Genomic DNA, 1,153,433 nt, shown 5'->3' with positions numbered 1-1,153,433 from the left:
CTGTTCAGCAGTCTGGGAATTCTGACATTGGCCTCTCATTACATATTTCTTATTCCCAAAAGTTAGCATCTTTCACTCAACATTAAGCAGAAATCCAATCTGCATTTGGAACTCTCTTCTTTGAGTCTTGTGCAGAAAGGTGTGCAGAATTCTGCTGCATCCATTTTAAATACGCTGCCACAAAAATTCAAAGACCTTAGCAATAATCCACGCACTTTCAAGTCTAAACTGAAGAGTCTCCTCATGGCTCATTCCTTCCATTCTGTCGAGTAACTCCTCAAAAACTTAAAAAATTATGCTAATTCCTGTGTTACGTGTTGTTTAAACTTACGGATTGTCGTCTGTATAGGATTCACATACGTTTAATTTTATCTATTATTACTCTTCTGTTATAATTTCATGTAGTGACTCGTTCCATGACCACGAAGGCTTGTTCTTCAATTTGGTCCTACGGAACATGACATATAAAATATAAAAAAATATGATCCACTCCTTCCTAAACAGTCAAACTGAACGGCTATTGAAGCCTTGATACAGAATGTTACGGTGCATTACTCGTGGCAAATGTCGAAAGCAGGTTTTCCGATCACAGCTCCTGTTTTTGAAGGCCATAAAGGCTCATTTCAAGCGAAAGTATCTCAACCATTAACGTGCGACATAAGTAACCAAATTCCTAGAGAGTCAGTGACATAAAATTCTATAAACGCTGTAGATAGTACAGACAGTGCATTACTTCGGGAAGGTGGTATTTTGCCTTACGCATTGTTTTGGAAATTCACAGTTGGAATCGACCCAGAAACTCAAATGAGAGACACCACCCTCAACTGTTCCTAAAGGCTGAGCAGCTGAATCACGCGGGCAAACTAACCAGAACACAACTGTCTTCTCTGACAGGATTAAATATGTTCTCGACACCTGAAACGAACACGAGCTACTCCAAATACACTACTGGCCATTAAAATTGCTACACCAAGAAGAAATGCAATTGATAAACGGGTATTCATTGGACAAATATATTATACTAGAACTGACATGTGATTATATTTTCACGCAATTTGGGTGCATAGATCCTGAGAAATCAGTACCCAGAACAACCACCTCTGGCGGTAATAACGGCATTCATACGCCTGGGCATTGAGTCAAACAGAGCTTGGATTGCGTGTACAGGTACAGCTGGCCATGCAGCTTCAACACGATATCACAGTTCATCAAGAGTAGTGACTGGCGTATTGTGACGAGCCAGTTCCTCATTTTCTCTGCCTCGTGATGGCTTAAATGGTTCAAATGGCTCGGAGCACTATGGGACTTAACAGCTACGGTCAGCAGTCCCCTAGAACTTAGAACTACTTAAACCTAACTAACCTAAGGACATCACACAACACCCAGTCAACACGAGGCAGAGAAAATCCCTGACCCCGCCGGGAATCGAACCCGGGAACCCGGGCGCGTGCCTCGTGATGACTGGGTATTGTGTGATGTCCTTAGGTTAGTTAGGTTTAAGTAGTTCTAAGTTCTAGGGGACTGATGACCATAGATGTTAAGTCCCATAGTGCCCAGAGCCAACCAGTTCCTCGGCCACCATTGACCAGACGTTTTCAATTGGTGAGAGATCTGGAGAATGTGGTGGCCAGGGCAGCAGTCGAACATTTTCTGTATGCAGAAAGGCCCGTACAGGACCTGCAACATGCGCTCGTGCATTATCCTGCTGAAATGTAGCGTTTCGCAGGGATCGAATGAAGGGTAGAGCCACGGGTAGTAACACATCTGAAATGTAACTTCCACTGCTCAAAGTGCCGTAAATGCGAACAAGAGGTGACCGAGACGTGTAACCAATGGCATCCCATACCATCGCGCCGGGTGATACGCCAGTATGGCAACGACGAATACACGCTTCCAATGTGCGCTCACTGCGATGTCGCCAAACACGGATGCGACCATCATGATGCTGTAAACAGAACCTGGATTCATCCGAAAAAAATGACTTTTTGCTATTCGTGCACCCAGGTTCGTCGTTGAGTACACCATCGCAGGCGCTCCTGTCTGCGATGCAGTGTCAAGGGTAACCGCAGCCACGGTCTCCGAGCTGATAGTCCATGCTGCTGCAAACGTCGTCGAACTGTTCGTGCAGATGGTTGCTGTCTTGCAAACTTCCCCATCTGTTGACTCAGGGATCGACACGTGGCTGCATGATCAGTTACAGCTATACGGATAAGAAGTCTGTCACGTCGACTACTAGTGATACGAGGCCGTTGGGATGCAGCACGACGTTCCGTATTACCCTCCTGAACCCACCGATTCCATATTCTGCTAACAGTCATTGGACCTCGACCAACGCGAGCAGCAATGTCACGATACGATAAACCGCAATCGCAATAGGCTACAATCCGACCTTTATCAAAGTCGGAAACGTGATGGTGCCCATTTCTCCTCCTTACACGAGGCATCACAACAACGTTTCACCAGGCAACGCCAGTCAACTGCTGTTTGTGTATGAGAAATCGGTCGGAAACTTTCCTCATGTTATCACGTCGTAGGTGTCGCCACCGGCGTCAACCTTGTGTGAATGCTCTGAAAAGCTAATCACTTGCATATCACAGCATCTTCTTCCTGTCGGTTAAATTTCGCGTCTGTAGCACGTCATCTTCGTGGTGTAGCAATTTTAATGGCCAGTAGTGTATATGGTACTGTAAAAAATATCCTCTGCCATTCCCTATAAAGTAATTCTATCGACCGTTTGTTCTTAAACTTCGTTAGAGATGTTTATTGAATATTCCATGCATCCGGCCCTTGACAAAGCTGTTGAGTGTTTGTGTAACAGTATTCTATTTGCAGCGCCACATTACGTATTTGGTTATGATACAAAAAGTCTATACTGTCACCAGACAGCAAAGACTGCTACGGGAACGTATATAACTCAGTTGCTAACCTTCAGTGATGCTGTTTCTGAACTGAGTCGAGGCATTGATACTGGAAGTCTTCGAATGTCCGCCGAAATGCAGTCCGTATTGGTGAGCAAGCAGAAAATGAGGACCACCTACTTCATTCCGTATCGAAGTATAGAAGTACCAGAAATACTACCCTATAATGATGGTTTACAGAAAAGGTAGATCTCCATAAATCGTGTCAATAAAATCACAAACTGTTCCATCCATGCTGCCTTGTGCTCGTCAGTCAATTTATGCGATACAGATCTGTAAACGTTCTTGTGCTTGTCCAAATCATTTTGAATGACAGCTTCAGGCCTTTTGTTGTTAATCAACAATTCGATAATGCAGAAGTTTTCCGATATCGAACTCATTGTCGCCGGTTTTGTATCAGCGTCTGCCGCAGTTGCTCGATATTTTCTGTCGTTATGCCTATTGACACTGGAAGCGGAAGTGACAAATCATCAACAACTTTCTTCCTAACGATAAATTCATTTAACCACTCGTAATATATTTTATGCTTGTCGCTTCTGATCTGTACACTGGCACATATAGCGCATACCTCACATCTGCCGTGTTTCGCAGTTTGTATCGCATCGTGCTGTTTACGCGTCACTCCGGGTCATTACACGTACTGTGTTTGACTGGTGGAAGCAGGAAACTGTCACTATTAGTGTGTTTTGCACATAAAACGGCACCCGTTTTCATTTCTCTCCATAGGTATGCATAAATATTTTTCGAATACGTTGCGTTTAGGAACTTGCCCAGAAGCTAAACCTTTTAGACGTACCTTCTGTGTTGTTTACAATATGAGAAATGAAGCAGGTGGATTAGAGAAACCCTGGCACCTACAATTTTAATTTCAGATATTTTAACCTGCAATGAATTATATTCCACAATGTACTGTCTGTACTGAGGCAATTAAATCATAATAAATTTATATTTCATAATTATTTTTCCTATTCCCTGCATCCCTAGTGGAAGAAAGCCGCACACACTACCAAATATTTCGGGTACCAAGTGAAATAAGACACTTGAGGTGGACTAAAACCAGCAGCTGCTGCTTTGCAGTGAGATGCTGGCTCTTTAAAGCTCGGAGGAAGGAAACTTGGAAGACAAATCACCTGGTCCCCCTTTTATGTAGAAACTCAGTTGTTATGAACGTGAGGAAGAGCTGGACAGACAAAAAATAAAAACAAGGAATATTCCTCAGGCTTGCTCGAACAGTCCGTGGGTGTATTGCCGGTCCATAGTGTCCACCCTGGTGAATAACTATTCACCAGGATGCCTCTTCGAGAGTCAGTTGAGCTTATTGCACAGAAATTTGACGAGAAGACGACCGACCTTTTTCAAGCACTTTCTGACCTCCACTTATTTTCTCTTTAAGGAGAACACTATGAACAAACAGAAGGAGTCGCAATGGGGAGCCCACTCTCGCCTGTGGTCGCGAATTTCTATATGGAATGCTTCGAGAAGGAAGCTTTGGCGTCATTCAAATGGAAACCTACTTGTTTTCTACGTTATACCGCGCGGGATTAGCCGAGCGGTCTCAAGCGCTGCAGTCATGGACTGTGCGGCTGGTCCCGGCGGAGGTTCGAGTCCTCCCTCGGCATGGGTGTGTGTGTTTGTCCATAGGATAATTTAGGTTAAGTAGTGTGTAAGCTTAGAGACTGATGACCTTAGCAGTTAAGTCCCATAAGATTTCACACACATTTGAACATCTACGTTATGTGGATGACACGTTCGCGATCTGGCCCCATGGAAGGGACAAGCTCCTAGACTTCCTACACACCTGAACCCCATACATCCGAACATCAAATTCACTATGCAGACCGAAGTAGAAGGAAGATTACCATTCCTGGACGTCATGGTCAACAGAAAAGCTGACGGCACATTGGGCCACGGGGTATACAAGAAGAAAACGCACACCGACTTGTGTTTGCATGCGGATAGCTACCACCACCCCGAGCACAGGAATGGGGTGCTAAAAACACTGATGCACAGGGCTCGCACCATCTCTGACGCAGAGAGTCTGCCCCAAGAGCTGGAACATCTCGAAACTGTACTCCGGAAAAACGGGTACACGCAGTGGCAGATCAGACGCGCTCTCCGTCCCAACTCTACAGTACAGCGTGTGGAGACGGGAAGAGGTCGCGGAGAAAGAGATAGCCACTGCCTATATATCGTTTACTGGCGCACTATCGGGGAAAATAGGATGAATGTTGAGGAAACACCGAGTAGGAACTGTCTTTTGCCCACCAAATAAAACACGAGCACTATTCGGAAGTGTCAAAGACGATCTCGGCTTGCGGAAGGCCGGCATATACCCGATTCCGTGTCAATGTGGGAAGACTTACGTTGGACAGACAGTGAGCACCATCGAAGATCGTTGCCGAGTACATCAGAGGCACACTCGACATGGGTACCCCAACAAGTTGGCGGTCCCAGACCACTGTTTGTCCGAGAATCACGAAATGGATTACCAACATACCAAGGTCTTGGCACAGACATCTAAATACTGGGACAGCGTCCTTAGAGAGGCTATCGAAATTCGTACCAGGGACGGACTCAACAACTGAGATTGTGGCTACAACCTCAGCAGAGCATGGGAACCAGCTCTAATTAAGAAGACGTTCAGCAGAGGAAACGAACGGGCAACAAGGGCGGACGAGGCAATTACACCGACGCCACCACAGACGCCGACGCGAGCGTCTCAGCGACCGCTGAAGCGCGGGCGCGGACCGCGGAGAGAACGCCTCGCGAGGGGAGGGGGTATAAGACGGCCACCCGCCATCAAGAGCTTAGTTCATCAGCGCACCTGACGATGGCGACATGTCTGATCGCCGAAATACTGTGCCAATTGGACACTATGGACCGGCAGTACACCCGTGGACTGTTCGAGTAAGAAATACGCCGGGAGAAACTAAAGAATCACATTCCCCAGGCTTAATTCTCGCATCAGTCCAAGGACGAGTGATCTACATGAATACTCCGCAATCCACCATACGGTGCGTGGCGGAGGGTACCTCGTACCACAATTAGCATCTTCTCTCCCTGTTCCACTCCCAAACAGAACGAGGGAAAAATGACTGCCTATATCCCTCTGTACGAGCCCTAATCTCTCTTGCCTTATCTTTGTGGTCTTTCCGCGAAATGTAAGTTGGCGGCAGTAAAATTGTACTGCAGTCAGCCTCAAATGCTGGTTCTCTAAATTTCCTCAGTAACGATTCACGAAAAGAACGCCTCCTTTGCTCTAGAGACTCCCACCCGAGTTCCTGAAGCATTTCCGTAACACTCGCGTGATGATCAAACGTACCAGTAACAAATCTAGCAGCCTGCCTCTGAATTGCTTCTCTGTCCTCCCTCAATCCGACCTGATAGGGATCCCAAACGCTCGAGCAGTACTCAAGAATAAGTCGTATTAGTGTTTTACAATCGGTCTCCTTTACAGATGAACCACATCTTCCCAAAATTCTACCAATGAACCGAAGACGACTATCCGACTTCCCCACAACTGCCATTACATGCTTGTCCCACCTCATATCGCTCTGCAATGTTACGCCCAAATATTTGACGTGACTGTGTCAAGCGCTACACTACTAATGGAGTATTCAAACATTACGGGATTCTTTTTCCTATTCATCTGCATTACATTCTCCTATATTTAGAGTTAGTTGCCATTCTTTACACCAATCACAAATCCTGTCCAAGTCATCTGGTATCCTCCTACAATCACTCAAAGACACCTTCCCATATACCACAGCATCATCAGCAAACAGCCGCACATTGTTATCCACCCTATCCGAAAGATCATTTATGTAGATAGAAAACAACAGCTGACCTACCACACTTCCCTGGGGCACTCACAATGATACCCTCACCTCCGATGAACGCTCACCATCGAGGACAACGTACTGGGTTCTATTACTTAATAAGTCTTCGAGCCACTCACATACTTGGGAACCAATCCCATATGCTCGAACCTTAGTTAGGAGTCTGCAGTGGGGCACCGAGTCAAACGCCTTCCGGAAGTCAAGGACTATGGCATCCGTTTGATACCCTTCATCCATGGTTCGCAAGATATCATGTGAAAAAAGGGCGAGTTGCGTTTCGCAGGAGCGATGCTTTCTAAAGCCGTGCTGATGCATGGACAGCAACTTCTCTGTCTCAAGGAAATTCATTATATTCGAACTGAGAATATGTTCGAGAATCTTGCAACACACCGATGTTAAGGATATTGGTCTGTAATTTTGAGGATCCGTCCTTCTTCTACCCTTCTTATATACAGGCGTCACCTGCGCTTTTTCCAGTCGCTCAGGGCTTTACGTTGGGCAAGAGATTCGCGACCTGGCGATTTATTTCTTTTCAACCCATTCAGCTGCTTCAGAACCCCAGGGATGTGTATCAACATGTCCTCCACACGGGAATCTGTACGAGACTCAAACGGCGGTATGTTTGTACGATCCTCGTGCGTGAAAGATTTCTCAAATTTTAAATTTAAATTAAGCTTTCGTTTTGCTGTCTTCAGTTTCCAGGCCAGACTGATCAGTGAGTGACTGGATGGAAGCCTTCGACCCGCTTACCGATTTTACGTAAGAACAGAATTTCCTTGGGTTTTCAGCAAGATCTTTTGCTAAGGTATGACGGTGGTAGTGGTTGTATGCTTCACGCATCGCTCTTTTTACAGCAGCACGAATCTCTACTAACTTTTGCCTGTCCTCATTCTCCCGATCTTCGTTGTACCGCGAGTGCAACTGTCTTTGCTTCCTAACCACTTTTTCGGCACATACTTCTCCAATGCGTGATTTACAATGTGTTTAAAATTTGCCCATAATTCTTCCACGTCCATCGTACCGGAGTGATACAGATATGTGAGTCAACGGTTTCCGAAAGCAGCAAAAATCGCTAAAGTTAACAAATACCCAGAGCCTGATGGAATCTATCAGATTCTATACAGAATCGTTCTTGAATTATTTACAGAGCTGTTCTTGAGTATTGCTCGTCACTCTGTAGTTCATACCACACGAAGTTAACAGAGAAGATAGAGCATAGAAGGGTAGGGCCACAGGTTCCATTAGTAAGCGCAGAAGCGTCACGGAGACGGACATACACTTCCACTGGCAGACGCTACACGAGATATGTGGTACGTTTTACGTCACGGAGAGGTTCATTTTTAAAATTCCGAGAGTGTATTCAACAAGAACAGCCCATCTTGCTCCCATGCATATCTCGAGAAATGATCATAACTGTGGAATCGGAAAGAAATTGAGCTCCTGTAAGTGACAACAGTACCCTCCGACACGTACTGTACCGTAGCTTGCAGATCGTAGATGTGTATCCTGATAAAGAGTATGACAGCAGGTATAAACACAGTTATTTCTAAATTTAGAGGTCACTCTACTGCCATCAAAATTTTGCTGCACCAACTGATGTCGTTTTATCCTTTCGATGCCGTATCCTTGTTCTTCAATAGAGCTCGCAATACACTGAGACGTTTATCATACTCACTGTTCTTTTATTATTATTTTTAGGTTTCACTTCCCATTCCTGTTGCTGGCGTTAGTGTTATCACGCGTAGGCAGCTGCACTTTAGTGGCACAGGCATCCATTCTTACGGTTTTTTATAATTTTTAATGGGTTTTTATCTCTAGGCGGTACAGCCATCAAGAGGTGGCAATCCAATACCTGGTTTAGTCACATCAACGCCAAAGGTGGGGGCAACAGCCCTCCTGGGGAGAACTACGCTGCCAGTATCGAATAAAACGGGACTGCAAAATAACTTGCACGCTAAAAATACAATTAAACGGGACTGTAAAATAACTTGCACGCTAAAAACATTTATCTGTTATATTAATTTCAGAATTGGTTTGTAATGGCCACCAGTGAGTAAGATTGTAAGAGCTTCTAAACATGTTAGAAACATTTTGGATTAATGTTTTGTCAGTTGTCGCACACATTTAGTTGCACTATAGTAACATTTTGTCTTTTTGTTGAAGACTAAAGGATTATCATAGTTCTAAACATGTTACTTTTCGTATCTTGTAATTATTCTTACTTTATTGTATTATGTAAAAAAGTAAAGACTGACTAAAGATAGACGGCAGACAAGGCCGAAGCCATACGATGTGATGAAACTTCAACAGCTGAAACACGTTAATCAACACCTAAGTCTCTTTGAAGCCACATCACCTGAGACATTACTCATTTCTTACCACGAATTGTGTTATTTTAGCTTTTTTATTCATATCTGGTCAAGTGTAATTAACGAAAAATCACTGTTTCACGTGAAGTGACGTTGTTAACATAATATACAGGGTGAGTCACCTAACATTACCGCTGGATATATTTCGTAAACCACATCAAGTACTGACGAATCGATTCCACAGACTGAACGTGAGGAGAGGGGCTAGTGTAATTGGTTAATACAAACCATAAAAAAAATGCACGGAAGTATGTTTTTTAACACAAACCTACGTTTTTTTAAATGGAACCCCGTTAGTTTTGTTAGCACATCTGAACATATAAACAAATACGTAATCAGTGCCGTTTGTTGCATTGTAAAATATTAATTACATCCGGAGACATTCTAACCTAAAGTTGACGCTTGTGTACCACTCCTCCGCTGTTCGATCGTGTGTATCGGAGAGCACCGAATTACGTAGGGATCCAAAGGGAACGGTGATGGACCTTAGGTACAGAAGAGACTGGAACAGCACATTACGTCCACATGCTAACACCTTTTTATTGGTCTTTTTCACTGACGCACATGTACATTACCATGAGGGGTGAGGTACACGTACACACGTGGTTTCCGATTTCAATTACGGAGTGGAATAGAGTGTGTCCCGACATGTCAGGCCAATAGATGTTCAATGTGGTGGCCATCATTTGCTGCACACAATTGCAATCTCTGGCGTAATGAATGTCGTACACGCCGCAGTACATCTGGTGTAATGTCGCCGCAGGCTGCTACAATACGTTGTTTCATATTTTCTGGGGTTGTAGGCACATCACGGTACACATTCTCCTTTAACGTACCCCACAGAAAGAAGTCCAGAGGTGTAAGATCAGGAGAACGGGCTGGCCAATTTATGCGTCCTCCACGTCCTATGAAACGCCCGTCGAACATCCTGTCAAGGGTCAGCCTAGTGTTAATTGCGGAATGTGCAGATGCACCATCATCCTGATACCACATATGTCGACGCGTTTCCAGTGGGAAATTTTCGAGCAACGTTGGCAGATCATTCTGTAGAAACGCGACGTATGTTGCAGCTGTTTGGGCCCCTGCAATGAAGTGAGGACCAATGAGGTGGTCGCCAATGATTCCGCACCATACGTTTAGAGTACACGGTCGCTGTCGCTCTACCTGTCTGAGCCAGCGAGGATTGTCCACGGACCAGTAATGCATGTTCCGTAGATTCACTGCCCCGTGGGTTGTGAAACCCGCTTCATCGTTAAACAGGTAGAACTGCAACGCCCATTGACAGAATTGCACTCGATAATTAAAGTCATCACCATGTAATTGCTGATGTAGCGACACATGAAACGGGTGAAAGCGGTGACGATGTAGTATGCGCATGACACTACTTTGACTCAGTCCACCGGCTCTCGCAATGTCCCGTGTACTCATGTGTGGGTTCATGGCAACAGCAGCTAACACACCAACTGCACCCGCTTCTCCTGTGACTGGCCTGTTACGGACCCGTTTGCGTGCTACGACCACACCTGTTGCATACAGTTAGCGGTAGATGTTTTGCAATGTGCGGCACGTTGGATGCTCTCTGTCCGGGTACCGTTCTGCATACACCCTGCAGGCTTCAGCTGCATTTCGTCGACACTCGCCTTAGACGAGTATCATCTCCACCTTTTCAGAGTTCGAATACACCATGGTCACAGTTCCTACAACACTATACTATCAAATGGTTCAAATGGCTCTGAGCACTATGGGACTTAACAGCTGTGGTCATCAGTCCCCTAGAACTTAGAACTACTTAAACCTAACTAACCTAAGGACATCACACACATCCATGCCCGAGGCAGGATTCGAACCTGCGACCGTAGCAGTCGCACGGTTCCGGACTGCGCGCCTAGAACCGCGAGACCACCGCGGCCGGCACTAAACTATCACAAACGTCTGGTAACACGGTGTACTACAGTTGGTCTGCGTGCGGAGACGAATGCAGAATAACAATAGCAGCAAGCGCTACATGCGGACACTGCGACAGCTAGACCAAACGACAACAGCGCACTACAGCCACACTTGTAAACACGGTCGTCATCGTAAACATGTCCCTGCAGATGCTGCTCGCCGACCGTGGCCCGTGTTCGTTACAACACGCAACTGAACGTCGGAGGTTTCAAGCGTCAACTTTAGGTTACAATATCTCCGGATGTAATTAACATATTACAATGCAACAAACGGAACTGATTACGTATTTGTTTATATGTTCGGATGTGCTAACAAAACTAACGTGGTTCTATTTTTAAAAAAAACGTAGGTTTGTGTTAAAAAACATACTTCCGTGCATTTTTTTATGGTTTGTATTAAACAATTACACTAGCCCCTCTCCTCACGTTCGGTCTGTGGAATCGGTTCGTCAATATTTGATGTGGTTTACGAAATATATCCAGCGGTAACGTTAGGTGACTCACCCTGTATAATTAATACTGTCACCATTCGCTTACACCTATAAATGTCACTTCATTAATAGCCAGCTGGCATTCTTCAGTTTATCTGCTAGAAAATAATGTACAAAATATAACGAGCACTACTAGATGCAAACAAGTGGACATAGTGTACCCAGACTTTTGGAAAGCTTTGAGACTTCCACCACTTACCTGTGCTACATGGAAACAGCTCATGTTGGATATCTATCAGGTTTCCGATTTAAATCGAAATTTCTTGATAAGCGAAACACCGCACAATAACCTGGATGGAGGTGTACATTGAGGTAACAAAACTAGTGGGATAGCGATATGCAAATGTACAGCTAGAGGCAGTATCGTTTACACAAGCTATAAAAGTGCAGTGCAGTGGCGGAGATGTCATTTGTACTCAGATGATTCATGTGAAAAGATTCCCGACGAGAATATGGCCACACGACACGAATTAACAAACTTTGAATCCAGAACAGTAATTAGAGCTAGACGCATGGGGCGTTCCATTTCGGAAATCGTTAGGGAATTCAATATTATAAGATCCACTGTGTGAAGAATGTGGCGAGATTACCAAATTTCATGCATTACCTCTCATCGCGGACAACGCAATGGCCGACGACCTTCACCTAACGACAGAGAGCAGCGGCGTTTGTGTACAGTTGTTAGTGCTAACAGACAAGCAACAATGCGTCAAATGACCGCAGAAATCAATGTGGGACGTACGATGAACCTTCCTGTTAGGATAGTGCGCCAAAATTTGGCGTTAATGGGCTCTGGCAGCAGACGACCGGCGCGAGTGCCTTTGCTAACAAAATGGTTCAAATGGCTCTGAGCACTATGGGACTCAACTGCTGAGGTCATCAGTCCCCTAGAACTTAGAACTACTTAAACCTAACTGACCTAAGGACATCACACACATCCATGCCCGAGGCTGGATTCGAACCTGCGACCGTAGCGGTCGCGCGGTTCCAGACTGTAGCGCCTAGAACCACACGGCCACTCAGGCTGGCCATTGCTAACGGCACGACATCATCTGCGGTACATCACCTGGCCTTATAAGCATATCTATTGAGACTCAAATGACTGGGAAAACCGTAACCTGTTCACACGACTACCATTTTCGGTTGGTAAGAGCTGATGGTAGGGTTCGAGTGTGCTGCAGATGCCGCGAAGCCGTGGACACTTTCGCAGTTATGGATGGCTACAGTGGCAGCATGGCTGATTATATCTGCAGGGGACTTCAACGACTTGTTGAGCCCACACTACGTCGAGTTGCAGAACTACACCGAGCAAAGGGAGGTATCCCACGAATTTTGTCACGTCAGTGTGATTACAGGTGCACGTAATGAGTTCCAGCTCTTAACACAGAAAAATGTGAAGTTTTGCATTTCGCAAAACATTAAACACTTAGTCATCTTTAACGTTACCATTAATGAGTCACGTTAAAAAGCTACGTTATTAATGAGTCACAACTATGGTCAATCTTATTACATCTGAGAGGGACAGTGGTGTGAGGTAACCGGCGAGCTGGGGCGCCCTGAAAATATTCTAAGTTCGGAGTTGGCGTGGCAGCAAGGGCCGCTCGGTGTGGCAGCAAACACGTGGTGCCGAAAGTTAGCCGGGCAAGAGGGGTAGCCCAGCGCAGGGTCGAAGCCGAGCACGTGGCTGGGAATTCCACGGCGACGCTGGGGTGATGAAAGAGACTTGTATGCCGAGAGTACCAAAGATGGCGCACTTTGTGAAACCAACATGGCTGACATTTCAGAGTGTGTAATCAGATTTTCAATATCTTTATTAGTTTAAAGTTTAGTATCTGACGGTAAATTATACAAGTGACACCCAGCAACGAATTTCCAAAATCTAACGGTTCACCCGAATCGTCTATCGATGTGTCTTTAGAACGCTATTAGTGTAAATCTTTATTGGTATGATTTACAGGCATGTAACTTGAATAGTACATGAGTTACTGGAGGTCAAAGTGGCCGATTACTATCGATCGCGACAGGCCATAAGTGCTCCACAGTTACACAAAAAGAACGGTAGCAGTATGCTTATAAATGTATTTATTCGTGTCTTTATTTATCTCCGATATATACTATTCATGAATAAATTGGTCAATTATTTACTGTGTTTTAGAAAGCACAGAGACATTAGGCTACTGGCTTAATTTTGTTTCTATTCCTTTGATATATGTTCATTTAATTTGTTTATGTATTTAATAATGTGTGTTAGAGCGTGTTTATTGTCCAGCCGTAGGAATATTTATTTAATTTCAAGTTAGTTAAATGTAAATTCAGTATTTCGAATGTGTTTCAAAATGTTTGTGACGGTGCATTGGTTTGGGGACATGACGGGAGCGCTATCGTCACTAAGGGAGGCGACTAGCGAGGTGAATGTACTGGGAGTTCGGAACTGTGCGGCACGAGGGACAGTCGCACAGGTCAGAGTGTGACTCACGGTCGCGGCAGACACTTGGAGAGTGTGGAACGGTTTGCGCCGAGTGGTCGCGGCAGATAGAAATACTTCGGAGTGCCGACTTGTGCACTTGGCAGATTTCCATGGCCTCTACAGTGAAGACGTAGTGTGCGGTTAGAAGTGAATATCTCGCGTGCTATGTTGTTGTTCATAACTAATTACGTGCAGTAGGAATCTATTGTTAACTTGTTATTCAACTCATATTTTACTTGATTGCTGGACCATCCACATCAATAAGTGTTTTGCAGAAATGTACCGCTTTCCCAAAAGTACTTCTACTATCGCACTCATCTTTTAAAGACGTTAAAATAGTACATGCAGATTCTATTTAATTGAAATCTTTCATTTATAAATTTATATGTTACATTCGTAATTCGCAATTGCCGAGTGATAGAAACCTCCGACCATTCTATTCATGTGTGTATTCATATTTTATACTGTAGGCTCAGCAGTATTTTGCTTGTAATGCGGCAATTACGTATCACAGCCCCTAGACAACGAAACCAGTCAAAACTTTTAATATTTCATCACTGAGTCAGAGAGTACGTAGTTGAGGGTCACTCATCACATCATTTCATTTATTATTTGAAACCCCGCAAAGTGTAATGGTATGAACTGGATCGTTCACAAAAGCTAGATTGCAAGTAAAGTAACTGGCAGGCTTCGAATCGCTAGTAGGATAGTGACAAAATGTATTCTCTCTGCAAAGGCAAAATACTTGTTCCGCATCTATTAGAATATTCCTAAAATGTGTGGGATCCACGTAAGCTCGATGTATCAGGGGACAACAGATGTGTACAATGAATGGCAGCCCAGAGGGTTAAGCTTTTGTTTGATTTGCGGGATAGTACAACAGAGTGGCGCAGTGTAATCACGCAAAATGCATTACGACATTCAAAGAAGTAGCTTTCAACGCAGAAACTGCGAATATACTTCAACCCACGCTGTACCGACCCGCTAAACAACGTGAAGATAAAGCTACAGTAATAAAAAAATCCATGAAACTATCAATCTCCTCGCACTCCACCTGTGAACCAGACTGAAGTAAATCTTAAAATGTGGAACACCAAAAAGTACTTAACGAGATGCTGCAGTGACTAAGACACTGGAATCACTTTTTGGCCATCCACACTCAGATTATTAGCGGTTTCTCTAAATCAATTTGGGCGAGAGGCAGGGTGGTTCCTTCGTTCCTTTTGAAAGGCCACTGCCCGTTTTGGCTCCTGTCCTTATACAGCTTGTGCTCCCTCTTCAGTGAGACGGGACGTTAGACTATTTTGTTTCTTCTTTTCTTTCTTTACAAAAAGAAAAAAGTACAGTACACCTTACATACACTTTATACTGATTCTCAGAGTAAAGCTGCAGACTAAATTACAGCGTAAGAGCGAGGCAGCATGCCACGCTGAAGCTGACACTTGTTTATGTGAGCCTATAGGTGAACGATATTCGTCCAGATAAAGTCCCCGTGATGCGTATTTTCGCGGCAACGACCGCGTGTCATAATGCAAACGTAGAGGTGAGACATCGTAAATTTGTCAGAAGTGCCCGTCATAAAACTACCCCAAGTACCATGGACAAGCTCGTTAAGCATTCCCGTCGTCTACCTACGCAATAGACAGTGACGGCATTATTAATGCCGCATACATAATACGGTTTATATTGCCCCAGTCCGCTTACAAACTGACATCATTACTTCACTAACAACTCCTAGATGGTACCTCTTATAAAACCAGTTTGTTCTTTCTTCACTAACGTACTTCACTAACAACTCGTAGATGGTACCTCACATAAAGCCAGCTTGTTCTTTTCCCTGGTTAAAGTCTAAAATTTATCACACGCTCACAGGAACGAATTCAGTCGAGCGTAGCTGAATTCTGTTTCATGTGATGGTAGAAACAGAAGCACTAGAATGGTAACCAACCATTCTGCACTCCGGTAAGTGTAAAATATACCCCATCTGTCATTAGCACATGTGCATGGAAGCTACTAACAACTCGTAGATGGTACCTCACATAAAGCCAGCTTGTTCTTTTCCCTGGTTAAAGTCTAAAATTTATCACACGCTCACAGGAACGAATTCAGTCGAGCGTAGCTGAATTCTGTTTCATGTGATGGTAGAAACAGAAGCACTAGAATGGTAACCAACCATTCTGCACTCCGGTAAGTGTAAAATATACCCCATCTGTCATTAGCACATGTGCATGGAAGCTACCATCATTAGCATTATGATTCGTAAACCGCCATACTAATTTTGTACAAGGTAGCTTTTGCAGTGTTCGTAGTACACTTAACTCCTGGAGTTGGTAGGCGTTTTTGTTGTACTCCTGCTTCGCTCTCCAAAATACTAGGCGATCTCTACTCACAGCTCGTGTCTCAGACCGCGTATGACTTACAACGTAACATTCCCAAATGTAATTAAACGATCTTGAAAAAATTGGCGGATGTGTAGGTGGGGCAAAATAATGCAATACGTATTTTTTGTTTGTGCCCAACTTTACTTTTGAGGGGTGAAACACATCCCGAAAGGTAATTTGGCGTATTAGATTTAGAGGGACATTGTTCGAAACAAGGATGTATATAAAAAAATTGTGTTTCGTGTAAAAGTTGATAATTTTTGTTAATACTTAAGTACTGTTAAAAATGACCACCACAGTTAGCCGTGCGGTCTAACGCACAGCTTTCCGGATTGGGAAGGAGCGCCTGATCCCCAGCACGAATCCGCCCGGCGGACTTGTGTCGAGGTCCAGTGAGCCGGCCGTCTGTGGATAGTTTTTAGGCGGTTCTCCATCTGCCTCGGCGAATGTGGGCTGGTGGCCCTTATTCCGCCTCAGCTACCCTATGTCGGCGATTGATGCGCAAACAAATTCTCCACTTCCATGTAAGCGTACACCATCATTACTCTACCACGCAAACATAGGGGTTACACTTGTCTGGGTCAGACGTTCCCTGGGAGGGGGGAGGTCCACCGGGGGCCGAACCGCACAATAACCCTGAAAGAGTGGTTCAGTGTGGGGCAGCGGAGTGGTGAAGTGGACTGCAGTAGTCGTCGTGGGGTTGTGGACCACTACGGCTGCGGCTGGGACGGAGCCTCTCCGTCGTTTCTAGGCCCCGGTTAATATACAATTGTTAAAAATTGTGAAATCAACTTTTATAATAATTTGAAATTTTGTAAAATACCCCATCATCATTAATTAATTTTGAAAATTGAGAACTTTTGTTGCAACACAAATTGAAGAAGCTTTCAAGCCACTTACATCCCTGTGTAATTAAACTGGTTTGTGAAAAGTAAGCTGTACAAAATGTGTTGTTGGAGTATTTTCAACATACCTAATTAAAATGCCTAAACATTTATTACTATCCAAATTATCTATCTTGCATTCGTTTTATATTTTAAATTGTTATTCTACGTTTTTCATTCACGGTTTTCTGTTTGTTGGTGTACCATTTCACATAAATGTATTTTTTTGTTAATGAAAAATGATAAGTAACTCATTATTATGACAGAAAATAATTAAAATAATGATAAATGCTGAAAACATAACGTTTTTTAAGCCATGTGTATGAAATGAACGAAATTTCTTCAAGTATTATGCACGACAAGGAAGACAACGTAAAACAAAATTCAGGAGCATTTCAAATTGTTGCAGGTGATCCTCTAAATATCCTGATTTGTATTAGGCATGTTTCAGTACATTGGTAAGCCTTGGCGAAGAGAGCTTATCGTGTACTAGTGACTGCAGATGGATAATATTGTTACTCAAGTGGAGATTGACTTCATAATCATTCAACAGAACTCGATATGAAAAAAGTTCTTCCAATATCGAAAGCCGTACATCTCCCATGGCTGTACCTACGCTGTCGATCCCTTTGGGGTTACCAGATGAACAATATCTTTTGACGTAGTCAGACGTTTGTTTACCAGATTTAGATGTCACAAGGACATTTGGGGCTTCAAAAGGAGATTCTCGAATTCTTGGTCCGAACTTGCCATTACTTTATCTTAAATCTATGGAAGTGCGGGTAGTGTTGTTGACCCTTTACACATCAAGGCCGTTTATTTAGACTTGGTAATGTTCCCTCGTTAGCAGTGCATCATTACACCTCCGAACCACGGCAGTGAGCAAGTTACTGCAGTGGTTAAGGCACTGAACTTGTATTTGCGACCAGCGGAGTTCAACGAATGGCCAACAATCCAGTTGTTGGTGTCTCTGTGGCTTCTTTAAATCGATCAATGCGCATGCTGGTATGTTGCCCTTGAATAGGACATAGATGATTCCCTTTCCTCGTCTTTTTTGTACCGAAGATTGTGCTCTGCATATTTTCAACATTTCGCGGCCCTGTCAGCAACTGTATAAATATTAATTTTAATTTTAAAATTCAATAGACTCAGTTGCAAAGTTTACCTAGATTTACCTAGGTTTCAGTCGGGAAGTCCAGTACAGCGCTCGTGGGTGCCGCATCGCGGTCGCGAAGTGGGGCCTAGGCAGTTTCAGATAAGTTTTTACAAATACAATAATTTATGGATTTGTAGTTTTAGCTTGACGATGTCCACTATGGACAAACGTTTGTTATTTTATTCTGAAGAAGGTTGGGTTATCCCAACTGAAACCTAGGTAAAGCTAGGTAAAATTTACAACTGAGTCTGTTAGTTTTTAAAATTAAAATTAATTGTCCTCTGTCCCTAAACCACATTCCCTAAGCCACATTCAAACGTGCAAGGAGTACCATTAAAGTTTTAATTATCACCTCAAATGAGGATATATAGTCCATTTTTTTGTAATCAGAACGACGAATATACAGGGTGATTCAAAAAGAATACCACAACTTTAGGAATTTAAAACTCTGCAACGACAAAAGGCAGAGCTAAGCATTATCTGTCGGCGAATTAAGGGAGCTATAAAGTTTCATTTAGTTGTACATTTGTTCGCTTGAGGCGCTGTTGACTAGGCGTCAGCGTCAGTTGATGCTAAGATGGCGACCGCTCAACAGAAAGCTTTTTGTGTTATTGAGTACGGCAGAAGTGAATCGACGACAGTTGTTCAGCGTGCATTTCGAACGAAGTATGGTGTTAAACCTCCTGATAGTTGGTGTATTAAACGTTGGTATAAACAGTTTACAGAGAATGGGTGTTTGTGCAAAGGGAAAAGTTCTGGACGGCCGAGAACGAGTGATGAAAATGTAGCACGCATCCAGCAAGCATTTGTTCGCAGCCCAGGAAAATCGACTCGCAGAGCTAGCAGAGAGCTGCAAATTCCACAATCAACTGTATGGAGAGTCCTACGAAAAAGGTTAGTTATGAAACCTGAACGTCAACTACCAGAGGCGATGGATCGGCCGCCAGGCAGCCCGTGACACAGCACTTCATCACTGGCCTCCAAGAAGCCCTGATCTTACCCCCTGCGATTTTTTCTTATGGGGGTATGTTAAGGATATGGTGCTTCAGCCACCTCTACCAGCCACCATTGATGATTTGAAACGAGAAATAACAGCAGCTATCCAAACTGTTACGCCTGATATGCTACAGAGAGTGTGGAACGAGTTGGAGTATCGGGTTGATATTGCTCGAGTGTCTGGAGGGGGCCATATTGAACATCTCTGAACTTGTTTTTCAGTGAAAAAAAACCTTTTTAAATGCTCTTTGTAATGATGTATAACAGAAGGTTATATTATGTTTCTTTCATTAAATACACATTTTTACAGTTGTGGTATACTTTTTGAATCACCCTGTATATTCGTCAATGACACTGATAACGTTCGGCTACGTAATTATGGCGCCAATGTTTGCCGACCGACTCTTGTATATTCTACGAGCATCTCTTCCACGTTTCTCTAAATGTAACACACCAGTAACTTAGAGAGATCTCTGAGTTCCTAATCCAGAACCTGACACGTGAAGAACAGCAAGTGCCGAGGCACACTGCAGAGGTAGAAGCAGAGTAACTACGAACTGGCTACAATGCCTCGTGCATCAGGATCACTGCATGCATAGGTTAGAAACGATGGCAAAAACGTATGTATCTCTTAACTTAAAAAAATGTCAAGACTACCTAGCAGATTAAAACAGCGTGCCGAGCAGACATTCTAACTCAGAACCTTGCCTACCTCGGGCAGTGCCTCTACCGACTGAGGTATCTGCGCACACATCACGACCCGCCCTCACAACAACCGCACTTCCTGCCTTCCACACTTCACAGACTTTCTCCTGCATACCGTACGGGACTAGCACTTCTGGAAGAAAGCATAATGCGGCGAATGACTTAGCCTCGTGCTAGGGGATCGTGAGAGCGGGTCGTCAGTCGGTAAGAGCATTGCCCGCCCCAGCCAGGTTCCGAGTTCCAGTCCCGACCCGGCACATAGCTTTCAGCCTTCCGGAAAGTTTCGAAAGCGGCACACACTGTGCATGAGAGAGCCATTCTATAAATATTTTCCTCCGTTTATGACCTACAGACTCCAGAAATCCATCACCGTGTTCTAAAACACCTTATATTTAATAGGAATCGATGCACCAGAGTGTTTGATGTATAGACTGAAAGACGCTCTCACTTTTAATAACTCTGTGGTGGATTGACTTTCGCCCTGTAACAGGGACTTTTCATAGCGGCAAGGTTTGTATTGAGCAACTGTAGTATTTATCATTGTCTATGCACCCACGTGTGTCAAATTGTTTGAAGTTCCATGAATATTAAGTGAAATTTTATCCCTATTTTCCACCACAAAAAATCGCGCCACGGAAATATAAGTGCTGACCTGCAGATCGAGCGATCAGAGATTACATTTTACTAAGTATTTCCTAGTAATTCACTCTTACAGTTTATGTGAGATTAGAGATCAGTGGAGAAGGGGAGGCGTGCTGCCGTGCACATTGTAACGAAGTTTAACAAACTAAATGACTACTTGAAAAACATTTATTCACAGAGCTGGAGTGTATTTAACATGGAACTTATTAAGACCTAGGACTATGGTTCCTTACAAACAGATTTTAACAAGTGATTCTTGAAGTTTTCCCGGCGTATTGAATGTTCGATGAGATTTCGGGATTGCAGCCGGATCATGTTGACGTCTTGCAACGATATTTCGGCAGGCAACTGTCCAGTCGAAATATCGTGGCAAGAAGTCAACATGATCCGGCTGCAATCCCGAAATCTATCGAACAGATTCTACCAATTTAACAATCATCATTATTCAGCAGCTATTGTGTTGGCTAAGGAACAGAACATGGACGCACAATTGCTTATATACAAGGTTTGAAACTCATAAAAAGTCAAAACCGAAATTAAACATCTTCCAGTAATATCTGAACATTCAACGGAGGCTTGTGACTCGCACCGAAAGTAATCATGACGCAAGAAGTGGATAATGGCTGTTTAAAGAACAGGTTCGGTTCCACCTGAACCTAAGAAAAACGGTAGCGGAAATATCTCTAGCGAGAATCCCGCACTGCTTCTAACGATAGAAAATTAATCGTTATGGAAAGTCTTAACTCATAATTGAACTGACTCCCATCCAGAACTCCCGTACAGGTGCGCACAGAAGCAACACTACACACTTACGGAACAGCGACTCTCTGCTGCGACATGTCTCGTCCGCTCCCTGGTAACTTCTGTCTAAAATCCAAATCCAAATCTCGTCTCAGTACAGACGTGTTTGCCAATAACACGAAGCAGGCGTCTCCTCCAATCACAACACAGAAGAGACAACGTCTGGTTCTTTCTTCACAAAAATTTCCACTCTGCTTAACCTTTAAAATTCGAACTGGGGCGTCCCTGTCGGGCGCTCTGGGAAAGACAATCGGGAGAACCCCCGATACGAAAACCCGCGCACAACTCTCCCGCGCCTGCCAGGCTGCCGTTGTCAGGCATCTACTGTCGGGCCGGGACTCGAACCGGGATATCCCACTTACCGTGAGCGATTCCTTTACCATTAAGCTGTCCGAGCATGACTCAGGGCTACACCGAGTTCCATATGTTGTCAATCACGTGTCTACAACCCATACTGGTACATCCAACACGTATATTCCCGTGCAGGGGAGACATTTTACTTGAAACTCGGTTGCCCGGTCTCGGCGGATAAATACGATATTGCAGTGCCTGGGTTATTCCGAATTACGAATCAATGTTCCTTTGGACTGAAATATCGTATGTTCAAGACAGGTGATTACACGTACTTAGTGTGCGATATCAAAAGTAGTATCTACAGTATGAGAAAACGCAAGCTGACAAAAGATGTTCTGCCTACTTGATCAAGCCACAAAAACAAGGACATTACTCTTATGAGGTGCGACAGTAAAGTAATGAGACTGATTTTCTTTGCAAGATGTGACAACCCTGCAGGATTGCGTAGGCACAATATCTTTGACCTTGGTCTATAAGCTGCTTCTAGTCCAAGCGGCACATCGGTGCAACTGCTCAGTCGTGAGTTGTGCTGTAATAAGTTAACACGTGTTTGTGTCTCTCGTCATGGGAATGGAACCGATAATAGTGCGCAACGGTATGCCATTTATTTTTGCGTTAAATTGGGTGAAAACACGACGGCAACTTACGGTAATCTTCAGAAGGCTTTTGGAGAGGAGGCTATGTCAAGAGCTCAAGTTTTTCGTTGGCGTAAAATGTTTAGTGAAGGCAGAACGAATGTTGAAGATGAAGACCACAATGGACGACCATCAACCTCAGGAACGAATGTCAACTTGGCCAGGGTGCGTGAACTCGTACGATCAGATCGAAGATTATCTGTGAAAATTATTGCAGAAGAACTGAACATCAGTCGAGAAACGGTTCGTCTAATAATAACTGAAGATCTTGGTAGAAGAAAGTTTGTGTAAAAATGGTCCCCAAACATCTCACACCACAACAGCGAGAGACATGGAAAAATGTGGCAGCCTATCTGTTGGAGCAAACGGAAATCAATCCAGAATTGTTGAGCCGTGTTATCACTGGTGATGAAAGTTGGTTTTTTCAGTACGATCCAGAGACACAACGCCAAAGTTCGCAATGGTGCTCAAAGGGATCACCCAGACCAAAAAAAGCTCGTATGTCAAAGTCAAAAGTAGAATGCATATTTGTGTGCTTCTTTGATTCCAAGGGAATTGTTCATAAAGAGTGAGTGTCCCCTGGACAAACAGTTAACCAATATTACTACAAAGAAATTTTACAACGTAAAAGAGTTCTTCGTGTCCGTGCCAACATTGCTGACAATTCGATTCTGTAGCAAGATAATGCGTCATCCCATACTGTTCTGTCAGTACAGCAATTTTTAATCTCAAAACAAATTTCAGTACTTCCACAGCCACCTTATCCACCAGACATCGCTCCATGCGACTTTTTTTCTATTTCCAAGAGACAAAACTGTGGTCAGGGAACACCATTTTGAAACAACGCAAGATGTCCAAAAAGCTGTGACGAGGGTCTTGGAGAAAATTACAGAAGATGAGTTCCAGAAATGTTACCATCAATGACAGAAGTGTATCAAGATAATGCACCATCTCATACTGCTCTGTCAGTACAGCAATTTTTAACCTCAAAACAAATTTCAATACTACCACAGCCACCTTATTCACCAGATATCGCTCCTTGCGAATTTTTTCTATTTCCAAGAGTCAAAACTGTGGTCAAGGTATACCATTTTCAAACAACGCAAGATGTACAAAAATCTGTGACGAGGGTCTTGGAGAAAATTACGGAAGATGAGGTCCAGAAATGTTACCATCAATGGCAAAAGTGCTGGGAAAAGTGTGTGCAGTCAGAAGGGAACTACTTTGAAGGAGACAACACCAAACTTGACTAAAACGGTAAGCAACATTTTTTTCACATCAGTCTGATTGCTTTATTGTGGCACCTCGTGTATGAAAAGTGTACTTGCTGACGCCTTTCACGACATTCCCTGCGTGCTGCTCCGAAATAAATTAACGTGCTGGAGCAAAGAGGCTGGTCTCAGATCTCGTGCAGCAGTTATACAAGTCAGTCGGGAGCCTAGAACACAGCTCAACGTGCACGGGATATGAGTGTCGAAAGGCGCTATCCCAGACCGCTTCTGACGCGAGATGCTAATGCCGCATGGGAAATGCCCTTAAAAGTCGGCCGGGAGAGAAGTAGAGAAATGGCGCAAGGCGCTCATTTGCGTGGCTCGCCGCTTTGTACGGAGGCTGCGGAGGCGGATGTGCGCCCGCCGGCTGGCTGCCGCTAATTGCGTGGGAGGCGGCGCCGCGCTGCTGCAGACACTGTGGGCCCCGCTCCGCGCCGCGCCGGGCCGCCCCGGAAGACACGACGGTCGCAGCAGCGCCGGCTGGCACGCAGGGACAGTGGGACCACCCCGCGCATCTGTCGCCACACTGTTGTTTCAGAACCTTGAGCTGGAAATGAGGTACGAAATCAGAGGCAGAGTTTCCGGTCAATACATGTTATGCACCGCTATCATAATCTCACGTCACTAAGGAGGACACTCGTCGATTTCGAGCACTGTTGATGGTGTAGTACTGGTACCAGGCGATCATATGTCCCTCCACCGCTAACGTAAGTTATAGTTTGTATGTACCAGTCAGTGCAGTATGATAGCTCGACATTGAGACGCAACACTATGGCAGAAAGGAACTACCTAATTTGGACGTTTACATGGTGATACTGTCACTGAGATAGCCCGATTTATTGATGTATCACCGCAGACTATCCAAGTAATGGGTGTACCACTCGCAGCCAAGTAACACAGCGCAAGACCAGTATTTGCACGAGGGGCGTTCAATAAGTAATGCAACACATTCTTTTATTGAAAGCAAGTCGGTTTTGTTCAGGATACCAATAAACCATATTATTCCTCACTGTTTTGGCTACAAAACACTGTTCTTCAGGATGATCTCCCTGCGATGCGACGGCCTTTCACCACCTTACTGGAAGGACCGCATGGTACCTCTCTACCGGTCAACGTCGGAGTCAATGTCTTGTTACAACAATAATCTATCTATCGTCCACGCACTACTTTCCGCGAAGAGTATCCTTCATTGCGTCTCATGCGCAAGCAATTCCGCACAGATGGTCCTTTGTTGCTCTTTATAGTCTTCCATCATGCCGTGAGGAATCCAGCGAGCAGACGCCTCTGTGTACCCCACCTGGAGGACGAGTGTGTGAACACTACCCAGAGACGTCCAGTTGAGCAGCGGAGTGTTCGAGTGTGACGCGTCGATCACCTCGAACGAGGGTGTCCGAACGTTCCAAGATTGCAGGAGTAACAGCTATGTACGGCCGGCCGGCACGAAGATGTACTCGTCGTGCTTTTCTTCAGTGTCACGTCTCGGTAGACAACTAGCGTGGTATGAATATCTGCTATGCTCTGGTTTTCCGCCAAATGAAACTCAATGACAGCTCTCAATTTGGAAGGCACCTCTGCAACAGACGCCATTTTCAAGGCTACTTACAGAGCCGCCACCTATTGGAACTTCATGATACTATAGGGGCATAAGCGAGAATATTTCGCGATGCCCCACAACAAACTGCGTTTTTTGCCGAAAAAGGCCGAAAAAAATATGCGTTGCATCTCTTATTGAACGTCCCTCATCAAAACGTCCTGACTGACAAGTTCCAGAGACATTATTCCTTGGCAGTGACAATGACGACTGCTTTAACTCTTTCAGGGAAAGCAGGTATTTTACGAGAAAATAGCGGGAAGTCAACTGCACGCAATGGACGCTGGAGTACGGTATCTCGCAAGAAGATCCTAGACCTTGTGACGGATCGCGTGTTGCGCCGGTTAGGATTTAATTCCTATGTAGTTGGCCAGGTTAGCACAGTTTTAACAAACATTGCTGTTGAGAGGTCAACCTATGTACATGTACTGGGAATTTTATGTATTCTGCTAGCTCACAAACCTGGCATTGTCCGGGTATTCATTTCTACCAATTTTCTGTTACAAATGAAAACAAAAAATGAAGTATGTTTGTAGTGAAGTATCGAAAGAATTTAATTTCCATATATCCATGAAAACAGCTTTGAAATTATGAAACACTCTTACAAAGACATATGCATAATGTACAAATATACTGACGGAAAAAAATCGCAAGACCAAGAACGAGTTGTACGACATAAACGAAAATTGGTAAGCGTGTTTCTACATCTGAAACATGATGACCATTCAAATTTCACCCCAGTCACATGACGTTAGTATCACCACTGTGAGGATGCAATGCTCCACCACATGTTGCTGCACCAACAGAGGCCTTCTTGGTATCACATGATGTCAGCCTTTTCCCATGGCCCATCAGATCACCAGATTTGTCACTAATAGAAAATGTGTTGGATATGGAGAAACGACGAGTGCAGTGCTGTGACCGAATGTCAACTGTCACAGATGAACTTTGGAACCAGGTGAATGCAGCATGGATGGCTTTACCACAGGACGGCATACACGCCTTATACGCGTCGATGCCATCACACATGGAACAAGTTATCAGGGGCCTTGGTGGACCCTGTGCCTGTTAGGCAACGGGACACATACTGAACCGAGGTGACTGAAATGCTAATCGTTTCTGCAGAACGTACTAATGTACATACCCTGTGAATATGAACGTCCCATCTCTATCGTTCAAGTTGTTCTGTTTTTCTGACGAAGAGTATAGGTGAATTGAAGGTGAAGGGAGAAAAAAAGGAAAGGGAAGGAAAGGAACTGATGATATCAGCTGCAATGGGACTTTATGTGGAATCAACTGCGACCAGTGATAATGTGTCGGACCGGGATTCAAATCCAGGATTTCATTCTTACTAGGAACAATCTTTTATTTTTATAAAAGTGTAGCGTAGAGTACCGCCGTTGCTATCGACCCTTGTATCGACTCTCGTATCATAAATGCTTTTGTTTGTTTTGATTAGAACAGTTCAGCGTCGGTCAGGCAGTCAGTGAGAGTGAAGTTCCTGCTGCTAATAAGACGAGTAAAACGTTTCGTTCATACATATTTTTACGAGCTTCAAAGAGGAGTGGTGCGACATATTTTCGGTTACCAGTGTAGTCACTAGTATATTCTTTAAATTTCTTGCGTGTTTGAATGCTTACTAGGAACAACCTTTTATTTTAATAACAGTGTAGCGTAGACTACCGCCGTTGCTATCATCCCTAATATCGACTCTCATATGAGAAAAGCTTTTGTTTGTTTTGCTTAGAACAGCTCAGTATCGGTTAGGCTGTCAGTGATAGAACTGCTCGAGTTCCTGTTGCTAATAAGGCGAGTACACCGTTTCGTTTATAACATATTTTTACAAGTTTCAAACAGGAGCGACTTCAGAAATGGATAGGCATGGTGATTGCTGTGTACAGATAAGAGCTGAGTTGGTGACCCTTCGCTCACAGCTCCAGGCAGTGTTAGCTTCCGTCACACAGCTTGTGGTTGCTGCCAAGGGACATCACTGTGAGGGGGGGGGGGGGGTCGGACGTGGGCTGTGAGAGACATTGAGCATGACCCACACGTCCCCTGATTGGTCCACTGCTGTGGTCATCCCATGTACTGCCTGCACTGAGGTTGACCCCTCACCTGTCGTCGAGTAGGAGACCATTCCAAAAACTGACAGGCAGCAAAAGACTTTCCTTGGGGCCTATCATAAGGCTTCCCAGTTCGTTTGACGAACAGGTTTCGGGCGTTATCTGTGGCTGATCAAGCCTCTGAGCCAGATGCAGTCGTCCACCCCATTCCAGATGAAGCTTCTCTGCCCACAAGGTCTGGGTATTCACAGAGGGTGGAAACCCTACATTTCAACAGGATAATGCACGACCGCATGTCGCAGGTCCTGTACGGGCCTTTCTGGATACAGAAAATGTTCGACTGATGCCCTGGCCAGCACATTCTACAGATTTCTCATCAATTTAAAACTTCTAGTCAATGGTGGCCGAGCAAGTGGCTCGTCACAATAAGCCAGTCACTACTCTTGATGAACTGTGGTGTCGTGTTGAATCTGCATGGGAAGCTGTACCTGTACACGCCATCCAAGCTATGTTTGACTCAATGCCGAGGCGTATCAGGACCGTTATTACGGCCAGCGGTGGTTGTTCTGGGTACTGATTTCTTAGGATCTATGCACCCAAACTGCGCGGAAATGTAATCACGTGTCAGTTCTAGTATAATATATTTGTCCAATGAATACCCGTTTATCATCTGCATTTCTTCTTGGTGTAGCAAATTAATGACCAGTAGTGTAAAAAGCACTGAAGCTAAAATATTTATAGGTACGGAAAGCTGGCAAAGCCGGAAATAAGTTCAGCTGATATTTTTTCAAACGGCCTAACAGTATTCGGAAAAGACAGATTAAACACAGTTGGTGGTGGAGTATTTATTGCTGTCAGAAGTAATTTACCTTGTACTGGAATTGAATTAGATAGTTCATGCGAAATAGTATGGGTAGAGGTTACACTTGACAATCGGACTAAACTATTATTTGGATCGTTTTACCCACTCCCCGACTCACAAGATATAGTTGCTGAACAGTTTATAGAAAACTTGAGTCTCATTTCAAATAGGTACCCCACTCACACAATTATAGTCGGTGGCAACTTCAATCTACCCTCGATATGCTGGAAAAATTATACGTTTAAAGCCGGTGGCAGGCATAAAACGTCATGCGAAATTGTACTGAATGCTTTCTCAGAAAATTATTTTTAACTGTTAGTTCATGAGCCCATTCGAAGCGTAAATGGTTGTGAAAGCATACTTGACCTCTTAGCAACAAATAATCCTGGACAAATATCACGGCGAGTACAGGGATTAGTGATCACAAGGCAGTTACTGCTGGGCTGAATACCATAACATCCACAACCATCAAAAAGAAACGCAAAGTACATATATTTAAAAAAAGCTGATAAAAATGCTCTTAACGCCTTTTTAAGAAACAGTCTCCATTCCTTCCGAACTGATCACATAAGCGTAGAAAAGATGCGGAATGTTTTCAAAGAGATAGTACCGACGGCAATTGAGAGATATACACTACATAAATTAATAAGTGATGGTACTGATCCCCCATGGTACACAAAACGGGTCAGATCGCTGTTACAGAAGCAACGAAAAAAGCATGCCAAATTTAAAAGAACGCAAGATCCCGAAGATTGGCTAAGATTTGCAGAAGTTCGAAATGTAGCGCGTGCTTCAATGCGGGATGCTCTTAATAATATCCACAACGAAACTCTGTCTCGGGATATAGCAGAAAACCCAAAGAGATTCTGGTCATATATAAAGCACACCAGTGGCAAGAAGCAATCAATACCTTCACTGCGCGATAACAACGGTGAAGTCACTGACAGTGCCAATAAAGCAGAGTTATTAAACACGGTTTTCCGGAACTCATTCGCCAAAGAAGACGAAGTAAATATTCATGAATTCCAATCAAGAAGAACTGCCAAGATGAGAAACATAGAAGTAGATATCCTCGGTGTAGCTCTAAATGGCTCTAAGCACTATGGGACTTAACATCTATGGTCATCAGTCCCCTAGAACTTACCTACTTAAATCTAACTAACCTAAGGACATCGCACAACACCCAGTCTCCTCGGTGTAGCAAAGCAGCATAAATCACTTAATAAAGGCAAGGCCTCCGGCCCAGATTATATACCAGTAGGGTTCCTCTCAGAGTATGCTGATACAACAGCTCCATATTTAGCAATTATATACAACCGCTCGCTCACAGAACGATCAGTACCTAAAGACTGGAAAATTGCTCAAGTCACACCAATACCCAAAAAGGCAACTAGAAGTAATCCGCAGAATTACAGCCCCATATCAGTAACGTCGATTTGCAGTAGGGTTTTGGAACGTATACTGTATTCAAACATTATAACGTACCTCGAAGAAAACGATTTATTGAGACATAGTTAGCACGGATTCAGAAAATATCGTTCTTGCGAAACACTACTAGCTGTTTATATTCACCAAGTAATGAGTGCTATCGACAGGGGATGTCAAATTGATTCCATATTTTTAGATTTCCCGAAGGCTTTCGACACCGTTCCTCACAAGCGTCTTCTAACCAAACTGCGTGCCTATGGAATATCACATCAGTTGTGCGACTGGATTCGTGATATCCTGTCAGAAAGGTAACAGCTCATAGTAATAGACGGAAAGTCATCGAGTCAAACAGAAGTAATATCCAGCGTTCCCCAAGGAAGTGTTATATGTCCTTTATTGTTCCTGATCTATATTAACGACATAGGAGACAATCTGAATAGCTCTCTTAAATTATTTGCAGGTGATGCTGTCATTTACCGTCTTGTTAAGTCATCAGATGACCAAAGGGAATGGCAAAATGATTTTGATAAGATATCTGTGTGGTACGAAAAGTGGCAATTGACCCTGAATAAAGAAAAGTGTGAAGGTGTTCAAATGAGTACTACAAGAAATCCGCTAAATTTCGATTATGCGGTAAGTCACATAAATCCGAAGGCTGTAAATTCAACTAAATACTTAGGGACTACAATTACAAATAACTTAAATTGGAACCACATAGATAATGTTGTGGATAGAGGAAACCAAAGACTGCGTTTCATTGGCAAAACACTTAGAAGGTGCAACAGATCTACTAAAGAGACTGCTTACACTACACTTGTCCGCCCTATTCTGGATAATTGCTGTGCAGTGTGGGATCCGCATCAGGTGGGACTGACGGATGACATCGAAAAAGTTCAAAGAAGGGTGGCTTGTTTTGTACTATCGCGTAATAGGGGAGATAGTGCGACAGACATGCTACGTGAATTGGAGTGGCAATCATTAAAACAAAAACGTTTTTCTTTGCGACGGGATCTTCTCATGATATTTCTATCACCATTTTTCTCCTCCGATTGCGAAAACATTCTGTTGGCACCTACCTACATAGGAAGAAATGCTCATCACAATGAAATAAGAGAAATCAGGGTTCGCAGAGAAAATTTTATGTGTTCGTTTTCCCCGCGCGCCATTCGAGAGTGGAACGGTAGAGACAGCTTGAAGGTGTTCATTGAACCCTCTGCCAGGCACTCAATTGTGAATAGCAATCAAGTAGATGTAGATGTAGATGTAGACAGTTGCGTTAATCACTGCGCCACTCTGACACCGTGTTCACCGCAGATTCGTGGACTATCTCGGCTCGTTCTCTGGCCGACTCACACTCCCACCTAGTGGCACATGTCCATAGTTCCCGTCCATGTCATCTCTGCTCGCTAATTTTGGATTCCCGTTAGACCTCGTACGTATGTGGGCGTCCGCACCGAGGGTTGTGGATTCAGTGCCCGCCGAGGCGAATCATTTATATGAATGCGTAGTGTCCGAAAGAGCAGACATCACGCATTCATACATTCAATAACTAAGCATAGGTGTTCCAGCAGGGTCGCGATATTTGGTGTCGACTGGGGCTCCTTTCCTTCCAGTCGAAGTAATAAGTTACAAAGATATACTTCCTACCTAGGCGGTGGAGTTCTGAGAGCGCAGCGACTCTATGTGATAACTTCTTCGTGAGCGATTACCAAATTAAATCAGAGAGACCGTGTGATGCGTTCCAACAGGAAGAGGTTCCGGAAGAACTCTCCACCACGGAACTCAGAGTATAGTCGTTTATGTAGATTTGGGTCAGAAAAGAGTTAAAAGACAATGGCTCTGAATAAACTTCTGGAAGTTCTAGTTCACCGCCGCAAAACATGTCCTCCTGCTTGAATACTGTTTATCTAGACATAAAGAACGTACTAAAGAAAGAACTGCTGAACATTAGTTACAAACCAAAGAACAGGTCTATACGAGGCATGTCTAGAAAATAAGAGTACTGAGCTTCTGACGCTCAGAGAAATTTCTTTTCGACAAGAAATAAGTGTCTCTGTTCCGAACCACGCCGTCTGCGAGGTGAGAAGCATAATCCGGTTTCTTCTTTTTTGTATCCCGCCTGGAAGCCGGCGCGTGGGTCTGCTCCTGTAAACTGAATGATGGGACGAATGTAGGAAGTGAGTAGGAGCAGGTGAGTTAAAAATCTCGGCACTGCTTTTTACGTGAAAGTACATTTAATAGAGAATATTAGTCAATGACACATGTAACTTCGCGCTGAGGAGCACGTAGGTGCGAAGCCAGATCTATCAAAGCTCACAAAAGTTACACAAGCAAAATCTGTAATAGCTCGCCCACTATGAAATAGAAACAATGTTGTTTGGTCGTCTACTCGGAATCAAATGGGTAGAATCTGAAGCGGCGCTCGTAGAGCTGCACAGCGCCGGCTAGAGTGCGCTGTCGTCTATGTCGTAGAGCCAACCTAAGCAGAGCGCACCTACGTTGTGGCATCGTAGCTATCGATACCACATTCTTCAAAGCGAAACGCACAGTTTCAGATTCCTAACGAAGTCGAAACTGTTTATGGGGAAGGTGTTGTGATTGTTACTAATCTGCAAAAATGGCGTTGTCAGTTTAAAACTGGCAAAATAATGTCCTTGATAAACAGTGGAGAGGACGTCCCTCCACCGTGTCTGGTTAAATTGTGAACAAGGAATGATGAGTGGGGTTTGTCCATTGACACTAGACGAAATGAACGCAATGTTTCCTAAAATCTCCTGATCTCTTCTGCATTAAATCATTACTGAAACAATCGGTTTTCAAAATTGTCTGCAAAGTGGATACCAAAACAGCTCACTGGAAGGATAACAATTTCTTGACTCTATAGTCACTAAGGACGAAACGAGAACAACCCACTACAGCCCTGAGACGGAAAAACAGTCAATACCATAATGACTTTCGTCCTCAGCATCAGTGAAAAATTCAAAACCGTTATTTCGGCCCGGAATATCATGGCCTCTGTCTTTTGGGATCGTAAAGGGAGTCTTCATCGAATTCTACCGCAGGGAACAACAATTAACGCTGAGCTGTACTGTGAAACCCTAAAAAAACAACGAAGGGCGATACACAACAAAAGAAGAGGGATGTCAACGAAGGGAGTATCTTTTTTTTCCATGACAATACGCGTCCCCACACAGCAGCTGCCGCAAAGCTTACGGCCCTCATTTGGCATCTTCATGTTTTCATCTTTTCACCTCTCTAAAAGTGATTATGAGTGGAAAAACATTTTCTACCGACGGGCATGTTCAGAGCGCCGTCAAACAAGGGACCTAATAGGCAGTGGGAGACTTTTTTGATGAAGATACCAGAAAGCTCATCCCTCACCTCACAAAAGTGCACTTCGAAAAATAATGTCTGATGTACATCTAAGGATCTGTACATTTTTTAGAATTTTTAGATTTTTAAGCAACTGAGTATTCTTAATTTCTGAACATATTTCATGGATAGATGGATGAGAAATGAAATTACTGTCAAAAGAGCAATGCTTCAAAGCCTATGACGAATACAGTAGCAGAATCATATCGAAAGACTTCTCACAAAGCTCACAGAAATTCTTGTCTTAACGTAAAGTCTGTCAGTGGCACCAATGTTATTATCAAACATTCAGAGGTGATACAGGAACTGAAACTGAGGATAGCAAACCAAAATCAGAAATGCAGAAGTCCATTTTCAAATATTCCTTTACAATAGAGGATCGAGGAGTGCTGACACAGTTTAACACTTGCACCACTGAGACGATGCATAATATAGATACAATGGTCAAAATAAATTGCCAGTTGTATTGTATTGTATGTTAACCGGGGAATTAGAAACGACGGAGAGGCTCCGTCCCCGCCGTAGCTGCAGTGGTCCACAACCCCACGACGGCTACCGCAGTGCACTTCACCCCTCCGCCGCTCCACACCGAACCCAGGGTTATTGTGCGGTTCGGCCCCCGTTGGACCCCCCCAGGGAACGTCTCACACCAGACGAGTGTAACCCCTATGTTTGCGTGGTAGAGTAATGGTGGTGTACGCGTACATGGAGAATTTGTTTGCGCAGCAGTCGCCTACATAGTGCAACTGAGACGAAATAAGGGGAACCAGCCCGCATTCGCCAAGGCAGATGGAAAACCGGCTAAAACCATCCATAGACTGGCCGGTTCACCCAACCTCGACACAAATCCGCTGGGCGGATTCGTGCCAGGGATGAGGCGCTCCTTCCAGCCCGGAAAGCCGTGCGTTAGACCGCACGGCCAACCGTCTGGGCTTTTATTGGCAATGCTTCACACAATACAAACAAAACTCTTTTTTTGTGTCTGATACAGTCATAAGAACAGAAAAAGCGTGGAAGAAAACTGTCATTCTCCATCTTACCAAGAACGAAAGTACAGAACTTCACTCGTTTTAGTTTGTCACCTTCACGAAGAGATTGCAGTAGCTTAATTTTGTACGGTTTCATGTGTAAACGTCGATGCAACACACGCCAGATCGATATCTGGGGCATGCTGGGCTGTCGAGCTGCACTCGGGGACGGTCCGGCTATTTGCCTTTACACAAACAATCTGTTTCTCGGAACTGTTCAAGCCATTGTGAAATGCCTTTTGCTGTAGGAGGATCCACACCATACCCAGAACGAAAGTCGCGCTGAAGACTTACTACTGACCCACATTGCGAAAAACGTAGAACACAAAACGTTTTCTGTTGTCCCGACACCATTTTTACTAGAACTGAAGTGGGCGCACACTGCTGCTACCTAGCAGGAACCCTGTAAAACCTGACAGTTTGCTCTTTCCACCCAGTACGTTGTTCACGCACATATCTCAAATAACTTAATAGTTATGATATTTTTTAAATCGAATGATTCTTTTTGAAACACCCTGTATACCGTACATCTATCGAACAAAAGCTGTACCCCGTAGTTGGAAGAAAGCATAAGTCACTCTCGTCTACAAGAAAGGTAGTAGAAGTGATCGACAAAACTGCTCTCAGTATCATTGACCTCCTCCATGCCGATCAGCCTGGATTTCGTTCACATCAATCATGCGAAACACAGCTCGCACTTTCCTCATCTGAGATCTTGAAAGCAATGATTCTGGGCAATCATGTGGATGCAGTATTTTGTGACTTCTTAAAACCATTGGACTCAGTGCCACGTCAGCGTTTATTAATGAAAATACAGTTATTTGCGGTGTCAAGCGAAATTTGTTGCTGGTTGGGGATTTCTTGGCAAGGAGGACGCAACATGTTGTACTGCCTGTAGACTCATCGACAAATGTATTAATAACGTCAAGTGTGTGACAGGTAAGAGTTCATTTGTATCAGTTATATCGCAGACAGTATTAATAGAAACCTCGTATTTTTTGCAGACAATGCAGTTTGCATACACTGATCAGCCAGAACATCATGGTCACCTACCTAGTGACCGGTACATCCACGTCTGGCACGGATAACAGCGGCGACGAATCGTGGCATGGAGGCAATGAGGCGTTGGTAGGTCGCTGGAGATAGCTGGCACCACACCTACACACACAAGTCTCCTGATTCTCGTAAATGCCAGCAGGGGCAATGAGCTCTAACGCCACATTCAATCACACCCCAGATATGTTCGATCGAGTAGAGATCTGGTGAGTTGGGGGACCAACACATCAACTGGAACTTGCTACTGTATTCCTCGAACAACTCCATCATACTCCTGGCCTTGTGACATCGTGGCCGGCCGCGGTGGCCGAGCGGTTCTAGGCGCTACAGTCTGGAACCGAGCGACCGCTACGGTCGCAGGTTGGAATCCTGGTACGGGCATGGATGTGTGTGATGTCCTTAGGTTGGTTAGGTGTAAGTAGTTGTAAGTTCTGGGGGACTGATAACCTCAGAAGTTAAGTCCCATAGTGCTCAGAGCCATTTTGACGTCGTGCAGTATTTCGTTGAAAAAATGCTACTGCCGTTTGGAAACATGATCATCACGAAGAGGTGCACGTGGTCTGCAACCATTTTTCTATACTCCTTGGCCGTCATGGTGCCTTGCACTGGGTCCGTTGCACCCATGGATGACCACGCAAATGTTCCCCAGAGCGTAATGGACAAGCGGCCAGCTTCTCTCCCTCCTGCAGTACCGGTGTCAAGAAGCTGTTCCCCTGGAAGACGACGGATTCGCGCCAGGGACACACGCACCTCCCTCCAGTACTTAAACAATTAAATATTATGAGTTTACATTAACAAATGCGGAGATAGGAAATCACGGGAACAACTGAAATAGCGCATCGCTTCACTGCAATTTGCATTTATTGTAACACTTGATAACAAACAAATAAAATGTCGCGTGTTACACTTGACAGATAATAGCACTAGAAAAATAGTAAACAGCTGATTGAGTTTTCTGCACTTTAGTTAAAGTTCAACAGGGAAACACACTTTAAGTTCTTCCATAAATATGAATATGTGCACAGGCGCATTAAAGAACTGGTTATGTAACAGCCACTTATAACATCAAGGCAAGCACACTCCATGTAAAGAGAAAATAATTAGCAAGTTTATACATTGACTACGGCGAGAGTTAACCTCTAATAGGTTCCTTTGTTTACAATATGACATTAAGTACAGCTCAACAGTAACAAAAAAATTTAGATTCCACTCATGTAAATATATAAATACAGATACGCACATAAGCACAATTAAAATTTGGTGGAAAAAAGAATAAATTGGAAATTGACAAATCTATACTCAAAGGAGCCGCAGTCCATTAAAACACCCCAAAAATGGCAACTTACTGGCTACTTTGAGTAACAAATTAAGAATAGCATGCTTATAGATTGACTAGAATAAAGGAATAAATAACACATGCACGGCTTGTGACGGCCGAAAAACTTAGTTGGGCTATTGAGCAGTGATTAATTTAAAACAGCCACAACAAACACTAACCAGGTTAGCGGCGTATTTAAAGACAAGCGTCGAGCAAGGGCCCTGGTCAGAAGGTAATCAAAACTAGCAGGACTCCCTTACACGGCAGACGTGCCAGCACAGCCGTTCATACCCCAGAATCAACTAGCGCAACATAAATCATTGACACATTTCAGATAATATTTTGAAACAACATACTTAAATAACTTTGTTTACCACAAGCCTTAATTACTTAACAGGTTAGGCTCTGTTATTGAAGCCATGCAAATGAGGTAGCAAGTTAAAGTCTACAATTTGCCATTTAACACGCGTTGCTACGAAGAAAAGGAAGAATCCAGCTAATTAATTGAAAGTCACTACTTGGATGCAGTATTTGAAGATGCGCTCAAAAACAACAGACAAAGATGATAGTCAAGTTTACACTTGCAAACCACACACGCAGAACATGAGCATAAGGTGAACATTAAATAAACTGCCTCTTGTTCAGTCATTTACACAACGACGAAACAAATAATCTTCACCAAAGTACTGCAGACGCCAGAATCCCCAGTTGCTTGCAAATAACGCAAAGTAATGGTCAAAATGTCTTACTTAAAGTCCGACGACATCCGTAGGATAGGAGTTTCAATGGACAACAAGGCCTCATCCCCTTTGATCCATCTGCGACCAGTAAAGTAACATTGGCAGCTATCACAGTCTTAACGATGCATTACACCTGACACGAGTCACGCCAAACCATCAACAAAATGGCGTGGCCTCCTGTACAGTCCCAGACATCCACAATCAGAGATCCTCCTCCCGACCGACGCTCTCTCGCAAACACGGCAGGCAGCCGGCCACAGCGCCCTCTGGCTAGGGTAAGGAAACAGTAGAGCGCGAAGCGGGAATTTCAAAGGAACGCGCTACAGACAAGGAGGGAACGCAAAGAACCAATCGTGACATTTCGTCACTGTTCAGCGCCCTCACATCGGCATGATGAAGAAAGTATTGGGACTCGTCAGACCATGCATCGCTCTACCATTGCACCAACGTCCAGTTCCAATGGTCACGTGCCCATTTCAGTAATAGTTCCCGATGTCGTATCGTTAACATTGGCACATGCATGGGTCGTCAGCTACGCAGGCCCATCGTTAGGAGTGTGCGGTGCACTGAGTGTTCAGACACACTTGATGTCTGCCCAACATTAAAGTCTGATGTTAGTTCTGCCACAGTTTGTCCTTTGTCCTGTTTTACCAGTCTACCCAGCCTACGACGTCAGCCATCTCTAATTAGTGGTGGACATCCAACCCCACGACGTCTGGACGTGGTATCACCTCGGTTTCATCACGTGTTGAAGACACCACAGCATTTCTCGATGACCCGACTAGTCGTGCAATTACCGAAATGCTCGGACGTGCTATCACAATCCCCCTTGGCCAAATTCAGATAGATTGCGTGCCTTTCCCATTCTACACGTGGACAGCACGGTCAGTATATAATCAAATACTGTCTGAAATAACCTGCAAAAATATACAGTAAGATCTCGATATGATATTTCAAACTGACATGCTGCGCGGAGTGGCCTAGCGGTTATAGGTGCCATGTCACGGATTGCGTCCCCCCCCCCCCCCCCCAAGCCGGCCGAAGTGGCCGTGCGGTTAAAGGCGCTGCAGTCTGGAACCGCAAGACCACTACGGTCGCAGGTTCGAATCCTGCCTCGGGCATGGATGTTTGTGATGTCCTTAGGTTAGTTAGATTTAACTAGTTCTAAGTTCTAGGGGACTAATGACCTCAGCAGTTGAGTCCCATAGTGCTCAGAGCCATTTGAACCCCCCCCCCCCCCCCCCCCCACACACACACACACACCGCCGGAGGTTCGAATCTTCCCTCGGGCATGGGTGTGTGTGTTGTTCTTAGCATGAGTTAATTTAAGTAGTGTGTAAGTATAGGGACCGATGACCTCAGCAGTTTGGTCCCATAGGAATTCACACACCAACTGATGCGAAGATTGGCAATTTGCTTTAATCGTTCAGAAATGGAAATTTGTTCACTTCACAGAACACAGCACCCTAGAAGCCAGTGGTGTATCATTTACACGTAATTGAAGTGAGTCGACACATATAAATACTTGGATGTAACATTTGCAGAAGTGGGGTGATCACATACGTTCAGACGAAGGCGCTACAGATGAAAAGCTTCGGGTCATACGTAGTTAGGATACAGGAAAAATACAAAAATGGTTCAAATGGCTCTGAGCACTATGGGACTCAACTGCTGTGGTCATCAGTCCCCTAGAACTTAGAACTACTTAAACCCAACCAACCTAAGGACATCACACACACCCATGCCCGAGGCAGGATTCGAACCTGCGACCGTAGCAGCAGCGCGGCTCCGGACTGGAGCGCCTAGGAAAAATACAGTCTACGAAGGAGATAGTACACAAAACACTCGTGCGACCCATCTTAGAATATTTCTCGTGTATGGGCCCTTATCAGATAGGACTAACTCCGATCATCTAAGGCACTCAGAGCCGAGCAACACAAATTTTCACCGGTTTGTTCGACTTTTGGGAGAATGTTAAGGAAATGCTGAAAAACCTGAACAGGCAGACGCTTTATGACGAACATCAACCAACTGGCAAAAGCTTACGATCAAGTTTCATGAATCAGTATTAAGTGCGGAGTCTAAAGAGTATACCACAGCGATCTACGTACCACTCCTGCAGGTACACCAAAGGCGAGACGAGACGGATTATAGAGCGCGCAGAGGTACGTAAATAGTCATTCTCCCTGCGGTCAGTAAATCCTGTGAAGATGATTTGATTTTTCTTAAGTCTTGTTTCCATTATCAAGCCCAACGTCACAACAGTACCGCTGTTGCCTTTGCCTTTATTAAACCGAAATTGATCTTCATCTAACAGATCTTCGTTATATACGGCAAGACAGTGATCAGAATGTCCTTTATTTTACCTGAGGAAGACGCTACACTACTCTGTACTTCATGCTGAACATTTGAAAATTAAAAGTCACAACGCTGGCATAGCTGAGTAGTTACGTGTAGTATGAGACTCATTCACTCCTTTTTTGGTAGTCGTCTGTACATAGCCCTAAGTATTTTGTAGGTTTTTTTCTTTAGGTATTAATAGCGCATAAGAAAAGTATGAATTTTATTCAACGACCGTTAGCAGAAGAGCCAAGACAGCTGTCGCTAGTCGTCAATTAGCGAATGGATCATGTTGAAACTCGCGCCATCGCTGCAAGGCGCTGCGCCAAGGCTTCACTTGTTGGCAGTAGTCGGCAAACACAGTCCTGGCCTAAATATCTCCCCGTATCACTCTCCGTCAGTGGAGACTGAACCCGAACCTAGCACATGTACGAGGAGTGTTGAATAAGTAACGCAACACATTTATCTTCTCGGACAATTGCGGTTGAAAAACTGGCGAACTTTTTTGTGGCCCAGTAGTTTCATGAAGTTCTGAAAGGTGGCAGCACTATAGCCTTCTAAATGGCGTCTGCACCGGAGGTGCGTTCCAAGCAGAGTGCTGTCATTGAGTATCTTGTGGTGGAAAATCAGTGCATCGCAGATATTCATAGACGCTTGCAGAATGTCTACGGAGACCTGACAGTGAACGAAAGCACGGTGAGTCGGTGGGCGAGGAGTCCGTCATCACCGCAACAAGGTAGCGTAAACCTGTCGGATGCGAAACTGAGAAAACGATTTCAGCGTGTTTGTCGCCACAAAAATGCATACGAACTTCTCCTTCTCCACAACGACGTAAGACATCACACAAATCTGCACACCCGAAAGCATCTCTCAAAACTTCACTGTACTCTTCTTCCTCATGCACCCTACAGCCGTGATCTCACACCTTCTGACTTCTATCTTTTTGACCCAATGAAGGATGCACTCCGCAGGAAGCAGTGCTTGGATAAGGGGGAGGCTATTGACCAAGCAAGACGTTGGATCCGACGTCGATCAGTAGAGTGGTACCATGCGGGCATACAGGCAGTCCCAGTAAGGTGGAGTAAGAGCGTCGCATTGAACGGAGATTTTGTTGAAAAATAAGATTTTGAACCCAAAAGAGAGGGGAATAATATGGTCTATTGGAATCCTGAATAAAACCAACTTGCTTTCAGAAGAAAAGCGGTACATTACTTATTGAACGGCCCTAGTATATATGGGCATCCAAAGACGAATGCACCACCGATTTTTCTGCTCTGAAATTCGCTAACTGACCTAGTCACATTCCGCAATATTTTCTAGCCATCAAAATTGCAACACTGTAAATACGACATGCTTCGGTATGCAGATAATTAGCATTTCAGAACAACTATACCAGTAATTCCAGCTACATTCTATACATAAGGAAATATTAGACAGGTAGATTTTCATTCGGAAATCACACATTTGATGCTTGTGTGCAGATAGTATTACATCTCGAGTTAGAAATAGATAGCTTTACCAGCAGCTGCCGACATCCGAAGTATCGTGGCATGTAAGAATTGTAGTTTGTTATTCCCCAATATTGCTGCTTATATTGGATGGTATCCCACATATGCAGTGCGAATACATAACTTATCAGCTGAGGAGGGCCACACTCAACACAACGCATGATCACAATGGCCTCATGCGACTAGCGCCTGAGAGGAAATACATATTCTTGCATGACAGTGCGGGATCGCACAGCCAGGTTACATACCTTGATTCAGGAGAAGGGCTTGTTTAGGTTAACAAAAAACCCAAACGAAGAGTCCATTGACGTTTGCAGCACCTCAGACTGACAACACGGCAGCCACTGTTGCAGTTTCTTATAACGTGGCAGCACACAAAGACATACAAAAAACAGAGGAAACGCTATCCAAATGTGGAGGTGACTGGATACAATCGAGAACAGTGCTATACTACGTTTCCTGATCAGTGCATTTGGGCTAGGTGTTGGCAGCTGTGGTACATTTACAAGCAGTTTTAGAACACAGAGGTTATATCATGATCATATGGAAAGAACTGACATAAAAAAATCGATACAATTGCGATAAATGACGGGTAATAGATATAAATTGACTGATTATACACAAAAATGTGGGGAAATTGATGAAGTACTTGTGTATCTTCTGGTTCGCACAGAATAATTTGTACATGGGAACAAGTATGCGGCAGCAAGAGGAATCGGAGAAAACGTCGACATGGAAGTGAAGGGAGTCAGAAGCAGTACCACCACCTCAGGTCAGTTGGACTCCAGACCACATAGTTACCACACTGTTTCCCGCCATCTCCCTTCTCACCCCAGACCGCCATCTTCGATGACGTCATGTGCTGTTGCCAAGTCTACACGCCACCATCTTGGATGAGGTCATCGCCACCATCTTGGATACATCTGGCAACATGCTTACACCCCCTTGTCCCAATACTGATGAGAAGTAGTGTCTTCATGAGAATAATAGGAAAAGAAAGCGATGGTTGAACCAAAACAAAGCAGCAACTCCCCGTACAAAGACCTGCACGCATCCACAAAAGATAATGTTATGCATCTGGTGCAACAGCGACTGTGTGGTGTACTAAGAGTTGCTTCTCCGAGGTGTAACCATCACTGCTGCCATTTACTGTCAACAACTGAGACGTGTCTTACAGGCATAATCCAAGACCAACAGCAAGGCAGATTGTGTGAAGTGATGTTACGTCACGACAACGTCCACACGCATACTGCATGACTGACAAAAACTACTGTACAGGAGTTGGGTTCCGAAGTCATTCCACATGCACCATGTCCATCTGATCTTGGGCCCTCAAATGTTCACCCCTTCCGCTCTCTATCCAACAACTTTCAAGGAATTTCCTTTCCAGATGAATATGAGCTCTGAACATGATGAGTTCTCTGTGTGAAAACCAAATCATTTCAACTGTTGCAGAATGGAAAAGGTACCCCAGCGGCTGTAAATAGTGAAGGATAATATATTATTGATGACTAAAATACGTTATGTGTATCTGTTGTGTTTATTAAACTTATGGAAAAACCGTACGAACTTATCACCAACCTAATAATTCCACTCTCTAATCGCCTCGCAACGGGGAGAAACGCCACACTGGCGACCCTACTAGGATAGTACTGGCAGTCGACTGATATTAGGAAGACTTTTAAGTTTAGTGGGCGAACAGTTTGATTTGGGCTGACGTGACAACTTCAACCTCTACTTGTGAGTCTGCCTGGCCGTGCTGCACAGTTCCTCTCGGTGGGGGATGCAGCGCAGCTCATATCTCAACACTCTTCTACGGCACTTGGCGTGTATGGGAGGGACATTGCGGCGCCGGGTGCCTAGACGAAGGTCCAAGGTTTGGCGACGCTGTCTTCATGGAAACAGGGGCAACGCGGCCGCTGAGTGCGCAGCGCGGGCTGCGAGTAGATTAGATCACTCGCTTTGTTGCGAGTCCATGCTGTATCTGGCGGATACAGAACTTACCACACAAGGTTGCGGTACTGACCCTCAACCTCACCGGGCGGGTCGTTGACGTACACCGCAGGTGGCAGCAGCGACTTGTGGCGTCTCTCAACAATGCGTCCAGTGGCTATTCAACCTAGAGGCCGCAGCTGCAGATTCAACATCGTGGGTCCATTGGCAACACACGCCACCCAGTCCGTGGCTGATCTACACACCAGCTTCCCTACAAAGTCTTGCAACAGCAGATAACTTATAAGGACAATATTTTAATGATTAATCAAGGAAACCATGGGAGGGAAGGATAATTATAAGAAGGACTTGCTGACACACATGGCGGAATGTAGTGTTTGGAGACCAGTTTGGAGTGACAGTGATATAGCAGTTTAAGTGGCAATGTATTTGTAATATCAAAAGAGGAGGAAACCAGTGAAAAAGGTAGTGGTTCATAGAATGAGGAAGCACCTAGTTTACTATGTCTTATGGAAAGCACGTTTAGAGAGAATTAAATAGTAAAATGGAATCCTTTGATGCTAATTATAAGAACATGAAATGTAATCATAGTAAATTAGAATCTAATATTGTCCAATTATAAGACGAGCTAGATGCCAGTTACAAGAAGTTGAAAGTGAATTACATCACCAAACTAGAGTGTTAAGACAGGATATAAAATTGGCAAGTGACTCGGTGAAACGGGGCCTCAAGACAAATATCACTCAAATACAATGTACGGTACAAATAAATAAATAGGTGGTAGCAAAAAAACGTCTCGACTATTTATTAACATTAAAAAGAAAGAGGAGGTCTTAAACTAATCTCCAGTAACAAATAAGAAAATGGCTAGCTGACTTGAAGGATAAACTTATTTGTTCTATTAGAAAGAAATTTCTAAACTAGAGAGTTTATGTAAATTAGCCTGGCAGAGATAAATAATTAAAGCCTTATCTAATAATGGTCAAAGTAAATCGGAGATAACTGAACAGGTCGGGGAAATACATAACAAGTGTGGAGCGATGGTTACAGAGCTGAAGTCCTTTGTCGAAATCTTTTATTATGAAATTCATAAACTGCAATCTGGAATTGAGAAAAGATTAAAGTTCCAATCTGATATAGCTTCGCTAAGTAAGATTATGAACCTTAGTAAACAAATGGTAAGCAAGCTACTGGAGGAATTTAAAGAACAAGGTTAAAATGGAATAACTGTCATTAAGGAAGGTGCATTCGAAATAGAATAATTAGAACTCCACAGTTTTACTACTTAAGATCCAACTGATTATCTACATTACGTAATATTTGTATAGTCCTTCCAGAATGTATTCCCAAAAGCGTGGTCAGTGGAGCGTAAAATGAGATTCAGTTTGGTCATGTGAGAGGTCATGCAGCGATGTGCGGTTTTAATTTCTGAAGCAGTTGTAAAGCATTATATATGTTCCAAGTAGCTTGCAAAAACAGTAACTTTACTACAGTACACTGAAATATATGATCACCATAAATCTAACGTTGAAAAGTACAACAAATACTGAGATGGCGGTTTAAGCTACGAGCACAATGTGTGTCAAGTTGAGATAATGAAGCGTTATTGGTTTTAAGTATTATTGTAGTAATAATTTGAACAATAATGGATATCTGCATGGATCACTAACCTATGAACAGGCTTCAAGTAATTTATTATGACAGTTACCGTCTGCTGAGAGGACAAAGTTTATTAGTGATGGACTTTGTGTTGTGTTGGATATGCTACGCTATGTAGGTCAAATTTATTTACTTATAAGAAGTGCATTACTTAACGGAAAGGCAGAAGGCAAAGATTTAAGGTCCATTTATTGCCCGTCCCTGTGGACTATTTTCTTGTCTCGGTGCCCGACCAGAATAATGTTCACTCAGTTTTATCGTAATGATTATCAATTACTTAAACGGTTTATGGTTTTAGAAATGATATTCCCGATATAAATATTCCTTAAATTTAAACAAAAGTCAGGTAGAAATGTCTATTGCATTAATGTTTTTTATATGATTGTCAGTAATTACACCATGTGTCATGTAACATAATTCTAGTGACTTTAGCAACTTCTATTTTATCACTGACGGTCTTACAGGTGACATTAAATTAATTTCACGCTTTGGTTATGTATCTTATGGAGTGTGAAACAGTATTTTATTATAACTCAGTATCCTTTCCGGCAAGTCGTCACTCATGTTCAGTATAGTTTGCTGTCAAAACTGTAAACGTTTAATGCTTGTAGAGATTAGTTACACACTGCCACTATAACTGGTTTTAATTCAACTGAAAATTGGTTAAAAAGGACATGTAACGATATTAGTATTCCAAAGATAGAAAATATTATTGACTTAATATTTGGTCTAGGCTGTGAGTAACTGTAATTTCATATATATTCTCACTTAAGCATAAGAACTTAAACCTGAACTTATGACTGGAAAGCTTGACAACTTGTAACGTACACTTTACAGGAAATGCTGTAACGTTGTGTATGCACTTATGTAATGTAATTTTTGGAAAGTTTTGCTACATGCACAAGTGCATCTGAAGATGGGACTAGCTGTACCGAAATCTATCATATAATAAAAAAGTTAATAAAACCATTCTTGCAGTCAGATGCTATTTTATTTACAGTTGCTAACCATATACAGGCATCGTCCTATTGGAAGTACTCTGCCTGGGCGTTCGCCGGCCGCTGTGGCCCAGAGGTTCTAGGCGCTTCAGTCCGGAACCGCGATGATGCTACGGTCTTAGGTTCGAATCCTGCCTCGGGCATGGATGTGTGTGATGTCCTTAGGTTAGTTAGGTTTAAGTAGTTCTAAGTCTAGGGGACTGATGACCTCAGATGTTAAATCCCATAGTGCTTAGAGCCATTTGAACAGGAGCGCTCCTCCAACCTTAGTAGCCAGTTGTAGAGAAACTTGCAGATTGATATGGACTCTGAAGTATGGTGCAACTTCACTTTTTCACTTCATAGTTTATTGCTGGAAGTGAAAGAAGTGGTAAGTGACACAAATAGTGTTAGGATGGGCTCTGGATTGGACTGCAGACGGTTTGATTTGCCTGACAACTACCCGCTAAGCTACCAATTTTAAAACAGCAGGCTGAGCATTGTTTGATATTGATTTCAGTCGTCAGTCTTCTGACTGGATATTTGTGGTCCGACACGAATTCCTCTCTTGTGCCACCCTACTCATCACAGAGTAGCACTTGCATCCAGCGTCCTCTGCATTTCTTAAACTTTTCCAATTTCTACAGCTTTTACCGGCTACAGCTCCTTTTAGTACCATGGATGTTATTCCCTGATTTCTTAACTCATGTCCTATTATCCTTTTCCTACTTTTTGTCAGTATTTTCGAAATGTTCCTTTCTTCACCGATTCTGCGGAGAACTTCATTCCTTGTCACCCAACCTAATTTTTAACATCGTTCTATAGCACATAATCTGGAACCTTTTGATTCTTATCTTCTCTGGTTTCCCCACACTCCATGATCCCTTTCCAAACAATGCCGTGCTCAAAACGTGGGTTGTCATAAATTTCTTGTTCAATTTAAGGCCTGTGTTTGATACTAGTAGACTTCTCTTAGCCAGTAATTCCCGCTTTACTTGTGCTAGAGTCCGAGCGGTTCTAGGCGCTACAGTCTGGTGCCGCGCGACCGCTACGGTCGCAGGTTCGAATCCTGCCTCAGGCATGGATGTTTGTGATGTCCTTAGGTTAGTTAGGTTTAAGTAGTTCTAAGTTCTAGGGGACTGATGACCTTAGAAGTTAAGTCCCATAGTGCTCAGAGCCATTTGAACCATTTGAACTTGTGCTAGTGTGTTTTGTATGTCCCCCTCGCTTCGTCCGTTATTTGTTATATTTCTTCCAAGGCAGACGAATTCCTTAATTTACTTGATGGGCCTCAAATTTGATGTTAAGTTTTTTTCTAATCTCATTTCTGCTACTACGAATTACTTTCGTCTTTCTTCGGTTTAGTCTCAACCAATATTCTGTACTCATAAGACCGTTCATTCCATACAGCACGTCTTATGATTCACCAACAATATCATACAGGATAGGAGTCTTGTCAGTGATGCCATTTCACCCTGCATTTTAATTCCACTCTTGAACCTATCCTTTGTTTTCGTCGGGCTATCGTGTCGTATATTAGTCTTTTCGTCTCGTCGAAAGATGCAGAGAACTGGTTTAGTTGTAAAAAGATTGTAGCAGAAAATGTACGGGGTCTTCCTAAAGGAACCATCATGCCATTCGCCAGAAGGGATTCAAGAAATCAGAGGAAACCTACATCTAAGTAGTCTGGCGGTAACTCGCGATCGTCCCAAATATGAGTCCAGTGTGCTACAAAATAACAGCAATACATTTTGCCGTCCTATAACTAAACATGTGGAAATAACTAATTCCTTAAATAAGTTCTCTGTAAAATTTCGAGCAAGGATGACTCAAGTCACATTTACCTATAGACGTTATGTTTTAGTTATACATATGGCATTTAAGAACCTGGAAAACCATCTTTACAACATACACTTGTCTAATATCTAACAGAGCCAACCCAGCAAATAGCATAAAAAGTAAAAACCTAGGTATGCAGGGTTTCTATCGAAAGTTAATAATTCCAGCTCAAAAAAGAAGATTCACTTGTTATGTCACAGTATTAGCGAGAATGTTTGGATACACATAAGCAATCTGTGTTTCGCATAGTGTTGTTTGGGAACCCTAAATATTATATGTGCTACACTGATTCAAAACTGTGTGTACCATAGGAAAAGTGTTTTAGCGGCTACTGCTGGTGAAAAAAACTGAATGTGAGATAGAACGGTCTGCAATTCGTCTTATCAGGCGAGCTCGTAACATGTACTGTATACATTACTAAAGAAGAGTGGAAAGTGGTTTTACTACGTCTACAAACACCAAAAACCAAGTAACAACGTACTCAGACTCGGTGTACTGTATCTATTCCTTAGAGTGCCGTCTGCGTCCGTCGCTTATCAGCGCGTCCCGATGTTTGTAGAAACCAGAGTGAGTGGCTAAACATTCTGTCCTCGCAGGTGGGAGGTCGCCAGAGGAAAGACTCTTTACTCTGTAGCAAGGCTGCTGCTAGGACGCGTCCTCTTTTCAGATGGCCTCATCTTACGTTGAGTTAATACTCGCTCCCTCTCTAATTTACAGGCAAATGTTGTCAGTCATGCCAACACTAACTATGAAAAATTTATTGACTCGCACTTTGCAAGTACCAAACATAAAAATCTGCGTTTTGAAGCACTTCTCCCCTTCTACTGACAATAAGGAAATGCATGTAGATCTTCGTTAGGTTACTTGATGCCGTTTCTGGTATCAGTCTATATTCACTCAGTCTGCTTTCCTAAGAAATGCTTGAAGTGCCTGAGTTCTGCTTGTGATCTTGAGTCGGAAGACAGCTTTGATGTAGCTCTCCACGGCAGTCCATACTGCGCAGTTGCCTTCCTCTCTACATAGGTATTGCAACCTCTACGTGTGCTTCAAACTGTTACTGTATTCAATGCTTACTACCCCTCTACAAATTTTATATCCCACACGTCCCTGCACTACCACGTTAAACATTCTTTAATGCTTCAAGATGTGTCTGTCAGCGCATCCCTCCTGCTACTCGTTTTGTACCTTTTTTTTTCCCCTTCCGGTTCGATTCAGCACCTCTTCATTACTCAAGCGGTATACCCACCTTGTCTTCACAATTCTGCTGTAGCAGCATACTACCAACACTTCTATTTTCTTCTTGTGTATAATGTTTATAAACCACATTTCGCTCCCATATAACGCTACTGAAATCTCAGTGGACGACCCAGGATACAATAACCTATCGGGCGAGAGCAAAGTAAAGGCTGAGTTTACGGAGGGCTGTTTGTCGCTTCACAATAGTTGCTAATCCTTTATTTAATAAGATACACTCAAAAAAATCAATAACATATAAGTCAGTATTAACTGCCTGATAGCATTCAGAACAGCAAACCAAAAGGACCAAACTTACAATACTTTTTTTGTTTTTCAGAACATGTAATACCCTTTTAAAATCACAAGTTTAACATTCATAAAAATACAGCTCGAAAGTCCTTTAAACATCCGTAATATTTCAATCAGGCAAATCTGACTTCACAACAATTACAGAAAGAGCATTACCACAACAATTTGAAACCCACTCATTAGATAGTAAACTTCAAACAAGGAAGGTGGCCCTTATCTTAAAAATTTGTACAAGTTCAGGATTACCATTAAAATAAATAGCAATTTAGCAGCTATTCAAACAGGAAAGTAACAATATTCAAATTTTTAAAAGTTCAGCATTTGACAATGTTTTAAAATTTACACGTCCAGGATTACAACAAAGGTCTGAAACGTCCTTTGGGTGCTAACAATTCTGGAACAGAAGGTGAGACCAATTTTAAAATTTACATCAATGCACAATTAAAAATTGAAAGATCTTCAAATCAAGCAATACAAGACAAGACTGGGCTCGTTGAGGCAAGGCTTGGCGAGGATGACTTAGGGTAGCGGACACTTTGATTTAAACTTAAGTCCGAATGCCATGAGATGAAGAACTTAACTTATAGAGAGATGCCGTGGCAAGCGAGGAGCCTGCGCCGCCTCATTGCGTAGCGCAAGACAGGAGGCGCAACACCACGCCGCAGACAGGTACACAGACGATGTCGACTGGCCACGACCAGTCAATCGGCGGGTAGTGGATAACACGCCGGGGCCAAAGGCTCCAATGCTACACCAGCTCTGGAAGCCGAGGGCAAACAAACAGACACATAATTCATGCAAGACTGAAGTAACGTCCAAAAGCCTGACAAAAGAATACCAAATGCAAACCCAGCCGCAGACACCGACCAAAATCTAAGTGCTACAATGACTGGACAATTAAAACAAAGATTAACCAATTAATCGTTTAACAGTAATGACCAAACACAGGTACTAATTTGATTGAACAGCCAACTGTTAACATGGACCCCTCCAAATAAAAATTAAAAAAAAGATATTCTCTTAAGTAAGCTTGAAGTAAGAAGATATGCTTGAGCCCTAATACCCAAGCACGAAATCACAGTAGTAATAATTTACACAACAGTAATATCATAAACTCCTTCTTTTAAGAGAAGTGCTGGGTCGCACTAAGACGTTCCTACGTGAGCACGGGAAACAAGCCAGTGGGCCGCCGGCATTTGCTTGTCACGACCATACCCGAGGTTACATTTCACACACAAGTTTCATACACAAGTCAGGCAAGCAAGAACTTGGCACATTAAAGGCCAATACACTATTGGTCATTAAAATTGCAACACCAAGAAGATGACGTGCTACAGACGCGAAATTTAATCGACAGGAAGAAGATGCTGTGATATGCAAATGATTAGCTTTTCAGAGCATTCACACAAGGCTGGCGCCGGTGGCGACACCTACAACCTGCTGACATGAGGAAAGTTTCCAACCGATTTCTCATACACAAACAGCAGTTGACCGGCGTTGCCTGGTGAAACGTCGTTGTCATACCTCGTGTAAGGAGGAGAAGTGCGTACCATCACGTTTCCGACTTTGATCAAGGTCGGATTGTAGCCAATCGCAATTGCGGTTTTATCCTATCGCGACATTGCTGCTCAAGTTGGTCGAGATCCAATGACTGTTAGCAGAATATGGAATCGGTGAGTTCAGGAGGGTAATACGGAACGCCATGCTGGATCCCAACGGCCTCGTATCACTGGCAGTCGAGATGACAGGCATCTTATCCGCATGGCTGTAAAGGATCGTGCAGCGACGTCTCGATCCCTGAGCCAACAGATGGCGACGTCTGCAAGGCAACAACCATCTGCACGAACAGTTCGACGACGCTTGCAGCAGCATGGACTATCAGCTCGGAGACCATGGCTGCGGTTACCCTTGACGCTGCATCACGGACAGGAGCGCCTGCGATAGTGTACTCAACGACGAACCTGGATGCACGAATGGCAAAACGTCATTTTTTCGGATGAATCCAGGTTCTGTTTGCAGCATCATGATGGTCGCATCCGTGTTTGGCGACATCGCAGTGTCGTGTTGAAGCTGCATGGGCAGCTGTACCTGTACACGCCATCCAAGCTCTGTTTGACTCATTGCCTAGGCGTATCAAGGCTGTTATTACGGCCAGAGGTCGTTGTTCTGGGTACTGATTTCTCAGGATCTGTGCACTCAAATTCGGTGAAAATGTAATCACATGTCAGTTCTAGTATAATATATTTGTCCAATGAATACCAGATTATCATCGGCACTTCTTCTTAGTGTAGCAATTTTAATGCCCAGTAGTGTATATGCCCTATAATATATTCAACCAAATTAGTTACACACCCAAGCAATAATGACAAGATCATAGAAATGGTGATCAGATAACAATCAAAGGAAAACACAGTTTTAATATATTCAGGTGTATCATGCATAAGGGGAGTTCACATAGCCAGGGAGAGGGAAAATTTAGTAGCTTCAGTAGGGAGTGACGGAGAACAGCGGCAAACCAGCCTAACGGGAGCAAGTTCAGCATCTGTGTACAGGTGCCAAAATCCACAAACAGAAGTACCTTACCCAAAAATAATACGTTGTGTGTGAATTCCTAAAGGACCAAACTACTGAGGTCATCGTTCCCTAGACTTACATGCTACTTAAACTAACTTACGCTAAGAACAACACACAACCTGTGGCCGAGGTGGGACTCGAACTTCCGGCGGGAGAGGTCGCGCAATCCGTGACATGACGCCTCTAACCGCGCGGCCACTCCGCGCGGCAATAACGCATTGCTCAATCTCTGGTCCTTATGGAGTTAGTTATTTCGATGGTATTGATTGACAGATTTGTTGCTTTTCCTCTGAGGAATATCGTGAAAAATTCTTTGCAATTTCCGCGTTAGACTGCCAAAATCTTGAGCTGGCATAGGGCCCTGTTCATAATGGTCCAAAGGTTTTCAGCTGGGGAGAGATTCGGTGACCTTACTGGCCACGGCAGGGTTTGGCGAGTACGAAGACAAGCAGTAGAAACTGTAGTCGGGAGCAGGTGAGCACTGTCTAGCTGAACTGTAAGCCCAGGATGCTTGCCACAAAACGGGTCGTAGAATATCATCGTGCCGCTGGGCTGTAACGGTGCGGCGGATGACAACCAAAGAGATCCTGCTTTTAACAGAAGTGGCACCCCTGACCATCACCCCTGGTTGTACGGCTGTATGGTGGGCGACAGTCGAGTTGGTATCCCACAGCTGTCCGGGGCTTCTCCAGACACATCTTCCGCAGGTCGTCACGGCTCAGTTCGAAGCGGGATTCATCAATGCACACAGTTCCACTCTGGTCAATGAGATTCCAGGCCCAACATGCTCGACACGGCTGCAAACGGGCTTGGTGCACAGAAGTCAATGGTAGTCGACGCAAGAGACGCCGTAAGCTCTGCCCCGCTCTGTGAGCTGCCTATTAAAGGTCCTTGCGGTCACTGAAGCACGAACTATACGTCAAATCGATGATAATGGTGAATGTGGGGCTCTGAGTGTCTCTCTGATGACTGCATGGTCCTCACGGTCTGTCGCCTCTCTAGGCCGATCGCTTCCTTCTTGACGCTGTGTTCGGACGCGCTCACCCATTCCTGCTAATAGTACCGCCGAGTAGTGGCATCGCTCCTATTCAAATGCCGAGCGATTCGCCAAGTAGCACAACCGGCTGCTTTGAGACCAACTGCTCGTACTTTCTCAAATGCTGACATTTGTGTCTGTGATGCATGGTTACCATTTTTTTTTCAAGGATATTTCACGTGTCTCAGACACTAACGACCCAAAACATAATGACCATTTCTCAGTGAGAGAGGTGGGAGATTGAATGACGCCTGGTGACCTTGTGGGTATGCGACGCGGTAAGGAAAGTATATAGCACTCCGTCATCAGGCTACGTGTGGCCCACTGGGACCATCCGACCGCCGTGTCATCCTCAGATGATGATGCATATAGGAGGGGCGTGTGGTCAGGACACCGCTCTCCCGGTCGTTATGATGATTTTCTTTGAGCGGAGCCGCTACTATTCGGTCGAGTAGCTCCTCAATTGGCATCACGAGGCAGAGTGCACCCCGAAAAGTGACAACAGCGCATGGCGGCCCGGATGGTCACCCATCGAAGTGCCGGCCACGCCCGACAGCGCTTAACTTCGGTGATCTGACACGAACCGGTGTATCCACTGCGGCAAGGCCGTTGCCAAGGAAAGTATATAGGGACATTCATAAATATAGATTTCAGCAGACAACTGCGCAAAAACTATAAGAAAATATTTTGTAGGGAGCACATTGTGCTCATATGGGAGAGATCTAGATGCTTGTAAAACTATGTGTCTTACGACACATACAGGTTACCACATCAAGGCAAACAATGCCTTGATGTTGTAACGTGTGTGTGTCTTAAGATCCGATGATGGCGGCTTTAGTTTCGCCGAAACCGGTAATCATGGAATAAAAAGAATTCCTGCGATTTTGGCTACCAGTTTATTATTGTTTTATAAGAAAATAGTCACGTAACAGTGAACCGAACAACTTTCCAAGATTTTAAATCACTTTATAGGTGCTCAATACGCGTCGCGGCCAACGTCAGTCCGATATTGAAACTCTTGCCATACGCGTCCGAACTGCTTGGGAGAGGGCAAAGACAGCAGCCATTTTGCAAATTTCGGGTTTTCGGTTGCCACTTTGCAGGCACGAATTAAATCGATGCAGAGTCGATGATTTGTCTACTTGTTCTGACACATCTGCCCCTAGTGGTGAGCTCGGCAACTAGTCCATGAGATGTATTACGAATCGAAACATGGAGCGTGGATGTGTGTGACGTCCTTAGGTTAGTTAGGTATAAGTAGTTCTAAGTTCTAGGGGACTGATGACCTCAGAAGTTAAGTCCAATAGTGCTGAGAGCCATTTGAACCATTTGAAACATGGAGAAATGCTCTTTCCACTGACACTTGTCATTTTTCTGTGTGTTTTGTAGTTTTAGTCCAGTCTTCTGAAACCTTGAAAGTAATTATCAATAACTCTAACGTAATCGGAGAAGAGACGAATGGGATATGTACGACACTGCAGTAGCTGTGTTGTAAAGAAGTACGGCGCCGTATTACTTCGAACATCGACGTACATCGGAAGGAACACTTCATCGTACTTCTTAACAAAACAGGTACTGCAACAGCGTATTTTTCCACCGGTATCAGACAGTGACTTTCAACTGAAAATATTGCCCCCCCCCCCCCCCTTCACCCGTACGGGTGTTATAGTAATTGTACGACTGCAAGTTGTGAAGCATGAACGACGACGTTTCGAAGTTTGGGTCTGACCGTGAGTCGTGTACGGACTGCCAAAGCAATTAAGGTCACCACTCGTGTAAAGCGGGATATCCAGGTTCGAGTCCCGGTCAGGTACAACTGCTAAATCTCATCATTCCATTATACAGCTGATGGTTGTCTGCATTCGAAAATGAGTGTCGCGATTGTAATTCAGGATATGTTGGACAAACAGGCAGAACCTTCAAAATTAGATTGCAAGAACATCTTCTTAATAGATGGGACAGGTAAAACAGAGCTCTGCCTTTGCCCAACAGCTTAAAGCCAGTGGCCATAGTCCTCCACAAGTACAAAATCTTAAGATTTTGCATTTTGCGCAAAAGGGTAAGAAGTTAAACAATTTGGAAGGAATTGAAATATTTATGCATATGGAAGACAAAGATTTGTCTCTCCTTAACTGCCAAATATTTGGCGCCAATCAGGCCTTTTTAGAAGTTATGAAATCGGTGTTATTAATGTAATCCTGGAGCTCTCGTAGTTCTGCCTAAATATGAGCCCTGTTCCTCTCTGGTCTTATGTCGTCTCCTTACCAAAGTCATTTGGGTTTTTTTGACTCAAATGGGATAGTTGCGAGTTACACATTTCAATGCAGCTATATAAAAAAAGGGGGGGGGGGAGTTTACCCACATAACGTCCGTCTTCCACGTTGGTGTGTATTTTAAGCCTAATAATTTTACTTGTATTTTACAAAAAAGTTTTCTTGCTAGACGTTCTAGCTCCGAATGACGCAGTATTGAGTGTTACATGAGCGGCCTCTTTATATGAAATTACGGTCCCGTATTTTTTAATGTTCTCGTTCTAGTGGAATATGATACGAAAAATCTGTTAATGTACTCCATCTGTGTGTTGTATTAAACACCTTGTTTTCTCATTTTAAATTTACCGCCTTCATTTATATTTTACTTCGTCAAAATTTTAGGATAAGTTTAGCACAGGTGTTGCCCTCAGTAATTCCATCTTATCAGTGTTTTATATGCATTACATTTATAAAGTTTTAGTGGGTATGTATATCCAGTTTACGATCTCTCACTTTTAATCACTGCTGCGTCGCAGCGCCACCTCTTGAGGTGATTCTGTATTAGGCTTCAGTACTGGCACATGACGCTGTGCCGGCCGGAGTGGCCATGCGGTTCTAGGCGACCGCTACGGTCGCAGGTTCGAATCCTGCCTCGGGCGTGGATGTGTATGATGTCCTTAGGTTAGTTAGGTTTAATTAGTTCTAAGTTCTAGGCGACTGATGACCTCGAAGTTAAGTCGCATAGTGCTCAGAGCCATTTGAGCCACGACGCTGTGGCGCATTATGTTTACTATTTGAGCCCCCGTCTTACTGTTACTCGCTCCTGTGAACGGGAACGCGTTATGCAGATCTTGGTGCCTCTCGCGTCCATCTAGAAAAGAAAGGTAATGATTTTACTATTTTATATATGGCCTGATATATTCGACGATGCTACACTGACTAAAGGATTCTTAAGAAATACGAAATTAAGGTATTTGCTCTTGCAATAGGTGATCTGTTTATATTTTCAATATGTGATCTGTTTACAGATGCTTATAGGTTATCCAAGTCTGCACAACGCGATCGCGATTCTTAAATAGATGTATTTGTTCTCTGCTTTTTATGTAGATAACCTGAAGATGCCTAAATAAGGTGAAACGCGTCTTTGAAAAATAAAAAAAAAAATAAAATTGCAAGTAAGACTGTTTTTAACCAATACTATACATTTCATGTATAGAATGGGATATAATTGTAGCCACGATACGGACCTGAAATGGGGAACTCCACTGACATAAAAGACTTTCACAAGGGCAGATGCAGTAAACTGAAGGAGGGAGGGGGGAGAAAGGAAAGAAAAGGGAAGAAAATAATTATATCAGTTGCATCGGAACTTTGTGCGGAATCAGCAGCGGCGAGTGAAAGTGTGTGCTGCACCGGAACTTGAAACTGGGATCTCTTGTTTATTAGGCAGTTCCGTTCACCGCTGCGCAATCTGGACACAGTGTTTATCGCAAATGCGCGGCCTACCTCGGCACGCTCACACACACGCCGTCCATGTTTCCCATCCTTGCTAATTTTAGATTCCCGTTGGAGGTCGAACGATACTGTGCATCCCCATTGGTGTTGACGATTCATTGTCCATCTAGGCGAATCAATTATATGAATGTGTGGTGTCTGTCCTTTCGGAAACGTCCGAAACAACAGACTCCACGCATTCATGCAAAGGGCAGATTGTTGTGACCTAGCGCCTGGGAACGTGTATTCCGTAAACAGGGAATTGAGTCGTCTGTTAGCATGCTGCTGTAGTGAAAATCTAAGGAACGTTGTCGAAGAGCAGTGAAACCACGAGCAAGCGACAAGGTGATGAACACCCACGCTTCACAGGATGTGGATGGCGGAGACAGTAATCTGTGGTAAATTTGATGGCAGAGTACAATTTTGGTGCAGTGCAATGTTGTGCCTGCCTACACAGCTCCAAACTACAAAACTGCTAAGAAATATCACTTCTGTATCAAAACCAAGACAAACTTTAAAATTAGCAAGGGGAGGCCACGAGTTTGGGACCACAGATTTACTTCAAAGTTGTACACAGTTAGTAGGCCATTAAAACTCTGGCAACTCCGAGCAAACCGCAAGAGTAGTCTTACGCGTCTATTATGTGGCTTACGTATCTGTGTGTAGGTGCTGGTCGTTAGAGTTCATAAAGATCAAGTCATTCGTTTTTGACGAACGTCAAACACCCGACGGTTCAACTTCCGCTCAAACTTAATTATTGTGTAATTTGTTCATCACTGGTTATATTGGTGAATTTATATGACGTTTGAGAGGTAATATAATGCAAAAAAACCATGTGTATTTCATGAACCTTCAATTTATGTTTTCCTGTTCTGTATGACAAATACGATCCCGCAATGTGTGATGTCGAGAGCACATCCGACGAGTAACTGTACATTACTCTTGTAGTCTGGCACATTGTGACAAACTACCTTACTGATTGTGAATAACGCCATTCGCATCATTATTTAACGAGGTTTGACTTCTCCCTCGTCCTTGAAAATTTAATTATAGATAATAAATAGTCAAATAACGTATAAAATTCAATGCAACTTCATGAAAATGTATGTGGTTTCTTCCATCATAAACCTCTCAAGTGTTGTGTGAATTAAATAAAGTGATCAATGATGAAAAAATATAGATTAAGAAATAACTGTGATCTGTATCGGAACCGTTGCCTCGTCCACAAACCCCTTACAAAACGCGAACGCTAACCGCACGACCACAATTACTTCGCACAAATACTTCAATTACATAACAGTCAGGTAAGATTTCTCTTTCGATTTTATCGGAATTGCCAGAACTCGTTACTATTTGCACATTATGTTGTTTTAGTTGCCTACTAAAGGTGTACAAAGTATGAAGCAAATCCGTGATCCCAACGTCGTGGTCTCCCCTTGTAAGTTCGGAAATGTGAATTCAGTGCACCATTTAAACAAAACTAAAAATGTCCCTATCCCACATAGTGCTAAATACATATCTTTTGATGCAAGTAGTTTATCGTACACATTAAAGGATGTCTCACTATTCTGACAGAACTACTACAGAGCTGGTGTCGAACCTCAACAAGTAGAAACAATAAGACTGGTCATCAAGACGTGCTTGCAATGAAAGTACTTTCAGTCTAAGGGACTCTGGACGAACAGTTACATGGCTTGGCTGTGGGGCCGCTTCTCAGTCGTGTTTGCGCAGAAACCCTCGCGGAGCATTTTGAAACCTCTCGGGTCTAATATAAAATACTGAGTTGGATATGTAGACGATGTACTGTATTGTGGACTGGCACCAACAGATAGCTGAACACATATCTGGGACACCTAGTCTCACAAAGCAAAAACATACAGTTCGCCATGGAGCTTGGCAAAAAATCTATCGACTTCTTTCATCTTAACATAGCGATCAGTACAAACCTCGTAGTTACAAAAGTTTTGAAAATGTACAACGAAATACACTCAAATATCTTCTCGTTCACAACATCCAATAACACACTAACACGCTGACATATTCCTTGGTGAACCGAACTTCACATGTCAAAAAGATTTCCAAACAGAACGTGACACAGTTCAATTTATTACACTTGACAGTCGATATAACAGCAACATAGTCACGAAGTTAACAACAAAATTAAAAGACTAACGACAGACTAAACACAATGCCATGAACAACAACAACACAACGCAAACACACACGCTCAGTACCATAACACTACAGAATAATCAGCAAAATATAAGGTAAGATACAATATGGTACACGACGGCATACCAACACAAACTCACACATAAAGTCACCGACCTTTTCAAAAGACACTGTGTAAATATGGCACACATAATAAACAATTTTATCCGCAAATACATCCCAAAATTGGCAAGAGATCTAGATTTCTACCCGAAAGCAAAGTAACACATGTGATGGGAGGTAATGGGGCAAGCAGGTAATACGTTCAGTGTCCGAAACAAAGAAAATATGAGAGCCAGGGAGTATGGGACAAATCACCCCCACATTTTCAGAGCACCTCAGAGAACACACTTACATGTCAACCGTCATAAAAGAAGACATGAAAATAATAAGAATTAACAATAAAAGACCCCCATCAAAGTTTGCAAGAAAACTGTCATATGCGAAAAAGAAGCCGAAAAGAAAACATTTTTGAATGACCAGGTGTACATGGCAAACAACTCAGTATTCACGTTAATAGATAAAATGATGTAATTAACGCCCGCACAGGTTAACATGAGGGTTTTGCCACACAACCCATTTTCCCTCATTTTTCCGTGATCCGCTTCAAATAGCATCTAAACTAAAAGTCTAACCACCTGAACACCTAGATCTCTTTATCCACTCCCTGACAGCTAGCAGATCCACATTCAAATTTTCTGCAACCTACTCGCCAAATAGCCACATCACCACCCCATCTCCCCATCCCCCAAAAATGTCTTAATATACTGATAACATCTCTTGAGATAAAACACACACACACAGACACACACTCACTCACACACACACATGTATATAATAGGCACAGAGCTAGAAAGAGAGAGAGAGAGCAGAAAGGAACAGTTGTTAGGTGTGCGTCATTTAACATCAGGGTGTCCACATTTACGTAAAAAAATAAGAAAACACACACCAGGTGAACCCACTGTTACGACAGAAATCACTCACCGCATTAGTGAATAAAATCTGCTACTAGTGTCAGAACAGCTGTGGTGTTCAACAGCACTTCTCTTATGAAACATGAAAATTTCAAAACTAAAGGATTGACACGAAAAATATGTTGATGTTTTTAAGTGAAGAAGAAATGCAGATTTTGGCCAGAAAAATGAATGACTGTAAGTAGTAATTAATTAATGTAAAAACAGTGGTCTCAACTGTTTCCTAATCCATAAGTACCACACACAAAAACGAAAGTGCATTATTCCAGATTAAATCCACTAATAGATGACTTAATGTAAAAGTCGAAAAGTGTCAAGTGCATAAACAGATATAAGACTGCAGCAAGAAAAGACGTTTAAGTTTATAAAAAAAAATAGAGGATAATGGTCACACCAAAAAACTGAATTCTGAATGTCATTTATTTGCTGGATTAAGGTTTATGTCGCTCATCTAAATTAGATGTCTCAATGTATACGCTATTTCCTTGTTAAATTTTGTTGCAGGTATCATATTGGTGAATGGTGTAACTGAGGTTCTACGATGGGTTAATATACACTCCTGGAAATGGAAAAAAGAACACATTGACACCTGTGTGTCAGACCCACCTTACTTGCTCCGGACACTGCGAGAGGGCTGTACAAGCAATGATCACATGCACGGCACAGCGGACACACCAGGAACCGCGGTGTTGGCCGTCGAATGGCGCTAGCTGCGCAGCATCTGTGCACCGCCGCCGTCAGTGTCAGCCAGTTTGCCGTGGCATACGGAGCTCCATCGCAGTCTTTAACACTGGTAGCATGCCGCGACAGCGTGGACGTGAACCGTATGTGCAGTTGACGGACTTTGAGCGAGGGCGTATAGTGGGCATGCGGGAGTCGGGTGGACGTCCGCCGAATTGCTGAACACGTGGGGCGTGAGGTCTCCACAGTACATCGATGTTGCCGCCAGTGGTCGGCGGAAGGTGCACGTGCCCGTCGATCTGGGACCGGACCGCAGCGACGCACGGATGCACGCCAAGACCGTAGGATCCTACGCAGTGCCGTAGGGGACCGCACCGCCACTTCCCAGCAAATTAGGGACACTGTTGCTCCTGGGGTATCGGCGAGGACCATTCGCAACCGTCTCCATGAAGCTGGGCTACGGTCCCGCACACCGTTAGGTCGTCTTCCGCTCACGCCCCAACATCGTGCAGCCCGCCTCCAGTGGTGTCGCGACAGGCGTGAATGGAGGGACGAATGGAGACGTGTCGTCTTCAGCGATGAGAGTCGCTTCTGCCTTGGTGCCAATGATGGTCGTATGCGTGTTTGGCGCCGTGCAGGTGAGCGCCACAATCAGGACTGCATACGACCGAGGCACACAGGGCCAACACCCGGCATCATGGTGTGGGGAGCGATCTCCTACACTGGCCGTACACCACTGGTGATCGTCGAGGGGACACTGAATAGTGCACGGTACATCCAAACCGTCATCGAACCCATCGTTCTACCATTCCTAGACCGGCAAGGGAACTTGCTGTTCCAACAGGACAATGCACGTCCGCATGTATCCCGTGCCACCCAACGTGCTCTAGAAGGTGTAAGTCAACTACCCTGGCCAGCAAGATCTCCGGATCTGTCCCCCATTGAGCATGTTTGGGACTGGATGAAGCGTCGTCTCACCCAGTCTGCACGTCCAGCACGAACGCTGGTCCAACTGAGGCGCCAGGTGGAAATGGCATGGCAAGCTGTTCCACAGGACTACATCCAGCATCTCTACGATCGTCTCCATGGGAGAATAGCAGCCTGCATTGCTGCGAAAGGTGGATATACACTGCACTAGTGCCGACATTGTGCATGCTCTGTTGCCTGTGTCTATGTGCCTGTGGGTCTGTCAGTGTGATCATGTGATGTATCTGACCCCAGGAATGTGTTAATAAAGTTTCCCCTTCCTGGGACAATGAATTCACGGTGTTCTTATTTCAATTTCCAGGAGTGTATAATCCTTGACTGAACCCGTGGTCTTGGGGCAACGTCTTTGGCTAGTGTCAAATAAAGCGGAGGAACAGACAGAGGTTCAGGGCACTCTCTTACCCTTGGGGAAGGAAAACTCCCCTTACAAAGCGGATGAATCAGCAATGATCAGCGGCAGAGGATTCAGAAGGCAATGGAAACCACTGCATTAGAGACGTGTAACGTGTATCCACAGGACATTTGGCCTGTAATTGAAAAAGGGTCACGATGATCTCTCCATTGGCAGAAGATTCCGTACTAGTCCCCCACTCCGACCTCCGGAAGGGTACTAACAAGTGGGAAGTGACAAAGGGAAAAAGATGGAATAACAAAACCAATGAAGGGACAACATTCTACGAGTCTGGGCATGGAATGTCAGAAGTCTGAACATAGGAGTAGAATCGCAAAATGGGAGTGCAGAGGATTGATCTAGATATAGTGGCTGTCAGTGAAGTGAAATGGAAAAGAATTTGTGGTCAGACGAGTATAGGGTAATATCGAGAGCAGCAGAAAATGGTGTAACTGGAGTAGGATTCGTTATTAATAGGAAAGTAGGGCAGAGAGTGAATTACATTGACCAGTTCAGTGATAGGGTTGTTCTCGTCAAAATGTTCAAATTTGTGTGAATTCCTAAAGGACCAAACTGCTGAGGTCATCGGTCCCTAGACTTACACACTACTTAAACTAACTTACGCTAAGGACAACACACACCCATGCCCGAGGGAGGACTCGAACCTCCGGCTGGAGAGACCGCTCGCTTCGTGACGTGGCGCCTCTAACTGCGCGAGGCTTGTTCTCGTCAGATTCGACAGGAAACGAACACCGGCAACGACCGATCACGTATACATACCGACGTCGCGAGTGGAGTATGAAGAGATAGAGACGCTATATGAGGATACTGAAAGGGTAATTCATTATGTAATGGGGGATGAAAACCTAATAATCATATGGTATCGGTACGCGGTTGTAAGAGAAGAAACAGAACAAAGTGTTACAAGAGAATATGGACTCGGCAGCAGCAGTCAGAGGGGAGGAAGACTGAGTTCTGCAATAAATTTAGATGGTAATAGGGAATACTCTGTTCATGAATCACAAGAGGAGGAGGTACACTTGGAAAAGACCCGGAGACACAGCAAGGTTTCAGGTGGATTACATAATGGTCAAACAGAGATTTCGAAATCAGCTATTGGGTTCGAAGACATACCAGACGTGCATAAAGATGCACAGTACAGTAATGATGAAGAGCAGACTGAATGTTAACAGAATCTATCTGAAGAATCAACGTGGAATGAAGTGGGATACTGAAGTGCTCAGGAATGGCAAGACACGTTTGAAGTTTGCTATGGATATGGATACTGCTATAAGGAATACCAATGCAGCCATTTCAGTTGAAGAGGAGTCGGCATGTCTAAAAACATAGGCGTAAGGAAGGTAACTGCGAAGAAACCTTGAATGACATAAGAAGCACTTCACCTGATCGACAAAGGAACGAAGTACAAAAATGTTGAAGGAAAGACAGGACTACAGCTGTATACATCCCTTAGGAATGAAGTAAATAGGAAGTACGATGCAGCAAAAGTGAAATGGCAACGAGAAGGATATGAAGAAGTCGAAAAATATATGCCTGTCGGAGTGACTGACTCAACATACAGCAGAGTGAAAACAAACTTTGGTAAAATTAAAAGCATGGGTGCAACGTAAATTCCACTGTTGTACGCAGAGGAGGGAGAGCATGGGTGGAAAGAGTACCTGACAGAAATGTTAGTCGACAGGGTAGATACAGGGGATCAAGTTTTAGAGTCAGATTTTTTAAAGAGCTCTAGAAATCTTGAAATCAAATAAAGCAGGAGGGATAGCTGACATTCCATCAGAATTTCTAAAATTATTGAGGGAAATTACAATCAAACGACCGTTCAGGTTTGGTGTGTAGAATCTATGAGACTGATGACGAATCATCAGACTTTCGAAAAATATCATCCACAAAATTCCGGAGAAGCAAGGACAGATAAGCATGAGAATTATCGCACAATCAACAGCTCACGCATCTAAGCTTCTGACAAGCATAATATACAGAAGAATCGAAAATAAAATTGAGGATGTGTTAAATGACGATCAGCTTAGCTTTAGGAGAGGTAAAGGCACCAGAGAGGCAGTTCTAACGTCGCGCTTGATAATGAAGGCTATACGAAAGAAATACTAAGACACGCTCATACGATCTGTCAACCTAGGAAAATCGTGCGATTATGTAAAATAGTGCAAGATGTTCGAAATTCTGAGAAAAATCGGAGTAAGCTATAGGAAAAGACTGGTAATATGCAGTATGTACAAGAGCCGAGAGGCAACTACAAGACTGTAACACCAAGAATGAAGTCCTCGGATTAAAAAGGATGTAAGACAGGTATGCCCCTGCTTCGTCATTATGTTTTTCTCGATTATGAGTAATGGCATCTATTAAAAATGTATCGAAGCAGTTCGGAAGGAATCAGAACTGGATAAGAAGCTGATTAGTTCAAAGACGAGAAATGGGGAAGAGTTAGCAAATGAGCTGGAAGAACGGAAAGAGAAATAAATATGGTCGAGGAAAGAGTGGACACTGTGTATAATGTAACAAAAATATTAGATTTCTGATGGACGGATGGAAGATGGTTGGGAAATGTTGAGAGGGAGACTATGACAATGAAACAGGAACATTAAACACAAGGTGCTTATGGATAAAAAATGGTTGACTTTGTAGTTTGTTCCATAGTCGTTGAAATGGAGAAGGATGTTGAGAAAGAATTGGTGTCATGTGTAAGTACAGCCGAGATAGGGGAGTATTAGATCTTGTATTGTAGCTCCATAAAGATGTTTGGTGTCTGATATGCCAGAAGAGGTATGAACTACATCAGTGACTAAGAAGCTGATGAAGTAAACAGAGTTTGTGAAAATCACCTCGTCTATCCGGTCGCATCTAGACTGACTGAGCATAGGAGGGACTGACATGATCATTTTTGAGTACCGTATGTAAAATATGTTCAGTCATTTACTCGAGCGGTACAGAAGGTGGTACTAGTGAGGAGAGCGTGTGACTGGTAAGACTCTGAAAGCGGTCACACATGGCAAATTGTTAATCTATATATAAAAAGAGAGAGGGGGTATTTCTGAAGACATATCAATACGTCATTCTATGAACATAGTTATATATGAGGATGAATCCAAGAGCATTCCCGTCGCTCCCGAAAGGACATCACTCTCTTTTATGAAGTACTTTGCCCTCGTGCTCGCTGTTTGAAGTCATAAACTTGAAATGGTCAGAATATGAACATCGTTTAGACAGAAAATAGAAAATGTTTAGTGAGGATCTCTGGATATCATGAGCGTCATCAACAAACTGATGTCTTCTACTCGATGAAGGCCTCTTTTAGTCATGTCTATGAATTACAGTTATCAGCTATCCGCATTTACGTTCCTTCTATGCGTTTTCTAATGCCACGTGCCCACATGTCAGCGTTTTCTTCTGTTCTGAACGCTATAAAGAATTGCTACATATCATCTATTCACCTGGCTATGGTTCTTGCCCATATTCAGTTCATTTTACTTACAAACATAATTACCATAGGCTGTTCACTGATGGGTTTGTTTGTTTTACTGTCTGTCGTAGTAATTCCCCTCATGGTTCACTACACTAATCACTAAGAAACCTTCAGTTTTAGAGTGAACATCAAAAACAAGCTCAAGGAACACGAGAGCAATTGTCTGGGCAACACGGATAAATCCGAAGTATGAGATCGTGCAGTATGACAAGGAAACCAAAAACAGTATTTCTAACACTAAAGAACTGTCAAGGTCCAATCGTTACTGCGGCAGAATGAGCAGAGAGGCTACTTAAATTCAGAAGGACGAAAACAACATTAACAGAAAAGAGAAAGGATGTAAATTAGATAGATTATGGGCTTCAGTGCTAAATAAAGTAACAGCGCCCAGTCATCCACCGAATGATCTCTAGGACGCACGTCGACGCGACTCGGTGACCTTCAGTAATGTCCGGATGAGGCACACAACTACGGCCGTCGTGCGATTACGAATTACAGCTCAGCTGTTTCGGCCAATTGAGCAAGTAAAGCGTGAACTGTACTCGCCTTTTTAAGGCATTTTGCGTTGAAGAAAGAACCAGCTACCTCTGTGGCCTTCGATGAAGAAACTACAGTGTAAATAATAAGCCTTGGACCACTGCCAAAACCGTAAAAATAAAAATACATTTACCACAAAAAATTGTAAATTGAGAGCCTACACTGTTTAGCATTACGCCTTGTGATGTTACAAAATAAAAGTTGTGTTGTTATTCAATGGAAAGTTGGAAATTGAGATTTCGCTTACTGTTTTATCAATCACAATTGGCGTAAGAATCATGGATTGACCATTGTCATAAAATATTGCATTATGAGATGTGAATGGTTTTTACTTGCAGTTTAGCGTGGCTTGAGGCAATCACAACTAGCGTGCTATTGATTAAGAAATTGCGTTATCGTCTTTCTTATTAATTCATGATCGTAGATACGATAATACCCGGTTGTGAAGTTATTGTTATGACAAAACAATTTCCTAAGGGACCAGAAAGTTCTTAAGAGCGCAAAAACAGCTGTAACATCACACAAAAGGGGAATTCAATATTAAAGCTGATGCAAGATGACGATAAAACAGTTTTCTTTTTATCAATGTAACACACACATTGGACTGCTGATCTTGGTGTCTGTAATCTTAACAAAATGCATAATTAAAATGAAAATAATACTGAGGAGATGATAGGAATGAGCAGTGCTAAATGATTCAGTATTCATAGAACAAATATTTATTATAACTAAAACATATATCGTACCTTAAGCTTAGTACTACATTGACGGTAGATTTTTATGTCTGTTTCATGTCCATTGAGCGCTCTTTTATATAGCCATTGTCTTCTTTGAGTCGCTCGTGCGTCGTCACGATAAGTTATAACAGTTCTTCTTTTTACACTTCAGTCAAACTTAGACATAACACTTTTTTATTTATTTAGTAAAAAAAAAATTAGAGCAGACCGCCACAAATCTGCGTCCGTCTTACTTAAGAAAAACAGTACAAGTCTTTAGCGCTCAAGGCTTCATTTGTTCTCCAGCGAACAAAATAGTAAAGGATCGCATATCTATCCATATTTTTCTGTTTATATTGCCGCCCAAAGACGACGAATTACATTATTTAGAAAATTGCACCGTCGCTATGCGACGCCTTATTATACATTAATCATTATTTATAAACAAGTATTTGCCTTCTGGCTGAAAGTATTAACTACTCGTATTTGCTGTTTTAATGAAGTCAAAAATAGCGAGTATTACAGTCTTTGCCACCTTTCACACACTCTTCCCTTTGTCATTCGCACGAGAGCAATTCGACGGTTCAGCTTTGAGCTTTGTATGTATCACGTCTCAGCTAAGCAAACGGTGAACTAATATGTAAGCACCTCTGAATATTATTTGTGAAACCTAAGGCATCAAAATCTCTGTTGTATTTACTCCTGAAGAAAGCTGGCCCGTTGTCGTAACTGGCCCCTGATATACCGGATACTGGCACTTCGACAAAGTTGGCGTCCGAGCTTATCCCCCACCAGTTAGATATGAGACAGATCCGGGGATCTTGCTGGCTATGGGAGTACCTCAGCATCACGCAGGCAGTTCACAGGTACACATCTCATGTGTGGACGAGCATTGGCCTGTTAAAAACGGCACCACGATACTGTCTCAGGAGAGGTAACACAAGAGTACGCAGAATTTCTGTGACGTACCGCTGTGACGTCAGAGTTGCCTCAGTCGCTACCAGCCGTGGCTTGAAGTCATACCTAATAGCTCCCCACACCAAATCACATTAAAAAGGGTGTAAGACAAATCACTGGAAGAATGCGACCTCTACCTACCCACACCGCCGCCACACTCGCAGACGATTGTCACCCAAGGTAGTGCAGAACAGGATTCGTCGCTGAAGACAGTTAGATGGCATTAATGAGCAAGTCAGTCCTGCTCGGTCACAGCACAACTCGAAGGGCATCCGTTTGTGCCGGCCAGTGTGGCCGTGCGGTTCTAGGCGCTTCAGTCTGGAACCGCGTGACCGCTATGGTCGCAGGTTCGAATCCTGCCTCGGGCATGGATGTGTGTGATGTCCTTAGGTTAGTTAGGTTTAAGTAGTTCTAAGTTCTAGGGGACTGATGACCACAACAGTTAAGTCCCATAGTGCTCAGAACCATTTGAACCATTTTTTAGCATCCGTTTGTGAGTGCGGCGTTAACGGCAGCCTACGCATGGGACAGTTACTCCCCAGCCCGCTTGTTGGTAGTCTCAGAATATTGGTGCGGGATGACACAGAATGATTCAGGGAGTGCATTACTCGGGTGGCAGGTATAAATGTGATACGGTTACCATGTGCTTGGTGCACAATACTGCGATCATCCCTTGCGGTGGTCCAACGTAACTGAGCGGAAGCTTGATGAGGAGTATGACTTCTTAACGCAGTCCGAAATAGGGCCACTGTCATACCCGAATGCACCACAGATCTGTAAATTCGACCATCCGGCCAAACGCAGCCCCACAGAGCTCCGTTTCAAACTCTGCCAAGATAGTAACAACGCTGTCTCGCACAGTTATATGTCATCTCCATATCGTTCCAGTGATCACTCAACACTTGACGCTGTTCACGCCCCTTAATACCCTACCAGGCCTGATAACAACACTAAACGCGAACATCACTAATGCACACTGGTGGTCGATCTACATACCACAAAAAATTGCAATTCTAATCATTTACATATTTGCCGATGACGTGTACGTGTACGAGCTTACACTGACATCCGACCGTGTCTTCTGGATGCTTCATTTGCTTTTGTCAAACAATATACAGGGTGATTCAAAAAGAATACCACAACTTTAGGAATTTAAAACTCTGCAACGACAAAAGGCAGAGCTAAGCACCATCTGTCGGCGAATTAAGGGAGCTATAAAGTTTCATTTAGTTGTACATTTGTTCGCCATTTCAGCCAATAAAGTTTTTGGTCCCTTTTTCTTCGAAGGTGCTACTGTAACTGGACTACAGTATCTTTAGATGTTAGAGAATTGGCTATTCCCTCAGCTCGAACAAGAAGCACAACAATTCATATTTCAGCAGGTTGGAGCGCCACCACATGGCACTTATCTGTTCGTAACTACCTGAACGTCAACTACCCGAGGCGATGGATCGGCCGCCAGGCAGCCCGTGACAGAGCACTTCATCACTGGCCTCCAAGAAGCCCTGATCTTACCCCCTGCGATTTTTTCTTATGGGGGTATGTTAAGGATATGGTGTTTCGGCCACCTCTCCCAGTCACCATTGATGATTTGAAACGAGAAATAACAGCAGCTATCCAAACTGTTACGCCTGATATGCTACAGAGAGTGTGGAACGAGTTGGAGTATCGGATTGATATTGCTCGTGTGTCTGGAGGGGGCCATATTGAACATCTCTGAACTTGTTTTTGAGTGAAAAAAAAACCTTTTTAAATACTCTTTGTAATGATGTATAACAGAAGGTTACATTATGTTTCTTTCATTAAATACACATTTTTAAAGTTGTGGTATTCTTTTTGAATCACCCTGTATATAAGTAATATAATGAAATACTATAAACGTAAGTTTTCCATTGAGAAATTACTGACCACACACAAATTTGCAATACTCAGAATCTGTCGTCATTGCATTTTATAGAGGGAATATAAAAGACCATCAAAGAAGGCGACATAAAGACACGAAACCCTGTTTCCTTTTAACTTTATTCACTGTTGGGAGAAGCACGACGCACTGAAGGGTGAATATCTAGAGAAGAAGGAACACCGTCAGCAAGTCTCACAAACGCAGCTTTATTTTTTCAAGAAGGTAATTAAAACTTGATCACTACACTTCGTATACTCTTGTATTCACTGCAACAAGAGAGCAAACAGCCTCGAATGACATCCTGTGCAATTTTATGCTATGCCTGCTGTGTAATATATTAACCATATACAGCTGATGTCACTGAGACATGCTGTCTTACCTTTGTCTACGATACTAATATAGGCCGAAGCAATGAATTACAATTCGTACCAGCACTGGAATTCCAACCCAGATCTCATAATTACTGGGGAGATGGGCTAGCTAGTACGCCACAATGGAACTGTCACTATCGCCCCATCACCCTAGTATGTCTCCCTTCATAATATAAATTCCAATTGGTGCCTCGTTTCATTGCTATTCTCCTTCTAAATTCGCAGCTGTGGTAGCTACAGGGCTTGTGTGGCGTCCGCCTGTTAAGCAGAAGACATGCCCTACATCATAACTGTACATGCTATGTGAGTTGACGAACTTTGCTGGTATTGAGCCTCTATTAAAGTGAGCCTTTCCATAGCTTTTCAGATATGCACTATGAGTGACAAATGAAGGGAACGGTCAGGCCAGTCAAGAATTCCTACATTGCCCAAGGCGTTTGTGGTGTAAATTGCAGTTTTGGACCTTGGATTATTCTGCTTGAATATGTCATTTTGTACCCTAGTCATGAAGGATATGTTAACAGGGTTTACCTTCCTTGCTAGATAGTGGAGATAATTCAACTTTCAAGCGACAATTACAAAAGCAGTCCTATTGGAAACCCAGTGATTCCCTGTCCAATGATTCCATGAGTTGGAGAGTTATGGCCACGAGGAATGTCTGCTTCCCGTTACCTTTCACTACGTCGTGTATAGATGAACACGTATAGTGCCACTCAGTGACACAGTCTACTCTGCATCAACACCAAACAAGTCTTTGTTGTCTGTCTTTTGCTGTCAGCGGTACATGACCCATGGCAACAAGATCTCAACCCCAGCTTCCAGTAATCTATTCCCAACCGTTCATGGAGACTGTCCGTAACCTCTGCCAGTACCATCTGTCGTCAGCACTCGTCCCACAGACATTGCACTATAGCAAGCTGTGTGTACGATCTAGCGATACGATATCTTTTGAGCCTAATTCAACCTCACTCAAAGTCCGAAAGATGACGACAAGCCATTTTTGCAAGGCCTCTGGACATGCTGCTTTGCAATCTACACCTGAAAAATTCCAATATCGTTAGTCAAACCCAACAGCTACTACCTTGACCATTCTTCACCTGCTGAAATGGCTTTTTTCTCTACTGAAAATAAGTCCGCATAAAGACGAAATGTTAGTCAACACATCATACAAAAAATGCATGATTATCATTTTGATAGCGTTCGTTTAAAATTTTCATGGTTTAAGCCTTCCCAGTTCCGTCAGAGTATGATCAGGATTCAATCCTGTGTGGTGAGATTAATCCTGTCTTGTGAGTTCAATTTCCGGACATAATTAATCTTCCAGTAGTTGTGAGAGCTTTTTTGAGAGTAGATCAAACCAAAATAAGTGTAATTGTTCTTCCACAAGCCCTTATCAAAGATGTCCCAGAAGGAATGGTCAATATTTAGCAATATGACATGAACGATCATTCGAAGCGAATACGCCTAGTAAACACTAGCTCAGAAATGCATACCCTAAAAGCAATGAGTACTTGGCAGCAGAAGCGCTGTGTTTCATAGTACCGAAGATGAGCTACTGCTTATAACTCTTAAGTTATGCATTTTGGAGCTAGTGTTTACGAGACTTTTTTGCTTCGAATGATAGTTCCAGTCGTATCCTTGAATACTGACCATTCCACTTGGAACACTCTGTATTTCTTTACCAACAATACACTTCATATTTATGCACTGAATTGAATGCCTCGCCTAGCACAAGCATTTAAATATCATCCAACTTATGAACACAAGGTAGCGATTATTAATTACGATTAATTACGTGGAAGCCTTGTTAATGCTTCGTAAGAGAAGCAACGTTGTCGTGTCTTCTCAGCGCTGGCGATTATCCTTGACGTCAGACTTCAACGATGGTATCATTTAGCATCAGCTCTTGATGACACTTATTTTTAGTTTTTGACCATCCAGTTTTCGTGAATTTCTTATTCAGTTCACAACGTTGAAACCGTACCAAAGCCCCGAAAACCTCACTCTGGATTACTTTCTTGGGGCTCTCTTGTGACACAAGCGCCACATTCTAATTGGAATCAATCAAAACCTGACTGTACTGAAAGTGTAGCCCAGCAACTTGAAAGAAAAAAGTAAATTAAACTCAGTTAAAATGATAGAATGATATTTAAACGTCCAGTAGTCCACAATACATTGCATAGAAATACATGGGCCGTAGTTATATGCTTGTGTTCATACGCATTACTTTACTAGCACGAAGTTCATTACTGTGATACATAAGATTATTTTATTCGATAGTATGCCCATATTAATGGGGAAGGAAATCGGCCGTGCTCTTTCAAAGAACCCATTGCGGCATCCCTAGAGAGATTTAAGGAAATCATAATAGGACAGGAAATTTGTCATGTTTAATTCATACTACCCTCCCCAGCATCCGAGTTAAATATAGGGAAACCACAGAAATCTGTTATCTAGGTGATGGTATCGGGATTTGAACCCTGCACCAACCAAATGTGAGTCAAATGTCCGTAACCAATGTGCCACCTCGATGTACGAGATTGATAAGAAACGATGACGGTTTTAAAGAAGTTTTGGCCATAAATGTGAATGAAGTTGTGAATCTGATAAATGTACTCAACTTCCGTAGTATAGATATAACCATATTCTTTGTAAGTCTGTTCCTGAGACAACAGATGTTGTTGAGAGCGGTTGCTTCTTTTGAAGAGAACAGCAGTCAGTGTGTATTAGACAGTCTGGCTAAGTACTTGCTTTGAGAAGGATGGAAGCTGGTCTGCCATGAAGTTCAGGCAGCATTATTGAAAAAAGATTTTATATTAATATGTTGTGAGGAAAATTTCGAGGAAATGAGGTTATATGAATGCTACAATGTCATGTCAAAAGACGAATTTTTAAGCTAATTTAGTTTTTTATGTGTGCTTGTAACTGTGTAATTTCGAATTGTTGGAAAATTGCGTATGGCTGAAGTTTGTTGTAGAAATACTATAATTCAACGTATAGTTTTGTTTTACAGTTGAAACAAGTGTCAAGGAAAGTAACTGTGCACAAATTTACCAAGAAATATTTTGCTAATTTGTCTTGCTGTCAGAATTTTATGAAACTGCTTATTGTTGTTCTGGCTTAATGAAGCATGGTTTAACTTGGAGTCTTGTCTTATGTATCAGTTGTTAAGTTAAGTTCATCATTTTTCATTCTTTATCTCTGTGAATGTGTTTTGTATAATCGCATTGCACATCGCGTGTCGTGTGCTGCAGAAGTACTTTTATGAAAAGTGATAAGATACCGTCATTATCTTAATAGCAACAGGATGCAGAACCGACGATCGTTCTGTTCGCACAGGTAGACCAACAAATTTAATTATTATCAAAATTCATGTCCATTGTAAGGCACAGTGATTGTGAGACTGTTATATGTAAAAAAACATATATTAGGTTAGAGGCTTAATACCAGTGGAAGAAAGTGCTATCTTGTGAGTTTTCTAGCAGTTTTATCAGAAAGTCAGATGCGTTAAATTTTATGTTAATTTGTTATGTAATTAAATTAACAGTTTTGGTGCAGTCATTGTTTGAAAGACTAAAAGAAGAAATTAACAATATTTCGGACCAACATTTTAATGTGAGTTATTTGTTTTGCAGCCTAATAGCATTGTAAATTTCATTAAAAACCGATTGATTTCTCGTAGGCGAATTGTTTTATGCATTGACCATCCTGGATTATCGTGTAGTTTAAGTTCCGCTTATTTCCGTTCAAAATTTAATTTTAACACAGTTCTGTTGTCCTGCACTGGGATTTAGGTATTTTGATATCAAAATAACTTTTACCAATTTCTCGGATTCATACGAACAAGAGTTCAGAAGAAGTTTAACAATAAACTTTCATAATGTTACTTAAAATCCGTCTTGATTGCAAATTTTTTATTCATATGACCGGTTTCGGTTCATTCAGAACCATCTTCAGATCTGTAAAAATAATGATACTAATTTACTATTTCACGGAAGCAAATCTTTTTCATCCTATCTAATCAACATCAAATGTACCAGAACGTACCTGATATTTCAGTTACAGGAGTAACCCGTCCAAATCCAGCAACTTTCACATGCTACGTTACATAAAATTGAACTTTCACATGCTACGTTACATAAAATTGAATGTGAAAGTTGCTGGATTTGGACGGGTTACTCCTGAAACTGAAATATCAGGTACGTTCTGGTACATTTGATGTTGATTAGATAGGATGAAAAAGATTTGCTTCCGTGAAATAGTAAATTAGTATCATTATTTTTACAGATCTGAAGATGGTTCTGAATGAACCGAAACCGGTCATATGAATAAAAAATTTGCAAACGAGACGGATTTTAAGTAACATTATAAAATCACTGATTGCTGTTATCCCATAAGACATTATGTCTGTTTTTGAAAAATAAACATTCACATGGAGGTTCATGAGTGGTTAACCTATCGGTTTTAATTAAATTGTGTACTGCTCTTGATTTGCCTATCATTTTCTCACCTTCTTGATTTTTGTCAAATTCTTCTATATTAGCCGGCCGCTGTGGCCGAGCGGTTCTAGGCGTTTCAGTCCGGAACCGCGCTGCTGCTACGGTCGCAGGCTCGAATCCTGCCACGGCCATGGATGTATGTGGTGCCCTTAGGTTGGTTGTTTGGGGAAGGAGACCAGACAGCGTGGTCATCGGTCTCATCGGATTAGGGAAGGATGGGGAAGGAAGTCGGCCGTGCCCTTTCAGAGGAACCATCCCGGCATTGGCCTGGAGTGATTTAGGGAAATCACGGAAAACCTAAATCAGGATGGCCGGACCTGGGATTGAACCGTCGTCCTTCCGAATGCAAGTCCAGTGTCTAACCACTGCGCCACCTCGCTCGGTGTGCCCTTAGGTTAGTTATGTTTAAGTAGTTTTAAGTCTAGGGGATGATGACCTCAGATGTAAAGTCCCATAGTGCTTAGAGCCATTTGAACCATTTTCTTCCATATTCTGGAATATTTTCACACACTTATTGCACAAAACCTTTTTTATTCTTACGAAACCTGCAATATCGTTCAATTGCATAATTAAACTGCTGTTGCTTACCTGATGTACGAACAGGTGCAGAAGACAACCTGTCCGTGCCTGCTAAGTAGACCAGGCTCGCTCTCGTCTTTCCCAGGCGTCGCTCTCAACCAGCTGATGTTATCGCTGGCCTTGAGACACCGGCTATACGGCAACACACGTACTCGTGCCCACAACGGTGTCAGCGTCTCTTTTCCATCTGCTCCAATTGTTGCGTTATAAGCGTCTGAAACCTTAGACATTTTTATTAATACTCGCATACCGAGAACTAGGCTGTAATTATTTCTGGCACGAATTTTCGGTTTCATTGCTAATCAGTTGCATGTATTCCCTTTTGTATAATAATTTACGCTGATCAGCCTGAGCATTGTGACCACTTACCTAATAGCCAGTATGTCCACTTTGGGCGCGGATAACAGCAGCGACGCGTCGTGACATGGAAGCAATGAGGCCTTGGTAGGTCGCTGGAGGGAGTCGGCACACACAAGTCACCTAATTCTGTTATATTCCGGGGAGGGGGACGATGAGCTCTGACGGCACGCTCAGTCACATCCCAGATGTGTGCGGGCGGGTTCAGAGATGGTCAGTTGTGGTGGATGGCGGTCAGCACATCAATTGTAACTCGCCACTGTATTCCTCGAAGCACTTCACCACACTCCTGCCCTTGTGACGTGGTGCATTATTTTGATGAAAAATGATACCGCTGTCGGGAGAAATGATCATCATGGTTGGGTGTACGTAGTCTGCAACCACTGTACGACACACCTTGGCCGTCTTGGAGCCTTGCAAGAACTCCACTGGATCCGTGGATGCCCATGTGAATGTTCCTCAGACCATAATGGAGCCACCGCCAGCTTCTCTCCCTCCTGCAGTACGGGTGTCAAGGAGCTGTTCCCCTCGAAGACAACTGAATCCCACCCTCCCATCGGCATGATGAAAAAGGTATTGGGATTCATCAGACCACGCAACGTCTGCCACTGCGCCAACGACCAGTGTCAATGGTCACGTGTCCATTTCGGTCGCAGTTTCCGGTTCATTCTGCATTCAGACACACTTGTACTCTGCCCAGCATTAAAGTTTGATGTTAATTCCGCCACAGTTCGCCGCCTGTCCTGGTTTACCAGTCTTCCGACGTCCCACATGTATAAAGAAGGATGGCCACCCACCCTCACGACGTCTGGACCTTGGTTTCGCCACATGTCGAAGACGTTCAGCACAGCACTCCTCGAACAACCGACAGGTCGTGCAGTTTCCGAAATGCTCGTGCCGAGTCTCCACGCCACCATATTCTGCCCTCGGTCAGACTCAGATAGATCGCGGGCCTTTCCCGTTCACTCTCACTGATACTGCATGCTCCGTGCGAGCGTCTGACTAGCAGTCACTCCTCGCCAAGTGACGCAGCTGTCGCCTGTACGCGTTTATATCGATGGTAGGTCGGTGGTCATAATGTTCCGGCTGATCAGTGTATACTGCCTGAAAAAAATTACGTGAAGCACGCAGAAGGTTAGGGGGCAACGACTCTTCGCGGAAAGTACTCCTTCGAAATTTCAAAAATAAACCTCTCCTTGATCCACAACCCTCTCTTGTAGCGTCTGCCACTGCAGTTGATTGGCATCTCTGTAAGACTCTAGCGCCGAGTAAAAGAGCCCGTGACGAAATGTGGCCCTCTTCGTTGGATCTTCTCTATCTGTTCTATCGGTCCTACCTTGTAAGAGTCCAAGACTGACAAACAGTACTCAAGGATCGATAGAACAAGTGCCTTGTAAGCCACTTTCTTCGTGAATGAATTACATTTCCTTAAGATTCTTCCTATGAATCTCAGTCTGTCATCTGTTTTCCTTACCATTTGTTTTATGTGGTCGTTTCGGTTCAAATGGCTCTAAGCACTACGCGACTTAACATCTGAGGTCATCAGTCCCCTAGACTTAGAACTACGTAAACCTAACTGACCTAAGTACATCTGACACATTCGTGCCCGAGGCACGATTCGAACCTGCGACAGTAGCAGCAGCGCGGTTCCGGACTGAAGCGTCTAGAACCGCTCAGCCACAGAGGCCAGCTGGTCGTTCCAATTAACGTCGCCGGGGATAGACACTCCTAGATACATCACTGTGGTAATTGTTTCCAGCGATTTGTTATCAATAGTGTAGTTATGTAGTAGTGGATTTATTTTCCAGTATATCCGCAACATGTGTAAGTAGGCTGTTTAGGTTTTTATATTGGTAACGCCACGTAGCGCTCTGTATGAAAATCACTGGCTGTGCTGTGTGCGGTCTGTGGCTGGGTAGCATTGTTATAATATTCGCTATTGTAGTGTTGGGCAGTTGGCTGTGAACAGCGCGTAGCGTTGCGCAGTTAGAGGTGAGCCGCCAGCAGTGGTGGATGTGGGGAGTGAGATGGCGGAGTTGTGAGAGCGGATGATCTGGACAGAGACAGTAAATTTGTAAGACTGGATGTCATGAACTTATATATATAATATGACTTTTGAACAATATTAAGGTAAATACATTGTTTTTTCTCTATCAAAATCTTTCATTTGCTAACTATGCCTGTCAGTAGTTAGTGCCTTCAGTAGTTTGAATCTTTTGTTTAGTTGGCAGCAGTGGCGCTCGCTGTATTGCAGTAGCTTGAGTAACGAAGATTTTTGTGAGGTAAGTGATTTGTGAAAGGTATAGTTTAATGTTAGTCAGGGCCATTCTTTTGTAGGGATTATTGAAAGTCAGATTGCGTTGCGCCAAAAATATTGTGTGTTAGTTTAGTGTTGATCAGAATAGGTAAAGAGCGAAATGTCTGAGTACGTTCAGTTTTGCTCAGCTGTTTGAAAATCAATGTAAGAGATTTATCAGCACAGTAATTCACTAATTTTTCTAAGGGGACGTTTCATATGTCGACCCTTAGCCAAGGATATCTCACTGGAATCTTCTGATTTTTTCTTGTAGTTTGTGTAATTAGTGTAGCTTTTGTTTATTACTAGCGCGTAATTGTAGAGAGAATCTCCTTTGTAGTTGCAATCTTTCACTGTTTACAGTAAAACAGTTGTGGCATGCATGTAGATTTGCACCAAGTATTTCGCAGCCTCGCTTGCAATTAACTAGATATTATTTTCAGTGCTATGTTAATGTGTTCTCTTATTTTTGCTCTTCAAATTGTGCTTTTCTGTTTTATCGTGTGAAATATAGTGACAATAATGGCGTGTGAAAAACGTAACACTAGGCTCCAAAGTAAACTGAGAAATAATAGTGACGACGAGCGTAGCTTATCAGCACCACTGTGTAATGAATTAACAGACATTCGAAGTAGTAATTTGGTATTTGTGCGTAGGGAAATGGAGCGGGCGGAAATAATGGCGTAGACAGTGAAACAATTAGTGAACAGGGAAGCATTATCGATCGATCGGTCGGCAACAGCTCGCCTCAGGAATCCGAAATGACAGGACACAATCTCGCAAATACTGTTGATTCAGGTTTTGGGTCCTCATCGTTTTCTCAAATGAGTCAAGATACATTTTCTGCTTGTCAAAATGTGAATGTTGCCGGTGCAAATTCGCTGCCGAAAAGCACTGAGGAACATGTTTCAGACACCAGTGCATTGTTGTCTTTAGTGTAATATTTTTTCTACTTGAGCTTTGTCATGTTTAGGTATAAGTTATAGCATTTGCTACTGCTGTTTGCCAGGCATAGTGCTACTGAATTTCACTTTGTATTACTCTGTTAAGCCAGTTTTACTACTGATTTATTTTTCTTGTTGCTGCACAATGGCTCATATTAGTTGTAATGTTGCATTTGCTCTGTTAATTTATATTTACTGCTGCTTGCTTTGCCAATTTGCATTTTTTTGTCAGTGCTGTTTGCGTTAATTGTTTTGTGCTGCTGCATTGCCTCGTCCCTTAGTTTATGCATCTGAGCTCAGTAGATTTAAGTTAGCTTAAGAGGGGGTAGACTATACATATAAGAGAATGAGTTGCGATAAATTGGAAGAAATGCATTGAGAAGTTATACGAAAAAAGTACAGAAAGCAGGTATAGATAGGACTTTTTGGAAATAATGAAGAACGAAGGGAGATCTCCGAGAAGTAAAGAAAGTTTTGTTTGCAAAATACTACAGTAAAACAAACCCTGTCCTTTCCTTGTGTTATCCCACTATGTGTTTGTGTACCCCTGGATATTTGTGTTTTTCCTGTCTTTATGTGTTTAGCTGATGAGAGTTATGTTGTAGAATTTTTCTAATACTATGTTATTTACTTTGTAAAGATGTTTAAACATTATTTATCTGTTCTGTTTTGTTGCTCATATGTGAAGTTGATGTTTCAAAAGTTATTCTGATCTTTATGTATGTACTTATGTCATAATTCTTGTAAACTGATGTGCATGTTTATTTCTTTTCTTTTGTAAAGCCTGTTTTACTACAAATGTTATCTGTATTGTTATGTTCTTTAATGAGGTATTTTGTACCTTTGTAATTGTATTCGTATGTTGTAAATTTATAATTGTATAAACACCAGTTCTTCATATTAAGTATCATTTCACTGCACACGTTTCTGTTGGTCATAATATATGCATAGTATGTGAGAAGTTGGGACTGTTAGTGTTTGCACGTGTGTTGATAATTCAGCAAGGGACTGGATAACAGCATTGCTGGTTCTAAGGCCATTTCAAAAAAAATTTTTGTGAGTGCACAAGTGGTGGTTTATGGACTTGCTATATTCTCTGCAAGACTCTTCGATGGTGATTGTGCACCTGCACAGTCTCAACAGATGGTTGCTGGCCATCTCTACAAGGACTACAGTGGGTCTGCATCTTTGATGGCCCACAAATACCATTATTTCTACAAGGACTGCACTGGGTCTGCAGCTCTGGTGGCCCACCAATACCGTAATCTCTACCAGGACTACCGTGGGTCTACTCTGTGATGACCTACCTACCAATATACTTCAAAACTTCGACTGACTCTGTGGTGGGTTTGCTCTGTTGTGGCCCATTACCTGTCTTCCGTTGGAAGGACAACACTACTTCTTCAAGACTGCATGGAAATCCACTACTTCCATGTGCATTTTCTTTTACTGCTCAGACTTTGAGAAAAACACTGCAATTTTACTGTTATGAACGATCAGGACTGTGAGAAAATTTTAACTTTTGACCAACATTATACCAATAAGTGTGTGCATTTGATTTCTTTGTTATTGTAATTGTGAACAAATTTTAACAAGTATGTATTGGCCAGTGCCCAAAACAATTTGTAAAATTCTTTAGGGGGAGCATGGGGGCTATGTAAGTATGCTGTTTAGGTTTTTATATTGGTAACGCCTTCTAGCGCTCTGTATGAAAATCACTGGCTGTGCTGTGTGCAGTCTGTGGCTAGATGGCATTGTTGTAATATTCGCTTTTGTAGTGTTGGGCAGTTGGCTGTGAACAGCGCATAGCGTTGCGCGGTTGGAGGTGAGCCGCCAGCAGTGGTGGATGTGGGGAGTGAGATGGCGGAGTTGTGAGAGCGGATGATCTGGACAGAGACAGTAAATTTGTAAGATTGGATGTCATGAACTTATATATATAATATGACTTTTGAACAATATTGAGGTAAAAACATTGTTTTTTCTCTATCAAAATCTTTCATTTGCTAACTATGCCTATCAGTAGTTAGTGCCTTCAGTAGTTTGAATCTTTTATTTAGTTGGCAGTAGTGGCGCTCGCTGTATTGCAGTAGCTTGAGTAACGAAGATTTTTGTGAGGTAAGTGATTTGTGAAAGGTATAGTTTAATGTTAGTCAGGGCCATTCTTTTGTAGGGATTATTGAAAGTCAGATTCCGTTGCGCTAAAAATATTGTGTGTCAGTTTAAGCACAGTCATGTATAATTTTTCTAAGGGGACGTTTCACATGTTGCATTTTTATACGTTCAGGATCAGTCGACAATCCCTGCACTATTCATTAATCCTCTCGAAATCCTTCTGCAAATCGATACTGCCTTCTGGCGTTTCTGCCTTCTTATATAAACCGCATCATCTCCGAACAGCCTGAAAGAGCTTCCGACACATTTTACTGCATCAGTTACCTATATTGGAAATAGTAACGGTCCTGTTACACTTCCTAGGGGTACCCCCGAAATTACTCTTACATCTGTCGGTTTTATTCCGTTCAGAGCAACTTGGTGAGTTCTGTCTGCAAGAATGTCTTCAATCTAGTGTGGTCCGATACTCGATGAGCTCGTATTTTTTTCTCTAAACGGTACTGCGGGACTGTGTCAGATGCCTTCCGGAAGTCGAGCGAAACGGCGTGAACTTGAGCGCCGATCTTTACAACGCTCTGGATGTCCTGGAGAAACAGAGCAAGCTGAGTTTCGCAAGATATCTGTTTGCGAAATCCATGCTGATTTTATAGGAGTATTTCGTTCTCCATAAACGTCGTAATACGTAACTATAAAACATGTTCCGCAATTCTGCAACAGATTGACGTGAACGATATGGGCCTGTAATTATGCGCATCCGTCCAACGGTTCTTCTTGAAAACAGGAATGACCACCGCTTTCTTCCATTCACTTGCTACCCTCCGTTTCTCCAGCGACTGAAGACAAACTGCTGCTAGAAGAGGAACAAGTTCTTTCACATAATTTCTGTAGAATCTCACAGGGCTCTCCTGTGGTCCTGATACCGTTCCATTACTAAGAGAGTGTACTTGTTTTTTATTCCTCAATCAGCTTTCTCAATATCTATCATTTCGAGGTTCGTACGATGACTCAAGGAAGACATCGTCTCACGATCTTCCGTGATGAAAAAATTTTGGAAGACTCTGTTCAGTACTTTTGCCTTTTCTCCGTCACTTTCCTTTTCGGTGCCATTATCGTTACTGAGTGACTGAATAGACAATTTCGAACAGCTTACTGATTTTACGTCAGATCGGTTGACAAAATTTTATTTCCTGTGTCATTGCTCTCCTTATGCTGATTTTCGCTTCGTTCAGCTTTTGTTTCCCTTGTATCTGTGATGAAGCTCTCTTTGTTAATGTAACAGTTTTTTAACATAGCTATTAGCATACGGTGGGTCTTTCCCATCCCTTATAACCTTGCTCGGATCATGCTTGTCTAAGGTATATTGAAAGATGCTTTTGAATTTTTTTCCACTTCTGCTCCGTATCTTCGTCCACAGCTTGAATAGTTGATGTTGACTACTCAGATGCTCTGCAATTTGTATCATGGCACTTTTGCTAAGCACAAATATTTTCTCACCTCGTAAGACCCCTAGTGCCAGATGCTAACACAGCCTTATGTTCACTGATACCCTTCTCTGCATTAACTGATTCAAGAAGTTCAGGTCTGTTTGTTGTTAGAAGGTCTAAGATGTTACAGTCAAGAGTTAGTTCTGTAACTATCTGGTCGCAGTAATTTTATGACTTGACAGTCAGTATTGTCACACAAATCCTTGTCTCTGGCACCAGTTCTGACAGCGTGACTCTCCCAATCTGTTCCTGGCAAGTTGCAGTCCCCCCCTGTTACAACAGCGTGATCAGGATATTTATTCTCCGCGAGGACTGACCGCGCGGTTTGAGGCGTCCTGTCACGGACTGCGTGGCTTCTCCCGCCGAAGATTCGAGTCCTCCCTCGGGCAGGTGTGTGTGTGTGTTGTTCTTAGCATAGGTTAGTTTAAGGAATGTGTAAGTCTAGGGACCGATGACCTAAGCAGTTTGGTCCCTTAGAAATTCATACACATTTAAACACATTTTTGAACATTTGATATTTATTCGCGAAATCCTGCAAGTTCTCTCTGAAAACGAGTCAAGCTGGTTCACAGCTGTTGTAACTCGTCTTTGAAATCCTGCATACTGACAGTGGGACGGTGTTGACGTCTGAGCTGGTCTCATATACCTTCTAGCTTGGAAAGACCTGATGATCATCAACCTCACGAGGCAGTTCATACAGATACCTGTCCCCTGCGGACGAGAATTATCCTGTTGAAAGATGGCATCATGAGAGGCATCACATGAGAATGCAGTTTTTTCGTACCATTGTGCCGTCAGAGTTCCCTCAGTCACTACCTGCCATACCCTTTCGCTCCCCAGGAGTAAAACTGCTGTGATTCTCGAAAACAATGGAAGAGTGAGATCTCTCGTCAGGTCACTGCTGTACTTGCCAACGGTATAATGCATAACAGCTGTTGAGTGGCGAATACAATGCGATGCCATTCATCAGCAGTCGACACTTGCTGGTCATGGCACCACTCCAAATGCAGCCGTGTTGTGGTGTTGACGGCGGGCTACTCTCGGGACATTAATTCACAGTTCTTGCTCTGCTACTCTCCGACCAATGGTGTGGAATGACGTAAAATGTTGCAGTTCTCGAATGGCAGACACAGATGTGAAAGGGTTACGATGTGATTGGTGTACAACATGGCGATCCCCCTCCTTGTGTTCGACTGGAATCTTGACGGCGAGTATGCCTGGCCTCAGGTTCCCATGCAGTCCAACACAGAGCCACTGTCACATCCAGATGCTCCACAAATGCTAGACTATCGATGTTGGAGGCATTGTCAGATGATTGAAGCACACAGAACATATTGGTCGGATTATAATTTATCTCATCCACGGACTTTGGAACTCTGAGTCAGAGTCTGAAGTGAATACACTACAGCATTGTTGAAATTTAGGTTAGTGCGGACAGACATATAGTGCTTATGATCGGTACCTTTGTAGATATTATTACTTTTCTCAATTCAACAGTTGTACTTTATCCAAATTTGGCAGTTCTTGTGACACGTATTTTCTGTTGTACACTCTAAGACAAAAAAAAAGACTCACCACAAATGATTAAAATTTCAGAAAAAATGGATGATTCGGCTTAGCATCCATTTATAGAGTCGTGGAATGTTCCCCTGACGCATATAGTGCGTTAGATCGTCAAAATCGCGAGCTGGTTGGAGGGCCCTGCCCGTAATGCTGCAAACGTTCTCAAAATTGGGGAGAGATCCGACGACCTTGATGGCCAAGGTAGGGTTTGACAAGCATGAACACGAGCAGTAGAAACTCTCGCCAAATCCGGAAGGGCGTTCTTTTCCTGAAATGTAAGCCCAAGATGGTTTGCCATGAGGGGCAAAAAAAAAAAAAAAAAAATGGGCGTAGAGTATCTTCGACGTACTGCCGTGCTGTAAGGTTGCCGCATATGACAACCAGAGGGCTCCTGCTCTGAAGAAAATGGCGACCCGGTCCGTCACACTTGGTTAACAGGTGATATGGCGGCGACAGTAAGGTATCCCACAGCTGCTTGCACAAGGGCCAGACGTGGGCCACTGCGTTACTCACTTTCTCAATTTGTCAAGCTTTTTCTCTTGAATAAACCATCCACTTTTTATGAAACTGTAATTGCTTGTTTGTCTGTACATGTACATCACATGTACTGACTTCCATAGCTTTCGGATAATTCCTTCATGGTGCGTTTTTTTTTTCTTTCTGGTTTTTAAGGTCATTGATGTTATTGAGAGCAGGTTTCCAGCCATATTCTTCTTTGTTAGGATAATTAGGTGTTTTATAGTTAATTGTTGAAGGTCATGTGGATACGTTTTCATTTTTCTAAGAGGAGTTCGACATGCAACAAGTTTTGTTTTTCTTGGTGCCTTGAGGGGTCACCTGAGTTTGTTTGATTCTTATTGGTGTTGCTGTTGCATGATGGAGAAGGCTACAGTCAGCCAAAGGGAGACCAGAATGGTATATTTTGGAAAAACTAAGCCGGCCGGAGTGGACGAGCGGTTCTACGCGCTACAGTCTGGAACCGCGCAACCGCTACTGTCGCAGGTTCGAATCCTGCCTCGGGAATGGATGTGTGTGATGTCCTTAGGTTAGTTAGGTTTAAGTAGTTCTAAGTTCTAGGGGACTGCTGACCTCAGCTGTTAAGTCCCATAGTGCTCGAGCCATTTGAACCATTTTTTGGAAAAAGTATGGAAAGGAGTGAGGAATCTAACGTCATGTGTCATTCTGTCTCATATACTTCGTCAGCTGCTGTTACTCCAGGAAGTGATAGTATAAGATGGTTCAAATAGCTCTACGCACTATAGGACTTAACATCTGAGGTCATCAGTCTCCTAGACATAGAACTAATTAAACCTAACTAACCTAAGGACATCACACACATCCATGCCCGAGGCAAGATTAGAACCTGCGACCGTAGCAAAAAATGGTTCAAATGGCTCTGAGCACTATGGGACTTAACTTCTGTGGTCATCAGTCGTCTTGAACTTACTACTACTTAAACCTAACTAACCTAAGGACATCACACACACCCATGCCCGAGGCAGGATTCGAACCTACGACCGTATCGGTCGCGCGGTTCCAGACTGTAGCGCCTAGAACCGCTCGGCCACCCCGGCCGGCGCGACCGTAGCAACAGCGCGGTTCCGGACTGAAGCGCCTAGAACCGCTTGGCCACAACGGCCGGCAGTGATAATATATTTCTGTCTCTAAGCTGGTCGTAGGTTGTGTTCCAAAAATGAACAGCATAGAGACAGAAGGGATGACACTTTCTGCAGGACCTGACCATCATTTTGCAGGTTAATGCTCAAGCACGTACAGTGCAAGCTGTTACTGATTTGTTTGACTGATGGGGCTGCTAAGTGCTATACCAACTACTACACTCCCCTGACTTGAGCCCTCGTGAGTTCAACTGGATTTCTAAACTGAAGGAAACACTTCACGGCATTCGCTTCAGAACAGCTACAAATTCGTCGGGCAATGGACCGTGGTGCCGCTCGAACTGTCAACACAACTGGCACTGCTAAGAGTATCCTACGACTTCCACATCACTGGCAACGGGTGACTACTTTGAAGGTTAGTATTTTGTACGAGGTGTAAATAAATAGTTGCCACTATTAAAGTTCCAACCCTCTTAGGTCTGCTAATAATTATTGGGTATCAGTAGATGGTTCTGCAGCTTATTCTGTGTATTCTGAACCACAAAATGTTAATTCAGTCCCAACTGCTACTGTTGATCAAGATTTCCTTTGGGGGTTTATGTTATCAATGAGGATAATAGGGGGTAGTAACAGAGAATAGAATAAGAATTGAGCAGAGATAAAGTACTTGTTGAGAAACTGAATAAGGATTTATCTGAGAAGATAGAAGCTAGTGTTACTACCTTTCAGTGACGAATGCATGGCTTAGAACAAAAATCTGAATCTATTAGTCAAGAGGTTACAAGGAAAGTTAACGTATTTAACACTCAGTAAATTATATTCAGAATTTGATAAGAGGATTACGGCACTTGAAAGTAAACTTGGCGTTGTTAAAGAAGGTCAGATTAAATCTCAGGACACTATTAACGAAGAGAATAACAATTATAGGTGAATTTCAAAATTTACAGGAGGAATACGAAAAGAATAAGATAGATTTGTCAGAAAAATTTAAGTGACGCCTAGTCGAGAAGTGGCTGCTCAAATTCAGGAACACATTTTAAGTCATACTATATTATTACAAAATTTAGACACGAATTCTGAGGAACTAATGATCAGCTCAGAGAAGAACATAGCGTAAATCAGAGAAGAGATTAAACAACAGTTAAGAATGTTGATGACTTTGGCACTTCTGTTGCACAGTTAGTTGTTAATGCTGAACACAGCTGCAGTGGTACTGTAGCTCTGGCTGTTAGTGAGTCTGAAACGATGAGGTGATAGTTGTGGTTTAAGGAAGAAAGGAAGATAGAAATTAACAGGAGAAGAAGGGAACTATAAATGCATTGAGTGAGAGAATGTCTGTGATTGAGGAAAAATTAGGTGAAAGTGTTACAGAAGGTCATTGAGGCAACAGAGGTCATGTACCGGACAGTGGTGGGGATTTATGTCTTAAAGATGATCCAGATCATTTTTCTCACTATGAGAGGAGGAAGACACATCACAGTCATAGTCATTTCAGTTGTGAGAATATAAATCATTGAGGTATGTCTGGTTCTGATTATAATCATATCTTACCTGTCAAAATCTTCAAATGTTTGTAAATACATCAAATGGTATTCAACCTCATATTTGGTAGGAATAGTTTGATTTTTCACTACTGCCAACGCGGTCTGCTGGTGAGAGTTTGTATGTGGCTACTTAGAAAGTGAATCCCCTGTGCACATACACACATTGTTAGGCACTGTGAGCCTCATGAGGAGTTTAGGCATCTGTTTCTGTCAGCATATTGGACTGATGATACAAAATCTTAATCATTCTGGATGTAGAAATCCTGCGCATTTCTTTCAACGTGTGTTGCTGGAAAACCAGTCTCTTTATAATTTGTGCAGACTTGCTCAAGTGATTCGTATTAATTTAGTTAAACTTCCTTCACATTTGTGGCAACGGCCTTGCCGCAGTGGATACACCGGTTCCTGTCAAATCACCGAAGTCAAGCGCTGTTGGGCGTGGCCGGCACTTTGATGGGTGACCATTTGGGTCGCCATGCACTGTTGCCATTTTTCGGGGTGCACTCAGCCTCGTGATCCAAACTGAGGAGCTACTCGACTGTAAAGTGACGGCTCCGGTCAAAGAAAACCATCGTAACGACCGGGAGAGCGGCGTACTGACCACACGCCCCTCCTATCCGCATCATCATGTGAGGATGAGACGGCGGTCGGATGGTACCGATGGGCCACTTGTGGCCTGAAGACGCAGAGCTATTTTTCCTTCACATTTATGGAAAATTATTCTCATTGTTCACATGAAATATGATGCAGAAGGATACAAAAGTATATTACAGAAGTTGGAATATGATAGTGGTGAAGACAATAGTCGTGCTAGGAATGGTAACTAGCTGTCTATCGTGATCCAAGGCCACAGAGAACTAAGAATAATAGTAGAAAACTTTGTGATTTGCTGTGTGGGAATTACGGTAATAGCAGGTGGAGGTATCAAAATGACCCATTAGATCGTATTGAGTGTGTCAAGTTTAGAAGCAGTAGAGATGGTTGGAATTGTCGATGCTTTGGGCACAATAGAGATAGTAGGGGAAATGGCAGAGGTGTCAACTGGAATGGAGGGATTTAGATCCGTGAATTGTGGAGCTACTATCAGCTGATCTGTGGAATAAAATGCGTATGGAGGATTGGCAACTGCCATCCGCAGCCGACTAGGATCTTTGCAAATACACTATGTGATCAAAAATATCCGGACACCCCCCAAAACATACCTTTTTCATATTAGGTGCATTGTGCTGCCACCTACTGCCAGGTACTCTATATCAGCGACCTCAGTAGTCATTAGACATCGTGAGAGAGCAGAATTGGGCTTCACGGACTTCAAACGTGGTCAGGTGATTGGGTGTCACTTGTGTCATACGCCTGTACGAGATATTTCCACACTCCTAAACAACCCTAGGTCGACTGTTTCCGCTGTGATAGTGAAGTGGAAACGTGAAGGGACACGTACAACACACATGCGTACAGGCCGACCTCGTCTGTTGACTGACAGAAACTGACGACAGTTGACGGTGATCGTAGTGTGTAATAGGCAGACATCTATACAGAGCATCACACAGGAATTCCAAACTGCGTCAGGATCCACTGCAAGTACTATGACAGGCGGTGAGAAAACTTGGATTTCATGGTCGAGCGGCTGCTCATAAGCCACATATAACGCCTGTAAATGCCAAACGACGCCTCGCTTGATATAAGGAGCGTAAACATTGGACGACTGAACAGTGGAAAAACCTTGTGTGGAGTGACGAATCACGGTACACAATATGGCGATCCGATGGAAAGATGTGCGTATGGCGAACGCCCGGTGAACATCATCTGCCAGCGTGTGTAGTGCCAACGGTAAAATTCGGAGGCGGTGGTTTTATGGTGTGGTCGTGTCTTTCATGGAGGGGGCTTGCACCCCTTGTTGTTTTGCGTGGAACTATCACAGCGCAGACCCACTGATGTTTTAAAAAACCTCTTGCTTCCCACTGCTGAAGAGCAGTTCCGAGAACGCGACTGCATCTTTCAACATGATCGAGCACCTGCTCATAATGCACGGCCTGTGGCGGAGCCGTTACAAGACAATAACATCCCTGTAATGGACTGGCCTGCACAGAGTCCTGAACTGAATCCTATAGAACACCTTTGGGATGTTTTGGAATGCCGAATTCGTACCAGGCCTCACCGACCGACATCGATACCTCTCAGTGCAGCACTCCGTGATGAATGGACTGCCATTCCCCAAGAAACCTTCCAGCAACTGAGTGAACGTATAACCGCGAGAGTGGAAGCTGTCATCAAGGATGACGGTGGGCCAACACCATATTGAATTCCAGCATTACCGATGGATGGCGCCACTAATTCGTAAGTCATTCTCAGCCAGGTGTCCGTATACTTTTGATCACATAGTGTATGTGAACAACAGCTTTGGACAGGTGAACATGTTGGCTTTCGAAGAGGTGAGGGAACTTGTGCGTCATGAGAGATAGGAATATGTGGATGCTGTCGTGAGTACAATGGAATTTTTTCTTTATTATTTTGTCTTGTGTTCTTGACAGAGGTAGCCAGGTGACTGAGTTGAGTGAGTAAGTGTTTGAAGGTGTAGTTATGACCTATTCTTCCTTTGTAAAGAACTGAGGGTAAGGAGCAAAGTTTTGAGAAAGTTTTGAGGTGAAACAATAATTTGTTGTTGATTTTCTGTATCAACGTAAGACATTTTGTGTGAGTCGTCCAATTGTGACGAGGTTAGTGACTGACACTACTTTATGGGTTGGTTTTTTTCACTACGCATCAAGCCATGAGGGACTTAGGTTGCAGTGAAGTGTTGTTGGAGTGTAATGGGTATGCGCTGAAGTATTTTCATAATTTTGAGATTAGGGATAAGAAATCGAAACACTGACTTAAATTTCTCACTAGATCCGAATTGTCTTTTGAGTGAGTGAGAGTAGTGCTAATTCAGTTCTATTAGTAGGTTGACAACAGAGTGTTTGTACTCTACAGCAGATAAGAAATTGGGTTGATTGTGTTGAGGAGGAATAATGGTGCATTACTGGTGTTGACAAATTTTTACGGAAGGTTTATGAGTTCGACTATTTTGGCTATTCCACAACTGAGTGCACTGACGGTTAAGAAAACTTCTCGGAATTAGGATGCCAAAGTGCAGAGAGAATTTTAGAGTTTAAAATAGGTATTTTTTGAAGGCTCCTGTCCTGTCACATCAAGATTTTAGTGAAGAGTTTTGTCTAAGCTCAAGCAATTTGAAAACAGGTCTTGGTGAACACTGCAGCTACAATAGTAGTGTCTTATATTTGTGTAGGTTCCTAGTAAATATAACATCATTGCTCACACCCTTTCCAGATTTCCTCTAGGACTGAATCGTGGGAACGAGGATGATCTCAAAAAAAAACAATTTCAGTGTCATCTATTTGTAGACTGTAACGTTCGAATCCTGCCTCGGGCATGGATGTGTGTGATGTCCTTAGGTTAGTTAGGTTTAAGTAGTTCTAAGTCCTAGGGGACTGATGACCTCAGAAGTTAAGTCCCATAGTGCTCAGAGCCATTTTTTTTTTTTTTTTTTTTTTGTAGACTGTAACATTTAGTCATTTCATTACAAATTCTCTGGAAGATGTCACTAAGGAGTACGAGAAGGATCCGTAATGGAAGTAGGTGAAGCTGAACTGGTAACTATGTTAGTATTACCCAGTTTTACTTGGTCACACGTGTTATTTTACTTAAGAGAAGATGTAGAGATAATTTGCAATGGGTTACTTGCTTTCTGACAAATTAGTCAATAAATTGAATTAGTACATTCATTTCAGTTACGCACATTCTGGTGCAAGGAAGTGTTTGAACATACTCCACGAGGCACACAATTTTGTTAATGTGGAGACAGGCATTTTCAAAGTATATTAGTTTCGAGCAAGCCCTAGCAAAAGATGCTCCTTTATTTCTGACGATTCCTTTGAGATTAAGAGTGGTTGCAGCAGTTGATGTTTAGTCCTCTTACAAGAACTAATCAAGGTTATGCTTATGTTTTTGACCCTGTTGAGCTGACTTAAAAGTTTCTATCTGTCAGGCCATTGCGGAGTTTCTAGTCAGTCTGTCATACAAGTATTTTTGAATCACTTTCCGCATAAGGATGGTCTTGTTACCAAAGTAACATCACACAGTGGTCCACAATTCAGACCAATAATTGGGAAACATTTATTACAACGTCAAAAGGTTAAAGTCATTCCCATTTCATCACACAATTCAGTGTCTAATCCTTCTGAACATGTGATGAAAGAATTAGGAAAGTTATGTAGATCTTATTATCAATAGCGCCACAGGTCGTGGTATTTGTACATTAAGCAATTTGAGGAAATTATTAATGAGTTGCCAAATAATTCAATATCCCAACCACCGATACAGGTTATGAAAAATCGACTTCCATAGGACAAAATTCGAGAGATAGTACCATCGCCGACACCAACTAAGTTAAGACATACTGATGTAGTAATACTGGACTCAGAAAATATGAGGAAGGTTGCCGTCTGCCGTCAGAAGAATGATAAGCGAAGGAGACCAGCGAATTTGTTCTTACGAACTTGCAGCATGCTGCAGGTATTTTTAGTGGGATAAAAGGTGTTGAAAAAATTACATAGATTGCCCAGCGAAATATATTTGTTAATACCCCCATGTGATTTGTGATTTTTTTCTAGTGTACTTAGGACCACATAGAATGAGATGTGCTGTACACCCAAATACAATTGAGGTAGAGACCCTCAGAGGCAGAAAAAGCTGTTGAGTCCATCATATCTGCAACATCAAGATGTTTAGAGAGTAACGTACGGGTTATAAATGAACTGCTCTTCGATTGCGGTAATGTATTTGTCATTAAATGTCCGCTCAGTTGTATACTTTTAGATAGTTGAGATTTTGTAAAGTCTTTGCAAAACAAAATTTAGTTCTCTGCCTTCTACTAAGGAGCGGAAATGTTAGTAGAAACAGTAGGCAGATCTAATATATAAACAGGAAAATAGGATTAGTCCTGTGAGCAGAGTATGAGTGCAATTACAAGCATTGATAGATAATGGTGATCAGAGGGATACTTCTAATTGTGTCTAAAATTTGATTTTGTTTTGATTATTGGGTACTTAAGCATTGTATATTTTGATTTCTATGTTACTGTAAGGTTATTCCATTAATGAGTTCTGAAATATATATAGCAATTTATCTTATGGACAAGGGATGAACCCAGGAAATAACTTGTCCCAATGATGACTGATATTTTTCAGGAACATGAGGAGAAGTAATGATGGAATCAATTAACTTCTGTCTCTTGTTTGTTGTCACTTGAAAACTGATGGTTCAAATGGCTCTGAGCACTATGGGACTTGACTTCTGAGGTCATCAGTCCCCTAGAATTTAGACCTACTTAAACCTAACTAACCTAAGGACATCACACACATCCATGCCCGAGGCAGGATTCGAACCTGCGACCGTAGCGGTCGCGCGGTTCCAGACTGTAGCGCCTAGACCCGCTCGGCCACTTCGGCCGGCCTTGAAAACTGAAGCAGTAAGGCCGTGTCATCATGTAAAAATCGTGCGTATTGGCTCCTACATTGAATTATGTGTTTCCTATAAATGTGTATGTCATGCATGCTTTTTCCATGGGAAGGGGTTAATCAATCAAATGGTTTTGCGGAAAACCAGAGTAATTCTTCGTCTTGTATTTCCACAAAGTTTTGAACGTTTTTCTTTCAGATGGAGCAAAATTTTCTAGATAATTCTTCTTAATGATGTGTCAGTGTCTTGTGTATAGTTTTGTCTAAATATAAGAGATTTTTTTAGTGCAAGAGAAAAGGATGAGTTAGTGTAAGAGCATGGAGAGGATTGATGGAATGTTCAACCATAGCTGAATCACTGAGAACAATAGGGAGCATGCAGTTAGAAGTAACGAGCTGGTGTATATAGAGCAGTGGGTTCAGTATGGTGAAATACATCTGTTTTATAGATTCTGGTAGTAGAAAATTTGGCTGGTATTATAAAAATGTATCTGAAAAATTAAGTTAACTAACAAATGAACAGCCAGTGCATTTGATGTGTTACATATGTGGTGTGAACAAAGTCATGATAAGATTGTATCAGTCTATGTTGGAAAATGTTAACAGTTAAAAAACTGATTGAATATGTTATTGTTTCACGGACTCTGATATGTATGTTATTCTCTGAACTAAACACTTTAAGAGTAATGTGATTGTTGATAAATGATCCTTTGAACCGGTTTCCTCATTGTGTAGTAAGAGGGGCACTCTATATATTAGATGATCTAACGTTTGAGTTAGATGTGTTTTGTAACCAATCTTCCCATTCTTATTTTAATATATTTCATGTAAAAGCTGCTTGAAGGTGAAGGTGAATAACTGAGCCAGCCTGGAAGACATATAAAGCATGATACCAAATATCTGACTGATACTTGATCTAATCCAGATGCTGGACTATTATGAAGAAGGTCCACCTAATAGGTTGAGGTTAAACAAGCTGCTGGTGACTACAGAGTCATTTCTACTAAGATTGCTCATGCAATGCTACATAGTGGTATTGTACCTTCCACCCTAAGTACATGAAATTATTGATGATAATGTCAGTCACAGATGCAACAATGGCTGACTGCATATTCTGAAGTTCTTTCATGTGCTGAAATACTGTAAAAATGTGCAAATTATGACAAGTGTAACTTGACCTCCACTCACAAGGAAAATCTTTGCCATTGTGAAAAGATTCAATATGTTGGTTGGACTATGAAGTCTTTTTCTGCAAGACAATTTTTTTGTGTACACGATATTTTACCGTTGAATGTAGGTTTACAAGAATAGTTAGGTCACTGAACAGCCATATTTCGATTTTCATTTATGTTCTTACATAAAATGAGATACCATTATGTACAATTTCCCTTCCTGAACTAGTAAGTTATGAGACAGTGCACATCAGATTCTTATTTTACTTTATTTGATCAACAGCAGTTTGCCTTTACTGTGCAGCATCATTTCAGTCCCGTGTTTTGGGTCATAAACACATACTTAGTTTTGTTTCAAAAATATGTGTACAAGGCTATGCGATTGTTAGCGTTTCCCCACATTCAATGAAGCCACAGAGAGGCCATACCTAAGTAAATTTTCTGTGTTTATGCAGTTATAGGAGTAATGAGCTCAACTGAGGCTAATGATGCATTCTCAAAGACTGTGTCGCAGTCATACATTTAATATATCCCTTGCTAGGGCATTTTGTACGTTGCATGAGGACGTTGAAGTCCGGCTACCTATATATTGAGGCCTTAGCGCAGCCATGCATAAATATTTTCCTAAATTGATCCACTTACGTAAATATTGTATAATATTTGCACAAACCTATAGCCATTTAGAGCAACTCATGGTCATATCTTAATCATCGTTAACTATTATTTGTTGAGTACCATAATGCTTAACTGATCTATGTGCAGGCATAGCTATGTAATCCTGAGTGATGTGCACAGGAACATTCATTTCAACTCAGTTAGCGTCTTAAATTTGAACATTAAATTTCTTGTATAAAAAGCAGTTTACCCATTTTAAAATTTCGATTTTGTGAATTAGCAACAAATGTTGTCTCATTTTCGAAAGTCTGTCACTAATCTCCTCGATGTCGATGTGACGTTAAACCCTAATTCTTCTTCCTTCCTTTGTTTTTAAAGTACTTACAGAACATGGGTATTGGAGTATTAACTTTGTATCAACTGATAATTATGCCATGAAGGACATACTTCGCTTTTGTACTGTTTTACCAGGCTATGGGTTCTTGAATCTATTCAATTCCTCGATGAATTAAAAGCAATGTTGAGTTTGTCGCGTTTCGGTGAATGAGGTCGTTGTTTTTATAATTGGAATGGTTTAGACTACCAGCGTGAAATTTGTTCTAGTGATCACTCCACAGGAAACATTATGAATCTATTCTACAATTCTAGGGGAGTCGCCTGTTGCAAAGTTGTAAGTTATCATGTTTTTCGCTTCTATTATTCGAGAATAGTCTTTGCTGTAATATTTGTGCCAACTATAGAAATGTTGGAACACGTGAAGAAATACTGACCTTACGACTTATTATAGGATAAAGATTACGGAGAGGCAAACCAGCATTTGTAGACTTAGAGAAAGCTTTTGACTAGAATACTCTCTTTCAAATTCTATAGGTGGCAGGGGTAAAATACAGGGAGCGAAAGACTATATACAATTTGTACAGAAACCAGATGGCAGTTATAAGAGTCGAGGGGCATGAAAGGGAAGCAGTGGTTGGGAAGGGAGTGAGACAGGATTGTAGCCTCTCCCCGATGTTATTCAATATGTATATTGAGCAAGCAGTAAAGGAAACAAAAGAAAAATTCGGAGTAGGTGTTAAAATCCATGGAGAAGAAATAAAAACTTTGAGGTTCGCCGATGACATTGTAATTCTGTCAGAGACAGCACAGGACTTGGAAGAGCAGTTGAACGGAATGGACAGTGTCTTGAAAGGAGGATATAAGATGAACATCAACAAAAGCAAAACGAGGATAATGGAGTGTAGTCGAATTAAGTCGGGTGATGCTGAGGGAATTAAATTAGGAAATTAGACACTTAAAGTAGTAACGGAATTTTGCTATTTGGGGAGCAAAATAACTGATGATGGTCGGAGTAGAGAGGATATCAAACGGTTCAAACGGCTCTGAGCATTATGGGACTTAACTTCTATAGTCATCAGTCCCCTAGAACTTAGAACTACTTAAACCTAACTAACCTAAGGACATCACACACATCCATGCCAGAGGCAGTATACGAACCTGCGACCGTAGCGGTAGCGCTGTTCCAGACTGTAGCGCCTAGAACCGCTCGGCCACTCCGGCCGGTAGAGAGGATATAAAATGTAGACTGGCAATGGCAAGGAAAGCGTTTTTGAAGAAGAGAAATTTGTTAACATCGAGTATAGATTTAAGTGTCAGTAAGTCGTTTCTTAGAGTATTTGTACGAGTGTAGCCATGTATGGAAGTGAAACATGGACGATAAATAGTTTGGACAAGAAGACTATAGAAGCTTTCGAAATGTGGTGCTACAGAAGAATGCTGAAGATTAGATGGGTAGATCACATAACTAATGAGGAGGTTACAATGAAATGAACACCCTTAGCTTCTTACAGGCGTTGACATACGTCAACAAAGAGAGATAAAAATGTGTGCCGCGACCGGGATTCGAACCTGGGATCTCCTACTTGCATAGCAGACGCTCTGTCCATCTGAGCCACCGAGGACACAGAGGATAGCGCGAGTGCAGGGATTTATCTCTGTCACGCCTCCCGCGAAACCCACATTCTCAACGTATTTTCCCGCACTACATTCGTAGTGTCCCCGCCCATTACACTCATTACTCGCGGTGCGTGACGATTCCCGTAAGAGTTCGAGCACTGTTTGCGCATTCGCACAGAAGAAGAAGATGGTCAAGTGGCCGGTGAGCCGTAACTATATATATATATATATATACTAAGATGGTATCTGTTCTTTCGGACATACCATCTTCGTATATATATAATGAGGAGGTATTGAATAGAATTGGGGAGAAGTTTGGCGCACAATTTGACAAGAAGAAGGGACCGGTTGGTAGGACATGTTCTGAGGTATCAAGGGACCACAAATTGAGCATTAGGGGGCAGCGTGGGGGGTAAAAATCGTAGAGGGAGACCAAGAGATGAATACACTAAGCAGATTCAGAAGGATGTAGGTAGTAGTGAGTACTGGGAGATGAAGAAGCTTGCACAGGATAGAGTAGCATGGAGAGCTGCATCAAACCAGTCTCAGGAGTGAAGACCACAACAACAACAACAACACCCGATATCTGTTTAGTCACTCCTGACGCAGTGGCTCAGTCAGCGAAGAGTAGAGGCGGCTGAGTAGACATCATGGCCCCTGGTTTTGAACACGAACAAAAATTCCTATTTTGTTCTGGCTTCCGTTCTGTTCGCTTCTTGTGTGTGCTACGATGGCTACTCTGAATTATAATAAGAAGATAGAAGAGCGATGCATGACTGCAGCTTGGGATTTTGTATGAAGGGCTTATTTCAATAGCGGTACAAGTCCATTGCCTCCACTTTTCTGCCTATAATGCTTCTGAAATTAATGATCCAAACGAACAGAAAGAAAGGTTCATCTCTAGCAAGAAACCATATGTTTGAACATTTCTTGTATCTCAACTGCAGATTTTTCAGCGCTCATTTATCATTAGGACTCTGGATCTCAAAATAAACAAAAATGGACTTGTACCACTATTGAAATAAGTGCAAGATTGTAATGAGAATTGAGAGGTCCAAAGCTATGTGAATGAGTTCTGGAAAACAAGGTAATATCCGCCACAAATCCTTGCTTGGTGAGCCATGTCGAGCGATGGTTTCTTATTTCTTCTGAACCATAATGAGTGTTGTAGTTTCGATTAGTGTGGGACACTTCTCGTTCTCTCTAGATATTTTATTTGATTCATAACCGATCTCAGTACATACGTTCTTCATTCACCTAACTAATTTTGCGTTTTCGTTTGTTTCATGAATACAATGTAAACGAAGTCATATACTGACGTAAAAGTTTGTGCACCTGAAAATACGAAATGGAATTTAATCCGATGATGCCATGTGCTACCTTGGGGATAGTAATGGTTTCAACGTCGTCCGCCAACGGATAGAGTAGTGACGTAGCTACCAGAGCGCCATTTGTGTCTATCCCATAGTCGGGAATGTTCACGGCCAGAAGGCTCAGTGAGCAACCACGCCACAGAGTCACACTCATGTTCTTACAGCCAACTGAGCGAGTTCAAAAGGTGTCAAACTGTAGCCTTCCAAATGGCAGGGTGGTCCTTTCAGAGAAGTTGAGACGTGTTGCTGCTGGTCTAAGTGACCACGTGAACATTCTCTCACTCATAGACGAGGTTCTGGCCGTTCATGCAGCTCAGACGCCCGCTAGAATCGTCGTATTGTAAGGGCAGCAGTGGCCGAGCGTACAGCTACCACTACACAGTTAATAAGACTTGTGAGCCCAGACAACCAACACGAACTGTTGCGAATCGGATATTAGCAGTTGGACTATAGGCAGGTGCACATCTAGCCCGTATTCCACTCACGCCACAGCATCAACGTGCAGCTCTAAACTGGTGCAGTCTGGAAACGCACATCGTAGTCTTCAGTAATGAAGGCAGATTCCACCTGCACGCAAGTGATGGTCATTTTCGCGTACGGCGTAGAAATGGTGAGTGCTGTCAGGTAAAGTGCATTCATCCAAGATGCACTCGTCCCTCCCCAAGCCTTATGATTTGGGGTGCGATAAGCTATAACTTTGGTTCATCTTCATGTATCTGGAGGGGACGTTAACCAGCGCTCGGTACATGCAGAATGTTGTTAGACCTGTTCTTTCGCCTTCTTGAAACAGGAAGATAATGCGTTTTTCCAACACGACAATACTCGTCCACACACTGCCCGTGAAACTCAAAGTGCTTTGCAAGTCGTGCAGCAACTTCTCTGGCCAGCACCATCTCCTGACTTGTCTCCAATCAAGCATATGTGGATTATGACGGGAAAAGCGTGAACTGGAAACCTCTAAAAAGGTGCACTAATTTTTTTCCGGTAGTGATATACACTATGTGATCAAAAGTATCCGGACACTCGCAAAAACATACTTTTTCATATTATGTGCATTGTGCTGCCACCTACTGCCAGGTACTCCATATCGGCGAGCTCAGTAATCATTAGACACCGTGAGCGAGCAGAAGGGGGCGCTTCGCGGAACTCACGGACTCCAAACCTAGTCAGGTGACTGGGTGTCACTTGTCATGCGTCTGTACGCGAGATTTCCAAACTCCTAATCATCCCTAGGTCCATTGTTTCCGATGTGAAAGTGAAATGGAAACGTGAAGGGACACGTACAGCACAAAAGCGTACAGGCCGACATCGTCTGTTGACTGACAGAGACCGCCGACATTTGAAGAGGGTCGTAATGTGTAATAGGCAGACATCTATCCAGACCATCACACAGGAATTCCAAACTGCATGAGGATCGACTGCAAATACCATGATAGACGGGAGGTGAGAAAACTTGGCTTTCACAGTCGAGCGGCTGCTCATAAGTCACACATCACGCTGGTAAATGCCAAACGACGCCTCGCTTGGAGTAAGGAGCGCAAACATTGGACGATTGAACAGTGGAAAAACGTTGTGTGGAGTGAATTCACGGTACACAATGTGACGATCCGATGGCAGGTTGTGGGTATGGCGAATACCCGGTGAACGTCATCTGCCAGCGTGTAAATTCGGAGGCGGTGGTGTCATGGTGTGGTCATGTTTTCATGGAGGGGGCTTGCACCCCTAGTTGTTTTACGTGGCACTATCACAGCACAGACCTACTTTAATATTTTAAGCACCTTCTTGCTTCCCACTGCTGAAGAGCAACACGATCTTTCAACACGAGTGAGCACCTGTTCATAACGCACGGCCTGTGGCGGAGTGGTTACACGACAATAACATCCCTGTAATGGACTGGCCTGCACAGAGTCCTGAGCTGAATCCTACAGAACACCTTTCGGATGTCTTGGAACCCCGACTTTGTGCCAGGCCTCACCGACCAACGTCTCCTCAGTGCAACACTTCGTGAAGAATGGGCTGCCATTCCCCAAAAAACTTTCCAGCACCTTATTGAACGAAAGGCTGCGAGAGGGTGGGCCAACACCATATTGAATTCCAGCATTATCGATGGAGGGCGCCATGAACTTGTAAGTCATTTTCAGCCAAGTGTCCGGACACTTTTGATCACGTAATGTATGTACGATGGCTACTCGGAAAGTAAGGTCCGTTCGGTCGCGAAACGGAAACCACAGTAAAACCAAAATATGTTTTATTTGCAACAGTTTGCTACACCTTCCATCTACTTCTCTACATGGTCGCCACTTCGACATAGGCATCTGTTGTAGGATTGTACCAACTTTGCAATACCCTCGTCATAGAAGACAGCCGCCTGTGCTTTCCGCAACTCGAAGCTTGTCTGCAGTTCCCTGTCTGTCCCAAAACGTAGTCTTCACAGACAGCGGTTCATGTGAGCTGAATAGATGAAATAAGAGATAGCCACGTCTGGGCTGTGTGGTGGCTGATCAAACACTTCCCATCGCGAACGATGCAAGGGCGTCCTCATTGAACCAGCAGTATGCAGCCGAGAACTATTATGAAGAAGGAAATGCCGGACATGTACATTACGTGGGGTTGCCTGAAATCAGGCGAAGCCTTAGGTGGGCACCCATACTTTGCAGGATACACTATTCTTTGGGCATTTTTACGTGCGCACTGTGTGCTCAGAACAGGAAAGAGCGACGTGACGCGACTGACAGGTGTACTAGAGGCGCTGCCAGCACACCTGTGCGAAGCTTTATCGGATTTTCACTGTCGTTACCATTTCACGGCGTACCGCGCTTTACTTTCAGAGGATGTATTATAATACTTTTAAAAAATGAAAAATATTAAAGGATAGTACCATTACATTATTAGTAAATGTTCTGCGTGTACGAAATTGTGTTATTCTTCATTCACTTTCCTTGTGTCACTTCTTTTTTTCTGTGCATGTGTCCATCACTGTATATATTTTAGTTATATTTGTCGTTTCGTGAAAGCTCTTACACTTCTGTTAATCTTACGAAATATGACCACAGATTTCCTCTCCTACATTTCAATTCTAGAAGCGGGAAGCCGACTCCAAGGTCACCAGTGTCTCTCAAGACGAAGGAAATCCTCCCAAATTGGCTCCACTTCAATAAAAAAAATACTTAATACTGTTGTTAAGTCTTCTCTTATTTAGAATCACATATAATACAAAACTCTCGTAGCACGTCATACTTCGAGCAATACATCTTAACCACCCTACATACGAGAGGGAGTGAAACAAAATCATGTACAAAGAAAAATGAATGAGGATTTTTGTTAATTTGTCTGCGCCTTACCGCGCATTCATAATTAATGTCTTTGCCGACGCTTACTGTCGTTCTTCTGCCATTATCGCTGTTTCATTTTTTAAAATAAATTCAGGAGGTTCCTTTACACAACGACTGAGGTCACGTGATCCTGAAGGCCAAGGTACAGACCCTGTTCGACCTATCCAACTTGACCACATTGGCTGGTTAAATGTCGTATCACTTCAGCAGCAAAATGTACCGGTGCGCAACAATGTATGTACCACATTTCTCAACCACGGGCCATGAGCGAAATTTACCACAATTAGATGCGGAAAATTTTACATTTCGAGTATATTTACACTACCTAGGATAATATTTCATACTGAAGACAATAGCGGAGCGTAACCACAGATGCGCGATTATCTCACAAACGCTTCGATTGCGGCACCACGTTTACCGGAATAGTTTTTGCTTCTGTTGCCGTGCACTTTCTCTAGTGTCTGTTTTCGCTGTTAATTATGATACACGCTCTACGGATGGAGACAAACGTCGAGGAAAACTATTGTTTGTCTTCCGGACATGAGGCTACAGAGCGTCAACTACAATGAGGACAACGCCTGCCGCCAGGCCACCGTTCGGCGGTAAATGTGGGTTGGTACGTTGACAGACTGCATGCAGAACTCCTCGCAATATGCCGGACAGTATTTAGGTCGTTAGCGCCGTGGCACAACTACATTGTACTAGTCGACCACAAAATTATTGCACCTGGGAATGAGGGCCCTTGAGTCGCCTTAGATTGAGTGTTTACCGTGATATTTCACGAGGAGACGATGAACCACTTGATAGTGCATACACAACTGTCTTGAAAATATTCACAAGGCGATGCGTTTTCCTTAATGACCACCGTATTTGTTTACTGTAACGTCACCGCTTATTTCCGATAACGGTCACCCGAGGCCACATGCAATAATATTGCGGTAGACTGCAGAGTGTAGAACGCACAAAACGCACTCAGAGACTAGGTCTTAGGCTTGTTATGACTGGCCGACTGCTGCTTCCAAGCCAGCAAGAGGAGTTATCCATGATCGTGGGACTTGATCAGCATGTCGCCAATATTTGCTGCCGTTATAGCCGCTATATGAATCGTGACACTGCCGCTGCTTCTTTATTCAAACCGAGCGATGTAGCACACTGGACTCACATTCAAAAGGAAGATGGTTCAGATCCCTCTTCCCCCCCTCACCCCCCCCCCACCCCCCCGGGCCGTCCGGAGTTAGGTTTTCCCCGGTTTCTCTAAATCGCTCCAGACAAATGCAGCATGGTTCCTTTGAAAACGGTACGCCAGATTTCCTCCATCCTTTCGTAATCCGAGCTTGTGCTCCATCTCTAGTGACCTCGCTGTCGACGGGATATTAAACACTAATCTTTCAGTCTGCGGAGAGTGGGGGGACGGGGGGAGGGACGGCATACTTTGGCCTGCTCGTTACCCAGCCCTCAATCCCCGAGACTTTAGGTTATGGGGACACTTAAAGGAATTGGTCAAGTAGCACTTGCAACCTACGTCCTCAATTATTTGCTGGATGTAGTCCAACGTCTGTCTTCCTCTACAGTTTTCGCCCTCTATTGCTCCGCACGGTGCAAGTACGCGCCGGGACCGTGGTCGACGCAGACGGAAAGCCGTTGGTCGGTCTGTCGGCTGGTCGTCGATGGTGACGTGTGGACTGCTGAGCACTGGCACCAGTATCAGTCGGGGAAGAGTTTGCAGTTGGCAGCCAGCAACAGTCGGGTCCGTATGGTGTTAGTATTCGCCGGGACGGCTGTCGGCGAAGGTGGGCTGCCGTTGGTCGTTTGTTCGGCCGGTCGTTTCACTCAAAGATGTCTTGGGTCCTCAGGAGGAACATCATTTTCTGAGTCGCGATGTGGTCGGACCTTGTTGGTTCGTTGGAACTTAGCAGCGACGCAGTCTCCACAGCGCGCAGCCAGGCCGGAGCTTTTGGCAGCGGGCACGCTTCCTTTCGAAGTAGGATCCTCAAGTTATTAGGTACCTGTTTATAGAACTCGACTGTAACGATTTCTTGGTTATTTCTGGGTTGTTGTTTTCCTCGGCCGATGATGCGTGTAATAACAAGCCGTGTGTCTTGTTGCCTAGAATCTGCAGCCTCCCGTAGTGACTTGACAGTTGTGACTTGTGTTTTCGGATTCTTTTAAACTCGTCTTGAGCGATGTTTGATGTCTTGATCTTGGTGAGGCCCAGTTTCAAGTTATTCGTATCTCGGTTTACTCTTCATCGGCCGATATTTTCCATTATCTGTGCAGTCGGATTTGACCGTTGGAAATCGGTCAGACTGTCGGTCGGTCCTGAACCGTCACTTGGTTGTGTTGCCTTCCGATTAAGAGCTGCCTGTCTCACCTAAACGTGCGTTAGTATTGCTTCCCAGGCCGACCCTTGGAACCTTCTGAGCGCCGCTCCTTCTCTTTTACATAGTGATTTCCTTTCATTTTTAAGTACAGTGTGTGGCCTTCGGCCGAGTTTTAGCTTATTTAAATTGCAAGGCTGTTCTTTTAGGCTGTAAAATTGTTTTCTGCATGGTGTGTGTGTGGGCTTCAGCCGAGTTTTAATATCTCTTAAAATAGAAGTCATCACATTGTTATTCTTTAGTATGAGGCCTTCAGCCGAGTTTTGCATGAAATGTTTTAAGCTAAGGCCCTCAGCCTTTTTTAAAAGAATGGCTCTGAGCACTATGGGACTTAACTTCTGAGGTCATCAGTACCCTAGAACTTAGAACTACTTAAACCTAACTAACCTAAGGACAGCACACACATCCATGACCGAGGCAGGATTCGAACCTGCGACCGTAGCGGTCGCGCGGTTCCAGACTGTAGCGCCTAGAACCGCTCGGCCACCACGACCGGCTCAGCCTTTTAAATTCAAAGATCCTCTTCCTAGGCTTAAGCCGTTAAATTGTTTGGTTGATATGCGGCCTTCAGCAGAGTTTTCAGCCTATTTAGAACTAACATTGAAAATCTTTGTTTTGGCCTTACGCCATGACACTGTTCTTGCTTAATGTGTGGCTTTCAGCCGATTTCTATGGGAGAGATTTAAGCTGAGGCCTTCAGCCTATTTTTATTGAAGAAAAAAATTTTTTTAAAGGAATCGAAACTTCCAGAAGAACTTCTGTACCTCAATTCCTTGCTGAGGCCTTCGGCCTTGGATTTTCGTATGTGGCCTTCTGCCGATTTACATTAAATCAAAGGAGGTCTTTAAAACCTTGAGAGTTGTTAATTCTTGCTTATGTTACTGTGTGTTTTAGCTAATAAAATTAATATGTTGAGTGTAACTGAGAGCAACTTATTTTGGCCCCTTTCCACAAGTATAACCCCACCGCTCTGTCCTGCTAGTCCAGGGATTTCAGATCCATTCGAGTTGTACTTGACAAATCCTTTATTTAGATAAAATCGTACATACTACCCTGTTTTCAGGACGTAAATCCCGTCTTCAGGAGCTACAAAAACGAGCAGAATTATGAAGGATACTATATGAAATTAGTCAACATTAAAGTTTTCCATACAGATGAACATCAGACCATACCTTGATTGCGTACGAGAAAATTGTACCTGTCATGTAAAAAAAAATCCAGTATATTTATCAAGGAACATACGAGATTCCGTGCGGGAGAGGTATGAAAAGATTCTTTGAGTCAACCAGTACCACACCGGGTTAACGCTGCCTAACCCAAAAAAAGCAGGAATGAATCAACAAATGAACACTCATTGTCGGACTAAGGTAAGCTGCGAACCAACTGTGAACGGCCCGAAATGTCGCATAGTCATAAGAAAGTAAAATGAAGGCATAAATACCGTAGAATGCAAATTTGGGAACCTCAAACGTAGCTGCCCTACCCATCGCGTGATGTGGACGCCCAGCAGATCAGTCAATAGACTGGCGCGAGAACCGCAAAGAGAAGCCTCAGTATACATATGCGTCATAGAGTGGCCGAAGCCAGAACTAATATCGAGGGCGGGAGGGACAACCGAAGAAATCATTGCTAACACCACTGCCGCACTCGCACGTTTTCGGCCAAACATCGCCCGCTACTTATAGCACTAAAACGATTTTACTGCAAAACTGGCATTAACTGACGCAGGCTTGGTACAGAGCAAACAATACAAGGAAAAAATTAAGTATATAATGCAATTGTCAAGAAACGAAAATAATAAAAATATTCAATGAAACTGCCAGAAATAGAAAGAATTAAATCATAGAATAAAATATAAAAGAATCCAAACCGACTTACCACATATTAACCATTATAGTGCCAGATATGTGAAATACACAGAGTACGTCATATTAAGAATACACGGCTATGTAGACAGATAGTGCAATAAAAAGTTTAAGATAACCTACAAATCATGGCTTACAAAATCTCCAGTAACGGAGAAAGCGTGGCGAGTAAACGCCAACATGTACTGTCCACGTACTCAGTTGCAGAGCTGAGGAACTGTATATTACGTACAAACCCATTATAAGAAAACTTGATCCTAACTCTGAAAACATTATGCGAAACCTCCTATCTTGCATAAGACACAGCCTTAATGGTCAAGGACGAGTTGCTATAGACACATTAATTGCACAAAAGCGAGCACTAAGAATAACATACGGCGTTCACCCACGGACGTCATGCATGTGCCTCTTCAAGGAGCTAGAAATTTAGTTGCGCCATCACAATAGATATATTCGCTATCGAAATTCGTCACAAATAATCCATCACAATTTGAGAAAAACATTTATGTCCATACCTACAACACTAGTGGGAAAAACGAACCGTTGTTAAAGCTGTCAGTGGCTCAGAAAGGTTTTATATATGGAGCAACAAAAATTTTTGATAATTTGCACGACATGAAATGTCTAACAACTAGGGAGGCATGCTTTAAATCTAATTTAAAATCATTCCTCCTGGAGAACTCCGTCTATCGAAATTCGTCACAAATAATCCATCACAATTTGAGAAAAACATTTATGTCCATACCTACAACACTAGTGGGAAAAACGAACCGTTGTTAAAGTTGTCAGTGGCTCAGAAAGGTTTTATATATGGAGCAACAAAAATTTTTGATAATTTGCACGACATGAAATGTCTAACAACTAGGGAGGCATGCATTAAATCTAATTTAAAATCATTCCTCCTGGAGAACTCCGTCTACTCCATTGACCAATTTCTACTTTAATACTGGTAACTAGTAATATATAGCTATCCAGGAGAAATGATTTTAAATTATATTTAAAACTTGCTTCCCTGCGTGTCAGACATTTTACGTCGTGCGAATTTAGCTGCACGAATACAACTAAAAATAATGTTTTCATTAATGTTAACACTAAGCATGGATATATATCCTGTTAGCTGATTCTACCACGTCATTTCGATAAAAGAATAGTTCAGGTAACCTACGGAACATGTAGCTAACTAACAAGTTACGCGAAGATGACAAAATACTACAGTCTACTGTAGTGTAGGCCGCTGTATACGTTGTACATAGTTGCTGAAAACTAATTTATGTTTAAGTTCAACTTCCTCATTGAGGCTATTATCTGGGTGTTGCGACTTACGCTTCATGACTTCTAACTCTTCCAAAACGTTAAGGACAAGTTCTTTCGACTGTATATGTAAGATTTCACAATCATCTTCAATGTTACGCAAGCTGTGCATACTGTGTGACAAATGCACCGCTAAAGCTGACTTAGGATTAGGCGTGGCCCCACGTTCTCTGAACCAAGTTTCAAAAATTCTCCCTGCGTACCCGTTATAATCACACTCACATTGTGAGGCTTCAATACCACAAATACCAGCATTATTATGAGGAAACATACGCAAATATACAAGTTCAAATGGTTCAAATGGTTCCAAGCACTATGGGACTTAGCATCTGAGGTCATCAGTCCCCTAGACTTAGAACTACTTAAACCTAACTAACGTAAGGACATCACACACATCCATGCCCGAGGCAGGATTCGAACTGCGACCGTAGCAGCAGCGCGGTTCCGAACTGAAGAGCCTAGAATCGCTCGGCCACAGCGGCCGGCCAAATATACAAATCCAAGACATTTTACCGGTGTTACTGCTTCCAGTGATTGTTCTGCGATCGTGTAATCATACAATAAAGAGTTTTACTGTCTAAGTATTCGCAATGCGTGGCATCTGTTAATGTTACAGATCAACTACCAATCCCTGAACCAAGTGTCGATACTCTGCACGTCTCCCGCATTTCACTACAATTTTCTATCACTGTGAGACAACACTCCTGCAATTTCTGATGTTATCCACTAGGTCATTCATGTATTGGTCTTGTAACACTCCCCTGCGATACTAGCCTAATTACTTCTATGCCTGAAGATTTCTCTCCGTTGAGAAAGACGTACTGGGCCCTGTTTGTTACGAACTATGCAATCCAAAGTCATAGCTGATGGTGATATTCTGCACACACGCATTTTGTTCATTAGGCGGCAGCGCCGAATTGTATAGGCCGCCTACCGGAAGTCAACAAACACAGAATCAACCTGGTAGCCGGTACCTAAAGCTTTCTGGGTCTGTTGGTCGAACAGAGCGACCTGAGTTTCACGCTGTCGTTGCTTGCGGAACCTTTGTTGATTCCTACAGAGATGTTCCAAAATCCTAGAACAGACTTCCGTCAGAGATGTAGGCCTATCGAATAAATAATAGTAAGAGGAGCATTCAGTAAGTAATGCAACATTATTTTTGAAAGCAGATTAGTTTTATTTTTGATTCAAATACACTATATTATTCCCCATTCTTCTCGCTACAAAACATCGTTTCTCAACATACTCCCCGTTGAATGCGGCGGCCTTGTTTCACCTTTCTGGGAGGGCCTTTATCCCGGTATGGTACCAGTCTACTGGTCGACGTCGGAGCCAATGTCTGTCTGCAGCAACAACCTACCTATCGTCCACACATGCTTCCCGCGGAGTGCATCCTTTATTGGGCCAAACGGATGGAAGTCTGAAGATGGGAGATCTGGGCTGTAGGTCGGACGAGGAAGAACAGTCCAATGAAGTTTTGTAGGCTTCTCTCGGGTGTGCCGACTTTTGTGAGGCCTTGCTTGTCATGGAGAAAGGGAAGTTCGTTTGCGCTTTTTTGGCAACGAAATCGCAAATGTGGCGACAAGCTGAAGTCGATTCTTGAGTTCCTTGAGCGCAGCACAATACACTTCTGAGCTGATCGTTCCAACACGACGAAGGACATCAAACAGAAATAACCCTTTAGAGTCCCAGACTACTGTCACAGTGGTGAACCCATGTTTCAGCGACTGCGATCACGTTCGACAGAAAATTGTCACGATCAGCCTCGTAACGCGCAAGTAATTCCTCACAGATGGTGCTTCATAGGTCTTTATGGTCCTCTGTTAGGCTGTGAGAAGCGCAGCGGGTACACATCTTTGAGTACCCCAACTGTGGGCAAGTCAACAGAAACGTCCAGTCGTGGCAACGAGGTGTTTGATGGTGATCCGTCGAACATCTCGACTGAGACTGTCTGCACGTTCCACATGGGCGATCGCACATATTTGCGCCACCTTTTTGCGAAGTTGGCAGACGCCTCGCCCAACAACCAGCCATCCCTTTGTTCCCAGGTCCCCACAGACATTCTGCAAACACCTATGAATATCTGCGACACTCTGGTTTTGCGCCAAAAGAAACTCAATGACGGCTCTCTGCTTGGGACGCACCTCTGTTCAAGACGCCGTTTTGAAGGCTACGATAGTGCCGCCACCTATTGGAAATTCGTGAAACTATACGAACTGAAGCGTGAGTATTCCAAGCACTCCGTCTTCAGGCCATAAGTGGCCCATCGGGACCATCCGACCGCCGTATCATCCTCAGCTTAGGATGCGGATAGGAGGGGCGTGTGGTCAGCACACCGCTCTCCCGGTCATTAAGATGATTTTCTTTGACCGGAGCCGCTACTATTCGGTCGAGTAGCTCCCCAATTGGCATCACGAGGCTGCTGAGTGCACCCCGAAAAATGGCAACAGCACATGGCGGCCAGGATGGTCACCCATCCAAATGCCGGTCACGCCAGACAGCGCTTAACTTCGGTGATCTGACGGGAACCGGTGTATCCACTGCGGCAAGGCCGTTGCCCGAATATTCCAAGGTGACCCACAAAAAATTCCGCATTTTCTCAACCGAAGCTGACCTAGAAAAAAATGTGTTATATTACTTACATTGTGTAAGATATTGTGTCTATTGTGGCTGTGCCGTCCTGTAATGTTTTGTGATTCCCAACTGGATGAGGAGAGAGTAGTGTGGTAGGTGGGTGGCCGGTTTCCTCTCACTACAACACACAATGCAAACGAGGTTAAAATAAACTTTATACAGGAACCAATTGAGTACGTAACTTCAAGGATGTCCAATAGGGAGTTCTACGGTTAACACAATCAAATAACATGTACTAATTCTTCAACCATGTCCATATCACAGTTATATACAATGATTAATGTTCCCTCACAGCTATCTAAGGTGCGAGGTGACGACTATCACTGTGGAAGACTAGAGAACAGTTCGACATATTAAGGTGCAATGTGAACTGAGTCCCGACGCGGCGTACTGAGGTGCTGAGATTGCGAGATTGACCCAACTCGGTCGGTGGCTGCGGCCTATATGCACGCTGCCCAGGCGGCGTCATCGACGCATAGCCTGTGGGCGTGTCTTGGTCTCCTCTTGTCATAGGCGCGCCTAGTTCAGCGTCTGCTATACAATGTTTCCTAGTGCCGACCGGTGTGCTGGCGAAAGCGTACAACGGCACAGGTCCTATAACATTTCCGTGGGATAGGCCCCAAATTACTTTTTATGTCTGAAGAATTCTTTACGTTGAGATACTCCGTACGCTCGTGTTCTGTTTATTAGACAGTAGTTCAAATGGTTCAAATGGCTCTGAGCACTATGGGACTTAACTTCGGAGGTCATCAGTCCCCTAGAACTTAGAACTACTTAAACCTAACTAACCTAAGGACATCACACACATGCATGCCCGAGACAGGATACGAACCTGCGACCGTAGCGGTCGCGTGGTTCCAGACTGTAGGGCCTAGAACCGCTCGGCCACACTGGCCGGTTAGACAGTAGTGCACAACTGTATCGAACGCCTTTCGGAGGTCAAGGAACACGGTGTCAACCTGGGTGCTGGTACGGCTTTCTGCGTCTGTTGGAAGAACAGAGCGAGCACGGTGTCACACGCTCGTTGGTTTCGGAAACTATGTTGATTCCAACAGAGATTATCGGCCATCAGAAACGTCAAAATACTCGAGCGTAAAAATGTTCCAAATTATAGAACACAGCACCGTCAGAGATAGTTTATATGGTGGTACAATGGAAAATACCTTGTGGCAACAGTCCACAGTTGCTTGCAGATTATACATTTAGGCATAGGTCTGAGGTCACCAGTCTTTCTTCATAGTGGGCCGGCAAACTGAGAAAATTATGAGCGGGGGCCACAAAATCATAGTCGCGAGACAGAATGAAAGCTCTGGAAAAAATACGAAAAATTTTTACATTAACACGGGTGAGTGGCACGCAGTGCATAAGAAACAAGAATAACCGATATACTTATTTACTAAAAAAGTTATTAAAGAAGACGACGTTAGCGAAGAGATAGTCATATTAGACCTAGTGTACATACATCTGAATCACACAAACCAAACAGCAAAAAATGGTAATGAGATTTGTGAAACTGGCGTTCGGATTTTTACATATTATGAATGTTTGGCCTGGTATTGCCGCATCCAATCAAGAGAATTGGTTTCAAATGTACATCAGTCAATCTCGTTCAGTGTGCTGACTTCAGATACATCATTTCTGAAAACGTTTGTTCGTGCTATAACAGCGACAAATTTCTTCAGATTCAACGGTAAAATTCAACAGGTTTTCCTTATGTGTGCTTTCAACAAAGGCATTTCCTTGCAAATAAAAATAAGCTCCAACTGTTGTTCAACTAGTAGATTGGTTCAAATGGCTCTGAGCACTATGGGACTCAACTGCTGTGGTCATAAGTCCCCTAGAACTTAGAACTACTTAAACCTAACTAACCTAAGGACATCACACACATCCATGCCCGAGGCGGGATTCGAACCTGCGACCGTAGCGGTCGTGCGGTTCCAGACTGTAGCGCCTTTAACCGCTCGTCCACTTCGGCCGGCAACTAGCAGATTATCACCGCTCCAATCAAGCATATTTTGGAACAGAAGAACGTCAATCTAAATTCTATCAAGGTCTGAAAAATCTCTACAAAAAGACACGAAAAATTTTTTTGCGAAAATCAAGCTGACATCTTCTGGAATTATAGCACAAAATACTTTGAAACATTGAAGTGAGAAAAGTTTTCTCCTTCCAGCTGTGCTTCAGACAATGACAGCTTTCCCCGAAATTATTTGATGATTTTATAGAAATGCAAGACGAGGTTGTCGGTTTCTGAAATTTCAAGTTCAGTTCATTCTCGTGGGATGTGATATCGACTAAAACTGGTAACACAAACAACCAGGCAGGATCTGACAGCTGCGAATCGGCTCTATATTTTTAACGATAAAAATATCCATTTCGTATCGGAGATTGTAAAAGCGAAATGGAACTTATACCGCAACTGCTGTGTGATAAGCAAGTCACAGAATTAACCATCAGTTTCTTCAAAAAGACCCAGGAACTGACGGTGATAAAGTGCATGTCGCCGAATGAAGTTCATACGGGATAATAGGGGACAAGTGTCCGTGTACGGGTGTTTGTAACGGCCATTTGACGATCTGTACCCAACATGATACGAGAACACGTCCATAGATCCGTGTGTACAAAGATATTTTTCGAGACGCCGGCGACGATCGAAATTCAGAGACGGAACTTTTACATCTACATCTACATTTATACTCCGCAAGCGACCCAACGGTGTGTGGCGGAGGGCACTTTACGTGGCACTGTCATTACCTCCCTTTCCTGTTCCAGTCGCGTATGGTTCGCTGGAAGAACGACTGCCGGAAAGCCTCCGTGCGCGCTCGAATCTCTCTAATTTTATTCGTGATCTCCGCGGGAGATGTAAGTAGGAGGAAGCAATATATTCGATACCTCATCCAGAAACGCACCCTCTCGAAACCTGGACAGCAAGCTGCACCGCAATGCAGAGCGCCTCTCTTACATAGTCTGCCACTTGAGTTTGCTAAACATCTCCGTAACGCTATCACGCTTACCAAATAACCCTGTGACGAAACGAGCCGCTCTTCTTTGGATCTTCTCTATCTCCTCTGTCAACCCGACCTGGTACGGATCCCACACTGATGAGCAATACTCAAGTATAGGTCAAACGAGCGTCTTGTAAGCCACCTCTTTTGTTGATGGACTACATTTTCTAAGGACTCTCCCAATGAATCTCAACCTGGTACCCGCCTTACCAACAATTACACTCCTGGAAATGGAAAACATTGACACCGGTGTGTCAGACCCACCATACTTGCTCCGGACACTGCGAGAGGGCTGTACAAGCAATGATCACACGCACGGCACAGCGGACACACCAGGAGCCGCGGTGTTGGCCGTCGAATGGCGCTAGCTGCGCAGCATTTGTGCACCGCCGCCGTCAGTGTCAGCCAGTTTGCCGTGGCATACGGAGCTCCATCGCAGTCTTTAACACTGGTAGCATGCCACGACAGCGTGGACGTGAACCGTATGTGCAGTTGACGGACCTTGAGCGAGGGCGTATAGTGGGCATGCGGGAGGCCGGGTGGACGTACCGCCGAATTGCTCAACACGTGGGGCGTGAGGTCTCCACAGTACATCGATGTTGTCGCCAGTGGTCGGCGGAAGGTGCACGTGCCCGTCGACCTGGGACCGGACCGCAGCGACGCACGGATGCACGCCAAGACCGTAGGATCCTACGCAGTGCCGTAGGGGACCGCACCGCCACTTCCCAGCAAATTAGGGACACTGTTGCTCCTGGGGTATCGGCGAGGACCATTCGCAACCGTCTCCATGAATCTGGGCTACGGTCCCACACACCGTTAGGCCGTCTTCCGCTCACGCCCCAACATCGTGCAGCCCGCCTCCAGTGGTGTCGCGACAGGCGTGAATGGAGGGACGAATGGAGACGTGTCGTCTTCAGCGATGAGAGTCGCTTCTGCCTTGGTGCCAATGATGGTCGTATGCGTGTTTGGCGCCGTGCAGGTGAGCGCCACAATCAGGACTGCATACGACCAAGGCACACAGGGCCAACACCCGGCATCATGGTGTGGGGAGCGATCTCCTACACTGGCCGTACACCACTGGTGATCGTCGAGGGGACACTGAATAGTGCACGGTACATCCAAACCGTCATCGAACCCATCGTTCTACCATTCCTAGACCGGCAAGGGAACTTGCTGTTCCAACAGGACAATGCACGTCCGCATGTATCCCGTGCCACCCAACGTGCTCTAGAAGGTGTAAGTCAACTACCCTGGCCAGCAAGATCTCCGGATCTGTCCCCCATTGAGCATGTTTGGGACTGGATGAAGCGTCGTCCCACGCGGTCTGCACGTCCAGCACGAACGCTGGTCCAACTGAGGCGCCAGGTGGAAATGGCATGGCAAGCCGTTCCACAGGACTACATCCAGCATCTCTACGATCGTCTCCATGGGAGAATAGCAGCCTGCATTGCTGCGAAAGGTGGATATACACTGTACTAGTGCCGACATTGTGCATGCTCTGTTGCCTGTGTCTATGTGCCTGTGGTTCTGTCAGTGTGATCATGTGATGTATCTGACCCCAGGAATATGTCAATAAAGTTTCCCCTTCCTGGGACAATGAATTCACGGTGTTCTTATTTCAATTTTACAGGAGTGTAATTTAATAGGATCATTCCACTTCAAATCGTTCCGTACGCATGCTCCCAGATATTTTACAGAAGTAACTGCTACCAGTGTTTGTTCCGCTATCATATAATCATACAATAAAGGATCCTTCTTTCTATGTATTCGCAATACATTACATTTGTCTATGTTAAGGGTCAGTTGCCACTCCCTGCACCAAGTGCTCAACCGCTGCAGATCTTCCTGCACTTCGCCTCAATTTTCTAATGCTACAACTTCTCTGTATACTACAGCATCAACCGCGAAAAGCCGCATGGAACTTCCGAGACTATCTACTAGGTCATTTATATATATTGTGAAAAGCAATGGTCCCATAACACTCCCCTGTGGCACGCCAGAGGTTACTCTAACGTCTGTAGACGTCTCTCCGTTGAGAAAAAACATGCTGTGTTCTGTTTGCTAAAAACTCTTCAATCCAGCCACACAGCTGGTCTGATATTCCGTAGGCTCTTACTTTGTTTATCAGGCGACAGTGCGGAACTGTATCGAACGCCTTCCGGAAGTCAAGGTTCAAATGGTTCGCGGCATGCCTCCCGGGTACACATTTCAACAATGCCCACCTGCACATGGCCAGAGTTCTTTCCGCTTGTCTTCGTGCTTGCCAAACCCTACCTTGGCCAGCAAGGTCGCCAAATCTCTCCCCAGTTGAGAACTTTTGGAGCATTACGGATAGGGCCCTCCAATACATAACCGATATAAGGCGCCAGTTGAACGGACCAAAATGGTCCAAATGGCTCTGAGCACTATGGGACTTAACATCTGTGGTCATCAGTCCCCTAGAACTTAGAACTACTTAAAACTAACTAACCTAAGAACATCACACACATTCCATGCCCGAGGCAGGATTCGAACCTGCGACCGTAGCGGTCACGCGGCTCCACACTGTAGCGCCTAGACCCGCTCGGCCACTCCTGCCGGCTGAAGTCAAGGGAAAATGGCATCTCCCTGGGGGCCTGTATGTAATATTTTCTGGGTCTCATGAACAAATAAAGCGAGTTGGGTTGACACGATCGCTATTTCCGTAATCCATGTTTTCCTACAGAGTAGATTCTGGGTTTCCAGAAATGACATGATACGCGAGCAAAAAACATGTTCTGAAATTCTACAACAGATCGGCGTCAGAGATATAGACCTACAGTTTTGCCGCTCTAATAATTCCAGAGTCTGACTGGTTCAACATGCACGAATTAGCTCATATGTAAAGTTTAACGGGTAGATGTGGTCCTAGAAATACCAGCAGTAGGTCATATAAGTCTCGTGTTCTATACGTTTTATCAAGCAAATTCAAGTCGGCGGACCGGATAAACTGACGTCGCTGGTACGAGGGCCGTATTTGGAGACCTCCCTGATGTAGATGCATATTGTGACGTGACTGATTTGTGCCTTCTTCTTTGACAGCCTGAGCTCAGCCCTTCGCGTCTTTGGCGTGTAACGCAGAGTGTTGAGCGGGCGGTAAGGCGCCGGCCGCAGCGGACAGCCAGCGGTCAGCGTGAGAGAGGCGCCCAGCGGCCCGCACCGGCCAGCAGCTCCTCGCGGCTCGTCCCCGATTCCTGGTCACCCCGCTGACCCCTACCGCCGCCACCGGCTGCTCATCTCGCCGCGCCGGGAGGGGGTCAGCCGCTGCCGCCGCTTTCCAGTACCACTTTTTCTCACACGCACACGCTCACACACACACACACACACACACACGGGTGCGCTGCGCGGCATCCTCTCCCAGCCCCCCTTTCCCCCCCTACCGCGCCCCTCGCCCACCGCCGGCGGTGCGGCTATGCACATTTCGCCGTGACGTCACGCAGGTGCGCTCCCGCGCCCGGGTATAAATGCTGGCGGCGGACCTGGCCAAAGCGTCAGTTGCTCCCGCAGCTTCGCAACAACATCAGTCGGAGCTCCTAAGCGAGATGAACGCCTTGGCTCTGGTAAGCATACGCCGACCACAGCAGCGATTTAACTTGTCGCGTTCTCCCGATTTTGCCTCTCAAAATCGGCCGCGGTTAAAATGTTGGCGACGCGGACATTATCAATCGCAGAGCCGGACTCTCATGTCATACTCGGTCGTACTACATTTTTGCCGAGATCAGTGCGAGGATCCAGCTATCTGCTACTTTGCCGTGTCCGTCTTGAAAACAGTAATAATTCCACATGTAGAGTCACCTTTTCATTCACAGATCTTCTTACTGGAGAAGCATGCCTGTGCCTATATGTTCTTTATTCTGGGGAAGATCAATACATGTCAGAACTCATATCTGGTCTTGCTTCAGCCAGCTCGCCATAATTTGCCATAAGACTGTCACTCAGTCACAAAAATATGCATTCAGAGCATCAATACATTCTAGTGTTGTATCATCCCGGAAGTAACATTAAACCGTCCAGAGCTTAAGTGAGGCCAGTTAGCTACTATGATGCCCAGTAGATACTAAAATAAATTCAACGGATCTGATGACTACCAGCCCGAAAGTTTTTGTATCAAAATGACACCCGTCAGAAGCCAGCGAACGCATAAAATGTCTCTCACTGGAAGGGCAACGACAGACTTTCAAATTGGATAAGTTTCAGAGAGATTTACGACATGGGAATGTGTTAGCATAGTTGACTCTACAGTCTCGTCTACATTTTTGGTAATTTGCAGTCACGGTGACTGCTGTTGATCAGTCTTAAGTGGACAAGCTGTAACAACATCGGTTGTGACCGGTAAATCGTAGTGAAACAAGGAAGGTGTCACTTTTAACATCCCGTCGACATGGAGATCACTAGATACAGGACACGAGCTCACACTGGACAACGATGGGACAGAAATGCGGCAGCACGTTCTGGAATAACCATCGTAGGTTTAGCTTCAATTTATGTGAAACCTCGAAAACCGAAACCATAATGGACGGACGGAGGTTTGAACCGCGCATCTCCAAAGTTTGGATCCAGTCTCTAAGCACTGCTCCATGTGGGAGTGCGAGGGACATTCGGGAACTGAGTCACCAAACTGTATAATGTTCTGCTTTTGTTCTTATAGCATCATCTTTTCCGTCACTACCTCAAGACTCTATCGTTCATTCTGTCAGCTGAATGTTCCCTGTAAGAGATACACTTTGTAGCACAACTACAATTTTTCAGGCAGCTCGTACGTGGGCTCTACTTGTACTTGAGTTGCTTTCCAGTAGGCTTAAAGCTAGACATAGATATTAAGTGTGTCACCGTTCGTTGATAATCATAATAGAACTGTAAGATCTGAGAGTAAACCAAAAGTGAAATTCTTACGCAGGTTCTAGTGCATTTATTCTTAGTTCAAAGTTTAGAAAAGCAATTCAGACGTTGCCAACTAGGTAATAATAAGCTCGTGTACGTATTTGGGCTCGGTAAATTTCTTTATTTCTTCAAGTTTAATTCTATTGCCCGCAGAATTGAATGCACCCTGTATTATTTCATTTTTTGTCCATGTACAAGGAAAAACGTAACTTTGTGCCAGAAGACTGTCATTTCCAGAAAGTACGAAACGAAAATTTCAGGGTGTCTCATTACGTTTACTCAAATCGCAATTCAATTTTTGTCCTATTCTTCTTAATCTATTCTTCGTTAATTGAAAGTATCAAAATACCGTATAGTTCAATTTAAATTATGAAGACAGCCTTAAATCTCGTTTCTCAGACTGCTTTCATACATACGTACTATGCTTCTAAGTAACTCAGCGAAAGGCAGAAGAAAATGTATGTCGCAATCGAATCTACAGCAAAGGATGGGTAAGGAAATCGGCAGTGGTCTTGCTGATGCAAACAATCAAGCATTTCGTTGAACGAAAACACGAACCAAGATGGTCGGCCGCGAATATGAACCTCCCCCTTTGGGAATCCGTATATATTGTTAAACGACTGTGCCTTTTCGTTCGATGAGTTAACTTCGCCAGTTGTCCAGAAATTGCTCCTCTTGTACTAGATCATAAAAAGAAACTACACCGAAAATTAAAATGGCTTGAAAGATTACCTGGTCAGTGCAGTGTCTGCAGGAGCAAACAAAGATGTAGGTCACAAATTTAACCAAGTGAGTCAGAAGAAACGGTCCACATATGTTTCGATCTGCGTGATCTAATGGTTTTGAGCGATCACAGTAGCTGACCACAAAATGTGGTTGCTATCATTTCGTTAGTTCATTGTTTCCGTAGCCAGTTGCTAATAATATAAAACAAGCTTGGGTTGCCAAACTGCAAGCATATCACATTCACTGTATTGGCAGGTCTTTGGAGTAACAGCGCTTTTCGTTCATTTATCTGAAAGCTGGAGAATAGAACTATATAGAGATTATACATCAGCCACGTGAAACATTTCCGCAGGAACTAAAAACAACCATCTCTGTGCACATTCAGTCACGCTACTCACGAAGAAGCTATAGTGTAGAGTGAAAGTACCGGTAGCAGAATCCACACTTGGAGGGCACAAGCGAAAGTAGCGTGTGTCATTAGCGCTGAGGATCTGTTATCGTTTTTGTGCTGCAAAAGATATGCGCGGCGACCAGCAGAAAATTGTAAAACTCTCTTCACTTTATTAGATTGTAGCCTTGCGTTAAATATCAGGCGTTACTGATTTGTGTGGATATGTTCTCGCCTGCTGTCGGCTTTCGGTCTAACAACCGCTTAATCTATAATAGCTGAGCTTTTACTTAGTAACCTGCGGAATAGAATGCACAGGGATTTTCTCTGCCTCGTGATGGCTGGGTGTTGTGTGCTGTCCTTAGGTTAGTTAGGTTTAAGTAGTTCTTAGTTCTCGGGGACTGATGACCATAGCTGTTAAGTCCCATAGTGCTCAGAGCCAATAGAATGCACATCTGCATCTCTGTGTTTGAGGAGTGCTTTCAGTTACAGCGCTATCCCATCACGCTTTCTTAAATGTTTGCCGTGTTTGTAGGTTATAAGTTCTTCATTGGTTGTTGCATCCGTCGCGAGTAGATTCAAAATTTTGTTTTACCTCGGAAGATGATAGCAAGACTGAGCGTGAGAATCCCGACTGTGTATCTTTTCCATGTTCCTTCTGTGTTATAACTATGCTATCATTCTCTTTTTCTGTCGATACTCACCTGAAGGGATGCAGCTTTATTCTGCTAACAAACGCCGTAGCTTGTTCATCATTTAAACGAGTATCTGACTTGAGAACCCCGAATTACAAATGTGTGAAATCGTCTCGAATCAGGGTTTCTGCTTTAGGAATCAGTTATCTATATCAGTTCAAGTTCAGTGGCCTATGCTGGTACTGGCAGTGGAGTACATGTTAGCGTACTGCAGGGAATTTTGTGTACGATTCAACCATTCTGCAAAGCAAAGATCAGCTTAATTGACACAACCAACTGGTGTAGCACATACACATGTTAATAAAAATCACGAACGATGATGTGTTTGTTTTTACAAAGCAGTAATTCGCTTACTGATCGGAATTTGAAAGACGAATCGAGTGACACGTTAGAGAGGTTAAGATAGTGGTCTCGTATTCGAGAGGTATAGCGCCGTCCATGATATCATAAATGGCTGCAAGACAATATCGCTCTATCAGACCCAAGGGCTATTCGCTTCCCTAATCTTGTTCTAGACCTCCAATAACATCGATGCAGACAACACAAAAAGTTCTAATGCTGTTTCCACTTCCTAACGTTTACAGCCGCAGCACAGGTACCCAGTCTGCTAAAAAAATTACTCGCACGCGCACTTCTCGTTTGTTTCCAAGGATTTCCAAGAATTTTCCTCGAGTTACGTCAGTATTTTTGGAAGCCGCACTAGGCATTCCACCAACGACTATTAAGTATTACTCTACGCCGTCACCCTCAAGCGAACAGAAAACATTTCACAGGCCGATTCGTATCCAAAGAGCATCATTGATGCAAGGACTTGGTTCACATATTGACGCCTGGGTGGATATTTTGTACATTATTTATATTGCAAATGAAAACTCGTATCTGGCTCCGTGTACATATGTAAGACTCAGCATCTCCGTGAGGTACAGCTGTAGGCACGTCGGAAGTTTATCCAGTCTGAACCGAATGCTGTTATGAATATCCAGTTTCATATCTGTAGCAAGACTTAAATATTCAGTCTCGATGGGATGTAATATTCAGTCCGATTCCGTCGCACGACTTAATATCATATCGGTAGGTTCTTAGCTGCAACGAGGCTTGCCAGTCCCACATTCGCGGAAGGAGTACAATGCCAGGTCTGACACGCGCACAGGGATTTAGTAAAGGTGAAACTGTCATCGACCTGAAAGCTGGTTTCGACTCGTCAGTTTCAGGGATTTAGTAAAGGTGAAACTGTCATCGACCTGAAAGCTGGTTTCGACTCGTCAGTTTCCTACTGGCGTAGTTCTACTGGACTGATATACCATTGCCTTCCTCCAACGTTTGAACAGACTTACTCAGCCAGTTTTCCTACGGTTTTATGTGAAGTGTATACGACGCTTCATCTCGGTATATCTCACATTAACAAATCATTGAGGGAATTCTAAGGATCCAATAGGTTGCCATTATGTGACTTGTCCTGACCAGTAACTACGTCCAGCGGATGTAGCCTTGCGCTAATACAATGGAACATATCTAAGAATGACAGAAAACATCTGGGTATCTAATACCGCACCACTAAATTTGTAGTTTCGCACTTACGCAATGAGCTAGCGTCCAGTCTTGTAGCCCTCCCCCCTTTCTTTTTCACTACTGGGTGGGACACTATTGTTCCTCGTATGGCGCTTCACATCTACTGCGTGACAAGGAACTATAATGTTTCCAAACAAAGAGCAAGGAGGCTAGTCCCCGCTCTCTCCACACAACTACGTCACAAGGGGCGTCTGCAGGCTGTTTCACAACGTTATATCGACCATTCCGCAGTGCACCTTTTAAATCAGTGACGAAACAAGGGGCAGACACGCCCAGGGAATCATTTGCTCTAAATGCTCTGACACTGTACGGAATACAGATAATAGTAACTAAAATAACGAATCCAAGAAACGCACTGAAACAGAATGCACGTAAATCATCTGTCCGGCACTGCTACATGCGAAAATATTTCTTAGTCCTCCTGTATAGAAGGTTGAGTTTTTCCAAGACAGGCCACTTTCCCCACCATATGCCCTGCACGCGCCATGGTCGCGCCAAGAGGTGTTCTCTGTCTGAGAGGCTATGGAAACTGCGAATGTGCAGCACTAGAAGGCAAGTGTTAGCGGTAAACATAGCCACAGTTCGGGAAATCTCTCGGGTTCTGTTCGATCATTTGATCGACGTGCTACCTAATGACTTTTGCACCTACAGATCATGAGCAACAACGACAAATAATAAATAAATAAAAGACTTCAATCATGATTCTGTCCAATTCTCGAGTGTTCGCTGGTCCCGCGGTCTAGTGAGACCCGATGGTACGATCTCCAAGCCGGGTCTCAAGCTGTAATTCGTTCTCGCGATAAAAATTACAGTCACTATATTACATTTCGTTTGTTCGTCATTTAATTATTGATTAACTATCTCGAGTGTTTCAAATGAACGGGTAAATACTGATTAAAATCTGGTAAAGTTTTTATCTGTTATTCTAATACGTGAACAGGGACTGAAGTGCTCATTTACAACCTATCATTACCGCCTCTCATAGGCAAATAAAGTATTATACTGCGTTCAGTCAAATCTGTCTTCTTAAAAATCACTATAAATTCTTACGTATACATACATACCGGTACTCTATGAGAACTCGTATTGTAAATTTGCTCAAACGCAGCATGAGTTTGTCAGTGGTAGGATTTAAATGCTATTTCCTCTAGCGTTTCACGAAACTGCCAAATTTTAAGCAGAACCATAGCTTGTTGTTGTGGCTAGTTCGTAGTTTCTTGCGTATCCGTTGCACTCGCGCCGCGCGTGTCAAATGTCACGTGATAGTTCGAACGAGCTCGATACTGTATCGAACGCTGCGGCCCGTTCGAACACGAGTATTGTTTGCCCAGTTCTATTGGCGCGGCGGTAGTACAGACAGATTGTACACTACATTTTGTTTACCAGCGGAGGTTTTCACCGGTCGTGTTTTGTGTGTGCGCAGTGTGTGGTGGCGGCGATGGTGGCAGCCGCCACGGCCGAGCCGCCGAGCGGCTACAGCTACAACCGTCCCAGCGGGGGCGGCGGCTTCATCGGCGGAGGCGGCGGCGGATTCATCGGAGGCGGCGGTGGCGGCGGCTACATCTCGGTGAGCCCCGGCTACACCACCAGCGAGGGCGCCACCGTCGACGCCGAACTGCTCGGCAAGATCCGCGCCATCCTGCTGCGCGAAGAACAGCAGCGCGGCGGCGGCGGCGGCGGCTACATCGGCGGCGGCGGCGGCGGCCACGGCGGCGTGTCCACGGCGTACGGCGTGCCTTCCACCTCGTACGGAGTGCCCGGCTACGTGAGCCAGCGCGTCGTCGGCATCGACCTGGAGGGCATCCGGCAGGCGATCCAGGTGGCGCAGTACGAGCAGACGACGTACGGACACGGAGGCGGCGGCGGCTACAGCTACCCGTCCTCCTCGTACGGCGCCCCCTACTGAGGGGCGCGCGCCGCGCGGCCGTAGACACCGCGCAGCCGTTACAACGCTGTACCTGGCACGCTGCCGGTCCGCCGCCGACGCCGCCCCCGCAGGCGCCGACGCCGACGCGCCCGCCCCCGGCCCCTCGGCGGCACGGCGGCACGCACAGAGGCCTCGGGCTCGACGGAGCAACACGGGTCCCTTCTCCAGACCGGCAACGGAGAAACACTACTATTACACGTTATCCCCATCATCTTGTAAATACAAACGACGCGACGCAGTACACCCCTTTCCACATATCGTTTTATTCTATCTTTTTTATACGTATGTTAAGCTTTTTATAGGAAAACAGATGAAAAAATAAAAAATACATGAGCCACCGTAAAACCACTGTTTTTTCTTTTTACTCCTATTCCTCTTCACGTTCTGGACAGAGATCTTGCCAGCATCTTCAGTTACTTCATCCATTACAGAATGTGAAGAAAGCATCTATGATAGTGACCAGAAAGGTAAGAATAAAACATCATTTAAAATTTTAAAATTTTTCCATTTTAAAATTTTTTGTTTTTAAAATTCAGTCTTAATCACACGACGTATGTTACAAGAACACAGGTGACCGGTTTCAGTCATATCACATGACCATCATCAGACCCATGGCATCCTTCGAAGATGGTAGGTGGAGCACTCTTCTCAGCAGCTGAGAAGAGTGCTCCACCTACCATCTTCGAAGGATGCCATGGGTCTGATGATGGTCATGTGATATGACTGAAACCGGTCACCTGTGTTCTTGTAACATACGTCGTGTGATTAAGACTGAATTTTAAAAACAAAAAAATTTAATCACTGTTCCAAAAATAGTTATTAAAATTGTTCAAAACATAATTTGTCGATTAATGTGCAGAACAGAGCAACAGGTTGCGTACTGTCTTGTATTGATGCTGAAGGGTGTTTTTAACTAGTAACTTTTTGCCACTACAACAACAATACATTTCAGCATGCTCGCATCCGACAAGCAAAAACGATCAAAATAAATCGGATAATACATTACTTGCGGCTCTGTTCTGTACGTCAATTACAACGTTTAGCGTTTGCCATGTGCCTCGTAGTCGATGACGCCTCAGTTTGATCACATCAATCGTAATCATACGAGCAGAAGAATATCTTGCAGTGCACATTTCCTAGAGTCTTATATAATATACAGGCTATATAGATCCAACAAAACATTGCTATATGTCTTGACTGTTAATAATAATCTAAAATTTCTTACTTGAGAACTGTCACGATTCTTTTTTACGACTGACGTATTTCTATGACTCTGAGGTTGTACATATCAAAGCACTTCTCGATGTATCAACTCCAGTTACGTTTCTTCGATGGCCGTCTTGGAAATCTTACCATCCCAGTACCGCGATATGTTTACAACAGTTAAGATGATTTTCTTCACAATACTAAGTCGGCTGCTGGGATTTTTGCTTTAGAGAAACACACTCTCATTACTCACTATTTCGTTACGTCAAGGTCTTTTCTTTCTTTTTTTTCTCATTTTATTTCTTTCTTTTTGAGGAAAGGAGCTACCTCCTAGGTTAGTTACCAAGTATTTGCCTGCAGTTATGCTTACAGAATAATAAACGTTTTCAACCTGTCCCCGTTCATGCGCTGTTAATTACTGCATTTTCCATACAATACTTCATGACAAGTCAAACTTGAAGGCATCCTAAGCACACCTGTTCTCATTAACGCTCTCACTTTCTTCATTTCGCCACTGTAAGTTTATGTATTAGAAAACAGGAAAGGAGTAATTAAAATTAACTGATGAATTTCCATGGCGGATGATTTCAGCAGTCCGACTCTTCAGCCAACGTACATCTGGTTACACTTAAACTCTCTGGAACAAAAGGAAAGAATAAAGTAATGTAATGCGATTTGCAAAGGTTCCAAAGATATTGCAATGTCCAGTCCGACATGCAGTTTTGATCTGCAAGGAAGTTTCAAATCAGCGCACACTCCATTGCAAGGTGAAAATTCTTTCTGGACGCAATCCCTCAGTCTGTGGCTAAGCCATGTCTCCAATATGCTGTATCTTTTCTTGCAGAAGTTCTGGTGTAGCCAAATTATGCAGGAGAAAATGTGTGAAGTTTGGAAGGCAGAAGTCGAGGTATTGGTGGAAATAAAGCTCTGAGGAGTGGTCCTGAATCGTGCTTGAGTAGCTCTGGTGGAGCACTCGCTCGCGATAGGGTAAGATCTCTGTTTCGGCCTCCGGTCTAGCACACACTTTTGATCTGCCAGGAAGTTTCAAATAGCGCACACTTTGCTGCAGAGTGAAATTTCTTTCTGGATATTGCAGTGACTCGCTGTAGGGAAAGAACATAACAAATGACGCACCCCCGTGAAGAAGCCATAGTGCTCAGTAGGTTCTGCCGGTGTGCTAGTTGCTGTTGAAACGTACTTAATAACCATTCTTACAAGCACAAAAAGAACATCTGTAGCTGCGTGTTTTGAAATCCTCCAGTGACGACGCGCGTGGAAAGGAGATTTAAAGGACAGTAGCTCCACCCCTGCAGAAAGGAAAGTGAGAGGCGCCTCTTCGGCCTGAGTGTGACCTGCCGCCTCTTACCTCTCCCCTCGCGTCCTTCTTCGGCAGTCACGAATCGAAAGTTGGCTAGCGAAGAGTCGAACGGCACTTACTCGCCGCCAGACATCCAGGGCAACGCCCGACGGGCAGATTTCCCCCACTTGTTGTGACCCAGTGGGGTTCGCTCGCGGAGATGGGCGAGCCCAGTAGCAAACAAGCCAATTCCGGGCAGCGGGTAGCGAACAGCGGGCCACGCACCGGCGGTGAAAGTGGCCGACCGGTCAGCAGGTGGTTGCGCAATGCGGTGGCATTACGCATGCGAGAGGCGAAAGGAAGAGCCCCGCCGAGGACACTGCCCACCAAGGGACACCCGGTTTCGCCGCTGCCTTTTCCTCTACTGGCCGCGTGCCAGCGCTGTACGTCTGCGGGTCTAAGATGGGTGCAAATGACGCAAACAAAACTTGTCAAGGACAATTTTTATAAACGCACCAGACAAGAAAATGAGTCACCCCCATCAAGCTAACAGCGTGTAACTCAATCACAGTCTTTTATGGTAGCCTCGGTTCAGCTTTTATTTTTTGTTTAGGTACTGCAATCACACAAACTGCCCTCCTGTGTTTCTGAAGCATGTCGTACAATACATTCAGTATATTGGAAATACACACCGAGGTGATGGGATAGCGTTATGCTTTTTTCACACTGTGATAGTATCGCTTAGGGATATAAAAGGGCAGTGCAAAAGCAAAGCTGTCACTTGTACTCAGGTGATTCAGTTGAAAAGGGAAATTAATACGAATTCACTATTCCGAGATCCACAATGTCAAGGGTGTGCCAAGGATACAAAATTTCGGCGTTACTGCTCACCACGGACAACGAGGAAGACGACGTCCTTCGCTTAACGACTGGGAGCAGCGGCATTTGATTTGAGTTTCAATTTTATTAGACGAGCAAAACTGGGTGAAATAACAGCAGAAATCAATGTGGGACGTTCGACGAACTAATTCGTTAGGAGAGTGAAGCAAAATCTGGCGTTAGTGGGCTATGGCAGCAGGTGACCGATGCGAGTGCCTTTGCGATTAGCAAGACATCGCTTGCAGAACCTCTCCTGGGCTCGTGACCATATCTGTTGGAAAACCGTGGCCTGCTCAGATGACCCCCCGATATCAGTTGGTAAGGCTGACAGTAGGATTCGAGTCTGGCGCAGACCCCACGAAGCCAAGGACCCAAGTTCCCAACAAGGAACTGTGCATGTTGACAGTGGCTCCATAATGGTGTGAGCTGTGTTTACATGGAATGGACTGCCGCGCGGGATTACTGTTCAAATGGCTCTGAGCACTATGGGACTTAACATCTGAGGTCATCAGTCCCCTAGAAATTAGAACTACTTAAACCTAACTAATCTAAGGACATCACACACATCCATGCCCGAGGCAGGATTGGAACCTGCGATCGTAGCGGTCGTGTGGTTCCAGACTGAAGCGCCTAGAACCGCTCGGCCACACCGGCCGGCGCGCGGGATTAGCCGAGCGGTCTGAAGCGCTGCAGTCATGGACTGCGGCTGATCCCGGCGGAGGTTCGAGTCCTCCCTCGGGCATGGCTGTGTGTGTTTGTCAGGATAATTTAGGTTAAATAGTGTGTAAGCTTAGGGACTGATGACCTTAGCAATTAAGTCCCATAAGACTTCACACACATTTGAACATCTTGGAAAGGACTGTGTTCTCTGGTCCAACTGAACCAGTCATTGACAATTTGAGGCCATCCATAGACTTCATGTTCTCAAACAACGATGCAGTTTTTATGGATGATAATGCTCCATATCATCGACTCACAGTTGCTCGCGACTGGTTTGAAGAACATCCTGGACGTTCGATGGAATGATTTGGGGCACCGAGATCGTCCGACATGAATCCCGTCAAACAATTATGGGACATAGTCGAGAGGTCAGTTTGTGCATAAAATTCTGCACCGACAACACTTTCGCAGCTATGGACGGCTATAGAGGCAGCAAGAGTCAATATTTCTTCAAGGAACTTCCAACGACATGCTGAGTCCTTGCAACGTCGAGTTGCTTACACTAGGGCGGGCAAAAGGAGGTGCGACACAATATTAGCATGTATCCCATAACTTCTGTCACGTCAGTGTATGATGTCAATGGTACATCTTCCGAGTCACAATAAGAACCTCTGCCGGCGTAACAGTGTGTGCTCCCGTCATCCTTTGGACAACTTTTCGCTGCGCGCTTCTTAGGCTTCGTTCACGGTGGCATCGACAACTGTCGGCAGACCAACGGCCCCAGGCCGCCCTTAGACATCCGCCAACAGCTTGGTCGCAGTGTGCACGATCTCCTTCGTCAATTTTTGGCTGGATCGAGGAGGTTAGATCATGTTAGGTTAGAATCTATTCTGTCATGGCAATGCGCTGTTCTTCCTCTCTTGACAACGGCTACAGGCTGCTTGCGACGATTTAGTTAATGGATAAGGACTTTCATTTCTCGTATAGTTGCTGCCGTGACCGTGTGTCGTTAAGCCACAGGTGCAAATAGTAGTATAACCAGGACTCAGGCGAACTGTTATGTTTAAATAAGGTTCTTCAATAGCAGGCCGTTTTCGCTATTAAGGAGTAGAGGCATGGCTAATTTTAGCGTAGACTGTTGAAATACGCTCGTGGAAAAAGTTTGTAGTATTGTGAAACAAGCGAAGTCTCCATACATTGAAATTCAAATAATACGATAATCTGTGGTGTCAATTTTCTCTTTCGTATACTTTTATAGTATTTAACGATAATCCTTTCCTTAAATACGAAAGAGTCTGAATAACTTACCTCAAGTGATATCATTAGCTGCACTTCGTTATTAGAGTTTAGATGTCAATCTTCACGTCAGCTATGAATCACACAGGTAACACTTTCACCAAGAATCGGAATAAGGCGTGGCTAAATATCACTCCGATATTCGTTGCAACTGGCTTGTAAGAGATCAGTAAATATATAACCGAATTGGATCGTAAAATCCGGCCGCGGTGGCCGAGCGGTTCTAGGCGCTTCAGTCCGGAACCGCGCTACTGCTACGGTCGCAGGTTCGAATCCTGCCTCGTGCATGGATGTGTGTGATGTCCTAAGGTTAGTTAGGTTTAAGGAGTTCTAGGGGACTGATGACCACAGATGTTAAGTGTCATAATGTTAAGTGTCATAGTGCTCAGAGCCACTTGAACCGTTTGGATCGTAAAAGTAATTTAATAAACCTAATTGACGTTAAGAGGTCTATTTAGTTCACCTGGCCTAGCCCACTTGCACCGAATTCGTAATATAATTCCTTGATTTCCATTTAGCTACCAAATCACTATTCATGCTGTTTAAACGAGCACTGACAGTTCGTAAAGCTTCATAAAAGTTCAGTGCGTGCCTGAATACTGCAGTGAAAAATAATTAGTCAAAGTCTTAGTAATATTAACTGTCAGGGATATTGTTACACTTCCGATCCTGTTCAATGTGTAAGGACGTTTACTGTCATTTAAACTTCCATCAAATTCTTCTGAGCTATAAGAATCTCCATTTGAAGTTGCCTGACTAATCTTCCTTTAACTCGAAAGTATCCAAAAGATTGTCGTATTAAGCAACTCCCCCAACTAAGATACTTTATTGTAGAGACAGTAACCCCTTTATCATGATTTCAATATTAATAAAAGACTCTTCTTCAGAAGGAAATATTGACAGCCTAAACAAGTTAACAGTGAAATCAACAATAATATCTCGTTACGAATACAAAAAAATATTCAGACTTACTGGATTACATGTTGTTGCAGAAGTACGTTAAAGCATAGCCGAATGTCTCAATCAAATATAAAACTTTACCTCCAAATTAAATTAAAACATGAACAAAACGGTTGTCATATAGTACTTCCTCGCCAATTTACAGCTAGTGCCAAGTGCCACATACACAACGCTTGTCCTAAGGAAAGATTCTGGCAAGAGAGGGCACTAATAGCGTGCGCAAGAAGGGTGCGCGATAGCGACTGAAACTTTAGCATGGTAAACTTGCGTAAAACATTAAAATTAAAATTATGACATCAAAAACCAGACCAAATTTAACCGTGTACATACTTACAATGAATAAAATAGCAACAAATAATCAGTTACCTTCTAAAAAAGGTCATTGTGGCAAAAACAAGTTACGTAAAACTGTGAATAGCGCAAATAGAAACAATAGCAAAAAGAACCAGGGAAGAGAAAGGGGGTAGGGTGGTGAAAAAGGAAAAGAAAAGGAGAATGGAGAGTGATGGAGGGAAGGGGGGGCGGGGGGCGGAGCGGAGGACATGGTAAAACGTGTACACCTCTCAAATACAACATATCAAAGCTCTAGTTGACTTTGAGATATCTTAGAACATCTTCTGAGCACTTATTACGTATAATCAGTCATCGACATACACATATTTGATAGAACACAACTTTTAATTATTACAGTCGGACATTAGATACAATTGTGAAAACAATTTTTTTTTCGTTTCACTTGTCAACGAGACATTTTCAATAATTAAATTGGGCCTCGACAATGTCTTCCAGGACGTGTGCCGACCGCTGGCCGTCGTTTGGTCTTCAATAGCTTTCGGTGCCCCCTTTGCCGCGTAGTCAGAACAGCACTGGAAAATATTATCGAACTCGAACGTGGGTCATGAAACAAACACGAAACAAATACGTTTAGTACATCGATTCACATAAAATCAATGACAAAAAATTGTAACACGTGTACCCACTTACCTGGCATCGCTCAGCGAAACCTGTCACTGTTTGTCACGAATCATACACTAGAATATATTTGAACCTGCGTGGGCGTGATGGAACCCAAGACGCCTCTGTGTTTGAGCGTGAATCGCGAGTAGTGTGCATTTTTTCCTGTTTTACGAATATATGAGATGATGAGAGAAACGTCCAATTACATACTCAAGATGATGCGTGATGACACTGGACGGCAAGCTTACAAACTCTCTGCTCAACTTCAGATAAATTCAGCAAAACGGGCATATGTCAATTAACCTTCAATGATTGTCTTTCAGCATACATGTGACTTACAAACATGATGTTGTGGTCTTCAATCCAGAGACTGGTTTGATGCAGCTCTCCATGCTTCTCTATCCTGTGCAAGCTTCTTCATCTCCCAGTACCTACTGCAACCTACATCCTTCTAAATCTGTTTAGTGTATTCATCTCTTGGTGTCCCTCTACGATTTTTACCCTCCACCCTGCCCTCCATTACCAAATTGGTGATCCCTTGATGCCTCAGAATATGTCCTACCAACCGATCCCTTCTTCTAGTCAAGTTGTGCCACAAATTTCTCTTCTCCCCAATTATATTCAATACCTCCTCATTAGTTATGTGATATACCCACCTAATCTTTAGCATTTTTCTGTAGCACCACATTTCGAAAGCTTCTATTCTCTTATTGTCTAAACTATTTATCGTCCACGTTTCACTTCCATACATGGCTACACTCCATACAAATACTTCCAAAAACGACTTCCTGACATTTAAATCTATACCCGATGTTAACAAATTTTTCTTCTTCAGAAACGCTTTCCTTGCCATTGCCAGTCTAAATTTTATATCCTGTCTACTTCTACCATCATCAGTTATTTTGCTCCCCGAATAGCAAAACTCCTTTACTACTTTAAGTGTCTCATTTCCTAATCTAATTCCCGCAGCATCACCCGATTTAATTCGACTACATTCCATTATCCTCGTTTTGCTTTTGTTGATGGTCATCTTATACCCTCCTTTCGACACTGTCCACTCCGTTCAGCTGCTCTTCCAAATCCTTTGCTGTTTCTGACACAATTACAACGTCATCGGCGAACCTCAAAGTTTTTTTTTCTTCTCCATGGATTTTATTACTAATTTCTTTTGTTTCCTTTATTGCTTGCTCAATATACAGATTGAATAACATCGGGGGTTGGCTACAGCCCTGTCTCACTCCGTTCCCAACCACTGCTTCCCTTTCATTCCCCTCGACTCTTATAACTGCCATCTGCTTTCTGTACAAATTGTAAATAGCCTGTCGCTCCCTGTATTTGACCCCCGCCGTCTTCAGAATTTGAAAAAGAGTATTCCACTCAACACTGTCAAAAGCTTTCTCTAAGTCCACAAATGATAGAAACTTAGGTTTGCCTTTTCTGCGATAAGTCGTAGGGTCAGTATTGCCTCACGTGTTTCAACATTTCTACCGAATCCAAACTCATCTTCCCCGAGGTCGGCTTCTAACAGTTATCCCATTAGTCTGTAAAGAATTCGTGTTAGTATTTTGCAGCAGTGGCTTATTAAACTCATAGTTCGATAATTTTCACACCTGTCAACACCTGCTTTCTTTGGGATTGGAATTATTATATTCTTCCTGAAGTCTGAGGATATTTCACCTATCTCATACATCTTGCTCACCAGGTGGTAGAGTTTTGTTAGGCCTGGCTCTCCCAAGGCTGTCAGTAGTTCTAATGGAATGTTGTCTACTCCCGGGGCCTTGTTTCGACTTTGGTCTTTCAGTGCTCTGTCAAACTCTTCACGCAGTATCATATCTCTTATTTCATCTTCATCTACATTCTCTTCCATTTCTATAATATTGTCCTCAAGAACATCGCACTTGTATAGACCCTCTATATACTCCTTCCACCTTTCTGCTTTCCCTTCTTTGCTTAGAACTGGGTTTCCATCTGAGCTCTTGATATTCATGCAAGTGATTCTCTTTTCTCCAAAGGTCTCTTTAATTTTCCTGTAGGCAGTTTCTATCTTACCCCTAATGATATGTGCCTCTACATCCTTACATTTGTCCTCTAGCCATTCCTGCTTAGCCATTTTGCACTTCCTGTAGATCTCATTTTTGAGACGTTTGTAATCCTTTTTGCCTGATTCATTTACTGCATTTTTATATTTCCTCCTTTCATCAATTAAACATGAAGTTTAGAGTAAGATACTCTATACTCTTCAAGCACTAGGTAGTGGATAAACATACACATGTGCAGATCACCTCATATATCGGAATAATCGCCTGAATAGCATAAAAGCTCAAGTAAGCAATAATACTCGTAATAATTTGTAGAAAGCTAATGCCCACCTACCAAAATCCAAGAAAGTACCACTACAAATACTTTAAGGGACCCTTCTCACTTACACAAATTCTTTTTTGAGGTTATAATTACTACTTTCCCGTAGTCCAAATTTGCCGTGTGAGAATATCGGCCGTTTCGACCAAAGGAAACAAACTGATTTTACCAGTGGTCGTCCGAAGTCTGTGCGTTCGGACGATGAGATCGGCTGCATTATGGTTGCGCGCATAGTGGGGTACTGATTCGAAAAGATCGGCCATCTTTTCCCGATGACGATGGTCGGCGGAATACACCGGTGTCGCTTCCGCTGTGGCCGCAGCCTTAGCGTGGCTCTCCGTCGTAACAGGCAGACTCGGTTAGTCCAAGCGCTTGCTGGAAAGCTCACGATGGCAATCATTATTGCTGTGGTGTACAGTTTTATACTCTCCAGAGATAAGTTGTAGTTGGCAATGCCGGCGCTGGCAATTTTGTGCTTTGTTTTAGCAGCCTTTAGACAGACTGTATGCACATGCAATGAAAAGTTTATTCCGTTATAAAGAAAATTTCTATAACACCACCACACTGTGCTTCGTGTTATTCAGGTATGCCATATGAAGTCATTCATTGATGATCAGATCCGGAAGAGCTCCCAAACTCCGGCGATGTCGATTGTTTCGTTCCACCTATTGTTCCAAATAGTCCCAGACATTACAGAGTAAAGTCGGATGATTCAGTGGGTAAGGTGCGATAGTGCCTGAGTATTCATCAAACCAGGAAAGTATGCGCACAGTCCTGTGAACACAACTGTTGTCATCTTGGAAGCCCATAGTATTCCCAGTACACACGTCAACAAGATGTAGAAAAAAAAAAAAAAAAAGGCCGGCCGCGGTGGTCTAGCGGTTCTAGGCGCGCAGTCCGGAACCGCGCGACTGCTACGGTCGCAGGTTCGAATCCTGCCTCGGGCATGGATGTGTGTGATGTCCTTAGGTTAGTTAGGTTTAAGTAGTTCTAAGTTCTAGGGGACTGATGACCACAGTAGTTAAGTCCCATAGTGCTCAGAGCCATTTGAACCATTTTTTTGTAGAAAAAAGGTCAGCACATAGCCATAGAGAGTGTTACAATAAACATCTTTGTTCATGTTCTCGGTATCCTGAATTAGCAGGCCCAAATCGTGGTACGATAAAAGCACTCAAAAATTCACAGAGCCACCTCCAGCCTGAAATACACCTTCGACTCACTGCGGGTAAAACGTTCATCAGGTCGACGGTGCACTCGAAGAATTGCACCATTTGAAAAGAGGTAACATCGTGATTCGTTGAACCACACTACACGCCTACAGTGTGCTCCTGTGTTATTTGGCCCATTGAAGGCGTGTAACTTTATACGTAATACAGTTGGGAGCAACCATCTACGAGGGGTGACGGAAAAGTTCCTGGCCCACCCGATAAGGTTGTCAGTAGTTCCCTTCTAGGTGAAGACAAGATTAAACTAACTACAGAGCGCAGAGAGGCGTTTAAGTAATCACTCTTTTCGTGCTCTATAAGTGAATGGAATGAGAAACGCAGTAATAAGCCGCACTTCTACATCTATACTTCGCAAGTCAGCCTATGACATATGGCAGAGTGTACTTCTCTTCCATCTATCTTTCGCCTCCTTTCAAGTTCCGTTCAAAGGGAAGTACCCTCTGCGATTCGTATCACAGTGGTTTTGCAGAGTACTGATGTAGATGAAGATATTGTAGTAGCATCTTTAAAACATGGCCTCCGGTTTGGCTTCCGGGCTCGTCCATTAGTGTTGCGTTCAAGTGCCCATTTTTACATGAACCATCTCCACCTTAATAAACGAACGACAGATGTGCATACGTGTGCGTGTGTTATGAATGCAGAAAAGTAAAAAAGAAGGAAATTCCGTTCACTTGTTAATATATCATTGTATGCCCAGTGAATTACATACAAGCGAAAGAATGGGCAAAATAAAACTTAGTGAACAAGAGAACTATTCTTCACGGAATAATCCCGTCTAATTATGCATCCCCAAATTTCTTACGATATGTTTATTGCTTAGATTACTTTATCACGAAATGTTTAAATCACTCAACAGTCGAGTTTTGAATCCCCCATAAAACTGATTAGGTGATTATGTGAGTTTGTGGGCACATGTAACCTTAGTGCTTAGCATGTATGCAGAAGAAACAATATATGAAGTGAATAAAGCTTTTGGACAGGAATGGAAGTGCAAGTGCAACAAACGGCGTACTTCAAGTATCCAGGTGACATAGTTCTCTTGGCTGAGAGGCAAAGAGAAAATACCTATTAAATGGATGGGCAACATCCTTGGAACAGAGTTCGATCTGAGCTAAACAAACATAAGATAGCAATAAGGATAGTGGATGAACTGTAAACCCAGCAAGGGACAACGAAATGTGAGATCCGAGTAGGATAAGAAACATCTCATCTCCGTAGAAGTGACGGACCATAAAGCGTCTCTTTTTCCTCTAGCAGTAGCACATGAAGTGGGAATACAGCTGCACTTGTGTCACAGTTTCTCCTTCAATACTGTACAGTATTCTCCTCCTCGTTTTCCCCTTGACCCAAACCGCTCCATTTGTGACGGACTCCATCAAGATAGTGTTTTATTATGGACTAACTGATGGGCAAGCGCTAGTGAAACGCTGTATAAGGGAACACATTCTCCGAGGACCAGCTTCTAATGTGAATACCTGGGGGAGGGGAGGCGAAGAACATTAAAAGGATATCATTGGCAATCCTTACCTTTGAAATGCATAGCATTTCTAATCGGTGGCCGAGGCCCATCAGACACCGCTTTTCAATGCATTCCCGGAGCTGTATTCAATCGAAACTGGAATTTACTGGGGCTTATGCCCACCCGCAGTACAGAAAGATCTGCTGGGTTGTCTACACGGCAGACGTCAACATCAAACTAACAACACTATTACTACGATAAGGTTTGTGGACTGCGCCACTGGGGCATGTGGTGCTAACGTTGCCTCACTCGGCGCCGCGGTCACCAGACTACTTTCTTGCACTCGTCACGTTTACGAAACAACGCAGGACAAGTGAACTGCTCCTCGTTATGTAGGAGGCTCCACGGTTCCAAGTCAGCCAGTTATGGTTATGGAACCAGTTGAATTGTGACGCCGGTGAAGTGAAATGATCAGCAGTTATCTCCAATTCTACAAGTGATTATCATAAATTGTCTAGCAGTAGTCATCAAATAACCATCGAGGAACCTTCCAGATCTCTACTCTAATATGGATACTTACAGAGGATTACACCCAGCAAGCCAACTGACCTGGATTGGACTTTGGATCAGGAACGTTCAACTCATACAGTTTTGACTTTGCTTCTAAGTGATCTTCAATGTACTTGTGTATCTTACCTAGACCCTCCTCATACGAATTGCACTATATGTATTCTACCTTGACTAAATGTCCGCCCCCGGTAGCTGAGGGGCCAGCCAACACGGTAGCTCAGCGTGTTCGGTCAGAGGGTTTAGCTACCCTCTGTAATAAAAAAAATTAGTGAACAGATCAACGAACAACCTGAACGAGTGTCATCGGACGTCCGCCACAAACAAAGTCAGTGAACAATATAGAACAAAATGAGGTAAAAAAAAAGTGGCCAGCTCGACAGAATGTCAATCCTAAGGGTCTGAGTTCGATTCCTGGCTGGGTCGGAGATTTTCTCCGCTCAGCTACTCGGTGTTGTGTTGTCCTCATCATCATCATTTCGTCCCCATCGACGCGCAAGTCGCAGAAATGGCGTCAAATCGAAAGACATGCACCCGGCGAACGGTCTACCCGACGGGAGGCCCTAGGCGCACGACATTTACATTTTTACCTTGACTAAGTGTGGTGATTTTCGTTAATACTATCGTTTGCAGCTACGTAGGCACATTGGAGAAACTGATATTTATTTAGTGTGCAATGCAGCACCCTATGGCTGCAGTCAAACAAGAACCACTTTCATTCTCACGTTGCAAGCAGTGAACAAAACTTCGTCTGTGAATGACAAATGTCTCCTCTGTCTTAAAATGCAATTTACCTGACTCTCCAGCCATTGGACAAGTTTGGAATTGATCCAGAACGAGCTTTTGTCATGGCCGAGCAGCAGATTAAAGACCATTTGAATTGTGCACCAACAACTCTTGTTTAGGAGTTATTTCCCAATTTCCGCGCCAGAAAACACAATCCACAAACAGCTAAAATACGATGTCACGCAGAACAAAATTTATATGATTCGCGAAGAGATGGAATACAATGACTCTAATCCATTATGTTAACTGATAATTGTGGGTAAAGGAAAGGCCTCCGGTTTGGAAGTTAAAACTAGCCAAAGCATAAAAACGGAGGAATGAGCTGTCGACGCACGACTCATGGCCCATCTCCACAGTTTCAGTACTGTTGTTAGAATCTATCCACACTTTCCAAACTTCGAAGGTGCTCTTCTACGTATCTTGCTGGACTGGCAATCCTGGAAAAATGATATCACAGAAAAATGAGGTACTCACAGATGAGGCTCTTTTTTTCTTGAACAATTCTTTCACTCTACAGAGGCATGTGCATTGTTTTGAAACTTACTAAAAGATTAAAACTGTGTATAGAACGGGAATTCGTGGATGGATGGCTCAGTTGGAAAGTGCATTGCTCGCAAAAGTCAAGGTTATGAGCACCAGTCCTGGTCCTCAAAACAGTTTTAATCTGCCAGAAGTTTCAAAAGAGCTTATACTACACTGTAGAATGAAAGATTTGTTCTGGGAGTAATGTATTTACACAAGACTCTCGATGGTAGATGACCAAGTTGCGGTCGCTGATTTGAAGGAGAGTTTCAAACACCAGTTGATTAGCTGACGCTTGCAAGGAAAGAATACAGTATGACAATAATCAAATAGGGGAAAATATCTGCCTGGTCGGAACGGCAGTACGACGTACCACGGGAAACTATAGGCAAGAATTATTTGATCTAACAGAGGGAGGTTCTGTCTACATCTTTAACCTTCATAAAATACTGAGTGGCATCGGGGCTTCATATCACTAGCTTAATCAGCTTCCTGTTCTTCACTGTCTTTCTCCGTTTTATCTCTTCTGGAGAAATTTTTACGGTACTTACTCGCCTCACATAAGTCGAATATCGTTCAATTATAAAAATTCTACGCTGCATAGTCCATTTAGTTGAGATAAACAAGAAAGGCGAAATAACGAGTTAATTACGAAAATTTTTCAGCTTCACTGTAGTAAAGAAACACTAAGACTATTTACTAACACGTTTCAGATTCTATATAGTTTTTCAGGAAACTGGGTAATATTGCGTGTCACATTAGAGGAATTAATAGTCGTAAAGCTCCACGCCACGGGTAATAAACGTCGTCTTGGCGTGAAAATTAGCACTTTTCGCATGAATTTCAGCAATTGCAGCTCACAGGCGTAGCCACGTACTTCATTTCCATAGCTATAGGACTTTTAAGTTCGTTAGATGCAGAGATTTGATGAAACACATAAAATAATGTTTGTTCTAGAAGTGGAAAATTACACTGGCAAATGTGAAGAAAAAGTGGTTACAATTTCACTGAAAGAATAATTGCTTTATAAATGTTCTGTTCTCATAGCCGAGTAAGGCAGACAAGCTTGAAAGACGATAAGTCATCATTCTGTAGAAGAAAATGAAATGTAATTTGAGAATTACCGAGAAGACAGCGAATAACGAAAAATGGCTATGAGCACTATGAGACTTAACTTCTGAGGTCATCAGTCCCCTATAACCTAGAAGTACTTAAACCTAAGGACATCACACACATCCATGCCCGAGGCAGGATTCGAACCTGCGACCGTAGCGGACAGCGAATAACGATGAGTCATGGGCATGCCAGATCAATCTCACCAATTTGTGATGTTACCACATCGTTTGGAGAAAAAGTATCAGATATTTGAACACTATATTTTACCCAGCTGTAGCGATATTTGAGTGACTTAGGAGCTCTCTGACTAGAGGCTTGGCTTAAGGAGCCAGACCAAACTCCCCCTGTATGTTGGAAACCCGAGTGTGTAATGTCACAAAGAATGTGACGCGTACGGCACTGATGGCCGAGAGTCCCCCACCTGGGAAGTTCGGCAGCCGAGTTGCAAGTCTCGCATTAAGAGTCAGTAGGAAGACAATAAACATTCAGGGACGACGTTCAAGCAGACACGTTGGTGGCGTTGCAGTCGTCAGAAAATCCAAGACTTTTCTTGTAGGAAATATAAAAATCCAATATAAATTGGTGGGAAATTCAAAAATGCAAGAGAGTGTTAGCGAGAAATTAAAAATGCAAGATATCGGAATTAACCTAGTTGTGCTGGCGGAACAATTTTTAAAAGATTTTAAAAAATGTAAAAAAATCGAAAAATCCAAGCTAACAGAAATAGCTCACCTTCGAGAGTGGTCATTACGATGCCACTTTCAAAAGTATCCTAATGATCTGAATTTGAGCCATGTTCAACAGTATTTATCAAAAGAAAATTATGTAAAGGATGTTGATCTCTTGATATAAAGCATAACACGACCTGAAATTAAATATATACAAAATTGAATTATTTTATGATATTATTTCTGTATGTAAAATGTCTGCAAAATTACGTCTGCAGCACTAAAAATGTATGATTATGTCGTGTGTCACAATGTTGTTTCCACGCACATATGTTGTTGTTGTGGTCTTCAGTCCTGAGACTGGTTTGATGCAGCTCTCCATGCTACTCTACCCTGTGCAAGCTTCTTCATCTCCCAGTACCTACTGCAACCTACATCCTTCTGAATCTGCTTAGTGTATTCATCTCTTGGTCTCCCTCTACGATTTTTACCCTCCATGCTTCCCTCCAATGCTAAATTTGTGATCCCTTGATGCTTCAAAACATGCCCTACCAACCGATCCCTTCTTCTAGTCAAGTTGTGCCACAAACTTCTCTTCTCCCCAATCCTATTCAATACCTCCTCATTAGTTACGTGATCTACCCACCTTATCTTCAGTATTCTTCTGTAGCACCACATTTCGAAAGCTTCTATTCTCTTCTTGTCCAAACTAGTTATCGTCCATGTTTCACTTCCATACATGGCTACACTCCATACAAATACTTTCAGAAACGACTTCCTGACACTTAAATCTATACTCGATGTTAACAAATTTCTCTTCTTCAGAAACGAGTTCCTTGCCATTGCCAGTCTACATTTTATATCCTCTCTACTTCGACCATCATCAGTTATTTTACTCCCTAAATAGCAAAACTCCTTTACTACTTTAAGTGTCTCATTTCCTAATCTAATTCCCTCAGCATCACCCAATTTAATTTGACTACATTCCATTATCCTCGTTTTGCTTTTGTTGATGGTCATCTTATATCCCACTTTCAAGACACTGTCCATTCCGTTCAACTGCTCTTCCAAGTACTTTGCTGTCTCTGACAGAATTACAATGTCATCGGCGAACCTCAAAGTTTTTACTTCTTCTCCATGAATTTTAATACCCACTCCGAATTTTTCTTTTGTTTCCTTTACTGCTTGCTCAATATACAGATTGAATAACATCGGGGAGAGGGTACAACCCTGTCTCACTCCTTTCCCAACCACTGCTTCCCTTTCATGCCCCTCGACTCTTATAACTGCCATCTGATTTCTGTACAAATTGTAAATAGCCTTTCGCTCCCTGTATTTTATACCTGCCACCTTCAAAATTTGAAAGAGAGTATTCCAGTTAACATTGTCAAAAGCTTTCTCTAAGTCTACAAATGCTAGAAACGTAGGTTTGCCTTTCCTTAATCTTTCTTCTAAGAAAAGTCGTAAGGTTAGTATTGCCTCACGTGTTCCAACATTTCTACGGAATCCAAACTGATCTTCCACGAGGTCCGCTTCTACCAGTTTTTCCATTCGTCTGTAAAGAATTCGCGTTTGTATTTTGCAGCTGTGACTTATTAAACTGATAGTTCGGTAATTTTCACATCTGTCAACACCTGCTTTCTTTGGGATTGGAATTATTATATTCTTCTTGAAGTCTGTGGGTATTTCGCCTGTCTCATACATCTTGCTCACCAGATGGTAGAGTTATGTCATGACTGGCTCTCCCAAGGCCGTCAGTAGTTCCAATGGAATGTTGTCTACTCCCGGGGCCTTGTTTCGACTCAGGTCTTTCAGTGCTCTGTCAAACTCTTCACGCAGTATCTTATCTCCCATTTCGTCTTCATCTACATCCTCTTCCATTTCCATAATATTGTCCTCAAGTACATCGCCCTTGTATAAACACTCTATATACTCCTTCCACCTTTCTGCCTTCCCTTCTTTGCTTAGAACTGGGTTGCCATCTGCGCTCTTGATATTCATACAAGTGGTTCTCTTCTCTCCAAAGGTCTCTTTAATTTTCCTGTAGGCAGTATCTATCTTACCCCTAGTGAGAAAAGCCTCTACATCCTTACATTTGTCCTCTAGCCATCCCTGCTTAGCCATTTTGCACTTCCTGTCGATCTCATTTTTGAGACGTTTGTATTCCTTTTTGCCTGCTTCATTTACTGCATTTCTATATTTTCTCCTTTCATCAATTAAATTCAGTATTTCTTCTGTTACCCAAGGATTTCTACTAGCCCTCAAAGCTACCCATTCTTCTTCTACTGATTTCTTTCCCCCATTCCTGTCAATTGTTCCCTTATGCTCTCCCTGAAACTCTCTACAACCTCTGGTTCTTTCAGTTTATCGCCGGCCGAAGTGGCCGCGCGGTTCTGGCGCTGCAGTCTGGAACCGCGAGACCGCTACGGTCGCAGGTTCGAATCCTGCCTCGGGCATGGATGTGTGTGATGTCCTTAGGTTAGTTAGGTTTAACTAGTTCTAAGTTCTAGGGGACTAATGACCTCAGCAGTTGAGTCCCATAGTGCTCAGAGCCATTCGAACCATTTTTTTCAGTTTATCCAGGTCCCATCTCCTTAGATTCCCACCTTTTTGCAGTTTCTTCAGTTTCAATCTGCAGTTCATAACCAATAGATTGTGGTCAGAATCCACATCTGCCCCTGGAAATGTCTTACAGTTTAAAACCTGGTTCCTAAATCTCTGTCTTACCATGATATAATCTATCTGGTACCTTTTAGATCGCCAGGATTCTTCCAGGTATACAACCTTCTTTTATGATTCTTGAACCAAGTGTTAGCTATGAATAAGTTATGCTCTGTGCAAAATTCTACAAGGCGGCTTCCTCTTTCATTTCTTCCCCCCAATCCATATTCACCTACTGTGTTTCCTTCTCTCCCTTTTCCTACTGACGAATTCCAGTCACCCATGACTATTAAATTTTCATCTCCCTTCACTACCTGAATAATTTCTTTTATCTCGTCATACATTTCATCTATTTCTTCATCATCTGCAGAGCTAGTTGGCATATAAACTTGTACTACTGTAGTAGGCATGGGCTTTGTGTCTATCTTGGCCACAATAATGCGTTCACTATGCTGTTTGTAGTAGCTAACCCGCACTCCTATTTTTTTATTCATTATTAAACCTACTCCTGCATTACCCCTATTTGATTTTGTATTTATAACCCTGTAATCACCTGACCAAAAGTCTTGTTCCTCCTGCCACCGAACTTCACTAATTCCCACTATATCTAACTTTAACTTATCCATTTCCCTTTTTAAATTTTCTAACCTACCTGCCCGATTAAGGGATCTGACATTCCACACTGCGATCCGTAGAACGCCAGTTTCCTTTCTCCTGATAACGACGTCCTCTTGAGTAGTCACCACCCGGAGATCCGAATGGGGGACTATTTTACCTCCGGAATATTTTACCCAAGAGGACGCCATCATCATTTAATCATGTCCTCGGGAAAAATTACGGCTGTAGTTTCCCCTTGCTTTCAGCCGTTCGCAGTATCAGCTCAGCAAGGCCGTTTTGGTTAATGTTACAAGGCCAGATCAGTCAATCATCCAGACTGTTGCCCCTGCAACTACTGAAAAGGCTGCTGCCCCTCTTCAGGAACCACATGTTTGTCTGGCCTCTCAACAGATACCCCTCCGTTGTGGTTGCACCTACGGTACGGCCCTCTGTATCGCTGAGGCACGCAAGCCTCCCACCAACGGCAAGGTCCATGGTTCATGGATCACATATATATTCATCAAAATAGACGCCTAAAACATGACTGTATACTTTCAAATTAGGTGTCTCCGCGCAGTTTCTACATCTAAATTGTTACGAAAACCATATGACGAAAAATAAGGTTATGAGCAGATAAATGAAATTTAATTTTAGGCTTAACTGAGTCATGTACTGTAACAAACTTGACCTTAATTGCACAAAATATATGTTAGCTAAAATACTATGCTAAGCAGGCAAGCACATAAATTAGTAGGCTGTCTGAGTTACTTTCAGCTAATGGAAGAATGCAATGAATGTGCGACACCTAAATCAAGTCTGTGAACTCTCATATTAATTACCACATTGCTATTTCCAGATTTTAATTGTTCTATAACTGTACAAAACTCGCGTAGCATGCTAAGCATGCTGCTGGCATTTCATTCCAGGACTAAATGATAGTATGAACAAAAACAAAAATCAACAGACTCCATTTTCAGGTAGAAGAAGATAACAGCACACACAGTGTGTATGTCGAGTGTCGCCATTTCACTTTTATATTCAAAATTAGTATAAAAATACATAACGCATATAACTTAATGTATTTATGTGTCTAAAATGTACATAAATATTATAGAAGTCATTTTAATAATGCATAATCTCACCCAGCATCATTTTAGTAGGGAAGCAGGTAATGCATCATTTCCTAAACTATAAAAATATAATAGATGATATTCACAGCCTAATATTGTTTTTATTACATTTGCTCAAGAAGTACTCGATGTCATGTACAAAAACAAACTTTCGAGGAAAGATGCAATATTTTCCGGTTGTAACTATGGTGCTACATCTACACCTACGTGATTACTCTGCTATTTACAATAAAGATCCTGGCAAAGGGTTCAATGAACCACATTCAAACTGTCTCTCTACCGTTCCACTCTCGAACGGCGCGCGGGAAAAACGAGCACTTAAATTTTTTTGTGCGAGTCCTGATTTCTCTTATTTTATCGTTATGATTATTTCTCTCTGTGTAGATGGGTGCCAACAGAATGTTTTCGCAATCGGTGGAGAAAACTGGTGATTGAAATTTCATGAGAAGATCTCGCCGCAACAAAAAACGCCTTTGTTTTAATGATTGCCACTCCCATTCACGTATCATGTCTGTAGCACTATCTCCTCTATTTCGTGATAATACAAAACGAGCTGCCCTTCTTTGTAATTTTTCGATGTCATCCGTCAGTCCCACCTGATGCTGATCCCACACCGCACAGCAATACTCCAGAATATGGCGAACAAGCGTGATGTAAGCTGTCTCTTTAGTAGACCTTTTGCTCTGCCAATGAATCGCAGTCTTTGGTTTGCTCTAAGCACAACATTATCTATGTGATCGTTCCAATTTAGGTTATTTGTAATTATAATCCCTAAGTATTTCGTTGAATTTACAGCCTTGAGATTTGTGTGATTTATCGCGTAACCGAAATTTTGCGGATTTCTTGTAGTACTCATGTGAATAACTTCACAGGATCAATTGCCACTTTTCGCACCACGCAGATATCTTTCCCAAATTATTTTGCAATTCGTTTTCTGATGACTTTCCAAGACGGTAAATGACAGCATCATCTGCAAACAGTCTAATAAGGCTACTCAGATTGTCTCCTATGTCGTTAGTATACATCAGGAACACTTCCTTGGGGAACGCCGAATATTACTTCTGTTTTACTCGATGACTTTCAGTCTGTTACTATGAACTGTGACCTTTCTGATAGGAAATCACGAATCCAGTCGCACAACTGAGGCGATATTCCACAGGCACGCAGTTTGGTTAGAAGACGCTTGTGAGGAACGGTGTCAAAAGCCTTCTGGAAATCTAAAAATATGTAATCAATTTGGCATCCCCTGTCGACAGCACTCATTACTTCACGAGTATAAGGAGCTAGTTGTGTTTACAAGAACGATATTTTCTCCGTTTTCTTCGTTCGAACACAGTATATGTTCCAAAATTCTGCTGCAAATCGACGTTAGTGATATGGGCCTGTAATTCAGCGGATTACTCCTATTTCACTTTTTGTATTTGAGCAATTTTCCAGTCTTTAGATGCTGAAATTTCCGTGAGCGAGCGGTTGTATATTATTGCCAAATATGGAGCTATTGTATCAGTATAGTCTGAAAGGAAACTGACTGGTATACAATCTGGACCGGGGGCCTTGCCTTTTTTAAGTGATTTAAGCTGCTTTGCCACACCGAGGATATCTACTTCTGTGTTTCTCACATTGACAGTTGTTCTTGATTGGAATTCAGGAATACTTACTTTATCGTCTTTGTTGAGTTTCGGAAAACCGTGTTTAATAACTGTGCTTTAGTGACATTGTACTAAGACCCTCTAAAACTTTTACAGTGTGTATTCCGGTAATCAACTACTAAATAATAACTAAATTTACTCATAATATTCCAAAACACGAGATGTAAGAATAAAACAGAGCCAAAGACAAACAAACTGAGCAAGCACCACTTTGGGACGGAATAAGACTTAAGTTGGGTAATTTCGTAATAAGGAAGATTTTCGTTGCGCACTGAATGCGAATGTAAACATGACCAAAGACAATGGTGAACAAGATTCCCCACAAGAGCTGATACCTCGATATCTCTTTGCACCACAAATCTCTGATCACAAGTAAAAACTCGATCTTTGCACCAAAACAAAATCATTTATCGAAATGAGTAAAGATCTCGAGCACAAAAACACACAAACAGGTTGTTAACCATAGTACACAAGCACAATTATGGAACTCTGATCAACGACAAAAATTCGTTCTTTACACCAAAATAAAATTAGTTTTCAGGGCACAAAGCATCATGTGCACAAGACACACATCGCATCATATCGTAATTTAATTGTTCGGAAAATTCAAGAAACACGTGGCTCACATATGGCACTAACGATAAAACTTACAGGTTAAAGTACACTGGTGACGATCTAAGTTCGATTATTATACCAGACTTTTGAAGGCATCAGGACTCTCAAATTAAATATTTCCATGTCTAAATGCTCGATATTACTTATCAAAATACACACATCTTGCTTATTTGCAGTACTGAAATAAGTTGTAGGTTAGTCAAAGAGCATCATTCACCATTTGTACCATGCATTAGATTTATCAAAATATATACAACTTTGTTGCATAACACTACAAAACATTCTTGGACACTACTGCTGACCTAACTTACAGCTTAAAGTGCACTTATCTACGAGAACAGTTTCATCATTGTACCAAACTAAATAACATTATCCTCATAGAACTTCCTGGCAGATTAAAACTGTGTGCCGTATCGAGACTCGAGCTCAGGACCTTTGACTTTCGCGGTCAAGTGCTCTACCATCTGAGCTACCCACGCACGACTTACGCCCCCTCCTCACAGCTTTACTTCTGCCAGTACCTCGTCTCATATCTAAGCTAGTCCAGCTGAAGCCCTAGGATAATAACTTTATTTTTGCAGTACAAAATGTTTGTCATCTGCTGATGATTGTCACTCAACGTACAATGCATGACAATTACATGTATAGCAGTGTTTTAAATGTGGATATATTGTAAGCTACACGCTTTGCCTGTTTTCTGATAAATTCTTATGAACATGGTGCAAAATTCAGATCGTTCAGGTACTTTTGAATGTGGCACAGTAATGGCCGTTAGCACCAGAAAGATAGTTCTTGAACTTTCTTCAATTTTTTAAATTTTCTTTTTAATTTCCTTCTAGCACACATGAGTTAGTTCAGCCGTTATTCATTTATAAATTTTTCGCCAGTTCCATCTTCGATTTTTTAATTTCTCGCCAGTGTCTTCTTGGATTTTTGGGCGACTGCTGCGCCGTTTGAATTGAGTTCCAGAAAGCTTACTGGCTTCGGGCTAGAGTGGAATGGGAATTCCACTTTTAAAAGCGGATGAGAGAGTGGATAGTCGGAAAGAGTACGTTGAAAGGGTCTGCTTGTCTGATTATGTGACAGAAAAAGAAGTAGATAAGATAGATATAGAGGATCCACTATCACAGTCTTAGTTTGGCAGGGCGGTGGAAGACTTTTGATCGAGTAAGGCAGAATTAATAGATAACATTCCTTCGGAATTTCTGAACTCATTGGGGAAAATGGCAACTAAATGACTATTCAAGTCACTGTGTAGAATCTCTTAGGCTGGAAGCACATTGTCAGACTTTCGGTAAAATATCATTAACGTAGCCCACAGCAGATAAGTGCAAGAACTATCGCATAAGCAGCATATCAGCTCATGTATCCAAGTTGCTGACAAGAATAATACACAGAAGAATTGAAAAGAGAAATGTGGACCTGTGATGAAGATTCGTTTGGCTTTTGGAAAGTTAGAGGAATCAGAGAGGCAGTTGCGTCTGATAGTGAAAGCAAGTATTAAGAAAAATGAAAAAATTATCATAGGATTTGTCGACCACAAACAACTTTCGACCATGTAAAGTGGTGCAAGATATTTGAAATTCTAAGAAAATGGGAGTAAGTGATGGGGAAAGGTGACTAATATACAATATGTACAAGCACCAATAGGGAATAATAAGGTTTAAGGACCAAGAATGAACTGCTTGGCTTAAAAAGGATGCATGACAGGAAAGCAGACTTTTGCGTCTACTGACCGATCTGTAAATCGAGGAAGCAAGAATAAGAATAACAAACAAATTCAAGAGCGGGATTAAAATTCTGGATGAAAGAATTTCAATGATTACATTCCCCAATGACATTGATATCGTCAGTGAAAGTGAAAGAGAATAGCAGTAACTGTTGGTTGGAGTGAACAGTATAACGCGTAGAGAATATGGATTGAGAGGCAACCAAAGAAAGAAGAAAGTAATTAACAGCAGAAATGTGACTAGCGATCGACTTAACACCAAAACTGCTGACCGCAAAGTAGTAATTAAGGAATTCAGCTGCCTTGGAAACAAAGTAAAACACGACTGATGAAGGAAAGATGAAATAAAGGGCAGACTATCACAAGCGAAGAGGTCATTCCAAGACAAAAGAAGTCTATTAGAATCAAATACATGCCTTAATTTGAGGAATAAAATTCTGATATTACACGTTTTGAGCACAGTATTGTATGAAAGTGAACCATGAACTGTGAGAAAATTGGAGAAGAGAATCGAAACATTTGGGATATGTAGTTATAGAAGGATGATGAAAATTATATGTACTGGTAAGATAACAAATGAGGAGGATTATGCAGAATCAGCGAAGAAATGCTCATACAGGAAGAAGAAAGGACAAGATAATAGCATATTGTTATCAGGAAACAAAGTCCATGGAACTAGAGGAAGCTGTAGTGGGTAAAATTATATGGGAAGATACTGGACTAACTCCAACATATAATTGAGAATATAAGGTGAAAGTGTTACTCTGATATGAAGAGCAATTCGTGACAGGCCACATCAACGTAGTCAGTAGACTGATGACTTGAAAAAAAGGAGTTCCACCTGTAGTCAAGATAGACCTAGAAGTGAGAGAAGATACCTCATGACTTAATTGAAAGAAACACTTCGCAGTTATACAGAAGAGAGTAAGGAAACAATATAGAAAAAAGTGGCGGCAATGTAAAAGAGCAGTTTTGATTGAAGTTTGGATAGTGTAATGTAACATAATTAAACTGGAACCAAATGAAATTTTAGGAATAAAATGAAATTTATCAGGCTGGAACCAGTCTGTCGTTTCATTTTTATTGCTATTATTTTCTCACAGATCATGTGGTAATTAGGTTTGTTTTTCTTTTTCTTGCTCATTTTATACAAGAGTTTATATTGAAATGGGACACAGACGATTGCAGAGGTCACAACATACCTGTAATAATGTAATTACGATTAATTGCACTAGTTAACAAATTTAAACTTTTTTCTGCATCTGGTTTGTAAATGGGAGTATTTACCTAATTTTGGGGTGCTGAATACACTGGTAAAATCAGTTTTTCTCTAATGTGTCACATTTCCTAGATACACAGCAAAATAAAAAGTGTTACTAGCGAAAATTGACAATTAATTAAGTCAAACAAAAATACGCATTCAGAACGTTTGGAATCAATACTATTTTGTATGTGTATATGGGCATGATGCCAATAAAAGGTCCAAACTAGTTCAGAAGATATTTTCACCTCTAATCGTCTTTGGGTTTTGAAAAATGCGACGACGGTGCTCTTCTTTTGTTTGCAGTTTCGTCACTCTCCCTAACAAGACCCCAGCAGTAGTCACCCATCATCGAAGGGTTCCAAAGGCCTTGGTAACAGTGTTCCATGGTAAGAATGTCTTGGTGAAAGCGTTCACCATGCTCGTAGCTTACGGCTCCCAAATTTTCCGAGAAGAAATGAAGGTGAAAATGTAAAAAGTGAATTAAGCGACATTCTACATCCCATGTTCTTATAGTTGTCCAACAGATCATTAACAATGGTAACATAGTTTCTGTCTTTTCTGTTACCCAAAAGCCCTTCACAATTGCTTTAAAAGAAGAACAAGCAGTTAATTGGATATCTGTGAATTTGGTACCAAAGGTTGGAACTTTCAGCAATTTTCTTATTTGTGGTTCAACAAATATACCCTCTTTCAGCTTTGCCTCACTTAATTTGGCAAACTTTTCTTTTAAATGATTGACGGCCTCACCTTCTTTATCCACAGCTTTTACAAAGTTCTCGATAAGGCCCAACCTGATATGAAGGGGATGCAAAATTATTTTATCGGGCTCAACCAATGGGGTATTGTTCACATTTACGTTTCCAGGAACATATGTCTTCCTTATAGGTCATTCCTTGACTGTATAGTGGTTCTTGGTGTGACGGCTGTCCCAAAGACACTAAAAGCAGCAGTACTTCGTGAATCCAGCCTGTAAACCTGTAAGGAGTGCAACAACTTTTAAATCACAGCAAGGCTGCCATTCATGATCCTTATATTTGATTGCCTCTAGCAGCAGAGCCATGGTTTCATAAGTTTCTTTCATGTCTACTGCGTAAGCCAAAGGTACCGATGGGAATGCATTGTCATTATGCAATAGTACTGCTGTCAAGCTTGTTTTACTGGAGTCAATAAATAGTCGCCATTCCTGTGGATTATGCTGTACACCTAGCTGCATCATCAGACCATTGCAATCCCTACATACACACAGCAATCCCTACATACACACACTGAATTCTGCATATCGAAATATTGAGCGAAGGAAGCACCTCTTGATCTGAAACAGGAAATTTTTGTCCCTGGAGCTAGAAGGTTTCGTTGTTGCAGTCTCGACCCCAAGATTTCAGCTTGCTGTTTCGAAAGGTTTAGATCGCGAACCCAAATCGTTCAGTTCCTTTTGATTAAAGAGCTGAGGCGAAGTGACATGATATTGAGGGCAGTACTTTTCTATACGTTCAATGCTTTCTGATTCACTTGACACGGTGTCTGGTTCCGTGGCTTTCAAGTTACAGGCAGGAACAGGCAACCCCTCACCATGGGGCACAGGCAAATGCACTGAAGCTACACTTGGATACTTTATTTTATGTCTAGTTTTGCTTGAATGTCCCGAAATATTTTTAAGACAGAATTAACAGTCTGAATAATGGCCTTTAGGCTTACACCACACCATCGGAACAGCGAATGGCATGGCTCGGCGTTTTCCTTTCAACTACTCGGTTAAGGTTGTAGTACAGGTTACGCAGGCAATATGAGGTGCAAATTTTTTATCTTGATCATCAACAGGACAATCAAAATATAATTTATAGGCCTTCTTAATCAAATCAGTGGTTGGTTTTCTTTGGGTTTTGGGAGTTAATTTCCCACACACATAACAAAAGTTGTCGGGATGGTTTAGACAGCAACGAGATTCACTAGTTGCCTTTTTCTTAGTTTAAGTTTTAAACACAAAAAGTTTGCACCATCTTTCACACGAAACACTCACTGAGGATCTCTTTCACACCGCTGGATTACCACATCAACCATTTACTGACGATTTGTAGATCTTCTAGCTCTCCTCTGCAAATCAAAAACAAACAATTAAACATCAAAACAGATGAACAGCAAAGAGCGAAATACTGAATACGAAAAATAAAAAACCTTTAAAATGGTACGTACTAGAACATTTTGAAAGGTATATTCGGATTCTACACACCAAAATACGTACTAGTTGATGTATCACATCCCAGGTGCAAAATGGCTGTTGACTAGTCTTGTATATTGGGCCTGCATCTTGTACTACGCTGGTAAATTAGCAGAGTCGTGGCGAGCCACCGTAACAATGGGTGTCCTGTTAATCAGAGGGTGGAGGCCCCCCTAGGGACCGACTTTCTCTGTTTCTATGAGCTGCCTCATGGCTCCAGGAAGATCTTCCAACCGCAGATGGACAGAATAGGAGGGAGTAAAAGGGTAAAAAGAAGGGGGAGGAGGATATGCTCAGAGAGATGGGCGAAGAGGAGATGGATCGAGGGAGTGTTGGACAAGAGGTGTACAGGGAGCGGGGGGAAGGTGATTGACATAGATGGGGGGTAATGAGGAGGTGGATAAAGGAAAGGGTGAGGAGAATAGGAATAAATAGAGGGGGGAGAAGGAGATTATGACGGTTATCCAATTCCTATTCAAATGCAAAATATTGTCCAGTTCGCTACCTAAAACAAATTGAAGCATTAGGAAACCTAAAACTTCCTGGCAGATTAAAACTGTGTGCCAGACCGAGACTCGAACTCGGGACCTTTGCCTTTCGAGGGCAAGTGCTCTACCAACTGAGCTACCCAAGCACGACTCACGCCTCGTCCTCACAGCTTTAATTCCGCCAGTACCTCGTCTCTTATCTTCAAAACTTCACAGAACCTCTCCTGCGAACCTTTCAGAACTAGCACTCCTGGAAGAAAGGATACTGCGGAGACATGGCTTAGCCACAGCCTGGGGGATGTTTCTAGAATGAAATTTTCACTCTACAGCGGAGGGTGTGCTGATATGAAACTTCCTGGCAGATTAAATTGTGTGCCGGACCGAGACTCGAACCCGGAACCTTTGCCTCTCGGGGGCAAGTGCTCTACCAACTGAGCTCAGTTGCCAGTAAGTTTCATATCAGCGCACACTCCGCTGTAGAGTGAAAATTTCATTCTAGATTAGGAAACCTTTTCCGTAAGTATGTCTCTGGAGTAGTGTACAAAAGTAAAACGTGGACAATAGGCATTTCATACACGAAGAAAACAGAATCTTCTGAAAAGTATCACTACAGAAGAATGTGTTAATTAGATGGGAAGATCCAATAACTAATAAGGAGATATTGAATTGGATTCAGGAAGAAAGAATTTCATGACACAACTATGCTAAAGAAGGGATCGGTTTATAGGATGCATCCTGAGGCATAAGGAATCGTCAGTTTGATTATGTATGAAGGGTGTCGGCAAAAATTGCAGAGGCAGTCCAAGTCTTCAGTACTACACGCAGTGTCGTAAGTTTCAGTGAGAGGCTTGCACATGTTAGACAAGCGTGGAGAGCTGCATCAGACTAGTATTCTGACTGAAGATGAAGTTTCAATCAGTTTCATCTCGTTTTGTTTTTGGGCAACTAATATTTAACACCTAAATAGTTCAGGTATGGCGGCCATCAGAACATATCGAGCAATGTAATCCTATGTACAAAGAAAGCTGCTGAAGCTGAAGCGGACTTTGCAGTACTTCTAAGCAGTTTCATGGCCTTAAAGAGAAGAGGTTAAGGGGACGGCAAAGAGGAAAAGAGTGGACTGTGGAACAAAGCAGATACATATTCTGTTGACCTGGATCTTATCTGTTAACTGGAGAGGATCAGTCATTGCAAAACTATCACTTTCTTACGACATCTTTGACGTGGAAGCTGGTGCGTTCCCGGGACTCCTTTGACGGATTAAACATGGTAACGGGAAATTTGTACTTACATGTAAAATGAAAATAAATGTCTTTCTTCATATTTTTCAATGGTATTTTAGGGTAATTTACTAACTGTTAAGAATTCATCTTTCAAGATCGAAAGTTGAATTCACGATTCACCAATCCACAAAACGGTTAAAAAGAGAATGTGCTTCAAAACAAATTAAATAAAACTGGCTCAATAAAAAAAGAGGAAATAAAATATCACAACTCACTTCAGTTACTAGCCTAATTAATTTCATCACGAAGCGGAAAGAATGGCCCCAGCTGTTGCAATTAAGCCTCATGACTCCATGGGAGCCACGCGAACCTTGAATTCACATAACACTAAGAAACGTCCATACCGTCGTCAACATTGACCCTGACCTATTCTCATCATCCATTTACTATCTAGAGCTATTATAAATCTAATTCGGGGACTGGAAACAAGAACACAGTGCCCGTTGAGAACGACGAAACTTCTGGTTTTTTAAGGAATATGTAAAACACCACCTCAGCTGCTTTTGAGAAGTGCTTTAATTTCCACGACCTGTTACTTTCACTGATCCTCCTCAGATGACAAGCGCCTATGTCCTAGGACCTTACGAAGTGTTTTGATACAAAGTTCAGTGAACTAACCAGAATTGGAAGTTAAAGCATTCGGTAGCAGCAGCTGACGTGCTGTTTTACGTGTGCCTTAAAGTATTACCAGTAACGGCAGCACAATTCAGAACATGCATAAAATTGAACCTCATTTGACAACCGTTGTTCCACATTGATCGCACAGTGAGAACTTACACTCACCGGGTAATGAATAATCACTGCAATAGTAATGATTTCGTGCGCACTACAGTGGGCACAGAATAACGTGTTGCCCAGCGAGTGTGATCGCTTGAAACGAACGACTTCTCTGATTTCTAGCAAAGGTAGAAGTTCTCAGCACGTATGACCTAGCTGTCAATTAAATTTTGTTTGTTCGTACTGGCACATGTTGTATATTTGTATATAAGCTAAATCAAATGGCGAATCTGCAGGATTTTTTTTTTCAGCTTTTCGTTGTGTTCGTATTATGTTTCGTTGTAATGGATCAAATGGAAAGCCTCGTTGTCATGTATACAGGGTGGTCCATCTGAAGTTTCGGATGAGATTATCTCGAAAACATCGGGTAAAAATAGTGGGTAAGACAAATTCGTAAGCTCAACGGGAGACATCAAATGATACATGTGATCTCCAACTTTTAAATCTTAAATGTAAACACCCATTTTTTATTGCAGTTTCGGATTCTCCATAAAAAAGTAATCAATTATTGTCTGAAACATTTTTTAAAACCATTGACCGATGGCACTGAAATCGAGAAAAAAGTAATATTGGTGAAGAACTCCGATTTCTTTAGAATGATCCGAGAAGGACGCATCAAATCGATACAAAATGTGCACCAATTCTTTCGTTACGCCAAATTAAGCTATTTTTGTACAAAATGTACTGTATCCTTCTGTTAGCGTTACCCAGGAATAACGGCATGGATGTGGTACAATGATATTCCCATGGGGTGCTTCATAAGTGTGAGTCCCCTTGCCTCTCACATGTTGGGGTGCTTCATTAGTGTGAGTCCCCTTGCCTCTCACAATTTGTGGTGCTTAATTAATGAAATTAGCCACGAGAAAATTGTTCAAAATTATCCCCACTTGCTTCAATGCATAAAGTCAATCGTCTGCGAAAGTTGTCCACAGTTTTGAGTAGCACATCCCGTGGTATGGCTGCGCATGCTCTTCGAATGCATTGCTCCATATCGTTTCTGGTTGTGGGCTGTCTTTCCTATACAATATTATTTAAATAACTCCACAAGAAAAAACCAAGAGATTTTAGGTCTGGTGAACGTGAAGGCCACTGAATTGGTCCTCTGCGTCCTATCCACTGACCAGGGAACCATAAATTTAAAACGTTCCGCACATTTTTAGTATAATGGGGAGCTGCTCCGCCCTGTTGGGAACCACATTCGTTGCCTAGTTTCTGAATCAATATCTCCCATTAGCTCCAACAAATGATCTCGGAGAAGTTGTTAATAAGATTCTCCAGTAACATTTCGGTCAAAAAAATACGGCCCTATCAAGTAACCGTTTAAAATTCCACACCAGACCATTCACGACCATTTGTGTTGATTGTCAACGGGTCTGTGCCAGTGTGGATTGACAAGCGACCAATAATGACAATCATGACGATTTAATTCGCCATTGTTTTTGAATGTGTCTTCATCGGTGAACATAACGTATCTAAAAAAATCATTGTCACTTCTTATCATTTCCAAGGCACATTGGTAGAAATGCAAGTGTATTTGCATATCTTTCGGCGTTAATGCCTGTAATAAATGATGACTAACTGACAACCTCAGCTGCCGACAGGTGTTGTTGATATACCTCGATGTGGACAGCTGAAAATGTGTGCCCCGACCGGGACTCGAACCCGGGATCTCCTGCTTACATGGCAGACGCTTTATCCATCTGAGCCACCGAGGACACTGATGAATAGCGCGACTGCAGGGACTTATCCCTTGCACGCCTCCCGTGAGACTCTCACTCCCAACTGTCCACAATTCTACATATGTATTGTACCTTATAGACATTTGCCCACCACTCATTACTCGCGCACGCTTTGGCGATTCCCGTAAGATGCGCACAGACGAAGGTCAATGGCTGGTTAGCCTATAACTATATATACGAAGACAGTAACTTGTTCTCGAAAGAACAGTTACTGTTGATGACCGTGCAGCTTTTCCCTGGAATAAATGATGACTAACTGACAACCTCAGCTGCCGACAGGTGTTGTTGATATACCTCGATGTGGACAGCTGAAAATGTGTGCCCGGTCGGCGCTATTCATCTGTGTCCTCGGTGGCTCAGATGGATAGAACGTCTGCCATGTAAGCAGGAGATCCCGGGTTCGATTCCCGGTCGGGGCACACATTTTCAGCTGTCTACATCGAGGTATATCAATAACACCTGTCGGCAGCTGAGGTTGTCAGTTAGTCATCATTTAGTCCAGGGAAAAGCTGCACGGTCTTCAACAGTAACTGTTCTTTCGAGAACAAGTTACTGTCTTCGTATATATAGTTAATGCCTGTGTCAGTGCGGTATGATACGCATGATATTTATGTGCCTTCAAAATCCTCAAAACAGTTGATTTCGGTATCCCAGTTTGTCTCTGAATTGTACGTCTGCTAATTTCGGTATCCAGTTGAACACAGGCGAGACCGGTAAGTGTACGAGCGTCATTTTCATTGTATTTGCGATGACGAGGTGGACGGTGCGTGTATCCATTTCGAGCTCGTTGAGTGAAATTTCGAATAATGTTTTCGCTTGGATATCGTCTGTTGGGAAACGACCCGCATACAATTGCGCAGCAGCAGCGTAATTGTTGTGGCATTCACCTAAAATCAACATCATATCAACAATCTCTGTAGGAGGATAGTGAGCCATGTTTCGCTAAAGAATAATTTACTTTCGTCAGTTGATGTTTACAGTTCACAATCTGAAAGTAAAATGACGTCTGATCGCATTACACAGACCTTTATACTGAGGCATAGTTCGCAGTTTGGCCACGGTAGCGCCACATTCGTGTGAGTAATGCAATTGTGAAGAATTCCCTAACGAGATTTTAATACCATTCCATCTCCCTCCATCTACTGTGACTCTTAGGACACATTTTGTAAAAAAAAAATAGCTTAATTTGACGTAATGAAAGAATTGGTGCCCATTTTGTATCGATGATCCGAAAGTTCGGCTACTTTCTCCGATAATGAAGTGATTTCCTCAGTGTGTTTTTCTGAACCAAGTTTCAGAGTATCTACTGTGTCCTTTAAGTTTTCCTGAGTTTTTGCAAGTTGCGTAACCGAATGGGTAGATGCAATTGAGTCAATTTTAGCTTGCAAGGTGTCGTGATTTTCATGAACAATATTTTGCAGTTCTTTTATGGCTGCTTCGTGATTCTGTAATGCATTTTCATGCCGTGAAAAAATAGGTTGAAAATGCTCACAAATTTGTGTTTTTACGTTATTACAGACTTTTTGACATTTTAAGTAACTCAGCAGTTAAACCTTCACGTGTTTGTTCAGGCGTGGTGTCTAACTTTTGAAGCTGTTGTGTGTTTGTCTCTGGTGTTGTTCCATGGTGTCTAACTTTTAAAGCTTTTGTCCCATTTGTTGCATTAATTGTAATAACAGAGCACTGGTGTCTGAAACATGTTCCTCAGTGCTGTTCGGCAGTGCATTTGAACCGGCAATATTCGCATTTTGAAAAGCAGAAAATGTGTCTTGGCTTATTTGAGAAAATGGTGAGGACGCAAAACCTGAATCTACAGTATTTGCAAGATTGTGTCCCGTCATTTCGGAATCCTGAGGCGAGCTGTTGCCGACCGATCGGTCGATAATGCTTCCCTGTTGACTAATTGTTTCACTGTCTACACCATTATTTGCCGCCCGCTCCATTTCCCTATGCACAATTACCAAATTACTTCTTTGAATATCTGTTAATTCATTACACGGTGGTGCTGATGAGCTATGCTAGTCGTCACTATCATTTCTCAATTTACTTTGGAGCCTAGTGTTACGTTTTTCACACACCATAATTATCCCGTATTTCACACGATAACAAGAAAAGCACAATTTGAAGAGCAAAAATAAGAAAACACACTAAAATAGCACTGAAAAAATATCTAGTTAATTGCAAGTGCAGCTGCGAAATACTTGGTGCAAATCTACATGCATGCCACAACTGTTTTACTGTACAACATGAAAAACTACAACTACAAAGGATATTCTTTCTACAATTACGCTCAAGCAATAAATAATAGCTACAATAATTACACAAACTACAAGAAAAAATCAGAAGATTCCAGGTTCGAATCCCGGCAGTGTCGCCATATGAAACCTCCCCTTAGAAAAATTTATGAATTACTGTGCTGGTAAACCTCTTACGTTATTTGATTCTCAAATAGCTGAGCAGAACTGAACATACTCAGACATTTCTCTGTTTACTTATTCTGATCATCACTAAACTGACACTCAATATTTTTAGCGCAACGCAATCTGACTTTCAATAATCCTTACAAAAGAATGGCCTTGACTAACAATAACATATACCTTTCATGAATCACTTATCTCACAAAAATCTTCGTTATTCGAACTAGTGCAATACAACAATGTATTTACCTTAATAATGTTCAAAAGTCATCATATATATATATATATATATATATATATATATATATATATATATATATATATATATATATAAAATTTCATGATATACAGTATTAAAAATTTACTATTTCTGATGGACACACTTCCAGATCGTCCGCTCTCAAAATTCTGCCATCTCTCTCCCCACATCCACCACTGCTGGCTTCTCACCTCCAACTGCGCAACGCTTCCAACAATGCAAACCAGCCACAGTCTGCACACAGCAGTGATTTTCATACAGAGCGCTACGTGGCGTTACCAACATAAAAACCTAAACAGCCTACTTATAATGTTACTGTCGTGTAACCACTCCGCCACAGGCCGTGCATTATGAACATGTGTTCGATCGTGTTGAAACATGCAGTCGCCATCCACGAATTGCTCTTCAACAGTGGGAAGAAAGAAGGTGCTTAAAACAGCAATGTAGGCCTGTGCTGTGACAGTGCCACGCAAAACAACATGGGGTGCAAGCCTCCACCATGAAAAGACACACAAGACCACCGCCGTCGAATTTTACTGTTGGCACTGCACACGTTGGCGGAACATGTTCACCGACCATTCGCCATACACACCCCCATAATGCGATATCTTGTCTTTTTCTTTCTGTAACTATTACCTTTATTTGAACATTAAGACGTAACCTGAACTGCTTATAGATGTAAACGGCCACTTTGTTTCATCCACGACACAATACATCCATCGATGGCGTATTATAAATTTATTCCTTTAAGATTGTACCCACAATTAAAAATCTGTTGAATTAACGTCCGGGGAACATGGAAGCCAGAACATTGGACTTTCACGACCAATCCGTTTCTCTGGAAGCGCTTCGTTTAAATAGGTACGCACATTCATTCCAAATGGTAGCAGTATGTTACCACGCCGAAACCATAGCTGTCGTAGAACTCCAAATGGGATGTATTCTAATGTGTCAGGTAAAAAGTATTGCAAAGAAAAGTGCGATATAGGGGCGCGTTCAGCTTGTCCGCCGATAGGTAAGGGCCTAAAAGCACTCCTCCCCCGATTTCAGCTGACCGGTTTGTGCCAAAGCGTGCCTGACAGCCACGTTCACGGGTGACATGTGTTCCAATCAATAATGGGTGTTGTGGAGGTTGAAAATACCTTCACGGATGACGCTAGATTCGCCAGTCCATATCACGTTATCTATAAAATGTTGGTTATCTTTCATTTGGTACAAAAGTCACTCACAACACTGTTCTCATCTAATGCAGTTTTCCGGCCGCTGGCGTTGAGTTAACGTGTAACGATACAGATGCAGGTGTTCATCGTGCAACACTTCAACAACCAGTGCTTGAGATATCTGGAATTGCCTTGCAATATAACGGGTACTCCGACGAGGTGATAGGTGAACGGCTTCAAGATTCGTGCCCTCTGTTCGTAGAGTACGTCTTGTCTTTGGACGACATCAGTCTCTTGGCCGCGCGGGACTAGCCGAGCGGTCTCAGGCGCTGCAGTCATGGACTGTGCGGCTGGTCCCGGCGGAGGTTCGAGTCCTCCCTCGGGCATGGGTGTGTGTGTTTGTCCTTAGTATAATTTAGGTTAAGTAGTGTATAAGTAAAGGGACTGATGACCTTAGCAGTTAAGTCCCATAAGATTTCACACACATCTGCACTTTCGACCTCAGTCTATTAATTGTTATTGATGGTTTATCGAAGGCGTTGCTCCAGGCGACGGAAAACGTTCTTATCGGGATGTTGGCTTTGAGGGTATCGCGCAGCTTGGCTATCGGATGCACCCAGCACCAAAAGTATATTGACGCATTAATCGTTTGTGTACTCCATCGGGAAACAGCTTTCCAAGAACTTGACAGCACCAGTTATGGTTGTGCACTGCACGGTTAGTGGATACATGCATGCAGTTTAATGTATCCCACTGTCACGTGATGGGGCATTGTCATGTGACAAAATGAGGGCCTGCTTACAAACGAACAAGGGAACAGACATTCAACGAATAAAACAAGAACCTGAGGAAGAATAGAACCATATAGCCATGGTGGATGCAGCTTTGATGTCCCTACAGTCTACTCAGTGAGCTACGACGGCTGGGGGTAGTGCGGCGTACATACGTTTCTCTCTACATTCTGATGCGCTGCAGGATTTGACATTGTTGCCAGCTATTCGTTTTCATACAAGTGTTTTCAAAATGCACCGATCTGATTTTGCTAGATACATTTTTGTCTTGAATCTGGATAAGGAATCGCATGCCGACCTTCAAGTGCGGCATTTTTCTTCGCTCTATGTGGAAGGTATGTAGCAGCTAACTATGTTTTTATTGATAGGATGTGGTCCGTCATATTTTCTCGCTAATTCTAAGCAGGTACGAGTTACATCTCTATTTTGATAATGGAACATTAAAAAAATCTACATTCACTTGATGTTTGTCTTGTAATTTGTCACTTGCTTCCTATTTCTCTTTCAGCGGCTCTAGATTGTGCTCCTTCGAAAAATAAATTCACACAAACGTTTCTAGAGAAATAAAATGGGATGAAAATAGCATAGACACACAATCTTTAACGTTATGACCAAGACAGTACTCCACTTCAAAACACGTACATTAAAGGTTTTTCTGTTATTACAAGTTAAAAGGAACCAGTAACTATCAACTTTGTCGGCGTACATTGATATACATTACATCAAATTTATACACTCCTGACATTAAAGTATTCCCCAAAATTTTAACAATCCTACGTCTAAACTTTTCGGGATTATACTGGTGGCAATATAATGCTAAACCCTAATTTTGTTATTTCCAACATTTGATGAATTTCCTGGTCTGTAATCAGGATCTAAATCACTGTTATCAATAAACGGACCACTGTTGTCATTAACTCTCTCGCCAAACATTCATCTCCTTAATCCATTACAAGATTTCGGCGATGCTGCTTTTTTGGCACTGTGGCATGGCATTGTTTTCATCCAGAAACAAGGTCACAAATTTGGTAAAACAAAACAAGTATAAAGCCGACAATTTCTAGCACTTCAAATGTAACTACATGTTGCCAGCAAGTGGTGCAGCTGAAATCACGACGGATAGTGTGGATCAGACTAATTTTCTCTAAACCGAAAGTTGGCGCTTTCGTCTGCCAACCCCTTCAAATACCCCAAAGTTGTATGTACACGTATGTACACTGAAGAACCAAAGAAACTGGTACATCTGCCTAATATCGTATAGGGAGCACGCAGAAGTGCCGCAACACGACGTGGCATGGACTCAACTAATGTCTGAAGTAGTGCTGGAGGTAATTGACAGCATGAATCCTGCAGGGCTGTCCATAAATCCGTAAGAGTACGAGGAGGTGGAGATCTCTTCTTAACAGAACGTTGAAAGGCATCCCATAGATGCGCAATAATGTTCATATCTGGAGATTTTGGTGGCCGGCTGAAGTGTTTAAACTCAGAAGAGTGTTCCTGGAGCCACGCTGTGGCCATTCTGGACGTGTAGGTCGTCGCATTGTCCTGCTGGAATTTCCCAAGTCCATCGGAATGCATAATAGGCATGAATGGGTTCAGGTAGTTAGACAGGATGCTTTCGTACGTGTCAACTCAGAGTCGTATCTACACACATCAGATGTCCCATGTCACTGGACACGCCCCTCACCATTACATAGCCTGCTGAAGCTTTAACAGTCCCCTGCTGACATGCAGGGTCCATGGATTCGTGAGGTTGTCTCCATATACGTACACGTCCATCCGCTCGATTTGAAACGGGACTCGTCCGACCAGCCAACATGTTTCCAGTTATTAACAGTCCAATGTCGCTGTTGGCGGGGCCCAGGCGAGGCGTAAAGCTTTGTGTCGTGCACGCATCAAGGGTACACGAGTGAGTCTTCGGCTTCGAAAGCCCATATCGATGATGTTTCGGTGAATCGTTCGCCCAGTGACACTTGTTGACTGCTCAGCGTTGAAATCTCTAGCAATTCGCGAAAGTGCTGCACTCCTGTCACGCTGAACGATTCTCTTCGTTGTCGTTGGTCCCGTTCTTGTCCGCCCCAGTAGCTGAGTGGTCAGCGTGACGGATTGCCGTCCTCTGGGCCCGGGTTCGATTCCCGGCTGGGTCGGAGATTTTCTCCGCTCAGGGACTGGGTGTTGTGTTGTGTTCATCATCATTTCATCCCCATCCGGCGTGCGGGTCGCCCAATGTGGCGCCGAATGTAATAAGACCTGCGATATGGCGGCCGGACCTGCCCCGCGAGGGGCCTCCCGGCCAATGACGCCAAACGCTCATCATCATCGTCCCGTTCTTGGAGGATCTTTTTCCGGCCGCAGCTATGTCGGAGAGTTAATGTTTTTTCCGGATTCTTGATATTCACTGTACATTCGTGAAATGGTCGTACGGGAAAATCCCCACTTCATCGCTGTCTCGGGAGTTGCTGTGTTCCATCGCTCGTGCGCTGACAATAACACCACGCTCAAACTCACTTAAATCTTGATAATCTGCCATTATAGCAGCAGAAACCGATCTAACAACTGCTCCAGACACTTGTTGTTTTATACAGGCGTTGCCGACCGTGGCGCTGGATTTAAATAAGCTTACCCATAGCAGTTTCTTTGGCGCTTCTGTGTAAAAGATCTACCCTTTCAAAATTTAATGGTTCTTTCTAAAATAAAATAAAATAAAAAATAAGTTTCTGTCTAAATTCACGTAGAAGATTGTTGTTGTTGTTGTGGTCTTCAGTCCTGAGAGTGGTTTGATGCAGCTCTCCATGCTACTCTATCCTGTGCAAGCTTCTTCATCTCCGAGTACCCACTGCAGCCTACCTCCTTCTGAATCTGCTTAGTGTACACATCTCTTGGTCTCCCTCTACGATTTTTACCCTCCACGCTGCCCTCTAGTACTAAATTGGCGATCCCTTGATGCCTCAGAACATGTCCTACCAACCGACCCCTTCTTCTAGTCAAGTTGCGCCACAAACTCCTCTTCTCACCAATTCTATTTAATACCTCCTCATTAGTTATGTGATCTACCCATCTGATCTTCAGCATTCTTCTGTAGCACCACATTTCGAAAGCTTCTATTCTCTTCTTGTCTAAACTATTTATCGTCAACTCGATGTTAACAAATTTCTCTTCTTCCGGAACGCTTTCCTTGCCATTGCCAGTCTACATTTTATATCCTCTCTACTTCGACCATCATCAGTTACTTTGCTCACCATATAGCAAAACTCCTTTACTACTTTAAGTGTCTCATTTCCTAATCTAATTCCCTCAGCATCACCCGACTTAATTCGACTACATTCCATTATCCTTGTTTTGCTTTTGTTGATGTTCATCTTGTAACCTCCTTTCATGACACCGTCCATTCCGTTCAACTGCTCTTCCAAGTCCTTTGCTGTTTCTGACAGAATTACAATGTCATCGGCGAACCTCAAAGTTTTTATTTCTTCCCCGTGAATTTTAATACCTACTCCGAACTTTCTACATCTACATCTACATTTATACTCCACAAGCCACCCAACGGTGTGTGGCGGAGGACACTTTACGTGCCACTTTCATTACCTCCCTTTCCTGTTCCAGTCGCGTATGGTTCGCGGGAAGAACGACTGTCTGAAAGCCTCCGTGCGCGCTCTAATCTCTCTAATTTTAAATTCGTGATCTCCTCGGGAGGTAAAAGTAGGGGGAAGCAATATATTCGATACCTCATCCAGAAACGCACCCTCTCGAAACCTGGCGAGCAAGCTACACCGCGATGCAGAGCGCCTCTCTTGCAGAGTCTGCCACTTGAGTTTATTAAACATCTCCGTAACGCTATCACGGTTACCAAATAACCCTGTGACGAAACGCGCCGCTCTTCTTTGGATCTTCTCTATCTCCTCCGTCAAACCGATCTGGTACGGATCCCACACTGATGAGCAATACTCAAGTATAGGTCGAACGAGAGTTTTGTAAGCCACCTCCTTTGTTGATGGACTACATTTTCTAAGCACTCTCCCAATGAATCTCAACCTGGTACCCGCCTTACCAACAATTAATTTTATATGATCATTCCACTTCAAATCGTTCCGCACGCATACTCCCAGATATTTTACAGAAGTAACTGCTACCAGTGTTTGTTCCGCTATCATATAATCATACAATAAAGGATCGTTCTTTCTATGTATTCGCAATACATTACATTTGTCTATGTTGAGGGACAGTTGCCACTCCCTGCACCAAGTGCCTATCCGCTGCAGATCTTCCTGCATTTCGCTACAGTTTTCTAATGCTGCAACTTCTCTGTATACTACAGCATCATCCGCGAAAAGCCGCATGGAACTTCCGACACTATCTACTAGGTCATTTATATATATTGTGAAAAGCAATGGTCCCATAACACTCCCCTGTGGCACGCCAGAGGTTACTTTAACGTCTGTAGACGTCTCTCCATTGATAACAACATGCTGTGTTTTGTTTGCAAAAAACTCTTCAATCCAGCCACACAGCTGGTCTGATATTCCGTAGGCTCTTACTTTGTTTATCAGGCGACAGTGCGGAACTGTATCGAACGCCTTCCGAAAGTCAAGAAAAATAGCATCTACCTGGGAGCCTGTATCTAATATTTTCTGGGTGTCATGAACAAATAAAGCGAGTTGGGTCTCACACGATCGCTGTTTCCGGAATCCATGTTGATTCCTACAGAGTAGATTCTGGGTTTCCAAAAACGTCATGATATGCGAGCAAAAAACATGTTCTAAAATTCTACAACAGATCGACGTCAGAGATATAGGTCTATAGTTTTGCGCATCTGCTCGACGACCCTTCTTGAAGACTGGGACTACCTGTGCTCTTTTCCAGTCATTTGGAACCCTCCGTTCCTCTAGAGACTTGCGGTACACGGCTGCTAGAAGGGGGGAAAGTTCTTTCGCTTACTCTGTGTAGAATCGAATTGGTATCCCGTCAGGTCCAGTGGACTTTCCTCTATTGAGTGATTCCAGTTGCTTTTCTATTCCTTGGACACTTATTTCGATGTCAGCCATTTTTTCGTTTGTGCGAGGATTTAGAGAAGGAACTGCAGTGCGGTCTTCCTCTGTGAAACAGCTTTGGAAAAAGGTGTTTAGTATTTCAGCTTTACGCGTGTCATCCTCTGTTTCAATGTCATCATCATCCCGGAGTGTCTGGATATGCTGTTTCGAGCCACTTACTGATTTAACGTAAGACCAGAACTTCCGAGGATTTTCTGTCAAGTCGGTACATAGAATTTTACTTTCGAATTCACCGAACGCTTCACGCATAGCCCTCCTTACGCTAACTTTGACATCGTTTAGCTTCTGTTTGTCTGAGAGGTTTTGGCTGCGTTTAAACTTGGCGTGAAGCTCTCTTTGCTTTCGCAGTAGTTTCCTAACTTTGTTGTTGTACCACGGTGGGTTTTTCCCGTCCCTCACAGTTTTCCTCGGCACGTACCTGTCTAAAACGCATTTTACGATTGCCTTGAACTTTTTCCATAAACACTCAACATTGTCAGTGTCGGAACAGAAATTTTCGTTTTGATCTGTTAGGTAGTCTGAAATCTGCCTTCTATTACTCTTGCTAAACAGATAAACCTTCCTCCCTTTTTTATATTCCTATTAACTTCCATATTCAGGGATGCTGCAACGGCCTTATGATCACTGATTCCCTGTTCTGCACTTAAAGATTCGAAAAGTTCGGGTCTGTTTGTTATCAGTAGGTCCAAGATGTTATCTCAACGAGTCGGTTCTCTGTTTAATTGCTCGAGGTAATTTTCGGATAGTGCACTCAGTATAATGTCACTTTTCTTTTGTTTCTTTTACTGCTCGCTCAATATACAGATTGAATAGCATCGGGGAGAGGCTACAACCCTGTCTCACACCCTTCCCAACCACTGCTTCCCTTTCATGTCCTTCGACTCTTGCAACTGCCATCTGGTTTCTGTACAAATTGTAAATAGCCTTTCGCTCTCTGTATTTTACACCTGCCACCTTCAGAATTTGAAAGAGAGTATACAACATTGTCAAAAGCTTTCTCTAAGTCTACAAATGCTAGAAACGTAGGTTTGCCTTTCCTTAATCTTTCTTCTAAGATAAGTCGTAGGGTCAGTATTGCCTCACGTGTTCCAACATTTCTACGGAATCCAAACTGATCTTCCCCGAGGTCGGCTTCTACCAGTTTCTCGTTAGTATTCGCGTTAGTATTTTGCAGCTGTGACTTATTAAACTGATAGTTCGGTAATTTTCACCTCTGTCAACACCTGCTTTCTTTGGGATTGGAAGATAAGGTATTGTAAAAGATTGTAAAGATAAGGTATTGTAAAATCGGACGAACTTTTTGATCCGCTTTGTACTTTGCCACTAAGTACGCTTCTTTCCTGGCCACAGTAAGTAAGTATTCCATGGCTTCTTAACAAATCTTTTATTAGATTGAGATAAAGGCAGTGCCGAGAAATTACGCCTGTTCAGCGTGAGCCGGCCTACGTGGCCGTGCGGTTAAAGGCGCTGCAGTCTGGAACCGCAAGACCGCTACGGTCGCAGGTTCGAATCCTGCCTCGGGCATGGATGTTTGTGATGTCCTTAGGTTAGTTAGGTGTAACTAGTTCTAAGTTCTAGGGGACTAATGACCTCAGCAGTTGAGTCCCATAGTGCTCAGAGCCATTTGAACCATTTTTTTGTTCAGCGTGAGTTGCATCTTTAGCACCAGCCGGCTTGTTCGACGTACTTAGAAGAGATGTACGAACCGCCAGGGAGAAGCGCAGGAAGACGCATGCGGGAGGTTTCTCTTCCCGCGGTCTTCCGGCTCGTTAGCTGGGCCAGCGGCAGGTGAGAGGCGCGCCGACCCAGCGCTTCCTGCGGCGGATGCCCCGCGTGGGAAAGACGGCACAACCGGCTGCAGGAGGCGGGGCTGGCCACTGCACCCTGCAGGCTCTGAGGGCGCACAAATACTGTTCAGCTGTTCCGGGGTTGCGATGTTAACAAGGCTATTCACATGCTGAAACCATAACTGTCGCCGAATACCATGTGGAACGCTTTCTAACGCATCAGGCAACGTATTGCAAAGGAACGTAGGATACAGGGGTGCTGTCAGCTTGTCTGGCGATATGTAAGGGCTGAAATGCGCTCCTCCCACGATTTCAGCAGACTGGTCTGTGCCAAAGCGTGCCTGAAAGATATATTCTCGGGTGACATGTGACATACTTAAACTGTTCCACAATAGATTATAGACTAGTGGTACTTTACGTTAAAGACATTTTGACTTTGTACATCACAATATCGTTTTAAATAAACGAGAATATGGTGGCTTTAAAGGAACCGCAGAAAAATGGTTCAAAGCTATCAGTCATCATCAAACTGGGAAATATATTGTGATGTTCTCAAGGCTCTATTGTAGGTACAATTTTGGTAAACATTTTTGGAATACAGTGATCAATAGATTATTATATTTTAACTAAAGTTCAGTCATTGATCACAACACTTATGTCTCAGTAACATAGGTGACCGGTTTCGGTTACATTTACATAACCATCTTCAGACCCATGGCTTCCTTGGAGGACGTAGGCGGAGCTCTCCTCAGCTGCTACGAAGTCAACTGTTGTATGTCCCTTGTTTTTTTCGTATTCGCCTCGCTGTCATCGTTTCACAGCTGCCTCTTCTCGCTTAGAAGCTCTCTTTCTGAAATAACTGATGGTCAATTCCATCCATGAACCTTGGTTCCCCTTTCAACCTTTGACTGAAATTCTTCAACAGTAATAATATTCAAAGAATTAGCGTGTGAAAAAACTGTTTCGTTCGTTTATAAACTCCGACGGTCTTCCACTTACATTTTGTAGTTACCTTCACTGTTGCTACAAAGATTCTAATTGTAGTATGCATTTTTTCAACTCGTGGATCAGAAATAGCGCTTTTTTCCAGTGAATCGTCACTTCCCTCACCGAAGCGTAGCACTTCGATGCATGTTTGTTTGACAGAAGTCAGTTTGCGTCAAGTTATTTAATGTAAGAAATACACGAGCTAATAAAGAATCTCCCGTAAATGATCTGAAGATGAAGGGATTGTACTTGCTACCACTGGTACCTCTCCACGAAAGTGAAAGACTGTTGAGATGACGCGGCTTGACTCACTCTGACTTCTCTGTGCCTGTTTGAGGTCACTGACGCCTCACATCCATCGACCATAGTAATCTGCGATATGATAACGCCTTCACTAAAGAAGAGTGAAGTTAACAACCTGACTACATTACGTGCAGAATGGATTTATCACCAAGAGACAAAACGCTCTAAGACAAAAAAAAAGAAAAAAGCCAGAGCTCTACGAAATAATTACCCGAATAGGACTAAAATTGCTAGATGTGACGTAAATCATTAAAATTTCATTAAAACTGGATTATTTATTCAGTAGAAAGAGCTTCATAAACTGAGCAAGTCATTAACACTTTGCTGCACCTCTGGCCCTTATGCAAGCAGTTATTCGGCTTGGTTTCGATTTACAGAGTTGTTGGGTGTCCTCCCGAGGGATACCGTGCCAAATTCTGTTCAATTGTCACCTCATATCGTCAAAATCCCGAGATGATTGGAGGGCTCTGCACGTAATGCTCCAAACGTCCTCAACTGGGGAGAGATCTGGCGACATTGCTGGCCAAGATAGGGTTTGGTAATCAAGAAGATAAGCAGAAAGGGCTCTCGCCGTGTCCGGGAGGGCATTATCTTGTTGAAATGTAAGCACAGGAGGCTTGCCGTGAATGGCAATAAAACGGGGTGTAGGATATCGTCTGCGTGTCGTTTTGCAGTAAGGATGCCGCGAATGACAACGAAAGGGGTCCTGCTATGAAATGAAATGGCACCTCAGACCACCACTCCTGATTATCACTCCACATTGCGGATGACAGGTTGGTGTCACACTGCTGTCTGGGCTGTCTCCAGATAAGTCTTCGCTGCTCATCGGGACTCAGCTCGAAGTGAGGCTCTTCATGAAGATAATTCTACTCCAGTCAATGAGATTCCAGGCCGAAGACTTGTCTGAAGATGTCCCAGATAGCGCTGGGATACAAACCTGACTGTCGCCAGTATACGTCCTGACAGCCAGGAATGATGGTCTGGGGAGCCATTTTTTTTTCTTAGCAGGAAACCTTCGGTTGCCATCCACGGCACCTTTACAGCACAGCGGTATGTCAACGATATCCTAAACCCTGTTTTGTTGCTGTTCGTGTCAAACCATCCCAGGCTTACACTTCAACAAGACAATGCCCGCACAGAGCGAGAGTTTATACTGGTCTTCGTACTTGCCAAACCATACCTTGGTGAGCAAGGTCTTCAGATCTCCCCCCCAAATGAGAAGAGTTAGAGCATTATGGGCAGGGTCCTCCAAACATCTTGACGATCTAACTCGCCAATTGGATAGAATTTCACATGATATTAATCAGGATGACATCCAACAACTTTACCAATCAATGCCAAGCTGAATAACTACTTGTATAAGGGCCAGAAGTGGACCAACGCATTTGTTATATCGCCCTTGGATTGTCACCTGTGCAGAGTGAAACGAGACTTGAGAATGACGGTATATTTGCTTAATTAACCTCTATATTTAGTACGTCAGGATCACCTTGGTTCGTCTCTCAGGCGAAACAATAGACGTCCTCCATTGCTGACAGTGCAAAAAGCAGGGCCAAACGTGGCGTCACTCGAATGCGACTGTCAGCGACGTCTCCGGCTGCAACCATGATGACAGTGCAGCTGACAATACCGCGGGGGCGGCCGTGACCTCCCTCCAGCGAGTGGGCAGCTCTCTGCTCCGGAGGCGGCTCTCTCGTGACTAATACCAGGCTGCCCTGTCCCGTAGTCGAACAGCGGACTCTTTACTGCATTCCTGGATGTCGCTCCAGGTGTCACAGGCTTGCCGTTATATTGAAATGAGAACATTTCTAGTACACCAATGGCTGAGTACTTATATGCTCCAGACGATGTTCGTTTAGTGATTAAGGCATGTCCTTAAGCACTTCTGTGGTGGAAAGTGAGGAAAGGCTTCCAACCTTTTACTAGCATATTACAGCATCGGCTGTTGCTATACCACTCCCTGTTGGCTCTGCTTCAGCTGTATTTTGTTTCTCAATGCATAACCCTCGCCGTCCGGAGTGGCCGTGCGGTTCTAGCCGCTACAGTCTGGAACCGCGAGACCGCTACAGTCACAGGTTCGAATCCTGCCTCGGGCATGGATGTGTGTGATGTCCTTAGGTTAGTTAGGTTTCAGTAGTTCTAAGCTCTAGGGCACTGATGACCTCAGAAGTTGAGTCCCATAGTGCTCAGAGCCATTTGAACCATTTGCATAACCCTCTTGCCTGCCTGCGGCTGGCTCTGTTGCAACTGACTTCCGCTCTGGCATACTTTTTTACCGAATTTGGTCGATAAGCTAAACGTTGTTGATTGGTCAAATTGTGGATCCTTTGCTCTCGAATAAATCATCCAATTTCGCTGGAATGATTAGTTCGTCTGTACATGTACATCATACCTACCGATTTCCGTCCCATTTGGACAATTGCTTCGTAGTTATTCGTTCTTTTTTTTTATTTTAGAGTGTGTTATGAAAGGTGCAAAATGAACAAATCTAGCATAGCTGTTCCCTTTCTACAAAGCAAGGAATGTCGGTATTTTGCTGTGGTAAGTTTGAGTGCATATATCTCTTCCTGCTGTTTCTATTGTCTACAACTACACAATATAACATTACGATTACGAAAATGTCACCCAGAGAAGAGAAATTGTTGAGCGATAAAAGGAAGGATAATAAACAGATGGTGGCCCAGACACTATAAAAAGAAGTGTGTCTGTCAGATGACACAATAGGAAGACGTTTTTGTAAGGGAAATAAAATTACATTTCAACTGTCCAAGTTGAAGCATTTTGAGTATAAGTAAGCAATGAAAGGGAAGATTGTTGCGTTTCAGTATATTGACGGACTAGCCAAGCACACATTTTTTTCTTAAATGCTACAATTTCCCACCAGCGTAACTCGTGAGGGAGCATACATCACTGGTAGTGATCCAATAATGATCAAAAAGGTGAAGAATCTGCAAAAACTTCACAACAAATTCCTGCGTCAAACAGTGAGTTAGTTTTATGGCACGCTTTTCAAATGGCACACGACATAACCAGAAGAATACTGAATGTGAAGAAAAATTGCCTGTGACTCCTCTATTCATACGTTTTTCTGAAAATTCTTATTAGTTTTGCTCATTTCCCAATTTCAACTCTTGAATCAATATTACAAAGTTTTTTTCTGGCAGTTTATTATTTCTTTCATTACAGTTTCTTCTCCTATGATTGTAAATGCCGTACTTTGCAAAAAGCGTATATGTACAATATACATAACGCACAATAACTGCCTGACATGTCACATGTCTATGCAGTATTCCTTTCAGTATTGTCACAAAGCATGATTGCAAAGCAGCAGAGAAGTTTCATGAGCAAACTTTGTGTGTCAAACTATCTATGAATTACTTGCGTCTAACGATAATTATCACTTTTTTTTAGATACGTCCTTCCTGTACCTTGTAGTTCATTATTACGTGTGATGTCCCGCAACGTTCCATCTTACAGCCCTCACTCCTTGTTGTATAGATTAATAACCATTCATCAGTAGCATAACCACATTTCAAGTTTATTTGTTTTGTTTACTGATGATACAAAGTATTGCAGTAAGTATCAAATCAAGAATAATTTTAGAGAGATTGGTTACTTGGCAGGACGAGCCCTAGGCGAAAAGTAGACCTTTGACTCTTTTCGGTGAGATCATCTTACGTGCAGGCACTTGAAAAGTTCGTTTTTGCTTTAGAAATATCAACAGCTTCGATCTTCATATTTTTACAAACTTTTCCTGCATTTCCAATTTAAAACTGGTGTGATACACACTTTCAACAACATAGTTCTCTCACTGTAAATGATTATCAATTGTAGCAATCGATATTACCATTTTCAACAGTGCTACAGTTTCGTGAATGATCTCACGTAATCTTCTTCTTCACTTCATGTATCAGGCACATTGCCTGTTATGGTACCATCTCTTGCATGGTCTTCCCAGATTTCTTCTTCCAGTACATTTATAATTTAGAGCCTTTATCGGGAATCTTTCTTAACTCATACGGTCTACATGTTCCTTCCATTTTCTCCTATTTTCCTTTATTTTCTCGTTTAGGTTATAGATTCCTAAATCTTCCTTTATATCTTCATTTCTTTTTCGATCTTCCCTTGTACAACTTTCCACTCTTCTTAAAAATCTCATTTCTTGATCCTACATTCTACTTTCTTAGTGTCTTGTTGTTGACCACACTTCAGTTCCATAAGTAAAAGTTGACACTGCTATTGTTGTTATAAACTGAAGAAAATTTATTTAATTTTTTGTCCACGTCATGGTAATTTTCATAAGTGATGTCGCATTCTAGATATTTAAAATGTTTTACTTGCTCCAAATTTTATTATTCAAGACATTTTGGATTTTATAGGATATCTGTCCTGAAATACCATCACATTCGTTTTATCTACCGACAAAGTTAGGTTGTAGCTTGAGGCTATCTGCTGCAACTTGTGGACTCCCATCTCAAGGCCATCTTCATCCTCTGATATACAGTAGAGCGTCGATTATCCGAACGTCGGTCAACCGAACGACCGCTTAACCGAACTGTGTACTCGCTCGCACCTGTTACTCTCCCACCCTACCGTCCATCTTCCCCCTCACTCCCAAACCAAGTTTCCCACAGTAGACGCCGCACTGGGCCACGGCTGGCGGAATATTGCTTCTAATGGGGCCTTCACAAGGCGCTGCTGACCGGCCAAGCCGCCAGTCGCTGTGTTTGAACAACCAGCACACTTCTGTCGGCTTGGCAATGGCAGTAGAAGTAGCGGCAGTATCAAAGCTGTTCACAGCAACAGCTGCGCCAGCTTAGCCTGCGTTCACACTGCCGGCCGGGCCGGGCTGACGCGTACTGGCTCGGCTCGTGCGTAGCCAGCTCAGGCCGACGAGTAGTGCATTCACATTGCGCGCCGCGCCGCGCCGAGCCGGGACGGCGAAATGGGGGAAAATCCACTTCTCCGATTTTCATGTTTTAAAAATTCTTAGCAGTATATAAGACTTCGCCACATCGTTTTATGAACTTATTTTTTCGTTAAAAGCGTTACTTACGTCGTGAAAAAAGAAAAAGTCTACTTTTCGTTTCGCGTGATTTCTTAGTTTCGTAACGCTTCCCAACCGATTTTGAAGAAAGTATGCGGCTAAAGAATCTGATTTTTGTACACGTGGTAGTGCAACATCTTAGCTTCATATTGAATCATTTATCTTTCCATATTTCTTAACAGTCATTGTGAAATGATGCTATTTGTCAACGTTGTGCACTTGATTTACAAATCTTGTAGTGAAAAAGTTATGTAGCGGGTAGCTTACTGTTAGATCCGTTTTAGACCATACATTGTTGGGAATGAAATGTAGCTAAAAGTACCAAAAAGTTTTTGAAATGATAATGATACTGATATCTGTCTCTGGTCTCAAGTAATGCGAGCTATTCAGTGGCGTCAGTGCCGCGTCCGCAAGCCACGGAGTTCGCGCGGTTACAGCTTGGTTTAGTGTAGTCATATAATGTAGGACAGAAAAAAACTAATTACTAGTGATCAGCGCAGACCTAGTGCCGGCCGCTCTTATTATTTTAATGGTCTCATTCTCTAGATAAATCCAAATGTATAAGAATTTTTCCCTCGGCTACTGGACAATCATCTGCTATGCTTTTATAATTGGCCACACGTTGCATCACAAAAGACAAACAATTATTTGTTATCAACATCCTACAATTAGTATGATGTACATTTCGTATTTCGAACTAAAAGATAACTGAAGCGCAATTCTATAGTCTCGTTGTCTACTTTGACAGAAAAAATAATGGAGAGTTAATGAAACTACTGTAGATCGGCACAGATGTGCGTTTCATTGTTCTTCATTGTTTTTTTTTCCTTCCTTGGCGGGCTGCGCTGCACTGTCAGGTTATTCTCACTCTTTGGCTAAATGGCTGGCGGGAAGCCAAATAAATAAATATAAAAAGATCCCCACCCTTCGACAGCTGACAAGCAAGTCAGTAGAAAACGCAGCTGCAGTCAACAGTTGCTCGCCTTTAGATAGTCTGTGCTGTCGTGTCGAACAGTGTCTTCACTCTTTTATTGGTATTTTTTTGACTCTGCAGTAACTCGTCGAGTTTTGAAGTACAGAAGAACTAGGAGGTTATGGATTCGTCCTATAAATAGCGACAGACATTTAGGAGAGTTTTTTTCTTTATATGAAGATCTTAAAAACTATCCTGAAAAATTTTATTCAAATTACAGAATGAATCATAATACATTTCAGTGTGTGCTGCAGAACATTCAAGACAAAATTTCTAAACAGAACACAAATTTTCGCAGAAGTATTACAGCAGAAGAAAAATTGTGTATAACGATAAGGTAAGATTCGTTAGTACGCACTTTTTGGTTTGCAGTAGAACTTTGTACAGCATTCACTACCTCCAATTAACTGTAGTCGTGCTTTTGTATTTTAAATTTCACAAACGCTTACCTCTGAGAGGAAGAGAGTTTATGGGACTCCTGAGAGTCATTAGGAAGTAATTAGCTTCGTCATTTTGGGTAATATCTTGCTGTGCCTTCAACGAAGAATCGCAGAAATACTCCTTCAGAATTTTCCAACTTTTTTCTTCTTTTTTCTTCATGATGCAGCGCTTGGCAGTGGTGATGGTTCATCATGTGGAGCCACTGATGACCTCACAGAATTCTTTTCATTACCTTGTAAGATAGACAGTTGATAGGGGAAGAGTTTTGAGATAATGCCCTTTGACTCAGTGGTTCTATTTCCACTGATAAGGAACTGCCACAGCATGACTTTACAATGCATTATCATCTGGTAGGGGCACATTTCCGTCCCTCAGTGACACTCATATCTGTCTCCGTTTACAAGTAAATGCGAACTATTCAGTGGCGGCAATGCCGCGATCGCTGGCAAGCTATTGTTGTAAATGCATGTAAATACGGTAGATTAAATAAATGAAATAAAAGTAATTTCGCATGTATCATTACAATAAACGTAATTTTTCCTCACTGATTGTGAAATGTGAGGTAACATCTTAAAATAAAAGACGTGTGCAGTCACACTTGTGAAGAAAGCAGAAGGGAGACGTGTGATGCGTGTACTGCAGAAGCTGTAGTGCTGCGCCACAGGCTCGCGCCTGCGGTCGGCTCGCGCCGGCAATATTAAACACTCGGGATGTCGCCGGCTCGGCTCCGGGAGGCTCACGCCGTGTCGGCGCGGCCCGGCCGCCAGTGTGAACACCGCAATTCAAAACCATGTGTTTGATACCGAAGCGGGCGGCGGCCCGGCCAGGCTCGGCTCGGCCCGGCCGGCAGTGTGAACGCGGCCTAGAGTTGAGGTGTGCCGCTCCGCGCAGTTTGAAGGGTTGCGCGTCTCCAAGAAAAGCTTCTCATGGTGCAAACAGTCACTTTCTGTTCTCTGTTACGACCACTTGTGTGCTGCTGCGTGAAGAAGAGAACTTGATACAAAATGTTTAAACGTAAACGTGTTGTCCTTTCTATGAGGTACAAGTACGAGATTATTAAAAGGTTAGAAGAAGGTGAATCTGCAACCACTTTATCCAATGAGTACAAGGTGGAGAAGTCGACAATTACGGATATAAAAAAACAAAAGACGAGCATAGCAAATTTTATAGCTATGCTTGATTCTACTGATGGATCAACAAGCCGTAAAACTATGAAGCTCGCCACTAACACAGATCTAGATGATGCTGTTTACAAGTGGTTTACACAAAAGAGATCGGAAGGAGAACCTATCTCAGGTCCCATTCTGTGTGAGAAGGCAATGCAGTTCAACGAAAAACTTGGAGGGCCTTCGAACTTTAAAGCGGGCACAGGCTGGTTGAAACGCTTCAAGTCAAGACACGGCATTCGTGAGCTTACAATACAGGGAGAAAAACTGTCGGCTGATTCTTCAGCAGCTGATTCTTTCAAAGTCAAACTAAGGGACTTATTAAGGGAAGAAGATTATGCTCTCGAAAACGTTTACAATGCTGACGAAACTGGACTTAACTGGAAAGCTTTACCGAAAAAAACTCTTGTTTCACGTCATGAATTAGCAGCACCTGGTCCTAAAACAAGCAAGGATCGTATTACAGCTTTGGCTTGTGCTAATGCTACTGGAAGTCACCGACTGCCTATTTTCGTCATTGGTAAAAGTAAAAAACCGCGTTGTTTCAAGCACGTTAATATGTCAGCCTTGCCTCATGTGTACACCTCATAAAAGAGTGCCTGGATGGATAGTACGATTTTTATGAAGTGGTTTCTGGACGTTTTCGTACCCTCTGTAAAAGCTCATCAGCTAACGAATGGGAAGAGGGAGAAAACACTACTCCTCCTTGACAATGCACCAACTCATCCGCCATGTGATATTTTAAACGAGAAAGACGAGTTCATAAAGGTAATATTTCTTCCATCTAACGTAACCTTATTACTGCCCATGGATCAAGGCGTTATTGAGACTTTCAAACGATATTACAAGAAAGAACTGTTGCGTAAGTTATTGTTAGAAAGAGAAGAGGATGGAGAAGAAAGTCTCTTAAGAAATCATTAGAATATTGACTTGAAAGACGCGTCCTACATGATCAGCGCAGCGTGGAATAGTGTAAAGGAAGAGAATTTGATGAAAGCCTGGAATAAAATTTTGGACCCAGAAGAAAATTCACGAGGTATGATTGAAAATGACGAACAGAATGAGATGTCCAAAATTCTCGGTATCCTAAAAGAAATAGATTGCCACGAATGTGATGAAGAAGACGTTCATGAATGGATGAATATCGATGATGCAGATCCAGGACACCAAATCATGCAGTACAGCGAGATTGTAAACGTCGTCACTGATAAAGGTGACGCCGCCAGCATCTCATCAATCAGTGCTCCACAAAGTGAAGATGAAAGTATACCAACAGCTTCTGAGGCGTTCACTTGTTTAGATACTGCCTTGCGATGGTTTGAAGCCCAAGATGAAAGTGAGCAGTTTCAGATATCTGTAATGAAAAAAGTACGTGACTTAGCTGCTCGTAAGCGTGTAATCTTGCTTAGACAGACCAAAATAAAGGATTTTTTTAAACGTTAATTTTTTATACTGTGTGTATTGTTCATGCAAAATGCGTATGTAATACGTATATATTTTTGTTTAATAAACTGTGCCACATGCTATATATTCCTACTGAATGGTTCAAATGGCTCTGAGCACTATGAGACTCAACTGCTGTGGTCATTAGTCCTCTAGAACTTAGAACTACTTAAACCTAACTAACCTAAGGACATCACACACACCCATGCCCGAGGCAGGATTCGCACCTGCGACCGTAGCAGCAGCGCGGCTCCGGACTGGAGCGCCACCGCGGCCGGCATTCCTACTGAAGTTGCCTTTGTATGTTACTTTGTAATACTAAAAGATATGCCTGTTTTTATGAATAAATTTACTGTACAGTACTTCTTTTTGGCAAATAAACATGTACAGTTCGATTATCCGAACAAACCAGTTTTCCGAATACCCATGTCCCCCAATTACTTCGGATAATCGACGCTCTACAGAATGAGGAAGCAACTGCGGCTGCATGGTACAGTGCTTATTAGACCGCCGTCTCTGTAACATTGAATAAATAATCTCTGGCATGGAAACCATGCATTTCTGGACATAAGTTCATTAGACCTTTTTTGTTCCGTATCTTCTCATCGATCAATCCCTAGAATTTGTACTCGACTTGCTTGACACTGCAATGCAATTTCGTAGACACGTAAATGAAATAAACAATTTACTAACAAAGATTTGGTAAGCACCAAAATCACATAACATAAACTTTGTCTTCCAAAAAATAAAATAACTTTGTCCTTTATTTAAGCCTGTGTTCAAACTGTTGACCGTGGACTGAAAGGCACATTTGCAACAGCGTTCGAAAGAACGATTAACAGATATAATTACAGTGGATGATAATGGTAGAGCATGCACTGGCGATTCGACGACACATATCGCCTGGCGTAGCTGGGGCTTCGTCATAGACTCCATCTTTGAGTGCTCCCCAAGGAAAGAAATCAAGAGGAGTCAAACCGAGGGAACTCGCAGATCATTTGACAACGAAATTTCGTCCTATCCAACGTCCAGGTAAGTTCTCATTCAATATTTGCGTTACAACACGTCACAAGCGAACTGGACAGCCGTCGTATTGCAGCCGCATACACTGTCGAATAAGCAGTGGCACCTCTTATAGAAGAAACGACAGAATGTTCGTCAGAAAGTGTGCGTACGAATGTCCATTTAGAATGCCTAAGATGAGTATAATTTCCTATGATGCGTCTGCAGCTCGTGGTCGTGCGGTAGCGTTCTCGCTTCCCACGCCCGGGTTTCCGGGTTCGATTCACGGCGGGGTCAGGGATTTTCTCTGCCTCGTGATGACTGGGTGTTGTGTGATGTCCTTAGGTTAGTTAGGTTTAAGTAGTTCTAAGTTCTAGGGGACTGATGACCATAGATGTTAAGTCCCATAGTGCTCAGAGCCAGCCAGTCCTATGATGCTACACCGTACGTTAACTCTCCACGGCCGTTGATGTTGCACCTGGCGAAGCCAGTGTGTATTTTCGGTTGCCCAGTAGTTTATGTTATGCAAATTTACATTGTCGTGGTCAGTAAACATTGTGTCGTTGGTAAAGAGCTCACGTTGGAACAACGTATGGTCGTCTCTCAGCTGCTGAAGGGCAAACCGATAAAATTCTGTACAACACTCGAAGTCACGGTCGTCGAGTGCCTGATGTTGTGACAGATGCTAGGAATGGAAATTCTGTCGATGCAGGATGCAAATGACATTCGTATAGCTAATTCCACATTCCTTGGCAATATGTCTCGTACCACTGGACGGATTCATTAGCATCGTAGCCAGAACAGCTTCTTTGTGTTCACTGTCAGCTGCGGTCTTCTTTTTTGAACACTTTTTGACGCTCAAGCTGCCTGTTCGCATTAGCGTCTTAGGCTATGGCCACACATACGTTTTTTGAAGCTGGACGCTCAGCGTCATAAGACGCCGCAGTTATAGGCACGCTGGAGAAGGCCGCTGGTGGCCACACAAAGCGTCTTTTTCTGCCAAGTTCGACGGGAAAGCGCATCCTCAAGGTCAGACGATAGTCGGCTGGCCCGGGGCCCATTCCCTGCGTCAAAAGACACCTCTCACATTGCGTTCCCACGTGAACTCAGTAGTAACTTTGCAGTGTGCCAACACAAAATAGTGTGTGTAGTCAAGTGTTTCATTACAGTTTTTTCGATGTGTGAGATGGAAAAAATTGAACTTGATAGCGAACGTTTTATTTTAGAAGTTCAAGCTCGACCTTTTTTATACTACATTCAAAATGTAGATTATAAAAACAGATAAAAAAGTAGAGACGGTTGACTAGCTGTGACATCTAATGTTGATGGTGAAGGTTGGGACAACGTGGACAAAGAAACAAAAGAAGCCTTAGGTTAGTGTAGTAAAAACATTTAATTTGGATAGTATAAAAGATCAAAAATACAATAAAATATTTATATTTTATGAAAGACATCTGGTGAATTACTTTTGTTAAATTAAGTTAGTGCAAGAAGTCACAATATATGCGCCTTATTGTAGAATATGAGAGGTGTGTTGTTATGCCAGCAGTCTTTTTCACTCAGCAATGTTTGCGTATCGGTTTTGTCACGCTACAGAAGCTGCGGTAGAACAGAAATATTCAGCAAACTGATCTCTTGTGTGTGTTCCTTTCACGGTCCTTCTTGTCCCCTGGGCCGGTATGTTGTCCAAATGACTCGATAACGTGTCTTCAAAGTTGTACCCATCGTTTTGCCTCACAAAGTTGTGCAGTACACATGTGGCTTTAACAATGATGTCAACCAAATCGATACTGACGTCAATCGGACGGTGGAATATACGCCATTTATTGGCTAAAATACCTAATGCACATCCCAAATACCGCCTGGCACTCGATAAACGGTAGCTAAAAATTCTTTTAATGTTAGTCATGTCCTTACCGGGGTGTGGTCCCAGGTTTTCACACAAAGCAAAGGCTTCATCTGCCAGAAACACACATGGCAGTAATCGACCAGATGTATCATTTGGTTAGGGGGCTGGTGGTGGTAATGGTAAATTACTGGAACAGAGTTTCTTGCCAAAATTAGTACTTTTCAGGATGTTTGAATCTCCCTCATGTCCAAAGACCCCAACGTCTATATATCTGAATTAGTAATTTGCGTCAGCTACTGCCATTAAAACTATAGAAAAATACTTGAAGTATTCACTGCTCGATCCCCATGTATTGATTACTCTAATACGTTTACCATCAATACATCCTACGCAATGTGGAAAATTGACTTTTTTTTTTCAAACTCTAAACTAACATTCAACCAATCCTCAGCAGTTAATTGTTTCATATATTGGTCCTGCATTGTTTCCCAGATTGCTCAGCATTTGTCTCGAATAATCTTTGTAATTGTTGAATGTCCAAGTAGAAACTGGAAGTGTAGAGATCTGATGGAATTCCAGTTGCGAGATACCTACAATGAAACATTGACAATGGGCTAAAAGTAGAACCAGTATTTATATTAAGTGTTTTAAGGGAAGGATGTGCAAAAAAGTGGAAGAGCATTAAGGCTTGTTACTACAAAAATGTGAAAATGCACGATGGCATCAAAACCCAGGAAACATTACATTTAACACAAACAGTTGTCATTTCTCCAATCTTTATGTGTATAAAGAGAGTGGGTATTCCAAATTTATAATGTTCGTGCATATTGAAGTTCCAGACTGAGCCATGCATGGTCACAAATTATAAAATTTTTCTGTGGACAATTGCAGTTTTCTCTTTTTACCACAGGACATCTGGGAATACGGCTGTCGATCTAACAGAAAGTACGCAAGGCGCTGACAACAACACTGCACAACAAGAAGCAAACACGACACCTGAAATACAACATACTACAAACATACTACATCCGAAGCCTCTCCCCCTACTCGCACAGCGCAAAGGGAGAAAGAAAGACCATTTTCGAAGAAACGAAAACAGGACAAGTTTGAAAAAATGTTGTTGGGCGTTTTGGAAACGAGTTTGCAACAATCACATACAAAGGAACATAGAACTAATGATCCAGATGAAATATTCTAACTTCCGCAAATGCCCCTTATTAAGAACTTTAGCCCATCTGACAAGATGGATTTTCACTTGAAATATTTACAATCGGGTCAGCGCTACGCATATGCACAGCCGTCCAGAATTACATCTGAAAGTGACCAGTCCACAAGCAGCACGCCTACAATGATCTTCGAGGAAAAATCAGAAGACTAAATCGTGTTCTTTTATGCATTGTAAACAAATAATACCATAAGTAATAAAACTTCTCTTATCTCAGAGTAATTGATAGTTTTTCTTCAGCTCTTATTCAGTCACGTTTGTCGAGTGTTTCTTCCAGTAATAGCATTCGACACATTAGACAGCAGAGTTTCGTATAACTTAATAGGCATCCTGTAGTACTCAAAAACTTTTCAGGGTTTTCTTTAAGTTTGTTGTGTAGCAGATTGAATGTTCCCCTCTCCGATCTGTCCTCAATTATTGGATGAGTCCAAAAACGTCTTTTTTTGTCTACGTCGTCTCCGTCGAATCAGTAACAATACAGCACATATTGTTGTTGCAGATTGTGTTCATTTCTCAATGCTGCGATGTCACCCAGGCAGGTCTGAACGCTACTGAACGATATGTGGCCACATTCACGTCTTTGGACGCTAGTACGCATTGAGCTGAAAGAAGCTATATACACGGTCGAATGTGGCCACCACCAGGCGACTTTTGAAGCTGCTTCTTTAGACGCTGAGCGTCCAGCTTCAAAAAACGCAAGTGTGGCCGTAGCCTTAGTAATTCGTGGAGTCGCCTGGGGCGTCGGACATTGGCGATCCGGATAGATACCCTTATACCGCTGTACTGTTTTTACGGCATCTCTTTTACATTCACCACATAAAAGTAGTATATTCAACTTCTCCTCATTGGTGTACATTTCTGCACGCAGAGAACGTTGCAGAGGGCGGCGTGCAGTGCAGACAAGTAAGCAGGAGAGCTCTGCTTGGAGGAGTTTGCACCGCTAATGCCGATTCCGACCACCGTGCTCTCAAATTCAAGGACATTTCTCAAACATTTTACGACATGTTTCAGTGTCAACAGTAACAAACGCTGTATCTTTGTAAATGTATTCTCAAGAGCTATCGAACGCAGTTATAAAAAGTTTATGGTTCCGTTTAAAAAACGTACTTGCTTCAATATCTTTGTTGATACTAGCGCTAAAAACATTAGCCAAACAAAAAAAATACGTGTCCCTCGACGGTCTAACATTTGCCGTAAAAAGCGTTTCGATATGTGTAACCGTTGACGAAATAAAACAGGTGTTACGTCTGACGTGATTCATTCTGCATATATATTGAAGAGTGCTGGAGAAATACAGAAATCTTGTCGTACTCCATTGTTTGTGCTCCTTGGATTTGTTGTTATATTTCCCACATCTATAACAATTTCGATGTTTTTTGCTTAGACGCTTAATAGCATTTATGAGGTGAGAGGGATAAGCTCGTTCTGCCATGATATTCCATAGCATTTCCCTATTCACATTATCGAAAGCTTTCTAAAAATCCACAAAAGCGAGATGGATTTCCCTACCGAACTCTCGTTTCTTTTCTGTAACTTGCAATGCAAAAGCATTGTCAATAGTTCATCGTCCTTCTCTAAACCCTGATTGTTCTTCAGATATTAGCTTTTCCACAATATTTTTTTAAGTCTTGCATTCAGGATTTCGGCATAAAGTTTATAGGCTGAATTCAGAAGGCTTATACCTCGATAGTCACTACATTTATTTTTATCGCCCTTTTTAAAGATAGATATTACTTTTGGTACCTTCGTATTTCTCCAGCAGTGATGAAATATATGAAGCAGCCATAGATGCTGGAATAACCCTGCATATTTGCACAATTTCATATTAATACCATCTAAACCAGTGGCTTTCCTGTTTTTTCTAGCTTTTAGAACTTCCGTCAGTTGTCTCATATCAATATTTTCCAGTACTTTTGCGTCATTTAGTTCAGGTAATGTTTGAATTAAAGTATCATCGTACCACAACTTTTTTTTTATAATGAGCTAGCCATTCGTTTTCTCCAATATTATTAGCATGTATATAATCATTTTCTTGGCTGTTGTGTGATTTAATCACTTTATAAGCGGTAGTTCGTGTGCCATGTGAATCATGCTCTGTTTTGCTAATAAACCGATCCAATGATTCTGCAAGCGCATTTCGACTTATGTATTTCACATTATTTCTCTTCTCTTTGTGTTAATTATACTTTTCATTAGTGGGCTCTCTTGGAACTCTTATTCTTACTGGTACAATGCGTTGATTTACATATTCAGACCTTGGAAATACGAACTTAAAGAAGGTAAGTGCCCTATAAAACTCCGAGATTCAACACAAATGGTTTGCCTGCATTTTACACTACAGCTCACATCGTCAGTTTATCAGGCTGCTGTTATAAACATTTAATTTAGATGCAATACGTTATGGTGTCTCACAGAGAAGTGTTATTGTCATGCGCTGATGAATTACTCTGCCAGTGGCATCTGTTACATAAGACCTTTCCCTATCACAAGATGCTATGACCAAGCTTATGAAGGACATCTTTGCCCACGTGCTGCTTTACTGATAGCATGTATCACAAAACTAGTGTGCATACGTGTTTTTATTTATAATGTCACTTTATTAAAAAAGTAAATTTCTTATTTCTAGCGTGTGGTCAATTAACTTTTCTGTAACATCATACGCCCACATCTGCCCCTATCAAAATCATTAACAATCAAAAACTGACTGTGAGTTGGCAAGCTACTACATTATTAATCCATATTTCCGAAGATACTTCGACAATGTCCATTGAGACATTACTGACAACATCTTGTAATTCTGCAGGCGTGATGTTGTTAATTTCCCCAGTAATGTTCAGTTTAAGATTGTATATTGTGCGAGGACTGTCAGCATACACTTTAATTTTTGATGTCCCCCATAAATAAAAATCGCACTGTGTTGTGTTCGGGGATCTTGAGAGCCAGAGACCTCTACTGACAAGTCTGTCTTCAGGGGACACGTCAGTGATGTGGGCCATACTTTGCCTGGATGTGCGAGCGGTTGTTCCACCTCGTTGGAATACTGTATATAGCTTCTCTGCATTTGTTAATTGTGCATACAACGAGTCAAAGATCTCTAAATGCCTGTTTAAGGTGTAATTAAAAAATACAGGGCGAATAGTACACATGCCGGACAAAGCACAGCAAACATCTATCTTCTCTGAGTGGAGAGGTTCTTCATGCGGACTACGTAGGTTGTCCTGCACCGATTATCTGCAATTCTAGGAGTTTACATAACCTGATAAATGAAACCTGTCCTCATCTAACATAAAGTAAAGCAATGGGCCAAGTAATCGGTAGCAATTGATGTTAACAGCCAGTTACAATAATGAACTTGTTTCAACTCTTGCACCACACTCGCATGACACGCTTTTAATTTCATATCTGTTAGTATATGACGACACAAAGTACAAGATACACGAACCTGCCGTGACAACCTCCTTACCGCCTTGCGTGGAGTTCTCGTAATATCCATGCGAATCCTGTCTGTAGCTTCCGGGTTTCTCAGTGTCGGTCACCTATTCCTCTGCACGCACTCATTTAAACCTACAGCCCTCCATTTCTTGTACAGATATTGAATAGTATTGGTGATGGGGAGTTGCTTGAAAGTTTCTTAACTTTCTCTGATGGAGCCCGTCTTTATGCAACACTTCACAATATCAATTCACTGTTCTAATGCAAACTGCCCCAGTTCTGTAACAACAAAACGGTCTCACAACTCACGCATGAACACAGACCTGCACTCAACTTTCCGATAAAATGCAGTGTAGCCAACTATCGAGACATTTTTATCTCTTTACAAGCAATTCGACTTGAGATGATTAACCAGTACGTGAGGCGTATTGTTTTCATGTGGGATATCCTATATTGGGGCAGTCACCCACCAGGGTAGCCGAGCGCGCTAACGTGCTGCTTCCTGGACTTGGGTAGTCGCGCCGGCCCCGGATCGAATCCGCCCGGCAGATTAACGACGAGGGCCGGTGTGCTGGCCAGCCTGGATGTGGTTTTTAGGCGGTTTTCCACATCCCGCTAAGTGAATACCGGGCTGGTCCCCACGTTCCGCCTCAGTTACACGCATCGCAGACACTTGAAACACGTCTGCACTATTCCACGATTTACACTAGATGAGGACAGCTGGGGTACACTGATTCCGTCCTGGGGGGTACGGGGTGGTGGCAGGAAGGGCATCCGGCCATCCCTAACACTAACTGCCAAATCCGTTGTAACCACGCCGGCCCTGCGATCGCTGCGGGACTAAGGCGTAATCGAAAGAAATGAAAAAAAGAATCCTATATTGGGGCAGTCAAATGAAAAGGAGACAGATAGAAAAAAGGTAAGTAAGCTGTTTGTTACTTCAAAACTAATCGCTACAATTGTTAATACATTTATCTCACTGTGACACAAGACGGTCATTGCCTTCATGGAATAACGTTTGCGGTTGCCTACAGAACCATTATTGTGCCGCAGTGTGCACTTCTTTGTCTGAAGCAAATCGACAGCCACGAATGTCTTTCTTCAAGGCTTCAACAATATAGAAATCGCTTGGGGAGACATCAAGACCGTATGAAGGATGTGTAACGACTTTTCTGTGAAACTCTTCTCGCCTAGTCGAAGCAACCTTGGCAGCATAGGGGCCCAGTCCCGATGTTTCCCCGCGCAATTACCGTATTTTCGGAGCTGGATGAATGGCATTCGTGGCTGTCAATTTGCTTCGGAATAAGAGATGCAAGCCTGGTACAACAATGGGTCTGTAGGCAATCGTAAACATTCTTCCTGCAAACATTGTTTCATGAAGATATAAACAGCCTTGTCTCAAGGTGGGATAAATGTACGAGCAGTTATTGCGATTACTTTCGAAATAATAAAAAGTTTACTTACTTTTTTGCATCTGTCTCATTTTCATTTGTTCTCCTTATGTATTAGCTGCCTGCAACAGCTGACTTTTAATTTCTGTTCCTGCTGCTGCACTCTTTCGAGCATTGCACTTCTTCAGGTAACTATTGGAAGGTTTTTTGTTAATAATTCTAGATCTCCTGTCCACCATTTCTTAGATGAAGTTAAAACTAGTGACTAGCCAGGATATAAGTTACGGAAGATGTAATAGCTCACTTGACAGACTTGCTAATTGTTAATCAAAATATCAACGTAATGCAACTTCGGTGAAAAGCGTGTTACAAAGAATTTATAAACAGAACCATGCCTAAATAGAATCAAACCACAGACAAATAAGTCGTTTAATAATTTTTTCATGATGCGGGGCCACAGTCATAATATATTTCTTTAAAGTCAGTACCGCCATTAGACTGTTGTTTATTTGCAGTGTTACATTTACTCTTACACTATCGTGATTTTGGCTTCAAAGTGCCATTATCAAGTATTTTAAGTGTTATACAGTGCCTAAGATGGCCTACTCTCGTATTTAAAATACACTATTAGACACATTGCATTGGGCCTCGAGCCTTGTTTGATTTTTACACCCCTGGTTCTTATATCTATATCACTCATCTTTGAATTGATGTGAGATATAAACAGGAACAGTACTCGTGTATAATCCTTCGTAATGAAATATGTGGAAATGGAGTTCATTATTTCTGCATTTTCTTTGCTACTCTCAATTTCGATTCCTGTGTCGTACTTGAGTGTCTGGACACTAACCTCCATGTCAGCAACAGGCTTTATACACGACCAGAATTTCTTCAGGTTTCGTGCGAGTTTGTAGCGGTTCCTGCCCCTTCCTAACTGACATGCTAACAATGCAAGTTGTTCCTCGCGAATTGTTGCATGTGCAGGGACACGATGACCATCTTGAAACTAGAAAAATCCAGCACACCTGCAAGTTACCTAATTCATCGCATAGAGGTTTGCTTACCTCATGTCTTGTAAAGTTGTCTCGATTTCCCAATTGGTCGTATTCTCCACCAGTCGTGGCTCCACATGAGTGTACAATCGACCGTGAATAATGAAATGGCAAGCGAGAAAATCACAACGCTATTTTAGTGAAAGTCTCGAAATAATGGGTTCAAAATGGTTCAAATGGCTTTGAGCACTATGGGACTTAACTTCTCAGGTCATCGGTCCCCTAGAACTTAGAACTACTTAAACCTAACCAACCTAAGGACAGCACACACATCCATGTCCGAGGCAGGATTCGAACCTGCGACCGTAGCGGTCGCGCGGTTCCAGACTGTAGCGCCTACAACCGCTCGGCCACTCCGGGCGGCGAAATAATGGGATGCCACCTTGTATTTTAATAGAAAAATCAAGGAGAAACAGTGTTTGGACCCAATGTCAGGATATCACTTGAATTTAGGTTCACGGATTCTAGTCATCACATATTGAGCACCATTTGAGGTTCATAAAACTATATCCACATAAGCTGAAACACAGTTTGAAGTCGCACTCCCGTGAATTCGCATATAAGCGTTCTCTGAGGCACTTTTAGTCACTTATGCACTTTTGAATGTACATAATACCAGAATGTCGACATGTTTCAGGAAACTTGCAAGAAAGAAAATAACGTGGGTATCACCTAATCCAAATCAAGGTGAATATCAGTTGGACCATGTGGAAATAACGACTCGCAACTACAAGGAAATCTTGGATGTCAGAGTGAGGAAGGGCCTAAACATAGACTCAGACCATTATCTGACAGAAATGAGGACCATGTTCCAACCAAACAAACCTAAACCAAAACCAAGAAGAGTTCCAAGAGCAAACACTAAATTTCTCATGCAAAATCAGGACAAAATCTGTCATATACTAAACACAAGAAAAATGGATGATTGGGAAGAAATTAAAGAAACAATGCTAGAGTCAGTTAAAGAAATGGGACAGCCACGAAGAATACCAAAACACAGATGGTGGAACGAGCTGTGTGATGAAGCAATTGACAATCGACTAAAGGCATGGAAAAATGGAGCACTAATAAGAAACACGAATACTGGAGAGAGTTCAAACAAGAAAGGAAAAAGACAACAAAAATCACCAGATCAGTGAAAAGAAAATATGACAAAGACAGATTAGAAGAAATGGATTCAGACTTTAAAAAGAACAACACTAGAGACTTCTATAAGACTTTCAGAGAAGTTTTAACAGGATTCTAGTCACCAAGTTTACATTTTAAAGATAAAAATGGTTATAAGCAATAAAGAAAATTGCCAAATTTTACCTGAATACTTTGAAAATCTATTAAATTGTGAGGAGCCTAATGACAGGTTACAATTTCAAAAACCACTACATGACAATCCACCATCGGAACCACCTACAGTAGAAGAAATAGAAAAGATTATCAAAGCATTGAAGAATAACAAAGCACCAGGTGAGGATGGAATAGTAGCAGAAATGTGGAAACTAGGTGGCTTATTCGCATGGCAGAAAATTCAGAAAGAAATTAAGACATTTGGACAAAAGGAATCATACCCAGTGACTGGAAACAAGCATTGATCCACCCTCTCCATAAAAAAGGAGATAAAACAGACACAAACAACTACAAGGGCATATCCTTGTTACCAGTGACATACAAAATACTTTCTAAAGCACTTTTAACTAGAATAGAGGAATAAGCAGGACCTAATATAGGAGATTATCAAGCAGGATTTAGAAAAGGTAGATCATGCGCAGAACAGATTATTAATTTAAAAACTATTTTGAGAGTGAGAGCTGTACAAAATAAAAATACTGTAGTTACTTTCGTAGACTTCAAGAAGGCCTACGACTCAGTTGACAGACGAACTCTATTCCATATACTTTATGAATCAGGGATAGATGAAAACACCAGAAGACTTGTTGAACAAACGCTCACAGATACGACATCAAGAGTTAAGTTTCAAGGCGAAATTTCTGAACCATTCAAAATCAAAACAGGAGTTCGACAAGGAGACGGACTGTCCCCAATTCTCTTTAACTTGGATTTAGAAAAAATAGTAAAAACATGGGAAAGCACATTAAAAAACAGAGGCACAAAGGGTATAAGCATGGGCCAAGGAAAGATCAAATTTGAAGAGAAATGTTTAGTCTTTGCGGATGATATGGCATTGATAACTGGAAACCGAACAGACGCAACAGTTATGCTTGATCTGTTACACGAGATTGCTGAAAAGACTGGGCTAAAAATATCCTATGAAAAAACCGAGTACATAGAACACAAACATAATACAGAAAAGTTTATGAAAACAAAGTATGGAAAAATTAAAAGAGTTGATAGATTCAAATACCTGGGGGAGTGGATCCAAGCCAATGGACTGGATAACACAACAAATAAAGAAAGAATAAAAAAGTTGGAATTTGCATAATAATTAACACAAAACTACTACAATAAGAAATCAATATCCATACAAGCGAAAATTAAACATTATAATTCAGTTATTAGGACACAAGCAACGTATGGATCAGAGTGCCTAACTTTGAATAAGAAAGGTGAATTAAGAGAACTAGAAAAAAGGGGAAAAAATACTAAGAAAAATTCTAGGTCCTGAGAAAAACAAGGAAAATAGGTGGATTAAAAGGAGAAATGAAGACCTATACAAAAATACAGAAAAGATCACAGATACAATGAGGAAGAGACGGCTAAAATTTTATGGACACTTAAAAAGAATGGAAGAAACACATATTACAAAGAAAATTTTTAATTACGTTAGTAAGCTGAAAAAAACTGTAAGATGGATAGAAGCAATAAAGAAAGACGCCAACAAAATAGGTGTTGCAGAAGAAATAATATGTGACAGGAATCACTTTAGGCTTCTTATAGAAAATGCAAACTATGAAGAAGATGAGCCGAAACCTCGACCCAAGAGAGTGTGGACAGATGAGCAGAGACGAGCATTTGGCGAGAAAATGAAGAAATACTGGGAAGAACGGAAGAAAAAGAAACACCATAAGTCTTAAGTTGTATGCGGTCCATAGCTGGCCAAATTCACAAATAAAAAATAATACCAGAATTTGTGAAACGCACATACCGTCCGCATGAAAGCTACTTATGAACTGCCTAGTAGACTTGGCCACTGTTTCTATGTTTGGAACTGTTTCAGTGTTTCGGAACGGCTGTAGTTCACTGTTTCGCGAAACAGTGGTGTTTCATTCCGCCCCTGTCTCGGACCAGATTCGATCTCGAGCCAAACGCAGATACTGTATCGTTGTTTCAAAATAAGGCTGTTTCAGTCCACCTGTGCTTGGAACGGACTGATTGTGTCGAAACAGTGATGTTTCCGCTACGGTCGCAGGTTCGAATCCTGCCTCGGGCATGGATGTTTGTGATGTCCTTAGGTTAGTTAGGTTTAACTAGTTCTAAGTTCTAGGGGACTAATGACCTCAGCAGTTGAGTCCCATAGTGCTCAGAGCCATTTTTGAAGTGATGTTTCATTCCGCTCTGTGTCGGACGAGATTCGGGATCGGCGCAGGTACTGAAACACAACATACCACTTCATCAAACACTTTCAAGAGTGTCGAAATCTTTTTGACAAGCAATAGTATGAAGCTTAAGATATCCGAAAATAAAGCTTCGTTTCTAGCTGACTGTCCTATTTCGAAATGGCGTAACATCTACTTTATAAACACTAACCAACAATAAAACAACGCATACTATTCACATTCAAAATAATGAATATGTGAAAATCATTCAGTGAAATTATACTTTTTTTTATAACATACGCTTCTCTGTTCATGTACAGTAATCATATTAAGAAACGCAAGTGAGCCTACAACATTCTGAATAAAAAAGGCGTAGAGTGACAGTTATTAGACATATACATAAATTTGATGTAGGTATAATTGCAAGCAAACTGTTTGACATATCACTGATAGTGTAATGGTGAACGGGAAGGGCTGGGAAGCATGATGAATTTATAGGAACGGTTCGAAACACCTTGAAAGACCAAAATTTTTTGTTATATTTTGTTATTTATTCGAATTATTTGGCGTTATTTGTGAGTCTACAGTCACTGTGCCTATTATCCACAATGATTCCCTTGTGTGCATGGAAATTAGCAGGATGGGTATATTACCCATACTAACGGAATGTGGGAATCCCAGTAGCATATGCGTTGTTTCTGCAGTTTGCTCCCATCTCAAGTTCCGTTCGTGGTGGCTCTTCTGTCTTCAGCTATGCCTGTCCTCAGCCAATTGAAAAGCATGAAAGTCACAGGATACGAAAGCAGCGCATTTGCTGCAGGAAATACGAAACTGCCAAGACGCCTAAATGATAAGTTTCACACTTTCTGCGATATGATTATCGCTCTCGTACCTCATTTGTGCTTATATGGACATACTTATACAGTAGACATTCAAGATGATAAAATATGTAGGTTTATTAGATTACAAAATACGAACTGTTTCACTGTTTCGAAACTGCGTATCGAAACATTACATTGTAGTGTTTCATTTGTTTCGAAACAGTTACGTGTTTCAGTTTGCCCATCTCTACTGCCTAGTGAACAAGCTTCACTGTTTTCCTCCTGTCTGCACAGGACTAGTTTCTGATTGGTCGGTTTAATCGTACAATGAAACAATCAATGTGGATCATGCCGACAGTCCTGCTGGAGCCACATATAAACATTCATATAGTTAATATTAATAAACAAACTTATGTGTTTACAGCCAAGCCTCGCGCTGTGGATCATCGCATTCTCTTTCTGCCGCAGTACGACTGGGCTCCTGCTTGCGTGTCCTGTTCTCACGCTCCGTGACCATCTGTCGTTTCAAGGAATGGGATTCTACCGATCCAGATTGCTTTCTGGTGTACAGCAGCGTAAGCCGTTCTGCAGCGTGTGCTGCAATCTAGTAAAATATTTGTCGACATGAGGCATAAATGCCACAAGATCTTACAATATCATTCTGCTACAATAGTCGTTGAAGGCTTCAGGCATTGGCTTTTTTATATCAAAAAGCGATTCATCGTGCTTCTATCTATCTATAACCTTGTGCATTGCTTACAACTATTATGCAGTAGTCGGTATTTCTTTAAAAGTTTTAGTACAGAGAATGTTTACCATAGAGCAGCGGTCTCCAAATTACGAGGGCCACTGAATAAATAATGTAACACATTTTTTTTCCTTAGTGCAGGTTAGTTTTATTCAGGATTCAAGTACACGATATTATTCCCCACTCTTTTGGATGCAAAACCCTACTTTTCAACATAATCTGCGTTCGATACGAAGACCTTACGCCAAATTACTAGGAGGGCTTGTATGCCCGCGTGGTACCACTCCACTGGTCGACGTCGGAGACAACGTTCTGCTGCATCGGTAACCTCCCATTCATCCACGTACTGCTTCTGATGAGGTGCATTCTTCGTTGGGCCCAACGGATGGAAGTCGGAAGGTGCGAGATCCCGGCTGTGGCGTGGATGAACAGGAAGAGTCCAGTGAAGTTTTGTAAGCTCATCTCCAGGGGGCAAACTTGTGTGATGCCTTACGTTGTCATGGAGAAGGAGAAATTAGATTGCATTTCTGTGGCGACGAAATGCTGAAGTCGTTTCTTCAATTTCCTGGGGGTATCGCTGTACATTCCAGAGTTTATCGTAGCGCAATGAAGGAGGACATCAAAAAGAATAACCGCTTAGAGTCCCTGAAGATTGTCATTATGACTGTACTGGCTGAGGGTGCGGCTTTGAATTTTTCTTTGGAGGAGAGGTGGTATGGCGCCAATCCACGGACTGCCGTTTTGTTTCCGGTTCGAAGTGACGAACCCATGTTTCATCGCCTGTGACGATGATCGACAAAACATTGTCCCAGTCAGCCTTGTAACACGCAAGCAATTCTGCGTAGATGGTATATCGTTGCTGATTGTGGTATTCTGTTGGCCGGCGAGGAATCCAGTGTGCACACACCTTTCAGTACCCCAACTGATAGACAAGTGTGTCGGCCCTACTATCGGAGGCGTCCAGTTGTGCAGCCAGGTGTCTGATTGTGATCCGACGGTCACCTCGAATGAGAGTGTCCGCACGTTTCAACATTGTAGGATTCACAGTAGTGTGCCGTCGGCCGGCACTGGGGAAATCGTGCAGGTTTGTTTGACCTTGTTGCGATGCTAACAGGCGCCTCGCCCAACGACTGACCGTGCTTTTCTTCACTGCCAGGTCTCCCTAGACATTCTACAAGCGTTTATGGATATCAACGATGCTCTGGTTTTCCACCAAAAGAAACGAATGACAGCTCTCTGCTTGGGACGCACCTCTGTTACAGACGTCATTTTGAAGGCTATGTATAGTGCCGCCACATATTGGAACTTCATGAAACTATAGGGGCTGAAGCGGGAACATTCCACTATGTCCTACAATACGTCCCGCCTTCTTTCAACTGAAACTGGCCGAGAAAAAAGTGTGTTGCATTATTTATTGAACGCCCCTCCTTCTAGACTATGAGGCCCGCACATCAAGTTTTGACTCTCAGTGGGAATCGGTTAACACATATGGTTCAAATGGCTCTAAGCACTATGGGACTTAACATCTGAGGTCATCAGTCCCCTACACTTAGAACTGCTTACACCTAACTATCCTAAAACATCACACACATCCATGCCCGAGGCAGGATTCGAACCTGCGACAGCAGCAGCAGCACGGTTCCGGACTGAAACGCCTAGAACCGCTCGGCCACAGCGACCGGCTCGGTTAACACATTTTCTAAGAAAATAAATACAACAGTCAATGAAAAACTAAGGCACACTTTATTACGCTTTAGCATACTTTTTGAAAGGTCTTTAGTACACCTAGTGGGAGGTATGAAATTTGTCTTCTGAACCCAGAATTTCCTCAAATTGTGGCTATGCTGTAGAAGCAAAATATCTCGTAAATCTTTGCCGATCAGGCTACTTCTGTATTTGGATTTTGTAACTTTCGGCAAGGAAAATTTTTCTTCGCGTCAATAAATAGTGTCAATTGCAGATAACAAACTTCATGCAAAGTCTTCGATATTGGGGTACTTCTCTTCTGGAAAAATGTTTGAAAACTGAACAAGACTTTCTTCTTTAAACTTGTTTTCCATGCTGTCGTCAGTTTGCATATCAGTGATTTAAACTTGCAGTGCTGCTTGAAAATCTTCCTCTTCACAACAAAAGGGGTTGTGGAAATGGAGGAGCACTCTTTCTTCAGATCACCTCGAAAGAACACTGCAAACAGGAGTGGAAAACTTGAAACGTGTTCATCCTTCTACGACTGGCAGTAGGCGAAGTGTTATAAAACTTTCCGTCTGGCTTGCGTTCGAAAAGTATCAGTTTCTGTCTCAAAGCTTTAAAATTAGTGTAAAGGTCACAAATACTATTATCGTTCCCTTGAATTTTACTAAAATTCAGTTTGTTCAGATGGAGAATAGTATCAGTCAATAAAGTTAGTTTCCATGGTCATCCTTTATCCAATAGGACTTACAAAGGATTATTATTCTCGACTCATTCTGAAACACTTCAACTTCTGTTCTCAAAATAAAGGAGTTCCACAAAATTTTACCGCAGGTAAACTACCGTATTGCAAAGTGGTATGGAATATCAGTTGATAAAGATTATAGCTCTTCTAGGAAAGATGTGAACTGACGGTGTCTGAGTCCATGATATCGAATGAAACTGAAGAAAGAAATTACCGGCTTCATCACAAACGATATATCCAGCTATCTGCTTATGAAGAACGCAGTGTACTGTCAAGGGTTTGTTAACACTATTGGCTTCACACTCTTGAGCTTAGTTTTCCGACGAAACCTGCATATTTACCACACATATTTCTTCCCCCATCTGATGTAACACATTTCAGCTTCACCCCTTGGAACATATTCTCACCAAACGAGGAAATCAGATGCGCTAGTCTTGAGTAACTTCGAAGACTGCGTTAATGGCATGACTTAGCAGTGTCAGAGATATCTGTAGATTCGTCGAGGACTACGCAAACTTAGACGCCTCTTCTTGTGGTGGTGGCTTTTTGGGGGAAGGAGACCAGACAGCGAGGTCATCGGTCTCATCGGATTAGGGAAGGACGGGGAAGGAAGTCGGCCGTGCCCTTTGAAAGGAACCATCCCGGCATTTGCCTGGAGCGATTTAGGGAAATCACGGAAAACCTAAATCAGGATGGCCGGACGCGGGATTGAACCGCCGTCCTCCCGAATGCGAGTCCAGTGTCTAACCACCTTTTCTTGTATTTGATTTAATAATGACAAGCAGTATCTTTAGTTCGACGCTCCACAGTATTACCTGAAAAAGTAATTGCTACACATTGTTCAGTTTTGTCAGGAAAGAGTTCTTCTGCAATAATTAAAATGCATCTCTTTATGTAATCTTCGTTAGTGAATCGTTTGCCTTGTTTGGTGACTTTACTGGTAATTTGTAAACTTTCTTTCGTAATGGTATCACTTTCATGAATACATTTCCTAGAAGTTTTTGTTGAAAGCAAAGTCCACGTTTCGATGTTAAGAGTTTATGTCCACGTACACTGTTCTTGAATTTACCGAATTGTGCACCGTGCTTTTTTTCGTAGTGCTGACGAATATTATATTCGTTAAAAACAGCAATAATTTTCTTACAGATAACACACATTAGTTGCTTCTCTTTCTCTATAACGAAACATTTCACAGCCCACATTGTATTGAAGATAGGACACTCACTACCTAATTTTCTGTTTTTAGTTTCATTGGACGTATTGAACACTTATTCGAAAGAAAGGAATCTCGAAATAACAGCACTGCCAGGAAGTCGCTGTCAGCTGAAGGCAGAGGGCTCCTGCTTGCATCTCTCTATTTATTAACAAGTGAAGGCAAATACTCTTAGCGGTCTCTCTTAGATTTAAACGAGTGGGAAGAATTGCGCGCTACTTTTAAAAAAACTTTCTAAATGCGTGCCGAATGAAATCCCTTAGGGGGCCGTATGCGGCCTGTAGGAGGAACTCTGGCTGAAATTTCAAAGAATTGCCGGCCGTTGTGACAGATCGGTTCTAGGCGCTTCAGTCCGTAACCGCGCTGCTGCTACGGTCGCAGGTTCGAATCTTGCCTCGGGCATGGATGTGTGTTATGTCCTTAGGTTAGTTAGGTTTAAGTAGTTCTAAGTCTAGGGGACTGATGACCTCAGATGTTAAGTTCCATAATTCTCAGAGCCATTTGAACCATTCAAAGAATTGTTGACCACGCATTGGATAGATATGTACCGAGTAGAACAGTTCATAATGGGAAGGGAACTCCTTGGTATACAGTCACTAAAAAGAAACTTCTGAGAAGCTCAGATTACTGCACAACAGGTGTGAAACAAGGCGTAGGGCTATAGATATAGAGATGCTGAATGAAACGCGTTTGGCTGTCAAGAAAGCAATGCGCGATGCCTTCAGTGACTACCGTAGCAGAATATTGTCAAATGAATTTGCACAAAATCCAAACAAATTCTTGTCGTATGGAAAGGCTGTCCAGTCCCTGGCGAATGAGACAGCAGCTTAAATTGAGGGTAGCAAAGCAAAAGCTGAAATGCTTAACTCCATTTTCAAATGCTCCTTCACAAAGGAAAATCCAGGAGAATTGCCCAAATTAAATCCTCGTACCACTGAAAAGATGAATGAAATAAGTGTTAGTGTGAGTGGTGTTGGGCAACGACTGAACTCGTTAAAATTGAACAAATCTCCAGGACGAGGTGGAATGCTTGTCAGATTCTGTACTGAATTTGCGGCTCAGTTTGCCCCTCTTCTTAGTACAATCTGTAGTATATCCCTCGAACAGAAAACCGTGCCCAGTTCTTGAAAGAAGGCACACGTCACACTCGTCTACAAGAAGTATAGTAGAAGTAATCCACGAAAGTACCATCCAATTTCCTTGACAGCGATTTGTTGTAGAATCTTAGAACATATTATGAGCTCGAACAAAATGAGGTATCTTGAACAGAATGACCTCCTCAGTACCAACCAGCGTGGATTTCGGAAACATCGCTCATGTGAAACCCAACTTGCACTTTTCTCACATGATATACTGAAAGCTTTGGATTAAAGCAACCAGAGAGATGCAGTGTTTCTTGACTTCCGGAAAGCATTTGACTCAGTACCGTACCTACGCTTATTGTCAAAAGTACGGTTATATAGGATATAAGGAGAAGTTTGTGACTGGATTGAGGACTTTTTGGTACGGAGAACACAGCATGTCATCTTGGATAGAGAGTCACCGCCACATGTAGAAGTAACTTCCGGTGTGCCCCAGGGAAGTTTATTGGTACCGTTGCTATTCCTGTCGTATGTTAACAACATACAACATACAATATCAGTAGTAAAATCAGGCTTTTTGCAGATGATGCAGTCATCTCTAATGAATTACTATCTGAGAGAAGCTGCATAAATATTCAGTCAGATCTTCATAAGATTTCAACATGGTGCAGGGAATGGCAACTTGCTCTAAATGTTCACAAATGTAAATTTTGCACTTGACAAAATGAGAAAACGTAGTATCCTATGATTATAATATCAATGAGTCACTGTTGGAATTGGCAAACTCATACAAATACCTGGATGTAACACTCTGTAGGGATATGAAATGGAATGATCACATAGGTTCAGTCATGCGTAAAGCAGGTGGTAGACTTTGGTTTATTGGTAGAATTCTGGGGAAGTGCAATCAGTCTACAAAAGAGATTGCTTAAAAATCACTCATGCAACCCATCCTGCGATATTGCTGAAGTGTGTGGGATCCGTACCAGATAGGACTAACAGGGGATACTGAACGTATACAGAGAAGAGCAGCACGAATAGTCACAGTTTTGTTTAATACATGGGACAGTGTCACAGAGATATTAAAGGAAATGAACTGGCAGACTCTTGAAGGCAGAACTAAAGTGTTCAAATGTGTGTGACATTTTATGAGACTTAACTGCTAAGTTTATCAGTCCCTAAGCTTACACAATACTTAACCTAAATTATCCTAAGGACAAACACACACACACACACACACACACACACACACACACACACACACACACACACCCATGCCCGAGGGAGGGCTCGAACCTCCGCCAGTACCAGCCGCACAGTTGAAGACAGAGCTAAAATATTCCGAGAAAGTTTATTAACAAAATCTCAAGAACTGGCTTTAAATGATTACTCTAGGGATATGCAATGCTACAACTCCTTACGTATAGCTCACACAGGGATCGTGAGGCTATGGTTAGAATAATTTCTGCACGCACAGTGACATTCAAACAATCATTCTTCCCGTAGTCCATACGTGAATGTAAAATGAAGAAACCCTGATAACACATACAATGGCGCCTACGTACTGCCATGCACCTCACGGTGGTTTGCAGAGTGAAGGTGTAGATGCAGATGTAGATGTAGACCATAGAAGGGTTCTTTCCATCAGCACTGTTCTGCGTGGCACATATACAACAGTTCTCGGTCAAATATTCTTCTAAACTTGAGCTGCAGTTTCTCTACATTCTCCTGCCCAGAGCTAAATGTTTCGTATTCCTCTTCCTTGAGATACGCCATTACCGGCTCTTTATCTAGTTTACTGGACACGTGGATATTTCTGCTTGTATTAATTGTCGCCTCTACATTAAAAACCATAGTTGCAGCAACCGCCTCATTGTCACGTCATACGGACGTCTGCATAGAGGTCTCGTCTCCTTGTTGTCATCATATCCTCGTATTTTCGTAATGAGTAGGCTTCCGCACTATTTGTTCCAAGTAGTTATCAGAGAAAATGTTTAGTACTATTTCGCAGGCTGGCTTCTCTCGCTCACCACGAAGCTGCAATTTATTTTAACCGATTGTTGGGTGATTAAAGCATCCTACAATGGTGACAGTATGATGTGGAATATATTTGCTAACGAGCTGAAGTTTCCTTTTCGGGTACATCTGGGGGTAAATCCGGTGGTCGGTAGTAGGAACCAAATTATAAATTTATGCCCACCCTTGATACTGAATCTGGCCTAACAATTGGATACAGCGTCAATCTCTGTCTCGGTGGGTTTCAGTTTCTTGCCAACTGCGACGAGTATACCACCTCTATTTCCAATTAGCTTTCGCGTTCGATACACACTTGAAATCCACCTTTCATACAATTTTATAGTTTTAGTGTTCTGTAGTTTTATCAAGTTTGGTAGAATATCTTTTCCCTGTCTGTGTTTTGTCCTATTTTCCCAGGTCATGGTGGAAGATCACCCGGCAACCGAAACTGAGTGTTTTATTCCCAACTGTATTACATTTGATATTTTGCACACCGCGTACCTGTAACCACCTGTCTTAAACACAGATGATCCCTGGATTGAATGAATGTGAGTGTGGTTACAAACGCATGCAGTTCGGTGAATTGAGGTGGACTTTCTTGGTTTAGCTTTGCGGCAGAGACCTGAGGACACCAGCTAAGTCCAACTGTCACAGTTGACATAGGGCGCCACTCAGGCGGTGCGTCGGTGTATTATCTGCATGAGTTTTCGTAATGGGCGCCCTCGCCATTGTCTCCCTCAGAGCCACATCCCAGAGACACGTTCGCTCAAATTTCAGATGCTGAACCGACAAAAATTTTTTGAAAACGAAAAAAAGGCGCCGTCTCTCCTGTCCTCTGACTGGCTGAGACGCTTGGTACCACTAAAGAATTTGCCTTGTTCGTTGGACAGTTCAGTACCTCCCGGTTTTTCGGTCTCTGTGCTTGGAGTCGAGGCAGAACGGTTTCGGGCAGAAGTTGCCGAGTCAAGGAAGATTCGAGTCGCAGACGATTCGTTGTGCCGCTGTGTGGCGAGCAGGATATGTCACTTCCGTGCGCACTTCGGTGGTGATGCTGGACGGGAGTTAGGTCGGGTTTTCCGTGTCGTCAACGTTGTGTAACATGAAAGTCATTTGCTAGAAGCGTTATGCGTTTCTCACAAGCGATAATTTTACTATCATTTAACCAAATTCAGACGGGGTAGAACTTGTTCACATAGTTATGATTCATTTCATGCATCGTGAGTCTCATTACATTTCGTGTTTCCCTTCCACTGTGACACAAAATCCAGTTTTGACAAATCAAATTTGGCTAGCAAATGGTGAATATCATATTCAGTAATTGTGTAAATTTCTGAAACTTTGCATGGTAGCGTATGTGCATCCATGCTGCCTCTCATCCCAGCCTAATCCTTGCTAAATAATAATAGTAAATAATACATTTTGTTCTTACGGAAATATAGTGTTAGGATTATACATGTTTTCGATGGTTAACGCAGTTCAGGAGTACGTCTCCCTTTGTAAATAAATGTCCTCTCAGTTTCAATTCAGTTCGTTAAACTTTACCCCAATGTTCATACCTGCACACCAACCTTCGTCCCACAGTCACTGACCTCATATGCCACTAAGTGAGAATTGCTAGGAAGCATTTTGTGAAATTCAATGCCTGATCGGTCCAACTGAAGTCCAGTAGTTAGATCTCCATTGCACATCTCCTTAAGCTATCATTATCTAAATTGGTTGGACGTTCGCTTATCCAAAAAACCAATGTTTTTACCTCACACACAGTCAGCTACCTGTGTGGCAGCCTGTGATATGTACTGCACCCATGATCCTTTAAGGGGGAGTCTACAGTTATCGATCTGATGGTGTGAGTGTAGGATGTCGCAGCCTAGCTCGTCAAAGAACATTCAAAGTCTGTGATTCAAGTCTTCGACTCACAACCAGGGGACCACTCTCTCTTCTGAGGTCAATGCTGAGTATTATGAGCTTCATTGAGGTTCCGTGAGCAATGCTGGTCTTCAGTCTGCAACTTGTTCACTCAGTGGCTCCCAGAACAACGTCTAACACACGTTGAATGAGGCACGGGAGATATGCACTGAATGTACTTGGTCAGCCTCCCATCCCTGCCCCTAACGGGTACCATTATTCATTTCCTTATTCCTTACTGCTGACGATTAACAAGCAAGCTTGTCAATTGCTTTACCTAATCCAAGCCCACCAGTATATTATCGTTGTTTGAAGTAATGGACTGCAGTTGTGGCTAATTTATCCCTTAGCCAAAGGCGGTCCACGTACAGGGTGGCTGTAATTAAACTTTCGCCACTTGAGACGGCCCCCGTGGAAGACGAGACGAGTGATTGTAAGACAATGAAAATTTGTAGAAACATTTGTAAGGACACGCAGAAGAGAAACAACGAATAAACCACTGAAAGAAACATTTTAATTTCTACATGAGAGAGTAACCTTTGTTAATTTATACAATGTTTGTTTTCCAGGCCTACTCAAATGTCTGCATCACGTGACAACAGTTGGTGAGTAATGTGAAGTTCGTGCGGATACCACTTGACAATTGTTCTCAGCGCTCTCGAATGGTGGGCCATGGAATGTTCAACTGTTATGACACTGCTTCAAGTCACACTTTGCGTCCAGCATTCTCCGCCGTGGAAACGGTTAACTTCTACAATTTGTGGCGAAGTTGGCCTCTCCCTTCAGGAGCAATTCCCATATCGGCAGTTCATTCTAGCTTTAGAATCATGTCTTCAATCGCAGTGTGGAAAGACGACCTCCGCACTTCTCTTTAATGCGTCCATACTCGCGAAGAGCATCAGCACTATTGCTCTTGTTTTGACAAAACAGCTTTACCAGCAAAGCCCTGCTTTTCTCGTCCAGACACATGTTGACTGTCTGCAACTGTAATGCACAAAAGATGCTTGTGTTTCAGCCTTACGTCGCAGTACCATTACCGACACTTCAACGACACGTCATGTCTTTAAAGATCCTTTCACGTTGGCGTACCGTATCTCGACCCACGTCTTCGAAAGGCGTCGCAGTACGAACCACGTCTCCGACTCGACATCGTACCCTTCAAACCGAAAGCTATGTATTATGTGCTATGTTTCCTATCCCATCTTTGTATTTGCTCATTTGCTGAGACAACTTTCTAATTTGAGTGGTATTAGAAATGATGTGCAGTGAGCTGTGGTGTGAGCCAGATCTCCTCAGCTCTAGCGTGTCGTGGGCGGAGCGTAGTTCAAGTAGCGATAGTGATGGTGAACTGCCGTTGTTGTATTGGGTTCATCCGATGAATACCAGAAGAACAGTATATGGCAAATACCGCCACCGAAGGCAAGATTTGCATCTTGACGATGAAGAGTTTAAAACTTATTTTAGGTTGATGAACAGTTTAATGAAATTTTATTCATCTGCAATGTCAAAACAGAAATGTAGCCTATTTGTATAATGTTGTAGGAAATGGAGTAGAAGTATATGTTCATTTCAATTACATTACATGAGTATATTTGTTGGCTACCATGATAAGACAAAATATAAAAAATAATACACGTATGTTAACAAGCCATTACCACAAAAAAAATTGCGTGAGAAATATTTTCAGTTTGAGTTTAAAGTTCGTGAAGTTCCGCTTTGTATTTAAAGTTTGATTTCAGTTGTTTGTTCTGAATACTTCTCCCCTGATAAATCAACGATTGTGTCTTCTTCCAATGATCGGACCAATGCGACATTTTCTGTTAGTGACCCATCATTTTTACGGTGAAGTATCGTTAGAATAGTTATTAGCTGACCATGTGAAGCTGCCAGAGGAGGCACTTGAAGACAGCAATGGAGATAGAGTTCGGAGCACTACCGGCATTATTAAACTCATCAGTGAGTCAGTTTCAACGAGTGAAAATTTCATGGAGTGGCTGAGATACTAGTTACAGCGCTCCTAGCGGCAACCAACGCTAACTCGGCCGCCATGTTCTCCTTAGTCAAAACATTAGAAAAGCGTTACTGTTGTTTGTGTTGGAAGTGCGTCAGCTGTTGTGATATTACTGCAATATTTAACTTTTCTAGTTGACTTTTTTGTTACAAAATATAAAGTCAACGTGCCTGAGTGTGTTCAGCGTTCAACTGCACAAACCGCAGCGATAAAACAACAAATATTTCATATTATAAGTAAGTATATTAGTACCGAAATACAACACACGTTTTTTAATGTTTATTAAAGAGTCATTTGCATTGGAACTGTGATTATGCTTAAGACAAATGCAGGAAAGTAATTTATTTATCGTTGATTACAGATTCCTTTAAAAGATAAGGAAATTACAAAAAGATGGGTTATAAATATGAAGCGAGAAAACTGGTTTCCTACTACAGCCAGTTACCTCTGTTCAGCTCATTTTGAAGAGAAATATATGTACCACACAAATGTCCAGAGGCGCCTTTTGCCAAAAGCAGTACGTACTATCTTTAACTTTCCATCACATTTACAAAAGCAATATAAAGTATTACGACCACAACCCAGAAAGCGATCTTTCGACAATTTGCAAGATAGTGCTGTTACAGTGACATCATTAGCACAAAGTCAATAATTTAATTTTACTCGGTGTTCTTATTACTTTGAATTACAAACTTTCTATTACAATCTTATGGTGTAACTCTGTTTTAAACTTATGATGTAACTGCATTCTTTCAGTGCCTGTCGGACCCACATCTGTTTCTGCTGACCACAATTACTGTCTACCAAGCCCTAAGAAGTTGAAAACACAATATAACTGAGTACAAGTAGAGAATGTGCGACTAAAGAAGCGAATAAAGCAAATGAAGCAACTTAGTGTATGACACAAAAGAAGAATAGTGCAGTTACAGACTTTAGTTGCTGGTTTGAGAAGAAGGCTATGTAGTTCAGTTTCTGATATGTTAAACAGTGAACATGTAGTTGGTTTGTTGAAGGAGCTATTGGAACTTCAGTGCATTGCTAAAGTATGCCATTATTCTCAGCAAATAAGGAAATTTGCCCTGACCTTACACTTTTATTCTGCCAAGGCATACAGCTACTTACGAAAATTTGTGAAATTACCCCACCCAAGAACGCTTCGCCGTTGGGCAATGTCAATGGGTGGCCATCCAGGTTTTACTGAGGAGGGTTTCACTAAAATTGCCTCTGAAGTTGAGATTAGCACAACCCAAATTTTTGCAACATTGATGTTTGATGAGATGGCTATTAAGAAGGACCTTGTTTGGGATGGGGAAAAAATAAGAGGCTGTGTATAATGAGACAGGTGACAAAATTAACTGTACTGACTGCTTAGAAGGTATTTTTGCTTGTATTGAGGCTAAAAGAACTGGATTGATTGCAGTGAAAGATGTGAAAACCAGTTTAATCAATCCAGCTAATGATGTTAAACTTTGTAATGTTGCTGAGGTTTTCAGAAATAGTGAGGACATAATCCTGAAATGTCAGAAAAACGTTTTGTTGAGGTTCCAGACAGAAGTGTTGCAATTGGTGAGAGGCTCCTTATTTATAAACAAAGAACTTCTTTTTACAGAAACCGAATTTGGTGAAGAAACCCATTATGTTAAACTGATAAAACTGCTGCTCAAACATTTTTTTGTATGTCGAATAAATCACTTATGCAGATCAAAATCATCTGAGCAGAGAGGTAAAGTTGTGAGACAACTTTATACGAAGCTTATTTTATTTAAAGGTCAGTGAAAAAATACGAATGTCAGTTAAAACATTGTAAAAATTAAATGTAAATAAATTATTTTACCTTTCTTGTAGATTATTATTATTGAATTACTATGCTTGTGTTAACTACTTGTAACACATATTTCAAATAATATTCTCGTTCACAGTGTACTGGTTTTTGAGGCTTTGACTGTTTACTTTGAAATAGCGACAAAAATATCGCATTTCTGCGCCCGTTACTGTTTCTAATAGTTAACCACAGCGTGTTTAGGAGTTTCACCGTAATATTCTGGTGGTACCTGCTCTAATTGCATTAATTTATGGGCAAGAAGTAACGTTATAGTGGATGGACAGGCTTGTTGTCTTGTAGTGTTAACTACATCGAAAATTTCAGCCATATTTCGACAAAAACATCCCTTTTTGCTGTCAGTGTACACTGAAATCACTGCTGTCTATTGCTTGTTTTAGAAAAAAATAAAGCTAGTAGGGGCTATTTCAAGTAAGTCATACGCAGTTATAAGGGGGCGGGACACAGCAGACGAATGCCTTGACTACAGGAAACATGGCGGACAGAACTTCAATTTGCTTCAAACATGGGGGACCTATAGCCACTCTATGAAATTTTAACTCGTTGGTCAGTTTCACCTTCAGCTCACTGTTTTGTAACCTTCGAAGCAATTTTTTTTACTGTTATTTATATGTTGCCAAGAAAATTTTATTCATCAGGGACAGAATTAACAGAATTGTTTTTCTGTCTATTTTTAAGAAAATTCAGAACTTTGTCGACTCCTTTGGGTTCATCGTTTGTTTGATTTTCAAGAAATTGCGTGTCATCCATATCGTCAGGGATATTACTGCCATGCATGAAACAAATTAGTTTCAACAATCAAATCAAAAATTGCTTTCACCAGAGGATATGCCTTTCAGTTATTTATTTAAAAAGGTCCTACCAAGGCAATAATTCTCCTACATTGTACTTTAATGCAAGACCACAAATTCTGACGGGATAGGTATATTCTGTTTAAAAATATCAGTTCAAAAATAATTTTAATACTTACAGGTTGTGAGCTGGCAAAACTCCCTTTCTTTCTCGTACTTCGAGGTTTTCAGGTTTGTTGTCGCTTGCCACTTTTTGATCTCTGCTTCAAAGGGCATTCCTATGGGCATCTCGCAGTTCCATCCAATCTGTTTTTATAACAGCCTCTGCAACAACAGCTGTTCATTTTTAACTCGCTACTGGAGACTCATACACTAATATAAGCTTCAGCTACAGATTCGGCATGTATGTGCCAACACCCACTGAAGATTTCTAAAGGAATGTTACAGCAGGATTTAACAACAGGTGAAATTTCCCTCACTTCATTGGCGCAGTAGGGGAAAACACATCAGAATTCAGACACCACCTTCATCTGGATCGACTTTCTACAATTACAAAAAGTATTACCTTACAGTGTTGGTGGGTCTTTAGATGCCTGCTATAAGATTATAATCGTAGACGTGGAATCACGGGGAAAGGACTGAGATTCCATCATATTTTCAAATAGTACATTTGCGAAAAAAATGTCTACCTACAGTCTTGCAGTGCCAAAAGATGAGCCACTTGTACCAGGAGAAGCTCCTGTTCCATATATTATCGTGGGAGATGCAAGTTTCTCCCTGCAGCGGTATATGATTCGTCTTTACACACGCAGAAACCTTAACGATGAGAAGAGAGTTTACAACTACACAGTGGGTCGGTGTAGACGTGTCATTGAAAATTCTTTCGGTATACTTTCGCAATGGTTGAGATTGCACCTTCGGCCTGTGCAGTGCAGCCTTGACACGTATATACATTAATAAAAGCCATAGTAAAATTACAAACTATATGTCCAGTAACCTCCCCCCCAAGAACCATGGACGTTGCCGTTTGTGGGGAGACTTGCGTGCCTCAGCAATACAGGTGGCAACCACAACGGAGGGGTACCTGTTGAGAGGCCAGACAAACGTGTGGTTCCTGAAGAGGGGCAGCAGCCTTTTCAGTAGTTGCAGGGGCAACAGTGTGGATTATTGACTGATCTGGCCTTGTAACACTAACCAAAACGGCCTTACTGTGCTGGTACTGCGAACGGCTGAAAGCAAGGGGAAACTACAGCTGTAATTTTTCCTGAGGGCATGCAGCTTTACTGTATGGTTAAATGATGATGGCGTCCTCTTGGATAAAATATACCGGAGGTAAAATAGTCCCCCATTCGGATCTCCGGGCGGGGACCACTCAGGAGGACGTCGTTATCAGGAGAAAGAAAACTGGCGTTCTACGGATTGGAGCGTGGAATGTCAGATCCCTTAATCGAGCAGGTAGGTTAGAAAATTTAAAAAGGGAAATGGATAGGTTAAAGTTAGATTAGTAAGAATTAGTGAAGTACGGTGGCACGAGGAACAATACTTTTGGTCAGGCGAATACAGGGTCATAAATACAAAATCAAATAGGGTTAATGCAGGAGTCTGTTTAATAATGAACAAAAAATAGGAGTGTGGGTGAGCTACTACAAACAGCATAGTGAACGCATTATTGTGGCCAAGATTGACACGAAGTCCACGCCTACTACAGTAGTACAAGTTTATATGCCAACTAGCTCTGCAGATGATGATGAAATTGAAGAAATGTATGATGCAATAAAAGAAATTATTCAGATAGTGAAGGGAGACGAAAATTTAATAGTCATGTGTGACTGGAATTCGGTAGTAGGAAAAGGGAGAGAAGGAAACGTAGTAGGTGCATATGGATTGGGGCTAAGACCTGAAAGAGGAAGCCGCCTGATAGAATTTTGTGCAGAGCATAACTTAACCATAGCTAACACTTGGGTCAAGAATCATAAAAGGATGTATACATGGAAGAATCCTGGAGATACTAGAAGGTATCAGATAGATTATATAATGGTAAGACAGAGATTTAGGAACCAGGTTTTAAATTGTAAGACATTTCCAGGGGCAGATGTGGATTCTGACCACAATGTGTTGGTTATGACCTGTAGATTAAAACTGAAGAAACTGCAAAAAGGTGGGAATATTAGGAGATGGGACCTGGATAAACTGAAAGAACCAGAGGTTGTACAGAGTTTCAGGGAGAGCATAAGGGAACAATTGACAGGAACGGGGGAAAGAAATACAGTAGAAGAAGAATGGGTAGCTTTGAGAGATGAAGTAGTGAAGGCAGCAGAGGATCTAGTAGGTAAAAAGACGAGGGCTAGTAGAAACCCTTGGGTAACAGAAGAAATATTGAATTTAATTGATGAAAGGAGAAAATATAAAAACACAGTAAACGAAGCAGGCAAAAAGAATACAAACGTCTCAAAAATGAGATCGACAGGAAGTGCAAAATCGCTAAGCAGGGATGGCTAGAGGACAAATGTAAGGGTGTAGAGGCTTATCTCACTAGGGGTAAGATAGATACTGCCCTCCAATGCTAAATTTGTGATCCCTTGATGCCTCAGAACATGTCCTACCAACCGGTCCCTTCTTCTTGTCAAGTTGTGCCACAAACTCCTCATCTCCCCAATTCTATTCAGTACCTCATCATTAGTTATGTGATCTACCCATCTAATCTTCAGCATTCTTCAGTAGCGCCGCATTTCGAAAGCTTCTATTCTCTTCTTGTCCAAACTATTTACCGTCCATGTTTCACTTCCATACATGGCTACACTCCATACAAATACTTTCAGAAATGACTTCCTGACACTTAAATCTATTCTCAAAGTTAACAAATTTCTCTTCTTCAGAAACGCCTTCCTTCCCATTGCCAGCCTACATTTTATATCCTCTCTACTTCGACCATCATCAGTTATTTTGCTCCCCAAATAGCAAAACTCCTTTATTACTTTAAGTGCCTCATTTCCTAATCTAATTCCCTCAGCATCACCCGACTTAATTCGACTACATTCCATTATCCTTGTTTTGCGTTTGTTGATGTTCATCTTATTCCCTCTTTTCAAGACACTGTCCATTCCGTTCAACTGCTCTTCCAAGTACTTTGCTGTCTCTGACAGAATTACAATGTCATCGGCGAACCTTAACGTTTTTGTTTCTTCTCCATGGATTTTAATACCTACTCCGAATTTTTCTTTTGTTTCCTTTACTGCTTGCTCAATATACAGATTGAATAACATCGGGGACAGGCTACAACCCTGTCTCACTCCCTTCCCAACCACTGCTTCCCTTTCATGCCCCTCGACTTTTGTAACCGCCATCTGGTTTCTGTACAAATTGTAAATAGACTTTCGGTCCCTGTATTTTACCCCTGCCACCTTCAGAATTTGAAAGATAGTATTCCAGTAAACATTGCCAAAAGCTTTCTCTAGGTCTACAACTGCTAGAAACGTAGGTTTGCCTTTCCTTAATCTATTTTCTGAGATAAGTCGTAGAGTCAGTATTGCCTCACATGTTCCAACATTTCTGCGGAATCCAAACTGATCTTCCCCGAGGTCGGCTTCTACAAGTTTTTCCATTCGTCTGTAAAGAATTCGCGTTAGTATTTTGCAGCTGTGACTTATTAAACTGATAGTTCGGTAATTTTCACATCGGTCAACACCTGCTTTCTTTGGGATTGGAATTATTATATTCTTCTTGAAGTCTGAGGGTATTTCGCCTGTCTCATCCATCTTGCTCACCACATGGTAGAGTTTTGTCAAGACTGGCTCTCCCAAGGCCGTCAGTAGTTCTAATGGAATGTTGTCTACTCCAAGGGCCTTGTTTAGACTCGCGTCTTTCAGTGCTCTGTCAAACTCTTCACGCAGTATCATATCTCCCATTTCATCTTCATCTACATCGTCTTCCATTTCCATAATATTGTCCTCATGTACATTGCCCTTGTATAGACCCTCCATATACTCCTTCCACCTTTCTGCTTTCCCTTCTTTGCTTAGAACTGGGTTTCCATCTGAGCTCTTGATATTCATACAAGTGGTTCTCTTTTCTCCAAAGGTCTCTAATTTTCCTGTAGGCAGTATCTATCTTACCCCTAGTGAGGTAAGCCTCTACATCCTTACATTTGTCATCTATCCATCCCAGCTTAGCCATTTTGCACTTCCTATTGAACTCATTTTTGAGACGTTTGTATTCCTTTTTGCCTGCTTAATTTTTATACTTTCTCCTTTCATCAATTAAATTCAATATTTCTTCTGTTACCCAAGGATTTCTACTAGCCCTTCTCTTTTTACCTACTTGATCCTCTGCTGCCTTCACTACTTCATCCCTCAGAGCTACCCATTCTTCTTCTACTGTATTTCTTTCCCCCATTCCTGTCAATTGTTCCCTTATGCTCTCCCTGAAATTCTGTACAACCTCTGGTTCTTTCAGTTTATCCAGGTCCCATCTCCTAATATTCCCAAATTTTTGCAGTTTCTTCATTTTTAATCTACAGTTCACAACCAATAGATTGTGGTCAGTGTCTTACAATTTAAAACCTGGTTCCTAAATCTCTGTCTTACCATTATATAATCTATCTGATACCTTCTAGTATCTCCAGGATTCTTCCATGTATACATCCTTTTATGATTCTTGACCCAAGTGTTAGCTATGGTTAAGTTATGCTCTGCACAAAATTCTATCAGGCGGCTTCCTCTTTCAGGTCTTAGCCCCAATCCATATGCACCTACTACGTTTCTTTCTCTCCCTTTTCCTACTACCGAATTCCAGTCACCCATGACTATTAAATTTTCGTCTCCCTTCACTATCTGAATAATTTCTTTTATTGCATCATACATTTCTTCTATTTCTTCATCATCTGCAGAGCTAGTTGGCATATAAACTTGTACTACTGTAGTAGCCGTGGGCTTCGTGTCTATATAGGCCACAATAACGCATTCACTATGCTGTTTGTAGTAGCTCACCCACACTATTTTTTTATTCATTATTAAACCTACACCTGCATTACCCCTATTTGATTTTGTGTTTATAACCCTGTAGTCACCTGTCCAGAAGTCTTGTTCCTCCTGCCACCGAACTTCACTAATTCCCACTATATCTAACTTTAACCTATCCATTTCCCTTTTTAAATTTTCTAACCTACCTGCCCGATTAAGGGATTTGACATTCCATGCTCCAATCTGCAGAATGGCAGTTTTCTTTCTCCAGATAACGACATCCTCTTGAGTAGACGCCGCCCGGAGATCCGAATGGGGGACTATTTTACCTCCGGAATATTTTACCCAAGAAGACACCATCATTTAACCATACAGTAAAGCTGCATGCCCTCGGGAAAAATTATGACTGTAGTTTCCCCTCGCTTTCAGCCGTTTGCAGTACCAGCACAGCAAGGCCATTTTGGTAAGCGTTACAAGGCCAGATCAATAATCCAGACTGTTGCCCCTGCAACTACTGAAAAGGCTGCTGCCCCTCTTCAGGAACCACATGTTTGTCTGGCCTCTCAACAGATACCCCTCCGTTGTAGTTGCACCTACGATACGGCCATCTGTATCGCTGAGGCATGCAAGCCTCCCCACCAACGGCAAGGTCCATGGTTCATGGGGGTAGGAACCACGTAGACTTAGAGAAAGCTTTTGACAATGTTGACTGGAATACTCTCTTTCAAATTCTGAAGGTGGCAGGTGTAAAATAGAGGGAGCGAAAGGCTATTTACAATTTGTACAAAAACCAGATGTCAGTTATAAGAGTCGAGGGGCATGAAAGGGAAGCAGTGATTGGGAACGGAGTGAGACAGGGTTGTAGCCTCTCCCTGATGTTGTTCAATCTATATATTGAGCAAGCAGTGAAGGAAACAAAAGAAAAATTTGGAGTAGGTATTAAAATCCATGGAGAAGAAATAAAAACTTTGAGGTTCACTGATGACATTGTAATTCTGTCAGATACAGCAAAGGATTTGGAAGAGCAGTTGAACGGAATGGATAGTGTCTTGAAAGGAGGATATAAGATGAACATCAACAAGAGCAAAACGAGGATAATGGAATGTAGTCGAATTAAGTCTGGTGATGCTGAGGGAATTAGATTAGGAAATGAGACACTTAAAGTAGTAAAGGAGTTTTGCTAGAAGTCGTTTCTGAAAGTATTTGTATGGAGCGTAGCCATGCATGGTAGTGAAACATGGTCGATAACTAGTTTAGACAAGGAGAGAATAGAAGCTTTCGAAATGTGGTGCTACAGAAGAATGCTGAAGATTAGATAGGTAGATCACATAACTAATGAGAAGGTATTGAATAGGATTGGGGAGAAGAGAAGTTTGTGGCACAACTTGACTAAAAGAAGGAATCGGTTGGTAGGACATGTTCTGAGGCGTCAAGGGATCACAAATTTAGCATTGGAGGGCAGCGTGGAGGGTAAAAATCGTAGAGGGAGACCAAGAGATGAATATACTAAACAGATTCAGAAGGATGTAGGTTGCAGTAGGTACTGGGCGATGAAGAAGCTTGCACTGGATAGAGTAGCATGGAGAGCTGCATCAAACCAGTCTCAGGACTGAAGACCACAACAACAACAATGTGTAAAGGTGACCTAGCAACAGTTCGGTCTCTAGAAGAAATTTTGGATGCCTACACCATATGCTGCAAACCTTTTGAGAAAACTACTCCTGCAGGTACAAAACAGAACACCGCAATAAGAAACCACTATGTCGATTTCTTTAACTCTTCTGAAGGAAGCGTACCTTGAAAGTGGCATCACACTGCTAATAAATAGCTACAATACGCTAATGAGAAATAAATGTTCTTTGAATACTGCACCACGTTTCAATAAGAGTACTGTAAGAGTTGTTCCGTGTGTTATTGTGAGTAATTTCTGCAAATAAAACTAATGATGATTAGTTTAGTATTACAGTAGAGCATCGATTATCCGAAGTAATTGGGGGACATGGGTGTTCGGAAAACTAGTTTGTTCGCATAATCGAACTGTACGTATTTATTTGCCAAAAAGAAGTACTGTACAGTAAATTTATTCATAAAAACAGGTATCTCTTTTAGTATTACATAGTAACATACAAAGGCAACTTCAGTAGGAATATATAGTATGTGGCACAGTTTATTAAACAAAAATATATACATATTACATACGCATTTTGCATGAACAATACACACAGTATACAAAATTAAAGTATAAAAAATCCTTTATTTTGGTCTGTCTAAGCAAGCCTACACACTTACGAGCAGCTAAGTCATGTACTTTTTTCACTACAGATATCAAACTGGTCACTTTCATCTTGGGCTTCAAACCATCGCAAGGCAGTATCTAAACAAGTGAAAGCCTCAGAAGCTGTTGATATACTTTCATCTTCACTTTGTGGAGCACTGATTGATGAGATGCTGGCGGCATCACATCTTTATCCGTGATGACGTTTACAGTCTCGCTGTCCTGCATGATTTGGTGTCCTGGATCTGCATCATCGATATTCATCCATTCATGAATGTCGTCTTCATCACATTCGTGGCAATCTATTTCTTTTAACATACTGAGAATTTCGGACATCTCATTCCGTTCGTCATTTTCAATCATACCTTGTGAATTTTCTTGTGGGTCCAAAATTTTATTCCAGGCTTTCTTCAAATTCTCTTCCTCTACACTATTCCATGCTGCGGTGTTCATGTAGGACGCGTCTTTCAAGTCAATATTCTTATGATTTCTTAAGAGACTTTCTTCTCCATCCTCTTCTCTTTCTAACAATAACTTACGCAACAAATCTGGGAAACTGTAGGAAACTAGGTTTGGGAGTGAGGGGGAGATGGACGGTATGGTGGGAGAGTAACAGGTGCGAGCGAGTACAGTTCGGTTAAGCGGTCGTTCGGTTGACCGACATTCGGATAATCGACGCTCTACTGTATTTGACATAGACAAATTATTTACAAACAGTATACACCTGAAGATGAGGGCGCAAATTCTCGAAACGCTTCGTCGAAGAAAATGAAATTTGACTGATACAGGAAACTTTATTTCAATTTGTCTTAGTCATCAAAAACAGTCGCAGATTCCTGATCAAGTCCATCATGAACGGTATAGGATTATCTTTATTTCTTTATCTATTAGCATCTAGCAACAAATATTGGTCAGCCTTTAATTTCAAAGACATCTTCCGTACCCCCACTGATTTTGCAAACAACGTGTTTGCACGGTTTCAGGTAAAAAAAGAATTTACAATACTAACTGAATTGTGTTCGGCATTTTACTTTCATTCATTTAGCCAGCAGAATGGTGTAGCACTTATTACAACAATTCCTTCGGGTTTCTAAATCAGGTATTTATGTACAATTTTACGTAGTTTATTAGTCAATTTGAAATTAACTTACAGTAATATTATTTTCATAATATTAAGTGAATGTAGATTAAGTAGTGTGTATGTATATATATATATATATATATATATAAAAAAATAGAGGGAAACACTCCACGCAGGAAAAATATATTTAAAAACAAAGATGATGTGACTTACCATACGAAAGCGCTGGCAGGTCAGTAGATACACAGACAGACACATACATACACACAAAATTCAAGCTTTCACAACAAACTGTTGCCTCATCAGGAAAGAGGGAAGGAGAGGGAAAGACGAAAGGAAGTGGGTTTTAAGGGAGAGGGTAAGGAGTCATTCCAATCCCGGGAGCGGAAAGACTTACCTTAGGGGGAAAAAAGGACGGGTATACACTTGCACACACACACACATATCCACCCACACATATACAGACACAAGCAGACATATTTAAAAGGTGAAAGGAACTGTTTGTGAACTAGAAATGGTGGATTTTATAGCGGCGGTAGTGTTGAAAGCGGCAAAAAAATTTACTGATTTACTGTTTATTTGAGCAGTGAAGAACAAGTAGTGGTCACATTATTCACATCTATCTACTTATTTGGTGAATAGAATTTTCAGTCTCTTTTAAAAGACTTTTTTATTTTTATTTTTTTAGTGTATTGCAGTTAACCGTGATGCTAATGTGCTCGGGGCTAGAGACAAATGACTGCCGACAATGAATCTGCTGACCAGCAGCAGCCACAGTGAGGCTGGATGGTTGAGCCCAAACAAAGCAGCAACTCTCCATACAAAGTCATGTGTGCATCAACAAAAGATACTGTTGTGCATCTGTTGGAACAGTGAGTGTAGTGTACAACAAATTGCTTCCCCGAGGTGTCACCATGACTGCTGACATTTATTATTAGCAGCTGAGATGTCTTGCAGATATAATCCAAGAACAACAACCAGGAAGAGTGTGTGTACTCCAAACGTGGCTAAACAATTTCTTTGCCTCAAAACCAAGAGATTTCTATTGTCACAGAATCAACAGTGTTGGTAGTGTGCTGTAAATAGTGAAGGAGAATGTATTATTGATGACTTATGTCACTGTTATGTGAATCTGTTGTGTTTACTAAACCTATGGAAAAACACTATGAACTTGTGCACCAACCTAATACGTTGTACACAGCAATAGTTCTCTTCTTTGAAACAATTTTTTCAATCCTTATGATTTTGCCAGTGTCTCTTCTCATTAACACAGTCGGGTTGAACCTACTGATACTGGATGTCAGTCTTCACACATAATGTACTGATGTTGTGGCTAGGACTTAATTATTATGCACATGATCAAAGATAAATCTGAACACTGACTTATGTATAAATTAGTCTAAGTTAAGTTGGAAGGTGACAGTCAGTTGAAAGTTAGGGAAGACAGTGATTTCAAGAATCTAATTTGTGAGTGCAAGCAAACAACCAAGAACCAAAACAACACTGGCAACAATGTGTGGTCACATTATCTATTTTGGCCCCAATGCCCTGTGTTGTTTGGTCAAAATACCAACAAGCAAAGAAGTCTTACCAAGATTAGGGCCAATGCTGGTTCCAATGCTATTTCACTATCACAGACTGGATCAACATTGTTGGTGCAACATGTGCATTCAACCTTGCACCTATATAATTTATTTGGAATAATATTCATAAAAGTAGCACGTCTCAAGAATTCCAGGTTTTCTTCAAGAATCACCACCCTGGGTAGGCAAATAAATATTGGTTTAGTACAGAATAAAAATTTTAGGCCTCATTGTATGAAAACAATTTCCAGTAATACTCCTGTGAATTCATCACGAGGGTCCACAGACCAGCCGATCGTGTGATGCTTATTTACAGTGAGGCACAGTACAGAACATTATTTGGAGGTTTTCAAATTTCAATGTGTTCTGGAAGCCCAATTGGGATTGCACAACCACAATTCATATCATAATTCATGATCAACTTTCAGCATCCAACTTTTCAGACAATGTTATTGAATGTGTGGTGTGCATTAAAAGTAAGTCCTAAAAAAGAAATATTTTTAAGTAAAAATAAAGTCTGTTTTATGCCACCTGTTTGGAAGCAACACTGCAGTTGCATGAAGACTACTTTTATTAGATGTTCTTTGTGCCATGAGTGTATTTGCTTTGTATGTTAGGTACCATCTATGTAGTTGTTCAAAGGGAAATGAGGACATTTAACAAACATCCTGTGAGACATTACAAAATGTCTTCTCTGAAAACTTCCTACAACAGATTGTTTAGAGCCCCACTCATGATGGAAATATCTTTGATATAATGGCAACAAACATACTCAACCTCTTTGAGGATGTGAACACAAATTCGTATCAGTATTCATGACACAGTTACAGCTACAATGACTAAGTACAAAGGGCAGTTAAAACAAGCAGAAAGATGCGTATGTTCAGTAAACAGATTTTTTATCTACAATTGTCATATCTCATTAAGAAACTAGGAACTTTCAATCCAGAAAGGAGCATGTCGAGGAACTACGGCTCAAGTTTTAAAGAATAGTTGGCCATGCACTGGATACACGTGTACCCAGTAGAACAATCTGTTGTGTCGGTAGCTGGGCCGACACCGTGAAGTTGAGATGGCTGAAAATGCACGCTAGACTAACGCAGACGGGCGTGAAGTACTGGAACAGGCTACGTTATTAATGTTAAGAAGAAAAGTACGTAGCTTGATTAATACTTATCTTTAATATCATTGTGGTACATCGATCTTGACGATACACAGGAGACTTTAAGTACAATCACTGTATGGCTAATGGCGCCTTGCTAGTTCGTAGCCATTAACTTAGCTGATGGCTATTCTGTCTCTCGGCTAATGAGAGAGAAAGGCTTCGTACATCTGGTCGGTAGCTAGGTTCTCGTACAACTGGGGCGAGTGCTCTCTCGTATCACGAGACCTGCCTTGGTGGTGGCGCTAGGTCTGCGATTACACAGTGGCGACACGCGGGTCCGACATGTACTAAATGGACCGCGGCCGATTTAAGCTACCACCTAGCAAGTGTGGTGTCTGGCGGTGACACCACATTCCTCCCCCGCAAATCGGCGAACGGTCGTGTGATAAGGCTTCCGCCCGCCGTGGGGAGGACCACATGTTGACGTATGCGATGAGGTGGGGAGCCTAACAACAGGCGAGGCTGTGCCACCCGCACCCGGCCATTCGGTCCGAGGGGAGCTAGGAAACGCCTGAAAAACTAGTCCAGGGTGCACGTCAACATGCGGTGTATGCGCCCGTAAAGAGACAGGAGGGACCGAAGGATCAACCTCCATTGCGTCGGGGGAGCCGACGCGCGATGACGTCATGTGATCCGGATCGGGCGGGAGTTCCATGGCGGAGGACAGCTGGTCACGGGAAGCGATCGGTGGCGCGTAACCCTGGGAGGCGCGTGGCGGCTGCAACGAAGCGTCGAATGCGGGCGGCGCCGGCGGGAGAACAAGCGGCGGCGGCGGCGGCTGCTGCTGCTGCGGCGGCGCGTCGCCATGGGGCAAAACGGAAGGCATCGTCGGTAACACCTGGGGATGAGGCGAGCCAGTAGATGGGTCCCCAGGGCGCTGACCGGACGGCACCGTCGCTGAAAGCAGACGGGGAGCGGCAGAACCCGAGCGACGACAGAGGCGCAGCTGATTGAGATGCCGACGCACCTCACCAGAGGCCCCCAAAACCAAATACCTCGCGCGGCCGAGGCAGCGAAGAATGCGCCCTGCGAGCCAACGCCGTGAACCTCGATAGTTGCGATAAAATACAACGTCGCCTGGAGCAAAAGCAGGAGTCTGCCGCTGCACAGGAACCTGATGCGGCGGATGCAGCAAAGACATCAAGGTGCGATGAGGACGACCGTGGAGCAACACAGCCGGCGAGCGACCATCTCGAGGCTGAGAGCGAGACGAAGACAAAAAGAGCAACAATGCGTCCTCCCGAGAATGCGACTCTTTCAATTTCAACATCTGTGACTTGAAAGTCCGGACCAATCGTTCAGCGGCACCGTTGGACTGAGGCGAAAACGGCGCGGATGTCAGATGTTGAATACCATTGGCCTGGCAGAATGACTGAAATTCTGCGGACATGAATTGTGGGCCATTGTCGGAAACAATAGTCTGCGGAAGACCTTCAATGCAAAAGATAGCAGACAACGCTTGGATGGTGGCGGAGGACGTCGTGGAAGACATCCGGACAACAAAAGGAAAATTACTGAAGGCGTCGACCAGAACCAACCATCGAGCATTCCAGAATGGACCAGCAAAATCAATGTGCAAGCGTTGCCAAGGGGAAGTGGCTTTTGGCCACGCAAAGACTTTCCGCGGCGGTGCGGACTGTTGTTCGGCACACGCCGGGCACGAAGAACACATATTCGTAATCGGAGCATCGATTCCGAACCAAGTACAGTGCTGACGAGCAAGTTGTTTCGTTCGCACTATACCCCAATGTCCGCGGTGAAGAAGCCGTAAAACAGAGGACTGTAACGCACGTGGGACCACGACTCTGGACTGATCATTATCAGAACGCAACAACAAAACACCACGTCGAACAAAAAGTCTCTCCTTGTGAGCAAAAAATCGGCGAACCAACGGATCCTCGAGCCGAGACTTTGACAAAGGCCATTGCGTAGCAACAAAACGTAAAACAGTAGCAAGGACAGGGTCAGCAGCTGTGGCTGTAGCGACACGACGAAAATCAATCGGAAACGATTCGACCACTTCATCGGTTTCCGAATCAATGAACATGCAAGCAAGTTCGGAAGAATCGAATGCTTTATCCTCAGCAACAGGCAAACGGGACAACGCATCGGCGTTTCCGTGCTTAGCAGTGGACCGATACAAGATATCGTAGCGGTACTGCGAGAGGAAAATAGACCAGCGAATGAATTTCTGCGCTGTACGTGGAGGTACAGGCTTGGTCGGATGAAAAAGCGATGTCAAAGGTTTGTGGTCTGTGATGATGGTAAAGTGACGACCATACAAGAAATCATGGAACTTAGTAACACCAAACACGAGAGCCAAAGCTTCTTTCTCTATCTGTGAATAATTTCTTTGCGCAGACGAGAGCAATTTGGACGCAAAGGCAATAGGGCGATCATTGGAGCCAACTTTGTGCGCAAGCACAGCACCTATCCCGAAATCCGATGCATCTACCATCAACAAAAGGGGTTTCTGGGGATCGAATGGCGTTAGGCAAGTATTAGAAAGCAACGCCGATTTCAACTGGCGAAAGGCGCGATCACATTCCGTCGTCCAGACGAACGGAACACCTTTACGGCGTAAGCGATGAAGCGGAGCTGAAATGGAAGAGGCATTGCGCACATATTTATTGTAATAATTAATTTTACCCAACACACTCTGTAGCTGTTTCACATTTTGAGGGGAAGGCAATTCTTGTATGGCACGGAGGTGCTCTGGACTCGGATGTATGCCTTGGGCATTAATGACATGTCCCAGGTATGGTAAGTCACGAGCAAAAAACACACATTTGTCCTTCCTCAAGCGAAGACCATTTTGCCGCAAGACCTGAAATAATGTTCGTAAGTTCGCAAGATGATCTTCTTCTGTCTGTCCGGAGATCACTATATCGTCCAGATAGTTTGCTGCAGTAGGGACCGACGCACAAATAGTTTGTAAATATTGCTGAAACAAGGCAGGGGCGGATGCACACCCGAATGGCAGTCTTTTGAAGCGGTACAATCCAAGATGCGTATTAACCACCAATACGCGCTGGGATTCGTCGTCCACCGGTATTTGCAAGTACGCATCGGCTAGGTCCAACTTTGAAAAATATTTACCCGGGCACAGTTTAGCAAAAAGATCTTCCGGGCGGGGCAAAGGAAAAGTAGCAGTCACTAGCTGTGGATTCACTGTGGCCTTGAAGTCCACGCAAAGTCTCAATTTTCCGGAAGGTTTTGGCAAAATTACTAAGGGTGAGGCCCAGAGAGAAGCTTGCACACGTTCAATTACACCCTGTGATTCGAGATCGTGTAACGTTCTTGCGACCTCATCACGCAATGCGTGGGGAACATTGCGCGCCCTGAAAAATTTCGGTTGCGCGTTTACCTTCAGTTCTAAATGTGCTTCATAGTTTTTAGCGCAACCTAAGCCCGGTGCAAAAATGTCTGCAAATTCGTCACACAGCCGAGAAACACTGTCTGTAGGCACAGTCTGATTCACTGATAGGACCTGATTTACAATAGACATGTTAAACAACTGAAACAAGTCTAGACCAAACAAGTTCACTGCAGAAGAAGAACGAAGAACGTAAAATGACACAAGTTTTGTTTGTCCCTTGTATGTTGCAAGAAGGCTGCACTGTCCTAACACAGGAATTGTCTGTCCGGAATATGTAGTTAGCTTAACATTTGCGGAACGCAACGGAGGTTTGCCCAGTTGTTTGTACGTGTCATGATTGAGCAATGAAACTGCAGCTCCGGTATCGAGCTGGAATGGTATCACTTTGCCTTCAAAGTCTAAGTCCACAAAAAGTTTATTGTCCTGCTGACGACAAGAGCGACTGTTTTGTGCAATTGGAACAGACACTGGTACAGAATCACTTGCTAATTGACGTGATTTCCGGCGACGTCGACGCACAGTTTTTGTGGGACGATCACAGTCACTGTTAGAGAAAGCGTCACTGGACGAAGCGGAATTAACGACATGAATGTCCATAGGCGAAGGTCCACGAGCCTGAGTGTCCTTGGTTCGATTCCGGCGCGAAGCAAAGGGCCTGGAATGATTGTGATTGTCTGATCTGAGCTTTTTCTGGCAAACACTTTGAACATGTCCTTTCTTATTGCAGAAAAAGCAAATAGCTTGGCGTGACGGGCAATGTTCACGCGAATGTCTAGTAGCACACCGCGGGCACGATTTCACTACATTTGTGGGCTGGCGCGGCACACGTGGCTTAGCACGCGGCGGCCGCTGTGTCGACGTGAGCAAGGCCCGGTTACCGGGCCGCGCAGCGCGTCCAGCGGGCCGGTTAATGTTACACACGGCTGGCGAAGTTTCAAAAGATTCCTGAGCACAGTCAAGTGTGTCCTGTCTATCCAATATGTCTATCACTTGTTGAAGGGAGGGATTAACTAGTTTCAAAATTTGCTGCCGTATGCGAACATCAGAAACGTTCTGTGCAATTGCATCACGCACCATTGTATCTGAATAAGAAAGACCACAGTCACATTCAAAGGCACAGTCCCTAGTAAGTCCTTGCAATGTTGCTACCCACTCCCTATTAGTTTGACCGGCCGTACGTTTTGTACGAAAGAACGTATACCGTTTTGCAACCACATTAACTGTTTCTTTGAAATAGGCATCTAATGCAGACAAAATTTCCTCGTAGGACAGAGTTGCTACGTCGCGTCGGGGAAACAATTTCACTATCACACGGTATGTGGACACACCGACACAAGAAAGCAAAAACGGCTGCCGCTCATTACCTTGAATTCTGTAGGCTGCTAGATGAAAGTTGAACTGGCGAGACCACTCGTGCCAGGTCTCATCGGCTGCCACGTATGGTCGAAAGGGAGGTGCAACAGCGTTTAGTGGCAGCGGTAGCGAAGAAGCGGCGGCGGCCGCATCGGTTTGAATGGTACGTTGACCCTGGACGAGCTGTCCAAGGGCATCCAGTAACGCCTGCGTCTGCTGATTCTGCAAGCGATAAAATTCGGACAGTACATCTGGCGAAGCCATGACAAGTAAATGTAAGCAATCAGAAAGAATACTTTAATCTCGTCGCCAATGTTGTGTCGGTAGCTGGGCCAACACCGTGAAGTTGAGATGGCTGAAAATGCACGCTAGACTAACGCAGACGGGCGTGAAGTACTGGAACAGGCTACGTTATTAATGTTAAGAAGAAAAGTACGTAGCTTGATTAATACTTATCTTTAATATCATTGTGGTACATCGATCTTGACGATACACAGGAGACTTTAAGTACAATCACTGTATGGCTAATGGCGCCTTGCTAGTGTTGTAACCGCAGGAACAAGCCAAGTCTAAAAAGCAGTACCTTAAAAATAGTACGTAGGGAGAAGTTAAGATTGTAGCGCTGGGGCGCCAGGCGTGGCCGAAGGGCCAGCCGAGGCGGCACTCGAACGGCTGGGCAGCTGGGCGCGTTGATAGGAAAGTAAACAGCCAGCAAACACAAACGAGGGTCTGTGCAGGGGTGCATGATAAGCATTCAATTAAGACTATCAACAAGAAAGCATTCCTGGCTAGAGAGAGAGGTTTGGGAGTGGAGAGAGAAAGAAAGAGGGCCCTTGGTGGGGGTCAGCACTACGTCATGAGGAGCCAATGAAGGGCTCAGGACGCAGTGTGTGACCATATAGGGAGAGGCGTCTCTGCCCCTCCACTCAGCCTCTGAAGAACAATAGCAACAACAATGTTTTAACGAGACCAAATAAGGGTAAGTTGCCTTCGACGCTACGTCATGCCAAGCGCTGGCGGGGTCGAAGGGGAAACGCTAACAAAACCAGAGAGCACGCCGCTCTGAGGTCTTGTCGTGTCGGGTCTGGTCTTGCGGTTCTGGGAGTGAGTTAGAGAGTGTAGGCAGGCAGCCGGAGATAGTCGCTGGAGAGCGTCAGGGCGTAGCCGCGGGAATTTAACGTAGGGTGTTAGGAAGCTTGACAGAACTTCTAGTAGTCAGTCGGAACGGTGGAGTCAGTCACCGTCTCTGTGTTAGACTTGGCTTTCCTGTGAGTGCAACCACCGTCAGATAGGGCGAGCTGTACTCATATGGAATAAACCGTAAATTGTTAAAGTTATCACGACTTTAATTTCTATCACCTTCCTAGCCTTGTGAAAACCAGGGATTATTACATCTTAGCCAGATCAAAAGTCTCCCTCTCACTACGGTCAACCGGCTAAAATCCCATCCACGAACCGTGTCGCCCAATCCCTCGCAATACCCACGCTTGGGACGCGACATAAAAAAAAAACTTTTGGTGCCAGGTGTGGGGTTATCACAAAGGCGCATAAGCTTCTACCTACAGAAGACGTTAGATTTTGCTACAGCGACTGTGGCAATTGGCAGGAAGTTGTGGCGACTCGCAACTTTCAGCATTAGTAGCACCAGTACGTTAGAGTCCAGAAAGGTAGTCCTCGCGGGTGCAGGGCAACGCAGGACAGCGGCAGCGCGACGCAGAGCGACGAGGCACAGAGGTGCCGAAGCAGCCAGCGATCGAGTCCGGGGGTCCGGGCCGAGCAGCAGCAGAAGCGGCAGCAGCCGTAGCAGCGGCAGCCGAGGAGAGCGACGGGGTCGGCACAGCCCAGCAGAGCGGCGGCCGGCGCATCGCAGCAGCGCGGGACAGCGCGGGCGCAGAGACAGCGCGGAGCAGTGCGCAGCAGCGCGGGACAGCGCGGGCGCAGAGACAGCGCGGAGCAGTGCGGAACAGCGCGGGACAGCGCGGGCACAAAGAGAGCGCGGAGCAGCGCGGGACAGCGCGGGACAGCGCGGGCACAAGGAGAGCGCGAAGCAGCGCAGGACGACGCGAGCCAACGGAGCAGACGGCGCACCACAAAAGAAGCGGTAATTGTAAAACTGTATTAAGAATATTGTATTTTGTTGTGTAAAGTGTTAACTTAGTTAAGATGCCCCTAAATAGTGAAGTTGCGTCATCCTCCACTAGTGGTAAGATGTCAGTGAAAGAGGCCCTATGTATTGTGTCGAAAGTTTTCGAAGGGAACAAGAAGGATTTAAGAGAATTTATCGAAAATGTAGATGCAGCTTTTGAGTTAGTAAAGCCTGAGGAACACGAAACGTTATTGAAGTTCGTGAAAGCAAAGATAACCGGTGAGGCCAGGTCGAGATTGCAGGTGCGTGAACGCACGGGTACGTGGCAAGAGGTGAAACACGTTTTAGAGGAAAATTATGCCAGTAAGCGTACTATAGACTACTACGCGTGTAAAATTTTCCAAGCCAGACAGGGACAAGGGGAACCGATAGCAATGTGGGCAAGCAGAATTGATGAAATGCAGAGAGACTTTCGCGAAGCGGTAAACAGAGTTACGGCCAGAGAAAACTTGAAAGGTGCAATAGAACTAGTTGACTCCTTAGGAAGAGCGTGTTTTATACAGGGTTTAAGTAATGACAGAATACAGACAATAGTGAGAAGCAGAGGCGACGAAATCACGTTGGCAGCAGCAGTGGAATTGGCACTGCAGGAAGAGAGTGCGATATTGTCTATGAGAGAGCGGGGACTAGCCCCGAGGGTAACGTACACTCGAAACAAGGAAGCTGTAAAAAGCGCGAGAGAAGGTAAAGAGTTTAAATGTTTTAATTGTGGGCTGAGAGGTCACATAGCGAGCAAGTGTAGAAAAAACAGGCCAGAGCATAGAGTACGAACCATGACAGGTAGAGAATTTACAAATTTTTGCTATGGGTGTGACAAGCCGGGACACACAGACATGGAATGCAGGGTACGGTTAAGGAAAGTTCACCCGATAGATGTAAGGGAATTCAGAGGGAATCATAGAGAAACCGATGGAGGGTTACGAGAGTGGAGATGTCCACAGTGTAATTTACCAGGGAACTGCGGAGTTCCGTGCACAAGAGTAAAAGATGTTGCGTGCTTTAAGTGTAAGCGGCAGGGCCACTACGCGAAAGACTGCCACGAAGGGCCCTGGCACGCCTGGAGAAAAGGCAGGGTGCCAGTATCGAGCAAAACAGGAAAGGTAGTACAGGGAAACTAAGAGGCGGCAAGGCCGCGCAGTCGGGCCTTGTTGCAATAGGTAAGCCCACAGTGAGGGTAATCGACTGTGCAACAGAAAACGACGTGGTCGTATTGTACTGTGTAGAACTAAAGAAGTATTTAAAGTTATTAATAGATACAGGAGCACAATTGTGTTTGCTAAAGCGGACGAGTATTCCGGTAAAGAGTATGCTTGGGATCAATGAAACAGAAAAACTTCGGTTAAAAGGTGTAACGAGTGAAGCCGTTAGCACTATAGGCACGGTACAAATAAACTTAAGTATAGACGGATCTGAAAAAGTGAGACAGAAATTTCACGTGTACGGTAGAGGGCTAGACATTCCGTACGACGGATTGATAGGGAGAAATTTCTTGACACAGCATAGAGTCAAGCTAGACTATGCGGGTAAAGTGATAAGACTAAAAGGGCGAGATATACCCTTAGTAGTAGAGGAAGAACCAAAGGGACAAGAGATAGAAGCAGATTCAGAAATAGGCGGGGAGATAGGGCCCCGGGAAGAAAGAATAATGTTGTTGAAAGTGGACGGAAAGGTACCACGGGGAATCGAACGAGAAATGGTCATACCAAGGCAGGAGATTGCACAAGGGGTGCATGTACCTGAGTCCTTAGTAAAAGTGCGAAATGGGAAATGCATAGTAAGTGCATTGAACGTGTCAGAGGACAGAGTTCGATTAGGAAGTGTAAGACTAATAACGGAAGAAGTAGAAAGAATAGCGAAAGTTCGCGAAGTAAAATGTAGCACTGAGGCAGTAGGTAAGACGGAAAGTCGTGCTAGCGTGTTGCGAAGGCAGCTCAGAATGGATCATTTGAACGGCGAAGAAAAGAGCGCTCTAGCAGAGGTCTGCACGGAGTACGGAGATGTATTTCATCTGCCGGGGGACAAATTGTCCTATACTTCTGCAGTGAAACATAGAATACCGATTGCGCCGGAACACGCGGGGAAAGTAGTGAACGCGAGACCGTACAGGATCCCTGAAGCGCAAAAGGAAGTGCTAAAAAAGCAAATAGAACAAATGCTGAAGGATGACATAATTGTCGAAAGCAAGAGCGCATGGAACGCACCGTTACTGTTAGTTCCAAAGAAGTTAGATGCCAGCGGCAAGCAGAAATGGAGAATAGTAGTGGACTACCGACAATTAAATGACATCACGGTAGGCGATGCATTTCCACTGCCGAATATCTCCGATATCTTGGATCAATTAGGGCAAGCCAAGTACTTCTCGACGCTTGACCTTGCAAGCGGGTACCATCAAATATTGACGGACGAGAAGGACAGAGAGAAAACGGCATTCAGCTCAAACTATCAACATTACGAATACAAAAGAATGCCGATGGGACTGAAGGGAGCCCCAGGATGTTTCCAGAGATTGATGAACACAGTACTGGCAGGTTTACAGGGTGTTAAATGTTTTGTCTATTTGGACGACATAGTATGTTATGGGAGAAACCTGCAGGAGCATAACGAAAAGCTCCGGGAAATATTTGACAGGTTGCGCGAGCATAATCTGAAGTTGCAACCAGACAAGTGTGAATTTCTGAGGAAGGAGGTAATATTCCTAGGTCATTGTATCACGGACAAGGGAATATCACCGGATATGGCAAAGGTGGAGAAGGTGAAGTTCTTCCCACAGCCGAGAACAACAAAAGAACTAAAAGGGTTTCTAGGATTGATAGGGTACTATCGACGTTTCATTGCAAATTTCAGCAAAATTGCGAAACCTCTCCATGAGCTCCTAAAGAAAGGAGTAGAGTACCAATGGGGAGAACGACAGAAGAATGCGTTCGAGGAACTGAAAGAGAAATTAGTGAATCCTCCGTTACTTCAGTATCCTGACTTCACGAAACCGTTTATAATCACAACGGATGCGAGTAACGCAGCGTTGGGAGCCGTGTTATCGCAAGGGAAAAAGATTGGCGAAGACTTGCCGATTGCATATGCATCCAGAGCACTGAACAAAGCAGAACTGAACTATAGTACAACGGAAAAAGAGTTGTTGGCTATAGTGTACGCGGTAAAGCAGTTTAGACCATACGTGTATGGACGAAAGTTCACAGTGGTGACAGACCATAAGCCACTAACATGGATATTTAGTGTGAAGGATCCGAGTTCGAGGCTCCTAAAGTGGAGACTGAAGCTCGAAGAGTACGACTACGAGGTAGTATATAAGCCAGGAAGGCTAAACAGTAATGCAGACGCGTTAAGCCGGATACGGCAGGAAGAAAAGGAAGAGAGAATGTCAAAGCGAAATGTGGAGGCGGAAAGAACCTCCGTAGCACAAGCAAAGGCGGAACAGAGTTCCGTAAATGTGCGGCAAGCGCAAGTGTCTGGTGAAATAAAGCAGGAAACAAATGGTAGTGAGGAAATTAGCCCCGAAGAAAAGGAAAGCATATTAAAGGAGATGCATGATAATCCCTTGGGAGGGCACCAGGGAATGCATAGGACATTCGAGAGGATAAAAGCGTACAAGCAGTGGCGCGGAATGAAGCGAGACATTGAAAATTATATTAGAAAGTGTCCATCATGTCAAAAGAACAAAAACACACAAATGAAAACAAGGATGCCTTTAGAAATTACAGACACAGCTGAGACAATATTTGAAAAATGTGCAATGGATATAGTGGGTCCACTAGATGTATCTAGTACAGGGAAAAGATACATGCTAACGTTCCAAGACGATCTGAGTAAATTCACAGTAGCAGTCCCGATTGATAAGCAAGACGCGGAAACTGTAGCAGAAGCGTTTGTGGAAAATATAGTGCTAAGATATGGGATTCCATCAGTTTTGTTAACTGATCAAGGATCGAATTTTCTGAGTGATGTGTTTAAAAGTGTATGTAAATTGTTGAAGGTAAAACGTATAAATACCACAGCGTACCACCCTGAGTCAAATGGTGCTCTAGAAAGGAGCCATAGAACAATTGTAGAATATCTCAGACATTTTGTAACAGGAGATCAAAGTTCATGGGACAAATGGGTACCATATGCAATTTTTGTATTCAACACTACACCACACAGCAGCACAGGTTATACACCATTTGAGTTAATGTACGGAAGAAAGGTTAACATACCAGGAGTACTGCAGCAAGAAACACCGCAGGTAAGTTACGATTATGACTCGTATGTAAATAAGCTAAGAGCAAGAATGCAGGAAGCCCATAGAGTGGCTAGGGATTCTATTATAAAAAGTAAGGTAATCAGTAAAGGACAGTATGATTTGAAACAGAACCCAAAAGAATTTAATGTAGGGGACAAGGTATTATTACACGACGAATCAGTGAGACGTGGTAGATCTCGGAAACTAGATTCGCAATGGAGAGGTCCATTTGAAGTATTAAAAGTGGAAGGTCCTAACGTAGTCATAAGAGTTAAAAGAAATAAAGAAACAAAAGTACATGCCAACAGGCTGAAACAGTTCTTTTAAATTTCAGGTATGGCACTCAAGTGGCAAGTGATGCAACTCATCATAGTGATAGCAACATACAACTTCGTTGCATCAGAATACGAAACGAACGATTTTAAAGTGACCTCAATACCAAGCTCATCAGGACTATATTACGATCACGTAGGACAAATAGAGATATACAGTACCACATGGAGGATAGTTACATATGTTAATTTAGATGTAATAACAGAAAGATTCCAAAAAGCCGAGAGGTACGGTAAGGCAGCGGTGCAGCGGTGCCGTGACACATTGAAACAATTAAACATTGGATTAATAGAATGTAGGGTATTAGATCAGCAAGTTACACATCACGTTGAAAAGATTACAGGGCTACAGCAACTCGTACAGCAACTCACAAAACACGAAACCAGAAGGAAGAGAGGAGTGTTCAACTTCGTCGGACAGGTAAGTAAAATACTGTTCGGAACATTGGACGAAGCAGACGCAGCATATTATAAGGAAAGAATAGATGCTATGGAAAAGAATTCGGAAGGGTTGCTGAGGTTAACTAAGGAACAGGTGGCAGTGGTAAGGGCCACGTTAGCAGGAGTAAACAGAACAGTGTATACACTAGAATCAAACGAACACATTTTAAGAACAGGCATGCAGAGACTCGAAAGGTTTATGAAAGAATACGTGAAGGAGACAGATATAGGTTTCAAACGAGTAGCAACTTTTGCCACCGTAACGGAACAAGTATTACAGTTAGCGGCAGTGTTTGGCCAAATCGAGGAAGAGTATGAGCAAATGATAAATGCCATTGTAAATGCTCAAAAAGGAATACTTCAGCCTCACATAATTAACCCAGTGCAAATTGTGAAGTATCTAAGTTTAATCCGAGACGAATTAAAGGACGTGAAGTTTCCTGTTCCTCTCGCGGAGTCATCAGGCTACCTCTTGTTAAGAATAATTGACTTAGATGTGTTCATTTCCGGTAGCATACTAGGGTATGTAATTAATATCCCCCTAATAGATAATAATAATTTCAATATGTACAGAGTTCTCCCATTACCAAAGGAGATCCCAAATATGAAAGGAAGGTACATATACATACAGCCAGAGAAGGAATTTCTACTGATAGATGAATCCAAAAGGCAGTACGCGAAACTTTCCGCGGATGATTTAAAATGTAAAGAATTGAGTAAGAGCAGAAGACTGTGCAGACAGTCATTTGCATTGCTATCGACATTCGACCATGAGGAATGCGAAGCCAAATTATTACAACCGGTAAGAGAAATTCCGGAAGATTGTGTGCGAAAAATAGTCGCACTAAATCAGAGCCTTTGGACCCATCTAAACAGTAATGAGTGGCTATATGTAGCTCCGAAGGAAGAAGGACTAACAGTATTATGTGGAAAGGAACCCCCGAAGGATTTATTAATGAAAGGGGTAGGAAAGATAAGCTTTTATAGCAAATGTAAAGGGTATGGAACGAGAGTGTTCATACAAACAGATAGAGTAATTCATAGTAACGTAACGAAAAAGGATATAATACCTCAAATTAATTTAGAATTTGACTGTTGTGTAGTAAACGAAGAAAAGAAGAATGTATCAATGTTAACGTTAGATTTACCACTAGAGCAGGTAGTAACACAGTTAGACGACTTGAAAGTCGCTGGGAAAAGGTTGGACGATGTCCAGCGGATGGCCGAAAGGCAGGAGGAGGAACTAAAATACTCCAGATACTTTACCCATTACTCAGTAACTACATACATAGCTATAGCAATAGTCATTGTTATTGTAATAACATGTTGTTGTAGAAATTGTAAATGCTGTAAAGAATGCTTCAAAAGTTTATGGAAGTACTTTGACGATAGTAACTGTTGTGGGAAAGTATGTATAAGAAACACCATAGTAAATCAATATCCAGAGACTAGCTTAAGCAGAAGGCAAGCTAATAAAGACACCGAAGAGATAGTAGTATACGAAAGATGTGGTAAAAACCAAGAAGAGTCAGTTCTGTTCAGAAACAGACGATAAGTCAAACCTACAGTTACAATATATTAGAAGTGTCTTAAGAAAAAAGGTGTAATCGATTTTAGAGTTTGTCCATGTTTTATGAAACTGTACGTACTTGTAATTACCAATGTAAAATGAAAGTGGTATTTTGCATCAATGTTTAAAAATGTACCTTGATTGTAATTGTATCAATGACGGAAAAAAAAAAAGTGTACCTTGATAAATGTATGTTTGATAAATAATTGTTGTAGCAATGAATTGAAAAAAAAAAAGAGAAAAGAAGAAAAAGTGTATCATGACAAATGCATGTGTAAAATGTTTGTGTCTCACATGAAATTAAGTAGAGATGAAAGAAAAAGACAACATATGAAGTGTAATATATGTAACAAAAGAAAATGTAAGAAAATAAAATGAGAGAATCTCAATTGACGCTACTCTGAGGAGTAACGCCAATTTCCCTGGCGGGGGAGGTGTTGTAACCGCAGGAACAAGCCAAGTCTAAAAAGCAGTACCTTAAAAATAGTACGTAGGGAGAAGTTAAGATTGTAGCGCTGGGGCGCCAGGCGTGGCCGAAGGGCCAGCCGAGGCGGCACTCGAACGGCTGGGCAGCTGGGCGCGTTGATAGGAAAGTAAACAGCCAGCAAACACAAACGAGGGTCTGTGCAGGGGTGCATGATAAGCATTCAATTAAGACTATCAACAAGAAAGCATTCCTGGCTAGAGAGAGAGGTTTGGGAGTGGAGAGAGAAAGAAAGAGGGCCCTTGGTGGGGGTCAGCACTACGTCATGAGGAGCCAATGAAGGGCTCAGGACGCAGTGTGTGACCATATAGGGAGAGGCGTCTCTGCCCCTCCACTCAGCCTCTGAAGAACAATAGCAACAACAATGTTTTAACGAGACCAAATAAGGGTAAGTTGCCTTCGACGCTACGTCATGCCAAGCGCTGGCGGGGTCGAAGGGGAAACGCTAACAAAACCAGAGAGCACGCCGCTCTGAGGTCTTGTCGTGTCGGGTCTGGTCTTGCGGTTCTGGGAGTGAGTTAGAGAGTGTAGGCAGGCAGCCGGAGATAGTCGCTGGAGAGCGTCAGGGCGTAGCCGCGGGAATTTAACGTAGGGTGTTAGGAAGCTTGACAGAACTTCTAGTAGTCAGTCGGAACGGTGGAGTCAGTCACCGTCTCTGTGTTAGACTTGGCTTTCCTGTGAGTGCAACCACCGTCAGATAGGGCGAGCTGTACTCATATGGAATAAACCGTAAATTGTTAAAGTTATCACGACTTTAATTTCTATCACCTTCCTAGCCTTGTGAAAACCAGGGATTATTACATCTTAGCCAGATCAAAAGTCTCCCTCTCACTACGGTCAACCGGCTAAAATCCCATCCACGAACCGTGTCGCCCAATCCCTCGCAATACCCACGCTTGGGACGCGACACTAGTTCGTAGCCATTAACTTAGCTGATGGCTACAATCCATAATGAGAGGGACCACCTGTGGTATACAGTAGTTGTAAAGAAACTTCTAAAGAAATACTACTGCAGAATACGTGTACAATAAAGCATAGGACTATATATAGAGAGATGCTGAATGAAACATGTTTAGCTGTCAAGAGCACAATGCATGAAGCCTTCAATAACTACTGTAGAAGAATATCGTCACATGATCCTTCACAAAACCCAAAGAAACTCTGGTCGTATGTAAAGGCTATCAGTGGCAACAAAGTTGGAATCCAGTCCCTAGCAAGTGAGACAGGAACTGAAATTGAGGGCACCAAGCTGGAATGCTTAATTCTGTTTTCAAATATTCCTTCACAAAGGAAAACCCACAAGGACTGTCCAAATTTAATCCTCATACCACTGAAAAGATGAGTGAAGTCAGTATTAGTGTCAGTGGTGTTGAAAAACAAGTGAAATCTTTTAACATTTAACAAAGCTCCAGGGCCTAATGGGGTCCGCCCTAATGGGGTCCTTATCAGATTCTATATTGGATTTGCAGCCGAGTTCGCCCCTATTTTAACTATAGTCAACTGTACATCCCTTGAACAAAAAACTGTGCTCATTAGTTGGAAGCAAGCAAAGGTAATGCCCATCTACAAGAAGAGTAGCAGAAGTGGTCCACAAAACTACCATCCAATATCTTTGACATTAATCTGGTTTAGAATATTCATCATTTAGATTTGCAGCAGTTGTATCTTTCGTGTTTGCAGTTAAAGATGTTGGATGTAAGGTCCGCCAGTTATGCAAATCACCATTTTTTCAAAGATTCCACACATGTTACAGCACCTCTGTGCCATCATTGCTGGGTTTCTGTTATAGTTATTCTGTAATGTGAACATTTTTACTAAATGATTACAAAATTACAGAAATATTTAGTTCAAACAACTATTTGTTTCTGTTAGTCAATACCTTTACATTCAGTTTGCATGGTTTTGCAGGACCATTTGCACATTATTTCATACTGGTAGCTTGTCATCTACAACCAAGCGATGTTGATTCAAAAATGGTTCAAATGGCTCTGAGCACTATGGGACTTAACTGCTGTGGTCATCAGTGCCCTAGCCTTAGAACTACTTAAACCTAACTAACCTAAGGACACCACACACATCCATGCCTGAGGCAGGATTCGAACCTGCGACCGTAGCGGTCGCGCAGTTTCAGACTGTAGCGCCTAGAACCGCTTGGCCACTCCAGCCGGCCAAGCGATGTTGATGAGAAATTTTGTTGGAAGTTAACCTATCAATTTTATGCTTTAAATGTAATTTATTTTGGCACAATATTTCGCGCATATATTCGTATTTACTTACGTTTTTGTATGGCAAGTCCTTTCTTCTCAGCATCCTGATGAGGTGTTGTGAAGCACACATAAATATAAAACATAATTTTAGAAATTTGGTCACAAAAAGCACATTACACTTCACCAAAACACACTGTAATCATGGTGGTTGTGCGTCCCAGCCCAGTCAGTGTTCATCAGTGAGTTTGATGCCAAATTTGAATTTTGTTTACATTCTCTCTCTCTCTCTCTCTCTCTCTCTCTCTCTCTCTCTCTCTCTCTCTCTCTCTGTGTGTGTGTGTGTGTGTGTGTGTGTGTGTGTGTGTGTGTGTGTGTGTGTGTGTGTAATAACAACCATCACAAAATTATTTTGTGTTCAACAAATAATTTTATTCTCAACATGTAGGACTGCCAATGGAAACACCAATGAGTGGCCTCCTAGCTAACATATTTATGAACAACCTTTAGAAAATGATCTTCAGACACGTTATAAAACCAAAAAACTACAAAGTTATATACTGGGAACCGTTATGTTGATGACATAATATGCGTGATTGATGAACCACATACACACATAGCACAGCTACACAATGAAATAAACAACTTACACCCAAAAATCAACTTCACATTAGAAACAGAAACAAACAAACAACAAATAACATTTTCTAGATCTCATCAAACAAAAAACAAACAACACACATGACTTCACAATATTCAGGAAACTGACAACCACAAGCACCACCATTCACAACCTGTCGAACCACCCACTGACACGTAAGCAAGCAGACTTCAGATTCATGCTCCACAGAACACAAATAAGCAAACAGAACTACACACAAGAACTAAACACAATAGCACAAACAGCAGTAGAAAATGGTTATGATACCCGTATAGTAGATAATTAAACCAAGAAATATGTAAACAGTATAGGAAAAAAAAATAAATAAAAAAATAAAAACCACACACACACACACACACACACACACACACACACACACACACGACAGCCATGATTACTGTGTGTTTTGGTGAAGTGTAAAGTGATTTTTATGACCAAATTTCTGAAAATATGAGTGATATTTACGTGTGCTTCACAACATCTTATCAGGATGATGAGAAAAAAAGGGCTTGCCACACAAAAACTTAGTAAAAATGAATATATGCACAGAATATAGTGACAAACTAAATTATGTTTAAAACATAAAATGATAGGTTAACTCCCTACAAAATTTCTCATCAACATCGTTTGGTTGCAGATGACAAGCTACCAGTACGGAATAATATGCAAATGGTCCTGCAAAACCGTGCAAACCGAATGTAAAGATATTAACTAACAGAAACAAATAGTTCTTTGAACTAAATATTTCTATAATTTTGTAATCATTTAGTAAAAATGTTCACATTACAGATTAAATAAAACAGAAAACCACTGATGATGGCATAAAGGTGCTGAAACATGTTTGGAAACTTTGAAGAAACGGTGTTTTGCGTAACTGGCGGACCTTACATCCAACAACTGTTTTATAATCTTAGAATATATTCAGAGCTCTTAACAGTTTCTTTCCTCTAGTACTGGGAAAATACGTATTTGTGGACCCCCACATTTGAAGAGGAAAAATGCTCAGTTTCACTTATATATCATCCTGTCAATTTTGAGTCTATTAAGCACAAACTTTAGCAGTGGTTTTCTCAAAAACAAGGGGCAGGGGTGAGGGAGGTGTGATCTTGAGCAAATACAGCATCCCAACACTTCAGGTGAAGATGATGGATACAAAATCCATTTAAATGTTGCAACAAGATGATGCCACTCGACTGATAACCCGAGAAGATTTCATAGCTGAAATACACTGTGAAAGCCTGCAATCACATATATCACACCTCTATGGGGAGGATGTACAGTGCAGCTACATCACACTGCAGAAATTATGGATCAAGAAGGGAAAGCTGCTCAGAAAGTTAGTCTTCTTACTTCGGTATTGGGATAAGGAAGTTTTGCTGCAGTTCGCTAACTTAAGGCATCCTGTCAACACGAACAGGACAAGACGGATTTAATGGCAGGCTAGTTCAGCCTTAATGAGAGAGTACATCTGGGTCACAAGGGTGGAATTCAACGATAATGTCAAGAGCCTGTTCACTCTACACATATGTTTGGCCTCCTGTCTCCCAGCACCCATATGGGAATGGATAAAAGGCAACACATTTGCCAATGGTGAGCCGATCAAAAAGAATGTAATGCAACACGTTAATTAGCCTTCCAAGGGTGTGACAAGAAAAAGACAAGACTAGCAACGATAAAGTTGTCATTAACACGACTGATTGAGAACTGGAAGAGCCAACAACTTCCATACAATCAAAAGGCCAAAACTTCACCCCAGATCCAAAAACGTTGCCAAAACACGACATCAGCACCAGCGTGGAACAAGCCATAACAGGACTCCCTTCACAGCTGCCAAGGAAGCATGAAGGGATACATGCAGGGTGATGGGAAGGCGAAGACACTGAAGAACAACATTTCAGCAGCAGAGCACAAGGCACTCACTACATGCATTTCGGGAAGACAGGGATATAGTAGTCCTAGCAGCAGACAGAAGGAGTGACAATGGTGCTGCTGATGTCCAAAGAGTATTGGCAAAAGATCAACACTCTTCTGCCAGATCCTACTTACAAACAAGTGGGAAAGGACACGACTACATCAGTGACATGCAAGACCATCGAGTTGCTCAACAACTCAGAACTGCAAAAGAACACTATGACAAGGCTGCATTCGAGGGCACCGGCACCACCACAATTGTATGGCCTACTGAAAATTCACAAGACTGAGATTTCACTACAACTGATTTTAAACACAACAAACTCACCAACATACGGCACTGCCCAACATCTGGCTCAGCTGTTAAAAACCACTTGCGGAGCACTGTCCACCCTGTGCCAGGAACTCAGCAGAATTTGTAAATGTACTCCAAGGATTGTGTCTGGATGAGGAAGAACTGTTAGTCGATGTGAGATCTTTATTCACATTGATGCCATTGGTGGATTCTTTAGCACTACTCAAGGGACGCTTTGATGGGCACATAGATAAACTTTTTTAGCATGTAATAGCTATCACTACTTCAAATGTAGTGGGAAGCTTTATGAGGAAATAGATAGGGTTGCTATGGGTTACCCCTCCCAGCACTAGGCACCACACACTTGTAAATGGAGCGCTTCGAACAGGTAGTGCTGAATACCACTTGACTTAAACTGATAGTATTCTACAAACCTGTAGACAACATCTTTGTGGTATGGCCTCGACAGACGAAATCGGCTAGAGTTCCTGCAACACCTCAATGGTCATCAAGTTCACCACGGAAATAGAGGAAAATGGAAGCTTACCCTTCTTGAACATCTTAGTTATTGAAAACATAGGAGGCACACTAGGACACTCAGTGCACAGGGAGAAGATGCATACGGACCTTTACCTCAACATTGGGAGTTGTCACCATCCACCACAACGCAACTCGCTGCTAAACACCTTAGGACACTGGGCCAGGTCCACTGTGACACAAAGAACATATCGAGTGAATTACAATATCTGAAGGAAAAAAAAAAAAAAAAAAAAAAAAAAAAAAAAAAACCAGCTACGGTGAGATACAAATTAGAAGAGCCTGTTGTTGTTGTGGTCTTCAGTCCAGAGACTGGTTTGATACAGCTCTCTGTGCTACTGTATCCTGTGCAAGCTGCTTCATCTCCCAGTACCTACTGCAACCTACATCCTTCTGAATCTGCTTAGCATATTCATCTCTGTCTCCCTCCACACTGCCCTCCAATACTAAATTGGTGATCCCTTGATGCCTCAGAATATGTTCTACCAAGCGATCCCTTCTTCTAGTCAAGTTGTGCCACAAATTTCTCTTCTCCCCAATTCTATTCAATACCTCCTCATTAGTTATGTGATCTGCACATCTAATCTTCAGCATTCTTCTGTAGCACCACATTTCGAAAGCTTCTATCCTCCTCTTGTTTATCGTCGACGTTTCACTTCCATACATGGCTACACTCTATACAAATATTTTCAGAAACGCCTTCCTGACACTTAAATCTATACTCTATGTTAACAAATTTCTCTTCTTCAGAAACGCTTTCCTTGCCATTGCCAGTATACATTTTATATCCTCCCTACTTCGACCATCATCAGTTATTTTGCTCCCCAAATAGCAAAACTCCTTTACTACTTTAAGTGTTTCATTTCCTAATCTAATTCCCTCAGCATCACCCGACTTAATTCGACTACATTCCATTAGCCTTGTTTTGCTTTTGTTGATGTTCATCTTGTATCCTCCTTTCAAGACACCGTCCATTCCATTCAGCTGCTCTTCCAGGTCCTTTGCTATCTCTGATAGAATTACAATGTTATCGGTGAACCTCCAAGTTCTTATTTCTTCAACATGTATTTTAATTCCTACTCCGAATTTTTATTTTGTTTCCTTTACTGATTGCAGATTGAATAACATTGTGGATAGGCTACAACCCTGTCTCACTCCGTTCCCAACCACTGCTTCCCTTTCATGCCCCTCCACTTTTATAACCGCCATCTGGTTTCTGTACAAATTGTAAATAGCCTTTCGCTCCCTGTATTTGACCCCTGCCGTCTTCAGAATTTGAAAGAGAGGATTCCAGTCAACACTGTCAAAAGCTTTCTCTATGTCTACAAATGCTAGAAACGTGGGTTAGCCTTTCCTTAATCTTTCTTCTAAGATAAGTCGTAGGGTCAGTATTGCCTCACGTGTTCGAACATTTCTACAGAATCCAAACTTATCTTCCCCGAGATCGGCTTCTACCCGTTTTTTCATTCGTCTGTAAAGAATTCATGTTAGTATTTTGCAGCCGTAACTTATTAAACTGATAGTTCGGTAATTTTCACATCTGTCAACTCTTGCTTTCTTTGGGATTGGAATAATCATATTCCTCTTGAAGTCTGAGGGTATTTTGCCTGTCTCATACATCTTGCTCACCAGATGGTAGAGTTTTGTTAGGGCTGGCTCTGCCAAGTCTACCAGTAGTTCTAATGGAATGTTGTCTACTCCCGGGACCTAGAGAAATGATAATAAGAGGAGTGGAAGGAATCAGAAGAGGATGAAACAAAGAGTAGTGCGATCCAGCCGTATGGGGGGGCCACCAACAGAAAAGATTGCAAGAATCCTGAAGGAGTACCAAATGAAGACAGTCTTTCACACAACAAAGAAAACCAAGAATATTCTTGGGTCGACCAAAGAGCCTCTAGGACTGATGACACAGAATTGAGTGCAAATGTGGGACGCAATACATAGGGACAGACACAATGCTACATCTCATAGTTCTGCATGAAACATATAAAAAAACTTGCGTCTTGGGCAGGTAGAAAAGTCTGCAGTGGTAGAACACACCTTCATATTCGAGGATACAAAGAAATTTAGCGCTAACAGACTTTGGGACTCAGTAATCAAGAAGGCAATCGAGAACCAGCTACTACACAACATATGCCTCCCCCCCCCCCCCCCTCCCCACCTGACTGTCAACAGTGGCGCCAAGCATGCCATGTGATTCTGCTGATGCATTTTTGGCTGACAGGTGTGATCGAACAGCGGTCCAGCAGCTATAAAGGAATGCACCAGACAGCATCCCAACACTTTGCCTGAAGATGATGGATACAAACTCCATTAAAATTTTGTGACGAAACGACGACGTCACTCAGCTAACAACCCGAGAAGATTTCATAAGACATTAAAAATGTTGGCAGTTGCAGTATGAACTAAAAACTATTAACTATGAACAAACTATCTATGGTACAACTGACACAAAATAAGCTTATTGAATAAGCTTATTGACAGATGGATATTCTGTTAGTGCACAGACACTCCATCACATCATTTATACCAATGTTGGAAAAAAACAGAAGTGCTGTGCAAACTATTTGTTAATACATTTGTGACAGGATTATTTGTGGTATCGATTATTCAGCTTTTCTTTCCGTTACACAGTTTTTCATGTATTGTGTAACACATAATTACATTCAATAAAGATGTGAGAAGTTTAAAGGGAGATGGGAGATAAACCGCCTATGCCGGATTAGGGTGTTTCTAAAACAGAAATTTTGTGTTTTCTTCATGCTGTATAGAGTTATTCAAGAGGCAACATACAGTTCAATAGTAAATAATCATGAGGACTTTTTTAATGTTTGTTAGCTATTCCATGTGGTTGCAATAAATTCTCTCCATAATATAGTTCAAACTTCTGGATAGCTAGAATAAGCACATCACACTGAATGAAAAATTGGTCAAATAACAATATAGTGGAACAACTTTTTTTCATTTTTTGTTTCTTCCAGTCTTTTACATATATATTTATAGCACCTCTCTAAAGGAACTACTAATAATTGGTGCATGAAAAAGAAGGTAAACAATGACTAAATGAAAATTCAGACTATAAATATTGCTGAGTGTTGGTGATGTAACTTACTGTTAACTGTTTATATACCCACTCTTGCATTTGATTTCTGGAGATTGCAGGAGATATTCTATCAACTAAATACCGCTGGCAGCATATAAACTGAAACTTTGACAGAGAAGCGGTGGCATATTATTCAAAACTCTCATACACTTGATAGAACTTCTGAGAATTTTTTTTTAACTGATAGGCAAAATATTTGAATAATGCATCATAAACAAAACAGATCTGTAAAGTTCTGAATAGTCAGAGATGGTGGAAAATGGAATAAATACAGTATATGTACTGGGTTACTGACCCATGTGACCCTAGTTTGATAACACCTAAAGAGTATTATCTTAATAAGAGTACAGTCAAAACATCTGGTTGTATTTAGGTACCACCAGTTTAGACAGTGCTTTCAGACATTTATATCATACTGGCAATAGCTGTACCCTGTTTCTGAGAATGTTTTTAAATGAAAGCACATATGCCTGTTCAGTCATTCAAATCATTTAGATCCTGAAGCCCAACAAACTGAATTTGAAGCTGGAAACTAGCCTTCTACATCATCTAGCTGGTCTTAAACCACTGCATCTAGGGGTACTTATCTGTTTACTCACATCTTCAATGGCTTGCTCTTCCTCTTACTTCTCTTTTCTACAATAGTTTCCTTTCTATGTCATTCTCCTGATCAATCAGTCCTTCAGTTTTCTAAGACAAAATTAATCATCACCTTTCTTAGTTTCAAAAAAAGTTCTGTCTTTGTGTCTGTCAATTCATCCCTGTTGTGGCATTACACTCAGGAAATGCACCTCAGGTACCTGCTGCACCATATGTGACATGACACCATTGGACATACTGTCAAGGATGGGAGCTGCTGATCCAGGAAATTCTGGTTCATACCACTGCAATCTCACAAGGTACAGAGAAACAAGATACCTCACATCCAACAGCATAATATGCTGAAGAATTTGATACTATTTACAAAGTCAATTAAATATGTAATTCAATAAATGAAAACTAAGGCTAACAAATTCCTTACAATCACTAACCCTTTAACCAAATGGAGAGCCAGTGATCAATAATTCTGTTTTAAAAGCCAACAAGATGCATCTGTGAGGTATCCAATTTTATTGGCGACATCACAATTTGGCAATAAATTCAATTAACAATCAGTTTAATTAATTACAAAACAGTGCTACATATGTTAGCAATGCAAAATGTACTACAAAGTCCTCATATTCACCACATACCATTTTTTTAACAAAGGTCATACAAGATTTACTTCTTTACTTTGCCCTAATTAATATTTACATAAAAAGTAACATTTAAATTCTATCTAAACTATGAAAAAATTTATTGCATCAGCAGACAGTGGGAGGCAATTTGCCATAAGACTAATGTCACACTGTTTCTTATTCATTATTTTAGGCACTATTCATAATATCGGCAATTGTGCTCTCTCACTAATTGTTGTATTAATTATGAAAAAATATGTAACTTTCAGCTGACTTCATATTACATTAATCAGTACAATAGCACATATCTTCCCGTGTAATTATATTTTGGCAAGCTGTTACCACTGCAAATTTTGAGCCTAACACATTATTATGGAAAGGTTGACTTGAGAGTACAAAAGTATGTCAGAGGATAAGGTTGAGGCTTTTTATTTTGGACCACAGCAGATGCCACACCTGTGATGCCACTGTTTCCATTGTTAGTGAATTTTTTGGAGTCATGATTTGGCTTTGTTTAATTTCATTGGACTTGACCAATATTTCAAGTGCAGTCACAGGGAGCTTTCAACTTTCAGTGGTACACACTAACAGCCATTTTGAATTTTTTGTGTTAGCCAGTCAGGACTTATGGTTATTTCCAGCTTGTTGAACAGTGATGTGTTTTCATTATCAGCACTTAGGACGAGGACATTTTTATATAATGTTTCCTAAATGATATACTTCTTTTTAAGTCAGGCTATGGAACTTACTTTCAAATACAGTTGGTGCAGTACTTAGCAGTTAATAGTTGACTTAGTGCTGAGTTCGTGAAGTTATGGGCAAGTCACTAGTTCATTTGAAGTTGATTTAAATCAACCTTTGTCACAAATAGTACATCTTGGCAACAATGGCTTGTAGTACCTCCAATCATCAGTTTAGCGCCTAGTTCTTACACACTTACAGGGAATTTGGTGCAACTGTGTACTGACTGAACTAAAAGCAATAAAGATCCAAGAAATTGAATTGAAATTGCATTTTTTAGTTTAAATGGCGGTTGATTTGTCAGAGACCCACTAAGTTCGGATTATCAAGTATCGAACTTTCTTTCATGGAAAGGATAGTTGCTACTCACCATATTGTGGAGATGCTGAGTCACAGATAGGCACAACAGAAAGACTGTCAGAAAATGAGCTCAAACAAGGCCTTCGTCAGAGGTAACCCCACACACACACACACACACACACACACACACACACACACAGAGAGTCTCTGGCTGCTGAGGCCGGTGTGGCCTCAGCAGCCAGAGACTGCAGAGTGTGTGTGTGTGTGTGTGTGTGTGTGTGTGTGTGTGTGTGTGTGTGTGTGTGTGTTTTCATTCTATCTCCATTTCTGACAGTCTTTTTGTTGTGCCTATCTGCGACTCAGCAGCTCTGCTAATAATGTTACATTCATCCTGGATTTCTGTTAAAATTTCTTTCATGATCATCATAGTCTACATTTTTGCTGTTAATAAATAGTTTGTCTTCTCCTCCATGTAAAATGTATTTCTTTTCACCTGCTTTGAATTCACACTGTTGCACTGCTATACGAATTACACACAAAACTGAAAAAAATTAGCAACTGAGATATAGCATGGAATCTTACCTGTCCCAGTACGCGTTAAAGGGTAGCTACACAAGTTTAATCACTTAATCTCTTTCTTATGTGTTACTTGATGTAGGAAGGGAAGCTTAAGAATATTTTAAGTATAAAAATATCTTTATTCATAAAAGGGAAATTTTCAATAAGCTATACCAAAACAACAGCTGTACAGAAACAACAGTCCATCTTATATGGATTATTAGCTTCAACATACACACAAACTGCAATCCATGCCATTTCCCAAAAGCACTGTTCTTTTGCACACAAGTCAGTTCAGATGTTTCACGTCATTACATTTCCATCAAATGTCATCCAAGAAGCAGCTTTATTACTATTGTTATGATGTTGAGGAAAATTAAAGGAACTGAAATAAACAATACACATAATTAAAAATTGCTTCAAATTAGCTAACCAAAAACATCTTTAAGGGAGGTTCCAAAATCACACAAGTTTAACAGATTCCACACGTAATTTTACATCCAAACATAAAAATTGGCACCTAAAATTACAACAAATTCATGTCTGTAATTATAATATACTAGCTAACAAAGCCAGTAATGTTAGGTATTCATTTTGCCAATTTTCTATTAGAAACAAAAACAATATAAACTGTGTTTGTGATGTAACAGCAAAACATTTCCATTTCCATGTATTTGCGAAAACACTTTTGAAAATATGAAATAGTTTCTGCACACTGGGCACAGCTGTTTCGCAGGTCTACAATGTGATTTTCTAATGTCTTTATGGTAACGCCTCTTCATAGCTCTAAAGACGGCCATTGTCTTCATCTACATTTATTTTGCACTTCACAATTGAAAGCTATCAAAAGTGCTGCCAGGTGTCAGGATTTCCTTTAAGTTGACTTGACTGTGGGAGTGTCTCTGTACTAAAAAGTAAATGTATTAAAACTTCATGCATGATGCAATTTTTTTCATGCAATTCAGTGTTTAACATGTCAATTCTCCTGAACTGTGTGTCATACAATGATATAATTTTGTAAGTACACTCATCAAAAGACACTGAAATGCTTCGTAGCTTTTGTCAGTTATCCCAAATACAAAATAGACAAATTTGAATTATGAAAATTGCATCATAATTTTGAATTCAGCTTAGCTGACTCACAGAACTATTCACACCAAAAGTACTTTTATTATTTGCAAATCCTGATACGGAACATACAACAGATTTAATCTGTTTGTAGAAAAAACAAAACTGCAAACCAGCCACTTGAAAACACCGCCAAATCAAATTAAGTATACTATTGCCATTTGGTTGGCATGGATGCTGGGAAGCGGATGTATGCTGAGGGTCACTCTGTAAACTGTTGTCATCACTAATATATGTAAAGATTTAAATAAGTTGTGAAAGTATATCAGCATCTTGAATTAGACCTTGTGGTAGAAAATGAAATCGGGACCAAGATTATTTTTTTAAAGGCAAACGTCAACTTAAACTACTACCAGAACCTATTTTCACAAGCTTGCACATGAAGACGTGGCAGCTTGGGAGACTATCGTCAAAACTTCAACATCAAAAAGCTAAGTACAATTAATTCAGCTACGCCTTCTTCACTTCACCCACTTTAGGTTAGAAGACGAGTAGCAGAAATTGGTCATACCCAAAAGGTATTAGGACAGGTGGATGAAGTAACATTAAAAGGGGCACATGTGAATACTGGCTGCAAAATGTGTTGTGAACAAAGCTAGTAGCAAATCAGTGATAAATTTTTTACATTATGCACAATGCAGCAATTTTCCATGCATCTCATTGTTTATGACATCATATCTCAGACTGAATTGTGGTAGATAGGTGGTTGCCCCCAGAGCAATTATTGATGACAATAGAAGACATTCACACCAAGTTTAGTTGGAATTGGTCCACTGGTTTAGAAGGAGCTGCGGAGAAACACAGCCACACATACACACACACACACTTTTGTTATATGTATGGATTACACAAAATTTAATGATAAATGACAACATGCAGCAAAGAAGTCTTTATATCCAGGTATCCAAATAAAACACAAACAGTTCTACCTTTACAACATTTGAGATAGGCAACTCAAGAATAAATGAATGTGGATTAATGAGACTTAAAGACAAGGTTATTAGTCCCGCAACTCCCAGCTTAACTTCAGTGCTACCTGCCTTGTTCCTAGTTGGTGTGAACCCCACATTGCCTTGGCTTCATGCTACTTGGTGTACTTCAAGACCAACCATGGTGTCTTGTGTGCCATTGTCATTGGCACCTACCATTTTCAGTAATGGCTTCCAGAACACCACTATTTGTACAGCAGAGCTCTTCGCCCTTTACCAGGCCACCCAGCAAGTATGGTGACATACTTTTCAACTGCCATATGCTTCAATTCTCTCAGTGCCCTTCAGAGCCTCTGTATGCTGTACACAGTCCATCCCTTAGTGCTACAGGTCCAACAAAGTTCCCACTTGCTCACTGCTGAGGGAGCCATTGTGATGTTCATGTGTGTTCCTGGTCATGTCAGTCTGATTGGAAATGAGTCTGCTGACGCTGCTGTTAAGGCTGCAGTAGTCCTACCTCAGCCTGCTAGCTCTTCCATACCTTTGGTTGGTCTCCACGTTGCCATATGTTGACAGATGGTATCACTTTGGTGTCACAACTGGTCTTCTTTTCATGGGAACATGCTCCGGGGAATTAAACCTCTCCTAACAGCTCGGCTGACCACCTCTCGGCCCTCATGTTGCAAGGACATAATTTTAACTAGGTTTCATATTGGACACTGCCTTTTTAGCCATCGCCCTTTGTTACTTGGTGATCCACCTCCACTTTGTGCTCATTGTCATCAACTTTTTACACTTCACCATTTCCTGACCCAATGTCCTTTTTTTTTTTAAACCACTTATGTTCCAGTGTATGTTTGCCGTCTGAGTTATCGGCCATTTTAGTGAACAGGACATGGGCTGTCCAATGCATTTTACTTTTTATCTGTTGTGATACAGCAAAGAACATTTAATCTTTGGTTTGGAACCTTTTGTCTCTACAGTGTATTTTGTAGACGTTTCTCCAAGAGGAAGTCCTTATTTTAGCTCTCCTTCCTTCTGTCAATTGGGCTTAACCTATAGTCATTTTTAACTTTTTTTTACTTACAGGTGTTCTAAAGGTATGACCTCAGTTGTTTTCACACCCTAAAAAACAACGCCCAGAAGTGTAACAGAAAGGTGGTGTCAATGATGCCAGTATTAGAAAGGTGCGTCAAAAGGTTCCCCTGTGATAGAAACTTACGGCAGAAAACACACCCAACACACTTTCCCCATACTAGCAGAAACATAGGATGATTGTAAATTAATCACAAAATCAGTTCTAGGGGTTGAGAGTGTGTGTTTCAGTTTCAACAGCTGCCTAACTAGCTCATCTCTGTGGCATTTCCAAGAATGCTGCCATCATTCTGAATACAAAGGAAGACAATAACTATATAGGAGCACTGAGGGTCACTGCATACACAAATTTCATAGACGGAGTGAGTTTTGATGTAAGTGAGGACTTGGAAAGCAGCTGTCAATTTCACTGTATAAATGCTAAATTCCTTCAACAGAGAATGAGGTTAAAAAACTTATGGGCATCTGAAGGCCCAAATTAACACAACCTATGGAGCTATCTGTGTTGATCTGCCCAAAGGATATTTCAAGATTATGTGCGGAAGAAGACTATGTATATGTACTGCTGAATGTCCTACTTATGTCGACATTCATGTGTAATATGTCATTAGGGGGTTCAGCGAGTTTATGGGTATCAGTATGAAGTATTTCAATTTTCGTAAATATTGACTGGGTCCCTCAAGTTGTCCTGAAGTTGAACTGTCTGAATACGTACAGTGAGTGAACCAAAATGGTGCTGCCAAAAGATTTTTTACTACTGTTTGGCAGAGCACCATGATCTCATCCTCGTTACTTTAAATAGGATTAAGCTGATAGTTGAGGGCCGTCATCTACTACTGTAGATTCATCACTAATCTTTAGCTGGGTCAGACATTTATTGCAACCACCAGGAAACCAACTTGGATTTAATGGATCCAGACTATACAGGCATTGTCATTTTTGCAGCTTGAAGAATGATATTCACAGAGTCTTGCACTCAATACATTTTGTTTAGCACGACTTGCGCAGCAGAGGTGTGTGCGTGCAAGTCTGCAATTTTCAAGGACCACTGTGAAAACACACTGGTAAATTGGAAATGTGGAATCAGCAAGACGATGGGATATTTATCTCAGATCATCGTGAGTGTGCCTCTGTCCATTGGTTCCAGGCAGCAACTACAGACTGAATGTATCACGTGCAACACTACAAAGTGAGATGCTGTTCATTATTCATCAGGCACACATCTAGGTAATAAAGGAGTTTTACAAATACTTTGGCTCTGTCGTCCATATTTGCACTGCTCACCAATCCAAAATCCTTGTAATGTATATTTCTATCAAGTGGACGATATACATTGTTCTTACTGTAATTAAGTGTACTCTAATAATATGCTTTGAGATCACATGCCAGCAGTACCTTTTCACTGTAGATTGAGTGGTGGACCATTCTATATTTGTGAGGTTTTTACTGGACACACAGCATTGTCGAACTGTCAACAGATGTTCAACAATTAGTTGTGATTCCTATAAAAAGTATAAAGCAATGAATGCACATTGGGATGGATACTAGTTGCTTGAATTCAGCCAGAAGAGGATGCTATCCATGGCAGTTCCATTGTGATACAGCTAGGTACTGGGAGTTTGGGGTAGCAAAGATGAAATGGGATAAAACAGAATTGCTGTTCGATCACATGTTGTTTATATAGGGTAGGTGTATTGCCCATATTTATTAATGTGCCAACCATCCACCTCTTTAGGAAATCTGAATTATTGTGAGGATTTCCCAGCTTGTATTTCATGTTCAGAGGGCAATCAGTCTACTGAACAGGGTAATGAGCAATTTTATTTTCGTTTGAGTAGGGCTAGTTCACTGGTCAACTAGTTTCTGAGAGGAGTATGTCCTATGTGAAATTCTCTTGTCTTGTGATGCCAGATCTGGATGAACAGTCTCCAGCTGCACCAGCAGATGGGCATCCACTGATATCATCTAGTTTAAATCCAAGAGAGGTACCTGCACAAAGCAGAAGCTTCACCACCCACAGCAGTGTCCACCTGGATCAATGGTCACTGTTAGGACTCCCAGTGCCATAAAAGATACTGGATAAAAGGATGTCAGCATGTTATGTTATTAGAATTTTATCATTATTTTGTAAATGACATGTCTTGAAGTGACATACTAGTCCTATGTACCCTCAATTCTTAGCTGTGGAAGTCTTTCTAGGTACTGAAAGTGCAAAACATGGGTACAATATTTAAACTTCATAAAGGCCCATAAGAATAATAACTAGAAGTAGTAGACAGGCATGATGTAAAGAACTGTTTCAGAAAGCTGGGCATCCTTACTGCACCAAGTGAGTACACCTACCAACGTGTGGTGCATATCTGGGATCACAAAGCTGCTAACTATCCCACTAATACATAATTGTGGAATTAGAACCAGTATGGAATTACAATTTTTTATATATAAACAAAAAAAAAAACGCATCATAACAGTATCTTTTATCAGGGCATAAAATTTTAAAATACATTGCCCAAGGAAATGAAAGATTATTGAAATATGTCTTTTCAGAATGGCAGCTAAAACATTCTTCACAACCATTGCATACTACGCAATTAAAGGTTACTTGAAGGACTCAGAGTAAGGGGTAATAAACAAAGGGGTTAACTACAGAACTTGTCACATTTCAATACATGAGCACAGTTTATTGCTTTTGCAAGAATGTCATGTATCAGGTAGTAATGACTAATGTTTGCTGAACACTCCCCCCCCCCCCCCCCTTTCCCAACTCGATGGACAGAGGCGATGACGGGAAGGAAACACGGAGCATACCTGAATGGATGTCCTTACTGTGTGCAGCAGTGAAGAGCAAAGCTATGTTTTTATATTACTAATGATCGGAATATAGTTGTGTGTAAATCTAAGAACATCGTATAACAGACCGAGTGAATCATATAGTGCAGCTGTTAAAAACACTTACATATTCAAAGGATGGCGTTCGCTCTGTCTGGCCATCCTCATCCGGGTTTCCCATGGTTTTCCAAGATCACTTCATGCAAATGCCATTATGGTTCCTTTGTCAAGGTAATGGCTGACCACTGTCCTATCCTTATAGAGCATATTAAAGTATTCCATAGATATCTATATTTTGAGCTATTTACTCTTACTGTACAACCATAACAACTCTTACATCATTGTGAGATGATCCTTGGAAGATAAAAATAAATAAATAATCTGCATACTCTCCTTGGCTTGCACAAGGAGGTAGAGCTTCAGGATGAACAGTGCAAGTACCAATCTCTCTTGGGCACCTTAGGGCTCCACAATTTCAAAATGGCTAGTCCTTTACTTTTTGGGCAAAGTAACTATCCATATAGTAAGAAAGTGAAGGTACCTGTTCTACACCACAGACAGGGTTCTATAAAAGATGTTCCTCCCAAACTATTGTCAGATTTGGAAAAATGAATGTGATTATGCTTATGTATGGTTTTGGGTCACTAAACTACCAGCTCCTGAGCACCCTTACATTAAATACTTACAGACAAATGTGGTTAAAATTGATTCAAACTACTGAAAACTTTAAATCCAAGCACACATTACTTGAACAGGTAACTACCTCCAGAAGTCATCAAAATCACTAACTGTGGATGAAAGAAGGGAGTCCAACCAAACTTTAATATGCTGAATATGTGGCAGAGTAATAGCACAGAGACCAATCCAAGTGTGTTAATGTAAAAAAAGTAAGACTGAGATCAATATCAGCTGAAGAGATCTACAAGCTGTTTCAGGAGGAATAGTAAAGGTGATTGTAGTTTAAACTAATTTGAATAAAACATTCTGTATAAAATCTGTCTAGTTTGTACTGGTTACAGAGGTAAGTTTCCATATTGTGTATTGGTACTCCAGGTACTATGGTTTCATTTATCAATTGTCATTTTTGTTTAAAGTTAAAGTTGTGCAGCTATGCTTGAATTTACGTAACTGAATTTATCAAGTGTGATTGTTATTCATCGGCTAATTCTACTAGATTGTTCCAGCGTTAATGGAAGAAGTTTCTTTGGATACAAGGATAATTATGTTCTTCCAGCATGACAAGGCCCCAGCACATTTGAGTTGTTAGGTGACACCATCAAAACCTAATGTTCATCAGAACATGGACTGGCACAAATGTACACATTTCTTGTTCACCAAGCTCCCCTAAACTTACCCCATTAGCTTTTAGCCAGTGGGGATGGTTGAAAGGGGAATCCAACACACAAGAGAGACAAGTTAATTGTTCAGATTATGAACAGTGCTGTCCCCATAAAAGAATGCCAAGATAATCTTCAGAACAGCTACACAAAAATCTCTGTTTTAGAGTGCAGAAACAACTAGGGTCATTTGCGCCCATGTCAGACCTGTAGAACATTAAAAAAAAGAGAAGAGTTAAGAACGACTACATGTTAATCCCAATTGATGGAAGAGAAGGTAGCTAAAAACAGGGACATGGAGAAAGGTCTATAAAATACACCAGAGAGAAGTGGAGGTCTTGAACTCAAAATTAAATGGCCTTCGCGACATTGCTAGGATAAAACGTAAAATGCGGTCGACAGCCCACACTTCGTTCACTAAAACGGCCAATAACACAGATGACAAACGTGAACAAGAACGTAAAGGGCATTTTGTTAGGAAATCATGGGCAAACAACGGTTGAGCTCAATGAGTAGAAAGTGGTGGGGGAGCACCACTTAACAAATGGTGATTGCCAAAGAGACAGTGCCCGATACACAATCTAGCTAGAATGATCTCCTCACGACGAGAGGGCACAGAGGAGGTTGACCAAGCCACTGGGAGAGGCTTAAAACCCTGGAGCTTGTTCCCATGAAGGGAGGACCAATGCTGATGCCAAAGTGACACCCTCTGCTGACAGACAGCAAAACACAGATCATCAGAGGGAATGTAAGAACTAGCAGGCTGAGGTACGAGGACTGCAGCCTTCACAGCACCATCAGCAGCCTCCTTTCCACTCTGACCGACATGACGAGGAACCCACATAAACATCACAGTGGCTCATCAAGAATGAGCAAGTGAAAGCTTTCCTTGACCTGTTGCACTTAGGGATGAATGGTGTACATCAAACAGAGGCTTTGAAGGACACAGAGTGTCAGAGCAGATGACTCTATATAAAGACCTGTGTTGCCGGATGTACTGCACAGCCTGATACAGCGTGAGGAGCTCTGCTGTAAATACTGAGCAATGTTCCAGAAGCCAACACTGAAAACCGTCATTGCCAATGAAAAAAGGCACACATGACACCATGGTCAGTCCGAGAGCCATCAGTGTACACAAAGATACTATCGCGAAGTTCCATGCATAAGTTGTGAAACTGAAGGCGATAGACCAAGACTGGAGTAGTGTCCTTAGGACGTGAATGAAGGCCAAGGTGAACATGGGCCACTGCACGAAACCAAGGTGGTGAAGTTGCAGATAGCATGAAGTTAAGCTGCCGGAGCAAGAGCCACAAGCGAACTCCAGGAGGTAACAGAAGAGGGACATGCCCCATACTGGCGACAAAAGGATTCATCGAAGGAGGCGGCATAGGATGGGCGCCCACGCATGGCAGACAAACTGCATATATATCTGCTGAGGAGAAAGTCACGGCGGTAGGATAGCTGTAGTTCAGCAGCTTCTTCATACAGACTCTCTACCGGGCTACTGCAGAAGGGAGCAGTGGCCAAACGGATGCCACGATAGTGGATAGTATTGAGAAGGTGTAAGATGGACAGACGTGCAGATGCATAAACGGAACACCTGTAGTCTAGTTTTGAATGGACAAGGGACCAGCACAAATGGAGGAGGGTGGTTCAGTCTGCTCCCCAAGAAGTACCACTGAGGATACATAGGACATTGAGGGACCACATACAGCAGACTGCCCAGTAAGACATGTGGGAGGACCAAGAAAGTTTCCTATCAAGTATGAGCTCCAGGAATTGCATGAACGGAAAAGCAACAGGCCCAAGATGTAAAGACAGTGGATGAAACCAACTGCACTTGCAGAAATTCATATGAATGGTTTTGTCAATGGAAAAACGAAGACCACTGTCAATTCTCTATGAGTAAAGATGATCGAGACATAGCTGAAGCTGCCACTCAAAGAGACAGGTCCATGGAGAACTGCAATAGATTGCAAAATCGTCAATGAAAAGGAGCTAGAAATGCCCAGCAGGAGACAGGCCATTACAGGGTTAATGACGATAGAAAAAAAGGATTACACTCAGGACGGAACACTGAGTAACACAATTTTCCTCAATAATGGTGTCCAACAAGGCAGAACCTACATGTACCTTGAAAACTCTGTCTTTTCGAAATTCGTAAAGGGAACGCGGCAGGTGGCCATGGAAACCCCACATATAGAGAGTACAGAGGCTACCAGTCCTCCAGCAGGTGTCGTAAGCTTTCTCCAAATCAAGAAACACTGCCGCAGTCTGGGATTTCCACAGAAAACTGTTCATGACATGGGTGGACAAAGTGACAAGATGGTCAACTGCAAAACAGCATGCTCAAAAATCCACACTGTGCAGTGGTTACTAAATTGCGAGACTCGAGCTACCATACCAGCCAGGCATGAATCATATGTTCCATCACCTTGCAAACACAGCTGGTGAGAGAAATGAGGTGGGAAGTAGAAGGAAGGTGTCTGTCCTTACTGGGCTTAGGTATGGGTATGACAGTGGCTTCACGACAGCGTCTGGGAAATGTGCCCTCTGCCCAGATGTGGTTGTACATATGAAGCAGAAAGTGCTTTCCCACTACAGAAAGGTTCTGCAACATCTGAATGGGAACGTTGTTTGGCCCTGGGGCGGAGGATAGGGATGAAGTGAGAACATGATCTAGCTCCCTCATAGTAAAGGCGGCATTGTAGCACTCACGATTCTGAGGAGAGAATGGTATCGCCTGAGCCTCCTCCATTCATTTCCGATGGAGGAAGGCAGGGTGATAGCGGCAGGACCTCGAAATCTCTGCAACGTTGCAGTCCAGGGTGTTGGAGATAGCAATACGGTCCGTGATGACATCACGTGCTACTGTCAGGGTGACAATTGGGAAATGATTCTTGGTTCCAGAGAGCCGTCGGCAGTTGGCCTACACGACAGAAGAGGGTGTGGAACAGTTAAAAGAACCAGTGAATAAAATCCAGCTAGCTTTTTTTGCTATCCTAAAGAACGTGACGACACTGTGCATGCAACTGTTTATATTGAAGGCAGTTTGCCATGATAGGATGACCATTAAAAATGCCGAGAGCACATCTCTGCATGCAAATTGTGTCACAGCAAGCCTCAGTCCACCAAGGGACCGGGGCCTGGCGAGGTAAAGAGGAAGTGCAAAGAATGGAACGTTCTGCATGCAGCAGTAAGGACAATGTTTGTAAGATATTCTACCTGGTCATCACAACTGGGGAAAAATTTGTCGAAGGTTGCCAGGGAGGAATAAAGCCTCCATTCGGGCTTAGTAAGCTGCCATTTGGGCATGCATGTAGGTGGGGTAGGAGTCAGCAAATGGGTACCACATGGGAAATGGTCACTCAAGTACATGTCAGAGAGAATGGACCACTCTAGACGATGGGCAAGCTGGGCAGTGCAGAAGCAGAGGTCCAAATGGGAATAAGTGTGTGTGGAGTCTTAAAGGAACGTGGGTGCTCCTGTGTTAAGGCAGAAGAGGTTAAGTTGATTGAGAAGGTCAGCCAAGAGGGCACCACTCGGACATGTTCTGGGAGAACTGCAAAGAGGATGCTGCGTATTAAAGTCACCGAGCAGCAGAAAGGGGTGACGTAGCTGCTGAATAAACTGGTGGATATCTGCCCTGGTGACACTGAATGACAGAGAAATGAAAACGGTACAAAGGGAAAATGTCAAGAGAGGAAGGAAAAGGCAAACTGCAATAGCTTGAAGACGGGAAGTCAGGGAGATGGGTTGACTATTAATGTCATCCTGTATGAACAGCATAACTCCCCCACGAGATGGAATGCCGTCCTCAGGGGGAAGGTCAAAATGGACTGGGAAGAAACTCAAGAGCTTAAAGCATTCGTGAGGACACAATTTCGTTTCCAGAAGGCAGAGTACAAGCAGACACTGCAATTCTAAGAGCAGCCGTAAACCCTATTTGTTCGATCGAGAACTGCGAATGGTCCATTGGAGGAGTCATGATGAGGAAAAAATGAAGGGGTGTCATCTCAGCAGCTCCCCTCGGTGGCTGCCGAGTGCTAACCTTCTAAGACTCGCTACTACAGGGCACAGAGGCAGGAGGATCCTGCTCCACGAGATCTACAGAAGCATCGGCATTCTCCTTCTGTCAACCCGCGGAGTGCAGGGCAGAAAAATGGTTGGTGGTGTTCACCAGTGACACAGAGGGTGGCTGGCTGAGAGCGAACATGGCGACACCATCGAAGGGCACCTTCACGTTGGTGAAGGAGAAGACTGTTTGCCTTTGTTTGACTTCTTAGAGCCTTTCCGATTAGCACAGGATGACTTGGATGTTGGTTGGCTAGAGGGATGTAAGAAGTCTTCACACGAGTATTCTTTCTGTCCTTTCCGGCCTGCCAGTTGTCTGGCTAGTGACTTCGCTCTGTGAGGCAAAAGTTTGGTGGCATGTTGCACAGCTGGAGGAGGAGATGATGCAACTATGATGCTGGGCAATTTCACAACCAAGTTGTTAAATCTGAGGTCGCATGTCTGCGTGGAGTGAGATGCAGCAAGAACAGTACAGTAGGTGCCAGATGGTAGAAAGCAGGGTTTCCGACTAGCCAACAACTTGTTAGTGACCACATTAGGCACACTTCCTCTTCCAACCGGATCTCCTAAACAGCCCACTCATTGAGATACACAGGACAATAGAGGGAGGAGGCGCCATGGTCACCACTGCAATTGATGCAGTGGGGAGGAGGAGGCGGACAGTCACCCTCGTGTGCATCCCTATCACAGGTTACACATTTGGCTGGGTGTCGACAGGATTCTTGAGTGTGGTTGTAATGATGGCATAAGGTTCGGAATATACGGTCTGACTGTGGTAACTTCATAACCTGCTTTGATCTTTGACTGAAGAACAATTCTATCAAAAGTGAGAAAGAGAGCGTGTGTGGGCACTAATGAGGCATTTTTCATCACCCAATGGACTGCAACGACACCCTGATCAGAGAGGTACATTTGGATTTCTGCCTCAGTCTGACCATTGAGCAGCCTAATGTAAATAACACCATGGGTTTGAGCATTTGATGGGTCTCGACGCTAACAGTAGTTGTGCTTGAGAATCAGAAGTATTCTCCAAAAGCAGAGTGCCACTGCGCAAACGAGAGCAGGATTTTACACGGCCAGCAATTGTATCAACATCTTTCCGAATAATCAACTGATTTACCGTAGCAAAACACTGACTGTCTTCAGTACGTGAAACCATGAGGAACCGTGGTGCAGCTGGGAGGGTCTTTGAATTGTTAGTCTCATTCCATTTACATATTGTAGCCTTTCACAGTGAAGACGATTGGCTCATTGTGAGAAAATACCCCATGACTGCCAGCGTATCCAATGACATGCTCCCCCAACTGGGGACACCCTTCAGAGGGGGGCGCATCCGCCTTAGGTGATTGTTCACACCTCAGATCACACCTCACGAACTCCTGACAGGGGAACCAATTGGCAATTTGGGAAGGTCACAGCTTCGGCAATCACCCATCCCTGGGCCTGGCCTGTACAAGAGGGAACATGCAAACCCTACCTGTTGACCCGGGGCTGGGAATTACGTGTTACTCAGTCACCTGTTATGCGTCAATACACGTGGGTCGGCCTTCAGGAGCATACAGAGAGGAAGAAGAAAAGAGGAACCTCAAACGTCGAAGCGGAGGAAGGATGGGAGAAGTTGAATGAAAAAAGGAAAAAGGAATAAAAACAGTGGAGAGTGTTCTGATATTGACTACTGAAAATGCAGATTACATTTCCAAAAACAGCCCAGGCATGTTCAAATGTTCAAGGAGGAGAAAAAGAACAGCAACAGGATAGACATGCAGCATGGAAGGGAAAACATGCTGCAAAGGCCGGGGCCCGTAGTAGCCAAGCACGAACCTGCCGAAGAGCGGCAAGCCCCCTGGGGAGTAGACGAGAATCTGAAAGTGCTCATATCAAAGTGCTCATATCAAAGTGCTCATATCAAAGTGCTCATATCAAAGTGCTCATATCAAAGTGCTCATATCAAAGTGCTCATATCAAAGTGCTCATATCAAAGTGCTCATATCAAAGTGCTCATATCAAAGTGCTCATATCAAAGTGCTCATATCAAAGTGCTCATATCAAAGTGCTCATATCAAAGTGCTCATATCAAAGTGCTCATATCAAAGTGCTCATATCAAAGTGCTCATATCAAAGTGCTCATATCAAAGTGCTCATATCAAAGTGCTCATATCAAAGTGCTCATAAGTCAGAGGTCAAATTTATGGAAATCAACTTTGATCTTAATCATTTGCTTTTGCTTAACACCTACTGTATTTGTTTGGGTTGTGGTCTACAGCTGTATCTCCCTAATCAATAAAAATTGGACATGTTTTATTAGAATTAATCTAGTCTACCACCATCTAAAATATTTGTTTCCCTCGTGAAACACTACCATCAAATGGCAGAAGAGGGGGGGGGGGGGGGCAATTGCAGCATGGGGAAGGGAAACAAAAATGCTGCACTGATTGGTTCCACAAACCAGTCAAAGAGTTTGAGGCCGCTAGTGGGGAGGTGAGGTGACTTACGACTACACAAGATCACACTCCCTTTATCTCAAAGCATATCTCCCCTCCCCCTCCCTCTCCCTCCCCCCCCCTCTCCCTCCCCCCCCCTCTCTCTCCCCCCCCCCCCTCTCTCTCCCCCTCTCCCTTTCCCTCCTGATATTCACTCATCTTTAATTGTTTCTCCCCATTTCTTTAACACCATTTCTCCTACCCATTTCAATTTCTGCCAATTTCTTCTCAGCTCCAAAAAAAGTTAACTAAATGATATGATTTTGATGAACCAGAACAGGAAATGATGCCAGAGTGGATAAAGAGCAAAAAACGTTATATGGGGATATGGCTGAAAACGTGTTCCAAAGGAATTCTACTCACACAAAGGTGAAGTTAAAGAAACCTCGAGAGTGATCCTCCTATCAGCACCAGGCAGGTGGCCCACCAGCATTCTCCGCAACTGCCACAATCTGTATCACTTGCAATGCACGGAGACCTTATTACCTACGGGACCCCACAGTAACAGTTTTGTCACTGGTCCATTGTACACACCACCGCAGTGCTGGGATTTCTGTCATTCATCCTGTTCACAAGTTAGGCTACCTTTTTGAGGTGTGGTATCATCAATCTTCACAACACTAACCTTGGGGCTACAGAGGATCCCCATGGGATGGTGGCAGCAAACTATCAACAATGGTGTAGCCTCATAGTGTGGTTGGTGATTATTGGCAACCACCTCACAGATGAGACATATATGCACTTCCTGCAGGTAACACCATCTTTTCTGCTAGAAGACGCACCTTTGGTGGTATGGAGGGTAATGTGGCTACAACACAACTGTTCTCCACCTCATTGCCCTCTTGAGTGTGGAGCTAAAACTTTAGTACAGACAGAACATTCCCACTTCCCTTATGTGTACTCCTGTGTACTTTCAACAACTTCAATCTACACTGTCAAAAAGATGTGGATGTATCTCCCTTGGAATGCATTTCCAACCGTATATCCATATAATCATATTTGCTCCTTATCGTCTGAGCGATCATTTTCTGCATTTTGTACCCATTTAGCAAAGTCAACCTGTAATACTGAGAACATTACTTTCATCGACACTGTTTTTCCTTCATTTCACTTACTGTCATGAAAGACATACAGCTTACACATTTCATCATTTATTTTTACATTTAACTGAAGAGACAAAAACAGTAAGAAATAAATTTCAAAAGGAGATCTATGCAGTAATACGAAGTATACAAAAGAACTTTATGTTACATTACTTTCTTTAACTAACTGTATGATAATGCAAAATTGTCTGAACAGTTACGTTTAAAAAATGTTCGCCTCTAATGAAGGCAATATTTTGATAATGGAAATCATGTCCAAAACTAGTCTCCGCAAATAAAGGATCTTTCTTGCCACAACTTTGACATAATTACAAATAACAGCTTTAATGAAAGTATGTAATTCAGTTGTCCATATCTATTCTTGTTATTTTGTCTATCTGTTACCGATACTGCATAGAATAGTCTACTATCATTTTCATCATACCAGACATTTTTTAAACATAATTGTTGAAAAAATTTTGGATTATCACCATACAGTTAGTTAAAGAAAGTAATGTAATGTAAAGTCTTTTGTATACTTTGTATTATTGCATATGTCTTTCTGGTAAAATTTATAAGTAAAACATTTGATTGACTAATCCAGTATCGAAGACACAAAATGTTGTTTCTTATCTCAGTTAAATATAAAAGTAAGTGATAAAATCTGTGAGCTGGATGCCTTTCTTGACAGTAAGTGAAATGAAAGGAAAACAGTGTTAATGAAAGTAATGTTTTCAGTACTATACAACAAGTATATTGGCAAAGAGCCACAACTGGCAATACTGAGTCACATACACAAACTAATCTACAGTGCATTATCAAAGCTTCTTCCTGCATAATGCTGGAGGCTCATAAATACACGCTTTCAGAAATTAAAAGACATTAAGCACAAATTATTAAGCATAAATACGTAAGAGAATTTTTATTCGTAGCCTAAGTCATTTGATGATTTTTTTTTAATTGTACAAGCTCTTTTCAAATAGATTTTCTTAATTCACATAGAAATTTCTTGGTATTTCTAATTCTTTAATTTCATTTGGTAAATTACTGTATTCCATATTTCAACAAACAGAAGAGTTTTTAAGAAGTTTTTCTCTACTCAATACCATGAAGACACTAATGCTGTCTGTTTTATAACACATGAACAGCCTCTTTTAGTATACTTAAAGTACAACTGCTACAGAGACAGTTTCCCCAAAAGATAATTCCATTTTGCACTAGGAACTTAACAGACCTCACATTTGATAGTCTTGGTTGTTTTTGAATTTCTCATGTTAATACTGAGAGGCAAAAACTAATGAGTTATTTATTACACTGAAAGCAGATGTTATTACAGATCTTTTTATTCAATGGTGACATAAGTGGATAATTTTTTTAGGTTATGATCATCTCTCTCTCAAAATGTTTTTTCAGAATGCTTTTATCATATCAGCTCTTATGTTTTACAGCATCTGTGTATACTAAAACACAATAATAGACTAAGGACTAACCCTGTGATACATTGTATCCAGCTGTTGACATTACAGAGAAGAACATAGTAGGTTGATTAATATGGTAGTACTTTCTGGCTGTCATTTGAATTTAAAGAAAAGTTTGGAACTGCAATTCATCACCAACTTGAGAAAGTATTCTGAGCAAGTGCAATGAAATGAAATGAAACCAGGTGAGGTTTTGGTGAAAGGAATCTGATAAATGCAGAACAGACATGCAAGATACACAATGGTCAGCATATCCACCTTGGGTGACAACATAGACCATTTTTAAATGGTTGATTCAAGCTGATCATCACAGCCATAAGGCACAGATTGCACATGAACTGAATCTTTTCACTGGCAGTGTAGTGGATTTTGTGCACAAAATACTGTACTACCATATGCGGTCTTTATAGGTACTGCAGCAACTCTCTGATGACAATACACCAATACAATGGTGTTGTCTTTTTAGCACTTAATGTGTTATCATGCAGAAGGTGTTCCATTCTTGCACTGTATTGTCAAATGGGACAAAATGTGGGTACATTGTGTGACACCCGGAAAAACACATCAACGACATGGAGAGATCTCCATCCCCCATTAAGATCGAAACAAGTTTCAGCAAAGAAAGTTGTGGCCACAGTCTTTTGGGACACACATGGAGTGACTGTGAAAGCTACCAATTATTGTTCAGTACCAGAATGTTTGCATACGGCATTCAGAGTAAACAGGTATTGCTTTCCAAAATTTTAGTGCTGTTGCCTGACTGCATAAAGCCTCAGTTATGTGTGATTTAGATCAACATTTCTCACAAACCATACTGAACACCATCCACACAGCCCATATCTTACACCAAGTAATTCCTATGTATCTGGACTGTTAAAGAAGCACTAGGCCTGTTTCCACCGAAAGTACCAACGCCAAAATTCAAGAGGCTGCTGTTAAGTGGATCCTAGCCCTAGATCATCATTTATTTTATACCAGGTCCAACAGATAAATATAGCAGTGGAGTAAATGCTTAGTCAAACATAATGACTCTCATAGGACTTGTTACTTCATTTTTTGAATCACCCTCATATTATAAAAAAAAATTTTAATTATGATTATATCCAAAATATTACTGGAAAAAAACCACTTATATTTACCTCTCATTACAAGCCTCACAGAACGAATAAGGTTCAAAATCTGTGATTTTACTGTAGGTTGTTCACCAAACCCCTGGACATTTTGATTCACACTCCAGCCAACTGAAAGTAATTTACAATCTTATTAACAGACACACCATCACAAGTAATTTGGAAATGTGACAGTAAAAAGCTATTAACTAGCACATGTGCTACACACACACACACACACACACACACACACACACACACACACACACACACACACCTAAACAACACTAACAATAAAACACATCCTGCTCAGTATTTAATTATATTTTAGTCTTTGATCACTTGCCTGTAACCTTCCCACCATCGACACTGTCAACTCCCAGTTTGACAAAAATGGCTTGATTGTCATCATTATCCATAATGATGTTTTGACCTCAACATATCGTCACTTGCAAGCTGTCCCCTTCAAATGGCTCTGAGCACTATGGGACTTATAATCTGTGGTCATCAGTTCCCTAGAACTTAGAACTACTTAAACCTAACTAACCTAAGGACATCACACACATCCATGCCCGAGGCAGGATTCGAACCTGCGACCGTAGCAGTCCCCCAGTTCCAGACTGAGCGCCTAGAACTGCTAGATCACCGCGGCCAGCTGTCCCCTTCATTTCAGTGTTTGTTTCAGTAACAACTCAAATCTTAATATGTGCCCAACCCTTTTCTCTTTCTAATTCAATATGTTCTTCAGTAAATATTTTTTTCTTGTTGACTATTTTCAAAACTATTTCACTCCTTACTTCATCAATCCACCTACACTGTACCACCACATTTCAAGCGTTTCTAATAATCTCTTTTCTGTTCCCTGCACTGCCCTTGTTTCACACCCATACAGAGTTGTGCTAAATACAGCTTTTTTCTTTTTCTTAGTCTATAGGTTTATAATTTTGGACATTACTGGCTGTTTCTTTTAGCAGAAAGCCCTTTTGTCTTGGGCAATTTATGCTACTATGTCTTTCTTGTGTTTTCCTTCTTTATTTATTTTACTTCAGACAGGGCACAATTTATCCTCCTCTTCAGGAATCCATATTTAAAGTTTAGTTTCCAAACATGTCTGCCTACTTCACACATCAATACTTAAGTTTTCTTTTTGTTCTCGTACATTTTATGGTCAGCGAACTATACCATCATTTCATTTCCTTGAGGACTTTCTATTTCTAACTGCAACATGATAGCATTTTCATTTTGTCAGTGGCAGCCAGAACTCTCCCCACTCAGATGCCATTTTCGTTTAGCTTCTTCCAATTTCTACGTTGTTACCTTTACACTTTGACATCACAAGATGTATTATCAGTTATCTGAAAAGCTGACTGACCTTTTTACGTACCTTTACATTCAGGCTACAACAAATCTTTTTGTCACACATAATGATACTGTAGCCGGATTTTGAAAGACGCCAAGTGGTGCATATAGGGTGAAACAATTTACAATAATTTCAAAGTTCCTTACAGTATTTTGAATGCCCTGTTCGAGAACCTATCTCATTGTTCCAACTTCCTGCATTCACCATTGAGTAGTGAACCGTATGCCAATTAAAATTATGATTCTCTAGTATTAAGTGCCCCAAGATCTGATGTCAACAATGCAAAAGCTAAAAAGTTTTTACTGCTTCCTATACTGCCAAATATCAAAGTGCACGTCTACACTGACGATATCTGTTGCACAGATCCAACAATACTTTGAGTACAGATCAACTAAAGACTAACAGAATTAGCAACATTCACATAGTGTGTCCAAATAACTTGAGAATGTTGGAGATAAAAGCAAACTAAAGTCAAACCATAAACATAAACGGCTCAAAAAAAAGTTTGTAACTAATAACTTTGATAGGTAGCCCTTTCTAAAAAGTAAAAACATTTTGAATAGAATCTATTACCATTTTGGAAATACGGAAGCGTCCGATCCCACCCGTCTGCTTTGACCCATGACGTCACAAATATGGCGGAAACAAAAACAAACACACACACTTTCCACAAGAAGCCTAATGGCACTAACGGGACAAGCGCGGGAAATGGGGTGTTTTGGGTGGGGGCAAACTAAATACAAACAAATTTAGACGCCTTGCGTAGCTACAACGTGTAAGTGAAGACAGCCATGCATGAATACCCACCCACCTCCCCAGGGGTCGTAACCCCTGCAACCCATAGAAGATAAAGATGCTTCAGTAGCTGATTAGTGTTTTTTGTCTTTTTAAAAAAAATCTCACGAGATAGAACGAACAGATCAGAAAAGTAAATAAAATAAGATAAAACAGAATTGGAGACAGCCACACTTAAACCAAACTTCGCACCGTCATGACGTCACACACAACACCCTTACGTCACGGGTCAAAGCCGACGCGTTGGATCGGACGCTTCTGTTGACCCACCATTTTTGTAGAAGGATGTAGAGGAGAACATGTTCCAACATGTTTCAGTCATGCAGTTCCATCAGCTCAGCAAGGAGGTGGGTCAATTACATTTTGGGACAGTATCATATGGATGTAAGATACTTTTCAAGTAATTTGAAGACCGTGTCATACTGGGATAGCACCCTAGTAGTGTTTTAAATATTGACAGTAACACTTACGTCTTTCCCATCTGATTGGCACCAGGTAAATATTCATAAATTTACATTTATATGTATTTATATTAATTTTACTCCAAAATATTCATCCAATTTTGTTTTCTGTTTCACGTGAAATATAAGAGAGTGTGATGAAGTGGCTTTGCACTTTTATACTGAGGTGGAGTTTCACAAGGCCAATCATTACAACGTACTGGTGGCAAAAACAACTGCAGGATGATGGAATCCATACTGACGACCGGCACCCTGCGCTCCATTTTAACAACAACAACAACAACAACAACCAACAATAATAACAATAATAAACATTGTCACTGAGCTCTGTAATTAATATAATGTAAATTTTTTGCTATCATTAAGAGATGGCTGAAGATGGATGTAGTCCTTTAAGGCTCATAACATTTTTATTATATACACTCAAGAGAGGAATCAGTGTATGAATCATTCACTAAACTATAATGCAACAACAACTAAAAACACAAATATAGGGGAATTCAGTGCTTTATTTTAGGAGCCTCACATAATTTATAGTCAGTTGAACTTTAGAGTATGTGAAATGATATGCTTGTAGAGAAGGAATGAGATTGACCAAAGTTGCTACACCTTGGAGCAGGTGCCAATACGTGGCTTTGTCAGTGCCTTAACATATGGCATTCTGTCTGGAGGAGTTCCTGATCTGAGAAGTATAGGCTGGCCATCCAAAGAGATTGTATTAACACATATTTCCTATTGTTAGATTTGTGTGCAGCCAGCTTGGTAAGTATGTTTTTATGCTTTCATTTTTTGTTGTAGTATGTATGGCAAGTGTTTTTATGCGCATTATTGTGTTTTTTAATATCTAAATTGGTGTAAATACAGTTTTTATGATTTTTTATTTTGTTTGTTTGTATCTGTGTTGGCTTGTGATTGGTAGGTACTGTCAAATTTGTCTTACCCACAGAGGTGAGCCAGTGGTATCACAAGCTTTGTTTTAGCTATAAGGGTCAAGTAGTGTTGGATACTGGACTTACCAAGATGGATGTAGTTTTGCAATCTCACTGATTTTGTTTGAGCTACGTAGGTCATGTGGAATTTCTGATACCAAGTTTTGGAGCACTTATGGGTTTGTGGTATCGTGGACTTAATTTAAGATAAATCAATCAAGTGAAGTTTCTGGTACCCAGGTTTGAGCCTTGCGCGAGTTCATGAACTTTGTCCTTTGAGTTATAAAAGTTAAGGGAAACACTGCTGATTGCTGATACTCTGTGCCCCCCCCCCCTCCCCCCGACTTGACTGCTGAGGATTCTGTGGCCTTAATTTTTGCATTAGTAATTGTTTTGGTATGTTATGACTTCATTATTAGGACTGTCATATATTTGATATTCCCTGCCACAAAACCATCAATACCCACAGTTGTCCCATTAGTTTCATTGCACTTCTGCAACTGAATATTTCTTGTATTACTTGTGTGTCTGTCATGTGCAATGAAAGACGTTATGGTTGTCATATTTATTCGCTAGGAATAGTGATGTCTGCCATCTTGGATGATGGCACAAGTCAAAGTTGATGCGTAAAATTGCAATCTTCGGTGTTGCCCATGCTCAGTTATTTATGAATAATGTATTCAAAAAGCGTATCTGTAATATGTTGGAACACAGCGTTACTTGTCTGCTTTTAGAAATTAGTCCACTGCTTCAACTAAGAAAACCTTCAATTGCTATTGGTTACCCAACTCGAGCTGGCTACAATTTAATTAAAAAAGAATCACACCAGACATTTCGACTTTATGTATAAAACATATTCCGCGGTTATTCTGCTAATTGGATACATAGATTTGTACACTTCTGGTTCTTTTAGGTTAAAAAACAGTGGTTTGTTTGTAAAGTTGGTATGCAAGTTAGTTTACATATTCTGCCCCTTTCCTCCTCCCTAGCTGGGGCTGACATCAAAAGACTTCAATTCGCATTTGCAATTTGTAGTTTTTGCCTTTCTGCAGTGTTTCTTGCACTGCATTATTTACTCTTCATTTTTACAGTTTCTCATTCCGCACAGTAACAGTGTTTATGTCTGTTCGTTTCTTTTCATTCATGCTGGTCTGATTATAGGACAGAACCTGGGAGGAGATGGTAGTGGTAAATGAACCCTGTGATTATATGTGTGTATTTCTTGTTATATTAAATGGTCAGTCAGTTTAAAGAGTGTGTGCTTTGCCAAGTTGGTCTGATCATATATGAGTTGTTTCTTTTCTGTTGTGGTTTTTTGGATGTGGTAGTTTTCTTGTAAGGTGAAGAGGTGTTTTTTGTTGTTTATCCTAACGATTTTCATGTCTGTGTCTCTGGTTGTAATTTTATGCTGGTGTTGGTGTAAGTGCTCAGCAAAAGCTGAATGATTTGTCCTATACTTCCATGCCCTCACATGTTCTTTGTATCTGGTGTGAAATGTCCTCCTGGTTTGACCTATGTACACTACTGGCCATTAAAATTGCTACACCACGAAGATGATGTGCTACAGACGCAAAATTTAACCAACAGGAAGACAATGCTGTGATATGCAAATGATTAGCTTTTCAGAGCATTCTCACAAGGTTGGCGCCAGTGGCGACACCTACAACGTGCTGACAGGAAAGTTTCCAACCGATTTCTCATACACAAACAGCAGTTGACTGGTGTTGCCTGGTGAAACATCGTCGTGATGCCTCGTGTAAGGAGGAGAAATGCGTACCATCATGTTTCCGAGTTTGATAAAGGTCAGATTGTAGCCTATCGCGACTGCAGTTTATTGTATCGCGACATTGCTGCTCACATTGGTCGAGATCCAATGACTGTTAGCAGAATATGGAATCGGTGGGTTCAGGAGGGTAATATGGAACACCATGTTGGATCCCAACGGCCTTGTTCACTACCAGTCGAGATGACAGGCATCTTATCTGTAATGGATCATGCAGCCACGTCTCGATTCCTGAGTCAACAGATGGGGATGTTTGCAAGACAACAACCATCTACACGAACAGTTTGACGACATTTGAAGCAGCATGGGCTATCAGCTCGGAGACCATGGCTGCGGTTACCCTTGACGCTGCGTCACAGACAGGAGCGCATGTAATGGTGTACTCAACGACAAACCTGGGTGCACAAATGGCAAAATGTTATTTTTTCGGATGAATCTAGGTTCTGTTTACAGCATCATGATGGTCGCATCCGTGTTTGACAACATCGCGGTGAACGCACATTGGAAGCGTGTATTCGTCATCACCATACTGGCGTATCACCTGACGTGATGGTATGGGGTGCCATTGGTTACACGTCTCTGTCACCTCTTGTTCGCATTGACGGCACTTTGAACAGTGGATGTTACATTTCAGATGTGTTACGAGCCATGGCTCTACCCTTCATTCGATCCCTGCAAAACCCTACATTTCAGCAGGCTAATGCATGACCGCATGTTGCAGGTCCTTTACCGGCCTTTCTGAACACAGAAAATATTCAACTGCTGCCCTGGCCAGCACATTCTCCAGATCTCTCACCAACTGGAAGCGTCTGGTCAATGGTGGCCGAGCAACTTGCTCGTCACAATACGCCAGTCACTACTCTTGATGAACTGTAGTATCGTGTTGAAGCTGCATGGGCAGCTGTACCTATACACGCCATCCAAGCTCCGTATGACTCAATGCCCAGGCGTATCAAGGCCGTTATGACGGGCAGAGGTGGTTGTTCTTGGTACTGATTTCTAAGGATCTATGCACCCAAACTGCGTGAAAATGCAATCACATGTCAGTTCTATTATAATATATTTGTCCAATGCATACCCATTTATCATCTGCATTTCTTCTTGGTGTAGCAATTTTAATGGCCGGTAGTGTATATTCCATCACATGTACTGCATTGCAGTTGGTATGTTCCTGATTTCTGGTATACATCAGTCTGTCCTATTGGTTTTGGGAAATATTTCTGAATTGAACTGTTGATTTGGTGGGCCATTTTTATGCCTTGTTGTTTGAAAATACTGGATATTCTGTATGTGTATTTGTGGTTGTATGTCATTGCATACAATCTTTTACTTTCTGTTTCTTTTACACTGTGTTGTTCCTATTCTTGTATTTTAGTATTTGTTTGTAGGTGATTTCGCCCCTGTGTTGATGACAGCTGGGTGTTTGTTCTTTTCTGTTTCTTGATTTTCTTGTTCAACTTTGTTAATAAGTTCTCTTTGTATCCATTGTTTGTGGCTATTTGTATTATGGTATTCATTTTTTTTTGTAACTGTCTGTATCTAATGGTACTGTGATTAGTGTGTGGAGCATGTATCTAAGTGCTGCCTGCTTTTGGGAACTGGGGTGTTGTGATGTCTCATGTATAGCTGTGTCTATATGATCAGTTTTTGGTATATGTCAAATGAGTGTTGGTGGTTTTGAAACTTTTTGGTGATGTCCAAGAAGCTAAACTGTCTACTCACTCTTTCTCTATTGTAAAATTTATCTTATGAACAGAATTTATGTCTGTGTGTAACTCTTAAATTTTATTGCTTCCTTCATCCATCAGGCACAAGATGGTATAGGAACTAGGCCTAAGCACAATGAGAAACTCAGACAGGAGAGTACTGCAAATGTTAGAATAAGGAAAGGTTCTCATAAAAGTATAATTAAAAATAATGTAAGTATATTTCATCAAAATATTGGGAGTTTAAAGAATAAAGTAGATGAGCTTCTGGTTTGTTTAGAAGATTTAGAAGCTGAGAATGAAATAGATATACTATGCCTGTCTGAGCATCACATTGTTACTGATATGGATAAGGTAAATGTAAGTGGTTATAAGCTCTCTGCACATGTAATGAGAGAAAATATGGAGAAAGGAGGAGTTGCCATATATGTCAAAAGTTATCATTGTGCAAAAAGTATAGAAACAAAAAAGTTTTGTGTAGAGAAACATATAGAAGCATGTGCCTGTGAGCTTAAATTAAATAAAGGCACATTTATAATTGTAACTGTATATAGGTCCCCATCAGGAAATTTTCATCTATTTCTGAAAAATTTGGTCTCCTTGTTGTGCTATCTGTCAGACAGGGGGAAGCAAATTATTATTTGTGGGGACTTCAATGTAGATTCTCTGAAAGAGGGTAATAGGAAAAATGACCTTGAAGTATTACTCGGTTCTTTCAATTTGACACCCGTTATTGATTTTCCTACTCGGGTGGTAAAGGATAGCAGCTCACTGATAGATAACTTCTTTATAGACCAAGATAAGTTTAACCAGATAAATGCTCAGCCTGTTGAGAATGGTCTTTCTGATCATGGTGCACAGCTAGTTACAATATATGACATAGCTACATTCAGCAATACTAAACAGTCCTCGAGGCAAAGTAGTACGTTCAGTCAATGATTTAACAATTGCAAATTTCAGGGAAAGCCTACAGCAGTTAGACTGGGATGAGATGTACCGTGAACCTGATGCCAATTTAAAATATAATTTATTTCATGACATTTTTGTAAATGCATTTGAAAACTGCTTCCCCAAGAAAATTGTTAAATATACTCGTAAGAAACCTTGTAACAAACCATGGCTTACTAAGGGTATAAAAATATCTTGTAACCGGAAAAGGGAAATGTATCTGACAGCAAGAAAGAGTAGTGACCCAGAAACTATCAAAAATTATAAAAACTACTGTGTTATATTAAGAAAAGTTATTAAAAAATCCAGGAGTATGTGTATCATGTCTGAAATCAGCAACTCTGATAATAAAATTAAAACAATTTGGAATATTATTAAAAGAGAAACAGGTCAACCAAGAGCAGAGGAAGACAGTATTACCATCAAATTGAATGAAAACTTTACGAACAAAGTCAGAAGTTGAAAATATTTTTAATAATCATTTTCTAAATGTTGTGGATATAGTAGGATTAGGTAGGTAGGTAGGTTAGAAAATTTAAAAAGGGAAATGGATAGGTTGAAGTTAGATATAGTGGGAATTAGTGAAGTTCGGTGGCAGGAGGAACAAGACTTCTGGTCAGGTGACTACAGGGTTATAAACACAAAATCAAATAGGGGTAATGCAGGAGTAGGTTTAATAATAAATAGGAAAATATGAATGCGGGTAAGCTACTACAAACAGCATAGTGAACGCATTATTGTGGCCAAGATAGACACGAAGCTCACACCTACTACAGTAGTACAAGTTTATATGCCAACTAGCTCTGCAGATGACGAAGAAATTGAAGAAATGTATGATGAAATAAAAGAAATTATTCAGATTGTGAAGGGAGGCGAAAATTTAATAGTCATGGGTGACTGGAATTCGAGTGTAGGAAAAGGGAGAGAAGGAAACATAGTAGGTGAATACGGATTGGGGGACAGAAATGAAAGAGGAAGCCGCCTGGTAGAATTTTGCACAGAGCACAACATAATCATAACTAACACTTGGTTTAAGAATCATGAAAGAAGGTTGTATACATGGAAGAACCCTGGAGATACTAAAAGGTATCAGATAGATTATATAATGGTAAGACAGAGATTTAGAAACCAGGTTTTAAATTGTAAGACATTTCCAGGGGCAGATGTGGACTCTGACCACAATCTATTGGTTATGACCTGTAGATTAAAACTAAAAAAACTGCAAAAAGGTAGGAATTTAAGGATATGGGACCTGGATACACTAAAAGAACCAGAGGTTGTACAGAGATTCAGGGAGAGCATAAGGGAGCAATTGACAGGAATGGGGGAAATAAATACAGTAGAAGAAGAATGGGTAGCTTTGAGGGATGAAGTAGTGAAGGCAGCAGAGGATCAAGTAGGTGAAAAGACGAGGGCTAGTAGAAATCCTTGGGTAACAGAAGAAATATTGAATTTAATTGATGAAAGGAGAAAATATAAAAATGCAGTAAGTGAAACAGGCAAAAAGGAATACAAACGTCTCAAAAATGAGATCGACAGGAAGTGCAAAATGGCTAAGCAGGGATGGCTAGAGGACAAACGTAAGGATGTAGAGGCCTATCTCACTAGGGGTAAGATAGATACCGCCTACAGGAAAATTAAAGAGACCTTTGGAGATAAGAGAACAACTTGTGTGAATATCAAGAGCTCAGATGGAAACCCAGTTCTAAGCAAAGAAGGGAAAGCAGAAAGGTGGAAGGAGTATATAGAGGGTCTATACAAGGGCGATGTACTTGAGGACAATATTATGGAAATGGAAGAGGATGTAGATGAAGATGAAATGGGAGATACGATACTGCGTGAAGAGTTTGACAGAGCACTGAACGACCTGAGTCGAAACAAGGCCCCCGGAGTAGACAATATTCCATTGGAACTACTGACGGCCGTGGGAGAGCCAGTCCTGACAAAACTCTACCATCTGGTGAGCAAGATGTATGAAACAGGCGAAATACCCTCAGACTTCAAGAAGAATATAATAATTCCAATCCCAAAGAAAGCAGGTGTTGACAGATGTGAAAATTACCGAACTATCAGCTTAATAAGTCACAGCTGCAAAATACTAACACGAATTCTTTACAAACGAATGGAAAAACTAGTAGAAGCCAACCTCGGGGAAGATCAGTTTGGATTCCGTAGAAACACTGGAACACGTGAGGCAATACTGACCTTACGACTTATCTTAGAAGAAAGATTAAGGAAAGGAAAACCTACGTTTCTAGCATTTGTAGACTTAGAGAAAGCTTTTGACAATGTTGACTGGAATAATCTCTTTCACATTCTAAAGGTGGCAGGGGTAAAATACAGGGAGCGAAAGGCTATTTACAATTTGTACAGAAACCAGATGGCAGTTATAAGAGTCGAGGGACATAAAAGGGAAGCAGTGGTTGGGAAGGGAGTAAGACAGGGTTGTAGCCTCTCCCCGATGTTGTTCAATCTGTATACTGAGCAAGCAGTAAAGGAAACAAAAGAAAAATTCGGGGTAGGTATTAAAATTCACGGAGAAGAAATAAAAACTTTGAGGTTCGCCGATGACATTGTAATTCTGTCAGAGACAGCAAAGGACTTGGAAGAGCAGTTGAATGGAATGGACAGTGTCTTGAAAGGAGGATATAAGATGAACATCAACAAAAGCAAAACAAGGATAATGGAATGTAGTCTAATTAAGTCGGGTGATGCTGAGGGAATTAGATTAGGAAATGAGGCACTTAAAGTAATAAAGGAGTTTTGCTATTTGGGGAGCAAAATAACTGATGATGGTCGAAGTAGAGAGGATATAAAATGTAGGCTGGCAATGGGAAGGAAGGCGTTTCTGAAGAAGAGAAATTTGTTAACATCCAGTATTGATTTAAGTGTCAGGAAGTCATTTCTGAAAGTATTCGTATGGAGTGTAGCCATGTATGGAAGTGAAACATGGACGATAAATAGTTTGGACAAGAAGAGAATAGAAGCTTTCGAAATGTGGTGCTACAGAAGAATGCTGAAGATTAGATGGGTAGATCACATAACTAATGAGGAAGTATTGAATAGGATTGGGGAGAGGAGAAGTTTGTGGCACAACTTGACCAGAAGAAGGGACCGGTTGGTAGGATATGTTCTGAGGCATCAAGGGATCACCAATTTAGTATTGGAGGGCAGCGTGGAGGGTAAAAATCGTAGAGGGAGACCAAGAGATGAATACACTAAGCAGATTCAGAAGGATGTAGGTTGCAGTAGGTACTGGGAGATGAAAAAGCTTGCACAGGATAGGGTAGCATGGAGAGCTGCATCAAACCAGTCTCAGGACTGAAGACCACAACAACATAGTAGGATCCAGGTGTTCATTAGAAGATGCTAGGCTGTTAATGGAAGAGGCCATACCTATGCAATTTGATACAATTGAAATCTCACCCACTTCTCCCTCTGAAATTAGGAAAATAATAAACTTGCTTAAAAGCAAAAACTCACATGGAATTGATGGCATTTCCAGCAAAATACTAAAAGCTTGTTCTCAACAGATAAGTAAGATTCTCAGCCACCTGTGTAATAGCTCTCTGGAACAGGGCACTTTCCCTGATAGACTGAAATATGCTATTGTTATACCTTTGCATAAAAAGGGGGATAGATCTGATGTCAACAATTACCGTCCAATCTCCCTTCTAACAGTTTTATCCAAAATTTTTGAGAAAGTAATGTATTCAAGAGTAGCTTCACATATCTGTAAAAATGAAGTACTAACAAAATGTCAGTTTGGTTTCCAGAAAGGTTTTTCAACAGAAAATGCCATATATGCTTTCACCAGTCAAATTTTGATTGATCTGAATAACCGAACACCACCCATTGGGATTTTTTGTGATCTCTCAAAGGCTTTTGATTGTGTAAATCATGAAATTCCGCTAGACAAGCTCAAGTATTGTGGCATGAGTGGGACAGTGCACAAATGGTTTAATTCGTACCTAACTGGAAGAGTGCAGAAAGTTGAAATAAGTAGTTCTCGTAACATGCAAAGATCAGCACATTCCTCAAACTGGGGAACTATCAAGAATGGGGTTCCACAAGGGTCAGTCTTGGGTCCTTTGTTGTTATTATATATTAATGACTTGCCATTCTATATTCATGAAGAGGCAAAGTTAGTTCTCTTCGCTGATGATACAAGTATAGTAATCACACCTGAGAAACAAGAATTAACTGATGAAATTGTCAATACTGTCTTTCAGAAAATTACTAAGTGGTTCCTTGTAAACGGACTCTCACTGAATTTTGATAAGACACAGTACATACAGTTCCGTACAGTGAATGGTATGACGCCATTAATAAATATAGACCTTAATCAGAAGCATATAGCTAAGGTAGAATATTCCAAATTTTTAGGTATGTCCATTGATGAGAGATTAAATTGGAAGAAACACATTGATGATCTGCTGAAACGTTTGAGTTCAGCTACTTATGCAATAAGGGTCATTGCAAATTTTGGTGATAAACATCTTAGTAAATTAGCTTACTACGCCTATTTTCACTCATTGCTTTCATATGGCATCATATTTTGGGGTAATTCATCACTGAGGAATAAAGTATTTATTGCACAAAAGCGTGTAATCAGAATAATAGCTGGAGTCGACCCAAGATCATCCTGCAGACATTTATTTAAGGATCTAGGGATATTCACAGTAGCTTCTCAGTATATATACTCTCTTATGAAATTTGTTATTAACAACCAAACCCAATTCAAAAGTAATAGCAGTGTGCATAACTACAATACTAGGAGAAAGGACGATATTCACTATTCAAGATTAAATCTAACTTTGGCACAGAAAGGGGTGAATTATACTGGCACTAAAGTCTTTGGTCACTTACCAAATAGTATCAAAAGTCTGACAGATAACCAACAAGTATTTAAGAAGAAATTAAAAGAATTTCTGAATGACAACTACTTCTACTCCATAGAGGAATTTTTAGATATAAATTAAGAAAAAAAAGAAAAAACAAAAATATTAAAAAAAAATAAAAAAAATAAAAATAAAAAATAAAGAAAAACAAAAAAACAAAAAATAAAGTTGTTATATTAACTTAAGTATGTTGTTAAATTAACCTAATTATGTCATGTATTGGAAAATTCGACTCGTTCCACATCATTACGAAATATTGTATTCATGATCCATGGAACTAGTATTAATCTAATCTAATCCAGTATAGGATATTTGGCACTATTTTATTAAATCTAATCTGTTCTACATGGTTCATAAATAGGTTTGCTATGGTTCCAGACACTGGAGATCCAATTGGTAATCCTTCACTTTGTAAATAGAATTCATTATTGAACTGAAAATAGTTCTGCTCTGTTATTAGCCCAAGAAGCCTGACTTTCTTTGATGCATTCATGTGGAAGTGTACTGTGTGTCTTAAGATTTTGTTCCAAGATGTTTATTGTTTCAGTTATTGATATAGTGGCATACATATTCTCTACATCAAATAACAGGATAGTGGCTGTGTATGGAACTTTTATGTTTTTTTTATGTACTGAATCAATTCTGTGTTTCTTATTCTGTCCACTTGTAAATTGTAGTTTTCTGACAAGGTTTTCAACATGTCTCTTGCAAGTTGGTAAGTGGGTGTGTTTCTATAATATGTTATAGTTCTGACGGGGAGATCTTTCTTGTGTGGCTTTGGTTGGCATCAGAGGGAAGGTGCACTGAGATTTGTTTGTAGCAATTTCCTTTTTTCATTGTTTTCTATTTTATGTTCAATGTCTTCCAGAGTGTTTCTCAACTTAGTTTGGAATTGGAAAGTTGGATCTGATTTTAGTTCCATAATTTTATTTTTTGAGGTGAGCTCTTGTGTCTCACTAATGTATTGCTCTTTATCTACGAGAACCACTGTGTTTCCTTTATCTGCTCTTGTGATGATGGTGAGGTGTTCCTGTAGTTTCTTTCTAAGTTTTGTTAGTATTATGGAATCTGTATTGTTTTGGTTTCCTGTGTTTCCTTTCATCTGAGTTGTTATGTTTTTGATATTATTACTGACAAGCTCTTACGTCAGACCAATGTTTAACATCACTTGTTTCGTTTCCATTTTCCTGTGTGAAATGCTTTCTGATTCAACTGTGAGGTTTTCTCTGTAGTTTTGACTATTTGTATGGTGGCATTAAGTTTCAGACCTTTTTTGAGCAGTTTTATTTCTTCTGTATGCAGAACAGTGTCAGTGAGGTTGACCAGTCTTGGACAGAAGTGATGTTTTCCGTTAGACAATACATGAATAGAAACAACAAAGTGTGAAAGAAACAGGAAGTAAACGATTGTACACAATGATATACAACCACAAATACACACTCAGAATATCCAATATTTTCAAAAAAACAAGGCATAAAAATAGTCCACCAAACCAACAGTTCAGATCAGAAACACTTCCCAAAAACAATGGACAAACTGATCTATATCAGAAATCAGGAATATACCAACTGAAATGCAATACATATGATGGAAGATACATAGGTCAAACCAGGAGGAAATTTTATACCAGATACAAAGAACATGTGAGAGCATGGAAGTATAGGACAAATTGTTCAACTTTTGCTGAGCACTTGCACCAACACAAACACAAAATTGCAACCAGAGACTCAGACATGAAAATAACAAGGATAAACAACAAAAAACACTCCTCACCTTACAAGAAAACTATACGACATCCAAAAAACCATAACAGAAAAGAAACAACTCACAAATGAACAGACCAACTTGGCAAACCACACACTGACTGACCATTTAATATAACATTAAATACACACACATAACCACAGGCTTCATTTACCACTACCATCTCCTCCCAGATTCTGTCCTATAAACACTATCCAGGACAATCCTCAATTACCCTCCCCCTCTCAAAAAAAAAAAAAAAAAAAAAAAAAAAAAAAAAAAAAAAAAAAAAAAAAAAAAACGGTCACACACACACAAACAACTTTTGGGGTGTATTTTGACATTTCGGTTATTACTTGGCAAAATCAATGAAAATGAATGAAAAAGAACCTAACAGCGGTAACAGACTGATCTTTAGCTTAGCCCAAGGCCTAGGTTAAGTTGCTAGGTAACAGCATGGTTGTGAGTTTACATATACAAACTGAAAAATGGAAGGGGAGGGGAAGTGTAGCACTATGCATCTCTTGCATTTCGAAGAATCAGGTTCATGGCTAGTAATAAATGTAGTGACAAAATGCTAGCTCTCATTTTCATCAAGCACAGGAGAAAAATACAGCTCAAAAGGTACTGGAGAATAGAAGACAGAGGAACAACAAAAGGGAGGGAAAAAATAAAAGAGCTGTCACTAAGCAGCTCATCATATCTGACAACAGCATGACAGAACAGCTTGAAGTACAATAAATTTTACCATTCAAAAATTTAGACTCGGCACAATAAGACAATACTCTCATAGCTTCGGTGTAGGAGAGACTATGAAGTATTAAAACTATTATTATGCTTTATGTTAACACTCGTGGTAATATTTCATATCAATTTTATGTGCCTATTATAAGTACGACATATTGAGATGAGAATTACACAGCCAAAAAGTTACAATTTTCAAGACGACATAGACTATACAAAAAGAGTGAAATGAATAGCAATACTGAAAATATTTCTCTCATAGTAACAAGACAGAGTGGAGAGCAGTAGAGAAAATTTTGGGTTAGGAAAAAGCACTGGAAGAATTTTTTTAACTTCCTTTTTACCTCATGAAGTAATGCCAAAATAGAGAAGAAATGCATCACAAATGTACTGTGCCACATTTTCTCTTCAGTTGACTAAATTATAGGTTATGTGAAGTTAAGTTCATCCATCATATGACCGCGACTTGGGTTAGTTATTTGGATATTTCCCTTTTTTTCTAGTTCTGGTTACAAGTAACAAATCATAACATAACTTTCATGCTACGTATAACGTCAGTTTCCACCACCTTTCATAATGTCCAAGCACTAAAAACCATACTCACTCTTTGCCAAAAATCTCTCTTCGTGCAAGATACATACGGCGTTTAAGCAGAGTAGTGAGGCTTCAAACAAGTTCCACAATGTAAACGCCATCTCTATGTTAAACAATCGTCAACAGCACACTCCAGTCTCTGCCCTGCAATGTGCAAATTCTGTGATAACAACTGTCTCCCTTACGGCGAATACAGTTGCTTTTATGGAAACGCTTATCTCGTATACTTTCAACAGCCCGCTGATTCTGTCAAACCAAATTATCAAGAAACAAGATGTAATTACTGCGCGTGTACTTTTGTAATCGACACTGGCGCGACCTATCGAACAGCTGAGCAGTCCGAGCTGCAGGCAAAAGTTGTTTAGCGGTAGGGTTTTGCCCATTTGGCGCGAAACAGAAGCTGCGACCTGCGCTTAAATAGTGACTGACAGTTTGTATGGGGCTTCTATTTGTTGTATTGTTCGCCTGGGTGATACAGCTGAGTCTATCAGGATGTCATCGAAGGAACTTGAGAATAAAGGAAAGCGAAAAATGTTGGACATTGAGACAGGAAACGCCGAAAAACGAACACGATTTCAAGTGAATCCTGTTGATAGCGTTACATTAGCGCATTATGTTAGAGGTAACCGATATCGTGGAACAGACTCGCTACGTGAAAATGGTTCAGATTCTCTTACGACAGACACTAACCTGTCCGTTTCTCCAGATAATAGTTCGTCGCCTTCTTCTGATGTATCTGGAAATGATTCGAACCCCGGAAAAAGTTTCCGTCATTTTACAAGAGAAGTTCTTCCAAGACTCGAAAATTATCGAAATGTGATGTCAATACACGCAGCCTCCAGACCGACTCTTGACGAGTTGCACAATGCTACCGTTCAGGGAGAGGGCAAGGTAGGAATACTTGTTTCGGTTATTTAAGGTTTTTTCGTAAGCCCTTAGTTTTATTGATGTGACCATGTTTTACTAATTGTCTACTGAACGAGCTGCTTTTTTGCTGTAATATATCGTTTGGCGGCGCTAAAACCGCCGCGTTTATTTACGCGTCCAGGGTTTCTCTCACAATGATAGTTTTAACTGTTTCTTTACATCTCTCCACGCTCCCGCTGCACGTACTATGGATTCCCATTGACCAACCAATTGGGTAACAGTTAAGTAGCGGACCGCCTTATATTTTTAGTACTTTTAGACGTGTATCAAAATACTCTACGGAAATTTACCTTAAAATATTAGCTTTCATAGTGAAAAAGTACGTTGAAAATGGCGTAAACATAGACTTTAGGTTACGTTACAGTGAAATCCATTACCCTAATCCTTATTTTGCATTCACATTCGTTGGCTTTGCCTGTTCACAAGATGATTACCACCTTCTAACATAGACCTCGGGCAACACCACAGATCAGTGTCACTACAAGCACGGGGTACACTACCACATTCAAAGTTGACGTGGAGGCTAAGAAGATAAATTTCGATTTCCTAGACTTCGCCTGGCAAAGGAAAAGTTCTTATAGCTCAGGGATTAATGACTCGTAAACAGTTATGATCTTGGCAATGAGTTACCCAACAATTTGGAAAATAGTTACAAAAGTGTAGTTAATCTTGAATATCTATCAGAAGCGATCCTGCGAACATGAGTTTGCCAGCAACATCAAGGCCCACTGAACTGGTTCATTTCAATGAATTACATCTGCCACATTGCCTCCCATTGAATGGATCAAAATATCCCTTTTACGTTCATTACTGCGCAGCTTCGTTGTGAAACTATATTGTGCCGTTCCGGCGGAGAAGCTAGTTGTAAATAGTGGCCTCGGTCAAGGACAGGTGAAGCAGTCTTCTAGACATTTTAGTTGCAGCACGGTCCATAGTCATCACAAATTGTCTGAATGATAATTGTATCACATCGGTCACAGGAGACACAATGTCCTATCCTTCCAACTCCATAGCTGCTCTGCATTATCATTTTATTTTTTGTGTCATCACACTCATAAAATTCACTGCATAGCTGAAAAGTGCTATTTGTGGCGCTTAAAACATCCCAAGACAAGGAAAATATCAGACTCGAGCCCCGGTTGTTTTCATAGACTGTAAGATTTCCTCCTTTGTACGTCATGTCTGCATATAGGTAAAAACAAAAATTTATTTCGAGGTTGAAAACATGTAATAGCTGCGTTATATTCGAAACTGAACCTAATGCATTACATCGTCACCTTCCTGTTTCTAGACGTGCTGACAATTTCCACCAGTGAAGGCGTCAAATCAGATTCATCTTGTGGACGTCTTTGAGTGTCAGTATGGGAAATGAAAGGCACATTAAGAGTGGAAAAGGGATACATTTTCCCGGTCGGGGATGATTAGATAAATCAGAATGGTTACAAAGAATATAAAATCCTTGTAACAGTTTTGCAGTAAAAATGTTTGGAGTGAGTCCATACGAAAAGCTTCGGTACATTAAAAACTGTTGGCATATATTAAATGTTTTCTGTGAACGTGAATGCGTTGTCGGATTTGCGTATATCCATTCATCAGTATGCTGCTGTTAAACTTACTGACAGAGTAAAAGTGATGGTTCTGGAAATGGCAAGGGTGTATATTCGAGTCCCAGACTGGTACACAGTTTTAAATATCTTTCCTACTTGTCACTATGACTTCTGAAGATGGTAAAATGTGTTCTGACCCGTTGTTTTTCAACTAAATACCATGCTAGTTGGTAGTACGGCAGTGAGGACCACTTTCGAATATTAGGGAGAGGCTTTCCAATTCCAGTACTCGCCTTGCCTTACACGGATGAATAAATAAATAAATAAAACCCGGAGAAAGTAGTTGACAAATTCGGGACGGAGCCATGGGATGACAGCTGTTTCGCTTGATTCTGGAACACGGCCAGAAAAAAACCTCTTTTGTGTTTATGTCTCAGAAATTCCTTAACAATTTATTTGTAATAAGATAGCACAGCACCATTTGAAGTTTCGCATTTTAACGGAGAGTACGGACTGGGTCAGGTTCATAACACTGAAGAAAAGTCAATATTTACAAAAGTATTTTAATTTCAGCACCGTGATAATTTTTGTTTCTGTAATTATGTGTAAATAGTAGAATGAAGGGAAATAGAAAATTAGTGCCTCTGGAGAGTTATAGCTACTCTTGACTTACTTAAAATCCCATGTAAATACAAAGTGTTTTTATCGACACAATCACCGAATGATTACTTCAATATAGCAAAACAAAGACGGCTATCAAAATTAACAAAAGAGAACAATTTACAGCACCTGTGACTTTCAAAACCTTAACTAACTCAAAAAATAAACACAGAATTCCTGAGATACAAACCTTACTTTCCCGACGTAAGGTCAAGATATTGTCAATAGCAATCATGCAGTTTAAAAATTCCGGAATTGTGATTTTAGAAATACAGTAAGAATATGCCAGTGATAAGAGGTCTCCAGTTGCTAGTTGTCTCAGTTTCACTTGTAACTTAAGGCGCCGTGTCATCTTAATTAAAAGGCGTTTCACTTGTTATTTACTAATGAACGACACTTCGACGTCACTTTCATTAGCGTGTTTAACGCCCCCAAATGATTTCGGACATCCGCTTGCGTGCCCGGTATCTCTAGGACTATGTTCTTTCTTAACATTTCTGCGACTTGAAATCTGTACAAACACATTTAGATCTAAATACTTTATTTTAGTTGAAACCGTCTTGAATACAGGGCCATCAGACAATCCGATCGCACGTATGTAAACACTAGCCCCAGAGGGCGATGGTGTAAGTTTTCGATGCCTGTGCAAACGCGCTCGGAAGTCGATACTTGTTCGGCATGTGCTGTGCGCCTCGCTGCCGATAGATCCTATGGCGGGCGGGTTAAAAGCAGGAAAGTTTCATGTACGTCTTTAATGGAACACTAATCGGCAACAAAATATAATTTCTATGCGTTAAAATATTACTTCAGTTAGCTACGCATCTTAGGCGGCATATTTGTCATTTTGCAGTGCTGCTTCTTTATATGCGGCAGACATTGGAAACCTTTCAAAAAATTTCTAACTGTTCACATCAGTTAGAAGAATGTGTCAGGTACTAATGAAAAGCAGAAAATTATTTAGAGCTGCAGTCGCTAGGCGGCAGTCGTTAATCTGTGGCAAGTGAACTGGTGTCAAGAAATAAACAAATTACGCCGTATCAGAGTTTATCAGCTTCGGTGTCAATGGGAAGTTACGAATAGTAGATATTGGTACTCGAGTGGCAGTAGCGTCACATACATATTTCCATTCTGTGCGCGTCCTCGGCCACGGAGACGGTTTCATTATATTAAATAATTAAAAAAATAATCGAGAAAATAAACTGTTTTTGAATACACAATACACTCTGTATTATATAGGCTATATATGGTCTGGCGATTTTTAGGGGAAAATCGTTTGAAAAACGATAATGATGAAAATGTGATGTTTTGCTTTGTATCTAACAGTCAGTTTTAACAGAAAGTGTAAACGGCCATGACATGAATTGACTTTTCTGACATTTACCGATCAGAACAAGCATGGCAGAGAGTTTAAAGCATACACATCGTTGCCTATGCTGATGATAACTTTACGGATTTCACTACCTCTGCAGCTAACAGTGACCTGAGGCAAGAAATTTACTATTACTAAGAGTGTCTAATGATACTCGATGGTAGTCTTTTAACCTCATTATTGGCAATTGATCCTCATAAGGAAAGTAAAATACATAAATAACATGCACTACTATCCACAGAACCTCAGTAGGATGTGGACGGGGTACTCCTCAGACAAAAATGTGTATTGCCATCTTGCAATGTAAAAATAGAATACACAGGCTGCAGAGTATGACAACTGATGTGAAGCATGAGAAGTCCAAGACGATCAAAACTGTATCCCTCCATGGGGCTTGCATCTCTTTCTTGATTTCCTGCTTGGTCACCACGGCTGAATAGTCCTTTCAGTGCTAGTTCCCTTTGTGTGCTGCAAGTCTGTCTACTATTCTTTCATTCTCTCTACCTTTCCATTGGACGATTATCTTGGTTCCGGCTGTGCTTGGATTTGGTTTGTGTTTTGGATGCTCATTTTCTTACCTTCCAGCCTTCTACAACTTTTTATTATCAATTACCTGGTCTCCTTGTTGCGTCTGACTTGCTGCTGCTTTTCAAAATATTATAGAAATGTGGATAGTGTAGGAGAGGTTGCCCAGCACAACATGTATTCTACCTTTGTGCCATTCTTTCTTCATACCCTTCTTTCTTGCAACAATAATACGCCCAATACCCAATACTAGCCATTCAGTTCGGGATGGAGGGAGGGGGGGGGGGGGGAGGAGGGAGGAGGGGCGATCAACTACTGGGATGGTGGTAGCCCTTGACAGTGCAGGGGTTCCACTGTTTGCACCTCATCTGGGAAAGTCCCCACACAAGCTAAGGAATATGTGCCCATAATGGCTGGGGTTTGCGGCTCCAGGCAATGTATTACCGGCACTGTAATTGTAACTTAACTGCTGCTGTAGCTGGATGGCACCTGTGGGGAAAACTCCCATTGGGAGTGGGTGGTACCATGGCAGAAATTAACAGATGAAGAGAATTAAACTTTTTTTTCTGCTGGTTGCTGCATGACCCTAGCACTCTCTTCTGAAACCAAGATATATTACAATGCAGAGAGGTATGACTCCAAAATGTTTCCTTCCCTATAGTGATGGAGAAAACCAAATGACAAAAATAGATTCACTCAGTTGTTGGAAAAAAATCAACTCACATTGAGTTGTAACTTTATGTATCAGTTGAATTACTTATTCATTCTTTTGAATAAGCCAGTCTAAGGGAGCAACTGAATGGAAACAATTGAATCAGTCAATTGTATTTTTAGGTACTGGTTGGATTATTATTCATTCCTTTTTTTGCATGAAAGTTTTCTCTGGGGGCAGACATATGAAAAAAAAAAATGTGTTTCGTGCATTGATTGAGTTATTCATTCTTCCTTTTCGAATGAAATCACTCCTTAGTTTTTCTGTTGATTGAGGCATGTATTCATTCGTTCATTCAACTGAAACCACTGTTTAGAGGTTTAGTTAACTGAGTTTAAATGAAACCAGCCTGTAGCACTTTCAGTAGATGAAGTAAAGCTGTGATATGCAGTACAAACTGTGGTGTACACACCCCCAGAAGGAAGCTCCACACTAAGTGTACATGAAGACATCTCAGTGGGTGCACCAAAGTTAAAATAAGCGTTATACATATTCATTTAATTATGTACTGAAAGGCTAATTCTTCTTTTCACCATTTAAAACTGATAAAAAGACTGCTGTGCATTAAGTTCGTCAAGATATAATCAGCAACAAGCAACTAATAAAGCTTCATTGGCTGTACAAAGCTCAGCAAGCATAAAAGTTTTCCTGGGTGCACATGAAGAAAAATGATGCATGCCAAATTTTTGTGACTGTTTGCATTCCAGTTTACTGAAAAGGTATGATGATGTCCAGTAATTAAAAACCATTTTAATGTAGCCTCTGAGTGTCCCACACATTCCACATCAGTGTCCTGCTGATACCACAGCCATGGTGACAGGCAGTGTGAGGAGGTAGCCTGTCACCACTAGGCAGGTGCCAACAATACTGCACTTCCACCGGCCACCACTCCACCACCTTGCACCGGCTGTGGCCCTGACCCCAGCCCTGGCGGCAGCAGCAGGAGGTGGTTACGGTGGCAGTGCCCCAACAACCATTGTGTTCTCCATCCCCCTTAGCCCAGAAAAGTGTGCAAAAGTATGTAAGAGAAATCATTCAGACGCAGAGAATCAGTGAAAACATTCATTCAGCTGATGTAACCAACAGATACTTGTCAGTCGGTTGTCTTAAGTTAAGGAAAACTACTCAAACCTGGTGAGTGACGTGGCCACAGACTAGTTTCGTTCTGTTGTTTCATTTGACTGAAAAAACTGATGGAATGAGGAAACAGTCAACTGGGCATTCAGCTGTTGGTTGTTCAATGACTACTTCCCTAGCTACACCATGGGAGGAACACTGGTCTCAGATACAGGGTGAGTAAGACTGCCCCAAATACTTGGTTTGTTCTAAGATAGATGGGGTTTCCTTTATCAATACAAAACCACTGTTCTTCATCGAACACTTGTAGGACAGGCAAAGTGGCAATGATATCAGAAATGAAAAGTGGCTCTGTTCTGCTTAAAATGGCCTCCCCTTCTCAGTCACGGGTGCTACTCACTTGCAAGAAACTGGATGACAGTCCTTCTACTGTATCCCCCTAAAAGTGTAAATATGGTATAGGGTATCAATTTCCACTGAGACTGATGGCAAGTTGCATGTTGATTTGGAACAATGAGATGTTATATTTTCTGTTGTGTCCAGGGGGAGCCAAAAGACAACAGACTGGATAGTGGAGCCCTCATCTTCCCCTTTGAAGGTGACTCTTTGCCTGAGAAGATCAAATGATAGTGTGGCACTTTGATGTTGACCTGTGTATTCCTCCTCTGAAGCAGTACTACAAATGCATGCAATTTGGATGCTTTCTTGGCACTGTAGTGCCAAGGCCATCTGTAGAGATTGTGGCTGTCAGTTGCACGCAAATGCTCCTTGTGCCCCTCCCCCAATCTGTGTCAGCTATGGGGAGCAGCATTCCCCCTGTTCACTAGACTGCACCAGTTTCAAACAAGAAAAGAAAATCCAGGAATTATATTATGAGAAGGAAAGCTGCTACACACTGCATAGTGGAGATGCTGAGTTGCAGATAAGCACAACAAAAAGACTCTCACAATTATAGCTTTTGGCCATTAAATGCCTTTTGTAGTCTCAGACAACTGAAACCACACTGTGAGCAGCAGCACCAATGCATGATGGTGGGGGTAAGGAGGAGGTTGGAGTGAGGAGAGGGAGGGATAGTATGGTGGAGGTGGCAGACAGCAAAGTGCTGCAGGTTACACAGACAGCAGGGGGAGGGGGAAGTAGTGGTAAAGGAGAGAAATAAAGAGACTGGTGGTGGAATGAGAGCTGTATAGTGCTGAAATGGGAACAGCGAAGGGGCAGGATGGGTGAGGAAGTGACTAACGAAGGTTGAGGCCAGGAGGGTTACAGGAACATAGGATGTATTGCAGGGAAAGTTCCCACCTGTGCAATTCAAAAAAGCTGGTGTTGGTGGGAAGGATCCATATGACACAGACTGTGAAGCAGCCGCTGAAATTAAGGATATCATGTTTGGCAGCGTGTTCAGCAACAGGGTGGTCTTGTCACTGGGCCATAGTTTGTCGGTGGCCATTTATGCAGACAGACAGCTTGTTGGTTGTCATGGTTACGTAGAATGTAGCACAGTGGTTGCAGCTTAGCTTGTAGACCACATGACTGGTTTCACAAGAAACCCTGCCTTTGATGGGATAGGTGATGTTAGTGACTGGACTGGGGTAGGTGGTGGTGGGAGGATGTATGGGACAGATGTTGCACCTAGGTCTATTGCAGGGGTATGCACCATGAGGTAAGGGATTGGGAGCTGGGTTTATGTAAGGATGGAAGAGTATATTGTGTAGGCTTGGTGGACTGCAGAACACCACTGTAGGAGGGGTGGGAAGGATAGTGGCAGGACATTGCTTATTTCAGGGCATGACGAGAGGTAATCGAAACCCTGCTGGAGAATGTAATTCAGTTACTCCAGTCCTGGGTGTTACTGAGGGAATACTCCTCTGTGGCTGGACAGTGGGACTCGGGGAGGTGATGGGAGACTTGAAAGATAAGGCACAGGAGGTTTGTTTTTGTACAAGGTTGGATGGATAATTATGGTCACTGAAGGCTTCAGTGAGACCCTTAGTATATTTCGAGAGGGACTGCTCATAACTGCAGATGTGATGACCATGGGTGGCTAGGACGTATGGGAGGGACTTCTTGGTATGGAACAGGTGGCAGCTGTCGAAATAGAGGTATCACTGGTGGTTAGTAGTTCTGTTACGAACAGAGGTACTGATGTAGCCATCTTTGAGGTGGAGGTCAACATCTAGGAAGGTGGCTTGTTAGGTTGAGCAAGACCAGGTGAAACAAATGGGGAGAAGTTGTTTAGGTTCTGGACGAATGTGGATAGGATGTCCTCACCTTCAGTCCAGATAGCAAAGAGGTCATCACTGAATCTGAACCAGGTGAGGGGTTTAGGATTCTGGGTGTTCAGGAAGGATTTCTCTAGATGGCCCATGAATGGGTTGGCATAGGATGGTGCCATACAGGTGTCCATAGCCGCACTCCGGATTTGTTTGTAGGTAATGCCTTCAAAGGAGAAGTAATTGTGGGTGAGGATATAGTTGGTCATGGTGACTAGGAAGGAGGTTATTGGTTTGGAATCCGTTAGGTGTTGGGAAAGGTAGTGTTCAATAGCGGTAAGGCCATGGGCATTATGGATATTAGTGTACAGGGAGATGGCATCAGTAGTGACTAATGGGGCACCGTGTAGTAAAGGGACAGGAACTGTGGACAGTTGGTGGAGGAAATGGTTCTTATCTTTTATATAGGTGGTTAGGTTCCAGGTAATATGTTGAAGCTGCTGGTCTATGAGATCAGAGATTCTCTCAGTGGGGGCACAGTATCCGGTCACAATGGGACATCCTGGGTGATTAGGTTTATGGACTTCAGGAAGCACATTGCTGCTGGATTGCTGGAATGGGGGTTCTGCGCAAGGTTTGTTGGTTGAAGTATCTGACAGCTGGTGAAGTCCTTCTGCCAGGTAATCATTGCGGTTCAAAACAACAGTGGTGGAGGCTTTGTCCGCAGGTAGGGTTATAAGGCCAGGATCAGCTTTTAGATGGTGGACTGCGGTTCTTTCTCTATATGTAACATTAGTTTGCATGTTGAGGGAGTTGGGAGAAGATGGTGAGACAAGGTTCTAGGCCAAGAAATTCTGGAAAGTTAACAGGGGGTGGTTTGGGGGCAGTGGGGGTGGATCGTGGTTGGATGGAGGAGTAAACTGACCAGGAAAGTACTTGGGCTCGAACAAACACAAATACACCAAATTCATGTGAGAAATAATGTAAGGGCCTCTTATTGCACTAGTGATACTCCCGCATCTGCAAAACTCTGCAGTCGTCCGTTAGAGGCCTCTGCGTATGCCATGCCGCATTGCACACTGACCTGCCGGTATGCCAGTCGGGACCAGTAGGGATGGTGCAGTGTGCCTCTGGAGTTGCATTTTGTGACATTATTTATGCGTTGAAGAGTCAGGTGGCTCGGCGATCCTGCTAATGTATTGCAATTGGTTGAGATGAAGTTACGAAGAATCCTTCTTCGTGAAGATGATATTGGTGTAGAAGATGAATCATTTGCATGTTTTCTGGTATCTATTATAGTGCAGAACTATGAACATAAGTTAGAAACAGATACTGTTGTAACACTAACACATAATGATGATGATAGGGATGATAATGACAAACAACTCATTGCAAACGGTAGTGCTACGGCAAGTGCGAGAAGAGGCGATGGAAGCAGTGACAGTGAATACCAACCATCTCCCAAGAAGAATGTTAAAGTTGCAAGTATCATCATGGCGTTTGATGTCAACACATTGGGGAACATGTACGATGGTTATTACGAAAGAGGTTTCGACACATATGACAAGCTTCTGAAAAGATACCCTAAACTGAAGTCTAAAAGCAATATTAAAAACATACTGGATTATGTGGCAAAGAAAAGAGAAGGAAATACAGTTTTCAAAGGAAATCGTACACTGCTGTTCAAGACCATCAAGGAGCGCGTAATAGCGAAATTCGATGAAGCGCGAGAATGCGGTTCCACCGTTCATTATTGGCATTTACAACATTGGGCACTGGACGTAGCCAGAAATCTCGGCTGTACGAACTTTACAGCTTCACTAGGATTTATTACTAATTTGAAAAAGGAGTTTAGGATAACATCACGCCGTATCACTATACCCCAAGCACGAAAAGATAAGGATGACGAAGAAGAGCTGATTGAAAGAGCTCAAACGTTTGTTTCTGACGTCAATGAGCATATCACGAGAGAAAACATCGATATTAGTTCTGTATGGAACTGTGATCAGAGTCAGTTCAACTATGAACTTTCTTGTGACAGAACACTGTCCATGAAAGGGGAGAGAAACACTGTCGCGATGTTGCAATCAGTTAACTGTGCAACACACAGTTACGCGATTGATGCTGCTACATCAATGGACGGATGATTGGCAGACAAACTCTATATTTGCTTCCAAGAATCCAGTGGAAAGTTTGAACCCCCCCCCCCCCCCCCGTGTCAAGGGAAATAGAAATGCAGTGCCCTCCAAATGTTGTCGTTGGTGCAAATGTGAGTGGGAAGATGACGAAACAACATCTGAAGATGTTTTTTCTGTCAGTTTTGAATCCATATTTGTCGAGAAAGTCATTAGTGCTTTGTGACTCCTGGTCTGGACATAAGGATGAATGAGTACTACTGGAAGCATCTGGTGGAAAACATGTAGATTTTAAAATCATTGTGCCTAAAACTACAAAATATGCACAACCTCTGAATGTATATTTCTTCAGACAATTTAAAATATATGCCAAGAGAATAACAGACTTCATTAAACTATGTTCCAGTAATACGCAGCCGAAATTGCACGACAGAAATATTTATCATGAATATGCATTCTGTCATTTACAATCAGTTATCTGAGGGAGTATACAGACCAATGCTTCGTTACGTGTGGCAGAATGCTGGCTACGATATTGGTGAACCAGTGAACAACTTTAAAAGTGTCATTGACATGGCGTTCAACACTGATATTATAGAATGTGCAAATACACCGTGCGATGAACTTGCATTTCTTCACTGTGCGTTCTGCAGTCATTCGTACTGCTCGGAGCATTTTATTGACATTCTGCATTTACATTTATAGTTAAGATTGCTGCATTGTGTATGGCGTCTACAATTACATCTACAGTGGTATCTAGAGCATGACTGCAGAGTTTTGCAGAAAAACGACACCCACCAGCACACTCAGAGGTACATAATGGTCCTGTAACCAAACGTTCATACAGATCTGTTTGTTCGAGCCCAAGTACTTTCCTGGTGAGTTAGACAAAGTTCAATATTGGGCCAGCGTCCTCCTTACCCCAATCATCATTAACTGGTGCTGCTGCTCTGTGTGGTTTCAGTTGCCTGAGACTGCAGTCATGTGTGTGAGCTGCATTTGCATGCATTTTTGTGCTTGTGTGCGCGCGGGTGTGTGTGCGCGCTTGACATAGGCCTTAACAGCCAAAATCTATAATTGTGAGAGTCTTTTCGTTGTGCCTATCTGCGACTCATCATCTCTGCTATATGTTGAGTAGCAGCTTTGCTTCTCATAATATTGTTACATACCATCCTGAATTTTCCATTGTTTGAAATCCAGGAATAAGACGCTTGACTGCCTCACATACCAAAGGACTAAGAAGAAATGTGATTGCCTACATCCCTGCATGTATTAAGACGATGTATGCTACTGCTGTGATGATGTCATCCTCTTTAGTGATTGTGCCATTGCCCTCCATGTCTTCTACATCTAGCCCTTGGAGCCACTCAACTACATCCACTGCCCTGGTGGTTGAAGGTCCTCCTCTTACTGCTTCGCTCCAACTGGATGCCAGCCAGTGGCTGAAAGAGTCACAGGTTGCAAGTTGTAGGACATTGCACTCCTCTTCTGTCCCAGAATCTGGGGCACACAAGCTCTTACACAAGTCTTAATCATCTAAGGTCAAGGTGACAAGAAATAGTCCTCCAGAAAGACAGGTATTCTGATGATCCTGTGCTGCCAGACCCAGCATGTTCTGTATGTCCATCCGAGGCAGTGTTCCTGGTGCCTTCCTCCCATCCCGCCTTTCCCCACACACGCAAACCCTGATTCAGAACAAATGTGTAGTGAATGGGTATCTTCACAACCAGTGGGAGCAGGCAACACTGAGGCATGACCTGACTCCTTGGTCCTTTCATGCCCATACAGGATACTGATAGTGGTCCTCCAGTAGAACTGTAGTAGTTTCTTCCACCGCTTGACTAATGACCTCAGCAGTTGAGTCCCATAGTGCTCAGAACTCTTCCACCGCTTGGCAGAGTTATGACATATTTTGTGTGCTTCATCTTCCCCCCACCCCGCCACCCTCCCCCCGCACCATCTAGGAAATATGTTTTGCAGCAATGCAGACCCCTACTGTCTGCAGCTGTCTGGGCCATTCTAGAATTGCACTCACTATGAACAACTTTTAGGACTCCATCTGCAGCAAACACATGCCACTCAATATGACTTCAGAGGCTGTGGCTGTTCATTTGAAGACACCTGGAAATTACCATCTGTAATGTGTGTCTCCCTCCCAACAAAATGTTCAAGAATGCTTTGTCTGCACTGTTTTCTCAGCTCTCCCCACCCCTCCTAATGTACGATGACTTCAATGCCCGCAATTCTATGTGGGGTAAAACTATGACCACTGGTCATGTTAAAGCTGCCGAAAGCTTGATCACAGAACTCGATCTTTGCCTTGTGAATACTGATGTTCCCACAGACTCCAGTGTGGTGTATGGGTGCTAGTTGGCCATTGACATTTCCATTTACAGCCTAGGTCTTCTCCCGTCCATCCAGTGGAGAGTCCATGATGACCCATGAGAGGGTGATCATGTTTTATTTGTTTTTATTCTCCCTTGGTGTCACTCGCCTGGGTATCCACCCAGATGGACTCTCTCTAAATCTGATCAGCATCCTTTCACTACTGCTGTTATCTGTTGCACTCTGCCACATGGAGGTGTGGATGCTGTTGTCCAGAACACAACTGCAGCGATTCTGTTGGCAGCTCACTAGACAATCCCCTCTTCCTTGGGATTGTCCCATCAGAAGACAGTACCTTAATGGATTCCCCAAAATTACTGTAACCATTAGATATCGCAGATGGGCTCACAAACACCATAAGCAATGTCCATCAATTGAGCACCTTATTGTCTTTAACTGGCTCTGTGCCCAGGTCCACCACCACATAGAACAACAAAAAGTGTGTTTGGAGTAGTATGTTGTTACCACTGGACAATGTACCCCTCCTTCACAGGTTTATGTGAAAATTTGACATGTCTATGGGCACCAGTACCCCACAGGAGTACATGGTATCTCTGTGAAAGCTGAGGTAGACACTGATCTAGATGATGTTTCCAAACATTTTGCTTTTCATTATGCTTGAGCCTCTGCATCTGAGACTTATCAGTCTGCATTTTGTGTCCTTAAACTGTGGGTAGAGCAACTTCTTTACCATTTACTACCCATCACTTGGACTCTGTCAGTGCTCTGTTCAGTGAGTGGGAATCCCTCAGTGCCCTAGCCGTTTGTCCTGACATGGCTACGGGAGCAGATCACAAGCCTGGCCAAACGCTCAAACAGTTATCAATATATTGCCAATGTCACATCCTTCCCTTTTTTTTTTTTTTTTTTCAACCTTACCTAGAGTGAGGGTGAGTTCCTTTCTCAGTGGTGAGAAAGTGTGATCATCACAGTACTGAAACTGGATAATCTCCCCCTTGAGATGGACAGCTATTGCCCAATTAGCCTCACTAATGTTCTCTACAATTTGCTTGAACGCATGGTGAGCTGATGGCTGTGTTCGTACCTTGAGTTTTGTGGTCCTTTGCTCCATCCCAAGGTGGTTTTCTCCAAGGTTGCTCTACTGCTGACAAACTGGTCTGCCTGGAGTCTACCATTTGGTCAGCCTTTGCCGGCATCGACTTATCCCTATCTTCTTCGACTTGCATGAGACTTACAGCATCACATCCTCATCATCCACCATTCTCGGGCCAACTCCTGACTTTTGTGTGGGAGTTCTTGTCTCGCCTTACTACTTTCCAGGTTGAAGTTGGCGCTTCCCACAGTTATCTACCTATACAAGAGAATGGGGTACCACAGGGCACTGTATTGCGTGTGCCCCTTTCTCTGGTGGCTATCAATAATCTAACTGCAGCTTTGGGGTGTACAGTGTAACTTTCCCTGTATGCTGATGATTTTTGCATCTACTATCATTCCTCAATGGAGGGTGTTGCTAAACACCAACTGCAAGATGCCATATAAAAGGCGTAGTCCTGGACTCTAACAAATGGCTTTCAATTTCCCACTACCAAGATACATCATGCAGTTCTGTCGCCATTGTACCATCCATCTCCAAACAGAATCCTAACTTGATGACCAAATGCTTAATGTGGTGAAATATTACCATTTTTTCGAATTGGCCTTTGATGCCCGGTTGACGTGGCATCCCAATCTTAAGGAAATGTGCTGGTCACACCTTAATGCCCCTTGCTATCTCAATAATGTCAGCTGGGGTGCAGACCACTCTGTACTTCTGTGGCTCTACAAAGCTCTTATCCTATCGCATCTTGATTATGGGAGCCTGATGTCTAGTTCAGCATCGCCTTCAACATTGTAGATGCTGAACTAGATCCACTATTATTGGGTCTGACTTGAATCAGGTGCCTTTTGGACCAGCCCTGCAAATGACCCCCCTCCCCCGTACAGATCAGGCACTGACAATTGCTACATAACTATGCAATACACATTTGCTGCTCCCCCAATCATCTGAACTACCATGTCCTTTTTCCTGAAACAGAGATCTACCTCCCACAACAGAGGCCAAGGCCTGGAATCATGATTGCAGTTCACTTACAGTCTCTGCCCTCCATATTTCCCCATTATCACCTCTTTTCAGGGAGAAATCGCATGTGCCCACATGGTGTATACCCCACCCACTGTTCTTCCTTGGCCACTCCTTTAGACCAAAAGGCTCAAAAGACCCAATGGTTTTTCACTGCCTGTTTCTGGATGTCCTTGATGCATTTCCAGGCTCAGATGTGACATACGCAGACAGCTCTACAGTCTACTGAGGAACCGGTTTTGCCTACACACATCCAAGATGCAGTGAACTATGCTCCCTGATGAATGGATGCACCAAGTGCACTGCAGAATTGGTGACTAGTGCTTGAGCCCTCACACACCTTTGTTCTTGTACTGGCGAGTCATTCTTAATCAGCAGTGACAGTAGTCTTCAGGCTGTGAACCAGTACTATTACCAAGACCTGTTAGTTGTGACTTTCCAGGATGTCCTGTATGACCTCCACCATGCTGGAAGGTCAATCATATTTGAATAGACCCCTGGTCATGTTGGGATCCCAAGCAATGAACATGCTGACCGCCTGGCCAAGTTGCCTAGCACGATGCCTGCTTTAGAGATGAGGGCACCAAAACTGGACCTTTGATCAGCCCTATGCCAACATTTCTTGGAGACTTGGAATGCAGACTAGTGTAACCTATTTCTCTGAATAAACTGCAAACCATAAAGGAGACCATGAACATGTGACAGTCTTCCCGTTGTGAATCTCACAGGGAATCTGCTGTCCTCTGTCACTTTACGTTTTCCTCATTTGCCTCACTCCAATGTGAGGATCCACACAACTGGTGGTGTGGTGCCTGTCTCACAGTGGTCCACGTCCTACTAGACTCCCCTGGTTTGGCCATCTTACAGCAAAACCTTAAACTTGTTAGCGCACTATTTCTGGTGCTAGAATATGACACCAGTGCAGCTGATTTGATTTTAAGTTTTACCTGTGAAAGTAGTAGTTACTCCTCTGTGACATAGGGCCTATTAGTTTCATCGGCTACTTAAAGGATAGAATTTCCCTGTCATTTGCCCCAACCCAAGGAGCCAATGGCTACCCTGGCCTGTGTCTTTCTCACCTAAAATTCTTCTTATTCTTTCACATCTGTCAATGTTTGACATACTCACCATTATTGTTCTCTTTCCTACGAGTTTATCTTGTCCATTTAGCTAGTTTTCTTGTGGTAAAGGAGGTTGTGGAAGCTCCAATACAGAGGATATCGCTGATCGCATAACATGTCTCGGGGGCCTCCAGCGGCTTTCTGGATGGGGCAACTCTCCCATCTTCACCTCTCTGCTCTGCTCTGCTCTGCTCGCTACTATCTCTTGATTTTCTTGATTCTTGGATACAATTGAATTCATTTGGATTTGGATTTTGTGTACTTCCTCTCTGGAGCTATTCTCAGCTTGACACACAAAGGATTAAGAGGCCAATGACCTTATAGTTTTGTCTTTTTAACCCTATCAATCCATCCATCCAAAATTGCATTGGCCTATGATACTTCAAAAGTGGTGGTGATAAGATACCCCTCGTGCATGTGTGAACACCTGTGATCATGCATGCATATCATAGACTCAGTGCATATTTAATCTTGTATAGAAAAAAGCTACCATCTTCTGGGGTTACTAGAATCACTTTTGAACTTTGAAGCCATCCTGCTACACAACAATGCATGAAAATCCAATAAAATGTTTTCCGTGCTTTGAAGCTTGCTCTCAACTGAGTTTTCCAATAGGTAACAAAATCACAGGTTAATATTTACTGTTGTTAAAATGGAGAAATGAGCGTTTCAAATTACACCTTGGTAGGGGTTTCTTGAGACACCTGTGTTTTTTTCTGTTTCTAATGATCACATGAGTAAATGTCAGCTCTGAGTAGTAATGCTGTATAAATGCTTTTAGAAACCTACAAAAATAATTTAGCTGTCGTGTTATTAATTACTGTATTAGAAAGTTTGAGAAGTCTAAGAAAGCAGTGATTGAAGAAGTCAGAAATTCTGTTACATTCAGTGGCACTTATGGTGCTTTAAAGAGCTTTATAACACTTAAGACTAAAGAAACATGGGACTTTCTATAGGCCCCAGATCTTGCTAGTGATCATATGCTGCTGCCTAAATATTCTGATTTTATGATGCAAGATGGTGGTATATCCATATTCTTGTGTGAGGAGGGCCTGATACATCCTGCTCTGGTTCTGTGAGCACTAGTACATCTTATTACTGTGTGTTATTTCCCGTAGGCTTATCAATTTCAAATAATGTGGTGAAAAGACTTCCATTGAATATCATTAGAATCTTGCAGTAATAGTAAACCTCTTGCCTAAGGTCAGTGTCAGCCGGTAGAGGGTGTGAAATGTGTAAATTCATGATGAGTAGAACTGCAAGGAATGTATAATGTTTTAAATGCCCTGATTGGCACATGTCAGAAAAACGCCCCAATTCATGCTTTTGCTGCTCAGTTTTCTGTTAAAACTGACTGTCAGAAACAAAACAGTCACATTTTCATAAGTGTAAAATTGTTTCTTCTTCCTCCTCCAAACCACCACATCATACATATCTTATGTAATTCTGAGTGTCTTTGAATACTCCAAGCAGATTAGTTTCTTCAAGATTGATAATTCAGAAATAATTACAATGAACCGGCTTCCATGACTGAGGGTGCACACATAGTGTTCATATCAATGTGACGCTGCTGCCACTCAACGTGGAATAATGACTGCAAAAGTTTGGGGTATGTTACCAGTAGACAAAGTGGTGCATGGGGTGCATTGCTCACAATTAAACTGCCATTTAAGAACAAATAACAAACTCAGGAGATATTACATAGACTAGAATCTATATTGCTAATGACTGTTTTTTGTGGAATTGTGACAATATTATATCTAGTTTGTGTTTCTTCTGGTGACTGTATCTTTGGTGACTGTACAATTTAAAGTTTCCTATGGATTAGAGCTGTGGTGGGACTGAATAAACATCCATTTCTTTGTCTTCTGCAGGTAATATTCTACAAGCTGAGCAATCAAGATACAAATTGTGGCTCCACTGAAAAGCTTCAGGTCAATATTTCATACCATCTATTAATCCAGATATAATGTAATCTTGTACAGCTGTTATCATATAAACATAGACTTAAATACAGTAAAGAATACACAATGCAATAAAAACTGAGGCATATTTCAACAAATTTTACTCTTTTTAATGAGACCTGTGGGCTCCTTCCTAAATAGATCTGCAATGCATTAGGGATTCATGTCCCAGGTAGCACACACTCTGCAAGCCACTGTACAGTGTGTGGCAGAAAGTACCTTGTACCTTGTCCCTTGTCATTTCCTTTCTTGTTCCTCTTGCAAATAGAGGGAGGGGAAAATACTACTGTCTATTACTGTCTATATACCTCAGTATGAGCCCAAATTTCTTGTATCTTATCTTCGTGGTCCTTAGGCACAATGTATTTTGGTGACAGAATCGTTTGGCAGTAAGCTTCAAATACCAGTTCTCTAAATTTTCTCAATAGTGCTGCTCAAAAAGAACATCACCTTCTCTCCAGGGATTCACATTTAAGTTCCCGAAGCATCTTCGTAACAATTATGTGTTGTTCGAACCTACTGGTAACAAATCTAGCAGCCCATCTCTGAATTGCATGATGCCTTTCTTTAATCCAACTTAGTACAGATCCTGAACACTCAAACAGTGCTCAAGAATAGGTCACATCAGCACCCTATATGCAGTCTCCTTTACGGGCAAACCACTCTTTCCTAAAATTCTCCCAATAAACCAAAGTTGACCATTCACCTTCCTTATCCCAGTTGTCACATGCTCATTCCACCTCATATCACTTTGCAACATTATGCCCAGATATTTAAATGACTTAACTGAGTTGAGCAGAACACTAGTAATACTATATCTGAGCATTAGAAATTTGATCTTCGTACTTCTCTGCATTAACTTACATTATTCCAGATTTAGAACTAGCCACTATTCATTACACCTACTGTAAATTTTGTCTAAGTTGTCTTGTATCTTCCTTAAGTCACTCAACTTCGGTACCTTGCCACAGCATCATCCACAAACAACTACAGAATGCTGCCCATCTTGTCAGCCAAATCATTTATGTATATAGAGAACAACAGTGGCCCTATAACACTTCCCTGGGGCACCCTGGATGATACCATTGTCTCTGACGAACACTTGCGATCAAGGACGACATACAGGGTTCTATTATTTAAGAAGTTCTCGAGCCATGCACATGTCTGTCAACTTATTCCATTGCTTGTACCTTCATTAAAAGCCTGTAATGGGGAACCATGTCAAATGCTGTCAAGAAATCTAGAAATACGGAATCTGCCTGTTGCCCTTCATCCATAGTTTTCGGTATATCATGTGGGAATAGGGCAAGCTGAGTTTTGCAAGAACGATGGTTTCTAAAACCAAACTGATTCATACACATAAGCTTCTCAGTCTCAAGAAAGTTTATTGTATTCGAACTGAGAATATATTCATGGATCCTGCAGCAAACAGAAGTTAGGGATATTGGTCTATAATTTTGCAGGTCCATTCTTTTATCTTTCTTACATACTGTAGTCACCTGCATTTTCCATTTGCTTGGGATTTGGTTCTATGCAAGAGATTCACCATAAATGCAAGCTAGGTAAGGGGCCAATGCTGTAGAGCAATTTTTGTAAAATCAAACTGGCTTCCATCCAAACCTAGTGATATATTTGCTTTCAAATCCTTTAATTGTTTCTCTACAACAGGTATGCTTATTACTATGTTGTCCATATGGGATTCTGTCTGATGATCAAATGACGATATGTTTGTACAGTTCTCCTGTGTGAATGATTTATTGAGAGTGAAATTTAAAACTTCAACTTTTGTTTTGCTATCTTCAACTGCCTGCCACACCAGACTGGCCAACAAGGGATTGAACGGAAGCCTTAGACGCACTTGGTGATTTTACATACAATCAGAATTTTCTCAGGTTCTCTGCCAGAGCTTTTGCTAAGATGTGACAGTCACAGTTGTCGTATGCTTTGCACATCAATCTTTTAACAGATGCGCGAGCCTCTACTAACTTTCGCTTTTTCGCTTGTCATCATTTATGCATTCCCTTGTGAACAAAGAGTGCAACAACCTCTGCTTCCTCAGCATCTACCGAATTTTGTTATTAAACCATGGTCGGTCTTCTCCATCCTTTATCCATTTACTAGGTACATAACTCTCCACACCACAGTTTATGGTCTGCTTAAACACTGCCCATAATTCCTTTACATCCATCGTACTGGAACTAAGTGATGCCAATTAAGTGATGCCAGATGCCAATTCACAGTGATGCCAATTCACAATTCATGATGTAAGTGAGATGTTACAAACTGCTTATCGGCTCCATCTACCAGAAACACTCTCCAAGCCTTCTTGGCTGATTTATTAACTTTTGTGATCATAGTTGCTATAATGACATGGTCACTAATACCAGTTTCTATACTGACATTGTTGGTAAGGTCTGGCCTATTTGTAGCTACAAAGTCTAAGATATTTCCATTGTGTATGGGCTACCAAGCTAGCTGCTCAAGAGAATTTTCAGAAAATGTGTTAAAAAGTATTTCTCATGACTATCTGTTTGGAACCCCCCACCCACTATGAATCTATGGACATATCATTCTATACCTGGTAGGTTACAGTCGTCTCCAATCAGTATTGCAAGATCTGGGTACACACACATTTTTGACAGTAGACTTTTGTTGAATGACTGTTAAACTGTCACAGCAGAATCGGAAGGCCAGTAAAAAAAATCAAAAAATTAACTTGGTTTCACCTACACCTGTCATTCTCAACTTTGACCTCAATAGAGAAAATATTTTTATCAACTGCTATGATACTCCCTCTCCAAAGGCCTCTAATCCATCTTTCCAATACACATTCCATGTCTTGCTAAATATCTCAGAGCTTTCCACTACAGGTTTCAGCCAGCTGTTAGTCCCAAGAATAATTTTAGTTCAAGAACTTTCGTGGAGGGCAGTAAATTTGGGAACTTCATTATGAATACTTCGGCCGTTCACTGATAAAATTGCGACAGTCAAAGTGTCTTTATTCTGAATGCCGTTTGACTTCCCTTGCTGCATATCAACTGGAAAGTGCTCATCAGAGCACCTCAAACTAGCCTAAAAAGTCCTTATGTGCGCACCAAAAATCTGCTACCAGAGTAGCTTTCTTCCTTTGTGGAGTGCATCCCTGACCTATCCAGGGGAGTCCTACAACAAATCTCCACACAATAATGAGTCTCTCTCTCTCTCTCTCTCTCTCTCTCTCTCTCTCTCTCTCTCTCTCTCTCTCTCTCTCTCTCTCTCTCTCTCGTGTGTGTGTGTGTGTGTGTGTGTGTGTGTGTGTGTGTGTGTGTGTGTGTGTGTGTGTGTGTGTGTGTCCACATGGATAATTAAAACTGCAATGACAAGCTGCCAAAGCATTCACAATTTCATGGTTTGAAGCACTCCTAATAATTGAGAGTAGGGTCACTTTTTTTGTGTAAATGGAAGTGCATATTGAAATAAACTAATGAAGAATAGAGGCATTGTAACTGTCACAGTAGACAAACTTAAACTCCACCAAGGCAGAAATTGAAGCACATGAGTTTGTTTGTGCAAGACTTGATATAAAAGTTAGACCTAAACTTACAAGTGATTCTTTTTATTGTTCAGCAGGCACATACAGATGTAACCAAAAGGTTTACAGAGAAATATAAAACTTTGAACATAGCTGCTAAGGTTCAGTGACTGTGTCAGAATTATATTAGAACAAATAAGCCCTCGGTCACAAATATTAAGTCAAAATTGACCAGGTTTCAGTGCTACTATGAGCGTTGTCTTCAGAATTAGACTAACTGTTCTGAAACATATTAAGTATATAAAACACTAATAAAATTAAAGTTTGTACTGACTGGAAAAAGCTGCAGTACTTACAAGTCACATATTAAAAAAGATCTAAGCTGGAAAGACGACATCATGAATAGTTGTAAGAAAGATGGTGAGCCGCTAAGGGCTGCTCGTACTTTAGTTAACAAGGGTTGCAACAAGACTTGTTGCAATGGGAGGAACCTCCATGTTATACAGTCTCTGTGTACAAACTTCTAAATAAACAGTAACTACTCAATAATAGGTGTTAAATGATGATAAATGAAATGCACTCATCTGTCAGAAGGTCAATGCCTGAAGCCTCCAGTCATTATCATTGCAGAATCTGTACAAAAGGCCTCACAAACTGAAATAAATTCTGGTCATATGTAAAGGCTGTCTGTAGCCAGCATGGATCTTGGAAATGGTAACTGAGCACCACACCAATGCTTATGAATGTAATTACAGTGAAACGAAGTATGAAATGTCTTGCTACAGAAGACACTGCAGGTTGTCTAAGATCTTGGGTCATCAATAGGTTTAGAAGTAATGAAGGGTGTGCCCTGCTCACTCTGTTTTTCTTTCCCCCACTCTCCAGATTATGCAGCTATAATGAAGGATGTGAGAAAAATATGTACAAATATTTAGAAGTGGATAATATTTCAGTATGGCAGAAGGGTTGACAACTTGCCTTAAGTATTGAGAAATGTATAATTGTGCATGTCATAAAACCCAAAACATTGCATTTTGTGACCAGACTATAAATGAGTCACAATTGGAATGAGTCACCTCATTTAAATACCTGGGTCCAACAACTCGGAGATATAAAATGGAATCGGGGGCTGTACCAATTGCAACAATCATTGACAAACAGTGCAGAGATCCAACGAAGGTCACTTCCAATTGATGGCAATAAGGAAAAGTGTGACATTCAGAATGGAGTTCTGAGGGGTGTCGTTCTCTTGGACATATGGAGAGCAGAGCGATATACCAGTTCTAACCCAAAGTGATTGGTGGGATGAATACTGATGAATAAAAACTGGTAGAGAACCTTGAGAGACCGATTCATGGAGAGTGGAGTAAAATGTGATGGTGCAAAGCAGTGTCATATGTCTTATATAGGCTGAAAAAGAGTGCAACGAGAGGTTGGCATTTAGAAAAAATCCTCTCCGATTACCTTTCCAACCTAACTAGATGGTTAGTTGTGAATTGTCCCTCCTGTAAATGATAGGGGGCAGAAAATGTTGCATTATTTGAGAAACTAGCATAATCTTTGGGCTACCATCCTTCCAGCAGTTTGCAGAGAACACTGGTTAGGCTAATAGGTTGGTAGCTGTGATGAATTTTTGTCCTGGTTTAAGGAGAGGGTTGGTACTGTCTCCCCATTGTGAAGGGAAATCACCTTCTAGACAGATTGGGTTGAAACCCTGAATAGATGGAATCTGAGTCACATTCAGATGGCGGAGCATAGAGGCATTTTTTAGATAGATATTTGAAAACTGTGTACTTGAACACAGTTATCTCCTTGATTGCTTTTATAGCACTGGAAGACTTGTTTTATAGGCTAATACCAATGGTGTTCATATGTTGGTTTCTCTCTCTCTCTCTCTCTCTCTCTCTCTCTCTCTCTCTCTCTCTCTCTCTCACTTTATTATTATTATTATTATTATTATTATTATTACATGGAAGTTGTTATATATTCTCACCTTGTATGTATGGAGGTCGGAATTAATTTTCAGTTTATTTTTATTTAATTTTAGGCTAGTTATTTATTTTTTAAATATACAAGGCAAAGGAAGTGAGGCCTGAGAGCATACTGCACAACATGTTGTACTTGACTTCAATGACTGCTTTGCAGTTTATACCATCCCATCTGGATCCTCCCACCACTTCCTTTCCTGGAATGTGTAGGTGGGAAATATCTCTGCAACACGCCCTCCACTCCCCTAACACCCCCGGGCACAACCTTAACCTCCTAAACTTTCTGGGCTCTACATGCCTTTATCCCCTTTCCTTCTGCTACTCCAGCCTCCCGCACTTCACTAATTCTCACAGGCTCTGTCGAATCCAGCCTAGTCATCAAATGTTCAAATTTTGAATCCTGCCTAATCGTCGAGTGTGGGGTGTCTTGTGAACCTGCTTTCTCGGATCGCTAGACAACATTCAAACAAATCGTATTAATGAGTTTTATTACAAAATGAACAAATACAACACTTAACTGTGTGTTACACAGATGTGTCACAAGCAAAGGGTAACAGACAAAATAATAAAGTTTCGTCAGTATAGACAATGCTACATAGTACAAACTAAATGACTAGTCTTTAAGCTACTCTTGAATTGGCCATGATCAGTCGGATGCAGTGTTTATGTTCTCTTTGTACAGGGGCCACTGATATCGCATTGTCGTCCTGGAGAGGCATTGGTCAGCGTGCAATTGGCTGACATCTTCTCACAGCCATCTCATCTCTAACATTCCTGATTGGCGTGCTGGCACTTGACACCATAACAGGTTCACTTGCATAATTCTTACCCTTTCTTTTTTTTTCTCACTTGTTCCTTCACCTTAAACACAGCTCTCCTGACCCTGCACTAGCAGCCCACCATCCAGTCTTCTCCACATCTCCGCGTGCCTCCACAGGCAGCACTACATCAACAATTCCCACCTCTACACCACTGTCCCTCCCCATTCCCACCTTTCACCTTTTCTGTTATCCTGAGGGGCTTAAAACACACTTCAGAGTATGTGTGTTGCAAGGTTGGGGGTCCCAGACAATTGCAGTACTTCATCTTTCCCTGTGCTGCAGTATTGGCCTGTAAGACAGTTTCCCCATTGACAATGTTGCTTGTGTATAGAACTTCAGTTTTAGCTTTTCCCACTTCTTTTACTTGAGTTTGGTCCTACCCAGCATGGTAGCTAGTACATATGGGAAGGACATTCATCAGGTACTTGGTACCTAAACAGTAGTAGCCCCCAGACTACACAGAGAATGCACTGTTGATGCCACAGCTGTTACTTCCCCATACATACCAATGAGCCTGTCTCTTAAGGGCACCAGGATTCTGAGCAGTGGCCATTAAGTGGGCCGTGGCCATCAAGCCAGGTCACTGGTGAGTTCGTGCTTGGCTACAATGGAGCCACAGCCTTTGCCGCACCTAAAGCAAAAACAAACATGCAGAGAATATGTGCCTTTTGAACTCTGGTCAGGTGACACACTTTTCCACAACTACATAGCCATTTTCGGCCATTTAACTTTGTTCTTGTTCCTCAACTACTGCAGACTCAGTTCAGTGAGAAGTGTCCACAGATTTGCTTTCCAGTGACTGTTTCCCCATTCATATGCTGACTGGAATGGTGTTCAACAGGACACGGTGAAAATGCAGTTCAAAGGGCAACCTGGCTGTGATACAGTCAGCAGGCTGTTTTTGAACAACAGGACAGTTTCCAAAAGATGGTGGATCATGTACAAATTTGAAAGACAATATGGCAGATTTCAGGCAAGGGCAATACACCTCCCCTTGTGGTCTTGGTGGACAAGCCTAAAGACATGGCCCCGAGTTTACTTGGATACTTTTTACTGTCGCTGCATCATCCAGACAATCTCCTGTGTTAGGTGTTTTGTAGGACTGTGAAAATGAGGATGCTCTGCTTCTTATGTGGAAACTGGAGTCAGCTTGGTCTGTGGCCAGAGATGCTGCTGTTGGATCTGGTCGGATTCATTATGCCATGCTCCATCTGTGCCCTGAAGCCAAAGCTAGCTTCTCTCTTGTTTGTCAGATTTGGTTTGATGGTCAGCATCCCACAACTTGGAAGGAGGCAATATGAATTCTATTATGGAAACTAGGCAAGGATCATACCAACCCTAACAGTCATCAGAGGATAGCCCTTACCAGTTGTAGGTAAGCACATGGTCAACAGCCACCTCATCTGACTCCTTGAATCCCTAGGTCATCTATGCCAGTGCTGTTTCAGGTACTACTGTTCAGCTCTTGACAACTTAATTCTATTACAGACTGATACAGAATTCCTTCTTACATTGAAATCATTTTTTCAGTGGTTGGCTCAGCCTTTTAGTCCTGCAATCAACCCTCCTTACTGACTTCCATTGCTTTATTATTTTTTAAACATCTAACAACAACTTGACTTGACCTAACTTGAACTTGACATTTTCTAGTGCTATGGCTACCATTATGACATTTGTATTTCATATTAACACGAGTACTCTTCATTCACCAGTACCACAATGTCATGAAATGGCCTGATGCCCAATAATTTCAAATCCATATGTCCATCCAGCAAATGTGTATTATCAAAGTATGTGGTGCTATGAAATTCAAGGTCTTCTGTGAAATAAAAATTCCACATCAAAAATAACTACGCCATTGGACTGGCAAAACATAAATTATTGTCTGCCTAATAAAAATTTGGAGAACGCTTCCTTTGAAGCCATTTTGATATTTTTTGAGCAACTGTAGTTGAAAGTAAATTTCAGAAAGAAAACAAATTTAGCATTAATTTACTCTAGGGCTGATATCTGAGCAAGACAGGATGTTCCATTTTAGTGTGTTTCATGCTGTTTTTGCAACAACAGTTGCAACTGAATTTGCTGATTTTGAATTTTAAGTTGCTTTTAATGTTGAGATAGCTATTTCTCTTGTTGTTTTAACAGCTTAAACATAATCTTCTGCATTTCAGTTGAAAAAATGTTTCCTGTAGAGTCTTGATTACCTCTTCCAACTATTTTATTTTTGATTAACAGATATCATACTGCACATTACAAATGATACACGAATGAACAAAGATACATTCATTTGAATGCATACAGCATCACAGGTAGCCAAAAACAGTGCTAAATCAGTGTACAAATCAGTACCAGGAACAGAAGAGAATACAATTAATGGAGAGTATGCACACACATTTGTTCTAACCCAAGAACATCATAACTTTATTACATGAAAAACAAACACAAGAAAGACAAGCACAGAAAACAGGTGACACACAAGTGGCTGGCGGAGCCTTGTGCTCCAGTCTATATAGTCTCATTAGCTCAAACAGGGGATGCAGCTGGTTCAGTACTAGCAGGCCAGGTGGCCTCCAGTGGCCGAATCAAGTGCAAACTTCACACACAAACTATGAGACAGCACGCACGCAAGTTCAGTAGTCACGGTAACATTAAATAGAATTATTGGAGAAGTCCTAGTTCACAATTGGTATGGCATAGAGACCCAATAACCATATATTCTTAAAGCATGAAATGATATTGCTTGAACTGTAGCAGCTGATCTTAGTGGGGTCACTTAATTATTTGTAGGAATAAGTAACAAGTGTCTGTAATATGATGCTAAGTACTGGATCATGTCATGTGTTTGAGAGTGGGCTCCATTGGTTCTAGCAAGTTTTTCGAATCTGTCTCAAATGAAGACACTAAATACTGAATCAAGTGGATAATGAAGAAGCTGAGTGCACAGTGGGTGACAGGTTGTTGTTTTTTTTTTTTTTTTTTTTACCTAAACATGTCTGTGGAAGTTTGAAATATTGTTTGGAAAAGTCCAAACATTATTGAAAGGACTTCTGGTGCTGAACTATTGAGGATTAACTCATTGTTCAACTCTGTTTTAATCCATCTGGGTACAATTTTGTCCCTTTGATCAATTTTAGTAATACTAATGACTATAAATGGAGAAAAATTAATATAGTAAGAGGTCAGGATTTATCTGTGAATTACTACACTCTTTCTGCAATTAATCAAGTAATCATTTCTGAACAGTTGCTGAAGTATGGCAAACTGACTTAAGATATTCTTTAAAAAATCTTTCTTTTACTTTACAGGGAATAGAACAATTTGTTGGTGCCTCAACCGAAGACATGAAAGTTCCAGTTAAATTTGGATGGATTCAAGGAGTCCTGGTTCGCAATCTTCTCAGCATTTGGGGAATAATGTTGTTTCTGCGCCTTTCATGGGTTGTAGGCCAAGCAGGGATTGGTAAGTCTGTGACTAGAATATTATTTTTTCCATTGAAACAATTAGTTTAGCAGTGTATCCCTCATGGTAATATGTTTCACAGTTCTGAGCAGTAGCACTTGCTCTACTGTTAATGTTAGCATGCTTCAAACAATGAAAAATAGTGTCTGTACCTTACATGTCCTTAAGACAACAAACAAAAATATTAATAGAAAACTTTCCATTATGAAAAATCTTCCCCACTTTAAGGGGGGGCGGGCCCAACAGCAAAAAAGAGACAAGTCAGAAAATAAAAAATGTAGAAAGCTATAATGGAGTGAAGAAATAAGTAGTTACTGTGAATAAACGCTGAGATGGAAGAAATTAACATAAATTAAGGTCAGGTTGGTGAGAACCAAGTACATGTTGTAGTGCTAGCTCAAACGTGCGGAGTTCTGAGAAATTGGTGTCAGAGAGAAGAATCCAGATGGCGCATGTAGTGAAACAGGCACCAAGGTCATGACTGTCATGTTGTACAGCTTGCTCTGCAACAGGATATTGTGTGTTGCCTCTGCCTATGCCCATTTTTCCTGACTGACAACTGGGCAGCAGTCTTGTTGATCTAAAAGGTCAAACAGTGTTTACACCACAGCTGGTGTACGATGTGTTGTTTCACAGGTGGCTCTTCCTTTGATAGTATATGTTTTGCTAGTCACAGAGCTGGAATAGATAGTGGTAGGAGGATGCATAGGGGTAGGAGCCATAGGGTAGGTAGATGGGTGGAGAAAGAGTGTAGGGTCTGACAATGATATTGCAGAGATTGGTAGGCCAATGAAAAGCTATTCTAGGTGTGGTAGGCAAAATCGCAGACAGAACAGATCTCATTTTAGGACATGAACTTAAGAAGTCATGACCTTGTGAAGTAGCTGACTGATACATTCAAGACCAGGATAATACTGGGTGAAAAGTGGTGTGCTCCAAAGTAGGTGGGGTTAGCAGTCCAGGATTGGATGCGATGGCCCGGGAAATCTGCTTTCAAACTGGGCTGTTGGAATAATTATGTCCAGGGAAGGCTGAAGTGAGAGTGGTGGTGGTTTGCTGTAAAGAGCCTGCATCCGAACAAATATGTTTGCCTTTAATGCCAAGGCTGTATGGGAGGGAATGTTTGACATGGAAAGGATGGCAATTGTCAAAATGTAAGTACTGTTGTTTGTTAGTAGATTTGATGTGGACAAAAGTGTGTAGCTGGCCTTCAGTGAGGATGAGATCAACAGCTCACTTTCAGCCCTAAACCTGCATTTAACCATGGTGCTTTGGTGAAGGGCCAACTTTCCTTTACACACAATGTTAACTGGAAATATCACTTTGCCACCCAACCCCAAAACTTTTCCAACAGCAAACTTGTCACTGAACCCTACCTTAAACAATCCCAACTTGATTCACCACCACTACCTCAGAATCATCCCTTACAAGCCTTCCAAGAATTTCTCACATCCAGCATTGCTTCACAACTTTTCCTCAGGTCCATACAACATGGTCCTAACCTGTTCTCTGCAGACCTCCGGGCTCTTCATCCCTAGAAGCTGATGACTCCATTATCCTCCCAGCAGACAAAGGATCTACCACTGTGGTACTTCACCAACAGGAGTATGTTAATAAAGTCTATGCCAGCTGTCTGACACCTCTACATACAGCATCTGCCATCAAGATCCCATCCCTGTGATTCAAACTGGCCTGCAGGCTCCTCACAAGGACTTACACCTCAATCCATAGAACTTCTTATCCCACACAAACCATGCACCCCCACCTTTTACCTTTTTCCTAAGATCCACGAACCTAATCATCCTGGCCATCCTATAGTTGCTGGCTTTAAAGCACCCACCAAATATATATCAGCCTTAGTTGATCAGCATGTGCAACCCATAGTGCAAGGACTTAGATCCTATATTATAGATACTAACCATTTCCTAGGTCATTTGAAATCTGTGCCTTTGCCTGTCCCAGTCCCACCACACGCATTCCTTGTCACCACTGATGCCATCTCCCTCTATACAAGCATCCTGCAGGCACATGGTCTGTCTGCTACTGAACATTTCCTCAGTCCCCCCAGTGAGCTTGCCACTCTTTGGCAGGTTTGTGCTTGGCTACCACGGGGCCCCAGCCTTTGCAGCACTTTTTCCCTTCTGTGCTGCATGTCTGTCCTCTTGCTATTTTTTTCCCCTCCCTTTGGGAATATGTCTAGGATGTTATTGGGAATGTTCTGAATTGTCTGTCACTGACGTAAGAACAGTTTGACCTTTGTTTTTTGCTCTCTTTTCATTTCTTTGTTAACCTTCTCTTGTTCGTCCGCTTCAGCGTTTGAGGTTCCTCTTTTTCTTCTTCCTCCCTGTGCACTCCTGAAGGCCGGCCCATGCATCTGACACATGATTGGTCACTGGGTAATGCATAATTCCCAGCCCCGAGTCAACAGGTAGGTTTCACACATACCCCCTGGTGCAGGCCAGGCCCAGGGAGGGGTGATTGCCTGAGCTGCAACCTTCCCAAATTGCCGATTGATCCCTCTGACAGATGTTTGGGAGGTGTGACCTGAGGCGTGAACAATCATCTAAGGCAAGTGCGCCACCTTCTGAAGGGTGCCCCCACTTGGAAGGAGTGCACCATCGGAGATGCTGGCAATCATGTGTATTTTCTCACAATGAGCCAATCATCTTCCCAATCAACATCTACAAAACGTAAATTTAATGAGGCTAATGATTTGAAGACCCTTCCTGGTGCACCACAGTTCCTCACAGTCTCGCGTACTGAAGACAGTCAGTCCTTCACCACGGTAAATTAATTGATTATTCAGAATCCTGCTCTCGTTTACAGAATGGCACTTTGCTTTTGGAGACTGCTTCTGATTCTTAAGTACAACAACTGTTTGCTGCCTCACTTCTCCACAGCTACCCCGTTCATGTCGAGGTCCCATAGAACTTTGAATTCTTCCCATGGTTTAATTTATACCAGGCTGCTCGACAGTCTAACCGAGGCTAAAATCCAATCTTACCTCTCAGATCAGGGTGTCATGGCCATCCATAGTGTAATGAAAAAGGTAGATTCCTCCTTAGTGCTCACCTGCACTGTTTCCCTCACCTTTGATAGTGGTGCTGCTGCCCAAGATCAAAGCAGGCTATGAAATTATCACAGTACGGCTGTACATTCCAAACCTGGTGCACTGCTACCAGAGTCTTGGTTTCAACCACACTATAACTTCTTGTCGACACCCAGCCAAATGTGTAACCTGTGGTAGGAATGCACATGAGGGCGACTGTCTACCTCCTCCTCCCCATTGTATCAACAGCAATGGCAGCCACATCACGTCCTTTCGATATTGTCCCATGTATCTTGATGAGTGGGTTGTCCAAGAGATTTGGGTGAAGGAAAAAATGCCTTACCCAGTAACTCGCAAGTTACTGGCTAGTTGCAAACCCTGTGTTCTCCCATCTGGTGCATATAGTTCTGTTCTTGTTACCCCTCGCTCCATGAAGGGCGTGGCCACGCAGACATGCGACCTCAAGTTCAGCTCTGAGGTTGTGAAATCACCCAGTGTCAAAGTAGCATCGCCGTCCCCCTATCCCACTGTGCAACAAACTGTCAAACTCTCGCCTCAAGGGGCGAAGCCACCAGCTACACAACCAGTAGGGAGGAAAGGACAGGAGTAGTACTCCCGTGAAGACTTCTGCCGTCCCTCCAGCCAAACAATATCTGAGTCTTCCTCTAACTGGAAAGGCTCAAAGAAGTCCACCAAAGGCAAATGGTCTTCTCCTTCGCTGACTGAAGATCCTGTTCGACTATGTCGCCACGTAGTACCTTAGCCCCGCCAGCCTCTGTCTCACCGGTGCACACCACCAACCGTTTTTCAATGTTGGATTTCACAGACCAACTGCACTGGCAAGCCAATGCTTCTGTGGACCCCATGGAGCAGAATCATCCTGCTTCTGTGCCCTCTAGTGGCAACTCTACACCGGCTGTTACTCGGCAGCCGCCTACTTGACAACCCTACATCTCTTGCTCCTCATGACTGTCCTCCAATGGAACATTCATGGCCTTCAGTCCCACAAAGAGGATGTATGGCTGCTTTTAGCATTGCAGCATCCCCTTGTACTCTGCCTACAGGTAATGGAATTGCGTCCTCATTGAGCTTTCACATTATTTCTGATTCGTTTTGACTTTCCCCCAGAAGTCGGCATTCCATCTCATGGGGGCATCATGCGCACTCATACAGGATGATATTCATAGTCAGCCCATCTCCCTGACTACCTGTCTTCAAGCTGTTGACATCATCCCCTTTGGGGTTCTCCCAGGACCTGTCAGAAAGGTGCCCTCATGGCTGACCTTCTTAACCAACTTAACCTCTTCTGCTTTAATGCTGGAGCGCCCACTTCCCTTTCTGTCTCCTCACACACCTATTCCCATTTGGACCTATCCTTTTGCACTGCCCAGCTTGCCCATCATCTTGACTGGTCCGTTCTTCCTGACAGCTACTCAAGTGACCATTTCCCATGTGCTCTCCGTTTGCTGACTCCTCCCCCACCGGAGTGCACACCCAAATGGCAGCTTTACTCCTCCCTGGCAACCTTCGAAGAAAAAGATTTCCCCAGTTGTGATGACCAGATGGACTAACCAACCATCGTTGTCCTTACTGCTGCAGAATGTTCCATTCCTCTTCCACATCGTGTCCCAGTCCCTTGGTGGACTGAGGCATGCCACAATGAAATTTGTGCACAGAGATGTGCTCTCTGTGTTTTTAACTGTCATCCTATGATGGCAAACTGCAGTCCTTATAAACAGATGCGAGCAAAGTGTCGTCGCGTTCTTTGGGACAGCAAACGAGCTAGCTGGATTTCATTCATTAGTTCTTTTAACAGTTCCACCCCTTCTTCTGTCGTGTGGGCCAACCTCTGATGGCTCTGTGGGACCAAGGTCCATTCCCCCATTTCTGGCCTCATAGTAGCAGATGATGTCATTGTGGACCCTGTTGCTATCTCCAACACCTTGGGCCACCATTTTGTGGAAGTTTTGAGCTCTTCACACTATCACTGTGCCTTCCGCCATCGGAAACGAGCGGAGGAGGCTTGGGTGATAACCTTCTCTTCTCTGAATCATGAGTGCTACAATGCTGCCTTTACTATGAGGGAGCTCGAGCACACTCTGTTCATCCCTATCCTCTGCCCCAGGGCTGAACACCATCCACATCCAGATGTTGCTACATCTGGGCTGATGGCACATTTCCCGGACGCTGGCGTCGAGCCACTGTCATATCCATACCTAAGCCGGTAAGGACAAAAACCTTACCAGCTGCATTTGCAAGATGATGGAACGTATGTTTCATGCCTGGCTACTATGGTGGCTAGAGTCTCGCAATTTACTGACGAACGCACAGTGTGGATTTAGATCACAGCATTCTGCAGTTGACCATCGTGTTACTTTGTACCCATGTCATGAATGGTTTTCTGTTGAAATCCCAGACTGTGGCCGTGTTTTTCGATTTGGAGAAGGCTTATGACACCTGTTGGAGAAATGGTATCGTCACTACTCTTTCCATGTGGAGCTTCTGTGGCTGCCTGCCCTGTTCCCTTCATGCATTTTTACAAGATAGAGTTTTCAAGGTGCATGTGGGTTCTACCCTGTCAGATACCTTTATCCAGGAAAACGGTGTGCTTTTGGGTTCTGTCCTGAGTGTCATCCTCTTTGTTATCACCATAAACTCTATCATGGCCTGTCTCCGACCAGGCATCTCCAGCTCCCTATTTGTTGACGATATTGCCATCTATTGCAGTTCCACAATGACATGTCTCACTGAGCAGCATCGTCAGTGGTGTCTTGATCATCTTTACTCATGTAGCATCGACAACGGCTTTCACTTTTCCACTGAAAAAACCATTTGTATGAGTTTCTGGCAAAGCAAGTGGTTTTTCCCACCATCTTTACATCTTGGGCCTGTTGCCCTTCCATTCATTGAAACTATGCTCAATAGGAAACACTCTTGGTGCTCCCATGTATGTTACTGTATGCGGTTCCTCAGTGTCCTACATGTCCTCAATGGTGCTTCCTGGGGTGCTGATCGAACAACCCTCTTCCATTTGTACCGGTCCCTTGTCCGTCTGAAACTCAACTATGAGTGGTTTGTTTATGCATCTGCATGCCCCTCCCTCTTACATCATCTCAACACTATCCACCATTGTGGCATCCGTTTGGCCACGGGCACCTTTTACACCAGCGCTGTTGAGAGTCGGTACTCCGAAGCTGCTGAACTACCCCTGTCCTACCACCGTAACTTCCTCCTCAGCAGGTACGCATGCCGTTTGTCTGCCATGCATGGCCACCCATCCTATGCCTCCTTCTTTGATGATTCCTTTGATCATTAGTATGGGGCTTGTCCTTCTTCTCTGTTACCTCTTGGAGTCCGCTTTTAGCACTTACTACAGTGGCTTAACTTCACACTAGCTGCACCTTTCCCTGTGAGTGAACCCTTCAGCACCTTGGCTTTGTGAAGTGGCCCATGCTAACCTTGGCCTTCATTTGCTTCCTAAGGACAGTACTCCAGACTCGGTCTACCGCCTTCAGTTTCATGACCTTCGCATGGAACTTCACGATAGTACCTTTGTGTACACTGATGGCTCTCGGACTGACCGTGGGGTTGGATGTGCCTTCGTCATTGACACCCGTGTCTTTTGATATCAGCTTCCAGCACACTCCTCAGTATTTACAGCCGACCTCTTTGCCTTGTATCAGGCCATGGAGTACATCCGGCAACACAGCCTTTTCAATTGTGTCTTCTGCTCAGATTCACTCAATGCCCTTCAAAGTCTATGTGCACTGTACAACACCCATCCCTTAGTGCAGCGGGTCCAGGAAAACTGTCAACAGCTCACTCTTGGTGGAGCCAGTGTGATGTTTCTGTGGGTTCCTGGTAATGTTGGTCTGCCAGGAAATGACTGCTGCCAAAGCTGCAGTCCTCATACCTCAGGCCATGAGTACCTAGATTCCCTCCGATGATCTCTGTGAGCAAATGATGCGCGGGCTGTCGACTGCGTCTTACTTTTTATCTGCCAAACCAATATGGTGAAGGCCATTTAATTTTTAGTTTTGGTTAGTTTTGGACCTCTGTTTCTGTATGGTGTCCTTTTTAGCCCTTTTTCCACATGCCTGTTTTTAGCTGTCTTCTATTATTTCAATTGGGACTGACAGTCATTTTTTAACTCCTCTCTGTCTTTGTGTTCTATAGTTTTGATGTGGGCACATTGCGTATGACGCCAGTTGTTTTTGTGCCCTAGAGCAAAACAAAAATAACCCATTTCCTCAGTCAACGCCCACTTTATTCCAAGCCTATCCCCTTCTTGCTTACCATAATCAACTTTATACTTAACAACAATTACTTCACCTTTGTGGGGCAGACATACAAACAGATCAAGGGTATAGCCATGGGAACCATTGGCTTCTTCCTATGTCAACCTTTTCATGGGTCGCTTTGAGGGGGCTTTCCTGCGATCCATAAGCCTTCAGCCCCTGGTTTGGTTTAGATATATTGATGACATCTTTGCCATATGACTCGTGGTGAGGTCGACTTGTTAAAATTCCTGGAATCTCTAAATACCTTCTCATAATTAAATTCCACACAGTCCTGTTCCGAATCCCATACCATTTCCCTTGATTTTGATCTCATCCTCGCTGAAGATCAGCTACGCACTTTTGTCCACATCAAACCTACTAACAAACACCATTACTGACATTTTGACAGTTGTCATCCTTTCCATGTCAAATGTTCCATCCCCTACAGCCTTGGCATTAAAGGCAAGCATATTTTTTGGATGCAGACACTTTACAGCAATACACAACCACTCTCACTTCAGCCTTCACTGGATGTAATTATCCCAACAGCCTGGTTCAAAAGCAGATTTCACAGGTCATCACATCCAATCCTGGTACTGCTGATCCCTCGAAAAAACAACTTCAGAGCATACAACTTGTCACCAATTATTATCCTGGTCTTGACTGTATCAATCAGCAACTTTGACAAGGCCATGACTTCCTAAAGTCATGCCCTGAAATGAGATCCATTCTGTCTGAAATTTTGCACACACCACATCTAGAATAGCTTTCCGTCGCCCTCCCAATCTCCGCAATATTCTTGTCACACCCTATGCTCCTTCTGCACCCATCTCTCTACCCTATTCCACTGACCATCCCTGCTGTAAGACTTGCCCTATGCACCCTCCTACCATCACCTATAGTAGCCATGTAGCTCGCAAAACATTTACTATCAAAGGGAGAGCCACCTGTGAAACAAGAAGTCGTATACCAGCTGTATGTAAACACTGTTTGGCTTTCAACATCAGCATGACTACCACCAAATTATCAATTGAGATGAATGGGCATAAGCAGAGGGTGTATACTGGCAACTCACAATATCCTGTTACAGAGCATTCTCTACAACATGACATTCATGACCTCGGTGCATGTTTCACCACATGCACCAACTGGTTCTTCCCCCAGACACCAGTTTCTCAGAACTCTGCAGGTGGGAACTAGCACTAAAACATGTCCTTGGTTCTCACCACCCACCAGGCCATTATTTATGTTAATTTGTTCTGTCTCATTATTTACTCACAGTAACCATTCCTTTCTTCACTCCATTTTAGTTTTCTATGTCTTTCATTTTCTGACTAGTATCTCTTTCACCATCCCCCCCCCCCCCCTCCCCCCCCCCCTCCTCCTCTCTCTGTTACATACAATGCGCTTAGCTTTTCCCTCTTATTAACTTGTGCACAATTTTTTTGTAGTAATCTCTATCTTGCATATTACCCTGTCTTCCACCTTTAAACTCTCAGGTTTTCAAATCTCATCCAGTGCAGTCTGTTTCTTTACAGCATCCTCACAGGAGGTGCAGGAATAATGAGCAAATAATCCATACTGTCCTAAATGTTTGTTTCCTTCACTCCAAATCTAGAACTGTTAATGGTTATCACTGCAGTGTAGTAGAGATCCATCAACTGATGACCATTTACCACAACGTGTGCTTTGCAGAATGGGAGCTCACCTTCTGTGCCCTATTGTCTGCTGTGATAACAATATGAAATATTTACTTTTCCTGATAGAGAAACTTCTTACCTATGAGAGCAGACCTTGTGGAACCATTACCCCACCCTTTACATTATCAGGGGATTTTAAAGCTTATAATTCCTGCTCCCAGCTATACTACCCTTACCGTACCAAATAAATAACAAATTCATACCACACGAGGTTCTCAGATGAGTCAACTGGCATACGTACACCTCCAAAGCACTGTTAAACATAGCCTATGAGAAAGCAGTCAATGATGTGGTGCACGATGATGCTACTACTTTAAAATGTGTTGCAGATGCAACAATTCCCTGCTCTTTGGGCCCTCCATAACAGAAGCCTGTTAGTATTCTGAAGAAATTGCAGAAGCCACAGAGGCCATTAGGGTATGTAGAAGAGTGATCCAATGCCATAAATGCAATCCATAAATTAACAACTTAATTTCATACACATTACCAGATGAGATCTTAAATTAAAAATGGAAAAAGGAATGCTGAGTGTAATATGTTTCTTCCATGATAGTACATATGCTATCTTGGCAAGTGAGACTCCAGCTCTTTGCTGATACACATCTACAAAGCAGCAAGTTAAGTGTTTATATTTTTGTGATAGTATGTTTCTAAAATTTCATTTGTGTTTCCATTTAAGGGGTGTAAGCTCACATTTTGTAAGTGTAATTTTGGGCAGTCTGTAACTCAGTTTTCATTTCTTCTGAACACCCAGCTACATAGTTCATTTAGGTACCAGCATCCATTTATGACACATCAGGAGGGTAGCAAGATGCAGATTTATGATTTGTCTGCTTTTATAATTTACTTTTTCAGTTAGTCTTGCCAGGATGGGTAGGGTGTGTACATGCTGTGTGCGGATACAGAGGAGTTGGCCACAGTTGGGGAGCAGATGAACACACTACACTTTTATGTACATAGCCAGTATGACTGTGCATATGATGGTAAAATTTATCAGTGCGTCTAACATCACAAATATAATGAACACAGACAATCATATCCTGTTCCAGGTACTATGAGCTATTCTGAAAAAGGTCTTACTGGATAACATCACTGTAACCAATAATTGGAAGTATGAGTGTTTGTAGAAGTTCCTTTTTCAGGCCAAGGGGAAAGAACTTTTTATATTTTTATAGGGCGTGTGATTATGCGATTGCACGTTGTGATTATGTGCCAAGTCCAATTTAGACTGTCATCTATTATTACTCTCAGACTCTTTGCTGGAAGAGAGAACTTGGTATTTGTCCCATTTAGAGTTAAAGATAGTAGGGATTGCTGATATTTTGGGCTAATGAGACGAGAATGACCAACCATTACCACTTGCATTTTGGATGGGTCGAGCTTTAACCCTGTATCGTGCACCACTTTTGATAGTGCACACAGGTTGATAGTGAGATTTTTAGTAACTGTCCTCAGGTTTATTGGTTTTGCAATTATGTACAACTGGAGATCATCAGCATACATGTGGTATTTGCTGTGGGACAAGACTGATGGCATATCATCTGTGTACAAATGAAAAGAGTATAGGACATAATACTGAACTGTGTGGGCACCTGATACTACCTGCTCCATTGTGACTTTATGCTGCCAAACATGAAAGATTGGTGGTGAGACATCAGGTATGACCGGAATCATTGCACTGCCCTTGGGAAGAAATTGCCGAGTTTGGCAAGGAACTTTAGTCAGCTGTGTCAAAGGGTTTGCCAGAGTCTAAAAAGTGCATGATACTTAGTTTGTGTGCATCCATGGCAAGATTTAGGTCATCTGTTACGTTTATTAAGGCAGATATTGTGCTGCAATGTGCACAGAAGCATTATTGGTATTTGTCTAGTAGGTTGTTTGTAGTTAGGTTGTTTGTTAACTGGTTTTGGGCTATATATTCCAAGGCCTTGGACAGTGCAGGCAGAATGCAAATAGATCAGTAACTAGAGTATGCTGTGGCAGTGTCCTTTTTAGGTAATGTTTTAACCGGTACATTTTTCCAGGCCTCAGGGAAAAGACAAGGAATGGTTGAAGGTATCTATCACGGGTGGTCAGTAGTTGACAACAATAAGCTTCATCATTTGGACTGTGGTACCATTATGTGCAGTAGATGCTGATCTCATACACATGATGGCTTTTTTTATGGTGTCGCCAGTGACATGCTTTAGATTGAATTTTCATGGCTACAGTTATTTACCCTCCTGAAGTAATCTGAGCATCTCTGTTTTCTTTATGGTTTAATTGTGGTTGTAGATAATGTGAAATAACGGTCCGGTACTTCGGCTGGGACAATGGGATCAGCAGCAGGTCTTACTTTGCCCATACCGAGACCACACCGGTTTTTCCATAGGACAGTTGATCTATTCCTGTTGGTCAGTCAATATATGGATAAGCCAGAGTTTTGTATTTCTCGCAGCATGACTGACTCTGTCGTGCTTCTCATTGTAAGTAATATGATTTTCAGGTATGGGGCATGGTTTGTATGCTCAATGTGCACTTTCTATGAGTCTCATGAGCTGTTTTAGTCCTTACTTTCCTGTTCTTTGAGGGGTATACTATAGTGACTAAGTTTGTCATTAAACCCATGAAACCCATGAAGTTTCCTGTTTGTCAGAAAATGGAGCAGGGGATGCCCCTGCACTATTTCTTGTTTCTCAGTTGCAACTTCAGGTAAATTGTGTTCAAAGTCTTGGTATGTAGTCAGCTGCAGTTTTTCTGGGGCGTTCTAGTATGTCACGAAATTGTCATTGGTGGACATCATGGTCATATAGTAGAGAGATTGTCTATACCTCTCTGTTTAAAGATCCTGAACGCTGTCCACCACAAGAGAATTAAATTGGCTGTGGAATTTACTGAAGCAGTCCTACACCTCACTTCTGTACTGAGGTTGGTAAGATGCCTCTTGCCATACAGCAGTGCTTATCATAGTGAGTGTGGGTTAGAATTGCTTCACCGTACTGATCTAGAAGCACAATCTATATACACTGAACATACAACAACAATCAAGTGAATAAACAATTTGCTATTCAAACAAAGGCATAAGTTGATGAACTTGTATTAGATATTTCTTCTCTTAAATAGGAATTGTGTGAATACCCTCATTAGGAGCTTATCAGCCTCAAGCTAAGTTTGAACACTGTGGAACACAGGAAGACAATGAACCCACCCTTATGTTTGTAACAGTCTGAGAGTGCTGAGAGTGTATAGGTCTTTACATATGTTTCTAATGGGGGGAAAAGTCTTGAGTGTTCTGTCATTTTTCCCTATTTCACTTAGTGTGGCATTCGAAATTGCCTACTGAAGCATTTCTCATTGTATTATGCTGAACTTAAAGTGGTAAACAGAGTTTTATGAGTTTAATACAACGGGAATTTACTTATGTGCTCAGATGTCCTTCATGTCTGGTAGGCAATGCAACACATCTGCCCAGCAAATACATTGTGTCAGATGATGCAAGTCATTATAACTCCCCTACATGAGGAGGAGGAGGAGGAGGAGGAGGAAACTGTAGCTGTATTTTTCTGGATACTACAGCGTGGTGGGATCATGGCGTACAGCCTTGAAATACAGGACTGGGTCAGTGGTAAAGAGCCAGATGATAAATCCAAAGGTCCAAAGTTTGACCTACATTGAGTCTCAGGACTTTTTCTTTCACACGTTGTTTCTTTCCTCTTCGGCAATCATCTGTGTGTGAGAGAAGTACGAAGTTTCACCATGGTTCTAAATCTGTTACATAGTAATAGGACCCCCTACGACTATCTGAGTAAGACAGTTCAAAGGTTAGCAGGAGATAAAAGGCAAATCAACTCTAATAGGACTATGCAAAACAAAGCACTGTGCCATTCAAACCAACCTTCAGTTTGTGACATCTTTACCTAGGAGGGACAAAGTAGTACTTGCTTGCTTTTAAGATTGGGCATTGCCCTTTGATGCCTGCCACCTCCTCTGACAGGAAAATCTACATGAATGCAGTGCTTGTGCAGTGTCATGTTTTAACTCTGTACATTTTATATGCTGACAAAAGGGCTGCCTTTGCACTACAACAGGATGTACCCTCAATTTTTGGTGATAGCTGGACTATTGTTAGAAATGATTTTAAATAATTTTGTTTGACATAGCACCCTCCGCTTGCTGAATTTTATTGGTTGACTAGCTGAGAAACCCAGCACTGCCTGGGTGTGTGTTAATTTGATTCTTCTATTAGCTCATCTCCTCTTGCCCACTCTCTCTGTCCATCTCCTCCTCCCTCTCTCTTTGTTAATCTCCCCCTCTTCCTCTCCCTATTAATCCCCTCCCCTTTCCTTTGTGTGTCCATCTCTCTTCTTTCTTTTCCCTGTCCATTTCCCCCCTCCCCTACCTCTGTCGATTTCCTCCTCTCCTTCCTATTTGTGCCTATTCCATCCTTCCCCCTTGCTGTCTATCATCCTCCTTCTCTCTCGATGTTATCACACTTACCCCAGTGGGAGGCTGGTGGTTCTTACCTCTGCAGCATATACTTCCAGGTTGGAAGTAATATGTGTACGAAATTTGATTAAAATCGTACCATAGGTTTGGGATGAGCTTCTTACCCATGTCTTTCCTTGCAGACGCACATGTCAAATATATTTATGTGTCTGTTTCACATGTTTGTCTAGTGAATTTCACCCTGCATTTTCACATAGCTTGAGGTATATGATGTTGCATTTAGGGACATTCAGTGGCAAATGTGGATACTATCTGCAAAAAGTGTAGTGAACAGAGATCGTAGCAATGAAGTAATAAATTTAAACATCTTGCATGATGTGTTAGCTTTTCACACATTCAGTGTTTACAATATTGTATCTCCTGAACTGTCTTACATTGATATTATTCTTATTATTATTATTTCCTGTCTCAGACGTTATGTCTGGTTAAAAATGGAAAGTGATGCGGGCCTTGATCAATCGTGACTTCCTTTTAACTGTATGGTATGTTACATTGCATTTAGGAACTTTCGGGTAGTTGAACACGTGTCAATAATTACAGATTTCTGTAGTTGTATATATACGTTTGGATGTAGCTGTATTGCGTTGATGTACTGGTGGATATTGTGTGGTATGACTCCTGTAGTTGATAGTATAATTGGTATGATGTCAACTTTATCCTGATGCCACATGTCCTTGAGTTCCTCAGCCAGTTGGATGTATTTTTCAATTTTTTCTCCTGTTTTCTTCTGTATATTTGTTGTATTGGGTATGGATATTTCGATTAGTTGTGCTAATTTCTTCTTTTTATTGGTGAGTGTGATGTCAGGTTTGTTATGTGGTGTTGTTTTATCTGTTATAATGGTTCTGTTCCAGTATAATTTGCATTCATCATTCTCCAGTACATTTTGTGGTGCATACTTGTATGTGGGAACGTGTTGTTTTATTAGTTTATGTTGTATGGCAAGTTGTTGATGTATTATTTTTGCTACATTGTCATGTCTTCTGGGGTATTCTGTATTTCCTAGTATTGTACATCCACTAGTGATGTAATCTACTGTTTCTATTTGTTGTTTGCAAAGTCTGCATTTATCTGTTGTGGTATTGGGATCTTTAATAATATGCTTGCTGTAATATCTGGTGTTCATTGTTTGATCCTGTATTGCAATCGTGAATCCTTCCGTCTCACTGTATATATTGCCTTTTCTTAGCCATGTGTTGGATACGTCTTGATCAATGTGTGGCTGTGTTAGATGATACGGGTGCTTGCCATGTAGTGTTTTCTTTTTCCAATTTACTTTCTTCATATCTGTTGATGTTATGTGATCTAAAGGATTGTAGAAGTGGTTATGAAATTGCAATGGTGTAGCCGATGTATTTATATGAGTGATTGCTTTGTGTATTTTGCTAGTTTCTGCTCTTTCTATAAAGAATTTTCTTAAATTGTCTACCTAGCCATAATGTAGGTTTTTTATGTCGATAAATGCCCTTCCTCCTTCCTTTCTGCTTAATGTGAATCTTTCTGTTGCTGAATGTATGTGATGTAATCTATATTTGTGGCATTGTGATCATGTAAGTGTATTGAGTGCTTCTAGGTCTGTGTTACTCCATTTCACTACTCCAAATGAGTAGGTCAATATTGGTATGGCATAGGTATTTATAGCTTTTGTCTTGTTTCTTGCTGTCAATTCTGTTTTCAGTATTTTTGTTAGTCTTTGTCTATATTTTTCTTTTAGTTCTTCTTTAATATTTGTATTATCTATTCCTATTTTTTGTCTGTATCCTAGATATTTATAGGCATCTTCCATCGCTTCTATGCAGTCGATGTGGTTATCCAATACGTAATCTTCTTGTTGAGTGTGTTTTCCCTTGACTATGCTATTTTTCTTACATTTGTCTGTTCCAAAAGCCATATTTATATCATTGCTGAATACTTCTGTTATTTTTTTTTAAAGGTTTGAAATTATGTGTAAAGTTTGTTGCAAGTCTAAAAGTGCTCTTATTCTCAAATACTGCATAACTAAGGTATAGGTATTCTCGCATTGTGGGCTACAAAGCTTTTCACCCCTCCCCCACCCCTTCTCTTGGTGGGTATTTCTTACCTCCACAGTGATTCTTCTCAGACAGCCAATGATACCTGCACCAAGTTTGGTTGAAATTGGTCCAGTGGTTTAGGAGGAAATGTGGTACATTAATATGTACATCCATTTTTATAATTTATATGCTTTTCTTTTCCAATGAGTTTCAGGATGGCTGAGTTGCCCCAAAATACATTACGATCAGAGTTCCTTAAATGTAGTCAGGTGTGAGTGACTTGCTCTTTCATTTTTAACCTTCCCCAGTCTATCACTCTTCCTCCCCATGAGGAAGGAACTAATAGTTACAAAAGCTGGAATAGTGTCATGTACTTCTATGAGTGTTGATCAGCAGTATTTAACGCTTCATCTCCTGAAGCTAAGTGACGGCCAGCAATCCAGTTTAGCCATCCAAATAACTGTATGAAAACCAACTAACATGTACCTGCAAACATTTTTTTCCAGAACTTTACATCTATAAACTTACTCTGTTAATATCTTTGGAGAGTTTTATAGATATTTAGCATGTTCTACCCACTTAAAGTATATCACTTTTGTCCTATTATTTTAAAAAATGGACTGTTACGTCTTCACTGTTGAGCACTGGTAATCAAATTTATCCACCAACTAGTGAACTTCCCATTCCTCTGAGAAGAAACTTGACCTTTGGCTAACTCACCAGGCTTTATACCGTCACTAAATCTGCATACTGGAGTCATGATTCAGGCCATTTCTTTCCCTCAACCTTTATACTTGTAATTAGGACTAGAATTAAGACTGAAGTCAACTCAAAAGTGAAATTTTAAGGCATGAAGGAGCTGAGTCCAGAATATGTCTTAGAAACTGAATGTGCAGTGTTTACTATGTCCAAGTGATCTGAACCATTTCAGAAGTTCATCTCACAAGCTTAATAATTACAGGAAAGAAACTAATTGGTCTTCTTAATCATGACTTTCTAGTTTTGCCTTCCAAATATACACCTATATTAGCACATAGCAGCTAAGTTTGCTGAGTGTCAGCATAATTTCCCTTGTATATCATCCATTATTACAATTCATTCCTTATCCTGAGTATTGATAGTTAATTTGGCAGATGGGTGTGAGCTCACTTCCAATATAATTTCTTCTAAAAGTGACTGTAGTCTTTAAAAAATGAAAACTCGAGGTTGTAGTCTTCAAAATATATTTTACTGATAGTGGTGTCATGATGGGGGATACATAACTAATCAAAAAACCATATTAGATTAATTATAATATGTACAACTGTAAATTGCATCTAAAAATAATTTTCACACAGACATTTTTCTCCAGAAATTTTGTATTTAGGTCTACATTTCTCAGCAAAAATCTTCAGATAAAGACCAGAAAATTAAAAATCAGATATATATTAAAATACTTCGAAAGCTAACCTTTGTTACTTCTATAAATTGTATGAGAACCTCAGTTGTGAATTGCGTGGCTATATTGGTTTCATGTTATTAATGTAATAATCTCTTACGATTTCCTAGCTAAATGCGTTCTTTCCACAAGTAATATCGGCATATGAGCAGCAACTGAATGATATAACTGTAAAAGAAGCAATGTTTCAAAGAATGAAATTTTTCTATCTACATTTTAGTTAGAAAAACTAAACTGCTCTTTGTTAGTTTTGATCGTGCAAAATTATCATTGCGTATTGTAGATAGCTAACACAATATACAAAAAGTCCATATGTAATGCAATGTGTGTGACCTGAAATACTGGAACTGATTTAATGAATTTCATTCTCACATTTTCAGTGCAGGGTTTGCTATTGATACTAAGCACCAGTGCAGTGACTGTGATAACAGGATTATCAATGTCAGCTATTAGTACAAATGGGATCATAAAAGGAGGTATGTTTGCTTGTAACTTCTTACAGACAAGGCACAATGTGTATCATTCATTTATTTTCTTCCTCATCTTTAACTTCCAGGTGGCATGTACTACACTATATCACGATCCCTGGGACCAGAATTTGGAGGATCAATTGGCCTAATTTTGTCACTAGCAAATGCATTGGCATGTGCAATGTATGTTGTTGGGTTTTCTGAATCCTTAAATGATTTGCTCGATTCTTATGGTCTCTCAATTGTTGATGGTGGAGTGAATGACATGCGAATTACAGGTGTCATAACAGTAATTGCATTATTGTGCATTGTTGTTCTTGGTATGGAATGGGAAGCCAAGGTGAGATAAACATTATTTGTTTTAATATGTCAGTTTCTTGTAGGGGAGACTGAAGTTGTAAAATTAATCAGCAGCATTCTATCAACAGTAAGTAACTGGTGGGCAAAATAATGATAACACTATTAGAGCGAAGTTATTTTATTATATTGCTGACGGGACATAAATAAATGATGTAAGTAACAGACCAGTACAACAAAACCAGAAATTAAAATTTAATATTTTGTTATGCTTTTAAGAACCGGAGTGGACAGCATCTATATCATAACACTGAATCAAAGATAGCTTTTTTTCTCTGAGGTTTATTGGCTAGGTTGCTTCTATCAGAGTCAACAATCCATAGCTTCAGAGTTATGGAGTATAATGGACATACAAAAACAGTTACCATCTAATTGGACAACATAAGACACGTTGGTAAAATGTCTGGAAACAACTGTTGACAAGAAATAGGAAACACTGAAAGTACAAATGGCAAAATTCCTAAAACTGGAGAAAAACATGGCATTCACATAACAAATAATGTTTTACTTTATGGTACTATATAGCGCATAGCTGAATTCTAATGATTTCAGCTTAATCATATTATGCATGTTGTCTCTTGGCAACAATCATCACTTTGTTTGTAAATATGGTTTTCCTTGAATTCTTAGCTCATTATTCTTTATGTTCTTAATTTTGCCTTTCCCTTCCTGCATAAAGCATTGGACACAAAAGATAAATATAAAAAATAATTGAAATGAAGTAATGTACTATGGCTTGTTTCTTGTAGGAAAATGAGTAAGAAACAGATTACAACATGTTTACGACTGTGGTCAGAAAAGCTCAGCACATTCAGCAATCCTTGTGTCATAAATAAAAGAAGACTCTTAACATTGCCAGTTCTGATAATAGTTTGTCAGTTTTGAAATAGTTCATGCCACAAGAATTAAATTTTACAAGTTACACAAAAAAAATTATATCCCAGAGAATTGCTGGTTATCCCCTTCTGGGAAATCATGGCTTGAAGTGTATGAGAATTCTGGAATGGATAAAAACTCTGTACTCCAGATTCCAGAGAAAGTGCAGAGGAGGAGGGGGAGCTGCAAGTGCTCCACTTGCCACTGCCCCCCACCCCACCACACCACACCACACCCAACCCCATCTCTTGCAGATGCCTATAATTACTGCATGCACAGAGGCATCTATGCAGTCACTTCATGTGTCATTGGAATGGGAAGAAACTGTAACATGTGGTACCATCCTAAATAACTTGTGCCATAGCCTTCAACGGTTTGCTGGGTATGTTTGTAGATATAGTACAATCACAAAAACCTCTTCTTCACAAGTGCATATAAATTACGGATCAGAAGAGCCACTAGCATACTATGGTACTCAAGGTGGTTGTTTCCTTGTCAGTTGTAATCTTCAGTGAGCAGGACACACATCCCTTTGCCAGGCAACACTACACTATGTTTGAATTTGCACTGGTGTATACAGAGTTCTAGATTTTGCCACTGATGACAATGTTATTTCTATGTGGAATAATTTAGATTATGATCCACATGATCGAGTTTAGTGTTAACAAGAATTCTCAGAAAACATATGTAATAATTCAGTGAGTCAGTGAAAAGGGTCATGTGCCTCCTCGGTGATGTGCTGAGGAACACTGGTTTGGAACTCCAACTGTTGCTCTGAATAAATTGAGGAAGAAGAGTGTCAACAGTGAATTGCAATTCTCAGTGAGAGGTGTGAAGCTCAATGCTGCAGCATGCTGCTGCAAGTATAGAAGTTGTGGACAAATTTTAAACTCACCATTCATCACACTCTGGATATTTGTGTGTCAGGTAAGTCAATGAAGGATGAGGAAAGTCTTTCCTGGTTTAATAAAGTTTAATAAACACTGAGGAAACATATGGTTGCACACTCAGCTCATGAAAGGCTGCAAAAATGATAATGAGCCAAAGTTATTTGAAATCCTTGTACTTCTAAGGTACACACAATGCATATAACAACTTCCCATCATACAGTACCAGAAGATCTTTCAGAGAATCCTACAAAATTCTGGTTTTATCTAAAATTGTTAAGGAGGCCAAAAGCTTGTGCTCAGTCACACATTGACTAGTGTTGTTCAGAAAAAGAAGGTAGCAAAGGAAATTCAAAGCATTAAAGCTCACATTTTAAAAAATACACAGAAATGTTGTATAGAGTTAAAATTGTTCAACCAGCACATAAAATTTGAAATATGCGACCTAGAAATAAGCACTGCTGGTTCTGAGAAGTAGTTGAGCCAGTTGTAAATGTGTAACGTGCATGGACTTGAGTACCAATTCAGTTTCACACAATGTACTCTGTGACATTATTCCCTTTCTATGCTCAACCATTAATCTCTTTCAGAAAGAATAGTTGCAAGCGAATGGAAAGAAGTGTAGGCTTCTCTCGTATATAAGAGCAAAAGAACGCATTTTCAAAATGTTCTCCCATATTCTTAACAGTTATCTTCTGCAGGATGCTTGAACATAATGTGAGCTTGAATATAGTGACAGAAAAGTTTATCTGTAGATATGTATGGCTTTTAAAAGCAATTTTCATGGTAAAAACAGCTTGCCATTTCCATACAAACTATCCTGTGAACCATGGACGTATACTAGTTGACAGATTCTATTTTCCTAGATTTCTCGAAAGCATTCAACATCTTATCACACTGATAACCAATAATAAAGGTACAAGCATACGGAATAGGTTCTCAAATATATGGCTGGCTTAAAGACTTTCTGAGTAATAAAACCTTGTATGTCATCCTGGATGGTAACTGTTCATCAGAGTCAAAGGTAATATCAGGGAAGCGTAACAGGAAACTCCCATTCTCCATGTATCTAAATAATATCAGACAAGGTGGGTAGCAATCTGAGACTGTTTACTGATGAGACCATTGCATAGGGGGCTCAGGGCTCTTTGGTGACTTCATGTGAGGCGTACACGGGGCTCCTATCTACTGCAGCCCTTCCTTCCTTCCTTCCTTCCTTCCTTCCTAGGCTATTTTTCTTTCCCTTGGCTCTCCTTCATTGTCCTTGCTCCTTCCCTTCTACCCTCTCCTTCTTGTCTCCTGGTGTCCTTGCTTATGTCAGCCTGTCTATCCTCCTGGTTTCTGCTGTCTCTTACGTGCTTGTTCCTTTTTTGGCATTTTTGGTCTCCCTTTGAGATTTGATCTCCCCTTCTAACTTTTTTCTCCATAGTGTGAGCCTAATGGCGTAGGACAACTTACTTAGCATCTTCAGCATGTGTAAGAGACAGTATGTCTTCCATATTTCCCTTGATGCCATTGTCCTTCTAACACTATATAGCCAGCACAGTAGCCAGTCATATGGTGGGGTGGTTATACAATCTTTCGGTTGAGTCTCTGGCAACATAGGGATCACACTTAATACCTGAAATGCTCTTTCCTTGTGTATGCCTAAGAGTGGTTGCTTCTCATTGTGGAGCATTGGAATTTTCGGCAAAGGCCAGATGGGTTCACTGTAGAACAAAACTACTACTGCCACACAATTAGTGGCCCTTCGTGCCTTTGACCGTCTTGGCAGCATGGTGTCCATTACTTCTCATCAGTCCTTGAATATGGTTCAGTGTGTCATTCTCATACAGACTCCTACAAACTGATGGGGATCTCCAGGCCAATCTAAAATGGCAGGGCACTTATTTATTCAGCATGTTCAGATAGGCATAAGGACAATTGCATCAATATTGGTGCCTTTATTCTGGCAGTTGAGAGGGAGAGGATACCTTCCTAGAAAAGGTCTAGGTTATAGTTTCAGTGATATGTGGAGGCGTATGTCCCACCACCCATGAGGTGTTTTCTATTTTTGCGTTACAGGCATGTGTGTTCCCTCTGTATAGCTGACCCTCTATGTGGTCACTGTGGATATCCACTCAATGAACCTAGTTCCTTTATTTTCATGGCAATTACTCTCCATGCTCACTGGATTGCCTGTTTTATATGAAGGAAAAGAAGGTACAGGAGTGTTGTTTATTCTACACTGAGGCTCATCAAAAATATGACCACCCTTCACCCTGTGTCTGTGACATCTAACTTTGCCTCTGTTATGTACTTTTCCCCTCCTCCCTCCTCTTTATCCCAGTCCTCTCCCCATTCCCTGTGGTTCCCACACCCTCCACTCAGGGGGTGTCCCTCCTGTTTGGCATTTGGCATCTGCCTGTGATGGGGCACCTCCACCCTCCCCCAGTGTCTCCTTGGCTAGTGAACTGCTGCCACACGGTAGTTAGACCCACAGTCCACACATCCTGAGGTCACCCACCCTCTCTGTTCCAGACTGCGCTGAAACCTACTCTCTTTCTCTGGGCCCTGACCTCCGTGGCCTCCAAAAGAGGAGGGGGAGGAGGAGGAGGAGGAGGAGGAGGAGGAGGAGGAGGAGGAGGGGGAGGAAGAGGAGGAACATAACTGCTGGGTCAGGGCCCCTTTGGTGCCAATTCGGCCTAGCAACCTGAGTCTGACCTCTTTCTTACGGATGTTGTCCCATCCTTGATGGTGGTGGATGGTGACATGCAAACGTGAGTGGCTTTGGCCCATTCACCTCCCATTTAGATCCTTGTTACATGCTTATTCAGTGGAATTGTAACAGATATTAGCATCACCTTGCAGAGCTGTGAACCCTTATTTGCTTTTACTCCACAGCTTGTGTCTTAGTAAATGAATCTCATTTTACTGATGCTCACTCGCCAACCCTTTCTAGGTTCTGTGCTTTGTCAGAATTGGGCTGGCCCTTTGAGTGCTTCCAGTGGCATTTGCATATTAGCCCATAAGGACATTTTTACTACATGGATTCCTCTTGATACCATATTGGGAGCAGCTGCTGCCCGGGTCCACTTGGACTCTGTGGTCACGGTTTGTCTCTCTCCCCCTCCTTATAAGCTACCTACACTTAGAGCCGCTAACTGCGCTCCTTAAGTAACTTACCCCTCTTTTCCTCCTTGGTTTAATTCCCATTTTAGTATTGGTTATTGGAATTTCTTTTCCAGCTACTGAATGATGAACACATCTTTAATGATCATATGCTGTATTGCTTCAACTAATTACACCAACTGTGAAGCATGTCCAATTATTGATAATGTATAACTTCAAATACATGAATAACCCAAGGCCTGCTGGGTTTTCCATCATGCTGTTGCCTCTCCCTACACCGCCCACTTTGTGTTTAATCCCCTCTTTGTCATGTGGTACATGCCTGCGATGTGTCTGATAATATTATCTGCACCACTGGTAGTACTGTTCCCCATTCAATGGGCCCCTTTCGTCACCAGCCACTCCTGTGGTGTAGCAAGGTCATTTCAGTCATCATCTGTGATCACCAGTAAGCCTTTCTATGCTTTAAGAAGCACCCATCCTTTGCCAGTCTTATTACCTTTAAATGCCTTTATGCCAAAGCCTGTTACTTCATCAAACAGAGCAAACAGGTCTCCTCTCTAGCTTCTTCTATCCCTTTTCATAACTGTGGCCTACACTCTACACCCTCAAAGGTTGCCAATGGCTGTGTTGTATTCCAGGCCTTGCCTTCCCGGGTGGCCTTCGTAAATATTACTGGATTCTTGAGGAACACCATGCAACCCATTTTGTGATGGCATCAGCATCACCCTCCTATCCAGCTGCCTTCCTCTTCCTGAAACAACTGGTTAAAGCTTCCCCTTGTCAGGTGGAAACCAACAATGAAACTCGCACTGAATGGGAACGTATTCTGACCTCTCCTCTTCCCACACTTCAGCCCCTGGCCCCAATTCCATCAATAACCAATTGTTTAAACATTTCAATCCTCTACAATGACACTATCTCCTCCAGGTGCATAACTGTGTTTTTCTCCAAGGTGTTTTCTGCTCCCAGTGGAGCAACAGTATTTTGATTCCTGTGTATAAGCCCTGGAAGGATCTGTCATCCTCAATAGTTACCAGCTGATCAGTCTGATTAATGTCCCCCTGCAAGTCATTGGAATGGATGGTGGCTCTGTTGGGTCCTTGAATCTTGGGACCTTTTGTCTTATTACTAGTGTGGTTTTCAGGAGGGACAGTCTCCAATCGATCATCTACTTCAGTTAGGAATTTAATTTTGGCACGCCTTTTCTCAGCATCACTGTCTTGTCACAGTTTTCTTTGATTTTTGAAGGCCTACAACATGGCTTGGTGCCATCACATCTTACTAATACTCTGAGTGGGGTCTTCAGGGCTCCCTCTCAATTTTTATTTGCCATTTCCTGTCCCACCAGTTGTTCAGAGTTGCATGTCTTTTGTTGCCATGGAACGCCATGGGGTATTAAGTGTGCAGAACTAATGGCCATGTCTCAGGTGTTCTGCTTTAATAAACGGTCCTCATTCACATGAGTTTTTGTAGTGTGTGGACTCAATAAGTCACCTTCAGGCTACAACCCAGTGTTTTCCTGCCTCCCCTTGGTCTCTGCCATTCATGACCTCACTGATCATGATCATGCTGCTTGAATGAATGGTTGATTTCCTTTGGGTTCCTATCCATGTGGGTAACAGTATAATGAGTTTGCCGATTGTTAGGCTGGGGAGGAAGGCTACAGACACCTACCCTCCATTCTTTGCGATCCCTCTGGGAGCAGATTTGTGGCTTCACATCAGATTCCTTTTTGATTAACTGTGGGCCAACTCTTGGGGAAACAGGGAGCACCACCCTGTCTAATAACCTTTGTACAATTACAGGGACTTTGGCTACATGGTGTTCTTCCTTACACCTCTCCCTGTGGGAATCTACCATCCCCTGCCATCTTCATATCAACCGTACCAGCCTGACTCATGGTTTTTTTTCCTGTGTAACTAGCTGCCATTCCCCAATCCCTTCCCCTTCCTTTGTAATTATGGTCCCCCCTCATGACAATCCATATTTTTCTGGGCTGGCCCTGCCTCCTGGCTCTTTGCACTAAATATGCCCTCTTATCACAGTTGTTAGCAGACAACCTCATGTGGTTACATCCCCCTCAGTTTTTCCTTCTGAAAATGGTTTGTCCTCCCACTTGTAAGTACCTGAATGTCCTCCTGGAGCTGGAGTCCCTCATTTAGTGTTGCCATTGGTTTGGGAGGCCTTCAGCCTTGCCTCTGTGGGGCCAGATTGCCCCCCCCCCCTTTTTCCCTACATTCAATATGTTCTGTTGTACAATTTTGTTTCCCCTTTTCTTGTGTCATGATCAGGGTATGAGACGAGGATCAAAATGCGTCAATTACATTGCTGGTGCCCCATCATACGAGGGCAGTTCAATAAGTAATGCAACACATTTTTTTTCTCGGCCAATTTTGGTTGAAAAAACCGGAAATTTCTTGTGGAATATTTTCAAACATTCCCGCTTCGTCTCGTATAGTTTCATTGACTTCCGACAGGTGGCAGCGCTGTACGGAGCTGTTAAAATGGCGTCTGTAACGGATGTGCGTTGCAAACAACGGGCAGTGATCGAGTTTCTTTTGGTGGAAAACCAGGGCATCTCAGATATTCATAGGCGCTTGCAGAATGTCTACAGTGATCTGGCAGTGGACAAAAGCACGGTGAGTCGTTGGGCAAAGCGTGTGTCATCATCGCCGCAAGGTCGAGCAAGACTGTCTGATCTCCCGCGTGCGGGCCGGCCGTGCACAGCTGTGACTCCTGCAATGGCGGAGCGTGCGAACACACTCGTTCGAGATGATCGACGGATCACCGTCAAACAACTCGGTGCTCAACTTGACATCTCTGTTGGTAGTGCTGTCACAATTGTTCACCAGTTGGGATATTCAAAGGTTTGTTCCCGCTGGGTCCCTCGTTGTCTAACCGAACACCATAAAGAGCAAAGGAGAACCATCTGTGCGGAATTGCTTGCTCGTCATGTGGCTGAGGGTGACAATTTCTTGCCAAAGATTGTTACAGGCGATGAAACATGGGTTCATCACTTCGAATCTGAAACAAAACGGCAATCAATGGAGTGGCGCCACACCCACTCCCCTACCAAGAAAAAGTTTAAAGCCATACCCTCAGCTGGTAAAGTCATGGTTACAGTCTTCTGGGATGCTGAAGGGGTTATTCTGTTCGATGTCCTTCCCCATGGTCAAACGATCAACTCTGAAGTGTATTGTGCTACTCTTCAGAAATTGAAGAAACGACTTCAGCGTGTTCGTAGGCACAAAAATCTGAACGAACTTCTCCTTCTTCATGACAACGCAAGACCTCACACAAGTCTTCGCACCCGAGAGGAGCTCACAAAACTTCAGTGGACTGTTCTCCCTCATGCACCCTACAGCCCCGATCTCGCACCGTCGGATTTCCATATGTTTGGCCCAATGAAGGACGCAATCCGTGGGAGGCACTACGCGGATGATGAAGAAGTTATTGATGCAGTACGACGTTGGCTCCGACATCGACCAGTGGAATGGTACCGTGCAGGCATACAGGCCCTCATTTCAAGGTGGCGTAAGGCCGTAGCATTGAATGGAGATTACGTTGAAAAATAGTGTTGTGTAGCTAAAAGATTGGGGAATAACCTGGTGTATTTCAATGCTGAATAAAACAACCCCTGTTTCAGAAAAAAAATGTGTTGCATTACTTATTGAACTGCCCTCGTACATAATGCCTCTGAGGTGGCCACTTCTCTCATCCCTCTCCCTCCCCGCTCCTGTTCTTTACTCTTTGTCACTGTGCTGTTGACGTTGTTCCTCTCTCACTTTCTGCTATCACTGTTTGGTCCTCCCTCACTCGTCAGCCAACCAACACCCCCCCCCCCCCCCCAATCTCTCTCTCTCTCTCTCTCTCTCTCTCTCTCTCTCTCTCTCTCTCTCTCTCTCTCATATAGCACACAGTGTGATGGTGGGTGGGTGTGTTTTTTACATATGATGACTGTGGATGAATGTAATTTATTGTCAGTTGGTAGGATAATCATTTCTATAATGTTTGAATATCCTATTTATAGTACGCTGCTCGACTCTAAAACAATATGAATTGGTAAAAGCATGCAAGTTCAGCTGTTAGGAATCTTAACTTCATTGGAAGAGTTACGGTATGGTGTAAGGCACTATATAGGAAACAACTTATTGAACACTATTGTTGAGTACTGTTAGAATGATGTCCCCAACAGTTGTATTAAAGGACATCAAAACAATTAATACACATGCTGCCAGATTCATTAGTTCTGTGAATACAAAGGTTAAAATAACAATCCATGAGATTAAAGGGGAATTCTTGAAGGGAAAAAGATGAATTTTTGTGACACTTTATCTACATCACTACTCTGGAAAATCTAGGATGGAATGTAACAAGATTATCAGAAGGAAAGTTGCTACTCACCATATAGTGGAGATGCTGAGTTGTAGATAGGCACAATAAAAAGATTCTCACACTTAAAGCTTTCGGCCATTAATGCCTTTGCCAACAATAGTGGACAGTGAAGTGCTGTAGGTTAGATGAAGGGCAAGGGACAGGAAGGGATAGGGGGGGGGGGGGGGTAGCAGAAAAGGAGAGAAATAAAAAGACTGGGTGTAGTGGTGGAATCATGGCTGTGTAGTGCTGGAATGGGAACAGAAAAGGGGCTGGATGGGTGAGGACAGTGATTAACGAAGGCTGAGGCCAGGAGAGTTACAGGTCACTGTCCTCACCCATCCAGCCCCTTCCCTGTTCCCATTCTAGTACTACACAGCCATGATTCCACCACCACATCACAGTCTTTTTATTTCTCTCCTTTTCTGCTACTTCCCCCCCCCCCCCCCACCCACCCCCACCCCTACCTCCCACCCCTCGCCACTTGTCCTCCGCCTTTTGTCTCAACTGCAGCACTTCACTGTCCACTACCCCCCAGCCTACTATCCCTACCCTTCCCCCTTTCCACCCCAGACTCCTCCTTACCCCCACCCAGTCGCCACTCCCATCATGCACTGGTGCTGCTGCTTGCAGTATGGTTTCAGTTGCCTAGACTGCAGTCATGTGTGTGAGCTGGGTTTGCGTGCATGTGGGGGGGAAGGGGGAAGGGGTGTGTGTGTACTTACTGTTGATAAAGGCATTTAACAGCCGAAAGCTATAATTGTGAGAGTCTTTTTGTCGTGCCTATCTGCGACTCAGCATCCTCGCTATATGGTGAGTAGCAACTTCCTTCTCATAATATTGTTACATCACTACTCTGCAATTCACATTCAAATGCTTGGCTTTCAGAATATTTCTCAACTAACAGGAGCTCAGAGAATGAGCTTTTGTGACATACTGCATAATTATTTTATTGCCTCCGGTGCTACTCACATAAGGACCATAAATACAAAAACGAGAAATCAGAGTTTATACAGAGGTTAAAAGACAGTTTTTCCCCCCTTTACTACATTTCTTTTACTACCACTGGTACAAATTTACATACTTTATGCATTGTTCTCATAGTGTGTATATACATGCAAAAGTTATTGGCAAGTCTGAAAACTGCCAGTCACAGGAAACAGTTTTGGCAACTCAATCTTTATATTTTGTTTCTGCATGATAATGTGTCATTGTATACAACAGATCAATCATAATCAACAATATGGGACATAACTGTACACATCTTTATCACTCTGTTTAATCTTGATTTATGCTCAATGATAGTTTCACTTGTATTTGTCCATAATGACGGTGTGTTAGGACAAAAATCCATGGTTGAGCAAAATTTGTTAGGACAAAAATCCATGGTTGAGTAAAATGTGGACTTTTAAAGTATCCCTCACTTTTTTTCTTCTTGCTGAAGAAACCAAGAAGCATTTCTGTTAAACAAAACTATACATCAAGATACACTGCTTCTGTAATTCTATTTAAATGATTTAAATGGCTAGTATATTTCTACATATACTTGCCAGACAAATGGTAGTTGTGACAATGCAATGCCATTGTCATCTAGGGGTTGTTCTGGATAGTACTTACTGAGTGGGCATTAAAATTTTCTGCAGCCTCCCACACAGTCTCATCTGAAATGTGGAAACAGTCTTCCTCACAGCCAGATGCCGTTTGTTGCCAATTCCAAATACATACATGGTAAAACAGCTTACGTAACAGACACAATTGTGTCTGCCAGATGCCATTACCAGTGAAATGTAAATTGGACTGAAGTAACCCGGCAGGTACTGCTGCAAACACAAATACCTCATGATCTTCAGTAAGACTGCAGCCAAGAGACAAGTTTGGTTTTAGTGCAAATCAAAACAAAGCTTTTTATTATGTTTTTTTGATTGTATTTTTGTTCTCTTTTGTTATTTCACATTTTGAATACATTATTTATTGTTTGTGAAAAAGTCCACTTGGAAATATCCAAAGTACTTAGAGGTGGGCATTTACCTTCCTTTGTGCCCACATTTCTTCCATTCTCTTTCTGTGGGCTTGCTTCATGTCTTCAGACCATGTTGTTCCAGTCTTCTCCTTGGGTTTTTCTTCTTGATCAACTTACCATTTGTGAATTTTGAACCTGAAGATTTTGCAATTTTGGACATCTTCTGGTGTAATTCCTGGTAACTTGAGATCAGTTTTGAGCTGAAAATATGTTTCATCATACCAATTTTGGCTTAACTCATTTCATTAAAGAATTTGACTATTCATTTTGCAAGTCTATCTAGTTTCATTCTTTTAATGTGTCTGTAGAATCTCAACTTGCATTTCCTAATGTATTGTGGATATTTGTGTATGGTTAGGATTCCTGCCTGCCTCTGAGTAACTATTGTTTGTCTAAAAGTTTTACCCATAGAATTTTTCTTCCAATTTTGTTTCGTTTGGTCAGTGTTTTTCAGTGTGTGTTTTCTCTTCAAAATTAATGTTTTCAGTCCATAGAGGCTTTCTGGTTCAATTACTGTATTTTAATATCTTAGTTTTGTGTGCTTGGAGGTAAATCTCTTGTTGTAGATATTTTAGGTCAGTTAGTATGCAGTTTTTGTCTATTGGCAGCTAAAGTCATTTGCCTTCATTTTGATTCCATTACCCTGAATGGTTTCATAGAGATTTTTAAATTGTGGCACTCGTTTAATTTTGCAATATTTGGTCTCCATTAATTTTGGTGCCTGTTGCAGGCCATGTATTCTGTCTTTTCAAAAGAGACCTGAAGCTGAGTTTTTCTACAGTTTTGTTCAAGAGTTCAATCTGATTTTGGGCTGATGAAATGTCATGAGTTACAAGTGCTAAATCACCTGCAAATGGTAGGAAATCTATAAGTAACTTGAATCTGCCTGAAGTGATTGCTTGGTAAAATAAAAACCTGAGCTGAGTTCTGAGTGATATTCCCCAGTTTCTGTTTCAAGTTGCTTCTGTGTTCCGTAAAGAAGAAACACTGATAGGATTTTTTATGCAACTGATATTCCACAGTAGTTATTTATAAACTGAAGAGCCCAAGAAACTGGTATACCTACCTAATATCGAGTAAGGCCCCCACAAGCATGTAGAAGAGCTGCAACATGATGTGGCATGGACTCAATTAATGTCTGAGGAAGGGCTGGAGGGAATTGACGCCATGAGTTCTGCAGGGCTGCCCATAAATCCATAAGAGTATGAGGGGTGGATATCTCTTCCAAACAGCACGTTGCAAGGCATCCCAGGTATGCTCGATAATGTTCATGTCTGGGGAGTTAGGTGACTAGTGGAAGTGTTTAAACTCAGAACAGTGTACATGGAGCCACTCTAGCAATTTTGGACATGTGGGGTGTTGCATTTTCCTGCTGGAATTGACACAGTCCGTCAGAATGCACAGTGGACACATGTGGATGCAGGTGACCAGACAGGATGCTTATGTACATGCCACCTGTCAGAGTTGTATCTAGACATATCAGGGGTCCCATATCACTCCAACTGCACACACCCCACACCATTACAAAGCCTCCACCAGCTTCAGCAGTCCCTTGATGACATACAGGGTCCATGGATTCATGAGGTGGTCTCCATACCTGTACATGTCCATCCACTCAATACAATTTGAAATGAGACTAGTCCGACCAGGCAGTATGTTTGCAGTCATCAACAATCCAATGTTGGTGTTGACGGGACAAGGTGAGGCATAAAGCTTCGCATCCTGCAGTCATCAAGGGTACATGAGTCAGCCTTCAGCTCCGAAAGTCCTGTTGATGATGTTTCATTGAATGGTTTGCCTGCTGACACTTGGTGATGGCCCAGCATTGGAATCTACAGCAATTTGTACAAGGGTTGCACTTCTGTCATGTTGAACCGGTCATTGTTGGTCTCATTCTTGCAGGATCTTTTGCCGGCTGCAGCATTGTCGGAGATTTGATGTTTTATCGGATTCCTGATATTCACGGTACAGGCATGAAATGGTTATATGGCAAAATCTCCACTTCATCGCTGCCTTGTAGATGCTGTATCCCATCACTCGTGTGCCGACTATAACACCACATTCAAATGCCCTTAAATCTTAATAACCTGCCATTGTATCAGCAGTAATTGATCTGACAACTGCACCAGACACTTGTTGTCTTATATAGGCATTGCTAAACACAGTGCCGTAATCTGCATGTTTACATATCTGTGTATTTGAATATGCATGCCTCTACCAGTTTCTTTGGTGCTTCAGTGTATATGTTCTGTCCCCCATCTTGGGCAATGGGTAAATTACTATATTTTTCCAGTCTTCTGGAATTTATTGCTTGCCAAATTTCTTTCGTAGTTTTGGTGATATCTTTATGAATACCTTTTCAGTATATTTAGTGGTTATTATGTTGACCATATATCTGTACACTGAATTTCCAACAGTCATTATCTAAGACTGACTTTTCTTTTTTCTGCATTTTGTTTTGAAACTATCTCATTTTTTAAATTTATGTTAGGTGCAACACCTGTCCAACATTTTGTTTACATACATACACCTGATGTTACTAAATGCGTACTTGTAGCAAATTTAACAAATTGTCATGAAGTTACATACTTTCATAGTGGAATAAACAATAAATCTCTGAATATTCTTTTAGTTTTAGGTATTAAAGGTCTTTCCCTGTAGCAAATGGCTTCCCTGATGGAGAATGTAGTGGGGAGAACTCTGGGGAGGCCACTGAGGCCTCTTTTTTGAAAACTGCAAAATATGCAGCAGCAACAGATTAATAGAGGTGTGGCAAAGGAGTAGCTGTATCTTACTGGTATCTTTAGAAAAGCTATGAGAGAGCTAGTGAGGATAAAGGAAAGCAATAAGCAGTGTTGGGGATGGAGGAAGTGGTTGGGAACTGGCAGTGGATAGGAAGGCTAGCAGGAAGAAGACGTGGTCTGACAATTTTGTTGTCTTACAGGCTACCAACTGTCACAGTTGAGGGGAGAGGAGCCTCAAAATGGTGTAGAAGTCAAAAATGTGCTGCATACTCCATCTGAGAGTAGAAAGGCTAGGAAAAACACTGGTATTAGAAAGAAGAGAGTACTACTGCTAGGTAGCAGTCATGGCAGAAGTGTAGGTCCTCAGTTACAGAAGTTAGGAAAACAGTATCAGGTAACAGAATTTTCAAGCTGAGTGTTATAGGCCCTGTGCTGTTCTTAATCTATGTAAATGATTTAGAAGACAGTCTGAGCAGCTCTCTTAGATTGTTTGCATATGATGCTGTTACTTACCATCTAGTAAAATCATCAGAAATGCAAAATGACTTATGTGTGATATCTGCATGGTGAGAAAAGTGGTAGCTGTCACCAAATAAGGAAAAGGGTGGGATAATATTCAGAAGTACTAAAAGTGATCCATTAAATCTCATTACATGATAAATCTCACAAGCCTAAAAGGCTGTCAATTCAACTAAAGACCTATGAATTACAGTTTACAAACAACTTGAAGTGGAATGAACACTATATAATACTGTGTGGAAGGAAAACCAAAGACTGCATTTTATTGAGAGAACACACACAAGATGCAGCTGGACTACCAAAATGACTGCCTAAAATATGCTTGTGGTACTGCTGTGCAATATGGAATTCTTCAGAGACAGAAGATGCCGAAAAAATCCAAAGAAGGGTAGCTCATTTTGTTTTATCGCAAAAGGGGGAGTGTGTGTGTCTCATATATAAGGGAGTTGATGTGGCTAACATTGAAACAAAAGTGTTTTTCACTGTGGTGAGATCTTTCCCCACCACCTTCCTCCTCCGAATGCAAAAAATATTTTATTATTGCCACTCAATGTAGGGAGCAATGATAATCATAATAAAATAAGATAAACCAGGGCTCTTACAGAGAGATTTAAGTGCTCACTTTCCCCACACGCAGTATTAGTGTGCAACAGTAGACAAACAGCTTGAACTTTGTTCAAAGAACCCTGTGAAAGGCACGTAACTGTGAATTGCAGAGAAGTGATGTAGATGCAAATGTAGATGTAGGTGCAGAGTGCTGGACTAAATCAGTTGATGAAAGTTTACAGCCTTTATGTAAGTATGTCGCAAACGATGATCAGTGGGTGGGGAAGGGAACAGCTTGTACAGGGACAGAGCATACAACACAGTTGGTGAACTGAATACAATAGCTTTCCTTACTGGAAGCACCAATTTGAGCATGGCAAAGGACCTCTGATGGCATTATTGATCTCTTCTTGACAGTGCTGTATGGCAAGTCAACATGGTGCTGAAGATTGTGTTGATGACTGCTAACTGGATGCGCATTGCACTAGTGCTGCTGGAGCCTATCAGGAGATCAGGCTACACTAACACCATCTGTGCCTCAACAGAACTGGGAAAGGGAGGTTGGTGGAGTTAATTACTGTGAGTACAGAAAGTGCATGTGGGGCCACACACGGTCAGATAGCTATTGTCATGGGTAAGATGACTATGCCTTTATTAGGATAAATCGTGACAACAGGTTTCCCTTCCTTAAAAATCTCTTCCAATTTAGTGCACACACAAACACCACAATTTTTTTAAAGAATTATCTATTCTGTAGTAAAATATGCAGTATACTAAAAATTAAGTACACCAGCTTGAAGACGAATTATAGTCTTTGAACCATACGGCGGTATGCATTAGAGAGTAGAGACAATGAAATACAGCCTGCAGTAATACTGCCATGTGAATGTGCAAGCTGTATCGGGTGGGGTATCATGTATTCATATCAGAGGTGCCACACATTTTAACGACACAAAAAATTTTATCACAATTAATCTAGCTAAAATTTTTGTTTAGCAGGTGCTGAACCAACAAAGTGAGACATCCATAAAATGTTAATCATTCTTCAACAAATTATCTGTAGTCCTAGAAAGAGTCTAGCCCCGAAACCCAACATAACAATATATGGAGACGTGAACATTAACACAGATATGTTGACTGTGAAATTAATAATAAATTCCTACAGTTATTGAACATTTTTGGTGTGGTACAAATGGTAAACATTGCTACTAGGGTATCGCAAAGCTCATCATCAGTCTTAGACCATGTACTTACAGATATTGATAGGGAAAATTGTAAAATATTTGTAAAAAGATTTTTGCCTCTGATGTCATTATAATCAGATAAAAACTCTAAGGGCTGGCTTGCTAAAACCCACAAAACTGCAAACACACAAAAGGATCTTCTCGAAATGTAGAATCCATACTTTTGCTAGGTCTCTGGCAAATCAAACCTGGAACAAAGTGTGTACTGAAAACAATGTAAATGCTAAGTTTCTCATTCTGCACATTTTTTAAATCAATTTTTGAGAAGATGTTTCCAAAAGTAGCCACTTTAACAGTGGCAGCTAAGGAAAATGGATGTTTAACTGTGGGTATTAGAAAGTCCTCCCAGATACTTAAATTTCTCAGTTCATTACAAAACCACGATACTAATCCAAAGCACATATATTACTATCACAGATACAGAAATATATACAGGAGGGTACTGGTTGCTGCAAAAAAATCTTCCATTAACAAAATAACATATAATGCATAAAATAAAAGCAAAATAGTGTTATGCAACACGGTGCTCAAAAATGCAGACACAAGTGTAACACCATACAAATAAAATATGTGAGCAGAATAACATAAAATCCTTAGAAACGGTAAATTTTGCAAGTCACTACTTCTCTGGTGTTGTAGAGAAGAGGCAACAAAATCTTCCCTTATACTGTGTGGTAAGTTGATATATGTTTCAGACATAATGGGAGCCAATACACTAAGCTGAGGGACACTTCTGTTTGTGCATACCTTGTCTGGCAATTGTCTTAAGAGAAATTTGTCAGCAGATGTGTGAATTGCGGAAAAGCACAATAATGATGACCTCCACAACAGAGCTTGAAGTCAGGCATATGGTACAGAAATTATAGGAAGCCAGAAGGCCTAGGTGAGATTCTTGTCTATGTTCTGAAAGTGTGCACAGACAGCATGCCCATTAACAAATGTAAGAAAGGAGTCCTTTAGTTCAAGTATTTTTCCAGAGTACCTGAAGCAGCCATGAGTTGTTGTGACCTTACTTAAAAAAAGATAATGTGGGGAGTACTGAAAAGAATACATCAGTTTCACTACTGTCTGAATTCTTAAAAATAACTGAGTTAATTATAAAAGATGACTCAGTCACACAAATAAGTGAAATGTTTTTAACACATCATAGTTTGGTTTCTAAAGTGGGGAAAGTATAGTATCTGCCATTAGAGTGCACAAAAGTGGTACTCAGAGCTATTGACAAGGATGACAGTGTTACAGGAATCTGCTTACACTTTTTCAAGACTATTGCCACTGGTGAGATAACATACTACTACACAAGCTGGCAGCACTAGATGTAAAAGGAATAACAAATAAGTGGTTCCAGTCTTGTCTGGACAACCAGGTGCAAAAGGCATTTCACATATCTGCTGACAATAACTTTTTCCTAAGGCAATTGTCAGACAAAAAATGCATAAACATAGGTGTCCTTCAGCTTTGTTTATTGGATTCCATTATGTACATGATATATGTTAATCACTTACCAAAGAGTGTAAGGCTTGCAGAAAAAGTTTACTTTACTGATGGCAGCAACATCGTATAAGGTGATAAAACACAACAACTCTTATGAGAGAAAGCAAATAAAATTCTTAAGGATGTTGACAATTGGACAGTATTTAACACATTAACACTGAACACAAATAAAACACAGTATGTATTTCAGCATGAAGAGGGAAAAGCATAGAGGATAAATCTACAGATTGTGTAACAAACACACAGATTTTATAGATGAATATTCTCAGTTAACATGGAACGACCACAGATACTGGCAAAAAGAATATCAGCATGTTATGCTCTTAGGATTCTATCATCAGTATGCATCAGCCAATATCTTGTGGTGACATATTATTTCTACATACACTCAGTTCTTAGTTACGGGATTCTTTGCTGGGAATCAAAGGCACATAACATGAACATAATTTTTAAATTGCAGGAAAGGGCTATATGAACAATAATTGCTGGTATTAGTCAAGCTCATAGTAGAGAACTATTTAAAAATCTTTGAGTACAGTTACCAGTCCGTCCAACTCAGGAAAAACATTACTTAGTATCTCACTAATACTTGTATACGTAACCATGGAACAAGAGCCAGTTTGGACCTACATTTAACAAGGAAAAACAAACACAAATCTCAAAACTGCATTTTTTTATTGGGGAATTTACTGATTAATGGATTGCCCAATGAGATAAAAGATAATCCTAAAATGCATTTGTTTAAAAAGGCAGCTAAAACAATCTTCATAAGTGCTGCAACTACACAGTTGAAGATTACTTAGAAGAGTAGTAGTAAACATCACTACCACCACCTTGTCACATTACAGTATATGATCACATTGTAACACTTTCATAAGAAAATAAAGTGCAGAGATATTCAGTGTGTGATAGTAAAAAATCTTGTTGTTCTCCTTGGGAGGGGGAGGGGAGATGCTGATCAAGTTTCTCAGACAGATTTAGTGTGATACATGAAGACATGCATAGGCATAGTTGTCTGTCAATGGGCCTGGAGTCTGTTTAATGAATAGATTGCAAGTGGGGCAAGGGGCATAGCAGCATATTAGTTGTCCAGGAGTCACAAGTGGGTGTTAGTGTGTGCAGATCAAAACTGTTTCATATTATGAATAATCTTAATCAAACTGTGTGTAAATGAAAGTAAGTTGTGCAATGGGGACCAGTTGAATGAGGTACTACAGTTGTTAACGCGCTGATCTCGTATTTGGGAGAAAGGAATTATGCGTCTGGCCACTTAGGTTCCCTGTGGTTTCCCCAAATAATATCAGTAAATGCCAGGGTGGTTTCTTCAGCAAAGCCACAGCTGACTGCCTGTCCTATCCTCATGAAAACATACATAAATATTCTATGTGTGTGTATATTTTGATTACTTATTTTCATTGTGTTATGACAACAAATCCTATGTCACTGAGAGATGAGCCCTGGGTAAATGAATGAATGAAATCAAATGACGACTTCCTACTATGGTGTTTTGGAAACAGAGGCAAGAGTTACTGGATACCAATTCTTTCCCTCTCTTCTCCCGTCCCCCTCTCTTCCCCTCCACCAACCCAGGGTCTCTTCCCCCCCACTCCTCTATACCTCCCTCTAGTCCCTCTCATATGCTTATGTTAGTTGAAAAAATTACTATATCAACGTTTTTGTGGCAAAAATTTTAAGCTTCTGCACTAGTCAAATATATTTTACTAGTTTTTTGATGTACATAATTTCCTGAAGGTTTGGATATGAATAAGAAGTTAAACTATTGCATCTCTGTTATTTATCAAAATACTAATAATTTTAGTTTTTCTCATATTACTTATATTTTTGTTCTTCATTTGTTTGTAGACTCAGCTTGGTCTCCTGATCATCCTGATAGCAGCCATTCTTGATTACACAGTTGGTTCTTTCATTGGCCCACAAAGCAACGAAGCTATAGCCAAAGGATTTTTGGGATTTAATGGTGATGAAACATAGTCGTATGCTTCTAGAGTTATAAAATACCTTCTTAAAAATTATGATACATAACAAATATTTAATTTATAATAGTGATTAATGATAATTTCCTTACAGCTACTTTAATATTGCAAAATTTGCATGCAGATTACAGAGTCAGTGATGGTGTTGACTACACGTTTTTCTCTGTTTTTGCTGTATTTTTTCCTGCAGCAACTGGTTTTCTTGCAGGTGCTAATATATCAGGAGACTTGAAGGTAATTTCCTTTTGTTTTGTTTCTAAGCGTTTTAGAAAATACACATATAATACCAAAGTGCATTTTCCACAGGACCCAGAAGTAGCAATACCAAAAGGAACACTGCTTTCAATTTTCATAACTACTGTTTCATACCTTTTCATGGCATTCATAGCAGGAGCCACGGTTGTGCGTGATGCAAGTGGCTATGTACACGAAATTTCAGATCAAACCTTTTTGAATTGTACTGGTCGAACATGTAAGTGGGGATTGCAGAATAGTTTCACAGTAAGTATTTCTTTTTTTCTCTTCTAGATATTCCTACTATTTTATTAAATTCAGAAAATTAGTTCACAGCTGATGGAGTAAAAACTGTCAGTACCTCAGGGAATAATGTCTTCGGTAATGAGGGGGCAACAATTTGTAAGAGAACCATAAGTTAGGGTGTGCTTGAAGTTATGAGATTATGCACCTACAAAAGTTAAGCATATTCAGGAGAAAAGGATAGTGTCAGGAAAACAGACTAGTGATTGCTGTGAGCTTTATGAGCTTGGTTTATTAACAAACTAGAATTTGGTATCACTCTAAGAAAGAAATGCTACATGTTTTGATAGCCATGTAATTCAAAAGTAACAATCAGTGTGTTGCAGTCATAGGGTCCACTTTATTTGCACTTTCCAAGAACCTTTTAGTCTCTTGATGAAATTTACAAATTGCAGTAGATCGTTGATTATCTGAGCTTGGGTCTACTGAATGACTGCGTAACCAAACTGTTACTCACATGTGCAACCTCCACAGCTACAGTCTTACACCCCCTAACCTCCCCTTGCCACCCCTTCCTTCCCTCCCTCCTTTTCATCCGCTCCCCCTCCCCCTTCCAAACCCACCAATATCAAGCTGCTGACAACAGCAATCATTTGTGCTCTGTTACAGTAACTTGACAACTATGCCATGTGAAGCAAACTTGCAATGCTTGGACATAAACTTGTTGTCCCTTCCATAAGAGATAAAAAAGAGATTAATAAAAGGTTAGAGGAAAGTGAATCTGCAAACAACTTATGTAACGAGTACAATGTTGGTAAGTTGACACATATGGGGGTGGGGAGGGGGGGGGGGGCGGGGGGAATCACAAGGAGAACATATCTCTGGTCCCATTCTATGTGAAAAGGAAATTCATTTTAATGAACATCTTTTACACACTGTGTTATGGGCTTTGTTTATCAACAAACTAGAATTTTAAAGCAAGCACTGGCTGGTTAATTTGCTCAAAGTCAGGACAAGACATTCATGAGCTTCAAATACAAGGAGGAAAACTGTCTGCTGATTCTTTCAAAATCAAACTGAAGGATGTGTTGAGGGAAGGTTATTATGGTCTCAAACATTTACAATGCTGACAAATCTGGGCTCAATTGGAAAGCTTCAACAAGAAAATTGTCTGCTTTGCATCATGAATTGGCTGCACCTGGCCCTAAAAAAAAGCAAGTATCATATTACTACCTTACCTTGTGATAATGCTACTGGTAGCCACAATTTTCCTGTGCTCATCGTCAGGAAAAATAAGAAACTACATTGTTTCAAACATGTTAGTTAATGTATCTGTGACACACATTCTTTACACCTCAACAATGTTCACCTGGATGAATAGTGCAATTTTCATGGAATGGTTTATGGAAGTTTGGTGTACCCTCCGTAAAGGCGTATTAGTTAAGAATGACAAAAACAAGTAAACAGTACTGGTTCTTGGCCATGCACCAACTCATCCATCATGTGATATCTTAAAAAGAAGAAGATGAGTTCATAAAAGTGATTTTTCTTTCACCTACCATAACCTCCTCCCAACAGCTCCCTCCTCATAACAGCTCATGGATTAAAGCATTATTGAGACTTTGAAATGGTATTACAGAAGAGATATCTAAAATAAGTTATTGTTAGAAAGAGAAGAGGGTAGAGAAGTCAGTCTGTTTATAAAGTCATAAAAACAATGATTTGAAAAAGTGTCCTATATGATTGGCTCAGCATGGGACATTGTAAAGGACCAGAATATGAAAATGGCCAAAAATAAAATTCTGGAAATGACAGAGCCCTCAAAGTCTTGCTGAAAATGATGAAAAAAGGTATGTCCAAAATGCTCAATATGCTAAAAGAACTCAGTTTCCATTAATCATACAATAAATAACAATACATAACAATAAGAGAGAAGGAAAGTTGCTCCTCACCATATAGCGGAGATGCTGAGCCGCGATAGGCACAATAAAAAGATTCACACAATCAAAGCTTCCGGCGATTAAGGCCTTTGTCAGCAGTAGACACACTCACACTCACGCAAGCGCAACTTGTACACATATCTGCAGTCTCAGAGAACTGAAACTACAATGCAATCAGCAGTACCAATGCATGATGGGAGCAGCGACTGGGTGGGGGTAAGGAGGAGGCTGGGGCGGGGAGGGGGAGGGATAGTAAAGTCCCTCCAGAACCTCAACAACTTCTCCCCCATTTGCTTCACCTGGTCCCACTCAACCCAACAAGCCACCTTCCTAGATGTTGATCTCCGCCTCAGAGATGGCTACATCAGTACCTCTGTCCATATCAAACCTACTAACCACCAGCAATACCTCCACTTTGACAGCTGCCACCCGTTTCATACCAAGAAGTCCCTTCCATGCAGCCTAGCCACCATGGTTGTCGCATCTGCAGTGACGAGCAGTCCATCTCTAAGTGTACTGAGGGTCTCACTGAAGCCTTCACTGACTGTAATTATCCTCCCATCCTTGAGCAAAAACAAATCTCCTGTGCCTTATCTTTCCAGTCTCCCACCACCTCCCAAAATCCCACAGTCCAGCCACAGAGGATCATTCCTCTCGTAACTCAGTACCATCCGGGACTGGAGCAACTGAATTACATTCTCCACCAGGGTTTCGATTACCTCTCGTCGTGCCCTGAAATGAGAAATATCCTACCCACTATCTTTCCCACCCCTCCTACCGTGGTATTCTGCCATCCACCAAACCTAAACAATATACTCGTCCCTCCTTACACAACCCCTGCTCCGAATCTCTTACCTCATGGCTCATACCCCAGTAATAGACCTAGGTGCATCCTACCACCACTTACTCCAGTCCGGTCACTAACATTACCTATCACATCAAAGGCAGGGCTACCTGTGAAACCAGGCATGTGATCTACAAGCTAAGCCGCAACCAGTGTGCTGCATTCTATGTAGGCATGACAACCAACAAGCTGTCTGTCCGCATGAATGGCCACCGACAAACTGTGCCAAAAAACAAGTGGCCCACCCTGTAGCTGAACACGCTGCCAAACATGATACTCCTCATCTCAATGACTGCTTCACAGCCTGTACCATATGGATCCTTCCCACCAACACCAGCTTTTCTGAATTGCACAGGTGGGAACTTTCCCTGCAATACATCCTACGTTCCCATAACCCTCCTGACCTCAACCTTCGTTAGTCACTGTCCTCACCCATGCAGCCCCCTCTCTGTCCCCATTCCAGCACTACACAGCTGTCATTTCACTACCACACCCAGTCTTCTAATTTCTTTTATTTTTATTTCTCTCCTTTCTGCTACTTACCCCTCCCTCCTCTGCACCTTTTCTCCTACCCTCCATCGAAACTGCAACACTTCACTGTCCGCCACTCCCACCTCACTATCCCTCCTCCTCCCCCTCCCCCTCCCCCTCCCTGCCCCAGCCTCCTCCTTACCCCCATCATGCACTGGTGCTGCTGCTCGCTTTGTAGTTTCAGGTCTCTGAGACTGCAGATGTATGTGCAAGTTGCGATTGTGCAACATGAGTCGGAAAATGATGTCTGGTTATCAGTGCAAATATAGGTTACAAAGAAGCCTCCAGGAACGACATCCAATATACCAGTCACTTGGGCAGCAGGATGGGTGGTCAGAAATAAAAAAAATGTGAAGTGGCCTGAGGTGCAGAGCCACTTCTATGCAGAGCTGGGTTGTGGTAGCGAGCTGTGGTGAGTGTGTGGTCTGTTGGTAGCACAGGAAAACAATATCAGAAAATGAAAAATTTTATTGGGATTCCTGCTGCTACACTGCTAGCTGTGGGGCACAGCTGCCACATCCTATTTAGTGCATCATGTAACTGCAGTGGCCAGCTGTCATCCAAGAAGCCAGCTGTGACATCTGCATACAGGAAAGATGATGCCCAGAAGCTCACTCAAGATTGCATGCCCCAGTTTGGTGTGGTGCAGAAACCTGCCAGAACTGTTTTAGGGGATGATAGCTTCCAAGAGTGGAACTTCCCTCAGCTCGAAGTACATTTTCTATCCTCTACTGCTCCCTCTAGTACCATGGAAGTTATTCTCCGATGTCTTAACAGATGTCCAGCCATCCTGTCTCTTCTTCTTATCAGTGTTTTTCATATGTTGCTTTCTTCACCAATTCTCCATAGAACCTCCTCATTTCTTACCTTATCTCTCCAATCAATTTTCAACATTCTTCTGTAACATCTCAACTCAAATGTTTCGCTACCATACAATGCTGTTCTCAAAACGTACATTCTCAGATATTTCTTCCTCAAGTTAAGGCCTATGTTTGATACTAGTAGACTTCTTTTGGCCAGGAATGGCCTTTTTGCCAGTACTAGTCCGCTTTTGATGTCCTCCTTCCTCCATCCACTGCGGATTATTTTGCTGCCTAGGTAGAAAAATTCCTTATCTTCTTCTACTTCATGATCACCCATCATTACTTTCACCTGTCTTCGATTTACTCCCAATCCATAATCAGTACTCATTAGACTGTTGATTCTAGTCGGCACATCCTGTAATTCTTCTTCACTTCCAGTGAAGGTATCAATGTCATCAGCAAATCTTATCATTGATATCCTTTCACCTTGATTTTAAGTCCACTCTTGAACCTCTTTAATTTCCATCATTGTTTCTTTGATGTATAGATTGAACAGTAGGGGCGAAAGACTACATCCCTGTCTTTTCAATCTGAGCACTTCGTTCTTAGCCTCCCACTCTTACTGTTTCCATTTGGTTCTTGTACATATTGTATATTACCTGTCTTTCCCTGTGGCTTACCTCTATTTTTCTCTGAATTTTGAACATCTTGCACCACTTTACGTTGTCAAACGCTGTTTTTCAGGCACACACTTGCTATGAACATGTCTAGATGTTTCTTCAGTCTTGTTTTCAGTATCAACCACATAATCATAATTGCCTCACTGGTGCTTTACCTTTGCTAAAGCCAAACTGATTGTCATCCAACACTTCCTCAGGTTTCTTTTCCATTCTTCTGCATACTGTTCTGGTCAGCAATGTGGATGCTTAAGCTGTTAAGCTGATTGTGTGATAATTCTTGCACTCATTGACTCTTGAAATCTTTAGAACTGTGTGGATGATTTTTTCCTGAAGGTCCTGTATTGCCAGACTCGTATGTTCTACACACCAATTACAATAGTCATTTTGTTGCCATTTTCCACAGTTATTTTAGAAATTCTGATGGAATGTTGTCCATCTCTTGCACTTTATTAGACCATAAGTCTTCCAAACCTCTTTTAAATTCTGATTCTAATATAGGATCCCCCCTCTCTTCTATATCACTCCAGTTTCTTCTCCTATCATGTCATCAGACAAGTCTTCCCCCTCATAGAGGCCTTTAATGTATTCTTTCCACATATTTGCTCTCTCCTCAGCATTTAACAATGGAATTCCCACTGTAGTTGTAATGTTACCAGCCTTGCTTTTAATTTTGCCAAATGTTCTTTAGACTTTTCTATATGCTGAGTCAGTTCTTCCAACAATCATTTCTTTTTTGATCTCTTCACAGTTTTCCTGCAGCCATTTCACCTTACCCCATTTCACATTAGCTTCCCTGCACTTCCTGTTTATTTCATTCCCGAATGACTTGTATTTCTGTATTCCTGAATTTCCCTGAACGTTTTTGTACTTCTCTCATGCATCGATCAACTGAAGCATTTCTTGTGTTAGCCCTGGCTGCTTCGTAGCTACCTTTTTTGTACCTATATTTTTCTTTCCAACTTCTGTGATTGCCCTTTTTAGATATTCATTTCACTTCAAGTGAACTGCCAACTGAGCTGTTCCTTACTGCATTGTCTGTAGTCTCAAAGAACTTGGTGTATCTCCTCATTTCTTAGTGCTTCCATATCCCACTTCTTTGCACATTGATAAAACTTTAGCCTATTCTTCATAACTGCTAAATTGTGATCTGAGTCTACACCTGCTCCTGTTTACACCTTACAGTCCAACATGCCCACATAGCATATGATCATGAGTTTCTTTTAACACCACTTCTTTGAGTTTTGCTGGTAATACCATGCATGGCCCATACCTAGTTGACTTATATAATGGGATCAAGGTCACACTTTCCATTGTAGGTCGTCAGTGGTTCTACCATCCTGGTCATAATCTGCTGCCCTTCAGGGCAATAGTCTGGCTGCTGCAAAAGTGAGTTTGGAGGTAGTCCACCAGTAGAAAGGCATCACACCCAGGGAGGAGGAGTTTTTGCTAGAAGGTGGTTCAACACTGGAGGAGGCCCAAACTCATGGTAGATGTTTGCTGAACCATAGTGATCCAGCACCCAAAGTACTCCTCTCATCATAGTAGATGGTGTTGGACTGCAAATACTTCTACTGAACTGTGACTTGCTGCATCATGTACAGTTTGCAATCAGCATCAGCAACTTGCACTATCTGCCTCTCTGCAAAGCTTTGACCCACTGCCTGTACTATTGTTACCTTCCTGTTCAAACAATCTACATTTCCATGCTTCTTGTGTGGCTTAAGTACAGTTTCATGACAAAACTAGACATGGGGTATGGAGTTTTCTTTTATATTTTGGAAGATGAATGGCAAGTTGTTAAATGGCCATAGAAAAGTTTCCAGTTCCTATTTTGTTAAAAACCTGCATAATACCAAATTTAAATTATTTTATTGAAAGAAAAACATTTGAATACACTATTTTTTTTCCCTTGCCCTGAGAGTTGGGGGGGGGGGGGGGGGGCTGGGGCGATGTCCTTACTCTCATATGAGTGATCTTTTTCACAGCAGAATCCATATTTTTTGGAACAATGTACTGTTGTCTTAGGCATAATGAAAATGGGGGCCTCCCATGGCATCCATTATTCCATGGGCTAGCTGTTGGCTAATGAAATCCTCCATGATCGGCTGTGAATTCTGAGGTATATGATATGATATGGTTTCTGATATTGGTGCATCTTTCTCTGTTGGAATTTTATGTTGCATTATAGGCATAACCAGCTGTGGTCCCTGACAGTAAAATAAACACTTGAAATCTAATAGCAATATTTTCATCTTCACGCTTTCTGTTCCTTTCAGATGCTCTACCTTCTTGCATGATGCAGTTCTAGCAGTGGCCACATCTGGCCAAGGTTCACATTTGACTTGTCCCAACCATGTTCCTCTGAAGATCTAAATTTGCTAACAGTCCCTTTGTTAGCTTTACTTAATCAGTGCCAAAATTCTCCAAATTCACAGGTACCAGTTCCCTACCACCTCTTTAGTATGCATATAATGCTTCTTTTCACAAAATAAGGATGTGTGTCCAACATATTGTTCTTGTCTAGTGGCTCCATTATACACCACATATCAATGGGCAGCTCCGGTTCTACATTCGCCAAAGCAACTTTCTGGTGCCTTCTGTCACATCATGCAAATAAAGCTTTAGCATTTTCATTTGCATTTTAAGTGGTTCGCCCTTTGACACAGGTGAACCTTGTGACAGCACTATATGGGTGACAACTTCCCATAGCTAGAATATTGCCCCTCTAAGTTGCACTGCAAAGCACTGGGATCAGTTTTGGCAGATGTTCTAACATAAAGTCTGACTGCGCAATCATACAGTAAATTGCTTACGTAAGGCATTACTTGCACACATCACTTAAACTGAACTGCCCCGTACCTGAAAATTTAATACTGCTGAATCTAATGACTTAATATCATTGTCTCTCACCCCCACATAATCGATAGCTCAGTAGGTTTAACCACTTCTGACCTATGAGGGTCCAGATGTACCACTGACACATGTGCCCCTGTGTCCAAAAGTAAACATACATTTTCTGCTTCCTAAAATTCCTGCTATACCACATTCTGCCTTTGCATGTGTATCTGTTGCATCAAAATCTAACTGGAAGGTAGCTTAGTGGATTTAGGACTCCTTCTAGCATTAAATGCCTATCCTCTTCTCCCCCATCTGTTTCTACCATTACTTCTACAATCTCATTGTTGGTGCCCACCCACACCATTCTTACCCCATTGAGGCTGCTGACCATGCCTCTTGACGTGCCGCAACAGACCACATCTGTAACATTCATATATCAGTGGAAAATACCCCTCCATGTACACCTGTTGGCATGTCAATCTATTCAGACTACATAGACAATCTGACAATAATGTACAGTTCTTTTGGGATATCTCTCCAAACCCATCTTGACATATCAAGTGACCGCCCCTCAGGAAGGTGTCTAGTGCCTCATGTTTGGCTTATTGGATTCTAATCCTAATGGTCTCATCATTGTCCGCACAGCACATGCATCTGCACATTAATTTTCTATGTCCTATCCCCAAAATTTTCTACTGTTCCACTGTGCATCTTTGCAACAGCACTTAATTGTTCGTGGAGGAACCACATACTATTTGCCTTTTTTATATCATTGCAGGAAGCCTTGTTTCAACTGATAAAACTTCTGTGTGTTTATCAACCCCTTCCGTATATTTGACATCTGGTATAAGCTGCAAAAGGTGCACCTTCCACAGGACAATTCTTAGGGCTGATGTATTTCCCTCGAGCCCCTTAGTAACTAACTTTTCTTTTATAGCAAGTTCAAGCCTTCCTTTCTTTTACATGTTTTCAGCCCATGGATTTGTCTGCCCAGAAGAAACCGACTGGTTTGGTACTCCCAAAATGGACATACCTATGGTCCAACACTCTGGTCCTTAATAACTATCATTCAAATCAACTCTGCTTGTACAGAAGTATCGTAAAGTACTAGGAAATTATATTTATTCTATGCTTGTAAAGGTAACAGTATAAAGAAAAGTGTGAAAAGGAGAACGCCTGAAGACAGGAGAAAGGGAATTGTAGTGCCAATTTTTAAGGTGGTTTTCAGGAAACTGTCAAAATAATAGGGGAGTCACTTTGAAGTGTCATTCTGCCAACATATTTGAGAATATTAATTTATCCATTTTACTAGTTATTGAACTCTGTGGCTTTGGAATATATTAGTTTAAGAAATTTGGAACAAGCCACTTTTTATGTATTTTTATTTATACCAGTACACATTTTGGGCTCTTGCCCATCTTCAGTTGTAGTAATAAATATTTAAATCTTCAATTAGCACATTGTTAAAAACATCAACTTCATTTTGGTCACTGCAGTTGCTCTGTGCGAAATTATAATTTTGTTTGTTTACTGCACTTAGATGCACTTAGGAGCAATGACAAACAAAACAAAAAGTAAATGAATAAGACAAGTAATAGATATGAAGTAGCATATAAACAAAATTCTTTTGCACAGGCCACCTGCATTATCCAAAATGCAGTTGATGTTTTTAAAAATTTTCTAATTAAATATTTAAATATGTATTACACCAACTGAAGAAGGAGAATGCCTTGTAAAAAGAAACAAAATATGGAAACCCTTCAAAAAAGAGAACTGGAAGGCTGACTATGAGAGGAATAAAGAAAATGTATCAAAGATGTGTGAGTTCTGTAGAAGTAGGAGAGAAGACAAACTGTTTAGAACAGAAAAATGGGCTGAAGCTAGAGGCTGCAAGACTGCATTATTCCCAGTACTTTTCATCACCTTTATGGACAAGATAATGACAGAGATGGCAGTGCAACTAGGAGAATTATGTTTACCAATTTAATGGTGTGAGGAAATGGAGGAAAGGTACAAGAAAGGCTAAATGTATGGGAAAGTGGTGGGACAGTACCATTTGAAATTTAATGCAAGAAATACAATTGGTTTTGTAGTAAGGATTTTAGGATACAATGTGAATATTGTAATATTCTAAGATATTTTTATTGCACATTGCTTACTGTGTATGTGATATACCTCAAGAGTTCAGCAGCTTAAAAATGGCTTCTGCCTTCATGACTCATAATTCTTAAAGTCATAACTTACTACATTGTCATGCTGTGCAACTTTCCTGCATTTATATACAAGAAATACAAACACATGTTCAAAAACATATTCAGAAGATAATTTTTTTATTCGTAATACGGCTATATGATTATTGCAGAAATCTAAATAGAAAATACATTCTACTCATTGGCATCTCTCACTATACAGGGAAATAATGTACAGTTTGAGAATAAAAATGTCACATACACATAAGAAACGTGTGTCTGAAATCAATTTTCTGTTAGAATCTGAGATGTCACAGTAGCTGAGGAACTGTTGCACCACATCTCTCAAAATTTTGGTTAGGATACACAGATAGGCACAACAAAAAGATTGCCACAAATAAGTTTTCAGCCAGCTATCTTTTCTACATTGTGCAAAATGCCAAGTCCAGCAAAAATGTTGACAGGTTACAGTCGGACACCAGTTTGTAAAACTACTGCACTGCAGAGATTTCACTGGACAAATAGATAAACATAGTATGTATTCTGCCCTTAAAATATATAAAAAGAAAGCACAAAAAGGCAGGGGAATGTAGTTTTTGACAGAGAAACTGAAATAGGAACAGGAAATGAGAAGTGTGGGAAATAACTGAAAAATTAAGATTCATGTAACTGAATTGAATGACATTATGTCCTCAAGGACAAAGGATAATGTGTGAAGTAAACTGGAATGCAGGACAGCTGTAGGCAGCATAACTCACTATTTATGCAAGTGACTTTAAATGACTTGTTGAGTTCATACCACATAGAATTGTTACACTACCCCCCAGGCAAAAGTAGGTCCAACACAGAAAATGAACCAAAATTGTTAAACCAAAGAAAGCTAGCAGGACCTGGTGAGATAGCTGTACAATTCTATATAGATCATGTAATGAACTAGCTGACTTTCTAATAGTAGTTTATTGTACAGCACTGGAGCAATAAAGCATTGCAAGGAACTGGGAAACATGTACATAATTCCTATTTTCAAGAGGGGTTGCTGGACAAACACACTACTCGAAGTTTTCGTTGATGATGTCAATATGTTGTAGATGTAACACCTGTGCTGTAAGAATCAACAGCAATTCAGCAAATAACCACCTTATAATGCTCATCTTGCACCATTTGTCAAGAGATCTTTTATGTATTACATGGCAGTGCCCAGGTTGATGCCATGTTTGTTGTCATCTAACTGGAAATAATTCTTATTACAACACATATTCACAACTTGTAGCTTCCGTAAGACCATTACTGCAGCATGGACACCTGTAATTGCTATCCAGAGAGGCAAAGAAGCTGTCACTGTGAAACATTGTAGAACTTGCACAGTGTGATATGGTGCCGACCTAAGAACTGTATATCCAACAGATTTGCCAGGAAAGTTTGAAATGTTACAAAAACTTCCCTTCAGCATTTTTCTATGACCCCATTACACCTTTGAATATGAGAACCATGAATTTGTTTGGTAAACTACAATGTTGGGACATAATTTGCACCCATCTTGCATGGATGCATCTTTCTTCCATAACAGAAATCACATGGTTACTGCACCACAGGAAATGAAACCAATCTTGGTCTGGGAGAAGATAAGAAAGTCCACAAAGTTTGGTCTTTAACTTGCATGCATGACCTCCCAAGTATTTCAAAAAACTACCATGTTTCCTGAGGAAAAACATAGTGATAAGGAAAGTTTCAGATATTTAAGTATGAATGAAGTAGACATGTAGTAGGCATTAACTGGGATGTAAATTTCAGAATAATGGAATGGTATGGGAGTATGGTAGGGGGGTTATAATTACGGAACAATATACAGAATGGGGACTAGCAGAAATTGAGATAGTGGGCATTGCAGGAAAGGGCACACATTGCAAGTGATCCTTATCCAAACACACACATGAGGGCCACTGATGTTACTGCACATACAATAGTTTACTTACCATCTCTCATCATAACAAAACTAATGATATGCTAGTGCAACCATGTGTAACAGTTAGTAATTCCTAAGCAGCTATAACAAAAAAGTCATTAGTAGTTTAACTATTATAAGTGCAGAATATACTTTAACTCAATGTACCATTTTTCCCTTTACTAAGCCACAAATAAATTGCTAGGGTGAAACCTAATACAAACATTCTGCACTAACACTCCAAGAAATATAAGAAATTTGTTATAAGTAACAGACAGAAATGTCAGTATTTGTTTGTTTCAAAAATAAATATTGCATATGAGTATTGCTATTTAAACCCAAAATTTCCAATAGGTTGTCGAACTGGTGTCAGCATTTGGGCCTCTCATCTATGCAGGGTGCTTTGCTGCCTCATTATCTTCTGCACTATCTAGCCTGATTTCAGCTCCAAAAATATTTCAAGCTTTAGCCAAAGATAAGCTATACCCTTATATTGAATGGTTTTCAAAAGGGTATGGTAAGAATAATGAGCCTATTCGGGGATATATATTGACATTTGCGATTGCTGTTGGCTTTATTTTAACAGGTAAGTAACACAGGTAAAACTCTTTTAATTAAATCTGCAAGCACTCAGGATTCTTTTCTTCTACACATTGTTTGTACTTAATTTGATAATGTTTTAATTTATATTTAAAATTCTCTCTTCTGTATAGTAAGTTAAACAACTATTTCAAAAAGCATGACATTCATTCCATCTTTCCAACAGACAATTTGTGAAAATGAAAATGTTGCTGGTTCAGGAGTTTGTGCACAAACTGACATTTGATTATGTCCCTAAATGTACGATGGATTCACGTCAGCAATCTGGGTGGCCAAATCATTCACTCAAATTGTCCACACACACACACACACACACACACACACACACACACACAGGTTAGACGGAAGGTAGGGGAGAGGTGGGGAAGGGGGGGGGGGGGGTAGTGGAAAGGAAGAGAAGTAAAAAAAACTGGGTGTGATGGTGGAATGAGGGCAGTGTAGTGCTGGAATGGGAACAGGGAAGGGGCTGGATGGGTGAGGACAGTGACTTAACAGAGGTTGAGGCAGGAGGGTTAGAGAAACGTAGGATGTATCGCAGGGAAAGTTCCCACCCATGCAATTCAGAAAAGCTGGTGTTGGTGGGAATGAATGATATATGGTACAGGCCGTGAAACGATCATTGAAATTAAGGGTGTCATGTTTGGCAGCGTGCTCCAGGGTGGTCCACTTGTTTCTTGGCCACAGTTTGTCAGTTGCCATTCATGTGGACAGGAAGCTTGTTGGTTGTCAAGCCCACATAGAATGCAGCACAGTGGTTGCAGTTCAGTTTGTAGATCGCATGACTGGTTTCACAAGTAGCCCTGACAGGGTTAGGTGATGGTTGTGACCAGACTGGAGTAGGTGGTGGTGGGAGGATGTATGGGACAGATCTTTCATCTAGGTTTATTACAGGGGTATGAGCGATGAGGTAAGGGAATGGGAGCAGGGGCTGTGTAGGAATGGATGAGTAGATTATGTAGGTTCGGCGGACAGCTGAATACCACTGTGGGAGGGGTGGGTAGGATAGTGGGCAGGACATTCCTCATTTCACGGCATGATGAGAGGGAGTCGAAACCCTGGATGAGAATGTAATTCAGTTGCTCCAGTCCTGGGTGGTACTGAGTTATGAGGGGAATGCTTCTCCTCTGTGGCCAGATGATGGGACTTTGGGTGATGGTGGGAGACTGGAAAGATAAGGTATGGGAAATTTGTTTTTGTACAACATTGGGAAGATAATTACAGTCTGTGAAGGCTTCAGTGAGACCCTCAGTATATTTCAAAAGGGACCACTCATCACTGTTGATGAGACAATCACGGGTGGCTAGGCTGTAAGGAAGGGACTTCTTGGTACGGAACGATTGGCAGAGCTGTCAAAGTGGAGATATTGCTGGTGGTTAGTAGGTTTGATATGGACGAAGGTACTGATGTAGCCATCTTTGAGGTGGAGGTCAACATCTAGGGAGTGGTTTGTTGGGTTGAGTAGGTCCAGGTGAAGCAAATGCGGGAGAAGTTTTTGAGGTCCTGGAGGAATGTGGATAGGGCGTCCTCACCCTTGATCCAGATCGTAAAGACATCGGATTCCTCTAGATGGCCCATGAATAGGTTGGCATAGGATGGTGCCATGCAGGTGCCCAAAGCCATGCCCCGGATTTGTTTGTAGGTAATGCCTTCAAAGGAGAAGTAATTGTGGATGAGGATATAGTTGGTTATGGTGACTAGGAAGGTGGTTGTTGGTTTGGAATCCATTGGGTGTTGGGGAAAAAGTAGTTTTCAATAGCAGTAAGGCCATGGGCATTAGGAATGTTAGTGTAAAGGGGGATGGCATCAACAGTGATGAGCAGGATACTGTGTGGTAAAGGGGTGGGAACTGTGGAGAGTTGGTGGGGGAAATGGTTGGTATGTTTTATATAGGAAGATAAGTTCCAGGTAATAGTTTGAAGGTTTTGGTGTAAGAGAGCAGGGATTCTCTCAGTGGGGCACAGTACATGGCCAAAATGTGGCTCCAGGGGGTTGGGTTTATGGGCTTCAAGAAACATGTAGAAGGTAGGAATCCGGGGAGTGGTAGAGGTGAGCAGAGATGGACTCCAGGGAGTGGTTCTGTGATGGGTCTAAGGATCTGAGGAGTGAATGGAGATTCTGCTGGATTTCTTAAGTGGGGTCACTGAGGCAAGGTTTGTAAGTGGAAGTATCAGACAGCTGGCAGAGTCCTTCCGCGAGGTAATTCAAAACAACAGTGGTGGAGCCTTTGTCTGCAGCTAGGATTATAAGATTGGGATCAGTTTTTAGATGGTAGATTGCAGTTATTTCTGTGGATGTAAGGTTAGTTTGCATGTTGAGGGGTTTGGGAAATGATGATGAGGCAATGTTCTAGGTTAAGAAATTCTGGAAAGTTAACGAGGTGATTTGGGGGTAGTGTCACAGTTGGATGGAGGAGTGAACTAAGTTAGGCAGGGTTCAGTATTGGTCTTTAGTTGAGTCTGATTGGTAGGGTTGGTGGTGAAAAAGTGTTTCCACTGTAGGGAATGGAAGAAGGAGAGAAGCATGATTGAATTTGGGAGTGGAGAAAAAGGTGAGGCTTTCGGAAAGGACTGATATTTCTGTGGGGTTAATGCTTCTGGAGGAAAGGTTCATGACTGTGTTACAGGTCTGTTTAGGTTCTGGGTTCTGTGTGGTGATGGGAGGGAGTTTTGGAGCATGGAGAAAGTGTAGTAGGTCTGCAAGACAGGGTTTGTTAGCTGTGAGGGGATGTGGTGGAGATTTGGATTGTTCTAGAGGTGATGGACAGTGGTACTCCAAGGCAGGAGTAGGAAGTGAGCAAGGTGGAGAGCTTTTTGAGGTGGTGTTGTGCATGTTGCTCTAGTTCCTGGAGGGCAAGAGTTTCAATATATGTCATGGGTTCCAGTAATTTGGGATTGCATAGCAGGAGAATTTTGCGGATGGAGAGAAGGTACTGCAATAGGTTTAGGCATGGTTGTTATGGTTTTGCAGGACTATTTTGTTGAGGGCTAAGGATTGGTGGAATCAGAACAGGTTGAGGTCATTGTGGAAGGAGAGGTAGCAGCAGCTGGAGCTGGGTAATTTGGACGAGGGGATCCCATGAGCCAAGCAACAATGCAGGAACATTGTGGGACTGGGTTCTGGCTAAGAATAATGAAACGTTTCTGTATTGACGCAGATGGAGCAAGCAAGGATCCATGGTGGTGGAAAAATTGCATAAATAACATAGAATTACATCAGAAAAAATTCACAAAAATACACTCAAATACATGTGAAAAATCACAAGGAGGATGAAACGGATGCAAACAAGATGAAATCTGAGGGAGTCAACCTTAGCGAAAAGTGAAAACTCAGTAAAATTGGCATGAAGTCACAAAGAGATAAAAGAAAACACATAAATAAATGTTTTACTGTGGGTAGCAGGTCTGGGGGTGGATAAGTGTGAAAGAGGGGGATGGTAGATGTGACTGTGTGAGGTGGAATTAGTGGGTACGAACTGGGATAGAATGGAGAAAGAGGGAGGGTGGGGAGGGGTTCGTAGGACGAGGTACAAGATCATGTGACTTCGGAAAGTTGCAGAAAATAACATGCAAAAATACAGGAGAGTGATCAGTCTGAAGGTATAGGGATAATGATATTAGTGGGAGTAATGTTGGACGTAAGATGCTGCACCAAGAATCAGCGTGGTCTTGTAGCCATCTGTTGTATGCAGCCGAGACGGTTGATACAGTGTGGCTTGTAAGTAGTGTGTGCTGTGTGGTTTGTAGGTGACAGGAGAAACACAGGAAAGAAGAGAAAGGAGGATGGGCCTTGAGTACAGTGATCTATTAGAACATAGAAACAAAGGAAAACAGCACTGGGTTAAGATCAAAGAAAAGCCATCAGGCAAAAATAAAACAATGGAAAATCCAGTATGGAATGCAACAATATTATGAAAAGGAAAGTTGCCACTCGCCATATAGCGGAGATGCTGAGTATCAGATACACACAACATAAAGACACACAAGATAGTGTGTTCGGAATATTTCAATGAAATTCAAAAATTTGTTTGGTGTTTTTCATCTAATATTTTTTTAATGCTAGCATTCTTGTTTGTTTATTTAAACACCCACTGGTCGAAGGTAACAAAACTTTATGAAATAGTGTCAGTATTGGTTTTTAAGAGAAACTGGAATAAAAAGAATGTATAAATATATTAGTATAATTGTGAAATGTGCCTGTCTGCCACTCAGGGCTCCCTCTATGTGGTGTGTAGCAGTCTATCCACTTCATATTGTTGTTAGTTTGTAAGAGTATTGAGAAGAAGTGGAAGTACAGTGTATGAATTTTTGTGTAAAAAAATAAATAAATAAATACCATTGTTATAAATTGTATTTTTATGACAATGAGTGGTCATTGAATAATAAAGAATTGTAAATGAGTTAGTTTCATGTATGTTAGTCAGTTTTAAAATGATTTTGTCTTTGCTTTTGTATTTGCAGGTGACCTGAATATTATAGCTCCACTGATATCAAATTTCTTTCTGGCAACATATGCTCTTATAAATTTCAGCACATTTCATGCTTCTCTTGTTAAACCAATTGGTTGGAGACCCAAATTCAGGGTAAGAATCTAAAAATGCACTGTTGGTAATATGTAACAAGTAATTAGATGCTAATCTGCTTCTCATATGAACTTAACGAAAAATATATATGGAATTCAGAATGGAAAGAAAACATCAGTCTGAGAAATCATGGTAGTAAACATGAACATAACTGTTCTTTTCTGAACAGTGTTCTGCTAGAGACTGCAAGCTTTCAGCTTCAGCGTTTGTCATATGCAAGCAACTGAGCATTTGCAGTACTCTTAAGTGACTTGAGTTCTAAAGAAATTTTAAGACATCAAAATAATTACTGCTGCCACAGTTACATGTACACAGTAAGAAAGAAAAGCAATAATTATAGCTACAAATCTAATTTCTACATTGTGATCTCTGTTGAGAAGTGTCACAAATGATCTAAGTTTTATGAGAAAAACTTGCAGTGATAGACAGATAAACTTTCAGAACAGTACATTAGATTACCTTCAGAGTTCTAGTGTTAATATGGACATTAGTGTTCACTGAAATTCATCCTTTAAATCATATACTTCAGTATAAAGTTACAAACTTACTACTTTACTTATAAACTCATATATCTTCACCACTACTCATGTTTCATTTGATGCTGTTTTATATTTTATTATTGTTATTTGTTAGGGTTTGTTGGTTGAACCTACAGAGACTGGATGTCAACTTTGATCCATATCCATGGCAATGATGTAGTGACATAATACATGAGAAGGCTGTTGGGGGGGGGGGGGGGGGGGAATTATTTCTACAGTATTGTTTTGGGCTGTAGGTTGTGGTGATAGATTAATTTGTAGCATAGCCCAAGGTAGAGGTTAGAATGAAACATGATAGTTGTAATTTTATGTCATGAGAAAAATTATAACTATTGTTATTGCTCACATTTTACACGTACTGAGTTTCAATGAGTATTTCATGTTCACCATTTTGACCACCTAACAAGTCAAAGTAGTGTGTGGTATTAGCAGGTTCAGTATTTCTGTTTATCATCCCCTAGGTGTGGATATGCTCCAGTAATATTTATAAAGCTGTAAATGCACTAAAATTTAACTCCTATAACTGTGAAATTGTAAGCTGTAGTATCTAAACCACTAGCTTAACTAATCTGCAAAATTCTGTAATGATACATTCCTTGTGCACAATTTATTGCCAGCAAGAACTTAAAATATGAAGAAGAGAAGACTGTGGTGGGGGCATACATGTGCATACAAACTTGTGTAACTGCCATTATGTCAACATCCATACTCTGCAAACAATTTTGAAGTGCACTGGCAGAGAGTACTTCCCATTCTGCCAGCTGTTAGGGGTTATTCCAGTTTCCTTCGCATGTGGGGGGGGGGGGGGGGGGCAGCCGATGCGTTCGCCGGACCAGGAATAGAGGTGTGGGGAGGGGTGCGGTGTGCGAGTGTGCCTGCCCCTAATGTAGATCGAGACTGCAAAGGTTACATAGAATCATAAAAAGTGCAGACTCAAACTGTCTATCCGGGTCGGTGGCGGTGATGGACAGGCAACCGAACCTAGCGCTCCACGATCAGACAAATCCCTTGCCCACAGTTTCTGCTGTGATGTTGGGTAAAGGAACAGCTTCCACTCAATGAGACATATGGTCGATTGTGGAGAGGATATATCTGTGGCCCTCTGACGGTGGCAGAGGGCCTATAAGGTCAATATGTACATGACGAAAATGTCCTTGCGGAAAGTCAAACTTGCCAAGGGGAGGGAGGGGTGTGGCATCTGACTTTGTTAGGTTGGCAGGAAATGCAGCTGTGTGCCCAGGTTTGACAGTCCTGCTTAACAAAACGCTCGGTGATGAGGCGTGAGGTGGCACGAACACCAGGGCGGGCGTGGTTATGCAAGACGTTGAAGGCTTGTTGGCACAGCGTGGGAGGGAGCAACGGCAGCAGAGTGCCGGTAGAAGAGTCGCACCACACTTCGTCCAAAACGCTGGGGAACTTAGCTTTTGTAAACACAAGATGTCTGAGAATCCGTGAGGAGAGCTTGTGATTCCTCGTCAGAGGCCTGGAGAGCAGCGAGGTCGCATAAATCAACGATGTGTGAGACAGTATTGATTCACAAAAAAATAAATCAGTGGGGATGTTTTCTGTGCCTTTGATGTAGCGTACGTCCGTAGTAAATTGAGAGACCAGATTGAAGAGGCGGAAACGCCGAGGGGGTGGGTCCTCAGGAAGCTTGTAGAAGGCATCCACCAGTGGTTTGTGGTTAGTAAGTATGAAGAAAGAACAGCCCTCTATGTCAGGGCGAAAGTATTGGATGGCTTCATAGAGTGCCAGAAGTTCTCTGTCAAAAGTGGAATATTTCTTCTGTGCTGTAGACAGTTTTTTAGAGAAGAAATGGAGTGAAACCGTGTCGCCTTTGCGTTGCTGTAATACTGCCCCCAACCATGATGTCGCTGGCGTCCGTAGTGATGAATAACTCGGCCGATGGATCGGGGTGGGAGAGTAAGATGGCATGAGCTAATGCTGTCTTTAGAGCCCTGAAGGCCTCTAGCATAGGTTCAGTCCAATGGACTGGCTTAAGGCCCGAAGTCTGTTTGCTGGAAAGCGAGTCCGTCAGTGGGGCCTGCACGGCGGTGGCACAAGGTAGATATCAGCGGTAGTAATTTATATTACCCAGAAAATGTCAGCATTCTTTGTACATAGCTAGGGGGTGGCAATGACGTGACAGCCTGCATCCTGTGGTAGGATAGGCTGTCCTGTAACCCGGCACTACTGGCGTGGGCGTGTTACTAGTAAACACGTTCCGAACAGCGGCTGCAATGTCCCTAATGTGTCATGGAAGCACAACGCAGCAGGCACAGTTGGTACTGTGGGAACGAATGGGTGAGCGGCACATGAGGCAGGCCGGTAAACTGGACTGGAGATTAAAGGCATAGTACTGAAATTGTCCACCTCGGAAATGACATGCCAGGTGCAGACAGTACTCTGGAAGGAGCGAGTGGCTGTATGGTCGGAATCGCTGTGAGTGAGGGGGTTGGTTTGGCACCTGGTGTGGCAACAGCAAGAGTTTTCTGTGCACATCAGAAACGCACCCCATGTGTTAGGACCATAAATCACTGGTGGAAAACTGCTGGTGGTCACATTCTCATGGTACAACGTTCCTGGATGGTGAAGCGCTGTCAGGTGTGCTCGAACACAAATGGTCGAGAAACTGGGTGGTTGAGCCTGGTGAACTTCATGTATAAAAATGTCAGTTATTAAATTGTGAAGAAGGTGAAAGTGGCATAGCTTGATAGCAGTTGAGCATGTGTGCGTTTTGCACGAATGGCAGTGTTGCACACGGCACTACCGCAATCGACGTTGCAGCGCATAGAGGATCAAAGCACATGTGCGAATTTGGGTCCCTTTGAACACTACACGAGCGAGCAATGGTAACACAGTTCTGGAAATCGTCCACTTCACCTTTCATGGCATGCACAGTCCAGCGACATGAAACCTGAGTCCATTGTTTGAGGTAACGGTGTAACGCTCGGCCATTGTAGAGCTGCAAAGTTCGAGGTTAACTTCGTTGGAGATTGTGAATCATTGTCCATTAGCGGCCGAACAACCATTGGCAGGGGATTGGAGTGGCCTGGTAGTAGTAGCTGACCCTCGAAATCCTTGTATAAAACATTGGGTGAGGCAGCCCTGGTGTCGAACGTAAAACCTATTGATTCCATACGGCCGGCGTGGAAGTCGCGGAAGACGTAGAAACGATGGGTTCACCAATATGGGAAATGGGAATATGGATAACTGTATACGCAACAAACTGTTTCCATAAATGTCTATACATACATATATTTCAGCGCAAAGAAAGATACACGTGTACACTGTATAGGGTACCAAGGCTGACTGGAACATTAACAAGATGGCTCGTCAGAGCAGTTAGAGTTCAAAGATCATGCTTTATGTGGTCAATGTGACATGTCGACGCCGCACTGTTAACATTGTCTGCAATGCCATTTATTTGCAACATGAGCAGCAAGTGTTCCAACACAATTCCTTGGAGCATACCTGAAGTTATTTCATCTGTCAATGACTTTCCACGTAAGACAATAAGCCACGTCCTCCCTACCAAGACATCTTCAATAAAATTAGAAATTCAGTGTGATACTCCCATATGACTGCACTTTCGATAATAAGTGCAAGTGTGTTACCAAGTCAAATGCTTTTTTTGAAGTCAAGAAATATAGCATGTACCTGAGTACCATGATCTGTGGCTTTCAGGGTATCGCATGAAAGTGAGAGTTGAAGTTGGGTTTCACATGGTGAACATTTTCAGAATATGTGCTGGCTGGCATGGAAGAGGTCATTACGTGTGTGGACTGCTTTCTTTCAACCACTGGGCACAGTCTTTTGTTCAAGAGGTCTGGAGTATATAATAGATCAAAAGGAGCTAACTCAGTATACAATATTCCACAGGACCCTGGAGCTTTGTTAGATTGGAACAGGTTTAGCCTTTTCTTGAGACCTCTTGGCATAAGTCTCCTTCTGCAACATACAATTTATTAAGCACAAATTATTTACAAATAAATCACAGAAAGTAATAGTTCCTGGCTCTTCTGGAAATACACAAAACGAAAAAAATTCTTGTGGCTAACGGAGTACTCTGGAAGTTTCTTGAATAACTCACATGTTAGTGCAGGAGAACACTTTGTAGGTTTGCCTGGGAAGCACTGGACTATGAGCCATGCTCTCGCTCATTGAAAACCCAACTGTCAGTTGAACAGTGAGCAAAGACAGTATCACAGTAGGTAACAACAAAGTCCAAATCACAGACCACGAGAACACCATGTAACACTGGTTAATCATCAACTGGTACACCAGAGTGCTTGCTGTATACATTGGATGGTTGTAACAAGTGAAGCCATGGCAATCGGCAGCAGCCATTAAATCTGCAGTGAGAGTTTTGCCATGTGATCTGGTATCAGTCAATGTATCTGAGCCATGCTACCCTTTCTCTGGCACATCGCCAGAGGGGGTCACAGTGCTTAGCATGTGATCACTGGTGGATTTTGGAGAGAGAGGACGTACTAGCATACAGGCAGTTGCGTGGACCGCCACATTTTGTGAGCGGGATTGTATCGTATGGGGAGCTGTTTTGAGGTGGGAAGCCATGCCTCATCACAGTTTTTGGGTTGCTGCCCGCAAAGTTGCACAGGCAAGATTGCCTCCTGATAGTGACGCTCACTGTTTGACAGTTTGAATCTGCCTGTGGTCGCGTGTGTGTTCACTGTTAAATGGTATATTGTCAACTTGATCTGCAAGTTCGAATCTTGCGGATTTGTGTCGTGGCTTTCTGGTTGTGTTACCCAAATTTTCTTGTTGTTGTTAACGTGTATAGTTGAATGACAATTTGTTTAATGGCAAGCAAGAAGAGTCTTTCGACAGAGTGACGTTGAGTATTCAATGAACGTACAGTTGAAATTACTGTTCTAACTAAACACGTCGTCACTCTGCGATTATTAATAACTTGGCAAGATCAGTACCTTTCAACAGAGCACCGTTGATATTCCCTGTTGTTATTAAAGTGCACCACTGAATCACAATTTGTTTAGCGGTAAGCCACAAGAAGAGCCTTTTGACAGAGCGCCTTGAGTGTTCAATCAGTTTACAGTTGAAAATACTGTTATTACCAGTGGCTAGCACACTGGACTCACATTTGGGAGAACGACGGTTCAATCCCGCGTCCGGCCATCCTGATTTAGGTTTTCCGTGATTTCCCTAAATCACTCTAGGCAAATGCCGGGATGGTTCCTTTGAAAGGGCACGGCCGACTTCCTTCCCCATCCTTCCCTAATCTAATGATACCAATGACCTTGTTGTCTGGTCTCTCCCCCCAAACAACCAACCAACCAACCGTTATTACCAAATGTTTTATAGCCACTTTTGTTGTAGTCCTTTATCTATGTCTGTTAATATTTAAAAGGTAAAATAATTCTGGGAATTTAATAGTGTTACCCGCAGCAGGTTTACCTGGTAGCTTACGGCCATCAGCTGTAGTATTGTTTGGTCACAACAGGTCTGAGAATTAACCTATCATTATTGAGAATTGTGGCTTGGTTGTTGGTTTGATTGTGTAGTGACCATAATTTTGGTATATCTGTTTATATACACTCTTCCAACTTAAGGTTTGGGAAGACAAGAAACGTCAGTATTTATGATCATTGCAGAGCCAACATTGGTTTCCGATGTTCCGCACCCTGTACCTTGGGCGTGTATTTGGGTTGAGAGAGTTGCCTATTCTGAGGCGCACCACTCACTATCTCTGGAGCCTGTATTGCTTGATCCCCCGGAACTTGGCCTAGCCCTCCCACCCCCATTCCTACTTAACGATAAATCCAGACTAGAGTAGGACCATATCAGTATCCTTCTGGGCCATACCTAGTGACCTCATAGGACTTAAGCATAATTATATCATCTGATCTGTTGATACATCTGGTGGAATTATAAGATACCTTCTCCCTCGAATTGCCCCATAGGGTCAGAACTGCATTGGCCAGTTTATGGTAGGGAGAGGTGAGCACGACCTGCAGTAAAAGTAGAGATGCACTGGTGGTAGAGGAGCTGCTTCCATGTCCGGCACCAGATAGGCAGAAGGTGACAGTGGGTCAGACTCGTGGCTTAGTGCTAGTTCTGGAGAAGGCTGTGGGTCTTACCTCAGAACCTGTGTTGACTGGACAGGATGATGGCTGGAGAACTGGAAATGTCTGGTGTCCACTGCCTGAAACCCAGTGTTTGCTGTTGGTGATCCTTGGAGTGAGCAAAGCAGGTTGCCACCCACCCCTTGTGGCAGATCTGGAGGTGGAGACTGCTCCAGATGATGCAAACTAAATTGGTTCCTGTGCCCCTAAAGGACACCTTGAGGTGTTGGCACCAGAACTAGTTGGCAGCCTTGATGGGCAGTAATGGAGCCACATATCTAGCCAGCGGTAATATCCAAATATTCACACCCAGATGGAGATGCCCACCGTAAAAGGTGTGGCTGCTTCCTTTTGTATCAATAGAGGCTGCAATAGGCCTAACGAGGAATTATGGTGGTGTCCATAAAAGGCTTCCGTCAGGCTATGATTGTGGATCACGCTTGGTAGAGGATACAAAGAAAAGCACTGCAGAATCAATGGGCATGAATATCAATAGTTCTTCCAACTACATTTCAAACATTCAAACAAAACATTTGGCCATGCCAATAGAGACAGAGTGAAATGGAGGTACGGTAATATACTTCAAAGCATTCTGGGTGTAAGACAGCTGAAAATCACTGGATACAAACAGTAATCCATTATTGGTGATGAGAGCTTGTGGGACACCTTAAATAAAAAATAGTTTCCAGGGCCTTAGTAGTATTATGTAATCATCTGTAGCAATGTGACGACATATGGGAAATGAGCATATGCATCTATTAAAATCAACCATAATGTCCCACAGAATAGACAAGCACCTGATTCCACAGCTGCATAGGATTAGGTTGGTCAGCTTGGGGCAGTGATGCCTATCAAGCTTGGTAGTGTTGAGCCAAGTGTACAATGTTCTCATTAACCCATGGCTCATGTGTGTCACTGGGCCAGATTCTCCATTCTGGAAATGTCATGAGGGGACTTTTCCAGGAGCCACAATATATGAGAGTGAAGAACCCTTCAAACTGACACTGTCAAAGGAAGGACTAATGTTCATCTCATTTGTACACACTGGAAAACATCTCTCAAGAGCAGATCCTTAAGTGTGGCTGCTGCAACAATTACTGAAGTGATGGGGAAACCCTTCCACTGACTATTCCAGTTGTAAATCAGTGTGAAATCAAACAGTATTTTGTTAAAGCATATCCTCATTGGGACCCATAGGGTACCCACACAGTGCATCTACATTCGCATTCTAGGGCAATGGACGATAATGAATGGAACAGCATAATTTGATTAGAAGAGAGCCCAGTGTTCTAACCTGAGAGGTCAGTTCAGGCAACTTTGTCACAGGGCCAAATGCAGACAACAGCTTATGATCTGTGACCAGATGAAGTTAGTTGCCATATTGGAAACTGTGAAACTTCTGAACACCAGAGATAATTACCAATGCCACATCTTCTATCTGGCAATCATTTTCTTATGTCATGATGAATGAAGCCCTTGTGTGATAGTCCACTCTAACCCGTGCTTACAGGGTACAAAGGCCTCAATGCCATATGGTAATGTGTTGATGGCTAATACAAGAGGTAAATAGGCCAATACATTGTCAGGCAACAGTAGTTTAGAGACGTTACTTCAGCTTAAGAAATGTATGGTGACAGTCTCCAGACTATTGGAAAGTGATTCTTTTTCTCTGAAACAGATTTAATGGAGAGGCTATTGGTGCAGTTTGGGGGATAGATTGAGCATAATATGTAACTTTCCCATGAAAACTTGCAGGTGTTTCATGTTGTTTGGTGTAGGAACATGATAAATGCCTGCCACATTCTGTGACATCAATTTAAAGCCATTCTGGCTAAAGATACATACTTAATTTAAGGCTTTAACCAAATTTAAATGAATAGTGACCACCTGCCAATTTTGAAAATAATTCATCAGCACACCAAAGGGGGTACACCCAATTGACAGAGCATTTACTGTATTTTTAAAGTCCCCAAAAAGACATCACACACCACCTGTTTGAAGAGAGAGAGAGAGAGAGAGAGAGAGAGAGAGAGAGAGAGAGAGAGAGAGAGAGAGAGAGAGAGAGAGAGAGAGAGGAGGGGGGGGGGGGGGGACAGTGAAGGGAGATTCTCATTTGCTATAAGGAATTGTGGGCAACATTTTTAACTCCTAAGTGGTACAGACCTACTTTCTCATCCCACAATGCTATAGGTGTTGGACAGGATTTGAAAAAATTCAGTAATGCTGATTGGTTTTAAAATAATATGGGTGAAAAAATTTGAAGCCATTATCAGGTCTGGAGGAAACAAGGAAGCATACTGGAGACACAAATAATTCACTTCTGCACATGAAATGGTATTCTGAATTGCTTGGACCAAGTGTTCAATAGAAAAATCCAGAGGCTGTATGTGTATCAAGGCAAAAAAAAATTCTGCTGACAGTTCTGCTACCACAAAGAAAGGATCCGTTGTGATTGCCTGCCTATATGTTAATCCCAGAACTATCTGACCTAGTATTGGAACTTCATGATTTAGTTGGTACTGATTTCTTTGAATCTTGCACTGATACTTCAGGGTCTCCTATATCTATCATTATCCAGACTGTATGGAGAGTTGTTGAATCTAAAAAAAATATTGTATACACCCCCACACACAATTAGCTCCCTGGTAGCTGCCTCTGATGTGCAATGACCCATTTAGGGGCTCTCTACAGTTCTCATCTGTACAGTGTAAGTAAGGAAGTCACAGCCTAGCTTGTGACAGAACTTTTCAAGTCTAGTGTTTGACTCCCACTCAGCTCTAAACGAGGAGGCCTCAGTCAGTTTTGGGGACAATGCTGCAGATTGTAAGCTTTACTGAAACTCGGTGAGCAAAGCTGGTTTTCTCAACCTTCTCTGTCAGTTATTGGAACGACCAAAGTATGGACTTGGTGCATAGATGATGGGCATCACTTGTTCCAACATGCACCACATTCTGCACCTTTGTCCTTCAATGGCTGCCAGAACAGTCTCTTCAACAGATTTGAGGACTCCAGGCGCGCGCACACACACTGACTGCACTGATCGTTCTTTCCCATCCCTTGCTGCAATTTCCCTACTGGGTGCCATTATTCGCCACCTGTTTTAACCACCAGCTATTAATACACCCTTCCTTGACATAGGATGCAGCACGTTTTCCAACACGTGAAGTCAGTCTCACTGCCTCGGTTTCACAAATGGTGAAAGGTAGCATCCAGAACTTGTTAGTTAGTTTCCTCAATTACTCAAGTCTTGCCTACTATTTTCCAATGTTATGACTCTATCTTGGAGTCATTAAGAGTTAGTTATTTTTTCCATACTACACTTTTCTGTTCATAAATGTTCTCAATGTACATAAGCCTTTCGCAAGCAGTAGGGAGTATATTTTCCATCAACTGTGTTTCTTTACTGCTTTCATATTTCTGTTGTACTTCTTCTTACACTCCTGGCAACTAGTGATAGTTTGCTGCACCAGCTGCAGTTTCTGTAAGTTATGAAGTATAGCTTCTAATTCTCATGAAGTACGTCTTTTGCATTGGGAAGAGTGCTTGCCACCAAAGTAATTTTTTCATGAGATGAGGAAAGTACACTTCCTTCAAACTTAAAAATTTCTTTTTGTGGATTGCAGGAGGCATATGTACCACGAACTTAATTGTTTTACTACACTCTCAGCCTCTGGATGTACCTGACATCTTGTCGTAGCATGATGTACCAATTATATAAAAACTGCTGCAACAGTCAGTTTGTCATGAGATCACTACTGTTGTCTCTTTTGAAGTTGAAACACATTGTTTTGTTTCTACAGTATATAATGTTGTAACTTACTGAGCATTGATACATTATTGGGAATGAGCAGAAATGGGCAAATTTTCAAATCCAGTGCATAGTGAGTAGGCTTCTGCACATGTTAAGTGTCATCAATGGAATTTCAAAAATTATGTAATAGCAACTCATAACATCTCAAAAAATGGCAGTGGAAAGAATGTTTCCCACCAGTTTTCGGTCCTAAATCACATGAATAAATTGTCAAAAATTGAAATAGTTACTGTCTAGAAGAATAGAACATTCTAGAAGACTGGAAACATCCAAAATAAATCACGCCTCTCGCACAAAGCGAAAGTGAGACATTAAAACACGGTTATTAAACCAGAAATGACATACACTTCAGAAACGCCTTAGTCATAATTCAGAAAGAAAATACAAAGAAACTAAACAGAAGAAACGTCAGAAAAATTCTAGGGCTCAATGCGAGGAGGCCACAGGTTGTGAAGTACACAAGATACTGTTACGTATCTGTAACTTAGCACATGATGTGAAGAAACTTGTACTGAAATTTGACAGGCATATCAAGAGTGTGCCAGATACCCAAAAAGTAAACAGGTCTTGGGGTACACAGAAAGCATGAAGTGGATCACTTAAGTGAGAAGACCTGAAGGATGTTGGAATAACAGACTTGTATACACAAGACATACATTCAACCACAAAACAAGTGGAATATGGGTCAAGAGGTCAAAAAATTCGAGGTACCTACAATTTGGTCAATATAAAAAAAAATCACTTCACTGAATCTCTACAAAAAAAAAAAAAAAAAAAATTGCCCACAAAAGGGTTGACTGGATAACTGGATAAGAAAATCCACCCACTCTGTCATGTTCAAAATTAACTTGGTGCTTCCTGTCTTATATTTTTACTTTTATAAAAGTGCGTTTCCCCTCTCTGGGCTACATATGAAATGTGCACGTATTTGAGGACAAATGATGTTGCTGTTGTTGTTCATGTTGTTGTTTTTCATTTGCATCTAATGAGAACCACAGGGCACTTCTTCTTCTTCTTCTTATTCTTCTTCTTCTTCTTCTTCTTCTTCTTCTTCTTCTTCAGTACTCCATTTTCTAGATCTGAACCAGCTTGCTCCCCTCCATCCACTTTATCCAGGTCATCTTCTTACTGGTTAGAGGCCGGCCAGAGTGTCCGAGCGGTTCTAGGCGCTACAGTCTGGAACTGCACGACCGCTACAGTCGCAGATTTGAATCCTGCCTCAGGCATGGATGTGTGTGATGTCCTTAGGTTAATTAGGTTTAAGTAGTTCTAAGTTCTAGGGGACTGATGACCTCAGCAGTTAAGTCCCATAGTGCTCAGAGCCATTTGAAGCATTTTACTGGTTAGAACACTGGGAAAACCCCCTGTAGGATGGTTTGCCAGAACCAGAGTCAGTCTTGTTTTTCCCCATTTTTGTTTAATATTATAATTGCTGCATTTTTATTTCTATGTTTTAGTGAGTACTTGAATATAAGAAAAGAAAAAAATTCCCATTTGCATTGTATAAATATATGTATACAATTTCTGTTCCCTGCGTGAATGTATAAATCAAAATAAATGTATATTTAATATTGGTAACCTATATTTCAACATTTTCCTTCACAGTATTACAACATGTGGATATGCCTCCTCGGTTCTACATTGTGTGTAAGTATAATGTTCCTGATAAGCTGGTGGACAGCTCTCATCACCTTGGGATGTATTTTGGCACTGTATCTCGTGGTCTCCTACAGGAATCCAGGTAATTTAAATTCTGTTTTCTGAAAGAGTGTTTCATAAAAATCAGAAAAAGTGAGCTTAGCAAGTTTAATTGTGAAAACTGTACAAAACAAAGGTAACTGTGAACGTCACCTTTCTACAAAAATTAAATGTTTGGTATCACTCAGCATGAAGATTCTTTAGCCAATCCTTAGTAATGGCTTCCATTCCCAACTGGAGACCTTGCAGAGGTAGGGTAGCTTGCATACCTCACAGATACAGACAGCTGTTCCAGAGAAGCAACCATGATGGAGGTGTATATCCGTTGGAGTGGCTAAACAAAATGTGTGGTTCCTTAAGAGGGGCAGCAGATTGACGTTTTAGTAGCTGCAGGGGCAACTGATCTGGCCTCCTACCATTAACAAAAGCTGTGCTGGTACTGCAAACGACTGACAGCAAGGGGAAACTATGGCCACTATTTTTCCTGAGGTCGTGCAATTCTAGTGTATGTGGCTCAATTATTATGTATTCTCTTGAGGAAAATATTCTGGAAGTAGTCTGTGCAGGATATGGTGGTTGATGAGCAGTGACCAATTTCAGACTGAAGCTCTGTTAGTTCATTTGCTCAGAAGGGGAGGCCAACAGTGTTTGCTTCCTCTCGACCAGCTGGCATTAACAGAAACAAAGCGCACACTCTGCAATTTTTCTCAAATGATCTTACAGAAATTATTCAGTAAAAAAAATTCATTTTTATGCTACTTACAGCTTTATATGTCAGATTCATGATGTGCCCATCATTTCGTTTAGGGTCATAGTATTGTATTTGCATGGAAGGAAGACACTGTGCAAAACTCAAAAAAGTTTGCAATGAAAAATTGAAGTCGCTATGATTTTGGATTTGGTGCATATTCCATAATATGTTGCTCCAAATGAAATTTAGCTAATGTACTGAATTTCTCTTTAGACACGGGTGGAGGTCTCTGTCACCAATCAAGAGAAAATTGATCTGATGTAGCACACTCATTTGCCATGCGTGTCAGCAATGAATCTAGAGTGAAATATCCACAATGTCCCCCCATATTTCATAAACAGTTGGAAATACTGAAATGGGATTTTCACAAATGGTGGCATGCAAAGAGGACAGTATTTTTCCATGTGGTTATTATACAAAGTCTCGTTATCTACCATGTTATTCCACTAACTACAGACTTTTTTGATGAAAGAACATAATTTTTAAGGGCCATTGGAACAACATAAACGAAGACACACACATTAATTTTTGTTCCAAGCATATGCTTTATCATAAGCTTTTGACCTTAGTTTTTCCTCAGTTCCTCACTTAATAAATAACTGTTTCAGAATTTTCTCACAATTGCATCTGCACAACATGTCAGTGATGTGATTTTGTATAATTCTGCTGTGCTTTGGCAAAAGAAACAAATTTTAATGTGATAACAACAGAAATGTGTAGGTTCGACTCGAAATTTGCCACTTATGTTGCTACTCTGAAAGTTACAAATGGTTAACAACCTAGGCAAAAATAAATCACTGCATTTGTTGCATTTTCAGCAGAATTCTTTTCAAATACTAAACAAAGCAGGGGTGACAGATCTTTTTGAATGTTCACCATGCAAGCGTGTGTGTTGAGGGGCTCTAATTAATATTTACAAAAAATGTGAGTGCAGGTTTTAGTTTAGAACGGCACTTCTCCTACAGTGCTCGGCATTTCCCCTATAGCACCTGACCACCACCACCACCACCACCACCACCACCAGCACCAAAACACCACTCCCCATATCTACCAGCCATGTTACTTTATGTGGTCTCCATTCAGATCTCCAGGTGGGGACTAATCAGGTGGATGTTGTCATCAGGAAAAACAAATCTAGCATTCTACAGGTTTCAGGATGGAATGTTAAAGCTCTTAACTGGTCAGGTAAGTTAGATGATTTAAAATGGAGGTAAATAGATCGAAGTTAGATATAGTGGGAATCGGTGAGGTGCAGTGATAGGAAGAACAAGACTTGTGAACAAATGAGTACATAGTTATCAACACCAAAATGAATAATGGTAATGTAGGAGTATGTTTCTCAGTGAATAAGAAAATTGGGACATGGGTAAGCTTCTATGAACAAAATAGTGAATGCATTATAGCAATAAAGACAAATAACAAGCCAAACCCACTGCAGTAGCAAAAGGTTTGTGCCAACTAGCTCTGCAAAGGAATTATTCACATATTTAAGAGAGATGAAAATTTGTGATGGGGCACTGGAATTTGATAGTAGGCTTGTGGGAGAATGTGGACTGAGGGAAGGGAGTGAAAGAGGCAGCTACTTAGTAGGATTTTCCACAGAGTACCATGTAATCATCACTAACACATGGGGGTCTTCCATACTCTTGGCCACAGTCTGGCAGATGGCCATCCATCTTGATGGACAGCTGGTCGCTAGTCATACCAATGTAAAAAGCACCTGAATAATGAAAACTGAGACCAACAGCTGTACTGCAGTACAATCATCATTCATTCAAAACACAGTACAAATTATGAATAAATGTTTGAATTAAAATATAACAGTTGGTTTGAATTTTCATTATTCAAGTACTTCATATCTGGCTGCTATCCCACTGTCCTCATTCGATTACCTGGTAATACAAAAAGATGTGCAATGGTGGCAGCTGTGCAGGTATATGACATAGCTGCTTTCACAGGCGGCCTGGCCTTTGACAGGGCAGTATAAGCCTGTGACAGAACTGGAATAGGAAGTTGTCAGTGGTTGGATTGGGCAGGTTTTGCACACAGATATGATGCCTGTAGCTACGAGGTTGAGATTAGCAGTGGCTTAGGCAGATTAGGATGTTGTGGAGTTCTGGTGGGTGACAGAACACCACTTAAGGAAGAATATAAAAGTTATTGAGTAGTATGTCTTTCATTTCAGGGCATGATGCTCGGTAACTAAAGCCCTGATAAAAGATGTGATTCAGTTGCTCGACTCCGGGATGGTATTAGGTGACAAAGGAGGAACTCCTTTTTGGTTGGTTCTTGAGGTGGTGGTGGTGGTGGTGGTGGTGGTGGTGGTGGTGGTGGTGGTGGTGGTGGTAGGGAGGGAAATGTGTGTTTGTGTTTGTGTTTGTGTGCAAATTAATGAACAGATCTGTTTGCAGACGAGGTCTGGGGGGAGGGGGGCGAGGATGAGAGTGTCTCTGAAGACCTTGGTGGGACCCTCAGTATAGTGTGTTTGTCCTTTAGATATTATGTCCCTGGGTGGCCAGCCTGTTTGGTGAGTTTATTGTGGGCAGAGGGGTGGATAGAGCCTTCAGAGAGGTGGTGGTTAGCATCCAGGAAGATGGCATGCTAGGTTGACGAGGACCAGGTGAAACAGATGGGCGACAGAAGGTGCTGAGGTTGTGAAGGGATGAGGATAGGTTGTCTTGGCTCTGCTTCCAGATCATGAAGATATCATCAAAGAACTTGAACCAGGGGTTTGGGGTTTAGGGAGGCTAGGAAGGTTTCCTCTAGATGGTTGCTGGTGCTTGTGGCTGTGCCACGGATTTGTCTGTATACCTTCCCTTCAAAGAAGTAGTAATTTTGTGTTAGGATGAAGTTAGTAAGGTGTATGAGAAATGAGGTTGTGAGTTTGGAGTCTGAAGAATGTTGGGAAAGCTGGTGTTCAATAGTAGTAGAAAGACCAGGTGTGTGAGGGATGTTGATGCATAGGGGAGTGGCATTAATAGTGATGAGCAGGGATTCAGGAGGTAAAGGGGCGGGAATGGTGGAGACACAGTGAAGGAAATGGTTGGTATCTTTGATATGGGAGGCTACATTTCTGCACACACACACACACACACACACACACACACACACACACACACACACACACACACACACACACAAATATTGTCCCACCACCCCCAAGTAAAAGTTACAAAGGAGTGCCCCGTTTGTTACCCATTACCACCCTAGACTGTAACAAATGAACCATGTCCTTTCCCAGGGCTTTGATTACCTATCATGATGCCCTGAAATGAAGGACATCCTACCCAAAGTCCTTCCCACCCCTCAAGAGTTGTTCTGTTGCCCACCCAAGCTCCACAACATTCTAGTCCATCAGTATGCTACTCCCAATCCCAACCCCTTGCCACATGGATCATATTTCTGTGGAAGACCCAGGTGCAAGACCTGCCACATCCAACCACACACAACTTCCTGTTCCAGTCCTGTCACAGTCGTATCATACCCCATCAGAGGCCAGGCCAACTGTGAAAGCAACCACGTCATATACTAGTTTTGCTGCAATCATTGCACAGCTTTTTATAATGCCTGGTAATCCACTGAGGACAGTGGAACAGTAGCCAAAGATTCAAACATCATTATTTGAAACTGGTAGCATGTTTTGATTAAACAATATTTGAATCACAATTTTCATTATTTAACTGCTTTTTATATTGGTATCACTACCAACCAACTGTCCACCAGGATGAACAGCCACCCACTCTCTCCACTCCCAAAATCATCCCATCCTCAGCCTATGGTAACTTATTGTGCCCAGACCTTCCACCCAACAGATTCCACCTCCTCTGTTTCATCACCTCCTCGCTATTCATATCCCCTCACCCTGATTGTGTTCTGGCTCTGTCAATGCACTCACCTGTCATTCTCCCTCCCTGGTCAACACTCCCCCATAGTCTCCCAATTTGTACCTGGCAGCCTTCTTATGCCTCCACCTATTCCCTGCGTGCATGTGCTTTGTTTTGTTTTGTTTTGTTTTGTTTTGTTTTGTTTTGTTTTGTTTTGTTTTTCCTTAGGCATTGGCTGAAAGCCAAATGTGTAGCAGTCTTTTAGTTGTGCCTATCTGCAACTCAGTGTGTCATCTTTACTCTGAGTACCAATCTATCCTTCCTCTAATATCATTAAAAGAACATGTGCTGAGGTATCAAGTGATAGTCAGTTTGGTGGACAGACCATTGTAGAGAACTGCATTAGACCAATTTTTGGACTGAAGACTGCAGCAGTGTGATACATTTCAGTTTCTAATACCTTGTCTGTGAAAATTGCAACACAAAGAAGAACAAAAGTGACTGAAATTATTTGCATACGACAGATTAGGTACATGAAATACACAAATGATTTAGAGCATAGAATGTACATGATGTCTTGACTCCAAGAATTTGTGGAGTGAAAGTCCCAGAAGCTGCGATCAAAGCCTGTAAGCACTGTGGCAGGGAATCAATGATGGGCTATAAATGTTTTTGAAGAATCATTGACCGTGCAATTTTACAGTTCCCAAATTATCAACAGTGGTTTTTGGAGGTCCATATGGCAGTTTAAATGACTGTCATGTGAGAGTAGTGTGCAGACTATAATAGTGGTTTGCTTGTTCCCCACTACATCTGCCTTACTAAATGTGGTCAAGCAGTTTTCTGAAGGACAGACAGTACATTAGGCTCTAAAATGTCCCTGATACAGTGGTCTGCATTCAGATTGGTCTCAGTATGTAATAACTGACACCTTGAGTTGTATCAAATGTTGAAGTCTCCTTAGTCTCCTGTCATGCAACATTCCAGACCGTCAGGTTTTTAGTGCCATGTTGATGTTTCACATACACAATAATTATTATAGGGTAAGATAATGCAGAAATTGTTGAAGAACAGTACCTTTGCAACTCAGTACTGTTTTTGTACCCATTGAAACCTCAGTGTTTACTAGTTCCTAACCAATGGAAGCCCTCAAGTCAGCTTGCAGCAGATTGTATCAAATTAACAACACAGACTGTATTCCCTTGTTTTGTCGAATCTTTTGCATTTCAGATATGACCTGTGAATGTTCACACTCTGTACCTGCCTCGGTGTGTTCGCCATTTCTGTGTTGAAATCACCACAGATAGCAATTCTTGCCTTACTCTTACTATTAATTCACATTTTTCAATAAACAAATTTACATAAATGTCTGGTGACCTATATAGACTACCTACCACTATATTTTCATTCATTAGTTTTACATGACTAAACTCCCCATCTAGTTCTGAGGAGTACGTAGATACATTAACTATGGAAAATTGTAATCCTTCTTTGACAAAAATTCCAGCCCCACCATTCTTTCTGTTTTCTTCATATCATGTCTCCCACAACATACCCTTGGGGAACAAATACATTTATTTATTCTCGGGCTAACCAGTGCTCACATATGCCTATAATATCTCAGATACACATTTAATGTGTACAAGCTCAGTGTTACATAAATGTTCTAATTCTAAAATCTTATTTCTAATACAACATATGTTAACTTTCCAGAAAAGTAGGTAGGTTGTCTCTGTCTGTATCCCTCTGAGAGCAATCATTTATTGCTGGTGTGTTTTTACACACCTTCACAGTTCAGTTCATTCAGAGGACCCTTTCTTAGCACCTACTTTGATGAACAGTAATATATACATTAAGGAGTTACCCTGTTCTCTGACAAAGCATTCAACTTCACAGTATCTGCTTATGATTCTAAAATTGTGTGACAGTCACATGTCAGTCAAAAGGTTGATGTCAACCAATTGCTCATGGAATTTCTAAACTGTCACCAAAACATCTGCTAAACTAAACTGTTAAAAAAAAAATGTTTTGCAGTTCCTTGTGTATCTAAGGAAATTTGTGTACTTATATTCAAGGAGTTGCAGGGAATGAAAGAGTACTAAGCGTTGTAAAAGTAAAAGAATAACTTTCCTGTGAAAGAAAACGGAAACAATCATCAAAATAAAGGCAGTCTGTTTGAAAGTGAACATAGCTGCACGACTATGAAGTTAAAATCTGTTGCTTAGTAATATTGAGTACCATGCCACTCTGCCCAGTGCATTTTTGCAATGTAGAATGTATGGCATCCTTTTGGGCATGCTGTCCATAATTTGGTGGAGACAACGCAGCTCAAGTCTATCCCAGTCTTAGATGGCAGTCCTCCTAAGTTCATGTAATATATTTGGAGCCTTCCAGTATTTCAACTGATCCCAAGCATATTCAATCAGGTTTGTGTCAGTAGACCCTGAAGGCTAGTCCATTGATTCCTGCCCCTTCTAGAAATGTGTTGTAACATAGTAGAATCGGTCCACACATTCTTAATATAATAACAACATGGTCATTCTGGGTTAATCAGAGTTTGTGATACCCATATCGTATATTGTATTTATTCAAAGTAGGCAACATTCAGCTTTGTATGTGCACATAAATATGCAGTACTAACACTTACACTCTTGATACCTTATATTTAACTATTTTTCAGTTGAACTGTTGAAAAGTTCATGAAGTTATTCAATTGCAAAACATTTCATCACCATCAGTACATAAACAATACCAGTACTAAGACTTCACAAATGTTTAAAGTAAGAGCTGTTGGTTCTGTAAAAATTAATTGATGTTAATTTGCTGACAATAAGTTACCATATTTTAATCCGTAGTAATGTCATAGTAATTTATATTTTTATATCTGTCTTTGTTAATGAAATTAACTTTGTGTATTTATGTCATACCATCAGTGATCTTAAAGTTATTATCTAGTGCAAAACTTTGCAATATATCAGTTAGCCTTATCAATACAAAATCTATCAAATTAATAAAACTCTCATTGTAGTTTAGTAAAAAACATTTAATCAGCAATGAGAGTGTGTGTTGCGCATTATTGTGAATCATTGTAAGGCACGTGGTTGAAGCATTATCAATCTTAAGTGTACTTAGATGATGTGAAATCTAACCATATGTATGGAAAAGTCTATAAAACCACTGTGTTGCATACACATTATTTAAGTTAGAGCTGAACTATCATTTCAATACTGCTTAACAAACTCCAGGTAAAGCTGGAATGAGATTTTCACTCTGCAGCGGAGTGTGCGCCGATATGAAACTTCCTGGCAGATTAAAACTGTGTGCCAGACCGAGACTCGAACTCAGGACCTTTGCCTTTCATGGGCAAGTGCTCTACCAACTAAACGCGAGTCGCGCTTTGGTAGCTCAGTTGGTAGAGCACTTGCCCGGGAAAGGCAAAGGTCCCGAGTTCGAGTCTTGGTCCGGCACACAGTTTTAATCTGCCAGGAAGTTCCAGGTAAAGTTGATAAAAAAATGTGGATTTCATCAACTGATTTACACCTGCCAATAAAGAAGTGATGTACTGCAAAATACAAGGAATGTGTTTGACATATTTCAGTGTTCACAAGATGGGCACAGTGTGCTAATGCATTATTGTTTGGAAAGACAGACCCATCACTGAAATGTTGACTCAAGGGCTTAACAATAGGTTCAAGAATCCTGTCTTGATACTGCACAATACAGTCATAGATGACACTGACACAAAAGATGACAGAACTGCTGAACTTTGGGGAGTTCATATATGACACACATCTTGGTAGCTGATGCCACTAATATTATGTACTCAAGAAGTTTCCTTACCCACTTCCTGTCCACATTGTTGTATGGGGCAGTTTGTCTGTCAGTTCACAATGGGTGCTCAGAGGCCAAATTGATCTTCTGAAAATTATTGCATACTGTCTGTTGACACATCTCACCCAATTGTCTCCAAAATGTCTGTGTGCAGAACTGTTAAGTTCTTCTCCAAGTACTTATGGGATATAACTTATAGTTAGGGGTTATCAGCTGGTGTTGTTGACTCTGGGCAAGTATTGGGAGGCAGGTCTTAATGTTTTGCCCATTATAGTGGTTGAGTGTTCAAATGATGCTGTGAACTTAAATTTTGATGGCAACTTCCAGTGTTAAGAAACTTACTAGCTGTGAATGATAATATGCACACAGTTTGAGTTTTAAATAGCTGTGTATGGTGCATTGACAGACTTGCCAGTCTACACAGGATCTGTTGTACTTTGCACTCTACTGAATTGTTCTGAGAATGCAAGTTCATGTTTACCTCCATTATTCAGGAGGCTGCATGTAACAATTTCTTATGGTCACAAGAGTACTGTGAAAGAGGCATCTTACCAGAAAACAAAACCCATGCAAGTCACAAGGATGGTGCAAAACTGAGCAATTAACATAAAGTTCCACTCTGATCATAAGCCTGTTGGAGAGTATTGTGCATTAGTCTCCAGATACTGAGAGGTCGGTGATGGTTAGTACCAACACTGGTATTGCATATATTTACCTTTGGGTATGTATGTAAACTCTGACAATGATTTTTCTGTTTAAAATATATGCAGTGTATCTTACATCAGACTGTTGAAGATGTGATTAGTTTGTCGGCATTAAGTAATAAAGTACTGTAAACCACAAACAGGATTCTATTTCACATTACTAATCTTTCATACTGGGACCAACAATAAGAAATTAGGCAGAAAATGTGACATCTATCTACATCCAGATCCTGCTCCAGCTACTGCCACATCTGGGTGCTGATGAGTCCTCTCCATTTGGTCCAGTCCTCCCACTGTTTTCCTTCCTCCACTTGTTGCCATGTCACACCTCTCCTTTCCACAGATATTCTCACTCCGCCGTGTTCTTGGGTGCTCTCTAGGTCTTCTTCCATCCATCTTTAGTTCTTCCATAATTTTGGGGAGTCTCTGTCCACTCATCCTCTTAACATGCCCATACCAGCTTAATCTCTTTTTTTTTAATTCCTTCTCTCATACTTTCTTGCTTAAGGTCCTTTCTAATATCTACATTCCCTTAACTGCTCTGAGAAATTCCATTTCTCCTGCTTGCAGTCTGCTCCAGTCCTTTTGTCATTGTCCATGTTTCTCCTCCGTAGGTGACAATAGGCAAGTAATAACTCTTATGCATAAGGAGTTTTGCTTTTTCTGAAACTTCCTTATTCCAAATCAGGTGTTTTATTGTTTGGGAGAAATTGCCTCCCTTCTGTAACGTCCTATTAATTTTGTTGGTTATTCTTCCATCACTAGGTATTTCACTCCCTAAATAAGTGAAACTGTCTACCACTTTGAGAGGTTCTCCATTCAAAGTAATATTTCCATTGATCCCTTTGTCTCTTCCAAATACCATTACTTCACTTTTATCTTAATTTATTTTTAATCCATACCTTTTCATTATTTCCTTCCATGCATAAAGTTGTAACTGGACATCTACCTCTTTATCGCCCCATATTACCATATCATCTGCAAAAATCATTGTTTTGCCTTTTTCTTTTACTATGTCTTTAACTGCCCTATTCATTCCCTCCATCACAACACTAAAAAGTGCAGGAGATATTCTATCTTCCTTGTTTACATCCTTGTCCTATTTCGAAGTATTCAGAGTTCCCCAATGGTGTTGTAATTCTACAATTTTGTCCTCTGTACATTGTCTTTATTACATTAATGTGTCTACCTTCTATATCTATCTTCTTCATTTCTTCCCAGGGTCTTTCCCTGTTAACTGAGTCATATGCCTTTTCTGTGTCTATAAAAACCATTATCACCCTTTTGTTATACTCCCAACTTTTTTCCATCAGTTGACGGATAGAAAATAACAAGTCGATAGTGCTTCTTCCTTTCCTAAACCCATGCTGTTCTTCACTCGGCTCCTTTTCTATCTTTTCACTTATTTAATTTACTAAAATTCTTTCAAAAATCTTGGCCATATGACTCATAGATGTTAATTCCTCTGTAGTTTTTACAAAGTCTTTTATTGCCTTTTATGAAGATGGGAACAATGTCTTCTCTTCTCCAATTGTCAGGTATTGTACTATTTCTCCACACACTTGATAGTACTCTATACAGCCAATGCATTCCCACTGGAGCTGCTGCTCTTATCATGTCCAGTGATACTTCATCAGGTACTGGGGCTTTCCCCACATTCATCTTCTTCACAGCTATTTCCATTTCTTCCCGTGTAATTTGTCCTAATTCTGCTTCCCAACTGCTCTCAATTTCTCCATTATTTGTTGTTTCCTCATGTACCTGCTCCTCAGCATTCAACAGTTTCTTAAAATGTTCTTTCCAGAGATCTTTTATATTGCCTGGATCTTCAATCACAGTACCATCCTCTGTTTACTGGTACTTCAGAAGCCTTTCTTTTATTTTTCATCACTTTATAGAACATTTTTCTTCACTTCTTCAGGTTCTTTGTAAACTCTTCCCATGCCTTTTTCTTCGCTGTTTCCACTATTTCTTTGCACTTCTTCTTTTGCTGTATACGTCTTTTATGGTCCTCGTCATTTTTAGTTTCCCACAACTTTCTCCACGCTCCATTCTTTTCTTCTAACTGTGGTGTCATCCCACCAACTTGTCTCTTACTTTTTTCTTTCCAGATGTTCTACCACATACTTTTTGTCCTGCTTCGACTAAAGTGTCTTTGAATAAACTGCATTCTTTTTCTACATTGCAGAAAACTTCTTTTGGAAATTTTTGTGAGATTAATTCTCTATACTTCGCAGAACTTTCACTCTCCTTCAGTTTCCAATCCCGTATCCTCATCACTTTCTTCTGTTTTCTATTTTTTGCACACTGATTCATTTTCCATTGTCCCACCAGTATTCTATGGTCTACATCTGCACTCATATTTGTAATTACCTTCACATTTGGAATTACCTTCACATTTGTTACTTTCTCTCCCAATTCCCTATCTACTAGAATATAATAAATTACACTCTAGGTTTTTCCATCCCAACTGTATCTGGTGATAATATGACTTTCTCTCTTCATAAACCAGCTGTTTGCTATTTTCATTCCATTCATTTCTGCCTCCATATCCAAAACATCCCAACACTTGCTCAAATCCCTTTGTGTGTCTGCCTACATGTGCATTAAAATCTCCCATCACTATATTAGCACTCTCCATATGGTTCCTAACTCAATTTCAAAGTCCATCTTCTCTTCTTCTCTACATCCCAGTTGAGGTGCATAAATCTGGATAACTTTTAGTGTTTCTTTTTGGAATCTCAGGTTTAAGATTATGATCCTGTCTGATACATATCTCTCACTTTTAATACAGTTTTGTACATTCGTATTCACCATCACTGCCACACCATTTCTTCCAAGTCGGTTATTCCCACTCTAGTACAGTTTTCTTCCTCCTCTCAAATTCTTCTCACCTTTTTCCTTCCACTTCATTTCGCTTAATCCCAAAATATCTAACTTTCTCTCTCGTTAGTACATCTGTCATTTCTTCCATTTTTTCCGTTGAGGGTTAATTAAGGGTGCCAGTATTTAGGTTATTTTTTAGTCCATTTGGTTTCATTTTCTTGTACTGATGAATATCATCAGTTCTCCCATCTTTCGCACCAGTACATGAAGAAGCAGTGGAGTCAGATCCTGAGTGGTTCGTTCCGAGGCTCGTCTGTGTTTTGAAAGCAATATATGAAGACTTTCTACTGGCTTGTTAGGCCTAACGCAAGAAAGGATTTTCTGTTGGGGTTGTCTCACCTAGCCTTAGGAGTTTCTCCTCCACCACAAGCCAGTGGTTCCCTTCTCATTTAATCACCAGAAAGGAGGGTTGCCTCATCTGCCAGCTACGCTTTTCCAAAGTCTTTCTTCTCCGCCATCGTTACCATTAAGGTCTTCACCCTGTAACCCTGGGCATGGGCTCCATATTATACCCCACAGGATTGGGTCTCTGCCTGAACTCAGCCATCCTATCAGTCCGACCTACTGAAGTGTAGGATGCTCACCCCCGCAATGTGGATGCACCAGACAGGAATTACCCCAGTGGAGGAATAGGGACGGGGACCCTACGTCCCTGGAGCCGGGTTAATGATTGTGTATAGTGCCACAATCAAAGGCAACATGTGAACATGTCTGTAGGAAATTGCTTGCCCATGACCACGGAGTTGATAAATTCTGATAAAACTGGGCATAAGAACAAGAAGTCAAAAAAGTTGTGCTCTGTTACACTACAAAAAAATAATTCTTAGTAATGAGAGTAGCCTAGCAACAACCACAACTACAGTAATTTTGGATACTGGGGTTACCAGCATCAAACAGTTTGCTTACTTCAGTTACTTGCATTCATTTAAATGTTAAGCAGTACTATAATAATATGAAAAATCTTTATCACTCAATGATAAGGTTATTAGAAATGGGTCCAGAGTGCTTACAAGGGCTCCTGTTATACTCTTTGCCAAGTTACCTGTCTGTGTCAGCATCCTTCTATGATGATCACAATATAGCACTACGCAATACATACATCTGCAAAGAAGGAAAGCAAGAAAGGAAAAAATCTGATGCTACAGAGCCCTATGAAAGGGTCATAAAAGTATCTGCAATTTTTGTATAAGGCTTAAGTTACTGCCAGATTCAAACTTGTAGGACACAGTTCATGCAAGAATTGAAATGTAGTTTAAACTTTCCGTAACATTTCTGTTTTAGTGAATTTTCACAGAATTCATGCATTTATGCAGTTTCCAATATAGTGATGGCATGGATCTGTAATCTCCTCAATTTGGTATGTTCAATAAGTACTTGTCTTGTTTTTATGTTTTCATTCTCTTTTTAGATGTGAACTGGGGTTCATCAACTCAAGCACAGACTTATAAGTATGCTCTGTTATCTGTGCAGCAACTAAATCAAGTTTTAGAGCATGTTAAGAACTACAATCCACAAATATTAGTACTCACTGGCAGACCGAGCCAGCGACCACCACTTGTGCATTTTGCTCATCTCATTACAAAGAACTCATCTCTCTTGATCTGTGGTCATATCATTAAGGTATGTAATACTTTTAAGTATTTCAGTCAAAACCAAAAGCTGTTGACAATACCTATAATAAAGTCCTGTTTGAAGGGAAAAAAGTTTCTCAGATATTTAGTCAAATTTTGATAAAATATGAAGGGGTGCAAATATTACAACTTGCTTTAAATAAAAGATTGTGTCTTTCTCAAAATGCAAAAAAAAAAATGTATATACATGACTGAAATATCAATAAGTCGCACCTGTGAGCAGAGAACTCATAAAAATATTTGCGTGTACCAGTTTTTGGATATGTGAAATTGGATGGTCAATTAGGCTCAATCAGAAGTAAAGCAGAATAAAAATTTCTCGGTGTACATGCCGCGTCAAATCAGGATAAATATCCAAGCTTTCGACCACTACCTCCATGGTCGTCGTCAGGGCTAAAACTGACTGTCGTGAACTAGCGAGGTTCCCACTTTTATATGCAAAGGACGGCTTCTTATTGGCTGGAATACGTCAGCGATATGGCGCGTAGCGAAGTGGTGCCCTCTACTTCCATAGATGTAGTTGTTATCCCGCGTTGCTTGCAGCACCATCCCTTAAATCAGGAGGTAAAGTGCGAAAAGTTTTTCTCTGCGATTTTTCTTTATCCAGTGCACTCTTCCAAGTGTTGCTAAGTGCATAGCCATTGTCTCTATTAAAGTTATTAGCGCTAAGTCTAATTTCGACTGCTTCCCGGATCACAGAGTCCCAGTAATTCGATGTGTGGGCTATTACTCTGGTTTCTTCAAATAAAATCTTATGCTTGTTAAGCAGGCTATGTTCACCCACCGCTGATTTTTCCAAATACCTGTATTTCAGGTGGCGTTGGTGCTCGATGCAGCGGTCAGCAACGGTTCTTACAGACTGGCCCACGTAATTCTTGCCGCATTCGCAAGGAATAGTATAAATTCCCGGCACTCTTAAGCCAAGACTATCTTTGACTGGTCTCAACATTTCCTTAATTTTCCTAGGTGGTCGGAAAACTGGTTTTATTCCTTGCCTCTTCAGGACTCTGGCTATCTTGCTCGTTGTAGCACCGCAAAAAGGAAGCCGCGCTATGTGTTGGTCCTCTTCTTGTATGTGGCCGGCATCGTGTCTTACTTTCTTGGACAATACTGATTTAATTTCAGCGGCAGAATAACCATTCCTCTTGAAAACAGTCGTCAAATGGTTGATCTCGGGACCGAGGTGGTCCTTGTCGGAAATAGTCCTGGCTCTGTGTACTAAAGTATTCAGCATAGCTCTCTTCTGAGACAGATGATGGAAGCTATGGCTATGTAGATATAAGTCTGTATGGGTTGGCTTCCTGTACACAGAATGACCCAGTCGTCCATCCGGCTTTCACTCTACCAGCACATCTAAAAAAGGTAACTTCCCTTCCTTCTCTACCTCAAATGTAAATTTTATGTTTGGATGTACACCATTCAGATGTTCGACAAACTGCTGCAGAGTGTCGCTGCCGTGTGGCCAGATTAAAAAAGTATCGTCGACGTATCTGTAGAAGCATGATGGGCGGAGGTGAGCACTGCTCAGGGCTCGTTCTTCAAAGTCCTCCAGCCATGGGTTCGCCACTGTCACCAGCAATAGCGAATTTTTTCATGGAGGACTTTGAAGAACGAGCCCTGAGCAGTGCTCACCTCCGCCCATCATGCTTCTACAGGTACGTTGACGATACTTTTTTAATCTGGCCACACGGCAGCGACACGCTGCAGCAGTTCGTCGAACATCTGAATGGTGTACATCCAAACATAAAATTTACATTGGAGGTAGAGAAGGAAGGGAAGTTACCTTTTTTAGATGTGTTGGTAGAGCGAAAGCCGGATGGACGACTGGGTCATTCAGTGTACAGGAAGCCAACCCATACAGACTTATATCTACATAGCCATAGCTTCCATCATCCGTCTCAGAAGAGAGCTATGCTGAATACTTTAGTACACAGAGCCAGGACTATTTCCGACAAGGACCACCTCGGTCCCGAGATCAACCATTTGACGACTGTTTTCAAGAGAAATGGTTATTCTGCCGCTGAAATTAAATCAGTATTGTCCAAGAAAGTAAGACACGATGCCGGCCACATACAAGAAGAGGACCAACACATAGCGCGGCTTCCTTTTTGCGGTGCTACAACGAGCAAGATAGCCAGAGTCCTGAAGAGGCAAGGAATAAAACCAGTTTTCCGACCACCTAGGAAAATTAAGGAAATGTTGAGACCAGTCAAAGATAGTCTTGGCTTAAGAGTGCCGGGAATTTATACTATTCCTTGCGAATGCGGCAAGAATTACGTGGGCCAGTCTGTAAGAACCGTTGCCGACTGCTGCATCGAGCACCAACGCCACCTGAAATACAGGTATTTGGAAAAATCAGCGGTGGGTGAACATAGCCTGCTTAACAAGCATAAGATTTTATTTGAAGAAACCAGAGTAATAGCCCACACATCGAATTACTGGGACTCTGTGATCCGGGAAGCAGTCGAAATTAGACTTAGCGCTAATAACTTTAATAGAGACAATGGCTATGCACTTAGCAACACTTGGAAGAGTGCACTGGATAAAGAAAAATCGCAGAGAAAAACTTCTCGCACTTTACCTCCCGATTTAAGGGATGGCGCTGCAAGCAACGCGGGATAGCAACTACATCTATGGAAGTAGAGGGCACCACTTCGCTACGCACCATATCGCTGACGTATTCCAGCCAATAAGAAGCCGTCCTTTGCATATAAAAGTGGGAACCTCGCTAGTTCACGACAGTCAGTTTTAGCCCTGACGACGACCATGGAGGTAGTGGTCGAAAGCTTGGATATTTATCCTGATTTGACGCGGCATGTACACAGAGAAATTTTTATTCAGGAAATACGTCGCGAAAGACTTCGTAGCCATAGAAGTAAAGCAGGTGGCAGACTTCGACTGCATTTTCCTGGTATCTGAGCAATGAATATGTCTACAAAGGAGATGGCTTACAAAAATCTTGTCCAACCCATCCTAGAGCATTGCTAGTGTGTGGGACACATATCAAATAAAACAATCAGGATATTGAAAATATAAAATGAGACACAGCATGTATGGTCATAGATTTGTCTGACTGTTGGGATAGAGTGACAAAGATGCTAAGAAGTCTGAGCTGGTATCTACTAGAAGATAGACATAAACAGCGAAACAAAACACTACTTAAAAGTTCTCAAGAACCAGTATTTAGTAAGGAAGCTACGAATATACAGTCACCCCATATACTCTCATGGGGACCGCAAAGACACCATTAGTCCAATTACAGCATGTACAGGGGCATTTAAGCAATCATTTTTCCTCCACTCCATATAAGAATGGAACAGGGAAAAAGTCTTAGCAAGTGATACAGTAGAAAGAGCCCTCTCTCATGCACTTCAGTGGTTTGGATATTATAAACATAAATATATCAGTATCAGCACATTATTATTGACCATGAATAACATGTAAAAATATGTAACAATGTTGTGAAAAGGATAGTTGCTACTCACCATATAGTGGAGATGCTGAGCTGCAAATAGGCCCAACAAGAGGACTGTCAGAAAATGAGCTTTCAGCCAAGGTGGCCTTAATTGGAGAACACACGCACACACACACACACACACACACACACACACACACACACACACACACACACACAGAGAGAGAGAGAGAGAGAGAGAGAGAGAGAGAGAGAGAGAGAGAGAGAGAGAGAAGCCAGACTGCAGTCTCGTGTGTGTGTGTGTGTGTGTGTGTGTGTGTGTGTGTGTGTGTGTGTGTGTGTGTGTGTTTCTTCCTTCCATAAAGGCCTCATTGGCTGAAGGCTTATTTTCTGATAATATTTTTGTTGTGCATATCTGCGATTTAGCACCTCCACTATTGGTAACAACCATCCTTTTCATAATAATGTAAAATTATGTTTTGGATTTAAAATTAAACAAATAACTTCTTGTTCGCATTCATTTATGTCAGTTTTCTAGCAACCAATACTTCAGAATACAATAATTTCTTATCCCAGAAAATAAATGTTTTTGACTATGAACACTCAAGTACAGTAAATTTCAATATACATTTGTATGATAGTCACGGCGCAACGCCACTTGTCACTACATAGTTAAATTTGTTCAGTTACTTGATATATTAGGAAGATTAACCACAGGGGAATTTTTTTCATGTATTCAAGTCGAGTTAAGAGGGTAAAGAGTCAGTTCAGCATACGGTACTTATTAAATGAATCATTGTAGTATAAGAGTACAACGCCATATTGACAAACATTCTCTTACTTGGCCTGAATAAAAGGATGTTATTGAAAACAAAAAATTCTTCCATCTATTCTGCCTACCCTACCTCTTAATCTCCCGTCCATGTAGTTACTCTATTTTGTAGTTCATGGTTAAAAGTAGCTCATTATTTATTAGTACATTAAGATTTAAGCATCTATAAGATTATATGAAATGCATTGGTGTCATTGCTAAATGTGTTTATAGACTGTAATGAATCGAAGACAATCCAATAGACTAATATGTGACGCCCAGAGTTGGTTCCAGTTGAACAAGATAAAAGCGTTCTACACATATATCGATGAAACAGATTTTAAAAATGGAGCAAGTGCTTTATTACAGACAGCTGGAATTGGCAAACTAAAACCAAACATTTTGCTGGTGGGTTATAAGGCAGACTGGCAGAACTGTGAACAACATGATCTCTCTATGTACTTCAGTGTCATACAGTAAGTAACAGTAATTTTTTCAAGTTTGAAAAATATTCAGAATTGCACAATAAAAATAAAATACTCAGTATAATGTAACTATCACTTTGTAGCAAGGCACTGGACATGCATATTGCAGTGTGCATCCTTAGACTGCAAGAAGGAATCAGTTATTCAAATGTTCCAAGTGAGCCTGTGGATGTCATGGATGGAGTCAGTGGTGATATTCCAGATAGGACTTCCTTACAAGATAATGAAAAATTTCAAGACTGTGCTCAACAGAAGCTGTTCTCTGAATGTTCTCAAGGTTTGTGAAAGATTGAACTTTTAGGAATAAACTTTTCCAGTTCTGTTAATAACCGTTGTAAAAATTTAAAGTGGAAAAAGTAGTTGAACAGACACACACACACACACACACACACACACACACACACACACACACACACACACACACACACACACACACACACACACCCCAAGTACTTTCTCTTAATCTCACAAAAATTCATTCTAAGAAATTAAAGAAAAATTGTTGTTATTCCAGTAATACCTGTAGTCATAAAACTCTCTAAATTTAATTCTTTGGTGCCCAGGTGTATTATAAACACTGAAAAGAAATGCACACCCAAACAAATTGGTTCGGCCTATTTTGTACTTAGAGGGTTTTGGTTGCACACAGAAATGCTTGCAAATTTTGAATGGTTACCTTCACTCGTGTATTATAGGATAATATTGTGTGATAATGCAGAATTGTTCAGTTAACTGTTCCAAAGAACAAGGGTAGTAAGAATACAAACAAATGGCATTCCTTCTCAAGAAATGATTTTATTGATAGTTAAAGTAACACAAAGTTCCTTCATATTTTGAATGATTGGGCATTCAACATATTAAAAGTTTCATCCTTTCTTTATGTTTGTCAAAGTATGGCAAGCAGCCAGAGTAATGAATCAAATTTCCATCTAGTGTTACGATGGCACTGTTCAGGCCTTACAGCTCGATCAAGAAAAATTTCTGTCCAGGGCAACAACACTTTCACCTTAGCTGTGTTGCCACATGGCTGATACAGGCTATTGCTTTTAAAAAATTAGATATGTATGTACACTGCTGGGAAAGAAAAGTACAACTGGAAAGACACTGATATGGTAATGGCATATGCCACCTAGGGGATAGTAGATGTACTGATAATGGTTTCAACATTGATCATTAACAGCATAGTTACATAGCTACCAGAGCACCATATATGTCTACCTTTTAATAAGGGCTGCTCACAGTCAGAAGGCACAGTGTGGTGCAAATGTGTGAAGTAACCCATGCTCTTGTGCTTCCTACAGCCAACTGAACGAGTCTGAAAAGGATCAAATTGTGGCCTTCCTGGCTGCAGGGTGGTCCTGCCCTACACGTTGGACGTGCTACATCGGTTATGCAATGGTTTTAGTATCAGTGGTTACATGAACATTCTCACACCCTTAAACGAGGTTCTGGATGTCCACAAATCAAAGACACCCACCAGGGTTGACATATATTAAGGGCATTATTGGCAGCTGGTATGGCAACCACAGCACAGATAAGAGGGCTTGTGAGTCCAGATGTGCCAACACAAACAGTTGCGAACTGGTTCAGTACACAGAATCTTACATACTCCACTTGCTGACAGGGGAGAGAGTTCATCCTTTACAGATCAGAGTGCTTGACATACTTTCTTAGTTGGTCTAAAAATTCATTCGATGTCATGTTTCTGGATAATCATGCTGACCTGAACAGTCATTTTTTATAAAAGGTAGAGAAAATTTATTCTTCAGTCACTGTGTTTTTATTGTTCACCTGTTCCCTACCGTTATTTGCTTTTGAACTGTATTTACTTGTTTACTTGAATAGGCATTACTCTCAAAAGCCTTCTTCAGATGTCTTAATTCAGCATCCAGGTGTTCTGGCATGCAATTTCTTATGGCTCGGTCAGCAATATTTTTAATAACACCTCTCTTTTGTTGTAGATGATGGTTTGAATTCTTATGCAATTATCTCAGTGAATGTGTAACTTTCCGAAAAACTTTAAGTTTTAACCTTCCATCCAAGAATAATATTTTGTTGTCTTTCTCCATCTCCATGGGAAACTGGATTTTTGGATTTGTACTATTCAAATAAGTAAAGAATTCCTCCAAAACTTTTTTACCATGTGACCAAACCATGAATGTATCACAGTCTGTTTGATATCATCAATAAGGTTTTGTGTTTGCATTTTATAGCATTGACTGTTCAAACTTTTCCCTGTGAAAATTAGTGATTGCAGGATCCAGTGGCTTACTCATTACAACACCAACAACTTGTTCATAAACTTAATCATTCTGCTGGAATTGACTAGAAATAAGGCATTGCTCTTTTTAAACTGACTTACTTCCAGTCAGTTCTAATAGAATGATGAACTTTGAGCAAGTTCTTGATGTTAGAATGGATGTTGCATTAACCATGTTCATGTAATTTTGTGACCACTAATATTTATATGGAAAAACTCAATCAGCTCTAGAAAATGTGGAAAGTCACACATACTGATAGATATTTGTGTAAGAACTCAAACCATCATCCACAACAAAATAGTGGTATTGTTGACAGAGCCATAAGAATTTTTATGACGCGAAACCTGGACACCAAATTAAAACATATGAAGCAGGCTTTAGAGATGAATGGCTATTCGTGTAAACAAGTAAATAGGGTTCTATGACTGAATAACAGTAGGAAAAAGGATAATAATAAAACACAGTGGTGGAAGAATATAGTTTTTCTCCCTTTTATCAAAAAATTAACTGATCGAGTCAGCAAAATATCACAGAAACATAATAGCAGACTGGTTTTTAGACCAATGAAGGAAGCACATCAAGCTCTTTGATGTGTAAAAGACAAACTCCCTCTCTGTCAGCAAGTGGCATATATAAGATTCCATGTACTTGTGGAAACATGTACATGAAAGTGACCAAGAGGAGCATGAATACAAGACTGAACAAACATCAGTTTTCCCAACTAGGCAAAACAGCTGTAGTAGAGAATGCACTTCAGTCAGAAAATCACAAAGTGGAGTTTCCAAAACAAAAATTTTATCTACTATCACAACATATCATCCACAACTATATAGTGAAAAAATTGAAATATATAAGCATAACAATAATTCCAACAGGAAATTTTTGTTTTTCAAATTTATTTTTCAGTATAGGAGTAAAGCCATCCAGGCTTTACACAGTAAATTACAGGTAGCTTATATGACTACTTTCTGTGAAGCTCAGTCACCATTATCAAATGTACCGAGTATGAAATAAGTCTGCTATAAATTATGAGTACCTGAAATACAAGTAACATCTAACCCCAACACCTTTGTCATAGGAAACAATACTGTGAATTTATTATGTTAAATTAAACCTCGTTATGCAGTAATGGCATGAAGCAACATAACTGTAATTCATCACTGAGCAGCCTTTATCTAAATGGACCATTAAAACCTTATCATATATGTAGGGTTAGGATCAGCATTGTCCAACTACTTGCATAACAAACCTGACAAGTGAAAATCTTGTCTTATTAATCTTCACAATTCTGGTGTTATTCTAAAACATACATCACTCAAGTATGAGGTGGAATCATTAACTGAAGTATCAGAAATCAGAACACATCTTGATGAAGTTAATGAAATAACAACATCCATGCATGAATACTGTATGTATTATCTGAGGAAAAAATCTCCATGTCTTAAATTTGAAAATACATAACTTGTAATTTTGAACACAGCACTCAATAGCACTATGTCCAAAAAAATAGCTGTTTGCTTCAACGACACATACAGAACTGAGATTGCCATATGACTAACTCGGCTGTTATTTAACAATATTATGGAAATGATGGTTGCTACGTACAATGTAGTGGAGATTCTGAGTCACAGGTAGGCACAACAAAAAGAACAAAAAAACATAAACATGCACACACGACCACAGTCTCTGGTAGCTGAAGCACAAATATGAAAAGCAGTGCATGGTGGGGGAGGCAACTGAATGGGAGTAAGGAAGAGGTGGGGCAGGGAGGGGAGCGATGGTATGGTAAGTTTAGGGGATAATAAAGTGCTGCTGCCAGAATATGCAGGGACAAGATGGAAAGAGGGTAGGGCAGCTAGGTGCAATTGGGAGGTTAGACAGAGGGTGGCATAGAGAGGGTGGGGGGAGGCGGGGTGGAACAAAAGGAGGGAAGTAAAAAGACTGGGTGTGTTGGTGGAATAAAGGGCTGTGTAGCACTGGAATGAGAACAAGGAAAGAACCAGATCGGTAATGACAATGACTAACAAAGGTTGAGGCCAGGAGGTTTATGGGAATGTAGGATGTATGGCAAGGAGACTTCCCACCTGCGCAATTCAGAAAAGCTGGTGTTGGTGGGAAGGATCCAGATGGCACAGACTGCAAAGCAGTCATTGAAATGAAGAATGTCTTGTAGGACTTGTTGGATGTCATGCTCACATAAAAAACAGCACAGTGGTTGGAGATCACATGACTGGTTTCACAGATAGTCCTGCCTATGATGGTACAGGTCATATTTGTGACTGGACTGGAGTAGTTGGTGGTGGGAGGATTTATGGGACAAGTCTTGGGGACTGTTACAGATAAATAAGCCATGAGGCAAGCAGATGGTAGCAGGAGTTGCATAGGGGTGGACAAGGATATTGTGTAGGTTTGTTGTGTGAGGAGGGGGCGCCATGGTTGGAAGGGTAGTGGGTAGGGCATTTCTCATTTCAAGGCATGATGAGAGGCAGTTGAAACCCTGATGGAGAATGCAATTCAGTTGCTCCCACCTTGGCTAGTACCGAGTCATGAGGGGAATGCTCCTGTGCCGCTAGGCAGTGGGAGTAGGGAGGTGGTGGGTGACTGGATATGTAAGACAAGGGAGATCTGTTTTTGTACAAGATTGGGGGGAGGAGGTTTATTATGGCCTTCAAAGGCCTCAGTGAGACCCTGGGTGTATTTTGAATTTTGAGAGACTGCTCCTTACTGCAGATAAAACAGCCTTGGGTGGCTAGGCCATATAGAAGGGACTTCTTGGTATGGAATGGGTGGCAGCAGTCGAAGTGGGGGTATTGTGGTTGTTGGTATGTTTTGATATGGACTGAGGTACTGATACAGCCATCTTTGAGGTGGAGCTCAACATTGAGGAAGGTGGCTTAATGGGTTCAGTAGGACAAGGTGAAGCAAATGACGGTGATGGTGTTGAGGTTCTGAAGGAACGTGGATAGGGTGTCCTCATTCTCGATTCAGATCACAAAAATGTTATTAGTGAAGCTGAACCAGTTGAGGGGTTTACGATTCCTCTAGATGGTCTATGAATATGTTCACATAGGATGTTGTTTGTGGGTAATGCATAAGAAGAAATAGTAATTGTGGGTAAGACTATAGCTGGTCATGGCAACTAGGAAGGAGGTCATTGGTTTGGAATCAATTGGGCATTGGGAAAAATAGTGTTCAATAGCAGTAAGAGTATGGGCATTACAGATGTTAGAGTAAAGGAGGTGGCATGAATAGTGACGAGCAGGGAACTGTGTGGTAATGGGACAGGAACTGTGGCGAGTCGGTGGAGAAAATGGTAGGTATCTTTTATATAGGAGTGTAGGTTGCGGGATAGGCTGAAGGTGTAGGTCTATGAAAGCAGAGATTTGCTCAGTGGGGACACAGTGACTGGCCACAATGGGGTGTCCTGCATAGTTGGGTTTATGGGTTTTCGGAAGCATTTACAAGATAGGAGTGCGGGGAGTGGTAGGGGTGAGGAGAGACATTGACTCCAGGGAAAGGTTCTGGGATGGATCTAAGGATTTTTAGGAAAGACTGGAGATTCTGCTGAATTTCTGGAATGGGTTCAATGTGGTAGGGTTTGTAATTAGATGAATCTGATAGCTCGCAGAGTCCTTCTGCCAGGTAATCCTTACAGTTAAAGACAAAAGTGGTGGAGCCTTTGTCCGCAGGTAGGATTATAAGGTTGTGGAGTCTGATCAGTAGGGTTGGTGGTGAAAAAGTGTAGGGCCCAGGAGAAGAATAGAAGCTCTTTAGCAAGTCCTGCATGTCTGAATTTGGGAGTATAGCAAAAGGTGAGGTCTTCGGAAAGGACTGATATTTGTACGGTACTAAGGGTTTTGGAGGAAAGACTCAGTACTGTGTTTTGGGTCTGGATTCTGTGTGGTGCTGGAAGGGAATTTTGAAGGGTGGGGTATGTAGTAGGTCTGCAAGACAGTGTTTGTCAGCTATGAGAGGATATGGGGCAGGTTTGGACAGTGGTAGTCAAAGATGGGAGGAGGAAGTGAGCAGGGTGGAGAGTTTTTTTCAGGTGGAGTTGGACATACTGTTCTGGGAGGCAAAAGTTTAAATGTGTGTTGTGGGATCCAGGAATTTGGGATTGTATAGCAGGAGAATTTTACGGATGGAGACAAGGTATTGCAAGGAGGTTTTGACTTGATTGATATGGTTTTGCAGGACTGTGTTGGTGAGGGATAAGAACTGGTGTAATCTGAACAGGTGGAGGTCATGGTGGAAGGAAGGGTAGCAGCCATAGTTGGGTAATTTGATGGTAAGGCCATTTGGAGGAATTCCATGAGCCAAGCAACAATGCACGAACAGTACATAGGACTGGGTTATGACTAGGGATAAGGAAACTTTTCTGTATTGACGCAGATAGAAATAGCAAGGATCCTCAGTGGTGGAAAAAACGTGAAAAAATATGTAAATAATCTAGAATTATCTTCAAAAAATTCACAAAAAATACCCAAATACCTGAGAAAAACCACGAAAATGATGAAATGGATAAAGCAAGGAGAAACAAGAAGATACCTGTGGGAGTACGTCTGTAGTAAAAGGCGAAAACCAACTGAAGTTGGCGTGAAGTCGCACAGAGATCAAAGAAAAATATAAATAAAAAACTCTTTGTGGGTTGCACGTCTGTGGGTGGATAAGTGTGAAGGAGGAGGATGCCAGATATAAGTGAATTAGGTGTAATTAGTAGGTGAGAAATGGGATAAAGAGGAGAATCCAAAACCTAAACAGACCTGAAACACAGTCGTGAACCTTTCCTCCAAAAACCCCGAAGAAATATCAGCCCTTTCCAAAGGCCTCACCTTTTGCTCCACTCCCAAATTCAATCATGCAGGACTTGTTAAAGGCTTTCTCCCCTTCTCCCGTTCCCTACAGTGGAACACTTTTTCGCCACCAACCCTACCAATCAGACTCAACCAAAGACCAATGTTGAACCCTGCCTGACTCAATTCACTCATCCTCCAACTGTGATTCACCCTCAAACTTCCCGGAATTTCTTAACCTTGAACCTTGTCTCACCAGCATTCCTCCAATCCCTCAAGTTGCAAACTAACCTTCTCTGCAGGAATAACTGAAATCCACCAACTAAAACTTGTCCCAACCTTATAATCCCACCTGCTGACAAAGGCTTTGCCACTGTTGTTTTGAACCTCAAGGATTACCTGGCAGAAGGACTCCGCCAGCTGTCAGATTAACCCAACTACAAATCGTTCCACAGTGACTCCATTCCACAAATTCAGCAGGATCTCAAGTCATTCCTCAAATCCTTGGGTCCATCACAGAACCTCTCCCTGGAGTCAACCTCTCTACTCACCGCTACCACCCCCTGCACTCCTACCTTCTAAATGCTACTTAAAGTCCGTAAATCCAACCACCCAGGACGCCACATTATGGCCAGTTGCTGTGTCCCCATTGAGAGAATCTCGGCTCTTATAGACCAACACCTTCAGCCTATACCCACAACCTATCCTCCTACATAAAAGATACCAACCATTTCCTCCACTGACTCTCCACAGTTCCTGTTCCTTTACCACACAGTGCTCTGCTCATCACTATTCATGCCACCTCCCTTTACACTAACATCCCAAATGCCCATGGCCTTGCCACTATTGAACATTATCTTTCCCAGTGCCCTGCAGATTCCAAACCAACAAACTCCTTCCTAGTCACCATGACCAACTTAATTCTCACCCACAATTACTTCTCCTTTGAAGGCATTACCCACAAACAAATCCAAGGTATGGCTATGGGCACCCACATGGCACCATCCTATGCCAACATTTTCATAGGCCATGTAGAGGAATCCTCCCTAAACACCCAGAATGCTAAACCCATCGACTGGTTCAGATTCATTTGACATCAGAGTGATCTGGATCAAGGGTGAGGACACCTTATCCACATTCCTCCATAATCTCAACACCTTCATCCCCATTTGCTTCACGTGGCCCTACTCAACCCAACAAGTCAGCTCTCTTGATGTTGACCTCCCCCTCAAAGATGGCTGTATCAGTACCTCTGTCCATATCAGACCTACCAACCACCAGCAGTAGTTCCACTTACAGTTGCCACCCATTCCATACTAAGAAGTCCCTTCCATACAGTCTAGCCACCTAGGGCCATCACATCTGCAGTGACAAGTTCCCCCCCCCCCCCCCCCAACCGTGTACAAAAACAGAGCAACCATGCCTTATCTTTCCAGTCACCCACCACCTCCCAAAGTCACACCATCCGACCAGAGAGGAGCATTCCCTTCATGAATCTGTACCACCCAGGACTGGAGCAACTGAATTACATTCTCTGCCAGGATCTAAACTACCACTGGTCGTGCTCTGAAATAAGATATGCTCTACCCACTGTCTTTCCCATCCTGCCTCCCATCTCCCCCTCCCCCACAGTGGTATTCTGCCACCCACTGAACCTACATAATATCCTCATCCAACCCTAAACAACACCTCTTCCCAACTCCTTGCCTCGTGGCTAATTGCCCTGCAATAGATCTAGATGCAAGACCTGCCCATATATCCTGCCATTACCAACACCACCACCACCACCACCACCAGCCACAAACATCACCTATCCCATCAAAGGCAAGCCTAGTTGTAAAACCAGTCATGTGATCTACAAGCTGAGCTGCAACCCCTGTGCTGCATTCTATGTAGGCATGACAACGAACAAGTTATCTGTCCCCATGAATGGCCAGCAACAAACTATGGCCAAAAAATCAACTGGACCACCATTTTTCTGAGTATGCCGCCCTATACGACATTCTTCATCTTGATGACTTCTTCACAGGCTGTGCCATCTGGATCCTTCCCACTAACACCAGCTTTCCTGAATTGTGCAGGTGGGAACTTTCCTTGCAATACATCCTACGTTTCCGCAATCCTCATGGCCTCAACCTTCTTTAGTCACTGTCCTTACCTATCTAGCTCCTTTCCTGTACCCATTCGAGCACTACACAGCCCTCTATTCCAGAAACGCACCCAGTCTTTTTACTCCTCTCCTTTCTGCTACCCCCCCCCCCCCCCCCCTCTCCTCGCGCCCTCCGCCTATCCTCCTAATTGTGCCTAGTTACTCTACCTTCTGTCCACCTCACACCTGCATGCTCCCACAGCAGTACTTCACAATACTGCACCTCTGTGTGTGTAACTTTCCAATCCATAATACTGTCACATTTGATTTGTTTGATTTTGGCTGTATATGTATGGCCCCAGCCAACTGTTGTTTCTTGAACAAAGTGCTACTGGGTGCTGTGTTCAAGATTACAAGCTATGTATTTTCAACTTTAAGATGTGGAGGTGTAGAGATTTTTGTCTCAGAGTTGTCCACTCCGTTTAGAGGCAGTATATACAGATAATAATACACCGTATTCATGCACAGATGCTGTTATTTCATTAACTTCGTTAAGGTGCGTTCTGATACTTCGGTTAACAATTCCACCTCACACTTGAGTGATGTATGTTTTAGATTAACAGCAGAATTGCTGAGATTAATAACACTAGATTTTCATTTGTCATGTTCATTACGCAAGTAGCTGGACAACACTGATCCTAATCCAACATTTATGACATTAAGATTTTAATTTTCTCTAGAGATGAAGACTTCACGGCAATCATTGGTGTCAGAGCTCCACCGAAACTAGTCGTGTACACTTTCTGTAATTTACTGCAACTATGGCTTGACTACTGTATTGAAGTCAAATAAATTTGAAAAAAAATTTAATTTAGTAATGCTTCTTAAGACAGTCATGTTTAATTACAAAAAGGAAGCAGCCATGAAACTAAGTAATATATGGTCATTGACTCTGCAGAATTGATAAAATTTTTATCCTCGCCAGCTCACTATCAGTACTTAAGTTTCATCTCTGACATGGATGATCTCTGCTAATAATGTGTAAACCTAACCACAACCACTTCGCACAGTATGTACGTTGCTCTCTGACATCTGACTCATCAGTCGGCAAGGCTCATCATCACCAGGAGCATCCAAAGATGTCCATTTCAGCTCTGGTTGAAACTTCTGCCACTCGTGGTCTCGCAGTCGTGTTCTCGTTCCCAAACACGGGGTCCCGGGTTCGATTCCTAGCGGGGTCAGGGATTTTCACCTGCCTCAAGATGACTGGGTGTTTGTGTTGTCCTTATTTCATCATCATCCATGAAAGTGGCAATATTGGACTGAGCAAAGGTTGGGAATTTGTACGGGTGTAGATAACCGCACACTTGAGCGCCCCACAAACCAATCCATCATCATAATCATCATCTGGATGAAACATCAGGAACTGAAAAGTTTCTTTGACATTGGCCATACAACTTGAAGACTAATCAGCAACTATTGATTTTACTGTCTGTAATGCCTATCTCCCTACAAATAGGGAGCTGACATATCAGGAAATAACTGCTCTGATCTGTCATCTACTTCTGCCTTTTCTCCTCCTAGCCAATTTTAATGCCCAGAACTGAGTGCGTGTCAGTGATAAACCACCTGACTGCCTCTTGTGTGCAGGCGGAATCTAATTCCATCACTGAAGACCATGGCATGACATTCTATCTTCCAAGTGATCTTCTGATGGCACCAGTTGAACCACGCATGTCAATGTTGTGATGTGAGTGGAAGACGGGCTACAGACGTGCGTGCCCATAGTCCCACTTTTAATAACCAGTTTGCAAAATTTCGTGCTGACATGCCTGAGCTAACAAGCCTTCTCATTTGTCCTGTGGTAGCTGTATTATCCACCACTGCTGCTCTTTTACTATATAACAATCATGACAGGCATCAGTGCTATGTGAATGTCCAGAACCTCATCTAGGGTTGTGAGAATGTTCACGTGACCACTGACACCAGCATCATTGCATAACCAATGCAACATATCCAGTTTCTGTAGCAGTTCTCTGAAAGGACAATTCCGTCACTTTGAAGGCCACAATTTGACCCTTTCAATCTTATTCAGTTGGCTGTGGGAAGCCAGAGTCCATCTCCACCACATGGTTGCCTGTTTGCTTCACAAGTTTGCATCACACTGAGCCTTCTGGCTGTGAGCATTCCGTATTAAAGGGCAGATGGAGGTGGCACTCTGGTGGCTATGCCACTACACTATCTGTTAGCGAATGACATTGAAACCATTATCAGTACATCTCCTATGCCCCAGGTGGCATATGCTGTCATCGGATCAAAATTGAAGTCATCTTTCTAGGTGTACTAATTTATTTATTTTTTGGGGTGGTGTATCTCTAGGGTGACATTACCTGACCAGAACATAAAATAGATTACCAGCTAGCAATAATGTAACTAATCAGCTGAAGATTTATATTGCCGTTATTCATTGAGCCACATATTAACAAGTGACATGTGTAGCCAAGCCTCTGAGAGGGGTCAGCATCAATGATTTAGTTTCATCAGCACTGTTGATCTAATAAGTTCTGTGCATATACCAGTGATCAACTGGATACAGCGGTTTATATTGTGTGTCACAGGCAATATGCATCTTGGCTTAATTGCTTGGATTGTGAAAAAGTATTTAAAAATACCTTAAACTAAAGTAACACAGAAATAAACACTGTTGAGGCAAGATAATAGTCTGCTCTGCGGTGCCTGTTCCACTTCAGTGTTCTTAAGTTTACTCTGATATGGTGAGTTCTGCTTGAGTGAACCTGTTTTCCTTATTATCCTACCCATTAAAACACTATGGACCAGATTAATAGAGCTTAAAACCCATTGTGGCTTTGGTGGACAATTATGGGAATATTAACTTCACAAATCAAGAGAAGCAGCTGGTGTGGTTAATCCTGCTGAGGAGCTACTTACTGACAACTGTTGATGGGATGGACTATCTGCCATTGTATTTTTCACATTTCATGAAGAAGAGACAAAACTTTTGGAAAGTCATTCTATATGCAGCTGGGGGCTTGAGTGGATAACTGATACCTTACAGAACACAAGGCTTGGAAGGCAGTGTCATTCGTTTACTGAAGAAGTGGGAAAGGAGAGTAGCATTTTAGGTATGTTGCAATACAAAGAACTGTAGAGAAGTGAAGGGAGGATACTGTGGAAGAAATTGGAACTAATGTTGATTATACTTATATAACGTGATGAAAAACTGGGAAAGAAAAATGTGATCATGCCAATGTAGTTAATTGGAAGTACAGGAGTCTAGAACACAGACAGCTTAATTGCATTTACTGATGTGGTGCAGTAGGAAATAAAGTTATGGGAGTTGGTCCTCAGAAGAGCACCTCAAATATAGGAGACACATGTTTATTTTAAAAAGCAAGGACAACATAAGAAGCAGACTAGCACAGACAAAGATTGCATTCTTGGCCAAAAAAGTCTGTGAGTATTAAACATAGGCTTTAATTTAAAAATAAACAATCTAAGAATGGACATTAGGAGCATATTATCATATTATACTTAACTTTTTTGTTATGTATTCAGAAATTCTTTATCGTTGAAAACAGTACTTTTATAATAAAAAGCCATTAGTTCAACTCTACATACTGGATATGTAGCAATTTTTATTTCCTCTGGTATATTATTGTGTAGTATTACATCAATGTTCATTACAGGGTGTTTCAAAAATGACCGGTATATTTGAAACGGCAATAAAAACTAAACGAGCAGCGATAGAAATACACCGTTTGTTGCAATATGCTGGGGACAACAGTACATTTTCAGGCAGACAAACTTTCGAAATAACAGTAGTTACAATTTTCAACAACAGATGGCGCTGCGGTCTGGAAAACTCTATAGTACGATATTTTCCACATATCCACCATGCGTAGCAATAATTTGGCGTAGTCTCTGAATGAAATTACCCGAAACCTTTGACAACGTGTCTGGCGGAATGGCTTCACATGCAGATGAGATGTACTGCTTCAGCTGTTCAATTGTTTCTGGATTCTGGCGGTACACCTGGTCTTTCAAGTGTCCCCACAGAAAGAAGTCACAGGGGTTCATGTCTGGCGAATAGGGAGGCCAATCCACGCCGCCTCCTGTATGTTTCGGATAACCCAAAGCAGTCACACGATCATCGAAATATTCATTCAGGAAATTAAAGACGTCGGCCGTGCGATGTGGCCGGGCACCATCTTGCATAAACCACGAGGTGTTTGCAGTGTCGTCTAAGGCAGTTTGTACCGCCACAAATTCACGAAGAATATCCAGATAGCGTGATGCAGTAATCGTTTCGGATCTGAAAAATGGGCCAATGATTCCTTTGGAAGAAATGGCGGCCCAGACCAGTACTTTTTGAGGATGCAGGGACGATGGGACTGCAACATGGGGCTTTTCGGTTCCCCATATGTGCCAGTTCTGTTTATTGACGAAGCCGTCCAGGTAAAAATAAGCTTCGTCAGTAAACCAAATGCTGCCCACATGCATATCGCCGTCATCAATCCTGTGCACTATATCGTTAGCGAATGTCTCTCGTGCAGAAATGGTAGCGGCGCTGAGGGGTTGCCGCGTTTTAATTTTGTATGGATATAGGTGTCAACTCTGGCGCATGAGACGATACGTGGACATTGGCATCATTTGGACCGCAGCTGCAACACGGCGAACGGAAACCCGAGGCCGCTGTTGGATCACCTGCTGCACTAGCTGCGCGTTGCCCTCTGTGGTTGCCGTACGCGGTCGCCCTACCTTTCCAGCATGTTCATCCGTCACGTTCCCAGTCCGTTGAAATTTTTCAAACAGATCCTTCATTGTATCGCTTTTCGGTCCTTTGGTTACATTAAACCTCCGTTGAAAACTTTGTCTTGTTGCAACAACACTGTGTTCTAGGCTGTGGAATTCCAACACCAGAAAAATCCTCTGTTCTAAGGAATAAACCATGTTGTCTACAGCACACTTGCACGTTGTGAACAGCACACGCTTACAGCAGAAAGACGACGTACAGAATGGCGCACCCACAGACTGCGTTGTCTTCTATATCTTTCACATCACTTGCAGCGCCATCTGTTGTTGAAAATTGTAACTACTGTAATTTCGAAAGTTTGTCCGCCTGAAAATGTACTGTTGTCCCAAGCATATTGCAACAAACGGTGTATTTCTATCGCTGCTCGTTTAGTTTTTATTGCCGTTTCAAATATACCGGTCATTTTTGAAACACCCTGTATGTTCCTCTGATAGCATGTTGTTCTGTGATTTTTTTTGGAATTTATTCAATTTCCCTCTGTTAACATAGTTAAGTACATTTTTGTTCTGTAATAGTTTGCCCCTTTTCCAGAGGTAGTCCTTAGTGAACAAGATAGTTTGATAACTGAATGAGATTTACAGGACTCCATCTTATTAAGGCCACAAATTATTCTTAGAGCACTTTTTTGCATTTTAAAACCTTTACGCTGTGAGTTGACTGTTAGCAGAAAATGATCTCATATCAAAGCAGTGAGTGGAACTGCACATAATATGCCTGCTGTAACAGTGTTTTGTTTGTTGTACACCATAGCAAACAGATCAGAGTTTCATAGAAAAGTTATTTATGCTTACTGAAGCCACATACCTAAAAATTTTGTGACATTTAAATTTTCTATGGCATCATTTTTTAATTGTGTTTGAATAGACATTAATTAAAATGGTAGAAATAAATGGAAGTTGACACACACAGCTTTTTTGGTATTTACAATGAATTTATTTTCAGTTAACCAGCCAGAAAGTTTTTTGTAGAACTTCCTGTCACTGATGCCAAGGTTTATGAACTGAATACAGTAAGGGTCATCGGCAAATAAGATAATTTTTTGGGGACTCATATATTCAACAAAGTAGTCCATAGAAATGGAGAAGAGTAGTGGACCTAAGGTGAAGCCATGCAAAATGCCACCTTTTATTGGTAATTCACTAGAAAGGATGGAGCTGGCCCTTGTTTTATTCCTAATGTTGAATTCATACTGAAGTAATACCTTCTGTCCCTGACTCAGCATGTTTTTAGAGAGCACTGCATGTGTGAAACCCATCTTGTCCTTTCCTCACAATATACTGCGACCTATGGATGAAGGGCAACAGGCAGATGCCATATTTCTAGATTTCTGAACAGTGTTTGATATGGTGCCCCACTGCAGACTGTTAACAAAGGCTCCTAGATATGGGAGTGGCTCAAAGACTTCTTCAGTACTAGAACCCAGTATGTTGTCCTCGATGAGAAGTGTTCATAAGACAAGGGTATTGTCAGGAGTGCCTCAGGGAAGTGTGATAGTGCCACTATTATTTTCTGTATACCTAAATGATCTGGAGGAGAGGGTAGCCTGATAAACAGTTGTTCTCTGATGATGCTGTGGTGTACAGGAAGGTGTCAAAGATCAGTGACTCTAGAATGATGCAAGATGATTTGGACAAAATTTCTCGTTGGTATGATGAATGGCAGCTAGCTCTAAATATAGAAAAATGAAAGTTAATGTGGATGAGCAGCACAAACAAACCCATAATGTTCGGATACAGCATTAGTAGTGTCCTGCTTGTCAGAGACACATCGTTTAAATGTCTGGGTGTAATGTTGCAGAACAATGCACATGTGAGTGTTGTGGTAGGGAAGGTGAATGGTAGACCTAGGTTGGGAGAATTTTGGGAACTGTGGTCCATCTTTAAAAGATACCACTTACAGGACGCTACTGCAGCCTATTCTTGAGTATTGCAAGTGTGTCTGGCTCTGTACCAAGTTGGATTAAAGGAAGACATTGAAGCAACTCAAAGGCGGGCTGCTAGATTTGTTACCAGTAGGTTTGAACAACATGTGAGTATTATGGAGATGCTGCGGAAACTCAAATGTGGATCCCTGGGGAGAAGGCAACATTCTTTTTGAGGAACCCTGTCATGAAAATTTACAGACAACAGAATGATTCTACTGTCACCAACATACATTTTGTGTAAGGCCCATGAAGAAAAGATACAAGAAATTAGGGCTCATATGGAAGCATATAGACATACTTTTCCTCTCACTCTATTTGTGAGTGGAATAGGAAAGGAAATGACTAGTAGTGATACAGGTTACCCCATGTTGTACATTGGCTTGTGGAGTTGATGTAGATGTAGAAACGATTGGTCCAGTAGAAGTAGTCATAGTGGGTTGCATCAAGGCTCAGAAAAAAATTAATGGTAAGGGGTGGCTGCTGGTCTGGGTCAGGTGTTCATGGGTGCATTGAGAGAGCATCAGTTTGACGACCTTTCTAAACCACAAGATAAGGGAGATGCTTAACAAAACTGTTGTTGGAGAGAAGAAAGGAGTGTAGCTTTGAGAAAAGTAGGATTAGAGTTTGTTCCACAGCTTGTACAGAATAACCTTTAGTCCATGGTGTGAAATACTAATAAGGAATGGAGACAGGTAACATGGTCATGATAGGAAGCAACATAATAAAGTAAGTTTGTAGGATGCTGGTCAGGGAAGGGAGATGATCACACATCTGCTGTTTTTAGAAGTACTAGTTTGATGGGAGGATTTTTTAAACTAAAATCATCCAAAGAGCTTTGGTTCATAGGGCCCATGTATCAGCTGATGCCGACAGCCTCCAGGATGAAATGTTACACCTATGATCAGTATTGAAGTAAAGTTTATTCACCACATCAGATTAAGAAAATTTTGCAAACGATAATACAATATCAACTACAGGAAGATGACAGTGTTAATAAAATCAAGTCAGTGGTCTTCCTTTCTGCACATGGAAAATATTTCTTCACAGGTAACTACATTAAAAATGTTTTGCACTGATGGGCTTTGCTTATGTGACCAGTTGTCTTCCCCCATTGTCTTAAAGACAAAAGTGAGCTATGTACAGGTGTAACAACTGCAAGTTTGATACAGAAGTCAAGTTTCCTTATTTCGCTCATGTAGGGGATAAAGAATATGTTCAAAAGCTGTAAAGAATATAATTTGCTAATAACCCTGTTTGCAGGTTACTTATCATACTCTATCAGTGTTGTGGCACTGACCTGCTTGAGACCACTCTTACCCATTTAATTAAGAGTAATTTTATCTGCTTATGGCTATACAACACTAGAATGGATGTTCGAGTAGTTGTCCACTGTGCCATGCAGTTCAGAGGGGCTGCTTTCCAAAACATGTCACACAACAGCTTAATAAATGCAAATATGATCACATTCCAAAACAATATGCTAACCATCTTGTCTGATCATCACTTAGTATTCAAATGTTTATGCTACTGATTATATAGGTATGACTGCACTAGAAGATACTTGACAACTTTCTGAAGTGCCATGAAATAATAGGCTTGGGAAAGGAGGAGAGCTTGAGAAGTCTTCCCTTGGTAACACAAGGTCCAGGCAAAGTAGGTCAATAAGTAACTACTGAGTGGAATGCCAACAAGGAAGGATTGGTGATGTTAAGCATAATGCGGGCACAAGACTGAGGTATTTGCTACACATCGTAATAGCAGGGTGTCAAAAATGCAAGTATAGCAGAGTGACATAATAGAGAGAGGATGATGCTGTCATTGTGTTGACCCACAAAGTGAAGTAACATGCCATAAGTTCGATATTCAGAGACACTGCAGGATATGTCTACCACTGCTGCTGAACCTCCCCCCTCCCACCCATGGGGCTCACCACTTTTGTCGGGTTTGTGCTTGGCTACCACGGGGCCCCAGCCTCTGCAGTGCTTTGTCCCTTCCGTGCTGCATGTCTATCCTCTTGCTATTCTTTTTCCCCTCCCTTGGGGAACGTGTCTGGGGGTATTATTGGAAATGTTCTGCATTCTGTCGCTGACCTGCAAACAGTCTCAACTTTCTTTTGGCTCCCTTTTCCTTCCTTTGTTTCCTTTCTCCTATCGTTCCTCCACTTCAGAGTTTGAGGATCCTCTGTTTTCTTCTTCCTCCCTGTGCGCTCCTGAAGGCCAGTCCATGCATGTGATGCATAACAGGTGACTGGCTAACACGTAATTCCCAGCCCCATGTCGACAGGTAGGGTTCACATGTACCACCTGGTACAGGCCAGGCCCAAGGAGGGGGTGATTGCCTGAGCTGTAACCTTCCCAGATTGCCCATGTGAAGGGGGCCCCAAGGAGGAAGGAGCCCGCCATCGGAGACACTGGCAGTTGTGGGGATTTCATCGTGATGAGTCACCCGTAGTCATCCTCTCCATCGACGTCGACAAAATGTAAATGTAATGAGGCTACTTATTCTAAGACCCTTCTCACTGCATCACAGTTCCTTGGGGTCTCATGTACTGAAGATGGTCAGTCCTTACCATGGTCAATCCGTTTATGATTCAGAAAGGTGTTGATGCCATTACTGGCCCTGTGAAATGCTGCTCTTGTTTACGGAATGGAACTTCACTTTTGGAGACAGCTTCTGATTCTCAAGCAAAACTACTACTTGCTGCCTCACTTCTCCACAGCTATCCTGTTCTTGTCGAGGCACATAGAACTTTGAATTCTTCCCGTGGTATAGTTTACACTAGGCTGCTTGACAGTCTAATCGAGGCTGAAACACAATCTTACCTCTCTGATCAGGGTGTCATTGCCATCCATTGTGTTATGAAAAAGGTAGAGTCCTCCTTGGTGCCCAACTACACTCTTTTCCTCACCTTTGATAGTGTGGTGCTGCCATTCAAGATTAAAGCAGGCTACGAAATCATCACAAGTCTGGCTGTACATTTCAAATCCGCTGCACTGCTACCAGTGTCATTGGTTCAGTCACACTAGAACACCATCTCAACACCCAGCCAAATGCATAACCTGTGGCAGGGATGCACACAAGGGCAAATGTCCGCCTCCTTCTCCTTGCTGTATTAACTGCAATGGTAGCCACGCCGCCTCCCTTTGGGATTGTCCCATATATCTAGATTAGAGGGCTGTTCAAGAGATTCGGGTAAAGAAAAAAGTGCATTACCCAGTAGCTCACAAGTTACTGGCTAGTCGCAAACCCTGTGTTCTCCCACCTGGCACTTATAGTTCAGTTCTTCTTACCCCTCGCTCCATGAAGAACATGGCTACTCGGACATGCGACCTCAAATTTGGCTCTGAGGTTGTGGAGTCGCCTAGTGTCAAGGTAGCATTGCCATCCCCCAATCCCGCTGTGCAACAAACTGTCAAACTCTCGCCTAAAGGGATGAAGCTACCCACTACACAAGCGGCAGGCAGGAGAGGACAGAAGGAGCACTCCCGAGAAGACTTCCTCCATCCCTCTAGACCAACGACACCCAAGTCTTCCTCTAGCCAGAAGGGCTCAAAGAAGTCCGCTAAAGACAAATGGTCTTATCCTTCACCAACTGAAAGATCCTGCTCGACAGTGTCACCATGTCGTCACTTAGCCCGGCCAGCCTGTGTCTCGCTGGTGTACATCACCAACCGTTTTTCAGCGTTGGACTCCACCGAACAACCGCACGAGCATGCTGATGCTTCTGTGCACCCCAAGGAGCAGAATCCTCCTCCTTCTATGCCCTGTAGAAGCAACTTTCCACCAGCCGTCCCTCGGTGGCCACTGGCTAGTCGCCACCCCTACATCTCTTCCTCCTTATGACTGTCCTCCTATGGAATGTTTGCGGCCTTCGGTCCCACAAAGAGAATTTATGGCTGTTTCTAGCATCACAGCATCCCCTTGTACTCTGCCATCAGGAAACGAAATTGCACCCTCAAGACCACTTTAAGCTTTCACATTACTTACCAATTTTTCACATTACTTACCAATTCGTTTTGAGCTTCACCCTGAGGTCAGCATCCCATATCATGGCGGCGCCGTACTGCTTATACGGGATGTCTTTGATAGTCAACCCATCTCCATGACTACCCGTCTTCAGGCTGTTGCCATTTGTCTTTTCATTTCCCACCTGACTTTCTTCCTCTGTACCATTGATGTGCCTCCGTACTTCGGTGTCACCAGGGCAGACTTACTTCAGCTTATTGGGCAGCTACCTCCACCGTTTTCGCTACTCGGTGACTTCAATGAGCATCATCCCCTTTGGGGTTCTCCCAGGACCTGCCAAAGAGGGGCCCTCATAGCTGACATTCTTAACCAACTCGACCTCTTCTGCCTTAACACTGGTGCACCCACTTTCCTTTCTGACTGCTCGCACACCTATTCCCATTTGGACCTATCCTTTTACACTGCCCAGCTTGTCCATCATCTTGAGTGGTCCTTTCTTTCTGACCCCTGTGCGAGCGACCATTTCCCGTGTACTCTGTTTGCTCACTCCTACCCCATCCACATGCATGCCCAAATGGCAGCTTACTAAGGCCGACTGGCAGTTTTATTCTTCCCTGGCGACCTTTGCAGAACATAATTTCCTCAGTTGTGATGACCAGGTGGACTATCTCACCAACATTATCCTTACTTCTGCTGAACATTCCATTCCTCACACTTCCTCTTTACCACGGCATTTCCCAGTCCATTGGTGGACTGAGGCATGTCGCGACGCAATTCGTGCACGGAGACGTGCTCTCCTCATTTTTAACCACCACCCTATGCTGGAAAACTGCATTCATTATAAACAGATGTGTGCAAAGTGTCGTCGAGTTCTTTGGGGTAGCAAAAGAGCTAGTTGGATTTCATTCCAGAGTTCTCTTAACAGTTCCACACCTTCCTCTGTCATGTGGGCAACCTCAGACCGCTCTCTGGAACCAAGATCCATTCCCCCATTTCTGGCCTGACAGTAGGTGCTGATGTCGTCATGGATCCTATCTCCAACACCTTGGACCGCCATTTTGCAGAATTTGTGAGCTCTTCCCACTATCACCCTGCCTTCATTCATCGGAAATGAGTAGAGGTGGCTCAGGCGATACCCTTCTTTTCTCCAAATCGTGAGTCTTACAATGCCGCCTTTACTATGAGGGAGCTCGAGCGTGCTCTCATTTCATCCCTATCCTTCACTCCAGGGCTGGACGCCATCCACATTCAGATGTTGCAGCACTTCTCTTGCGGGCAAGCACTTTCTGCTTAACACATACAACTGCATATGGGCTGAGGGCTCATTTCCTGGATGCTGGTGTGAAGCCACCATCATACCCATACCTAAGCCCAGTAAGGACAAAAACCTTCCATCCAGCTACCGCCCCATCTCTCTTACTAGCTGCATTTTCAAGGTGATGGAACGTAAAATTCATGCCTGGTTGAACATGTAATTCATGCCCGGCTGGTGTGGTGGCTCGAATCTCACCATATACTCACGAATGCATAGTGCGGACTTTGAGCACGGCGTTCCACAGTAGACCATCTTGTTACTTTGTTTACACTGGGAACCCCAGACTGTGGCCGTGTTTTTCAATCTGGAGAAGGCCTACGACACGTGCTGGAGAACTGGTATCCTCCGTACTCTTTACATGTGGGGCTTCTGTGGGCACCTGCCCTGTTTTCTTTGGGTGTTTTTACAAGACCAAGTTTTCAAGGTGTGTGTGGGTTCTGCCTTGTCGAACACCTTTATTCAGGAAAATGGTTTGCCTCAGGGTTGCATCCTGAGCGTCATCCTCTTTGCTATCACCATTAACCCTATAATGGCCTGTCTCCCGCCGGCCGTCTCTGGCTCCCTTTTTGTCGACTATTTTGCCGTCATTGCAGTTCTCCATGCACTTGTCTTACTGAGCAGCGTTTTCAGCACTGTCTTGATCATCTTCACTCCTGGAGGGTCGCCAGTGGTTTTCACTTTTCCACTGACAAAACCATCTGTATGAATTTCTGGCAGCGCATATGATTTCTCCCGCCATTTCGACTTCTTAGGCCTGTTGCCCTTCCATTTGTTGACACTACGAAATTCCTGGGGCTCATGCTAGATAGGAAACACTTTTGGTCCTCCCATGTCTCTTACTTGGCCTCAATGGTACTTCTTGGAGTGCTGATCGAACCATCCTCCTCTGTTTGTCCCAGTCCATTGGCCATTCGAAACTCGACTATGGGTGCTTTGTTTATGCATCTACTCGCCCATCCTTTTACGCCATCTCAACACTATCCATCATCATGGCATCCATTTGGCCATGGGCACCTTTTACACAAGCCCGGTTGAGTCTGTATGCTCAAGCTGCTGAATTGCCACTGTCTTACCACCGTGACTTTCTCCTGAGCAGGTATGCATGCCGTTTGTCTGCCATGCATGACCACCCTTCCTATGCCTCCTCCTTTGCTGATTCATTAGATCATCAGTATGTTGCTCGTCCCTCTTCTCTGTTACCGCCTGGAGTCTGCTTTTGCTACGGCGGCTTAACTTCACACTACCTGCAACTTTGCCGTGGGTGTGAACCCATTTTAACGTTGGCCTTCATTCGCTTCCTAAGGGCATTACTCCAGCCTCGGTCTACCGCCTTCAGTTTCACGACCTTCGCATGGAACTTAGCGCTAGTACCTTTGTATACACTGATGGCTCTCGGACTGACCGTGGGGTTGGGTGTGCCTTCGTCATTGGCACCCATGTCTTTTGATATCGGCTTCCGGCCCACTCCTCAGTATTTACAGCCGAGCTGTTCACATTGTATCAGGCAACAGAGTATATCTGGTGACACAGCCTTCCCAATTGTGTCCTCTGCTCAGACTCACTCAGCGCCCTCCAAAGTCTCTGTGCACTGTACACTGCTCATCCCTTAGTGTAGCAGGTCCAGAAAAACTGCTACTTGCTCACTCTTGGTGGAGCCGATGTCATGTTTCTGTGGGTACCTGGCCATGTCGGTCTGCCAGGAAATGAGGCTGCTGAAGCTGCTGCCAAGGCTGCAGTCCTCTTCTCAGCCCACGAGTACCTCCATTCCCTCCGATGATCTCTGCATTGCCATCTGTCAGGAGGTGATGTCCCTTTGGCACTGCCAATGGTCCTCCCTTCACAGGAATAACCTTCGGCTTATTAAGCCTCACTGCTCTCAGCCCTCCCACTGGGAGGAGATTATTTTAACTTGGCTGCATATTGGGCACTGCCTTTTTAGCCATTGCCATTTGCTCAATGGCGCAGCCCCACCACTTTGTACTCATTGTGCCCAAATTTTAACAGTCTGCCACTACCTGCTGGACTGCCCTTTTTTACTAATTTATGTTCCATCTTGGGTTTGCCACCTGATTTATCAGCTGTTTTAGCAAATGACGCGCAGACTTGTCGTCCACTTTTTACTTTTATCCACCAAAGCAATATGGTGAAGGCCATTTAATTTTTAGTTTTGGATCTCCATTTTTGTATGGTGTATTTTTTAGCCCTTTTTCCACGTGCCTTGTTTAGATGTCTCCCATTGTTTCCATTGGGACTGACATATAGTCGTTCCCTTGTCTCTGTGTTTGGATTCTATAGTTTCGACTTAGGCACGTATGGCGTCAGTTGTTTTTTGCGCCCTAAAACAAAACAAAACTGCTCCTGAAAGGCAAAGTTAAGACACCTTCCAGCTACAGCTGAAGCATCCAGAAAGCTGACCTGTTAAGAAAACCAGGCCAGGTGAAGTCATTGTCACCTCACAATATAAATGCACTTGAGGCAGTTAAAGTATAAATACTACCCTTAGCCACTGGCTTGATCTTCTTGCACTCAGTTTGCAGCTGATCAAACTGGGTGTAGGATTTATGTTGGTCAATCCTCTGTTTGGGGAGACTGTCTTCGAATTCTGATGGAACGGTGAGCCCCGCCAGGATGACTTTATGACTGCAAGCTGCAGTGCTGCTATTCAAATCGAAAACACCCTCCCCCCCCCCCCCCTCCCCTTCCCACGAGAGCTCACCACTTTTTGGCACGTTCGTGCTTGGCTACCACAGGGCCCCAGCCTTTGCAGCATCCTTTCCCTTCTGTGCTGCATATCTATCCTCTTGATATTCTTCCTCCCCTCCCATGAGGAACATGTCTGGGGTGTTGTTCGGAATGTGTTCTGCAGCTGACATCAGAACAGTCTCTCCACTGATTTTTCATTCTTTTTTTTTCTTTCTTCGTTCCCCTTCTCCTATCATTCCTCCGCTTTGGTGTTTGAGGTTCCACTTTTTCTTTCTCCTCCCTGTGCACTCCAGAAGGCCACCCCATGTGTCTGACGTGTAACAGATGACTGGGTAATGCATAATTCCCAGCCCTGAGTCAACAGGTAGGGTTTGCATGTACCCCCTGGTATAGGCCAGGCCCAGAGAGGATGATTGCTGGAGCAGCTACCTTCCCAAACTGCAGATTGGTCCCTGTGTCAGGTATTCAGGAGATGTGACCTGGGGTGTGAACAGTCAACTAAGGCAGGTATGCTCCCCTCTGATGGGAACCTACAGCTGGAAGGAGCATGCTGTTGGAGAAGCTGACAATCATAGGGGATATTTTTGCAATGAGCCAATCATCTTCTTGACATTAAACATCCATTGAACCTAAACAGAAAGAAGCTCATGATTCAAAGATCCTCCTAGCTGAACCATGGCTCCTCACAGTTTCATGTGTGAAATCCTGCTCTCATTTACACAGTGGCACTTAACTGTTGAAGATTACTTCTGATTCTCAAGCACAACTACTGCTTGCACCTTCACTCCTCCATGGCTATCCTGTTCATGATGAGGCACATTGAACGCTGAATTCTTCCCACAGTGTTTTTTAAACTAGGATGCTCAATGGTTGGACGAGGCAGAAATCCAAACATGCCTCTCTGATCACGGCTTCGTTGCAGTCTCTCAGATAATGAGAAAGGTCGATTTATCCGTAGTGTCCACACACACTCTTTCTCTTGCCTCTGATAAAGTGGTGCTTCCATCAAAAATCAAAGCAGTCTATGAAGTTATCACAGTCTTACCATACAATTCAAACCTGGTGCATTGCTATGCATGTTATCATTAGAACCACACTCAAATGTCCTGTCGATACCTGGCTAATCAGAAAACCCTGTGTTCCACCATCTGGCACCTACAGTACTGTTCTTTCTACTCTTACTCCACAAAGGACAATGCCATGCAGACATGTGACCTCAGATTCAGCACCACAGTTGTAAAATCACCCGGTGTCATGGTAACACCTCTGTATCCTCCTCCTCCTCCTCCTCCTCCTCCTCCTCCTCCTCCAGCTATGCAACAAGCTGTAGTGTTTTGAGAATTTCTGCGTAAATTCTAGAACCACTCGGTCTTCAACTGTCTCGAACACATGATATTTTAAACATAAGTGTGAGAGGGCCTATCTACTGTGCATCGCCTGTCTGTGTGTGTGCAGGTCTGAAGTGTAGACACAGCAGTCGAACAGCACCGACAAGTGTTTGCTGGTCGCACCATGGAAGTTTAATGAGAGAACACAGCAGACTCGAGGAACTTCTGTGTTTTTCCATGCTGTTTTATAACTTTGACTATGGTAGTGAAAAAAAGACAAACAGTTGAAATATTGTTAAATGGATGCTTGTCTTGGACTTGGAGAAGATAAGACATGTATTCAGATTCAGGATGAGAATTAACTTGGTTTCTTAAGCCAACTTTCTTTTATGTGTAAATGAACTTTGTTTCTAACCTTTGGATATGTGAGGAGACTTACTTGACAGCGTTTGTTATGTGGAGAATGAGATTTGGAAAAGCTTGATGTTTACATCGTTAAGTGAAGCAAAAGAAACTGCGTACGTATGCTTATTTTTATAAGTAGAAAGAGTCTTGAGAAATTCCTGTTCCCAGCAAATGTACTTCAGAGAAGAAGAGAAAAGGGGGTTACAGCAGCAAGATAACCAGCAAGTAAAGTTGGCTGACAATCTCAAGTAAGTCATATTGTTAAAGAAGTGGTAGTTTACACACATACTTCACCACTTTGTCATCCAAACCGTTAGAAAGCCACCAAACTTTTGCCTCACAGGGCGAAATAACTTGCTACACAACCAGCCGGCCAGAAAGGATGGAAGGAATACTCTCGCGAAGACTTCTTGCATCCCTCCAACCAACAAACATCTGGATCTTCCTGCGCCAACCAGAAAGGCTTCAAAAAATCAAACAAACGGAAACGGTCTTCTCCTTGACAAGTTCGGAGATCATCTTCAATGTTGTCACAATGTGATACCCTCATCCAACCAACCTCTGTGTCACCATTGTGCACCACTAAACATTTTTTGCTCTGGACTCTGCAGACCGACAGAGGGAGAATGCCGATGCCTTTGTAGATCTTATCAAGCAGAATCCTCCAGCCTCTCCGCCCTGTTGTGTTGAGTCTTCAAAGGCTGGCACTCGGCAGCCACCAAGGTGACACCCCTTCATTTTTTCCCTCCTCCCCTTTCCTCGTCATAACTCTCCTCGAATGGAACATTTGCCATCTTAGATCCATCAAGGAGGAATTATAGCTGCTCTTGGACTCACAGTGTCCACTTGTTCTCTGCCTCCAGGAAACAATATTGCATCCTCACAACCACTTTGAGCTCTCACATTTGTTTCCAGTCCACTTTGACCTTCTCCCTGAGGATATCATTCCATCTCTTGGAGGAGTCATGCTGATCATCCAGGATGACATTCATAGTCAAACCATCTTCCTGACTACCTTGCTTCAAGCTGTTGCAGTCCACATTTTCCTTCCTCTCTTCAACTTCTTCCTTTTTACCATTTACATCCCTCTGTCCTTCAGTGTCACCCAGACAGACTTCCTCCAGCTTACTGGGCAACTCCCTCACTCCTTTCTGTTGGTCAGTGACATTAATGTGCACCATCCCCTTTGAAGAACCTGCCATAGTGGTGCACTCTTGGCTGAACTTTTCAATCAACTTAACCTCATCTGCCTTAACATGGGAGCACCCATGTTCCTTTTAGACTCCAAACTTTAGACTCCACATACATACCTATCCCCATTTAGATCTCTTCTTCTGTACTGCCCAGCTGACCCATTGTCTCAAGTGGTCCATTCTCTCTGACATGTAATCAATCGACCATTTCCTGTGTGCTATCTGTTTGCTGACGCCTACCCCACCTACAAGCACACCCCAATGGCAGCTTTCTAAGTCAGACTAGAGGCTTTATTCCTCCCTAGTGACCCTGGACAAACAATATTTCTCCAGGTGTTCTGACCAGGTAGAATATCTTACCAGTGTTATCCTTACCATTGCAGAACATTCCATTCCTCGCACTTCCTCTTTGCTGTGCCATGTCCCAGTTTCTTGGTGGGCTAAGGCATGCTGCAACACAATTAGAGTGCAGAGACGTGCTCACCACATTTTTAACTGTCATCCTACAATGGCAAATTGCACTCATTATAAACAGTTCTGTGAACAGTTTTGTTGCGTTCTTCAGGATAGCAAAAAAGCTAGCTGAATTTCATTTACTAGATCTTTTAACAGATCCACTCCCTCTTCCATTTTGTGGGGCCTCCCCAAATTCCGGCCTGATCATAGCAGATAATGTCATAGTGGACCCTAATGTGGAGATTTCGAGCTCCACCCACTATCACCCTGCCTCCCTTTGTTGGAAACGAGTGGAGGTGGCTTGAGCAATACAGGTCTCTTCTCAGAATCATGAGTGTTAAAATGCCACCTTTACTATGAGGGCTAGATCATGCTTTGACTTCATCCTGATCCTCCACCACAGGGCCAGGTGATGATTGTGTTCATTGCAGAATCTTTCTCTAGCAGGCAAGCATTTTCTCCTTCATATGTACAATTGCATGTGGGTAGATAGCACTTTTTCCAGAAGCTGGAATGAAGCCACTGTCATACCCATACTTAAGCCTGGTAAAGACAAACACCTTCCTTCTATTTATGCCCCATTTCTCTCTCCAGATCTGTTTGCTAGGTGATGGAACGTATGATTCATGGCTGGCTGGTATGATGGCTAGAGTCTCACAATTTATTGATCACTGCACAATGTGGATTCGAAGCACACCGCTCTGCTGTTGACCATCTTGTCACTTTGTCAACCCATGTCATCAAAGGTTTTTTTGCAGAAATACCAGACTGTGGCCATGTTTTTTGATTTGGAGAAAGCATATTACACCTGCTGAAGGACTGGTATCCTCCATGTTCTCTTCAGGAATTATTAAAAGACAGTTTTTCCAAGGTATGTGTCAGTTCCGCCTTGTTAGACACCCTTCTCCAGGAAAACGGTGTGCCTCAGGGTTCTGTCCTGAGTGTTGTCCTCTTTCCTATCTCCATTGATCCTATTGTGGCCCGTCTTCCACCAGGCATCTCTGGCTCCCATCCTGTTGATGATTTTGCCACCTATCGCAGTTCTTCACGGCATCTTCAGCATTGTCTCAATCATCTTTACTCAAGGAGCATTGGCAATGGCTTTCACTTTTCCACTGACAAAAAAATTTGTATGAATTTCTGGCAGCGTAATTGGTTTCTTTCACCATCTTTACATCTTGGACTGTTGCTCTTCTGTTGGTTGAAACCAGGATTCCTGGAACTCATGTTCCATAGGAAACTTTCTTGGTCCTCCTACATGTCTTGTCTTGCTGTCTGCGATCCCTCAGTGTCCTACGTGTCCTCAGCAGTACATCCTGGAGAGCGGATGGGACCAACCTCCTCCACTTGTACCGGTCCCTTGTTTGTTCAAAACTAGACTGTGTGTTTTGTTTATGCATTTGTCCTTCGGCCCCTGTTACACTATCTCAATACTAACCACCATTGTGACATCCATTTGGCCACTGCCACTTTTTACATTAGCCCAGTTGACTGTCTGTGTGCAGAAGTTGCCAAAGTACCGCTGTCATACCACCATGATTTTCTCCTCAGCAGATATATATGCCATTTGTCTTCTATACCTAACCACCCACACTATGCCTCCTTCTTTGATAACTACTTGATCACCAGAATGGGGAACGGCCCTCTTCTGTTGCCTCCTGGAGTTCACTTTCAGCGATTGCTCTGGCACCCAATGGGTGTGCACCCTTCACCACCTCGGCTTCATGCGGTGGCCTGTGTTCACCTAGACCTTCATTCACTCTTAAAGGCCTACTCAGCCTAACTTTATCGACGTAAGTTTCTCCACCTTCGCATGGAATTTCACAATAGTAATCTTGTGTACACTGATGGCTCTGACTGATTGTGGGGTTGGGTGTGCCTTTGTCATTGGCGCCAACATTTTTCAGTATCAGCTTCTGAAACACTGCTAAGTATTTACAGCAGAGCCCTTCACCTTGTATCAGACCATGCAGTACATCTGGCGACACAGGCTTTTCAATTGTGTCATCTGCTCTGACACACTCATTGCCCTTCAGAGCCTCTGTGTGCTGTGCACCATCCATCCTTAGTGCAATGGGTCCAGGAAAGCCGTCTCTTGGTCACTATTAATGGAGCCACTGTGATGGTTATGCAAGTAGCTGGTCACATCGGTATGATGGGAAATGAGGCCTCTGATGATGCTGCTGCCAAGGCTGCAGTCATTGTACCTTGGCCCACTAGTTCTTTCATTTCCTCTGATGATCTCAGTGTTGCTGTCTGTCAGCAGGTGGTGTCACTTTGCCATCACCACTGGTCATCCCTTCATGGGAACAAGCTCTGGGGAATGAAACCTCTCCCAGCAGCTTGGATGACCACCACTCGCCATGAGATCATTATTTTGGCTTGGTTGCATATTGGGCACTGTTCAGCTGTCACCTTTTGTTGAGTGGTGTTCCGCCACTGCTTTGTGCTCCTTGCCCTCAACCTTTGATGGTTTGCCATTTCCTGATGGAATGCCCTTTTTTTAACCACTTACATTCTCATTTATGTTTGCCATCTGAGTGTCAACCTTTTTAGTGAAAAATGCACAGGCTGCCTACCGCATCATATTTTTTATCCATCATAGCAATATGGCGAAGAACATTTAATCTTTAGTTCAAGACCTCCATTGTCTCCATGGCATATTTTATGGACCTTTCTCCAAGTTCCTGTTTTTAGCTGTCTTTCCTTCCATCAACTGGACTTAATATGAGGGTGGTTTGAAAAGTTCTTGGAACAGAATAGAAAAAAAGTGCTTACATCACTGAAACTTTTTATTTTTCGATGTAGTCTCCTTGTAGATCAATTCACTTGGTCCAATGTTGTTCCAGTGCCTTGATCCCTTTTTGAAAATGAGTTTCCTCCATGCATGGAAAATAGTTGTCAACTCTGACTGTTAATCCTTCGTTTGCAGTGAATCTTCATCCACCAAGAAAAATTTTCAGTTTTGGGAAGAGATGGAAGTCAAGACAGAGCCATACCAGATGAATAAGGCAGGTGTGGCAACAATTAATAACTTAGTTGGTGTAATTTTGCCATGGCAACAGCATGTGTGTTGGCACGCATTGTCTTGATGGAAGATGACTTGTTCCTTGCTAAACCTGGCCTTTTTTCACATATCTTTTGTTGCAGTTTGTCCAGGAGGTTAGCTTAGTATTCTTCAGTAATTGTTCGCCCAGTGGGGAGATAACCTACAAACAGAATCCCCTTCACATCCCAGAACACTGATGCCATGACCTTTCCCACCAAAGGAATTGTCTTTGCTTTCTTTGGTGGTAGAGAATAAGCATGTTTCCACTGCTTTGACTGTTGTTTTGTCTCTGGGATATAGTAGTGACCAAAGTTTCATCTGTGGACACAAAGCGGAGCAAAAGGTCTTGTTTGTTTCGCCTAAAATGGGCCAAACGTTGTTCTGATATGTCCACCCTCATGTTTTTTTTTTGATCCAGTGTCAAGAGTCCTGGCACTCACCTTGCAGATATTTTTTTCATTTCTAATTCTTCAGTTAAAATGTGATATACCCTTTAAGATGACATCTGGCAAGTGTGAGCAATTTCATGCACTTTCAATCGGCGATCCTCCATGATCATTTTGTCCACTTTTGCAATGATTTCTGGAGTAGTGACACATCTTGGCTGACCACTGCGTGGATCATCGTCTAAGCTCTGCCAACCAATTTTAAATTCATTTGACTGTTTTGCAACCATTGAATATGAAGGAGCAGTGTCCCCCAGGATATCCTGGAAATCGGCATGAATGACCTTTGCTTTCATACCTTTCTTTACAAAGTACTTAATCACTGCTCGAATCTCAATTGTTTTATTATTATTATTATTATTATTATTATTATTATTACTATTATTATTATCTTTGCAAATCACTACACAGGAACAACAACAGAACCATGTCACTGCCACGCCTCTCTTCCAAGAGCACTGATGTGGCACATGTTTACTGGCAACAGTCCAATGGATATCATGTGAACAACTTGTTTCACTATAACTGACCTCTCATGGTGATTCCGAGAACTTTTCAAGCCACACTCATCTGTAGTCGATTTCACCTCCTTTTTTGTCTTCGTGTTCTACGGTTCTAACAAGATTGTGTATGAACAGAGTTGTTTTTATTCCCTAAAACAAAACAAACAGTTCAAATCAAGACATGGACTGCTGTGGGTGACATTTACCATCAGGCCTTCTGGAGGCCAGAGTCCAGAGAACAGTCAACTATTGTCACTGTGGAGGGGCATGCTGTAGCTGCTATCTGCGTTCTATTCCTGTATTCCTAATCTGAAGTTGCAGGCCTTCCTACTGTCAGACGCCACTGTGATCCAGTCACATGTTGCACACTCTGTGCAGGGATAGGGTGAGCTTACCGGGCCACAGTGTCAGTGAAAATACTCTGGTAACCTGCTACCCCACACTGCTAATACCAGAGGCAGCACAGACAATACCAGCTGAGCTGCTGCCAATGTGCTGTGGTGTTGCTGGGTGCTGAGTATATGTCCACATCACTGCAATTGCAGTGACAGTGTGGGGCTTGAGAGTGTCGACGCATTCCGCATGGCTAGTGCACTGCTGCCCACCACCACTTCTGGCGTCTGTGAACAGACACAGTGTATTTTGGAACAACAAATGGTTGTTTGTTATTGATGTTTTAGTAGCACCATCAGACAGAGAGCAGCCCATCTTCAACCCATGCCCAACGCATGATGCACGGGCCAGAAGCTGACCTCCATAACTTATCGTTGTTACCTACTGTACTGTCTGGATGCTAGATGGTTACCGTAAACAAGCACTCAATTAACAAATTGATATTACACACCATCTATAAGATGATGATGGCTGCTTCAGATTATAGGCTTACTTCTATTCTGCAATTAGCAGCAATTGAGCATAGGATCCACAACTAATTCATTTGATGCTCTCAGGAAAAACAATGTTGACTAATTGGTAGTGAATGGTTGTCTAGCTGCTTGGTAATGAGTGAAAGTACCAGATAATCCACAATGACCATCATGTTAAGGATTCCTTAGTAGCGAAAGGTTTCTTTTTTACAGTACCCAATGAACTCCTTTTCCTTTTTTCAGGTAGCTCTGTAAATGAACTCACAGAGCACTTGAGACATTATAGCATAAGCACATACACCGAGTTAGCTGAGGGTGCTGTGAACATGAGAAGAGATTCAATAATTAGTGCAGCTCCGTTTGATTATTATGGAAGCAAATCTACAGTCAACAAGCAAAGTGATAGTAGAAGAGACTCTCAAACAGATTTATTCAAGTAAGTGTTCTCTCTCTCTCTCTCTCTCTCTCTCTCTCTCTCTCTCTCTCTCTCTCTCTCTTTTCTCTCTTTCTCTTGTAGTCAGATTAGTTCCATAAAGGGTCACATGCAAAAGCAGCCAGGCATATAAATAATCTGTTGCAAATTCTGCACAGTCTTTTATATGGCATCACCACCAACCAGCTGTCCGTCCAATATTATCTGGATTCCTAACACACCTTCCCCCTCCCAAACATTCTCTGAATATGGAATTACACTTTAAACATATCCTTTACTCTCAAACAATGGAAAAATGAGGATGGAATGTAACAATATTTGAAAAGGAAAGTTGCTACTTGCTACTCACCATATATAGCAGAGATAATAAGTCACATATAGAAACAAAAGACTGTCACAGTTAAAGCTTTCAGCCAGTAAGACCTTCGTCAAAAAATAGACCGCACACGCACATGCATACACGCGCGACTGCAGTCTCAGGCAATTGTAGCCACACTGCAAGCAGCAGCACTAGTGCATGTTGGAAGTGGCAAGTGGGTGCAGGTAAGGAGGAGGCTGGGGCGGGTAGGGCGAGGAATAATAGGGTAGGGGTGGCGAAGAGTGAAGTGCTGCAGGTTATACGAAGGGCAGGGGAGAGGTGGCGAGGAGGACGGGGTAGCAGAACAGGAGAGAGAGAAAAAAAAAATTGGGTGCAGTGGTGGAATGAGGGCTGTGTAGTGCTGGAATGAGAAGAGGGAAGGGGCTGGATTGGTGAGGGCAATGACTAACAAAGGTTGAGGCCAGGAGGGTTATGGGAACGTAGGATGTATTGCAGGGAAAATTCCCATCTGCACATCTCAGAAAAGCTGGTGTTGGTGTGAAGGATCCATGTTGCACAGGTTGTGAGCAGACAGACATGATTTCACGTTTGGTGGCATGTTCAGCAACTGGGTGGTACACTGGTTTCTTGGCCACAGTTGGTCGGTGGCCATTTATGCAGACAGAAAGCTTGTTGGTTGTCATGCCCACATAGAATGCAACACAGTGGTTGCAGCTTAGCTTGTAGATCATGAGACTGGTTTCACAGGTAGACTTACCTTTGATGGAATAGGTGATGTTTGTGACTGGAAAGGAGTAGGTGGTGGTTGGAGGATGTAGTGGTGGGAGGATGTATGGGACAGATCTTACCTAGGTCTATTACAGGGGTATGAGCCGTGAGGTAAGGGGTTGGGAGCAGGGTTTCTCATGAGAAATGTCCTGCCCACTATCCTTCCCACCCCTCCCACAGTGGTGCTCAACCATCCACCAAACCTACACGATATACTTGTCCATCCCTACACAACCCCTGCTCCCAACCCCTTACCTCATGGCTCATATCCCTGTAATAGACCTAGATACAAGACCTGCCTCATACATCCTTCGACCATCACCACCACCACCACCACCACCACCACCACCACCATCACCTCCACCTACTCCAGTTTGGTCACAAACATTACCTATCCCATTGCAGGCAAGGCTACCTGTGAAACCAGTCCTGTGATTTTACAGGCTGAGCTGCAACCATTGTGCTGCATTCTATGTGGGTATTACAACCAACAAGCTGTCTGTCCACTTGAATGGCCACCAACAAACTGTGGCAAAGAAACACGTGGACCACCCTGATGCTGAGCAAGCTGCCAAACATGACATCCTTCATTTCAATGGCTGTGCCACATGGATCCTTCCCACCAACATCAGCTTTTCTGAGTTGTGCAGGCGGGAACTTCACCTGCAATACGTCCTATGTTCTCGTAACCCTCCTGCCGTCAACCTTCGTTAGTCACTGTCCTCACCCAACAAGCCCCTTCCCTGCTCCCATTCCAGCACTACACAGCCCTCATTCCGCCATCGCACCCAGTCTTTTTACTTCTCTTCTTTTCCACTATCCCCTCCACTCCCCTCCCCACCTCACCCCTGCCCTTTATCTAAGCTGCAGCACTTCACTGTCTGCCACCGCTACCCCACTATCCCTCCCCCTCGCCACCCCTGCCTTCTCCTTAACCCCACCCAGTCAACACTCCCATCATGCATTGGTGCTGCTGCTTGCACCATGGCTACAGTTGTGTGTGTGTGTGTGTGTGTGTGTGTGTGTGTGTGTGTGTGTGTGTCAGTGTCAGTCATCTATTTTTAATGAAGGCCTTACTGGCTGAAAGCTTTGTTTGTGACAGTCTTTTTGTTGCACCTATCTGCGACTCAGAATCTCCCCTATATGGTGAGTAGCAACTTTCCTTTTCAAATATTGTGACATATCCTTCACTCTCCATATTCCCCAGGAGGCAAGTGTGTCTGCCTACCTCTGTCCCACCAACAGCCCTTCACCCCTGCCCAGTTCCAATGGTATCTCTTTCCTTTCCATTCTCACCTAATAGTTATCTCCATTTCACTTGAGATTCCTCTCTCTATTAATATCCACCCACTGTCTTCCTATTAAATCTTCTCTCCCCCCCCCCCCCCCCAGTCCCCTCCCCTCCATTCACCCAACACACACTTTTTATTTCATCTTGTATTGCATGCAACTTATCAGAATGAATTCACTGTGTATGAGTGTGGGGTGGGGGAATTTGGAGGCCATTATCCAAATGCTATTCCCAAATCTTGTTTATGTGCCTATTTAGCACTCAAAGCCTCTATTACAAAGTGACAAGTTACCTTTACTGTCAATAAAGCACTCACTTTCAGGAGATAGAAAACACACATTTCTTATGAACAACTGTGACTGTCTCACGAATTTTGCAAATAGTTTCATATTCTAGGGTTCTATTTAGTTTCTACTTAAGACTTAAAAACAAAAGTCTATGGAACAGATTCTCTCTAAGAGGCATTTCCTAGTTGCAGACCCTATAAATGAAAACTTCGACAGACATTGTATTTAAAGAAAATTGAGGTTCTTGTGTCTATGGAGGAAAATATCTGTATAAGTATGGAAGAAAACTACATTTGACTTTAAATCTAATGCTGAAATGACAAATTCACAGTGACTTGTGTTTTGCTTTTTGTAATATCTTAATACAGGTGTACTTATCTTTTGCAGGAAATTGTCAAAAGAAACGTTAGAGAACTTAACATTGTTTCAAAAGTTTCAGAATAATGGAACAATTGATGTCTGGTGGTTATATGATGATGGAGGTAAGTAAAATTGCAGAAAATTAAAAATAATCGCTTCAATAATATAATGGTCAATAAGATGCCATAAAATTCTTATACGAGTATTTGACTGAATAGTTGCATTTACAAAACAGTGAAAATTATGAAATGGTGAGCAGGGGAAAAAAGCTGGCCCTTCAGCTGTAGAAGCTACAGGTTTCTGCTTGGGGAACAGATACACAGCTCAAGGCCTAGCAGGTGTAGAAGAAATATTGGATTCAGATAAAAGAAGAGGAACAGTATCTTGTGAGATGAGAGATTGCTTGGTTTGGTTTGGGGAAAGTAAAGATACAAGCATTCTAGAAATATTAGTAAAACTAAATACAAACATTAAAAATAGGACTAGAAAGTGAGCATTAAAACTTCTTTGTAAGATCAATAACAACAATCTGATACAAACTGTCTAAAATAAAAGGATGTCCTACAGTAGGCGATCTGTATGGGATGTTTAAATTGGGAAAAGGGATGGATATCAAATGACAAATATTGTTTTTAGGAATGCAAATTTTTCCTGAAACATACACTGTTTATCACTCTTAACTTATTCTACTATAACTTCCCTTGCCCGCCTCCTATTTCTTCCTCTCTCTATCATCTTCTACACTTAATATGTCACACTGCAGTCTTACCTCTGTCTTTCTTACATCATTCCCCTCCCTATTTTCTTTATCCCTAATTTCTCTTTATTCACTAATCTTAAAGCACAATTGTGGGAAAATCAGCTATTTTTGCAGATAAATTGGTTACCTGAAGTGAAGTGTTACTCAAATTTTCTAAATGCGCAATAAGGTGTTGAAAAGATTGCTATCTGGATACATGTATACATCAATGTACAGTTCGACAGTATTATGAAAAGGATAGATGGCTATGTACCATATAGAGGAGCTGCTGAGTTGCAGACAGGCACAACAAAGAGTTGCTATACATTTTCATCTAAAGCAGAAAATACACGCACTCACACAACTCACTCATACATGTCCAATGTCTTGGGGTGCTGAGGCTACACTCCAAACAACTATTGTGCCTTACGGGAAAGGCAGTTTATGGGTGGTGGAGTTAAGGACGTGGCTGGTGTGTGGAGGGGAAGGGAAAGCAGGGTAGATGTGAGGGAAGGTGTAGTGCTGCTTGTGGAAGTACGCAGGTACATAACGGGGGTAGGGCAGGGCTGCTAGGAGGTTTAAATGGGAGGGGGAGGGGGGGATGAGTGGAAAAGGAGAGCAGTAGAAGAGGGGGGAAAACACTAGCGGGGAAGGCTATGTAGTGTTGATATGGGAGCAGTGAAGAAGAGCAGCTCACCCTCAGTCCAGATTACAATAGTATCATCAATGAATCTGAAATGGGTGGGGGATGTGGGGTTCTGGCTGATTCAGAAGATCTAGATGGCCCATGAATAATTTGGCTTAGGATGGTGCCATGTTGGTGCCCATATCTTCATCACGGATTTGTTTTTCTCTCAGTGTGGGCACAGTAACCAGCAACAATTGTGCATCTGGAGTTGAGTTTATGGACTTCATGAAGCATGTAGAAGGTACGACTGCAGAAAGAGGCAGAGAGGGAGAGGGACTCAAGGTACAGATTCTGGGATGGGCCTAAGGATTTGAGGAGAGACAAGAGATCCTGTCAGATTTATGGAATGGTGTTGCTGTGGCAGGGTTTTTACGTGGACAAATCTGACAGCTGCCTGAGTCCCTCCACCAGTTATCCCATATGGTTCAAAACCACAGTTTTTATGTGGTGGATTGTGCTTTTTCTGTGGATTTAAGGTTAGTTTCTATGTTTAGGGATTTGGGAGTGGTGGTGAGGCAAGGTATGAGGTTAAGAAATTCTGGAATGTTAATGGGGTGTTTCAGGGGCAGTGGGAACTGACCACAGTTGGATGGAGGAGGGAATTGAGTGAGGCGTGGTCCAACATGAGCTTTAGATTCAGTCTGATTTGTAGGGTTGGTAGTGAAAATGTTTTTCCACTGTACGGACAAGGAGAGAAGGTCTTTGAGTCCTGCATGCTTTAATTTGGCAGTGGGTCAGAAGGTGAGGCCTTTGGAAAGGGCCAGTACTTCTGCAGGAACTAAAGATTTTGGAGGAAAGGTTCATGGCTGTGTTTCAAGTCTGTTTATGTTCTGGATGCTTTATGGTGGTGGTAGTGAGTTTATGAAAATGTGGTAAATGTAGGACATGGCTACATCAGTACATATCGCCATACCATATCTACCAGCCATAAGCAATACCCCCACTTAGACAGCTGCCACCCATTCCATACCAAAAGGTCCTTTCCATACTGCCTAGTCACCCATGGTTGTCACATTTGTAGTGACAGGCAGTCCTCCAAATACATCAAGGGTCTCACTGAGGCCTTCACAGACCGAAATTACCCTCCCATCCTTGTACAGAAAGGGGATCTCTCTGCCTTGGATCTCCACTCATCCACCCACTTCCCACATTACTAGCAACTGGCCACAAAGTAGCACCCCACTCCCTTGTAGCTCAGTACCATGGTGGACTGGATCATCTGAACCCCATTAACCACCAGGGTTTCAAGTATCTCTCATCGTGCACTGAAATGGAGAATATCCTACTCACTATCCTTATTCCTCACACGGTGGAACTATGCTGCCATTTGAACCTACACAATATCCCAGCCCATCCCTGCTCCACTCTTGCTCTCAACCTTTTGCCTCTTGACTCATATCCCTTTAATAGACCTAGATGCAAGACCTGTCCTATAATTCCAACCATCAACCCCCACTCCAGTCCAGTCTCAAGCATAACCTATCCCATCAGAGACAGGTCTACCTGTGAAAGCAGTCACAGGATCCACAAACTAAGCAGCAGCCACTGTTCTCTTTTCTCTGTGAGCAAGACCACCAACAAGCTGTCTGTTTGCATGAATGTCCATTGATGAACTGTGGCCAAGAGACAGCTGGACAGTTGAAGATTCTGCCCAACACAATATGCTTCTCTTTAGTGACTGCTTCACATTCTGCACCATCTGGATGCTTCCTACTGACACTAGCTTTTCTGAATTGTACAGGTGAGAATTGTCCCTGCAATACATCCCACATTCCCATAAACCCCCTGACTTTAACCTTCACTAGTTCCTGTCCTTCATCCATCTATCCCGTTTCCTGCTCCCACTCCAGCACTACACAGCCTTATATTCCACCATCACACCAACTAGTGTTTTCCCCCTCCTCTACCTCTCTTCTTTTCTGCTCCCCTTGTCCCCCATCAAACCTCTGGACTGTACGTAGCAGCCCTACCTTGTCACCACCACATGCCTGCTTGCTCCCACAAGCAGCACTGCACATTCTCCCCTCTATGATGCTATCTCACCCCCTCCCCAACCCACCCCAGCCTACTCCTTATTCTCACCATCCACAGACTGCTTCTCCCATAAGGCACAGTTGAGAGCTCAAATATATAGGAGTCTTTATGTTGTGCCTGTCTGCAACTCAACATATCATCTATGTGGTGAGTAGCAATCTATCTTTTTTATATTATTATCATTATTACATCCTGCATTTTTCATTGTTTAACAGTTCTACAATTGATTAAATGTGGAAGTTAAGTGGTATTTGTTTATGTAGTTAATGAATCATGACTGGGTAGCTGAATACTAATAACTGAACATGATGATGTGTGAATATCATTAAATGGAATGATTGCACATACATTGAAAGGTATAGCAAGTGGAAGATTTTGCTATTGACAGGCTACTGCAAACCAGTTATTGTTCCATTTCCGTTTCTGGACATACTACTTACAAAGGTTAGTGTGTCAGACAGAGATTCCGCTGTATAAAAGTTATGCGATTGTTAATATGTTAATTTCAAAATCTCTCTAGTTCTGGCAAATATTATGATAAATGTAGAGAAGTCTTTACAATTAATACACATATTTAAATTTGATAATGCACAATAATCTATTTCCTATACAGTTATCTCTTTACGGTCTCTTAATAAAACTTCAGTAAAAAGCTTTTATTATTTTATTTTGTACACTTTAAAGGGCCAGTTTAAATAATACTGTTTGAGTTTATGAAAGTCATTATACATTTAGCTGCTGGAACTTTTGCAGGTCTCACTCTCCTCTTGCCCTACATCATTTCAACTCGTAGTAATTGGTCATCTTGTAAGCTGAGGATATTCACATTAGCAAACAAAAAAGATGAATTGGAAATGGAACAGCGAAGGTATTTATGACTGCTGTGTTCATATCTCTAATTTCTACTAACAAGCAGAGGACCCCAGCGGTGGATCGACTGTTGTAAATCATCTATATGTTGACGTAAGCTAAAACACCACAGCCATTCACTCTTGCTCTCATTCATGAGTAATCACTTTTTTTTTTAAATTTTGCATAACGCCCTACAGAATTAAAAAAAAAAAAAAAAAAAAAAAAAGAAGAAGAAGAAGAAGAAGAAGAAGTATAACAGATTGCCTACGCAGTGTAACGATCAAGGTATCAACCTCACATGAAAAAGGTTGGTGGGTTTCAAATCTCATCAGGTGCTTTAAATTTATTGTTTTTAAATCTGTATTGAAATTAATTTGGTTAGTTAAATGTATTTTTTTTTAATTCTTTGTCACATAACTTTAACCATCGTATTTACTTTTTCAATCGCCCTCATTTTCTCTTCCTATCATGATTTTTACTCTTGTAATCCTTGTGCATGCAAATTTAATTATTTTTATTTATCTGTAATTTAAACATTTGAAACTGTCAGTGTTGTAGCCACCAAGAAGATCGCGGGAGGCGCACATTGGCACGGCGCGTCACGGACGGTAGTTGCCGCAAGTAGAGTCCTGTCCACCAGAGGGCACGCGAGAATTCGGACACGACCTCTGCCGGCATAACAACAACAACAACTCTGGCAGCACAGGCCGTGCCCAGTCAGTTACCATCGGGCATGCCTAGGACACAGTCCCGGTATACGCTAAGTGAAGTGCGACGTAAACGTGAACAGTGTTACTACACAATTGGCGACGAGTAGGGTCGTTCTTTCGCGTGTTGCGTCGTTGTTCCGGTTTCGCAGCTTCTCCACGACATGGAGGATTTGGTGCGAGTTTTGGTTGCGCAGCAGACGGAACTCATGGCCACCATGAAACAAGTGCTTCCGGCGTTGCTCTCCACGCCGTCTGCTCCGGCGCCGTTCCCTCCTCCCTTTCCCCCGTATGACGAGACGGCGGAGGATTGGGACGCATATGAACATGGCCTTCGGCAGCATTTCCAGGTATTTGATGTTGCCGATGCGGAGGTATGTCGTGCTCTCTTCTTGTCTTGGATATCTCCCTCGCTGTATCAAGTTTTGCGGCAGCTCGCGCCGTTGCAGGAACCCTTGTCCTTGTCTTTTGACGCATTGTGTTCATTGCTGTCTTCATATTATCGCTGCCGCACGCATGTTGTGGCGGCTAGGGTCGAGTTCTATCAATGCAAGAAACAGCCCCATCAGTCTTACCGGGCGTGGGCCACTACCCTCCACGGTCTTAGCGGTCTTAGTCGCAAGTGTCATTTTGTCACGGAGCAGTCGCGAGAGTCGTACGCCCACGTTATGGTACACGACGTCATCGTTCATTCGGCCTCTGATAGGGAGGTCCGGCAACGGGCCCTGCAGTTAGAAAACCCTTCCCTCGAGTAAGTCCTGTCCATTGCTCAATCGTATGAAGTCTCTCACGCAGCAGGTCAACAGCTGGAAGCGTGGTGCAACGTTGCGGAGGTTCAGGGCAGCGTGGCCGCGTCCACTGTGTCAGGGGTGGACGATGTGCGAGTGGTACAATCCGGCTGTTACAGCCGCTCCCGCACAGCGCGTAAACAGAATTCCGGCCGCCGGCCCCTGTTGCCGTCCTGTGCGTCGTGCTATATACATCATGATCAGTCAGAGTGCCCCCAGCGTTGGGCCGTTTGTCGCAAATGTAATAGAAAAGGTCACATTGCTAAAGTTTGCCGCTCAGCCTCCAAAGAATCGAAGGAAGCAGGTACAGAGGATATGGACGTTGACATTCAGGAAGTTTCATTGGGCCAGGCTCCCGACGCATCGGACGCAAACTCTTTATTGAGGTGTCGGTTCGGTCGCGCCGGTTACAACTGCAAGTCGATACGGGCGCGGCAGTTTCGTTGTTGAATGCACAAACTTATTCCGACCTTGGATCGCCCCCGTTGGCGCCAGTTTACCGGCGTCTACGCGGTTATGGTAAACAGTTCATTCCCCTACTGGGTCAATTCACTACCGACGTGACTTACAAATCAGTCACTCGGCCTATTACTTTTACTGTTGTCAGTGATGCGAGCTCAGCTAACCTTTTTGGCCTGGATGCCTTTCAAGCTTTCGGTTTTTCTATCGCTGACACCATACAGTTGGTCTCTGAAGACGTTCCCTATCAATCATTGGAATCTTTGATCTCCGACTTTCCTGATATTTTTGAGGAGGGCCTGGGGCGTGTTTCAGATTTTGAAGCTCACTTAACGTTGAAGGCGTCGGCTCGCCCACGTTTTCTACACGCGAGGCAGATCCCCTTGGCTCTCCGCCCTCAGGTAAAGGAAGAGCTAGACCGGCTGACAGCCCTAGGGGTCGTTCTTCCCATTTCTTCCAGTGAGTGGGCTTCGCCCCTCATTATTGTAAAGAAGCCCTCGGTAAAATTACATCTTTGCGGCGATTTCAAGGCCACCATTAATTCCCAATTGGTGGTGGACACCTATCCTTTGCCTCGTGCTGATGAATTGTTCTCCTCCGTCACGGGAGGCCAATATTTTTCGAAAATCGATCTGTCGGAGGCTTATCATCAGATACCACTTGATGAGGACTCCAAACGGTTGGCGGTCGTCAACACACCGTTTGGCCTTTACCAATACCAGCGGTTGGCCTTTGGGATATCCAGTGCCCCGGCGATATTCCAGTGTTACCTTAAGCATGTCACATCGACAATTCCTCATTGTATTAATTACCTGGATGACATAATTGTCACAGGCCGCAGCACGAAGGAACACTTGCACAACCTTCGCACCCTCTTTCTCAAATTCAGGTCTGTGGGCTTGCGTTGCAACCTGCATAAGTCAACCTTCTTTCAACCATCCATTGAGTATGTGGGCTACACCATTTCTCGGCACAGTATCCAGCCACTAGGAAGTTTGGTCCAAGGTATCGTCAACCTTCCTCGGCCCACTTCACTGAAAGAGTTACAAGCTTTTTTAGGCAAGATAGCCTATTACCATCGGTTCATTCCCAGGACTTCCACTATAGCCCACCCCCTGTACTGCCTTCTGCACAAGGGTGTTCCTTTTGATTGGTTGCCTGCATGCGAGCGAGCGTTCACCTCGTTGAAGGGCCTCCTCACGTCAGCCCCTTGTTTGGCTACTTTTGATCCCCATAAGCTGTTGGTCCTGGCTACAGATGCTTCGCAGTATGGGGTGGGGGCAGTCCTGGCCCATCGCAACGCAGATGGTTCCGAGCAACCACTGGCGTTTGCGTCTAAAACGCTTAGTCCCGCGCAGGCCCATTACTCCCAGGTGGAAAAAGAGGCTTTGGCCATTGTCTACGCTGTTACCAAGTTTCACCCTTTCTTGTATGGCATAAAGTTTCAGTTAATCACTGACCATAAGCCGTTAATATCGTTATTTGGCCCCACCTCTCAGATTCCGGATAGGGCAGCCCACAGACTACAGCGCTGGGCCTTGTTCCTCTCTAAGTACCATTATGACATTCATTTTCGCCCTACAGGACAGCATGCCAACGCCGACACTCTTTCCCATCTTCCGGTGGGCCCGGATCCTACGTTCGATCAAGAGGAGATTATGTGTTTTCATTTGGATGTGGCGTCCCGCCAAGCGGTTGATGGCTTCCCGATCACTAGTTCTCGAGTCGCCAGGGAAATGGCAGCTGACCCGGTTCTCCGGCAAGTAGTTCGCCTCATTCAGCAGAGGTGGTCATCCCGTTCTCCGGGCCGGGCCTCGGACCCTCTTCGTAATTATTTTCTTCTATGGGACCACCTCTCGGTCTTGGACGGCGTTCTCCTTCTGGCTACCGATGATACAGCTCCTCGCGTGGTTGTTCCTGCAAGTTTACGACGGGAGGTCCTCACGTTATTACATGCGGGGCACTGGGGTGTTTCCCATACTAAAACCTTGGCTCGCAGACATGTGTACTGGCCTGGTATTGACAGAGAAATTGAGCACTTGGTGGCCGCCTGTTCCCAGTGTGCGAGCCAACAAGCATCTCCCAGGGCAGCGTTCTCTTCATGGCCACCGGCAACCCAAGCATGGGAACGTATTCACATTGATTTTGCGGGCCCGTTTCTCAACGGTTTTTGGCTCATTGTCATTGATGCTTATTCCCAATTCCCATATGTGGTTCGCTGCTCCTCAACCACTTCAGAAGTTGCAATCCAGACACTAGCAAAAATCTTTTCTGTGGAAGGTCTGCCAATCACCCTGGTCTCTGACAATGGACCGCAGTTTATTTCGCAGACCTTCCAGGATTTTTGTAGGCGCTTCGGTATTCGGCACGTTTGCTCTCCCCCCTTCCATCCACAATCGAATGGGGAAGCCGAGCGCATGGTGCGCACATTTAAGACGCAGATGAAAAAGTATGTGCACGAATTTCCTGCGGAGGAAGCATTGACGTTTTTCTTGGCGGCATACCGGACCACACCAATGGGAGAACGCAGCCCCGCAGAGCAGTCAACCTAGGACTCTGCTGCACCTCCTCCGGCCTGGTCCTCACCAGTCTTCACAAAACGGAGTACCTGGCTTTCCACTGGGTATGTCGGTCTGGGCCTGTGGGTTTGGTCGCAATCCATGTTGGATACCAGCGGTGGTCCTGTGCCGCAATGGCCGCCGGCTCTATACCTTGCAGGCGGGGGACCGGGTGGTACGTCGTCACCAAAATCAGCTACATCCACGTTCGGGCACCCACCCTCCGCCCTCTCGGACACCGGCTTCCCCATTGCCGGCACCTGTGTTGGTTTCACAGGGGACATTGCCTCCTCTCCCCGCTGTGCCTCTGCCGCACTGCGATGGTTCTCAGCCTTGGCAGCCTCCAGTAGCTCCAGCACCGGCATCGCCATCGTTCGAGATGCCCCAGCGAGAGCCGGCCCCCCTAGCAGGCCTGGTTTCTCAGGAGGTTGGTTCACCTGTGGTCGTCCCTTCCCCTTCGTCCCCGCCACTGGGTCTTGCCCCTCCCGGGGTGGAACAGGATCCGGAGTTCGACAGCTTGTCGCCCGTTCTGTCCCGGGCTCCGGTTGTGGGACGACGGGGGCCTCTTCGTGTGGGTCACTTCCAGCTGTATTCGAAGGTTCCGGCTCGAGGGTTGGCAGATCCCCTCGACTCCGGCCATCCAACGAATGTGGAGGTCATCGCTCCTGCCCAACGCTCCACCTTCCGATGTAGTGGATCACAGTGACTTCACCCCCCGAAGGAGGAGGAGTGTAGTAGCCACCAGAAAGATCGCGGGAGGCGCACATTGGCAAGGCGCGTCACGGACGGTAGTTGCCGCAAGTAAGAGTCCCGTCCACCAGAGGGCACGCGAAAATTCGGACGCGACCTCTGCCGGCATAACAACAACAACAACAACAACAACAACAACTCCGGCAGCACGGGCCGTGCCCAGTCAGTTAACATCGGGCATGCCTAGGACACAGTCCCGGTATATGCTAAGTGAAGTGCGACGTAAATGTGAACAGTGTTACTACAGTCAGCATATAGGTTAGAAAACAAAAGGTGAAATCTGTATATACTCATGTCCAATGGGGTCAAAAAAGTTTGCAATACAAGATGTACATTTTTTTGGATGGTAATCGTCTTGCAAACATTGAAAACATAAATTCTTAATGTATTACAGACAAAGTAATGCAGATGAATATTTAAATAAAGGAAAGGATTACAAATAAAATGAAATTCAAGCAAACTGTGGAATGGAAGTAATGAATGCATAAGATAGACAAAGATAGAGGATGAGATCTTAGAGTTAATTTCTGCCATTTTAATACACAAAAAAATAAAAATCACACGAACAAAGATACCAAGTGGAAAAAGAATGATGGCAAGAAAAATGAGAGCAATTTAAACAATTATTACAATGATTAAAATGGCACAACAAAGCACTAGAAATAAAAAATTACATTTAACCCATTTAACTGAGTAAAAATAATGACAAAAGTTGTTTTGATAAAAATTTAAAAATAATAATTTTCAATGCACTTGACAGGATGTGAACTAATCATTAATTACACTGTGCAACCAGTCTGTTGAATTTTTTTTTTTTCTCCCCGGCAATTACCCACGACGGAAGGCCCACTAGGATGAATGGTTGCAAGGTGTGATACCTGGGACCTCAGCCTACATCACCATATAGACTATTTCAAAATGTCAATCTCACTGCTGGGGCCCCCTCATTGTAAATATAAAAGATATATAACTAAGTTATATTTAAGTTGTGGTTTAAAACTATTCTTTATACTTCAACTTCCTGCACTAACCCAACAGTGGGTACTTTACTTGTGGTGCTAAAGAGACTGTCTTGCTAACTATCAGAAATGTATATATTTGATTTTTTCTCCACTTTTGGAGTTAAAGGGTTTTACACTTCATGAAACATGAGTTGCAGCAATGAGAGTGCACGCACACACACACACACACACACACACACACACACACACACACACACACACACACACACACACACGGACTCCAAGTAGCATTTATCATATTCTTCATTACTATTGGTTGTATATGGAATGTCAATCCAAGACAAGATGTAATGCTCTCCCATGGCAGTACTGGATGCACAATGATCCTCATACTGTAGATCATGTCATTTATTATGACTTGTGATAATACTCCCATTGCTACAGAAGTGCCCCCTGGAGAGTTTTCAGTAGAAGTGTTATGCTGCTCTCCTGCCTAGTGTGCCTGTGCATTTTCTATTGAACTGAAGGCTGGGAAGAGTGCTGACCAGTCTGGACCATAATGAGCTCATGTCACAGGCATATATTCACCATGCTAACTCAGAGTGGTCACAAATAATCATTTCATATCCATTCATACCACAAATAAGTGACAATGTCCTCTTTATTGACTGCCACTGACCATTGTGACAGTCACATTACTGTAAATGCTCTTAACTTGGTGATGCCCCAAATGAGAACAACCATGCCACTATTATTTGCTTGCAGCAATACTGACCAGGTTGTCACATTTCGCCCACCTGATGGATGGATGGATGGATGGATGGATGGATGGAGGGAGGGAGAAACATGCACCTGGGGCTACACTGTGTGTGTGTGTGTGTGTGTGTGTGGGAGGAGGAGGGGGGGGATGTTTATGACCATATATAGCAAATTTTCAAGACAGTCCGATGTGACGTATGATTTGGAAAAGCTGCAAATCCTCTAACTACTCTAACTAAGAGAATTAAGTTGTCACAGATCACATTTAATAAATATTATGATGAAGGAGAGTCGTCAGGTGTATGGAAGGAGAAATGTTTTACATTCACAGCTGGAAGCAGTCACTGCAGGCAAAGTATACTAGTAACAAATTATGATGAGTGTTAATCTAATCTCACTGATAATTATGGTAGTTACTTCTAGATTACTTTATATACCGTATGTGCATCAGGAGGATAACAGCTCCTTCAAAACAGCCACTGCTCCTTCTCTTACACTACTCAGCTGCTGTTCCTATCTAATGTTTCAAAACAGAGCATTTATGTAACTTTGTGCAGACCACTGTCAGTTGTCTACATACTGCCAATGTCAAGATCTGCCCGATATAAACATTATCTCAACTAAACTAGTCAAAGGTAGAAAATGTTTTCTTCTCATTCTACCCAACAACTCTCCCCTGACCCAGTGTTCTGGGCAATTTTTCTATAACTTTTCACATTTCCCAAACCTCCCCTTTTTCTTTCCCTTCAACCCTCCTGCCAGAAGGAGCCATTGGCCCTGAAAGCTCATGCAATTCAACGTCTTCTGTGTGTTTCCTCTTGCTGCTGCTTGACGAGTAGATTTTCCTCTATTCATGTTGTAATTTCAATACAAAGATTTATGTTGTGGGTAATTTACATTTAGCCTAATAAAGTGATAAATTGTAAGAGTAGTGGCTAATATAGTATTCTTTCAGTCTGGTTTTGAGTATCTAGGAATTTTTAGTTTCCTGTTTCAATAAAAAGTACTCCAAGTCATAATAACTTACTTATTTTTGATTCCAGGTTTTGGTCTATAAAACCATTTCCAGAGTAGAGGCTCCAGGTGGCCAGTTCACAGAGCTACTGAGTAGTAACTGCTGATACCTGTTGCAACTGTCACAGTAGGTACTGCTCAGTGGCTCCGTGAACCAGCTCCTCACATCGCCTGGAAACCCTGGTCTGAATATAATCTTACAGACCAAAACTGGTTAGCAGAATCAAAAATAACTTACTGTGGATTGGACTGTGTTAAAATTGTAAATACAATCCCTGTACTTCCACAATGTCAAAAACATTTTGTTACTTGCCTGAAGTCTACCAGTAACCTCTCAGCCTTTTGTACCAGGGAGTAAATCTCCATTCCGAATCCCTAGATGGGAATACACTGCCAAATTGAGTTTGCTTAGTCTATTATGGAAGGTGTTGTGTTGATTATTGAGTCTTCACATGATTAAGGGAATATAGTGACCCTAGCACAGTATTACAGCACATACTCAATTTCGATCAGGCTACCTTTGAATGTTACTACTTGCACCATCTCCAATATAAAAATGAAAAGACACTAGGGTTGACTGTTAACTTACATCTCACAGTGCACTAACTGGGCCTCTAACATGATGCTGGTATGAAGAGGCCTTTGTCACCCATGTACTTCACAATGCTATTCTGCTACCGTAAAATTCAAATAGTGTGTGCCTGATATACATAACACCCAGATCCACTATACTCAAAACTTCTGCTGTCACATACTTCTGCGGGTATGCTGTTGTTGTTGTTGTGGTCTTCAGTCCTGAGACTGGTTTGATGCAGCTCTCCATGCTACTCTATCCTGTGCAAGCTTCTACTGCAGCCTACATCCTTCTGAATCTGCTTAGTGTATTCATCTCTTGGCCTTCTCCTACAATTTTTACCCTCCACGCTGCCCTCCAGTACTAAATTGGTGATCCCTTGATGCCTCACAACATGTCCTACCAACAGATCCCTTCTTCTAGTCAAGTTGTGCCACAAACTTCTCTTCTCCCCAATCCTATTCAATACCTCCTCATTAGTTACGTTATCTACCCACCTTATCTTCAGCATTCTTCTGTAGCACCACATTTCGAAAGCTTCTATTCTCTTCTTGTCTAAACTATTTATCGTCAACTCGATGTTAACAAATTTCTCTTCTTCCGGAACGCTTTCCTTGCCATTGCCAGTCTACATTTTATATCCTCTCTACTTCGACCATCATCAGTTATTTTGCTCCCCAAATTGCAAAACTCATTTCCTAATCTAATTCCCTCAGCATCACCCGATTTAATTCGACTACATTCCATTATCCTCGTTTTGCTTTTGTTGATGTGTATCTTATATCCTCCTTTCAAGACACTGTCCATTCCGTTCAACTGCTCTTCCAAGTCCTTTGCTGTCTCTGACAGAATTACAATATCATCGGCGAACCTCAAAGTTTTTATTTCTTCTCTATGAATTTTAATACATACTCCGAACTTTTCATTTGTTTCCTTTACTGCTTGCTCAATATACAGATTGAATAGAATCAGGGAGAGGCTACAACCCTATCTCACTCCCTTCCCAACCACTGCTTTCCTTTCGTGTCCCTTGACTCTTATAACTGCCATCTGCTTTCTATACAAATTGTAAATAGCCTTTTGCTCCCTGTATTTTACCCCTGCCATCTTCAGAATTTGAGAGTATTCCAGCCAACATTGTCAAAAGCTTTCTCGAAGTCTACAAATGCTAGGAATGTAGGTTTGCCTTCTTCTAAGATAAGTTGTAGGGTCAGTATTGCCTCACGTGTTCCAATATTTCTAGGGAATCCAAACTGATCTTCCCCAAGGTCAGCCTCTACCATGATTTTCCATTCGTCTGTAAAGAATTCACATTAATATTTTGCAGCTGTGACTTATTAAACTGATAGTTCGGTAATTTTCACATCTGTCAACAGCTGCTTTCTTTGTGATTTGAATTATTATATTCTTCTTGAAGTCTGAGGGTATTTCGCCTGTTTCATACATCTTGCTCACCAGATGGTAGAGTTTTGTCAGGACTGGCTCTCCCAAGACCGTCAGTAGTTCCAATGGAATGTTGTCTACTCCCGGGGCCTTGTTTCAACTCAGGTCTTTCAGTGCTCTGTCAAACTCTTCACGCAGTATCATATCTCCCATTTCATCTTCATCGACATCCTCTTCCATTTCCATAATATTGTCCTCAAGAACATCGGCCCTGTACAGACCTTCTATATACTCCTTCCACCTTTCAGCTTTTCCTTCTTTGCTTAGTACTGGGTTTCCATCTGAGCACTTGATATTCATGCAAGTTGTTCTCTTTTCTCCAAAAGTCTCTTTAATTTTCCTGTGGGCAGTATCTATCTTAACCCCCGTGAGATAAGCCGCTACATCCTTACATTTGTCCTCTAGCCATCCCTGCTTAGCCATTTTGCACTTCCTGTCGATCTCATTTTTGAAACGTTTGTATTCCTTTTTGCCTGCTTCATTTGCGGCATTTTTGTATTTTCTCCTTTCATCAATTAATTTCAGTATCTCTTCTGTTACCCAAGGATTTCTACTAGCCCTCATCTTTCTACCTACTTGATACTCTGCTGCCTTCACTATTTCATCCCTCAAGGCTACCCATTCTTCTTCTACTGTGTTTCTTTCCCCCATTCCTGTCAATTGTTCCCTTATGCTCTCCCTGAAACTCTGTACAACCTCTGGTTCTTCCAGTTTATCCAGGTCCCATCTCCTTAAATTCCCTTCTTTTTGCAGTGTCTTCAGTTTTAATCTACAGTTCATAAACCAATAGATTGTGGTCAGAGTCCATATCTGCCCCTGGACATGTCTTACAATTTAAAACCTGGTTCCTAAATCTCTGTCTTACCATTATATAATCTATCTGAAACCTTCTAGTGTCTCCAGGGTTCTTCGATGTATACAACATTCTTTCATGATTCTTGAACCAAGCTCTGTGCAAAATTCTACCAGGTGGCTTCCTCTTTCATTTCTTAGCCCTAATCCATATTCACGTACTACATTTCCTTCTCTTCCTTTTCCTACTGTCAAATTCCAGTCACCCATGACTATTAAATTTTCGTCACCCTTCACTACCTGAATAATTTCTTTTATCTCATCATACATTTCATCAATTTCTTCATCATCTGCAGAGCTAGTTGGCATATAAACTTGTACTACTGTAGTAGGCATGGGCTTCGTGTCTATCTTGGCCACAATAATGCGTTCACTATGCTGTTTGTAGTAGCTTACCCGCACTCCTATTTTTTTTATTCATTATTAAACCTACTCCTGCATTGCCCCTGTTTGATTTTGCATTTATAACCCTGTATTCACCTGACCAAAAGTCTTGTTCCTCCTGCCACCGAACTTCACTAATTTCCACTATATCTAACTTTAACCTATCCATTTCCCTTTTCAAATTTTCTAACCTACCTGCCTCCTTAAGGGATCTGACATTCCACACTCTGATCCGTAGAATGCCAGTTTTCTTTCTCCCGATAACGACGCCCTCTTGAGTAGTCCCCACCAGGAGATCCGAATGGGGGACTTTTCCCTCCGGAATATTTTACCCAAGAGGACATCATCATTTAATCATACAGTAAAGCTGCATGCCCTTGGGAAAAATTACAGCTGTAGTTTCCCCTTGCTTTCAGGTATGCTATGTGGTTTAATACTTGGTTTCATGTTCATCATCTATATCTGTGTCAGTTCAGTCTGTCCAGTATTGAAAAGGCAAGTTCCTCCTACCCCCAAACCTCACAGATCTCTTAACTTGTAAACATGCATAATGTAGTTTAAAAATGTAATTTACCATATGATGACCATTGCAGAATAGTTTTAAATAATCTTACCATCCAGTAAAATTTCACTACTGGTCAAATTTTACAAAGACAGTCACCTCAATAGTAATGCAAATAGTATTTTTTGAACCTCACAGAAAGTCAAATAGCTTTCAGAGAGAAGTGTTTCTATAGGAACCTTACATCTTGTAGCTACAATTGTTACAGAACAGAAAAGTCAAATTTGTTAAATCTACACAACCTAGCTACAAAGGCCTAATACTTGTATACTGCAGTTCTTTGCAGGTGTGGAGTTTCACATTACCTGTCTTGTGCTACATATACAAAATACAGTGCCTGTGTGCCCCCCCCCCCCCCCCCCCCCCAGGGGGCTCACAGTTCTTTTGTGAGTACGTGCTTGGCGAGCACAGGGCCCCGAGCTGTTGCAGGCTTCCTTCTTTCCAGGGCTGCATTTCCTTGCCCTTCCCCTCCTTTCCTCTTCTTGCTCCTTCCCCTTCACCCTCTCCTCTCTCTCTCTCTCTCTTATTGTCCTTGTTTATATTGGCCCCACTATCCTCCTGGTTATGTTGTTTTTGCAATTTGGTTTTGTTGCGTACTCACCTCATCCTTTTGGCTTTACCTGGGCCCCCTCTGGGGTTTGACCTCCATTAATAAATTTCTATTCCATAGTGTGAGCCACTTGGGGAAGAGCACCTTACCTAGTGTCTCCGACATGTGTCGTCCTGTTTCATTCCACCTATTCTTTCACGTCGATGTCTGATGCTAGGGTGCATAGCCAGCACGGTGACCACCCTGTGTGGTGGAGTCGCTATGTACCCTTTTGGTTGAGCCCCCTGAACACATAGGGATCACACTTCTGACCTGAAATGTGACCTCCTCATGTAAGCCTAGGAGTGGTTGCTTGACGTCCTGGAGCATCGGAACTCCCGGCAATGGCCGCCGTGCCAGATGGCTGGGTGGCACCCATGGGGAAAACCCCTGATCAGAGTGGGTGGTATCAGGGCGGATGCTATGCAAATGAAGTGCATACGGGTCCAGAACTCTGGCCGTTCTTCTGCAGCCGTCTCTCCGTGTGGAACTGATTCTTTTAGTGCTGCTTCTCCTGCCCCTTCAGCCTTCCCTTCCATGGCTACCCCCTGGGAAGAGGGCCAGGCCCATCGGCTAGAGGTGAAACCTTTCCCCCGCTATCTGGTTTGCATCAGGACTGATGGGGGTACTTTCACCAATACCAAAACCTTTATTTTTTGTGGAATACATTGAAGACAAGTTTGGCGAAGTGGACTCCCTGAGCAAGATGAGGTCGGGTTCGTTGTTGATCAAAATTGCTTCAGCTGCCCAGTCTGCGGCCCTTCGTGCCTGTAACCATCTTTGCACAATCCCTGTGTCCATTACCCTCCACCAGTCTCTAAATATGGTTCAAGGGACCTCATCCTTCAAACTGATGAGGAACTATGGGACAATCTCGGACGGCGGGGTGTTCACTTTGTTCGGCATGTTCAGAAGGGTCCTAAGGACAACCGCATTGATACTGGTGCGTTTATCCTGGCCTTTGAAGGGGATACCCTCCCTGAGAAAGTAAAGATTATGGTTTATCGATGTGACATGAAGCCGTACATCCCATCTCCTATGAGATGTTTTAAGTGCTTGCGTTTTGGACACATCTTCCTGCTGCTCGTAGGCCCCCTCTCTGTGGTGACTGTGGATCTCCACTCCATGAGGGGAGTTCCTGTGTTCCCCCTCCTGTTTGTGTTAATTGCCATGGCAATCATTCCCCATGTTCACCAGATTGCTCAGTATATAAGAAGAAAAAGAAGATACAGGAGTATAAGTCCCTTGATCGTTTAACCTACACTGAGGCTCATAAGACGTGTATGCGTCTTCACCATGTGTCCATGACGTCTAGTTATGTAGTTACATCTTCACCCCTTCCTCCCCCTTCCTAACCCCAGTCCCAAACCCCTCTCCTCGCCCCCTCTCCTATAGCTCCCACACCCTCTCCTCCAGGTGCCGCTCCCCCTCCCCAGCCGGAGAAGTGTCCCACTTCTTCAACGTCTGCCGGTCAAGGGCGCTCCTCCTGGGATACCCCTTCCCAGCACCTGTCAGGCCGAAGGTCTGCTGCCATGCGATGACTATGAGAACCATGGCCTGTGAGCCCCCAGGTCGCCCGATCTCTTCTGTTCCCCATCTTGCTGCAGTTGGCTCCTTTATGCCACACGGCCCTCCTCGATCTCAAACAGAAAAGAAGAAGAAACATAAGTCCTGGGACGAGGAGCCTCTGGTGTCAACAGAGGTCCCATTCCCGCTTCGCAACCCGATTCTGACTTGTTCATGTATGTCGCCCCCTCCTTGTCAGTGACGGGTGGTGACCTGGCAGCATGACTGGCTTTAGTCTGTTCAACCCCCATTTGAATCATCATTCTGTGGTTATCCAATGGAATTGTAATGGATATTACAGTCACCTTCCAGAGTTGAAATCCCTTATTTCATCTTACTCTGCAGCTTGTATGGTGAATTTTGCACAGAGCATAACTTAATCATAGCTAACACTTGGGTCAAGAATCATGAAAGAAGGTTGTATACATGGAAGAACCCTGTAGATACTAAAAGGTATCAGATAGATTATACAATGGTAAGACAGAGATTTAGGAACCAGGTTTTAAATTGTAAGACATTTCCAGGGGCAGATGTGGACTCTGACCACAATCTATTGGTTATGAACTGTAGATTAAAACTGAAGAAACCGCAAAAAGGTGGGAATTTAAGGAGATGGGACCTGGATAAACTGACTAAACCAGCGGTTGTACAGAGTTTCAGGGAGAGCATAAGGGAACAATTGACAGGAATGGGGGAGAGAAATACAGTAGAGGAAGAATGGGTAGCTCTGAGGGATGAAGTAGTGAAGGTAGCAGAGGATCAAGTAGGTAAAAAGATGAGGGCTAGTAGAAATCCTTGGGTAACAGAAGAAATATTGAATTTAATTGATGAAAGGAGAAAATATAAAAACCCAGTAAATGAAGCAGGCAAAAAGGAATACAAACATCTCAAAAATGAGGTCGACAGGAAGTGCAAAATGGCTAAGCAGGGATGGCTAGAAGACAAATGTAAGGATGTAGAGGCTTACCTCACTACGGGTAAGATAGATACTGCCTACAGGAAAATTAAAGAAACCATTGGAGATAAAAGCCACTTGTATGAATATCAAGAGCTCAGATGGAAACCCAGTACTAAGCAAAGAAGGGAAAGCAGAAAGGTGGAATCAGTATATAGAGGGTCTGTACAAGGGCAATGTACTTGAGGACAATATTATGGAAATGGAAGAGGATGTCGATGAAGATGAAATGGGAGATATGATACTGCGTGAAGAGTTTGACAGAGCACTGAAAGACCTGAGTCGAAACAAGGCCCCGGGAGTAGACAACATTCCATTGGAACTACTGACGGTCTTGGGAGAGCCAGTCCTGACAAAACTCTACCATCTGGTGAGCAAGATGTATGATGCAGGCGAAATACCCTCAGACTTCAAGAAGAATATAATAATTCCAATCCCAAAGAAAGCAGCTGTTGACAGATGTGAAAATTACCGAACTATAAGTTTAATAAGTCACAGCTGCAAAATACTTACGCAAATTCTTTACAGACGAATGGAAAAATTGGTAGAAGCTGACCTCAGCGAACATCAGTTTGGATTCTGCAGAAATGTTGGAACATGTGAGGCAATACTGACCCTACGACTTATCTTAGAAAATAGATTAATGAAAGGCAAACCTACATTTCTAGCATTTGTAGACTTAGAGAAAGCTTTTGACAATGATGACTGGAATACTCTCTTTCAAATTCTAAAGGTGGCAGGGGTAAAATACAGGGAGCAAAAGGCTATTTAAAATTTGTATAGAAAGCAGATGGCAGTTACAAGAGTCGAGGGGCATGAAAGGGAAGCAGCGGTTGGGAAGGGAGTGAGACAGGGTTGTAGCCTGTCGCCGATGTTGTTCAATCTGTATATTGAGCAAACAGTAAAGGAAAAAAAAAAAAAAAAATTCAGAGTAGGTATTAAAGTCCATGGAGAAGAAATAAAAAGTTTGAGGTTTGTCAATGACATTGTCATTTTTTCACAGACAGCAGAGGACTTGGAAGAGCAGTTGAACGGAATGGACAGTGTATTGAAAGGAGGATATAAGATGAACACCCACAAAAGCAAAACAAGGATAATGGAATGTAGTCGAATTAAGTCAGGTGATGCTGAGGGAATTAGATTAGGAAATGAGACACTCAAAGTAGTAAAAGAGTTTTGCCATTTGGGGAGCAATATAACTGATGATGGTCGAAGTAGAGAGGATATAAAATGTAGACTGGCAATGGCAAGGAAAGTGTTTCTAAAGAAGAGAAATTTGTTAACATCGAGTATAGATTTAAGTGTCAGGAAGTCATTTTTGAAAGTATTTGTATTGAGTGTAGCCATGTATGGAAGTGAAACATGGACGATAAATAGTTTGGACAAGAAGAGAATAGAAGTTTTCGAAATGTGGTGCTACAGAAGAATGCTGAAGATTAGATGGGTAGATCACATAACTAATGAGGAGGTATTAAATAGAATTGGGGAGAAGAGGAGTTTGTGGCACAACTTGACAAGAAGAAGGGACCGGTTGGTAGGACTTGTTCTGAGGCATCAAGGGATCACAAATTTAGCATTGGAGGGCAGCGTGGAGGGTAAAAATCGTAGAGGGAGACCAAGAGATGAATACACTAAGCAGATTCAGAAGGATGTTGGTTGCAGTAAGTACTGGGAGATAAAGAAGCTTGCACAGGATAGAGTAGCATGGAGAGCTGCATCAAACCAGTCTCAGGACTGAAGACAACAACAACAACAACAACAACAACAACAACAAGAGGCACCCATCCATTGCCAACCTTATTACCTTTGAATGCCTTTGCGCTAAAGCCCGTTACTTAATCAAACAGAGGAAATTGATTTGTTGGGAACGCTTTGTTTCTTCCCTCGGATCTACTGTCCCTATGTCACGGACATGGGCTACACTTCGCTCTCTCCAAGGTTGCCATGGGCAGTCCACCCTCCCAGGCCTTCACCTCCCGGATGGCCTTTGCATGGACCCATAGATTCTCACGGAACATCTTGCAACCCATTTTGCAACAGCATCAGCATCAGCCTCCTATCTGGCTGCTTTCCTTTGCCCGAAACTTGCGGGCCGAAGCTTCCGCCTTATGTTTTACCCCTTGTCAGTCAGAATCTTACAACGAACCTTTTACTGAATGGGAACTTCTTTCCGCACTTTCTTCTTCTCATGATGTGGCCCCTGGCCCAGACTCTATTCATAACCAACAGCTTCAACATCTCAGTGCTCCACAACGGCAACATCTTCTCCAGGTGTTTAACCATATTTGGCTCCAGGGTGACTTCCCTTCTCAGTGGAGGGATAGCATCGTGGTTCCTGTCCTTAAGCCTGGTAAGAATCCCCTGTTTGTCGAAAGCTATCGACCAATTAGTCTGACAAAGGTTGTTTGCAAGTTACTTGAACGGATGGTAGCCTGTCGGCTCAATTGGGTCCTCGAATCTCTGGATCTATTGTCCCCTTACCAGTGTGGTTTCTGATAGGGACAGTCTCTGATCGATCATTTACTTTGCTTGGAATCCGCAGTTCGGCAGGCTTTTTCCAGTGCCGCCATTTGGTTGCAGTATTTTTCGACCTTCGCAAGGCCTATGACACGGCTTGGCACCATCACATCTTACTTACACTTCATCAGTGGGGTCTTCGGGGCCCACTCTCGATTTTTATCTGCCAGTTCATGTTCCACTGGTCGTTCAGGGTTCGCGTTGGTACTGTTTTTAGCTCTCCAAGGACCCAGGAGAATGGCATCCCACAGGGTTCTGTATTGAGTGTACTTCTTTTCCTCATTGCTATCGATGGACTTGTGGCCTCCATCGGTCCTTTGGTTGCCCCTGCACTGTATGTGGACGATTCTTGCATTTGGGTTAGTTCCTCTTCAATGGCCTCTGCAGAGCGGCAGCTCCAGGGAGCTATACGGTGTGCCTTTGCATGGACCCTCTTACACGGGTTTCAATTCTCTCCTTTAAAATCGTGGGTGGTTCACTTCTGTTGCTGTACTACGATCCACCCCGATCCGTAGCTCTGTCTTGATGCACAGCAATTACCTGTGGTCCCACAGTGTCGTTTCCTGGGTCTTCTTTTCGACAACAAGCTCACCTGGCTGCCTCGTATCAGACTTTTGAAGGTAGGATGTTTCTGTAAACTCAATATCCTTCGCTTCCTTGCCCACACCTCTTGGGATGCAGACTGCTCCATCCTTCTCCGCCTTTATCAGGCTTTAGTGCTGCCTCGCTTGGACTATGGTTGTCAAGTTTATGGTTCAGCTGCTCCTTCCACACTGCACCTGCTGGATCCGGTCCTCCATCGTGTTATCTGTTTGGTCACCAGTGCCTTCCCTACTAGCCCTGTTGATAGTCTCCTGGTTGAAGCTGGGATCCACCCTCCCCCCCTTTCTGTTTGGCGGTCCCAGCTACTGGTTTCTTATGCAGTCACTGTCTGTTCCTCTCCCAGTCATCCTTCCTAGTCTATCCTGTTCCCAGACTATGGATGTCACTCACCTGATTCCCACCCTCAGGCGCGTTCACCAGTTTGGCTCCACCTTGTGTCTCTTCGCTGTGATTTTCAGCTTCCTTCTTTGTCCTGTCTCCCACACTCCCTCCCTAAACCCCCGCCCCCCATGGTCTTGGTTATGTCCTTGGCCCCAAATTCAGATGGATCTCCGCCGAGGTACAAAAGATGCCATTCCCCCGATGGTGTTCCATTGTTTCTTCTGCCAAATTTTATGGGAGTTTCAGGATGCTGTTGTTTTTTTACACAAATGGCTCTAAATCTGCTGATTGTGTGGGATATACCTTCACGTCCTCTGTTGGCACGGAAAATCATCTCCTGCCATCTACATGTGTGGTGTTTACTGCGGAATTGATGGCAATTTCCCAGGCCCCTATCTTTATTAAACAGTCCCAACACAACCACATTTTGATATGTAGGGGCTCAATGAGTAGCCTTCTGGCTATTGACCAGTGTTTTTCCAGCCATCCCTTGGTCTCGGCCATCCATGATCATCTCGCTGATCTTCACCGTGCTGCTTGTTCAGTTGACTTCCTTTGGGTCCCTGGCCATATGGGTATTCCAGGTAATGAGCTTACTTATCGTTTGGCTGGGGGAGCAGTCACTTACCCCCGTTCTCTGTAACCCCTCCTGCAGCGGATTTACGGCTTCACATCAAATTCCACTTCGCACAATCATGGGCCAACTCTTGGGAGGCTACCTCCTTGTCTAATAAACTTCATGCGATTAAGGTGACACCAGTCCCATTATGTTCTTCCTTGTGCCTCTCCCGAAAGGTCTCAACCACCCTGTGTCATCTCTATGTCGGCCATACCAGGCTGATCCATGGTTTTCTTTAGCGTAAAGAGCCACCTCCGCTTTGTGGTCGTGGAGCCTTCCAGTCAGTAGCCCACATTTTTGTGGAATGCCCCCTTCTTTTGGCTCTGTGTACTAAGTACAGACTTCCCCGCACTTTACCTTTAATGTTGGCTGACAATTCCTGGATGGTCGAACTGGTTCTCAGTTTCCTCCGTGAAAGAGGTTTGTGTTTTTGAGGTTTGTGTTTTTGAGGTTTGTGTTTTTGAGGTTTGTACTTTTGGGGTTTGTACTTTTGGGGTTTGTACTTTTGGGGTTTGTACTTTTGGGGTTTGTACTTTTGGGGTTTGTACTTTTGGGGTTTGTACTTTTGGGGTTTGTACTTTTGGGGTTTGTACTTTTGGGGTTTGTACTTTTGGGGTTTGTACTTTTGGGGTTTGTACTTTTGGGGTTTGTACTTTTGGGGTTTGTACTTTTGGGGTTTGTACTTTTGGGGTTTGTACTTTTGGGGTTTGTACTTTTGGGGTTTGTACTTTTGGGGTTTGTACTTTTGGGGTTTGTACTTTTGGGGTTTGTACTTTTGGGGTTTGTACTTTTGGGGTTTGTACTTTTGGGGTTTGTACTTTTGGGGTTTGTACTTTTGGGGTTTGTACTTTTGGGGTTTGTACTTTTGGGGTTTGTACTTTTGGGGTTTGTACTTTTGGGGTTTGTACTTTTGGGGTTTGTACTTTTGGGGTTTGTACTTTTGGGGTTTGTACTTTTGGGGTTTGTACTTTTGGGGTTTGTACTTTTGGGGTTTGTAATCTCACTCTGGTGTTGGGGCAAGGCATTGAGGGTTGGGGCGTCTCCCACTCTAAGCTGTGTTTGGGGATTCCCGACTCCCCTCTCTGGCCAAAATGCTCTTTTCTTTCCTTTTACTCTGTTTTTATCACTTTTTAGAATTAGATAGTCTCCTTTTCCCATACGCACTTCTACATTCTAGCAGTTGAGCGCGTTTAAATAGCACATGGTCTTGCCTCTACTGCTTCAGAGATGGGATGTTTCCTGCCTCTAGCATAGCCTTGGGGTTGCTCTCTTGCTGACTTCCCTCATTTATTTTTTACCACTGACGACATGACTGCACTTTTATGTTTTTTAGCCTTTTCCATTTTATCGTTCTGACTTTTCTGAGATGTCAAACTGTCTGAATGGACCACATTTGAAACAAGGGACTGATGACCTTGCTGTTTGATCCCTTCAACCCCAACCAACCAACCAACCAACAGTCTCTGTGGGTAAGTTTTTGATAAGCTGAGGTAGTCTACACCTTGAAATATAGTCCTGCATCTGTGTCTGAGCAGACATACATTATCTGGCCAAAAGTATCTGCATAAACCTATGCAGTATGGAATTGACCACTAGATCTCAAGAAAGGCAGACTGCCAATAGAAAGGGAGGCGAGGAGTATTATGTTGTCAGAGAAGCAGTAACAGCTGAACTATTGTGTCATGAGAGCTCAGCAACTTTCACCATGGACTGACTACTCATTGGAGGTCACCTGCATGTCAAATACATCAGGGACATTTCAGCTTTTCTAAAGCTATCAGTCTACTACTGGTGACGTGACTGAGAAGCGGAAATATGAAGGAACAATCACAGTTAAACCAGCACCTAGCAGACTCACGTACTGGAGGACAGGGACAGTCTAGTATTATGGAAGATTGTAAAGTCACATGAAATCAGCGGAAGGAATCACTCATGGGTTCCAAAGTGCTACCAGCAGTTCAGCTAGCACAGTTGGTGTGTCTCTGGAGTCAAAAAGAATGGGGTACAATGATTGAACGGCTCCTCATAAGCCACACATTCCTATAGTCAATGCTAAACAACACTTGAGGTGGTGTACTGAACAGTACATGACTGCAAATAAGTGATTTGGAGTGACGAATCATGCTATACCCTGTAGCAATTCAACAAAATAGTTTGGCATTGACGAATGCCTGGACAAAGTATTTGCAATCCTATACATCGCGAACAATGAAGTACATAGTAGTAGTAGTTGTTGTTGTGGCGGCGGCAGTGGTATTAGGGTACGGAGGGGGTGTTTCTCATGGTTAGGAAGTGGTCCCCTTGCTGTGTTTAAGATAGCACTAAATGTGGAAGGATATGAATACATCTAACACAATAGTGAACTGCTTACAATAGAGGAACAGCAGAGAGATGATTCTATCAGCATGAGAATGCACTTTGTCATAAATCACCATCTGTGAGTCATTGGTTTGGGGACAGCAACATTCTTGAAACTGGCTGACATGCCCAGAGTCCCAACCTGAATCCAATGGAACACCTTCAGAATGAGTTAGAATGTTGACTTTGCTCCAGACCGTAGCATCCAGAATGGGCTGCCATTTCTTCAGACATTCAGACACCTGTCCACAACAGAGTTAAATCTGTCATAAAGCCAAAGGGTGGACACATCCTATATTAATGCCCATTAATAGGTTTCCAAATACTTTTTATCGCATACCACTGCCCTTTTCATGTGACATGGAGGCTAAATATTATCAGGTTAAGCATTCAACCACACCCGCATGATAACACCGATTAACAGTTAAATTGGGATGAAACTTGCCATATGAAATTTAATTAAACTGCTGGATGTGATAGGTAGAAATGACCGACCAGGAAGAATAACAGGTCTTCTACCATATAAATAAGAATCTCTTAAGATTCATGTTGCTGCACTGAGAGAAAGCAGGTTGTCTTATGATAGGAGGACCAGTGAGTGCAACAGGATAATACTCTTTCAAAAAGGGAAAGACAAAGAGATCATTCCATATGCGGTGTCGGTTTTGCAGTTAAGACAAGCTTGATAAATGAGCTTCCTCTTGCAATTACGAACAGATCATAGCAATTCACATACCTCTCTGGAAACAACTAGACTGTAGTCTGAATAGCAGCAGATGAAGACAGTGCACATGAATATGAAAGTGGCATGACTAGGATTTCAACACAACCACATAAAGTAGATGGGAATAATGACATCTACGTTCTGTACATGAAGACCATGAATCCAGTTTGTCATTCAGAAATAACATTTGAATGATGGCTGTTTTTGTCATGACAGAAAGAGAAATCAAAACTACAGTTCTTCATCTGTGATACTGCTGCTTCCGGTGGTTTGGATCCCATGATTGTCATGTACATAGGGAATAGGAGGATTCAGGATAGCAGTACTCATCTCTATGCCAACCCTCCCTCCCCCCTCCCCCTTTCCCATGCAGTTCGCATCCAGGAGAACGGAAATATTTTCCCTCGGTTGTGCGGGATCGTACATGTCACACTCCTTGAGTCAGGAAATGGGCTTCTTTGGAGGAAAAACAACTATCCACATGAACAGTGCGATGGCACCTGAAACACCACAAACTGGTAGCACAGTCATCCTTGATGTAGCAGCAGCAGGAGGAGGATCTCTTACAGTGGTGCATGAGAAGACAACATATGGATGGTGTCTTCAAATGAGCTTGTAAGATAAATATAAATTAAAGTAAAAAAGAGTAATGCAGTCAAATTAAATCAGGTGATGCTTGGTGAATTAATTAGGACATGAGACACTGAAATTAGAAGATACACAGGGTGGACAAAAATACAGGAACACCACAAACACAATCCATTACCATGCCTATTCCTACCCCAAGATATTAGACGTAGTCTACCATGATGGCATTCGGATATTGGCTGGAGCGTTTTGGATCAGACCAGTTAAGTGTATTTGTGCAGAGGCTGATAGACTACTCTGGATTAAGTGTCATCTCATTCTGGCTCAACAGGCCCTGAAAATCTTGGCATTGCCTTAGTCATTATCATTTAGTGCAGTGGTCACACACCCGTTTTGAGCAGCTATTCAGAAATCAACCCCATGTGAACAAGCTATTTGGGATAAATACTACAGACTGTGTCAAGGATCTACATGGCCAGGGACAGAGCAAACAGCGGCTCTGGCATCTTCAGAGGCTCAAAGTGGTTTTATGCTTGATGCAGACAAGAAAGCTATAGTGCATTTAAAATTAGTTACAACTTTCGACAGTTTAGAACGCAGCAACTGGTGGGCGGCATAGTTGCCAGCTTGTGCTGAATGTGGAACCCTTAAAGGTCATTGTGCGTGAATGGCAAGCTGGCCTATCTGCAATCTTTCTCAAAGGATTTTAAGGAAACTATTCACGAATAAACTCTGATTCTCGCTTCCAGCTTCATTCATGAGCTTCGTAATGAACTGCCTATCATTTCATTAATGGTCATAGTTAATGTGATATTTTAATGTTAGGGAAACTAATGTGCAAAATTCTTAGTTTGTAGTAAAAATATGGGTAGCCATGAACTTGGCTTAAGTGTGTGTTGGATCGTATGTAGCTGCGTCTGAAATTTAGATAACATATTTAATTATTCTTTAAACTTAGCATGATACTGTTATCTGTCTCCAGTGTCAAGAAAATGGAATGTATGTATAGGCCTCTGTCATGAACACACACGTCAGTGAAAAAACCAGAATAAAATATTAATAAATCCCTCAGATCTCATAAATGGTCAGAGATACTGAAACAAGCTTTTGGCAAATGATACCACACAAAGATAAGAGTATAGGGGTACAGGAAAATGATATAGGTGACACACCAGCCAAAGAAGCATGTTGGGATGGTGTTGTGTGTTGATACGCCGTCTCCTTGCATGTTATCATCTCATTGTCTGACAGACGAATCATGCGTAAGGGGGGAAACTGAATAGTTGGTGGTGGAAAACAAACTGCAGTCTCTTTGACCAACCACACAGTCCTGGCTGACTTCGTGCCAACCTCACCATGGCAGAAAATGCTGTTCAGCAAACTGTGCACAGGACTTTGTTCTTTAACGCACAGTTTACTCATCCAGCAAGAGGATCCATAATTCTGTGAAGTTTGTGGTGTGTGGTTTTGATTCCACATATTTTCACTACATGTCTTATATACTGGCTCAGGGCAGTCCTTGGTTTGGCTGTATGTCTGCCTGCCAGCCATTCTTGCCAACACTGATACCAGTGTTACATGAGTTCTTAAATTTTGTGAACTGTCGAGCCCCATCTCTTAAGTGCTGGGGAGGGAAGGCATACATTTATGTGTTAATGTACTATAAACTATTCTGCATGTGTGAACAGCCCATGCCATCCAACCCCCCCCCCCCCTCCGCCCTCCACCCCCCACCCCACACAAGAATGACATGCTGATCTATCATTAGGGCACTGTTGACCATGATGCTAAATGTCCCACATCAAAAATATCATCACCCATCATCATCAATAATATCAAGATTTGGTGACTGTAGCAGCCAGAAGAGATAGGGCTGTCCATCCTTGTGCTCACAAAACTAGTCATGAATGATGCGAGCTGTGTAAACAGGCCCTATTGTCTTGGAACATAGCATCGCCACTGAGTAGCAAACACTGTACTATGGGATTAGCCTGGGGCTCATGGAATATCACGATATGCTTGTCCAGATCATCATCAAACCCTCCCTTGAAACACCCAACACTTTGGCTACCTTGGATATAAAATCACTTACCATACAAACACCAACAATCTGCAATGTTTGAATTCATTTAGCTGTGACATAACGAACACACAACAACACAGAATATTGTTCTGACCACGACTGACACTTGCAACGTTCTGACGACATGGAACAGGTGACATTTATGGTAAAATACAAAAGCACAACCAGCAGACTTAGCTAGCATATGCATTTACATTCAAGCATACATTTCTCTCACTGTTTCCATATTTTTACCCAACCCTTGCAATTTCTACCTGGACAGCAAAATAACTGATAATGTAAGAAGAGGAGGATATAAAATGCAAACTAGTGATAGCATGAGAAATGTTCTGAATAACGGATATTTGTTAACGCTGATCATAAATTTAAGTGAAACTTCCTGGCAGATTAAAACAGTGTGTAACTACCTAAGGTTGGATAGCTCAGGCTGTAGAGAATTTGGCCAGTTTGGGAAAAGTTCCCAGGTTTGTTTATCAGTCCAGTGCACAGTTCTAATCTACCAAGAAGTTTCAAATTGGCACACAGTCTGTTGCAGAGTGAAAATTCATTCTGGTAAATTTAAGTATTAGGAAGGCTATTCTGGCAGAAAACCGTCCTAAGCAAAGAAGGTAAAGCAGAAAGGTGGAAAGAGTATATAGAGGCTCTACACAAGGGAGAAGCACTTGAGGGCAGTATTATGGGAATGTAAGAGGATGTAGAGGAAGATAAGGAGGGAGATATGATACTGCGTGAAGAGTTTGACAAAGCACTGAAAGACCTAAGTCGAAACAGGCCCCGGGAGTAGACAACATTCCATTAGAGCTACTGGTAGCCTTGGGAGAGGCAGCCATGATACAGCTCTACCATCTGCTGAGCAAGAGGTATGAGACTGGTGAAATGCCCTCAGACTTCAAGAAGAATATAATACTCCCAACCAAAGAAAGCAGGTGTTGGCAGGTGTAAAAATTGTCGAACTATCAGTTTAATAAGTCATGGCGGCAAAACACTGACACAGATTTGATACAGAAGAATGGAAAAATTGGGGAATATCAGTTTGGATTCAAGAGAAAAGGAACATGCAAGGCTATACTGACCCCATGAATTTTCATAGAAGATAGGTTAAGGAAAGGCAAACCTAAGTCTATAGCATTTGTAGACAAAGAAAGCTTTTGACAATGTTGACTGGAATACTCTTTCAAATTCTAAAGGTGGCAGGGATTAAATACAGGCAAAGGCTATTTACAATTTGCACAAAAACTAGATAGCAGTTATGAGAGTCAGGGGGCATGAAAGGGAAACGGTGGTTGAGAAAGGAGTGAGACAGGGTTGTAGCATATCCCAGATGTTATTCAGTCTGTTTATTGAGCAAGCAGTAAAGGAAACAAAAGAAAAATTCGGAGTAGGAATTAAAGTCCTGGGGGAAGAAATAAAAACTTTGAGATTTGCTGATGACATTGCAATTTTGTCGGAGACAGCAAAGGACTTGGAAGATTAGTTGAATGGAATGGACAGTGTGTTGAAAGGAGGATATAAGATGAACATCAACAAAAGCAAAATGAGGATAGTTGAATTAAATCAGGTGATGCTGACGGAATTAGATTAGGAAATGAGAAACTTAAAGTTGCAAATGAGTTTTCCTATTTGGGAAGCAAAACAACTGATGATGGTCAAAGTAGGACAGATTTAAAATGTAGACTGGCAATGGCAAGAAAAGCATTTCTAAAGAAGAGAAATTTGTTAACATCAAGTATAGATTTCAGTATCAGGAAGTCGTTACTGAAAGTATTTATATGGAAGTGAAACATGGACAGTAAACACCTTAGACAAGAAGAGAATAGCTTTTGAAATGTGGTGCTACAGAAGAATGCTGAAGATTAGATGGGTAGATCACATAACTTATGAGTAGGTACTGAATAGAACTGGGGAGAAGAGTAATTTGTGGTACAACCAGACAAAAAGAAGGGATCGGTTGATAGGACACATTTTAAGGCATCAAGGGATCACCAATTTGGTACTGGAGGGAAGCGTGTGGGGTAAAGATAGTAGAGGGAGACCAAGAGATGAATGCAGTAAGCAGATTCAGAGGGATGTAGGTTGCAGCCATTATAAGGAGATGAAAAGGCTTGCACAGGATAGAGTAGCATAGAGAAATGCATCAAACCAGTTGTTGAACTGGACTGAAGACCACAACGGCGACGACATTTTTGTAGAGCGTAGACTTGTATGGAAGTGAAATGCAGTACCACAGAATAAAACTGAAGATTAAATGTTTAGATTGATTACTGGAGAGGTACTGTATTGAACTTGGAAGAAAAAGCTCTAAAGCACAACTTGACTAAAAGAAAAGATTGGTTGATAGAGCACATCCTGAGGTGATTTGGTAATGATCAGAAATGAGGCAGGTAAAAGCTGAGAGAGAGAGAGAGAGAGAGAGAGAGAGAGAGAGAGAGAGAGGGGGGGGGGGGGGGGGAGGCTTAAGTATTCCAAGTGGGTTAAAATGGATGTAATTTGCAGTAATTGCACAGAAATGAAGACACTTCCAGTGTGGCTTCAGCTGGCAGTGAGTCATGTGTGTGAGGGTTGCATATTTGTGTGCATGTGTGTGTGCGCGTGCATTCATGTCGTCTATTTTCAACAAAGGCCTCGTTGGCTGAAAGCTTATTTATGAAAGTCTTATTGTTGTGCCTATCTGTGACTCAGCATCTCCACTATATGGTGAGTTGCAACTTTCCGTTTCATAATATTGTTACATTCCATCCTGGATTTTCCATTGTTTAATACTTTTGCAGGGTAGACTAGCATGGAGAGCTATATCAAACCAACCTCCGGACTCGCCACCACCACCACCACCACCACAACAACAACAACAGCAAGGGAAAGTATTGAGGAGGAGGATGAATAAGATAATTTCAATAACTTTTTTGTGGGGGGGGGGGGGGGGGGGGTTGACCACTGCTAGTGTTAAAGAAACAGTCTAAATAAGTCAATTTTAATGTTGAATCTATTTTCAGTGCACTGGTGTTGCATAATTTATGCTGAACTGATCACTGCAGAGGCTATGCTTCTACTTTATGGGTTGGTTGATTTGAAACTATCCTGCAAGGATGAAAGGGCAAGAAAATTGTGGGGGAGGGGATGGGAGCTTGAAAATTGGCCTATGCAATCCTGGGTACAAATGAAATTGAAAAGCTCTCTTTCGAGAAAACTGATTTAATAGTACAGTTGTTTGCTGTGGGGTCTACACAATTACTATTATTCTAGGCTTCAAGTGACACTGTTTGCAGCACTGGTGTAAATTGGTTAAATTAGAGCTGGGAATAATGTGCAGACTACATAAAATCTTCCTTAACAAATTATTGTTATTTTTCATTTTTGTCATAATAAAACCATCCCTGTTTCTGAGGTTCAAAATTGATAAAAGTATATAATTAAAATTTTGAGAAATGTTTATATAGATCAATAAGTTTGTGTAGATCAATAAAGTTTAGAATAACTTTTGTGGCAGATGTTGAGAAGTTTAAGATATTGCTATGATACTCACAAACAAGTCCTTTCCTATACAAATGTTTCACAGGCAAGTTGGCGTGATAGGTTTTTAGTTTACAAAGGAAGAGGTGGAAACATTAAAAGACACTTTGATTCAGACTATTTGTATGTACTTTAGAATAGTGTTATGTGCTAGTGAAGAATTGTGAATGTTCAATCATTTGCTAATTACATGTTTTATATGATGAACAAAAAATTTCAACTTCTAAAATACATTACGTTTGTTATATTTACAGTATGGCAAGCTTGCTGGCAAAATTTCGAATTGATTACTCAGATGTGAAAGTAATAACAGATATAACAAGAAAACCGCAGGAATCAACATATGCTTTCTTCAATGAGCTCATTAGTGGCTTTAAATTGGCTGAGAATAATCATAATACTGGAGATGGTGGTAAGTAATGTGTAAATACTTTGTAGTGGGTTGATGAAGTAAAATAAGGAAAGCACTCATGTAGGATAAAAGTACAGGCAAAAGATTAACATGTCTCTACAGCATGTTTGTTTCTGTATAATTTTTCCCAAAGGCTTTTGTGTTGAATATATCTGACTAACAAGGGAAGCAAATTGAGACTTATGAAACATAAATGGAAATGGCAGCTTTAATGTCTGTTAAGGATCATTGATTTCTGTAACAAATATTGTGCTTCAAAAATAAATGTTCCATAGATTCAAACAATCTTTCCCACCCCTCCCACAGTGGTATTCCACCATCCACTGAACCTACAGAACATACTCGCCCATCCTTACATAACCCCTGCTCCTAACCCCCTTACCTCGCCCTGTAATAGACGTAGATGCAAGACCTGTCTCGTACATCCTCCCACCACCACCTATTCCAGTCTGGTCACAAAAATCACCTATCCCATCAAAGCCAGGGCTACCTGTGAAATCAGTCATGTGATCCACAAGCTGAGCTACAACCACTGTGCTGCATTCTATGTGGGCATGATAACCAACAAGCTGTCTGTTCTCATGAATGGCCACCGACAAACTGGATGCGCTGCCAAACATAACATCCTGTATTTCAATGACTGCTTCACAGCCTGTGCCATATCAGTCCTCACCAACACCAGCTCTGAATTGCGCAGGTGGGAATTTCCCTGCAATACATCCTACATGCCCGTAACCTTCCTGGCCTCAACCTTCATTAGTCACTGTCCTCACCCAATCAGCCCCTTCCCTGTTTCCATTCCACCACTACACAGCCATCATTCCTCCATCACACCCAGTCTTTTTACAATCCCCTTTTCTGCTACGCCCCCTCCCCTCTCCTCTTCTCTGCCATCCAGCTAACCTGTAGCACTTCACAGTCTGCCACCCCTACTGTACCATCCCTCCCCCTCCCCACACCAGCCTCCTCCTTACCCCCACACAGTCGCCACTCCCATCATGCACTGCTCCCCCGGGAGCTCACCACTTTTTGGCGGGTTCATGCTTGCCTACCACAGGGCCCCAGCATTTGCAGCATCTTTTCCCTCCCATGCTGCATGTCTGTCCTCTTGCTACTCTTTTTCCCCTTCCTTGTGGAACATATCTGGGGTGTTATTGTGAATGTTCTACATTGTCTGTCGCTGATGTAAGAACAGTCTCACCACTGTTTTTCGCTCCCTTTTCCTTTCTGCATTTCTTTTCTTCCCTCGTTCCTCCGCTTCAGCATTTGAGATTCCTTTTTCATTTTTTTCATCTTTTCCCTATGCACTCCTGAAGGCTGGCCCATGTGTCTGACACATAACAGGTGATAGAGTAACGTGTAATTCCCAGGCCCGGGTAGACAGTTAGGATTTGCATGTAGCCCCTGGTACAGGCCAGGCCCAGAGAGTGGTGATTGCCTGAGATGCAACCGTCTAAAATTTCTGATTGGTCCTTCTGTCGGATGTCAGAGAGATGTGACCTGAGGTGTGAACAATCATCTAAGGTAGGTGTGCCCCCCTTGTGAAGGGGCCCACAGTTGGAAGGAGTGTGCCATCGAAAACACTGGCAATCATGAGCCAATCATCTTCACAATCACCGTCTATGAAATGTAAATGTAATGAGGCTAATGATTCAAAGTCCGTTCCCGATGCACCGGGGTTCCTCATGATATCATGTACTGAAGACGTTCAGTCCTTCACCATGGTAAATTCATTTATTATTCAGAAAGGTGTTGTTGCAATTGCCAGCCCGTGAAATCCTGCTCTCATTTATGGAATGGCACTTTTCTCTTGGAGAGTACTTCTGAATCTCAAGCACAACTGCTTGCCGCCTCACTTCTCCACTGCTACCCTGTTCGTGTCAAGGCCCATGGAACTTTGAATTCTTCCCATGGTGTTATTTACACTAGGTTGCTCAACAGTTTAACTGAGACCGAAATCCAGTCTTACCTCTCTGATGAGGGTGTCATTGCCGTCCATCAGGTGATGAACTTGTAGATTCCTCCTTAGTGCCCACCCGCTCTCTTTTTCTCACCTTTGATAGAGTGATGCTTCTGTCCAAGATCAAAGCAGGCTATGAAATTATCACAGTCCGGCTTTACATTCCGAACCCAATGTGCTGCTACCAGTGTCATTTCAACCCACTAGAATGTCTTGTTGACACCCAGCCCAATGTGTAACCTGTGGTAGGGATGCGCACGAGGGCAATTGTCCGCCTCCTTCTCCCTGCTGTATCAACTACAATGGTGGCCATGCCGCATCCTCTCAGTAGTGTCCCATATATCTTGATGAGTGGGCTGTACAAGAGATGCAGGTGAAGGAAAAAGTGCTTTACTCAGTCACTTGCAAGTTATTGGCTAGTCTCAAACCCTGTGCTCTCCCGTCTGGTACCTATAGTTCTGTTTTTGTTATCCCTCGCTCCATGAAGGACATGACCACGCAGACATGTGACCTCTTCTCTGAGCAGCTCTGAGGTTGTGAAATCACCTAGTGTCAAGGTAGCTTCACCATCCCTGCGTCCAACTGTGCTCCAAGCCATCAGACACCCGACTCAAGAGGCGAAGCCGCCGGCTACACAAGACGCTCTTAAACGGTGTAGCCACATGATACCTTAGCCCGTCCGGCCTCTGTATCACCAGTGTGCACCACCAATCATTTTTCAGTGTTTGACTTCACAGACTGTCAGCACAAGCAAGCCAATGCTTGTGTGGACCCTATGGAGCAGGATCCTACTGCTTCTGTGCCTTGTAGCAGTGAATCTTCACAGGCTGTCACTTGGTAACTGCCGAGGTGACACCCCTACATCTCTTCCTCATCATGACTCGCCTCCAATGGAACATTTGTGGCCTTTGGTGCCAGAAAGAGGATTTATGGGTGCTTTTAGCATCGCAGTGTCCCTTTGTACTCTGCCTTCAGGAAATTAAATTGCACCTTCATGACCACTTTGAGCTTTCGCATTTCTTCCCGGTTTGTTTTGACCTTCCCCCTGAGGTCGGCATTCGACATCAAGGGGTTATGCTGCTCATATGGGATGACATTTAAGTCAACCCATTTTCCTGATTACCCATCTTCAAGCTGCTGCAGTTCATCTTTTCCTTCCCCACCTGACTTTCCCTCTGTACCATTTATATCCCTCCATCATTCGATGTCACCATTGCAGACTTCCTTCAGCTTATTGGGCAGCTACCTCCCCACTCCTCCCCCCCCCCCCCCCACCCCCCACCCCACCCCCACCGCGCATTTCTGCTACTCGGTGACTTTAATGTGCATCATCTCCTTTGGGGTTCTCCAAGAACCTATCAGAGATGCGCCTCTTCTGACTTAACAATGGAGCGCCCACTTTCCTTTCTGACTCCTTGCACACCTATTCTGCACTACCCAGTTGCCCATCATCTTCAGTGATCCATTCTTTTTATGCCTACTCGAGTGACCATTTCCCCTGTGCTATCTGTTTGCTGACTCCTACCTCACCTGCGTGCACCCAAACAGAAACTCACTAAGGCTGACTGGTGGCTTTACTCCTCTCTGGTGACCTTCGAGGAACAAGATTTCCTCAGTTGTGATGACCAGGTGGAATATCTCAGAAACGTTATTCTTATGGCTGCAGAACATTCCATTCCTTGCACTTCTTATGTGTCACTCCGTGTCCCAGTCCCTTGGTGGACTGAGGCCTGCCATGACACAATCCGCTCACAGAGGCGTGCACTCTGCGTTTCATTATAAATAGATGCACGCAAAGTGTTGTCGCGTTCTTTGTTATACAAAAAAGCTTGCTGGATTACATTCACTAGTTCTTTTAACAGTTCCAGCCCTTCCTCTGTTGTGTGGGCCAACTTCTGATGGCTCTCTGGGATCACAATCAATTCGCCAATTTCCAGCCTGACAGTAGCAGATGGTGTTATGTTCCCAATTGCTATTTCCAACACCCTGGGCTGCCATTTTGCAGATGTTTTGAGGTCTTCCCACTAGCACCATGCCTTCTTCCATCAGTAACAAGCTAAGGAGCCTCGGGCAATACCCTTCTCTTCTCAGAATATTCAGTGCTACAGTGCCACCTTTACTACGAAGGAGCTACATCATGCTCTCAGTTCATCCTGATCCTCTGCCCCAGGGCCAGAAGCTGTCAACATTCAGATGTTGGAGCACCTTCCTCTTGCGGTCAAGCACTTTCTGCTTAACACATACAACCGCATCTGGGCAGAGGGCACATTTCCTGAATGCTTGCATGAAGACACCGTCATACCCATACCTAAGCCTGGTAAGGACAAAACCCTTCCTTTTAGCTACTGCCCCATCTCTCACCAGCTGTGTTTGGAAGGTGATGGAATGTATGATTCATGCCTGGCTGATACGGTGGCTCAAGTCTCCCAATTCACTTATGAATGAATGCACAGTGTGGATTTAGAGTGCGGCGTTTTGCCATTGACCATCTCGTTATTTTGTCCACCCACGTCATGATTGGTTTTCTGCACAAATCCCAGAATATGGCAATGTATTTTGATTTGGAGAAGGCCTAAGACACCTGCTGAAGAACTGGTATCCTCCATACACTTTACATGTGGGACTTCCATGGCTGCCTGCCCTGTTTCCTTCAGGAATTTTTAAAAGACCGAGTTTTCATGGTGTGTGTGAGTTCTGCCTTGTCAGACACCTTTATCCAGGAAAATGGTGTGCCTCAGGGTTCTGTCCTGAGTGTCATCCTCGTTGCTGTCACCATTAACCCTATAACGGCTTGTCTCTCGCCACGCATCTCTGGCTCCCTTTTTGTTGGCGATTTTGCCATCTATTGCAGTTCTCCATGGACCTGTCTCACTGAGCTGCATCTTCAGCGATGTCTTGATAGTCTTTACTCCTGGAGCATCAACTATGGCTTTTGTTTTTCCACTGACAAAACCATTTGTATGAATTTCTGGCATCGAAAATGGTTTCTTCTGCCATCTTTACAAATCTTGGGCCTTGTTGCCCCTCTGTTCGTTCAAACTATGAAATTCCTGGGGCTCATGCTCGATAGGAAACACTATTGGTCCTCCCTTGTGTCTTATCTGTCAGCCCACTACGCAGTTCCTCAGTGTCCTACGTGTCCTCAATGGTACTTTCTGGAGTGTTGATAGAAACACCCTCTTCTGTTTGTACCGGTCCCTTGTACATTTGAAACTTGACTATGGGTGCTTTGTTTATGCGTCTGCACATCCATCCCTCTTACGCTGTTTCAACATTCTCCACCTAGCCCAGTTGAGTGTCTGTATGCTGAAGCTGCTGCCTCCTTCTTCGATGATTCATTCATCGCCAGTATGGGGCACGTCCCTCTTCTCTGTTACCTCCTGGAGTCTGCTTTTGCTATGGTGGCTTAACTTCACACTACATGCAACTTTCCCAGTGGGTGTGAACCCTTCACCATCTTGGCTTCGTGAAGTGGCCCATGTTAACCTTGGCCTTCTTTCGCTTCCTAAAGACACTACTCCAATCTCGATCTAAAGCCTTCAGTTTCATGATCTTCGCATGGAACTTCACAATACTACCTTTGTTTATGCTGATGGCTCTTGGACTGACAATGGGATTGGGTGTGCCTTCATCATTTGTGCCTGTGCCTTTTGATATTGGCTTCTGGCACACTGCTCAGTGTTTACAGTAGAGCTCTTCGGCCTGTATCAGGCCTCGGAGTACATCAAACGACTCCAGTTTTTCAATTGTGTCCTCTGCTCAGACTCGCTTAGCTTCCTTCAAAATCTGTGTGTGCTGTACACCGCCCATCCCTTAGTGCAATGGGTCCAGGAAAACTGCCACTTACTCATTCTTGGTGGAGCCACTGTGATGTTTAAGTGGGTTCCTGGTCATGTCGGTCTGCCATGAAACGAGGCTGTTGACATTGCTGCCAAGGCTACCATTCCTGCACCTCAGCCTGCTAGTTCCTGTATTCCCTCTGATGATTTCCATGTTGCCATCTGTCAGTAGGTGATGTCCATTTGGCATTGCTAATGGTCGTCTCTTCACGGGAATAAGCTCTGGTTTATTAAGCCTCTCCCAGCGGCTTGAACAACCTCCTCTTGGCCCTCCCACCAGGAGGTCATTTTAACTAGGCTGTGTATTGGGCATTGCATTTCTAGCCATCATCATTTGGTAAGTGGCGCTACCCCACCACTTTGTACACATTGCACCCAAGTTTTAACTGTCTGCTGCTTCCTGACGGAATGTCCAGTATTTAACTCTTTACTTTCCCGCTTGGATTTGCCATCTGAGTTATCGGCCGTTTCAGCAAATGACGCACGGGCTGTTGACCACGTTTTACTTTTTATCCGTCAAAGCAATATGGCAAAGGTCATTTAATTTTTAGTTTCGGACCTCCGTTTCTGTACGGTGTCTTTTTTAGCCCTTTCTTCAAGTTCCTGTTTTTAGCTGTCTTCTCTTATCTCAATTGGGATTGACATATAGTTGTTTTTTAACTCGTCTCTGTCTGTGTGTTCTATAGTTTTGACTTGGGCACATATGTTCCCAGTTGTTCTTTGCGCCCTAAAGCAAAACAAAACCAAATCGTGCACTGGTGCTGCTGCTTGCAGTGTGGTTTCAGTTGTCTGAGCTGCAGTTGTGCGTGGGGGGCGTGCATGGGGGCGTGCACGCTTGTCGGTTGTTGTTGACGAAGGCCTTAACGGCCAAAAGCTTTATTTGTGACAGTCTTTTTGTGATGCCTATCTGCGACTCAGTATCTCTGCTATATAGTGTTATTTAGAATAACAATCAGAAAATTTTCATAGCAACATGTAAAGGTAATTAACAGATAAATTTGTGTGTGTTCATGAAAAACCATTTTACCTCAGTTGGCTTACAGTGATGTATTTGAGTTGTCATTCTGCATTTGCCTTGAACTTAGTAAACATCCACTGCCAAAAATAAGTAATGGTAGTAACAGTTACCTTATCTTGTATGTACTACAAAGATGGGCCACCATGAATATTCGTAGAATGAGTGAAAATACTGAAGTGCAGTGTTTCCTAAGTTACAGCGAACAGTGTACAAATTTTCTGAAGTAAGCACATAATTTTTAATTACTTGGGTACAGTTAAGCTGTTCATCACTGTGACTATTGTGTTCCTCCATGACAGCTGTGGATACAATCTGGATATCTGGGTGAACAAAAATAGCACCTACATATCCATGTGGTCTTCCTACTAGTCGAGGTCTACAACTTGGCCAAGGATTTTAGCTTAACTAGGCTACAGCATTGATGCACGCTAGAAATGAATTCTGGACAGACAGTAATGCATGCTGAAGTTCATCTGGCCTTATTGCAGCATTGGTCAATGATGGCTTTGGGAGTCACTGTGTTTCCTTGCAGAACTTTCCCCATATATAAGAAGTAGAGAGATGTTAAGTCTGGTGAGCATGCAGGCCATTTTGTATTTGCCGAATGACTAAACCTATGTGTAGAAACCCACTGGTTACTGCAACTTCCAGCCACAGTAGACGTAAGTTGGGTTACTGTGGCAAGAGTATAGCATGCTGACAATCAAACTGGTGCACCCGCAACTACCTGAGGTGGCTACCATCACCTGGTCTCCCGTGCATGTGAAGAACTACTTGACGACACCTGATGGGGATAGCGTATGTAAAATCCTTCAGCCTGTTAATGATTTAGAGATGTGTAAATACCTAAACTGTATTCTTGTTGTCACTCTGAGCCATTAAATTTTAGGTTTTTTACAACCGTGTTTTTTTCTTGTGTTCCTACTTGGAACACAAGTGGCGATGAGTGAGGCTCGAATTTCCATGGATTCTAGATTCTGTGGTTTTTCTGCCTTTTGGTTCTTCCATGGAGGGTTTAATTATGTCACTTCTGCAAAGCAGCAGGTGCATATGGCGCTGTTGGAACAGTTGTTGGCTACGTTGACCCGTGCTCAGCTGCTGGTTTTTCACCCTCCAATATCCCTCATCCATCCCAACCTCCAAATGATGGATCCGCAGAAGATTGAAATGCTTATGAGAAGTGGCTTCTTCACCAACATTTCATGGCATTGAGTGGTTGACAAGGTGGTCTGTAAAGCCCTTTTCTTATTGTGGATACACCCTCATATGTATCACTTGATGTGCCACATAACTCCTCTGCAGGAACTAGCATCGCTTTCTTTCGACAATGTGTGTAGTTTGCTGTCCTATCATTGCAAGCGTATGCATGTGGTTCCTGCATGTGTTGAATTTCACCAATGTCACAAACAGCCACAGCAATTGTATTGAGCTTTGGCGGCCAAGCTTCATGGCCTCAGTTGTCAGCTTGTGTCGGTTCACGAAGGCTAAATCTCAGGAGTCTTAGGCGGACACCATAGTCGGATGCAATCATGTTTCATGCAGCCTAGGTGAGTGGCCTGCCCCAAGTGGTAATGAAAATTTGTTTGGGTTAGATATATTTGTTGTTTTTGCTTTTCCTATTACCATGTGGTGGAACTGGTGTCAAATCAAGGATTGGATTCTTTGTGTTCGGAGTTTTTGATTTGTTTGTCTCGGGAATAGGTTGTGCTAACAATTTCACAGCACACGTCACCCTCAACCTGCCCTCACTTTTTTGGGTGTAAATGGTGCCAGTAGCCTTACACCACAAGGTTAAGATGGAGTTGGGCTGCTTACTATCATTGGGAGTGATTAGACTGATTTCTTTAAGTAAATGGGCTAAGAATTTAGCAATCATGAAGTCACGTGGTCGACTTCAGCTCTGTGGCACTTTCAAGGTCACCATTAATGCATAGTCTGTTACAGACACTTAACCACTCCCACGCCTGGAAGAGTTGCTAAAAAAAATTGGTTTGGGGCCAATTCTTTTCGTCTAGGCTAAAGCTGCCTTCAGATTCCATTGGACAAAGCTTGCTTGGGATTAATACGCCTTTCAGCCTCTATCTGTATAAATGGCTAATTTTCGGGTTCACTAGTGTGCCTGCCATCTTCCAGCGTTCTTTAGAACATGTTATGACTGTTGTCTGTCATTGCATTAACTCTCTTCAAGGCAGATACTACCGAACTACATAACATCCATTATTTGTTTACTGTTCTACATGCCATGTGCCTCGAACGTAATCTCACTAAGTCTCACGTTTTACAGCCTTCTGTTGTTTATTTGTGTCATGACATTTTCTGGCAGGGCATGTGTCCTGTGTAACAGTGTGTCACTGCCACAACAGCTTTGGGCTGTCTGTCTAATATAAGAGGACTCCAGGCAGGCATTCCTTGGCAAAGTTGAATACTATCACAAGTTTATTTCCAGGATGGCTACTGTCACTCTCCTCTTGCATCTGTTGCTTCAGAAACATGTGCCTTTTGTTTGGTGTGCAGTTTGAGAGACTGTTTGTGTGCAGCTTAAAGATAGTCTTCACTCCGCAACACCCCCCCAGGGGGTCCACAACTCTTTTGTGGATACGTGCGTAGCGAGCACGGGACCCCGACATAATGTGGCCTTCCTTCCTATCCGGGCTGCATACCCTCCCTCTCCACATCTTTCCCCATCCCCCATCTTCGCCTCCCCACTCCACCTCCGCCTCTTTCCTTCCCTTTCTCCCCCTCTGGGAGTATGTTTCTGTGACTACGTCCGGAGACAGACGCTCGAAAATCTGACACATTCTTTGCTTTCTCTGCTTGCAAGTCTTCATCCTTCCTTTGTCCTTCTCTTTTCCTTACCTCTTCTCTTTGCCCTTTTCTCCACTGTGGCGTTTGAGACCTCTCTTCTTTTCCTTCCCTTTGTTTTTTCCCTTTCTCTTTTTTCCCCCCCGTGCGTGTCTGAAGGCCGACCCACGTGTTTCCATGCATAGCCGGTGACGGGGTAACGCGTAATTCCCTGCCCCGGTCATTTCAGTGCCGATCCTGGTACCTTTTCTGCCATTGATCTTTCTCTTTCTTCTCCCTCTCTCCTCCCTTCAATACACTGGTCGCCACACGACGACCTTTGTGATAGTGACCATTTCTCATTGATTATCTCGCTCCCTTCCCACTCCCCAATGGACAGGTTACCTCGTTGGTCTTTCCAACGTGCCGATTGGCCTCTATACACTGCACAGGTCGTGTTTTCTCCCTCTTTGTCAGGTTGTATTGATGACGTCCTACGTGGCGTTTCTGACGCGATTGTTCGCGCTGCTAGCCTTGCTGTCCCGCGCTCATCTGGGCCATTTCATCGCCGGCAAGTCCCATGGTGGAGTACGGCCATTGCCATTGCCATCCGTGATCGCCGTCGAGCTTTGCAACACTTTAAGAGGCACCCATCCATAGCCAGCCTTCCTACCTTTAAACGCCTCCGCGCTAAAGCCTGTTATTTAATCAAACAGAGCAAGCGGATATGTTGGGAACGATTCGTTTTTTCCCTTGGTTCTACTGTCCCTCTGTCATGGACATGGGCTACACTTCGCTCTCTCCAAGGTTGCCATCGGCAGTCCACCCTCCCAGGCCTTCACCTCCCAGATGGCCTTTGTACGGACCCATTAGTTCTTGCAGAACATCTTGTGACCCATTTTGCAGTGGCATCAGCATCAACCTCCTATCCAGCTGCTTTCCTTCCCCAAAAACAGCGGGCTGAATCTTCCACCTTATGTTTCACCCCTTGTGAGTCAGAATCTTACAACGAACTTTTTACTGAATGGGAATTTCTTTCTGCTCTATCTTCTTCTCATGATACGTCCCCTGGCCCAGATTCCATTCATAACCAACTGCTTCAACATCTCAGTGCTCCACAATGGCAGCATCTTCTTCGGGTGTTTAACCGTATCTGGCTCCACAGTGACTTCCCTTCTCAGTGGAGGGATAGCATCGTGGTTCCTGTCCTTAAGCCTGATAAGGACCCCCTATCTGTTGACAGCTATCAGCCAATTACTTTGACCAATGTTGTTTGTAAGTTACTTCAACGGATGGTAGCCCGTCGGCTCAATTGGGTCCTCGAATCTCAGGACCTATTGTCCGCTTACCAGTGTGGCTTTCGAGAGGGACGGTCTCCAATAGATCATTTACTTCGCTTGGAATCCGCAGTTCGGCAGGCTTTTTCCCAGCGCCGCCATTTGGTTGCGGTGTTTTTTGACCTTCGCAAGGCCTATGACACGGCCTGGCGCCATCACATCTTACTTACCCTTCATCAGTGGGGTCTTCGGGGCCCACTCCCGATTTTTATCCTCCAGTTCCTGTTCCATCGGTCATTCAGAGTTCGAGTTGGTACTGTTTTTAGTTCTCCACGGACCCAGGAGACGGGTATCCCACAGGGTTCTGTCTGAGTGTCCTTCTTTTCCTCATTGCTATCGAAGGACTTGTGGCCTCTGTTGGTCCCTTGGTCGCCCCTGCCCTGTATGTGGATGATTTCTGCATTTGGGTTAGTTCCTCCTTGATGGCATCTGCAGAACGGGAGCTCCAGGCAGCTATACAGCGTGCCTCTGCATGGATCCTCTCACACGGGTTTCAATTCTCTCCTTCAAAATCGCGGGTGGGATGCACAACGATTGCCTGTGGTCCCACAGTTTCGTTTCCTGGGTCGTCTTTTCGACAACAAGCTCACTTGGCTGCCCCATATCAGACTTCTGAAGGTAGGATGTTTCCGTAAACTCAATGTCCTTCGCTTCCTTGCCCACTCCTCTTGGGGTGCGGACCATTCCCTCCATCTCAGTCTTTATCGTGCTCTAGTTCTGTCTCGCTTGGACTATGGTTGTCAAGTTTATGGTTCAGCTGCTCCTTCCACACTGCACCTGCTGGATCCAGTCCACCATCATGGTATCCGTTTGGCCACTGGTGCCTTCCCTACTAGCCCTGTTGATAGTCTCCTGGTTGAAGCTGAGATCCCCCCCCCCCCCTTTCTGTTCAGCGGTCCCAGCTTCTGGTGTCTTATGCACTCGCTATCCATTCCTCTCCTACTCATCCTTCCTATTCTATCCTGTACCCAGACCATGGACGTCGCCCACCCGACTCCCGCCCACGGGCTGGTTTACCGGTTGGGCTCCGCCTTGCGTCTCTTTGCCATGATTTTCAGCTTCCTTCTTTGTCCTGTCTTCCTCACTCCCTCCCCAACACCCCCCCCCCCCCCCCCCCTTGGTTAGTTCCTCGGCCTCGAATTCGGATGGATCTCCGCCGAGGTACGAAAGATTCCATCCCCCCGGTGGTGTTCCGTTCCTTTTTCCGCCAAATTTTATGGGAGTTTCGGGGTGCTGTTGTTTTTTACACTGATGGCTCTAAATCTGCTGATCATGTGGGGTATGCCTTCACATCCCCTGTTGGAACGGAAAATCATCTGCTGCTACCTACATGTGGGGTGTTTACTGCCGAATTGATGGCAATTTCCCAGGCCCTTACCTTTATTAAACAGTCCCAACACAACCGCGCTTTGTTATGTACGGACTCGATGAGTGGCCTTCTTGCTATTGACTGGTGTTTTTCGCGCCATCCCTTGGTCTCTGCCATCCATGACCATCTCGCTGATATTCACCATGCTGCTTGTTCCATTGACTTCCTTTGGGTCCCTGGCCATGTGGGTATCCCGGGTAATGAGCTCGCTGATCGTTTGGCTGGGGGAGCAGTCACTTACCCCGCCGTTTTTTGGAACCCCTCCTGCAGCGGATTTACGGCTTCACATCAAATCCCACTTCGCGTAGTCATGGGCCAATTCTTGGGAGGCTACTCCCCTGTCTAATAAACTTCGTGCGATTAAGGTGACACCAGGCCCGTGGCGTTCTTCCTTTCGCCTTTGCCGAAAGGACTTGACCACACTGTGTCGTCTCCGCATTGGCCATACCAGGTTGACCCATGGTTTTCTTTTGCGTGATGAGCCACCCCCACTTTGTGGTTGTGGAGCCTTCCAGTCAGTAGCCCACATTTTGGTTGAATGCCCCCTTCTTTTGGCTCTGCGTGCTACGTACAGACTCCCCCACACTTTACCTTTGATGTTGGCTGACGATTCCCAGATGGTCTCTCTGGTTCTCGGTTTACTCCGGGAAAGTGGTTTTTATTCTCAGTTTTAAGGTTTTTACTCTCTCTCTCTCTGGTGTTGGGGCAGGGCGGTGAGTGTTTGGGTGTCTCCCACTGTAAGCCGTGTTTGAAGATTCCCGATTCACCTCCCTGACCGAGATCCTCTTTTCTTCCCCTTTTACTCTGTTTTTACCCTTTTTTTTAAGGATTGGTTAGTCTTCTTTTCCCATACGTATTTCTACATTCTAGCGGTTGCACCTTTTAAGTCGCAGGTGGTCTTGCCTATGCTGCTTCAGCATAGCGTTGGGTTCGTTCTCTTGCTGACTTCCCTCATTTTGTTTTTTACCATTGACAACATGACTGCCCTTTCACGTTTTTACCTTTTTCCCTTTTATTGTTCTGAATTTCCTGAGATGCCCCATTAGTGGAATGGACCATATTTGAAACAAGGGACTGATGACCTTGCTGTTTGGTCCCTTAAACCTCAAACAACCAACCAACCATCCCCGCCCTGGGTAGACAGGTAGGACACGTACGTACCCCCTGGTAACGGCCAGGACCAGGGAGGGGTGATTACCCGAGCTGATACCTTCCGAAAGTGCCGATTGGTCCCTCCGTCCGTTTCTCGAGAGGTGTGACCTGAGGTGTGAACAATCACCTAAGGCGGGAGTGCCCTCAGAGATGGCCCCCACAAGGAAGGAGCGCGCCATCGGAGACGCCGGTAATCATGGGGGATACTTCCACAATGGTTTCCTCATCTTCTACTATGTCTGCTCACAAGCGTAAGTTCCATGAGTCTCAGCCACAGACAGTCCTTCCATCGTTGCATGAAGGTCATGACTTCTCCACGGTCAACCCTTTCATTATTCAGAAAGGTGTCGATGCAATTGCAGGTCCTGTAAAGTCTTGTTCCAGATTACGAAACGGCACCTTGTTGTTAGAAACAGTCAGTGCCCTCCAGGCACAAAAATTGCTGCGTACTTCACTGCTACACACCTTCCCTGTCCGGGTGGAAGCGCACTGCACTTTGAATTCCTCACGTGGGGTCGTTAATACACGCTCCCTCGACGGATTGTTCGACGAGGAAATTCAACACTACCTGTCTGACCAGGGCGTAACGGCTGTTCATAGAGTCATGAAAAGGGTTGACACGAACATCATTCCAACCTGTACTGTCTTCTTGACATTTGACAAAGTTCAACTCCCATCGAAAATCAAAGCGGGCTATGAGATAATTTCCGTTCGCCCTTACATCCCAAACCCTACGCGGTGCTATCTGTGTCAGCGGTTCAATCAAACCAGCCAGTCCTGTTCCAATCTGGCCAAATGTGTTACGTGTGGCAAGGATGCCCATGAGGGTGCTTGTCCACCCCCATCCCCTCATTGCATCAACTGTATGGGTGACCACGCTGCTTCCTCTAGAGATTGCCCGATTTTTAAAGACGAAAAGCTCATTCAGGAAATCAGAGTGAAGGTGTTGACCTTTGCTGCTCGAAAATTATTCGCCAGTTGAAAGCCCACTGTGCCTCAGACAGGGAAATACAGCACTGTCCTTGCCTCTCCTCGGCCAACAAAGGAGGTGGCCACGCAGACTTGTGATCTCACCTTTAGTGCCACAGTCGTCAGATCAGCCAGCGCAAAGATTGCCCGTTCAACCTCTCCACTTTCGCCTGCTCACCCTATGGCTCACCCTTCATCGGGTTCTGCTAAATCTCGAGCCCAAAAGTCAGACACCAACACTTCCAAAAAAGAGCATACTCGTGAAGATTTTTTACGTACCCCAACTTCACAACCATCAGTTCCTCCTTCATCAAAATATCATGTTTCCAAGAAGGCTCATAAGAAACCCATTTCCTGTCCTTCTCCACCAAGGCGTGTCTCATCTACAGCACCACCTGGCAGTAACCGCCCTCGGCCGTCTTCTGTGTCGCCGAGGCGCGCTGCTGGCGGCCGATCAACCGGCCGATCGCTGGTGGCAGGAGCTGCTCCTGAACAACCTATGGATCAGGATCTTCTGCCTTCAGCTGAATGCCGTTCCATGCTGTCGGTTGCAAGCTCTGAGCAGTCGTTGAGTTGACGGCAACTTTGGTCACATTCCTCCATTTTCTGTTCACCCTATGTCCATTATCCACTGGAATATCCACGGCATTAGAGCCAATCGGGATGAATTGTCAATCCTCATATGATCCTACTCGCCGGTCATCTTCTGTCTTCAGGAAACAAAGCTGCGGCCACACGACTTCTTTGTTCTCCCCCATTTTCAGTCCGACCGATTTGATCTCCTCTGTTGAAGGCACTCCAGCCCATGAAGGACTCATGATTCTTCTCCATGATACTCTCCATTATCACCCAATCCCCTTACACACTTCCTTCCAAGCTGTCGCTGTCCGTCTTTCCCTTTCTGGATACACCTTTTCTCTTTGTACTGTATACATTCCATCATCCACACCAATGGCATGAGCTGATCTCCTTCATCTTCTTGGTCAGCTTCCACCCCCCTATTTGCTGGTTGGGGACTTCAATGCCCACCACCTGCTTTGGGGATCTCCACATTCTTGTCCGCGTGGCTCACTATTGATAGATGTCTTCCACCAAGCGGATCTTGTTTGCCTCAACACTGGGGACCCTACATTTTTGTCTGCCTCCACGACAAATTTTTTCTCATTTGGACCTTTCGGTCAGTACTGTTCCGCTAGCTCGGCGCTTCGAATGGTTCGCCCTTGATGATACACACTCGAGTGACCACTTTCCATGTGTCCTTAGACTGCAGCCTCAACTGCCATATATGCGCCCGCGACGCTGGAACTTTGCCCAAGCCGATTGGACACTTTTTTCGTCTCTAGCGACATTCTATGACCGTCACTTTCCTAGCGTCGACGATGAGGTCACTCATCTTACAGACATTATTCTTACAGCTGCGGAACGTTCAATACCATGCACCTCCAAATTGCCCCGGCGCCCCCCAGTTTCTTGGTGGAACGAGGCATGCCGTGACGCAATACGTGAGCGGCGACGTGCTCTTCGCGTTTTCCGCCACCATCCTACTTTGGCCAACTGTATCTGCTATAAGCAGTTCCATGTGCGATGCCGTCGCGTCATCCGCGATAGCAAGAAGGCAAGCTGGGACTTCTTTACTAGCTCCTTTAACACCTTTACTCCTTCCTCGGAAGTTTGGAGTCGGATTTGACGGTTATCTGGAGTGCCTAGTTTCTCCCCGGTCTCTGGGCTCACTGTCGCGCATGATACATTAGTGGACCCCGTCGCAATTTCTAACTCATTGGGTCAACACTTTGCTGAGATTTCGAGCTCTTCAAATTACCCGCCAGTGTCTCTCCCGAAGAAACGTGCAGCGGAAGTGCAACCTCTTGCTTTCTACTCTCAAAATTGTGAAAGCTATAATACTGTTTTCTCCATGCGGGAACTCCAACATGCACTCTATTCTTCTCGCTCCTCCGCCCAAGGACCAGATGGTATCCACATCCAAATGTTGCTACATTTATCAACCCATAGTCTGCGTTACCTCCTTCGCCTTTATAATCGAATTTGGACCAACAGTATTTTTCCCAGACGATGGTGGGAAGCTATCATCGTTCCTGTTCCGAAACCTGGAAAGGACAAACATCTCCCCTCTAGCTATCGCCCCATTTCTCTCACGAGTAGTGTATGTAAGGTTTTGGAGTGTATGGTGAATTGCCATTTAGCTTGGTGGGTGGAGTCCCGCAGTCTTTTAACACCTGCCCAATGCGGTTTCCGAAAGCATCATTCTGCAGTTGACCATCTTGTTCCTCTCTCCACTTATATCATGAACAATTTTCTCCGGAAACGCCAAACAGTAGCAATATTTTTTTATCTGGAGAGAGCATACGATACCTGTTGGAGGACAGGCATCCTCCGCACACTGTTCTCTTGGGGCTTTCGAGGTCGGCTGCCCCTTTTTCTTCGCGAATTTATGGGAGAGCGCACATTTAGAGTGCGGGTGAACACTACTCTCTCCCGTACTTTCTCCCAAAAAAACGGGGTACCCCAGAGTTCCGTGCTAAGTGTTGTACTGTTTACTATTGCCATAAATCCAATTATGGACTGTCTCCTTCCCGATGTCTAGGGCTCCCTCTTTGTGGACGATTTTGCGATCTACTACAGCTCTCAACAGACCAGTCTTCTTGAATGACGTCTTAAAGGATGTCTCGATCGCCTCCACTCTTGGAGCATTGCAACAGGCTTCCGCTTTTCTCCCAGTAAGACCGTTTGCGTTAATTTCTGGCGTCGTACGGAGTTTCTTCCACCTTACTTACATCTAGGACCTGTCAACCTTCCATTTTCGGATATCGCTAAATTCTTGGGTCTTATGTTTGACAGAAAACTGTGCTGGTCCTCCCACGTTTCCTATCTTTCAGCTCACTGTCTGTGGTCCCTCAACACCCTCCGTGTCCTGAATGGTACCTCATGGGGAGCGGACCAAGTGGTCCTTCTCCGCCTCTATCGCGCCTGGACTATGGAAGCATGGTTTACTCCTCTGCTCGGCTGTCTATTCTTCGGCGTCTCGACTCTATCCACCACCGTGGATTACTTTTAGTGTCTGGAGCTTTTTACACCAGCCCTGTGGAAAGCCTTTATGCTGAGACTGCTGAACCTCCGTTGTCCAATCGGCGAGCAGTCCTTCTGAGTTGTTATGCTAGCCATCTGTCTTCCATGCCTGCTAATCCGGCCCATGACATTTTTTTCGACGCCTCCTTGGATTTAGGGTATGCAGGCCGCCCTTCCTGCCTACTACCACCGGGAGTCCGCTTCTGTCAACTGCTCCATTCTCTTTTCTTCCGCTTTCCTAAAACCTTCTTGACAACTTGGGGTACAGCACCACCTTGGCTCTGTCCCCGGACCTGCCTGCTCCGTGACCTTTGTCAATTTCCCAAGGATGGTACCCCTTCGCTTGTTTATCGTCGGGCATTTGCTGCTCTATGTGCACAAATGAAGGAAGCCACATTTATTTACACTGATGGCGCGAAAACATCGTTAGGTGTAGGGAGTGCCTATATTGTTGGCGACACCCCAAATCGATTTCGGCTTCCCGACCAGTGTTCGGTTTATACTGCAGAGCTTTACGCTGTTCTCCAGGCTGTCCAATACATCCATCGCCATCAGTGGATACAGTATGTTATCTGTTCAGATTCTCTCAGCTCTCTCCTCAGTCTCCAAGCTTTGTACCCTGTCCATCCTCTGGTCCACCGAATTCAGGACTGCCTCCACTTGCTCCACTTGAGGGGCGTCTCTGTGGCGTTCCTCTGGATCCCAGGACATGTTGGCATCTGTGGAAATGAGGCAGCCGATATAGTGGCCAAGGCTGCAGTCTCTCTTCTTCGGCCAACTATTTGCACGATTCCCTTCGCCGATCTACAGAGTGTTTTATGTCGTCGTGTTACTCTTTTATGGCACGCACATTGGTCGACACTTCCCAATAATAAATTGCGGGACGTGAAATCTCTTCCCTGTGCTTGGACCTCTTCCTGCCGAACGCGTCGTCGGGAGGAGGTAATTTTAACTAGACTCAGGATAGGGCACTGTCTTTTTAGCCATCGACATCTTTTAAGTGGTGACCCTCCCCCACTCTGTCCCCACTGCTCTCAGCTGTGGACGGTAAGACACCTTTTACTTGAGTGCCCCTATTTTACTTTGTTACGCGTCCGTCTACAGCTGTTGCCTGATATATCTTCCATTTTAGCAGAGGACGCACTCAGCCGATCACGTTCTCGAGTTAATTAGTGCCAGTGAGATGACGTCAGTCATTTGAAGCTCTTTTTGGGGACAACCAACCCCCTTCTATAGTGGTTTTTTAAGCTTTCCTTCTATTTTTAGTTTCTCCAATTTTTTGAGTTTCGTTCCCATTTCTGCCTTTTCCTAAGTCACAGACTGGGCGCTAATGACCGTAGCAGTTTTGCGTCCTAAAACCATAAACAAAACAAAAAAAAAACAACTCCGCACCATGTCTTGCAACATTTCGACCTGGCAAGCACCTGGTCCTGGCCACAGAGGTATCTGAGTACCATATGAGGTCAGTCTTGGCTCATCACTATTTGGACGGCTCTGAACAGCCTGTTGCCTTTTCAACAAAGACACTCCACACAGCTCTGCAACATTATTTTCAGGTGGAAAAAGCAGCTCTTGCTATTGTATAAGCCTTAAAAAATTACATGCATTCTTTCACACTGCCATAGTTCATTTAATTAATGACCACACACCCTTGGTTTCCCTCTTTGGCCTGCCAGAATTCTTACTGGACCAGGCCACTCATCCACTTCAGCACTGAATTCTGTTCTTGTCCCAGTACATAACTTAGATCCATTTCTGTCCCATTTTGCAAAATGCAAATGTGGATGCTCTGTCCCAGCTCCTTATGGGGCCTAAACCTCATTCCACCAGGAGGAACTGTTTTGTTTTAAACTGGATATGGAGGCAAGGCAGTTAGTGGATGGCTTCCCCTTCACCAGTTCCCATATTGCCTATTCTATGGTGGTGGATCTGGTGCTTTAGCAAATCACATTTTGTAATTTTTATGCATTGTGTCATCGCTTCTCCCTCCTGGATGGCATTATTCTCCTATCAATGGAAGGGTTTACCCCCATATCATAGTTGCAGCAGCTCTGCAGCAGAAGGTCCTCTCCATGTATTATATCAGCATCACCATGGGGGAACTCTTGCACAAAACTGTTGGCATGCCATCATGTGGTTCAGCTGCGCATAGATCAGGAAGTGGAACACCTTGTCATGGCCTGCTCACATGTTCGAGTCACCAGGCAGTGCTGTGCACTGTTTTTTCGCCGTGGCCAGCCCTTACACAACCTTGGGAAAGAGTCCACAGATTTTGCTGGTTCTTTTTAGTCACTTCCTGGTTATTGGCAACTGATGATTTTTCTCAATTTCCTTGTGTCATCCGTTGTCCGCATGAGACAGCAGACATGACTGTCAAGGCTCATTTGAAGATATTCTCCATAGCTGGTCTGCCTTGCAACCTGGTTTTGGACAATAGTCCTCAGTTTGTGGTGGACACTCAATGGCATTTGTCACTTCGGCACCTCTTTTCCACCCATAGTCAAAGGGCGAGGTGGAACAACTTGTCTAACACTTTAAGATAGTTGCACAAGTATGTAGGCAATTTCTCAGCCAAAGAGGCTCTCATTTTTGTAAGCTCTTACAGAACAAAGCCAACTGAGTCTAAACACCCTGCCAAGCTTCTGCCTGGCCATCAGCCAGAAGTGCAGCTCAACCTCTTGCTGGAGGTCGCCCCCCCCCCCCCCCCCCAAATTGTGCCAGTAGTGTCACTGTTAGCACAGCAGCCTGCACCAGGGCATTTGGACGATACCCTTACTGGATTTCGTCCATTATCTAAAGCTCGCACAGTCTTCATAATTAGACTGATGGTACACCACCAGAACTAGTTGCATACCAGAGCAGGCCCAGGGCCCCTGCCTTGGAACATGGGCTCGATGCCCCATTCACCATTGGCCTTAGCTGCTCTGCTCCATGGCTATGCAGGCACTGGGTTGTGCTTTCCTACCCCCGCCCAGTGGTTGGCCTTCATCAGCACCAATAGAGGCTTTACTTCTTGCGGCAGATGCCAGCACCTCCCACTGCACTGAGCAGGCACTGCTGCCAGGCAGGACAGATGCCGGGCCTCCACTGCCATAACCTCTCCTCCTGTCTGCCACAATCTTGCTGCCCATGCCAACACCCCTCATCGTGACCTCCAGTGTCCAAAGGGCTTCCACCCCCATTGACACCAATCCCATGCACCAGTCGTCTCAGGCTCTGTGGCTGGTGGGGATGCCCTGTTCCCTCTCACTTTCACCCATATGCGCTGGTCAGACAGATTGGGAACTTCTCGCATATTTGGATGCCGCCCCACCAACATGGATGTCTCTTCAGTCACAGCATCAGCCTGGTCTTTCCTGCAGTGAGGAAAGAGTAATGTAGTAACTAGCTGGTTAGTACACCTACTGCCCACAATGGTCGTAAGTTGGGAAACTATGGAAAGTGTAGTGTAAACTGACATTCAAACTGTGCACCCGCATCTGCCAGAGGTGGTTGCTAATGGCAACCTGGTCATCGATCATTGTCACTTAGTCCACCGTAAACATGCAGCACTACACCACCAGCACCTGTTCGTGATAATATCTTTATAAGGACATGCACAGGCCTCCAGCCTCTCAGTTGTTAATGTTTTTGGTGACATGTAAATACCTTCACTGTATTCTTGTTATCACTTCATGACCCAGTACATTGTATCTCTTTGGCAATTGTGTGTTTCCTTGTGTTCCTAGTTACAACACTATGCTCTGAAAATATTCTGTTAAGGTTTGCAATTATCTGAATGGAATATGAGACACCCTGGATTACCTTATGTGTAGTAGGATGTTTTCCAATAACTGAGGCACCATATCTGTTGGGAACTGTAGATATTTGTGGCTATTAGGCCTATCAATACAACAGGGATTGAAGTTGAGATTCCTAAAAAGCTATGTGATGGGTTACTTGATCAACAAATTTGGCCTCATTATATTAGGTGGACTATTTCCTGTTCAGATCTGGATGTCAGATGGCATGTATAAAGCTCATAAACTAAGTCCATGACCGAGAGTTGTGTTACCGAAAGACTCCTTTGAAAAACACAAGGAGCCTCATATTATGCATATAACACTGTCATATACATCATACTATCAACAGTGCAGGTCAAGCCATAAATTCTTGGCTTGTAGAAAATAAATTGAAGCCAAAGACTAAGTTATTACAATGTCTATGAACCTTTCTTGATAGTACTATTATTTAACTGGATAGCTAAAAAATCTACTCACCAAGTGGTGGCAGGACACAGACATAAAAGACTGATGTGATTGGCGAGCTCTTAGAGCGAAAGGAAAAGAATTGGAGAGGTCTAGGAGAAGGGGTAGATTTGCCGAAAGTCACCCAGAACTGCGGGTCAGGAGAGACTTACCACACGGAAAGAGAAGGAAAGTAAGATACATAGGATGATGCTATATGTATAATATCAGTCTCCTTGTGTTCTACACATTACTTTGGTTGTGTGACTCAAGGTCGTGGACCTAGGTTCTGAGTGCCAATGACTAATATCCATTTCTCTCAGTAGCATGGGTTGTCAACTGGTCAGTAGTGCACATTGTGGAGATTGATCTGCATCTATCTGCAACAGTCAAGGACACTCACGGCTTTGGGCTTCGAATAGTAAAACACAGCTATGGTTTCTTAACAAATGTCATCACCGAAACAGACTGCAGAGAGGCAGCAAGGAAAGTTCAGCCACTAACAATAGCATGGTGCCACTAACAATAGCATGGTGCAGACCACAGATCCCCAGAATGCCCCATCATCAACTTGACTATGAGACAGACAGACAGACAGACATGGGTGCAATGTTGGCACTTACGAAAAGACTCAATCCTGCACCATCATCACAGGGCATTCCTGTCTGTCACATGAGCGGTGTCAAACAGGCAGTTGCAAGCTCTGAAATGAAACAGTGGATGAAATAAGGCATAAAACAAGCCATATTCTCACAAAAGCCAAGTTATCACCACCCAACATGACCATGGCTGAGCGCAATGGCCTGCAAGCACTATACAATGATGAAAGCATTGTAATATTTCCTGCTGACAAGGGAATGCAGCCATAATTATGAAATAGGCGCATTATGATATGAAGATCTGTGTGGTACTGGACAAAGATGCTTATCGGAAACTCCCACGCAACCCAGCATCTGAACTTCTCAAGCATTCTTCAATGGAAGACAGTGTGGTCAAGAAACTTGCCTGACCGGCATCTCAACCACAAATTGCTTATGCTTTACCGAAGATCCGCAAGAATGGGACATCATTCTGCCTCATTGTATCCACCATTGGTTCACCAGCATATAAGCTGGCAAAGTACTTGGCCAATCTCCTCACGCCACATGTGGGGCACTGCGAACATCATACTAAAAAAATCAGCAGATTCTATCAGGCAAATTAACCATCTTTGACTTAGTGAAGGTGACATTATGGTCAGTTTCAGTGTGGTGGGACTGTTTACAAATTTGCCTGTCTGAGACTGTTTGTAGCTAGTATCCCAGCTCTTTGTAAGTGGTGTGGTTGAGCTATTTAGGCACACTCTTAGATCGCCTTTTTTACTGCACAAGTATGATCAGATGGATGGTGTTGCAATGATTGGCCCATTAGCTCTAGCTTTTACAAACCTCTTCATAGAGAATTTTGAAGATATTGCCTTGCCTTAGATATGGCACCATTAAAACCTAGTTGTTTCTCTCTATATGTTGATGGCACATTCATCATTTGGCTCCACAGATGTGAGAAACTTGACAAGTTCTTGGAACGTCTCAACAGCACTGACAGTAACATCCATAGAGACATTGCTCTTCCTTGATGTCCTGGCCCAACACAAACAAAATGGATGCCTTGGCCACAGTGTCTATATAAAACACACCACCACCAATCTGTACTTGCATGCCATCATCACCTGGCACAGAAGCGCACTGTTTTACGAACACTGGTGCACCATGCAAGAATGATATCAGATGCTGATAATCTGTCCCATGAGCTATACCATCAACACAAGGCCTTCAGGAACAGTGGCTATGAATCTACCAAATAAATTAAGTCTCAGAACAACTGGGGTCTACAAGATACCTGGCGAGTGTGGCCAGTCTAACACTGGACAAACAGTAGGCACTGTGGAAAATTGCAGGAAATGGTATGAGAGGTATTATCACCTATGCTACACCAAGAAATCTGCTTTAGCTGAACATGCTTTAGAAAATGGACACCAGATAAAATTTTAACTGAACATCTGTCATGGCTCACACTAAGGGCTTCTGGGATTGTTTAATTAGAGAAGCCATTAAAATAAACACCGCCAATAACACCTAAATAGAGGCAGTGGCCTGCAGTTCAGCATGGCATGGGATCCACGGCTGAAGCAGGCACATCAGATGCACAGTTAATGTATGCCCATATATGGCAATGCGACAGGCATCAGTGACATCACAGCCATTAGCTAATATATATGAGGGGTGTACCAGCAGCCCGCTGGCAGTCATACCACTTGAAAATGGCCATGGAGTGCGTGGCTGAAAGCTTGCGTAATTTATCACTTGAGACAGCTGGAAACCAGAGAATTTTTAATGCAGTGATGGGTATAGCTCCATCTATTAAAAAAGCAGTTGGTGTAATAATTCGGCTACTGTAAAAATTAAAAATTTGTCAGAAAGTTAGCTACATTGTTCATTGTACTCAGCAAAAACTGTTCCTTGATATATTTAACTATGCCAGCTAGGATGCTATGATAGCTTGCCTTAACTGTCTCACCCTTGCATACACATTCAACTTAAGTTACTGCATTGAAAGTATGATGATGCAGTCCACCACAGAAAAGCCACCTTCCAAATGCCCATATCAGGTGATGTGTTCTTGACTGGTTCCATAATTGAAAATTTCTTAAAAGCAGTTCCAACAGTGGAAGCTAAACCAGTGTACAAGATTTGTTTCTGCTTGACCATTCCCACCGCCTGTTCCAACTTGCCCCCCCTCCCCTCCCCCAAATAATAATTATAGTAACAATTTCCTCATTTCTGCCATATAGTCACCACACATCATGTCTAATGGTTCTGAGACACTTGTGATGTTATCTCTCTTCCAGCTAGGACATTATTTTTTTTTTTTAATCTGTTGCAGATAAAACTAGCATGCCACACAACTGAGAAATACACTGATTTAGGTACCCAGGAGATTGGTTGTTATATGATGTTTTTCTAATTTGTTTATATTTCTTCATGGACTACCCCTTATTTTTATTCAATTCTACAAAACGTAAACTGTCTGAAATTTAGGCTCAATAAGGTATGGGTTAAGTGGTGCACCAGGCCAAAAAAAGGAAACTATCAACTTTGCAAAACATTGTTAGCATGACAAATTCATTCATTACTAATGTAAGTAGGGCTTTTACTTCAGTCTCCTTAATTGAACGTGTTTTCAAGTCACAAATCACATTGGTCAGATGACATAATGGGTCAGTGGCCCAAAGTCAGGCAGTGAGAAGGCAGAGTGAGCAGGACTGTTTCTTCTTATAACCTCACATGCTGTGCACCTCTGTCATCTTTAAATTTTGAGAGAAGGTAGGCAGTCATAGTTAAGACATTCATTATGGGAGATAATTTGTTTGCTTCCAGTTATTTTATGCTAATGATACCAGAGCAAACTGCCACAAGTGTTAATGAACTTCTACTATTTGTGAATATCATTTGAACAGGTAATTCAGTACATAAAAGGAGATGAAACTCTAATAGTAGTGGGGTATTGGGATGTGGTTGTAAGGGAAAGAATAGAATAATTGGTTACAGGAGTATATGGGCTTGGTAGTAGGAATGAGAAATGAGAAACACTAATTGACTTCTGCAATAAATTTCAGATGGTATTAGTGAATATTCTGCTCAAGAATCACAAGAGGATGAGGTATACTTGGAAAATGCCAGGACATATGGGAAGATATCAGTCAGATTACATCACGGTCAGGCAGAGATTCTGAAATCAGATATTGGATTGTAAGGTGTACCCAGGGGCAGATATAGATTCAAATCACAATTTAGTAGTGATGTAAAGTAGATTGAAGTTCAAGAGACTAGCCAGCAAGAATCAATGCACTAAGAAGTGTGATACAGAAAGACTAAGGAATGAAGAGACACACTTGAAGTTCTCTGAGGCTATAGATGCTGTGATAATGAATAGCTCAGAAGGGAGTTCAGATGAAGAGGAATCGACATCTCTAAAAAGGGCAATCATGGAAGTTATCATGGAAGTTGGGAAGAAAAACGTATGTACAAGAAAGGCAACTGCAAAGAAACCATGGGTAACAGATGAAATACTTTAGCTGATTGTAGAAAAAAGTAAGCACAAAAATGTTCAGGGAGATTCAGGAACACAGAAATAAATGTCATTTGAGAATGAAATAAATAGGAAATGCTGGGAAGCTAAGGCAAAATGGCTGCATGAAAAAGTGAAGAAATAAAAAAAGAAATTGATTCAAAGGATGGACTCAGCATATACACTCCTGGAAATTGAAATAAGAACACCGTGAATTCATTGTCCCAGGAAGGGGAAATTTTATTGACACATTCCTGGGATCAGATACATCACATGATCACACTGACAGAACCACAGGCACATTGACACAGGCAACAGAGCATGCACAATGTCGGCACTAGTACAGTGTATATCCACCTTTCGCAGCAATGCAGGCTGCTATTCTCCCATGGAGACGATCGTAGAGATGCTGGATGTAGTCCTGTGGAACGGCTTGCCATGCCATTTCCACCTGGCGCCTCAGTTGGACCAGGGTTCGTGCTGGACGTGCAGACCGCGTGAGACGACGCTTCATCCAGTCCCAAACATGCTCAATGGGGGACAGATCCAGAGATCTTGCTGGCCAGGGTAGTTGACTTACACCTTCTAGAGCACGTTGGGTGGCACGGGATACATGCGGACGTGCATTGTCCTGTTGGAACAGCAAGTTCCCTTGCCGGTCTAGGAATGGTAGAACGATGGGTTCGATGACGGTTTGGATGTACCGTGCACTATTTAGTGTCCCCTCGACGATCACCAGTGGTGTACGGCCAGTGTAGGAGATCGCTCCCTACACCATGATGCCGGGTGTTGGCCCTGTGTGCCTCGGTCGTATGCAGTCCTGATTGTGGCGCTCACCTGCACGGCGCCAAACACGCATACGACCATCATTGTCACCAAGGCAGAAGCGACTCTCATCGCTGAAGACGACACGTCTCCATTCGTCCCTCCATTCACGCCTGTCGCGACACCACTGGAGGCGGGCTGCACGAGGTTGGGGCGTGAGCGGAAGACGGCCTAACGGTGTGCGGGACCGTAGCCCAGCTTCATGGAGACGGTTGCGAATGGTCCTCGCCGATACCCCAGGAGCAACAGTGTCCCTAATTTGCTGGGAAGTGGCGGTGCGGTCCCCTACGGCACTGCGTAGGATCCTACGGTCTTGGCGTGCATCCGTGCGTCGCTGCGGTCCGGTCCCAGGTCGACGGGCACGTGCACCTTCCGCCGACCACTGGCGACAACATCGATGTACTGTGTAGACCTCACGCCCCACGTGTTGAGCAATTCGGCGGTACGTCCACCCGGCCTCCCGCATGCCCATTATACGCCCTCGCTCAAAGTCCGTCAACTGCACATACGGTTCACGTCCACGCTGTCGCGGCATGCTACCAGTGTTAAAGACTGCGATGGAGCTCCGTATGCCACGGCAAACTGGCTGACACTGACGGCGGCGGTGCACAAATGCTGCACAGCTAGCGCCATTCGACGGCCAACACTGCTGTTCCCGGTGTGTCCGCTGTGCTGTGCGTGTGATCATTGCTTGTACAGCCCTCTCGCAGTGTCCGGAGCAAGTATGGTGGGTCTGACACACCGGTGTCAATGTGTTCTTTTTTCTATTTCCAGGAGTGTAGAAATCAGATCAACCTTTGGTGAAATTAAAAGCACCAGTGCTAACATTAAGAGTGCAATGGTAATTCCATTGTTGAATGTAGAGGAGACTATGGATTGATGGAAAGACTACATGAAAGACCTCTTTGTGGGAGAAGACTTGGCTGATGACGTGACAGAAGGAGAAACAGGAGACGAGTCGACAGGGAAGAGATGGGGGACCCAGTATTCGAATCAGAATTTAAAAGAGCGTTGGAAGACTTAACATCAAATCAGGCAGAAGGGATAGATAAAATTTCATCAGAATTTCTAAAATAATTGTGGGAAGTGGCAACAAAGTGACTATTCCTACTGGTGTGTAGGGTGTGAGAGACTGGTGATACACCATCAGACTTACGGAAAATCGTCATCCACAGAATTCAGAACATTGGAAGAGCTGACATGTGCAAAAAACAGCCAGCCTACAGCTCATGCATTCAAGTTGCTCACAAGAATAACACACAGAAGAAAGGAAACGAAAATCGAGGATCTGCTAAGTGATAATCAGTTCAGCTTTACGAAAGGTAGAGGCACCAGAGAGGCATTTCTGATGCGGTTGATAATGGAAGCAAGACTGAACAAAAATCACGCCAAATCCATAGGAGTTGTTGACCTGTAAAAAGCATCTCACAATGTAAAATGGTGCAAGATGTTGGAAATTTTGATAAAAAGAGGGGTAAGCTATAAGAGAAGATGAGTAAAACACAATATGCACAAGAACCAAGAGAAAACAATAAAACTGGAAAACCAAAAATGAAGTGCTGTCTATAAATTGAAGAAGCAATGAGGGAAACAAAGAAAAAGTTCAAGAGTGGGATTAAAATTCAGGGTGAAAGAATTAAAAGATGCGTAGAATGGAACAAAGAGTCTAATTACTACAAAACGTGGATTGAGAGTAAACAAAAGAAAGAAAGATGAAATGAGAAGTAGCAGAAATGAGAACAGCGAGAAACTCGACATCAGAATTGGGGATCACCAAGTAGATGAACTTAAGGAATTCTGATACCTAGGCAATAAAATAACCCATGGTGGATGGAGCACAGATGATGTAAAAAGCAAAGTAGCATTGGCAAAAAGGCATTCCTTGTAAAGAGAAGTCTATTAGTATTAAACATAGGTCTTAATTTGAGAAAGAAATTTCTGAGAGAGTAAGTATGGAACACTGCACAAAGAAAAACTGCAACATGAAAATTAAGGACCACCCTGGCACTCAGTTTTGTCACTCATCAAACTAATAATATCTGGAATGAAATTTCCACTCTGCTGCAGTGCATGCGTGCACTGATGTGAAACTTCCTGGCAGGTTAAAAAACTGTGTGCGAGACTTGAGACTCGAACTTGGGACCTTTGCCTTTTGTGTGCAAGTGGAAGGTAGGAGACGAGCTACCAGAATTGAAGCAGTAAGGACTGGTCATGAGTTGTGCTTGGATAGCTCAGTTGGTAGAGAACTTTCTCACGAAAGGCAAAGGTCCCAAGTTTGTCTTGGTCTGGCACACAGTTTTAACCTGACAGGAAGTTTTAATAATTTCTAGTACAAATTCAGTTACTTCCTCAGAATGAGTGTGGCCTCAATTGCCTGAGACTGCAGTCGTGCGTGCGCGTGTGCATGCGCGCGCGCCAGGAAAAGAAACTAAATAATTCTTGCAGAGTTAACTTTGAGCAGCAGATACTGAGCAGCTGGTGCCAATCAAATGGATATTTTACAAAGAAAATATCGATGTAATTTTAAGTAAAATATCTAAAAGAAATTTTAAATTAAAATAATACACTGAGGTGACAAAAGTCATGGTATACCTCCTAATATAATGTTGGATCTCGTTTTGCCCTGCATAGTGCAGCAAATCAATGTGTATGGACTCAACAAGACATGGGAAGTCCTCTGCAGAAATATCGAGCCATGCTGCCTCTATAGCCATCCATAATTGCGAAAAGTTGCCGGTGCAGGAGTTTTTGCACAAACTAACCGCTTGATTATGCCCCATAAATATTTGTTGGGATTAATGTTGGGCGATCTGGGTGGCCAAACCATTCACTCAAACTGTCCAGAATGTTCTCCAAACCAATCGAGAAAAATTGTGGCTGAGTTACAGGAAGCATTTTCATACATATAAATTCCATTATTGTTTGGGAACATGGAAGTCGATGAATGGCTGTGAATGGTCTCCAAGTAACTGAACATGCCATTATGGAGCCACCATCAGCTAGCACAGTGCCTTGGGTCCATGGCTTCATGGAATCTGCACCACACTTGAACCATACTGTCTGCTTTTACCAACAGAATCAGGACTCACCTGACCAGGCCACAGTTTCCCAGTCATCTAGGCAAAGACAATCACACTGGTCATCTGCTGCCATAGCCCATTAATGCCAATCATATGTCCCACATCGATTTCTGCGGTTATTTCATACAGTGTTGCTGAGAACTCTACGCAAATGGTGCTGCTCTTGGTTGTTAAATGAAGTCTCTCATCCTCTTTGTTGTCTGTGGTGAGAGGTAATGCCTGAAATTTGGGATTCTCAGCACACTGTTGACTCTGTGCATCTCAGAATATTGAATTCCCAAACTATTTCTGAAATTTAATGCCCCACGTGTCTAGCTCCAACTACCATTCCACAATCAGATTCTGTTAATTCCTGCCCTTTTATACATTGTACACGCAGTACTACTGCCATCTGTATATGTGCCTATCACTATCCCATGGTTTGTCACCTCATTGTAAAGCTCTTAGTCAAATAACCCTCTCTCGTTACCTTTCCCTATTGTCCTAATCTCTACACACTATTCTTAGTGGTCATTGGTGCTATCGCTGTAACACAAGATGAACTTAGTTGTGAAGTTTGGAAGGTAGGAGAGGGAGGTACTAGTGGAAGTAAAGCTGTGAAGACGGGTCATGAGTCGTGCTTGGGTAGGTCAGATGGTAGAGCACTTGCCCATTAAAGGCAAAGGTCCCGAGTTAGAGTCTCGATCCAAAACACAGTTTTAATCTGCCAGAAAGTTTCATAACAGTGCACACTCCGCTACAGAGTGAACATTTCATTCTGGAACTTACTTCTAGCAGAACTATTTGTAATACTTGATTTATTATTTGAACTTTGGAAGGTAGTATATATTCATCTCATCTACCCCTCCCAGCAGCCTGCTAACATTTCTTCAACAGTGTCCTCTTCAGTCACCACCACAATTTGTAGTAAACTTTAGACCAATTCATAGGCTTTAAGATACAATAGTTAACTATAGAGTTGATACAGTAATTATTCCTGGAATAAACAGAAAAAGCACTTGTGATTTCCACATCTGTTAACAATTTAATTGTAGCTAATTTTTATTGCTAAGACATTTTCTCCTGAGACTTTCGTGGTATCATTATACTCGCATAAATGGTCAGGTAAATAATGTAAACAGTCAGCATGTTGGCATATTTCACATGAGAAAGTATACTAAAATTGTAAAACTGATTTGCTACTATCATAACAAGAGATTGCAACTATGATCTACAGAACTTGCAAATAACTAAATATATGTTATGATTACTTTTCTTTCCAGTGCACATTAAGGAAGAAGAACTTAGATCAATGGCAGACAAAACAAACAGACATATTAGACTGAGAGAACTAATGATGGAGAACTCTATCAATGCTAATCTAATTGTTATGTAAGTTGTCAACTTTCGTATAAAATTTACAGTAGCACACCAGCTGCTAAATTTATCTTTATAAACAGTTGATGTTGGCTTTGTATGCTGAAATCAGTTACCAAAATCGCAATTCTATGATAACGTGGATAATGAAATGAGATTTTTCACAGCCAAAGTTTTGTGTAAGACATGAAAGATTAAAAAAAGGGAGATGTCAAAACAAACAGCAGTAGACTAGATAGAGATGGAAAAGATTCAAAAGCAAGAAAACTGAAAAAAAAAGCAGTCTCAAATAGAAGATATAATAGGAAGCTGATGTAAGGGAAGCCAGACAAGAATCTCAGAAATGTGGCTCTACAAAATTAAAAGGATAGCAGCAGCAGTAAATGTTTCACCTCACTCATTTGGGAAATTACAAAAACATGGTTAAAATGAAACTGGCCTCCCAAAGGTATATTTGGCCGAAGAGGGGAGGGGTGGGGGGTGGGGGTGGGGGGGGGGGAGGCGAGGGAGGGAGTGTGGCTATTGGTAATGGAATAAGTGTGTCAGAATGTTGCGAGTGGCAGATCACTACTTAATTGTAGCAAAGCGTGTACTGCAACAGGATGCTATGAGATTATAGCACACATCACCAATTCTCCTTCATAGAAATTTGTGAGTTGCTGACAGCTAAAGACTGAAAATGTGGCTTTCTTGTTTGTGACCTTCACTTCTAAAATATGGATGCTCTGAAAAGAGATCAGACACTGAAGGTGCAGTACCAGCTCTCCATTGTAGCTATAAAATTCTTGCCAGTGCTTTTGGCAAAAATGAGCCTACCCATTGCCACAGTCAGTAACATGTAAAATAAAATTGTCTTTACAATACATTAGATTTTCATCAGCTTAGAAATATGTAAGAAATGATAGCCTATGAAACATTAAAACAATTATCTGTGTCAGTAACTTTTTATTTTCTCCCACAACACATTTCAGTGGCATACACACCAATCTCCCAGGTAATTCAGTGGATTACACCACATTTTCGTTCACTGGATGTAGCAAGTTGTTTATTTAGAGTTACATTTTGCTACCAATAATGTATAATCAGCATCTGTTAAGGTGATGACATTACGACTACAAACTGTATATGATAATAAAGCTACTTACAATATGTTCTAGCTGACAGACCCCAGTGGTTCATCATAAATGTACATTTTCATCTTTAGATGTCTCTCACACACAAAACTACTACATAAACAGTCCAGAGGTTGTACAGATAGACCAGAGGTTGTACAGATAGATACAGTCAAAGAGCATTTATCAATATAGTCGAGACGGCATAAAAAGGACCCTGTCCACACACAGCAGTGTTGCCAGCTTTCAACTAAAGAGTTGAAAACAATAGCTGTCAAGATAGCCGTGACAACACTGAAGCATTGCCATATACTCGTTTACATAATCACATTACATTATTGGTTGAGGTTGGTGCGTGAAGCTGCCATGCCCAAGCCACTTACCAAGTTATGACAACTCAGCTGTAGCTTACATTGTGACTCAAGGTTATAGGTAACAAATATGCTTAATTCTTTACAACATTTTGCTTAAGAATATAATTATTGCAAAAATAAAAATATAAAAATAACAAACTCGGTTTTCATTAAGTTTTTTGTGTATTATTAGAGTGTTATCTGAGTTGTCAGAAGTGTGTCCTGTTATCAGTTTGAGTAGCAATGGAAGATTACTAGGGGGAGGAGGGGGGGGGGGGGGGGGGGAGTGTTGTACCTAAAAGAAAGCATTTACGTATACTTTAAATCGAGTTTAAACAATGGAAAATCCGGATGAATATTGTTAAATCTTGTTTAGAAGCTCCATCTGATCTGATGCTCATACTTTACTGGGCATCCATTGCACTTTATATTGTAAACACCTGATTCAACATGTCTTTGTTAGATTTCATGTTGTGTGGCAGTCTATTACATAATTTATTCCTGATGAGAAAAAGCAATTCTTGCTTCATATTATTTCCTTACATCGGCAAATTTCTGTAAAATGGCGCCAAAATAGGGAAAGCGTATTGTCCTAGTGTCTGACTGGTGTTCTTACTCGTATTTTTAGTGCTATCTATTCCTTTCCTGACTTTCTTAGAGGTATTGTCTATTTCCTAATTGTTTAAAAAATGGTACTGTGTATGCAAGCATTCGGAGCCAGTGCCTCCTTCTTCTGGCAGAAGGGTTGAAGAGTAAGGAAGAGGAATGAAGGAAAAGGACTAGAGAGGTTTTCTCTAAACCTGTTCTCTTCTTTCCTTTCATTCTTAGTAATAAAGGCAATGAATAACATAGATATAAGTGTAAACATTTATTAACTTCTAATATCGGCAGTATCATCCCATCCCTAATTTTAACTGCTAAACTATACCCGATGGTTATAATTGAAGTCAAACTTCCGAAACACTATAGAAATAACACCACTGGTCAGAATGATGTCAAATTGCAACGGAATATTATCAGTAAAAGGGGGAAAACGTATGGCAGAAGAAAATAAAATAGTGTGAAAATTGATCAGCGCTGTACATGTCAGAATACGTAAATGAAAACACCTGTCGTGCACATGCCCAATTGAAGTTGGTATAAACACACTGGGTACACAGCTTTTTCTCCTTTCGTTCTCAAACGTTCGCCATGAGTGCCTCGATGCAGGATCATGCTCTGCTTGTAAAGCTGTATTACAAGAATGATGACTGTGCACACGTCGCTCTGCAGAAGTTCCGAACACTGAAGGTTTGAAAAAAGGCATTGGTCCGATTACTGCCATGGGACTAGAGAAAATTATTTGGAAATTCGAAAAGATTGGTTTTTTTGGTGTGCAACCTGGTAGAGGGTGGAAACAAATTGATTCAGTGTCAGTGGAAGCAGTGGCCACAACAATGCAGGAGGAGACGAGTGGTGGTGTGCAAACGTGTAGTGCACCAAAAATGGCCCGAACATTGTACATACCCACCAGCACGGTGCGTAAAATCCAATGAAACATCCTTCTTTGTTATCCATTCAAAATTACCCGTGTGTAAGAGTTGCTTCCTGTTGACCTACCAGCAAGAGAGACCTTTGCTTTAGAATTTCTTGCTCACATGGAAGTGGACAATGATTGGCTGTGGAAGATTTAGTGGACAGATGAAATCCACTTCCATCTGACAGGATATGTCAATACACAGAATTGTCGAATATGTGTTTACAGCATCATTTATCATTGGGCCACATTTTTTCGAAGAGACAGGTGCTTCTAATCCTGTTACCTGTACATCACTGGTAAGCGCTATGAGTGTCTTTTGCGCAACCATGTCATTCCAGCTCTCCAACAGTGTGGATGGGTTCATTTTTATGCAAGATGGTGCACCTCTGCACATTGAAAATCCAGTTAAGCAGCTGCTGAAGCGTCATTTCGGAAATGCTAAAATTAGCAGCCGCAATTTCCCTACAGCCTGGCCATCCCGATCACCTGATCTCAATCCATGTAACTTTTGGCTGTGGGGCTATTTGAAACATCTACATCTATGTGATTACTCTGCTATTCACAATAAAGTGCCTGGCAGAGTGTTCAATGAACCACCTTCAAGCTGTCTCTCTACCGTTCCACTCTCGAGCAGCATGCAGGAAAAACGAGCACTTAAAATTTTTCTGTGCAAGCCCTGATTTCTCTTATTTTATAGTGATGATCATTTCTCCCTATGTAGGTGGGTGCCAACAGAATGTCTTCACTATTGGAGGAGAAGATCCCCTCGCAACGAAAAACGCCTAATACAAAATGCGCTGCCCTTCTTTGTGCTTTTTTCAATGTCATCCGTCAGTCCCATCTGATGCAGATCCCACACCGCACAGCAATATTGCAGAATAGGGCGGACAAGCGTGGTGTGAGCAGTCTCTTTAGTAGACCTGTTGCAACTTCTAAGTGTTCTGCCAATGAATCACAGTGTTTTGTTTGCTCTACCCACAATATTATGTGATCATTCCAGTTTAGGTTTTTTGTAATTATAATCCCTAAGTATTTAGTTGAATTTACAACCTTCAGATTTGTGTGACTTACTGCGTAATCAAAATTTAGCTGATTTCTTTTAGTACTCATGTGAATAACTTCACACTTTTCCTTATTCAGGGTCGATTGCCACTTTTCGCACCATACAGATATCTTATCTAAATCATTTTACAATTCGTTTTGGTCAACTGATGACTTCACAAGATGGTAAATGACAGCATCATCTGCAAATAACCTAAGACGGCTACTCAGATTGTTTCCTATGTCGTTAATATAGATCAGGGACAATAGAGGGCCTATAACACTTGCTTGGGGAACACCGGATATTACTTCTGTTTTACTCAATAAAAACGAACTGTGACCTTTCTGACAGGAAAGGGGGCGGGGGGGGGGGGGGGGGGGGCGGTGTCGGTAAAACGATCCAATGAATAGTTTAGTCAGATTGTCAGGTATAACCTCTACCCGTACTATTTCACACGAATTATCTACTTCAGTTTCGCTACAAGGCAAGCCACTTCTGACAGCAACAAATACTCCACCATCAACTGTATTTAATCTACCCTTTCTGAACATTTAGATCATTTGAAAAAATTTCGGCTGAACTTATTTCCGGCTTTAGCCAGCTCTCTGTGCCTACAACTATTTGAGCTTCACTGCTTTCTATTAGGGCTCGGAGCTCTGGTTCTTTCCCAACACACATACGACATTTTACAACTACAATACCAATCGTTTCTACAACTACTTTACTGTGTTTTACCTGCCCCCTTTCTGACGGACGTCCCTTCTGTGGTTCCCCGAGATCCTCTAGCCTAAAAAACTGCCCAGTCCCTTCCACACAGCCCCTGCTACCCGTGTAGCCGCCTCCTGTGTGTAGTGGACTCTTGGCTTGTTAAGCGGAGCCCGGAAACCCACCACCCGATGGCGGAAGTCAAGGAAAGATGTTGTTTTCAGTGTTTTGACTGCAAACTTAACTGCATTGAAGGCACGCATTGCGCAACACAATCTGAATGTGACCCCGGAAACACTTTGTTCAGTTGTGTAACATGCTGTTTCTTGATTTCAACTTGTTGCAGAAAATGTTGAACAGCATATTGAACATGTTTTGTGCCAGTCACATGGAAATTAGTAAATTGATTTGATTTTGATTGATGCTTTTTATGCCGTTTTTGGCCTCAGAACAATTAAAAACCAATGTGGTTTATGCTTTTTATGCAGTTTTTGACCTCAGGACAATTAAAAACCAATTTTTTCCATGCGATGGGTGATGAATGATCTTCCGAAACTAACAGTATCACACCTGTACAACCATGCACACTGAGTAGTACAGTTTGTTTAACATCAAACGTACACCTTAGACATTGTTTTATGATTCATTTGTCATTTATAGTTGACCATTATTAAATTATTATGCTTACAGTGCCATGTATTGCTACATTTTGCAACTATTTATTTTTCTTTTGCTATAGGTTTTCCCCCTTCTCCAATAACATTCCTATGCAATTTGACATAATTCTGACCAATGGTGTTATTTCTATAGCAGTTTGAAAGTTTAACTTTAATTATAATCACACTGTACATTCCAGCACTAAAATCTTCAAAAATACTTTTTACAATGCCCAGAATTTGGGCATTTAAAACTGCTTTGGGCAAATTCCTGGACTAATGCGCCATTTGTAAATTTCCTGCCCACTGGCATTTGCCTAGTCCACATCGCAATATGCTCCTGACAAAATTCTCTCAGGTTTCCAGCCACATTAGGTACCTACAGCCAGCAAATACAAATACAAATGTAATGTAATCCATTGAACCACCTGAATATTAGGGTGTATGCCTTAGAAACTCACCTTGGGGGGAAAAAAATAAAAAGTGACTGGCAGACAATTGTTTTTGCAGACATTTCCTTACATCGTCCGATGTAAGGGAATGATAGGCTGCTAAAAAGTGTAAGAAATAACTGGTGTAGATGCAGTAATTTCACTTACTCATTATTATATCTGAAAATACTACTTCTAAGTAATTGATCTACATGCTTGTGAATTTTTTTTGTTTTATTCATTAAATGTACTTCAGAATCTAGATAAACTTTCACTTTTCTTCTGTGCTACAACAGAACAGAACAGAATGTATGTTACTGAGTGAACTGTCACACAGAACAATCTTCCTCACAATAGAAATTAAACATCTGGCTGTTTTCCTGCAGTAGGAGTAGAAATTCCTTTAGCTATGTGCCAAATAGTTCTGTTTATGATAAGGTGTAATTTACTGTAAACAGGACTTTGGAATTTTCAAAGAAATTGCTTTTTTTCAAGTCTGTAAAAACATTGCCAATAGAAAATATGCAGAGCTTTTAATAAAACAGTGGGATCAGCACCCTTAAGCCAATGAGTCACAATCGAGTTTGCAATCAATGTGTGCAAATACCTGGGTGTAATTATTTGTAGGTTTATAAAACAGAATGACCACACAGGCTCAATCGTAGGTAAAGCAGGTTGCAGACTTGTGTTCACTGGTATGACGATGGGAAAATGCAATCGCTCTTCAAAGAATATTGCTTATAAAATACGCGTGCTACCCATCCAAGAATATTGTTAAAGTGTGTGAGATCCATACCAAATATTCCAACAGGGAATATTGAATGTATACAAAGGATTACAGCACTAATGGTCACAGGTTAGTATGACTCGCGAGAGACCCCTTCCCCCATGGAAATGGCAGGTGCTTGAAGGTAGATGCCAAACAAGCCCACATCAACAAAGTTTCCGGACCCAGTATTAATCGAAGAATGTAAGAATATTTATGGATTCTCCCATCATTTCCTGGTAGGACAGTTTCATATTCTGCTAATGTTAGCAGAACAAAAATGCAATTTATTTTTTAACCATATGTATCACATTCATTCATACAGACAGCAAAGACAAGATTAGACTAATTATAGGCTGCCACACACAAAGGCATTTTAGCAATCTCATTTCCTGTGGTCTGCATGTGAATTTAAAATGAAGAAACCATAACATAAGGTACAATGTTAACCAGTCCAGCTGGTTTGTAGGGTACAGCTGTAGAAGTAGCCTGCTTTTTAATATAATAACTTTATTCATGCCACTTGTCTGAAGACAAGGTGGCTTCATGACAAGATTTACAGAACACAATTTATGAATGAATGAATGAATGAATAAATAAATACAATACTTCACTTTCCCCTTCCACAATCTTGTTGCAAGGTGTTGTGATTCTGGAATGTTTATTTGCTTGTGTGTGGTAACATTATTTTTTTGAATCTTATTTAAATAATTATTACCTACTTGTTTAAAAGTAGTTTTAATTACTATCTTTTATTTTCCAGGACGCTTCCAATGCCAAGAAAAAATGCTGTCTCTGCTGCACTGTATATGGCTTGGCTTGAAACACTAACAAACGGCATGCCCCCATTCTTATTAGTTCGGGGTAACCAGTCATCAGTTCTTACATTTTACTCATAGATAACAGTGGTTTACACACTAAACAAACATGCTGAGCATGTTAAGAAACAAAATATGAAAAGTTTTAGCTAAGCTGGAGCTGGCTAAGTCATCCTTTATTTGTATAACTGTGTAGTATTGACAGCCTATAAACAAGATGGGATATTTTGGATGCAGCAAATGTTATACAGAGCTTTTAAAATAGTGCACCTTTTAATCAATTCACTGAACAAATGCAGTCAAGGACTATACTGTTGTTGTAAGAAGTGAAATTGGGAGAATGGTTTGCTTTGCATATTGGATTTATACACAGGAATCCCTAACATCAATTATATGGCTTGAAAGTGAAATATAAACATTATATAGGAATGTCTGTCTGAGACTAGTCAAGTACTGTTTTATAATTAGTTGTGTCTTGTGCGTGTTGGTAATTTTACAATGTCGGAACCTATTTTCATCTGTAAATGGAATTATGGAATTTAAACTCCGTGTTCCTAAATGCTGCAAAAGCATGATGTACGTAATTCAAAAATAACCCTGCTAAAAAAAACTTTGTAAAAAAAAATCTGTAAAATCATGCTCATGAATTTTTGTAATACTATTATAGTAATTTTTATCTGAAATATAATTTGTGTGTGGTTTTTCTCTCGTGCACAGTTCAAAAGAATGTCTGTTGCCCACCTCAGACAGCCCCAGTTAGTACCCTGTAAAGTCAAAATAATATAGAATGGCAGCAGTAATAGACTGACAATATGGTCTCCACAGTGCATGGAAGTAAGAGACAGCATTCAGTATTGAACAGGTTTGAATAAATGCCCCATTACACTGCATCACATGAATAGCATATTTTCCCACTGGTTTACAAACACTGGTGGTGAGATATTTCTCAAATGGTTTGACTTAGAGGCAATGAGGGACTATTTTCACCCTGGCAAATAATATCGCTACCGGCATTTTTTTATGCAGTGGTAAGACAATGTGGACAATTGGAAGTTCCCAGAGAGTAGCAGATAACACAGAGCCTGACACAACTGTAAAAGAATCCAGTCTGTACATAATCGATGTTACAACAAATTTCAGCCTATGTCAAATTCAGGGGAAAATCCTTCACAAATACAGTTGTGCAAACTTTGAAAGCATAAAATTTAATGATGGAGTCAGTGTCAAGGCAGGGTTAGACATCTATAAACTGATCACATTTCTGCCTAAGACTAATCAAGAAGAAAGTAGTTAGAGCGCAACCTCCTAATTTGCTGATCATAAATATAGAAAAATCAATCTATCTTTTACCTTAAGACCTTTTATGGATGGCTTTAAATAATTGGGAATACATCTGAAAATAATAAATGCAATTCAATGTTAAACACAAATTTTAAATAAAATTAAAATTGGGAAATATTTATCATTTGAAATTAAAGTTACAATTGGGTTACGTCACATGTTTACTCATTAAAATCTGAAAATGCTCAACTAATTTTACCCTGACTGAGGATACAGAGTGTAAAGTATGGGGTCTAAATGTAAACATCAGTAAAACAAAATACATGGTGACTGGTATAATAAATGAAGATTTAATATGGTAAATTGGGATGGGAGTAATAACATCAACCGACTAATATAAATAACTCGGGTGTGACTGTTACAAATGGTCAGAAACAAGACAGGAATTAGAAGATAAAGAACAAATTTTAGAAATACAACTTTTAAAATAATCTAAATCGATAGGATCAGCATGTACAAGGGGCAGTCAAACTCAAACGAGACAGACAAGCATGGTGCAGATGTTGGTAATGCATGTAAGCGTGTACTGAAGTGGCTTCTATTGGGAATATGGAAGGAATGGTGCGAATGTTTACTGCCGTGCCATTATCTGTTAGAGGCATATGATGTGAGGTCACCAAGTTATGTGTGTATCCAACTTCTCTGTGGAGGCCAAGAAATAGCAACACCAAGGCGTAGTGAGGTTTTTGACTGCTTAAGAAGTGTCAGGAAGTGCCATACCAAAATGTGTGCTGTGTATGTCAAATGAATTTGTTCGTGCAGTATGAACGATTTCAGTACGGTTGAGTGTCACTGAAAGACAACAGTCAGTCATTCCCATTTCTGCCATTGCTGTGGTGGAGGTTACCATCATAAATGGCTGGTGGCAGGCAGTGGGAGATATTAGGCTCACGTTGGGCATGAGTCATGGTACCATTCACTCAAAGACAAAGCATCTCAAATTGTGAAAATTGTGTGTGTAGTGGGTCCCCCACAGTATGATGGAAGAACAGAAGTTGAACAGAATGTCGACTCCACGGTAGCACCTGGAACAGAACCACGCTGAAGAATATAGTTTTCTGTTGGGTATTGTCATGGAAGATGAAACATGGCGTCATGGATTCATCCGCACCAAAAAAAATTAAAAGCCATGCACACCAGCTCAGGGAAAGTCATAACCCTTCTCTTGGACTTCAAGGGCCTGTGGCTCACTGACTTTCTTTCTTGAACACAGCACCACAAATAATGCACACTGGTGCATGGACACTCTGCAAAAACTGAAGAGCACTATCAAGTCCAAACACCCAGGAATGTTAACAGATGGCATCATTCATTGCAAGATAGTGCCTGCCCACATGTTCCCAAGATGGTTTAGACTTCACAGCAGAAGTCTCGCTCAGAAGCCCATACACATCATCCATACCATCTTGCTGACTCCCCATGCGATTTTCACATTTTTGGAGCCCTGAAGAAAGACATTAGTATCTGTCAATTTACTTCAGACAAAGAAGAGCACACCTGGGTACAATCGTGATTCTGTAGGTAACCATGAAGGCTTATCTGATGGTGGGATACTTGTATTAACAGTTATGGCAATTACTTTTGAAATAATAAATAGTTTACTTACTTCTTCCGTCTGCCTCATTTTCATTGACTGCCCCCTTATAACAGACACTAAAACAAGGGTACACAAAACCATTCATATGAGCGTTAGTATTACATATCATTCAGAAGTTTTAACAATGAAAGGGCAACTAAATTCTAAATGACTAGTGGCAAGATACTGGGGTTCTGCAGAGTATGGTGAAATGAGAAAACATCTAGTCACATGTCTCACTGGTGCGCAGCAGTGAGTTCAAACTGGTGCATGCTCAACAAACAATGACATGAGCATTTCACCTGGTATTTTGTTGTAGTCTTTCAGAGCCTTCCTGATCCTCATGCATTAAACAGCTTCCATTTCCATTATGAAACACAGCTTAAGTATGAAATAATACATGAGGAGCTACAGTGTCATGCCTATGCACAGAATTTAAGACATGGAAATTTCTTTACTGTGTGTGTGACTGGCATTGTCCCCAATGCACACAGAAAATTGTAACAAATAAATGAAGCACAAGAGGAAAAAAAATTAATCCCCACCCACACCCCAGGAGAAATCTCACTAACACTGCCTCAGTTCAGTGAAGAATGTCCACAGGTATGCTATATTCAGCTTAAGCCACTCACAAATGTTTTGAACCCATAGAGCTAGGCAATACTTGGTCACCAAGTATGTTGAAATAACCTTTCTGGTCCATGTTCACTGTAACCCCAAAGAGTGGCTCTAAGTTAAGGTACGAAACACATCAAAGAATCTCCTCTGGCCAGAATTACACACATTGTGGGTTTGAAACACCTCAAAGGGCTGTCAATGCAGTTACTATCCAGTTTTCATATTTAATGCCATGTCTTAGAATTGTGGCTCTTTTTTTATAACAAATAAATGAACATAGTCTGGATCACAACATCTTATTTATCGACAACCAGTTTCAGTATGTGCTGCTGATTATCTTCAGGTCTAGGTCGGAACAAAGACAATAACACTACTGATTTTGCAGACGTGTGATATTACGAACACTTGTTTTATGGATAGCACAAATGACAACAAAATAATATGAACTTGCATGTGCCTGAACTACAAAGTGCAATTTGTCAAATTTGTGTGAAACTAACATAAAGAAAGAAGGATGTGGTGGGAGAAATTTTCGTATAGTTATGTAAAGAGTAAACTTTTTCTCCCCACCACTCTTGTTTTTTATTTTAGTTTCACACAACACTGACAAACTGCACTTTGCGGTGCCAGATATGTGTGAGTTCATAACAATTTGTCGTTTCTTATGCGTGAGACAAGTGTTTGTAACATCACAGTTTTGTAAAATCATTTTGTTGTTGCTTTTTTCTTCCACATTAGACCTGAAGATGATCTACAGCACAGGATGAAACATGCTGTTGGTAAATAAAAAGTCCAGATGGTATTTGTTTATTTGTTTCCAGTTTTTGTTGTTCAATTCACTGAAAACATGTAGTACTATGTGCCACTATGAGCAATGGCATTTGACGAGGTATCAGACTGCAAATGTTCACTTTATTGCATGCAGTGTGTCTCACGTGTTTGGTCAGAAACTAGCTGAGATGGACCTGAATTCATTCATAGCAAAAATTTTTGTTAGTCTTGAAACTAAAAGCGATGGACAAGGAGTGACACTAGTCTGCCACCTCTGTCGGTTAGGATATTCTTAAGACCACTGTTCATACGTCATCTGATCTCACTGAGAGAGTAACGCCATTCCTTGTAGATGTACTGTACAGTCTGCACTGATACACCAACAAATCAGGCAACTTAATTCTTGGTGTAATTATGGGCACCATATGATACCTCACACACGCACTAATTCCCTGCCATGACAAAGTCAGCAGTGGAGGTTCACATGACTGTCCGCTACTGGATTTATGGCTTTCCAAAGTGATTAGTGTGCCCTTTTAGGGATGTAACTAATACTATGTCCAGTGAGCTTACGTAATATTGTGCAGAAAACCAAGTATAGCATTAAATTGGGTGCCAGTTATTAGTTGTCACCTGATAATGGATTTTAAGTTAATTACTTTCAACATCTGAAGATAGCATATGGCAACAATGAAACAGCCAATTTTCACATGTTGATTCGAAACCAATTTAAGATCAGAGGAATGTTAGTCATTTTATTCTGTAGAGACTGCAGGCAGGAAAACATTCTTGTAACAGACTCTCAAATAAACCAGTTTTCTACAGATGTTAATTCCTCTCACGAACTTCCCGTTACCATTTTCTCTTTTCTTTGAAAAATGTATATGGAGCATACCAGAGAAAACCAGACTTTTCCTCCAAAAAACATTTTCACAAGTTACAACAAAAAGTGTTAATACTAGGCCTTTAAGCTTTAAATTTGGTAGTTTGAATAAAAACTTGGTAAAATTTGCAGTTTGTGTTTGTATTACTGAATCCTAATGGCTAACTGCAGGTTTTTCTGAAGGAAGCAAAAACTGATCAATTTTGGAGGCTTTGCCAGGACTTACGATGAGTCATTAGAAATTTGAAGTGTATACTTCATGGAAAGTAAGTACTTGAATATACATTTTCACTGTTCAACACAATGATATTTTAACTATGAACAAGTGTTATGCCATAGGTAGTTAAGAATTTTTTTGTACCACAAGACAGAAAATATCAATATTTTTTGCCTCTTGTGCATATGCTTCAATAATTTCACCTCTTTTATTTATTTTATTAGTGAGTTATATGTTTTAAACATGCCATGATTTTAGAGATTTTTACCACATTTGTATTATGGGTTACATTAAGTACAAGGTGTGTTTTTTAAGTATGTACTGTTTTGAAATTAAGAAAAGACATGCTAAGATACCTCAATAATTTTATTTTTACACGAAAGCCTGTACCTTAATATAAGCACTGACGCCATTACAGTCTGATTCTTCCTTGTTTACATGTGTACTGAGTGAGTGTTTAAGATACCTCCGATAATCATGAGTCCCACCAATTGTGAAGTAGGGGCTGTTATACGATTTCTTAGTGCTAAAGGCCTAAAAGTGATCGATATTCATCGTGAGATCTGTGCAGTTTATGGAGAAAACATTGTGAGTGATGGAATGGTAAGAAAGTGGGTGAGAGCATTTAAAGATGGCCGCACAAATGTGCATGATGAACAACAGAGTGGGCATCCTTCGGTCGTTAATGAAAGTTTAGTGCAGGAAGTGGACAATAACGTGAGAGAAAACATACGCTTTATGATTTCCTCCTTGCGGGATTGACTTTCCTAATGTTTCTTTTACTTAAATTACCTAAAACTGCACACGTTGGGTACCGAAAATGTTGACAGATGTGCACAAAACCAAACGTTTAGACAGTGCATTGACTTTTCTTGAGCAGTACCACAACGACGGTGATGATTTCTTAAGCCAAATTGTTACAGGCAATGAAAGGTGGGTGGTCCACGTCACACCAGAATCAAAGCAACAGTCCATGAAGTTGGGCAAGGGCATTGTTTTGTTGCAAGACAATGTCCGTCCGCATGTGGCGAATCAGACCAAAGATCTCATCACATCTTTGAGATGGGAACCTCTAGATCATCCTCCGTACAGCCCCGATCTTGCATCCAGTAGACTACAATCTGTTCCTGCACTTGAAGAAACACCTTGGTGGTCAGCGTCTTAAAGATGATGACGAAGTCAAAACAGTGGTGATGCAGTGGTTAACAAGTCAAGTGGCAGGCTTCTATGAGGAGGGTATTTAGAAATCGGTTCAACGTTGTGACAAGTGCTTCAATATTGACGCAAATTATGTAGAAAAGTAGATTAAGGTACAGGCTTTCATGTAAAAATAAAATTATTGAGATATCTTAGCACATATTTTTTTTTAATTTCAAATAAGTACTTATTTAAAAAACACGCCTCATATTAAAGTGTATCCTGATCTGACAACTACATTTTTTTGTTATCCTTTTTTATAAAGTTCTTTATATGTGCATATGCATTTGATACCATAATTAATTTTCGTTATTGTATTTTTTTTATTTTAGTTTGTTTTGTAGACTCTGTCTAATGGGCAACCTCAACATTAAATAAGCTGAAGCTTTCTTGAAAATAAGACCCGGACCACCTACTGCATTATCAGTCATAATATTTCCTCTCTTTCTAGGGGGGGGGTACACAATGTCAAAGACTGCTAGTATGGGTGCCAGTCAGATGCAAAAGATGCATAAATGACTAAAGTATGAAAATCTAGATTTTCAAAAACAGGAAAACAAGCGGCTCTCATAATTAAATAAGATACAGAAGCAATTTATGACTGAAGCCAAGAAAATACACTCTGAAAGTATCAGAGGGATCGGAAGAGACTGCAGAGGATGATAAGGTTAAGTAGCAGTCTCCCTCTACATCCTCGCAAGGATTTGTGGTCCATGTCAATGTCCGCAGCCACTGGAAAGGGTTGTACGGAGAACAACACATGTGTTGTCCTAATCACTGAGGAAGAAACTGGCTGTTTTGGCATGCTTAGCAGAACATGCTGACTATACAGCTATTCACTCTCTTTCTGGGAGAAAACTCAGAGGTGTGGAAATCAATTCTGCTTGCTGACAATATAGATGTGAAGCTCGCTGGCTAAATAGATGTGAAGTCTGCTGCAACAGCAAACTTTTGCTGGTGCCAGAAAACAGTGGCGATGAAGTTATTTGAAAACAGTGGGAAAATTCAGATCAAGGATTACAACTTTCTATCTAAGAAGGGCAGGTCGGACCTATTTAAAGCCACAATGCGAGACCTTCCAAGCTTTAAAGCTCATGTTAATCTCGAACAAATACAATCTGCAGCATTCCATATGATAAACTAGAAACCAGTGGTAGCCACTTTTTGCAGATAAATTTTGTCAAGTACTTCTCAAGTGAATGCTAGAATGAAATTGACTGCACTTCGGTCCACAGACTGTGATTCACAGCAGCCTTATTCTTCAAAGGAAAACGTCAAATGCTTCTTGTCTGTTCCAACACCAACAATGCGGGCAAAAGCACAATTTTTACTTTCATTGATTTTTGTACTGTAATATTATCAGTACAGAATAACCAAACAGTGAAAAACTTCTGAAGAAATAATGTGGAGTGATAGCCCTACTTTTGAGTTTGAATGAAGATACATGGCCTATGTTCAGTCAGAAATATGGCAGAAATTTTTCATAAGCTATTTTGCAACATCCATGATCATGTAGAAGGAAACACTGAATGATTTGTTTGTCAGAGAAATGATGAGCCAAGGAGAAAATGTTCCAGCTGTTCAGAGTTCAACAGACAATGCAGATCTTACTAAATTGTAACTAATATAAGGATCTTCTACATTGATGAACAGTGCATTAACAATTAAACTGAACAAGAAAATCCTTGGATGGATGTTCTACTTATAGCTGGAATTTCATTATTTCTTAAGAAATCGGAGAGACTGGCCACACAGTGTAGAACAAATGCTCTCTTCAAATTGTATTACTTTTGAAGCTGAAACTAGTATGTTCCATTTGTTGGACCTATCCATCAACCAGTAGGTGACTTAATATCCAGGGTGTCACAACTGTGGTGAAATACCGGAAATTTACTGGGATACAGTAAAAGTTTGTCACAAGTTGAATTTTACCGGTTTCTTCAGATGGCTACAAGAACACGATGAGATGCCTTATCCTGGTAGTGAAAGAAATTTTCACTGCTAATTTTTGGCCAGCAAGTAGAGAACAGGCACTGGCATATAGTTTCTGATCACCATAATTCGCATCAGTATTCTTCTAAACTTCTCTACACTGTCTCATGGACTGAAACCATGTGACACTGTCAATGGTGATCCTGTTCTTTGATTTTTCCTTGTAGCTACAGTGGAAGAACACTGAGAATCTACTAGCTTTTTGATTTGTGGCAAAAATTTGTGCAGATCATTTCTCGTAAAAGCAGCTGTTATTTCTTATAGTGGTGTTCCATTTTTGCTCAGACGTGTAGTCGCTTAAGTCAAATTATTATCTGCTTGGAACAACACCAGCTGCATCTAATATTATTAGAATCACTTATTCAGTCATAAGGCCTACATTCTATACATCCAATTGTGAAAGAGAATATTCTGAGAGACTGACATAAATGTTTTAACACAATGAAGCACCTGTTAGAAATAGCATAAGTAATGACTGTTCAAGTGCTATAAAATTAAACATAGTATAGATAACAGAAAAGCAGCTAATTTGAAAATTATATGGTTTCATGCACACATAATAAATGATAATGCTGCATATTCAGAGACAAGATGAATTGGTGAGTTATGCCTAATGTATCTGTAAAAGGCAAAATGAAAAATGACTATTTCTGAATTGCAATTTAGATATTTAACAATAACTCATTCAAGTGATAATCAACAAACCCAATGAATACGAACTGAAATGGTGTTTTTTTCCCGTGTATATTTATTAGTAAATGAATACATTGCTTGTAATTAAAAGTATATGTCATGCTTGTCTTGGTCAGATGATTATTTTATTTTTCATTTTAATTTATTCATCCCTATACACTGCAACATAGTATGCATGTTGTCAAACACACAATCAGTATAATAAAGAATAAATATTAAGAATATTTCAGAGTAGGACCATACAGCAAATCTAAATACTGTATGACACAACATGTAGAAAAACCACTAAAGTTAATTAACAGCAATGCAATAAATCTATAAAATATGAGGCACAGTACAAAAGAAACAGAAAAAAAACACTGCGTAATTTCGGAGAACATTCACATTTGATGTAAATGATAACATTATAGTGTTTGTCCTGCAAGATTCTGTAACTTCTTATTGTATTTGACCCTAGTAATCACATTGCAGGAGCACCTGAACATAACCCACTTGGAGTCAAAGTCCTTGGACAATTTTTTTCTTAATGGCTTTTATGGAATCAGAAAGTTGGGTGCATGTTTTTGTGCATGGTCTAATTAACACTTATTACATACGAATTGTTAATGGCCTTGTGCTGTATGAATGGAAGCCAGAATTATTTCTTCTCTTATCTTCTTTTAATTTTGTCTTAATCACATTTTTCTGAACATGAAGACTGTTGCACACATAGTTATCAATGTTTCATCACAGGGCCAGGTAAGGTCAGCATCTCAGAATGAATGTCTGGCTGAAGAAACAATTGTCTGGATAGTATTCATCTTGAAATTTTTGTAATTATTCCAATTGTTCAGGTTTAAAAAAAGAAAACTTGATGCCACACTTGAATACAGAGTAGAAATATTATAAATGTGCAGCTTTAGCATTATCTATGCTCCAAATGTATGAGACTCAACGTAAAGCTAAACTAACTGTGCCCTTATTTGTGAGATGTATACTATGGGCACACCACTATAGAATTTCATCCAGATGCATACCCAAAAATTTAATGGTAGCTATCCCCCCCACCTACGAGGTGGTTATTGATGCTGGGAAAGAGTTCTTGTCTAGTCTTTGTTTCTAGTGTTTGAAAGATTTATACATTTAAATGGCACTGACACTCTGTGACCTCGGCAAAGCCTTTTACTGCATCTCTCACACACAACACTAATAGCCAAGTTAAGATGCTATGGTGGTGTTCTATCAACACCCCAATCCTATTTGGAAAACCGAAAGCAGGTAGTATCAGTGCACGGAGCAACTTCTCTTGAACAAAAACTGGAGTGTCCTAAGGATCAGTCTTAGGACCTCAACTATTCCTCATATATGTCAATGATACGAGCTGTAATAGTCAAATGTTGCAGTTTGCAGATGACACTACCCTTATTGCCAAAGGACATACAGCCACAGAAGCTCTTGGTGCATCAAATTTGATGTTTGAAGAAATAAAAGAATGCTTCATCATAAATAAAATGATCAATGAAGAAAAAACCCAACATTTGATATGCAGTCCAACCAACATCGAAGAGCAAGAAAACATGGAGACTGTCACACTACTGGGCTTAAAGATTGACAGAAAACTCTTCATGAATGATCACACTGCATATGTATGCACCAAACTTTCTCGTCTGATATATCTACTGAGGAAGCTGAAAAGGGTAATAACTGACCAGTTTCTCACAATAGCCTACCATGCCCTCTTCCACAGCCACATTAGCTATGGACTGTTGTTGTGGGGACACTCCTCAGGCTGCAAAGATGTGTTGCTATTACGAAGAAAAGCCATCAGGATCATATCCTCTAGCAAAAGACTGGACCACTGTAAGCCTATTTTCACCAGGCTAGGCATAATGACTGTTTTTAGCCAGTATGTGTTTTTCTGCCTCATTTATATAAAAGAAAATCAAAGGAATTTTAGCATAAGACAAGAAATACATAATCATGACACTCGCTGTAAGAGGAACATTGAAGTGCCAAGGTGTCGCCTATCAAGCACACAAGACAGCTTTCCAACAGTCGCCCTAAAAATGTACAATCAACTGCCTCCAGAAGTGAAATCCCTGCCACCTGAATTATTTCGGAAAAAAATTGCAAATTGCTCAGTACTTGAAACAACATCCACTATATTCCTTGGAAGAGTTTTTCAACGGTGGTACTAGTGAATGGACAAAATAATAAATATTGTTATGTTTTATATATAATGTTGCCTAAATTTAATCTCCTTTTTATGTTGTCAGTTAACTGCACATTTAATTTTATGTTTTACTTAAAGTACATATTTTGCCAAAACGAAACTTTGTGTGTGATCTACATGGTTTTGTAAACATTCTGCTTAATGGTATTTTCATTTGCTGCTATGAAGTTTTACTTTCCTGTTTGGTTATATTTCATTTTCTCTATGTTCTATGTGTTTTTGTGCACTGCATAAATATTTTCTTTTATTTGTAACATAAATTTTGTATATGGTGTTGTATAAAAGTTGGTTGATAAACATTGTATTTGTGACGCAGTCTGTCCAGCCATGGCTGGTAAACGACGAAGATATAGTAATAAAGTAATAATAATAAAGTAATAATTGATAAAGGCGCCACCCACAATTTTCACGACTGCCGTGGTATCTTATAACTTAAATAATAAGCAGTCTGAGCTTCAGCACTGCCAATAGCTGTAATTGCTTTACATAAACAATTACGCTACAGTGCCTTGTTGAACATGTAGTATCTTATAAAATGCATCGCCGATAATCTGAATCTTAAATGTGATAGCTCAACGTGTACAAAGTGTGTGTGTGTGTGTGTGCGTGTGCGAATACATATCCTTCGAACAAAATTAATAAACATTCGGTGGTGAACCTATCACCACAGCCCAGATTTCATGGAACGGTAGCGGTCCATTATAACACGCTAGTCGTGAAGTCAATTTGGAGCAAGCTTCCTCAGTTACTATCTTGTTACTAACAGAAAGGTATTTTCCTTTGGGTGCCATTAGCAATCTGCAAGAGGAAACACTAATTTCTTCAGACAGATGCATATAAAAGAGGGAGTAAAATGCACTAAAAAATGTTAACGTTGATACGTAGCACATATTCCCACCGATTACATTTGACACACGCGTCATACGAACATCGTAAACATACTGTTTTTAATCAAAACGTCAGCTGATGCAAACCAGAGACACAATACATCCTCTCTTTGGTGTAAGCATTTTATTATACTATCGATTACCCTTCGAAGTTGTCCTCAAGGACGACATTGAAAGGATTATATTAATATTGTAATATATTTGACTTCAGTAAAGATACTTCACTTTAGATTTATATTTTCTATATAGCAAAAATTAAATCGCACTCGAAAATCTGCACTCGCAATTTCGACGTAGCAATCGATAGCCGAGCGAGGGATCGTATTTTTAAACAGCTCTGGGCGTCCTATAAGGCAGCGCTCCGCGGACCACATGCGCATGCCGCTTCGTGGAGCACGACAGCTGTGTGTTGTGCTCATGGTTGAGCCGGTGAATCTGTAGTTTTTCTGTTAACTTGTGTAGTGCTCTTTTTTTAATTTAATTTGCAAGAAATTATGCCTTCAGAAAAGAGTGCTTTGAACAATGCGCGTAGAGATTCTTGGGGTGTTGAGCTGGGCGATATGGATAAAAGAACTCGTTTTCAAGTGAACAGAGTTGATGGCTCTTCTTCAAAAAATGAAGAGGGCGACGAATACGGTGAGAGCGACCCACTGCGTGGAGAAGGTGACGATTCCAGAAGAGGTTCGCTTGAAAATTATCGGCCAACTTCACCTAACATGCTGCTGTCTCATACTTCTGACACATCTGGATACGACACGCGCTATGCCAAAAGCTTTCGCCACTTCACGAGAGAAGCCCTGCCAAGACTTGATAATTACCGCAATATTATGTCGATACAGGCAGCATACCGACCAACATTAGATGAACTTCACAATGCAACGTTACATGGACATGGAAAGGTAAGAATGTTTCTTTTTATGACTAACAGTGCGGTTATGTCATGTGTGTGAGAAATTGAAGTTACTCTAAGACACAACTATGTTTTTTTATTTTATTTTAACTGGTGTGGTATTGCTGAGAAATCAACGACTGACCTTTGTCAAAAGACATTGTTTCTTGTGATGCATCACTGAAATATTTAACAAAAAAAAAGTGTAAATGGATTGTAGGACGCTCTAAACTAAGCAAACATTGGTTTCATGAAGCAACTTCTTTCTGTCTTGAAAGGAAGAGTGATACGTCAGACGAACGCTCTTAGTGGAGATAAATCCTGCATCAAAATAGAGATTTTAAATACTTTATTACAAGAAACTGGCCATTTTCAGAGAAATGGTTGGTTGAAGTGACATCGGGAAGCAGCGGATAGATTGCTTTGTTCGTAATTTGTATTGCAGGGTAACAACTCTACCCACACTTATTGATACTTGTAAACATCGTAAATTTAACTTTTGTGCATTTGTATTCTTTACCGCGATGTGTAATCTTCTCACGAAAAAATATTCCTCAGTTCCCATCGACGCGACAACAATTAGGCAGCCCCGAATGAAGTTCCATTGTGCTTTCTCCACAGCAAGTGAAGTGCGGATGAATGTTGTTAACATGTGACGCCGGTAGGGGCCGGCCGCGGGGGTCTAGCGGTTCTAGGCGCTCAGTCCGGAACCGCGCGACTGCTAAGGTCGCAGGTTCGAATCCTGCCTCGGGCATGGATGTGTGTGATGTCCTTAGGTTAGTTAGGTTTAATTAGTGCCAAGTTCTAGGGGACTGATGACCACAGATGTTAAGTCCCATAGTGCTCAGAGCCATTTGAACCATTTTGAACGCCGGTAGGGAACCTTGTTCGACAGGAAAGCGAAGCTGCCTCCAGAACTTGTAGCACCTGTTACGATACTGTTGTGCCTACGCCCGTTGTATTTCGTATACATTGGGCATCACATCGATACGTTCATAATTAAGTTACATTTATCGGAAACACCTCCCCAATAACTGTCATAATGGATTTCTTCATCAGTTAGCCTGCAAAGTGTTGTCAAGATAAGTTACTGAACTGACATCAATTTGAGTGCTGTCCTCTGACTTTCCCACCGATATGATTCACAGTGGAACAAATTTTCTAAAAAGCTAGTCATATTCACCAACAAGACTTACCCCTTGCAGTTTTTCGTTACCTGCAGAAAAACAAAATGCTAGGATTTGCACCACAAGACAAAAATTAGGAGCACTACGTGATATGTTAACACGACGTTAGACACTGGAATACTCCACAGACTTGGAGACGTGACGGCGCAATACGATTGTTGTCAAGAATGGGGATATAATCCAGTAGTTCCATCTAGCAGGAATCAGTTGCGTTATTTCTCCTGGATTCTGAGCTGAAATAAAGTGAACTGTTTCTTCAATGGATAGTAAGTTCCTTATAATGCTCTTCCATAGCATTTGCCTGACAGCTGAATACGAGGGCTTCCTTTTAAGTTTTTATTAAAACTTTGAATTTTTTGTACAGATAATTTTATTATTTATCAAAATGTTCGTCTTTAAAATGTGTGTGGTTCTTTTTTTTTCCGAACCAATTCTGGAATCATTTTTGTTCATTAGAGATGTTAATACCCGTCCACGCGTATGTATGTCTGACAGGAATTTAAAAAAAAGCCGTTAGGTGATGTAGCAGATGAATGAGGGCAATGCCACATTAATTCGATGTTTTTCTCCGTCAGATAATTAATCAATTGTTGTGCGTGCTGTATAAGAAGGAAGAAAGATTGAGGTGTTAAGTCCTGTCGACATGGAGGTCATTACAGACGAAGCACAAGCTCTGATTGTGTCAAAGATGGGCAAGGAAATCGGCCGTGCCCTTTCAAAGGAACCATCCCGGCATTTTCCTGGAGCGATTTAGGTACATAATGGGAAAAAAAGTCCTGGATGGCCGGAAGAGTATTTGAACCGTCGCCCTCCCGAATTCGAGTACTGTGTGCAAACAACCCCGCTTGGTGCGTGCTGTATGACGCCACTGTGATGAAGAATGATGCTACGTTATCGATTGTTTGTCCTAGTTTCATCGATAACTTGTGGCCGACAAGTTATTGTATACCGTTCAGCGTTAACTGTTCTTCGATCCCATAAACCAATGGGTACTCAGTGCCCATTGTAATCAAAGAAACACGCGGTCATCATCTGAGGGGCGCTTCGCCAACGAACCACTTTCGTTGGTTTCGGTTCATCTTGGAAGTTCCATACGGCTGATTGCTGCTTCGTTTCCGAGCGGTTCGAATCAATTAACGTTTCATCACCTATTAGACGTCGTATAAGAATTTTGCATTTTCTCGTGCTTAGTTTTGAGTATTTTCGAACAAGCTTATATAGTAATAGCTTCGGACTAGTGCAGGATACATCTGGAGCAGATCATTTTTACTGCTAATGTTCACATAAAATCAAATGTACATTAGTCTTTGATATGCGTAATGAAACCTCTGTTACGATAAGTCGCATACCGATGCCCTGAATCATGTTGCGATGGCGTCAGTGGTTTTTGCAACAACCGAATTTGGTTGCCCTTCAAGAAATTCACCGCTGACGTAAGCACGACATCCACGGAATTCTGCAAATGAACGGAGCCTTCTCTGTATCTTACCTACATTACTAAACAACTAACCACGAACACAGTCCCTATTGCAGGCTGCCTCTCTAAATGCTTGTAAGGGTAACAGATATTTGATTTTCAATTTTTCATACAGTTATTGACCGAATTTAAAATTGTGTCGTAATACACTCATTAAGGACAACAATCTTAACGATAAATCTTCAACATAGTAACCCAAGTATTACAGTAAGAAACTGTCTGTAAGTCTTAAGTCAGCGTAACTCACTGCGTCCAAATTACCAAGACTATATTTTTTCATGCAGTATTTGTGAGTGAGAGCACTTAGCGACATCCAGCATTCTTGACACATAATTTCAAACCTTTATGAAACTTTACCATTCATACGTCACCTAGAATAATGCGGGGAAAACGTTTATCGCCTGCTACATTTTCGATGTTCACGCATTAAACTTCAGCATCAAGTGTGACGTTTTAATTCATTATTATTTTTACTACTGTATTAGCAACACATTTTGTAGACAATATCCACGTATACCGCTGACTATACCTGCAAAATTATATCATTATACGACACATGGTTCAGGAAATACGACGTTTTATACATGGTAGGTCGATTCCTTGAAAAAAATCAGGGGTGGGGGTTGACTGGTTGACAGCTTGAAGTACGACAGGCGATTCGAAGAGATGGTGTTGAGATAAACCTTCACGGGATTGTTAAAAAAATTATACAGCGAATACCTTAAGGTGAAAATTTCATTTTTTCACAACATTATTTACAGTGAGCGTTTAAGCTCATTACAAGCAGACTACTCTACCTAAGTTGCCATTGTTTTAAAAATGGCAGATTTTAAAACAATAGTGGTCAGTCACATTGGAATAGCGCCATCTAACGGGCGTTTAAGGGGCAACGTTCGTCTGTTAAAATTTGCCCTTGGTTGAACACAGCCTAGTCGCAAATCGTCTGCGAGACTTTTAGACCGGTGTCATATCAGCATCTGTTCCCTGACTAATTACGATAAGAATAAACCTTCCAATGAATTATGATTTAGTGTCTAGTCTTACCACTTTGTTCTGAGATGTCTTCAGTCGTTCCAGATATATCTCTCTTAATGTATAATGCTCTTTTACCTTTGTACGAAGAACAAAAAAAAATCTTTTTCTGTGATGAATGTCGATCATTTGCTTGACAAGAGAAAGAAGGCGTTAACGCCAAAGTTACTTGCAGAAAATTTATCTTCGCAGCTCACCGAACTGTGGGATCTAAGCATTTAAATACTGTGTACTCAACGGAACTGTGTTGTAATCCAGTGCCCAGCTTACTGTTGTTTTCATTCACGCTTTGCTTCAGCCAAGTCGTACAACACGACACTTAGCAGTTGCACAGTTCACGGAATCCTACTCTTCTTAACCCACATTTGAAATAAGTTTTCCAAACTCCAGCCAGTTTTAAAACTTCCAGCAATTATGTCCGCATACTGGACTCCTAATAACTAACTTTCTTCTATTGGCATCAGCATAAATGATGAGGTATTACAGACTCGGACAAAGCCATTGATGCTGAAAGGATATACGAAATCGTCCCTTTCACAGGCTTATAAAAGAAGGTGGCGCCTATGCTATTAGTGAACACGCATTGTTGTTCTGTACTACGATATGCATAACCGAATTCTAAGCCCACTAACTGCGGAATAAAAATAAAATAGCTAAAAATTCCCATGTAGGTACACTCCACATTGACACTCCATAAGGTAAAATGTGAAGAGGTTCTCGAAATTGGGACGCACGTCCGAGCGGATGTACACTACCATTAAAATTGCTACACCAAGAAGAAATGCAGATGATAAACGGGTATTCATCGGACAAATATATTATAGTAGAACTGACATGTGATTACATTTTCACGCAATTTGGGTACATAGATCCTGAGAAATCAGTACCCAGAACAACCACCTCTGGCCGTAATAACGACCTGGATACGCCTGGGCATTGAGTCAAACTGAGCTTGGATGGCGTGTACAGGTACAGCTGCCCATGAAGCTTTAACACGATACCACAGTTCATCAAGAGTAGTGACTGGCGTATTGTGACGAGCCATTTGCTCGACCACCATTGACCAGACGTTTTCAATTGGTGAGAGATCTGGAGAATGTGCTGGCCAGTGCAGCAGTCGAACATTTTCTGTATCCAGAAAGGCCCGTACAGGGCCTGCAACATGCGGTCGTGTATTATCCTGCTGAAATGTAGGGTTTCGCATGGATCGAATGAAGGGTAGAGCCACGGGTCGTAACACATCTGAAATGTAACGTCCACTGTTCAAAGTGCCGTCAATGCGAACAAGAGGTGACCGAGACGTGTGACCAATGGCACCCCATACCATCACGTCGGGTGATACGCCAGTATGGCGATGACGAATACACACTTCCAATGTCCGTTCACTGCGATGTCGCCAAACACTGATGCGACCATCATGATGCTGTAAACAGAACCTGGATTCATCCGAAGAAATGACGTTTTGCCATTCGTGCACCCAGGTTCGTCGTTGAGTACACCATCGCAGGCGCTCCTGTCTGTGACGCAGCATCAAGGGTAACGGCAGCCATGGTCTCCGAGCTGATAGTCGATGCTGCTGCAAACGTCGTCGAACTGTTCGTGCAGATGGTTGTCTTGCAAACGTCCCCATCTGTTGACTCAGGGATCGAGACGTGGCTGCACGATCCGTTACAGCCATGCGGATAAGATGCCTGTCATCTCGACTACTAGTGATATGAGGCCGTTGGGATCCAGCACGGCGTTCCGTATTAACCTCCTGAACCCACCGATTCCATATTCTGCGAACAGTCATAGGATCTCGACCAACGCGAGCAGCAATGTCGCAATACGATAAACCCCAATCGCGATAGGCCACAATCCGACCTTTATCAAAGTCGGAAACGTGACGGTACGCATTTCTCCTCCTCACACGAGGCATCACAACAACGTTTCAACAGGCAACCCCGGTCAACTGCTGTTTGTGTATGAGAAAACCGTTGGAAACTTTCCTCATGTCAGCACGTTGTAGGTGTCGCTGTGAAAAGCTAATCATTTGCATATCACCGCATTTTCTTGGTTAAATTTCGCGTCTGTGGCACTCATCTTCGTGGTGTAGCAATTTTAATGGCCAGTAGTGTAGTTAAGAATTATATGTTATATGCGGTCGTAAAAAAAGAGTAGATATACGGTTCAGTAATATTAATGTGATCACCGACTACTTTCGACGTAAGCATGCAGTAACTACTCACATTGCGCTAGCAGCGGAGGGTCTATAACACATATAGGTGGGGGGAGAGAAAGACAGCATTGCAGTCGTTGTTGTAATGCGGAAACGGAGATAATTATCTGACGTCCAAAAGGGCATGATCATTGACTTTCGGGCCAAGAGTGGAAGCATTTTCTAAACGGCCATGTTTGTAAACTGTTCGAGGACCACGGTGGTTAAAGTTTACCTCACATGAAAAAAAGGCACTATCCAAAACCGGCACAGAGGCGGCTGGGATGCAGAACGGGGCCATAGGTAACAGGGGTGAACGATGGCTGTGGGAGACGTGTGCGTGCGAATAGACGTGCGACTGTTAAGCACCTGACGGCCCGGATGAATCACGGGGAGCCGGAAGAGCCCATGTTGCCCATGTTAAAATCACGAAGTTTGAGGAACATTTATGAATAATCTACCAAATAGACTAATTTGAAATTTTTTCATCATGTAGAGTGGTTTAGTATTGCAGTTACGATGGACTTACATTGGAGTATCTTCTCTAGTTTCCTTCCAATATTTATTTCTATTAATGACCCAACGTTTTTACAAAAAATTGCTTTATTTTGATTATATGAAACTACGGAACATATTTGGCTACTAGGAGTGCTATATAAAAATTTCATCTCCCTAGTTTGAGTGGATTTTGAGAAAATGTTCCATACATTCGAAAAATCAAATTTACTGGAAGTGGCTGTCAAAGCTTCTCAATACATTCCTGCACTATAGGGTGGATTATCCTGGGTAGTCTTCTTCATCCTCCAAAAGCTTCCATTTTGTCTTCTTTTCTGGTCTGTTGTTCAGTCATATTTCATATGCCTTTCTCTTCTTTCTGCTCCTCTCTCATCCTCTGCCAGTATTTCTTAATGCCCGTACAGTGGAAATCCTGATGCCTTCAATACTTCACACTGTTCCCTTGGTTGTAGGTTGCAATGCTTACAAACACCCTTTCATGAATCACTGTCCAAATTAAATTGTTAACGATCTCATTAGGTGTCTGTGTGTTTCACAGAACACTTTCTTTCAGCTCATAAGTTCAATATTCAGTACTTCGTTAATGTTATCACTGTCAGTCACTAATTCACAAAATCTGACACGTCCACCAGTCAACTTCTTGCTAGAAGATGTCTCAAGACTATGGCCTGTGTTGCTTAGCAGAAAAACGCATTGTTTTCGCAATTACAGCATCACAACTTGGTTTTAGTGTTAATTTCCTTTTCTTTACGGTCTTCCTCTTCTTATATACACGGTTACTAAAATGTGGCATCGTAACTGGAAGAACGCTTTATACAAGAAGTATAATGTTACAAACAACGGGCGCAACATTGGAATAATTCGAAACAATCAATAACAAAGAGATGACGCTCGGCGCTCTTAGCGCTTCATTTGCCACAGAAAACAATGCTGCCAACCCTTGCACACTAGGCTTATGGATACCGATAAGGAAATATTTAACTTCAGGACGAGAAAATGCCAAGTAGTTCGCCAAGAAGTCACGAGAGGATGTAGATGCTTCAGAGGTCCCGCCCAGTTCCCCTGCAGGCGTGGGAGAAAATGGTAATAACGCCGCTTCTCGGGCGAGCAGAACAATAATTCAAAGTTTGCATTTAAGAGGAATGTTCCAATTTTTATAGCAAAAAAAAAGGTAATTTTTTGAATTTGACCACCTCTGGCGGCTCTTGAACGACCGTTGAGCGAACTTTGCTGTATCTGGACCTCCGCAGCAGGCCCGAGGTTCATACACCCTTGCTGACTGCTGTTCATGGACGACGAAGGCTGAAACTTGCAGACCATTACCGTAGATGGATGTCCACTGAGTGGTGACAGGTGGCTTTTTCAGATGAATCATGTTTTATGCTCTGTTGGGCAGATGGCCGTTGGTGTATACGGCCCTGCAACAATCTTCGGAAGAGCCCAGACCGGAGGAGGGAGTGTTGTGGTCATGAGGATTATTTCGCGGTATTCCGTGGGTGATTCTTCGTTCTGTAAGGCATCGTGGATCAACAGAAGTATTCATCTGCCCTTGGAGGCCAAGCCCATCCCTACATCCAATTTTTTCCCCTCTGCACGTTGGTACCTACCAGCAAGACAATGCAACGTGTCACGCAGCTCGCAGTGTACGTACGTGGTTGGAAGAACACCAAGATGAGTTTAACGCACTCCCCTGGCCAACAAACTCCTCGGATTTAAACCCACTGGACAATCTACGGGACCACCTCGATCGGGCTGTTCCCGCCACGGATCATCAACCTAGGGCAGCTGGCCATGACATTGGAGTTCGCATGGCTCCACATCCCTGTTGGTACTTCTCCAAAATCTCGTTAAATCTCTTCCTGCACGTCTCGTAGCGGTCCGTGCTGCAGAAGGTGATTATTCAGGATTTTAACGGGTGGTCACGTTATTGTGGCTGGACCGTGTATTGCTCCACATTTTGCTAAACTCTGTTCCGAGAACATACGTCCATGTCACTAAATTATAAATTAGCTTTGACGATAAAATAAACGCATTTAAAAAGTTTCGGTACTATTTCAGTCTGGTATACGATCTACTTACCTCTAAAATCTGAAGCCTTAATAAAACGTATGTAATACTCTTTCTACTTTTTGTCCCAGTCATAGAACTGTTTAAGAATGCTGCCTAATGTTTCTTTTTAACTGGAATTCTGCAAAGTAAAGTGAAGCTGTCATCAATCTGTACAAATGTAAAAATGTAATTAATGGTTTGTTTAGATAAAATCTATATTGTATTTTTTAAATTGTTAGAAATTAGTGATTCGCGACTGGGATAACTCTCGAACATCGATTTTGATTAAAATCGATGCGGAAAATTAGAGTTAGTTCACAATTTTGGTGCCGCTGTTTTAAATTTATTTCATATAGAAGTGTAGTGATGCAGTGTCATCAATGTTTTACAGGTGTAAAAAATTTCCGTTTGGTCAGGTGAAATAAAGTGATTAAAAGTTTTAAACAGCAAAGTTCAACTTGCAAAAATATGATGAAGTTAAAAAACACTGTTAGAAGGTGAATCAAATTTTCCATCAGATGAATGAAAGAAGCAGTTGCAAAGACAACATTTGACGTTAAGAAATTCTCGAATCACACGTAGCGAGTGACCTGCCTCCGTCACATGTGCCTGTAGCATGCAGTGTGATACGAAACACCCATAAGTATCGATTGGAGATACTGAGCGCCCTTGTCTTATCACAGCCTTTAGGCAAGTACCTTCAGCCCACTGACTTCTGTCCCAGAGAAATAACGATTTGCTGCACCAGATAGCTGGGTGTATTCATTGCAGTGGCAGTTTTCTCCAATACGGAAGAAAAATCCAGTCTGAGTCGAGAAGGATGGCTGGCGCTCGCTGAAATCTTCGTAGTTACCGTTTCCGGAACTTCACCAATAAAAGCCGAAGGTGATTGTAGCGACTCGCCACTAGTTGTGACTCTAGGTGAAGTTTAACTAATCACAGTCGAAAGTGCCAGATACGATTGTCAGTGTAAAAGGCTCGTGTAACATTGCCTCCGAAAGTGACATCGCTCATATAATAGTCATCAGACGCCACCAGTGGTTCGTATATGTATTATAGGTGGTTTCCGGCTCGTTCCCCTTATCGTTACATATACATACATACTCCGTAAGCCACCGTGCGGTGCGTTGCGGAAGATACCCTTTACCACTAGTAGTCATTTCCTTTCTTCAAATGCCGGTTCTCTAAATGTTCTCAATGGAGTTCCTCGAAAAGAATTTCGCCTTCCCTCCAGGGATTCCCATTTGAGTTCCTGAAGCTTCACCGTAACACTTGGGTGGTGTTCGGATCTAGCAGCCCGCTTCTGAATAAGAGGCAAGGGTAGGACCGCTTGGTTTTCCTTGTTAAGCTGTGTTTCACAGTAATTACAAAAAATGGTTCAAATGGCCCTGAGCACTATGGGACTCAACTGCTGAGGTCATTAGTCCCCTAGAACTTAGAACTAGTTAAACCTAACTAACCTAAGGACATCACAAGCATCCATGCCCGAGGCAGGATTCGAACCTGCGACAGTAGCGGTCTTGCGGTTCCAGACTGCAGCGCCTTTAACCGCACGGCCACTGCGGCCGGCACAGTAATTACAGACACCGAACTTTTAATTCGAAATGACTGGCCAACAAATCCCCATCGTCCATTCTTTCACATATCCCCTCTTGGTATGCGGCCTGTGCTAACAGACAGAACCAGCTACTGCAGGCCACTTCTATGAAGATACTAAGAACCAATTATGACTAGCGCTAATCTACTCAGCCAAATAATCATTTAAATTACTTTTTACATGTTTACTTATATAAGGAGTGTTCAAACGAAAAGGTATGAAACGTCGTAAAACGGGTGAAATTTGCATATGCCGCTTTTTGGATAATGTATTGAGCCGTTTAGGAACACTAACGTATTGTCGTCATCTCCCCCCTATAAAGTCAAAGCTGTGCCATCAGCATGGAAGATGGTGCTCAACGAATTTTTCGACGTCCGAAGTCCGATACTCAACGAATTCTTCGAGCATGGAAAACCATTAACACTGACGTGTACTGTGACACACTCCGTAGACTACACCGCTCCATCAGGAGCAAAGGGACTGGGCTGCTCACGGAGGGAGTGATTCTGTGCCGCGATAACGCGCGTCCATACCTCTCCGAGATCACACAAAGTGTAATGACCGCAGCTTAAGCATCCGTCCTAAAGGCCGAAATGTTACCCAAATTACCTTTGTTTCTGTCAACACACAGTCACAAAAGCCTCTAATACGGTGGTCCCCAGGCTTTTTGAGGCCGCTATCCGAAAGTGCAATAGAACGATGAAACAATTCTCGTGCACCGCGAGCGATACCTACAATTCCTTCGCAGAACAGAAAGCTAATTATCCCCATTGAGAGAAGCCACTTGTTGCAAAACATGCTTCCTCTGCACCATTCCTCTCCCTTGCGGCACTTGGTTTATCCACACCGTCTACCTCCATTTAAAATGAGTGGAGTATCCTTACTTTTTGTAAATCACTTTGTTGTTGAACTCCTTACTTCTGAACTGGCAGAAATTCAAAGACATCAGGCTGGCAGTACTCTGTGCCCGACCACTGCCAATAATAATAATAATAATAATATGTAGGCCCTACAGCAGTGTAGCAGCCATTACGTAGTTACTATCCTGCTGAACTGTCGATTACTTTGTTCATTGTTGTAAATTGAATAATTAAGCAATATCTGATCTATTGCGAGAATTTTCATGAGAGATTTAAGCCTATATAATGCACGTGTCTTAATTTTACTATCATAGAGGCATGGTACAAAGCCCGAAGTGAGTGTTCCCGGTGGGTGTGAACCCTTCACCGGTTTGGCTTCATGAAGCGGCCCGTGTTAACCTTGGCCTTCATTCACTTTCATTCAGTTTCGCTTTATCGCCTTCAGTTGCACGACCTTCGCATAGAATTTCACTATAGTACCTTTGTGTACACTGATGGCTCTCGGACTGACCGTGGTGTCGGGTGTGCCTTCGTTATTGGCGCCCACGTCTTCAGATATCGTCTTCCGGCGCACTGCTCAGTATTTACAGCCGAGCTCTTCGCCCTGTATCAGGCCACGGAGTACATCCGGCGACAAAGACTTTCCACTTGTGCCGTCTGCTCAGACTCAATAAGCGGCTTTCAAAGTCTATGTGCGCTGTACACCGCCCATTCCTTAGTGCAATGGGTCCAGGAAAAATGTCACTTGCTCATTCTAGGTGGAGCCACTGTGAAGTTTATGTGGGTTCCTGGGCATGTCGGTCTGCCAGGAAACGAGGCTGCTGCCAAGGCTGCAGTCCTCGTATCTGAGCCCACTACTTCCTACATTCCCTCCAATGCCGTTTGTCAGGAGGTGGTGTCCCTTTGGCATCGCCGTTGGTACTCCCTTCAAGGGAATAAGCTCAGGATTATTAAGGCTCTCCCAGCGGCTTCGACGGCCTCCTCTCGGCCCTCCCGCCGGGAGGAAGTAATTTCAACACTGTTGCGTATTGGGCACTGCCGTTTCAGCCATCGTCATTTGATAAGTGGCGCTCCCCCACCACTTTGTACACATGGCGCCCAAGTTTTAACTGTCGGCCACTTCCTGACGAACTGTCCATTTTTTTAACGGTTTGTCGTCTGAGTTATCGGCTGTTTTAGCAAGTGACGCGAGGGCTGTAGACCGCGTTTTACTTCCTATTCGTCAAAGCAGTATGGCGAAGGCGATTTAATTTTTAGTTTTGGACCTCCGCTTCTGTATGGTGTTTTTATTAGCCCTTTCTCCAGGTCCCTGTTTTTAGCTGTTTTCTCTTATGTTAATTGGGGTTGAGGTTTAGTCATTTTTTAACTCTTCTCTGTTTTCGTGTTCCATAATTTTGACGTTCAAATGGCTCTGAGCACTACGCGACTTAACTTCTGAGGTCACCAGTCGCCTAGAACTTAGAACTAATTAAACCTAACTAACCTAAGGACATCACACACATCCATGCCCGAGGCAGGATTCGAACCTGCGACCGTAGCGGTCGCTCGGTTCCAGACTGTAGCGCCTAGAACCGAACGGCCACGTGAGCGCATATGACGCCAGTTGATTTTGCGCCCTAAAACAAAACAAACAAGCAAAAAAAAAAATAAAAAAAACTTCGAACCGGAAACAAAACAGCAGTCCACGGAGTGGCCCCACACCACCTCTACTCAGAAGAAAAAGTGATTCAAGTTAGCGCACCCGCTAGGGCCTCTCAAAACTTCGTTGAACTGTTCTTCCTCATCCACCCTATAGCCCGAATCTCACGCCTTCCGACTTCCATCTGTTTGGCCCAACGAAGAATGCACTTCGCGGGAAACAGTACGTGGAGGTTATTGATGCAGCAAGTCTGCTCCGACGTCGACCTTGCGGACACACAGGCCCTCTCAATAGGGTGGCGTAGAGCCGTCGAATTGTACGGAGATTATACCAAGGGAAAAACGGCTTTGTAGCCAAAAGTGTGGGAAATAGCACGGTGTACTGGAATCTTTAACAAAACGAATCTGCTTTCAGAAAAAAATGTGTTCCATTACTTACTGAACGCCCATCGTATACGGGCGTGTAAATGCTCGGTCTCCCATCCCACCATTTCGTTTAGAAAAGGTGAGTTCATTTGCGTCTATACATTTAATTTTCTGCCCAACAGTTGCCTACGTGACCCTTTGTGCTGCCTGCTGTCTCTGGCATAGACCTCCACTGGGTTTCCCTGTTGGCTCAGTCCACTACCCTTGCCATTACACTGGCAGCTTTTCAGTGCCACCCACATACAGTGGCGATCCGTTGGGGTCAGACCCGCATTTATAAACTGAGACTCAGTCTCCAAATTTTCAACCGCATCGTTTCTCAAATGGGATATGACTATGTACAGGGTGAACCCGAACTCCACCGACAACACTAAGGTTGTTCAGGGATATTTTCTGAGTATCGTGGTACCGGTTGTTTCAAAATGAATGTTGGGGTTTTAGGTCGTTGTAGCGTTTATTACATTTAACTCACAGTTGTAAATAATACATCAAATGAAAGAGCAACTCAGTTTTCCGTACAGGTGTACAGTGTGAGCACCATTCGTTACACGGCACAAGAGTGACTGAAGAACTTGAACGAGTGAGTCTTTCACGAGAGGCCCCAAGAAATCAGTTTGGACGGTTAGACATGAATTAGCACCGTCTGTGTGGAGACTTTTAAGGAGATGCTGTCAATTACCTTGTCATCGATTGCAGTTGTTAGAAGCTCTGAAGCGTACAGACAACACTTTACGTGCCAAGTTTGCAAACGAAACGTTGCTGCATGACGATGAAATTTTCTGGATCGTGTCGTCTTCAGTGATGAATCGATATTCCTGCAAAATGGAAATCTGAACACACACAATGTGCATATTTCGGGGTCAGCAAATCCACACGAGATAGTGCAGTTGCAACGAGGCTGCCCTAAAATGAATGTTTTTTGTAGCATATATCGGCGGAAAATTTATGGACCTTTCTCTTTCGGTGAAGCAACTGTGGAGGTTGTTTCTTACCTTGATGCGCTAGAACTATGGCCCTTTCCTCAATTGGAAGAAGCTGAATCACGGAATTTTATTTGGAAGAAAGATAGTGCGCCGCCTCACTGGCATAACTCGGTACTCGATTGGTTAAACGACGTTATATCCGAGCGCTGGATTGGCCGAAGGGGACAGTGCTTGTTTTGCATGGCCATCACGTTTACCCCATCTGACGCCATACGATTTTTACGTAAAGGCTATGTGTACGTGCCTCCGCTACCGGCTAATATACTCGACTGATGAAACAGGATGAAAGCAGTTGTTGCAACAGTTATTCTAGACTCAGTGATAGAGGTTTGGGAAGAAATCTCCTATCGACTCGATGTGTACCATATGAGATATGTGCCGTAAGACAATGGTGCTCATATTGAACACATGTAATAAAAACTCTTTGAGTCGTTCATTAACTTGACGTATTATTTATAATTGTGAGTTGAATGCAATAAATGCTTAAAACTCCGATATTAATTTTGAAACACAAGTAAAAAGGTCCCGCGGTCTCCGTTGACTAGCGACAGAGTATTTACATTTCGTTTGGTTTCTTATCCTCATTTGTGTTTCTATCTTTATTGTGACACAAGTGTTCAGTGTATCACTAGCTTCACAGCCGAATAGCAGCGTGGGAATCAGCTACCTCCAAGTCGAGTGCAATCAGATTAGAGTAGCTTCAACGGTGATATGGCTACGGAGGCCAGTGTAATTAAATTGTCTCAAAGTATATACAACACTCCCGCTAGGATCTTTCATGTAAATACTGTAGTTTCGTTTCATCAAACTACCTGAAGGGATGTTACAGTCATCTCTCCAACGACCCCAGACTTACAAACATCTCTCTCTGTCTCTCTCTCTCTCTCTCTCTCTCTCTCTCTCTCTCTGCGCCATATATTAGGTCGTTATGGAAACTAATCGAACCGCTGTGAGTACAATCTTCAAGCGGTCGTGCTCCGGAGTGCGTAGGTGGTGGCCCGAGCGGATGTTCCGGAAACTCATATCTGCCGTATCTGATGGCTGTGGTTTCAGGAATGACAGGGCTCTCCGTGTATACGCCATGGCGCTACACAGCTTTCCTAACTACTCAGAATACGACACCGAGAGCTTTTCTATCCGACCACTTTTTGTACGAGTGAACACTTCAACGAGAAAGATCTCAGCCCATAAATTTCGTTACGTTGGGAGCCTTTCAGTTGTTTCGTGATCAAGACCTCGCGAGCTGTGAGTTGTGGATAATATGTCGCTACATCCAGCTCATTATAATCCGTGAGAATCGTTTATTTATATGGATGAGAGGGTGAGATATTGCCTTTTTACGTACCCTTTAAGCAGAGCGGGAAACCACATAGGCAAGGTAATAACTTGATATTTATTATATGCCATTGATTTCCTTCTCTCTTTTATTCATAAGGGAAAAAATACAAATGTACGTTGTAATTTGCTACGAAAGTGACACGTAAAGTCGACATCTATCACATAATCAGCCAGAGCAGCAGATTTTAAGTGACGACGTGAGTACTAGATGACGAGTTTATGTTTCAGTTTCGTAACAAGTTACTGAGTATATTTCTGTTTTTTTTTTTCTCCCTTTATCTTGCACGTTTAATACTTTCGTAACTTTTTATTTAATAATAATTTTGTATTTTCTAGACTTTTAATCTTGATGATGGCTCGTTGGGGTCCAAACGGTGTACTGTCATAGACCCACCAGATGCCATCAAGACAGTTGTGAATAAAAGATTGTATTTAAAATAGATCATATGTTACAGCACAAATTCATACGAGGATTATTCAGTTCATTACTAAAAGTTTTTTCTTTTTTTTTTTTTTCTTTTTTTTAAGCAGTTTCAGGCAAATCAAATTAGGAATGGCCGGTCAGAAATTTTAATCTTACTACTCCCAAAAACGAGACTAGCGTCTTAACTAACGTGCGTCCTCGCTCGGTCAACTTCCCTTCGATCCTTAATCACTTCCCGTGAACGCCACGAAGCTTCCTTTGAAAAGGCTACCTCCAACATCTCCCTTCACATTTGACCAATCCGATCTTTTCTCTAATATCTTCCTCGTCGAACGGACATCAGCCTCAAATAGTCATTCAGCATTTAGTACTGGGTCTGAAGAGTCGTGTGACGAGGATAATGCAGCATCAGGAACTTTACAGACGTAGTAGATAATTACTTATAATCAGCCGTTATTTATTTATTTAGTGTTTGGCTTACAGAATTACATTTTAAAAGAACATACAGTTAGAATGATATAAGGTAAAATGATATAAATGTAAACAGATATACGCAGTAATAAAGAAGCTGAGTGGTCCGTGCGGTTCTGGCGCTGCAGTCCGGAACCGCGGGACTGCTACGGTCGCAGGTTCGAATCCTGCTTCGGGCATGGGTGTGTGTGATGTCCTTAGGTTAGTTTGGTTTAAGTAGTTCTAAGTTCTAGGGGACTTATGACCTAAGATGTTGAGTCCCATAGTGCTCAGAGCCATTTTTTGAGTGGTCCGTTTTTCAGAATAGTTTCATATTTAAAGTCCCCCAACCAGTAAATTGCTCCACGTGTTGTGCTAACAAAGTCTTTCTAGGTACCCATGGCTTTTGCAATTAACAATATGTATTCTGGAATCTCGATGTGTAATGAGAAGATACCAAATACTCATTAGTTCCTATATCCCAGGCGGTTGAGGCAGTGGGGGAATTGGTGCAGTGACATCTGTCCGAAGAAATGAACGATGACAATTTTTGTTTTTAAATTAACCTCTTAGCAAACAGGGCAGCCAATGTGCTTAGGAACATATTAGTAACTACAACAGTGAAACACAGCAACAAGAATGTCAGCCTGGCCAAATAACGGCGTAGCCGATATGCAGTGCCACAACTACCATACAATGCAATGTAAATGAGAACGATGATTTTCAATTGTCTTTCACTGTGAATGAATTTCGGTGCGCTATCGAGAAATTGTAGGGTTATCAGGTAGCTGGACAGTCACAAGAGAAAGTACCGACCTACGGGAGAAACCTAAATGGACCGTAAGGTGGTTATATGCTTTCGGAAACTGTACAGGAGTCTCTTGGTCTAGGCGAGAAACGAGCAGAGGCCATATGCCGCCCCGTGCCGTGAGGTGGAACCAGAGAGCACAGCATAGCATAGCATAGAACATGGCCTCACACTAGTTGGAAGTTGGTCTTGTGTTGCAAAAGTTGGTTCTAGAGCTCCAAAGGCTTCCTAAACGGGTTTTCAACTTGACACAGTATTTCGCGGTTGGTTTCGAGCGGTATCAGGTAACTAGAGTTCGTTGACTTCAGCCGTGCCTACGACACCTTCAGCCCTGCAAGGCTGCTTGAAAAGCACTTCAGTTAATGTACGGCTACCAACAGCTTAATGTGAGCTCTAGAACCGCCGTTTTGTATCGCACTTAAGAACGAGAATGGTCGCTGCAGATTATAGCGAAACGATTTCCGTTTCCGAATTAAAAGCTACCTTCGTCACACTGCGCTGTACATTTCTTAATATTCCCATGTTTTAATATTTGTGCGAATTGCACAATATGCCTACATAAATGTAAATAATACGTAGTCAAGAACAATTACCTACCTACATAACATATGAAAGATGAGGGCAGACATTTAGGCAGAAATGAGACATTAAGACAGCTGCGAACATTTGACGAACAATGCTGGACAGAAGTGTTTAGTCAATTTTCTGTTGACTTCCCGCAACCCGCTGTTACTAGGTACATATTCGGTGCGTGGAGACTACTCGGTTTTACACAGTAGATCGTTGGACTGGGCTCCTAGAAACGCGATCGTATTGTACAGTAAGTGCGCTTGATTCAGTCGCAGCAAGGCATTTGTGCAAAATTGTTAGTCGTCTGCAAGGTAAGACATGTTTTAAAAAACATTAATATACACGTTTTTATCCAGTTAGTAGTCCATAGAATGATGGATACGGTCTGTTATTGATGAAAGCTTCAATTTCTCTGTTTTTTTTATGCGTCTATTAAAACTTTCTGTAAATTAGTTTTTACAATTTTCGCTATGTCTTCAAGAGTATAAGCAATTGTTTTTTATGCGTGTATGTAACAACTTATACGGGCTGGTGAAAGCCAGGATGGGACCTGGGATAGAGCTCATCGTGCCCAGTAACTTGACTACAAAAAGTATTTATCTTATTTTATCTTTTTTGAATGTTTGTAAAAGGGCTTTAAACAATAATTCCGACAATGGAAGCTCTATAGAATTACATAAAACATAATTTCGGAGTAACAATTGTATATGTTTGTTCAAAGAAAACTTTCGGCAGGGTGACTGATAGAAGTAGCTACGTCGATTGTAATCGAATGCCTGTAATCGATAGGTAGCGTTCCGAGCGCTGCCAACTTCATAAAATGATTCCAAAACCTATTACTGACGAACATTTCAAAGATATCAGCATAACACATCTGCTCTAGGAGTTGTACATGTACTAAACATGTTTTTGTATTCTATGTAGTGGGCTTCTAGCTGCCCAGCTATTAGCCAAAACCCTCGTAGTCTCCTTGACAACACTTTGTGAAAGAAGGCGCAATGGAAGTCTGCATGCCACAGAACTCCACCTTTTTCTCCCATTTTTCGGTGCTGCAGCGAGCTCACAAAGGAAAGAAATCTGCGCTGTATAATCGAGTGCCTTATTTTGCTCTTTATGTCTGCTTTCTGTGTCTCCTATACAATTTAGTTCTTGGGGCAGGACATAAATCCAAACTTGCTCTGTTGTATAAAAAATGTCTTGTTCCTCGCGGGATTTAAGCATGTGTAAAATGAAAATGTTCCGGAAAAATACACTTTTCAGGAAAAAGAAACGATCATCACGGAGGAATTATCCAAATGGGATGGAAATCGGTAGATGTGACGTATAGGTACAGAAAACAAATGATTACAATTTCAGAAAATTTTTTATGATTTACTGTAGAGAAAGAGCTTCACAAATTGAACAAGAGAATAACGCTTACTCGGCTTGCCATTGAGTGAAAGAGCTGTTGGATGTCTTCCCGAGGGTTGTCGTGCCAGATTCTCTCCCATTGGCGCGTTAGATCGTCAGAATCCCGTAGTGGTTCGAGGACCCTGCACAGAATGCTCCAAACTTTCTCTATTGGAGAGAGATCCGGCGACGCTCTTGGTAGAGGCAGGGTTTGGAACCACGAAAATAGACAGTAGAAACTCTCGCCGTTTGCGGGCGGGCGTTATCTTGCTGAAATGTAAGTCCAGGATGGCTTTCCGTGAAGGGATCACATTGTCTTCACTGATGACTCCCGCTTCGAATTTAGCCCCAGTGACCAGAGAAGACGTGTCTGGAGACGCTCCGAACAATGGTGGGATAACAACATGACAGTCGCCCGCCATACGGCCAGACAGCGAGGAGTAATGTCTGGGGTGCCATTTCATGTCGTAACACAACCCCCTTGGTTGTCATCAGTGGCACCCTTACAGCACAGCGGTACTTCGATTATATTCTACGCCCCATTTTGTTGCTCTTCATGGCAACATCTCTGGACTTAAAATTCCAGCAAGATAATATCCGCCCGCACACGGCGAGAGCTCCTACTGCTTGTCTTTCTACATTCCAAACCCTACCTCAGCCAGCAAGGCCACCGGATCTCTCTCCAATTAAGAACTTTTGGAGCATTATGGGCAGAACTTTGTGGTTATGAACGAAAAATTGATACCGTCCAAAACTGACGATGCAGGAAAGTCATATGGTTGTGACCTTTCGCTCTCGCCGTCGCCGCACCGGTCTTCTTCACCTTCGTCATCTTTGCTGGAGATGGTGAGTCCGATTTCTGCCACAATCTCAACCGCGTATAGATAAAGATCTCGTTCTCCTTCACCTCCATTAGATTTTTTAAGTCTATTCTTACGACTTGGAATAAATAGCAGTAAAAAATCGGCTGTTCCATTAAGTTTCGGGTGTGCAGCCACAAGAATTCTCCTTCTTGTTCTTCTAATATTTCGGCTGTATAACATTCAGCCATCTTCAGAGTGAGCCGCAAGACTGCCGCTCCAGTGATCGCTTCTTCCCTTTACACTCGTGTACCGCGCAACTGCGCACGCGGTACACGAGTATAAAGGGACGAAGCGAGCACTGGAGCGGCAGTCTTGCGGCTCATTCTGAAGATGGCTGAATGTTATGTAGCCGAAATATTAGAAGGAGAATTCTTGCGGCTGCACACCCGAAACTTAATGGAACAATCTTTGCCGCGCCAAAACCTGAAGATTCACAAAATATCGGCTATTCCCAAAAAGGTTTTTTGAGAGGTTTTAACAATCTGGTCGAACGTCTTCGTCTTCCTGACTCTACAACCCTTGGCGGGCCTTGGCCTATTCTAGCACATCATTCCTGCGTCTTGCATCTCCATCCCCTGACACCAATAATTTGTAAATCTTCTTGTATGTCACCCAAGTATCGAAGCCTTGGGTCTTTTCCCGCTTCTTAGTCCCATTGGGTTTTGCAGCAGTGCTATTTTTGTTGGGTTCTTATGTTCCATGCCGAAAACGTAGCCGACATATTTCATACGGTTTATTTTAATTAACTTCATGACTTCAAGATCTTTATATAACAACCGAAGTTCAGTATATTATCGTCTACGCGGTGCTCCATCTTCATTAGTCACCCCATAGATTATGCGTAACACCTTTTGTTCAAACCATCCTATTAGCTCTTCACACTGTTGCTAGGTTTCTGAGCCAAATGTTAATAACTGACGTATTAAAGGTTTATACAGTTAGCACTTTGTTTTTCTGGACAGATTTCTGGACTTTAGTTGTGGGGCCATGCCGTAAAAGCATTTGTTAGCAAGGTGGATGCGCCGCTGTATTTCCATACTAACATTATTCTGTGATTTACCAGTGTTCCCAGATAGACAAATCCACTAACAGATCCTATTTACGCCTGGTCAATTTCTAACATTGTATTTAGTTGTGATTGTATTATTCGCATGTATTTGGTTTTGTTGTTGCTCACTTGCAGTGCCATTTCTACAGCTATCACCAGTGCCCTATACGCTTCTTTAGCAGCTAGTTCTGTTCTTGCAATAATATCCACATCATATGCGTAGGCCAGAACCTGCACCATTGTATTGTATAATGTGTCTTGTGTTGATCTGCGCTGCCCTTATTACCTTCTCTAGCGCTATGTTAAAAAACATACATGAGAGTGCATGGCCTTGCCTCAGTGCACAGTTAATTTCAAAACTTGGTGTTAAATTTCCTTGCATCCGTACTTTAATTACTACTTTTTCCATAGCTAAACTTATGAGGCGTATTAAATGTTGTGGTATGCCCAGGTCATTCATGACTTCAATAAGCTTATTTCTTTTTGTAGTGTCATATGCTGCTTTAAAATAAGCAAGTATATGATGTGTTTCTATATTGTATTCTCTTATTTTTTTCCCAATATCTGCCCCCGAGTGGATATTTGATCAATAGTTGAGTTGCCAAATCTAAAGCCTTCCTGGTATCTCCCAAGTGCTTTTTGTGCAATAGGTTTTACTCTGGTGCAAAGCAGGAGGAGAATAATTTATAAGCGGTGTTCAGTAATGTAATTCACTTATTTTTTGTACATTCCAGGATGCCCCGTTTCGTATGTATAGCACATATCACGCCAATATTCGAATCATATTGGATGACTTTTTCCGTCCGTATATCTGAGACCAGGGCGTCAGGCGTCAGGTTAAAATGGAAACGAAGAAAACCGGATGACCGAAAACCGGTTGTTTCAGCGATAACAACCGTTTCTATTGGGACCACTGGTACAGCCTAAGGTGGAGAGCTGCATATTTTTTTTTTTTAAAAAAAAAAGGTCGAACTTGTGTGAATTCCTAAGGGACCAAACTACTGAGGTCATCGCTCCCTAGACATACACACTACTTAAAGTAACTTATGCTAAGAACAGCGCACACACACACACACACACACACACACACACACACACACACACACACACACACACACACAATCACGTGCCCGAGGGAGGACTCGAATCTCCGGCGGGAGGTGCCACGTTATCCGTGATTCGTGACGTGGCGCTGCAAATCGCGCGTCCACTCCGCGTGGCAGAGCTGCATCTAACCAATCTTCAGACTGAAGACCACGACGACCACAACAACAACAACAACATTACGTTCGCCCACACTGGCACTGGTTCTGAAGCGCCGTGCACGCGAGCTCCCGGAAATGACAACAGCGCACGGTGACACGTGTTGTTTACGGGGGCCGGTACAGCGCCGGCCGGTTGTGTGTACGACTGCAGCTGAGCTCCCACGGATCGCATTGTATTCGCGCTTCGAGGCCGCGTCTCGGTTTCCGGGGCCTCCGCTAGGCGGCGCTCTCCGTGTGTGGCGGCGGATGACGAGCCAGCATCGCATCACATCACATCACGGTCAGCGCGCAAGACCGCGGCTTATCGTCCCGCCATCAGCGGCCGGCGTTTCTGGTTGCCTACAGAGCCGGGGTGCGCGAATCCGTAAAGGTCGATTCACACGGAACAGAGCGGTAAAACCTTCCGTAATGCATCTAAAACGCCGGCATTCACACTGGTCACCAAACGGAACGGGGCGGAACGTAACCGTCAAGGAGTCTCGAGGAAAACACGGGAGGCTGTGCAACCAGATGCAAATAGCTAAAGTGATTCACTTGACATTGAACGTTATGCGTCCTTTCGCAACAGTGTCTTCCTTGTAACGCTAGGGTGAGTCTTCGGCTCTCCGTAGCCGTCACATAACTTGTGAGGTATATTAATATTGCGTAGCCTAACGGCTTGAAGCAAGTCTCAATTGGACGCCACTTCGGCGATTTACGTGCGCCTAACCTACCACAGAAATCTACCGGGGGGAAAAGGGGACTGCTTGTTAGTGTACAATGCGAACCATATCTTCGAAGTGGGAAGGCTAGATTAAATTCAGACTGAAAAATTTTCTAGGTTCGACCGAGATTCTATCCCGCGACCTCTCGGTTTTCAGGCACGCTTTTTTTGTTCGTTAACTCTGTTAGAGATTGTTGAAGTAAAGCGGAGGAAATCGCGAAGAAAATTTTAGACTCGTCGATTCCCTGTGCAGCAAATTATGCTTTACAACGATCTTACATACGTAGCTAACTCAATTCCGTCTTCAGCCCATTTTTGATGTTAAGGGGAGGTTTACTATCTTTTGGTTCAAAAAATCGATTTTTTTTAAATTGCATATTTGGATCCATAAAAGTGTTTAGAATCCACCCCTGAAACGGTTTTTCCGAATTCGGAACGGAAATGTTTGTTATTCGGGGTTGAACAAAAAAAATGCACCTGCCTGAAATCGGCTTTTTTAGCGCACCAGTTTCTTTCTTTCAGAGGGTGACTTATTGTACTGGTGCTTGGGAGGAAACACACAAAATTCAAATGAAAGTTTGAATGCGTGTGTTTGGAAGTTAGCCCCCAAGCATTTGCATTCTGGTGCGAAGACTGTGGAGATTGCGACTTTCCTGGCAGTGAGCAGCTTCAAAGAAGGGTATTCAGCAATTCTGAAGACCATGACAACGATGGACGTCACCCTGGGACTCTATCCGATGCAGTTCGCCAAGCATTCGGACGACCGCCGGATTCAAGCGGCCGAAAACCGCTTGTCACCGGTCGTACGAGCGGCTCTGGAGTAGCGCAGGATGGCCCAGATCGAGCAGAACGTCCTCTATGAGGAAGAGGAAGGACTAGTTTATGGACCTTGAATAGCAGATTGAACGTACGTTGCATTATATTGCATTTATATGTAGTCAAAACTTCAAACGCGTTTTTCTCAAAATGACGTTTTTTCTATCGCGCTGTATGGTAACTTCAAATCTACTGAACCAATTGGCATGATTATTTGTTTCCGACGAAGCTAACTAAATTGTCTAGGAGTTGTACCACTTTTGCCGGCCGCGGTGGTCTAGTGGTTCTAGGCGCACAGTCCGGAACCGCGGGACTGCTACGGTCGCAGGTTCGAATCCTGCCTCGGGCATGGATGTGTGTGATGTCATGAGGTTAGTTAGGTTTAAGTAGTTCTAAGTTCTAGGGGACTGATGACCACAGAAGTTAAGTCCCATAGTGCTCAGAGCCATTTGAACCATTTGATTTGTACTACTTTTATTCTGATCCATCAACTATAAATATTTTTACTTGGCCGACGAAGTCGACAAATCGATGAAAAAAAAACCATTTTTTTTCAAATGTCCCCCATTTTGTTTCATATGGCCCAAATAACTTAATCGAGGAACAACTTATAAAGAATCTTACATTATTCGCTACCGTCAACGCAATTTTGATTTTAGACGAGCCGGCTGACCTGTGACATACCGCGCGTGGAGGTCTACATCGAAATTTTGTTTCGTTCCGACGGCACTTCCGCGTTTGATCTTCGACATTTCCGCTCGAAAAAAATCCAGTTTGTAGAGGAAATAGCAATAAACATTTTGACAAAATTTGACATTGATATCTATAACATATCCCGAGAAAAACTTAAAGAACTTGGTTTTTTTCAGGCCAAAGATAGTAAACCTTCCCTTAAATTGAACACAGCTAAAATATAGTACCTAATATCATTTTGCGGATCCGCAGTGTCCATATTCTCGATCTTGCATTGACTACCATCACTCTGAAGTAACGTCCTTCATCATATAGATTTCAACATCAAGATTCGTTTTGTAATTTCATTTGAATGGAAGAGAATATTTTGTTTTAAGCTGCTCACCATCACTGAAAAAGATATTTACGCACAAGATACAAACATGAGGCAGTCCATAAAACTAAGATATATATATATATATATATATATATATATATATATATATTGCACAGGATGTCATAATGGCAAAAAACTTCCAGTTCTTAATTTGCGTTTCCTTTCGAACATAGACTGGCAGTTACATTAAGATTTCTGGCCACTAGGAAGCTGGACCAACAGGTCCGCCCAGCTTTTCACATGAATCACCGCTACTCCCTTCACACAGTGTTAGATGGGAGCCTTAGCGCCGCCCACATGGTCAAGTCAGCAATTCTTTTGTTACTACCCACTGTTTACAGTTATTGTATCGTCTAGTACAGGGTTTTGTGAGAGTCTGATGATGAATTAAACAGTGACCATATTCCACGTAGAGTGTTTCAGTGCTTAAGTGGAGGAATGCGACTGTTCTATACCTGACTGTGCAAACAAATTAGAAAATTCTAAAACTTGCAATGAAATTTGTAGATTGTATAACACAGGAATTGCCACCACAGGAGTGGAAATGAATCTAATTCCCTCAGCATCACCCGATTTAATTCGACTACATTCCATTTTCCTCGTTTTGCTTTTATTGATGTTCATCTTTCATCCACCTTTCAGAGCAATAACCCAATTACTTTCCCATCTCAAAATCCTACGAGGCCTTATCGACCTGTCAAAAATTATTCATCCACCTTTCAGAACAATAACCCAATTACTATCACATCTCAAAATCTTATGGGGTCTTATCGACCTTCAAAAATTATGAATGCATTAGGATATAAAATCGTATTGCGTGTAATATTTTTTATTAATCTTCAGCATTGCATTTACCGCACTAACATGTGTATCATGTTGATGTACTGTTGTTCTTTCTGTGCTAAATGACGACAGTAAGTTACAAATTTCTTTGTTGCTCTTATCAGTTCTTCAAACTTCAATTAGAAAATGCTGTCTTTCATGTTCTCCAGTACTGCTGACGAAGTAGTCTGCTAAATTATTTTGAATTATTTTCGGTGCACTCTATCAGCCATTTGTAAACCTGCTAGATTGTGTATCTTTAAAACCACTGCATAGTAACGTATTTTTAAATTGTACCCTGTTCGAGTGCGGTTTCGAGTGTGGACAAAATTGTAAAGCACAGCGCAACATATTATAAAGTATTCTGTACACACGTTGGAGATGCTGAATATTTAAAGATGCGCTGCCTATTTGTTAATACTTCAGATTTACGTTGAATAAAGCGTCTTCTAGTCTAAACAGCCGGCCGTTGTGGCCGAGCAGTTCTAGGCGCTTCAGTCCGGAACCACGCTGCTGCTACAGTCGCAGGGTCGAATCCTGCCTCGGGAATGGATGTGTGTGATGTCCTTAGGTTAGTTAGGTTTAGGTAGTTCTAAGTCTAGGGGACTGATGCCCTCAGATGTTAAGTCCCTTAGTCTAGACACATGGTAGGTAACACACTTTTCCGAAGATAAAGCTCTACCACATGAAGGGTGTATCTCATCCGTAGGCAAACCAGATATCTCGTCAGTAACAAATACAAATGGCACAAATATCTTTGAGGACCCTGACAATGAGCTTGGGCTAGGTACGTCAGATCTTTTACTTTGAATCTGTTTTCCTAGAAGTAGAGCTCATGAAGAGAGAAGGGTTACAACGCCATGTCCGTGATTTTCGTTTTTCATAATGGCAACACCTGCACAACCACAACTACTCGTTCTGTTGGAAACATTTTGCAACTCGGTATTTCTACAACAGACCGAGAGGCGGTAGCTCAGCTGCGTTAGCGTAGAGAGCCTATGCACACTGAGGGGACTAAAGTCATGGGATACCTTCTAATGTCGTGTCGGGCTTCCTTTTGCCCAGCACAGTGCAGCAACTCGATGTGGCGTGGATTCAAGAAGTCGTTGGAAGTCCCCTGCGGAAATATTGAACCATGCTGCCTGTATAGCCAACCATAATTGCGGGAGTGTTGCCGATGCAGGATTTTTTGCACCAACTGACATCTCCGTTATGCCCCATAAATGTTCGAAGGGTGGCCCAGTTCGCTCGAATTGTCCAGTATGTGCTTCAAGTAATCGCAAACAATTGTGGACCGGTGACGTGCCGCATTGTTATCCATGAAAATCCCATTGTTCGGAAACATGAAGTCCATGAATGGCTGCAAATGCTCTACAAGTAGCCGAACACAACTGTTTCCAGTCAGTGATCGGTTCAGGTGGACCAGAGGACCCAGTCCATTCATGTATACACAGCCCATACCATTATGGATCCACTACTAGCTTGCACAGTACCTTATTGACAACTTGGGTCCATGGCTTCAAGGCGGTCTGCGCCACCCTCGAACACTACCATCAGCTCGTACCAACTGAAATTGGGACTCATCTGACCAGGCCACGGTTTTCAAGTCGTCTAGAGCCCATCGGACATGCTCAAGCGCCCAGGAGAGGCGCTGAAAGCGATGTTGTACTCGCATCGCTCGTCTACTGCCATAGCTCATTAACGCCAAATTTCACGGCACTGTCCTCACGGATATGTTGGTCGTACGTCCCACATTGATTGCTGCTGTTAGTTCACACAGTACTGCTTGTCTGTTAGCACTGACAATGCTACGCAAACACCGGTGCTACCGGTCGTTAAGTGAAGGCCGTCGCTCAGTGCATTGTCGACATGAGAGATAATGCCTGAAATGTAGTTTTCTGGCATACTGTTGGCGTTGTGGATCTCGGCCTATTGAATTCCATAAAGATTTCCGAAATGGAATGTTCCATGCGTCTGCCTGCCGGGGTGGCCGAGCGGTTCTAGGTGCTACAGTCTGGAACCGCACGACCGCTACGGTCGCAGGTCCGAATCCTGCCTCGGGCATGAATGTGTGTAATGTCCTTAGGTTAGTTAGGTTTAAGTAGTTCTAAGTTCTAGGGGACTGATGACCTAAGATGTTAAGTCCCATAGTGCTCAGAGCTATTTGAACCATGCGTATACATCCAAGTACCATCCCGCGTTCAAAGTCTGTTAATCCCTGCCGGGCGGCCATAAGCACATAGGTAACCTTTTCACACGAATCACGTGAGTACAAATGACAGCTCCGCCAATGCACTGCCCTTTCACTCCTTCTGTACCGCCGTCTGTAAATGTGCATATCGCTATCCCATGACTTCTGTCACCTCAGTGTCGATAGAGAGAGTATGGACAGTCATCTCACCCTAGATGGGACTGCGTTAGTGGATGATCGCACCCAGACGTACGTGCAATATCACAGTCTATCACAGCACCGCATCCTGTGACTCCTTTCACAGAATTGACTGTAGAAGTTTTGTTATGATCACCACGAAAGTGCGGGCGTGGAGGAGCTCTACTACACTTAAAGAAAAAATTCCTCAGGTGGACATTCGGCTGGAGGTGCACGCAGCGGTCAGAGACGTGGCTCCGCGTGCTTCTCCTCGCCCCCTCATCGCAGACGAGGCTGCGGCTGCGCACGCATAATGAGCAGACGGCAGCACCTCTGAAATGCCCTTGAGCTCGCCAGTGTGTGTTCCCCTCCGTCAACGAGCATTTTGTCCGCAGCTCGTGATAGTGCGGTAGCGTTCTCGCTTCCCACGCCCGAGTTCCCGGGTTCGATTCGTGGCGGGGTCAGGGATTTTCTCTGCCTCGTGATGACTGGGTGTTATGTGATGTCCTTAGGTTAGTTAGGTTTAAATAGTTCTAAGTTCTAGGGGACTGATGACCATAGATGTTAAGTCCCATAGTGCTCAGAGCCATTTGAAACAACGAACATTTGCCTAGAAGTACCTCGGAAATTCTCGCGGAATTTTTCGGATTGTAGTCCCTCTCGCAGCTCGAGTAAATCAAGAGATCAACTACGGGCAGCGCTACATACACCACCAATCGCACGAAGATTTCGGCAACAACGATTGGAATGTGACAACGATGTCAGTGCCGAAAGAGACCATACAAGAAACCCTTTACTGCTGTTAGCATCCAGACGTACAAGAAAACCTTTTCAACCAATAGTGAAGGCCAGAGGAGCAGCAAAAAGTCTAGCAGAGGGAAGACCCGGCTCACCATCGATTCTGACGGGTCTTTGAAACCCAGCGCCAGCAGCAGAATTTCATACTGCCCCACCAATGCCATACACAACAAATACTGTCGTCACACTGGAAAATAAATTTGAGTCGTACAGCTCTTCTAAGCAGCACTGCTACACGCCACTTACCAGTGTACCATGAAGAATATATGCATGTCTACCACCTCATCAAGAAGAAGACAGAGGGCCACTAATTTGTCACGACCGCATATACAGATACGTACAAAATCTTCCCCCGTAGAGCTGAGGACCGCTATCCAGTTGCGTCAGCAATCTCTGAGAAGAGATTTGTTCCAGCAAATACGCGACTGTCCAGGAGAACTCATTCAAGCCTGTATTTCGAAGAATCCCATTCGAATTTGACCTCAGAATTTTTGAAAGATGCCGAATACGTGGTGAGATTGGTGTCTCGCTTCAAGTCCGTAAGAACTAGGAAGGAGTCACCGGAAGCCCTTGTAATACTTCCCGGCACGGAGCACAACAAAAAGATACATCAAGTCACCAACTGTGACGCGACCTCCGAGTAATTGCGTAGTTACGAGCTAAACTGGGACATTACCAGTGTTTCCGCTGCTTGGACTGGGCAAGTTGCTCGTTATTGTGCTGTGCCACCAAAGTGCGTGAAGTTTGGAGAATCTCACCACACCAGCGAGTGGGCTATCGATCTCCGCCTTCAAAAAAGTGGTTGACCTGGCTCTGAGCACTATGGGACTTAACATCTGAGGTCATCAGTCCCCTAGAACTTAGAACTACTTCAACCTAACTAACCTTAGGACATCACACACATCCATGCCCGAGGCAGGATTCGAACCTGCGACTGTAGCCGTCGCGCGGTTCCAGACTGAAGCACCGTGAACCGCTCGGCCACACCGGCTGGCTCTCCGCCTTCAGAAAACTGTCTTTGCGCATTGCAGGAGGACTCTTTAACCAGCTACCTAGGATGCCCGTTCCACAAGAGAGATGCGGCCCTCCAATGTGGAACTACTAAGCAAGCAGCTAAGATACGTTCTGGAGTATCTTAAACTGCCGCCATCTTGTCAACAAAGAAGAGGCGAACCTCAGCGAAGGCACAATATGAAGATCATAGACCAAACCGTGTCCAGCCATCCTGATTTAGGTTTTCCGTGATTTCCCTAAATCGCTCTAGGCAAATGCCGGGATGGTTCCTTTGAAAGGGCACGGCCAACTTCCTTCCCTGTCCTTCCCTAATCCGGTGAGACCTATGACCTCGCTGTCTGGTCTTCTCCCCGAAACAACCCAACCCAACCCATAGACCAAATAACACCCATTTCCGGTGCACGGCTCCGACAATGTAAAGTACAATGGACAGGCGCAAGAAACAAAACGAGGATGTCGTCGCCTCAGCAACGTACGTCCTGCCACAGACCGGGCTGCGCCACCTCAAAAGCGAATCACCATTAGCCGCTCTCAGCACTCCACAACGACCGTAACGTTGTGAAGCGGCGGTTGACAATGTGCCTGACACAGCTCCAATCACCACTGAAGCATATTTCAGCCAGCTGGCGGCCATGATGCAACAAATGTCGGAGACGCTGACGAAAAGGATACGCTCTTTCCTGTAGATGATTAAATCTGCAGTCAAATCCGGTTTCAGCTCCACTCATCAGGGAAGCTCCAGTGAACGATGTGGCCACTGAAAATCATGACCCAACAGTCGCTGTTTGGAACGCCAACGGAATCAACGAGCAGCAAGGAGAATTTCGCCAGTTCCTAGTGGACGAATGAGTCGATGTGTACCTCGTCTCTAAGACGAATCTGAAACGAGGAGTTCGCCAGAGCTAGTAACTATGCGTGACACTGCACCGACTGTCCAGCGGCTGGCGGTGGTACAGCAGTCTGTGTAAGCTCTACACTTAAACATCACCTCCCGCAGCTACCACAACTTAACGACAGTTGAAGTAACTTCAGTAACCGTCGCCACCAGACATGGTCGAATATTATTCATATCAGGCTGTCGAGCACCAAGAACAGTATTGGTTACCACTGATTTTGAAGCACTGCTACGACTTACAGGCACGCTTTCGCTAAGAGGTAACTTTAATTTGAACCACGTTGTCTCGAATTCTGGGACCACCAACCCCAATAGTAGAAGACCGCTGCATGTCATTGGACAAGAGCACGTGGGGCTGCTGGGACCACACCAACCAATGAACCATCCCTGGCGAGGGCACCCTGACGTATTCGACATCTATCACTGCCATTTCATCGGGACGCAGAAGTCCGAAATCTGTTTTGCGTCAGACCACGTCCCCGTAATCGTCAACATAGATGTAGACGACTTCTGGCACTCAGACATGCCCTTATCACAAAAAGGATGACTTGGACAGCCATCGATACTAACCCTTAGCTGATCTCAACTCTCTACCGAATCCAGAAGATGTCTACACAGAAGAAGATCTTAAGCTCGCTACGACGAATGTGCTGAACGCTAGAGGCTCCATTCCCACCGAAGAAGGCAGACCACGCTAGTACGTCCGACGTCACCCTGAGCAACTATTGGCAGTCATATCTGAGAAGAACATTGTTCGACGCGAATGGCAGCTCACGCTCAGACCTGTTGCTAAGAAACTCGCTTCTCCACATCCGGCGTGCAAAGTGTGTGAGGTCTACAGCAATGGCGTGCCTGCAAATAGCTGCAGTAACATATTGAACATCTATACAGGTGATGGCATTCAGCGTAAATGGCATGGACCTATCGATTAAACTCTTTCTCTAGACCATAACAGAATACATTTCCCGCATGAAACAAATAGGAGCCAGTTTGAATGTTTATGTTATTCATCCAGTACGGAATTAGTAACCTTGCCCTGCTACCGGTAGAACCCTGGTGCGGTACATACATAATGGCTGCTGTAGAAAGCAGTAGTGAATGCAATGAGGGACTTTAACGGGTACCAGCACTAATTTTGCTGAATATGGAGAAAAACAGGATCACTGAAAAATGAGGACTGAACTTCATCAGTAAGACAGTGTACACCACTGAGCATCGACAGAAATTTCGGTACATGTCTCAACAGAGATTTGTTTGTGGATGTGTATTTTAAGGCCTTTTTTTCTACCGAGCGCGGTGGCGCAGTGGCTAGCACACTGGACTCGTATTCGGGAGGACGGTTTAATTCCGTGTACGGCCATCCTGATTTAGGTTTTCCGTGATTTACCTAAATCGCTCCAGGCAAATGCCGGGATGGTTCCTACGAAAGGGCATGGTCGACTTCCTTTCCTAATCCGATGAGACCGATGACCTCGCTGTCTGGTCTTCTCCCCCAAAACAACCGAACCAACCTTTTTTCTTCTGATCAGTGCTATCTCCTACAAGACTGCAGTATTTCTTATTAAACACTCTATATAACGAGGAATAAATACAGACACTGGGACTTGGTTAAAGTTACACAGGGTGATTAAAAAATAAGGGCATACAGTAAGAATCAGCAGTCTTATAGGAACCTGGGGTCGTAAGGGCCATCTGGGGCTACTCAATGGCGTTGCAGTTTTTAGTCACGTGCTACAAATGGACACCCACTACAAGCCATCTCAATACCTGCTGTATCTCGAAGGCATCTACTGGTGCAACAATCCTACGTACTTGGTCCTTCGGCGATGTAACAGGTGTTTCATACACAAAACCTTTCAGATACCACCTCTGGAAAAAGAAAAAAATCGGTTGGGGACAGATCGGGCGATCGTGATGGCCGTGCGACTGGCCCAGTGTGACGAATCTAGCAGCCCCGAAAGGCTGCCTGCAGATGTGCCCTTACCTGTCTGCTGAAATGCGCGGGGGTCCATCATGCTGAAATCCAGTGCGGCAGCGAATAGGTAGCACCTCAAGCAAGAATACGAGATACATTCGACCGTGAAGTCGGTCCGGGAGGATATACGGACCAAATAAACAGTCTCCGACAATACCAGCCCGCACGTTAAGGATAAATTTGCATTTTGTGAGGCACGTGTACGTGTAGCATGTGGGTTCACAGCCGCCCACGTATGCAGGTTGTGAACGCTCATCACAGCCGGCCGAAGTGGCCGTGCGGTTCTAGGCGCTGCAGTCTGGAACCGCGAGACCACTACGGTCGCAGGTTCGAATCCTGCCTCGGGCATGGATGTGTGTGATGTCCTTAGGTTAGTTAGGTTTAACTAGTTCTAAGTTCTAGGGGACTAATGACCTCAGAAGTTGAGTCCCATAGTGCTCAGAGCCATTTTGAACGCACATCACACCGTCAAGTGAGAACCCAGCCTCATCGGTGAGGAGGACACTCACTCGTGACCATAGCGCCCTCTTGTGGCATTTGCGATCCCCTTTTCCCATGTAATTAGTGATTCTTGCTGTAAGCTCGATGTGCCATGTCAGTTTGTAAACGTTTCTTGAATCACCCTGTCTATACCGTATATACCCCCCAAGGAAAGGCTGAAATGAAACTGAGTCCCAGTACGAGAGTGGTGTCTTGGACACTGCTAGCGTTCCAAGAGACGGTGAAACACAGTCCAGACTGGTTTGGGTGCTCTCTGAGAAGTGATGAAAGAGCTGTGCTACAAGTCTTCACGACTGCTAACAGAAGACGTGTTATTTTTTACCACCGATTTATTTTGGTCACATTCCCTCCCTCATCAGACTAATTACTTATTTAACAGGATCAGTGGGAACTGTCATGTAGGATTAATGACTGAATAATATGTTAACTACCAAAAGACCGGCCTTGATGTCTTGAAACACATCGTGCTTTAATAAAAACCACGTTTGTGGCCTAAGTCTTATGTCCATTGCTTTTTGTTTTACTTCTGTAGGCCTTAAACAGTAGTTTGTGTCAATAAAAGTAAGCAAGGGACTGTCACGATGTGAAAGTCGCTTGTCGCGACCGGAAACTCAGCGCGATACAGTTAGCTGATGATGGACCACCTGGGGAGCGTAATGTTAAAGGGCAGACGAAGAAGGTAACGACAGCCTTCCTTAGATGTTGTTTGTCCGTAGAGGACGACTGAGAGCTCTTTGAGCAACAGTGTGGGTAAGGACAGTAACTCTTCCCTACTACCTCTGCCATTGCGAGCGTGCGTGTGGGTGCTAACGGGCGCTCTGTCATAGAATTCAAGCGTCGTACGAGGACCACGTTTGGTCACGTTCGCTGCACCAGGAACCAGTATCTAGACGACATTCCGTTTTGAACAGATGGCTTAAAAGTGGGAGTTGTGACTCCGTTTTTGAAGCCTTTATATGGATTTGGTCGTGTGCGACGAGTTGAACTGAAAGATACTACGATGGAGGGAAGAGTCATTACACACGAAGCGATACCTAACTTTTCATTTACTATTTATTCGTCTTTTATTCAGTTGGATGTGTGTTAACGAAAAAAAAAGACACAGAACACGTCGTAATATAGCCAGAACTTTCTGCAAGGAAAAATTTCGAACAAAAACATCAATAACAATGACCACAACAAATAATACATAATACTCTGAAAAAATACGTATGTTAAAAAATGCACTCTAAGACAGAGATCACAAGTACAGTAAACAAACGCAAAATGTGTGTGAATTACTAAGGGACCAAACTGCGGTGGTCATCGGTCCCTAAACTTATTCACTGGTTAAACTAACTTATGCTAAGAACAACACAACAACCATGCCCGAGGAAGGACTCGAACCTCCGGCGGGAGGGCCCGCGCAAACAAACGCAGATATCGCTTTTACGGTCATACAGTGTGCACCAAGTAAAACTGGCCCCCAAAGTATTTTCGGCATTTCGTGTTAACGTAAACGAATCGGCAAAGAAATCATTAGAAAAATACCCGAAATGAGTCCAGGCGTTAGTCCGCAGCTCGTGGCCGTGCGGTAGCGTTATCGCTTCCCGCGCCCGGGTTCCTGGGTTCGATTCCCGGCGGGGTCAGGGATTTTCTCTGCCTTGTGATAACTGGGTGTTGTGTGATGTCCTTAGGTTAGTTAGGTTTAAGTAGTTCTAGGAGACTGATGACCATAGATGTTAAGTCCCATAGTGCTCAGAGCCATTTGAATCATTTTTTGAGTCCAGGCACCAGAAAGCATTCCCCTCGTGAAAGTTAGCCAGCAGAAAAGGCCGACAAAATCTGGGCGCAAATTAGCTGTGCTAGAGGCAATCAAAAGGTCGGCATAACGACACACATTAATATTATAACGCAAAAAATACCGTCACTGTTTTTTAGGTAACCACCTAATTCACTAACCTGTTCCAATCGCACACACAAAGGCAACACTGACTAGCTGCAACTCAGACGAATGGGTCAAACGAAGGGTGATAGGAGAAAAGACATAACACACATTTCTCTGTCGTCGCGACGATGTACTCACAGATACAAGGCTAACAGTCTGTGCATTTTAATCGCATCATTCGAATTCCTGCCGACGCACAGAGTGCATCCTGTGATAGCACCTGCGGCCGCACAGTGGAGTTACGTAAACAAGCTGCTGTGAGCCCTGAATCGAATTACGCATAGACTGCGCGGTTACCGCCAATGCCTCTGGAGCCACCTGACCACTGACGTTTCACCGTCGCCAGCCTCCACAGTGTGCAGACCATAAATCACTTAGTAAGATTCAAACACACTTCAAAATCTGTTCAGGCGGATCGATGACACAAACACGTACATGTGAGACACCAGTGCAAACATAGAAATATTTTTGCATTAAATTTGTGTATCGTCGAGGAGAACGAGCAAGAGAGATCGAAACCGGTATGGTGTTAATGACGTTTAAATAAATGGTAAAATAATGACTGCTGGCGGTTTATTTAGTTCGTTCATTTTACTGGCCCAGTCAAGCTTCACAGGGCCATTAGCGATAACGCTAGGTGTCCCAGGAGGATTGGTCAATATTTGGGGATATGACAAGAACGATCATTCGAAGCAAAAATGCATAGTGGACATGGGCTCTAAGATGCATACCTTAAGAACTATAAGCACTTCTTCATGTTAGATACCGTGAAACAAATCTCTTCTACTTCAAGATCTTTCCTTTCCATATTTTGAGAGCTAGTACTGTCCAGAATACGACCAACCACGGCATTATTACGCTTAAGTGGCCGTTGCCGGAAACATGTGGTGACGTTACAGTAACCAATTACAGTAGTGATTTAGGAAAACGCATCGCACTGCGAATGCCTGCAGGACAGGTCCGCACATACTGTCAAGTGGTTCAGCGTGTTCTCTTGAAATATCGCGATAAAAACTCACACTATAAGCCGACAGAGCGCCTTCACTCCAAGGCGCAATAATATTATGGTCGACTAATACCTCCTCCCAAAATATGGAAAAAAATGGTTCAAATGGCTCTGAGCACTATGGAACTCAACTTCTGAGGTCATCAGTCCCCTAGAACGTAGAACTACTTAAACCTAACTAACCTAAGGACATCACACACATCCCTGCCCGAGGCAGGATTCGAACCTGCGACCGTAGCGGTCTCGCGGTTCCAGACTGTAGCGCCTAGAACCGCGCGGCCACTCCGGCCGGCAAAATATGGAAAGCACAGAGCTTTCAGTAGAAGAGATTTGTTTCACAGTATCGATGATAAATCAATGCTCATAGCTCGTACAGAATTCATTTTAGAGTCCATGTTCACTAGAGTTTTCTGCTTCGAATGGTCGCTCCTGTCATGTCCCTGAATACTGACAATTCTTCCTGGGACAGCCCGTATATTCTATCTTCGCGACTCGCATAGTTTAATGTCCCAGCCGGTTGACGAAACTCTGCGCTTTTGTTTGGCTGCTTCCTGTGTTTAGATGCATCCCCGAAACAGATTTTTCTATCTTGTGAAACTCGATTTGCTTGACTACTCTGCAATTCATACTGAAGTGTTTGGCAGACGGTTCATCGAACCACTTTCAGACTGTTTTTCTACAGTTTCATCATCGGATATCACTTTGGAAAAACGAACTCTTTCCATCGAACTCTTAAATCTTTCCGTGCAAGCTCTCATTTCTCTTACTTTATTACGAAGGTCATTTCTCCCTATGCATTAGAGTGAAAAAAAGTATTTGGCATTGGTATGAGAAAGATGGTGATGGAACACCACCTTACTGGGAGGGCCTATATACACTTCAGAGTTGATCTTTGCACCATGACGGAGGACATAAAACAGAATAACCCCCGCAGAGTCCCAGAAGACCGTCGCCATGGCTTTACAAGCTCAGGATGCGACTTTGAACTTTTCTTCGGAGGAGAGGTGGTGTGGCGCCACTCCACGGACTGACTCTTTGTTTCCAGTTCGAAGTGGTGAACCAGTGTTTCATCGTCTGTGACGAGGTTCGAGAAAAAACTTTATGGTCTTCTATTAGGCGTCGAGGAACCCAGTGATCACACACCTTTGGATACCCCAGCTGGTGGACGAGTATGTCAGAACTATCAACAGAGACGTCTAGAAGTGCAGCGAGGTGTTTGAATGTGATCCGTAGATCACCTCGACTGAGAGTGTCCGTACGTTCCAACCTTTGCAGCAGTTACAGCTGTATGTGACCGACCGGCAAGTGGGAGATTGGACAGGTTTGCGCGACGTTGTTGCGATGATAACAGACGCCTCGCCCAACAACTCACCGTGCTTTTGTTCACTGCCAGGACTCTACAGACATTCTGTAAGCGCCTATGAACACATTCGATGACCTGATTTTCCCACAAAGAAACTCAGTGACAACGCACTGTTTGAAACGCACCTCCATTACAGACGTCATTTTGAAGGCGCCACCTGTCGGAACTTCATGAAACAGTAGGAGCTGAAGCAGTAATATTCCACGACGATCTACAACAAATTCCTCATTTTTTAACCGAAAATGGCCGAGAAAAAAAAAATTGTTTTTCATTAATTTTTGAATGCCCGTCGTAGTACTCATAGATGATCTCACACTCGCTATCGTTTAGTGAGTAGCTGTCCGCCCCAGTAGCTGAGTGGTCAGCGTGACGGATTGCCGTCCTCTGGGCCCGGGTTCGATTCCCGGCTGGGTCGGAGATTTTCTCCGCTCAGGGACTGGGTGTTGTGTTGTGTTCATCATCATTTCATCCCCATCCGGCGTGCAGGTCGCCCAATGTGGCGCCGAATGTAATAAGACCTGCGATATGGCGGCCGGACCTGCCCCGCGAGGGGCCTCCCGGCCAATGACGCCAAACGCTCATCATCATCATCAGTGAGTAGCCACTTTTAGAACCATAATCACATTTTGCCATAAAGCTCTTTCCTCCTCATCTCGGTTCAGTGCCTCATTAGTTACTCGATGTGTCTATCTAATCTTCAGAATCCCTCTGTAGCATCATATCAAATGTTTTTATTTTCTTCTCTGCACTGCTTCTCGTCCACGATTCGCTTCTCTGTAAGACTACACTAACAAGGGAAGATCTCCATCGCACCCCCCTCAGATTTAGTGGTAAGATGGCACAGTGGATAGCCGGTCAGAAACTGAACACAGGTCAAATGGTTCAAATGGCTCTGAGCACTATGGGACTTAACATCTGAGGTCATCAGTCCCCTAGAACTTAGAACTACTTACACCTAACTAACCTAAGGACATCACAGACATCCGTGCCCGAGGCAGGATTCGAACCTGCGACCGTAGCAGCAGCGCGGTTCCGGACTGAAGCGTCTAGAACCGCTCACTCACAGCGGCCGGCGAACATATATCAAACATGAAAACAGAGAGAAGGTGTACTGAATTGTGAAGAAAAGCAAAATAGAAACAGTGAACTGTCCAAAGCTTTACAAGTACAATATTGGGCGAAATTGAGGAGTCGTGGTTGAGTGGTCTCGGTGTTGGACTATAAAGCGCACGAGCTATATTCGATACTCCCTCTTGCCTCTCTCTCTCTCTCTCTCTCTCTCTCTCTCTCTCTCTCTCTCCCACAACAACATCATTAACTGTCCGCCCGGCCATTGAAATATTTGTTTCCTTTCTGTAGTCTTGGCATTTGTCATACTATACATTGGTTGTAGAATATGCCATATGGTAAGAATACGTTACCGTCGTAAGTAAACGTGATGAATAGTGAGAGCCGGCGAGATACCACATAGATATCTGGCAGAAATGAAAACAAATAAACGGGTGTGAAGTATGTTGCCACAAAGGAATTCAGGAGTGAAAACTTCCAAAACAGAACGCAACTTCAAAAACGTTAAAAACGTATGTTTTGACAGAGCATTGTGATTGTGAAACTGTTGCGTTCATTTGTTGCAGATTATGTGACAAACTTGTGTTTTCATCGTGTCCTTGGGAGTGATCACATTCAAGCGAACACCTAAATCGGGAAAGGAGGCATATCTCATTCACTTACCAGGCGTACAAATCAGGTGCGTCCGTAAGAGACTGCTATCGTATGACACACTGTCACTAATGCCGTGTATGGCACGACAGACATGTTTTCCAGTGGAGGATTCGGCTGACTTCGCGCCTTGTCATCAAACATTCGCGGCTCCCATTCGAAAACCATTTCCTTTCGGCTGCTAACAGAGTAGTTGTGCGGAATCAACTATCATTATAGGTCCCTTCCTTACACCTCGCCGTTGCAAACGGATACTACACCACGATACAGACACAAATTTTACAACAGCGAACAGCGAAAAAAGAAACAAAAAAAAGGAACATCGTAGGTTCTAACATGGCTTGGCAGTCCAACACTGTGCCCACTTTCTTTCTTTTTCTTTTTTTAAATCTCATTTTGTTCGTTTTAGTTCGTTGAATCTGCTCGGTGCGGACGTCGCAAGACACCTGTTTCGGTTCGTCGTTGATCCATTAACTCAGGGTGTTTTTTTTCTGTCTTGCACTTCTAGTCCTGTTTGCCTTCTCTCACATTTCAGTACACCTTCTTCCTGTTTTCATGCCTGATCTGCGTTCAGTTTTTGGCGGGCTATCCACTGTGTCATCTTACCACTAAATCTGAGGGGCGTGCGGTGGGGAGTTTCCCTTGTAAGGAATGATTCGTTGCCAGTTGAGCAGATCGGTCTCGAGAGTCGACATTTGGGTGGTGGTCAGGGGCAGGCCCGGCTACGTGTTCCCTGCGTAAGCACGCGGGGGAAGGCCAGCCGCCGCACGCCCGACTGACAAAGTGCGTGGGGCTGTGTTCTGCTTCCTCATAGCTGTCGGAAGCTAAGCGATGCCGTCACGGATAGCGGGCCGGCAAGTGCGTAATATTCAGTAGTGTTTACACGCTTAGTTACGCCTACGCCGTGCTTGTCCGGTGATTGCGGAACATGTCTGTCGGACACTGGGAGTATTGTGGGTCATGTGCTAACGAGGAGAATACGGCAAGTGGCATACCCCGATTTCCCCAGAAATTTCACTCAGTGGAAGAGGGGTCAAAGTAAGCGAACACGTGACTCAGCTTATACGTAGATACTCGATCGTTTCTTAGGAAACGACAGTCGAAGTTTTCGAGGTACTGTATGTGGCTTTTAGCGCGTGGTAAGTTCACCCGAAGCGGTGGCTCAGTTTCTAGCATCGTGGATTCACAGTTTTGCACCACGTGTTCGAAATTCAACTATTTTTTATTTTTATCCACCCGTGTCCATAGAAGATTACTACACGAATGTTTTCCAATGTATGTCGAAATAACGTTGTCCTTACTCGTCTAATAACTGTCTGTCTGGTGAATGAATTAAAAAAAGTAAAAGAATGAGAAAATTTTTTGTAGTTGTTTTCCGTGAAAATCTTATAGAGTGTCTTGATTTATAATCATTTGCAACCACCAAAAAAAAAAAATTATCCTTTATGCGCGGTTTACCACGAAATGTTGCCAACGTGTGAAATGTTCAGTAATGTTAACGACGTTTCTTTCTGAAGAGAGATTAGTACAAAGAAATGCCACTATGGTAAATCTGCCTTCACGCGATGCTCATGGTGTTCGGAGTTTCTATGTTTCGAATGTTTCTATGACTGATTCATCGAAGGGAATAGACCTAATCTTCCTGGAAAAAAATATAATAATAAAATGTAAGGATTAATATAATAATTGATATAAGAGTAAAATATAAGAGTATGAGAATTTAATAAGATTGTAAACCCTGAAAATAACACACACACATGTGTAATACATTTATGACACTTGTTGTGAAACCCAGATGTAATTTTGCAGTTAACGTAACGCCCTTGCATTCCCAAATTTGATATGAAACATTTCAGTAGTAACCTTCCACGAACATGTATAGATAAATGAAATGAAATACAATTAAATAAAAAAGAATCGGGTCTCAAACACGAGTCGCAGAAGTGCAAAGCTGCGATGCTACCCACATTGTGCCACCGCTTCGTTTCATCTTTCAGATTACTAAAAGGTATATAAAAACGGCATTTCTCAGGAACGTTCGAGTATCTACGGATAATCCGAGACAAATGTTCGCTTATTTTGATCCGTCTTCCATTGAGCAAAGCTACTGCGAAATCTGGTTATGGCACTTAAATATTCTGCTTGTGCCGTGGGAGATGTAAGGACTGCGAAGGAGGCACCTTGGTGCAATATCAGTCTTCTTAAGTTATAACGTTGTAGTCTCTCCGTATATGTTAGTGACAGTTTACTCGTAAGATTTGTTGAAAGGAATATGCACTATGTGATCAAAAGTATCTGGACACTAGGCTGAAAATGACTCACAAGTTCGTGGCGCCCTCCATCGGTAATGCTGGAATTCAGTATGGTGTTGGCCCACCCTTAGCCTTGATGACAGCTTCCACTCTCGCGGGCATACGTTCAATCGGCACCTGGAAGGTTTCTTGGGGAACGGCAGCACGTTCTTCACGGAGTGCTGCACTGAGAAGAGGTATCGATGTCGGTCGGTGAGGCCTGGCACGAAGTCGGCATTCCAAAACATCCCAAAGGTGTTCTATAGGATTCAGGACAGGATTCTGTGCAGATCAGTCCATTACAGGGATGTTACTGTCGTGTAACCACTCCGCCACAGGCCGTGCATTATGAGCAGGTGCTCGATCGTGTTGAAAGATACAATCGCTATCCCCGAATTGCTTTTCAACAGTGGGAAGCAAGATTGTGCTTAAAACATCAATGTACGCCTGTGCTGCGATAGTGCCACGAAAAACAACAAGGGGTGCAAGCCCCCTCCATGAAAAACACGATCACACCGTAACACCACCACATGCGCGACCTTGCAACAGACTACGTTGCTCATTTTCCTATTCAGTGGATTTCAATAGCGTACCAGCGGCCGTTATTGCTATCTCTACTGGTTGTGGTTTATAGCCTCCCGTTATGCGTGTCTTGCAGTACCGCCTCCAGATCGCTTCGCTCATAGCATGTGTCACTGCCAGTTGCTTTTTGTACCATCATTGTTTGCTTTGTTGCCAATCTACTTACACTACTTTATGGCATTATTGTGTCATAATGGGTCGATTCGATTGTCGCATTTAAAAAATCCCTGCACTATTTGATTTAGTCGTGGCCGAATTTCTGCCTTGTTCTCGTAAACACTGTCCTCGGCATGGTAAAACATCACGGCTTATATCCTTCCGCATCGTAATCCAACTGTGCAGATGCTCGATATTTAACGACTATATTGTAGACTGGACGTTAATTTTCTTTTACTCCATTCGGTCGTGAATGTATTCGTATACTACAATCCCCTCGACTTCGGGTGGAAAGAAAATTCTCGAATGTGTATTCCAGTGATGAAAGTGTTTGTCACGGCTGGGAAATGCCGACAATAGCACGTGCGACCCATATTCAGCATAAGATGCAAGAATATTGGTGAATAACTTTATAAAAAATGGCCCTAAGCACTATGGGACTTGGCAGTGCACTTGTAACATAATTGACAATATTTCAGCTTAACAGTTAGTAAACGTAAAGGGAACATAGGAGAAAACATTCTGACAAAACAATGAAATACTGTGTGCGCGCGCGTGCCTTATGGCGAAGGAAAAGGGGGGGGGGGGTCTTCGTGACAAAATGAACAGAGAGAAATATTGCTGATCGAAGTCTGTAAGTACTGCATAAATCACATGTTTATATAAACAAGTACGAAGAATTACATTAAACTGTAGAGTATACTTACTTGCGATGAAACAACAGAATTTGTAGCAATTTAGATTACATTGACGAACACAATAAAATAAATTCTAGGCAAATGCGCTATGATACTGGAAAAAAACTGTATAAGAGGTATTGTATACAGAGGATGTGATGAAAAAATGAGGATTTCCGTAAATAGAAAAATTACTAGCACCAACCATACAGGATACTGCCGTTTGTAGAAAAGTTTGTGTGGATACCTTTTCCTCCTCATTATAATTTTATCATCACCTAGAACCGCACATTATACTTAAACGGTGTTATCCATCGCGCGGAATCTACTGAGCACTTCACCAATTAACATTTTCAAGCATGTAAATGGGAAGAAATGACTGACTAAAATGCAGAAGGATTACGTATGACCCAGGTGCACTTTCTTCAGATAACAACAAAATAACCTCAGACGTTTCTTTTTTTATGTGGCACACGGAAAAGTTAGACAATACATGTCTCCTTATTCATTCTAAACAACTGTATATTTTTAATTCCTGTATTGCCATTCTGGACAGGTCGGCCGGAAATTTACTGTGGTAGAACTACAGAAATATTAGACACATGTAAAACTGAAAAGTGGAATACAAAATAAACATTCAAAATACTGACAAACTAGTATAAAATTAGGCCAAGTGAACATCTAGAGACATTATTAACTTTACAGTTCTGTCATAGCTCTCGGTCCAGGGAGCTCAACCGCCCACTATCTTATGACCCTCTTTGCTAGAGGCTCTGGTCTCCTGTTATCAATGAAGGCAATCTGACTTTGATGGGAATTAATTAAAATTTCACTTCTTGTCTCGTTGTCGTCGCTTTCTTCTTGACAGCAAACAACAGGTGAGGTTCTGCTCTCTGGTGGTGCTAAAATTTCAGGGCTACGGAAGTTCGTTTGTGTCGCGATCCGTAAATAAAACTTTTATACCATCATCTCGTTTATTTGAAGGACGGTAGGTGCTCATTCAGAATGTTAATGCATCGCCCAGTACTAAAGCGTAACAAATGTGTCCGTGTACTACAACAACCAGAATGCCAGAGAGAGATACAGTTGTCTGTCAAAATCTTAATTTTTTCGCCAAAAACTAGCTAAGCCAGAAATTCCTAAACAACGTTGCAAAATATTAATATCACAGCTGAAGACTGGGCAACTGCATCTCTGTGATGTTACTGTCGGATCAGTCCTATTAGCCGGGCCATTTACTGCAAATCGTATCTAATTAGGTCGCTGGCATTCTTCTAAATTGAATGTAGTAGGTTAGTGGAGATTTTTGGAATCCCACACAGGCTTTTTAGATTTAATCCTGGAATGTGAAAAGCGAGAAAGAATTTACTTGATTGGAGACCAAAGGATATGATCCATTGCATATCTTACTCCATTTTCAGTCCACTGTATTTTGTCGTTTGCGGTCTGGTGGTGCTGATGCCAATGAAAATTCTTATTGTGTCTTTGAGCTGGACATCAGTGTTGCTGACATGACTGATCTGTATATCTTTCTCTTCTATTTCAATGCTTCTTTAGGTTGCAGCCCACTATAATGGACTCCTTTTTAGCTCCAGAAATATTTGAGGTTAATTGGTTTGGTGGCTCACATAACACAGGGTGATTCAAAAGTCTTATGGAATATGACAGCGGCTGCAGCGGTGGTTCAGTTGTCTTGGCCCATAGGACAAAGTCATAATTACTGGTTATAGTGAATATACAAAGACACGAACGCATGCTCCAAATGTGCTTTAAGCGTACGAACGAAATTTACGTCATCGGTCAACGACGACCTGAAATTCATTACAATGCAACCACCACCCTGGTCAGTTGTTCGCACGTTCCTCTAATGCAGAAGATGTTCAGACTGAGCCATCCTGTAGAAGGCACATCTGAAGACGGCAGTGCTGGACACTGACCGTAATGTCGCTGTTGGTATTGCTGTACAGACTTCGGTGATATTATCCTGCAGGTCAGTTAATGTTCTTGGTGTCTTGCGGTGTTCACTTTAGATTTGCGGTGCCCCCAGAGGGTCCAGTGGTGTCAGGTCTGGTGACCTTGGTTACCGTTCCATTGGACCGTCTCTACCATTCCAAAGCCCAAGAAGGACCTCCTCTAGGGGTCTGGAGTCTGTGGGCGTTTCGTCCGAAGTTTTGATGTGCATCATCCTAGTGGAAGAAAAACCTGCAGCTCCATTCGAGAGGCAGATCGTCCAAATTGGGTAGTAATGTTTCCTGACGATGATGTCTGTAGCGTGCAACATTGAGCGTGCCGTTAAAAAATACGGGACCAGTGAGAACACCCCCATGTATGCCACACAACACATTTAATCTAGAAATACTCTGAGCGTGTGCCTCGACAGCGAGATGGAGATTGTCGTTTGCCCAATAGAAGGCGTTATGTCTATTGACCCTCTCATTCAAATGGAAACTAGCATCATCGGTGACAAAAAGTCAACGTGGTGTGTGCGTCTTCCTTCAAACCATTCACAAAATTGCAGCCGCCTGTCAGTATCATGAGTGTGGAGTTCTAACACGAAGTGGATTCGATAGCGATGGAAATGGTTAGAGAACTACACCCTGGACACGAAGGCTTGGTTGATGCCGCAATTCTGTTGACCGAGTTGGACTCACTGTCGCTTTACTAGTACGCCTGCTGATTGTGTATCCCCTGTTGCTGTGCGTGATCGTCCGGATCGTTACGTGTCGGAACACTGCATGTAGACTGGAACTATTCCATTAAACGGCCAATCATCCTCTGATTAACTCTTACATTGGTTTGGATGTCGCCTGTGGTATTCAGCTGCTGCTTCCCATAGACTGCCGTATGGATGAAAACTATTTCCGCCTCTCGTGATGTGTGTAAATTGCTGTACGAGTCACTGCATTGCAGCTCAGCACAACACTAAGTAGCTGTGGTAACTGGCGCCCCTTTAATACCCTTCCAATGGACTGCGCTGATCGAGTGCCTCACGGACAACTGTCCATGTCTTACTACGCACTGCATGCGACTAATCATTTCGTCAGTGTGTGTGTGTGTGGTGGTGGTGGTGGGGGGGGGGCGGGGGTCGTTCCTTTCGTTGTAGTTTTCGATATCTCCACCAATACCGAATTTGTCCTATGGGATATGGCTTCTGAGTCACTCTGTAACAATAATCTTTTTTGAGAGGGCGGCTGATTTTGTAGTTCAGTTCATGACACGCTTAAAGCTAGCGTCGGGACAGTTGTCATAAATTGCTGTTGTGGCTCCGACCACTTCAGTCAGCTCGACTTGGCGGCCGAGAAGCCTTTCATCGCCTGTAAGTCAATATTGTCTGCCATTTAAGGAGTAGGGTCGTTTCGGAGCGCTGCCGCTCTTCCGCAGACACAGCCGTGCGCCTTGGAAATTGCAGCGGTCGTCTGCAGCTGCGCGTGCCGTTTCCTGCAGAAGCCACTTGCTGCTCATGCGGAAGTCGCAGCAGGTTTGGCGCGTGAGACTGTGTGTGTGTGTGTGTGTGTGTGTGACAGAGAGAGAGAGAGAGTGTCGTCGCGCTCCGGTAGCCGGAATTCCGGTGTGTGGTCTGTGGCACAAGAGCTGCAGAGGCACTGCGAACTTCTTGGAACTGAAGACTCGCTTCGGAATTCATTCTTCTTTTATCTCACTGTGCAACTTCGAGGGAGCGCATTGTTTAATATACTCGAGTAGAATTCGAGGGGAGTGCGATTCCATGCTGATACACGTTTCCCATGGCTCAGGCAAATGCTGCGACGGTCACAAAGCAGTTCTCAGATTCCTTCGCCCAGCCTTTTCGAAATGGCAAATGCGGCTTTTCTAAATGGTTCAGATGGCTCCGAGCGCTATGGGACTTACCATCTGAGGTCATCAGTCCCCTAGAACTTTAGAACTACTTAAACCTAACTGCCGGACGGGGTGGCCGAGCGGTTCTAGGTGCTACAGTCTGGAACCGCGCAACCGCTACGGGCATGGATGTGCGTGATGTCCTTAGGTTGGTTCGGTTTAAGCAGTTCTAAGTTCTAGGGGAGTCCCATAGTGCTCAGAGCCATTTGAACCATTTTTTTAAACCTAACTAACCTAAGGACATCACACACATCCATGCCCGAGGCAGGATTCTAACCTGCGACCGTAGCAGTCGCGCGGTTCCGGACTGAAGCGCCCAGAATTGCTCGGCCACCGCGGCCGGCGGCTTTTCTAAAGTAAGCTACTAAAAATTAGACACCGCTAGGAATCAGCTTGGTAATACCACGTGACGCCGCCTCTGACCTTGACAATCAACTCAATTCAGGGAGAAAGAGACCCCACACGTTGCTTCAGGTGAGATGAATGAATAGGTCGCGTAGAGTTGTAATTTAACCCAACTCATTAAAACACCGCGAAAAATCCAGTAAACCGAATTAAATTTGATTATGAAAATTTAATTAACATACAAAATGTTACAAATCCTTAAAGAGGCGCCATACGCAAGTATTTACTCTCACAAGAATTTATTTTATTTATATTGTGTGTATACTTTTCTTGGAATATAAAGTACACAATTAAATAATATTTAACTCCCCAAAAAAAAAAAAAAAAAAAAAAAAACTTTTATCTTGGTGTCGAATCGTATTGACTGTAAATTTCAGTTAAGTTCTTTTTGGAAGCGTGCAGAAATTTATAGACCTTCACTAATTTCTCAGCTCTGTTCGCTCCTAAATTATTTCTTAGTTTTGGACAAACAAGCCCCCAGGTGAAGAATATACTCCAATGGGTGCAATGCTGGCGGGGCAAGAAATGAGGCTTTTCACAAAAGTAAAAAATCTCATGGGTAAGTTTTATTTTTTTGCCGTTTTCAGCTCTATCATTTTCCAACATCTGTTAGGATGGAACTGTGTTACGCTTGCATCATAAAGCAAAGTAGCAGGAAAATAATCAGTACTAACAATACCAAAAGACTTAACACTCGCAAACCACTCTGGATGCGTCTCTATGAGCCACTTTTTTTTTCATTTTCTTCTTGTTCAGCAGTTAATCTTCTCTCTCTGAACCAGGGATCTAACATATTAGCAGGATAGTGAAAGGGTTGTAATGCCTGTTCCTTTCGTTTTTGTAAACGTGTTAGTATAGAGTTCCACGTCAGGATTTTCTACATGATCGAACCATAGTTCGACAGCTTGTGTAATATTGGCGCTGTTTCCTTGAAGGAGGTCCAGGGGTCTAGAAACCTCTGACTGTTGGTAAAGATGACTGACATATTTATAAATAATAACTTTACCCAGGATTTTGATAATATTAGCAAGGACTTTTTTAGAGTGTTCTGTTGCAATTTCTACGTATCTAGAATGAAGTAGTTGTAAGAATGTGTCAGTGTTTTAATAAACTAATCTTAAGAATTTATATTGAGCTATTTAATTTCCAGTACCAAAAAATCGAAAAAACCCAACAAAACCCTAATTAACCCACTGGGATTGGGCCTTTTTAAAAAATGTCCGGGTCTTTCACAAGCCTGCGTAGAAATAAGAAATTGCGAAGTTGTTGATTATTCCATTTCGCCCTCTATTCAAATAACCCCATACATTTTTTATGCGAATAAGTTATGTTGATTCTGTGAGCCAGTCGACGTGCGATGGTGTGGTGGTGGTGGTTAGTGTTTAACGTCCCGTCGACAACGAGGTCATTAGAGACGGAGCGCAAGCTCGGGTTAGGGAAGGATTGGGAAGGAAATCGGCCGTGCCCTTTCAAAGGAACCATCCCGGCATTTGCCTGAAACGATTTAGGGAAATCACGGAAAACCTAAATCAAGATGGCCGGAGACGGGATTGAACCGTCGTCCTCCCGAATGCGAGTCCAGTGTGCTAACCACTGCGCCACCTCGCTCGGTTGCGATGGTGTGTATGAGTGTTCTTTAAATAAGCTGTGCTCATCTTGGAAGATGGGAAGTCTCCACAGCATTCTCATCATGAAGACGTACAAGAAACGACGTCACCGATAATTTCAAGATAAACACATTCGTTCGTGTTAACGGTAACCTGAATGAGTTGGGCCAATTCACGGCATGAAAACACTCCCAGTTAATCAAAGAACCACTTTTGGCCAAAACGACACCCTCCATAGTCTGTGAGCCAAACACCTTATTTCCGCCGTCGGTGTAATTACAATCTACGCCTTTAATGTTTGAAAAGAAGCAAAATCGCGACTAGTCGGGCCACACTACACGCATCTAACCAGCTTCTTACCAGTTTCAGTGCTGTTTGGCCCGTCGAAGGCATGCAGCTTCATGTGTCACTATGAGCAATGAACGTCTGCGAGGTACACGACTCCAGATGTCCATTGCATGCAATTCCCGTATCAGATTTCGTTAGGAAACTGGTTGAGATGGACCTGCAGCCATTCACAGCAGCAGTTCCTGCAGGGTTTGAAACCAACTGTCATCGACAAGGCAGGACATTCGTCTCCACTCCCAGTCGGTTAGGACCTTTGTAAATCCACTGTTCATAGGCCGTGGTACATGGCTGTGAATGATACCCCATGCAAGATAATTTCCTTACCGACATCTTTTTCCAAAATATTCGAAAAAGTAATGTACTCAAGAGTAGCCGCGCCCGTAAATGGGAACACTTTACTTAGCGTCTTATATTTTGGATTGCAGGAGGGTTCCTCGATTGATAATGCTATTTAAACATTCAGTCATCAAATAGTACAAGCCTTAAATAATTATGTAACGTCAGCTGGTAATTTTTGCGACATTTCCAAGGGCTTTGATTGCGTAGATAATGATACTCTCTTAGAAAATCTCAAGTTTCATGGAACTGTTTGCTCTACGCATAGCTGGTCTGAATCGTACTTAATAAACAGAATGCAAAAGGTTGTGCCGAATAATACAACAATGCCGGAAAGGTAGAAAAATTTACTGGCTGGGGAAAAAGCACAAAGGAAATCCCACAGGTTCCAATTTTGGGTCCACTCCTATTCCTTATATATGTGAATGACTTTTCACTTAATATTCAACACCAAAAATTAGTCCTTTTTGTAGTGTTATAATAAATTCCAATGAACTTTTAGTGTTTCTCTGAAAACTGGGTCTCACTAAATTATGAGAAAAGAACACTACAGTCAGTTCTTTACAACAGACAATCATACCAACGATTGATGTAGCACTGAGCAGGACACTGTAAACAAACCAGAATGCTCCAAATTTTTGGGTGTACATACTGATGAAATTTTGAACTGGACGAAGCATATTACTGAGTATGGTTAGCTTCTTTTGCTCTTCATATAATTACTAATCTTGGAACCAAACGTATCAGACTCCTGACACATTTTGCATACTTGCACTCAGTAATAACTCATCACTTAGAAAGCAGGTATTGACTGCAAAAAAGCGAGCAGCAAGAATAATATATGGTTTTCAACCAAGGACGTCATGTAGGTACCTCTTCAAGAAGCTAGCCGTTTTATCTGCACCTTCACAATACATACGTTCACTAATGATATTCTTTATAAATAACCCATTACAGTTTGAGAAGATCAGTGATATACATGCCTACAACACACGAGGGAAGAATGATCTTAATCTTAAAGCTGATAGTGACTCAGAAAGGAGTTACATGTGCAGCAACAAAAACTGTTTGATCATTTACCCAGTAACATAAAATGGCTGACAGATAGCGAAGAAAAGTTTTAAAGCTAACTTGAAATCATTTCTCCTGGACAACTCCTATTCCATTGACGATTATCTGTTTAAAAACTGGTAGCCAGAAAAAATATTAAGTGTACTTGCATGAGTAGGACTAAAAATGATGTTTTCATTAATGGTAGCACTAATCATGTATACATATCATTAAACAGACTCGTTCCACATAATTTCGATAAAAGAATAGTTCAAATGATCTATGGAACATACAGCTTTATGGAACATATAGCTAATAACTAACTGTCTGGCCTATAACACTGTTTAGTGCACCCGCGTCTGCAAAAGCAGAAGCAACTTACAAAAGTTAGCGATCACTTAAATGAAATAATCTTATTTATTGACATGTTACACATATTAATCATGATGTTATTTCCTAGCTTAACGCGGCTACAGAAAAGTAGCCAACACCGTCAATGACATTAGATTAGTGTTGGTTCAGGTATTCCAATCAGGCACCTTGGCAGAGTGTGCATATAGTGCAAATAAATGTGTATCAGTTTCATGACCATAGCATAATAGCAGTTACTTTCAGTCAGAAAAGATCCTTTGCGGTTTCTGATATACGTGAATGGCCTTCCACTTGCAACGCCACAAGATACAGATTTTGAATTTTTTGCAGATGATACTAATGAATGTCACAAAATAATACAAGCCTTCTTATTGAGAGGACAACAATGATATACTAAAGTACCAACAGGCAAAGGTACATGAAAAATAGCTGAAATACATTAAATACATACAAGTAACTATTAGCTATTCAAACTCTAAAGTTCAGAAAGTAGATAGTGTACAGTTTCTTGGGATTATAAGCGGATCAGAGCAACAGGAAAGAAAAATTTTGGATTTAATAAAAGGCTTTGATAGAGCTACATTTGTAAACGTTTAGTTTTTTGGGATTATAAGCGATTAGAACAACAGGAAAGAAAAATGTTGGATTTAATAAAATGCTTTGCTAGAGCTACATTTGTAATATGCATGTTGTATCTACAGACGATTCAAAAAATAAGGAAAGTAATCAACTGTGTAACTGAATTTGGAGAAAATCACATACAGTGACAACATTTTCAAGTTACAGAATTATATTACTTGAACTGTGCGTTGTGTTAGCCCAAGAACGTCCTCCAGTCCGGTATTTACTTGTCTTACCAACACCGGATTATGTTGCGCACCTGTTATTCTAACCTGTTACAGACATGCGATTTCCATCGATGCTCCCATCAGCCATCTCACAGAGAGTCTTCTTAGAGGGCTTAATAGCAAGCTACGCCTCCGCTTTCTCACATTTATAGTTCTAATCCCTCTTCCATGTACGGCCGCTTCTGCGATAATCCTTCAGCAATGTACCGATGTTATTAGTTTTATTGTTGAATTAATACAAAGCGCTACTTATTGAAATAACACTCAAGCCATTCCTCACTCGCTTCGCTATTGGCTCTGAAAGCAGGAATAGCGGGAATCAGTTTCCTTCGCATACATTCCGATCGATTTTATCGTGTCCTCGTGCTGAACGTTCGTTTACTCACTGAACTCAAACAATACTATTTGGGACCAGTGTCCATAACTGTACAAGTCTCTTTCATTTTGTTCTCACGTGCTTTCTGAAAAAAGGAAACTATCCCGCATTCCACTCACCTGACGCCGGTGTTTCATTTGTTATGGAAAGCTCGTACAGCATTAATGATTGGGAGATCCCAAGTGTCATTCGGCGGTTACGAAGAAAATGTTTTCTCGGTTACACTTATGCGACATCTCCCCTAACAAGTCTTGAGCAACAACAACTGCGTAAACAGTAATTTTGTACAAGGTACCGCTGAAATATTCAATGGAAAAAAAACTTCACCTATCAAATAAATTCCATTGCTCGTAATATACTTACGAAAACGCTCACAAGGACCACTCTGAAAGTTCTGGGACTTCTTACGTTGTAATTGTTTACTTTCCAATTCGATTGGGGGCTCATTGTTCATGACTTGTGCAAATTCCAGCTTCCTCGGCCTACTGTTTAGCCCATTAGTCCTACATTTGTTTCACTGCGCGCGTGAAGTACGCAATGGCCACTGTTTACATTGTAATTTATCAACTCTCAACTGACTTGACATTTCCTGCCTACTGACGTCACAAAGCTTCTGTGTGCTGGTAATGTATTTAGTTTGCAAAGTTTGGTTTCTTGCACCTGATACATGTTTCGTAATGCTAGCCTAATAAGCTGTTTGCAATTATGTCGCAAAAAGCTCGTTTTCGGATCCACGTCTACTAGAACATAATTGGTTCTGTTATTGTGTGCTTTCACCTATACAGGGTGACTCAGAGGGACGGGAAATTATGGAATGGAGATTAACGGGTGAGCACAGTTGTTCTACACGTATTTATTTATGTCAGTGTATAGTACATCTACATCTACATAGTTAGTCTGCAATTCACACTGAAGTGCCTGCTAGAGGGTTCATCTAACCATTTCCATACTACTTCTCTACCATCCGGTCTCGAATGGCGTGTGGGAAGAAGGAACATCTAAATCTTTCCTTCGAGTTCTGATTTCTCTTATTTTATTATGATGATCATTTCTTCCTACGTAGGTGAGTGTCAACTAAATATTTTCGCATTCGGAAGAGAAAGTTGGTGATTGAAATTTCGTAAATACCATAGATCTCGCCGCAAAGAAAACCGCCTTTGTTTCAGTGACTGCCACCCCAACTCGCGTATCATATCAGTGAAACTCTCGCCCCTATTGCGCGATAACACGAAACGTGCTGCATTTCTTTGCACTTTTTCAATGTCCTCCGTCAATTCTACCTTGTAAGGATCCCATACCGCGCAGCTATATCCCAGCAGAGGACGGATAAGTGTAATGCAGGCTGTCTCTTTAGTGGGTTTGTCGCATCTTCTAAGTGTTCTGCCAACAAAGCGCAGTCTTCGTTTCGCCTTTTCCACAATATTATCTATGTGGTCTTTCCCATTTAAGTTGCCCGTAATTGTAATTCCTAGGTATTTAGTCGAAATGACAGCCCTTAGATATTTGCGATTTATCGTATACCCAAAATTTGTCGGATTTGTTTTAGTAGTACCCATGTGGATGACCTCGCACTTTTCTTTGTTTAGTGCCAATTGCCACTTTTCGCACCATACAGAATTTCTCTCTAGATTATTTTGTAATTGGAATTAATCGTCTGATGATTTTACTAGACGGTAAATTACAGCGTCATCTGCAAATAATCTAAGGGGGCTGTTCGGATTATCACCTAGATCATTTATGTAAATCAGGAACAGCAGAGTATGTCATTGTTGAATGTCACACGCATTTTTATTTCGTGAATATTACATGCGATAGATGAGCTCTCCCTTGGCGCACACATCCCTGCAGCCTGATAGGCACATTGTGCACGGCTGGACCTAACATTTCAATAGGAAGCCTGGAGATTTCCTCTCATATTCTTGCTTTAAGTTCTTCGGTAGTATCGGGTCGAGTACGGTGAACCACGCTCTTAAGAAGGCCCTACAAAAAAAGATCACGCTGTCAGGGCAGGTCATCGTGCCGTGAAATGACGCGGTTACCAAACAATCATTGCACAGCTCCCATCGACAAACGTGCCACATGTGCCGTTCTTCCGTCATGTTGAATGCAGCTGCTGGTCAGAAAATCGGGCAGTTCATGCTCAAGAAATCTTTCCGTCGTGGCAGCATACCGAATAGATGTTCCAGTGGTTGCGTCTCCATCATCATCTCCCAGTGACAAAATGGATCTGAGCACTATGGGACTCAACTGCTGAGGTCATTAGTCCCCTAGAACTTAGAACTAGTTAAACCTAACTAACCTAAGGACATCACAAACATCCATGCCCGAGGCAGGATTCGAACCTGCGACCGTAGCGGTCTTGCGGTTCCAGACTGCAGCGCCTTTAACCGCACGGCCACTTCGGCCGGCCCCAGTGACATAGAATGACCTTGCAACAGTGCAATGGTCGCTCGTGTGTTGACGAAGATTTTGCTGAGACCAATAGCGTGCATTGACGAAGTCACAGAGGTAGAAGCGAGCTTCGTCCGATATCCACAGGTTGTTAATGAAACTGTCGTCTCAGCACGTTTGCGAACATGCGTTCAATATATTTTTTACGCATTAGCAGATCGTGAGGTTGAAGTCGCTGAACGATCTGCAGCTTGTTCGGATGGAACTTTAAATCCACTTTCAGTATTTGTTGGACACTCGGACGATGCAGCCGTGGACACTCCGCTTGACGTCGAACAGAGCACTGTGGGCTTCTTACGAAAGCAGTTCGCACAACCTCAATATTGGCTCCCGCACGAGCGGTTCTGTGTCTCCTGCTTCTTCAGCGAATAACCCGTTGCTTCAAAATTGCGGACCCAGGTGTTGACTGCATGCGCTGAGGGAACACGACCATGCCGCCCGATGATGAAATGGCGCCGAAAACGTCGACGCAAATGCGCGGCCTCCACACTTCCATTCTTGTAACATGCTCTTACCGCAAAGGCACACTGCACACCGTTCCATACCTCCGTGTTTGCTGTTTACTAAATGACAAGACAGTGCGAGCAGCATTCTGTATGTAATTCGAAGCAACTTACTTCGCAGCATTGCCACAACACGTTCCAAAATTTCCCATTCTTTTGAGTCGCCCTGTACGTGTCATATTCCGCTGTTAATTACGATACACCTAGTACACAAATTTTGCACTTGGCGACCTAAGCAGCCGCTTGTGTCACTTGGGTCCTAAATTCGCCCTGCCCCAGCCAGTCTCCAATGCCCTGAGACAAGGATGTGATATAGTCTACCATTATGTATTTAGAGGAAACCATAAGAGATGGAGAAAAAACGACGCACCCGTTTAAAAAAAAATGGCTCTGAGCATTAAGGGACTTAACTGCTGAGGCCATCAGTCCCCTAGAACTACTTAAACCTAACTAACCTAAGGACATCAAATGGTTCAAATGGCTCTGAGCACTATGGGACTCAGTCCCCTAGACCTTAGAACTACTTAAACCTAACTAACCTAAGGACATCACACATCCATGCCCGAGGCAGGATTCGAACCTGCGACCGTAGCAGCAGCGCGGCTCCGGACTGGGGTGCCTAGAACCGCACGGCCACCGCGGCCGGCCTAACCTAAGGACATCACACACATCCATGCCCGAGGCAGGGTTCGAACCTGCGACGTAGCGGTTGCGCGGCTCCAGACTGTAGCGCCTAGAACCGCTCGGCCACTCCGGCCGGCCCATTTTCAAAACTTCGTATTTATTCAAGTACAAATCCAAAACGAACAAGCTTTATACCAATGAAAAGAGGAAGTTCCAAAGTTTTTTAATAATGTTTGAAATCAATTTAATAAATTTAATTATTTGTAATTAATTAGTTTTTAATAATTGAGAGCCTGCACAAGTTGTAATCGGTAGGGCTTGTACGGCAAACGCCCTCTCAGAACTTTTCATGCAGTTGGTTGGGATATTCTGATAGACTTACTGGGACTGCGCACAAAACTTTCTTGAATCCGTTAATCGGCCTGTGCTTTTTCCTTTGCACACACTCCCAGTCTGTTTAAATTGCTTAAACCAGCGGCTATTGCTTTTGCGAGTTGGTGGTTGAATACCGAATTTGGTACAAGATGACCACTGCACTGCAATTTGCGACTCACTTTTCGCAAACTCAAGAACGCAGAAAACCTTGCACCCCACAGTCGCCATCTCACTCACAACTGACAGTGAATGGAATGACGGCCCTATTGCCGCGCGAACTCTACCGGCCGCTTCTGAAGCCATCGCCGCCCACCAAAAACTTTGAAAGTTCCTCTTTTCATTGGTTTAAAGCTTGTTCATTTTGGATTTGTATTTGAATAAATACGAGTTTTTGAAAATTAGTCCATCATTCAGAATAACCGTGTATTTGTGTAACCCCAATATCTGTCCTCCGGAAATATCATCGTTAGTTACCAATTTCGGGGTTACCTGCAGTGGTAGCCCGTAACTCCCACAGAAAAAGAACTGTGAGCGAAAAGTAACAAGCACAGAAAACTAACAAGTATACTCATGTAATGGCGTCTATTTCATAGTCGCACGAATTCCTTGTGGTCACTCTACGTTGTTAGATAGCATGAAACCGAAGTACACACGCCGATAACAGATGGCGCGCAGCATGACAGGCATTTCCATGAGCTATAGAATATCTTACAGATGGTCAGTTACTCTGGTCCGTTCATTTATCCCCGGTCAGACCTTAGATAATGACAAAGCGTAGTACACACTTCCGAAAACAGATGGCGCCACGCACTATAAGCAATTATTTTAATAACTGCTAGTATCTGATTAGCAGTTACTACAGTAACTGCCACATCCCGGTAACCGGTTATTTCTATCAGTTACTTTTTTGCCACCTCTATTGGTTATTATGCTGAAAGACAGTGTCGTTTATCTGTGTCTCATTGAAGTATAGTGTAGTGTTCGGTGAGCCATTAGCCTTCGATAATAATATGTAACTTAATTTTTGAAATCTCCTCGAAGTTTGTAGTTTCAACATATCGTTTAGAATTACGAGTCGCCACGGAACTGGACGGGCGACGCGCACCTCGCGTAGGACGGGCACGTAGCGTAGGGGGCGCAATGTTAACGGCAGTGACCTTTACAAGTGCACGTGGGACGAGTCGCGGCTCGCGTTACAGGAGTGGGGGAAGAGTGGCGTTTCCGAGGCAGGGACAATTTCCGGCTGTAATTGCGCCCGAAAGCGGCGTAGGCCCGAATTGGCACGGGCAACGCTACCGCTACTGCTCGCATTAGCCAGCCTCCAGCGTGGTGAGTGGAGACCAGCGCGCGGATCCCGGGCCGGTCACCGCGTGTCAGTGCTCTCTGGGCGCGTGTTAACGAACTCCGCTGAGTGGCTGCGGCCGCCAGAGGCGAACCAGGCGACAGATTCCGGCCCTTCTGGTAGGGCCGCATCTTAAAATCATCGAGGCAGCGCGAGATCCGAACCCAACTCTGTAGGACTAACCGTGCCTCGCGCTTAAGTGACCCGTTTGGGTAAACTCTTGTAAACACAAGATGGAGTTCCAGGTTCGAATCTTGGTGTGACATGTTCATACTTGTCACACATCTGTCATCCTCTGGACTTGTCATTACATCGCAGGCTTAAATTATGTTGTAGTGGCCTTCAGTCCTGAGACTGGCTTGATGCAACTCTCCATGCTACTCTATCCTGTGCAAGCTTCTTCATCTCCCAGTATTTACTGCAACCTACATCCTTCTGAATCTGCTTAGTGTATTCATCTCTTGGTCACCCTCTACGATTTTTACCCTCCACGCTGCCCTCCAATGCTAAATTTGTGATCCCTTGATGCCTCAGAACATGTCCTACCAACCGGTCACTTCTTCTTTCAAGTTGTGCCACAAACTCCTCTTCTCGCCAATTCTATTAAATACCTCCTCATTAGTCGTGTGATCTACCCATCTAATCTTCAGCATTCTTCTGTAGCACCACATTTCGAAAGCTTCTATTCTCTTCTTGTCCAAACCCTTTATCGTCCATGTTTCACTTCCATACATGGCTACACTCCATGCAAATACTTTCAGAAACGACTTCCTGACATTGAAATCTATACTCGATGTTAACAAATTTCTCTTATTCAGAAACGCTTTCATTGCAGTCGCCAGTCTACATTTTATATCCTCTCTACTTCGACCATCATCAGTTATTTTGCTTCCCAAATAGCAAAACTCCTTTACTACTTTAAGTGTCTCGTATCCTAATCTAATTCCCTCAGCATCACCCGACTTCATTCGACTACATTCCATTATCCTCGTTTTGCTTTTGTTGATGTTCATCATATATCCCCCTTTCAAGACACTGTCCATTCCGTTCAACTGCTCTTCCAAGTCCTTTGCTGTCTCTGACAGAATTATAGTGTCATCGGCGAACTTCGAAGTTTTTATTTCTTCTCCATGGATTTTAATACCTACTCCGAATTTCTCTTTTGTTTCCTTTATTGCTTGCTCAATATACGGATTGAATAACATCGGGGAGAGGCTACAACCCTGTCTTACTGCCTTCCCAGCCACTGTTTCCCTTTCATGCCCCTTGCCTCTTGTAACTGCCATCTGCTTTCTATACAAATTGTAAATAGCCTTTCGCTCCCTGTATTTTACCCCTGCCACCTTTAGAATTTGAAAGAGAGTATTCCAGTCAACATTGTCAAAAGCTTTCTCTAAGTCTACAAGTGCTAGAAACGTAGGTTTGCCTTTCCTTAATCTAGCTTCTAGGATAAGTCGTAAGGTCAGTATTACCTCACGTGTTCCAACATTTCTACGGAATCCAAACTGATTTTCCCCGAGGTCGGCTTCTATCAGTTTTTCCATTTATCTGTAAAGAATTCGTGTTAGTATTTTGCAGCTGTGACTTATTAAACTTATAGTTCGGTAATTTTCACATCTGTCAACACCTGCTTTCTTTGGGATTGGAATTATTATATTCTTCTTGATGTCTGAGGGTATTTCGCCTGTCTCATACATCTTGCTCACCAGGTGGTAGAGTTTTGTGTGGCCTGGCTCTCCCAAGGCCGCCAGTAGTTCCAATGGAATGTTGTCTACTCCTGGAGCCTTGTTTCGACTCAGGTCTTTCAGTGCTCTGTCAAACTCTTCACGCAGTATCATATCTCCCATTTCATCTTCATCTACATCCTCTTCCATTTCCATAATATTGTACTCAAGTACATCGCCCCTGTATATACCCTCTACATACTCCTTCCACCTTTCTGCTTTCCCTTCTTTGGTTAGAACTGGGTTTCCATCTGAGCTCTTGATATTCATGCAAGTGGCTCTTTTTTCTCCATAGGTCTCTTTTAATTTTCCTGTAGGCAGTATCTATCTTACCCCTAGTGAGATAAGACTCTACATTCTTACATTTGTCTTCTAGCCATCCCTGCTTAGCCATTTTGCACTTCCTGTCGATCTCATTTTTGAGACGTTTGTATTCGTTTTTGCCTGCTTCATTTACTGCATTTTTATATTTTCTCCTTTCATCAATTAAATTAAATATTTCTTCTGTTATCCAAGGATTTCTACTAGCCCTTGTCTTTTTACCTACTTGATCCTCTGCTGCCTTCACTACTTCATCCCTCAAAGCTACCCATTCTTCTTCTACTGTATTTCTTTCCCCAGTCTTGTCAATTGTTCCCTTATGCTCTCCCTGAAACTCTGTACAACCTGTGGTTTAGTCGTTTTATCCAGGTCCCATCTCCTTGAATTTGCACCTTTTTGCAGTTTCTTCAATCTACAGTTCATAACCAATAGATTGTGGTCAGGGTGCACATCTGCCCCTGGAAAGGTCTTACAATTTAAAACCTAAATCTCTGTCTTACCATTATATAATCTATCTGATACCTTATAGTATCTCCAGGCTTTTTCCATGTATACAATCTTCTTTCATGACTCTTGAACCAAGTGTTAGCTATGATTAAGTTATGCTCTGTGCAACATTCTACCAGGCGGCTTCCTCTTTCATTTATTACCCCCAATCCATATTCACCTAATTAAATTGTATGCTGTGTTTAAAAAAAAAAGTGTCCAGGATATATCGTTAGTCAAAAGTATTAGGTTGGTTCATAAGCCCGTAAGTTTAATAAACGTAACAGATACACGTAAGAGCGACTTAAGCCATCAATAACATAACCTCCTTCACTGTTTACAACCGTCTGCCAATGCTGGGGTAATTCTTCGGTTCCGCGACTGTAGAAACTATGCTGTTTTGAGGCGAAGAATTCGTCAAGCCATATTAGGAGCGGATTTTCATGAGGAAAGGAAGTTCCTTGGAGGTTGTTCGATGGAGATCAGAAAAGGTGAAATCTGAAAGCGCCAGATCAGGTGAATAAGGTGGGTGCGGAATGACTTGCCATCGTAACTCCTGTATAGTCTTTTCCGTCAGTCCAGCAGAATCCAGGAGGATGTTATGCTGGAGTAGTATCACTTCACACAATCTTCTTGGTCGTTGTTCTTGGACTGCGTCTGGAAGACGTCTCACTTGTTGACAGTATTTGTCAGCAGTGAAGGTTACACGTCGGGGAAGAAATTCGTAGCACAACACACCGTCGCTGTTCCACCAACTGCGTAACATTATTTGTTGTGGATGCGCGCAGGTCTTTGTACGGAGAGTCGCTGCTTTGTGTAGGCGCAATCATTCCTTTCTTTTCTATATGTTAACATAAAGACACCATTTCTCGTCACAGTGATGATACAGCATCGAGTGCACTGACGTGAATCATTGTGAATTATGTCCATACACGCCGCAAATGTTTCTGGCTGCCCCTCTGTTGAACGCAAACAGAAGAATATGTAGGAAATGTTCCGATTTCTTCACTTTGTACTCCATTTTCTAGTGTCCACGTTTCCACTCACTATTTCCAAATGACAAAACGAAAATATGTAAACTCAAATAGCAACAGTGAACTATAGTTAAAAAATGGCAATCGAAACATAAAGCGAGGGCAACCGGAATACCAAATTGCAAAACAAAAACGCTATGAAGTTATGCTCCTACCTAACAGGAAAGTGCCTATCGGAACGCATGCGACACCATTATGTTCCAAAACACCGCGCATAAAAACGGGATTTGTCTGAGACTCATACCTCGGGTTCTATTTGTGATAAAAATTTATGGCAAATGTTTTGGACAGCCCTAGTGCTAGGAACCATTTTTATACCCAACAGAAGGATCATCTTTCTATACCTAACGCACAGAATAAGCCAAAGTTTGAATTTTGTGCTCTTTCTCCAGATTAGGCAAATGGAGCAAATCGGTTGGTTCTTTTTGCATTAGATGTGGTCTACAGTGCTCCCTAAGGGGCTTATGGAGGCACCATTTAGTTTGTGGGCGGCTCCTAAGAAAACCTAAAAAGTGCTTTTCATCATTTTTTCGTCGTCAGATCGTTAACCGTTATCGAGGAACACTACCAAAACATGATGTTTGGGTACCAAAACCTAGTCGCGGATAACAAAACGAATATGCACAGCAAATGGCTGAAATTTTTACAAGATATTCGTACGATCGCGCTCTCGAACAACGTGTAAGATTTTCTTGATATCTTTATCCGTTTCAGATATACAGAGGTTCAAAGTTACCCTATTTGCACACGTAAAATCCAGTGTGAGACGAAATCTAAATAATAAGTAACCGCAGCAAATTGCTCAAATTTTAACGGTGTGTTTTCTCATTTACCTAGAAGTTACACATTCCCGTTTGTAAAAATCTTTGCTGTCGAGAAATATACAAAAAAATGGTTTTGGGTAGCAAACCGAACTGCAGATTCCAAGACGGCTATGCACAGAATATTCCAAATATTCCGATCTCGAAGATCTTTGAAACTTTTCTTGATTCCTTTATCCATTATAGAGATACGGAGCTTCAAATTTACTCTACTTGTACACGTAAAATATGAACGTAAAATCCGGTGTCAGACGAAAACGCAGTTTATAAAGTGATGTAGCACGGAGAAATATGCTGTAAAGTGTCTCCATTATTAGAATGGTTCTGGAAACCCCATGTTGTAGTACTGAAGCACATGGAAATTTTTTGTACACGTAAAATCCGGTCTGAGGTGTAAAATTAGTTTTGCGTTATTTCAGTGTCACATATATTTCGGACTGTATGTATGAAAATCAGTGGTCGTTGTCACCCTGTACTGCACTGCAACGTGGTGTAGGTGTGCAATAGGCTATTGTGGTTTGCTCTTGTTGTTAATGGTCCTTACTTGTAACTTTCATAATCTGACATTTTATCGACACATTTGACAGATGGCCAAAGAAGCTATATTTTTACAGTTGCTATGGCGTGCTGAAGTTCTCATACATACAGTCCGCTTATAGCACAAGTTAGCTTATAACACAAGAGGCATAAACCTGCAGCACGTTGCAATGCAATACAGAGTGACAACGACCGCTAATTATGTATGGACGTAAGTTACCAACATTTTATATCCGAAAATACAGGGTACCAGTTATTGAGCTATATGAGATAAAATCGTCATAACTTCTGAACGGTTTGCGTTAGGACGTTCAAACTGCACGGTTGGCCGCGGGGCATGATGGGGATTAGTATGGTTTGGTTTAGCGACGAAGCCCACTTTCATTTGAATGGGTTCACCAAGAAGCAAAATTGGCGCATTTGGAGGACTGAGAATCCGCATTTCGCGATCGATAAGTCTCTTCATCGTCAACAGGCGATTGTGTGGTGTGCAATGTCCAGTCACGGAATAATCGGTGCGATATTCCGTGATAGGGAAGGTGCTGCTCATGCATGGTTGTTTACATCTCTGGGCGGGTTTAGTGACATCTATGAACAGTGAAAGGAACTGTGTCTGTGATACAATATCCGCAGTCAACGTCACACATAACAGCCTAGACACATTTCACCGTCCACAGCAGATAGACATCACCAAAGACAGCAGGCTAAAGGACCCATTGAGTGCCCAAGCCTATCTGAATGTGTAATAAATAAAGTGTTTTCCTTTTATCCTTACATCCCATCCTAGAAGAATAAGTCATCAAGGATGATCTCTTCAGCCCACACTACACAGGAGGAAAAAAAAAACGCAGTCAATGTCGATCTTCCGGAGTTCTGGGAACCGGGGTGAAGCATAACTTTTTTGACGAGTGTTGTTTTTCCACATGTATGTAGGGACTTCAGAAAGCAGGTTACACAAGTCAATACACTCTAAGACTATTGCGCAACAAGAGTGGCCCATTTTCAGAAGATAGTACGTGTGCCGGATTTCTTGAATGACTCTCCTTCGGCGATTCGGATAACAGGTGCATCGCATTGTGCGAGTGAATTAGCTAAGTGAGTGTAAACATATTCCGAAATTGAAGTACGATTCTTGTGGGCACAACATCTAAATTTCACGCAGATTCGTCGTGAAATTCTGGGGGTGTATGGGTAAAATACAGTTGCGCGTTCAGCCATAGTACTCCACAGTGGTACCTACAAGGGCGCACAGACGTGGCGATAACGGGATGTCCACATCTTCTGTTGTTTCGGCACGCTCAAAGAACATCTGGGTGGTTCTCAAATGCTTCCAGATTTCTGCCGGCGATGAACTGAACGATAAGCAGAAAAATCTGAAGCCATATTCACTGTCAATCGACCGTGACAATGAAAAGATTTCACAAATTCTGCTACCAGTCACAAAATTTGCTGACTACCTATATTATTTAATTAGCAACATGTTTCCAGGTTAGACATCGTCATCAGGTTAGAGTGGCATAGTCCGCAGCTCGTGATCGTGCGGTAGCGTTCTCGCTTCCCGCGCCCGGGTTTCCGGGTTCGATTCTAGCCGGGGTCAGGGATTTTCTCTGCCTCGTGATGACTGGGTGTTGTGTGATGTCCTTAGGTTAATTAATTTTAAGTAGTTCTAAGTTCTACGGGACTCATGACCATAGATGTTAAGTCCCATAGTGCTCAGAGCCATTTTATTAAAAAGTGGGATACAAAAATAACATTCAACACAAGTGCAGACAAATATTAAAGTTTTTTTTTTTGTAGAGTCTTGGCCTGTGCTGTAATCATTCCGTGGAGAAAGAGAGGGATAACCTAATAATAGGTGATGTCCCTTTGTATGTTGATCTGTTATTCACATGAAAATTTGAAATAATCAGTCACTTCGCTCTCGTGACGTGTCTGTCTTTTTGTGATGTGATCAGGTACCTCCATTTCCATTGCTCTTTTGAACTTGTTAGCCATTGTTCCCAAACTTCTAAAGGTAGCTTGAAACGTGATTTCACAAACAACTCGACAATGCAGAATAATAAGATGGCGGTCAAAAAGAAAAAAAAGTTCGTTTCGATTCAGCCATCGATATTCGACCTTGGTGTTCTCAGTCACTTGCAATGTCTTCTGCACGCCTTATTACAAAGGCGAAACTTCCTGGCAGATTAAAACTGTGTGCTGCACCGAGACTCGAGCTCGGGACCTTTGCCTTTTGCGGGGAAGTGCACTACACCGACTCAGTTGTCCAAGGACGATTCGCGACCCGTCCTCACTGCTTTAATTCTGCCCGTACCTCGTCTCCTACCTTCCAAACTTCGCATAAGCTCTCCTGCAACCCTTGCAGAACTAGCACTCCTGGAAGAAAGGATATTGTAGAAACATGGTGAGTCGTGCATGGTTATCTCAGTAGGTAGAGCACTTGCCCGTGAAAGGCGAAGGTCCCGCGTTCGAGTCTCGGTCCGACACACAGTTTTAATCTGCCAGGAAGTTTCATATCAGCGCACACTTCGCTGTAGAGTGAAAATTTCATCCTGAATTACAAAGGTGTTGCTGGAACCGAAATTCATACATAATCTTTTTAGAAATTTTGTATTTTAAGAGTATTGAATTGAAGTTCGTGAAAGAAATGTGAACTCTCAAACTCGACCTTTTCATTCAGGATCTCGTTTTTCCACCGCTGGCCATAGATGAAAATTTCCATTTTCTCCAAGATGTCCATTTTCCAGATCTTCTCTAAAGAATGCAGTACATTAAGATCGTCATCTGTTTCAACATTGTGTCCGGTTTCGTTTATAAGTTTCGCTATATCTGAGCAGTTAGCTTTATTGAGTCAGACATGATTGTGCTACTTGGCCTGCCGTAATAACCTATAGCTTACTTACTTGTTGAAGTCCTCTTGTGCTTATGTGCCAAGGAGATGGCCGTATTTCCACAGTCGTAAATATCATTTTAACATTTACTTAGGCAAACTGCTAGATCCTGTTTTCGATGTGTCTGAGGCCATAAATCCGCTATACTATAACTTACAGAGTAAATATTTGAAGCAGGCACCGTATGTGTCTTCACTGGTTTCGAAAGAAAAGCTGTGTACACAGGACGCAGGTGTCGTTTAATACTGTTTAACAGTGTCCATATGTGTTGGCTGACAAAAAGTGCAGATGTCCATTGTTAGCTGGCCAGGGACGATGGCATCAGAGAGCGTTAAGACATTTTTATTGGCGTTGTGACAGCGCCAGAGCAGTAAACTTTTAAATGAGACGCCATGTGCGGCCTTGGTTGTACGCTGAATGAACACACACTGCGCACAATGTGTCGGTGTCCCAACCGCTCGCGAAAGAGATATGAATGACATGCGTAGGTGCAGCACCCGCTGGACGATCGAGGATAATTATGACGCTGAATTTAATCACAATACGATTGCCAAGCAGCATCGTTTTTTAGTGAAGCTGTGACTTGTGCTCTATGTAAATATTTGAAGGATGTCTGTTGTACATTCTATCGCTCTTTCGTAGCCAAATCAATTACAGCATTTTACGATCTGTTAATGACATACAAATCTGATATCCACTTGTTACTGTGCTACAAACCATTGTTTACATCGGAACGAAGAGAAGCAAACGCAAGCGAACGAGCATTCGCAGACAGTTCGCCACTGTTTCACTGCCATTCGCTTATACACTCATGAGGAGAACATGGCAAGTACCAAAAACCGATCTCCAGAAACGTCGCTCAATGGAAGAAGGGTCAAAATGACCAAACACATGTCTCCGCTTATCCGTATATATTTAGAACCGTATAGTATATATAAAAAACTTTATAATTAATTTAGCAATATCAACTCAAAAATTCAATGTCTCTGTACTAATGAAAAAGGCATTACAGTTGTGTAAATGAATATATGATCCTTTCCAAACATAGGACATCATCATCAAATGTTACGATATATCATAGCATCTGTGATACTCATATGTTTGTAAGCTCTTTGCCGGCCGCGGTGGTCTAGCGGTTCTAGGCGCGCAGTCCGGAACCGCGCGACTGCTACGGTCGCAGGTTCGAATCCTGCCTCGGGCATGGGTGTGTGTGATGTCCTTAGGTTAGTTAGGTTTAAGTAGTTCTAAGTTCCAGAGGACTTATGACCTAAGATGTTGAGTCCCATAGTGCTCAGAGCCATTTGAACCATTTTTTTGTAAGCTCTTTGTATGTATCAAAACATATGGTGCGTGGTTGAAATGATCTCAGCGACAAATCTAAAGTGTAAAGTGAGAACTATTTACGTGTGCAACAACGAGGATGCAGTGGGAATGCATTTACATCTGTTGGACGAATGTTATGAAAACAAACAATCGAAACCGACGTTTCACGTAAGTCACATGCAACGAAAATATGTAACGCAACCATCTGTGTGTGGCGTGTTTATAATTATGTTTATTAATATTTTAGGACAATTAATATGTAAAAACACACCAAATGTCATAAAGAAAGCGTGTAAACCGTCTGAGGATGAATCACAACGATTCGAAACCGGTAACGGTTTCCTTTGAATAAAGGAACTGAAAGTAAATTTGTGGCTGGTTGCTGTCCTAACACCATCAACCCTGTACTGTATTATGCGCTTCACAGTGCTTTTCTCAATCAACCCAACATGCCATTTTTGTAGTCACAAGAAATTTCTTCTGGAATACACAGTCCACACGTAACGGCTCGTATCCAAACCTTGCAATGAAAGATGCCCGAACTTTCTCGAACACGCAACTCTTGGTTTCTATATTGGTCTGTGCTCCTCTTAAAACTTCTTACTTGCTTAATTGTCATTCATAACCCATTCTCTACACAAATGTATGCGATACATATACATCTTAATCTCAGTAATTACAAAATTTTTAAGAAATATTCCTAAAAAAATTGATTTCACCATCGTAATTATAGTGTAACAGTTTCTCATAGTTAACTATCAGATTCTTCTTTATGACCGTACTCGAAAGTAATGTTAAATGTACTAGCAAATTTTGTCATCCATTTTGCCATCGGCCCCAAATTTCGGTATGGGTGATATAATACGCTTACGACGCATAGTACGTCGCATTACTCGACGACAATGCAACCTCATGCTGTCCTTTTCCTCCGCCGACTGAATACTCTCAGCCTTTAGAACAGAATTGAACGCCGCTTCGGCGTCTCGTATGTCCCTAACCTGCCTGAGTAACCCTACCGAGGATAGGGAATCTACAGTTTAACAGGGAATCCAAAGGCCGTGTCGTTTCTGGCAAATCCTCAGAGGCGAAGACTGCGTTAAAAGCAGACTGAAAATTTCTGATCTGACCGAGATTCGATCCCGCCGCCTTTCGCTTTCTGGGCACACGCTTTACCGCTAACAAGGGGAGGCCGCCAATTGTGAAATTCAGATTCGATTCATACTGCGCATAATAAAAGCTCATGGCCAGAGGTGCAATGTGGCAAAGCACCAAGATGCACTTCTCAGCCGTTGTCGAGAAAATCGACAGTTAAAAGAAACCATTGTAGTGAAATACTCTCTACGCGTAGCAGTTTCCCATAGCGTCGTGGCGCAGCGGTAAGCGCTCGGGTTCGTAATCCGAAAGTCGCCGGATCGAATCTCGCGCGATGCAGCTTTTTTTTATTAGTATTTGTTTTTTTGTAATTCAAATATATATATATATATATATATATATATATATATATATATATATATATATATATATATATATATAAAATTCCCGGCAATCAGTTGCAACAATTATGCATATAATAAGTTGTTGAAAGTCGTTTGTCGTGGAAAAACTGGCGACTTCGAACATGATTATTTTTTCCGCAAACAAAGTTGTATTTCACAAATGTTATTAATTGTCTTCATAATGTTTACCACGTATAGTTAACGGAAGACGTAGAAACGATATTCCGAAACGAATACGTATAGTGTAAGTCAAACGTTCGAATTAGAATAGAGACCGCACGATATATATATATATATATATATTTGAATTACAAAAAACAAATACTAAAAAAAATAAAAAGGTTGCATGGCGCGAGATTCGACCCGGCGACCTTCGGATTACCAACCCGAGCGCTTACCCTTGTGCCACGACGCTGTGGAAAATTATTAATCGTAGAGAGTATTTCCCCGCAACGGTTTCCTTTAACTCTCGATTTTCTCGACAACGGCTGAGAAGTGCATCTTGGTGCTTTGCCACATTACACCTCTGGCCATGAGCTTTTATTATGCGCAGTATGAATCGAATCTGAATTTCACAATTGGCGGCCTCCCCTTGTAAAACTCCAGGCCCGGCGGCTGACTGTTTAATACCACCACATCCTTGTCCTCCGTAGATTCAAAAATGGTTCAAATGGCTCTGAGCACTATGGGACTTAACAGCTGAGGTCATCAGTCCCCTAGAACTTAGAACTACTTAAACCTAACTAACCTAAGGACATCACACACACCCATGCCCGAGGCAGGACTCGAACCTGCGACCGTAGCAGTCGCGCGGTTCCGGACTGAAGCGCCTAGTACCGCTCGGTGTCCTCTGCAGAACTGATTGTGATCCGTATAACGTATTCAGCTCCTTAGCCGTCAACGGCTGTGCTGAGGTTATACACTGCTTCCCGTCAGGTCACCCAACTTAAGAAGGCACTGTCGGGCGCGGTCAGTACTTCGAATGCCTTTATGCTAGAGGGACCAGGGGCAGGGGGGGGGGGGGGGTGAAGTCTTCATCTCCAATCTTTGCGCCACCCAATGTCATGGATTAAATTCCGAACGTCCTGCAGTGAGGTGAGGGCATGCAACTCTTAATGGTGATCCGTACGTCGGCGGCCCTGTTAGTGCTCTTCGAGGGGAGTATGTTAGTGCGGGCCTGCGAGTTTCACCCTCTCCCTTCTCTCATCATATCCAACAGAAACATGACACTACACTACACTACACACATAATTACAGTCACCTGTACACTGAGGTGACGAAAGTCATGGGATACCACTGTCGTGTCGGATCTCCTTTCGCCTGGCACAGTGCAGCAGTTCGAGGTGGCAAGGACTCAACAAGTCGTTGTAAGCCCCCTGCAGAAATATTGCCGTCCATATTTGCGGAAGTGTTGCTGGTGTAGGATTTTATGCACGAACTGACCTCTCGATTACGTTCCATAAACATTCGATGGGATTGATGACAGGCGACCTGGGTGGCCAAACCAATCGCGAACAATTGTCGCCCAGTGACATAGCGCATTGTCACCTACGAAAACTCCATCGTTGTGTGCGAACATGAAGTTCATGGGTGGCTGCAGACGGTCTCGAAGTAGCCGAACATAATCACTGCCAGTCACCTGTTCAATAGGACCAGAGAACGGAGTCCATCCCATGTAAACACAGCCCACCTCATTATGGAGCCACAACCAGTTTGCACAGTTGGCGTTGCTTCGTAGGGTTTGCACCAAACTGGAACGCTACCATACCACCTGAAATCGGAACTCGTCTGACCAAACCACGGTTTTCCAGTCGTCTAGGGTCCAACATATATGGTCACCAGCCCAGGAGAGAAACTGCAGGTTATGTCGCACTGTTAGCAAAGACACTCGCGTCGGTCGTCTACCGCCGTAGCCCATTAACACCAAATTTCGCCGTACTGCCCTGACAGATACGTTTCCCGTACGTCCAGTGTGACTTTTGTGGTTATTTCAGGCACTGTTGTTCTCAGTCGTTAAGTGCAAGTTGTCCACCACTGCGCTGTCGATGGTGAGAGGTAACACCTGAAATGTGGTATTCTTGGCACATTCTTCATACTGTAGGACTCGGAATATTGAACTCCCTAACCATTTTCGAAATGGACTGTCCCATGCGTCTAGTTCCAACAACCAGTCCTCGTTCAAAGTCAGTTAATTCCCGTCGTGCGGCCATAATCACGTCGGAAACCTTTTCAGAAAAAATGGAAATGAGCGTTTGGCATCTTTGGCCGGGAGGCTCCTTACGGAGCAGATCCGGGGGCCTTGGTGCAGGTCTTATTACATTCGACGCCACATTGGGCTACCTGCGCGCCGGATGGGGATGAAATGATGGTGAAAACAACGCAGCACCCAGTCCCTGAACGGAGAATATCCCCGACCCAGCCGGGAATCGAACCCGGGCCCCTTAGGACAGACCTTTTCACATGAATCACCTGAGTACAGACGACAGCCCCGCGAATGTACTGCCAGTGCGAGGTTAATCCCAAAAGTAAGGTCTCCTACTTTTTTTATAAGTACATAGACCTGTTCATTTCTACAATGGTTTACATCAGTTTACAGCTTGAACATTTAGCTATTTTTCGACATAATCACCATTTCTGTCGATGCATTGTTGTAGACGGTACGCCCATGTCATACCAGCTAGCCGCCATGCTGTTCAGAAAGTTTTAACCTCTTCTTTCGCCTCGTCGTCGGAGCTGAATCACTGGGACCACAGGTAACGCTGACAGGCACTGTGAGACTCTGAAAAAACTCAAACGGGCAATTCAGAACCAGAGGAGAGGAATGTTGAGCAAGGGCGTACACATTCTGCATGACAACGCTCGCCCACACATCGCTCGGCAAACCGTTGCTCTCCTGCAACAGTTTCAGTGGAACATAATCACCCACCCACCCTATAGTCCTGACTTGGCACCCAGTGACTATCACCTGTTCCCTAGGTTAAAAGAACATTTGGCCGAAAAGCGATTCAGCTCCGACGACGAGGTGAAAGAAGAGGTTCATAACTTTCTGAACAGCATGGCGGCGAGTTGGACTGACATGGGCATTCAAAAACTGCCACAGCGTCTACAAGAATGCATCGACAGAAATGGTGATTATGTCGAAAAATAGCTAAATGTTCAAGCTGTAAACTGGTGTAAACCATTGTAGAAATGAACAGGTCTCTGTACTTATAAAAAAATAGGCGACCTTACTTTTGGGATTACCCTGGTATAATGTCTTTACACGCTGTACTACCGCCGTCTGAATATGTGCGTTCCGCTATCCCATGATTTTTGTAGCCTCACTGTACTTAGCAGGTACACTTACGCACACAGCTCACATACTTCGCGAAGGAAAGATCCGTGCTGGCGCGAAGGGTAGCGTAAATCATTCCAGTTAGACGGCTGAACGTGCTCTTCTGGTCTCCTAGCTTTTCATGGGATATTACTTTACTTTTTAGCTGTTGTTGTTGTGGTCTTCAGTCCAGAGACTGGTTTGATGCAGCTCTCCATGTTACTCTATCCTGTGCAAGCTTCTTCATCTCCCAGTACCTACTGCAACCTACATCCTTCTGAATGTGTTTAGTGTATTCATCTCTTGGTCTCCCTCTGCGATTTTTACCCTCCACGCTGCCCTCCAATACTAAATTGGTGATCCCTTGATGCCTCAGAATAAGCCCTACCAACCGATCCCTTCTTCTAGTCAAGTTGTGCCACTAACTCCTCTTCTTCCCAATTCTATTCAATACCTCCTCATTAGTCATGCTATCTACCCATCTAATCTTCAGCATTCTTCTGTAGGACCATATTTCGAAAGCTTTTATTCTCTTCTTGTCCAAACTATTTATCGTCCATGTTTCACTTCCATACATGGCTACGCTCCATACAAATACTTTCAGAAACGGCTTCCTGACGCTTAAATCTATACTCGATGTTAACAAATTTCTCTTCTTCAGAAACGCTTTCCTTGCCATTGCCAGTCTACATTTTATATCCTCTCTACTTCCACCATCATCAGTTATTTTGCTCCTCAAATAGAAACACTCATTTACTACTTTAAGCGTCTCATTTCCTAATCTAATTCCCGCATCATCATCATCATCATTTAAGACTGATTATGTCTTTCAGCGTTCAGTCTGGAGCATAGTCCCCCTTATAAAATTCCTCCATGATCCCCTATTCAGCGCTAACATTGATGCCTCTTCTGATGTTAAGCCTATTGCTTCAAAATCATTCTTAACCGAATCCAGGTACCTTCTCCTTGGTCTACCCCGACTCCTCCTACCCTCTACTGCTGAACCCATGAGTCTCTTGGGTAACCTTGCTTCTCCCATGCGTGTAACATGCCCCCACCATCTAAGCCTGTTCGCCCTGACTGCTACATCTATAGAGTTCATTCCCAGTTTTTCTTTGATTTCCTCATTGTGGACACCCTCCTGCCATTGTTCCCATCTACTAGTACCTGCAATAATCCTAGCTACTTTCATACCCATAACCTCAACCTTATTGATAAGGTAACCTGAATCCACCCAGCTTTCGCTCCCATACAACAAAGTTGCTCGAAAGATTGAACGGTGCACAGATAACTTAGTCTTGGTACTGACTTCCTTCTTGCAGAAGAGAGTAGATCGTAGCTGAGCGCTCACTGCATTAGCTTTGCTACACCTCGCTTCCAGTTCTTTCACTATGTTGCCATCCTGTGAGAATATGCATCCTAAGTACTTGAAACCGTCCACCTGTTCTAACTTTGTTCCTCCTATTTGGCACTCAATCCGTTTATATCTCTTTCCCACTGCCATTACTTTCGTTTTGGAGATGTTAATCTTCATACCATAGTCCTCACATTTCTGATCTAGCTCTGAAATATTACTTTGCAAACTTTCAATCGAATCTGCCATCACAACTAAGTCATCCGCATATGCGAAACTGCTTATTTTGTGTTCGCATATCTTAATCTCACCCAGCCAGTTTATTGTTTTCAACATATGATCCATAAATAATATGAACAACAGTGGAGACAGGTTGCAGCCTTGTCTTACCCCTGTAACCACTCTGAACCATGAACTCAATTTACCGTCAACTCTAACTGCTGCCTGACTATCTATGTAAAGACCTTTAATTGCTTGCAAAAGTTTGCCTCCTATTCCATAATCTCGTAGAACAGACAATAACTTCCTTCTAGGAACCCGGTCATATGTCTTTTCTAGATCTATAAAGCATAGATACAATTCCCTGTTCCACTCGTAACACTTCTCCATTATTTGCCGTAAGCTAAAGATCTGGTCCTGACAACCTCTAAGAGGCCTAAACCCACACTGATTTTCATCCAATTTGTCCTCAACTAATACTCGCACTTTCCTTTCAACAATACCTAAGAAGATTTTACCCACAACGCTGATTAAAGAGATACCTCTGTAGTTGTTACAATCTTTTATGTTTCCATGTTTAAAGTTTGGTGTGATTACTGCTTTCGTCCAGTCTGATGGAACCTGTTCCGACTCCCACGCCATTTCAATTATCCTGTGTAGCTATTTAAGACCTGACATTCCACTGTATTTGACTTAATTGAGTTCTGACTTAATTTCATCCACCCCAGCCGCTTTATTGCACTGCAATATATTGACCATTTTCTCCACTTCCTCAAATGTGATCCTATTTCCATCATCATTCCTATCCCATTGTACATCGAAATCTGAAACATTACTGATCGTATTTTTCACCTACATTGAGCAACTCTTCAAGATATTCGCTCCATCTGCCCAAGGCATCAACAGGATTCACCAGCAGTTTTCCTGACCTGTCCATAATACTCGTCATTTCCTTCTTACCTCCCTTTCGAAGCCTGCTAATAACACTCTAGAATGGTTTTCCAGCAGCTTGACCCAAAGTCTCCAACCTGTTTCCAAAGTCTTCCCAAGATTTCTTCTTGGATGCTGCAATTATCTGTTTGGCTTTGTTACTTTCTTCAACATAACTTTCTCTGTCTACCTGAGTTCTAGTATGTAGCCATTTTTGGTACGCCATCTTTTTCCTTTTACAGGCTGCCTTGACTGTGTCATTCCACCAAGCTGTTTGCTTCATCCTACCTTTACACACTACTGTTCTAAGACATTCTTTAGCCACTTCTAGTACTGTGTCCCTGTACCTTGTCCATTCTAATTCGACTACATTCCATTATCCTCGTTTTGCTTTTGTTGATGTTCATCTTATATCCTCCCTTAAGAACATGTCCATTCCGTTCAGCTGCTCTTCCAGGTCCTGTGCTGTCTCTGACAGAATTACAATGTCATCGGCGAACTTCAAAGTTTTTATTTCTTTTCCGCAGATTTTAATTCCTACTCCAAATTTTCCTTTTGTTTTTTTTACTGCTTGCTCAATATACGGATTGAATAACATCGGGGAGAGGCTACAACCCTGTCTCACTCCCTTCCCAATCACTGCTTCCCTTTCATGTCCCTCTGCTCTTATAACTGCCATCTGCTTTCTGCGTAACTTAATTCTTCCCCCCACCCCCTTCCCCCTCAAAACTTGTGTACTGCTCAGACGGGTTGCTGCTTGCGCTGTTCTGATGAACAGCTTAAGCCGGAAAGCTGGATCCCAGGGAAGCGGAAGTGCGCGTTGCTGGTCCTGTGGCCGCCGGAAGCGGGAGGTTAAGGAACCTAGCCGCAGCCTCTGTCCCGCACTGCACTCTTAATGACGGATCTGGCGTTCTCACCCCACGGCTCACATCTGAAGTCAGGTTATGGAATCTCCCACAGTGGTATACAGCTACCCAGTTGTAATTGTCGTTACTTCAACGTACGGGTGGTTAGCAGAATAATGAGAATCATCTCAAGTAACGTAATGAATATGATACAAGTATGATTTGTCGCGAAATCGATGAAGACAAATCGTAAATTACCTCCTGATTAAAATTTTGTGGATCATCGTGGAAAGAAAAAGGAACATTGTGCTCATTACAGGCAAAGCATTGGCCAGTGTGGAGCAGAATATGAGCTGCGGCCTTGTGGAAAGAACTGTCCCAGCATTCACCAGATGTAATTTAAGAAAATCACGAAAACCTCAATCAGGACGTCCCGATGGGGATTTGAACTCTTCTTCTTGAAAGTATGAGTCGATAGTTTCTACCACTGTGCCACGTGTGCTCCTTCATGTCGGACAAGGCTGCTCTCGTCGCAGCAGCACCAAAGGAGAGTACAGAGTCCTTAAATGAAACAACAAGTTTACTGTTACCAGTCACCGTTTTATTTATTTTCACGACGCGTTTCGAAGGTTTAAACCTCCATCATCGGGTGGATTTACATTAGTTAGTATTACAAAAAAATGGTTCAAATGGCTCTGAGCACTATGGGACTAAACATCTATGGTCATCAGTCCCCTAGAACTTAGAACTACTTAAACCTAACTAACCTAAGGATATCACACAACACCCAGCCATCACGAGGCAGAGAAAATCCCTGACCCCGCCGGGAATCGAACCCGAGAACCCGGGCGTGGGAAGCGAGAACGCCACTGCACGACCACGAGCTGCGGGCAGTATTACATTTGTGTGTGTGTTGTGTTACGATTTTTGGAGGAACTTGTGGCACTGCCTAGTGGAGAAACAAGACACTATTTCAGAATAAGTTTAGGATTACTTTTGACAAAAAATTAAACTGATATCTAATGGTGAACATTAAATAAGTAAACTAGAGTACCTCCAGTGGTCACAGGTTCCTTTTGCTGTCGTAACACATCACATGTATACTGCCACATTTGTCAACAAATATGGCGTCTGGAATCAGCTGGGTGCAAGGTTCGTATAGCAGAAGAGAAGACATAACCGCAAAGAATATACATCGTAACAACATTATTACAGAATAATTGTTTAAAGAATTTGGAGGTGTTTGTTTTGAGGTGTCGAATATATGTGTGTGTACTTCAGGTGGTATATAAATCCAATTCGACAAGTTAAAACAGCTAAACATTCGTACTCGTTTATACAATCAGGTGAAATGTTAAAATGGCTTAAATTTCATACTTGTTAATAACAATTAGGTGAAATGTTACAGACTTGATTTACAATGATCATATTGGCTCTCAGCAGTAAAATCATACATAGATGACACTCTTTGATTGGGATTAATAAACAGATGTGAGGGGCTGGAGGCAGAAGGAGAGGAAGAGAGAGAGAAAGTGTGTGTGTGTGTGTGTGTGTGTGTGTGTGTGTGTGTGTGTGAGAGAGAGAGAGAGAGAGAGAGAGAGAGAGAGATAGAGAGAGAGAGAGGAAAGAGTGATTATATGAGAGCAAACACTTACATGGCAAGGTGTCTTAAGATTACATGTTGCATATATTAGCTGCCTAAAGGTTGGGGTAATACATTGGTTAATGCTATAAAATATGCAGATGGATATACATTTGTGCCAGTAGTTGATGTACATACAGTTTTAAGCTGACAAGGGGTACAAGCTGTTGGTTTGATGAATTATCTGTGAATGAGGTCAATCTCTTGTACTCTTAGCGGCTGTCAATATTTATGGTAAATATTAGGATGTGTGCACATGTGTGTGTGTGTGTGTGTGTGTGTGTGTGCATTTTTAAGAAAATGTTCGCATTTAAAGCACAGGGTCCGTTTGTCAAATATTTGTACAAGCTTCCAACAGAAGCGACTTATTTCCATTTAACTGTGTGCTTAGTGTTTTAATTCTATATTTCTTACCTGTTTTTGTGTGGTTAGTAGACACAGTTTTGCCTTTTAATAAATGCCTAGTGTACCGCTCCGCCGTCTTTAATGCGAATAGGGTCTGTGGTGGCCGTGTTGGGACGCAGGCTGAGTTATGACCTTTCCCCCACGTCTCCAGGCGGTGCTGGCGTTGGTCAAGCAGCTTGGGGCTGTTACCACTGTGCGTGGGACGGGAACGGGGGGAAGGGGGGGGGCTGTTGGACGTGGGGGTCCAAGGAACGTCCGCCATTGTTGCTGGCCCTTCTACGACCCGCTATCACAATCTGTCCTCGGTCAAACTCAGGTACATCGCGCGGCTTGCCCATTCTACACACGAACAGCACGCTCGCCAGTGGCGGATACATATGGGGAGGCGCGCGCCACCTGTGTCTCCTGCCCCCTTGCGGGGCCGCCCACATTGCCATCCGCGCCGTCCCCGCCAGACAGCCGTTTCTTTCGTCAGTCGGCTCGACTGAATCGAGTTATCGAGTAGTAGTACTTTCCTATGTAGCACGTGCGTCCGCGTCATCGTATTTTCTGTCTGGCACATAGCTGGAGGTCGGCAATGAAGGAGGATCGACTTAATGGCTTAGCTCTCTTGAACACTCACCCTGACAGTGATTGTCCTATAGACGATGTAATTAACCAATTTGCCAGGAAGAATAGGTGAATAGAATTCACCACATTGTAACTTTTTTGGATCATAAGATGGCATTGTCTTGTATAATCAGTTTAAATAAACCTTTCTTAAGCTTTGCATGTGATTTGATTATATTTTATCACGGTAAAAGTAAAAGTACCTCAAGATATCTTCAGCGCCTCCTCCTTGAAGTCCTTTTGTATCCGCCACTGACGCTCACTGATACTAAATGCTCCGTGCGTACGTCTGATTAGCAATCATTCCTCGCCAGTCGCCGCTGTTATCGCTTGGACGGGTTTGGATCGATAGGAGGTTGATCATCAGAGTGTTCTGACAGATCAGTGTATAGAACCTGAACCAGATGCAACCGCTTGTCCTGTTTCAGAGCAACACTCTCAGCTTGCAAGATCCAGACAGTCACAGAGGGTGGGGTTATTGGTAGTTGGGGGCTCCAGTATTAGGCGCGAGATGAGGCTCCTTGGGGACATGGCTGGCGAGGAGGGGAAGACATCCAGTGTGCATTCTGCGTGTATACTGGGAAGAGACATCCCAGACATTGAGCGGGTCCTTTGGGACGCCTTGAAGAGCACAAGGTGCAGCCAGCTGCAGGCGGTGGCTCATGTCGGTACTAATGATGAGTGTCGATTTGGATCGGAAGAGATTCTCTCTGGTTTCGGGCGGCTATCTGAAGTCATTTGCTTGCAAGATGAAGGCAGACCTCAGCATCTGTAGCATCATCGACAGGACCGACCGTGGAACTTGGTACAGAGCCGTGATGAGGGTCCGAATCTGAGGCCCATACAGTTCTGCCACCGTGTAGTCTGCAGATTCCTCGACTTGTGCTATAAGACGGTGGGTATCAGGTGCCACTGCGCGGATAACGGCTGCTGTGTGGAGTGGAGTTCGCGGCTCTTGAGGTTGGAGGGCCTCGGGGAAGTACAAAGAGTCTCAAAGGAGCAGCTCAAATACAGGACCAGTGTAGACCGAGGAACCATAGATATTATAGTAGTAGATTATCGTTGCTGTATTGGAAAAGAACCAGAGATCCAAGCGCTAATAGAAAGCACTAAAGCTCAAATCGTTAAAGGCATAGAAAGCTGACTAAAGTCGGACAAAAGTTCAGCCGAAATTTTTGCAAATGATGTAACGGTCTTCAGAAAGGATAGATGACATAGAGTTGGCCGTACTTAGTCTTCCTTTTAGAAGTAGTGAAATTGAAGTAGATAGTATGGGTAGAGGCTATACTTGACAACCGGAATAAATTAATAAACGCTGCCTCTTTACGGACCTTCCTACTCAGGTGATACGGCTACTGAACAGTTCAAAGAAAACTTGAGTATCATCTCAAATAGGTACCCAACTCATACAGTTATAGTTGGTGCTGACTGCGATCTACCCTCGATAGGTTGACGAACTACACGTTCAAAGCCGGTGCTAGGTGAGGTGTAAAACACTGTCAGAATTCGTACTAAATTCTTTCTCCAAAAATTGTTTTGAGCTCTCCCGAATTGTAAGTAGTTGCAGAAACGTGCTTGACTTCTTAGTAACCACTATGCTAATAGGAACCGTCATGGCAGATGCAGGAATTGGTGATCACAAGGTCGTTGCAGCGAAATTGGATACCGTAACATCTAAACCCAAAAATAAACGCCAAATATATCTGTTTAAAAAAGCAGACAATAGTCCGTTTGACGCCTTCCTGAAAGGCAGTCTCCATTCGTTCCGAACTAACATTCGTTCCGAACTAACAATGTAAGCGTTGACCAGATGTGGCTTAAATTCACAAAAATAGTATCGACAGCGGTTGGGAAATTTATACCAAAAAAATAATAAGAGACGGAACTGACCCCTTTAACTAACCTCCTATGGTACACAAAACAGGTCAGAACACTGTTACAGAAGCAACGAATAAAGCATGCCAAATTTAAAAGAACGGAAAATCGCCAAGATTAGGTGAAGTTTTATTGAAGTTCGAAATTCAGCGTGAATTCAACGTGAGATACTCGTAACAGTTTCCGCAAATAAACTCTGTCTCGTAATCTGGCAGGAAATCAAAAAAGATTGCGGTCGTACGTAAAGTACAGCGGCGGCAAGACACAATCAGTACCTTCACTGCGCGATAGCGGTAGTGATGTCACCGATGACAATGCGCTAAAGCTGAGCTACAAAGCACGGTTTTTCGAAATTCCTTCACCAAAGAAGACGAAGAAATATTCCAGAATTCGTTTCAGTAACTGCTGCCAACATGAGTTAGAAATAGATAACTTCATTGTAGCAAAATAACTCAAGTCACTTAACAAAGGCAAGTCTTCCAGTCCAATTAGTACACCAGTTAGATGGCTTTTAGAGTATATTGATATAACAGTCCCATCCCTAGGAAAGGTATACAACCGTTCACACGACGAAAGATCCGTACGTAAAGACTGGAAAGTCGCACAGATCACTCCTATACTCAGGAAAGGAAATACGAGAATCTGCTGATTTAGAGACCGATATCACTGTCGTCCAGTCGCAGTAGGATTTTCGAACATATACTCTGTTCGAACATCATAAATTACCTCCAAGAAAGCTATCTATTGACACACGGTCAGCACGGATTCAGAAGATATCGTTCTTCTGCAACACAACTAGCTCTTTATTCTCATTAAGTAATGAGTACTATCGGCAGGGAATCTCAAATTGATTGTATATTCCTGGATACCCAGAAGGCTTTTGATACCGTTTCGCCGCGCGGTTAGAGGGACCATGTTATTGACTGCGTGGCCACTCGCGCCGGAGGTTCGAGTCCTCCCTCGGGCATGGGTGTGTGTGTTGTTCTTAGCATAAGTTAGTTTAAGTAGTGTGTAAGTTTAGGGACCGATGACCTCGGCAGTTTGGTCCCTTTGGAATTCACACACATTTGAACATTTCATTCCATTTCTCACAAGCAGCTTCTAATCAAACAGCGTGCCTGTGGAGTATCGTCTCAGTTGTGCGACAGGATTCGTGATATCCTGCCAGAAAGATCGCAGTCCATTAGTAACTGACGGAAAGTCGTCGAATAAAACGGAAGTGATATCTGGCATTCCCCAAGGAAGTGTTATAGGTCTTCATCCGTTCCTAATCTGTGTATATGAAAAAAATGTTCAAATGTGTGTGAAATCTTATGGGACTTAACTGCTAAGGTTAGCAGTCCCCAAGCTTACACACTACTTAACCTAAATTATCCTAAGGACAAACACACACACCCATGCCCGAGGGAGGACTTGGACCTCCGCCGGTATCAGCCGCACAGTCCATGACTGCAGCGCCTAAGACCGCTCGGCTAATCCCGCGCGGCTGTGTAAATGATTTAGGAGACAATGTGAGCAGCCCTCTTAGACTGTTTGCAGAAGATGCCGTCATTTATCGTCTTGTAAACTGATTAGAAGATCAAAACATGCTGCATAATGATTTAGACATGATATCTGTACGGTGCGAAAAGTGGCAATGAGGTCATCCATATGAGTTCTGTAACAATTAGGAACAATTTAAATTGGAACGATCACATAGATAATTTTGTGGGAAGGCAAACCAAAGACTGCATTTTATTAGCAGAGCACTTAGAAGATTTAACAAATCCACTAAAGAGACTGCCTGCACTTTGCTTGTCCGCCCCCTGAAAGAGTACTACTGTGCAGTATGGGATCCTTACCAGATAAGATTGACAGAGGACATCGAAAAAGTTTAAAGAAGGGTTGCTCGTTTTGTACTATTGCGAAATAGGGGAGAGTTATCGCGAAATAGGGAGAGAGTGTCACGGGTATGATACATGAGTTGGGATAGCAATCATTAAAACAAAGGCTTTTTTCGAATATGCGAGATCATATCCCGAAATTTCAGTCTCCATCTTTCTCCTCGGAAATGTTTTTTTAACGCTTACCTACGTAGGGAGAAATAAAATAAAAGACATTGCAGTTCGCCCGGAGAAATAATGAGCAAGTGGTTCGATGAACCCTCTGCCAGGCACAGCGTGAATTGAAGAGTTGTCATGTAGATGTAGAAGAGCGTAGCAGAGATGAAACAGAGGGTGTTCATTTAATTGTATGTCCTAAAAGTTATCACAAAAGATCCATAAACTTCAGCATGAGGAAATGAAGATGCCAGTGCAGGTATACAACTTCATCTTACGATTTGCTTTAGTATGCCTGAATAAAGCGGCTTCTTCATCTTACGAGCTGGCTTCCGCAGCTCCGGATGGAATTATCAACCTAGCGTATCGACCAGTCGTTCTGTCACCCTCCGCCATAACACATTATTTGGATGCAGTATGGAGGGCTGAGGGGTCAGCTTCCAAACTTTGGAGTGACTGCTTCTCACTCAAATGTTCCAATCTCAAATTAAAAACGATTCCTGGCAGTACTGGGAACTGAAGCCGGACCTTCTGCATAGCAGAAACGCTCACCACATACTTGTTAGTTATGAAGCGGATAGCTGCTGTAATTGGTAACCTCAGATATCGGCGTACTCAATTAGTATTCGACTTAACTGCAGTTTGTCTTAACCGGTTGGTTCCAGACTGATAGGTTGAACGACTACGCCAGATGATGTGAAACTACATTTTACTGCTGCCTGTGCTGAAATTTATCGTGACTGCCGGAACGTGTGTATCAGTCTTTACATGGCAGACTGGAAGATTGCATTCGAGCACAGGGTCGGTATTTTGAACACCACCCTTGAGGGCTAATTCTCTTCCTTCTTCCGAATGCAAAGCACTTGTTTATTCTCTTTCTTTCCTCAAGTTAGTGCTGACACGTGGAGCAGACAACTGCCTGGATTTACAGTTTTCAAACTGTGCTTGCTCTTGAACTAACACAAGTTTGTTTGCACTAGAATCACGAAGAGGAAAAAGACCACTGGCATACTCTAATTTTATTTTGGTAATATCGGTGGAATGGAAATGGAAGAGGATGTAGATGAAGATGAAATGGGAGATAAGATACTGCGTGAAGAGTTTGACAGAGCACTGAAAGACCTGAGTCGAAACAAGGCCCCGGGAGTAGACAACATTCCATTAGAACTACTGATGGCCTTGGGAGAGCCAGTCATGACAAAACTCTACCATCTGGTGAGCAAGATGTAGGAGACAGGCAAAATACCCTCAGACTTCAAGAAGAATATAATAATTCCAATCCCAAAGAAAGTAGGTGTTGACAGATGTGAAAATTACCGAACTATAAGTTTAATAAGTCACAGCTGCAAAATGCTAACGCGAATTCTTTACAGACGAATGGAAAAACTGGTAGAAGCGGACCTCGGGGAAGATCAGTTTTGATTCCGTAGAAATGTTGGAACACGTGAGGCAATACTAACCTTACGACTTATCTTAGAAGAAAGATTAAGAAAAGGCAAACCTACGTTTCTAGCATTCGTAGACTTAGAGAAAGCTTTTGACAACGTTAACTGGAATACTCTCTTTCAAATTCTGAAGGTGGCTGGGGTAAAATACAGGGAGCGAATGGCTATTTACAATTTGTACAGAAACCAGATGGCAGTTATAAGAGTCGAGGGGCATGAAAGGGAAGCAGTGATTGGGAAAGGAGTGAGACAGGGCTGTAGCCTCTCCCCGATGTTATTCAATCTGTATATTGAGCAAGCATTAAAGGAAACAAAAGAAAAATTCGGAGTAGGTATTAAAATTCATGGAGAAGAAGTAAAAACTTTGAGGTTCGCCGATGACATTGTAATTCTGTCAGAGACAGCAAAGCACTTGGAAGAGCAGTTGAACGGAATGGACAGTGTCTTGAAAGGAGGATATAAGATGAACATCAACAAAAGCAAAACGAGGATAATGGAATGTAGTCGGATTAAGTGGGGTGATGCTGAGGAAACTAGATTAGGAAATGAGACACTTAAAGTAGTAAAAGAGTTTTGCTATTTAGGGAGTAAAATAACTGATGATGGTCGAAGTAGAGAGGATATAAAATGTAGACTGGCAATGGCAAGGAAATCGTTTCTGAAGAAGAGAAATTTGTTAACATCGAGTATAGATTTAAGTGTCAGGAAGTCGTTTCTGAAAGTATTTGTATGGAGTGTAGCCATGTATGGAAGTGAAACATGGACGATAACCAGTTTGCACAAGAAGAGAATAGAAGCTTTCGAAATGTGGTGCTACAGAAGAATGCTGAAGATAAGGTGGGTAGATCACGTAACTAATGAAGAGGTATTGAATAGGATTGGGGAGAAGAGAAGTTTGTGGCACAACTTTACTAGAAGAAGGGATCGGATGGTAGGACATGTTTTGAGGCATCAAGGGATCACAAATTTAGCATTGGAGGGCAGCGTGGAGGGTAAAAATCGTAGAGGGAGACCAAGAGATGAATACACTAAGCAGATTCAGAAGGATGTAGGTTGCAGTAGGTACTGGGAGATGAAGAAGCTTGCACAGGATAGAGTAGCATGGAGAGCTGCATCAAACCAGTCTCAGGACTGAAGACCACAACAACAACAATATCGGTGGGTATTGTCCCACATTTTTAAAAAACTTTTTAAAATAAGTATACACTCTAACGGTTATTAAAATCTACGTATATGGGTGTCGCAACTGTGGGCCCTTATTTGTACATCATTTCTATGAGAACAGCATATCAGTAAAACCTCTTGAGCTCTTTTGGATAGACTCAGACCACAACACGGGAAGAGGGCCAATTCCCTATGCAACTGAGGAAATTTACCATCCCCTCAGCATCCATTCGCACAACTTTTTTGTCATTTGACCAGATCACATGACAAACACACACACACACACACACACACACACACACACACAACCAACAACCGCGGCGGTTGCCTGTGTACGACTCCTAAGCCTATATGCTGTGTATTGCAAGATTAGACGTTCGTGTGAAAGATTTTTTTTTAATTTTGTTGTGTATCATTGTATTATTTACGTTCCACTTGTATTAAGTTTTGTGTTAAATAAACAATATAATAAATAAATAAACGTAGAAGAAATCCTATTATTAATTATTTCATCATTTAAAGATTATATCGATGGATTAGTGGCAATATTAAAAGCATTCCTTTCTGTAGTATTGGAATCAATTGTTACTTCATACGTTTTTGTGCTAGTTTAGATAGGAGTCGAACAATTCTTTGTGCATTGATAAGACAGTTTACTCGTGCTCCGAGAGAATGTACTGAAAGCAATGAAAGTGTGGGTAATCCTGCTTGAGCTTTTGTTGGGACATGATGCTACAGTTGTGGATGTAGCATCGGAGAGATAATCTTACAGTTTTCTTTTTAACTATTATCTAATTTCATGCGTGGTTTCCAGTCTCTACCTGTAGTTTTCATTAGTACATGTCCCATAGATAAAATGGAGCTACTCGGCAGACAAGATGTGATTAAGCATTTTACCATCATACCTATTACGCCACGTTCCGGTGTGATCTAGTGCAAGCCAAGCCTCGGCATTGAGTAAGATGACAGATTAGAACCATAAATATGCTGCCGTGACGATGCTGTCCCAGTAAATATTTAAGCGAGGCACCACGAAGGCCTTGCGCCGGTTTCGAAACGAGAAGATGGCACATGGGCCACAGTCGTCAGAGACATCGCAAGGCGAAGGCACTAAATCTACAGGTTCATTACAGTTGCTTCACACACGACTTATATCAACATGCTGCTATTAGCATGCAGCGTTAATTACCAGTTTTGACACATGGCGTTGACATTTGAACTTTTAATGCGAAAATCATTCAGAAACTGAAGGTTGCTCAGCTGACAATGAAGACGTGCATTTTGGGACTTACTGAAAGAGAACAGTAAATAAAGATCAGAGAATGCAGTGGAGTGGATGACATATTTATGAATGTAACGAAAATTACGTGAAAGTGTTGGGTGGTACATACGGGTATGGCTGGACGAACTTGTGGCAGATTGGCCAGGATTGCGAAAGGTAACGAAATACCGAGACGAAGACCTAACGAAAGTTGGATAGATGACATTCGAAAACACGGAGAACAACACGAATGCTAAAGACCGTTAACCACGGAAAGGTCTAGATGAGGCAGTCGACCAGTGCATGTCAAATGGCTGCTGCTCATGATGATGCTGCTTTAGAAGTTTTCCGATTATCCTCGATAGCGATATCTCCGCCACTTGACAAAACCGGAAGAAGACATCATTTGCACTTTGCTGTACTACCACCCGGTAAAAAAAGTTAGTCACCCAGAAGGGGAGGAGGACACGAAATGAAACTTCATATGGTGTTATTTCAGAGGTTACAATATCGAGCCACAAGGATCTTGGCAGTATGAGCCCACGTATCACCATAACGTTGCACCCGCTCTGGCTTGGATGCATGCACTGATTTTCAGTTGGGAATGGTGTCACAAAGCCGTCGTGCCCTCCCCTGAGGCAACCTGGCCCACAACAGTTGTAGCTTGGTCCTGACATCGTGAATTGTACCACTGGGTGGCGGTTCAGATGGCTCTGAGCACTGTGGGACTTAACATCTGAGGTCATCAGTCCCCTAGAACTTAGAACTACTTAAACCTAACTAACCTAAGGACATCACACACATCCATGTCCGATGCAGGATTCGAACCTACGACCGTAGCAGCAGCGCGGTTTCCGACTGAAGCGCCGAGAACCGCTCGGTCACAGCGGCCGGCAAGTGGCTTCCGCGGGCTGCACTAACATGGGAGAGCTGCTTCAAACTAGTCTTCGGACAACAAGAATAACAGTTTAGACATACTTTCAGGAGGAAATAAGGAACGCCCGCGCATTAAATATTTTTACAACTTTCCACGTTTCAGAGTCATAAGGATCCATATAGCGACGAAAAAAAAAAAAGATAAAGAAATGGCAAAGTATGAGTAGGACTCGCACACTGAATGTTCCGTATACACTTGATTATGCATAAATATAGTTCATTTATCCCAGGAATCGAGAACCTCAACGATTTTTGCGTGTTTTCGATATCAATACTGACAAGATATTGGTCCCAGGAATTCCAAGACCGTATCAGATATCGACACTGGCAATTCCAAGACCGTATCAAAATCTCTACACTATCGTAGTTCCTCAGACTAGCCTGGACCTATAAAAAGAAGGGAGCAGGGGACTTCAATTTATATAAGTACAGAGAGCGAAGGTTTAATAAAACATTTTTATTTACTGACCAAAACACGACTAAAACTTTTTATGTTTGTATGCAGTAATGTTCACCTTTTATGCTTCTGACGGGTGATGAATGCAATGTATGTTCATATGGCAAAAGATATTCTTTATTTGATATAATTACAATTTAACAAGTTCTTGATTCTTTACTTTAATTCTACTGTGACACCTTGCTTCTTCCTGTATTTCATGGTTGTAAATCAACGGGAAGTACCCTATACGTTTTCATGAATGAATTTGCGAGCATCAAAATATGTAACATAAATGACGGAATGTGCTGATTGCATTGACTTAGGAGCTTAAATCTGTTACACCGCCAAGGGACCATAGACTTATTCAATTTGAAAACCAAGAATATCAGAAATTGAGTCCGCCTTGATGCAAAACATCTTGTTATTCGTTTAGTTCTTTGTTTTCCCAACCTATATTCTACGCAAACACGGAAAAAGTGGAAGAGCTCCAAGATAAAATTATTACTAATCAATTTGAACTTAATACGGCAACCTGTTGCAGAGAGACAGTCGTCTTAAAAGACGGACAGACGGGTAAAAAAGACAAAAAATATTTTTTTCGTGTTATATAATTAAAAATTAACAATTTTTGGATTTTTTTCTTTTACTTGCTCTGTGAAACCCTGCTTCTGGCCAAGATTCAAGATCAACGGGAAGTACCATAAGATTTTGATGAGTGTGTTTTCCAGTATCAAAATGTGACATAAATGGCTGTATCTTTTGATTGAAGTGACTTAGAAGCAGAAATTTTTTGCAGCTCAAAGGGTCCATAGAACTCAACGTGTGACAGAAATTTGAACTTGATACGTCTATCCGTTCCTGAGAAAATGGGTACTTGACAGTCGGACAGATAGACAGACGGACAACAAAGTGATGCTAGAAGGGTTCTGTTTTTATAAATTGAGGTAAGGAACCTTAAAAACGAGTACTATATGAAATAGAGAAAAGTTGGTATTCGTGTTAAATGTTTCGGTATTAATGTTCTTCTTTCCAAGGTTTGTGGTAGATCTTTTTGTGCACTTATTACCCCATTCAGTTTTCGCACCCTTACTCCATATCCTTCTGTAAACATCACTTACATCAACACTAAAGTTTCTTTCCTCCCTCCCTCTGATTTTTCAGTGTATTCTGTGATGCTACAAAATGTTTGTTTCTCTCTTTTTTTTCGCCCTCTGCATTGTCGAACAGTTATGAGTGCAATGGTCTACGCTTAGATTCCGTATTTACAATACTTATTCGATTTTCAGTCGCAATCGTAAACAATTTTTTTCTCAAATGACTAGCGTTGGCGTTTGTCATTTTCATATAGCCAACCATACCGTGCTCTTAATCCATGTGGGGTCGCAGTCTTCTCTGGTCTTCCGAACTTAAAAATGGAGCTACTAGTCACCATCATATGGTCAATATGTTAACGCAGCTTCTTTCACCCTCACTTTTCAGAATGAGACTGTTCATTCGAAAGCGGCAGATGGCGACAGAGACCTTTTTACGTAAAGGTACTAGCTCGTGATAGCGGCTTTTGTAAGCACCTTACGTTCAAAAAAGTGAAAATGAACCAATGGGTAACGCGGCACACTTATTTTATTCGCTGCAATAAACGAGGTATGTTCAAAAAATTCCGAAACTTTGACCTCAAAATTTTTCTACGCTTAACAGTTCGTGGTCTTGCGGTAGCGACCTCGCTTCCTGCGCACGGGGTCCCAGGTTCGATTCCCGACGAGGTCAGGGACTTTCCCTGCCTCGAGATGACTGGGTGTTGTTGTGTTGTCTTCATCATCATCATTCATTCCCATTACGGTCGGAGGAAGGCAATGGCAAACCACCTCCGCTACGACCTTGCCTAGTCGACGGTGCGGGTCTCCCGCATCGTTCCCTACGCTCCTCGGAGTATGGGACCTCATTTTTTTTAATTATCTTTTACTTATTGTGCACAGTCTCCTTCGAAATACTCTCATCCACAATTGATACAACACTCCCAACGCCGTTTCCACTTCTGGAAGCAGTTTTGGTACGCCTGTTGCTGGATCGCGCAAAGTGCCGTCTACGAATTTTATCTCGTCTATCGTTGCAAATCTTCTTCCTTTTAACGGTGTTTTCAACTTTGGAAATAAAAACGTCCGCGGAAACCAGGTCTGGAGAGTACGGAGGATCAGGCAGCACTGTGATTTGGCTTTTGTGTGCAGTAGTCACCCAGCAACAGGGACGAATGTGCGGGTACGTTATCGTAATGCAAGAACCATGAATTGTCTCACCACATTTCGGGCCGTTTCCTTCTCACATTTTCTCGAAACACGTCCCGATAGTACCATCGACTAACAGTTTGTCCCTGTGGCACGAATTCATGATGAACTAATCCTTCAAAGTAAAAGAAAACTCTCAGCATGGCTTTGGCATTTGACCTGATCTGACTAGCTTTTTTTGGTCTTGGAGAACCTTTCTCGACCCGTTGTGACGATTGAGACTTGGTCTCAACATCATAACCGTAGACCCACATCTCATCATCAGTTACGATTTTTTAAAGGAACATCTCTTTCTCATTTGCGCAATCGGAAACCTCTCCACAAATTGCGCACACGTTGCAAGGGGAAGGTCTTTCTGATGTTGATTCATGAACCGTGGGACGTACTTGGCGGCAGCACGATGCTTTCCAAGATGCTGTGTCAGGATTTCATGACATGAGACAACTGAAATGTTACATTCTTCTGCAATCTCTCGAACAATCAGTCTTCGATTGGCACGCATGATTTCGTTGACGTTTCTGATACGATTGCCGTCGGTAGACATCGAAGGGCGCCCCGAACGAGGATCATCTTCAACTTCCGTCCGGCCATTTTTAAACCGTGTGAGTCGTTCGTAACACCGAGCACGGCTTAAGCACTCATCACCGTAGGCTTCCTGCATCATTTGGTGTGTCTCTGTAAAGGTTTTCCTGAGTTTCACGTAAAATTTAAGGCAGACGCGTTGCTACTCTAACTCTGTCATCTCGATATTGCCCGCCCCGATAGCTGAGTGGACAGCGTGACGGATTGCCAACCTACAGGCCCGGGTTCGATTCCCGGCTGCGCCGGGGATTTTCTCCGCTCGGGGACTGGGTGTTGTGTTGTCTTCATCATCATTTCATCCCCATCCGGCGCGCAGGTCGCCCAATGTGGCGGTCGAATGTAGTAAGACGTGCACCAAGGCGGCCGGACCTGCCCGTTAAGGGGCCTCCCGGCCAATGACGCCAAACGCTCATTTCCATTTCCATCGCGAAATTCAAAAACTGTACGACACAACGCTCTACTCAATACAGCACTGAACAATAACTAACAGGCATATAACAGTGAAACTTCCGGCAGTTACACATTAAACACAGGCGTGTGCAGGGATGCCAACAGCATTTCGCTCCAACATACCATTGACGCGAAATTACAAATGTTTCAGAATTTTTTGAACAGATGTCGTACAGCATAGACCTGGCATTCTTCATACATGCTGTGGTGAAGATCAAGAAGTATAGCCAATTATTTTGCTGTATCGATGCACAGCACATATGTTCAAGGCGTTTCTCATGTTATACTGACACAAGAGGCAACTGATTCCGTTAGATGCTCCTAACATTTCTGTTCCTTAGTTTCATTGCGCTGTATATTACCGCCGCATTCGGTGAACTTCCCAAGGGAAGTCCTGTGTTGTTCTCTGTAGTATATAAGCCAATCGACTACTTTTTGAAGTCTTTGATGTAATGGAACTAGCAGTGGTTACAGCCAAATAATTTGCTTATGACCAAATTATCACGTTGTTCCAGTAAGTAATTACTTGACTGCCTCGCTCCAGTAGATTTAACAGCAGAGGGCAAAAGAGAACATGTCGCAACAGCTAATTGCACTCGTTCAGTCGCTGTCCATTGCTCTCATTTTGCACAGCATCAGACTGCTGGAGCCATTTCACGTTATTACTGCAGGACAGCCTGCTTCTGGGTCAATTTTTATTACGCGTTGCCTTTTACTTTCATTTTCTTCGTCCTTCGTACTGAACTTTGGGTTGTTTTCGTTGTCGCTTCTCATGGTGGATTTAGCATCACGCAGTACTCCTTGAAATGACGCTTTCTTTCACTCTCCCGGAATTGATGGAAATTTAAGGAACAAGGGTAGGGCGAATAAATTGCAACAATTCGTGCGTTGCCAAAGCACCTTCCTGCGCAGGTGCGTTATTCTGATTGAAAAACGATTTTTTTTCTTTTTTTACTGAGCAATTCAGGCCTTTTTGCGGATGCATTTTTACCCAGTTGATCAAAAAGCCCTGTAGTAGTGGAAACCAGTTAGTGTTTCACACTTTCGAGATAGTAATGGCCGCGCGGGATTAGCCGAGCAGTCTAGGGCGCTGCAGTCATGGCCTATGCGGCTGGTCCTGGCGGAGGTTCGAGTCCTCCCTCGGGCGTGGGTGTGTGTGTTTGTCCTTAGGATAATTTAGGTTAAGTAGTGTGTAAGCTTAGGGACTGATGACCTTAGCAGTTAAGTCCCATTTGATAATAACGAACGGGAAAAAATTCCTTTTGTCACGGAGGAAACATATTTCCGGCAAGCGAAATAGACGTCTCCTGCCCATTTCTGGCTTGCTGTACTGGACGCAAATGTCATACCCTTTCAGCGGAAATGCCTATGATGTCAACTATTCCATCTCATTAATCCCCTATCTACTGAAACCAGATTTAACAATTAATTGGTGTCTTCTTCTATGGCTGCGATTTTGAGACGCTTTACACGTCGCTCATCTTCAAGAACAATACGGCCGCGTTTTAATTCATACGCTCATTTCTTAACAGTTGAGAATTAAGGATCATACTCCCTAGAGACGTTCACCAACTTCAAATGAATTACTCGCTCTCTGAGGGTTCCGTACAATATGTTTGTAGAGATTCATCCGTCCCGGTAATCGAGAAGTTCGACTATTTTTGCCTGTTATCGATATTGATATTGTCGAGATATTGGTCCTGGGAATTCTAGGACTTTTGAGAATGTTCTAATTTTAAGTTCAAACTTTTTGTATATTTACGCACTCGATACTGTAATTTTTCATGTATTCTATTAATTTAGCATGCTATGCTAATTGACAGTTGCAGATGCATTGACTTCATCTGCTGTCGTCCCTGTTGCGATTTCTGGTGAGATTCGATGCATGTCTCCAGAGAACAATACGGTATAGCGGTTATAGGGCCATTTTAGTTACTCAAATGTCGAATTGTTCTGTAGAATGCTGCAACGGATGTTTTATGGGATATCGGAAGCTCATCCCAAACAACGGGAGTGCAATCCTGCATCAGTTACCAGTATTACTTTGCTTTGAAACACTACGAATGTTGTATGTGTCGTTGGCATAGACTGTCGTGGTAAGTTTGTATGTAGAATGAACAGTTTGTAAAAGACTTGCCGGCATGGCGCAGTAGTCGGACAACCTTACACCTATCACCGCTAGGTGGCAAAGGCATCGTTTTCGTAGCAGCGGGGTACTTCTCACCTCAGCCAATTAGCATAAAATATTTGTAAATTATATACACAGGTCTTCTTCGCACATCATTCTACCTATTCCGATCGAAATCCGTGCTGTCGTTCCTGAGATTTTTGACAGATTGCGAATGCAGTGAATGTTTGTAGTGGCACAAAAATATTTTTTATGTGATGCAATTGCTAATTAACCATTTTCATATTTTTCCCTATATACGTGTTCTGGGAAAGCCTGATTGTTGCCAAATTTTATGGTTCTAGGTCAGTAAGAAGGATCAGGTTTTTGATGAATGAGTTTGTGAATATCAAAAAATGGCCATATCTTTAGCGTAGAAACTAAAATTTTTTACACCACCAAGGGAACGTAGACCTTAGTATATGACATAAATTTCAACTTGATACGTCTGCCCTTTCCTGAAAAGAGGGGTCTTAAGAGTCGGACAGCTAAACAGACAGACTAAATGTGATCATCTAGTTCAGTGGTAGTCAACCTGGTCCCTACCGCCCACTAGAGGGCGTTCCAACTTTAATGGTGGGGGTTTTACAAAAATTTTCCTTAGGTTTTCGTAAAATTTTGACATAACGTATTTGTCAAGTAATTATTATTATATGCTTTAACTTGCTGTAGCTCTGCTTTATAAATTTTTAAAATGAAACCATTCTACGTCTACACATGCACTCTGTAAGCAACTGTGAAGTGCACGGATAGGGTACTTAGGGAACCACATAGAATTTCTTTCCGCTCCAATCGCGCGTTGTAAGTAGTGTAATCTTGTCGTCGCAGACTCTGCGGGCAAAGCATATGTCAAGATTCTGCACTCAATACCGCTTCCTGAAACTTAGAGTAAGTAGGCTTTTAAGACATAACTGACGTCCATCTTGAAGCGTTTGCCGATTCAGGCTTTTCACTAATCCCATAAGATTTTCCCACGAGCCAAACAAACCTGTGACAGCTCGTGCTGCCCTTCTTTGAATACGGTCAATATCTCCTATTACCCTGGTTGAGTAGGATGCCACATACTTGTGTGATATTCTAAGGTGGGACGCGTAAGTCTTTTGTGGGCAGTCTCACTTGTATAGTATCCGCAGATTTATTAGTCACGGGACAACCGATTAGTTTTAGCATCCGTTTGGGAAATCGGTTGTTTTTTCGTTCAGCAGCTTTCAGTGGAAAGAAACAACGAAATGAAACTGATCAATGCGGCCGCATCAACTATACGAAAGTTTATCACTTACTCTCCGTGTTTAATGAGTTGTCTGACTGGATTCGTGATTTCCTCTCAGGGAGGTCACAGTCCGTAGTGATAGACGGTAGATCATCGAGTAGAACAGAAGTGATATCTGGCGTTCCGCAAGGTAGTGTCATAGGCCCTCTGTTGTTCCTGATTTACATAAATGATCTAGATGATAATCCGAGCAGCCCCCTTAGATTGTTTGCAGATGACACTGTAATTTACCGTCTAGTAAAATCATCAGACGATCAGTTCCAATTACAAAATGATCTAGGAGAATTTCTGTACGGTGCGAAAAATGGCAATTGTAATTAAACAAAGAAAAGTGCGAGGTCATCCACATGAGTACTAAAAGAAATCCGATGAATTTTGGGTATACTATAAATTACACAAGTCTAAAGGCTATCAATTCGACTAAATACCTAGGAATTACAAATACGAGCAACTTAAATTGGAAAGACCACATAGATAATATTGTGGGGAAGGCGGAACAAGGACTGCGCTTTGTTGGCAGAACACTTAGAAGATGCGCCAAACCCACAAAAGAGACAGCCTACATTACACTTGTCCGTCCTCTGCTGTAATATTGCTGCGCGGTGTGGGATCCGTACCAGGTAGGATTGAAGGTGGAGATCGAAAAAGTGCAAAGAAGGGCAGCTCTTTTCGTGTTATCGAGCAATAGGTGTCAGAGTGTCACTGATATGATACGCGAGTTGTGGTGGCAGTCACTGAAACAAAGGCGGTTTTCTTTGCGGCGAGATCTATTTACGAAATTTCCATCACCAACTTTCTCTTCCGAATGCGTAAATATTTTGTTGACACCCGCCTACGTAGGGAGAAATGATCATTATAATAAAATAAGAGAAATCAGAGCTCGAACGGAAAGATTTAGGTGTTCCTTTTTCCCACGAGCCATTCTAGAGTGGAGTGGTAGAGAAGTAGTACGAAAATGGTTCGATGAACCTCTGCCAGGCACTTAAGTGTGAATTGCAGAGTAACCATGTAGATATAGATGAGTGATTTTAGTTACTTTTTCAGCCTTTTCGGTTACACATGAACCATAACCAGGTTTGCCAACTTTTTTAGAGGCAAGTAAAGTATCTTATTTCAAGAAGAGATGAAAGAAAATATATATCAGAAATGAAATATTTCGATGATTTATGCATTTATTGACATAAATAATTTTTCGTACATCTGGCATTAAATTTGCATATTTGGCTGATTTTAAAAGGTCTGCTACATTTTAAATGTATGTTGAAATAAATGATCAGTTACTTTTTCTTTGAAGTTATTGGTGCCATCTCTTTCTCTTCGCGTTGGCTTACACCCATCACCGATAAATCTCCACCGGTAAATGAGGAGATGACGTGAACAGAAAACTTATAACAAACATTTTTTGAAAAATCGTTCGGTGACCCTATGACTTGTTCTTTTAGGCAAAATATGTGAACACATTCGTTAATTTTCTTTGAATTCTGTAATTAATGTAGTTTCAGAATATGAATCATCTTTGCAGATTCTGTATATCGCACGGAATTTAGCCTGAGAATCACTTTTTATCCAATCATACGATTTCTTCTTTTCCTACGTTTCGGCATTTTTCCAGACGTTAAAGTTCACTATTAAGAAAACGCCTATTGATAAACATGGACGAAAAATTGCACTAGAAACAACTTATTGGCACTCATTAAAAAGCAGATATCGTAACGACAGTGAAAGGACGACAGGCGATGACGTAGTGCAGTCAGCAATAGTGAGTCAACAATGACAAGACGATCAGATATTAAATGTGCCAGGGAACAGACGACGGGAAATTCTAGCTCGCAGCGGTCCGGATTGGTGAGAACGTGATTATAGACTGTTCGCAGTTACGGCCAGAGATAGGGTAAAAATGGTTCAAATGGCTCTGAGCACTATGGGACTTAACATCTATGGTCATCAGTCCCCTAGAACTTAGAACTACTTAAACCTAACTAACCTAAGGACAGCACACAACACCCAGCCATCACGAGGCAGAGAAAATCCCTGACCCCGCCGGGAATCGAACCCGGGAACCCGGGCGTGGGAAGCGAGAACGCTACCGCACGACCACGAGATGCGGGCAGAGATAGGGTAAACTGAAGTACCAATGTGTGAATGTGAATAGTAATTATTCATAGCGGTGAAATACTATAACTGATACTTTTTACAGGCTGTGAAATGTCGTAAGCTTTGTGTGCATGGGTATGATTGGTAGGTGCGTAGCTCGTAACGTAATTTTCTACACAGTTTATTTACCTTCCGCACAAATAAATCGCTTAATAAGTGTTCAAGGATTGGATTCAAACGATATTTTATTAATGGACATCGTTACGTTACTTCAGTAGAACGGAATACGGACAGTCGCTAAAATTTGGCACGTTCCTTTCCTCTTCAATTCCCTTTAAGCGAACTTTTATGCTAAATTTTGTACCGCCAGCGATAAATCAGTTGCATTAGATGAGTGTTAATTGCACCTGGAACAACTTAATCCACAACAATACATTAAATAGTTTTCATAATAAGAAGGTAAATTAGTCTATTCACTATATAATTAAATGAATACGTATGATGTTTATTTTAACTTGGGCGTATCTCCTGAGATGTCTTCCCGCATCGACGGCGATAGGGCTTCCCTCTGGGGGTAAGCATATGCCAAGTTGCATACCTTTGTGTTAGTTCAAGTAATTAAACTACTACACACTGGTTTCACCTGAAAGGAAAGAATTAATTCGGTACTGAGAAACTCCAACGGACTGTGTCGACGGGTTTCATTTGGTTAGTCCCACAGGCTGGGTTAATGTAAAAGAATTAATGCGTAGTCCAACCGATACATAAACTACAATCGACTGAACCTATTGTTTTCCAACAACTGACAGAATAGATCATTTTCATTCGGTTGTTTCCATCACAAATTTTTTCGGTATCCTTCTAATGAACCAAACTCAGCCACCTGTCTTATCTACGGTTGAGCCCGTGTGATCTTTCCATTTTATATCCATTAAAACTATTAGACCCTGGTATTTGAACGAGTTGTCTGATTCCACTTGTGACGCTTTGATGTTGTAGTCATAGGTTACTACTTTCCCGCATTTGCACGTACACAGTTCTATGTTTCTGTACATCCAAAGCAAGTTACCAAATTGAAATCTTATCAAGATCCGACTGAATATTTATGCTACCTTTTTCAGATAGTACTTCGTTAGGCTTACAGATAGCCGCATCATCTGAAAAATGTCTGAGGTGATTGATAACACGGTCTGCCAACTCAATAATTTATGAAATGAACAGAAAGAGACATAATAAATTATCCTGGGGCACGCCTGAAGTTAGGCTACATATACAGTTGTGGATGACTCTGCGTCCACGACATCATGCTGCATCCTCAGTACCATGATATCCTCAGTCGATTCAAAAAATTGATGTCAGATGATCGTATTGCCGTTAGCAAACATTGGTGTGGTACGGAGTCAAATGCTTTTCGGAAACCAGAACACACAGTATGCACCTGATTACCGTGAACCATGGACTTCAGAATGTCGTGTGTGGAAAGTGCGAGTGGGTTTCGCATGATAGATGTTTTCAGAATCCATGCTTGTTGGCATGGACGAGGTCATTCTGTACAGGATGCCACGTTATGTTTGAGTTCAAAATATCTTCTATAATTCTACAACAGTCGATGAGATAGGACGGTAGTTCTGTGGACCACTTCTGCTACCCCTTTTGTACACGGCTGTGACCTGTGTTTTTCTCCGAACACGGGCACACTATTGCGCACATCAAATGAGCACTTGACTTGAATTATTGTTGAACGAGTAGCAACATAGTATGTTTCTTTCCTTTATTGTTGATTTCATCCCCGTCGGCGCACATGGGGTGCCTGCGATTATAGTTCGCCGCTCTTCAGCCAAACGATTTTAAAAATTTAGAACATATTAAAAATTTTAAATGGTGTGAAAAAATGAATGTGTTCACAAAATAAAACTCAGATAATAAAATTCGATGATTAAAAGATGAAAATATATTAGACTGATTTGTTGACTGTATACCGAAGGTCTCTGGAGGAGCAAAGCTTTCCTAATGAATGGCAAAAAGCTCAGTTCATTAACGTTGTTAAGAAGGCTCACGAACAAACGCGCGGAACCGTAGGTCTGTATTCTGACGTCCGTCTGTCGTATAATTTTGGAACATGTTTTATGCTCGCGTACTATGATATTTCTGGAAACCGAAAATTCCCTGTGTATGAATCAACATGAGTTTCGAAAACAACGATCGTGTGAAAATGCAGCTCGCTCTGTTCGTCCAAGAGACCCAGAAAGTTGTAGGTACAGGCGCACAGGTAGATGTCGCGTTGCTTGGCTTTTGGAAGGCATTCGATACAGTTCCTCACTGGCACTTAATGAACAAAATACAAGCGTACGGAAAATCAGACCAACTGTGGGACTGGACTGAAGAGTTTCTAGCAAACAGAACATAGACGGAGAGAAGTCATTAGTCGTAAAAGTAACTGCGCGCGTATCCCCAGGGAGTGTTATAGGGCCATTACTTTTCACAATGTATATAAATAACCTAGTACAGTGGTTTTCAACCTTTCTTACACAATTACCTTGAGTGCAGTCAGACATTAGCTCGTACCCCTCCTCCATCTGTTGCCCCCCTACGCCGGCCAGAGTGGCCGAGCGGTTCTAGGCGCTACAGCCTGGAACCGCGCGACCGGTAAGGTCGCAGGCTCGAATCCTGCCTCGGGCATGGATATGTGTGATGTCCTTAGGTTAGTTAGGTTTAAGTAGTTCTGAGTTCTAGGGGACTGATGACCTCAGCAGTTAAGTCCCATAGTGCTCAGAGCCATTTGAACCATTTGCCCCCCTACCTCCCCCACGTTATCCTCAACTTTAGTACATAGCTAAACTGTAGAAAGAAAGACTTTTCTTCGAACAATTTAATTTTTGAAATGATGAAAGATGAATGACATTTAGTTTGCGTGTGCGTGGGGGGAGGGGGGGTGTTAGAATAAATGACGAAGGAATTCGTGGTGCATCGCAGGTACTACCCACAACTTCTTCTCTGATAAGAAACCCAACTATCCACAGTGAGGGCAGACATTTGCTACAAAACCTACTTCCATAGCTTCCCCTGCACTACTCCTCTCCAATGCAGCACTTGCTTGACCTGCATACTGCAACCCCATTTAAAATCAAACAAGTTCAGATGGGTGCACTAAACCTACTGTTTGTGAATCACTTGATAGGGGGACTCCTTGCTTCTGAACTGGCACAAATTGGACGACTTAAAGGTGTAATTCTTTGTGTCTAAGCAGTCTAATAATGATAATAATGTGTACAACCTTATTTAGTTATTGCTGTATCGTGCTGTCAGTTAGTTCATTTATCTGTTTCGAAGAAATTTCTGGACCACTGCAGGTACTATCTACAACTTGGAGGAGAAATTCCTTTAAGACGTTTAGCATTTGTTACGTATATGACCCACTTTCATTATCAGCAATGTACGGGAGAAAGCACAACATATGTATGTAGTGGATGGACAATGTGAGGAACCTCTAACCTCCACCGGATTGGTGCTACTAATTGAGAAAAAGCGATTATTGATAACTTGTATAATCAATATTAGTCTCCTAAAAAATTTGTTGTAATATTAACGAATTTTTGAAAATAATTTAGTTTCGTCACTGAAAGAGAATCGAATCGTTTGGTTTCTACCCCTCAGAAAATTTCATTTTACTTCTCAGGGTGTAATTACCCCCATGTGGGGAACCACTGACGTAGTGGACAACGTCGTTAAGTCCCTGAGGCTTTCCGCGGATGATGCTGTAGTACAAAGAGAAGTCGCAGCGCTACAAAAGTGATTTTCTCTGCCTCGTGATGACTGGGTGTTGTGTGATGTCCTTAGGTTAGTTAGGTTTAAGTAGTTTTAAGTTCTAGGGGACTGATGACCATAGCTGTTAAGTCCCATAGTGCTCAGAGCCATTTGAACCATTTGAGCTACAAAAGTGAAATGCAGGAAGCTCCACGGAACTCGGTGCAGGCAGTGGGAATTGAGCCTTAACATAAACAAATGGAACGTATTGGGCATACAGAGGCAGAACGACACATTAATGTGTGACTACACCTTTGCAGAAGAATAACTGGACGCATTAACTTCCCTAAAATATCCGGGAGTGTGCGTACAGACCGATATGAGTAGAACAACCACATATAAATAATCACGGGTAAGGCAGATGCCTTCATTGGAAGGATCTTCAGGAAATGTAGTCCATCAACGAAGGAAGTACTTACAAAACACCTCGTTCGCCCAATACTTGAATATTGCTCATCAGGACAGGATCCGTAACAGATAGGACTTACAGAGGAAGTAGAGAAGATCCAAAGAAGAGGAATACTTCTGGTTCAGGTTCATTTAGTAAGCGAAAGCGTCACGGAGATGCTTCCCCAACTCCAGTGATAGACAGCGCAAGAGACGCGTCCTGCAGCGCGTAGTGGCTTACTGTTAAAGTTCCGAGAGCGTACTTTCCTGCAAGAGTCAATCAATATATTGCTTCTTCCTACGTATATCTGGCGAAAAGACAATGAAAATTAAATCAGAAATATTCGAGGTCACACGAAGGCTTACTGGTAATCGTTATTCCCGCGAATCATTCGCGGCTGGAATACGGAAAGGGGGAAGTGACACAGGTACGCAAAATACCCTCTGCCACACACCCTGAGGTTGCTTGTGGAGTACAGATGTGTATGTAAAATACGAACGCAGGTGATTTAAGTACTGAGCTTATGTAGCCTGCGAGAGGTAAGGGCATTGTGGGACTTGTAGGTTTTTGAGTGGTGTGGGATGGGTTTTACGTTGGTGGATGTTTGGCTGAGAGATTTGGGAGAGTGGTGGCGAAGAAGTTCCGAACCAAGACTTAGGATGTGGGTGTAGGGGACTGGTGAGGACAGAGGACCTGACAATGATTGGAGAGGCGGCTTCTGCTTGATATGGGTGGGACGGGTGTATGTCAGGGCGAACTCCATGGTCGGGTAAGCGAAGATCTTTAAAAGTTTTGTGGAGGGCGGATGTTGAGTGTGGATAGGTGGCGTTGTGGGAAAGCGTTCGAACGGCCGAGGCAGAATATTTGGATCGGTGTGCAGGGGGAATCTAAAGGGTAGTTAGTATAAAATTTTAGGGTAACGTAGGATATTCGGCGGTGTTCTGTATGGAAAATAAGAGTGGAGAACTTCGTAATCTGATGGGTGATTCTTTCTAGGGGAGATTAAACGGCTGCGAAAGCCTTAGCGGAGCACATGGCGTTCTCGGATCTGTAGGGCGTGATAGAAGTTTGTAGGAGTGGGAATCCATGCTACGTTTGTATAACACAGGATGTATCAGATCAAAGCTTTATAGTTGTGGAGGATTGTGAAAGGGCGTACTCAGCATTTCGACGGGTTAATATTTTTAGTAGTTGTAGTCCATTGTGAGCATTTTGTTGAATACTTAGTCGGCGGGATTTCCATGTGAGTTGACAATCAAGGCATTTAAGTGTGTTAGTTAATATAATAAAAACTATATCCCATTTATACCAACCACATCTCCGTGCCAGTGTTAGAATATTTCACCGTGCCATCTTGTTTAGAAACGCACATCATTATTAATACTATCATATTCGAGGGGCGTTCAGTAAGTAATGCAGCACATTTTTTCTGGAAGCTGATTAGGGTAATTCAGTATTCCAATACACCATATTATTTCCTACTCTTTAGGCTGCAAAACCCTATTTTCCAATCTAGTCTTCGTTCAATGCAACGGCCTTATACAATTTAATTGGGGAAACCTGTTATGCCCCCATTGTACCACAGTACTCGTTCACACCGGATCCAACGTCTTGCTGCATCAATAACCTCCCCATCGTCTGTGACGATGTTCACGGTCAGCCTCATAACGCGCAGACAATTCCGCAGAGAGGGTCCTTCGTTGCTCTTGATCGGACAGGTTTGCGCGACCTTGTTGCGATGATGACAGACGAGGCGTCTATCCCAACGACTCACCGTGCTTTTCTGTTCACTGCCAGGAGTCCATAGACATTTTGCAAGCGCCTGTGAATATCTGCGATGCTCTGGCTTCCCACGAAGAGAAACTCAGTGACAGCTCTATGTGGAACGCACTTCCGTTGCAGACATCGCTTTGAAGGCTACCTGTAGTGCTGCCACCCGTCGGGATTTCATGAAACTATAGAGGCTGAAGCGGGAGTATTCCACGATGTCCCACAACAAATTCCGCATTTTTTCAACCGAAATTGGCCGAGAAAAAAATGTGCTGCATTACTTATCGTAAACCCCTCTTACTTACTCTGATGTGTACTTTGTTTTCTGATATATTACACTACTGGCCATTAAAATTGCTACACCAAGAAGAAATGCAGATGATAAACGGTTATTCATTGGACAAATATATTATACTAGAACTTTGGGTGCATAGATTCTGAGAAATCAGTACCCAGAACAACCATCTCTGGCCGTAATAACGGCCTTGATACGCCTGGGCATTGAGTCAAATAGAGCTTGGATAGCGTGTACAGGTACAGCTGCCCATGCAGTTTCAACACAACACCACAGTTCATCAAGAGTAGTCACTGGTGTATTGTGAAGAGCCAGTTGCTCGGCCACCATTGACCAGACGTTTTCAATTGGTGAGAGATCTGGAGAATGTGCTGGTCAGGGCAGCAGTCGAACATTTTCTGTGTTCAGAAAGGCCCGTACAGGACCTGCAACATGCGGCCGTGCATTATCCTGCTGAAATGTAGGGTTTCGCAGGAATCGAATGATGGGTAGAGCCACGGGTCGTAACACATCTGAAATGAACGTCCACTGTTCAAAGTGCCATCAATGCGAACATGAGGTGACCGAGACGTGTAAGCAATGGCACCCCATACCATCACGCCGGGTGATACGCCAGTATGGCGATGACGAATACACGCTTCCAATGTGCGTTCACCGCGCTGTCACCAAACACGGATACGATCATCAGGATGCTGTAAACAGAACCTGGATTCATCCGAAAAATGGCGTTTTGCCATTCGTGCACCCAGGTTCGTCGTTGAGTACACCATCGCAGGCGCTCCTGTCGGTGATGCAGCGTCAAGGGTAACTGCAGCCATTGTCTCCATGCTGCTGCAAACGTCGTCGAACTGTTCGTGCAGATGGTTGTTGTCTTGCAAACGTCTCCATTTGTTGACTCAGCGATCGACACGTGGCTGCACGATCCGTTACAGCTGTGCTGATAAGATGCCTGTCATCTCGACTGCTAGTGATACGAGGCCGTTGGGATCCATCACGGCGTTCCGAATTACCCTCCTGAACCCACCGATTCTGTATTCTGCTAATAGTCATTGGATCTCGACCAACGCGAGCAGCAATGCCGCGATACGATAAACCGCAATCGCGATAGGCTACAATCCTACCTTTATCAAAGTCTGAAACGTGATGGTACGCATTTCTCCTCCGTAGACGAGGCATCACAACAACGCGGGTCAACTGCAGTTTGTGTATGAGAAATCGGTTGGAAACTTTCCTCATGTCAGCACGTTGTAGGTGTCGCCGCCGGCGCCAACCTTGTGTAAATGCTCTGAAAAGCTAATAATTTGCATAACACAGCATCTTCTTCCTGTCGGTTAAATTCATCCTCGGGGTGCAGCAATTTTAATGGCCAGTAGTGTATAAATAAACGCTGATGTCGTAGGATGACGTAGGTTAACGTGACACAGTGTAGCCGTGAAGGCCATGCGGAGTGACGTGGCGATAGTACCGTCGCTGAGTGCGTGGTGTGGCAGAAGTAAACAAGCCAGGTCCCGCCCTGATTGAGCCGGTAATTGCGTCCTTGCGAGTCGCTGGCCGCGGCTGATTAAGACTTGTATGTAGTGTACCGTGCTCCGGCGCGAGAGCCACGGATCTCCCGCCGCGGACACGCAGAGGCATTCGCCAGAGTGCTTCACTCCCACCCCTGCTGTGACTGCCTCGCCCTCAGCGCTTGGCAACGCCGCGAGGGGGTGACAGCAGCCAGAATAGAATCTCACGCTTCCCTGCCGCTTTGACTTTTTCCCACACGCTGGCCCGCAGATATGAGCATTCCGCAGAAAATATCTCGGACAACAGGAAGCTTCCACCCCCACTGCGTCCTATATTACGAGGATACCAGCGGTCGCAATAGGAATTAATTTACTTGGAGTACAGTGCGCTTATGCCCTTCAGATCCCCGAAGTTTAGCAACTGAGTGAGGTGGCGCAGTGGTTAGCATACTGGACTTGCATTCGGGAGGGCGACGGTTCAAACCCGCATCCGACATCCAGATTTCCCGTGATTTCCGTAAATAGCTTTAGGCAAATGCCGGGATGTTTCCTTTGAAAGGGCATTGGCGACTTCCTTCCCAATCCTTCCCTAATCTGATGGGACCGATGACTCCGCTGTTTGGTCCCTTCCCCTAAATCAACCAAGCAACCAACACTACTTCCATAACAGCCCCTTGTCCCCACTTTATCAATGGGCTACGTAACTTTGCATCGCCTCCTGTAACAGCGTGCTACGGTACTGTGGGATGGTGTTTCAAATAGTCCATAACTTCTGAAATGCGAAACTTCTTCTCGAAGTGATAATTATAACTGTGTCTGCCGGGCCGGTAGCTCAGCGTGTTCGGCCAGAGCTGGCTGGTCTCTGTGATAAAAAAACTGAGTGAAGGGATCAACAACGAACTTGAACGGATGTCATGTGACGTCGTTGCCAATATAGGGCCGGCAAGTGGAGGAGAGGTGGTGGTGTAAAGTTCCTGATCACCAGACTTTGCGCCAATGCCCTGGTTTAAATGCCAAACTTCTCCGCAGTGTCTCATGAAGTGAGGATTGTGATACTGTTACGGTGATCGGTCCGTCGGAGGAGGACGTTAAGCTTGGCGGCTCCCTTGCTGCTATTCGCAAGGAGTTGGCTATGTGCCGGCACCGGATTTCACCCTCTCCCTTCTCGTCATCATCATCGTCTGGCATAACAATAATTTAGGAAGGAATGGAATTTCGGTCGTGCTGGAGAGGACAGTGAGTCCTGAAATACTTTTTTAAATGTTTTCAGAAATTACTGCAACCAGTCGCCTTTTATGTAGATGTATTTTATTTAACCATGACCGGTTTCGAGCTGCCTAGCAACTCATCATCAGATGGTATATACATTTAGTGCTTTTTTGTGATGATGAGTTGCTAGGCAGCTCGAAACCGGTCATGGTTAAATAAAATACATCTACATAAAAGGCGACTGGTTGCAGTAATTTCTGAAAACCTTTTCACACCACAGTCGCAGTGTTCCACATCCACAATGGATAAAAGTCTTTTTTAAATGTATTTTCTGACACAAACGCGTATAATTTCGACAGGAAGTTATCGGTTTCGGCCGTGAAGCTGTGGTTCACTTCCAGGTACTTTGAGAAAACAACATTGTCATGTTGGGAGTGGCCACTGTAGCACGTCTTTTCGGCCTAAAATGCGCTGCCGACGCCATCTGAAATATGTGACGCATCTATACAGGGGCCCAGGAGGAATGGTCAGTATTCAGGGACGATCATTCGAAGCAAAAAAAAAAAGTCTGGTAAACATTGACGCTAAAATGCATACCTTGGGAGCTGTGAGCACTTGTTCAGTAGAAGAGATGTTTTTCACTGTAACTAGGATGAACAAGTGCTCTCATAGCTCCTAAGATATGTTTTTTAGAGCCCATGTTTACTAGGATTTTTCCTTTTTTATTTATTTAATTTTTGTTCATATGCTGTCTTCCCAAAATATGGAAAGCAAAGAGCTTGTGGTGCAAGAGATATATTTCACAATATCCAAGATGATGAAATGCTCGTAGGTCTTAAGGTTGGTATTTTAGAGCCCATATATACTGATTTTATTTCTCTGTTGTCTATATTATCTCTTCCGAAAATGTAGAAAGCAAAGAGCTTGCAAGAGAAGAGGTGTGTTTCACAGTATCCAAGATGATAAAGGGTACAGTATACATTTTAGAGTCCATTTTACTGGAGTTTTCTGCTTCTGGAGTTTTCTGCTTCGAGTGATCACTCATGTCATATCCCCGAATATTCACTTTTCCTCTTGGGACAACTTGTATAGGGCTGCGTGGAGTTTCGTATCGTGGGGTTTCCTACAAGGGTGCAGCAGGTAGCGAAGCTGTCCCGAGCAACCGGTTCTCTAACGAGGTGTTTGCGAACTGAACCTCCCCCACTGCTTGTTTACCCCACTCGCTCACCCTCAGTACAGTTGTTGCCACCGTTTCTCAGACTGTGTCGTCGTCGATAGCTTTCGTTCAGTGCGTTTTCCTATACGACTTCTGTTCTATGCAGTGTACACGATGGAAGTGATAAGAACGAAAGGGAGGCCGTGTCTTATCAAGGATAGTCATCGCTACCGTATTTATGGGAAAAATGAAGAATATACGAACTGAATGTGCGTCAATTATGAACGGTGTAAGTGCAAAGGCCGTTTAAATATTGCAAATGGTGAAATCGTTGCTCAACAGCAACATTCTTGTCCACCTGATAAAACAGATGTGGAGACAAAGAAAAGACTACATAATTACAGAAAAAAGAGTTCGTTAAGAAAAGACAGTGCCTGTAGTCCAAATTTTTAAGCAGGAATTACAAGATTTGAAAGATTAGAATTTGTAGCATATATTCCGAATTATGACAGCTCCAAGACTCAATTGTGTAAGGCGAGAAGAGGAGCTATTGGGTCGACGCAGAACCCTGGCTCTAGTTCGGAAATTCATCTTAGCGGAGACCTTTTGAAATTAACGGAAGGTAATAGTTTTTTGAAGATTGATGATGGCTCTGTTCCTGGCAAGAGACTTATAGTATTTGCTGGTGAAGAAGCAGAGAAAATCCTTTGTGACAATGGAACTGAGCTTATGGATGGGACATTTGACAGCTGTTCGAAACAGTGAAACAGTTCAAACAATTGTACACAGTCCATGTCGACATCGGAAGTACAGAAGAGGCAACTAAGATATTTCCTGTTTGCTTTGTTGCCAGACAAAAGTCAAATCTTTTTTTTTTGGGTTGAACTCTAAGATGCCTGGGTGGTCACCAAAAACTGCAGTGTCAGATTTTGAAATGGCTACAATTAAAGCAATGAATTCAGTGTTCCCTGAAACACAAATTTCCGGTTGTAATTTTCTCTTTAACCAGTGTCTGTGGAAGAAGATACTGGAACTGGGATTAACGGAAGACTACAAGGATAGGGAGGAAGTCCGACTGTTTTGTCGCATGTGTGCTGCAGTGGCACATCTTCCACTTAACACCGTCGATGAAGCGTGGATTTTAATAATGGAACAAATGCCCAGTGGAGAGATCACAGCATTTGCAGACTATATGGTTGATCAGTGGATGGGAAATCCTAATATACCTATTAAAATGTGGAATGTTTTTAACCAACGACACAGAATGACGAATGCTGTCGAAGGTTCTCAATAAATCAGAAACATCCAAATGGGTACTTTCTGATTCAAAAGCTAAAGGAGGAGGCAGTGAATGCTATTTTTGAAATTAAAAAAGATGCCATTGACCTACCTCTTCAAAAAAGAAAGAAAAGGTACATAGATCTTGACAAAACATTAAAAGACATTATGAAAACATATGAAGACCCTGGAGATTTAAAAAGGTGTTTAAAATTCCTAGCCTTTTTACAAAAAATTGAATAAGAAATTACGATTGATAAGAAAAAAAGGTTATTAATTTCCTACTGTAATGTTGAACAACAACAAAAATAAACAACAGCAATAACAACAAAAACAAAAAATAAATAAAAATGAATAAAATGTTTCATGTCAGTCGGAAAGTTCACGGTTCGGTTCTTATTTGCAGTCGGAAACACGAGCGTCACCACGGGGGGGGGGGGGGGGGGGGGTCTACAGATTCGAAAAGTTGGATGATAAAAACTTTATCGCGAAGTTTTGTGTGAAAAATTCTGTTGTTTCCTGTGGGCCTTAAAAATATTGTTGTTTCAAAACGGTATGTGTAAATTCAGCACACATTTTACTAGCATCAATAATTTCGCAAAGTTAACTTGCCGGTTCTGGAGTTTCGTCATATATGTCATACGAAACTAATTATTTGTCGGATTTCATTCACAAAAATACGCTTTTAACGGTATTTCTAAAGTTCTAATACAAAATCAGCTATTTATTGAATTTTTAACTAAACAAAACTGAAATTTTACTTGGTAAATTTCTTACATAACATGGTCACTCGTCCTCTGAAGCTTCCAGAATTTTTGGTGAGGAAGATGGAATGAGGACTCAGACAGCTGGTTGTCAGAGTTTTTTAAAAACGATCATATTTGCCTTTATTGTGCTCCAACAGGAGCATTTTCAGCTGATTATTTAGTTCATTTTATAAAGATAAAATTCCAACTTCATGAACTTCGGTGGAGTCATCTATATTAAGCAACGAATTTTATGATCTGTAGACATCAAGAACAACACTCTAGTTATCGAGACTTTATACGCCGCATCTAGCCATAGGAAAATATCCTGTAATTTCTTTCAGATGAACGTGCCCGTTGTCGCGTAAATCTTTCATTTAATTACTAACAGTAAACCCAGCGTTGCTCGGATATTTATTCATCCCAGTTTTATGTCAGTTCATTCCCTCATCTCTCTTGTCCATTTCGTCCTATCTCGTCTCTCTATCCACCTCCTCCTTCCGCCTACCCGTCTCTCTTTCCATCTCCTCCATCTGCCCCCCTCTCTCACAACACTTCCTCCTCCTCTCCATCCTCCTCTCCTTCTCCATCCATCTTCCCGTCTCTGTCCACCTCCTTCTCCGCTTTTTCTAATAGTACAGCAAATTCACAATAACACCGTTAATTTATGTATTTATTACAGTGTTCCATTAGTCATTCACCACCTTCCCTCTTTCTCTGTTTACCTGCTCCCCCCCTCTCTCTTTTTATTCAAAAAATGGTTCAAATGGCTGAGCACTATGGGACTTAACATCAGAGGTCATCAGTCCCCTAGAACTTAGAACTACTTAAACCTAACTAACCTAAGGACATCACACACATCCATGCCCGAGGCAGGATTAGAACCTGCGACCGTAGCGGTCGCGCGGTTCCAGACTGAAGCGCCTAGATCCTCTCTCTTTTAATCTGCTTCTCTCACTTCTCTGGAGGCACCTCCTTCCCCCCCCCCTCCCCCCCCCCCCCCCCGCCCCACGTCCCAATCACGTTCTCCTCTCTCCGTATATCTCCTCCTCCGCCTCCGTACCTCCTCTTTCCCCGTCTATGAAAAAATACATTTATCTGCCAACTTTCATGCTGATTGACGAAATGATGTTGAATTTATTTAAAGGTAGGCCAACCCTGCACCGTCCAGCATACGTTGGCTTGTATAAATGCCATCACTACGAAAACATACATACATGAGCCAACTTCCAGGCTGATCAGTCAAACGGTGTGTAATTCTGTTGTAAGGTGCCCTCCGCCATACACCGTATGAAATTTCACGTAGACGGTGATGTTCTCCTGGATTTGAAGATCAAATGTACAAAATTTCATCAAGATCGGACCAACACTGTGGCTTTTGTTGAAATCCGTAAGTAAAGTACCCTCCACCATGCACTGAACGAAGTTTTATGTATACAGTAACTTCCTCTTGGTTTGGGAAATAGGGATTCATTTTTATACACCCCGCTCGCTCTATGCCGACTTAGTTGTGAAACATAAATAATAGATGTAATGATTTCTGCCGTATAAGGGGCAACATGTTGTTGTTGTTCTGGTCTTCAGTCCTGAGACTGGTTTGATGCAGCTCTCCATGCTACTCTATCCTGTGCAAGCTTTTTCATCTCCCAGTACCTACTGCAACCTACATCCTTCTGAATCTGCTTAGTGTATTCATCTCGTGGTCTCCCTCTACGATTTTTACCCTCCACGCTGCCCTCCAATACTAAATTGGTGATCCCTTGATGCCTCAGAACATGCCCTACCAACCGATCTCTTCTTCTGCCACAAACTTCTCTTCTCCCCAATCCTATTCAATACTTCCTCATTAGTTACATGATCTACCCATCTAATCTTCAGCATTCTTCTGTAGCACCACATTTCGAAAGCTTCTATTCTCTTCTTGTCTAAACTATTTATCGTCCATGTTTCACTTCCATACATGGCTACACTCCATACGAATACTTTCAGAAATGACTTCCTGACACTTAAATCAATACTGGATGTTAACAAATTTCTCTTCTTCAGAAACGCTTTCCTTGCCATTGCCAGTCTACATTTTATATCCTCTCTACTTCGACCATCATCAGTTATTTTGCTCCCCAAATAGCAAAACTCCTTTACTACTCTAAGTGCCTCATTTCCTAATCTAATTCCCTCAGCATCACCCGACTTAATTAGACTACATTCCATTATCCTTGTTTTGCTTTTGTTGATGTTCATCTTATATCCTCCTTTCAAGACACTGTCCATTCCATTCAACTGCTCTTCCAAGTCCTTTGCTGTCTTTGACAGAATTACAATGTCATCGGCGAACCTCAAAGTTTTTATTTCTTCTCCATGAATTTTAAAACCTACTCCGAATTTTTCTTTTGTTTCCTTTACTGCCTGCTCAATATACAGATTGAACAACATCGGAGAGAGGCTACAACCCTGTCTTACTCCCTTCCCAACCACTGCTTCCCTTTCATGTCCCTCGACTCTTATAACTGCCATCTGGTTTCTGTACAAATTGTAAATAGCCTTTCGCTCCCTGTATTTTACCCCTGCCACCTTTAGAATTTGAAAGAGAGTATTCCAGTCAACATTGTCAAAAGCTTTCTCTAAGTCTACAAATGCTAGAAACGTAGGTTTGCCTTTCCTTAATCTTTCTTCTAAGATAAGTCGTAAGGTCAGTATTGCCTCACGTGTTCCAGTGTTTCTACGGAATCCAAGCTGATCTTCCCCGAGGTTGGCTTCTACTAGTTTTTCCATTCGTATGTAAAGAATTCGTGTTAGTATTTTGCAGCTGTGACTTATTAAGCTGATAGTTCGGTAATTTTCACATCTGTCAACACCTGCTTTCTTTGGGATTGGAATTATTATATTCTTCTTGAAGTCTGAGGGTATTTCGCCTGTTTCATACATCTTGCTCACCAGATGGTAGAGTTTTGTCAGGACTGGCTCTCCCACGGCCGTCAGTAGTTCCAATGGAATATTGTCTACTCCGGGGGCCTTGTTTCGACTCAGGTCTTTCAGTGCTCTGTCAAACTCTTCACGCAGTATCGTATCTCCCATTTCATCTTCATCTACATCCTCTTCCATTTCCATAATATTGTCCTCAAGTACATCGCCCTTGTATAGACCCTCTATATACTCCTTCCACCTTTCTGCTTTCCCTTCTTTGCTTAGCACTGGGTTTCCATCTGAGCTCTTGATATTCATACAAGTCGTTCTCTTATCTCCAAAGGTCTCTTTAATTTTCCTGTAGGCGGTATCTATCTTACCCCTAGTGAGATAGGCCTCTACATCCTTACATTTGTCCTCTAGCCATCCCTGCTTAGCCATTTTGCACTTCCTGTCGATCTCATTTTTGAGACGTTTGTATTCCTTTTGGCCTGTTTCACTTACTGCATTTTTATATTTTCTGCTTTCATCAATTAAATTCAATATTTCTTCTGTTACCCAAGGATTTCTACTAGCCCTCGTCTTTTTACCTACTTGATCCTCTGCTGCCTTCACTACTTCATCCCTCAAAGCTACCCATTCTTCTTCTACTGTATTTATTTCCCCCATTCCTGTCAATTGCTCCCTTATGCTCTCCCTGTATCTCTGTACAACCTCTGGTTCTTTTAGTTTATCCAGGTCCCATCTCCTTAAATTCCCACCTTTTTGCAGTTTCTTCAGTTTTAATCTACAGGTCATAACCAATAGATTGTGGTCAGAGTCCACATCTGCCCCTGGAAATGTCTTACAATTTAAAACCTGGTTCCTAAATCTCTGTCTTACCATTATATAATCTATCTGATACCTTTTAGTATCTCCAGGGTTCTTCCATGTATACAACCTTCTTTCATGATTCTTAAACCAAGTGTTAGTTATGATTATGTTGTGCTCTGTGCAAAATTCGACCAGGCGGCTTCCTCTTTCATTTCTGTCCCCCAATCCATATTCACCTACTATGTTTCCTTCTCTCCCTTTTCCTACACTCGAATTCCAGTCACCCATGACTATTAAATTTTCGTCTCCCTTCACAATCTGAATAATTTCTTTTATTTCATCATACATTTCTTCAATTTCTTCGTCATCTGCAGAGCTAGTTGGCATATAAACTTGTACTGCTGTAGTAGGCGTGGGCTTCGTATCTATCTTGGCCACAATAATGCGTTCACTATGCTGTTTGTAGTAGCTTACCCGCATTCCTATTTTCCTATTCATTATTAAACCTACTCCTGCATTACCCCTATTTGATTTTGTGTTTATAACCCTGTAGTCACCTGACCAGAAGTCTTGTTCCTCCTGCCATCGAACTTCACTAATTCCCACTATATCTAACTTCAACCTATCCATTTCCCTTTTTAAATTTTCTAACCTACCTGCCCGATTAAGGGATCTGACATTCCACGCTCCGATCCGTAGAACACCAGTTTTCTTTCTCCTGATAACGACATCCTCTTGAGTAGTCCCCGCCCGGAGATCCGAATGGGGGACTATTTTACCTCCGGAATATTTTACCCAAGAGGACGCCATCATCATGTAATCATACAGTAAAGCTGCATGCCCTCGGGAAACATAGCTATTAAATAATAGCAACGAGATTACAAGAGCAGTCACTTTCAATGTTACGTAAAATAACGTTATACCTCGTAAATTATCACGACACAAAATGAAGATGATAAGCAATGTGGGACTTCGTTCCGTTTGCGTTTGAAACTCTCGGAGAACTCCTGTGTTGCGGGGTGGGTGGGAGGGGGCAGCAAGGGGAGCCTCAATTTGTTTTGCCGGCCCGGGCCTCTGACAGGTTTAGTGCGCCACTGTTCGTAGGAAACCCCACGACACCCTTGTATAGAGGGGAGCGCATGTTCCCATCCACTTAAAAAAAATCCAGTAACAGCTTTATATTCATATTAGATCCATTTGTGCTGTCTGTGCGAATGTCAAAATCTATTGCTACAACGTTGCAGTTCGGTTGGGGTTCCTGTGTGCTGAATGAAATTCATTTCTACTATTTTCTTCGAGACAATTCAATGCTGCAAAAGTGCAGCGCCTTATAGAAGTAAATATTGTTGCTAATTTAGTACAGTGCTGTTATTGCTACATTATTGTTGTTTCTGTTTCAGGTAAGATGTATTCTACGCCCATCATTTGCGGAATCCCTGCTGTAAGTGGTACTTTATTATACATTTTGTCGTATTGCTTCTTGAAGTGATATCATTTGGGTACTATTACTACTTCTCACTTCAACAATGATGCTTCAATAATAATAATAATACATACCTTCACCGAGGAGTCAAGCAGTATATTGCTCCCTCCAGAGACATTAGAGCCCACACAGACGCATACCGACAGCCCTTCTTTCCACGAACAGTACGAGACTGGAACAGAAGGGAGAACCGATAGAGGTACTCAAGGTACCCTCCGCCACACACCGTCAGGTGGCTTGCGGAGCATGGATGTAGATGTAGATGCAGTTACGCAATATGGCTAAAACTGATTTCTGGATAGCATGGATGAACTGCACAGAAACGTAACCCTCCCATTTACACTGTAATTAAAACGCTGATCTCGCAGCGATGTTGAAATTTCGGGCAGTATGCCGGTTTCGCAGTCTGTCATTTTTCTGAAACACGTAGAAAATTCATTCTTTCAGCAAAACAGCCCTTGTTAGACAGTCAAAGAAACGGTTGTCGTGTAAGTCCTTTGGCACGCATCCTATTTGCACCCTATTTGATTTTAAGACATTGACTGCGCCACGTGTGCTTCCCCTTTAATAGTTACGGTAACGTATTTTAATGTGTAATGTATGCTGATATAATTATAAAAACCGCGCAACATTAGTACTTTTTCTATTTTGCTTATAGACTCCACATTTGTGATAAGTGTGCCCATACCTGCTATGATACTCTCTTTGGGAAGCCAACACGTGTTCAGTGTGAACTTGGACCTATCGTTTAGAGCTAGGAAGAAAATACGACTGGACTGGATGAACAGAAGAATGATTAACCAGCTTTATCAGAACCAAAGAACAGAAATAAATATGAATAAGGTCGGGGAAGACACCAGCATTAGAAAAGGAGTTAGGCAGAGATGTCCTCTATCTCCATGTTTATTTAATGGGATCGCTGAGGAAACTGTTCCTGTCGTGAAGGACAAGGCAAAGGGAGTAAAAGTCAATGCTAAAACAATACATTGTATCAAATTACCTGATGACATCGTAATGTTGCAAGTCCTGTCACCCACTCTTAAAGTATGGACGTTAAAAGTGAACAGACGAAAACGAAAGTAATGGTCTTACAGAAAAATGTGGAAGAAATTAAAAGCAATATGAAAGCAAGTAACTTAGGAATTGATCAAGTGAAACAATTTTATTATCTCGGCAATGTGATCACAGAGGGCAACATATGCTTAATGGAAATGAAGGATTGCATTGCCAAACCATGCATTTATGGCTAAGAAAAACATTTTCATTGGTATAGAATTCACTGCTCCATGGAAGTGAAAGTTGGACTCTGGGTAAATTGGAGAGGAATCGACTTTAAGCTACTGGTATTTGAATATGGCGGAAAATGTTTGCAACGAGCTCGACGGAAAGGAAAACCAGCCTGAAAGTCTTAAAGTAAGTCTACGAAGAGAGAAGATTATTAAAGGAAATGGAAAAGAGAAAAATAAAATTTATTGGATATGTCACCAGGTACAACAATTTCATCATTAACGTTCTTGAAGAGAAATTGCTGCGAAAGAAGGAAAGAGGACGACTTAGGAAGAAGCATTTGAAGACATCGAGAAGAGAACAGGATGTGACAACTACATGGAACTGAAACGGCAGCCAATGACAGAAGAGACTAGCTGCACCGACAAGCCATTAGTCTTTAGAATATGTAATATGTCATGTTATCATTTTTCCCCACAGTGCTGTGTGGATCTTAAAATGGTGTAAGCAAAAGAATTTTTGTTGTGATGTGGCTGATATTGCCCAAGAGGGCGAAATTAACTAATTTCTGACTACTGAAGTGTTTATTTCGGAATAAAAGTGCAGCCTACGCTGAAAAAAATGGAAAATCCAGTCTAAATGGTGTTTTGCGCGCATGACAGGGTTTTTTCCTGCAGGTTTTGCAAAAAATACGTACTACTATGTCGGGACTACGTTTCGCAGTGAGAAACTTAAGCAAATTCCAAAAACTTTCAAATGCATTCACTTTCCTCGGAATGAAATGAGATTTCGCAGCGCTTAAGATACTGGACTCCTATTCGGAGTCAAAAGCCCGTCCAATGAGTTGAAAACCCCGTTCACCCATACAGATTCACTTTTTCCGTGATTTATTACCTTCATTGTTATGGCTAGCCCCAGGATGACCCGAATGGTCCGTTTGTAAAGGTCACGGCCAATCTCATTTCTCATCCTGCTCCATTTAAAGCCCGAGTTGCAGTACAACTGACCTTCTAGCCGACTACGTATAAACCCTAATCTTCCACACCGACATCTACGTGACTGCCATACAGTTCACACTTAAGTACGTGGCAGAGGTTGCGAGACACAGCTTTCAGGACGAACCAGAACGCCATCAACAAAATTTCGGAGGTTTGCAGGGATGTTTCAATGTAAGGGTCAGAAGGTCTCCCTTACAGAATAATTATATTTCGTTTGGTTTCCTACCCCTGTTTATCGTTGTATGTGTAACGCACAGAAAATATTTGCTCAGTAGTGCAAACAAATACAATTTTTCGATACTTTTCCCATAAAATTTAAACGACATAAGGTAATAAGTAATTATTCGCCACACGCATTTGTTAATTTACTCATACTGAGCATGAAGGGGCGATCTGTATTTACTTTCTTAGCAGAAGAAAAACTTCGTAGCCAAGATAACAGTAAAACACTGTATTGTGGATAACCAGTTTCGGTAAAACTTTGTTGCCATCATCAGATCTGTAATTTATACAGATACTACGAACTTAACCCATAGAGGAATCAATGACAACATACCTTCGTACAGGTTATTATAAACATCTTGTGCCAGATGCATACAAAATCTTTCCATTAAATCTCCAGATGCACAACATATGACATGAAAGACGTATTGGCACGTCAAAAGTAAAAGTTAAAATAACTATGTACACAAATCGCCCCAACATTGCAGCCATATGATCACACGTCATGCAAACTAGGGCGCCACAACATGAGATGAACTGACAAGAAGTTCGAAAAGTGTCGCTGCATTGCATACTTTCTACCATTAAAAGTCAAATACGTAATTTAAAATCAACCATGATTCCAAATATAAAAGGTTCTGAAATGCTAAAGAAATTCTTGATGATTTCTTCCTGACAAAACATAGTTAGGGCATTCTATACATCATATTTACGATAAATGCATTATATCATCACAAAACTGCAAGTACCTTTATGACAGCATAGCTAATAAAGAAAATTAAATTTTTTTAAACATTTTAAAAAGAAGTTAGACTGAATGCCAAAAGGCTTTTAGGATATAATATATTTAGGATATAATATATAAAGTCTGGGGCTAGCGTAACTAATCTTAAAATTATACTATTATGGTGCAACACACCATGCCTAGAGCACGGAAAGATTAGGCGATGTGATTACCTTTATCAGGACTATAATTATTCTGTGGCATGCCAACAGAAATATTAGAATAGTTGGAGGCATTGGCTGTTGACAGTCAGTCTTGAGGCGCCCTAGTAGGCATGACGCGTGATCATATGGATGCAATGTTGGGGCGATTTGTGTTCGTAGTAATTTTAATTTTTTTTTTTACTTTTGACGCACCAACACATCATTCATGTCATATGGAATGCATCAGGAGATTTAGTGGGAAGATTTTGTATGCATATGGCACAAGATCTTTACAATAACCTGAACAAAGGTATGTTGTCATTGGTTCCTCTATGGGTTAGTTTGGCAGTGAGTATTTGTATAAGTTTGTAGCTCAAAAATGTGTTCAAATGTATGTGAAATCTTATGGGACTTAACTGCTAAGGTCATCAGTCCCTAAGCTTACACACTACTTAACCTAAATTATCCTAAGGACAAACACACACACCCATGCCCGAGGGAGGACTCGAACCTCCGCCGGGACCAGCCGCACAGTCCATGACTGCTGCGCCTTAGACCGCTCGGCTAATCCAGCGCGGCAGAGTTTGTAGCAACTTTTGTAATGTTATTACTGATCTGATGGTGGTAACATAGTTTTACCGAGACCGGTTAACCACAATACAGTATTTTATTGCGATCTTGGTTGGCTATGAAGTTTTTCTTCTCCTAACATGTATTCGTGTTGCGAGAATTTGTACTCCGGAGTTTACTGTCTTGTAAAGGGATTCTTTGTTTGTATTACTAAAGATCGCAAGACAACGTGTCCAAGCAGCTTGATTCAAGCGAGTGACATTCTCGCTGGGATTAAGAAAAACATTTACATCTAAACGGTTAGTTTTTCCTTGTAGTGTCACCAGACGCATTTACATTTTTCCTATCTTCCATGGTAGTGTACTCTAAAGTTAAGATAAGATTTCGTAATTGTTTATCACAGAACTAGAAGCATTTCGTCGACATATGCATCGATATTGCAGTGTTTACTGAAGCAAGTCACGTTCTGGCTGTTGTTGTAAGCTGTTCCTGTTTTGGCATTAGCAGTGAAAATTTTTTAGTCAGTTTATTTTCGTTTGTCGTCATTCCTGTGACGGGTGACATTTACCAAACCGTTCGGCTCGTAAAACGTAGCCTGAAGCTGTGCCAACTTTCCGGTTACCGTGCATCCTTTGTTTCTCGTGAATTCGTCTCTCTCTCTCTCTCTCTCTCTCTCTCTGTGTGTGTGTGTGTGTGTGTGTGTGTGTGTGTGTGTGTGTGTGTGTGCGTGCGTGCGTGCTTCTTAGGTTCGTATGTTTTGTGTATTTTGTGGAAGTCAGGGCGTTTGCTGGTTATTCTCCGCATTTGAGTGTTTTCTCCCATTATGCTGATGCGTGTTTATTTTCCCCCAGCGGCTATCTGAAATGATGTTTGTGTTGAGTTGCTCAATCTTCCACACGCAATGCGAACACGAACTCGTCAAAAAGAGAACGCGTGCGTAACGAGTAAGCTGGTTTCGCTTCAGACCGCTGTGTAGCGACCGACGTATGCCACGGGATCGACGATGAAACGAAGTAATCGACCACCGACTTGTCTCTGTGTAAATCAGATACAGATGTAAGAGAACAGCCAGAGGCTCGGGAACTGAATACATTAGCACTTTATAACAACATACACGGCCAAGGAATGTTTATCGTGTAGTAACATACAATTACAAAATGTAATCTGTCGTAATTTTACAGTGCTGTACCCCTGATATTGGTTTGATGCATGAGAGAGAATCGCACCTCGAAATAATAAAATGAAATATTTATAGCAAGAATTTGTTTTTTCCCTCATTGTCGTAACAATTAATGGCGAAAGTTGTCTACGCTTTTCAGTACAGGAAGCATGCAAATTGTGGTCTCTTGACGAGTATGCTTAAAAAGGACGACCGTATTGAGTTGCTTTCTGCGATTTTGCCAACACTGCACGTGCCCTTCAAACATAGCAGTGCAATTTAAGAACGGTCCTGTTTTTCTTTCCTTTTCCATCAGTGTTCATTAATCATCTATTTGGACCGCAAGCGTTGTGCTTATTAGAGACGTCGCGTAGCGCAGATGTCGGCAGAAGAACCATGTTGACGGGAGACGTCTTTTGATTGGCCGCATTCCTAACCCAGTTGTGCACAATTAATGTCGAAATATCTGACCTCCAGAGAAGATTACCTACTTTTCGACTGTGCAAACCACAGTGCCAGATGTGAAAGTCCTTTGTTGCTCACTATCTCATTCCCAATATTGAATTGTTGAAATATTCTTTATTATTTATTTATTTGTTACACACGCGTATACCTGGCTAGAGAAGAGACCGTTTCCGAGTTATTTCTATACGCTGTTAACAAATTCGAGTCCGAGGTCAGGTATCGGTGAACACTCGATTCTGCTTTGCGTTAGAAGAATGGATTACGTTTCTATCCCTGTACTTGACGCTGCATAGCCTGAGAATAGAAAACATTTGATTAGTTTCATATTTTAAAAATAATTATCCGAATCTACGAATTAAATTTTATGTTCTGTAGTGCTCCCTAAATTTGCTCTCTGTTATTAAACTGCATTGCTGAAATTGTTTCTCGAGTACCTCTGCTTCCCCTGAAAGCAAACTGGTCCTCTCCTAATATAATTTCATTTTTCTCTTCCACACTACGATAAAGTACTCTTGTCAGTATTTTTGATACACATGATATCTAGACTGATTATATAACAGTTTTCATATCCATCCACTTATAATGTCAAATACAGTAACTAGCTCAGGGAAGGTTGCCACCAGAGCATCATACTGCTCAGCAACAGTAAGGGTGAGGATGACGAGGAGCAAGAGAAGAAGGAAAAAAGAAAACGAAATAGAAGATTGGTGGGAACCACTAACTTTTTCTGGTTACTTAGACAAAGCTCCGCAAGAAGAATTGAAATGAACAGCAGAGGCATTTGTATGGAAGTGGAAGATACTACACTGAAGAGATAAAAGACAGGTTTTCAATCTGTGCATAAATAGATATAAGGGGCACTAAGAAAGAGGTTAGGAGAGGAACAGTTGTCCGACACGGCTGTCCTCTCTCCATGTTTGTTTGTAGAATGTGCAGTACGAACAATGAAAAGCGACACTAAAAGGATCAGAATCAATGGGAAACACAATATATCAAAGTTGTGTAGATTAAATACCGTCGTTTGCAACTGTAATGAAAGTCTTATTTAGACGAAACGCGTTTCACTTTATTTTAAAGCATCTTTCAGTGGTCAAATTCTATTTTGTTTACGTTATTCTTTCTACCCTTCGACGTGTATCTGTTAGATTATAGCACAACGCACTTTCACTGCACTAAACATACTCACGTTTATGTGTCGTGAAGAACGTCTGTCATTTCGCCATATTTTGTGATTTGTTTTGTTATCTGATTTGCTGATGATATAGTAGCCTCATAAGATTCTAAAAAAATGACAAGAATTTTGTCTAGTGCCTTGGACAGCCACAGACTGAAAATAAACACAAACATGACTAAATTAGTGATAACTAATAAATCGAACCGCTAGTAAGGCAAAACATTAAAGTAAGATATAAATTACAAATACAACTAAATGAGTGTTGCTGTTTGGGAAGCGAAGTAACAAATGACAACAAAAGTACACTGGATATGAAAAGAAGAACTGCAGTGACTAAACAAGCGTTCAGAAATAAGAGTAATTTACTGGCAAACAACCACTTTAATATAGAAACAGGAGAAAAATACATCAGGATATTTATTTGTAGCGTTTTAAGCTATGACTGTGAGTGGCGAACTCTGGGGAAACAAGTAAAAAAGAAATTGAAGCAATGGAGAGATACTTATATTGAGAAGAGCCACAAAAGCACCTGGGACTCAAAAGAAAATCTAATGAATAAATAGGAAAATAAAGAGAAAATGGCGTCGATTGGCAGGATACAGAGCGCTAAAAATAAATTAATTGGACACTTAATTCGACACATCAGCTTCATAAAAATATCTTGGAAGGAAAATCTTGGGAAAAAGTGTTATCAGTGGGATGAACTGCAGAACCTACAGATAAATGGTACAGATGAAGAAGGGGAGAGAAGAATGGCTACTTCAACAAGGCGTTGCCTTTACTCTGATGATGATAGACCAAGGATTTGTTTTGTAGTTTCAGTTTCATATTGGCGCAGTATTAGAGTCAGAATTTAAAAGAGTTCTGGAAGAATTGAATTCAAATAAGGCAAAATGGATGGCTAACATTCCAGTCTGAATATCTAAAACTGATAGGGACAGTGGCAACCAAACGACTATTCAGTTTAATTTGTATAATCTGTGAGACTCCCGACATGCCATTAGACTTTCAGGAAAATATCACCCACACAATTCCGAATATGGCAAAGGCAGATAAGTGCGAGAATTCTCGCACGATCAGCTTAACAGCTCATACAGCTACGTTGCTCACAAGAATGAAATACAGATGGATCATTATCTGTTAGATGACGATCAGTTTGGCTTTCGGAAAGAGGTAGTGGCAGCAGGGAGGCAACTCCGACGTTGCGCTTGATAATGGAAGCAAGACTGAAGAAAAACCAAGACACACTTATAGGATTTGTCGATCTAGAAAAGGCGTTCGACAGTGTAAAATGGTGCAATATGTCCGAAATTCCTAGTAAAATAGGAATAAGCTATAGGGAAAGACGGGTAATATTCAGTATGTACAAGAACCAAGACGGAACAGAAAGATATGAGTACCAAGAACGAAGTGCTCGGATTAAAAGGATGTAAGACAGGGATGCAGTCTTTCACCTCTACTGTACAGTCTACACAACAAGGAAGCAATGACAGACATTAAAGAAAGTTTCAAGAACGGGATTAAAATTCAGGATGAAAGGGTTTCAATGGTAAGATTCGCTGATGACAGTGCTGTTGTCAGTGAAATCGAAGAAGAATGACAGGTTCTGTCGAAAGGAATGGACAATCCAATTCAGTACAGAATATATGTACTAAAACCAGGAAAGGACAAAAGTTATGAGAAGTAGCAGAAATGAGATTAGACTTTCGGGAAAATATCATCCACACAATTCTGAATATGGCAAAGGCAGATAAGTGCGAGAATTATCGCACAATCGGCTTAACAACTCATACAGCTACGTTGCTCACAAGAATGAAAGAGACGAAGTTAAGGTATTCTGCAGCCTTGGAAGCAAAATATCCCTTGACGGACGAAGTAAGGAGCACATAAAAAGTAGACTAGCATAAGTAAAGAGGACATCGTCGCCCAAGAGGAGTCTATTGGTGTCAAACATAGGTCTTAACAGAGAAAGAAATTTCTGGAAATGTGCGTTTGGACAACTTGTATGACATTGAATCATGCACAGTGAGAAAACCGAAAAAGAGGGAATCGAAGCATTTGACATGTGATGCTACAGAAGAATGTTGAAAATTAGGTGGAGTGATAAGATAAAGGAATGAGGGGGTTCTCTGCAGAATCGGGAAAGAAAGGAACATACTGACACACTGGCAAGAAGGGACAGGATGGCAGAATGTGGGTTAAGACATCAGGGGATCATGTCCATGGTACTATAGAGCGCTGTAGACGGTAGAAGCGGTGGGGGAAGACAGAGCTTGGAATACACCCATCAGATAACTGGCGACTGGGTTGCAAGTGCTACTCTGAGATGAAGACTTATGACTCAATAAAAAAAATTAAAAGAAACAACGCCAGTGTCAGTGGTTAGGGTTATTGCTGAATCTGTGCTCGTTTCTTTTATTTTTAATTCATTCTTTGTATAGGAGCACACTGTCACAAAGAACACGCCATGAAGAAGCACCTGTACGCGAAGCTGATCTCGAACCGCGGCAACGTTAGTCACAAGGGCAAGTCCCCGTCGTACCCGCCACAGATTTAGTACCGAGATGGCTCAGTGAATAGTCCGTAAAAAACTGAACACAGATCAAGCGTGAACACAGGAAGAAGGTGTACTGAACTGCGAAAAAGGAAAAGCAAAATAGAAACAGTGAACGCTCGAAGCTCAGTTTGTGAAACATTGAGCGCATTGGAAGAACTGCTTCGTGGTTGTTTGGCCATGGTGTTGTACTGCAACGCAGGAGATCTAGGTTCATATCTCCCCCGTGCCCCTTTCCTTTTCACGAAATTATGAACTGTCCGCCCGGTCATTGGCGTGTTTCTTCTGCTTCTGTAATCTTGGCGATTGTCATACTATACATTGGTTATAGGATATGAGTCATGTGATAAGAATGTATTAGCGTCGCATGTAAACGTGATGTATAGTGAGAGGCAGGCGAGATGCCGCATAGACCGCTCACAGAAATGAAAACAACAAATAAACGGGTGTGAACTATGTTTCAAAAAAGAAATTCAAGAGCCAAAAGTTCCAAAACAGAACACAGTAGTCATAGCATGTGCTACTTATGTGGAACAAATAGGAGGTACAGTAATGGAAATAAGTATTCATACACTAGAGCGTGGAAAAGTAAACTGTCTTTATATATTCATACACCAACAGAAAATAACACTTCTAACAAAGCCAGAACATGTTTAATATTTCGTATGGATACCCTTCCGATGTATTACTTCTCGCAACTTCTGTGGCATGGAATGTACCAATTTTCTTGTAGTTTCCGACGTGATACCTTCCCATTCTCGAAGGAGAGCCCCTTTCTCACTCGTGTTTCCAGCACACTCCGCAAGTGTTCTATGGGATTCAGGTCCGGACTCTGAGCTGGTGTTTTAAGAGTGTGTGGAGTGTTGTGGAGCAACCACAGCCGGACAATTTCCGCCGTATGTTTGGGATCATTGTCCTGTAGGAAGTAATAATTTCTAGGAAGACCCAAGGCGTCAACACTCTGTTGTAAGTTCTGTTTGAGAAAGTTCATATACACAAATCTGTCCGTGGTACCTTCCACAAACACTAATTTTCCGACACCGGAGGCTGACATACAACCCCATACCATCACTCCACCACCTCCGTGCTTCACCGTGGGTTGAATGTTGTTTCGGTCGAGGTCTGTATTCGGTCTTCGTCAGACCAAGATCCTACCATCATTGTGCACGATATTAAATTTGCTTTCATCACTAAACAATACAGTATCCAAGAAGTCAGCTGTCTTGGATACATGCTGTTTCGCGAATTCCATCCGCCACTTCCTGTTCTTTTTTCTGATGTAGGGCTTTCATCTCGGGACCCTGGCTCTGTAGCCCGAACGATTGAGAATGGTACGAACTGCCCTTGGAGTGATGTCCTTTCGGAAGTGGTCTTGTACATATGCGGAGAGTGCCGACGCTGTCGTTTTCGGGTTTTTCTTGAGGATTCTTAGTAGCATTCTGGTCATTCTTGTTGTAAGCTTCTGTGGACGACTGTGTCGTTCACTGTTTATTACTACATGTCTGTCCTTATATCGCTTAATGATAGATTGCACAGTCGCTCGGATCCGTCCTATGATGTTCGCAATTTCGGCATACGACTTGTGTTGAAGATACTGGGCGACAACGATGTTCTACATCTACATCTACATTTATACTCCGCAAGCCACCCAACGGTGTGTGGCGGAGGGCACTTTACGTGCCACTGTCATTACGTCCCTTTCCTGTTCCAGTCGCGTATGGTTCGCGGGAAGAACGACTGTCTGAAAGCCTCCGTGCGCGCTCTAATCTCTCTCTAATTTTACATTCGTGATCTCCTCGGGAGGTATAAGTAGGGGGAAGCAATCTATTCGATACCTCATCCAGAAACTCACCCTCTCGAAACCTGGACAGCAAGCTACACCGCGATGCAGAGCGCCTCTCTTGCAGAGTCTGCCACTTGAGTTTTGCTAAACATCTCCGTAACGCTATCACGGTTACCAAATAACCCTGCGACGAATCGCGCCGCTCTTCTTCTCTATCTCCTCCGTCAACCAGATCTGGTACGGATCCCACACTGATGAGCAATACTCAAGTATAGGTCGAACGAGTGTTTTGTAAGCCACCTCCTTTGTTGATGGACTACATTTTCTAAGGACTCTCCCAATGAATCTCAACCTGGTACCCGCCTTACCAACAATTAATTTTATATGATCATTCCACTCCAAATCGTTCCGTACGCATACTCCCAGATATTTTACAGAAGTAACTGCTACCAGTGTTTGTTCCGCTACCATATAATCATACAATAAAGGATCCTTCTTTCTATGTATTCGCAATACATTACATTTGTCTATGTTAAGGGTCAGTTGCCACTCCCTGCACCAAGTGCCTATCCGCTGCAGATCTTCCTGCATTTCGCTACAATTTTCTAATGCTGCAACTTCTCTGTATACTACAGCATCATCCGCGAAAAGCCGCATGGGACTTCCGACACTATCTACTAGATCATTTATATATATTGTAAAAGCAATGGTCCCATAACACTCCCCTGTGGCACGCCAGAGGTTACTTTAACGTCTGTAGACGTCTCTCCATTGACAACAACATGCTGTGTTCTGTTTGATAAAAACTCTTCAATCCAGCCACACAGCTGCTCTGATATTCCGTAGGCTCTTACTTTGTTTATCAGGCGACTGTGCGGAAGTGTATCGAACGCCTTCCGGAAGTCAAGAAAAATAGCATCTACCTGGGAGCCTGTATCTAATATTTTCTGGGTCTCATGAACAAATAAAGCGAGTTGGGTCTCACACGATCGCTGTTTCCGGAATCCATGTTGATTCCTACATAGTAGATTCTGGGTTTCCAAAAACGACATGATACTCGAGCAAAAAACATGTTCTAAAATTCTACAACAGATCGACGTCAGAGATATAGATCTATAGTTTTGCGCATCTGCTCGACGACCCTTCTTGAAGACTGGGACTACCTGTGCTCTTTTCCACTCATTTGGAACCTTCCGTTCCTCTAGAGACTTGCGGTACACGGCTGTTAGAAGGGGGGCAAGTTCTTTCGCGTACTCTGTGTAGAATCGAATTGGTATCCCGTCCGGTCCAGTGGACTTTCCTCTGTTGAGTGATTCCAGTTGCTTTTCTATTCCTTGGACACTTATTTCGATGTCAGCCATTTTTTCGTTTGTGCGAGGATTTAGAGAAGGAACTGCAGTGCGGTCTTCCTCTGTGAAACAGCTTTGGAAAAAGGTGTTTAGTATTTCAGCTTTACGCGTGTCATCCTCTGTTTCATGCCATCATCACCCCGGAGTGTCTGGATATGCTGTTTCGAGCCACTTACTGATTTAACGTAAGACCAGAACTTCCTCAATGGTCGTTTCCTTCCCCTTGCGGCCCATTCTGCTGTTCCACGGTACCCACGTCCGACATGCTTTTGCTTCACGGCCGCCCACGACTACACAAGTGTGGCATGCACTCCGGGGCTGCGTCAGCCGTTTGTTTGGTTGAAAGTAGTCGGCTGTATGAATACATTTTGCCCTGTCGTAGGCCGTGCGGAGTGTAACATATTTTATTTTCCCAGAATAGATTCATGGCATACGGAAAGCTTCATTACCAAGAACATGGTTATCTGACGCTACACCATCGCACTTATTCGTATCGGCGTTGTGGGTGATTTACTATCCCAACACACCATCGTAGTTTGTCACCACTTACTGTATGAATACTTATTTCCATGACTGTGCGTACGTCTGGAAGTCCCTTCCTTACAACTCGCTGTTGCAAACGGACGTTACACTGCGACACAGACATAGACTTGGATGCATAGAACAAACACGCCGTGACCGGACGGACAGTTCATAATTTTGTGAGAAAAAAATGAGGGAGATTCGTACCCGGATCTCCACCTTCGCAGCCCATCACCGTGACCACATAACCACGACGCCGTGGCTAGTGAACTTCTCTCGATGTTGCACATATTGACCTCGGACCGTTCACTGCTTCTGTATTGCTTCTTTCTTCGTAGTTCAATACACAGTCTACTTGTTTTCATGTTTGATCTGTATTTTTGACAGGCTGTCCACTGGGCCATCTTACCACTAAGTCTGGTGAGGGTGCAATGGGAAGCTTCCCTTGTCAGAAGTCGGACACCAACTCCGCACACCTATAGTGGTCCTAAACCTGCGACCACTTGCGGACAGCGGCTGTCTGTATTGACCGTGGCCTGGGCCTGAGAAGCCTCTTTCACATTCCACGGAGTGCCGGTGTTTCCGACGCGTGACGTAATGGGCGGAAGCGCGGAATGTGCCGGGAGGAGGGGAAGGGGAAAAAAAGGAACTGGGCGGCCGTGGCTCTCGTCGAGTCACGCGTGTTTTGTTCTGCGCGTGGGCGGCGGCCCGTAGGTGGCGCCGGCTGCCGTCACGGCTGTCTGGCCAGAGGTGGCTGTGCTGCGGAACATACGACGCCCTCGCCACCTGTAAAGCCCGTCTCACAAGGAGAACAAAATTTCGCCCAAGGCTGCCAGGTGGCGCGTTTCATCGTTGGCTAGGAATTGCATGGATAATTGGGGTGAAAGGAGTGGAAAGCAAACGGGATGAGAAGGAGAGAAGAAGGAACTAATGACTTTAAGCCGCACAGGGCATTGCGACGTAGCGGTCACACGGTTCCAGACTGAAGTGCCTAGAACCGTTCGGCCACACCGGCCGGCGACGACTTTGCAGATTTATTATTAGTATAGAAGAAGAGATAGATATTAATACAAGAAAGAACATAAAGAAACAAAATACGACAATGAGATTGGGAATAGAAGTGAAAAGCAATTAGGAATGACTTTCCGACTTTTGGTCACAGGCAGGTCATTCGAGTGTTGTTCGTATCCAGCGCCGGCGAAATGGTACTTCGCATGCGCAAAATAACACTGGTCTACGTCATAAGCTGCAAATCCGAGACGAGCCGAGGGTCAACGGAAATATCCGAAAAAGCGTCCTGGCGGCGGTGCGGTGTGAGTTGACGCTTCCTCTCCCACGAGTTTCTTCCGCGGGCCGGATTGGAACCGGATGCGGTCGCGGACAGCCGGTTCCGGCCCGCGATCTACAACGCTATTTTCTCCGGGGAGCTTACATACTGTCTCTCTCGTTTTTTAATCATTATTAACTGGCAAAGCCGGCTTTGCAAGGGTATTTATTTTGCCAAATTTTTATTAGAAACGAAGTCCGCCCCCGGTAGCTGAGTGGTAGCCGGCAAGGTAGCTCAGCGTGTTCGGTCAGAGGGTTTAGCTACCCGCTGTAATAGAAAAACTGAGTGAACGGGTCGACGAACAACCTGCACGAGTGTCATCGGACGTCCACCACGAAAAATTCTACGAACAATATAGAACAAAAAGAGATTTTAAAAAAAGCGGCCAGCGCGACAGAATGTTAATTCCCGGCTGGGTCGGAGATTTTTCTCCGCTTAGAGACTCGGCGTTTTGTTATCCTAATTATCATCATTTCATCCCAATCGACTCGCAAGTCGCCGAAGTGGACTCAAATCGAAAGACCCGGCGACTGGTCAACCCGAGAGGAGGCCCTAGTCACACGACATTTACTTTTTTACATTAGAAACGAAAACAACAAATGAACTGTGTTTCTGCTGTAATATTGAGAAAAATTTCGATGTATTCGTGAAAACACCTTTGAAATTTAGATCGAGTCGTACAAAGAAATTTGCTTAATGTACAAATGTACAAGTACAGTATCCAGATTAAGTAACGTAGAATGCAAATTCTCCGTGATGTTTATTTTATTGAGAACTTAACTATAAACAATATTTCTAGTTAAATGTTCAAGCAACTGGACGCAGCTGCTTCGAGTGCCTACAACGCGATTTTGTAAACGTATCTTTGTCAACGCCTCTTCATAGCTTTATAGCCGTTTGCGCTTCGCAGTAAAAAAGCTGTCAAAAGCGCTGACAGGTATCAGGGATTTCCTTAAACTAACTCGACTGTAGGAGTGTCTTAGTAATAACGAATAAATGTATTAAAACTTCATGCATGATAACGGCACTTTTTCACTCATCTCAGTGATAATGACGTCATATCTGTTGGTCTGTGTGTCGTACAGTGATATAAAGTATTTTTGTAGCTTCGTTCAGCGGCATATGTGGATACTATGTTGCGAATAGAGTTAGTAGCAAACAAGCAATAAATTCAATTGTCGTGCATGATGAGGCAATTTTTCAAGCATCTCAGTGTTTATGAAGTCGTATCTCCTGATCTATGTGTCATACAGTGATATAATTTTGTAGCTTCATAAAGCGTCATATGTGGATTCTGTCTGCAAAATGAGTTGCGAATAGAGTTAGTAGAAAGTAAGTAATGAAGTTAAAGGTCGTGTATGATGCGGCGGTTTTTCACTCATGTCATTGTTTATGATGTCATATCTCCTGAACTAAGACGGATAGTTCTTGCCCCACAGCGATTGCTGCCTGACAGTAAGAGCTATATAGGGTGGAAATTATTGAGCTATATGAAAGAAAATTGTCATATAACTTCGGAACGGTTTGCATTAGGACGTTCAAACTGCACCGTTGGCCGTGGGGCATGATGGGAATTATTATGCGCTGGCTGGCTTGGTTTGGCGACGAAGCCGACTTTTTTATTTGGATGGGTTCGTATATAAGCAAAATTGGTGACTTCGGGGAACTGCAGTGTGCAGTTACGGAGTGCGATATTCCTTGATGGCATGGTGACTACCGAACGGTACGTGAAAGTTTTGGGAGATGATTTCATCTTCATTATCCAAAGTGACCCACATTTCGACAAGAAGTGGTTCATGCAAGACAGAGCTCGACCCCATCGAAGCAGGAGGGTGTTTGATGTCCTAGAGGAGCACTTATGGGGACCGCATTCTGGCTCTGGGGTACTCTGAGGCCACTGGCATGGGCCTCGATTGGCCGCCATATTCTCCGGATCTGAACACACGCGACTCCTTCTTGAGGGTCTATATTAAAGACATGGCGTACAGCAATAACCCAAAAAGCAGGAGGTCATCGGTAGCATCGTTCAAACGTGTGTGAAATCTTATGGGACTTAACTGCTAAGGTCATCAGTCCCAAAGCTTACACACTATTTAAGCTAAATTATCCTAAGGACGAACACACACACCCATGCCCCAGGGAGGACTCGAACCTCCGCCGGGACTAGCCGCACAGTCCATGACTGTAGCGCCTCAGACCGCTCGGCTAATCTCGCGCGGCCATCGGTAGCATCGATGTTCCAACACTTCAGGGGGTCATGCAGAATCTCACTATTCGTCTGCGCCACACCATCGTCAATAATGGCAGGCATATCGAACATGTTGTTGTTGTTGTGGTCTTCAGTCCTGAGACTGGTTTGATGCAGCTCTCCATGCTACTCTATCCTGTGCAAGCTTTTTCATCTCCCAGTACCTACTGCAACCTACATCCTTCTGAATCTGCTTAGTGTATTCATCTCTTGGTCTCCCTCTACGATTTTTACCCTCCACGCTGCCCTCCAATACTAAATTGGTGATCCCTTGATGCCTCAGAACATGTCCTACCAACCGATCCCTTCTTCTGGTCAAGTTGTGCCACAAACTTCTCTTCTCCCCAATCCTATTCAATACTTCCTCATTAGTTATGTGATCTACCCATCTAATCTTCAGCATTCTTCTGTAGCACCACATTTCAAAAGCTTCTATTCTCTTCTTGTCCAAACTATTTATCGCCCATGTTTCACTTCCATACATGGCTACACTCCATACGAATACTTTCAGAAATGACTTCCTGACACTTAAATCTATACTGGATGTTAACAAATTTCTCTTCTTCAGAAACGCTTTCCTTGCCATTGCCAGCCTACATTTTATATCCTCTCTACTTCGACCATCATCAGTTATTTTGCTCCCCAAATAGCAAAACTCCTTTACTACTTTAAGTGCCTCATTTCCTAATCTAATTCCCTCAGCATCACCCGACTTAATTAGACTACATTCCATTATCTTTGTTTTGCTTTTGTTGATGTTCATCTTATATCCTCCATTCAAGACACTGTCCATTCCATTCAACTGCTCTTCCAAGTCCTTTGCTGTCTCTGACAGAATTACAATGTCATCGGCGAACCTCATAGTTTTTATTTCTTCTCCATGAATATCGAACATATCATAACCTAATTCCGAATATGCGCAGTGGCGTCAAATTTTGAGTAAAGTGTGTTCAGCCGTAGTATGTAACTAATTTACGTGTTTTTTTTTTTTTTTTTTTTTTTTTTTTTTTTTTTTTTTAAGTTCAGTAATTGTCACTCTGTGTCTACCAAGTTTGGTTTGAATTGGGTCCAGTGGTTTCTGAGGTCATCTGGAACATACACACGTACATATGCCCATTTTTGTAATATACATGAATGGTGTTGTATGTAAATTTGATGACTATGCACGGCAAAGTAGGCTTTGCTTATATAATGCCATGGATTCCGAGAAATTTTTTCCACCATAAGATTTTTGAACTCGCTTCCTACACAATAAAAATGTTAATAATGGTAATATCTTCGATAAGAATTTTATATATTTCTTATCAGTCCATTTAGTAACTTCGGCAGAGGTGAAATTTCTGTATCAGCGCATTTACCTTCCTTCTGCGTACTAGAACAAATACTTTAGCGAGCCTGACCAAATAAGTCACACTGCAGCCTGAGATATTACGATGTCACACCCTCCAGAGGTCGCTAACAATAATCACCTCACCTCAGTTAGGTTACTTAGAGATTAACAATCATTTCAGGTTAATAGTGGTATTTTTATATGAAATAACTAATTTTGACTTTAATGTGATTAATACTTTACATCTGTTGCGTGCTGGACAAGAGATACCAAATAGACACACGCCCCAATATAGATGTTCAAATGGTTCAAATGGCTCTGAGCACTATGGGACTTAACATCTATGGTCATCAGTCCCCTAGAACTTAGAACTACTTAAACCTAACTAACCTAAGAACATCACACACATCCATGCCCGAGGCAGGATTCGAACCTGCGACCGTAGCAGTCGCGCGGCTCCGGATTGAGCGCCTAGAACCGCTAGACCACCGCGGCCGGCAATATAGATGTATTGTCCATAATTTTTTGCTGTCGTAACTGCAGGTTACTGAAGTTAGTAATTTTCAGTATGGCGGCGTTTTCCTTTGTAAGGGACTGCTTTTTGCTACGTTTCAAAAGTCCTTCACGCATGAATACGCCAGACCTAATGTCATTGAACAGCCTGACCACACACACTGTGAAGTGTAGAGCCCTTTGCTTAGTCGGCCGTTTTCTCCGAAACCACGTGTTTTAAACTAATCCCAATGCGAGAGCTCTTGCCTCGCTGGGACCGGAGTTCTTCTGTCGTCAGTACGCGTTTCCGTGCGTGATACTCTGTCTCAAGACTACATGATCCTAACGTAATGTACTCGCGCTAACTTTAAACATTATTCGCGGTCAAGGCCGAAGCCATATTCATCCCCTCCCGGAAAAGCGAGGGCGGGCCTAAGTCTTTACAGGCCTGCTTTAGGCACGGGGCAGGGCAATCGGTAGGGATGGGCGGTTATGAGTTAATTAATCGGCCTTTTCATTTATTTAAATGGATCGATTAATTGTATACTAATATTCGATTATTCTATTCATTCTTATGTTACTTCTTCATTTTTAGTTCTATAAAGCATTCCGCCTAAATTATTTCTTTACAATAAAAAGGTTTGCTGTACAAGAAATAAAGCGATGCTATCATGTCTTATATTTCTATTTTCGTAACTAACAATATGTGCTCAGTTTTATAAAATAGATAATTACCATTTTTTATTTTAAGCAGAAATATATACATACTTAATGTTTATTAGAAAGCTAATTTCTTTTTAAGACAGATAGTGTGTTGAACTTTTTCAGGAAGTGAACTGATGTGTCCCCTGCGTCAGAAAACAGTGTTTCAGAATAAACAGAGGAAGCCGCTGTTCCTAGATATTTGCGAGCAACACTATGCTGAACAGGATACACTTCCTCTTTATTTTTTCCTCAGTGGAGCTATAGACAACAAGTCAGCAACCATTAAGCTTTGAAACAAAAAAAGGAAAAACTGAAATAATTAATCGTAAGGATAATATATTACATAAGATTAATTGACGCGAAAGAAATATCGGCATATCAGATTCTATTATCAGAATAAATGATATTAATCTGTTTATTGTAATTAATCGATCCTGCTTAATAGAGAGTAGGGTAGTGGGTGCGTTTCCAAACAGGCTTTAAAACAGAACAGAAAAAAACAGGAATACGTAATACTAAGAATAATCGAATGACGTGAAAGAAATATCGACGCATGCATTGCACATAATCTTTTAGTTACAATTTATCGCCTATTCCTTGCGGTGAATAGGGTAGTGGGAGCTCGTTTCCTAGGCATACAGCTGGGAATGGGTTTTCACCTTTTCGCGAGGAGTGGGTCTGAAATGAACCTCTGCACCTCTTCAAGTGGAGGAACGATTAAGCCGTTTGCATGGCCTACCGTACATTGGACACGGAAATTTCAGCGTCGCTTTCCTGACACTAACGGCGTGCGATGCGCCGAAAAACCACACCGACAACCACCAGACGTCAGCTCGTGCGCGTAGGTCGTCCATCTCGCTCGGCCAATATTTATTAGGTCGTAAATAAAGAGCGAGCCTCTTTTGCGTGGAAAACAGCTGCCGCACCGATGTGCAGCGCGAAATATGGCTTCTGTGTTGAAACGCGTCCCGTGTACTTGCCGCGGCGCGGTAATATATTGAGACAAGAGAGTCGCCCCAGAAGATTTACACATCACGCAACCTCTTAGTGTAACGAGGCTTCGCATTTTAGAGTAAAAGTGTTTACGACATGGAGCGAGGCGTTGTGTACATTACTAAAAGACAGCTGTTTCTTACGAACAAATAGATAAATTATCACATTTTACGTTTGTAAGGAAGAGATATTTGAAGATGGTAGTTGATCGGTGCATTGTTCTCGGCTAGTTCAGTTGGTAACGCATAGCCCTTCATTAATAATAAGCAGGGTGTGAGCAGAATTTCCGAATTACGGGACTCCCTTTCTTTTTTTTTTCTTTTTTTTTTCTTTTTTTTTTCATTATTCAATTGCGACGTCATCGTCGATCGTCGACGAATCATACAGCGCGGCGACATCCAACCCTCAAAAAATGTTCAAATGTGTGTGAAATCTTATGAGACTTAAATGCTAAGGTCATCAGTCCCTAAGCTTACACACTACTTAACCTTAAGTATCGTAAGGACAAACACACATCCATGCCCGAGGGAGGACTCGAACCTCCGCCGCCGGGACCAGCCGCACAGTCCATGACTCATCCAGTCCTCTCTGTCGGAGGAAAAGTCTTAAACAGCACAATATAAAGCGTACAAGTACGCGTACAGTTTTCAAACTCTATTTCCTCGGAAACTGTTGGGAGTTCCGTCTTCCCGTTCACATATGTTGAAGTCCTGGTCGTATCCTACACACCATGTCTTGAATAAAATCGGCGATGGGAAGTTCGTACGACCACCTTGTTAGATGCAGGCATTGGCTCAAGAGAGTAAATCACTACAAGCCGCATCTAATGTCAGAACACTGGTGACCTCAAGAAGCGTTTCAAAATTCAGTACTTAGTTCCGAATTCTCTACCACTTGCGTAACTGTTACTCTAAAGTTTTGCTGTACCCTGTACGAGACTGGTTTCCTGTCGGTGCATTCTCTCATGAACTGCGCTGTCATTACAGTCTTGAGGCGTTATTTGCGTGACAACGTTTGACGGTCGTAAAGAGGCTGCAAACCAACGTGAACAGTAAACATGTCAGCCGAGTGCTGCACGTCTCTGGTACATCAAAACATTTCACACAATCGGTTACGCTCGTTGAAAAGCAACACTGCAGTGTTGTGGTAATGAGATACGTTGCGCGTGTTTGTTTGCCGTAGTCAGTCTGCTTAACAAGTCAGCTTAGTCTCGACGCTCAAGCTATTATGGTGTTTTACGACGCACGTCTGTTTTATAGGATGAAGGTGCTGTGAGATAAGTGTGATCTTAGCAGATATATTTCCGCACAATTAATCTGTATTTTTGACTTCGGAAAAATCCGTTCGAAGATCTCGTAGCTCAAGCGCTTAGTTGTGCAATTAGAAATTAACATTGTTTTCAGTGGTTATTTCAAATGGTTCAATGGCTCTAAGCACTATGGGACTTAACATCTGAGGTCATCAGTCCCCTAGATTTAGAACTACTTAAATCTAACTGACCTTACGACATCACATACATCCATGCCCGAGGCAGGATTCGAACCTGCGAGCGTTGCGGAAGTGAGGATGTAGATGGGATAACGCATCTTAGGGCAGTTATGGAAGCATAGACACTACTTATTCAGAACAGAGCCATTAAACGTTTTAGAGAAAGAAGGAAGATTGACATTTAATGTCCGCTATACAAAGAGAACATTAGAGTCGGAACACAAGCTCGGATAGGACACGTATGGAGGAAGGGTATCGGCTGCGCTCTTTAAAAGTAACCATTCCGGCCATTCAGCTTACCGATATAAGAAGAAATACGGAAAACCTGATTTTGGATGACTGGATTGGAATTTAAACTGCCCACTTCCAAGATGAGGGTCGAGTGTCTTACTATTGTGCCATCCCGCTCCATACCGGTGTCGAACCTGACAGGTTCACCTTCAGACGGCGGAACAAAACTAGACAGATGTAAAGGTAATTTAGGGGTATCCCGAGGAACCGTAATAGGGCCGTTATTGCTTACAATATAGATCAAAATGATCTACTGGACAACGTCGGAAGTTGCAGAAGAAGAGGACTGAAACGAAATGCAGGAAGACCTGAAGATGATTGATTTTTGGTACAGGGACTGGGCAGTTGAACCTGAACGTAAATAAATGCGAAGTACTGTGCACAAATAAACGAAGAAATCTACCACTGTTCGTTTACACTATAGGGCACAAGTTACTGGAAACTGTAAATACGGTCAAACACAAGTTGTGACCATGTAGAGGCATGTAAAGTGCAATGACCACATAAAACAAATTGTACACAAAGTTTGGATGCATAGGGAATTCTAATAAATATTAGTAAATAAATAATAATAAAATAGATTCTAATAATTCTGATAAAGTTTGTTTTTCCAGACCGAATAATGGCTCTGTCTAAAGAAGAACGAGTGGAGTTGGTACTTTGGAGTTGGTACTTTTAACTGGACGAGAAAGATGGTCACATTACAAAATTGCGGAAGAATTTATCCTTCGACACCCTCGTCGTCAACCTATTTGTTTTACTGCCGTCGCGGAATTAATCACCAACTTTGAAGAAACAGGCAGTGTATGGGACAAACCTCGTTCTAGACGACCAAAGACTTCAGGCGAAACGAAAGATGCTGTCTTGGCCAAGGTTTATGCGATATTTGAAATTTTAAGACATTTCTAGGGGCAGATGTGGACTCTGACCACAATCTATTGGTTATGAACTGTAGATTAAAACTGAAGAAACTGCAAAAAAGTAGGAATTTAAGGAGATGGGACCTGGATAAACTGACTGAACCAGAGGTTGTATAGAGTTTCAGGGAGAGCATAAGGGAACAATTGACAGGAATGGGGGAAAGAAATACAGTAGAAGAAGAATGGGTAGCTCTGAGGGATGAAGTAGTGAAGGCAGCAGACGATCAAGTAGGTAAAAAGACGAGGGCTAGTAGAAATCCTTGGGTAACAGAAGAAATATTGAATTTAATTGATGAAAGGAGAAAATATAAAAATGCAGTAAATGGTGCAGGCAAAAAGGAATACAAACGTCTCAAAAATGAGATCGACAGGAAGTGCAAAACGGCTAAGCAGGGATGGCTAGAGGACAAATGTAAGGATGTAGAGGATTATCTCACTAGGGGTAAGACAGATACTGCCTACAGGAAAATTAAACAGATCTTTGGAGAAAAGAGAACCATTTGTATGAATATCATGAGTTCAGATGGAACCCCGTTCTAAGCAAAGAAGGAGGGAAAGCAGAAAGGTGGAAGGAGTATATAGAGGGTCTATACAACGGCGATGTACTTGAGGACAATATTATGGAAATGGAAGAGGGTGTAGATGAAGATGAAATGGGAGATACGATACTGCGTGAAGAGTTTGACAGAGCACTGAAAGACCTAAGTCGAAACAAGGCCCCAGGAATAGACAACATTCCATTAGAACTGCTGACGGCCTTGGGAGAGCCAGTCATGACAAAACTCTACCATCTAATGAGCAAGGTGTATGAGACAGGCGAAATACCCTCAGACTTCAAGAAGAATATAATAATTTCAATCCCAAAGAAGGCAGGTGTTGACAGATGTGAAAATTACCGAACTATCAGTTTAATAAGTCACAGCTGCAAAATACTAACGCGGTTTCTTTATAGACGACTGGAAAAACTGGTAGAAGTCGACCTCGGGGAAGATCAGTTTGGATTCCGTAGAAATGTTGGAACACGTGAGGCAATACTGACCTTACGACTTATCTTAGAAGAAAGATTAAGGAAAGGCAAACCTACGTTTCTAGCATTTGTAGACTTAGAGAATGCTTTTGACAATGTTGACTGGAATACTCTCTTTCAAATTCTAAGGGTGGCAGGGGTAAAATACAGGGAGCGAAAGGCTATTTACTATTTGTACAGAGACCAGATGGCAGTTATAACAGTCGAGGGGCATGAAAGGGTAGCAGCAGTTGGGAAGGGAGTGAAACAGGGTTGTAGCCTCTCCCCGATGCTATTCAATCTGTATATTGAGCAAGCGGTAAAGGAAACAAAAGAAAAATTCGGAATTAAAATCGATGGAGAAGAATTAAAAACTTTGAGGTTCGCCGATGACATTGTAACTCTGTCAGAGACAGCAAAGGACTTGGAAGAGCAGTTGAACGGAATGGACAGTGTCTTAAAAGGAGAATATGAGGTGAACATGAACAAAAGGAAAACGAGGATAATGGAATGTAGTCGAATTAAGTCGGGCGATGCTGAGGGAATTAGATTAGGAAATGAGTCACTTAAAGTAGTAAAGGAGTTTTGCTCTTTGGGGAGCACAATAACTGATGATGGTCGTAGTAGAGAGGATATAAAATGTAGACTGGCAATGGCAAGGAAAGCGTTTCTGAAGAAGAGAAATTCGTTAACATCGAATATAGATTTAAATGTCAGGAAGTCGTTTCTAAAAGTATTTGCATGGGGTGGACGATAAATGGTTTGGACAAGAAGAGAATAGAAGCTTTTGAAATGTGGTGATACAGAAGAATGCTGAAGATTAGATGGGTAGATCACATAACTAATGAGGAGGTATTGAACAGAACTGGGGAGAAGAGGAGTTTGTGGCACAACTTGACAAGAAGAAGGGACCGGTTGGTAGGACTTGTTCTGAGGCATCAAGGGATCACAAATTTAGCATTGGAGGGCAGCGTGGAGGGTAAAAATCGTAGAGGGAGACCAAGAGATGAATACACTAAGCAGATTCAGAAGGATGTAGGTTGCAGTAAGTACTGGGAGATGAAGAAGCTTGCACAGGATAGAGTAGCATGGAGAGCTGCATCAAACCAGTCTTAGGACTGAAGATCACAACAACATCTAATTTTGTTCGGTTACACTATTGGGCACAAGTTACTGGAAACTGTAAATACGGTAAAACACAAGGCGTGACCATGTAGAGCCTTTACCTTTCATGTACCGCGGCTCTAAGTACGCATGACATTTATACAGCAGTAAACACATACTGCTATGTCACTCTGTGATGGAGTAAGATTACTTGCTGTTTCGGCAGACACCAGTAGCATGACCAGGGGAACGAAATGCATATGCGGAGGTGAAGCGTGTTTTACCAGTGGTCCAAACTGACGAAAGCAACTGTATTTGGCTTGTTACTGGTTACCACAGGAGTGAAGGAGCCACCGCAGTTTGAACGTGACGCCGACTTCGACGTCAGCGAGTTCCTGCGTACACTGATAGCAGGAAGAGGCGTGCTGCCCGCCTGGCAGGAAGGATGTCGGAAGCAGGCGCTGCTCGGGACGAGTGCATCTTCGTTCCACATCACGTCCCTAGCTTTCTTTACATTTAAACAGTCGAGACTCACCAGCTGCGTTTCTCAACCATTAAAAATACTTTTTTTCATAAAAAATAAGGACAGTGTCTTGTTACAGTTAGTCTCTAGACCACGAGTGACTTTTCTTTTATGTTTTATCTTGTGTTTGCTACAGGCCATCACCCAGGGAATAAACTTTGACCACAACTGAAGTATGAAATATTTATTCAGGGTTTGGTGCTCGTGTGGAGGGCTCTTCCGTAATCAGGCACCGTACCCAAAATTTGTGGCGCAGACATGGAAAGCATAATGGTTCAAATGGCTCTGAGCACTATGGGACTTAACTTCTGAGGTCATCAGTCCCCTAGAACTTAGAACTACTGAAACTTAACTAACCCAAGGACATCACACACATCCTTGCCCGAGGCAGGATTCGAACCTGCGACCGTTGCGGTCGCGCGGTTCCAGACTGTAGCGCCTAGAACCGCTCGGCCACCCCGGCCGGCACAGGGAAAGCAGAAAAACATCATTTCCTAAGGCACAACGCGGACAAAGTGATTGAAGAGAATTATGACGAAAAATGGAGGGCTGCAAAGTCACTGTAGAACTCACTCACGAACCCTATCAGCGCCAAAACAACACGAAGGGAGCTTCAGAAACAGGGAATTGCACGGCGAACTGGATACCAAAACCACTAACCAGTGATGCAAATGCCTGTAACATTAAAATTTGGTGGCGAAGCCATAAAAACTGGGTTATGGAGCCATGGAAGGAAGTCACTTGGTTGGATGAGTCTTATTTCACACTGTTTCCAGCTTCTGACCGAGTTTACGTCCCAAGAGTGAAACATGGTGGGACTTCGGTGATGATTTGGGCAGCCACATCGCAGTATTCCATGGACTCCATAGTCACTCTGCAAGGCCGCATCACTGTTATATCACTTTGTGACCATTTGGCTGATCAGGGTTATCCCACGGTAGAATGTTTGTTCAACAATTGTGATACTGTGTTCCAGGTCCACACTGTTCGCATCGCCAGGCCCGGTTTTGTGAGCCCGAGGATGAATTGTCGCGGCTCTCCTGTCCACTACAGTCACCATTTCTCAATATTTTTGAACCTTTATGGTCTGCTTTGGAGAGAAAAGTGCGCGATCGGTTTCTCCTCTATCATCGGTACCTGAACTTGCTTCTAATCTGCAGGAAGAATGGTATAAGATTCCCATGAATACCATACGGGACCTGCACTTATTCATTCCGAGACGACTGGAAGCTGTTTTGAACGCGAACGGTTTTCCCATACTGCATTAGGTATGATAATGTATTCCGTTTGTGGTGTTTCCATATTTTTGTCCACTCCATGCATAAGTGTATGCAACGACGTATAAATGACACAACAAAAAGTTTACGTCTTCAACTATATTTCGCGAAGCCGAGTGTGGCAGAGGTACAATATGTTCTCCCCCCTTCCACCTGTCTCGTTAGCGAATACATTTACATCTACATTTATACCCCGCAAGCCACCCAACGGTGTGTGGCGGAGGGCACTTTACGTGCCACTGTCATTACCTCCCTTCCTGTTCCAGTCGCGTATGGTTTGCAGGAAGAACGACTACCAAAAGCCTCTGTGGCTCTCTAATTTTACATTCGTGATCTCTTCGGGAGGTATAAGTAGGAGGAAGCAATCTATTCGATACCTCACCCAGAAACGCACCCTCTCGAAACCTGGACAGCAAGCTACACCGCGATGCAGAGCGCCTCTCTTGCAGAGTCTGCCACTTGAGTTTTGCTAAACATCTCCGTAACGCTATCACGCTTACCAAATAACCCTGTGACGAAACGCGCCGCTCTTCTTTGGATCTCCTCTATCTCCTCTGTCAACACGACCTGGTACGGATCCCACACTGATGAGCAATACTCAAGTATAGGTCGAACGAGTGTTTTGTAAGCCACCTATTTTGTTGATGGACGACATTTTCTAAGGACTCTCCCAATGAATCTCAACCTGGCACCCGCCTTACAAACAGCTAATTTTATATGATCACTCCACTTCAAATCGTTCCGTACGCATACTCCCAGATATTTTACAGAAGTAACTGCTACCAGTGTTTGTTCCGCTATCATATAATCATACAATAAAGGATCCTTCTTTCTATGTATTCGCAATGCATTACATTTGTCTATGTTAAGCGTCTGTTGCCACTCCCTGCACCAAGTGCCTATCCGCTGCAGATCTTCCTGCATTTCGCTGCAATTTTCTAATGCTGCAGCTTCTCTGTATACTACAGTTTCATCCGCGAAAAGCCGCATGGAACTTCCGACCCTATCTACTAGGTCATTTATATATATTGTGAAAAGCAGTGGTCCCATAACACTCCCCTGTGGCACACCAGAGGTTACTTTAACGACTGTACACGTCTCTCCATTGATAACAACATGCTGTGTTCTGTTTGCCAAAAACTCTTCAATCCAACCACACAGCTGCTCTGATATTCCGTAGGCTCTTACTTTATCAGGCGACAGTGCGGAACGCCTTCCGGAAGTCAAGGAAAATTGCATCTACCTGGGAGCCTGTATCTAATATTTTCTGGGTCTCATGAACAAATAAAGCGAGTTGGGTCTCACACGATCGCTGTTTCCGGAATCCATGTTGATTCTTACAGAGTAGATTCTGGGTTTCTAGAAATGACATGATAAGCGAGCAAAAAACATGTTCTGAAATTCTATAACAGATCGATGTCAGAGATATAGGCCTCTAGTTTTGCGCATCTGCTCGACGGCCCTACTTGAAAACTGGAACTACCTGTGCTCTTTTCCAATCATGTGGAACCTTCCGTTCCTCTAGTGACTTGCGGTACACGGCTGTTAGAAAGGGGGGGGGGGGGGAAGCAAGTTCTTTCGCGTGGACAGAAGGGCTTTCAATAAACTTCTGAAATTTCTGTGATTTTCTCGTCATGGAAAAAAAAAAAAACGTCGTATGGCATTGTTGGCCTGAAAGACCATGTAGGGCAACCTTCTTATGGAGTTTCCGACGTTGTCCACTAGATCCTGGGTGCATAATGGCAGCCTTCCTTCGCGTCGTTTGAGAGTTGTTGAATTTAAGTGTATCTGACAAGTTAGGTGACTGTGTTGCGTGAAAATGAAAGAAGAGAGAGGGCGAAACCTGGTCCAACGCAACACCTACTTCTCTCGAATATACAAAGGGGCCGCCGTCATTAGAGATTAACGTCCCCATCCGTCGGACGGATCACCATCAGCATTGTCACATGCCCTTACTTCATGAGACAATTTGAAGGAGGTTTGGAATTTAATCCCGGACTTATGTGCAAAATCTAATGATGAGGAACTTATGCCGCCATACCTGTTCCCTTTGTCTTTACGTCCAACAGCACGTGGTGTACCCAGACGGTTACCCATCCAAATACAGACCACGCCAGACCTTACTTACCTTTGGTAATCTGATGAGAAACGGTGTAATCAAGGAGGCGAGGCTGTTGGCCTCGTCATGATCATTTCGCGAGATGTATATGAAAGGAAAAAAATATTGCCCGATTCTTCCTGGAACGTACGCTGTCGGAATTTCAACACTAAACGCCTCTCCTACAGCGTCTGCCTCTGGAGTTTGTTGCGCATCCTCGTAACAGTCCAGCGCCGACTGAACGATGATGGATGGTGGTAGAATTATCTGGGCGCATGACATCAATGTCTTCGGCGAACGCCTAAACGGTAACGTGACGAAATTGTCCGCTCTTCGTTGGATCTTCTGCTTATTTCTCTCTCTCTCTCTCTCTCTCTCTGCTATTAAGCCAGTCTGGTAACGTTCCTGATGAGCAATACTCAAGAATAGGTCTCACAAGTGTTTTATAAGCATCTTCTTTCATGGGAGAATGACATTTTCTTAAGATTATCCCAACTTAGCGTGGTATATGTTTTTCCTACAGGTTGTCCATAAAGTCTGGGAACATAGGGAATTCTAATAAATAATAAAAAAGCGCATTTTAGCCATCTTAATTTTAATAAGTTAAATTTTCAACATGATCTCCGTGCATTTCAGTACGTAATTTGATGCTCTTTGGAAGGTTAAGTTAGACTCGATGGAATCGGTGTGAATTGCCGTCGATTTTAGGACACTGACAGGTAATGGGTTCTATCAGATGGATTAAATGTGTAATCTTTATCGAGTAAACTTTCTCTTTCAGCGAACCCCACAAAAATAAACATGACCTCCGGATCCAGTGGGAAAAATTATCATTCCACTGATCTGTAAATAGCTGCAGCAAAACGGGCGGGAGCTCCATCCTGTGTTGAAACCAGTCTGGAACTGCCTCACCAAACCGCTCAATTTGAGGCATCAATTTGTGTCTCAGCATGTTCAGATAAGTCTCACCCGTTACAAGTTCATCAAAGAAGAGAAGTCCTAGCACATGAGCTTTCCACAACGTTTTGGCAGCCTTGTCGTTTGGACGGACTCATGCAATGTGGATTGCCTTGAAGCCAGTATCGAAGATTTATTCTGTTCACTTCACCATTGACATAAAACATCACTGAACAACACATGCGATTTAGTAAAATTGATATTTTCACCCATTTCATCTGCAAACCATTCACACGCCTATCTGGGTCATCTTCGTTTAAGTGATGTAATATGTGTAACTTACACGGATGAAACCTCTCCTCTGGCAGGATTTTGTGGATGGTTGATCTTGGAACACCCAACTCCGTGGATGTCCGGCGAATCGATTTGTTTGGGCTAGCATAAACCTTGGCCAAGACAGCATCTTTCGTTTCGTCTGAAGTCTTTGGTCGTCTAGAACGAGGTTTGTCCATTACACTGCATGTTTCTTCAAACTTGGTGATTAATTCCGCGACGGCAGTAAAACAAATAAGTAGACGACGAGGGTGTCGAAGGATAAATTCTTCCGCAATTTTGGAATGTGACCATCCTTCTCGTCCACTTAATAGTACCAACTCGACTCGTTCTTCTTTAGACAGAGCCACCATTCAATCTAGTAAAACAAAATTTATTAGAATTATTAGAATCTATTTTATTATTATTTATTTATTAATATTTATAGAATATTTGTTAGAATTTCCTATGCACCCGGCCTTGTGTACGCCCTGTACAATTAGTTTTATGTGATCAGTCCACTTTACATCGCTCTACATGGTCACGCTTTGTGTTTTACCATATTTACAGTTTCCAGTAACTTGTCCTCAATAGTGAACCGAACAGTAGTAGAGATCTTCGTTTATATGTGCACAGTACTTTGCATTTATTTACGTTCAGGTTCAACTGCCAGCCCCTGCACCAAGAATCAATCATCTGCAGGTATTCCTGCATTTCGTTTCAGTCCTCTGATGTTGCAACCTTCTTCTGCAACCTCCGACGTTGTCCAGTAGATCATTTTGATCTATATAGTAAGCAGTAACGGCCCTATTACAGTTCCTCGGGGCACCACTAAAATTACTTTTACATCTGTCGATTTTTGTTCCGCCGTTCAGGTTCGACTCCGGTACGGAGCGGGATGGCACAATAGCAAGACACTCGACCCTCATCTTTGAAGTGGGTAGTGTAAATTCCAATTCAGCCATCCAGATTCAGGTTCTCCGTTTTTCTCCGTATGTCGGCTAAGGTGAATGCCGGAATGGTTACTTGTAAAGAGCACAGCCGATTCCCTTCGTCCATACGTGTCCTATCCGAGCTTGTGTTCCTACTCTAATGTTCTCTTTGTATACCGGACATTAAACGTCAATCTTATTTCTTTCTCTAAAACCATTAATGGCTGTGTTCTGAATAAGTAGATCAAATAATATTGGCTTGTTGCTACTTTAATTGCCGTAAGAATCACAGATATTTCTACACACCTCACAGTCTAATTATGTCTGTCGCCAGCGAAATTGAGTTACTTTCGAAAATCAAATAAAAACAGTCTCGATCGCAGTTTCAGATTTTTAATCGTTAGCAACCGGTTTTGGCCCTTTCCTCAGACCATTTTCAGGCTTTTTCCCACCATTACGGCTGCTGGTGGCGGCAGACGGAGCGAGATCCGTAGAAGTAAGAACCTGTGACTTCTGAAATTTTCCCGGCGTATTTCTTCTTCTAATAATTTCCGGGTATGCAGCCGGATCCCGTCGACGGGATCCGGCTGCATACCCGGAAATTATTATTAGAAGAAAGAACCTCCTTAGTTTTACGGATCTCGCTCCGTCTGCTGCCACCAAAATCCATGATGGCGGGGAAAAGCCTGAAGATGGTCTGAGGAAGGGGCTGAAACCGGTCGCTAACGAATAAAAATCTGAAAATGCAATCGAGACTGTTTTTATTTGATTTTTAACGTTTTATACCGATCGTTGCTTTGTTCCAATTACAGAATGCTTTCTAAATTTTAAATGTCTTACATTTATGTATTTAACTGCTGATCTTTAATAGTATTTCGTTCATAATTGACTGTCGACGGCTATGAATAATCAAGTAATAACAAGTAACAACGACTTCTTGCTTCAGTCACTACGTGTTTCGATGATCGTGCAGACATTACCAGGTGAAATGTGTTCAGATTACATCTCAAACTGCATTTGAGGCATACATATATAACGCCTTTTTGGGAGGCAGCAGTGGGACGAAGATGTTATTCTTGTGTTTATTGTCTTGTATACGCAGCAGATTAAAATCTGTCACCTACAACTGCCATAACTGACATGTTCTTGTCACTGCACAGTTGAAGAAAAAAAAGTATTATCCAACTCCTGCAAGGCAACGCGAGTTTTATCACTGTTACGCGGCAGGGACAAAGCGTTACATATTTGCTCCATTGCTGTCCGCCAAAAATAATATGAGCGTGCTACAAAACAATCAACGATGTAAACAGAGTGAAATGGACCTGATGATCATGGTATGCTCACAGAAGTAGGTAGTGGAATTAAGACGAAGTACGTGTCAATTAGAACATCGGTATTATTTGCGTGTTGTTCATCTTTAGCAATGAGTACAATTGGTCTCGTAAAATAACCTAGTAACCTTAGGGCAATACAAAAAAATGGAAAAAAATAGCAGGACCAGTTTAGTACGATTGAGCTGCGGCACTTGACATCACAGACAAATCTATATATGAACGTGAAATCGGCAGTCGTGGGTATACGCTTTATCTTCCAGATAAAGACAGCAATCGATACAGTCATTGAAACATGTGCTCCATTTCGTTACCACTCGAGAATTGTGATAAAACACAGCAGTTGATATGAATCAGTTGAGAATGAACGATCTAACACCCGGTAATGCACATGCACATCTAGAGGTAATGTCTTCCATAGGATGATGTAAAGATACAGGTTTCGCGGAAGAGATAAAGAGACCTGCTCCTATAGCGTAACGCGCAGCGGGATAGCTTCTGTGAAGGGGGCGTGGATCGGATGCGGGCGACCGATAGAGTGTGGGCTGGTGTACGGAACACCGTGAGTGGTTTTTAGCTATTTCTTTGTAGTTTCCTGCGCTCGTTAGGGTAAATGCTGGGCTTGTCCCCGACTTCTGTCTCAGAGAATACAATACACAAACAGTGAATTACGCAAACAGCTGAAATACGATACCATACAGAACAATGTTTTCACGATTCACAGACAGATGCCGCCCACAACATCCCTACCTTAGCTTACCTTAACGACTGTGGCGTGTCAGAAAGGGCGTCCGGCCACATGAATGCCCTACCCTGAAAAAGCTGACCCCGTATTAGACGGGAAAACGCCAGGGAGAAGAAGAAGAAGAAGAAGCGAAGAGATAACAGAGAGACACGTGCGCTTTGCGGGAGCACAGCGAAAATTCAAGTGTCTTACGGGTGATAACTTCGGAGAAGTGGGTTAACATGAGATAATAGACAGCTGGAAAACGGGCCACTTACGAATGAAATGCACTAAAATTTTATAAAAGCGGCTAAACGCGTGAGTGCTTCAGGACAACGCAGTTTTACAACCAACAGGAGGAAGTGCTGTGTGTATTTTCCTCTACATACTTAACCTAATGTCCCATTTCGATTATTGCTTCTATAAATCATTTTTAGAGCATCTTTCTTTATTATCAGTTTCTTTCGACATGGTTCTCATGTCTCTCGCTTTTTGACTTTACAAACATACGTTCTGGCTTTTTTAATAGAATACTGAATCGTTCTTCGTAGTAGTATGGAGTAAAGTTGTAGATCTGTAATAGACGATTGTACCTATTGTTGCCACCAGGATAACCATAAGGAAATAAGTTTCCATTTATAAATAACGTTTCTTGTCGCACTGAGTTTATAATTCAATTTTCGAACAATTAGCACATATTTCCGAGCACTTGTGCTTGTGTATTTATTTTCTGTCTGATATTTGCCGGTAAGTTTATAGTGACATCTCTATCGCATACTAGAATATGTGTCCTGTGACCATCCAAGGTAGAACTCAGTGATGTTTATCTTCCTGAGTGGAAAGTTTCAATGTGTCAATGAAGCATCTTGAACAGTTTATGGAATTATTGTTGTGGAAAATGTGAATCTCTCGTAAATTCCTTTTAATTTCCTCCAACGTTTGCAGACAGGTTATAAATTCATGCTAGTTACAATAAACTTCTCTGGGTTTGCGATATTTGTAGATGGCACTAGTGAACGGAAAACCACGATCTCCTTTCGGTACGATCTTGGTTCATCTTATTTCCAATACTTCTTCAGCCGGCCTCCAGATTGAGTATATTAAGAGAACGGCCCGTTTTATTCTGGAGTAGATCTCCTGTACTTCTGTTTGCAGTCAGCCAGGCTACAAGTCACGATATAGAATCAAGAGTTTCTTATAGAGCTCTTATTTCAGCCCATAGTAGCTTCAGAAACAAGGTTTTGTATGATCATGGTTGTTTGTCGTGATCGAAAACCAATTTCTTTCACAGAATCCAGCATGGTGATGCAACAGTTTTGCTCACAAGTGTACTACTTTAAATATTCAACCAAAGGTGAGCACTGGTTTTATGTATTATGGATGTTGACAGCTTATATAGCTACGAACGGTAAGCATCACGTTATTGTAGATTCTTGTATTGTAGGCCTATGCAGGCATTGAGTATCCTGCGAGATGTTAACAAGTATGCGAACTGAATAACTGTTTGTGGATCGAGAATATGAGTTTGTGCGTGAGACATTCTCTTGTAAGCTGCAGCGACGTTTAAAACAGGTGTCAGACGTTCATTGCCTAACTAGGTTCAACAGTCGCAAATACCGTATACCGTAAAGCAAAGCGAACAATAAATATTCAAACGGAGTATTACACATGTTCTGTCCATCAAAACAAGAAACACGCGCGTCTTATTTGGCGACAACTGTTGAAAGGAAGCGCTACGGTGCTGTGGTAATGAGGTTCATTGTCCGTGTTTGTTTGTCGGTTATTACCTTGCTTCATGATGTCTGCGTGGCGTGTATTCATTTCTTTGGCGACAGTGGAGTTAATGATGAATTGTTCGTGGTGTCCATTTTGGTTACACCGTATTCGCATTATACGGAATAATTAATAATAATTTGATCTTCATTGAAGTCGGGTATATTCTCGGAATGATTTGATACCACCTGCAGCTGTCATTGTTTCTTTGTTTGTTATACGATTGTACAATTTTGGTCTTAGACCATTTCAAGTACCGTGATATACAGACACGACAGGAACTCAGTGAATTAATAATTACTTAAAAGATGAACGCAGTAACTAAACAGATCATAAAATATGCTGAGATTAATAAAAACTACTGTACAGAAATCGAGCGCTGATATATTCTGCCATACTACTCTCCGTACATCTTCTATTTGAACGGCGTCCACTGCCATTGTACTTATGAATGCAACGTTGTAAAGACTTAAGAACAGAATTACTAGCACCGTTACTATGTCACAGCTTTATAATGACGTGCATTTCCACGTACCATCGCACTCCAAATGCACGACATGACCGCACCATGGACAATGTGATCATGCCACTATGAATTTGCTGTTACAAAAAACTTATACTGAACTACTCATAGATAGCAGGCATACAGAGATAGTCTACTGGACATACAAAAGTGATGTACACAGGTGTCTATAATTTTTCTTCATATAGAGTTAGGGTGATGGGATGGGTTAAAAACAACGAAGCGCCGAAGAAACTAGTATAGGCATGCGTATTCAAATACAGAGATATGTAAACAGGCAGAATACAGCGCTGCCTTGGGTAACGCCTATGGAAGACAAGTGTCTGGCGCAGTTGTTTGATAGGTTACGGCTGCTACAATGGCAGGTTGTCAAGATTTATGTGAGTTTGAGAGTGGTGTTGTAGTCAGCGCAGGAGCGATGGGAAACAGCATCTCCGAGGCAGCGATGAAGTGGGGATTTTCCCGTACGACCATTTCACGAGTGTACCGTGAATATCAGGAAACCGGTACAACATCAAATTTCCAACATCGCTGCTGTCGGAAAAAGATCGTGCGAGAACGGGACCAATGACGACTGAAGATAATCGTTTAACATGACAGAAGTGCAACCTTTTCGTAGATTGCTGCAGATTTCAATTCTGGGCCATCAACGAGCGTCAGCGTGCAAACCATTCAACGAAACATCATCGATGTGGGCTTTTGGAACCGAAGGTCCATTCGTGTACGCTTGATGACTGCACGACACAAAGCTTTACGCCTCGCCGGGGCCTGTGAACACTATTGGACTGTTGATGACTGGAAACATGTTGCCTGGCCGGATGAGTTTTCGTTTCAAATCGTATCGAGTGGATGGACGTGTACGGCTATAGAGACAACCTCATGAATCCATGGACCCTGCATGTCAGCAGTGGACTGTTCAAGCTGGTGGAGGCTCTGCAATGGTGTGGGGCGTATGCAATGGGAGTGATATTGGACCTCTGATACGTCTATGTACGATTCTGACTTGTGACACGTACATAAGCATCCTGTGTGATCACCTGCAGCCATTCATGTCCATTGCGCATTTTGACGGACTTAGGCAATTCCAGCAGGACAACGCGACACCTCGCACTTTCAGATTACTACAGATTGGCTCCAGGAACGTTCTTCCGAATTAAAACACTTCCACTGGTCACCAAACTCCCTAGACATGAACATTATTAAGAAAATCTGGCATGCCTTGCAAAGTGCTGTTAAGAAGAGATCTGCACCCTCTCGTTTTCTTACTGATTTATGGACAGCCCTGCAGGATTCATGATGTCAGTTCCCTCCAGCACTATTTCAGATATTAGTTGAGTCCATGCCACGTCGTGTTGCCACACTTCTGTGATATTTGAGAGATGTACCAGTTTCTTTAGCTCTTCAGTGTAAAATGGCCAAGATATATAATTTAACAGCCGAATAAGATAAAATACTATAAATGATTACCAATAATAATGGTTACCAACAACAACAATAATTATAATAATATCACCACATCTTATGATTACACCGAGTGGCTATATTTAAAATGTAGCTACTTAAGAAGATCCGTTGTGGGCTATAATTATCGTATGGCAGCATAATTTTGTAGGTTTGCTAATGCGTTAATGAGGGACCGATTTGCGCTGGGAAAAAATAATTCCTCTTTGAATGCAAGAATGATATTTCCATACGTAATGGATTAGAAACGGGACGAGAGCAGAAAAGCCAAACAAATGAAAATGCCATAATGTTAATTTTATTATTAACTACCACTTACACAGTGTGTTCAGTATGAGCGCTGGAGACGTCTACGAGATGCTGCATCCGTAAAACGACGTGATCACAGTTGCTCACAGCAGTTCCGGTCGTCTGACTAAGCCCTCCCTTCGGGTAGACGGTTCGCCGGGTGCGAGCGTTGTGTTCCTGTATAGTGGCCTTTAGATCAGGTAGAGACCGAACGTGTCCCCGGCAAACGTGTTCTTTTAGATATACCAAGAGCCAAAAGTCACTTTCATTCATATCAGGTGATTCTGCAGGCCATACATCTGGAAAATCTCTAGAGACACACGGTCGTGGAAGGTTGCATTGAGCAAGGTGGAGACGCTACTGTCACATATCACCGAGTGCTCTTTAAACCGAGTGCTGAGGTTTTCTTCTCGCTTTAACAATATAAAATTTCGAGCACTTTCTAGAATTCATTTTAAATGTTCCGGATTGAAAATAAGGCTCCAATTTACGTGGTACGTTTTCAACACGCGTTATGAACTGTTATTGTTGTTATTATTATTATGATTTGGTTTGTTACTCTGTTTAACTTTTTATCAGGATACTTGCAAAATGTGCTAATATTAAAATTGTACAACAGCACAAAAAATGAAGAAAAAATGATAGCTGCAGGCGCTATTAAATCGTTTATATAATAATACACTACTGGCCATTAAAATTGCTACACCTAGAAAAAATGCAGATGATAAACGGGTCTTCTTTGGACAAATATATTATACCAGAACTGACATGTGATTAAATTTTCACGAAATTTGGGTGCATAGATCCTGAGAAATCAGTACTCAGAACAACCACCTCTCGCCGAAATAACCTTGATACGCCTGGTCATTGAGTCAAACAGAGCTTGGATAGCGTGTGCAGGCACAGTTGCCCATGCAGCTTCAACACGATACCACAGTTCATCAAGAGTAGTGACTGGCGTATTGTGACGAGCCAGTTGCTCGGCCACCATTGACCAGACGTTTTCAATTGGTGAGAGATCTGGAGAATGTGCTGGCCAGGGCAGCAGTCGAACATTTTCTGTATTCAGAAAGGCCCGTACAGAACCTGCAACATGCCGTCGTGCAATATCCTTCTGAAATATAGGGTTTCGCAGGGATCGAATAAAGGGTAGAGCCACGGGTCGTAACACCTCTGAAATGTAACGTCCACTGTTCAAAGTGCCGTCAATGCGAACAAGAGGTGACCGAGACGTGTAACCAATGGTACCCCATGCCATCACGCCGGGTGATACGCCAGTATGGCGATGACGAATACACGCTTCCAATGTGCGTTCACCGCGATGACGCCAAACACGGATGCGACCATCATGATGCTGTAAACAGAACCTGGATTCACCCGAAAAAAATGACGTTTTGGCTTTCGTGCACCCAGGTTCGTCGTTGAGTACACCATTGCAGGCGCTCCTGTCTGTGATGCAGCGTCAAGGGTAACCGCAGCCATGGTCTCCGAGCTCATAGTCCATGCTGCTGCAAACGTCGTCGAACTGTTCGTGCAGATGGTTTTTGTCTTTCAAATGTCCCCATCTGTTGACTCAGAGATCGAGACGTGGCTGCACGATCCGTTATAGCCATGCGGATAAGATGCCTGTCATCTCAACTGCTAGTGATACGAGGCCGTTGGGATCCAGCACGGCTTTCCGTATTACCCTCCTGAACCCACCGATTCCATATTCTGCTAACAGTCATTGGATCTCGACCAACGCGGGCAGCAATGTCGTGATACGATAAACGGCAATCGCGATATGCTACAATCCGACCTTTATCAAAGTCGGAAACGTGGTGGTACGCATTTCTCCTCCTTACACGAGGCATCACAACAACGTTTCACCAGGCAACGCAGATCAACTGTTGTTTGTGTATGAGAAATCAGTTGGAAACTTTCCTCATGTCAGCACGTTGTAGGTGTCACCACCAGCGCCAAACTTGTGTGAATGCTCTGAAAAGCTAATTGTTTGCATATCACAGCATCTTCTTCCTGTCGGTTAATTTTCGCGTCTGTAGCACGTCATCTTCGTGGTGTAGCAATTTTAATGGCCAGTAGTGTATAACAAGTGCTACAACTGCTGCTCCTCTTCAGGAACCAAGTGTTAGTCGGCCTCGAAACAGAACAGCTGAACTCTTTACATAATAACGTAGTCAGATCGTCCGATGATGACTTGCTAAGAAGTCGAAACCGATTGTGATATCACTAGCTGTTTTTTTTTCTGGGTTGGAAGAACTGTGCGGTTAATCACTTCATTTTTATAAAGCATCCAACTTATTCAGAGTATATTCGTATAAATACGTTTAGTATTTTGTTCTCGGCTGCAAAAGTTTGGTGGTTGTCCAACGCGCGAACATCTTGTATACTGTTGTCGTGCGAGAAACATGATTCTGTAAATATCACTCCGCAACGTTTGAAAACATAGCACCTGTTTTCCTATGCGAAAGCGTTAGATGCTGTGAGTGTACGTTCTTATGAAGTTATTAACGTCTACTGTATCAAAAGCATATAACGGAAGTATCAGTGTTTACCAAGATGTATAATATGCAGCAAATGTGTAAAAAAAAATCGAAGCTTTTGTAAAAAATGAGATGAATGTAATGTGGAAACGACATGGATGATCCAGCTGTATGTAGGTGTTATAATACTTTACAACACATTTCGCTTAGCAACTTCCAATTGTTTCAGTTGGATCTATTTAGTTATCTTCACAGTACTTGTGTTTTATTTAAACTATGGTCTCCAACATTAGGACTGAAACATGTAATTGGATGTAAAACCTCCTGAAACCACGAGCCCGAAACTGGTCGCCCATTAAATAAAATCGCCTTCTGTTGTGACTGGTGCGGTTATTATACTACAAACAATAAAAACTGGACACATGTTATATGAAATGTGTTGGAATTGATCTATACTATCACTTTCTAAAAATCTATTTCACCTAAAACACCATGTATTTTTTGCCTACCGTTCTGTCAGTTTGACAATAGGGCTCTGTGCTTCATGTGACGGTCAGAATTTTCGTGCAATCGGTATCATCTGCTCCATTCTTGAATGGCGCCACGAAAGAGCAAGCATATTGTGCCAATTTAAAATGAGCGCGTCCTCTCTATATCGTCTCGCGATGGAACCTAGAAGCAGAAGTTTCGGCGCCAGACGCTCGTCTGGCAACACACCGCCTGTGTTGCACACTGCCGTACGATCTGCAAGCACGTCTTGTTTGTGGACGTTCCAATGAAACAGTCGGTTCATAAACTTTTATGTGCGCCATCTCTGTATTGCCAGGTAGGAGGAATAACAGGCTGCATAACTGCTCCAGTTTTTGCAGTGCTTCGCTGCAATCGCCGAGCAGCGAGTCTTCGGCCGTCAAAAGAGCCGTCGATAACAGCCTGCGAACAGAACTTCAACTGTGTTTGTGCCGACTACATGGCCTTGGCAGGAAATTCTTAGTCTGAAACTTGTTTTATCTATTGGGGAGTTACACTGAGGTGCTAAAGCATTAACCCTAGGACGCCCAAGCCTTTTTTTTCTAACTTGGATGCCTAAGGGGGGGGGGGGGGGGGGGAGGTTCGGCGAGCCCACAGGTATTAAATAAGTTTACTGACGAAAAATTACAACTTTCAAAATGGTTTATGTATTTTAACTAAAGCATCCGTTTATAAATGTTGTTAATTGTTATAAATATTGGATTGAGTGAATAAAAAATTGACATATTACAATACAGAATACAGATGTGTTCATATACAATAGATTACTCTGAGTCCTCAAATTCAAGGTAAGAGACACATTTCACAATTTTTTCTGTATGTGTGTTACACACATGTTTATGACACTGTCCACAATACTGTTTTGGTTTACTTAGATTGTTGTACTTCTGCTTCTTTGTTTTAGCTTCTCTTACACAAACATGGCACCGACCTTTCCCTGCAGGAGGATGACGTTCTTCTGTTGCAACTTCTTTGATTTTCTTTTGTAGAGTAGTCTCCATTGATTGAACAATTTGGTTAGATAACCCTGTTGCATTGGCACTTCTTTCTTCTACCTGCAATTTCACTAGTTCCATCCCAGCTTGCAGAAGATAAAGTTTCCGTTTGTTGTGTTTCTTTTCATTCCATCTTGGATGTTGCTGGATGAATATGGTGGTAGCATTGATAGCACAAATGTAAATGAGAGAGTAAAATACAGATAGAGGCCATCTCTTTGTTCCCCTCTTGCAGGTGTACATACGCGCCATTTGATCAATGGTTTCAATTCCACCTTTAGTGGAATTATAATATGCATTTATCTCGGTTTTATTCTTCTCTCCTCCAACAGTGCCTTTATCGTGGTGCATTGTTGACAACATCAATATGCTTTTACTTGGTCTCGTTTTTGCTGTGCAGGACACCGAAGTTACTGGAGGCCTACGTGTTGGTAACTGCACTAACTCACTGCAAGTTTACAAGATAAATAACAACTGACCGACATCAACAATCACTTCCTCTGAAAGTAAACCGATTGTTGTGAATATCAAGAATACCAACCAACAAGAAACTAACTTGCATTGTTGTAGAGATGAGAAATACGAAATCCTACTAAGGGAAATTTTCTATAGCATGGAAGCCTGAGGGGGGGGGGGGGTGTTGGACCCATAATAAGTTTATTTATTTTTTTCTTTCAAAGCAGGAAATTTCTATAAAATATATAGACACTAACATTTCATAAAATAGCCAACAAACAATAACTCAAAGGGAATATGTAGTAAGAAAGTTACTTGGGCAAAAGCAGGGGACATAAGAAAATTGTGGGTTCAACGAACCCCCTCCCCCCCCCCCCCCCCCCCCCCCTTAGGCGTCCTAGGGTTAAGACCATCTGGATAATAGCAGGTACATTCACGTTTGGGTCGCAATACAACCGCAGTTCTGCACGCCACGCATTCGGCAAGTCTTTCGTATATTTCTGGCGTTATGTGGCACCAGATGTCTTAAGTACAGATCATGCAATTTGTTATGACTATACAGAACTACAGTCGTCCGGCCGTAATTGTGGGTTCTTTGATTGCTCTGGGGGCATTGCTCATCGGAACTGCAAAGTGTGAAATATTGGTTCACTTTATTACGGAATGATAAAAGATTTATTTAACTTAATACAGTCTTTGGTTACTGGAGTGCTTAATATTTTACAGCAGTCATTGACTATTAAAGCATCACGTGATGCACTAATTAACGAACTCTTCTGCTGAAGTACAGTGCTCAACACTTCAAAAAAATGTTCAAATGTGTGTGAAATCTTGTGGGACTTAACTGCTAAAGTCATCAGTTCCCAAGCCTACACACTACTTAACCTAAATTATCCTAAGGACAGACACACACACCCATGCCCGAGGGAGCACTCGAACCTCCGCCGGGACCAGCCGCACAGTCCATGACTGTAGCGCTAGACCGCTCGGCTAATCCCGCGCAGCACAACATTTCAAAATACAATTCCATCAGAGACATGAATAACTCTTTAATCTTAGTTGATGATGTTGACTGATTGTTTTAGCTGAGGGTCACAAACTGGGGCACAGCGCTTTCATGCTCGGCTCGACCTCCGTGTGAGGGTGCTGCTATGCTGAGAGAGAGGGAGTGTCTTCTTTAGCCTCTCCCTGTCGAAGTTGCGGATTGCAGCGGGACATCGCTGGATGTGCGTTGCCGACTGTGGTGTGGCGCCGTGATCTTTGGACGATACCACAACATTCCTGTAAATTACGGAGCGATGGTTTGTTGGCGTGGAGCTTGCACTGTTTAGCACCCAAACTGACTGCAGGAAAGATCAGTATGTCTGTCGGAGAAATATAGGAACACATGAGCAATACTGCCCCTACGACTTACCATACAAGGTATACTTAAGCCAGACAGACCTACGTTTACCACATTTGTAGAATTGAGAGAAAGCCTTTCACAATGTTGACAGGAATGCACTCTTTGTAATACTGAACGTTGCAGGAATTAAACATGTACTGACCCAGACTACAGTTTCTAGAATCGGAGGACATGAAAGGGAAGCAGTGGCTGACAAGGGAGCGATACAAGGCTGTAGGCTATCCCAGATGTTATTCAAGCAAGCAGTAGAGATATTCAAGGAGAAATTTAGAAAGGGAATTAAACCCCAGGGAGAAGAAATAAAAAATCTGAGATTTGTAATTGTGTCAGATACGGCAAACTACTTGGAAGAGCAGCTGAATGGAACGGATAGTTTCACGAAAAGAGGTTATAAGATGAAGAGTAACCAAGTAAAACAATTGTTACTATTACAATGCGTGGTGTCTGTTCTGTCAGAAATGCCCGAAAGAACAAACACCACACGTACAATAGTAATACATACCAGCTGTAGGAGTGTGAACCCGGAATTTCCCCATAGAAGGTGCTAACCGTCAATGTATGGCCTGTGAGACAACGTCTGCAGCGCCGTCTGCTTCCTGTAACGGCTGACGAAGAATGTCAACACACTGTAACCCAAGTTCCTTACATCGGTATCTGTTTCAAACCCGTAAACATGTCGCGTTTTGTGCCTACGAACTTCGATTTTGCGGACAGCATTGGTTTTCTGTTAATATTTGAAGAAAACTTCTGCAGAATCGCATCGAGTGCTTGTCGAAGCTTTCGGCGAACATGCTCTTGGGAAACACAGTGCGTCGAGTGGTTAAAAAATTCGAAAGCACTGATTTTGACGTGAGAAACGGCGAGTGCGCGAAATCACCGAAAAAGTTCAAAGGCAACGAATTGCAAGCCTTTTTGGATGAAGATGGTACTCAGACTCAACAGGAACTCTCGGAACAATTGAATGTGACGCAGAAAGCCGTTTCTCTTCGGTTGAAAGCTGCGGGAAAGGTGCAGAAACTGGGGAAACGGATTCCGCATGAACTGAATGAAATACAGCAAGAAAATCGAAAGACCACGCGTGAGATGCTGCTCGCCAAATACAAAAGAAAGTCGTTTCTCCATCGAATAGTGACAGGTGATGGAAAATAAATATATTTTGAGAATCCTAAGCGTCGTAAATCATGGACGAATCCAGGCAAACCATCGACATCCACTGCAAGACCAAATCGCTTTGGAAAGAAGAAAGTGTTCTGTGTTTGGTGGGATCAGAAGGGTGTCATCTATTATGAGCTGTTAAAACCTGGTGGAACCGTTAATACTGATCGCTACCAACAGCAAATGATCGATTTAAATGGAGCATTACGTGAAAAACGACCGGAATATGGAAAAAGGCAACACAAAGTCATATTGCTCCATGATAACGCCCCATCACACACAGCAAAACGGGTCAGGGAAACGATCGATGCGTTCAGTTGGGAAATACGAGTACTAGGGCATGCGACTTATTCTCCATACTTCGCTCCAACAACGCTTCAGATCGTATGAAAATGTACTAAAGTGGCTCATTGACTGGTTTGCTTCAGAAGAATTTTTTTTTTCCGTGGCATTCACAGCCTGCCGGACACGTGGGAAAATGTATAAATAGCAATGGAGATTATTTTGGATAGCCGGCCGAGGTGGCCGAGCGGTTCTAAGCGCTACAGTCTGGAACCGCGCGACCGCTACGGTCGCAGGTTCGAATCCTGCCTCGGGCATGGATGTGTGTGATGTCCTTAGGTTAGTTAGGTTTAAGTAGCTCTAAGTTCTAGGGGACTGATGACCTTAGAAGTTAAGTCCCATAGTGCTCAGAGCCATTTGAACCATTTTGATTATTTTGGATAAACGGCAGACGTGTGATTATTGCAACCAAATTCGGGTTTCATACGTCTACACTTTGTACACCCTAATGGCGTTTTATGATATCTTCGGAGTGGATGCACATTAGGTTCTATTTCTTACAGGGATCATACCCTGTGCGGCTGGTCCTGGCGGAGGTTCGAGTGCTCCCTCGGGCATGGAGGTGTGTGTTTGTCCATAGGATAATTTAGGTTAAGTAGTGTGTAAGCTTAGGAGCTGATGACCTTAGCAGATTTCATAAGATTTCACACACATTTGAACATTTATTTATTTGGAAAAGCCGGTGCACAATCGTATTCGCATTTTGCGAGTACATTTGATAATTTAATATGAGTGTCAGTTGTCAGCGTGTCTGTTCCTTGCATGTCTGAAGGAGCATTGCATGAAACTGCACATACACTGTAAAATACAGACACTGTCGAACTGTATTTGATGCCAAAGCAAGACAGTCGCGAGCAAAAATAATGTCTCTCCCTGTACGGGAATCTATTTGTATGCGAGCACTATGGGACATAGACACTAGTAGGTATGGACGTTTGAGTCTGGCCGAAGTCGCGCATGGATAGCCAGTGTTGCTAATGCCACTAGCCGCGTAAAGTGGGAATTACGGGTCTGAGTACCGGTCCGGCACAAATTGTCATATGTTACTACTAAATCCTACAGCCGGATAATAAATTTATGTGTCTGTGAGTCTTTCCTGGATGTATTTGTATGGAGTTCGGCCATGTACGGATGTGAAACGTGGACAATAAACAGTTCTGACACTAAGAAAATAGAAGTTTCTGAAATGTGGGCTAGAGTGATGAAAAGTAGCTTGGTAGATCGAGTGCAGGTTCTGAATATAATTGGGAAAGAAGAAATTTCTGGCACAACTTGAGTAAAAGAAGGTATTGTTTGATAGGACACATCCTGACGCATCAAGGAGCGTCAGTTTGTTAATGGTGTTAAGTGTGAGGGTAACAATAAATTGTAGACGAATGCCGAGGGGTGAAAACAGTAACCAGGTTCAAATGGATGTCGGTTGGAGTCGTTATCCGGAAATAAACAAGTTTGCGAGGGATGGAGTAGCGTAGAGAGCTGCATCAAACCAGTCTTCGGACTGAAGACCGCAATATCATGTGCAACTGTAGACTTTCCCGATGCATACTGCAGATGAAAAGCTTTCAGGTTTCTAACCGTGTAGCAGTGCTGAAATACCGTGACTATTCAAAGAATGTCCTGCCCGTCATCTTGTCACAGTAGTTCAGCACTAAAGATCCGAGAGCTTTTCACCGATTTATGTAGCTGCAGCGGTACACGATTATGCCAGCACATTTACTCTGTAGATGGATTGAGCTGCGCTTGCTTCGTTGTCGGCAATAGGTCGTAAGACTGGAGTGGAAGTTTCGCATGACCTGAGAGCTGTTCCTAGCGTACAGTGCATGCCGTTATTGCTTTTCCTAGAATAGCCTCTTTTTCCAGATATCGTCTCGGACGGTGCGGCTTTATGGCGTCCTGAAGTATCGTCTTGGCCTCGCGCGGGGGGGGGGGGGGGGGGGGGGCGTTGGGCGGGATGCAGGATGAGTGGTTTCGTCGAATCGCCGAGTCAATGGCTGACGAGGCGGATGCAAAACCGGTTCCCCCCGGTGGTCGGCAGGCCTTGGTGGTAACCCCTCATAATGGCAGACAAGACGCCAGATGGGGCCGCCTGAGGATAGGACGTGCTACGTATCATAAACGCAAAGAAAAAAAAAATGCTTTCGGAGCTGTGACTCTTGTAGTGTTATTCAACAGACACGTTAGAACGCCGAACTCTCTTTGGTTTCTATAGCTGTACACATATGAGGGTTGATCAAAATGTAACGAGATTTTTTTTTTTTTTTAATTTCGTGGGATTTACACATCTGATTTTTGAAACTTTGTCTTATTGGTACGCACGTTCTTGGTGTATGTTTGGTTTAACAGCTGTTTTGAATATTAATTTATTGTTAACAGTCGAAAAGATTATACGTGCTTTCAAGTGCTCGGCGAATTTTTTACTTACGAAAAGATGAACCAAAGAATTTCCATTATATTTTGTTTGAAAAATGGAATAAAGTGCTGTACGCATACGAAATGTTGACTGTTGCTTTTGACGAGTCCGCTGTGAGTAAGACGAAAATTTTACGAGTGTTGTAAACATTTCAAAGAGGGTTGAGAAGATTTTGCAGACGACGACTGCCGTGGACACCCTAGCACATAAACTACTGATGACGATGTGGAAGAAGTAAAGAAAAGATTTCTGAAAAATTGCCGAATCACCATCAGAGAGGTTGCTGATGACATCAGCGTATCCTCTGACTCATGCCAAACAGCTTTTATGGATCCTTTGGGCATGAAGCATGTAGCAGTAAAGTTTGTTCCGAATTGTTGAATTCTGACCAAAAACGACGTCGCATAGACATGGCCCAGAAATTGCTGAATGAAATCGACAACGATCCAGAACTTCTAAACAAGTGACGAAACATCGGTATACGGGTATGACGTCGAAGGCAAGACACAATCACCCCAATGGAAACTGTCTGAAGAGCCAAGACCGAAAATAATTCGACGAGTTTTGTCGTATGTGAAGGTTCTTCTTACTGTTTTCTTCGATTAGGATGGGATAGTTTATTACAAGTTCCTGCCATGTGGTCGTCCTGTCAGTAAGGAAAATTACGTGCAAGTTATGTGCCGTGTGCGTGAAGCAGTCCGAAGAAAATACCCAGAATTGTGGAAAAACCACACGGTAATGCTCCCGCCAAATCTGTTATGTTGCTCGGCCATCGTATTCGCCGGACATGGATGGCCCCCTGTGACTTCTTTCTATTTCCGAGGCAGAAGAGAGTCATGAAAGTACGTCGTTTTACCACCATTGACGAGACAAAAACAGATTCACTGAAGGAGCTGAGCACCATCACGAAAAGTGAGTTCCAGAAGCGCTTCCAAGGTTAGAAAAAGCACTGGCACAAATGTGTTATATCTGAGGGGATTACTTTGAAGGGGCCAAAGTTGATGTTGATGAATAAGTAAAGATACTTAAAGAAAAACGAATATTCCCGGTGCTTTTTGGTCACACTTCGTACGTTTACATTTGTGCTCGGCAACATAGACTGCAAGGCCGAAAGGCCAGAAACTCAATTGAAATAGACTGAAGTAATGTATCATAAACTCATCGAAAAGAAAATTGTGCAGATTAACAACGAAGTCTTGAACCACTTGATGAGCTTTTTGTATTTGGGACAGTTAATGGTGATAACAGTTTCGTGTGACTGAGAAACCTGTTGCAAATATTTCAATTGGACGCCACTTCGGCGATTTGCATGTTCCTAATCTTCCCCAGTTATCCACCCGGGGAAATGGGACCTACAAGTTAAACTCGAATCCGAGGCACGTGTCATTTCTGGTGAATATCTACATCAGTGGGAGGGGAATACTAGATTAAAAGGCAGACTGAAAAAATCCATGGTCCCACCACGATTCTGTCATGCGTCCTTTCGGTTGCAAGGCATACGCTTAATCGCTAGACTACCAGGCCCGACTTATCACACCCTTGTTACAAAGGTGACACACCTAGAATATGTTCAATTTTTGACTTGTTACTGTGACAGAGTTGAATAAACGATACATGAACATGCACCAAAAGTGTCTTTGTATAATTTCTTAATTTGGCCGATATAGGTCAGTTTCGTCACTTTGATTGTTTGGGATAAGAACGTGCTCTTAGCTACAAAAGCTTCGCATTGTTAGGTTAGCAGTGAATTCCATAGCCAACATATTAATGTTAAGAAGTTCAAAACTGTGCTATTTTCAATTGTGTCGTTATTGTGGATAGAAGTCACAAAAAAGCAGCCTGATTTTTGTGGATAGAAGTCACAAAAAAGCAGCCTGATTTTTTGATTGTGTCATTAAAGTTGATAAAGGTTCGCCTAGAATGGCTAAATAATGCGGGTTTTGCCTTCTGAATAATCATTTCTGGATATTTCAATTTACATCAGTTTTAATGAACAAATAGAAATGGTTCCAATTCTGTCAAATGGTTCAAATGGCTCTGAGCACTATGGGACTTAACAGCTGTGGTCATCAGTCCCCTAGAACTTAGAACTACTTAAACCTAACTAACCTAAGGACATCACACACATCCATGCCCGAGGCAGGATTCGAACCTGCGACCGTAGCAGTCGCACGGTTCCGGACTGCGAGCCTAGAACCGCGAGACCACCGCGGCCGGCCCAATTCTGTCCTTTGGGCATAAAAGTTAGTTATTTTTTAATTTAACCGCAGTTCCCTCTCCCAAGTAAATAAGATACTATTGATTATTGTGTGGATTTTACCTTTTGCGATGATCTATTGTTGATCTTTCGAGCTGTTTCACTTTAGAAGAATTACTTTCTACCGTTGTGTCAGTTTTGAATAAGCAGGTCAGGATATTTTGAGTTGTCTCACTTTTTAAGAATATATTCACACATTTCCATTTCTGTCATTTTTCATGTAGAATAATGACGTTGTTATCAGGGCATTGGCATGTCATATTGCACGATAACACAGTAATCTGGGATGCATTAAAGGAAAAAAAGTCCATGGAGTAAGTCCAAGTGAGAGGTAGCAAAGAAACAATATAATAAAATACTCCATGAGCTACACTGTCATAGAAATGTAGCTTCCGTAATGGATTCCTATAATGAAATAGGATCAATTGTTGTGCCGTGAAATTGACGTTCTGCCTAGTGTAAACACGCAACCATTTGACTACGTAGGCAGTGCCGTTCCGCCTAAACTTTTAAGATGTTTTATATTTGCTTTGAACCAAGCCTTAAGTAAATAGGAATAACGAACTATTGTTATTTTTTCACTTTTTACAAACCAGTAATTAGGTATTGTCATCTTTGACAGTCGTATACCTTAAAAAAGAATTGGTGTTCGTACAGGGAGAAAATTCAGATCCAATTTGTACGTTTTGACGCATAGAATTGACAGTGGATAGTCAACTGTAGAGACAAAAAATTTTTTATGTCAACTTTACATACAAATATAATTTCTTAGACTTTCCCGGCGATTTGATGACATCTCGTGGAAATCGGGTTTTCTGCCGGATATCAGCGTCTTCCAAACACGATATTTCGACGTCATTACTTGACGTCTTCATCAGGTGTGACGGAACGGCACTGCCTACGTAGTCAAATGGTTGCGTGTTTACACTAGGCAGAACGTCAATTTCAGGTGTGACACCTGATGAAGACGCCAAGTAATGACGTCGAAATATCGTGTTTGGAAGACGCTGATATCCGGCAGAAAACCCGATTTCCACGAGATGTTTACATACAAAAAATTTTTTCTGATATAAAAACTTGTGACACTTCACTACATATTTAACAATTTTCCTGCACTAAGTAGGACAAAAATTAAAATTATAATAACAAGGAAACTTGTTTTGTTTTTATGAAATTTAAAGTTGATAATTAGTCGTATAGTTTGCAGAGGAAAAGCCTCTCTGTAGTTGTTTTCACAAAAAGGCTTTAATGTGAAATAATAAACATGGACTGTACTTATACCGCAGAACAGCAGAATGAGTGTGAGGAGAACTCAGTGACGGAAAATGGACTAGTCATTGGGTGTCGCCGGCCGAAGTGGCCGAGCGGTTCTAAAAATGGTTCAAATGGCTCTGAGCACTATGGGACTTAACTTCTAAGGTCATCAGTCCCCTAGAACTTAGAACTACTTAAACCTAACTAACCTAAGGACATCACACACATCCATGCCCGAGGCAGGATTCGAACCTACGACCGTAGCGGTCACGCGGTTCCAGACTGTAGCGCCTTTAACCGCTTGGCCACCCTGGCCGGCGCCGAGCGGTTCTCCGCGCTACAGTCTGGAACTGCGCGACCGCTACGGTCGCAGGTTCGAATCCTGCCTCGGGCATGGATGTGTGTGATGTCCTTAGGTTAGTTAGGTTTAAGTAGTTCTAAGTTCTAGCGGACTGATGACCTCAGATGTTAAGTCCCATAGTGCTCAGAGCTTTTGGGTGTCACGTAGGTCACAAATCGGCAAGGGACATTAGAACACTTCTGCAGCTATCCAAGTCGACTGTTGGTGACGTTATGGTGAAGAGGAAATGCGAACGAAGAACCGTACCTGAATGAAGACAAGGCAGACCACATGTACTAACGGACAGGGACCGCCGAGCGTTATGGAGTGCGGTTGTAAAAATCGCATGAAATTAAGAGACGAAATCACTCATCAGTTCCAAAGTGTTACCAGCAGTACAACTAGCACAATGACTGTACGTAGAGATTTGTAAAGAACGTGGCACAACGGCCGAGCAGCTCCTCGTAAGCATACATTACTGTCGCCAATCCGAAGTGACGCTTGAGGAGGTGTATAGAGCCACTTGACAGTGGATGGCTGGAACCGAGTGATTTCGAATGATCAGTCACGCTATACCTTGTGGCATTCCAATGGAAAGGTTTGGCTGTGGCAAATGCCTGGAAAACGTTACTTGCCATCATGCGTTGGGCCAAAAGTAGAGTACGGAAGAGGTGGGTCTATTTTTCGTGATTAGGGTGTGGTGTGCTGTTTGTTCTTAAGAAAACGCTAAATGCGGAAGTATATGGACACATTTTACAGCTTTAGTTCGGAGATGACGATAACTCTGGTCAACAGTGCTACGAGTATCAGCAGTTGTTTGATGGTGCAGATTTCAGATCTGAGGTATCTTTGTAACCGCAAAATGTAAATATTTCATATCGTTAAATCATAATGTACGTAGAGAAACATTCTCTTGAAATTAGCTGGTAATACAAATTAAATTAAATACAAATAAAATAGAAACAGATACTAAATCTGTCAAGTGGTACGATGTGAAAAACGTACTACCATGAAAAGGTTACAGTTTGATAAAAGTGACTTATAACTAACTAACGCTTTCTGTTGAGTCAGGAATTTTTGTTTCAAGCTATTCCGTTTGTGGGCTGCTTCAGAGAGAACTCGTTAAATGTTGTTGTTGTGGTCTTCAGTCCTGAGACTGGTTTGATGCAGCTCTCCATGCTACTCTACCCTGTGCAAGCTGCTTCATCTCCAAGTAACTACTGCAACCTACATCCTTCTGAATCTGCTTAGTGTATTCATCTCTTGGTCTCCCTCTACGATTTTTACCCTCCACGCTGCCCTCCAATACTAAATTGGTGATCCCTTGATGCCTCAGAACATGTCCTACCAACCGATCCCTTCTTCTAGTCAAGTTGTGCCACAAACTTCTCTTCTCCCCAATTCTATTCAATACCTTCTCATTAGTTATGTGATCTACCCATCTAATCTTCAGCATTCTTCTGTAGCACCACATTTCGAAAGCTTCTATTCTCTTCTTGTCCAAACTATTTATCGTCCATGTTTCACTTCCATACATGGCTACACTCCATACAAATACTTTCAGAAACGACTTCCTGACACTTAAATCAATACTCGATGTTAACAAATTTCTCTTCTTCAGAAATGCTTTCCTTGCCATTGCCAGTCTACATTTTATATCCTCTCTACTTCGACCATAATCAGTTATTTTGCTCCCCAAATAGCAAAATTCCTTTACTACCTTAAGTGTTTCATTTCCTAATCTAATTCCCTCAGCATCACCTGATTTAATTCGACTACATTCCATTATCCTCGTTTTGCTTTTGTTGATGTTCATCTTATATCCTCCTTTCAAGACACTGTCCATTCCGTTCAACTGCTCTTCCAAGTCCTTTGATGTCTCTGACAGAATTACAATGTCATCGGCGAACCTCAAAGTTTTTATTTCTTCTCCATGGATTTTAATACCTACTCCAGATTCTTCTTTTGTTTCCTTCACTGCTTGCTCAATGTACATATTGAATCACATCGGGGAGAGGCTACAACCCTGTCTCACTCCCTTCCCAACCACAGCTTCCCTTTCGTGTCCCTCGACTCTTATAACTGCCATGTGGTGTCTGTACAAATTGTAAATAGCCTTTCGCTCCCTGTATTTTACCCCTGCCACCTTCAGAATTTGAAAGAGGGTATTCCAGTCCACATTGTCAAAAGCTTTCTCTAAGTCTACAAATGCTAGAAACGTAGGTTTGCCTTTCCTTAATCTAGCTTCTAAGATAAGTCGTAGGGTCAGTATTGCCTCACGTGTTCCAATGTTTCTACGGAATCCAAACTGATCTTCCCCGAGGTCGGTTTCTACTAGTTTTTCCATTCGTCTGTAAAGAATTCGCGTTAGTATTTTGCAGCCGTGATTTATTAAACTGATAATTCGGTAATTTTCGTATCTCTCAACACCTGCTTTCTTTGGGATTGGAATTATTATATTCTTCTTGATGTTTGAGGGTGTTTCGCCTGTCTCATATATCTTGCTCACCAGATGGTAGAGTTTTGTCAGGACTGGCTCTCCCAAGGCTGTCAGTAATTCTAATGGAATGTTGTCTACTCCCGGGGCCTTGTTTTGACTCAGGTCTCTCTTCAATATTATTGAGGTCCTGATGGAATCTTTGACCTTGCTGGTCGCTTAAGTCTCCTAAGTAATCAGGAAACTTATCAAGATGAGTATATAGGAGATAGAGTTCGATAATCATATTCTACCCTAGGATATGAAATCCTGACAGCATGTCACCATGAGACTTCCATAGTTAGCAGGTTTTAATTGCCAAGAAAGTTTTCTATTGCTACCACTGATGACATCCATGCAACCTTTTTCTTGACGTTCATCTTTGTGACAAATTAGGAGTATTAGGATATGATATTTTATGACTGTTTTTCATACCAGCTCCCTTTGTCTTAACGGTAGAAAAATAGCAGTCACTTGTGTGATGTACTGCACATGGGGATTTCTAAACGTAAACCCTTTTGCATTATTTGGGTCCAGTCACGCAGAGTTTCCTCACGATTGTGATGTACAGTATGTGGTGTCAATGCTTTGTTTTGGTTGCCAAGAGTGAGTGCAATGTATGCTTTATAAGCTTACCTCACAAAAGATGTTATATTGCTGCTCTGACGAATAAGGGTGTAGTATTTACAAATGTAACAGAAACTGTCTAGATCATAAGTACGTTGATGTCTTTTCGTAGCCACGATGAAATGACATAAGATCTGAAAGAAGAAAGATACAATAACATAACCCTGTCGATGACATAAACAAGTAAGTAATTAATCTAACCGCAAATGGCTGGAATTCTGTTTCAGCCAGAGTGTGAAGAGTAAAATCGATTACAGATTTCAAATCAGCGGATCAAAAACGTTGAGAATCATTAAAAATATAGCATACAACTAAGAGTTCGAAAAAATTTGTTGACCACTTTAAATTTTGTCACCAGGACAATGCACACTGCCATAAAGCAGCCTCTGCGAGGAAATAATTTGTGGACCATAACATTCCTGAAGCGTACTGGCTTGCTCAGAGTCCCAACCTGAACCCTATGGAACACATCTGAAGTGAAGTGAGTTTGAAGGTCGACTTGGCTCCAGACCGTAGCGTCCAACATACCACCTTGTCTGGTTTCGCCTCTTCAGGGAGAATCGGCTGCTGTTCCTCTGCAGATATTTAGACAGCTTATTGAGAACGTCCCCAGCAGAAGACAGATGTACGTACGAGTAGTACATTCATTATGTCTCTGACATGAAAATTATGCACGAGAAAATTCTGTCGAAGTATACAACTTAAGACATTCAGAGGATGTCCCTGGGCTAAAGTATCAATTTAAAAGAATTATTTAAATGTAGCAGTATCTGCAGTTTTGCTCTAATTGTTCTTAGGTTGGTTCTATGACGTTGTGTGCTCACCGGCAGCTAGAAGGCATCGTTGTCTTCGCTTGAACTAGGTTAAAAACGTTAAACGTACAACACGCATCTGCTCCAAAAGGAAGTGGGTCGACGCGGCAGACGCAATATTGACATGGCGCAGACAATCATAAACATTTCTTTGGTTATACTAGGAAAAAGTATTTTTTTGTTTTAAAGTGTCAGACCGTCTTGTGGCAGTATCACTTACAGCATGGATATTGTAGAAATGTTCGAAAGTAGCTTCTATGCCAGTTAAGAGCGAAAGTGCTCTGTATGTGTAGTGAAAGTCAAGGCTAAACCGCGCGCAAGACGAATACAGTACAACCGGTGTAACCGCTTTTAGCACCGTAAACAGTGAAATATGCATTCGAACTGGACGAAAGGCGCTAGCGCGCGCCCGCCCCCCCCCCCTTTTCCCCCGCCCCTCACACACACACACACACACACACACACACACACAGTCACACGCAGTATCAGCGACTAATAATGTTGTGGACTGTTGTTTGCGAAACTGCAGCTCGTAGAAGTAACGGAGCCGATAAGAAACAAGCCCGCAGGATGTATTTTCTATTAACAGTGTGTGGAGCCGGTTTACCGAGGGACAGCGTTGAAAGATTATGAATCATTTTCTGCAAACCGCGAATGTCGGGATAAGCCAGCAGGATACTATACAGTAGCGGAAACTAGTATAAAGGCAAGTTCAATGAAAGTAATAGTACAATGTCTGAAGTATACATGTATAGAATTTGTAGTAGATACATGCAAGACATAAACAATCGTGACGGAATTACATAGTTTATTTCATAACACGAGTAAAAAAATAAGGCTTCTCCGCTTCCTGGATGGAAACTGATGTAAAGGCACTCACCTTCCTGTTGAGTTATTGCATCTGTAGTACTTTTTCCAACCTCTGTACTTCCTAATTGCCTCAAAAATTAGTTCTTGCCGTGAAACTGTCGCCCACGCTTCTCATGAGGCTCTTTTCAGTTCACGTACGGCCTCAAATTGCCTCCATTGCGATAAACACGCCTTACAAGTGCTTCCCAAAGGTTTTCCACGAGGTTCAAATCCGAGTTACGTGCAGGCCAGGACAAGACATCGATATCTTTATCTTCAGACCACGTTTTGGTTGTGGCAGAAGCATAGAAAGATGCAGTATCTTGTTGGCGCATTACACTTCCGTCCCTTAGGTCCTCATACATTCCAGCATCACAGTGTACGTGTTAGATTTCATTCTAGTTTTCATCCAAGCAATGCGTGCCTTACCTTTAGAGCAGAAGACTGCCCAAATCATAACACTTCCACTATCAAAATTTTGTTGTTTCTTACCTGCTGCTCTGTTCGCAGACCGTGTTACTAATACTGAAATCCGTTCTGCCCATCTAAATTAAACTTCTTCTCATCAATGATGATAACTTTATTCCTTTTTGAAATGCATGACATATGTTTTTCAGCAAATTCCAATCCAGCCTGTTTAAGTTTCGGTGTTAGAGCGGGTTTTTGCAGTCGTTTCTTGAATGCAAGATGTTTGTCGTACGCGTGTGGCAGTTAATAGCAACTGTAGACCAGGAACACGTTGAGAGGAGTATCGGCTTGTGCTTGCTTCGCGCAAAAGTAACCCTTTCTATGCCTCAGCTAACTTTGTACTTTGCCCATATTTTACGTTCTGTTCATAGCACCTAACGAATTATCAGTCACTATACTTGAAAGTACAACTTCTTGGTAATTTGACGATTAGAGAGTACCACTTCCTTGTACGTACCGATTTTTCCTTTTTGTCAAGTGGTAACTGTTTTCCGCGTGGCATTGTCACAATCGTGTTTTATGTGCACGACACGCACTGTCAGTAATGATGTCTGTTTCCTATCTGTAGTAAAGGCATGTACAAACACACTAACAACGCTCAGACCCGACTGCCTTTATACCGAGTTCCAATAGTCGGTACACTGGATTTAATATTATTGCATATACACTCATGCTCATAAATTAAGGATAATTGCACAATGTGGTGCCACACAACGTGGCACTACACAAAACTGGCGCTAATACCATAGGAACATAGAGAACACACAGGACACAGATCTGTAAGTCTACGGTAATGGTGATAAGTTGAGAAAACCGTCCCGAAACTCATCTTCTACAAAACGCCACTGTTTCCTGCGCACGTACCCCAACATTAATATGGGATATGATCACCATGCACACGTACACAGGCCGCACAACAGGTAGGCATACTCTGGATCACGTGGTCGAGCAGCTTCTGGGGTATGCCTCCCATTCTTGCACCAGTGCCTGTCGGAGCTCCTGAAGTGTAGGTCAATTGCCGCATGGTTATATCCCAAGGTGATTTAAACCCGCAAACCGCCCACCAGAGCGTTGTTTCACCATGTATCAGCATTATCCTTAATTTATGAGCATGAGTGTACATTGTGCACAACTATTCCAACCGACATTGTTAATGTTCCTGCAAACACCTATGCCTTTACACTGATTTCCACTAGTGTAGTTCATTCGTAGGGTGCCTCATAACGTGCCAATCTCCAGGCAACGGAGAGTGCGGTACGTTGCCGATGGTTTTCTCATGGAGTTCCAATTTGTTTTTGTTCTGCGGCATCGTAACTCGCAGCTCTGGAGTACAAATTTGTTCTTACTTTTGATGTTCCAAGAAGATCCGCGGGAACGCCCTCTGTGCTTCGGACACTGTACATGTCAGGTGTGACTACTAAACGACAAAACATCTTGAAGTAACGCGGCTTTCAACTCGCTACATAAAGTCTGGAACGATTTTATTTGAATACAAAAGTTCTTACACAGGTTTCATCATAATTTAAGCAATATCAGATCATATTTTCGTAAGTTAGTATGCAAATATTGAAACCAACATTATCTCACCCTTTGTGTAATATCTCAATCGATTTACTTTCGTTTTCGTGTTACATGTTAAAAGCAGATTCTCTCCATTTAAATAGTGTAGATACATGTTTATGTAGAGTGGCCATTTTCCACAGTAGCTGTGTAAATACTCGTTTTTAACTGTAGGACTTTGGTGTGTTGTAGTGTTCACGTTCATTACCCTTCTTTAATGTGAAAGGCGTCTTCAGTTAATATTACATGATGTTATAGATACATGAAACGTCAGAACATCCAAAATTAAATGGTACCACTGCTGTGCTTTATGTTACGAAGTAAGATAAACATTTAACGTTCCATCGACGTCGACGTTATTAGGACAAGGTCGGATTGGGGCAGGATGCAGGAACAAACAGGCCGTGTCCTTTTGTAAGGAACCATCCCTGCATATTTACCGCTGCGATTTAGAGGAGTCAAGAATTTGTGCGAAGACAACCACCGTAACATCAAAACACTCGTAGGAATGAATCTGTTTTAAGGCAAGGTGGAGTTCTATCTCCTCTTCTTCTTATTAGTGCAATGAACGAAATACAGGGAGAAGTACACCAAACCATCGCAGGTGAAAAAATGAAAACAATATTGACTACGAAGCCTTTCACGACGGAGTTCTTGAATAAAATGCTATCGGTAAACTTACCGCGCCAAATTTGGATAAAACCCCAAAGCTACGATGACTATCTCCATCATCGTCGGCAGGGGCTATTTCTGATGATATACGTAAGTGGAGCGGAGCTAAACAAGACCTTCAAACCAAAACTGTGCACGAGGGTAACTCTGTAAGTATCTGCAATCAATTTTTATAATGTGTTACAACTAGAGTACACGGTTTTTATTGATATAATTTTTCAACATAGTCACACTGCTTTTTTATTAATTTGGTCTTACGTTGCACAAGCTTTGCGATACACTCTGAAAAAAAGAAAAGGATTTTAGTTGCGCAGCAAGCCATGTATGCACCGCTTCCTTCGGCTGTTGATCGAAGCTGAATCGATGGTGTCTTCAAGCATCTTTTAAGTGGACCAACTGCAGTGGTAATTCGTTTCGGAAACGTTTTACCTTCATTATCATGGCGGTATAGCAGGTGCTGATAGCTGCTGACAGTTTCACACATAGCTACGCTTTTGCTCTTCGTCGAGTTGTTTTGGAACCCATCTCGCATAGACTTTGTGAAAGTTAAGCGTGTTGTGCATCGTTTCGTACGCAGAACCATAACTAATCTGCACATAATTTGCCATATCGTCAATAGTCACTCGTCCGTTATTCAGATTGTTCATATTGGCATCACTTGTAGCTGTAGCTGGTCGCTCTGGTGTTTTCTCATCCTTCACGCTCATTCTGCCACTTTTCAAATTTTCACTCCAATGGTAAACACTTCGCTGTGACAAAATGTTCAAATGTGTGTGAATTCTTATGGGACTTAACTGCTAAGGTCATCAGTCCCTAAGCTTACACACTATTTATCCTAAATTATCCTAGGGACAAACACATACACCCATGCCCGAGGGAGGACTCGAACCTCCGCCGGGACCAGCCGCGCAGTCCACGACTGCAGCGCCCTAGACCGCTCGGCTAATCCCGCGCGGCTCGCTGTGACAAAACGTTGTCCCTGTTTTGTGCTGAAACCTTCTGTCAAATTGCGCTACTGGTACACCTTCAGACCACAAAAAACTGATTACGCAACGCTGTTCTTTTACGATGCAAACAGAGAATGGTGCCGCCATCTTTACGTCGCAAGAGCGCAAAGCGGACTAACGTGATAAAGCTGCAACTCACCACACAAGGCGTTAAATCTGCAACACCCATCTGCTCCAAACGGTAGTGACGTAAAAAGCACCTCAGCTTGCGTATGTGCAAAACATGCTCTCCCCTCATTTTCTCAAATATTTGACACAGAAGAATATAACGAAGAACTCGCAGCAATTTAAGCTGCGCGATTAGGTTCCGTGCTTAACCACACCTTCGGCATAGCAACATATTCGGAAGTGAACAGCCAAATATGTGTGACATGGAGGAATGTTCCTTTTTTCACTTACAGGTATTTAAGCTGTCCTCTTAGTTTCCTGCCTAAACACACACTCGGGAATCGTCACATACACGGAAATAAACAGCCAAATAATTATTTCATTTTTCATTTTCTAATCAGAAGGAAATATACATAACATTGAATATTACAAAACGTACTTGTAATACATTCATAAGAACGTCCCAGAATGTGTTAACGACGTGGTCCTACGTCCTTAACTGTGCCGTGCACGACACTATCCGTTACACTACGTACGATTTCTGTTTTTTGTCTTAGGTATAATAGTTCATCTTTAAGGCTTAATGTCATTGAAGCGTATTTAACTGATATTTAATGATAAGGGTGCTGTGTATGTGATAAATCGTCAGTGCGCCGTTTCTTGAAAGGCATACTTCAAGTTATAAATCAAGACAGGTAAATGTGCCGATAAATTTTGGGTATACGATGAATCGCACAAATCTAAGGGCTGTCAATTCGACTGAATACCTAGGAATTACAATTACGAGCAACTTAAATTGCAAAGACCACATAGATAATATTGTGGGGAAGGTAAAACAAAGACTGCGCTTTGTTGGCAGAACACTTAGAAGGTGCGACAAACCCACTAAAGAGACAGCCTACATTACACTTGTCCGTTCTCTGCTGGAATATTGCTGCGCGGTGTGGGAGACTTAACTGGTAGGATTCACGGAGGACATCGGAAAAGTGCAAATAAGTGCAGCCCGTTTCGTGTTATCGCTCAATAGGGGTGAGAGTGTCAATGATATGATACGCAAGTTGGGGTAGCAGTCACTGAAACAAAGGCTCTTTTCTTTGCGGCGAGATGTATTTACGAAATTTTAATCACCAACTTTCTCTTCCGAATGCGAAAATATTTTGTTGACACCCTCCTACGGAAAGATTTAGGTGCTCCTTTTTCCCACGCGCCATTCGAGACTGGAATGGTAGAGAAGTAGTATGAAAATGGTTCGATGAACCCTCTGCCAGGCACATAAGTGTGAATTGCAGAATAACCATGTAGATGTAGATGTAGAAGAAATATTGCGTCTGCCGCGTCGACTCACTTCCTTTTGGAGCAGATGCGTGTTGTAGGTTTAACGTCCTTAACCTACTGCAGGCGAAGACAACGATGCCAGCTAACTGCCGGTGAGCACACGACGCCATAGAACAAACCTAAGAACACTTCCTGGCAGATTAAAACTGTGTACCGGACCGAGACTCGAACTGGGGACCGTTCCCTTTGGCCGGAAAGTGCTCTACCAATGGTTCAAATGGCTCTGAGCACTGTGGAACTTAACTTCTGAGGTCGTCAGTCCCTAGAACTTAGAACTACTTAAACTTAACTAACCTAAGGACATCACGCACATCCATGCTCGAGGCAGGATTCGAACCTGCGACCGTAGCGATCGCGCGGCTCCCAAGTGCTCTACCAAATGAGCTTTCCAAGCACGACTGACCCCCCGTCCTCACAGCTTTACTTCTGCCAGTACCTCGTCTCCTACCTTCCAAACTTTACAGAAGCTCTCCTGCGAACCTTGCAGAACTAGCCCTCCTGAAAGAAAGGATACTGCGGAGACATGGCTTAGCCACAGCCTGGGGGATATTTCCAGAATGAGATTTTCAGTCTGCAGTGGAGTGTGCGCTGATATGAAACTTCCTGGCAGATTAAAACTGTGTGCCGGACCTAGACTCGAACTCGAGACTTTTGCCTTTTGCGAGCAAGTGCTCGGTCCTGCACACAGTTTTAATCTGCCAGGAAGTTTCATATCAGCGCACACTCCGATACAGAGTGAACATCTCATTCTGGAAACATCCCTTAGGCCGTGGCTAAGCCATGTGTCCGCAATATCCTTTCTTTCAGGAGTGCTGGTACTGTAAGATTCGCAGGAGAGCTTCTGCAAAGTTTGGAAGGTAGGAAACGAGGTACTGGCAGAAGTACAGCTGTGAGGACGGGGCGTGAGTCGTGCTTGGATAGCTCAGTTGGTAGAGCACTTGCCCGCGAAAGCCAAAGGTCCAGAGTTCGAGTCTCGGTCCGGCACACAGTTTTAATCTGCCAGGAAGTTTCATATCAGCGCACAGTCCTCTGCAGAGCGAAAATCTGATTCTGGGAACTTAAAAACAATTAGAGCAAAATTGCAGATACTTATGATTTATCCCAGCAACATTTAAGAACATCCATTGAAATGAGTTTGACAAAAGAGGCGAAACTTCTTTTGGGTAATAAAGACAAACATCTGAGGACCCAAAGGGCGTTTTTCTTTTACTGTTACTTATGGTTTGTAATAATTGGGAGAGTAAGCAGTCACTTGTAGAAAATGCACTAAAAAAGCTGCAAACCACGGAATTCGTTGTTCACGAAGAATTCAGCATAACAGCAAGAGCTACTCACTCCACAGAATCTAGTCCGCAGCTGGTGGTCTCGTGGTTGCATTCTCGCTTCCCGAGCACGGGGTCCCGGGTTCGATTGCCGGCGGGGTCAGGGATTTTCACCCGCCTCGAGATGACTGGGTGCTTGTGTTCTCCTCATCGTTTCATTATCATTCATGAAAGTGGCGAGTCTGGACTGAGCAAAGGTTGGGAATTTGTACGGGCGCTGATAACCGCGCAGTTCAGCATCCCACAAACCAATCATCATCATCATCATCATCAGAATCTAATTGCGTGGCTCCTATATCCCAGTCAAGGCTCTAAGAACGACCGCAACGCTACAAAGCGCCAGAAAATGAAGTCGTGGTCCCTGATATTACAGGGAAGTAGTATCACGTGGCTGCTACGAAGCCAAACTGCTTCTCGCAGCGCTAGCGCCGTCTGATCGGGCGCTCGTTTGCTGGAAGAAGAATTTGCTTATCGAGAAATTCTTGCCGCTCTAGATACGCACCGAGATCCCTAGCCTTCCCAGTCTGTTGCGGAGTGCTTGGCTGGCCTGCAGCGCAGCCAGTCCAGAAGCGGCGCCTCTCTGGAGTCCACGCAGGCGCCTGCCGCATAGCTGGCGTGCTCGGAACGGGCGTGGCGGGTCGCGAGAGGGGCGAGCCGTTGACCGGCTTGGCGCCCCTCCAGAGCACAGACCAGACGCCTAGCCCTGCGTCTGCAGCCTCGGAGGGCCTCCACGCTCCGCCACCGCCGCCCACACTCGCTTCCCAGAGGCGGCTAAAAGCGTGCCGTGACTGCGATACCGGCCACCGGCTGCCGAGCTGTGGGTGTGGAAACCCCGGGGCGCATCGTCTCGGAATATCCGTGTCACTCAGCTAACCGTCAAACTCAGCGCGAGTTACTGTTCCCAGAGCACTGGCCGCAGCCCAAAACTCGTTCGCTTCTTGTTGTTTAACGGTTATCGTACAGCGCAGTGTCATATGAATACAGCGATTACAAATGGCTGTAACTGTTTAATGCATAGCGTTACGTCATAAATTACAGAGATTGCAAACGAAAGTTCAAAATCTCGATGAACGCGCAGACGCAGTGACTCGGAAGCTGGCGCATGCGCGTTGATGTGTAAGTCAAAAAATTCGCCGCGCGGGATTAGCCGAGCGGTTTGGGGCGCTGCAGTTATGGACTGTGCGGCTGGTCAAGGAGGATGTTCGAGTCCTTCTTTGGGCATAGGTGTGTGTGTTTGTCCATAGGATAATTTAAGTTAAGTAGTGTGTAAGCTTAGGGACTGATGACCTTAGCAGTTAATTCCCATAGGATTTCACACACATTTGAAATGGCCGCGCGGGATTAGCCGAGCGGTCTCAGGTGCTGCAGTCATGGACTGTGCGGCTGGTCCCGGCGGAGGTTCGAGTCCTCCCTCGGGCATGGGTGTGTGTGTTTGTTCTTAGGATAATTTAGGTCAAGTAGTGTGTAAGCTTAGGGACTGATGACCTTAGCAGTTAAGTCCCACAAGATTCCACACACATTTGAACTTTCAAAAAATTCGTGTCATTCGTGAAGATGGCCGATCTCGTAGAGAATGCATTCTGCGTGTTAGAATCTAACAATAGCCCTTCTGCCGCCACGGTACAGGAAAGATTTCGTCAGTGATCCTGCCCCTCCAGATGCCAACTGCATTTACATATGACGTCGGCAATTTGAAGAAACAAGGATGATTTTGCAAACGAAATAGCGCAAAACGTTGGAAGAAATCGCATTACGCATGAACGTCCTCCACGGAAATAGAATTATGAAGCCAGAAGGGAGCTACAGATGCCAGAAACAACGGTTGGGAGTCTTCTTAGACCAAAGCTGAAAATGAAACCGGGGAATGTAAGTAGAATGTACGAATTACGCTACAGCAGAACTGGAAGCAATGGGAGAAGAAATGTTTGTTGCGCTTGTCGTTTTTAGCCACGAGACAACCTTCCATGTAAGTGGCAAGGTGTTAGCATAACGTGCTAGTACTTGTTAGGAAAAGTTTTCGTGTGTAACTGAACACCAGTGTGACTCAACAGATGTTAATGTGTTCCGTGCAGTGCCAGCACAAAAATTGTACAGTTCATTTTTCGATTGAATTTTCTCATAACGAGAAATGAGAAGGAGCGATGTGTGTGTACTTTAAAGAAATTTTTTGTGACTAAGATCGCGTTCAAAACTATTGTTGGAGTTCCACTTTGTGTTTCGAGTGAGAAGATTCCAAGATGTGCTTCTATTGTCATGTTTATTGCCATAAAGGTGCACTTTTACTGTATTGAGGATTTTAACAACTGACAAGCAACAAAGGAGTACCACATATGTAGACATGTCATCTTAAAATGGCTGCATTTTAGCTGTGTACATTTTCACTTGCAACAAATTTGGTTGGAATTTTATTTTAAAAACCTGTGTGAAATGTGAAAAACACTCTGCACTAAAATATTTGCATGAGTAATGACCGCACAGTTCAAGGTGACGTACATCCAGAAAAGTTTTTGAATGTCTGAAGATGACAATTATATCTGTAGAAACCGGTAGAAAAAAACTTTTGAATGCGATCTTGACAGTAAAAAACTTGTCTAAGGTCTATTTTCTTCATTTAATTAACATGCTTGAACATTAACTGGTGCCACAACTTGATCCAGATTTTACTTATTCCATCTCTCAGCAAGATGGAGCACTCCGATATTGGAATTTGGAGGTTCGCATACTTTCTAAATCATCATCTTCCAGTCTGTTGTGTCCGTCATGTCGTACTGGATATGTCGACGCTGTGTTCTGTTCTTGGCCAGCTAGATCTACGCACCTGACACCAATGGATTACTTTTTGTGGGGTTATGCGCCTGCTTTGCCGAAAACAATTCCAGAACTAAAAGTTTGCATTTTTAATGCAATCACGTCGGTATCTCCACGTATGCAGCAGAATATACGACGTGAATTGGATTATCCCTTGTCCATTGCCTCTGCGGCCAAGGGGTGTCATATAGAACAACTATAAAATACACAAAAAATGAACTTTCTTTTACATTCTCTGTAGTGCTTATATCGATGTGTCGCTATGCATTAAATAGCTGCAGCTGTTTTTAGTCGCTAAATTTGTATTGAATCGCCCTCTCTTCGTGTTGAGGTTTGCTAACCTAGCCGTAATGTCTGACACCAGTCATTCTTCTTGTAATTGAATGCAATTTTGTGCCATTTTTACATATTTGCCGTTCATAATTTCCTCATTTTGCGTGGGGGAAAGGGGAGAGGGCTGCTGGCAGCAGTTAAACATGCCATTCTCGTGCACAGGTCGAATATTACGTTGACTTCTCATTATGTGATATTGTTCTTCTACACTTGCAGGATTAGACATTTGCCTGTTTCGATACCTACCTATTTCTCGATCCTCGTCGAATTTTTCTCCCTTTAGGTTTATATCAAGATTTTGAGAGGTACGATTAGCTACTCATCCTGATAATGTGTTCGTTCCATTCTGTTCTGTTTTCATGGATTTTATTTCCTAATTTGCAGATGTTCAGTTCATTCTTGATTCGTAACCCAATACGTTGCTTTACTTTTACTGCTTGGAGAAATCTCATTTCTGTTATCTGAAGTTTATTCTCTTGTTCTATATGCTTGAGCCATGATTCACTTCCATACGGTAAAGTAGGAATGGTTATCGTCTTACAAAATTTCAGTAGCATCCTTACATGTAGTGCTTTTAAGGTACTTCTGAATGTTTCATACATATTTACGAATTTTGCTAGTTTCTTCTCTGTATCTCAATCACATTCATATGTAATATCACATCCTAAATAGTTAAATACTTATATTTTATTATGTGTTATTATCAACAACAATTTTTTATGCTGTGGAATCTTTTACCTTTAAAGTCGGGGTTTTGATTTTCTTGTTGATTATATACTTTATATATTTTCCCCAACAAATGAATCCCTTTTCGGCCAAAAGTGGGACATCGTCTTCATAAATGTAATAGTGTCACTGGTCTTCGGAATAACTGCAGTAAAATGGACTTTACATCCTCGTATTGCATCGTCGACGTATATGTTGAGAAGTGTACCTGACGCCTGTGTTTGTCAATACAGGCCTTTAATTAATCATTTAAAGCTAAGAATGATGGAGGCACCTTTGTACAAGTATTTGTCAAAAGTAATGATAACTTTTTTCACTATTCGTCAGAGATGTTCTTTTATAAAATCCTTGAATATTAAGTGGGTATCTCTGTTAAACTCGCTTGGTTTTTTTAATGATTTGCTTCAACACAAATACTCCATCTGCCAGAGTACAATTTGTATGCAACGCCAAACACACTATGATTTTCACAGTTATTGCTGTCTCCTTTTTTGAACACTGAACCTATAACTAAAATATTTAAAAGAGGCGTAGAAATATACCGCATTTATAAGAATAAAAACGTTTACCTTGATGAACGCTTGATAAAATTTCCTAGCTAAGGGACTTAGATGCAAATGGGATTGGGGAGGAAGAGTGGGTCAAAAGACAGGATTTAGGTGGTAGCAAGGAATGCCAGACATTTGCCACACCGGACATTTGCCACACTTGCCCCTTGGCCAGGTAGCTTGAGTAGCGATCCCTCAGGTAAGGGACGCCCTGCCCCGCACTACCTCTGTCCGCTTTCAAACCGCCGTCTCCACATCTTACTCGATACAACCAGCACGTAAGGGACCTTCTTCTTCGACATCTTGGTCAAATACCGAGCTTCTTTTCCGAAATCGAAATATTTATAACTTTTGGGAAACGAAAGCAATACCGACGATTATGTCAGCATGTAATTAGTTCTGCCAAGTATAAATATAGATTCCTCTGTCTGTACGATAGCTTCCTTTCACGCTTACTGATTTCGATAGAAACAGTCCATCGGCATGGGAGCAACAAGAAAGGAACGATGAAACGAGAATGCAAATGTACGCTAATCATTTATTTTTTATCACTGCATTTGTGCTTACTTTAATTACTACAACTGCATACCCAAAAGACATTAGGGAAAGAATAAATGGGTTTGTGAATGTTTGAAAAGAAGAACGACATACTCCATATTAATTTACTCTCTAAAAACATTAGTTAATAAAGTGTAGTGGGACAATGTTCAAAACAACTGAAAACACGTTCACTAAATAGAGTTAAGAACATCTATGATTGACATGTCATCTAAAGTCGACTTACAATTTTAAAATGTTAGAAATAAGGGAATGAAGTAATACAGAATGTTACGCTTGTAACGTACGTTGTTGTTCTACATTGTTTAGCTCTGGGATTTACAGGGTCACAGAGAAAGCATCTTAGGTTCTGGAGGGAAAAGCCGTAATTGTAATTATCTGGACAACAACAGAAACAAGGACAACTTAAGGAAAAATAATGTAAGCTCACAATCGACTTTGAAGCAGATAGTTCTTGTGACTTAGTGTGGGCAGAGGTTATATTCGATAACCGGAATAAATTAATAACTGGCTCCTTTTACCGACCCCCAGTCTCAGATGAAACAGTTGCTGAACAGTTCAAAGAAAAGAAAACTTTAATCTCATCACAAATAGGTACCCCAGTCATACAATTATAGTTGGCAGTTACTTCAATCTACCTTCCCCATGTTGACAAAAATACATTTTCATACCCTATTGTAAATAGAAAACAACTTCCGTAATTGTTCTAAATGATTTTTTAAAAATTATTTTTAACAATTAGTTGATGAGGCCATTCAAATTGTAAATAGTTACGAAAACACACTTGACCTCTTAGCCACAAATAATCCTGAGCATCACGACGGATCCGGGGATTAGTGAACACGCAGTCGTAGAGAGTCTCACTTCCGTAACAAAGAAATTCACCAAAACTAAACGCGAAATATATATATTTATAAAAGCAGCTAAAAATTCAGGTGACGTCTTTCTAAGAGATAGTCTCCAATCCTTCCAAACTATGTAAATGGAGACTATATGTGGATTAAGTTCAAAGAAATAGTATCAACAGCACTCGAGATATTCATACCAAATAAATTAATAAGAGACGGAACTGATCCCCCATGGTACCCAAAACACGACAGAAAGCTGTTGCAGGAGCACCTTAAAAGGCACGTATAATTTAGACGAACGCAAAATCTCCAAGATTGGTGAAGTTTTACTGAGGCTCGAAGTTTGGTGCGGATTTCAATGCGAGATGCATTTAATAGTTTCCACAACGAAACTCGCTCTAGAAATGTGGCGGAAAATCCAAAGAGATACTGGTCCCATGTTAAGTAAACCAGTGGAAAGGCTCAATAAGTACCTTTACTGCGCGACAGCGACGGTAATGTTACTGATGACAGTGCCACTAAAGTGGAGTTAGTAAATGCATTTTCCGAAATTCCTCCACCAAATAAGACGAAGTAAATATTCCAGAATTCGAAATGAGAACAGCTGCAAACATAATTTAGAAGTAGATTTCCTGGTGTTGCAAAGCAACTGAAATTACACTGTCAGTGACAGAGGAAATGATCAAATATCTTTTCAAAAAGTCTCTAATGTATAAGGAAAGTAGGTCTAATACATTTGTTTCTGATGTTCTTTAGTAACAATTAATTTTCAGTAGTAAGCTCCTTGCTTTTACTGACTTGTTTAAAGATAATCAACAATTTAGTAAGAAATTTTAATTTTTAAAGGACTATATCTAAATATACTTAAGTAGATTTACACCTACTATAAATGTTTGCAGCTAAACTTAAATAAAAAATATTTGAGGTGCCAAAATGTCTACCTTAGCATCAGATCAGTTTTGGGATGTCAATTTTAGGTGCAATTCAAAGGTTCAATTCCCATTTTCTTTTACGAAAGCGTATACTATCAGTTTAACAAACCATGATATTTTAGGTGATAGTTGCGATTCTGAAGCTTCAGAAAATTATTTTAGAACTCACAATTATTTAATAGTATGGCCATAATATTGGTAGGCAGAAAAAAGTTATCTTAACGTGACAACAATGGGGATACTTTTGTGAGACTTGAAACACTTTTTAATTTTTACATTAAAGGCTGATTCGCATCACACTTTGCACAGGCTTTGGACCGTAAAAATGATAAATGACCATCTACCATTCTGGCGTGTGTAAAATCAGCCTAAACACGCTGAACTAATGTACACTCTATTTACAATTACAACTTAATATTAGCTCCGATAATGCTGCTTCAATGTTTTAATAATTTTATGCCAGTAACCTGCGAGGACTCGGTGGTCTTCATAGTTTTTAATACATTATTTTTAACGTATTTTAGTCCAGTTTATGAATATGGGCAATGGCTTTCAAGCGAGGCCTAATGTTGCCAGTCTCTTCATAATTCTTTATGATTCTCTCTATCCTGTCGTCCAGCTTCAAGTACTTCTTCTTCCTCTTCTTACCTTCAAGATTCATTTCGAATTTCATGTACATACAGTTTGTGAGCTGTGCTTCCTTTTTCAAGCACTCCACCAAATAGTTGATTTTAGGGTGAGGGTTTCCAATAATACTATTTATTTTGTTGTGCCGCCCTTCAACAGCATTCGTCGTTCGGTGCCTTTTTCCGTAACAGTCCCACATTTCTATTGCGATATCCTCATTCTCTAGCCAGTTATCCACAAAGTAGTCAAAAAATTGAGAGAACCTTCCGTTATCAGGAGCTTCTGGATGAATCTCAATCCATCCATTGCTTACGTCCTCCAGTTTTACAACTGCCAGCGCTGCACACATGCTGACGTAAAGTCTTAAATCCTCGTTCTAGCGGTACTCCTCAGTTAGACCGAGAACTCGAGTTCTTCTCCATAAACTCTTCTTCATATGGAAACAGAATCCGTTTTATTTCAGTTGTGGGAAAAACTTGACGAATGGCCGATATCGCAGCTGCCTCAAAGTCCATCTTTACTTGTTTAGGACACCACTCAAGAGACTGCCTGTTTTATCAGACGAAACAGACCAACATATGTGTCTTTCTTCTTATTAGGGAGCAGTGCAAATACAGTAGGAAGAATGTTTGTTTCTTTAATCGGGCCTCCTAAGTCTACGTGTATGGTGTAGATCTGTGCAAACTGCTTGCTGCATCTCTTAAATGTTCCATCCATAAAAAAATGGGAACGTGTTTTTAAACTCTATTTTCCTTTGCTTCCACTAAAAATCATTATTCTCACCTCTAATCTATCGTCTTCCAGAAGAAAGATACTGCCATCTCCCATTTTTAATAGATCTTCATGAAGATCAATTTCATAAGATTTCTTAGGCTCTTGTTGGTTCCCCCACTCTTGACTCCATCGACGACGCATGGTTCTCTTCATAGATTCTGAATTAGGCATCACTGTAACAAAGTCAAACTTTATTATGTAGATTTCCAATTTCATCCGCGTATATCTCCGATAACTGTGTAGTTTCTTCTCGAGACCTTCTCTTCGCTCTTTCCACTTTCAGGGCTGCATCGTCAGGTGGTCCACAGAGATGTTCTAATACGCTCAACACTTCTCCGTTCCTCGAAAGCAGCTTTCCCTTGCAATGATCCGTTTTTCGGCGTAAGCACATCCATGTAACAACGCCTTCTTTAGATTCCCTCTGTTTAAGATACGCGTAACCTTTCTAATGAGCAGGAAGCCTGCCCTTGTTCGTTGTAATAACTTCCATACTGATGGTCACGTTAGGAACTTCGAAAGCAAACTGGGCGGGCGCGTGCGCAGGAAGAGGAGGAGGGGGAGGGGAGACAAGGGACCGAACCTTTCGGAGCAGGTAAAACCGTGGCAAATGTCCGGTGTGGCAAATGTCCGGACACCGGTAGCAAGCAGGTAGGATTGCACCTGTGCAGGAATAAGATGGATTGCAGTCTTCATTCGTTAAAGGGACAGTTAGGTTACCACTCTACCGCGATTTACTCTCCACAGGATGAAGATAACATGCAGCCCATACTATGAATGTGGGAGTGACGTCCGAGACGTTGTGTACAAATAAACGAGACTAGTAGCCCTTGAGAAAAACTAGATGGAGTAGCTATAACTGCTTATTAAGGTAGATTTAGATACTGAAGACCACGAGGCTAAGGAGAGATATTGATCGGAGAGATGTGACTCGCGGAAGGAAGAAGGTAATCGGGAAATAGCCATTTTCGTAGTCAGCATTTTATATCTGATGGTTGTACATCGACGCCAGTCATGTATTAATAAAAATACTTTGCGATGGAGAATGGAATTTTTTCGTTAACATTTGATTTTCTTAATTGTGCGTTGTGGTCAATAACAATATATATGAGGTGGAACGAAAAATATTTAGCACCATGAGCTATGGATATTTTTTTTAAGTTTGTGGTAAGGTCTTATGGGACCAAGCTACTGAGATCATCGGTCCCTAAGCTTACACACCACTTAATCTAACTTAGCGCTAAGGACGACACACACACCCATGGCCGAGGGAGGACTCGAACCTCCGACGGGGGAAGCTGCGCGGACCGTGACTAGACGCCTAAGACCTCTCGGCTACCCCACGCGGCAGTTGTGGATTATGTACATCAAAACTGAATACAATTTCCGCCTTACGTAAGACACCGTTTAACTAGTTTTGTTTTACTCGAACATGTTACAACACTTCCTGTGCTATCTTCAGTGGTTTTTTACTTATTTTCTTTCTCACATGACGCTATTATTAATGTATTTTGGTGGTTTTATAGCTACCATGCGTTCTACAGCGTGTTTTATGATGTGGACTTGCTTTATGAGTAGCAAGCAAGGTGGCGCAGTGGTTAAAATCGCATCGGGAGGACAACGGTTCAAATCTGCGTCCGGGCATCCTAATTTAGGTATTCTCTGATTTCCCTAAATCGCTTCAGGCAAATGCCGGTATGATTCCTTTGAAGGGGCACGGTCTTTTTCCTTCCCTATCCTTGAAACAATCCGAGCTTGTGCTCTATCTCTAGTGATCTAGATGTCGAAGGGACGTTAAACCTTAAACTTACTTTCGTTTATGACATGTTAAAAGTCTGACGTATTTTGCTGTTGTGTTATTTAATTCATGATAAACAAGAGGAGTATGATCACAACATAAAGAAACACGACAAACTGTAGAATTCGTGATAGATACAAAGCTAGTAACATACGTACCTGATACAGTCATGTGAGAAAGAAAATAAATAAAAACCTATTAAAAATTACAAAGAAAGTGCTGATGCATTTTTGAGTAAAGCAAAACTAATCAAACGGTGTCTTACATAAGGCGGAATTTGCCTCCAATTTTTCTTAACAAGTACGGAAAGTGGAAGGAGCTAAAACGTTGAAATGATGATTATGTATTTTAACCACGCCAGATGTAATTAAGATTAATTCTTTTCATTTTATTCCTAGCACTACAGACCTGTTAAACGGTATGCTTCTAACAATGTTTGTACAAGTGAAATTCTTTTTGGAGCTCACCGAAGTCCAATGGTAATTTGTCGAATTTCATGACTCATCGCTCTCATAGCTCTAAAAAATTAATGCACTCATTCACAGTCGCACTCTATAATTTGTCCGTCTTATGTAGTATTTCTGCGAGACATTTCAAAAGTTCTGCACACTGTGAGATAGAATTAAAGAGAATAATTTAATTTATGAAATACATTTACAGGCCTTCGATATAATGTCTATTGTTGCTTATGACAGCTTCCCAACGTTTTGGCAGCTTCTGTGTTCCGGATAGCGTACAACCATTTTTGTGCTGTCGGACTACTCTCTGTAAGCTTCATGAACTGTAACAAAACGTTTTCGACTGCGTGATTTCGGAACAAATCAAAGTCTAGTGGGATTATATCAGGTTGTAAGGTGGATGGGGAAATATTTTCCAGTCGATATTTGTCGAACGTTTCATTCACTGGTAGGGCAATATGCGGTCTCGCATTATCGTGCGAAATGATTACACCGCCGGCAAGCTTGTCAGATCTACTTTGACAAATTTTCGGGCGCTAAGCATTTTGCAGAAACAGCTTGTAGTACACGTCTGTTTCAGATGTCCCCTGGGGCACTCTCTTTGTAGCTATGACACCATTCATGTCATACGCCACGATCATCATGAGTTTCACTCTTCATGATTGGAGGCAGAATATTTTTTGGGACTGGAGGGTCGGAACTCTTACATTGTGACGGCTGAGAGACTGCAGTTCTGGCTCAGAATCTCGAATCCAGGTTTTGTCAAGTCCAACAACCCTTTTGAAAAACTGTTCTTCTTCTGTTCGATAACGCTGAAGCAATTCTTCTGTGATTTTTTTGCCACCCGGTTTCTGCCCTTCACTCAGATCGTGCGGAACCCATCTGGTAGCAAATTTTTTCATCTTCAGCTTTTCAGTTGTGATTCGGTAAACTGAAGTGACGGATATTGTGGCCTCAAACGCAATTTCTTTGCACGTTTTTCGTCGATGTTCTCTCAAAATGACATTAACAATAACCTCGGAGGTGGAGTCTGTTGCAGTTGGCCTTCCACTTCTTGTGTTGTACTCAGTGCTTACCCGACTTTCAGGCAAACGAGCAGACTACCGTGATAGTGTGCTACGGTCCGCTACACTATTCCCACACACCACTCTCAAAGCGTTGTAAATTTCCATTGGGTACATTCTACGTAGGGATTCGATTTTGATGTAGGAATGCCGGTCACTACGTGTAATTCGACCCGACTCAATTTCAACTTCCATTTTAAGACAGAATTACTCACGACACAGCCACGCCAATCAGCAAACACGTAAACACCCATCACGCCGAAAGTCTCGCTCACAACTGCCATGAATTTCTACTTGATCCCACCACCGTAACGATCGCGCGTACACATTGTGCAGGACTTATTGACACTCATATACGTCTAAATAGTTTACTTCTTGCCGGCCGGAGTGGCCGAGGGGTTCTAGGCGCTACAGTCTCGAACCGCGCGACCGTTAAGGTCGCTAGTTCGAATCCTGCCTCGGTCATGGATGTGCGTGATGTCCTTAGGTTAGTTAGATTTAAGTAGTTCTAAGTTCTAGGTGACTGATGACCACAGCAGTTAAGTTCCATAGTGCTCAAAGCCATTTGAACCATTTTTAGTTTACTTCTTTTCATAATATTTGTCTTCTTATTTATAAAATAAACATTTCTTTTGGGTCATCTTTTCGCCCACACGATAAGAGCTGCTGACCTGACACACTTCGCTCTACATCCTTTATTTATATATCTGTGTACTCGCAACACGTGCAGTCGTTACTTAGGTGTAAGAAGTGAAGGTGTTGCTCTCTGGCACTACATCATTTTCACAACAAAATATTTCCTGCAATATTTCATAGTAAACGGAAAATAGAAACAAGGCTGTATGTTGTATCCTGACACCCTCTTATCGGAACCATGAAAGGAGGAAAAATACCGGGTGATCAAAAAGTCAGTATAAATTTGAGAATAGACCACGGAATAACGTAGATAGAGAGGTAAAAATTGACACACATGCTTGGAATGACATGGGGTTTTATTAGAACCAAAAGAAAAACACTCCATATTGCTAAACGCGTGAAAGATCTCTTGCGCGCGTCGTTTGGTGATGATCGTGTGCTCAACCGCCACTTTCGTCATTCTTGGCCTCCCAGGTCCCCAGACCTCAGTCCGTGCGATTATTGGCTTTGGGGTTACCTGAAGTCGCAAGTGTATCGTGATCGACCGACATCTTCTAGGGATGCTGAAAGACAACATCCGACGCGAATGCCTCACCATAACTCCGGACATGCTTTACAGTGCTGTTCACAACATTATTCATCGACTACAGCTGTTGTTGAGGAATGATGGTGGACATATTGAGCGTTTCCTGTAAAGAACATCATCTTTGCTTTGTCTTACTTTGTTATGCTAATTATTGCTATTCTGATCAGATGAAGCGCCATCTGTCGACATTTTTTTGAACTTTTGTATTTTTTTGGTTCTGATAAAACCCCATGTCATTCCAAGCATGTGTGTCAATTTGTACATCTCTATCTACATTATTCCGTGATTTATTCAGTTTTCAAATTGATACTGACTTTTTGATCACCCGGTATGTTGTACCGGCGTACCAGTATTGGATATCCGATCGCCTTGCGCTCGGGCAGTGGTGTTTTTTCTGCACCGGTCGGGCGCCCGTGATCAGCTTCGGCCAATTAGGAGCTCGTGAAGCAGCGGGATCGGATGACGCAAACGAGGGCTGATAATGCGGCTTACTGACCGCTGCCCGCTGGCTGGCTGCAGCCGTGGCACACTGGGTCAAGGCCAGCCGTGGCCTAGGCGTGGGCAGGCGCTCGCGTGCCCGCCGCACGCAGCACGCTCTGGTGCTCGGCCCACCTCCGGTACCCAGGGACGCGCTACGTCTGCATCGGCTGTCTGGGCCATATTAGTGCAGGTGATGGATATCAACGGTCACGAGCTACTGCACAACAAGTTTTATTGAAATTGATGGGCTCGCAGCCGACGTAAATGGTCCTTCAAAAAGCGTGCCGGTTTTGAATAGCGCAGCACACTGAGCTGCCAAAAGTCATGGGACACCTCATAATTTCCTGTCAGACCTCTGATCATAAAGCGGTTACTGCATAGATGATTTCAGCCGTAAATAGAAATATTAAAAAAGGTAGGAAGATTTTTCTGTTTAGCAAAAGTGACAAAAAGCAGATTTCAGAGTACCTGACGGCTTAACACAAAAGTTTTGTCTCAAGTACAGATAGTGTTGAGGATCAGTGGACCAAGTTCAAAATCAGCGTACAATATGCGTTAGATGAGTATGTGCCAAGCAAGATCGTAAGAGATGGAAAAGAGCCACCGTGGTACAACAACCGAGCTAGAAAACTGCTGCGGAAGCAAAGGGAACTTCACAGCAAACATAAACAGTCAAAGCCTTGCAGACAAACAAAAATTACGCGAAGCGAAATGTAGTGTGAGGAGGGCTAAGCGAGAGGCTTTCAATGAATTCGAAAGTAAAGTTCTATGTACTGACTTGGCAAAAAATCCTAAGAAATTTTGGACTTATCCCAAAGCGGTAGGTGGATCAAAACAAAATGTCCAGACACTCTGTGACCACAATGGTACTGAAACAGAGAATGACAGACTAAAGGCCGAAATACTAAATGTCTTTTTCCAAAGCTGTTTCACAGAGGAAGACTGCACTGTAGTTCCTTCTCTAGATTATCGCACAGATGACAAAATGGTAGATACCGAAATAGACGACAGAGGGATAGAGAAACAATTAAAACCGCTCAAAAGAGGAAAGCCCGCTGGACCTGATGGTATACCAGTTCGATTTTACACAGAGTACGCGAAGGAACTTGCCCCCCTTCTTGCAGCGGTGTACCGTAGGTCTCTAGAAGAGCGTAGCGTTCCAAAGGATTGGAAAAGGGCACAGGTCATCCCCGTTTTCAAGAAGGGACGTCGAACAGATGTGCAGATTAGGAGCTCGTGGAGCAGCGGGATCGGATGGCGCAAACGAGGGCTGATAATGCGGCTTACTGACCGCTGCCCGCTGGCTGGCTCTAACGTCGATCAGTTGTAGAATTTTGGAACACGTATTATGTTCGAGTATAACGACTTTTCTGGAGACTAGAAATCTACTCTGTAGGAATCAGTATGGGTTTCGAAAAGACGGTCGTGTGAAACCCAGCTCGTGCTATTCGTCCACGAGACTCAGAGGGCCATAGACACGGGTTCACAGGTAGATGCCGTGTTTCTTGAATTCCGCAAGGCGTTCGATACAGTTCCCCACAGTCGTTTAATGAACAAAGTAAGAGCATAAGGACTATCAGACCAATTGTGTGATTGGATTGAAGAGTTCCTAGATAACAGAACGCAGCATGTCATACTCAGTGGAGAGAAATCTTCCGAAGTAAGAGTGATTTCAGGTGTGCCGCAGAGGAGTGTCATAGGACCGTTGCTATTCACAATGTACATAAATGACCTTGTGGATGACATCGGTAGTTCACTGAGGCTTTTTGCAGATGATGCTGTGGTGTATCGAGAGGTTGTAACAATGGAAAATTGTACTGAAATGCAGGAGGATCTGCAACGAATTGACGCATGGTGCAGGGAATGGCAATTGAATCTCAATGTAGACAAGTATAATGTGCTGCGAATACATAGAAAGATAGATCCCATATCATTTAGCTACAAAATTCCATAAATTATCTGGGAGTACGCATTAGGAGTGATTTAAAATGGAATGATCATATAAAGTTGATCGTCGGTAAAGCAGATGCCAGACTGAGATTCATTGCAAGAATCCTAAGGAAATGCAATCCGAAAATAAAGGAAGTAGGTTACAGTACGCTTGTTCGCCCGCTGCTTGAATGCTGCTCAGCAGTGTGGGATCCGCACCAGATAGGGTTGATAGAAGAGATAAAGGAGATCCAACGGAGAGCAGCGAGCTTCGTTACAGGATCATTTAGTAATCGCGAAAGCGTTACGGAGGCGATAGATAAACTCCAGTGGAAGACTCTGCAAGAGAGACGCTCAGTAGCTCGGTACGGGCTTTTGTCACAGTTTCGAGGACATGCCTTCACCGAAGAGTCAAGCAGTATATTGCTCCCTCCTACGTATATCTCGCGAAGAGACCGTGAGGATAAAATCAGAGAGATTAGAGCCCACACAGAAGCATACCAACAACCCTTCTTTCCACGAACAGTACGACTGGAATAGAAGGGTGAACCGATAGAGGTAATCAAGGTACCCTCCGCCACACACCGTCAGGTGGCTTGCGGAGTATGGAGATAGATGTAGATGTAGATGCCGAGTGTAGTGCAGCGACTCCACATGGAATGGGCTTAACAAGTCACTGGAAATCTTCTACAGAAATTTTGAACCATGCTTTCTCTGTAGCCGCCCACAGTCGTGAAAGTGTTGTCGATGCAGGACTTTGTCCAGGCACTGACGTCTCGTTTACGTCTCATGAACGTTCAATGTCGAGCGATCTGGGTGGCCGCATCATTCACTCGAACTACTCAGAATGTTCTCTAAATCAATCGCGAAAAATTGTGGCCCGGTGACATGGCGCATTGTCATCCGTAAAATTCCATTTTTGTTTCGGAACATGAGGTCTATGTATGGCTGCAAATGGTCTCCAGATAGCCGAACGTAACCAGAGGACCCAGTCTAGCCCATGTAAACGCATCACACACCATAAGGATCCACCACCAGGTTCCACGGTGCCTTGTTGACAACTTAGGTCCATGACTTCGTTGGGTCTACGGCACACTCGAACCCTACCATCGGCTCTTACCAACTGAAATCGGAACTCATCTGACCAGACCAGGCCGGCTGCTGTGACCGAGCGGTTCCAGGCGCTTCATTCCGTTACCGCGCTGCTGCTACGGTCACAGGTTCGAATCCTGCCTCGGGCACGGGTGTGTGTGATGTCGTTAGGTTTAAATAGTTCAAGTCTAGGGGACTGATGACCTCAGATGGTAAGGTCCATAGTGCTTAAAGCCATTTGAACCATTTTGACCAGACCACAGTTTTCCGGTCATCTAGGCCCCAACCAATATGGACACGAGCGCAGGAGAGGTGTGCAGGCGATGCCGTGCTCAATTATTTAAAAACAGCCTTAGTCGCATTTCTTATTATTATACCGCCAACCGGTTTCAACCTGATGTAGGGGTCCCCACATTGATTTCTGCTGTTTTCGCGCAGTGTTACTTGTCTGTTAGCACCAAAAAATCTACGCAAATGCCGCTGCTCTCGGTCGTTAAGTGAAGGCCTTAGGCCCGTGCTTTGCCGATGGTCAGAGATAATTCCTGGAATGTGGGGTTCTCGGCACACTCTTGACACTGCCGATCTCGAAATACTGAATTTCCTAGCGATTTCCGAAATGCAATGTCCCATACGTTTGGCTCCAACTACCATCCCGCGTTCAAAGCCTGTTTTTTCCTGTCGTGCGGCCATGATCACGTTGGAAATGTCTTCATATGAATCCCCTGAGTACAAATGACAGCTCCGCCAGTATCTTGACTGTCGTCTGAGTGTAAAAGTTTCTCCAAAATGTGTGCCGAGTTTCGAATCGCACAGTATATTGTTAGTTGACCAGGTTGTTTTGTATAATTTCGGTTTCCATAAACATTCCAGTTGTTGCCTCAGTCTGAATTCCTCACACTTCTTCGTTGTATGTCTAATCACGTACCAGTTTACTGTAGCGCAGCGCCTAGTAATACTGAAAACATTTCCGTTTTACCGGGCGAGGTGGCGCAGTGGTTAGCACACTGGACTCGCATTCGGGAGGACGATGGTTCAATCCGGCGTCCGGCCATCCTGATTTAGGTTTACCGTGATTTCCCTAAATCGCTCTAGGTAAATGCAGGGATGGTTTCTTTGAAAGGGCACGGCCGACTTCCTTCCCCGTCCTTCCCTAATCCGATGAGACCAATGACCTCGCTGTTTGGTCTCTTCCCCCAAACAATCCAATTTCCGTTTTATCAAAACGGAGAAAGCTATTAAGCAACTGTGAGACGTCTTCCGGCTGTTCTAGGGCGCAATAAAGCACAGAATGAATCAACAATTCTCAGAATTACTGTCAAGTTCAATAGTGAACGTTAAGAGTTCTGAGCGCCCTCGTTGTGGCCAGTTTAGGTAAAATGTTGCTGTGACGCCATGGCTGTTACTCCAATGAAGTCGATTCTCCGCCGTTCTCAACAATTGGGCACGGGATATTCTTCAGTACGACAAATTCTCCGGTATGATTTCCGGTACCATCCTTACAGAGTTCAACTGAAAGAAGCCAGTCATGAGAATTGGCGGGATTTTCTTGACTGGTTTCTGTGAAGTCGACACTTTTGGGAGGAACATCAACGCTAGTGACGAGGCTCATTTCAACTTAAATCTATTTGTGCATTAACACAACTGCCATATCTGGCTGTCAGAAAGTCCCTGCATGGTTAAAGAGAGGGAAATGCATCCAGAGCGACTGACTATTTGCTGTGGCCGTCACGTGGACTGGCTCGTCGGCCATTTTTTCAAGATCTGTGAGGACCATATCTCCAGAATGAGATTGCCACCCAGCAGCGGAGTGTGTGCTGATATGAAACTTCCTGGCAGATTAAAACTGTGCCGGACCGAGACTCCAACTCGGGACCGTTGCCTTTCGCACGCAAATGCTCTACCACCTGAGCTACCCAAGCACGACTCACGAACCGTCTTCACAGCTTCAAGGTTGGAAGGTAGGAGACGAAGTACTGACAGAATTGAAGCTGTGAGGACGGGTCGTGAGTCTTGCTTCGGTAGCTCAGATGGTAGAGCACTTGCCCGCGAAAGGCAAAGGTCCCGAGTTCGAGTCTCGGTCCGGCACACAGTTTTAATCTGCCAGAAAGTTTCAGGACCATATCTGACAGTTCACGTAACCCATTTCAATGGAATGGACGTTCAAGAGGTATTGTTTCAGCAGGTTCGTCCCACCTGTCACACTTCCTGCGAAACAATTGGGTAGCTCCCTGAGAGGTTTCTGGATCGCCTCATCTAGCGTATGGTGACCGACAGTGACCTCTAAGCCGTGTGACCTTAACTCGTTGGAGTTTTTTTTGGGGGGGGGGGGCGGTTGTCTTAAATTACTGCTGTATGTCAGTAATTCTCGAAATATCCGCGAGTTAGAGGAGGAAATTCGACGTGTTGTTGGCGAAATGCAAGTGAACTCTTGTCAGACTGTCGTGGCGCATTTTGCGGACATAGTTGTTGATTTCCAGCGCGGTGTATTAGGTGATATGCTAAGACATCATTTTCAATTGATGAAATGGGGAGATGTGAGGAGCATGTTGACGTATTTTGTTTGTCTGTTTTGAAAATATAAAGTTCATAATTTCTAATATCAAAACCGGTTCAAATGGCTCTGAGCACTATGGGACTCAACATCTTAGGTCATAAGTCCCCTAGAACTTAGAACTACTTAAACCTACCTAACCTAAGGACATCACACACACCCATGCCCGAGGCAGGATTCGAACCTGCGACCGTAGCAGTCCCGCGGTTCCGGACTGCAGCGCCAGAACCGCACGGCCACCGCGGCCGGCCAGTAGTTGTCATGCGCGAGTAATTATCAGCAATACAGAAAGATGCATAAGTGAAGCGTAACACAATAATGTAGAATATAATAGTATACATCCAAACAGTACGAGTGATATAAACGTTGGGACACAGATCGCTTGCTGAACACGTTTATGAATACAAGGAAAATAAGAAAATTTTGGTTTCAAAGGAGGCAGTAAGGAAAGAAGGCATGAGAAGAAGCTATCACTTAATAAGGAAGTGGAAAACTGGCCCACCTTGGAAGAGTGTGCCACTGGTTGGATGAGGGAAGAAATTCAGAGGAAAAATACCGAGCAAAGCACCAGTTAAAATATATGAAACGTGGTGGAAGGAATGACTACAGCAGGAGATAGATTACATTGTTGCTTTGTTAGAGTTAATTCAAAAGAAACGGATATTAGTAAGACTTGAAAAAGAAAGTAGCCTATTAGTAAAGCACATTGAGTATGAAGAAGTCGAAACTGATAAGCTGCATGTCATGTTTTTAAGGATATTTGATGGCAGTGGATGATTGTCCAGACAGTAATTAAAAATAAGTTCTAATCATGTATTGAGATATGTGTGTTCCACAAAACAAGAATAGCCATGTTGCTGTAATGTGCGTGCAGGCCGTGCAGAGGACGTCTCTGGACATATAAGTCATAACAAATTTTTATTGCCATGACACATGCAAACGGGGTGTCACATGTTGCCCAGTCTGGTCGAAAAAAAGAGAATGGTTCTATTGAACATACCTATGACTGGGCACAGATGAGTCGACGACGATGTAAAATGCAGCCCTTCGTTATTAAGGAACTGGTTCAAGAAAAAACTTACTAGGGTTTGTAGCCCAGTTAAAAAATTCAGCTTACAGCAACTGAAAGTTGACGGCGACAGTAAACTTTTCATCTGGAGAAATGTCAAATGGTTACACTTCACTAAAGTTGAATGTAGAATACTGTTCTACAAAATAGGACTTGATAACGATGACCGTTACAGGGTGCCAGTTCTAGAAGGGGGGGGGGGGGGGGGGAAATTGACAGTCTTTCTCCGCCAAAGAAATACGCTGCCCTACTATTGATCTGACCCAAGAAAAGAAAGGAATTTACTGGTTCTCACGGAATTCTTCTAGCCAGTATTTCACCAATTTCACCGAGATCTTGGGACATCTGCTGCGATCAGGGAGATGATTAAGGTGCAAACAAAATCCATTATTCTTGTGTATCGTTAATTCCAATTCTGCTGTTCCGCTTACATCAAAATTACTTACAAACAACAAGCTGCTCTTGTGCCAAAATATACCCAGATAATAGGAGAGCATAACTGACTTCTTGTAAACAAAACTGTAGCAGTTTTTTCGCAAGCAGTAAAGAACTGACACGACGAAGATCGTTAACGTACGATTGTGAGATGGCGCGCGATTGGGAGGTATGCTGTCGAACCCTGGTGGTGTAAGATATCGTCATCACTGGAATTTGAGTGGAAACGGCAGCAAAGGCGGTGGTGTACCGTTCCAGATAACCAGTCCCTACGCCATCCTTCCTGAAATTCCAGATGTCTCCGCAATGTCTCGCGTAGTAAGGACGGGTGGCGCTATTAACAGTGATCCATCCGTCTGAAGGGGATATTATGATAAGCGGCCTCCTTGTTGCTATTCGAAAAGAGTGGTGTTTGTGCCGGCACAGGGCTTCAACCTTTCTTTTCTCTGTCATCGTCATCAACAACGCCAAAACGATTCTAAAACTGCACACGCGCACTCATCAAGATCACCTGTGTCACGATGTGCACGTACGACACAACATTCAGTCACATTTCGCGGAAGAAAACTGAGCGAAAACAGAAAAGCTTTACAATTAGGCGGTTGAACCGATCTCTCGGGGTCGCTCAGGTCGCTCAACATGCTGTGCCATTCGAATTTGGCTAATAACTGCATATTGCTGCTTTCCCTTCCCGACGCATCCACGTGGCTTCATGGGAAACACAAAACATGAAACCGCTGCGTGACACTAAGCTGCCAAATTGCAAAAAAATGGAAAATATTACATCGCGAACCAGCAGTCCTATATTTACCAAACTTCGTGGAGATGTAGATCAGGTAACTTTTATTGCGAGGGTGTGCTGAAAAGCAATCTCTCAGAATTTTTTTTATGTGAAAACTCTTAAGGTGACATTGTACGTGAAATTCGTTGAAATGTGACATATTCTGTTTTTACTCAGTAATGTACTTTCGACTATCCTGAACATTTTGGTATAAAATACATTAAAATGAGACAGTTGTGAGACCTTCAAATAATATTTTGAATGTTTATGTGTGACTGCCAAATTTCGCGGCTACACATATACTGCCACAGTTGAGCAGTCATATCTTAGGAACTACACAGTCTAGAAGGCTGTGAATTGCTTTATTTGTACCTACTGCTACTTCTCAGAAGTTGGCATTACGGATAAAGAAATCAGTCCTTTGTTTCTGATACTAGTTTTCGTTTAAAGTAGTGTGATTATCGGCTATTTTGTAGTAAGATAACTTCTATTGCTTTTTATACGTAAATAAAATGACTAAGCGTAAAACTAACTTAAAGAAACGCAAATTTTCGGGTAACAGATATGTGAGACTGCATTTGATTGTGAAATACTTGAAAACACGTGTGCTAGCAGTGAAGGAAACCACGACAATGTTTCTGAAGTGACCACACCCCTTAGTGCATCGAAAAGGAAAGTAACTTTAGAAACGGGTGACAGTGGTAAAAGTAATGATATTATGGCAATCAAACCTATTTACAGATGTTCGGCAAATCCTGAGCTACCAAAGAAGTCTTTACATGGGAAGTACCGGAATGTGAATTAGACACTCAATAATGTTGTGTGGTGCCATGTGCCTAAAATTGTATTTGTCGGTCTTATGACTGTAAAGTTAGCATTGTCTGATGCTGTAATAACTTTTAATGGTGGGAACTATGAAAGACGTGAGGTTCTGGCGAAGTTAGGGGTAAGATTTGGACAAAACACAGCTAAAGGACTGTGGGAACTGGATGGGCATCGTGTACGTGAAGCAGAGTTAGTTGCTCAGGAAATGACAAAAGGAGCAAGAAAGAAAAGGAGGAAGCAAGCACTGGGCTGTTGTGACACTAAAGAAGACACAGACTACGGGCCAGGGCAATTCTAGTGCATAAAAGACGCAGAAATGTCAGTTTAAGAATTTGTAATAAAAAAATTTTAAACCTCATTATCTCTGAACTACATTTTTTGGAATAAATGATCCGTTTGCTAAAAAAGTACTGATGGTAGAGATATGAAATTTTCACAGCATGCCTAGTGTGAGATCCAACACATATGGAACTAGAATAATTAATATATTCTGAACTGTTTTGTTTTTATGTTCATTTATTTACCAAATTCTGTCAAAAAATTGAGTGTTTGAAAAATAAACAATACCATGCCCAACAATACAATTTTAGTAATAATTCTTGTTCGCCGGCCGGGTTGGCCGAGCGGTTCTAGGCGCTACAGTCTGGAACCGCGCGACCGCTACGGTCGCAGGTTCGAATCCTGCCTCGGGCATGGATGTGTGTGATGTCCTTAGGTTAGTTAGGTTTAAGTAGTTCTCAGTTCTAGGGGACTGATGGCCTCAGAAGTTAAGTCCCATAGTGCTCAGAGCAAATTCTTGTTCAGTGTATCTAGAAAGCTGCATTCAATAATTATGGAAAATTTTAAGTTGGTGTCTTAAAAAGTTTCCATGATAATGGGTCACAAAATTCGACAATTTAACATTGGCGGCATAGGACATACAATGTCCCCTTAAAGCTTGTAAATAAAGCGAACTTTATTAACATTCCACTTCTTTATTATTCATGTCTACATATATATTTAATAACGTAATACCCCTGGCGACGAACACTTTTCTCCCAATGAGAGACAAGTTTGTTTATGTCGTCACTGTAGGATGTTTGTGTTGACGGAGCCAGAACCTCACCTATGGTTGCACCGCTTCATCACTATCAAAATTAATTCCTGGAAGGTGTTCTATAAGATTTAGAAACAGATTACAATCGGATGGGCCAAGTCGGATGATCGATGACAGTGAACCCAAGGCAGCGGGTTTTTGCAGATATTGTAGCGCTCTTGTGTGGTCTCGCATTGTTACGCCGAAGGAGAGGGTACTCCATGTGTGGACGAACTCTTCGAATTGGAAACTCGATTACAGCACGCTGTTTGTCACCGATATAGTTACGTTACACACGCTACGACTCAGAGCCCTCTAGTGGCAGAGGGTTGCTAATTACCTCAGCGATGCAGGGGAGTCGACCGAATAATGCGCATGACATGTAATACATCAACCGCTATCGAAAACAGCATAAAAAAGATATGTGGCATTACTTTTCAGCACCCCCTCGTAGAAGATAAACTTAAATTCCACTCGGTACAGATGACTGTCGTCAGAAATCAATATCCGGTGTTAGCCTCATGACCACAAGTAAATTCTTGTATTCTTTGTGGTGTCGAAGCAAACAGCCTTCGAGTGCCACCCTGAGGAGTTTAATGCTAAACATGAAACACATGTGATGTGTCAGTTTATGATGCTTGAGAGCTGGAATTTGGTATGACAGTGTACGTCTTGCCATCTTCGTGGCTGATAAATCAGGTAACTTTGCAGACTTGTCAAGAATGCGTATATTCTTTCAGGCGTTTGTTATGTGAAAGCCATTTGTGGTCTTGCTGGAATATGTCATATGGTCGCCACATTCTGGCGAGCATTCTGTCTCCCTTCAATTATTAACAAATCACTCCCGTTGTCTCTCTACACCATGATTACAGGAGTTAGAGACGTATGGATCTCCAGAATCGTTGTTTTCCGTGACCTTTCACCGGTCCGTCCACAGGCACGGTGGCGGCGCTCTTACCGCCACAGAGAGAAGAGAGATTCATCACTGAACACCACAGAACATCATTCAATGTCCCAGGTGACTCTGGCTTTACGACATGCAAGTCTCTGCTGTCTGTGATATGACGGTGGGCGCTAAACTTCGAACGGGATTTTGAGATATACACCCAGCTTCATTTCTGTTTCAGAACTTTCATGGTGATGCCAGAACTGTAACATCTGCCCTGATTTCAGCTATTGTCATCCGCATGTTCGCCAGATTCAGTCGAACATTCCTACGATCCTCTGGTGGTATAGTCCTTCTGCAAGGACCTGTGCTTCCGACCACGCTGTTGTCCCCACACCACTCGTCGCGACTCGTACCGCAGTCACTGCACTATGGTCAAACGCCTGCGCGATCTGTCGGTGTGATGCTCCCGTGACCCTCAAGCCAATTATTCGACCTTTCTCAGAGTCTGAGAAGTGACGATAAGCTGCACGTGCACGTCCTCTGCGCATGCTGTGTTGCGATCACCGTCTAAGAAAGTCCAGTAACATTAGGCACAACGTACTGCCGTCATGCACTTAACACCAGTCCTCATCTGTAGGAATAGATTGTTCTCTCTACTGAAAACAGCTAGGAGTTTCATGAACATATCTCACAGCGTGGAAATAGTCTACTATCGTTTTGGTAACATTCGGTCAGGGTGTTCATAGTGTAACACTTTCAGTTTTGCGTCGTTGTACATCATTGGGTCTACGGCCCGAATCAAGTGTTCATTCGGCCCGTGGTTTCAGCCATATTTTACAGTAATATTCTTCTGACAACTAACAGCAATATCCGAAAACGTCAGCAAATATTAAGAGGTTTTTAAGAGAGTACTTTTCTTGCACAGTACTAAACGAAAACCTTAGAGAGACGGTGATATTTTAAGTTGTGCTTAATTTCAATTGGTCCCTGCGTCTGTGAACTAAGTAAAGTTTTCCGCTTAAATCAGGGGCAGAATGGTATGTACCGCACCGTTAAAGGAGCGAGAGGGGGAATATTTTACTGTCTTCCAATGCTGACAACTCACGAGCGTGTGAAACCAGCACCGATCAGCTGCTGTGATATACACGTCAAACGGAAGTAACATGGATTCGTGAATGTGCATTATAGAGGTGGTCATCTTCAGATGTGTTGCGTGCTTGTAGTAGATAATATGAAATCACATTAAGGTAGTTGTAATACAATGCAGTTAGCAGAAGAAAATGACATTCGATAAATTTAGCAGACATTTGTGATCGTACCTCATATTACAATAACTGTTATGAAGTAATAGAGGGGGCTGGGTAGTTCGGGGGAAGAGACCAAATTGCAAGGTCATCGGGCTCATCGTATTAGGGAAGGATGTCGGGCGTACCCTCTCAAAGGAACCATCCTGGCATTTGCCTGGAGCGATTTAGGGAAATCGCGGAAAACCTAAATCTGGATGGCCGAAAGCAGTATTGAACCGTCGTCCCCCCGAATGCCACTCCAGTGTCTAACCACTGTGCCACCTCGCTCGGTAGATAATAGACTGAATTATGTAGGTTACCAATTAATAATGAGAACGGTAAGGAAGTTTGTGGCGAAGTGGTCAGAAAGTGGAAGAGTGGCCATTCCATATTTCATGCGCTGAACATCACTGCTGCCTGCCGAGAAGTGGTCAGACTAGTTCTAATATAGATGTCAGTGACATTGACAGAGAAACCTCGTTCCGCTATTTTCAGTAAAACACGTTTTGGTTATTGAGTTATCTCATTTAAAATGACTTATTTGTATTATTCTTGCTACCTAGCTTGTATGGAGAGTAATAATTTTTTACAATGTCAGTGTTTAAACAACGTCCTTTGGCCTATTAATGTAGTTACTTGTTGTGATTCTTGAGTTTCTCCCGGCGTATTTGATAATCATAATATCCACGGGTATGCTGCCGGTCTATAGTGTCCAACGGGCACAATATTTCGGCGATCAAACATGTCGCCATCATCAGGTGAACTGACGGACTGAGCTCCTGTGAACGTGCCGGCACGGAGATCCGTACGCTATGGCTGCTCAGAGGGAACTGGGTTCGGTCGCGGCGGCGGCCGATTTAAATACCCTCCGCCAGCGGCGCGCGCCCTCCGCCGTCAGCGCCCAGCGCCACGGTCGCGCGGTGGAACAGATTCCGACGGCGTCTGAGATGACGTTACGTGGACGACACGTTCGTCATCTGGCCACATGGTATGGATAAACTCCTTGACTTCCTTACACATCTAAACTCCATACACCCCAACATCAAATTCACTATGGAGACTGAAACGGAGGGTAAATTACCTTTCCTTGACGTCTTGGTCAAGAGAAGGGCTGACGGCACCCTAGGTCATGGGGTGTATCGGAAGGCTACGCACACTGATCTGTATTTGCATGCAGACAGCTGCCACCATCCTTCACAGAGGAATCGGGTACTTAAAACTCTAGTACATAGGGCGCGCACTATCTCTGACGCAGAGAGTCTACCCCAGGAATTGGAACATCTGAGAACTGTATTTCGAAAAAATGGGTACTCAGAGTGGCAGATTCAACGTGCTCTCCGCCCAACCACTGCAGCACAACCTGTTGAGATGGATGAAGTCACGAGGGAGGAGGTAGGCACTGCATTTATTCCATACACAGGCGCACTCTCGGGGAAAATCGCCCGCATTCTGAAGAAACACCGGGTCGGAACTGTGTTTTGTCCTCCAAATAAAACTCGTGCACTGGTGGGGAGCGCCAAAGATGACCTCGGTTTGAGGAAGGCCGGCGTGTACCAGATTCCGTGTCAATGTGGCAAGTCGTATATTGGTCAGACGATGCGTACCGTCGAGGATCGATGCCGTGAACACCAGAGGCACACTCGACTGAAGGTATCCGAGGAAGTCGGCGTTCGCTGAACATTGTTTGTCGGAAAATCATGCCATGGAGTATTACCGCACGAGGATTCTGGTACAGACGTCGAGATACTGGGACAGCGTTGTTAGAGAGGCCATCGAAATTCGCACCAATGACGACCTCATAAACCGTGACTGTGGCTATAATCTTAGCAAGGCTTGGGAACCAGCGATCGGGTTAATCAAGAGTAAATCGAGAAGACTGTAACCTCCCCACAAAAATTTAAAAGACAATATTTAATAGAAATGGAGCCAAGAAGCAATATCGTCCCCACAGAAATATTTAAATAAAAAATATAATAATAAATGGGACCCAAGAATAACCTCCCTGCAATCAAATGTACTGACAAAGGCAACAAAAATGTGAAATTCGCAATCTGACTCTGGTGTAAGCTCCCACAAAAAAAAAATGAAAGTCAATTCAGTGATAAAACAATCTCAGTAATAATGATAATTCAATTAAACCGAAATATCTGTCTTTGGCCCTGTGCAAAAATCAGAATTAAATTCTTACCTCATTGTAACTGCTAGTCAAATTTTTGCTCTTATTCTTACGCACGGCTTGGAGGAACTGCATTGCAAATAATAATATTCCTTTTTTTTGTAATTTAACTGAAACTTTTCTTTAAGGGAAGTGGAACGAAATCGTTAGTTCAATTAAATAAATTTTTTTTGTAAAATGCTTTGAAATCAAAATTATTATTGGGGCACTTGTTGGAAATTAATTACAATAAATAAACTTTACATTATCTGATGATTACCTTAATTAACAATATACCTCATTCAGCATCTTGACCAGTGTTGCCGACAGACTACATCACACAACCGCACTGGGCTGCTACTACTGACCGACCGCTCTACATGACGACTACTAGCGAACTGCTCGCAACACTCGCGCGGTCAAGCGCAGACTAACCACGATAATAGGCTCTCTGGTCAAAGATTTTAACGTGCCTCACCATCGCTGCTACGTTACGTACGTGTTTCATAACCCTCCACTGGGGGGGGGGCAAAAATTTGGCAGCGATGGTGAGTCATTTGGACTTGCCATCGCAAGAAATTTTTACAATTCAAATTTAGTACATAAATTAAATGTGGTGCACACGCACCGAGTACAAAATATATAAGACAAAGACAAAATGTGAGTACAAAACATAGTAGCAAATCAGAAAACTGTATATACAAATTATTTGACAGATAACAGAGTGCACACGCACTGAAAAAATTCTTTAGCATAAACAGAATGGCAAAAAAAAAAAAAAAAAAAAATCATACACACTGAAGTATTGAACATACAGAATGAGTACAAATCATATTGAAAAACGAGAAAAAATGCACAGGCACTGAAGTTCAGTAGAAAACATATTAACACACAACATAAGTGCACATGCACTGTAGTTCAGAACATATCATTAAAATAAAAAATGTATATACAATATAAAAGACGAGAGTGCACATATACTGTACTTCAGAACAAATCAAAAAATGTCTTTAGCATTTTCGCAATAAATAAACATAATGGCAAAAATCATATCGACAAGTGACATAAATGTACTCGCACTGGAGTCCAGCAAATCGAAAAAAAATGTATAACCCATGAACATAAATGATGTTACCAAAAAATGATTTTCACTATGTGACAAGAATTAGGATAGGAAAGGGAAGGATTGCATCATGGTTGTAGGACTTTAGATTGCACACAGCTGTTCTGAAAGTCCATATCTTTCCACAGAAGTACAACACCAAGTGACACAATTTGAAGTTCTTTTCCCATCAGAATTTATCAGTGTAGCCAAGACACTGAACTGTCGTAGTAATGTTCCATGTTCTCATTTTGGCAGTACACTAGGTACACCAAACAGTGGGACCATAATAATGTCTTCATCGCTCACGGTGGTGGACAGCATGTCGTGTCAACACCACGCTCTTACAAGGCACACCAACGTAGAATTACTGCAAAACCAAATATAGTGCTCCATGATCACCTGGATAGACAGGACAAATGGACATTGCAGTAATTCAGGGTAGTTAGCTCATAAGGTGAAGGACATTAAGTCACATAATATTGACAATTACAGTCTTCATTAGTAGTTTGCGGCATTCATAGCCCAGTTATTGAACATTTCTGTACCAAGTATGTAGTATTACAGAAATATGTTCATTAATTGTTTTACATAGAATCAGTAGCCTTCTTTTCCTAGTTACAAAGCATTATTAAATAATCGCATTCTTTTCCAGTTACAAAGTATAGCATAGTTACTTAATCATTTGTCATTTCAATATAGTAAGAATCATTAGCCTTCTCCTAATTACAAAGCATTATTAAACAGTCGCATTCTTTTCCAGTTACAAAACATAATTAAGAATCATTAGTCTTCCTCTAATTACAGTTAATTAATCATTTGTCATTCTAATATAGTAAGAATCATTAGCCTTCTCCTAATTACAAAGCATTATTAAACAGTCGCATTCTTTTCCAGTTACAAAGCATAATTAAGAATCATTAGCCTTCTCCTAATTACAGTTAATTAATCATTTGTCATTCTAATATAGTAAGAATCATTAGCCTTCTCCTAATTACAAAGCACTATTAAACAGTCGCATTCTTTTCCAGTTACAAAGCATAATTAAGAATCATTAGCCTTCTCCTAATTACAAAGCATTATTAAACAATCACATTCTTTCCCAATTATAAAGCATAGCATAATTAATTAATCATTTATCATTCCAATAGTAATAATCATTAGCTTTTTCCTAATTACAAAGCATTATTAAACAATCACATTCCTTTCCAGTTACAAAGTATCAACATTGAAAACAAGAGCTAATTAATGGCATAATTAATAACAATTCATTGAGTGACATTAATTATTGGCACTCAGTGGCCAGCAAGTATTGTATAGAATAAAACATTGTTCATCATTCAGTATTATTCAGATCATTACGAAGTCATTATTAAAAATCAGCTAATTACAATCAAAGCATTAATAATCACAGGCATTATAAGTAGTCTCATTACAATAAACAGTGGCAGTTACTAGCTAGTGACAAAGCATTATTTTAAATATATACTTTTTTTTTGTCTCATTAAGAAGTCATTACTCAAGTGACATACTATTCAGAGCTGATCAGCATTACTCAGAATTATCATAAACTAGTGACATTATGTGGGACTGGTAATACCTCTTTTAGCAATGCATTGCGTTGGGATCGACAATCAATTGCTGAGGCATAACACTATTTGCCTTTGACCTATTGCTGCAAATGAGGATAGTTAACGTCATTCGTCATGAGTCAGCTGTAGCAAGGTTATGCAACAAGGCAGTATATGTGATCACATTCATAAATGATAAACACAAATGGGTAAAAAATAAAAATGCAAGTACTAGAACAGGTATAATAAGTAACAGGTTTAGTAAGTATCATGATAAGCTTCTCTTGAAAAAAATACAAAATGGATTATTGACCTGAAAGAAGAAACGCACACTATGCTGAAAAGTAGTGAACTTCGAATTAATAGGTAGTGAAATGTGTATAAAAATGTATTCCATAGCTGTCCTTTCCAAAACTTTCCGTCATCCTACTATGCAATATAACACCTGCTGTCAAAACAAACTGCAACAAATACTTAAATAACTACGTAGCATAAATACATAACTTCAACATTATCCTCATCTGTAAAGAAAAAAAACTTCATTATCAATCACTTCATTATCCATATTATCATAACTTCATTATTATCATCACCTGTAAAGAAAAACTTCATTATTCATAACAGCATATTCTTCATCATTATTCATCAGCATTCATTATCATCTGCAAAAAAATCACTTCATTACTCATTACACAACTATTCCTTATCTCTAGCATATTTCATCACTAAAACTAAGATATGTAGTTCTGTCTGACAGCCTGCATCAATCACCTTGTATTCTGAAAGAAAAAATTAGTTAAGACTGCTATTCTACGATGAGTATAGTATAATCTTGTTAATGCTTGTTAATCCTGATCCATTTACTCTTCCTCATAAAGTTATTGCATCTTCTTTCGTTTATTCCGTAGGTGAAATTCCCATTTCTGTTGAATTTATTTCTTACACGCATCATTTCTTTCTGAAATTGATGAACAAAGATTAATGTCTTGCGTTTAAATCATATACCCACTAGATAATGACTGGTTAATGGTGACACAATTAAGCATACAGCATAACATGACAGAAAACGTAATATGTCAAAGACATTGACAGTGTTCAAAGCCAAAATGTACAGAGAATATCACAATGCAGCGGCAAAAAATTTAAACAGTCACGATCTTGAGATGGCATAAGGCAAAAAATGTCAAAGTCGACTGGTGTGTGTTATATCTTAACTATTTCACAGTCCATACAAACAAAACTGGAGTACAATCATATACACACAAAAAAAATGGAAAATGTGCACGGTCTGATGTGTAACGACAAGAAGAGTGACCTGCTAACCTTACCTTGCCGGGCACTTGACAATAAAAAATACGATAATCATCAGTAATTAATCATGTGAATATAATTGCATTAGTAAATGGCATCATAGTGTGTTGAATCATACAGTGTCTTCATTCAATAAACGGTTTAATGTTTGAGATATGGTGATTGCCTTTCGATTTTCTGGTTCTCAAAGTTTCGACGTGTACAACATTGGGGTGAGGGATGCTGCGAATCCGATATGGACCTGCGTATAGAAGTTCAAATTTACTGCACTTACCTTTTAATTTGGTGGATAAATAGTGTGTACGTATTAATATTTTCTGTCCAATGTGAAAGTCTCGGCGTCTACAAACCTGTTTTTGCTGTCTTCTCCGGCGCTCTGCGGCACGTTTGATGTTGTTCAGCGCAATGTCAATTATTTCGTGATGTCTTAGTCGACGACATTTAGGGAAGTTTACTAATTCTTTAATTTTGTTTGGTGGTTCAACGTTTTTCAGTATAACAGACGGAGATAGCATAGTGGATTCATTTGGAATGGAATTAATTACATCTTGGAATGAGAGTATGTGTGTATCCCAATCAATATGTCTTTTGTGGCAGTATATTCGGCACAGCTTACCAATTTCTTTCATTAACCGTTCACAAGGGTTCGAAGAAGCATGGTACTTGGATATATAAATCGGAGAAATGTTTCTAGCTCGTAACATGCGTGACCATACGCTACTACGAAATTGAGATCCATTGTCAGAAATTACTTTCATCACATGCCCTACATGAAATAGAAAATGTTTTACAAATGCTTTCGAAACAGTTTTAGCAGTAGCTTTGCGTAACGGAGTGAAAGTAACAAATTTTGAAGTGAGCTCAACAGCGACAAATATGTAGCAAAAACCTCTGTTAGTTCTCGGAATCGGACCAAAAATATCTACAGCGGCCATATGTCTTAATTTAACAGGTACAATGGGATATAAAGAAGGAATATGTGAAGTGGTGTCTGATTTAGCTTTCTGGCAAATTTTACAAGACGCTAAAACTCGTCGTATACGTTTCTCCATGTTAGTAAAATAACAGTTCTGTCTCAGTATAAGAAAACATTTTCTTGCTCCGTAATGTGCGTAACTTAAATGAGTGTACCAGATTAGTTTGTTAACCAGTTCGTCAGGAATGCATAATAACCAATTGTTGCTGTCAGGATGAGAGCGGCGAAACAGAGTGTCATTGCGCACAGTGTAATGGTTTCTAATCGTAACATTATTCCTATCTTGCCAAAGGTGTTTAATTTCTTTCCACACGTTGTCTTTATTTTGTTCTTGCGCTATGTCCTGTAATGACGATGAAATAAAATTTTCAAATGCTGCTTGCTGAATGTACATGACACTGAAATTTGTTTTGCAGAAGTTGGTTGCTACGTCTTGCTGATTGTTCCCGAGAGAACGCGATAGTGCGTCTGCTATAACATTTTGTGTGCCGGGAATGTGAACTATTGTAAAATTAAATTCCTGTAAATAAAGTTTCCATCTGCTTAATCTGTCGTGAGTGCATTTAGCCGAAAGTAAAAATTGTATCGCTCTATGGTCTGTGTAAACGGTGGTATGTCTGCCATAAAGAAAGTGCCGAAATCTCGTAAAAGCCCATACAACACATAATGTTTCAAGTTCTGTAACAGAATAATTTCGTTCAGCAGGTGACAGAATGCGACTTGCAAATGCGATGTTTTTAATTACTATTGAACCATCTTCTTCAATTTCCTGGAAAATATGTACGCCTAAAGCGGTGTTGGAACTGTCAGTGGCAATGGAAAAATTTCTGGTAAGATCTGGGTGCGATAAAAGTGGTGCATTCAACAGAGCATGTTTCAGGTTCATGAATTCAGAGTGTGCTTGCTTATCCCAAGACCAGATACTGTTTTTACCTGTTAATTGGCATAATCTGGGTGTGTCTAAAGCAGAGTGATGAATAAATTTACGAAAAAAGTTAATTAAGCCCAAAAAACTGCGTAGTTGTTTCTTCGTCGTAGGAACACTAATGTCACGTAGAGCCTGAAGTTTTTCCGGATCAGGTGCAATGCCTTCTGCTGAAATCACGTGTCCAAGGAATTTTATAGAAGTTTTGCCAAAATGCGATTTACTGAGGTTAACTGTAAGTCCTTGTGCATGAAAAGTTTGTAACAGTTGTTCAAGAATCAGATTGTGTTCAGACCAGTTAGCTTCTGCGATAAGAATGTCGTCTACATACGTCGTGATTCTGTCCTTAAGTTCTGTCGGAAGTATTGTGTTCAAACCGCGAATAAAAGCTGCAGAAGAAATAGTTAAGCCGAACGGTAATTTGCGAAATTGATAACAGTCGCCAAAACAGAGAAAAGCTGTATATTTTCTACAATTCGGATGAAGTTGAATTTGCCAAAATTCCGATTTCAAATCTAGTGTAGAATAAATAGCTGTACTGTGAAATTTCTGTAAAAGTTCCTCTAGTGTCTGTGGTCGATCTGTTTCATTAATAATAATGTCATTAATGTGACGTGAATCAAGTACAAGGCGAAGTGAGCCATCTTTTTTCTTAACAATATGTAGCGGGTTTATGTACGGACTAACTGCTGGTTCTATAATTCCTTGGTCGAGCATATCCTGCAATTCTTTTTTAACTTGTTCTCTATGAATATACGGAATAGGATAATGCTTAGCTTTAAATGTGTCGTGCTGCTTGACTTGAAATTCATACATAAATCCGGACATAGTACCAGGAACGTTGTCAAAAACTGGAGCTTGCTGTAAAAGAATTTTGTGTAATTGCGTTCGTTCGTCGTCTGTAGTTGCATTGCTCTCTTTAACCTTATCAGAAATCATCTGTATAACGTCGTAGTCAGCTTCGTCTGGAGTATTATAGTTGTGTACGTACGTATCCGTGAACAATGTGGGATTACAGTCTATGTTACGTGTTGCGGAAATGACCTCTGTGCGGTTAATTGTTTGTTCTTCCGCAGATAGTGAGTGCTGAAATTCTATAGCAAATTGTATATTTTCATCCTTCAACATTAAATAAGAATTCTGAAAATCGATAACTGCGTCGTGTTGCACCAGAAAATTCGTACCTAAAATAACGTCTGTCGTCAATAAAGGAACAATCCAAAAATTTGAGTGGAAAGTATGACCTCCAATACAAAATGACAAATGCGTCTGTAATTTAACGTCTACTCCTTTACTCGGTACTGCTCCTTTCACTTTTGTTTTGCCTAAAGGTAAATACGGATAGGTATTCTCTTTGTTGCACTCGTTGAAAGTCTCATTTATTACTGATATAGGTGATCCGGAATCAATTACTGCTGAAAATTTTGATGAACCAATTTTAATTTCGATAACAGGATGTGAAATAGTTTTCTGAACAACTGGTCTTTCCTGTAAAAGAGTGTCTCGTATGTCGTCAAAAGTAATTACATTTTCGTGAACAACATTTTGCGTGTCTGAAGTAGTGCTTGTATTATTGGAAGATGCGATCTGTACAGTATCTAGTCATATTCTATCTGACGTGTTATTATTATTAGGAGGATTCTGTGGCATTTCTACTATTTGAACAGTTCTATTACTTCTTCCAGACGTATTACGCTCTGGATGATACCTACTGTCCGGTTCATTCATGAGAATAGGTTCTTGTGTAAAATTTTGCTGTTGGTATGTTCGACTGTTGTTAGATGTACGCTGAAAATTGTTCTCATTATTTTTACGTCTGTCGTAATAGTCATTCCTATACGGTGTATTGCGATAGGAATTGAAATACTGTCTTCTTTGTACGCAGTTGTTTCCTTGCTGCCGTACGTTACTATTTGTGGTATCATGCACTATACGTGCTCGCGGCGGAACATTAAAGCCTGGTTGACCTTGTGCATTACATTGTTGGTTATGTATTCCAACCGGCTGACTTTCATGCTGTTGTGGTGGAAAACGTCTATTGTTACCAAAATGTGCTTCCTGTTGCTGAAAATTTTGACGATATTGATAATCTGAATTTTGTCTGTGATTTAAGTTCTGGTAGTTGTCGTTCCTAAAGCGTCTGTTACTTTTCCTATTGAAATTACGTCCCTGATCATAATTACCGTAAGTTTGTTGACCTTGGTTATTATACGAAAAGTTTTTGTTTACAAAAGAATAATCAGATTGCTGTACTTCCAAGAGCTGTAAAAGATCTCTGAATGCTGAAATGTTTTCTTTTTGCTGGGCCGTTAGAAGGGACACTCGTAATGACCGTGGTAATTTAGAGATGCATAATTGTATAAGTGCAGATTCACTGTACGGTTCACTTAGGTACTGGTTTTGTTGGACCATATGCTCAAAAAATTGCGTGACACTGGGAAAATTGGAGTTCTCATAATTTGGTAAACTAATTAGCTGACCTTTAATTCCACGCTGTGTCGTCTTCGACCAGTACGCTGACAGAAAAGCATTCTGAAATTCCTCTACCGAGTAACACTGTCTCGCGATCGGTCTCATACGAGTTGCCGGTTCGCCTTCCAAAAAACTGCAAATAAATTCAAGTTTATGTGTTACAGGCCAAGTCGGTGGAAGAGCAAAGCTAAATTGTTGAATCCAATCCAGTGGGTGAATCTGCGTTCTATCGTTTTTAAAAACTTTAAACTTTCTCACTGACAGAAAATGTTTGTAATCGAAATTATCATCTCTGTGTGATGGAACAGGTTCAGGATCGTAAGAGAATCTATTGAACTGTGGTTGATCGGAATCTTAAGTCCCGTACTCTCTGTAGATTACCCAAATTATACGCGCTGCGTGAGTCTGACACATGTTCATAAAGTGGCGTCTGTTGTGGTATGTTATTAACTGAAATGTTTTTCATCTCTGTTACTTCTTGTTGTAAATTTGACAACTTCCTACGTAACGTGTTGTTAGATGAATCGATCTCATTAATTGTCTGCTGTAAATTTTGAAATTCAGGTGTTTGGTTAAATGAAACCGGTGCAGTATCGTCTGATTTATTGTCATTAGTATTTTCGATAACATCAATACGACTGGCCAATTCATCACATTTTTCACTCAGTATTTTAACCTGATCATCGGTTTTAGAATCAGACGCATTAATCTGTTTTTGCAACTTACGCGTAGTTTCGCTCAGTTTTTTAACATCAGCTTTGATGACATCGCAATCCTGTGTTAGTTCTAATTGTTCGAATCTGTCTGTCACTGTTTGAATATTTACTGTGTGTGTATCTGTTTTTGATTTAAGATCAGAAATTTCATCCCGTAATTCCGCGTTCAACTGTTCTATGGTATTAATTTTGTCGGACACTGTAGTAATATTATTGTCTACATACGTTTTTGCCTTCGCAAACATTTTACGTTTGTCTTCCTGTCTCTGTGCTGTGATTGTTTCCATTACTTGTCGTTTTACTTTGTTTTGATCCTGAATAAATTTACGGAAACGCGTATCACTGTTTCGTATGTGAAGATTAAAGCGTTCGTCAATCTGAGTGTTCTGTTGGTCGAATTTCGCGTCGATCTTTTCATCCATTGTGCGCGAAAGTTCTGCTGTCATTGCTTTAAGCTCGTCGCGTAATTGTGTAGCTTTTTCAGAGCATTGTTTAGCGACTCCGCTAATTTCGTCTCTGAGTGTTTCTGTTGCGGCTGTTTGCATTTCCCTTAATTCTTGCGCAACAGACTTAATTTCTTCGCTATTTTTTCGTGAACAAGCCTCAATTTCCACGCGCAACTGTTCCTTAGTGTCATGGCACTGCGCGGCAACGGCTCTAATTTGTTCACTAAGCTGTTTGGAATTGTCGTCTAATTTTTTATTTAAGTGTCTGTAATTGTCATCTAATTTTTCATTTAACTGTTTGTTCTGCTCACTAAGTTGTTTGAAATTTTCGTCATTATTGTCAAGTTTTTCATTAATTTTATTAAATTTTTTATCCTGTTCACTAAATTGTTGTTTGAAATCTTCACTCTGTTGTTTGTTTGATTCAAGAATTTGTAGTAACAATCCCTTAAGTGGATCCGATACAAAATTAGCATTTCTATTCTCCGTGCTATTTAATGGTGGATCTGAAATTGTCTTGTTTTGCTTGACCATTTGGTCATTCTGTAATTTACAGAATGGTTTATCAGTCGGATGTACACTGTCAGACACTATTTCGGAATTAAATATATCCGTCGTACTTTCACTACACTGACCATTTTCATTCGAAAAATTTGTCTGTACATTACTTGGATTTTCTAAATCGGGTGTGTTAAGCTCGGCAGCGCTCATTACTATAGAGCGTCCCGCGTCATCAATTGTCGTCAAATTAACAGACGAGACAATTGAGTTCGTTTGTTCATCGTTAAGATAGAAGTCATCATTAATGGTTGGAATGCACTGATTGTTAGTGAACGCAGGATTTTCATCATTATACTGCGTGTCACAATTACTATCGGTCACGCTGTTTAAGTCGGTAGTTTCATTCAAAATACCTCGCGATACACTATTCACAGTCTTTCGCGGCATTTTTGCTAAAGTCACAAATATTCACAAAACAATAAGCACAATGCAAAAACAACACACAAATACAACAGAGCAAAGAATTGCCGTTGACCTGTAGAAAGAAAGTCACAAGATTAGTAAAAGCGTAGCGCCAAATCCTAATTATACTTAAGCAAATAAGAGCAGATATCTGACTGTTTTTCAAAAGACTCTCAACGAAATACGATCCTGGACTGGGTGTCGCCAAGTGTAACCTCCCCACAAAAATTTAAAAGACAATATTTAATAGAAATGGAGCCAAGAAGCAATATCGTCCCCACAGAAATATTTAAATAAAAAATATAATAATAAATGGGACCCAAGAATAACCTCCCTGCAATCAAATGTACTGACAAAGGCAACAAAAATGTGAAATTCGCAATCTGACTCTGGTGTAAGCTCCCACAAAAAAAAAAATGAAAGTCAATTCAGTGATAAAACAATCTCAGTAATAAAGATAATTCAATTAAACCGAAATATCTGTCTTTGGCCCTGTGCAAAAATCAGAATTAAATTCTTACCTCATTGTAACTGCTAGTCAAATTTCTGCTCTTATTCTTACGCACGGCTTGGAGGAACTGCATTGCAAATAATAATATTCCTTTTTTTTGTAATTTAACTGAAACTTTTCTTTAAGGGAAGTGGAACGAAATCGTTAGTTCAATTAAATAAATTTTTTTTGTAAAATGCTTTGAAATCAAAATTATTATTGGGGCACTTGTTGGAAATTAATTACAATAAATAAACTTTACATTATCTGATGATTACCTTAATTAACAATATACCTCATTCAGCATCTTGACCAGTGTTGCCGACAGACTACATCACACAACCGCACTGGGCTGCTACTACTGACCGACCGCTCTACATGACGACTACTAGCGAACTGCTCGCAACACTCGCGCGGTCAAGCGCAGACTAACCACGATAATAGGCTCTCTGGTCAAAGATTTTAACGTGCCTCACCATCGCTGCTACGTTACATACGTGTTTCAAGACGTATAGTTGTGACGACCACGGCGGACAGAGCCATCACACCGACGTCATCTCAGACGCCGTCGCAATCTGTTCCACCGCGCGACCGTGGCGCTGGGCGCGGACGGCGGAGGGCGCGCGCCGCTGGCGGAGGGTATTTAAATCGGCCGCCGCCGTGACCGAACCCAGTTCCCTCTGAGCAGCCATAGCGTACGGATCTCCGTGCCGGCACGTTCACAGGAGCTCAGTCCGTCAGTTCACCTGATGATGGCGACATGTTTGATCGCCGAAATATTGTGCCCGTTGGACACTATAGACCGGCAGCATACCCGTGGATATTTTGATTAGTTACTTGTTATCTATTTTAGTCTGATAGTTTCTTCTGTGGATCAGTAGCGTCGGCTCGGCGTCCGATCGGGAAAAGTGGTCGCACTACTCTTATGGAATAGTGGCAAAGGTGTTCACCTAAGCAGGAATTGGTTGCTTCAGAAAACGTGCATAATAATACAACAAATAAAATTGGCTTTTCAACGCTTTTATATACGAAGGTATCACCGTCATCCTATCCCTTTGCGACAATTTTGAATTAAATAAGTTATATTATTTAAAATCGTATCTGTTCCGTTATATTTGGTCTAATATCGAAGTCCGATTCAGAACGGTCTGTTGCAACCACTTGTGTTCTTTCAGATACTGGGATGTGAAGATGCGTAGAAAATGCGTCCGGAAACCAGAAAAACAGACATTGTATCTTGTTGTCATGGCACTGGTCACAGTACCCGCTTAGCTCCGGAAAGTTGATCACTTTGCAGGCCTTCAGAAAATGCACGTAGTTCCAGCATATTACTTTCTTTTTCACTTTAAAGTAATATGTAGATATAAAATATGCAAGTGGTAAGCTTCTATCAATAACCAAGGTGGAAATTAAATTTATGTTTGAATGGCTAATTTACACCCTCCCCCTTCCCCACATTTTCTAAGCGGCCCTACTGTGTCAGTATCAGCTCTTAAGCAAAATACTCGTGTACACTATTGGCCATTAAAATTGCTACACCACGAAGATGACGTGCTACAGACGCGAAAATTAACCGACAGGAAGAAGATGCTGTGATATGCAAACAATTAGCTTTTCAGAGCATTCACACAAGTTTGGCGCTGGTGGTGACACCTACAACGTGCTGACATGAGGAAAGTTTCCAACTGATTTCTCATACACAAACAACAGTTGATCTGCGTTGCCTGGTGAAACGTTGTTGTGATGCCTCGTGTAAGGAGGAGAAATGCGTACCATCACGTTTCCGACTTTGATAAAGGTCGGATTGTAGACTATCGCGATTGCGGTTCATCGTATCGCGACATTACTGCTCGCGTTGGTCGAGATCCAATGACTGTTAGCAGAATATGGAATCGGTGGGTTCAGGAGAGTAATAAGAAACGCCGTGCTGTATCCCAACGGCCTCGTTTCACTAGCAGTCGAGATGACAGACATCTTATCCGCATGGCTGTAACGGATAGTGCAGCCACGTCTTGATCCCTGAGTCACCAGATGGGACGTTTGCAAGACAACAACCATCTGCACGAACAGTTCGACGACGTTTGCAGCAGCATGCACTATGAGCTCGGAGACCATGGCTGCGGTTACCCTTGACGCTGCATCACAGACAGGAGCGCCTGCAATGGTGTACTCAACGACGAACCTGGGTGCACGAAAGCCAAAACGTCATTTTTTTCGGGTGAATCCAGGTTCTGTTTACAGCATCATGATGGTCGCATCCGTGTTTGGCGTCATCGTGGTGAACGCACATTGGAAGCGTGTATTCGTCATCGCCATACTGGCGTATCACCCGGCGTGATGGTATGGGGTACCATTGGTTACACGTCTCGGTCACCTCTTGTTCGCATTGACGGCACTTTGAACAGTGGACGTTACATTTCAGAGGTGTTACGACCCGTGGCTCTACCCTTCATTCGATCCCCGCGAAACCATACATTTCAGCAGGATAATGCACGACCGCATGTTGCAGGTCCTGTACGGGCCTTTCTGGGTACAGAAAATGTTCGACTGCTGCCCTGGCCAGCACATTCTCCAGATCTCTCACCAATTGAAAACGTCTGGTCAATGGTGGCCGAGCAACTGGCTCGTCACAATACGCCAGTCACTACTCTTGATGAACTGTGATATCGTGTTGAAGCTGCATTGGCAGCTGTACCTGTACACGCCATCCAAGTTCTGTTTGACTCAATGCCCAGGCGTATCAAGGCCGTTATTACGGCCAGAGGTGGTTGTTCTGGGTACCGATTTCTCAGGATCTATGCACCCAAATTGTGTGAAAATGTAATCACATGTCAGTTCTAGTATAATATATTTATCCAATGAATATCCGTTTATCATCTGCATTTCTTCTTGGTGTAGCAATTCTAATGGCCAGTAGTGTATATACTATGTCCAACTTCCACGTGTGTCGCTGGGAACGACCACGGTGCCGGCTTGTGTGGCCTAGCGGTTCTAGGCGCTTCAGTCTGGAACCGCGCGACCGCTACGGTCGCAGGTTCGAATCCTGCCGCGGGCATGGATGTGTGTGATGTCTTTAGGTTAGTTAGGTTTAAGTAATTCTAAGTTCTAGGGGACTGATGACCTCGGATGTTAAGTCCCATAGTGCTCAGAGCCATTTGAACCATTTGTTGAACGCCCACGGTGTTTACACCGTTCCCGTTGTAAGCACGTAAATACCGCAACGTCATCTGGTTTGGTGAGAGCCAGCTGACGCAAACCCTCGGGAGCAGCAGGTACAGTGCCAGGAGGCCTTCAACGCAGACCCCCCTCCAGACGTGGCACGAAACCGGGAGCTGACAGGCGCGTGACGCGCGGAACTACTACGTATACGCTTTCGAAGTTTAGTAACCGCGGCCGCGCTGCCAAACTTCGTTTGGAAAGACGAACGCCGTCGCAAGGAATTTACGGTTTCCCCGCGAAGGCATTAACCTCGCACACATAAAAAAGTCAAGAGGTGGCAATGAAATGTACAACTCTGCCACCCACGCCAGCTTTATGACTTCCGCTACTGCGCACACAGAGACGATTACACTTTTTGCTTCCTGTCCTGAGTTCGTTACTTCTTTCTTTGTAAAAAGAAAAATAAAACAGCAAAGTAGCGCAGTGTTTCAAAGTATTTGCTACAACTAATGTTAGTATTAATCGCTCATATCTCTGTTGAAACAGCCCCGAATTTTTTCATCTACATCTACGTGATTACTCTGCTATTCACAATAAAGTGCCTGGCAGAGGGTTCAATGAACTACCCTCGAGCTGTCTCTCTACCGTTTGTGACGGTACGTCACATAAATATTGATATTTTTAGCGGTTGTAAATCGTAGTTTACGTATTTTATGAATACAACTAGTGTAAAAGATATAGTTAATGTTCTTGAAACAACTGATATGCAGCGATAGCATCTTTATTTAATGTCTATGAAAATAATAAAGGATCGAAAGAGACGCGATTGTACGGCCGAAGAGGAAGGACGTATTTTGTGGTACACACACTGTTTTGTTTCGCTATACGGAAGGCAGCCATTGAGCGGCTACACGTATTTTATGTAAGTTATTCGTATTTATTTCTAAAATAAACTTATTATTATTACAAAATGAATTTCTTTGTAATAGTTGTCACTTCAAATGCTCGCAGTGGCTAATTATTTTTAATAAGCATTTTTTAAGTAATTTGCGCTGCGAGAAGCTCATCTTCCGATGCAGCCTCTGGTCCGCCATTACGCGCCGAAGTATTAATTTATTTTTTAGTGTTTAACAGTAACTATAAATGCGAGAGATTTCGTTGTAAGAACCTCTTTAAATTGCAACAGATAATTAATTTACGTTAAAGTTCATGTTTTTAAACTATACAGATTCCATGAGTTCAGTAAGTTTTATCTTGGCCGCTCCACGGCAACAATCGAAATTCTCTCAAGCCTTGCTTTGCAATCAGTAAATAGAAGTTAACAAAATTACATTCAATTCAGTTAACGTCAACTATATTTTAGTCATCACGTTCAAAATCTAAAGTTGGTACATGAATAACTGAGGCCCTTCAAGGACCCGTTTCATATTTACTTATGCACGTAAGTAAAAGTGATAAGAAAAGACAATATCCCTGAGAGAAAGAAGCATGCTGATAAATTAAAAATAAAAATATATAAAATATATATGTAAATTTTTTTGTATACGACGTCACGAATGCCACCGACGTCACACGTTCCACTTTCGAATGGCACGCGGGAAAAACGAGCACTTAAATTTTTCTGTGCGAGCCCTGATTTCTCTTATTTTATCGTGATGATCATTTCTCCCTATGTATGTGGGTGGCAACAGAATGTTTTCGCAATCGGAGGAGAAAACTGGCGACTGAAATTTCATGAGAAGATCTCGTCGCGACGAGAAACGCCTTTGTTTTAATGATTGCCACTCCAATTCACGTATCATGTCTGTGACACTGTCTCCCCTATTTCGCGATAATTCAAAACGAGCTGCCCTTCTTTGTACTTTTTCGATGTCATCCGTCAGTCCCATCTGATGCGTATCCCACACCGCACAGCAATACTGCAGAATAGGGCGGACAAGCGTGGTGTAAGCAGTCTCTTTAGTAGACCTGTTGCACCTTCTAAGTGTTCTGCCAATGAATCGCAGTCTTTGGTTTCCTCTACCCACAATATTATGTATGTGATCTTTCCAATTTAGGTTATTTGTAATTGTAATCCCTAAGTATTTAGCTGAATTTACAGCCTTCAGATTTGTGTGACTTACCGCGTAATCGAAATTTAGCTGATTTCTTTTAGTACTGATGTGAATAACTTAACACTTTTCCTTATTCAGGGTCAATTGCTGCTTTTCCCACCATACAGATATCTTATCTAAATCATTTTACAAGTGGTTTTGATCATCTGATGACTTTGTAAGACGGTAAATGACAGCATCATCTGCAAACAATCTAAGACGGCTACTCAGATTGTCTCCTATGTCGTTAATATAAAACCAGGAACAGTAGAGGGCCTGTAACACTTCCTTGAGGAAAGCCGGATATTACTTCTGTTTTACTCGATGACTTTCCGTCTATTACTACGAACTGTGACCTTTCTGACAGGAAATCACGAATCCAGTCGCACAACTGAGGCGATACTCCGTAGGCACGCAGTTAGGTTAGAAGACGCTTGTGAGCAACGGTGTCGAAAGCCTTCTGGAAATAAAAAAATATGGAATCAGTTTGACATCCCCTATCGATAGCACTTATTACTTCATTAGTATAAAGGGTTAGTTGTGTTTCAGAAGAACGATATTTTCTGAAACCGTGCTGACTGTGTGTCAATAAATCGTTATAGATAACGCAGCTTCCGTGCAATCTGTAGGAGCAATCTTCAGTTGTTGTTGTTGTCGTCTCTAGTCTGAGCACTGGTTTTGATGTAACTCCCGACACTAACCTGTTTTGTGCTAGCGTTTTCTTCTCTGCATAAGTGCAGCAACCTACACCCATTTGAACCTGATTACTGCTGTCAGGCTTTCATCTCTCGCTCTACAATTTTTACCCGCCCCCTGCCCCCACTCTTTCACTTCCCTTCATGCTTCATGTGTCTTGTCATCTGTTCTTTTCTTTTAGTGAAGTTGTGTCATGGAGCTCGAAAGCCGGCATGGACAACATTTGGTGACTCACAAGCCTGATTCACACACTCACTCTCGGGCCGCCAACGTTCATTACATTTGCTCAGTCGTTTTTGAGGTATGTTCTCCAGTTGTCTTGCGTTCATCGTTCCACGCGAGGATAGAGACGACGTGTAACGTTCCTTCAGAGCATACTTGGCCGCGTTTGGCAGAACTTCCTGGATACGGAACATACGATTACAAATAGTTGCTGCTGTCTCAACAATAAAACGACTAAATTTAACCACCTGACAACCGCATACCCAATAATAACAATAATAAAGAAAAAATCCACATTACGGATTCATCCTCCAGGTTACTGACACGAGGATGTCAAAGTACAACGTGGTTACCACTTCCCCAATGATTCAAGGAAGTATTTCAAAGCTCTCATTCACGTCATCAGACGGTACCTCACCCCACGTAGTGCATTCCACATATTCCATTTCCCCTCTGAGTTTAAATCCTGTAGCACTCTTAATGTTGACGCCTTTGCTTTAATTTCACCAAAGATTGTTTTCCTTTAACTAATCGACTAATCAGTCCTTCCGACGACTGTAGCTTTTCGATTTCTTCGCAAGTTTTCTGCAGCCATTTCGTCTTGGCTTCCCAGTACTTCCTTTTTATTTCATTCCTAGGTGACTTATATTGCTGTATTCCTGTCTTTTACTCAGAATGTTTGTACTTCCACGTTTGATCGTTCAACTGAAATACTTCTTATGTAACCCAAGATTTCTTCGCAGTTACCTTCCTTTCTGGCCGTTTAGATATGTCTTGTCTTCCTCAACACAACTGGCCATTGTGACAGTACCTACACTTCTGAGAACTTAAAACGCCTCTCATAATTCCTCAGTCCTGTAATATGTCAATTCTTTTGGCATCCATCCTTCTAGATGATTCTTTTAAACTACTGTATATTTTCACCATTACTATAGCAAAGTCTACCTTACTCATTGTGTCAGTGTGCGTGCTGGAAAAGACGCAGAACCCTTGGTCGCTGGGGACATGTTTTCTATTATGGAATTTGCAGGACTGTTATAATTAACCGTGCGCTGCTTGAGCCAGTGAAGACCAAAACTATTTACCGTATGGGCAATGTGCGCTGCAGCATTTGCGTTGTTAGTAGTATCAGTTTAGGAGTTGCCATTAGGCGCCGGTATTGGTACAGCGACATAGGGTTGAAACACAAGCGTCAGTGTGCCTTAGGGTTCCAGCCAACTTGGGCCTGGAAAAGGTGAGCAGGACTTTACTCTCTGTTCAGTTTGGTTTGTTACAATCTATTGTTTGCAAACATTCCGTCTGACTTCCTGAAAAATATCGTACACAGTCCCGAAGATAGCAAGCGCCGATAAGTGCAGTAAGTGTCCCACAATAAACGAAACATCTCATGTATCCAAGTTGATGACAACAATAATTTGTTAGATGACGCTCTCTTTGGCTTTGGGAATGTTGAAGGCACCAGAGAGGCAGTTCTTACGTTGCGCTTCATAATGGAACCACGACTAAAGAAAAATCAAGACACATTCGTAGGATTTGTTGGTGTAGGAAAGGCGTTCGACAATACAAAACGGTGCAAGATGTTCGAAATTCTCCGTAAGATAGGTGTAAGCTATGGAGAAAGACGGGTAATGTACGGTATGTACAAGGACCAAGAGGCAACAATAAGAATGAAAGACCAAGAACGAAGTGCTTGGCTGATATCGAAGAACCAGAGACCCAAGTAAAAGGAAGATTCAAAGTGGGATTAAAATTCATGGTAAAAGGATATCAGCGATAAAATTCCCTGACGACATTGCTGTACCCAGTGAAAGTAAAGAATTACGGGACGCGCTGAATGGAATTAACAGTCTAGTGAGTACAGAATGTGGATTGAGAGTAAACCGAAGAAAGGCGGAAGTAACGAGAAACAGCAGAACTGAGAACAGCGAGAAACTTAATATCATAGTTGGTGATCGCGAAGTAGATGAATGTAACAGATTCTGCTACCTAGGCAGCAACATAACCCATAGCGGACGGAACAAGGAGAACATCAAACGCAGTCTAGCACTGCCAAAAAGGGCATTTCTGGCCAAGAAAAGTCTGCTAGTATCAAACGTAGGCCTTAGTTTGAGGAAGAAATTTCTGAGAATGTATGTTTGGAGCACAGCCGTATATGCCTTAGAGATATGGACAGTGGGATAACTAGAACAGAAGAAAATCGAAGAGTTTGAGATGTGATGCTCCAGACAAATATTGAAAAGAAATTTATGGAAAACACTGCCAGGAAGAGGGGACACGATGATAGGACACATGTTAAAAAGGGTAAAAAGTTTAGAGGAAGACAGAGGTTGGAATACATATAAACAGATAAGTTTGGACTTCGGTTGCAAGTGGTACTCACAGATGAAGAGGTTGGCACAGGAGCAGAATTCGTGGCGGGTTGCATAAAATCGGTCGGAAGTGGGTGACACAACTTACCGCTGCAAGCGAGTCCGACGGAAACTTTCCGTCGACGTGCGGCTGTCTTCATATGAATCGCTGTTTGTTTTGTTTTGTTTTGTTTAGAGGCGTAGCAGCAAGTAACGGCGCAAGTGTTCGGCAGAGGAGCGAGCGCTGCGTGGCTTTTTACTGGGGGCGAGAAAGGCCCGGCCGGAAGGCGGCCGAACACACGCATGCCGCAGCTGGCTGACAGCACGCAAGGTCACGCCATGGAACTCGCGTCTCTCCACGCCGTTACCCGTGTTGGATGTGTAGTGTATGTGAAAGGCTGCGACTGTGCCAGGTATCTGATCGGCGGAAACCAGTAAACACCGCGACCACTTCACTTCGTTTTATACTCAATCTACGAATTATCTCCAGAAGATCAATTCTTCAGCTGGACGACACTTTCTTTGTATCAGGCGTACGATACCTGTGTTGACTTGTCATATATTTCTACTGAACTCGTCGCACTTTTCATAAATCGAGTCGAGGTGGAATACCGGTGGGCTGAGGCATGAATGGAAATTTGGAATGAGGAGGGAGGCGTGCTAGTATAACCCGTGCAGTTGTACAAAACCGGTGTGCCAGGGTGGCGTAGTGGTTAGCGCATCTGCCTTGTGAGCAGGAGACGGGGCTCGAACCCCAGTGTTGGTTAAAATTTTCATTCATCGCTTCAGTATGCACATGTACATCATCGGTGTTTGAGATTTGAAAAGTTCTCTAGAACCTTAAACTTTCATTTGAAATCCAAGCTCGATTGCGACCACTCAGTCATTTCCATATCGTTTGCTTCAGATGAATTCTCCTTTGTAAACCATAAACTCAAATTCTACGTCATGAAAGTTGGTTCTCATGTAGTGTAACAAGACACTTTCGGTCACAACATGAAATTGACTGAAACTATCTGCCTCCGTATAAATCTTATTACTTATATTAGCTTTCTTCGTGTAGCTCACGTTTTCGTATTTCGTTTCTCTTCTAGGACTTATACCGAGATTTACTAATATGTGTTGAAGACCTGAACTACCTCTTAATTGACGGTGACATAATACGTTTTGTGGAGGTTGATTCCTATAAAATTAGGTTGCAAAGCCTGCTATCACAGCAATGCTCATCGTAATTATGAAACTTTTGTACCTAAAAAAGGTTTTGAAGCAATTCGCTTATCATAATACATTTTGTGGAGTTAGGTCTGAAACGTGGTACTTAATGGACTTAAGGAAAACGTAGAAGGGAGGATCCACCAATATAACTTTCTTTTCACTCAACCTGTTTATTTAAAAATATATAAACTGTGTTTTTCAGATAATCAAGCATTTAAACATAAAATTTTCTTTAACAAAATGAACAAATCTGCAAAAGAAGTCTGAAGTGCTGTATTGCCAAACAGCAAACAATGTGACAATGATTACAAGACGGCCGGATGCCCTTCTGCAACATACGTAAACTATATAAACACCATTGATGACAAGAGTGACTGAATAACTCGAAACAGATGACTTAGCTTTCAATTTGAAAGCTGTACGTCGAAAGTTTCGGGTCTAAGATGCGCACCTGTGCTTAAAGGTAAACAGATTAGCAAACAATCTGACAATGATAAGGCTTACTTCAAAGCAACCAGCCTCTTAATTTCAATCGGCAACCAAGGTGCGACTGATCCCAACCAGTCTCTTCAGACAATTTTACTTTGACTAAAGCCCTGGTGACAGTTGCCTGTTAATGTTTTCAAAGTTAAACTGATTGTCAGTTATTAAGACCGCTCTGAAGAAACGTCTTAAAATATTACTTGTGTACTAGAGAACTCACTCGGCGAAACCACAAGATCCAGCTGAAATACACCAATAATGACTCCGTCTTTCATACGCAGACGAACAGCTTAATACAACAAGTTGTTCAGATTATAAGTAATGACTGAGAAATGCAATTACAATCAAAGAATTAAACCGGTTAACAGCTAAATCTAGCCACAAGGTCCCCCTTTTGTTTAACGGCCACCTGTGCCTTAGTGTAATTTTGCTGCTGTATTTACGACCAAGAGCTGATTAATTAGAACATTAATGATCGGGTAAAAACCTGAAAGGAAAGGCAGTATAATTGCGGGACAAATTTTTAAACGACAACTAGTGTCTTAGTACATTACTACTATCTATATTTACGACCAAAGAGCTGCCAGATTAAAACTCTAAGGGTTCGTGTACAAGCCAGAAAATAATAAGGAGAGCAGGTAGACAATGAAACAAATCACCACAAGGATTACAGAATGTTACTCCCCTTTAACAACAAGCAGTTCCATGGATCCACGGTGCGTCGCAGCGGTTACTGAGTAGTGCCGATGAAAGCCAGGTAGAAGAGGGCAGCCAGGCCACGAGTGGTCGACACGAATGTTGCCAACCATCCGACGGGATGTCGGCCTGCTGCTTGTAGTCGACGCTGACCCTACTGAAGTACTCCGGTATCTTCGCTCTCCGCAGGCCCTCCTTGCGCAGCTCGTGGCTTCGGCCGTTCGTACCTAGTGACCACCTCTTGTCGAGACGCTACCGCCAATCCCCAGACTTCGTGCCTCCTGCTCGGGCCGGAGAACCCTGTATATATATCGGCAAGCAAAGACCTTCTAAGGACACAACCCACAGATACAAACTCTTCCTCATAGATATTGGCAATGGGGCCGCAAGAGGGATAGTCGATACTACACCTGAGTCAGTGGCGCCAGACAGAACAGTCAGCTAACTCAATGGCGCCACGGCTCAAGTTCCTATGAAATTAGCCTGCAAAGCCTGTTAACGCAGCATTGCTCATCGTAATTGTGAAACTTTTGTAGAAGAAAAGGTGTTGAAGCAGTTCACGTATTTCAGTGAAAGTACTAGGTCCAAATACATCGATTTCGATAACTAGTTTATCTTAAAAACTCTGTTTTAAGTACTTTTATTTCACTAAAAATAGTTAAAATTACATCGATAACTGTGGAAAGATAACCATAGACAAAATACAAATACTGTTTCGTAATCTTCTGACCACATGCTAGTACAAGTGCCAGCTTGTGTGCTTTTTAAGTTCAAATGGCTCTGAGCACTATGGTACTTAACATCTGAGGTCATCAGTCCCCTAGAACTTAGAACTACTTAAACCTAACTAACCTAAGGACATCACACACATCCATGCCCGAGGCAGGATTCGAACCTGCGACCGTAGCAGTCGCGCGGTTCCGGACTACAGCGCATGGCCACCGCGGCCGGCGCTTTTTAAGTGGTTTCCCTACATCACCACCAGCCAAGAACTGAAGCCATGCCAGATGGCTTTCCACAAAATTTCACCGGGAGTAACTCCGCTGTATCTCTCCAAAACATAGGAGTAATGGGACCTCTCTCGAGGCCGCAGCCATGCACATCGACATTGTTCATCCGCACTGGAGAATCGCGGTTCATCACTGATCACAGTGCGGCGCCATTCATCAACAGTCGATGCTTCCCAGTCATGGCACCACTCCAGATGTGCCCATTTGCGTTGTGATGTTAACGGCAGCCTAAACATGGGACGGTAATTCCCTAGCCCTACTGCTGCTACCTTCCACGAAAAGCACTGGATGACTCAGAAAGTTGGCGGAATTCTATTTCTGTTCTCGCATGGCAGGCACAGATGTGTAGGGGCTGCGATTTGCTTGGTGCACAGCACGGCTATCCTGCCTTGTGGTGGTCAGACGTGGTCGTACAGAACCTTGATGGCGAATATACGTGCCTTCACATTCCCAAGCAGTCTAATATTGAGCCGCTGTCCGATCTGAATGCCGTAAAAGTTGAATGATTCGACCAGCCAGCCAACTGGAGATCCGGAATGTTGCCTCATTCAAACTCTGCTGGGTTTTAGCACACACTCATGTGTTTTGGCCACTTTGTCACCTCACCCCCTTAAGAGACCCACGAAACATTTCATAGTTTTGTAATTACTATGTGCACATCATAGTGCAAAATAGTGTACAATACAGTATTAGTACTCTGCCTGCCCGGTTAGCCGTGCGGTTTAATGCACTGTTTTCTGGGCGGGAAGGCGTGCCGGTCCCCGGCACGAATCCGCCCGGCTGATTAGTGTCGAGGTCCGGTGTGGCGGCAGGTCAAGGAATGGTTTTTAAGGCGGTTTTCCATTTGCCTCGGCGAATGCGGGCGGGTTCCCCTTATTCCGCCTCAATTACACTATGTCGACGATTGCTGCGCAAACACTGTCTACACATACGCCTACACCATAATTACTCTACCACGCAAACAGTTGGGTTACACTCGTCTGGTGTGAGACGTTCCGGGAGGGTCCACTGAGGACCGAACCGTACAATAACCCTGGGTTCCGTGTGGGGCGGCGGTGGGGTGAGTGGACTGCTGTAGCCTGTTGTGGGATTGTGAACCATTGAGGGCTACGGCGGGGACGAAGCCTCTCCGTCATTTCTAGGGCCCCAGTGCCATATAATACAATACAATTAGTACTCTACGTCCCTAGCACTTATCATTTGGTACTATTGTCTAAAGTAAAAGGGCTGTGTTATGACGTGACTAAACTACAATCGACCAGTCATAACTGTGGGTTGACTGGAACTGCAACATACAAAATATTAGTTCAGTTTATTGGAAGACTGACAAAAAGCTTTACTAAACTTTATGCAGACATTAAATGAAACAACAAGTTCACTGTTACCAGTCACCGTTTTATTTATTTCCACGACGCGTTTCGAAGGTTTAAACCTCCATCATCGGGTGGATTTACATTAGTTAGTATTACATTTGTGTGTGTGTTGTGTTACGATTTTTGGAGGAACTTGTGGCACTGCCTAGTGGAGAAACAAGACACTATTTCAGAATATGGTTTAGGATTACTTTTGACAAAAAATTAAACTGATATCTAATGGTAAACATTAAATAAGTAAACTAGAGTACCTCCAGCGGTCACAGGTTCCATTTGCTGCCGTAACACATCACATGTATACTGCCACATTTGTAAACAAAATGGCTCAAATGGCTCTGAGCACTATGGGACTCAACTGCTGTGGTCATAAGTCCCCTAGAACTTAGAAGTACTTAAACCTAACTAACCTAAGGACATCACACACATCCATGCCCGAGGCAGGATTCGAACCTGCGACCGTAGTGGTCGTGCGGTTCCAGACTGTAGCGCCTTTAACCTCCCGGCCACTCCAGCCGGCTTTGTAAACAAATATGGCGTCTGGAATCAGTTGGGTGCAAGACTCGTATAGCAGAAGAGAAGACATAATCGCAAAGTGCAAAGAATATACATCGCAAAAACATTATTACCGAATAATTGTTTAAAGCATTTGGAGGTGTTTGTTTTGAGGTGTCGAATATATGTGTGTGTACTTCAGGTGGTATACAAATCCAATTTTGACAAGTTAAAACAGCTAAACATTCGTACTCGTTTATACAATCAGGTGAAATGTTAAAATGGCTTAAACTTCATACTTGTTAATAACAATTAGGTGAAATGTTACAGACTTGAATTACAATGATCATATTGGCTACAGCAGTAAAATCATACATGGATGACACTGTTTGATTGGGATTAATAAACAGATGTGAGGGGCTGGAGGCAAAAGGAGAGGAAGAGAGAGAGAAAGTGTGTGTGTGTATGTGTGTGTGTGAGAGAGAGAGGAAAGAGTGATTATGTGAGAGCAAACATTTACATGGCAAGAAGTCTTAATATTACATGTTGCATATATTAGCTGTCTAAAGGTTGGGGTAATACGTTGGTTAATGCTATAAAATATGCAGATAGATATACATTTGTGCCAGTAGTTGATGTACATGCAGACAATTGCCAAAGGAAAGCGCCGAATATATACAACTGTCTTTGAATAGTAACATCAGTTGATGCACACATTTACTAAACTCTTCTCTCGAAGCATGTAGATCACGAAGTTCAGAATGACAGTTCAGTCGAAGGCAAGAGTAACACTTGTGTCCCACAAGTAGTCTATGTTGTCTGCCGGATCGGAGGTCACGAACTGGGACACGGCCTTCCTGTGCTCAGCTGCATATCTTCCTCCGTGCAGTAGCGCTGCGACGCTGGAAGACAGGGCCGTGGCTTTGCCAGCGCCTCCTATTCGTCTTTGCGGAATGCAGTGAGATATCGTTAACTTCTGTATTATCGATGCGAGTTGCTGACTTTGTTACGGCTCCGCAACCTCTGGACGATACCATAGCCAGTGGAAGGTGCAACGTATAATCACTGGTGGGAGAAGGACTTCTATGAAGTAGTAGGACGTTTTTAACAATTATCCTTATTCGTTGGTGGTATCTGGAAGTGGAAGTTCGTTGTGGCATGGTATTTCTGAGAAGCCGACCCTGTGTAGCCGGAAAGCCGCCGAAACTTTCTTCCCATGTCTTGGGTTGGGTTGGGTTGTTTGGGGGGAAGAGACCAAACAGCGACGTACAAAAAAAATCTTCAAATGTGTGTGAAATCTTATGGGACTTAATTGCTAAGGTCATCAGTCCCTAAGCTTGCACACTACTTAACCTAAATTATCCTAAGGACAAACACACACACCCATGCCCGAGGGAGGACTCGAACTTCCGCCGGCATCAGCCGCACAGAACAGCGACGTCATCGGTCTCATCGGATTAGGGAAGGATGGGAAAGGAAGTCGGCCGTGCCCTTTCAAAGAAACCATCGCGGCATTTGCCTGGAGCGATTTAGGGAAATCACGGAAAACCTAAAGCAGGATGGCCGGACGCGGGACTGAACCGTCGTCCTTCCGAATGCGAGTCCAGTGTGCTAAATACTGCGCCACCTCGCTCGGTCCCATGTCTTGATACATTGCGTTGTTCCGTCTTGATGTCGGCAGAAGTCTGTGTCATGTTGTTGTTAAACAGCTTGTAGACGTTGGTGATTGGTGACATTTGTCACAGTTTTTCAAAGTCAAAGGATTTGCAGCGCCCTGCTGCTACGGTCGCAGGTACGAATCCTGCCTCGGTCATGGATGTGTGTGATGTCCTTAGGTTAGTTAGGTTTAAGTTGTTCTAAGTCTGAGGGGACTGATGACCTCAGCTATTAAGTCTCATAGTGGTTATGAGCCATTTGAACCATTTGAATTTGCAGCGCAATTCTGTGTCTTACATTCGTGTTGTTGTCTGTATTAAGTACTGCTCTGGACATACATCAAAGAAGGGCAGCTGATGAAACAGTGAAGCAGATGTGTTAGTCCTTGGCAAGGAAACACTCTGTCAACAGCCTTTGTGTGCGTTGCCAGCCGTTACACGCAACTCTGAACACCCGTTATTTTTTTTTCTTGCCGTTTGTTCCGTCTATTTTTTCATTTCTCTTAATGTGTTCAGGTAGAGCAAAGGACGCAGTGCGCCCATAGATTAAATAAACACATGCATGTGCTTGATGGTTGAATTATAAATATATGTATTAATTAATGGGCTAAATTGCATTTACAAGAGTTTTTTAATGTTAACAGATGCATTCAGGTTATGATGTAACTACATTGTCTTCGATTTCACTCTGATATGAGGAAAACTGTAGCGCCTCAGTTCACAAAAGAAGGTGACGGTCAACCTTTGACAAGACACCACGCAAAACTATAATACCGCCAGGCCGGTAGGGTTTAAAGTAGTTCATCTAGAAGTTACGGTTAATAGCGACTTTTTTATCTTATCCCGTGTCTTCGGAGGGTCGGCATCTTGATTTGGCGATATATACTATAAGCGATTTGCTTTATAGATAAACCGCTCTTTTCTAAAGTTCTCCAGTAAAGTGATGGCTGCCATTTGCCATCCTACGACCTATCTTACATGCTCGTTCCATTTAATATGGCTTTGCATCTTTCTGTCTAGATAATTAATCAAATATAAATACAGGGAGCGAAAGGCTATTTACAATTTGTACAGAAACGAGATGGCAGTTATAAGAGTCGAGGGGCATGAAAGGGAAGCAGTAGTTGGGAAGGGAGTGAGACAGGGTTGTAGCCAATCCCCGATGTTATAATATCTGTATATTGAAGCAAGCAGTAAAGGAAATAAAAGAAAAATTCGGAGTAAGAATTAAAATCCATGGAGAAGAAATAAAAACTTCGAGGTTCGCCGATGACATTGTAATTCTGTCAGAGACAGCAAAGGACTTGGAAGAGCAGTTGGAATGGAATGGACAGGGTCTTGAAGGGAGGATATAATAATATGAACATCAACAAAAGCAAAACGAGAATAATGGAATGTAGTCGAATTAAATCGGGTGATGCTGCAGGAATTAGATTAGGAAATGAGACGCTTAAAGTAGTAAAGGAGTTTTGCTATTTGGGGAGCAAAATAACTGATGACGGTCGAAGTAGAGATGATATAAAATGTAGAGTGGCAATGGCAAGGAAAGCGTTTCTGAAGAAGAGAAATTTGTTAACATCGTGTATAGATTTAAGTGTCAGGAAGTTGTTTCTGAAAGTATTTGTATGGAGTGTAGCCATGTATGGAAGTGAAACGTGGACGATAATTAGTTTAGACAAGAATGCTGAAGAATGCTGAACATTAGATGGGTAGATCACATAACTAATGAGGAGGTATTGAATAGAATTGGAGAGAAGAGAAATTTGTGGCACAACTTGACTAGAAGAAGGGATCGGTTGGTAGGGCATATTCTGAGGCATCAAGGGATCACCAATTTAGTATTGGTGGGGAGCGTGGTGGGTAAAAATCGTAGAGGGAGACCAAGAGATGTATACACTAAACAGATTCAGAAGGATGTAGGTTGCTGTAGGTACTGGGAGCTGAAGAATCTGGCACAGGATAGAGTAGCATGGAGAGCTGCATCAAAAATGGCTCTGAGTACTATGGGACTTAACATCTGTGGTCATCAGTCCCCAAGAACTTAGAACTACTTAAACCTAACTAACCTAAGGACATCACACACATCCATGCCCGAAGCAGGATTCGAACCTGCGACCGTAGCGGTCGCGCGGTTCCGGAATGAGCGCCTAGAACCGCTAGACCACCGCGGCCGGCAGAGCTGCATCAAACCAGTCTCTGGACTGAAGACCACACCAACAATAACAATTAATGAAAGTAACTGTGTCACGCGACACACTACTAATTGTGTATTCGAACATTACGGGATTATTTTTGCTACTCATCTGCGTTAAATTATATTTTTCTATAATTTAGATGAAGCTACTTTCGTCACGCGAACTGCAAGTTTTGTCTAGCATCTTGTTTCTTCCTACAGTCGCTCAACTTCGATACCTAACCGTACACCACAGCATCATCGGCAAACAACCGCAGGTTGCTGCCCACCCTGTACACCAGATCATGTATGTATCTAGAGATCATGAGCGGTCCTATCACACTTCCCTGTGGCACTGCTGACGATACCCTTGTCACTGATAAACACTCGCCGTCCGGGACAACGTACTGGGCTCTATTACTTAAGAAGATTTCGAGCAACTCACATATCTGAGATCTCATTACGTAAACTCAGACTTTTGTTAAAGTTTAGGGCACTGTGTCAAATGCTTCGAATCCTGCCTCGGGCATGGATGTGTGTGATGTCCTTAGGTTAGTTAGGTTTAAGTAGTTCTAAGTTCTAGGGGACTGATGACCCCAGCAGTTAAGTCCCATAATGGTCAGAGCCATTTTTTTTCCAATGCTTCCGAGAAATGAAGGAATATGGAATCTAACAGTAATATCAGAAATTAGGTCCGCCTTGATGCAAAACACCTTGTTATTCGTTTATTTCTTTATTCTCCCAAACTAGTTTCGGCGACAACTATCACCATCATCAGTGTTTTTTTTAAATCTAAAACATGCAGAAAATAGCAAGGTTACACAAACACAGTAGCACATTATTACATTTTTTACTATTCGTTTTTTGAAATATAGTTTACTATGGATACTTTCATACTACCTTATTTAATGTAGGAGAGGAGGAGATTAGTGTTTAACGTCCCGTCGACAACGAGGTCATTAGAGACGGAGCGCAAGCTCGGGTGAGGGAAGGATGGGGAAGGAAATCGGCCGTGCCCTTTTAAAGGAACCATCCCGGCATTTGCCTAAAGCGATTTAGAGAAATCACGGATAACCTAAATCAGGATGGCCGGAGACGGGATTGAACCGTCGTCCTCCCGAATGCGAGTCCAGTGTGCTAACCACTGCGCCACCTCGCTCGGTATTTAATGTATGCTACAGCATGTTTTAAGCAATTATTGTCGCTGTTTCCGACATATTTTCTGTGCGCTGTTTTTCTGTTGCCGTTTTTCAATTAGCGAACATCATGTCATCTGCAATCATGTGAGCGGCTGTTAGTAAACAAATACTAAAAGCAGCTACGTACCATCCAAAGAACGTGAGTACACGAATAGCTAAGTAACAGCTCAGTACACACCAAATAACTGGTTTCCATAACACTACCGCAACCCCAAGTATATATTGCTGACATACGAAGTTCACCTTTTAGTTGCAGATGACATGAGGTTCGCTAAGTAAAAAACTGGTTTCCATAACACTACCGCAACCCCAAGTGTATATTGCTGACATACGAAGTTCACCTTTTAGTTGCAGATGACATGAGGTTCGCTAAGTAAAAAACAGCAACAGGAAAAAAGCGCACAAAAAATATGTCACAAACAACGACAATAATTATTTAAACCATGCTGTAACATACAATAAATAAGGTAGTATGAAAGTATCCATAGTAAACTATATTTAAAAAAAAACGAATAGAAAAAATGTAATAATGTGCTACTGTGTTCGTGTAACCATCCTATTTTCTCCAAGTTTTAGATTAAAAAAAAAACCCACTGATGATGGTGATATTTGTCGCCGAAACTAGTTTGGGAGAATAAAGAAATAAACGAGTAACAAGGTGTTTTGCATCAAGGCGGACTCAATTTCTGATATTACTGTCTTTCTATGCAAACACGGACCAAATGGAAGTGTTCCAAGATAAAATCATTGAATATGGAATCTGTTTGTTGTCCTTTATCCATGCTTCGCTGAATATCGTGCGAGAAAAGGGCAACCTGAGTTTCGCACGAGCAGTGTTTTCTAAATCATCCGTGATTGGTGGAGAGAAGCATTTCAGTCTCAAATAAACTTATTACACTGGTGTCCAAAATTAAAGCAACAAAGGGAAATTTTGCAAGATTGTGTTTATTTTGCTACAAAATGGTATAAACAGGTGATTGGATAGTAGAAACAATGTAAAGAACGCAGAAAATAAACTGCAATATACATAACGGTGGACAAAAATGTTCTTCGTTTTCGCCAACTTAACGGATTTGCACACACATTCCGAAAACTGGTTACTGTGCTCAGTATGGGATGTGACCACGTCTGGCACCAATACAGTTCTGACAACGACGGGGCATGTTGTGGATGACGTCATCAATCCCATGTTGAGGCAATAACGCCAATTCTTCCTGCAGAGCTGCTCACAAGTCTTGGAGAGTGATAGGTGGATGCTGACATGATGCAACCTGTCTTCCTAGTGCGTCCCAGACATAATCTATGGGATTCAAATCGGGAGAGCGAGCAGGCCACGCCATGCGTGCAACATATCCCGTTTCCAAAAAAATCAACCACTCATGTCTATGAGGTCGACCTTTATCGTCCATCAGTACGAAGTCTGGGCCCACAGCACCTCGCAACAGCAACGCATGAGATCCCATGGTCTCCTCCCTGTACCTGACAGCAGTTAAATCTTGCTGATTCAGCCGTACAGTTTCATGAAGAGGTGTTGAAGTGGACAACGTAATCCCTGTCCACGCCATTGGGGATCGTCCTCTATATCAGTCTCTTCCCACAATGTTTGGCTCTCGAAATCGTGTTCCAAGTGCCCTCTAGATGCGAACTTTTCGGGAATCACTCTCCAGCCAAAATCGGGACTCATCTGTGAAAAGAACATTGGCCCACCATTCGACCATCCAGTTGGTATGTTGATGGCTCCATTCTAGACGTTCTCCTCTGAAGACGCAGCAAAAGGTAAACAGACAGTAGGTCTCCAACAATAAAGGCCCATCTGCTGAAGCTTTCTGTACACGGGGCGGTTCGTTACTATACGTCCAGGGGATGCTGCAAGGTCAGACGCCGGTTACAATGTAGTAGTAAGGCGATAATGTCGTGCCCTTACAAAAAATGGTTCAAATGGCTCTGAGCACTATGGCACTTAACTTCTGACGTCATCAGTCCCCTATAACTTAGAACTACTTAAACCTAATTAACCTAAGGACATCACACACATCCATGCCCGAGGCAGGATTCGAACCTGGGACCTTAACGGTCGCGCGGATCCAGACTGTAGCGCCCAGAACCGCTCGGCCACTCCGGCCGGCGTGCCCTTGCAGCCAGATAACGGTCCACTCTTGTTAATGTCACACGTGCTCGGCCCTGTCTTGGTCTCCAGGATACAGTTTCGGTCTCTATAATGGGTCGCCTCATCCGAAAAACAAGGGATCGATTCGCATTAAGCCATCGGGCCACATCAGTTGTGCGACACTGCTGCTTCCATTCTTCCTTTGACCCTCCACAGCAGAGAGTCTTTAGACGTCTTCTCTGTACCATAATGCACCGTCTGTGACTGAATACACAGCGATTGTGGCTGTGAGACTATTTGTAAACACTAACCCGCTTGGTAGGTGCCCTGACGTCATTGCCGGCGTGGTTGCCCGTCGATCGGAATTCCAACTTCCGTGCAGAACACGACAGTAACGACATCTGTTGACAGTTCGCATGATTATATCGTGAATTAGACAAAGGACGGGGAAATAGCAGTTTGTTGCTTTAATTTTGGACACCAGTGTGTATTGGAACGTAGAATATGCTCAAGGATTCTGCAGCAAACAGATGTTAAGGATATTTGTGTGTAATTTTGCGCGTTCGTTCTTTACTCCTGTGACTCGTGAACAGGAACTGTGACCGCTCGTGCTGCAATCGACGCATGACTCGGGGAAAACGTTACGGCTCTCAGCACGTGGACAGCGATCAGGTTTGTTCTCGCGAACACCAGCGGAAATTTTATGACTCAGCATGTCGTTAATCGCAAGACCTCTGCCGTGACCTGGTCTGCGGCGGCCGTCTGACCGGTTTGCCAGTGACGAGGTCACCGTCGGGTATCACGCCGAATGAAGTAAAGTGCTACATTACACGACACGTCAGCTGCCCTTCCCCATCCTGACCGACTGCGTCCTTGATTTATTCACAACGGCCAACTTCAAACAGACGGCCTCTATAACCGCTTCAGACGGCTGTTTTCTGGCCCAAACAATGCCAACTCGTATCCGAAATGAGCGCATACAGTCAGGGCCACGTTTGGCCAAGTTAGGAGATATTTTTGACAGCAGCTGGAGTCATTTCTGCCGGCCGGTGTGGCGAGCGGTTCTAGGCGCTGAGACTGGAACCGCGCGGCCGCTACGGTCGCAGGTTCGAATCCTGCCTCGGGCATTGGTGTGTGTGATGTCCTTAGGTTAGTTAGGTTTAAGTAGTTCTAAGTTCTAGGGGACTGATGACCTCAGATTTGAAGTCCCATAGTGCTCAGAGCCATTTGAACCATTTGCGAGTCATTAATGATCACTTGAATTCCCAAAATTGAACGTTGACGGGCTACCTGATGTCTCTTTCTAACTTTTTGATGCGATCGTTCTTCATCTGCATATCTGTATTAGCCTCCCTTTCGTATGGTTTGTCCGGGTAATCCTGGAGCGATAGTGGCTTCCTCACTGATATAATCAAATCGTAGCACGAAATTGCATCTCTATAACGGCACGCTTCACGGTCTTTGCGTAAGTGAAGCTAGAAAATTCCTGGTGTGCTAAACAATAACTCGACTGCAAAAGGGGTTTATATTGCTGATTATGTAACTGTTCGATTTGCAGAGGAAGTGCTTGTCGTTGACAGCTTATAGAGAATGTTCGTTGTCATCTCTAAGGTCTGTAGGTCTGTTCCATCTCAAAGGGAAGTTCCACCCCTATCACATATGGAGATTCCATTTATTGTGTCGTACTTTTCACTTATAGTCCAACAAGAGGTTTCGAACTGCTTTATTGTCCATTAGTTCAATACGTTCCTTCTATTTTTTTCCCCCCTGTATTCTGTGATTTATATTGAAAGTGGTCAATTCCTTTGATGCATTCATCTACATCTACAACTACATCACTTCTCTGCAATTCACGATGAAATGTCTGGCAGAAGGCTCATCGTACCATCTTCAACCTATTTCTTTATTGTTGTACTCTCGAATAGTGTGCGCGCAAAACGAACACTTAAATCTTTCCGTGCGAGCTCTGATTTGTCATATTTTATTACTATGGTTTTTTTCACACTGTGTAGGTGGGCGCCAACAAAATATTTTTACATTCGATAACAAAGCTGCTGATCGAAATTTCGTGGAACATCTCGCCGCAACAAAATCATTCCAACTCCCGTATCATATCTGTGACGCACTCTTCCCTATGTCGCGATAGTAAAAATCAAGCTACTCTTCTTTGAGTTCTTTTGGTGTCCTCCGTCGATCCTATCTAATACGGATCCCATACCGTGCAGCAGTATTGCAGGAGAGGACGGACAAGCGTAGTGCAGGCAGTCTTTTTAGAAGATCTGTTGCAGCTTCTGTGTTCACTCGGTAAAACGCAGTCTTTGGTTCGCTTTACCCACAACATTGTCTGTATGAACGTTTCAATTAAAATAGTTCGTAACTGCAATCCCTAAGTATTTAGATGAACTCACGACTTTAGATTTTTGTGATTTTAATCTGTTTAGTATCAAGTTCTGCCACGGTATGAACGTGAAGAATTCTCTCACCTCTCAAAACGTGATTTATGTCCACCTCTTGGCTTTCGCTCTTCATGGCCTGTTAATCGTAGCACATATTCTCTGGAGGGATGAAGAAACGTGTCATCAAAATGTTTATTCTTCTCGCTGAATTTGTCTGAGATATACCTTGAAACCTCTTGGCAGATTAAAACTGTGTGCCGGACCGAGACTCGAACTCGGGACATTTGACAACAAAGGTCCCGAGTTCGAGGCTCGGTCCGGCACACAGTTTTTATTTGCCAGGAAGTTTCATATTAGCACGCACTCCGCTGCAGAGTGAAAATCTCATTCTGGAGATATACCTTCTTTATTTCATTTCATTTATTAGTTGTGGCTGTAATAAACAGATATTTAGAGGGTTCTAATTGATTCCCATGGAAATGTTCGTCACGGTAATTTTTTACAGTCGGCAACAGCAACCGGCTTAGTTTAAAAAATCTGTTCAATTGTTCGTATCTTTTGGTTTATGGACATTATGTTTCATTTGCCCACTTTTAGTAAGAGATTACACTCGGCGTAACGAGTGAAAAATCCATTTTAGTGAATTGCAACGCAGTGTGTTAGATATAAAATATCATATATGAACAATGTCATGTTCAAAATGGTTCAAATGGCTCTGAGCACTATGGGACTCAACTGCTGAGGTTATTAGTCCCCTAGAACTTAGAACTAGTTAAACCTAACTAACCTAAGGACATAACAAACATCCATGCCCGAGGCAGGATTCGAACCCGCGACCGTAGCGGTCTTGCGGTTCCAGACTGCAGCGCCTTTAACCGCACGGCCACTTCGGCCGGCCAACAATGTCATGTAATCAAGCATAATGCGTATTTTGAAACCTTCGATACGAGAGGGTATCTATCAGCTCATCTACGAAAAATAATTTTGAAAAATCGATTTTTGTGTGAGAGATATGCTTTGTAAACTACTGCTTTCATTTGATGTGAAGTGAACAATGTTGTTGTTAATTAAAAATATTAATATGTTAATTTTTATCAAGTGTTTGCAATAATGTTTCCAGTAAATTTACCAATATTTACATAAAAATATGTTTACGTCAATTTAAATACTTTCTCCGCCAGAAATATAAATGAAAAAATTTTTGCCTACAGTTATGGTCTCTCTGTACAAATCGCCCTTAGCAGAACATGGTTTTCAAGACGGTAAACATGAAATAAAATTCAGTGAGATGAGCCTTTTAGCGAAGAAAACGTATGTCATATGCACATGTATAGAGAGGCTACAGAGAATTACAAACACAATTACAAACACTGCGATGATTTTAACAGAAAAGAAGATAAAATATGGATGTCGACTTGCCGCCAACAGAATGACGATCAATTACTTTTAATCGACAACGATGGCGCCACACATTCGGCACAAGTGACGAATGGTGCTGCCCTCTATATGCAGCTCTATAAACTAGGGACGGGGCGGGGGGGGGGGGGGGGTAAGGCTCGAGCACTTGATGCAGTGACCGTTTTGTCTGCGAAGATATCTCTCACAATAGGAGACGAAACGTCAAAAATATTTTTGTACGTCGGCCTCGCCTCAAAGCCCGGAAGTTTTCAACTCAAATGGCTAGGGGTATTTAGAACACTGGATGAAACGTATTAATCAACATCCTCGCCGTTTGATAGCTATATAGGATTTAATATCATCGGCGAGCGGGTTCAGCTGGATTTGGCACATCTGGAAAAACGATTTGACTTTCTCTTCCGAAGAATTGCGGCAACTGTTTAGGTAGAGGCGGCGTTAGACGGCATCAGTGTGGTGTTTCCTGAGGGTGAGTAATTTTTGGCCGGTATAAATGTAACCACTGGGAATTAAGCGTAACGCTCTTCCTGTCCTTCGTCTTCGTCCTCCTAGCCTTCCGTTTCTTAAGACTACCGGAGTCGGCGTTGGAACCGTATAGGCCGGTGGGCAATTCGCCTTCGTCCGCCCGATGGCGAGACGGCAGCGTGGGCGCGGTTTCCGAGAAGAACGCCAGCGCACACCGCCTCGCGAGATAGCACGGCACAGCGCCGCGTCGGTGTTCTGCACTGATACAGACATACTTCTGGGAAGCCACATCCCTGCAACGTATGCGGGAAGGGTAAAAATGGAACGCGAGTCACTCGCGAAGAAGATGGCTACAAGTGCTTTCAGACTGCTGGCTCATTAGTGCAGTCACACTGACCTCTGAGTATTTTCAAAGGCCGAACGACAGTGATGGCATTTTAGATGCGACGTCTTCAACAAAAAGTACGTGGACCAACTGCTAACTTCCATAGGCAGAGGTTCTGTGAGGGTACAGATATCCACAATAGTAACTTCTTCGCGGATAAAAGTCGGCACCGATGCGTGTACATGTATTAATAATAACTTTGTGGTAAAAAGTAATGAGAACAGGAAAATACAGGGCCTAACAAAAATATTGATGCACCCGAAAGGAGAGGAGGAAACGAAATGAAATTTCGCTGGTGGGAGGGTACATGTAATGCTATTTCAATGATCACAGTATCGACTCAAATGTACAAAGACGTTGGCTGAATTTTCTCATTTTGAGAGGACTGAAGGTCAACAGGCAAGATCGCATAACAATTTTTTTAATTTAAGACAACCGGTTTCGACAGACTATGCTGTCATCTACAGGTTCTTTTGTTGTAAAACATATTCATTTTACGCTGACCTCACGCATGATATTTCAAGTGGATACAAATAGCACATTACAAAAGGTTTGTCACTAAAATATTGGCCGGCCGATGTGGCCGAGCGGTTCTAGGCGCTTCGGTGTGGAACCGCGCGAACGCTAAGGTCGCAGGTTCGATTTCTGCCTCGAGCATGGATGTGTGTGATGTCCTTAGATTAATTAGGTTTAAGTAGTTGTAAATTCTAGGGGACTGATGACCACAACTGTTAAGTCCCGTTGGGGAAAGATCTGAGGGTATTACTCGCCACGGGACTATATCTACATCACGCAGACAGTTCATAGACAGATGTGTCATGTGTGCACGAGCATTGTCCTGTTGAAAAATGACACCATGATACAGTCTCATGAGAAGTAACACATGAGGACACGGGATGTCCGTCATGTACTGCTGTGGCGTCATTAGAGTTCCCTCAGTCACTACTATCCGTGACCAGAAATCATACCTGATGTTTCCCCACACCATGACGCCAGCAGTAGCATTCTTGTGCCTCTCCAAAACATTGGAAGAAGAGGGCCTGTCTGCAGGTCGCCACCATACTGGCCAACGATGGTCATCCAGGCCAGTGCAGAAACGCGATTCATTTCTGAATACAATGTGGCGCTTTTCAAGGAATGTTGCAGACGGATGGCAGGGGCAGATGTGAAAGAGTTACGATCTGCTTAGTGCACAATACGGCGATCAGACGGTCAGACATCGTCTTCTAAAACCCCGATGGTTGTTGTTGTTGTCGTGGTCTTCAGTCCTGAGACTGGTTTAATGCAGCTCTCCATGCTACTCTATCTTGTGCAAGCTGCTTCATCTCCCAGTACCTACTGCAGCCTACATCCTTATGTATCTGCTTAGTGTATTCATCTCTTGGTGTCCCTCTATGATTTTTACCCTCCACGCTGCCCTCCAATGCTAAATTTGTGATCCCTTGATGCCTCAGAACATGTCCTACCAACCGGTCCCTTCTTCTTGTCAAGTTGTGCCACAAACTCCTCCCCAATTCTATTCAATACCTCCTCATTAGTTATGTGATCTACCCATCTAATCTTCAGCATTCTTCTGTAGCACCACATTTCGAAAGCTTCTATTCTCTTCTTGTCCAAACTATTTATCGTCCGTGTTTTACTTCCATACGTGGCTACACTCTATACAAATACTTGCAGAAACGACTTCCTGACACTTAAATCTATACTCGGATGTTAACAAATTTCTCTTCCTCAGAAACGCTTTCCATGCCATTGCCAGTCTACATTTTCTATCCTCTCTACTTCGACAATCATCAGTTATTTTGCTCCCCAAATAGCAAAACTCCTTTACTACTTTAAGTGTCTCATTTCCCAATCTAATTCTCTCTATATCGTCCGAGTTAACTCGACTACATTCCATTATCCTCGTTTTGCTTTTGTTGATGTTCATCTTATATCCTCCTTTCAAGACACTGTCCATTCCATTCAACTAATCTTCCAGGTCCTTTGCTGTCTCTGACAGAATTACAATGTCATCAGCGAACCTCAAAGTTTTTATTTCTTCTCCATGGATTTTAATACCTACTCCGAATTTTTCTTTTGTTTCCTTTACTGCTTGCTCAATATACAGATTGAATAACATCGGGGAGAGGCTACAACCCTGTCTCACTCCCTTCCCAACCACAGCTTCCCTTTCATGTCCCTCGACTCTTTTAACTGCCATCTGCTTTCTGTACAAATTGTAAATAGCCTTTCGCTCCCTGTATTTTACCCCTGCTACCTTCAGAATTTGAAAGAGTATTCCAATCAACATATTTACCAATATCCGCTACGTGACGACCGTTTGTAAAACGACTTCCTCTACCACAGGAAATTTCTTAAAAGCCGTTCCATGAACTAGACAGAAAGTTGTATCTTGCGGAACGTATTATACTTATGACAAGCTATGTATTAAAATGTGTTCGTAATCCGCCACTACGTTCTTAGTCAGTGGAATGTAACTTATGACGGCCAACTTCGGCAGACGACGAGCAAGGCTACCCTGAGAGTTCTGGCCTGCCAACCCGGCTACAGTCTTTTACAAAATGTTGATAATCACCGCCGATGCGGACGAAAGACTCTCAGATGCGGATCTCATTTCTCTTATCCGTTCAAACTTCATAGACCGCTTTCACGCTGAGGAACTTGTATGGGCTATCTGTATGGATGCGACGGAATGAATATACAATTTGGGGTTCCATATAGCTTTTTGTAAATGCAGTTAATTTTTTGGCAGATGAATCCATTTGTCATCAACGGCTGCTGGAAATTGTTAAAAGGAACTTTGTGTGTTTCGTCACACACGTCTGCATTATCAGCTCAGCGCGCCACAATGGGCTTAATTCATTTAACATATTCTAAATGAACGCAGAGATAATCAAAATAAAGAGAACATCGTCAGTGTAAGATAACGGTGTAGTATATCACCCGTGCTTTTTGTATCCTCATAAACGTAATCCTTTTGGATTGAGTAAGTGAACTACAATTTTATTCTTTTAATATTAGTAATACAGACTATATCTGACAACAAAACAAACGTCACGGCATTTAGGTCCAAAATTGTAATAAATTCTAAAACAGTAGAGCAAATAACGAATTTTAAGTATTTGGAATGCGATACATCACGTGAAGATGAAGTTGATTTTTAACATAAGACTAAAATTCTTAAGACTCGTAGTGCTAGACGAAAGTTCCAAAAGAATGTAACAAATTTACCAAACATAGTGGGTCCCAGTTGGAATGTATGGAACCGGAGCCTAGTTAACAACAAAAAAGGACACACTAAGAATCAAGAGAGCGGATATGAGATTTCTCAAAAATTTAGCAGTATACACAAGGCAACACTGAAAGCGAATTACAGAAATAAGTGCAGAATTATGGTGATTAACTCTAAATTAAAAAATAGAAGAATACAGTACGAAATTTGTGAGGGAATTCTTGTTCCGTCGTTACTACCGGAAAATGGAAAGAGGACGTCAGAAGGATGAACAGTAACAGGCCACAAAAATTACTATACAATTCACACTAACAGGACGAAGAATCGTTGGAGACTGAAAACTATAAAGGATGTGCAAGTAATCTCTATAAGTAATATTAACAGGCAAAGCCAAAAACGTGCAGCAGATGCAGATGATTATATGTGTGTGTGTGTACTGATAACATTTCTGCACCTAAAAGATGCTGAAGATGAATATTATGTAGAACTCACGTGCCATTATAAGGACATCTGCTAGCAAATTTGTTGATGGAACAGTATGAGTAGATTGACATGATGGCCCGTCATAAATGGCATCGTATGGATTTTCATATGATTTTTCCTTCTATTTTCTCGATTTTTCCGTTGTGTACGATCTTGCAAAAACTCGTGTTTCCTGTACGTGGAGACATTATTGCTTCATGATACAGTTGTAGCGTTTTGTATGTTTGTAGATGCACATCTTCTTGTAAATAAGAGTCTCCATTCAGTTATGATCTTACTTACTTGTAAGTTCAGTAGCTTTCCTATCGATTTCATTTCTAGATTGTATTGCAGAAGTACCTGCATTGTTGAATTGCTTGATTTTACTGTATTTATGTGCAGCTTTTTTAAATCAGTCTGCTTTTGGTCTGTTTAAAAATCACTAATCAAGTTTGGTGCAGCATTTCCTGTTAAAAGGCAGTTTGTCTGTAGCGTTCCTCTGCTTCTGCCATATGCGATGGGTTTCTTACTACTAAAGATGGATTTTTGTTCGTACCAGTCCTTTAATACTTTTCCAAGGATATGATCAAACTCTAGTAACACTGCTAATTATGACATTTCACCCATGAATTTAACTTTGAATTTTGTGTTGGTACTACTACTGCATGCTGTTATCTCTGTTTCAGGTAAAGCGAATCCAATCTTTGCTGTTTCTGGAATCGTCTCTGTAAGTCTTACTAAATTCTATACTACAGTTTAGAGATTGTGAGCCAGTGTGCTATTAGATATTTTTTATTAAGATAAAATTTGATTAGGAATACTTTCCGTTGTCTAGCTAAGCAAGGCTAAAGCATTTCACTACTTTTAGATCGTAATAACGATGAATATTTTCGTATGAATGCTGCCATTGTTCTTCAGTAAACATGAAGAAGAATATTTTTATTGTATATAAATATTGTTTACATCTGAATGCAAGATCGAAGAGATTTTGGAGTGCAACATTAACAGAATTGTGGGATGGACGAGTTCCGCAGTTACAGTTACTACTCCTAAATCATCAACTCAGAATTGGCAATTCTTGCGACATGACTTCATGTTGTTGCCGCTGACAGTGTCACGTACACTCATTCTAGTGTATTACGTTAGTGTAGAGTCGTGTTAGTTGAATGGAAATGTCCGTCTGCTAACTTCTGCTTTCCTTTTAGAACGTTTGAGAAATGTAGAAATGGTAGATGAGCTTAGACACCCTCTTAGAATTTTCAGTATCGTGGACAGATAAGGATTCGTACATAAAATAAGAGCAAATACGGTTTCCCTATCACGTTATGGGATAAATATTATGGTGGTCACTTTTGCATTTAATATAAATTTGAATGTGAATGTCTCAGAGCCGCTTCGTGATTAACGATGTCCTACATCGTGTTGTCCGAATACGACTGGTACCCAGTTACTTCTAGATACAGCCGGCCGGTGTGGCCGTGCGGTTCTAGGCGCTTCAGTCTGGCACCGCGTGACCGCTACGGTCGCAGGTTCGAATCCTGCCTCGGGCATGGATGTGTTTGATGTCCTTAGGTTAGTTAGGTTTAAGTAGTTCTGACTTCTAGGGGACTGATGACCACAGATATTAAGTCCCATAGTGCTCAGAGCCATTTCTTCTAGATACGTTGGACGTGTGTACAAGGGATCTTGTACCACTCGCACACAGCTTAGGAGGAGTTGACATAAAAACTTCCTAACCATCAGGGATCTGGGAAGAGTGTCATGACTAATTAGCGACAATTGGTTTCAAACTCAACAGCAGTTGCTGCTGCCGGTGAATGAAGGCGCAGCTCATCCTATTTCAGGGACAGCACTGTGATGACAACTATAAGCAATGGACATTTGAAGTCGCGTACGTATCAAAAGGCCATCGCAAAGAGCGCCATATAAAGCTGCACGTATTCAGTGGATCAAATAATACAGGAATTGGACTACAGATGACTGGAGTCGTGTAGCGTCGTGCAAAAAGTCGCTGTTTTGTTTCTTTTCAAATGATGCAAGTTGTCGACTGCACTTATGGTTTAATCAAGCGTTTTCGCATTATCACTTTGGCTCACTCAGTCAGACTGCTGTGAACTATAATCAGCATATTCATTACAGTACTCTCGGTGACCAAATGTTTCCCTTTCTTCTAGATCTTAACTCCCCCTCCACTCTTGTCCAGCGGTTATTCATGCTGAGCAACAGCCAGTCCCATCAGATCAAAACGCCATGGCCCGGGATACTGAAGAACTGCTGACATTCCATCCATCAGGAAATAAATAAAAATGCTATAATAGGCTGAAATCCCGTAAACCTGCCTGGAAAACTGGGAGCGAAGTAGGTGACACGTATTTTATTCGTGATGGAGCGAGGGTACAGAATAGTCTCAAACCCATCATCGGCCCTATAGACACTGCCTTGAAAGAAGAACTAAATCATCCCATGAGTCACTCCCAAGGCTTGAAGAGTCGGAAGTTAGCCTGTGGGAGACCAATGGATGTCGAAAGCTCCATCGTTCAGAAATCGTTCACGCGGGAGAATCGTACAGACGTACCGTCGTTTGACCATCGCACCGGTTCCCGTATGGAGAACATAGTAATAAGCATCCCTGACGCAGAGAAGCAACTGAAATAGTTGAAAGCAAATGAGTCGCCACGTCCTGGTGGAATCCCAATTCGGTTTTACAAAGAATTCTACAGCAGTGACTCCTTATTGAGGTTTCCTTCACTGTGAATCTCTCGCCCAGCACAAAGTCACAACCGATTATAAAAAATGCACAGGTAACACAGGTATATAAGAAGAGTAAAAGAACGGACCCTCGAAGTTACAGATAAATATCTTTAACATCGGTTTGCTTCAAAATCCTCGTATGTATTCTTGGTTCGAATATAATAAACTTCCTTGGAAAAGGAAAGTTTCTGTCCTCATATCAGCAAGGGTTTAGAAAGCATCGCCCGTGTGTAACTCAGCTTGCCTTTTTCTCCCATGAGATGCTGCGAAAACCGTGCATGAAGGACAACAGGCGGATTCCGTAAGCCTAGATTTCCGTAAAGCATTAGACACGGTGCCGCACTGCCGACTGTTAACGAAGGTACAAGCATACGAAATAGGTTCCCAGGTATGTGAGTGGCTCTAAGATTCTTAATTAACAGAATTCAGTATGTTGTCCTCTTCAGCGAGTACTCATCAGAGACGAGAGTATCGTCTGACGTGCCACAGGGCAGTGTGGTAGGATCCCTGTTATTTTCTGTTTACATAAATGGTCTGGCGGATAATGTAAGCAGCAGTCTGCGGATGTTTGCTGACGATGCTGTGCTGTGTGAGAAGTTGTCGTTGAGTGACTGTAGGAAGATACAAGATGACTTAGCCTAGGTCACATTTCTAGTTGGTGTGATGAACGGTAGCTAGCTCTAAATGTAGAAAAATGTGAGTTAATGCTTATGAGTAGGAAAGCAAACCCATGGTGTTCGAATACACTATTAGTAGTGTGCTGCTTGATAACAGTCTAGGGACTGATGACCTTAGCAGTTAAGTCGCAGGAGATTTCACACACTTCTGAACATTTGATACAGTCACTTCGATTAAATACGAGGGGCGTTGGAAAAGTCCATGCAAAGTCCGAGAGATGGCACCGCCGGCGCGTATCGAGGACATGTTTAGTTAGTAGCATCTTTGGAAAGAACGCACATCAAGTTTCAGCCATGTTGGTCTATTTCTTTGTGTTTGGCATACGTGTGAATCAAGGAAATCGAATGGTTGTCAAAAAATGGACGAAAAAGAATTTCGTGTGGTGATTAAACATTACTTTATGAAAGGCAAAACGCCTCAGGCGACTAGAGAGAAGCTTGATGAACATTACGGTGATTCTGCACCTTCGATTAGAACAGTTTATAAGTGGTTTCAAAATTTTCGGAGTGGTCAGTGGGCACAAGTGATGCTGAACGTTGTGGACGCCCTGTGGAGGTTACGACTCCAGATATCATTGATAAAATCCATAATATGGTGATGGATGACAGAAGAGTTAAGGTGCGTGAGATTGCTAGTGCTGTGGGAATCTAGAATGAACGGGTATATAATATTTTGCATAAACATTTGGACATGAGAAAGCTATCCGCAAGATGGGTTCCGGGATTGCTCACGCTTGACCAAAAACGGAATCAGGTAAAGTGTTGAAAGGATGGTTTGCAGCGGTTCAGGAAGAATCCGCAGGATTTTAAGTGTCGTTTCGTCACTGTGGATGAAACATGGATGCATTTCTATAGTCCTGAGACGAAACAACAATCTAAACAATGGGTTACCGAGGGAGAATCTGCACCAAAAAAGGCGAAGACCATTCCTTCAGCCGGCAAGGTTATGGTGACTGTCTTTTGGGATTCTCAGGTGATAAGCCTCATCGACTATCTGAAAAAGGGTAAAACTATTACAGGCGCATGTTATTCATTGTTATTGGGCCGTTTGAAAACCGAGCTGCAAGAAAAACGCCGGCGATTAGACCGCAAAAAAGTAGTTTTCCATCACGACAGTGCACCAGCACACACGTCAGCAGTTTTGGTCGCAAAATTATTGGAAATAGGATTCCAACTCGTTTCACGTCCCCACTATTCTCCAGACTTGGCTCCCTCGGACTACTATTTGTTCCCCAATTTGAAGAAATGGCTAGTTGGACAAATATTTTATTCAAATGAGGAGGTGATTGCAGCAACTAATAGCTATTTTGCAGATTTGGACAATTCCTATTATTCGGAAGGGATCAACAAATTAGAACAGCGTTGGATGAAGTGTGTAAGTCTAAATGGAGACTATGTCGGAAAATAAAAAAAAAATGGTTTACCCCAAACACGTAATTAGTTTTTATGTTTGCACGGAATTTTCAAACGCCCCTCGTTTGTGTATGTAGGGTTGCCAAGCAGTATGAAATGGAATGAGGATGTAAGGACTGTAGTGGGGAAGGCGAATGCTCGACTTCGGTTTATTGGGAGAATTTTAGGAAAGTACGGTTCATCCGTAAAGGAGACAGCGTATAGGGCCCTAATGCGACCCGTTGTTGAGCACTGTTTTAGTGTGGTATTAAAGAAAGACATCCAAGCAATTCACAGGCGGGCTGCTAGTTTTGTTACCGGTTGATTCGAACACCACGCGAGTATTACGGAGATGCTTCGGGAACTGAAATGGGAATCACTGAAAGGAAGGCACCCTTCTTTTCGAGGAGCACTACAGAAAAAAATTAGAGAACAGGTATTTGAGGCTGACTGCAGAACGATTCCTTTGCCGCCAACGTGAATTTCTTTTTTCCCTAGCTCCATTCGGGAGTGAAATACAAAAGGAAACGAATAGTAGTGGTATAGGGCACCCTCAGCCAAGCACCGTACGGTAGCTTGCGGACTATGTATGTAGATGTTACTCTCTTACATTTACCATGTCGTAAATATTTGTGAGTACAAACTTTCTTTGAATGTATGGTCATAGTAACATCGTACACTAAGTAAGTAACCTCTCTTTCCATAATTATAATAATCGACTTCGGGCAGGTATCTGCAACGTAAACTGCAATGAACTCTCCATGAGTAGTACACACATTATTAAAAGAAGAGCTGTTCCCATTTATTTCTGGGAGTAGCGAACGATGAGATTGCGAAACTCAAGTTATAAGCAAATGCAGACGCGCCAAGTCTGAGGTCCGTGTAGAGATAATGTTTTTTGCCAAACTGCGAGTGGCCAGTATCACTAGTTGCTGGCACATGTGGTCACATTGACTGTGACTCATATGATCACGCGCAACTTGTACCATCACATTACACCAGTAACCGGTAGCTATCTCGTTTCGGCAGCACTTTTTTCGTAGCGAGGAAGCAGTCACGTTTTGCTTTTTTTACAGGCTACAAGATAGTTACACCACTTGTTCGGCCATTGACTGGAACAACGATTTATTTTTTTATTTATTTAGCGTGTGGCTGCATCACAGGAAATAATATAACAATTATCTCAAAATACAAACTAATATTCAGGCCACATATAGAGCCCATTGATGCCTCGGTCATCACCAGAAACTCTGTTGGATCACCAGCGAAAGCTTGCAGAGGACATTCTTGTATCACATGACGAGCTGTCTGCTTTTCAGCACCGCAGCCACAACTTGAAGATTTTCGTCCGATTGTAAAGAGAACCGGCACACCTTATAATGTTGTTTCTTTCTCGGTTAAGAACCAACCAGATTAATTCAAAGCCGGGGGGCTGGGTCGATGTGCGTGGCAACTTAAGGTGTTTCGTATTAAAGCCATTTCCAGCTAACATTCTTGCGATTTCCAGGGCTGGGTGACGAAAGGGAAACCCATCTTTGCTGGTGCTTGGAATTTCTGCGTGAACGGGGAGGTCGTGATTTTTCTATAGTTCTTTATACTCCCGTACAAGCGCACTTTCCCGCCGCGGAGAAGGAAGTGATGTGTGGCTAAGTATTGATAACCAGAAAGTAGGTGTGAGTCTGATGGCACCAGTTTCTTTTTTTAAGGGATATGTAGTATGGCTGAGCTGTGTATCAACAACTTTTGCGTGAGCGCTATTCATCGAAGATGGTGAACAATCTTTCGCAACAGAGTACATGATACGCCACAGAGTTTTTGGAGGATGTTATATCGAATTTTGACTTTTGCAGTTGTTCTTAATAGATGCTGTTTGTAATTGAGCGTAGATATTTTGGGTTTCTCTTATGCTTCAGTAATTTTCCTTCGTGGTGGACCGTGAGCTCTTTCTCTCCCATCTTGTTTTTTAGGTAAAACGTTGAGACTTCCTAGCAGCACTAGGCTGCAAACTTTATTTACAGAAATACTCACCAATAGCTGATAGATCATTGTTGAATACGGACTCGGTAACTTCAAGACCTCTAAGCCTCGTTGCGAGTGCCCAGGCGTCAGCATACGTAACTTTTTTCATGTGGTTTCAGGCTATCTGATGTATAGAAACGGAACAGGAGGGGGCCACGAGAGATCCTTGCTATAGCCCATTGTTTAACTTCATCTGTGAACTCATCTTGTTACCCATTAATAATTCGAAGCATCGGTTACTGAGGTATCGTTGATGGGTTGCCAATTTTTAGGATTGGGGTGACTTGTAGAAGTTTCAATATGGCACCTTGCCTCCAGACAGAATCATATGTAGCTGCCAGGTCAATGAATGCGACTGATGATTCTCATCAATTCTAGAAGCCAGTTTCTATGAAGGTTGCTAGGGAGAAGATTTGATCTACGCAGCTACAGTTAGGTCTGTTCAACAGGTATATTTTCGAAGACCTATTTATATATTGTACACCATTCTTTCTAGGAGTTTATGTAGTATACTACATAAAGCTTTGGGTCTATAACTTTTTGGCTTCTCGTTTGGTTTACCGTTTTTAATAAGCCTATCACTTTCTTGCAGTGCTGAGAAAATTTCTTTGATGTTTTCGGAATTTTGCATCAGTGGCTTGAGCAATTCCAGTACTACAATGCGACACCCGAATGTCCAGGATTGCTGCAGAGTGGCTCTAGGAACACTCTTCTTAGTTTAAACCCTTCCGCTGGTCACCAAACTCCCCAGACATGAACATTATTGAGCATATCTGGGTTGTAACATGCTGTTCAGAAGAGATCTCCGCACCCTCGTACTCTTACAGATTTATAGACAGCCCTGCAGGATTCAGAGTGCCATTTTTCTGTGAAGAATCAGACATTAGTCGAGTCCTTGCCACGTCGTGTTGTGGCACTTCAGCGTGCTCGCGGGGGCCCTACACGATATTAGGTAGGTGTACCTGTTTCCTTGGCTCTTCAGTGCACGTCTGCATCATTACTGTGCAATTTACACTTAACTGTTTGGTGGAGTGTTCATAGAAATACTTCCAGACTATTTCTCGATCGTTCCGCTCTCGAATAGCACGGGGGAAAAATGAACCGGTAAGTCCTTCCGTGCACGCTCTGATTTCTCTTATGTTATCCAGATGGTCATTCTTCATAGGTAGATCAGAGTAAAAAAATATTTTGGCTTTCGGAGGAGAAAGTTAGTGATTTGAAATTTCCTGAAAAGATCCCGCCTCAACGAAAAACATCTTCCTTTTATTGAATGCTATTCTAACCCGCTTGTCACATTCATGACACTCTCACTTCTATTTTGCGATAATACAAAACCGTTGCCCTTCTTCGGACTTTTTCGATTTCCTTCGTCAATCTTATCTGATAAACATCTCGTACCGCGCAGCAAAAAATGAAATGACGATATGGCATAACTGGTTGGAAGACTATGGGATTACTCGGCCGCCTGGTGCAAGTCTTTCTTTGACGCCATTTAGTCGACTTGCGTGTCAATGAACATGAGATGAAATGATTAAGACAACACAGACATACAGTCCCCGAGCTGAAAAAACTTCCGACCCGGCCGCGAATCGAACCCTGGGCCCCGCGATTTAAAGCCAGCGACACTGACCACAATTTTTTAACTCATTTGTTATTGTTGTCGGCGTTTGGTCAGGACGGACGTCACATGACATCTGTTCAAGCTTATCGTTGAATACTTCTCTCAGTTTTTATTACAGAGATCAGCTAGCCGTCTGACCGAACACACTGAGCTACTGTGCCGCCTAGACAACGAGCTGCAGGCACCCGTAGCACTACTCGAGAGATGTGGATGCACGAGTGTAGTGTAGGCGCTCTCTTTAGTGGATTTGTTGCACCTTTTAAGCGTTATGCCAATAAAATGCAGTCTTGGATTCCACCTCCCCCACTACACTTTCTGTATGACGGCTCCAATTTAACTTGTGTGTCATTTCAGACCCCCGGTCACGCATTAGATTTGTATTATTTCTCGTGCAACAGAAATTTGGCTAATTCTTACATTACTCAGGTGGAGAATCTCATTTTTTTTATTGTTCAGCGTCAATTGCCTGATTTCGCATCAAGCAAATAAAAACTAAAAGTAAAGTCTGTGGCGCACAATCTTTCTTCGCTGGTGTACCAGTAGTAGACGGATGGCGGGACCATCGCTCCAGCCGCCTTTTATCCCCAGGAAATATCCTTGATACTCTTGAGTGGGCCTGGGATCGTCCTGGATGGGCTGCACCCAGCAAAACACTCCACCACTATTTGGGATTGAACCTGGGACCGCCACGGCCGGAGTCTAGTCTCTGTCCGCTTTTTTTTTTATCGTTCTTGTTTTCAGAATTTGGTCTGGGCGGACGTCACATAATACCTGTTCAAGTCGAACGTTGAATACTTCACTCAGTTTTTTGTTACACAAGGGCAACCATCTCTCTCACCGAACACGGTGAGCTACCGTACCGGCGCTGTTAGACCTCCGCGGCCACATAAAATGCGTATTCTTGTCTAAATCATTTTACGATTCATTTTCGTTTCTGATGATCCTACTTGACAGCGTCATCTGCAAACAGTCAGTGCGAGTTGCCTAAATCGTTTATGTAGATCTAGAACTGCGGAGGGTCTACAACACTTTCTCGGGGAACTGTAGATATCACTTCAGTTTCATCAGATGAGTCCCCATCAGTTACTGCAAACTGTGAATTTTATGACAGAAAATTTGTTAAGTGTACATGTTCGCCGACCGGTGTGGCCGAGCGGTTCTAGGCGCTTCATTCCGGAACCGCGCGACTGCAACGGTCGCAGGTTCGAATCCAGCCTCCGGCATGGATGTGTGTGATGTCCTTAGGTTAGTTAGGTTTAAGTAGTTCTAAGTTCTAGGTGACTGATGACTTCAGATGTTAAGTTCCATAGTGCTCAGAGCCATTTGAACCATTTTTTGTACATGTTCCTCAATAACGCTTATTTTGATGTTTCGGCTTTCCTGACATACTCAGATAAATTAAGGCTAAATGTATAATCGATACAACAACAGCGAAAGTTTATTGCTAAACAAAGATTTTTTTTCAAAGATATCTGATCTTTTGCCACTATGAGCCTGTACCAAAACACAAGCATAATGAAATTCACAGAGAAGCTCTAAACAAATAAAGCTCATATTACGTTATACACACTGAGTAAAAGTAAAAAAAAAATATGTGGGTCAAAATCGTTGTACAGGTGACTATGCTCACAGTCTGGTACACTATAAGATCAAAAGTATCCGGACACCTGGCTGAAAATGAATTAAAAGTTCGTGGCGCCCTCCATCGGTAGTGCTGGACTTCAATATGGCGTTGGCCCGCCCTTAGCCTTGATGACAGTTTCCACTGTCGCAGGCATACGTTCAGTCAGGTGCTGAAAAGTTCCTTAGCCTTGATGACAGTTTCCACTGTCGCAGGCATACGTTCAGTCAGGTGCTGAAAAGTTCCTTGGGGAATGGTAGCCCATTCTTCACGGAGTGCTGCACTGAGGAGAGGGGCCGGAGTGGCCGTGCGGTTCTAGGCGCTACAAAATGGTCCAAATGGTTCTGAGCACTATGGGACTTAACATCTCAGGTCATCAGTCCCCTAGAACTTAGAACTAATTAAACCTAACTAACCAAAGGACATCACACACATCCATGCCCGAGGCAGGATTCGAACCTGCGACCGTAGCAGTCGCGCAGTTCCGGACTGAGCGCCTAGAACCGCGAGGCCACCGCGGCCGGTTAGGCGCTACAGTCTGGAGCCGAGCGAGCGCTACGGTCGCAGGTTCGAATCCTTCCTCGGGCATGGATGTGTGTGATGTCCTTAGGTTAGTCAGGTTTAATTAGTTCTAAGTTCTAGGCGACTGATGACCTCATAAGTCTGAGTTCTAGGAGACTGATGACCTCAGAAGTTAAGTCGCATAGTGCTCAGAGCCATTTTTGAACTGAGGAGAGGTAATGATATCGGTCTCTGAGGTCCGTTACGAAGTCGGCGTTCCAAAACATCCCAAAGGTGTGCTATAGGATTCAGGTCAGGACTCTGTGCAGGTCAGTCCATTACAGGGATGTTATTGCCGTTTAACCACTTCGCCACAGGCCGTGCATTATGAACAGGTGCTCGATCGTGTTGAAAGACGCAATCGCCACCCCCGAATTGCTCTCCAACAGTGGGAAGCAAGAAGGTGCTTAAAACATCAATGTACGCTTGTGCTGTGATAGTGTCACGCAAAACAACAAGGGGCGCAAGCCCCCTCTATGAAAAACACGACCACACCGTAACACCACCGCCTCCGAATTTTACTGTTGCCACTACACACGCTGACAGATGACGTTCACCGGGCATTCGCCATACCCACATCCTGTCATTGGATTGCCACATTATGTACCGCGATTCGTCACTCCACACAATGTTTTTCCACTGTTCAATCGTCCAATGTTTACGCTCATTACACCAAGCGTGGCGTCGTTTGGCGTTTACCTGCGTGATGTTTGGCTTATGAGCAGCCGCTCGACCACTAAATCTCACCTCCAGCCTAACTGTCATAGTACTTACAGTGTATCCTGATGCAATTTGGAATTCCTGTATGATGGTCTGGATGGATGTCTGCCTATTACACATTACGACCCTCTTCAACTATCGGCGGTCTGTCAGTCAACAGACAAGGTTGTCCTGTACGCTTTTGTGCTATACATGTCCCTTCACGTTTCCACTTCACTATCACAGCGGAAACACTGGACCTAGGGATGTTTTGGAATGTGGAAATCTCGCGTACAGACGTACGAGGTGCATTCAAGTTCTAAGGCCTCCGATTTTTTTCTTCTCCAGACTGGAAAGAGATAGAAACATGTGCATTGTTTTAAAATGAGGCCGCGTTCATTGTCAATGCGTCCCAGAGATGGCAGCACCGTACGGCAGATGGAATTTTACCGCCAGCGGCGAGAATGAGAACTGTTTTAAATACTTAAAATGGCGACGTTTTCCTTACTTGAACAGCGTGCAATCATTCGTTTTCTGAATTTGCGTGGTGTGACACCAATTGAAATTCATCGACAGTTGAAGGAGACATGTGGTGATGGAGTTATGGATGTGTCGAAAGTGCGTTCGTGGGTGTGACAGTTTAATGAAGGCAGAACATCGTGTGACAACAAACCGAAACAACCTCGGGCTCGCACAAGCCAGTCTGACGACATGATCGAGAAAGTGGAGAGAATTGTTTTGGGGGATCGCCGAATGACTGTTGAACAGATCGCCTCCAGAGCTGGCATTTCTGTGGGTTCTGTGCACACAATCCTGCATGACGACCTGAAAATGCGAAAAGTGTCATCCAGGTGGGTGCCACGAATGCTGACGGACGACCACACGGCTGCCCGTGTGGCATGTTGCCAACAAATGTTGACGCGCAATGACAGCGGGAATGGGACTTTCTTTTCGTCGGTTGTGACAATGAATGAGACATGGATGCCATTTTTCAATCCAGAAACAAAGCGCCAGTCAGCTCAATGGCAGCACACAGACTCACCGCCACCAAAAAAATTTCGGGTAGCCGCCAGTGCTGAAAAAATGATGGTGTCCATGTTCTGGGACAGGGAGGGCGTAATCCTTACGCATTGCGTTCCAAAGGGCACTACGGTAACAGGTGCATCCTACGAAAATGTTTTGAAGAACAAATTCCTTCCTGCACTGCAACAAAAACGTCCGGGAAGGGCTGCGCGTGTGCTGTTTCACCAAGACAACGCACCCGCGCATCGAGCTAACGTTACGCAACAGTTTCTTCGTGATAACAACTTTGAAGTGATTCCTCATGCTCCCTACTCACCTGACCTGGCTCCTAGTGACTTTTGGCTTTTTCCAACAATGAAAGACACTCTCCGTGGCCGCACATTCACCAGCCGTGCTGCTATTGCCTCAGCGATTTTCCAGTGGTCAAAACAGACTCCTAAAGAAGCCTTCGCCGCTGCCATGGAATCATGGCGTCAGCGTTGTGAAAAATGTGTATGTCTGCAGGGCGATTACGTCGAGAAGTAACGCCAGTTTCATCGATTTCGGGTGAGTAGTTAATTAGAAAAAAAATCGGAGGCCTTAGAACTTGAATGCACCTCGTATGACGCAAGTGAAACCCAATCACCTGACCACGTTTGAAGTCCGTGAGTTCCGCGGGTTGCTCCATTCTGCTCTCTGACGATGTCTAATGACTACTGAGGTCGCTGATACGGAGTACCTGGCGGTACGTGGCAGCACAATGCGCCTAATATGAAAAACGTATTTTTTTCGGGGTTTCCTAATACTTTTGATCACATTATGTTACATGGACAGCATAACTGGTGTTGAACAGGCCAAAAAAGGAGGGGGGGGGGCGCAGAGAGGAGAAACGAATCTACGGAGCGCAGACGTGAAACAGTTGTAACAAGCATATTATCTGATTGTAAGAAAAAATTGTTGTGACTTGGCAAGACAGCCAAGTCACAGTGAGAGGAAGCCGAATGGCACACGTTAAGCTCACGCAGATTGGCGTGAGGTCTGGAACAGTTAAAGGAAGTAATAGTAGCAAGTAAAGTACGTAGTTGATGTAATACTTAACTTTAATCCACAATTGTAGAACATCTCTCTTGACGGTACATGTTATAACAACAATATAAAATAATATCAAATTCTATGGCGCCTTGCTAGGTCGTAGCAAATGACGTAGCTAAAGGCTATGCTAACTATCGTCTCGGCAAATGAGAGCGTAGTTGTCAGTGATCCATCTCTTGCTAAGTCGGCTGTACAACTGGGGCGAGTGCCAGGACGTCTCTCTAGACCTGCCGTGTGGTGGCGCTCGGTCTGCTATCACTGACAGTGGCGACACGCGGGTCCGACGTATACTACTGGACCGCGCCCGATTCAAAGGCTACCACCTAGCAAGTGTGGTGTCTGGCGGTGACACTACAAAAATATTAATAAGCTGCTTCTGCTTCCGGTATAAAAAAAGTGGAGCGGATCCAGAATAAAGCGCTTCGACACATATTCCACTTTCCAAGAAATTTTCCAGCCTTACCGTACCTTCACGAAGCCGTAGGGGAGAACCAAATGCTCCTACGGAACAGGCAGTAAGCTGGTTGGTTGGTTAATTTGGGGGAGGGGTCAAACTGCGAGGTCGTCGGTCCTGTCGGATTAGGGAAGGAAGTCGGCCGTACTATTTCAAAAGAAACATCCCGGCATTTGTCTGAGGCGATTCAGGGAAATCATGGAAAACCTAAGGCAGGAGAGGCGGACGCGGGTTTGAACCGTCGTCCTTCGGAATGCGAGTCCACTGTGCTAACCACTGCGCCACTTCGCTCGGTAAGCCAGGGGGGCCCGCCAAACAATAGCAAGTAGCAAACAAATATTGGCAAAAGTGACGAGTGCAAAAACGCAAAAAGTGACCGCCAGCTGAAGTAGAAGGCAATACCTTCGGGTAAAATGCTGATCCCATGGACAGCTAGGATGAACCTACTCATAAGAAACCAACTGAGTGCGCAGTTAAGGCTGCCACTACGTGCAAATACATCAAGGTGTTTTAAGGCGCACACATAAATTAATCTAATATCTGCTACTCTTCAGTGCTCTTCTTTGGTTAACTTTCAATGTGGAAGTAATAAGACAAAAACACAGTTTACTGTAAAAACGATTTTAATTTCGTTGATCCCAGTACACGTTGCCCCGTCCGTAACACTAGCGTCTTGTTTAGACTACACAACCTTTTCATTCCGACGTTCTCGCAGGATTTCGGATTCACTGAGCGAGACCCTAGCCATCTGCTCCTGCATTATCAGAGGTAAATATCATGCAGACAGCAGAGCGTGACGGCCTGATAACGCTCACTACCGGACCTGCTACCTTATAAAGTAAGCGCCATCACGGAGGTACTGTAGTGTTTATGGTTGCTAAAAGAAACGAAAAAAGTGACATGATTTCATTTGTTGTGACATAAGCAAGTTATAAATTATAACGAAATTAAAATTAATTTAATACCTTCAGCTGCTGACAGGCGTTGCTATATATCAAGGGGGACAAGTGAAAATGTGTGCTCCGACCTGGACTCGAACCCGGGATCTCCTGCTTAGATGGCAGACGCTCTATCCATCTTTTTTTTTTTTCTTTTTTCATTTTGTTCGTTGTTGATCGTTATATTTGGTTGTTGCGGACGTCACATGACATTTGTTCAAATTGGTTGGTTGATCCTTACTCTCAGGTTTCTTTTATTTTTATTTTTATTTATTTATTTTTTTTTTTTTTTTATAGAGGCCAACTAGCTCTCTGACCGAACACGCTGAGCTACCGTGCCGGCTCCCATCTGAGCCACCGAGGGCACAGAGGATAGTGCGACAGCAGGGACTATCTCACGCACGCCCCCCACGAGACCCACATTCTCACCTTGTATGTCCACACACTACAGTCGTAGTTTCCCACCGCAACACGCTCATTACTCGTGGAAGACATTCTTACCAAGTCCCGTAAGAGTTCGGGGAATGTGTGTGCATCCGCACAGAAGAAGAAGGTCATGGCCGGTATTGCCAGAACTATATACTTACATGGATATGGTGTCTGTTCTTTAAGACATGTCCGAAAGAACAGACACCATACCCGTATGAGTATATAAGTTACAAAGTTGGAGGGAACATGGGGAGGCGGAAGGGATAGGGCTTTCAGGTTTAAAGAGTGCAGCGTATTTGACACCAGTGATCGGCTACGTACTGCTGTTTTTAGTCCACTTACTTGTATGAACTGCCTAATATGAGATAACGACTAAGGTGGCATAAAAAACTGGAGAAGACAAGATCAAAGCAATGGTATTCGCGGATGATATGAATTGGGGAACAAGGAGGCGGACATTCAGGAATAACTGGATGCTTGGAAAGAAACTGTGAGACGATATGGAATGAAATTTAATACAAACAAACGTGAGATTCTGGTTACCGATAGAAAGAAAGTTGGACCAACTAACGGAATAAGGATGAGGCTGAACAGGTGACGAAGTTGGAAACTTCAAATATTTGAAAATTGTGACAGAGAAAGATGGAAGAAATTAAAAAGACATCAGTGAACGTGACAGACAGGCAGAAGCACTCCTGCGAAGTGTTAGGAGCCTGGATAGGAACAAAGACATTCCACAAAAAAGCAAAGAAATAGTATATAGAAGTTACTACTCCCAGCACTGTCTTAAGCATCTGAAAAACGTGTAGTGAAGAAAGAGAGAACCAGATTACAGGCATGTGAAATGAAGTTCCTCAGAATTAGGATAGGAGTAACAAGGAGAGATGGTATAAGGAATGAAAGGATAAGGGAAATAGTGATAGACGAACCCTTGCAGAGCAGAATAGAAACATCAGGGCTAAATGGGCCATTAAAGACAATGGAAAACAAGAGAATCCCAAGAGGATAAATTAAACAGAGATGCAAAGGAACGACCAAGAGGAAGACCAAAGATAGACAGCTGAAAGGTGTGGAGAAGCGTGTTGAAAAAAGAGGCAAATTTGGACCAGAGTGAGCATAGAAAGATGATTGGAAAACGGGATTACATGGGGAGGCGTATGTTCGAAACAGACTGAGCTACAAAATACTGAAGGTGATGATGATGATGATGATGATGACTTGTATGACTTCTTCATCTCAGAGTGGCACTTGTACCCAACGCCCTCAGTTATTTGGTTGTTATATTCCAATCAGTGCTTCCTTTACAGTTTTTGCCTTATACGTCTCCCTCTGGTACCATGGACGTTACTCCTTAATGTCGTCATCTTGTCCCTTCTTCTTTTCACAGTTTTTCTTTGATTGCTTTCTTCTCCGATTTTACCTCATTTCTTAGCTTCAGTCCAGTTCATTTTCAGTATAGTTGTGTGACATTATCTCTCAAATGCTTCGGTTCACTTCTTTTCTGGCTTCTACACAGTGCTGAGTTCCAGACGTTCTTTCTCATAAATTTCGTCCTGAAGTTAAGCTCCATGTTTGATAATAATAATTCTTTTGGCGAAGAATACTCCCTTTGCCTGTGCTAGACTGTTTTTTGTGCCCTTGCTACATCCCTTGTGCGATGAATCGCATCCAAGATTGCAAAATTTCTTCACACCGTCTACTACGTGAACCACAATTTTCATGTCAGATTTGTCTCTGATCTCATTGCTGCTACCTTCAATACTCTGGTTTGGTTAACTTTCAATCCTCAGTAGGCCAGTCCATTCAACGGCTCTTGTATCTCTTCCTCACTTTTGTTTATAGAAATCTAACTAAAGAATGTTACCATTAATAGCTTGTAACTCTGACTGGTAATCTCACTTCTTTAATATTTCCTTCATTGCCACTTTGATCTACAGGTTGAACGGTAGAGAAGAAAGACTGCAGTCCTGCCTTATCTCCTTGTTAATTCGAGCACTTTCTTGTCTACCATTCTGCCGGCCGCGGTGGTCTAGCGGTTCTGGCGCTGCAGTCCGGAACCGCGGGACTGCTACGGTCGCAGGTTCGAATCCTGCCTCGGGCATGGGTGTGTGTGATGTCCTTAGGTTAGTTAGGTTTAAGTAGTTCTAAGTTCTAGGGGACTTATGACCTAAGATGTTGAGTCCCATAGTGCTCAGAGCCATTTGAACCATTTTTGTCTACCATTCTTCTGTAATTGACCGATAAAAAACCCTTACACACACACACACACACACATATTATAGACCCTTTTAACAGAAGTCTGCCATTCGTATTAATCTACTGTGCAACTATCTGTAAAATGAAATGCAGTCTATTTTAAAAATTAATAGTCTGATTCGCACTGCAACTGACACCAAGAATAGCGCAATATTGAATCCGATAGGTATGGTTCCCATTTATTGTTTATTTACGTTTGTCATTTTCCGTTCCGATACATGAATTACTGCTGAGCGACTTCAGATGATTTGTCATCCGTTTACTGACTTTACGTAAGACCAAACCTTCCTAGGATTCTTCGCCATATCAGTCGCCAAAATTTTATTTTTGAACTCTGTAAACATGGTTGGTGCGTTTCAGTAACAACGGCATTTAGACCTCCGTGACCGTTCCATTCACATGATGATTCTCACCAGGTACGAAGATTTTGAACATTTCTTTGCACCTCGAGACACAATTGAGACATCTGATCCTCTCAGAATCAATCCACAAAAATCAATATTGATTTGGCGTAATATAACCACATTTTCTAAATACTGTATGGAAATGCCAAGTTTAGTCTACTTGGACTTAAAACATTATGGTTTTGGTTGACTTGAAAGTTGCCTCACTTATAATAAGTGTAACTGCTTTTAGTTTTCAACCTGCAGACGACGATATATTTGACAAGCATAGTGTCTCTTTATTTCTGATGACTTTGCCGTACGTATTATGGAACAAATATGGAACACAAAAATTAATCCCAGGAGAGAACGTTATTTCGATAACACTGGCTTATTCACTGCCATAGTCTCTCGTTGCCGCTTCGCCGCTAGACATTACTCATCTTAAACGATTCTTTCAATGGATATTTCTGTTTATATAAGTATCACAACCTCTTTTTTTGTGTACACAGTGCATAATTACTCTTTCCAGTTCGCTGGAGTTTGCTACAACATTTCACTCCAGCGAAATCTAATATTTTCTCTCTCTTTATTTCCGTCATGAATCTGGAACTTGACGCCAGAAAAATTTCTGCTATTAACTCAGGCTTTGTCTCGTCACGCGACCACCGCGTGTTTTAAAACTTCTCCCGCCTTATTTTAGATAACTGCCAGCCTGTGCCTCGTGGATATCACGCAGTAGTCAGTATACAGTTCACTATTCCGCGTTAAATAAATATTGGCGATATCAACATGTTCTGTGTATCCAGTGTGTGGAGGATCTGGTGACACCTTATTCTTTATTCCACTGTTGACGGGGTTCGTAAAGATGCACGCAAAGAAGGACGAAGATCTGGTGCTGATGATTCAAGGGTTTTTACTCTTGATTTTGATCTTCAGCGCTCGTAATAAAATTCGAAGGCCGGTCTATAAATAATGCTACATTTTATTTTTTTATCAGCGAATTTCTGTTTAAAAGATTGGGACATCGTGGAATATTCCCGCTTCAGCCCCTACATTTCCATGAAGTTCCGATATGTGGCAGCGCTATACGATACATTCCAAATTGCGTCTGTAACGGAGGTATGTTCAAAGCAGAGAGTTGTCACTGAGTTTCTTTTCGCAGCAAACCGGAGCATCGCAGATATTCCTAGGCACTTTGAGAACATCGACGGAGACCTGACAGTGAACAAAAGCACGGTGAGTCGTTGGGCGAGGCGTTTGTCATCATTGCAACAAGGTCGCGCAAACCTGTCCGGGCCCGTGGGCCGGCCGGTCGCACACACCTGTGACTCCTGCAGTGTTGTAACGTGCGGAACTCATATTCGAAGCTATCGACGAATCACAATCAAACACTTCGTTGCTCAACTGGACATCTGTGTTGGTAGTGCTGACACACTCGTCCACCAATAGGGGTACTCAAATATGTGTGCCTGCTAGGTTCTAACGCCGCCTACCAGAAGACCATAAAGAGCAAGGATGAACTATCTGTGTGGAGTTGTTTACACTTCACGAGATCACACACATCCATGCCCGAGGCAGGATTCGAACCTGCGACCGTAGCGGTCGCGCGGCTCCAGACTGAAGCGCCTAGAACCGCTCGGCCACACCGGCCGGCTGTACGACACTCATCGTGACAATTTCTTGTGGAACATCAATACAGACGATGAAACATGGTTCATCACTTCTCCATGGAGCGGCGCCACGCGACTCCTCCTCTGAAGGAAAGGTGGCACCCTGAGCCGGTAAATTCGTGGGGACGGTGCTCTGGGAGTCTGAGGGAGTTATCCTGTTCGATTTCCTCCCTCATGGTGCAACGATCAACTATGAAGTGTATTGTGCTATCCTCAGGAAATTGAAGAAACGATTTCGCTACAAATATGCAAAGAAACTTCTCCTTCTCCATGACAACGCAAGGCTTCACACAAGTCTGAAAACCCGAGAGGAGCTCACAAAACTTCACTGGACTACACCCTACGGCCCGGATCTCACACCTTCCGACTTCTATCAGTCTGGCCCAGTGAAGTACCCTTCCTAATCGGCTTATTGAATTGCGATATAAATGACCATGATCGCGTATGCCTAATGAAATTTTACAGTGAGTAAGGCAATCTCTACCGAAGGAAAATAATACCGGTTTGTAGGAGGAAAGTGTACAAACTCTTCTGAAGGAAGAATCTGTTCTAAACCTAATCTAAACACAATAAATTCTGAAATAGGTGGTATATAGCGCAACCGCTCACGAACCACAAATAGGGGAAAAAGGTACCACGTAATATGTAATACTAAAAATGCTGATGACAATGAATATCCAGGATCCTAAGAAAAATAATGCCAAAGAAAATTAAGCATGGCGTGGCAACAGAAAATTGTCACCCTTTTCCACAACACAACAGTTCACGAGAAAATAAATGAATCAGAAAGCACTGCGTTTGCAGTTACTTGTTCTGAAATACTAAATTTTGAAAGTAAAGTTAAATGAAGTTACTGGTTAATTAAATGACTGACTGTAAGTGAAACTTCGTTACAAAATTTTGAAAAACGCAGCCCTCAGTCGCGAACACAATTAATTTGTAACCTAGGTTTCGGTGTCACAAGGGACACCTTCTTCGGACAAAATTAAAACTAAATGTTACAGCGTAACGTATAAAAAAATACGAAAGCTGCGGTCATACCTGACAGCGTCAGATAGTCAGAATTAAAATAAAATGCAACAGAGGTGCAAGCCACTAGGGACTACCATGTGTCCTCTGCTACAGTCAACACAAAACAGGAATTCCTGAAAATCTTATATATACAATCAACATAAGGTATTTTTTACGATAATATACGAAGTTGTGACTTAAAACTGCTGTACATTCAAAGATTATTTTTTGTCATACATCATAGAATATACTTATATAATGCTACTTCTAATTTCTATTGTCTGTGCTAGCAGATCTACAACCAAAAATAGTAATTAATGTACAGGAATTGCCAATGAGAAATGCGCGCATTTTCATAAAAAAATGGTTTATGCTGATTGCATATATGCATATTTATCATACAATCGTAGAAGCAAAACGAAATACTGTCATTGGCGTACGCCATGAAATATGATGTGTAAGGGAAGTGCATTACAGTGAACTCAAAAATCACTTATGCATAAAACACTGCTATATACATTATCTGTAACATGTTACAAGAAATACGTGTCTTTTGTAATACAGATATTGCGGATGTTGGGCAACGCCCAGAACTAGTTCGATAAAACAAACTGCTACCAACAAGCAGCTTATGTCAAACAATTAACTCTTATTTATTAAGAACTGCGTTATGCTATGCACAGTTGTAACAGTATATTTTATTAGAAACGATCTATTTCGGTCAAGGATCAGACCATCATCGGACCCAAAAGTCGTCTCATCGCTGCATTTGCTGAATGGAATAACAGTTAGTGGATGTACATTGTTCCATCATTGATATTAGCTATAAATACGTAGCATTATGTTCATTTCAAATGGACACTTTGTTTCGTATATACAGCTAACACGAATCAATGATGGAACCATGTACGTCTGATACTGCTGCTCTTAATTACGCAAATGCATAGCTGAGATTGTTTTTGGATCCGTTGATGGTCTGATCCTAGACGGAAATTGATCGTCTCTAATAAAATGTGCCGTTACAGCTGTGTATTGTGTAATGTAGTTGTCAACATTTGCTGAAGTTCACCATACAATATTTCTACACTACTGGCCATTAAAATTGCTACACCACGAAGATAACGTGCTACAGACGCGAAATTTAACAGACAGGAAGAAGATGCTGTGATATGCAAATGATTAGCTTTTCAGAGCATTCACACAAGGTTGGCGCCAGTGGCGACACCTACAACGTGCTGACATGAGGAAAGTTTCCAACCGATTTCTCATACATAAACAGCAGTTGACCGGCGTTGCCCGGTGAAACGTTGTTCCGATGCCTCGTGTAAGGAGGAGAAAAGCGTACCATCACGTTTCCGACTTTGATACAGGTCGGATTGTAGCCTATCGCGATTGCCGTTTATCGTATCGCGACATTGCTGCCCGCGTTGGTCGAGATCCAATGACTGTTAGCATAATATGGAATCAGTGGGTTCAGGAGGGTAATACGGAACACCGTGCTGGGTCCCAACGGCCTCGTATCACTAGCTGTCGAGATGACAGGCATCTTATCCGCATGGCTGTAACGGATCGTGCAGCCAGGTCTCATTCCCTGAGTCAACAGATGGGGACGTTTGAAAGACAACAACCATTCGGACGAACAGTTCGACGACGTTTGCAGCAGCATAGACTATCAGCTCGGAGACCATCACGGCTGCGGTTATTCTAGACGCTGCATCACAGACAGGAGGGCCTGCGATGGTGTACTCAACGACGAACCTGGGTGCACGAATGGCTAAACGACATTTTTCATATGAATCCAGGTTCTGTTTACAGCATCATGATGGTCGCATCCGTGTTTGGCGACATCGCGGTGAACGCACATTAGAAGCGTGTATTCGTCATCGCCATACTGGCGTATCACCTGGCGTGATGGTATGGGGTGCCATTGGTTACACGTCTCTGTCACCTCTTGTTCGCATTGACGGCACTTTGAACAGTGGTCGTTACATTTCAGATGTGTTACGACCCGTGGCTCTACCCTTCATTGGATCCCTGCGAAACCCTACGTTTCAGCAAGATAATGCACGACCGCATGTTGCAGGTCCTGTACGGGCTTTTCTGGGTACAGAAAATGTTCGACTGCTGCCCTGGTCAACACATTCTCCAGATCTCTCGCCAATTGAAAACGTCTAGTCAATGGTGGCCGAGCAACTGTCTCGTCACAATACGCCAGTCACTACTCTTGATGAAATGTGGTATCGTGTTGAAGCTGCATGGGCAGCTGTGGCTGTACACGTCATCCAAGCTCTCTGACTCAATCCCGAGGCGTATCAAGGCCGTTATTACGGCCAGAGGTGTTTGTACTGGGTACTGATTTCTCAGGATCTATGCACCGAAATTGCGTTAAAATGTAATCACATGTCAGTTCTAGTATAATATATTTGTCCATTGAATACACGTCTATCATCTGCATTTCTTCTTGGTGTAGCAATTTTAATGGCCAGTAGTGTAATTAATTGTTAATGACATATTTACGAGTTCTACAATCTGCAGGGCACCAAATGTATAGGACATTTTTGTGAGTGTGTGCGGATCTGATGTGAGTCTGACAGGAACGACTCCGATGCGTTTGTCAGCTGAGCTGCGCCCGGGTGGCTGCGGCTGCAGCAGACGTCCTTCCTGCTTGACTGCTTGTTGCCGGACTGTAGCACCGGCTCCCCCTCGCACTCCTGCTGCTGAAGCCTCGTGTGGAGGACTGTGAGGGGGCCGGGAGTAGGGGAAGGGGGCGAACAATAGCTGTCTGCCCTGTACCTGCCCCAGGCTGCAGACGGTTGACCCAGCACCTCGTCTGGCGGCGCAGCTGCTGCCGTGTTCTCCCCCCACTGTGGCGGCCTGTTCCCTCAGACTGGGGAGCACAACCTCGCAGACAACGGGTGACACCGCGGCGGTTTAAAGTCGTTCACGAATTTTCACTGTAGTCCCTACTCTAAAGCAGAGGCTCAGAAATTACCTGCCGTAACTGTCCATTAAAAAACCACATGATGTATACACTGATTCACTAGTCCAATTGCAGCTTCAGGGGTTGTAAAGGAGACTTACGAGATAAAGTTTTCTTTATGTCGTCGATGTTGGACCCCCGTAAGGAACTGCGACTGTTTATAACAATAAAAGTTTAAATAAAACGGTTATCTACGTCATTCACTCTTTTTATTCCACCGCTCGACGCGTTTGCGAGTTTACTCTCTCATCTTCAGGTGTAACAACGATACGAGGGTGGGTCAAATGATAACCTTAAATTTGTAATAACAAATTAAAATTTCGCGCCGTTATCCTGTAAGTTGGTAAGCGTGCTACAAACAGCGTGCAGAATGGCCTGTAGGTGGCAGCATAGTGCAGATGCACACATACCGTCGCAGTATCAGTATAAAGATGACCGCCCCACTAGCGACTTGCACCAGGGAAGAACAGCATTCTGTTATGGGGTTTTTGCGTAGTGAAGGTGTGAAACCTATTGAAATTCATCGACGAATGAAGGTTCAGTGCGGTGATGCATGTTTGTCACAGCAGCAAGTCTACGAATGGAGTAGGAAGTTCGCAAATGGTGTGACTTTAGTGGAAGATCCTCCTCGTCCAGGTCAGGCACAACGAGTTGTGACTCCACGGAACGTTGCAGCAGTTGAAGCCATAGTGAAGGAAAACCGCCGAGTAACACTGAATGACATTGCAGCATTTTTGCAGATTAGTTGGCTCTGAGCACTATGCGACTTAACTTCTGAGGTCATCAGTCACCTAGAACTTACGACTAATTAAACGTAACTAACCTAAGGACATCACACACATCCATGCTCGAGGCAGGATTCGAACCTGCGACCGTAGCGGTCGCTCGGCTCCAGACTGTAGCTTTTAGAACCGCACGGCCACTCCGGGCGACATACAGATTAGTCATGGGTCAGCACACCACATTGTGCATGACATGCTCTAGTTTCACAAGGTGTCTGCAAGATGGGTGCCACGGCAGCTAACTCCTGAAATGAGAGAACGACGTGTTGATGCTTGTGAAAATCTTCTTCGGCGCTTTGAACGAGAAGGTGATGGCTTCGTTGCAAGAATCGTTGCTGGGGACGAAGCCTGGGTTCACTTCCACCAACCGAAAACGAAGAGAGCGAGCAAGGAATGACGCCATTCCTCATCACCAAAACCAATGAAGTTTCCAACAGAACCATCAGCAGGGAAGGTTATGCTGACTCTCTTTTGGGACGAAAATGGCGTCATTTTGGAGCATTACATGCCGAGAGGGACTACTGTCACCAGTGCATCATACACAGATCTCCTAAAAAATCATCTGCGGCCTGCAATCAAATCAAAGCGACGTGGATTGCTGTCAGCAGTTGTCCTTTAGCAACATGACAATGCAAGGCCCCAGACTGCCCGTACAACAGTTGCAACAATCACAGACCTGAATTTTGAGTGTCTTCCTCATCCACCACACTCACCAGACCTTGCCCCAAGTGATTTCCATATGTTTGGACCACTCAAAGACGCAATGGGAGGAAAGAAGTTCCGTTCTGTGAAGAGGTACGTGACGCAGTGCATGAGTGATTGCGCAGACTACCAAAAGATGTTTTTTTCTAAAGGAAATTATGCACTTTGTAAGCGCTGGAGGACTTGCATTGAGCGTGGGAGAGATTATGTTGAAAAGTGATACAGTTTTGTACCACTTCTGCGCAATAAATAATATTAAAAAAAGATATTTAAGGTTTTCATTTGACTCACCCTCGTATTATGTCACATTTTTGGTTGCAGGACACAACCAGTTGTTTGCTGTAGTTTCATTTTGCTCCAGTAACGTGTAACAATACACTTTGGGTGTTTATGTTATTGGCTCGTGTTCTGTGATACAAATTAAGTTAAAAATGTGCCCCTATATTTGTGAGTAACCGCAAGCTTCTGTTCACTGGAAAAGATTGTAAGTAACTCTATTACAGCGAAAAATTTAAAATCTTAGTGTCATATTACGCTAACAAGTGCATGGTATACGTCTTTTTAGCAAAATGAAAACACAACAAGAAACTGGCTGTATCCAGCTAACAAAAAATGTAGGGCAATATCATTGTTCCACCTGAAGATGAGCGTGTGATCTCGCGAAACGCCTCGAGGGATGAAACAAAAAGAGTGACTGACGCAGATAGTTGTTTTATTTGAACTTTTATTGAAATAAAGTTTTGATAAGGAAATCACGTTAGGAAACGTACCATTTGGATGTAATATAAGAATGAAGGTCCGATCACTTTCAAATCTCCGCTTCATAGAGCGCACACAAACTGTGAAGAGGTCTTCAATCTCTGTTTTAATTATGATATCACGACTAGAACAACGGTGCGGGAAAGTGGTAAGTTCGCAACTGGGAGGGTGCTCCATGCATACGTGACACCCGGCTTTGAAGAGGACATCTTCCATCAGGTAAAAGAGAACACGTCGACGAGTACTCAAACACTCCTCTTACCATGCCCTCCAGTAGAGCACACGGGCCAGAGTTCATTATCTTCACTGTGTGCGTTTCGTGAACTAGGAGATATGATAGTGATTCGTTCTTCAGACGTACTTTACATCCACACTGTACATTTTCGGACATGGATTCTTCAGCAAAACTTCATCTGCTAAGCCCTCCCTACGATTCCTAACAGGAATTGTGAAACACCTTGTATACTCATAGAATAGGTGATTTTTTTGTCTATAACTGCTGGTATAATATTTGTTCAGTTGCCACACGGCAGGAAAAAAGAAGTATTCTTACCGCAGTTGCCGTCGGCTTACATCGGATTATAGAATGTAGATATCAAAAGAGAGTAGCTCTAAAAAGTTAAAAAAAGCTTTAGGCTGCCTGATATCTCATAACAAAAGAAAGTCATCTCTCAATCGTACTTTACAAATCGATAGTAAAACCAGTAGTGTTGTATCCCTGTCTCATACAGGGACGTGCTCTATCTGCACTTACTAACAAATTTCAGATGTCCAAAATAAGACTTGCAAATAATGTTGAATGCTCTGTGGTTCGTTAGAAACACACCAATCCACAATGACTTAGAAATCAAAACAGTTCTAGAGAAGATTCGTTCCGTATTTGAAAGCTTTTACAGCAAACTTGCTCATTGGTCCAGCACACTAATTCGTCAATTATCTACATGTCATATCCATACCCAGCACAAGCATAAACATTCAAAGTTGGTACTACTACCACGTCAGGCTGACATAACAGTCGTAATGAAGTATGTAGACAAGCCGTATAGCATTGTAAATAATAATTTGTTCGTTTTTCATAATTATGAACCACGTCATCGAGTATTAGTGGAAGAACATTGGTAAACCAACTGTTGTTTAAAACTGAATCATGAACTAATCAAGTTGTAACACGAAAGTTCAGTTCGTGTTTGTATATTGAACTCTACTTTTGTCATATTGTGGCGTTTTTATTACCTGAATATTAAAAATGTTTTGCCCTAGAAAGAAAGCATGGCAACCATTTTAAAGTAAGGCCTGGACAAAAAAACTCGGGAAAACGAGCACACAGAGGAAACGTAAGAATCAACGTCGCCGCGAACGTTGACAACTTACACGACATAAATTTTCGCTGCTGTGACTTTTCGGTCAATCGTCGTATTTTAACGGCACTACCGTTAAACGTTAGGGACGTCGGGACTAACTCTAAACGCTAAATCTTTCTCTTCCCGACAAGAGCAGACGCTGTTGTCATGACTCCCCTTGGCTTTCAACCAACTACCGCGACCGTCTTTGCTGTCCACTCCACAGATTACTTCTAACGAGTTCTATGTCGTCTGTGTACTCCGTTGTTCTCCACGGATTACGACTCACAAAGACCCTTGTAATGCCCCTTTCGAACTATCCGTTGTGCCAGAATGCAGTATAAACAAATTCACTCCCTGTCTGCGTTTTCATGGCTTCGCGGTGGTTCGATTTGGTAGCCGCAGCAGACTCCAAACTTCGAAATATTTTCACCACGATGATACACCGCGCATTTCAAATTGTTGGTGAGCGGCACATTTAACCCATACAAACAAAGGACCAAATAAAATACCTATAATCTCTTCTCAGTAACGCCTTACAAGAAAAAAATCATCAACTTGACCTCACATTTTAAGGAGAAAAAAACCACACTTGCAAGACATCAGCCTCAGCAATCGATCGCGCGCGAAAATTTGGGCCGTAATTCTGAAGTGCGCATTCATGGCCTTCTGAAAGTACACCGCCTAATGCCCGAGCGTGAAGTGCTATAAAGTTGAACTAATAAGAGATTTGTGAATTACTATTTTGACATTGGTAACGTGTTTTCTTCATCGTGTCAAAGTGTGCGGTTTCTAACCTGTAGCTGGTGCCAGACATCTCTTTACTTTGAACATTTTTATGATGCGAAAATTTTGGAAATTTGTGGTAAATTCTGTGGGACCAAACTGCTTAGGTCATCGGTCCCTAGGCTTACACACTATTTAATCTAACTTAAACTAACTCATGCTACGGACAACACACACACCCATGCCCGAGGGAGGACTCGAACCGTGACCACTCTGCTACCCCGCGCTGCTATGATGCGATTGACCAGTGCTGTGTAAATTAATGAAACGCATTAATATGTCATTAAAACAAAATAGCTCTGAGCACCATGCGACTTAACTTCTGAGGTCGTCAGTCGCCTAGAACTTAGAACTACTTAAACCTAACTAACCTAAGGACATCACACACATCCATGCCCGAGGCAGGATTCGAACCTGCGACCGTAGCCATTAAAACAGTAACGTAGCGCTATTTAATTATTAACATCGCTTTTAGCGTTATTTACTTACGGATTTTGAAGCGGGCATTGTTACACCGAAGTACACTTGCAGGAGACGTGGTAATCTCCAGTGCAATAGGCATGATTAAGTTATAAATCGAAAATTATTAACTTCCTATCCTAATAACTCTTCAGCTGCTCTCGTTTATCCATTTTGATTTTGAGGTGTGTATATAGCCGCACAATATCAATACATTCTATTGTTAAAATAATTGTGAACGTAAATGTGTGTGAGGTTCACGTATTACGTACTCGTGTTTTTCGAGTAGAACAGTGTGTTCTCGGACAAGATTTCATCTACATTTACATCTACATTTATACTCCGCAAGCCACCCAACGGTGCGTGGCGGAAGGCACTTTACGTGTCACTGTCATTACCTCCCTTTCCTGTTCCAATCGCGTATGGTTCGCGGGAAGAACGACTGCGGGAAAGCCTCTGTGCGCGCTCGAATCTAATTTTACATTCGTGATCTCCTCGGGAGGTATAAGTAGGGGGAAGCATTATATTCGATACCGCCATCGATTCAGCAAGAAGCCACTTCTGCACTGGCATACAAAATTCTTGAAGCTCGTTGCATATGCACTGGGCGGCCACGCTTGTCTGATGGAAACGTCGAGCGTATCCGAGATGCGTTCACACGGAGTCCTCGATAGTCCACAAGACGGGCAGGCCAGAAACTTCAGCTTCCTCAAATAGTGGCGTGGCGTGTTCTGAAACGACGCCTACATACGAAGCCTTACAAGTTGTAGTTACTGCAACTATTGCATCCCGGCGACGATAGCAGAAGGTACGAATTTTGCATTTCATTTCTCCAGGATACGCCAGAGAACATTTTTCCGAACCACTTATCTTTTCGGACGAATCGACATTTCATCTAACAGGTAAAGTAAACTGCCGTAATGTAAGAATTTGGGGCTCTAAAAACCTTGTCGTCGTAGCCGAACATGAAAGAGACTCACCGAACCTGAATGTGTTTTGTGCCGTTTCTGTTCACAAAGTTTGCGGAGGAAACTGTGATGAGAATGTCGTACGTGAACATGTTGCAAAATTGGTTGTTTCCTCCTGTTTTGGATGTTTGTATTCCGTTGCTGTAGTTTTGTTTATCGACTGTAATATTTTATTTGCAGTTCACTGTTGCTGTTTCAATTTACATATTGTGATTTTGTTGCTCTACAATTTTTCCTTCTCTTGCTTTTCCAGTCCCCCATCGAAACTGAAGTTATTGCCTTCCTGAACTACCTGAACAGTATCCTTTATCTCATCAGACATTCTTTCCATCTCTCCATCAATGCGGAGCTGGTTAGCTTATGCTGTGGTGGGTGTTGGCTGTATGTCTATTATATCTTCGATAAGGCATTCACTGTTATGGTCGTAGCAGCTTGTGTATTGTGTATTGAACCGGGGACCTAGAAACGACGGAGAGGCTTCGTCCCGCCGTAGCCTTCAGTGGTTCACAACCGCACTACAGACCACAGCATTCCACCCACCCCACCGCCGCCCCACACCGAACTCAGGGTTATTGTGCGGTTCGGATCCCAGTGGATCCCCCTGCGAACGTCTCGTACCAGACGAGTGTAACCCCTGATGTTTGGCAGAGTAATGATGGTGCACGCGTACGTGGACACAGTGTTCGCGCAGCAATGGCCGACATAGTGTAACTGAAGCGGAATAAGGGGAACCAGCCCTTAATTCGCCGAGGCAGATGGAAAACCGCCTTAAAAACCATCCACAGGCTGGCCGGCACACCGGACCTCGACACTAATCTTCCGGGCGGATTCGTGCCGTGGGCGGGCTCTTAGTTTTTCTATACCTGTTTTCTTGTTGAATATTTTAGACCTGCTCTCGCATTACCCTTATTTGATTTTGTGTTGATAGCCCTGTTCGACCTGCACGGTTTTACACTAGTTCCCACCGTATCTAATTTCAACCTACCCTGCCCGGCCGTTGTGGCCGAGCGGTTCTAGGCGCTTCAGTCTGGAACCGCGCGACCGATACGGTCGCAGGTTTGAATCCCGCATCGGGCACGGATGTGTGTGATGTCCTTAGGTTAGTTAGGTTTAAGTAGTTCTAAGTTCTAGGGGACTGATGACCATAGATGTTAAGTCCCATAGTCCTCAGAGCCATTTGAACCATTTTTTTCAACCTACCCGTCTTTGTTTTTAAATTCCCTAACCCACCTATCCAGTTAAGGTATCTGACATTCCACCCTCAGACCCGTAGAACAATAGTTTCATTGCCGGCCGCGGTGGTCTAGCGGTTCTAGGCGCGCAGTCCGGAACCGCGCGACTGCTACGGTCGCAGGTTCGAATCCTGCCTCGGGCATGGATGTGTGTGATGTTAGGTTTAAGTAGTTCTAAGTTCTAGGGGACTGATGACCTCAGCAGTTAAGTCCCATAGTGCTCAGATCCATTTGAACCATTTGAATTTGAATAGTTTCATTTTTCCTGATGACGACATCATCCCTGAATATCTAATTGGGAACTACACTCACGTCCAGAAATAAACAAAACACCTTGAACGACTAGAGATAGGACGCTCATATTCACACGACATGTACGAGTACATTAAGCCTAGTAGGCTCAGGGTCCGCCTTGGGCGCTGATACCTTGTTCCATGCGTGATGGCATCGACGTGTATTAGGCGCGAATGGCGTCCTGTGGTATAGCCGTCCATGCTGCATTTGCCTGGTTCCAAAGTTCATTTGCGGCGTTTGGCATTGTGCCACATCGCTGCACCTATCGTTTCACCATATACCACACATTTTCTATTGGCGATAAATCCGGTGATTTGGCGGGCAGGGGCAAAAGGCTGACATCCTGTGACACCAAGAAGGCATGTGATCGTGCGGCAACATGTGGTCGTGAGCTTCTTGCTAAAAAGTGGCGTCTGCTGTGTTGTGCAGAAATGGTATGGCTACGGGCTGCCGCATATCATTCACGTAGGTCACATTGGTTCCAGTGCTCTGGAAACGCACTAACTGTGATTTTTGGTTGTACACAATAGCACCCCACACCACAAGGCCTTGAGTCGCCACTGTATGTCTTGTGCAAGTGCAGTCGCTGTGATGCCACTCTCCCTGTCTGCGCTAAATCAAAATGCGGCCATCATTTTCAAACAGAGAGAACCTGGGTTCGTCCGAAAACACTAACTGATGCCATTCCTGGCCCCAGTGACGTCGTTCCACACACCATTGCAATCTGGTATGTTTCTGCACTTTCGTCAAACGTAGGCGGAGAAGTGGACGACGTGCACGTAATCCATACCGTATTAAACCGCGGCAGACTGTAACCTCTGATAGTGCACGATGTGTTCCACTGTTGGGCCAGAGCCGAGGAGGGCTCAGATCTGTCCTGTAATGCCATTTGGATGAGGTGTCGATCTTCTTGGGGAGTGGTCTGGGTGGTGCCACCTGAACCATCTCGTCATGTTCTACGGCCTTCGGTGAACCATTCTGCACACACCTATTGCACTCCCGAAATATTTCGTCCCACACGAGCAGCGTTTCCCGCATGGATGCATGACATTCACTCATGCCAATAACGCGCCCTTTTTCAAACTCACTGATCTAACGTGCGGTTCGGGCAAACGTCTGTGAGGCTTCCTGCGCCTCTGGTCAAGTCTCACTGCTCCATTATTTTCTGTTAATAGTGACGACAGCGGCAGGCACATTTTGCCGGTAGGTGGTGTTGCACCGCGATATCGAAGTTGTCGTTGAACCCGTGGGCCGACAAGGTTGAAATACTAACCAGTCCTACAGAACACACTACTCTACATGTCCTGTGAATATGAACGTCCTATCTGTAGTCGTTCAAGTTGTTCTGTTTTTTCTGAACATGTGTGTATTTTGCCACCGGAATACTTTACTTAAGAGGGCGCTATCATCATTTAGCCATTATACCAGGGCTTCACAACATACGTGCTCGCGGAGCAAGCTGTGAGCAGCAAGGCGCGAGCACGGAGCACCGCGAGCACGCTACCCCCACTACCGGACCAGAGCGGAGAGTGGGGAGAGTCACGTGGGGTACACAACAGCTGCCGCTAGTCGATGTAAATCCGTGGCCACCTGCAGGGATATCACTCACGAATTATTTCTGCGACAAATGAAACAAATAATGGAGAATGTACACGTGCCACATAATTTTATTAGCTTAGTGAATGCCTCTCTTCATGGCTACTACATCGAGGAGCTCCTCCCTCACCTGAAGATCTCTATTAACACCTCTAATAAATATGGCAAGCTGCGCTGTTCCAGTGATATCAACACTTTCGTCCAGAGCTAGAGAATACGCCATAAAATCTTTACAGATATTTGCAAGCTGGCTCTGGACGTCGTCTGCAATGTCCTGTATGCGACGCATAATGGTCATGTTAGATAATGGCACAATCCGAAACTGTTCAACTTGAGATGGACACAAATGTTCCGCTGCAACTACCAAACATTCTTTTATTAAATCGCCATCAGTTACGGGGCGCAGGGATTTTGCTAAAAGCAAAGCAATTTTGTAACCCACTCTGAGAGCTGCCTCAGCTGATTTTTCTTCGTCGTCCAGTTCTTCGGATAGCTTCCTTTTAAGCTTAATAACTTCCTGTGCACGATCTGGTCAATCACATTTTCCACGTCCATAGTCTTTCGCGTGGTACGACATATAATGTCGCTGCAAATTAAATTTCGTAAAAGAATTCAGCGTTTTGTGACATACTAAACATTTTGCAACACCATCTTTTTCTGTGAACAGATACAATTCCTCCCAATGGGGGTTGAACTGCGAAAACATGATTGGGGTTACACAACGGCGACTTCACATGATTCTTAACCAGCGAAGTGACTGTTAAGAGCTGATCGTAGTACTTTAAACGTTACACAGTCGGCGCGAATTCAATAGGCACGCTGCGGCCCTCTACAAACGTGCGCGCGCATTTCCCCTCCCTCCCTACTCCACGACCTTGCAGCTGCTCGCGAGCACGTGCCTGAGCAGACGCGAGTACTCGCGCTCAAAACCGGCCAGTTGTTAAGCCTTGCATTATACTGTGTTCATGATAAGAATAAACCCGATATAAACATTAACAATGTATTCTTCAGCGTTTGCTGGAATCTCATTGGATTTCGTTTCACGAGGAGCGGAAGCCAACATGCCTCGAGTACAGTGAAGTACGATAATAAGAATAATGACACGTTTTATGCTTTGTGTTACGCGCACATCAACTGAACAACAATACAGGACAACAGCGTTACCTGCGCGTTTACTTGGACGGCGCTGGTCAGCCAGGAGGTGCAACTAATCTGCAGTGACGCGAGCAGCTGCAGTTCAGCCGTAAAAAGAGACGAGCGGAGAAACCATATGGCTTCGAATGGTATTTAAGTTGTAAATGCAAAACTGCACACTTCTTAGGAGACCAGACTGAAAGCATAATATGCTCTCGTTATTAACTAACGTAGTAATGTAATTACAAACGAGAGTTATGGGAATTCCTAACTTAAATACAAGATAATTTTTCTGAGCGAGCAGTGTGATGCAAAAGCGTACTGTAGGCAGTGGTACTTTAAAAATGCAGCATTTATATGATCACTCTGGCTCGTGTGAGCCACATCTGTGGTGTAACGCAGTGGAATAGTCCAAATAAAGAGTACTTCATTTTTCACTTTTGTCCTACAGTCGAATTTGTTGTGTGTTCTTAATTTAAACAAAATATCGATAACTGAAAATTTATATTGGCATGCGATATGTAATTAGAAGCAAGAAGATATGCACTATTCCTAACAAATTATGAATAAATATGCGATAATTAGCATAAATTTGATGAATTTTACATTGAAAAGATACAGATATTCCAAATTGAACGAAAAAAATCCACAGAAAGAATTGAACTATTGATCCATGGACTGTACCATGTTACCACTCTACATCGTTACTGATTTCAGTTATGCATCCAGTTTCAATAAGCGTTTTAATTGTTGTAAATACAGTTCCTCGGAAAACTTCAAAGCTGATTTTTACTGTAAACTGGTAAAAACTGTTAAGAACAACTGGTTTTCGTCACTTTTTAAAAGCGCGTGTATCACTTGATGATTAAGAAAATCATTGATTGCTGTTGATAAATTAGAATATTTTTAAGTTTCATTTAACATAACACAGTAACAAGTTATCTAATACGTAAGTAGGTCCTACTTCCAAGAGCGTAACAACACCAGTGTACATGTGCTACGGCTTCTGGCCAATCATCGCGTTTATATTATTTTGTTTACATCAGGTTTATTCTTATGATGAACGAAGTATATTTAGAGGTACACGATCTTGGGGAAAAAATAACGGCCTTAGTTTTCTCTTACGTTAAACCGTTCTCAGTACCACCACAGCGAGGCCATGTTGGCTGCTACAAGGTCAGATCAGTCAATCATCCAGACTATTGTCGCTGCAACTACAGGAAAGGCTGCTGCCCCCCTTCAGCAACCATAAGTTTGACTGGCCGCTCCACAGATGCCCCTCTGATATGGTTGCACCTACGATGCGGCAAACCCTCGTGATGGCTGGGTGTTGTGTGATGTCCTTAGGTTAGTTAGGTTTAAGTAGTTCTAAGTTCTAGGGGACTGATGACCATAGATGTTAAGTCCCATAGTGCTTAGAGCCATTTGAACCATTTGATGCGGCAAACGACCCCACATCAAAAAGTCCATTATTCGTGGGTGACAACATGCAATGACAGTTGAAAATCGGTTCGTGGGGAACAACATCCAATGACAGTTGAAAATCGGTGCCAGATCGGGATTCGGACCCGGATTTTCTGTCGAGAATAGTCGCCTTGACTATTTGTCTATCTGAATACGTTGCGACTCAAACTTTCACTGTCTCCGATGTTTCTGCCTTCGATTTCCGAACACTAATACCAGAAATTCTACCATGGGGTATGTGGGGAATAGCAACAGTGGCAGAACAACGTCCGTTGTACCGTATTCACCCTTCCACGTACAGCCTCCGGTTCGTTTATACTTGCGACAAATTTATCTAATGAATAAGAACTTGTAACTTCATTTCATAATTATCAGACCGTGTTGTTGCCAGCCAGAAGCAGTCGTATGACACCGGAATCCATACTTTTAATGCAAACAGGCAATTCTCCTCCGTTTCGTAATCATATCTTCTTCCAATTAGTGGGCTGCAGTTCCTTTTGCGAATCAAAAGTAATAAGAAAAATTCCTTTACTTAAAAAGTGTGTTGAAACTCGTGGATAGTAATTGAAATTTTTTGGAAGAAAAGAAAGCTAGTAAAAGCTGTTGTTAATCGATTATAGCCTTTCATTGATATCTGTGGTTCCGTCAACATTCAAATTAGCTTTCGCGTACTGGCATCGTGCCAGTTCAATCAATTAGTCACACACTGAACCGCCGTTTAGAACCTAGCGAGGTGGTGCGGTGATTAGCACAACGGACTCGCAATCGGGAGGACGACTGTTCAAACCAGTGTTCGGCCATTCATATTTATGTTTTCCGTGGTTTCCATAAATCGCTTCAGGCTAATACCGGGATGGTTGCTTTGAAAGGTCACGGCCGATTTCTTTCCTTAAACTGAGCTTGCACTCCGTCTTTAATGACCTCTTTGCCGACGTGACGTTAAACACTAACCCCCTCCGTCTTTTAGACGTAAAGTAAAGCATACACCTTCCTTAACATTCCTCAATGTCCCATAAAAATGTATTTATATGGCCGGCCGAAGTGGCCGTGCGGTTAAAGGCGCTGCAGTCTGGAACCGCAAGACCGCTACGGTCGCAGGTTCGAATCCTGCCTCGGGCATGGATGTTTGTGATGTTCTTAGGTTAGTTAGGTTTAACTAGTTCTAAGTTCTAGGGGACTAATGACCTCAGCAGTTGAGTCCCATAGTGCTCAGAGCCATTTGAACCATTTGTATTTATATAGCACAGTCAGCTAGCGATTATGTTGTGGGTCACAAACATCAAAACACGTTTCTCCTTTAATTGTTATTAATAATTTTCAATATGAATATTTACTACGGTTTGTGAAATCGGGAATCTGTTCGTAATATGTTTCACTGAAGTCTGATCACCGATTTCGTAGCTATGTATGTTATTGCATAACAACACACATGAAATTGTCTCTTAAATTTACCGGCGTTGAAATCATTATTCCTCTAACTCGTACCGAAACTTTTCATGAACAAGCAAATCTCCTAACCCGTGCTACGAATTACATACGTTTCACAATAGCAAAATTCCATAATGTCAGAGATATTGTTTTATTTACTTCGCACTTATAATAACTCGCACCTAAAAATGTTCGTATGTAAGTATTAGATTCTTCTCTTAAAACTTCAAACGGTCCTTCTGCGCAGCGAAAATTAACTGTCGAAGTCTTGATAGTAATTTTTTCAGTGTATGCCTCAGTGCTTCGTATCTCCATATTACTTCTCATCATAATCATCTCCAATGACGACTAGTCATAGGACAAATTTGTTTACAGGGGACTTTGTAGTGAGCTGCTCACTGGCTCAGATACAACACTACTAACAACATTTTAACATTTTACTTTATTTCAAATTTAATCAAAGGAATAACACGAAAATGTCTTACAACTCGGTAGGGAGATAGCTGGCTGCCGGTGGGATTGCAATTTCGCTCAGCTACTTCGTACGCTGCGACGCCCGTAGCCGGCTGGAACACCCACATCTTGTCGTCTCTCATGATGGATACGAAACAGATAAAACACATACACAAAGTCAATACTACAACTACAGTAACATTAACAATGTAATTAATATATCAGTAGTTACCTGGCATCGCTCAGAGGAAATTTTGTTCTTAATGTTGCATGAATGCTTTATTTGTGAAAGCTACACGTGGCTCACCAAACCACAAGTGGTATCTATTCCTAGCGTATGCATCACGTAGGGTCCATTGTCCTCATGATTTGTCGTTTTTATTTATTTTGACTTTGTGGCCGCATATTCTCTACGTGGTCACTGTTTACGAGAGGCGAACACGTTCGATCTTAAAAAGATATCGTTTATATGTTGGGGATTTGGTTTCTGGGACAGCGTAGTTAAGGGGGCAGCTGACAATGGCTTGAAAGTGGCCAGTGGAACCCAGTTGCCTTCCTCGTAATCACAAAAGCCTTGCGGTCTTTAAATTGTTCTGGAGCGGCTGCCCCGAGATTTAAATGCTTGCCGATGCCTATGAAGCAGGCTTGAACACATTGTTACTGGTTCGCGCTAGCGTCGCTAAGCGTCTTCATCGCCATTGTTCACAATTTGCCTATTAAAAGAAGAAAAAAACTTGGTTTAATGTGTTGTCCCGTTTCAGTGACACGATTCATTAAAACAACTATATTCGACTGGCAGCAGCAGACGTATCCGCCTCAGTTGTGTTCGTTCGACACCTATTCACGCTTCCGGACACATCTCTACATGAGCATGCGCATTCACATATTATTAACATGCGTCACAATTTAGATATCGCTCAACTCGCGGAACTTGTCAAACGCACCTTTCAGTGAAGGCTTCTTTCAGTGAAGGCTTTCACAAGCGATATTCACGTACTAGATTCCGTGATGATGTCACAAACTGTCAAGGATGAGGGAGAAGGGTAAATGTATCAGTTCGAATTAAGGGACCGTGGTCTGGAAACGACCGAGTCGCAAGTTATTAGCGAAAATCGTTCTGATACATCTGACAGTGGATCTCTTCTACTGCTCTTTGCTTTCCATATTTTTGGAGGAGGTAATATGGACCAAAACAAGAAAAAAGAAAGTCCAGGAGGCATGGGCTCCAAAGTGCATACCTCAAGAGCTCTGAGTACTCTTTCATCTTTGCACTCTGAAGTGCGCATTTTAGAGCCCATGTTTACTGGAACTTTTTTCTTGTTTTCGTTCACACTAGTTCCTTCCAAAATATGGAAAGCGAAGAGCTTTCAGTACAAGGCGTCCCCTGTATAATAACACTTTACACTTATTAACTTCCGACTCCGTCGCTTCCGCACCAAGGTCCCCTAACCTTAGATTGATACATTTACCTTTCACCGTCATCCCTGAAAACTTGTGACATCATCACGGAGTCAGCCCGTATAGCTTTAAGTACTATTTTGCCTAACGTTTCACCTTATGCAGTGAGAGATGTCGTCAAGAGACCGGTTCAGTTGTTTGATCAGATTGACGTGACGGCGAACGCTGTTAAATCCTGCCAACTCAAGCCGAAGTGGCTTTAGGAACTCATTAAACAGTTGAATTAGCGCTATTTACTACATTTAACACCAAGTCCCAGTACTTGTCTAATTTATTTGCTTTATTTAACACTAAGACCCACAGCTTCCCTCAATTAGACGAGTTGTTGAACCTGGGCGTTAAATTAAGCTGACGGCGCTAATTCATCCTCCGAAAGAGCTCAGGGGCTTAACATTGCTTCGACTTGGCAGCCTTCGACAGCGTTCGGATGACGTCACGATGCGGTGGGCGTTGCGTGGATACGAATCAACAGTTCGGCCCATCCTGCCCTAGCTACCAGTAAAATGTAAAAAATATTCGTTTTTTGAAGCAATAGGCGTTGGAGAATTTAACCACCTGTCTCCATAGTCTCTTAAGATATCTTACGCTGCAGGAAACGAAGTGTTAGTGGGAAAGACCACAGTTCCATTCTCAAAAGCAGTGCATCTCGTGCACATCTTTAAGACCACGATTTCGTAAATCGGTTGTTGTTGTCTTCAGTCCGAAGACAGCTCTCCACCTTATTCCCACCTTATTCGATACTGCACAAAATGTCATCATATCGGCAGACATACTGAATTCTAATCTATTTGAGCCTGATTACTGTATTTCCAGCAATGGTCTCCTACAAATTTTATCTTCCCCATTTCCCACCGATACCAAAGTAACTCTACCCTGATGTCTCGAATATGTCCCATTAACCTATCCCTTCTTCTCACTTTCGTTAAGTATTGTCCCGCACATCTCTTCTCCATTATTAGTTTCAAAGCCTATTCATTAATTACCCGATATTCCCACCTAATACTTAGCGTTTTGCCGGCCGTAGTGACCAAGCGGTTCTAGGCGCTTCAGTCTGGAACCGCACGACCGCTACGGACGCAGGTTCGAATCCTGCCTCGGGCATGGATGTGTGTGATGTCCTTAGGTTAGTTAGGTTTAAGTAGTTCTAAGTTCTAGGGGGCTGATGACCTCAGATGTTAAGTCCCATATTGCTCAGAGCCATTTGAACCAACTTAGCGTTTTCCGTAAGAATAACTTTCAGAAAGTCCAGTTTCATTCTGTTTGTGGCATTTGGCGTCCTCGTCTTCATTTCACTACAGTCCAGGCACATATTTTCAGTAAATCCTTCCTAATCGTTAAATTTATGTTCCGAGATAAAAATTTCTCTTTTTCAGAAAAAGCTTTTCTTGTTGTTGCCAGGTTTCACTTTATATCCTCTATACTTCGCCCATCGCCAGCTATTTTGCTGCTTAAGCAGCAAAAGTCATATACTGACTGCTTTTAGATTCTCGCCCCCTTACCTAATTCTACCAGGTGTCACTTCATTTAATTCAACTATTTTCCATTAACCTTGTTTCACTTTCACTAATGTGCATCTTCTGCAAGCTGTTCCCAAATGTTCGTTACAAACTTCTAGGACTTGTAGAGAGAAGTGAGTACATAATATTCTGAGTAGGAACCCTAAGTCGGGAAACGTACCGTTTCCGTGCTACAGCAATTTGAGAACGTATTTGATAAGTAGGTATGCAACAGTGTAGTCATGGTGGGGGTGGTTACGTCGGTGGGCTGGTGTTCAAGTGGTTCAGATGGTTCAAATGGCTCTAAGTACTATGGGACTTAACATCTGAGGTCATCAGTCCCCTAGGCTTTGAACTACTTAAACCTAACTTACCTAAGGACATCACATACATCCATGCCCGAGACAGGATGGGAACCCGCGACCGTAGCAGCAGCGCGGTTTATGTCTGGAACGCCTAGAACCGCTCGGCCACAGCGGCCGGCTGGGCTGATGTCATTTGACGTCTATCCTACCTCGCTACTGACCGTGTTAGCGCAATGGTTAGCACACTGGATTCACAGTAGGGAGGACCACGGTTCAAACCCGCGTCTGGCCATCCTGATTTAGGTTTTCCCTAAATCGCTTAAGGCAAATGCCGAGGTGTTTTCTTCTAATGGGCACGGCCGTTTTCCCTCTCCATCTTTCCCTAATCTTTGCTTGTGCTCCGAGTCTAATGACATCGTTGTCGACGGGACTTTGAACACTAACCTCCTCCTCCTACCTCGCTGACGTGGTTTGAGCCTCATTCGTGTGTCTGAGAGTGTAACAGCAACGTGGTTGAGTACGTGTTTGCATAATAGATCTACAAGAACCTGTTGTATGGTGAAGCTCGCGGTAATGTAAGAGCTGCTCGTCGTCTTTATCAAGATCGTTCTCCACAACGTCCGATCCATCGCATAAGCTTTTCGCCACAGCTTCGTGAAAGGATACATTCGCTATCAGCAAGCGTGACTGTAGTGATTCAAGGAGACACTACGCATCCGAATGGTAGAGTTAGTTCTGCATCGCGCTGAAGAGAACCAGTCAACTTGTACAAGAGCAATTCCTTTGGCTATTAATGAATGGAATGGTAAAACAAGTGTACTGGATCATGCTTAATCAGTTACTTGTAAAAGTGCTCTCGTTATCAACATGTTCTCAAATGGTTATAGCACGGAAACTGGTATGTTCCCGGATATGGGTTCCTATTCAAAATATTTCTTACTCAGTCCCCTCTACAAGTTCCAAAAGTTTGTAACGGGAATTTCCAAACGCCCTGTATGATATTTTCAAGACACTATCAATTCTGTTAGACTGATGTCCTAAGTACATTCCCGTCTCTGGAAAAATTACAACGTCATCTGGAAATCTGAATGCATTCATTTCTTCTCCCTGAATTATAACGCCCCTTCCAAATTTCGTTTTGCTTTCCTTCATTGTTTAGTCAATATAAAGGTTGAATAACAGGCTACAACGCTGTTCGTTCTGCCTCCCTTGTACATTCTTCGACTCTTGTAAGTTTTAGTCTGTTTACTGTACAAGATATATATTACATTTCGCTTCGTATATTGTGTCAGATTGCTAGCTGCAGTCTGCAGTTCAAAGAATGACACGACTGTAATGGTGTGGTACGTACTTTCGCAATGTAAGTGAAGAAGGCACATTCACGACAGTCTCGAAAATCCGTAATGTAAGCGTATGTGTGCCTTTTAGTTGCAGTGCTACTTCCATCTTATCGACCGTATGGCTGCGGTGTCAGCGACGTCCAGCGAGCGATATAGTACCCGCCCACTACACTCACTAACCGCGATGATGCGACGGCGTACTAGCCTTTAATAGAGGGGCGGACACTGGTCCAGCTCTTTTCACAGCCTGCTGTCTGTTTCAGGAGCTTCAGTTCATGTTTCCCACTTCGAGTTCGAGCTAAAAACCAGGTTCCCCATACAGTATCGCATTTCACTGCAGGCTCTATTCACCTAGAACAGTGGTTCCCAACCTTTCTTTGACCTGAGTGCAATTAGACGTTAGCTGGTACACCGCATTCCCCTGCCCCTCTCTCCTGTCTGCACCCCCCACCCACCCTTTGTCACATTATCCTTAGCAGCTAACTAAAATGTAGAATGAAAGACTTTTCTTAGAACACTTTTACATCTAAAATGATGAAACATGAATGATATTTAGCTTTTGTGTGTGTGTGTGTGTGTGTGTGTGTGTGTGTGTGTGTGTGTGTGTGTGTGTGTGTGTGTGTGTGTGTGCTAGAATGAATGCGGAAGTAATTCATGATGCATCGCAAGTGATTAAAAATGGTTCAAATGCCTCTGAGGACTATGGGACTTTACTGCTGAGGTCATCAGTCCCCTAGAACTTAGAACTACTTAAACCTAACTAACCTAAGGACGTCATAATTAACCTAAGGACATCACACACATCCACGCCCGAGGCAGGATTCGAACCTGCGACCGTAGCGGTCGCGCGGTTCCAGACTGTAACGCCTAGAACCGCTCGGCCACCCCGGGCGGCATCGCAAGTGATACAACTCCTTCTAGCGCAGAGAAGGTGTGTCAGGCGCAGACGCCCAAACAAACTTTTTAAAAACATATTTCTAGCCAGAATTCGATTATGAAACTTTGCAATGTTATTCTTAAAGAAACAGTCTAATAAATTAAGCAATAAAAAAATTTCTAATTTTTTCGAAATTTTACTCTACATCATTCCATAAAGTAGAAGTAATTTGGATGTTTCGATCGTTCTAAAAGTGAGAGGTGTATCTGATGAAGTATCGAATTCACTCGAACTACAGGTTTGCGCCCCTATTCGTTCTTGCAGATGGCACTTTCGAACATTATTCACAATTACGCACACGAAAACTGCATTCGGAATCCAACCTCTATTTCCAGACCACATGGGTGCCATTTATACATTGGGGGAATGCTATAGGGCTTCTGGAACACGTTGCTCATAAATGTGGTATTGAAGTATGCGATATCATTGAAGTTACAAACGAAGATGGCGGCTACTTAATCTTGAAAATTGTAAGCGTTAGTGCAGGTTGCTTCTATGGCAAAGGCAATGACGTCACAGCGAATCACAATTTACCCATCATGGCTGCGCTCAAAAGTACCTGAATGCTCAGATTTTATTTTGTTTTCCTTTTTGCGTGTTGTTTAAACTATTTATCCTAAAAACTGTAACTTGCATTATTTCAAAGTAGTGCTTTACGTGGTGCTCAAAAGTATCTGAACGATCTGAATTTTTTGTGTCATGTTCAATAGTATTTAGCAATAAATTAAATAAAGCAGCACTTGTATGCAGGTATCAGCAAGACAGAACTCACTGCCTGAGAGTTTTGCTTGTTCCGACAAGTCTTGTGTTGCTTGACTCTCTTAGCTCAGTGTAACATGTGTGATTAAGGAACACATAAATCAAGCTGCTGCTTCTTAATATCTAGATTTTGTTCCAGAAGAGAACAGCGACCCAGAGAGACAGTTCTGTTGAATTCTCAGAATTTACTGGGATATCTATCTCATTGAAGCACAATTTCGTGCTCCAGAGGCTAGCATGCAAGCTAGATGACTTATAATTATCATCACAAGCATATAATACCACTTGTGATATTTGAGATCTCTTAGAAATATGTAGTTGCTGAAGATGAGTTTACTTCAAACACTACTTTGCAAAAATTCAAAATGTGCAATAAAATCAACTGCTACTTTATGTTTGTGTTATTTATCGTTACTAACAGATGGAAGCATTTGTAAATGTTCATCCTTCTATCTGTGAACCATGCTTGATGTAAGGCGCAAAAGCCCTTCAAATTAATTATTTCCACATCTAAATTGATGTATGATGCTTTTCAGTTGCCACATCCCACAGTAACACTCGCACTTTTCAAGGTCAAGTGGTTGCCGTCTTGGATTGTGAAGTCAGTGGCATCACATGCTTCACTACTGCATTTAAGTGCTGAGTGCTCCAGAAGCCCTATAGCATTCCTAGTGTACATTATTTTTAGTGCTATGGATGAGTAAAAATATTAAAATATTTGGACAGGTATTAGATTTTTTCTAGTAGGGAACTGCCATTTTTTGTTATAGCCTCATGTTATGACATAAATTTTGTAGTAGCTGAAAATGTTGGTATAGGTTATTTTTATGACGTTTCATAAGATTCATGTTCTTAGATACTCTCTATAGTTGACGAAATACTTATATAAATCTCTGCAAGAATTTTTAAACTGGGGTAAATACTTTATTTAGCAGCCTGTTAAAAATCAGACGCTAAACAGTAATAAAACTGCATCATGCATGAAGAAGATAGCGTGAAGTATTACACTAATTAAATAAGTTTATGTTTTACTTTCAGTGCTGTCAGTTTTGTAGCACAAACATCTCTTTTGGGTAAGCCGCCGTTAGATGATACCATAAAGGAGTTTACATATTGAGTTCATGATTTGTACAAGTCTCTCCCTCTCGGAAATCCAATCAATACTTGTCGATGTAAAACAAGTGATCGTTAGACTAGTGAGTTTAATATTCCAGAATGTCGTGTTTCGCCTGACCACTATTACATAAAACGAATATTAATGAAACCGTAATTCTACCTGCTATTACAAAGTGCACTTGCTAACTTATAACAAAAAGAAACTCGATCCATTACGTCAAAAAAGAAGAATATCGAAGTGAGTATCGTCTTGATCATCCGACATGCGATGTGGAGAAAATTAAAGTTGACGTATCCAGTGTCGTAGATACACAAGTAGTTTCATTTGTGGGCTAATTGTATCTTCGTTCTGTTGAGCACCAGAATGAGAAATAAAATCTACAGTGAAGTTGTATTTGCTTAATACCGTTGCTTTGTTCCTCTACCTTGCAGAGACGGAATTTGTTCAAGGACTTTGGGGTTAACAGGAGCAATTCACGGATTTGGGATGCTTTTGTTGTATAAGCTCCGCACGTAATGGATTCCAAACTGCATGAATTACTGTCATACCACTACCTACTTTGTTTCCCGACGTTTGGGAAATATTTGTCTTTCTGCCTTGGCAGTCTGCGTGTTTTATCAGGAAGAGACAGTATTGCTGAAAGAATGGTATCTTCTGAGCAGCGCTGTGTTTGTTAAGGCTCTCGAGCCGGTGAACTGAGATCTGAGCAAGCAAACCGTCACTCGCTAGGCGCTTTATCTTTCCACACTTTTGCAACATTACGTCGGAGCGTCTTGTTTCCATGAGGTAAAGGATGTGTCACTTGCAAGTTCAATACAGCAATAAATCGGTGGCGACATCGTCCGCAATCTGTCGGTCGCTTGATATATCAAGCAAAATATGCGTAATCTGAAATTTATTTAAATTATTTTGGAATCTTTGGGGAACTATATGCTGTTTTACAGAAAACAGAATATATTACATTTCTCATTCACGCCAGTGTGATGTGTACATCTTTCCAGCCTGTGTTTCATGAAGTCCTCACTTCTTTTTCATTCAGTCCTGTAGTTTAATTGCAAGTATTTACTCAATGGCTTTGCAGTTTCGATGTTTGTATAAATATGTTATAAAACAGCAGAGCCGGTGATTACCATAATACTTATTGTAAATCGTATAAGGGGAATTTTCGTTATATGGAAAGACATGGGACTTAATTACACCTGTAGAATATGTATGCCATAAACAGATATATTAAAATGTCCATTTAAAATTATCTCATTCTGTTTCGAAGATAAGAATTTTAAAAATGCGTCTAGATGTTTCATACATAACTCAAAATCACCAGCTGGAGTCTAGTATAGACTGTTACTGTGAATTTCTCTTTCTACAGTACAAGCTTCAGAATTCTGCTCACTGCAAAATCAAAGTGTAGATTTTTTTTTTTTAAATCCTTAATAATATAAGTGGTAACTCCAACTTCAGCTTCCCTGAATCACATCAAATTCTAATGTGAAGTCCTTACGTGGACATAGCGAAACAAAAAAATCATATTGACACACATGGCCGATACGTCGCATGTGATTCATCAGATTTCTTGAGAATTAAGAGCGACCAGCGATCGATCGCTGGTATTTGCGCGCACAAGTGTGACATACTGACGATCGCACGACCTCGCGACGGACTGTTCGGTTCAAATGGCTCTGAGCACTATGGGACTCAACTGCTGTGGTCATAAGTCCCCTAGAACTTAGAACTACTTAAACCTAACTAACCTAAGGACATCACAAACATCCATGCCCGAGGCAGGATTCGAACCTGCGACCGTAGCGGTCGTGCGGTTCCAGACTGTAGCGCCTTTAACCGCTCGGCCACTCCGGCCGGCTGGACTGTTGGGATCCGTGGCTCTTGCTGGCACCTTTGACGATGAAGGTTTGTAAATAACAAGTGTCGGTCTTTTTTTACGCTCATAGAGACGTGAAAAAATGACCGTTGTAAATTATATTCAGAGCAGCAGAGAACTCAGCGACGGGTGACTGAATCTATCACACAACATGTCGCAGTACTCTGTCCATTCTATTCTACCCGTCAATTATTCTCATAAACAAGATCTGTTATTATCTGTTGCTTTGCCCTCACATCTCCAAATTCACCAATACATTCACCTATGAATAATATTACAGTTACAGTAAAATCGAAACTGGGTTTAACACACATCCGTAATTTTCAACAAGACACCAAATCTCCACGCAGTACAAAATTAAAAACATTTATTAGCTTCGGACGAAATGAACACACTTGTACGAGGGGCGTTTGAAAAGTCCGTGCAAAGTCCGAGAGATGCACCACCAGCGCGTATCGAGATCATGTTTAGTTAGAAGCATCTTTGGAAAGAATGCACACTAAGTTTCAGCCATATTGGTCTATTTCTTTGTGTTCGGTATTCGCGTGAATCAAGGAATTCGAGTGACTGTCAAAAAATAGACGAAAAATAATTTCTTGTGGTGACTAAACATTACTTTATGAAAGGCACAACTCCTCAGGAGAATAGAGAGAAGCTTGATAAACATTACGGTGACTCTGCACCTTCGATTAGAACAGTTTATAAATGGTTTCAAAATTTTCGGAATGGACATAATGGCACAAGTGATGCTGAACGTTCTGGACGCCCTGTGGAGGTTACGACTCCAGAAATCATTGATAAAATCCATGATATGGTGATGGATGACAGAAGAGTTAAGGTGCGTGAGATTGCTAGTGCTGTGAGCATCTCGATTGAACGGGTACATAATATTTTGCATAAACATTTGGGCATGAGAAAGCTATCCGCAAGATGGGTTCCGGGATTGCTCACGCTTGACCAAAAACGGAATTGTGTGAAGTGTTGCAAGGATGGTTTGCAGCTGTTCAGGAAGAATCCGCAGGATTTACAGCGTCGTTTCGCCACTGTGGATGAAACATGGATACATTACTATACTCCTGAGACCAAACAACAATCTAAACAATGGATTACGAAGGGATAATCTGCACCAAAAAAGGCGAAGATCATTCCTTCGGCCAGAAAGGTTATGGCGACTGTCTTTTGGTATTCGCAAGTTATAATCCTCATCGACTAGAAAACGGTAAAACTATTACAGGTGCATATTATTCATCGTTACTGGACCGTTTGAAAACCGATCTGCAAGAAAAACGCCGGCGATTGGACCGCAAAAATGTCCTTTTCCATCACAACAATGCACCAGCACACACCTCAGAAGTTGTGGTCGCAAAATTATTGAAAATAGGATTCAACTCGTTTCACATCCCCCCTATTCCCCAGACGTGGCTCCCTCGGACTACTATTTGTTCCTCAATTTGAAGAAATGGCTGGCGGTGCAAAGATTTTATTCAAACGAGGAGGTGATTGCAGCAACTAATAGCTATTTTGCAGACTTGGACAATTTCTATTATTCGGACGGGATCAACAAATTAGAACAGCGTTGGACGAAGTGTATAAGTCTAAAAGGAGATTATGTCGAAAAATAAAGAAGGTTTACCCCAAACACGTAAATAGTTTTTATTTTTCCACGGACTTTTCAAACGCCCCTCGTACATCTAATTGTTGGCTGCACTGACATGATTCGTCCATTATTTTCTCAGGAAAGATCACTGTACTTGAAACTCTTGACAAGCAGCTGCGTATATTTCTTCGACGTTCTCCAATTTGATCACGTTTTGTCATTTCCTGTACACATATCCAAAGCAGAGATAGCTATACACCCCTCGTGCTTTGCTGCCAGATCGATGTATACAATCCCTCCTCTCCTTCCACCACTTTAACCCTCCTGCCAGATCACTCGACTAGAAACACTCGTTGTCGTCGACGCAAAACACCTTTTCTTCCGTATTTCACAACTGCTTTCTCTAAACCTTTTACCGAAGCAGAAACTCGCGTCTGGATTGATTTCTCTCACAGTATCAGAATCTAGTCACATTTCTAGCTCCAAACGACAGCAGGTAACCTGTCTCTTAGAACAGTTATTGCCACACAACTTGTTTCCACAAACCGATCATATGCTTTTATAGTCTCTGCCCGAGGCGCAGCTTTGTGATACTCCACTCTTAAGAGTTTTCTTAAAGCAATGGATCATGCTGTTTGTGATACACCAAGAAATTCTTAGGGTGGTATTACACAATTATATTTCTTTGTCAAAGTTGGTATGTCAATTATTTATGTCAAAGAAATTTTATGGTGTAATAGTGAACTTTTCAAAACTCTTCCGTCGTCAAATAAATATGATTAAATCTAGGGCCCCGCCCTGGATTTGATCATAAAAGTCGTTCGTCTTTTGTTCACTGCAATATGAAATGTAACCGCTTGGAGCGTTGGCGTCGCCTCAGCGATTTGACTATATCTGTAACGTGTTTGTAAGCATGACTTAAAAGTTGGTGTGTTCCTTCTACTTTTCTTTTTTTTTTTTTTCTTTTTTTTTTTTTTTTTTTTTTTTTTTTAAATAAACTTGCTTCGACTAGGGTGGGGGGTGAGCAGGGGCAGGTGGAATATGCTACTGACGACTATATGTCTACAATCACAACTACAGCCATACATATTTACGTCTGGAAACGTCCAGGCAGCTTTTCAGCAAGCCGGAATAGAGGATGTGGTCACACTCTAAAATAAAAATAAAATCTTTCGTAGGTTTCCAATGTACTTTATTTATTTTTTGATTCTGGATGCCACAAGTTAAAAAGCGCTTAATCTATTTCGCACTTTTTATTAATTTTGTAGTTGTTGGAACACTAATCCCATTAATTAAATTATTCAAAAGTAAAAATAGTTCTGATTGCAATGTAATAAACATTTATTTACCTTCATATATTGCCCCTCAGTGCTTTATAAATCGTTTCACATTTTTCTGGAATTATTTTGGTTAGTGTGCAATGTGATATTCCAGTGCTGTGTTGTAAACTAGAGTAGCTCTCTCCTCTATGAAGTAATCCCAGTGTCACGGTTTGCCTGTCTTCTGCACATATAGCACTTCTCAAGAGAGTATTTTCTTTTGTAATATGAGAAACCACTTTACTGAGCAGATTCTGAAATACACTATCATCCATTCGTAAGTAATTTGTATGTAAGACTTGACATCCTCCACTAACAGCTCTAGTATCAAATTTTGCTGAATGCTTTTACTATCTCGACGTAATACCTATGGCTTCGTCCAAGTATGTTTCCTTTTTTCCGCCGCTTTTCTTCCGAATTCACACACAGTACAGTTGAGGCACTAATATGCAGCGCATACCAACAAGTTGTTGTCAGCCATCTTGAAATTTGATGAAAAACGTGACGACAATGTAATACCTCTTTTTAGCGCCACGTCAAAGATCTTTGTCACAAGAAATTTGAAGAATATTTGATCATATTTCTTTGTCAAAGAAATATCATAGTGTAATACCGACCTTAGCACGTTCCGCACCGCTGTACGTCTCCATTGTTACTCGGATCACGCACTGTTGCTGCAGAACGAGCGAATGTAGTGACATCTGGAGTCGTGCGGTAGAAACTTGAGAACACGGCGTCAGATTTGAAGAGCTTACAGATAATAATCAGTCAGTGGTTTCGAAAGTATTTACCGTTGTTTTTAGGTAACTAATTTAGAACAACCCTGTACTTTACGCACGATATGAAATGTTTCGAACAGTACTTCATATTGTATTTCAGTGTGTTTAGTAAAAACCGGCATGTCTTCGGATTATGTGGTAGTGATTCCAGGACACCAGTGATAGTGGGCATATCAGCTTTAACATTCCAAAGTCGACTGACCTCGATTAACAGACCCTTATATTTCATACTATTTTGTCAAAAAATGTCGAGAATCAATTTCACCTTATATCTGAATTTCTTCTCGGCCTGCGTTATCATTAGTGTTTCCATCACATTGGACTGATGCGTCTATGAAGAGGCGCAATCTTTCTTTGTGGCTGGCGTACAGCATTACCATTATTATTATTACTTCTTAGTTACTATAGTACTAATTACTGCCGCGCGGGATTAGCCGAGCGGTCTGGGCGCTGCAGTCATGGACTGTGCGGCTGGTTCCGGCGGAGGTTCGAGTCCTCCCTCGGGCATGGGTGTGTGTGTTTGTTCTTAGGATAATTTAGATTAAGTAGTGTGTAAGCTTAGGGACTGATGACCTTAGCAGTTAAGTCCCATAAGATTTCACACACATTTGAACATTTTCGAACACTAATTACTGCAGTGACAGTGGAATCGATCGAAATGTTTCTGTAAGATATAAACTAGTTCACATTATCTTTTCACTAGTTCAGTATTGTTATTATTGTCTTCTCTGATGATCTACAGGTCTGGGCCAGTATTCCAGACCACGGATTATGACGTAATAGAGCTAGTACCAATATTGTGGGCTTCGATTCTGGGGGAAAAGGCGAAACGGAATCTCGATCCCCAGACCACTGACTTTTTAGTCTTCATTTTAGCTATCCTTCACCTCTCATAGATGTGAGGAGTCGCTAGAAACGACACGTGGTTCGGATTCGAAGTTAAACCCTACGTCCCCTTTCCCAAGTTTGATCACTTGGGTAGGTTTGGGACCCGCACGTCGCCGAAGTGACATTTAGTAGAAAAATTTGCATCAGGCCATTTGCCACACGAAATTTGTTTTTGTTATATTGTCACTATGTGTGACATTCTTACCATTCAATTAAACTATAACGCAAAAGTTCTCTGTGTATAAAATCCTGTTTTGATGTAAGAGAGGGCCCGAACGCTGTAGTATGAACAGATTAAATAAATAAATATTCCAACCAGTACTCAAAACCTTTCCGTGCAATAGCATGTAGCTAGTCGGAGGTTTTATTACTGAACGATGACAAAAACGCGAGTCAGTACGAAAAGTTAGTCAGTTGCTGGAAGGGAGCTAGGTAAAGGACCGAGAATTAGTAGTTATGGATAGAAAGTATCGGCGGGAAAAGTAAATCTGGATGAGTGAACGAGATTTGAAGCTCGTAGCTTTCGCGAATGCTTCAGGATCCCCGCCACAGAGCCACCTCCCTCGCCACACTTACTTCTGTTTCACGACATTTGTATGGCCGAGGAAGATCCGTTCCTAGCCGAGCGGTGACTGCTATTTGCAGATTTTGTCATGCTTCATGTGCCATTAAATTATCTTAATCGAGCCTGCAGCCGTTGCCCGTCGCAGCTAAGTGGTTACTGAATCATACCGAACTCGTCAGTCTGGCCACGTAATGCTCGCTGCACTGTAGTGATGGAATTAGTGAGTCAGTACACAAAGAGCGTTTTGAGGAAGCGAAAAGTTCTTCCGGTATTTGATTAAGGACTATCGTGGGCGCTAGGATGGCTGCAGTCTTCGAGATTTCAAAATTTGCCTCGGTTAAAATCTATGAGGAAATGTGTCCGTTTACGGGGACGAGGGGAAATGATGCTAGACGATGCAGTTGCAACATTCGATGGCTGATAAAGTCCAACATACATAGCACTGAGAAGCTGCTGGCCGCCTAGTAAGGCAGTCGCCAACCTGGGAATATAAACCTGATGATCATTCTCCGCACATTCGCACGTATCGGCTGTTCTACCGGACGCCCAGTGCGTGAAAACGACTTGCACAGTACAGCGAGAGTAGCAAACATACGCTGGGCTACTCGAAGAAAGTCTGTTGACCTGGTAAAGCATGGCCGTTGCCGCAGGCATACTCGTGTGTACAATCGTGCAACACTGGACTCGCATTCGAGAGGACGACGTTCCAAACCTGCGTCCGGCCACCCAGATTTAGATTTTCCGTGATTTCCCTAAATCGCTCTAGGCAAATGCCGGGGTGTTTCCATTGAAAGGGCGCGGCCGATGTCCTTCCCTGTACCTAACACCATCGAAGCTTGTGCTCCGCCTCTAATGACCTCGATGTCGCCAGGACGTTAAACCCTATCTTCCTTCCTTCCTTGCTTACACCAGACTCGTTAGGCTGTTTATTCGCAGCGCACGTTTGCCTTGGAGTATGCCAGAGACGGCGGTTGCATCGTTTATATTCCAAGTACGTGGGCCACTGGTGCCTACACGCGGAAGTATAGCTAATGTTAAAACGTTTCGTCTACAAGGAGGACATCAATCACAGAGATTGAAACTAGTCGACGCGCTGTGGTCTTGTTTCATTCATCATCTCAGATTTCGCGTGCAATAATTTATTTACACTCATGCTCATAAATTAAGGATAATGCTGATACATAGTGAAACAACGCTCTGATGGCGGTTTTTGGGCTTAAATCACGTCGGGGTATGACCACACGGTGCATCTGACCAGAGGTCGTGACATGGTGGCGCTGGCAGCAGTCCACATACGCAGAGGTGTGTTGGTCCATGTCAGACTACGGTGCTGCGAGTAAGTATACGTTTTCAGACGTGCTAACGGTGACTGTGTATTGAAAATGGCTCAAAGAACACATATTGATGACATTATGAGGGGTAGATTACTAGGGCAACTAGAGGATGGTCAAACACAGCAGGTCGTAGCACGGGCCCTCCGTGTGCCACGGAGTGTGATCTCAAGATTATGGCAACGATTCCAGCAGACAGGAAACGTGTCCAGGCGCTACAGTACGGGACGTCTACACTGTACAACACCACAAGAAGACCGATATCTCACCATCGGTGCCCGCAGACGGCCACGGAGTACTGCAGGTAGCCTTGTTCGGGACTTTACCATAGCCACTGGAACAGTTGTCTAGACACACAGTCTACAGACATGGTTTATTCGCCTGGAGACCTGCAAAGTGCATTCCACTGATCCCTGGTCACATCAGAGCCCGTGAAGCGTGATGTCAAGAACACGGTACATGGTCAATGGAACAGTGATCCCAGGTTATGTTCACGGACGAGTCCAGGTATAGTCTGAACAGTGATTTTCTCCGGGTTTCCATCTGGCGTGAACCCAGAACCAGATACCAACGCCTTAATGTCCTTGAAAGGGACCTGTATGGAGTGCGTGGTTTGATGGTGTGGCGTGGGATTATGATTGGTGCATGTACACCCCTGCATGTCTTTGACAGTGGAACTGTAACAGGTCAGGTGTATCGGGACATCATTTTGCACCAGTATGTCCGCCTTTTTAGGGGTGCAGTGGGTCCCACCTCCCTCCTGATGGATGATAACGCACGGCCCCACCGAGCTGCTGTCGTGGAGGAGTACCTTGAAACAGAAGATATCAGGCGAATGGAGTGGCCTGCCTGTTCTCCAGACCTAAACCCCATGGCGCACATCTTTGGATGCTCTCGTTCGACGTATAGCTGCACGTCTTCAAACCCCTACGACACTTCAGGAGCTCCGACAGGCATTGGTGCAAGAATGGGAGGCTATGCCCCAGCAGCTGCTCGACCACCTTATCCAGAGTATTCCAACCCGCTTTTCTTGGATTATGTGGAATATGCATTTCGCCTCATTGAAGGGAACTTATAAAACATGTATTAAGGCCTATTACACCTGATGATGGACTCACAGGGTCCGAAATGTATCGTGTACTTAATAAAACACGAAAACTTGCGACTGGAGGCGCATACATCCAGTGTACTGAACACAGCCACGTTTGAAGCTGCGAAATATGGATAAAGTTAAATAATTTGTTTGTCTTTACATGTACATTACATCTATAGATTTCCGTCCCATTCATATAATTGCTTCGTGGTGCGTCGTGTTTTTTCTTGTTGTTGGTTAGGGACAATAAGATTTTAACAAATATTCTTGAAGGAAAATGTTTGGAAAGAAATCAAGGGGAGACCAAGAAAGAAAATAGTAAAAGAAATGTAGCAGGTAGCAAAATGTCATGGTTATCAATAAATGAAGAAGACAGTGAAAAAGAGAGAAGAATGGTTTCAGCGACAAGGCGTAGCTTTAAGAATAATAAAGTATATGCGCTTTTTTGCCGCTGTATATAGCTAGAGGCGCATTTTGAAACAGGGATGAGTCAGAGAAGATCACTTCCGAATACGGCTACTCCCAGTTGTCAGCATCAGTTTGGATAACAACAGAGACGAAAAAAGATGTCGCCTGTAGGAATGACTCCATCTTCCCAAATCGACAGAAGACGAAATGGATATAAACACTGTAGTGGATACATACAGCAAATTTTACTATAATTTATGTAATAGTGCTGTTTATTTTCTAATATTGCTGTTAGTATATGTACCATTGTACATAAGTAATACTCGAAACTGATTATTTTTAACAAGTGTAAAATAAGGAAACTGAAGGTCACTAAAAAAATTGATGTGCAACTACATTTCACGACAACAGCAAGTATATCCTCGATCCGAAGAAACGCCGTTGACAACGACTAATACGTCTTACTACAGCCTCTCTCGTTCCTTTATCGACTAAGAATCGTAAGGAGAAGAGAGGAGAAAGAAAATAGATGTGCGGCACCACTTAAACAGTGGAAACACTGGATGAAGCTAAAATGAAATCTGGGCCTCGCATTTACTCTCAACGCTTGCGTAATTCTCTTGGCAACGCCAGCGCACGTGCGCCTGTAGAACGCACTCTTATGTGAGATGAGGGTTGTGTGTTTTCCAGAGGTCAGGAATCAGAAGATATGGAAAATCAACTGAAGAAATATTGTAGTTGCTTGTGCCAATTATTTTTGTTGCCTACAGAACGCTCAGTTGCAAAGTGTACTCATGTTGCGCATAGTCTGAAGAGAGTGTATGAAATACTGCCTTTCTACCCATTGTTTCGCTAATTTCTGTCTCTATATTTTCTTCTGTACGCATAATCATAAGCCATCGTAGTTTCGCTGCTTCGCATGTTTCTCGCGACCGGCGTTCTAATGCCATCTTTTGAAACTTGATCCAGTCCAGTGAGACCAGCTGTCCATGTAAGCATCTCTGTTTCCATGACACTGTGAAGTGCATGACAGACGATACTTAGTTTGGTACATGTTAAGAGTTTCCTCATGTTTCCATCGCGTATGGAGTGCGGGAAGAACGACTGATTAAATGCCTCCGTGTGTGCTATAATTGGTCTAATTTTGTCGTCACGGTCTTTACGGGAGCAATACGTTGAGGATTGAAAAACATTAGCCTTATGATTCTTCAATTTCTCCAGGCATATTTCATGACGAAATAAATCTCGGGTGAACAGCCTGTTGTGAGTGTACAAAGAACACAATATTTCGGCAATCGAACTTGTTGTTATCATAAGGTGTGCTGATGTACTGCCAAGGGACGGCAGGTGTGAGGTATACGAGATGCGACAATAAAGAAATGAGACTGATGCGAAAAAGAAAATGTTGCTTACCGTTTTAGTCAAGTTTAGTGTTGCCTCCTTCAAAGTAGTTCCCTTCTGATTGCACACACTTTTTCCAGCGCTTCTGCCATTGATGGTAACATTTCTGGAACTCATCTTCTGTAATATCCTCCAAGACCGTCGCCACAGCTTTTTGGACATCTTGTGTTGTTTGCAAATGGTGTCCCCTGACCGCCGCTTTGACTCTTGGAAATAGGAAAAAGTCGCACGGAGCGATATCTCATGAATAAGGTGGCTGTGGTAGTACTGAAATTTATTTTGATGTTAAAAATTGCTGTACTGACAGTGCAGTATGGGATGGCGTATTATCATGATGCAGATGTTCAGTTATTATTAGACGAACCGTTTCTCGATTGATGTTCAGTTCTCCTGCAATCATTTTCACGGATAATCTTCGATCAGATCGTGCGAGTTCATGCACCCTGGCCAAGTTCACATCCGCCCGTGAGGTTGACGGTCGTCCACTGCGGTCTTCATCTTGAACATTCGTTCTGCATTCACTAAACAATTTATGCCAAAGAAAAACGTGAGCTCTTGACATAACCTCCTCTCCAAAAGCCTTCTGAAGCTTACCGTAAGTTGTCGCGATTGCACCCAATTTAACGCAAAAAGAAATGGCATACCGTTGCGTAATATTACGCGGTTCATTTCCGTGACGAGAGACACAAACACGTGTTAACTTATTACAGTACAACTCACGACTGAGCAGTTGCATCGATGTGCCGCTTGGACTGGAAGCAACTTATAGACCGAGGTCAAAATATTGTGCCTACGCAAGCCTGCAGGATTGCCACATCTTGCAAAGAAAATCAGTCTCATTACTTTATTGTCGCACCTCGTATATCAGATTCACCCCCCCCCCCCCTCCCCACTCCCGCTGTCCGCACCACGGGCGCTCTCTCGGCTGTCGGCGCCGGGTTTCGACGTCCGGCTTGTGGCCACGCGTCTGGGTGTTCCCTCGCAGGTCCAGCTCCTGCCGTGACTTCTATTAGGCTTCTTGCCTACGTGGGTTAAGCAGCCTACACTGCTGTTCCTACAGGTGCCTGTATGTTCTTCTTCCATCTCTTTCTTGAATTGTCGTCTGGTTGTCACTAGTGATGTCTTCTTCTTCTTTTGCTGCTGGTGCGTGGTCGCTATTCGCGCAGCAGGTCCGGCCAGCGTGTGGTCGGTCGCCAGTGGACTTGATTTCCAAGCCCCTGCCGAGTTGGTTGTCGGCTTCACTCGTTGCGGCGGTATTCCGGCAAGTTCGTGCAATTCCCTCGTTTGGAAGTCGCGTGGCAGGTGCAGTGCGAGCATGAGGGCTTTATTCTGCACGGTCTGGAGCATCTTCACTGAAGTGTCAGCTGCGTTTCCCCAGACAACGGCAGCGTACTCTAACACTGGCCTGATTAGTGTTAGATAGTGTGTTCTGCCGCAGTCTGGGGGCAGTGTCGACTCTGGGTTCAACAGCGGGTACAGCAGGCGCATCCTGGACAGCGCCTTTGCCCGCACCTCCCGAATGTGCGCCTTCCACGTCAGGCGCCTGTCGAGGGTAACGCCGAGGTATCGATCAGTACGTGACCATGGTATGGGGTCACCCATGATCTGCAACGGCCTGACGTCCGCTGGCACCTTCTTCCTCGTGAAAATCACCGCCTGGCTCTTGCCTGCGTTGAATTTGAGCCGCCATTTGGTGGCCCATGCTCCTAGCTCGTCTCAGGCGAGCCTTGTAGGTCCGCGCGGGCGCCCGTGGTGCGGACAGAGGAGGGAGCGCCCACGGGAGGGGAAGGGGGAATCTGATATATACCTCACACCTGCCGTCCCTTGGCAGTACATCAGCACACCTGGTGATGGCAACAAGGTCGATTGCCAAAATATTGTGTCCTTTGTACACTCACACCAGGCTGTTCACCCGAGATTTATTTCGTCAACATTAGTACACTCACACCAGGCTGTTCACCCGAGATTTATTTCGTCAACATTAGTCTCCTTCGTTCGTTCCTCCGGTAGTGAGGAACAAGGGCGGGTGACGGTGCGGTCTACCTTTCGGCTTGATGTGGTCTTATTTTCGATGTTCGCCGGTTTTCCGTCGCCACTCACTGCCAGCTGCATTAGTTCTAGCATTGACCTAATCAGTAAATTGACAACCATTGGTGACTGCGGACCTTAGATACAAGCAGTTGACCATCTCCTGGCAGCTGCACTGCATGAACGACGTATGGTTCCGGGTTCAACGACTTACGGTCCCGGGTTCTTGCAGTTCAGTTACCGTGTCCTCTCTTTTATAAATTACTGGCCATGGTGCAGATGCCGGAGCTCTATACCTGTAGAAAATGGATGTCCTCTCAGTCGGATCTTCACTGTCATACCTAAACGAAAAGTGCACAGAAATTTTGAAGCCTGCTCTAGATAAGCAACCGGTTCCAACTTTTGGTCACTTCGCTGGATCGTTGTCATTGATATGACCCACCCAGAGCTGCCACCAATGGCGAACGAAATTCAGTCCCGCGTGTCCTAAAATTCGGCTACATTCCGATGCGGAAGTGGGTCGTTAGAAAAATCATGGCTTTTCTTTATTCCTAGGCAATGTGTTACCATTAACATTTCATACCTTACGACATTGCATTGTTGTTCTTACCAACACAGGCACTGAAATATCGCATTTACCTGCCAATATGAGGCCAACGTCATTCAATTAAATTGTCTTCCCGGTACGGGGATTGCGTGATGTGTACAAGTGGAAGTTGTGTATCATATGCGATGACGTACGGAGTTTGGGTCTGTCCGTGGGTCTTGCTCGGATTAGGCTGCTGAAAATAGAATCGGTATATCGATATTTTTTCCAGAATTATCGATACATATCGGTATATATCGGCAATATTTTTCGCCCGATGTATACATATCAAAACGGCAATATCGATTGCCGATATTTTTATTTTATATTATATTTTTTTCACAAATTTCGGTACATATTTGAAGTTTTTATTTTGAAATTGTAGTAGAACATAATTTTACTACCGCCGGCCGGAGTGGCCAGCGCGGTTCTAGGCGCTACAGTCTGGAGCCGAGCGACCGCTACGGTCGCAGGTTCGAATCCTGCCTCGGGCATGGATGTGTGTGATGTCCTTAGGTTGTCAGGTTTAATTAGTTGTATGTTCTAGGCGACTGATGACCTCAGAAGTTAAGTCGCATAGTGCTCAGAGCCATTTGAACCATTTGAACCATAATTTTACTTTCACTGTCTGAAGGAGTCTTGCTAGTTCTTGCGCTTTCGTTTCTTTCTCTTTGACTGTGTGAAGCAAGTGCATGTGGCACAAAAGAAAGAAATCCGATTGCACTGGGGAGGGGAGGGGGCTTGAATGGAAGAACAAGATTTCCGATGTGAAGAAATAGAGCACCAGTGCACTAGTTCCTCCCATCGGGATTATTCAAAAACACTTGTTGAAAATGATAAACAAAAATCTAAATGAGAAGATTGGTCTTTGGGGTGGGCGGAACGTGTGAGGGGAAATTGTGACGTAATCAGCGCTCGGCGCTTCCGGCAGAAACTGCAGCGTTTAGTTTCACCACGCAGTTTTGCCACTACAGCTGCTAGGTTGCTGGCGTCCGAAAAAAAAGGGAAGTCGATGTGAAGTGTTTCGAACAAATCCGATATGTGATGATACTGACCGACAGACCCATCGGACACCCTTTATTGTGCCACTTACATGCAGTTACCATTGTTAGCAAAGTGATTATCGCCAAGCATGAACGAGTATCGTTTCCCTTTCAGTTCTTGCTCTAAGGGGGATAAGCAGGCTGCTAGTTTATTGATGTACAGAATATTTAACAATAAATCAGTACTTAAATATATAGCTCGAAAACCGGCTGTATATTTACAATGTGAAGCCGATATTCTGATGTACAGGTTCGTCGATACTTTTACCATCATATATCATTACTTTTCCACGATATATCGAGAGCCGATAGTGACACTTTGTAAATATCGACCCGATACTTTTCAAAATATCAACAGTCGTAGGTCGAGTAGCAGAAGCGGTTAAGGCGACCGCTTGCGTAAAGCGGGAAATGCCAGTCCGAGTCTCGGTCCGGCACAAATTTTGACTGTCGTCATTCCGTTATACAATTGAAGGTTGTCCCTATTTGCAACTGCGAATACATTTAGTGTATTGTGCAGCTTGGCCTGAGGTCCGGTATTAATCGTGGATTGGACACAACTTCTTCGTTTAATAAATGAATCACTTCGATCCCCAAATGCAGATTTTTTAAGCGATTGGTTTAATCAGTACGACACTACAGAATACAGATACATGTGCGTACTTGTGGGACTACGTTCGGTTACTGGATACGAGCTTTGTGGCTTTGGTACACGCAATAAAACAGTTTATCAGTTGCTTATTTACTATACCACTACGCATTTTAGCGATGTATACGACAGAAAGGATGGAAGCTTTGAAAATGAATCTGATGTCAAGTAATACCCAGCGCAAAATGCCCTCTGCGTGCTTCTTCCTCTGTGTTACAGCAGATAGTACGTAACTGTCCACAGTTGTCCTCGGAATGTAGGCCGTGTGAATGGGCTATTTGTTCTCTGGCACATCAAAGCAGAAGTCCGAGATTCTGACTCTGTCCACCTGCTTTGTGTCCTCAAAAGATGTCCTTGTCCCTGGCATTCAGGTCGCAAATCCGTTATTCTTGAGGTGAGGCTGCAGGTGTATTCGTAGTTAGCTAAGGTTCGCTATGCTACTAAATGAATATTCAATGTAAACTGGGATGCCAATAGTTTTTGTTTCTGTTATTAACGACACATGAAGCAGTAACAATTATAAAACTGCTAACCAGTGATTTAATAAACTTAAGCCTACGAAGTCACACGTAACACAGTTCAAGTGTGTAACAGTTATAATTGTGGTGCAATAAGTACGTTGTAGAATTTACAGGCACACATGAAATCATACATCTTTTATACTGCTCCTCTCTGCATAGCTCGCTGCGTCGCGAGTTATTAAGACCATTACATACTCTGTCCGACACGAAAAATGCCAACACCCAATAAATGACGTGTCATCATTGTACAATTATCTATTTAATCAGTGTGAAGTGCTTCAAGCAATTTTTTTGAGGAGTAGTTATTGGTGTTGCTTTGCGAACAATTCAATGAAGTGCTGATTGTTTATTGCACTAGCCCCAATTATTGTTTCCTGCATATCCTGGAAAACGCATAACTGAATGTGAGCGAATAATGTTTTTCCTCCGTTGTAGCGCTTATTGTTATACTCTGAATTGTTTTCCTTTCAATTACACGTGTTCGTAAGATCTTTCTTTGATTGTCGTAATCAGCTTTCTGGAGTAAACATGCCGTTAAGCCCTGAACAAGCTACGAAAGCTTTGGCTTTGGTGGAAGATGGCCGCAGCAGGTACTAGTTGCAGAAGTGTTGAGGACTACGCCTCCCACGATTTCCAGAACCGCACGAAGGTACAAGGAAACTGGGGGCTTTTCAAGGAGACCATGAACAGGCGCGAGAAGAGCAACATCGGAGAGAGATGACCGCTTCTTACAAAAAATGGTTCAAATGGCTCTGAGCACTAGGGGTCTTAACATCTATGGCCATCAGTCCCCTAGAACTTAGAACTACTTAAACCTAACTAACCTAAGGACAGCACACAACACCCAGTCATCACGAGGCAGAGTAAATCCCTGACCCCGCCGGGAATCGAACCCGGGAACCCGGGCGTGGGAAGCGAGAACGCTACCGCACGACCACGAGCTGCGGACCCGCTTCGTACAAGTTCTGTGCAACGTCACACCACCGCTATTGAAGCACGAAATCGACTCCATTAGGTTTCGATAGGTGAACGTTTGTGAGAAAATTATTCGAACAAGACTGGAAGAAACCAATCTTCATTCCAGAATACCTGCTGTAGGTCCGAAACTCACTAGGGAGCATTGCACAACTCGACTACGTTACGTAAGAGAACGTCTTGGCTGGACAGTGCAACTAACCTAAGGACAACACACAACACCCAGTCATCACGAGGCAGAATAAATCCCTGACCCCGCCGGGAATCGAACCCGGGAACCCGGGCGTGGGAAGCGAGAACGCTACCGCACGACCACGAGCTGCGGACCCGCTTCGTACAAGTTCTGTGCAACGTCACACCACCGCTATTGAAGCACGAAATCGACTCCATTAGGTTTCGATAGGTGAACGTTTGTGAGAAAATTATTCGAACAAGACTGGAAGAAACCAATCTTCATTCCAGAATACCTGCTGTAGGTCCGAAACTCACTAGGGAGCATTGCACAACTCGACTACGTTACGTAAGAGAACGTCTTGGCTGGACAGTGCAACAATGGGATCAAGTGTTGTTCACTGATGAGTCGCCATTTGGCCTTCGATCACTTGACGGATGAGAGAGGTTCTGGAGAAGACCAGGGGAAAGGTATTCCCCTTCCACATTCTCATCCAGAACGCCTTTTCAGGGTGGTTCTCTAACGATGTGGGCAGGAATCAATACAGCTGCAATGACGGATTTGGTCTTCGTCGAGCATGGAGAGCCTTATTGCACATTTGTATGTGGATAAATCCTTCTGGAGCATGTTTTGCCTTTCGCCCCATTCATTAGTGATGATTTTACACTAATGCACGACAATGCATGCTCACATATTACGAGAATTGTGCAAGAGTTCTTGGATGAAACGGGTATTCATGCTGTGGATTATACTGCTCGAAGCCTTGATTTGAATCATATTGAGCACGTTTGGGACCTCCTGGGGAGAAGAGCCCGTCAGCACTCTGCAGAGACCCTATAGGACCTACGGAAAGCACTGCTGGAAGAAGGGGATATGATTCATCAACAGGACATTACCTTACTAATCAGGACCATATCTGGAAGGTTGAATGCCGTCATTGGTGCAAGAGGAGGGAATACAAGATTTGAAGATGGGAACAGAGTTTCCGAGATCATCTCAGATGTCTGTGAAGTAAAGTGTGAAGTGTACAACATCAAAACAGACGTGCATTACCCTTATGAACTTGCTCAAAATTTCCTTGAAGTGTGCATCTCTGGCTTAATTAGTAAATTTGTTTATGATCGTCTTTGTTTTCTCATTGTTAGACTCTTAGATGGGACCGTACCACAATATTCCATCATAAGATAGTGGATTAGTGTCATAACACTGTCATAAATTTAAAATAAATTTCAGGTTTTGTAAGAAATTAAAGTGTTGCGCCGGCCGTTGTGGCCGAGCGGTTCTAGGCGCTTCAGTCCGGAACCGCGCTGATGCTACGATCGCAGGTTCGAATCCTGCCTTGGGCATGGATGCCCTTAGGTTAGTTACGTTTAAGTAGTTCTAAGTCTAGGGGACTGATGACCTCAGATGTTAAGTCCCATCGTGCTTAGAGCCATTTGTACCATTTGAAGTGCTGCGTTTTTCGAGCCGGTCAGTGTATATTGCGCGCCACTAAGATTTTAATTGCTTAGAACTGTACCGACTATCTGCTTCAACAATTCAATTGGACCAGCCCGAAAAACTTCGCTCGATGCGTGTTGCCGGATGGAGCGGAAGTCGCAACCAATCTTTCGTCTGCAAGTCGTTATACTTGCGTTATTAAAATTACTACAAAAATGAAATCTGAATGGAATTATGGTAGCCGTACTATTGAGAAGATAGCTACTGTGACTATCAATCAGATTTTGGTGCTATTGAGAAATATAAATTAATAAAAAAATTTGTCTGCGCCTTACTCTATTCCTTACGGCTCAACAACGAAGTGAAGCAAGGGATACAATATTATGGCCTTCAGAATGAAAAATGCTATAGTTTTTTGCAGTTTTAATTGTTGACCCTCCCAACTTCTATTGAACAATTATGCTTATACATTCCTTGTACTAGGGAGACATATAGATGTCTTCTGAAAGCAGCAGGTTGAATGATTTTGAGATAAAAAAGAACAAGATAGATGTTATATAGTGGTAGTTGTTGCATGCATTGGACACTGTATACCTAATGAACAGGAACAACTAGCAGATGCAACGTGTATTTGGGTCTTCTTTGCCGCAGTCTTATCGATGAAAAGATAAATATTGTTACTTCGTCATTTAGCCAGGAGCGACAGTTGTACGAATACATACCCCAGGTGTATATACAGTACTGTGCACCCAGTTACGAGAAATATTACCAGTACCAACTTCAGTTGCTGCATATACACGAAACTATCCAATTAAATAGGTGTTTCTCTCGAAATGAGAGTTGCCGCGAGTTAGATAAAATAATTGTTGCCCACACGGAGACTGTTAATCCATCGCTTCGTCTCACCTTGTAAACCTAAGTTGACTACTGTGCAGAGATCCTCGCCCGCGCCCTTCTATCCATCATTCTCGCTTTTTTTTCTCTGGCAGACACTGTGGGCGCTAATGCTGGACACCTGCACGATAAGTCAGGTAGCCGCCGCCCGCATCGCCATTAAGTCGCAGGTGCGAACAGCAGGAGCGCTGCCCCACCTGTTTCCACCAGCTTGCAGCATGCTGAAAGGCCAGCTGCCTCACGGTGTGGTTGAAGTCCAGACACCGAGGACAGTCGGTGTCATCGCTCACCTGTGGTGTGCCGTAGTGTGTGAGACACAGGGTATGCGTTGTGGCATGATGAAAATGGGACATAGGAGAAGTGTTCTCACATTTAGTCGTAATAAAATGTAGACTATAAAGACTTCTTCGTCCCAAGAATTGAACCCTCGTCCCTCTGTCCTTCCTTCCTTCCACGTACGGCCAGTGTGTCTCTGGGACATGCAATAAAACAGTTTTTTGCGTCAGTCGCTTAAGGAGATGGACCAAAATATGGAAACCAAAAACACAAGACGTTCCGTGCCTAATACGACGTAGGAAACCCGTTGGTGTTCAGAAGAGCTTCCAGTTGTCTCGGAATGAATAAATACGGGTCTTGTGTAGTTTTCAGCGTAATCCTATATAATTCATCCTGCAAAATAGTGGCAAGTTAAGCTAATGATGATGGAGGTGGATAGCAGTCGCGTGACTGCTCTCCATTGTGAACCACAAAGGCTCAATAATATTGAGAGCTGTTGGCTGTAGTGCCCAGGGAAGATGCGACAGTGCATCCTCATGCTCATAAAATCAGTCCTGGACGATGCGAGCCGGGTGAACAGGGGCTCTGTCGTCTTCGAACACAGCATCATCATTGGTGAACAGCCATTATACCATGCGATGATCCTAATCAAGCAGAATGATCACACAATCGTTAGCAGTAATGCGACCTTACCGAGGCTATGGGGCCCAGGGAATACGACGATATGGTTGCCCAAATCATCACCAAACCCCAGCCGTGTTTCACTCTTAGGACGTAAAGTCGGCCGTAAGTGGGAAACGGTGTGCATCGAGACTCATCGGACCAAATGAGTTTCTTCCATTGCTCCGTAACCCAGGTTTCATGGCTTCGGCACCACGTTTTCCTTTGTATCACAGACGAGTGGTTCTGCAATTTCCCCTCGTCCTTCAATTCCTTGCTTCTGGAGCTCCCTACGTGTTGTGTTTCAGGGCTGACAGGGTTTGTTCAGCTGTCGTCCTCATATCTTTCGTCAGCATATTATTCAATGACCGTTTGCCACAATCACTGAAGACACAATATTTTCCTCGTTGTGACTTAGGGAACCACCGAAAAAGGCAAAAACCCAGCTATCATCGAGCAAAATGACGTTGACCGTTTTTTGGGACTGCTATGGTGTCGCACTAAGAGATTATGCTTGTAAGGAGCAAACCATCAAAACACGAAACCTCGTGTTGCGGGATCGGAGGCTCTGAAGATGAAAAGTCAGCCACCCGCAGTGGCCGAGCGGTCCTAGGCGCTTCAGTCCGGAACCGCGGTGCTGCTACGGTCACAGCTTCGAATCCTGCCTTGGGCATGGATGTGTGAGATGTCCTTAGGTTAGTCAAGTTTAAGTAGTTCTAAGTCTAGGGGACTGATGACCTCAGATTTTAAGTCTCATAGTGCTCAGAGCCATTTGAACCATTTTGAACGAAAAGTCACCTAAAACTGTTGAAGAGGATATTTTTTCTCCACGACAATGCCTCAGTACATTCTGCAAATGAGACAGTCCACATACTACTTCTTTGGGCTGTAAAATTTTTGCTAACCCAATCCGTGTATCTCATGTCCGTATTCTCCCGACACCGCACCCAATCGCTTCTTCCTGTTTCGTCGGATGAATGCACCATTGCGTGGCCTAGCTTTCTAGAAAGACGACGAGATGAATCTCGATGTGGAAAATTTCCTGAACAGCCACAATGCATGCAGTGTCTCTCTACCTAAAAATGTCTGGTACTGAAGGGAGAATGTGTACTGAAGGAATGAAACCATCATTAAATTTCAGTGTCGCCACTTAAATTTTTCGAAGTAATGATTAAAACTTTATGAGTACCCGTAAGATGTCTATATGACTGTGAAATCCATGCCAGATTTTAAAAAAAAGTAGGGTATGAGACGATATATTGACCCTGCGTAGCGTTCCAAATACGAGAGGCGCCTGGACGTAGTGGGTACGAGGAGCTCGGCCGTGACCGCTGCACTCGTTGGCGCTGTGCCGGAATGCCCGCTGTGGCCGGCGCTGAGTCACACGCGGCCTGCACGGAATACGGCATGCGGCGCCGGGCCCCAGAACGTAGTGGCCGCCGCCGTCCATTCAGCGGTCGCCAACTGTTAGCGGTTTGCAGGCGCTTTGACCTCTGGGGCAGCAGCGTGTTACACAGCGTTGCTCATAATTCTACGGTGGACGTAAGATCTTCTTAATAAAAACGAAACGCCGTCCCAACAGGTCTCGGAAGGTCCTACGGCACCGACCGACCGCCATGTTATCTTCTGCCGATAGACTTCACTGGAGCACACTGCTCTCCCGGCCGCTGTCAGTTTTCGTGACCGGAGCCGATACTTCTCGATCAAGTACACCACTGGCCATTAAAATTGCTATACCAAGAAGAAATGCAGATGATAAACGGGTATTCATTGGACAAATGTACTAGAACTGACATGTGATTACATTTTCACGCAATTTGGGTGCATAGATCCCGAGAAATCAGTACCCAGAACACCTACCTCTGGCCGTAATAACGGCCTTGATACGCCTGGGCATTGATTCAAACAGAGCTTGGATGGTGTGTACAGGTACAGCTGCCCATGCAGCTTCAACCCGATACCACAGTTCATCAAGAGTAGTGACTAGCGTATTGCGACGAGCCAGCTGCTCGGCCACCATTGACCAGACGTTTTCAATTGGTGAAAAATTTGGAGAATGTGCTGGCCAGTGCACCAGTCAAACTTTTTCTGTATCCAGAACGGTCCGTACAGGACCTGCAACATGCGGTCGTGCATTATCCTGCTGAAATGTAGGGTTTCGCAGAGATCGAATGAAGGGTAGAGCCACGGGTCGTAACACATCTGAAATGTAGCGTCCACTGTTCAAAGTGCCGTGAATGCGAACAAGAGGTGACCGAGACGTGTAACCAATGGTACCCCATACCATCAAGCCCGGTGATACGCCATTATGGCGATGACGAATACACGCTTCCAATGTGCGTTCACCGCGATCCCGCCAAAAACGGATGCGACCATCATGATGCTGTAAACAGAACCTGGATTCATATGAAAAATGACGTTTAGCCATTCGTGCACCCAGGTTCGTCGTTGAGTACACCATCGCAGGCCCTCTTGTCTGTGATGCAGCGTCAAGGGTAACTGCAGCCATGGTCTCCGAGCTGATAGTCCATGCTGGATGACGAATACACGCTTCCAATGTGCGTTCACCGCGATCCCGCCAAAAACGGATGCGACCATCATGATGCTGTAAACAGAACCTGGATTCATATGAAAAATGACGTTTAGCCATTCGTGCACCCAGGTTCGTCGTTGAGTACACCATCGCAGGCGCTCTTGTCTGTGATGCAGCGTCAAGGGTAACTGCAGCCATGGTCTCCGAGCTGATAGTCCATGCTGCTGCAAACGTCGTCGAACTGTTCGTGCAGATGGTTGTTGTCTTGCAAAAGTCCCCATCGGTTGACTCAGGGTTCGAGACATGGCTGCACGACCCGTTCCAGGCATACGGATAAGATGCCTGCCATCTCGACTGCTAGTGATACGAGGCCGTTGGGATCTAGCACGGCGTTCCGTATTACCCTCCTGAACCCACCGATTCCATATTCTGCTAACAGTCATTGGATCTCGACCAACGTGAGCAGCAATGTCGCGATACGATAAACCGCAATCGCGATAGGCTACAATCCGTCCTTTATCAAAGTCGGAAACGCGATGGTACGCATTTCTCCTCCTCACACGAGGCATCACAACAACGTTCCACCATGCAACGCCGGTCAACTGCTGTTTGTGTATGAGAAATAGGTTGGAAACTTTCCTCATGTCAGCACGTTGTAGGTGTCGCCATCGGCGCCAACCTTGTGTGAATGCTCTGAAAAGCTAATCATTTGCATATCACAGCATCTTCTTCCCGTCGGTTAAATTTCGCGTCTGTAGCACGTTATCTTCGTGGTGTAGCAATTTTAGTGACCAGTAGTGTAGCTCCTCAATTTACCTCCCCAGGGTCGAGAACACCCCGCTTGCTAACAGCGCTCGGCAGACACGGACGGTGGCCCATCCAAGTGCTAGCCAAACCCGACAGCGCTTAACTTCGGTGAGCTGACGGGAACCGGTGTCACCATTGCGGCAAGGCCGTTGGCAACATCTTCTTAATAACTGATGCAAATGCGCAGGTAGGTTCCAAATTCTTCGATTTCCAAAAGACGTTCGGCATTTTATACATATTAGGCTGACAAGCAAGACACAAACATACTGGTCATTTTCCAAAGTATTTCCTTACATCGCGTCAGATGAGCATTGTATTTAGAGTACCACACAGGCTGTCGTATGGAATAGAAAAATAGCGCGGTCGATGATCAACATAAGTAGACCCTATTCTTCTTCCCGTGTCAAGGAAGTTGGAAACGTACCAACAAATGGAACATATTATTTTAAATTCTGAGGTACTTGTGTCGGTAAGAATTTAAACTTGGAAACGTACCAACAAATGGAACAGATTATTTTAAATTCTGAGGTACTTGTGTCGGTAAGAATTTAAACTGAAAGTCACATGTTGCAGATCTTCTTCGATGTGTGAGCTCTGCAGATTTTGCGTTACAGGTATAAGATTTTCTAGGTAGGAACATCAGAAAGTTGACGTACTTCTCCTAATTTCATTCACTAATTTATAGTGGCACAGTATTGGAGGGTAGCTCATTACTGACGAAAAAAGGGTTTGCTTCACAGAAGCGTGTAATATGGATAATACGTTGTGGTGGCCCCTCGAGAACCTCCTGTAGATGGCTCTGTAAACTCTTGGTCATACTGAAAATAGCGTCGCAATTCATTTACTGTCAATAAGATTTGTTGTCACCAGTCGTTCACAGTTTAAAATAATTATATCATTCATAAGTATGACACCAGGAGGAGAAATTATTTAAACTATGCATACTCAGCCTTAGTGTGGCAGAGAAATGACTCAGGTATTTGTTCAAATCTGTGACCACGATGAATTGCTTATTTTTTAGTACTATGAATTTGAGTGTGTGTGTGTACTTTTAAGAGAATGAGACAGAGACAGATAGAGAGAGAGAGAGATACTTTAAAAGTAGTTAAGTACAAATCACTGAAAGCAAGAGAAAGAAAATAAAAGCCTTAGGGCGTCATCGTCGGCGTGTTACCATATTTTCGCCTAAGAAGATGGACTGTAATTGTAAAACACACGTGTTCCATGTACAGCGAGAGGCCACGGGTATGATCCACAGGACACGCAGACAACTAAATAACTATTTATCTGAGAATCTGACTTTATGAAGAAACTGTGCACTGCTGATCACAGGATCAGCTGCTATATCGACATCTAGCAAAACACAATAGACACACACACACAGACACAATGCCAAACATATTGTAGACCTTCGCCGCGCGGGATTAGCCGAGCGGTCTAGGCGCTGCAGTCATGGACTGTGCGGCTGGTCCCGGTGGAGGTTCGAGTCCTCCCTCGGGCATGGGTGTGTGTGTTTGTCCTTAGGATAATTTAAGTTAAGTAGTGTGTAAGCTTAGGGGCTGATGACCTTCGCAGTTAAGTCCCATAAGATTTCACACACATTTGAACATTTTTTTGCAGACCTCCGATGTAATTTGTTGCTTGGTAGCCCCGTCTCCCGCCGACGAAGGTGCTTTCGCTGATGCTAACGAAAGACTGCACAAGGATGAGAGGAGAAATAGCTGGAAAAATACAAGGACTCATATCCGGCGGATATGATGCATATTTCACGACCTCCCAATGCAGGTAGCTGGCTCGGTATGCTTGCCACGTATGGTGATCGATTGCGTGTGTCCCACGAAGAGCGGACGTTCGTGAACGTGGTGGTAGCAGGTGGTGGCTATGGTTTAGGGAATGGCGTTCACGTCACGCAGCGGGAAGAAAGGTGGTTTTGAACACACCCTTTCAGAACAAAAGTCCGTTTCTGAACCACGAGTTAAGTGTCTTAATCGCCTAATTCTTTCATGTACTTAGATTTAACCAATAGTCAATTGCCAGTTGCTCCCCACCGAATTCCCATGTATAAGACAGCTAGGTACTCATACATCTGAATGTTATGACGAAATGTCTTCGATGGATGTGCTGTACAATAATATAATTCTGCTGATAAATTCGGTAGTATATGTGGATATGGTCTGCAAAATCTGTTGCGAATAGAGTTAGTAGTGAAGAAGCAATAAGGTAAAAGCCATGGCTCATGCTGAAATTTAGCCACATTAACAGCGAAAATGCAGTAAGTGATAAACTTTTATCCCTTTCCTATTCTGTACGGAATGCCAGAGAGAAAAAGTTTCGAAAATATTTGATATTGTATATGAAATTACAAACTTCCTGGCAAATTAAAACTGTATGCCGGCCTCGGCTCGAAGGCGAGACCTTTTGCCTTTAATAGGCAAGTGTTCTACCTACCGAGCTACTCAAGAACGACTCACGACCTTTTCTCATAGCTTTCCGTCCGCAAGTCCATCTCCTACCTTCTAAACTTCACAGAAGTTCTCCCGCGGAAGTTGCTGGACTAGACTCCTGCAAGGCAGGATACTGCGGAGACATGGCTTAGTCACAGCCTGGGGGATATTTGCAGAATGAATTTTTCACTCAGCAGGTGAATGTGTGCTGATGTGGAAGGTAGGAGAGGAGGTACTGGCGGAAGTGAAGCTGTGAGGACGGGTCGTGAGTCGTGCTTGGGTAGCTCGGTCGGTAGAGCACTTGCCCGTGGAAGGCTAAAGTCCCACGTTCGAGTCCCGGTCCGCCACAGAGTTTTCATCTGCCAGGAAGTTTCACGTCAGCTGACTCTCCTCTGCAGAGTAACAAACTCATTCGGTCTGTTCGTTGGAAGTAGCTAGCTGATCTCATTCTCAAGTATTGGTTGAATATAATCTGGGTAATTTTCGTGCCGTGAGGACGCTGGCACAAGACATAAACACCTTTCCTAATTTTAATACTTGACTTCTTTTGAAAATTATTGACGTAAGATGATACCTCTTAACGAGTAGATTATGACGGCATTTTAAAAATTTTAAAGCAGGCAAAGAATTATATGAAATGCTGAAAATCAAATTCTTTTGCTTTCGTGCCGTCGACGTTGCCTGTCAACCTGATACCGCTGCGCCTTACGATGTGCCAATGTGCCATACACTGACGTGACAAAAAGCCGTGGGATAGCGATACGCACATGTAAGGATGGCGGTAGTATCGCATACGCAAGGTATAAAAGGGCAGTGCATTGGCGGAGCTGTCATTTGCAGGTGATTTACGTGAAAAGGTTTCCGACGTGATTACGACAACACACTTTGAAAGCGGAATGCTAGTTGGAACTGGACCCATGGGACATTCCATTTCGGATATCATTAGGGGATTCAGTATTCCAAGATCCACAGTGTCAAGAGTATGTCGGGAATACCAATTCTCAGACACAACACAGTGGCCGACGGCTTTCACTTAACGGCCGAGAGCAGCGGCGTTTGCGTAGAGGTGTCATTGCTGAGAGACAATCAACGCTGTGTGAAATAACTGCAGAATCAATGTGGGACGTACGACGAACTTGTGCAGTTGGACTGTGCGGCGAAATATAACGTTAATGGGCCATAGCAGGAAACGACCGACACGAGTGTCTTTCCTAACAGCACGACATCGCCCTGCAGGACCTCTCTTGGGCTCGTGACCATATCGGCTGGGCACTACACGAATGGAAAATCGTGGCCTGGTTAGATGAGTCCCTATTTCACTGGTAAGAGCTGATAGTAGAGTTCGAGTGTGGAGCAGATGTCACGAAGCCACGGACCCAAATTGTAACAAGACACTGTGCAAGCTGGTGATGGCTCCGTAATGGAATGGACTTGGTCCTACCCTCCAACTGAACCGATCATTGACTGGAAATGGTTATATTCGGCTACTTGGAGATCATCTGCAGTCATTCATGGAATTCATGTTCCCAAACATCGATGGAATATTTATGGATACAATGCGCCATGTAAGCGGGTTACAATTGTTCGCAATTCGTGTAAAGAATATTCTTGGCAGTACGTGTGAACAATTTGGCCACCCAGATCGGTCGACATGAATCCCATCGAACAGTTAAAGGACATAACGAGAAGTCAGTTTGTATGCAAAATCCTGCTCTTGCAACACTTTCGCAGTTATCGACGGCCATTGACGCAGCATGGCTCAGTTCTCTGGTAAGGGGACTTCCAACGACTTGATGAGTCCACGCCACGTCGTTTTGCTGCACTCTGCCGAGCAAAAGGAGGTCCGACACAATATTAGAAGGTATCCCATGACTTCTGTCACTTCACTGTACGCATTCGGGAGGACGACGGTTCAATCGCCTGTCCGCCATCCTGATTTAGGTTTTCAGTGATTTCCCTAAATCGCTCCAGGCAAATGCCGGGATGGTTCCTTTGAAAGGGCACGGCCGAATTCCTTCCTCCGTCGTTCCCTAATCCGATGAGACCGATGACCTCGTAGTTTGGTCTCTTCCCCCAAAACAACTCAACCCAACTTCACTGTCAGTGGCCCGTTAGGCTTCACCTCATGGTGATCGGCAGACGGTGCCTGGGGCGCGAAAGGCATATGTGCGTACTGGCCACACGACCTTTTCCATTCCCTTAACAGCTCGTATAAGGTGTTGGCCATTGCTGAAATTATGACTGAGCTACTAAAAGCCGCCTCACCTGTCGCGAATGAGGCTAACCATCCTACAAGATGCTCTTTTGCACGAACAGAGGAATTCCTCGTTAGTGCGAGCACCAGTGTAAGGTTGTTAATAGACCCCTCAGGAAAATAGGTAGGAGGAGGAGGAGGAGGTAGATTGGCGAGTACCTGGAGGGGGAGTTTGAGATGTGGAGGAGACCCGCAGCTATGGAACCTGAAAAAACAGTGACTGTGACTGTATGGAAGTCGTAGTTCGTGTCGGCACCGTCGACGTCTGTCGCTCGGATTCAGCGGCTGACTAAAGTAATGAATGCCGTTAGCCTCATTCCTCGGACTAAAACACAACTCGCGGTTTGTCTCATCATCCCTGGGACCGAGTAGAACCATGTGGTTCGCAGCTGGGTGCTAGTCTCGTGACTCAAAGTGTTCATCAATTCCATTACGATCACAGGAGCAGATTTCTTTACATGCCTTATCGGGCGGACAATTGTATGTTCGAACTTAATTTGTCAGGCATACATTACACTTCGGAAGCAGCTTCCTGGCTTGTAGTTGTAGCGTACGTGCGAGGGCTTTTTTAGGTTAAAGAAACCCCTCAGTATACCGGACGGGGAGTTAGGCGTATTACATTAGAATAAGAAAGTATAAAACTAATATTAGTTAACCGCAGAAGCGTTCAGGGCTAATGTCGCTCACAAACATTAACAACAGACATGTAATACTTGGCTCTGCAAACTGGTTGTAGCCGTAACTAAACAGCAGGCACTACAGAATAGTTTGTTTGTAGCCTGGTCGATATTAGTTTTCTTTTTCGTCTGAAATCCTGGCAGAATCCAAGAGATTGCACCCATTATCACGCTTACCGAAACAACTGGATGCGGAAGCAACTGCCCACTTCAGCTGTCGGGAGCTACGTACGGTATGCAGGTGCATCACTGTTAAAAAGATAAAGAAACTTGCTCGGACGATATCCGAACTAATTGTATACTGGTCATCGTTCCATGTCCGAATCCTGTGGTAATTATCGAACTATGTATAGGCCTAAAGCCTTAGCAAAATACATGTCATCTCCTTGTAAATGTCCTTTATTATGTATTTCAGTTTCAGCTCATACAGGTGGTACAATTCTACTATGAAACGTCTTCAAATGCTTATGATTTTGTAGAGAAGTTAATTTCATTTGCGATTTGTTTACCTAGAATTTTACCATACCTTACTTCACAAAAAAAAAGAAAAAAAAGGAAAAGAGATGAGCTGATTTGTAATTTGGTTGTAAGTTGAAACCGTTGGTGATACCTTCGTGAGATTTAAATACACAATAAAAAATATCAAACTTTAGCTTTGAGAATTTCCTCCGCCCAAAGCTCGTAGTGTTGTCTACAGTGGCACTATCTTCCAGCGCCTGCATTTCCCTATGACGGACAAGATATGTAGAAGGAAAGAGGGTTATTCTTGAGGATACAGTCCGATGAAGACAGAGATTGCATCTACAAGCGAATAATAAACTCTTCGCATGTTTTAATAACATATTAGCACGGTGCCAACATTACAGAGAAGTATATTATCGTTGGGCACCTTACATTAATACCACCTACAGTATTAGTTTAAAGAAAGGTGCTGATGAAGGTGCTTCCTCGTAACACTTGGTTCCATTCATGTAAATTACGAAAGCCTTCCCTTGCGCGGAGCAGTCAGTGTAGGATGAATTGTTCACATGGAAAGTGATGTTACGTACACAGTATGAAGATGCAGAGCTCTTTTTATGCTCCGTTTCGGTGAGCAGGATAACCTTCAACCCGCAGCGTGTTCGTTGTATAATATTCCCAGGACACGGAAGTTGCTCGGGATTCATTTGTAAAGTGGGCATAATCGACCTCGAAGCGCTCCTGTGGGAATATGGAGCGGAATATCACTCGCTGTTGCGTAGGTACGAGACTAACTTACATAGGTGGTTCCCAACCTTTCTTAGACCATTACCCCTGAGTGCAATTAGACATTAGCTAGTACACCCGCCCTCCCCCACATCATCATCAACTTTAGCACCTAACTAATTTTTTTATTTTTAAAATGATGAAAAATGAATGGTATTTAGTTCGTGTGTTTGTGTGTGTGTGTGTGTGTGTGTGTGTGTGTGTGTGTGTGTGTGTGTGTGTGTTTGAATGAACAAAGGAATTTGTGGTGCATCGTAAGTGCTACCCACAACTCCTTCTCAGGTAAGAAAGCTAACTATACACACCTGTCACAAATTATAATTCCCCTGCATTACTCCTTTACATTGCGGCACTTGCTTGACCTGCACACTGCGACCCCATTTAAAATCAACCAAGTTAAAATGTGTGTAGTATACTTACTGTTCGTAAACCACTTGATTGCTGCACTACCGAGCGGAGTGGCGCAGTGGTTAGACACTGGACTCGCATTCGGGAGGACGACGGCTCAATCCCGCGTCCGGCCATCCTGATTTAGGTTTTCCGTGATTTCCCTAAATCACTCCAGGCAAATGCCGGGATAGTTCCTCTGAAAGGGCACGGCCGCCTTCCTTCCCCATCCTTCCCTAATCCGATGAGACCGATGACCACGCTGCCTGGTCTCCTTCCCCAAAACCAACCAACCAACCAACCAACCAACCAATTGCTGCACTACCTACTTTTGAACTGGCAGAAATTGGGCGACTTCATGCTGTTATTGCTTTGTGTCTGACCACAGCCACTAATAATAATAATAATAATAATGAAACTATGTACAGCACTATAGTAGCACTTATGAAGGTAGTGCAGTGTCGTGCTGTCAATTAATTCATTTATCTGTTTCGAAACGAGTAATGAAGCAATTTCTGGAGTAGTGCAGGTACTATCTATAATTTTGAGAAGATATTTCCTTGAGATATGTAGCATTTGTTATGAATATGTCTTACTTCTGTCGTCAGCGATATAGGGGACAAAGCCCAGCGTATATATGTAGTGGATGGACTACGTGAGGAACCTGTAACCTTCATGGCATTAATGCTACTAACTGAGAAAAAGTAATTATTGATAACTTAGAAAATCAGTATTAGAGCCTTACAAAATTGTGATAATAGTAATTATCTTTTCAAAATAATTTACTTTCGTGACTAAAGCACAATCGAATCATTTAGTTTTACCCCTCAGAAAATTTCATTTTACCCCTCAGGGGGTAATTACCCACCAAGTTCGGAACCGCTGCCGTATAGCATCAAGTGCTCCACAGACTGCGTAAGGCTGTGTGCTAAGTATATAGAGCGAAAAATGCAGAAATGGAGATGTTCAAATCCCCGGAACTCCTCGCTGAATCACCCTATTTTGGTTTTCTCGGTATTCACTGTCAGTCTCAAATGGTTCAAATGGCTCTAAGTACTATGGGACTTAACATCTGAGGTCCCCTAGACTTAGAACTACTTAAACCTAACTAACCTAAGGCATCACACACATCAGTGCCCGAGGCAGGATTCGAACCTGCGACCATAGCAGCAGCGCGGCTCCAGACTGAAGCGCCTAGAACCGCTCGGCCACAGCGGCCGGTTGTCAGTCTCATTTCAGCTGCATTTGTATTGTACACCTCTTTTCGGCACTGCATTAAAACTAGAGTGGTTTTTGTTTATTATTTTATTTATAGCACTGATACTGCTGTTACTGCCACTGACGGCTATGAAATAACCTACAGTATTTGATACCACTAACCCGCCATCCCCCATAAGAATCTAATTTCTATCTTTAAACCAGCTTCAAATGTATGATTACTGAACAAATGAATTAATGTGTTAAATACAGGGTTTCTATGAGCGATTCATTCGTTTTCGAAGTTCTGTATTTTTCATATATTAAAAAAAAAAAGATTGATGCGCGAATAGAACCGAGAACGCGCCAAGTTTTCATTTTGCAGTGTACGAATGTTCTATGAGTGCTCCTCTGGTCACACGACACACCTCCAAGTGGCGGTCACGTTCGTTCCATACCTTATGTAGGACACTTCCTGGCAGATTAAAACTGTGTGTTGGAGTGAGGTACGAACTCGGGACCTCTGCCTTTCGCAGATAAATGCTCTATCGACTGAGCTACTCAATCGCGACACACGACCTGTTCCCACAGCCTCAATTACGCCAGTACCTCGTCTCCTACCTTCCAAACACCACAGAAGCTCCTGCGAAACCTCACAGAACTAACACTCCTGGAAGAAACGATATTGCCTCTTCATAGGTATGCTTTATTATGATGTTGACAATTTCTGGAGGCAAAACCTTTTCAAATGATTCTCTTTTTGTTCCTACTTTACCTTCGTCTCTTATGCCTTCTGTTTCTGTCATGATGTTTTGTGCTACTCGTCTTCTAATGTGAGGAGGGAGGTTTCGAAGTATAAATTTTTTCAGTGCTTGTAATATACTTGTCACTAACCTCGGAAGCTACGTCGTCATCAGTTTCAGGTGCCCACAGTTGATCTTCAGCGTCTTTAGGTACTCTATCAGTGTCCACATTCTCGCGCACAACACATTCCTCTTCAGGTTCTCTCACTACATCGTCAGTTTCATCAAATTCAATTTGATAATCTGTTGATTCTTCCAAAATCTGTGATATTTCTCTGTCAGTAAGTGACTGTCTATACATGTTCAGTCACAGTTGTACCTCACATTGGACTAAGTGTCACTGAGCAGCAAACAATAAAGAACCAAAGGGAAATGAATCATTGTTGAGACCATTGTTGCTGTTAACCCAGAGAAATATAATGTCCATGTGTTCTAAGGCCACGTATGCTATTATTTGTGGAGTAAGACGACCGTTGTGGGAAGTCGCATCTACTACCAAGGGGGGGGGGGGGGGAGACTTCAAGACCACCTCCCTTAAACTTAAATTTTCCGATTAAGCTTAAACGAAGAATGTAAAAGAATCATAGAATCTGGAAGAAGACTTCATGAACGACAATAAATATTTTTTACAAAATTTTAAGCCGGCCGGGGTGGCCGAGCGGTTCTAGGCGCTACAGTTTGGAACCGCGCGACCGCTAGGGTCGCAGCTTCGAATCCTGCCTCGGGCGTGTATGTGTATGACGTCCTTAGGTTAGTTAGGTTTAAGTAGTTCTCAGTTCTAGGGGACTGATGACCTCAGAAGTTAAGTCCCATAGTGCTCAGAGCCATTTGAACAAAATTTTAAAAAATAAAATTCCTGAGTAGATTCAATATTTTCAAAAGGTGGGTGTGGTGTCACCGCCAGACACCACACTTGCTAGGTGGTAGCCTTTAAATCGGCCGCGGTCCGTTAGTATACGTCGGACCCGCGTGTCGCCACTGTCAGTGATGGCAGACCGAGCGCTGCCACACGGCAGGTCTAGAGAGACTTACTAGCACTCGCCCCAGTTGTACAGCCGACGTTAATAGCAATGGTTCACTGACAAATACGCTCTCATTTGCCGAGACGATATTTAGCATAGCCTTCAGCTACGTCATTTGCTACGACCTAGCAAGGCGCCGTTACCAGTTAATATTGAAATTGTAAAACATGTACCATCAAGAGCGATGTTCTCCAATTGTGGATTAAAGTTAAGTATTCCAAGAACTACGTTCTTTTCTTTATAGGATAATTACTTTACCTTGTTCCAGACCTCACGCCAATCTGCGTGAGCTTAAAAGCGTGCATTTCGGCCTCCTATAGCAACACGGTGTTGGCTCTTCTGCCAACACTTCAGTGGGCTTAAATAACCCCGCACCCCACCCCACCCCCTTGCTATCGCGGAGGCACATCTTCCAGCGGTGTGGAAGTTCATCGTTTAGGTAACGAACTTAATCGGTGCTCCAATGAGGGGAGTGTCCCGAAATTCTACGAATGAGGAGACAGTCGCAGGAAGAACCATAAATGAAACATATCAAAGTAAGAGGGTCTCGTCATCGTCTTCTCACAGAAGAAAAACGGCCCTAGTAACTTCGTCTGTTACATTCCACAGGAAACATTAACCGTCGGCGAATCTCGTCCATGCCTCACAATTTCATGATGGTTTTCAGTTCCTCACACTCTTGCATTGTAATGATTGACCCTTCCAGATAAATGGAAGGTTACTTCGTCGGTGAATATCAGCTTGGAGATGAAACGTCCATCCTCAGGTGCTGCCTGGATTGTGACGAAAATTGAAGGTACCGGCCATTAATGGCAGCACGAGCTGTAGAATGCAAAGTTTGAAATGTAACCGCCGTCGCAAAATCTCCCACACTATTTGCTGCGGTGTCCGAAGTTCATGGCTCTCGCACCGTTGATTTTTTTTTTTTTTTTGACTGCTTACGAAAATTTCCCTCACCATCTCCACGGTTGCATATGCCACACTTGGTTGACCGGTACTTTTATATTTACACGTACAACCAGTGCCCTTAAATTGTGCGTACTAACGCACAATTCTCCGTTTACATGGTGGTTCTTTTCCATAATTCCTTCTGAATGCATGCTGCACTGTTGTAAGAGATAAAATATTTCTCTGATATTACAACATACAAAAACTCTTTTCTTGCTTTGTCCCCGTTTGTTAAGGCACGGTACTCGTGACGTCAACCGGTAAACACAATTGAAACTCGGTGAGTTTACGGTTCTGTTCGAGCATCAATCGTATTTGTACGTGTAACACTGAAGCCCTGTATTTGACATTAAGCAATGTACAACCTTTATGGTTGAAGACGGAAAACCGTAATTATGTTTGTTTTATTAGTTTCAGATTACTCAACCACAGGATAATGAAAAAGTCAAAACCAAAGCTTCATACAAGGATCACCGAACTCAGAAAAGACCTGAAGGAAGCGGCCACCAGACTCTTATGTACAAGACAGACAAACACTCAGCCAGTAGTTCTCAAGCGGAAAGTGAGCCAAGAGGTCCTGAAATTCAAGACAGGAAGGAGCAACTTGGTCGGAAGAAAGAAAGAAAGTGCATAGTGAGAGGATGAAAGAAGTGCCGTGCCCGAGGAAAATCCCACGTCTAGTAGACACTTCGCGTAGCCTTCTTGCGGCCTGTACGTGGATTACACAAATAACAATGAAACTTCATGTCTGGTGTTAAAGTTACAGTGCATGAACAGCGGAAATACTTTAAACGATGATCTTTTTCCCTTTTATTATTTTGTGGGTGGTATCAGCAAGATAATGTTTCGAAAAGATTTGAAATTATTTGTAAAGTTTGTTGCAAGTGAAAAAGTGCTCTCACCCGCAAACACTGGATGAATATAATCCGGGTATTTGCGCGCAGTTAGTTACGCTGCCTCAAAATGTTACAGTCTAACTGTAACACTTGGCTTCCTGTGCTAAACCTTTAACGTAAGGTTATACCTCTTAGTCAGAAGATTTTAAATGTGGTCAGCAATTATACGAAATACTAAAAATCAAAGTTTTGTTGCCCTGAAAGCCCTTATATAGGCAGCACCCAACTGAGATTTTGTGATGATCTTAGCCGTTCAGCGATATACATTATTACCACAGTTCTCGTCATCGCTAGTGCTGAAACGAAATGAAATGTCGTGTGACGAGGGCCTCCCGTCGGCTAGACCGTTCGCCTGGTGCAAGTCTTTCGATTTGACGCCACTTCGGCGACTTGCGCGTCGATGGGGATGAAATGATGATGATTAGGACGACACAACACCCAGTCCCTGAGCGGAGAAAATCTCCGACCCAGCCGTGAATCGAACCCGGGCCCTTTGGATTGACAGACTGTTGCGCTGACCACTCAGCTACGGGGGCGGACATCGCTAGTGCTGAAGTAATACCACATACGAAATCCAAGTTCCTGCCACATTCAAACACGAGACTTGTTTAAAACATTATACACTGCAAGAGAGCTATTAAAATGGCTGATTACCGCTTTATTCCAGTTTATACTCTTTGCCAGAAAGCCTAGCCTTGTTGCACTGACAACTCTATGCGAACGCCGCTAGGAGACTATGCAAACTCTTTTCGTTTAGGGAGATACGTCTTTAAAAATAAAATAAATTTTGGAAAATGACCCAAGCATACTCTCTCTCTCTCTCTCTCTCTCTCTCTCTCTCTCTCTCTCTCTCTCTCTCTCTCCCTCTCCCCCCCCCCCTCCCCCCCGCCACACACACACACACACACACACACACACACACACACACACACACACACACACACACACACATACCGGCCTAGATCACTGATATCACAAAGATACGTTCAACAGTTGGCGTCACCTTCTGAAACATAACATCAAGTAAACAAATGTTGTTCATTTCCTAGTGCTGCAAATACGAAACTGCGTATCGCAGAAAGCAGAAGAAGAACTGCTGTAAAACAGGAAAAGAAATATGCGTAGAGCAGCAGTTACGAAACTTGTAACTAGAAATTTGTACTATCACTTCGTCATAGAAAATCAGAAAGTGATAGAACTGTTTATAACCTCAGTATATAATGTCTAAAATGTAAAGCAAGATTAAATCACAAAAGTCTGTGTATTATAGTCCAGTGAAGATGGGTTGTAAATAATACTGCCAAAACGCGTAAGGCAGGAAAAACTTGTTTTATGATTCTAAAGTATTAAAAATATACTAGTTTCGATAAGAGAAGGATTGAGCTAACCGCCCATGTCATTGAATCTGTACACTGAGCCAGGAGAACCGCCCATGTCATTGAATCTGTACACTGAGCCAGCAGTAACGGAAACTAAGAACAAAACTGGAAATAAATGTGAAGTTTTGGGAAAAGAACTAAAAACTTTCAAGTTTGCTGACATCACTGTAATTCAGTCAGAGACGGCAAAGGACTTTGAAAATTACTTACTGTGTACTATCATCAAAACAGGTTATGAGATGCACATTAATAAAAATGAAACACAAGCAAAAGAGCGTAGTCAGATGACGATGAGGAAGTAGATTAAGAAATGAGATACTGAACGTAATAGTTGGCTTACTCAAGTTGAGCAGCAAAAATAATCGACGACGGCAAAAAGCAAGAGGCTATTAAATACTGACTTCCAATAGCAAAGAAAGCTGCTATGAAGGGAAATAAAATTGTGAACATTGGAAAAAAATTCAATAAATGGCTTTTGAGAACGTATTTATGTGAAGTGAAATGTTATTTGTAACTTAAACAAGGACGATAAACATAGAGATAAGAATATAGTTTTTGAAATGTTCAAAATGGTTCAAATGGCTCTGAGCACTATGGGACTTAACTACTGAGGTCATCAGTCGCCTAGAACTTAGAACTACTTAAACCTAACTAACCTAAGGACATCACACACATCCATGCCCGAGGCAGGATTCGAACCTGCGACCGTAGCGGTCACGCGGTTCCAAACTGACGCGCCTAGAACCGCACGGCCACACCGGCCGGCTTTTGAAATGTGATACTGCAGTAGAATACTTGATATTAAATGGGTATATCGATTAAGTAGAGAAGAGGAGAATCGTGAAGAAAAGATCTCTGTGGTACAACTTGACGAAAAGACTGGATATGTTAATGGAATACATAATGGGGCATCAAGATATGCAAGGGTCGTTCCACATATCCTGCACACTGCGCATGCGCGACCGTTACGGTGGTGGGATGAAGTAGAAATTCATGTAAGTTGTGAGCGAGACTTTAGGCGTGGTGGTCATCTACGTGTTTTCTGGTTCACGTGGCCGTGTCGTGAGTAATCATTTTTTAAGTGGAAGCTGAAACCGAGTCAGATCGGATTACACGTAGTGACCAGCGTTCCTATATCACAATCGAATCCATACCTGGAAAGAATCGGAAATTTGCAACTCTTTGATTGAGGTGTGTGGGAATAGTGTAGTGGATCGTAGCGCAGTATCACGGTGGCATAATCATTTCCGTGTAGATCGGGTAAGCAGTGAGGACAATCCAAGAAGTGGAGGCCTATTAACTGCTACAAACTACAAAAATGGTTCAGATGGCTCTAACCACTATGGGACTTAACATCTGAGGTCATCAGTCCCCTAGACTTCGAACTACTTAAACCTAACTAACCGAAGCAAATCACGTACATCCACGTCCGAGACAGGATTCGAACCTGCGACCGTAGCAGCAGCGCGGAACAGATTACAACTTTGAGATTATTGTTAATGACATTTTGAGAGAAACGAGGCAAAAACACGTGAGGAAATTGCATATGAGCCTAGAATATCTGTTATTTCAGTTCACAGAATCGTAACTGAAAAGTTAAAGCCGAGAAAAGTTTTTGCCAGATAGGTTCCGCATGATTTGAGTGAAGACCAGGGAACAGAATTGCTTCAGCGTTATCGAACAGAAGGAGAACAGTTTCTGAAAAGGAATGTTGCACTTGATGGAACCGGGGTACGAGATTTTGAGCCAGAGCTGAAGTCTCAGTCGTCACAATGGAGAAGTTCCGGCTCTCCACGCCCAAAGTAATCAAAGGTGAAACGGGTGATCTTTGCATATTAAAAGAATGCATTCATAGCTACAAACAGCGTTCCCAAGGGGACTTCTGTAACAGGCACATATTACAAGCTGTTTCTGCAAGATGTTACATGCCCGAAAATTCGTCGGAGATGACCTGACCTGCTTGCAACTGGTGTTCTCATTTTGCACGAGAATGCGAGACTGCATATTGCCCTACCAGTGGGAGAAACGCTCGACAAATATGGATGGGAAAATACTTCCCCACCCACCATACGGTCCTGATATGAACCAACCGGACTTTGATTTGTTTCCAAAATGAAAGAAATAGTTCCGTCGAGAACGTTTTGATACAACTGATGAATCTTCCAGTGAGGTGACACGAGAAACGAGATAGCTCAACAACGAAGGAGCCTTACCCGGTATACTGAAGTTGCATCTGTCGTAAGCAATAGTGGAAAGCCTGTAAAGATATTTTGTAACATAAATTATTTCCTTCAATTCTGTCTTAAAGTATGCAGAACTTTAAAATGACGCTCTTAGTTAATTTGGTAATGCAGAGCAGTGTGGAGAGGTAAAACTCGTAGAGTGTGACCAAGAACTGACTGCACCAAGCAGATTTAAGTGAACGTAGGTTGTAGTAGTTATACCGAAACGGAGAGACGTGCACAGGATGGGCGGCTGCACCTAACCAGTCTTCGGATTGTAGACCACAACAACAATTGACTAATGACACCAGCTCACGCAGCTTAACGCGTGGCGCGTTTTACTAGACAGGCGGGGAAGCCAGACAGGGATCGAACGCGTGCGCCAGATTACCGACTGCTGGTCTCTTAAAGCGGGCCGTCTGAGTGTCGTTCCTAGGCGGTTTCCCACACTCTTCTAGGTACATTCAGCGCTGGTACCCAGTCTCCATGTAACATACAGTACACTAAAGTTAGACCATGAAAATATTCTCAGCAAAATTTAAGTGATTCCGCTCAATGTACTGCATTGAGAGAGTATTTAACTTTCTCATTCATGATGAATGATTGTGGGGCAGTATGAGAGACATTAATTACCGAACTATGAGTTTAATAAGCCATGGCTGTAAAATACTAGCACGAATTCTTTACAGACGAATGGAAAAACTGGTAGAAGCCGACCTCGAGGAAGATCAGTTTGGATTCTGTAGAAAAGTTGGAACACGTGAGGCAATACTGACCCTACGACTTATCTTAGAAAATAGAATAAGGAAAGGCAAACCTACGTTTCTAGCATTTGTAGACTTAGAGAAAGCTTTTGACAATGTTGACTGGAATACTCTCGTTCAAATTCTTAAGGTGGCAGGGGTAAAATAAAGGGAGCGAAAGGCTAGATGGCAGTTATAAGAATCGAGGGACATGAAAGGGAAGCAGTGGTTGGGAAGGGAGTGAGACAGGGTTTTAGCCTCTCCCCGATTTTATTCAATTTGTATATTGAGCAAGCAGTAAAGGAAACAAAAGAAAAATTCGGAGTACGTACTAAAATCCACGGAGAAGAAATAAAAACTTTGAGGTTCGCCGATGACATTGTAATTCTGTCAGAGACAGCAAAGGACCTGGAAGAGCAGCTGAACGGAATGGACAGTTTCTTGAAAGGAGGATATAAGATGAACATTAACAAAAGCAAAACGAGGATCATGGAATGTAGTCGAATTAAACCGGGTGATGCTGCGGGAATTAGAGTAGGAAATGAGGCGCTTTAAGTAGTAAATGAGTTTTGCTATTTGGGGAGCAAAATAACTGATGTTGGTCGAAGTAGAGAGGATATAAAATGTAGACTGGCAATGGCAAGGAAAGCGTTTCTGAAGAAGAGAAATATGTTAACATCGAGTATAGATTTAAGTGTCAGGAAGTCGTTTCTGAAAGTATTTGTATGGAGTGTAGCCATGTATGGAAGTGAAACATGGACGATAAATAGTTTAGACAAGAAGAGAATAGAAACTGTTCAAATGTGGTGCTACAGAAGAATGCTAAAGATTAGATGGGTAGATCACATAACTAATGAGGAGGTATTGAATAGAACTGGAGAGAAGAGAAATTTGTGGCACAACTCGACTAGAAGAAGCGATCGGTTGGTAGGACATATTCTGAGGCATCAAGGAATCAATACACTAAACAGATTAAGAAGGATGTAGATTGCAGTAGGTACTGGGAGATGAAGAAGCTTGCACAGGATAGAGTAGCATGGAGAGCTGCATCAAACCAGTCTCTGGACTGAAGGCCACAACAACAACAATGAGAGACATCCAACTGCACAAATAACAACGATTATTCCTTTAAATCCAAGGTAATCCATTGACCTTTGTGTATGAACCTGTAAACGAAAATAACGGAATGTACGATGGCGGCATCAGAATAGCTCTGTAGTCAGCTTCAAACACCGGTTATTTAAATTTGCTCATTTAGCAAGTGTTCCGCGAAAAGAACGTCGCCTTCCCTTCAAGGATTACCATTAGGGTTCCCGAAGCATCTCCGGAACACTTGCGAACTGACCGAACCTGCAGGTAACAAATCTAGCAGTACGTCTCACAATTGTTTCAATGTCTCCTTTTAATGCGACCTGGCGGGGATCCCAAACACTCTAACACTTCTCAAGAAAGGGTCGCACTACGCCGTCTCCTTTGCAGATGATCTACACTTTTTCAAATTTCTCCTAATGAAATGAATTCGAGCATTCGCATTCCCTACTACCAACCTGACGTGCTCGTTCCATTTCACGCCGCTTTGCAACGTTATGTCTGTATTTAATCGATGTGACCATGTCAAGGAGCACACTACTAACGCTCTATTTAAATCCTCGGAAGATATTTTTTCCTACGCATCCGCATTAACTTAGATTTTTCTACGTTGTTTAGAGCAGGCTGCCATTCATCATACCAACTACAAATTTTGTCTAAGTCATCTTGTATACTGATACAGTCACTCAGCTTCGAAACCTTCCCGTACATCACAGCATCGTCAGCAAACAGCCGTAAATTGTTGATCGCCGTGTTCTACAGTATTAATTTGTTTAGTTACGCTGTTTCCAGCTTGAGGCGATTTTCGGAGTGTAACTGATGAGAGCCTTGTAAGACAATAGCAGGGTAATTAAATAAATTAATACTGTAGAATCACGATTTTGGGATTTTCTTTCATGACTACTTAACATAGGTAAAGTGCAGGTCATCGATATAGGCAAAATGTAGCTCATCGATGTAGGGGACGAGGAATAGAACACCAGGCGACCCATTCTCGAGTACTGCTCATGTGTTTGGGTTCTCCACCAGGTCTCTTTGATGGAAGACGTCGAATCAGTTCAGAGTCGAGCCGCTAGATTTGTTACCGGCAGATTCGAACAACGTTAGTACTATGGAGATCATTCGTGAACGCAAATGGTAATAGAGACCTTATTTTCGCGAAACGATACTGAGAAAATTTAGAGAACCGGCATTTACATCTGACTGCAGAACGATTCTCCTGCCACCAACGTAAATTTCGCGTAATGACCACGAAGATCATAGAAATTAAGGCTCTTAAGGACGCATATAGATAGTCGTTTCTCCCTCACTCTGTTTGTGAGTGGAATATGAAAGGAAGTTATTAGCAGTGGCTTACAGAATATGTACGTATATGCAGGTATTAGACACGTATGGTTTCATTTTGTATGCAGCTGATGATGATCTGTGTGATTGTAAGTTGTAGTGAATAAAAGGTTTTTATTTAGAAGCAGTGAAAGTGGATATTTCAGTTTTCAATTAATCGATGGATTTTGGACTGTTTTTATTGACAGTTGCTTCGCTGTACCCCAGAAGAAAAAGTCAGGTGGTGTTAGGTCAGACGATCGTGGAGGCCAAAGTCCCTGTGAAATTATGCGATCACCACAAACTTCAGCAAGCAGTGACATTGAAACGCGAGCTGTATGCGCGGTTGCATCATCTTGTTGAAAATTATCGTTCAGTATTGCACTTAACACAAGTTCTCCTATGAATGGGTGATGAATATCACTGCAGTGTCTTTGTGCGGCCGGCCGAAGTGGCCGTGCGGTTAAAGGCGCTATAGTCTAGAACCGCAAGACCGCTACGGTCGCAGGTTCGAATCTTGCCTCGGGCATGGATGTTTGTGATGTCCTTAGGTTAGTTAGGTTTAACTAGTTCTAAGTTCTAGGAGACCAATGACCTCAGCAGTTGAGTCCCATAGTGCTCAGAGCCATTTTTTGTCTTTGTGCGTTTATTGTTTCGTTGAAAAATATGGGACCCACAACCCGTCGTCTAGAAATTGGAATCCAATTTTCTCAGAATGAAGTGTTCCTCATGAATACACAATGGATTTGGAGTACTCCACGTGCGAGAATTTTGCGAGTTACTGTACCCGGATAAATGAAACCACGCCTCATCAGTGAAAAACGTTTCATTAAGAATATCCCTTCCATTTTGTTGACCGAAATTTTTGAACCATTTACATTAATGCAGTCTTTTGCCATGATCAGTATTTTTCAGTTCTTGCACGACTGTCATTTTGTATGAGAAAAGTTCTAATTTTTTCCTTACAGATGTGTGGGCCGTTCCGACACTAACATCGTTTTCCTGGGCGAGTTTTCTTACTGACTTGTTCGTACTCGTGGACATTTTATCGGAAATATCGAGTAGTTTATCCTCAGACAAAACGCTAGGACGACCACTTCTCGGTGCATCTGTCACTGAACCCGTACTTCGAAATCTATTAATCAAATCTCGCAAGTATCGCGATGTGGGAGTATTAAATGTTTGACGAACTGAAACTGTGTATTTACCGTCAGCTTTGAACACTTGTTCGACTAAAACACACGTTCTTCAATGGTTAGCATTTTAACAGTGACAAGATCGAAACAAACGAACAAAGGAACTAAACTTAAACGTTCACGTCAACACGTAACGACACACACCAACGATACTGGCTGAGATAAACTAAACAATGGAATGTTGGGAGAGTCCACTTGAAGGTAAGTAACCCAGGCAGGCGAACACTCATACGGCACGCGCGGCTAACAATCATACGGCACTGCGGAAAGACTTTTTGAACACCCCGTTGAATTTAGTAATTGTGTCTTTCGCTGCTTCAGCAGAACACTGGTAACATTTTCTGCCTCCAGCTCCGTCCTCTGACGAGCCCCCAGATGAACTTAAAGTTTCCTCACTTTCCGCCGTGCGGAGACGTTTCTCTCCCTGCAGTTTCGTAACCTACCCGCCTCGTGCCAAGAGCCGCTCCTCGGCGCTGCGAATGCGCTGCCCTCGGCTGGACGCCGGCGTGTCACGTACCCTCTGTCCCCGAGCCCGTGTGATTGGTGGTGGTCGCCGGGCTAACGAGGTCCTGCGACGTAATTGGTGGACGTCCTGGCACTTATTGCGCTAGCGTTGCGTCACTCACGTGGACGCTTGCCGTCCCACACCCGCTTAACTCGTCCGAGATTGGGCCGCGGGGTACGCCTGCTGGCGATACTGCGGCTTTCACACCTGTCAAGGCGTCCACAGGCCCTATGTTCTTCCCCACCGTCACAATTATCTCCGTCGTTTTCGCTATTCTCAAATACAAGGTCATCGCGTCCACTCCACCTCCGATTTATGCCTATCCGATGTATATAGCTGTTTTTATATCTGTACGGGATGAACCCGAACTCCACCGACGTAATTTCGGAGGTTCCTCAAGAATATTTTTTTACTGTTTTTCTTAAAAGGACACGTGGCCCCCGGTGACTGGTTAGATGCAGTTCTCCAGGCTAGTATATCCTGTGCAAGCCTCTTCATCTCTGCAGTGACTACTGCAACCTACGTCCATCCTGCTACTAGTCAAATCTTGGTCTGTCTCTACTACTTTTACCCCCCACCCCCCCGCGCGCTCTCTCTCTCCTCTCGCTCTCTCTCTCTCACACACACACACACTTCCGTCTATTACCAACTTGACGATTCGTTGATGCCTTACGGTGCGTCGTATCAATCTAATCAACGTATCCCTTCATATAGTCGAGTTGTACCATAAATTTCTTTTCTCCCCAATTCGATTTACTACCTCCTCATTAGATACTCGATTCACCCGTCTGATTTTCGGCACTTTTCTATAGCACAACATCTCTAAAGCTTCTATTCTTTTCTTGTCTAAATTGTTTATTGTCCGTTTTTCACGACCGTCCAAGGCTACACTCCCAGACAAACATCTTTAGAAACAGATTCCCTAGTAATGAAATTCATATTCTATGTTAACAAATATCTCTTTTCCGAAAATGCCTTTCCTGTTATTGCCCGTCTGCAGTTTATATCCTGTCTACACCGGCCATCATTTAAGAGTAATAATGTGCTTATAATTTATTCCGTTTGTTATCAAAAATGGTTCAAATGGCTCGGAGCACTATGGGACTTAACATCTGAGGTCATCAGTTCCCTAGAACGTCGAACTACTTAAACCTAATAAACCTAAGGATACCACACACATCCATGCCCGAGGCAGGATTCGAACCTGCTCCGTAGCGGTCGCGCGGTTCCAGGCTGAAGCGCCTACAAACGCTCGGCCACACCTGCCGGCCGTTTGTTATCCCAGTTACGTTTCTTTCGGTGAAAATAATATCTTCACATCACTGAAGGAGTCTGTCGTATGTCGTCACCAAAACGCCTATGGCAAAAGACATAATAAACAACAATCTTGAAATGCAAAATTACACCGGTGTACAAAACGTGAGGATGGAAGTAACTTTCTTATGATGTTTCACTGAAACACGGACCATACACAGAAAGTATTGCTACGATATACTATAGATGGTAACGGAAAGGAGTACACGAAGAGGCGAACAGATATAACACTTTTATTCAAGAAAAAAGTCACCGCCATTTACGACGGGCCCCTGGGCATTAAAAAAGGCGAGAAATGGTACTTCATAAGGTGTGTGATGACCACTGACGGTGTTGCATTTTCTGCAACTTGCTCTGCTGCCGGCCAAAAACTTGGTAAGGAGTTCGTTTGGTAGGGCGTTCTGTTTCTTCCACTGAGCGAGGTGGCGCAGTAGTTAGCACACTGAACTCGCATTCGGGAGGACGACGGTTCAATCCCGCGTCCGGCCACGCTGATTTAGGTTTTCCGTGGTTTCCCTAAATCGCTCCAGGCAAATGCCGAGATGGTTCCTCTGAAAGGGCACGGCCGACTTCCTTCCCCGTCCTCCCCTATTCCGATGAGACCGATGACTTCGCTGTTTGGTCTCATCCCCCAAACAACCCCCTCCATTTCTCCACCAGCGCGTTTGACGATTGATGATGTCAAAGGTTTGGCAGACTGGTATAACAAGACCTGTGGCGGAACGAACATCAGACTTCAATGCAGGGCAGAATACAAGTGCGTCCGACCACACAGTGCACCGAAAACTTCTAACGATTGGCCTCCGCAGCCGACGACCCATTCATGTGCCAATGTTAACACCACGACAGCGACAACAAAGAGTGAAATGGGGACGTGACCACTGGATGCTCGCGCAGTGACTGAGAGTTGCATGATCTGATGAATCCCTATACCGTCTTCATCATGCTGATGGGAAGGCGCGAATCTGTCGTCTTCCAGGGGAACAGCTCCTTGACGCCTGTACTGCGGGACATTATGCTCTGCGGAACATTCACGTGAGCACCCAGTTAGCACGTGCAAGGCACCCGGACGACCAAGGAGTATCGTATACTGGTCGCAGACCACCCCTTCGTGACCGTCATGTTTCCCGACTGCAGTGGCATTTTTCAACAAGATAATGCGCAGTGTCACAAGGCCAGGAGTGTGATGGAATGGTTCGGGAAAAACAGTGAGAGTTCCAATTGATGTGCTCGCTCCCCCTCTCCCCCCCCCCCCCCCCCCGTCCCCACCCCAACTCGCCAGAGCTGAACCCGATCGAACACATCTGGAATGTGGTTGAGGGCGGCGTCAGAACTCATCGTCCCCCTCTCCGGAATTTACGAATTAGGTGACTTGTGCGTGCAGATTTGGTGCCAACTCCCTGTAGCGACCTACCAAGTCCTCATTGCTTCCATGTAACGACGCGTCGCTAGTGTTACCCGTGCCAAAGATGGACATACCAGCTGTTAGGTAGGTGGTCATAATGTTGTGTACTAGCTTTTATGTCGATCAGAATTGCATTTCTAATTATTGGTCCGGAGGCGAGAGTTTAATCCTTAACCTTCCTCCCTTCCAGACTAATTTTTACAGATTTTCACATAGCCTCGACATAGAGGACGGATTTATTGTTTTTGAAACTCAAATGGTTCAAATGGCTCTGAGCTCTATGGGACTTAACATCTGAGGTCATCAGTCCCCCAGAACTACTTAAACCTAACTAACCTAAGGACATCACACACATCCATGCCCGAGGCAGGATTCGAACCTGCGACCGTAGCGATCGCACGGTTCCAGACTGAAGCGCCTAGATCCGCACGGCCATTTCGAAACTCAGCAAGAAAAGATTAGTGCTAAGAACCAATGGTTGATTTGTTGTGACCAGCAAGTGCACGGCTTATAAGCTGTTACCCACTTACTTCCCCGTGGGTATAAAGTCCTGTTTCGTGCAACACGAACATTCAATCCGCAAAAAAGAGAAACGCGGCGGACAGCACGTACAGTCTTACGTAACTCAGAGTCTAATTGGCAACGCAGTCCTTCCGGGCCTCGCTGCCAAGCGATGACAGATTAAGTAGAGAGGTGGCGAAAGATTAGCCTTGGCTATCCGACTGTCAGTATGAAACAGGTGAACCGATACCAGTTCTAGTACTCATTCGTAGCGAATGTGATGTCTTCACGCGCCATCATGAACTATCGAAATCAGAGAAGCTACGTGGCTATAGTCTTCAGTTTGAAGCTCCATTTGGTGTTGTTCCCCACTCTAGCCTATACCGTGTTTTTATCTATGCACAGCCACAGCAATCTCTGCATACTTGCACCTAGGTGCTATATACAACCTTGGTCTCCCTCCATTATCATGTTAACTACTCTTAGGCGATGGCTCCTGTCAACGTGTCCGATTTTTTATTCGAGTTGTAAATTCCTTTTCTCCCGATGTCGATTGAGTAATCCTTGATTAGTTATTCGAACTAGCTATCTAATCTTCAGCTGTTCTCTGTAGCACCGCGTTTCACAAACCTCTGTTCGCTTCTTGTCTGTACAGTTTATCACCCATGTTTCACTTGCATACAATGCCAAGTAGTTTCGGTAAAAGACGTCCTAACTTTTAAATTTATATTCTACTTTAACACATTTCTCCTTGTCAGCTAAGCTGTTCTTACGGTTGCCAGTCTCCTGCGGCTGGTATGGGCCACTTACGTCTAAACTAGTATAAAATCTTTCTTGTTGTTTTGAAATAATCTACAACTGCATAAAACGTATACAGGGTGGTCGGAAATTCCCGTTACAGACTTCTAGGACTTGTAGAGGGGAGTGGGCACATCGTATTTTGAAGAGGAGCCCATGTCCGGAAACGTCATCCAACGAGACTAGAGAGCGTCAAAGTTTTGTAAATGTACGTATACATGGGGTGATTCCGTGATGATGTTACAGACTTTCTAGGATTATGGAGAACGATAAATGTATTAATTTCAAGGAAGGATCCTTGTACCGAAACGAACGAGTCGAAAGTTATAAACGAAAACCGTTCTGATACATCTGGCAGTTGAGTACATGTACCGGTTCTTGTGTTGCGCAGAGTGTAGGGCTGGTAACTTTCAGTGGTGGCAGTGTGGGCAAAAACGAGAAAAAATGTCCAATAAACGTGGGCTCTAAATTGCATACCTGAGGAGCTATGACCATTCGTTCATCTTCGCTAATGTGAAACACATCTCCTCCACTGAGCAAGTGTTCATAGCTGTTAAGGTAATTGGCCAAAGGAATTAACTTTTGGAGGGAGGGTAAAAAGTGTGCAGGGATACCAAGCTTTGATAGCAATGAAGAGTTTAAACCGGATGTGGGCTCCAGTGGCTATGCAGAAATGAAGAGGCTTGCACAGGGTAGACTGCAGACTGCTGGATCCTGTACTGAAGACCACAACAGTCGTCAGTTGCTAGTTTACTGTTCTACACAACTTTCAATCGAGAGTACCTTTCCGCGATTTTGTAAGTGTGTTTTAAACTTTTCACAACTTGCGTTATACGTTGGAGGTTTGCCTTTTCCTAAAAATATACGCATTGTAGTTGTTTACCTGACTTCTGTATGGATGTCTGGAGTTGCTAGTTGGAATTTAGTCTTTGCTCTGCACCATAGCTACTGCCCTTCTGTGACATTCCAGATACGCAGTATATGACTGTCTTCTTGCTGAAAGTTATGTTTAGTAAAATCAATCATACTTTTAAAGACATTAGTTTTAATGGATAGGCCGAATGTAGGAAGTGAGTAGGAGCAGGTGAGGTAAGATTCTCGTTACAGCTTTTTACGTGGAAGTACATTTAATAGAGAATATTAGTCAATGACGTACGTAACTTTGCAACTGAAGAGCCCTTAGGTGCGAAACCGTATTCCCGTCGTAAGTAGTACAAAGTCTCAATAGCAAGCCAACTCCCTCTGAAGTTGAAGCGATGTTTCCAGGTCGTCTGCTCTTGATGAAATGGGCAGAATATGGAGCGGCGATCGTAGAGCTCAACAGCCCCCCTAGAGGGCGCTGTCGTCGGTGTCGGTGTCGTAGTGCCAACCCAACTACCTGCACCTACGCCGTGGCATCGTAGCTATCGACACAACAATTAGTATATAAATTTCCAAGCTGGAACACTCTACTTGTAGTAGAGACAGCCATCGACGTTACTCTTTTACATACCGGGTAATCAAAAAGTCAGTATAAATTTAAATAAATCACGGAATAATGTAGATAGAGAGGTACAAATTGACACACACGTTTGGAATGACATGGGGTTTTATTAGAAACAAAAAAGAAATACAAAAGTTCAAAAAATGCAAGTGCTCTACCAACTGAGCTACCCAAGCACGACTCACGCCCCGTCCTCACAGCTTTACTTCTGCCAGTACCTCGTCTCCTACCTTCCAAACTTTACAGAAGGTAGGAGACGAGGTACTGGCAGAAGTAAAGCTGTGAAGACGGGGTGTGAGTCGTGCTTGGGTAGCTCAGTTGGTAGAGCACTTGCCCACGAAAGGCAAAGGTCCCGAGTTCGAGTCTCGGTCCGGCACACAGTTTTAATCTGCCAGGAAGTTTCAAAAATGATGTTTTTTTTACTGGAAATGCTCAATATGTCCACCATCATTCCTCAACAATAGCTGTAGTCGAGGAATAATGTTGTGAACAGCACTGTAAAGCATGTCCGGAGTTATGGTGAGGCATTGGCGTCGGATGTTGTCTTTCAGCATCCCTAGAGATGTCGGTCAATCACGATACACTTACGACTTCAGGTAACCCCAAAGCCAATAATCGCACGGACTGAGGTCTGGGGACCTGGGAGGCAAAGCGTGACGAAAGTGGCAGCTGAGCACACGATCATCACCAAACGACGCGCGCAAGAGATCTTTCACGCGTTTAGTAATATGGGGTGTTTTTCTGTTGGTTCTAATAAAACCCCATGTCATTCCAAGCATGTGTGTCAATTTTTACCTCTCTACCTACGTTATTCCGTGGTTTATTAAGTTTTCAAATTTATACTGACTTTTTGATCACACTGTACGTTAGACTACGAGTTTTTGTAGGCTGATAGGAGAAGGTTGCTTGACAAGGCGGGATAATCTGCACCTCTCGGATTCAACCAGTTTGTTTCGGAAGGCTTTCCGTGATTATGAGATAAATGTTGCAACTGATAGCCCCCTGCTCATATTAAGAACAATTCCACTTTCAGCTTGTTGAATGTGGCAGAAAAGATACAGATGTTTTACGAAAACCTAACCAGTGTAGTTGGATAGGGAAATAAGTCGTAAAAAATAACAGTGACAATGTCTTCCTTAATTATCTGTGTTATGAGGACATTACGAGCTACACCATGTAACATGACCTATTTATAAACTTTATGACTTTTATTTTGGTTATATTATCATAGGTATGTGCTACGTGCTAACGTACATTTTTTGTTGCAGGTGAGCGCAATTTCACTAAGATGTCTTCATTTCGGCGGTAAGTGTATAGATTAAACCCACAACTGTGTGAAAGATTCCTATATTGTACAGACTTAGTGCTACGAATATTGACTTCACTCTTATCTAATTGTACTTTTATGTGACAAAGAATTTGTGCTAAATGTAAGAATGTTTGGGAAGACTGACAGACAGTCTGTAAAACTGTGATTGGAATAGTTATTTATTACTATACTGTGGAATCTAGAGACAGATCGGGAGGTGAGGACTGGCATTGATGAATGACAAATAGGAAGACCAGTTTAATTCTATGAATATACAAGTTTTCGCTTCTGCTGCAAAACTGTTAGATGCATTGGGGATATGTCTGCGACCAACGGAAGTAATCAATTCGGATGTTGCAGCTTCAATGAGCGCCGTACGACTTAGCAGTCGTATTGAATTGTCGCTGAAAACAGTGATTTCTTTTTATTTTGCTATCAGTGTCAACAAACATCCTTCATGTGAATATCACTCTGGAATAAAGTGCGCTGTTGTTTTAATTTTTTTTAGTTCTGTAAAGTAGACTGTACACCGCATTTTGTTTATAATGCGAATCAAAAAGAAATTTTTCTTGGACGTTGGGCGTTGCGAGAAACATGAAAAGGTTTTGGTTGGACTGGCTTCAACTGTACACGAGTATATCAATGTACCTTCGTAAGAGAAAAGTTACACAAAAACCTAGAAGGGGCACAAGGTAGTGCGCAAGCGAAAGAATAATCGTTGACGTTCGGCACAAATCGGGGAACGTTGAATTCGGCATATAACCGTTGATCTACGGACCTTCATTTGCAAAACAATCAACGACGAGCGCATGGTAATACCTGCATTTATGCAGTGTTCTCTTGTTTTGCCGACGCCATATTAATTGTGGTTGTATTTGTAGTAGTAGTAGTTGTTGTAGTAGTGGTGGTGGTGGTGGTGACGGTGGTCTGATGTCCATAGACCACTTTGTGGCAGTTCTCCACACTACTCTATTCGTTACATATCTCTCTATATCTGCGTAACTACATCCTCCATCCATTTGAATGTGCTTAATATAGTAATCCCCGTCTTCCTCCTATATCCCCCACAGCTCCATCTGGTGCCAAAATCACAATTCCTTGATGCCTCAAGGTGTCTCCTATCAATCGACCCTTCCTTCAGTAATTGGACCGTAAATTTGATTTCTCTCCAATTCGATTCATTATTTCGTGTTTATTACATATTCCATCTATACAAATAGTCTTCGACATTCACCTGCAGCACCACATTTCAAAAGTTTCTATTCTTTTTTTGCCTGAACTGCGTATTGTCCATGTTTCGTTCAGTAGAAGGCTACACTAACATTTAAATTTGTTACCGATATGAACAATTTTTACTTTTTCAGAAAAGCTTTTTTGCTATTGTTAGCTTTTTTGCTATTGTTAGCTTTCATTTCGGTCATCATTAGTTATTTTTCTGCCTTAATAGCAAGACTCACGTTCTGGTGTTAGTATCTAATTTCCTAATAAAACACCCTCACCACCACCTGATTCAATTCGAATACATTCCATTATCCTTGTTTTACTTTAGTTTATGATTTTAAGGGTACTATCCATTTCGTTCAGTTGCTCTTCCAAGTCCTTTGCTGTCTCTCCTGTAAGTGCAATGTTTTTATTCCTTCTCCCTGAATTTTAATACTCTCACATTAATACCCTCAATCCAGGTTAGTAGCCTAAGTTGAGCATTCAAAGCTAGACAAACCTTAGTCTCCGCGATAGGTGCATGGTGTGGCCTCACGCTGTATGGATATGTCGGCGCAAGCAAGGTCCGGCGCACTCCCAAACAATAATGTGACTGTGAAAGTACAAACGACGCGGGATTAGAAGCAAGAAAATGAACTACGTATTTCCTAGCTGTATTGGAGACGGAACATATAGGTCCACTCAACAACTTTTTTTCCGTGTTTTATGATACGTGGTAGAGCCACATTTTTATCTGCACTATTATTGGTATTCATTTTTATTTTGTACTAGCAGCCTCTCCTGGCTTCTCATGGATAGCACTGACGATCTACCCCCGGACGATGTGTCTGGAGTAGCGATAATGACTTATATTCACCAAACCTTTCTCATGTAACAGTCTGTGTATGAGTGGAAACCGTATCAAAATCCTTAAGTTGTTCCTGAGAGTAGTCTCTACACACATACAGAAAACGCAGTGAGGGAGTTATATATATTACGGTAATAAAATGGAAATGTCGTGTGACTAGGGCCTCCCGTCGGGTAGACCGTTCGCCTGGTGCAGGTCTTTCGATTTGACGCCACTTCGGCGACCTGCGTGTCGATGGGGATGAAATGATGATGATTAGGACAACACAACACCCAGTCCCTGAGCGGAGAAAATTTCCGACCCAGCCGGGAATCGAACCCGGGCCCTTAGGATTGACAGTCTGTCACGCTGACCACTCAGCTACCGGGGCGGACCTATATTACGGTATAAATACATGTTTGACAGATATGTAGGCAACAGGGCAGTCATGGTGGGGGGGGGGGGGGGTTATGTCGGGTCGACTGGTGTCATTTGACGTCTGTCCTGCCTCTCTGACGTGGTTCGAGCCTCATTCAGCTGCCTGTGAGTGTTAGAGCAACATAGTTGAGTTGCAGAATACATCGGCATAAACCAGGGGCAGCTCCTATATAAATTTGCAGGTTTGCGCTACCCCCAAGGAATAATTTTGTTCAACTGTGTTTGCCTTCTGAGCGTTATATACTAGTGGAGAAGTAGCGTGCCGTTTATCTCTTTTGAAATGCCCGGGATCCAAACGCCGAACCCAGCGGTGTTGGACGGAATGTGCCGACAGCGACAGCGGGTTGCACTGTGGCTGCAAACGTGGACTTGGGTGTCTCAGAGGGGGTGCGGGGTGCGGGGGCAACGCTTGGCAACAATGTACTCGTATGCGGGCCTTGTGTGTATAACACCTCACCCAGGCCACCCTGCCAGCCGCAGGAAGAGGACTCGAACTCTTCTGAAGGGAAACGGAACAATCGGATCTTCGACCAAAGCGGGATTCTCGCGCCACCTTACCAGTTCAGGTGTAGCTGCGAGCGAACTATTGCCTGTGCGTTGTGTTAGTTATTTTAGCGTGTGCTACAGTGAATTTTGAGGCTCAAGTGACAAGTGAATACGTGAAATAATGAATCAGGTAATTTCATTGCTCTCTGAACCCTTCAGCTCACGGAAGATTGAAGAAAAATTAGAAATCAAGAGGCTAGGTGGGCCGACTCATGCTTTAACAATTTCACGGACCGTTAAAACGAAAAGTCGTCAATTCAATAAGAAATTTAACTTTGAATTGTACAACAAGCATGAATGGCTATATGGTTGTGACATGAAAAATGCCTCATTTTGTTTTCCTTGTTTATTATTTGGAGGAGATCTTTCATGGTCTAAACACGGAGTCTGTGACATTCAACACCTCCAAGACAAAATTTGAAAACACGAACTTTCTTCAGTCCATGTAAATAACGTTTTGAATGTGGCAAGTCTAGGCAATGTAAATGTAGCTACCCAATTAGACAGTGGTTACAGAAGGTCCGTGGCATTACACAACCAAAAAGTTACCAATAATAGGTACTTATTGAATCTAATTATTAACTGTATTTGCCGGCCGCGGTGGTCTCGCGGTTAAGGCGCTCAGTCCGGAACAGCGCGACTGCTACGGTCGCAGGTTCGAATCCTGCCTCGGGCATGGATGTGTGTGATGTCCTTAGGTTAGTTAGGTTTAAGTAGTTCTAAGTTCTAGGGGACTGATGACCACAGAAGTTAAGTCCCATAGTGCTCAGAGCCATTTTTTTATTAACTGTATTTGTTTCTGTGGTGCGTTGGAACTTGCCTTTAGAGGACATGATGAGATTGAATCATCTTCCAATCCTGGTGTTTTTCGTTCCTTGATTAATTTTAGTGCAGAATTAGACTCTGTATTAAAAACGCTTTTAGAGAAAGCTACAGTTTTCAAAGGAACCTCAAAAACCATCGAGAATGAACTCCTCTAGTGCGTGCTTCAAGTCTGCCAAGAGGAAATTAGAAAGGAAATCAAGGGTGCTGAGTTTTGGTCGCAATAGCTGACGTAAACTGTGACGTAGCCAGTGTTTTCCAGATGGTTATAGTATGTAGGAAAACCAGTTGAAAGATTTTGGGACTTAATAGCACCAGGAAAGCTTAATGCCCAGTCTTTGGCAACGTCCATCATCGAACAGATAAATAATCATTTGAGGAATTGTCCACATAAGCTAATAGCGCAAACATATGATGGTGCAGCAGTCATGAGTGGTTCGTCTCCTGGGGTACAGGCTCTTGTTAAGGAAAAGTTTCCCAATGCTTCATATATTCATTGTTATCCCGACCAGTTGAAACTCATTATGCTTAAAGCCGCTTCCATTAATAAAAATGTGCGAATATTCTTCACTAAACTTCAGGAACTTTTTAGCTTCTTTTCAGCATCTCCTCAAAGAACAGACGTTCTCGAAGAAATAGTACGACTGCCACGTTCAGTGCTTACTCGTCGGAATTTTCAGTCAAGGAGCGTCAATACCGTTTTCGAATGTAGGGAACATATTATCACGTGCATGAATAATATGAGCCAAAGGGAAAAACTGTGTAATGAGAACCCGATCCTGCAAGCCTGTGGATTAGTAACAATTTTGAAGGATGAAATGTTCATTTTTTGGCTTTAATTTTTTCATAAAATCATGATCCATGTAGATATTTTGTATAAACAGCTACAAAAAAAAGGATATTGACCCAATGTACGCTTTTGAGCGTGAAATTGCGAAAATTAGGGAAGGAGTGAGTGAAAATTCAACAGGTTTACACGAGTACCATAAAAGAGGGAGAACTGAACATGGCGCAGCGATGTGTAATCTACTGCGGGAGGCAAAAGAAGTATCTGATGTCATAAGTTACTTGGCAAAAGAAAGATTCAAGTTAGCTGGACATCTAGTTGCAGCCTCGCTCTTTCTACCAGAGAAATTCGCTACTTACTCTTCCAGTTTTCCAGAAACTTCTTTCAGAGCTGCTGTTGAATGGTACTCTTTCTTGGAAGCAAAGAAACTTTGAACAGAACTCTCTATTATTTATGGAAGAGAGGAGTTCAAAAGCACGTGTGGAGCTTTGAGTTTTCTGATTTACATATCAGACAATAATCTTTGTGATACACTGATAGTATCTGTGAAGCTCCTGAAAGCGATAATTACAATTCCAGTGAAGGAGAACGTTGTTTTTCTTCGCTGAAACGCATCAAAACCTTCTTGCGGAATATTATGGACCAAGAAAGACTATCAGCACTCGCAATGTTCTCTATTGAACGAGATCTCGATTTAGGCATTGCATACATAAAGTTTCTTTACAAGTGATCACCACTACATCCAAATTCAGAGATAAAATCGAACGGCGTTAACATCAGTCCTGCTGAAAAAGGCTAGTAATGCATGCCTGCCACTTTTTGAGTACATAGAGCAGCAGTTGATATTAATTCCTTTTATTCTGCAAAAGTAATACTTTTTTCTGTGTACACCTTTTGGTTTTATTGTGAGTAGACGCAGGAGTGACACGAGCGAGCGGTCTGTTTATATCAGGCATTGCAAAAACACGAGCGGTGTACCGATTTTCTCTCTTTTGTTGATGTTTTCCTTCGTGAACAAAGTGCGCCACGATCTTCTTTGGTGACGAGCCGCCACTGGCATAAACCTTCTGAATGATAATGGAAGAGCCGCTCGTCACCTTTATTAAGATCATTCTCCACCTTCTGACTCCATCGCATACTCTTTTCGCCACAGCGACTTTGAGGAAGGGTACCTTCACCGTCAGCAGGCGTGATAGTGCTGCTCTAAAGAGACACACCGAAATTGGAAGAGGTCGTACTGCTTCACGCTGAAGCGAACCCGTCAACGAGTACACTAGCAATTTCTTTGGCTGTTAATGAGTGGAATTGTAAAAACAAGTAATGTATTGGGTCACTTCTAATCAATTACTTGCGCAAGTGGTCCCGTTATTAACGTGTTTTTAAATGGTTGTAGCGCGGAAACGGTACGTTTCTGGACAAGGGTTCCAGTTCAAAACATACTGACTTCCATGTGGAAGTCCTAGAAGTTTTTTTTTTGTGTACACCTTGTTGACTCTGGTCAAGCTTCGCTGTTGTCTCGTGTTGCGGTGGCTGTTTACAGCTCTTCTAGCTAAATACCGCCTCCGCTGTAGCTTACTACTTGAAACTCCCATCATTGGCACTAGATGTCACTCCAAACGCCAGTTAAGTATAGTACAGAGAGCAGTACATATATCACACACCCTATATATTACTTACACAAACCTTTCCCGCGAATCAGCCTATTAGTGAAAATCATATCAAAAGCTCTGCAATAGTTCCTGATATCACCCTTCAAATATAGACTAAAAACGCGACTGTGGACTTTAGTAAACTAATACATATATGGGGGTGACGCAAGTGCACAGACAGTTCTCAATCGACACTCTAGAAACGAAAAAAATACTCTCGAGATTGACCATCTCAGTAAAGATGTATTTCTATATTATGTCACCGACAACACATCGTCGAAATGAAGAAAAACAGTAAAATAAAACAGGAAATGAATTGTATTTTTGATTGACTGGGTTAAATTCTGTGACTCTACATTTTGTAATGCTTTCGTGAGCAATACAGAATAGCGGAAATACTTTTCGTCTCATAGTAGAGCACGCTTTCATTGAGTGCCTCATACCGAGGGCACTCTCTCGTTGGTCCATATTATGTCACCGAACACATCGTCGAAATGAAGAAAAACAGTAAAATAAAACAGGAAATGAATTGTATTTTTGATTGACTGGGTTAAATTCTGTGACTCTACATTTTGTAATGCTTTCGTGAACAATTCAGAATAGCGGAAATACTTTTCGTCTCATAGTAGAGCACGCTTTCATTGAGTGCCTCATACCGAGGGCACTCTCTCGTTGGTCCATGGTAAGACGGCCCTGACGCGTAACGGGTTGATGACTGCCGACAGGTGTGGTGTTGCGGAATACTCGGTTGGCAGCAACGGTGGACAGTACCGTCGTTGTCTGGTACGTAGACGCGTGTCACTGGGGGACTGGCCTATTGTGAAGCAAGGTCGGCCATGTGAGGCTACAGGGAGGTTGCGTGCAGCGTTCGACTGGTATCCCGGCCGTCGGCTGTCGGAACTGGCGACCGTGGTCTGCTGGTCGAGGTCGTCGGCTCCAGGGCAGTCACGATCATCGGCGCGTCTGCCTCTACTCTGTCAAAAGTTACTTTAGGGTTGACAGGGAGCATTTGGGTGAAGTTCGTGCGGGAGACACTGCACGCATTGGGCATCACGAGACCTCTAGCTCTAATAAGCGTCTGCAGGTACCACACCCTTACTCCCACCACTACAACTGTGCTTCAGTTTCAGGCAGCTTGATTCCTCTGTAAGGTTAATTTCACACGGGAGCAGATACAGTGAGCTGAAGCGATTACGTTGAACTTTGTTTACATCGAAGCGACTGAAGGCGAACAAAAGCGAACGAGCATTCCCAGACAATCCGCCAGTGTTCATTACTACTCGCTTGTATCTGTGAACAAGCTTTTACACTGGAGGGAACGTAAGAGACGACGAAATAACGAGCATAGCCTATGGACAATGCGTTATTGTTTTTTGGCGCTAATAATCAGCACACAGGATTCAACGTAGAGTATACTGCTATGGAAAACTTTATGACGAAAATAGCTTTCGCGTCATATGTCACTGCCAAGTAACACAGCACAATGAAACTTGGACCACACATAGAAAAAACTGCTATGGCATAGTACAGACGATAATCGAAACATATACACAGTGATATAAAAAAAGACACTTTTATTCAAAGACAATAATTACACTGACGTCACCGCGATTCATGATGTTCCCCTGGACATTACAAAAGGCGGGACATGATTTTTAATAGGGTATGTGATCACCACGAACGGCAATGTATGCTCTGCAACTTGCTCCCATAGTGGCCATGAGGCTGGTCAGGATTTCTTCTGGCAGGGCGTTCCATTCCTCCAAAAGCGCGGTTGACAGCTGCTGGGTGGTGCTCCAGTACCTCTTCCCAACACGTCCCATACATGCTTAATGTGATTTAGGTCTGGGTAACAGGCCGACCAGTCCGTTCACCAAATACCCTCTCGTTCCAAGTGGTCCTCCACCTGCGCAGTACGATGCGGTCGCGCATTGTCATCCATAAAAATGAAGTCAGGGCCGAATGCACCCCGAGAAGACGCACACTGGGAAAGAGTACAGTGTCACAATAACGTTGCCCGTTGAGTGTAAAGCATTCAAAGGTGTAAAGATTTCGAGGCCAGTACGCCCATACAACTTTATGCCAACCGCAACAATAACACCTGTACCACCAAATCGATAATGTTCGAGAATGTTCCTGGGTGGATTGTATTTTCCCACCTCTTGCCACCCTCAAACTTGGGGAACAGCACTCAGCCACACGACGTCATTCTCGGTCCAACCCAGAAATCGAAAACACATCCGATTATGGGTCAACTCTGAGCCCTTGAAAGAAATTCGTTGGTTCAAATGGCTCTGAACACTATGGGACTCAACTGCTGTGGTCAACAGTCCCCTAGAACTTAGAACTACTTAAACCTAAGTAACCTAAGGACAGCACACACATCCATGCCCGAGGCAGGATTCGAACCTGCGACCGCAGCAGTCGCACGGTAAAGAAATTCGTTTCCAACTGTATTAATAGAAGCAATACGTTAATACGTATAACGTTTGGAAATAATTTCTCAAAATTAGACCACTTGTTGATTGACATACTTATAACACACAGTGTTTTACAGGTCCAACACACTTTTCCGTGTTTTTCAGCAAAGAAATTAATTTTGTGCTGACTCTTTCACAGTTATATCTTCCTTCATGTTGCTATTCAATATTGTGACGTCGGTGACATAATCATTTGTATTGTCATTATGTTTTTGGGGTTGTGGTCCGTCTATGCAAGTAAATAAAATACTGTGCGTTTCATGATATAGATATTTTGCTTTCTTTTATTTACGAAGCATCCTGAGTCGCAATTTTTAAGGATCTTGTTATCACATGGTCTGTAAATAAAACGAGGCAAAACACGTGTGGAATAAAAACAAACAGCCTTTTGTTTAGCTGTATAGACGGGTCATATCTCCAAGAAGATAATAATAATAATAAAAATAACAGAATCAACAAAGAAACGACAGAAAATATGAAAACGGACAAACTGGAAAATATTTTTTTTTATCCATCCTTGTGATGATTGTCCGTGGAACTTCAGCCGTTCAGTTATGTAATAAAATGAAAGACGCGCACCCGTTGGTTTGGTGTTGTGTTATTATATTGCAACCAGTTTCGGTGACCCAGTACTCCATTTTCATGCCTTAGCTGACGCTGAGCGGTGAACTCTGATCGTATACACCATCCCATCACTGGCCAACATATACAAACTGGCCTCCGTAGAATACTGTAATAGCGATGTTGTGTCCACGACAATCAACTACCAACTGACTCCAGCCATTTGTTGGTTGCAGATACAACATCGCTGTTACAGTATTCTACGGAAGCCAGTTCATAGATGTTGGCCATGGAAGAGGTGTATTAGCTCTTTGATATTTAAAGGAATGCATTGTAGAGCCCATGTTTCCCAGACTTTTTTGCTTCAAACGAAGATCGTTCTTGTCATATCCATGAATATTGACCACTTGTCCTGGGACATCCTGTAGACAATTGTATACGAGCCATATTTGTTTGTAAACAACAAAAAAATGGTTCAAATGGCTCTGAGCACTATGGGACTTAACTTCTACGGTTATCAGTCCCCTAGAACTTAGAACTACTTAAACCTAACTAACCTAAGGACATCACACACATGCATGCCCGAGGCAGGATTCGAACCTGCGACCGTAGCAGTCACGCGGTTCCAGACTGTAGCGCCTTTAACCGCTTGGCCACCCCGGCCGGCAATGTAAACAACACAGACAGCGCGTAGATCGATATTTACAGTGTGTGCTAATATTTTCAGTGCAACACAGATAGAAAGATAAATTATCGCAGAAAAACAAACAAAATGCAAATGCTCCGAACTAGCCTCCGGATACGAAAATACTCAGAAAACATCTCCGAACAACCTTCGCAAATTTCTTCGGTGGAGTTCAGATTCACCCTATAACAGGAATGGTTAAGAACCTCAGTTCTTCAGCGGCATCTATATAATATACTTTTTACTATGTGTTTGTGGTCACTGATTTGACAACTAAAGACATCGTTGAAAGGATATAATGTTTCTGAGCTGTTTCAGTCGTCGGACGACAACTGTGCCCAAGTGCTGGAAGACGTCTGAAGACGAAGTCTGTCGGGTGGTATAAAGATATGAGCGGGACAGAGATACACTTATGGGGCGAAAGTCATGGGATAACTCCTGATATCATATCGGGCCTCCTTTTGGCCTGCGTAGTGCGGCAAGTCCACGTGGCATGGACTCAATAAGTCGCCCGAAGGTGCCTGTAGAAATATTGTGCCAAGCTGCCTCTATGACGGTCCATGATTGCGGAAGTGTTGCTCGTGCAGGACTTTGTGCACGAAGTGACCTCTCGATTATTTCCCATAAATATTTGGTGGGATCCATGTCTGGCGATCTGGGTGGCCAAATCACTCTCTCGAACCATTTGCGAACAATTGTGACTCGGTGACATGGTGCATTGTCATAAGTGAAAATTTCATCGTTGTTTGGAAACATGAGGTCTGAATGGCTGCAAATGGTCTCCAAGTAGCCGAACATAGCCATTTCCTATCAATGATCGGTTCATTTGGACCGGTGGAACCGCTCCATTCTATGTAAATGCAGCTCAAAACCAGCCACCATCAGGTTGCACAGTGCCTTGTTGACATCTTGGGTCAGTGGCTTCGTCGGGTCTGCGCCGCGCTCGGTAACTACCATCAGCTGAAATCGGGACTCATCTGACCAGGCCAGAGTTTTCCAGGCGTCTAGGGCCCAATCTATATGGTCGCGAGTCCGGGAGAGGCGCTGCAGGCGATGTCATGTTGTTACCAAAGGCACTCGCGTCGGTCGTCTGCTGCCACAGCGAATTAATGCCAAATTTCACCGCGCTTTCCTAACGGGTACGTTCGTCGTACATCACACGTTGATTTCGCGGATATTTCACGTAGGGTAGCTTGTCTATTAGCACTGACAGTTTTCGGCAGACGTCAGTGCTCTCGCTCGCTAAGTAAACACTTTGGGCCACTGCGTTGTCCGTGGTCAGAGGTAATGCCTGAAATATGGTATTCTCGGCACATTCGAATATTGAACTCCCTAACGACTTCGGAAACTAGATGTCCCGTGCGTCTAGCTCCAACTACCATTGCGCGCACAAAGTCTGTTAATTCTGCCGTGCCGGCCATAATCAAACGTCGGAAACCTTTTCACATAAATAACCTGGGTGCAAATTACAGCTCCGCGAATGCAGTGCCTTTTTGTTGTTGTTGTTGTTGTGGTCTTCAGTCCTGAGACTGGTTTGATGCAGCTCTCCACGCCACTCTGTCCTGTGCAAGGTGCTTCATCTCCCCGTACCTACTGCAACCCACGTCCCTCTGAATCTGCCTAGTGTATTCATCTCTTGGTCTCCCTCTATGATTTTTACCCTCCACACTGCCCTCCAATGCTAAATTTGTGATCCCTTGTTGCCTCAGAACATGTCCTACCAACCGGTCCCTTCTTGTCAAGTTGTGCCACAAACTCCTCTTCTCCCCAATTCTATTCAATACCTCCTCATTAGTTATGTGATCTACCCATCTAATCTTCAGCATTCTTCTGTAGCACCACATTTCGAAAGCTTCTACTCTCTTCCTGTCCAAACTATTTATCGTCCATGTCTCACTTCCATACATGGCTACACTCCATACAAATACTTTCAGAAACGACTTCCTGACACTTAAACATATACTCGATGTTAACAAATTTCTCTTCTTCAGAAACGCTTTCCTTGCCACTGCCAGTCTACATTTTATATCTTCTCTACTTCGACCATCATCAGTTATTTTGCTCCCCAAATAGCAAAACTCCTTTACTACTTTAAGTGCTCATTTCCTAATCTAATTCCCTCAGCATCACCCGACTTCATTCGAGTACATTCCATTATCCTCGTTTTGCTTTTGTTGATGTTCATCTTATATCCTCCTTTCAAGACACTGTCCATTCGGTTCAACTGCTCTTCCAAGTCCTTTGCTGTCTCTGACAGAATTACAATGTCATCGGCGAACCTCAAAGTTTTTATTTCTTCTCCATGGATTTTAATACCTACTCCGAATTTTTCTTTTGTTTCCTTCACTGCTTGCTCAATATACAGATTGAATAACATCGGGGATAGGCTACAACCCTGTCTCACTACCTTCCCAACCGCTGCTTCCCTTTCATGTCCCTCGACTCTTATAACTGCCATCTGGTTTCTGTACAAATGGTAAGTAGCCTTTCGCTCCCTGTATTTTACCGCTGCCTTTTTGTATACGCGATATTACTGCTATCGCTATCCCATGACTTTTGTCATTTCAGTGTAAACTCAAAGAAGTGAAATAAATGTAGTTGCATAGAAAATCTTTGATAGCTCTACTAGTGGCAGCTGTTGATGCCGCTGAGTGTCTCTGTGTACAGCAGGGCACCGTCATAATGTCATGGCCTCCAGCGCGCTGTTTTACAGCGTCTGCAACACGCTGGCCGCGTCGCATGGCTACCCCTGCGTAGCCCGGACGCGCAGCATCGAGAGTAACGATGTTTCGCACGCTCGCCATGGTCGCGTACATGTTTATTAGCTCCCAGACAACGTGGAAAGATCAGCGTTTGCGATTCACACAAGGGCTGGGGCGCCATCAGTCGCTCCTTCAGATGCTTAACTGAGCACTCCGGACAGAACGTTATTCACCCGCATTAGCGAACACGTTAACACTGTAGCCTCGATAATGGCCTGCATTCGACACAGAAGAGCGTCCTCATACGTAGGCGTTTTAACCGAGCGGTTTTTCCCACCTCTACTGTATATGCCGTGCGCCGGCAGTAATCGCGGTTGGTTTTTCGACCCCTCTCCCCCAGCAGAGCCACTGAATCGATGGCAGCCGGTGGACAGCCGACGCTCTCGGCGGCCCAGTTTCGGCAAATTGCGGAGCCGAGTTGGCTGCGACAGCCGACTCACAAGGCAGTTACCGCGGAATTGCATCGCGTACGCAATCTGCGTGACGTGGCGGCCCTGCTGCCTCAATTATGTCGTCAAAGGCGTTCCGCCCAAAACTGGCTGCGGGCCGGTTGTTGACACTGCGCAGCCCCGCCTCCTCTTCGTCGCCTTTCGCTTGCTCTGCGTTTAGATAATGGAAACATTCTTGCTACGAGGGACATATTTTTCCTTAACCCCCGACTGGTCGCGCAATGGAAACCTCAGTGAAAATCAAAAATATTCTATTTGCAACATTTAGCTACACTTTCCTGCTGTTTATTTACATAGTCGCCGCTCCGACTTAAGGCATTGAAATATGCCATCGACAACCGAAAGGCAACAATATTGACGCTACTGGACTTCAGCAAAGCTTTTGACACTGTCAACTTTGACATATTGCTCAGAAAAATGCAACAGCTTAATTTCTCAGATAGTGCAATGAGATGGTTTGAAAGCTACTTGAAAGACAGCAATGTGTTGTCTGCGTAAATGAAAGATCTTCCTGGAAACATGTTTCCTCGGGAGTGCCACAAGGATCAGTCTTAGGACCATTTTTGTTTTCTTTATATGTCAACGATATTTCGTCGGTTCTGTCCTCCTGTAAATATCATTTCTATGCCGACGACCTCCAACTCTACCTAAGCGTCAGACCTGAAGATATAAACACTGCAATCGCTCAGATGAATGATGATCTGTCTTCAGTAGTGACATGGGCGAAAAACCTGGGGCTTAAACCAAATGCAAAAAAAGACGCAAGTAATCTTAATAGCCCAACAGAAATTAATAAGTTCAGATTTCCGCGAACGGCTGGCTGCCTCCTATTCTGCTCGACGGTACTCCCAACACCATATCAGAAAACAGTTAAGAACTTGGGCGTAACTTTGGATGAGCATCTCAACTGGGCGGAGAATACAGTCGCAGTGTGCCGGAAGACGTCTGCTTGTCTCTATGCTCTCAAGAAGTTTCAGAACGTATTTCCACAGGAGTTGAAACGCCAGCTCGTGCAAGCACTCGTTCTCCTCAACCTCCACTATTGTGATGTAATTCAGCAAGGCATGAGTAGTGAAAACAAAAGACGGCTAGAACTAACCATGAATGCCTGTGTGCGTTACACCTGCAACATTCGCCGGTATGATCATGTTAGTGCTTCATACTCCGAGCTAGGGTGGCTGCGGCCGGACAAATTGCGTGACTACCACGCTCTATGTCTACTTCACCGACTACTCGTCGCGCAAGCACCACAGTACCTTGCTTCAGAGATTAAACACCTGTCATGCCATCATAATCGAAACGCGAGGTCACTCGTATTTGGTATCCTAACTGTTCCCACTCACAAAACAAAAACTTTTGCAAACTCCTTCCCAGTTGCCGCTGTCCGCCTCTGGAACAAACTGCCCCTTACCTTGCGCAAAATTCAATCCCCTGCTGCTTTTAAGAAGAAGTTGAAGCATTACCTGCTATCATCCTCATAACGTTCTCCACAAAATTAGTATACAAGGCCAATCCTCTCCTCTGTCAAATAGCAAAGCTAGCGTCTCCTATCTTGCTCCTGAGATGCCTTCCTCTTCATCTATCTCTATTAGCCACGCAATCTTCTTTTCCTTTATGTTTCCTTAATTATGTTTCATCATGTCTCTGTTCTCCTCCCTTCATCATCAGTCTCCCTCATACTCCCTGCTGCTAGCACTCCTATCTAAAATCTGTCTCTTCAATAGTGTCTAATTATAACAGTACTTATGATCTACGAGTATAAACTCTATGTATGTATTTTTCCAGGTGTGCCTTTGTAATTATTTATTTAACTTTTTGTACTAGATGTAGTTTAACATGCCTACTAAAACATATGAATATAAAATAAGTAGAATGCTCGGTTAGATGTAAGAGAGGGCCTGATGGCCCTAATCTTGCCAGGTTAAATAAATCAATAAATAAATAAATTTGTCGTAGTGAAGTACCAGTTTCCAATATCCTCGTTGTAGAGCTAATGATGGCGGTTGTCGCTGAAACAACCGATTTTTGGTTACGCCGTTTTTTTCGGCTCCTTTTTAACCCGACTGTTAAAATGGCTAAAATTAACCTGTTCCCGAAATAACCAATTTTTCATTTTTTTACCGTTGTTATTTTCAGCAATAAACATAGACTTCGAAAAAGGATTGGAAAATTTTTGTGGAAATGGTGGAGTATGAAATGTCGGTGGATATGGGGTTGAGGCTGTGGCAGAAGTCGGCCTCATTTTCTCAAGCAAAAGTGGCGAAATTGGAGACGGGCGCGGCGACAGCGAGAGGGAAAGATCACAAGTTGATGGCTTTCCTGCATCCCCACTTTAGGATGGTATCCGTTTTTCGCCTTGTAGCAACCACAAAATTAAAGGTCCAGTCATTATATCAAGTTTATGCACGTCATTAAAATATCAGTCAAATTGACCTTCTCTTCCAAGGAACATAGTGGATGTTTTCTCCTTTCGATCTCTCAAGTTTGTTGTGCCTACTCCCATTTCCAATCTGGAAGGGGAGCATTGTACTTCACTGATACCACTATTTGTAAAATTCTTCCCCACTGATGATGGTGGCATTTTGCAATACAAACAAGGTCCTGCCGGAGGTCAAAAGTGAGAAACTACCATAAAGGCCAGGTGGGGAGAAGCCTTACACACTACACGTACACGTCCACCATAGGTTAGTGCGCGCAACAAGGCAACAGCTACAATACTGTCTCAGCAGTGCTGTACCGCTCCTTATATCATGTGTTTGTTGCTAGTCTGTAACTGTCGACGTTGATATTATAATTGCACTGATCACTTTTCCCATTTTTATAATAAACCAATATTTCAAAGCAATGGAAACTTAAACATCACTCTCTTTAAAAAAGTTTTATTCAAAAGGAGAATTTTAGCACTGCTGCTGTGGGAAATTGGTATGTCAGTTTTATTTGCCCAGTTATTACTAAAAAGTGAAAAAAAATGTTATAACCTATGCGAAACAAATACCGAAAGTACTGGTTATTCAGAACTAAAATACCGGTATCGGTTTTAACCGTCGGTTTTCCCGTCCCTACAAAGAAGACAATTGCGTGTGCTTTCCACCAATTTCTTATGCTGTTCTGCAGCTCGTTGTCTGGCCAAAATGCTATCCTCATAGCCAGCAGTTCACGTGAGCGAAGAGATGAAAATGAAAGGCAGCCAAGTTCGGGCTGTATAGTGGGTGATCAAGCACTTCCCATCGAAAACGCTTCGGAGTGTCGTTGTTGCCCCTGCGGTATCTGGCATGTTGAAGGAAATGCATGACAGTTACTTTATGCGGGTTGCATGATATCAGGCGGAAACCCTCAGCAGGCATTTACACTTGGCGGGTGACTCTATTGTTCTAGGCATATTTACGAGCTCACTGTGCTCTCAGAATTGATGTGTGATGTGAAGGATTGGCTGGGCATACTAGCGACACTGTGCAACACATCTGTGCAAAACTTCGTCGGATTTTCACTGCGGTTTTAATTTCGCGACTGATGGGATGTTGGGGGGAAAAAAGCCCTTGTATTTCTGCATCCGAACTGTAGCACATGTTTTAAAAGGAGGGCAAAGACCATTCTGAAGTGAATACTTCACGCAAACAATGCTGAAAAGCACACCGGAAAAAAATTTGTCTCCCATGGAAGACGACAGGCTGATGCCGTTAACATTCATAATCGTGACCCGTTCTATTTAGTACCTCACCACCCCTATTTACTATGTGTGCAACCGACCTCAAAGTATAAACAATATCTATGTTCAAAATTCGACATTTCCTTTTCAGTGACTCGAGTTCCTTTTTAAACCTGAAAATATGTGGTCATAACCCATAGTCGAAAACAAGTGGATTTAGATATCTTGTAGCGTTCAGTCAGAAGACTATCTCCACGCTGGTTTATCTGCTGGAAGTCTTTTCATATCTGAATAACTACTCCAACCTACATCCTTTTGAACTTGTTTTCTATACGAAAGCCTTAGCCACATCCTTCAATTTTTACCCCCCACCTCCCACATTTTGCACCACTGGCAAATTGCCAATTCATTGATATTTCAGAATGTGTCCCATCGACTGATGTACTGTGAGTCAGGACGTACCACAATTTTTTCCCTACAGTTCGATCCAGTACCTCGAGAATGATTATCCCAATGGACCAATCTAATCTTTGGCCTTCTTCTGGAACACCATATTTCACAACATCTTTTCTGTTCTTATCTGAACTGTTGTTGTCCACATTTAACTTCTGTATGAGGCCACATTCCAGACAAATACTTACAGGAAAATACTTTCTAACACAAATTCACGTTAAATACCAAAATATTTTTCTTTTTCAGAGAAGTTTTTTTTTTCTATTCCCAGTCCGCATTTTATATCGTCTCTATTTGCGCCATCATCATTTATTTTGCTTGCCAAATAGAAAAAACTCACCTGCTGCTGTTAATGTCTTATTTTGTGATGTAATGCCCTCAGTAAGGCCAAATTCAATTAGAATACTCTTCATTACTCTTGTTTTACCTTTGTTCATTTTATACTATCTTTTGAAGATACAGTCGATTCTGTTCAACAGCTCTTCCACGTCCGTTGTGTCTCTGAGAGAATGACAACGCCATCTGGAAATCCCAAGAGTTTTTATTTCATCTTCTTGAAATTTAATTCCCATTCCAAATTTATCCTCTGTTTCCTTCACAAATTGTTCAGTATGTAGACTGAATAACATCTGGGTTAGGCTACAACACTGTCTTACTGCTTTCTGAATTACTTGGTCCCTTCACGCCCTCGGACTCTTATACCTGCAGTTGTAGATAACATTTCATCCACTATATTTCACACCTGTTACCTTCAGAGTGTCAAGATTATATTATGCTCTCTAAGTATTAATAACGAATTTAAAACATTGTTTTCATTCTTTATAATAAGATTAGTTCCTTGTGTCAAAACACTTAGTTCAGGACCCTCCAAGGCGTGTACAAAATTGACCCTAAGGCTAATTGCTCGTTACTTCCCTATCTATCCCAATCTCTTATTGCTCATTGACAGGATTTAGATATAACTATTGTTTAAAACCCAAGTAATTTTATTTCAATGTATTTAAAAGTAAAGTGATACATATAAATTATAACGTGCCAGTTCTTTCACACTGTCCAGACTTCTCCATATACAGGGAGATATCGTGATGACGTTACAGATTTTTAGTGATCAATTTGAGATAAGGGACGTAGGTCCAGAAATGACCGAGTCGAAAGTTATAAGCTAAAATCGTTCTGATATTTATGACAGTAGAATGCATATACCAGAGCCGGTTTTGCTAAGATCGTAGGATAGGCAATTTTCAGAGATGGTAGTATGGACCCAAACAAGCCTGGTAAACATGGGCTCCAAAATGCAGACCTTAAGAGCTGTGAGCACTTGTTCATCTTCGATTCTGTGAAACACATTTCTTCCAACGCAAGCTCTTTGATTCTATACTTTTGGAGGCGGTAGTATGGACAAGAACAAGAAAAAAAGTCCAATAAATATGAACTCAAAGATGCATACCTTAAGAACTGTGGGCACATGTTCGGTAGAAGAGGAATGTTTTACACTAGGGAAGACGAACATGTGCTCATAGCTCATACAGTATGCATTTTAGAGCCCGTGTTTGCTAGTCACTTTTTTTTCTCGTTTTAGTCCACACTACCGCCTCTGAAAGTCGCCTACCCTACAATCTTAGCAACATCAGTACAGGTACATGTATTCCAATGTCAGAGGCAGCAGAACGATTTTCGCCTAGAACTTTCGACTCTTGTCATTTCCGGACCAGGGACCCTTGACACATTTTTTAGTTTCTTCATTTGCATGGCCATATTGTCCATAGTTGCTTTCCAATTCTTGAGGGTATTTTCGTTCCGTCGTTCCAACTACAAGGAAATGCGTGTTTTTCTCACCCGACGCGGTTCACTTTATTGAGGTAAAGCGTCATCAGTGGTTCGTAATTAAAGATATTTACAATTTTATTTGTTTTTAAGATCGAAAAACAGTTCGTTAACAATTTGTTTTTGCTAACGGTGGTTTCCGCGTGGTTTCTCGCCTACATTAGGTTATGCCGTCTGCTAGCACGTATTTGATGTTTTCCTTCGTTAGAAACTACTGCTTATACTGCTTTCTAACGGAGAAAGACACCAAAGACGTGCTACGAGACGGCATATGCTGATGTAGGCGAGGAACCAAGCAGAGATCACCATCAGTAAAAATCAACAAATTGTTAACGAACTATTCTCCTATCTTAAAAGCCGGCCGGAGTGGCCGAGCGGTTCTAGGCGCTACAGTCTGGAACCGCGCGACCGCTACGGTCGCAGGTTCGAAGCCTGCCTCGGGCATGGATGTGTGTGATGTCCTTAGGTTAGTTAGGTTTAAGTAGTTCTACGTTCTAGGGGACTGATGACCTCAGAAGTTAAGTCCCATAGTACTCAGAGCCATTTTTTTTCCTATCTTAAAAACAATATCTTTAATTACAAACCACTGATGATGCTTTACCTCAATAAAGTGAAAATCGTCTGGTGAGATAAATACGCAATTTATTGTAGTTGTTTCGACGGAACGAAAATACCGTCAGAAATGATACATTTAGCCTCCTCCATCATCTCTGAAGGTTTGTAACGTCATCACGTGATCACTCTGTATAAACGCGGCGTATGTAAATATGAGGATAAGTGAGTTCTTAGATAATAAAGACATGAGGAAGTGTTGTGACGCAATGTGGCGAATGTACCGCGCCACAGTCGTTACAACACGGCTATCTCTGCAACTCAAACAGAAGCTTGAAAGTGGCTCTCTCTCGCCGTGTGATGGATACACTTCTACTCTGATCCAGTACTCAGCGGCTCTCAAAAGCGTTATCTCGGAATGCCGATAGTGGCCGCTCGGAATGGAGTACCTGCACTACCATTGACGGGGCCATACATCTGTGTCCGAGACACGTCCGCTGCTGTCAAGATACGCTACGGCGACGCCAGAGGCGCATCTGTGAACACATTTTTAGGGCGTCGGCCGCACCTCCTTGTCACTCGCAGGCATTGTCTTGTTTCGCGGCACGAACAATGGAAGGGCGTCTCGTAAGAATGTCTCACGCGGAGCGACGTGTTCTTCGCGGAGGTTTCAAAACACAGTCAAGGACATGGACAGTAAATGAGAACTAACTTTTAGTGAAAGAACCACTTCCGCTTTATTTAAATGCTTGATACATGTAGTATAGGGGCGGCGCGCAGTTAACGGCTGTGAGAGAGAGCCGTCCCAAAATATATGTTAAAATAAATTTATCAGTAAAATATTTTAGAATTTAAATTATCAAAACATATGTCGCTCATTTCCAACACGGCTTTAAATAATGCCGGTCAAGGTTTTTGAGACTGTTGATAGGTGATGTCACTGGATGTTCTTCGAACAGGTAGTAGGCTTAAGGCTGCACGTTGAAATCCCGCGTAACTGTACGTAGCAGTGGTTTGCGGGCTTACTTTCCTCGGACTACAGCTCTTTATGGGCGTCCCGAAGGCTCCGGTGTTTCATCTTAAGGGTGTCCTACCAACCTGCACACAATTTGCACGTTCCAATGCTTACATGAAAAAGGAATGAACATAACTTTGCTTCGAATACCTGTCTCTATATATCTCTCTTACGCTTTGTTGCGTTTTTAATCGACGATTTATGTGATTGTTTTGATAGCGTTTTAGACAGTTTTCTTTTATTTCTGCCATTGTATATTCTATCCACCGCTAGATTACGTTTGCAAATGTCTCGCCAGAGTGCACTAGAGTACGGTAATATAAATATCACCATCTAACGAGGATTTCAAGAATGATTAGAGGTTCAAAATGGTTCAAATGGCTCTGAGCACTATGGGACTTAACATCTGAGGTCATCAGTCCCATAGAAGTTAGAACTACCTAAACCTAACTAACCTAAGGACATCACACACATCCATGCCCGAGGCAGGATGCGAACCTGTGACCGTAGCTGTGGCGCGGTTCCGGACTGAAGCGCGTAGAGCCGCTCGGTCATCGCAATGATTTGAGGATAAAGCGCGCGAAAGAAACCCCTTGCGCGAAATATTTTCGATTACTTCATTTTCCTTGCTTCCTGACTGTGGGTAACCTGAGTAATTAGCAAGTTTCTTTTTGTGAATATATTATGAATGAATTCAGTGAGTTTTACTTTCTTTCCAATAACAGCATCATGCCACAAGTTTAGAAACAACACAATAAGAATTCAAGGTACAATTTGTCAGGTACAATTTTGAAACATACGGCTAGGATGAAAGTGAAGGAACTTGGTGCGTCCAGATTCGATGTAAACATTAATCAAGAAGAAAAACTTTGTAAATTCAGCTGATACGGTCGCAGGTTCGAATCCTGCCTCGGGGATGGATGTGTGTGATGTCCTTAGGTTAGTTAGGTTTAAGTAGTTCTAAGTTCTAGGGGACTGACGTCGTCAGATGTTAAGTCCCATAGTGCTGAGAGCCATTTGAACCATTTTTATGGAGGATGTTACAGAGCTTTGCAGCCAAATCGCTGTAATGCAGCGTAGCCTTCTTCCGATTTGCAGTGGGGGGGGGGGGGGGGGCATTATCGTGTAACTGGATGATTCTTTCCGACAGCCCGAGGGCAAACGGGGAAGCCAGCAGTGGAACCATTCCACATCTCCCGCCCCAAAGAAATCCACAGCTGTTCACGCAAGTTCCCGTTAGGCGATAATGATCTTCGTCTTCGACTGTAAGGCCCCACTGCTCGTCGAGTTCCTCGACCGTGGAACCACGATCAGTGTGTAGCGCTGTGAAGACACTTTGCAGGAAATGCAACACGCCGTAAAGGCAAGACGCCCGGGACGGAATCGTCCTGCTGCACTGTAACCCCCGACGCTGTCAACTGGACGAAGGCTACACTTCAGCGATTTGGTCTGGAAACAATGTAGCATCGCCCATACAATCCAGATCTTTCACTGTGTGTTTTTCACGTCGATGGCGAACAGAGTAAGGACATGCGTGGACGTCGGTTTTAGTCGGACGAGGAAGTGCAAGAGCGGGTGCGTCAGCGACCGAATGCGTTGAACGAAACGGAATCATCTCCCAGTGGCGTAAATGTCTTAAAGCGTGTGGTGATTACCTTTGAATGGAACCATTCCATGGTGCCGCTGTAGCTGGTATTCGGTTTCCATTTGACTCCCCCTTATACATACCTCGCACATCCATCCAATTACCTTACGCGGTTCTTTACGGCATCGTGACTACAATTCAGTTGTGTTGACGCAACTCTCCACAGTAGTGTATCCCAAAGAAGTCTGTTCATCTCTGGATAAGCGCTGGAACCTACATGCATACGTCCATTTAAAGGCGGTTACTATAAACGAGCAATCAAGCTTTGGTCTGCCTCTTCAATCTAGCAGTTTCACCTCCTCATTCCACCCCCACCCCCACCCCCCCCCAACAGACACATACGCGCGCGCATCTTTCCTTCCATTACCAAACTGATGCCTCATGTTTCCTTCCATTACTAAATTGATGCCTGAGGTTATGCCCTGTTAACCGATCCCTTCTTCTAGTCAAGCTGTGCCACACATTTTTTTCTTTCCAGTGGAAGTCAGCACCTCATCTAATCTTTAGCATTTACCATTCAGAAGCTTCTATTCTTTTCTTGTCTACAGACAGAGTAAGAAGAGCAAAAATAAACTCCAGTGATAGCTCTGTAAACGTTCATCGACGACTGGAATCCACTTAGACAGTGTTCCGCGCCGCGTTCGTTCTTTTTGCTCTACGGTTTCCGACATATCTACTTCACCTGCGGAGAAAATACGCGTCCGCCGTGCAGCGAATCGGCCTGAAACGTATCCCGAACAATTGCCGCCATCGTGACGCTTTCTCCGGTGTTAACGGCCACTCGCAGCTTTCCAGGAGGCGGGTTCGCCGGCCTCTGAGAGCGTAGGCACGCCGCCCGACTGCGCGGCGGACTTCGCCGGCGCCTCAGCCAGCCAGCGACCAGCGCTCTGCTCACCAGCACCGAGGCCGCGCCTTGTCGGCTGCCTGTCTCAATCGTCTCGCTCTTAGACTGCTGCCAGCGGTCGCTCCCGAAAATCTTGTGGGATCAGTTTAGCTGCCAGCAGCGCTATCACATATTTCGCTGATGATGCTGTTCTCTGCGGAAAAGTATCGTGCATTTACGATCGTAAGGAAATACACTACTGGCCGTTAAAATTGCTACACCACGAAGATAACGTGCTACAGACGCGAAATTTAACCGACAGGAAGAAGATGCTGTGATATGCAAATGATTAGCTTTTCAGAGCATTCACACAATGTTGGCGCCGGTGGCGACACCTACAACGTGCTGACATGAGGAAAGTTTCCAACCGATTTCTCATACACAAACAGCAGTTGACCGGCGTTGCCTGGTGAAACATTGTTGTGATGCCTCGTGTAAGGAGAGAAATGCGTACCATCACGTTTCCGACTTTGATAAAGGCCGGATTGTAGCCCGTCGCGATTGCGGTTTATCGTATCGCTACATTGCTGCTCCCGTTGGTCGAGATCCAATGGCTGTTAGCAGAATATGGAATCGGTGGGTTCAGGAGGGTAATACGGAACGCCGTGCTGGATCCCAACGGCCTCGTATTACTAGCACTCGAGATGACAAGCATCTTATCCGCATGGCTGTAACGGATCGTTCAGCCACGTCTCGATCCCTGAGTCGACAGATAGGGACGTTTGCAAGACAACAACCATCTGCACGAACAGTTCGACGACGTTTGCAGCAGCACGGACTATCAGCACGGAGACCATGGCTGCAGTTACCCTTGACGCTGCATCACAGACAGGAGCGCCTGCGATGGTGTACTCAACGACGAACCTGGGTGCACGAAAGGCAAAACGTCATATTTGCGGATGAATCGAGGTTCTGTTTACAGCATCGTGATGGTCGCATCCGTGTTTGACGACATCGCGGTAAACGCACATTGGAAGCGTGTATTCCTCATCGCCATACTGGCGTATCACCCGGCATGATGGTATGGGGTGCTATTGGTTACACGTCTCGGTCACCTCTTGTTCGCATTGACAGCACTTTGAACAGTAGACGTTACATTTCAGATGTGTTACGACCCGTGGCTCTACCCTTCATTCGATCCCTGTGAAGTCCTACATTTCAGCAGCATAATGCACGACCGCATGCTGCAGGTCCTGTATGGCGTTTCTGGATACAGAAAATGTTCGACTGCTGCCCTGGCCAGCACATTCTCCAGATCTCTCACCAATTGAAAACGTCTGGTCATTGGTGGTGGAGCAACTGGCTCGTCACATTACGGCAGTCACTACTCTTGATGAACTGTGGTATCGTGTTGAAGCTGCATGGGCAGCTGTACCTGTGCACACCATCCAAGCTCTGTTTTACTCAATGCCCAGGCGTATCAAAGCCGTTATTACGGCCCGAGGTGGTTGTTCTGGGTATTGATTTCTCAGGATCTATGCACCCAAATTGCGTGAAAATGTAATCACATGCCAGTTCTAGTATAATATATTTGTGCAATGATTACCCGTTTATCATCTGTATTTCTTGTCCGTGTAGCAATTTTAATGGCCAGTAGTGTAGATGCAAGATGTGCCTTATAGAGGGGTCCTGGATGTAGGGACGAATACTAAAGTGCTATGGAACATACAAAATTTGTTTATTTTTTATTTTTTTATTTTTTTCCAGACACATTAAGTAACTTCTCCCACTTACGTATTGAAAATTATATCCTCCATATGACAACCCAAGGTCGCGCGGCAACGAGCAATGCGTTCATTGAAGTTACCGATTACGCATTCACAAACATCTGGTGGGATGCCGTTAATAACCCTTTCAGTTTCGTCCTTTCAGTTGGTGAATTGCTTGTGTTCACGTGTACTTTTGATTTCACAAATGGCCACAAAAAAGTAGCTAGGCGTAAGATCGCATGATCTGGGAGGCCATTCCCGGTTGCCACGGAAAGAGATAATTTTCTGAGGAAGTTTTTCATTTAGTAGAACAATCATTTCACGGGATCTGTGATATGTCACACCATCTTGTTGGAACAAAAAATCGTCATTTTAATCAACCAAGCAGAATGCTCGTTTCGCTAACGGTCACCGTTAACAGTGACGGCAGCTCCCTCGTAATTTTCAAAAACGTACAGGCCGATCACTCCTGCTGCCCAGAACCCACACCACACAGTCGTGGGTTGTTCATGCATCTCATCTTCCACAGACGTCGATTCTGCAGTTCTGCTTACTGACAAGCCGGCCGCTGTGACCGAGCGGTTGTAGGCCGTCCAGTCCGGAACCGCGCTGCTGCTACGGTCGCAGGTTCGATTCCTGCCTCGGGCATGGATGTGTGTGATGTCCTTAGGTTAGTTAGGTTTAAGTAGTTCTAAGTCTAGGGGACTGATGACCTCAGATGTTAAGTCCCATAGTGCTAGAGCCATTTGCACCATTGTTTGCTTACTGACGTACCCACTGAGGTGGAAGTGCACTTCATGTCAGAAAATTATTCTTCTCGCTCTCCCATTCAGCAAATCGAAGTCTCTTTCCATAATCCGCAGGCTTCAACTCTTGTGTAAGTTGAACCTTGTACGCATGCATTTTCAGATCTTTTGAAAGGATTTCATGGTAATGAACTTGGTGATAAATTCAGTTGTTCAGCTCATCGGCGAACCGATTTCCTGGGGCTTACGGTCACGTTATCACGCACGACATCAATGTTTTCTTTGTGTTCGAACAGAACGCGGTCGTCCTGTTTTCTCAACGTTTGAAACAGAACCCATGGCCTTAAACGTCCGGATCAACTTCCGAACTGATGATTCGGTAGGAGCAGCATTATGTGCGAGAGTCACACGCAGTTCACGAACGGTTGCCGTCGGTTGCGTTGGGTTGGGTCGTTCGGGGGAAGAGACCAAACTGCGAGGTCATCGGTCTCATCGGATTAGGGAAGCATGTCAGCCCGTGCCCTTTCAAAGGAACCATCCCGGCATTTGCCTGGAGCGATTTAGGGAAATCATGGAAACCTAAATCAGGATGGCCGGACGCGGGATTGAACCGTCGTCCTCCCGATTGCGAGTCCAGTGTCTAACTACTGCGCCACCTCGCTCGGTGCCGTGGGACTTTCATTTTTTTTGTAATAACTTTTTATCACTTGGCTACGTTTTCCAGTTGTCATCTGCTCCATGACGAAAATAAACATCAAATAATGCTCACCACACAAGAGCCGCCGGGCTAGTAAGGAGAAGAATTGCAGATAACAAACAGGAAAAAACAACGGCTGCCACCTATCGTATGACAAATTGGAACAACATTCAAATTCGTCCTTACTTCCCGGACACCCTATACAAAGACATGAGTTAGTATCCGATAACAACTGACATGGTGGACGTGTTGAGCACGGCAAACCGTTTAAATATTCGCCAAACTCACTGGGCTCTGTTCCAGTCACGAATGTTTCGCGGGAAGTGTCCCTCCGAGCTCCAATTTCTCTAATTTTACCTTCTTGGTATTTTTGGGAGATACTCGTAGGAAGAAGCAATATATTGGTTGACTGTTCTAGAAACGAACGCTCTCAAAATTTTAACAGTAAATCATTCGGTGAAGCAGAACGCCTCTGTTGCTGCTTCTGCCTCTGGATTTGGAGTTGGATGGCATGTCCTTGAAGTCTTCCCGATTGGCAAATCAGCCAGTAAAGAAATGCGCCTCTCTTCTTTGGATCTTCTCTATTTCTTCCATCAATCCTATCTGATACGCATCCCACCCGACGAGCAATAACCAAGTAAAGGTCGAAGGATTCGCGTGCTGCCTATTGGAACAACTAAGTCTTAGCTCGCTGATTTTACTAAGAAGAGATATCAAATGCGCCTATTACGTCAAATCAGTATTACCGAAGGCGAATGGCTGACTTAGAGATTTGTTGGAAGGGTTCTAGAAATGTGCAGTGCATTTGTAGAGAAAATTCCCCACAAGGCATTAGTGCAGCAGATGCTAATTTTCCAGCGTGATATCCTTATCAAGTAGGCGTGACGAACAGACCTCGAATGAATTCTGATATTCGTTCTCTGTGGATCCCTTACCAAAAAGGAACATAAGGGGTTGGACAAAAATACTGAAGCACCGCGAGAGGTGCATGCTTGAACATAAATTCAGATGCTAGCCAAACCAGCACGTTGTGCTGCTGTATTACACCACTAACGGCACCTGTGCAATGCGTTCAATAAGTCGCAAAGGTCAGTCTTGGTCAGAGCACTGTTCTGTATAGCTCTGAGTTCATTACGTCGGAGCTGCGTAAATTTGAACGTGGGCAAGTTGTTGGTGGGCGCTTCCGTAAACAAGGTAGCCGAAGTTTTGCCGTTTCTAGAGGCAGGCAACGTATCGAAGATTTATGCCGCATACTGGGAAACCGGAAAACCATCACCCGCTAAGTTAAAACGCGGAAAGGAATGTGTGTTGAGTGTTCGTGACAGGCGGTCCTAAGAGGATTTTGGCGAAAAATAAAAACGACAGCACTTCCAAAAGTCACTGCAGAACTGAATACCGCACTCACGAACCCTGTCAGTACCAAGACAACACAAAGGGAGCAACAGAAACAGTGAATTCTGGGGCGATCTGGAATTCGAAAACCACTCATCAGTGATACAAATGCCCGTATCAGGAAAACGTGGTGGCGACGCCATAAAACCTGCAATAATGGGCAACGGAAGAAAGTCATTCGGCGGTTGAGACTTGTTGCACACTGTTTACAAGTTCTGGCCAAGTTGACATCCCAACAGCGAAATACGGCGTGCGTTCGGTGGTGATTTGGGCAGTCATGTTATGGTATTCCATGGGTCCCACGATTACTGTGCAAGGTCGCATTACTGCTAAGGATTATACGAACATTTCGGCTGTTCAGGTCCAACCCATGTTTTTTCCACAGTGGTGAAAAAAATGTTTCACGACCACAGGGTCCCTGTTCACACATCTGCCAACATCCCGGGCTGGTTCTGTGAGCACGGGGATGAATTGTCGCCCTGCCACCAAAGTAACTACACTGAACAGCCAAAGAAACTGGTACATCTGCCTAATATCGTGTAGGGCCCCCGCGAGCACGCAGAAGTGCCGCAACACAACGAGGCATGGACTCGACTAACATCTGAAGTAGTGCTGGAGGAGGCTGACACCAGGAATCATGCAGGGCTGTCCATAAATCCGTAAGAGTACGAGGGGGTGGAGATGTCTTCTGAACAGCACGTTGCAAGGCACCCTGATGTTTGTGTCTGGGGAGGTTGGTGGCCAGCGGAAGTGTCTAAAATAGCAGAGTCTTCCTGGAGCCTGTCTATGGCAACTCTGGACGTGTGGGGTGTTGCAGTGGCCTACTGGTACTGCCGAAGTCCGTCGGAATGCACAATCGACATGAATGGATGCGGGTGATGACACAGGATACTTACATACGCGTCACACCTGTCACAGTCGTATCTAGGCGTATCAGGGGTCCCATGTCACTCCAGCTGCACGCGCCCCACACCATTACAGACCCTCCACCAGTTTGAACAGTCCCCTACTGACATGAAGGGTCCATCGATTCATGAAGTTGTCTCCATACCCCTACATCCGTCCGCTCGATACAGTTTGGAACGAGACTCGTCCTACCAGGCAATGTCGGTGCTGACGGGCCCAGGCGATGTGTAAAGCTTTGTGTCGTGCACTCACCAAGGGTACAAGAGTGGGCCTTCGGCTTCGAAAGCCAATATCGATGATGTTTCGGTGAATGGTTCGCACGCTGACACTTTTTGCTGGCCCAGAATTGAAATCTGCAGCAATTCGCCGAATGGCCGCACTTCTGTCACGTTGAACGATTCTCTTCAGTCGTCGTCGGTCCCGTTCTTGCAGGATCTTTCTCCGGCCGTAGCGATGTCGGAGATTTGATGTGTTAAAAATGGTTCAAATGGCTTTGAGCACTATGGGACTCAACTTCTGAGGTCATCAGTCCCCTAGAACTTATAACTACTTAAACCTACCTAACCTAAGGACATCACACACATCCATGCCCGAGGCAGGATTCGAACCTGCGACCGTAGCGGTCGCGCGGTTCCAGACTGTAGCGCCTAGAACCGCTCGGCCACTCCGGCCGGCATGATGTGTTACCGGATTCCTGATATTCACGGTACACTCGTGAAATGATCGTACGGGAACATCCCCATTTCAGCGATACCTCGGAGATGCTGTGTCCCATCGCTCGTGCGCCGACTATAACATCGTGTTCAAACTTAAACCTTGATAACCTACCACTGTAGGAGCAGTAACCGATCTAACAACTGCGCGAGACACTTGTTGTCTTACAGGGCGTTTCAAAAATGACCGGTATATTTGAAACGGCAATAAAAACTAAACGAGCAGCGATAGAAATACACCGTTTGTTGCAATATGCTTGGGACAACAGTACATTTTCAGGCGGACAAACTTTCGAAATTACAGTAGTTACAATTTTCAACAACAGATGGCGCTGCAAGTGATGTGAAAGATATAGAAGACAACGCAGTCTGTGGGTGCGCCATTCTGTACGTCGTCTTTCTGCTGTAAGCGTGTGCTGTTCACAACGTGCAAGTGTGCTGTAGACAACATGGTTTATTCCTTAGAACAGAGGATTTTTCTGGTGTTGGAATTCCACCGCCTAGAACACAGTGTTGTTGCAACAAGACGAAGTTTTCAATGGAGGTTTAATGTAACCAAAAGACCGAAAAGCGATACAATAAAGGATCTGTTTGAAAAATTTCAACGGACTGGGAACGTGACGGATGAACGTGCTGGAAAGGTAGGGCGACCGCGTACGGCAACCACAGAGGGCAACGCGCAGCTAGTGCAGCAGGTGATCCAACAGCGGCCTCGGGTTTCCGTTCTCATGCGCCAGAGTTTACACCTCTATCCATACAAAATTCAAACGCGGCAACCCCTCAGCGCCGCTACCATTGCTGCACGAGAGACATTCGCTAACAATATAGTGCACAGGATTGATGACGGCGATATGCATGTGGGCAGCATTTGGTTTACTGATGAAGCTTATTTTTACCTGGACGGCTTCGTCAATAAACAGAACTGGCGCATATGGAGAACCGAAAAGCCCCATGTTGCAGTCCCATCGTCCCTGCATCCTCAAAAAGTACTGGTCTGGGCCGCCATTTCTTCCAAAGGAATCATTGGCCCATTTTTCAGATCCGAAACGATTACTGCATCACGCTATCTGGACATTCTTCGTGAATTTGTGGCGGTACAAACTGCCTTAGACGACACTGCGAACACCTCGTGGTTTATGCAAGATGGTGCCCGGCCACATCGCACGGCCGACGTCTTTAATTTCCTGAATGAATATTTCGATGATCGTGTGATTGCTTTGGGCAATCCGAAACATACAGGAGGCGGCGTGGATTGGCCTCCCTATTCGCCAGACATGAACCCCTGTGACTTCTTTCTGTGGGGACACTTGAAAGACCAGGTGTACCGCCAGAATCCAGAAACAATTGAACAGCTGAAGCAGTACATCTCATCTGCATGTGAAGCCATTCCGCCAGACACGTTGTCAAAGGTTTCGGGTAATTTCATTCAGAGACTACGCCATATTATTGTTACGCATGGTGGATATTTGGAAAATATCGTACTATAGAGTTTCCCAGACCGCAGCGCCATCTGTTGTTGAAAATTGTAACTACTGTAATTTCGAAAGTTTGTCTGCCTGAAAATGTACTGTTGTCCCAAGCATATTGCAACAAACGGTGTATTTCTATCGCTGCTCGTTTAGTTTTTATTGCCGTTTCAAATATACCGGTCATTTTTGAAACACCCTGTATATAGGCGATGCCGACTGCAGCGCCTTATTCTGCCTATTTACATGAGTCTGGATTGCGATACGCATGCCTATACCAGTTTCATTGGCGCTTCAGTGTAATCTCAATATTACTGAGTCTTTGCTGTCTACTTTAAAGATAAGAGTGCATGATCGCTATTCGAAATCAGTCTTAGCTGAACTTGGCACTATTTTACAGGAAGAATGGTATAAGATTCCCTTGATAATAAAGACCTTGTATTTATCGATTCCGAGGGGATTGGAAGTTACTTGGATGCGAACGATTTTCATACATCGTATTAGGAATGGCAATGTGTTGTGTTCGTGGTGTTCCCATATGTTTGGCCAACCACTGTAAATTGTCGAAGAACGTAAACGATAATCTTTGGCAGCAAGGTGACGTTCTGTTGGGTAAATTTTGAGAAACTGGTGTTCGAGAATGACTGTGGGACAGTTCTGCTGCCACCATCATACATGTCTCGTAGGAATCGCGAGCGTAAGTTGAGAGAGTGCTCGATGATGATCCGGGACTGCAAAAATGGTTCTAATGGCTCTGAACACTGTGGGACGTAACATCTGAGGTCATCAGCCCCTTAGAACTTAGAACTACTTGAACCTAACTAACCTAAGGACATCACACACATCCATGCCCGAGGCAGGATTCGAACCTGGGACCGTAGCAGTCGCGCTGTTCCGGACTGACGCGCCTAGAACTGCTCGACCACTGCGGCCGGCTCGGGACTGCAGCCGCTGGTCGTTTTCCACCAGTCACATTTCATGAGGGCATCTGCCACACATCTGTTGAATCGTGACAGTGGAACTACTTGTGGAAGCTCTCCTTTGTATTCAATATACGACCGAAGAAATAAAATTTTTCTGTCAAATATCAGATTAGCCATTTCTTCCTTAAGAATAACAGTGGAAAATAAGTCACCCCATAGCACACAGAATAGTATCTGTATTGAGAGAAATACTAAACAATAAACGCTGTTAGAGGCACCATGTCACGGAATGCGCGGCCCCTCCCGCAGGATGTCTGAGTCCTCCCCTACTGGCGTGTGTGGTGTGTGTGTGTGTGTGTGTGTGTGTGTGTGTGTTGTTCTTAGCATAAGTTAGTTTAAGCAGTGTGTATGTCTAAGGACGTATGACCTCAGCAGTTTGGGCCCTTAGGAATTCACACACATTTGAACATAAAACAAATGTATTGAATGAAATGTCTCTGTGGGATAAAAGGAAAAGAAATTGCAGGTAGTCTGGCTAGACAGACAGCGTATGATGGCGGAGTAAAGCATCCTGAAGTACTGACAAACGACTTTCCACAAAAATATATACGATTAACAAGAAAGGACTGGAATAAAGAATGGGAACTTGTAGATATCAATTTGCTTATTATTTTCACGAGTTATAACAGTTCACTGCAACTGACGCTTTTAGGACCTGTTGCTAGTACTACTATCACTGATGCAAATCTATTAATTATGCAGTATGTACCTTCGGCTAAGGTTTTATCTCTCACTATTTTCATCTATTCTATATTAATTGGTTTAAAGCAATACCACACACTGCCTTAATTCAGAGCCTTCGTTCGAAATAGTTCCATTTCTCCATGCAAACATCTTGTATGTGACCAGCTAAAAATAACATTGTATCGTATTGTATCCAAACCGGGGAGAGGCTTCGTCCCGCCGTAGCCGTCAGTGGTTCACAGCTATTGTGCAGTTCGGTCCCCAATGGACTCCCCACTCACCCCACACCCCACTCCCCTCCGGCAACGTCTCATACCAGACGAGTGTAGCCCCAAATGTTTGCGTTGTAGAGTAATTATGGTGTACGCATACGTGGAGACAACGTTTTCGCAGCAATCGCCGACGTAGTGTAACAGAGGCGGAATAAGGGGGACCAGTCCGCATTCGCCGAGGCAGATGGAAAACCGCCTTAAAAACCATCCACAGGCTGGCCGGCACACCGGCCCTCGACACTAATCAGCTGGGCGGATTCGTGCCGGGGACCGGTACGCCTTCCCGCTCGGGAAGCAGCACCGTAATCCGCGGGGCTAGCCATGCGGGCTAAAAAAAAAAAAACATGTTAAGAAACTGTACGAACTAAGTACGAAAGATTAAAATTGTTTGTAGATAGCTGTATGGGTAGAGGCCAAAAGGCCAATAAATAGGAAAAAAAACGATGACATCGGCTGGCCTCTTCGTGTAACTTGAACGGCTCACCTGAAGATGTGTGGCAGGCGTTGAGATGATTTTTCGTGAGTAGTAGAAAACAAGGCCGGCTACACTCCCCAAATATCACGGAGTACACAGGGAAAATTTGAAGATTCAAAAGATAAGAGGGACGAGAGTGATGATAGTGGCATGTAGAGATGATTTCTACCTCCATAGGAGAATGGAACAGTACAGAAGACAGCTAATATTGTCACGAAGTATCCTCTGCCTTGTACTATATAGTGGCTTGCGGAATGTGTATTGCGCTTAAGAAAACGCAAAATGTGATATGATACGAACACATTTTACAGCGCTGCGTAGGCTACTGCGTACAGTGGAGAATCCGTTTGCACACGACGGTTGTTTGTATGACACTGCACCCTGCCATAAAGTTGCAACTGGTAGGCGGTGGTTTGCAAAAATTCCTGAACTGGACTGGCGTGGCTCAAAATGGCTCTGAGCACTATGCGACTTAACTTCTGAGGTCATCAGTCGCCTAGAACTTAGAACTAATTAAACCTAACTAACCTAAAGACATCGCACACATCCATGTCCGAGGCAGGATTCGAACCTGCGACCGTAGCGGTCGCTCGGTTCCAGGCTGAAGCGCCTAGAACCGCACGGCCACTCCGACCGACAGCACTGGCGTGTCCCTAGTACCGACCTAAACCCAATGGCACACTTTGGGAAGAGTTAGCGTATTGACTTCTCTCTCATTAAGGATAGCTAAATCCGTGTGTATTGTAATACAGTTGTGATTTCCAAATTTTTTTCGTCGTGACTGATTAACAGCATGTTTTTTGGTTTGTTATCGAGATATCAGATCCATTTTTTGCGCATAACGCTTCGACAGCTGAGCCAGCCGCCATCTTAAAATGTTCAGAGGAGCGGTCGTAGTTGAAACATCCTGGCAGATTAAAGCTGTGTGCCGGACCGAGACTCGAACTCAGGACCTTTGCATGTCGCGGGCAGGTGCTCTACCAACAGAGCTATCCAAGCGCGACTCACGACCAGTCCTCAAAATTTCACTTCCGCCAGTACCTCGTCTCCTACCTTCCAAACTTCACAGAAGTTCTCCTGCGAAACATGCAGGACTAGCACTACTGGAAGAAAGGGTATTGCGGAGACATGGCTTAGCCACAGCCTGGGGGATGTTTCCAGAATGAAATTTTCACTCTGCGGTGTGAAAATTTAATTTCGGTCGTAGTTGTGTTCGTTGCCTGTACTTTAATTACGGCCACTTCTTGAAAATCGCTGTGATGTTCAAACCAGTCGTTAGGCGGAGCTTTAATTCAGATGGAGGATTTCACTGCGGTTGCCGCACGAGCTCATTTCTCGCTAAAATTGGCTGACAAGAGAAACAATGCCTCTGCTATAGACAAAGCAGAAAAAGGACGTAAGGAAAGAAACACGAACTGTGCAAGCAATATGTGGAAAAATGTGACAAAGTAAATATTGAGAGCACAGACAATTGTTAATTCAGTATGTGCAAGAACGTATGCAGGTCTAAGTGCTGCGTGTGCAGATGAGAGTGGTATCTCTGAGGGAAAACTGGATTAATTATGAACTAAAAGTCCGACAAACTATGAAACCATCCCTTCTTTCTAACAGAGCCACATAACGTGATACTGCTCCAGCTCAGCTGCTTCAAGGATTGCTTCAACCGTCTTGAAAAGACAATCGATTAAAAGGTGCAGAGGACACTCTTCCAGGAGCTTTCTGTCTGAAATCCCCGTCTCCCCATCGAGATAAAGGTTTCCTTGGTTTTTTCTAAAATGCCCGGATGGTTTCTGTGAAAAGGAGACGGCAGATTTCCTTCGCCATTCTTATCCTTTCCGAGTTCGTGCTTCGTCTCTAAAGATTTCGTCCTGCGGGATCGGAATCTTGATGTAACCAGCAATCTGGCGATTTCATTTAATGTAGTTTGCACGTTAATTTGTACGCTTTTCGAGACGCAGTATTGTGTAAAGAGACACACGGCAATTCGTCTTTGCACACACTCATCGGAGCCCTTCATTCCTCACGATATGTCTGATGTCGCTTTCTTCTCAAGCAGTTACGGAAATTACTCACTCGTAACCGCTGTCAGGAGCGTTACCTGCAACGCAATCCTTTCTCGGAACTGCTGGCTCCTTTATATGTCACGTTGCGCTGAAATGATTACTGTAACCGCAACAACCTAATAATTACAAGGTTCGTAATAAGATGCACTTTGACCACATAAAACTGGTTTTTCTTTTCAGTTTATAAATGAATCGTATGCGTATACAGAAAGCTTTTGCCATTGTATGTTGTTTTCTCCTTCGACGGAAGAATGATCTTCAGCGTACTGTAGGAGTACTCCGACTCCCCCTACGTCACATTTTTGCAGGTGGTGTCGAACTCCATCAGTCAGAAGCGGGCTTCGAAGTAAGTTCCAGAAAATCGTCGCGCCAGTTAGTTCTTCATGGCGGTGTGTCAGTGACTTGTGACAATCGGAAACTGAAACCCTACAAATTAACGGTGGTGCATCTAATGAGCAATTTAGATATTGTTGCTCGGCGCCAGTACTGCAACTACACTGAAGCGCCAAAGAAACTGGTATAGGCATGCGTATTCAAATACAGAGATATGTAAACAGGTAGAACGCGGCGCTGCGGTCGGCAACGCCTGTATAAGACAACAAGTTCAAATGGTTCAAATGGCTCTGAGCACTATGGGACTTAACATCGGAGGTCATCAGTCCCCTAGAACTTAGAACTACTTAAACCTAACTAACCTAAGGACATCACAGACATCCGTGCCCGAGGCAGGATTCGAAACTGCGACCGTAGCGGTCGCGCGGTTCCAGACTGAAGTGCCTAGAACCGGGCAACAAGTGTTGGCGCAGTTGTTAGATCGGTTACTGCTGCTACAATGGTAGGCTGTCAAGATTTAAGTTAGTTTGAACGCGATGTTATGGTCGGCGCACGAGCGATGGGACACAGCATCTCCGAGATAGCGATGAAGTGGGGATTTTCCCGTACGACCGTTTCATGAGTGTACCGTGAGTTTCAGGAATCCAGTAAAACATCGTTGTGTATGTTGAGACAAGAAATGGTCTTGTTGCAGCAAGACAAGGATCCTTACGGACAGTGCTACGACATCTGAAGCACGACGGACGGCCAGTACGGCGACCATAGCTGCCGCTTCCAGTAGATAGAGACGAGCCCTCTCGCTGACAATGGCGCTCCCAGTGACAGCACTGGGAACAGGAGTAGCACCGCATCGTCTTCTAAAAAGAGTCCCGGTTTTGCGTACTGCCTGATAATGGACGTATACGTGTGTGGAGACTCTGACGAGAACGAACGCTGTCAAGTTGCATTCGTCGCCGTCATACAAGCCCAGCATGGGCTGCCATTGGGTGCACAAGACGATCGCCTCTTGTCCGCATAGACGGTAATTTGGACAAAAGGCTTACATTTCTGTCGTGTTGAGAACGAAGGCTGTGCTCTGTCCTTGTGGTCACCGTCGCATTATCTTTCAACATGATGACGCAAGACCACATTTTGGCAGTGCTGTCCTGTCAAACATCGATACAGAAGGATTTCGGTTATTGTCCTGGCCAACACGTTCTCGAGGTGTGTCATACATTGGAAACAATCGGTCATAGGTTGCCGAGAGACTGGCACGACGTCAGTAGCCAACCAATAGAATTAATGAACTCTGGTACAGAGTTAAGGCGGCAAGCAATGACATCCCAGTTCTACTCCGTGCCCAATCTGGTTGGAGCCAGTTCCGTCCATAAAATTTCGCACCATGCAAAACGTCAAATTCATAAAAATTTAACCATATATTTTTCCTACTATGCTGCATACGCGCAATAAGTAAAAGTACGTTACGTGTTATTTCTCCATGACGTTGCAATTTCAATGGCTAGCAGTTTTTGATCAACTTACACAGTATTACAACTGTTACTACTTTACCCTTTGCACCGCTGTCAACAAGAAGTGCCACAGAAAACAATGGCCACCTTTCCTAGCAGATGAAATCGGCTTCTCCTTTTGTGGACGCTGATATCGGCGACGAGACAATGGTTTCTTATTGTCATTTCGTTTTTAGATAATGTATCATCCATAGACACAAATCAAAATCAGTACATGAAACCGGCTGCAGTGGTTTTGAAAACGGTCCAAAACTTCCGAACGTATATCCGATTTCGCCTTTGCTTTTATTCACCTTTAGAGAAATTTGGGACCAATCTTAAATAATGCTCTGTTTGAAACTTCCTGGCAGATTAAAACTGTGTGCCGGACCGAGACTCAAACTCGGGACCTTTGCCTTTCGCGGGCAAGTGCTCTACCAGGAGAGCTTCTGTAAAGTTTGGAAGGTAGGAGACGAGGTACTGGCAGAAGTAAAGCTGTGAGGACGGGACGTGAGTCGTGCTTGGGTAGCTCAGTTGGTAGAGCACTTGCCCGCGAAAGACAAAGGTCCGGAGTTCGAGTGTCGGTCCGGCACACAGTTTTAATCTGCCAGGAAGTTTCATATCAGCGCACACTCCGCTGTAGAGTGAAAATCTCATTCAGGAATTCTCTGTTTGTTAATCATTCACGCCCGATTTCTGCCATACTCTTTCTTATTATATGGCTGCGATATCAGCTGCTTGACCGACCTTTGATAGCTGACCGTCTTACCTCTCCTAGAGTTTTGTTGTAACTTTTTGATCGGGTGCCGTTTTTGACGCCACAGTCGTCTGTTAATGTAAGGGATGGAACTCATGTGCGCAACTAGTTAGTGAATCGTGCAAACGTTGTTCTGTGTGTTATCATATTGGCGTATCACATTGCCTGGGGGGGGGGGGGGGGGGGGGGGAGCAGATCAGCACTTACCTAAATGTGTAAAAGCCACACACAGGATGGCAATGATCATTAATCCGCTGCGCTCATGTGCTTCTCATGCAAGCTAGCGCGCTGCGCGTTAAGGTTGAACAAGTAAATAACCGAGTGTCCAAAACTGTATTGTTTACGTTTTCAATGCATTCAGATGAAACTGCAATTTTGTGTCTTCCTTCATGTGGACCTGTTTATCTAAAGTAGGGACACACGTTCAATTTCCTAACTGCACAAATCGATTCCATGTACATCTTGACCAACTAAAGAGTGAATTTCCGTCGACGATAATTCATGCAAGAGAAAGATATTGCCTCTCTTATAGTTCCTAGTGCTCCACTGTTCTTAAACATACATGTTTTGTTTTGCTCTTTTCGCCTCGGCAGGCGGTGCAACAACTGTGGCACGCTATTCTAAACAAACGGCGGGTCGCGCTGTCACGAAAAATTTGTTTACTTCGCGATAAGAACTTCACGCGTGGCGCACAACAGCTGTTCCCGTGCTCCCGGTGGGGGACTTCAGCGCTTCCACCGCGCGGTACAGACCTCACCATGTACTTCCACTTGTTTCCAGAGACCAAGTATTGCTGCGGTAGAGGACCTGATGCAGGTTACAGTAAGGTTCTAAGGGAGGTGTGCAGGAGTAGAGAGAGCAAGTGACACATTTGTGCGACGTTGGATAAGAACGTTCGTGTCCTCAAAACTCTTACGCAGCTAATTTTCTGTGCTTCATGTCGTTCTTTTCCGAATTCATTACGAACCAGTCTTTGTTGGGAGGCGGAAACGTATCTTATTCATTTTTCCGTCTATACCGTATAATAAAAAGAAAGGAAAACATATGACCTTTCGAACCCACTTCTTGCAAAGGCTAACAGATTGTGGGAACTTTTTCGTGCATTTCATTCCATGCTCAAGTGATCAGGGCGGTCCGTTTTAGAGCATCCAGTTCTTTTCAAGCAGATTCAACTGAGCTGGGAGAGGTTTCCCTTTTCGGAATAATTGGGACGAGACATCCATCATTTGCCTTACAACCAAGGAAAACCTTCCCAAAACCCTGGTCGGAATCAGGAGAGTGTAGTTTTTCTTATTTGTTTTTGGGCCAGTTATGTCCAAATTTAAAGTATGTGAGCCCATAATGTCTACGTGTTGCTTTTCTAAGTACGCGTGTGTGTTCGTTTATGTGTGTGTTTTCGTGTTATGTTCACTATTTTGCTTCCACAATGCATGGAAGACAGAGCTGAAAACTTCCATGAAATTCAGATTGTTTTGATGCAAAAATTTACCACAGATCTGTCATTTGTATCCACAAACTGTATATTTCCTGTAAGTGGCAACTTTTTAGAAGACGACAGGCGCTACATTATATCCTTTAAAACCTGAAGAACGTACTGGACCCTTACTGAAAAATAAATGTGTAAATGTGGACACTTGCTTTTTGAAGTAGAGATTTTAAGAGATCGAGTCTACGTGTTTCATACCCGACGCTGATTAAAAAATAGAGGGAGGTGGTACAGTGGCGAAACACTACTCGCATTCCAAAGAGCGTCGGTTCCAGCCCCCGTCGGGCCGTCCAGATTTACGTTACCGTGGTCACCCTAAACCAGTTAAGTAGCATATCGGCATGATTCCTCTAAAAAAGGACACGCTCGTTTTCTTTCCCCTTCCTTCTCCTTTCCGAGATCATCACTTAGTCGTCAACAGGATGTTCAACGCTAATCGTGCTTCTTTTCGATTACAAGTTGACGTCGACTGGTTCAAATGGCTCTGAGCACTATGGGACTCAACATCTGAGGTCATCAGTCCCCTAGAACTTAGAACTATCTAAACCTAACTAACCTAAGGACATCACACACATCCATGTCCGAGGTAGGATTTGAACCTGCGACCATAGCAGTCGCGCGGTTGCGGACTGAAGCGCCTAGAACCGTTCGGCCACCACGGCCGGCAACGCCGACTGAAGAGCTACTTTCACACCTACTCTGATTTTGCGGTAGGGACAAATAAATCGTGGTAAAAGCAGCACGGTCACACCGGCCGGCCAGTCTCGGATTCAAAGTCGTGTGTAGCAGATGAGAAATTTCACGAAGGACTCATTCAGGAAGTTCAAGTGCCTATAGGATATATGGTTGACAATTGGTAAGTTGGTGGGGACTTTTCCACTCAGAAGCTTCAAGTTGTCTCGAAGGAAAGAGATCTCGGCAGCCTGACTTAAGCGTGTGGCTGATGCGTGCGATGAGAAAAGACAGCTCGCGTTCTCGACGCACTATCCAATCTCACTTCAAGATAAGAAGGCTCGTATTCCATTTTCACCTTAGGAGAATCACCGCAGGAAGCAAATTAATCTGTTTCATGCTAGCGCTCGGCAGTCGCGCCACACACGTATGATTGCCGTTACGAGCCTCGTCTTAAAAGCCCAGCAGTTTACGCCTTTCCGGCGGCTTTGTCTTTTTCTCAGCGTCGCACAAAGAACCGTCAAAACTTAAGCACCAGAAAACTATAAACGGGCACTTTCACAGTTCGTCATTAGCGATTCATAACGTCACCACATTCATCGGCTCTGTCATATAGGCATGTCGACCATTGCAAGCGGACTATCTTTTGCACTGTCATCTTGGCGTAGGCCTCATTGTTTCTCAGTCGACAGTGTTACTTACTCGTCGGACATTCTTTGTCATACACGATTATTGTTTTCCTATGACGCATTTGGTACTTACGTCCGTCTATCATCAGCGGTCGCTGACACTCTGTATTGTATTGCAACGTAGTGTAGGTTTACGAGTGTAATGATAGAAGCAGTTTAGTGGGAAATTGGGCGATGTCTGGGCGATTGCCACACACTACAGATTTTTCTGCGCCCGAAAGAAAAAAGTTTGGTGGAGTAAAGTCTTGAGAGCAAGACGGCCTTAGGCTTTTTTGAGATGACACTTTCACCAAAAAGCTCTTGCAGAAGACCCATAGTGTTCTCAGTGTGTGCGCGGTAGTGCCATCTTGTTGAAACCACGACTAGCTGATTTCGTCTTCTTTAGTTGGCCACTGAATCGTGGATCATTAAACAGTATCGTTCACAGTTCACGGTTTTTCAGAAAATAAGCGTGTAACAATGCGCCTTCTGGATATTGCTACACTCTTATTTTCTGATCACGCGATGGCTTTCGAGCACGTGGCCTCTCCGTTGACTATAAGTGCGTGTTTCGTGTGATCGCATGACCAGAGAGATGGAACCAAGCCTCGTCTGTATACAAGGTGACATCAGGAATATCACTGCTATTCCTCTGAATAGAAGGTATAAACCGTTTGCAGTTACGGATTCACTTTTCATTATCCGCAGCTTTCAATTTTTGCAGTGGTATCACTTAAATCGGGTACTCCCTAACCGCATTATACGCGATTACAAGCACGATATCTTTCTCGTGGGCCAACTTGTGTAGTGATTTTTCTGGGCTCTGCTACGTAAAGTCAGAAATAGCCAACAAACTCCGTTTGTTTAATTTAGGCGGTCTTCCAGTTTGTTCGGCATCTAACACTGAACCTGCATCTCGAAATCTCTCAGTAATGTACGAGGAGGTACAGCTGCTTCCGGTAATTTTTCACTGAATGCCTCCTACACTAAACAGATGCTCAACATGAAAAATACGTTCCTCAGTTGGCAGCACTAAAATTTAAAAACGAAATGAGCTTCTGAACACTGTACTTCGCATTCAGTGGCTTTCATCAACTGAACCGAGCAAGTAAGTGTTATGCAACAGGGAAACGATTTTTAAAAAAATCACGTATTTGTGAGAAAACTGTTCTGCCAACTTGTGTTCTTCCCAGATTTGTTTCGAACTTCGACCTAATCTACATCCGTAGTTCGTATTCCAGTACACAGCGACTTTCTGAAGGCGAAGACTAACATGGGGATTACTTTTGGCAGCAGCACGTATTAGTCACCGAAGAGAAATAAAGATCCGGCCAGGTTGGCTACACCATCGCGTTTACGCCGACAAACAGGAAAGGGATATAGTAACAGCGGACATTACAGTGTCCTCATAAATGTATTAATGTCACGTCTATATGCCAGTTAAACATTGCCCATCACTTTTGTTTAACAAAACTCGTTGCACACTATCACTCCGTCACTATTTATTTACAGTGAATATGCATGAGGCGAAGTTTCGGCTGAATAAACCTCTGACCGCTATTGGTGCTTTGATGCATCATTTTTTCGTAAAAGCTTGAAGTAGTAAGCTAATTTTCAAGCTAGGTCGTCTCGTTATCACACATGACGACTCTCACATTCATGCATCTTTCAAAACGAAATCTCAGAGTTTCCCTGCGAGCTTTGGAGTCCGGTTCTGTGCGATAAAAGCTGCGAAGTTTTCACAAAGTTGGTGTTTCTTTGTATTGTCCATAATATCACAGAAATGGTCGTTTAATAACACGTTCATACATGTCTCTATATCGTCAGTGGAATATTTATTGTGTGCACTTTCCTTCGTCTTCTTCGGTGTGGGTACTTGAATCGTTCGGCGTCACGTCCTTTCGCAACTTTCGCGTCATCGACGTACTGTTATTAGTGTGATGGAAAATTGTTATAAGCTGTTCTGTACTAAGAAAGAACGAAAAGAACGACCCTCTGGTATATGACAAATATAGGGCGACTGCATTCCATAATATAAACAAAAAATTTTATCTCAATGTCTACTCGGGGTGGGCCGGCCGGAGTGGACGAGCAGTTGTAGGCGCTACACTCTGGAACCGCGCGACCGCTATGGTCGCAGGTTCGAATCCTGTCTCGGGCATGGATGTGTGTGATGTCCTTAGGTTAGTTAGGTTTAAGTAGTTCTAAGTTCTAGGGGACTGATGACCTCAGAAGTTAAGTCCCATAGTGCTCAGAGCCATTTGAACCATCTTCTACGCGGGGTGGCGATTCTACCAGAAAACCTGGAATTCTCAGGAAATAACATTTTACCTGGAAAAATCAGGGAAATCTCAGGGAATTTCATGAAATCTCAGAGACTTCTACGTTTTTAACCTAGCATTTAAATTGAATTTTATTGAGTTTATTAATTACAAATTTAGAAATAATTCATATTTCAAAGGGTGTTAATTATATGAATATTAGTCCACATAAATTATAGACGTTTACAAACTGCGGTGAAATTGCTTCTTATGACTGGTGCATAGCTCGGCTGAGAGGAAAGAAATGTCATTATTGTGGTATGCTCTGCCCACAACCCCCCCCCCTCCCACCCCCGTCCCTCCCTCGCTTACGACTCACCATTAATTAACGAGAGCTGCTCGATACCATCTTCCTCCTTACACCTGGAATTCTCAGTTCTCAGGGAATCCTTTTCCCCCAAATTGGTAGAGGAATTATAGGGGACTACGAGTATCATTGTGGTTTCAGAGGGAACAGACCAACTATAGATCAGCTTTTCACACTCATACAATTAGCCGAGAAAGGCTGGGAACATAAAATTGATATTCACGTGGTTTTTGTTGACTTCAAAAAAGCTTATGACAGCTCATATGGGGGCGTAGTCACCAATGTAAGACAGTTTCCACAAAATTTAATACGTCTCGTACACATAAATTCAGAGGAAGCCTATTGCAGAGTAAAGACTATTACAGGAATTTCGGATCATTTAGAACTCAGAACTGGGTAGACAAAGAGACGCATAATCTCCAATACTTTTAATTAATTTTAGAATAAATAGCGAACACCAAAAACTAAAACCATCGGGTGTAAGACTGATTAATAACACGAAAACTCGTCTGGCATATGCGGAAGATGTTCTAATAAGTGATAGCAAAGAGGACTTGCAGTTCATGACAAGTTCTTGCAGAATTATTGCAAAAAAAGCAGGGTTACGAGTAAATGGGAGGAAAACTGGGTGCATGGCCGTGAGCAGGGCGCCCGATGATGATACCTCATTACCAGTTGATTAAGTCGCTTTTAAAAAACAAGTCATATTTAAATATTTGGGAAGCATTTTCAGCGATCAGAATAAAATCGGAATTGACAATAAGGCAAGGATAGCAGCGGGAAATACGAGTAGAACATATTTTGGCTTATGAGACGTGCTGTATAGTAGAGCATCTTCGAGAAGTTTTAAAATCAGGCTGTACCAGTGTGTAGTTCTTCCAGTAGCTCTATATGAATCTGAAACGTTTACATTAACGGGGACAGTGGAACAAAAACTGATAGCCTTTGAGAGAAAGATTTTAAGACAAGTATTTGGCCTCAAAAGGGACAAACGGCCACAGGAATGGTCGGTATTAACTAACAACTGGTAAGATTATTCTCACAAGACGATATTCGCTGAAGGATGAAGAAAAGGAGTGCAGGAAACCTAATTGGAATGGAAGACAAAAGAGTACTGCCAGTGGCCTTATCAAGATCCGTGGAGGGCAGAGCGGGCCGAGGAAGGCCACGGACAAGTGGAAGAGTGGTATTAATAAGGACACGGAGGCGAGGTGCATCAGGAAAGGAGAATGGACCAGGAAAACCAGCAACAGAAGTGATTGGTGAAGAAATATGAGAACGCATATGGTCTCCCAGGCCAAAGCGACAGTTAAGAAGAACAGTAAGCTATCAAAGCTCTTCACAAACACGTTTTTCCCTATCGCTTTTCATGGTTGCTCAGTGATATAATAATGTCAGTAGATTTAACTGGAATGTGCCTGTACGAGGCTTGTCCGGAAAATACGTATAAAAGTTGAATAATGTCTTTATGTTACAAGTTGCAGTCACCGCCAGGTGGGACTACTGCTGTAATCAATCCCACCAACGCTCAGTTCGAGTCAGAGCACTCTGAGTGAAGGTGGGAGTGTGCGGCAGCTTGTTGACAGTTACCCTTTTTCACCTGCCGTCGGCATGGAGCTCTCTCTGATTGACGAACAGCGCATCAACATCAAGTTTCTTGCAAAGCTAGGCAAGAATGGCCGTGAGATTTTTGAGTGTTTGAAACAGGTTTACGGAGACAATTCTCTGAAGGAACCAACCGTGAACAAGTGGTTAAAAAGGTTGCGGGATGGCCGAGAAGAAGTGAACGATGACCCTCGCCCAGGACGCCCGTCGACATCGAGTTCCGATGCAAATGTTGAACGAATTCGGGCTTGTTTTTCTTAAAGACCGTAGATTGACAGTCAGAATGATTGCTGACGAACTGCCAATCCCCAAAACAATCGTTCACGAAATCCTGACACAAAAACTTGAAATGAAGAAATTGTGTGCGAAAATCGTACCGAAGCTCTTGACACCAGAAAAGAAAGCAAAGAGGGTTGAGTGCTGCGAGGATTGGTTGGAAGCAGAGGAACGAGGGGACTTTCTCAACCGAGTCATCACTGGAGACGAGTCCTGGTTTTACGAATTCGATGTGGAGCTCAAATCTCAAAGCAATGAATGGAAACTAGCAGGAGAACCGAGAACAAAAAAGTCGCGAAAATCAAGGTCCAATGTGAAGACAATGTTGATTGTTTTCTTTGATTCTAGGGGCATTGTTCACAAGGAATTTGTCCCTCCCGGCCAGAGAGTGAACGGAAATTTTTACGTTGAAGTTCTGACACGTCTCAGAGCTCGTGTGGCCCGAGTTCGACCGGAGTTGGCAAAAGGGGGCAGGTGGATCCTTCATCACGACAGTGCGCCCGCTCACACGTCGCTCGTTGTGCGCGAGTTTTTGGCCCGAAGCTCAATCAACGTGACAGACCACCCGCCTTGTTCACCCGATTTAGCCCCGTGTGACTTCTCCATGTTCCCGAAATGCAAAATGGTGCTTCGGGGGTGGCACTTGGGAGATGTGGAAGCCATCAAGGCGGAAACGACACGGCAACTGCACAACATCACAACTGAAGACTCTCAGCAATGTTATCAATAGTGGAAACGGCGTTGGCAGAAGTGTATCGCGTCTCAGGGCGAGTACTTTGAAGGAGACCATATTGTAACACCTGAATAATTGTAAAATAAAGTTATTATTCAACTTTTATACGTATTTTCCGGACAAACCTCATACAGGGTCAGTGATACGCTTTGTCGATTATGTACCGTGAGTGAATGGATCAAGTTTGTTTCCAAACAAGTCACATAGTGCACTCGACGTTTTCACTGTTTGTGCACGTACTTTCCAGTGCAGTTGAGAAACAAAGATAGCGCGGGTAAGAAATCACACCAAATGCAGTTACCTTGTAACGAGTTAGTGGAGAGAACGGATCCACTATACCAAACTATCCTGAAAATATAGCTGAATAACCTTCTTAATTTTGTCGTCCCAGTGAGGGTCCACTGTGTACACATACGCATTGCTAGTCGTCAGACCGTCGAGAACCTAGACTCTGTATGCGTTCAGATCTCCCCCTCTCTGCCCCATTTCACTGTTTCCCCTCCGCCGGCCAGCCCCACATACCGCTGTGCAAGAACGGGGCCGGCTCTGGAGGACTCGCCCTCCCTGGACTCAGCCGGAATGAACTGGCTCCGTCCCGTTCCCCACTTCTCCAGCGGCCACGTCCCCTTCTGCTGTTTCCCTGCTCGGCTATCATGGACTGGAACACTGCACGCTAGCGCCGGCCGCCTGCTGCAGCCGTTCTTGCAAATTCTTTGTCGACCTCTCTGTTCCCCGTCCTCGTTTCTTGTACCCTGTCCCTTTTTGCGTGGTTGTGTTCGGTGGAAGGCATGCTGAGTTGCCAATAAAGCGACTTCCCCATTATTTTATAAATGGAATTCTTATGTGTCGGGCCGTATCCGAATTTTCGCCTGTAGAAAACCATTCCATCTACTTACTTTCTTTTATTTCTTTGTTCGCCCCTGGTTTTGGAATCGCAGTCCAGCTCTTACAGCGCTCAGTGTCCCTCAGATCATCCAGGATCTCATGGTGCAATCTGGCAACTTCAAACATAATAGGCGACTAAAGAAATTTCAAGAAGAGTATACTATAGTAATAATAATAATAATAATTTCGTGTGGCTCAACTGCTTGGTACAAATCTTTCAATTGGACGCCACTTGTCGAATTGTCTGACCCTAACCTATCCCAGTTACTGTTCTCCCGCACAAATGGTTCAAACGGCTCTGAGCACTATGCGACTTAACTTCTAGGTCATCAGTTGCCTAGAACTTAGAACTAATTAAATCCAGCTAACCTTAGGACATCACAAACATCCATGCCCGAGGCAGGATTCGAACCTGCGACCGTAGCGGTCGCTCGGTTCCAGACTGTAGCGCCTAGAACCGCACGGCCTCTTCCGGACAAAATAACACTCGACGCCACAGTGGTGGGTTCTTAGGTTTACTTCTGGAGAAGGTAGATTGGGTACTACTATACACACCAAATATTAGGTCACTTCATTTTATGTCGAACAAGATAAAACGCTTTTCTCTAAAACATTTCATGTCCTCGGGAACGTCATTTGTGCTTGTTGCTGGCACTGAACACTAACTTATCATTTGATGCAGTACAAGATAACTGTCTCTTCTCTCAAAGTACTACTGACTAAACATTGCTGCATGGTTCTGTCTAATACAACTCTGGCACTGCTGGCTCGGTCGTGAGATGATGTGTCGTCTTCGGCTATGATTGCAGACTGGGCTGAGCGGCACTAAGATCTGACGTAAGTAAGCCTCTGCCACCGATGGCGTATGGAAACTCTTGATGGCGTGTCTACGCGACGTCTCTCACTCGTCGTTGCGTCTGGCAGCGACTATGTTTACTTGTGGTTCTGTCGCGCGGTACCAGCTTTACCACGGGACGTCGTTCTTCGGACAACAGCTCAGTTATCCAACTGGGGGAAGGAGACCTACAGTTTAAGGAGGAATCCGAACCGTGTGTCGTTCCCTATTGTAAAATGAGTAGAGCTGTGAAACAGCTATTTACAGAAAAAAATGACTTCTCAGTAAGAAGGGTGCATGAGAGCAGACTGAAGGAAAACAAACAATATAGGGAGAGGACTGGTTTACATTGGACTGACGTTTTCACTTTGGTATGTAGCCGCAGTGTAAGAATGCTTTTTATCTTATGTCATCCAGTGTCCTATAATTGAGGGAGAGGTTTAGAACCTAATACTGTATCTAAGCGAAAATTTAATCACGAGAAATTGTAAAAAGAAAAAAAGAATTCAGGAGTGACTTAAACTGTTACAAAATAACGCTGAAAATTAATTGGGCTCCTAACATTTTAAATGTGGCGCAGCATATGAAGGTTGCTGTGTGTGGACAGGTTACTCCTGTAACCGAAATTGCAGATCTGAAGATGGTTCTAGAGGAACCGAAACCGGTCATGTGAATAAACATTTTTGCAATCAAGGCGGATGATAAGTAACTAATATTACTTACATTTCATTACAATTCTTGACATGGAAAATCACGTTTCAGCTATAAACTCTTTATAACTGTGCATCTTTAGCAAGATACTAAATTATCCTAACACAAAATAAACAATGACCCATTAAACTGCGACTGCTGTTTAACGGGTCTTTGGTTATTCTGTGTTGGAATATTTACTATCTTGCTAAAGATGCATAGATTTAAGAGTTTATAGTTGATATGTGGCTTCCCACGTCAGGAACTGTAATGTTTCTTACCGGAAGATTATATATTACCGAAACTGGTAATAACAATAAAGAAAGATTAATACTGCTCTGTGTCATGCATTTTCGGAAGTATGTGATTTCTGTTGGCATTAGCCTGAAAATATTGATCAATGTTTTTATTCCTTCTCCCTGAACGTTAATTCGGCAACAGCCTTGCCGCAGTGGATACACCGGTTCCCGTGAGAACACCGAAGTTAAGCGCTGTTGGGCGTGGCCGGCGTTTGGACGGGTGACCATCCAGCCGCTATGCACTGTTGCCATTTTTGGGGTGTACAGCCTCGTGATGCCAACTGAGGAGCTACTCGACCGAATAGTAGCGGCTTCGGTCAAGAACACCATCTTACGACTGGGAGAGCGGTGTGCTGACCCCACGCCCCTCTTATCCGCATCCTCCTCTGAGGATGACACGGCGGTCGGATGGTCCCGGTAGGCAACTTGTGGCCTGAAGACGGAGTGAATGAACGTTAATTGCCTTTCCAAATTTCCCCCTGGTTTTCTCACAGCTTGTTCTATGTACAGGTTGAGAAACACCGGGGACAGGCTAAAACCTGTCTCAGTCCCTTCTCAGTTACTGCTTCGCCGGCCGCGGTGGTCTAGCGGTTCTAGGCGCTCAGTCCGGAGCCGCGCGACTGCTACGGTCGCAGGTTCGAATCCTGCCTCGGGCATGGATGTGTGTGATGTCCTTAGGTTAGTTAGGTTTAAGTAGTTCTACGTTCTAGGGGACTGATGACTATAGATGTTAAGTCCCATAGTGCTCAGAGGCATTTGAACCATTTGAACTACTGCTTCCCTTTCATACCCTTCAACTCTTATAATAATAGCTATATTCAAGTTCTCATAATTATAAATGAAGCGGTAGGTGGAAGAAAGTACCAACAAATAATTTCGAAAGGATTAGTCTGATCACATAAGCCGTTGTTTTCGAGTGCACTACATACTGGCAACAAGTAGTTCCATTTGTACCAATAAAAAGAACTGTCTGTATATAAACGCTTTGTGTTATTGTATTTCTGGACTTGCCTTTCAATTTAAGGAACGCAGTTAGCACCATCTACTATCGGCGTGTTCAATTCTTCTACAACCACATTTCTCAACATATTTTCGACGTGATAGCGTTACAGGTGCTTATCAAGTAACGGGATCCACATATGGGCTCAACTACTTGACTTTCTGAGACTTTGCTCGCCTCGTACTGAGTTTCTGTGAGGCGTCGTGTAATTTAATTGTTACATAAGCATTGATTTGTTCAAAATACAGTAAACTAAAACGATTACAGCATTTGATTTGCTCAATATACGGTAAACTAAAACGATTGCAGCATTTGTGCGCCGTGTTTCAGTGCCGAAATCCCCGTAGGAAACGGGGAACGTGTCAACAGCGGCCTCCAAAACCACGTGGAAACCGCCGCTGACGGTTCCGCGCTCCTTTCTGCCTCGTCCGTCCACTTTAAATGATCACTCTTAACGCGTTAATTGACCTCTGACGCTCACATTCCCCGTCGCTCGTGGGGTCGGCCATTGTAACGATGTTACGAGAAACGCCGCATCTGTTTACTTCCGTTCCGTTACAAACATCTTTTTTTCTATCTTTTCAGCAATCTACCTACTTCGTGCCCTGGACACCATTTGACCGCTATTGCTTTTCCTCTCCAGCCCTCAGTCGACACAAATTGTGTAATTCGTGTACCAAATTAGATCAGAACCTCAGTTGCTGTTAATAACAGGAGGACAGACCATTTAAATTACGGCAGAGCAGTATGTGTGTGTGCACTAAGTTCACATTTCAAGCAAAACTGTGACTGCTGTATTCCGCACTCCCTGCAGGTGGCCAATCGGTTGAGGTATGGACGTAACAGATTCAGCAGCAGACTAGCTAGTAGCTCAAAACACCCTTGACGATGTTTTTTATATGGTCATTAGACCATTTCTAATCATAACGTTTCTTCTCCTAAAGCTGGAAACGTCATCAAGGTCTATATATAAAGACTCCGATACCAGTTTGAAACTCAAACAAGCAAAGCATGCCGAACTGTTTATTTGTATCCACGTAACAATCGGACTGTGACGTCATCAGACGGCTTCCTAAGATCGTGCAGCCGCGCCAACGTGTCTTAAGGAGTTTGTTGTGTGTAACAATTGTTGCACTTTTATTTACTCAGTTCTGAGGACCCCAACTTTTCTAATTTCAAGCCGTCTTCTATTCAGTTAAGGCTCTTTTTGTGGTTCTGAACTTCTATGACTCCCTTGTACGTCCTGGCGTAGTAATGATTGAACATTGATAAAACTATTTATCGGAGGAACAGATCTGGTTATTTCTTGGTCCCAGTGCATGATCCACTACTACCGATTTATCCGTGATACTCCCGACGAGAATCGCTCTAGTATTCCTTAAGGCGGACGTTAATGCTTTTTGTAGTAGAGCCGGCCACGGCGTGGCAGACTTTTCACGCGGACCGCGGCTCGCCCTAGTAGTAGTAGTAATAGTAGTAGCGTTATTCATCCGTAGATCTCTTTTTACAAGGATATAGGACATGTCAAAGTATTTACAAGCTTAGATCAATTTAAAATAAGCTAATTCGTATACATATACATTTACAGACTTCTAGTTAGACATAATCATTAGATTTACTCCTGGTATACAATACTTTTTTTACAAATAACTTATGATAACTTATTAAAGTAACGTAATGCCACACCGTTCACTCATATCTCACAATCAGTCACTGCACACACTACACACACATTGTTTCATAACACTTCACTCACTACACACGCACACACACACACACACACACACACACACACACACACACTGGTGATCTCTGGGCCATTTTCTGTACCGCAACTTCCCATTTGCTATCCTGAAAAACCGAGTTAGCATACCTCCATAATGAGATGTTGAGCTCAGAAACTGGAAGAGGTGTTAATATTGTGCCATGCATAGCTCGGGGGTAAGTATTTCTAGAAAGGAAAAAAGAAGGGAAATAACGTAAAGTGGAGGTAGTATGTGGAATGTTGGATGTTTTATAATCATTATTATTATTATTTATTTGTACAACTTTTTTTTTATCAAACCCCCTACTCTGTTTTACCTAAGTAATCCTTCAATGTATAAAATGTATTGCATAACAGGTACTTTTTAGCTGCCTTTTTAAATAACTGTATTTTTGCAATTACTTTAATCTCTTTTGGTAATTTATTGTACAGTTTTATTCCTTGGTAGTAAATGCTGTTTTGAGTGTTATGTTTATTTTTTCTTTACGGCTTTGTGCGTCCCGTCCCGGAAGTACTCGGTACAGTGCAACATTTCATTTAGTACTGCGGTTTAGCAAATTTCGGCAGAATCGTGGTATCAGCGGTGTTTACCCTTCGCTGTTTGTTTCTGGTATGAAGGACATTCACAGATCCAGTGGCTGTTTACACAAAAGAGGCAGTCTTGTGATCTATCGTCACAAGCCTTTAAAAATAAATGGTAATGACACAAGAGATGGATGAGAATTGTCAGTATGTATTATGCAGTCACATAAGCGACGGGTGCTGCAAATTTGCTGCGAAATAATACTACAGTACCATGAAGAAGCATGTAAAGATTTAGTTGACAATGAAAGAGCAAAAAATTACGATCAACACACGGGATTCTTTGTCATGTTCATCAAGGTGCTAAATTTGCAGATATTCAGCACGTGAAGAACTGGTGGTATGAATAGTAAAATTTCTGAAGTCGCATGCATTGCTTCACTGACAACTGCAACAGTTTTCGATGGAGCCGAACAGGGAGGATGGAGACTTTATATATCAGTGGAAAGGACATTGCTTAAGTAAAGAGGCATGCCTGGAATGATTTTTTTTTCATTTAAAACTCATTATTGTTGAATTTATGAAGGAAAACGAACTGCAGGAACGAAAATTAGAGCAACCAGAATGGTCTGCAAACCCCCCATTTTAAGTGGACTTGGCTGCACACTACCCATAGTAATACATTGCTAGGTGATGAACAACTTACTTCTGATCTCATGAGGGTGCATTTAAAAAGGAAATCGCGTTATACAAACGACACAATCTGGCAAACACAATCCCGTTCCCTAAGCCCACTGTTGTTAAGGGAGGTCTGAAGAATTTATTATGACTTTTAAATAGTTATAAGGATGGTTTCCTAAAGTTTTTTTAGGATACGCCAGACCGTTTGCTGTTTCGGTTGAAAGTGCTCCTGCGATTGTACAGATGTAACTGATTCACCTGCAAGGTATTCCCATTTTAGTGACAAGTCCTTTTCCGTTAAAGCTCTCCGGGGCATCTACATCGCTTTCCTGAGGTAGCGTTTACAGGCCTTCAAAACGAGGTTGCAAAAGTGCTACAATATTTTGATCGACATATCTGTGTGAAAGACCTTTTTTCAATTATGAAACTAGTTAAGTGATGATTATGTGGCAACCTGAGTACGAAAATGTATGAAATTGTTTGCGTCTGTGTGTATGCTGACTGCTTGTACCAGATAAAAATTATATTGCGTCTTTAGTGCTCCAAAAAGTATTAAATATTACTGAAAATTTTAAGTGGACTTGGCTGCACACTACCCATAGTAATACATTGCTAGGTGATGAACAACTTACTTCTGATCTGATGAGGGTGCATTTAAAAAGGAAATCGCGTTATACAAACGACACAATCTGGCAAACACAATCCCGTTCCCTAAGCCCACTGTTGTTAAGGGAGGTCTGAAGAATTTATTATGACTTTTAAATAGTTATAAGGATGGTTTCCTAAAGTTTTTTAGGATACGCCAGACCGTTTGCTGCTTCGGTTGAAAGTGCTCCTGCGATTGTGCAGATGTAACTGATTGGCCTGCAAGGTATTCCCATTTTAATGACAAATCCTTTTCCGTTAAAGCTCTCCGGGGCATCTACATCGCTTTCCTCAGGTAGCGTTTACAGGCCTTCAAAACGAGGTTGCAAAAGTGCTACAATATTTTGATCGACATATCTGTGTGAAAGACCTTTTTTCAATTATGAAACTAGTTAAGTGATGATTATGTGGCAACCTGAGTACGAAAATGTATGAAATTGTTTGCGTCTGTGTGTATGCTGACTGCTTGTACCAGATAAAAATTATATTGCGTCTTTAGTGCGCCAAAAAGTATTAAATATTACTGAAAATTTGTGTTGTTTTTTATCTTTGTTGCTGAGAAATGTGAAATGTAAAACCATTTTGTATGGTGTGACAGCACTTCTATTTAAATGCGATGCATTCGCAGTTTCTCCCTCTCCCCCTCCTTGCGCTCAGGTAGCGTAGCATGAGAGTGGGGTAAATGTGCAGCTAGTAGAGCGCCGTGGATCTCGTGCCAAGGCACGGTTGTGAGCCGAGAACTTCGCCGCCACTGCTTTAGTAGGTCGTCTGCACCCTTGCGCGCGTGTGCAAAGGGCGCTGAATGCTCCTGCTGTGGCAAGTGGCAGGCGTGGGTCGTTTGCAGTTTTCAACTTTTCAAGCACCTTTCTTGTTGGTTTAAATATTGTGTCAACACCGTACCTTCTTGATACTGTGCTGATGCGATGAGTCACCGTTCTTGCAAGTGAGGCGAAAGTTGGTTATTTTTCGCTGGAAGCTCCAGATCTTTCAGTAAGTAGTGTCCTAACTGTTTCTCCTTAAAGCATTTCTTCTACCCTGGTCGCTGTGCGGCGAGGCGGGGTTTTGTTACGCAGCGTACTGAATATCACTGTCTCTCGTCGTACTGTGCACTACAGAAGTTCCACCTACCTCAGTAAGGCGTCTAAACACCAGCCCATTTCTCTGCATACGTAGGTACTGTTCAGACGGCGTTAAAAGCAGCGTTGAAGAAAAATACCGTCAATACTTACCTTTGCAAAGTCCGCGTAGACTCTGGTATCAAACTATCCTGTAATATCTTACACCAATTTTCGGGTGGAGGGCGACTGCCTCATCTCTTTAGAAAAATGTCAAAATTCTGCAACGAGTTCTTCTATTTCTTTAAGTTCAAAATATACACTTGGCATCAGCCCGTATTTAATTAATGAATAATATCACTGTCCTCACCTCACATTTCATACAACCCAGTACACACACAAGGCAGCCAGGAATGTACATAAGTCCGACCTGAATCATTACGCGATTTACAGTCATTACTCTGCTACAATATACGAGTTTCACATTCGGGCCTTTTCGGTGGATTTCTAATAAAGAAAACTGCTCGCCAACTATTCCATAAACGGGTATGAAACATGCCACGTGGAATTTTACAAAGGCCGAAAGTTCACGCGTTTATCTCTCTAACAAATCACTTTACCAAGTTCAAATTTTCACAATCTGTGCGTAAATGCAACTACTTTCACAGCAATTCAATCCGGACTCGAGAAACCACTAACTTCTTCATTTTACTCATAATGTCGACGGACACGTCCAACATGACCTGCACGTTCAATAGCTAGCCAGCGACTGACTCACTGCCGTTCCTTCCAGGGCATATAACTGCTTGCAATGCGCGGGAAATGCTTAACGCTGATTGGTTGTTCAAAATGACCAGCCAATCAAAACAATCCTCTGAGTGCTTTCTCGCGCTAAAACTGTCTTACGCCAATCAACATTCACAGATGCATTTACGTCACTTCATCATGCAAATATTAATAAAATGTTTAACAAAACCAAACGAAAAGAAAAATAATGTTAAAATAACTTTAGAGAACTTTTGCTCTGTAAACGTCTATTCTGGCTGCCTTCTTACAAAAGCAAGTAACCTTAGACATACGTCATTAGCAAGTGGGGAAATTACATTTTTCATTGCAACTTGCTTGCGTAACACTTATCCATGATACAGTTACGTAATGTTAAACCTGAGATAATATTGAATTTTTTGTATGTCCCACGTACACACTCTTACTCATTCTCATTTACTCACACAGCAACACATTAAATAAATACTGATCTTCTTTGAATTTTATATTACGAAAATGAAAAATAGTTAACGTTTTTAATTATGAAAATTCACACAAATTGACCTAACATGTTGTGAACTTCAGTAACCATTCCCGATGATACTAAAACACAAACTGTTATGAATCCTAACTGACTTTAATCTTACAAGTGCTAGTTTGAGGTGTTTTAGGTAATTTTCTGTAACTCTGAAAGTATGCCAGCTAGAAAATAGAGATTTTTTACACAATCTTCTTGTTATTAACAAAGGGCAGTATATTGACTAACTAAATTGAATAATATTTAATATAGTTTATTTAGGTGCTTAGGGGATTGAATATTCTGTCGCTCGAATTGATACAGGTACCGCTTCCCGCGGCTAGGCTAGCGACAGGTGCGAATGAGTCAGTCTAAGATACAAGCGGCAGTTTCTATCACCGCCAACGGCTTCAAAGCTACGAGCCGTACTGCAAAGTAGTGCAATAAATGCTATTGCGTATTGACTCGACGTTACAGCTGGTCCAGCAATCTTTCAGCACTCCTCTTTTCTGCTTGGGATGGTGACTGGACTTCTTTACTCATTTTGGCGTTGGGATAATCCTGTAATTGTGAGCTCATGTATATGGAATGAGAGGAGGAAGTGATAAAAGCTCTCTCCGAGGCCTGTTTCCACTACAGTTTTTTAGGTCGAGTAATTTCAATGAAAGCTGCCGTGTTTATTTTTAGCTAGCTGGACATGGTTTCTGAGAAATAAAAATGGGAGAAAAATAACGGTGTCATTTCTGGGAAAGGATAAACGGGCCAGGGCTGATGAGGTAATACGAATATTTAAGAGCGGCGTGTGGCGACGCTGCTCTCACTTATTACCTTAACGACACACAGTTTCACGGAGCGTTAGCGATCAGACCGTTGTCTTGATGAGGGTCCGCGGTGTATCCATTATCGCTAGTGGGCACTAGGAAGCGGGACCGGATCACTGGCGTAACACAGCAGGCAGGCCGGCGGTGACTCATTGGCCGGTGAAGGCCCTATATGCCCATCGAATACAGCCTACCTGTTCTACGGCATATGAGGTAGTTGCCTGTTCCTCAGCCTTGAAACGCACGACGGCCATCCGTAAACTTACCTCAGTTTCGCCGGCCGTTGTGACAGAGCGGTTCTAGGCGCTTCAGTCCGGAACCGCACTGCTGCTACGGTCGCAGGTTCGATCCTGCCTCTTGGCATGGATGTGTGTAATGTCCTTAGGTTAGTTAGGTTTAAGTAGTTCTAAGCCTATAGGACTGGTGACCTCAGATGTTAAATCGCATAGTGCTCAGAGTCATTTGAACCATTTTTGAACCTCAGTTTCCATGTAGCTGGGTAAGTAGTGGGAGTAACAACTGCAGGGTTTGGACAAAAATATGGGAACACCACGAGAAATGCGCACTTGAGCGTAAACGCAGACGCTAGTAAAGCCCGGAGGTTGCTCTGCTGTATTTAAACACGATCGGCATCCGCGCAGTGTTCTTAATACGTTTCAAATGTCAGTCGTGGTCACAACTAGGACTGTTGATGTTTTTAAAAATATGAGGTCCCATTTATCGATATTTAAAAAGATGTCAATACGGGCTCTCTATACAGGGTGAGTCACTTAACGTTACCGCTGGATATATTTCGTAAACCACATCAAATACTGACGAACCGATTCCACAGACCGAACGTGAGGAGAGGGGCTAGTGTAATTGTTTAATACAAACCATACAAAAATGCACGGATGTATGTTTTTAACACAAACCTACGTTTTTTAAATGGAACCACGTTAGTTTTGTTAGCACATCTGAACATATAAACAAATACGTAATCAGTGCCGTTTGTTGCATTGTAAAATGTTAATTACATCCGGAGATATTGTAACCTTAAGTTGACGCTTGAAACCTCCGACGTTCAGTTGCGTGTTGTAACAAACACGGGCCACGGTCGGCGAGCAGCATCTGCAGGGACATGTTTACGATGACGACCGTGTTTACGAGTGTGGCTGTAATGCACTTTTGTGGTTTGGTCTAGCTGTCGCAGTGTCCACATGTAGCGCTTGCTGCTATTGTTATTCTGCATTCGTCTCCGTACGCAGACCAACTGTAGTACACCGTGTTACCAGACGTCTGTGATAGCGTAGTGTTGTAGGAACTGTGACCGTGGTGTATTCGGACTCTGAAAAGGCGGAGATGATACTCATCTATGGCGAGTGTCGACGAAATGCAGCTGAAGCCTGCAGGGTGTATGCAGAACGGTACCCGGACAGAGAGCATCCAACGTGCCGCACATTGCAAAACATCTACCGCCAACTGTATGCAACAGGTATGGTCGTAGCACGCAAACGGGTCCGTAACAGTCCCGTCACAGGAGAAGCGGGTGCAGTTGGTGTGTTAGCTGCTGTTGCCATGAACCCACACATGAGTACACGGGACATTGCGAGAGCCGGTGGACTGAGTCTTACACCTCTGGACTTCTTTCTGTGGGGTACGTTAAAGGAGAATGTGTACCGTGATGTGCCTACAACCCCAGAGGATATGAAACAACGTATTGTGGCAGCCTGCGGCGACATTACACCAGATGTACTGGGGCGTGTACGACATTCATTACGCCAGAGATTGCAATTGTGTGCAGCAAATGATGGCCACCACATTGAACATCTATTTGCCTGACATGTCGGGACACACTCTATTCCACTCCGTAATTGAAAACGGAAACCACGTGTGTAAGTGTACCTCACCCCTCACGGTAATGTACATGTGCGTCAGTGAAAAAGACCAATAAAAAGGTGTTAGCATTTGGACGTAATGTGCTGTTCCAGTCTCTTCTGTACCTAAGGTCCATCACCGTTCCCCTTGGATCCCTACGTAATTCGGTGCTCTCCGATACACACGATCGAACAGCGGAAGAGTGGTACTCAAGTGCCAACTTTAGGTTACAATATCTCCGGATGTAATTAACATTTTACAATGCAACAAACGGCACTGATTACGTATTTGTTTATATGTTCAGATGTGCTAACAAAACTAACGGGGTTCCATTTAAAAAAACGTAGGTTTGTGTTAAAAAACATACTTCCGTGCATTTTTGTATGGTTTGTATTAACCAATTACACTAGCCCCTCTCCTCACGTTCGGTCTGTGGAATCGATTCGTCAGTATTTGATGTGGTTTACGAAATATATCCAGCGGTAATGTTAGGTGACTCACCCTGTATATCACAAAGGTACTCACATATTGATAATCGGCGGAAGAAATATCGACGCACCTGCCCATAAAAATATCGGCTGCACAATATACTACCGCTTTTAGAGCTGTATATTTAAGTGCTCATTTACTATGAAATATTCTGTAAATAAACAAGTTAGCAGTCTGCCTGTCCCCCTTAAAGCAATAATTAAAACGAAAACGACCCGCCGGGCGTTGTGGCCGAGTGGTTCTAGGCGCTTCAGTCTGGAACCACGTGGCCGCTACGGTCGCAGGTTCGAATCCTGCCTCGGGCATGGATGTGTGTGATGTCCTTAGGTTAGTTAGGTTTAAGTAGTTTTAAGTTCTAGGGGACTGATGACTTCAGATGTTAAGTCCCATAGTGCTCAGAGCCATTTGACCATTACTGAGGAGTCACAGTTTTCTCTGACATACAGAACAGTTGCAAGAGGCTATTAGTTTTAAGCCTCAAGTTAATCTGATTTTCCACTGACATCTAATGTACAACTATACCACTACGGTCCATGTGTGTGTATACAAACTGCTCAAGGAAACAAGAAGAAAGGGTTAGTCCTAACACGTGGGTCGCACCTGTGTGGCCTGGTACACATTAATAATTAGTAGGTAGTGATGGGGACTACCTGCTACTATACTGAAAAAATGGTTATTAATCACATACATTAAATGATTGCTCGGAATAAATAAGGATAAAATACTCGTTATTGATGTATAGCTGCACATACACATACGAACGCGTAATAATTGTGGATCTTCGGGAAGGAAAAGATCGGAAAACTTCTCAGACCAGACCGAACCGAACGGATAAGAAATTGTGTTAATTGACTACTAATTTCGAAATTAAATTGATGGTGATGATTGTATTGAAAGGTTAGTGAGGAAACAGGAAGAGAACTCCAATGTGTAAAATCATGGCCAAGAGGTCACCATACCGTGACTGACTAATTAATCTGAAACAAGGTGCCTATGATCCTGTGCGAATTTCGTACGCCGTTGTGCTGTGAAACTTAACATCAGTGGCGGGATATGCGGTATGATGAGTTCGTACACGAGATGGATACTGGCCTGGCGCGTCCCATCTGCTCGCAAATCGACTGCTCCTCTCTAGTCCAGACTTCGAACCTTTGTCAGCCCCAGATTAAAACATCACAGCATGGGAACATAAAGCCTGGATCGTCAGTGGAAGAACAGGAGAAATTTAATTTTTTGTTAATTTTTTTCTCCCGCTGTTACGTTGCGCCTAAAAATATTGATTTTCTTCCTAACATCTTCCTACATGACGTATGGCTGAGAAAGATGCCACACTTATACCATTGTGGTAACAGCAAGGGTTTTTTGTTTTTATTCTTGTTCGTAGTTTCTGTAGTTGTGGAAACTCACGATACAGTGAGGTAAATGGTAGTGTAACTCTTTTTCACGAAACATATGCGGCGAAATATCAACAACATCCTGTCAGATTTTCCGTCAGTCAGAATTTTTGTCAAACACATTCTATGTTTATATAAAATATATTCGCTGTTGCGAATGTGGACAACCGTCAGCTGTATAATGGAATGAGACAGTGAAAATTTGTGCCGGTCCGGGACTCGAACCCGGATTTCCTGCTTATCGCGAACGGTCGCCTTTTTTTCCCAGACCACCTTTTTTGCCTTATGATCTGACCACTTCTTTATTGCCATTTTTCGGTCTCTTCTTGAAAGAAGGAACAAAGTTTTGTAAAAAAAAAAAGAAAGGCCTACTACATGAGTAAAAAGTTGCAGGTAAAATGATAAGGCAATTAAAAATTTTTGTTATGTGAAAATAAGACGATGTTTCTTACAAAGTCAAATATTTCTAGAAAACGCAAATAAGTGGACTTTTTCAACACCACTTTCTTTTTTTTAACGTAAATGTTCTAACAAATAATAAACATAAACTGCTTCATTCAGCACAGAACAATAACGGACGACGTCCCGCTTCGTGGGCGCTTTTCTCGCCGATCCCGTTGTACCTCGTGTTGTGTGTACGTCTTCACGTATGATGGTGGATCCTCTCCACTGGCCTGGTCCTTTCTTGTTTAGGTTGGTTGGTTGAGTGGTTGTTTTTTTTTTGGGGGGGGGGGGCGGGGGGGGGAGGACCGAACAGCGAGGTCATCGGTCCCATCGGATTAGGGAAGGATGCGGAAGGAAGTCCACAGTGCCCTTTTAAAGGAACCATCCCGGCGTTTGCCTGAAGCGGTTTAGGGAAAGCACGGAAAATCTGCATCAGGATGGCCGGACGCGGGTTTTTACCGTCGTCCTCCCGAATGCGAGTCCAGTGTCCTAACGTTTTGCCATTCGTGCACCCAGGTTCGTCGTTGGGTACACTATCGCAGGCGCCCCTGTCTGTGATGCAGCGTCAAGGGTAACCGCAGCCATGGTCTCCGAGCTGATGGTCCATGCTGCTGGAAACGTCGTCGAACTGTTCGTGCAGATGGTTGTTGTCTTGCGAACGTCCCCATCTGTTGACTAAGGGATCGAGACGTGGCTGCACGATCCGTTACAGCCAGGCAGATAAGATGCCTGTCATCTCGACTGCTAGTGACACGAGGCCGTTGGGATCCAGCACGGCGTTCTGTATTACCCTCCTGAACCCACCGATTCCATATTCTGCTAACAGCCATTGGATCACGACCAACGCGTTCTCCTCCTTACACGAGGCATCACAACAACGTTTCACCAGGCAACGCCGGTCAACTGCTGTTTGTGTATGAGAAATCGGTTGGAAACTTTCCTCACGTCAGCACGCCAACCTTGCGTGAATGCTCTGAAATGCTAATCATTTGCGTATCACAGCATCTTCTTCCTGTCGGTTAAATTTCGCTTTTGTTGCACGTCATCTTCGTGGTGTAGCAATTATAATGGACAGTAGTGTAGAAGTTTCGATCTGGCCCTGAGTCACGCTCAGATAGTCTAATGGCAAGGTGGCCGCTCGCGATAAGCAGGAAGTCCCACTGTTGCACAAATATTCATTGTCGTCCTTCCATTATACGGCCGATGGTTGTCTATATTCACAACTGCGAATACATTTCATTTATATCTTAACGGCTGTCTCGCCGCAGTTCATATTCCTTCGGACATGCATGCATCCATTGCATCGTACTTTTGAACAATATAGGCACAAACACTTCAGATAGTTGCGTACACGGTCAAATATTTGGCAAGCATAGTAAAATTTGACAAACTATTGAACGTGTTCGGTGTCATTAAAGCGCAGCTTATTTCTGTGCTTAGCTTACACAAATGCCTGAATGGTTCTTTGAATAAATGTATTCTACCACCAACTTAGCAAGCCCTCCACCGTATCATCGCTTTCCAAGCCTGTAATTGCCATGTGAGAAGCTACTGAATAAGTAACGCCTCCAAGTGTGGAAAGCTGACAGTGGGTAGGAGAGCGGTATGCTGACCCTGCGCCCATCCACACTTGAACCAACGGCGCCATTAGCAGAATATGACGCCGTGGCCGGTCAACTAAGTGTGGTCCTTTGGTCCTGATGGCGGCGTTACGTTTTACTAACCTGGCTAACGTTCTCATATGGGCAGTCGACGGGAGTTTTAACACAATACATTAATGATCAAAACAGACGAAATTAACTAAAATTTGTGCTGCGGCCGGGACACGAAACCGGGTCTTCTTGCTTGCTAGGCGGAAATGCTAATCATTACACCACCGCAGTGCAATAGTTAATATAGCTGCACAAACTACCTAAGCTGAGTGCGCTCCCCAACACAAACTTCATTTTTCCCTTACCTATTCTCACTAGCGTGTTCTGTCAGAGGGTTAGCTGCCTTCTGTAATAAAAAAAACTGAGTCCACTGATCAACAACGAACTAAAACGGGTGTCTTACGACGTCAGCCTCAAGCAGATGCAACGAACGAAAGAAAACCGGTACGGTAGCTCAGCGTGTTCGGTCAGAGAGCTGATTGGCCTCTGTAATAAAAAGACAGTGTAAAGATCAACAAACGAACTTGAACGGATGTCATGTGACGTCCGCAACGACCAAAAACAACGATCAAAATGAAGAAAAAAGTACCGGCCGCATCAACAATTTTAATTCATTTCGTCTGCTTCGATCTCGTAGATAATAAAAAGAGATTTAAATGTCTCAGGGAAACATTTAACTATAATACATTAAAGTACAAATTTGAGATAACCAATCAGCTGAAGAAAATGCAACGTCTTATGTAATGACATGACCGGGAAGCAGTATATTATTGCACCTGCGACACGTGGTAGATCAGAAGAGGCCTCTTTATCTGATTCTGGCTGAGGGCCCTTGGGGAACGATGAGTAGTGGACTATTTTAACCGGCGACACGTGGCCAGCGCATCAGCTGCCGCGGCGATGTATCAGAACTGCCTATCGTTGGTCTTTGTCTGTTAGCTAGACCAGCACAAAAAGGTGAGAGCCAAAGTACTGCGCGATCGGAAGCCTGGCGCCTGTGCGTTTTTTCACTGTGCATTATTTCAGTGTTATAAATTGCCCAGTGCTGGCGAAGTACGCGGCAGTTGAAAATAAGTACAGCGATTAGAAACGGACATAACTATTTAGTACATAGCAGTATAGCGCTAAGAACATGAGGTGAAAGACTTACAGAGTTAAAATTTAGTTCGTTGCTGAAGCACAGTGCATCGTACACTGATGTGAGAAAAGTTATGGGCTAGCGATATGCACATATATAGGTGGCGGTAGTATCGCGAGTACCAGGTATAAAAGGGCAGTGCAGTGGCGGACTTGTCATTTGTACTCAGGTGATTTACATGAAAAGGTCTCCGACGTGATTATTACCCCAAGACAGGAACTAACAGAATTGGAACTAAACGCATGGGACATTCCATTTCGGAAATTATTTGCGAAGTCAATATTCTGAGGTACACAGTGTCAAGAGTGTACCGAGAATACCAAATTTCAGGCTTTACCTCTCACCACGGACAACGGAGTGGCCGATGGCCTTCACTTAACAACTGAGAGTAACAGCCTTTGCATAGAGTTGTCAGTGCTAGGAAACAAGCAACACTGCAGGAAATAATCGCGAAAATCAATGCGGGACGTGCAACCACCGTATCCGTTAGAACAGAGTGGCTACAGCACTAGATGACCTGCAGCGTCTCTCCAGGATTCGTGACCATATCGGTTGGACCCTAGATGACTGGAAAACCGTCGTCTGGTCAGATGAGTCCCCATTTCAGTTTGTAAGAGCTGATGGTAGGGTTCGAGTGGGGCGCAGACCCCACGAAGCCATGAACCCTAGTTGTTCATATGGTTCAAATGGCTCTAAGCACTATGGGACTTAACATCTGAGGTCATCAGTCCCCTAGGCTTAGAACTACTTAAACCTAACTAACCTAAGGACATCACACACATCCATGCATGAGGCAGGATTCGAACCTGATACTGTAGCAGGAGCGCGGTTCCGGACTGAAGCGCCTAGAACCGTTCGGCCACAGCGGCTGGCAAACCCAAGTTGTCAGCAGGGCACTGTGCAAGCTAGTGATGACTGCATAATAGTGTGAGCTGTGTCTACATGGAATTCACTGGGTCCTCTGGATGTTGGGCTACTTGGAGACCTGTTGCAGCGATTCGTGGACGTCATGTTCCCAAAAAACGGTGGAGTTTTTATAGATGACAGTGCGCCATGTCACCGGGCCACAATTGTTCGTAGCTGGTTTGAAGAACATTTTGGACAGCTTGAGCCGATGGTTTAGATACCCTGATCGCCCGACATGAATCGCTTCGAACGTTTATGGATTGTAATCGAGAGGTCAGTTCGGACACAAAATGCTTCACCTCCAACACTTTCGCAGTTATGGATGGGTATACAGGCAGCATGACTCATTATTTCTGCAGGGGACTTCCAACGAGACCATGCCACTTCGAGTTGCTGAACTAAGCCGGGCAAAAGAAAATCAGACTCGTTATTAGAAGGTATCCCATGATTTCTATCACCTCATTGTAAGCCGGCGCGATGCGTAGCTGAAGCAAATCCTTGTCGTAAGCGATAAAAAGTATTTACCTGCACGCATTTGACCAATAACTGAACCATAGAGTGATATGCACTCCGACGAATTTCATTTTTCAGCGAGACGGAGCATCCCCCTATTAGGGTGTGGGGGTTCGTACATTTTTAAATCGGCATCGGCCGAATATGATGACGCTTATGCAATGCAGTTGACCGTCTGTTTTGGGCCCTGACTCCCCTGAATTTTTTTTTTATTGGGATATTTGGAAGACTTAATATGGTCCGCCTTTGCCGAAAAGAGCCGGCCGCGGTAGCCGTGCGGTTCTAGGCGCTTCAGTCCGGAACCGCGAGACTGCTACGGTTTAAGTAGTTCGAAGTTCTAGGGGACTGATGACCTCAGATGTTAAGTCCCATAGTGCTCAGAGCCATTTGCACCATTTTGCCCAAAAGAGTTTCAGAACTTAATATGTGCTTCACTAAGGTGCTCGTATCGATGCTCCCATTTCGCTTAAATGCTTCAGAATGTATGGCGTGAACATGATTGTCGCTTAGATGTTCTCCGTATGACCAACGGGTGTCGTATGGAACACATATAAAATAGGTAAAATTCATTTTTAATCGTTCTGTTTCATTCTCTGTGTTTCTCATTGATGTATAGCTATGAATTAAATAGCTGTAGCCGTTTGTAATAGCTCTTTTCATTTTGTATTGCGCAGTAAGTTTGTTTTAACGAGGATAACTTGGGGTGGTGACCATAGGAAATGGAAACTGGAAATTTGTGGTAAGTTCCTATTCGACCAAACTGCTAAGGTCATCGGTCCCTAGGCTTACATACTACTTAATCTAACTTACACTAACGACAACACACACACCCATACGCCAGGGAGCAGTCGAACCTCCGACGGGGGGAGCCACGCGAACCGTGGCAAGGCGCCTGAGACCGCACGTCTACCCCGCGCGGCCATAGGAAATGAAAAGGCTTCTGAGAGAAATACTGTTGCATTTAATGCTTTCTTCCGTCGCTTGTTACAGAGTAATTTCATATTTATCAATGAAAGACGCGAACTGTAGATCTCTTACATTATAAATTTATTTCGTGAACTAGTCTTTTGCCTTTCACAGGTCTCAGTTAATGCCAAAAGTTCAAACTCAGCTTAACACTTCCCGTCTCTTGAACTACAAATACCCTCTCCCCCTTCCCACACTGCCTGTATAAATTTCTGTTCTTCACTTGAAACTTCCAGGCGGATAATGATCAAGGCATCTGCCCAGTACGTATATTGCAATTTAAGTTGAAAACTTCAAGTCTATTGACATTCTTGGAATCTTGCACGGCCCGGGTAGAGTGGATGTCTGGTTTCCTCAGCCCCTGGCTACGACCGACGTAGCTGTACCCAAGAGACCTGCGCCTAATCCGTTTCCGCGATCGTGTCTTTTGTGTGGCCTGTGAAGTGCTCTCTGGGTGGCAAACCTGCCCACTGTCTACCATCAGATGGATAGAGCGTCTGATATGCAAGCAGGAGATCCCGGGTTCGAGTCCCGGTCGGGGCTCACATTTTCATCTCTCCCCGTTGGCGTATGTCAACGCCTGTAAGCAACTAAGGGTGTTCATTTCATTGTAATTTCATTCTAACGTGCTGCATGGTCACCGATGGTATCTGTTCTTTCGGACATGTCCGAATGAACAGATACCATCTTAGTATATATAAAAAGTAGTTAAGTTGTCGCAGGAATGGCACCCTAACAATAACTATGTCATTACATACGATAATTCTGAGTACTACTGTCTGTTACTATTAATTACTCATTAAAAACTTAAATATATGCGGATGCGGATAAGGAACTTGCGGATGCGGATTAATTGCTGCGGATGCGGTTGCGGATTAGGACCTTGCGGATGCGGTGCGGATACGGATTGCAGTTTTCTTATCCGCGCAGACCTCTATCTATAGTGGTAACGAGGCGAACTACAACCACTGGAGGGAGCGCCGAATATATTGGCGATGTAGAGGGCACCATAGTCCATTACATGACGTCAGCTGCGAGATTATCCCTGATAATTCCAACAGTCTCGATTGAAAGTGATCGATCGTTATTCTTTCGCTGCGACGTTGACATCCAAATTTTATCTAACTTACCATCTTCCTCTTTTCTGTTAAAATTATTACGGTGCTTATAAATCATAATAGCTTCTCTAAACATGCGCGCATGATGATGCGGTGTTTTCGATATGACGTTCGTCTCACTGAATTTTATTTCATGGTCATCCTATGGTAAACATGTTCGGCTACTGCCGATTTATCCGTATGCCCCAGGCGGCAGTTCCTCTTATGTTTAACAAGACGTAACACTTCCTTTCGTTGTGCCAATATACAATTTCTTTCGTTGTGCCAATATACAGGTAAATCAGTCCACAACTACAAAGAATCGTATATACACCCCGTGTAGCCAAAGGATGTAGTATATCTTTTGCTGATCATGAACATTATTTTATCTTCCTGGTGGGTCTGAAGATAGTTTCAAACCATATTTACTCAACACTTTCCCAATGCGATACGTAATCTTACTAATGAACGGAAGGAAAACTTTCGCCGTAGGCGACTGTTGTTCGTAGTTGATCCTGATTCTCTCCCTAGGGCGAAGTGTTCAATCTATCTTCTTGTTGCAATAAGAATTCTTCTTGAATGTCGATCGCAGATGTTGAACTTCATCTTTTAAATAAGTCGGTGCACTGTGGTGCCCTGTACACCGCCGATATTTTCTGCGCTCTCCCGAGTTCTGGTTGCAGTTCGCCGCTTTATCTCTGAAGATATCTTCCTCAGTCGGCGATCAAACGTTAGGAGAAAGTTTTATACATCGGCCACGGCTTATGTATCAGCCCGGAAGTTTCAAGTGACGTCACTACCGAACGTAAAGGCCTACACTGTGTGATCGATATTCTGTTCATCCATTTTTCCTTGTAATTATTTTATTGTGATTGTCGCAGAAGTAAATATTTCTCTGATTTTTTGTACTAGCATTGGAAAGCAGACTCTGCAAATTTTGAAAGCACCGCTTGTCGCCATGTTTGGCACTTACTGCGTCTCGCGTTAGATTTTGTTGAACATTTATGTGACGCTCTTGCGAGTGTTAAACAAACCCGTCTAGAAGCGCGTAGATCTTCCTTGAATTCTCTCTCTCTCTCTGTCTCTCTCTCTCGTCCAAGACGGACGAACAATACCTAAACATTGGTCGTATGAAGGTTTTGTAAGCGGCGTATTTCACTCGTAAGTTACAGTTCTTCAGGATTCTCCCGATCAGTTTTATGTCTGTCATTTCCCTTTCCGATCGCAATATTTTTATGGTCATTCCCCCTAAAATCTCTTCGGACAGATGCTACTAGAAACCAGACGACTTTGATTCTAGTGACCAATTGTCAGTGGTATAGTCAGACGATATCGCAACTTCTCGTTTCTTTATGCGCATGACTTTTTTGTGTTTGCGGTTAACTGCTGCTATTGGCCCATTGCGTTTGTAATATTGTATTAAATAATACTGATGTTTTTGTGCTCCTCGGCTATTCATGTCAGTATTAGTAAGAATCACCACAGCTGTGTTACGGTACAAGTACATTGATTACGTCATGTCCGGTTTCATTCATTTAACACCATCAAGTGACACTACCAACAATCTTCTAAATGCATGCCGGCCGCGGTGGCCGTGCGGTTCTAGGCGCTGTAGTCCGGAGCCGCACGACTGCTACGGTCGCAGGTTCGAATCCTGCCTCGAGCATGGATGTGTGTGATGTCCTTAGGTTAGTTAGATTTAAGTAGTTCTCAGTTCTAGGGGACTGATGACCTCAGATGTCAAGACCCATAGTGCTCTGAACCATTTGAACCATTTTTCTATGTGCATTCTCAAACAGTTGTGCCGGTATCTTCACTCAAGAAATGTAATCGTCTTACGTAACATTAAAGGTGGCTTCTTGAACCTGAGGAGCACACAGTGCTCCGACTACCTGGCAGAAGCCCTGCCAGCAGCGAGTGCGGGTAACATGGCATGCTGTGCTCAACACAGACCGTCAGCCTAGTCGACGATGAAGTCATTAGAGACGGAGCACATGCTCAGTTTGGGGAAGGATGGCGACAGAAATCGACCGCATCCTCCTCAAAGGAACATACCGACATTTCTTGTAAGCGATCAGTGAAACTACAAAAAACCTAGATCACGATGAGTCGACGGAGATATGAACTGTCGTCCTCCCGAATGAAAATTCAATGTATGCGCTCGTTTGGCTGTGTCTCAGACCTACAGCCGTACGGGACTCGACTTCTAGCCACACCTACACATACACACACCTGCGACCAGGTAATAACACATCAGCCGCATTCGCATGTAGGTGCCAGCTCCAGTTTTCGTGCGGATCAAACTCGCTGTAGGGAAAACTATCAGACTTCACAAAGTATTCACGGGAAGGGCAAGGACAACAGTACATCTAGCCCAATAACATACGAAATTGGTCAACAGCTGCCAACACGGCTTCCAGCTGTCCATAAACAATCCTCTCCAAGGTATCCAAGAAAACATGACGCACAGAAGTCTACCGCCTTCACAGCCGAGCAGTGATTTCTCTAGGTGTAACAGTTAATTTTGCCACACACACAAACACGCTCATTTCTAAGTAGCGCTTTCCAGGTCACACCGGCTATATGCCGGAAGTCATGTAAGCAACCTTGGGTCGATCTTCGGATCACAGACGTGTTCTTTGTTACCGAGAAGTTGGATGAACGCTGGAATGAACGGTGTGCGGACATTTGCCACGGCGGACATTTGCCACGATTTTACCTGCCCCGAAGGGTTGGGTCCCCTGTCTCCCCCTCCTCCTCACTCGCCACCCGACCCGCAGTAAAGGTACTTACTGAGCCTTTCCGCTGGTTTTCTTAACATAGGACCAGAATCTCTATGGATTTTTCGCCACATTTCTAGGGAGAGTTTCGTTGTGGAAACTATTAAATGCATCTCGCATTGAAATCAGCACCAAATTTCGATCCACAGTAAAACTTCGCCAATCTTGGAGATTTTGCGCTCGTCTAAATTATACGTGCCTTTTTCGGTGCACCTGCAGCAACTTTCTGTCGCGTTTTGTGTACCGTGGGGGATGCGTTCCGTCTGATATCAATTTATTTGGTATGAATCTCTTGAGTGCTGTTGATACTATTTCTTTGAACTTAAGCCACATATGATCTTCACTTACATAGTTTGGAAGGATTGGGGACTTGTTTCTTAGGAAGACGTCAACCGAATTTTTAGTCGCTTTTATATATATATAAGACTTGTTTCTTAGGAAGACGTCAACCGAATTTTTAGTCGCTTTTATATATATATATATATATATATATATATATATATATATATATATATATATATATATATATATATATATATATTTCGCGTTTAGTTTTGGTGAATTTTTTTGTCACGGAATTGAGCCTCGCTACGACTGTCTGTCCACTAATTCCTGTACCCGTCGTTATGCTCAGGATTATTTGTGACTAAGAGGTCAAGTGTGTTTTCGTAACCATTTACAGTTTGAATGGCCTCGTGAACTAATTGTTCAAAATAATTTTATAAAAAGCATTTAGAACAATTATGGAAGTTTTTTCTATCTACAGTATGGTCTGAAAATGTGTTGGTTCAAATGGCTCTGAGCACTATGCGACTTAACTTCTGAGGTCATTAGTCGCCTAGAACTTAGAACTAATTAAACCTAACTAACCTAAGGACATCACACACATCCATGCCCGAGGCAGGATTCGAACCTGCGACCGTAGCAGTCCCGCGGTTCCGGACTGCGCGCCTAGAACCACTAGACCACCGCGGCCGGCTGAAAATGTGTTTTTGTCAACTTACGGAAGGTAGATTGAAGTCACTGCCAAATGTAATTGTATGAGTAGCGTACCTATTTGTGATGTGACTCGAGTTTTCTTTGAAATGTTCAGCAACTGTTTCATCTGAGACCGGGGCTCGGTAAAAAGTGCCAGTTATTAATTTATTCCGGTTGTCGAATATAACCTCTGTCCATACTAAGTCACAGGAACTATCTGCTTCAATGTCGCTTGTGAGCTGGAACACACATTACATTATTTTTCCTTAAGTTGTGCTTCTTGTTTCTGTTGTAGTGGAGATCATTACAATTACGGCTTTTCCCTCCAAAACCTAGGATGCCTTCTCTGTGACCCTGTAAATACCAGAGCTAAACAATGTAGAACAACAACGTATGTTACAAGTACAGCATTCTGTATTACTTCATTTCCTTATTTCTAACATTTTAAAATTGTACGTCGACTTTAGATGACATGTCAATCATAGATGTTCTTTCCTCTGTTTATGAACGAACTTTCAGTCATGTTTTGAACATTGTCCCGCTACACTTTATTAATTAATGTTTCGCCGCAAGACATATCGGATTTTAGAGAGTAAATTAATATGGAGTATGTCGTTCTTCTTTTCAAACATTCACATACCCATTTCTTCTTTCCTTATTGTCTTTTGGGCATGCAATTGTAGTAATTAAAGTAGGCACAAATGCAACGATCAAAAAGAAATGATTAGCGTCCATTCGCATTCTCTTTACATCGTTCCTTTCTTGTTGCTCCCATGGCGATGGACTGTTTCTATCACAATCAGTAAGCGTGAAAGGAAGCTACCGTACAGACAGAGGGATCTATATTTATACTTGGCAGAACTAATTACATACTGACATAATCGTCGGAATTGCTTTCGTTTCCCAATAGATATAAATATTTCGATTTCGGAAAAGGAGCTCTGTATTTCGCTAAGATGTCGAAGAAGAAGGTCCCTTAGGTACTGGTTGTATCGAATAAGATGTGGAGACGGCGGTTTGAAAGCGGACAGAAGTACGAGGAAGGGCGTCCCTTAGCTGAGGGATCGCTACCTGGCGAAGGGGCAAGTGTGGCAAATGTCCGGCGTGGCAAATGTCCGGCATTCGGAATGAACACCGACCCCACAACGCCCGCCTGATTCAATAACCCCAGACGTGATTGCAGGGTTCCACCATCCGACTAGGGCAAGGGAGATGTGACAACATCTTGAAGAAATAAGGTTATTAGGAGAGTACTGCATGTGACTGTGATGCGGAGGAACAGACAGTGGGACATTCTGTGGAGAACTGCCCTCTCCATTCTCTTAATGGTTGTCTGAATTACATGCATTAAGTGACGCAGAATGCTGTGATCTGGTTGTCATATTTAAACATTAATTTCTAAATTCATTTCGTAAATCCTGTAATGTTCAGCGATGACGATGATGATGCTATAGCAGCTTTTTAAGTAACAGACAACCATTGCCAAACCTCTGTAGAATTTGCTTCTTCAGAATGTCTTTCAAGTTGCGACTGTTGTTGCTCACACTCGCTCAGATGTCTGCTTTTGAAATTTGATTCAGAACATGAGATTTGAATTCCATACGGGGCGAGTTAGACCATACTATAATCATGACGAATGGGATATCGAAGGTGGGAATTGCCATAGCCCATATCAGAACGAGGATTAAATACAGACTGTCCGCTATGTCTTTTTGCGTCTAACGCCAAAGAGTTTCTAAGGTTACCCGTTGTTGATCTTGCGCTGGTAACTCCGGAAAGCTCGCATTCCCTAGAAGTCACGAGGTGCATAATGCCTTCAGCGAAGCACGTTCTTCGCGTCTCTCCTGCACTCCAAGGTTCTGAGAAGATACGGCCAAGGGAACGAGGTATGGTATTTACCGTCTTATGGACGCGGAAGCCGTGCTCAGAGATAACGCGTTTCTGGGAAGATTATGACGTCGGCATTCAGTGAATGATCTACCTCTATGTGACAGTCCTTCTGTACGGTCAAGGCTTTCCTACACTTCATTTTCTTGTTTCCCAATTAGTTCTCCTATCCCTTCATCTAATTCTTCTCCGTAACTGTAGTCTGCATTGTGTGGACTCTTCAGGTCACTTTTTATACCTCTCTTTTTCTCTGATAATGCCGTGTTATCCTTACATCTTCATTGTGAAACACTTCGAAGGAAACGATCTGCTGACACATAACCATCTCTGATCCAGAAAATATCTTCATTGTGAGACATAATTGATACTCTACTCATCGCGTAATGAGTGCAGACGACAGAGGACCCCAAATTGATTCTACTATATTTATAGAGTTCGGGAAAGCTATTGACACCGTTCCGCTTAAGGGGCTTCTAATGAAATTACATACCTGTGGAATATTGCCTCACCTGTGCAACTTTATTCGAGATTTCCTGTTTGAAAGGTTACAGTTAGTAGTAATTGACGGGAAGTCATTTAGTAAAACAAAAGGGATGTGTGGGATTCTCCAAGGGAATGTTTTAAACCCTCTTCTGTTCTTAATCTATACAAGCAATTTAGGAGACAATCGCAGCAGCCCACTTAGACTGTTTGCACATGATGCTGCCGTTTACCATCTAATAAAGTAATTACAGGATCTAAACTAATTACAAAATGATTTAGACATACTGAATGTGATACCTAGTATTTGACCTAGAACGATAAAAAATTTGAAGCTCACCACACGAGTACGAAAAATATTCCAATAAATTGCGTTTAGATGATAAACAACACAAAATAAAAGATTATAGATTGAACTAAACCCCTAGGGATTACAATTAGGAACAACTTAAAAGGACCCATCATATCGAAACCGTTGTGAGGAAGACGAATGAAAGACACCGTTTTATCGCCAATACACTGAAAGTACAACAAATCTACTAGAGAGACTGCCTACACTACGCTTGTCAGTTCTCTTCTGGAGTGTTGCTGCGTGGTATCGGATCCATACCAGACAGGATTGGCGGATGGCATCGAAAAAGTTCAAAGAAGGGCAGCTGATAGGGGGGAGAGTATCACGGAAACGACTGGCGAAAGCGTTTCACTAAATTACAATCACTAACATTCTCCTCCTGATGCCAAAATATTTTGTTGATTTCCATTATTTCTGCAGATATGACCATCGTCATAATATCGGAGCTGACACGAAAGTATTTAAGTGGCCATTTTTCCTACGTGCTACTCGAGAGTAGAGCGACTATAGAAAGTGGTTCTGTGAAGCATCTGCCAAACACATAATCATGTAGACGTAGTTGATAGTGTTAGTAAATGATTTTTATTCGATGACAGTGTCGGATTTTCCATGCCCCAAATGACTTCGACTTCTTACAGTTTACCGTGTTCTTTCGTTCCGTAAGCTCCGTCTGCAGTGTTAACCAAACGTGTGGCTCTTTTGGCGACCACCTGTTGGAAATAGGTGCTTACGATCGTTTTGGTTAAGCCACCTCCTCACGCATACAGACATGAACGGTATTGAACATGCCTGTGATAGATTGAAAAGGGCTGTTTATGGACGACGTGACCCACCAACCACTCTGAGGGATCTACACTGAATCGCCGTTGAGGAGTGGGGCAATCCGCACCAACAGTGCCTTGATGAACTTGTGGATAGTATGCCACGTCGAATACGGGCATGCATCAGTGCAAGAGGACGTGCTACTGGGTTTTAGATGTACCGATGTGTACAGCAATCTGGACTACCACCTCTGAAGGTCTCGCTGTTTGGTGGTACAACATGCAATGTGTGGTTTTCACGAACAATAAAAAGGGTGGAAATGATGTTTATATTTATCTCTATTCCATTTTTCTGTACAGGTTTCGGAACCGAGGTGATGCAAAACGTTTTTTGATGTGTGTATATTTTCCCCGTCACCAGCTGACCAAAACACAGCCGAGAATTCCAAGAGGGTTATGCTTAGCAAATGGATAAAATTTTTACGGGGTATTCATAAGATCCTTGTCTCGAACAGCCTTGAGCATTTTCTTGGTATCTGTATCCATTTCCCAGATACAGAAGTTTAAATTTACTCCACTTTTACATTTAAATTCCGATATGAGGTGAAATCTAAATAATAAACAACCGTAGCAAATTGCTCAAATTTAAACAGTACAGGGTGATTCAAAAAGAATACCACAACTTTAAAAATGTGTATTTAATGAAAGAAACATAATATAACCTTCTGTTATACATCATTACAAAGAGTATTTAAAAAGGTTTTTTTTCACTCAAAAACAAGTTCAGAGATGTTCAATATGGCCCCCTCCAGACACACAAGCAATATCAACCCGATACTCCAACTCGTTCCACACTCTCTGTAGCATATCAGGCGTAACAGTTTGGATAGCTGCTGTTATTTCTCGTTTCAAATCATCAATGGTGGCCGGGAGAGGTGGCCGAAACACCATATCCTTAACATACCCCCATAAGAAAAAATCGCAGGGGGTAGGATCAGGGCTTCTTGGAGGCCAGTGATGAAGTGCCCTGTCACGGGCTGCCTGGCGGCCGATCCATCGCCTCGGGTAGTTGACGTTCAGGTAGTTACGGACAGATAAGTGCCACCTATCAGGAGGTTTAACACCATACTTCGTTCGAAATGCACGCTGAACAACTGTCGTCGATTCACTTCTGCCGTACTCAATAACACAAAAAGCTTTCTGTTGAGCGGTCGCCATCTTAGCATCAACTGACGCTGACGCCTAGTCAACAGCGCCTCAAGCGAACAAATGTACAACTAAATGAAACTTTATAGCTCCCTTAATTCGCCGACAGATAGTGCTTAGCTCTACCTTTTGTCGTTGCAGAGTTTTAAATTCCTAAAGTTGTGGTATTCTTTTTGAATCACCCTGTATATTCTCTAGGTTTTTACGTAGAAGAGCCATCTTCCCGTTTTCAAAAACCTTTATCCGTACCGAGAAACACCCCAAAAACCTTTTTCTTGGTTACCAAAACCACACGCGGATTCAGAGACGGCTATTCGCAGCAAATGGCTGTATTTTTTGCGATGTATTCCTAAGGTCCTGATCTCAAACAACCTTGAATATTTTCTTCATTTCTTTACCGTTTACTAGATGCATAGATTCTAAGTTACCCTTCTTGCACACGAAAATTACGCACATAAAATCTGGTGTGAGGCGATAACGTAGTGTATAAAGTGATGTAACACAGAGTAATATGCTGTGAAGTGTCTCCGTTTCCACCTGGAAACACCGTGTTGTAATACTGAAGCTCATGCAAAAGTTTTTTTGCACGAGATGTAAAATTAGTTTTGGATTACTTCAGTTTCACATAAGTACATTATCTAAACCTCACTGACCAATACATTTCTTTTCATACGAGTTACGTGTCCTGATGCAGCAGAGAAAAGAAGGGAACCAGCAGAAAGATACTCATATCGGAGCACAAAAAATGCGAATTGTTACCGTTTATTTAAAAAGAGTCTGACTGAAAAGTGAGGTACCAGCTGCATCATTATACCTTCCTCAGCTCCTTTAAAATATTTCCCAAAGTTTTGCCGTGCGAACATATTCGCGCTTTTTTATGTTAAGAGAGAAGAAGAGAGTGGCAGTGGCAAAGAGAAGAAAAAGTAATAAGTACTGGAAGATGCTAAACAGTGGTTGCATCATAGAATGAGCGAAGGAGACAATGGTAATGTGAGAGAAAGAGAGGGACTCAGTGGCAGTGAACATAGTTGATAATGACACAACAGTGCGAAGAAAAGAGTGAAGGAGACAGTGCCGGAGGGGGGGGGGGGGGAGATAAAGAGAATCTGGAAGTGGATGAGAGCCAGTGATAATAAGATGGTTCAAATGGCTCTGAGCACTATGGGACTCAACGTCTGGGGTCATGAGTCCCCTAGAACTTAGAACTATGAAACTTCCTGGCAGATTAAAACTGTGTGCCCGACCGAGACTCGAACTCGGGACCTTTGCCTTTCGCGGGCAAGTGCTCTGCCAACTGAGCTACCGAAGCACGACTCACGCCCGGTACTCACAGCTTTACTTCTGCCAGTACCTCGTCTCCTACCTTCCAAACTTTACAGAAGCTCTCCTGCGAACCTTGCAGAAGTAGCACTCCTGAAAGAAAGGATATTGCGGAGACATGGCTTAGCCACAGCCTGGGGGATGTTTCCAGATTGAGATTTTCACTCTGCAGCGAGTGTGCGCTGATATGAAACTTCCTTGCAGATTAAAACTGTGTGCCCGACCGAGACTCGAACTCGGGACCTTTGCCTTTCGTGGGCAAGTGCTCTGCCAACTGAGCTACCGAAGCACGACTCACGCCCGGTACTCACAGCTTTACTTCTGCCAGTACCTCGTCTCCTACCTTCCAAACTTTACAGAAGCTCTCCTGCGAACCTTGCAGAACTAGCACTCCTGAAAGAAAGGATATTGCGGAGTAAAAATCTCATTCTGGAAACATCCCCCAGGCTGTGGCTAAGCCATGTCTCCGCAATATCCTTTCTTTCAGGAGTGCTAGTTCTGCAAGGTTCGCAGGAGAGCTTCTGTAAAGTTTGGAAGGTAGGAGACGAGGTACTGGCAGAAGTAAAGCTGTGAGTACCGGGCGTGAGTCGTGCTTCGGTAGCTCAGTTGGCAGAGCACTTGCCCGCGAAAGGCAAAGGTCCCGGGTTCGAGTCTCGGTCGGGCACACAGTTTTAATTTTAGGAAGTTTCATATCGACGCACACTCCACTGCAGAGTGAAAATCTCATTCTGGAAACATCCCCCAGGCTGTGGCTAAGCCATGTCTCCGCAATATCCTTTCTTTCAGGAGTGCTAGTTCTGCAAGGTTCGCAGGAGACCTTCTGTAAAGTTTGGAAGGTAGGAGACGAGGTACTGGCAGAAGTAAAGCTGTGAGTACCGGGCGTGAGTCGTGCTTCGGTAGCTCAGTTGGCAGAGCACTTGCCCGCGAAAGGCAAAGGTCCCGAGTTCGAGTCTCGGTCGGGCACACAGTTTTAATCTGCCAGGAAGTTTCATATCAGCGCACACTCCGCTGCAGAGTGAAAATCTCATTCTGGAAACTTAGAACTACTTAAACCTATCGAACCTAAGGACATGACACACGTCCATGCCTGAGGCAGGATTCGAACCTGCGACCGTAGCGGTCTCGCGGTTCGAGACTGCAGCGCCTAGAACCGCACGGCCACTTCCGCCGGCAGTGATAATAAGAGACTGAGCCTGTGAAAGTGGCTGTGACACAGATGACAGTGACAGAGAGACACACAGAGGTAAATGATTGGACTGAATGAGTGAATGAGAAAGGGCAACTGGGACTGGATGGATATGAGCGACTTACAGCGATGGACTAATAGGTATGAGGAAGGCACAGTTATGGTAACTTGTGGGATATTGAGGTGAGTTACATGTTAAAAAAAGTCCGAGTATGTTCGCTTGCAAAATTTTTGGGAAATTTTGAAAGGTGCTGTGGAAGGTGAAGTGAGGTAGCTGGTGCTCCATTCTCCAGCCTGAGTCCATAAATAAACAGGAACATATTCGCATTTTTTGGTGCTCAGATGGGTGTATTTGTCCGCTGGTTAATAAATACCCTGCAGCACAGACATGCATTTCCAGGCACATGTCCATATGACCGTTTTGCATCTTATTCTCTCAGGCATCATTTCCTGCATTTTGTATGATTCCGTTGCTCCAACCGATGAGGTAGTATCTCCGCCTCCTAACCTCCGCGCTGTTTTGTAGTTTGAAACGACGTAAAGCCAAGTTTGGGAACTATCTTTCGTATCGAAGGATCCCATGAATCGTTATTGGATAGGGAATGAAAATTGTGACGGTTAAAGGACGAATAATCAAGAGAATTTGATGGTTGTGGAATATCCTGCCAACAACGCTAACCGTTGTGTTAGCATCGTGTGGGCGAGCATTTTTTGTAGTCCAACGACTATTCAAGCACTTCATTTCTGTCGCATCCTCTCAGTCGCGGCCGCAAGACAGTTCGAGTTGTTGCCAGTAAATGTCAACTACAATGAGTTCAGCAGAGACCGTCTCGCCAGGCGCATAACATCATGTTCTGTAGACTGAAAGACCCTTTTATGTTTACACGCCAACGGAAGGCTTCGGACCGATCGCATTGGTGCTCTCACTGACACCGTGCACCCAATTCTCCATGCCAGGCGGAAGCGAACAGGCCTTTGATGCGCGAAAAGCTTCTTGGGTTGATAACATTGACCGTTAAGAGGCACGTACGGTTATGCTTTAAAAAAAAGGTTGTAATATTAAAGTTAGAATGCTAAAAGGTGCACTTTTTGTAGTTTTTTGGTGATTTTAGGTATTTCCTGTTCTATTATAGCTCTGTATCGCGGTAAGTATCTGATATAAAAAGACGTTTAGTCATTGCAAATTGTAGGAAATATAACGTTCTACAGGACAGATCTGATTGATTTTTGTCATTTGTTTGTTCAAAGAACAAAAGTTGAATAAGTGAAAAATTTCGCGGTTTCACGGTTTCCCCAAGGTGGCACAGGGCTCTCGAGTTAGAAAATTTGTGTTCTACACTATATTCTACTACTTGCCGACTGAACTAAAACGTGTGTCAGTATTCTGATAGGGCTGGATGACGCACCTGCCGATTTCATTGCGCACTTGTCGTCAATGCATTGCGTGTTGAGTAGGGGAAAGAGGAGATGGGAACTCATGCCACAGGAAATCAACAAGTTCTTACCCCTTGTAGGCGGAAACGAAGCTCGTTATGACTTTCGAAAGACTTGTTTGTGTGGCCTTGTACTTCTCTCTTTTTTCCACAGAGAAGAATTTGCTTATTTGCAGTTTTAGGATGTGACTGTGCTTTCCTCTCGAAACGATGTCGTAATGTTTGTACGTGGTGACGATATGTGACAGAAATACGTACTGTCTGCTGTAGTAACGTTGCGGGTGACTGAAAGATACAACAAATATTTGACCCTTTTGTTTCTTCGTCACTTGGTATGGAGCAAACTGTCTTGGAATTTTCATCTACGAGATGTGCTCAGTTGTAATAGCAGAGTACAGAACACGAAGTTTTTCTGGAAATGACTTCATCTGCCCAATTACACAATTTGCCTGCTGCCTAGGGTTTTTAGTGACGTGCTGCATTTGTTTCGTAATCAGCAAGCGAGTAGGCGCAGCATTTAAATCGCTGCACTCTCATTGTATAGCAGAGAGGTTCAAATCCCCGTCCTGCTACCCAGATTTAGCTGTTCCGCAGATCTGGTAAATTGATTGAGGCCAATGCTGTGATGGTTCCTTTGTAAAAGGTCAGAGTCTATTTCCTTCATCATCCTATCCGAGTTTCTGCCCGTCTCTGAAAAACCTAGTCGCCTAAGGGACACCGTCTCCAGTGACCTTGATGTCGACGGGACGTTATTCCCAATCTTCCTTCCTCCCGTTGACGGGGCGTCAGACATTGATCTTCGTTCCCAATTTTTGTTTTATTTCGTGACATTTTAAGCAACCCCAGCTCACGCTATAGTCGCGACTTTTGTTCGTCATGCATAAAACAGTTCTGTCTCGAGGAATTTGGATTAGTGCACTGTCCTTAAGACGTCCTGCTTTGTATATCTCTGTTTCAATCGCATTATTTATACACTCATCGTAATCATCAACATCCACACCACTTAAACTCAACGTGTAATAAAATGTATCCATCTACATCTACGTGATTACTCTGCTATTCACAGTTAAGTGCGTGGCAGAGCGTTCAGTGAACCACCTTCAAGCTGTCTCTCTACCGTTCCACTGTCGGACGGCACGCGGGAAAAACGAACACTTAAATTTTTCTGTGCGAGCCCTGATTTCTCTTATTTTACCGTGATGATCATTTCTGCCTATGTAGGTGGGTGCCAACAGAATGTTTTCGCAATCGGAGGAGAAAACTGGCGATTGAAATTTCATGAGAAGATCCCATCGCAACGAAAAACGCCTTTGTTTTAATGATTGCCACTCCAATTCACGGACACTATCTCCCCTATTTCGCAATAATACAAAACGAGCGGCCATTCTTTGTACTTTTTCGATGTCATCCGTCAGTCCCACCTGATGCGGATCCCACATCACACAGCAGTACTCCAGAATAGGTCGGACAAGCGTGGTGTAAGCAGTCTCTTTGGTAGACCTGTTGCACCTTCTAAGTCTTCTGCCAATGAATCGTAGTCTTTGGTTTGCTCTACCCGCAATATTATCTATGTGATCGTTCCAATTTAGGTAATTTGTAATTGTAATCCCTAAGTATTTAGTTGAAGGTAAGTGACTATTTCCAAAAATACGCCACTATTGGTAAGAATAAACAATTTTATCAATTTTCCGGTCTGTTTAATTTAGTTTTGTTCGCACTGGGCTGACAAAAGTAATGGAATACCTCCTAATATCGTGTCGGACCTCCTGTTGCCCGGCGTAGTGCAGGAACTGCTCATTGCATGGACTCAACAAGTCGTTGAAAGTCCCCTGCAGAAATATTGAGCTATCCTGCCTCTATAGCCGTCCATAACTGCGAAAGAATTGTCGGTACACGATTCTCTGCACGAACTGACAACCCGATTATGTCCCATAAACGCTCGATGCGATTCATGTCGGGCGATCCGGACGTCCATATAATTCTCTCGAATTATCCAGAATGTTCTTCAAATCAATCTCAAACAGTTGCGACCCGTGACATGGCGTATTAAAAATACCATCATTTTTTGGAAACATGGTTCGATTGGACCAGAGGACCCAGCCCATCCCATGTAAAAACAACCCACACCATTATGGGGCGACCATCAGCTTGAAAAAAATGGCTCTGAGCACTATGGGACTTAACATCTATGGTCATCAGTCCCCTAGAACTTAGAACTACTTAAACCTAACTAACCTAAGGACGTCGCACAACACCCAGCCATCACGAGGCAGAGAAAATCCCCCCGCCGGGAATCGAACCCGGGAACCCGGGCGTGGGAAGCGAGAACGCTACCGCACGACCACGAGATGCGGGCTCGTCAGCTTGACTTGTTATCAACTTCGGTCCATGGTATCATGGAGTCTACGCCATCCTAGGGCCTACCATCCGCTCTTATTATCTGAAATCGGGATGCACCTGACCAGGCGACGGTTTTCCAGTCTAGAATCCAAACGATATGGCCACGAGCCCAGGAGAGGCGATGATAGCGATGTCGTGCTATTAGCAAAGGGACACGCGTCGATCGTCTGATGCTGTAGCCCATTAACGCCAAATTTCGTCGTAGTGTCCTAACGGATTCGTTCGTCGTACGTCCCACATTGATTCATGCGGTTATTTCACGCACCAACAGCTCTACGCAAATGCCGCTGCTCTCGGTCGTTAAGTGATGGACGTCTGCAACTGCGTTGTCCGTGATGACACGCAGCCGCTGAAGTGTAGTATTCTCGACACACACTTGACACTGTGATCTCGGAATATTGAATTTCCTAACGACTTACGAAATGGAACGTCCCATGCGTCTAGCTCCTACTATCGTTCCGCGAACGAGGTCTGTTAATTCCCGCCGTGCAGTCATAAACACTTAGGACACCTTTTCTCACGAATCGCCTGAGTAGGCATGTCAGCTCCGCCAATGCACTGCCTTTTATACTTTGTGTACTCGATACTACCGCCATCCGTATATGTGCATATGCTATCAAGACTTTGCTCAACTCAGTATATGTAAGTGTTTATTTTTTTTGGCGAAGGGGACTGTGGCTATGACACAGGATACAGTGACAGAGAGACACAAAGAGGTAATGAGTTGGACTGAGCGTTGTGACTTGGCAAGACAGCCAAGCCACTAGGAGGTAGCCGAAAGGCACGCGTTTAAGCTCACGCAGGCTGGCGTGAGGTCTGGAACAGGACAAGGAATTCAGACTTCAGAAAAAAGGTGGTACTTGGTGGAATACTTAACTTTAATCCATCAATGTTGAACGTAGCTCTTGTCTGTACATTCTTCACAATATCAATAGCAACTGATAACGGCGCCTTGCTAGGTCGTAGCAAATGACGTAGCTGAAGGCTATGCTACTCTCGTCTCGGCAAATTAGAGCGTATTTTGTCAGTGAACCATCGCTAGCAAAGTCGGCTGTACAACTGGGGCGAGTGATAGGAAGTCTTTCTAGACCTGCCGTGTGGCGGCGCTCGGTCTGCAATCACTCATAGTGGCGACACGCGGGTCCGACGTATACTACCGGACCGCGGCCGATTTAAAGGCTACCACCTAGCAAATATGGTGTCTGGCGGTGACACCACACTGAGTGAGTGAATGAGAAAGAGCAACTGGGAGTGGATGGGTATGAGCGACTTACAATGGAATTCTCATTTCGTTTAGAAGTATGTAACACCACATTTGTATTTGATTTTACCTCCAATGTATTGTACAACAGTTTTGCAAGATATGGATGTTATTTCAAGGAAACAGTTCTCCCAATTAATTTATATTGCTTACCTTCGAGTCCTCCCTTGTGTCAGCCGGAGACTCACTATTGTAAAGGGGAGAGTGGCGTTTGGTATTTGCTGTCAGCAAGAAAGCGAGATGCTTTGGTGAGAGGAAACTAACCCGAAGTCTAACTGGAGAGCTACTGTGACTGCAATATACACTCACGCTCATAAATTATGGATAATTGCAGAATGTGGTGCCACACAACGTGGCACTATACAAAACTGGCGCTAACAGCATAGGCACATTGGGAAAACGCACGAAACAGATCTGTAAGTCCACATTATTGGTGATAAGTTGAGAAAATCGTCCCGAAACACATGTGCTACAAAACGCCACTGTGTCCTGCGCATGTACCCCGACATCAGTATGGGATATGATCACCATGCGCACGTACACAGGCCGCACAACGGGTTGGCATACTCTGGATCAGGTGGTCGAGCAGCTGCTGAGGTATAGCCACCCATTCTTGCGCCAGAGTCTGTCGGAGCTCCTGAAGTGTCGTAGGGGTTTGAAGACGTGCAGCGATACGTCGACCGAGAGCATCCCAGACGTGCTCGATGGGGTTGAGGTCTGGAGAACAGGCAGGCCACTCCATTCGCCTGATATCTTCTGTTTCAATGCACTCTTCCACGATGGCAGCTCGGTGGGGCCGTGCGTTATCATCCATCAGGAGGAAGGTGGGGCCCACTGCACCCCTGAAAAGGCGGACATACTGGTGAAAAATGACGTCCCAGTGCACCTGACCTGTTACAGTTCCACTGTCAAAGACATGCAGGGGTGTGCGTGCACCAATCATAATCCCACTCCACACCATCAAACCACAGGTCCCTTTCAAGGACATTAAGGGATTGATATCTGGTTCCTGGTTCACGCCAGATCGAAACCGGGAGAAAATCACTGTTCAGACTATACCTGGACTCGTCCGTGAACATAACCTGGGATCACTGTTCCATTGACCATGTACTGTGTTCTTGACACCAGGCTTTACGTGCTCTCACATGATCAGGGATCAGTGGAATGTACTTTGCAGGTCTCCGGGCGAATAAACCATGTCTGTTCAGTCGTCTGTAGACTGTGTGTCTGGAGACAACTGTTCCAGTGGCTACGGTAAGGTCCCGAGCAAGGCTACCTGCAGTACTCCGTGGCCATCTGCAGGCACTGATAGTGAGATATCGGTCTTCTTGTGGTGTTGTACGCTGTGGACGTCCCGTACTGTAGCGCCTGGACACGTTTCCTGTCTGCTGGAATCGTTGCCATAATCGTGAGATCACACTTTGTGGCACACGGAGGGCCCGTGCTACGATCTGCTGTGTTTCACCAGCCTCCAGTCGTCCTGGTATTCTACCCCTCATAACGTCATCAATATGTGTCCTTTGAGCCATTTGCAACACATAGTCACCATTAGCACGTCTGAAAACGTCTGCACACGTACTCGGTGCGCCGTACTCTGACATGCACCAACACACCTCTACGTATGTGGACTGCTGCCAGAGCCACCGTGCGATGACCGCAGGTCAAATGCACTGCATGGTCATACCCCGAGGTGATTTAAACCCGCAAACCGCCCACCAGAGCGTTGTCTCACAATGTATCAGCATTATCCTTAATTTATGAGGATGAGTGTAGTTTCGTTGCAGCGTTCGTATCAGCGTTGACTGCAAAGCGCAGACGGTCGCGTCGGTTTGCCGCTACTCTCGCGGTATCCTCTGGAATACGAAAGAGGCGCAGCGAAATCACGAAAGCTGCGTGCGTGCGCATGATAACGCTTGAAGGAGTCCCAAGGAGATTGTCCCGGTCGATACTTGTGCTAACTTTGTTTCGTGACTACTGCTTCCCCTCACGCGAGAGGTCCGCCCGTTATAATAAGAGTCTTCAAATTCGATATACATACACCACTTTTAAAAAAGTAATGTTCTGATTTTAACGGTTTAATCAAGCAGGAAACAAATGGGAATCATACTGTTAATATTTGCAGCTAATTTTCCTCATTTGGTACTTCAGTTGCTGTGCTCACGAAAGAGATCAGAAGTGCCGTCTTTTGCAACTGAATGTTTTATTTGTGTGAACCAAACATCTTTCGCCTGTTCCTATTAGGAATCTTTAGTGGCCTCCAATATACAGAAAATTATTTAATTATACGTATTTTGGCAGCCGATCTGTAGTGATTCTTGGCATCTCATATAAATTATGTCTATACAATGTTTTATATTTATTTATTTTAATGTATTTAGATTTATATGCATTCATTTTTACGCCCTTTTCACTAATCCATGGGTTCTTCTGTACGTCCTAGATGCTGGTCACCGCTCCTCGCTCCCTACTCCCCATCCGCACCTTTCCGATCACGACGTTCCTTTGCAAACGCTCCACAGCAATTTAGCGATAGCATGAAGAATTAACGGAGGTTAACTCACAAAGGATTATACTGAATTTTTTAGTGTTCTTCAGGATTGTAGAGAGTGATATTTGCAAATTTTTCCAACAAGCAACTAATGTCTGAAAGTATGAAATAGTCATCTGGAGCACTGTGGCAACATTGTTTCTTGTCATGTTCTTGAGTGATGATATGGTCGACTTAACAGCCATATACCTCTGATTGCTGCAGGGGCCGGCCGGAGTGGCAGAGCGGTTCTAGGCGCTACAGTCTGGAACCGCGCGACCGCTACACCCGGCATCTTATGACCTCGGGCATGGATGTGTGTGATTTCCTTAGGTTATTTAGGTTTTAGTAGTTCTAAGTTCTAGGGGACTGATGACCTCAGCAGTTAAGTCCCATACTGCTCAGAGCCATTTGAACCATTACTGCAGGGACAGTTTCTGTGCAAGGGCTATCGCCTGTACTTGTTACATTTACAGCACGATTGGTTTGAAAATGGACAGAGCTGTCCGAAACTAGTCACCATTAAGAACTGATGACAGAGCTACAGCCAGTTATTTCAAGTGTCTTTCGCCATCTGAGGATATTGAATGGGGCAGTGGATGCCTGAAAATGGACTCCCAAGTGGAGAAATTGGAACACTTTCGACATATTCTCCCGTTTGAGTTTAATAGAGGGGTGACAGCAGCTGGGGCAGCCAGAAACATTTGCGCCGTGTATGGGGACAATGCACTGACAGAGCACGGCAATGAAATGGTTTTCTCGTTTTGCGGAGGGTGATTTTAACGACCAGGAGGAGTGCGTGAAGTGATGCTCGTCCGCTTTCTGCTAGACTGACAAAAACTACTATACAAGAGCTGGGTTGGGAAGTCATTTCGCGTCCATCCTATTCATCTGATCTTGTGTCCCCTTAGTTTTTCATCTTTTCCGCTCTCTATTGTCGAGGAACTTCCTTTCTAGATGAAAATGCGCTCCGAACATGGCTCGACGACTTCTTCGCCTCAGAACCACGTGATTTCTTCAGTCACGGAATCTAAGAGTTACCCTAGCACTGGCAGACTGTTGTAAATAGCGAAGGGGAATATATTACGAACCGTTAAAGTCGATGTTAACGTGTGCCTATTGTGTTTATTGAATTTATGGAAAAACGTTACGAATTTAATGCACCAACCCAATACAATTACGCTACGCCGCTCCGTAACCAGCCTGGTTCAAAGCCGGTATGTGATACGCATCACAGATTAGTCTGTGATCACGCCACGTCGTACTGTTTACATCTCGAATCGTTGCAGTATTACGCGCACTTACCCCTGGCTGCGAACGCACTAGGTCGGTGGCATGCCGGCGGCCTTCAGTTGTTTGTACTAGCTTACTTGCTTCCCTGAGTGGCTCTGTGTTTGTCTGCGTATTGGCTTTCTCTCGACTGACCAACGACCAGTTGAAGGAAGCTACACCACGTTCTAGTCTTCTTCCTTCATTTCATTTCACTGATGTCTCTAACTTATATTACAAATATACCAAGTCTTTTTCAGTCTCTCAGCTGCTGAATTTGAAGCATGATTCTGAGAACGGTATAGTTGATTTATCCACCAATGATCAATAAGGAAATCCAGACTGTAATATCTGTTTAAAGTGAAGTATATGCACATTATATTCTGCCACCCATGTAATATCTATTTAAAGTAAAGTATATGCACATTTTATTCTGCCACGCCTATACATAAAAATAGAATTTTCGTCAATTGTAATCGAGATAGAGAAGAAGGCTATTAGTCGCTTACTGAGATCGATATTTGTTTGACTGCTAAATTTCTAGTAACATGCAACAACGAACACACTATTGCGCATCAAAAATTCTCTGTTTACTTGCCGCTTCAAATTCGGATAAAATTCCAAGCTTTCAATGATGTCTCCATTTTATCTGAGTTTGACTCAGCAAGTAAATCGAGAACTCTTTAGGTAAGGACTCCGTCGCGCAAAACTTGATGGCTTTAACACACTATTTCAACTGGCATTGTAGCTGTACAGCTTATGGTTCAAATGGCTCTGAGCACTATGGGACTTAACTTCTGAGGTCATCAGTCCCCTAGAACTTAGAACTACTTAAACCTAACTAAACTAAGGACATCACACATCAATGCCCGAGGCAGGATTCGAACCTGCGACCGTAGCGGTCACGCGGTTCCAGACTGTAGCGCCTAGAACCGCTCGGCCACCTCGGCCGGCTATACAGCTTATGGCCTTGCATTTTTTGAACTTCAGAGCATGAAGGCAGGCCAAAATAAATTCTGTGTTTGATTCACTCGTGGCTACTCCAGAACTCTGTTGACAGTATGTATTCTCTGCTTCGCTGTCTTTTGTCTTGAAGGCGATGCAGCTTTAATTATAAACATTAGTCAAAGTTCTGTACAGTACTATCTTCTCCGTTGCGTTTCAAAGCGCTGGCTGTTCAGTTAACTGTTTATTCTCGTCCGCGCTGACACCCGTCCTAATTCCCTCATTCACTTGTTTGTTAGTCGCACCACATGAAATAACTGATACAGTTTCGACATTGTTTTTCGCTTTTAACTCTTTAAAAATGCTATCAATTGTTAAATCTACACAATTGTCTACTGGCTGTTCGGTGGAAAGATTGCATGATAAGCCAGTTTCTTTCGTTATCCACTTTCTGCTTATCTTTGAAAATTTATTCTTTTTAAGTACCAGTAATTATGTAGCGCAATAATCCATGTGTTACTACGGAAACAAAACTTTGCCAAAGCAGAATATGGAATGGTGCTTAACGTCACATTTTAAGGTCTTGCTGTACGTTGTCACCATGAAAGTTGTAGATTAAACAGCATTCGTCAATTCTATCTATCTATCGCTTGCGCCTTTGTGCCGCATTTTACGCGGGGTTGGCGTGGTTAAATTGTATTTGGCATGTTAATTTGAAGGGGTGGCCGGATGCCCTTCCTGCCGCCACCCCGTACGCCCCGGGATGGAATCAGAGTACCCCATCTGTCTGCTTCTAGTGTAAATCATGGAAAAGTGCGGGTGTGTGTCAAATGTCTGTGAGTCGCGTAACTGAGGCGGGACGTGGGGCCAGCCCGGTATTCACCTAGAGGGATGTGGAAAACCGCCTAAAAACCACATCCAGGCTGGCTGGCACACCGGCCCTCGTCGTTAATCCGGCGGGCGGTGTCGATCCGGGCGGGCGCGCCTACCCGAGTCCAGGAAGCTGCGCATTAGCGCTCTCGGTTAACCTGGCGGGTAAACAGCATTCGTCAATAGTGTCAGCAATTTCACAGCCCAGATGAGCCCTGTTAACATGCATTAAAGGTCGATAGGATTCACGAATTTCGATCGTATACCCGTAGAGCGTCAATGGACTAGATCTGAGCCGGCCACGGTGACCGAGCGGTTCTAGACGCTTCAGTCCGGAACCGCGCGACTGCTACGGTCGCATGTTCGAATCCTGTCTCGGGCATGGATGTGTGTGTTGTCCTTAGTTTAGTTAGGTTTAAGTAGTTCTATGTTCTAGGGAACTGATGACCTCAGATGTTAAGTTCCATAGTGCTCAGAGCCATTTGACTAGATCTGACAAGGAGTTCCTGTACTTCCGACTTTTCTCTAATTCTCAGGAACGGAATGTAATAGTTATTTCGTACTTTTACAGTGAGAAACGGCGCTAGCACATTAGCATCAGTTGACATAAAAATATCAAAGGAACTGAAGGCCATCAGTAGGCCTCATAGCTGATTGTGTTTCCGTTGTCTCTCGGGCGAACGCTTAACTAGTTTAAATTCTGATGGCTCTAAGCAGTATGGGACTTAACATCTGAGGTCATCAATCCCCTAGACCTAAACTACTTAAACCTAACTAAGCAAGCACTCCGTCTTCAGGCCACAAATGGCCCATCGGGACCATCCGACCGCCGTGTCATCCTCAGTGAGGATGTGGATGGGAGGGGCGTGTGGTCAGCACACCGCTCTCCAGGTCCTTATGATGGTTTTCTATGACCGGAGCCGCTACTATTTGGTCGAGTAGCTCCTCAATTGGCATCACGAGGCTGAGTACACCCCGGAAAACGGCAACAGCTCATGGCGGCCTGGATGGTAACCCATCCAAGTGCTGGCCACACCCGACAGCGCTTAACTTCGTTGATGTGACGGGAACCGGTGTATCCACTGCGGCAAGGCCGTTGCCTAAACCTAACTAACCTAAGGATAACACACACATCCATGCCCGAGGCAGGATTCGAACGTGGGACCGTAGCAGCAGCGCGGTTCCGGATTGAAGCGCCCAGAACCGCTCGGCCACAGTGGCCGGCGCCTAACTAGGACTGTACGTAAAAATGCCGTAATGTCGGCAGAGCTTGTCAAGTAATTACTTCATGAAGACATTCCTGTAGACAAAGTTACGAACTATTTTTCAATAAAATAAAAAAATGATAAGGTTGGTTTCTATCCTGTGCCAATATTCACAGCTATGCATACTTGCAACGACTGCGTCCTTCATAAACTGAAATACTTTCTTGGTATAAAAAGAATATGGAAAAATAAGTACGAAAGGGAGAAAGAGCGTTGCCTATTCGAATAGCTTACTGCGCAGCGCGCTATGTCGCGAGACTGGGAGATGGGCCAGACACGGATGGAATCCGCACGTCAGATTAACGGCAGCTGCTCTGGTGCACTAACCGGCTGCCTGTGGCTTTCAGGAGGGGAGAAAAAGAGGAAAGAGAGAGAGAGAGAGAGAGTGATAATAGCTGAAAGCCACCACTAGTCTGTATATAACCTCGGTGCAAAATTAGTGAACACTTTTGCTGCTCCCGTAGTCTGGAGCCATTGATCACGGCGCCTCGGGGCATTCGGTCAGCGACTGCAAACCAACAGTCCGTTACAAGGCACGCTTTGTGCCTTCGCAGACGAACATCTCATTTAGAAATTATGGTGCAAGCATCCGCGTTAAAAATACCACAAGAAGACATTTACAAGCAAAGTCACCTCGCACAAATTTGAATTGAACGTAGTGACGAAATAAAAATATTAGAGTTTCCGTTAGGAAACGAATCGATTTGTTCCTGAACGAGAACTCAAAAGGAACTGGTAAGAAAATAAGCGGAGCCGTGACACGCTTCCAGCAAACTAAACTAAACGTAAAATTATGGGTCGAATGCTTTAACACCTACGCACTGTCGAAGGCGTGGTACAAGTCACTTCCACCTAAAAATGAATTTATTGCCGTTCAAAAATGGTTCAAATGGCTCTGGGCACTATGGGGCTTAACTGCTGAGGTCATCAGTCCCCTAGAACTTAGAACTACTTAAACCTAACTAACCTAAGGACGTCACACACATCCAAGCCCGAGGCAGGATTCGAACCTGCGACCGTAGCGGTCTAGCGGTTCCAGACTGTAGCGCCTAGAACAGCTCGGCCACTCTGGCCCGCAAATTTATTGCCGTAACAGAAACATAGACTGAGGTGGCGAAAGTCATTGGATACCAAAATGCAGAAATACAGACGGCGACAGTATCGCGTATACGAGGTATAAAAGAGCAGTGCATTGGCGACCTGTCATTTGCGCTCAGGTGATTCATGTCAAAAGGTGTCCGACGTGATTATGGCCGCACGACGGGAATTAATAGATTTTGAACGCGGAATGGTAGTTGGAACTAGACGCATGGGACAGTCCATTTCGGGAACTGTTTGGGAATTCAGTATTCTGAGATCCACAGTGTCGAGAGTGTGCCGAGAGTACCAAATTCAGGCATTACATCTCAGCACGGACAGCGCAGTGGTCGACGGCCTTCACTTAATGAGCGAGAGAATACATGACGTTTGCATACAGTTGTCATTGCTAACGGACAAGCAACACTGCAGAAAATAACCGCAGAAATCAATGTGGAACTTACGACATTCGTATCCGTTAGAACATTTCGGCGGAATTGGCGTTAATGGGCTGCGGCAACTTGCTGACTGCATGTGGCAGCACTAGCAGTGGAGGGTATATAAAGCGTGTCGCAGGAGGAGGGGGGGGGGGGGGACAGTGCAGTCGTTGTTGTAATGCAGAAACGGAGCGATTTATCTGACGTCCAGAAGGGCATGAGCATTGCTTTCGGGCCAAGGGTGAAAGCATTTCCAAAACTCTTCGCATGCCGCCGTGGTTGAAGTATACCATGTATGGCAAAATGGCTTTATTCAAAACCGGAACCGAAGTAACTGTGGTGGATCGTGGGGCATAGATGACAGGGGTGACCGATGACTGATGGCTGCGGAGACATGTACGGGGACATAGACATGCAACTGTTGAGAAACTAACCGTCCACGTGAGCCAAGGGCTGCCAACAGTGTCTTTCCAGCGATCGTTCAGCGAACGTTGCTGCGTATAGGCCTTCGCAGCAGGCACCTGGTTCATGCACCCATGCTGACTGCTGCTCATCGGCGATGAACACAATTGGACGTTCACAGGTGACCTTTTGAGATGAATCACTTTTTATGCTCCATCGGAGAGATGACTGTTGGCGTATACAGCTTCAAACGTCTGAAAGCAAACACCCTGCAGCAGTCTCCGGCAAGGTACAGGCCGGAGGATGGAGCATATGGCCTGGGGAATGTTTTCTTGGCATTCCGTGGGCGATCTCGTCATTATGAAGGCACCCCGACATGCAGTTTGTTTCCTCGGCACGATGGCATCTACCATTAGGACAACGCAACCTGTCACACAGCTCGCAGTGTACGTGCGTGGTTCAAAGAGAACCAGGAGGAATTTACCATACTCCCCTGGCTACCAAACTCCCCGGACTAAAACCCGGTCGAGAATCTTTGTGACCACTTCGATCGAACTGTTCGTACCAGGGAGCCTGAACCGAGAAAACCTGCGCTGCTAGCCACGGCCCTGTAGTCTGCATGGTTCCACGTCCCTTTCGATACCTTCCAGAAAAATCATTGACACCCCTCTTGCCCGTTTTTCAGCGGTCCGCGCTGCAGAATGTGGTTATTCAGGCTTTTGGCAGACGGCCACAGTAATGTGACTGCACGGTGTGGTTGCGATGCAAACAAATGCTAAACATATGCAAGCGACTACATCCCTTGTACTGCAGAAGAGCAGGAGTATCCGACGTTCTTCCATTGAGGCTTGCCGCTTTCCTCCACTGCATGTAGCCGAGCATTGTCTACCTGAAAAGCAGCATATGGGATAGCCTGAAGAAAGCTAAGAATCTCGGGCCCTCAAACTTACAACTGCTGTTGTGCAGATTGGTATTAATACGGAGTAGATGGGGTTAATGTATCCAATGGTGGCCCAAACCACAGCACTTGACATTTGTCCCTTCTGCCTGCCGATCAACAATTCAGATTGCGCTCACGATGGTAACATCTGGCACTCAGATGGCCATGGCTGTACCACAGGTTGTATCTGAATTCGTCTGAAAACACTACGCCAGCGACAGAGTCCACGTGCTAATTTCATCTGACAGGTAGCGAAGAAAATATTTAATTTTTATTCCCAGCTGCACTTTCTATCCCATCGGGTGGTCTGCATTGTTACTGCGTCCAGTCAGTTTATGAAGCTCTTTTAAATCGCGCTCATTCTCCCATTAGCTAGCTCTCGAATCACGACAGGCTTATCCTCAGCTGGCAGCTATTTACATGTCCTTCAGGCCTTATACCGGGTGTAGTTAGTCGATGGAATCGTGGCTACGTTTTGTAACACCTGAAGCTGTAAATATGGCACTTTAAAACAATCTTCATTCTCGAATGTAAATATTCGTCAATGTGTGTTTTCTGGGCTTAAAATTTGCTTCTAACTTTGTGACAGAAATATTGGCTGAGCAATCTGTGTTGCAGTTACGTAGCGATAATCCTGTATTTATTACGTATCTGTGATTGAAATGGACAGACAGCCACAATAGACATACACATAATGTGAAAGATAGCGATTACCTGGTATCCACAGAGTTCAAATTTACAGAATATCTCATCGTCATCCTCATCATCATATCATCGTTTTTCAACTCCAGTTTCCCCGGTGTGGTGCAAAAGCGCTCGCCATCCCCTTCTGTCTTCATACATCGTCTGTTCCAGGACAACTTCCCATTTGTGCCCTTTCTCCTCCACGTGTGATCTTACAGTCTCTATATAGACTTTTCTTGATCTTCCCCATGGTCTTCTTCCTACGAGGTTGAGGTTGAAATACTTTTTGGCAGGTCTTTCGCTGTTTTTATTCTCATTATGTGCCCATACCACTGAAGCCTGCGTTTCTTTATGATGCTGATAACAGGGACTTCAATACCAGCAACGTTTCTATTCACTTCATTCCTGATTTTGCCCTTTCTAGTTGTTGGGTTCATAGTTCTAATGAATCTCATTTCTGTTGCCTGAATCCTGCTGAGGTCTTTGTTTAGTAGCGTATATGTTTCTAAACCATACGTTAGGATTGGTACGAAATATATGTGGTACATGGTAGCTTTTGCTTTTCGTGGCATTTTATCGTCCCAGAGAATATTTCTGATTTGACTGTAAAACTTGGGTGCTTTCTGTGTCCTGCTGAGTATTTCCTGCTTAATGGTGTTGTCTTTCGAGATCATGCTTCCTACGTACTTGAAATGGGAAACAGATTGTACTTTGATTTCTTCTAAAAATATATTTGAGGTTGTTCATTGCCCGTTGATGGTCATTTCTACTGTCTTTGTTTTACTTATTTTTAGTCCGGAGTTTTTGAGTGTGTTGTTCCAGTCATTAAGTTTGTTCTGTGCTTCAACTTCTGTCTCTCCCAAAAGTATCAAATCATCGGCAAAAACCAGGGTATTTGGATTGATGTCCATTTTCTTGATAGATTTTATTATCTTATTCGTTACTATTACAAGCAAGAGTGGTGAGAGGGCACTTCCTCGTTGGACACCCCTCTTTGCTTCAAACCATTCTGATTGTCCGTTGCCTATCTGGACACGGTTGTTATAGCATCTTGACTTTATCAGTTTGGTACTTTGGCATATTTAGGTCTTCCAAACATTCGCGTATCTTGTTTCGACGAACAATACCATGTGCTTTTTCAATATCCACAAATACAACTCACAAGATTTCTTCCATATTCCCAGCACTTTTCAGTCAGCGTTCTTACTGCAAAAATAAGATCCATATTATCTCGATCTTTCCTGAATCCATGTTGTTCTTCCTCAAGCAGAGGATCTATTATCTTACTAAGTACCATTTCTATGAGCTCTTCTTCCAGCTTCATGGTGTGTGACAGCAGCGTGATTCCTCTTTAATTCCCACATTTTCGTCGATTGCCCTTGTCGAACAGAGACATAATGACTCCTTTACTCCAATCTTCTGGAATTTTGTTTTCTTCTCAAAATATCTGTTATTTTATATTCGGAGGTGCCACAACCCTATTACACATGCTTGGGTAAACACAGTCATATAACTGAGTTCTCTGAAAAGGTAGACCCTGTTAATCGTATTTTATGCAAGTACAGAGATAAAAAAAGCCAGGGTGATCAATAATTAAAGTTTACATTGCTGTAAACTGATGAACGTATGTATATTGTCAAAGCGAACTATGTGCAGGATGAAATAAAACAGCTTAATCTGCGGCAAAAGTAAGTTTATCGAACACAATATTAGTCACCATCTTAAATCAGCGATTTTGTTGCTTTAAATGGGTATAGATAGTGTAGAAGTGGTGCTGCCATATCGCTGTGTACTGCCCAACATGTCTCCAGGACGTGGTGTGCCATTCACAGCCACGTAAAACTGCTTAAGAACAGTGATAAAAATCCTAACTGACAGGATCCGGAGCTGAGTGTCTCGCACGATGAGTGACAATCGGTTTAGAACCTGACAAGAATTGCTGCAGTCAGTAAATGCAGTTCCACCTCAGCTAGTGTACGAGCGAACATTGAGAAGGGAACTGAGTGCATGCAGTGGACGTTCGGAGCCAGGTACCTCCGAAAGGCCGTTGCTCACAGCAGCTGCCCGCCTTCATTGCGCCAGACAAAACACACACTGGACATGCCTGACTGGAAGCGAGTTGTGTGGCTCGTTGAGTCGCAGTTTTGCCTCTTTTAGAATGTACGGCATCGAGTGAAGAGTAGGCCCAAAGAGGCGTTTAACACGCTGTGTGTGGAAGATGTCTTTCCTACCATGACCTAGGCCCACTGATTCAGGCTACCGTTAACATGGACCAGGATGTTTATTTCAACATTATCTGTGACCAAGCGTTGCCCTTTCTTGTACGTCTTCACGATGAGTATGCTGTGGACGCTCTCGACTTCCACGACGGCAACAACCTTGTTTGAATTGTTACAGACATACGTTCTTGTTTTGACGAATACTCGCACAGCGTCCCGCACCTCACCTGACAACGGCGCAGAACATTTCTGGCACTATTTAGAACGACGGGTGAAACGTAGTAATCAACACCCTCCGCAGACTGGCGGCTTCTCGGGATTTAATCATCGATCAGTTATCAAGCCTAGAGGCAGTGTTACATGGGAGCAGCGTGTCGTCTCATCCAGACGAATGGTATTTTGCCCAGGGTGCTTTCATTAACCAAGTGTTGGGAACAAAATGAAGCCATTCAGTGATGCTGCAGCAATGTATGTTAAATGGCATTAGCGTGATGTCTCATGTAGACGAATAATATTTTGTCCGGGATGCTTTTATTAAATGGCGCTGGGAACAAAACGAAGCCATTCACTGATGCTGAAGCATTGTATGGGTAATGCATGTAGGTTACAGCTTGGGCTGTTTGCATGAAATCAGTGCGTAAGAGAAGAAATTAGAAACATGTTTGGGTTCGTAACTGGGTAAAGAAAAGACCTCATCTAGCTTAGTCCATTAAATTTCGGGCATGCAGCCGCGCAAATAAAATTTCCTCCACTGATATTTCGACCACGTATCGTTCGGCCATCAAGTCACAAGACTGACGAAAAGCTTTTTTCTCCTTTATTGCATTTCGATTTCCCCTCCTCCCCCCCCCCCCCCCCCAGAGGGGGAGGGGCGGGCTGGCAGCAGCGTAATATTCTGCTCTGCAGCCTACAGAAAAGTTAAAAAAAACATAATGAGAATATAAACAAATACGAAAAACAGGCGGTAAAACGGTGACATTGAAAAATACTGTAAAAGGGCGGAAAGTTGTGGAATTTAAAATATAAAAAACACTGCGGTGACGATGCAGATGAAGACACAAAGTAGACAGGCACAATTAAAGATACACGGCGACAGTCTGTTTTCTGTTCGCACGAGATAAAAAACGCAACTAGCGACAGTATGGTGGCTGTTCGCAACACTGATAGGGGACGCACAACACTGAACACTCACTTGTAACAGCACTATAGAGATGACACGGCGGCAGAAGGAGGGGGGCGGGTGAAGGATCCGGACCTATTAGGAGGAAAACGGAGGGAGGAGAGGAAAAGAAAAAAAAGGAGGAGACTGTTGACAAGATGCCGAGCGCGGCCTTAATATGCTCCACCGCGGCGGGTCACAGATGCTGGTCGGCGGCAAAGAAGACACATGCGCCTCTGTGGCGAAGGCGTACTGACATTCGATTCGCTTATCGATGTATGTTCGGCGGCGGTGACACCATGACGACTTCTCTGCTGTTTAATTACCGCAAGAGCCGGATTCCATGCTTTGTCCACATTAAAACCATTATATCTATTTATTAAATTATTAGCTAAACTAATCTCTATAGCTTCCTTGAAGACAAATCCCCAAAAGGAAGAGGTGGATGTTAAAATCTTCAGTGTAATTCATGGAATGCCCTGTATCAATACAATGTTCAGCCACAGCTGACTTGTCTGGCTGTAATAAGGGTGTGACTCACTCTGAGGATGGCCGGACGATACGAGTCCGAAATATCAGTGGAGGAAATTTTATTTGCGCGGTTGCATGCCTGAAATTTAATGGACTACTCATTACACTGCGAGAAGTTGAAAATGCACCTCATATAGCTTGCTCAGCGGCCTTACTGAAAGTAACTGTAGTGGAAGACAGCAGAAGTTATTTTAATCATCTTAGAATGTCACCACAACAGTTTTCTTTTGTTTTTCTAAATAGAGTTAGTAATGCAAAAAAAATGGCTTATGATGGTACTGTAATGCGTGAAGCATTGTCTCCGAAACTGAAATTACGAATCACACTACTGCAGTACGTTCAGGACTCTCGGTCTGTTATAAGATGCAGTTTTAGTTGATGATGATGCATTTATATGGACAAAATATTTAATTAAGCTTTTTAAAGAGTACAGTGCATAGAATTTCAAATAAAGAATACAGCTCGCCTTGTTGTGAAAAATCCGTCTGGAATTCTGGTTTCCAAATTTCGCTTTTATGAAAAGCCGACACCACTACGCCTACAAATAGTTGATAAAATTGTCAGAGCTACATGTGAAATTCATAACCGGCAGAGAAAAACAGCTCCCAAACAGAGTGCACAACCGCTGTTTAATGCCCGAGAACAAGGAGAAGCATATATGCTGTGGGAGTGATACTTGTAGATGCAAAGCTGCTGTCCGGAAGCAATAATTATTCCAAGCAGGCCGCATTAAGAAGAGAATGGTTTTAAAAAAAAGTTCAAATCTGTGTGAAATCTTATGGGACTTAACTGCTAAGGTCATCAGTCCCTAAGCTTACACACTACGTAACCTGAATTATCGTAAGAACAAACACACACACACCCATGCCCGAGGGAGGACTCGAACCTCCGCCGGGACCAGGCGCACAGTCCATGACAGTAGCGCCTTAGACCGCATTTTTTAAAATCTCATTCTGTTCGTTTTCGTTCGTTGTATCTGCTCGGGGCGGACGTCGCAAGACACCCGTTTCAGTTCGTCGTTGACCCATTAACTCAGTTTTTTTTTTTATTACAGAGGGCAGCTAACCCTCTGTCCGAACACGCTGAGTTACCGTGCCGGCTAAAATTAATATTGAATAAAGAATTCAGCTTTCCAAGCATGTGTAGCCTTTACTCCAGTCAACAGTTTTCCTTAAAAAAGCATCTGCCCACTCGAACCATGGAGTTTTTTTCTTGGAGGCGTGTACAGTTCCGCAGGCAGGTAGTTTGCTTGCGTGTTTGTTTCTTTATTGGTTCCGTATCTACTCCTAATTTAGTGAATTGTGGCCTGCAGCTCAGGTGTTGCAACCCATCCGTGTTTAGATCGTGTGTGACTGTCTCAAGCGTAGGAACAATGCTGCTTAGTTTTGTAACGAACGTCATTGAAATCCAACAAGCACCTATTAAAAGCATTGCTATCGATAAAACGAACAGTGTCCTCCGTTCCGCCTTTCAAAATTCAATTTGTTTACTCACTACCGACGCACCTAAACCCGAAGACTCGCGCATCTAGTATCTCCAAAATTGGAACAAGCCGAAAGTTTCATCAATGAGTTGTGCAAACGCGCGCCGCGCAGGTGTAGTGGTGGGTAACGCAGTTGCCTGCAACCAGGTGTCGTCGTGTAAACTAAGCTTAAGGGTTCAGTAAACGAAATTTTTCATCAACTGCAATTGCTGTTATGTTGTATTCAGTGGCGAAGTTGAGAAAAACACTGCGCAGTCATCTGTCCGCAGGTACCAAAAGTTATTGTAAGTACGTTATGGAACAACAATGGATAAAACACAGAGTTGCTGCACTCTGTCGTAATACTCACAGTCTTCTGCTTGCGAGATACGAAAGATCTACTTCTGCCAAGACGCTATGCTATGATACATAGACACGCCAATAACCGCGCGTGGAAGTTTTTTTAGTACGGGGCAGATACCAACAGGTGAGGAATATATTCGATAGCAACACACATTTCAGAGACAGCGCAAACACATAAGCAGAGTAGATGTAAAAATAAACGCGCGTCTCAGGACAGACAGTCCGATTCATTGGATTACTAAGCGGAGCGAAGGCTGCAGTAATATCGTTTGTCGGATCACGTGCAGGAAGATAGATTGGAAAGGTAAACACGTATCAGAATTACAGCAATCGACTGCACGCACGCAACTTACCGCCCATTGATATAAAGTCGATTTCGATTGCACTTGTCGACAGCACCGGCTAATGGCAGTCCATTTGGTGAACTGTCAGCCTCAGTAAAGGGGCGGTTGTATCGTTTTACTGCCGTGATTGCGTAATGTACAGAGTAATTCAGGGCGGCCCGGATAAGCATTGTGGAACAGGGTAAAAATCAAGATACAATTTTAACCCGCTGGTAATGAGTTAGGCGCATGAGTCTCGGAAATTGGTCGTGGCACGCAACGCACCGTACCGTACCGTACCGTACCGTAGCCAGCCTGTATAGTTGGTTGTCGTTCTACTTCTATACCTCCTTATACCTCACCACTTGTTGTCTACGAACTGTTTCAGCTCACTCACACGATTATGTATTAAGCTACGCAAGAGCGTACTATTTATGTGAGATGAGCAGGGGAAGGAGCAGCTCAAGTTATATTCTGATTTAAATTACACTGCCTCACAAAAAAAAAAAGAAACAGGACAAATGGTTGGATTCCAATATAACTTCGTACATACACACACTTTTGTGCTTATGCAAATGATTAAAGCTGCAATACAGGAGGCATCAAAAAGAATCATCCGATTTGGCACGTCTATATTTCTCAAACTAATGAACATATACAAAGAATTTTACTTTTTGATCAACGGGAAACTCAAAAAGTTTTTTTTCATACCTATTCATAGGTGTTCAATATGCCTCCTTTGAGATGGACGGCATGTTTCACTGCTATACTCAAATTGTTCCCACACTGCAGCGAGCATGGCTTCAGTTATAGCTTTCACAGCTGCTGTTATGCGATGTCTCAGTTCATTCATTGTTGTTGGTAACGGAGACACATAAACAGTCTTTTATAAACACCCACAAAAATGACATACAGTCAGGTTCGGTGACGTTGGAGGCCAGTAATGTAAGGCAGAATCATTTGGTCCAGTGCGACCGATCCGTCGATCAGTAATAAAAAATGGTTCAAATGGCTCTGAGCACTATGGGACTTAACATCTGAGGTCATCAGTCCCCTAGAACTTAGAACTACTTAAACCTAACTAACCTAAGGACATCACATACATCCATGCCCGAGGCAGGATTCGAACCTGCGACCGCAGAGGTCGCGTGGGTCCAGACTGAAGCGCCTAGAACCGCTCGCCCACCGCGGCCGGCTGATCAGTAATCCTTTGATTTAAAAACTCCCGCACTTTCAGGTACTAGTGTGACGGTGCCACACCCTGTTGGTAAATAAAGTCGTTCGAATCAGTCTCCAACTGTTGGAAAAAAAATTCTCAAGCATGTGCTTCCTGTAATAATGCTGTCGGCAAAGAAAAATAGACCATACACCTTTTCCCGTGAAACTGCACAAAACATATTAAATTTTGGAGAGTCCCTCTTATATTGTACAACTTCATGTGGTTGTTTCGTGCCCCATATTCTCACATTATGATGGTTCACCTTCCCATTTAAATGGAACGTTTCCTCTTCACTAAACACTGAGCGTGGAAGAAAAGTGTCATCCTCCATTTTGGCAAGAACGAAATTACAGAACTCCACACGTTGTTGTTTGTCACCTTCACGAATAACTTGCACTAGCTGAATTTTGTATGGTTTCATGTGTAAACGTCGACGCAACACACCCCATACGGACATCGTGGGCATATTGACCTGTCGAGCTGCACGGCGAACGGATTTCCCTTGTGAAAGTATGTCGTCTGTGTCAGACACTCGGGGACGGCCCGAAGATTTGCCTTTACACAAACAACCTGTTTCTAGGAATTGTTCATGTCATCGCCTAATGCTCTGTGCTGCAGGAGGATCCACACTATACCTAGTACGAAAGTCACGCTGAACAGTTATTACTGACCGCTAATGCGCAAAACGTAGAATGCAAAACGCTTTCTATTGGCCCGACACCATTTTTACGATAACTGAAGTGGGAGTACACTGCTGCTACCTATCAGGAACCATGTAAAACTCGAATGTGCTCTTTCTAACAGTATATATATACTGTTGCCTTATATATATATATGTGTGTGTGTGTGTGTGTGTGTGTGTGTGTGTGTGTGTGTGTGTGTTCCGCCGGCCGGGGTGGCCGAGCGGTTGTAGGCGCTACAGTCTGGAACCGCGCGACCGCTACGGTCGCAGGTTCGAATCCTGGCTCGGGCATGGATGTGTGTGATGTCCTTAGGTTATTTAGGTTTAAGTAGTTCTAAGTTCTAGGCGACTGCTGACCTCAGAAATTAAGTCCCATAGTGCTCAGAGCCATTTGAACCATTTGTGTGTGTTCCACATCTCCTTCTAAACCACTCGACTGATTACAAGCAAACTTGGTATACATATCCCTCACTGTAAGGCAACAATCTCCGTGCGACCAAGCACCACCTATTTATCATTGTACAGGAAATATGATGTCATGAACACTGACATGCGTGAGAAACTACCACATCATGCATGGCGTTTATGTGTATTACTTCTGTGCTACTAACTGTATTCGCAATAAATTTCGCAGGCAGTATTCACCCATGCCGCTACATGCACGTACAAAAGTATATCAGGACACCACCAAAACGTTCAGGAGATATGACGTCATGAACATTGAGAGGGGTGAAAAACTGTCGCATTGTGTATGATGTTTAAATTTTCTTCTTCTTTTCTATTAACTCTACTTGCAACACATTTTTCAGGCACTATGCGCATATGCCGCTGAATGTAACTATAAAATTATATAACTGTATGACATCAGGATACATGGCGTCATAAACACTGAGCCGCATGAAAAACAGACGCATCGCGCATGACGTTTAAATTTATTACTTCCTTGCAACTAACTCTGTTGGCAACATATTTTGCTGACAGTATCCATATATGCCGCTGAATGTATCCTTGTACGAGAGAGGTCAAGAGATATGACTTCCTAAACACTGAGCCGGCCGCGGTGGCCAAGCGGTTCTAGGCGCTTCAGTCCGGAACCGCGCGACTGCTACGGCCGCAGGTTCGAATCCTGCCTCGGGTATGGATGTGTGTGATGTCCTTAGGTTAGTTAGGTTTAAGTAGTTCTAAGTTCTAGGGGACTGATGACCACAGATGTTAAGTCCCATAGTGCTCAGAGCCATTTGAGACTAAACACTGAGATACGTGAGAAAATACTGCATCATAATATGTGTTGATTTATTTCTGCAATTTTGTCAATACGTAACTCGTAACAAGTGTGGTGTGAAGTTCAAAGCCTCTATCTTCTATAAACATCTCACACGTAGTATAGATTTCTATAGTATCTCAAAGTATCTAAAAGTCTTTCCTTAATTTTAATTAAGATATGAGTTACTTTTTTTAATTTTTAAGAAACAGATCTGTGGACACTTACTGATACTCAATGTAATGTTCTGTTATTCTTAAAAAATGTCTATTGTCTGGCGGGGCACGATGCGGATTCGGTTTGAGAAGTTTTGTTATTGTTACTATTATTAAAATTATACATATTGTTTCTAACGGTAAACAAAGCACATTAGTTCACTATACTGGATTTCATTTTTTATCACTAGCCATACACCTCTCAAGCGTCGAGGACTGTTCAGTGGATAATTCGTGTATATCGCAGTAAAGTGGCCCTCTGTACTTATCAGATAAATATTTTATCAACGCAGTGTAAATGGCACTGCTCCCAGGGCACCGACAATCACTGGGGCCGATTCGATTGTTTTACGCACGAGTCGCTGTAGCTCATAACTTCGATTGTCAATTGCTCATTGTCATGGCCGTTATAAGAGTCGAGGGACATGAAAGGGAAGCAGTGGTTGGGAAGGGAGTGAGACGGGGTTGTAGTTCATCGCCGATGTTATTAAATCTGTATATTGAGCAAGCAGTAAAGGAAACAACAGAAAAATTCGGAGTAGGTATTAAAATCCATGGAGAAGAAATAAAAACTTTGAGGTTCGCCGATGACATTGTAATTCTGTCAGAGACAGCAAAGGACCTGGAAGAGCAGCTGAACGGAATGGACAGTGTCTTGAAAGGAGGATATAAGATGAACATCAACAAAAGCAAAACGAGCATAATGGAATGTAGTCAAATTAAATCGGGTGATGTTGAGGGAATTAGATTAGGAAATGAGACACTTAAAGTAGTAAAGGAGTTTTGCTATTTGGGAAGCAAAATAACTGATGATGGTCGAAGTAGAGAGGATGTAAACTGTAGACTGGCAATGGCAAGGAAAGCGTTTCTGAAGAAGAGAAATTTGTTAACATCGAGTATAGATTTAAGTGTCAGGAAGTCGTTTCTGGAAGTATTTGTATGGAGTGTAGCCATGTATGGAAGTGAAACATGGACGATAAATAGTTTGGACAAGAAGAGAATAGAAGCTTTCGAAATGTGGTGCTACAGAAGAATGCTGAAGATTACATGGGTAGATCATATAACTAATGTGGAGGTATTGAATAGAACTGGAGAGAAGAGGAGTTTGTGGCACAACTTGACTAGAAGAAGGGATCGGTTGGTAGGACATATTCTGAGGCATGAGGGGATCAGCAGTTTAGTATTGGAGGGCAGCGTGGAGGGTAAAAATCGTAGAGGGAGACCAAGAGATGAATACACTAAACAGATTCAGAAGGATGTAGGTTGCAGTAGGTACTGGGAGATGAAGAAGCTTGCACAGGATAGAGTAGCATGGAGAGCTGCATCAAACCAGTCTCAGGACGGAAGACCACAACAACAACAGCATTCTATATATAGCAATGTATGAGCTAAAGTTAACGCAATGCAACTATACCTCTGCAATGTCTGTGCAATGGTTTCCTTAATTTGATACGGCACAGTCACTATGACGAATAACGAAAACAAATTCAGTCCTTCATTAAGCGGAGGTATCAGACTATAAGTGCGCAAAACTCTGTTTTTTCACCGCATATTTTTCTAAAAATCTGATGGAAACTATTTCGTAGCAGCTGGAATGCCGTCTCTGAGCACAGCAAGCAGCATTTGGCGAGCAGTAGAGTACAAAACCGCGCCCAGCACGGTTTGCAGAATGCACGTATGTAACAGCGAAAGAGCTCTAAATCGACTAGCAATCCGCCCGGCTTCACATGGGTAGCAGTAATTGTAATTATCTACGGCCGGACGATTTGTCTGGCTGCAGTGGTAAATTTGTTTTCAGGCCACTGTGATTAAAATTCAGAGAACAATTATAGGTATCTGAATATCACCGCTTTCAAAGAACTTGAACGATTTAAGCTGTGACACGAGGAAAGTTTCTCAAGAAGCATGAATGTTATCTCTTCCATATTTAATTGGCGATCGGAGTGATATCTCGTGATAATGCTACCTCAGCGGCCAATGCACCCGACTGCAACGCCATTGTGGCATAGAATGGGCTTATTGGTTGGTTGGTTGGTGTGGAGTAGAGGACCAAACAGCGAGGTCATCGGTCCCATCGGATCAGGGAAGGATGGGGAGGGTAGTCGGCGGTGACCTTTCAAAGGAACCACCCCGGCATTTGCCAGAAGCGATTTAGGGAAATCGCAGAAAACGTATATCAGGATGGCCGGACGCCGGTTTGAACCGTTGTCGTTCCGAATGCGGTTCCAGTGTGCTAACCACTGCGTCACCTCGCTCGGTGAATGGCCTTATAACTCGAAATTTAGGGCGTAGTAATAAATCAAGTTTGTGAAGCAAGGCTAGAAATGTGTTTCGTTTGGTTACTACAGTATACAATCTTTCACCAAGAACCCACATCTGAGTCTCTGAAAATTAGAAGTAAGAAAGATAGGATTTAACGGCCTGTGAAAGTTTAAATCGGCTCTTCCTTAAGCGATTTAGGGAAATCACAGAAAAAGGAAATGCAAATAGCTGGAGTGGGGCTGAGCGTCCTCTCTTTCAATACCACCTCGCTTGGTCGTGGTAGACAAGGTGAAAAGTTTTCACTGCCGGGAAGTCCTCGCCTGTATTCTTTATTTCTCTGTACCCTGCTCGTTTCCCAGTCGACCATGGTAGGTCTCACGTTAAAGCTATTCGTTTGACCGGCACAATGACTAGAGCATGGTATAGACACGGCATTTCTACAGGAACGAGACGCGTGAGTGATTGTTCCACATTTGTTTTGTCACTGACCCCGAGGGGATGGAATCACTTAGACTACCAAATCGCATAACAGTCGTATTGACCTGAGTGTGGCGTTGCGTAACAACGTGAAGCGTTGGATATTGAGAAAGCTGATCAGAATGCATGACGTCCCATCCTTACGTCGGAGCACGTCTACGCAGACATATGTTACGTGAGTCCTCAAAGTTGCACGTACGTCGAATGTGAAATAATTTCATAAGGAAGGACATAAAGATTCTTTTTGAAAGCGTGGCTCCTCTTTGCATGTAAAAGTTCCACCTATAGAAATTTGAATGTCGAAATACGTAATACATCTACGAAATCACTTTTGGCTTCTCCCGAAGTGACTACCACCGTGAATGTTATATAGGAACACATCGCCAGTTGGCACAAAACAATACCCAGGAACTGGTACTTTCAAGGAGCAGAGCTGGGAGTTGAGGTCGAACAAGATGTGCTTGGATTCGTGGCTCTTCAGGTAATCTTCTGTTTTGCGTGGCGCACCATTCTCATGCCGTAGCATATTGAGGCTTGGCTATCTGACTCCTGCATTGTTTCGGAAAATTTAAGAACAGCCAGTTTAGAACACCAATACATACTGATGCGAGTCCACCTGGACCGAAGAAATTGTAGACAAAGCTCCTTTACTAAGAGAAGCTGTTACAAACCCCACCGCTCTTGTTTGGAGCGTCTCTCTCTCTCTCTCTCTCTCTCTCTCTCTCTCTCTCTCTCTCTCTCTCCCTCCCTCCCGCTCTCCTATTAATCTTACCTGGTAAGCGTCACAGACTGACTAACGTCGAAGATCCAGGCGTACTACGAGGAGCGTTCAGTAATTAATCCAACACATTGTTTTTCTCGGCCAAATTCGGATGAAAAAAGGCGAAATTTGTTTTGGGACATCGTGGAATACGCCCGATTCAGTCGGTACAGTTTCATGGAGTTCCGGTAGGTGGCGGCGCTGTACGTAGCCTTTAAAATGGTGTCCGTAAGTGAGGTGCGTTGCAACCAGAGAGCTATCATTGAGTTTCGTTTGGCGGAAAATCACAGCATCGTAGATATTCATAATCCCTTGCAGAATGCCTACAGAGACCTGGCAGTGAACAAACGCACGATGAGCCGTTGGGCGAGGCGTCTCTCATCATCGCAACAACGTCGCGTAAACCTGGCGGTCTTCCTCCTGTGACTCCTGCAATGTTGGAACGTGCGGACACTCTCATTCGAGATGATCGCCGGATCGCAATCAAACACCTCGCTGCTCAACTGGACGTCTCTGTTGGTAGTGCTGACATCCACTTGTTTGGACTGTTCTTCCACATACAACCCAAAGCGCGGGAACTACTTAAATCTAACTAACCTAAGGACATCACACACATCCTTGCCCGAGGCAGGATTCGAACCTGCGACCGCAGCGGTCGCGCGGTTCCAGACTGTAGCGCCTAGAACCGCTCGGCCACCCCATCCGGCTCTCCCAGTAAGGAGGCGTAAGTCTGTAGCTAAAGATATGCTGAATTACTTACTGCGCGTCCCTCGTAATCTTACCTGGTGATTGTCCCAGACTGACTACCGTTAAAGATCCACTCACAGGTTGCTTTTTCTCTCTGCGGATCCGTAATGTTTCGTCGCTAGTTACGATGATACGTATCCATTTTGATCCCCTGGAACAAAAGCTATCTAGAATAACTTTTGTTCTTTGGGGCCCACATTGCAAAGTATGTCTTTTAATGACATGATTATTTATGAATAATATGCAGCTGCACTGCTTTGTATGTTGTTTATATATTATCTCATTCACAATGAGCCCATTTCTGGAAATTTCCATCGTCAGTTGCTCTGTAAATAAATAGATGAGCGATGATCTTAATATAATGGTTTTGTAACTATGATCTGAAAATTTATAGTGCGTCATTAGTTGTTTTACCTTACATGTAACATCGTTGCTGTCATGTCCAGTCTGTTTTGGAATTATTACTTTCTCCCAGGGGAGATGTATATTAGATGCTACTTGTTTTCCAAATATGCTACTTTTCTGACAGTTGGATGACAGTGGTTCAGCGATGTGACATGTTTACATAGTTACCATTATAAATAAGTCATGTGTGAAGTTCAGTTGTTTATTATTATTTTTTTTTCATATAGGTTTGTCTCTAATTACCTTTTTGTCTAAAGTTAGTTTTAGTTTTATTATACATTTTTAATTTTTCGTAGTAATTGTTGTTGTCTATGATTTATGTTGGTGTTTTGTCTCTGTTTTACACTAATCTTGTTACCGCTGTTACTATGTGTATGTGTTGTTTAGAGCCACTGATATTATTATTTTACCCATTTTCCCGATTTATAATGTGAATAAAGTTTTCTATATAGTTTTTGTGCTCTAAGTCGTTTTGTTCGTTCAGTAAATTTGTTGGGTTGCAGTATGCATCTGAATATATCTCTATATCCTCAAGGACGTTCAACAATGTTCCCTTTTGCGTAATATATATAGATATAATCATCACACGAGAGAAAGTGAAACAACTCATCTACATTTTTTTAACATTTACAAGCAGAGAAACACTATGTAAAACTCATAAATGAAGCACTAGAAATCCCCCATATTACGCAAAAGGGAACATTGTTGAACATCCTTGAGGAAAAAGAGATATATTCAGATGGATACAGCACCCCAACAAATTTACTGAACGAACAAACCGACCTTAAGCACAAAAAGTATATAGAAAACTTTATTCACATTATCAATCCGGAAAACGGGTAAAATGATAATGTCAGTGACTCTAAACAACACATATCCATAGTATCAGCGATAATATGAGTAGTGTAAAACAGAGACAGAACTCCGACATAAATCATAGACAACAACAATTATTACGAAAAATTAAAAATGTAAAATGAAACTAAAACTAACTTTAGGCAAAAAAGCAATTAGAGACAAACCTATATGAAAAAAAATAAACAACTGAACTTCACAAATCACTTATTTATAATGGTAACTATGTAAACATGTAACATCGCTGGCCCACTGTCACCCAACTGTCAGAAAAGTAGCATATTTGAAAAACAAGTAACATCTGATATACATCTCCACTCGACTCCTGGGAGAAAGTAATAATCCCAAAACAGACAGGACATGACACCAACGATGTTACATGTAAGGTAAAACACCTAATGACATATTATAAATTTTCAGATCATAGTTACAACACAACTATATTAAGACCATCGCTTATCCATGTATTTACAGGGCACTTGACGATGGCAATTTGCGGAAATGGGCTCATTGTGAATGAGATAAAATATAAACAACTTACATAGCAGTGTAGCTGGATATTATTCAGAAATAATCATGTCATTAAAAGACATACTTTACACTGCGGGCCCCAAAGAACGAAAGCGATCATTTACAGCAGTGGCAGGTGGTACAGCTGCTGCAGCACAGATACGAGGGCTCGTGAGCCCTGGAGTGTCATGAGGAATTGTGAGAAACGGTTATTAGCAGTGGGATTATAGGCACGCACACCTCTACTCTCCACTAACGCCACAGCTTAGATGTGCACCGCTCGATTGGTGTTGTCAGAGGGTCACTTGGAAGACGGAATGGCGCACCGTGGTCGTCAGCGATGAAAGCAGATTATGCCTGCATGCAGGTGATGGGGGTTTGCACATACGATGTAGACTGGGTTAAAATTGTCTCGTAGGGTGCACAAGACATAGTGGCCCAAACTCAGGCCTTATAGTCTGGAGTGCGAAAAGCTACAATTCTTGTCTCCTTTGATGTTTTTGGACGGGACGCTAATCAACACTCGGTATGTGTAGAATGTTGTTAGACCCGTTCTTTTGCCGTTCTTGCCACGGGAAAGTGATGTGTTGTTCCAAAAGGATAATGCTCGCCCACAGACTGCCCGTGAAACTCAACGTGCTGTGCAAGACGTGCAGCAACTTCCCTGGGCAGCGCGATCTCCGGACTTGTCTCCAATCGAGCACCTGTGGGATGTGATGGGACGACAAGTGGCTTGTGCGACTCGTCAACCAACAACTCTTACAGAACTACGCGAACAGGTGGAGCAGGCGCGGCACAACGTATCCCAGAACACTATTTGCCATCTGTACTATCGACTGAATGCCAGAGTCACCGCCTGCATTGCTGTCCGTGGAGGCTACACCACGAACTAACATGAGTGTTTCAGCATAGGTCGATATCTGGCACCTCAGAACCGCTTGTGCTATTGATCTGTAAGTGTAAGCAGCCGCCCGGAGTAGCCGAGCGGTTCTAGGCGCTACAGTCTGGAACCGCGCAACCGCTACGGTCGCAGGTTCGTTACGTTTAAGGGGGGGTAGGACGTCAAACGGGCCGACTTGGAGCAGGAGAGGCACCACAGGACATTTTAATTTCCACTGTCTATACTTTTACAAATAAATCCATAAAACTTTGTCAACATGACCAGGAAGGATTCAGAATTCACACTCGTAGCAGTGGAAGCTGGAAAACATAACGAAATAATTTTTTTTACATGTGAAATTTCATCATTTTTTCCACTTACTAATGGCTGCATTTGTTGCTGTAGGTACACTTTTCTTCATAAGTAAAAGAGATTCTTCGATGAATTTTGCACAGCTTACAAACCATACTAAAAGGTGTATGAAACTCTAGGATTTTCAAAATCTTTTAAAAACTGTGGTAAAAATTGATGTAATTAACTATAAAATTTGTGTTTTTTTTTCTACACATGAAGTTTAAAATATAACAGTTCACTCGTTTTTTCATAAATTAAATAAATTCTAGAGTTTCATACACCTGTAAGTATGGTATGTATGCTGTGCAAAATTCATCAAAGAATCTCTCTAACTTACGAAGAAAAGTGTAGCTATAGCAACAAATGCTGCCATTAGCAAGTGAAAAAGATGATGAAATTTGACACGTAAAAAAATTTATTTCTTTATGTTTTCGAACTTCCACTGCAATGAGTGTGAATCCTGAATCCTTCCTGGTGATGCTGACAAAGTTTTATGAGTTTATTTGTAAAACTATAGACACTGGTTACTAACATGTCCTGTGATGCCTCTCCTGCTCCAAGTCGGGCCGTTTGACGTCCTACCCCCCTTAAGTAGTTCTAAGTTCTAGGGGACTGATGACCTCAGAAGTTAAGTCCCATAGTGCTCAGAGCCATTTGAACCATTTGTAAGTGTAATCATTTCGTATACTCCGTATGCACAGTTGCAACAATAAATCTTGTTGACTGGAAATCTCTGAAAGGGTGTACTGATTTTTTTCTGACAGTGTGGTTCACAGCGAAATTGCCGTGGACGGGAATCGACCCCATCGTCGGCAGACAACAGAAGCAGGTGAACGCCGCCTGACGCTTCTCCCTAAACACGCGCGTGTGTTCCCCGCGCTGAGTGTTTGCCGTATGACGCCATCAGTCACAGTGCAACACAGCCGCAGACGCCGGCCGGCCTCGGCGGCCTTGGTTGCGCTTCGCGAAGTGTGACAACCGGAGCGGCACGGCGGAAGTACCTGCGGCTAGGTCGCGAGAAAAGTAAACAACGGCAGCGCGTCTGCCCTCTCCTATCCGGGACGCCGACGCAGGCCATTTTGTCAGCGGCGCGTCGACGGTCAGGTCATGAGGGACCTGCAAACCGCATGCACGTAAAAAATTTATTTCGTTATGTTTTCGAACTTCCACTGCAATGAGTGTGAATCCTGAATCCTTCCTGGTGATGCTGACAAAGTTTTATGAGTTTATTTGTAAAAGTATAGACACTGATTATTAAAATGTCCTGTGGTGACTCTCCTGCTCCTAGTCGGCCCGTTTGACGTCCTACCCCCCTTAAGTAGCTCTAAGTTCTAGGGGACTGATGACCTCAGAAGTTAAAGTCCCATAGTGCTCAGAGCACTCACTATTCAGATTGGTTCTGTCACTCGTAGGAGATAGGGCTGTTGATGAATTGTCGATATACCGATATCCTTTACAACTGATATCGATATATGTAGGCAGTATTTTTACGCTGACACATCGATGTCAAAACGCCAATATCAAGCCCCGATATTTTTATTTTATATTACATTTTTTTCACAATTTTCGAAAAATATTTGAAGTATTTCTTTTGAAATTGTAGTAGGACATAATTTTGCTTTCCGTGTGTGAAGAAGTCTTACTGCTTTTTGAGCTTTCGTCACGTGCAATTTTTATCTTTGACTATGTGAAGCAAGTATATGTGGCACAAAAGAAGAACTCCGAATGCGTTGGGGAGGGGGGGGGGGGGAGCAGTGTGAATGAAATAACAAGATTTCCGATGTGAAGAAACAGCACATCACTTGCGTTAAAGAACAATTTTTAACGCAAGTAGTGTGCTATTTCTTCACATCGGCATTCTTCGAAAACAGTTTCTGTAACTGATAAACATAAATCTACATGTCAAGATCGGTCTTTGCGGTGGGCGGACACGTGTGAGGGGAAATGCTGACGTAATCGGCGCTCTGCGCTACCAACAGAAACTGCAACGTTTAATTTCACGACGCAATTTCGACATTACAGCTGCAAGGTCGCTGGCGTTTGCAGAAATGGGGGAAAAAAAGGCAGGAAAGTCAATGTGAATTGTTTCGAACAAATCCGACATGTGACCGAACCGAGCAAGGGGGACCCATCGGACACTTTTTGTTGCGCCCCTTAATGCAGTTACCATAGTTAGGAAGGTGGTTACCGCCAAGCATGAACGTGCATCGTTTTCCTTTCTATTCTTGCTCTAATATAGGCAGGCAGGCTTTTAGACGAGATTTCCATGCTACATTGCTTAGCTATTTTATTAAATTGGTGAAGTAACCTTTACAAGTTATCCTCATTATTTACTATCAGTACAGCATCACCAGTATAGAGTGCCTTTCGTTTTCCTCTTCACTGATTCCAAGGGAGGCGGGAGAGCTATAGTGAAACCAATCTGCCTGGAGGAAGGACACTCCGAAGAACAAAAGCCTCCCGGTTGGCGATTCCTGGATGATGCTAGCGTCCTGTCTGGGAGAAAACATTCTAACGCTGCTCGCAGAAATAATAATAAGCCTCGTAATAGGACGGATAAAAACATGACAACATGCCTCAGAAGACGACAGCGAATTGGAAATTAATGTTGTTCGGAGCTGCGACATGGAAAACAGCATCATGGGATAGTAAAGAGCAGCAAATAATAATAATAGTAATAATAATAATGATATCAGCGAAGGTACGCTGATGGTCTCGTGGCTGGATTTAGGCTGCAAGCACAGCCCGACGTCAGGCATAATCAGCATATGCGAGTCGCAAAGCAAGCAGAGATAAGCGCCACGAGGGAGCCGACGCCGCTTGTGCTGACGTTCCGTGCCTTGAGAAGTTCTTTCTCCCTGTGTCCGGCCCGCTGCTGGTAGGTAGCTTACAGCTACCTGTATCTCGTACCGGCCTCCTTCACAGTGGAAAACTAGCTGGAAATACCTGTCGCACTAACAGTCGAACTTTGCTCTAAATTTATAACGTCGAATGATGTGGAACAGCCGGCCGGAGTGGCCGTGCGGTTCTAGGCGCTACAGCCTGGAACCGCGTGACCGCTACGGTCGCAGGTTCGAATCCTGCCTCGGACATGGATGTGTGTGATGTCCTTAGGTTAGTTAGACTTAAGTAGTTCTGAGTTCTAGGGGACTGATGACCACAGTAGTTAAGTCCCATAGTGCTCAGAGCCATTTGAACCTCTTTTTTTAAAAAAAATGTGGAACAGTGGAAAAACAGGGGAGAGAGAGAGATAGAGAGAGAGAGAGAGAGAATTTACACTCCAGAGACACCTTCCTCGACGTTAAAGCCTGATTATGCTAGCACTCGCAAGACCCGTATAGAAGCTGATCATATTTTCCACTAGATGGAGAGTACAATATGAATGGAAAACGAAGAAGGAGGGATTGGGTCGATAAGTGCTGCTATTCAACATGTACATTGAAGAACTAATGACGTAAATAAAGCAGAGTTTAGGAGTGGGATTAACATTAGGGCTTAAAAGATATAAAAAAATAATATTCGCTGATAATATTGCTGTCATCAGCGAAAGTGAGGGATAATTGCACACACTATGGATTGAGAGTTGTAAGAACCACACCATTCGTACTAAAAGTTCAGAAACGTCTCAGTTTTGCCGGTTGGTCCGTGGTTGGTGATATAAAGGGGGGGGGGGGGGGGAGGGTGTAATTGGCCACGCTTTTCCACTCGTGTTTTGCGATAATTAAGCCAGTCTGTCCTTGAACTGACTCAGTGAGCCGCCGCGTAGGAATTCTTCCTACTTATTACGTGGAGGTACTCTCGTAGTTTTAGGTCCCCTTGCAGAGCCCTAGCAGCGCCGCTGGGTTCTGAAAGTGCAATACTACTGTCTATGTTTTACGTAATGAAGCGAGAAGAAGTTTTTTGGGCAAATAATTTTTACACGGTGTGCCATATGGTTCAAATGGTTCTGAGCACTATGCGACTTAACTTCTGAGGTCATCAGTCGCCTAGAACTTAGAATTAATTAAACCTAACTAACCTAAGGACAGCACCCACATCCATGCCCGAGGCAGGATTCGAACCTGCGACCGTAGCGGTCGCTCGGCTCCAGACTGCAGCGCCTAGAACCGCACGGCCACTCCGGCCGGCTATGCCATATGGTGAGTTTATTTAAGAAACACCGTAAAATGAACTTGTTCGCCCTGATTATAAGCTAACTACAAACAGTGCGAGTACATGGTCTACCGCATGACTAGATCGAAAGACATCCTTTCGACGACGGCCGACTATGGCGCCCTGTTGTAACTTGACCGTACAATCGGTAAAGTTCGTATAAGATCGTACATCGTGGGTTATGCGAAAGCTATTCATTTAGTTATTAATATCAGGGTTTCCTGACATTGTAAAATTTTCTTATTAATTTTAATATCCGCAAACAGTGGTGACACTGTACTTTGCTTTTTACCAGTATGTTCACCTGATGATGTGGATTAAAGTCGTGAAACCTTCTGTCTTACAGTAAACAACAATTTTACCAGCTGTGAGCGGAGTTCTTCCTAACATCATTGTAAAATTACCGAAAGGTAGTATTTATAACCTGTAGACTCCTCCTAATGTCTGAGTGACAAAAGGCAACTTTCGTTAGCAAATATTTTTTAATAACAGTTATTTGATTTGCACCAGAACAAACGTACTTTGCCTACGTATCTCTTTGCTGACGTCACGAGCGGTTTCTCGACACCTCATCCCACTGGCTCCGAAAGGGCCAGATGGCCAACCACCTCTGCTAGCCAGCATGGGAACCTACCGTTCGCTCCTTACTCCGTATGTATTGCAGCGTTGGTTCATTCACTTCACTAATGTGAAATAGCAAAACTGGAAATAAAATCAAATCCGCTCTTATCTGCAGATAAGAGGTGCCTTACAGAGTGAACGACGGCGAATATATATTAAATCCTCTCAACCTGATGTTTGAAGAGTTTAAATTGCAAAGAAATAAAAACTGAGATATTCTATTTCATTTCATAGTTAATGATTCATCAAATATTCACAATCCTGCAAACAGTTTACTTTCTTCGTTCAGACGAGACCTGTTTATAATTTGTCATACCCCCTTGAAAAGAATACAATGACGCCACCTTCATGACTGTCAATTAAGAAAAAAACTAAATTATATTATAGTTAAGTGGACACGCCTTTTAATTTCACTCCTTTCTGAAAATGACGAAAGTGCGAACACTTCATTGAAGAGACATAACTGTAGAGGCGCGTTGCAGGCATCGGTATGTCGCTTGCTAGCAATTTAAGGGAACCATAGATCGTTGCAGCTAAAGGATGTACTGCTTATTTTGCTAGGTTAAAAAGCTTATCCCATATTCTTAAAGGACGTAGTATTGGTCAAATCTAGTATCATACCCATATGTCCATTAATAAGCACCCTTTAAAATGAGCGCTACTTTACGTGTGTCGAGAAAGTTTAATACGATGCGGATTAGCATGTCACCTAGTTGAACTTTATAGGTTGTTTCTTGTTGGTTATTTATGTGTGCCTCTTATTCCACTGATGTGGAGCTGATATCCGTCAGCTACCTACATCTGTTGCTGCATCAGTCATAGCGCGTGTAGCGTACTGACTCCGGGAGATTTGCAGTCTGCAGCTTGCATTCTCCAGTTACCGACGAGGTGCGGTTTCTAAAGACCGGAGTTATAAATTTCCGCAATAAACACGTGTGAGCAAAAGTAAATCTTCGAGCGATCAAGAAAGTAAGGCATAAATTTTGCGTTAATATCAGTTTGTGGGCGGTAAACGTAGAGGCAAAGGTCATAGGACCATACACTTTGACGAAGAAATTGACACGTGCTGTTTACCACCACATTGTGTGATAAATTACCCGTGTTCTTTGAGAATGCAACCTTTGCAAGAAAACAACGGGTATAGTTTACGCACGAAGGTCCACCAGCCCATTCTTTGCGCTTCCTACGACACTGCCGAACACAAACATATATTGAACGCTGAGTTGGTCGAGAATATCCAGTAGCGTGGTCTTCCCATTTCTGTGACCTTAATCCCTGAGATTTCGGAATTTTGGGGCATTTGAAGGCACAAGTGTATTCCACACTTATCGACAGCGTGCACACGTTACAGCAGTGTGCGTGCCGCACATGAGACCAAATCCGAAGCTAGCCAGGTATTTTCACATGAATATGAGATTCCTTGAGAAGGAGGGGTTAAAGACATGTGAGGATGTTGGATACCAACACTAACACTCCTGTACTTTCTACAGACGAATGGCTGTAATAGCACTGAATGGTCCATATCGCAACAACTTTTGGTATCGGTGATCTATTTACAGGACTTTTCATCTACTTTTGATCAGTTCTACCGCTCTGTAAGAAAATGTGACGTTTTGTTTAACGTGCTTTATTTATTATGCTGTATCTACTGTAGTCTCCCTGAACCTAAGTGCATTGCTGACAGTGCAGTACAAAAACTGTGTTTGGCAGTGTGCGAACGGAGAATTTACATACTAGTAGGAACTGCGTGAACAGTTATATAAGAATCTGTTGCGAGGTTCGAGGAGTCGATTGCGTACATCGGAAGATAGGCCAAGCCACAAGACGGACACGTAGATCAAATATCTTAGTTCAGATATATCCTAACAAAATTTCTGCCGCTACAAAATTTCTTTCCTAACACCGCTGGTTTTGTGCAAGAACATCCTGAACGTGAACGTGATCTTACCAGCAAGTCAAACGAAACACAGGGGAAATTACAACAGGACCCACGGATAAAAGCAGAACAACTTAGTGCCGCAAAAACGAAAAAAAGACAAAAATGTGCGAGAACGAATCAACGTTTCTTTAAATTCTCTCTCTATCTCTCTTTCTTCCTTCTACTTCTTTGTTCGAATGAACAATGCCGCAAGGAAAGACGATAGCTAATGAAATTATGCCAATAACATTCCAGTTGGAGATGTGGGGAGCCGGACAATTTCAGTTTTGTTTATAAAACACCATTTCTCTGTGATCTGATGTGTATTGTACTACAGGAATACACAATACTGTGAGTAACGTACTGGTATTCCTGCAATTTCGATGATTGGCCTATTTTACTGTATTTCTGCGGCTCTGTATGTGAGAGTTATACATAACCTAAGGCATAAACGAACTGAATTTGTTTCTCGCCACACCTCTTCGCCTGTCTTTGTTGGAACAGGTCATTGAAACAAGTCGCAGGATGCTAGTGCAAATTCCCGTCCAGCCCTCCGGATTGAGGTTTTGTGAGATTTCATTAAATCTGTTAAGCCGAATGCTGGGATGGTTCCTTTGAAAAGGTATTTGTTCCGCATAATTATATTTTCTGTCTAATGAGCTCATCGTCGAAGGCTGGTTAAATCGGAATCTTGCTTCTTTTTTTCGCTTAAACTGGCATTTTAACAGCTAAGAGATAAACGAAGGAACGTCATTCGTAACTGTAGTAGCGGAACCACAAAGTGCTTAAAAGTGGAGCACTACTTACAATCTCAGTGGGTGGATGGATGCAACAAAATATCGCTTCATTGGAGACACTTCCTCCAGTGTGTCGTCTCATTAGTTATACGTAATTTAAGAACCCTGAAGAGTGCATCATGAAAATCTGTGGTCTGGTACGTTCTAGTGTAGAGGAGATACGCGAATTAGAGTACTTTCGTCGATTGTAGCGACAGGTATAAAAGGTCGTGGTGTGAAGCGCGGCTGTGGATTTGTGCGTCCAGTGATGTAGTTACAGCTAAAAAAATTTAAAAAAAAGTATGCGAAGAAGCAAAATATTTGACTATTTGGACTCGCTCGCGCTTCTTACTCTGACACGGTAGAATGAACTTGTGGCGAGTGTCATTTCTTCACTCTGACAATGTTGCCTGGAACATCTCGCATTTTCTCTCTCTCTTTTTTCCCCCATTTTTCCTCAGTTGTACCTATGAATGTATGTACGAGTACGTATAAAAACTTTCACTTGCAGTGGTGTCATGTTTCACGGCATGTAAAGGGCAACGTGACAAGCTAACAGGTAGTCTATTCCACATAGTTGTAAATTTAGCAAAGCATTCATTTATCATGAAATTTCATCTGCAGACTTGAAGACTGATCAAGTTTCATCGATTATCCGGCCATTGCAACTCTACACCACAAAACAACCACCTGTTTGTGTTGAGTGCCGTTTACGTAACGAAGATGAAACGCTTATTTGTGGAAGAGGTTCCGGTACTGAAGCCTTGAAAGAAGCTGCCGACCAGTGCATCAGCTGGTGTCCCATTAAGTCCGCAGAGAATAGCCACGCTCGCCGACGTGGGACTATTCTTAGAGTTGGACATGACAATAATCCTATAAATATTCCTGCCAGCGGCGCCACGTCTTCGGAACCGTCTTGCAGTCACGGTGACAGAAACTGCCGTCTCTCATAAGTTAATGCAATCCTCATACAATTCGATGCTCTCGCACGGGTGGGAACGATTCTCCTGTTAATGTATTGTCCTCAGTGTTAAGTTATGGAACAAATCGGCAAAGTCTTCGGCCTTAAAAAGTTTATGTCATGTCGTGCGTAAGGAGAACTGTATGCCGAATCAAGGAGCGAAGCTAAAAAAAAAAAAAAAAAAAAACAACTGCTATTTTGATAGTCGTTAGATTCATGTAACTTAACAGACGTCATATCGTGAAATGGACGCACGTAGGAAAAAGTAGGCCGCTAAACCATGGACTCTAGGTAGATAATAGTAAATTAGAAACATGCCACGATGTAAATATGCTTATACAATAATGTCTGTATTCTTAGTGTGTGTACTACCTTAGCAGCTGAAATAAGTTTTCTTATAGCAGTGAAGAACCTCTGGAATGTAAACAGCTGTATGTGGATGTGTGAAGTGGTGCCGTTGTGTTTATTCTTGTGCTGTGTGTGCCAGACACGTATATACACAGCAAAGATATAAGTAACGATTTAAACACCTAACGTCCTTAATGGTGCGCACTCAAATAAGTACATCTTTCGGTACATAACCTCGCTGGCACACCCAGAAAATGGAACTTGCCAAGGGAATCTGCAATTCAAAACTAATATACTCTTAATTGTAAAGCAACTGATAATGTCCATTAAATATTGACAAATAAAAGTGACTGAAGCTGTAAAATTAGGGTAAAACCAGAGAATTTGTTTCAGTCTTACATCTTTGAGAAGTTGCATACAATCGCTGTACACTCATACATAACCAGAAGTAAACTCCCATTAGATTATGGTGGCTCTGTAGCTTGAGACGCCCCTTTTTCTTATTCCACAGCAGTAACTTAGCACAGAGTGTAGAAAACAACTACGACGCCCCTTAACGTGCTGTTGTTTTATTATTTTAATTATCAACCTCAAGGTTTTGTTTGGAACAGCTCTCAGTCTCTGTCTCTTGCCACATGTCCTCTTCATTTTTCCCAGTACTGTTTTTAGCACGACTCCTGTCGTAATATCTATGCAACCATTCTCTCTATTGGAATCATTATCTTTTTTATTACATATTTTTTCTCGTTGATTCGTTGCGGGACGTCTTCGTTCGATAAATGCACATGATCTCGAACGGTTATCTATAACACCATATTTCAATCTTCCCGACTCTCTAAGTTTCTAAACATAGCTTTTCATCAGTCTCTTTCTGGTCCAAATAGGTTGCTAACGCAAATGTAACTTTTACAGAATCCGGTCATACATCAGTAATGAAACAAGTGAGTCCAGTTTTTTCATCATTTCCGCGACGCACTCCCATGGGACAAATAAACCTGCTTTTCACTGTGTTCTTTCCATCTTTGCCTCGTAGTTCTGTTTGGTACGAACGTGCGCGTTAGCACTCCGATTCAGGATCGCGGGGATGCGCGTCGATCCCTGATCGAATCCGGCCGGCTGATTAATAACGGGGACCGCTGAGCTAGACAGCGTTTATGTGGTTTTCATGGAGTTTTCCATATCCGACTATGTGAGTATCAGGCTGGTATCGACGCACCGTCTCAGTTACACGATTCGCAACCGTTTAAAAAGCTTTCGCACACTTACACATGGGATAGCGCTAGACGCAGACAGTTGTGGTACACAAATTCCGTCCCGGGGCGAAAGGGATGGCGACAGGAAGGGTATCCGGCTACCCTCTACCGCTAATATTGCCAAATCCACTAATTAACACGCTGCCCCATGAATATACGAGTAAAGGCCACGAAAACAAGAAAGAAGGAGTCCTATTTGGTACGGGTCCCAAACACTTGAGCAATATTCAAAGAGACGAGACGCACTAATGATTTTTGTGTTCAAATGTGTGTGAAATCCTATGGGACTTAACTGCTAAGGTCATCAGCCTAAATTATCCTAAGGACAAACACACACACCCATGCCCGAGGGAGGACTCGAACCTCCGCCGGGACCAGCCGCACAGTCCACGACTGCAGCGCCTCAGACCGCTCGGCTAATCCCGCGAGGCAATGATTTTTTAAGCAGTGAAATGATCATATAGTATTATTGGCCGGGAGACCCCGTATGGCGTGCACTTGGTGCAAGTCTGTCAATTTGACGCCACTTCGGCGACTTGAGATGAAATGATTAGGCCAACACACTCACTCCCCAAGCGAAGAAAATGTATACCCCACCCCGGCTGGAAATCGAACCTAGGGCCCCGTGATCTAGAGGCAGCGACCTAACCACTAGACCACGAGTTGCGGACTTGTAAGCAGTCCCCGTTGTAGGCTGACAGCACTTTCAAAGGATCCCTATTAGTGGACCGGAGGATGCCACCTGCCTTACCTACGACAGAGCCTATGTGGTCATTCCGTATGATGTTCCTGCAAATTGTTACACCCAGGTATTTGTATGAATTGACCCATTCTAACTGCGAATTAGTGATACTGTAGTCATATGATACCACGTTTTTATGTTATGAAAACTGAATGACATTACTTTTGTGTGTATTCAAAGCGAGTTACCAATATTTGCATCGCTTTTAAATCTTATCAAGATTTGATTTCTGCATTTATTTATTTATTTTTTTCGGACAGTGGTTCATTACAGATAACTGCATCAACTGTGACAAGTATGAGGTCACTGTTAATTTCGTATGCGAGATCATTAATATGAACAACAACAACGCTGGGTTACATCTGAGGTTAATGCTATATTTGTTGATGCTACTTCCTGACTACCCAGAACTACTCCAACCAGTCACAAATTTTGATTCCCTATATAATCGTACTTCTGTAGTAAACTGAGTGAAATAGTGCGTGAATATTTGAAAACGGAGTTCAGCGCTCATGATTTTGCTATGCTACCGTCAATTTCAGTTACTGTGTCGTCCACGGGTGTCTGGATAGTAACTTTGGTGCAACTGACGGCCTTCTGGTTTAATCAAACTTTTATTTGTAGAGATCTTACAGTGAGATTCTACTACGATAGTGACTGAAGACTTTACCCATTACCCTCGTGACATTCAAACGCATTTCATTCAACATCGCTGTATCTTTAGCCCTATGCTTTCTTTAGCACCTAGTGTGCTGTAATAGCGGTTTCTTTAGAAGTTTCTTTACAGCGTCAGTATGTCATGGAAGATGTGATGGCTGAACGTCACTGTTTACTAGAGTAGCGTAATATTTTTTCCGGAAGAAACAAGAGTTTTTTCACCATTAGGTCATTGACTACTGTTCTTGCTAATTTATTTATGTATTTCGACTTTTTAGTTAGTATTTCTCCCTATCTATGTGAATCTATACTGTCCAGAATATGAAATCTAGTAACTCGATATATGAGACTGTGTGACAGAGACATAGATTTAATGTAGTTATCGATTCACCAACAGATGAAAAGAACTGTTAGTAGGAAGGCATTCTGGGTCATGGGATAAAAGCAACAGGCATTCTGGAGCAAATTCCACCGTTGACCGTCAAGTTTCCTACATGCAGGGGCAAACGCTCAATGTTATGATGCCCCTCCCCTCTCCTAAACCATTTCCGTCCCCCTTCTCTCCCTCATCCTAAGCTACACCCGTTTCCTTCCCCTACCCTTCCTTCATTAAGCCAAGCCCCTGTTTGGAAGTATGCCCATGAGACAGCTTCTGAGCCAATTGCGTTACACACATTTGGTTCTCTCGATAACAGCTTAGTATTATACTACTTGTGCAATCTCGTTTTTCAACTCCTCCTTAACCTACGCCCCTTTTTGGTAACAGGACACTCAGAGAGCTTATAAGCCAACACAAATGTTTAGCCTAGCCACAACTCCTTATTATACTGCCATATGGGCTCATCCAACCACATTTCTCAACTCTTTTCTAAGCCACGCCCATTTCTTGGAAATAAGCTAATCAGAGATCTTCCTACAACAAGGATAGGCGGGGCATGACATCATTCGGGTGCAGTGGCGTTGGCAATTTCGTATTTTGGTAGATTTCCTGTTTGTAATTTAGCTGCTCTGAGCGATGTGTGCATAAATGTACGTGTGTTGACCGTGTGGGCTTTCTAAACAGAGGGCAGCATTATGCTTTAATTTGCTTTAGTTCATATTTTAACGTTTTACAAGAAAAAAATTTCAAATTAAAGCCATTTGTATAACGAAATAAATAATTCAGTTTTTTAATATATTTGAAAGTGAGTCTTTGGTATTTGTAAATCAAATGTAAAATAGTTCGCTTACTTACTGTATATTGCAGTTTTGTGCTATTAAGTCACTATATTCCAAGTGAAATCCGCAGAATTTACTAAGAAACATAGTGTCATTGCCTGACGTTTTTAGAAGCTTTTTAGTAGCAGTTTCGCTCACTATAACCCGTTTTAGGGTACAAAGTCACAATACATGACGTTGTACACTAGAAAAATTTTGTTGACTGGCTACATAACTCTTGATTACTTCGATTTTAGGCTCAGTTGGGACCGTGTTACCGTTTGTTCTTATCTACACCATGATCATAATCGAAGTAGCAACAGACGAAGAATGATTGTAGCAACTGACGAAGAATGATTGCAAGATATTATTATTGTATCTCAAGCATTTCCGTCGCGGGCCTACAACACCTACAAGAAGACCCTCATCGAACTCCGCACGACAAGAAACGGTTTTAAATCAAACAGGAGTGTAATTCAGGGATAACTACTGTGATAGAAATCTAATAATACCGCAACGCCAATTTGGACCGAGCAACTATCATTCGGTCCTAAAGTGGCCACCCGACTGCAGCGAAAGTTTGGGGCGAGCTACTGTCATTCGATTCGAATAAGGCACCCTGACAGCAACTCCAATTCGGATCGAGCTACCAATATTCGATTCGAATACGGCCGTTCGACTGAACACCGATTCGGAGTGAGCTTCTCCTTCTTCAACACGATCCTCGCCGCAGATAGCGTGTGAGTTTATGGGGCCTACTGAGATGGGTACGTATGCTTAGTCAGCAAAGACTCAGACAAGGCGAGACTTATTGAGCGTGTTCAAATTTGCACATGCCTTATTTTTCACATCACAAATCAAAAATGGCTCCAAGCACTATGGGACTTTAAAATCTGAGGTCATCAGTCCCATAGACTTAGAACTACTTAAACCTAACTAACTTAAGGACATCACACACTTCCATGCCCGAGGCGGGATTCGAACCTGCGACCGTAGCAGCAGCGCGGTTCCGGACTGAAGCGGCTAGAGCCGCTCGGCCACAGCGGCAGGCTTCACATCACACACATTATATGTGGGTTGCGCGAGTCCGTTCAGGGTAAGCCTTTTAAGCCACGTCAACGACCTCGGCGCCTTTAAAATGTGTTATTGTGAGTGCAACTTACGAACGAAAAACAGAGTGGGGTGTGGGACTCGGCATCAGCTACTTGTTACGTAATACAGCGTTTGTACAGTGGTAGAAATTATTGTAAAGGCACTCGATTATTTGTGGAAAAACGGGTTTATTTACGTATTTGGTATTGCACGCATTTTTCCCATACAGTTTACAACAGAACAAAATAAAATACATTCTCATTTACCGTTAGCATTGGTACTTCAGAAACTTAAAAGAACAAGAGAAACTTAGGGGCGGGACAGTAAAAAGCTCACAACTATGACCCAGTATTTAGTCGAACCTCCATTGTTTTTAATATCTGCGAAAATCATTTTAAACATTGATTGTAAAAGGGCAGTGATTTCTTTTTCGAGACTGAGATCCACCCCATTCGAATTGCAGTTTTCAGCTCAGCCACAGTCTCAAACTGTCGTCCACTGCGATAAACACGTCGTGCTAGGATCCTATATAGATTCTCTGTGGGATTTAAATCCGATCTTCTTGATGGCCAACTCTGAAGTGTAATTCCCTTATCTTGAAACTACGACTTTGTCTTCGCAGACCTGTGAATCCCAACGTTATCGTTGATGTTGGAATAGTAGATTATCGTCGTCAAATTCCTCATACATACGAAAGAATTCCATTTCCAAAATTCCTGTAAAATCGTCGGACTTCATTTTGGGATGCAGTCATGCTATGTTGGACGCGCCTTTAGCACAAAATGCTGTCCAGATCATAACGCTGCCACCATCAAAGTTACTACCCATCCGAAAGTGTTTTTCTGTACGGTAATACTGAAAACTATCTGGCTCATCCAAATTAATCTTATCATCACTGAAAATTACTTTTTTCCGTTCTACGCTCCACGACATATGTTTTTCAGCAAATTTCAGTCGAGCCTCCACGCCCATTGTTTAAAGGTGGCTTATGGAGCCATTTTTTGAATACCAGATTCGCGTCTTGAGCCACGATTTGTCTAAAGCGCCTGGAAGTGACTGATTATTGCAGATCAGCCACGATTTGAGAGGAACACAAGCCGTTGACTTTTGTATTTACGCGGAACCAAACATGTATCTGAGGCTGACTATTTTCGTGGCCGGCCATATTTGCCATTTTTGGCATCCTGTGCACTAAATCTGACAAAATTATCAATAACACAACTGGAACTCCTTAATTTCTAAGCAATCTGGGGATTAGACAGGTCCATTTCTTTGTAGGCTTTAGTGCTTGCTTGCTCGTCGTTCGATAGAGGCTCTCCACGCGGCATTACCACAATAACTGCCGTACGAAATTAGCAGAGAGACCTCCAAACTGGAACTGTAGAGAACCGTTGACATTCACCACCGTACGCATCATCTAGCGGACCTGCCTTTATACTAACTTCCGCCCCTTCCTACACGAAAGACTGCCTTTTTCAGTTTTTAAGTACTCGCCCTAATTCTTATAGTGAAATGAGAATGCATTTTGTTTTGCTTTGTTGTAAACTGTACGGGAAAAATGCGTGCAATACCAAATACGTAAATAAACATGTTTTTTTCCACGTGCCTTTATACTGATTTCCGCCTCTGTCTATGACAGGTAAGGTATTTTGAAGTAACAAGTTAAACCAAAAATTTAAAAGTAAAATGCGGAGATTAGTGTTTTAGGACCGATAGACATAGAGGTTACTAGAGACGAATATGAAATTTCCGAATGAAAGTGAGGAAATGAGATAGAAAAGAAATGACAAAGGACACACTGGTTTACTCGTTGTTTCACGGAAGTGACTTTTTAGAACAAATGTCATGTAAATGTTTAAAAACGTTGGATTCAGTGTTCGACACAATGCAAATGGACATGGGTACAACATTTTATCGCTCTATGCTCAGCGGCGTATGTGTTAGCAGTAGTTGTTTGCATCAAACTGAGAGCCAACTGAACAGTAAATCGTTTTCACGGACGATATATCAGTTATAATTTTTGAAGGTAGCAGTAATTTTCTACGGGGAGATCGACAGCGATGTAGGCAACCTGCTTGTCAGCCAGGCAGGATGGTTGGAGGACTGCTGAGGGGTACAGGTCTCTTTTGAGTTCTGATGATTGCAAACGAATGGCTCAGTGTTAGTTTGAATCGCCATGGAATTGAATCTATGCAGTTGTGTTTACTTGTGAGACATTGCCTGTTACACAAACCATTGTTTCCACTAACACTTGCAGGCGTTGTAAGAGCCAGTATAATGTTTGTTGGCCGTCTTGGTCTGTCGTAAAGGCGCTCCGTGGGTGACATTGTTCGCAATAAGCAGTTCCGTACGTATTGCTACACAATTCCTCGCTAAAATCGGATTAAATAGGAGCAAGATATCGTATGCAGTGCTGTAACTTTTTCTTGTCAAGTTGGTAAGAAAGTTTCAATAAATCGGTGACATCTCGTACATACTAGACTATACAGCAGCGAGTGGTAATCATAGAAACCCAAGTTAGCGACGTACTGACGCCGCGTGAACCACGTTGACTCAATTTGCAATTGGTATTCACCATGCGTGAAGTCCTTTCATAGCTTTTCCGGGTACGGTCACCCGACTAAAGAACCCGAAATAGTATAAAGTCTCGTAGAGCTAAGTTATAAGCTGAAGCTGATGTTACGCCAAAATATCATCATTGTAGTCCTTGAGAATGGAGCTGGAACTCCGTAAAGCTTTTTGTGACTGAGGATGCTGTATTATTAACAAAACTATCTATAACCTAAAAGTTACAGTCCATGACTAAATGCCTGGTAATAAATAACAAGCCGAACATTCGTTGCTTCGCTCAACAAAGATAAAATGCAGATTGATTAATCATCATCATCGTCATATTCTTCTTCTTCTTCTTATGTCTTCGAGCATCAGGTTTGTTAGCCATGCATTTTTGTCTTCGACCTTTCCCTTGAGAGCGATGTAGATGGTGCACCTGGTTTTGTCCGTGATCTGGATGATGAACTATAGTCTCGGTCTGCCTCTTGAGTTTTTCCCTTCTACTGTCCCTTCAATGAGAATTTTAATTACACCATCATGTCTCAGCAGACGGCCGACCCATGCGTCCCTTCTGTTGTCGAATACCTTCAGGAGAGAAGATTTCTCTTCCTCCGCTATGTGGATAACGTCTTCGTTTGATATCTTATCGGCGGCCGATGTGGCCAAGTGGTTCTAGGCGCTTCAGTCCGGAACCGTGCTGCTGCTACGGTCGCAGGTTCGAACCCTGCCTCGGGCATGGATGTGTTTGATGTCCTTAGGTTAGTTAGGTTTAAGTAATTCTAAGTCTAGAGGACTGATGACCTCAGATGTTAAGTCCCATAGTGCTTGGAGCCATTTGAATTTGATATCTTGTCTACCCAGGAAATCTTGAGAATTCTGCTATGCTACCACATCTCGAAGACTGTTATTATGTGTTTTTCTGCTTTTCCTAGTGTCCATATTCCACTTCCGTGCAGCAGCACAATCCAAGCATACGTCTTTATGAGGTTCTTCCTGAGACGTCTGTCTGTGCTTCTGGATGTGAGATTTTTGTTTTACCTTTATTAATTTTCATATTATAGAAAGAGCTGAGGGTGGTTTCCATCTAATTGTTCTGCGTCTTCATTTAACACGGCGATATCATCAGTAAGTCTCAGCATGTCTATTTTCTTATCATGAATTTTAATTGCTACTATAGCTCCTAGTTTCTCCCTAGCTTCAATCTATTGCTCTCTGAATGTGTCCATTGAACAAGGCAGGTGAGAGTGAGCAGGTCTATAGTACATCGCGGTTAATAGTAGCTTCTTCTTATCACAGCTACCTCTTCCCTATACAATCTCTGGTTGGTTGGTTGACTTGGGGATCGGGACCAAACAGCGAGGTCATCTGTCCTTACAGTCTCTGCATTATTCTTCTGTCCTTATGATTTAAGCCAATCTCCTTCAGCATCTTAAAAAGCTGTCGGTGTCTACCGTGTCAAATGCTTTTTCTAAGTCGATGAAGGCAATATGTGTATGTTGACCGATCTCTGGTCATTTTTCTCACGACTTAATCGTAAGCCGAGTATTACTTCTCGTATGCCTATACCTCTTCTAAAACCAAACTGGTTGTCTACATCTACATCTATCTACATCTACATCTATCTACATCTACATCCATACTCCGCAAGCCACCTGACGGTGTGTCGCAGAGGGTACCTTGAGTACTTCTATCGGTTCTCCCTTCTATTCCAGTCTCGTATTGTTCGTGGAAAGAAGGATTGTCGGTATGCCTCTGTGTGGGCTCTAATCTCTCTGATTTTATCCTCATGGTCTCTTCGCGAGATATACGTAGGAGGGAGCAATATACTGCTTGACTCTTCGGTGAAGGTATGTTCTCGAAACTTTGACAAAAGCCCGTACCGAGCTACTGAGCGTCTCTCCTGCAGAGTCTTCCACTGGAGTTTATCTATCATCTCCGTAACGCTTTCGCGATTACTAAATGATCCTGTAACGAAGCGCGCTGCTCTCCGTTGGATCTTCTCTATCTCTTCTATCAACCCTATCTGGTACGGATCCCACACTGCTGAGCAGTATTCAAGCAGTGGGCGAACAAGCGTACTGTAACCTACTTCCTTTGTTTTCGGATTGCATTTCCTTAGGATTCTTCCAATGAATCTCAGTCTGGCATCTGCTTTACCGACGATCAACATTATATGATCATTCCATTTTAAATCACTCCTAATGCGTACTCCCAGATAATTTATGGTATTAACTGCTTCCAGTTGCTGACCTGCTATTTTGTAGCTAAATGATAAAGGATCCATCTTTCTGTGTATTCGCAGCACATTACACTTGTCTACATTGAGATTCAATTGCCATTCCCTGCACCATGTGTCAATTCGCTGCAGATCCTCCTGTATTTCAGTACAATTTTCCATTGTTACAACCTCTCGATACACCACAGCATCATCTGCAAAAAGCCTCAGTGAACTTCCGATGTCATCCACAAGGTCATTTATGTATATTGTTAATAGCAACGGTCCTATGACACTCCCCTGCGGCACACCTGAAATCACTCTTACTTCGGAAGACTTCTATCCATTGGGAATCATTGCATCTATCCTGCCTCATATCCGCATTAGAATGATAGAGGTCAAGATCTTCGAGGCGTGTATTTCCAAATTGAGGGTCCTATATTGTTCACATGTTTGCAAATGCTTTTTTTGATATTGACACTGTGGTACATTTTTAAAGTCTGTTGGGAGCTCCCCGGTTTCGTATATAACTTTTATGAGATACGTCGTATGCCGGCCATGGTGGCCGAGCGGTTCTAGGCGCTACAGTCTGGAACCGCGCCACCGCTACGGTCGCAGGTTCGAATCCTGCCTCGGGCATGGCTGTGTGTGACGTCCTTAGGTTAGTTAGGTTTAAGTAGTTCTAAGTTCTAGGGGACTGATGACCTCAGCAGTTAAGTCCCATAGTGCTCAGAGCCATTTTGAAGATACGTACTAAATAGCACGTACACACTAAATATAACATGCGTGGTAAATATTAAAATAGACGTCTGCGAAGAAAAACCTTGAATTGACTTTCTATGCAACTGGACTCACCATATTATCTTTAACCATTGTTGCACCCGCGTCGGCCTCCGTAGCTAAGTTGTCAGCGCGTCTGGCTATTATGCGGAGTAGCTGGATTCAGATACGGGTACTGACAGGGGGGGGGGGGGGGGCAGGAACGGCGTTCAATCACCCTCGTGATGCCAACTACGGAGCTACTTGAGTGAGAAGTAAAGGACCCAAGGTCGGGGAAGCAGTATGCTGATGCCATGCTCCTCCTTACTGCATTTCAATGACGGCATTAGCTAGCCATACACGACCGGATTTCTGCAACGGACCGGAACCATTGGACAGTTCTGCTGATATTTTTACCCGATATGGCCCGTCGTTTTGCACTGATGTATAGGTCCCGCCCGTTGGATCTTGTCCTTAGATTTTCCCAGAGGCCGGGTCCCTTTGTGTGTGGTCTCAGTCAACGGAGTTTTGTAATTTTTCTGCGGACCGGGGACTGTGGTGCATGCTCAACAGGTGACGGATCTGAGTAGTTGTGACTGTGTCTCGCCGGAAATATATTCTAGACTGCGACATTTTTAGACATTATTTTACTGTAGTAAATTTTTCGATTTTGAAACTCTTTTATATCGTCGTCGTAAAGTTGGTATGGTCGATTGCAGGAAGACGCTGTTTGAATCCCAGAAGGGTTAGTCAACGGAGAATTCTATTTACACATCCACTCACAAAATATTGGGAGCCTTAAATCATAAAATATCGCCGGTTCGTATTTTATCTGATCTTTCGAAAGTGTTTCGCTCTCTACACATGTTACGCTCTTAGAAAAGCTCGAGTTTCGTGGCATTGCTATCTTTTTACACAACTGTTTTTAATCATACTTTTTTATTTTTTTATTTATTTATTTTTCCGTGGGACCACATTAAGGAGAAGTCTCCATGGTCATGGAACGAGTCAATATATGAAATTATAACACCATTGTAGAAACAGATAAAATGAAATATAAGAAACATATTCGGTTGTAGATTGTAGAAACAGATAAAATGAAATATAAGAAACATATTCAAGTGACAAGTCGTAAGTTTAAATAAAGAAAATCAACGATGTAACACTGGAATTTGCTTAATTTTTTAGCTCTTCCAGGAGCTCCTCGACAGAACAGAAGGAGTGAGCCATGAGGAAACTCTTCAGTTTGGACTACAGCTAAGATTTTTGAGGTCTTGTGGTAGCTTATTGAAAATGGATGCAGCAGAATACTGCACTCCTTTCTGCACATTATTTTACTGTAGTACATTTTTAGATTTTGAAACTCGTTAATATCGTCGTCGTAAAGTTGGTATGGTCGATTGCAGGAGAGAGAATGCAAAATCATTGTGCTAAATAATTCAGACAACCTTGTAAAGGTAGATAATATTAGGGACCAGGGAGAAGAATCACAAATGGAGGTTCAATTTTGGGTCCACTCCTATTACTTATACAGGGTGTTTCATAAGTGATAGTCAATAATTCACACATGGAAAGTACAGGCCAAAAGTAGCTAAAAAGGTCCAATAAACAGGGGTCCACAAATGAACCGTTGTCGAAATACAACTCTTTTCTGTTGCGTTTCATCAGTGTCTAGTAGCACATGGCATCTCTAAAAGTTAAAGTAGGTTTTCGAAATGTTCTCCATGCGTCTGAATGAAACATTAAACTCGTCTCTGAAATGAATTGCGAATGCTCTCAGGCAGTCCTGGCGAATTCTGTAAATGCTGGAAGGCCGCTTCAATCCGCAAGCGTAATTCCTCAAGAGAGTTGACCTCGGTAGCGTAGAACAGGCTACTGACATGGCTCCACACACAGAAATCCATGGGACTTAAATCCGGAGACCTTGGAGGCCATGGCACAGGCCCGCTTCTGCCTCTCCAATGTTGATCATTCGTCCAAGTTAGAAGCTGGCGCACTCGTAAATGAAAATGTGCTGGAGCATCGTCAAGCATTAACCACATGTTCAGGCCTTGGCTCAGTGGGACATCATCGTGCGCTTCTGGAAGTACAGTCCGCGGAAACCGCATGTATTACTGTTCAGTTAGTCTCTGCGGTAGGGAGTGTGGTCTCCGAGCAGTCTTGCCCTGACATTCAACTAATCACGCTGCTGATGTGATACGAGTTTTGCGTTAGGACTGACAACGGCCCAAGTGTGACCGTTATGATGGTTAAAAGTCCGTCTCGGGTAATTCCAGCCTCATCCGTGAACAGAATACTGCTTACAAACAGGGGATTCAGGGTACACTGTTGTTGCACCCATTGACAGAAATTCTCTCTAGGAGGGAAGTCTGCATTGTTGAGGGCTTGCACTTGCTGGAGATGATATGGATAGAGTACTTGCCGATGTAAAATTAGCCAAATGCCGTTATGACTCAGGACGCGCCCAGGAATAGCAATCCTCCTTGTTGAAGTACTCGGATGTTCGTGTACAAAGCGTAACACCCTTTCCTCAACATTGAGTGTTATGGCTCTGGATCGACGTTCTAGTACATGGTGTGCGAAACTCCCGGTTTCTCTAAGACGCCAATATAACCGTCTAAATGTATGCCTGTCGGACTGGCTGCGGAGAGGAAAAGCTTCTTCATATAATCGTGCAGCCTCAAGGCCACTGCCATCCGCTTTGCCATGCGTGAAGTGCCTGTCAGCGTACTCTTCATTGGTGTAACCTCTGTCCATGGTGCCTCCACGTTCGTAGCTGGTTGTGAGACCGTTACGGCACAGTGCACGAAGGGGAAATGGGAAGTACTTGCGCATACGCAACCAAACAGATAATCGATTCCAAATCTTGATATACCGACGTAAGTACTGCGGTATCCAAGGGCGTTTACAATTGGTTCCCAACTCGCATTAATCCGATACCTCGGCAACGGTTGATTTGCGGACTCGTGTTTATTGGAGCTTTTTAGCTACTTTTGACCTGTACAATCCGTGCATGAATAATTGACCATCACTTCTGAAACACCCTGTGTTCGTGAGTGACCTGCCACTTCAACAAGGAGAATTGGTACTTTTTACAAGCGATACTAGGGTTATTGTATTATCCATCAGAGACACAGCAATACAAGAGATTGTTAATGATGTTTTACAAAAAAAAAAAAAATTATTAAATGGTTCTCTGAAGATGGACTATCCCTAAATTTTAAGAAAATGCACTACTTTCAGTTCCGTATAACAAACAGAACCGTACCAACAGTTTATGTAGCACGTGAAAAGGAATTAGTAAATACGGTAAAATGCTCCAAATTTTTGGGTGTACAAAAAAATGGTTCAAATGGCTCTGAGCACTATGGGACTCAACTGCTGAGGTCATTAGTCCCCGAGAACTTAGAACTAGTTAAACCTAACTAACCTAAGGACATCACAAACATCCATGCCCGAGGCAGGATTCGAACCTGCGACCGTAGCGGTCTTGCGGTTCCAGACTGCAGCGCCTTTAACCGCACGGCCACTTCGGCCGGCTTGGGTGTACATATTGTTGAAAACTTGAACTGGAAGAAGCATATTACTGAGGTTCTCAAACAGTTAAGCTAAGTCTGTTTTGTTCTTCGTATAACTGCAAGCCTTGGAATAAGTTTTTCGATATGGTCATTGGTCTACCCTTTCACTATCTATACTTGTAGTAATTAACACTTTCTGAAAGTTGAAAATCACAGTAGAACTCAGGGACTTTCTAAACGTGGGCCTTCGCAGAAATCCGCTTCTGTGTGCCCAGCGGGGCAGGCGGGATCGCCGGTTCTGAGAACTGAAGGTGACAGTCTGTATTCGTGTCGCCGGTAACACACGGACGGAGTTGCGGGTTTTTCGAATCCGTCGGAAATATCCGTGACAGTCACTGAAGTGCGGCCGATGTGGCGAGCTATTCGCAGAAGACGACCCGGCGGCTGATCGGGTCTGAGGGGCACGTCTGGACCAGTACGCGAAGTATCCGCACGCCAGTGGAACTGCCGATCGCAGTAACGCCGGCTGAGTATGCAACCCGCTCGCTGGTCTTGTAACGCGGCCAGGCGAACCACAGGGGCGTGATTGGGGCTAGCGTCTGGGCGTTATTCGGATAGCGATGAAAGTTCGCTAGCTTGGCCTTGGACGGGCAGCGCTAAATGTTAAGTGTTCTCGTAAAGGGCGACGTCGTTTCTGCTCTTTAATATCGCGCCGTACTGTAATTTCGCCAAGTTCAGTGGTCTCACTCTGGGGTCCGATTTTGCTCTCGCAGGCTCACTCCATCTATGAGGAACAAGTTCGTATTCTACATCTACATGTACATCTACATGGTTATTCTGCAATTCACACTTAAGTGCCTGGCAGAGGGTTCATCGAACTATTTTCATACTGCTTCTCCACCATTCCACTCTCGAATGGCGCGTGGGAAAAGGAACACCTAAATCTTTCCGTTCGAGCTCTGATTTCTCTTATTTTATTATGATGATCATTTCTCCCTACGTAGGTGGGTGTCAACAAAATATTTACGCATTCGGAAGAGAATGTTGGTGATTGAAATTTCGTAAATAGATCTCGCCGCAAAGCAAACCGCCTTTGTTTCAGTGACTGCCACCCCAACTCGCGTATCATATCAGTGACGCTCTCACTCCTATAGCGCGCACAATTTTAAAAAAAGGTGTAGTTTACACAAACTGTTTTTACTGAACACGAACTGCATCTTTGAGAGAAGCACCGGGTATATCATTACCTCCAAGCTTAGAGTGTGCTCCAAAATGCTGGAACAAACAATCGTTAGCAATGTTTGGTCTTTACTTCCGTGCAACCGCCCTTTCACTCATGAACAGAGTGATCTGCGTCATTTTCGAGTCTGGCAGCCCTGCTGCGCGAGTGATTCTCGATAGCAGGGATGTAACGGAGGTGCTCTACCGGAACCCAAGTCGGAGTCGGAAGCTGCACAGTTGTTTTCTAGGAGCTGGGGTACAGCATTTAAGTAATTTTCATTTCTGAATAAGAGCAGAATGGCATAATCTGTAAGTTTATTTATTTGTACAAGGTGATGCCGTAATGATGTTACAGACTTTCAGGGATAATGCAGAAGGGCGATTGTATCAATTTGATATAAGGGACTCTGGACCAGAAACAACCAAGTCGAAAGTCATAAGCAAAATTTCATTCTGATACTTCTGACAGTGGAATACATGTACTCATACTGTTGTTATTATCGTAAGGTTTCCAGATTTCCGAGGTAGTAGTATGGATCAAAACATAAACGTCTAGTAAACATGGGCTTTAAAATGCCTGCCTTAACAGCTATGAGCACTTGTTCATCATCGATACTGTGAAACACAACTCTTTTGCTGCCATATTTTGGGAGGAAGTAATATGGACCAAAATAAGAAAAAAAGTGCAGTATACATGGGCACTAAAGTGCATACCGCAAGAGCTATGAACACTTTTTCGTATTCACTGCTGTGAAACATTTCTTCTACTGAACAGTTCCCGTAACCCTCAAGGTATGCGTTTTAGAGCCCATACTTACCGGACTTTTTTCGTTTTGGTCCATACTACCTTCTCCAAAAATTTACAGAGCAAAGAGCTTACAGTAGAAGAGATGTATTCCACATTATCGAACACGAACGGGTGCTCTTAGCCCTTAAGGTTAGCATTTTATAGCCCATGTTTACTAGACTTTTTTTCTTTTTTTGGTCCATACTATCACTTCTGAAAGTTGGCTACCATGAAATCTTAGCAACAAAAGTACTGGCACATGTATTCGATTGTCAGAGCCATCAGAACGAATTTCACTTATAATTTCCGACTCAGTCGTTTCCGGACCAGCACCCCCTACGTCATATTGATACATTTACCCGTCTCCATCATCTCTGAAAGTCTGAAACATCATCACGGAATTACCCTGTATAAAAAAACTAGTTTTGTCTTAAATTATTTATGTAATCAACGAGTACAAGATGTAATGAAAATATACGTATTGAAAATAAAAAGAAATGGCGTGCCATTGACTGATAATCTGATAACAAATCGCATTAAGCGTTGAAGCCTACGCTACATATACTTACCACAGCGTGTTTCAGAAATTTCTATTACAGGTTTCATGGGATTGTAGACGGGACTTAGTACATGAAGTTTTGATAAGTAACAGATGTCTAGAAATATACCGTTTCGACATAAAATAAGTTATAAGTTTGAAAATCGGATCACGTTCAAATCTACCGCTTCACGATGCGGACAGAAACTAAACAAAGGGCACCGTCGTCGGTTCCTGTTGTAATTATGACGTCATATACTATTTTTGTACTACTACAACAACGGCTGCGAGAAGCTGGTATGTTCGCGATTAGAAGTGTTGACTGGCGCTCTAGGGCTTGTGGACCGTGTGTATGAAAGCATGAAATGTCAAAAATGACATTTTGTGAGAGTATCGACGAAAAACATATGAGGAAATTGCATATGAGACCAGAATATCCGTCACTTCAGTTTACAGGATCATAACGGAAAACTTAAAGATGAGAAAAGTTGCTGCCAGATGGGTTCCGCATGAACTGAATGGCGAGCAAGAAGCAGGTAGCAAAAGAATCGCAGAATTGCTTCAACGTTACCGAGCGGGAGAACCCACCATACAGTCGTGATATGAGCCCACCAGACTTTGATTTGTTTCCCAAATTGAAGGAAAAACTCTGTGGAAAACGTTTTGATACAACTGATGAAGCTTCCAGTGAGGTGACCCGAGTAGTCAGACACCAAACAACGAAGATCCCCTATCCAGAATACAGAAGTTGCCAAAACGTTGGGAAGCTGTCGTAAGCAACAAAGGAAATTATACAGAAGACCTGTAAAGGTGTTTTGTAAAATAAATTATTTTCTTTATTTCTGTCTTACAGTGTGCAGTACTTTTGCTGTACTTCGTACATCCAGATGGTGTTTCCGGACATGAGTTGCGTATCAAAACTCCATCTACTAAGTCCCCGTTGCAACCCGTGGAAGCCTGTAGCAGGTGATGTGAAACACCCTATATACTCTGGAAGCCACGTTACGGTGTATGGTACTTCGCTACCCTTTCCATCGTTTCCTGTTCAATTGGCGAGAGGCGCATGCGTAGAACGGCTGCAGGTAAACAATATGAGCTCCAATTTCTCTGATGTTCCCGTCTTGGTTCAAAAAATGGCTCTGAGTACTATGGAACTTAACATCTGAGGTCATCAGTCCCCTAGAACTTAGAACTATTTAAACCTAACTAACCTAAGGACATCACACACATCCATACCCGAGGCAGGATTCGAACCTGCAACCGTAGCGGTCGTGAGGTTCCAGACTGTAGCGCCTAGAACCGCTCGGCCACCTCGGCCGGCTCCCGTCTTAGTCATTTCACGAGACGATTGTAGGTGGAAGGAAGAGGTGCCGACTCCTCTTGGAACGCACACTCTCGGAATTTCAGCAGTAAACCTTTTCTTGATGCACGACGCCTCTCTTGTAGCGTCTGCCGCTGCAGTTTGTCGAGCATCTAAACTCTCGCTCTTACTAAACGAGTCTGTGACAAAACGCGCCACTCCTCGTTCGATCTTCTCCATCTATTCTGTTAACTCATTGGGGTAAGGCTCTCCCAGACTGATTAACAGTACTCAAGAGTCGGTCGAACGAATGTTTTGTAAGCCACTTCTTTCGCGGAAGAAAGTACATTCCCTTAAGTTTCTTCACTAAATCTCAGTCTGGCATTTGTATTTTCCATAATTTTTGTTATGTGGTTATTCCGTTTTACTAGGTATACAACTTTGCTTCCGCCGTTTTTTCTCGAAGTTCGGGGCTTTATTGCGAAAAACTTACAAAAAAAAAAAATATGATTCATAGTATTGCACATCGCTGGTCACTACATTCTTCTATCTTTCGGATAGCATACGAATCCCGTGTCGGAAGAACTGGGCGTCTTTTGTGGGGATCCATGAATCGATTCAATTTTGCACTTGTTCATGTGATCGGAAGTGCTGGTCAGCCAGACTGTATACCAGTGATGGAAAAAGGTGGTAGTCAGAGAGAGCAACGTGTGGAGAATACGGCGGGAGGTATAGGACTTCTCATTTCAACGTTTCCATGTAAATTGTGACAGGTTTTGCGACATGCAGTCGAGCACTGACTTGCTGCAAAATTACCTTTACGTGTCTATCGCTGTATTGTGGCTGTTTGTGTTTCAGTGCTGGGCTCGAACGCATCAATTTCTTTCGATAATGATATCCTGTGACTGACTTCGTCTGTTTCAGTAGCTACGAAAACGTTATGTCTTCCCCCGCCATGCCCGTCTTCGACATCAAAATCACCGTTCTTAAGGCGTTGAAAACATTCTCTGCACGTTCTTCCACTAATAGTTCCCTCACCATTGTTCTTACCCAGCATTTTAAGAGCCACAGCCGCAGATTTCTTGATGTTAAAACTTCCCGCAAATGGCGAGAAATGGGTACGAAAGTTGACGTACTTAATCGAGAATAACCTTATGATGCAGTCACAAATGTACTAATATCTTTATGGCATTATGTTTACTGATGCCTAAGCTTATTGTATTACACCTATGACCAACCACATGAACCTCACTTGCCGCTACTGCCGTCTGTTGCGAAACGGCGGAAGCAAAGTTGTAGACCTAATATGTCGCTCCCCTCAGCTACATTCGGGTATTTTACGATTGTTACTGTTTCCAGCGATTTTTCACTAAAGCTTCATCAATCAGCGATGGATCTCTTCGGCTATTCACGCGCAGTACGTTACATTTAATTATGTCGAGGGTCAACTGCCAGTCCCTGCAGCAATCATGTATCCTCTGCAGGTCTTCCTACAATTTGCTACATTCTTCTCGCGTTGCTACGTTCTTATACATACACTCCTGGAAATGGAAAAAAGAACACATTGACACCGGTGTGTCAGACCCACCATACTTGCTCCGGACACTGCGAGAGGGCTGTACAAGCAATGATCACACGCACGGCACAGCGGACACACCAGGAACCGCGGTGTTGGCCGTCGAATGGCGCTAGCTGCGCAGCATTTGTGCACCGCCGCCGTCAGTGTCAGCCAGTTTGCCGTGGCATACGGAGCTCCATCGCAGTCTTTAACACTGGTAGCATGCCGCGACAGCGTGGACGTGAACCGTATGTGCAGTTGACGGACTTTGAGCGAGGGCGTATAGTGGGCATGCGGGAGGCCGGGTGGACGTACCGCCGAATTGCTCAACACGTGGGGCGTGAGGTTTCCACAGTACATCGATGTTGTCGCCAGTGGTCGGCGGAAGGTGCACGTGCCCGTCGACCTGGGACCGGACCGCAGCGACGCACGGATGCACGCCAAGACCGTAGGATCCTACGCAGTGCCATAGGGGATCGCACCGCCACTTCCCAGCAAATTAGGGACACTGTTGCTCCTGGGGTATCGGCGAGGACCATTCGCAACCGTCTCCATGAAGCTGGGCTACGGTCCCGCACACCGTTAGGCCGTCTTCCGCTCACGCCCCAACATCGTGCAGCCCGCCTCCAGTGGTGTCGCGACAGGCGTGAATGGAGGGACGAATGGAGACGTGTCGTCTTCAGCGATGAGAGTCGCTTCTGCCTTGGTGCCAATGATGGTCGTATACGTGTTTGGCGCCGTGCAGGTGAGCGCCACAATCAGGACTGCATACGACCGAGGCACACAGGGCCAACACCCGGCATCATGGTGTGGGGAGCGATCTCCTACACTGGCCGTACACCACTGGTGATCGTCGAGGGGACACTGAATAGTGCACGGTACATCCAAACCGTCATCGAACCCATCGTTCTACCATTCCTAGACCGGCAAGGGAACTTGCTGTTCCAACAGGACAATGCACGTCAGCATGTATCCCGTGCCACCCAACGTGCTCTAGAAGGTGTAAGTCAACTACCCTGCCCAGCAAGATCTCCGGATGTGTCCCCCATTGAGCATGTTTGGGACTGGATGAAGCGTCGTCTCACGCGGTCTGCACGTCCAGCACGAACGCTGGTCCAACTGAGGCGCCAGGTGGAAATGGCATGGCAAGCCGTTCCACAGGACTACATCCAGCATCTCTACGATCGTCTCCATGGGAGAATAGCAGCCTGCATTGCTGCGAAAGGTGGATATACACTGTACTAGTGCCGACATTGTGCATGCTCTGTTGCCTGTGTCTATGTGCCTGTGGTTCTGTCAGTGTGATCATGTGGTGTATCTGACCCCAGGAATGTGTCAATAAAGTTTCCCTTTCCTGGGACAATGAATTCACGGTGTTCTTATTTCAATTTCCAGGAGTGTAAATGCATTGCCTGTGAACATCCTCATTCAGAGTCCGTTCAGAATACCGCGCAGATGGTAGGGTGTTTGTGGGTAGAGCAGTACTGCTAGGGGTTACAGGCAGGTGCTGTAGGGGAAGTGCAGAGTGCTGGAGGGGAAGTGCTGCTCTAAACCGAATACGACACTCACATTTATTGTAGGTATTAAGTAGAGCCCCTCAACGCCCAGACTTCCATCGAGACCATTCAAAAAGATGTGACTCCTCTGCTTTGATTAATATCTAAAAATAATTCCACTAAAAATGCAGCGATTTATTTTTCATTGGATTGTTAACAATTTGTAACTTTCAGAGAAGTGTCATGAGTGGCGAATTTTGAATAAAACCTACTCTTTTCTCTTGTTGTCATGTTAAAATTTTTACATAGTGTCACCTGTCTAACATGCTGTGCAGACGCAATCGTGAGAGAAATCTGAAACAGTGGTTTATTAAGTTTATTCGTTCAAATGGCTCTAAGCAATATGGGAATTAACATCTGAGGTCATCAGTCCCCTAGACTTAGAACTACTTAAACCTAACTAATCTAAGAACATCACACATATCCCATGCCCAAAGCGGGATTCGAACCTGCGACCGTAGCAGCAACGCGGTTCCAGACTGAAGGACCTAGAACCATTAAGTTTATTAAGTGAGGAACCGAGGAAAAGTAAAGTTAGTAGATTACTAAAAAAGCACATCCTGAGTACAAAATAAACGTGTAATGTCTTCGCTTACGTTTTTCCAAAACCCATAGCACTTCTCTCTTCACCCGCTATCGATGGACACTCCAAATTACATTCTTTCATAAAAAAAAGTCTGTAGTTAGTGTAATTAACCATATGGTAAAATACTTTTGTCTTTGTGTGCTTTAATTTGCCACAATGTCATTTCGATATTTCAAACCGTTTATGTAATATGAGGAATATTGTAGACATTTGATTCTGGCATTATCGCTGGCACAGCGCGATCGTAAATGAGTGTGCTACATCAGATTAATTTTCTCGATATTGGTGACGGATAGAGACCTCCACCCAAGTCTAAGCAAAATTCGATATGTTAGCTAAATTTCATACGCAGCAACATATTGCGTAATTTGCACCAAACACAAAATAACCTGGACCACTACTTCTCATTGCAAACTTTTTCGAATTTCGCGCAGTGTGTTACTTCCATGTAAATACCACAATAACTATGACCGTTAACGAAATTATGGGCACGTCATTATAAACTTGACGTATAAAGCTATAAGTAATGCACAAATGATTTTTTTACTAAGTGCACTGCTGGCCATTAAAATTGCTACACCACGAAGATGACATACTAAAGTCGCGAAATTTAACCGACAGGAAGAAGATGCTGTGATAGGCAAATGATTAGCTTTTCAGAGCATTCACACAAGGTTGGCGCCGGTGGCGACACCTACAACGTGCTGACATGAGGAAAGTTTCCAACAGATTTCTCATACACAAACAGCAGTTGACCGGCGTTGCCTGGTGAAACGTTGTTGTGATGCCTCATGTAAGGAGGAGAAATGCGTGCCATCTTGTTTCCGACTTTGATAAAGGTCGGATTGTAGCCTATCGCGATTGCGGTTTATCGTATCGCGACATTGCTGCTCGCGTTGGTCCAGATCCAATGACCGTTAGCGGAATATGGGATTGGTGGGTTCAGGAGGGTAATACGGAACGCCGTGCTGGATCCCAACGACCTCGTATCACTAGCAGTCGAGATGAGACGCATCTTATCCGCATCGCTGTAACGGATCGTGCAGCCACGTCTCGATCCCTGAGTCAACAGATGGGTACGTTTGCAAGACAACAACCATCTGCACGAACAGTTCGGCGACGTTTGCAGCAGCATAGACTATCAGCTCGGAGACCATGGCTGCGGTTACCCTTGGCGCTGCATCACAGACAGGAGCGCGTGCGATGGTGTACTCAACGACGAACCTGGGTGCACGAATGGCAAAACGTCATTTTTTCGGATGAATCCAGGTTCTGTTTACAATATCATGATGGTCGCATCCGTGTTTGGCGACATCGCGGTGAACGCACATTGGAAGTGTATATTCGTCATCGCCATACTGGCGTATCACCCGGCGTGATGGTATGGAGTGTCATTGGTTACACGTCTCTGTCACCTCTTGTTTGCATTGACCGCACTTTGAACAGTGGACGTTACATTTTAGATGTGTTACGACCCGTGACTCTACCCTTCATTCGATCCCTGCGAAACCCTACATTTCAGCAGGATAATGCAGGACCGCATGTTGTAGGTCCTGTACGGGACTTTCTGGATACAAAAAATGTTCGACTGCTGCCCTGGCCAGCAGATTCTCCAGATCTCTCACCAATTGGAAACGTCTGGTCAATGGTGGCCGAGCAACTAGGTCGCCACAATACGCCAGTCACTACTCTTGATGAACTGTGGTATCGTGTTGAAGCTGCATGGGCTGCTGTAACTGCACACGCCATCCAAGCTCTGTTTGACTCAATGCCCAGGTGTATCAAGGCCGTTATTACACCTCATGTGGGCACGCATGTACAGTGTGAATGAAACTTCGTGGTCCATAAGCAGAGGTCGGTTTTCGCCTTGGAAGAGTCCATTTTGAAGCAGTGGCTGTACACAGGAATGTACATGAAGCTGCCAGACAAGGTGCACTCGTTGCCACCAGCATCGCTTTTGCTGCTTGTTACTGTGTTTGCGAAACTGGAGACAGTGAGTTTTGGGGGGAGAGAGGGATAACGCTTCGATGTCAGGCACTGGAGGTAATTTTTATAGCTCCACAAAATGAATCCGTAGAAGGAATATCTATTCCATTGAAGAGTATGGAACTGTTTCTCGAGAAGAGGGAAGAAAGCTTACACTCGGGTGAAAGAAGAATTAGATGATTATGTTAATAATGAACCCACAAGAGATCATTTGGAAAACGATTTAGTATTAACTGAGTTCCGAGCTGAAAATAAGTGAAAGAGACGATGATAATGACAAGGAAATGTAAGCTTGTGTAATAACAAATAAATGTACTTGCAGATATGACTCCTTTACTTACTTATATTTCTACATACTATTTTATGTAGTTTTATCTGTGCCCAGAGCTCTGTAACGACTTATTGAGTAGTTGGCGTTTACGTGTCTTTATCCTCAGACGAGAAAACAAATCCAGAAAGATAAGTTCCAACGTGTATCATCAAGTCGTATGTTTGCATCCTGTTTTACAATACATTACTTCAGAGCGAGTGTGCCCGCTGGAAGCACTGGAACTGTAGTTAATATCTGCATCCCTGCGCGCGGCGATTCCACATTATCAAGAGTAAATTGAGAAATCGTCTTATTGATAAGAAACAACAACCGTGTCTAAAATTAAAAACACCATCATATAAACTGAGAGTTATTTTCACAATTTAGTACTATGAATACCTTATAATTTAATTTTATAAGTAAACAATATCGTTATTAAGTGTGATACCAAGGTTTGTTGAATGTAACTACAGTGTAACTAAGACTTCAAGCTTTAAGTAGAGTGCATTAATTTAATTTTAGAAAGATTTGCGAAGTGAAAGATGATGAAGTGTCGAGTATTGGGGAAGAAATCTTCAGGTTTGGACATACAGAGAGGATAAACGAAAGGAGGTAGACGAGTGTCGATGACAGAGTTGGCAGGGGTCAACCTCCGTCAACGAGCATAGGTTAATTTTTTTTATCGAAAGTCAGCCTAGCAGTACCCTAATTAAGTTTATAAAAATGAACGTGCCTATATAGCCGAAGTTTAAAAAATTTGGCTCTCAAAAGATAAAATGTTGGTATTTGGTTCTTTTGACTAATGTGTTTGCTGGCCACTGCATTAGATCACTTAAAAATACTGTATGCAGTGACGGGCATGTAACACTCTCTTGGGGTGCTCCCGAAATTATCTTTACAGCTGCGTATTTCATCATCGTCTTAACCTCCATCTATTAGGCTGCCTTGCAGTTCGGTCTTCTCAGCCCATCTTATTTTGGTCATATTTCTGGAGTTTCTTCTTCCAGTCGCCCTATATCTCAATAGTTGCTTCGCCAGTCTTTCTTCTGACATTCTGCTCATGTCCTCTTTCCACTTGCTGCTATATTTCTCTATTTGTTGTTCATCCGTTAACATTCAGTTCTCATCTAATTTATTCATTCCTAATCCAGTCTTGCCGTGGGAAACCTTACACTGTTATTATAAATATCATTTCAGTTCCCTGGGTTTTTGCTCTTATCATTCTTTGTGAGACGACAAATTTCACTCCTGTGCAGTAGAGACGTCACAGCCAAACCTGCATAAAACATTATTTTTGTTTTCTTTCTGACTCGTTCTCTTAAGGTTCTATTAACACGCCACATATATATACTGAAACTGATGAAGCTTGCTGTCTATCTCTGTAATATGCTGGTAACTTATTTGATTTCCTAAGTATTTAAAATTGTTAATTTGTTCAATTATTCTGTTATTGATAACAATTTTTGATTTCTTTGTCTCAACTTTGTAGCATGTCATTATCTTCGTTTTACTAACTAGAATTTTTATTTCCTCTGGTTAAGAACGACGTGTTGAGTTTCATCTGCTATGTAGTACTGAATCCAATCACGCTCCACTAAATTAATCACGAAGTCTCAAAGGCCAATAATTTCACAAATAACTTCGTCAATTTATTTGTTTCAGGATTGGATCTGCTTATTTTAACAATTTCTTGGTAGTTTACACACACCCATAACAATTAATTACAAGAGGGACTACGCGTTTTCTTATTCAATGCAGTAATTACTCAATAAGATAAAAATATATTTTTTGTGAAATTGAAGTTCGAAGCCAAATACTGCAAACGTTCTCGACTGATATGATTATATGCATGTAAGAACCGTTCAGACATTCAGACATTTCTGCAGTAGTAACATCGTGAAAAGTTCGATAAATTCTTGCCAGCCTTTGTAGCACCAGAAGTTCTGAAAACACTACGAGTGGATTGATGTGTTAAACATCACCTCGTATGCCTGAAACACGTAACTAACCATCCTAAATTGAGGACTTGTTATTCATAACACGACTCGCCTCTCCGCATCCCATGGAAATCTAAAAAGTGTTAATTGGAAGATTATATTTCTGATTGCTGCTACAGTTCATAGCACCACAATAAGCTCCTAAATAAGGCTTCATTTGAAAGTGCTGTCTCACTCCAGTACACAACACACAATCGATTCTCCGTTGTTTATACAAGCTCGCCGCTTGGCAGCGCTACAGTAGCGAAGTTGCACAAAAATTGTGGAAGTTCCGCGACTCATTCTCTTGGACTCTGGTGTTCCGAGGAGCATTCAGTTACTGATACAACACACTTTTTTTCTGAGAGCAGGTTGGTTTTATTCAAAATTGCAATACACCATATTATTCTCCACTCTTTTGGCTACAAATCTGCATTTTAACATATGCTGCGTTCAAAGCGACGGCCTTGCGCCACCTTATTGGGAGAGCCTGTATGCCCGCATGGTAACACTCTACTGGTCGAGGTCGGAGCCAAAGACTCGTAGCATCAATAAGCTCTCCGTCATCCGCGTGCTGCTTCCCGCCAAGTACATCCTTCATTGGTCCAGATAGACGGAAGCACGTTACGGTCTTCTGGTAGGCTGCGAGGTAGCCAGCGGGCACACACCCATCCGTACCACAACGAGCGGACAAGTACGCCAGCACTACCAACAGAGGTGTTTGATTGTAATCCGTCGATCACCTTGAATGAGAGTGTCCGCACGCTCCAACTTTGCAGGAGTCACAACTGAGTGGCAGGAGTCACAATTGAGTGCGGGCGGCCGCACGCTGGAGATAGGACAGGTTTGCGGACCTTGTTGCAGTGATGACAGGCGCCTCGCTCAACAATTCACCGTGCTTTTGTTCTCCGTAGACATTCTACTCAACGATGTCCCACAACAGATTCCGCATTTCTTTCAACCGAAATGGGCGGAGAAAAAAAATGTGTTGCATGACTTGTTGAACGTCACTCGTACGTTTGTGATAGTCCGAGGTCACTCGACAGAATAAACAATTCATTTGAAAAACATCGGATCTGGAGGGGCAATTTCAATCGGCAGTCGTACCTTTCGCAGTCGAAGGCGAAGCTCTGTTGCATCACCACTCGATAACCCACGCGGTAATGACAGCAGTGAGTCAGCTTAGATCAAATCATCGTTTCCAGTGCATTAACATTCTCTCTGCCTGCGTAAGTACTCCAGAAAGCCGTGGTCGGCGTAAGTTGGGGCAGTGAGTCAGCCACCTGTGCTATGCGCGCCTTCGTGACCCGAACAATTGCTGCTGCTGACCCCTGACCCGCGCACTCCTCCGCAGTCATCACGTCACAGCCCGCCACCAAACCTCGCAACTGCTGGCCGTCGTCTGTATGTGGCAACTTCTACACCAGACTATGCCGTACCTTGAAGTTTCGTCCTCGATGCCTGTCCATCTTCATTTATACCTCCTGTTGTACATCTACATCATACATCGCAAACGTGTATGGCGGAGGGTACTTTTTGTACCACTAACTGGTCTCTCCAATCTTGTTCCACTCAAGAATAGTGCGTGAGAAGAATGATTGTCGGTAAGCCTCGGTCTTGGTTCAAATTTCTCGAATTTCTCCTCATGCCATTACGCGAGAAGTAAGTAGAGGGAACTAATATGTTATTAGACTCTTCCCGGAAAGTGCTCTCTCGAAATTTCAATAGCAGATTTCTCCATGATGCACGACGCCTCTCTTATAACGTCCGCCAAAGGAGTTTGTTGAGGATCCCCGTAACGCTCTCGTGCCGACTAAACAATCCCGTTACGAAACGTGCCGCTATTCGTTGGATCTTCTCTATCTCTTCTATCAGTCCTATCTGGTAGGGATCCCAGACAGATGAGCAGTACTCAAGACTGGGTCGAACAAGCGCCTTATAAGCTACTTCCTTCGCGGATGAGTTACATTTCGTTAAGGTACCTGTTTGTACCTCTTGTTGACGAAGAAGTCTGATTCTACTCCCTCCCCTCCTCCCAACCCTCTTCCCCCTTATTAACCGTGCCGCATCGCTAGCTTCCCAGTTCGTCACACAGTATTCGTAATACACTGAACAGAAACTGGTACACCTGCTTAACATCGTATAGGGCCCCCGCGAGCACGCAGAAGTGCCTCAGCACGACGTGGTGTGGACTGGACTAATGTCTGAAGTAGTGCTGGAGAGAACTGACAACGTGATCCTGCAGGGTTGTCCATAAATCCGTAACAGTGCGAGGGGGTGGATATCTCTTCTGAACAGCACTTTGCAAGGCATCCCAGATATGCTCAGTAATATTCATGTCTGAGTAGTTTGGTGGCCAGCGGAAGTGTCTAAACTAGAAGAGTGTTCCTGGAGCCATAAACTAGAAGAGTGTTCCTGGAGCCACTCAGTGGCAATTATGGACCTGTGGGGTGTCGCAGTGTCCTGCTGGAACTGCCCATGTCCGTCGGAATGCGCAATGGACATAAATGGATGCGGGTGATGAGACAGGATGCTTACAAACATGTCAAACTTGTCACAGTCGTATCTAGACGTATCAGGTGTCCCATCTCACTCCAACAGCACACGCCTCACACCATTATAGAGCCTCCACCAGCTTGAACAGTCACCTACTGACATGCAGGGTCCATCGATTCATGAGATTGTCTCCATACCCGTACGTCCATCCGCTCGATACAATTTGAAACGAGACTCGTCCTACCAGGCAACGTGTTTGCAATCATCAACAGTCCAATGTCGGTGTTGGCGGGCCCAGGTGAGGTGTAAAACTTTATGTTGTGCAGTCATCAAGGCTACTACAGTGGACTTCGGCTTCGAAAGCCCATTCGATGATGTTTAGGTGAGTGGTTCGCACGCTGACACTTGTTGATGGCCCAGCATTGAAATCTGCAGCAGTTTGCGGAAGGGTTGCTCTTCTGTCACGCTAAAAGATTCTCTTCTCATTGTCGGTCCCGTTCTTGCAGGATCTGTCTCCGGCCGCAGAGATGTGGGAGATTTTAAGTTTTACCAGATTTCTGATGTTCACGGTACACTCGTGAAATGGTCGTACGGGAAAATCCCCACTTGATCGCTACCTCGGAGATGCCGTGTCCCGTCGCTCGTGCGCCGACTATAACATCGCGTTCAAACTTACTTAAATCTTGATAATCTGCCATTGTAGCAGCAGTAACCGATCTAACAACTACGCCAGACACTCGTTGTCTCATATAGTCGTTGTCGACCGCAGCGACGTATTCTGCCAGTTTACGTATCTCTGCTCAAAATGGTGCAAATGGCTCTGAGCACTATGGGACTTAACTGCTGAGGTCATCAGTCCCCTATAACTTAGAACCACTTAAACCTAACTAACCTAAGGACATCACACACATCCATGTCCGAGGCAGGATTCGAACCTGCGATCGCAGCTGTCGCGCATTTCCAGACTGCAGCGCCTAGAACCACTCGGCCACCTCGGCCGGCTACGTATCTCTCTCAGTATTTGAATACGCATTCCTAAGCCAGTTTCTTTGGCGCTTCAGTGTACAGTGTGAAAAAGGTGAAACAGTGAAACACCCAGAACACAGGGTCGGATGTCAATCTAACTTCGTATTCGTACACACCATCGGCGCATTTGTAAATGATTATTTTTGGAGTACTTTGTTACAGGTAGAATGGCCACGAGATTGCATTGGCATTGTACGTGTCCAGTGTCTTCACCAGCGTTGGTAGGATATAGAAAGGCCGCGAACATCATCAGATTTTGAGTGATCACAATGAATGACACCAGGTGCCTTGTACACGCATGAGACAGCGTTGTCAGCACTTGACAGTTTGAAATGGACCTCATGGTGGGTCTCCATTTGGCCGCGTTGAATAGTACAGTATCCAGAATAGTGGGGAATTCGTATGTAACAGTGGCCTGATGTTGGACAGCATGGGAAGTGGGGTTAGGCACACTCATCTCCAAATTTCTGGTCGACCACGTCTGTTCGCCAAAAGAGAGGATCGCTGTGCCGGCTCTATTAATCCAGCCTGGTAAGTGCTCCATACTGCCGAGCAGTATTCAAGTATCGGTCAAATAATAGTTTTGTGAGCTACCTCCCTCGTAGGTGGTCTACACTAACTGGGGGTTCTTCCAGTAAATCGCGGACTAGTATCTGCCTTTCTTACTATTAGATTTATGTGGTCGTTACACTTTATTTCGTTCTATGCGCATACGCCCAGATGTTTAACGGATATGACTGCTTTCAGTGATAATCGTGTAATCATACATTAACGACGACTCTTTTGTTGGAATGTATTCCTATAAGGGACTGCACAATGTTATCGTTTCTGCAATCAGAATGAATGGCTTGGGGTAAGAACTATGTCCAAGAAGTTGTAAGTCGAAATAAAAACCTTTCGGATGGGGTAGCTTGTTAACTGACAGCTGTTGTTAATGATTTGATAATTGGAGAGTACTGTCAGGGCCCCTGACCTCCGCGAAGTGATGCCGACTGCAATCGCTAGAGGTCATCATTAGACATCCTGAAGTATAGGCTCGCCGGGTACCGGGAATATTGCCAGAGGAAACTTCTTGCCGTTACGAAGAAGGAAATTAGTTCTCAGAAATCATAGGATTTATATGCGTGCTCCGCAATAAAGAAATGTTGTACTCAATTGCCTTTAAAGGAATATGAAGTTCAGCCCACTGAAAAGAATACGAGGGCGACCGCATTCTGGAAGTGTTAATGGCTTCCTGCTGTGCAAATATTTCACAGCCGGCGCGCCATTATCGTCTGGCATGTGGCGGAAAACTCTGCCAGACAAGCTGAAAGGTTGGCTTTGAAGCCAAGTGGGACTTGCGAGCGGGGCGTTACTAAAGCATACTCAGATATGACACAGTCCGATTTTCGACTTCCGCGCCCATAGAAGAACATCTGATTCGGTAAAGTAATTTTAGACCAAACCGTCTTGTCAAGATCTTATTCTGATTTAGCTGGTCCTGTTTGGAAAGTACGTCGTAGAGAATCAGTTTCAATGCTTCATTCCACGACAGTGCGAAAATGTAAAGAAAAGTTGTTGCATCCGTAATACCTTTCAGGTTTTGTTGAAGAAGCAGCTCGATGTGCGAGAGGCGCTCAATAACTAATGCAACACTTATTTTCCTCTTTCAGTTTTGGTTGAAAAGTTGCAAAATTTGTTGTGGAACACCGTCGAATATTTCCGCTTCAGCCGGTAGAGTTTCATGAAGTTCCGATAGGTGGCGCCGCTATATGTCGCCTTCAAAATGGCGTCTGTACCCGAGGTGCGTTCCAAGCAGAGAGCTGTCATTGCGTTTCTTTTGATGGAAAACAAGAGTATAGCAGATATTCATAGGTGCTTGCAGAGCGTCTACGGAAACCTGGCAGTGAACAAAAGCACGGTGAGTCGTTGGGCGAGGCATCTGTCATCATCGAAACATCGGCCGGCAGCACACAGCTATGACTCCTGCAGTGTTGGAACGTTGGGATAGTCTCATTCGGGGTGATCGACGGATCACAATCAAATAGTTCGCTCTTCAACTGGACGTCCCTGTTGGCAGTGCCGACACACTCGTCCACAAGTTGAGATATTCAAATGTGTGTGCCCGCTGTGTTTCTAGCCGCCCAACAGAAGACCATAAATTGGAACGGAGGGTCACATGTGCGAAATTGCTTGTTGCATGTTCCGAGGCTAATCGTGGCAGTTTTTCTCGCGCATCCTCACATGCGAAAAATATTGATTCATTACACTTCGAACTGTAAACAAAACGACAGTCCATGGAGTGGTGTCGCGCCACTTCTCCCGGGAAAGTTACTCATGCAGAAAGACGTTGGCCCCGACGTCGAACATGCGGGTATACAGGTCCTCCCAATAATTTGGCGTAAGGCCGCCGTATTGAACGGAGATTATATTGAAAAACAGGTATTGTAGCCAGAAGAGTGGGGAATAATATGATGTATTGGGATCCAGAATAAAACCAACCTAATTTTAGAAAAAAGTGTTGCATTACTTTCTGAACAGCCCTCGTAATTCGAAACTGTGCCTTTTTTAATCAGATCATCCTCCTTGGACAGTACCTTAATTGAGTGTCAGAGCAGCTGGCGCATTTCTAAAAAGGTTTCAAAGAATTTGTATCACTCTTATTCAGCTGTGCTGGCGTTGCTACTGTCTCACCATAAGCTGCCGATATTGATGTTTACGTTTCAAACCATATTTTTTCAAAGTCATCCTTTTACTCTTTCGACCAGCCTAAGTTCAAGGGAGCCGAGTCCTATAGCATAAGTTATATGGTATGGTTGGAATCTGGAAAACATTACCAGGAAAATCTCCAGATGTTTCGTTGTAGTGACTTCATCGTTGTGGTCCCAAACATTATCATATTCAACGTTAAATACGGATAAGTTGAACTTTGATGGGAAGTCCTCGCCTCGAAGAGTTTTGGAAGGCGAGCATCTCACAACATTTTGTTATCTCTGTGCACCAACGTTTTCCGATAGTCTCCTTTACAGTCCATTTTCATTACAGTTGTCATCTTGGAAGCAGTATATGATTCGAATAATGTAGTGCTTATCGTGAAGTTTTAATTATTATCTCGAAAAATAGTTATGAAATTGTTTTGTGTTTGTTTTTAGGTACATGTCTGCAGTGCTGGTACACATGGTAACGCAGCACACTAGTAGATGAGGGAGAAAAAAACAATGTGGCGCGGCCTGCTGAAAAAGGTGAACTATCTTGCAGTAACTCAGTTTCGATAGCAGCGGGAAATGTTGCAGACGTGTCAGGCTACGCCAGATGCCTTCTTCAGTAGTCCGGGTTGTTTAAACACAGGTGAAAAACTTCCACCGGTGGCGAAAACTAACTACCTTACGACAGTTTCTCAATGGCTGCGCCATTTTATTTTGGCTCCTCTAATGGCGTGCTACGTTCTTTGGCGCAGGGATTTCAATATCTACCAAGGCTACAGATATGTACCTACAAACAATCAAAGGATTAGTTACGTAACTTGATTTTTCCGACGTCATAATTAATTTGTTTGACTACTCCCAAATTTGTCTGAAGAGACAGATGATAATTTGTGCCAAGACTAGTACTCGAAGCTGCGTTACATTACCAGTCGTTTTATCTTTAGGCTGTCTAAACATACCTGCAGGCTCGATCCAGTTCTCGTTGTCACATCATGTTCCTTCCTATATTCTGAACACTTTTACGCAGATGTTCTACCATCACGGTAATAGCACCACTGTAAAGGAATGAAAATGCAGGTCCTCTGCTTAGGCGCCAACGGAAAACGTAGGTTTGTTTCTCGCTACAAATGAAATGTTATTTGAAGAGAAATTTCATGCGCTTCTTACAAGGAGCGCTTACTATAGTCCGGTCTAAATTACCACAGCATTGAGACTTGGGCAGCATTATGTGGTGGCACGGACCTGAGTTGCCACGACCCTCACAGAACACACGCGTAGATTAGATTTCATTCAACTCGCTCAGTCTCTCAAACTGTTCTATGTCCAAAGTTGGAACTGCTATCAATGTCTTCTAGAATTTCTGCATTATGTTTTCATCTTAGTCTTATTTGTGGCCAAAAAGTTTATGAATGTACGAAATTGCGTTTCCTAATGAGTTATATATCTTCTATATGGGGGAAACTTTTTGTTATTGAATTTAGGTGAACACATTACATGAAGAACATCTTAAGAATACATCATATTTTCATTGGGACATCTCTGACGCGAGATAATTTGAGTTAAATAGGGCGTGAGGCCATCAGCAGTTGTCCGTTTAATTTCATTGAGAGAAACGGAGCGATACTTTATGCTTAACATGTTATTATGTTTTCTGACCAAACTGTCTGCTTATTTTTAAAATAAGAGAATTACGGCTGTTAATCGAGACCAGGAAACTGATCAGTTTGGTAAGAAGAATAGCGACAACAAAATGTATTACCTTAGTATTGAAGCAATTACAATGCAGGCAGTGAGAAGAAATTATTTTGAGCAATTAAGACTGATTTCATTCGGACACAGCTGTTGATAACCACCTTCTTATTAATAGTAATAAAATAAATAATAAATAAAATTCATAGCAGTAATAAAACGTAGTTTTGCTATGTAGAAGCTGTAACTGCGTACTTACGAACATTCAGCTGAACCAGCCTGTGCATCTTTTTTTGTGATAACAATGGAGAAACTCAGTTGACATTACTCTCGTCCGTATCAGACATTTTTGAAGTGGCGCTATCTCTGTCGTTACTTAACGACATCACTTCCTGTAGCGATTTTTTAAAAATAGCCTTCAGTCTGCCTTGCAGTTTCTATAATGTGCTGCATGCGACTGACTGCTTTCCATCATTAATGGCGACAGTGTATGTGTTTATGCAGTAAACTACACTTAATGCAATGCAGTGTCCTTGACAATTTGCAAGGTGGAAATCATGAAGTCGATTCACATACTAGAGAGACCACCATGAAATCTTTAAAGTGACGGTAGTTCCTGTGTTACCCTATTCAATCGAAAGTCTGGTTTAAAAAAAAAAAAAAATAAATAAAAGCAGAGCTGAGGTTCCTAAGGAGGAAGAAGGGCTGCACAAGAAGAGACGTGATTAGAAATGAAGATATTAGAATTAAATGTTTTCAACATGAATGAAAAACTTCAAAAGTTTTGAGAAAATTGCAGACGACACCTCATGAAAGCCAGGTCACAGAATTCCCCAAAAGATCCTGAACCACGAACCGAATGGGAAATGAGATATTGGAAGATGGGAATGATTTTGTTTGCGAGTTCAGAACAGGCGATAACCCAGTCCTTGAAAAGATGGTGATGATGATGATGAATTCTGTTCGTTGAAATGGCAGTGACAAGGTGCCAGCGTAATGACTGTATCGCTGAATGTTTTGCCAACTCATCGTTTTCGTATAGGGGGAGCTGTTGTTTATGGGGTGATATTAGATCCATAAGCTCCACCTTTGCATATTTATCACTTACTTCGAAGTTTTGATGCTGAAGCTAATTGTCTCCTCCTTCTCTTTGCTATAGTAGGCATCTTACCCAGAGCAACAAAATGTTGAGGGCATTATCAATAACAGTTGTTGACAATGTAGGCATGTAACGTGCAAACCATTTTTCTTGACCATACTCGTGTGGCAGTGCCCTTGCCAAGAGAGTGACCTCGAACAGTTCCACGGAATAGATGTGCAGGAGAACTTTTGCGGAGCTTTGAAAGTAGGAGAAGGGATACTGGGGGAACTGAAGCTATTACGGGGAATCATGAGACGTGCTTTGATACCTCAGTCAGTAGAACACTTACCCTCTTAAGGAAGCGGTCCATGATTCTAATGATAGTCTGGCACACAGTTACAATAATCCAGAAGTTTGAGCAAAAAGTTACTTCAATTTGTGCCCATAGACCTCATGGCACACAAAATTCACAATAAAACAACTCCTAAAAGTACATGAAAAAGTAATACTCTTATAATGACTATGTAAAAAGACAAAAGATGTTTTGAAATAGCCTGACTGACTAATACTGTGTTTCAGACACTGCCTGAACCCAGAACCTTGCGTTTTGTGGGTCATGCTCTTACTGACTAAGCTGTCTAGGAATGAGCCATGATTTCCTTATTGCTTCTATTCTGACAGCAGCTTTTTATTGTGGAAACAAGTCATTTCTCCACGATATCCTTTCTTTGAGGAGTACTAGTCCATCGAAGTACACTATCTGAACAGAAGTATCAGAACACTCTTGTCTAATGCAGAATCGACCACTAGGTGTCACAAGAGTTGGACACACCAGTGTGAAGGAAGATGTAAACATTGTGTTGTCACTAGAGAATCAGTAACAGCACAATGGGTTTTCGGAGGGCTCAGTGAATTGAATGTGGGTTAGTTATTGGATGTCATCTGAATAATAAATACATGATGGACATTTCAATCCTTCTAAAGCTACCCAACGCGACTGTTGGTGATGTCATTGAGTGAGCCTGTGAAGCAACGATCACAGGTAAACCAAGAGCAGGCACACCTTACGTATTGGTGGAAAGTGACGATCAATCATTGCAGAAGGTGATTGTAAAAGATTGCATGAAATCAGTGGAAGGAATCACTAATGAGTTCCAAAATGCTACCAGCAGTCCAGCTAGCACAATGATGGCTAGGGGGTTAAATAGAACTGGGTACAGTGGCATACGACACACATTTCTGGAAGCAGTAATAAATGATGATTGAGGTGATGTGAAGAGTGACACCACTGACAGTGGATGGCTGGAAATGAATGATTTGGAGTGGTGACTCACACTATATCCTGTGGCAGTCTGAGGGAAAGATTTGGATTTGGTGAATTCCCAGAGAGCATTATCTGCCATCATCGGTATTGCCAACAATGAAGTACAGAAGTGGTGATACGGTCTTTAAGTGTTTTTCATGGTTAAGATGTGGACTCGTTATTGTGCTTAAGAGAATGCTACATGCAGAAAAATTTGAACACACTGTAGGGCATTGTATACTGTGTACAGTAGGGAAACAGTTTGGAGGTGATAATTGTATCAGCAATACAATGCATCTGTGATGCACTGTTTGTGGAAAATAATTTTTCTGAAATGGACTAGCATGCAAGGAGTTGCAACCTAAATGCAATGGCACAATTTTGCGATGAGTTAGAAATTTTAACTGTGCTCCAGACCCAGCGCCCAACGTCACGATCTTCTCCAGCTTTGGATCCTGAGGATGATTGGGCTGCCATTCCCCAAGATATTTAGACACTTCATTGAAAGTGCCTCAGTAGGGTCCAAGCCATTATAAAGCTGAAGGGTGGACACACACCACATTAATGTCCATGAATAGGTATTGAAATACCTTTGATCAAATAGTGTATGCAGGAGGGCTTCAGTGAAGTTTGGAAAGTACGAGAGGGCCACTGGCATAGTTGAAGCTGTGAAGAAGTTCCCTGACTTGTGGTTGGATATTTTGAGTCCCTGTGTGCCCAACACTCAGTTTTAATCTGTTACAAAATTTCAAAACATTGCATACACTCCTGCAAGTAAGGATCTGTTCTGCACAAAATACCAACCAAAGAGCACGTAGGTACTGCTGCAGCCTCCATAGTTGAGCAGTTTGAGTCCAATGGGTGTATGGAATGGCTAGATGATATGTCACCACCACACATGTCTACAGAGTATGCAAAGTAGTGCAGAATTTTCAAATACATAAATTCTTCAAAGTTGTGATGAAATTGCTTTGTATTCTTCTAAAATAGCAGGGATTCAACTTCTTGCAATGCACTCAAGTCTTCACCAAACACTCACCACCGTCAACACAATTCATGATACATCCAGGGCCTAATTTACTTCACCCTAGAAATGTATGTGCTCCAACACAGAGTATATTAAAACCAATGACTCATCAAAATAATCAACATTACTCTACTTTGCCAATCAGTCTGTTGGCATTCTCCTCGTGTTTCGTGTTGTAGAAACCATGCGAGACAGGAAGTACACAGTGGCAGGTCACTGACTCTGGCAAATTTCTTGACTGGCAGCCATTTGTTGCTCTTCACATCAATTTCCCACTGTTGACAAGTTCTTGTTCATTTCAACTGTGTCAATCCATGACAGGAGTTATATCTAAGACTGAGAGACAAGCTCTCTGAGCCTTCATAATCTGTTCTTTAATAGATGCATGAAGTTGCTTCTACACTATAGGCATGAAGTTGCTTCTACACTACAGGCTTGCACTATGATTCACTGTTGATATCACACTGTTATTTATCAGAATTCACATGTTGTTACATAGTCATCACATCATGCGTAAGTGAATTACTGCAGTTATTCACAAACCGTAAACTTCCCCCATCCCTACATCCACACACATTCTGTAAATGAAAGTACTTTTTTGATCATATATGTAATTTTTGTAAGCTCTAACACTGTTAGAAATATCTTTCCCTTTGACTCCCTCTAAACGTTTAGAGTATACCATTAGCTAACAATCTGTTGCTCTTCCTGTTCCGTGGAAGAATGTGTAGCTCTTTATGATTACACAGATGCATAAATACCTTAAGTGCTACATCTGATATTATTTTATTTTTTGTGATTCCTCTGCTTTTAAGTCTGTAACATTCTGGTACTCTATCACAGGCTTTTCAACATTTTTGTCTGTCTAAGCTATGTAAGTGATACTATATTTGCAGTTTTGCAACAGCAATTGAAAAACTGTAGAATCAACACATCTTGTTTGCAGTAAAAAGTGTGTGAATGACAGGTTAATGAAATATAATGAGAAAGTAAGATCATATCTGGGCAAGAGAAGAAACATAGGGAAGTTTTCAGACAGATTGGAAGCTACCTATAATGTTTGTGAAACATTAATTATATAGTGAGATGTATAAATATTTCTCAGTGATGGATAAAACAATGACAGTTGCTTTTTTCTATGTCCATGCAGCCTTCAGCTCCACCCACCAGTCTCCCTGGCGAAATGGAAGGGCAGGTCAAGTTCGGTTGGATTCAAGGAGTACTGGTCCGGAATCTCTTAAATATATGGGGTGTTATGCTCTTTTTGCGTCTCTCCTGGGTTGTTGGACAAGCGGGGATTGGTAAGTAATGTAAACTGTCAAAGTTACTCTATATTAGTTACACAGGTAATGATTTTGAAACTGTTATCTACTTTAATATCCTGTTATCTATTTTAATATGTGTTCTAACTATGCTGTCCCGAAAACATATGAATCAGTTCTTTCTATTATTGTGTGCTAGAAGAACTTCATTCTAGCAGTTTAGCGATATGCTGTATTCAACCTTTTTTCAAAGCTATGATCATTTCATCAGGCATTTACTTGTAATTAATGCTTGAATATTATACAAGGTGATTAAAAAAAATGTTTATAAACTGACATCAAACGTTGGGCATACAAGAAGGATCAGTAATCACATAGGAATCGGGGTTTACAAAGGCTATCCAGGGCTACTGAATGCTGTTGCAGTTATTTAATCACATGCTACAAATGGACACTCATTACAGGAGATGCTCAAAGTTTTGTCCACGTGCATCGAGTCATGCCTGACATCAATGCTGCATTGAATGGCACACCCTCTGAAAGACACCTGATGAATCTTGAAAACATCCTGCTGCCACTAGGTCCTCTGACAATGTAACAGGTGTTTCATACACGAGTCCCTTCAGATATTTTACAGCAAAAATTTGATTGGGGACAGTTTGGGTTATTATGGTTGACATGTGACTGGCCCACCACAGCCAATCCAGTGGCTGGGAAAGCTTGCCTGAAGATGTTTTCTCACTTGTCTGCTGAAATCAAATGAAGAAATGAATAGGCATGGGAACATCATTCAGAATGTCCAGCAGAAACCTCTTTCAGGAATATGGGATGCATGTGACCATCAAGTCAGTCCAGGAGAATATATGGCTGAATAAACAGTCTTTGTTGATGCCAGCTCACATGTTAAAGATAAATCTGTGTTGTGAGGCATGCATATGTGTAGCATGTGAGTTCACATCTGTCCATGTATGCAGCTTGTGAACATTCATCACACCATCAAGTGAGGATGTGGCCTCATTGGTGAAGAGGACATTTGCTGTGAAGCTTTAGTTTGCAACAGATTCCTGCAGAAACTTTCATGCAAATCATAAGAGCTCGTTGTAGTCCCCCTGTTGTAATGCCTGGATGCATTTGAAATGAAACAGATGCTGTCCTTCGTCATTTACAATGCACCAGATGGAAGGTTGGGGCATAACAGTGGTTTCGAATGCACCTCATGCACTTTTTGATGGCGTATGCTGTACCCTTTCGAGAACGCTTTCTTCCACTGCAACTGACCATGTTGTTCGTTGGCAACCAGTGTCAAGCTCCTGCACATACAGTGAGCCAGTTTTGCACTATTTGTGATGCAGTGTGGCGAATAAGGTGTGACATGGCACCTTTCTATCTGGATATTTTGCATGATACAATCACACAGATTCGACCGATGACCATAGCAGTCTGGTTCCTTCAATCCCACAAACCACAACAATCACACAGCTTACTGTCCATTAAAGTTGGCCGCTCCATAAATCAAATGCATCTTGGCCATTTCGTGATATGTATAGCTAGCCATGGTAGTATCAACACTTCCACAGTGTGAATGGTGAAGGTCTCCGTGTGCCCTGCCTGTGTCTGTATAGCAGCACTGTCTCATGACTGTACCACCCTCTTGTGATGTTTGTGACCTTATCCTTGTTGTATGCCCAGTGTGCCATGTCAGTTTGTAAACTTCTTTTTGAATGTGCTGTAATGCACCTTCATCATTGCTGGCTTCTTTTTATCTGGAACTCATTAGTAGATAGATGTCCTATGAGAATGAAGAAGTACCTGTTTATAAAATTCTTATTTTAACATTTATTCTGTTTGAGTTTTTTGTATTTGTGTAACATGTTTAACAACACAAATTCATTGAGCATTGTGGGGATAATGATGTCATACTATTGTCATTTTATGGGAGACCTATAAGCTACTTGGACTGATTAGACATTGCATGAATGGTATCAGATGTAGCAATGCTGTTTAATATTATTCATTTTGAGAATGTGAGGCAGCAGGTGTTACATGTTAATGGTAATGACTGGTAGCATTCAACCATTTTATGTTCTATGCACAACTCAATAGTGCATTTCAAGGGACAATAATCTAATCAAGTTGTCAGACTCAGCTCATGAAGCTAAAACACTAAAAAGTATACCAATTCATTTGTAGCATTCATAAAATAAAATGGAATAAAAACACATTGGACTGTTGGTTTTTATCTAATATGAAAACTGATGACTCCTATCAACAGTCATCCCAATCTCACAATTCACCACGCGCCAGATAGTGTCCTGATCTGCTGTAGGCTCCAAAAGTGTCAAGTTCACTTTTTTCCAGTTGTACAGGAGTTATTGTGAACTGAAACGTCCGTGGTATTACTGTTTAAGCACAGCTATCGGCTCAACCAAATTGCTCTTTTATTGGTCACCTACTGTTCTTCATTCTGAAAGACACTACTTGCATATTGTCATCTGTGATCATCAGCCTCTAGCTATTCCATGAAAGAAGTATTGGAAATTTATAATTATGGACCTGCTTTAAAATAATTCTGAAAAGACATTAAGAAATCTCGTTTCATTGTCTTTTCACTTTCATGTTGAGAATATTGTCATGTTTCTTTTCACGAATGGCAATGTCAGATTCTTCCTGCAAGTCAAATTTTCACCCTTTCTTTTCTTTATGCAGGATTTCTGAGTCATCTTCTGTGCCCTTGTTTTGTTTAGTTACTTAGACTGAATGGATCTTTACAAAATGAGGAAAAGAAGGTGGCTGGTAGACTAGCATCCCAGTTGAGCCAATAGATGGGAGAACTACTGACATAAGTCAACAATTTTAATGTAGGACAAGGACCCACAGTCCAATGTGTTTTTATTCCATTTTATTTTATGAATGCCACAAATGTATTGGTATACTTTTTAGTGTTTTAGCCTCATGAGGATATTTTCACAAACTGATGATGAGAGCAATGTCTCTTGAAATGCATTCTTGAATTGTGTGTTGAACATAGAATGGTTGAATGCTATCAGTTATTCATGTGGCAGCTTTATTGCTCTCAATATCTGTGATTATACCAAGAGTGGAAATGGAAAATTTCTAAGTGCCATTTTTTCAAAAGCGTGTTTTCAGTGCTATTGTGGTCTCAATACTCTGTTGCATGTTCTTAGTATCAAATCATGGAGGAAATGTTTTATGTGTTCATTACTAGAAAGTGCATACTCCTTGTGTGAAGAATTGCTTACCTCCAGAGGTCCAAATGCCATTCCAATGCATACAGCTGACTTCTTTGATTTTAAAGATCTGTTGATTGTTGTTATCAGTGCAGGCATATAAGATCTCCAAATGCAGCACGATCAAAATGCTTCATACTCATGCATCGCAAATAGCTATGAAAAATTCTTACTCTGGGACAGAAGAATGGAAAATATCAGTGTGTTCAAAAGAGGAAAGATGATGGCTGATGTATGCCATATAGTACTTCATCTGAAAGACCAGCCATGTTTATTAGCTGCAAAACAAAAAGACCTGTTTACAATGTTGCCAAGTGTATTAAACACTATCTGGTCTGGATGCATGCACTGATTCAGATGGGAAGGGTGTCATAAAGCCATTCATTGTATCCTCTCCTAAGGCAGGCTGGTCAGCAGTAATTGTAACTGGTCCTCGATACCACGGTTAGTGGCACCGGGATGGAGTTGACGTCTGAGCTGAACTCACATGTGTACTGTCGGTGACAGATCTGCAGATCTTACTGGCAACGGTGACCCTTCAGCATCACACAGACAGTTCTTATCATTGTGTGGTGTGTGAACGAGCATTGTCCTGTTGAAAAATGACACCATGATACTGTCACATTAGAGGTAACAGATGAGGACCCATGCCCACAAAATACTGCTGTGCCATCAGAGATTCCTCAATCAATACCATTCATGACCTGAAGTTATACTTAATGGCTGTCGAAAACATTGTAAGAATAGGACCTCTCTCCAGGTTGCCGCCACACTTGTTGACGACAGTCCGGGACTGTGGAGCACCACGATTCAGAGCTGAACACAATGCAACACAACTGATTAGCAGTCCATGTTTCCCATTCACAGCACCACTTCAAAAGCAATTGTCTGAGTTGTGGTGTTAATGGCAGCCAATGCATGGGACTGTAATTCACTAGTCTGGCTCTTGCTATGCTCTGACCAGTGTTGCACAATGACATAGAATGTTGGAGGGAGCCCATTACTTGTTCTCAGATGGCAGGTGTGGATGTGAAGGAGTTACAATATGCTTGGTGCACAGTGTGGCAGTCCTCCCTTGTGGTGGTCAGACATGGTAGACTGGGACAGTGCATTCTGATATCGAGCCACTGTTAGATGCGAATAGTCTACATATCATAATTTGTTTGACTGCACCAGCCAATCAAATGGAGGTCCAGAACTTGGTCGGGTGCTGATAAAGTTGTCTCAGATGAGGATGCAGCACATCCATGTTCTTCAGAATGATCACTCAACATATGATGCTGTTAATGCCTCTGATACACAGGTTGACAAAAGTCAAGGGATAGCATTTTTAAAGATGGCAGTAGTATTGCGTACACAAGGTTTAAAAGAGCAGTGCATTGGTAGAGCTATCATTTATACTCAGGTGATTCATGTGAAAAGGTTTCCAACATGATTATGGCCACATGGCAGGAATTGAGAGACTTTGAACGTGAAATGGTAGTTAGAGCTAGACACACAGGACACTCCATTTTGAGAATCATTAGGGAATTCAATATTCCGAGATCCACTGTGTGAGAAAACCAAATTTCAGGCATTACCTCTCACCATGGACAACACAGTGGGTGGCGGCCTTCACTTAATGACTAGGAGTAGTGGCGCTTGCATCAGTGCGAACAGACAAGCAACACTGCATAAAATAACAGCAGAAATCAATGTGGGATGTACAAAGAACATATCCTTTATGACAGTGCAATGAAATTTAGTGTTAATGGGCTATGGAAGCGGATGACAAATACGAGTGCATTTGTTAACAGCACAATGTCGCCTGCATCATCTCTCCTGGGCTTATGACCATATCATTGGGACCCTAGATGACTGAAAAATTGTGGCGTGGTCAGATGAGTCCTGATTTCAGTTGGGAAGAGCTGATGGTAGGGTTTGAGTGTGGCACAGACCCCACAAAGCCATGGACCCAAGTTGTCAACAGCCACTCTGCAAGCTGGTGGTGGCTCCAGAATGGTGTGGACTGTGTGTACATGGAATGTACTGGGTCTTCTGGTCCAACTCAACTGATCATTGAGTGGAAATGGTTATGTTCAGCTACTTGGAGACAATTTTCATATATTCATGGACTTCGTGTTCCCAAAGAAAGATTGAATTTTTATGGATGACAGTGCGCAATGTCTGTGGCCACAATTGTTTGTGATTGGTTTGAAGAACATTCTGGACAGTTCAAGCAAATCCAGATCACCCAACATGAATCCCATTGAACGTTTATGGGTCATAATCAAGAGGTCAGTTCGTGCACAAAATGCTTCACCAGGAACACTTTCGCAGTTATGGATGCCTACAGTGGCAGCATGACTCAGTATTTCTGCAGGAGATTTCCAACAACTTGTTGAGTCCGTGCCACATCAAGCTGCTGCACTATGCCAGACAGTAGGAGGTCTGACATGATATTAGAATGTATCTCATGACTTTTGTCACCTCATTGTATACCCTACTAGGCCAGGTAACAACACTAGACACAATTTATTGTATTTAAATAAAGTTTTGATATGATTGAATTGTACTATGTATGCAAACATTTGATGACATGATCTGTACTTGTATATGGAGCTTCATGTATTTCTTTCACTGGTGCACTAATCTCAGCTGCAGACTTTGGCTGCATTGTCGGAGTCTGAATGTCATTTATGTAGAACACATTAATTTATGACCAACAAATATTCATTGCTCTTAGTTTATTGATATTCTGTATAAAACATGCCTTATTTTCTATTTATAGGACAGGGCCTGCTGATAATAATTTGTGCTAGTGTAGTAACTACACTAACATCACTATCTATGTCAGCCATTAGTACAAATGGAATTATAAAAGGAGGTCTGTATCCAATATTCATTTGATTTCACTATACACTGTTTATAAAATTCTCCTGATTCAGGAGCATGTTTGTGTGAATATTTTGTGTAAAAATTCATTGTAGAATGTATTTTTTTATTTCACTAGGTGGCACCTACTACATGATATCACGATCCTTGGGTCCTGAATTTGGAGGATCAATAGGGTTAATATTCTCATTAGCTAATGCAGTTGCTTGTGCAATGTATGTTGTTGGATTCTGTGAATCCTTGGTTGGACTACTTAGTATGCATGGTGCCACTATGGTGGATGGCAGCCTAAATGATATGCGTATCATTGGTGTTATAACAATAATGTTACTACTCTGCATTGTTGTGATTGGAATGGAATGGGAGGCAAAGGTAAGGACCATCATAATTTCTTTCCATGCTTAGATAATAGACACTCTCTCTCTCTCACTTCATTAAAAAATGGATATGCACAGTGTATGAGTGCTGTACTTCCATTTGGTTTGTAGCTGTGTGTGTTTTCACAATTAAGTGGTGCCCTTTGTTGAGGATGTATTTTCTATTGGAGTTTTCTTTTTTCAGATTTTTTAATACTCTTTTTAAGTAAGATATATGTGCCTACTGTTTTGACCATATTTACTTTTTGTTTAAAAAATACTAATTCAGAAATATTTGTGAAAACTATTTTCATGCTCTTTAGTGAGATGAAAATAAATTCAGGAGTACTCACAAAACAGTAGAAGTGTTGAATCATTAACAGACACACAGAAAAGAATGAAAACTTTGCTAGCTTTTGGATGAGAGAGGCAGGAAGTGGGAGGAGGGGTTGGAGAAGGGTGGTGGATGGCTCAGACAGAGGCAGCAGGTGCACGCGATAGCAATGTGACACATGGGCGCAAGAGCCGGTGAATTTGTGTGGCGCATGATGACAGTGACATGCAGGGATGGATTGGGAGGGGGTTACAGGTTTGAGGAAGGGGAGACTTTGGTAGAGGGGGTCGACGGAATCAGCTTGTGGAGACTGAGGCTAGGAGGATTACAAGAATGAAGGATGTGTTACAAGTATAACTCCTATTCTCAGAGAAACTGATGCAGGGGGCGGGGAGGGGGGATCCAGATAGCTTGGGTTATGAAGCAGCCATTGAACTTGGGCAAATTGTGCTCAGCCACATGTTCTGCCACTGGATGATTAACTCTGTTCTTGGTCACAGATTGGTGGTGGCCTTTTGCTCTGGTGGGCAGCTGATTGATGGTCCTGTAATAAGCTATGTAGAAATTGCAGCAGAACAGATATATGATTTGTTTGCTTTCACAGGTGGCACTGCCTGTGACAGGATACGAGAGTCCTGTGCCAGGACTAGTGTAGGATGTGCTGGCTGCACAAATTGGGCAGGCCTCATGCCTGGGTTGGAGGGATGAGAAGGACTGAGGGTAGGATATCCCTCCTTTCTGGGTATGATGATAGACAGTCGAAACTCTGCCAAGGGTACAGTTCAGCTGCTCCCATCTGGGATGATAGCAGGCAACAGGGAGGAGGGGGAGTTGCTTCTTTGCAGCTGGTTCTTGAAGGTCATGGGAGGATTAGGGTCATGTGTGGATATGGTGCAGCAAATCTGTTTGCTGACTAGGTTTGTGGGATAGCACCTGTCTGTGAAAGCCTTTGTGAGACATTCAGCATACTGGGTAAGGAAATTCTTGTCACTGCAGTTACACCATCCATGGGTGACCAAGCATATGAGAGTGATTTTTTGGCGTGGAGGAGATGACAGATGTCAAAATGCAGGTATTGTTAATGGTTAGAAGATGGACAGAGGTATGGATGGAGCCATCAGAGAGATAAAACTCAACAATTATAGTAGTGTGTGGAGGAACAGGTGAAGTTAATGGGAGAGGTGGTGTTGGGGCTGTGGAAGAGTGGGCATAGGATGTCTTAACACTGGGTGCAGATCATGAAGATATCATCAGTGATCCTGACCAGAGCAGTTGTTTTGAGTTTGGGGAGGCTATGAAGGTTTCTTCTAGGTGGCCCTTAAAAGAGATGGCTACAGGAGAGCACCATGTGGGTGCTCATGGCCATACCACAGATTTGTTTGCATAAATTCTCTTCAAATGAGACGTAGTTATGTGTGAGGGTGTAAATGGTTAGGTATATAAAGGTATAAGGTAATGTGTTTGGATTCAGAGGGATGTTGAGTGAGGCAGTGTTTGATAACAGCAAGGGTATGGGCCAGTGGATGGTGGTCTACAGGTATGTGGCATCAAGATTGACAAGTAGGGATCCAGGTGGTAATGGGGTGGTGGTGATGAAGAGTCTGCGAAGGAAGTAAAAAGGAAAATGCCATCATTCTGGACACATATGGATTAATTGGTACTGACCAACTGCCATGCGATCATCTGCCGATGTCATCATTTGGAAGTGGTATGGAAGTGCGTACAGTCAGCACACCATTCTTCCTGTTGTTGCTGGCTTTGCAAACCCAGGAGCCACTACTTGTCAAGTAGCTCCTTGACTGGCATCACAATGCTGAGTGGATCCTGTTCTAGTCCTTTCACCAAGGAAAAATCCCTGGATGTACCTAGAATTGAACTCTGGTCACCTTCATGACAGTCAACTACTCCAACCACTCCAACAGCTCAGCTACAGAGTTTGACAATTAAGGAAGTGCAAATGGAATATAAGTGAGGTATTACCTCTCTGTTGTACTGGAATGTAATTAATGCACATGATTTAATATTCTTTATGGGAAAAACCTGATTTCTTGTAACATTTTGCAGTAACTGGTTTTTACTTTTAATGGGCCTGGCTTGGCTGCGAGCACTTGCTTGGAGGTGTTTTTTGACAATCGTGGAGATTTAACAATGGGAACATAGTAACAAGCTACAATGGGGTGGCTAGGATTGTTGGGTTTATGGATTTTTGGGAGCATGTAGCATGTGGATGTGTGGGGGTCACGGGTGTACGGAGGGAGATGGATTCAGGGGAAAGATTTTTGAATCGGCCTAGAGATTTGAGAAGGGACTGGAGGCTGTGTTGGACTTCTGGAGTGGGATCAGTGTGACAGGACTAGTAGGAGGAGGAGTCAGATAGCTGGCAGATGCCTTCTGTCAGGTAGTCACTTGGATTCATCACAACAGTGATGGAACCCTTGTCTGCAAGGATGATGATTCAATCATGGTCTGTCTTGAGGCTACAGAGGGTCGTTCTTTCTTCTGTTGAGAGGTTTGCATTCTTTGGAAAAGCTGTGGGGAAGGATGGTGAAAATAAGCTGGAGATGAGGAACTCCTGGAAGGTAACCAGTGGGTGATTAGGTTGGAGAGGGGGAGGGTCACAGGCGGGTGGTGGTATTAACTGGAAGAGGCAAGGTTCAGTGTTGGGTTTAAGTTGGTTTTTGTTGGAGAGATTGTTAACAAAAATGTGTTTCCATTACAGGGATTGGAAGAAGGAAAGTAGATCTTTGATGAATCCAGTATGATGTGTAGCTTAAGGTGAAGCCTTTCGATAGGAATGAAACTTTGTACGATTGAGAAACAAGGAGTGAGAAATTATGAATTTTTGTTGCAGGCACAAATGGTACTGCTTGTTATTTTGCTGGTCGCCATTGTCGATTTTATGATAGGAACATTTATCGGACCACAGAACGAGGAGTCAATTGCTAAAGGTTTTTTGGGATATAATGGTAAGATCACAGATGTAAAAAGAAATATTATATGTATTTTTGTTAGATTTAATGCAATAGTTACAAAACTTGAATATAGTAGTAACTCAAAAGTAGAAGCAGAAAACAGCAGTACAGTGAGATAAATATGATAGCTACTTGTCTAATAGTAACTGTCAATAACCCATCATTTGAACTGGTGCTGTTTTTGTGATGTCAACTTAAAATCTTTTACGCTTGGATTGTAGTTATCCAATACTTTGCAGTCTGAGTTTCCTCCCTTTTCTCTCTTTTTAAAAATTTTGTCCTGTCTGTTTCCAACCCTAATTAGGAATTACATAGATAACTTTCTACAGAAAGTTTTTCCTTGGTTTTAGCCTCACTGATACAGGAGAACTTCTATCCAGATTATAGATACAGTGAAGGAATGCAACAAAACTTTTTTTCGGTATTTTCCGTTTTCTTCCCAGCAGCTACTGGAATTTTGGCTGGTGCAAATATATCAGGAGATTTAAAGGTGTGATAATATTCTTCTGTTGTTCTGGCTTTTAATTAATGCATGTGATTTAATATTCCTCATGGGGTAAACCTAATTACTTGTAACATTTTACAGGACCCAGAAGGTGCAATTCCAAAGGGAACACTTATTTCTATTTTAATAACAAGTATCTCCTATTTGCTCATGGCATTTATGGCAGGAGCCTGTGTTGCCCGTGATGCAACAGGCAGTGTGGAAGATTATATAAATGGAACATTTTTAAATTGTACTGGCACTAAGTGTGCTTGGGGGTTACAAAACAGTTTTACAGTGAGTACAAAAATTTTATTTTCAGCTAGTGGAACTTGTATGGCAGACATTATATTGCAGGTCTTGTATTCAATATTTTTTGTAATGTGCCCATCACAGTTGTCACAAACTTTTTTGTTTAAGTAATAATTGATATGTTTGAAAATATGAATGAATTGTTATGATAGGTTCTGATGTGAAGAGCTGCAGAAGACATCTGTAACTTACAATTTATTTCTACAGTTTTTATTCTGTAGCCAAGTTCGTTAAATTTTACATTTGTTGTAGTATCCAGTTTGGAATTATGAGGAAAGATGGTGTCATGTTATTTTTGACCACGAATTATGTAGTAGCATCTTATGTTGAATCCCATATCACTCAATGTGTCTGATCAAGTGAGGACCAATACTGCTTATGAGAAAAGACGAATTTAATAAGGTGTGACAAAGATAACCGGTGTAGTTATCTTCAACAGAGCTTGTGTAAACAATAGTACCAGCTTCCATCCTTCAATATTTATTTTTATCTACAACAAAAGAAACTTAGTTGGTTTTCATAATGAGTGTAACACTTATTTACTGGGACAATGGATTTTTGAGAGAAGATAATGCTGATCATTTGGCCATTGCAGTTGTCAGTTGTTATTACACAAAAAAATAAGTGTGTATAGAGTGAAAGGCTGTACATTATTTGTGTGGTGTACTTGTCTCTGGAAATTGCCTACATAAGTAACAAAATAATGAAAAGATCCATGTTGGTGTACAATGTGCTAGAAAAAAAAGAGTATTTTACAACATAAATGTTATGCTTGGGTCAAATCTTAATTCCACAGTTAAAAGGTCAGTGGAAGAATAGGAGCAAATTTTGATTTCCAAGCTAATACAAGTGCATCAAAGTCTGCCAATGTATTGGGCACATCAAGGGCAGCAGTGTTATGTGTGATGGCTGCTTGCACAGTTTATCACAGGATATGAGCAGCCAAACTGAGAAATGTTGCACAGCAGTTAAGACAGTGGGCTCATCTTCAGGAGAAATGGGATGCAGTTCTATGTATGTTCATCTTGATTATGTTTCCTATGGTTTGTTTAAACCTCTTGAGGTGTGTTATAACGTCAAGTTGAACACATATATTTCAAAACGACACAACACATATAAGTCACTGAGCAAGTTAACAAAGCAAGACATGTGAACACGGTAACATTCGAATGAACACTGAGTCGAAGTCAAGCGGCTGCTGCTTGGCTGGTCGCTTAGGTGGCACGGCTGCTACATGGCTGGCAGACAGCACCGCACATAGAGAACGCGCGTAATTGTGCGGCGGCACTTTGAATGATCGGTGAGTCATAACACTTTTCCCCCCTTTGAAATGTTTGCACTGGTCGTGATGGAGGTGGCCTGGAGATTGCTAACGTCCATAGGCGTTGTTTGACTGGCCATAAAGTCTCGAGGAGGAGGCTTTCCGTACGGACGGAAGTGTCCCCGATGATAACGGGTCGAGATGACAGGAGACGTAGGGATCGAATCTGCTGGGGCCCTGTGCACCAATCTGCCTGTTGCGGCAGGTCCAGTTGATATAACAGGAGACATGGGCAATGTGTCGGCATCCGTAGGAGAAGGAGGCGAGTAAATTGGCTCCAACAGATGATGGTCGTCTGGTTCCTGCATGGGCACGTCTCCTGGTGGCGTCCGTTCTTGTACTGGCACCGAGAGGACGGTGAGAGAGCTGCGTTGTGAGTAATGAGAGATGCCAAGATCCCGAGCGTCAGGTAGAGCTGAAGGTGGTGTAGCGGCATTCGGAACAGGTGTTGCCGGCACACGAGGCCGAAGCTGGTCCGAATGACACACTACAACACCCGTGTCTGTCTGGATTTGCAAACGGCAGACACATGACCCTTCTTTTTGCAAGGGGAAAGTTGCCGGGGGTTTTGCTGCAGTTTCTTAGAGGGTTGTTTATGGCTAGGGCGAGGATGCGCGTGGGAGCGTACTGCGGCCATGTCGGCTGGCGGGGACGCACCGCACACGTCGTCAACAGCGCACAGAGATTGTATTTCCCTGACGTCACCCCACGCCTCTATTTGCAGCCCAGCGGTGTGAGAAATTTCAAAAGACTGCGCGATGGATAGGACTTTATCTAGAGTCGGATTTGCCAACTGAAGGGCATGTTGCCGAACTTCTTTGTCGGGTGCCGACTGGAAAATAGCATACCGTACCATGGAATCGGTGTAGGATTCTTTGTCAACATCAGTAACAAATTGACACATTCGACTGAGGCCGTGAAGTTCAGCAGCCCAAGCGCTATAGGATTGATGTGGTTGTTTTTGACAATGATAAAAGGCAACACGAGAGGCTACCACATGCGTTTGCTTTTGAAAATAGACAGACAGAAGTGAGCACATTTCAGCAAAGGACAAAGACGCAGGATCTTTCAAAGGCGCCAATTGCGACAACAACCGATACATTGGCGGTGGAATCCATGAAAGGAACAGAGACTTACATGTTTGTTCGTCCGTGACATGAAATACCAAGAAGTGCTGTCGAATACGTTTTTCGTAATCAGACCAGTCTCCCGCCGTCTCGTCGTAAGGAGGAAAAGGAGGTATAGACAATGATGAGAAACGTCCCGCATTTGATGCCATGACGAAATCGCGAATCACCGATGTGAGAAGCATTTGCTGTTCAAAGAGACCTTGCAATAGTTGCTCGACAGTAACCATGGAAACCTGTGGGTCAACGATGAAAAGGAAAAATCCCATCCTCATCGCCAGTTGTTATAACGTCAAGTTGAACACATATATTTCAAAACTACACAACACATATAAGTCACTGAGAAAATTAACAAAGCAAGACATGTGAACAAGGTAACATTCGAATGAACACTGAGTCCAAGTCTAGCGGCTGCTGCCTGGCTGGCCGCTTAGGTGGCGCGGCTGCTGCATCGCTGGCAGACAGCGCCGCATGTAGAGGACGCGCGTAATTACGCGGCGGCACTTTGAATGATCGGCGAGCGACAACAAGGTGAATCTCAAGGTGGGACCTTCAACCATGTCTCAGTTCATTTCATTCTGCACCTGTCTCTAAATTAGCAACTATTCATTTCTAATAGTGGTAACATCAATGGGACACTAAGATGCACTTTAGCCAGTCCTGTATGATGGAAATCACTAAATGTTGAGTAGGATTGTCACAAAAACTATAGATTTAACAAGACACAGAAACTGTTCGTATCTCAAGGAATGTGCTTATGTAATCACAGTGTGGTATGATTTGCAAGCCTTAACCTTTAAACATGTCATTTATCTCATGGGTTATTAAGCCAACAGTTATGGTGTCAAGACCAAATGACAACAATGTATTTACAAGAGTAATTTTTACTTATGTACTCTGGCACAAAAGTGTTCAACAAGCTCCCACCTAACATAAAGCAAGAAATTGGGAAAAGCAACCAGTTTAAAAACATATCTCACAAGCAACTCTTTTTAAAAGTTATCTGAATATCTAGACTCAAGGATGCAAAAGTTCTGTTTGTCACATTAGTTGTAAAGCAGTGTGAGAAGTAGTAATGTACTGTGAACAGGACTCATCATATTGAAAGATTCAGGTGATTACTTTCTTTGGAAAATTCCAAAGTAATCAAGTAAATATTATGGTAACAATGTGAAATGAACAACAGCTATTTAATATAACTGACAAGGCAGCTCTTTTCTTTTTATAAAAAAGTAAGACCTCTATCTCTCTAATTCATTTGATTAAATTTAACTGGCATAAACATGAATAGCATTTAGCAGTATTGTAATAGTTTATGGTTAAAATGAAATAGATGTTAAGTTTTTTTGATATGTTTGTCTTTTGTTAATGCACACACTGACTTACTCCACATTCCTGAAGGTTTTCCTTCTTGATGGTATCTACAAAACGTGATAAATGAATGATTGAATGAGTAGTAGTCTGTAATGGGTAAGTTTGTCAGTTTTTAGAAGTTTGGTTTCTTATTTTCCTTGCACATTTGTGACAGAGATGGAAGAACATGAAAGGTCTTACATATCTTACAGTCAGATTTGTTACACATGAACAACTTTTCTGCAGAATGTGTGTGACAAGTGAATCAACAATCTTCTTTAAATTGATTGAAATACAAAATTATTTTCACATAATTTACATATAATTTTTATTTTATGAAATGTCTTTCTTATTTTGAAATTTGATGAATGCTTTCACGTATGCAGTAATTATTCAATATACAATCATTTTAACTCTGTTTTATATTAATTAACACACTTTCATATGACAAATAGAGGATTCATGTGACTTAAAACAATGAATTATTGTTATTATTAATTGCAGATTGTGCATGGACTGATATTTTAAGTCAGAACAAAATGAAATAATCATATTATTAATCAAAACTGGCCATTGTCAATTCAAAACAGTATATTATTGCCAAGACCCTGAAACATTTTTTATTTATTTGTACACCTATTTATTTAAAAAAGGCATCAGTCTTCCGACTACTTTGATCTGGCCCATCACAGTTTCCTCTCCTGTGGCAACTTTTTCATCTTAGAGTAGCAATTGGAACCTACATCCTCAATTACAGTATAACCCCGATTTTGTTTGACCTCGATTTAGTGTAAACCCGCATTTAATGGAAGAAATTTCAAGTCCTGAAAATTACTCCATAAGTGCAATGCAATTTTATATTCGATTTAACGTAATTCGCATTACGACAAAACCCACATTTAGCGTTAGGAATATTAAATATTGAAAACAATACAATAGTGGCTTTTGCAGCCTGAATGCTAGCCACACTTTTTTTCCGGTTTTCGGAATCCAAAAAACCACCTGCAGTTTACATTTGGGTGCAAAGCCTAAGAAGTTCCAAAAACTGCTGCTAGTTGCGACTGCAAGCACTTGTGGCATTTATTGCTGCTTTTAGCTACTAGAAGCCACCACAGAAGCCATCGTGTTAGTTTCAAGTAATGAATGTTAAGGAATTTTTTGTATCATGGTTGAATTTAGCAATTTTTCAAATATTTATAGCAATTAAAAATAACTCTTTACATATACACCATCAAAACGGACATTCTGAAGAAACTTGACAAGTGTGGCTTTACAGTTTGACAACTCCAGCTAATGAGAGCAGTGCTCACAAAAATGTTTGTTTCTGCTTTTGAACTTCGGTAAGACATGGAGACGGCAAAAGTAACAACTTTCAGCTTGTTCTAGCAACAGAAAAGCACTTTCTGGACCAAAACGTGGCTGTCACTATGAGTTGGAAGTCGTAGTGACGATTTTGTGTGGAAGCAGCGACAGTTCTTACCTGTAGCTGCAGAAATATTGTAATTCAAGTAAAAGCACATCAGAAAATCCAGGAATTTAATGGGAGCCACAATTGGGCCTGAAAAATGCGGGAAAAACTCATTGCATTTCAGCGCTACATCATCAAACTGTGCACCGGAAATTCATGCTGGCTTGTACAGCCGATGGCCATAAACTACCGCCACTCATTTCACATGGAAGACCTTACCAAAGTCCAAAGTGTTTCTTAAAGATGTTATTGTACGTGCTAACAAAATTGGCTGGTTTACAGAGGACATGGTTTTAGAGTGGATCAGACCTGTTTGGCAACATCGTCCTGGTAACTTGATAGGTTTTGTCATGAATGCTTGTGTCGGATTTGTAAGCAGGTCACTGTACACCAGCTGTGAAAAAAAAATAAAATTGTTGTAATTACAGAATGGATGACGTCCATTCTGCAACCGTTAGATGTTTGTTTAAACAAACCTTTTATGGACAAGCAGAAAAATATAGTATGTATACACAGTGCCTAATGAAAGAAGATAGGCAGTTAACGCCTATAGGACACGTTAAGTGTGCAAGCTTGTCTCAAGTGTGCGTGTGCATTAGTCAGTCTTGGAAATGTCTTCGTCACACATTTAAAAAGTAGTTTATTTCTGATGTGTTTGATGGCACAGAGGATGATGCTTTCTACGGAAGTACCGATAAGGAGTCTCTAGCTTTAATAAGAAAACATGAAAAATCACAACTGTGTTCTGGTATGCAGTGCAGCGAGCTCACCTGCGACATCACTGCTCACAGCTCATGTGCGTGTAGATCCGGAATACTGTATTTCGATAGATATCGTGAATTTTCACTGTTGTCAGTGTTTTGCGATGTAATTGTAATTTTAAGTGTCCCAAATCCCTGAGAGGTAGGGCCACTTAGTACTCTATCATCATATGATGAGCCATATCTTTCACTTTTAAGATACCTTTCACTTTTAAGTGCGGCTTGAAATTGGTATTCTACTGCCAGCATAGACATTGTCCGGAGATTTGTCACAGCATTTAAAGTTGACAACCCTGTTATAGACAAAGTAAATCAATTGGAGATGGAAATTTTGAACCTAAAATCCAACAGTGCTAAAAAGCAGACTACCATTCTTGATTACAGGTATTTCAAAAAGTGAGGCACTGTGAAAGTTGTGTAAACATGTGTTGTATATAGGAAAAGTAACTCAATTTATTATATTACTGTAATTGTGTAAGTATTTTGTGGATGTTTAAATTTTGTAGTGTGCCGGCAAACTATGATCTTTGACTACTGTATTAGTGCTACAAAAAATGTTGTAATTACAGTATAGTGAGTAGGGTAGGTATCTCCTTGTTTTATTGTTGTTATTGTGTAAATTATGTGTGTTGGTGCAATTTATGTCAATACAGGCAAAGAGTTCTGGAAAAGGTTTGCTTTCTATCAAAACCTCGATCTAAGGTAAACTCCCATTTAAGGTTAAAAAATTCTGGTCCTTAGAAAAACGTTAAATAGGGGTTCTACAGTATTTGGTGGATGTATTGTAATCTCTGTCTTCTGTTTCAATTTTTACCCTCTGCAGCTCTGTCTGATACTGTGGAAGCAAATCTCTAATGCCTTAACAGATGTTGTATCATCTTGTCCCTGTCTTACACAGTTTTTACTCTGAGCACTTCATTCTGGGTCATCCAGTTTTATTGTTCCCTATTAATTCCTATACATACTGTATATATTATCCATCTTTCCCAATAGCTTACACCTATTCTTCTCAGGATTTCAAACATCTTGCACCATTTTTTACATTGTAAAATGCTTTTTTCAGATCAACAAATCCTATGAATAATATGTCTTGATTTTTCTTCACTCTTGCTTCCATTATCAACTACAGTGTCAGAACTGCCTTCTTGCTGCCTTTGCCTGTCCTAAAGCCAGACTGATTGTCATCTAATAGGTCCTCAATTTTCTTTTCCATTCATCTGTGTATTGTTCTTGTCAGAAACTTGAAAGCTTGAGCTGTTAAGCTGACTGTATGACAGTTGCGATCTGAGTCTATATCTGCTTCTGTGTATACCTCACAATCCAACATCTGATTTCAGAATCTCTGCCTGACCATAATGTAATCTAACTGGAATCTTGCCATATCTCTTGGCTTTGTTCAAGTATGCATCCTTGTCTTGTGATTTTTGAACAGTGTGTTCACTAATAGTAAGTGGAATTTATTGCAGAACTCAATTTGTCTTTCTCCTCTCTCATTCCTACTGTTAAGCCCATATTCTCCAGTAACCCTTTCTTCTACGCCTTTCCCTGCAACCACATTGCAATCTCCCATGACTATTAGATCAGCAGTCCCCTTTACGTACTGAATTACCTACTCAGTATCATCATATATTTTCTCTGTCTCTTCATCGTCTGCTTGCGACTTTGGCATGTATACCTGAAATATTGTTGTTGGTGTTGGTCAGATGTTGATCATGATAAGAACAACCCTATCATTGAACTGTTCACAGCAACATGTTATAGGAACAAAATACAGGGCTGTACCATGTTCTTCATTGAACATTTAGATACTGTAATACATTATAACCTGACTAAGGCAGTTACATTTGCAACTGGTTATGCTTGTTTCATTAAGATGAGTAATGATCTTATATCATTGCAGCTTCAGATTGAGTATGTCAAATCAGTATTAGGAATGCTTCAATAGAAAGTACCTTCCGCCATGTACTTCAGAGTGGTGTGCAGATTATAGATGTAAATGTAGATGTAGAAATAGCCAAGTAACTGTGTTTCAGAAATAGGAATTAAATCTTAACTGAATTATTTGACAATAATGCTACGAGTATGCTATTGTATTACGGAAAATTAAAACTGTTCCTTTTCAGGTGATGGAACTGGTTTCTGGTTTTGGACCTCTTATTTATGCTGGTTGCTTTGCCGCAACTTTGTCATCTGCTCTGGCAAGTTTAGTCTCAGCTCCAAAAGTGTTTCAAGCTTTGTGTAAAGATCAGTTGTATCCTTACATTACATGGTTTGGAAGAGGATATGGAAAAAACAATGAACCTGTTAGAGGATATGTGTTGACATTTTTCATTGCAATAGCCTTTATTCTTGTAGGTGAGTCAGACTTGTACTTTAATAGAATGACAAACATTTTAAAAAATCTTCAAAATTTTATTTATGACTTTGTTTCATTATCATCAAATAACTATGTATTTAATAAATATCTCATGTCCTATTTCTGAAAGGTAAATGTGTACCAAAATTGTGAAGGGACAACATTTCTCTTATTTTCAAGTTTGGTCTGTTAACTTGTATATGAATTCTGTAGTTTCACAACTGTTAAATATTATGTAAGAAGTGTGATGTAAGTTTTGCATAATATTGTGAAGATTCTTAATCAAAACTGCACATTAGATTTACAACTCATGATGGCCATAATTTGTCTGATTGTAAGTGTTTCAGTAGATCAGATTTGTTAATGGTAGAGGTTAAATCTTTCTAGGACTTCTTGAGAAGAGGGGGAAAAATAACAAAAATTTATGCAGCCACACACGTGCGCATCCCCCCCCCCCCCCCTCTCTCTCTCTCTCACACACACACACACACACACACACACACACACACACACACACATTGCAGTGGAATTTAAATAGATTCAATAAACACTGCACCATACCATTTTGGGTGTATGAATAGAATAATTTTAAGTTTTTGTCACAGTTCATTAATAATATATGTATCAGAACTTTATATTTAACTAAACTATTTGGAATTTTGTGTGCACCATGCATTGATGTGAGTTGCAAAAGAAGATCTTATTAGGAACAATCACAACAGGTACCAAGCACTTAATCCCATTATCACAGTTGCAAATGAAATGAAAATATGATTGTATACTGTACAGACTGTTGAGACACAAAACAATGCTACCCTTGTATGCAAAACTGTTCAGGTGCTCATGAATTTATACAAGATAAACTTCGTCCATGGCCACTATATACATAGAAGTGATTATATACCTATTCATTTTTCAACAAATTATGTTTTTGGCCTGTTGTAAAACAGGTACCAAACCATTTTGCAGAGGAGTCTTCAAAGATCTTGAAATTCTAATGTTCACTTCCGAGTATGTTTACCCTTTGATGGTATTTCTTGCCAGTAATGAAACCAGTGTCATTTGATCTCTATCAGTGTTCAGGGTAGGGTTGTGTATTCTTTTATTAAAGTCTAAAACATCTGCTTCACTTCCAGCCTGATGATTGATATAAGATCTCTAGGTCGACCAATAGAAAAGTGGCAGGAGAACTTCACAAGACCGTATCAGATCAAGGAAGATGGTGTGATGATGAGAGTGATGATGATGATGATGATGATGTTCTATGTACATGCATGTATAGATTTTGATGTTGAAACCTACATCAGAATATTTTATGATCTGAAGATGGCAGTGGTCCAAACCGGTAGCAGTGAAATATAAAATCTGTGTGGTCAAGATGGACCTTTATAAATAAAGTGCCACAATATGATCACAGACTCATTTACAGACTTTATGTCTTCAATTGATGATGATGATAACATATTTTTCAGCTATTGTTTGTACAAATTATCCTATTATGTAGATTTAAAGATAGAAGCTTGTTCTCAGCTACAGGACAAGTAACAATGCTCATTGTAAACATAACTGCCTTGTTGCAGATGTAGGTAAGAGTATGTACATAGGACAAACCATGTGATCAGTCACTGAGCACTGTGCTGAACGTAAGTGTCCTGTAAAACAAAGGCAATTAGGCAAGTCAACTGTGATGGAACATCACCTACAGAATGACCCCAGAATATTATTTGAGGAGATGAGCATCTTGGGCCAGGGATTCTACACTAGAAAGAAGCAATGGACATTTGATTACGATGAACAAGGGTTCACACTTAGTGGGACATGGAGAGGCATTTTGGACCCTGAACAGAATCAGAAGAAAATGCTTGTGAGTTACAGGTAAGCAGGAATGGCAGTTTAGAATATGCTGCAGGCTCCCCACATCTTTTGACATAATTGCATCCAAGTGGGCAGGTGTTATCATGGACAGTGTAACTCACCTTCTGAGCATGTACTGATTCAGTACATCTGTGCAGCATTCAGGATGCTGCTGTTTCATATATATGAGATCACAGATTAGTGTTTAACGTCCCTTCAACAACGAGGTCATGTGAGATCATGATATGAGACTTACCCTGGCAGTCAGAAGTTTTAACTCTTGAGGACAATGGCAGTGACAGCTGTTGAAAGCTCAAGCATTTTATCTCAGTTGAAATGACTTGAAAACTGAGCACATAAACATCAGATTTTTAAATTGATACAACCAAGGACACTGTAGCTTCTGAAGGTTATGGCATTCTTATCTGTAGATATATTTCTTTTTTCAATAAACATGTGCACTTCTTCTTATTTAGAATACAGTGGTCTGTACCTTGGGGGCAGAGACCTGTGTGAGTGGTATTTTACTCTGGGAGTTAAACTTCAGTTTATTTTCATTCACATACCGCCTTATCATGTGCGAAGCAACACAACTTATGTGAGGTTCATTGTTTGTGTTGGAATGACTTGGAAGAAATAAAGAGATGATATCAATCACATTTAAAGAGACACATTTCTCAGTATAACCACTCAAAAAGTTGGCCGTCATATCATTTTCAATGTTTTCGATATCAGTGTGTGTATATACATAATGAAAAGGATAGCTGCTACTCACCATATAGTGTAGATGTGGAGTCGCAGATAGGGACAATAAAAAGACTGTCGGAAAGTGAGGTTTTGGCCAACAAGTCCTTAGTCATGAATAGACAAAACACACACACACACACACACACACACACACACACACACAAACTCACACACACAAATGCAACTCTCTCTCTCTCTCTCTCTCTCTCTCTCTCTCTCTCTCTCACACACACACACACACACACACACACACAAATGCAACTCTCAGATATGGCCACAGTCTCTGGCAGCTAAAGCCAGACTGAGCAGTAGCATTTGATGGGAGAGACAATCAGGTCGCGGGGGAGGCAGGGGCAAGAAGGGGGAGGGATGGCAGGGAAGTGGTGGGGGCTGGTAAACTGCTTCTTTCAGAAGTGAGCAGGGACGAGATGGAGCAAGGATAGGGCAACTAGGTGCAATCGAGAGGGCTGGAGAGAAAGGGGGGTGGGGTAGTGAAAAAGGAGAGAAGTAACAAGACTGGGTGCATTGGTGAAATAGAGGGCTGTGCAGTGCTGGAATGGGAGCAGGAAGGGGCTAGGTGGTTAAGTACGATGACCAACGAAGGTTGAGGCCAGGAGGGTTATGGGGATGCAGGATATATTGCAGGAAGAGTTCCCACCTTCGTGATTCAGAAAAGCTTGTGTTAGTGGGAAAGACCCAGATGACACAAGCTGTGAAGCAGTCATTGAAATGAAGAACATAACGTAGGGTGGCGTGCTCAGCAACAGGGTGGTCCAGTTGTTTCTTGGCCACAGATTGTCAGTGGCCATTCATGCAAACAGACAGCTTGTTGGTTATCATGCACACATAGAATGTAGCACAGTGGTTGCAGCTTAACTTGTAGATCACATGACTGGTTTCACGGGTTGTTTGTCTATTTTTGACAAAAGCCTTGTTGGCCAAAAGCTCGCTTTCTAACAGTCTTTTTATTGTGCCTATCTGCGACTCAGCATCTCCGCTGTATGGTGAGTAGCAACTATCCTTTTCATAATATTATTACATTCCATCCTTTTTTTTTCCAGTTTGTGTATATTCGCAACTTAGGTCCAAGTGCTATAGTGGGGACTTATTTGTAAGCAACCTTTTATTTGCTGATGATGCAGCATTCATACTACATACTTAAGACAAACTTCAAAGCCATGTGAACAAACTTGCTGCTGCATGCAAGCATTTTCTAGCTTTGAGAATATTAAAAAGGCTGTTAGCACAAGGATACATGTCTATGTCTGCCATAAGATTAGATGGCTCTTCGTTGAATGCAGTTGACAAATTCTGAAACTTCAGCTCACTTGTGTCAGAAGATCTTTCTCTGCACAGTGAAATGAATGAGAGAATTGGCAAAGTGGTGACTACTTTTGGAAAGCTCTGTACAAGAGTATGAGACAGCAAACACCTTAGGGTAACTACAAAAACGCTCACCTACCGAGCATCCATACTGAGCACCTTATCGTATGGTGCTGAGATGTGGACATCATACATTAACAAGACCTATCATCTGCAGTGCCTACAAAATGTTCTAGGCATAACATGGAGGGACCATGTAACAAATGAGATGGTTCTGAATACTGTGGCATTACTGAGTACCACTGCCACTCTCAAGGAATGCCACCTATGGTGGCTAGGACATTTGCATTGCATGGATCACTTTCCTCTTCCCCGACACACACTACTTAGTGAGACAGCACATGCCAAGAGACACCCTGGAAAACCCGTATTCCACTTTAAGGACTGCATCAAATGCAATATCAACACATTTAATATTACTGAGATAAATGGGAGGAGCTTCCTGAAGGCTGCATCGTATGGAGGAAACTCATGGAGGGAGGCAGTAAGTACCACAACTTACCTGCAAAATGAGCATATAGACAATTGCCAGGGACTGTTAGACCAGCTTAAGCAAAAACATTTGTTGGATTTCACTTATTACAACACTTGGTCACAGTAGTCAAGAGTAGGTATTTTGTGTAAGATAAATTCATTAAAAGTGCATAACTATGATTCATTTTGACAGTGTATTATTTCTGTAAATATTAGCAGTTCCAGTTTACTGTAATTTATTCACATATTTCAACAATCTCCTGACAAATGATCAGGGAAGTGAGGATTGCATTCAAATGTTCTATGTGTTTTATATTATACTTTGTGACATGTTCCAGGCCCATGAGATTCATCTCATTTTTGCGTCTATGGAATGATAACTGAATCTAATCTAATCAGACCCCTCTTTTCAAGGTGATACACACTTGTCCCATCTGTGGATACCAAGTGGGCTTTTACACTGGACTCCTGAGTCACCTACAAAAATGTCTGCGTGATGCTACTTGAATTTTCCATTAGGAAATATAGGCCTTTGATGATGATACTCCGCAAACCAATGTACAGTGCATAACAGAGATTAGTTCATACCAGTATTAGTATCCTTCTGTCCCATACCATCACCATATAGATGAAGAAAGAAAGAATTATCTCCGTGATGTAGTATGTGATATTGCTCATCTTATTCTATTGCCCCCCCCCCCCCCCCCCCCAATGTGGTATACAGTGCAGACAGCAGACTTGTTTTACAGTCTACCTTGAACACTAGTTCTCTACATATGTCCAACAGGGTTTTGCAAAAAAAAAAAAAAGGTGTCAACTTTCTTTCAAAAGATTCTCATTTAAGATCTGTGACAATTCCTGTTATTCTTTGGTGTGGGCTCTGGTGACCTGTTGGAACCTTTGTAGTGTGTCTCTGTCATGCCTGAATCATGAGGAGCACAACCCTGTATCAAAATTCTGTACGTGGTTATTCTAGTGCCTTGTATACTGTTTCCTTTAAAATGTCCCACACTTTCTCAGAATTGTACCAATGTGTGTAAGACTTTCTTCCACCTGTCCTACCATTGATTTAACATGTGCTTTCTGTTTCATATCACTTCTTATCCGGGTGTTTAAACAATGTGATAGACCGCAGAAGTTTGCTATAAATAGTGGGTGCTATAGTATTCTTTCTCTTTCTTATGAGTTATTATATATTGTTTTGTTAACATTTGGTACATTAAATAGAAATTGTCAAAATCATCTTTTACAGTCTGCAGGCCCTGGCTGCGTCTGTTTAGCACGTAAGCCACTCCGTCTTTTCCTGTCCCCATGCCATTTTTCTCTCTCATTCTGTACCAATCTTCTCTTCTCCTCATTACACATTCCTTCTCTCTCTTTTGGTCTTCCTGTAGGTCTCTTGCCTATTGTCATTTTGTGACCTGCCTTGGTATTCAGCCAATTCCCAGTCTTTCAACTTGCCCACACCATGTTAATCTTTTCTTTTCTGTGGTCTCTTGCACAGGCTTGTCTTTCACAATTTCTCTCAGCACACCATCCCCTACTCTATTCATTCTGATAAGTCCTACCCCACTTTTGTGAAATTTTGTCTCACAAGCCTGTATTTTGCTCACCTGCCTTTTCTTCATTAGCCACATTTCTGATACGTACATGAGTATTGGAGCGTAGTACCCTCAGTTTCCTTACTTTTTGTTGGTACATCCTTGCTGCAGCACAGTCTTCTTACAATCTGCAGGAAACCATGAGCTTGCTTTCCCCTTTCACTAATGTCCTTTTCATTCCTCCACTGTCTTCTGGTATGTGTCCCAGGTGCTTGAAACTTTCCACTCTCTTTAGTGCCTGTACTCTAATACTTATATTCATTGCTATTCTTCTTGTATTCCAGTTAACACCATTACTTCACACTTTTTTTACATTAAATTTCAATTCATACTGTTCTGCCACTTTCACGCATTTATTTAACCTTCCCTGTACCTCTCCTCTCCCATTTCCCCACACCATTAGATCACCTAAAAACATCACTGCTATCACATTTTCATCTCCTATTCATGCTTTCACTCCTGTCATTATCTCTTTTATCATGGTGATGAAAAGTAGAGTGAATAGTGCACTCCCTTGCTTCAGCCCATTTTTATTTTCAAATCAGTCTGTCTTCTCTCCTACTTTTACATGACTCACACTTTCATGATGTTGATCATACACCTCCCCAGTGTCCAGGAAATCCATTGTTATACCATTACCATCTTCATACCCTGGTCTAAAACTTCAATATCCCCACCAGTGGAGAATATTGATACAGATCTGAGGTACTACAGTTAGCATCTCTCTGGCACACCCTGTCACGTTTATGATGATATGTGGCTCAAGAGCACAAGGAGCAGTAGGCCAGTCTTCTCCAGCCCATGTCCAGTATCAACAAACACATCAGACAGCAGTTGCGGCATTGTGCCCACTGCTGTTTGCTGCATTTAATGACTCGTAGGAGAGCTGGGAAATCTACCTTCATTGTTTTTAACTCCACTTTTTGCTAATTACATTTCTAGTAGGCAGAAAGTGCTTTGCTTTTGTCTTGTACTAGTTGCTTTTATATGAAGTGATGGAAAAATTGAAACCACCCTTAGACCTTAGTGAAATAACTTTCAGTGTTCTCTGTGCTCTGTTAATCAGATAGTACAGTCAGCAGGTGCAACTTGTGGCTAGGCTCTGTGTTAAAGAATGTCATAAACAACGTGGATGTGCAGGGTCTCACACACAAGTGCAGTTCCATGTGGTCAGAACTGTAAAGTCTCCTATGTCGGATCATTTACTCAAAAAGTGATTGGGCACCTTACCCCTGATAGGGAGAGCACTGCAGAAGCTCTAGCCAAGTCTGATCATAGTGTTCATGAGGTAGTCCAAATTGCTAAATCTTTCAAGGTGCTTTGGAAGCTCAGCAAGTTTCTGCAAATGACATCTAGGTTTCCCAGTTTGTTAGTCACCTTCACAAACACTGATCGACTGATGATTCTGATTCACCATCTTCTACTTCTGCTCCTAAGTACTGCCAAAGTTCACGAGCGTCCAGATCATTGGTGCCTCCTGTGAGACTTAAATATCAATGATTCTGCTCCCTCATCATCATCACAACCCTTTTTTTTTATATTCAGGCAGATCAGAAATGCCCTTCTTCCTCAGAATTGCTATGTATGTCATGCATGTCAAAGAAGATTTAGTCCTGTCTGGAATGTGCAGCGATCATAACAGAAACCAATGCATCCACTGTGCAGCAAACTGCTGGGTCTGCAGTAAGTGCGGTCACCTGGCTGACAACTGTCAACAAGCAGCCCTCTCTGTCTGCATGCTCAGCAGTGGTGTGAGGACAACACTGTGATATATACAGTCAGAGCTCTAGAACTGGTGGCTTCCTTGCCAGGAAGCTCACTTTGGCTTTGACATTGCTCATTCAGTCTGTGGAGTTCCAGCTAGACACCAGTGTGGCACAGGCACAGTCACAGTGTCACATGGGGCAACCCGATAGCAGCATGGAGCTAATCAAGTGACCGTGGGTCAGTTTTGTGTAGTAGACTGCACAAGTTCTGTTAAATATCACCTAGCTGCTATATGAACACCAGCCTTGCTTTTGACATTGAATTTCTGGCTTGGGGTTCTTGGTATTTGTATAGTGCTCTGCCCACAACAACCTTGGCTTTGATTGTGTATTACATGTTAATTATCAGATGTGGAAACTTTAAAACACATACTGTTTCTCTTTATCCTCCTCATACTATCTTCCATACTGTCTTTTCCAGAAACTTCTCAAATGCCTTTGTAGCATGACACATCAGAGTAACTCCCCTAGAAATCTGACATAGTTTCTTGCAACCCTTCTTAAAAACTGGCACTATGATTCCCTTTCTCTGGTCGTCAGGTGTTCTTCTTTCTTTCCATGCCGTTCTTATTACCCAGTAGAGCCATTGCTCTCCAACAATGCCAACTGCTGTCAACATCTCCATGCTTACTTCATTCAGTCCAGATGTTTTTCCTCCTTTCACAGTATTTATCTCTTACTCTACTTCCATCCAGGTGGGGTCCATCTTGACGTAATCTACATTCCCTGGCTTCTCATTTTTCTCTTTCATATTTCCATTGGGAAGTAATAACTTTTCACAATTTTCCTTCCTTAATTTCCTGTACATTCTCAACTTCCTTTCCTTTAGTCCAACATTTTCCACCCCATGCCCCTCTTCTTAGCCTTCACCAATCCATAGAAGACCTTCTCACTCCCGTCACTGTCCTCTTCCATCATTTTTGTCCACTCTTCCATCCATTTCCTCTACTCTCCTGCTATTTCCTCTCTTGTTTCTCTGTTCTCTTCTGAAACCATATATGGAATACTTCCTCTTTCTTTGCAACATCATCCCATATTCTATCATTCCACCAGGATGTTTCTTTCCACCTTTTCCTGCCACTGGTTCTTCTGCTCCTTCCATCATCGTTGTTTTGAACCATTCTGTCCTTCCTCTACTGACTGAATTTCATTCGTTGGTGCATCACCCTTTACTGTTCTTTGAAATTCTTCTTTGGTTTTTTCTCCTTTCAACTTTGACACTATTGTCCTTCTTTCCTGTTTTTCTACCCTCTTTTCCTTTGTAATCCTTCAAACTTTCACTACTAAGTCAGGGATCACTATCTAGGCTTCAGAAGGTATTACCTTGACATCTGTGACTGTTCTTTTTGTGTCCTGTCACATATTATATATTCTGCCACAAATTTGCTTGACTAATCATACCTGTACCACACTACATTAGACTTTCCTTCTTCTTAAACTAGGTGTTGCCTACTACTGTCCATTCTTTTTACAAAAGTCTAACAATTTTCTACCCTCTTCGTTTCTCCTTCCTCACCCTCCCACTCCTAATACCTCCTCATCCCAATATGTTTCCTTGTTCAAATGTGCATTTAGGGCTCCCATATCATCATCTTCTGTCTTCTTAGTTGTCTTTGTATTCCCTCTTCAAAGTTCTCCTTGTTTTAATAGAATATCCAACTTTAGGTGCATATATTTGCATAGTTTGCATATCCTTCTCCTTCCTTCCTTATTCAAACCTCCTCTCGTAATTACTGTCACACCGTGTCAACCTTCTTCTTCATTGCTACTCTAGTACAGCTTTGGGAATAGCTGGGTCATCTTCCTTTATATCTTGGATGACACACACACACACACACACACACACACACACACACACACACACACACACACACAGAGAGAGAGAGAGAGAGAGAGAGAGAGAGAGAGAGAGAGAGAGAGACATCATTAGCAGCCCTATTACATATTTTAATTTGTGTTAGGAAAAAGAAAAAGTCTTTAAGCAATTGGCATATGTGTGAAGATGTCACTAGTTGACAGTGTAGTATAATGTCAAATGACTTTTTTGACTTTTGGAAGTCTAGGTACATGAAATATTCTGGTCCAAATGCATCCGTTATTTGAAAAAAAAAAAAAAAAAATCTATGAATAAAGCAAGTTGTCTTACACATGACTGGTTTTTCACTAACCTATGTCAGTTTTTTGAGAAAATCTTTTCCTGCAGTAATGTCTTAAGGTGCAATCCTAAAATATTCCCCAGGATCCGACAACAGAAAAATGTTGACAATATTGATCTGTAATTCTGTGCATCCATTTTTTATTTTTATATTTTCTCTGAAAAATGACTTGTTTATGCTTTAGGCGAAAAGTTAATTCCTATGTGCACAAAACAACAGGTCTGTGCCGGCTACTGAAATAGTTTTACATGACATATTTTCAGCCTTTTTAAACATAGCCTAGTTACAATGTGGCTAGTGCTATATCATTTTACTTTTGCACAAAGATGGCAGTAAAGATCAATTTCCACACATGTTTCTGATTAGCAGGTGTTATTCCTTATTAATTTTTTTTCTTTTAATTACAGGAGAACTGAATGCTATAGCACCATTGATCTCCAACTTCTTTTTGGCAGCTTACGCTTTAATAAACTTCAGTACATTTCATGCTTCACTTGCCAAACCTATTGGGTGGAGGCCAAAATTTAGGGTAAGGAAGCGGCTAAAATTATTAGGTTGTAATGATTAATTAATTAAATACTCTCATGTACTTGAAATGAATACACACTTGCCCCTCTCTTTCTACAGTACTACAACATGTGGCTTAGCCTTCTGGGAGCTATTCTGTGTGTGGGTGTCATGTTTCTAATTAGCTGGTGGACAGCGCTCATAACACTTGCTTGTGTTATGGCATTGTACCTCATAGTATCATATCGAAGACCAGGTAAATTATAAATAAACATTCAAAATATAACATCATTTTTAAAATTTTAAATTTATGACTAAAAATAACAATTGCTTTTAATATGTTTTCCTTTCCATGAAATTATAGTTTTATCTTTAGGCAGCATTATAAGATATATTTAACTCCCAGATCTTGGTATTCAAAGTTGAAAGATAAATAACTAGAAACTCATTCACCTGATCATCCTGTGTCTTGTATTAAGTGTTTTCCAATCAGTTCTTGACAGTTTCAGGCCTCAAGTTCATTGTCAAATGTTTTTCATTGCTAACATTTCTTTCAAGAATGTATTATTTCAGAGAGAGTCCTTGTTGCAGTGATTAGAATAAAACTGAAGCATCCATTTCTTATCACCATTTTCAAACTCTGTGTCTGAGGTATAACACATCAATTTACTCAGTCAGTGCTTGTAATGCTTTCAGTGGTTCTTTAAGTATTAATATTGTAGTTTTATTTATTCATAACACCTTTCTTTGTTAATTTTTTTTGTTTGGCATTAACAATATCCTGTCATTTCCATGTGTGCAGAAGTGAACTGGGGTTCTTCAACCCAAGCACAAACATACAAGAATGCCCTGCTTTCTGTACAGCAGCTGAACAATGTTGAAGAACATGTGAAGAATTACAGGCCTCAGATATTGGTACTATCTGCGATGCCCAGTCATCGACCACCTCTGATAGACTTCGCGTACCTTATGACAAAAAATTTATCTCTACTGATGTGTGGTCATATCATTCAGGTATGTGATTAGTGATTTGACATTCCCAGGAGAAATAATAATCTTCATTGTTTTCACATTTCTTGATTATATCAATGTATGAGCTAAATGGCTGATGAAGCTTTTTTGTATTTTATTTTATCCATCTCAAGATTCCCTCAATTCACTGAATAGAAGCTGATTTCTTTGACTATTGTAAAGATAGTGTTATCTGCTGTAAATATCTTGTGTTTAATTTAGGAAGCAATGAGAGTTTCTTGCATCATAATTTTGAAGTAAAAGTTTACTGAAAGTCTATAGAAAAGACAAAACTCAAAATGTTCAAAAATATAACATCACACACTTCACAAAATGAAAAAAACTTAGTATCCTATTACTGCAATATCAGTGAGCCCCTATTGAAATCAGCCAACTCATACACATATCTGCATTAACAGTTTGTAGGGCTGAAAAATAGAATGATCACATAGGCTCACTTGTTGGTAAGGCAGGTGTCAGACTCCAGTCCAGTAATAGAATACTAGGGAAACGAAATCAGCCTACAGAGGAGATTGCTTACAAAACACTTGTGTGACCCATTCTAGAATATTTCTCAAGTGTGTGGGAGCCATACCGCATGGAAATGACAGGGCATATGAAATGTGTACCGAGAAGGGCAGCACGAATGATCACAAGTCTGTTTGAGAATGTCACGGAAATGCTGCCAAAGTTTGTCATGTGCTTGAAGGTAGACACCAGCTATCCTAAGAATGCCTGTTTATAGAATTTCAGGAACCAGCTTTAAACAAAGAATCTAGGAATGCAGTACAACATCTACATGTACCTCACGTATCTATCACAATTTAGATTAGGATATAATAGAGGGAAACATTCCACGTGGGAAAAATATATCTAAAAACAAAGATGATGTGACTTACCAAACGAAAGTGCTGGCAGGTCGATAGACACACAAACAAACACAAACATACACACAAAATTCAAGCTTTCGCAACCAACGATTGCTTCATCAGGAAAGAGGGAAGGACAGGGAAAGACAAAAGGATGTGGGTTTTAAGGGAGAGGGTAAGGACTCATTCCAATCCTGGGAGTGGAAAGACTTACCTTAGGGGGAAAAAGGACAGGTATACACTCACACACACACCCATATCCATCCGCACATACACAGACACAAGCAGACATTTGTAAAGGCAAGGAAACTCTTTTTATACACACACCAGAAGGAAATCTCTTGCAAGTTTTGAACTTCATATAGTGGGTCTTTTCAAAGTTTAATGACAGTGAATTGGCTATGAACCACTTATTAATGTCAGTAAAAATTTGATTAGCTGCCCTTTCTAAATTTATATTTGATTTACTATTTATTGCAATGTTTGTATCATCTGCAAATAAGACAAACTTGGCAACTGGTAATGTAACAGATGACAGGTCATTAATATACACAAGAGACAGTAGTGGAACTAGTATGGAACCTTGGGGAACATCACGTGTAATTTCTTCCCAGTTAGATGATGTCTGATTGCCTACTGCTGAAGTGTTACGTAATGATACCCTTTGTTTTCTATTAGCAGGGTATGACTGAAACCACTTTGCAGCACTACCAGTGATGCCATAATATTTTAATTTACGCCTTTGACAGCTCACAGAACATGCCAGTTGCCTCTAATTTGTTGTCCAATGAATTAAGGACATTTTCGCTATAAGTGTAAATAGCTTTCTCAATCTCAGAACCCTTAAGAAACCCAAACTGTGACTTTGACAGTATGTTATTTTCACTTTGTTGCTTAAGTAGACGCTTGAACATAACCATTTCAAAGATTTTTGAAAAAGCTGGCAAAAGTGAGATCGGTCGGTAATTTGATGGCAATTTTTTCTCCCCTTTCTTGTGGAGAGGTATAACTTCAGCATATTTAAGCCAGTCCAGGAATGTTCCTGTGACAAATGATTTATTACACAAATAACTTAAGATATGACTAAGTTCACATGTACACTCTTTTATTAACTTTGTTGATATGTTATCATAGCAACTAGAATGCTTTGATTTCAAGGACTTCATGATGAATTCTATTTCTTTGGGTGAAGTAAGTGTCAGTTCCATTTTACTGAGATTGCTTGTGTGCACTGGTCTCAGATATTCCATTACATTATTTACTGAACCTGACAACCCCATGCTATCAGTAACAGAGACAAAGTACTTGTTTAAATGGTTTGCAACACAACATGGGTTTGTTACCAGGGTTTCATTTACTTTTAGAGCTGTTTGTTCCTCCTCATTTCTGGTCCTACTTGTCTCTGACTTAACTATGTCCCATATTGTTTTTATTTTATTGCTGGATGTATTTATCTTCTTCTCATAATGCAGGTGTTTAGATTTCTGGATAACCTTCTTCAATATTTTGCAGTAATTTTTGTAATGAGCTATAATGCTAGTATCAAAGGTGTCCCTACGTATCAGATAGTGTTTCCTTTTTGTCTCACATCATCTCTTTATCCCTTGTGTGATCCATGGTCTCTTATTAGACTTCTGCTTAATATGAGTTACCTTCAGGGGAAAACAGTTTTCAAATAAGTTGCTAACTTTATTAATGAATATTTTGTATTTTCCATTTGTGTCTTGGATGCTGTAAACATCCATCCAATTAATTTCTTTGAGCAATCTCCTAAATTTCTCAGTTTTTGACTGTTTTATTGGCCTTCTGTACTCAGTTCTGATAGATGTTTTACCCTGACAGTTTTCAAAATTTAATGTTAGGTGTTGCATGTCATGGTCAGATAGCCCATTTACTACTGGTTTTGTAATGTGGCTTAGTTGCCTAGAATTGTCTATAAATATATTATCAGTGGCAGCCTAAGAACATTTGTATACCCTGGTTGGGAAATTTACTGTAGAAATTAAATTTAATGACAATGTAACTGATTTCAGTAGCTGTTCACTGACAGTGTTTTTCAGGACATCTATATTAAAATCACCAGCAACCACTAATTCTTTGTTTTTTAATTTTAGATGAAATAATAAATACTCAAGACCGTTTATAAACAGGTTGAAATTTCCTGAAGGTGCTCTGTATATGGCTACTATTATAAAGGACCTATTACGAAATTCTATCTCTGTTGCACTTGCTTCTAAGTGCTGCTCTAACCAAAATTTATTAATGTCAATACTCTTAAATTTAAAACTGTTTTTAACAAATGTGGCAACTCCTCCTTTCTCCATCTTTTGTCTACAGAAGTAGGAGGCTAACTTAAATTCTGTAAGGTTTAACATGTCTATACCAGTGGTCACGTGATGTTCATCAATGCACATAAGTAGTTCATTAATTTTACTTCTAAGCCCTCAAATATTTTGACGCACTAAAGATGGTTGGCATTTCACATTTACCGAGATGAAATCGGGTGGAAATAAAATTTCTGCTGATTGCTGTAAATTTTTAACCAACAGCTGTGTTCGCTGATCCAATGTACCAGAATTATTCTGTTTGATTTCTTTATCAAACTGAAATTTTGTTTCAGTCTTTACTTCTCTCAGAACTTGATGTTGTTCTGTCCTACCTATCCTAAAAAAGGTGCTGCTCCAACACCTATGACCACTGGCATATTACCACTCATGGCAGTACCTCCCCCCCCCCTCCCCCCCCCCCCCCCCCCCACTACATTTCCTACAATGACAAGCATAGACTAATTACAGTGTACTCAGATATGTTTAAACAATCATCCTTCTTTTGCTCAATTTGTGAGTGGAATGGCCAGCAGTCCTAATAACTGATACAGTTTGAAGTACCTTGTGCCATATATTTCATAGTGGTTTGCAGAGTATGGATGTAGACGTGTATGTTAAAATGGGACAGTAGAGAAATACTGAAATTTCTTGTAGTGCCAATAGCGAAACTTTAAGTAGCTTTGGAAATTTTTACATAGTTTCAAAAACTGGGATTATAGTTTTCTCCTTTTAAATATTTTAAGGAAAGGGAACAATTGACAGGAATGGGGGAAAGAAATACAGTAGAAGAAGAATGGGCAGCTCTGAGGGATGAAGTAGTGAAGGCAGCAGAGGATCAGTAGGGAAAAAGACAAGGGCTAGTAGAAATCCTTGGGTAACAGAAGATATATTGAATTTAATTGATGAAAGGAGAAAATAAAAAAATGCAGTAAATGAAGCAGGCAAAAGGGAATACAAATGTCTCAAAAATGAGATCGACAGGAAGTGCAAAATGGCTAAGCAGGGATGGCTAGAGGACAAATGTATGGATGTAGAGGCTTATCTCACTAGGGGTAAGATAGATACTGCCTACAGGAAAATTAAAGAGACGTTTGGAGATAAGAGAACCAATTGCATGAACATCAAGAGCTCATATGGAAACCCAGTTCTAAGCAAAGAAGGGAAAGCAGAAAGGTGGAGGGAGTATATAGAGGGTCTATACAAGGGCGATGTACTTGAGGACAATATTATGGAAATGGAAGAGGATGTAGATGAAGATGAAATGGGAGATACGATACTGCGTGAAGAGTTTGACAGAGCAATGAAAGACCTGAGTCGAAACAAGGCCCCGGGAGTAGACAACATTCCATTAGAACTACTGACAGCCTTGGGAGAGCCAGTCTTGACAAAACTGTACCATCTGGTGAGCAAGATGTATGAGACAGGCGAAATACCCTCAGACTTCAAGAAATATAATAATTGCAGTCCCAAAGAAAGCAGGTGTTGACAGATGTGAAAATTACCGAACTATCAGTTTAATAAGTCACAGCTGCAAAATACTAATGCGAAATCTTTACAGACGAATGGAAAAACTGGTAGAAGCCGACCTCGGGGAAGATCAGTTTGGATCCGTAGAAATCTTGGAACACATGAGGCAATACTGACCCTACGACTTATCTTAGAAGCTAGATTAAGGAAGGGCAAACCTACGTTTCTGGCATTTGTAGACTTAGAGAAAGCTTTTGACAATGTTGACTGGAATACTCTCTTTCAAATTCTGAAGGTGGCAGGGGTAAAATACAGGGAGTGAAAGGCTATTTACAATTTGTACAGAAACCAGATGGCAGTTGTAAGAGTCGAGGGACATGAAAGGGAAGCAGTGGTTGGGAAGGGAGCAAGACAGGGTTGTAGTCTCTCCCCGATGTTATTCAATCTGTATATTGAGAAAGCAGTGAAGGAAACAAAAAAAAAAAAAAATTTGGAGTAGGTATTAAAATCCGTGGAGAAGAAATAAAAACTTTGAGGTTCGCCGATGACATTGTAATTCTGTCAGAGACAGCAAAGGACTTGGAAGAGCAGTTGATCAGAATGGATAGTGTCTTGAAAGGAGGATATAAGATGAACATCAACAAAAGCAAAACGAGGATAATGGAATGTAGTCGAATTAAGTCAGGTGATGCTGAGAGAATTAGATTAGGAAATGAGACACTCAAAGTAGTAAAGGAGTTTTGCTATTTGGGGAGCAAAATAACTGATGACCGTCGAAGTAGAGAGGATATAAAATGTAGACTGGCAATGGCAAGGAAAGCATTTCTGAAGAAGAGAAATTTGTTAACATCGAGTATAGATTTAAGTGTCAGGAAGTCATTTTTGGAAGTATTTGTATGGAGTGTAGCCATGTATGGAAGTGAAACATGGACGATAAATAGTTTGGACAAGAAGAGAATAGAAGCTTTTGAAATGTGGTGTTACAGAAGAATGCTGAAGATTAGATGGGTAGACAACATAACTAATGAGGAAGTATTGAATAGGATTGGGGAGAAGAGAAGTTTGTGGCACAATTTGACTAGAAGAAGGGATCGGTTGGTAGGACATGTTCTGAGGCATCAAGGGATCACCAATTTAGTATTGGAGGGCAGGGTGGAGGGTAAAAATTGTAGAGGGAGACCGAGAGATGAATATACTAAGCAGATTCAGAAGGATGTAGGTTGCGGTAGGTACCGGGAGATGAAGAAGCTTGCACAGGATAGAGTAGCATGGAGAGCTGCATCAAACCAGTCTCAGGACTGGAGACCACAACAACAAGAACAATGAAAGGCATTTAGAAGCCAAGAAGCTTATGTGTTCTGACAGAAATTAATAATGCGGATAATAAGATTAAAACTATATGGAATATTGTCAAACGGGAGACGGAGCAGTCTGACAGTGCACAGCCCACCGTAGCAATAAACCTAAATGATGATGTTGTGAGTGATAATTCACAAATTGCAAGTATTTTTAACAATCACTTTCTGAATGTAGCAGTAAAAATAGGGTTAAAGGGTTCAGTTGAAGAAGCAAAAAAATATGTTAAAAATGTCACTCCCCAGGACTTTGGGCCTTTAGAAATAGCACCAACATCCCCCAATGAAATTAAGGGAATTATAAATGTACTGAAAAAAGAGCTCATGTGGTGTTGATTGAGTCTCTAACAGAATTTTGAAGTGTTGTTCTAATTTAATAAGTGGAGTCCTTAGCGATATATGTAATGCTTCACTGGCATAGGTAATTTTTCCAGACAGATTGAAATACGCAATTGTCAAACCTCTTCATAAAAAAGGGGACAAGAGTGACGTAAATAATTATAGACCAATCTCATTGCTGACTTCATTTTCTAAAATTTCGAAAAAGTTATGTATTCAGGAGTAGTTTCACATTTAAGTGAAAATTATTTACTCAGCTTGTCACAGTTCGGATTCCGGAAGGGTTACTTGACTGAGAATGCTATCTACACATTTACCCATCAAATAGTACAAGCCCTAAATAACAAATTATCACCAGTTTGTGTTTTTTGTGATCTGTCCAAGGCACTTGACTGTGTGGATCATGTGACATTCTTAGAAAAACTCAGGTTTTATGGAATTGAAGGCTACACACACAGCTGGTTTGAATCATACTTAATGAACAGAACGCAAAAAGTTGTGCTGAATAGCACAAATAATGTTGGGAGGGTGGTAAATTCTAGTGAATGGGGAGTTATCAGTTATCACAAAGGGAGTCCCACGGGGTTCAATTTTAGGTCCTCTGCTGTTCCTTATTCGTGTGAATGACATCCCACTTAACGTTCAGCAAGCAGAACTAGTACTTTTTGCAGATGACACAAGTGAAATAATAAATTGCATTCCAGAAAAAGCAACTGAAGATATTGTTGAAGATGTCTTTCAAAGAATTATTAAGTGGTTCTCAGAAAATGGACTCTCCCTTAATTTTGAAAAAAAACTCACTATATCCAGTTCTGTACACCGAATAGAGTCGTACCAACAATTAATGTAGCATATAAACAGGGCTCAATTAACAGGGTAAATTTCTCCAAATGTTTGGGTGTTCACATTGATGATAACTTGAACTGGAAGAAGCATATTACTGAGCTTCTCAAACAACTAAGTTGAGCTTCTTTGGCTCTTTGCATAATTGCTAGTCTTGGCAATAAACAGATCAGCCTCCTAACGTACTTTTCATATTTCCACTCAATAATGTCTTATGGGGTAACTCATCACTTACATGGAACCTCCCCATCGCACCCCCCTCAGATTTAGTTCTAAGTTGGCACAGTGGATAGGCCTTGAAAAATTGAACACAGATCAATCGAGAAAACAGGAAGAAGTTGTGTGGAACTATGAAAAATATAAGCAAAATATGCAAACTGAATAGTCCATGCGCAAGATAGGCAACTTCAAGGAGAGAGTGAACTCAGGAGCGCCGTGGTCCCGTGGTTAGCATGAGCAGCTGCGGACCGAGAGGTCCTTGGTTCAAGTCTTCCATCGAGTGAAAAGTTTACTTTCTTTATTTTCACAAAGTTATGAACTGTCCGTTCGTTCATTGACATCTCTGTTCACTGTAATAAGTTTAGTGTCTGTGTTTTGTGACCGCACTGCAAAACCATGCGATTAGTAGATGAAAGGATGTGCCTTGCCAATGGGAACCGAAAACATTTGATCGCAAGGTCATAGGTCAACCGATTGCTCCATAGGAAAACATGTCTGATATATTCTATACGACACTCGTGACGGCATGTGCGTCACATGACAGGAATATGTTGTCGACCCACCTAACTTGAACACTTGGCGAATGGGTAGAAAGATTCTTCTACCTTGCCCAATTTAGGTTTTCTTGTGGATGTGATAATCACTCCCAAAAAAGTGATTAAAACATAAAGAGTTTGTCACATAACCTGCAACAAATGTGTGTGTGAAATCTTATGGGACTTAACTGCTAAGGTCATCAGTCCCTAAGCTTACACACTACTTAACCTAAATTATCCTAAGGACAAACACACACAACCATGCCCGAGGGGGGCCTCGAACCTCTGCCAGGATCAGCCGCACAGTCCATGACTGCAGCGCCATAGACCGCCGGCTAATCCCGCGCGGCAAACTGCAACAAATGAATGCACAGTTTCACAGTCTCACAGTTTTCCCTGTGCTCTGTCAAAACGTATGTTTTTAACATTTTCAAATTTTTCCGTGTGTAGACTGTCAAATCCTGCATATGTCCAAGCTAATCTGAACATGTCCTGGAATTTTGGAGAGCAAAGTTGATTATCTGTGAGTGCCTGAACTTTGATAATTGTCTGAAAATAAAAAATTAAAATTTTCACTCGAGGGAAGACTTGAACCGAGGACCTCTCGTTCCGCAGCTGCTCACGCTAACCACGGGACCACGGCACTCCTGAGCTCACATTCTCCTTGATGTTGCCTATCTTGCACATGGACTACTCAATTTGCATATTTTGCTTATTTTTTTCATAGTTCCACACAACTTCCTGTTTTCTCAATTTATCTGTGTTCAGTTTCTCAAGGCCTATCCACTGTGCCTACTTATAACTAAATCTGAGGGGGGTGCGATGGGGAGGTTTCCTTGTTAGACGTAAAGTATTGATTGCACAAAAGAGAGCAGTGAGAATAATTAGTGGTGGTCACCCAAGGACATCATGTAGGCACCTTTTCAAAGAGTTAGGTATTGTAACTGCACCATTAGACAGGGTGTATACGACCCAGGACAACTGGGAAATCCGGGAAAAACCCGGGATATTTTGGGAATTTTTCATTGTTTTAGTTTTCAGTTAAATTTTTGTAATTTTGACTGGTGAGAACCGATGCTCTAACAAAGAATACTACTGTATCCCACTACTGCAGAATAATACTTCAACAATAAAACATAAATGAGAGAAAAAATGAAAATAACTTAAATTGCAAAGGAAATGCACCATATACAACAACGACATACAGTGCTCATGTAAGCATCTGCCAACATCAAAATGTGTCAAATGGTTTTATATTAGATTCGTTTCAGCAGTTACGAGCGGGCTCATGCACATTCGCAGTTGAGTCGCATTTGAGTAGTGGATTCTCCCGCTTCTGGCTACAGGGATGTGGCTGTTGGCTGTGCAAGCAGTCGCGGCTAGATGCTACCGGGAAAAGGGGGTACCAAATTCATATTCTTGAGTATAAAAACTTGTTTCACAAAGTGCCTAGCATTCAGCGCAATCTTGTCTATCGATTATTCAAATGATATTAATATAATAGAGGGAAACATTCCACGTGGGAAAAATGTATCAAAAAACAAAGATGATGTGACTTACCAAACGAAAGCGCTGGCAGGTCGAAAAAAACACAAATAAACACAAACATACACACAAAATTCAGGCTTTCGCAACAAACTGTTGCCTCATCAGGAAACAGGTAAGGAGAGGGAAAGGCGAAAGGATGTGGGTTTTAAGGGAGAGGGTAAGGAGTCATTCCAATCCCGGGAGCGGAAAGACTTACCTTAGGGGGAAAAAAGGACGGGTATACACCGCACACACACACATATACATATCTCCGCTAATTTCAATTTGCCGCCACTAATACCTCACCTGTCTTTCAACAACATCTTTGCCTCTTTACTTCCATCTCGACTGACATCTCTGCCCAAACTCTTTGCCTTTACAAATGTCTGCTTGTGTCTGTGTATGTGTGGATGGATATGTGTGTGTGTGCGAGTGTATACCCGTCCTTTTTTCCCCCTAAGGTAAGTCTTTCCGCTCCCGGGGTTGGAATGACTCCTTACCCTCTCCCTTAAAACCCACATCCTTTCGTCTTTCCCTCTCCTTCCCTCTTTCCTGATGAGGCAACAGTTTGTTGCGAAAGCCTGAATTTTGTGTGTATGTTTGTGTTTGTTTGTGTCTTTCGACCTGCCAGCGCTTTCGTTTGGTAAGTCACATCATCTTTGTTTTTTGATAGATTATTCATATGATTTTGAAATGCTTCCCTGTTGATTTTTGAACAAATTTTAAGTTAATTTCTGAATGAATCATAAGTTGACTTTTGGATGCATGCATAATGTATGTGATGTTTGTCAGGAGAATCCTCATCGCATCTAGAAATTAACTTTCCGCGGACAAAAGGGGATGGGGCTGTACGAGCTGAGGGAGTAAAGCCGAATGGATGAATGCCAATCGCTGTCTGAATATGTGGTTGATTGGGTTTGCGAATGATCAGCATTGTTGTAATTACTAGTGAAATCCATAGATTCAGACTACCAGAGTCGATGGAAATAAACGACTGACAGGAATAACAGGTGAGAAATATTACGTATTATCTTCTCGGTGTATCCAAGAAAATGAAATTTTGACAGAAAATTTTCGGCCAGATCGCTACAGTAGTAAGGATCAGTAGTACAGTCCCCGGCTAGCAGCCGCTTAAGTTCTACTCTGGAAGTAACACGGAAAACGTGTTGTTTGAACACATAATAACGCCTAACTGGAAAATAATCGCGGGATAACTAAACCTATGATTCTGGCAGGGTTAGTGAAGTTAAGAGGCGAACAAATTTTGACAATGGCAGCAATAGCTACAGAATTGGTGATGACAAGATTGTTAGAACGAGGAAGGAGAAGAAACGTGACATCACACAAAGAAGAATAAGACGATTCCAAATTTATATAAAAATTTCGTAATACTACTTTTCGATCTCATGCTTGAGAAGCTGGTGCGTATGAATGAAATGTGAAACTATTTCCTAACATAAAGCTTTTTGCTTGTAGTAGGCCTAATAGGCATTTGTTAGTGGTACTTCATGGATTAAATTCTGTCGTGTTATAAAAATGGCCATTTGTGCCAGAACATTCTCGTTTATTTGGTGTGTTACAAAATTGCTACCACATTAGAGAGCCCTATTTTGTTTTATCTAGTAGATAGTGACGAAATAGGCGAAATCAAATTGAGAAACCACATCAGTCTTGGGTATTATTTGTATTAACAGCTTTTTCAGTATTAGATAATGACATTTCAATTTTTCAAAAACGTTTGATGAATTTTGATGAGGTAATAGATTCGTTTGTAGAAAGGAAAGCATGCCATGTAAAGCTGTAGCAAGGTTGGAGAGAAAAAAAAGCTAGGACCTAAAATTTGAAGAAATGTGTAATTTCTTGCTTATCTCTTGTCAGTATTGGTTTTATATATCCTATATTCAATTTTATGCCACACAAAACAGCAAGTTATTAACTAATAGGCCATAAAGAGTTCAATTTTCTGAAGAGTTCTTGGTCTCTTGATTACAAATAATCCCATCCGCTATTAATTGCAAGATTTTTTTTAAAGAGGGGCGGTCTGTCAAACTGGCCGACTGGGAGAAGGAGAGGCACCACAGGACATTTCAATTTCCACTCTCCTGAATATAGTTTGGACGTGCGGTAGAAAAATGCTTTATGAAGAGGCGTGGCACTGCACTTTGGCATATTTAAGACCAAATAATATGTCTTGCATTTCCTTGAATACATATGTTTTAGTTTCAGACTTTTCAGAAAGATGTGCTCTACAAGATGAACATATTTTGAAAATTTGATTTTTTTTAGTTTTGACCCGGTTCGCAAATGTCATAGATCCGGGGCTGATGCACAGAGCGTCTGAGTTAGGGGTAGTCTCCACATGACCCGTGTTTACATTTAGTGATTTTGCTGTTTCCCCATCATTTACTCTCACGTCAAATGAAAGCAAAATGGATATCTGTGGCCGGGAGCTATCTAGTGAATTAAAACACATTCACATAATTACGGAAGGTTAAAATATGTCATTAGTTTCAGATTTTATTTTATTTCCACCTTTCTGACAGCCAAGCATTAATCGCCTTGCAGAACAATGAAGTTATTTTTGTCTGTTTGATAAAGAAACTTGACTTTTGTTAACCTGATCCACAGAGGCAGTCAATGTATTTGAAATGAAATGTTTAATTCCACAGTACTCGCTAGTTTCAACTGTTTGCTGCATTTCAGGTGCACGTTTTCATTTTCTAGCATGTGTGGCATTATGCCACAATAAAGAACCAAACATGATATAATAGAGTACTGGTGCTCCAAGAAAATTTACATCCCCAAAACAACATTGAAAAGCTTAATATCAGCTCGAGGTCTACTTCATTGAGAATCTGGACATACGAATTTCCACTTTAAGTATGCACTTTGAATGTGCACGTTTTAATATGGTTCACAAAATTCTGATACTTTTGCAGTATCCTCTGATGTCTTGTTTCTTTTATGACATAATGTATGATCTTTCAATGTTTTATACGTACGTACATATGGGCTTCGTACGTCATGATAGCTACCCAAGTGTGGTGTCGCCTGTTATCTGTGCTTTCTGGCAACTGCTGAAACGAACCTATTTATAACAGGTCGCAGGAAAATATTGTGAATAGTGGTTTGAAAAGTGTTACTTTCAAAGTAAATATCCTCTTACGTAAGTTGAACTATGTGCAAGAATGTACCATGAATTTATTAAATCACAGAGCGTTTGACTCTCATTGATGACGAGCCATTTAGAAGAATATCGAACCCTAAAGATCAGACATTGATGTCATTACTAAACATTTTACTGGCTCATTGTATGATATATCTTAAAGTGTAACACGTGCATAAAAGATCAACAGTATATGCGAAAGCTTAGCTTCTCTTGCAGCTTGAGAACAATATTATGCGAAAGCTTAGCTTCTCTTGCAGCTTGAGAACAATATTATATGTGAAAGCTTTGCTTTTCTTGTAGCAACACTATGTATATTAATTTAAACTATTAACTTTCTCTGTTTGTGTGTTCGTGCTACTTAACAGTGATGTTGCTGTTGGCTGACTACATTACGTGTCCTATGCTCTGAATATCCGCTGTTATCGGCTGGCGAGATCACATGACATGAGCTACGAACGGCTTACAAAAGCGCATCAAAGTTTCTTTTTCTAAAGTGCCGGGAAATTGTACACCCGTGTATAAAACCATAACCATTCAAAGGATTGATAGGGAAAATACACTGTCACCCAGGAGGAAGTGTATTTTTAACTGGTAAATCCGGGAAGTTTTTTTCCTTGTCCACATATACACCCTGTTAGAGTACATATATTTGTTAATGATATTCATTACAAATAATCCATCTCAATTCGCGAAGAACAGTGATGTTCATACGTACAACACTAGAGGGAAAAATTACCTTTCCTATCCGTCATCGAAGCTGTCAGTTGCTCAAAAAGGAGTACATTAGTCACCAAGAAAAATCTTTGATCATTTGCCCAACAACATAAAGTGTCTGGCAGGTAGCAGATCAAGTTTTAAATCTAGCTTAAAATCATTTCTTTTGGACAACTCCTTCTACTCCGTGGACGAGTTTCTGTTTCAGAAATAGAAAAAAAAGTACTTCTAAATGTAGTTGCATGTGTAGAACTAAAAATTTCAGTAATATTAATATTAGCACTATTCATGTGTGTATATATATCTTGTAATCTGACTTGTTCCACGCCTTATCGATAAAATAATTGGGAAAATGATGTACGGAACATGACATAACTAAAACTAAAACTGCATTGTTATTTACTAGACCCTTATGTCACTCTGTAATTTCACCAATTTTCTAAGTTGAGTGTTCTCTTTCATATCTTTAACTAGATTTGAACATCATTGGGATAATGCGCATTTTAGGATTGAAACCTTGTACTATAAAGGAGGATGGGTGACAAGTACTTGCAAGCTTCTACTGTCCCTCTAGCTTAAGCACTGAGCATGAATATAGTGTGTGTGTGTGTGTGTGTGTGTGTGTGTGTGTGTGTGTGTGTGTGTGTGTGTGCATGCGTGCGTTCGTGTGTCGTCCTTTGGTAGAAACTTCCTTTGTAACTTTCCCCAACGTAACATATTCCTCTATTAGTTATGAAAGCTAGGTAGTGTGTCCCTTATTTATGAGTGTTTTTAGTGTCTAGTGGCTGCAGTATATGTTTTGCCTGCAGTATACATTTTTGCCTCCTTAAGGTAAGTAATAGCCAGCAGTTCTGTCTCATGATGTATTAGAAATTTGAGCTTAGGCATTTTATCTCTTTATTTGCATATTGTATCTCATATTTTTACATTTGTCTGTATCACTGACTACTGCACAATAAATTGTCACAAAGTTAAGTAAATTAATCCATTTGCATATAAACTAATTTCACTTGAAAATATTTTTACAGGATGCCTTGAGTCAAAGAGTGCGTAATGTGTTGACGTACAAAGCTCATAATTGGTTAAAATCACATAAAATAAAAGCCTTCTACACACACATTGATGAAGTGAAGTTTGAAGAGGGAGCAAAAGCTTTACTGCAATCTTCTGGAGTTGGGAAGCTGAAACCCAACATCCTATTGATGGGTTATAAGGCTGATTGGACAGAATGTGATAGAAATGAACTAGTGATGTATTTTAATGTGATACAGTAAGTTTTAATTAAACCTAGATCTCGTTAATGGAACATGGAATGCTGCTAATGCAATATGACTCAATAAAAACTCTCTGGGTGCAGTTGTAGATCAAGTGTCAACTATGGCTATTATTTTTCAGCAAGGCACTGGACATGTACATTGCAGTAGCCATACTACGACTACAGGGTGGCTTAGATTACTCAAAAGTGGTAGCTGATGAAGAGGATTTGTTGAAGATGGCCAATGGTGTAAATTCAGAGAAAGGAGTATCGATAGTGCGTCAGAATTCCCAAGAAAGTCTTCCTCGAAATCAGTCTTTCCCTCAGATTTCACAAGGTTGGTTCATATTTTATGTGGGTTTTCTGAAATATATGTTTTCAAACGTTTTTGAATGTTTGTCATTATGGAATATTATTTACTTTATAATTATTTGAATAAAATTTCTATTTTTTTTTCTTTTTACATGATTATTCCAAAAAATATCACTATTTTTAGTTTTCCTTCTATAGTATCTTTGTAGTGTTTCAGATAATGAGTGTGCTGAAAATTTAAAAGTAGTTATTTCATTTACCAAAAAAATTATAAGATGTTAGTGAAATTTAATATGTTATGTTGTTTTTTTCCTCCTTGATTCCGTTTCAATGAAATGAAGATCTGTACAAATTTATCAGTGTAGGAATTCGTCAGATAACAAAGTCAAGGGGTAAGTTACAGAGATGTTAGTGTTGTTTTGCACACTTCCAAAAACAGTTCGGTGTATATACACGCTTCTGTGCATGCCCTGCAGCCTCTTCCTTGCAAAATGTATACCATAGAGTGTAGTTCCAAAATGTTTAGCACAGTTCACAAATGCTTCGTTTTTGCTTATCATAGCCTCAAGCTAAGGCTATTGGTTATTTCTACGAATGTAGCATAGTGGGCTTAATAATATCTTGAGTGCTGCGCTATCTTCCTGATAATTATTGTGTAAATGAGGTACAGAGATCTCCTTTCTAATAATCATGAGTGAAATAACAGTAATACCTAACTTAATGCAGTAAAGTTTATAGTATCAGTACTGTGTAAACTGTTATGCACAAGATATTAAATCTTTCATGTTTTGAACGTGGGGAGCAAATAGTAACTGATTTTCAATTTTTCATATGATGTGATATGTCTGGATATGGTAGTTTGATTTCAGTGTTAGTACCTGGCATAAACTAACATTAAAAATGTATTGAATAAACCTACTTGCTGATGAAAGGCTAATTAGCAATTATTTTTGGTCTTAAGCTCCAAGTTGTATGTAAATGGAATTACTTTGTTGTTGAAGTTTGAGAGTGTGAAATGCATATTTGAATAAAAATGAAAATCCTTATGGGAAGGTTGGGCTTAGGTGTCAGATAACTGAAAGCCCAACTAAAATTCATGTTGTATAAGGAAGAAGGAAGGAATCTATGAAGTAAAAGGCATCCAAAAGAATTGAAGATCAAAGATAAATTAGTATGTAATGCATCAGCTTCAGTTCAGAGATGATGGAAGGTAGCAATATAGCAAGAAGTAAAGGTTAGACAAAGACATGGGAGGGAGAGGGAGAGAGAGAGAGAGAGAGAGAGAGAGAGAGAGAGCTGCTTCTCTGTGGAAAAAGAATATATAAGAAAAAGAAGTAGGTTATGTCCCAAAAATTGTCATAGAGGAAGGAATTTTTGGGATCGGGGGAGCGAGTTATTGTAACAGAAGTTAAGTGTAGCAATAATGGGAGGACATATGTTAGAGAGTAAGCTTCCATCTCTGGAGTTAATGGAGACTAGTGCTAGTTGGGAATATCCAAATGGCCAAGGATCCAAAAGACACATTACATCAAAGGCAGGCTCACATGTGGAACTGATCAGATTGTTTATTAGCTACCATACAATAACTACATAAACTTTTATGCAGTGTATGATCACCAACAGACAGTTAGAAATCGTAAGTGAACACATAATCATTGTCCACCACATATATGATCGATAACGAGCTCTGTGGCATTGCCCAAGAGATCTGAGGGCTTGATTTACGCTACAGGCCATTTGGATCATCTACCCAATCATCTACCCAACATTACTTTCCCAGTAGTCTTTACAGAAGAACATGCCCTCTAATACGAGGGTTGGAACTTTAATGGTGGCAACTATTTATTTACAGCTTGTACAAAATGGATACGTGTTTCAGAGTTTTACTGACCATCAAAGTAGTCACCAACATTGAGTATAACCCATTGCCAGCAATGTGGAAGTCATAGGATATTCTTAGCAGTGCCAGTTGTGTTGACAGTTCGAGCGGCGTGGTCTGTTGCCTGATGAATTAGTAGCAGTTCTGAAGCAAATGCCATGAAGTCAGGCAGTAGACCATGCCACTCGAACTGTGAACACAATTGGCACTGCTAAGAGTATCCTAAGACTTCCACATCACTGGCAGAGTGTTATACACAATGCTGGTGACTACTTTGAATGTCAGTAAAACTTTGAAACATGTATCTATTTTGTATGAACTGTAAATAAATAGTTGCCACTATTAAAGTTCCAACCCTCGTATATACTCTCATCCTTTAACCCTCCAATATTTACTATGTGCTAACTTATCTCCCTCCCTCCATGCTGTTTGTTGGAATTGTACCTTGGTTTGATTTTATTATTTATTGTTTTTTCACCTAGGAGATATCCTTTAACCCTCCAATATTTACTATGTGCTAACTTATCCCATGCTGTTTGTTGGAATTTTACCTTGGTTTGATTTTATTATTTATTGTTTTTTCACCTAGGAGATACTACTTTTACTACCCTTTACTTTTCCCTCCATTTTTTCCATCTCCTTTTTCTCACTATGTTTGTCTCATTTCCTGGTATTTTGCTCTTAATTTCCTGTACTTTGTATTATTCTTCCACTTCTCATTTTTACTTCTGACTCAATCCTTTTCTTCTGTTGTCTCTGAAGAGAAGATGATTTAGCATGTACTAATGACCTCCAGATTTCTGTGAAAACCTTTGCTTCATCTTTTCCTTCTCTTATTTTTATACAAGGTAGCTCCTTCTTAGATTATATTAGAATGACTTTCCCTGCCCCACCACTTTCCCTATACACCTAGGTATCACCCAACTGATTATTTTGCCCTCCCCCTCCATCCCCTCGCTCATCTCAAGAATTAACTGATAGTTTCAAAGGCTAGTTTTGTTGTTATGTGTTTCTGTTTGGAACACTGTGAGCTGTGATTCCTGATATTGTATCTTGACCATCTTCAAGACCTGAATTTGGTATTTGTTTGTTTGTGTTTTAGCCCACATGACTCATTATGAATTAGACAATTAACTGTATAAATTGAAAACAGGTACCACAGGCAGAAGATTCTCGGGTTATTTTAAAGATAATGTACATAATGCTAGTTCTTCTCTGTGCTTTATTGTGGTACTAGCCTTTTCCACATGGTATCACACACATATGCATTCGACAAATATGTTGCACACATTTCCTCTCCCTCACCCCTCTCTCTGTCCACCTATTCCTCTTTCACCCTCTCTCTCTGTCCATATCCTCCTCCATCTTTCTTTGACCATCTTCTCTTTCTCCTCTCTCAGACCATCTCCTCCACCCACTTTATGTCCATATCCTTGTGGCCCCCTCCCCCTAAACCTCCTCCCCACTTCACCATTTTCATCTCCTACTGCCCCCTCTCCCCATTCATCTCCTCCTGCTGCTCACTGTAACCATCCCCTCTTCCCCCTCTCTATACCAATCTCCTCCTCCCTCTCCCTAACCATCTACTCCTCCCACCTTCTTTGTCTCCTCTCCTGCTCCATCTGTGTGTCCATCCCCTCATGCCCCCTTTCTCAGGACATCCCCTACTATTCCCTTCCTCACTGTCCACCCACTCCCACTCCCCTCCCTCTGCCCAGTCCCTCCTCTATCTTTGAACATTCCCCTGGTTGTGTCCATTGTAGTATGTAGCCCTGTGCATAACAGGCCAGTGAGCAGACTGATATTACTCAAATGCAACACACCTATCATGGAGGACCACCTAACATCAGGGGCTTGAAACGCTTTTTTAAATGATTTTTTTTATTTTTTCCCCTGCTGCGTATGCTGGTTGATACAGCAGGCCAATACAGTTCCCAGACAATATGCTTTTTGCTGGGCAGCCTTTATGGCATGGGCTGAAAAAACAACATTTTTGGCCATGGCTGCACTACTATTAGAGTTATGATAGTCATTAAATTTGTGAATCAAATTTGGATGAAATTGATTTAGAGATTTGGGTGGAGATACTAGATGCACATACGTACAGATAGCTTCACACACACACACACACACACACACACACACACACACACACACACACCCTAGAATTTTCCCCACACATATCTCCTCGTCCCACCTTTGTGTCTGCCTCTTCCTCCTCCCATTTCTCACCCTCCTACCCACATCTGCCCATCTTTTCCTCCCCGCTCTCTCTGGCTCTTCATCTCCTCCTGCCCCATCACTCTGTCCACCTCTTCCTCCCCTCTCCTTGTATATACCCCTCCAACCTGGTCTCTCTGTCCATCTTATCCTCCCTTTCTCTCACTGTACATCCCTCCTCTCCTGCTCTCTGTCCATCACCACCCTCCCCCCATCTGTCCTCTTCATCCTCCCCCCTCTATCACTTCCCACCTCCCTGTTTAGCTGTTCACCTGCGCACATGTAGCCCCTGAAAGGCATTCTGGTACTGCCCACACAATCCACGTGTCATGCTGGGCAGCCTACATGTCAGGTATAGAACACACTTTTTTGCCCTATCTCCTGTTCTAAGGGAGATAGGAGGCACTAACCCCTACAGTGCTGATTCAATGTAGCAAGCCGTTCGTATGTGTCCACATCCCATTCTTACTCCTCTCTGTGTCCACCTCATCCTGCTCCTTCTGTGTCCACCTCTTACTCCCACATCTATCTGGCCATCTCCTCTTTCCTCTTCACTCTGTACATCTTCTCCTCTCCCCTCTGTGTATATGACATACTCCTCCTCCTCCTCTCTCTATCCGTTTTCTCCTCTCATCTCTCCCTTTCCATCCCCTCTCTTCCCCTCTCTACATCCATCTCCTCCCCCCCCCCCCCTCTCTCTCTATCCATCTTCTCCAGCACGCATCTCTGTCCATCTCTTCCTTTTGCTTTCTCCCCGTGTGTCTCCTCCCCCCTCCCCAAGTGTCCATCACCTCCTACCCCATCTCCTTATTCATCTTCCCCTTCTCTCTCTGTCCACCTCCCCTTGCTCCCTCTCTCCATCCATATCTTCCTGGCACCCCTCCCCCCTCTCTCTCTCTCGCTCTCTATCTCTATCCTTCCCCTCCCTCCTTATTCATTCCCTCCTACCCTTCTCTCCCTATCCATCCCGTCTTCTATCCATATCAGCCTTCTTTGTTGCCCCCTGCAAAACAGGTCAACAAGCACGCCAATATTACTCCCACAACATGCCTGTCACACAGGGCAACCTATAAGGCAGGGGCTGAAAAAAAGTACATTTTCCACTATCTCTAATCCTATTGAAGCTGCGAGGTTATTGTGCAATGCTGATACTAGTGAAGCTTGAGGTTTGTGTGCCAAATTTGGATGAAATCAGTTAAAGGGTTTGTGAGGACATCCTGGACATAAACACAAACAAAGGGTTTGTGAGGACATCCTGGACATAAACACAAACATACAGTTTGCTTTGTACATTCATGTTAAGAAAAAAACAACACGTTGGACGACTTGAGATTCATATTCACAGGACATGTACATTAGTATGTTGTGCAGAAGTTCTGAGTAGTTCAGCGAGTGTCCACCCATATGTTTGCCATGGGCCCTGACAACTTGTTCCGTACGTGATGCCATTGACACGTATAAGGCATGAATGGCATCCTGTGGTATAGCCATCCATGCTGCATTCACCTGTTTTCAAAGTTCATCTGTGATGGTTGGCAATGAGCCACTTTGCTGCACCTGTCGTTTCACCATGTCCCACACATTTTTGATTGGCAACAAGCCTGGTGATCTGATGGACTACGGCAAAAGGCTACTCCTGCACAATATGCCAGCTGTGCAGGGCAGCTTCCACATTGGGGTTGGGTAAAGTGCTTCTTGCCCTTGAGGTGTAGGCTGCTTGATAATGCAGGCTGATACTACCATCACATGCCTGTCATGCAAGTCAATCTACACGTCATAGTCTGAAAAAACCGTTTCTTGTCCACATCTGTGCTCCTATAAGAGCTAGGAGACTGTAAATCCCCACAGTGCTGATACTCATGAAGTATGCTGTTTGTGTGCCAAATTAGGATTAAATCAATCCAGAGGTTTTGGAGGACATGCAGGACATACATACATGCTTGCTTCTTTATTTTTATGTATGTATGTAGAAAATAGGCTACAGTACTGAACAGAGCTCAGCTTTAGAAATTTTTATTGGTTATATGAAGTAAAGCAGCTTAGTTTCAAATTGGCATTATAATTAGGTATTTTTTCATGCACATGCTTAATGTAATATCATTTCAACCTTATATAAAATCAACTAAATTGAAAATTAAAAACTATGATCTATATTGGTAAATACTTCTTTTAGTAACATTAATCGTTTTATGTCTTGTATCTCATGTTGTTTCCAGTAACACTGGGGTAGATGGGATGAACAGAATTTACAATATGTGTATTTGTAAAAATCGAGAAAAAGTCCAAAAATTAATTGTTACTGTTTTTAGGAGAAAAGTAATGTAATATAATCTGTGTACTGATTATATATTATACATCCGGTGTGATGGTGGTTGTTTGATGAAAAAAAAATAAACATCCTGGCTCAGTCTTGCTACTGGATGTGAAATTTTTGAAGTAGCAAAAATTGTTGTAATTGTTTGCTGTGCAGTTTGAATTTTTCTCCAGTACACACAGGTTTTTTCTGAGAATCCACATGCCTTATTTTCATAAGGAGACTGCAAACATTTTCTAGTACATAGTATGTTCATACATTATTATTTCAATCAATGATGGACACCACTGGAACAGGAATTGCGGATGTGACTTGTCAAATGTTAGCAGTGATACATCGTCTTTGAAATGCAAAGTGGAAAAGTACGAGTCAACTGATATAAAATACAATTTTGGTAGTGGTTTTATGTAAGAGAATTTTGTTTATGAATTTCATGCAACACTCCTTTTAATGACATGCTTCATTTGAACAAAAGTATTATAAATTTCAAATTTCTCTTTTGGTCACAGGTGTCATGAAAATGAAACCTAAATGTTCATATATACAGAATTTCCTGAAAGGCCAAGAAGAATCTCAGCAAACTTCTCCAGTATCATGCTGTCATTCCTGATGTGAGACTTTTAAATCACCTATATGCTAGCTGCTTATCTTTATTGGAGAAAGAAATCATTGCTCACTGGAAAGTGGCACATGAAATTGGACATTTGATTTTGTGAGGAACTTGGCAACTGCCAGCCACTGCACCTACTGGCAGGCCTCTCCAGGTTGTCCTGCATTTCACCACAGTCCTCCGGCATTGCAACCTCCCTGTAGCCAACAGTGTCATCTGCACATAGCTTCACACAACTTCCGATGCAGCAAGTATGCGGTGTTTCATTCTTTTGCAGTTACACAGATTTACACTTTTTTTTTTTTACTTTGTTTGAGGTACACAACATTTTTTCAGCTTCATTTTCATTGTATAGAATTGAAAATTTGTCAGTCCTGTGGTAACCCTGTATTAACACGATTCACGTTGTCCGTCGCACTTCACCTAGTGTAGACCGGGAACTGTCTGCTAGGCATGCCCGATGAAAAACTGACTGGGCACGGCCCGTGCTGCCTGAGTTGTTGTAGTTCCACCGGCAGAGGGCGTGGCCGAATTCTTGCGCGCCCTCTAGTGGACGGGACTTGACTTGCGGCAACTACTGTCCGTGACGCGCCGTGCTGATGTGCGCCTCCCGCGATCTTTCTGGTGGCTTCTGCGCTCCTCCTCCTTCAGGAGGTGAAGCCACTGTGATCCACTGCGTCAGAAGGTGGAGCGTCGTGCAGTAGCGATGACCTCCACGTCCATTGGAGTGCTGGAGTCGGGGGGATCTGCCAACCCTCGAGCCGGAACCTTCGAATACGGTTGGAAGTGACCCACACGAAGAGGCCCCCATCGTCTCACCACCGGATCCTGAGACAGAACAGGCGACAAGCTGTCGAACTCCGGATCCTGTTTCACCTCGGGAGGGGCAAGACCCAGTGGTGGGGACGATGGGGAAGGCACGACCACAGGTAAACCAGCCTCCTGAGAAACTGGACCTGTGATGGGGGCCGGCTCTCGCCGGGGCATCTCTAATGATGGCGATGTCGGTGCTGGAGCTACTGGAGGCCGGCAAGGCTGAGAACCATCACAGTGTGGCAGAGTCACAGGTGAGAGGGGCAGTAGCGTCCCCTGAGAAAACAACACGGGTGCCGGCAATGGGGAAGCCGGTGCCTGAGGGGTCGGAGGGTGGGTGCCCAAACGTGGACGTAGCTGATTTTGGTGATGACGTACCTCCCGGTCCCCCGCCTGCAAGGTATACAGACTGCGGCCATTGCGGCGCAGGACCACCACTGGTATCCAACGTGGGTTGCGACCAAACCCACATGCCCAGACTGACATACCCAGTGGAAAGCTGCGTACCCCATTTTGCGAAGACTGGTGAGGACCAGGCCAGAGGAGGTTCAACAGAGTCCTAGGTTGGTGCCCGTGGAGGAGCTCTGCAGGGCTGCGTTCTTCCATTGGTGTGGTCCGGTATGCCGTCAGGAAAAACGTCAACGCCTCCTCCACAGGAAATTCGTGCACATACTTTTTCATCTGCTTCTTAAATGTGTGCTTCCCCATTCGATTGTGGATGAAAGGGGGGAGAGCAAACGTGCCAAATACCGAAGCGCCTACAAAAATCCTGGAAGGTCTGCGAAATAAACTGAGATCCATTGTCTGATACTAGGGTGACTGGCAGACCTTCCACAGCAAAGATTTTTGTGAGTTCCAGGATTGCAACTTCTGAAGAGGTTGAGGAGCAGCGAACCACATATGGGAATCGGGAATAAGCATCAAAGACAATGTGCCAAAAGCCATTGAGAAATGGGCCTGCAATATCTATGTGAACACGTTCCCATGCCTGGGTTGCAGGTGGCCATGAAGAGAACGCTGACCTGGGAGACGCCTGTTGTCTCGCACACTGGGAACAGGTGGCCACCAAGTGCCCAATTTCTCTGTCAGTACTGGGCCAATACACGTCTGCGAGCCAAAGTTTTAGTACGGGAAACACCTGCGAATTCGTAGTCTCACTATCGATAGCTCTGACTTTGGTCATCTTTGGTGGCACTAGTGTTCAGTGTGTGTGTGTGTGTGTGTGTGTGTGTGTGTGTGTGTGTGTGTGTGTGTGTGTGTGTTATCTTTCCTGCTTCTGTCGGAGAACCGAGGTATTAAATTTGCATGTACACCGCCTGTCCGTTGCAGTTTGCCTTGAAAATGGCGGGGTGTTCTCCCACTGAAATATCGGCAGTCGCTGAAAGTGTTACCTGGCTGAATTCCCGGAAGTTATTTGAAAGTTGTATACGGCAGGAGAAACTCAGGTCTCACATTGTTTACCTCTACGGGGAGGAAATGTATCGGTGTTTACGTAAGTTGGATAAACTTCGTAGCTGTCGAGTTAGACTGCAATGTGCTTTGTCGTTTTTATTGAGGTGTCGTGATGAAAATCATGTCCCAACATTTGCTAAGGTTGTGCACCATATTAATTCTCCTGCTGCCAATCGTATCAAGCAACGTGCTGGCTTGGCTCTTGTTCACGAAAGGATTCGTTTTACTCGTCGACGTTTGGATTCTGTTTCCAAAGAATTGTATCGTTTTCAGTTAACGGTTGCGTCTGAAGTGTCTGATTTCACTTGGCATTGGTTGGACGGTGCCTCATGGACCCAAGCTGACTGGGAGTACAACTCCGTTACTGCCCGGCATTTGGCATCGCGTGGAGTCGGATGTTATATCTCGATGCTCTGTGATAAATCTCACAGAGAAATCATTTGATGACGCAACCTTATCCGTGCTAGGGAAGGGTTTAAATTTTGCACCCACTCTGAAGAATTTGCCGGTAGTTGATTTTATTAGTTCAATTGAAAAGGCAGTTTGCAAACTACCTCCTGACGCTGCAGAGGAAGTTAGGAGGGAGGCATGCCGTGTTTTGACTAGGGCTCGTCCACCCAAGAGTAATGTAACAGCAGCAGAGAGGGCTGCTTTACGCTCTCTCAAAGTTGATCCCAGTATTGTTATTTTACCTGCTGACAAGGGCAATGCCACTGTTGTTTTAAATAAACATGATTATGTACAAAAGATGCAACGTTTACTATCTGATTCAGCGTATCGCAGAATCGATGCTGACCCCACGAAAAGTGTTGAGAGAAAGACCAACAGCCTCCTGAAGAAACGTGGTTTGTCGCAGGACACAATCAAGAGGCTTAACACCTATAGTGCCGTTCCCCCTAGGTTATATGGCCTTCCACAGGTTCATAAGGAAGGGGTTCCTTTCCGTCCTATAGTGAGTAACATCGGCGCTCCGACATATCGTGTATCCAAGCATCTTGCTTCTCTGTTGAGTCCACAAGTAGGACGGTGTGAACATCATATCAGGAACTCAGCTGATTTTTTACGTCGTTTGGAGGGACTGAGGCTGAATGACTCTGATATTTTAGTGAGTTTCGATGTGGTCTCTCTCTTCACTCGTGTTCCTCTGTCTGATTCGTTGCGGTTAATTGAAGCCAGGTTTGGTGCTGATTTAACTAATCTCTTTAGGCATGTGTTGACATCCACTTACTTTTTATTTAATAACCAGTATTACGAGCAGACAGATGGAGTTGCGATGGGTAGTCCGTTGTCTCCTGTGATCGCAAATTTATTTATGGAAGACTTCGAGGAACGTGCATTGGAGTCGGCGCCTTTAAAACCCACCTATTTCTACAAGCTAATAGTTGTCACCATTCGGCTCAGCGTGAAGGGGACTTCGTACCTTGGTACGTAGGGCACATGTCATTTCTGACGCTGAGACTTTGCCAGCTGAGCTGTCCCATCTTGAAGTTACATTTCGTCAAAATGGTTATAGTGATAGACAGATTGAACGTGCGTTGCGCTATCGACCAACTGTACATCGGATGATTGATGATAATTCTTAGTCAACACCTAAGTCTACTGCCTTTTTGCCTTACGTAGGAAACACGTCCAATAAGATCGGTCGTATTTTACGGAAATACGATGTGAAATGTGTTTTCCGACCTCCATCTAAAATTAGAGCACTTTTGAGTTCCGTTAAGGATGATCTTGGACTGCGTAAGGCGGGTGTATATCGTATTCCTTGTAGCTGCGGCATGGCATATATTGGTCAAACTATCAGGACCGTGGAGGACAGAGCATAAACGGCACACACGATTACAGCAGCCAAATAGATCTGCTATTGCCGAACATTGCTTGGATACTGGTCACCCCATGTTATATAATAACACCGAGATATTGGCATGCACGTCCAGCTATTGGGACAGTGTCATTAGGGAGGCAGTTGAGATTAAATTAGCGAGCAACCTCGTTAACAGGGATGGAGATTTCTGTTTAAATTCTGTTTGGAATCCGGATCTCTCCCTTGTCAAAAAACAGAGGAACAGAGTCAATGCTGCCTCACCTGCGAATTCGTAGTCTCACTATCGATAGCTCTGACTTTGGTCATCTTTGGTGGCACTAGTGTTCAGTGTGTGTGTGTGTGTGTGTGTGTGTGTTATCTTTCCTGCTTCTGTCGGAGAACCGAGGTATTAAATTTGCATGTACGCCGCCTGTCCATTGCAGTTTGCCTTGAAAATGGCGGGGTGTTCTCCCGCCGAAATATCGGCGGTCGCTGAAAGTGTTACCTGGCTGAATTCCCGGAAGTTATTTGAACAATGACGTCGCACACCATAATGTGGGCATACGATTCTCGCGACTGCTCTGTGACAAAATGACACTTATGACTAAGACCGTGCAGGGTAGCAGCCCACGCCCAGTAAGACTGATGGGGCTGTTTCTTGCATTGATAGAACTCGACCCTAGCTGCCAGAACATGCATGCGGCCGCGATAATATGAAGACAGCAATGAACAGAATGCGTCAAAAGACATGGACGAGGGTTCCTGCAACAGCGCTGACTGCCTCAAAACGTGATACAGCAAGAGAGATATCCAAGACAAGAAAAGAGCACGAGATACCTCCACATTGGCAACATGAAATGCCTGGAAATGCTGCCGAAGGTGATGTTCATATGCGTCCCAATCCTCTGCCATTTCGTCATACGGGGGAAAGGGAGGAGGGAACAGCGCTGGAGCAGACTGCGTGGAGAGCACTTGTTTCATGGTTGCCATGAGCTCTGTCTGCTGCTCAACCAAAACCTGCACTAAATCCTCCATGCTGTGGATAAGCTGCGAAACCGGAACGACGACGCAACACGCAAAAGAACGACCCTACTCATTGCCAATTGTGTGTTAACATGATTCACGTTGTCCGTCGCACTTCACATAGTGTAGACCGGGAACTGTCTGCTAGGCATGCCCGATGAAAAACTGACTGGGCATGGCCCGTGCTGCCTGAGTTGTTGTTGTTGTGTCTGCACAAGGCGCGGGCCGAATTATCGCGTGCCCTCTGCTGGACGGGACTTTACTTGTGGCAACTACTGTCCGTGATGCCCCATGCCGATGTGCGCCTCCCGCGATCTTTCTGGTGGCTACTGCAAACCCCAGATGCGTTGAGTCAAATATATCAACCAACCAAAATCTGGAAAGTGTTTCTTTTTCTGTGTTTATTATTGACATGGCTCTTTTGTCATGAAATGCATATATTCTTATTCCAGAGTGGACACATAATAACACTGATTTGCAGTGGCACTTGAATGTTGCCTCTCAGTGACAAATATGTATTCAAGCAGAATGTGATGTAAGTTCATAAAAACCGAACAGCACAGCCATCAAACTACTGAAAATTGGACCATAACTCACTGTCTGGTGCAGTCTGATGGCTGGCAGCATGTGATGTTGTTGATTGGCATGTAATGGTTAGATAGCCTTAACATGCTGCTGTAAAGTGTAAACTGAGTGGTTTTGGTTTGTGTACATTTCTTGCAGGTTATCCAAGTAAGAACTCCTGTTGATGATGGCATTATTTGGAATAGAGCCATTTGCTAACTAAAATAGCAAAGTCTGTTGGTTCTCTGATAATCAGGGAGTCTTGGATGTTGAGACTAAGCAAATTCAGCAAGTGAGAAAGCAAAACAGGGTGGTGTACTGTGGGCTATGGCAGCAGGAAGGTGAATGCACTTAACAGACATTCACACAGTTGTTAAGGAAAAGTGCTACTTACGTGATTGAAGAGGAAACTGAGAAGTAGACTCATTGAAAATATGGGCAGGAAAGCAATGAATCCTGAGCATTGGAAAATGACTTCTCAGGGATGAGGTGTTGCTTTGGTCTGATCTCAGAAGAAATTGCAGCAAGCAGTGATTTGATGGTATTGGCCTGTATCAGTATTTTACTAGTGGTACTATTGTCCTAAGGCAAAACCACCAGACAGTTTTTAAAAAAAACTTTTATAGAACCTCCAAAAGTTATAATTTTCACATTCAGAAGATGACAGGAGGAGGTATAGTTGATACTACTATGACAGAAAGCAATTTTATCTTCATTATTTGGTGGTAAATTTTGAGATGAGTACAGAATGTACAGTTGATGATGGTTTGTACATGAAGTGGTGTTCTAACTTGGAAAAACATAGAATAGATGCAAAAAATGGTTTTAGTATTTTGCCTGACTTCATTTTCAAATATATTTGACACAACATAGCCATTGCACTAAATTTAAAATATGTTCATCAGTCATGCATGTTCTGAAAGTACACAAGAGACACCTACGACACTTTGGGAACACATGCATAATATATGGCAACTATATTATATTTTACCGCTTGCTTGTTAGTCACACGAAGTACAAACATATGACAGTGTTAATTGTTATTGTTTTAAATATATTTTAGATTGTGAAAGGTAATAGTAATTTGGAATGGGTGTCAGACAAATTAAAATTTCTTGTAAGAAGACTTTATTTCTGCTGAGACTCTGCATCCTTTTTATTTAAACTACTGTCGGTCATTTTTGCATATGCAGCCATCTTTAAGCAGACAAGTTCATGAATATATGTATCTAATAGTACAGCATCCTCCAAAACAAAGCACAGTACATGTTCTGATTCATGCTGATGAACAAACGGTAGGTAGGTGCAGTGACCAAATAAACTAGTGTACAGTCTCAGCAGAAATGATGTCATCTATCAAGAAATTTCAAAGGACTGTGGAACTAAACCTGAGAAAACAAATAAGCTGAAACTTTTCTAAAAATTGATAATATGCTGTATTCAGATGTTGTCCCTTACTCCTGTAATATTAATACATATCAGTATTCACTTTTTGCATACCATAACTTGTTCTCAGTTAAAAGCAGCATTTGCGTACTAACTTTTTTTTTTTGTATGAAACTTTAGAATTATCTGAGATTACTTTTGTGCCCTAACAGAGAACTTAATTTCAGCTTAATGTACCTATTCATTGAATATTTCACACTATTAAATTACTAATCCTCTCAATTTAGTCCATCAGAATGGAAGTTGCATGTAGTTGGATTTAGAGAAATTACGGGCAAAGGTTAAACCAATTGTAAATAACTCTCTGGAGAATTATGTGCCGAGTAAGTGGATCAGGGATGGCAAAGACTAACCATGGTTTAATAACATTGTTTGGAACATACTGAGGAAGCAGGGATTGTTGCACTCTTGGTTTAGAAAAGAATGTGCAAATGTCAGTGAACAAAAGTTATGAGAAATTTGTGTGTCTGTAAAAAGATACCTTATCAAAAGATCTTGTCGAGAACCTGAGAAAATTCTGGTCCCATGTAAAATCACTAAGTGGATCAAGGCTTGTACCCATTAACTTCTTGACCAATTTGATGTAGTTAGCAACAGGCATCCTTGGCATAGAGCAGTGAAGGAGTTGAAGTTGAAATTGCCTGGTCCAGATGGAATCCAAATTCAGTTTTACGGAGAGAACTTTATGGCAATGCCCCCTCACTTCACTTACATTTATTGTGAATCTCTCATGCAGTCCAAAGTCCCAAGCGACTGGAAAAAAGCACAGCAGACTCTTGTATATCAGAAGGGTAAATGAGAAGTGGACCCACATAATTACAGACCTATCCTTAATTTGTTTGATGTAGAATTCATGAACATATTTTGAGTTTGAATATGACAAATTTCCTTGAGACAGATAAGCTTCTTTTGACAAATCAGTACGGATTTAGAAAGCACTGATCACGTGAAACTAAGCTTGCCCTCTTCTCACATATTCTGCAAACCATGGATGGAAGACAACAGGCAGATTCCATATTCCTAGGTTTTTGGAAAGTCTTTCACACAGGCTTCTAAAGAATGTCTGAGCTCATGGAACAGGTCGCCAGATATGTGATCGATTTGAAAACTTCTTATGTAATTGAATCCAGTACGTTGTCCTTGATGCAAGTTTTCATCAAAGACAAGAGTATCGTCAGGAGTACGCAGGGAAGTGTGTCAGGACTGCTCTAATTCTCTACATACAGAAATGATATGATGGACTTGGTGAACAGCAATTTGTGGCTGTTTGCTGATGATGCTGTGATGTATGGAATAGTGTTGTTGTTGAGTGATACAAGAAGACTTACACAAAATTTGTACTTGGTGTAATGAGTGGCAGCTTGCTCTAAATGTAGAAAAACGTAAGCTAATGCAGATGAATGGGAAAAACAATCCCATGATGTTCAAAAAAAGCATTGGTAATGCTGCTTGACACAGTAATGCCAATTAAATATCTAGGCATAATGCTGCAAAGCGATCTGAAATGGAATGAGCACATAAGGGTGGTAGTAGTAGGAAACTTTATTGGGAGAATTTTGGGTAAGTGTAGTTTATAGTGCTTGAGTGGTTGGGATTCCCAAGAGGTCAGATTAAAGGAAGATATCAAAGCAAGTCTGTGGTGGGCTGCTAGTTTGTTACCAGTAAGTTTGATTAACTTGCAATTATTACGGATATGCTCTGTGAACTGGAAGGAAGATCATGTTCTTTTCATGAAACATGAAACACTGTTGAGAAAATTTAAACAGCTGGTATTTGAAGCTGACTGCAGAATAATTCTACTGCCCCCAGTGTACATTTAGTGTAAGGACCACAAAGAGAAGACAAATTTGGGCCTGTACAGAGGCAAATAGACAGTTGTTTTTTTCCTTGCTCTATTTGTGAGTGGAACAGGGCATTAAATGATTGGTAGTAGCACAAGGCAACCTCTGCCATGCAGCATACAGTGGCTTGAGGAGTATGTACATAGATGTAGGGGTAAGCATAGGTTAGTTCTCCAAACATTCATAATAATACTGTTAAAAACACTTATTAGATTTCATTCAAGATATTCTGTCCTCTTTTTTACCACAATACATGAACTAGATCGTTTCATGACAATGTGCTCATGTTCATGATTCTTTACGTGGCTTATGAGTTTATGAACTTACAAAGAATTTTGTCTGGCGATGTAAACTTCCTGTAAGTATTTTTGGCATATTGTTCATGAATGAATGCCTGGAATTTCTATTTTGTTACAGGAATATTCACTCACTGTTTTATCCATTGTGTCCACTAGTCATTTTGTGGGATTCTAATGATGAAAATGTGTGATATATATTTATGATCTTCATTTGCCGAAGTGTCATAATGGAGCTCAGACGGTAGAAGAGTAACTTTCACTTTTTTATTTTATTTTAAGAGAAAGGTGGGTGGCAGTGGTGGTGGTGGGAGGGGGGGGGGGTACATAAAAGGAAAGGGGGGCCTTCAGTTAAAGCAAAAACTAATGGCCATTATTCTTAGCAGTTATAAAATGAAGTTTGTCACAGATTTCAGTTTTATTTCTCTTCGTTATTCATTTGAGGTTATACCCATGTTTGAAAAGTTAAAATTATAATACTTTTCTGAAGGTAACCGTCTGGAGTGTTGGCTTGTATGGTGATGAAACAAAGACAACACAAAATTCAGACAAGAAGAGAATAGAAGCTTTTGAAATGTGATGCTAGGGAAGAATACTGAAGATGAGATGGGTAGATTGAATGTCCAGCGAGAAGGTATTGATCTGAATTGGAGAGAAAAGGAATGGTTGCATTCTGAGTTATCAAGCAATCATCAGTTTGATAATGGAGGGAAGTGTCAATGGGGGGTACAAACTGTAGAGATAGAAGAAGGCTCAAATACAGTAATCATATTCAAATGGATGTAGGTTGCTGTAGTTAGGCAAAGATTAAGAATCTTGCATAAGATAGACTAGTGTGGAGAGCTGCATTGAAACATTCTTCAGACTGAATACCACAACAGTAACAACAACAGTCATTATATGATAGGAAAACACAGCTGTGGTAGAGGCAAGTGACCATTCAGATTTGGCAAAGCTTGAAAATATGGAACAGTCTTGATCACACAATTGAAACTTTCATCATCAGATAAAAATTAATGACAACAAATAAATGTGTAGATACTAATACAGATATGCACAGGAGTGGTGCATATACAGAATTTTCAATTTTTACAATTAATCCCATACTTACTTTAGTAAAAGGTTCACTAAAGTGAGCTCATAGACTGGATGCAATACAGATCCCATCTCATATAGGTGTATTTGACAGTGCCACTGTCTGTTCAAAGAGAACCATTGCCAAACTGACTTTGGGATAAGGTATCTGAGAAGTAAACAAAGGCTGGTATGTGGCACTAGCATTGCCCATAGAAATGAAATCTTGTATGCCTATATGAGAGGAGACCTGTGTTATATTCAGTCTGTTTGCTCACTTTCATGAGCCATTCACTAAAGTTTGATTTAGATGTATGATATTAATTGTAGAAATTGAAAATTCTGTTATTGCTCACTGCTGTGCAGTGATTTGTTCTCATTAATTTCTTTGAACACTTTATCGCACAACTTCTATCTGATGATGAAATTTTGAAATGCATAATGCTTAATAAAGAATTGTGTGATCATAGCTTTTCTATATATCCAAGTTGTAACAACAGCAGCTTTTGTAGAAAATTAATAACTGTTGATAATTCAATTTGTTATCTGTCCTGCTGGTGCTTCTCCAATGGGCTTACATATATCAAAAACCCTGTGACTAGGTATTATGTTATCTGATTGTACTGTCTGATGTGGACCCCTGCTTTATATTAGCAAATTATATTATAGCTCCTCAAAGGATGTTTGGCCCTCATGTCTTGAAAGAAGTACTGCAGCACTTATAAAAAATTGATAAATCACTTATGCTTTTCTGGTTGTTTCTAGGTTTTTCTTTACCCGAGTCCTTTTCTTTAATAATCAGCTTGTGGATTTCTGATGGTTGCAAGGAAATAGTATATTTCACAATAGCTGCAGAATGATAATGGGTCCTATCTGAGAGTCTGAGAATGATTCTTTAAACTATTATGAGCAAAAAGAAAGTTGTTTTATACAAGCAGTAAGAGTTTTCATTTTTGTTAATAAGTGCAACAGCTGGAGGGTAAAAATACTATAGGTAATGGAATATGTTTTATACCTATAGACTGATGCGTTGCATTCTTTATATTGAAAATATCTTAAATGAAAATTTTCAGCAAAAAAAAACAGATAAAGGGTTATTATTCTTTTATGAAATACTATCTGAGCCTTTCTGGTGTCTTACTTGGAAATTCGCCATTGATAACTTTGCATTTCTTAATGTGTTTTCATATATATTGTGTGTACAAGTTGTACTTCACCTGTTGCTGTGTTATTTATGGAAACTAGAAAAGTCTCCTTGTGTTTATTTTTCCACTCAAAGTATTGTGATTACTTTTGACGCTTTGCAGCAAGCAGTGCAAGTGACTTGTCTGTACCGCCAACACCCAATCTGAAGAAGGGAAAAATAAACACTAACCCTGATGCCACAAATGTTGGAGATTCATCAGTGGTAACAATAGATCACGATGATGAAAATAAGAACAAAGCAGAAAGCGTGCGGGAAAAGAAGAAGAGAGAATCAAAAGCTGATCTTTACAGGTAAAAATTCCCTCATGCATATCTGGATAATGAAGTTTTACTGACACACAGTGTGATTGTTAATACATGCAGTTTCAGTTTGAATGTAATAAGCTTCAGTATTTTAGTAACAATACTCTTCTATGGTAACCCAAAATGAATAAACTTGTATTACATTGAAATAGATGATATAATGAAGAAATGTGGTGGAAACTGCATTATCTTTCATGTAACTGGTGAATAATTAAATGATGTACCACAATACAACACTGATAGGAAGAAACAGGTTTCAAATTTCTGCCCTGCCATACTGATGTGGACTTTCAAACAGTGAAAAGTCCAGGTTGGAATGTCTACAATATTATGAAAAAGATAAACTGCTACTGAGCATAAAGATGGCATGTTGAGTTGCAGACAGCCACAACAAAAAGACTGTTACATATCGAGTTTTCAGCCAAAGCCTTCTTCAGAAAAGAAATCACATACACAAGCACACATGACCGCTATATCCGGCCGCTGCAAACAGAATGCAACTTTTAGATTGAACAAAATCAGCAATCCAGAGTGAACACTCTGAGAATCCTGTGGCTTTGATGGAACACCTTTTTCATTTTGAAAGTTAGTAAAATTAATAAATGTTTTTTTCTAAAAAGTAAGAAAAACTTGTTATATTCATCAATTACTTCAATTTTAAATCATACCAATAATACAGAAACTATAATAAAATTAAAAAACAAAATAATCAAAATTTATTTCAAATGTACTTAATAATTATTTTTCACTTAACACATAAAAGAAAAGTGGAATCAAGTTTTCAATAGCTTCAGAGATTTTGTGCCCTTAAATTACAAATCTTCTTGTTGTCAGGTACAGTAGTAGAAAGTTGAATTCTGATATCTGGTAGGGTGTCAAGCCTGTTTCTGAACATTGTATTCATTGCTGGTTTCCCCCCCCCCCCCCCCCCCCCCCCCCCATCAATCTACTGACTGGTTTGATGCGGCCCACCACGAATTCCTTTCCTGTGCTAACCTCTTCATCTCAGAGTAGCACTTGCAACCTACGTCCTCAATTATTTGCTTGACGTATTCCAATCTCTGCCTTCCTCTACAGTTTTTGCCCTCTACAGCTCCCTCTAGTACCATGGAAGTCATTCCCTCATGTCTTAGCAGATGTCCTATCATCCTGTCCCTTCTCCTTATCAGTGTTTTCCACATATTCCTTTCCTCTCCGATTCTGCATAGAACCTCTTCATTCCTTACCTTATCAGTCCACCTAATTTTCAACATTCGTCTATAGCACCACATCTCAAATGCTTCAATTCTCTTCTGTTCCGGTTTTCCCACAGTCCGTGTTTCACTACCATACAATGCTGTACTCTAGACGTACATCCCCAGAAATTTCTTCCTCAAATTAAGGCCGGTATTTAATATTAGTAGACTTCTCTTGGCCACAAATGCCTTTTTTGCCATAGCGAGTCTGCTTTTGATGTCCTCCTTGCTCCGTCCGTCATTGGTTATTTTACTGCCTAGGTAGCAGAATTCCTTAACTTCATTGACTTCTTGACCATCAATCCTGATGTTAAGTTTCTTGCTGTTCTCATTTCTACTACTTCTCATTACCTTCGTCTTTCTCCGATTTACTCTCAAACCATACTGTGTACTCATTAGACTGTTCATTCCGTTCAGCAGATCATTTAATTCTTCTTCACTTTCACTCAGGATAGCAATGTCATCAGCAAATCGTATCATTGATATCCTTTCACCTTGTATTTTAATTCCACTCCTGAACCTTTCTTTTATTTCCATCATTGCTTCCTCGATGTACAGATTGAAGAGTAGGGGCGAAAGGCTACAGCCTTGTCTTACACCCTTCTTAATACGAGCACTTCGTTCTTGTTGTATTGCCATATTATAAGAAAATCCTGCTTCACACAATTAAAACAATAATAGCTTGTTCTAATCAACTCAGCTTCTTCTGATAAATCTACCCAGAAATTACACAATGGCTAATCTTTGTACTTTTGATTATATTAGAGTCACTTGTTAACTCAATTAGATTTTCATCAATTAGATTTTTATAGTCTCTTACACTTAAAGCCTTAGCTGTTATGGAAAGTGGATTTTGAGCCTTGGAATTATTCTCACAGATCTTTGGAAAGTATTGCAAAAGAGTTTTTCCCAAGTTAAGTAAGTGCTTTGTGAACAGCTTAGAAACTACTTCATATATTTAAAAAAAAATTCAGTCAAACATCCACATAATGCAAGAAAACAATTAAAATTGTATTCTTGAACTGAATAAATCAAAAATTTTAATTTTCTCACAAAAGATGCAATTTTGTCTCTTGTATTAAAAATTGTAACACTATTTCCTTGCAATGATTAATTTTGCTGCACTTTGTAAAAATGTCTGCAAAATATTTAACTTTTATCAACAATAAAGGATTTCTTAAAATTTCAATAAAATTTTGTACTGAATTATGCTGCATATTACGGGAGTCCAGTAACTCAGTTATAAAGCCTTTCTAGTGCTTTTCCTCTGGATAGCCATCTCACTTTTGTATGTAATAAAAGTGCATTGTGTTCACTACCTATCGTTGCACAAAATTTTGAACAATCTGGATTGCAGTGGTTGAGATTTTACACAGTTTATTATTTCGAGCATTTCAGATGTATTTCAAATCACTAGGCACTATGTTTTGTTACTAGAGATTGCCTAAGCAAATACAATGACTGCTGCTGCTTCTTGTAGCTGCTCATATCATAAATGGTACAGCTCCCTTGATTTTTCCTATCAGATCTGAAGTACTATCTTTGCAAATATCGATACACTTCTTCCAACGATCTCATGTTTTATAGTGTAATCATTAATTCAGTGAAATATATCTTCACCTGTTGCTTTTTCATGTAAATATGTGGTCATGAATAAATCTTTTTCAATACTTTTATTAAATATACATCGAACAAATACTAATAGTTCAGCTAGTCCTGTGATATCTGTAGATTTGTCCATTTTTTAGTGCATAATCACTGCAAAGTCTAAATTGATAAATCAACTCCTTCCTTATGGCAGCAAAACGAGCTTTGATGTGTAATGAAACAGTATTATTAGAAAATTGTACCACTTCTATTGTTGTGGCAGTCTGCTCTTTAATAATGCACTACACTGTGTCTTTTACACATGGCTTAACAAGTTTTTCTCCAGTTGAATGAACTTAACAGTTAAGCGCAATACAGCAGCTAACACAGTAAGATGCATAAATTACATTTTCATGTTTGGTTTTTGCAAAAGTAATTATTTGATGTTTAGATTTTTCTATTGAGTCACACTGGCTTTTAAAAAAGTTAATGTCTTTTCCTTTATGATCAGCATGCATTGTTTCTAAGCGCTTACAAAGTTAGGCTGGGTCAAAGAATTGTTCGTAAGTTCTGTTTGACATAAAACACAGGAGCCTCTGACAAGGCAGTACACATGAATCCAATGTTTAACACGTTTGCTTTGGCTGATGCTTATAAGCGTTTCCGCAATCAACATGCCAGTGCCGCCAATGCTTACAAGTGTTTCCATGATCAACAAGCCAGTGCAGGTAAAGCTTATAAGTGGCGCGTCCACTAGCTGAGTACTCATTTTAGTTTGTTCGGCTGTGCACTCGTGTTAGTACAAGCAACCAACGAAATATCACGTAACATTTTCCTGTCTGCAGGTGTGTGTTTTCATCTTCAGTCGTCTGTGTTGGGCATTGTTTGCAATGGTGGTGGACCAACCGACACTAGGGCCTACTAACCCGAAAAAGACTAGGAAGAGTGAACAATATACTGACCATGAGTTACTAAGCATGTTAGAAGATAGTGATGTTGAGTTGAGAGGGGACAAACCAGAGGAGGGTGGCTGGAATTTGGAGACTGCAGAAACATACCATAGTAATGACAGTGTGGAAACAGAACTGTCGTATACATTTCGCGACAGTTTGGAATCTGACAAAACGGATGACGATGATAAGGAAATCACCAACGATAAAAACCCATGCTCGCAGAAGTAAGCAAACCAGGTGCGACTTGGCATGTAGAACCACATGGGATGCAGTATCATCCATTTACAAAAGCAGAATGTTTGTAGATAAATCTTGCTGGCAATACGCCAATGGATTTCTTTAGGCTACTGGTTACAGATGACATACTGGAGTTCGTAGAGGATGAAACAAACAGTAATGCACACAATATATTTACGAGCGAAAATACAAAAGGGGGCTCTAGAATTAGTAATTGGAAACATGTACGTATAGGAGAAATACTAGTCTTCCTGGGTATGTCATTACGTATGGGTAATGTCAAATATGCCCAATTACAAGACTACTGCAAGAAAGACCGACTGTTCGAAAATAGAGGAATAGAAATGGGTATGGGCAGAGACAGATATTTGCTCATCTTACGCTCACTGCATTTTGCGAAAAATGCGCTGTGTACATGGGGATGCGTGGTGATATGGGGGGAAAAGGGCATGCTGAAAAGATAGTATTACATTTGTTGGAAGAGAAGCTGCATGTTGGTCATCACGTTTACATGGACAATGTTTACAACAGCTGTGCTTTAGCTAAAACCCTGTTGAATGAAAAAACACGTTGCACCAGGACACTAAGGGTAAATAGGAGAAATGCCCCTAAAGATGTGGTATGCACAAAACTGGGGAAAGGAGACACTATTGTACGCTATTCGGACAGTGTAATGATTGGCAAATGAAAGGATAGATGAGAGGTCTCCTGTATTTCCACAGAATATCCTAATACAATTGGACATGTGTCGAATACACGCCAGCAAATAGTCTCAAAACCACTGCCAATTATCAAATATAATAGTTGTATACCTGGGATCGATAGGCAGGACCAGATGTTGTCATATTATTTATGTGACCAAAAGAATATCCGCTGGCCAAAGAAATAGAATACAAATAATTCAGGAAGTACTTCCACCAATGGATGTTGCAAAAGGTGTGCATAACAAATATTGTAAAGACACATGCATTGTGCAAAAGCGGTATGCAACTGAAGGGAAGAAGCAAGTTATGAGGAAGTGTGCTGAATGGGGCAAGCGTACGGATACACCATACGTGTGCATAACGTGTCCAAACGAAGCTGGATTCTCCTTTGAACTGTTGCACAATTACACATCTGTAATGTAATGAGATGTCATATCTTCAGAGAAAGATCTGTTCGTGTTTGATTTGTGAACTGTTTGTATTTGTTTTATTTGACTGTTGTTACATTTATTGCTCAGAACATGAGGTTTCTGTACAGTATGTGGAATTATTTGTGGTTTGCTATAAAAACATCACCTCTAAACCTTGCAAACTTATTTGTTATATGGGATTGAGTTTCCATAGCACCACATTGCAGATGAGTTCTGTTTCTTTTTCTCCGTTTGATAGATCTTTTGGTGTTTTCAGACTCTAATTCTTTCTCTGTTGGCAATAAATGCATATGACGCTTATAAGTGTCGGACAGCTAGCATAATATAAATTCTGTAAAGGAAAAAGAATTAAGTTGAAATGCTTTCTTTATGCTTTAAATAACATATTAACAAAAGTATGTAGGCCTGTAACGTGTCAATGCTAAGTAGCAGTTCAGCCTCAAGGAAGTGCAGGAAATGGAGCAATAACATATCTGCCACATGGTGTACAGACAAACGAGGGGGGGGGGGGGGGGTAATGTTGCTATGTTTGTCTTTCAGTGGTGACCTGTCAGGCATGCTCCTGCCTCATCAGTTGTGGTATAAACTGCAAATGGCAGAAACATTAATATTCAAACATACCCACTACATTATTTATCTCTCAATTGACACATTCAACATGACTTCATCATGATAGTACAACATCCGTTAGATTGTTGAGGTTTGCAGCAGTCAGAAAGTGTACTGGCATGTGCTGTGTTCGAATTCAGAACATCATTCTCTGCCGATAGCTTTCTCAATATGTAAGCGTGATCATTTTTATGAGAAAGTGTGAAAACGCAATTTCAGGATACAAAATTTTATCATGTGTCATTATGTGTGTTATCATTTCAACAGTAAATCCAGCTCTCAGGTGAAATGAATTTAGGAAATTAAATTAGGAACCATTCTATTAACTACAAAATTGTTTAACAGGAACCAAGTCAGTGGAGAATCAAAACATGAAACAGATGATTCACATTTACATTTTCCACTGATTTGGTTCATCTTGAAGAATTTATTTGGCTGTATGCACCGTCAGAAGCTCAGCAGTAGACAGTGATGAAATATTATATATAAATGTGTTATTTACTAATTCCTACTCCAAACAATAAACTGTTCAGTGGGTTTCATATGGAATTTTGGTAAACTATTTGGTGCTTCATTTTTTCAGGCTTACAGTTAACCACAATTCACTCTTTTGCCAAAATTTGTGAGATTAGATCTATGTGTGTAAATTTTAGTCCCAATTACATTACATAAAAAAATCAGAGAGCCATTTAAAGCACTGAGTGTAGGTGGGTGTAACTCAGGTTCACCAAACATGGTTCAAACATATTGGCATGTATTCCATCAACTTCTACAGTACAGTTACAAACAAATGGAGATTAATTAATACTGGGATGTGGAAAATGGTCCTCTGCATTTGTGGATGTATCAACAGTCAGTTTTTATTATTTCATACCATTTATTCAGAATGATGTGGTCATGGAGTGCCTCATTTTAGTTGTATAGATTGCCAATTTTACCAAGTGAAGCGAAGTCTCCTGTACCCTACCACCATCTTCTGTCAATACTGTAACAGATATGATCAAAAAATAAGAAGTATCTCGTAATGGCACGTATGAACTAAAGCAAAAATGTATGCAATGAAAATACATGTCTGCTGCCTGTCTTATTCCATGTATAAAAGAAAAATAAAATGTGAAAAAAAATTTTACTACCACTCCAACATTAATTTATTTTGGTTCAGATGAGCTTATCAGCCCATTCCTTTCACAGGTACTAATCACAAGCAGGGCATCAAAGCTCAACATAGCATTGCAAATACAGGGATTTGATTCATTTTAATTGATAAAACAATGCATACTTAAAACTTCCTGGCAGATTAAAACTGTGTGCCGGACCGAGACTCGAACTCAGGACCTTTGCCTTTCATCTTGGGCAAGTGCTCTATCACTGAGCTACCCAAGCATGATTCACAAACCATCCTCACAGCTCTACTTCCACCAGCACCTCGTCCTACCTTCCAAACCTCACAGAGCTCTTCTGCGACCCTTGCAGAACTAGCAGTCCTGGAAGAAAGGATATTGTGGAGATATGGCTTAGCCATAGCCTGAGGGATGTTTCCATAATGAAATTTTCACTCTGCAGTGGAGTGTACAATGGTATGAAACTTCTTGGCAGATTAAAATTGTGCCGGACTGAGACTTAAATTTGGGATCTTTGCAAAGATCCCAAGTTTGAATCTCCATCCAGCACAGAGCTTTAATCTGCCAGGAAGTTTCATATCAGTGCTTACTCCACTGCAGAGTGAAAATTTGACTGTGGAAACACATACTTACTTTTGAATTATGTGTTATTCCTACAGATTAGCTTCCTCCACCTCTAGATGTTTGTATACTGAAGACTTAACAAGTATTTTACTGGTGTATGTTAATCGTATTTGTAAAGAATGTATCATCAATGCTGTCAACAGTATTGTGCTGCCAAAACAACTTGTCCATTGCTACACAGAATGCTGGCAACAGAGGAAGTATTTTACTGATGTATTTTAATCAGATTTATGGAGAATGTGTCATCAGTGCTGTCAACAGTACTGTGCTACCAAGACAACTAGCCCATTGCTGTGAAAAATGCTGACAACAGAGGAAAGAGAACCAAAGCGGTCTTAGTTGAGTGGATTGGATGTGTGGTGAAAAGACTTTCTGCCATCTTTATTCTACACCATACATATCAGCTGAGTTTCATGAAAGTGTATTACAGATGCATTCTTGTTGAAATGTGGTGCTTGTTTGTAGTAATGATTATGAAACAAGTTACATGGACACTGTTGTAACTCAGTTACTCTATGTGTAGAAGGGGTGTGACATTTTGAACATCCATTTGACATGCGGGCAGGCAGACATGCAGTGTGTAACGACACTGTTGGATCACATTGGTTGACAGTTGTTCCAGCAGTGATGACTTCCAACTTCTGCCAACAATTATTAATAAGAAGAAGGGACCAAACTGATGGCAGCGCAATATATGCTAGTTTCATAGCTGGAAAATATGCCTAATGTTATTGGCAATCACATGCACATGAGGTTTTGTGACATCAACAGTGGTCGGTTATGAAATTTACATGTGTTAAATGAGTATCATCAAAACGTTAAAAATGTTATGATATTAATAATTTTTCATGGAGCACTTATTTGCTTCCTGTGGAAAACCCGTGTTCTCAGAACACAGTTTGGGAAACCCTGAAATAGAAGACAGATAAATAGCTTTTGGAGATCAAATAGTGAAGACAACATAGGATCCAACAGCCAAAAGGATATACACCTTTATAAATCTTTTGATAACAAATGAGATATTGAATTTAACTGACAAAAGGAGAAAATGTAAAAATGTAGCAAATGAGGAAGGTATAAGAGAATATAGACATCTAAACAATGTGATTGACAGAAAGTTCAAAACTGTCAAGCAGGTATAGCTGGAGGGCAAATGCAAGGCTGTATAAACATGCACGACCAGAGGAAACATAAATGACAGCTATAGGAAAATCAGAGACAGCCGGAGGAAAGAGAAACAGCTCTATGAATGTTAAGAGCTCAAATGCCAAGCCAGTACTAATAAAAAAAGGGAAGGCTGAATGGTAGAAGGAAGATATAGAAGGGTTGCACAAGGGAAATGAGTTTAAGGCAATATTATAGAAAGACAAGAGTGAAGTAAATAAGGGTGAGATGGGAGAATGAGATACTGGCAGAAGTAAAGCTGTGAGTACCGGGTGTGAGTCGTGCTTCGGTAGCTCAGATTGTAGAGCACTTGCCCGCGAAAGGCAAAGGTCCCGAGTTCGAGTCTTGGTCGGGCACACAGTTTTAATCTGCCAGAAAGTTTCAAGGGTGAGATGCATGATATGATACTTTGAGATACAGTAGATGACATTCCCTCAGAATTTTTGAGATCCCTGGGAGAGCCATCCATGACAAAAATTTTCCATGTGGAGCACATAACATGAGCCAGGCCAAATACCCTCAGACTTGAAGAAGAATGGAATAATTACAATGTCAAAGAAAGCCAAGTGTGAATATTATTGAACTATTGGTTTAATAAGACATGGTTGCAAAACACTGGCATGAATTATTTACAAAAGAATGGAAAAAACTGGTAGAGGTTGACCTAGGGCAACATCACTTCAGGTTCTGTAGAACTGCTGACCTATGACTTGTCTTTGAAGATAGGTTGAAGAGAGGTCCACCAGTGTTAGCCACATTTATATATTTAGAGAATCTTTGACAATGTTGATTGAACTATAGTCTCTGAAATTCAGAGGGTGGCCGGAATAAAACAGTGAAATGTTATCCCCAACTTGTACTGAAACTGGACTGTAGATATGAGTTGAAGCATATGAAAGGAAGCAGTAGTTAGAAGGGAGTGAGAAGGTTGTATCCTGATGTTATTCAATCTTTGCACAGGCAAGCTGTGCAGGAACAGAAGGAGAAATTTGGGGGGAGGGGGTGACTGAATTTCAGACAGAAAAAAAATTAAGATTTGCTGATGACATTGTAATTTTCTAAGAGATGGCAAAGGACTGGAAAGAGAGGAACGTATAGTGTTTTGAAAAGAAGCTATAAGATAAAAATTAACAAAAGTAAAATGAGGATAATGGAATGTTGTCTAATCAAATCAGATGAAGCTGGGGGAGTTATAGTTAGGCTGCTGGAAGAACAGCCAAATGCTTCACGGATGTGGAATGCTTTCTGTGGAGGGGACACTATGGTGCCAATCCGAGCTGTGGAATTCATAAAAGTTGCCATGGTGAGAGTTCTGCATTGTGACCCCTATAACTTAAGGTCACACATAGTCAAGCAATGGGTGACCAATGTGGCATAACAACAAACAGCCATGTAATAACATTGGCAACATAGCTGCCAGCTGTCACAGATGTTCTTTCAGCAGCTTGACTCTAGATTAATAAATGAGATACTAAAAGTAATAGACAAGATTTGCTGTTTGGGCAGCAAAATAGCTATTGATGCCCAAAGTAGATTTGATATAAAATCCAGGAAAGCATTTTGCAAAAAGAGAAAGTTGTTAACACTGAATCTAATTTAAGTTTTAGGACGTCTTTTCTGAAGCTATATGTCTAAAATTCACCTTAGACTTAAATGAAACATGGACAATAAAGACTTCAGACCAGTAGAGAATAGAAACTTTTGAAATGTGGTGCTACAGAAGAATGCTGAAGATGAGATGGGTAGATCAAATAACTAATGAGGAGGAAGGGGGGAGGGGGGTGGAAGACCAAATTTGTAGCAGACCTTGACCAAAAGAAGGGATTGGTTGGTGGATCACATCCTGAGAATCATTAGTTTGGTAATGAAGGGAAGTGAGGGGGTAAAGCTGTAGAGGGAGACTGAGGCTTGAAGCCAGTAAGTGGGTACAAATGGATGCATGTTACAGTAGTTATGCATAGATGAAGAAACTTGCAAAGAATAGACTAGCAGGAAGAGCTGCATCAAATTAGTCTTTGGACTGAAGACCACAACAACAAGAAGTGAATCAGCGATAACAAAACAGTAAAAATAAATGTTTTCCAGACACTTAATCAATGTTGAGAATGATGATATTATATGCCATCTCAGGAAAAAAAAGAGAAAAAAAAGAAAAAAAAACAAACAAACAAAACGAATCTACTGAGCAAATGACTGTTTATCTTTTCCACAGTTATTGTCTGATTCCACAACACCACCAAAGTACCCAGTGTACCACATGTCTTGTTCCAGTTTCCTCACAGAGTTAAGACTGTATTATTATACTTCTTGATATATGATGTCATGCAATTAATGAAAGTCTAGTATGGATTTTCTCACTCTTCGTTTGTGAAAAAAGAGGTTCCAGTACTGTGACCTTCCAGGGGGAAGGGTTGTTTTTGAAATTAAGACTTCTTAAAATGTTATATTAATGTTTCTCTGCTTATTTTAGAAGTGTGAATCCAACATTTGTATAGATAAAAAAGCTACATTGTACCACATCTAAAAATCTGCAGTTGTAATTTTTTTTCATCAGACGTAACATTATCGAGTATCAGTGCATACCATCACACATCGAGCGGTGGTGGTGGTGGTGGTTGTTGGGATGTTTAAGGGGGACTAAACAGCAAAGGTCATCAGTCCCCCATTCCAAAAACAGGCGAGCCGAAAATTTGCGGAGCAGGTAAAAACCAAAGGGGGAAGGAGACTCCCCCCCCAGGCACTAAAAGAACACAAATGCGGCAACGAACACTACAGACAAGAAGAGTGCAGATGAACACCAGGCAGAAAGAAACAGAAGAAAAGAAGATGGCCGGAGACTGGTTGACTGATCACGAGAACAAAAAAAAAGGGAAAGAGTCAACCATCCGACTACACACCAAAACAGCAACAAATTTTGAGAGACACGAGGGCAAAAGACACAGAAAAGGAAGGTGCAGGATCTCCCTAAATAGAACCATAAAAAGGACTACCATGGATAAAATTTAAAACGTCATCAGCCATGGAGGCATCGTCGCATAAAACCAAAGGCAAAGTGCCCGGGAGATTAAAAGACTGCCGGAGGGTGTGCAGTCGGGGACACTCCAACAGAATGTGGGCGACTGTCAGCTGGGACCCACACCGACACAGGGGGGGAGCCTCCTGACGCAAAAGATGGCCATGCATCAGGTAGGTATGGCCGACGCAGAGCCGACACAGGACGACAGAGTCCCTGCGAGAAGCCCGCAGGGAGGACCGCCACACATTGGTCGTCTCCTTAACAGCCCGCAGCTTATTCGGAGATGTCATGCCACGCCACTCAGCAGTCCACATCCCAAACACCTTATGGCGCAACACCAACCGCTGATCACGAGCCGGGAGGCCGATCTCCAAAGCTGGGGCGTCGATCGCCCCTTTGGCTAGCCTGTCAACACGTTCATTCCCCGGGATGCCAACATGACCTGGTGTCCAAACAAAGACCACCGAACGACCAGAATGGGTAATAGCGGAAACAGACTCCTGAATAGAGGAAACCAGAGGAGAAGAGGTATAGCAACGGTCGATGGCCTGGAGGCTGCTCAGGGAGTCACTGCAGATGACGATGGACGTACCTGAGCAGGAACGCATATGCTCAAGAGCGCGCAATATGGCCACCAGCTCTGCAGTAAAAATACTGCAGCCATCCGGCAAGGAGCGCTGTTCAACATGGGCAGCGTGAGCAAAAGCGTAGGCAGTGCGACCATCAACCAAGGAACCATCAGTGTAGACAGTCCCACAGCCCGAAAATGAGGCGAGGAGCGCAAGAAAACGGCGACGGAGGGCCACAGGCGGAACCGAGTCCTAGGGTCTCTGTGCCAAGTCCAGACGGACGGACGGCCGGGGCAAACACCAGGGAGGCGTAGGTGCACAGACTCGGAAGGGAGGCAGAAGAGGGAATGACCCCAGTTCCGACAGCAGGGACACAAATCAAGCACTGGATTTTCTGGCATCAAGTGGTTTCAATGTTTCTTTTTTTGCGTGGTATTCAGGTTATCCCTCTTTTTTTTTTTTTTTTTTTTTTTTTTTTTTTTTTTTTTTTTTTTTTTTTTTTTTTTAATGACATGTAACATCCATATTATGTAGCAGATAAATTTTATTGATGACAGGTTTATCACTGCAGCTTATGAATAGGTTCTGCAGTGTACCTGTGTCAGTTCCAAATACCAGAGTAACAGACGATACATGCTGATACCACTCACAAGGGAACGGACCAATCCTACATGTCAGAACCTACACTGAAAGTTTTCACACAGGAAGAATACATCAAAAGAAATGTATTGTTGAAATTTTAGCTTCTAAGACACACTGTTTTTTAAAAATGTGAAATTTACTAATTTTTGCCACACAAATTACTGCTTGTAACAGCGGTTTGTACAGGCTTTGCTGCCTAGCACACAAAGTGGTGAATAAGCAGACTTGCCCATGACAAGAGAATGTAGCTCGAAATACAAGGTATGCACATGTGAATTTACGCACTTAAACCACACCAAAAATGTCTCAAAGCATTAATTTGTTGAGTGGCTTGCCATCCATATCAACAATTGAACTGCTGTAGATGTAATTTTACAGTAAGTGAGTAGCAGAAGAAAGAAAATAAGGCAGTGTATGACTTACATTACGGATGACTTCCATCATTTGGAACTTTAATTTGTTGACATATAATATTTTTCAACAATTCCTGTAGCACATTAGTTGTGATGGTTTTTTGAATAATGTATATTTTACTAACAATGAAACAGTTCTTGTTTACTCTCTGTTGTAGTCACAAAAATGCTAAAATATTTATTAGATGTTTATGATAACAGACATTTACCTTACACCGGGCAATTAATGCATTGAGCACTTCACAGCAAGTACTAGTTTTATTTAGACAGAATTGGAATGGAGTAAGAAATGTTTGTGGCCATTGTTCTGCGTATTGTGCTGTATACTTATTTGATCTAATTCATAAAATGTGATGATGGAAACTGACAATGCAAAAAGGACTGAACTATAACAATACTGTTCTGCTGATAAACATGAAATGACAAAGCACTTTTCAAAATCACTATGTTTGGTTGAAAAATTTCTTCATCAAGGGTCTGAATCACACTCTAGTTCTGTGTGGAATCCAAATTGTTTTAAGTATTTTCAGCATCCTACTAAAGACCGAGGTGCCAGTATGTCCAGGGCAAGAGTCCAGAAAAAGCAATTGATTATTTTCTGCAACTTATAAAAAGACTTTCATAAGTAACATTGAAAATTATTATCTCTCATTTTTTCCAGTTTTCTACATTGATTACAAGATTTTCCTAGTAAACAGTCTTTTTTAAAATTTCAAGTCCTAATTTGACTTGAGGTTCCTGAAGACATATGCTGTGGAAGCAGTAATCCACTGATAGTTATCACTGGTGCTGTTGTATAAAAATGTATCATAGCATTCATCAACTGCACAAACAACATTGCCCTATATTCGCTTTGAATGAAAAAGTGCAGTCTTCATGCAGATCTTGCATGAAACTTGACACTGGCTTTACACATAACATTTAAGAGATAACAAGAAGCTTCGTCTAATTATCAGCTATGAATTTCTCTATAGTATTGCCGTGTAATGACATCTGTACACATGTACTTGAAATAAAATTTTTTAATTTTGCAACTTCCTTTTCCATATAATTTTCTGAATTCTTTCAACCAGTTTAAAGACACCTGGAACTGGTAATACTCATCTCATTTGCAGTTCAGAATGCTCATTCCTGCAGATCTCCCTCAGTAACTGTAAACTGTCTCTGAAACAGTTCTAAATCTTTTGAATAGTTCTTCTTTCACACTTTTGTTAAGTTTCGTTTTGGCACATGTTGTGTACTTCATGTAAATCTTTCTCACATTTTTACAATTTGTGTTCAGATTTTATGAAATGAAAGTGGCTTTGCACATTGCTTAATTTTAATAGTTTTTCTCTCCTTCATTTAAACAAAAAAATTCACAGCCTTGACCTTGTCACTGAAAGCTATTACTGTACATGTTTTCTTCGGGCTAGGAAGGTGCTGTTTTTTTGTTCTGGGATTCAAGTAGTAGAAAAATCATCATTCAAACAGTAATTCATGAAATCATCAGTTATTTCCTGTTTTTCCCTAATAATTCCACAATTTCTAATGAAATGTTGAGATAATTTGAATGAATGTGCAAGAAATCAACTAATAAATTGCATTACAAGTTCTCCATATTTCATTTTTGCAAGGTTGAAAACATTAATTGGATTCAACAGTACTGCGAAACTCTGAAACCTGCATGAAGACAGATGCTATTAGCAAGCATATGTGATAAGAAAACAGAGAAAATTAAATCAGTTTATCTCCACTGTTAACTCTTAGCAGTGCCACAGAGGCAACTGCTAATTATTATGAATATTAAATGACTCAAGAATTTGAGCAAATAGCAACTGTGAACAATTGTGTCAGAGAAACAATCAATGAAATCTGAAATTCACTTTACAAATTAAGATTGCATTGTGTTGTGTTATCTGTCTACCACTGTTTTGACAATAAAGATTATGTGCCTTCCATGTTGCACATCCACTGTCTGCTGCAGCTCCGGTAGGACTTATATTTCTCCAGCCACCTTCTGAGCTATGAATTTGGCAATGTTCAACATTTTTAAAAAGTATTTGCAGTGTGTCTTAGCAGCTAAAATTTTGACATTGTGTTTCTTCATTGTATTTCAGGGCAGGTTTCAGTATGTTAGCTTGGACCATTCCCTTGTCAGTATTCAACTGCAGAATGTGTACCTTGTCATTCAACAGTGCAGTAGCTGTTTAGTGATAGTAGTGTTATGATTAAATAAGTGAATTTTTAATGCTGTGTATGGAATGGCATCTCTACAGTAAATTGTTGGTATTATGTTGATATATCTATCTCCTCTACTCATCCTTCTCCAAACAAATTATTCATTATGAAAACTTGTATGTCTTGTTTCAGAGGTGCTGATGGAAATTCACTACCAAAAGATGTGTTGAACAGTCTCACACAGTTTCAGAGGAACCAGAAGAAGGGCACAATTGATGTGTGGTGGCTGTATGATGATGGAGGTGAGTAGACTTATCCAATATGATTCAGTTGTAAAAGTAATACCCGGATTTTGAGAAGAAGTCACTACTAAAAAGAAGAACAGCATAATTTTGCATAAGAAAATGAGTTATAATGAAGATAATTAGTTACAACTGTACCAAACATAATACCAAACTCAGAATGTGATAACATAGAAATGAGGAGCCACACAGTGTTTGGCATTTATTTATTCTTGCTCTTCATCTTCTTAAATGTCCTAACACAGATATTACAGGGAAGTGCAGAAACTGTAATTTTTGCTAGTGACATAAACATATTAACCAAGGCCTCCACGTCAGTACCTGGTTCCCAACAAATATTTCAACAACCTAACCTAACCAACTTTTAAAAATGTAGTTATGCAGTTTCAAACAAATAATGATTAGGCACTTGTGTAAGTATTAGATATTAATAGACATAAGTATTAGATATTAATAGACATGAACTAAGTGAAACACGTTTTATAAAACTTTTAGATGTTATGATCTGAAACAATCTCAAGTTGACATATTTTGCGATTGTGAATGTTTCTCAATATTCTGATGTGCATAAAAATTTTGGCTGCATTCGACTTTGTTCTGTGGAACTACCTTCTGAAGCATTGCAGACACACTCAAACAAACGGTTACTCTGCAAAACTGGATTGTAATAATATTGTGTAAAGCAAGTAATTAAGCATCTTCCAGAGACTACCTCAAACATCTGCCTTTTATGGTGCTAGAGGTTATCAATAGCAAATTAAATTTACAATGATAACTCATTAGAACAATTTCCATGTGGTTTTTGCCATCTTGCCTAGCACACAAAACTGGTGCACATAGTCTTAAATAAAGGTCCTTAAAAACTATCAAAAGGCACAAGCAAGAAATTGGAAACTTCTGCCAATTATGAAGTATATCGAAAAAGATTTTAAAATATATTATGGTGTATATTTATAAACTGAAAATCTGTTTTAATTACTCTGTTGGTAACAGTGCCCATTGTCAGTTTGCATCTGTTCTTACAGCAAGTGAATGATATTTTTGTGACAATTACATGTAAATGTTATGACATCAGCAACAAATAAAAAGCAGCTGATTATCATAATCAGAGAAGTGACACTTTTTTTCCAAAGTTGTGCCTGTCCTGCTAATTATATTGTGTTAGGATATCAACGATTTTTTTTTTTCCGTATTGTGATACATTACACAAAAATAAAGGTTTCCTTTCATTTTGTTACTGTGGTCTTCAGTCCAAAGACTGGTTTGATGCAAGTCTCCATGCTAGTCTGTCCTGCGCTGCAACCTACATTCATTTGTATCTGATTAGTGGAGTCAATTCTTGTTGCCCCTCCCCTCCCCTGTACAATTTTTACCCCCACATTTACCTACAATAACTGATAATTCATTGTGTGAAATAGAGAAGCTGTGAATACGTGCTGTGTTTATGCTCAAGTTTGACAGCTGACCTCCAGTTATCAGTTTCATTGTCTGTCATTTAGACTCAAAAAAATTATATAATAATAGGAAATTGTTGATAAAATATTTAAGAAATGGCTGTCAGTGGTTCAGCATCTCCTGTACATGGTGAGCATTTGTCTTTTCTCATACTTCTTCTGAAGCCTAGCAAAATTGACCGAGCGAGGTGGCGCAGTGGTTAGCACACTGGACTCGCATTCAGGAGGACGACGGTTCAATCCCGTCTCCGGCTATCCTGATTTAGGTTTTCCGTGATTTCCCTAAATCGTTTCAGGCAAATGCCGGGATGGTTCCTTCGAAAGGGCACGGCCGATTTCCTTCCCAATCCTTCCCTAACCCGAGCTTGCGCTTCGTCTCTAATGACCTCGTTGTCGACGGGACGTTAAACACTAACCACCACCACCACCTAGCAAAATTAGTTTTAAAATGAAATTAAAGTTGTTTCTTTCAACAATTTCAAAAGCACTGTGAACGAAATTTTGAGTACAAAATGCATAAGCATTCTACATTAATTTTAGGTTTCCCTAAAACTGATGTGATCTAGTTCATTCCGATGACTCATACATATAATCTATGAATTGTAATAGCATCTAACTGAGTAACTCACACACTGCCAGGAATTTACATCAGAATTGACACAACACAACATTTGATTCAACTGAATGGTCTGAGATGGTAACAAGCTGCAGTAAATCAACAGTGCAGTTGCAGTAAATCAACAGTGCAGTTTTATCATCAGAGTAATTTGTATTCTGGTGCTCTGTGCAAAATGTTCGATACTGCACAAAAACTTATGTCTCTTCTTCTACATGTGCCCAGTATCATTTCTTGCACATAATTTCATATCTGTAACTTAATTGGTAATTTAGTAGTTGCTAGTTGCCATCTCTCTCTCCATCTGTCTTTGTGTGTGGTTTTCTCATACCACTGTTCCACCTCAATTGGATAAAAAAGAACCTAGAGAAGTTACTAAGAGTTTTCTCTTAATAACTGCTGGTTTAATGTGTAATGAAGACAGTAGCTTCTTTGGTTGATGGAAGTTTAATTTACAGTGGAGCCAGTTGCTTCTTTGGTTGATGTTTTCATTTTGGAATGGGATTTGTACTAATTAGTAGATGATTTTAATTGAAACAGTTAGTTACGTCCATGTTGGAGAGTGTCTACTACTTCTAATGTTTGCAGGTCTCACTCTTCTACTGCCATATATCATTTCAACTCGAAGAAACTGGTCAGCATGCAAGCTGAGAGTATTTGCTTTAGCAAATAAAAAGAGTGAACTTGAATTTGAGCAGAGGAGGTATGTATTTGTTAATTTTACAAGGAGCTGCACTGCATAAATATGTGTTTCTTGGAGCATATTTCTTATCCAGCACCTAGGCTTTTTTCCTAAAAAATGGTTTTTAGAAGTTTTGATGCTTTACTAGGTATCTGATTAGTTTCATTTCCATATTATGTTGAGCGTTACCCTTTCATACTAATTTCTTTAAATATCGTATTTCTTTTTACGTCTTTAGGTGGCAAACAAAGTTATTGCAAAATTACTTTTATTTTTAAAGACTCTTACCCATTACTTTTAATAAGCATTATAAATATAGCTCCTCTTTATTGCACTACCAAAGTAGCTGAAAGCATTTAGCTGACTTCAAAATATGTTTCTAATTTTTACATGTGCCCTCTAGCATGTTCACCACTCTTTTTACACCTTTCTTTATTTCCCTCAGATTCCAGATTCCAGGATTATTCTGCTTGTCTCTGTTCTATATTATCCAGATTTGCTCTCAGTTTTTACTCTTTCTGGACAGAATTGAATGAAATAAGTAACTATATGTATAATCACTGTTCTTCCTTTTATAATGTTATGAAAACTACTAAACACTTAGTAAGAATGGAGGAACACATAAGAAGAGTGTATAATGGCAACATACAGTATCCTGTTGCAGACCATTGTCTGCAATGTGATTTTTGTGACATAGGTGCATATGTGCTATTTTGCCTTTTTTTTTTTGTTTTGCTAGCCTTTCATTTTCATTTCATTTATTTTGATCCTGTTCATGACATACACTCCTGGAAATGGAAAAAAGAACACATTGACACCAGTGTGTCAGACCCACCATACTTGCTCCGGACACTGCGAGAGGGCTGTACAAGCAATGATCACACGCACGGCACAGCAGACACACCAGGAACCGCGGTGTTGGCCGTCGAATGGCGCTAGCTGCGCAGCATTTGTGCACCGCCGCCGTCAGTGTCAGCCAGTTTGCCGTGGCATATGGAGCTCCATCGCAGACTTTAACACTGGTAGCATGCCGCGACAGCGTGGACGTGAACCGTATGTGCAGTTGACGGACTTTGAGCGAGGGCGTATAGTGGGCATGCGGGAGGCCGGGTGGACGTACCGCCGAATTGCTCAACACGTGGGGCGTGAGGTCTCCACAGTACATCGATGTTGTCGCCAGTGGTCGGCGGAAGGTGCACGTGCCCGTCGACCTGGGACCGGACCGCAGCGACGCACGGATGCACGCCAAGACCGTAGGATCCTATGCAGTGCCGTAGGGGACTGCACCGCCACTTTCCAGCAAATTAGGGACACTGTTGCTCCTGGGGTATCGGCGAGGACCATTCGCAACCGTCTCCATGAAGCTGGGCTACGGTCCCGCACACCGTTAGGCCGTCTTCCGCTCACGCCCCAACATCGTGCAGCCCGCCTCCAGTGGTGTCGCGACAGGCGTGAATGGAGGGACGAATGGAGACGTGTCGTCTTCAGCGATGAGAGTCGCTTCTGCCTTGGTGCCAATGATGGTCGTATGCGTGTTTGGCGCCGTGCAGGTGAGCGCCACAATCAGGACTGCATACGACCGAGGCACACAGGGCCAACACCCGGCATCATGGTGTGGGGAGCGATCTCCTACACTGGCCGTACACCACTGGTGATCGTCGAGGGGACACTGAATAGTGCACGGTACATCCAAACCGTCATCGAACCCATCGTTCTACCATTCCTAGACCGGCAAGGGAACTTGCTGTTCCAACAGGACAATGCACGTCCGCATGTATCCCGTGCCACCCAACGTGCTCTAGAAGGTGTAAGTCAACTACCCTGGCCAGCAAGATCTCCGGATCTGTCCCCCATTGAGCATGTTTGGGACTGGATGAAGCGTCGTCTCACGCGGTCTGCACGTCCAGCACGAACGCTGGTCCAACTGAGGCGCCAGGTGGAAATGGCATGGCAAGCTGTTCCACAGGACTACATCCAGCATCTCTACGATCGTCTCCATGGGAGAATAGCAGCCTGCATTGCTGCGAAAGGTGGATATACACTGTACTAGTGCAGACATTGTGCATGCTCTGTTGCCTGTGTCTATGTGCCTGTGGTTCTGTCAGTGTGATCATGTGATGTATCTGACCCCAGGAATGTGTCAATAAAGTTTCCCCTTCCTGGGACAATGAATTCACGGTGTTCTTATTTTTAATTTCCAGGAGTGTATTTTCTCTAACCTTACACTTGCTTACTACACTTTCCATTACCTCCAAGATTTCAAGTTTTAAAATGTTGTTCAGTACAAATGTTCATTTCACTCTCTTATGCTGGCCTGGCTGACTTTTCCTGTGTCTGTAAGTTTTCCAAGTTTTTTTCCTTTTCTCAGCCAGAAGGGGCCGCTTGCTCGAACAGCCATCAATTTTTCGTAATTCTGTGCATTTTGTCTAATACAGCTTGGTACAAGCATGTGTTATTTAGCTGTCTAGCAGTGCGTTAGTCACTCAGATTATTAGCAGCAAATTTGTTACTAGTGTTAGTCCTAGTAGAGCGTGCTTGTATTGATTTAAAGTACTTTCACAGTGATGTAAATATTTTATGTTAACTGTAATTTTTTAAAATTTTAATGTGATGAATTTTCTTGGTGTGAAAATATGAGAAAATGTCTTTTGTACACATTATATTTGCCAAATAGTGAGCTAATTGCAGTCTGCAGCTGTTTCTTTAATTTAGTAGTTGCATTCAACAAAATAACTTAATGGACATAACAAAAGAAATGATGTATTCTGGGGTGTGAGAGGAAGGAACTGAATGTACTTCATTATTACTAGGTCCCCTCTTCCCAAGTGAACAGTCACTTAGTAAAACTTGCTGTGTGCTGGATTCCCTTCTCTTACTCTCTTCCTGCTTAATCATGAGTATTATATAGTCCAGGCTCATCGTTGCCTTGGGTTAATTGATTGGTGTGAATATTAATTATCTCTGTCATCAGAGCTTCGTACATTACCTACTGACAAAGTTATTATCGTGTTCCAAATCAAAACAAATTAAATGATCCCAGACATTATTTGCCCATTGGGAACTCCCACCATGTTTCTGCTGAGCCTGTTTGACATAAATACAGAAAATCAATACTTAAGCTAGCTGCACCAGGACTATATCCACAATAATATTTTTCCCATTTTAAAAGTGAGTTGTGATGATTTAAATTAGTTCATTAACTATTATTTTATTTGCAGCATGGCAAGTTTGTTGGCAAAATTTAGAATTGATTACTCTGATTTAAAAGTAATCCCAGATATAACCAAGAGGCCAAAGGACTCTACCATTGCCTTCTTCGAAGACCTTATCAGTAGTTTCAGATTGCCTGATAATCAAGAGTGTGACAGTGGAGATGGCAGTAAGTATTTATTATATATTTTTGTGATTTTTGTATTTATTTTCTTCTAACCAAGGAAATAAAGGAAAATTAATGAAAGAAGACAAACCTTTTCTATCCAAAGGACAATTCACTTGAGCCAACAGACACGTGTAAAAGTACATGACTCTATCCTAGCTTTTGGAACTAATAGATTCATCCTTAGAGAGGAGAGAATTATAGGCTGGGAAATATTAAGAAGGAAGGACCAGTCATTCAGTCCCCAGGATCGGAGGGGCCCATCTGCTTTGAAGATGAGGGGAGACCAAGGTGAAAGGGGGAAGGGGGCGTTAGAGTGAATAGGAGGTCAAACATTGTACATTGGTGAGCAATGTGCCAACTTTAGTCCTGAGATGATGGAGACAGAGTGGTAAGTAATGATGAATTAGGAGAAACAGAGACATAAATAGTGCTGTCCAGAACTAGGTACAAAAGGAAGTTGGGAGGGGTAGACAATGAGAAAGAGCGAAGGGAGAAGCTCATAGAAGAAAAAGTAAAATCAATAAAGATAATAGTGAAACACAGTATACAGAATATCCATAAAATATATATATAAAAAAAAAGAGGATGATGAAGAAGAAAAGAAGGAGAGTGTAGGAATGGAAATTAAATCCAGGAGGGATTTGTAGAATGGGAAGTTCCCATCTCCAGAGTTCAGGGAAACTAGTATTTGGTGAGAAGATCTAAATAGCCTGTTTGGTGTAGGATGCAATCACATCCTTTGAGTCGTACTGTAGAACATATTCACTAGCTGGATATTGGATGTACCCAAGGCTAACAGTTGTTGTACATCTATTCATGCATTCAGCTAGTTTAGAAATGGACATTCCTATTGAAACTGACCCGAGGGTGTCAGCCCACTTTTGTGCAGGGTTGGGCAGCAGTTTTGTGTAGAACTGTAGAGCAGCCGAGGTTCATGGTGAGGATGCAGGCAGGTAGCAGCTTAGTAAAACAATATCAACTATAAATCACTTTATTACAGCCCATGCCACTCTACTCAGATGCTACGGAGTGGCAGCCATGCCCCTTGTAGCGAGTGGTGCAATAGGCACGTGCAGTGCAGTGATGGCTGGTGACCAGCCATCAGGTCATGACTCTGCATTGCAAAATGCTGATGCCAACAGCTACCTAGCAGCACACGTCCCTGTTAGGCATGCTGTGCTGCATGCGAGTGGTGTCTGTGGTACAGGAGGCAACTGAAACACTTGCAGAGGATGTCAGCCTCCTGGTGTGAAGTCCTGTCCTTGTGAGCAGCAGTTCTAGGTGCCAGGGCACCCACACCAGTGAAGAAGGGAGAGCAGCTGTGCCACCCTGGTCACGATCTGATGTCTCGTGGGCAGGAGTTGGGCTGCTGCTGGAAAGCGCTCGGAGTGGCCTACTACTGGAATGGCACCAAGTCTCAGAAGAAAGGCTTGGTGCTGATAGGTGGTGCCATGGTGGCAGCTGGCTGGGCTCAAATGGTGGCTGCTTGCTGACCCATTATGCAGTTCAAGACATTGGCTCATTTGTTGTGCCGATGCAACATTTCTGTGGCCTGTCAGTGGAGAAACTGCTTGCCCCATTCTGTAAGACCCCTGTCTTGCAACTACATTGACAGGTTTGTGGTGCAGGGCCTGGTCTGTCCCTCTACATGTAAATAGCTCCATTGCAGTAACTGGCATGCTGACATCCTTCTCTCAACGGCTGCCTACTATGTTTGCACACACACACACACACACACACACACACACACACACACACAAAAAATTGGTGGCACTAGAACACCACCCTTCTTTGGAAGACCAACACCAGTTCTCTACACTGGATTGGGCTGCATGGACAACAGTGTACAATTTTTACAAAAATTGCTTCGTTGCATGAACCATAAGGTTCAATAGCTGCAAATTTACCTCACAATGTTTAGTTCATTAGAGCCTAACTTACCATTACAAGAGTACACTTGTCACACTAATTACTAGGCCATTAGTTATCGTGAGAATGGACAACACAGTATACAGCTACTAATATCCTGCTAGCCATGTCATGTTGACAACTCTACACATACAGCTTTTCAAGCTCCTCATGGCCTGTTCAGTAGCCTTATAACATACTAAACAGCAGGAGGTACATTTCTCACTGCAACTTACTACTAAAATGTTGTACAACAAAGAATGATGCTGAAAAAGTCTTGCTCTCTCTTTAAATTATCCATTGCATTTACTTTCAGCAGTACAGGGTTTGACTCCATAAAACTCTTTTGTTTGGCGTCTCCTTAGTCTACCTGTTAGTTTTTTAACCTATTGGTTTGGAAAATCATTTGGCACTTTGTCCTTGCAACAACAGTTCCCCTTATGTTTTTCTAAAAAGATATTTCCCAAACCAATCCTTGCACATGAATCACGTATGGTACTGCCACTTTCATTACATCGATGGGTACTTCCACTTATCTCTCTCACTGTAGTGCTAATCACAGACTGAATTCCTCCTGAAATGCTTGACTTTCTGCTGCTCCTGCTCACCCACAGCAACTTCCTGTTGCCTTGTGACATTATACCATACAAATTAATACTTTGTTATTTTGTTACATTGGGTGAAAGTTGTGACAGTAATCCACAGGCTACAGTTTCCTCTAGTTGAAATGTTGTCTCTTGAAGTTCCACCGTGTGTCACAAAAGGTTAATTGTGGAATGATGTTCCGGTAGAAAGTTTGCCTCATACCTAGTATACGCGTGTTGTGCCCATCACTGCACTGCACTGTAAACAGCTCACAGCACCCTTCAGCAGCTTGCTCTGCAAAGCTCTCACTTCATGTTTGTGCTACTACAACATTCCAAACTGCAGGTCTCGTCAACAGAGTCCATCTTGCTCGCCTGGTTAGAAAACTTTGCAAGCATATTTACTCTTCCTGCTTCTGAGAAAACACGTGTATCTACACTGATTCTTCCACATCATCTGCATCACAACATCAACAGTTTCTTGTGCATCTCTTATAGTATCTAAAGTAACATTATCAACTCCAGTTCCGCTCTGCACAACCTGATAATCAGTGGCACATGCACTTCCCTGTGCATCAAGCTCAGACTCTACAGCCTTTAAACAACACCCATTCTCAACTAGTGGGGCAGGTACTGCTGTACTTAAAGTCATCCATGTTGCTATGCACTTACTTAGTAACTTTGGTACACCCCCTCCCTGTCTCTCACCCATCCACCTCCCACCCCTCCCCCAACTCACTTTGTCTGGCAGTATAACTACTTCAGATTCCATAATTCTACTGATATTGGAGCTGACACTTCCTGTGTTACTCGCCTTAATGTCAACAACATTAGTACTCTGCACATAGGGCCAGCTCTGTGCAACATCATTACCCTCTTCATTAGTTACCTTAATTTTTCCACTTAAAATATTGTCCCACCAGTTGTTAAGTTTCATCCTACTCTTCACACAGTTGATAGACTTTAACTATAGTAACATCAGTTGAACGTTCCGTGGGAATAGTTAAAGGAGACACAAATCTTCCGCTATTTCCCTTCCTTCTGTTTCTTTTTTGTCCCTCCTTAACCTATTCCTTGTTTCCTCAAATCTCCTCTGCCCATTCTGTAGGACCCTTGTTTCAGCACTTCACTGGCAGGTTCACAGTGCTGGGCCGGGTCTGTCACACAATGCTTAAATAACCTCATCACAATAACTGGCTTGCAGACATACTGCACTCACTGACTGCCCAAGGCGTCTGCAATGCCACACTGCTGTGCTCCTACAGCACACTCAAAAATAGTGGCAGTGTTAGACTATATAAAAAACTGTTGAGTGGACACATGTTAGTTGGTGAACACCATGCATGATTTTGCAATTTGCACTGTCTTTGTTGGTGAAGGTTTTACCAGTGGTGGAGCCAGAGTAGGTGACAGTGAGTGGTTGCATGGGGCAGGTTTTAGAATGGGAATGATCACAGGGATGAAACCTTGGAGCAGAGGTAATAATTTGGAAATCTTATATGGTTTGACTCAGATGTTACTAGTTGTGTCGATGTAAGGCTTCCATAAAAGTGGAGTTCATCAAGGTGAAAAACAAATCACTCAACTTTTGCATACCATTCACTCCAATGCCATCACAAGATTACTATCAAAAACACAGACATGGAAGTCATAAGCATAAGCAACATGAAACACTTTAACCTAAAAATTTATGAAACAATAACAAAAATTGAACATCTCATAAATGATCAGATCAACCAAGCAAATCACATACTTTTTAAATTAATAGAACATGTGGTACAATATTAAATAAAGACACAAGATTCTACCACTCTACATATTACATCTCTCTCCCCTTTCCCTCCACTCTCTCTTCCACCCAGTGAAGGCTGTACAACCATTCCTCCCCCCCCCCCCCTCCCCATACACACACATAATCCTTTTCCCCCGGGCACACCTACTCCCTTCTCCCTCCTCCTCTTCCTCCTCCTTGTCTTCCTCCGACATATGCTCACTTTCTAGCATAATTACATTATAAGGAAATATCTGTCACCGAAAACTAGTATGAATAACAGCAGCAAAGAGTTGACTTTTTGTTGATAATGCTGGTTGGGAAGTATGATGAGATACATGAAAATATGGAGAAATGATGGTTCACATAAATCATAAGAAAAAGAAATAAACCTTGTTTCTTATTTGACTCCAAACTAGCTGTTTATTTACTGGGTATTCGATATTAATGTATCCTAGTCAGTGCTAGCATTGGTTATGCTGATATATAAACATGAGCAAACCAGAAATTTAAAATTGGTCGGAGATTTATTTCAGTCAGTTTATTTGGGTGAAAAGAAGAAGAGGCTAGGAATACTAAATATTTTGCCTCTTGAAGGTAAGTAATGCCCAGCCTTCTGGCTCATAATTTAATAATATTCTCAAGTGAATTTTCCTTTTCTCTCAATAAATATTTCACTTATCCATACTAATATTACAAGTATGAAAGTTACTCTGTTGTTACATTTTCATTACTATACCACTGAACTGATTTTGACGAAATTTGCTGTGGAGGCCCATTGGAAAAACTCAAGCTACTTAAAAAAAAAAAAAAGACCCCTAAGAGGCTGAAGTAATGAATGAAACCTCTTTTTTGACATATGTGAACATAAACCATGTTAAAAAGTTATTAAATCTGTTGAATAATGCGTAGCTACTTCAGTAGCACGATTCATAGGTTCGTGCTCCTGCCCATGCCCCTCTGTATGTACCGTTCAGCAACAACACTATGTGTGCCGTGTCATTGTGCATTGGGGCAGTTGGGAGGGCTGGGGGGCGGCACATCACAAGCTATTTGTACCTGAACAGACAGACATGTGAGGGCAGCTGACGTTATTACGCATACAAATATTATAAAATTTGCACTGGACCAAACGTCAAATTATTTCCACATAGAACTATGTAATGTGGGCAGGCACAGCAATTAAACTTCATAGTGAATGGAAGTACATACTTGACCTCCTTCTGTGCTGTACGCATGCGAACACCACAAAAGCCCCATTGTCCTGTTTTATTTATTTTGATGACTTCCCCTCTTCAGGGGTTTGGTTTTTGACTATGTTGGGGGCATCTTGGTGCGCTAATGTGACACAGTTTTCACCTGAGGATGCTGTTTCAATGCTGGGAAACCATTTGTGACAATAAAGAAATCACCAATTGCAGCAGTCTTGGTGGTTCATTTTATTTCCATTCATTACAAATTGCTTGCTGTTTTCTTTGTCAGTTTAATGTTATTTAATAAATATAGAAAATCTTGTTATTTTAGTGCACAACTTGACTTCTTGAAACAGGCATCCATTTTGTAGTAGATAACAGATATTTTATAATTTTCAATTTTGTATTTAATTTAGTTTGCGTGTGTGTGCGTGTGGCGAGTGGTGGGGATCAGGGGGAAGAGATCCTTTCTGTTGTGAATATTTTTCACTGACATTTTAAAAGTTTTTTCCTTTTTCTGTAACAACTACTTTTTTTCCCCTCTCCACTACCTGGAAGTTGTTCCATCTTTCCTGTTTCTATACACTCTTTCCATCTTTTAGTTAGTTTGAAAGATTGCAGTTCCCACTCAAATTGCTTTTGGTATGATCATAAATAAAGCTCAAGAACAAACACTCAGAGTTGCCATGTGTGCATTTAGAAAACCTTTGTTTTCCTTGTGGACAACTCTATATGGCATGCTCACATGTTTCTAACCGACAAAATCTTTACAGTTTTGAAAAATATGGCAAGACCAGAAATGTTGTTTATAGAACTCTGTTGAATTAAGATCATGCAATAAATAACTGATAAGAAAGAGAAAAAAATGTAGTTTTTAATATTTTTAATTAAGATTTTACGTATTGCAATAATGAAAACACATTCATTATGTACCTACACACCAGCACTACATACATTTATACATACATACTTACATTTCTACACCACAATATACCCAGATATTCATAAATTACTTGCGTACTTACACACCATCACTCATTACAAAATTACGTGTGTGTGGCATAACCATGGATAACAGCTAGTGATTTTATAATTATTACAGACCTATTTGATAATTTGTGATGATTTTTTCTTTTTATTTTCAGTTTCCATTACTGAGGCAGAGCTTATAGCGATGACAGATAAAACAAACCGGCATCTTCGTCTACGGGAACTTGCGATGGAAAACTCTCTTGATGCTAACCTAGTTGTAATGTAAGTAGCTTTCTCCTTTTAAATATTGAGTAGGTCATGTTACTTCATTTGTAAAAATACATTTATTGCTTTACATCAACAAATGACAAACATTTGAATTGGTAAGTCCAGGATGGAATAATAACAATATTATGGAAAGGTTGGATTGCTACTCACCATTTAGAAGAGATGCTGAGTCACAAACAGGCACAGTGAAAAGACTGCCATACATTTTAGCTTTCAGCCAGAAGGCCTTCTTCTGAAGTAGAAAACACACACATGTTCACACAAACACAACTGGCACACGCAGGACTACTGTCTCTGGCCACTGTGGCCAGGCTCAACCTCAACGTCCATAGAAAGTGGTCACATGTGCATCAGTTGTCCCGTGACTGTGTGTGTGTGTGTGTGTGTGTGTGTGTGTGTGTGTGTGTGTGTGTGTGTGTGTGCGTGCGTGCGTGCATCAGTATTTTAGTTTCACCTGTCTGTAATTCAACATCTCCTCTATATGGTGAGTAGCAATTTATCCTTTTCATAATATCATTGTAAATATTAGGTGGTAATGCTGTCATAGTGCTATAGTGGAAGAGTAAAACAAAATAAAAGACATATCACACAGATGTGGTTCATAAACAGGGAAAAGCATTTGACAGACTCTTATCAGACTGACTAAAAACATAAATCTGAGTTTTGTTTATTTATATGTCTTGAAAACATAATGCTACTGCCAGTGAGTTGGGCAGTCAGTAAGTTTACTCTGTTTCAGTAAGTTTATTCTGTTTGTGTACCAAACAGAAACAACATTGTAATATATTTGTGGTATTTTTGATAAAGCCACACATGCACCATCACCAACTAACCAACTCACCCTCTTCCAAATGGTGAACACCTTAGAGAATCAGCCAGGAAACTCAGCTTAAAGACAGGATAGTGAGGATGGGAAATAAAAAGAACTCAATGGTGTGGATGGTTGTTGAGGTGAAACAGTCATTAAAGGACAACCTCTGGGGCTCTGTCCATATTGACTGCCCTTCCTTAGCTGCTTGTGGGACATTTATGAAACTAATAACTCTCCTAACCTCCCAATAGTTTGAGTGACCTGTTGGAGGGTATTCACTTTCAGCCAACTAAAAGAGCTTGGATGATTAGTCCATCCAAACCGACAGCTGTACCTGAAAATGTAAATAGTAGTAACCTGAATGTTCATCTTTACAAACTCAATTACAAGTGCTGTTTTGACTATCATCAATTTGGTTTATCAATATGGTATCTGGCTACATAAGGCAGGTGTGGTCTACCTGATCCAAAATTTAACACTCAATGTAGCACTTCATGGATATGTATAAATTGTTGTAATAAACATCCGATAAATCTTACTGTTGAGAGCCTCACAAATTTCAAAACCTTGTCTCATATAAGCACAGAATTTAGCACTGCTACAGGGTTATTCTGTCTTATCAATCTCTTCATATGTCCCTCAGCCTTCACTGACACTGCTCAGTAGATAGTGATTGCTGATTTGAGCTTGACTACTTTCTGATCTAGAGACACCTTACATATCAAGCTGTGCCCAAAAGGACACTGCCAAAATACATCACATTTTCTTTTTATTTTTGTAACTCATTAGTCTTTTGACTGGTCTGATACTGTTCCCCATTTTATCCAATTTTGTGCAATTTTTTCATTTCTGTGTAATTATTACTCAAATCATCTTCCCTACATTCAGTTTTACATATGCTAGTTTTGGTTTCCCGTACTGTTTTTTTTTTTCTCTACTGCCCCTCCCAGTGCCAGGTTAACTACTCCTGGTTGCTGTAACATGTGTCCCATCAACGTGTCCTCTCTTCTGACAAGGTTTTTTTCATAGACTTATTTCCTCGCCCATTGTTTTAATACTTTTTCAGTTAGTACTTTATCTCATCATATAAATTTTAATATTCTTTGATAACCACATTTTAGATGCTTCCAGTTTCTTCTTTCCCAATTTCTGATAGTTGAATTTTAACTTAGATTTAGCACTGTGCTCCAGATGTAAACTTGTAGGCACCTTTTCCTCAGTTCTTTCTGTGTAAGTTTCTGATATCAAGACAGCTCTTTTATTATGAGTGTCCAGTGAGGCTGAACAGGTACTGTACAGCCAAGTACAACTGTTTTGGAACATTGAGACAGTGTCTTGGTCACATTACAGATGTGATCCACTGAGACAATGATGCATCATTTCCAAAGGCTTTAGCCTATCTATTAACCCTTTTGATGCTACAGACATCCTCTCTGCATACTGTGCTGAGGCCACTTTTATTATGGCTGTACTGCTCACCAAATCCTGGTGCCTGTGCTGAGTGATGGCATTCCAGTGATATTAAATACTTATCATCAGATTTTTCAAAAACTGGTAGGAGAAAAATTTAATTTTTGCACATCTTACAGTCTGATATCTTCACTCAATGAAGAACTCTATTTCTTTTTGTTATCCATCATACTTCTGTCGCTGCATCAAATTAAGTAAAAAGCTTGCAGGAAATTTTAAAGTGTAAATGTAAAAACTCACTGCATAAAAATTGTGTATGTTCGATTTTACCTCATACATTGCACTGAATGAAATGTAGATAAGATACTGAAATTTTATTTAACATTGAGAGCAGAACAATATCTCATTTTGTTCTTGAGTTATATGTTTTATTTCCAGTTGCAAATCATGTCATATCTCCTAAATGATTCAAGATATCGAAACAAGGTTTCTTGCAATGATAGCGTGCAATGAGGCACATAGGTAGTATTATAAATGCTTGAAACATTTTTATTCACTGAGATACGGAAGCAACACATCTGCAGCAGTGAAAGGTTGGCAGCTCAGGATGCATACGGATGGACATGCCCACAGCAACAAAAGTGTCTGTCTTTGGTGAAGTTAGAAGTGCCACTTTGCTATCACATGCAGTTGTGCTGTTTTGCAACAACACTAATGTTGACCAATTGCAATGAATATTGCGGTCATTCAAGTGACAAGAGTCAAATGCCACTGCATTATTAAGGAGAACAAAAAGGGACAGTGTTATGAACTCCTGAACTAAATTCTACTAAGTCAACATTAATATTGGAGATTATAAGGGGGAATTATACCCAAAGTGGAATGTGCTGAGTTACTGGCATAATGAGAAATGGTAATCTCTAGATCAGTAAGATAAATACACTCCTGGAAATTGAAATAAGAACACCGTGAATTCATTGTCCCAGGAAGGGGAAACTTTATTGACACATTCCTGGGGTCAGATACATCACATGATCACACTGACAGAACCACAGGCACATAGACACAGGCAACAGAGCATGCACAATGTCGGCACTAGTACAGTGTATATCCACCTTTCGCAGCAATGCAGGCTGCTATTCTCCCATGGAGACGATCGTAGAGATGCTGGATGTAGTCCTGTGGAACGGCTTGCCATGCCATTTCCAACTGGCGCCTCAGTTGGACCAGCGTTCGTGCTGGACGTGCAGACCGCGTGAGACGTCGCTTCATCCAGTCCCAAACATGCTCAATGGGGGACAGATCCGGAGATCTTGCTGGCCAGGGTAGTTGACTTACACCTTCTAGAGCACGTTGGGTGGCACGGGATACATGTGGACGTGCATTGTCCTGTTGGAACAGCAAGTTCCCTAGCCGGTCTAGGAATGGTAGAACGATGGGTTCGATGACGGTTTGGATGTACCGTGCACTATTCAGTGTCCCCTCGACGATCACCAGTGGTGTACGGCCAGTGTAGGAGATCGCTCCCTACACCATGATGCCGGGTGTTGGCCCTGTGTGCCTCGGTCGTATGCAGTCCTGATTGTGGCGCTCACCTGCACGGCGCCAAACACGCATACGACCATCATTGGCACCAAGGCAGAAGCGACTCTCATCGCTGAAGACGACACGTCTCCATTCGTCCCTCCATTCACGCCTGTCGCGACACCACTGGAGGCGGGCTGCACGATGTTGGGGCGTGAGCGGAAGACGGCCTAACGGTGTGCGGGACCGTAGCCCAGCTTCATGGAGACGGTTGCGAATGGTCCTCGCCGATACCCCTGGAGCAACAGTGTTCCTAATTTGCTGGGAAGTGGCGGTGCGGTCCCCTATGGCACTGCGTAGGATCCTACGGTCTTGGCGTGCATCCGTGCGTCGCTGCGGTCCGGTCCCAGGTCGACGGGCACGTGCACCTTCCGCCGACCACTGGCGACAACATCGATGTACTGTGGAGACCTCACGCCCCACGTGTTGAGCAATTCGGCGGTACGTCCACCCGGCCTCCTGCATGCCCACTGTACGCCCTCGCTCAAAGTCCGTCAACTGCAAATACGGTTCACGTCCACGCTGTCGCGGCATGCTACCAGTGTTAAAGACTGCGATGGAGCTCCGTATGCCACGGCAAACTGGCTGACACTGACGGCGGCGGTGCACAAATGCTGCGCAGCTAGCGCCATTCGACGGCCAACACCGCGGTTCCTGGTGTGTCCGCTGTGCCGTGCGTGTGATCATTGCTTGTACAGCCCTCTCGCAGTGTCCGGAGCAAGTATGGTGGGTCTGACACACCGGTGTCAATGTGTTCTTTTTTCCATTTCCAGGAGTGTATATTGCAGACAATCGAGGCATATTTTCCTATAGTGATCACCATTGCCAGCCAGGATCCTGGTTTCTGTCAACACAGTCATGACAGAGAGCCAGTAGGAACTGTTGTTTCAACAATGTCTGTGGAGTTTGACAGGTGCAACGTATCAAGGAGACAGGAGATTACCTCACCTCATGGATGCAGTACTAATACGACTCTTGAAGCAAGGGAGGACCTGGACTTAACTAAGTGTTCATCAGAGGGTCACCCCCCTCCCCCAAAAAGCTATGTAGGAAATATTTCAGGGAAATTGATCAATTGATATACTGCTACCTTGTTTGGGTTTCTGATTCCTGTCAACCCAAATATGAGTTTCAGGTTGGATACTGGAGATATCATTCTAAAATTGATAATCTATACCTGCTGGAGACAGCTATTGGACAATCTTTCATATGCAATCTATATCTATTGGAAGTATTTGGTTTTTTTCCACCTTGAGAAGCCATTCTATGCAGCTTAGTGACATCATAGCCTTCGGTAGCTCCAAAAATCAGGATTCAAAACACGTCTGTCAACATATACATAATCCTCTTTTTCACATTGCTTATTGTGTTATGATGTTGGGTAAGCCCTGTTGAAGCATTTTTAACAAGAGAATGATGGCTTTCAAGCCTGCCTTTTCAATCCTACCATGTTACTACCATCAATAACACTATATCCAAAGCTTAATAATTGTTTGATTGCATCCACAGTTAGGAAGTCAGTGCATTCTATGTTATATATGGATGATTTTGCTGTATTTTACTCTTTCTTCAACCCAGAAATGTGCACAATCTGCAAACACTAATTACGGTGTTAGAGCAGGGGGGACAGATGTTTTGCTTCTCAACACAGAAATCAGCATTTCTTGATTTTGACCATTCGCCACACATTTTCAGTCCACAGGTTTTGCAACTGAGGGAGACTTTCTGAATGTGAGAGAGACTTTTAGTTCCTGGCCATCTTTTGTTATAAACTGATGTAGTTAAGAAATTGAAAATAATGTTTCTAAAGGCATGGAATATGTTGAAATACTTCTGTATAGGTCCTGGGATGCTGGTAGTGCATTTCTGTTAAAGTTTCACCAGGCTTAAGTACAATTCTGGTTGGATTATGGATTGCAGGCATATGTTCAGAGGTTTCTTTAATGTTAGCTACATTTGGACAATGAAATGTTTCAGTGGTAGCAGGTGAAAATTTGTGCTGGACTGGGGCTCAGACCCAGATTTCCTGTTTTATGCAATTGTCATCTTAACTGCCTTGGCCATCTGAGCATTCTCCCATTCTGACCCAAATTCCAAGCCTGTTACATGCTACTGACAGAGCATCACCTACCAGGAATCTTCTAATTGCAGATCCTGACTCCAGTAAGTGGGTTACAGGACTGGAGTAGGTGGTGTACACGATCAAAGGCATAGCCACGTGTGAAAGCACCCACGTGATTTACCAACTGACCTACCTACACTGTGAAGCTTTCTATGTGGGAATGACCAGCAACAAACTGTCCATTCGCATGAATGGACACAGGCAGACAGTGTTTGTTGGTAATGAGGATCACCCTGTGGCTAAACATGCCTTGGTGCACGGCCAGCACATCTTGACACAGTGTTACACCATCCGGGTTATCTGGATACTTCCCACTAACACCAACCTGTCAGAACTCCGGAGATGGGAACTTGCCCTTCAGTATATCCTCTCTTCTCGTTATCCGCCAGGCCTCAATCTCCGCTAATTTCAATTTGCCGCCGCTCATACCTTACCTGTCTTTCAACAACATCTTTGCCTCTGTATTTCCGCCTCGACTGACATCTCTGTCCAAACTCTTTGCCTTTACAAATGTCTGCTTGTGTCTGTGTATGTGCGGATGGACATGTGTTTGTGTGCGAGTGTACACCTGTCCTTTTGTCCCCCTAAGGTAAGTCTTTCCGCTCCCGGGATTGGAATGACTCCTTACCCTCTCCCTTAAAACCCACTTCCTTTCGTCTTTCCTTCTCCTTCCCTCTTTCCTGATGAGGCAACAGTTTGTTGCGAAAGCTTGACTTTTGTGTGTGTTTGTGTTTGTTTGTGTGTCTATCGACCTGCCAGCGCTTTCGTTCTATATATATATATATATATATATATATATATATATATATATATATATATATATATATATATATATATATATATATATATATATCTGTGGGTGTGTGGGTGTGCTTGCATTGCTTATATGCCTAGGCATTTGGATTTGGCAAACTTTGAAATGTTCCTTCTTGCATGTCATCTTAGAGTTTGTTGGGCAAAGGACCACTCGTGGCTGTGGCCAGAGACCAAGCACTCTTCATGGTATTCAGCACGTGAGACATATTACGTGATGTATTGCTCCGTAAACTTCCTCACAACTGTTTGTTGGTGGATCTGGATTAATTCACTGCACTGCTACCAATACACTGTCAATCTAAATAAGTTAGGTTAACCTCACATGCAAGACAGGTTTAAAATTGTCTCTAGCCCTAGTCAAAGCCCTGTAGCAATCCAACTACTTTCCAAAAGGCTTTCACAAACAACCAGTAGATTTAAAAACAGGCACAGCAAACAGTCACTACACATTGACCATCTCTGCTGTCAACAACACAGAATCACAGTCTGAACTTGAAAAGGATTAGGACACACATGATCACTACACCTTTCACATTTCCACTGAATTAAAACTGAATTTATAAGACTCTTACCAAGTCTGCTTTGTTCAGCAATTGTCACCTTCACCTAGCTGATAGCTCTACACTTTGGTAAGCAGCCTCTTCCTACAGATTACGAACACCTGCCTTGTAAAAAGGGATCCATCTAGCAGACAATTTTGAATTACCGTATAGCACATTATATCATACGTCATAATTGTCAACTAAGGTCTACTGAGTTATATACATTAAAAATATAATTTAGAAAACCAAAATGTATATTTATGTCATATTGTATTTCAGTATCACATTTTACTATCTTTGCACTATTCAAGTATATTCACAAATATAATGTAATATTTTTCTTCACATATAAATTTTCAGGACTCTCCCAATGCCGAGGAAAAATGTGGTTTCTGCTGCACTGTACATGGCATGGTTGGAAGTACTTACCAGAGACATGCCTCCATTCCTGTTGGTCAGAGGAAATCAGACCTCTGTGCTCACATTTTACTCGTAGAAGTATGCTGACATTCCTTCTGTCTCTCTCATGGACACATCTTTCTGAAGATTCAAGCTGATTGCCCAAAATATTTGCAAGGCTCCTGGATTAATGAGATAAAGTACTGAAAGTGATGACAATATTTATACTTTCATTTACGTACATTTTGGTGTCAGTCTTCCATCAGTGACTCGATTTTGTACTTGGGTAACAGTGATGCTTATGAAGGAGGCAACAGTATTAATTGCTGGAATGTAACTTCTCTTGCTATAATTAGTACTACTTGTTGTTGTGGAAATATATCTTTGAGTGTGGTTTAGTTATGTGGTTGCTGTCCCTTAAGGGATAACCACATTATCATTTCTTATGTATGTGTAATCATTCCAGATAGCAGGATCTTTCAGCATTTTTAAAAATTTAGTTTTCAAATTAGGTGATAGGCAACAGTTACATCATAGGATTTGAAATCCTTCATTTTATAAAGGAAAATAAAAATGAAACTATGGATGAAATAATTAATCTGTAAAAGAACGTATTTATTTTTGTAGGAATGAAAACTGTGACACACGAATCTCTGTATGACTGAAAGTGTTACAGCAGCCTAATGTACAGCACATGCCATAAGATAAATGTATACTTCTTACTTTAAACTTATTTATACATTATAATTGCAAGTTAATTATGTTGCTACATCATATTTGTATGTTAGTAGAGAAGATGTACAAAGACAATAATTTTAGAACATTTTAGTATATATGAGTAGTCTCATCTTCATTGTGTTGTGAGGTGAGGATTTAATGGAGAAAGTATTCTGAATAGTTTACAAAATATTAACTTTTGAGGTAACTGTTTACTATAAACAGTAGAACACAGTATTATTTTTTCATTTATTATTCCGAACATATATATAAATGGTTCTGGCTAATATTAAGTGTCTCAAAGAAATGTGAGCAGACTAACATGTTACATTGTAATATTCTTCCATCCATTTTCTTGCACAATGTCATTCACCAGTGAATTTTAACCTGTGGAATGACCAAAAGTATTTTTATACAAATGTTTAAAAATGCCTTATCTTAAAACTATTTATACATTGTTGTGTGAATCATTCATATTTTGTATAATTTTGAATATAATCTCTCTGTATTTAACTTATGGAGTTATCACTGAAAATTAGTTGTCATGTCTTCAAAATTCCTGCTATTGATATATGCTCTTCTGGTGCATTGTAAAATCTACAAAGCTTTAAAAGAACATTTTGTTATCATTAATAGCATTATCATTTATGTGTTATAGAACACTAAAACTGGTGATGGAACTCAGTATACTAAGCTTTAAATGATATGAGCATGTTCACAAACTCATAAGATAATTTGTGCAGGATTTTAGCTATAATCCTGACAGATTGCTGGGGGCACAGTAAGTGTCCAATACATTCCAAATTTATTCATCACTTCAAGAATGTCATAGATTGGTGTCTTACTAATGATATTTTGTTAAGTAATGAAAGAAGCAGTCGTATGTTCATCTAAAAACCACAAATGGTGTGTATTTATCACAGTGAGTGCATAACTAATTGGTTAGAATCAGAACCCTTATCATATGATAAGGGTATTAAGTCTTATGCTTTTTATTAAACTGGAAATCTTTCAGCTTATAAAATAGTATAATGTATTTTCAAATCCACATTTACTTACACATGCTGAATGGAAGAGAAAAAGGTCATTGTTGGTTGTGTGTGTGTGTGTGTGTGTGTGTGTGTGTGTGTGAAGCAACATATTAAATGACAAATAAATTATTTGCCAGCTTTTTGATGATTTAAGATTTATACTTGCTGAATAAAACTCTGCAGCATGTACAGAAGTAACAAAGGTTGTAATTTTTTTCAGTTGTGTGCATGTGAATGTGCAATTAAGTATTCACTATAGGCTGCATACTTCCTTTTACTTGACAGTACATATAATGAACACTGTATTGATATAGTAACATCGTTATTCTTAATTTCATCCTTCTAGAGAGGTTAATGTACTGTAACCAGCAGAAAAAAATGTAAATATGCAGAAAAAGCAGACTGGTGCCAAGTAGTGTGTCAGTGAACTTCATAAAATGAAAGCAGAAATGTATAAGTTGAACTTTATTTTTGTAAATTTTCTGCATTTGTCAGTTTAATCTGTACTGTTAACAGAGTATAATATAAGCTGTTGATTTTCTATGGTTAATGTTCAAGGCATCATGAATAAGTTTTATGCTCCATATGAAAAATTGATTTTTATATTTTGACATGTATCAGGTTTAATAGGGGCAAATCTGCTCCCGACAGTTTACTATGTACACACACCTTTATTGCTTGCTGACACCATTCTCTTTCTTGTTTACCCTACAGTATTTTGCTGTGAGTTGTATACCTTTGATTCATCGAGCAGTTCACTTGATGGAAATGCCATAAAGTTTTTCAATTGCTTGTCAGTAATATGTTATAGATTTTTTATTTTTTTGACTTACAAAATAAATATTTCCATGTTTAATAAAGGAAGAGCTGTTAGTTGGCTACAGTTTTCAAACAGTGATACAACTTACACTGATTGAAATTAATTTGTATAAAATCAGCTGTATGCACAATGTGCACAACCTGATAAAATATTTATCAGTGGGAAAGAAGTGTCTTTCTTTCTTTGACATTGAACATATTGAAATATGTAACATTCTGATAATTATCATAACATGAAGAGTAGTGAGAACTGGACGTGTATTACCAAGAATATTTTGATAAAATGACATTGTATCAATATATGCTTAAAATACATGAGTTGTGACCTGTATGTTTACTAATAATTACAACATACCAATTTTTATTGTTTTTTTTTGTAATTTTTTTGACCCATGAATGCCAGTTATCCCTTATCCTCCTGTTGATGAGGCAGAGAGAGCACAGTTTGAATACTGGCCTCAGTCATCTCATAACAGCTTCTAGTGGAGGGCAGTGAGTGATGAAATTACTCGCAGAAGTTATTTTGGTTACACAGTAGATAGAGAAAGTGCTTACTCAGTAGAACAGGCCTGTATATGAATGAGACAGTGACTGCTAGGGGCTAGGTATCAATTTGGCACAGTATGCGGAGGAGTCCACAACAAACTCTGCTGAAAAACTTTATAATGTCCTTTTTACAACCTTTGTGCAACAGTTAATGAAATGGATTTTAGAAATATGAGTACATCAGGCAAGGAATAGAGAAAAAACAAGTTGGTACAGTAACAGTACTGAGTGGGACATTTGTGGTAAGAGGAGAAATCTCTCTTGGATAATCATTGCAAAAGGTATAATCAAAAAATGGGAAGTCCATGTTGGTATATCAACAATTATGAAAGGCACAGGTTGCTATTCACTGTAAAGATGACATGCTGATTCAGGAAAATACACATAGGCACACTTCATGCACAGGTGACTGCTGTCACCAGCCACTTTCACCATACTGCAATTGTTGCACTGAACAAAAGCAGCAGTTGGAAGTGGAGGAGGAGGGATAGCAGTGTATGGATGGGAGGAGAAAAGAGTGCTGTCAGGCTGTGCAGGGGCTAAAAGGCTGCAGGACAAGGCTACCATGGGCAGTGTCAGGGGGTAGTGGGGGGGGGGGGGGGTAGCGGAGAAGGGGAGGAGCAGAGAGGGGAACAGATTGGCGCTTGGGTTGGCAAGGAATGGCAGACGTGAGGAGACGTGAATGCGGAGGACTGAGGGGGCAGAAACTGTTGGGTGGTGGGCATGGTGACAATACGTTATCCTAGGTTGAGGCCAGGATAAATATGGGAATGGAGATTGTGTTATAAGAATAACTCCCATCTGTGCAATTCAGAAAAGCTGACAGTGAAAGGGAAGATCCAGATGACCCAGATTATGAAGCAGCCATTAAAACCAAGCACATTATGTTCAGCTGCATATTGTGCCCCAGAGTGGTCCACTTTGGTCTTTGCTGCAGTTTGGCAGTGGCCATTAGTTCTGGAGGACAGCTGGCTGGAAAGCTGTCCAACGATTGCAGCAGAGCTGCGTGGCTACTTTCATAAGAGGCCCAGCCTCCGACAGGGTAGGATAAGATTGTGACAAGACTAGAACAGGAAGTGCTGGTTGGGTGGACTGGGCAGGTGTTGCACTTGGGTCTTCCGTGGGGATATGTCACTGTGGCAACGGGCTGGGATTGGGAGTGGCATGGGGATGGACTATGATGTTGCGAAGGTTGGGAAGGGAATGGAACACCCCTTTGGAATGGATGGGGAGGATCTTTAGTATATACCCAATTTCAGGGTATAATAGATAGTCGGAGCCCTGACACTGGATTTGGTTTTGACGGTCCAATCGACAGTGGTACTGCATGACGAATGGGGTACTTCTCTGTAGCTGGTTCTTGGGGGTGGTGGGAGGATTAGGGGTGTGTGAGGATATGGTATGTGAAATCCATTTGTCAACTAGGCCTAGGGGTGCTGCCTGTCCGTCAAGGCCTTTGCGAGACTTTCAGAATAGTGGTGAAAGGAGTTCTTGTCACTGCAGGTATGCCGTTTGTGGGTGACCAGACTGTATGGGAGGGATTTTTTGGGATGGAATATGTCAAAATGCAGTTATAATTGGTGGTTGGTGGTTTAAGGTTGACAGAGGTGTGGATGGAGCCATCAGAGAAGAGGAGATTAATGTGGAAGTTGGCATGTTGGGCTGGGGAGGACCAAGTGAAGCAGATGGGAGAGAAGTTGTTGAGGTTGTGAAGGACTGAGAATAGTGAGTCCAAATCATGAAGATGGTATCAATAAACCTGAACTAGGCCAGGGGTTTGGGGTTTGGGAGGCTGGGAAGGTTTCCTCTACATGTATTACAAACAGGTTGGCATAGGAGGGTGCCAAGCGGGTGTTCATGGCTGTGCTGCAGATTTGTCCCAGCCTCTACTTAACGATAATCTACTGTCAGTGCTCTTCCGTGAACCCCCCCCCCCCCCCAACCATACTCTGTTATCACTTCCCTTTCCCTGCTCCACTCCCAACTGATGCTTTTGTTCAGCACAACAACTGCAGTCTGCCCAGAGTGACCAGAGACAGTGGTCACGTGTGTGTGAGGTGTGCCTGCTTGTGTGAATTTGTGTGTGTGTTTTCGTTTCTTCTCTGAAGAAGGCTTTGGCTGAAAGCTTAGTGTGTAACAGTCTTTGTATAGTGCTTGACTGCAACTCAATGTGCCATCTTTTCAGTGTATAGCAATCTATCCTTATCAGAATTGTTTGACATGAAGGTTTTGTAACATTTCCACTTCATAAGCAAGATGGCGTGGATGGCAGCAACCACCTTGGCAGCGATGTTGGTTGATTTTATAGGGACAGAATGATATTTGAAGAATTAATGACATGGGGTAAGAGCCAGTTGCTGATATGCATGCTGCAGTGCTAGCAAGGCAAACCAAGAAGTGAGTTCAAAATCAAGCTGTGAACCTACAACAGCATGATAGAAAACTATTACAAAGGTTCCCTTCCACACTTACTTAGTGTTATAACTTCAAGTTGAACAAATATATTTCAACGAAGACGCAATACATGAAAGTCATGGATCAAGTAAACAGAGTAAGACGTGTGTACACTTTAACAGTCAAATCATAACTGAGTCCGAGTCTAGTGGCCGCTGGCTGGCTGGCCACTTAGGTAGCACTGCTGCTGCAAGGCTGGCAGACAGTGCCGCATGTAGAGGATGCGCGTAACTGCGCGGCGGCACTTTGAAAGATCGGTGAGTCACAACAACTTAGCTTCTTTAAAGTGGAGTAAAAGATTCATAAACCACTTATTAGAAAAAAATTTTCAAGAACATGTACAAAGTACTGTGAAGTTAAAATGGAAGTATAGTGAACTACTACTGTGGTGGAGAAATCTCCTGAAGTTCAAATAACAAAAGAACTTTGCTGGTATGATTATACAAATATTTTAAGGTTAGTGATAATTTGAACAGACTTAGAAGTCTCCATTGAACACTGTGACAGTTATGGAGTGTTAAAAATCAGAATGTTTTTCCACTGAAAAGGAAAAATTAAATTTCAGTAATAAAACTGACATATTATATTAAAATTCAGTCATATGATTTTTGCCAAACATAATACAAATCTTACAAATGATACTGAGCTATAAAAATGTGCTCAGACATATTTCGCTTCTCACATAAGCTCTGTATATTGTAATGTTTATTTCTGCATAACCTATAAAATGACTTCATGTAGCTTAATAATACTTCAGAAACCATGTCATGTGATTACTTTAAAGTGTTGATTTAGCATAAATTACAGCTATCTGGGTGCTTGATGTGTCTTACAGGAAAGTGAAAATTATACATAACATTTAACCTTCATACTTGCCAGAAACTTGAAGGTAGTTTGCAGGTACTTCTGTAATTTCACTGTCCAGAAGTCCTAGTAGATGTATGTGACCATCAAAACACTAATTTCCAATGTAACCATTCTATTTTATTTTTTCCAGTTGTATTTTGTAAAACAAAACTCGACGGGAAAAATGTCTATAGAAACTGTCAAAGGAGTGATTTTTCACAAAAACTGAGCTACTAATGAACTAACAAATGATAGTTTGTTTATGCATCTAAAAGCTATGAAACAAGTGAGACCCTAACACACGCACCTTTGGCCTTTGTGTACACTGTGTTTTAATGAGCAACATTTGAAAAGGGTAAACTTATGGAATTACTAACCATTTTCTAAACAAAAATGAATTACATTTAATATGGATATATTTTCAAACTACAATGTAAATGAAAAAGTACAGTTTTGGAGCAGGCAGACTGCTACTCATCACATATCATTTTCATGTTGTTATTGCATTCAGTACTTTCCTTTGTTTGAAAAATATAGTTTTTATTTTTTAAGAATTAAAATCTCATTTATAATTGCAGGTTTGAGAAATGGTTCATTTGTTTATTGTATTATTTTCAAGTAAATTTCTTTAAATGAAATGTGTCACCTGAACAGTTTTTGCAGTTAGACTGGGAAAAATATAATTAAATTAAATATTAAACAATAAAATTTTGTTTTGCACCTATTAAATAAAATTTTTACAATTTTGAAGAAGTATGAATTATAAAATTTGTAGTTAGAAGAAATGTAAAAGAAAAAACATCAGTAATTGCACGGTCATACAATTGCACATTCATTGTTTTTCTTTATCGCAGAAGTAATGGTAAGATGAGGAACTTCGTTTGAAAAATACTATGTTTATGTGTTATCCAAAATCATAACCAAAAATATTGCTCATGTTAATTTGGTGACAGCATCAGGTAAATTTGTTTCTTCATTAACCCAGATGTATCATCTAATTCAGCTGTAAACATGCATTGAAAACTAGTAACCTGAAACTGTATCATCCATTGCTAGAGACAATCTTCCAAGCCCACCTAAACATTCCCTGATAACTTTCCAGGAATTCGTAACCTCTGATCTCACCACATCTTCCTTCTGCCTTGTTTCCTTCTGCTATGGGACCAAACTCACAACCACAGAAAGAACTGTCAGTCACCAAATCAAAACACATTCTTCATGCAGACAAAGATTTGATTACCATTATTATGAACCACAATGATTATGTGGTGGAGGGTCTGTCAAGCACATTCATTTGAAGCTTTGCTACAGTGACAGAAATGCTCATCTAAAATCTGTAAGTCCTCCCTGAAATCACTCTCCCAAGTCAAACTCTCCTACCACTTTCTATATGTCCCCTTTCTACATGTTTCCCAAGAGCCATAAGCCTAACAGCTTGGTAAACCCCCCCTGTGGCTGGTTTTTGTGCCACCACTGAAGACTCTCAGCTCCTTTAGACCATCATTTTCACTTATTGTCTACCATCCTGTTAAGAATTGACTCGTGCTTCTACTGTATGTTTGCAATAAAAATGGGATTTTTTATTCTAAATAGATAATATTATCACTAAAAATTTAATTTATTTTTGCTAATTTGATTGTATAGTAAAACTTTTATATTTAGATGTTTAAAAGTCTGTAAGATAATGTATTTTCATGTTCCCTTTGGAGTTAATTTCAACACCATAAGGATGCTTGATTTCGGTGAGTCAACCCAAATCTCACTCTCAAGGTGACAGATTTTGGTGCATTCATCTGTGCAACTGCTGACTACAGTGCCATCTCCCATGAATGAAAAGAAAAAAATGTTTCAGATAAACCCTAGCTATTTTTTAGCATAGAATCCAAATCTGTTTTGACATGGACAAAAGGTTGAAAAGGTTGACTTTTCAACTGGAAAATTTTGTCATTGACGTGTGTTTTTTGAGATGCCCTGTATATTGTGAAAAGAAATGGTCCTGTAACACTACCTTGGAGTACACCCAAAGCTACTTGTATGTGTGAAGATTTTCCTGTTGAGAATGACATGCTGTGTTGCATTTGCTTCAAGATCTTCAGTCCAGTACCACAGTTGGTCAGGTATTTCATGTGCATATACTTTGTTCATTAGGCGGCAGTGTGGAATTGTTTCTGGAAGTCAAGGAACATGGCATCTACCTGGGTGCATGAAGGTACTGCTATCTGGGTCTTGTGGATGAACAAAGCAATCTGGGTTTCAAATGATTCTAATTTTCAGAACCCATGTTGATTTCTCTAGGGGAGAGTTTGGTCATCAGATATGTCATAATATGGGAGCATGAAACATGTCCCACAATACAACAGATCAATATCGGAGACATAGGCCTATAGTGCTGTGCATCTGTTCAATGGCCCTTCTTGAAAATGGGAATGCTTTTTCCAGTCATTAGGAACTCTTTGCTGCTCCAGAGATGTACAGTACACTGCTGCTAGAAGAGGGAAAAGTTCCTTAGCATGATCTTTGAAGAACTGAATTGATATCCCGTCTTGTTCAATGGCCTTTTCTGAGTTGATTATCTATCCCATGGTCATTTATTTCGATGTCTGTCATTTTTCCACCTGAGTGACGATTTATAGAAGGAACAACAGGGTGATCTTCCTCTGTGAAACAGTTTGGAAAACGACATTTAGTATTTTGTTCTTTTCTTTATCATCCTCTGTTTCAGTGTCATTATGATCACAGCATATCTATATAGATGGCTTCAATCAATTTAGTGATTTAATATAAGACTAAAATTTCCTAGGAGTTTCTGACAAGTCAGTAATAGAGTTTTACTTTTGAATTCAGTTAATGCTTCACACATGGCCCTCCTTACACAGATTTCAGCTTAGTTTTGTTAGTCTGTGAGGCTTTTGCTACATTTAAATTTGCAGTGTAATTCCCCTTGCTTTCATAGCAGCTTTCTAACACAGTTGTTGAACCATGTTGGGTTTTTTCCATCCCTCACAACTTTGCTCAGCACATAACTGTCTAAAGCATATTGTACAATGCTCTTGAACTTTGTCCATTGATGTTCAATATTGTCAGTGCTGGAGATGAAATTTTCATGTTGACCTGTCAGGTAATCTGTTCTCTTGTTACTCTTGGTAAATTGAAAGACCTCCCTACCATTCTTTATATTCCTGTTTACAGCCATATTCAGTGATGCTGTAATGTACTTGTGAACACTGTTTCCTTGTTCTACACTAACTGAGCTGAAAAGCTGTTTGTCAACAATAGGTTCAAATTGTTTCCTTCATGAGTCATTTCTCCAATTAAATGCTCAAGATAATTTTCACATAAGACACTTGGAACAGTTTAACATGATTCCTTTTTCCTACAACCCATCATAATCACTTGAGTCTCCCAGTCTACAGCTGGTAAGTTGAAATTTCCACCTAAAACTATGACATGGTCAGGAAATTTGCAATAACTATCTTTGATCAACCTATGCTTGTCTTCACCAAAATTATTTCACATTCTGAATTTGAACTAATCTCATTAGATATTATCCATTGTTTATTGTTATAAACCCCCCTCCACCACTATAGTTCAACTTATTTTTGCAGTATACATTCCAGTCAAAGTTTAGAGTGTCATTGCTATTAACATCCGGTTTTAGCCAGCTTCCTCTCCCTAATAGTGTGCGAGCATTGTTACTGTTTATAACTGAGGCTAGTTCTGGGACCTTTCCATAAATACTCCTGCAGTTAACTAATACTGTATTAACATTTTCCTTCCCTGATCTGACAAATGCTACCCTATCTGCAATCAGAATGCATCTTATCAGACCTGTGGAGGGATTTTTCTATCCTAAAAATCCACATGTGTATGTAATACATCTCCACTACAGCCACTACCCTAGTTAAATGCTTACTACGTGTTGTGCACACCTGACCTATTAAGGAGGGTCCTACATTTCTCCACCAGAGCCCTCATGTACAGGGCTGTGGGGACTGTTTGCGAACTTATCAACTAAGCATACAGTCCAAGCAAGCCACATAGCCTCACTCTCTTCTAGTACCTTTTGTACCTCTGGCTGTATTATTACCTACACCTGTCACATGAGAAGAACACTGCAACTCCTACCTGCACCAGAAGAAGTTCTTTCTAACCCAATATCTAACTGCCATTCCATTACTACCCCTCCTTCTCAAATATCCTGCCATTCTCAACCTCTCAGCTCCTTCCAATTCATCCTGCAAACTGTGCACAACACAAATTGCTCATCCCAGTTAATGTACGGTGCCACAATTACACAGCTTTATGTATAGGAGAAAACATTTGGATTATCAAGACAGAGAATATAAGCTATGTACTTTAAGACACAGACAAAAGAAGTCTTTAGAAAGAAGTGGATGCACTTCTGAGTACAAAGAGAACTGTTATATATTTGTAATGTCACAGTATAGTGAGGCAGTGACTGTTGTTTCTCATGATTCTTTGGAACTGAGAGGCAAGGGATTTTATAAAAGTGTGCTTTGGAGACCAACATAAGTTTGTAAGCTAAGTTTCCATGACATGATTTCATGTTTAAGTGCTTATGTACCATTCAGTTCCTCCATTGTATGGTGAACAGTGGATAGTTTATTTATTCTGTGGTTTATAGTCTATGAGAAGACAGTTTTTCTGTCCATAAGAACTGAAGTTTAACAAAATTTGTATATAACTGTTGATACATTTCTGAGCATGAAGGAGTTATTAAGTATTTGTAATTTCATAGAGGGGCAGTGTTTCTCACAAGTCTTTGGAATGGGGATGGGGGGCAAGGGGAGAGGAACTATAATTGCCACATAGAGAACAAATTGGCAACAAATAAGTAATTCCTGCAATAAGTAATCAATACTCTGTAGATAGTCTTCTAGATTTTTCTTCATTAGTAATTTATTTCAGTACTGTCATATACTCTGAATGATGTTTGTAATTGTTTGCCATTGTTTTTCTACAACAGGCTGCAAGTGGCACAGTCATGAGGCTTTTCACATAGAGGCCCTGAACACTGGACGGTGATTTTATGTTGCTTTAAGCTGATATCAGGCATTTACTTTTAATGCTCATACACTTGCACAAACTTTACCTTCAAAGGCTGCAGAAATAACCTACTTTAGAGTAACACAGCAATTTTTTGAGTAACTTTTCGGGGACTTACTTCAAGTCTCTTGTAAAGTAAATAGATAGGGAAGACTTATCACCTGCAGAAGATGGGAGGATAACATTAGAAAACTTAGATGCTTATAGCTTAAGACTGTTGCATGAAAAACTCCAGAGAAGATCTTTATGCAGCAGTGGATATCGAAGCATGATGTTGAAGAATGAAGGTTAATAGCTATACGAGTTTGTAAGAATGAATGAAATAAAAATGCTGAAGATAAGGCAGAAAGAAGAAGAAGAAAAAGAGTTTGATTTAAATTTTAGGAGAGAATTTTCACTTACATGTGGTAGGAAGTCACCAATGGTGTTGCTGCAGTGGTAACACCGGTTCCCATCAGATCACCAGAGTTAAGTGCTGTTGGGCTTGGCTAGTACTTGGATGGGTCACCATCTGGGTCTGCCAACTGTTTTTGGCAAGGGGTTGCACTCAGCCATTGTGAGGCCAATTGAGGAGATACTTGACTGAGAAGTAGCAACACTTGTCATGAAGACTGACAACAGCTGGGAGAGCAGAGTGCTGACCACATGCCCCTCACTGTCTGGATCTCGTGGCACCAAAGTGCTGAGGATGATACAGCAGCCAGTCAGCTTTTGGGCCTTCAAGGTCTGTTTGGATGGTGCTTGTTTTTGTGGTAAGAAGTCTAAGAATTAACGGAAAGAGATGAAATTTAAAGTCCTATGTAGGAAACAGAAAGCTGTGGAAAAGAAGACAGTCAATAAATTTGAAACTTATTTATATGGAAAAGATAAATATGAGCAGACAAGAGGGAAATGGAGGAGAGGAGGGTTGGTGTGGGAGGGGAAATAATGGGGGAACAGCAAAGGTAGGGAGAGAAAGTATCAAAGATGGAAAGGAGTGGTGGAGAGAAAAAGAAGGAGAGATTGTTTGTGCTGAAGTTCCAGAATAAGCACATCTCACATCTGGAAAAAAAGTTATGAAAACTGTATCCACTTTATTGACTGTTGTATACATCGTGCAAGTCTGAACAAACATACATATTGGTTGTCTGATAGACATAACAGTGGAGCACAGACTGATGTGCTTCAAGCACACAGATAAGTGCAAGAATTGTACCACAGTTATGTGTTTGCTTACTTATGGTACAGGAGGGCAGATATTTGTGCAATCACCTTCCTGATAGTGGGACAGTAATTTTTGACAATGTTACATTGTCACTCTTTGACCAAAATATTAAGTTCCATTAAAAAGTGTTGATGTCATAATAAAGCAGCTATAAATGCTGAAAATTAATTACTTGTGTATATCAAATAATCTGCCAATTTCCCACTGTAACCTTGCAATATATTTACTCTGGCTATATTTGAGTTGGGCTGTCTTAGCTGTCCCACACTGTATATGATCAGGGACAGTGGTTGTCAAATGATTTTGCTCAAGAGCCAATAGTGAGATTGTGGGGATCACATTGGGCCACACATGTATTGGTCTTCTTTGTTGGTAACCTACATAAATTAATTTGTCATGAGTGCTCAAGAGACCAGCTGTAGTAACTGCCAAGTACCAGTACAATACTGATAGTTAAATTCAGCACCATTCAGAACACTTCGTGTCAACTGTTCTCTGTTTCAAGTTGCTGCCACACTCAGTCACTCCAAAGTTGTGATACTGTAATTGTCTGATGAAGTGATGTTGTGTTGTCTGTGTGGATGGATGACTGACTGATTAATAACAGTAAATGTACTCATATTTAAATGTATTAAACAATATCAGGCATGATCGCAAAAAATTACTAAATGTTTTTGCATGTATTTTTCTTCTACTCATTGTTTTATGCCACAAAACATTAATTAATTGAATGTCGTCTGCAAGTAAGTCCCGCATTTGAGGATGATAGCCACTGTAATGTGCATGTGTGAATCACTGTTATTTCTGTGACAAAAATTATACCATAGCAGCTGATTGGTATGAGCTGTGCACTATAATAATGTCGTGTGACGAGGGCCTCCCGTTTGCCTGGTGCAAGTCTTTCGATTTGACGTCACTTTGGCAACTTGCATGTCGATGGGGATGAAATGATGATGATTAGGACAACACAACACCCAGTCCCTGAGCAGAGAAAATCTCCGACCCAGCCGGGAATCGAACCCGGGCCCTTTGGATTGACATTCTGTCGTTCTGACCACTACTTCTCTCTCTCTCTCTTTTTTTTTTAAGTCTCATTTTGTTCGCTTTTGTTCGTTGCATCTGCTCGGGGCGGATGTCGTAAGCCATCCGTTCAAGTTCGTTGTTGATCGATTAGCTTAGTTTTTTTATTACAGAGGGCTGCTAACCCTCTGACCGAACACGCTGAGCTACCGTGCCGGTGCCACTCAGCTGCTGGGGGCTGCACTGAAGACATACCAAAAAACATTTCCCCTGTGACACCTTGTAAACCAGTGGTGGTGTTTGCGCAGGATACAGTGGCTGATTCACAGTAATCAATTTTTTTCAGAATCGCTGGGTGAATTCATTTGTTTGTTCAGAAGGGGAGGTGGTCATTATTTGCCCGCTTTCGGCAGTGACAGAATCAAGGCACTCACCTTGTAATTTTTCTGAAATGATTTTACAGAAACTACTCAGTCAGTTAAAAAGCATCATTTTTGTGTTACTTATAGCATTATGTGTCAGCTTCAAGATGATGTGCCCAGCATTTCCTTAATGGTCATAGTTATTGTTATTTTTGGATTTAAGTAAGACACAGTGCAAAATTTTAGAAACTTTGCAATGAAAAATAGGGGTTGGTATGATATTATATTTTGTGCATATTACATAACATGTTGTTGAGTGTGAAATTTAGCTAATATATTGATTTTTTCTTTAGACTTGGCTGGATGTCTATCTGTCACCAGTCTCGAGAAAATTGATCTGATGTAGGACACTCATTTGCGATTGCATGCACAACTGATAAAGCCAGAATGAAATATACACAACATTCCTCATATTTCATAAATGGTTTGAGATATCTTAAGGGAGATTTTGGCAAATGATAGCTCACCAAGAGTCGAGTATTTTGACATATGGTTACTATGCAAAACTTCATTATCTGCCTTATTATTCCACTAACTACAGACTTTTTTGATGAAAGAATGTAATTTTTAAGGGCCATTGATAGCTGTTGAAACGAGAAATGCTCTGTGGCTTGGAACAGTATAAGTGAAGACATTACACATTTATTTTTGTACCGAGGCTGTGCTTTTTTGTAAGCTATTTATCTTACTTTTCTTCAATTCCTCATTTAATAAACCGCATTTTCAGAATTCCCTTACAATTGCATCTGCACAACATGTTAGTGAGCTGACATTGTGAAAATTCCGCTATTTTTTTATTTTTTTTAGAAAAAGAAGCAAATTTTCATGTATCAACAAGAGAAATGTAGTATGTAATAAAATGGGACACCTACAGCTGTCCTTATAATCTCATTTATTATACGGCTAGCAGTTTTGGTACTTCAGTGCACCATATTCAGGCAGGTTTTATTTAAATTTGCCACACATGAGACTTCTCTGAAACTTACAGTTAAGGATTAGAATGCCAGGTGAAAAGAAATCACTGCTTTCATTGCATTTTCAGTGGAAGTCTTTTAGATACTAACCAAAGCAGAGGTGACAGTAAATCTTTTTGAATGGTCACCATACAACTGTTAGTGTATATAATAGAGGGAAACATTCCACATGGGAAAAATTTATATAATAAGATGGCTGTAGGCTTCAGTTTGGGCTGGCACTTCCCCTCCAGTGTGCAGCATTTCCCCTAAAGCACCTGTCTGGAACACCACCATTACCGCTCGCCCTATGTGTGCCCTGCCGACTGTGGATCTACCAGCCACTCTAGTTAACTTGGTCCCTATTGTCCACTAGTGGGTGTTCCAGGTTTCTTGATGGATGATAGATGGTAAGGGTTTAAAAATATTTTCATTAGTTTTTCATAACATTCTGACAAAAAAAATTGGTAGTATTTATTATTGTAAGCTTTAACTTGCTGTGATTCTGCTTTATAAATTTTATGTAGTCAAGTTACTTCTCTGCTTTATAAATCACAATTTTTGTGGAACCAAGTGGGCCACAGGTGAGAAAGGCTGACTATCCCTGTCCTAAGCCTGTAGTAAGGAACTGTCAGTTTCTGATATCAGGTATCATGGTTAAGTTATTTTTCGGTAACAGTTGTAAAAACAGTCAAAAATACATACTGCCAAATGATCCATCAGATCTTGAGCTAACTAGAATCCCAGAACCTTTCAGTTAACAATATTTCAGAAGTTACCAGTGTAAGTTATTTTTACTTATTGTTATTTCATCCCCCTATGTCACCCATGAGTGGGAGGGGAGGGGTGAGCTGTCAGCGGTACAGACTATGCACTCTTCAGCCAATGGACAATAAAGAAGTAAATTAGCTGAAAAAACAAGAAACAGATAGTGGAGATATATTGCACACATTGAATTTAAAACTTTTTAAAGTTGAAAAATAAAATGGAAGCTGTGAGATATGGAACAGATAAATTTTTGTACTGGTAGTTAAAAACAGTAATAATAAAAGGTAAAATGAAACACAATAAGTGCACATTTTAAATGTGTTGTCAAAACTTTGGCATGTGAACTAAATACTTTACTGTCATTAAAAGTTGGAAGGATCTTCCATGGAAAAGGAAGTCAGTTGTTCAAGGGGAAAACTTTGGTGGTATAAGGATGGAGGACAGGTGCATTGCAGCTATGGGGTAGGAGTGGCTATTGGGACAGAAGAGAGGGTTGACTAGAGGGGGGAATTAGTGGCACAACTGGGAAGAAAGGGGATAAGGAAATGTGGGGAGGTGAGGGAGAGGAAGTCCTGATACGGTGGACTGGGTAGGTTAGACCTATAGCTGGTAGGATGGGTAAATATGGGGGCAGAGTTCATGACCTGGAAGGAGGAGATGGTTGGAGTTTAACTGGGAAAGCATTTGGAGGGTGAGTAAGTGGAGGGTTGGTAGGATATGTTGGTTAAGGCATGGCAGCATATGAAGATTGGAAAGTTGGATGGGGGGGGGGGGGGGGGGAGGGAACAAAACGATTACTGGAGGCGTTCAATGTGAGTGAGGAGAGGCTCGAATGTGATGAGCTGGTAAAGGATCCTTGTGGGTGAAGGTAAATCGATGTGGAAAATGAAGTTGAGTGCATGGCTTTTGAGGATCTGGAGGGACTTATAGAACTTGGGAGGGGCAGATATACATGCAACATTTGCATAGCAAAGGATGGGGCAGATTAGGGATTTGTACATGTGAAGGACAGTGGAGGGGTGTGGTCTCTATGTTCAGCCAGTTGGCAGTTTTAGTCTATTGTGGGATTTTTGCTGGATGGTTGATAGGTGAGGTTTCCGCATTAGTTGCTGCTTGAAGGTTAGTAAGCCTGTACCTTAATCTACTCTTCTACATAATTTCTGTCAATATTGAGGCACTTGTCATGACGTTGTACCAGTTTTTGAATACCCTCCTCATAGAAGTCTGCCACCTGACTTGTTCAACCACTGCATCACCACTGTTTTGACTTCGTCATCATCTTGAAGACGCTGACTGCCCAGGTGTTTCTTCAAGTGCAGGAACAGATGGTAGTCTACTGGGCACAAGATCGGGGCTGTACGGAGGATGATCTAGAGTTTCCCATCGAAAAGATGTGATGTGGTCTTTGGTCTGATTCGCCACATGCGGATGGGCATTGTCTTGCAGCAAAACGATGCCCTTGCTCAACTTCCATGGACTGTTGCTTTGATTCTGGTGTGACGTAGGCCACCCATGTTTCATTGCCCGTAACAATTTGGCTTAAGAAATCATCACCGTCGTTGTGGTACTGCTCAAGGAAAGTCAATGCACTGTCTAAACGTTTGGTTTTGTGCACATCCGTCAACATTTTCGGTATGCAACGTGCGCACAATTTTCGGTAATTCAAGTGCTCGGTCACAATGCCATACAAAACACTATGAGAAACATAAAGAAAGTCATCCAGCAAGGAGGAAATCATAGAGCGTCTGTTTTCTCTCACCGTATTGTCCACTTCCTGCACCAAACTTTCATTAAACGACCGAAGGACGCCCACTCCATTGTTCATCATGCACATTTGTTGGGCCATCTTTAAATGCTCTCACCCACTTTCTTACCATTCCATCACTCATAATGTTTTCTCTGTAAACTGCACAGATCTCATGATGAATATCGATCGCTTTTAGGCCTTTAGCACTAAGAAATCTTATAACAGCCCGTACTTCACAGTCGGCAGGACTCACGATTATCGGAGGCATCTTAAACACTCAGTACAAGGAAGAATCAGACTGTAATGGTGTCAATGCGTAGATTAAGGTACAGGCTTTCATGTAAAAATAAAATTATTGAAATATCTTAGCACATCTTATATTAATTTCAAAATGGTACTTACTCAAAAAACACACCTCATAAATAGGCCATCACACCTGTACTTGAGAATAAATTGCACAGACCTGATAATATATCATCATCAAAAGCGTAAAACTATTCCCAACATAGAAGAAACTAATTCCACAACTGTCGCTAAAACTTCAACACATTCACTTTTGAAGCAAAAGCAATTACGTTTACAAAAATATTCGTATATTAGAAAGTTGAGTGAAGTATAAGAATGGGCGAACCATTAGAGACATAAAAATTTTTAAATGGCAAGGAAGGTGCTTATGATAATAATCGACAACAACAGAAACACATTGACGGAAAAAAACTTGCAGCACCAAAAAATAATTACTGTAGATCTATGAAAGTTCATGAATACATACATGCATTTATTGCATTGTACAGGTGCCAGAGATTGGTTTGTGGGATGGGGCACCATGCCTGTTGCACTTGGTCAATCAATACAGACCGGTTATTGTTTGTTGCCTGTTGTATGTGGGCGAGCGTTGTCCTGTCAGAAAACACCCTTTCCAATGATGTTTGTGAACGGCAGCACAACAGGTCGAGTCACCATACTGACGTACAAATCTAAAGTCAGAGTGCTTGGGATAACCACGAGAGTAGGCCTACTTCTGCTGTCATACAAAATGGCACCCCACACCATAACTCCAGGCATAGGTCCAATGTACCTAGTACTCAGACAGACTGGTTGCAGGAGCTCACCTGGCCTTCTCCTACCAACACACGACCATCACTGGCACCGAGGGAGAACCACCTTTCACCCGAAAACACAACAGACTGCCACCCTTTCCTGCAGCTACTACTCATCTCGTTACAGAGAAAGAAAGTGTGGCTGCCCTTCATAGCCATCTCTACACCCCATAGGTGCTTTTCTGTCTGGAATTGTTCCAGCTTTGAAAAAATTACTGCCACATTACTGGAATTACACCAAAGCAGATATATATCCTGTTATTCAAAAATATGAGTTCAAAATGCTTATGGATCACCAGCAAATTCTGGTGCTGTCTTGCTTGTTGAATTATTGTGTACCAATGAACTCTGAACTACCTTCTCCTGCCGGTAGCTCTCAGCTCTCTACCTCAGGGAGTGGATATCACAATACAACATCTACTGCTCAAAGCCAACAGTCAACTTCTCCCAACCCTTAACTGTAACAATTTGAAGGAATCTATCACCAGTCTGCTACAGTGAATGAATTACAAACACCATCTTCTACTGATTGAGACCAACCGGCCGCTTTGTCCACTTATTCATTGCAACAGCTTTTTCATACTCCTGCCAAACGAAAATGAAGCTGAAAGACAGTTTCACATTTAGTTGCATCTTCATCTTTGAGTCGCATTTCATTTGCATGTCTGAATGAATCTGTTCTCAACGTGCTTTGCACATGCATAAACTAACACATAGAGCAGAGGCTTATTTCTTTACTTATGTAACATATACTGGTATTTGATTTGTTATATGCATGTTTTGATTGGCGGTGATGGATGTCTGTTCATTTCTGATATTTAATTTCCAATAAAGTGTGTGTGTTCATTCCATTATATTATATCCGAAACCTGAGCAATCATTAACACAGAGCTCAAGAACACAGTCTGGAATAAAATAGGAGGGTAAATAAAAACAACTAATAATTAAATGTGTGTATATTTCCAAGTTTACATGAATGAATACAAGCAAGTTAGACAAAAGATTACTGTTTTGAGAGTGTTGGATGCAGCTACTACATTTTCTTATGTGTAGATGTTTGATAACTGAGCAGAGACCTAGTGAATATTTCTGTTACACGAAATGTGTCTGTCATTGTGATCCCTCCTGCAACTGTAAATTTTGTAATGTGTGATCTGCTCGTATACACTTGCTGAATGATGTAATTAAATATAGTTCTACTGTATCTTTTAATAAAAAATCCGCCTACGGTAAAGTCTAAATTTTTGAGGCAATATGGCAAAACTGTTTTCTGATGTCCTCCTGGCACAACTCAAACGAGAGTTGAAGTTACGCTTACAATTTTTCAGATTATACTCTGAATATGGTCGCATTAAGAGGAAATGCTTCATCAGGTACAAAAACGTTGGAACTTGAGTATCAGTGTTTGGTATGGTAGAATTTGCTGGTACATTAAAGGCACCTTATTGAAGCGCTTTACCAAAATGTGAATTGGGCACCTCGCCCCCGCCCCTCCTCTCCCTAAATCACTGTTCTTCCCAGCAGCAAGTGAGTTACATTGAGCTTCTACAAGAGTCAACAAAATTATAGAGACTGTCTTTTTCAATTAAATAATATTGATCCAGTTTTCGAAGGAGGCTGAATAATAACGTGTCTCTCATCCAAAGCTCCTATACAACTGGGAAAATTCTACATTTCATAAAAATCCTTATTGATGTTGTCTGTACTTTATCTTGCGGGTTTCTCATACAATCTTGTGAAGCGTACTGCACCTCATGCGATAGCTAAATGAAATAGTGTTTAGCGTATTTCCAGCGGCCAAATGTCGGAAGAAAGGTAAAGGATATAAGAAACGAAAATTTCACATGTGGTCTTAGCCTTAACGAATCAGTATCAATGAAACACAAGAAAAACACTCAAGGCTATACAACAGAAGCCAATAATGGTGAATGTTAATTTCATATATTTAATGACTTATAAACTGTCAACTTGTCTGTTAATTATATTACAGACGAACTAACATCAAGCAAACAGTGAGCTGTTCTTTGGTGTGATGGCTTCTCTCCAGCGTATGCTTCGCTTTTTCAGATAAACTTCTAACTTGTTCAATAGTAAGTTGAATGAATTTTCTGACATCCTGAAACATTCATATAGCTTTGATCAATCGACCGTCAATTCACAGTACATAGTAGCAAATTCCCCTTCTGTTGCTCTGTATATCCACGTCTGATGAACCCGCTTCCGTTTTTTTGCTCGTTTTGCCTCTTCTTCATACAAAATCACAGCAATCAGTGTGAGACGATTGTCCGAATACTTTGCCATTCCGTCCGCTCAAGTGCACTGCCACATCACAGTCTAATATATACAGTCGCGACACTCTCGCTGATTTTTGTTATACATTGCGACAACAGCATACCAAGCGATGGAGAAGCTACGCTGCTAAATACGGTATTCAGTAAATGTAAACACTATCGTTTATATTCATTTTTCACATAGTTTTTACGAAAGGCAACGTATGTAGCGCAATGAATTGCAGTAATAATAGGAAGAAGACACCACATTTGTCATTCTTCAGGTTTCCTAAGGACCCTGAGAGGTATGAAACATCACATTAGAGCGCTCTTTATTTACAATTTTTTTTCTACACTGCATTGAATTACTGAAGTTGTTTTTCTTTTTTAGGAGCAAGAAATGGTTAATAAATAGTAGAAGACAGGACCTGCTGCAAAAAGATGTCCTTTATTTGCACAATAGCCTGAAGTGTTTCGCATTACATTTCGAGTCAATCCAGTTCATGAGCGCGGAAAAGAAGAGATTGGTATGGAATGCAGTTCCTACGTTATTTGACGTGCCGAATAAGCCACAACTAGTGACGATGAAGAGAAAATTGCCATACAAACGTGAAAGTGTTACTGCAAAACAATAAAACTGTCTCTTGACACAGAACAAACAGCTACCACAAGTGTTCCAACACGAGAGACATATATAAAATCACTAACAACAGAATCTGCAACACAGACATGTTTTGAAGATGAAATGCTTAGATTATGTGAAATTATTCGCGTGTTGAAAAATCGTGTGAAATGTAAAAACGTGCAAATCATTAGACTTCGTACAAAATTACTACGTGACTAGGAAAGTGCCCGTCATAAGAATAAACTGCAACCACAACGTCACAGGACACAAGTACAAAAGGACAAGCTCATTTTAAAATGTATTGGTTCCAAATACTTGAGAAAAGATACTTTCGATTTAATGATAAGCCAAATCAGTATACCATTGAATGGAAAACGTGGTGCGAGATGGAAAGATGAAACTAAATTATTTGCACTTAGTTTCTTGTATTATAGTACTCAGGCATACAGTTTTTTATCACACTGTTTTAGCCTTCCATCACGTACCTTACAAAGGTATGTGGAAGATGTACAATTAAACTGATTAAACTGCGAGATAAATAATAACATATTTCATCTTTTAAAGCAGAAAGTGCAGCAGTTACCTGAAACTGATATAATTGTTAATTTGTCTATGGATGAGATGTCACTAATGGAAAATTTTATATATGACAGCTCTAGGGATCGTGTTATTGGATTTGGAGACATGGGATTCATACGTACATCTGTGGTTGCCAATACTGCATTAGTTATAATGATTAACGGCATCTTCTCAAATTTTAAACAGCCATTAGTATATTATTTCTCCAAAGGACCAGTAGGAGCCACCCATCTGATGCGCATATTTTTTGAATTTGTCAAAAAACTCACACAGATTGGTTTGGTTGTAAAAACATGAGTGACTGACCAAGGCATGAATTTTGTGGAGTGGAGGCACAGACTGGGTATCACACCAGTTAATCCATGCTTAGTACACGAAGGGAGTAAGATCTACTTTTTTATGACACCCCACACTTGATAAAAAGCATACATAATAATTTATTCAGGTATAACATTATCCACACAACAGATGAAGGATGGATTGGCACTGCTTCATGGAAGGACATTTCGTCAGTTGTATTCAAGTGATTGTGAAAGGAAGTACAAGTTGGCCCGCAAGCTCACTAAAAGAGCTGTCCAACTGCCAGCATTTTCAAAAATGAAGGTAAGCACTGCAGTTCGTGTGTTGAGTCATGTAGTTGCAGCAGGCATTGAGACACTTGTTACTTGTAGCAGCATATCATCATCTGCTAATGTTACTGCAGATTTTTGCCAAAAAGTAAACAATATTTTTGACATATTTAATTAGTATAGTATCAAAGGGCTTGTATTATTAAGGAACTGCATTACAAGTGCCTCAAGACATTTGGAAATATTAAAGACACCGAAGCCATGGATACAGTCATGGAAATTTGTAGATGTTGATGGGAAAGATTTTTCATCTAGGATTAAGTGTGTTAAAGGACTTCTGGGTGACATAAGTGCTTTGAACATATTTGTTGATGATGTTTTGGATGGAACCAAGTTCTATTTATTAACATGCAAAGTTAATCAAGATCCACTGGAAAACGTTTTCTCAGTGATAAGGCATAAAGGTGGTTTTTGTAGCAACCCATCACAATGACAGTTTTATGCTGCATTTAATAATTGTGCTTTAAACAAATTAATGAACACACACAGTGTAGCTACCTCCAATTGTGAGGGGATCAACTGGGGTCAGACAATAGTGGATATGAAAGCAGTGGCCAAATTACTTGTTTCACCACTGTTGGACATCAGTGACACAAGTTTAGTGATCAGACTACCAAATGTGGAAGTCCAAACAGACCTCAGAGAGGCAGACAGCATGAGATACGTGTTTGGGTATGTATTAAAGAAACTGCTTACAATTCATGACTGTTATAAATGTAGGACAGTACTTGTAGATGGCAGCCAAGACTTAGATGCAAATGACTAAGTTTATTGTCATTTTAAAAGTTATGAAGGCAACTTTGGAAGCCTATTTATTTGTACAGAAGATGTCAAAAATTTTTAACTCATTGTGAGACTAAGATGACTTCTACTTTTGATGAATATGCTCACATAAGTAATTGTGGTGCTTTCTTTGTGAACATGTTGATGGACATCCCCAATTTTCCACCTGGGTGCTGTGCTGAAACCAAGCTTCTGTTAATAAGACTGTTTGTGAAAGTGAGGGTCTTTTACATTATTAAATTCAGGAATCAAGACTTAGTCTGTAGGAGCAAGAGAAGAAATAAAAAAGTGATGAAGCTGGCTCATTGGGTTGCTAAAATGTTAGGACTGACTGATTTGTTTAATTTTATTTTCTTCAAATGTATCAATGGGGTATAATAAAGTTTTAAAACAGTCATGCTTTTTATTGAGATAACCTGACAGCACAAAGAATAAGATGGAAATTGTATTTTTGGAAGCAGGCTTCCTGCAAAAGCAGAACGTAATGGAAAGTGATGTGTCGCTTCATTTTTAAACAAGGAAGAGCATCTACATACTTCATATGTGGGATATACAGTGTGTACAAGTGCGATTGTATGCTACTTCTTAAGTATTCATTCAAGAGTATGTTGCAGCTTAAGACATTTCATTCAATAGTTCGTGATCTGTTTACTTATATTTCACTATCATTTATGTCTCTCGCTGTTCTCCTAAGACTTGTGATGCAAAAATATACTAACTATTTTGTAAATTACGTACAAAACGAACTAAAGACAAACATTATTTTTACGTAGCGTCTGCCGTCAGAGGAAAGCGAGCTTTCTGGCCGCTAGGGGCGCTAGTGTCACTTGAACTGTCAAATGGTAACAACTTTCACAGCAGTGAGTTTCGCGACTGTATATACAGTGTGTTAACGTGTTAACTGTAAGACGGCAGAGTTGTGAGGGGAGTGCGAGGAGGAGGAAGCAAGCATTGGCTGGCGAGTGGAGTGGAGCCGTTGGGGGGAGGGGGGGGGGGGGCAAGGTACGCCTACGTACCAGTTGCAGTGCTGGCACTACAAATTGCGCGTCATGCTTACACGAAAGCAGATGAAAGGCTTGTTAGTAAAACTCGCTTTAAATGTTGTTCGTAAACGACACTGAAATCGTCATGTATATTAAAATCTATATATATTATATGAACCGTAGGCCTACCGGTAGGGGTTGTTGGCGATTCCCGAGATGGGCCAGCAACTGCTTCTTCACTCATTTTGATAATGTTTAGCACAACTCCACAATAAAAACACGCAGAACAGTACATCGCAAAACAATAACGAAGCAGACGACAATGGCTACCTTGAACAACACAGTCAGCTACGTAATGTTGGCAGCAGTCTCGTTGACAGCAGTCGAAACTGCGTGCCTACCAACGAGTTAAAATTTCATAGAGTGGCTATAGGTCCGCCATGTTTGAAGCAAATTGAAGTTCTGGCCGCCATGTTTTCTTTAGTCAAGGCATTCGTCTGCTGTGTCCCGCCCCCTTGTAACTGCGTTTGACTTACTTGAAATAGCCCATACTAGCTTTATTTTTTCTAAAACAAGCAATAGACAGCAGTGATTTCAGTGTACACTGACAGCAAAAAGGAATGTTTTTGTCGAAATATGGCTAAACTTTTGGATGTAGATAACACTACAAGACAACTCAAATAAGTCTGTCCATCCACTATAACGTTACTTGTTGCCCATAAATTAATGCAATTAGAGCAGGTACCACCAGAATATTACGGTGAAACTTCTAAACATGCTGTGGTTAACTATTAGAAACAGTAACGGGCGCAGAAATGCGATATTTTTGTCGCTATTTCAAAGTAAACAGTCAAAGCCTCAAAAACCAGTACACTGTGAACGAGAATTTATTTGAAATATGTGTTACAAGTAGTTAACACAAGCATAGTAATTCAATAACAAAGTCGAAGCGTTCTTGGGTGAGGTAATTTCACAAATTTTCGTAAGTAGCTGTATGCCTTGGCAGAATAAAAGTGTAGGGTCAGGGCAAATTTCCTTATTTGCTGAGAATAATGGCATACTTTAGCACAGCACTGAAGTTACAATAGCTCTTTCAACAAACCAAATACATGTTCACTGTTTAACATATCAGAAACTGAACTACATAGCCTTCTCCTCAAACCAGCAACTGAAGTCTGTAACTGCACTATTCTTCTTTTGTGTCGTACACTAAGTTGCTTCATTTGCTTTATCCGCTTCTTTAGTCGCACATTCTCTGCTTGTACTCTGTTATATTGTGTTTTCAACTTCTTAGGGCTTGGTAGACAGTAATTGTGGTCAGCAGAAACAGATGTGGGTCTGACAGGCACTGAAAGAATGTAGTTACATCATAAGTTTATAACAGAGTTACACCATAAGATTATAATAGAAAGTATGTAATTCAAAGTAATAAGAACACGGGGTAAAATTAAATTATTGACTTACTTTGTGCTTATGATGTCACTGTAATAGCACTATCTTGCAAATTGTCGAAAGACCGCTTTCTGGGTTGTGGTCGTAATACTTTATCTCGCTTTTGTAAATGTGGTGGAAAGTTAAAGATAGTAGGTACTGGTTTTGACAAAAGGCGCCTCTGGACATTTGTGTGGTACATATATTTCTCTTCAAAATGAGCTGAACAGAGGTAACTGGCTGTAGTAGGAAACCAGTTTTCTCGCTTCATATTTATAGCCCATCTTTTTGTAATTTCCTTATCTTTTAAAGGAAATCTGTAATCAACGATAAATAAATTACTTCCTGCATTTGTCTTAAGCATAATTACAGTTCCAATGCAAATGACTCTTTAATAAACATTAAAAAACGTCTGTCGTATTTCGGTACTAATATGCTTACTTATAAATGAAATATTTGTTGTTTTATCGCTGCGATTTGTGCAGTTGAACGCTGAACACACTGCAGGCATGTTGACTTCATATTTTGTAACAAAAAAGTCAACTAGAAAAGTTAAATATTGCAGTAATATCACAACATCTGACACACTTCCAACACAAACAACAGTAACGCTTTCCTAATGTTTTGACTAAGGAGAACATGGCGGCCGAGTTAGCGTTGGTTGCCGCTAGAAGCGCTGTAACTAGTATCTCAGCCACTCTATGAAATTTTAACTCGTTGGGCTATAGGTCCGCCATGTTTGAAGCAAATTGAAGTTCTGGCCGCCATGTTTTCTTTAGTCAAGGCATTCGTCTGCTGTGTCCCGCCCCCTTGTAACTGCGTTTGACTTACTTGAAATAGCCCATACTAGCTTTATTTTTTCTAAAACAAGCAATAGACAGCAGTGATTTCAGTGTACACTGACAGCAAAAAGGAATGTTTTTGTCGAAATATGGCTAAACTTTTGGATGTAGATAACACTACAAGACAACTCAAATAAGTCTGTCCATCCACTATAACGTTACTTGTTGCCCATAAATTAATGCAATTAGAGCAGGTACCACCAGAATATTACGGTGAAACTTCTAAACATGCTGTGGTTAACTATTAGAAACAGTAACGGGCGCAGAAATGCGATATTTTTGTCGCTATTTCAAAGTAAACAGTCAAAGCCTCAAAAACCAGTACACTGTGAACGAGAATTTATTTGAAATATGTGTTACAAGTAGTTAACACAAGCATAGTAATTCAATAACAAAGTCGAAGCGTTCTTGGGTGAGGTAATTTCACAAATTTTCGTAAGTAGCTGTATGCCTTGGCAGAATAAAAGTGTAGGGTCAGGGCAAATTTCCTTATTTGCTGAGAATAATGGCATACTTTAGCACAGCACTGAAGTTACAATAGCTCTTTCAACAAACCAACTACATGTTCACTGTTTAACATATCAGAAACTGAACTACATAGCCTTCTCCTCAAACCAGCAACTGAAGTCTGTAACTGCACTATTCTTCTTTTGTGTCGTACACTAAGTTGCTTCATTTGCTTTATCCGCTTCTTTAGTCGCACATTCTCTGCTTGTACTCTGTTATATTGTGTTTTCAACTTCTTAGGGCTTGGTAGACAGTAATTGTGGTCAGCAGAAACAGATGTGGGTCCGACAGGCACTGAAAGAATGTAGTTACATCGTAAGTTTATAACAGAGTTACACCATAAGATTATAATAGAAAGTATGTAATTCAAAGTAATAAGAACACGGGGTAAAATTAAATTATTGACTTACTTTGTGCTTATGATATCACTGTAATAGCACTATCTTGCAAATTGTCGAAAGACCGCTTTCTGGGTTGTGGTCGTAATACTTTATCTCGCTTTTGTAAATGTGGTGGAAAGTTAAAGATAGTAGGTACTGGTTTTGACAAAAGGCGCCTCTGGACATTTGTGTGGTACATATATTTCTCTTCAAAATGAGCTGAACAGAGGTAACTGGCTGTAGTAGGAAACCAGTTTTCTCGCTTCATATTTATAGCCCATCTTTTTGTAATTTCCTTATCTTTTAAAGGAAATCTGTAATCAACGATAAATAAATTACTTCCTGCATTTGTCTTAAGCATAATTACAGTTCCAATGCAAATGACTCTTTAATAAACATTAAAAAACGTCTGTCGTATTTCGGTACTAATATGCTTACTTATAAATGAAATATTTGTTGTTTTATCGCTGCGATTTGTGCAGTTGAACGCTGAACACACTGCAGGCATGTTGACTTCATATTTTGTAACAAAAAAGTCAACTAGAAAAGTTAAATATTGCAGTAATATCACAACATCTGACACACTTCCAACACAAACAACAGTAACGCTTTCCTAATGTTTTGACTAAGGAGAAGATGGCGGCCGAGTTAGCGTTGGTTGCCGCTAGAAGCGCTGTAACTAGTATCTCAGCCACTCTATGAAATTTTAACTCGTTGGTGCCTACCGAAGCCTCTCGACGCTTACCGACTTCTATCGATTCAGGACTAGTGAGGGGTCTGCCATCTAAAAGTTTACACACTGTACTAGACTGTGGCCACACGCTGGAAGAAATACTGGCCACAGCGAATTGGCGTCGCTGTTGCATCACGGACGGTGCGAAGTCAAGGCACTGTTGCGTCGCTGAAGCAGCCTAAATGTGCACGCCGTCGACGGAACTACTTGTGTTAGGTCAAGGGATACACAATGACTAAGACGTCACATGTGAACGATAGAAATTACAAATCATCATAAAGAGACACGGCATTTAACAATGAAATCCACAGCGTCAAGTCCATGCCGCACAGTCTGGTTTAACTGACGAAGTTGGCAACGAGAAAAAAAAACATATTAGCAGCTCGAATTCCAGCGACCTCTACCATGTGAGTACTACACGGACGAGAAGCCAAGAAAATGAATGCACACTGTAATCGTACTGTGGATAAGAACAGCCTGACGCAAAGACGATAACCGGAGATGACATTTTCAAATGGAATTTTATTCCACTGATAAGTCATCTATGATTTTAAAAGGTAACTTAGTGTTCTGACAAAATAACGTGGTTTAATGCCTGATATCCGTCTGTAACGCATTCGAAATTATATAAGTAATTTCTCACGATATGTGCATGAATGTGTGTTTCAGGACACCGTAGTGATGTATTAATCTTGTTGAGCATTGTCTATACTTGAGATGGCAACTTCAATGGGAGTGTGTAACATCTAGTATTACGAAATTGCCTTACTTACAAGACTTATAAAATTAATGTTTCTCCAGGGCAAACTGCTTCAGACAAACAGTGATAAATAGTCTGGATTACTGGTTAGCAAAATTAAATTGTGTGGAGGACCTCCATATTCATTAAATACACATGTCTGAGAGAACTGGTGTTTTGCAATCGATTTGACATTGCGTTTTTGGTGTCAAGGATTAGCAGAAATAAGATTCTTATTGTTGGCTTACCTTCTAACAGCTATCGTTGCTCGGCACTCTTACTGCAATTCATGGTTTTGCAGATGGGGACAGAAAAAATTCGTGTTGCTCGCCATTCGACTCATCTCCAACTATTGCTACGCAACGGCGTGGTGCATTGAAGATATTCCTGTATTGTTAAAAGTTGCGTCACGTCACAATTTGTGTTGTTTACTGTAATATAGTCCGTAACCTGATGGTAATTACCACCGGAGCGGTAAAAACCAAAAGAGTTTGATTGGTTTTCAGTCATGAAACTAAATTATTTTTAATTTTGTAAGACTCTAATATTGGTTATGAAGTTATCGATAATAATATATTGTTCTTCACTATTTACAACAGTCTGGAAACATTGGGATAACGTTTAGATCCTGCTACTGTAGAAATCACGTGATTCTGAGGCGATGAACACTTCGAACTATGTTTGGAGAGCATTTGCATCCAGGAAGGAAGTTGTTTGGAGATTGTTCGATAGAGAGCGGAAAAGGTGAAAACGTGAGGGAGCAAGATTAAATGGCTAAGGTGGGTGTGGAATAACTTCACAACCCAACAGCTGTATAGTGTCTTTTGTCAGCCTAGCAGAGTGGTGGAGTAGCATCACTTCTCGCAGTCTTCCAGGTCGTTGTTGTTGGACTGCGTCTGCAAGACGTCTCAGCTGTTGGCAGTAAATGTCATTAGTGATTGCTACACCTCGCGAAGCAATTCGCAGTACACCACATCCTCGCTGTTCCACCAGATGCATAACATTATGTTTTGAGGATGCGCGCATGTTTTGTGCAGGGAGTTGCCACTTTTTGTGGGCTCAACAGGTCCTTTCCTTTCCTTATGTTAACATAAAGACACCATTTCTCGTCACCAGTAACGATTGAGGATGGTAATGGTCGATGTTGTTCATGGGCCACTTGATGACGACCACGCGAAGATGCACATTGGTCACCCGCTGAGCTTCGTGATTTTGGCTTAAAGCATGCAGTATCCATACACTCGACTTTTGAATCTTCCCCATAGTACGCAAATGTTGCACGATGGTTGAGTGATGACAGTTGATCACATTTGCCAGTTCTCGATTACACCGACATGGATCATTTCGGATTACTGTGTTTAAATAATCATTGTCAAATTCCGAAGGTCTTCCTGAACGTCGGGAGTCACTAATGTCAAAACGAAGCTCCTTAAAACTAGAAAACCATTTTCTTGCCGCGCTTTGTTCAGTGGCATTATCCCCATACGCAGTGCAAATGGTTATGGCTGGTTCCGCTGCTGTCACCCTTCTACTGAACTCAAACGGAAGAATATGTCGGAAATTTTCTAGCGTCCACAGCTCCACTCACTATCTCCAAATGATGAGATGAGAACATGTAGACTCAAATAGCAACACTGACTAAAAATAAAAGATGGCGATCAATAAATAAACTTATAGCAACCAGAATACCATCAAGCAGAACAGAAACGCTACGAACATATGCACCAAACTAATACACGAGGACTGCCATACAACATTATTGTTATTATTATTATTATTAGAGCGGTCAGACTCAAAGCATTAACAGCCTGAAGTCTTCTAGTTTCTGCCAGTTCAGAAGTAAGGAGTTCAGCAATCAAGTGATTTGCAAACAGTAGGTATAGTGCACACTTTCTAACTTGTTTGACTCTACATGAGGACGCGGAATGCAGTTGGAGTTAACTCCGCTAAGAAGAGGGATAGTGCAGGGGAAGCATGTTTTGTAATAAGTGTGTACCCACACTGTGGATATTTGCCTTCCTTATATGAGACGGAGTTCATACTGTAGTATCCTGACCACTCGTCTATTGTAGAGTGCCTAGGAAGCTGTTTTCTCGGATCGCTAGACAACAATTCAAATAATTCGTATTAATGGAGGTTATTAGAGTGAGTTATATTGACGATAATTAACTTTTCGTAGTCACAGAAGTGTGTCGCAAGCAAATGACGACATGCAAGTAATCAATGTCCTTCGATATATACAATTTCTTTGTAAGCAAAACAATTCAGTTCCAAAGTCACTGCTGTAACGTTGAATGACAGCTCGTCTTCCACTGCCGGCCGTGGCTACACTGCGCGGCGCTTATGTTCTCTTCGTATAGATGCCGCACCTGTCTTGGTGTCGTCCTAGTCAGCGTACTATTGGCTGACGTCGTCTCACAGCCCTCTGCTATTCTGTTCTTCATGTCGTGCAGGCGCTTGTCGATACGCCGGTACATTCCTCCCTCCCCCCTTCCCCAAAGCGACGGTCCTTCGTCGTGCAGGGAGCGCAGAAACGGCGGTAGAGGCACGACGGTGGACGCTTCGGCGGAGCGGAAGCTGTAACTGCAGGGGACGTCAAGCTTCCGGTTGTAACCCGCCATCCGGCCTACGCTCTGGCGGAAACGTCCCCCGGAAAACGACCAGGAGGGTATGTGTCGACCTCCGGAGGCCAAGAACCAGATGTAGAAGGCTTTAGCTGCTGCAGTGTGGGTGCATCCAGCTTCATTGGTAGGACGAGAACAGGCAGAGGAGGCGAAGGCTCCGTCTCTATGGGATCGTCCCGCGGTGTCGTGATGACACCCTCTGGCAACTGTTATGGCTGTTGTGTTCTCGGGATCCGTGAACCTGGGGGCAGAGACACATAATGATCACCACACACATGGCAGTGGCAGATTTGATTGTGATGTCGGCCCTGCAATCCGTTTGGGCCTGATCAGATACATGCAAACGCAAAGTCGACGGACGATCTCGCCTCGCACCCACCGTCTGCTGCCGCTAAAAACCCTGTAAAACACAATATCGTGCGGCGCGAAGCGATACTTGCGGCCTTCCTTCAGCGCCGGATGGTGATAAGGGTGGAGCAGGTGGTGCAGTGTCCGATGGCGGCGGCCGCGCAGCAATTCCCCCTGATGGTTCATCTCGTGGGTGGGGACGTTAGGAGGCGAGAAACAGTTGCAATGCTTGATCCCTGGTGTGTCCGAAGCGAAGTCTGGCCATCTGCTGCTTGAAGATTCTGACGGAACGTTCAACTTCGCGGTTTGACTATGGATGGAACAGTGCACTAGTTAGATGCTGTATGCCATTGCGTTCGCAGAATGTTTCAAATTCATTTGACGTTAACTGAGGGACATTGCCCGACACTATGACTTCATGTACACCATCAAGGCAAAAAATAGAGGACAACATCTGAATTGTTCTACGTGACGTTGTCGAGTTCATTGGCACAGCAAAAGGAAACTTGCTACAAGAGTCAACCGCAATCAATCAACAAGTGTTCCAAAAAGGTCCCGCAAAGTCCATGTGCACACATTACGATGGTGATTGCGACTTAGGCCAAGCAGAGAATTTTTGTGGCGAAGTGGACTGATTTTCCGCACATGCGTGACACTGTGACGTCATTTGTTTTATTTGGATGTCCATACCCTGCCAAGTACAGTGTCGACGCACAAACTATTTTGTACGAACAATCCCCCAGTGTCCTTGGTGAAGTAACTGCAACATTTCTCTTTGCAAAGGTTGGTTGGTTATTTGGGGAAGGAGACCAGACAGCGTGGTCATCGGTCTCATCGGATTAGGAAAGGATGGGGAATGAAGTCGGCCGTGCCCTTTCAGAGGAACAATCCCGGCATTTGCCTGGAGTGATTTAGGAAAATCGCGGAAAACCTAAATCAGGATGGCCGGACACGGGATTGAACCGTCGTCCTCCCGAATGCGAGTCCAGTGTCTAACCACTGCGCCACCTCGCTCGGTCTCTCTTTGCAAAGCTTTAGAGATCAACATACGTGACTGTCCATTGTCATTCTGAACAAGAATCACACCTTTCTGTATAGCGAGGCAATGCCGACATGCAAAGTATCGGCGCACTGTAGAGTTCTTTATGCTATGCAAGGAACGAGGTCAAGATGTGCGAATGTATGTTAGCAAAATGTTCAGTCTAAATCAGCTTCCGTGGCCTGTGCAATTTTCCTGTAGTTCAGCGGAAGAGGCTGAAGCAATTTAGAATCCTAAGCATTGATGTGACAACAAGATGCAACAGAAGCGTCAAAGTCTGTATTATGGCCAATCGGAAGACGTGAAAGTGCGTCCGCATTACCAGTTTGAGCTGTTGGACGATACACAATCTCGTACTGGTATTGAGACAACAACGAAGCTCATCTTTGCAATTTTTGTGAAGTTCGTACACGAACCGGCTTCGTCGGATGAAACAAGGACTGCAAAGGCTTGTGAACCGTTGCTAAGTAGAATTTTTTGCCATACAAATAGTGGTGGAATTTGGTGATACCGTACACAATAGCCAAAGCCTCTTTCTCAATTTGTGAATAGTTACACTGAGCTTTGGACAATACTTTTGATGCGAAAGCGATAGGCCTGTCTTTATCACCAATTCTGTGCGAAAGCTCTGCAACAATTCCATAAGAGGAAGCGTCGACTTGCAATACAACTGGTTTGTCAGGATCAAAGTGAACTAAGCATCGATCACTGAGCAAGCCATCTTTAAGTTTTTGAAAAACTACTTGGTTCTCATCTGTCCAAACGAAGGGGAAATCCTTGCAACGCAAGCGATGCAAAGGAGCTACAATTTGTGCAGCATTCGGTATAACAGTTCGTTTTCCGTGAGACTGACTGGAATTCCGGGACACTTCGAGGAACTGGCTAATCTCGTATGGCTAACAAATGCAACCGAAGGGGATGTACATCTTGACTGGTTGTGACATGACCAAGATACTGCAACTCAGGTTTAAAAAATCATACTTGTCCATTCTACACTTTAGACCTGCATCAGATAGCACATGAAACGAAGCACGAAAATTTGCAATATGTTCTTCAGGTGTACGACCCGCTACGACAATATCGTCCAATTAGTTTGAACAGCTTGGCGCTTGACCATTTAGCTGTTTCAAATACCGTTGGAAAATGGCGGGTGCGGAAGCACTGCCAAAAGGCAAGCGTAAATATTTAAACAAACCCCAAATGAGTATTCACAACACACACTTTTTGAGATTCTTGACTGAACGCTATTTGAGGGAACGTGTCACGCAAATCACTTTTTGAAAAGTAGCGACCAGCGTCTAATTGTCCATGAGATCTTCTGGGCCTGCCAACGGATAAGTATCAATCACAGTTTGTGGGTTGACTGTGGACTCCGCTGCGTTGCAATTCTTTAAGTTCAGCAGTGACTTTGTCCCATAATGCAATCGGAACAGTTCGGGCCTGGCAAGTTTTCGGCTGAGCATTGTCTTTCAGAGTAATATGTGCAACAAAACTGTTAGCCTTGCCTAAACCTTCAGAAAAGAGTTCCAGGAATTCTTTCAGCAAGGTAGCTACACTGTCTTTTGCATGGAATGCAGACGTTGACAACATATTGTCCTAAATGTTAAAGCCAAACAAATCAAATGAATCAAGACAAAATATGTTCTCACAATCGTGTTATTGTAGCACCGTGAAAATCACTGTATGCGAGTGATACATGGCAGGCAAAATACATTTTCCGAGAAAGGAGAATGTCTTGTCCATCATCATAAGCCATCAGGTGCATGGTAGTTATAGACAGAAGCAGGGAGGCCTAACGGTCGGTGGCGGATACATATGGTGGTGTCCGCGTCCCCCCGCTCGCATTGTCACCCTCACCGCCCACGCCATTCAGCCCGCGTTTCTTTCGTCAGTCTCGACTCGACTGAATCGAGTTATCAGTAGTTGTCCTTTCCTATGTAGCACGCACGTCTGCGTCATCGTATTTAATACGTTTATGTCTGGGACATAGGCATCTATTGCTACAGTAGAAAGAAGTTTTTCAACATTGCGGTTTACAAAGACATGGCTGAGGTCGACAATAAAGGAGGATCGACTTAATGGCTTAACTCTGTTGAACACTCACCTTGACATTGATTGTCCTATTGACGACGTAATTAAGTAATTTGCCAGGAAGAATTGGCGCATTAGAAGTCATCATTTAAGGAAGAGAACCATAATTGTAACTTTTTTATATCATAAGATGGAATTGTCTTGTATATGTTTATGATCTGTTTAAATAACACTTTCTTAAACTTAGCATGTGACTTGATTTTTTTTTACTACAGTAAAGTAAAGGTAGCTCAAGGTACCTTTAGTGCCCCCTCCTTGAGGTTTTTCTGTATCCACCACTGCTAACAGTTCATATGTATTATGATTCAACAATGTAACAGAGGTACCCGTGTCCAACTGAAATTTCACACGTTTTCCACAAAGAAGCAGATGAACAAATAGTTTGTTGGACTGGCGAAGCGCTGAAGAAACTGGTTGTTTGCTACTTTTGCTAATAGCTGTTGCAGACTTTGAATATACTGCATTAATGACATGGTCCTTGTGACTAGCTTTTTGTGAGTGGGCCGAATTGTTACCTTTGTTCCGTTGCAAACATACAGATTGTACATGTCCCTTCTTCCCACAAGATTAACACTGTGCATGTCGGGAGGCGCAGTCCTGGGGTTTGCACTATGAATACCATCAAGGGCACGACTTAATTCTGTTTGCCTGTGTAGCTGCCTGTTACGTGGTGTGGAGAGCTGTTTACGCGGCGTGGCGAGATCAAGCTGCAGCTGCCGAATGGGCTGGTCACAAACATGGGACTCAATCTGAGAAGTTGCTGACTGCTCAAATTTATCGGCCGACAGGGCACCTGAATTGTATTGTGGCGCCAGCAAAAACACAATGAAAATTCTGTGACTGCGAGGCACGGGGTTTTCTGTTGAATCCTCATCGTCAGTGTAGTATCCTGCCCACTCGTCCAATATAGAGTGCCTAGGAAGCTGTTCTCTCCGATCGCTAGACAACAATTCAAGTAGTTCGTATTAATGGTGGTTATTACAGTAAGTTATATTGACAATAATTAACTTTTCGTATTCACAAAAGTGTATCGCAAGCAAATGGCGACATGCAAGTAATCAATGTCCTTCGGTATACACAATTTCATTGCAAGCAAAACAGTTCAGTTCATAAGTCACTGCTGTAGAGTTGTATGACGGCTCGTCTTCCACTGCTGGCTGTGGCTACGTGGCGCTTATATTCTCTTCGTGTAGATGCCGCTCCTGTGTTGGTGTCCTCCTAGTCAGTGCACTATTGGCTGATGTCTTACAGCCCTCTCTGCTCTTCTGTTCTTCATTGTCATGCCGGTGCTTGTCATTTTACCAGAACACATACACTACCCAAGCACAGCAGAGGACAATGAAATGTGGGAGTCAAAATTTATAGATGGGAAGGTAGATTTTCGACCATGACAGCTATGAAATAGAACACAAGTAACTGAATTAGTTTCGAGTGCTGCTTATGATGTGCTCTGACTGACAAGGGAACCTCCCCATCGCACCCCCCTCAGATTTAGTTATAAGTTGGCACAGTGGATAGGCCTTGAAAAACTGAACACAGATCAATCGAGAAAACAGGAAGAAGTTGTGTGGAACTATGAAAAAAATAAGCAAAATTTACAAACTGTGTAGTCCATGCGTAATATAGGCAACATTAAGGAAACCTTAAGCAAAGGAGCGTCGTGGTCTCGTGGTTAGCGTGCGCAGCTGCGGAGCGAGAGGTTCTTGGTTCAAGTCTTCCCTCGACTAAAAACTTTATTTTCGCAAAGTTATGATCTGTCCGTTCGTTCATTGACGTCTCTGTTCACTGTAATAAGTTTAGTGTCTGTGCGACCGCACCGCAAACCGGGCGATTAGGAGACGAAAGGACGTGCCTCTCCAATGAGAACCGAACACATTTGATCGCAAGGTCATAGGTCAACCGATTCCTCCACAGGAAAACACATCTGATATATTCTATACGACACTGGCGACGGTATGTGCGTCACATGACAGGAATATGTAATCGACCCACCTAACTTGTAGACTTGGCGAATGGGTAAAAAGATTCTTCTGCCTTGCCCGATTTAGGTTTTCTTGTGGATGTGATAATCACTCCAAAAAAGTGATTAAAACATAAGAATTTGTCACATAAACTGAAAATAAAAAATTAAACTTTTTCACTCGAGGGAAGACTTGAACCTAGGACCTTCCGTTCCGCAGCTGCTCTCGCTAACCACGGGACCACGGCGCTCCTTGACTCCTTTAGTCATTGATGTTGCCTATCATCCCATGGACTACTCAGTTTGTATATTTTGTTCATTTTTTTCATAGTTCCACACTACTTCTTCCTGTTTTCTCGATTGATCTGTGTTCAGTTTTTCAATGCCTATTCACTGTGCCAACTTATAACTAAATCTGAGGGGGGTGCGATTGGGAGGTTCCCTTGTGAGAATAATAAAAAAGATTGTTAAACATAATCATTACTAAGTGTCTCATTGACTCATTTACTTGTGGCTTATTAAAACACTCAAAAAATTAAATACAATGACAGCAAAAAACGGGAACACAAAAATAATCAATGTAGAGTAATATAATTTTGGGAATACATTTCTCTAGGTAACATATTTAATATTGCAAGATCACAGGTTAATAAAAGTATGAGATGAGCCAATGCAGATGTGGAATTCTAGTATATTAATAACCAGTGACCGAGCGAGGTGGGGCAGTGGTTAGCACACTGGACTCGCATTCGGGAGGACGACGGTTCAATCCCGTCTCCGGCCATCTTGATTTAGGTTTTCCGTCATTTCCCTAAATCCTTTCAGGCAAATGCCGGGATGGTTCCTTTGAAAGGGCACGGCCGATTTCCTTACCCGAGCTTGCGCTCCGTCTCTAATGACCTCGTTGTCGACGGGACGCTAAACACTAATATCCTCCTTCTCTTGCTGTTGAGGGTAATAACCAGTGTAAACACCAGAATGTTGAATGCAAGCTTGCAAACGTGCATGAATCGGGTTGTAAAGGTGCTGGATGTCAGTTTTTGGGTTCAAAAATGGTTCAAATGGCTCTGAGCACTATGGGACTTAACTACTGTGGTCATCAGTCCCCTAGAACTTAGAACTACTTAAACCTAACTAACCTAAGGACATCACACACATCCATGCCCGAGGCAGGATTCGAACCTGCGACCGTAGCGGTCACGCGGTTCCAGACTGTAGCGCCTATAACCGCACGGCCACGGCGGCCGGCAGTTTTTGGGATGAAGGTTCATAGCTGTTGCACATGGTTGGTCAATACAGGGGTGGTTAATGGTGTTTGTGGATGATGCTGGAGTTGTTGTCCGATGGTGTCCCATATGTGCCCAATTAGAGACAGATCTGATGATCAAGCAGGCCAAGGCAACATATTGAGGCTTTGTAGAGCATGTTGGGCTGTGATAGCGGTGTGTAGGCAAGTGTTATCCTGTTGGAAAGCACTCCTTGGAATGCTGTTCTTGAATGGCAGCACAACAAGTCAGATCACCACACGGAAATACAAATCTTCAGTCAGGTTGTTTGGGATAAGCACGAGAGTTCTTCTGCTGTCATACAAAATCACACCACAAGCCATAACTACAGGTGTAGGTCCAGTGTGTCTAGCACACAGACAAGTTGGTTGTCGGTCCTCAACTTGCTTCCTTCTAACCAACACAAGACCACCATTGGCACTGAGGCCTAACCAGCTTGCACCATAAAACTCAACAGACCTCCACCCTACCGTCCAGTGAGCTCTTGTTTGACACCACTGAATTCTCACATGGTGACGGTTTGGGGTCAGCAGAATCCACGCTACAGGGTGTTTTGCTCTGCACTGTTCTTGAAGTAACCACTTTGTAACAGTTAGTTGTATCACTGTGGTGCCAACTGCTGCTCAGATGCAGTACGATGCGCCAGAGCCCCATGCCGGACACGGTGGTTGTCCCTTTCGGCAGTAACTTGGCTATTTCATCTGTGGTTGTGAGTACGTCTGATGTGAAACGTCCCCTTAGAAAAATTTATACATGACTGTGCTTAAACTGACACACAATATTTTGTTAGCGCAACGCAATCTGACTTTCAAAATTCCCTACAAAAGAATGGCCCTGACTAACATTAACCTATACCTTCCACAAATCACTTACCTCACAAAAATCTTCGTTACAGGTACTACTGCAATACAGCGAGCGCCACTACTGCCAGCTAAATAAAAGATTCAAAGTACTGAAGGCACTAACTACTGATAGGGATAGTTAGCAAATGAAAGATATTAATAGAGAACAAACAATGTATTTACCTTGATATCATCATATATAAATATAGCAGTTCATGACAAATTTCAAAACTCCGCCATCTCTCTCCCCACATCCACCACTGCTGGCGGCTCACCTCCAACTGCGCAACGCTACGCGCTGTTCACAGCCAGCTGCCTAACACTACAATGGCGAGTATTACAACAATGCAAAGCAGCCACAGACTGTACACAGCAAAGCCAGTGATTTTCATATTGAGCGCTACGTAATGTTGCCAATAAGAAAACATAAACAGCCTACTTACACAGAGAAAACATAAACAGCCTACTTACAGATGATCTTTCAAAGTTATTCCTATATTTCAGCATTTGCATGTTCATTTAAAGTCCGGTAATGGATGCGCTACCTCCTGCTCCATTTTATTTATTTTCTGGTCCAGGGCTATTTCTTTTCAAACATAAGACAGAGCTATCTCTGCCAGGTGATAAAGCTAAACACTTGGCATAGGTTGTAAACAGGCTGTTGTAAGCATGCATGTTTCATTGAGGACTACATCCACCAATTTGGCGTGACTTGAGTCATGCCAAACAGGAGATGCATGCTTTGCAGTGAAATAACACAGAAGTTCGAATTCTTACTGCTTGACTACGCCGCTGTGAAACAGGCATTTTTCTCAAGAGAATATTCCTAGTAGGAAACTTTCAACCCATGCAGTAGCTCTTGTATGTGAGAAATCTGTAGGGTATTATTCTTAGATATTATGGAGTGTCACTTGAAGCGTGAGAGGGGTGGGGGAGTGGAGGGAGACTCTGACGGCGTGAATGAGAGAGGGTGAGTGACTGGCTGAGTGAGAGCTTGTGCCGAATATGATAGTGTAAATATTGTATGTGTGTGATGTACTGTGTGCTTGTATTGTGATTTTCTCCATGCCTGTGTATATGCTTGTGAGTACATTAGAGTGTGGGTGCCTGTGTAAATATTTATACCTGTGTGTAAATACATTCTATTTATTATTTTTTTATAATAAGTAGCATACTATGTGTGCATGAATACATAAGCTGGAAAAAAATTATGAAAATTATAAAAAAAGGCTAAAAATGTGCAGTATGCAAAAAAGTTTAAAAACTGGAGAAAAATCACAAAAAAGTTAAAAATTGAAACTATAAAAAAATAGCTTTACCGTATCTTATGCACTTCATGTGTGTGGGTGATTGTGTGAGTGCGGTGTAAATAGAATAGTTTTTAAGTTTCACCTACTGCTAGCTGTCCAAATCATACTAGTTTTAAGTGTGAGTTCCACCTAGTTCACTTTAGTGCAGCTGTTTGGGATGAACATTTTAGGGCCATCCACTTCATTTTATTATTAAATTATTTCAGATGCCTGAGGTGGAAAATATTTAGAACCAGCCAGGTCAGCATGCAAATTAAGTCTTCTGTTTCGGTGGAACATCACTAGTAATAGCGTTAGTGTAAGAGAAACTGTACCTCTGCAATAGCTGTAATCAGTACTGCAATGTAAAGTAAAAACTTTGTTCAACCAGTACTATCTTTTGTAAAACAAAGGACCTGCGAATAAAAAAAATTCAAACAGTAACTAGAGCTGTGAATTAAAAAGCAGCATTAGTTCGCCTATTGTAAAAACAACAACATTTGTGACTGTAACGCTGTATTACTACTGTGAATATTTATTTCTGAATAAAAAAGTGTTATTCGTTACCATACGTCTTTGTTGTTATTTCACAAATCTCTACACTTGCATGTTTGTATAAAGGCCGTGCAACATGCAAGAGTTATTAGTTTGAAGCATGAGGGAGGTGACATTTAAGATGGAGGAAAATAAAATATATGTAATGGTTGCATGGGATTTCGCCTATCGAGCTGCATGTATAGTTTTTTGGGAACAGGCGGCGCGTGACAGCGTCCGCTTCCAAGGACATACAGGGTGATTCAGAAAGACATTGAAATATTTTAAGCCGTAGCTTCTCTTGAACAGCCTTTCTTGCTTTGATGACTTGATGCTTAGTTGACATCTCGTTATGTACTAAGTGGACTTCTGTGCAGCATGAGGTTTTATACATCCACTCTTCTTTTTCTTATGTGATATGCACATATATTTACAAAATAATTGAACAACGTACTGGTTCCTACATGAGCCTGATAGATGTGTTTCAAATTTATATTGACCTATTTGAATGCCGTAATTAGGTTCACATTACCCCTTGCCAACTGTTTTGGAATTCTGGAATATGTGTATTTCATATAAAATACGTCAACAGACATATGGCGACAAAAACAGAAATATCGTCGAACTTGATCTTGGTTTTCCACAGAAACACCGTCAAGTATGAACACCGTGTTTGGCTTTAATTTTTCCTGTGGAGGGATATCATTGCTTCCACTGTATGTCATGTATATCACGCCATCTATACCCTGCAATATGTCCTGTAATAGTTGGTGTTTGGGCTGAAGCAGTGTTTTTGAAAGTACACGTACATGCTCAAAGCGGACTCCATTCAGGTGTGTTAGCAGCGACAGGAGAACATTTGTCTTGCCGCAGTTGGATGGACCTACAATTCTTGCACGTATGTTGTCAGGAAGGAGTGCGCCATTTTCCTTCTTCCAGTCATCTTGCGCACCGTCACAGCTCCAGTCGCTTACAACAAAGTCTTGATGCTTCACCCATCCTGCCACGGTACATGCTTCATCAGGTATTGGCGTAAAATTGGTTTTTATAGAAAATAATGAACACTATGCCCTGCCAAGATTCCGATTATGTCAGATACTGGTGTGCAATGGACTTTTACAAAGAATTTAATTAAATGACATAATTTTCTTCTGTTGCATATTTGCAGTGAAAATACCGGCTGCAATAGCTTTAGTGCTTGTAATATCATGAGAGGTAAGAAATAAAACACACACATTGTTAAATACACTTTTATTCAGTAATCATACAGGGGGTGCACTACATCACCAGTACACAATGTAGAAAATAAAGCCTGCATGTATTTCTTTCAAGCTTATTGGCAGTACATAAGTTTCCGTTGGCACCATATTGACCCACTGTTCGAAGTTATCTACATGCACACTGTTCATACATAGATACTATGCAATGTCCCTATATACATCTTTAATGCGAGGCAGCCATCTGTTCAGTCTTTCCAACACTATGGATAGCACCATCTGTAGACTGAACAAGTTTGTAACGATGGAGCGTTGTAGGTAAATGGATGTGTCACCCGATGTCACACAGAGTCATCGTACGCTGTTGTAACAGATAAGAGTTAGAGCAGCACAAAAATGGTTCAAATGGCTCTGAGCACTATGGGACTCAACTGCTGAGGTCATAAGTCCCCTAGAACTTAGAACTAATTAAACCTAACTAATCTAAGGACAACACACACATCCATGCCCGAGGCAGGATTCGAACCTGCGACCGTAGCGGTCGCGCGGTTCCAGACTGTAGCGCCAGAACCACTCGGCCATCAGCGGCCGGCAGAGCAGCACAGTAAATGTCTGGAGGAGGCCGGCTCCGCTGATACTCGGCGGTCAACTGCTGTTTCATGTAGCCTTTTGCTCGGGACAATTCATAACATTCCACCTCTGTAAACCGGACGTTAACACTTTTAGCTGCTTTCTCGATTTCTATCACAACACGCCACTCGCTGTCCGCAGATGCTTCTAAACCGGTATGTAATTGCTTCAAACCACTAGCGGTTAAATTATACACTGAAGTGAACGGTTTTTTCCTTCTCATCTACTACATCTTCACTTTGTCCATACAGTATCACTGGAATATTCTGTGATGGCTCATATAATGGGGTCCAGTGCTGACCTGTGTTACGCTCATTTGGACCAACAGTGCGCTTCTGCGAGTCAGCGACTGGCTGGGTGTCTTCAGCCGACAATAACAGCTCAGTGTCCTGCTCCAACAAACTGATCAGGTGCGCGACAGTATCCCACGGTGCTGCAGCTGCTGCGGATCCCGACAGGCTGGGACACGTCGCTGCTGCAGACCCCTACAGGCTGGAGGACGTCGCAGCCATTGATGAGCAAAGAAGAAAAACCGTTACAAGCGATAATAGGAGCACAAAGACTTCAAATTCCTCACACATTAGTAAACACAGATGTTAAGCAAGGGGTGCTTACTCTTCTGCAGCTTCTTCCTATTCTGATGCTGCTACTGCAGCTGGGCAACACTGCATGATCTTGGCTGGCGCTTCATGCCGACTTCAACTGAGATTGTTGAGCTGCTGGGCCTGCCTCATATCCCCAATGTGATTGGATACTGCTGCGTTCCTATTGGCTACTGCCAATTTCAAGTGCCTCTCGTGGTATATTTGTTGCTTGGTTCTCTGGATTAGAGGCAGGTGTCTCTTGTGAGGTGAAAATCTGACTGAATTTCAAAAATGGCGGCAGTTATGACAACAGCATTAGTCTACTTCTTGATACCATTCTGCTGCATGGCCATTATCTGCTGGACAGTATTTCTCTTCTCCTTCAGGCACTCATCCAATATAGTTTCCAGTTTGCATGTAGGAGACTATACACGCAGTCCTAGGTTATATGCTTACAGGCAACATGGCAGCCAAACTCCTACCGGTCAGACACCAATAGCCCTTTGATTGGACACATTCCACAAAGCAGTGAGGATGGCGAGTGAGTGATGATGGGATGAGAGGGTGGGTTGGTGGAGGGAGAATTGGATGGGGTTGAGCAGTTTAAACACTTGTATATATCACATTTATGAATATGCTTCAACTGAAGCAAATTAGCATCAGCTGCCCATCTCTTCCGTTTTGTAAGAGTGAATGCTTCATGTGGAATATCTTGACAGTTTGCACATGCGCATGAGCATGTTTCAGTTGTGAAATGAATCTTGGCTCTATCCCTTCGCATTGTCACAATCCGCTGAACCGAATTTTTCTGCTTCTTTCTCCTACACTTTTCCATTATCATAGTCTTCCATCCCCCATGTAGTGAACTGTGTCTACAGTCCTCCTTTGAATGAATACATGTAATAATGCTATTGAAAGTCTTTTATCCTTCACATTCATCTCTTTGATCGAACATATTGCAATGCTTCCACAATGACAGCTAAGCAGGGACTGAACCTCTTCCACCAATTCCGGTCACATGAGTGGAGAAAAAAAATTCGCACCCAAATTCGAATTTCCTGCCAATTTCTGTGGTGTGGGACGTTAGCACAGCACTGGGACGTAGAAATTCCCATCACTTTTGAAGTTTCCATCAAAATTCGAAATTCCTGACAAAATTAGGGTATGTGGGGGAGGGGGAAAGGTGGTGAGGGGGAGGCGACAGGGACCCACGTGTCAGCTGAGGAACACATATGACATCATCTGAGGACAGGGTTGGTGATAGGCGGGGGGTAGCGGTAATTAATTGCTCAATTTAATTAATTTGCCTATCAATTTGATATCAAAAGTGCACCAGAAGCCCCATCTCCCTACTACTCATTGTGTCCTTTGGCAAGAGAAGGCCTTGGTGCAGTGGAATGCAGATATTAGCCTTCTATATTGCGTTCATAAAATAAACGGCATTGTCTCTTCGTTTTGTTTCGTTGTTGAGAGCTTATAGCAAAGTTAACGAGTCGGATTTGATCACTGAGACGTTTTTCAGTACAACTGATCTGGCTATCTGGAGGCTTGCAACATGGCCACTGCCTCTATGGCACATTCAAAATATAGACGGCCGAAGGTATGTCCAATTTTGCATTTTATACTGAGCAGCTGAAGTTCCTCAATCATCTTGTACAAAGATGGACTTATAAAGGCTAGGACATATGGTGGATCACTTATTTATAGTTTCTCAGTGATTGTTTGAATCGCATCTGGCCACTCATTTTTTCAAGGCTGCGTGAATATGGTCTTAATGTTTGGCGTCTTACTTTTGGTGGAGCAGATGAATGTCGACCTGAGTTAACAGCTGAGAAAATGGTTTTTCGAAGTAACGGTTCGTGAGGTGAAGTGGGTAAGAAGGCGTACGCCTTTTAGATAGCAGTTCCGATAAAAAGCACGCTTCTTGTTTCAAGAGAGAATTAATAGTTGCTCCGAGGAAGCTCTTTAACTTCTGACTATTAGGGGTGTCCAGTGTCTGCATTCTTCATAAAATAATTTTATATGCCAGCAACTGACGCCAAATGTTGAGACGCATTTCCGTTGCATCCAAGAGCAGAGCATTTTTTGGTGTGTATCCCTCCGATTGCAACACGACGGTATTGTATTTCGTGTAAGTTGGCAAGGGCTAATTTCGTATCATAGAGAGAGAAGACTGAGTCGTAATTTAATTGATGTCACCCCTGCAGTGTATTCGGGCTGAGAATTGTGGCGGAATAGGAGCCAATGCCCGGACGATGTTTATCGACTATTCTAGCGATGTCTGATGTGGGCTTACCATGTCAGTCATGAACTGCACGTTAATACAAGATAACATGCAATACAGGTCACGTAGGGTCTCATAACTTCATCTACGCAGCAGAATGATGTACATGTATGCGAGTAAATATCACTACCTGTGACTTGAGAGATAATATTGCTAGCTTAGTTTTTTTATCAAGCGACTATCGAGTATTATGGCTAGGATCTGGATTCTAATGACAATTCTTTTTTTTCTTGAACTTTGGTATAAAATTTACAACAATTTATGCACGAATCTAGGTAGCGTATGAAAATGTATTTTTATTGTGCGTAAAATTCATGTTTACATCGTTAATTAGTAACTGATCATATTCGGGTCAACAAGTTTTGCCATAAGAGATAATATTTCGGCCAACATTTGCCAGAAATGCATATATTTATCGTATGTTTAAGAACACAAGAATAAAAACACGGAAATGCTGCTCACATGACAATGTTTCAGGTGATATTGTTACAAATAAGGGGTCGACAAAACTCTCTCGAAGCCAACAAAGGCGGCTTCTGATGTCATAAACGTCGCACACGTTCTCACTCTATTCAGTTTGAATGCAAAATCAGCTGTGTGAAGAGACGTGCTGAAAATGACAGCAGACAAACGCTGTTATTTAAGCAGACAGGTCCGCCTTCGACAGTGCAATCATTCTTCAGATACTTGTGTGAGATGATGGTGTCTTGCAACATCCTATTGGAAAATCTGAAGAACCCTCGCTTCAGACAGTTCGTGGAGAAGTACAGAACACTCCAGTTCCAGGTGAATCAACACTGAGAATGAACAATTTATCCGTTTGCTACGAGGAGGTTATCAACAAAATGCAAATTAGTCTTGCTGACCGAAAGGTCTGGATGTCGATGGATAAAAGGCACCGATATGTGTGGGCGTTATGTTCAAAATGTTGTTGTTGGTGTTCTGATAGTTGACATGGCTGGAGAAATGTTCCTCCTAACGTGTGAAGCTCTCGAGAGAGTAAACAACTCGACAACTGCCATTTTGATTGTCAACTCTATGAAGCTGCTGTGACCGGATGATGTGAACAATGTTTCGCTGCTAGCAACAGATATACATACAAGGCTAAGGCGGCCAAGTAGGCTTCAGATTTCTGCCCCAGTATAGCGTGCGTCGCTTGCCTTGCACATGCCTTCCACAGAGTTGCAGAAGAGGTGCGATCAAATTACTTCGATGTAAACAAATTAATTTCTTGTGGCACGAAAATCTATTTGAAAGCTGCGCTAAGAATGCTTAAATTCAAGGAACAAGCACTTTTCCTGCCCCACCTCCCTCTATTCTTAAATGATGGGGTTCTTGGCTTAATGCTGCTGAGTATTACTGCACTACTCACCAAAATGAAGGCAATCTTTTGTGATCTTGATAACAATGAATCAAGTGCTGTTAAAACTGTGAAAGAGGTCTGTACAGATACCTTTTCTGGAAACTTAGCATACACCAACGCCAGCTTTTCTGTGGTATCAAAAGCCAACACACGACTGAGAGCTGCTGATACTCAACTGTGTGACGCGCTGGATATTGTGAAACATGTGCAGAGTGAGTTGGGTAGAGCTCGTCGTCATGTGGCTGACCAAGTGAACAACAAATCGCAAAGTGATCACCAGTAGAATGCTGGATATTCTATATCGCGCAAATTTAGTGACAGTTATTCCTGGAAATGCCACAACAATTGAAGAAAATGAACCAAAGCTGGGATGCAGCGACCTTGCCGCCTTCAAATGTGCTCCTGTGATGTAGAGAGTACCTTTTCCAGGTACGAACCTTGTGGTGTCACCGCCAGACACCACACTTGCTAGGTGGTAGTCTTTAAATCGGCCGCGGTCCATTAGTATACGTCGGACCCGCGTGTCGCCACTGTCAGTGATAGCAGACCGAGCGCCACCACACGGCAGGTCTAGAGAGACTTACTAGCACTCGCCCCAGTTGTACAGTCGACTTAGCCAGAGATGGATCACTGACAAATACGCTCTCATTTGCCGAGACGATAGTTAGCATAGCCTTCAGCTACGTCATTTGCTACGACCTAGCAAGGCGCCATAGCATTTGATATTATTTTATATTGTGGTTATAACATGTACCGTCAAGAGAGATGTTCTACAATTGTGGATTAAAGTTAAGTATTACATCAACTACGTACTTTATTTGCTACTATTAATTCCTTTAACTGTTCCAGACCTCACGCCAATCTGCGTGAGCTTAACGCGTGCCTTTCGGCTTCCTCTCATTGTGACTTGGCTGTCTTGCCAAGTCACAACAAACCTATCCTCAGCAACAACCAGAAAATGCTCTTCGTGAGCCAATATAACTCTGCAGAAACTAAAGATTGATAGGATGTATTAACTAAGTTGGAATACTTTTAACAAGTGGTGTGGAGTAGCAAAAACATGATTTTTTTGATAGGTCTTACTGTGCTCAATGAACGTCGTGTTATCTCCAGACACTTGCAGGTATTTCAAAAATAAAAGCTAGTTGATTTCAAACACTACAAAATGTAAGTATTAATGAATTTTGTATCACATGGTACGAGTGTTATTCATAAGGTAAGGTCAGATTTCTTATAAAACATGAACTACCACAGATTCTTTAAAAAAGTATTTTGTCTGGAAGCGCGCGACCTCTACGGTCGCAGGTTCGAATCCCGCCTCGGGCATGGATGTGTGTGATGTCCTTAGGTTAGTTACGTTTAAGTAGTTCTACGATCTAGGGGACTGATGACCACAGATGTTAAGTCCCATAGTGCTCAGAGCCATTTTTACCGAGCCATGATTGGTAAATGTGGCTTGATCACTAAACGAGATAAAGGATACATCTGGAGTATGCTGTCTTAATGCCCATCCGAAGAAGTTCACACGATTCTCATAATCGTTTCCATGCAGCTCTTGATTGCGAGAGATGTAACAGGGCTGGTACCTATGTCGATAGAGAATGCGTAGGACATTTGCCCGACTCATGCCACGTTCTCGTGCGATTGCGCAGGAGCTAACGTGCGGATCAAATGCACCAGCAGAAAAAACATTAATTTCCCTTTTTCTGTCGTCTCTTAGATGGTTATGCAACAGTTTTCGTAAATCTCAATGAGATTTTTTAAAGGAAAACATGGTAATATTTAAATTAATTATAATTTTTTAAATTTGAGTTCCAATCTACTATAAAGGTTTTCGTTATTCTAGTCCATTCTACGAGGGTCACTCAAAAAGAAATGCACACTATTTTTTTTTAAATCCATCTTTTATTCTACATGTTTGAAAGTTTTACAGTGTGTAGATATACCCTTTAGGAACAATATTTTCATTTCTCCACATAATTTTCATCCCTCTCAACTGCCTTACGCCATCTTGGAACCAGCGCCTGTAGACCCGCACGGTAAAATTCTGGACCAACCTGTTGGAGCCACTGTTTGGCAGCATGCACAAGGGAGTCATAATCTTCAAACCTTGTTCCACGAAGAGAGTCTTTCAGTTTTCCAAAGAGATGATAGTCACATGGAGCTAGGTCAGGGCTGTATGGAGGGTGTTTCAGTGTTGTCCATCCGAGTTTTGTGATCGCTTCCATGATTTTTTGACTGACATGTGGCCGTGCACTGTCGTGCAACAGCAAAACGTCCCACTTTTCCCGATGTGGTCGAACACGACTCAGTCGAGCTTGAAGTTTCTTCAGTGTCG

At 42.4% G+C, this 1,153,433-nt stretch overlaps 4 protein-coding genes, 2 non-coding genes and 2 pseudogenes across 6 annotated transcripts; 3 read left to right on the top strand and 5 right to left on the bottom strand.

The window, feature by feature from the left end:
• Positions 1-53,240: 53,240 nt before the first annotated feature.
• On the bottom strand, positions 53,241-53,358 carry LOC126413534 (5S ribosomal RNA; annotated as a pseudogene).
• A 55,315-nt stretch (positions 53,359-108,673) lies between these two features.
• LOC126413543 (5S ribosomal RNA) lies at positions 108,674-108,791 on the bottom strand (annotated as a pseudogene).
• A 6,598-nt stretch (positions 108,792-115,389) lies between these two features.
• Positions 115,390-122,419, top strand: LOC126412779 (ctenidin-3). The gene is made up of 2 exons (XM_050082548.1): positions 115,390-115,449; positions 121,572-122,419. Exons 1-2 carry the CDS (start codon positions 115,432-115,434, stop codon positions 122,052-122,054), a joined length of 501 nt encoding a protein of 166 aa, XP_049938505.1. The 5' UTR covers positions 115,390-115,431; the 3' UTR covers positions 122,055-122,419.
• A 28,033-nt stretch (positions 122,420-150,452) lies between these two features.
• Positions 150,453-150,527, bottom strand: Trnas-cga (transfer RNA serine (anticodon CGA)). The gene has a single exon. It is a non-coding gene; the product is annotated as a tRNA-Ser (tRNA).
• A 3,554-nt stretch (positions 150,528-154,081) lies between these two features.
• Positions 154,082-154,155, bottom strand: Trnat-ugu (transfer RNA threonine (anticodon UGU)). The gene has a single exon. It is a non-coding gene; the product is annotated as a tRNA-Thr (tRNA).
• An 86,793-nt stretch (positions 154,156-240,948) lies between these two features.
• LOC126412713 (immediate early response 3-interacting protein 1) lies at positions 240,949-274,667 on the bottom strand. The gene is made up of 3 exons (XM_050082431.1): positions 274,345-274,667; positions 258,401-258,502; positions 240,949-241,214 (listed from the first exon to the last, which is right to left on the bottom strand). Exons 1-3 carry the CDS (start codon positions 274,433-274,435, stop codon positions 241,159-241,161), a joined length of 249 nt encoding a protein of 82 aa, XP_049938388.1. The 5' UTR covers positions 274,436-274,667; the 3' UTR covers positions 240,949-241,158.
• A 6,343-nt stretch (positions 274,668-281,010) lies between these two features.
• LOC126412306 (bumetanide-sensitive sodium-(potassium)-chloride cotransporter-like) lies at positions 281,011-495,841 on the top strand (the record flags this gene model as incomplete). The annotated part of the gene is made up of 19 exons (XM_050081828.1): positions 281,011-281,035; positions 302,721-302,825; positions 320,170-320,265; positions 320,346-320,599; positions 340,298-340,412; positions 340,523-340,662; positions 340,735-340,929; positions 353,027-353,258; positions 357,730-357,851; positions 369,911-370,046; positions 383,408-383,619; positions 388,091-388,332; positions 388,425-388,618; positions 420,716-420,908; positions 423,958-424,052; positions 428,145-428,259; positions 456,800-456,957; positions 487,967-488,075; positions 495,408-495,841. Coding segments are annotated over 19 exons (2,874 nt in total), but the record flags the coding sequence as incomplete, so codon positions are not given.
• A 12,383-nt stretch (positions 495,842-508,224) lies between these two features.
• Positions 508,225-1,106,745, top strand: LOC126412107 (bumetanide-sensitive sodium-(potassium)-chloride cotransporter). Its single transcript, XM_050081538.1, has 19 exons — positions 508,225-508,748; positions 1,003,161-1,003,311; positions 1,009,291-1,009,386; positions 1,009,513-1,009,766; positions 1,012,936-1,013,050; positions 1,013,407-1,013,546; positions 1,013,643-1,013,837; positions 1,022,006-1,022,237; positions 1,032,627-1,032,748; positions 1,032,847-1,032,982; positions 1,033,529-1,033,740; positions 1,048,131-1,048,372; positions 1,048,498-1,048,694; positions 1,067,310-1,067,499; positions 1,083,169-1,083,278; positions 1,085,937-1,086,051; positions 1,089,249-1,089,409; positions 1,096,011-1,096,119; positions 1,103,771-1,106,745. The coding sequence occupies exons 1-19, from the start codon at positions 508,344-508,346 to the stop codon at positions 1,103,904-1,103,906; spliced, it is 3,318 nt and encodes a 1,105-aa protein (XP_049937495.1). The 5' UTR covers positions 508,225-508,343; the 3' UTR covers positions 1,103,907-1,106,745.
• The last annotated feature ends 46,688 nt before the right edge of the window (positions 1,106,746-1,153,433 follow it).

The sequence above is a fragment of the Schistocerca serialis genome, chromosome 7 (genome assembly GCF_023864345.2).
Source record: "Schistocerca serialis cubense isolate TAMUIC-IGC-003099 chromosome 7, iqSchSeri2.2, whole genome shotgun sequence".
In the NCBI taxonomy this organism is placed as follows: domain Eukaryota; kingdom Metazoa; phylum Arthropoda; class Insecta; order Orthoptera; family Acrididae; genus Schistocerca; species Schistocerca serialis.
Note: the sequence above shows the minus strand (reverse complement) of the source record. Positions and strands in the feature narration are given on the sequence as shown.

Bases quoted from the DNA above. Each gene is read 5' to 3' on its own strand.
- LOC126412713 (XM_050082431.1), bottom strand. From the start codon at position 274,435: ATGGCGTTTACATTGTGGAACTTGTTTGAAGCCTCACTACTCTGCTTA. The intron at 258,503-274,344 runs GTGAGTATGGTT...AATTACTTTCAG, and splicing joins AGAGAGATTTTTGGCAAAGA to TTGGCTGGAGTGTGAATCAA. The intron at 241,215-258,400 runs GTAAATATAAGT...TGTTTATTTCAG, and splicing joins TGTGAGGCTTGTAATGAGAG to TTCCTTTAATTTTCCTCAAC.
- LOC126412107 (XM_050081538.1), top strand. From the start codon at position 508,344: ATGCCTTCAGAAAAGAGTGCTTTGAACAATGCGCGTAGAGATTCTTGG. The intron at 1,009,767-1,012,935 runs GTAAGGACCATC...TTTTTGTTGCAG, and splicing joins GAATGGAATGGGAGGCAAAG to GCACAAATGGTACTGCTTGT. The intron at 1,086,052-1,089,248 runs GTATGTATTTGT...TTTTATTTGCAG, and splicing joins CTTGAATTTGAGCAGAGGAG to CATGGCAAGTTTGTTGGCAA.